Source organism: Lissotriton vulgaris, chromosome 3_1 (genome assembly GCF_964263255.1).
Source record: "Lissotriton vulgaris chromosome 3_1, aLisVul1.2, whole genome shotgun sequence".
Lineage (NCBI taxonomy): Eukaryota > Metazoa > Chordata > Amphibia > Caudata > Salamandridae > Lissotriton > Lissotriton vulgaris.
The window spans coordinates 1,528,169,063-1,529,322,495 of record NC_141689.1 but is presented as its reverse complement, the minus strand read 5'-3'; the positions used below and the strand labels follow the sequence as shown (position 1 = coordinate 1,529,322,495).

At 45.8% G+C, this 1,153,433-nt stretch overlaps 2 protein-coding genes, 1 long non-coding RNA gene and 1 pseudogene across 5 annotated transcripts; 2 read left to right on the top strand and 2 right to left on the bottom strand.

Annotated features, from left to right (window-relative positions):
- The first annotated feature begins 376,402 nt into the window (after positions 1-376,402).
- SGMS2 (sphingomyelin synthase 2) lies at positions 376,403-706,515 on the top strand. 3 transcript variants are annotated; one of them, XM_086962017.1, is made up of 7 exons: positions 376,403-376,654; positions 453,469-453,637; positions 584,955-585,651; positions 605,184-605,301; positions 677,983-678,136; positions 699,178-699,344; positions 702,757-706,515. In XM_086962017.1, exons 3-7 carry the CDS (start codon positions 585,197-585,199, stop codon positions 702,958-702,960), a joined length of 1,098 nt encoding a protein of 365 aa, XP_086818143.1. In that variant the 5' UTR covers positions 376,403-376,654; positions 453,469-453,637; positions 584,955-585,196; the 3' UTR covers positions 702,961-706,515. The 3 variants fall into 3 exon arrangements, with proteins under 3 accessions (XP_086818143.1, XP_086818144.1, XP_086818145.1); XM_086962018.1 differs by lacking the exons at positions 376,403-376,654; positions 453,469-453,637 and adding an exon at positions 563,659-563,781; XM_086962019.1 differs by lacking the exons at positions 376,403-376,654; positions 453,469-453,637 and adding an exon at positions 584,714-584,850.
- LOC147728133 (uncharacterized) lies at positions 702,836-794,370 on the bottom strand. Its single transcript, XR_015309363.1, has 4 exons — positions 794,063-794,370; positions 770,440-770,551; positions 762,969-763,085; positions 702,836-702,956 (listed from the first exon to the last, which is right to left on the bottom strand). It is a non-coding gene; the product is annotated as an uncharacterized LOC147728133 (long non-coding RNA).
- Positions 711,577-712,203, bottom strand: LOC147728134 (uncharacterized; annotated as a pseudogene).
- Positions 794,356-1,023,105, top strand: CYP2U1 (cytochrome P450 family 2 subfamily U member 1). The gene is made up of 5 exons (XM_086962016.1): positions 794,356-795,015; positions 894,738-895,373; positions 986,663-986,824; positions 1,009,623-1,009,790; positions 1,012,588-1,023,105. The coding sequence occupies exons 1-5, from the start codon at positions 794,502-794,504 to the stop codon at positions 1,012,764-1,012,766; spliced, it is 1,659 nt and encodes a 552-aa protein (XP_086818142.1). The 5' UTR covers positions 794,356-794,501; the 3' UTR covers positions 1,012,767-1,023,105.
- The last annotated feature ends 130,328 nt before the right edge of the window (positions 1,023,106-1,153,433 follow it).

The window sequence follows — 1,153,433 nt, the reverse complement described above, 5'->3', positions numbered from 1 at the left end:
TTGCTTGTGCTTGCTGTCCATCCCCCCTTGTTGCTTGTGCTTGCTCTCCTGCCCCCCCTTGTTGCTTGTGCTGGCTGTCCTGCCCCCTCATTGCTCATGCTTGCTGTCCTGCCCCCTCGTTGCTTGTGCTAGCTCTCCTGCCCCCTCGTTGCTTGTGCTTGCTCTCCTGCTCCCTCGTTGCTTGTGCTTGGTTTCCTGCCCCCTCGTTGCTTGTGCTTGCTGTCCTGCCCCCTCGTTGCCTGTGCTTGCTGTCCTGCCCCCTCGTTGCTTGTGCTTGCTTTTCTGCCCCCCCTCGCTGGTTGTGCTTTCTCTCCTGCCCCCCCACCTCGTTGCTTGTGCTTGCTGTCCTGCCACCTCGTTGCTTGTGCTTGCTGTCCTGCACCATTGTTGCTTGTGCTTGCTGTCCTGCTCCCCCTCGTTGCTTGTGCTTGCTGTCCTGCCCCCCTCATTGCTTGGGCTTGCTGTCCTGCCCCCTCATTGCTCGTGCTTGCTGGACTGCCCCCCACTCGTTGCTTGTGCTTGCTGTCCTGCCCCCTCGTTGCTTGTGCTTGCTCTCCCTGCCCCCCTCGTTGCTTGTGCTTGCTCTCCTGCCCCCCTCATTGCTTGTGCTTCCTGTCCTGCCCCCTCGTTGCTTGTGCTTTCTGTCCTACCCCCTAGTTGCTGTGCTTGCTCTCCTGCCCCCCCTCGTTGCTTGCGCTTGCTCTCCTTCCCACCCTCGTTGCTTGTGCTTGCTCTCCTGCACCCCCTCGTTGATTGTGCTTGCTCTCCTGCCCCCCTCGTTGCTTGTGCTTTCTCTCCTGCCCCCTCGTTGCTTGTGCTTGCTGTCCTGCCCCCTCGTTGCTTGTGCTTGCTCCCCTGCCCCCTCGTTGGTTGTGCTTGCTCTCCTGCCCCCCCTTGCTGGTTGTGCTTGCTCTCCTGCCCCCCCTCGTTACCTTTGCTTGCTGTCCTGCCACCTCGTGCTTGCTGTCTTGCCCCCTCGTTGCTTGTGCTTGCTGTCTTGCCCCCTCGTTGCTTGTGCTTGCTGTCCATCCCCCCTTGTTGCTTGTGCTTGCTGTCCGGCCCCCCCTCGTTGTTTGTGCTTGCTGTCCTGCCCCCTCGTTGCTTGTGCTTGCTCTCCTGCCCCCGCTCGTTGCTTGTGCTTGCTCTCCTGCCCCCCTCGTTACTTGTGCTTGCTCTTTTGCACCCCCTCGTTGCTTGTGCTTGCTCTCCTCCCCCCTCGTTGCTTGTGCTTGCTCTCCTGCCCCCCCTTCGTTGCTTGTGCTTGCTGTCCTGCCCCCTTGTTGCTTGTGTTTGCTGTCCTGCCACCTCGTGCTTGCTGTCCTGTCCCCTCATTGCTTGTGCTTGCTCTCCTGCCCCCTTGTTGCTTGTGCTTGCTGTCCTGCCTCCTCGTTGCTTGTGCTTGCTGTCCTTCCCCCTCGTTGCTTGTCCTTGCTCTCCTGCCCCCCTCGTTGGTTGTGCTTGCTCTCCTCCCCCCCCCCCATTGCTTGTGCTTGCTATCCTGCCATCTCGTGCTTGCTGTCCTGCCCCCTCGTTGCTTGTGCTTGCTGTCTTGCCCCCTCGTTGCTTGTGCTTGCTGTCCTGCCACCTCGTTGCTTGCTGTCCTGCCCCCTTGTTGCTTGTGCTTGCTGTTTTGCCCCCTCGTTGCTTGTAGTTGCTGTCTTGCCCCCTCGTTGCGTATGCTTGCTGTCCTGCCCCCTCGTTGCTTGTGCATGCTGTCCTGCACCCCCTTGTTGCTTGTGCTTCCTCTCCTGCCCCCTCTCGTTGCTTGTGCTTGCTGTCCTGCCCCATCGTTGCTTGTGCTTGCTGTCCTGCCCCCTCGTTGCTTATACTTGCTGTCCTGCCCCCTCGTTCGTTGTGCTTGCTCTCCTGCCCTGCTATTGGCATTGTAAATGACAATGTAATTTATTTATGTTTAAAAAAAAACATAACAAAAATAATGTCATGAGCAATGCCAATAGCTCTAACTTTAAGAATGCCGAGACGATTGCATTGTAAATGCTTGTTAGTTTTAGGGTTGAGGGAGCTTTTGCTTTGAACCTGTTTTTCCTCTGCAGCCTACATCCACTCCTGTTGACCCGTCACACTCTGCATGGATCAACAATGAACAAAGTTCCACAATCAACTAAAAGTGAGGGCCTTTTGATAGGGACCTTGCTGCTGTTACTCTTGAGTAATTATCCCACCTGGACACCTAGTAGGCTCCTGAAAACTTAGCTTGCCACTTTCCAGTGGCCTCCAGTTCCTGCTTTTTCCAGCATGATCCAGTTGCAACCTTTTGACCAAGTGACACTGCCGCTGCCTGGGTTTTACCACCCATGTTTTTCTGCTCACCGTTCTTCCAGCCAACATAAGTACTGCCCATGCCAGGCCCTAATTAATGCTAACCTTGGGCGGAGATGGCGGAGTGGGGCTACGCGGAGCGCCACGGAGTTGAGAACAAACTCTGTGAATCTCCGCGTAGCTCCGCTACGCCACCACCCTCCCACCAGCCCTATTAACAATTGGTTAAAACTTTTTTTAAATGGGCACCCAAGCATCCGCAGTTTTCACCAAGAGCGTGATGAAGAGGAAGAGGGCAGCCCGGGGATGCCGCAGCTAAGGTAAGGCATTTTATTTTACTTTTAACTCATTTTTTAAAAGCTTTACCCAATTGTTAATAGGGCAGATAGGTGGCGGGGGCTGGACAACACTGCTCCGCCGCGTAGTGTTGGGAGATATGCCTACTCCGCGTTCTCCGCGGATCGTGGAGTAGGCAAATCACACACTCCGCGGGCGGAGTGGAGTTCTCCGCCCACGGTTAATTATTGCAGACCTCAATGCGACTGCACAGTGGGCACACTGCTAACATGCCAAAGGCACACCAATGGCAAGCCCATCTGCACTCATCTGCACCGGGACCGTGCAAAGCGCCAAGAACCCTGGCACTATGACACCACAACCACAGCCACTACTAGAGCCAACAAACTCCACCACTATTCCGCTGCCATCTTCTGGAACCAAGACAACATGCACTGCCAAACATGCTGTCACATATCCCCCAGCACCACGGTAGGACCTTTCACCTGCACCTGTGTTAATTTTGCCTGCGAAACCTCAGAAACCAACAGCACCACCTCCAAACAACCAACACACGCCACCGCCATCACCCTGCAGAAACTGTCCTCCATGCTCCTCAATGACCGATTCCTCTGGAAACACTACTCCAAAATCTGGGACCTCCTCAATAGCAACACACCTGATCTTCACTTCCTAACCGAAACATGACTCAACCCAGACTCCAACCCAGACATCACTGCAGCCACCCCTGCCCACCTACAAAATTATACATCAGGATTGAACCCACAAACCAGGCGGAGGACTCGCGATCATCTTCAAAAACATGATTGACTGCACCACTTCCATGGACTTGGACACTACTTCATGGAACACCTTCACTTCAAAATACAAACAGACTACAATGCCACCCTTAAGGAAACTATTGCCTAATGTCACTCTTGCCCCAGAGCGGAATTCTGCAACCACACAACCAACTTCATCGCTCCCCTCTCCATCAGATCAACTAACTACATCCTCCTCAGGACCTCAATTTCCACCTGGAAGACACCACAGACCCTAACTCTACGGTCTTCATTGATAGCCTCAGCAACCTCGGAATCACACAGCTCATCCAAGGACCAACCAACACAGCAGGCCACAGCCTCAACCCTATTTTCTTCTTCAGCAACTGGATATAGCCACCACCCGCATGACCCTGCTGATATGGTCCAACCACTACATCATACATTTCAAGATACCCGCCCACACGCCACCCCGCCAGAAAATCCCAAAGCACCATCAAGACACTAGGGCAAAATATCTGAAGAAAACTGAACCAAGACCCTACAGGAACACCCATCCAACCACACCAGGAAACTCGATGTCGACACCAAGCTCTTCAATAAATGGCTCACCGACTGCATTAACCACACCACTCCCACAAGAAAAAAGGCCTACAATACAGCAAACAATCTAGCTGGTACACAAATGACCTCAGGGAGTCAAACAAAAATCCACATATTAAGTCGCCCTCAATCTCTACCCTCAACAACTACGAGATGCAAAGAAAAAGGTCCTAACTCTCAGACTTGAAGCTAGCTCTGACAATTGAAAACGACTCTTCACCGTTGTCAAGAACTTCTCCAATCTCACAGCAGCCAATAATTACATCATCCCATCTTAAGTACTCTGTGACAACCTCTCAAACGTCTTCTAACAGAAGACTGCCAAGATCTACAATACATTCGACCCACTGCATACCAATATGAACTCCCCCGACCAGCAGTACACCTCCTTCATTGTCAAACAGCAGCGGAGTAACTGGAAGCCCCTCTAGAACAAAGAATCCCCTTCCCTGATTAATATCATCCACTCAGGAGCCCATCAGACCCAGGCCCCCACTTCATATGCAACCTTGGAAGAACCATCATCTCACCCATGCTCACCTCTATCATTAACACCTCCATAACTGCCCCCACCTCCCAGTCCTGCTCAAGAAATGCAAAAGTCAACACCCTATTGAAGAAACCAACAGCGGACCGCAACACCCTCATCAGCCACAAACTCATCTTGCTCTTGCCTTTTCCAGCTAATGTCAATGAGAAAGCCATCAATACCCAACTCGCAGACCACCTAGAACTCCATCAACTCCTTTGCACCAACTACAGCACACAAAGACAGCCCTCGTTGCAGCCACTAATAACTTCAGAAGCATCCTCGACCGAGGAGAAACTGATGCACTCTTCCTCTTCGACCTCTACAAAGCTTTCAATATGGTCTCCCACAAGTCACTTATCAGAAGGCTTCAGCACTTGGGTATCTGTGGACTGGTCCCCAAGTGGATATCCTCACGAACAGAACTCAATGAGTTAGACTCTCCCCCTACACCTCAAAACCCAAGAAATTCATCTGCGGAGACCCTCAAGGATCATTGCTCAGCCCAACACTCTTCAAGGTCTTCATGACGTCCCTTGCAGGCATCATCGGAGTCCACGGCATCAACATAGTATCCCATGTCAATAATACATAGCTCATCCTCTCACTTACCAACTCAACCAGCACCGCCAAAGCAAACTTCAACAACTGTATGAGCGTTGTTGCTACTTGGATGAGAAACCACTGCCTCCAGATGAACACAGACAAAATCAAAGTCCTAATCTTTAGCAACAACCATTCCCCCTGGGATGCCTCTTAGTGGCCCTCTGAACTTGGCCCCCAACCACCCCTGCGGCCATGCCAGGAACCTCTGGATTATCCTGGACACCAACCTCTTCATGAGCAAACAGATCAATGCCATCTCCTCATCATTATTCCACATCCTGCAAATGCTATGCAAGATTTTCTAGTTAATCCCAATGATCCCCAGACCAATGGTCACCCAGGCTTCCTAGACTTGATTACTGAAATGCCTTCTTCATCAGAATCCCAACCCATGTCCTTCATCGACTCTATACCACCCAGAATGCCACTGCCAGACTCACCCTGAAAATTTCACAAAATAACCTAATCTCTCCACAGCTCAACCATCTCCACTAGCTCCCAGTCCAGGAAAGATGTAAGTTCAAGCTTCTCACTCATGTTTACAAACCTCTCCACAACACTGATCCATCTTACCTTACCACTGCCTCAACTTCTACCAACCCACCAGCCACCTTTGATTTGTGTACCAGGCAAGGTCACACTTTCCTTTCATCAAAAGACCAGAAGGGGGCGTGGCTTGGGCGCCGATGGGTGAGGCGGCGTGAGCTCAGAGCTCCGTGCCCGATCCCGGAATATATCCTGATAATCCTGCATGCCCGGCGACGAGACCCAGCGCTCCAGACCTCTGAAAGGCGAGGGATACACTGGTGTATGACTGCAGGGCGTCCAGATCCTTCTGTACAGCTGAATGGGCAATCTGGTGCAACGTAGCAAAATCGGACTGAACGGCAAAATGGCGGCGTAGCTCTGCCAGTGATGACCCTAAGATACGGGGAGCGCCCCGTGTGACTGGTGCAGTGAAGGAATACGGGCACGAGTGGACGGGAGAACTCCTCTGCTGGAAGTGCGACATGGAGAAAGCAAACGGCGATTCCGGCACTTCATAGCCCTGGGCGGCCAGCAAACCGAAACCAAGTCCTCAAAACGGCGTCAGGGCGGACAAACTACCTATGACACACAAGACAGCTGAGAAGCAGCTTATGGGTCGTAACGCTCGCAGGCAATAACGGAGCATTGTAACGGCGAAGCTGTTCCCACAGAAGCCACCTGGGACCCAGGGTGCTGCCTTGCAGTGGTGCTACCGGAGGAACGGGGATCGTTCACCTTGCAGCAGAAGAAAGCGAAAGCCAGAGGACCCTGCGTGGTGCTGCAGCGCGGAATTGCAGGAAGGAGGCCACATACAGAAGACAAAGCAGCCGCTGAGGAGCCCGACAGCGCAGCCGGGGTAAGTGCGGCGTGGTGTGCCTGAGCCCTGCACTGCGGAGGTGGGAGCGGGGGTCAGGCGCGCAGCGCTGTATGACCCGGGGCGAGAGCAAGCGGTGGAGGGCGGCAGTCTCTGGGGGCGGCACAGAGCTAATGGCTTGGAAGGGCGACCAAGGCACAAGGCACAAGGCACATCCCTCCAATGGCATGACTTGGAAATCAGGACGGGCCATCCCATAGCCGAAGTGAACGGCGCCTGAGGGCTATCCTGCGGTGCCGAGAAGGGCTGTGTGCTGGGTGAGAGGGTTCTGAATCACCCTGTGAATTGTTCGCCCCTCAGGAGGTTGCGATTGGGGTACAATTCTCTGGACTTTGTGAATGAATGGGGACCGGACAGCCCAGAGGCGGAGATGTTGAACTGGGAACCGCATGACTAGTGGAACAAGCTTGCAGGGCACGGGGATCTGAGCCCACTGATAGCACTGGATTGAGGAGGGCTCATACAGTAGAGCACTCTTTTGGAACGGACCACTGAAATAACACACTGATGCGGCTATAGACCCAGTGAGCACTCCAGAAGGAATCGGACACTGATTTATGTACTCAACTAGACCTCCGGGGACTGCTATAAACGGGCACTGTAGGTCTAACGGAATACTGACCACTTGGCGGGGGTGCAAGAAGAGGCCGAGCACTGGGGGAAACAAACAGGCGGTACTAGGCTGCGGAGCAGCCCTGTGATCGAGATGAAGCCTAAAGGCAAGAAAGATGGGGCCACGGACTGTAACGACCGGATTCTCAGGACAGGCAGCTCACCAACCGTGGCTAACCCAGTCGTCACGTAACAACACTCTTCTCAGGCCACTATTTACAAGATATCTAGAATACTCACCTGAGAAAGTGAAAAGAAGCTATTTACAAGCCTGTATGATCAAACATACCACTAACACCTACAGGATTCCATATCTTATCCTATACTTACCTCATCTTATATTCTTTAACGTCTCCCGACGATATCTTTAACGTCACCCGACGATATCTTCTATATTTATAGTCCCGTAAGACTGTCTTTATCTTTATGGTCCCGTAAGACTGTATCTTTAACGTCACCCGACGATCCCTTTAACGTCACCCGACGATATCTTTAACGTCACCCGACGATCTCTTTAACGTTACCCGATGATCTCTTTAAAGTCACCCGACGATCTCTTTAACGTCACCCGACGATATCTTTAACGTCACCCGACGATCTCTTTAACGTCACCCGACGATATCTTTAAGGTCACCCGACGATCTACACTAATGGGGATAACTAATGGGGATTCACCTTTAAGAGTTATTTCTCAAATGAAGTTCACACTCTCCCCCAATCATCAGTTACCTTTGCAGAAGGGCATATCCCATCCTGCTGTATGTCAGCACCTGGTTAAAAGGAAAGGTTAATCTCATTCATGAAAATAACATTCAAAGATATTGGTCATTAAATCTTTATTCTACAATCAAACATGACAGAATGAGCGAAAGACAAATTAATTAAGTTAGTCGCTACCTATAACCTAAAAGGGGAATAAAGATGGATAATTAAATGTATTCTACACTAAGCTCAGAACGCCTCACCTTAGACGTGTGTCTTTCCATCTCAGCAGAGGAGCTGATCCCTCTCTCTCTCTTCTCTTCTATGCGCTCGGGACTCTGCTCTCCCTCTATGGCTCACGAATACACGTCTGCACCGCTACACCTCATCTACGCTGCCATGGTTCCAAGATTACTCGAACCCTCTTCTGGACTTAGTCTCTGCCACTCCTGTATGATGTCACTACAGGATTTTCAATCACTCTCCTTCTTCACTTCAGGATTTCAATTAGCTGATGGTATCAATCTCTATGCACCAGCCTTCGGACCAACTTCTTCGGTCTTCTCCACACGTTGCTCTCTCTCCCTTCCCTACTCGCTCCTTGATAATATAGAGCTCACTTTCTCTATGGAAAATTCAGGTATTGGGCCGACTCCCACCGAATTCCTGTACCAGTCCCCGGCTCCCTTCGCCTTCCACAGTGGCCACCTGCGTATTGCGTCTAGAGCCGGGGAGACAAACACAATCCTTCGATAAGGGCCAGTCTTGACCGGTTCCTCTCTAGCTTTCGAGCCTGTAGTCCCGAGGAAATGATAAAAGGCACTAAACCCTGTCAAAGCACATAGTTTAAGCCCTACAAATAAACGCATATGCAACTAGGACTGAAATGGTAGTGGATTATAGTCACCACCAGTCTAAGAATAGACTAAAATTACCCTGTCGCTACACGGACACAGACGACATTCACAAGGAGGAGCGGGGGGCCACGGAAACAATACCAGGGCCAGGGCTGCGGCAATAGCTTGACAGGATCCTAGAAGCCATAACGGCGACAAAAGAAGCCCTCCACCAAGACATTGCGCAAGTGGCGACTGGACTGGGGCTTTTGCGTGCGGACCACTCAAAACTGGCAGACAGAGTGAAGTCAAATGAAACGGCCCTCCAAGACTTGACGCCTGCCCTGGAGGCCAAGATGGTGGATGCACTAGACCGCATAGCGGCGTTAGAGAAGAAGGCAGAAGACTCCGAAAGTAGAAATAGATGCAATAACATACGCGTCGTGGGTCTCCCGGAGAAAATGGAGGGGGACGACATGATTGGCTACCTAGAGCATTGGCTTCAGACAGTGGTTGCACCAGAGGGATTGTCCCCCTTCTTCACGCTTGAGAGGACGCACAGGGTCCCAGCAAGGCAGCCGTTGCCGGGTCGTCCTCCCAGACCAGTAGTGGCCAGATTGCTCCGTTACAAAGACAGAGACCTGTTGATCCAAAGAGCGCGCACGGCCGGCCCCTTCACAGTAGGGAACAGCAAAGTAACAATATTCCCGGATTATACACAGGAGGTTCAGCGACGCCGCGCTTCGTTCCTGGCCGTTAAGAAAGAGCTTAGGGAGTAAGGGATCCAGTACTCACTGATTTTACCTGCAAAACTGAGAGTTATTGTGGATGACACAACTCAGTTCTTTTTTACACCTGAGGAAGCGCGGGCATGGCTAGAAACCTACAGATCGGGCACGGACCACAGAGGGCAACGACAATCTGAACCGATAAAAGCACCTCAGATGCGCAAGTCACAGAGACTGAGGAGGAGGAACAGGAGTCTGCGGAAACAATTGGTATCACAAGCAGTGGCAGACAGACAGGGAGCATTGGCAGCAACGTCAGCGATAACCGGCTTGTAGAAGAATGACTCAGCAGTAGGGACTGACTCGGACGAAGACAAGATACGTTCAGACACTGAGATATCGGAAACGGACAGCACTAAGGGTCCGGATGTCACGCCTAGAACTGCGGAAGGCATGCTGGATGAGTAACTTGCATGGGAGGACGCTGGCAGTTGGTAAACTGATGTAGAAAGTTTAGACATTAAACTGTGCCCGGGATTGATATGGGAGGGAACAGGTTTACATATGGGATCGTAGAGTAGCGGAGCCGTGGGCTGGCGCAGCTGCCTGTTGGGACCGAGCGACCACGATTGCCCTTAAGGCAAGCCAGTAGTGACTACTGCTGGGTATAGTTGTGTGAGTTGTTATAATGTTTGGATGGGGACTGATAGTTTAATAGCAGGTCCTGTTCTGGGAGGGTGGAGGGGGTTTGTTGAATGGGGGGTTGTTGGTGGGGGGGGTAGCCTTGGTGTGGGCAAGCGTAGAATGAGGAATAGGGAGCTGTGGGACAATCACAATGAGAACGTTACCTGAATTGCGATGTATCACATGGAACGTACGGGGTCTGAACACAATGACGAGGCGCCACAAAGTCCATGCTTATCTGGTGAGAAGGGGAATCCAGGTAGCCCTACTTCAAGAAACCCATCTTACCAAGGCAGAGGGGCAGGCGCTGCAATGCAGGTGGCGGGGCCAGGTGTTTAGCACGTTGTATTCGGCGATTGCCAGGGTGGTGCTGATCTGGGTGAGAGCAGGGGTCCCTTTCCAGGCTACGTACCATATCTCAGATCCGGAAGGCAGGTATGTAGCGGTAGAAGGGAGGCTATATGGTAGAGATGTTGTATTCAGTAGTATATATGCACCGAATGTGGATCAAGCACACTTCCTGGATCGAATGTCGGGAGAGCTGGCGCATTATCTGGCCGTCCCAGCGATAGTGGGGGGGACTTTAACTCTATAACGGATGTAGCTCTTGATAGGCCGCATCCTCCACTAGTGGATTCTCCAGTTCGTCAGCTGGCCAGAAGCAGGGCAGATTGGCAAGATAGGTGGGGGCTAGCTGATGTATGGCGCAGACACCACCCTCGAGATAGGGATTATTCATTTTTTTCGGCCTTACATGAGCTCCATGTTAGGATAGATACAATCCTATGTTCTCACTCAATAGCCCATATGGCGGTATACTCTGAGTATTTGGCTAGGACCATATCCGACCATAATCCGCAGATGTTGTCTCTTAATTGGCTGCGGACGAGATCTTAAATTTTTACCTGGCGGCTCCGACCGGAGACGCTGGAGGACCATGTTTTCCAAACAGAGGTGAGAGAGGGCATTGAACGCTATTTTGAGGAAAATCAATGAACAGCCTCTACTAGAGCGGTAGAATGGGATGCCTTTAAAGTGGTACTACGAGAGCTTTGTATTAGTAAATACTCGGGGTGAGGAAAGTGGTGTTAGATGACGTAGCAAAAGCGGAGGAAAACTTGAGGGAGATAGAGAAACAAAGACCAGAACAACCGATACTGCAGGCGAAGCTACTAGAGGCAAAGGAAGCGGCAGCGGCGGAGACAGAGCGATTGCGAAGCTTTGATCACAAGAGCTACATGGTAAAGGTCCACGCGGAGGGATACAAGGTAGGAACGCTGCTGGCACGGTTTGCGGACCCAGTTCCGAGAGGGGGCCCAGTCATGAGCATAGAGACAGCCGCTGGAGATATGGTTTATTTGCCGGACAGGGTGCTGTCACGGTTCCTAACCTATTATGAATCCCTGTACAAGTGTAGCTTGGGAGTGGACGAAACAGAAATAGATGAGTATCTAGCAGAGGTCCCGCTTCCGCAACTAGTGGAGGAACAAGCAGAGCTATTGGGGAAGGATATAACACTGACTGAGATCCGAAGCGCAATCAAACACATGGCCCGGAATAAGACACCAGGAGTGGATGGCTAACCCATAGAATTTTATGCACATTATGTGGACATTTTGGCGCCACGATTGCTGGAGGTGTTCACAGAAGCCAGGGAGTTGGGCCACTTGCCCTCGTCGATGTGAGAGGCGCTGATTATCCCCCTCCTCAAACCAGGACGGGACGGCACAGATGTGACCTCTTATAGACCATTATCTATGTTGACAAAGGACTACAAAATTCTGAGCCGGATATTAGCAACCCGATTACTGCCGCATATGACCACGCTGATGCATATGGATCAGGCAGGTTTATTCCAACTAAGAATACATCTTCAAATATACGCAGGTTAGTGAGGGTTCTGGAAGGCAACCATCATGATTTACAATTACCGGCGGTCCTGTCCGTTGATATAGAAAAGGCTTTCGATAGTCTAGAATGGGCATTCCTCCACAGGGTGCTGGAGCGATTCGGTATGGGAGAGCAGTTTGGGACTTGGACGAGGGTATTGTATTCTTCAGCGAAGGCTAGAGTGAGATTGGGGGCGGAGATATCTACCCAGTATCCAGTTCTGCGGGGGACGAGACAGGGGTGTTCCCTATCTCCGCTGGTATTTGCTCTAGCGATTGAGCCCCTTGCAGCAAAAGCAAGATCAGGACAAATATTTGTGGGGCTATGGTTAAATGGCGTGCCACAGTATATATCATTATATGCAGACAACTTGCTCCTGTTTTTGGAGGACACAGAGGAGGCATTGCAGGGAGCAATATCATTGCTATCATGATTTGGAGAACTGTCGGGCCTGAGGGTAAACTGGGGTAAGACATGCCTCTTTCCGGTGCGGCCGTGTGCGCATCCGCAGCCACTGCCTAAGGGAATAAAATGGGAGCCAACGTGTCTAACCTACCTGGGGGTTCGAATTTATCATGACACAACAGATATGCTGGAAGGGAATGTGGGGTGCTGTATAAGTGCCTTGAAGGGGAGCATGGCATTCTGGTCGAGACTCCCCCTCTCGGTGGTGGGGAGAGTGGCCCTACTTAAAATGGTAGCTTTGCCTAGGCTGCTCTATTATTTCAGAACCCTGCCAATCTGGATCCCTCCCCGCATGTTCAAAGAACTCAGGACATTGACAATTGGGTTTCTGTGGGGGAATGGACGAAGGCGTGTAGCGCTGGCAACATTGATGAGGCCGAAAACGGAAGGCGGATGGCGGTTCCTGACTTTGAGCTTTATTATTTAGCGGCGCAGCTGCAGGTTCTTACACAGGGCGTTGCAGCAGAATTTCGGGGTCCTGAGGAACTGCAGGGTACAGGGATACAAAGGCATGTCTTATCGTATATAGTCTTACAACAAAAACTTGACTTGCGGGACTTAACAGTGGAAGAAAGAACCCTGAGGTTGTGTTGGAACAGGAGTTAGCGTAGGGTGGGGGTGACGCACCCCTATGCACCGGAAATCCCATTGGGAATGCTGACAGCACTACCACATGGGGGGGACTGGACTTCCCTCATGGAATGGGAACAGCTAGGACTCCAAATGGTAGGGGATCTGTACGACGAGGGGGGACTGCTGCCCTTTCAGGCGATACAGGAGAGGTATGGCATCCCAGAAGGTGGATTCCTGATTCATGCAGCGGTAATATCGGCAATTAGGAAACACTAGAAAGGAGGGCAGACAGAACCGGTGACTACGATGGCTTGCCAATATGTCGTAATGGCCGCAGGGACTTTTAGAGCAGTCACATGTCTCCAGTCTAGGATGTTACATGAGGGACTGCGACCATTAGAGGATCTGAAATTGAAATGGAAGGCAAATATAGGCTGGCCAATACCAGATGCAGCATGGGGCCACATTCTTAGGAGAGCATGGAAGGGGAACAGGAATGCCCGATTCCAGCAGGTTCAATTTTTCATACTACAACGAGCTTATTTGTCCCCAGGGAAGATCCGAAATATTTCCAGGTGCATGATGCGATGTGCCCTAGATGTTTAACACAGGGCGTGGAACTGGAGCAATGACTACGATGGCTTGCCAATATGTCGTAATGGCCGCAGGGACTTTTAGAGCAGTCACATGTCTCCAGTCTAGGATGTTACATGAGGGACTGCGACCATTAGAGGATCTGAAATTGAAATGGAAGGCAAATATAGGCTGGCCAATACCAGATGCAGCATGGGGCCACATTCTTAGGAGAGCATGGAAGGGGAACAGGAATGCCCGATTCCAGCAGGTGCAATTTTTCATACTACAACGAGCTTATTTGTCCCCAGGGAAGATCCGAAATATTTCCAGGTGCATGATGCGATGTGCCCTAGATGTTTAACACAGGGCGTGGAACTGGAGCAAATGTTCTGGAACTGCCCGATCTTGGGGCGATACTGGGTGGAGGTAGGGGAACTCCTGAATGACATAACGGATAGACATTTAGACTACGATATGGCTACATGCTTGTTGCATTGGTTTCCACACACAACTAAAACCAAAATAACTTGCAAATTCATTGATTTGGGGTTACTATTGGCAAAACGGGAGATAACATGGCACTGGAAGTCAAAAGAAGGTCCATCAAGTAAGCGATGGAGGGCAGAACTGTTTAAATGGGCTATCAGTGAGAGCGTCATTAGATTTCAACAGGCCAAATGAACAGATAGTGAAAAGGTTCTGGAATTGGTGAGAGCTTGGGAGGTACTAGTACAGGCTCTGCTAGATTCACAAAGAGAGGGTGAGGGTTAATATATGAAGAAACGTACATGTGATTCTTGGTATGCGAACTGTGTAGCAAATGATGTACTTATAGCTGAAACTATGCTGTGCTATATATTTTTGGAATGTGCCCACACTGAGGGAAGCGGGAGGGAAGGGAACCAAGGGATTAGTTGGGAGGAACTATGGAGACATATTTGATAGATATGGGTGATGTGATTTGAATTTTGGTCTGTATGGTGATAAAATATTAATAAAATATGTTTTAAAAAAATCAAAAGACCAGAAGCAGAGGATGCTCCTTCTCATACCTTGCAGCCAAGAACTGGAAAGACCTCGCGAAACACCTCAGTACCTCCCCCTCCCTCATGGACTTCTGAAGGAACCTCAAGACACAGCTCTTCCAAATGAAACAAGCATGATGTCCCCCTCAGGCCTGCCCTACTCAGCACCTGTATATACTCACGTGTGATTAGCCAAGCTCTATAAATTCACATAACTCATATTCACCAAATCTTGGGATTCTTTTAGCTTTCAGAAAACAACGGTAATTGGGACATTGAAGAACTAGTCTAAGGGTTGCAGACACAGAAGTCTTCTTATGCTAATCATACTGAAGCAGCAGTTGAGTTGAGGGATTATTATAAGCCTGTCATTTTCTGCCTATATTCACAGTAATCTCTGTTAAATCCTGTTTTCACTGACATTCCTTTGTGTGGTTTTTCCCGATCATAGTAAACAGTGGCAAAATACCTCCACCACCAAGGTTGTGACCCAGTAACCCCTGCATGCCCCATACCATATAAAATATAAGTACAACGTTGGGGATACATGTTAATTTGATAAGGTGGAATGTATGCAAACAACAAAGACTACAAAACCAATGAAAAAAGGTGCATTCATTGGAGTGCATTGTAAACCTGATGTAGACGTGATGCCCGCATCCTCTGTTTATAGCCTTCTTATTTAAAACACATTTTTATTCATGCAAATTTCTATTAATGGTTCAAGTTTGATCCGGTTTGTCAAGCAATATTTGGCGTGTTACAATTTTTTTTAAAGAAGACTTGTGATGGCTGTAAAAAGTCAGATATCTGATACACAGAGCAGATAGGCCGTTGTGAGGAGGGGAATTCATTGTTAAAAGTTTATATAAAACAAAAATTGAAATGCTGCATTATACCAGCAAAAACCCGCACTCTCAAAATGTCCAGTCTCATAAGCATGATAATACCCTACAAGATCATTCACTCAAGCGGTATGGACTTGAACCATTGTAATACAATTAATTGCATATCAAATAATGCGTAACTTTGCTACAGGCTTGTCCCTGAGCCTTGCATTCACAGAGGAAGTGCCACAGTATCCAATGGTGAAGGGTGATGTTTCTTACTGACGAAAACATTGGTTGTACAAGTAGCGAATGCGGAGCAGTCAAGGCTTTGCTCACAGATGGTGGTGTAGGGTTAAGTCTGGGAATAGTATGAAATATCTACTGTATTTACAATAAAGATGTGACTTTCCAGCTGTGTTGTGAGTTTATACAATAAAAAAATTCACATTTTAGTGATATCTTAGATATATACCCCAAAAATGAAGGTACAACAGAAAATAACATAAAAATCAAGTTTGTAATGAAAAGATAATGAAATAAAAAAGCTTTCAATTTCCCCCAATCTACCCAATCATAAACAGATAACAAAATAGAGGATTGCAATCCGCCTATCAAACCTCATTACTTTATATCATTGTTGCAACCCCATACCATTCCCGAACCCCAAAGATTTGCTGCAACAAAGAAACTCAATGGCAAATGATACAAAATAGTAATCAAGTACCTCTGCAATACAGTATAAAGTGTTTCAAAGTTTGGGCAGTTGCCTGGCAGATAAACGTATATCCTGGGTTAGGGTTACTGATAGGAAACTTTAGACATGGCTATAGCCCGTACTGCTGAAAGGAATTACGCCACATTTTGCAAAAAGGTAGCTATTGGTTCAGAAAGCACTCTTTTTGTTAAATGGTGTAAATCATTCAGTAGTTGCCGAGAAATGTCAGGAGACCTCCCCATATCTCGTGCCTGAGATCTGATTAGCTGCCAACATTTAAAACCAGGAAGTGTTGGCCGCCATCTTGTGACTAGGTTGATCAGAGTCACAAGAAAAAACATTAAAAAAAAGAAAAGGGGCAGGGTAGAAACACCCTGGCCCCCTACACCTCTCAGAAAAAGCAATTCATTTTTTTTTAATTTTCAGCGGGAATCGCAGTGGATCCTCAAATCTTGCCAAAAATGTAATATAAAATGAAGCACAGGTTCCAGCACTTCATTTAATTAGTACCCAGGGTCGGCCAGGTCCCTCTGGCAATTAAAAATTATGATAGGGGGGCCGTGTGGGCCCCCGCAGACCTGGGGACTGCCACCTCCCCAGAGCTAAAGACAAAGGAAATGAGATGTAGGGGCGCCATGAGGCTCCCCACAACCCTGGAGACCGCCACCTTCCCGGGTCTACATTTTTTAATAATGCTTGGGGGCTCCTACCCCACCAAGTAACCCTGGGGACCGCCACCTCCCCTATATTGATTAATAATGCATGGGGGGCTCCTTCCCCCCATGCAGCCGCGGGACCGCTAACTTCCCGGGGCCAATTCAAAACCAATTTGGAGGAGGCCGTGCATCCCCCACACCACCACCCCACCGGGACACACACTTTAACAATAACAAAAAAGTGGGGGAGGCCCTATGGCCCTGGGGACTGCCACCTCCCCGAGAGCTGGATTGCTGAGAGGACTGGAAGGCCACGCCCCCTTTCTCCACCACTCTGCAAATGCACCTCCTGACGCACTTCTGGTTGGGGAATGAATTCCACTTTACTCCTGAGGGCCTCAGGAGTAAAGTTGACTACTTTCCCCAATAAGTAGTACATCAGGAGGCAGGTTTGCAGAGTGGTGGAGAAAGTGGATGTGGTCTCTGACACCCTCTCGCCAATCCCACTGTGTGGGTGTTACTGGAGGTAGCAGAAGCGGTTGTTAGCCCCCAAGCACCCTCAAGAGCCAAGGGGACTTCATCCCCCAACTAGTATTGCGCCAGGAGGTGCGTTTGCAGCGTGGTGGAGAAAGTGAGTGTGGCCACCAAACATCTCTCACCAAACCCACTGTGTGGGATTAACTGGAGTTAACAGGAGGGAAAGTTGGCCCCCAAGGATGCTCTGGAGCGAAGGGGACTTCATCCGCCTGCTAGTAGTGTATCAGGAGCTGTGTGAGCACTGTGGTGGAGAAAAAGGGCATGGTGTCAGACAATCTCTCAGCAATCCTTGCTGGGTGGAACTTACTGGAGGTACCAGGAGCAGTAGTTGACCCCTAAGGAAGTTCTTGAGGGCCAACTACCCCTCCTGTTACCTCCTGTAAGTCCCACACAGCAGTATTGCTCAGAGGTCTTTGAAGGCCATGTCCCTTTTCTCAACCACTCTGCAAACACGTACCTGCTTGTTGTGGACTACTGGTTGGGGGATGAAGTCCACTTTACGCCTGATGTCATCAGTGATGTCATTTGAGATGTCGTCACTGATGTCATCAGTGATTTTACTGACCATGTCACGAGTAATGTAATATGTGAGGTCATAAGCAGAGCATTGCGGGGCCTTGAGTTATAGTTAGCTCAGCTAACTATAACTGCTGAATTTATCTAGTTTTGTATGAGTGAAACATGAGCCTAACTATAATGTCCCTGTAACCTTTGGTATTTTAGGTCTCCTGGCGTTGAACCGCGCGAAAGCGCGGTCTCGCCAGAGACCTATTGTTACCGACTCTGCTTCCCAGGAGAGGGGACAGGAGCTGGCCACGCACAGGGAATTGAGCGGGCCACGCACTCGCGAACGAGCTCGCTGTGGTCAGCTCCTGTCTCCTCTCCTGGAAAGCTCCAAGACCCACGCACGCACACACACAGAGACACACACACACGAGCGCCCATGCACGCACGCACATACATACAAAGACACATACACCCCCCCACGCATACACACACGCATCACACACACACAAATGCACCGAGCCCCCCCCCGTCGCACACACACACGAGTGCACCTAGATCCCCCCCAGCCTTTTTCAACTTACCGGGCCAATCTCGGGGGACTCCGCTCTCCGCAGGCGGCAGGCACCGGGCATGTGCAACACTTGCGCAACCTCCTTCTGGCGGCCCCGGGGCTCTCCAACGCTCACAGGAGCCCCGGGCCGCGAGACGCTTTCGCTCCGCCTGCCTCCTCTTCCGGTCCGGACGCGGCCCCTCCCCCGTCACAGGCGACCTTGCCTGACTTCCGGTGAGGCTGCGCATCGTTCACGGCGCTTCAACACTCCTCCCCCCCCCCCCCACCACCACAGAGCGTGTCTCGTTATCGTCGCTTTAGCGGACGCGCAGCCAATGCTTGTTACTTATATGTTTTTAATTTAAATTGATCTGGGTCGGTGCATAGTTGAAGACTTGGCTTGCTAGATGCTGCTCCATTTTGACAGGTCCAACAGAGTCGCTCTGAATGTTAGTTATGAAGCCTTCTGCCCTGTTAAATCAATGGAGTACAATATTAAAAACTAAATTCCAAGTTGCTATATGTGATAATTTGGAAGCCATTTTCAGAACGAAAACTAATGTCAATCTTTGTTAAGAGAAGGTAGAGATACGGATGTCTGTTGGGGGATTTGTTCTAGGATATCTGTAAACATTGCCCAAACCGCGTTTCATCTTTAACTTGTTTTACAGAAATCGGGCCTGTTAACTGTGTTGTACCCACTCCCCGAAGGTGACACTTATTCAGGGGTTTCTGTTAGTGCATCTATGCCGTTTACTGCAGCTGGTGATTCATTTTATTCTTAAATTAACAGGTGGCAATTTTTTGCCGTTTTAGTCACACCTGCTGGCACAGCACTCAGAGGACACCAACGTAACTTTTCCCACTGGGCTGTTTTTACCAATAATTTACAATGCCAACCAAGCATATTTAGACCGACAATAAAAAAATGTTTACCAGTTAGTAACATTGTTTGCCTTGGTTACTTCAGACAAGAACGTTCATTATTTATTTTTAGCCTTGAAAGTTGGAAATATCTTATCAGAGAGTTGGCTGGAGTGCTGGACTCCTTAGGACCCCATTTTAAACGATGTTTAGAGTATGATCAAGCTTAAAAAGGATATGTTGTGTCGTCTGTCCTTTCTGAAAATAATTATTGGCACCACCATATCGAACATGACTGTTGCCATAGGTCTGATCTAATTTGAACAAAGGCAGTAGGCCAAACCATTTATTTATTTTTAGCACGTTTTAAAGATTACAGAGCTTAAAGGATTGATCGATCTTGCATATTAAAACCAGTAAACATGTATTTTGTCACCAGTAATCTTGGACATTACTGCAAAATTGTGTAGCCCACCCAAAATAAACCTCCCAGCTAGATTTTCACTGTGATAATCCTTGTTAGACCCTTTTTAAGAGTTGTATATTTTTTGCCAACTGTCATCTTATACACATTTGTAGTTTTATGCCAGCATGCATCATTGTTACTGTGTAAAAATGCTTAGTTTCAATGGAGTAACACACTACACACACACACTACACGCACAACACACAACCACACACACAACGACCCACACACAACCACACCACAACAAACACAACCACACACACAACCATAAATACAACCACAGACACACAACCACACACAACCACACACACAACCACACATACAACCACACACACAACAACACACACAACAACACACACAACCACACACACACACACAACCACACACCACCACACCATCAGTGCACACTTTCACCAGACACAAACACCATCAGTCATCAGTATACGCTTTCACCGGGCACAAACATCACCAGTGCATGCTTCCACCAGGCACACACCACCAGACGTCCGTGCACACTTTCACCAGTCATCCACACACCATCAGCCGTCAGTGCACGCTTTCACCAAGCACACATATACCACTAGCCGTCAGTGCACACTTTCACCAGTCACACACACCACCAGCTGTCAGTGCACGCTTGCACCAGGCACACACACCACCAGCCAGTAGTGCACACACCACCAGCCATCAGCGCACAATTTCTACAGGCACACACACAACTAGCCATCACTGCACACATCAATTGTTAACGCATCCACAATTAACTATTGCAGTAATCGCAGTATGGCACACTTTACTTTTAAACATATTCATCTAAAGTGCAGCATGCCACCATTGCTACAAAAATAAATACACTTTTTTTTGGCCTACAATTTATTGACTTTTGTTGCACTTAGTGTTGCAATATTTAGCAATGCCAAAAGCTAAAACATAATTACTGTGAGACCTATTGCATTGCAAATGCTTGTTTCAATATGCATTTGTTTTCCAAAAAGCACAGGTCTGTCTCTGGTTCACTCACTCTTGCTCTGTTTCTGTTAGATATATATGAGAGTCTGAGTTGTGACTTTGTAACAAGGCATGTACACTTTCAGCACATACATATTTTAAGCATTCATATATTCCTGCAGTAGAAATGTATGCACCCTCCAAATCCAGTGTGGTACATTTGATAGCCCGCTTAGTGGCAGTGCGTAAAAGTCAAAAGGTATGACAATAGTGTTCTGATTACATGAATTAGAGGGAAGCAAAATCCACTATCAGCATTGAAACGTTCCTGCTCTGCTGCCGGGTGAGGTGCATATTTAATGCAAGAGTGAAAGGTATGCAATGAAATGCATGCAATCCCACTGTATTATTGGGCCTGTTAACAGCTCTATGACTTTCACCTCTAAATAACTTCCATTTTAAAGAAATGCACCTGCAGTACAACAAAAAAAGAGGTGTGAACGAACAGTCTTGGCTGTAGTGTAGTTTTTGTTGCCCATTTGGGAGACACCAACCCTCTCACGTTGCATACTACATACTGGTTTGGGCCTAACCCATGCAGTAACTTGCAGTGTAGCTAGAAATATGCGTTCTTAGATCAGTTTCATATGTCTGTGTCTCTGACATAAATGAAGCAAGTCATAACTGGGCTATCATATACGCAGGGCTTTTGGAATTATGCGGCAAGAGAGGGCCAAATTATGTGGGTTGGTTGAGTAAATTATGCTGCAAGAAAAGGTAAATTATGCGGCATAATGCAGCACATTTTGAAATAGTGTTACTTCATTATTTGGTCATTTTTAGACTGAGTAACACAGTCTGGGTATTAGTTGCACATCATCAGTACCACTTTATCAGCCAAATAAAGTAATAAGCAACAGTCAAGTTTACCGCTCTGGAACATGTGTTGCTGCATATTTAGTAACTTTTGAACCATTTGAGCTAGAAACAAAAAAAAAGTTTTGTTAAAATCTACAGATTATGTATCAGATGATGGATTATGTGGCAAGTGCAGCAAATCTTTGAGGATGTGAAAAGCACCGCAAAATCACAAAATTCCAGTGGCCCTGCATATACGGAGGAACGGCAAGCTCTGGCTGTGCTAACATTGATGATGAACAGTTTCTATGCAGATAGTATGTGGAATAAATAGTGCTGATATGCCAGCAGTTTTGTCTCTCTCCCCTGTAATTGTTAGGCTCCCTCTGGAGCTAATTGGCTGAAGACTCACGGGACACACATGCATTCTCTAGAACGGTGTCACCGCATGCATTTGTGTAATGTGATAGTGTAAATCCTGTAACTGTACCAAAGTATGATGTTGGTAAATTGGAAATAGAGGTTCAGAAGAGCATCAGTGCTAGAAGAAATGTCGTCTCACGTTTAACATATTTTCCAGCTTTGAGGCATTAGCAAGTGTTGAATGTGTTAGAACTGTAGTTTTATTTTGTTTAATGTTCATGTTCTGAGGTAGACAGTGGCTGTTGTGAAAGTGCTCATATGGTGTTAGTTTTATGCTATAATGAGGTGCATTGTGTGTGTAAAGTGTTCTGCTTGATGTCATTTACTTTGTTAGATGCTCCATGAATGTTAGTTGGTGCAAAATGGTTAGGAAGTGAGAAGTATGTGTTTAGTACGTGGATTCTGATAATTTAATCATATTTATGACACATAAGCTAGGTAAGTGCATTGTGTTGGGGACAAATTTTCAGCAATATGGTTTTGACAGGAGGAACATCTCAGACATTAGGGGCTGCACTTAGATTAGTGCTCAAACCAATTTACAAACACCAGGGTCCTTTTATGTAAAGGGCACACTTTCCCTGTTGGCACCAGTTGCACCTTAAAACAGGTGCACCGGCCGCAAACAGGGAAAGTGCACCCTATTATATGGAATGTGCTGCCCCCAGGACAGCAGCGAACTAGTGCTGCGCTAGGGGCAGCTCATTCAGGTGAAAAAAGTAGCTGCTTTCAAGCATTCGCTCTGTGTTCCACTGTGCAGGCGGCAACCCACCGATCCATTTACAGGCGGGTGCAGTGAGTGACTGCACCTGCCTGCAAGGGGATATCTGGGTGGTCCATAGGACCACCTCTCCCCCTCCATAGGGCTTCTATCAGGTGGTGCACCGACAGTGCACCACCTTTTAGGTGGCACACTCCTTACAGCTTCTTTGCCTCTGCGCCTGCATCTATAATACGGCGGGGGCACAGATGCAAAGGGATTCCCTCATTTGCATGGGGCAACGCCCCCCATAGAAATAAGGGAATGTCCTATTGAGAAAGTGCCGGCACTGTATGAGCGCCAGCGCTTTCAGTATTACAGAAGGGGAGGCACAAGAGTCTGCGGACCCGTCTGTTATACCAAAGTGCCCCGGGGGCACACAAAGTGGGCACCAATGCCCATTGGGCCCCCAGGGCACTTCCCTAATCCAGTCCTAGGACTTGGGTGGTGAGGCAAAGTGTACATTCGGACAGTCCTAAGCGAGAGGATGCCCTCAGAATTATTCCAAGATCTGGGGTAAATGGTGGTCATATTATGGGTTGGACAGCAAGTCAGGCTTGCCCTGTGGAAATGAGAGTAACTGTACCAAATGTCTTATTAAATCCTGTACACTGATGCTGTAACCGATTGTGCTGAGTGTCATTGTGAAAAAAGCAATAAAGTAGGTTTATCAAAAAATTCGGACAATCCTAGAATGCACAGGTATAGTTTTCTGCCGTAGATACACGCACATTACATTGAATTACACAGATATTTATCAAAAAGAATAGTGGCTTTCCGGGCCATCTAGTCTACTCACTTCCCCACTTTGTCGCAGCACTAGAACCGATTTAGGGCCATATGTATCATCAAACTATTTTGCATTTCGTAAATAGCGAATTTTAAGGAATCGCTATTTAGGAAATGCAAAATGGTATGTATGAACAAAATCGCTTTTCATTTGCGATTCCTTAAGCTTCCTTATTTGCGAATTCGCATTTTGCAAATTCGCAATTAAGGAATAATTTCCAATGCATTCCTATGTACCAGGAGGCCCATAGGAATGAATGCAAAATAATTCTCAAATTGCGAATTCGCAATTTGCTAATCGCAATTTGAGAATTATTGCAAGGGTGCAGGGGTGTCTCAAAGACACCCTGCTGCACCCCTGAAAAGAACATGTGTATGCATATGGCGCACATACATGCCCTATGGGCATGTGTGTGCATCATATGCCACCTTTAAAAATGCCAATTTGTGCATTTCTGGAAGAATTCGCAAGTTACCATCAACTGAAAGTTGGTGGTAATTTGCGAATTCTTAAACAAAATTCGCAAGCTAAAATTGCTACATACATAGCATTTAAGGAATCGCAAATTTGCGATTCCCTAAATGCTATGGTAAAATAAGGAATCGCACAAGTTTGCAATTCCTTATTTTGGGAATGTTTCATACATTCCAAAACGTGCAAAACGGCCATTTGCGAGTCTCAAAGGCCGAAATTCTGCGAATTTCGGCCTTTGCGATTCAAAAACGGCTTGATACTTATGGCCCCTAGTCTCCACCTCTGTATTCATTATCAGACTATGAAAGATGTGGTGACTATTTTTAAAATACATTTTCTTCATCATGGGAATGGTGGTGTTTTGGCATGACTATAACGAGACACTTACTCTTTCTATTCCTTCGGTGTTACACACAGCACCTGTTTAGCCATACAGTACTTTGCAATTAGCTACCCTACATATTCTTACAAAATAAAAACACAACGCAAAACGTCTATTCTCAACACAACGCAGCCTTTTCTCGGCGCTTTTCGTCTAAGAACAAGTCATCAAAAAACCTAGAAAGACATCCATGCAGTTTCTTCAAATTGACCCTAGATGTCACTAAAGTGCCGTGGCGATTAGTAAAAGCGAAACGTGGTAAAACAGCACTGGTGATGGGCAATGGGAAGGCGGGCATGGAATGGCGAAGTATTAAAGAAAATTAGTAGCGTTTGTGCCGATTTATTAAAATAAAAAATATATATAAGTAATGGAAATCGATGAACGTTTTGCAAATGAGTTGTAGTCAATTTGTCTATTTAGAATTCTGGAAATGCTAGCTGGTTCAATAATATAATTAATAAACGTTTGATCATTCACCGGCCTGTGCAGTTTTGCTCTGATTATGAGTACTCGATTATAAGTTATGCATTTCATAATTGAAAGGACATTCTCCTTCTGTAAATTTCACCAGGGTTGACCTGACCAGATTTACATGCCTCACTGGTTAGAGGCGGCAGACCCGGAGGCAGAGGTGTGTCGGCCTGGGACCAGGGTTCGATTCCCGACGTGGCAGGGCCTTGGGCAATTGTCAGCAGACTCGATAATTCTCGCCTCGGTGCCTACTCCAAGTCTCCAACCATGGGTCGCATTCAGCAACTCTGGGCAATAGCTTGCTTAATCTCTACTAACGGCCCCATCAGCCCGGGGATGCTTGTCTTCACCTTGGAGATTCCCAGGAGGGACCATCTAACAGGGAAAGCCAGTATGGGTTCCCCAGCGGTATACAGCGCCGGGACGCCCCTTTGCTGGGCAGCTGTGCGCTTCAAAAGTATACGACATTTAACAATTGCAGGAGTACGGTAATAACTGCAGCATGCATAATGCAGATATGTGTGGTAACTCCCGACTCCAGAACCATGGAGAAACTACTCACTTATTAATTTTGCATTTTGCCAATTGACCAGCTTTGGACGCACAGGCTGCCCATCCCTGAATCCGTAAATCAAGTATCAAGTCCCCCAAAAAATTAGTGGTGCTCCAATTTGCTTAGGCAAATGTCACCCACTCATCGGGAGTAAACTACTATACAGAAAAATGTGTACATTTGACGTATTATAATACTACATGCATCTTAGGAGGCAGACCTCTGAGGGCGGGGGGGGGACAGAGGGTCTGGAAAGGCATTTGGGAGTGATCCTGAATCAAGTTGCTTCGGGTTCCTCCCAACCAAGCAGGGGAGGTTCGTCATAACCCAGACTGGTACCAGTGTAGTGGGATGGGTAGGGGGTCCCATGTTCCTTCTCAGGGTAGGAGGAGAGATGGGGTTAGGTAGAGGCCCAGAACACCTAATGTTAGACGGACCGGGAGGGTCGGCCGAGGACAAGGGGAGAGGTCTCCGGGGAGAGCCGTCTCCAGCGATCGTACAGACGAGTAACTTCCCCCCCACAGATGTACACCACACAAAGATATGATTCAACGTTCTTTATAAGCAATCTTTAAGTACGGTGGAATGGTACAAGGAGGTCTGGACTCAGGGGTCCCCTCGATTCTAGTCTCTTGGTTGGGAAAAGGGGTAGCGGGACAGTCTTGTTACCAATCTGGTAGATGCGATGATAAGATGGATAGCTCACAATCCTCGAGCTCGGCGTTCTAGATGATCGGGCCGCGGCGGAGCCAGCAGGTCCCGAGATGATCGATGATAGCGACGGTCCGCGGCGGAGCCAGCAGGTCCCGGTGAAGGTGGTAGTTACAAACGGTCCGCGGCCACGCCAGCAGGTCCCGACGAGGATGAAGGCTTCAGAAGGTTGCGGCAGCGCCAGCAGGCAAGGCAATAGTTCGCAAGGCAGGGCTACGGCAACGCCAGTAGTCCGTCAAGGATGAGTTCTTCACTGCGTCTCTCGACTCCAGGATACAACTGCCTTCCTGCTCTGGAGCTGCCCCAGTTATAGGTCTGGCGCCCTTTGATGTCCGGACCCTCTCACTTGGAGGTCGGGAGGTCCGGGATGAGGGAGTCCAGACACCCAGCAGGGGGGTGGAGCCAGCGCCTGGGGGAGCTGGGGGCGATCGGCACCTGGCGGGGGAGAGCCATCGACACTTCTTTCTCCCATTGACCTGCCAAGTGGTCCGTTCACCTCCTGGGTGGATGGTGGTGCCGGGATGTCGGGCCTGGCCAGGCCCAGGGTTAGGGTCGATCTGAGGCCACGCGGCCTCGTGGTGCAGTGTCCAAGATGGCGGCCAGGCCGGGCGAGGGCGCCGGTAGTGATTCAGCCCCATGATGCAGAGATGTCCGTGGGCAGGAGTCCCGTATGAGACGGGGAGCGGGTGGCTTCTGTGGAGGGCCGGGCTCGGGCCCTGTCATGCGGGGAGGGAGCATGCCCTTCACGTGGCCTGTCCAACATGCGTCTCCCCCAGCTGAAGGCGGGGAGAGTCACCCATCCTCTTGGGGACTCTCCTCGCCGAGGCGGAAAAAGCGTGACAGGCCATCCGCGTTGCCGTGGTCTTGCCCAGGTCGATGTTCCACAGTGAAGTCCATCCCCTGCAGGGAGATGGACCAACGCAATAGTTTTGGGTTTTCCCACCGCATCTGCATTAGCCACTGCAGGGGCCGATGATCTGTCTGCACCCGGAAGTGGGTACCGAAGAGATAAGGCCGGAGCTTTTTGAGGGCCCACACCACTGCGAAGGCCTCCCTCTCGATGGTGCTCCAGCGTTGCTCTCGGGCCAGGAGACGTCTGCTGATGAAAGCCACTGGTTGGTCAAGTCCTTCGGGGTTCAACTGGGAAAGGACTGCCCCAATGCCATGGTCGGAGGCATCCGTTTGGACGATGAATTCCCGACTGTAGTCGGGGGCCTGGAGCACAGGAGCGGAGCACATAGCGGCCTTCAGCTTCTCGAAGGCCGCTTGACAGTTTGGGGTCCAGTTGACCTTCTTTGGGTGGTTTTTGGATGTGAGTTCCGTGAGGGGCCCCACAATGCTGCCATAGTCCCTCACGAACCGCCGGTAGTAGCCTGTGAGCCCCAAGAAGGCGCGGACCTCGGTCTGGGTGATGGGGGGCTGCCAAGACTGGATGGCAGCGATCTTGAGTTGAAGAGGGGCCACCAGACCGCTTCCCACCTGGTGTCCGAGATAGGTCACGGACCCCTGGCCAATTTGGCATTTGCTGGCCTTGATCGTGAGGCTGGCTCGTTGGAGGGCCTGCAGGACCTCTCGGAGGTGGTGGAGGTGGTCGGACCAGTGGCGGCTGTACACAGCGATATCGTCCAGGTAGGCGGCGCTGAATTCCTCGAGTCCCGCCAGGACCTGGTTCACTAGCCGCTGAAAAGTTGCTGGGGCATTCTTCATGCCGAATGGCATGACCTTGAAGTGGTAGTGGCCATCCGGGGTGGAGAAGGCGGATCGTTCTTGGGCCCGGGGGGTGAGACCGATCTGCCAGTAGCCCGCTGTCAGGTTGAAGATGCTGAGGTAGCGGGCAGCCCCCATGCGGTCGATTAGTTCATCTGCTCGGGGGATGGGATGTGCGTCGGTTCTGGTGACAGCGTTCAAGCCCCGGTAGTCGACGCAGAATCGGAGCTCAGGAGTGGTGCCGGGGGCGGCAGCTTTGGTGACCAGTACCACTGGGCTGGCCCAGGGGCTGTCTGAGGGCTCGATGACCCCGAGCGTGAACATTTTGGACACCTCCTCTTGGATGCAGGCCCGTACCCGATCTGGTACGCGGTAGGCCCGATGTCGGATAGGGGGACTGTCTCCAGTGTCCACGTCGTGCAAGCACCAGGGGGTGACCCCTGGGGTGAGGGAAAACAGGGTTGCGAACTGCAGTAGGAGGTCTCGGCAGCCTTGGCGCTGTTCCGGGGTGAGGGCCTCTGAGAGTCGGACCCCGTCCACGGAACCATCCTTCTCCCGAGTCCGTAGGAGATCAGGGAGTGGTTCGGAGTCCTCTTCGGCTCCGCTGTCTGTAGCCATCAGGAGGCTGAGCTCCGAACGCACAAAGTGGGGTTTTAGTCTATTGGCGTGGAGGACCCGGAGGGGGTTCCGTGAAGATTCCATATCGATGAGATAGGTGACAGGGCTCTTGCGCTCGACCACTTTGAAGGGCCCTGTCCACTTGTCCTGCAAGGCGCATGGTTCGGTGGGGGACATCACCCACACTTGTTGGCCGGGTTCGAATTCGATGGAGGAGGCATTTTGATCGTACCACCTTTTCATGTCTTCCTGACTGGCCTCAAGGTTCGCTTTTGCCATTTCCCAGAATCGCCTGGTCTGATTGCGTAGGGTCAGGAGGTACTTGAAGACATCTGGAGGGTTCTTTAGGGGGGGCATCTCCCAGCCTTCTTTGACTAGGCTGAGGGGCCCTCGCACAGTGTGTCCGTATAAGAGTTTGAACGGGCTGAAGCCGAGGGACTTCTGGGGGACCTCTCGATATGCAAAGAGGAGGCACGGCAGTAGCACATCCCACTGGCGACGGAGGGGCTCTTCCAACCCCCCAATCATCCCTTTGAGCGTGTGGTTGAACCGCTCGACTAGTCCGTTTCCTTGAGGATGATAGGGGGTCGTGAATCGGTAGGTGACCCCGCACTGTTGCCAGAGGGACTTCATGTATTTTGAAATAAAGTTTGTGCCTCGGTCGCTGACGACTTCTCGGGGAAAGCCCACCCGGGAGAAGATCCCCATCAAGGCCCGGCCGACTACCGGGGCTGTCACAGTTCGCAGGGGAACAGCCTCGGGGTAGCGGGTGGCGTGGTCCACCAGTACTAGGATGAACCGATGTCCTTGTGCTGTACGGGGGTCCAGGGGCCCCACAATGTCTATTCCCACCCTCTCGAACGGGGTGGTGACAACTGGGAAAGGTTGCAGAGGTGCTTTAAGTTTGCGGCCGCTCTTCCCGCTGGCCTGGCACGTGGGGCAAGACCGGCAGTGATTGAGTACGTCGTTTCTCATCTTGGGCCAGAAAAAGTGGGTCACCAGGCGACTGTAGGTTTTGTCCTGACCCAGGTGACCAGCCAGGGGGACATCGTGGGCCAGGTTTAGCAAGAAGTCTCTAAAGCGGAGGGCACCACTAGCACTCGACTGGCCCCTAACTCCGCGATTCTCTGTTCACTGTACAACAGGTCGTTGTCCCAATAGATCCAATGGGCTCCGGAGGTATCCCCTGCGCTCTGGGCGAGAGCTTGCTGGCGGAGTCCCTCGAGGGAGGGACAGGTCTTCTGCTCTTGACGGAACTGTTCCTGGGTGGGCCCCCCTTCCTGACGCCACTGAGCCAGGTCGGGAAGGTCCTGGGGCTGAGCGAGCCCTTCGGGGGTTTGCTCTGGAGGGTCGGCACGGTCGGTGTCTTCTACTGGAGCGACCGGGGGAGGAGGTGCCGGCCATTCAGGTTCTTCGGGTCGGGGGATGGTACGGGCAGCCATGGACCGGGTGGTTACGCACGCCCAGTCCGGGAGGCCCAACATCCCCAGGTGCTCTCTTCTCTCTACGGCGGCCCACGGGGAACTCTCAAGATCATTCCCCAGGAGACAGTCCACGGGGGCATCATCTCGGACCGTTACCTTCAACATGCCGGAGACTCCTCCCCACTCGAAGGGGACGCAGGCCATCCGACACAGACTCTCCGAATTGTCGGCTGAACGGACGGGGCAGAGAATGTTCGGCAGGATCTGTTCTGGGGTCACCAGGTGACAGCGGACGGCTGTCACACTGGCCCCTGTGTCACGTAGGGCTTCGGCCCTGCGCCCATTAATGTTCACCCACTGACTGTATTTCCTGGTGTTGGCGGGTAGGGGGGCCCGCGGTACCATGTCTCTTCCCCCTAGGCACGCTAGAACCATGGCGGCTGGTTCCCACTCCTGGTGTTCTTGCTCGCACTCCTCTTGTTCTTCGGAGATTTGTTCTTCCCCCAGGGCGGCGGCGGCCATCTGGCGGGGTCTCGGAGTCTGGTTCTGTGGACAGTTTGGGTCATTTGCGTAGTGTCCGACCCGCTGGCATCGGTGACACGTGACATTGGCTCTGTACCCCGGGCGCGCCGGGGGGTTGCCCCGGTTGGCCGGGGGCGGTGTGCTGGCAGCGGGAGCGGCCGGGGCGGTGTCTCTTCCTCGTCCCTGGCCTCCTCCTCCTCCTCGGGGACGGTGCTGACCTTGGTTGTTCCGGTTCTGTTCATGTGGCCCATTCCGGCCTACTCGGGTAATCTCCCACCGGTCAGCCTCGGCGGCGAGCTGCCGTGGATCAGTCAATTTACTGTCGAGGAGGTGCTGCCTGAGCTCGACGAAGCAGTTGTTAGAGAGGTGCTCCTACACCATGAGATTAAAGAGCTGCTCGTAGGTCGTTACATTGCTTTCCTTGATCCAACCCTCGAAGGCTCGGCTGAAATAGTTCACATACTCCACCCAAGTTGTACCCGGGATTCGGGTGCAGTCTCGGAACCTCTGGCGGTACATTTCGGGTGTGAGCCCATAGCGGGTGAGGAGGGTAGCCTTCATGTGGTCATAGGAGGACATCAGGTGGTCTGGGAGCTGTAACAGGGCATCGCGGCCCTCATTGACGAACCTCCCCCATAGACCGGCTCCCCAGTCACTTCGATCGATCCGGTGGGAGGTCATGGCGATCTCGTAGGCCTTGAACCACTGTTGTATGTCGTCATCTCGGAAATACTCTCGAACGACATCCTTGGGGATGTGTACTTTCTTTTCTGTCGCTCCCGGGGTGCGCGGTTGCTCGGGCACCCCTAATTCTTTGTTCTGCTTACGCAAGTCTATTTCTGCTAGCTTGCGCTCGTGTTCATACGCTAGTCTCTTTTCTTCGAGTTCTCTTTGTCTCTGTTTTTCTTCCCGTTCTTCTCGGAGCCGCAGATGTTCTAGGTTCAGTTTTTGTTCGGCTAATTTGAGTTCACCGTCCATTTTGAGCCGGGCCATTTCTAATTCATGTAGTCTGCTTCTTTCTCGCTCTTGGATCTCTTCCTGCGAGAGACCCGTTCTTCGCTCTTCGGGAGCCGTGGTGTTCCTCTCTGATGCTGCAACATTTCTGTCCGGGGGTCTGACGGCCCCGGTTTCTGCCCATGACTCAATGGCGTGCTTGAAATCGTCTTTAGTACTCAGACCGGTGGTAGCGATACCTAGTTCAATGCAGAATTGTTTCAACTCACGATGGCTGTATTCTTCCAATTTCTCCATCTGGAATTTCTCGGTGGATCCGCTTTCTTTGGTTGACATTGTGGTTTTGTCGTGGGGTGAGCTACTCTCTGTACGATTACGCGTTGATTCGGATCGCGCCGCTGGCCACCAATGTTAGACGGACCGGGAGGGTCGGCCGAGGACAAGGGGAGAGGTCTCCGGGGAGAGCCGTCTCCAGCGATCGTACACAGATGTACACCACACAAAGATATGATTCAACGTTCTTTATAAGCAATCTTTAAGTACGGTGGAATAGTACAAGGAGGTTTGGACTCAGGGGTCCCCTCGATTCTAGTCTCTTGGTTGGGAAAAGGGGTAGCGGGACAGTCTTGTTACCAATCTGGTAGATGCGATGATAAGATGGATAGCTCACAATCCTCGAGCTCGGCGTTCTAGATGATCGGGCCGCGGCGGAGCCAGCAGGTCCCGAGATGATCGATGATAGCGACGGTCCGCGGCGGAGCCAGCAGGTCCCGGTGAAGGTGGTAGTTACAAACGGTCCGCGGCCACGCCAGCAGGTCCCGACGAGGATGAAGGCTTCAGAAGGTTGCGGCAGCGCGAGCAGGCAAGGCAATAGTTCGCAAGGCAGGGCTACGGCAACGCCAGTAGTCCGTCAAGGATGAGTTCTTCACTGCGTCTCTCGACTCCAGGATACAACTGCCTTCCTGCTCTGGAGCTGCCCCAGTTATAGGTCTGGCGCCCTTTGATGTCCGGACCCTCTCACTTGGAGGTCGGGAGGTCCGGGATGAGGGAGTCCAGACACCCAGCAGGGGGGTGGAGCCAGCGCCTGGGGGAGCTGGGGGCGATCGGCACCTGGCGGGGGAGAGCCATCGACACTTCTTTCTCCTATTGACCTGCCAAGTGGTCCGTTCACCTCCTGGGTGGATGGTGGTGCCGGGATGTCGAGGCCTGGCCAGGCCCAGGGTTAGGGTCGATCTGAGGCCACGCGGCCTCGTGGTGCAGTGTCCAAGATGGCGGCCAGGCCGGGCGAGGGGGCCGGTAGTGATTCAGCCCCATGATGCAGAGATGTCCGGGGGCAGGAGTCCCGTATGAGACGGGGAGCAGGTGGCTTCTGTGGAGGGCCGGGCTCGGGCCCTGTCATGCGGGGAGGGAGCAAGCCCTTCACGTGGCCTGTCCAACACCTAATACCCAGAAGGGCTCCAGTGAGGAAGATTTGTCTGTACCAGGAGACCATCCACTGAGGGGGGCCCCATTGTGTCAGGAGAACATGGCGGCAATGTTCCCTCTAATTTTTTTCCTCTGTGTGCGGCAATGTAAGGTCTCTGTGCGCTGTAGCCATGGTTATGTGCACCAGGAACCAGACAACGCGCGTGGGTGCAGCATCTAAAGAAAGGGGCGCGGCTATCTTATTATTTTAATATCAGTAACATTCTGAGCATCTGACACAAAGGTAGACCCTTTAGGAATATCAAGTATATCTTCAATTCTAAACCATAAATCCAACACCATGCAGCCGTTCATATATCATGTTCCGATTTTCAGCAGAGGCTGCAAATGTTTTGTATATAAAGCTTATCCATCCTTATTATATGTTATTATCAGACTGTACATGGTAGACATTCATAAAAGCCAGGCCTTTCAATCTAATGGGTAAGGCCGACGAGCAACAGCGCACCATAGGGGACTTTTTGAAAGGTGGAAAGGAACTGCCTAGACCATTTCAGCCACTTTACAAACACCACATCAAACTACAGTGTCTCTAATAATCACTGAAATTATTAAAAGTCACACATAGCAATCTAAAACCATAGCAGTTGTGCAAGTCATGCTTTTGGACTCGATGCATGTTTTTAGGTCTTGCCTAGCATTGCAGTGGAAAGCGGTGCTCGCTTTGCGAGGCATGCTCTATCAGGGTATTTTGTAGAAGTGGTGTGGAAGCCCCGCCTATATTTTTCATTGGCTGGCATCATCGTCCATGGTAAATACTGGTTTCCGATTGATAATGAGGCTTCTTAGTCGCTCCTTGTTACCGCCCTGTCTCCTTTTGGGACCGCCCATCAGGACTGGATCGTTTACTTGCGGCGTTATACTGTCTTCTTCAATTAGTCTGTAAGCACTTTTCTTTATTTGCGCAATGGTGACAGCTTGTTTAGGCCGCTCCTGAGCCAGCGCTTCTCTTTTTAGTGTACTGTTCCCGCCCCTCCTCCCATTGTCCGTGTTCCTTTTGTTCCCGCCCCTTCCCGCTGTCCCTTGCCTCGCAGCTTGTGGGCCATGGACGTGATTTTGGTGATTGCTGGTCACAGCCCTCCCTGTTCAGCAACAGATTGCAGTGCCTTCTGCAGTACTGCGATGTCATGCTCCTGCACCTCCAGATGCACTCAACCAGGCCCTCCAGCGCAACCCCACCAGCTTGCCTTGCCCTGCCTAGGTCGCCATGTCCTGCCCCGGTGGGCTCCTGGCCCCTCGCCTGTCCTACTCGGGTATCTCAACCCCTGCAGCTCACATCATTGCAGATCTCACAGCGCAGGCAGCTGTATGGCTCTGGCGCGCTTCCCTCTGCTGCCTCTGGTGGCTCCGGTGGGAGGGAGGCCTCCGCCAGGCTGGTGTACTCTTCTTGTGTTTATCTCGGGCGCCCCGCTTTGCTTAAGCTGGGCACCTGCATTTGTAGGTATAACATACTTCAGTACAAAAGCTCCGTCTGTAGGGTGTTCTCCACAAATGGCTGCTAAAGCTGTACCTTTTTTTGTTTCTGTTCCTCCCTATGTGTTTGTTCCACCTTATTATTAGTGCTTTAAATGCTAATGCACTTAAAATAATGGAATGGGATATGTTTCCCGCATGCCCTCAAATACCCATCAGCAAACTTTCTATCAGACCCGTTTTTCCTTCATGTAAATCAAACGTGGTTAGTGAGCACGCTGCTGGTGCAAAAGCGGTTCATAAAACACGTTTAATAGATGTCTCATAGACCATTCAAGATTGACGCAAACTCAAACATGATAACAGAAAAAATATCTTTTTTTTTTACAGATAATGCTGCTCATTCATTCCATGTGTATATGGGGGAGTGGAGAATCGGTCCAGTCACAAAGTAACAAAAGCATTAATTTTCAATCACATGCAGAAATTAGATGGTCCGTTTTCAGTCACTGCGCGTGAAAAATGCCCTTTAGTCCCATGAAATCACAGACTAATAAGCAGAAATGCACTGAAAAGTGAGTGTGCCCAGGAAGGCTCGGGCTGACACACACGAGAGGAGGGGGGTCTGAAGCCCTTTGAGCCCAATGGGCGTTGCGCGCCTGGTGCTTAGCATAGTTTGCCGCCCGACTGGTATTTTGTTATTTCTGTCATTGTATCCAGATATATGATACAAAAAGTATGTATTTACTTATTTATAAAGTTTCATATAGTGCGAACAACATCATACGTACAACAAGTCAGGACTATTGGCTTTGTCAATGGTTGTTAGTTGCATAAGAGAAATGAGCAGCAACTATGGCTTGTATTAATATTGAAAAAGCTTCCACTTACAGCCCTAGTGACACCACAACAATGTTGCTGAGTTTCAAAAAGAGAAGGGAAATCCAGAGCAATTACTTTCTTCAAAGGATTTCTCTTCCCCTATAACGGGTAAAGAAAACGGCCCGCCTTTGCAAGGGTACAAAACAGAGCCCGATAGAGACCCCTTTCGAGGCCTCTTTAAAAAAACCTTCTGGTGCTCAGACCCGGTGAGACCCGGCCCACTTAAAGCCCTGGGCTCGACTTAAAAACAGATGCACCAGTTTGAAGGATTCTAAATAGTGGTGTGTAAGAACAGTGATGGTAGCAATCTGCCAAAAATAAAGAGTTTTTGTGTCAAACAAAAGGAGATCAGCATTTGTGGCGAATTACAGAATTTGGCAGTGACAAATGAAAAGGACCTCCTACCACTCTAGTCATCATGACATTTGGGGTTTGTCAAGAGATCCCTCAATGAGGATTAAAGCATCTGCTGAGGGTCTATAGAAGCAGAAACCCCAGCACAAGGACATGGGACCACTGTCCTTAAGTGCACAACACCACAGCATACTGTTGACGATATGATTTTCTATGGATGCATGTAAATAGATCAATAAATGGATGCATTAATGGATTGCAGTGTTATTTACGATATGTAGCTCAACATCTAGCACAATTATTTAATGTTCGTACCCAGTGTCATTAAGAGCATCTTTTTTTTCTTTCAGGATTTCTTGGGGCGCGGCTAAGGGCTGAATGAAGGCCTTTGTGAAAGTATTTCTGTTGATTGCAGCACCATCATGCGCTGCAATTAACAGGAATATTTTCACAAAAGCTCACAATCAGCCCGCAGCCGTGCTCCACATACAAAAACATGCATCAAGTCCAAAAGCACGAGGTGTAAAGCACACGTCGTGGTTTTGGACTTGCTACATTTCATTTCTTAATGGAGTGCGTCTGCCGGCTGATTGTGAGCTTTTGTGAAAATATTCCTGTTAATCGCAGCACCGTTATGCGCTGCAATTAACAGAAATATTTTCACAATGGTCCACAATAAGCCCCCAGCCGAGCCCCATTAGGAAATAAAATGCAGCAAGTGCTCGGGCTTCTTACTGCTAAATGCGTGCACAGGCTGCCAACACAAAGCAAACATACCTCCTGCCACTCACAGCGATGCGAACGCTTCGAGGGTTCTGCTGTGTGCGCGCTTTAAAAAGGACACTGCGCGCTCGGAGTTAGAGTTGTGGGCGCGCGCACATGCGCGCAGCTTCCTGGGAACACAGCTTGGCGGGCAGCTGCCACAAGTGTTCCACCAGTTCTGTGTCTGGAAATACCACTCCACAGAGGAGGGTGCAGAAGACCAGATGGAGGGGTAAGAGAGGGAGACAGTCCCCAGGTGCAGGATCAGTGGGTCAGGGGCAGCCAGCTCTGAGGTCAGAGCACTACAAGACTGACTCTGGTGACACCACTTCTGTCCGGGGAGGTCTCCATGCTCTGTTAGATGGGCAGGGGTCACGAGACCATTACCAGGCAGACTCTACCACAACACATGAAGAATAGGCTTCCCTTAGGGGTGGGGTAGGGGCATGGGCATCCGCGGGGGGGGGGGCAAAGGGTGGCACTTGCCCCGCTCTGGATCGCCAGTGCATCCGGTGTGGGCCCAGTCATGGCTGCCCCATGTCCATCATGCTTTTGAAATGGTGCCATTGTTCCTGGTGGCAGCCCCCTCTATTGGGCGGGAAGGGTGAAAGGGGGTGGCCGAGAAGGGTGCAAGGCAGAGGGCAATAAGGGTGCAAGGCAGTGGGCGAGAAGGGTGCAAGGCAGAGGACGAGAAGGGTGCAAGGCAGAGGGGAGAAGGATGCAAGGTGGAGGGGAGAAGGATGCAAGGTTTAGAAGGGTGCAAGTCGGAGGGGGAGAAGGGTGCAAGGCGGAGGGGGAGAAGGGTGCAAGGCAGAGGAGAGAAGGGTGCAAGGCAGAGGGGAGAATGGCGCAAGGCAGAGGGGAGAATGGTGTAAGGCAGAAAAGGGTGCAAGGCGGAGGTGAAGAAGGGTGCAAGGGGGAGGGGAGGGCGAGAAGGGTGCAAGGCAGAGGGGAGAATGGTGCAAGACAGAGGGGAAAATGGTGCAAGGCAGAGGGGAGAATGGTGCAAGGTAGAGGGGAGTATGGTGCAAGGTAGAAAAGGGTGCAAGGCAGAGGGGAGAATGGTGCAAGGCAGAGGGGAGAATGGTGCAAGGTTGAAAAGGGTGCAAGGCGGTGATGGAGAAGGGTACAAGGGGGAGGTGGAGAAGGGTGCAAGGGAGAGGGGGAGAAGGGTGCAAGAGGGAGGGCAAGAAGGGTGCAAGGCAGAGGGGAGAAGGGTGCAAGGCGGAGGGCAAGAAGGGTGCAAGGTAGAGGGCGAGAAGGGTGCAAGGCAGAGGGGAGAATGGTGCAAAGCAGAGGGGAGAATGGTGCAAGGTAGAGGGAAGAATGGTGCAAGGCAGAGGGGAGAATGGTGCAAGTTAGAAAAGGTTGCAAGGCAGAGGGTAGAATGGTGCAAGGCAGAGGGGAGAATGGTGCAAGGTAGAAAAGGGTGCAAGGCGGAGGCAGAGAAGGGTACAAGGAGGAGGGGGGAAGGGTGCAAGGGGGAGGGGGAGAAGGGTGCAAGGGAGGGGGCAAGAAGGGTGCAAGGCAGAGGGGAGAATGGTGCAAGTTAGAAAAGGGTGCAAGGCAGAGGGGAGAATGGTGCAAGGCAGAGGGGAGAATGGTGCAAGACAGAGGGGAAAATGGTGCAAGGCAGAGGGGAGAATGGTGCAAGGTAGAGGGGAGTATGGTGCAAGGTAGAAAAGGGTGGAAGGCAGAGGGGAGAATGGTGCAAGGCAGAGGGGAGAATGGTGCAAGGTTGAAAAGGGTGCAAGGCGGAGATGGAGAAGGGTACAAGGAGGAGGTGGAGAAGGGTGCAAGGGGGAGGGGGAGGGGGAGAAGGGTGCAAGAGGGAGGGCAAGAAGGGTGCAAGGCAGAGGGGAGAAGGGTGCAAGGCGGAGGGCAAGAAAGGTGCAAGGTAGACGGCGAGAAGGGTGCAAGGCAGAGGGGAGAATGGTGCAAAGCAGAGGGGAGAATGGTGCAAGGTAGAGGGAAGAATGGTGCAAGGCAGAGGGGAGAATGGTGCAAGTTAGAAAAGGCTGCAAGGCAGAGGGGAGAATGGTGCAAGGCAGAGGAGAGAATGGTGCAAGGTAGAAAAGGGTGCAAGGCGGAGGCAGAGAAGGGTACAAGGAGGAGGGGGGAAGGGTGCAAGGGGGAGGGGGAGAAGGGTGCAAGGGAGAGGGGAGAATGGTGCAAGGCAGATGGGAGAATGGTGCAAGGTAGAAAAGGGTGCAAGGCGGAGGCATGGAAGGGTACAAGGAGGAGGGAGGAAGGGTGCAAGGGGGAGGGGGAGAAGGGTGCAAGAGAGAGGGCAAGAAGGGTGCAAGGCAGAGGGGAGAAGGGTGCAAGGGGGAGGGCAAGAAGGGTGCAAGGCAGAGGGCGAGAAGGGTGCAAGGCAGAGGGCAAGAAGGGTGCAAGGTAGAGGGGAGAAGGGTGCAAGGTAGAGAAGGTGTTATGGCTGTCTTTTTGCCAGATCTCTGGAGAAGGAGAATGATGGAGAGTGACTCCAGCCTATCATCCCATAGCATAGGGATTAGACCGATAGACAGGGACCCTGTCTTATAGATATAAGGGCATTTTCGTGCCATTTCCCTTAGAGTAAGGCTTATGAATTCAAGTGAGGGGTTAGATATGTAAGTATTAGTCATGATTTACTCATTTGCTAACATGCCGATCTGTTTCTCATGGAGCTATGCATATTATGGGCTCCGTAGGCCTTAAGCGAGACAGACTCCATTTTGCTTTCTGCCTGGTAGCTCGAGAAGGCTTTCTAGGTGAAGTGTAATGTTTTAGTTTCAAGCTGTTGTTCGCTTGGAGAGAACCGGTTCAGGCTGACCCTTATCGAAGGAATGTATTTTTCTCCACTCCGAAGACACAACTTCAGGCCGGCCGGCTGGGAAAGTGTCCTTGGTACGGGGAGGTACAAGAATTTGGTGGGCGGCAGGTTACTGGCCGTGAATTTCCATGAAGGAACGGGCTTTGATATTAGCGAAGGTGTTAGTCTTTCAGTGAGTCAGTCCGTAGGCGGCATCTAGCCGTTAGCATCTCTACCATTATTCATTTTCATGGTGGACAAGTCGCCATCTTTGAAGTCGGAGAAAGATTTAAGACCGAAACTCTCTGAAAATAGACTGAACGAGAAGTGGCGCGGAGCGCACTAAATACAGAGAGAGAGAGAGACGGTAGCTAATTAACAGCAAGGTTCCGAGGTCCTGAGGGAGAGCAGACGAGTTTGAGCCTATCAGTGCAGACGTGTACCTGTGACGGCTGAGGGTGACTGCAAGGCGAGCCAGGACCCAGAGACGAGACAGGAGCCTAGATGACTGCCGAGTCCCGATTTCCCGTTAACCAGGTGAAGTCCGACCAATCTTTATAGTGCGTGCACCCTAATCTTTCCCTTTTATTTCTTGTGCAAATGTAATGTTGCATAGTAATGTGATTTATGTTTATGGTTAATAAATGCCCTAATTCATATAGAATTACCGTGTGCCTGGTGCTTATGTTCAATCTTGGTAAACGCAACTCCTAGGTGAAAGCTAGGCGCATGAATGGACGAGTAATCCCAATCAGGTAAGTGGTGATCACACAAATAGGGAGTGAGTGAACCTCTGATGTCAAAAGCAACGAGTACACTATACAATCTGGACCCATATCCAAAGTTATTATTGTAGTTTTATCCCAAGTAGACTGTCGAGATATCATCCCAATAATGTTTCATAGGAATGTGGTCGTCGTTGATATGCGGCGTTAATGAGAACGGCAGGAGGGATACTGCCGTGTAAAGCCACCGGATTGTGGTATAAGACTAAGTGAGAGCGTCAGGGGGGATACTGACGTTTATGTTTCGCAGGATCGCGAACGCTGGAAAAGGGAGCATTGGGTTCTGCAGGCCCGTGTGTAGACACGCCGGATTGTGTGTCAGATCTGCCCTGGGGTAGAACGGTCTGGGTCGAGGCGACCGCGAGGCCAACTGGTGTGAATAAGATATTGTAGAAAATCCATATATGTATATTGTCATTCCCCATTCTTAGGTGCGACCTGTATATTCATCGTTATATCTACTCAGTGTAAATACGATCTAAGAAGGGAAGGTGAGTACGTTTTGGCTGGGTCACAGGGGCCCCTGGGGGCTGATCCCATCTAAACAGAAAATCCAGCCATTACAGAAGGGTGCAAGGGGGAGGGGGCGAAGGGTGCAAGGCAGAGAGGAGAAGGGTTCATGGCAGAGAGGAGAGGCAGAGGGGGAGTAGGGTGCAAGGCGGAGGGGGAGAAGGTGCAAGGCGGAGGGGAAGGAGGGTGCAAGGTGGAGGGGGAGAAGGGTACAAGGCAGAGGGGAGAAGGGTGCAAGGCAGCAGGGAGAAGGGTGCAAGGCAGAGGGGAGGAGGGTGCAAGGCAGAGGTGAGAAGGGTGCAAGGCAGAGGGGAGAATGGTGCAAAGCAGATGGGAGAATGGTACAAGGTAGAGGGGAGAATGGTGCAAGGCAGAGGGGAGAATGGTGCAAGGCAGAAAAGGGTGCAAGGCGGAGGTGGAGTAGGGTACAAGGAGGAGGGGAAGAAGGGTGCAAGGGGGAGGGGGAGAAGGCTGCAAGGCAGAGGGGAGAAGGAGGCAAGGGGGAGGGGGCGAAGGGTGCAAGGCAGAGAAGGGTGCAAGGCAAAGGGGGATATGGGTTAAAGGTGGAGAAGGGTGGAAGGCGGAGGGGAGAAGGGTGCAAGGCGGAGGGGAGAAGGGTGCAAGGCGGAGGGGGAGAAGGGTGCAAGGCAGAGGGGGAGAAGGGTGCAAGGCAGAGGAGGGTGCAAGGTAGAAGGGGAGAAGGGTGCAAGGCGGAGGGGGAGAAGGGTGCAAGGTGGAATGGGAGAAGGGTGCAAGGCAGAGGGGAGAAGGGTGCAAGGCAGCAGGGAGAATGGTGCAAGGCAGAGGAGAGAATGGTGCAAGACAGAGGGGAGAAGGGTGCAAGGCAGAGGGAGAATGGTGCAAGGCAGAGGAGAGAATGGTGCAAGACAGAGGGGAGAAGGGTGCAAGGCAAAGGGGAGAATGGTGCAAGGCATAAGGGAGAATGGTGCAAGGCAGAAGGGATAACGGTGCAAGGTAGAAAAGTGTGCAAGGCGGAGGTGGAGAAGGGTACAAGGGGAGGGGAGAAGGGTACAAGGGGGAGGAGAAGGGTGCAAGGTGGGGGGCGAGAAGGGTGCAAGGCAGAGGGGAGAAGGGTGCAAGGGGGACGGTGATGAAGTTCAAAATGTGCCCCCCTGGAAACATTTCCACGGACGCCCATGGGTAGGGGTACTTGTCATGGACCTGGACTCTGGTAACCTTCTGCTGCCCGATTCAACCTCTTCCCAAGAAACAGAAGGTAGATAGAGCAAGGAGGTTTGTCACAAAAGATAAACATTTCCAACCTGTCGGCCATGCGCAGGGAGGAGGCATGCCGACTCACTACGCAATGAGCAGTTCAACATACTATTTCCGGATCATCGCCGGCCCGAAGCAGGTTGGGGTTGACATCTGGGTCATGTGGTATGACCCAGGTCAGAACGCCTGACACTGCTTCGTCTTGAGATTTCCGCACAAAAGACTAGCCTTTTGACTTCAGGGAGCCACTTTCAACTACAGCAGAGGACAGAGCTACTGCCTTGTCCCAGAAGAATCAATTGGCAGCATTTGCCAGCTGCACGTTTTTTTTGTCCAGCTCTTCCTTCTGACGTGCACGGAGCGCATAGTGACATAGAACATTTCGCCCGCAGTAACAAGTGAGTTCGTGCGCTGGAGCACAGCAACTATTTTGTGTTAGCTCACGTGCTGAGCAAGTTTTCATTATCATGTGCTTTCCCACACACTGAAGCATGTTCTTATGTTGTTTTTATTTCCAAAGTGCTTGGAGCCCAGTGTATCTTGTGTTGTTGCGAACACTCTGGAGTGCGCCTGTTATTTCTTTGTCTGCCTAAAGCGCTTTCAAGCTCCTCATCTATTATTTTGTTGCTTTCCCAAAGCATTTGGAAGCTCCTCATCTATTATTTTGTTGTTGGCCCAGAGCGCTTGAAAGCTCCTCATGTATAATTTTTTTGTTTGCCCAAAGTGCTTGGAAGTGCCTCAACTATTAGTTTGTTGTTGGCCTAGAGCGCTTAAAAGCTCCTCATCTATTTTTTTGTTGTCCCAAAGTGCTTGGAAGTGCCTCAACTATTAGTTTGTTGTTGGCCTAGAGCGCTTAAAAGCTCCTCATCTATTTTTTTGTTGTTGTCCCAAAGTGCTTGGAAGTGCCTCAACTATTAGTTTGTTGTTGGCCTAGAGCGCTTAAAAGCTCCTCATCTATTTTTTTGTTGTTGTCCCAAAGTGCTTGGAAGTGCCTCAACTATTAGTTTGTTGTTGGCCCTGAGCGTAAAAGCTCCTCATCTATTAGTTTGTTGTTTTCCCAAAGTGCTTGGAAGTGCTTAAACTATTATTTTGTTGTTTGCCCAAAGCACTTGGAAGCACCTCATCTATTATCTTGTTGGTTTCTTGTTGGTTACCTGCGCACTGAGAGTACCTACGGGGTCATCTCTTTCCTCTCGCCTGAAGCACAGCATTTATCCTTGTTTTCTGTGTGCTTGGAGCACCAATTGAGGAATACCTCTTCCACACATTGGGATGACACTTCCTGAATGGTGTTGCTTCATACATTTCCCTTACTTCGGAAGTTCTGAAGGAACACTATGGTGCGCGCTGTATGGTGAGAAGTGTTCAGTGGTGTCTACGTACTTCCTCATGTTTTCCTGGAATTCCGGGATTGCGAAACCACGTCAAGGTCAATACTCTTATCTCCCTCTCTCATATTTGATGGTGTTTATGTGTATATTGGAGCCTGGCATAGTTCTATATCATAACACACATTTTCATCTTTAATATAGAAACCTTCAGGCTTAGTGGTTCCGCATCATTTTCCTTCTTCATCACCTTCCAACTATACCCAATGTGTGATCCTACGTTAGCCATCCCCTTTTCAGGTAGAGATCAAAGCATAGGGTGGGGGGTGGTTACCCGGGAATGTCCTATGCATTTCTAGTGTCTGATTGTATTCCTTGTTCTGTAAAATTTCAGCCATTTATTTGGCAGAGACATACCCAAACCACCCAGGACCTCCTCCCCAATACCTCAGCCTTCTTCCTTGTCTAGTTGAGATACAGTGCAAGCAAGAGGAAGGAGACTGTGAAGTTGGTTCATATTGTCTCTGCAATGTTACACCGCAGGATCCAGGTAAGGACTGTGGTGGTCTGACAGAACCCTCCCGGAAGTCCTGGCTTGCCAGGCACATGTTCAGCCTTAGGGTACAGACCCTGGGTTGAAGGACCAGTCTCAGGATACCACCCCTGAGCTGATGGGAGTTTGAGTGGACAAACGGGTGCCCGTCACCTGGGGCTACCCCCCCACTCTGAGAAACCACAGTGGTTGGAGAGCCCTGGATGTCCTGACACCTGACTCTTGTCACTGACAGCTGTCAGTGGCCACTGTTGGTTGCTGTCATTGTGGACGGAGTTGCCCTTGGGTTGGGCACAGATGTCAAACCCAAGGGGTGGAATGGGCCACATCACTGCATTGGCCATGGTGGTAATGTCTGCGGAAAGGGATGCATCTGTGAGCAAATAATGCCGGGTGCTGCACAGATTGGGTCCACAGGTGAGGAGAAGGATCTCCCATGGGTTAGCATAGTGGGCCCGAGAGTATAGACAGAGGGATCCAACTGGGTTCAGAGAGACGTAGAACTGGAACGTGCCCCAGCAGTGGCTGGCCAAGGCCCATGTTCTATCACCCTCAGCCAGGAAACCTCGTCAAGGTATTGATTAGTCTACCCTGGCTTTAGGCTGTAAGAGTGCTGTGTTGGACCTTGTCTTTCTTGCAGGGGTATCCCCAAACATTTTGGCTTCCGTCACCTATTTTTCTAACCCTCTTTTTGTTGGTTTTAGGACTCCAGGCACTTTACCACTGCTTACCAGTGCTAATGTCAATGTGCTCTGTGACTAAAATGTGTTGGCATTTGGTTTCTCCATGATTGGCATATTTGATTTACTAATAATGCCCTAGTACAGTGCACAACATGTGCCCAGAGCCTGTAAATCAAATTTTACTAGTGGGCCTGCAGCACTGATTGTGCCACCCATATGAGAAGACCTTGAAACATGTCTCAGGCCTGCCACTGCAGAGTATGCGTGTGCAGTTTTAAACTGCCATGTCAACCTGGCTAGTTCACCTACTTGCCATGACCAAACCACCTCTAAGGTCGGCCCTAGGAAGCCCCATGGCCAGGGTGCAGTGTACTTAAATGGTAGGACATGTACTTTTGAGTTTTGCATGTTCTGGTAGCGGAAAACAGTTGAATTTGTTTTTCACTAAAGCAAGGCCTATATCTCCCATAGGTTAGCAATGGAGCTGCTTTGTATCACTTTACATTTGTAACTTCCAATTGGGAGCAGATTGAAACTGGAGTTTGGTGTCTCTGGACTATTTAAAAACACACCTTTTTGTGAAGTTGGTTTTTACCATGCATGTCTGAAAATGACACTTTTAGAAAGTATGTATTTTTTTACTTTACAAATACAAGGAGGTGATGGTTAGAGCGCTGAAAGTTTTCAGACATTCACCCCCAGTGACAAATCTGGGTTGAATCCATCATCGTTCTTTAGCTCGCTTAACCACCTCAGTTCAGACCCAGCCATATGCAAATCAGTCTTGACCCTGTTCCTCATGGGAACTGTCTAGCCCGAACTGCCAAGCCAAGTCTTCCCTGGACTGGAAACAGGCATCCCCTAGCTGGTTACAGGGTAACACCCCTCATAAGCCAGGCTAGCTTGAATCCAGTGGCAAAGTGAGCAAGGGGCCCACGTCTGGGCATACCCTGCCAACTGAGGGAAACAAAGCTTGGTTCGCCCTAAGTTGGCAGGGTATGCCCAGATGTATACACAGTTAATTAAACAAATATGTTATAATAATATCTGCAAAAAAATGAAATATACATCAATAATAGATTTTTCTTAATATCTTTTATTTATTTAATTATTGATTTTAAAAAACAACTAGATGAGTTAATCTGCTATAATATTGTATTGTTTCTTAGTTCCAGGATAATGATTATTTTTTCAGCAATTAAAATTTTTATTGTACCATAAAAGACATTAAATATATATAATATGTATCTTAAACTGGTCATTTTTACTATAATGAATTACTTGTTTTAAACCTTGTATACATTTTAATTCCATTTTTATATAAATTTATATATGTAATGCTTTTATGACTATGTCGAAGAAAGCTTGTTTGACTGACTGACTGACTGACATTAAATATATATTTTTTAAATAGTTGTTAAACTTCACTCATACATTATCAGTTTGAACACCAACAACATAATGCAACCAACATCATAATTCAAAGGAAGTCTGCAAACAGGACTCAAACGCCTGTCAGAGTATAACTAGACTATATGTTGCATCTTTTTATGTACTGAACTTGCATTAACACAATGTATATCTCTGCGCAAAACTCTGGGCAGATCAAGAGATTGTGTTTATTACCAGGGTGAAAGTCTGTAGCGTGGCTTAAATGCGGTTATTTCACTCTTGTGCGTGATGAGCATCCATATTATGCATAATTCCTCAAAGCAGAGACATGTGCTGAGTCGGTGCCCCCCGAGGAAGCTTTTGCTCTCTCTGGCATCAAAACCTGCCCACGTCACTGATACAAGATTGCCACAGACTGGTAGTGTACAGTACACCCGCCAAAGTAACTGTTTTCCACAGAGCCGCACTTGTCGCCGAGAAAGCCGTAAATGATGACGTACCCAAGTGAATATTAGTGGTGTTTTGCAGCCCTCTGGTGGACAACTTTGTTAAATTATTCACTTGATTACTTTATAACTCCTGTGACCGTTTTTACTGGACGTTCAGTTTTCCCCATTTTCGTATTTTTGCGGCATTTAATAAATACATTGATCTCAAATTTAATACAGGCTAGTACAGGCTAGTTTGCATCTTAAAGTTCTTTATCCAAGGCATTGCTGATTAATGTATTGTGACACCACGCATCCACTTCTGAAGGGTTAGTTATGCTGCTCACAGCAGGCTACAAAAAGTGAGACAAGAATACGGTTTTGAAAAACTGGTGTACACTTGTATTTCCCACTAACCAGATTTGGTACATCTCGGTCACAGCTCACATTAAAACATTTCTCTTTACTGCGTGTGCACTACCACAGGACAGTACCAGTGGCTGGTTTGGGGGCACTCTGCCATTGCACTGTTAGCACTTTGTGAAATTGACATACTTTCAGGCAGTGTGCTTCTATAATGATGCTTGGCAAGAATTGCGAATCCACTATTAACACATTGTATGGTTCTTTTACTAGTTTGCGCACACAAAAATGTATTTTTGATCTATTTGGATAAATCGTCCACCAAAACGAAATGCAAATCGTTTTAGTGCTGCAAATTACACACTTGTTCGATTAAATCTAAACCTAGGGGTATATTCACAAGAAAGTGTGATAACAACCACAAGAGTAGCGTAACGCAGCTTTCAACATCGCAGCCCATCACAGGAAAATAACCCTGTGTCAACGTGGAATTCACAACAAGGCGAAAGCACGTGATAGTCACCAGATAACATGTCAAATGTCAGCGTGAAAAACAACACCACGACACAAAAATGCGAAACGTGAACGCAAAAAAAAATGTGATGAGGCCAATCGCGGTACAAAAATCTAAGAAAACCAGCCACAGGCCTGCAAATCCCACGCGTCTGGCGGGATGTATGAAGTTACAATGCATGCTTTTACCACACATGCTTTTACAAGGCAAGTATTACAACGCAAACCTTTACAACGCATTACACTTGGGGGTGCTGGATAGTGAATAGTTTAATTTACTATTCCAACTCCAGTCCCCGTGGACACTAGGGAAGGTGTTGGATAGTAAATTAAAACTATTCCCTATCCTAGAGCGCCCCCCAGTGTAATGCGTTGTAAAGGTTTTTGTTGTAATACTTGCGTTGTAACAGCACTGCGTGGTAAAAGTTTTGTTGTAAAGGATGTTTCCCGTCTGGCGGGAAATAGTACTATAAAAGAAAAAAAATAGAAAAAGCAATTCAATCTGCTCTGCAACATGGATGCACCCGAACCGAGTGCAGAGGACAAGCCGAACCCCACAAGCCCCACGGAGGTACTGCCAGGAATCTCGTGCTCGGGGAAGTGCAAGGACAAGAGGAAGAGGAAGTGGGGTTCAGTCTGCAGGAAGACTGGATCATCGTCAAAGAGGTGAGAGAACACCATTAATAATTGTTAGGCACCTCCACTGCGGCACTGGCAACCCAAACAAAAATATGCAGGCCATCGTCACCAATGTCAATGCAGTCGGAGTGTTGTGGAGGTCACTGGAGGAGGTCAAGAGGCGCTGGCATGAAGTGCACAGCCAAACCAAGGAGAAGCTCTCCGCGAACAGGAAGGCAGCCAGGGTGACTGGAGCTGGGAGTCCTTCGACACAGGAGGAGATTGATGAGCTGGAGGAAATGGTGGCCACAGTCAGCAGTGTGAAGACGGTGGCAGGAATTGGGGGCCTGGACACAGCACAATACGACCTGACCCAACAGCAACACGGTGAGTAACGACCAGAGACGGGGGAGACTGGGGAGATGGGCACAATGGCACACATGCACAATTATGTGTAGCACACTGCACAACCACAATGATCGTGGAACATGTCACTGATAGCCTTGGCACACTGCAGCACACATAGAAACGCCAAGTAGGCCCCCGTCCACAATGTGCACAAATGGTCCCCCTCCACAGGGCCACAAAATCTGTCTGAGAGCACATATGACCCAAGTCAAACACATATTCAGGCCCAGAAAAGCACACAATTCAAAGGCACTCCGCCTCAAAGGTAGAAGGCTCCCCAAACTCAGAGCTGCAGGGGCAAATCTCCCACAATGCTGCACACACACATATCAATTACAGAACATCAGCAATGACAGCAATGAGGAACAAAGTGCAACACCAACACCATAGGACACGGCTCACAACATTTCCCACACGTGCAGAGTAACAGTCCACTCACATTTGGCATTGCCTGACTCTGTGTGATGATAATTCACGGGTACTACCACACATCCTTCATGTAGTCGTAACACACACTGACTGCCATTAAATTGCAAGCTCCGCCAAAGCAGTGATAATGTACATTGGGATGCAGCCTGAATGTAAACATCTGTAAATCTTCAAAAAACATGTGTAACTCTGTTGACCTGCATCTCCCCTTTCACATTGCAGTGGGACAAACAACACCACCTCAAGGCACACCATACTTCACAACATTAATGATGAAGAGGACAATCTTCACATATTTCAAGACACCCTGCAACGGACAATGGACAGCCTCCGCACACCATCCCCATGAGCAGGACAGGCCAGCTGCCGCGAGGTGAGCCCACCACCTGCACAGAGCACACAGCAGGAAACACAAACCACCACAGCTGTCTCCCAGCACCCCCGACCAATACATGGAGTTCCTACAAAGTATGTGGGGTTGCTAGGTGGAGTTGGCTGAACAGTTGCGGGTGGGTTTCGAACTCGTGGCAGCCAAACTCGATGCCATACATGGTGGTCTGAGTCCCATCAGGGACCACGTACAGTCCCTATCGGACACCCCCTGTACACACCATACTCCGCCACAGACCTTGGCTGAACTCGCTGGGGCCATGAATCGAATACAAGAACTGTCTGGTCAGACAGGCACCAGCGATTACAGCACAGAGTAGGCACCGATGCAGAGGTCAATGGAGACCATGGAGAAGATGCAGGCTGGAAGTATGTATGCCACGGCTGGACACCAGCGAGTAGTATCTTGGAACTTCAATGTTCTGCAGTACTTCATCTTGCCATTGCTGCCACTGAGCCGCTCCCAGATGACTGCAGCGGGAACATCGACACACACAACTCTGGCCCCTGATGTGTCCGTGGCACACAGTGATGCTGCCCCATCACCTTCGCAGTCTGTTGTGTCAGTGGCACACAGTGATGCAGCCATCACCCCGCCACACACACCAGACACACCGGACACAGAACCTGTATCTGGGGAGTAAAAGGGGATGGGAATTACTGTGTGAGGAAGGAGGCAGCAGCATCCATCACTGCCATATGCCCTGTCCCTGCCTGGTTATGACCTATGCATCATGCCCTGGGAAATACCTCCTACTGACCCCCGGAATACTCTGCGACATTCACCCATACCCCGACACAGACTCCCATTTCATTACTGCTGGCCAATCACACAGCAATCTAGCTGCGGACTTCACTCTCTTCCTAATCCCTTCTCAATCCCCAAAGGACTCTAGTTGGCCCACCACTGGGCTTCCATGTGATGTGGGCTTGGATGGCCATGTACAGCTCCAGCTCTGTCAATCACCTGAATGTGAATAAAACATTCTTAATCACACAGATATGTCATTACTATGTTCACTCACGTATGGAATTATGCCTGGATGTAAGGACGATGATTGCACCTGAAGGTACCCCCTGGTAACTAACATCTATGTGCATGTGTATCCCTGAGACACATGGCAAATTGGATGACTGGGAAGGTGAGTACTAGCTGTGAGTATAATCTTACGACCCGCCAAGTAGGCACACGTCCATGTGTTGAATAGGGCTGTGTGTAGGTGTGACGAAATCGGTAGCAGGCCAGTAGTGGTGTCCTACATCACATGTGTCGACAGAACTTCACAACGCATACCTACTTACACACATCTGTGCAGACACATTCTGTAATGATATATGACATTACTCCACATGTTCAGAGGTTGGACACCATACTCACATTGCTGAAGTCACGTAAGTGCACATGTTGGCCAGCACCTATCCCAAAACAATGCCTGGCTCACATAGGTTGAGCTTGCAAAAGGGACACACCCCATTGCACATGCGTTAGTCAGTTCCTCCCGATGTGGGGACGATGCTCATTGTGGCACTCGAGTGGACAATGAAATCAATCCACCTCACAGTCATGCACCAGTAGGGTGGCATAGACTTTATTGGCATGTGTGTGTCAGTACGAACGAGGCATCAGCCACAACAGGAAGGGACATGCTTCAGACACTTACACGCTGCACGGGTAAAAGTTGTGGTTCAGAAAATGTTGGTGCAAACATGGACAACAATCATCACGGATGGCAACACTCTCAGCCCACCTTGCCTTGCTGGATGAGTCATGTGTTGTTTGGCGTCTTCCCATTGCCCCGTGTGATGGGGCACGACTCACTGCCGATGGAATCCGCATAGTGCTCTGCCACCGGAGTGCGCCGATTGTCTGCTTTGCTGACAGTGATCAGGTGAAAGGGTCCGACAGGTTCACATGTCGTGCTACATTGCCATGTGTGTGCTGTCCCCCAGCAGTTTGTCCGAATGGCAATGTTGCCACATGATGCTGTGTTGCTCCGGCCATGGACCTGTATCACCTTGCACAGGTGTGTGTACACATGCGTTGTTCCACGCATACGCATCCAGAGTACAGATGATGGCAGACGTGTCCACTGTTGTGGTGGGATATGTGAGCAATCCCCACGATGCAACAAGTTGTTGGGACCTGTGCTGCGGGTCACAATCGGATGTGGCTGCAGTAACGTAGTTACTCGTCCATGAATGCCCGCGCAGCTTCATGTGCAATGTGTTCCAATAGTACTTCGTTGTCGTGTTCAAGGAACACCAGGGTGAGCCAATCCATTAACTGGTCTGGGCCGGTGTGCTCAGCCCATGCCGTTTCACCAATAAGCAACACAGCCCAATAGGGGAGTGCCTCGATGTGATCATTGAACACGAGAATTGTGCAATCTTCCATGAACAACTGCCAATACATACTTAGTAGGTCAAGGCATTCTCCGCACGGCTGTCTCGGTTACACTCCTGTTCGTGTTCCAACAGGGGAGCAGACACAAGTCATAGTCCAATTCATCTACAGTTGTGTTGGATAGGCAGACATCCATAGGATTCTCGAATGTGCATGTTCGACAGTGGAACTAGGGCTGGACACAGGTAACGTAGGCAATGCGGAAGCTGAGCCAGTAACTCATAAACAGCACTACCAGTGGCACCGCGCCCAGTAAATGCAGCATACATGCACTGTAGTGTTCCACGTGATGGGGGTTGTGCATGCGCCCAGTATGGCCTGCCATTGCCTTGGTGTGTCTCGTGGAACCAGCACTCTTCTGTACTGCGGCAGTTGTGTGGAGGATATGCCACAACTCTGAGCAATGATTCGAATTTGTGTGCAACGTTGGGCTGAATGGGTTGCTGTTTCCGTGAGTGTCAAGGGCATCCCATGCTGGGGTACCTCAGGCAGGGGCTTCGGTTTGTGGGTGTGGATAAGTCGGATAGTTCATTTGTGCAATGACTGGTGTGGGATTCATCCCCATCTGCCATGGCATCTCTCTCAGGGTGTTCCAGGTGCATTCTGGACCAAGGTCAGAGGTGCAGGTGTCCTCCCACCTTCTGCATTGGAACAACGGAGCTTTCATCCCTGATGTTTGTCTGACTACTACTTGCGTTTTCTAATGTGATGTGGCTTTGGCACTGAGATTGGGACACAGCCTTGGGCTCATGGTGTACGGATGTCGATACACACACACATGTTGGCATGTGGTGCCAGGTGCCCTGCAAGACCTTGCGCTGCTTGTGCAATCTCACTCCGTCTCTCTCCCTTGCTCTCTCCCTCTCTTTCCTTGGTTGGGCTCATGGCACACCTTCTTCTGTTGGATTTAGTCTTCCAGGCTGTGTCCAACGGATTGTCCAGTGAGGACCCGCTAGGACTTATCTGAATGGTTGTTTTGGCTTTTGTTTGTATGATGTTTTGTGTTGGTAATTGCATTGCTGTATCACTGATTCTCCATTTTCTGTCCACTCATGTATGTTGATTTTCCTGCGTGTGCGACATCAGGCAAAATTTTTGTTTTGGGATTTGTGGTGTTAGTGTGCAGTTTCTTACTCCGGGGTTGGGGGTGGGCCCGGGGGGATGTTGCGGGCCTGGGTGTGGTGTCGGTGGGTGTTGTGGCCCTCTTGGGTGTCCGTGCTGCATGTTCAGTTGCTCGGGGGCATCTGTTGTTCTTCATGAGTGGCTCTGGGCTGTGCTCCCTTTTGTGGTGCAGACTGTGGTCCGACTTTACACCAGTACAGAGCAGGTGTTAATTTCCTGCTGCTAACGCGCCCTATCGCGTGTTTTGTGTTCTTATCACCGATCTGGCTGGTCGTTGTGAATGTTGAGGTGTCGTGTTGTCGCTGCTTTTGACAAGGGTACGTCTACTCTGCATCTCATTAACGATAGTTGCAGGGGTCCTCTGTGGCGATGTTATTTGCGGCTGCTATCACGCGTACACTGGTGCTGTGGGCTGTTAGCACCAGCTTGTGAATGGGGTGGTAAATTTATCACGACTTTGGCTGCAATAAAGTGCTGTTAATTCATCAATAGCTCGATGTGAATATGCCCCTTCGTTTTTTCAATGAATTGTCCCATTCTGCCCACTGTTTAACAGTGGATTGATTACTTGTTAACAGTCTTTTCTGTCTGTCCTTGTACTCGTGGCGTTTATATATTAACTTATATCTTTATTATTCATTCACTTCCTTGAATATCTACTTGATCATGAGAATCGTTAAATGTGAAACCACATATGCGCCAGTGTGCCTGTTGTTGTGTGTGATTTTGGTCACAGTGCAGCTGCTAGCATCCTAAATAGATAACATTTCAAACTAGTTCCATGACTGAGTAAATGCTGCACATTTTAAATTTGCGTTCTGTCACTTGCAATTCTCCAAGAATGGAAAGGAAATTAACTACTTGACATGGGCCCAGGAAGTGAGACAGCTACAAACCAAGGACCGTATATAGATCTTGACAGATCTGGTCCCACCGTCAATTTTCCGACAGTTTCACCATGTGTCTACAATTATTTTCCTCCCATGCTGAGGGTGTCATAGGCAAAAAAGCATCTGTCAGGGGAAGTCCAGCCAAGATTACCACCAGGCCAATCACCAATATGCCTTTCCATTAAGGAAACTGTGGCAGGGACACCTCCAAACTTCAGTTGGCGAAATCAAAGTAAATGAGGTAGAAACGTATCTTTTTTCTGTTTTTCACTTTCGCTACCATCTTGAACCCCATTGTCCAGGTCCTTCTTTTGCTGCTACTACTTGACCACAATGCTAATAAACTCAGTTGTCGCAGGGATTTAAGGTAAGCTTCTTTTTCATTTGTCTTACTATGAATCATGTGTTAACATTTGTTTTATATTTTTACATTACTCTTACATGCAATTATTTTCTTATGTGTAATGCAGTAGCATTCATTTTACAACTTACCAAGGTAAAATGAACACACCTGTATTGACACAAAAAAATATTTGTATGTTGTGTTGGTTGTGTGTGTTGGGCTTGTGGTGCCTGTGGGTGAACATTCAGTAGTTTGTGTATGTTGTTTTTGTGCTATGCTATATGGGAAAAAAACATTACCTACATATATTTTTTAAGCAAATGCGACGTATTTGTGTAGTGTCACATTAATAAATAGTATTTACTAGTCTCCAGTCTACCAGGAACTCACTCCATCAACAACCCGCTGCTCAGATAACGCCAACACAACGGGGAAACCTAAATAGGCTCGGCACAAATCCGCTGGCCAAACGGCAATGGAGTAATGTTAGCCAGCAAAGGAGTCTGCTGTGTCGATGGAGGTGAGCCGCTTATGTGACTGAAGACAGTCTGTTGACGCGGACAGCGGTTCAGCCGGCCCACACCTAAATACAGTGGGAGGGACTCCATCACCTCGAGGGAGTACTTGTAACTGCCGCCATGGAGGGGTGAAGGGAGTCCCACCAAGATCTAAATCAGGCCCTATTATGGCATGATGGTCATTCTGCTTCGTCAGACTTCACCTGTTGGCTAAAAAGGCACAACTTCCATATATATAATTTGTCCAAGAGTGGTCCTAATAATTTGAGATCTCACACAAAGGAAACAGACAATCGGTTCAAGTAGATCAATGGAAAAGACAGGCTTTCTATGCATGTAAAAAAGGGAAGGGTTCTTCCCTATTGTTAAGAGGCAATTAAACACGAGCCGACCGGTCTTTAAAAATGGACGGTCCAGCCACACATCTTCACCCACGGAGCCACGGGTAGGCAGGCTAAACCCTTTTGGCCCGTTATTACAAACCTGACCTGTTTTACAAATATCAATCTTTTCTCCCCAGAGTGCAACTAGAGGCGTCCTTCCCCTATCATGCCCAGCTCATGGGGCAATGTTAGAATCATTAAAAGTACGATACTCCAGCTAAGTACTTGCACAAATACAACGAGTAGATATCTGCACAAAGTCAGGAAATTAAGCATCTAGACATGACATCATCATACAGTGTGTGCTTTCTGTTTCATGTCATATACTGTCTTGTTTGTCGTTTTTTACACCTATGATAAGTGCACTTTTGACAATGTCACAAACAGTAGAAAAGTACATCACGTTTCCTTCACCAGATGGTTCACAAATGCGGTTCACAAATGCTTAACGTGCTGATAAGGTAACCCATGTTTTGTATGCTTCTTTCATTCCAGATTGAATTAAGACAGCTTACCAAATAGGTAGTACTAAGTCAACATACCAACTGGCTATTGTATGAACACAATTCAGGAGTGGTAACAAGGGATCCCTACAGTTGGTCCTGACGAAAAGACACAGGGGAGGCTTGAAACATGTAGACCTGGAGCAAACACATACATTATATTGTGCACTTCCAAACACACCCTTTTTTTTAACAATACCAACTACAGGTTTAAATAACATTTTGGATCCTAGTTGTCAGGTATTTGTAGATTTTTTTTTCACACATCTCACTGATCTTTCCACTCCTATTTTTATTAATATATTCCACGCCTTCCAAAAAGTGCTTCCATGTTTCCGTCGGGCGCAGCCCGCCCCGTCTCGCAGCCGGGCGGGAAGAACCCAATGAGGAAGCATGCCACCAAGGGCCCTTTTGGTGAATGAGGGTTATTTAAAGAAAAAGGAATTCCTTCCCTAAGGGAATAACGTTATATCTGGGATGTTATCAGTTTGCACTCTCTAGTGGGTTTCTCTTCATTGTTCTATATTGTACAGGAGGCTAGGTCCACTATGTGCCTCTCTCTCCCTCCCTTTGATTGCCGTAACAATCCCCATGCTGTTCTACAGCACAGGGATTGGCTAGGAGTATGTCCCAGGGGCTCCTAGGTCCCAGGAAGAGGCCAGCCGGAGCAACACGATGCAGGAGGCGGCTGGCCGCGTCAGGTAAGTTTTTTTGATTTATTATTATCATGTGCCCCATTCCCCCACCCACTCTCCCCCCCCCCACGCTCCCCCCACCCACCCCACCACCCTTTGTTATCGGCGTCCGCCGCAGTTTGTTCTGTAATCTAATCCTGATGGGGTAATCAACCTGAAAATCCTTACCTGTGTGTAGTTCTTTGGCAAATTCCTTCAATTCCTACATAAAATGTGTGTTGGAAATTTCAATAGAAACATGGAAGACAATTTAAAAAATACCACATTTTCTACTTTTTGGTGCAAAAATTCTCCATCAAAGAATACTAAAGTTTGCCCAAAATTTACAATATTCCTAAAAGGTTTAGGCAAGTGGCAAAGGTGCACAGTAATTACATCTACACATTTTAGCTAATTTTGAAAAAAAATCACGGGATGTCCCGACTGAAAATTCATTGTGCCTATTAGTGACTTCCAATAGGCTTTAAATGCACTGGCTTGCTCCTTTTCTTAACAAAAGATTGTCAGGGTACCAACGTTCTGTGACATTTCGCACTAGCTCAAACCTAAGCGTTTATCCTTAAGTGCAGAATGTTGAACACTAACAATGGTAAATACTGAAGAACTGGAACACATGGCCTCTGCTTTCATCTAGGTAAAGGTTACTACTGGCAGAGCAGAAGATGTCATGATATCTTCAATGTAGTGTTTGCCAGACAGGCTCCTGTGGAGTTGTAAACAAAGCACAAAATCTGCCAGATCTGAAAAACACCTTCAATGTGATATATGCCCTACTGCCCCCCTCAATACTCACCTCCCCCCAGTTTGTGGGCCCAGGGAAAAACTCCTTGGTGTCCCTGTCTGAATCCAGCCCTAACACTGCACTGCATCGCTAGTGCTTCAAAGTTGTTCTAGGTATGTTTCAGCCCTCTAGATCTCTAGCTACCATCTTGTGCTCAGTGTGCTTTCTACCTAATCAAAAACCTATAATATTGCACAGTTTTTCATTTTAGGCTTGTCAAACCTTTTCCTCCCACAAGCAGACTTCAAGCAAGGGGTCCAAGCGCTCGAGTTGCAGAGGCTAGACTAAAGCAGTGCTACACTCTGTGGTCTCCCCAAATATACCATGGCCCCAATAAAGGCCTCATTGAACGCGGCGGCCAGATTGGTTACGGGTACCAAAAGAAATGCACACATCTCCCCTGTCTTAAAATCCCTAAATTGGCTGCCCTATGGAGCAAGAATACAGCTAAAGATTGCCTGCCTATCCCACAAAGCCCTCCATTTCAAAACCCCCAGTTATCTGGCGCAAAGGCTGAAACTATCCGGAGGGGGTAGAGCTTCTAGGAGTGCTAACTCTCTCCTACTGAAACCTCAGATCTTTTGCAAAAAAGAGAACGTGTCACTGAGCTTTCTCTGGGTCTGCCCCCGAAGATCTGGAACTCTCTCCCACCGGAAATACGTAGAATCTCCTCCAAGGTTGCTAGCAAACTGAAAGTAAAATATTCCTTATGAACAAGTTCTTACCTTAATAGGGTGATGGATTGTCTGGTCTAATGCATTGGACTTACACCTTTAAGCCATGCACTGGATGCTATTCTTGTTGGTTTGAATCATTTGCTCCCCTCCTATTTCCCTATGTACCAGTTTTCATCTTATTCTTTGTTGACCCTTGATATTTGTAACCGTTCTTGTTCTGTGAGTCCTATTTGATTTTTGTTCTGTTTGGTATTCCCATTTGATACATGTAATGCGACTGTTACCTTTCTATCCCTCCAATTGTAAAGTGCTCCGATATCCCTCTGGATCATGTACGTGCTATATAAAACTTTATAAATAAATAAATGTCTAATTGCTCATTGCAACAGGCAGAGTGTGGACAACTCAAGCACGACCCAAAGAACAAGTGTAGCAAATGAGCCACAACCATTCATCAGGAGAGTGGTAAGGGCGTGGTATGTAGCCGGTGATGCATGTTTCAGTCCACTGTTTCAAATATATTGCTCAAGTACTTTGTGGTAGTGCACTGTCATTTACAGATAAATGATTTCTATTGAAATGGCTACAAAATCCCAAAATTCGCACTGACATGTCATTTTACTGATAAAACGATAGAGTGCACAAGCATTAATGTGCGGAAATCAGGTTTCAGCAAATATCTATCCTTGGCACATACCTAAGTAAAGTATCTTGATTTGTTTTGATCCTATGAAAATCTTGGTTTCAATCACACTTCAGAATTACAAAAAAGTGCTTATTTTGTGCATTCCTAACTTCTGATTTACTCAAAAATAGTTGTACATTTTATTCACAAGCATTTAAATGTTGTTGCGTAGTAGAAAAGATTGACACCCTACAGCCTTTCCTTTCACACCCCATGTACCCCAGCAAGATTGTCAGATAGTTTCCTTCATAAAATCCTCTAACTTTGCAATCAGACAATGAAAAATAAACGCCAAACTCCATATTAAAAGACTTAGCAACAATTTATCAGAAAACATAGCCTGACATTTGAGCTCAGCCTTTAAAACCACAGCAATTGAGACAAGATAAAAATAAAATGTAAAGGCTTCTTTATTGCTTATTCACCTTCTGAACTCCAGTATATGTATTCTGGGGATACTGCAGCACCCCCACACCCCTCTTTTCACTGCCTATGCCCTTGAGTACATTATTTTGTCTCAGCCCAGTCCTGGCCCCAGTTCAAAGGGAGGACCATTCCCTGGGCGTCTAGAAGTAACAGCGGAATCATTAGAGGGACTTTTTTCCTTCCACTGGTTGGTCACTGAGAACAACACAAAGGTCAATCGCTTGCACTATCCCAAACAGGCTAGTGGCAGAGAGGGTTTGCTTAGCAAAGAAGGGTAGGGCTTCCCAGACACCGCTACATCCTGTTGAGGGTGCATGGTGTTTTTTCAAATGAAGGGGGGACCCCACATCAATACACGGCAGGTAGACGGGGAACAGAACAAGTTTAAGAGCAGAAGGAACCTGCCGAAGGGATATTATGGATGGCCTAGAATAGGTCCAAAATGTATGTATCACTCTGAGCCCATGGGGATATTTCAAAGACACATAGTAGAAGGAATTATATCAAAATATATTTTATTATACTTTATGACAATTTATTCTTTTTTTCTCATTTTCTTAGACAATTTAAGGTTATAAATACACAGTAAAACACATTCCTTTTTTTTAAATGGAATAACATGAATACTAGATAGGGCCCATACTCACGTAATTACTCTCACCAACACTCACACACACATTCATAAACAATCATACTTCACTTCACACAGTTGCCACCGATGTATAAGATGAACAAGAGACAGGGTGGTGTACAGTCCCAAAAAAGGTTTTTTGTAGGTTCCAAAATTGGAACAAGCGCCGACGCGCGTTTCGGTGTGTCGGGCTACACCTTCATCAGGGCGGAGGGGAGTGGGGCAAGAGACAAATGGGGGCCACAGGTGATAACAGGTTTCCTCTAATAGAGGTCACACTACATATGGATTCTAGAATGGAAGGAGGGAAGGCACGTTCCTCTCGAAGGCTCCTGGGTTATAGATTAGGGTAGTGGACAATCACTCTAATTCAATACGGTATACATGTAGTTTAAGTGATGCGCGCCGTCTTTGGTTCCAGAGGAGATTCTCTCCTATTCATTCAGAGGGGTACACCTGTCGTTAGAATGATGCACGCTGTCTTTGGTTCCAGCGGGAGGTTCGCGGGAGAAGGGGGCAGGTAGCGGGAAGCCCGTTTCTCTTAAAGGGCTCTCGAGAGGCGTAGAAGCTAATGGGGACAACGTCTCCTGTTTTAGGGAGATCGTTCCTCCGGGAAATACATCGGCCGCTTGCCGGAGACCAGACCAGGGCGCATGGTGTCACACGCCCTATGAAGTTGACTTCAGGGGGGAACGTTTTAGGGCAGGTAATGTCCAACATTTTTAAGTGGTGGACCAGGTTACACAATGTTTGTTAGATAGTGAGTAATGAAAGCACGTGACCCTAAAGGCAGGTTTCTCAGAGAGGTTCTCCCCCTGAACGAACATTTTAAGTAATAGATTTTAAAAGCTGCATTGTCTATGCTTTATTGTCAGTAAATGATTAAAAAGTTGTAGGCTTTATGTTAGACATTTCTGAAGGAACAGCTTGTGAGAGCTCTGTTTTTTTGTTAGTTTTGGGATGCCAGTGTTAGAGGAATTTTCCATCCTTCACAAGAACTTTGACTCCTTGCAAGCCTTCCCACTACTCCGCATCCCAGAGAGCCCCCAGTATCATGAATGAGCAACAATTTTCTTCAGCTAAACTCCAACAAAACGGAGATCCTCCTGTTTGAGAAGGCTGAAGAATTATGGTCGGCGGACTGGTGGCCCACGGAGCTCGGGGAGCCTCCCATTCCAACAAAGCAGGCAAGAAACCTGGGAATTGTGCTCGACAATAAACTTTCATTGGAGGAGCACATGAAGACACTTTCGGGCAATTGCTTTGAGATTATGCGGATGTTGAGGAAGATCTTTCGGTGGATCCCTCTTGAGGCAGGAAAGACCTTAATTCAGGCATGACTAATGAGTAAATTAGATTACGGCAATGCACTGCTAGTAGGCATAAGGGAGGACCTATCATCCAGGCCACAAGTGATGCAAAACACTGCAGCGAGACTGGCTCTTAATAGACCGCGCCGTACTCCATCTCAACCTCTTCTGCAATCACTGCACTGGCTACCCATTAGAAAGAGAGCAGTGTTCAAGCTTTTGACTCTAGCGTTTAAGGCAACGCAAGGGACAGGCCCGGCATACCTAAGGAAGAAGGTCATTCCCTATGTTCCGGTTCGCCAGCTTAGAACGAGTAATCGGAAGCTGCTATCCCCGTGTAAAATCAGTAAAGTCAAAATGGGTGGGCGTGCCTTCTCTCATCTGGGCCCTTCCATTGGAACAAACTACCTGAAGAGATCCAAGCTTGTACAACGCTGGAGATGTTTAATAAACTGTTGAAAACATGGTTGTTTGAATAGCCTTAGTGTCTGGAGGGACCGGGAGTGTGCTGCCTAGGCGCCAAGAGGTCCCCCCGGGGATGATTCGTTGCGCAATACAAGTAATAATAATAATAATAATAATACATAATTTGTTCACTCTTCAGAGAATGTAGGGGAACGTGTGTTTTTTAAATTCAACTTAGTACCCCAGTCATGTAGTTTAGTAGCAATGTTAATCTGCCTGTTGCTCAGAAATGTCTGTAACCTACAAGTCACAGCTTCTGATCCTAGTGAGATAACTCAGTTTGTTCTTGCAGCTATTGTAGGGATCCTCATGCAACCTACAGATCACACACTCTGATCCTTAGACATAGTTCAGTGGGTAATGCACATGCTGCGTGCTATCAATGTGGCGTAGGTTTTCATTAGTGTGTTCGAAATTGCTAAATTTAGTTCACAAAATTTAAAAAAATGTATGCAAAATCATGAAAAATGTGGTGTACAAGTATCTTGAGTTACATTTCAAGTGAAAGAATACTTAGGAAAAAAGACATGCAAGATGATCGCAGGACACTATTTCGAGAAAAATGATGAAACATTCGGTTAACTGGTGTATCAAGTGAAATTACATGGGGAAAACCTTAGCAAAAAAAATCACAAAAATAACAGCAGGGCACTATCTCAATCAGGAAATGTCTCTTGAGTGAGTCATTGTCGACTAGTCTCCTGCACCAGAAAAATATCTAAAATCACATAATGGCGGAATTCAGGAAATTTTACTTAATGAAAAATTAGCAAATTTTGTTATTATCAGAAATTTTTACCCAGGTCTAGTTTGGATTTTTGGTGAACTTCATTCTTTGGATGCTGATAAAAACGAATGCCTTTGAGGTGGGCAGTCCTATTATTAAATGCCAAAGAAACATAAGATTGGTAATCATTCTAAATTGAGGTCTGGTACTCCCTGAAAGACGACAGTTTTTGCATCATTGAATTCACAATTCCAGGTCTCGCCTACCAGACAGCACAGGTTGTCTCTGAAAAGACCTACTGTCAGCTGACAGTGGACTTAGAGCCCGCCCATTGCTTACCATTGGTTGCCTTCATTGTCACTTTCATATGCTTACCTTTTATTTATTAGCTTGTGTGGGCTTTCCTTCTTCTTCTTGTGTTTGTCCCTCCCATGGAACATGGCCTTATTATTTGTATGCTTCCACTACTTTCTTTCCAGGCACTACACTACTTTTTTCGTTTTGGTGAAGCCCTGCATATGAGTGCAAATGAATGTGTTTTCCAGTTTTCCCTTGTGTACTTCTCTTTCCTGCTCTCCTGAGCTTCATGTTGTTCTCTCTCACCTGTGTGCTTCTCCCAGCACTCCCCCATGCTTCTACCTCTCTTCACCTCAGCTCCACAATGCTCTAATTCCCCTGTTGTGTACTTCTTCCCCCACTCTCCATGTTGCTTCCCTCCACCAATATCTTCCTTGTTACTTCAGCCCCTTCCAACCCACTTCTTTTTTATTTATCAGTACAACTTGGTCAGTAAATACAAAAATTAAGTGCCCACATCATTTTGTAGGCATGTGCATGAGTGGCATGGCTGCAGCATCAAAGATCCTTTTTTGGATGGGGTTCCTTTTTAGTCATGCAGCACAGCATTGGGATGCTGGACGGCATCGCTAAAAGCCATCGGCAAACCTAGTAGGTACCAAAAGTGAGACCTATTGGCATTGGCAATACTCATTGACTGTAATGGGGCTGACATTATTAAGCCTATGCAAGGACATTTGACTCAGGGATTGAGGACCGAAAAGATGAAACTGCAGACTGAAGACAGAAGCCTGCATGGGTCTGTAGGGTGCTGGTCATTTCTTGGCCAAAGTGGGAACTTGTGTTTCCCTAGATGATATGCTGAGTAGCTGCTGTGAATGCCCGTCTTACGCCATCCCTGGCTAAAACTAACAAGCAGGCTGGGGCGGCTCTCTCTTTTGTTTGCTCTGTTTTTACAGCGCAGAGCAAAGCTTCAGCAGGAGCAGAGGCACTTGTAGCCTGAAGGCTACTGGTCACACAAAGGAGGTAGTTGGAAAAATCGCAACACACCTTCTCCACATGTTGGTCGCATAAAAGGCACTGGGGGTTACTATGTGGCACATGGGCCATATGTGGACAACCCAACTTTAGGACAATCCCCAATTTAACATCTGCCAAAAATTCCCAAAGGGATTTACATTTACAGAGGGTAGTAATCTCTGCCATGACTGCAAAGAACTCAGCAGCTATGAATCCTCTAAAGGGTGGGAAAATGAGTTTATTTAGGTGTGGTGTTGCCTTAAAGGTCTGATACAAACATGGAAGTTTGTTGGCATTCCCCAACTATGATGTGACCCATTCCTACCATAGAAATGGTGGGGGATTTACTCTGGCACAGTGCTAGCGTAACTCTGCTTCCACTGTGGGAAGGTAAATGGATCCCCTCCACATTTGCTGGAAATGTAGAATGCCTAAAAGCAGCAAATCTGCACATGCACAGAAAAACAAATCTGCAGGTCCAGGTTTAGTAATTTTTTCAGGAATAGGGCCCTTGGTATTTATAGGAATCACAAACAAACATAAAACACTAAGGGGCATGCTTGCACCACGCAACGTTGTACATCTACGATGTAAAGCCCCAAGTCATATTTATGAAGCCACACTCTTGGACTTGGCCCATTTTCCCAAAATATTTCGCTTTTCACCCCCCTGTTTTAGGATGTCTCCCCCATGGTAAAAAACTGTATAGCCACCATAGATTATGACCCTCATAGTCACGTAAAAGGACAGAAACATGTAAGACATTAAGATTGTGCAATACAGTTTGTACACTCTATATTCTAATTCCACCCTTAATATAATACAATGCTAAATCTGTGTTTATACTAAAGTGATGGAGTCTTGAGTTGTACAGGAATAGTGCGTCGACGCGTTTTCGATGGAAAACAATAATCACTATTCGCGATTCAACTCGAAACCCCACATGAGACGCCAGACCCAGAGAGTAGAGAAGCCAACTGGGACTTTCAGAGCTCGTGTCTTCATCTGAAGCACATGAAGCTGTTTGACCGTAGATATATACCACACAGACCGCCACCTTAAGGGAATCTGAACATCATCCCTGATTTGATTTAATTTGAAGGAGATTTATAATGCGCAAGAACAATAACCTGCAGGTATCAAGGCGCCTAACAAAATGAACAGAAAATGAGACAGAAGACCTTACATATAGGCTTGCCGAAAGAGAAGAGTTTTTAGGGCAGTGCGGAAGTTCTGTAAAGACGGAAGGGATCTCAGGTCCAGGGGAAGGTCATTCCACCATTTAGGAGCTAGAGTGGAAAAGGCTCTGCCACCCCATCTAGCTCTTCGTACGCGGGGGGCTGTCAGACGCAATTTCCCAGAGGAACGCAGGTTCCTTCCAGGGATGTAGTGGGAAATGATGGACCCAATTCCCGTGTCGCTATTTTTGGCGATAGCTCTGTAAGTCATGCATAGAACTTTGAACCGGATTCGATGTTCTACCGGCAGCCAATGCAGCGTTTTCCTGGCCGCAGTGGCCGAAGAGCGTCTGGGAATATCCAGAACAATTTGCACGGGATCTGATTCTTTTAATTGAACAACTTATGAAATCAGCAAAACTTCACAGCAACCGTGAATAGTAACATATTACGGCCCGACAATTTTTAGACTGAGATTCACACAGGATCTGACTACTTTTAACTGAACGACTTAAGAAATCGGCAAAGTGTCACAGCAACTGCGAATAGTAACATATAGCGGCCCGACAAGTTTAGACTGAGATTTGGGTTCTCCTTATGGTGGATTATTCCCCGCCATATGTATAACAGTTAAAGAACGTAGAACTGACAGCGCCAAATTATTTACGTTGCTTGGTTATTAGTAGGGGCGAACAATTGTACATGACCCTGCATATAGGACAGAGAAAAAAGAATTAGTCTTGACAAAGATGGAGTGATTATTGTTTTCCATTGAAACGCGTCAACACACTTTTCGTGTACAACTCAAGACTCCATCACTTTAGTATAAACACAGATTTAGCATTGTGTTATATTAACCCCTTCGCTGCGGCGGCTATTCCGCCGCAGCGCTAAAGGGGCGGGGCGGCCGCACGGCGGCCGCATGCTGGTGACAGAACCGCTCCGTCACCAGCCGCGGTTGAGCTATGCTGGTGACGGAGCGGTTCCGTCATGACCCGCCCCGCTCTTTAGAACGCCCGCGCAGGCGCGAAATCAGCGCCGCGCAGGCGCGGCGGCTGGGCCATGACGGAACCGCTCCGTCATCAGCACAGCGCACCCGCAGCTGATGACGGAGTGGTTCCGTCATCAGCATGCAACGGGTTATGGGTGGAATTAGGATATAGAGTGTACAAACTGTATTGCACAAACTTAATGTCTTACATGTTTCTGTCCTTTTACGTGATTATGCGGGTCATAATCTATGGTGTGTGTATTTGATTTGTATTTTTCTTGCATTTTTTAGGTGAATTATTTTATGATATTGTTGATTGTATTGTGTTTTTAATCTGGTATTCGATTTATACTGTACATTAAATAAAATAGATGTTTTTTTATATTCAGTTGTTATTTCATGATATATGTGCCACAATGTTGTAGCTTGGTCAAGGGAATCTTTTTGTTTAGGCGTTGAAACCTCATTTCCCTTGATACATTTAAGGGGTACCTCTCATTTTTGTGATATAGAAAACTGTATAGGCCATGTGTGGTGTGAGACGCCATGTTAAATGTAATGCAATGGTGCACGCTTGTTAACCCCCCATTGAAAGAATGTACCCTGGTAACATGCTGCGTTTAAAATGGATGCCATGGCTGTGTGTGATGCCAACTGACTGCAGTAGGTTAGCAGTCTAGATGTTCGGTTCCCAGCCATCCCTGCTTTTGGAGGGAAAGCCTGGCGTCCAGGGTGCTCTACTCCTCCCCCTGAGCCAGTTAGAACCAGTTCCCCAGAGGTTTCTAGAAGCTGCTGTTACTGCCTGGTAGGTGGGGTGGGGGGCACATAAATAAGGGGGCTGTGCCACCATGTGCTCAGACAGAGCAGGGACATTAACGTGAGGGGACCTGCTGCCAGGGGGTACCGCTACTTGGGCCTGTGTGCTGGATCCTGCACCCAACAAAAGCCCCTCTGCTGTCCAGAGAGCTAGTGGAAGCCCCACTGCAGGAGTACAGGCTGCTGTGCAGGAGGAGTGCCACGCTACAGTGGAGGATGGTGGAAGCCTACCGCCCTGTCCTGGTGAGTACCCACTGACTGCTGACCTTGCCCAGTAGTGCCTGCTGCTCTGCTACCTGGCCCCTGAGGAAGGAACGCCATCCTAGGTCGCTGAGGCTGGTGGGACCTTGCACCATGCGAGCACTACCCCTAAAAGCGCCTGGAGAGAAGAGCGCTTTACCTGACTGCCAAGGAGCACCTGTAACTGCGCCCAGAAGGAGGTGAGGAGCGCGACCTGTTGTCCCTGAGCCTGATGGTGGGACCTGGCGCCTTGTGAGCGTCCGGCTCAAAGTGCCCGTGAAGAGGAGCTGTGTGCCCCCTAAGCGCTGCTTGCCAGGACAGAAAGGAATTGCCACCTGTTAATAGTGCGGGGCTATCTAACTGCTAGACTGAAAGTCTCTGCTACGCTCCTGCTGGTGCTGTGTCCCTGAAGCGCTGCATTGGGGGACCTTGCCACCTGGGGCGAGCACTGCCCACGAGAATCCGGGTGCTGGCTGGCGCTGTACTGGGGCACCCCTGCTGTGCCCCCCCTTGCTGAGGAGCACGGGCTGCTCAAGATCACCACCGCTGTCCGGGTACCTGAGAGAAAGCGATGTGTCCGAAGAAGCACTGTGTGACCCTAATCACTGCCAGAGCCCGGGATGCGTGGAGGAGGTTGAGCGGGCCTCGCTGAGCTGCGACAAGAAGAGGCACCGCTGAAGATCTCCGCCGTGGCCCCCGAAGCCTGGGGAGGGCCGCCGCAGTAGTAGGAGAGGCTGCACTGGGCCGGTGGTGCGAAGAGGAGTGTTTCCAGGCAACTGGGGCGCCGGCGGCGTCTTTGGCCGTGCCCCCAGGAAGCCACTCTCGGATTGGCTCACGGGAAAAGGCGTGACAGGAAGCCCGGAGTTGAGGAGAGCCAGGCGGGAGCCCACCCCACGCTGGCCAGCATCGACGAAGACATTGCTCCGTAAAGGCGGGGCTCCCCAGGAAGGAGGAGAGGCCAGGCACAGCCGGCAGCCGTCCGGGAGAGAGACCAGAGCTTCTGCGGAGAGTCGAGGCCCTGCGAGATAGCCGGTGAGTGGGGCCCATCAAGGAGTAGGGGGGGTGTCGGGGCACATCACCGGTGCCCGCCCCCTTTGCCCAGACGGATCCTCACAGCTGTCCCGTCTGACAGTGGGCAGCTGCATCGGAGGCGCTGTATGATGTTCTCGAGCCCCAGGGAGGGGCTCCGACGTGACTCAGGCCTCCCTGCCTGATCGGCGGAACCCAGCTGCACCGCAGGTAGTGGCAGCTGCCACGCGTCGGGGCATTCACGAATTTAGAGACTCGCGTGATTATGTAGTGGCGCTGACTGCTATTCTGCTCCGTTGAGCCCAATCTGCACAGTATGGGGGGGACCGCTGCAGTGTCATTACTTTGGGTGCTCCGGAGGTACGGGTAGGGCCACTGCTGATCCGATGCCAGGATGTCTGTATGGTGTGGTTGTATGGCCTACCCTAGGGTTAATGTTCAACGGCCTGATGCGCTAGATCCATGCCAGGTTACGTTCGTGTCTAGGGAGAGGCATCCTGATTCATGCGCTGAGTTCTAGTACTAATGACATGCAGGGATGTCCTGTTCCATGGCTCCCGCAACCACGCAGTTCATGGTATATGTGTTGGTGCTTCCCCTAATGTGCACACTGATGAGTTCATGCCTAGTGTCTTGTTGCCTAAGGTTAATGCCCCATGCTAAGTATGTTCCAAGCTGTTAGGCTCATGTAAATGCCTCACGTCGGGGTATGGTGTTCTAGGTGCCCCAGGGTGGCCCTGCTTATTTTGTGGGTATGCCCATTGTTAATGGAGTTTCTGCCTAATGTGAACGCCAAAGGCCACTTGATTACGCATCCTGATGTTCTAGGCCTAGGGTGTATGTCCTGCTAGGAGGCTTTTTGGCAGGTGTTCCAGTCTGATGTTAATGCTGACGCCTAATGTGTTTCCATGCCATATGATAATGCTTTATGCTTTTCTATTACAGCATTGCAACTGATGGACTTATCTTTTTCATTCATCCATTATCCTTTCCCAATGGTTCTGGCAGCGGCCCGACTTGCCCTGCCCTGTAATAATCCCCATTATAAATATTGCCCTGGCGCCAGTTGGGGCAGTATAGTGATAATTGTGATTACCTGTGTAGGTTTGGTACAATACAAAAGTTATTCTTTTTCACCAAAACTGGTGTCGTATCTCTTTTTGTGGTGTGCCTTGGGTGTCGTCGGTGTGTACTGTGTGGATGCTTCAAACATGTCCTCAGGAGTTTGGCCTGCCCGCTCTGCACCATGCTTCCCCATTTCTAACAAACACAAAGCCACACAATCTACACAAAGCCACATTATGTGGCTTTGAATGTCTTAATAAATATGAAGCAATGCAACTCAGTGCAAATCGTTGCATTGCATTACTCTGTGCAAGTTAAGGGGTCTATGGGCATTGTGGTGGGTGTTCCCATGCAATCCCATGGTTTTGATGCATTCCAAGATTTACCAAACTTGGTAAAACTGTGAATGCTTAAAAAAGATACACCACTCCATGTGAGGCGTAATGAGGAGAAATATGTTTATTTATCCTCATTTTTTCCTCTTTCTGCAGCACACATAGAAAGAGGAAAACTCCTCCATGGATTGTTTTGGTACAGGAAGGTGCCTACAACACAGGCACCCTTGGTGCAAGGGTGCTTGCGTTGGCTGCGGAAACGGCGCCAGTGCAAGGGGAAAAGGACAGGAATGCACCGTATTCCATAAAAGCGGTGCATTCCTGCAATTTCCATATGATGCAGGGCAGCACAGCCAGGTAACTGCCCCTCTCAGTCTGCCCTCCTCATGCTCTGAGATATCATTTTCCATGTTTTGAGGTCCAGGACGAGATGCTAACTTTATTAAATGTAATTTCCACCTCTATATGACCCACTGTTATCCTCTACATTGGCTGGTACTGGGGTCTTCTGGGGTCTTCTGCCCCATCTCTCTATCATCACAGAGCATAGTCTTTCCAATGAGCAGAGTACCTGAGGTATCCAGTGAAAGGCTGCGGGGCTGAAAATGCGGGAAGAAGATCCAGGAAGAAGATGAGGGAAGAAGATGCCCTTTGATAGCAGCAATTCGCTGCCAATTAATAAGCACTTGGAACGAAAACTGGAAAAAAGACTTTGGGGAGTGCACAAGGTGTTGAGATCAGTCGTGGCACAATTTTAAACATATTTTTCTGGCAAATGTCTTTCTAAACCTGGTTCCTTCTCTAGCTGCTTCAAAAAATAATTTAAATATTAGTCTTTCACTGAGTCATGTATTTGATATGGCCGTCTTAGCAGATGTTGTTACTCAACTACCTAGAATGTATATTTTTCTGTGGAGCCGATTACACACTGGCATGTTCAAAGGTTTTAAGGTGTACCAAAGGAGAACTGTGTCACAGTGAAAATCTAGGAAAGAGATTTGGGAGAAAGAGTGTAGGAAGTTATAGAGGGGCCCTTCTATTGCTAAACAAAAAGTTGTAATTTTGTTGTGAGAAAAAACTTTTTACAGTATAGACACTATGGGCCCCATTAGAATGGCGGGCAATCCGCCCGCCATCCCTATAGAAAAGACCCCCGCCATATTATAATGGCTGGGTGGTCTGCGGCGGACGGAAAGACCATCCGCCGCTTTTCCGCCCGGTCGACATGTCGGCCGGGCAGAAAAGGGTACAATATGGTGGCGGTGTCTGAAAGACACCGCCAGCCATATTAGAATGTGCATTTGTGAATACCGCAATGGAGAGGCATGCGGAGTCTGCTTGGGGGGCCCATTGCGGGCCCCCATGGGCTCCGTGGGGGTGGGGGTGCACATGGGGGGTACCTATGGTACCCCCCTGCCTTTCAAAGAACAACGTGGCAGCCACCACGCTGTGCCTGTCATGCTGTGTTTTGAAAAGCAAACAAGCATTTTTAGCATTGCGGCGGGCGGTGCTTTCAGCACCGCCCGCCACAATGTTAAAAATACGGGATGCGCCCGCCACTGTGGCGGGCGCATCATAATGGGGATGTACCCCCATATAGCTTCTGAGTGCTTTCTTGGTCGCATATTTGCTCCGTAAACTTAAACAGTAATGCAGATGTTGTCAATCTACCCTTACTGAAAATGCATATTATTTTAATGTATTTATATTTAGCAGTTTGATTCCTGTAGTAAGATTAAAAATCATAACATAAACCCATAAATGTTTTCTATATATTTTGCACACCAAATGACTGATCAGTGCTTAATTTGTGAAAAAATAAGTGGCAGGCCCTTGTCAGGAGGCTACTGCAGCTTGCTCCTCCCATCGTTGCCCCTACCAGCGCTGTGAATGACAGTACCAACAAAGGTACTGACAGTCGCACTCCTCCATGTGTGATAATTCAGACTATTCCAGGCCCACAAAGCTATAGGAATTACTTGAGAGGTAAGTATTAGTCATTATTAAGATATATTGAATTAACAATAATGTGCTCGTACACCATATGACAGATTATCATAAGTGCTGGTGTGACAATTAAGTGCTGGTGCCGAGCAGCGGAAACCACCGGCTCAAATTAAGCACTGGTGATGGAAGCAAAGACCATGAAAGGAGGGTTATAGAATTAATTCAGGCAGGTACTCCAGTACTTAATTTGTTTGCTAAAAGGTTAACAGCAGTAGTTAGGACCATCGAGAAGGATGGTTTAGGCAGTCACCTGCTTTTGGAAGGACAGGGATCATAGGTTTGAGAGGTAAACCATCTTGCAGCTGGTTCCGGTTGCTCTTTTGGTATCATTCTGCTTGTATTCGGAACCTATATGTTCCACAGTTCCTCTCTCCAAGGAACCCAGAGCATGATTCACTCCTCTCCGCCTTTCTGACACTTGCTCGACCTTGTCACGCAGAATGGTCCCCTGCCCCCAGAGTAATGCATGTCGGCAAGATCCACAAATGTAGGGAGAATCTGCAGGATGTCATGATCAGTTGTCCTTCTTTCATGCCTGTGGGATTCTCCTAGTGAGGGCCTGAGGAGGGGGCCTTAATTAATTAACCTTGGGCGTAGGACTACGCTATGCTCACGGAGCGTGCGTAGTTTGCTCAACTACCCTCTACGTGAATTGCAAATAGCACAGTGCAAAAACGCACAGCGCAGCGTAGCGGGCATTTTTTGCGTGCTCGTGGTCCTCAAAGTTGGCGACCGCGAGCGAGCAAATAACATCCCGGCAAGAATTTTTCCCCGTTTGCGATCAACAACATCAAGTTGCCGATCACGTGCAATAAACCTCCCGGCGAGATTCTCAACGCGGGGAGGTCTGGTTTCTCATTGCGAATGGTCGTGTATGCTTGCGGCCGCTCGCGATGAGAAACTACCAGTCCGCGTTGAGAAAGCTGCCGCTCGAATACACATCTACTTGAGCAGAAGAAAACGACCGCTTGCACTGTGCAAGATGCGGTTTGCAATGTTTGCACAGTGCGGACAAGCATCGGCACTGTGCAAACAGCATTTTCCCTACCACACTCCACAGTTTGCATAGCTACGCGTAGCTTGCGTAGTGTGAAGTGCACTTTGCGAAGCTATGCGTAGCACTACTAGGCGAACTACGCTCAGGTTTAGCCTTAATTAAGCCCAAGGTGGCACAAAGTCACTTGTGCTACCCTAGACCCCTTATTCAACTTCCAACCAGACCCTCTATCCAGTGACATTGATGGAAACGTTTCTAGACTCAATTCGGCATTGCTCCTTGCCATTGACTCCATCGCCCCCCTCAAACCCATCTCCTCTGCCAGAACCCGCCCCTCTGCCCCTTGGTTCTCTACTACCCTTCGTGAGGAAAAAAGCCGATGCAAACTACTTGAACGCAAGTGGCGGCAGAACTACGACCCTGAATCCAAAACCATCTACAAAATCGCTCTGAAAAAATTTCTGAAACTAAAAAAAGTCACCATGAGAGACTACTTCGCATTACAAATCTCCAACGCTAAGAACTCCTCTAAAACTCTCTTTAATATTGTCAAGGAATTTGTTAACCCCCCCGCCAGGGCCTCGCAGAACACCTCCAGCCAGGTTTTATGCGATGGACTTTCGGACTATTTCCTTGAAAAAATAGAAAAAATATGTACCTCATTCCCTACTGAGGTACCCCCCCCGATCCCCCATGTGATGGCCCCGGAATCCGCTGCCTTGCAGTCCTACAACGAGTTGTCCCTTGAGACCGCTCTCAGGCTATTCACCCAATGCAGATCCGGCTCCCCCTCTGACCCAATTCCCGCCAAAACCATGGGTGACCTAGCTCCCTCATTGGTCAACTCTTTTCTTTCCATCTGGAATGCCTCCCTCCATCATGGCATCTTCCCAACGACTTGGAAGGAAGCTCTGCTGGTCCCCATTCTGAAAAAACCTGACGCCGATACCACTAAATTCTCCAATTATCGTCCCATCTCCCTCCTCCCCAAACCCGCAAAAATCTTGGAAAAGGCCGTGCAGCTACAACTTACGGAGTATTTGGAAGATAACTCCCTGCTGCACGACTCCCAATCCGGTTTCAGAGCAGGCTTCAGCACTGAGACTGCTCTCCTGGAAGTGGCTGAGACTATCCGTGAAGGCATGGATAGGGGCGAGGAGGCCATGCTGGTCCTCCTCGACCTATCCACTGCTTTTGATACGGTTTCTCACAAAATCCTACTAAACCGTCTAAAGCAAGTCGGAATCGGTGGCTCCGCTCTCGCCTGGATCAAATCCTTCCTCACTGGCAGAACTCAGAAGGTGGTGCTCAGGCCTTTCAAGTCAGAGGGTAAACCCCTGCTGTGTGGTGTTCCGCAGGGCTCTGCCCTGAGCCCTCTGTTTTTTAACGTCTATCTCGCACCCTTGGCCTCAGTGGTGGAGTCTTGTGGAGTCAGAGTGGTCTCTTACACTGATGATACTCAGCTGATATTCTCCTTTAGAGACCACTCAGACTCCACCTTTGCCAACTTCCGCCAATGTCTGAACAACATCTGTGATTGGATGACCAACAATCACCTTAGACTGAATGCTGACAAGACAGAAGTCTTGTTTTTTAACCAGAAAACTCCGATTTCCCCCAGTCTATGGTGGCCCACTGCACTTGACCCTTGATCCTTCCGTACCTGCCCTTGGATGCCCGCCGAACTGTTACCCAGGCCCTCATCACCTCTCACCTGGACTACGCCAACAGTTTATACGCCGGTGCCCCACAGTACCTGATCGATCGACTTCAGATCGTTCAGAATGCGGCTGCCAGACTGATAGGAAATATCCCCTACCGTCAGTCGGTTGCCGCCTATCGCAAAGAGCTCCACTGGCTCCCCATCGCAAGCCGCATCCAGTTCAAGATCCTCACCCTCGCCTTTCGAGCTATCAACGGCCTTGGACCTAGCTACTTGAAAAAGCGAGTGTCCATCTCTCAATCTGTCAGATCTCTAAGATCCAACAACCTGCGCCTCCTGACTGCTCCCCGCTTTCGACCTTCCAGAATGAGTGGCAGAGGGTTCAGCGTAATCACTGCCAAACTTTGGAACTGCCTCCCCCTCGACCTCAGATTCTGTCCATCTGAATCCATCTTCCGTGCTAAACTAAAAACCTGGCTGTTCTCCAAATTATGATCCCTATCTTGTAATAAGCTTGCTCCACTCCTCCTTCTCTGAGGTTCCGTTTCTAGCGCCGGGACACCCCTCCGGGGGTAGCTGCGCGCTGTACAAACTACTTAAATAAATAAATAAATAAAGGTGTGTGGCCAGGGTCGGGATACTGAAGACTGAGGACCAGGAAGGCATTTTTCAGACAATCGGAAGCGGTCAAGGAGAGGGGGGGCTCCTGCAGTGATCCTGTGACACAGGCAGCGTGGCATAAAACAAGAGAACCGACTGACAGAAAGGAGCGACCAATGGGGAAGAGTACTGGGGACAGGACAAATAACTAAGGGCTGTGGCTGCTTTGGGTCTCAGGAGGCCTGCTTACAATACCCTTATTTAGGACCTCTTCAGAGAGCATAAACGTGCTTATTTTCGGTTTAAATAGACGCAGTCCTTTCTCCATGTTTAGTCCCATCTGTAACGAATATGAGCCTGAATGCTAACCAGGCAGTTTTCTTAATGAGTCCCCTTTTAGATAGTGTTCCTCTGCATGCCGAACATTGTCCCTGAAAAACTCTCTGCTACTTTTTAAGTGGACTTGGAGAGAAATTATCAATTACAGCAGTGGTCTGCATTGTACCAAATTTGTTGTCCCCTGCCAGCACATGGACACGTAGATGCCTACTGACCACCGAGTTGAATTAAGGGTATATTTTAATATCTCCTTAGGAGAAGCAGCTGCATATACAAAATGTCAAATATATTACTAATTTAATAAGAAGCCCGCAAAATTGAGATCAGTTTGAATCAGAATGTTGTTTCTTAATGACGCTTTCATTAGAGGTTAATAATTGTTACTTTAGTTCAGTCTTGAGGAGAAAAGATGAATATAAGCATTTACATATGAACATCTTGGCCTTGAAAATTCCTAGTATAGCAGGTATATCCAGAAAGGTCTAACAAAGTTATAACCAGCCCAAGTGGTTAGGAATATTGTTTAGAGCAGCCAGTTCAAACCACTGACTAGCAGCACAGTGGGTGGTTACACTCACGTGCTCCTACTGATAGATATTTAATTTCTATGGTATGTGCTGGAGATGTATATGACTTCATCTACTGCACGACAGGAAGGAAGGACTTAACCATATTGAATATGGAAGCTATTGTGAATAACTCGGGAAGCCCGAAAACAGAGCTCCCAGGATTTTAACATGTTGTAGCTTAGTAAAGGGAGACATAGGCCATCTTACCAAAAGGCTAGAAAAAAACATAAAAATCATCAATCTTGCCCCAGTAAAAGTTTAAATTGAAAACAAGGCTTCCTCCCTTCCATGTGATATGATGAGGGATTTCTGGGATTCCATCATTCCACACATAAACAAATGCCTAAAGCTGAGTGGTGCAACATGGTGCTCCCTATCCTCAGGCCCGGACTGGCCGTTGCGGGCACCGGGCAATCCCCCGGTGCGCCGCAAGGGTGGGGGCCGGTTTTGGGCCCTGGGGGCCGTTTTTGTTACAGGGCCGATTTTGCAGCATAGCTGCAAATTCGGCCCTGTAACAAAATAGGCCGAAAACCGGCCCCGGCAAAGAGCTCGGTTGCACCCCAGGGGGCTGGCCGAGCACTTTGCCAGGGCCGGTTTTGGTTCTCAGTCCGGCCCTGCCTATCCTTCACCCACATGCCACAAGGGCTGTAGCGGCCCACGTCAAACCTCTGGAGCTAGGATTAGAGTTTTCCTATAAAAAATGTGAATCATTGACAGAATATCGACCTACAAAATATCGACCTCCAGAAATATGGAGGGAGGAATATCCAAGGCAAGAATATCGACATTCTATCTACAACATGGTAAGTACAAAAATATTGAAACCAAAATATTGATGTCAAAAATATCGTAATTAAAAATATCATTTTTTCTGTTAAAAAAAATGGGTAAAATGAATAAATAATACTTATAAATACAATAAACATAGTTAAAATATTTAATAATGTTTAAAATTAATAAATGATACATATATAATAATAAAACATTAATTAAACATACATAAAATATATAATATATACTTACTTAATAAGTTTGAATAATTATTTTAATAATTTATAAATTATTAAAAAGTATTATCACTTACAAATACATCTACACACATAAAACAATAACATAAATAAAAAGTAAATAATTATATTTATTAAATTAAAAAAAATTAAATATACTTCAATATTTTTTAAATAATTATATACTACATTATCTAAAATAATAAAAAAATATTAAATAATTAAAAAAATAAAACTACTATTCAAAGCCCAAAAAAACCTACAGTAATTAAAACGGTGGATAGCGTAGGACTTAAAATGAATATTCCCACTCCAGAAAATGCAACAGTTTACAGGCAGTATACAGGTATACTGCAACTTTATAGGAGGAAGCGGACCATTGGGAAATTTTAATATAAAGAGAGAGAGTGCAGGAATATAGGGAGAGCATGGAAAGAGACAGGGGTTAAATACTATCCCTGATTCATAAAATGTAATGTCCTGACATCAGCAGTGGAAGTATACAACGAATCTAATCAAAACACTGTGAGACTGAAATAGTCTTAGGTGGGACATACACAAACCTAAGGAGAAAAGTCGATAGACATTTCATAGAAATGTCATATTATTTAAAGCAATTATACGTGCTGAATCATTTATTTAACGACATTTTTAAACGTTTTATATACAAATACCCTTATGAATATTTGGCTTGATACTTTGACACATTCAGTTTGAGAAATTAAACAATGAATTTCGATTTTTGCTTGCATTTATTGAAATAGTTTCCCTCAAATTAATTTTAGCTTACTCACTATTTCACTCATACTATTTGGCATTTTACAATTTGGAATCAGAGGAAACGAAAATGTTAACAGACCCACTTTTTGGGGGGTCTGACCGAGTTTATTTTTACCAAAGGAGGCTCAGCATAAAACGATTTAAAATACTAGTCCTATGAAGCAACTGTTTGACTTTTTTTCCCCGCAGAGAAGGAGAATTCCCATTGCCAACAGATTCCCCGCAGAGTATAACACCATGTCATTTATCAACGTGTTTTTTTCCCAACCTAAATTAGTACCCACTGATGGATTTATAGCTCCACCATAAAATTGAGAAACAAGCACATCTTTCAAACATGGGATGTTCTCTGTAAAAATTGCCGCCCTTGTAATTAAAAGGTCTGCGTCTGGCCATGTTTAAAAATAAAACCTTTCATGTAACATCTGCTTAGAGGTTAATCTAACAGGCATTTTTTCCTAAATTTGTATAATTTTGAGCAAGTTAACCAAACCAGCAAACCTCGAATGTACAACACAGACACAAATTAAAGGCTTTTTGTTCGTTTTTAGAACGTTCTGTATAATCTCAAATTTAACATCACTGTGTTGGCTCAGTGCAAATATACTACATTTGGCGGCGCTGGCATAAAAACAGCTGCTGCTTCTTTCCATATTTCCCTTCTCCGAAGACCTCGGAATAGGAAAGTCATGGTGACCGAGGACTGAGCTGCCTGCAATAGTCCCGCCTCCCCACCCCTCGCTTGATATTTTAATTGGGTCGGATATAAAACGTGCTGCTCCTCAGTTTTAATGTGTGTAGTTTTGATGTTATAACTTGTGCTGGACTTCACAACTCCTTCCGTATCCTTTAATGTTCATTTTTGCACCCTTTTTTGGCAAACCAGGCTGTCCTTCATTTTGTAAGCTTCCTACAACCCAGCACCAGGAAGTTGCAGAAAGGCAAACAGGAAATGGCGTCAACACCTCCACACAGCACCAAAGTTTCAAAGTGAAAAGTTGCATTTTCTGTCATGCAAGTGGCAATCAGAGCAGCACAACCCCTTTTAATTCCAGGCGATGCCAATAGCCAGGAGTGTGAGCAGCGTGACACCAGGAATATCTTATATTTGGAAAGAATAAAGCCTTTAATGACAGGAACAACATGTGTTTAAGGTGCATATTCATTATAAAGAAGTGCTTGTGGATTAAGGGGCATATTACCAAGCAATAGCGATAATTATCAGTATTGCTTGGTTAGAGACAAAAATTTACCGCTGAGCTGCGGCGATTTTTATCGCAGATAAACCTTGGTATTACCAAGGTTTATCGCAAATGCGATAAAAATCGGCCACAATGCATGAATATCGCTGAAAAGTCAGCGATATTCATGCATTAGCGAGCTAATGCTCTTAGCCATGTTATCCACCTCCCATTGGATAACATGGCTAAGAACTGCTCAGGGCAGGTGTTAGCTTTTGGAGATATTCGCGCTTAGCGCAAATATCTCCAAAAGTTGGTAATAGGAGATAGCGATGTTAGCGACTGTTTCCAGTCGCTAACATCTTGGCACGCCCACTTTGCATGTCATTACTGATAAATATCACTGACATGCAAAGTGGGGCCCAAGATGGTCGCTATCTCCTACTAGCTGTCGCTAACTGGTGTTAGCAACAACTAGGTAATAGGGAGATAACTTTATCTCCGCTTTCTTGGCTTTTAAAGCCAAAAAAGCGGAGATAAACCCCCTTGATAATATGCCCCTAAGTTTTTAATGTGTTGTAATGATTATTGGCACCAGTACCAGAATTCCCCTAAAATGCTGCTCCCAAGCTTTTCACCCCACTTATGGGCCTATAATACAGTGATTATCTATTGGATGAGTTACAACTTTATTAAGATATTACAAGTCCCAGACGCGTTTCATGACAATTTAGAGGAACATCGAAGTGACTTGCAATTCCTTTTCATGTATGGTAGAGGGTATTTTATTACTAATATCACATATTTCCAGAATCAGTTGAAATCATTGGTGTCCTCTTTTAGGTTCATTGCAGACATAACCAATAAAAGCAGAATCTACACTGAGAAATTAAACACACAAAAACGCTGTTATTCATTTTTGCAGAAATATATTAGAATTATGTTAAGATAATTAGATAAATCAGATTTTAAAAAATGTGGTGGCTCAAATTCTGTAGAAACATGAACCGTGATTCTATATTTTCTGTAATGATCTATAGCATGTAAGAAAAACATATTGTTATATATAATCAAATTAAATCAAGCTTTATTCAAATTGTAAAATACATTCATACAAGCCATAATACATTAGACGTATAAAAACATTAAAAAGATTTGAAAAAAAACACGATTTTTGTTAAAAAAACATCTTACAAAAGATTCATAATAAAACTAATGCCTAAGTGCATTGATCCATAGGCTAGCCAGAACATAACAGGTGTTCCAAAGACTTCCTCCGATTGAATACTGTTGATAAGTAGGAGGACATAATACAGCAAAGCAAACGGGCTCTAGAAACAAAAAAACGCTGGGCAATATTCTGCTAATTAATATTTAGGTAGGCAAGGTAATAAAATTCTCTTCCACAGAGCCTTGTAAAATTTGCAAATAGCACTGCATGCATTGTGCTCTACTCAGACACATTATCGCAGTGGCATTTAATAAGAGACCTTGACTCGTCATTAACAAACGGATAGGCTGTCAATGTGTTTAACCTAAATCTTGTAAGGAGGAATCTATGTCTGGCAATTTGAACAAAAACTAGATAAGGTTGAATGTCGCAAGTAACCATCTTCAATTGGTTGTTGAGAACACTAGGTTTAACTTGCTCAGACGTAAGTCTGGAATATGCGATGTTACAACTCATGCGATACATCGCATGCCATACAATGCGGGTGTTACAACGACCGTATTATTACATCACATAACATTACAATGCAAGTCATTACAACGACTTGCTGTAGGGGGCGCTGGATGTTGGAATAGTATAATTTACTATCCAACTCCAGTCTGTGCAACAATAGGGAAGGTGTTGGATTTAAAATCCAACACCTTCTGCCGCCTACAGGAAGTCGTTGTAACGACTTGTGTTGCAATGGTTTGCAATGTAACGCATTGTAACGGCATGCAATTTAAAGGATGTCTCCTGTAAGTCTAAGGTTCTCAAACAGAAAAAAGCAAGCTTGTTTGAGATCTTTGCTACTGATTTGGGACAGTGTGTCATGGAGGTTAAAATACTCTGGGTGCCCTAAGTCGGAGCACAGGTTTAAATTTAATTCAGCCAAGGGATTTGTAGGGAGGGAGATGAATTCCTCAATAGTCTCATGGTTGACTGTAGTTTGTTCTGAAGTCCAGATCTTATTCCAGAGTAAAATTGGCTATGTTCTAGCAGCATCTGATAGAAATTAAGTGCCCAGTTCAGAATGGCAAATCACCAGGGGGGCAGTTCTTGGGACCAATAAGAGATTCCAATAAAAAGGAGTTTTTCACCACTTGGAGAGATTGACAATCGCTATACCCCCAGCCCCATATAGGGCAGGTGACACACACTTGGCCTTATAAATAGCTTGTATTTCCTTGGGTGGTTTCTTACAAATGTAGTTGAGAAATTCTGGAGCGCCTTTATGGCTCTCATGAAATTAAGTTTTGTGGTTGTAATCACCTGTTTCTAAGCCCCCATCTGTCAAACACAATGCCCAAATAGGAGAAAGAAGAGGTAACATTGGTTTTGCTATCCCAAATCATAAAATCACAACAGCGCGTTTTCCTTCTCCCACATTTCATTATAAAGATTTTGCCAATGTTGACCAAACGTTCCAAATCTTTCATATAGTCTGTAAAGCAGGCAAATAACATTTGGAGAGCCAGAGGGGTGCGGGCCATGAGGACGGCATTGTCTGTGTAGTGGCGGGCCAGAATCGTCCGCTTACCGACTAGGGGGATATAGAGACAATTTTCAGCTAGAACGCGACCTAGATTGCTGATGTATAAGTTAAACAGAAAGAGGGTCAGGACGCACCCCTGTCTGGCTCCCCTTTCTACACTAAAAATAATTGGTACATTCCCCCTTGAGGCCGTAGTGGACCCTGGCAGTGCTCCCCGATTATAGCTTCCTCAAAAATTGAATAATGGGAGGATGCACCCCAAGCTTAGACATAATGGACCACAGATTATCATGTCTTACACAATCAAAAACACAAGATAGGACAACAAAAGCTAAAACACGTTTTTTAGTTTGATCTGAGTGTTTTTTCCGACTAGCAAATTTAAATGAAGGCCCTTATCTACTGTTCCAAGGCAGCTACGGAAGCCATATTGCAGGTCTGATGATTTTTTATTTCTTACTGCCCATTCCTCCAGTCTTTTCAGAATAATACGCACTGCCGCTTTTACTAAGGAATCAAGCAGGGATATTGGGCAATAGCAAGCCCGTGATGAGCAGTCACCCTTTTTAAAGATGGTGACTATAAGTGATTCTGACCATGAACTCAAGAAACCAACTGAACAAGTTGCACCTAACATCTGAGTGAAAAAAGGCCCCCAAAGGAGAATGTTAGATTTAAAAAGATCGACAGGAATCCCGTCAGTGCCAGGCACTGTATCACCTTTACTATCCCTTGTGACCTCCTCAAGGGAGAACGTTAGTATATGGATGTTACTGTAGGTATCTCAAGAGGCAGCCTTCATGGAATTGGTTGCTAACCCACCTTGCTTCCAAGTGGGATTTGAATAGATGTTTCTAAAATGAGCCACCCACTCTGTGTCAGTAATGGCAGCCTCCAGTCTAGGGACGGAGCCCTCGCTTATATGAGAGCTATTATCGCCATTATAGCTATCAATCGCATGCCCAAAGGCAACACTGTCCTTGGAGGTACTAGCTTCATAGAGCGAGTTCCATGCATCATTCCTTAGAGCTTTTTTCGTCTTCTTCACTGCAGCTCTATATTCACTCATTCTCTCCTGAACTTCCTGTGTGTTTCTGTGGGTTTTGTGTAGGGCTACGTTTAGGCGTTTATGGGCCTTAGTACAGATTGAGTCAAACCAGCCCTGTCTGTCCCCGAAAATGCGGCGCCTTACCACAAATAATCCTTCCTTGACCCACTATGTTATCTCAAAGAAGGCCTTAATAATATCACCAGGGGGAGCAGAGTCATCCAGGCATGTTTCAAAAGCTAATATATGTACGAAGACCAATCTGTCCATAAAGTCATCAGGTTTTATCTGCGACCAACATAGGGAGAGACCATTACGTGTTGCGATCTCAATATTATATCGACAAAACAGAGTCTAACTGGACTTACTTGTGTGGTCAGATGTTTTAAATGTAAATCTATGCTTTGAGGTTAGTGGTCGCTCATGGAGATGTTGTGTGTATCAAAGTTAGATAGCTGGGAAGAATGCCTGTTAAAGGATGAGATATAGTCAATAACAATGTTTTCCCCTCTACCATTACTGGTACACTTAAAATCAGAATAGGGGGGCATGTTTCATTGCAGAAAGCGAAATCATATTTAAATAGTATATAATTTAGTTTATCCCCATATCTGGTATGTTTAAAGTGAGATAAAGCACAACCGTTTGTATCTGTCAGACCACATGCCTTTCCCATGGGGCACATATGAATGTCAAAATTGCCGCCCGAAGCGTAATGATATCTTTTGCATTATTATTACAAGACAACTCTACCTCGTACTGAAGTTGTCTAAGAATGCATAAAGGTTTGCTAGATGGGGTATTGTTGTTTAAGTTAACCAATACAACTTGAGAGGTGGGCGAGATATTGATGTTAATCAATTGATGGTAAGGGCAGAGAACAAGTTTGTGTGGGACATGGTTGCTCTCCCCCTCTCCACACCTCTAAAACCTCTCTATTTAGATATGGGAAAACATTCCATTGCTGATGTGCTGTGCCTTCGCCCTTTGCTGTTCTGGGTGTGCCTGCGAAGGATGCCAGAACTGGCAAATTATGCGTTGGTCTTGGACGAGCTGATCACACTGAACAGTGCGAACAAGATACCATGGTTGACCAAACTTAAGCAGCTGGTTTTGAAGCTAGGTTTGGGAGAGTTCTGGACCACCCAGTCCCCTCCGCACAAGCATATCATCAAAAACATATATTGGGATTGGGTCCAGGAGGAGGAAATAAAACATGCTAAGTGGGGGGCATTAACAACTGCCTTCATGGAATTCATGGAATTCAAACCCAGTAAAAAAACTTGAGCCCTTCCTAGATTTTATCCAAAACCCTAGGGACAGATCTCTCTTCCTGAAAATGAGATACGGGACCCTACCCCTGAAAAACTTTACTGAGGGATGGAAAGGAAGGGGGGCACATGCCCATTCTCCCAGCTGCCCAGGATGCCCATGTACAAGCGAATCACTTTTACACTTTCTATTCGCGTGTAGGGCTTATAAAAGACCTAGAACAAAATGGTTAAAACCGGTATGCAGAGAGCTGGGTGTGAGAGAACTGCCTTGCGTATGCTCTTGTCAGATGTTACATGTATGCTAGTTGTATGCGGGGTCGCTAAATATTTAGCCAGTGCGTGGTTCATCCGTACCAGGCTGTTACGTTAAGACAAGAGAAAGGATGAGCTGTAAAACTGATGTATATACCGATTCCTGCTAATGTACTATTGAACCCTTTGTTTTAAATGTAAATATTCTGATTTTATCTTTTTAAATCATGGTATGAAATGCATTGAATAGTAGATTTTTAATATGTATTTTTATGTTTGTATTGTTTGTACTTTTATGATATGTAAATATCGAATAAAGTAGTACAACAACAATTGATGGGCCCAGGAAGTTGCCTGAATGGATATGTTACAACATGGCAACAGATTTGAAATATAGTCAGGTAGACCGCACTTAGCTCTACTAACTTTCTTTGAAGCTGCTGGTACATGTAAAGTCCCTTATCCATTAATATGTATCGGTACTTTGCTCCAAGTCTCCTCAAGACATAGGATCTGAAATTTGGTGACAAAGTTCACCCATTCCATTCTATCAACCTTCCCATGTATCCCTTCCACATTCCAAAAAAAGATGCTACATAAAGAATCTTGGATACTTTGCTCAAGGCAAATGTTTGGGTGTGAACGATTGCCCAGATAATCCCTGGGAGTATAGGGAGGATGGGGCTGTCTAAAGGCAGAGAAAGGACAAGGGGGGAATCTAGGGCCATTATGTGTGCTGAAGCCAATAGTGTTCGAGGTGACAATGGATGGTGGCTCTACAGTGAGTCAATCTATGCCAGCTAAGAAGGAAGACAGCCTCTCAAAAGGATTTGAGGTTGGTATTTCAAAGATGTGTGCAAGGGTGGTCCCGGTTGGAATGGGTGGATAGAGTTGTGAGCCACTGGCAAAGGGAGGTGGCGGATAACAGTAGTCCAGCGGCAAAACTAAAACTTGATTCAGAGAGATTTCAATGGATCTGGTTCTGATCAAGACATTATTCACTAGACTAGGCGGCTTAACGGTCAGTACTACACAGTCCCCTGATTGTTTTTTAGGGCCCTTGTCCACCCATTTTACCATTCTGGCCATGTTAAAGTCATCAAAAAGGGGTACCTCCTAGATTAGTTTTATTACCAACCAATTAGGGTATTTATTTCTGTTAGATCTGGGGGTCTCTAGTTGGTAATGGTATTCACCTTTTTCCAAATAGCGACCCTTACTTCTAAGTCAGGATCAAGGGATTACACTCCTTAATAACCCCTGCTTGGTAGCTTGGCACGAGCAGACATGCTTATCTCAGAGGCAGTGTGTTAAGCATTTGTGAATATACACAGTAATACAGTGAAAACACTACAGATGGACACAACACAGGTTTTATAAAAATAAGTATTCTTTATATAGACTTAAACACAAGACCACAAACGACAAAAATCTACAATTCTACACTTATGATTACTTAAAAGATGATTAAAGTTGCATAGTTCAAGTTGATAGTAAATGCAACAAAGTTCTCAACAAAGTACCTGGATGTGTAACGCAAAGTAAACAAAAGGCTTGCAAAAGGGGAGATGCTTCGGTTCCGTGATCCGGGGGAGAGGATGCGTTGTGCCTCAGTGCTTGCGCAGAGTAGGAGATGCATCGTGATCCTTACCGGTGCGGAGTTGGTGCGTAGATTCTCGACCAGCGGGCCCGTTGCGGTGGGCAAAATGGCGCCTTGATGATGCGAAGCAATGATCCGGTTGCGTTGCGAGAAGATGGCGCCCTTGATGTGTCGATGCAATGACACCCTGGCAGCCTTGCGACGACTCTGTACTTTGGAGCAGTGAAAGGTCCTGCGACACGCTTCTCCGGTGATGCAATGGCGACTCTCATGATGGCGTCATGATTCTCCGGTGATACGACAGCAGGCAGCTTGGATGAACACACGCTTCCAGGGAGATGCAGCGAAGGCTCGCTTCTCTGGCGATGCAACGATTTCAGCTGCGGCGGCAACACGCTTCTTCTCGATGCTTCGTGCTTCCAGCTCCCAGTGGCACCCAAGTGTCTGGAGTCAGAATTCCCAGCAAGGAAATTCAGTGGGGAGCTGGAGGTGAAGTCTTTTGTCCCTGAGACTTCAGCAGGAGGCAAGCACAGTTCAAGCCCTTGGAGAATATTCTTTAGCTGAAATTAATTACAAAGCTCCTTCTCCTTTCCCTTGGCACTGAAGCAACCACTGCAGGCCAACCCAGCAAACAGCACACTGGCGAGGGGCAGTACAACTCCTGCATCTACCTTGGTTCTTCTCCTTGGCAGAAAGGTTTCTTGTCCAGAAGTGATCTAATTTCTTGGGATCTGGGTCCCAATATTTATACCACAAAATCCTTTGGGGCAGATTTACAAGCCCTTGCGATACTTTTACGCCGCCGTTGCATCACTTTTGTGACGCAGCAGCGGCGTAAACAACGCGCCACATTGTGACTTATTTACAACGTGACGCATCTAGGCAGATGTGTCATGTTGTAAAGCCCTGTGCCACATGAAACCTGCGTCAGGTTTCATGTGGGCATTCTGTCGCAGGGTGGGCGTTCCCTCGCAGGAAAGCCCCGTAAAACTGACGCCGTGAAATATACAAGATTTCACTGAGTCAGTTTTACGACGCTGCTGCGTCAAATCCTTACACCTGCTTGAAGCAGGCGTAAGAGTGACGCACCACGTTGAGTATGAGTGGCCCCTGTGCATTGCAGGAGTTGCGTCGCGCTTGCGACGCGACTCCAGCAATGCACCGCCCGTACGCCACAAGATGCTTCACGCATCTTCCCTTCCTTGCACCATGGTGCGCCGCATTGTAAATGCGGCGCATCTGTGGTGGCGGAAGGAGGGGATTGCATGACGCATCTGGTCTGGCGCATCCCTGCTGATTTGCAGAGATGCACCAGAACGTGTAAATATGCCCCTTTGTTCTTTGAAGGCAGAGAGGCCTCTGCCTAGTCCAAACCAGTTTCTGAGCACTTTGTTTACATGACTCTCTTCTTCCTTTCACTGTGCAGGGCAGAGACTTCAGCCGCCCACATGAGGTGGAACCAACACAGTCTGTTGACATGATTCCTCCTCTCCTTTCACATTGCAGGGCAGAGACATCAGGCAAGCCACAGGAGGTGGAGCCAGCATTGTAGAGGGAAGGCCCAGCCCTATTCAGGTCTGAGGTGCAACTCCTACCTCCCATCTAGATGCAGATCTCTCTATTCATCACCGGGCTGCCCCAGCCTGTCTCCTGGAATCCCCCAGCCCTGTCACTCACAAACCCAGACAAGGAATACACAACCCAGCAGAGGCAGGCCTGGATAGTTAGGCAAGAAAATACCTACTTTCTAAAAGTGGTATTTTCAAACACAGAATATTAAAACCAACTTTACTAAAAGATATATTTTATTATTCTGAATTCAGGCATACTAAATTCGAATTTCTACCATGTTCTCTAAATCAGTTAGGATTATAAGAATGTAATAATCTAACTGCTCATTCCGGTCTAAGGAAAACAGGTAGCCTTCAATAGTGAAAAACGAAAATAGCTGTAACTCACTATTAGAACATGCTACACACATCAGAGCATGTCCCACCTTATACTTACAATGCACCCTGCCCTTGGGCCTACCATAGGGTTGTCTAATATGAAGCAAAGGGAAGGTTTAGGGACTGACAATTGGGTTCACTTGGCCAAGTCGACATGGCAGTGCTAGACTGCACATAGGCCTTGCAATGGAAGGTCTGAGACACACTTTACAAACTGCTTCTGTGGGTGGCACAACCAGTGCTGCAAGCCCACTAGCAGCATTTGATTTACAAGCCCTGGGCACACATGGTGCACTGTACTAGGGGCTGACAGATAAATCAAACAACCCAATCATGGAATAACCAATTAGTACATAACAGTAACATAGGGAGCACTTGCACTGTGGCACTGATTAGCAGTGGCACAGTGCCCAAAGCATAAAACCAGCAAAAACATATCAGAACAGAGGAGGCAATCCGTGAAAATGGAAGGGAGACTCACGCCAATTTCTGAAAGTGTCCCAGGATTCGGATTCATTCAACCCCCCGTAAAATAGGGACATTCGGCAGGATGACAACATATGGTTTAAGGGCGGAGGAAAGTTCAATATCTCCACAATTCCACCCGCTCTTCGACCAGTAGGTTGTTACAATGCTGACTATTGGGAGGGTATTACCAGTTCCTTCTGAAATTGATGCAATAACATGTATAACCCCTCTAATATTTGCAGGTGTTGAGCTAGTGTCCCCAGTGTTCATCTAAGGTGTAGGTCGAGCCTCCACACTGTGTGAGGAGGAGGAGGATGTCAAGGTGGGTGCTTCGCTAGCTCCAAGTCTAGGCTGATTTATAACTGTGGGTGTATTGGTTCTCTACAAGTTCAGGCAGCTGTAGGTAAGACTCTCCACATGTGACAGACTAGAAACAATGGAGTCAAAAAGAGCCTTTACCATGGTTTACAGGGCTTGGACTGTGTCAGACACATTTTTTAGATTACCTGAAGGTGGCCTAGAAGCTATTACTATAGGTTTTTTACTGCTGAGCCTAGGGAGCCCCTTGACCAGGGGCATAAGTGGTGCTGCATCCTCAGATAGTCGCACACAATCAATTGAACAATGTTCATCCATTTTGATGGTGGTTGGAGCCCAGAGTCTTGCGGGGAGTAACGAAAAGGCATGGAGCTTTCAACGCCTGTTGCTTCCGCCACAGCCATAAGCCCAGAGGATTTCCTAAATACATCACATGTAAGGTCAACTGTAGGAGTAGGTGACATTCCCTGATTGAATGTGGACAGTATCTTTTCTATGCAGGAGGTTTCCTTCTCGATGTCCCACATGGCCCCCAATAAATAGTCTGTGATTGTAAAGTGCATTTTGACAGATGCGCTCGAGGCCATTGCTGGAGATTTTGGATCGGCCATTAAAGAAGCATGTTCCCTTTAACCCATAACTGTTTTATGTTTGAAATCTTTCTACTGAAGCATCCACCAACAGCTTAATTCAGTGCAGAAAACAAGAATGCTCGTTGACGGGCTGCGCAGAGCCCAGGAGCATGCAATTGGCACATACAGTAGCAGAAAAATCAAACAATAAGTAACTAAAACAATCCTACCCCCCACCCAAAGAAAAGGGGGAAAGAGGAGAGAAAAGAAAAAACAGGAACAGGCCTTCCCAAGCCCCCCACCCCCCCATGAACTCAATGTGTCGCAGCACGATGTTGAGTGACTCCACTAAGGCTGGTCCGGCTGGGTGGAGGGATCTAGTGAGGTGAGTAGCAGGAGGCGAAGATGTCTGGGACAGATCAACTCCCAGAAACCTTGAGCTAGTAGGGTCAGAAATGGCTGCCAAAGCTCACTAAATGTCGTACCTTTCCCGGCTACTGTAAGTGAGATCTATTCCGTACCTAGTATATGCCACAGCCGCTGAAGTCACCCTGTGTGAGCAGGAATCTGAGGGGACCTCCAGTGTAATAGTATGTTCTGTGTGGCGGTGCCGAGCACTATTGCTATCTGCCACCCTCTGCTGGACTTCAAGGGGTAAGTAAGCGGGTTCATAACACCCAGGAGGACATATGCTGGGAGCCTGGGCAGCTTCGTGTCAAGGTGCTTGTCAATTTCGTCCAGGATTTGCGTCCATTAAGGTTTTAAGTGTTCGCATTCCCATAAAAGATGGATTAGCGTTCCCGTCTTCCCACACCCTCTCCAACAGTCCAGGCTTTGTGTAGGATGGGCCAGATGAAGCCTCCCAGGAGTGTAATACCAATAGTACACTAACTTGGTAAGAGTTTTGGTGAGGCCTAAATGGCTCGCAGTCTGACATGCCCTATAGCAGGCTCCCTCCCATCTTTGCGACTGAGATCCCAGCCAAGGTCTTTCTCTCAACGCGCATTGCCTGCATGGTATGTATGCATGTAGCGGGACAGGAGCATTTTGTACCGGTCTGAGGTCAGTTTCTTGTCTGAGGACCATGTGATTAGCCATCTTTCGTACATAGTGAAATGTCTGTGTTAATTTTGTGATGTTAACTTTAAACCCGGAAGCCTTCGCGAAGGAGTCCAGCTCCCCCAAAAGGCTCCCAGAGCAGGCGTCGGATCCGCCAAGGTGACCAGAACATCATCCACGTACAGGTTTATGATATGCGTATCACTGACGAAGCAGATGCCTGTGATTTATGGGTGGTCCCTTACTCTCTGCACCATTGGTTCCATGTAGAGGGTGAAGGGCTGGGGCGACAGAGGGCACCCCTGCTGCGTGCCTCTGCTGATGGGGAATGGGGGTTGAAGTGTGCCCATTTATCCTCACCATCGCTGAGGGGGAGCGATAACAATTGAGGATGTGTGTCCTCATCTTTTCCCCCAGGCCAATGTGGATCATTGCTTGCTCTAGGTAGGGCCAGTGGACACGATCAAAGGCCGTTTCGGCATCTACAGTAAGAAGCATATGATCCCCTGGGATACGGTACGCCTTCTCTATGAGGTACATAACTCTCTTTGTGTTGTCGCTAGACTGCCTTTGAGGGATAAAACCGACTTGATTGGGGTCTATGATCCCTAACATGTTAGGTGCTAGCCATGCTGCCAGAATCCCACTGTACAGCTTCAGGTCGAAGTCCAAAAGGGAGATAGGCCGATAGGCCCTGCAGCTTGTCTTTCACTGGTTTAGGGATAACTGCAATTGCAGCCTCTAATATGGATGGAGGGATCCCCCCCTGGGCACGCGAAAGAGTTAAAAAAGCTGAGTGAGAAGGGGAGCAAGCGTGGAACAGAAATGTTTGTAATATGCTGCTGTGTAGCCATCTGGGCCGGGGGTTTTCGCTCGTTTCAAGCGGGTAATAGCTGCTATGACTTCTTCTGGACGTATCTCGCTCTATATATGTTTCGCTTGTTCTTTAATCAATGTGGGAAGGTGAGCCTGAGTCAGATATTCGTCTATGTCCTCCGTCTCCAGGTGCTGCTCATCGTAAAGATGAGTGTAAAAAGTGAAAAATGTCTCTGCAATAGCTGCATCGTCTGTGAGCACTGTCCCCGTCTGATCCTTAATTTCCTGGACTCCCTCACGCTGTTGAGTCTCCCTGAGTTTGTGTGCTAACAGTCGCCCGCATTTGTCTCCCCTACATAAAAGGAGTGGCGCAACGCAGTGTATTACGATTATCGCGGTCGATGGAAGCCAGCTGCGACAAAACCACATTCAATTGATGCAAGGTACTTGGGGCCCCAGTACGTCGATGCATTTGTTCCTATTTCCACACTTTTTGTGTAAGGTCCTCTTTCTTTCGCTTGCGCTCTGCATTCTCTGCAGAGTATATGGCGATTATTTTGCCCCTGACGACTGCCTTCAGGGCTTCCCACCTAGTGGACATGAGTGTATCAGGGTTGTCATTGTGTAGTAAGTAGTCGGCAAGTGTACGCTGCATCTGGGTGACTATGTCTGCGCAGTGGAGGAGGGTGTCGCAAAGGTACCACTGCCCTTACAGTCATTAGGTCGGAGGTTCCAGGGTAGCTACTACTGGAGCGTGATCAGACAATGCTGCGACCAGGATGTCTGTGGACATTGTGATGTCTCGAGTGTCTTAGAGCCTAGGAAATAATCAAAATGAGCATAGGTTTTATGGGTATTAGAATAGTAAGAAAAGTCCCGGAGCTGGGGATGGTGGTGTATCCATAGGTCCACTAAGCCTAGGTCGTCTAGTCTGGAGAGCCCTGCATGCAAAAGGGCACCTACCGGGCCTGTGCGTTGTGCCGATCTGTCTAGCTCATTGTCGAAAACTAAATTGAGGTCACCCCCCAGCAAGATCCTGCACTCTGGAGTCGCTGTGGCTTCACTGAGGGCGCCATGTAAAACGTTTTTCTGGCCGTAATTAGGTGCTTAGGTAGACCCTATGATTACTATGATTATTGTGCGACACCCTATCAAGAATTGGTAGGTAAGCAGTCTGCCCTTTATTTCGGCCTCCTTCTGTATCACTTTCCTCTTAAAGGTCCTGGAGACCAATATAGCCACCCCTGCGGTTTTGGAGAGTCCAGAGGAAAAAAGCTGTGTGGGAAAGGCACGGGACTTAAGCCTGTTACAGACTTTGGGGAGCAGGTGCGTCTCCTGTAGGAGGCAAATGTCGGTGCCAGCGCTATCTAAGTAGGAGAGAATCGCCCGGCGCTTGATAGGGTTATTGAGCTCTCTCACATTAAGTGTAAGGACTTTAAGAGAGGTAGGCGGCATCTTGGTCAAGGGACCGGGTGTACTATGAGGCGTACTGAACTGGAAGCTGAGAACAACGGATATCACACTGTAAGTTCCAAATACTCGTAGCCCCTGATGCAATGACTAACCCGGAAAGACAGCAAAACACATATGTGGTGGCAATGTGTGCACTCTCATTCCATTGATTATTACAACTAAGACTAGTAGAAATGTCACCAAATTTAGACTTCTTCAACAAGGTAGCAGATGTGTTTTTTACCAAGTGGCTCAAGTTAACATCGGAAGAGGCTGCCCATTGGCAGCGGTAACTCTAGTGGAAAATCTGTCAATGCTGTAAATAATCTATTCTAGCAATTGACAATGCACACCTAGCCATCCTCTCTCCCAATCAGACAAGGATGTTAAAGGCTATATAGTCCCATTTCTATGTAGGCTCACCACCCTGTCATCAGTTGCCTTTTTCATTGGTACCAGCATGAGCCATTCTGATGGATCGCTGCCTTTTGGGATGATTCGCCTCCGTGCCTTAGTGGATGGCAGAACTAATGGATGGCAGGTCCCATCAGCCACTGAGTGCAGGGGGGTCCTAAACCCTTCAGGGGGTCCACAAAGCTTCAGGGTGGCCCCATTGAGCCCAAGCCCAATAAATATCTGTGATATATGGGTGACTCAGGGGTCCCCCATCACATGCCTCAGGGGAACCCACCATTTTGCTTTGTGCCACTGGGCGGAGCCTGAGGCTTTTCCCTCAGATCCAGTAAGACTGATGAGTGGTTCAAGCCACAGATGCTAAATCTGCTTCTCTTGGTGTGATTCTTCCATCCCTGCCCTCCCTTAAGTCAGGACCTTAATCTATAAAACATGAGTTGTGTCAATGTACACATTGTGGTATAAACAAATTGCCCATATTTGTTAAAATCTAAAACTACAATTATCACTTTGCATTCTTTTCTTTCGGAAAAACCTGTGAAGCTGATTTTATGCAAACAAATCACATGTGATGAAGGTGTAACAGCTGATGGTGTTGGAATAAGCGGGATGCTGTGATGTTGTTAAACACAGACCAATAACTAAACGCGTTGCCAGAGTTACTAACAAGACAGTAACGAGATAAAGCAGAAGCCAGAGCCGCCGTAGACTACATAATGTCTGAGGAGATAGCCCCTAGGAGCAGAACAGGGCTATGGGAAATAATGTGATCACAACATCAAGGTCATCGGCAGCGCGCGGTAAGATCTGTCTCTGCTTTTAACGTGCATTGACTAACAATTCACAGCCCGCTCGTGTCGTTAGGAAACCAGCACGCAGGAGCACTGCTCAGGACATAAACCGAAGGCAGGTGTGCGGCAGGACTTTCTGTGGCACGGGCCTCTCCCTTACACCACTCTAACACCAGTTCTAGGTTCCAATCAAAACACGCGCTGGCTACGAGTTAGGATAATGTGTGACCTTTTTATCACTTAAAAGTTCAGTTTACAGCATTGTCCACACTGTGTGCGTGTGTGTGCGGGCGCGCGTGCATGGGAGAGAGAAGAGGGCAGTGCGCGTGCCAATCATGTCATCTTAGCAGCAGTGCACTTGCCAAGAGTGTGGTACTTGCTTTAGGTCTAATCGTATGAAAGCTTCCATTGCACATTTGTTTAAAAGTACCTATCTGGTGAACAGCCCATGGTTGCTGTCTTCAGCAGCTGTTGGTCCGCACTTTTTGGGAGTTAGGGGAAAGATAGACTCTCTACCGATAGGGTACTTTCGAAATGGTTGGTCAAGAGTGAAAGCTGGATTGAGACCCCTCAGCTGGTTATATGTCAAAAATATTGTGTATAAAAACAGAATGACATACACCATAGGCGCAACTAGAGGCAAATTACGGGGGGGGCTGCTACAAATATGCAGAGTGGAGATGCAGGGGCTCTAAGAAGTGGAGAAAACACCACAAAGCCTCGTTAACAAGTACTCGGGTGCGGCTGTGTGTGTGCCCGGGAAGCTGTCTTAGCTCAGGCTGACACGCACGATGGGGGTGGGGGGTGGGGGGCAGGGGGGGGGGGGCTGAAGCCATTAGAGCCCAATGGGCGATGCACGCCTGACATACACAGTGTACCGTTATTATTGTTTACAAAATATTCTCCCATTAGGTATAGGTTTTTGATTATTTTCTCCAATACAGTGATGTTATTGCAGACACTATTTAGGACACAATGGGGCATATTACCAACAAATAGCGATAATTATCGCTATGTTGGTTTAGCGGGGATATGTTTATTGCCGAGCTGCGGCGATTTTTATCGCTTAGGAGCCTTGCTATTATCAAGGTTTATCTCCTAAGCGATAAAAATCGGCCGAAATGCATGAATATCGCTGAAAAGTCCGCGATATTCATGCATTACCGAGCTAATGCTCTTAGCCATGTTATCCACCTACCATTGGATAACATGGCTAAGAACTGCTCTGGGGCAGGTGTTAGCTTTTGGAGATATTTGCGCTTAGCGCGAATATCTCCAAAAGTTGGTAATAGGAGATAGCGATGTTAGCGACTGTTTCCAGTCGCTAACATCTTGGCAAGCCCACTTTGCAAGTCATTAGTGATAAATATCACTGACATGCAAAGCGGGGCCAAAGATGGTCGCTATCTCCTACTAGCTGTCGCTAACTGGTGTTAGCGACAGCTAGGTAATAGGGAGATCATTTTATCTCCGCTTTCTTGTCTTTTAAAGCCAAAAAAGCAGAGATAAACCCCCTTGATAATATGCCCCAATATTCTTTTCCGGTGATATTCGAACAATGATATTCTGGTACCACACTTCTTAATTTGGGTTAACAGGTTGAGGGGGTGTGAACATGTGATCAGCTGGAAATATTCAGGTCTCTTCAGCAGGCATAGTGACCTCATTGGAGTTGGGCCTGTAATCTACAGATGTTTAAAGGTATTTGAAGCAGTCAACTGGCTGAGCTGTCTCCCTGTTACAATCACAATGATATCTTTGGTCTTAAAGTCCATGGCGGAAATGGTCTGCAGAATCAGACTGACTATACTAAGGCCTTGGTGGAAATGAAAGATCTATAGAGAATCTTGAAATGTAAAACACAGCATAACCACACCACCCATCAGTCATTCCTCCTCAAACAACTTCCACACACCTACAAGTAAAATATAAACCCCAAGCAACATCCACAGGCATCAAACAATGATATCCGAATTGCCTAGAAAACAACAATGCTGCTGCATGATAAAAGCAAACTAAAAAAAAAGACTAACAAAACAAATTTGCCGCACGAAAAGAATGGCCAACGTTAGGTTGCTGGATTTTTTTATTCTAGAAATCGCCAACGTTGGGCTTGCTCTAGTCAAGTGAGAGCCAACAGAGAGGTGAAATGTTGCTGCTAAATAACCAGGCAGAAGTAGAGTTGCAGTCTTATAAGCCAGACCACCCAAAACAACCGGCAGGCTTGACATGGAAGTCAAAAGGAGAAATTGGAGACGCACAGTCAATTTTTCAAGCTCCAGCTACAACTCTAGCAGCTGGATAAAATACAGACTTGAAAGGATTAATTGCTTTTTTTGGATGTCATCTAAGTAAATAGTACCCAGTTGATGTGAGCCAGGACCTAACCCTGCTGAAGCCAATCCCCCTGGCTAAAATTGCTTAATTTTCCTAAAGGGTAATTGGAATTTTGCCAACTGGATTTTTTGTTACATGAGCTAGTAAAATGAGAACTTGTTGTCCAAAAAATACACCCAGACACTATGCCCTGAACAGAAAAGAGGACACAATTCTGTCTGTACAAGAACAGATACCTAACAATGTACCTGAATGTAATCGTTTTCTGAACCAAAAAGCAGAAACACCACCAACCTAGTGCTACATTATAAGCCGATACCTGAAAGGCAACTTCCCAGAGGTCAGGTGACGTGTTGAGATGCATATTTGTCCCACTATAGATGCCAACTATCGACCTGTAAACATATTGAGTACCACTGTATCATCTTGAAAATATGCATTAAAAAGTATAACTCCAGTCCAACTTACTTCAAACATAAAGTGATAGTTGGGGGCGTGGCTAAGGCGGCTACGATGGCGGACGCGGCTTAGTGAAGCTCGGTCCCGCCGCTCCGTTTCTCCGTCAGTTATTCTGTCTTCCGCCCTGCCTGTGCCAATCCCGCGGCAGTGAGGAGCGGCGAAGGGTGTTCGACGGGCTTGGCGTGACTCCTGGCCGCGTTGGAGCCCGGGATCGAGCGCAGTTGGCCCCGGAGGTGATGCGGCCTATCCCGGCGGTTGGAGTCGGGACCTAAATTAGCAGGTGGTGCCCGAGGAGTGCGTGGGCTACTGGCAGACGGCGAGAGGAGGCGACGGGGCGGCCCGACCCCCTCCCACAACACTGATACCGGCGAGGGACTGTGGGCGGAGTGGGCTGCCTGACCTGGCACTACTCCTGGAGGACCGGGCGGCCGCCGAGGAGCTGCGGCCGGTGCAACACTACCCGACTAGCTGCTGAAGGCGGCGGACATCCTGGGAGAGGCCTGTGACGCGACCCCGGTGGTGAGTTTACACTGGGGGCGTGCAGCGGCTGGTGCCAGAGGTGGAAGGGAGAGAGTGGTAGATCCGGCGATCAGGTCGTACCGCAGCTGTCCGGATCCCTGGGGCGTGAGCACGTTGTCCTTGACCCGAGGAGTGTTGGTTGGCGCCCACATCAGCCGTGGCTGTGGCCTACGACTCGGCGGCAGTATCGGGCTGCGGCGTGTGTGCCCCCCTCCCCCCTGGGGTGCCCCCTTGCAACAGGACAGAGATCCAGGGCGCTGGGGGCGTGGGGCGGTACACCACCCACGGCGTTGACCAGTATTGACTATGTGGGGCTGCCCGAGGCGGCGCGGGGCCTGGCGGTTTCGCTGCTGTACCCTGACCGTGGGCTGGTGGAGCTGTGCAGAGGCCCGGGGTGAGCCGTGAAGATCTCTGGGGCCCGCATGCTACAGCGGGGGACTGCTGCTTGGCCCGGTGCGTCGTGCTGCGGATTGCCTGGCCGTCTCTGCCCGGTACAACACCGGGGATTTCACCAGTGGGCCAGCCGGCGGATGGCTGGCGAGGGGCCACTTGGGCCGCGACGGAGAGATCTTGTGGGTAGCGAGAGGAACTTTTCTACCAGGCGGACCCCACTGGCTGTGGACCATGACTAGAGGTAGCGGAAGCAGAGGATACACGAAACAAGGCACCCTCGACAAATGTACGGGTGCGGCTGGAACGGTCGGGGCCTCCGGGGGCCCTCCGCCCCAGGGGCCGGACAACGCTGCACTTTTGGTGGCGATCACCCAAGCTAAAGACACCCTGGATGCCAAGATAGGGGCGGGCAGAGCCGATGTCACGCTGCTACGTGAGGACCTGCGAAACGCGGTGGCACGTATCTCCGAGGCCGAAACGAGGATCACCGGGGCAGAGGATGACGTAGCAACCTTAAAAAAGAAAGTGGCCGCCATGGAAGGGATCCAAAAAGGCCTGGCGCTCCGGGCGGAGGATGCCGAAGGACGGGCCCGATGCAACAACCTGCGGTTCGTTGGCTTCCCGGAGGATTGCGAAAAGGGGAATATGGAGGCCTTTCTTACTCAGTGGCTGGAGGGGTAGTTGCCGCCGGAGTCCCTTTCTCGCTGCTTTGTCATAGAGCGGGCGCACAGGGCGCTCGCTCCGAAGCCGCCGGTTGGAGAGCGCCCGCGGACGGCGATAGCTAAACTGCTTAACTATCATGATAGAGACACTATCCTGAAGAAAGCGCGGCTGAAAGAACCCCTGATGTACGACAATCACCGGATCATGATTTTTCCGGACTACACCAAGCTAGTACAGAGACAACGGCAATCCTTTACAGAGGCCAAGGCTCGCCTGAGGGGACTCAAAATCCAGTACGCCCTCCTTTACCCGGCCCGCCTGCGAGTGATCTATCAATCCCGGACCCTGTTCTTCAATTCTCCGGAGGAAGTATTTTCATGGACTGATGAGACGGTCCGGGTTCGGCCGCACACCCCGCCGGCTCGAGACTCCGATTCATCTTCCTCGAAGGCGCCGCGGCAGACCCACCGGCGCTCTCGTAGCAGGAGTAACTGGCGGTCCCGCTCCACTAAGAGGTCCCCCGCCAAGAAGGGCGCTGCGGAGGAAACGGCTCCTCCGGACTCTCAGGATGCTGATTCTTGAAAAGTGAAGGGACATGAGGTACCAAATGCTGTTGGGTCGCGGAGTGAACTATGAAAGTGACTGGATTGGCCCAGCCTGAGGGGTCGGACGATGGCCGATACGCCACTGACCTATACTATGGACTTGATTAAGCAGTTATGAGTTGCTGGGTGGGGGAGGGTGGGGGGGGGAGATGACAAGGCGGGCTACTGCCCCAGAGTAGCGGCAGTCTAGTCGCCCGCAGGTGTTCATTCCCCCTTTAGCGGGGTTGGTTGGGGGTTGAGGGTGTGGTTGTTGGGGATCCATTGGAGTAGGTGGCCACTGACCTCCTGTTGGGGTTGGGGCCGTCCTGCACCGCGACAGGTACTTCAATGTTGTTGAGGTATAGGGGTGGGGGGGGGCAGTTTTCCTGGTGTTAGGTTGGGGCGGGATTCAGGGGCGGGGGGTGGGGGGATGCACGAAGTTTGGGTCCACAGGTGTAGCTCGTTCACGCACGATGGTCCACAAGGCTCGATTCATGTTCTTAGGACAGTTGCACTCACCCGCATCCAGGCGATTACTGACCTTCCCAGTCGATGGCGGATAGAGGTTCGGGTTCGGGGCTCCCCAGGGCGTTGCTGCGAATTGTGAGCTGGAATGTGCGGGGCATGCTAGATAAAATCAAACGAGGCGCGGTGCTGCGATAGGGGAAAAAGGAGAGGGCAGATGTCCTGCTGTTGCAGGAGACTCATCTCCTGGGCACCAAAACTCTTAGTTTACAGCGCTATGGTTATCATCAGGTGTTCCATGCTGGCTTTGTCCGGGGGTCCCGGGGTGTGGCGATTATGATTCACCGCAGAGTATCGTATGTGCATTCTGCCAAATGGATAGACGCCCAGGGCAGATATGTCTTTGTTAAAGGAACGATTGATGGGGAACCAGTGGTTTTTGGCAGTGTGCATGCCCCCCCCCCCGTTGCAATGGTCTTTGGTGGAGAGACTGTTCACTGTATGGGCTGAGATTCCGGATGCGCTGGCTGTGATTGGGGGGGATTGGAATGACGTTATGGATGGAACTGTGGATCGTTACAGACCGAATGGCGGTCAGGTGGCGGCGGCCCCCACGAGATTGAAGGATATGGCGAAAGGCATGGGTTGGATGGATGCCTGGCGCTATCAACACGCGCACAATCGAGAATATACATATGTTTCGGCGGTCCATCGGTCCTTCTCACGGTTAGACTACTTGTTCGTCCCCTGCGCCAAGATGGGAAGAGTGGCTTCGACGGCTATACTGCCGCGTGGGCTCTTTGACAACTCCCCCATAGCAATAGATATCCTCCTTGACAGGAGGAGGCAGCCTTTTCGATGGCGCCTCTCTACCTGGCACCTGCAACAGGACGACTATCAATCCCATATGCGGGAGGCCATAGCCCACTACTGGGAGGACAATGAGAGGTCGGGCTCAGATGTGGTGACCCTCTGGGAGGCCATGAAGCCTACACTCAGGGGAGTAGGCATTGCCTGGTGCGCGAAGGCCCGTAGGACGCGGGGAGAGGATCTGGAGAAGGCGGCGGGACGGGTCCGCACCCTAGAGACACGTTCCACCGAAACCGGGGCGGAGGAGGATATACGACTGCTGCTGCAAGCGCAGCCGGATGCGGCCTCCCTGCACCTTGAGGAGTCTCGCCACATATGGCTCGCAACGCAGAGTAGAATTTACCAATGGGGGGACAAATCCAGCTCAATGTTATATTGACTGTGCCAGGGAGCGTTCCAGGCGCAGACATTGCCGGCACTAAGGGATGAGGCCGGAAATTCCCTCTCTGATCCAAGGGCCATTGCCGACAGCTTTGCGCATTACTACAAATCACAATACGCCCCTAGGGATTCTTTCCCTGCAGAAGACGTGGAAAAATTCTTAGCGGATCTCCTGCCTCTGGGGATTTCCGATGAGGAGCGAGATCGTCTCGAGACTCCACTGTCCGCGGAGGAATTAGGTTAGGCACTCGGTGAACTAAATGCTGGGAAGGCCCCCGGGCCGAACGGCTTCCCATGCGAGTTCTTTAGGAAATATCATCTCCAGCTAGGGCCACATTTCAAGAAGGCACTGGATGCTGCCAGAGAGCTGGGTCATCTGCCGCCTGATTGGAGACACGCCGAGATTGTGGTGTTCTGCAAGCCGGGTAGGCCACCGGACATACATGAATCGTATCGCCCTATTTCACTTCTGAATATCGAGGCGAAGATCCTGGCGAAGGCGCTCGCCAACCGTCTCCTTCCATTGATCACCACTCTGGTCCACCCGGACCAGGCCGGATTCATGCCGCACAGGGCCACCAGACACAATATCAGGCGGGCCCAGGTGGCCCTGGAAATGATGCGAGCCACTGGCTCTCAGGCGGCGCTCTTGTTAGCCGATATTGATAGAGCCTTTGATTCGCTAAACTGGGCCTACCTGAAGGCGCTCCTACCTCGTCTGAATCTCGGCCCTCATTTCCTTTCGTATATAAGACTGCTCTATACTGACTTGACTGCGTCTGTGCGGGTGGCTGGTGCGATTTCGGGCGCCTTCCCCATTGGGCGGGGTACCCGACAGGGGTGCCCACTATCGCCGTACTTATTCGCTCTTGCGATGGAACCTCCCGCGGCATGGGTGCGTATGGACGCGCAACTGAAGGGGTTTGAGTGGGAGGCGGGGCCGTCAGACAGGATCGCGTTTTACGCGGACGATGTGCTCTTCTTTATTACAGATCTTAATAGATCGGGCCCAAGAGTTCTTGACATCATTAGGGTATTTGGTGAAGTCTCGGGGCTTAACCTCAATGTAAGGAAGTCCACCTTGTGGACCCTGGGCAGCGGAGTGGCTCTTGGTAATTGGGCGTCCGCCCTGCATGAAGCGACAGCAGGCAATAAATATCTTGGAGTCTTCATAACAGACATCCCTAGCGTCTCGTGGGAGCGTAATATTATTCCGGGCTGGGACAGGGTCTGTTCGGATATGAAAACTTGGTCCCGCATGCCCTTGATCTTGTATGGCCGGTCGGCCATCTTTAAGATGGTGGCTCTCCCTCGTCTGCTTTACCAACTGCAGAACCACCCCTATCCTATCACGCCGCAATGGTTCCGCCATGTTAACTCGGCGCTGGGCCACTTTCTCTGGGCAGGGGGGGCTGTACGCGTGGCCCTTCGCACCTGTTTCCTTTCAACGTACTGTGGTGGCCTAGCATCCTCGGACATCCTATCCTACTATCAAGCGTCCCATTTACTAATACTCAACGAATGGTGATCGGGGCGACCCGGCGTACGCCCTGGAGCGCTATTTAATGGAGCCAGATACTTTGCACACGCTATTGTATTCGGCGGGAAAGAGGAGGAGGCTCCCAGTGGTCACGCAGGTGGTCTTCCAGGTTTGGCGTCGGGCCCTCAGGCGTATGGGATGGTGGAATAGGCTGACCGGGGAGACCCCGCTGTGGCAGAATGGCCGCCTGCCGGCCCTGTCGACTTTGCAGGGATTTCGCGGCTGGGACGCGATAGGGATCTCGGCGCTGGGGCATGTCATGAGGGGCAAAACCCTTGAATCCTTTCAGGAACTGAGAGATGAATACGATATGCCGCATACCCAGTTCTTCCGATACCTGCAATTCCGCCACGCTATCTCCCCTGCCCTGGAGGGACTGGACTCCCTGCCGGAGTTCAGTCCATTAGAAGCCAAGATATTTATGGGAGAATTGACAGAAAAGAAAATATCCTGCATCTACCAGTCACTGGTTACCCACTGTTCCTCCTCCCTGGACGGCTTGCGGTCTACCTGGGAGCGGAATGTTGGAGAAAACAACGAGGAGGGATGGAGTGAGGCCCTCGCGGACCCGAGGGAGGCGGCCATAGCCGTACGGCTGCGCTTTATCCAGTTTAAATACCTGCACAGGGCTTACTACACGAGAGAGAGGCTGTGGCGAGCCGGATTGATTGCCTCCCCCGATTGTCTGAGGTGTGGCAGGGAAGTGGGCACGTTCCTTCATACTGTGTGGTCTTGTGGGGCACTGCAGGGGTACTGGAGGCGTGTATGGGACTGCCTGGATGAGGTACTGGGTTGGCAGCTCCCGCGTACATCACAGCTGGGCCTCCTGCATGTCCTGGAACAGGTGGGTGGTAACATATACAAAAGACACATATTACTCCTGGGTCTTATGGTGGCCAAGAGAGATGTGGCCCGCGCCTGGAAGGACCCTAGGGCTCCCCCGATAGAGGTATGGAAACGGGGCTTGGACTACTACATGGGGCTGGAGCGTCCAGTGTTTGAAGCCTGCGGCTGCCCTAGAAAGCACTATAAAATCTGGAAGAGGTGGGCGGACTACAGGGGGCTGTGGCTGGAGCCGCCGCAGCGACTGGATGCAACTGAAGACATATTGTCCTGAGAACCAGGGTGAGGGTGCGAGTGTACTATAACGTTTGCATTAACTATTTAGCTTGGATCAAGGTGACCATCGTGAACAGGGCTAGGGTGGGACCCGGGAGGGGGTGGCGTTCCAGGGTTGGGGGGATATGGGTAGTTTAAAGTACAACGCTGATCCTGCTTACTGTATTGATTGCTATGTTTTTCTTTCTTATTTTATGCTCACAGCCCCTCCGGTGTTCGGAGTACTGTGGATATCTTGCAATAATATTTGACTTATCAATAAAAATTGGTTCTGAAAAAAAACCATATAGTGATAGTTGATATTGTGGATTTAACTTTTAATACTCAACATTTCCACCATGATATTTTGGATACCCACCCACCACCCAGATGCAGTCCCTACGGTGGCTGCTCTGAGAAAGCCGTCTGAAAGTTCCGGGGGTCGGGGGGTGCTAGCTATTCCTGCAGCCGAAGGTAAGAGTAGGGGGTTGAGGGGAGGCCGCGCCTCCAAAACCTGTGCTAACAGCGGCGGACCATCCCTCCCCTTGCTACCCCACTGCCTACATGACAATTTCTGAGGTCAACACAAGTATTCATGACTTGATCAGCTATCATCTCCATAGAGACACTGAAAACAGCTGGTGACAGAATAGACCCTCGCGCACACCACCCTTCTTGGACAAAAAGGGTGATTCAAGATCTAAACCATTGCAGAACTCTGAGCCCCAGGTCCATGTGTAAAGACAGTATAGAGAGGAATACTTCATGTCTTACTGTGTCAAAAGTCACTAAAAGATACAGCAACATCAGTAATCTGGCACGCCCCCCATCATTAACGTAGAAAACCTAATCCACCTCCTGTGGCAGGGCCGAAAACCAAATGTATATCTAGTAAATCATGGTGACTGATGTACCCTGCATGGCAACAGCTTTTTCAATGGTATTCCTTGAAAATGGCACAAGGACAAAATTTACTTAGGACAGGGCAGCCCCAGATTTCGATAAACACATCAGGAAAAGTCCCCCGCAGCAAGTGCTTTGCGGATTGAGCTATTGCGCTGGCTTTCTGGGAACATTTGGGAAAAAATGTAATTTTAAACACCAGTCATTGGGGTTTATAACCCATGAGAACAACTCTGACATATCTACATATCCATTTTCATACCCAGGACATTAAATATTTATGTGGTCACACACTTGTCTTTTGTGTTTGTGACACAGAAAAATCCCCAAACCACTCATGGTAGAAAGTGTATGTTTTAGTGGCCATCCCCAGATCTGAGATAATTCCCTCATCTTGGAAGGTGAAATAACTGGAAATTGATGTTGGTTTTTGTGATGTCACAAATCAATGAAGTATACAGGGATATTCATTATCAGAGACAGAGCCATCAAGATGATTTGTAATTTTGTTGTGATTTGTAAACTAGAAAAAAAGGATGATGGGTCAAAACGCTCCTCTCATTAGTTCTTGGAATATGGTTGATTAAAATTGGCGATTTCATCAAACTTCTTTGCATATTTGGGAATATCACAATCCCCTCACTCAAATATTTTAGGAAAATCTGCTTCCTAACTAAGGTGGTCATCACAATGGTGAGTCCGCCCGCCATTGTGCTGGGGATCGGGACCGCCCGCCCGCCATGCATGCGGCGGTTCCCCACACCAAATTAGGATGCGACTGCCACCATGGCAGTCGCATCTTGAAATTCAACATCATGGCCGGTGCTGCTGACTGCAGCACCCGCCGTGATGTAAAAAACGCAGGTTGTGCATTTCGGTGCACTATATGGCAGGCACCCTACGGTGCCTGCCACTTAGTGCAGTGAAATGTAGGGGGTACCATGGATACCCCTCACTGCACCCACACCTCCCCCCAACACAAGACCCCAAAAACAATGACCACCAGCCTTTCCATGGAGGCGAAACCACCATGAAAAGGCTGGATGTAGCCAGCATCGTAATTTGGCGGACTGTGCCTGCTAGGCACCGTCACCATTTTAAGTATGCAGACCGCTCTGCCAGGCAATCGTAGCGATTGCCTGTGGCGGATCCATGGCGGGCGGTCGTGGTCAGATTCCCACTGCCATCATAATGTGGCGGGGGGAAAATGGCTTTCTGATGGCAGAAGGCCTGCCACCGCACTGCTGGCGGGTCTTCCACCATCGTAATGACCCCCTACGTATTCCTCAGCTGATTACCAAGACAATTGTATCTAGGTTATACTTTAATCCCCAGTGGCACTGGTGGCATTAATGTGCCCTATTTAGCACAGTACTACTTAATTGCACTTGCACTCTAGTCCTCAGATTAGTTATCACCTTTTGTTTTTCAAATATAAACTCCCAAAGTGAGCGTTTGTTTTTGAAAACAAAAAAGCTAATGACCCTGGCACCCTTAGAACTTTCGACCACCATCTAGGTGAATGGTGAACTCTGTTTTGTGGCTAAGAACCAAGGCTAGTTTCTGGAGAAAAAAATCTATTTTACCTATAAGCCAATATGGTTGTTTAAATTATTTCAATTCAATTCAATTCAGAGATTTATATAGCCCGCTACATACCCAGAGGGTCTCGAGGCGCTTGGAGAAGGGTGGGTAGTTACTTGTCGAAAATCCAGGTTTTAAGTTGCTTTCTGAATGCTAGGTGGTTCTGAGTGAGGCGAAGGTGAGTGGGAAGTGAGTTCCAGGTTTTAGCCGCCAGGTAGGAGAAGGATCTTCCTCCCATGGTGGTTTTGTTTATGCGAGGTACAACAGCAAGGGCTTGGTGGGAGGAGCGTAGCTGGCGGGAGGGGGTGTAGAAGGAAAGTCGTGTGTTGAGGCATTCGGGTCCAAGTTCGTAAAGTGCTTTGTGTGCGTGGGTTAGAAGGCGGAATGTTATTCTCTTATTGATGGGGAGCCAGTGGAGGTTTTTCAGGTGACCAGAAATGTGCTCTTTACGTGGAATGTCAAGAATGAGTCTGGCTGAGGCGTTCTGGATGCGTTGGAGTTTTTTCTGAAGTTTTGCGGTGGTACCGGCGTATAGGGTGTTTCCGTAGTCCAGACGGCTTGTAACCAGTGCGTGGGTGACCGTTTTTCTAGTTTCAGTGGGGATCCAGCTAAATGTTTTTTTGAGCATGCGAAGAATGTTGAAGCAAGATGATGAAACTGCGTTGACTTGTCTGGTCATCGAGAGTGAGGAGTCCAGAATGACGCCCAGGTTTCGTGCGTGGTGTGTTGGGATGGGTGCTTTTCCAAGGGATTCTGGCCACCACGAGTCGTCCCAGGCGGAGGGGGAGGTACCTAAGATAAGGACTTCTGTTTTGTCGGAATTCAGTTTCAAGCGGCTGTGCTTCATCCACTCGGCTACTTCTCTCATTCCTTTATGTAGGTTGGTTTTGGCTGTGTTAGGGCCATTGGTGAGTGAGAGGATCAGTTGAGTGTCGTCAGCGTAGGAGATGATGTTGAGGTTGTGTTGACGTGCGATGGCCGCGAGGGGGCTCATGTATACGTTGAAGAGGGTGGGGCTGAGTGAGGATCCTTGTGGTACTCCGCACATGACTTCAGTGGCTTCTGATTTGAATGGTGGGAGGCGGACTCTCTGAGTTCTTCCGGCAAGGAACGAGGTAATCCACTCCAGTGCTTTTCCTTGAATTCCGATGTTTCTGAGGCGTTGTAACAGGGTGCTATGACAGACTGTGTCGAAGGCTGAGGAGAGGTCGAGGAGGATGAGGGCGACGGTGTCACCTTTGTCCAGTAGAGTTCGAATGTCGTCTGTTGCTGCGATGAGTGCGGTCTCGGTGCTGTGTTTGGCTCAGAAGCCGGACTGTGAGGAGTCGAGGGATTTGTTGGTTTCTAGGAAGGCGGTGAGCTGTTTGTTGACAGCTTTCTCGATGACTTTGGCCGGGAATGGAAGGAGTGATATGGGGCGGTAGTTTTTGAGTTCGGTGGGGTCAGCTGTGGGTTTTTTCAGAAGGGCGCAGAGTTCGGCGTGTTTCCAGCTGTCAGGGAAGGTGGCGGAGGTGAGGGAGCAGTTGATGACATCTCAGAGGTGGGGTGCGATGATGGAATCTGCTTTGTTGAAGATGTGGTGAGGGCATGGGTCTGTGGGGGATCCTGAGTGGATGGAGTTCATGAGGCGAATGGTATCATCCGTGGAGATTGGGTTCCAGCCATTAAGGGTGTTCAAGGGGGGTGAAGGTGAGGCAGAAGGTTGGGTGGGTTGGTCTTCGGGTTGGTTGTCGAAGCTGTTGTGGATGTCTGCGATTTTGTCGTGGAAGAACGAAGCTAGGGAGTCGCAGAGGTCTTGAGAGGGAGTGATGTCGTTGGAGTTGGCAGTGGGGTTGGTGAATTCTTTGACGATGTTGAATAGTTCCTTGCTGTTGTGGGCGTTGTTGTCAAGTCGGTCTTTGAACGCGGCTTTCCTGGCAGATCGGATCAGTTGGTGGTGTATGCGGGTGGCGTTTTTGAAGGCATCTCTGGTGCTGGAATTTGGGTCTTTTTTCCAGGCCTTCTCAAGGGAGCGACAGAGTTTCTTGGATTTCTTAAGATCATCGTTGAACCAGGGGGAGTTTTTGTTGCCTTGTTTGATTTGGCGTTTTTTCAGGGGTGCTAGGTTGTCGGCGCTGTTGGTTAGCCATTGAGTGAGGTTGATGGCTGCTTGGTTGGCGTTCGATGAGTGCTCAGGGGGGTTTTGAAGAAGCGATGAGGAGATCTGGTCGATGGTGATTTTGTTCCAGTTTCTTCGCAGAGTAGGTTGAGGATGGTTGTGGTCTTTTTGTAGATAAAGTGAACGCAGCTGTGGTCCGTCCAATGGAGAGCTGTGGTGTGACTGAAGGAGATATGTTTGCTGGAGGTGAAGACAGGGTCGAGTGTGTGACCTGCGAGGTGAGTGGGGGTATTAACAAGTTGTTTGAGACCGAGGTTGGCGAGATTGTCCAGAAGGGCGGTGGTGTTGCTGTCGTTACTTTTTTCCAGATGAAAATTGAGGTCTCCCAGTAGAATGTAGTCCTTGGAGGGGAGGGCGTGAGGGGTGATAAAGTCAGTGATGTCTTCACAGAATTGTGCTCAGGGTCCTGGTGGCCTGTAGAGGAGGGTGCCTCTGAGTGTGGTCTTATTCTACTAAAGGATGAGCTACATGCTTTAACTGATTTTATGAACGATAATACACATTAGAATATTGGGCACCCAAATACTGACTGGGTTGTCTAATTTTTGTGTGTCTTCAAGTTATCCAGGTATTAAGAGGGCAGTGGAGTAAGACCGCAGTGCGGGGTGGGGGGGGAGAGAGGGGGGGCGGGTCGAGCTGCATGGGTCCCCTCAGCACAGTACTCAGGCCTGAGAGCTCAGGATTAAAACCGGAGAGAGGCCACTCCATGTACCTTGCAGGGGGGGGGGGTCAACTTTTGTTACGCCACTGCAAGAGGGCCTTCTTTATCTGATCCTAAATTAAGTTTTTTATGGGGTTGAGCCAGTGCTTCAACTGAGCCAGTGTGCACCAGCACTCATTTTTGGGGTCCAGCACTTATTTTTCCTCATCAGACATTGAATTAAAGCAAGCGAGTGAAAAACCACACAAAGAGGAAAGAAGAAGGAAGAGAAAGACAGACGCACCATCACAAAATAAGAAAGCAGGATCCTGCAAGAGTGAGATAAAGAGGCAGGATGTGTTCGGTAGCAGATTAAAGAGACACCAGGGGGATTCAAGACTAATCAGCCTTGGAATTTAGTGCACCAACATTTAACATCACCAGCTTCGTGAGAAGAGTTTTGGGCACCGCACTTATTCTTTTTTTAAATAAGCCCCGGGTGGAGCCACATATGAGGAAGAACAAATATTCTATTTCGGATACAGCTATAACTGTACAAGGTGACCCTTTATTCCAATGAAGGAGCCTTGGCATAAATTCAGAAAAGAAACAACGCCCCTTCAGGATTAGATTTGCAAAAGCCTCACTCAACGTTATATCAAGAAGGCCCAAAAATGACTGCCCTGGATGATGCAGGAGTGAAAAATCAAAAATAGCAAAACGGCATAGGTATTGTCTATTCATAATTTTGTTTTTAACAGTTTGATGACATAAAAAGGCGTAGAAGGACAGTGATCCAAAATGTAAAAAACGATGGGTGCAACAGCATTAAAATATAAGTCAATAATCCCAGTTACTTACAGTGTTACAGTATAGAGTATCTTTAAGTATGGTAAGCATCAACATTTCAAAAATATAAGCATAATTTGCAGTGTGTTCCTCAAGATAACTGGACATTTCAACAAGGTTTTTAGCAAGTGTTCTAGCTAGGATTTGAAAATACACAAGGCACCAAAAAACGTAGCTGCATTTACAGTAAAGCAGGCCTGCCTTTTCCTTATTTATTGGTTGGGAAATGCAATTTTTATTAATATTTTATTTTGCAAATTCCCTGAACGGCAATATTTCCACAAGTCTTGCTCACTTTTAGGCCCATCACAGAGGCCAGCCCACAAATGTGTTTGCCTTGCACCCTTGTGTCTGGGTAGACCACGTATATATACATGTTTTCAAAAGTTTTTCAACACAAAATAACAGCTCCAACATTTCATGGTACCGATAAACGAGCACAGTGTATCCCAACCATTTCATGCTGGCAATGCATGCATACATACTCTCACAGGTCCTCTATCATTGATATGCAGTTAATTATTGAACGTACTTACTATGTGCCCAACAGGGTCATACTGAAGCTCATTTAACACATTCAAAACCTATTGAGGCTCGCTGTCCAAACATGTAAAGCAGACAAAGACAAATGTATTGAATGAATTGATTGGTTAATAGAAAAAAAAGTGTTTCTTTCAAAATCACCAATAAAGAGGATTGCCAGGGTTGCTGAAAAAGACACACCCATTGCTGTGCCTAGGACGTTTGCTTGAAGGTAAGAATCGCTTTCAAAGGCATAATAATGTTTGGTAAGACCAACAGAATGAGTGCAATAATAACATCAGTAGGGACAGCATGTGGACAAGGATGGGCTCCAGAAACACTTGTAACGCGTGTAATGCCTCATATTGGGATTGTTTGTGTAATGTTGGTCAATTTAGAGGGTCACAAGGAACTCTAAGGGTGGATCAATACTCCTATTCGATCTACTAAAGTGCTTATTGTCTCTTACAAATGATTTAGCCTTAGGCACAAACTCTCTAGCCCTTTCGTAGCTGGGCAAATTCCCATGCTGTGCTGGGGGCGGGGGGGGGGGCTCGCACAGCGCCCCTGTGCTCATGACGAGGTAAGCTCGTCATGAGCCACAGTGGTCGTGTGCTCATGACTAGCTGAGCTCGTCATGACCACACCCGTTTCTTTAGAACGTTCGCACAGCAGGGGAATTAGCCCAGCGTGCGAGCGTTCTAAAGGTCATGACGAGCTCAGCTCGTCATGAGCACACAAGCACTGTGGCTCATGACGAGCTCAGCTCGTCATGAGATTCGAAGGGGTTAATGTAAAGCCTAGATAGTTTGACATAAGGGCTTCAAAGCTTTTCCATTGTGCTCAGTTGCACATGTGATATGCGGGAGCTGCCTTCCTCTTTTAGACAGATCTCAGAAGATAGGTTACAGTAATTTGTTCATGGGCCAAATGTTGCCGGCCGCTCATAGGATTTCTTCTATTTTGTCAAAGAAAGACTCAGTACACATACGCTGCTTTTTTGACTTGCCAATTTCTATGTATAGTCATTTAAAGTCTAATTTGGTAAACATCAAAAACATTTGATCCTAAGTTATATAGACATATAAATTACAAACAAACATTGCCCTGCTCAGTCTTTCTTCTATTTCATGACAGACAATCTTGGTACACATAGACAGATTTTTTTATATGACAATTCATAGAGGCAATTGCTTTATAGTTTAAATTGTTTATTAACCTCTTAAGCCTTTGGCTTTAGTGCATGCAGACCTAGTCACAAGGACGAGCAGTAAAGTGGCCATTTTCAAAACTACGGGCATATTTACAAAGAAGTGACGTAGTGCTGCGTTAGCGTTCTTGGCTATAACGTCGTGCTCTGCCACTTCTTAAATGCAAGTCGGCACCGTATTTACAACAATATTGTTCCACCCTGCGTTTTCCCCTATGCCAGCGCTAATTTAAGCTGCCTAGCTCCAACGCAGGCCCCCTTGCACCATAGTACAAAGGTACCTGTGTTGGGGAAATTCTTGATTATGTGCAGGGTTGTGTCGCTTCTTGCAAATTAACAACCTTAAAAGGCGATTTGTAACTCCTATGTGTGCTGCTTGTGCCGTACACATAGAAGTTTTTTTTTTTTTAAAACCTTTATTTGGAGATAGGCAAGATACAGCAGCAGTGCAATCAAGATACATACAATCATAAAGTGACAGTGCAAAATAGCAAAATGAACAGGCAGTACAGAGTACGATTCATGTGATACGACAGTGCATGCAGCAATGGACATAGCAAATGGCAGTTGTAGAGATGCATCGCATGGAATATGCGAACGAAGCAGCCAGTCCAGGGGGAGACAGAGGCAGTAAGTGTGCAGCCCAGATGGAGGGGAAACAGACAGCATTCTAGCGGATGGCCCACCCCCCAGGGCTGACGCGGTATGCACAGGTCTATCCCTTAATCTCCATCGACAAGAGGTAACACAGCAGGCCACCAGCCCGGGGACAGTGCCATCACAGTGTTGCGTGTATACCCAGCAATGCAGCAGGAGAGGGGGACCGCTATCCCCTCAACCCCCACCCAAGAGCAGACCGAAGCCAGTGCAGCGTTGCAAACATTACGTCTGCCTCAACCAACTCCAACCCGGTCCTCACTCTCCGTCTCAGAGTCCTGCACCGCCCTACTGAGGAGATACACCTGTAATGGGCTCCAAAAATCCCTGGGCCTACATCTCACCGGCATAAGTTCAGCATAAACATTATATTGGTCCTGGCAGTAAATGAGGTCACGTAGCCAATCCTTAAACCGCAGGACCCTGCCACGGCCCCAACAGCAGGCCACTCTGCGTTTAGCTACCAGCAAGGCCACATCAGCAAATCTACGGTGGGGGGCAGGCACCTCCTTGGTATATCCCAGCAGGAGGACCAAAGGGTCGAACAACACTCCGTCCTCGGTCATAATCTGAAGAGCGGCATGGACCTGCATCCAATACTCCAAAACGTCCGCACACTGCCACGCCAGGTGCAGGAAATCGTCCCCCTCCGCACGGCACCGAAGACACTGATCGTCCTCCGCCAGTCGAAACCGAAGTTTCCTCGCCGGAGTATAATAGAACCGTTGGACAAATTTATAATGTATGATTTTCAAGCGGCAGCTGGAGGACACGTTGGCAGTAACACCACAGCAGTACTTCCACTGTTCATCAGTGATGGTGATGCCAAGCTCAGTGTCCCACTGCTCCCGAACCCGGCCGGGCGGAATAACACGCTGTCGCCTAATGGCACCGTACAGCTTCGAGACTAGGTGGCGACCATCGGAAACCAGGAGTACGTGGAGTGGGAGGGTCACCCCCGGTTCCGCAGGAAAATCCGGTAGCAATGCACGAAGACCCTGCCTGAGACGAATATAATAAAACGACTCTAAAGGGGAGGGGACGACAGCACCAAAAAACTGATCCCGGGTACGGAAGATGCCCTCACGGAAAAGGCCGCCCCATGTGAGGACCCCAAGCCTCTTACAGAGTCGCTGAAAGCCCGTCTCCTGCAACAGAGAGAGAGCAGGGTGATAAACAAGGGGTAACTCCGGTGAGTAGAGAATAGGAACATCCAGTAAGCGCGCCACACGTTTCCAAGCATCCACTGTACATGTCACCGTCGTCTGATGTGTGTCTACGTCGGACACATTGCCTAGCACCATCCCCTCAAGCGGAAGCGGATGGGCGACCCAGTGTTCAGCCGCCACTTGTGGCATAAACGGCGTGGGGCGCATCCAATGGTAAGCGTAGTGAGTCTGAGCGCTGAGGTAATAAAGCTCAAAATCGGGGACGTCAAAGCCCCCATCAACATAGGGCAATGTAAGGGTAGCCCACGCTACTCGTGGCTGTTTGCCCCCTCAGACCAACCGGAGTAGCTCCGATCGAAGTCGACGGAAGAAATAAGCCCCCGGGTGATAAGGGATGTTTTGGAAAAGATACAAAAACCGGGGCAGAACCACCATTTTTATAAGGGACGCACGACCAGCCATGGACAGAGGCAACGACATCCACCTCATGACGTCATCCAACAGCTTAGTGATAGCCACGCCATAATTAAGCCTAACAGTCTCCTTCCTGTCCAACGAGACAATAATACCGAGGTACCGCAATTCCGAATCGCACCATTCCAAGGGGAAATCAAGAGGGAACCGATGAACCGCCGCAGTGAGCGGGAAGAGTTGATACTTCTGCCAGTTAATATGTATCCCGGAAACGCCCCTGAAAGCGACCAGCTCCCGCAACAGAGCATTAAGATTCGCCTGCGGGTCTTTTACGTAAAGCGTGACATCGTCAGCATATAAGGAGATGCCGACCTGGCGCTGGAAACAGTTGAAGGCGCTCCGTTGGTGTCGCTGGCGAATACGGCAAGCCAGGGGCTCAATAGCAATTGCAAATAGGAGGGGCGAAAGGGGGCATCCCTGTCGGGTCCCCCTAGTAAGAGGAAATGGAGGGGAAAGGACACCATTCACCACCACCCTCGCCACCGGGTCGGTATACAACAGTTTGACCCAGGATATAAATATCCGGGGAAAGCCCATCCGGCACAAGACATCAACAAGGTAACCCCACTCCACGGAGTCAAACGCCTTAGTGGCATCTAGAAAAATGGCCGCCACCGGGATCTCAGGGGCAATAGTCGGGATGAGGGAAAACAAGGTACGCAGATTGTGAGAAGTCGCGCGACCAGGCACAAACCCAGACTGGTCAGGCAAAACAATGACGGGCATAAGCTCAGACAGCCGGACCGCAAGCACCTTCGCGAGTATCTTGACGTCACAATTAAGCAACGAAAGGGGCCTATAAGAGCCAACATCCAGGGGATCTTTACCCGGTTTGAGTAAGGAGGTAATAGCGACTTCTCGCATAGAGCGTGGCAGTCGCCCTTCCTCAAGGGATTCCTCAAATACCTCGCGGAGAACAGGAGCCATAATGTCCACGTAGCATTTATAGAATTCCGCAGGCAGACCGTCCAACCCAGTAGCCTTCCCGTTATTTAGGGACATGATGGCCCCCCTAATCTCCTCCACCTCAAGGGGTCTACCCAAAAACGCCCTATGATCATCCGACAGCCAGCACAGTGCCAAATCATCCAGGAACCCGCCATAACGTGCCTCCCCCGACTGCTGCGTGGTGTATAAGTGGGTGTAGTGATGAACGAATGTCCGCTGTATCTCCGCAGTGTCCCTACAGTGAGAGTCATCCGGCAACACCAGTTCCAACACGTCCGAACTATACCGTTGGTGCCTTGGTGCCTAGGTGCCTAGTAAGCGAGGCAAGCACCTTCCCAGGTCTCTCCCCCTCACAATATCGCCTCGCCGTCCAATACTTTCCCCTATGCTTAGCTTCCCTGGCGGCCTCTTCCTCATACTCCGACAGCTTAGCCCGAAATTGGCCCAAGAGGTCGGGATCCGAACCATCCTGCAACCGAAGCTCCAGTTGCCGTAAATAACCCTCCAGGCCCTCGAGAGTCCGAACCAACAATTTCAATATTCCACAACTCTTTGATATAGTGACCCCTCGGATCGTAACCTTAAAGGCCTCCCATATCACCTCCACACTGTCAACAGACCCCTTGTTCCTCGGAAAGAAAGCCTCTATCTCCTCACCCAGCTCCGTCTTAAACACAGGGTCCAGCAGGGACGTTGGAAAAAGTCTCCAGGGTGGGCGTGGCCTATGCAACCCAGGTACAGAGAGGACAACTCTAACCGGGCAATAGTCAGAGTACGTCCTAGCCAAATGCGCCACCTCGCGCAGACCGGTCACCAGCCCTCTAGATAAAAAGACATAGTCCAGCCTCGCCCATGTGCGTGCGTGTGTAGTGTAATGCGTGCCCTCTCTAGTAGTCGGGTGGGTATACCTCCAGCTATCTATTAGGCCAGCCTCCTCCACAATGCCTCGCAGCACCTCCCTCGCCTGCACATTATACTGGGGGGACCCTTCCGACCTATCCATCACAGCCCGAACAGCAAAGTTGAAATCCCCCCCCACACGATATGTGAGGCCTCCACAGCGAGCACATGGCCCCACAGTGTAAGGAAAAAAGCTGGCGTATCAATGTTAGGTGCATAACAGTTGACAAAGAGCACAGTAACCTGCCCAAGCCGCCCCCACAACAGCACATAGCGCCCATCGTGATCCGCCAAAGACCCCAATTCCTGAAAGGCGATCGATTTCTTAACAAGAATAGCCGTACCACGTGCATATGAAGAGTACGATGCAAATACCCTAACCGCAGCCCACCGCCCACCAAAGCCAGGAGCAGGAACACGCCGTAGGTGCGTCTCCTGTAGGAGAGCAACATGAATCGCATGTCTGTCCAAATACTGCAACACATTTCGACATTTTCTGGCATCATTGAGACCACGTACATTCCACAATAGTATCGATATCTTGTCCACAGTGTCATTCGCCATCAGCCGTACTCAGAGTACCATAGGACCTGATGAAAGGAGGCACTGTCCCATAATCCCAGTACAGACAGCCCCAAGTCACCCACACATACCACAACCATGTCAACACACACACACCACCGTCATCCCAGCCATTTCCAAATCAAACAACCAGAGCCCCCCCGCCCAGCCCCAAACAACACCCACCGTGCAACAGGCACTCAGGAAGCATAAAGTGCAATGTGCAACTCTCACGTCCCACCCGGTCCTCCCTACACTCGCGCACCCCCTGCGTAGCAGACCCACGTGCAGACAGCACACCGGAGCAGCGGCCCCGCCACTCACCCAGGACGTAAGTGCGAGCACACGATGCAGAGCCGTGAAGATCCAGTACGCCAGTAGGCCAGCCAATGCAGCGAGCACGTGCAGATACAAGTGCAAGCACACCGCAGTCGCAAGCAGCGCCACATTCCCCCGGACCAGGACGAACAGGCCAAGACAACTCAGTCCCCCCCCCACCCACCTGACAAATCCCCAACTATCAGGAACCCCGGAATCCCACCCCCACCCCGTCCAAACATCCATCCGGTCAAACAACAAAGGACCAGAACAAACACACCAAGTGATAGTGGGGAATACCCGGAGGGGTACTCACCAGAGGTGCACAGCACCACTCCCACACACCACGCCATTTCAGAGCCAGCTGGTTCCTCACACGGCCCAGGCGCAGTGCGGGGGTGGGTGCCCGGACCACAAGAAGGTCGCTAACCATCATACCCGCACCGACCCCCCCAGTATCAACATCCAGCAATAAAGCGGTAAACCATCACAATCATCCCCCCAACATTACAAAGCAGAGAGAAACAAAGCTCCAAGAGCAGTCAAAAAACGAATGGGTCCGCAACATAGTTCCGACGAATAGTAATCACCGCTATTAGGCGTCCTCCTCTTCGCCCGCAGATCGGTTGCCGTCAGGGTCCTGCTCACCCCGCCGACCAGGTGCAGAACGTTCCCTCTTGAGGCGCTTTACAAAGTCTTCCGCATGCTGCGGGTTAGTGAAAAAATGCTGCTTTGCCTGATGGGTCACCCTCAGCTTAGCGGGATAAAGCAAGGCATAGTCCACCTGAAGGTCCCGAAGTTTCTTTTTCACCTCCATGAATTTGCGCCGCTGATCCTGTACCATCAGCGTGAAATCAGGATACACAGTGAAGTTAACCCCTTCAAAAGACAGGGCGCGGGAAGTGCGGGCTGCACGAAGGGCTGCATCCCGGTCCCGGTAGTTCAGGAGTCGTGCTATTATAGGCCGCGGCGGAGCTCCAGTGGCTGGTTTCGGCCCAAGGGAACGGTGCGCCCTCTCGACAATGAAGTGCGCTGAGAAGGCCTCAGCACCAATGGTGCCAACAAGGATCCTCTCGACATAAGTCTCCATCTTCCCAACATTTGTCGTTTCGGGCACACCCAGTATGCGCACGTTGTTGCGCCGACTCCTCGCCTCCAAATCCTCATTCTTAGCGGCGATCACCCGCAGGATATTATCAATTCTTGCCAGCTGGGTGGTACGGGTGGCAGCCGTGTCGTCATGATCGGAGATGCGCTGTTCCGCCGTTGTTAGACGCTCTTCATGCACATCCAGTTTCTGCACCACCGCATCCATTCGGGACGAAAGCTTGTCCACTTTATCCACAATAGTGGCGAACCCTTGCCGCATCTCCTGCATCATCTGCTGAAAGTCCGGTGTCTGTGGCTGCAGCCCCGCATCGGCTACGGGAGGGGGGGGGAGACCGCGAGCTCCCAGCGTCTTGTGCTAGGCGCGAGCCCCTTCTGGCAGCCGCCGAGTCGAAAGATAGCTTGGGCTGCTTGTTGTCCGGCTTCCCCATGCTGAGCCGCCACTAGTCCGGGGTTGCACACAGAGCAATTAAGGTCACTTTACAGGCTGCTATCCAGCGCGTATCAAGGCCCCACAGACGGGGGCACGAGCAGGCACGATTACCCCGCCACTCCCGTCCAAGACATGGCCGCCGGTCAACACAGGCCAAGGGCGCGAAATCCGCGCGCCGTCGCAGCAGGCTCCAGCAAGTCTCAAACCCCTCAAATTCGAAGCAGTTCACAACGGAGATCGTTATCAAGTCTCGAACCAGGGGGGTATACGGCAGCGTGCCCAGCCAGCAATCAGGTCCGGAAGGGGGGGAGGTCCTGGGCCCTCACACCACGTGCGAAGCCTCGGTCTAGAGTAGGCAAGGGCGCCGGGTCCTGGAGCGCCCGACTTCCAGAGCACTAGTCGGGGAAAACTTCGCGTCCTCGTAACTTCCGAGTGCAAGCACCGATCAGCCCAAAAGTTGGACCAGGTGTGGTCAACAAGTATCCCAATACGAATCCGGGGTCAGATCAGGGATCAGCGATGGTCAGCAGGATAAATGGACGGATAAGAGCTCAGGGCGGCAGGAGCCTCACGGCAGTGCGGCCATTCTGCAGTGCGCCCTCTAGCGCCCCCCGTACACATAGAAGTTGCATCTCTTCATTTTTAAAAGGATTGTTTATGGGCAGGAAGGGACACCTTCCTGCACATTAAAAATCATGCATGGTGTTCTGCTGTTTCTAAGTGTGCTGCACAATGCATCAAACATAGAAATAGAAAAAATGAGGAAAAATAAAGCATTTCTCCTCCTTTCGTCATGTTAAGACTAGGCTTTTTTTGGTCTTAATTTTGGCGATGTGTCGTATTTACGCTACCCTTGTAAATAGAGGGCAGCGTCAGAATCAACAGGAATGCCCACTGCAACACCCATTTCCCACCCCTTTCACGCTAAGTATAGATTGAAAGGGTGCCTTATTTGCAAGGCAGCGCTAAGTCAAGTTAAGTGGCTTAACACTGCCTTGTAAATTAGACAAAACCCATATTGCAACAGGAGCGTCTTTAAAAGTGACATCCCTGTGGTGATAGAGACTTGTAAATATGTCCGCACATTTAACTAAGGGTGAGCAGAGTTGGCGGAGTGCCACTATGTGGAGTTCCACAGAGTTGAAAAGAAGATCTGTGGAACCCCTCTCCGCTCCCTTCCACCTACAATAAAAATGTAAAAAGTAGGAAATAAACACTTACCTGCTATATGTCTCCGGGCTGCCCTCCTCCTCGCCGTGGTCTCCTCCTCGCCGTTCTCAAACCCCTACGTGTACGTCTTGCGAGGACTGCGCATGCACGCACGCGGGCACATGCACAGTCCTCCCAAGAAGTACAAACTAGGGTTTGTGTCTGGTGAGGATGGAGGACGGCGAGGAGAAGAGACCACAGCGAAGAGGAGGACAGCCCAGAGACGCCAAATCAGGTAAGTGTTGATTTCCTACTCTTTTATTGGGCTTGAGTTCAAGGGCTAACTCTGCTCCACCGCGGAGTCGGAGGTTTTGCCTGAACTCCGCGTTACCAACAGAGCTCGGAGTTGGCAAAACTTCACCGGCGGAGCGGAGTTTGATGCCCAGCACTACATTTAACATGCAATTGCTCAGTCTGTACTGGATTGTAGACCTTGACAGTTCACTGTCTCTCCTTGGCCTGCTAGACTTTTTAAGTGATCTAATACCATTTGATCTTGTAGAAGCCCACAAATCATCCCTTACACACTATATCTCTATCTTGTAGGCTACAAATAGCTATTCCGCAAACTATTTGTTTTAATTACACATCTGGACATTGAAAATAAAACCACATCCATTGCTTGAACAATGTTTGTTCTTGATTTTGGAAAACGTGTGGGACAATTATCATGTGCGAACGAACTGTTTTTGTCAATATCAATTTTGCTTGGAAATTTCTATATTTAATTCAATTCATATTTGTTATTGGATCATTGTTTAATATTCATATTAAAACAATAATTTGCCGGAAAGGCTCCTTCTTGGGCCCTACCCTATAAAAGTCTGTTTTTGTGTTTCCAAACAAAATACTGGTGATTCGCAATAAATTACCTTGTCCACCTTTCCCTTTCCTTGTCCACCTTTCCCTTTCCTTGTCCACCTTTCCCTTCTTATCACATTATCCTCAGATGTCTTGTTACTGACCCCCCCTTCACTTTCGATGCTGACAAGTGGATGTGCACACCAGCATCAAAATGTTGATTGGTCATCAGTAACACAATGAGACCGTGAAGATCGCACAATAGATTTGGCAACGCCCAAAACTTTTTTGTTTGGTTGACTTTTGCCCTATGGAATAGTCATTCTGCCATTTGCTGTTTAAATGTAAGGTTCATTGTTACTGCTTGAAATGTGTCCCTGCTCTGTTTCTACAGTCTGTTTGCACTCTATGCACTGAGTACTGCTCTATGCACCGAGTACTGCGTTGTCAACTCCTTGCATTACTTTTTATGCCTTTACAGAGACATTCATATTATACGAATATGCAAATTCAGTTTGGTCTTGTTTTGTGCGCTGTTTTCTCAGCATTCATTTTAGCTGAATGAACTAACACCTGATGACTTATGCATCTTCAAACACGTGTTAAAATTCACCTTTCAAACACAATCCTATTTTTGGGGGGAATATTGCTGGTTTCAGCCTCCTTGATGGAAGGATGACTCTTCTTCCAATCCATCTAGATATTCCTCATATGCTTTTCTTCCACCTCTGATGCCTCCTCACTTTACTGCAGAAGCCTGCGTCTCTTGGGGCATATTACCAACAACTAGCGATAATTATCGCTATGTTGGTTTAGCGGGGATATGTTTATCGCCGAGCTGCGGTGATTTTTATCGCTTAGGAGCCTTGCTATTATCAAGGTTTATCTCCTAAGCGATAAAAATCGGCCGAAATCCATGAATATCGCTGAAAAGTCAGCGATATTCATGCATTACCGAGCTAATGCTCTTAGCCATGTTATCCACCTACCATTGAATAACATGGCTAAGAACTGCTCTGGGGCAGGTGTTAGCTTTTGGAGATATTCGCGCTTAGCGCGAATATCTCCAAAAGTTGGTAATAGGAGATAGCGATGTTAGCAACTGTTTCCAGTCGCTAACATCTTGGCACGCCCACTTTGCATGTCATTAGTGATAAATATCACTGACATGCAAAGCGGGGCCCAAGATGGTCGCTATCTCCTATTAGCTGTCGCTAACTGGTGTTAGCGACACCTATTTAATGCAGTCCCTTTAACCTTCCCCAGTAAGAGCATTAGTAAGATCCAGAAGAAAATCAGGAGCTTTATTTGAGGGCATAAAAGTGCTAGGATGTTCTTGAAAAAGCTGAGAAGGAAGCTTTTAAAAGGTGTGTTGGCTCTTCCGGACATCAGTTGGTATTTAATGGCCTTTCAGGGTGCTGCTCTCAATACCAGATGATAGAACATGGGGTAGGCTCCTGGGTGAGATGGCAATGGTCAAGGGGGGGAAGTGGAGGAGAAGGGTTTCTATATAAGTTTGGGGCCCCAATATTCTTTAAACGTGTGTGTCTCGAGGTCCTTAAGGCCGCCCTAGCGACATGGTATAAAGTGAGACGCAGATGGGGTATTGGATATTTCTCTAATTTTGCTCCCATATGGGATTCCCCCGGGGCCCCACTCTGCCTTGGCGATAGCCTGGCAATACCAATTAAGAGAGCTGGTGTTGTTAAATAGTCTGATTTGTTGGACGCAGATAGATTTCTTCCATGGGAGGTCTTAACCGCATCGCTGCGGCGCATTTTCCCGCTGTGCGCTGAATTTTTAAAAATCCTGCGGTTTATGACGAGCTCAGCTCGTCATGAGCGTACGAGAGGTGTACTTCATGACGAGCTGAGATCGTCATCAGCGTCAAAGGGGTTAAGAGCTAAGATAGGCCCCACACTCTCTAAGTTCAGGTATCTTCAACTCAATCATGGTACGAGGCAGAAGTGGGCGAAATTTCTGGGAATTGGGAACTTGATCTCCTGTTGCAAAATGTCCAGTCAAAAAAGAAAGAAATATCCATGTGGTATACAAGGCTTCTTGAAGCAGACAATTTGGATATTCCTCCTCAATCATCCGTTTGGAATCAATCACCCCTCGCCAACAATATTGAAGACTTTTTTGAGCCATCCTTTAAACTACTTCATAAACATATCAAACCAGCTAGTTTAAAAAAGAATCATCTTTTTGTTCTTAACAGACTCTACTACACCCCGGCTAAGATAACTAAGTTTGCTCCGCTGCCCCCTCAAAATGTCCTAGATGTAAATTACATTCACTCATTTGGGCATGCCATACAACCAATCTAGATGTAAATTAACTAACTTTTTCAAATGTCCGAAGCTAAGATCTAATTGGAAAGATGTGGGGGACTCTCTTTCGGACATTTTTGAAACCAACATCAAGATTATTTCTCCATCTGGTGTTTTTTGGGGGTAACGACTCTACTAACAGGGTGTTATTACAGATTCATAGAGGGCTGCTGTTATACCTTATATTGCTAGCTCGGAGGGAGATTTGTATAAAGTGGAAAGACTCGCCCCCCCCCCCAAACAGAGAGGACTGGCTTAAAGCTTTGTTTGGTATGGCACGCCTAGAACAAGAAGGGAGCAAGGAAACCTTGCTTAACATCTGGCATCCTCCACTATGCTGGGGCCGGGACTTGCGATTGGTAACTTTTTAAGTGATGGTCTTCCCCCCGGGTCCAATGATTACACCAAGCCTCTTCTACCCGGGGCAGGTCGGGACGAAATAGGCAAATGTAGTTAGCCAAAAGGCGCCCAGATGTAAAGTATGATGGCTTGTTAAATCTGCAGATGTCTTTTGGTGAGATGAGGGGAAAAAAAACAAGCATTAGAAATGCAATAGGTCTCGGATTTATTTGGGTTAGAGGAAATGGCATTGTAAATGGCAATGTCTTTTCGCCATGTGTTATGGAGTGTATGTATGTAGTGTGTAATGGAATGATATGGTTTGGATTGGAATTGTAGCAATGGTAGCATGCTGAGCTTTTGATGATTATGTTTAAAAGTAAAGTTTGCAATACTGCTATTGGTACAATAGTTAATTGTGGATTTGTTAACAATTGATGTGTGTAGTGATGGCTGTTGGTGTGCACTGACGGGTGGTGGTGTGTGCCTGGTGAAAGCGTGCACTGACGGCTGGTGGTGTGTGTATGTCTGGTGAAAGTGTGCCCTGATGGTTGGTGGTGTGTGTGTGCGCCTGGTGAAAGCGTGCAGTGACGGCTGGTGGTGTGTGTGAGCTTGGTGAAAATTTGGAGGGTGCAGTTGGAGGGTGGACAGTATTATACCTCTACTTGTACTTTGTTCGTTGTTGTAACCTGCAAACATGGTTCTTTTTTCCACCTGTATTGCACAGTTTGCTACCTCTTGTATTTTTGTTTGCTCACAATTTTCACTTTTGCACCTTGTAACTTAACGTTTGCTGTTGTACTTTGCCCACTTGTAATTTTCTCCTCATGTATCATTACTGTTCCTATTGTTGGAGTTGGAGGGTGTAGTTGGGGGGTGTAGTTGGAGGGTGGACTTGGAGGGTGGAATTGGAGGGTGGACTTGGAGGGTGGACTTGGAGGGTGGACTTGGAGTTAGAGGGCAGAGTTGGAGTTTGGGGGTAGAGTTTGAGTTTGAGGGTAGAGTTTGACTTTGAGGGTAGAGTTTGAGTTTGAGGGTAGAGTTTGAGTTTGAGGGTAGAGTTTGAGTTTGAGGGTAGAGTTTAAGTTTGAGGGTAGAGTTGGAGTTTGAGGGTAGAGTTGGAGTGTAGACTGAGTTTGAGGGTAAAGTTTGAGTTTGAGGGTAGAGTTTGAGTTTGAGGGTAAAGTTTGAGTTTGATGGTAGAGTTTGAGTTTGAGGGTAGAGTTTGAGTTTGAGGGTAGAGTTTGAGTTTGAGGGTAGAGTTTGATTTGGAGGGTGGAGTTGGAGGGGGCGTGTGGTGTTAGGTATGTGTTGTGTGTGTTAGTGTGTGTTGCAGATGTGTGTTGGGGTGTTCGTGTACTGCTGGGACCAATGCTCCTGTACTGCTGGAACCAGTGCTCCTGTACTATTCCATGCTTCTGTACTGCTGGGACCACTATCCCTGTACAGCTGGGACCAGTGTTCCTGTACTATGGGTTCCGTGTTTCTGTACTGATAGGACCAATGTTCCTGTACTGTGTGTTCCGTGCTTCTGTACTGCTGGGACCAGTGCTCCTGTACTGCTGGGACCAGTGTTCATGTATTGTGGGTTCCGTGCTTCTGTACTGCTGGGACCAGCGGTCCTGTACTGTGTATTCCGTGCTTCTGTACTGCTGGGACCAGTGCTCCTGTACTGCTGTCACTCTCTCTGCTGTCACTCTCACTCTGCTGTCACTCTCACTCTGCTGTCACTCTCACTCTGCTTTGTCTATCACTCTGCTGTCACTCGCACTCTGCTGTCACTTGCACTCTGCTGTCCCTCGCACTCTGCTGTCACTCGCACTCTTCTGTCACTCGCACTCTGCTGTTACTTGCACTCTGCTGTCACTCGCACTCTGCTGTCACTCGCACCCTGCTGTCACTTGCACTCTGCAGCAGTGTGTGGCGTGCAGCAGTGGGAGGTGTGCAGCAGTGTGTGGCGTGCAGCAGTGTGTGGCGTGCAGCAGTGTGTGGTGTGCAGCAGAGTGTGGCGTGCAGCAGTCTGTGGCGTGCAGCAGTGTGTGGCGCGCCACAGTCTGCACTCACTCTCACTCTGCACTCACTCTCACTCTGCACTCACTCTCACTTTGCTCTCACTCTGCACTCACTCTCACTCACTCTCACTCTGCACTCACTCTCACTCTGCAGTCACACTCACTCTACACTCACTCTGCAGTCACACTCACTCTGCACTCACAGTGAAGTAGTGTGGCTCACTGGAGTGAAGTAGTGTGGCTCACTGGTTAGAGGCGGCAGACCCGAGAGCAGAGGACGGCCCGGGACCAGGGTTCGATTCTCGGTGCGGCAGGTTTCTGGACCAGGGTCAGTGGACTCGATAATTCTCTCGCCTCGGTGCCCACTCTGATCAGCGATCACACTCGGCAACTCTGGGCATTAGCTTGCCTCATCTTCACTAACGGCCCCACCAGACCGCCGGGGATGCCTGGCCTCACCCTGGAGATACCCATTAAGGGACCATCTCTCAGGGAAGCCAGGAAGGGTTTCGCAGCGGTCGAAGCGCCTTGGGACCCTACGGGTAAGTAGTGCGCTATATAAATGCCAATACAATACAATACAATACAATACTTTGTAGTCACACTCACTCTGCAATCACTCTACACTCACTCTGCACTCACTCTCACTCTGGACTCACTCTCACTCTGCACTCACTTTCACTCTGCACTCACTCTCACTCTGCACTCACTCTCACTCTGCAATCACTCTCACTCTGCAATCACTCTCACTCTGCACTCAGTCTCACTCTGCACTCACTATGCACTCACTCTGCACTCACTCTCACTCAGCACTTACTCTGCACTCACTCTCACACTGCAATCACACTGCACTCACTCTCACTCTGCAGTCACACTCACTCTGCACTCACTCTCACTATGCATTCACTCTCACTCTGCACTCACTCTGCACTCACTCTGCACTCACTCTCACCCTGCACTCACTCTGCACTCACTCTCACTCTGAACTCACTCTCACTCTACTCTCACTCTGCACTCACTCTCACTCTGCACTCACTCTGCACTCACTCTGCACTCACTCTCACTCTACTCTCACTCTGCACTCACTCTCACTCTGCAGTCACACTCACTCTGCACTCACTCTGCACTCACTCTCACTCTGCACCCACTCTCACTCTGCACTCACTCTCACTCTGCACTCACTCTGCACTCACTCTCACTCTGCACTCACTCTCACTCTGCACTCACTCTCACTCTGCACTCACTTTGCACTCACTCTCACTCTGCACCCACTCTGCACTCACTCTCACTCTGCACCCACTCTGCACTCACTCTGCACTCACTCACTCCCACTCTGCACTCACTCTCATTCTGCATGCACTCTGCACTCACTCTCACTCTGCACTCACTCTGCAGTCACACTCACTCTGCACTCACTCTCACTCTGCACTCATTCTGCACTCACTCTCACTCTGCACTAACTCTGCACTCACTCTCACTCTGCACTCACTCTGCATTCACTCTGTACTCACTCTGCACTCACTCTGCACTCACTCTCACTCTACTCTCACTCTGCACTCACTCTGCACTCACTCTCACTCTGCACTCACTCTGCAGTCACACTCACTCTGCACTCAATCTGCACTCACTCTGCACTCACTCTCCCTCTGCACTCACTCTCACTCTGCACTCACTCTGCACTCACTCTCACTCTGCACTCACTCTCACTCTGCAGCAGTGTGTGGCAAGCAGCAGTGTGAGGCGTGCAGCAGTGTGTGGGTGCAGCAGTGTGTGGCGTGCAACAGTGTGTGGCGTGCAGCAGTGTGTGGTATGCAGCAGTGTGTGGCGTGCAGCAGTGTGTGGCATGCAGCAGTGTGTGGCGTGCGGCGTGCAGCAGTGTGTGGCGTGCAGCAGTGTGTGGCGCACAGCAGTGTGTGGTGCGCAGCAGACTGCACTCACTCTCACTCTGCACTCACTCTGCACTCACTCTCACTCTGCACCACCTCTGCACTCACTCTCACTCTGCACTCACTCACTCTGCACTCTCTCTCACTCTACACGCACTCTGCACTCACTCTCACTCTGCACTCACTCTTCACTCACTCTCACTCTGCACTCACTCTCACTCTCACTCTGCACTCATTCTGCACTCACTCTCACTCTGCACTCACTCTCACTCTGCACTCACTCTGCACTCACTCTCACTCTGCACTCACTCTCACTCTGCACTCACTCTGCACACACTTTGCACGCACTCTGCACTCACTCTTCACTCACTCTCACTCTGCACTCACTCTCACTCTCACTCTGCACTCATTCTGCACTCACTCTCACTCTGCACTCACTCTGCACTCACTCTCACTCTGCACTCACTCTCACTCTGCACTCACTCTCAATCTGCACTCACTCTGCACTCTGCACTCACTCTCACTCTCACGCTGTACCCACTCTCACTCTGCACTCACACTCAGGCTAAAGAGGAAGAGGAGAGATACCTGTCAAGATCGCCAAGGTAATATAAAAAATAAAGAAATTATATTGCTAAGTTAATCGCGACCTGCTAAGAAGATTTAAAAGGTGCATGTTGGCTGAAATATCGCAGGGAAGAGAGCAGTCCAAGTAATGAAGGTCTGTGTTTCCTAATCTAATGGCGGCAATCGGCGATCAGTTCATGAAATGAGAATTATTATGGGAGGCGAGTTTTATGTTATGGAGGGGCAGCAGTAGCGGTGAAGCGCACAGAAGAAATCTAGCCTGTTAAGAGAGTACTTACCCGGATTTGGCGGTGTATAACAAGCCCACATGGTTGACCAGCTTGTGGTGTAATGAGAGATACAGTCTGTAATAATGAAACAAAGAATTGTGCAATAACGTCAGTAAGACTATTCGGGCAGGGATCGCCCGGTCCTACCGCTCTGAAAGAACGCCCGAAGAAGCAATCTTACCTCTGGGAATCTACGGGAGGCAGACCGGAAGGATTCAAATGAATAGGAAATGTACTCTCGTGGTCGGGGAGACGGTGCAGGGTCAGTGATAATAGGTGACCGATCTAACGCGGCTGGAAAACAAAACCAAATCATGGCTTGGATCAAGAAAAAGATGGCTGTCATAAAACAGCTCGAGGAGATTGAGATTATAATACATCAAAAAGAGTGGTTCTTACCGGGATATGCCAAGATGTAGCAGGGACTGGCGGCGAGACTGCCGCACGGAAAACAAAGGCTCCAAAACGCAGGACGATCGGATGGACGTGGCCACAACGCGATCATATGACAGTTCAGGTAATGCAAAAGGCAGTTCAGGTAATGCAAAAGGCAAGTAGGATGGTTCAAGGTACCGTCGAGAAGTAAAAAACAAGCGGCACTTCAACCAATCGCGAAAGCGATCGTATTTTACACCAAAAAAAAGCCACAGTGGTGCACGCGCGCGCGCCACTGCGAGCATATGTTTTGAATTATCATGGCTGTCAAACAGCGATAATTCAAAACATATGGCCTTCTGGTGCGCGTAACAGACACCAATAGGCCATAGGCGGAGCTACGCGACCGCCAATGGCCTATTGCGTGTTCTGTTTCAAAACAGCACGCACCTGAAGGCCAATTAAATTGGACCTTGGATTCCACAATGGCACGAGCGCTGTGGAATGCAAGGTCCATTTCCAAAATGCTGAGAAAGGGACTCGGGCCACGCCCACACTGCTTATGCAGTGTACGCTAGGCACGAGCCCTAAAAAGACGGTAGGCCAAAAAGACGTGCACTTTAAACTGAAAGTGCTCTGTTGTCTCTGCTGCTGCCAATAAGCAGCTACCCCACCCCGGTCCAGACACTTCATTCGGGACGGGGTGACGAAAAATAAAATGGTATTGAATTAACTTCATTACCATTTTATTTTCATCTCTGGGGGCATTTCAGGGGGGCCACAGTCCTCCGCCCAAACGGAGGAGCTGTCCCTGAGACCTGGGAAGAGGGGGTGTGGCATGAGTATCTAATTACTCTATATATGTCAACATGAGAAGCCACACAAACTTAATTCTGTGTCCCCAGCTGAACACAGAGATCCACTGTCACCGATCAGGCTGACATACTGCCAGCTAAATTTGACAGTGAAGCAGTCATAGGTGGGGTTGTATTCCACCAGGGCTGACACAGATGAACCAAGTTTGACATAGGCATAGGAAGCAAAATATTCCTTTATTTCCATGGCCAGGTGAAGAGCGCAGAAGGGGCTTTAGTCTGAGATGGAAAACACATCAAAACGTATAAATTACATGGATATTGTCACTACCCCCACTGCGATGTTAACGGGTGTCCTTTTACCATGCAAGTCGTTACAACGGCTTGCTTTAGGGGGCACGTTGTTGGCGTGATGTTGGATTTTAAGTCCAACACCTCTCCTACTGATACACTGACTGGAGTAGAAATAGTAATTTATACTATTCCAAAGTCCAGCGCCCCCTAAGGCAAGTCATTGTGACTTGCGTGGTAAAGGAATGCGTAGTAATGAACTGATCAGGGTAGTGACTGCAGAGTAAAGGCATGCATGGAAAATGCATGCGGCGTTCCATCATATATCCAGTACTGGATTGCTACCAGACAGCCAGACATAGGTCAGCTGACATTGCTGTGCAGAAGAGAGAATTCCAGTGTAAAGCTCTAAGTGAAGGGAAGAGTGGCAATATGATCTGCTTCACTGTTCCTACAGTGGCTACTGGCATGTGCACATGGATCCAGCCTGTTGCTTGCATGTGATAATGGTGGTGGGTGACTTTTACCTAATGCATGCAATGTAGCCAAACAGACATACATATACCATTTTAAATGGTGAACAAACTATGGACTACCACTTGCTACTATGACCGAGCTTCAGGACTACAATGTATGATCAAGTGAGAACCAAACATCTTCACCCACCATGCTGCATGACGTCCTGCACACATAAGTTCAGCCATGATGGCTTCAAAGTGTTGAACAGCAACACATATATGTACCATTCCACCTAATTTCAGTGGTGGAATAGTATGGGCGTGATTGTAACAGGGGAAACCCAATAAACCCTTGTAGGCTTGGGCAATAGTTCATTCAGGTCAAAGGGGTGCTACAAGGGATTTGTTAACTAAAGAGAATTTCTCAGTTGGGAGTTGTATCGCAAATATCACACTCCAATGTACCAACAAGGTATCATAAATGACACAAAATAGAGATTAATCATTGGAAGGAGAAAAATATACACGGAGAAAGTTAAAAGTGTGTTGTTCAAAAAGTTTTATATGGTTTCAATAAAGTAGACCCCCTAAGTTTAAAACAGTAAATATTACATTATTTTTTTTTAAAATAGCAAAGCAATACTAATATATAAATTCTCACGTGTAATTTAGAAAAAATATAAATGAAATTAAACCCATGAATAGTACCAGGAAGGGGTACTATTCATGGGTTTAATGTCATTTATATTTTTTCTAAATTACACGTGAGAATTTATATATTTGTATTGCTTTGCTATTTTTTAAAAAAATAATGTAATATTTACTGTTTTAAACTTAGGGGGTCTCTTTTACCTGCAATGAACTTTGTGGTCCTGATGATGGTCTTCATGACGGCAGCAGTATAAGACCGAAACGTCGACAGTCACATCATCTCCATCTATGCTGCATGTGCACAGGCACACAACCATTATCAATTAATTTCTTTTGGTTGTTGCTATAAATTGATTGGAGTTGATGTTTAAGTTGTGAACTGATGAGTTGAAGTTATATATACCTCTGTTCACTACTTTGTTGCTTTTTACTTTTGTCTCCCTATATTTTCAATTATAATTTACTTTATTGAAACCATATAAAACTTTTTTGAACAACACACTTTTAACTTTCTCCGTGTATATTTTTCTCCTTCCAATGATTGATCTCTATTTTGTGTTATTTATGATACCTTGTTGGTACATTGGAGTGTGATATTTATGATACAACTCCCAACTGAGCAATTCTCTTTAGTTAACAAATCCCTTGTAGCACCCCTTTGACCTGAATGGAATAGTATGGGCAGCAGCATAATTCCTTGTGTCACTGTCTCATATGTGTCGGTGCATGTACAACTCATTGTTCTGCCTTCAACTCGAATCACAAACCAGGGGCAATCACAATTCAGATAGTATTTTTCTCACTTGCCTTGTCTTTATGTATGTGTTCACCCATGACTCTGGCTATGCGTGGTAGTGACGCAAATATGTCAATTTGTTTCCCAGTGAAAGGTCTACTATTGGTATGTGGCAATAATTGTGCATATTGAGAGTTGGTCATGGAGCGTTTTGATTGTTTACGAGGGCTTTTTTCTATCAGCCGTCTTGTTTCAGCTACAGTGAAACGGTACAGAGGTAGCTCATGCTGTGATTGGTTAACCGCAGCCTGAAAACAAATGTTGTGCCCCCCCATTATAGAACCCAGGCATTTGGGTTCTTGTGTCCTGAATTTTATTTAATTTTTTAAAGATATAAGTGGGCAGAGTAGGGGGTACCCTGATCCTTTGGACCTTGTGGGGTGGGTTCCAGTTGGACCACCCCGAGGTCATATTTGAAGAAAAAACTGGAGTGTCACGGTCATGCAAAACTCAGTGCAGCTCAGTGTACTTCAGCTGCGGGGGAGTCTATGCTGTCCCGCTGGCATCCAAGGGGCTCCTACAGGATCAAGGAAACAATAAAAAAAAAAGCATGTGGCGCAGGGGTCCATAGGTGGTTGCTTACTCATGAGGGCTTGAATACCTGTGAGTGGTAGGTTCAGAGCCTGGCCACAGGCCAGGCCAACCCTTCACTGCACACAGCCGAAGGCTGGCGGCAAGCGTATTGTAAAAAGATATTGGTTTACTTTAAAAAAACACTGAAATTCACTGAAAACCCCAAAAGTTAAAGTAAAGATATTTGTGAAGAAGATATTAAGATTTTAACTTATGTTAAAAAAACCTTATAAAGTCACTGAAGAAGCACTACTCTCTAAAAATCACTGAAATTCAACAGTTACACATCACTGACAGATTATAGCTTGCACCACTGTGATGCACTACTTATGTCCTCACTTAATAAAATGCTGATGACATCTGATGTCTATGGTGGTGCATGTTATACTTATGTCAGTTACGTAAAACTTGTGAATCACCGTGTTAAAAGGGGGATGGGTATGGCTCAATAGTTGAGTTGGTGTAAAAGGGGGAAGGAGGGTGCAGAGATAGAGGGGGTGATTCGGCGACCGTGCAGAATGGGGACGGATGGCATTGGATAACAGTAGGGGTCAGTGGGTGGTTCTCTGCTTGTGGTTTGATGGAGGATTGGAGAGCAGGCTTGTGGGTTAGAGAACCCAGGTGTAGAAGGGGGAAGGAGGGTATTGGTGTATGGGTAGGGTGGCATGTTTGTGAATTAGAGAACCCTGGTACAGAATAGGGAGGAAGGGCATGAGGTATAGGTTTAGGACTGTGGGAGGTGCTCTGGCTGTGGCCTGAGAAAGGAATGGAGGGCGGGCTTGTGGCTTGATCTAAAGGAGGAAGGAGAGCATGATGGGAGCCTTTTTCTTAGGTCTCGTAGAGAGACCTATTGCCGTCAAACTAAAACCAGGCCGATTTTGCCGAGTGCATGTGTGTCCGTGCACGCGCTTTCCATTTGCTTCCCGAGCCGCCTGCCTGCTTCACACATCAAAGCCATCAGCCTCCCTCCCACCTCCCCCCTAATTGCTTTCCCTTTTCAAGCCCGCGAGGACATGAGCTACTTCAAAGGGATCCGCTCCCCGCCTCCCGCCTACCCCCCCCCGCTTGTTTTAGGTTGCTTTTTCAAGAACAAATATTTGGTGTTTTTCCAAATCTGTCAACATTCATCACTGTGGATTGTCATGTGTACAATTACACAAGATGCACACATGATGCGAGGTCCGGTTTGTGTGTTTGCGCTGGCAGATATTGGCGATTTATAGAGGTGGTGAAATTACATAACACGCTGCCTTTTTGCAAAGTGAACTGGACTTTGAATACTGTGTTAAAATGTGCACCCAGTCAATTAAACTTTCTGCTTTAAATCTGAAAGTCTCGGGGTTCACTGCAGCCACTCAAATCTCGACCATTTTCAAATAAATTGCACATTAAGATTGAAACCCATTTTTTAGCTCAACACCCACGCACGCCCACGTACACAATATTGAAAACACGCGCGCACAGACATACAGAGAAACAGACTCGCACGCACATAGACACACATATGCACTCAATAGCACGCACACTCACATAAACGCAGGCACATGCGAGCACACACACACACACGAACATACATGTCATTTTGCAATTACACCCCCACAGAAGATGATAAACACCCACAATCACCCATTCACAAGGAAACAGTGGCAAACAAACGCACCCACAGATTCACTTAAATACTTCAACAAACAGATGTACCTTCAACCATTTTCTAACAAAGACTGACAGAGACACACAGAAGAAATGCACGTGAAAACGGCCAGGCACGCACAAGGACCCAACACACAGAGGCACATAGGCACCTGTGCACAGGCACACATGCCCAGCTGCCTCATCCCCGACTCTAGGAACAGCTTGTCCCTGGCTGTCATATTTCCGACCCATCCTCTTGTTACTAGGAAGTGCATTTCTATATACAACACATCCTGAACGGTCTCCGTGACGTGATGCAGCAGGTGTCACTGTTAGCATGTGTGCGTGTGTTTCCATGTCCTACCACTCACGCCTCCAGGGTCACCAGGTAACGTGTATGTTTCCCACCTGTGTGTCACTGCTCTTATGTAATTAATGCCCAGCTCTGCAGGCACATGGCTTCTAGACAATATACACAACCAGACACAAGGCACACACCACACCCCGGACAGCTTTAGGCCACACCCTGCACATTGGGAACACACAGCTCTAAACCTCTAATTACAAAGTGCCAGAGACCAGCACCTCATATCTCATTGTAGCGCCAAATGGGCATCCTCCGTTTAGTGAGATGTTTGATCAGACATGATTTATATCTTCATATGTGCATTATTACACAGCTGCCCACTCACCTTGTTAAGTTAATGAACCTTTAAGCAGGGCTGCTGACTGCTCTTTTCTAAGTGAAACACTGACGGCTGTTTTCATTCTTAACAGGGGGACCACAATTTGAATGGACATGTAGCGTGGACCCATACACACCTGCAGTTGTGTACATTATGGGCGCCTCAGTTCCCATTTTAGCTAAATCTTTGCAAAATAGGAACTACTGAGACCTGAATGCAAAGACAAAATAGCGGCTAGATAAGGTACCTGTCTGGAAGGAAGTCTCTTGAGATTTCTGTAGCATCGCCAGCCATAGTGCTGACCCTGCTCAGCAATGTAGAGTGTGCCAGAATGGGAAATACTATAGCCTAAAAGCGTATTACTCAATGTCTGATGTGAGTTGCTAATCCTGTCTTTCAATTTATTGGTGTTTGGTGCGTGTATTTTCAAAGACAAATAGAGTGCAAGTATCACAATCCAAATACATAAGCATGTGAGCACAACCACGTGCTCGTGCGCGCCCCCCGCGCTCCACCTCTGCTGCCACTTCAGCTCACCAGGCTGCACACCCCCTCACCCCTCGCTCGCCAATGTCCCTCCCACCCTTCCTTTCATCTCCTTCGCGAGTTCTCGCAGGCTAATGGCCCTTCCCCTCCCCTAGCACAGAGCGCGCATCGCTTGCTATCTTGTTACTAGTTATTTATTGTTTCCCTCCGTTTGCGGCCCTTCCCGGTTTTCACCCCATCCCTCCATCTGCATCGCCTTTAACCCTTATTGCACCATACACCCTCCGAATTCACCCCCTTCTCCACTGTTTTAACCCCCCCCTTTTATTTTCGTCTCCTCCCGTGGTTTTGGACTTGATGCTTTCGTCTGCACGTTTCTGGCCCCTAAGTGGTTGCATCTCAGTCACAGACTTCCTGGCTCGCACGCATTACGTTAAAAGACCAACAGTGTATTTAATGCTGCCAACTCCCTCAGTTTCCTACCAGGGCACCCCATCACTGGGCATTACAGCACCTCATCCCTCAGGATTGATAACTGCGTCACAGCCGACCTCTCGTTCCTAAGCCTCCGCAACGGCCATATTAGAAGCCGCTTCTCATTCTTGTGCCTCTCCCCCCATCTCAACAGGCTCTCGCCCTTGTGTCACAGCATTGCCGTCCCATGCCTCACAGTCTTACAACTGTGTAACATAATCACACCACGGGACACTCCTCCATCAAACACTTCGCATCTCAGTCACCCGAGAAGCCTATTTGGTGCTATTTTAGCCGCCTGTGCATTACAGCACAAGTCAACACATCGACAGGAATAGTAAGGCGCTATGAAAATAAAAATATACATCCAGTTCATGCCACCCTGTTATCCTATTGCAATTGCGTCACATTGCATGGCGATACTGCATCTAGCACTTCGCATCTCACCAGACACCTCTAACTGCATCAGAGGTGACATCAACAGTATATGTGGTGCTTCCCAGCCTTGTGAGTGGCACTCAACAGGACACACACACACACAGCCCCCCACACACACACAACCCCCCCCACACACAACCCCACACACACAACCCCACACACACACAAACCCACACACACACATAACTCCCCAAACACACAACCACACACACACATACACACATACCCACACAAACAACCCCACACACACACAATTTCCCCCACACACACACTGCCCCCTCACACACTGCCCACTCATACACTGCCCACTCACACTCTGCCCCCTCACACACACCCCCCCACACACACAACCCCCCACACAAAACCACACACAAAACCACACACACGCAAACCCCCAACACACAACCACACACACACACACACACACAACCCCCCACACACACACAACCCCACACACACAACCCCACAAACACACAACCCCACACACACAACCCCCCCCCACACACACACAAACCGCACACAACCCACTCACACACTGCCCACTCACACACTGCCCCCTAACACGCACCTCCACACACACACAACCCCCCACACAAACACACAAACCCACACACACACACAACCCCCCATACACACACAACCACACACACACACAAACACACAACCACACACACACACAACCACACACATACCAGGATAGCAAAACAAAACATAGCATAGCAAAACAAAACATAGCATAGCATAACAAAACATAGCATAGCATAACAAAGCATAGTATAGCATACCAAAACACAAAAAACATAGCATAACAAAACACAACAAAACATAGCATAGCACAACTAAACATAGCATAGCATAACAAAACATAGCATAGCATGACAAAACATAGCATAGAACAACAAAACACAACAAAACATAGATTAGCTTCACAAAACATAGCATAGCATAACAAAACGAAGCAAAGCATAACAAAACACAGCATAGCAAAATAAAGCATAGATTAATAAAACACAACAAAACATAACATGGCATAACAAAACATAGCAAAATAAAGCATAGATTAATAAAACACAACAAAACATAACATGGCATAACAAAACATAGCATAGCATTGCATAGCATAGCAAAACAAAGAATAGCATAATAAAACACAACAAAACATAGCATAGCATAACAAAACATAGCATAGCATAGAAAAACACAGCAAAACATAGCATTGCATAACAAAACATAGCATAACAAAACACAGCATAGCATAACAAAACACAGCATGGCATAGCATAACAAAGCATAGGATAGCAAAACATAGCATAGCATAACAAAACAAAGCATAGGATAGCAAAACAAAATATAGCATAACAAAACATAGCATAGAAAAACAAAGCATATTATAATAAAACGCAACAAAACATAGCATGGCATAACAAAGCATAGCATAACAAAACCCAACAAAACATAGCATAACAAAACAAAACATAGGATAGCAAAACTAAACATAGCATAGCATAACAACCAAAGCATAGGATAGCCTCACAAAGTGGTTGCATCTCAGCCACAGACTTCCTGTCTCTCACACATTACGTTCGTTAAACAACATTTTACATTCACACGGAGCCTTTCCTATGCAATTTCAAAGGTATCCTACTCTGTACAACTACCACTGCTGCACCCTCACACACTCTGCACCCACACGCACTCTGCACCCACACACACTCTACACCCACACACACTCTGCACCCTCACACACCATACCCTCACACACTCTGCAACCTCACACACTCTGTACCCTCACATACACTGCACCGTCAAACACTATGCACCCTCACACACTCTGCACCCTCACACACTCTGCACCCTCACACACACTGCACCCTCACACACTCAGCACCCTCACACACTCTGCACCCTCACACACTCTGCACCCTCACACACTGGACCCTCACACACTGCACCCTCACACACACTGCAACCTCACACACTCTGCACCCTCACACACTCAATAAAACATACACTCCAAATACCACTCAGTGCCACATAATTGCACACCACATAATTACACTCTACTGAATTCAAAACACACTCCACACAATACCACTCAGTGCCACATAATTATGTGCTACATTATTACACTGCGCTCAATGCAACATACACTCCAAATACCACTCAGTGCCACATAATTAAACGCCACATAATTACACTGCACTCAATGCAACATACACTCCAAATACCACTCAGTACCACAATACCACTCAGTGCCACATAATTATATGCTACATAATTACACTGCACTCAATGCAACATACATTCCAAACAATACCACTCAGTGCCACATAATTACACAGCACACAATTACGCTCTACTGAATACAACATACACTTCACACAATAACACTCAGTGCCACATAATTATATGCTACATAATTACAATGCAACATACACTCCAAACAATACCACTCAGTGCCACATAATTACACGCCACACAATTACACTGCACTCAATGCAACAGACACTCCAAATACCACTCAGTGCCATATAATTACACGCCACATAATTACACTGCACTCAATGCAACATACACTCCAAAGACCACTCAGTACCACATAATTACACGCCACATAATTTCTCTACTGAATGCAACACTTACTCCACACAATACCACTCAGCGCCACATAATTATATGCTACACAATTACACTGCACTCAATGCAACATACACTCCTAACAATACCACACAGTGCCATATAATTACACGCCACACAATTACACTCTACTGAATACAACATACACTCCACACAATACCACTCAGTGCCACATAATTATATGCTGCATAAGTACACTGTGCTCAACGCAACATACACTTCAAATACCACTCAGTGCCACATAATTAAACGCCACATAATTACACTGCACTCAATGCAACATACACTGCAAATACCACTCAATGCCACATAATTATATGCTACATAATTACACTGTACTCAATGCAACATACACTCCAAAGATCACTCAGTGCCACATATTTACACGCCACATAATTACACAGCATCACTGAATGCCACAGCATCAATCTGTGCAACCATTCAACAACAACTGGTTCGAATATGTTTTCTCAATGTTTCAAGCTTTATTACAAATGTCACAAAAAGATGTTAATATTTCACTTCTGTACTTGGATTTTCGTCACAATAAAATACAATTAACATAATCTTCACAAAAATTATTTACAAAAGTTTAAGCTATTGCCATTATAAATTACAATAACTTTTATTTAAGTATTAATTATCAAATAAATTAAAAGCCATTGTTATTTGTAATATCAATACATCTAAGTCACGTAAATACAACACATATTGCATTACAAATGCTATAGGTGTCACATTTGCGAAAGTTAAATATTGGCATTTTAAATGACAAAGCTATTAATTTCGCTATTTTCAAAACCAACACATAAATAAAAAATGTGTCATTCACAATACCAATAGCACAAACTTTCCTAATGCGAGACCTATTGCATTGCAAATGCTTGTTTACCTTAGGGTCACGCTGTCGCCCGGAGTGACCAGGGGGCTTCATCCCCTACAGTCCTTTGCGTCACGCACGCCATGCACCGTGTTCTCGAGTGCCAGGAGGCGCTAAAAAAGGGGGCCAGGGCTCCCGCAGAGTGGGACGTGCAAGGTCGTGCCCGGGCCAAGGGCGGGCCCATCTGCGCCCGCCAGAGGCTGGGCTGGTCCACCCCTCTGAGAGGTTTGGATTTTGCATTTTCTTCTTGGAAACCCGATTGATGAATTAAGGTACTGTCAAGAGTCTAGAGAATACCTGGCTCTCCTCTCCACCATATTCCCTCTCTTCTTCTCTCTTCTCCTCTCCCTTGCCCTCGCCTTAAAAGATCCTGCAAGGTCAATGCCTTCACATAGGGCACCAAATACAATTCAACGCAACATAACATAAAGTAGCATCACATAACATAGAGTAGCATAACATAACATAGCATAACATAACATGACATAACATAGCATAACATAACACAACATAACATAACGTAACATTAAATCATAACATAACACATATCTCTCATTGCTTGCATAAATTATCTTGCTCGTGTGCCTTGTAGGAAGTGGGCGGACCTCCTTAAGAATATTTTAATAATAAAGCAATACAAGCTGATCCCGCCAGAAGACATCCATTTCAAGCAGTGTTTATGTCTATGAACAGTTAAACTCTCCACAGCACGAAACGAACTTTAACCCTCACCTGTCGGGCGAATATGTTCGCCCGCTGCCATCCACTGAAGTCCTTTTTCTAAAGACCAGTGACAGGCTAACAGTATCTCGCCTGGAGCACCCAGGCTGCCTGGCATCTCTGTTGGAACATGAGTCTTTGTATTGCTCGACCTTTGCCCGATTTCAGCAATACTGCTTCCAATAATATCCTCGCTGATTTAATCATAAAAATCAAACGGCTGCGCCTGCAGCAGCTGAAGCCAAAGTGAGCATCATTTCTGGACAAAAGCTTTTTGCCTTCATCGCCAATAGACAAGCCACGGCCTTCTTTAACAAGCATTGGCAGAGCCAATAGGTCTCGCCTTTGGGACCCTATAAGTATTTAGCCATGCAGCTCATTATCCTGGGTGAAACAAGGTGGAACGGAAATCAATATGGGGAGACAGACTGTGTCGCAGAGACAGTGGTATGTAAGGAGCCTGCAAAATCAAGACAGGTAGAGGGTCAGAAACAGGTAGCAGGAAAGAGGTCAACCAAACCACGATGTGAAATGAAGGAATGGTGAATGAAAATATGCTCTGAGCCTAAGTGGGACAGACAGGCAGAAGTAGAGGGTGCCATGGAGGGGAAACATCACTTATAACGCAACTTTTACAAAGCAGTGCCTTTACAACACAACCTTTACAACGCAAACCATTACAACACATTGCGCTGGGGGGCGCTCTAGAATAGGGAATAGGTTTAATTTACTGTCCAACACCTTCCCTACTATCCACGGGGACTGGAGTTGGAATAGTAAATTAAACTATTCACTATCCAGCACCCCAAAGCACTATGTGTTGTAATGGTATGCGTTGTAAAAACCGCGTTGTAAAAGCATGCGATGTAAAAGCATGCGTTGTAATGTCGTACATCCGCCATGGAGATAAATGCACAGGCAGGTAGGGGCCAGGAGAAAAACAGGGCCATAGATAGTCAGAGTGGCAGGACTAGGATAACACAGAAGAACAGACCCAGAGAAAGAAACAGGCAAAAAGATGGCAGAGGGACATAGATATATAATGAAAGACGGACATACGGGCAGAGAGATATACACACATACAGAGTCAGGGGGATGGGCACTGAGACAGACATGGGAGGAGGAAAAGTGAGGGTCAGACTCCGCCCCATTTGTTCTCTCGTTCAGTGACTTTTACTGTAAGGAGATAATTCCATTTAAAGCATCTACTAAGAGCAGAGGGTGTGGAAAGGTTAACGTAATGTATACCCCTTTATTAAGTATTATAATTATATGTAACGTGATACACTTAAACAGCAGCATACATTTTCCTTAACAAAAGTGGAAGAATACCAGATGCAGTTCCCCCAAGCAAAGAAAATACATGAGAATGAATACTGGGGGGGGGGGGCTACGCTAGCAAACAAGATGGCCGCTTAGGCTCCCGGCCTCGCCGACCTCCGTCTACTGCTGAACTATCCTGTCACTAATCCTGTGTTTTCGCCCAATCTCCGTGTGTTGGAACCGGCGTGCAGCCTGAAGGTGCAATCCAGAGAATTTTACAGGCTGGATTGGCGGAGTTACGTTGTGTCTCAGTTTGCGGTCTAGCCTGGCTTGTAAGCCGGGGGATCGAGTACTGGCCCATCCGGGCTACAGTTGAACAACATCGGCAGTGGGAGCAAAGCAGGGTCCGGTCTATCGCTGTGGAGGTTATCTTTGCCCGATTTTGATGGCGATCATTTAAGCGGCTTAGCGTTGAAGGAGGTGCGACGAGGCACGACTGGGGCTGTGGGCGGAGGTCCCTGACCCGGAGACCCGGTTAGAGGCCCTCCGGTGTTCTTTGGGCCGGGGTCTTCACCTGCGGTGGTGGAGTGCAGATTACTGCCGTGGTGAAAGATAAGTCGCCTTCCTCTGCTGTCCGTTCCGACCTCGATTGCTCCCCCGGGGTGCCGTCTCACCCTGGGGAAATGACTATGATCGATATTGAACGAGAAGTGGCGGAACGGGCGGAGAGTGTACCGTCACTGAGGATGGTGCTGGCAGCCATTGAGGAATTTCATTCGGAGGTGGAAGCCCGTGTTCATAAAATGATTGCGGATACGTTAGTGATAGGGCGTATAAGACCGGACTCTGCTCCATTGCGAGGACTACAGCAACCTCAGAGGCCCACGATGCCCATTTTAACGGAGGATGTGAGCCCTGTGCAGCGGGAGGTGTTGAAACCTCGGGTCAATGTGCTGCTTGACAACAACGAGCTTGGTGTTTAGAACGGATCGCTATGCCTGACGCCACTGCTGACTATGGAAGGATTAAGTGATATTCCCTTTCCGGAGACTCCTGTTGGGAACTGTCCTAGAATCTGTACTGAGTCTTTTCCACATCCGGCAGTTTCATTACGTTGGGAGTCCATGTCAGTGAGGAGCATCGTCAGAGCGGATGGGGTTCTTAAGGACTTAATATCTTCGATTCGTCTTGCGATGATCTTCATGGAACTTTTTTTGCACTACGACTCTCCTGCAGAAGCGGTGGTACGAGTGGAAGGGACTCGCACGTCTGATCGAAGGGGCCAAGGATGAGACTTATTGACTGGGTTTGCTTTTTTGGCCCCAAAATGATGTGGGATTTGTCATAAATGTGCTCACGGAAGATCGGGCGGTGTATATAGCTTCCCCTGTTTTGCTTAATGTGGACTTTCCAATAGATTTGTGGTTCCGTTACAGGGGATGCTTGGCTCTGACGGGGGAGGGGAGACCGGGGGCCCATATGAAGGTGCCCTCCTCCAGTTCTTTCTTTCAGTGTTTAGTTAGATGGGGCGACAGGCATGCTGCTAGTTGGTGTTAGGCGACAGCCATATGCAGGGGTGCAGGGTGGGGGGGATGGGGTTTTTTGTGTTCTAAATTTCTTTTCTTTTATTTCTTTCTGTTAGTCTTTCTTTTTTGAGTAACTGTTTGCGGTTATCCTGATTTTAACTAGATCTCAATATCGGGGGGCCATACTTCCTGACTCGACGGGGTGAAGGACTCAGAGGGCTTGCGATTAAGCTATGTTGTTGACTGTATTTCTACTGCAGCATCGTTGTCCTTAGCGTAGGTGCCTCAGCGATCTCTTTGCTCGATTCACAATTATACTGTAATTCTTGTCTGTTCACCTTACTATTGTGATTGAATGGGTGGCGCCCGATATGTCTTTATTTCCCTTTCTTTGTTGAAACTAATAAAAAGATTTATAAAAAAAAGGAAAGAAAAAAAAAGAGAATGAATACTGATAACACGTGTAAAACATAAATATGAATAAACACAGAAGAACCCCCCCAGAGCATGACTTATACACTGTGGCTTTAAAGCACATTTTCATCCATAAAATTAGTCTTCTACATATTAAAGTTAAGTATTCTACATTTGTCTTTTTAAGACGGCATGGAGGCCAGTATTGCATATTCTGTGACTCGTAAGTTAGCACTCTAGTCTTTTCTATAAACAGAGTTGAGCAAGAGTGAGAGCATGGAGGAACCTGGGCTTCTCTAATTATCGGCCGCCTACCCTTGCTGGTGCTGCCTTCAAACTTCTGCCACGGTGCGGAAAGCAGCAGAAAGCTATGCACCACATAAATTCATGGGAGCACATCCACGTGGGGCAGGAGTCGAAATTTCTAGTGTGAGCCAGCCTCCAAGGGAGGGAGTGGCCACATCGAGGACTCACCCCAAAGCTGCTTCCACCGACCCCGACACACCACAGTGAACAGGATGAGCAGACACAGGGAGAAAAGCGGATTAGAGGCACAGCCACACACGCACCCACAGAAGCACTCCGTTGTAAATTAAAAAAAAGTCATGAGCAAAACAACACAAGCAGAAGAGAAGTGATGGCGGGTAGCAACACAGAGAAGTGGTAGGTGGGAGGGAAAAAAAGAAACACGGGCCACATTTACAGCATCTTGAGGTCAGGCATGATGAAAAGCAGCATCAAAGAGAGAGGAGATAATGGATCAGAGAAAAAAAAACATTGAATCAGTACAGTAGAAGCGTCCCAACATGCGATGCTCTAGGAGGGCCTTTAGCCATCGGTCTGCTCCTTTTACCTACACTCGTGCTTGTGCTGGCCTCCGCCTTGCAGGAGCGAGCAGCAGCGGCGCGAGAGGCATATGTTTACAATTAGCACGCGCACGACTGCTCGCTCCCGCAAGGTGGATGCCAGGACAAGCACGAGTGTGGGTAAAAGGAGCAGACCGATGGCTAAAGGCCCTCCTAGAGCATCGCATGCACGCTGCCTAGGCGAGACCTAACAATGGCGGTTTTAGGAAGGGCGGGACTGGGAACGGAAACCAGCCCTGGCAATTAAGACGGACCGGCCGGCAGTGGCGTAGGAAGGGGGGTGCAGTGGGTGCGGGCCGCCCTAGGTGTCATCACTGAGGAGGGTGACAAAATGGCAAAAATATGTTAAATATGTGTTTTAAACTGACTCACTGAGGAGGGTGACAAGTGTCATCACTGAGGCAGGTAACAAAATGGCAAAAATATGTGTTTTCAAACACATATTTGCCATTTAGTCAAGCTGGGGGAGACAAGAAATTTTGCGCATCGGGTACCACCTGACCTTGCTACACAACTGCCGGCCAGAGGGGTATGGGGGTGCTGGGGGCAAACACTGCTGTTGTTTTTGTTACAGAGGGCCAATATTGCAGTACTACTGCAAAACCGGCCCCCAGTAACAAAAACAGCCCACACTGGTCCAAACACAGCCCCCACCCTTCTGGTCCACCGGGAAATCTCCCGGTGCCCGCTATGGCCTGTCCAGCCCTGGTTTTAGGACGGTTACCTTGAAGCCTGTAAGCATTAGCCCAGGGGATAGGTAGGTTGATTCTTTAACTAGATTTGCTTTTCTGAAAATTCCGGAAATACCATGCATAGAAAAAAATGCCAAACTCCATGAATTACAGCTGAAAGACCATTAGAAGCATAGACTTTCGCTCTTGGTTGAGAACAGGCTTAAATAACCCAAAAGGATTAGGCTCTAGGATTTCTTGACCTTGAAAAAATGTTCTCTGTCAGTTTGTGCTGTCTATAGGGTTATTACTAGGATGCCTAAGTACAACTGTGTCTACTAGTAGTCAAGAGAGATTTAATATGCATTTAATATGCATATTCTTGGACCTTTGAAAGGTGCCTGCACAAAACACTTGGGTCTGATCAGAATGTAAAGAATATTCTGACCCATAGGGAACTGGTAAATTTGAGCATATTGTAAGGGTAAACGAGCCTCTGGATCGTGATTTCGGATGTATTGCTTTCAGCTCTCCATGCTGTGGCCTGGGGGACAGAGGATAACAAACAGATCATGGGCAAGATTGTTTGGGGGTTTGCACTTTTACTATAGCCTTAGTGTTGGTGCATCAGCTGTCTTTGAAGTGTTGGACCTTATGGTATTTTAGAGCTTGAAGGCAGGGGTGAAGGTGCATAGGTGAGTTCGAATTTTCTAGGGTGGTGCGGTGCCTGCAGACTGTGATCCCTTTTACTTTGGCTCCCAAAAATCCATGCTGAGACATGGAGACTGGGGGCAGGTAAGATTGAAGGGAGTCACATGGTTTGTGAAGGGGAGCACGGCGGACTTAACAGAGTGCTGGTGCGACTTTGCTAGCACATTTGAGGGCGCCAGTTTACAGTATTTGGGCGCATGAGAGAGAAATAAAGGCGATGGACAGGGCGTGCAGATGATTTCTAGCATTTCATAGGTTACTGCGCCTGGAGAGTGCAATTGCATATTTTGCCTCAAAATCCCAACATTCTGCGCAGAGAGCATGTGAAAAGAGAGTCAGGAGCAGAAGTAATCGGAAACCACGACTTGGTTTCTGGGAGCAGCAAAGCACTTTTATTAGAGATCTGACAATTCTGCTGGCACTTCAAGGTCTGCTAGCAGCAAGTTGTTGACAACAGGAAATACCAGGAACTGCAAACCTTACAACCGCTATACTTCCAACTCAAGGTAATACACCCCTAACCTTTTCTATACCCCTGCATAATGCCCTTGTTAACTCTGACTCCCATAAACATTTCTAGAAAGCTCTCATGCAGGTCCTCTAAGCCTTCACATCCAGTCCACCGCTGAGACACAGCTAAAATTCCCAACCATGCATTTTCTCAGATCTCTCTTCAACAGTACCACTGTTGCCTGAGTCCTCGCACCTGGCTTTCACTCACAGTGCCACATAAAATCAAGGACCTCTAACCCTATCTCCTTTACCAATCCCTATCTGTATAATCATAAACATCATGGTCCTGATTCACAAAGGGCCCCTGCACTAGTGGCGGAGAGGCCCCGCAGTCGTGGGGGACTCTCCACACTTGGGGCGGAATCTCCGCAATGAGAATTCTCATTATGGAGATTTCGCCCCAAGTCCTAGCTGCAACCACCACAGGCTATATGATGTACACCAACAGCTAGCTGCCATGATGTTGGCATTAGCTCCAGAGTAGCTCCATGCTTTTTGCTCACCATGCCATTCCAGTTTGAAACCAGCCATAGGCAAATCAGTCTTGACCCTGTGCCTCATGGGAACAATCCAGCCCGACCTGCCAAGCCAGGGCCTCTCTGGACTGGAAACAAGCATCCTAGGCCAGTTTCGGGCTTAAACCCCTCTTCAGTCAGTATAGCTTGACTCCAGTGGCATGGAGAGCACGGGACTCATGTCTGGGCAATCCCGTCCCACTCGGGGTGACAAACGCAAAAACAACAGTTGATGGACAGAATGCACAACAATGTCATACATTCACCCCAGTACAGAGATCTGGGCCTAAATCCATCGTTTTTTTGCTCACCATGCCATTCCAGTTTGAAACCAGCCATAGGCAAATCAGTCTTGACCCTGCGCCTCATGGGAACAGTCCAGTCCAGCCCGAACTGCCAAGCCAGGTCCTCCCTGGACTGGAAAGAAGCATCCTAGGACCGGTTAAGAGTTTCACCCCTCTTCAGCCAGCTTGACTCCAGTGGAATGGAGAGCACGGGACCCACGTCTGGGCGGAATCTCCGCAATGAGAATTCTCATTATGGAGATTCCGCCCCAAGCCCTAGCTACGCCCACCACAGGCTATATGATGTTCACCAACAGCTAGCTGCCACGATGTTGGCATTAGCTCCAGTGTAGCCCCATGCACCTCAGTCTGATATCTTCACTCCTGAGTGACACAACCCAAGGTGTTCTTTCTTCTTTATTCCCCATGAGGGATGCTCTCTTTGTCCTATTCCTATCATTCCTTACCAAGAAAACCCGGCGTTTTAAAATGGACAAACACTAGTGACTTAGTAAAGGAAGCCATAATGGCCAGCCTTTCTTCTGGCCCATATTTATTTGTCATTTGAGTCCAAATGAATCTCCTTGGCCCCCTAACAGTCAGTGTTGACAGCAGTGGCATCGAGAAGCCTGAAACATTGCACCCTCAGACGATGGGTGCCTGGAAGTAGACAGGAGAAACAAGAAAGTCGAAAACAAGTGCTTGCTCGTAGATGAGTGCCTTGAGGAGAGCTTGTGTGTCTGACTGATTATCTTGGGAAACATGTAGGCTGTGACAACATTTGTGCGTGGGAAGCCAGCAGATCACCTGTAATGTAAGGCTCATGTGCATAGCATGTCAAAAAATAAAAATTGGATATACGCTTTTGTGAACACAGTTTAAACCATGGCACAGCTGGTAGCAGAAGGCATGTTTCTATCACAAGGCAGCATATTTTGGTTCTGTCATTCACCTTTTCTAAGAGACAAAATGGGGACCAGACAAAACTAGATTTCTGGATTAGTGGTGCAGGCCCAGGGAGCCTACCAAGCTAAAGCCATATTGTGCTGTCTGGTTTATGGGACCCCACAATGCCGGATCTGGAAAGCTTCTCTGAAGGATCAGTCCAAGTGGAGGGAGTGGGAGCCAGCCTGTGGCTAAAATTAGCTGTGGTGGTCAGGAGAGCATCCTATTATTCCAGTAATTCAAGTGGGAAGAAATGCACTCTTGTGCCTACACTGATTACTTTGAACCCTGGGGAATCTGATTCAAATCCAGCCTTAATCACTTCATCAACATTTGTGCGATTCTGGACCAACCACCTATTTTCCTCTTGGGCCTAAAGATTAAATTATGGAAAAAAACACTGAAATTGCTGCTGAATTCAGTACCACAAAGTATATTTTCATAGAGCATTTAAGTTCCTTCGTTCTGTGGTAAACACTTTAAAGTTTTTTAATGAGAAATTGCCAAGTTTGATTGTCGGATCTGTAAGTCGATGGTTGAAGAGTAAAGGATTTGTCACTCCCAAGCCCTTGCAGCACAAATCATGGCAGAGCAGGGCTGAGTGTGAGTGTCAAAGCCTGAAGAAAGCAGTGATGAAATAGCTTTCATATTGAAACAGACAAGGAGCACTACACCTTGATGCACTCTCAGCAGACCTATAAGGGCTACACAGGAATATGATTAAGATCTGGAAAAGAGTGGAAGGCTAGCCATTGAGCCCTGAGGAACATGACAGCAGATTCCAAGGTCTTTGAACGCTGGACGAAGGTGTCCCTGAACACTGGAAATCTAGCATTGACCTTAAATCCAGGAGGCATTCGGGAGGTGGACAGAACAAATGTCACAGAACTGGGAGCCTTAGGTAGAAGTACTGATCACAACTGTAGATGAAGACGCAAAAGGAATGGATGATGGTGTGGTTGCAGTGGGGCGAGCACCATAGCCCAGACAGCATAAATGTAGGACCCTGGAACCTCCGCTGGCCGTGTGCTTGCAAAATATCTCATTCTCTGAGCAACCATTTTTACTCCTAGAATGAGGGAGCGGCCCGGCTCAGAGTGGGGAGTTTTGGCAGGAACTTTGGAGGTCTGGAACTGGGGATTATGCAGCTGGGCAGAGGCAGCTGAGGAACCTTCACATAGTGACTCTTTCAAGTCTATGGGGCATATTATCAAGGGGGTTTATCTCCTCTTTTTTGGCTTTAAAAGCCAAGAAGGCGGAGATAAAATTATCTCACTATTACCTAGCTGTCGCTAACACCAGTTAGCGACAGCTAGTAGGAGATAGCGACCATCTTGGGCCCCGCTTTGTATGTCAGTGAAATTTATCATTAATGACATGCAAAGTGGGCGTGCCAAGATGTTAGCGACTGGAAACAGTCGCTAACATCGCTATCTCCTATTACCAACTTTTGGAGATATTCGCGCTAAGCGCGATTATCTCCAAAAGCTAACACCTGCCCCTGAGCAGTTCTTAGCCATGTTATCCAATGGTAGGTGGATAACATGGCTAAGAGCATTCGCTCGGTAATGCATGAATATCGCTGACTTTTCAGCGATATTCATGCATTTCGGACGATTTTTATCGCTTAGGAGATAAACCTTGATAATAGCAAGGTTCCTAAGCGATAAAAATCGCCGCAGCTCGGCGATAAAAATATTGCTGCTAAGCCAACATAGCGATAATTATCGCTAGTTGTTGGTAATATGCCCCTATATTTCTAATAACATAAAAGGTGTATTTGTAAAGCGCACTATTAACCGTAGGTGTCTTAGCGCTGAATAACATATGTTTATTGTTACCCAACTCAATGGTACTCATTTTATCAACCTTAGATGGATTAAAGGATGAGTGGACCCGGCGGGATTTGAACCTGTGACCATGAGGTCAAACTCAGGCCACTGCTATGGACGCATTAGTCCACTAGTCCACTGAGCCCCCAGACCCAGCTAATTGGATCAGCAGGACTAAATGTCCCAGGTGGTAATTTTCATTAGTTTGTGGCATTTCAAATCGGCATATTCTCTCGTTTAGCTCTTCAACTGGTGGATTTAAAAGTACTGAAGACAGGATTTTGCTTGACTGAGAATGTATGCATCAGAAAAACAGTATCGACAGCACAAAGTAAAACCTGCCTGCAATGCGATATGCTAGATTTTCAGTGCTCTTCATTAAAACAATTGAAATAAATCTATTTCTGGGGGTTTTGTAGTCACCCCTACTTTGCACCCACCCTGTTGTGACATGTGATGTCATTAGGCTAAGCTAGATGTTGCTGTGTGAAGAACGGTTTTGTTCTTTGACTGTTCAAACCTCATTCACATGCAAGCAAGTGCTTGCCCGCTGGTTGATTCTCTTGGTCTTCTCTTGGACTGACTACATCTGCCCCTTATGTTTTCTGCTGATCACCTTCCATCCTTGCTCATTCTGCTCACCTGGAAATGAATACCTTTGTGTGCTCAATCCTGTGCACACTGGGAGTAGTGACCAAGGCCATCTACCAGGTTTATCAGAGGCCCTTCAAACCAGCCAGGTATTCAAGTTCCCCATGGGACTTCAAGTGGCTCTCTAGAAAGAATCTGGTACTAACTGAGCAAACGAGGTAGACCTGCCCCAATCGTTAGTTGAACCATTTAGAGAAAGTTATAGCTAGAAATCGTTTTTTTGACAACTTTGTTCCTAACTAAATACCCTTAAATGTCTTAGATATAGACATATATTGAACAGACACTCTAACATAACATGATAAACAGAAAGCACTTATATTCATCAATATATTTATTTATTTTTTAAAACAGTTTCTTTTTTCTTTTTTTCTTTTTTTCAAATTTTATAGAGTTGATATTAAATTGGATTAAACAATGATTTGATTGTGTTTTGGGAATCCAAATAATTATTACACACTCAGGCAGTGGGGCAGATGTCGACATCTGACGCACTGCCTGAGTCAACGTTTCTCGTCTATCACAGAGGATTTGTATATATTTATGTCTGTATATGAATTTATTCATGTGTAATAATTATTTGGATTCCCAAAACACAATTAAATCATTGTTTGATCCACTTTAATATCAACTCTATGAAATTTGAAAAAAAGTAAAAAAGAAACTTTAAAAAAATAAATAAATATATTGATGAATATAAGTGCTTTCTGTTTATCATGTTATGTTAGAGTGTCTGTTCAATATATGTCTATATCTAAGACATTTAAGGGTATTTAGTTAGGAACAAAGTTGTCAAAAAAACGATTTCTAGCTATAATTTTCTCTCACTGGTTTATTTCCCTATGTTATAGCTAGCTTAACTATAGGGGTCCCTTGTTTTCTAAACAACCAATCGTTAGTTGAATCCAGTAGCGGCTCCTAGAGGAAGTACCACAGGGGTGGGGCGGGGCGGGGCTTGGGAGGGGCACGGATTCATTGTATTTATTTATTTATTTACATTACTCCGGTCAGCCGTGAGCCGGAGCTTACTACCCCCCCCCCCCCACCCTGCCCCTCCCTCACCCAGCAGAACTCACTCCACGAGCCGCTACTGGTTGAATCTCAGACCCACTGCCTGATTGAGAGCAGTAGCCCACGTTCACAGTTAACCTGCCCATACTGACCCTAAAGTTCACATTACCTTAAAGAACCTATGGGGTATATTTATAAGTGTCTTGCATCACGTTTGCACCATTCTGCAGCACACATAGAAGGAGGAAAAAGCCTCTATGGAATGTTTTCATACAGGAAGGTGCCCCTTCCTTCACAAAAACAATCCTGCCTTCAACACAAGCACCCGTGCACCATGGTGCATTGGTGGCTGCATCAGCACTAGGCTGCCGAAATGGTTCCAGCCAAGGTGGAAAGGACAGGAATGCACCATATTGAATACATATGGTGCATTCTTGCCCTTTCACTTTGACATAGGGCGGCCCAGCCAGGTGATTTGCTGTGCTGCCCTATGTCAAACCCCATAAATGAGGCCCTATGTTCCCAGCTGTCTGCACCACCCTCCCTCTCCGAAGCCCCCTACTCTACAAGAGACATGACACATTATGGACAGAATCAGAAAGCCTTCAAACATTGAGAGGTGAACTATTGTCGATCCCAAGCCAATCTAAGTTGATTTTAATTCCAGTGAATTTTTGTCAATTTGCACCACCTCAAGACACGCCTGGCCCAGACACCACCCCCACAATCAGGGGTGACTAGCTTGCCTCAGTCCTATGTGAGGCAGATGTTTAGACCGCAAGACAGTGTTACTTAAACTGTTTCTGCCATACCTGAGAAACACACCTCTCATCGATGAAGCACGCCTGCCCATTCGAAACGCAAATGATATGTAATTCAACAGAAACTCCCAAGACAAGGAAGATGACAGTAGGTATATTTAAACAATAACGAGCAACTCAAAACAAAGGTGGAGTCAAATTATTTTCCACTACAACCCAGCGATATTATTATGAATTTCAGCTTACTTATAAACTGTAGATAAGGAAAAAATAATGGTGCCTGTACTGCAGTGATACTATTGCATAAATCCAACTGCCCAGCTTCTCCAAATAATAGGTTTCTTTATAACAAATAGATAAAATAGCATTTCTCCCAAAGACCTTGTATGAAATAGTGGTCACACTTTTGAGCAAGGCAATCATTTCGGCACTGTGTTTCCACTCTGAACCAAGCTCCCAATAGAATGGGAGCAATAGATCAAAATCTTTAAAAACTATTTGGTTGCTTTCAATGGCAGAACTTTAGCCCAAAGAAGAAGAAAGCATTACTACTAAGGGGTCGATTCTGATGTCGTTCGGAAGGGCTCCGTAACAGATTCGTGTTTGCCAAATCGGATCCAAAATCCTTGTTTCTGACCAAATCGAAAGCACTTCCTAATGACCGATTCCGATGCCTGGAAACCCTGAGGGCTGTCTGAATCAGTTCGGAAAGGCATTCAGATAGGCCGAGCCTTTCGAAGGCGAATCGTACATCTCCATGGACTCGGTTTTCAGAGCGAGCGAGTACCAATTCGGACAGCCATTCCGAATCGGTTTCTCTGGAACAAATCAGCTGCCTGAATCGGTCTTTGGGGGCCCATAGCAGGCCCCCCTTCACCTGGGGCCCTCCGAATGTGCCCATGGGTCCCCCCTACACATGCTTGCACAGCGTGGCAGGCACCATGGAGTGTCCGCCTTTTTTTTTTTAAACCTTTATTAGAGCAAAACCATACAGCAATGCACATACAGATTGGTCACATGAATACAAGGCACAATTCAAGAGTCGGAAATAGATGAGAATGCTCCTCACAACGGGCAGGACACATTACAATCATAGGCACGGGTCAACATATGATGCAATGAGCATTGTACAGTAGGGGCAAGTTACAAAAAAAAAAAAGGGGGGAGTAGTACAGCCGATAGGATCCCAGCATAGTATAGCACACAATGCACAGCATCAGTAGATATTAAGAACTCCCAGCAGTCAGTGATAATCCTAGGAATGCACACAGTATTAAATGCACAGCGGATAATAGCATCCAGGAACCCCCCAGGTATCAGAAGCCAGCATCCGTCGCACATCACTCATGGCACTCCGGTGCAGGCAGCACGCATAGTAATCAATCACATCTCTCCATAACAGTAGCACATACGCATTAGGGATGGCAACCCTCACACCACGCCATCCTGGCTATCACTATCCGAGTCCGCCCGCTGTGCGGCCTTGGTCAGCCAGTAAGTCTGTAGTGGACTCCAGAAGTCCATGGGTCTACATCGCACAGGCATCAAATCAGCATATACATTATATTGATCCTGACAACATTCCACATCATCCAACCATTCCTTAAATTTCGGAGCCCTGCCTCTTCCCCACCTACAGGCTATCCTTCTTTTCGCTAGCAATAAAGCGACATCCGCAAACCTGTGGTAAGGCACTGGAACTTCCTTCGTGTATCCCAACAGCATAACCAGGGGATCCAATGTCACAGCCTCCTCAGTCATGATTTGCAATGCGTTATAAACCTGAACCCAATAGTCATGTACCGCACTGCAATCCCAGGCCAAATGAAGAAAGCCAGCCCCCTCCGCCCGACATCGATCGCACCTGTCATCCTCTGCCAGGCGAAATCTAAACTTCCTAGCTGGTGTGTAGTAGAATCTCTTAACAAATTTATAATGTATTATCTTTAGCCGGCAGCTAGATGAGATATTGGCAGTGACGCCACAACAATAGGTCCACTGCTCATCAGTGATATCAACGCCCAATTCAAGATTCCACTGTTCCCGCGCATGACTAACCGGAGTCTCTCGCTGCGTTCTAATGGTGTTGTACAACTTCGAAACCAGATGTCGGCCATCAGACACCAGCATAGTATGCAGTGGTAGGACTACCCCTGGTTCATCCGGAAAATGTGGAAGCAAGTCACGAAGCCCCTGTCGGAGCCGTATGTAATAAAAAACGTCTAAAGGAGAGGGCCGTTCCTCACGGAAGAACTGGTCCCTCGTACGAAGAGAACACTCGAGAAATAGGTCACCCCACGTGGATAGCCTGTTTCGCTTGCACATGTTTTGAAACCCCGTTTCCTGCAGCAGTGACAATTTGGGGTGATACGTAAGCGGCATCGCCAGTGAGTAAAGCACCGTGGTTCCCAACACCTTGGCAATGCGAGTCCATGCATCTATCGTGCACGTCACCGTGGTGGCCGGCGTTTCCACATCACTAACTCTCCCCATTACCTTACCATTGAGTGGGAGGGGATGCACAATCCATTCCTCTGCAGCTATCTGCGGCATAAAGGGCGTGGGTCGCATACAGTAATAAGCATAGTGCGCCTGGGCGCTCAGATAATATACCTCGAAATCCGGGACATCAAACCCCCCTTTGTCATAAGGCAATGTTAGAGTGGACCATTTCAACCTCAGTTGTTTACCCCCCCAGAACAATCTAAGGAGTTCCGACCTAAGGCGTTTGAAAAAATAGGCGTCGGGGTGGTATGGGACATTCTGAAATAAGTACAAGAAGCGTGGGAGTACCACCATCTTCACCAGTGAAGCTCTGCCCACCATAGAGAGCGGCAGGGACATCCATCGCGTGACATTGTCAGCTAGCTTAGAGTTAGCTACTCCGTAATTGAGCCTAATTGTCTCTTCTCTATTAAGTGAGATCACTATACCCAAATAGCGAAGATCGGTATCACACCACTCCAGGGGATAATCCAACTGAAATCTCTCAACAGCCGCCGTGAGTGGGAAGAATTGTGATTTCTTCCAGTTCATGTGCACACCGGATATTCTACCAAAACAAGAAGCTCCCGCAGTAGCGGATTCAGATTCCCCTGTGGGTCTTTCACATACAAGGTGATGTCGTCCGCATAAAGTGACACACCTATATGGCGCTGAAAGCAATTGAACACACTGTGTTTATATAATGGCCGAATTCGACACGCCAGTGGCTCTATTACGATGGCAAATAACAGTGGGGAAAGAGGACAGCCCTGTCTAGTACCTCTCGTTATAGGCAATTGAGGGGAGAGAGTTCCGTTAACAATCACTCTAGCCACAGGTTGGGTGTACAGCAATTTCACCCACGCAATAAATATTTTAGGAAAGCCCATTCTACACATTATATCGATGAGGTAATTCCATTCCACCGAATCAAATGCTTTCCTAGCATCCAGAAAAACTGCGGCAACAGGGAGCTCAGGAGCTATAGTCGGAAGTAAGGAAAAGAGGGTGCGAAGATTATGGGTGGTCGCACGCCCCTGCACGAAGCCGGACTGATCCGGAAGCACTATAGTGGGCATAAGCAAAGACAGCCGCGACGCCAGTACTTTTGCCAGTATTTTTGCATCGCAATTAAGCAGCGATAGGGGACGGTAGGAATCTGTGTCCAAAGGTTCCTTGCCAGGTTTTAGCAGAGACGTAATTGCCACCTCCTTCATCGAACCCGGCAGAATCCCTACCTCCAAAGACTCCTCGAATACCTCCTTAAGTACTGGGGCCATAATATCAACATAGCATTTATAGAACTCAGCAGGGAGTCCATCCAAACCTGTCGCCTTTCCATTAATCAAAGACATTATGTTGTCCCGTATTTCTTCTACTTCCAGGGGCCCTCCTAGAAATGCCCTGTGACCATCAGAGAGCCAACACAGTGCAAGATCGTCAAGAAAGCCCCCATAGTGAACCTCCCCCGTCTGTTGCGTAGTGTACAACTGTTCATAGTGGTGCATGAAAGCCTTCTGAATCCCTATCGTGTCCTGGCACCGGGTACGGTCTTTCGTTTCTATTTCTAGGACACCAGTCCTAAAGCGTGGGTGTCTCGTGAGGGCAGCTAGTACTTTACCCGGTCTTTCCCCTTCACAGTATTTCCTAGCAGTCCAATATTTCCCCCTATATTTCACTTCCCTAGCAGCCTCTTCTTCGAAGTCCGACAGTTTGTCTCTAAACTTAAGAGAAAGCTCTGGGTCCGAGTCACTGATCATCCTGTTCTCCAGGTCCTTTAATTCCGATTCCAATTTCGTTTTGGTCTTAACAATATCTCTGAGTATCCCACAGCTTTTAGAGATCGTAACCCCTCGAATCGTCATCTTAAATGCCTCCCAAATCATCTCCACACTATCAACAGACCCCTTATTCCTGGGAAAGAACGCCTCTATCTCCTCCCCAAGCTCTGCCTTGAAAATGGGATCTAACAGTACTGAGGGGAACAATCTCCAGGGGGGTCGCGGCCTATTGAGACCCGGCATCGTCACGACAACCCTAACTGGGCAGTGATCTGAGTAAGTCCTGGAGAGGTGCTCCACCTTGTGTATCCCCACGCTAAGCCCCCACGACAGAAAACAATAGTCCAATCGCGCCCAGGTTTGTGCATGTGTCATGAAGTGTGTGCCTTTTTTACTTTCAGGGTGCGCAAACCTCCAGCTATCTACCAACCCAGCCTCCTCCAGTATGCCCCGCAAGACGTCTCTCGCCTGAGTGTTATATTGGTTACTCCCGTCAGACCTATCCGCCACAGGCCTCAGTGCTATGTTAAAATCACCGCCCCATATAATATGTGTGGCTTCTATGGCAATGACGTGTCCCCAGAGGCTAATAAAAAAATCGGGAGTGTCAACGTTGGGTGCATAACAGTTCACAAGCACAACAGTATCTGAACCAAGCCTACCCCACAATATCACATACCGCCCACCAGGATCCAACTACACCCCCAGCTCCTGGAAATTAAGCGTTTTCTTGATCAACACAACAGTCCCTCGAGCATAGGACGAATATGATGAAAATTTCCTAACGAGGGCCCAATGACTAGCGCATTTAGGGTCCACCCGTGGGCGGAGATGTGTTTCTTGTAATAAAGCTATCTACACCTGATGTCTATCCAAGTACGCCAACACATTCCTACACTTTCTGTCATCGTTAAGACCCTGCACATTCCAAGATATGATTGATAGTTTATCCAGCATAGTGTCAGCCATTATCCATGTTGCAAACCATCAACGCAGACCCACCCATGTGCACAAACCGCCACCCAGGCGAAGAGCATCTTAGCAAATAAACATTATGCAATCGCATCCGTGTCCAATCTATACCACAATCACACCCCATGATCCCCCCCCCAACTTGACAACACCCAACCACCACACATCGGCCCCACACCACCGCAGAACACAAGTCCACAAACTGGAACAGTGCGAACAATGCAGGCTGCCTAAGGCGAGGGCCCACAACACACCACCCACCGAGCACCCAGCAACGTCCCGCCACCCAGCGGTAGCAGGGGCGGACCCGAGAGCAAGGCACAAGACCTTCCCACAGCATGATGAAACAAGAGAGGACTGTCATGGTACAAGTACGTCGAAGCCCTCGGCCCAGAGAGGTAGCCATGATCATAGCAGTGAAGAAAACAAAAAAATAAAGAAAATCAGTCCCAAGGGACCATCGCACTTCAGTACAAGTGCACCCTCCCGCCACCCACCTGAGCAACCCCAACCTGCCAGGACTCCCTGTCCACCCCCCTCCCTTAACAAAGCCCAAACATCTCAACATTTGCATCCGAAGCAACAAGTTCAATGGGGAATGCCCTGTAGGGTGTAATCTAGAGGCGCACACAACCACCCCCCACACCTCGCCTTTGACCCTCACGTCACAAAGTAGGCACGGCCCAGGTAGTGGGGGGTGCCTGGCGTACATTACCACCGTAGTCCAGCGCTCGTCCAGTGTCCTCTGGCAGTAAGCAACAAGTCCACCTCACAGTCCTCCGCTTCGGAATCAGACAAAATAGGAGAGGGAAAAAGAGGAAATGCCGGAGTCCCCTAGGTACATTCCACGGACATCAAGCACTCAGTGCTCAGCATCATTCATCTTCATTGGCCGAGTGGAAACCTTCCTGTCCATCGTCTCCATTTCGTCGGCTCGCTGCACGCTCCCTCTTAAGTCGCTTCACAAAGTCCTCCACCTGTTGCGGGTTTGTAAAGAAATGTTGCTTCGCCTGGTGCGTCACTCTCAATTTTGCAGGGTACAACAGGGCATAGTCTACTTGCAGCTCTCTAAGCTTCTTTTTGACGTCGAGGAACTTACGCCTCTGTTCCTGTACCACAGGCGTGAAGTCCGGATAAATGGAGAAGTTGACCCCTTCACAGGATAGAGTGCGGGTGGCGCGAGCTGCTCGAAAAGCCGCGTCTCGATCCCGGTAGTTCAGGAGACGGGCGATGATCGGTCGCGGCGGGGTCCCAGTAGCAGGCCGCGGTCCAAGGGAACGATGCGCCCTCTCCACTATAAATTGCTTGGAAAAGGCTTCCAGGCCGATCGCTGCAAGCAGAATCTTTTCCACGTAGGTCTCCATCCTACCCACATTGGTCGTCTCCGGCACACCCACTACGCGTATATTATTGCGACGACTTTGGCCTCCAACTCCTCATTCTTTGCAGCTATGACCCGGAGCACATTGTCCATTCGCGCATGTTGTGTTGTGTGGGCAGCCGACGTGTCATCATGGTCGGAGATACGTTGTTCGGCCGCTGTAATGCGTTCCTCATGGACGTCCAGTTTTTGCACCACAGCATCCATTCGCGACGCCATTTTGTCCACGTTGTCCACTATAGTGGCAAACCCCTGCCTCATTTCCTGCATCATTTGCTGAAAATCAGGGGCAACAGGCTGGGAGACAGTATCAGATACAGCAGGGGGGAGCGGGAGCCCCCGCGCGTCCTGTGCATTTCGCAATCCTCTCTTGGCCGCTAATGAGTCAAATGACAGCTTTGACTGTTTATTGTCCGGTTTACCCATGATCGGTCGTCCGCAGTCGCCCAAGGCAAGCACTGGGATACTGGCATTACAAAAAGCGGCCAACAGTCACAGGATAGCGCAGGCCAAAAACCTCCTCCGTCCTCCAAGCACTCACCGCACGAAGGAATCTCAAGGGAAAACGCAGCATGCAGGTAACACCAACACCAGAGATGAAGCACACAAGCCGTAGTTCAGTCCAAGGGACAACCAGCGGGGAGAGAGGTTGTGATGGACAGCAGCAGTCTCCTCCGTGCGCACCCCGCTCAACCTCAGAAGCAGTCCACCAGTGCTGTAGCCACTTAGATGATCACCAAGCTTGCCGATCCCCCTCAGCAACCCACTCCCCAGGTAGGAGGAACACAGGCCGCAGGGTCATCAGGAGCAGACTACAAACATCGGCACGCCACTCAGCAGTCACAGCAGGTGGAAAAGTGCCCCGCAGCACTGCTGCATCACCCCAGGCTGGATGCAGAGAAATAGCAGGGCAGCCTCCCCACTATACGCCAGCAGCTAGCTCCGCTAGTTGAAGGGGAATACAGCACCCTCCGCAATGATCGTCCTCGGTCCCACGCAGACCTGAATGGCAGCTGCACCGGTGTAGAATGGGTGCGTGCAGGGGCTGTATAAAAACTCAGCGCCAGCTCCAGCTCCCGGGATATCAATTCCGGCAGCCAAGCGCGAGCCAGCCAGGGACCAGGGGCAGCGGTTATCACCCGCAGTAAACAGGGGCACGAGCAGACACAATGCCCCGCCTCACCCGTCCCGCATAAATGGCCGCCATTCCACATGGCCGCCGGAGCCAGCCGCCACAACGCGGCTCTACAGGCGACAGCCGCCGCAATGTATCACAGCGCATCACCACGCGCAAAGGCAGGATCTCCGCCAGTCGTCCTCTCGCCCCGGTGAGAATCGCCCAGCGATCAGCGCCGCTCCGGAAGGCTCCGCCGGGAGTGCACGCGAAGGCCCACTCTTGTGGTGAGCCGCGGTCCCACGTAGATCGGCAGCCTGGCCAGCAGCATCAGGCGTCTCCAGGCCACCTCCCGGTCAGATCTGCTACCGACTGTAACTCCGGTCAGGAGCGTCAGAAATGAGTGAAACTTGAATCGAAGGTGCATCAGGATAGACTCAAGTAAAATTCACGGACAGAACGAGCACAGGTGGAGGTAAAGTAGGATAAATGGCGGATAAGGTCTCCAGGCTGCAGGAGCCTCACATTAGTGCGGCCATGCTGCTAGTGCGCCCTCTAGCGCCCCCGGTGTCCGCCACAGGTTGCACGCTTTTACACAGCCACCCCTTTCTTCAATGGGAGCCTGTGTTCTCATTCGGAACACAGGCTCCCATAATTAATCCAGGTGGGCATCAAGGCAGTTCAATAGATTTTTTAGCAGTACATATGCTATGGATATAACCTTCAAAGAGAGAGGAACTAGAGATAAGGTGTATGTTGCAAAGAACCACAACATTTGGAGTAGGTGCATCAGAACTACTTACCATCAACCTGACAGCCACTGACCAAGTCATGGTAGTAGAGGACAGCAATGTAGAAGAGATTGTGAGGGATGCTATAGGAGCATTTGGAGGGAAACAGGATTTTTAAAGAGTTACTTCTACAAGGTAGTGTTGAGAGATGAAGCAATGCCAGCGACACTTAAGGCCAGGAGTATATCAATGGTCGTTGACATGTTAAAGGAGGTGGGTCATGAGGAGCAGATAGAACCGGTAGAATCTGCACAGTGGGTCTCAAAGGTGGTAATTACTAAAAAATCTGATGGCAAACTAAGGTTCTTTGTTGACCTGTTCTGTTTGAACCAAAACGTTTTGCTGGACAGCTTGCTATTGCCATATGAAAGAGAGATGGTGCTGGTGTTAAAGTAGGGGGATTACTTAGCGAAGTTAGATCATAAGAGTGCTTACCATCAAGTCAAATTACACAGGAATCAAAAGGTTTGGGTGCTTTTATAACCACTGAGGGGGTATTTCAATTCACTTGACTACATTTTGGTCTCACCTTGGTGATAAGTGAACTCCAATGCATGATGTCAGACTTATTTAAAGACCAAAGTGGAGTTGCATCTTCCAATATGACATTCTGGTTTTCAGCAAAACCATTAAGGAATCCAATTTGGTATTGAAGCAAGTTTTGGATGACCTGGGAAAAGCATGGATTACATTGCGTTGGGAGAAATGTAAATTCCTTGATGAAGAGATGGAATACTTGGGTGTATCTCCACCAATGGTGTGAAACCAAAGGAGAGGAAAATGAAGGAGGTGCATAAACTGCAAAACAAGAACTGGTTAAGATTTGTTATGGGCTTAATTGAGTATTATATTAAGTTTGGGAAGACTTTTATGAATGAGACAGAACCTCTGAGAAAGGAAAGGCATTTGAAGGAGACAGTTAATAGGATCAAAATGGAAAGTTGTGATATCCATATTTTGACACCATAGGATATAAAGAGAAACACTATCATAACAGTAAATATGAATGCTGAAGAGGTGGGTGCTGTGTTATTGTTTAAGGGTGGAGTAAACAGTGGACTTTGATTCCTGCTCTTTGACTGATTCAGAAATTATGCCATCATCGAAAAAAAACCTGGGAACAAGAAAGGGTTTGGCTTAAGCGCAGTAAGGCTACGCCACATCTATATATAACAAAACAATTGCCAATACTGCTCAAACAATTTTATCATAGAATCAATATGTTGAGTTAATAATTCTCAACTTGATAGACCACTCTTTCAGTCCTGCAATGTATCTCAAGAAAATTGTATAAATTTATTTTGTTTCTACCAACAATTTTTTAGTTGTTTTCTTTTTTTCTTTTTCTTTTATATACCAACATAAAGCGTTCACAATTTGAAGTATTTCTATTCTTCTAGAGTTACACTAAAAAGGAAGTCTGAATCTTTAGAGGAAAATAGTGAATATGTACAGTTTGGTGTGACAAAGGATTGTGTAGGCGAAACAGGGGGGACAAACTACATATATTTCAAACGCTTATTCATCAAACTCGTCCCACAAATATTCTAGACATTACATAACACATACAAAGTCATGGACTGTTGTGTGCATTGTGGACTACTTTAGAACGTATATCTGGGGAATTAATTTGATCTTACATACTGATCACAAGTGTCTACTTAAAGTGTTGCAGCACAGAGAATCAGTGAATATCAGTCACATTGACTAGATTAGTTGCCAATTTGCAAGGGTACCAGTAGAGAAGGGAATACATCCTAGATGGGTTGCCTTTAACGATTTCCATTAGCTTTGGAAAACGGTAAAACAGAATTTAAATTGAAAAAGGTAGTGATCAGTGTGCAGGATGCGTTGACAGCGAGCAATGGCACAATAGCCATGAGGAGTAGATGGCTGCAGAGGAAGCAGATGCAAGGTTGAGGGATGTGAGAGATGAAGATTGGGAAAGTTGTGTGAGCATGGGCACAAGACCATTTTCCAAGGGGGAGAATATATGTTGACTGTTGGAGGAGAAGAGGGGTTTTTACATGAAAGGAGGTATATTTCTTCTGAAAGGTGCTAAGAATTGAGTGCCACTGGGAAGAAACAATGACAAAGAAACAGATGACGAAAACAAATTGATGGCCAACAATGCATGAGGAAATCATCCAAAGTGTGTGGCAATGTTAAGTGTGCAAGTAAGGAAAAAGACTGAAAATTGGCAGAGGCAAGCACTATCACATAGAAGACTCAAAAGCTCCTTGGGTAAAGGTGTGCTTTGCTTTTAAAGGACGATGATGAGCCTAACAGAGGCACAACGGTGTGCGGTGCTAATGGTAGATATACATAGCAGACGGCTAGAGGTGGTATTGTTAAGGAAATAACCATAGGAAGTACTTTTTCATACAGAAGAAGATATTGTGGGGTGCAGGCATGCCCTTTCTGTTTAGTGACAGACAGTAGTACACAGTTAACTTCCAGTGAGATGAAGGAATTTATGTAGCAGGCGAGAGTAAGAAATTGAAAACAAGCTTTGGGTAACACTCAAGCCAACGGTATAGAGGAGAGAGTGAATCACATAGTAATGGAGTTATAGAGATGGCTTGGGAGAACACACTGAACGTGGAAAGGCTTTTTGAGGATGCTGTTTGGAAGCTATTTCCAGGGATGAATTGAGAGCAGCCTGCATAGTGGTAGAGGTCAGCCGCTGTGTGGATGAGATGGCAAGAACCCACCATGTTAGAAGTGCAGGGGCTGCAGTTCAGTGAAGACCCCTCAGAATCACAACAATTAAGCACATTCTTCACTCTTACTTTGCCATGTCCTATTGCTCCTGCAGGCCACATCCCTACTGATGCTTGGCCGGGAATGGAGCTATTATGGAACTGAATTATTCTGAGAGAAATAAGGATGATTAAGAGAACTATGCTATAATTTGGAGATTTTGGCTGACCTCATGACATTCACAAAAAAATTGAATGGACACTTGGAGAAATAGAATGTGCCAGAGCCCAGTTGCTTGGGGACAGTGCCTTTCTGAAAGCTTACCATTCAGCAGAACAGGCTTTGCATTAACAGGGCACAAAAGCTCCGAATTTACTAGTGAGAGGAGTAGGTGAGTAGGGTAAGGTGGTGCTGGGAAGGAGACCTGGAATGTAAGGTAACAGAATGTTAACGATGCTTGACACAACAAACTACTAAGGGTGTGTCTATAATTGCAAGTAATCTGCTTACTTAATTCTTGTCAGAGAGGGTTTTCACATTCTTGTGGAAGCAGGGCTGTAATACAACACAAGCACATTAGTTATACACAACAACCTTACAGCCAGGGTTTAATTTGTAAATAGATAAGTGCAAGTGCTCAATACTCTTCTTAGGAAGCCGGCACCTACTTTCTTCACGAACACTGCCAAGTTTCACTACTGCCAGCACTATTTTCACCATTGTCGCTGCTGCATTGGCACCACAAAGCTGGCCTGCAGCGAGCAAAGCAAGTGTACCCATCTTTCTCAAAATGAGGGCTCCAGGGTTCTCCCCAAAGAAAAGTTTGAAGATGGAATAGGGTCAAATTGTACCTTTTACAACACACTGTTCACTTAAATTTGATAAAAAGCCACTTATGAAGACTTATGAAATATGTTCATAATTCATGAAGACCACTGCTGGGTCAGCCTCGAGAAGTCATGACAAATAGTTTAATTCACAATCTCTCATTTTATCTAGCACACATTAAGCCACATTTCTGTTTTGCCTCACGCTGTACCAGCTCCCCAAGTGGCAAGTTCAGTTCAAGTTCAAAAAAGACTTTATTTCGGTCAGAATGACCTAAAAAGTACAAACAACTGCAACCAATCATTTCTAGAATCACATCATACAAACAATCGCAGTTAAAAAGCTATAAAATTCATTATACACATAATTATCATATTGAAATACATTCAGTTTTTGGGGGTTGTTTCTAGGCGCGGGTCACAAATTTAGTTTCGGAAAGTGCATAGTGCAATAAATAAATACATGAATTAGCTAAAAAAGGAGGTACCTGTAAAAAAGGAAGCTCTTACATATAAAACTATACAAAGCAGCGCTAGAAAGTTAGGCCAAGTTGCTATGCTAACACTTTGTGTTCACTATGGCAAGACCAATGCAACATTAGATGATTTCAAGAATACCCTTCTGGTACACCACATGGAGAACAGAAATCCTGCAACTGAATAGACAATTGGGATACTGAGGTCAGACTTCAGTATCCTGAATACTTCAAGACAATGCCTATTGCCAAGATTCCTGCAAGTCTGTACCAGCCAGCGTTTCCTTGCTTTATAATAGCCTGGACAGCTAAAAAAAACATGGAGCACTGATTCATCGGGGTGTTCACATGCCGGGCAATGTGTCATATGCTGGTCTCCCCACTTAGATGTAAGTGGCAAGTGCCTCCTCCACCCAACACGCTTGTCCCACAGTGCTTCATCCCTGCTGAACCAACCAAATCCCTCATATGTTCTTTAGTAGCCACAGATGTGCTCTTCTCTTCTTTCCAGCTCATATCACTCTCATGAAACTAATAGGATATTTTGGATGCTCAGAGGAAACAACAGTAGAAAGCGCTCCATTGGTCGCCAAAGCTTCTGCACCAGGTTTTCTAGACCCTGCAATTTGAAGCTACTGCTTTTTCCAAGGGCCTAGGTCCCAAACTCATTTGTAGTTCTTGGGAAGACAGCAGCAGCCATCCAGCGCAAGTCGTAGTAACAACTTGCGTTGTAATGGCAGCGTAGTAAAGGTCCTGCAGTGTAAACACTGCGTTGTAAACAACGTTTACCCTTGTGTGTGTTAACCTTTAGTTGATTGAACATAGAATTAATTTTAACTACGCTCAAAAGTGAAGTTTCTCCTCTCTTCGGTGTAGTGGGGCTTACTGGCTTGGTGTATTACTTGCATAACACACATGCATGTAAATAAAGCTAAAGTGCTTGAAATGCCTTTGTAAATGGGCATATGAGTGGGACACGCTTAGTCTACATATAGGCAGGATGGTGTAACATCACACTCGCACGTTTGTGCAGGTAGCCTGATCGGGGCTCCATGGGAAGCTGGCAAGTATTTAGAGTGGTGGGGTGGGTGGTACTAAAATAAAAAATAAATTTGAAAATGGTATTACCTTACTAGTTTGCCGCATGATGTCCTCCTCATCTCTCATCGAAGCTCCGGGACCCAGGAAACTGCACTACCCAAACCTGGAGCTGCTCTCACAGCATAAGAGAAGTGTCAGGGTTGGAGGGAGTGGGATTTCTCATTGCTCTTAACAGCGCTAGAGACCTGTGCTTTCTCTAACCTACCTAAGTTAGAGAAGTTTAAAATGCGCATGTCTGGCTGGCCATCGCAAAGAGATATGTCCACTTTAAACATAAATGCTCAGCTCCCTGCTGTCATTAAGCAGCAAATTTCCCCGCTCTGACACTAAATTCAGAACGGGTCGCTGAGAAAATAAAATGGTAATAAATAAACTTTATTACCATCTTATTTGTCAGCCCTGGGTGCATTTTTTTAGCGGCACGAATATTCTCCGCTCTTGTGGTGGAGCCGCTCCACTTGGCAGCGCTTTGTGTGCTTATGCAGGCAGTGTCTGAGAAAGATGCAAGGATGACAGGGGTCATTTGTGATCTCAGCCTCCCTTCATTGGCTCTGCACACCAGCACTTATAAGGACTGCTGTAGATATTTCTAGGAGTAAAAACTGAAAAGGGACAGTCTAAAGAATTGCCCTTCTGTGTATTTCCTATTCCTGAAAATATGTTCTCAACACCAACATGGGTTGACAGAGTCTACAGGAGCGAGCAGCCACCAGTCCTTCAACCATGTGGCTACTGAGCACTAAGTTTGACACTTTGATATGTTTCTGCTATCCAAGGGGCATATTACCAAGCAATAGCGATAATTATCGCTATTGCTTGGTAAAGAGACAAAAATGTACCGCTGAGCTGCGGCGATTTTTATCGCAGATAAACCTTGGTATTACCAAGGTTTATCGCAAATGCGATAAAAAACGGCCGCAATGCATGAATATCGCTGAAAAGTCCGCGATATTCATGCATTACCGAGCTAATGCTCTTAGCCATGTTATCCACCTCCCATTGGATAACATGGCTAAGAACTGCTCAGGGCAGGTGTTAGCTTTTGGAGATATTTGCGCTTAGCGCGAATATCTCCAAAAGTTGGTAATAGGAGATAGTGATGTTAGCGACTGTTTCCAGTCGCTAACATCTTGGCACGCCCACTTCGCATGTCATTAGTGATAAATATCACTGACATGCAAAGTGGGGCCCAAGATGGTCGCTATCTCTTACTAGCTGTCGCTAACTGGTGTTAGCGACAGCTCCGCTTTCTTGGCTTTTAAAGCCAAAAAAGCGGAGATAAACTCCCTTGATAATATGCCCCCAAATTCCTTATTTCACAAACAGCATGCCTAGAAGCCTAGAAGGGGGCCCTCTGCAAGTTTCAGAGCTAGGAAAGGAGAAAGGAAAAGCAGAAATATGCGTGGATGCAGTGCTTGGAGTGCATTAAAAATTCTTGGGAACTGTGATTGCGAGTCAAATGGCGGCGGGGTTAGCGAGTGGGGGTAGGATCAAAGGCAAGGCTAAAAAGAGGTAAATATTCTGTAACTATTTTGTTGGGCTTTCACATTCAAGTAACTGCATATAAAATTGCACCCCTTAAATAAAAAATAAATGCAAGTTACACCAATCAGTTTTTTATGCTGTCAACCCTCTATTTGTTAATGCAATCATTGCAAATATCTGTGTGTGTAACCTGAGAGCCACAGATTTTAATTCTGGTTGATGCGATGAGGAACAGAAACTTGTGAGTTTTTAGTATTATGAGGTCCAAGCCTGTGATAGAGAGCATTTTGAATATGTATGGCATACAGCCAGATTCATGAAGCTTAATTGCGCTCGCAAAGGGCCAGATTCTGAGAATCTGGCCCTTTGCGAGTGCAATTTTTGCATTTGGGATTCATCATCCCAAATGCACAATTCGCTAATAAAGAATTCGCACATTTGCGAGGAAAAGGAATCTCTGTTAGAGATTTCTTAAATGCAATTCATTAACCAATTTTAAATTGCGAATTCGCAATTTTTGGCCGCTATTTACCACGAAGTCTGACTTCGTGGTAAATAGCGAAAAAATAGAAAAAAGCACTTTATTGGATTTTTCTCAGTTGCATGTTACACACACACATGTCCTTTGGAGATGTGTGTGCGCAACACCTGTGTAAAATTGCATTTCAGGGGTGCTACAGGGTGTCCTTTGGACACCCCTGGCACCCTTGAAATCGCTATCTTATTTGCGATTAGCTAATTGCTAATCGCAAATAAGGAATGTGTAGGAATCGCAATTTATTTAGCGATTCCTACATGAATCCCGTTTTGCAAGTCCTTAATAGCGTTTCCTTAATAATCTCTATTAAGGACTCGCTAAACGGCTCTTTCATGAATCTAGCTGTATAGCATGCATACAGTAAAAGATATGCTGCCACAAAGTGCTCCAAAAAAAAGTAGGGCCTGATTTCGATCATGGCGGACGGTTACTCCATCACAATGGTGACAAATATCCTGTCTGCTGAAATAAAAATCCCATTATATCCTATGGTATTCATATTTCGTCCGGCAGGATAGCCATCACTGTTGTGATGGAGTAACCAGTCTGCCGAGGTCTAAATCGGGCCCTTGGTTTTTAGATGAAAAAAGTGCTTCCAAAATGTAGATCGGAGTAATATGCAGACTGTACCTAGTGAAAATATTTTGTCCTTTAAAAGCACTCATTCCACTGCTCAGCTGGCCACCTTACCATACCTCTTAAAAAGAATACACTTCAAGCGACTCTATCAGTTAAAGCCAATGCCATCTCCCAAGCAGCCTTTACATTTGCAGATTAACCAGATGTGCACATTTACATTTCTTTCAGGCAGCAGACACCCTGGCAAGAAGGCCTCTTTTTTGCTCAGCTGTCTGCCCCTCCCTCTGGCTTCACAGCACAGGAGACTCTCTCCCCTATCAATCAACCAATCAATCATATCATTTGTAAAGCGCACTACTCACCCTTGAGGGTCTCAAGGCGCTGGGGTGGGGAATGCTGCTACTGCTCGAAAAGCCAGGGCTACACTTCAGCTGAGACATCTCAAATGCAAGCATTAACTGTCCAGGGACAATTGCCTTTTAACATAAACAGGGGAACTGTTTTAGTGGAATTAGAAAAATATGGGCATGCCCTGCCCCTCAGATCCCTCCCACTTCGACCCCTGCATGCAGGGCTTGTGTCCGTGGGATGCCCATCAGATGTATCCACGGAGCTGGCTGAGATAATTGTAAAAGATGTCCTAGTGTTGTCACAAGATCAGGCTTTCAGGTAGCATAACATCAGTCCCAACGGGCCTGTACAATCTTTGCTGTCATCCAACAACACATCCTCCCTCAGCAAACAGACATCTCACAACCTATTTTAGGTTGAACAGGAAGCATACCAATGTAATTTCCAAGTATACTTGTGATGCACATTAACACTCATCAGTATGTGAACTCACCGATCTGAACTTGGGACAATAAAAAGCAGCCTGCCTTTTCTAGTTCCGACTTTCAAATGTTTGGAGATTCCAGGTTCATGCAGACATGAAGACCAACCTGGATTTTGCCAAATTGAACTTTCTCAATCAACTCAACAGATAATGTATCTCCTGGTGGAGAAGTGGAGAATAGGAAAGTGATGTGAGTAAACACATTAAATTTCAGCTGATAGCCCACATTTCATTTACACCCGAGGGTTCTGCACTCAGTTCATAAAGCTTTATTTCGGAACATAAAAAACAATGTCCATAAAAGCACAACAGATACATCAAAATACATTCATCAAAAGAAAGCAATAGTCCATAGGAGTTAAAAAATCATACTTTTCCTAGCCCTAATCGCTTTCAAAAGAAAAGTAGCAGTAAAAAAGCAAATATCAACATGATTTAGATTAAAAAGCAATTTCAAGGCGTCATGAACTGTCCTAACACCAAACTTAACAAAAACAGGTTTTAAAAAGACGATACGAAGATTTACATAAAACTTACATATCAGGACAAAGTGCATAGTGCTTTGTGTGGAGCTATTATCACATGGGCACGCGCCCTCTGGGTGCTTATACAGGGAAGGGAAAGCAACCAAATGGTGCACAATCCCAAGCCTCATTCGGGTCAAAACAAACCGGTGGGACGCCCTATTAATATGCCTTAGATAAGGTTGAAAACCCGCACTTTCATTATATTTGGCATAGTAGGAACATGTGGATAAATTAACTTCATTACATCACCGCTGTTTGGACTTAAACATTAAAAACACATTCTTCAGTTCAGCTTTAGACAAGTCGGAGGCTGCTAGGCTGTCTTCCTTGACATCAATCCCAATAATTTCCTTAAAGGTGTTAATTACATATTTAATCCAGGGGATCTTAAGGTAATTGTCAAGGGAAAGACAGTCCCCTATATTAGCTCTGTTTAAGGACGTTTCTTCCTTCGCCCACACAGCACGCCATAACATTAGGAGTCATAAGGTGATTAGGTCAGACAGATGGGGGATACCTAGTTCCTTGTGAGCTAAGTCATTAGATGATGATTTGGGTAAGCACAGAAGTTTTTAAGGAAACAATTTTCCTCCACCTGGAGACTACTTACAGATGCAAAACCCCATATCCCAGTTCCATAAATTGCAATCGATAGGGATCTCGCCTCATAGATCTTAAGCATGTCTTCGTCCCGTCTATCACCCAACTTAGTTGCAAATTTGCATACCCCATGTGCGCTTTTCGCCATTTTGGCCCTAACATTGTTGAGCTCACAACCCCAGCCTTTATTTTTAGAAAACGTAATACCCAAGTAGCAGAAATTATCTACAAGTTGGACCTTCTGGCCATCAATAAAATATGGATGATGTTTCCCCCTGCCTTTACCACATTCCATGACATAAGTTTTGGATTTGTTAATGACCAGTTTACATTCACCAATAAAGAGAGAGAACCTGTCCATAAGTCGTTGCAAACCCAGGGGGGTCCTTGACAGCAGCACCGCGTCATCCGCGTATAATAATACCGGGACGTCGATATTATTGACTTTAGGGGCATCTGCCCCAATAGTTTTAAGAACTTTATCAACTTCATTGATAAAAAGAGTAAAAAAGAATGGGGCGAGGACGCACCCCTGCCTAATACCCCGCCCTACCCTAAATTTGGGTGTACGTTCCCCACTTGGACCAAAACGGACACTCGTACGTAGGTTGGCATAGACATGTGCCAGAAAATAGACAAATCCCTCCGGCGCTCCCAATTCTAGCAATTTGGCCCAGAGAAGGCGCTACTCAAGTCCGCAAAGCAGAGATAGAGAGAGCCTGACTTTGCGTGGGTATACTTCCCTATCAAGAGTTCGAGATTGAGACATTGTTCAATGGTACCCCTCCCCTTCCTGAAGCCATATTGGCAATCCACAAGAATATTATTTGAGGTGGCCCATTCTTCCAGTCTTGTTAGTAGGACTCGACTCATGATTTTTACGGAAGAGTCTAATAACGAGATAGGGCGATAATTCTTCACCTCCCCCCTGTCACCTTTCTTGTAAATTGGGACAATAATGATTCCTCCCATGTTGGAGGACCCCATAGCAGACTGCAGCATTAAAAACTTTGGTTAACAAAGGACCCCAAAGTTCAGGGATAAATTTATATACATCGATTGGTACCCCATCAGGGCCCTGTGCTTTGCCCCCTTTGCTGGCTATGATGCTATCCTCAATTTCCATTAGGGTAATATTAAGTGGAACAATCGGCCTTGTGCCATCATGGACCTTAGCCCCGCCGTCCGAGTCAAAAATACCTGAAAAGTGGGTGACCCAGGAGTCCGAATTAATATTAGAAGTCAATTCGGGGGTTTTGTCGTCCTTTAAGAACGAAACATTCACTGTTTTCCAGAATAGCGTATTATTGGAAGTTACTGCAGCTAAAGCCAAGTTATCCCAGGCTTCCTGCTGCAGTTCCTTCTTTCTACGCTTAACTTCCCCCTGGTAGATAGATCTAAGTTGTTTTACCACGCTCATTACTCTCGGTTTTACAGTGAGTGCCTCCTTCAATTTTTTCAATGCGAGGGTGCAGGCATGGTCAAACCACCCCCTCTGTCGGTCAGATCTCCCCTTGCCAGTTTTGGTCATTACTTTCTCAGTAAGAGCATTAATAGTAATGAAGGTGGCTACAGTCTTACTATTGTCCACATTACTGTCCAGGATGGCAGTGATGTCTGAAAGACAGTTCCTAATGATGTTAGTAGACATCGTTTCTGCTTTGTCCCCCTTCCATCTAATTCTAAATCCATTTGTTCTGTGTGGTTCAATGTTAACAATAGCACCATTATTAAGGGTTGAATTTGGCTTCAAAAAGGTCACCTCAATAGCTACACAGTTATGGTCACTATGCAGGGAGGAATCCACAACCCTAGGCGCCCTGCACCAGGGAATGAGGTGGGGGGACATGCAGATGTAATCAATTATAGAGCTTGAGTTCCGTCCTATAAAGGTAGGAATAGTGGCACCAGAGGTATCTTTAGCAGAGGGCAATATTACCATATCGTAGGCAGCTAACAAGTTATTCAGTGCGTCCCCATAATGATTGTGTGGGAAATGTATATCGACATCCCCATTCAAGTCAACAATCCCACATACCCTTCGATCAGAGAGAGGACAAACCATCAAATTAAAGTCGCCTACCCATATCATTTCAAAAGCAGTATTAGAACACATAGTGATTTCTTCAAGTGCACTCACTAGGGCAGCAACCACCAAATGCCGTGAACTATCAAAAACATTGTTATAAAAGTTAATTAAGAGAAAGTTTCTGCCGTCATCCTGTTTCAACCATAAAATTTGTAAATGGGCGTTTACTAGCACATGTTTTTTCACCATGATACGGAGTTTAACAGAGATCAAGACCAGGAGCCCTCCCTTTGCTCTTCCTGATGGTGATGCCAGGGCGGGTAAAGAGTAAGAGACATATCCGTTGAGAGTAATGGGGTCTTTGGACCATGTTTCCTGGAAACATAAGATGTCGAAACTGTTTACAAACTCTGTCCAAGTATGACACTCCAATTTAGATACAATACCCGCTATGTTCCAGCTGCCAATTAGACAGGCCGGTTGCCCGGAGCCTATATCCAGAGCGGTTATTGGACTGACACTACAATTATTAGGCAATTCACAATCCGTCCTTATGATCAAATCAGGGAGTGACTGGTTTCCACTACAATCCATAGACTTACTAAGGGTGGATACAGATAAGGGGGACTGCACGGTCTTTATGTGTTCAGTATGTCAATCCACAGCCTCTAATTCACTAAACCGATTATAGCAGGGGATGGTAAAGGGGACATACTGTGGGCCCATCCATAGTGCATGTTGCTGTCGGTCGTTATAATGTATTCTCCCCGCCCTTCGGTGTATTGTAGTCCAGCCATCGTTTACTCCCTCTCCCCAGGTGTTATAGCTTTGGTCCCCAAACATTTCTTGCCCCCACCCTCCCCTGGGATGATTAGAGCCCCTCATCCAGCTCCATCTGTTATCCGCTGGCTGTGCTGGCATATAGAAAAAGGAGAGTGGTCTCGCCACAATTGATACTCCATAAATTCTCTTTGCCCCCATACAAATATGATCCACAGTTCTTGGATCTTCAAAGGTTACCACCACACAGTCTCCTTGTATACTCTTTCTAGTTTTTCCCCACCCAGGGAACCCTCGGTACCATCAAGATGTTGCTGGTTACTGTTGTTGGAAGTGGATGGTTAGAATTTAGCCAGGGTCGATCACAGAGGGTTCTTCTCAGACCTTTTAAATCGGGGTGCAAACCTCTTGCCTGTGGAGTCCCGCAGGGCTCGGCCCTGAGTCCTTTGTTCTTCAATGTCTACCTTGCCCCGTTGGCCAAGGTAGTGGAGGCATGCGGAGTCAGAGTGATTTCCTATGCTGATGATACACAGCTGATATTCTCCTTTAGAGATCACTCTGACTCCAGCCTCTCTAGCTTTCGCCACTGTTTGGGCGAAATCTGCTCTTGGATGGCCTCGAACCATCTTCGTCTTAACACTGACAAGACGGAGGTCTTGTTTTTTAATCAAAAAATGACAATACCCCCCTCACTTTGGTGGCCTACGGTACTCAACCCCCCCCAATTCCGGTGCACACCGCACGTAATTTGGGATTCCAGTTCGACGATACGCTCTCCTGCAGCCCACAAATTAATAAAGTCACTGCTGCCTGCTTTGGAAAATTAAAAATGATGAGAAAAATCTTTCCATTTCTGCCAATGGACGCGCGCAGAACAGTTACCCAGGCCTTAATAACCTCCCATTTGGATTATGCCAACAGTCTGTACGCGGGGGCCCCTTTGTACCAAATTGAACGCCTTCAAGTAGTTCAAAATGCGGCAGCAAGACTGATTGGCAATATCCCTTTCCGACACCCGATCTCAATGTTTCGCAAAAAGCTCCATTGGCTTCCTATAGCCTGCCGCATTAAGTTTAAAATACTCACTCTTGCGTTCCGTGATCTGAACGGAACCGGACCAGAATACTTGAGAAAGAGATTGACATTATCTCACTCAGTGGGAGACCTACGTTCCAACAGCCTACGTCTTATGGTTGTGCCACGCTTCCGCCGCACACGAATGGGTGGCAGAGCCTTTGCTGTCCTTGCTGCAAAACATTGGAAGAGCCTTCCTTTAGACCTCAGATTCGCCCCATCTGAAGCACTGTTTCGTAGCCGCTTGAAAACATGGCTATTTTCTTCTATTTAGATAGGTCCTCCTTTATTTCTGCTGACAGTTTTAGCGCCGGGACACCCCCGACGGGGGTAGCTGTGCGCTCTACAAGATTCATAAATAAATGGGGCACCTTGTTTTTAAGAGCCCAAAATGATTCTGTGGCTTGGGGAACCAATTCGAGGACCCCAGTTAGTATTACCACGTATGGGCATGCATCAGGTGGTAGGTTAATCCCTCAGCGTTTTTCAATCCTGTCTTGGTGGAATTTGTCAGGACTGTGGGTAGGGATAGTTAAGGTAGCTGGTTTATTCATGATAGCCTCAGTGTTCGAAGTGGGTTTAACACATTTATTACTTATCGCCGGCGGGTAAGGGTTTGGCAATGGTGATTATGGGAGCTGTTTTTTTTACTTCAGTAGATGGTTTGTCTATTATTTGCGGTGTATTGGCAGGTGGATTAGAATGACCTACTTTTTTAACCTGGGTCATACGCAAGGCTTCTATATCCTTGTGTAGCACATTCAGTTTGGATTCTATTGCCAAAAGCTTATTTTCCAGGGGGGACAGTAGGGATTTAATGATGGTCTTTAATGTAGATATAAAAGGATTTTCCCTATCAACACTAATGCCTGTACTATTAGATGTAGGGCTGTTAGAAAAAATATCAGCCAAAGTGTCATCTAGAGTGGAATCATCGATAGTCATGGGCAATATTCTAGTACCGGCCTCTTCTTTCTCTGAGTCCGCCCTAGAAGTTTCCCTCACTAGTTCTTTACTAGTTTGGGATGCCGGTTTTTTCACAGTTACCAATTTTGTTTTCTTGGAGGTGGTGTTACTTTTGGTATCTCTATTTTTAGGAATTGCTCCCTCCCTTTTCCCTCGCAGCTCGTTATTAGTACTTTCCACTTGGGAATCTATTAGTGTAGTAATCAGGATATTTCCTGATGGTGGCAACTCCTGGGAATCACCGGGGATGGGATCTTGAAGTGCGGGCTGGGTATTAGTATGGTTGTGGATCTCTACGTGTGTCTGCAAAGGGGTAGGGTTACCTATTGCATTAACCGGGCTAAGAACCCCGGCAATGTGACCCATAGAAGACCTCTTTGCAAACGCTAGATCCTGGGAGACCCTTCTCTCCATGAGCACAATTCCCTGGTCTATCAGTGTATTAGTGCGTACTATAAAGTCATCAAGGGTTCCTGTCAGCTTTGCCCCACCAGCTGCAGCCTTGATTCTAGGTTCACGCGCCATTTTTCAAAACGACGGTGATAGTAACGGTGGGGGAAATATAAGAGATTAATGCGATGGCGGTGTAAAAGCATTAATAAAAGACCAAAATGATAGAAAAGTGCGAGTCTATACAAAATGTTACATCTTCCAGTTCCAACAGGTATCCGTGATGTAAAGAGCAGGGTTCCGGGCCCAGCCCAGCCTCCTCTGGCCTCTGAGGGCCACAGAGGGCCCCGCCCTTGTCCCGGGCTTCTCCCGGGATGCTCCCGCGCAGCGGTATGTTCTACTCACTATGAAGGGAGGGAGGGTGGTTAGGGGGCGGGGCGGGGCAGGCAGGCAGGGAGAGCGGACCAGGTGATGTTGCTAGGTCAACAGGGGCTCCTGGGAAACGAAGTCCCTGTATAAACGCTCGCAGCCCTGTAGCCTGTTAAGCCCACGCCTTTCCTGTGCTCAGCGCTCCAGTGTGCAACCAAATGCAGGCAATTACAAAGTCCTCAGCCTGCGTAGCGGGACCCGCGAAGCGGTTCCGGCGAGCAGTTGATGAATCCTCGGGTGAAAGCAGCGTCAGGAAAGCAGTTCAGTAGTACCTCCTCTCAGTGCACAACCAGTAGGTGAAAGCGTCCCACGGTCACTTCAACACAGAAGGCTTAAATCCTTAGTGGTCAGGGGGCGAAGCAGGCAGGCTGGGAGAGCGGACCAGGTGATGTTGCTAGGTCAACAGGGGCTCCTGGGAAACGAAGTCCCTGTATAAACGCTCGCAGCCCTGTAGCCTGTTAAGCCCACGCTTTTCCTGTGCTCAGCGCTCCAGTGTGCAACCAAATGCAGGCAATTACAAAGTCCTCAGCCTGCGAAGCGGGACCCGCGAAGCGGTTCCGGCGAGCAGTTGATGAATCCTCGGGTGAAAGCAGCGTCAGGAAAGCAGTTCAGTAGTACCTCCTCTCAGTGCTCAACCAGCAGGTGAAAGGGTTCTGCACTCATGGTGGAGATCTCTGCACATAAATATGGGAGTGGAGGAGGTCTCCACACGTAGGTTGGTGAATCCTCGGGTGAAAGCAGCGTCAGGAAAGCAGTTCAGTAGTACCTCCTCTCAGTGCACAACCAGTAGGTGAAAGCGTCCCACGGTCACTTCAAAACAGAAGGCTTAAATCCTTAGTGGTCAGGGGGCGGGGCAGGCAGGCAGGGAGAGCGGACCAGGCTATGTTGCTAGGTCAACAGGGGCTCCTGGGAAACGAAGTCCCTGTATAAACGCTCGCAGCCCTGTAGCCTGTTAAGCCCACGCCTTTCCTGTGCTCAGCGCTCTAGTGTGCAACCAAATGCAGGCAATTACAAAGTCCTCAGCCCACGAAGCGGGACCCGCGAAGCGGGTCCGGCGAGCAGTTGATGAATCCTCGGGTGAAAGCAGCGTCAGGAAAGCAGTTCAGTAGTACCTCCTCTCAGTGCTCAACCAGTAGTTGAAAGGGTTCTGCACTCATGTTGGAGATCTCTGCACATAAATATGGGAGTGGAGGAGGTCTCCACACGTAGGTTGGTTAATAGCATTTTAACATATGTGCTTAGTAATAATATTGTTCAAGTGTATATGTACTACAAAATGCAGTTTGTGAATCTGGTCCTTAGTGTCTGAAGGTATCGAATCATCACTGAGGAGCTTCATTGGAAGAGTCGCCCATCCCCTGATTCCAGCTTCAATATTCTTTAAGATTCAAATATAAACCAAATTCAAAGGAATGAAGGAGAGATTGATTCCAAAGTGAAATGTATGTTCCATAAACTACAGTGTCTCAGAGACTGTATGCATGGCAGTATCTCAGGTAAGGGCATCCACAATCAGTATCAGTAGAAAATTGAGTCTTGGGGTGCACCACACCTAGGCGCATCCAACAAGCATCTTTGAAGAAACAATGCACATGGCCAAAGTGGCCTACTGCCAGGCCAGTGGACAGGAGAGTACCTTGATATCTATAGCAGGGTGCCGTGTTTGATTGGGACTGGAGAACTGCTCTTGATCACTCCGTGAGGTCACTGGATATCAAACAGAAATGAAAGGGTATGGCTCTCTCTTGTACTTGCACAGCCTAAGATGATCATTATGCATGCATCAAGGGTGATTTAGTTGTATTGTATCATATTATAGCATATGTATACCTTGAATTACCCCTATGTGATGCACTGAAGCACTTTCCCACTCAATAGCAAGGTACACCATTAAGAGTGCGTAGTTCGGAGGGAGTTGACTTTGTTTTGAGGCTATATGTATTTTCATGTCTTACATGTTGACCCCTGAGGTGAAATTATTGTATTGTAGGATATAGCGCCTGGGGGTATGATGGGAGGAAGAATGGGAGAAATAGATGCGCAAATTATAATTACAGTAAGGACTAACCATCTTAGCAGCAGTGGCAACGGGATACTGTGTACCCTTACACCAAAAAGAAGGGTGATCAGAGAAGGCCGATAATCCATACAGCGACATGTGCCAGGCGTAGATCCTGTCAAATGAGTAAATGGGCAAAATGGGAATTGGTTCCATAAGCAGTAGCCATGTACCATTTTGATTTATTTATGATTTTTTTTAAACACAGGCACGCTGTCTACTGCCGCACAAATACACCCCATGAAGGAGGAAGGATGTGGAAGAGCAATGAAGGCAGGTAACCTGAGCATAAACTACACTTGAACTTCAAAAGGTCCAGGTTCTACCTAATCCTGCTAGGATGAAGGAAGTCAACATTTTGAGCAAGGGTTCCCTCCTCATGCCCTTCTCAGTTGCATCATTGGGGCGCTCGTGAGGCTGTACCACGATGATGATTATCCACTATCAAGATCAAACAGGCAGTTAGAGTCCACGTTTGGGTCCAGACAGCAGCAATTACACTCTTACTCTTCAACAAAGAGGTGTTCTACTATAGAGGAATCCAACACAGTAATGATGAGGCCGGGATAGGAGAAGGATCCAAAAGAATAGTGAGTGCATCAGGTAGAACAAGCTCCTTTAGGACCTTCCTTAGATCAAGAACAAAATATGAGTTATCATTCAATGCTGTACTCGCCAATCTTAGGAAACCAGTCAAGTGCTCTGAGGGCCAGATGCACGACCATTTTGTATGCGTAAAATCAGTCGCAAAATCAATCAATCAATGAGGAAATTGTGAAGCGCGCTACTCATCTGTGAGGGTCTCAAGGTGCTGGGGGGGGGGGGGGGCAGCTCCGGTCAGTTGAAGAGTCAGGTCTTGAGGGTCTTCCTGAAGATGTACAGAGAGGGTGCGAGTCTGATGTTGATCGCGAGCTCGTTCCAGGTCTTTGCTGCGACGTAGGAGAAGGCTCTTCCACCTGTTATGGCTCTGCGGATGCGCGGTGTTTTGGCGAGGGCGAGGTTGGCGGATTGGAGGTTTCTCTTGGGTGCATGGAAGGCAATTCTTTTGTTGAGATGTTGTGGAGGCATTTGTATGTGTGGGTGTGTATCTTCAAGGTTTCGCAGGTGTGGGGTAATGTGTTCGTGTTGGGGGACGCCCAGGACGAGTCTGTCTGCGGTGTTCTGTATGGTCTGGGGCTTGTGAAACAGAGATTTGTTGATACCGGTGTAGAATGCATTTCTGTAGTCTAATCTGCTGGTTATGAGTGCGTGGGTGACGGTCTTTCTTGATTTATGGGGGATCCATTTGAAGGACTTATGAAGGATGCCGAGAGTGTTGAAGCAGGTGGAGGTAACGTTGTTGATCTGTTGGGTCATGGAGAGGGAGTAGTCGAGTATGATGCCAATGTTCTGGGCGTAGTCCGTGGGTGTGGGAGGGCTGCCGAGGGCGGTGGGTTACCACGTGTTGTTCCATGCAGAAGGGGAGGATCAGAGGACAAGGACTTCTGCCTTCTCCGAGTTGAGCTTCAGGCAGCTGCTGCTCATCCAGGTTGCGACATCCTTCATTCCTTCCTGGAAGTTGAGTCTGGTGGTGATGGGGTCCTTGGTGATGGAGAGGATGAGCTGGGTGTCGTCTGTGTAGGATACTATGCTGAGCCTGTGTTGTCTGACGATGGCGGTGCCCGTAGCACCTCCACTGTCAATCAGATTTGTTTGCAGTGTCTCCACTGCTGCAGTGATTTGTTGCTGGCCACAAGCAACATCCCCACTGTAGTGGCCCATCTCCACCTGGAGTCCCATGTTGTGCTTCCTGTGTTGGCTTGTTGCATCAGCAAGCTTAGCAATGGCCCTGCTCAGAGTGTCCAATTGTTGTCCCCTTCTGCGCTCAAAGCGCCTGTGCTGCACCCTTTCTTCTGCCCATTCTTTGCCTATATCAGCAATAGCATTTGTGAGGGCATAACATTTTGCTTTCAGCCGGCTCTGTTTCTCTTTTCATCGTATCTGTTATGTTGCAGAAGCCCTGTGTCATCCTCAAATTCATTTGCCTTTGGTTCCTCTGTGGCAGGCGCTGTATTTTCAACATGGCTTGTTTCAGGCCTGAGATATGACTGACTGCTCGACCAGGGCAATGACTTTGCAGACGCCGTAGAGGCTGCTGGGTTGTTTGTGATTTCTGCACCCTGGTGGCCTGAGAGCGTTGGGATGTAGGTGACTGCCGTGAGGCTGGGGCCAAACTGGCTGTAGTCTGGGATGTTGTTGGTGCATCTGTGACTGTGACTTCTGGGCAACTGGGCCTGCTCGATTGTCCCCCCATCCTGCCCTTCCTCCATCTTGGCCTGATTCGGGCTACCCTCAGTGTCATCGTCAGTGTGTTCTCCTCTGAGTGGTGGGTCTATGTGGCAAAAGATGGAAGCAGAATATAACATTTTTTAGTCACTATCTCAGTGGTGTTGCAATGTTTATTAGCCCAAGTCATTCCATAACTATGTTTTATTTATTTAAATGTTTACTTACCTCCGTTCATCCATATTCCAGTGTTTGAAGTGGAGAAGTGTGGCTCAATGGTTAGAGCGGCAGACCCTGATGCAGAGGTCTAGCCTGGGACCAGGTTTCAATTCCCCGCCTCAGTGGGTCTTGGGCTCAAAAATTCCACGGACCAGATAATTCTCGCCTTGGTGCCTATTCCAATCATGGAGTCCCACTCTGCAACTCTGGGCAATAGCTTGCTTAATCTCCACAACGGCCTCCACAATGCTAAGGATGCCTGGCCTCCACCTTGGGGGTGACCAGGAGTGGACGCCTCACAGGGAAAGCCAGGATGGGTTCCACAGCGGTATCCGTACAAGCGCCTTGAGACCCTTGCGGGTGAGTAGTGCGCTATACAAGTATCAATTTACATTTACTACCCCCCACCCTGCCCCTCCACCGCCCCATGGAACTCCCTCCACGGGCCCCTACTGATTGACAGTAACAACTGTGACAGGAGTTCCTGAAAATGCTTTAGAAATGACCACCAGCTTGGCGGCCATTTCCAAATTTGGCGAGCGTAGTCTCGACTTGGCGGGTGTTAAATCCACCACCAGGCCAACAGAGATTATTCCATCTGCCAAAATATAAATCGAGCCCTAGATATTGTATCCTGGCCTATGGGTTCTCACACTACGTTTCTTTCTTGTCCTCCAGGCCTCTTTGGGCCTGTAGTGCTCTTCCACACAATATACTTTATGATTAAAACAAGCTGGCACCACAGTAAAGTCAAGGGTGTAAAACAAAATGCTGCCACCCCCCTGCAGAACGTGAAGAGGACCCCAGATTCTCCCACATCTTACAAGAATCCATTGGCCTTAGGATGAATGGGGTTCCCCTGAAGGGTTTAGGCCCACCTGTGCCACAGAAGCTGCAGGGACCTGCGTTACGTCTGTGGGTTCAGTATGTATGTACTTGATGGCCGGTCCACAGAGGGTGCAGAGGAAATATCATTATCCAAAAAGCAGAAATGTCTGGTATTTCTGCACCCACACAATCCCTGCTGTAATGTGCTTTCATGTATTTCTTTTATTATTTGAAACACCCAAAGTAACTCTACAAAGAACTTAGGGGCATATTATCAAGGGGGTTTATCTCTGCTCTTTTGGTTTTAAAAGCCAAGAAAGCGGAGATAAAATTATCTCCCTATTACCTAGCTGTCGCTAACACCAATTAGTGACAGCTAATAGGAGATAGCGACCATCTTGGGCCCCGCTTTGCATGTCAGTGATATTTATCACTAATGACATGCAAAGTGGGCGTGCCAAGATGTTAGCGACTGGAAACAGTCCCTAACATCGCTATCTCCTATTACCAACTTTTGGAGATATTCGCGCTAAGCGGGAATATCTCCAAAAGCTAACACCTGCCCTGAGCAGTTCTTAGCCATGTTATCCAATGGGAGGTGGATAACATGGCTAAGAGCATTTGCTCGATAATGCATGAATATCGCTGACTTTTCAGCGATATTCATGCATTGCGGCCGTTTTTTATCGCATTTGCGATAAACCTTGCTAATAGCAAGGTTTATCTGCGATAAAAATCGCCGATGTGCGGCGATAATTTTTGTCTCTAAACAAGTTAGAGACAAAAATTATCGCTAGTTGTTGGTAATATGCCCCTTAATTCTTCACAGAGATAAGCCAACCCACCCCTTGCCCCGCCTTTCTTCTGTTGCATCTCGCAGCGTGTCACTGCAACCTTGCGTGGTCAGCAAGTAAGCGGTACATGGATGGCTGTGCCAGTTTTTTTATTCTCTAAATTCATAGCTTTGCGTCTGGAAAGTGTTACAGTTGTGGTGGAGCATTTCCACATCTGCTAGCTTCTTTTATCACGGTGTAGCATGCAAGAAGGCTCTGCACTGGAAGCTGCCATGGAAACACTGAATCCCAAACTACCAAAAAGAGCGTGACATATTGAGCAGTCTTAGACCCTTTGCAGTGTATGTCCCTGCACTAAGGCCTCCAAGACACTTCCTTGCAGAACCCAGCATGCCATCATGAGAGAGACAGTGGGCAGGGGAAATGTTAATATAGAAAAGAGGGAGGTGAGACAATGGGAAGACAGATCCTGCCATAAACGCGCACCCCTCTCCGCAGGTAGAAAGTGGTACAGTCCTTGGTCCCTTCCAGCAGGATAACTTCCATTTTGAATATGCAATGACTTACACCGAGCGTGTTTCCTCCTATCAGTAGTACGTCATGTTTTAACACCTGGATGTTTCCAGGCCTGATGAACTCCGTAACCACCAAAATTGAGCATTATCCTTTAACTGCCTGCGATGTGTGAACAAGCCTGTAATATGTGCAATTGTATTTACTGCGGGTCACTTTTAGATAGTTGGGTTTAGAGGCAGGTTAGAACACCGCAGACACACTAGCACACGTTTGTTACAGCTGCAGGGGGCGCCACACCTGTAAATGGATTTATAATTGCCTGGAATCCATTTGCGAATTCCTGACAAGTTTAACACACGTACATTGCGTCATAAAATGTATTTTATAATCGAATTTATGTTTGTGAATAAGCCTCAATATTACTAAACAGAGATGTACTAGCTAAGGCAAATGAGTCAGACACAACTGGAACACTGCCTACCTGTGGGGAAAAAAAACATAACAGAACATATAGGACACCGAGCGTGAAAAAAATGCATGGAACAAACAAACACAATTTTTCCACCGGTGGGATAAATATAGTGAAGCAAATTATATACAAACTCATAACTGGCTACATTATCCCCCAGATTCATCATGGTCATGTTTTGCGAGTCCTTAATAGCGAATTTTAAGGATTCGCTATTAAAGACTCGCAACATGGAATGCATGTAAAAATCGCAATATTTTATGCGATTTCTACTGGCTAATGGCTTTCCCATTCATTCCTATTGGCCTCAAGGCCCATAGGAATGAATGGTGAGTCATTCCTTATTTGCGATTTGCAATTAGCGAATCGCAAATAAGGAAGCAATTTCAAGGGTGCCAGGGTGTCCAAAGGACACCCTGTAGCACACCTGAAATGGTAATGTACACTGGTGTTGCGCACACACATGTCCAAAGGACATGTGTGTGTGTAACATACAACTTAGAAAAATGCACTGCAGTGCATTTTTCTAAGTTTTTGCTCTTTACCACGTAGTTAGACTTTGCGGTAAATAGCGGCCCCAGATTGCGAATTCGCAATTTTTAAATGATTCATGAATTGCATTTAAGGAGTCTCAAATTGAGATTCCTTAAATGCAATTAATCGAGATTTCTAGAATTGCGATTTTTGCATTTGGGATGATGAATCCCAAATGCAAAAATAGCGCTCGCAAAGGGCCATATTCTCAGAATCTGGCCCTTTGCGAGCCGATTTCGGCTTGATGAATCTACCTGTTAGTTCTTTCCCTTTCAGCTATGCACTGCCTCCCCCAGGCTTTAGCGATATGGGTTATCAGTTGGGCCCATGTAAAAAGGTAAAATAAGAGGTAGAGGGGAAGTTGGTTGCATAGTCTCTAGGAGTGGCAGTCCATGGAAGGTGGCAAGGGGTGAGATAAGCAGCCTAGTCCCCAGCCCAGCAAAGAAGGCACAGCCCAGTTGAGCCAAGCTGCAAAGTTTTAGTAGGCTGCCATGAAGGAGTGAAGAGTGGTTTAATGTGCGTGCTCAGGCAGCTGACAAGGGGCTCTGAAGGCAGGACATGGGCTAAAAGAAAGGGAGGCCTTTAAAGCTGAATTGCATGAATAAACCAAGAGGAAAATGTGTTCTTGGGCTATGGCCCTCCAGGAATGGGCAATGGGTGCTGCAGGCATTTTATCCTTCAGACAAGGCAGCAATGTAGAACATCACTGTAACATGCTCCAAACGTCTCGCAAGGATATATCCTGGGTGGTGGGCACAGATGGTTCATCCTCTAATCTGGAATGTGTGATCTCTAGGTACTGAGCACTGATGAGGTGTAAGTTTATGGTGAAATGCGACAGACCGAGAGATCAGCATACAACAGGTAATCGGGGTATCTGTAGAGGGGGGGATCCTATCCAGCCTTGCAGGCACAGCAGCTCTCCCTTGGTCTTCATTCCAGGAGGTCCATCAGCAGAATCCAGAGAGAATCCTTGGTAACAAAGGCTTCATATACCACCTGTATCCTGAGGTGACTGTAAGAAGGAGCAACCAGTCACAGGGAAAGACAGGTTTTATAATCTAATGGGAAACTGACTCCCACACACAGTTCCCTCCTTTTTTATAGGTTATTTTAGTGATTCTAGTGGACTTCATTACTCCAAGAGATGGTGTCCATCCAATTCTGGAAGAGTTCAGTAAGGTAAGTAGATTGCCTGACTCCAGGAGCCAATCAGACACTGCAACACCCCATGTGTTTATTGTTTTTTTTCACAATACAAAGTGATGGTTTACTATTGATTTCAGCACTTCGAAATGGTTTAAACTGCTGGATGCAAAGCTGTGCAAAAAACACTAATATGCTAGAGCTGCAATAACGTGGTATGCGTCACTAGAGCAATGTCCTTAGAAACGCTTCTCCTGTACCAAACGTGCTGCTTCTTTCTAATGAAGCCACCAGACTTCTACTCACAGGACTGTGTAAAGCATCTTTTCTGGGAAGAATGGAGTAGGTTTACAAAACATATAAATAGTACCCTTATCACCAGGGTAGGAGTTTCCATAACGCCTAACAAGGCAACTTTAGGGTGTCACTTAGTGGCAGTGCCAAATAACAGCAAAATATCCAAACAAATTGCCTCTTCTGTGTATGTGGAGCACTCCTAAGCCAAAATTGCATTTTTAATGACACTCTAACAGCCTGATTCATGAAGTAAAATTGCGCCCGCAATCGCTGCGAAAATGCAATTGCGGGCGCAATTTCCGTAATCGGCATTCAACATCAAAAAATGCAAATTCGCAAACACAGAATAGTGAATTCGCTATTATATTCGCAGAATCCCGCAGGTGAGCATTAGCGATTCGGAAAATGCGAGAAACCAAGGATTCTGCGAAAGAAATAGCGAATTCGCTATAGAATCGCAATCGGTATTCAAGAAAAATCGCAAATAGCGAAAAACCCAAAAATCGCATTTTGCGCCGCGCAAAATAAGGACAACTCAAAGCATGTGGTAACCATAAAAGCCATGCAAAAATTACTTTTAAAAAACCGTTGTCCAATCACCAACAGGTTCTTGCCTGACCAATCACACATAAGGACAATCATCAGCAGCAGCATTAGGAGTCCCACAATGCCAGGAATGTACATGGTGGTGAGGCGTCGAAGGCTACAGCGATTAGCACGGAGGAGACGCAGGATCCAGGACAGGATATTCCGCCAGCGGGTCACCTTGCTGGGCCAAACCAGAGAGCAGATATATGCTAAATACAGGCTGAATGGGGAAATGATAATGCAGCTAATACAGGACCTTGACCCCCTGATGCAGCACCCAACAAGCCGTACCAATGCGGTGCCTACACATGTGCAGGTATTGTGTAGCCTGCACCTCCTGGCCTCCGGGAGTTTCCAGGGGATAGTAGCGGCTGCTGGGGGGATATCCCAGCCCACCATGTCACGCTGCCTCCACACTTTTGTTGACGCCATGCTCACCCAGCTACACCGTCACATCAAATTCCCCGCCAGCCAACAGGAATTGGACATGACCAAACTACAATTCTACAATGTAGCCCATTTTCCACATGTGCTCGGATGCATAGACTGTACCCACGTCGCCATCTGCCCACCAGCTGCCATGGAGTATATGTTCCGCAATAGAAAGTCCTACCACTACCTCAACATCCAGATGGTCTGCAATGCTAAGACATACATCACTGACATTGTCGCACAGTACCCAGGGAGTACCCATGACTCCTTCATATTCCGGCACAGCGGCCTCCACACACGACTGGTCAGGGGAGAGTTTGGGGAAGGACACCTACTTGGTAAGTACACTTTGTCGAAAATGTCATATAGCTAAGATGTAACAGCGCAGCACAGGCAATCACCATCTGCTCCTCTCATTCAGGTGACAGTGGCTACGCCCTCCGTGAATACCTCCTGACCCCATACCTCAACCCTGCTACACCCCAGCAACGGCGCTACAATATTGCACACATACGGACAAGGAATTGCATAGAAAGGACATTTGGCCTGCTCAAGAGCAGGTTCCGCATACTGCACAAGACAGGTGGGGCCATGTATTACAGTCCTGCAGTGTGCTGCCGCATTGTGGCTGTCTGCGCAATACTACATAACATTGCAACCAAGCGCCGGATACCTGTCGACATCTCTGGCAGTGAATCTGAAGGGGACAACCGGCCACCTGCACATGCGCGCCATGCACGTGGGGAGAACCCAGCTGAAGGCCACAGACGTCGCAACCACATCACAGTGAACAGTTTCCAGTACACCCTCTTCCATCACCCCACAAATCAACAATGCATGCAAAATGTAATGATGACACAACGCTAATGTGTGTATCAAAATAAATGTATTTGTTCAATTCACAAAAAAAAAGGTTTCAGTACAATTATCTCCCACTAACAGTATTACAGCATACTGCTGTGTCATAGGACATGGCAGGCTTAAAGTCAGCCTGTGCCAATGAAAGTCAAATGTTCTCAAGTGCGCCTACTGCGCGTTGCGCCCAAGCGCCTCTGAGGGGCATCCTCCTCCGGGGCTTCCGGACCTGGCGTGGGCCTGGTGCTGCGGCTGTGTGGTGGGATTTGTGAGGCTGAGTGGCTGCTGACGCTGGATGCCCCCTCACTAGCATCATCACCCCCCACAGTGGATGGTATTGCTGGAGGGTGTAGTGCCGTAACGGCCGCGGTGAGGTGCTCCTGGAGCCTGGTCATGTCCTCACTGCACTGGACAAGTTGGTGCTGCTGTGTTAGGGACCGCCGCGCCAACAGAGAAGTTGCATTGGCAGCAACATAATTCGACCTGCTGTAGGAGGCCAGCCGGCTCATGAGTTGACGGTGGCGGCGGCGTGCTGCACTGCGCTGTGTGGACATCGCAGCGGTGTTGGCCTCCATGGCTGCAGTCATGCGGGCCATTCCCTCACCCACACCTGCCATGGCTGCAGTCATGTTGTCTATGCGCTCCCCCACACCTGCCATGGCCGCCGTCATGCGGTCCATGCGGTCAGCGACTCCGGCCACATTGCGCCCTATCTTATGGAGCTGCAGCTGAATGGCATCTTGCTGTTGTGCCTGGCGCTGGTGTATCCTCAACATGCGTCTTTCAACGCTCAAACGCGCCAGTCCCTATCCATTGGCCCTCCTGCTTGCTAGAGTGGTGTGCTGGCGAGACCTGCCACGCCTGCCCTGCTGGCCTGAGTCTGTGGCTGGCCGCTGTGTCGCAACTGGCGCGGGCCCAGATGTTGTAGCGACAGCTGCTGGGGGTGTGACAGCTGGCGTTGCTGGTGCGCCAGATGCAGGGGTCACAATAGTAGCTGGCCTGGCTGCGGCTCTAGGTGGTGCGGCAGTTGCAGGGGGCACAATAGTAGCTGGCCTGGCAGAGGCTGTAGGTGCTGCACCAGTCACAGGGGGAACACTGCAGGTGGATCTGGCTGCTGGTGTTGTAGCAGCGGCAGGGGCTGGTGCCTGGGTTGATGGTGGCGCCTCCTCCTCCTGGACCTCCTCATCAATTTGCAGCCTTTCACTATCGCTGCTTTCGCCGCCACCTGTGAGGGTAAGTGGAGGATCATTAGTTGCATGTATCTGGCAGACGTGCAGTTGCTACATGCATGCTGGGTGACATTCCCTGAATGGCTGTGGCTTTGTGTGCATTGGGACCTGTCTGGCTGCATTGTGGTACTACTACATTGTGGCCACACTACATCTCCCACAATGCATCAGGACATTCCTTGATGTGCAACTATGGCATGCCTATGGGACATTAGGGGAGCCTATTTGGTCATGGACATTCATAGGGGGCAGGGTCGCAGTCGCATGCCACTTACCTTGGGTGTCTTGGGTGGTGCGGGATGAGTCGAGACGTGTGACGCCTATACAGGCCTCCCTCTCTAGGGTGTTCTCCACCTGGTCCTCCATGGCTGTGTTGGGAGGGACTGTTGGTCCGTCACCTCCAGTGCCCGACGACTCTCCAAGGCGCTCCGCCACCTTCTCCTTGGCACGGCCTCAGAGGTCGTACCACTGTTTCTTCAGCTCCTCTAGGGACCTGTCGGCCACTCCCACGGAGTTGACAGTGGAGGCAATCCCCTGCCATATCCTCCGTTTCTCTTGCTCAGGGACCCTCCTGGAATCTTTTCCGAAGAGTTTATCGTGGTTGGCCACCACCCCCTCAATCAAGTGTTCGAGCTCCTGCTCGGAAAATTTGAGCTTCCTTTTGCGCCCAGAGGAGTTGCTGGGGCCAGGAACAGGTTCCTCTGACATCGTAGCAAAGTAGTAGATGTGTAGTAATCTCCTGTATTGCAGCAGCTCTCCAACTTGCTCCCTCCAGGTCTGCCTCACTGTGGTGAATGGGGGTGGGAACAGGCTGCTTCCTGGTTGTGATTTCATCACTGGGCTCGAAATGAGACTTCCCGTTTTCCCGATCTCGCGAGTTTGCGATGTCGCAAATAGCGATATCGCAAATAGCGATATCGCTATTTGCGAGTTCGCAATCCCGGCACGGGTAGCCAAAAATAGCGATTTTTCTGCGATTATCGGTAATCGCTAACGGAATTTGCGATTGCCTGCGAATCGCTTTTTTTAATCGCTAATCTTCATGAATTCGGATTTGCGAGATCTGAATAGCGATTTGCAATTTTTCGCTATTACAGATTCGCAAATGCCGTTTTTCATGAATCTGGCGGTAAAACTCCTTGCAGGGTTCCTGCTTGCCACCTTTTATAGTTGCCATTGCCAGACTTGGGTCCATATTTACTAACACTTTGCGCCTCTTTGTGTCGCAAAAATGAAGTAAACAGGAGGAGCTACGCTAGCAAGCAAGATGGCTGCTTAAGCTCCCGGCTCCGCCGACCTCCGCCAGCAGCTCGTATATCCTGCAAGTTATCCTGATTTCACACCGGACTCCCGTATGTGTGAGGAGCAGCTGACTCTGAAGGTGCAATCCCGAACTTTTTACCGTACCGGGTGACAGAGATATGCCGTGTTTCATTCTTGGCCTACCCCGGAGCTGAAGCCGGGGCCTCGATTTCCAACCCATCCCGGCTGGAATTGAACAACATCGGCTGGAATCTTGGGCTTTGTCCAGTCTCCCGAACGGAGATATAATCTTCCTGGTTTTTGATGGCAATTTCGTATCCTGCCTGCAACCCACACGCTATGGCGTGTCACATCGTTTGCTGGCCCCGTATCCGACGCCTGGAGACACAATAAGCTCGCCGTGAGGGTGCGGACGGGAGCCCTGATCAGCGGCGAAGGAGCAACATCGTGAGGTGAGAGCGCCCGTTGTTGGTGTCCGCTCCGGATTTGCTTGCTACCCCGGAGAAGCCGGCCTCCGGGGGTTTGCATCCTGATCTGTTGCTTGCGGAAGGAGATGGAGGGGGCAAAAGACACGCCACCGCTGCACGCCACCGCTGCACGCCGTAATGGCGGCCATTAGAGCACGCCACTCACAGATCATCGTCAACTACTGGGCACTGTCTGTAATGATGGACGACCTTTGCTGGAGACCGGACAGTGGCTTTTTGCCATCATCGCAGCCAGCGGTGCTATTGACGGAACATCGTATATCCGACTTCGAGGTCCCTGTGCAGGAGCCGTATTCCTTTGGCGCTGCGGATTTCTGTAGTACAGATCGCGCGCCCGTGAACATTGTCAGCGTTCCCTGCTTGAGCCCTATCTCGCCGAACATCACTATGGACAACCTTGACTGCCTCAACAAGATCACCTGTGACTATTGGAGAGTTTTATCATCCTGCCACGCTTTTTCTCGCTTGCCTTGTGTAGACTGTGAACTTTTATCCTTTAATTGGCTTGTACGTACTGACTTGCATTTCCATGAAAGCTTTACCGTTCTCACTGCTGCTGTGGCCTGGGTTACAATTACTCCAGTGAACACTCGTACTGGCCACGGTTAACTTGTGGGGCTTTTCAGGACAGGGGACAATAATGTAATCGGTTGCTGGGATTGTGACCTGTGAACTGCGGGAGTCGGGTGGTATGTTTGGTGCTTTCACCGGATTGATTGTGTATTTCGCTGCTCTTTCTTTTGACTTTGGTTCCGGGGGGTTGCATCTGGTGGGGGGGAGGGGAGTCCGGGTGTGTGTGTTTTTGTTTCTCCTCCTCCGTTGCTTTCTTCTTTTAGGGATGCTTCTGGGCGACAGGCACGCTGCTAGTGGGTTAGGCCGTAGCCATTGCAGGGGTGCAGGGTGGTGGGGTGGTTTGTTATTTTGCCTTTGTTTTGTTCTATGGCCTCTTTTTCTTCTCTTCTCTCTTTCGGGTATTACTCTGGGCGACAGGCGCGCTGCTAGTGGGGTAGGCCGTAGCCATTCCAGGGCAGCAGGGTGGGGGGTGTGAGGGGGGTTTGTTATTTTGCCTTTGTTGTGTTCTATGGCCCCTTTCCTTTTCCTTTTTCTCGCAGGATCCGGTCGCGATAACTTTCGGTTTCATCCTGATGTATACGAGTGGGCGGGGTATGGAGTGGGTGGCTGTGATGATAGATAGGTAGCTTAGTTCTTTACCCTTAGGGAACTTAATGGCGCTTGCGTTTGTACTGTTGGCCTACTTTGATCCACGACTGCTTTCTTTTAACACCTACCCGCATATTTTATACCTCCGAATGTGTAGCTCCGGCTATCCTGTAATTTCTTCTTTATCTCGTTTTGGGGGGGGGGGGTTAAATATAAAATGAAACCTTATTCATATCCTTGATTCGGAATGTTTCCAATGCATCGTCTATCCTTTACCGCTGCCGGACCCATGGGTTGTCGGCTGAAGAGCTGTGTTATTGGCATTACTGATCCGTGTTACATGCATGTGGTATCGGCCCCTGCAGGGTTATTTTTGTATCTTGTGTTGAACGATATAATAAAGGTTTTCAAAAAAAAAAAAAAAAAAATGAAGTAAATCAGAACAAAGTGTTGTCTTGGGATTTACTTTCCAATGCCAAACTGCGCTTATTGATGCAGAGAACATGGCGGGTAAGGTCGAGAGGCAGCGCGCTGCCTGAGATCGCCTCTGGACGCTGACCTACCAATTACCAGCCATCGGTCAGCTGCTAATTGGAGATCCATTCTTGAGTGGATCCTGCTGCTTTTGAGTCCTCTGTGCTGAATTCTGGATTACAGATGAGCCAGTTGAGATCCAGCTATGCCCGATTCGAAGGCAATGCTTTTGTGGCATTCGAAATCGAGGGGTAAGCAACGAGATCCTACCGGGAGGAGAAGCACTCAAGACTCACTCCTGGTTCAGCCAGCTAGCTACTCAAATATGCCAACGTTTGCAAGTGAGAAACAGGAACGTTTTAAAAAAAAAACTGGGGAATGAATTTTCTCAATTGACATGGACTGAGATGCGAGTAATTTTCGATGAGAGAAAGCTATAAAAAAAGCATTTTTTGCTTTAAAAATCATGAGCTTCCTGCCCGTATTGGGCCCATATCAATCAATATTTCATGCAACAAAACACAATGCAGCAAGCCACCTTCCTGCGCTGCATGAAAGTGAGAGGGCTGGAATCCACCATATTTAACATTGCCACATATACCTGCTGTCTACCTACACTGGCGCACAAACTGCTGCCTAGTACCAAATCAGGCACCCTTGTGCAAGGGTGCCAGAGTTGTAGGCAGGATTGATTTTCCCTTCCTGCACAAAAACAATCCTCAGAGGAATTTATCTCGTTCTACGTGTGCTGCAAAATGCAGCACCGTTAGAAAGAGGAAACAACAAGGAGAAATAAATATATTTCTTCTTGTTGCATCTCTGGTGGGGAGGCCGACAATTCTGATGCATTCCCAGGTCTGCAAGATCTGGTAAATCTGGGAATGTATCAGAACGCACGGGTGGATGTGTGGGAACACTCACGCTCCACCCATGGCATGCCTCCCTGCCGCACAGTAACGCAAGACATCGATTTGCACTGCCTTGCATTACTCTACATTTATCAAGCCACGCAGGGCCAAAAAGATGGCCTTGGTTAGCTTGATAAATCTCATTTTACCAAGATGAGATCTTGGTGCAAGGATAATGCAAAACCTTGATAAATATGGATCCAGGTGTGTTGGCATGTCTGAGTGTGCCTCACAGATCAATCACACACTAAAAAACCCAGCTGAATGTAGTCCATTTTCGACACTGTGACGGTGAGACAATTGGGATTGGGAGAAGGGAATGATATATGATTAATCAAAGAGTGGAGTTTTCTAGTATATTATCATGCTGGGATTGTTGGACTGTTAATAGTACAGAATAACCTCCTCTTAGAGTGCTCCTGGCAGAAGCTCATGAAGCTTGATGAGTTTTCTATTTGTTTATCAGCTATTGTATCATCGATTCGACTGGCAACAGCTGAGGTTGAAAATTAGTCACATATTTAAGATCTTCAAACTGCTTGTTTCTTTCTGTCTCTCACATCCCTAGAGTGTGCTTATTTATTAACCACTAAAGCAATTTATTTATTTGTGCCAAGAGTTACTTCATACAGCTTTTATTTGAGATTACCGTGGACAGCACGGATTGGGGGGCTGTTACAATGGTGGGCAAAGCAAAGAAGGGGATTCTAAACCGGCTAAAGGAATCAATCAACTCAACTTTGTCCTTGAGGGGACTATAATGGGCAGAGAGAAGGGCAGAGGTTGCACGGAATGCATAAATACTAATCTTGCTGGACTGATAACTAGCCTTCCAGACTCTCTGGATGTACATGAATCTCTTCAAGACAAAAATCAAAAGGGTGTGGGACCATGTATTCTGGAGGGATCTCAAGGGGGGACCCAGGGAGAGCCAGGCGCGAGCTGGTCTTTCCCTGGGAGCGTTCGCGCGAGCAATCTGGGAAGAGCAGGTGGGGCTGATTAGGGGAGATAATAAAAGGACTGGTTAGGCAGGCAGTTGGGAAGTGCGTAGCGGGAGGCAAGGGAAGGGAGGTTCTTTTTGCTGCCTTGCTCTTTGTTTTCCTTACTCGGTGGGCCATGGAGGAGGCGTCGGAGGTGCGGAGGGCTGTCCAGCTGCTTTGCGCTGCCGGGCGCGAGGACCTTCTGCGGCCCGGCGTGCCGGCGGAGGCGTGGGTGGGGTTGGCGTGCCCCCCTCGCAAGGCTGCCGAGGGTGTGTCGCGGGCGGTGACTGCCTGTTTGTCACCCGACCCGGAAGAAGACGAGGACAGAGAGGCTGCCATGCCGGCGGTTCTGCCGCTGCCGGCCCAGGTTCCCGCAGCCTCGGGGCCCCCGCCGGTTGACCCGGGCGCCCACCAGCAGGTATGTTTATTACCATTGGGGAGTGCTGGATTGCGTGGGGTGCCCGTGGGGAGACGGGGGCGCTCTGTGGGCCGGCAGGCCCAGCGCTTGGGTGGGCCCCCTTCTGGCAAGACCAAGAAGCCTTCTGTGTGTCCTGGGGCCAAGCGGGGGAGGAGCCTCGATCCTCAGTGCCTCCCCCGGGCCCATTTTACTGCCCCTGTGCCCGGGGGTCAACCCCCTCCGGTGCCTGTGTTGCCTGATGGGGCTTTGCCCTATTTATGGGTTAATGGGCAGTGCTACCTGCTGTCTCCTGCCACCCCTGTGCTGGGACACGCCCATCCCCCTTTACCCAGTGATGTGGTTCAGGGCTGCCCAGATTTTGGGGCCCCCCCTGCTGCGTTGCCTGGTTTTTCCCTCTCGGGGACCCCCTCAGCCACTGACTTTGTCCACTTAGGTGATGTGTCCTCCTCTTCACCCCCCTGGCCCCTAGGTCCACGGCTCCTGGGTATGTTTGCCCCCCTTCTGCTTCACAGCAGTCCCAGTCTTCTGGTGGGCTGGGTTTGGACCTTAGGGGGGCGCCCCCTGCTCCCAGCCAGGTGCTGGGAGAAGGGGGTTCCTCGGGAGATGCCCGGTGCTTCCCAGGGTGGTTTGGCGGACGGGTCCGGTGATGGCTCTGGGTTTGCGCCTGTTGCTGGGTCTTCGGTGGGTGTTTCCCTTGGCTCTGTGGGGGGGGGGGGGCATTCTTGCTGATTCTTCACAGCCTGGCTTGAGTGGCTGCAGTTTTCATGTTGCACCTCCAGCTGGGCGGCTGTTGACTGGTTCTACGGGATTGGGAACTGTCCTTACAGCTGTTTCCAGTGGAGGGATCACGGGAGAGTTATCTGGAGCGGATCTCTCTTCTGCAGCTTTGCGCGCGCTGTGCTTTAATGACATTGATTGGCAGTTTTATGATGGGGGAATTGGCGATGGGGCTCTGCCAAGTGGCAGTGCACAAGTTTCATTTTCTGGAGATGCTTTACATTTAGATATATACGATGATGATTTGGAAGAAGGGGAATTGAGGGATAAGGATGTTGGGCTTTTGGCAGCACGGTCCCGGAGGGGTGGGTTGGGGCAACTCCCTGTTTCTCGTATCTTGCAGGAGTCATGTGCGGGCCATGCAGCGGTACGTGAGGCAGCGAGGAGTAGACCACCTCAAGGGGATCATGTTGATTTTCATCAGAAGTCGGCACAGTTGCCAAGAGGTAAGGATGGATGGTGGGCTGTTTGGAAACCAGGGGAGAGTCTCCCGGCTAAGCGTACCCAATCAATTGGTACGGGTGATGGGGTTATTGGTGAGCGAGTCGCTCTGGCACCGAGGCTTGAGCGGCCGGTGGGTTTGAATGTTTCAAATGTGCAAACTACAGGGGAAGTTTCTATAATTGGGGCTGGGGTGGCTGCTACAAAACCTGTTACGGAGGATAGTATCCTGCCTAAAAGACTGCCTTATTCTGGGGTAGGGATGCCTTTGGGGTCTCATTTGTCTGAGAAAACAAAAACTCGCATCTGGAGTGGTGAATTTGTGGATGTGTTTCGGCTTCTCCATAGAGATGTCCAAGCCAAGGAAGGGTCGAAGGAGGAGGAATTGGAGTTGGCTCGGAGGCCTCGAGCCCCGAAGTCTATTGAGAACTGGACATCGGCTTTTTTAATTTATGCCAGCGTTTATTGCCAGCGTCATCCGAGTAAGGCGGTAGACATGTTTAAATATGCTGATGTCATACGTAAAGCTCATAGTTATTTTGGAGGCTTTGCCTGGTTGTCGTACGACGAGGAGTTCCGGGCACGTATGAGTGTTTTTCCTGAGCGTTCCTGGGGTGAGGTTGATGCGGAATTGTCGCTCCAGTGGATGGCGTCTGCTCACCCGCCTGCTACGACCCACACGGCTAGCGGCCAGCCGGTGCATTATCGGCCCTTTCCATTTTGCCCCGCTCTTCCCGGGGCGGGGGTTTGGGGCAGAGGGCAGTCCTCCTCCTCTGGCGCGTGCTGGCATTTTAACAGGGGTTCGTGTAACCGGCCAGCATGCAGATATAAGCATGAGTGTGCGCAGTGCGGGGGCGACATGCTCTCACCCAGTGTTTTCCCGGTCAGCGTTTTGGAGACCAAGGGAGGGGTTCCGGGGGTAGGGGACAACCTTCGCACTTTGTATCTAAGGGCTCATACTCCTATTAAACTGGACATCCTTGATTTGTGGTTGGTGGACTATCCTGATTTTGAGGCTGCTAAGACTTTGTCCTGGGGTTTCAGAGTTGGTTTCAGGATTGGATATCAGGGCCCCCGGTTGGGTAGGTGGTCTGACAATCTAAAGTCTGCGAAGGAGTGCCCCCAGGTTGTGCAGAAGAAGCTGGATGCTGAGCTTGCAGCAGGCAGGATTTCTGGTCCTTTTTTTAGCTGTCCTATCCCTGATTTGATAGTCTCTCCGCTGGGTGTGGTACCAAAAAAGGCGGCTGGGGAGTTTCGCCTCATTCATCATCTGTCTTGGCCTGAGGGTGCCTCCATCAACGATTACATTGACCCGGCTGATTCTACAGTAACATATGCTTCCGTGGACGACGCCTTGCGGCTCGTTCGCACAGCAGGTATTGGTGCCTTGCTGCCGAAGAGTGACATTCAGTCGGCTTTCCGGCTTCTGCCCATTCATCCTTGGGATTTTGGTCTCTTAGGTATGCACTTTGGTGGCTGTTTTTATGTCGATAAGGTGTTGCCAATGGGCTGCTCGGTGTCCTGTGCCCTATTCGAAACCTTCAGTACATTTCTGCAGTGGCGCTTCACTTTCATTAGCGGCCATGCCCTGGTCTGTCATTACCTTGATGACTTTCTTTTCATTGGTGAGGGTCAGTCTGGGCAGTGTCAGTTGGCTTTGGAAATCTTCCAGGATATGTCCAAGGAGCTGGGTGTTCCTTTGGCGCCAGATAAGACCGAGGGTCCGTGCACATTTCTGACTTTTCTGGGGATTGAAATCGATACCCTGGCTATGATGGCATGCTTGCATGCTGATAAAGTGCGGGAGATATCTGATTTCATCAGGTTGGTGTTGGGTGAACGCAAATTGGAACTGCAGAAGGTTAAGAAGCTTTTGGGGTATCTGAATTTTGCGTGTCGGGTTGTTCGGGCGGGTAGGATGTTTTGTAGATGTCTGGGCCTCTCGATGTCCGGCGCCAGCCTTCCTCATCATCGGGTGCGCATTACAACAGCTGTTCGTGCCGATTTGAGTATATGGTTGCGTTTCCTGCAAGATTTCAACGGCGTGTCCTTGTTTTTTGCGGATGAGGACATTGTCTGGCAGGTGCAGCTTTTCACGGATGCATCCGGAGCTAATGGCTTCGGCATCTTTTGGGAAGGACGCTGGTGCGCGGCTGGCTGGCCAGTGCATTGACGGGACCAGGGTCGCAGCATTGCATTTTTGGAGCTATTCCCGTTGTTGGTCGCTCTGTACATCTGGGGGGAGGAGTTTCAGAATCGTTCTGTATTGTTCCACGTGGACAATATGGCAGTGGTTGACCTCGTTAATAAGCAGAGGGCCCGTGATTTGCGTGTATTGAAGCTCTTGCGCGCTTTCATGTTGCGGTGTTTACAACTGAATATTGTCTTTAAAGCTAGGCATGTTCCAGGAGCCACTAATTGCATCGCTGATTCTTTATCTCGCTTTCAGTGGTCAGAATTCCGCAAATTGGCTCCCGGGGCGGACCTAGAACCGACGGCGATCCCACAGTACGTATGGGCATTGGGGGATTGAGGGTCCACCATTTGGTCGAGAATTCAGTGGCTGCCTCCACCCGTCGGAGTTATTTGAAGGCCTGGCATGAGTTTTTGCAGTTTGGTGAGGAGATGGCGGGTCCAGCCCGGGCTGTGTTATCTGATGAACAATTCTTATTGCAGTTTGTTTTGCATTTGGCGGACAAAGGCCTCTCTCACACGACCATTTCGGGCAAGTTGGCTGGGGTATCTTTTTACATTCATCTTTGGTGGGGGAGGGATCCTGTTGGGGGGGTGTTGGTTCAGAAAGTTTTAAAAGGTTTGGGTAGGCTTCAGGCTGGTGCTCAGAAGCTACGGCAGCCGGTGACCTTTGATTTGCTTCAGCTGCTTTTATCACAATTGGAGGTGTGCTGTTATGATGCATTTGAGTGCCAGAAGTTTCGTTTGTGTTTTGTGTGGTTATTTTTTGGGGCGTTTCGGGCCTCTGAACTGCTGGGTTTGAGGGATAGAGTGGGTATGACCAGCAGTGAGGTGGTGGTGGAGCATGACAGGGTGCGTATGTGGTTGCGTATGTCCAAGACTGATCAGATGGGGAGGGGTAAGTGGGTGGTTTTTTTTGGGAGGAGCGGTGTGTCTTCTTGCTGCCCTGTAGGGGAATGGGAGGTTTTTGTGTCATCCTCTCACTTTGCTCCGGGGGCAATTTTTTGTCATGCTGATGGCAGCCCCATTATTGTTTCTCAGTTGTTGGCTGTCCTTCGCAAGGTTTTGTTGGGTCTGGGGCGGGATCCTTCTCAATTCGGTACCCATTCCTTCAGGATTGGGGCAGCGACAGAGGCCGCCAGGTTGGGGTGGGATTGGTCCCAAATTCGTCGTATTGGGCGTTGGCGCTCGAGATGTTGTGAGAAGTATGTGAGGAAGTAGTTCGCCTTTGCTTTGCCTAACATTTCTTTTTCTCCTAGGTCCTTGGCCCTCGGTCGCTGGAGCAAAAAGGAGGGTGTGGATTCTTGGTCACTCTTTTGTTAAACGGGCTGCTGTAGCCGCTGCGCGTCAGCTTTGTGGTAGATCTCTTGGTTTAAGCAGTCTGACACATGAAGTCTCCTGGCATGGCACAGGGGGTATGCGTTGGGGCAGACTCTTTCCCGCCTTGGCTTCTTTGGTTTCGGGGGGTTGGAGGGGCCCACCGGATCTCCTGGTGTTGCACCTTGGGGAAAACAACTTAGTTTCTCTATCAGGTTTGACGTTGCTAAAGTTAATGAAACAGGATCTCAACGTCATCAAAGACCACATGGGTGAGCACCATGGTGATATGGACTGAGTTTGTGCCTCGACTGACATGGCATGGGGCGAGGAGTTATTCAGCCATGGAGAAAGCCCGAAGCAAAGTGAATCGAGCCATGAGACTTTTTTGTAACCATTTATGTATATACAGTTTGGCTCATCATCATTTGCAAGTTTCAGAGACGCATTTATTCTGTGAGGACGGTGTCCACCTGTCCAAATTGGGCCTTTCATTTTACCTTTTAGAGCTACGGGACTTGATAGCTAAGGTTCTTCAGGTGCAGTTGTGGTGTGCTCCTTCCCTTCCGCCTTGTCTTTGAGTGGGGCAGGAAAACGCTAAAGGTTTTCCTGGGTGGTGGGTTTTGCTAGTGGGGTGGGCAGCCTGGAGCGGGTTGGCCATCCTGAAGGGTAGCTCATTGGGTAATCCAGGGGGTATTCGTCAAGAGTTAGTTTCGGGTTCAGTTAGGTAGGGATGTTTAGGCATACTGTGAAGATTTGAATTGTTGAAATAAATAAATAATTAATGTGTTCAAGAAATGTATTATGCACCTGTCTTAAAATAAAGTGGCCTTTCTTTCTCCTAGAAGAAGTGTGGACAGTGATTTCTTGCGCGAGGGGGGACCCAGGGAGAGCCAGGCGCGAGCTGGTCTTTCCCTGGGTGCGTTCACGCGAGCAATCTGGGAAGAGCAGGTGGGGCTGATTAGGGGAGATAATAAAAGGACTGGTTAGGCAGGCGGTTGGGAAGTGTGTAGCGGGAGGCAAGGGAAGGGAGGTTCTTTTTGCCCCACCCACCCTCCCCCTTTTTTCTATTGTTAGGTTTTTACTTTGCATTGCTCTAGGCGCTGCTTTGGTCTTCGGGCCTTGCCACTTTTAGGACAGGTGTCTTGGTTCTGTTAGGAGGCGGGTTTTGCTAGTGGGGTGGGCAGCCTGGAGCGGGATGACCATCCTTAAGGGTAGCTCATTGGGTAATCCAGGGGGTATTCGTCAAGAGTTAGTTTCGGGTTCAGTTAGGTAGGGATGTTTAGGCATACTGTGAAGATTTGAATTGTTGAAATAAATAAATAATTAATGTGTTCAAGAAATGTATTATGCACCTGTCTTAAAATAAAGTGGCCTTTCTTGCTCCTAGAAGAAGTGTGGACAGTGATTTCTTGCGCGATAGAAACAATCTGTAGGACCCTCATACTAATTGTTGGTAGCATCATCATTGGGTCTTGTTTCCACCACCAGGAGGTAATCCCTCTGATTCAAGGGATTATGCATATGCGGATCCCAACTAGGATCTTGAATCGGAGGGATTGTCTCCTGGTGGTGGAAACAAGACCAAATGATGATGCTACCAACTATTAATACGCCAATGGCAAAGCTTATACCATCGGTCGAAAATAGCTGTTGAGGGTCCTACAGATTGTTTCTATTGGGATCTCTCTCGAACACACACTTCCACTCCCTTTTGATTTTTGTTGTGATACACCCAGAAGCTGAGTTGGGTGAGAGTCATTTGATTCTGCTCTCTCCCTCCTTTGGTATTTATTGACACGAATCTCCTCTGCCCATGTACCAACCAAGTAATTCCCTGCCATGGCCTCAACAGGTACCTTACCCAAAGTACATATGCCACTCAGCAATGGGCCGAACCTTCAGGCTTATTGGAACAACAAAAGGAAAAGGAGACTAGACAGCTTTTACCAAGACTACAGTGGCGGCTGGTGACTTTAGAAAGTGGTGAGGCGTAAACGTTGGTGTTGAGTTTGACGAATGAAGCATGTGAAACAAGTGAGTTACATTATCATAAGGGGTGGCCATAGGTGTTCTCACCTTCGAAATTTGGAAAAATAGATGGCCAAATGGGACATTTAAAGAAACAATTGGTAAAGCATTTGGTTTAAAAACGGTAAGGTTTATAAGACAATTCTTAAAGTGTCTGTTGTAAAGGAAGTCCAGTATCCGTAGTTTAGGTTACATTAAGGTTTATTAGATCTCAGTTACAAATCGGTAAGCTGTTCAGTAGGCCCCTTCAGGAGCAGCCTCCTTGCTGATCAGCCAAGATCTTCAGCTGCTACTCCTTTCCACCGAAACACTCAGCAATCTGTGTGACCTCACACACTGGCTGAGCAGCAGGGACTTGGAACGCTGAGGAGGACGCATTAAGATACAACTCATCTCCCTTCTTTATAAATATACAATAAATAAAATTACAATTGAAAATATCATAAAGCGTAAGATGGTAAATGATGAAACAGCCAATGACATTAAGATGGTAAATGATGAAGCAGCCCCATGACATTGGATACACTAAATATAATGACATTGGATACACTAAAAATCACAGCCCTTAAAAACCACAACAGTATAACCCTGCAATTAAAATCACAAGAATATAACAGAGCACTAGGGAAGAATGCATTGCAGCATACGCAGGATGCAACAGCCATCTCCCCCTTTTAGAGAACAAAAGAAAATCCAGTGAAATGTAAGATGGTAAATTCCACAAGCCATAAACATGTCCCACACAATTGCCATACTAGAGTACAGATAGCCCAACTCTTCTATGCTCATCCATCAGGAGCACTCAATACCCGTACCCCTGCACAACACGAACACTCAAACAGGACCAGGGTTTCTTCCACAATCCACTGCATTAGGGTGTAACAAAATACCCCTTAAAACATTGGGCTAACCACACTGCCCCTACACCCTTTAACTCTTAGGAAGGATGAACACCATTGGCTTCCACACAGCCCCTACATCCTTACCCCTAAGGAAGGGTGGAAATCGTGGGCTCACACACTGCCCTACACCCTTTACCCCTTAGGAAGGGTGAAAACCTTAGGCTTACACACTACACTGCCCCAACATCCTTACCCCTTAGGAAGGATGGAAATCCTTGGGTTCACACACTGCTGAAAAATAAAACTGGCACAAGTACAACAAACACAGGCAACACCACAGAATAATCTCCATGAACAATACAGCCAATAGTGAGCATTCTCAAAATATTCACCTTGCAGCAACTCAGACTAACACTGAACAACACTTCATGCTATGTATTTTCAGTAAAAACCATACACCAACATCTTGTAGCAGGTTAAAAATTGGCATTGCATAATGATCACAGGTGGCATGGAATAGCACACACACTAAGGCAACCAATCCTCATAAGGCATCACAAGACGCACACCAGACAGTCGTTACATTCATAAATACATATTTGCTATACTGAGCATTCTACACACCTTCACGTTCAAAACATATATCATCACTGATGCATGTATAGCACACAAACGAAAGTACTCATAGGCAACCAACATGCACTATATGTACATAACAAATATTTTATGAACACATCTCTAAGTACAACAGTAATGATACTAAAGCATTAAAACATTCGATCATAGTCAGACCATTAGGCTTTTACACTGGTGTGTGGTTCCTCACCCAAAGTTCCTCATGAATGCTGGACCCATTACTCACGAACGTTGGAGAACCCAGAGACGTCAAGCATACCTGGACAAAACAAATGACACAAAGGAGGTAGTGTCCACAAGGCAGGGCTCCCTGTACTGTAAGGATCACAGAGGCATGCTTCACACAGCTGGGCGCCTCCTGTGAGAAACGCGATTAGCAATGACGATGTATGCTGCCACACAATGATGCCTGCGTGCCCCTAGCATGTATGCCACCATCCCTCAAGAGCTGCTCGTCGTCAGCCTCGGCATGACGTTGCTAGGATCCCACTAACAACAGTTTCTCCAGCAGCTGCCAATCGGTGACTACGTCATAACACATGACGCGTGACGTAGCTCTCCAATCCTTTGACGCCTCACAGTAGACCTTCCTCCAATGACGTTGCCTCAATGCCGGGTCGTGCACTTGAATGCAATGTATTTGAAATACAACAATGCCGGTTCGCACAATAACTACACTCCATGCTGTTACTTGAACCATAAAAGGCCATTTTATTAGGACATGGTTGCAACCATTTTAGACTTTATTAAACAGTACATAAATGCCATAAATATACTTTTCCATCCCATACCGACTTATTCTCCATTCATCCTTCTCAAAACCATCTCACCTGTTTGACTCCGATGATGATATAGGGCTTATTAAGTGCTCGAATGCCGAGGCGTCTTGGCGCTGGTGTATGTACGCAAGGGCAGAGAATAAGCTAGATCTGCTCGGGAGTAAACAACTGAGTTTTCAGAGCTTTCCTGAAAGATAATAGAGTAGGTTGCAGTCTAAGCGCCACTGGCAATTTATTCCACAATTTTGCTGCACAACTGGACAGGGACCTTCCCCTCCATCTGGCCCTTCGAGACTTGGGGGTGCAGATCAGGCCAAGACTGGCCGATCAAAGGTTTGGCAAGGGGGTGTAGAGCCTGAACATTTCCTGGCTATCATCTGAGCCCCCTCCATGTCGTGCCTTGTGCACCAAGCAGAGCGCCTTAAATTCGATTCTCTGCTGGACGGGGAGCCAGTGTAGTGCCCTTATTTCCTGTGACGTAGAATGGCCCTTAGGGAGCTTTAATATTAATCGTGCCGCGGCATTCTATAGTGATTTCAGTTTTCGTATCTGGTTTTTATCAATACCCAGAAACAGCGCATTACAATGGTCCAGTTTGGACAGAAAAAGGGCAGCCATTACCGTCTTCTGTAGTTTAGGGGTAATAAAAGGAAAGATCTTGCGGAGGGTCTTTAACAGAAAGAAACTAGCTGACGTTAGACTGTTTACCTGTGACGACAGATTGAGTTTATCATCAAAAATGACTCCAAGATTCCTGACCTTCTTGACCGGGCGAGGACATTTCCCAGCCTCCGACAGCCACCAGGAATTGTTCCATAGTGATATCCCATTGCCGAACTCTATAACTTCAGTCTTTTCTGTGTTGATCTTCAAGAAACTTAGGCTCATCCAGTTTATAATGTCCTTTAGACAAGTATGAAAGCTGGCAGCTGTTATCTCAGGCCTATCTGACAGGGATATCACCAATTGTGAATTGTCGGCGAACAACACAAATGTGAAACATGTTTCCTGACAAGTCTTGCCAGTGGCTGCACATAGATGTTGAAAAACATCGGGGACAGAGCCAAACCCTGTGGGACGCCACCAGGCAAATTAAAGATGTCAGATTGTAAACCATCCCAGCTCAGACTGTTTCTGATCCTCTAAGAAGGAGGAAAAGAGGGCCAAAGCCGAATTCCCAATTCCTACCTCCAGTAGTCACCGTACCAACACCGTGTGATTCACAGTGTCGAATGCGGTCGACAAATCAACGAGAACAAGAGTCGCCCTAACCCCACGTCCACTATTCTCCGGATCCCCTCTGAAGCCGCAATCAAAGCAGATTCAATGGAGTGTCTTGGTCGAAAACCATGTTGAGTAGGATCCAATAGCCTATTGCTCTCTAAAAAATCGGTCAGTGTCTTCCGACTTTTCGAGTACCTTAACTGCAAAAGGTAAACCCGAGATCGGACAATAGTTTTTATACTCGGTAGGCTCTAACGTTGTCTTCTTCAAAATTGGCCTAATGCACATGGTCTTCCAGGCCACAGGGTAGATCCCTGATACCAGAACTTGGTTAATCAGGGGAGTAAGTATCTCGCTGATCTTCTCGGCGGCCAAGGGCATATTAGCAGGGGGGCAGGGGTCATTGGGTGACCCAGATTTTATCGATTTTAGGAGATTCATTACATCATCTGCAGAAAGTGGTTTAAAACAGGTTAACCTAGACTGTACTGTCTCCACCACAGAGGAAGATTGTTTGTTAACTGCCAGAACATTTAATGGATTGACAAGGCTATTATATATCACTTGCACCTTCTTCTGAAAGAAGGTAGCAAGCTGATTACAAAAAGGCCTGGTCAGGTTTGAGCAAATTAACCTTCTGTGGTTTAGCTAGAAACGTAACTGATTTAAAAAGTTCTTTGGCTGAGTTTCCTGCCTCTTGAATCTTTGCTGTAAAATAAGCCAATTTTGCTTCCAGAATAGCCTCTTTATACTGTTTCAGAGCCCCATTGTAAGAATCTTTGCTCTCCTTGCTGCAGTCTACTTTCCAGAGGCGCTCAAACCTTCTGCATTCCACCTTTAGCCCTTTAAGTTCAGGACCATACCAGGGCATTACCAGTGGACGCCTCTTGGCCATTCCAGTATGTTCTGGGGCAACGCAGTTGGCCGCCTTCAGGATCCACTCATTAAACTGAGAGGTTGCCACCTCATTGTCACTATCTAGTATCAAAGGAGAGTGATTGAGAGCATCTTCTTAGTCCCTACCTTTTACTTTGTTCCAGCATCGGAACGTGACCCTAGTTGCTTTAAAAAGGGGACACTTCTTAGGAGCCCTGACCCTGGCCTCAAAGAAAACTGCCTTATGGTCCTTCCAAGGGAAGTGACTCCACTCTTGCCAATGTAATGTCAGGGTTCTTAGAAAAAAGCCCGTCCATGGTATGCCCACCCCGATGTGTAGGCTCAGACACTAGCTGGCTAAGGGCATACGCCACCAAGTGGTCGAGGAGTCTGGCAGTCTTAGAATTTGTCTTCCCCATTCACTCTGTGACCTCTTTCTTCTCCCCATTCTCACCTTCCCTTGCCCTCCAAGCATCCTCTGTTGAATTTCCTTCATTGCCTCCCACGTCCCGCTATCAGTCACCCGTGTACTGTTCTCCGCCCCGAGGGGTGGATCCGCCCGTATGTGACTCACCACCCCACCTTCTGCCTCCCGTCAGCAGACCCTGTGGCACCCGGTGGACGACCAATCCACCACCTAAACTTGTGTGCCGTAGAGAAATACTATTGTTGGGACAGGCAGTAGCTGCGAAAGGTACCAAACCTACGCAGGACCACTGCGGTTCCCGGTGAACGACCACCGACAACTTCAACGTGTGTCCCGCGTAACCATTAACATTTTCAGTCCAAACCTCATCCGTAAAAATGCCCCTCATCGCGGTAAACGGCCATTCACCACCTGGGCCTGCGTCCTGTGTAAACAAGTAACTTTTTTGGGCCAATCCTTGTCCTTGAAAGGTGCCCCCCATCGCGGTGAATGACCATTCACCACTTGTACCTGCATTACGTGAAACCAGTAAAATTGTCGGGCCAATCCATGTCCGTGCAAGGTGCCCTCCCATCGCGGTGAACAACTATCCACCACCTACACCTGCGACACCTGTAAATAAAGAACATCCAGGCCAACCCTTGTCCGTACAAGGCGCCCCCTTTATAAACAACACCACCTGTTTCTCCTCGAAACAGTCTCATTACCAGCGGGCCATTACCAGGCAATTCAGTTTGATAGCACCCCGCTCCCCACGTCCGCAAGGTACAAGTCATTCCTGTGACTAAAATTGCCCCACATTCCATTTCAGGGCACCAAATCCCCTTCCATGTCCCAATAGTCTAGAGCCAAACCAGACATATCGCAGAATAATCTTTTCTCCCACATGTATCCTCATATTGGGGCAACTTCTTGTTTGAACCAAATCCCCTTCAATGTCCCAATGGTGTAGAGCCAAACCAGACATATCCCAGCATACTCTTTTCTCCCACATGCATCCTCATATCGTGGTACCTTCGTGTTTCTTGTGACCCAATGTAAGCTGTACTGGCCACAACTCCCCCCCCCCTATTTTTATACAACTGCTTCCCCCATCATTTCACTGCCCGATGACTGTGTTCCCCACCCGGTGACGTCCGTACACCTGTTAGTTCTCCTCCTGTGCCATCCAATGTCCGGGTGAATGGCCACCCATCCAGGCGACTGCCCTGGAACCCGATCTACACCTATGTCCTGTAGCAGAAAAAGAATGATTAGTCCTGCAAGAAGTACGTCCCCATTCCCTTAGTCCTCTCCTTGTGACCCGCTCACTATGGCCCCATGCTCCAATGCGCCCAAACAAAACAACTCAACCACCCCCAACTCGTCCTCCTACCCCAGGCACAAACCCTTCCCTCACAAACACTTCAACTGCGCCGACCCTGGTCTGCCCTGCCTAAATAAACCCTTGCTCATGGACCACCTTCCAGCACGAAGTCCACTAAACAACCATTTCAGCCCAGCCCATTACCCTTTGCCTACGCTTTGTAGCAACCATTTTGTCCCGTCTCCAGGGTTCCTTCCCCAAAACACCCCAGTCCAACCTGACCTCCAGAAAAATACCACTATCCTTGCCCCTTCAAAACTCCCACAGTGTGCAGCCCCCCCCCCCCCCACATCCTTGAACCGTCCTCGCCCATCGCCTGCTGTACAGGATCCCGTCGCTTACACCCACGTTGCCTCTGACAAACCAACATCCTTCTTTGCCACATTCCAGGCCACCCATGCACTTAGTCTCACTGTCCCACCCCAAACCCGGTCTCCCCAGTCCAAACCCCCCCAACCAACCAACCAGAAACTGGTCCAAACCTGAAAAGCCAGAACAATTTGAGAGCACCAACCCCCTTCTACTCATCCCCCCAAAACTGACATAAAAGCACGATCCAATGGCGATCCCCTATGGTACTGTCCCCCAGGATGGGAAACGCACTTCCCATTGACTTAAGAGGCAATCCTTCCTTCGCCTGCTTCAACGAATTCCCCATGCCTGCCCAGCCCCCAGGCAAGTCCTTTCCCCCCTGTCAAGTGAACCTGACCAAGTACACCGGTACAGTGGCTGATCAACCAGACCTCCCACACCTGTCATTGACCTCGCTCCCCGTAAACGTCATCCCTCATTGTAGCCCCCGATTGCCGATAACTGCCTCCCTCAACCCTCATGAACACGTCATCACCCCCAACCCACGGCTGAGAAACTCCCAGTTCTGTGTTGTAGTACCCGCTTCCTACCTGTATAAGTCGGGCGCCATGAGCCCATGGCCTACTACAAAATGTGTAATGCCTTTTGCCTGAACTACCCCCCACCCAATCCCCATCGACCATTTGACCTCTGACGAACGGTTACCTCGCCCACAGAAAACCGATGATGTCGCTCATATACCCTCAAGTGTCAGAGAGGCTGAGCTATGAGTTGATCCCCCTACCAATTCAGGCAAGTCAGGGCGAACCTTAGCTCTCTCCCCACCTTGCTCGGCCATGTGAAACCCCCATCAATCCTGCCGCTCAGCTGCCAACCGTGGCGTATCCACAGAACAAATGCCCTGCCCCCGAGGCCCCCGCACGATGTGAGCCCAACAGTGGAAACAGATGTCCACTTTCATGTCAACTTGCACCCCTGCCCCATGCGACACTCCTGTTTGGCCCAGCTGACAACACGTTTTGACCCATTGGTTGCCCCTCGTTGCGTGTGGTACCACATTGTCCATCTGGACCCATCCCCACCAATTGGCCAGGCTCCCATTTCCCCAGCAGCATGCCGCCACTGCACCTGCCTCCATACCTACTCCCTCACAACCCCTCACACACCCCAGCTGAGGTCCCTTCATTCCCGTGCTCCCTTTGACCCATGCCCCTAGTGCGTTACCTGAGAGTCCGTCCGGGACCTCCACATCCTGACCGGCGCGGCTGCGCCCTTCTGCTTCCTGTCCACCGTTCGGTCTGAGGCCGTACACGCCTCCTGTAAAACTAAAACAGTCTGGTTACCTCCACTCCCCCCATACCCGAAAACCCCACTCAGCCGCATCCGTCCACTCATCGATCAACCAACGATCCCATCCCGTCACACCACGCCACACTCCCCATTCATTATCTTCTCATCATACAACTGTCTGTCACCAATTTTTCCAATCACGTCATAGTATGCGCTGCGCGATCCCTCGTTGGAAGGCCGCCGCAGACCCCCCTACTGCTTTGGGTCAGCTCCCCGGGTCGTCATGCGCCCCATTGGCGATGCCCCGTTCTGGCGGTATCAAATTGCCGGTCCTGGTTCCCCACTCCCTCCAGGCCGCTCCAGCCTGGTGGGTCTCAAGCACCACTGGGCCTCATGCCGTGCTGGCAGTCCCTCACCCCTACCCACCTACCCAGGGGGCCGTATAGCAGCTGCAGCCCCCTCCCCCCCAACCCCACAGTCCCGGGCCCGTACCCCCAACAGGAAACTGGCCGGCCTGAAGATAACTGCCCAGCCTGTTCCCGTGCCCCTTTGCCGCCCCCCAGATCAGCGGGGTACGCACGATCCCATCATCGTGGACCTTAAATACAATCTTAAACTCCAGCCCCTTCCCCAATCCTCTAAATCCCTCCCCCACCTTGTCCTTCCGGCCTTGCGCGAATAACCCCAGGAAAAGACTGGTCTGCGACCTTCTCTTCCCCGGGGGCCGTCAAAGTTTGTAATTTTTCGAACCGCAATAGTAACAATAGTTTCAGTAAGATTGCCCCCGACCGCCTCCTAATACAGTATTCACCGAGGCCTGAGCCTCCGATCACTTGTGTTCTTTCACATTGGCCCACCAACATGTAGCTGTGCAGACCCCCACAAACTCCTCACAGGCAATTTCCCTCCAAATACTTCACAATTACCAGGTCTCAATCCTTAAGGGTGAACGCTCTGACTTCATAGAAATGCCGCCAGTTCAATTCCAGCTGTCATGACACTTCAATCACGTTGGCACCAAAATCCACTTTACTAAGCAGCCACCGTCACGACCTGTTGCACAATTTATGCTGGCCTGTAAAAACGCCCTGGAGCGCAGGCTGTTTGATGTTAGAAAACACTGGTGGGGCTGTGTCCAGGGCTAATTATTTCTCAAAAGCTTCAAATTCCTTTTGATCCTCATTTCTCTATATATACAGTTTCTTTCAGGCTTCTTAGTTTCTTTTGTAGTTCGCAGATCTCCCTAACCTAATTGTTTTTTAGATCTCATTTGCTAATAGGTAAGCTGTTAAGTAGGCCCCATCAGGAACAGCCTCCTTGCTGCTCAGCCCATAACTTCAACTGCCACTCCTTCCCACACAAACACTCTCAAATCTCACACGCTGGCTGAAGAGCATGGACTTGGAACACTGAGGAGGATGCATTAAGAAACAACAGTGTCCCATGGAAATATAAAAAAACCTGAAAGAGTGCGCCCAGGTCTTGTGGCTCTAAATATTTTCATTATGCCTATTGTCTCATTCAGGAAGGAGTTATCTTAATGTGATGCACATCTTTCACAGACTCTCTTAGACTTGGCTTTTTCAGCGGGTGCACCCCCAGACATTTTGTTTTTTGGCCTCCAGTTTTTTACCTACTTTTCATTGGTTTTAGGACTCTGGGCACTTTACCACATATATTCAGTGATAAAGTGCATATAGTCTCGATGTAAATTGTGTTTATGGATTGGTATTTCCATGATTGGCTTATTTAATTTACTACTTAGTCCCTGGTACAGTGCACTGTGTGAGCCCCGGGCTTGTAAATCAAATGCTGTTAGTGGTCCTGCAGCACTGATTGCGCCACCCACACAGGCAGCCTTTCAAAGGTGTCTCAGACCTGCCTCGACAGCATCTGCATGCATTTTTAACTGTTATGTCGACCTGGCAAGTGCACCCACTAGCCAGGCCCTTCCCTTCCCTTTTCTTACATCTAAGTCACCGCTAAGGCAGGCCCAAGGTAGCCCCATAGGCAGGGTGCAGTGTAATTAAAAGGTAGGACATGTACTGCTGTTTGGTACATGTCCTGATGGCAAAATACTATGCATTTCGTTTTCACTGTTGAAAGGCTGTCTCTCCCTAAATTAACATGGGAGCGGCTTTGTCACACTTTTACAAATGTAGCTGGCCTGAAGGAGCTGATAGACAAGAGGAGTTTAGTATGCCTGAACTCAGGATTTACACATACATCTTCTAGTAAAGATGATTTTTATATTTTGCGTTTGGAAATACCACTTTTAGAAAGTGGGTATTTCTTTGTTTAACCAGTCATGTGCCTCTGCCTGTTTTGTGTATTTATTTATTTATAGCCTTATAAAGCGCCTGATTCAATTCCCAAAGGGATATCTCTGCGCTTGTGCTTCCACTGGTTAGTCTCTATCAGGGTTTTGCTGTATTATAAGGGAAATTCTACCTAAGGCAGGGTGAAGAGATATGTTTTTAGGTTTTTCCTGAAGGATTCAAAGCTGGTGATTTGTTTCAGCGCAGGGGGTAGGGAGTTCCAAAGGACAGGTCCTATGTAAGAAAGGGCCCGACCTCCCTGTCTGGCTCTTCTGAACCTTGGGACCTGAAGCAATTGGTGGCTACTGGAGCGTAAAGTACGTCCAGGGGTATAAGGAACACATTTTTCCTTTAAGTATCTGGGACCAGTGCCAAACAGGCATTTATGTATGTTACAACATATCTTAAATTTAACACGCTGCTTTACTGGTAACCAGTGGAGTTGGTGAAGAAGGGGGCGAGAGGGAGTTCTGGGGGGGGCATTGAGAACTAGCCTCGCAGCAGTGTTTTGGACTACTTGTCATTTTTTCAGTTGTTCCTCATTGGCCGATATATATAGGCCATTACAGTAGTCCATCCTACTTATTATTAAGGTCTGAACAAGCGTTTTCCTGTGGTTGTCTGGCAGAAATGGAAAAACACGCCGAAGTAGCCCAACCACAAGGAAACATGCACCTGTGACTTGGGTAGTGTGTTCCTTAAGCAGGAGTGCCTGATCTAGCCGAATACCAAGATTTTTAACTGTTTGTTTCGGGCTTGGGACAGGGCCCAACTCCAAGGGCCACCAATCTGGGGACCACATTAGAGTTGCCCCCCCAAACAACATGACCTCAGTTTTGGTCACGTTGCATTGGAGGCAGTTCTGTGCCATCCAGTGTACCACTGCTCTCATTCCGTCCGCAAATGATTTTTGGATTGCGGGTGTGAGAGTATGGAAAGGAAATAAAAGCTGGGTGTCATCAGCGTATGACACCGGGGTGAACCCATAAGATCTTATAATGTTTGCCAAGGGGGCCACATACACGTTAAAAAGCGTGGGGCTTAGGCATGAGCCCTGTGGCACTCCCTTGGTGAGCTCCCTAAGGGTGGAAGAGTGGGAGCCCAACTTGACACCTTGTGAACGACCCGAAAGAAAGCTTTCCAACTACGACATAGCCACACCCCCTATGCCCACATCTCTCAATCGGCCGAGAAGAAGTTCATGTGACACCGTGTCGAAGGCAGCGGATAGATCTAGCAGCACCAGAATCATTGAGCCCCCTCCATCAAGTGACATCCTGATGTTATCAGTCACTGAGAGGAGGGCTGATTCGGTGCTGTGATTGGGCCTGAAACCAGATTGAGAGTGGTCCAGGCCCTCCGCTGCCTCGATGTAATTTGACAGGTGAGTATTCACATGCTTCTCGGTCAATTTGCTGAGATTAGGCAAAAGGGAGATGGGTCGAAGATTGGAAAGGTCCGTCCAAGGAAGTGCAGCACTCTTTCGGATAGGGTTGACCACTGCTTTTTTCCATTCTACTGCCACATGCCCTTCCCTGAGGGAGTGATTTATAACTGTTTGGATTTGAGGTCCTAACAGGGTACTCAGGGGGGCCATCATTTTAGCAGGTACAAAATCATTGGGGGAACCCGATTTTATATGGCTGGTAAGGAGGGGAAGATCTATGTCAGTTACTGGTGGAAAAGTTAGTAGGGGGGCTTTTCTTGGAGTAAGTATGAGGGGGCAGGAGTGCTACAATTTGAGCTAGTGGCTTTCAGAATTTTCTCATAGATTGAGTTTATTTTATTTTCAAAAAACAGTGATATTTCATTGCATAAGGATAGTGAGAAGTCATCTGGGCTAGCACAGGCTGTTGGTTTGACAAATACTTCCAATATTTTATATAATTCCTTCGAGGATTTGCCTGCTTCTGCAAGTTGCTGGGCAAAACTGTTCTTTCGGGCCTTTTTAATATTTTTATAGTAGTTTGTCTGTGCTTCATAGTGTGTCTTCCTATTCTCTTCTGTGCGTGCCTTCCTCCATTTTTTCTCTATCCTCCTACATCCCTGCTTCTCAGTTCTCAGTGCCTCAGTGTACCATTTCTCCTGTTTATTTATAGGAAATTGTTTGTGCAACTTCAAGGGGGCCAGTTTGTCTATTGCCTCAGTTAGGGATTTGTTAAATTTGGCTAGTGTGTCCTCCACATTATCTATTTCCATAAAGTTGGGCTTTTCCCAAACCCTCTGCAGCTCTTCTACTGTTACCCTGTGCCACTGGCGACGCCATATTGGCGGGAGGGTTTTTTTGTGAGGACGTATATTAGTTACAGGCAGACAAAATTCCACCAGGAAATGGTCAGTCCAGTATAGCTGGATGGCAGTTTTACAATGAATTTTAGCCCAATTAGAAAAAGCAGATCAAGAGAGTGTCCCCCTACATGTGTGGGTCCATTATTCTGTAATTCCAGACCTAAGGTAGAAAGATCAGCAAGCAGAGTTTTTGTTTCTAGAAGCTCTGGGGTATCTGTGTGAATGTTAAAATCGCCCAGAAGAAAGAAGTCTTCTTTGGCTCTGAAATAAGGAGCTAGCAGTTCCAGAAGAGAGAGAAACCTGAGCATGGTCCTGGTGGGCGATAGACAAGCGCTCCTTTCTTGGACACTGTATGGGCTTTAGACTGACAGCGGCTGGTTTGTGCATTCACACTAGATACACAACAGGGAGGTTGAGGTGTGTCCTGCCTTTCCTGGGTGACTCATAGACAGGTTAAATCGACCTGGCTACATTGAGAGTAGTGGGAGGAGTTGTGGCTTGCACCCAACGGGAATGTGTCTGTCTTCCACAATGCTGTCTCTACCTCCTGTGGTGAACCTGGCCTAAGCCAGGCTGAATTAGTATGTGCGTGCCAGGAGAACTTTGTTTGTGCTAACTCCACAGAACTTCAAAGGAACATGTGGTATAAATATTGGGGCCCTGACCCCAGAACTTTAGATTACTTAGAAATCACAATCCGACGCCATCAACAAGACCACCAGCAGTTCCATGACCTGAAGCCACCACAGAGGGCACTGCTGCACTTCGTCTGCCCCATTCCCCACTTCAGCCCTGGTCTCAACGATGCCGCTGGATGACCGCCACTGAACCGACGTCTGCAACGCAACCTGAGGCTACTGCACGCCTCACCACTCCACTTCACACCGCAGCCTCAACGCCTGCCACAGCCTGCCTGCACCACAACGGTCGGCCGGAATAGAAATGTCTGGTTTGAAGATCTTCTGACACCATCGCCGGCTTGCACAGCCGTGGTCGGCTGGAACCGTTGGATTTGGGTGTACACGACACCCCAACAGCCCCGGACAGAGCTATCAACTTCAAGGAACTGCATTTAAAGGCTATTTTTGCATTATTGGGATTATGAAGAACTGTAGGTTGGATTGTTATCGTTTTGGTCTTGTTTTACACTGATAAATATTGGATGTTTTTCTAAAACTGGTGTGGTATCCATTCCAGTGTTTTTACTGTATTACTGTTTGTTATGTGCAAATGCTTTACACATTGCATCTGAGATAAGCCTAACTGCTTGTGCCAAGCTACCAAGGGGGTGAGCAATGTTATTTTAGATGTGTAATCCCCTTATCCTGACTAGAGTGGTGGATTCTGCCTGGCTTAGGTGCATAACCTAACCAGCCAGAAACCCCATTTCTAACACACTCATATAAAACTGCACCTTGTTGCCATAGAATATTTATATTGTCATGGAAGTCAGTTTGACGCATATCAGCATTCATGTCCAAATATAAACACAAAGCATTTTCTTCCGACAGGGACATGACAAAAAGACAGTGTGAAATAGATGGGTTTCGATTACATTGTGCACACTGGCTACATATGTGTAGATCTAAATTCCATTTCAACATATGTTGTGAACAGATTGTGTAAGACTGTGCAAATGGAGAGAACATCTCTTTGGGCTGTGCTGCATAAAGGGGTATTAGAAAAAGGGGTGCAGTAAGCAAAAACATGTAAACGATTTAAATAAAGATAATATGGTTGCCTTACCATTACATCACAACACCAGAGGAGGTGTGGGGCTGGTTGGAAGTCCATTGTGAAGGAAGGGTGCTGAGAAGGGGTCGAGTGGTGACAAGATCCTCGGTGCACCCTCAGGGTGGAACTGGAAGAGGCCGCGCTGAAAGATTCAGAAAAAGCTCCAGATCAACGCAGAGTATGATGGTGTAAAAGGATGGGTCAATGGAGCTGGAGGGGGCTGACTCAGGAGGCAAGGGTGGGAGATCCCCCTGGATAGACTTGGAGACCCAACAGGCTGAACAGGGCACTGTCAGAGCACTGGTCGAGGTGGTGACAGCCACGGGTTCGAACACGAGCATGGGCGAAGGTTATCGAGCAAACCCAGCAGCTAACAGATCCTCCATGAACATTTCAACAGAGGACATGGTGGTGAACAACGTAAGCCAGATACGGGTCGTGTTGGGACACAATTTGTGCCTTCACCCTCCTGATGGAGCTTGGGCTTGAAATCTGGAGGGGTCACTTTCTCTACCCCTTCCCCCCCCTTCCATTTTCTACTCTCCTTATGCTAGTGTGGAGTACCTGGATGGTCCAAGCATATGGTGCGGGTGGGCGTCGTCTCTTGCCCCCACTTCTGGCCCCTCTTTTCTTTCTATTCTCTCTCTCCCTACTCCTGTATTTCTATCATTATCTAAATTTCTTACCTCTCCTTCTGACTCCTTTCTCTCTGGGGAGGGATTTTGTCTGACTGGGGAAGTGAGGGTTGTAGTGCTTGGCTATGAGTGACCGAGGTATGCATAGGAATGATTGCCAATTGGGCTAGGGTTGGCTCAACTGATGGATGACCCGGTGGTCCGGGTGGGCCACAACCCTTTTTTCCCTATAGTGGAGATAGCAAGTTGGAAGGGGCACACAGCAGGGGTGCTCATTATCCCCGCTGCTGATTGCTCTGGCCATGGAGGCTTTGGTGGTCTTCGTGCCCAGGGATATATCGCCATGGGGTTTAGAGGTAGACGGTCATATTCATGTGGTTTCCATGTATGCCAAAGATGCCCTTCTCTATCTGTGTGAGTCGGAAGGGGTGATTCCAGTGGCTTGGGAAATAATAAACTCATTTGGGGCTTCTTCTGGCCTTCGCAGTAACTGCCAAAAAACACTTTTGTTCCTGCTCGCTGCTTTGGAACAGGGGTTAGTTCCTGAGCTCTCCGTAGTTGGCATGGATTAGAAGTGCGATCGCTTCTGTACCTCAGACTGCAGATTGCTCATCAGCTGGAGTCCCAGTATGAATTGAACAGGGGGAGGGTCCTCGATGGACTGGGAGCATTGATAGCGTTTTGGAACAAGTTACCACTGTCGGTTATGGGGAGGTTGGCCGTATCAAAAATGGTACTATTGCTTCACTGCCTCTACGTGCTACAGAACTCTTTTTGCAAAATCCCCAAGTCGACGTTCGACACACTCCTAACTTCTCTAGTCTGGACTGGAAAGAGGAGCAAAGGCACATGGGACATATTAAAACTAGACAAGAATGGGGGCGGCATAGGGGTTAGAAAACAAAAGAAGGAGTATCACCCGACGTTTAGGCCGAAGGGTTTTCAAAAGTGGAATAGTTATTCCTTTTCTAAAAAAAACCCTCACTCACCACCTAGTGGTGACATGCTTGATCATCGGGGTCCACCCTGGTGGCCTAGCGTCACCAGGGTGTGCTTCGACACCTGTAATACAGTGGAGCGGGTTGGGAATGTGGGTGCAAAAACATAGATGTTAAAAATTGTCCTGGTTTAACTTTGTGAAAGTGAATTTTATTAAAAAGCAACTGGACAATAATTAAAGACAGAGTGCGAGATACTGGAAGGAGAGTTACGACCTGCGTATCTCTGTATGTGTTACAGTGCGTTGGTCAACATGTTTCAACCGTTAGGGAAGATTCCCGGTATTCATCAGGACCAAGGAGATGGATGGTATGAGTCCCCTAAAAGACTCACCCTATCCTAAATCCTATTAGTACCAATGGCAAAATTTACCAAAGGTGGAATGCTCCAAAAATAAGGAGCATGAACAAAAACCTGTGGGGAGAGAAAATAAATGGGCGTCAGGCACAAATCACTCTTACTAGCCTGTTATGTCGAGCAGACTCTCAGTGCATACATACTGCATGCCACAGTGGTGATTGGAAAAACCTCAGAAGATGATGAGCGTGATGATATGGTGTACGTGGACGCTTACTATTATAGCCAAGAAGGTTTTGTATCAATGTCAATAGGTGCGTGCATATTTGCATGCAATAATTCTATTCTTATCGCCATAATCAAATGGAAGGCAGAATTGCGTTGTTAAGTCGCAATTATATTTGGATGCGCATTATTATATGACATGGGCCACACAGTGGTCGCCCTTAGTAATTATTGTGCAGGCATGCCTGTTTAGGAATGAGACACACAACACTAACAAACATGTAACATATAGAGAGTCACAGATGCTGCATAGCAGAGGGCAGGCTTACTATTAGTAGTTTTCTATTGTGCTTCGGCAGGCAGGGGGTAGGCACATCACGCAGTACAACGTATTCTGTGTAAAGAAATATTGTACCCGTGATCAGGTTAGATTGTGGATGGATGCCGAGGGGCGGTAAAGTGTGGCTGCATCGGTAAATGTACGTGGCATGGTAAATGCTCGTATCGGGGTTCTGTGAGGATAGAAACGAGATTCTTACTTACAGTTTACTGGCGTGGGGAGAGGCCCATAACCTACTTCTACCTTCCGCTGCTCGGCTATGATTGCCGTGCAGTCGGGAACCGGTAATATTGAGAAAATGCATCCGGGCGCGATCACGTTTGAGCAGCGTCACCGGCTGAGCTCGCTGGGCTATGGAAAGCCGGACAGGCCACTGGTTGCCTTAGTGATTGTAAACAAAGGCTTACGCGCATGCCTGGAAAAGTGATTAGTGAAACCAAGCGAATGCATCACAAATCAGACTGCATGGGTCAGACGATATTTGATGAGGTACTGTGAAGCGTCCGATGTTTCAAGGGACAATCCTGTCCTAGTTCGAACGTCACAGTGGTGAGGGGGAAGGGCTGTATTATTGATAGCCACAATGTTTATGAGGGTGGAGTGGACGTCATATTGTACTCCTATTCAGAGACTGAGGTGGAAATGTTATATAATCTCGGTTTTAGGATGAGTATCAAGGGAGGGCATTATTCAATATGGCCCAGGGGATATTAACATGAAGGCCCATCAGAGATGGACAGACATAGAGATGTCCAGTGGTTTAGATTTCAGGATAGTAAGGTGACCTAGTAAATAGGTGTAATTTTCAAGGAAGGACAATTGTTTGTTTAAGCACAGACACAGAGATGTCCAGTGGTTTAGATTTCAGGATAGTGAGGTGACCTAGTAAATAGGTGTATTTTTCAGGGAAGGACATTGTTTATTTAAGCACAGAAGCCCATGGAATGTTATCATTCAGGCCCATCTTGTGGGTCGAAAGTCTATAGATCCATCGCTGCTCTTTTTCAAAGAGGCGTGATTGTATGTTGGGACCTGGTTGCAATTGTTCAATCACTGTCCACCTCATGTCATTTGGGGTATGGTGGACAGTAAGAAAGTGATCTGTCAGTCTTGTGGTATTTTTCTTGCAGCGTATCGTGCTTCTGTGCTCACAGATGTGCTTCCCACAGGTACATGTGATCAGGTAGATAACATTGCTGCTATTACAATTGGTGTGAGATCTTTGTTCCCAGACCCTGCCCGCTTCTAGATTTAAAGTTTTGGTGTTGTCAGTAAGGTGGCAGACACTGCAATCTCCACATCGTGAGTGCCCTGTCACTGGCGGGAGGCCCCACATCTGTGTGAGGGTGGGGTTGTTGTTCATTGTCGTGTTCCTGGGGCTGGTGTTGACCAAGCTGTCTTTTAGGCGCTGCGCTTTTCTGTATGAAAGCAGAGGTTTCTCCCATTTGAAGTTTCCTGAGTTTACTATGGACCAATGTTTATTGATGCTTCTACTGACTTGGTTTGAAATTGCGTTATAGGTTGTAACGCATGTGAGTGGAGTTGTTTCTTTGTTTTTTGTTGTTTCCCCCAGTAGGGCTTGTCTAGATTGGTTCCTCGCTCTTTTCTGACACTTGTGAATAATTTTGGGTGGATAACCACGGTTCATTAGTTTCATGGTGAGGTCCTCTGCCTGGCTTTTGTAGTCTGTCAGTTTGCTACAGTTTCTTCATAGACGCAGGTATTGGCCGTAAGGCAAATTTTCCCTCAAGGGTCGAGGATGGAAGCTTTCGTACCTCAACAGATTGTTTTTGGCAGTTGGTTTGAAGTAGGTTTTAGTTGTTAGAGTGTCATTTTCCCTTTGGATTTGTATGTCCAAGAAAACCATTTTGTCTCTGTCAGCACTATGAGTGAAGTGCAGATGTGGGCCGCGATTGTTGAGCCAGGCTATGAATGCCATTAGTGTTTCCTGTGGACCTTGCCAAATAGTCAGAACATCGTCAATATATCTTCGCCAGAATTTGATATTTTCAAAGTAGGGGTTGTCTGGCGATAAGATATACTTTTGCTCAAAGTCAAACACATAGAGCCCCGCCACGCTCGGGCGAAAACGCTTCCCATGGATGTACCCCCTATTTGGAGGTATAGGGATCCTTCAAATTCGAAAAAGTTCCTTTTCAGGGCTAGGGTTGCACATTTGATGATGAATTGTTTAGGCGTGCGGTGGTCCCAGGTGGTTTCTTCCATTGTTTTCTTTAGTACATCGATGGTTGCATCCTGAGGTATGTTAGTATAGAGGCTTTCGATGTCAAAGCTCACTATGATGGTATTTTCCTCCATTTTGATGTTCTCCAATAGTGTTAGTAGATTTTTCGTGTCCTTCAGGTATGTGGATGTCCCTTGGACAATGGTTTTCAGAAAAAAGTCACAGAACCTCGATAAGGGTTCTAATAGTGAACCTATGCCGGATACTATTGGTCTTCCGGGAGGGGGCAATTTGTCTTTGTGCATTTTAGGTACCACATAGAAATACGGTATTCTGGCTTCAGTTTTGCTCAGGTAGTCGGCCTCTTGTTTCGAGATGTGGCCTGCTGCTTCCGCTGTTTCCACAAGGTCTGTGATTTCTGTGCGTAGGTCTTCTGTTGGATCAGTTGGGAGTGGTAGGTAGTTCTTTGTATCGCCAAGTAAGCGTCTACATTCCGTGTTGTAGTGTGATTTGTTCATTATTACCAGGCCTCCACATTTATCCGCTGGTTTTATCACTATTGTGTCATCTTTTTTAAGGTCTGATATGGCTTTGCTCTCTGACCTGCTGTTGTTGTGGTAGAGTGTAGTAACTGCCATGGTTTCAATGTCGTTAAACACAGCCTGTTCGAAAGTATTGATTTCGACTGGGATAGTGTGTGGGGTCGGTACAAATCTCGATTTTATTCTTAGTCCAGTTTCATTCGTGGTTTCTTCTGAGTTGTCTGGGTTTTTTCAAAAAAAGCTTTAAGCTTCAGTTTTCTGAAGAACGCCGCCAATTCACATTGTAATTTGAACTTGTCCAGAGTGGCTGTGGGTACAAATCCGAGTCCTTTGTTTAGGACTTGTGTTTCCGTCTCAGTTAATGTTCGTGATGACAGGTTAGTCACTAGCTCCTCGCATTGCTGGGGCCTGCCCTGTTGGTCCCGGTTTTGCTCCGGGTGTTGCTGCCCACTGTGTCTTCCTCTTCCCAGTGGACGTTGTTCCCTTGTTTGTTGCGCCCTCTTCCGCGCCTGCCTCTGTTGGGAAAAGGAGGGCGGTATTAGTTTGGTGGAAAGGGGAACTGTTGGAATGGTGGTTGCCATCCATACATTGGGAATTGCTGGGGTTGTTGGTAAGGGTTCTGAAACGGAGGGTGGCTATATTGTGGCCATTGGTAATGCCCTCTGTATGCTCCTCTTTGTCTTTGTCTTGGTGTGCTGTTACTGGATCCTCCACTGCTGTTAGAGCTGTGGGAAGTGTTGCTTGAAGCATCCGAATCTGGGTCCGGTGTTGTTGTAGCTTTGTAATCTGGGTCTGAGTACGGGTATGCCTTAACAAAAGTAAATTTTTTGAGATCTTTTTGAAATTTAAGCACTTTCTGTTGAGTGAGGTTATCTCTATATTCGTTTATTTCTTTGTTAAGGTCATCTAACTTCTTCTTGTACCCTGTGATGGTGGCTTTGATTTGGCTTTCGGTCAGTTGTATCTCCACCTGGATTTTTTCGGACAGTCGTACTGCTGTTTTAAGGATAAGTATAATCCAGTCATGAGTACAGTGCCACGCTATGAGGGCCCAATCTTTCCTGAACTCTGGATCATCTAGGACTATTCTGGGGGCATTAGTAACCAGCAAGCCCTTTGGGGCTATGTTGTTGGTTACGTATTCCTTCAATATGGTTCCGTGCAATATGGTTCTTATGCGGTTGCGTTTCATTTCCGTCAGTTTATCCCACTCTGAGGTCTGTGAAATGGTGTTTCTGATGTTGGCATCTGCAAATACATTGAGGTTACTCATAATTGAGTCTATTTCTTCTGTTGAAAAACATAAGCCCGGATTTTCCGCCATGTCTGTATCGTGTCTTCTCTCCAATGGTACCGTTGGAAGTGGTTGTGTCTGAACTCTCGCAGCTGTGCGCTGCCACGATACTGGGAAAACAAGGGGGAGAGTAAGGGATTGTGTCCACTTGGGGTGGACGAGGAATACTCCTGTTCCCCTGGTCACGGATATGGAAAACAAAAGAAGGAGTATCACCCGACGTTTAGGCCGAAGGGTTTTCAAAAGTGGAATAGTTATTCCTTTTCTAAAACAACCCTCACTCACCACCTAGTGGTGACATGCTTCATCATCGGGGCCCACTCTGGTGGCCTAGCGTCACCAGGGTGTGCTTCGACACCTGTAATACAGTGGAGCGGGTTGGGAATGTGGGTGCAAAAAATAGATGTTAAAAATTTTCCTGGTTTAACTTTGTGAAAGTGAATTTTATTAAAAAGCAACTGGACAATAATAAAAGACAGAGTGCGAGATACTGGAAGGGGAGTTACGACCTACGTATCTCTGTATGTGTTATAGTGCGTTGGTCAACATGTTTCAACCGTTAGGGAAGATTCCCGGTATTCATCAGGACCAAGGAGATGGACGGTATGAGTCCCCTAAAAGACTCACCCTATCCTAAATCCTATTAGTACCAATGGCAAAATTTACCAAAGGTGGAATGCTCCAAAAATAAGGAGCATGAACAAAAACCTGTGGGGAGAGAAAATAAATGGGCGTCAGGCACAAATCACTCTTACTAGCCTGTTACGTCGTGCAGACTCTCAGTGCATACATACTGCATGCCACAGTGGTGATTGGAAAAACCTCAGAAGATGATGAGCGTGATGATATGGTGTACGTGGACACTTACTATTATAGCCAAGAAGGTTTTGTATCAATGTCAATAGGTGCGTGCATATTTGCATGCAATAATTCTATTCTAATCGCCATAATCCAATGGAAGGCAGAATTGCGTTGTTAAGTCACAATTATATTTGGATGCGCATTATTATATGACATGGGCCAAACAGTGGTCGCCCTTAGTAATTATTGTGCAGGCATGCCTGTTTAGGAATGAGACACACAACACTAACAAACATGTAACATATAGAGAGTCACAGGTGCTGCATAGCAGAGGGCAGGCTTACTATTAGTAGTTTTCTATTGTGCTTCGGCGGGCAGGGGGTAGGCACATCACGCAGTACAACGTATTCTGTGTAAAGAAATATTGTACCCGTGATCAGGTTAGATTGTGGATGGATGCCGAGGGGCAGTAAAGTGTTGCCGCATCGGTAAATGTACGTGGCATGGTAAATGCTCGTATCGGGGTTCTGTGAGGATAGAAACAAGATTCTTACTTACAGTTTACTGGCGTGGGGAGAGGCCCATAACCTACTTCTACCTTCCACTGCTCGGCTATGATTGCCGTGCAGTCGGGACCCGGTAATATTGAGAAAATGCATCCGGGCGCGATCACGTGGGAGCAGCGTCACCGGCTGAGCTCGGTGGGCTATGGAAAGCCGGACAGGCCGCTGGTTGCCTTAGTGATTGTAAACAAAGGCTTACGCGCATGCCTGGAAAAGTGATTAGTGAAACCAAGCGAATGCATCACAAATCAGACTGCATGGGTCTGACGATATTTGATGAGGTACTGTGAAGCGTCCGATGTTTCAAGGGACAATCCTGTCCTAATTCGAACGTCACAGTGGTGAGGGGGAAGGGCTGTATTATTGATAGCCACAATGTTTCTGAGGGTGGAGTGGACGTCATATTGTACTCCTATTCAGAGACTGAGGTGGAAATGTTATATAATCTCGGTTTTGGGATGAGTATCAAGGGAGGGCATTATTCAATATGGCCCAGGGGATATTAACATGAAGGCCCATCAGAGATGGACAGACATAGAGATGTCCAGTGGTTTAGATTTCAGGATAGTAAGGTGACCTAGTAAAAAGGTGTAATTTTCAGGGAAGGACAATTGTTTGTTTAAGCACAGACACAGAGATGTCCAGTGGTTTAGATTTCAGGATAGTGAGGTGACCTAGTAAATAGGTGTATTTTTCAGGGAAGGACATTGTTTATTTAAGCACAGAAGCCCATGGAATGTTATCATTCAGGCCCATCTTGTGGGTCAAAAGTCTATAGATCCATCGCTGCTCTTTTTCAAAGAGGCGTGATTGTATGTTGATACCTGGTTGCAATTGTTCAATCACTGTCCACCTCATGTCGTTTGGGGTATGGTGGACAGTAAGAAAGTGATCTGTCAGTCTTGTGGTATTTTTCTTGCAGCGTATCGTGCTTCTGTGCTCACAGATGCGCTGTTTTATCTTGCGGGTTGTTATTCCTACATAGGGCTTCCCACAGGTACATGTGATCAGGTAGATAACATTGCTGCTATTACAATTGGTGTGAGATCTTTGTTCCCAGACCGTGCCCGCTTCTAGATTTAAAGTTTTGGTGTTGTCAGTAAGGTGGCAGACACTGCAATCTCCACATCGTGAGTGTCCTGTCACTGGCGGGAGGCCCCACATCTGTGTGACGGTGGGGTTGTTGTTCATTGTCGTGTTCCTGGGTCTGGTGTTGACCAAGCTGTCTTTTAGGCTCTGCGCTTTTCTGTATGAAAACAGAGGTTTCTCCCATTTGAAGTTTCCTGAGTTTACTATGGACCAATGTTTATTGATGCTTCTACTGACTTGGTTTGAAATTGCGTTATAGGTTGTAACGCATGTGAGTGGAGTTGTTTCTTTGTTTTTTGTTGTTTCCCCCAGTAGGGCTTGTCTAGATTGGTTCCTCGCTCTTTTCTGACACCTGTGAATAATTTTGGGTGGATAACCACGGTTCATTAGTTTCATGGTGAGGTCCTCTGCCTGGCTTTTGTAGTCTGTCAGTTTGCTACAGTTTCTTCATAGACGCAGGTATTGGACGTAAGGCAAATTTTCCCTCAAGGGTCTAGGATGGAAGCTTTCGCACCTCAACAGATTGTTTTTGGCAGTTGGTTTGAAGTAGGTTTTAGTTGTTAGAGTGTCATTTTCCCTTTGGATTTGTATGTCCAAGAAAACCATTTTGTCTCTGTCAGCACTATGAGTGAAGTGCAGATGTGGGCCGCGATTGTTGAGCCAGGCTATGAATGCCATTAGTGTTTCCTATGGACCTTGCCAAATAGTCAGAACATCGTCAATATATCTTCGCCAGAATTAGATTTTTTCAAAGTAGGGGTTGTCTGGCGATAAGATATACTTTTGCTCAAAGTCAAACACATAGAGCCCCGCCAAGCTCGGGGCGACAACGCTTCCCATGGATGTACCCCATATTTGGAGGTATAGGGATCCTTCATATTCGAAAAAGTTCCTTTTCAGGGCTAGGGTTGCACATTTGATGATGAATTGTTTAGGCGTGCGGGGGTCCCAGGTGGTTTCTTCCAGTGTTTTCTTTAGTACATTGATGGTTGCATCCTGAGGTATGTTAGTATAGAGGCTTTCGATGTCAACGCTCACTATGATGGTATTTTCCTCCAGTTTGATGTTCTCCAATAGTGTTAGTAGATTTTTCGTGTCCTTCAGGTATGTGGATGTCCCTTGGACAATGGTTTTCAGAAAAAAGTCACAGAACCTCGATAAGGGTTCTAATAGCGAACCTATGCCGGATACTATTGGTCTTCCGGGAGGGGGCAATTTGTCTTTGTGCATTTTAGGTACCACATAGAAATACCATATTCTGGCTTCAGTTTTGCTCAGGTAGTCGGCCTCTTGTTTCGAGATGTGGCCTGCTGCTTCCGCTGTTTCCACAAGGTCTGTGATTTCTGTGCGTAGGTCTTCTGTTGGATCAGTTGGGAGTGGTAGGTAGTTCCTTGTATCGCCAAGTAAGCATCTACATTCCGTGTTGTAGTCTGATTTGTTCATTATTATCAGGCCTCCACATTTATCCGCTGGTTTTAGCACTATTGTGTCATCTTTTTTAAGGTCTGATATGGCTTTGCTCTCTGACCTGCTGTTGTTGTGGTAGAGTGTAGTAACTGACATGGTTTCAATGTCGTTAAACACTGCCTGTTCTAAAGTATTGATTTCGACTGGAATAGTGTGTGGGGGCGGTACAAATGTCGATTTTATTCTTAGTCCAGTTTCATTCGTGGTTTCTTCTGAGTTGTCTGTTTGGGTTTTTAAAAAAAAAGCTTTAAGCTTCAGTTTTCTGAAGAACGCCGCCAATTCACATTGTAATTTGAACTGGTCCAGAGCGGCTGTGGGTACAAATCTGAGTCCTTTGTTTAGGACTTGTGTTTCCGTCTCAGTTAATGTTCGTGATGACAGGTTAGTCACTAGCTCCTCGCATTGCTGGGGCCTGCCCTGTTGGTCCCGGTTTTGCTCCGGGTGTTGCTGCCCACTGTGTCTTCCTCTTGCCAGTGGACGTTGTTCCCTTGTTTGTTGCACCCTCTTCCGCGCTTGCCTCTGTTGGGAAAAGGAGGGCGGTATTGGTTTGGTGGAAAGGGGAACTGTTGGAATGGTGGTTGCCATCCATACATTGGGAATTGCTGGGGTTGTTGGTAAGGGTTCTGAAACGGAGGGTGGTTATATTGTGGCCATTGGTAATGCCCTCTGTATGCTCCTCTTTGTCTTTGTCTTGGTGTGTCGTTATTGGATCCTCCACTGCTGTTAGAGCTGTGGGAAGTGTTGCTTGAAGCATCCGAATCTGGGTCCGGTGTTGTTGTAGCTTTGTAATCTGGGTCTGAGTATGGGTATGCCTTAACAAAAGTAAATTTTTTGAGATCTTTTTGAAATTTAAGCACTTTCTGTTGACAAGGGAACAACGTCCACTGGGAAGAGGAAGACACAGTGGGCAGCAACACCCGGAGCAAACCTGGGACCAACAGGGCAGGCCCCAGCAATGCGAGGAGCTAGTGACTAACCTGTCATCACGAACATTAACTGAGACGGAAACACAAGTCCTGAACAAAGGACTCGGATTTGTACCCACAGCCGCTCTGGACAAGTTCAAATTACAATGTGAATTGGCGGCGTTCTTCAGAAAACTGAAGCTTAAAGCTTTTTGGGAAAAAACCCAAACAGACAACTCAGAAGAAACCACGAATGAAACTGGACTAAGAATAAAATCGACATTTGTACCGCCCCCACACACTATTCCAGTCGAAATCAATACTTTCGAACAGGCTGTGTTTAACGACATTGAAACCATGTCAGTTACTACACTCTACTACAACAACAGCAGGTCAGAGAGCAAAGCCATATCAGACCTTAAAAAAGATGACACAATAGTGATAAAACCAGCGGATAAAGGTGGAGGCCTGGTAATAATGAACAAAACAGACTACAACACGGAATGTAGACGCTTACTTGGCGATACAAAGAACTACCTACTACTCCCAACTTATCCAACAGAAGACCTACGCACAGAAATCACAGACCTTGTGGAAACAGCGGAAGCAGCAGGCCACATCTCGAAACAAGAGTCCGACTACCTGAGCAAAACTGAAGCCAGAATACCGTATTTCTATGTGGTACCTAAAATGCACAAAGACAAATTGCCCCCTCCCGGAAGACCAATAGTATCCGGCATAGGTTCACTATTAGAACCCTTATCGAGGTTCTGTGACTTTTTTCTGAAAACCATTGTCCAAGGGACATCCACATATCTGAAGGACACGAAAAATCTACTAACACTATTGGAGAACATCAAAATGGAGGAAAATACCATCATAGTGAGCTTTGACATCGAAAGCCTCTATACTAACATACCTCAGGATGCAACCATCAATGTACTAAAGAAAACACTGGAAGAAACCACCTGGGACCACTGCACGCCTAAAGAATTCATTATCAAATGTGCAACCCTAGCCCTGAAAAGGAACTTTTTCGAATATGAAGGATCCCTATACCTCCAAATAGGGGGTACATCCATAGGAAGCGTTTTCGCCCAGAGCGTGGCGGGGCTCTATGTGTTTGACTTTGAGCAAAAGTATATCTTATCGCCAGACAACCCCTACTTTGAAAATATCAAATTCTGGCGAAGATATATTGACGTTGTTCTGACTATTTGGCAAGGTCCACAGGAAACACTAATGACATTCATAGCCTGGCTCAACAATCGCGACCCACATCTGCACTTCACTCATAGTGCTGACAGAGACAAAATGGTTTCTTGGACATACAAATCCAAAGGGAAAATGACACTCTAACAACTAAAACCTACTTCAAACCAACTGCCAAAAACAATCTGTTGAGGTACGAAAGCTTCCATCCTCGACCCTTGAGGGAAAATTTGCCTTACGGCCAATACCTGCGTCTATGAAGAAACTGTAGCAAACTGACAGACTACAAAAGCCAGGCAGAGGACCTCACCACGAAACTAATGAACCGTGGTTATCCACCCAAAATTATTCACAAGTGTCCGAAAAGAGCGAGGAACCAATCTAGACAAGCCCTACTGGTGGAAACAACAAAAAACAAAGAAACAACTCCACTCACATGCGTTACAACCTATAACGCAATTTCAAACCAAGTCAGTAGAAGCATCAATAAACATTGGTCCATAGTAAACTCAGGAAACTTCAAATGGGAGAAACCGCTGTTTTCATACAGAAAATCGCAGAGCCTAAAAGACAGCTTGGTCAACACCAGACCCAGGAACACAACAATGAACAACAACCCCACCCTCACACAGATGTGGGGCTCTCACCTTGTTTCAACTTGATCTTGTTGTTAGAAGTCCATCTTCTGTCTGTGTGGAGAAAAATGGTGCGTGTTAAAAAGCCAGCCTTCATCAGTTGTGCCAAAAAGTGCAGCAAGACAACACCCTTCCCTGGAAAAAGGGACTTTTTTTTTACTTTAGAGTACACAGTCACAAATTACATTGTTTTCACATGTCTTCATTCCTAGACCAAATACTAGTGAGTGGTTTATTCTAGCATTCTTAAATGTACTTTGTAGGTGGAACATCTGGTGGCGGGGCCAAGGCGGAGGTGGTGGTGCTCGACACGGAGGCGGAGGGCAATTCCTCAGGGGAGGATGCGGCGGTTCCAGTGCCGGCTGTGAGAGTTCAGACGGTGGTGGTGGCGGGCAGAGGTAAGCTCTTATATATTCCTTACTTATTGAGATTGAAGACGTGGCTGGGAAGGAAAGAATATGAGATGCATGGCTGGGTGAATGATGAAGCAATGATTGGTGGAAGGACAACAGCCTGGGTGGGTGACACAGAAACTGTATGTGTCCATAATATACCTGGATCATGCTACTATCTGACTCTTAGATAGCATATGTGTATCTAGAGCAGGGGTAATCATAGTACGGCCCGCGGGGCCGGTGGCGGTCCGGCAAGCCTTCCTTGGCGGTGCGCAGACCTTGCAGACAATCACTGCTCCCCCGGCCCCCACAGAGCAGAGGCTTTGTTGTATTTCACCTGTTAGCGCCCCTGCATCTCCACTCTGACAATCACTGCTCCCCCGGCCCCCACAGAGCAGAGTGGAGATGCAGGGCCACAAAGAGGTGAAATAGAACAAAGCCTCTGCTCTGTGGGGCCGGGCAAGCAGTGATTGTCAGGGTGGAGATGCAGGGGCGCTACAACAAACAAAGCCTCAATAATATGTTAATGGTCTTTTAAAGACCTGTTAAGTACTTTGGTGTGGCTGTCTGTGTGTGCACGTTGAGGAAGCTGTCTCAGCCCGGGCTGAAGGCTGACACAGACAGACACACACACAGTGAGATGACAGAGGGGGAGGGAGAGGGAGGGCAGGAGGGAGAGAGAGATGGAGAGGGAGGGCAGGAGGGAGAGCAGGAGGGAGAGAGATGTATGTAAATGCTGGGTCTGGTGGCTCAGTGGATGAAGGCATCTGCTGCAGGGACCTGTGTGCAACCTCATGGTCACAAGTTTTCGTTTTGCTTTAGCCCCGCCCCCTCTGACTCCGCCCCCACCAGTGCGGCCCTCGGCCACAAACTACACTGTAAATTTAGCCCCTGAGAGAAAGTTTGTGAGTACCCATGATCTAGAGAGAGTAGACGGTCAGTGGATGAACTAAGTGTAACTTTGAAGAGCATGTAACACAGCACCCGCACGTCCGTTCCAGTGTAGGAAAGGCAAGGAAAAGAAGTTGTAATTTTGTCCAAATACTACCATCAATAGTAGCAGTAGTTTGTATTGCAAGCACAGCATAGATCCGGTTATTACGGTGGCCACTCCCTACCTCTCTTAATGAGTTTAGTAGTACTCAGTCATTCATGTGTGGATGTATCACTGGTCACTCAATAAAAAGCAAAGCACCTAAAGCCATCCCATATGTAAGCAAAAACATCCCATGTGAAGTGATAGATAATCAGATTATTTATCTTCTTCATTTTTCCATTTCTAGTACTCATTTGCACTGTAGGGTGAAAGTTAAATTAATTAAGCAGTAGCCCTTGTAACAGAGTATTCTCAGTGCCACCCATAATAGAAAAGTAAGAGCTTCACCACCTGCATGTACTGGACCGGTACAGTAACGCAAGTCTAGGTCACTCATCATGGCGTACATCTCTTTTTCTCGGGTGCAAGTTCACTGCGCTGGCATTATGCCGGCTTGCAGAAGATAACGTACCAATTTTCCTAAACAAGAGACAAGAAGAAGAATAAGACTGGTGTACTTTCATAGTCGACTCCAATGGAAGTCCATAGTGCTCGTAGAATTTGTTCCTTAAACTCCCACTAATGTTAGAGCAAGGATGAAGAAGTGGGAGGTTAGATAGATACTGGCCTCAATAGTTATGTAATGCGCTTGCAAGTTGCTAGTTGTACTGCAACACAAATTTCTGCTGAATGATTGAGTTAATCTTAAAGAGCATTGGTTACAGACTATGTCTTTCTTTCTTCATATAGATGCTCCTTCCAAACAAACAAGGAGGAAGGAGCTGGCTAGAGCGGCCCGGCAACGGAGGATCGCTGCCACTGTTGCAGAATATCGGCGGCTGGTGGCCCTGGAGGACGGCAAAAGTGTGCAGTCGACCACAACAACAACGTCGTCTGCATCGGCCTCCGTGCCCCCACGGGCTGCTACCCAGCACAGTGCTCCAGCCAGACTGAGCCGGGCTGCCAAAGCCAAACGCCACCGCCGAGCAGCAAGGACAACAGCTGCCTCTCACAGCCATTGTAACTGCAAGGCACGCCTGCGCCGCAGTACCCTGAGGGTGTCCCGCCTTCAGCAGGAGCTCCACCACTTCACAAACGTGTTGGAGGGGCTCCGCGTAGAGCACGCCTTGCTCCGCCAGGAGTATGATGCCCTGGCCCAAAAAGTAAATAGCATCCACCCATAGTGCCCCTTGCCCCTTTTTTAGAGACTTTTGGGGGGTGGGAATCGGGAGTTGGGTTTGGGACTTTTAAAGGACAACCGTTGGGGTTAGGGAGGGTCTTGCGGGAGATTATTTTGTTAGGGATATAAATATACTTTTCAAACTTTATCTGAGCATACCTGTTTTTTACTGCTTGCCTGGTGGGTGGGGGTTTAACAGTAACTTTGTTTTCCTGAAAGTTTAGTTCCATTTTCTTCCTTTAAGTGTAAATGCCCAAATGTTTTCAACACTAAGTGCCTCTCACAGAGTAAGTGAAGTGAATTCAAGAGTCCTAGGACTTTAGTAGTACTACCGCCAGTCTCTCGTCTCTCCTCCTAATACTCCATTATACTCCCTCCCACCAAACGCTTATCTTACCTGTAATTTGTGTTTGAAAGTAGGGCTAGACCCAGGGCTGGCTCCACGGGAAACAGCGAATAAGGTTGGCAATCCTGGGCGGATAAAATTTCCTCATAGCGGTGGTACTAGTGGTGTGACACAGTGGCAGTTGCATGCCTATGAAAAAAAAGAAAATGAAATCTGGTTTGTCCTCCTGAGCAATACAACAGTACAATAGAGAATATAGCAGGTGACAGTACACTAGAACAGTGCCACATTGTAGCCTAACAAATGGTAAGGTATAACTACTAATTCGGTTGAAGTTCTTTGACATTAGCCATGGGTCTTTGTCAAGCAGAGTAAGAATATATCCTCGGATTTCTTCACCAGCCTGTTGCTATCACCTTATCCTCCCCAGCAAGTGTGTGGATTTATTGCTGTAATTTAGTCACACATCAATCAAAACCACACAGCCCGGGGGAAGAGGGTTAGGGTTTGAAAAATGGATGGGTACGGGGGTTTTTGGGAAAGGTTTTGGGAGACAAGAAAAAATAGCACAGCATGGACAAACAATTGTGAACATAAACAAATCTTTGGGTACAAACCTATCCATCAATCTTTGAAAGTGCATGCACTACTGCATGCATGTCAGTGAAAAGTAAGTAGTACTTTCGACAACTGTGGAAGAAAGAATGCGACAGTACAGGGCGTGTGTGGAAATATTGATAACTATATTCAACATAAGGTCTCTGTTGCCAGATACCTGAGAGCCTTGCTGGTCACTATAAATCCATTCACAACACTCAATGGGGTTGGTCTGGACGGTGTAGTAGATAGAAAAGGAGAAATTGCTTTTTTTCTAGGTGTCCCCTCACTCACCAGGGTTGCCCCCTGGTGACATGCTTCATCATTGGGGCCATCCCAGTCCTCTACGGGCTGGGGCGTGCTGCGACTTGCGAATTACGTAGGACACTTACAAATGACTATGTGTGGTGCAGATGTGATAGTTGAGTGGACTAAGTGATGTGTTAAAGGATCAATTTAGAAGCAGAGAGAGATCCAAGAAATGGAGTCACAGTCCTAGAAAAACACAATGGATACTGTATCTGTATGTTGTTGTAGTTGTACTGTTGAATTTGGTAAGTAAGTTGCATGCAGAAAAAAAATCCTCTTATTAGCGGCACTCCTCCATTGCAGCTGACGCTTCGCCCATCGATGTTGGTCACCACCAGAAGACACCCTGTAAAAAAAGCACAGCATGGACAAACAATTGAACATAAACAAATCTTTGGGTACAAACCTATCCATCAATCTTTGAAAGTGCATGCACTAGTGCATGCATGTCAGTGAAAAGTAAGTAGTACTTTCGACAACTGTGGAAGAAAGAATGCGACAGTACAGGGCGTGTGTGGAAATATTGATAACTATATTCAACATAAGGTCTCTGTTGCCAGATACCTGAGAGCCTTGCTGGTCACTATAAATCCATTCACAACACTCAATGGGGTTGGTCTGGAAGGTGTAGTAGATAGAAAAGGAGAAATTGCTCTTTTTCTAGGTGTCCCCTCACTCACCAGGGTTGCCCCTTGGTGACATGCTTCATCATTGGGGCCATCCCAGTCCTCTACGGGCTGGGGCGTGCTGCGACTTGCAAATTACGTAGGAGCACTTACAAATGACTATGTGTGGTGCAGATGTGATAGTGGAGTGGACTAAGTGATGTGTTAAAGGATCAATTTAGAAGCAGAGAGAGATCCAAGAAATGCAGTCACAGTCCTAGAAAAACACAATGGATACTGTATCTGTATGTTGTTGTAGTTGTCCTGTTGAATTTGGTAAGTAAGTTGCATGCAGAAAAAAAATCCTCTTATTAGCGGCACTCCTCCATTGCAGCTGACGCTTCGTCCATCGATGTTGGTCACCACCAGAAGACACTCTGTAAAAAAAGCACAGCATGGACAAACAATTGAACATAAACAAATCTTTGGGTACAAACCTATCCATCAATCTTCGAAAGTGCATGCACTAGTGCATGCATGTCAGTGAAAAGTAAGTAGTACTTTCGACAACTGTGGAAGAAAGAATGCGACAGTACAGGGCGGGTGTGGAAATATTGATAACTATATTCAACATAAGGTCTCTGTTGCCAGATACCTGAGAGCCTTGCTGGTCACTCTAAATCCATTCACAAAACTCAATGGGGTTGGTCTGGACGGTGTAGTAGATAGAAAAGGAGAAATTGCTCTTTTTCTAGGTGTCCCCTCACTCACCAGGGTTGCCCCTTGGTGACATGCTTCATCATTGGGGCCATCCCAGTCCTCTACGGGCTGGGGCGTGCTGCGACTTGCGAATTACGTAGGAGCACTTACAAATGACTATGTGTGGCGCAGATGTGATAGTGGAGTGGACTAAGTGATGTGTTAAAGGATCAATTTAGAAGCAGAGAAAGATCCAAGAAATGCAGTCACAGTCCTAGAAAAACACAATGGATACTGTATCTGTATGTTGTTGTAGTTGTCCTGTTGAATTTGGTAAGTAAGTTGCATGCAGAAAAAAAATCCTCTTATTAGCGGCACTCCTCCATTCCATCTGACGCTTCGTCCATCAATGTTGGTGACCAGAAGACACCCTGTCCACTCCCTGCCTGGCGGATGCTGAATTGCGGCTCGCTAATGTGAAGCCTGACTCCATCCTTTTTTTCCCATTGCACAGACTGAAACCCGGCCTGTAATTATTCAACGAAAAACAGGAAGTGATATAATATTACAACACCACTGATAAATAAATATAAGGTATGTAGGCTGTGGAGTGCAAAAACTCACACTTTGATTTTCCTAGTAGACAGTACAATATTTTTGACAGTGCGTACTCTGTCTGAGTCACCTTTTGAAGGATAAATAAGTATGGGCAAATTAATGTAGCGGATCTTTCCCCTCAAGCTAGGTGTACTGTAAACTGTGTTTTAGAACAAAATTAGATCTTCCCAGCAGTGCTCCCACCCAGACCCTTATTAAAGCCAGTCGCAAAAATGTAGAAGACCCCCAATCAAATCGCAAAAAACGAGGCCTAGCAGAAAACTGGTGACAAAACGTACTTTGAAAGTAAAAGTAGGCCCAAATACCCCCTTACCCATCGTGGATTGCATTCAAACCACTTGCAAGTAACCAAGCAAAAGTATCCATAGCCAGCATCGCTCCAAGACTCGAAAACCCCCCCACCCAAACACATGCAATCGAAATACTGCTAACCCTAACGAACCCTAAGTTAAGAATAGTGGCAAAGGCTTTCTTTAACTATGCCAAATCCCCCCTTTCCCACCATGGATTTTCTTCAAATGACTTGCAACCAAAATTACACATTCTCACGAGTGCTCTAAGACCCCAGAACTCAGTTGCAAAAATGTAGAACACCCCGAAACACATGCAATCCTGCTGCTAGGGCTAACGAACCCTGTTAGACGGAGACCCGGAGGGTCGGCCGAGTACAGGGGGAGAGGCCTCTTGTGAGGGCCGTCTCCGGTGATCGTACAGACAAGTAACTTCCCCCCCACAGATGGACACCATACAAGGATGAGTTCTGCACACTTTATATAAAAATCTTGAGGCAAGGTGATAACGATACAGCGGGACCAGGACACGAGGATCCTGCCAATTCTAATCTCTGTAGGGAAAAGGGGTAGCGGGACAGTCTTAGTACCGGTCCGGTACGGGATCCACAAGAGGTGAAGCTCACAACCCTCGAGCTTGGGGGTCCGCAACGATGGGCCGCGGCAGTGCCAGCAGGCTACGAAGATGGTTCGAGGTGGTGAGGGCCGCGGCAGCTCCAGCAGGCTACGAAGATGGTTCACGACGAGGAAGGCCGCAGCAGCGCCAGCAGGCCACGACGATGGTTCACGTTGAAGAGTGCAGCGGCAGCGCCAGCAGGCTACGAAGATGGTTCACAAGAAAGGGCCGCGGCAGCGCCAGCAGGCCTCCAAGGATGAGTTTGTCTCGGTGTCTCTCGACTCCAGGATACAACTGCCTTCCTGCTCTGGAGCTGCCCCAGTTATAGGTCTGGCCTCCTTTGATGTCCGGACCCTCGCACTTGGAGGTCGGGAGGTCCGGGATGAGGGAGTCCAGACACCCAGCAGGGGGGGGGAGCCAGCGCCCGGGGAGGCCGGGGGCGATCAGCACCTGGCAGAGGGGAGCCATTGACACTCCTTCTCCCATTGACCCGCCAAGTGGTCTCTTCACCTCCTGGGCGGATGGTGGTGCCTCGATGTCGGGGCCTGGCCAGGCCCAGGGTTGGGGTCGAGCCGAGGCCACGCGGCCTTGTCGTGCAGTGTCCAAAGATGGCAGCTGGGCCGGGGCAGTGGTACTGACGGGGGCCCGGGCCAGCCGATACTGGGGTGTTCAGGAGCTGTAGTTCCGCTGGGGTCGGGCCGTGGGTTGCCCGGGTGGATTGCTGGGATGGTTCTTGCCTTGGATACAGGGAGAGCAGGGGTCCGGGCCCCGCCATGCGGGGAGGGAGCGGGCCTTCCACGCGGCCTGTCCAACAAACCCTAAGTTACAAAAAGTGCCAAAAGGCTTTTCGGCGTGGATTTTGTCCCAACCACGTCCACCCGGTATTAGCAGTTCCCAGGAATGGCCCAAGACCCGCCAACCCACCCGCCAAAAAGCATAACACCCCCAAACAGGCCAAAAGCAACATCTCCGACTTACAATATTTCTCGGCCTTCGGTCCAAACGCGCTGCGTAGCTAGGCCATAAGTCCGGTTTGCCACCACGGATTTCCTGAAAAGCAAATGCAATCAAGATTAGAGTGTCCCAGCAGTGCTGACAGACCCCGAAACTCACCCACAAACAGACGGAACCCCCCCTAAGAGCACCTCAAAGGCAAGCATGTCAGCAAAAACAAAAAAAATTCCGCCTCGGATTTGGTCCAAACCACTTTTATCCGGTAGTAGAGCTTCCCAGCAATGGCCCCAGCGCCGTCAACCCAGGAGAAAACGAGTAGAAGACCCCCAAACAGCCAAAGAGCAAAAGTACAAAAATGGGGACTTAGTCATTTTTTCCCAAATTTCCCAAATCACTCCGCGCGCGCTCTGCAGGTAGGCACTAACTCCCCTCTGCCACCATGGATTTGCTTCAAACCTCTTGCAAAGTAAAGTATCCATAGCCAGCAGTGCTCCCAGACCCCGAAACACACCCACAAACACCAGGAAGCCCCCAAACAGGCCCCCGAAAACGCTACATTGAGCAAAATGTCAGAAATAGCAAAAAAAAATCGGCCTGGATTTTGTCCCAACCACTTCTACCCGGTATTAGACCTTCCCAGGAATGGGCCAAGACCCGCCAACCCACCCGCCAAAAAGCATAACACCCCCAAACAGGCCAAAAGCAACATCTACTCACAATATTTCTCGGCCTTCGGTCCAAACGCGCTGCGTAGCTAGGCCATAAGTCCGGTTTGCCACCACGGATTTCCTGAAAAGCAAATGCAATCAAGATTAGAGTGTTCCAGCAGTGCTGACAGACCCCAAAACTCCCCCACAAACAGACGGAACCCCCCCTAAGAGCACCTCAAAGGCAAGCAAGTCAGCAAAAACACAAAAAGATTTCCGCCTCGGATTTGGTCCAAACCACTTTTATCCGGTATTAGAGCTTCCCAGCAATGGCCCCAGAGCCGTCAACCCAGGAGAAAACGAGTAGAAGACCCCCAAACAGCCAAAGAGCAAAAGTACAAAAATGGGGACTTAGTCATTTTTTCCCAAATTTCCCAAATCACTCCGCGCGCGCTCTGCAGCTAGGCCCTAACTCCCCTCTGCCACCATGGATTTGCTTCAAACCTCTTGCAAAGTAAAGTATCCATAGCCAGCAGTGCTCCCAGACCCCGAAACCCACCCACAAACACCAGGAAGCCCCCCAAACAGGCCCCCGAAAACGCTACATTGAGCAAAATGTCAGAAATAGCAACAACAAAAAAATCGGCCTGGATTTTGTCCCAACCACTTCTACCCGGTATTAGACCTTCCCAGGAATGGCCCAAGACCCGCCAACCCACCCGCCAAAAAGCATAACACCCCCAAACAGGCCAAAAGCAACATCTCCTACTTACAATATTTCTCGGCCTTCGGTCCAAACGCGCTGCGTAGCTAGGCCATAAGTCCGGTTTGCCACCACGGATTTCCTGAAAAGCAAATGCAATCAAGATTAGAGTGTCCCAGCAGTGCTGACAGACCCCGAAACTCACCCACAAACAGACGGAACCCCCCCTAAGAGCACCTCAAAGGCAAGCAAGTCAGCAAAAACACAAAAACATTTCCGCCTCGGATTTGGTCCAAACCACTTTTATCCGGTAGTAGAGCTTCCCAGCAATGGCCCCAGAGCCGTCAACCCAGGAGAAAACGAGTAGAAGACCCCCAAACAGCCAAAGAGCAAAAGTACAAAAATGGGGACTTAGTCATTTTTTCCCAAATTTCCCAAATCACTCCGCGCGCGCTCTGCAGCTAGGCCCTACCTCCCCTCTGCCACCATGGATTTCCTTCAAACCTCTTGCAAAGTAAAGTATCCATAGCCAGCAGTGCTCCCAGACCCTGAAACCCACCCACAAACACCAGGAAGCCCCCCAAACAGGCCCCCGAAAACGCTACATTGAGCAAAATGTCAGAAATAGCAACAAAAAAAATCGGCCTGGATTTTGTCCCAACCACTTCTACCCGGTATTAGACCTTCCCAGGAATGGCCCAAGACCCGCCAAAAAGCATAACACCCCCAAACAGGCCAAAAGCAACATCTCCTACTTACAATATTTCTCGGCCTTCGGTCCAAACACACTGCGTAGCTAGGCCATAAGTCCGGTTTGCCACCACGGATTTCCTGAAAAGCAAATGCAATCAAGATTAGAGTGTCCCAGCAGTGCTGACAGACCCCGAAACTCACCCACAAACAGACGGAACCCCCCCTAAGAGCACCTCAAAGGCAAGCAAGTCAGCAAAAACACAAAAAAATTTCCGCCTCGGATTTGGTCCAAACCACTTTTATCCGGTATTAGAGCTTCTCAGCAATGGCCCCAGAGCCGTCAACTCACCTGCAAAGAGGTAGGACAACACTCCCACAAGTGCTGAGTCTTTCTTCATTGGGCGTAAACCAGCCCTCTGCTTTGATGGAAATAGGAGTCTGGAGGAGGAGGATAGAGGAGCATGTTCTTCTGAACTTGTGAACATGAGGAATGCAGACTGCGGCACCTTCAAATCAATTAGCAAACAAGTGAAGACAGTTCTGCTGATGGGCTTGTTTTTGTGATTATCTGATTAAAGTTTTAATTATATTAACTGTGCACAACAAAGAAAGACAGACACACAGGAATAAAAGTGAATAAGGACGAAAAAGAAAGTTATTGATTCGTTGTCTCATTTTCAGGGCTCGGTATCACGGTCCATGAATGAGAATAAGGCTTCGTCATCATACTCTGCGAATTCAGGCAGGGTGAGCTCAGTGTCACCTGACAGAGAAGAAATTCCCTCATCTATGTTGCTGGCCACCTCGTCTTCATCCGGCGCGCTTTCTCGTACTCTGAAATCTGGTGGTATGAGGTGCTGATTCATCTTGATCATTGTTAACCACTCCACATTTTTGGGCGAGAGGCGGCTCCGTTTGGAAGTTACAATGCCACCAGCAGCACTGAAAACACGTTCAGAAGACACGCTTGCGAGTGGGCAAGACAAGTAGTTTAAAGCCAGGTTGGTGAGCTGTGGCCACAATTCTTTTTTCCCATGCCAATACGCCAATGGGTCAGCATTAACATAGACCTCTGTTGAGTCATTCAGATAGTCCTTGACCATCGAATCCAGGTTCTCCTCCAAGGTTCCTCCACTTTGCTTAGCTGTTGCTGTGACCTTTTGAGAACCAAACCCAAGCCGAGCTAGCCAATCCTCTTCAGCCTCTAATGTTACTGTTGTGTCTGGTGGTGCAGATGATCCGGTTGCCGGTCTCTTTAACGGCTGAGAGGTCACTTGTGCCGCAGCCACAGGTGCAGAAGTGGATTGTTTTGACTGGGGATGGCCTGCTGATGCTGATGTACTGCCTTTTCCTTCAATTTGCTGCTGTTCTCTTTCAAACCTCTTGGCCGAGGAGGCTATCCACTGTTTGTACTTTGTAACATCTTCATCAGCAAAAGGAAAGAATGCTTGGCCTGCCAGCACCTTTTTGTAGCGTGGATCCAGAATAGTAGCACAAATGTAATGCTGGTTTGAGTGGATCATTTTAAGACGTTCATCACCTTGTAGGTGCTCTAATAATTTCTCAGCCAGAACAAAAGGGTCTTGGTTTTTTTCATCTTTTTGAAACACAGAACACACCTCCTTCAGTTGGTGCTCCAGCATGTACAACAATGGGATAGCTTTTCCCAAATTACAGTCCTCCTTGCTGACTGCACGCGTGAAGAACTCAAAAGGACGAAGCATGAGTGTCAGGCTTTTAACTATGTTCCATTGCGCCGCACCCATCCTCAGGTCCTCCTTCTGAGCTGTACCCTGTGTTAAGAAATAGTGATCGAGTACAGTATACTGCTCATACAGACGCTCAAGCATGTAGAAGGTTGGGTTCCAACGTGTTACCACCTCCTGGATGAGTGCTTTCACTGGCATTTGACGTTCATATAGCAGGCTCCTCAGATGCTTCCGGGCCTTAAAAGAATGGCTGAAATGGTTGCACATTTTTCGGCAGGTCTCCACTACTCTGTACGCTGCACTGTCTTTATCACCCAAGAATTTTTTGACGACCAGGTTTATACAGTGCGCCAAACACGGCACTCTGAAATAGTCACCCAGCTGCATGGCCTTAACTATATTGGAGCCATTGTCCGTGGAAACATAACCAAACTGGCGTTTTTTTGGGGACAGACAGTCAAGGACCTTTGTGTTGAAGACATCCAAAATGTTTTCTGCTGTGTGACGTTTCTCCAAACCAAACATGGATAGTGTTGCATGTTTCCGAGCAGCTTTAAAAACAATGTCCGCGTCAACACCTGCGTTTAGCTTTGCTTTAGCCCCTGAAAAAGAGACCCAGTGTGCAGTGATGCACATGTAATCAGCGCCTGCGCCACTGGTCCACATGTCTGTTGTCAGATGTATAGTGTGAACAGCACTCTTCTACAAAGCTGCCCCAATCACCTTCAGAACATCTTCATGTAGTGCTGGAACCGCAACTCGGGAAAAATAGAACCGGCTAGGAACCTTCCATTTAGGGCAGAGCGCTGCCACTAATTCTAGAAAACCAACCCCTTCTACAAAAGAAAAAGGGAGAAGGTCCAGAGCTAGCATTTTAGCCAGCTTAGTGTTATACAGTCGCGTCAGTGGGTGGTTGCGTTCATATTGCGCTTCTGTAAACAACATCTTTTTAATGTTGCCCTGGACCAAGGATTTACGGGATGATGATGATATCTTCAACCCAGTTACGCTCGCTGATGAACTTTTTCGCATTGATGTCTCACTCTCTCCCACACTCTTAGTGTGGCTCACATGGGGTGTGCTGCTGACAGGGGTACTGGGTGTAAGTGAAGTGTTTGAATCGTCTTCTTCCTCCTCGTCATCATCAGATGAAAAATCAAAGTTTTCATTACGTGCAATTCGGGCTTCCTTGACCGCATCTAGGTGCACAAGCCATTGGACAGCGTGCGTTCTCTTAAGATGGCCTCTCTGGCCTCCGGTACCATAGTTGGTACCAAACTTACCACGACTAACTCGAAGCTTACAAATGCTACAAATGGCTACGTTTTCCTTTTTTGGGCAAACACTAAAGAAGTCCCAAACTGGAGACTTGAAATGTCTTTCGGGGCCGGAGGAGGCGGCGATACTGGTGGTGGTGGTCCTGCTGCTAATGCCAGATGAAGTGGAGGATGTGGATTGCCGAACTTCAGTACGTTTTGCACTTTCACCACCACTAATTGAGGTCGAGGTGGATGGAGGTCCCTTCTTGCGAGAAAGAAATATGGAAGCGGTAGGTGTTGGTGTACTAGTTAACTCCAAATCTAATGATTGTTGTGTTTCCATTTCCATTGCCTCCTCATCGACATCATCATCACGCTCAGCAGCTTCTCAGGATAGGGTCAAAATGTTTCTTTGCTGCATGCCCGCTGGGGCTGCAGTGACCTTTATGATGACTGGCTCGTCGTCATCGTGAGAGGCTTCACCAGCAGCAGTATCTGTCACTTCTTGTTGAGCCTCATCACACTCCATAGCTATGAGTTTTTCGACGACCTTCCTTTTACGCTTAGGTACCTTTGTCAGATCATGGTGTGCCTCACTCTCAGACTGCCGTGATGATGGTTCCCAATCTTCATCCAGAATGGGATCATCAGAAGGAGGTGGGCTTGAAGAAGATGTAGACACCAACCTTGATCTTTTCCTTGCTAGGGATGTGGAAGACAATGAATGATCATCAGGAGGAGTGGCTTACAATGATACCTTGGCTTGATTGTCGATTTCCTGATGTGCCCCTACTTCGGAGGAACAACTATTGTGGGCACTTGTGACCCTCCATGCACCTCTGCTTGTGCATCTCCTTGCGCTGCCTCTCCTTCCACATGTACTTGGGCTTGTACTTGCACATGGTGTTGTTGTTGCGGCTGTGGTTGTTCCACACTTGTCAGATGAGTTACAACAACCTGTGTTGATTCAGGGACATTGCTGCTACTTTCTTGCGATGAGCCAACATCACTGGTCGATGGTGATTGGAGAAGTACACTGACTGCCTCTGAAGCACTCAAGGGCTTTGACTTAAGTTGGCGTGGTGTTGGAGGCAGTGAACCCAATGGAGTGGGGTGCTGCTCCCAGCTTGGTCCCCAGCAGATCCTGCTGCTGCTGCAGGCGTACTTTTTTTTTTGCTCCCAAAAAACGCGGCGGCCGGCACACCAGCCTCCTTGGTAACTTGCTTCTTCTGCTCCTTACTAGCAACTTTCTTGCTAGAGGAGCTACGGAGACCTTTTTTTGGGGCCATCTTCTTCAGAGCAGGTCAGACAGCAGGCCGCAGTTGCACGAATTGTAGAGTTGTCTGAGGCCAGACGTGACGTCGCGTGACGTTATGCTGCACACACACACCGCTGCAGGACTTCTTCCTGGCACTGGTGGTTCTCTTGAGTCTTGTGCACCTAAAAGCAATGGAAGACAGAGGAACATCAGTTCAGTTATACACCCCAAAAAAATCGAAAAAAAACAGAAAAATCAGCACAATCCCATGCCCTCCATGATGCTTAAATTCAAGACACCCCACAGAAAGACTAGGCACATGCAACACTCACTAGTCACTACCCCTGGTGAAAAGGCCACTACAACAGGCCAAAAAACGAAAATCACAGAAAAAATCACCACAATCCCATGCCATGATGTTTAAATTCAAGACAACCCACAGAAAGACTAGGCACATGCACCACTCACTACCCCTGGGCCCTGGGCATAATGGATGAAAGCTAGGCAAAATGGGTGCAGGCCTGAGAACACTCCCTGCATTCAAAATGGCCCCCTCCATCACAGCACATGGCCAGGGCCTGTAGCAGTACTCAAAATGGCCCCCAACCCATTGGCCTGTCCATCCACAACAGGCCCAAAAAACGAAAATCACAGAAAAATCAGCACAATCCCATGCCATGATGTTTAAATTCAAGACAACCCACAGAAAGACTAGGCACATGCACCACTCACTACCCCTGGGCCCTGGGCATAATGGATGAAAGCTAGGCAAAATGGGTGCAGGCCTGAGAACACTCCCTGCATTCAAAATGGCCCCCTCCATCACAGCACATGGCCAGGGCCTGTAGCAGCACTCAAAATGGCCCCCAACCACATGGCCTGTCCATCCACAGCAGGCCCAAAAAACGAAAATCACAGAAAAATCACCACAATCGCATGCCATGATGTTTAAATTCAAGACAACCCACAGAAAGACTAGGCACATGCACCACTCACTACCCCTGGGCCCTGGGCATAATGGATGAAAGCTAGGCAAAATGGGTGCAGGCCTGACAATACTCCCTGCAATCAAAATGGCCCACTCCATCACAGCACATGGCCAGGGCCTGTAGCAGCACTCAAAATGGCCCCCAACCACATGGCCTGTTCATCCACAACAGGCCCAAAAAACGAAAATCACAGAAAAATCAGCACAATCCCATGCCATGATGTTTAAATTCAAGACAACCCACAGAAAGACTAGGCACATTCACTACTCACTACCCCTGTGCCCTGGGCATAATGGATGAAAGCAAGGCAAAATGGGTGCAGGCCTGAGAACACTCCCTGCATTCAAAATGGCCCCCTCCATCACAGCACATGGCCAGGGCCTGTAGCAGCACTCAAAATGGCCCCCAACCACATGCCCTGTCCATCCACAACAGGCCCAAAAAACGAAAATCACAGAAAAATCACCACAATCCCATGCCATGATGTTTATATTCAAGACAACCCACAGAAAGACTAGGCACATGCACCACTCACTACCCCTGGGCCCTGGGCGTAATGGATGAAAGCTAGGCAAAATGGGTGCAGGCCTGAGAACACTCCCTACATTCAAAATGGCCCCCTCCATCACAGCACATGGCCAGGGCCTGTAGCAGCACTCAAAATGGCCCCCAACCACATAGCCTGTCCATCCACAACAGGCCCAAAAAACGAAAATCACAGAAAAATCAGCACAATCCCATGCCATGATCCAGCCCCTCCATGATGTTTAAATTCAAGACACCCCACAGAAAGACTAGGCACATGCACCACTCACTACCCAGGGTGAAAAGGCCACAACAAGCCAAAAAAACAAAAATCACAGAAAAATCAGCACAATCGCAAGCCACCCAGCCCCTCCATGATGTTTAAATTCAAAACACCCCACAGAAAGACTCAGTGCACCCACCACTGAGTACCCCTGGGCAAAAGGCCCCAAAACAGCCCAAAAATCGAAAATTCCAAAATTGTACTTGCAGCAACTGTAATGCCCCAAACAAACTTACTTGTGAAATTTCTAATCCAAAAGTGACCCAAAGAAAGTCAAAAAGGCCTCAAATCCAAATATCCAGCAGCATCCACAAAAAGTAATCCTTCCAGCTCCAGATCCAAATGAAAAGTGACCAGGAGATGGACAAAGCACTGGGAGGAGCCTGCTGGACAGGACAGGAAGTTGAAGACTGTGGAGCACTTCCTTCCTCCCACCCCCCCCCCTCCCCAAAATGGACTCCTCGCAAAAAAAGTGCAGGCAAATGTCAACCTAAGGAGTTATTCAGATAAAAATCATCATTTCAAGAAGGTTTATGCTGCTTGCTGGTGGATTTCTTGTGCAGAATTGCAAATTTTATATTTTCGCGTGTGCGAGATTGTTGCTGCTCGCCGCATCTCAAAGCTCGCAATTGCGAAGTACCGCGAAACGTGATCACGGCGTACTCGCGTTGACAAACGCTCGCTGTAAAAGTTGGCAAGCCGCGATTACATAATCGCGTTTGCCAAATTCCCGCGGGATCCCGCAGCAAGATCCAAAATGGCGCAGCACTCGCAAAATATCAAGAAAAGTAACTCGGCAAACGATGATAAACGCCGCGCGCCGCAAAATTGTATCACCAAGAAAAAAAAAATCTGCTGCGTGCGAATTTGCGGATTTTGCGGGAAATTCGCAAATCTCGCGGATTGCGAATTTACCGAAAATCCGCAAAATCCGCGAGCGTAACGGATTTTCCGCCCATACTTAATCTCTATGTCTGTCCATCTCTGATGGGCCTTCATGTTAATATCCCCTGGGCCATGTTAAATAAGGCCCTCCCTTGATACTCATCCTAAAACCAAGATTATATAACATTTCCACCTCAGTCTCTGAATAGGAGTACAATATGACGTCCACTCCACCCTCATAAACATTGTGGCTATCAATAATACAGCCCTTCCCCCTCACCACTGTGACGTTCGAATTAAGACAGGATTGTCCCTTGAAGCATCGGACGCTTCACAGTACCTCATCAAATATCGTCAGACCCATGCACTCTGATTTGTGATGCATTCGCTTGGTTTCACTAATCACTTTTCCAGGCATGCGCGTAAGCCTTTGTTTAAATCACTAAGGCAACCAGCGGCCCGTTCGGCTTTCCATAGCCCAGCGAGCTCAGCCGGTGACGCTTCTCCCACGTGATCGCACCCGGATGCATTTTCTCAATATTACCGGCTCCCGACTACACGGCAATCATAGCCGAGCAGCGGAAGGTAGAAGTAGGTTATGGGCCTCTCCCCACGCCAGTAAACTGTAAGTAAGAATCTCGTTTCTATCCTCACAGAACCCCGATACGAGCATTTACCATGCCACGTACATTTACCGATGCGGCCACACTTTATGGCCCCTCGGCATCCATCCACAATCTAACCCAGCGGTCTTCAATCTGTGGGGCCCGACCCCCAGGGGGGTCGTGGAGTCCTGGGAAGGGGGTCGCAGATTCTGCAGAGTGCAGTTCCTGGCATTGGGCTGATCGAGGGTGCTCACGGTGGAGGTCTAATTCACACCGAGGTGTGAAAAACATCAACGCCTCATTAACAAGTAAAAGGTCTTTTAAAGACCTTTCAAGTACTTGGGTGTGACTGTGTGTGTGTCCCTGAAGCTGTTTCAGCCGGGCTCACATACACGAGCTGGGGGGAGCTGGGGGGAGTGGGGGGGCTGGGGGAGTGGCTGTAGTTTAACCCTTTGAGTTCAATGGATGTTGCGCACCTGGAGCAGTGGGTCCCATGACACGTTCCCCGCCCCCGGCAGGGAGGCACAGAGATGCCCTCCTGTGAGCGGGAAAGAAGAAGGACGATGCAGAGAGATACTGAACCCCCCCCCCCCCATGAGAGAGGCACAGAAAAGGTGGGTGGATGAATGCTGGGTGGATGGATGGATGTAAGGCTGAAGGATGAATGGATGTGTGAAAAGGTGGGTGGATGAATGATGAGTGGATGGATGAATGAAAGGGTGGATGGATGGATGGATGGATGGATGGATGGATGGATGGATGGATGGGTGGAAGGATGAAAGGGTGGATGGATGAAGGATAGATTGGTGAAGGATAGATGTATGGATGGAAGAATGAAAGGGTGGACGGATGAAGGATGGATGGATGAAAGGGTGGATGGATGAATGATGGATGGATGGATGTGTAAAAAGATGGGTGGATGAATGAAGGGTGAATGGATGGATGAAAGAGTGGATTGATGAATGATGGATGTGTGGATGGAAGGATGAAAGGGTGGATGGATGAAGGATAGATTGGTGAAGGATAGATGTATGGATGGAAGAATGAAAGGGTGGACGGATGAAGGATGGATGGATGAAAGGGTAGATGGATGAATGATGGATGGATGGATGTGTAAAAAGATGGGTGCATGAATGATGGGTGAATGGATGGATGAAAGGGTGGATGGATGAATGATGGATGTATGGATCGGAGGATGGAAGGGTGGATGGATGGATGAATGGATAAAATGTAGCATGGATGAATGATGGATTGATGTGTGAAAAGGTGAGTGGATGAATGATGGGTGGATGGAAGGAAGGGTGGATGGGTAAAGGATGGGTGAATGGATGGATGAAAGGGTGGATGGATGAATGATGGATGTATGGATGGATGGATGTGTGAAAAGGTGGGTGGATGAATGATGAGTGAAAAGGTGGGTGGATGAATGATGAGTGAATGGATGAATGAAGGGTGGATGGATGAATGATGGATGGAAGGATGAAAGGGTGGATGGATGAAGGATAGATTGGTGAAGGATAGATGTATGGATGGAAGAATGAAAGGGTGAACGGATGAAGGATGGATGGATGAAAGGGTGGATGGATGAAGGATGGATGGATGTGTAAAAAGATGGGTGGATGAATGAGTAAAATGATGGGTGGATGAATGATAGGTGAATGGATGGATGAAAGGGTGGATGGATGAATGATGGATGTATGGATGGAATGATGAAAGGGTGGATGGATGAAGGATAGATTGGTGAAGGATAGATGTATGGATGGAAGGATGAAAGGGTGGACGGATGAAGGATGTATGGATGGATGTGTGAAAAGGTGGGGGGATGAATGATGGGTGGATGGAAGGAAGGGTGGATGGATGAAGGATGGATGTATGGATGGAAGGATGAAAGGGTGGATGGATGGATGTGTGAAAGAGTGGGTGGATGAATGATGGAGGGATGTGATGAGGTCTAACAGGCGCATTTATGGTTGTCAAAAGTTGATGTTGAGGAGTATAGGTTTCTAGAAACTTTTGTCGGAAGGGGTCCTTACGCCTAAAAAGGATTTACAAGGGGGTCTCTGCATCAAAAAGTTTGAAGACCTCTGATCTAACCTGATCACGGGTGCAATATTTCTTTACACAGAATACGTTGTACTGCGTGATGTGCCTACCCCCTGCTCGCCGAAGCACAATAGAAAACTACTAATAGTAAGCCTGCCCTCTGCTATGCAGCATCTGTGACTCTCTATATGTTACATGTTTGTTAGTGTTGTGTTCTCATTCCTAAACAGGCATGCCTGCACAATAATTACTAAGGGCGACCACTGTGTGTCCCATGTCATATAATAATGCGCATCCAAATATAATTGCGACTTAACAACGCAATTCTGCCTTCCATTGGATTATGGCGATAAGAATAGAATTATTGCATGCAAATATGCATGCACCTATTGACATTGATACAAAACCTTCTTGGCTATAATAGTAAGCGTCCACGTACACCATATCATCACGCTCATCATCTTCTGAGGTTTTTCCAATCACCACTGTGGCATGCAGTATGTATGCACTGAGAGTCTGCACGACGTAACAGGCTAGTAAGAGTGATTTGGGCCTGACGCCCATTTATTTTCTCTCCCCACAGGTTTTTGTTCATGCTCCTTATTTTTGGAGCATTCCACCTTTGGTAAATTTTGCCATTGGTACTAATAGGATTGAGGATAGGGTGAGTCTTCTAGGGGACTCATACCGTCCATCTCCTTGGTCCTGATGAATACCGGGAATCTTCCCTAACGGTTGAAACATGTTGACCAACGCACTATAACACATACTGAGATACGTAGGTCGTAACTCCCCTTCCAGTATCTCGCACTCTGTCTTTTATTATTGTCCAGTTGCTTTTTAATAAAATTCACTTCCACAAAGTTAAACCAGGACAATTTTTAACATCTATTTTTTGCACCCACATTCACAACCCGCTCCACTGTATTACAGGTGTCGAAGCACACCCTGGTGACGCTAGGCCACCAGGGTGGACCCCGATGATGAAGCATGTCACCACTAGGTGGTGAGTGAGGGTTTTTTTAGAAAAGAAATAACTATTCCACTTTTGAAAACCCTTCGGCCTAAACGTCGGGTGATACTCCTTCTTTTGTTTTCTATATCTGTGACCATGGGAACAGGAGTATTCCTCGTCCACCCCAAGTGGACACAATCCCTTACTCTCCCCCTTGTTTTCCCAGTATTGTGGCAGCGCACAGCTGTGAGAGTTCAGACACAACCACCTCCAACGGTACCATTGGAGAGAAGACACGATACAGATATGGCTGAAAATCAGGGCTTATCTTTTTCAACAGAAGAAATAGACTAAATTATGAGTAACCTCAATGTATTTGCAGATGCCAACATCAGTAACACCATTTCACAGACCTCAGAGTGGGATAAACTGACGGAAATGAAACGCAACCGCATAAGAACCATATTGCACGGAACAATATTGAAGGAATACGTAACCAACAACATAGCCCCAAAGGGCTTGCTGGTTACTAATGCCCCCAGAATATTCCTAGATGATCCAAAGTTCAGGAAAGATTGGGCCCTCATAGCGTGGCACTGTACACACAACTGGATTATACTTATCCTTAAAACAGCAGTACGACTGTCCGAAAAAAAACAGGTGGAGATACAACTGACCGAAAGCCAAATCAAAGCCACCATCACAGGGTACAAGAAGAAGTTAGATGACCTTAACAAAGAAATAAACGAATATAGAGATAACCTCACTCAACAGAAAGTGCTTACATTTCAAAAAGATCTAAAAAAATGTACTTTTGTTAAGGCATACCCGTACTCAGACCCAGATTACAAAGCTACAACAACACCGGACCCAGATTCGGATGCTTCAAGCAACACCTCCCACAGCTCTAACAGCAGCGGAGGATCCAATAACAGCACACCAAGACAAAGACAAAGAGGAGCATACAGAGGGCATTACCAATGGCCACAATATAGCCACCCTCCGTTTCAGAACCCTTACCAACAACCCCAGCAATTCCCAATGTATGGATGGCAACCACCATTCCAACAGTTCCCCTTTCCACCAAACCAATTCCGCCCTCCTTTTCCCAACAGAGGCAGGCGCCGAAGAGGGCGCAACAAACAAGGGAACAACGTCCACTGGGAAGAGGAAGACACAGTGTGCAGCAACACCCGGAGCAAAACCGGGACCAACAGGGCAGGCCCCAGCAATGCGAGGAGCTAGTGACTAACCTGTCATCACGAACATTAACTGAGACGGAAACACAAGTCCTAAACAAAGGACTCGTATTTGTACCCACAGCCGCTCTGGACAAGTTCAAATTACAATGTGAATTGGCGGCGTTCTTCAGAAAACTGAAGCTTAAAGCTTTTTTTGCAAAAACCCAAACAGACAACTCAGAAGAAACCACGAATGAAACTGGACTAAGAATAAAATCGAGATTTGTACCGCCCCCACACACTATTCCAGTCTAAATCAATACTTTCGAACAGGCTGTGTTTAACGACATTGAAACCATGTCAGTTACTACACTCTACCACAACAACAGCAGGTCAGAGCGCAAAGCCATATCAGACCTAAAAAAAGATGACACAATAGTGATAAAACCAGCGGATAAAGGTGGAGGCCTGGTAATAATGAACAAAATAGACTAAAACACGGAATGTAGACGCTTACTTGGCGATACAAAGAACTACCTACCACTCCCAACTGATCCAACAGAAGACCTACGCACAGAAATCACAGACCTTGCGGAAACAGCGGAAGCAGCAGGCCACATCTCGAAACAAGAGGCCGACTACCTGAGCAAAACTGAAGCCAGAATACCGTATTTCTATGTGGTACCTAAAATGCACAAAGACAAATTGCCCCCTCCCGGAAGACCAATAGTATCCGGCATAGGTTCACTATTAGAACCCTTATCGAGGTTCTGTGACTTTTTTCAAAAACCATTGTCCAAGGGACATCCACATACCTGAAGGGCACGAAAAATCTACTAACACTATTGGAGAACATCAAAATGGAGGAAAATACCATCATAGTGAGCTTTGACATCGAAAGCCTTTATACTAACATACCTCAGGATGCAACCATCAATGTACTAAAGAAAACAATGGAAGAAACCACCTGGGACCACCGCACGCCTAAACAATTCATCATCAAATGTGCAACCCTAGCCCTGAAAAGGAACTTTTTCGAATATGAAGGATCCCTATACCTCCAAATAGGGGGTACATCCATGGGAAGCGTTTTCGCCCCGAGCGTGGCGGGGCTCTATGTGTTTGACTTTGAGCAAAAATATATCTTATCGCCAGACAACCCCTACTTTGAAAATATCAAATTCTGGCGAAGATATATTGACGATGTTCTGACTATTTGGCAAGGTCCACAGGAAACATTAATGGCATTCATAGCCTGGCTCAACAATCGCGACCCACATCTGCACTTCACTCATAGTGCTGACAGAGACAAAATGGTTTTCTTGGACATACAAATCCAAAGGGAAAATGACACTCTAACAACTAAAACCTACTTCAAACCAACTGCCAAAAACAATCTGTTGAGGTACGAAAGCTTCCATCCTCGACCCTTGAGGGAAAATTTGCCCTACGGCCAATACCTGCGTCTATGAAGAAACTGTAGCAAACTGACAGACTAATAAAGCCAGGCAGAGGACCTCACCACGAAACTAATGAACCGTGGTTATCCACCAAAAATTATTCACAAGTGTCAGAAAAGAGCGAGGAACCAATCTAGACAAGCCCTACTGGAGGAAACAACAGAAAACAAAGAAACAACTCCACTCACATGCGTTACAACCTATAACGCAATTTCAAACCAAGTCAGTAGAAGCATTAATAAACATTGGTCCATAGTAAACTCAGGAAACTTCAAATGGGAGAAACCTCTGTTTTCATACAGAAAAGCGCAGAGCCTAAAAGACAGCTTGGTCAACACCAGACCCAGGAACACGACAATGAACAACAACCCCACCCTCACACAGATGTGGGGCCTCCCGCCAGTGACAGGACACTCACGATGTGGAGATTGCAGTGTCTACCACCTTACTGAAAACACCAAAACTTTAAATCTACAAGCGGGCAGGGTCTGGGAACAAAGATCTCACACCAATTGTAATAGCAGCAATGTTATCTACCTGATCACATGTACCTGTGGGAAGCCCTATGTAGGAATGACAACCCGCAAGATAAAACTGCGCATCTGTGAGCACAGAAGCACGATACGCTGCAAGAAAAATACCACAAGACTGGCAGATCACTTTCTTACTGTCCACCATACCCCAAACGACATGAGGTGGACAGTGATTGAACAATTGCAACCAGGTCCCAACATACATTCACGCCTCTTTGAAAAAGAGCAGCGATGGATCTATAGATTTTCGACCCACAAGATGGGCCTGAATGATAACATTCCATGGGCTTCTGTGCTTAAATAAACAATGTCCTTCCCTGAAAAATACACCTATTTACTAGGTCACCTCACTATCCTGAAGTCTAAACCTCTGGACATCTCTGTGTCTGTGCTTAAACAAACAATTTTCCTTCCCTGAAAATTACACCTATTTACTAGGTCACCTCACTATCCTGAAATCTAAACCACTGGACATCTCTATGTCTGTCCATCTCTGATGGGCCTTCATGTTAATATCCCCTGGGCCATATTGAATAATGCCCTCCCTAGATACTCATCCTAAAACCGAGATTATATAACATTTCCACCTCAGTCTCTGAATAGGAGTACAATATGACGTCCACTCCACCCTCATAAACATTTTGGCTATCAATAATACAGCCCTTCCCCCTCACCACTGTGACGTTCGAATTAGGACAGGATTGTTCCTTGAAACATCGGACGCTTCACAGTACCTCATCAAATATCGTCAGACCCATGCAGTCTGATTTGTGATGCATTCGCTTGGTTTCACTAATCACTTTTCCAGGCATGCGCGTAAGCCTTTGTTTACAATCACTAAGGCAACCAGCAGCCTGTCCGGCTTTCCATAGCCCAGCGAGCTCAGCCGGTGACGCTGCTCCCACGTGATCGCGCCCGGATGCATTTTCTCAATATTACCGGCTCCGGACTGCACGGCAATCATAGCCGAGCAGCGGAAGGTAGAAGTAGGTTATGGGCCTCTCCCCACGCCAGTAAACTGTAAGTAAGAATCTCGTTTCTATCCTCACAGAACCCCGATACGAGCATTTACCATGCCACGTACATTTACCGATGCGGCCACACTTTACCGCCCCTCGGCATCCATCCACAATCTAACCTGATCACGGGTACAATATTTCTTTACACAGAATACGTTGTACTGCGTGATGTGCCTACCCCCTGCCCGCCGAAGCACAATAGAAAACTACTAATAGTAAGCCTGCCCTCTGCTTGGCAGCATCTGTGACTCTCTATATGTTACATGTTTGATAGTGTTGTGTGTCTCATTCCTAAACAGGCATGCCTGCACAATAATTACTAAGGGCGACCACTGTGTGGCCCATGTCATATAATAATGCGCATCCAAATATAATTGCGACTTAACAACGCAATTCTGCCTTCCATTTGATTATGGCGATAAGAATAGAATTATTGCATGCAAATATGCACGCACCTATTGACATTGATACAAAACCTTCTGGGCTATAATAGTAAGCGTCCACGTACACCATATCATCACGCTCATCATCTTCTGAGGTTTTTCCAATCACCACTGTGTCATGCAGTATGTATGCACTGAGACGTAACAGGCTAGTAAGAGTGATTTGTGCCTGACACCCATTTATTTTCTCTCCCCACAGGTTTTTGTTCATGCTCCTTATTTTTGGAGCATTCCACCTTTGGTAAATTTTGCCATTGGTACTAATAGGATTTAGGATAGGGTGAATCTTTTAGGGGACTCATACCGTCCATCTCCTTTGTCCTGGTGAATACCGGGAATGTTCCCTAACGGTTGAAACATGTTGACCAACGCATTATAACACATACAGAGATACGTAGGTCGTAACTCCCCTTCCAGTATCTCGCACTCTGTCTTTTATTATTGTCCAGTTGGCTTTTTAATAAAATTCATTTTCACAAAGTTAAACCCGGACAATTTGTAACATCTATTTTTTGCACCCACATTCTCAACCCGCTCCACTGTATTACAGGTGTCGAAGCACACCCTGGTGATGCTAGGCCACCAGGGTGGACCCCGATGATGAAGCATGTCACCACTAGGTGGTGGGTGAGGGTTTCTTTTGAAAAGGAATAACTATTTCACTTTTGAAAACCCTTCGGCCTAAACGTCGGGTGATACACCTTCTTTTGTTTTCTATATCCGTGACCAGGGGAACAGGAGTATTCCTCGTCCACCCCAAGTGGACACAATCCCTTACTCTCCCCCTTGTTTTCCCGGCGGCATAGGGTTGCCAGACCTATGGCTATATTATATAGTTCGCCTGCTGCAATACGCTGCTCAATGGTGCATGGGGGAGCGCACGGTCAAGACGGACCTAGTAGGGAGCTAGAACGAGGGGATGCAATTGCAGCAGTTCCTAGCGATGGACTCTAGGGCCCCCAAAGCGTGCCCACATACAATCCGCCAGGTTACGGATGTCTTGGAGCAAGCAGTGAACTTGGTGGTCAGAAATGCCCCATATACTAGCATGCTGCCTCTGCGTTGGTTGAAGGGTTTCCAGACTATCCAAGAGGTCATGGATCTCTCGAAGTGGTACAAGTGGGGTTCTGGGACCGTAGGGGATCTTTACCAGAAAGGCAGTTCATGACCTTTCAGGAAGCTCAGGACTGGTTTCAGGTGCCACCGGGGCAATTTCTGCAGTGCCCCAAAATATCACACACTGTACCAGAGATTTGTACAATATTTCCAGAGAAACCCGGAGAGACCTGCACGTTGGTAACATTGCTAGACCTGGGTTCTAGTCGAGGGCTCATCTCCGCATATATAAGACATTAAAGGAGGATCGTGGGTCAAATCTAGCCAGGATCAGGGCGAGTAGGGATGACGACCTGCCCGTTGACAGACAGTGACTGAAGGAAAGCACTGGCACAGGTAGCAGAAGCTACAATTAATGCACGGTACAAGTTAATCCAGTTCTATTACCTACACCGCACACACCTTACCTTTAAGCGGTGAGTGCAGTTCACCCCAGGGTTGTCTTCTGTGTGTCTGATGTGGCACAGATCCTGCCACACTCCTGCACATGGTCTGGAATTGCCCGTGCTTACAACAATACTGGCATCAGCTGGTGCTGTCCCTTGGCACAGCCACAGCTGTGCAAATCGACGCTTCCATAAAATGTTGTATTCTGGGCTTCCGATGTCCTGGAAGGGGACTAAGCTGCGCTATAAGTTTGCACTCCTAGAACTGGTTCTTGCGAAACGGCAGATAGTGATCCACTGGATACATTCAACACCGCCTACGTGGAAAAAATGGAGGGATGACCTGCGGGAGTGGGGTGTAACTGAGGAATATCGCCTCAGAGCAGTATGGACCGATGAGAATGCGGAGAGTGATCTCCTGAAATCGGGACAAATGTTGACTAAAATGTCCACAGCAACGAATGAGAGTGAGAATGAGAGCACGCATATCTCGACGAGCACTGGGCCCACTTCACCACCTGCGATGCAACCCCTCCACACCCGCCCTCTCACACCATGAACGCATGAATCACAAACAAGTTTTGAGAGCACCCCTAGTTTTTTACCTATGTCTGAGGTACTGTGCCGCCTGTCTATTGCTGAAACGGGTGTGGAGGGAGTGGGAGGGGGTTGGCTCAGGGGGGAATCTAGATTCCCTATTATGATTATTATTGTTCCCATGTTGTTTTAGGATGCTGATACTATTGTTAACAAAAAAATGTACTTGTGCTTATAATGAGATTAACTCAGCTCATGGGTAGTGAGATTGAGCATAACAATGGGATGTCATGTTAAAAGCATTGGATGTATATTGGCTATTGATGTTGAAAATGTACATGCATGTCCTTGTTCCGGATAGGTTGGAAGCAGTGATTAATAAAAACAAGTTAAATAAAAAGCAAGGGAGACCGTCAAGAGATAGTAAGACAGCTGAGCCATAATCTTTGAATATACTGCTTTGTCTATTCCTGTGGCGACTAAGGGATTCAACTTGAAAATCAACTGGCTGGGGACTTTTCAAGATTTCCTACACCCAAGCAATGTTCAACAGTTTATTTCCCTACAACAAACCACAGCGGTACCAAAACTGTAATGTATATCTATGTAGACAAAATCTTTTTATACACATGAATTTATCTTAATTAAGTATGGTTTAGGAGATGTGTTAAAAGATGAGAGGTGGTGGGTATGAGCAAATTCCTATTTTATTGGATGCATATCTAAGCATCCAATAGGGAGGGGAGGCCCTATCAATCATCCAGACGGGGCCCTTTGGACCAAGGGTAATTGGACATGCATAATCAGGAGGGCAACCAGACTGGGGAGCAATCCTCATTGAGAATGACAGAAGAGTGGTGAGATGTGAAAGTGTACAAAAGTAGGCAGGTAATAGCATGATTTGGCTCAAGATCAGGACTTGAAGCAATTATAAATCTTTGCATATGGGTTCAACAAGCATTAGGATAGTTACACTGCAAACTTAAGTGTCCATTCTCGTATGTCAAAACTAGGAAAGCCATTTCATTATTAACTAACTAGTTGGATTTGATAGATCCATGGAGTTGGCGAAACTCCCTCCGCAAAGGTCTTCTGAATGTTTTCCCCTGCTCATCGACAACGGTTCACTGATAGAATATCGATGTAACAAACATCGATGTTCTAAATATTGAAGTAAAAATATAGAATGCAAAAATAGCGACTCCCTATACTTAAACAGGTAAGTACAAAAATATTGATTCAACAATATCAAAGTAAAAAATAAGGATGTAAAAAATATCTAATTAAAAATATATAAATAAAATAAAACATATTAAATATATTAAATAATAATATTATTTTTAACAAACTAAATTAAATGTAATATACATTTTAACTAAATATTACAAATAAACGTAATTAAACACACAAACAATACAATAAATGCAACAGTAGGGAATATGTTGGATAGCGAAGGGGTAAAAATTACTATTCCCACTCCAGTGAGTACAACAGTAGGGTAAGTGATGGATAGAGGAGAGGTAAAATTTACTATTCCCACTCCAATGAGTGCAACAGTAGGGAAAGTGCTGGATAGCGGAGTGTTAAAAATTACTATTACCACTCCAGTGAGTGCAACAGTAGGAAAAGTGCTGGAAAGCGGAGGGGTACAAATTACTATTCCCACTCCAAAGAGCGCAACAGTAGGGAAAGTGCTGAATTGCAGAAAAACAAAAATTACTAATACCATTTAAACAATAGAAAACATTTAAAAAAATCATAACTATAAATAAGCAATATTAAAAAAATTATACATTTAAATATATTAAACATATAAAAAGAACACACGTAATATAAATTACATATAACGAAACGCTACAAATATTACATAAAATAAATTAATAAATACATTTAAAAACAATAATTATTTAAAAGGAGCAAATATGAATAAATAAAAGAATTATGTTAAACATAAATGTATTTATTTTGTTTCCTACCCTATGACACCACACCAATAAAAAACAATTACAACTTTTTATTTAAATGTATTTATTATAATTAACATAATTAATAATCAATTAAAAAATACTATTAATAACAAAATAATAAACATTCATTGAATACACATGCTTTAACACTATAATAGCCACAACACACACCTATAACTAACTACACAATTACCATATTTAATTTCTAATTAATTAGTTTTAATTCATTAACAACTAATTATTAAATCATCAATAAAAAATAAAATAGGTTCTACCATTCTCACCATTTACACCTATAAACACCACAGCACAGACCTAAAACTAATTTCACATAGACCATAATAAATCACTAATTAATTATTAAAAATGAGTTAACAACTAATTATTAAATCATCAATTAAAAATAAGTTACTTCCCACCCTTCCCACCATTTACACCTATATATACCACAACACACCCAAAAGTGTTTACACAATTACCATAATTAATTGATAATTAATTAAAAACTATTAACAACAAATTATTAATTAATTCATAAAAAATAACTTTCCACATTTAACACTATTACATCTCAATTAAACAAATATGAATAAATAAAAAATATTCAACACATTTAATATAATTAAATTACTTCCCACCCTATTCCCCTATAAACCCACTTCCAGCTATGGTACGAAAAACGAACATTTTAATAAAAAAATGTAATAACTACTAAAAATAATCAATAAATGTAAAATAATTAAATTACTTCCCACCCTATTCCCCTATAAACCCACAACCTGCTACAGTACTAAAAACTAAAAATTCAAATAAAAAAATGTATAACTACTAAAATGTTAACACATATAATGAAAATACAAACAATTCTTATACAAAAAACACATCACATACATATAAAATATATACTAAAATACATAACAATAATAAAAAATCGATATTTTCAACAACTATATTTTTGCAAACGATATTAAACACTTCGATATTTTAAACATCAATATTACTTACCTAAAATCGATATTCTTGACCACAATATTTTTGCTGAAGATATTTCTGACCCATGATTTTTTTACCTCGCTATTTGTGCGTCGATATTTATACATCGATAATCTGTCTCTGCACCATCGACAACATTCAAAGATTGGCTATTTTCTAATAAGCAAAGGTCTTAGACCCAGGTCTAAGGTCACCTTCCACCCTGCTTGGGTATTGAACCATGACCCCTAGGTCCCCATCCCTAGGTCCCATCCTTACAATATCTACAACGTAATGTGGACCTTCCCTAAGTACATAGTACAGAAAAATAACACATGAAAGAACTGAAGGATCATGTCATTAAAGAAATTGAAGCCAACCAAGGCACAGCCAGCACTAGGGCTGTGTAGGACATCTTGAAGACAATTATCCAAGGATCCACTCAGGAGTTTCTAACATGCACATGTAGACAAGCAAAAGAGAATCATTTTAGGCCTAATTGGCCATCTTTGAGCAGATACGTGTTCAGTTAGTTTCGCATTTAGACAATCAGCAATTAGCAGTATGGCAGAAGATATTAATTGGTCTTTAATCAAAATGTTAAGCAATTGAGTCCACACCCTACAGATCAGGAAATGCAGATATCTCCAGCTGGAGCATGAAGATACGATGTGTGCCCCTATTGGCAGCAGAAACAATGGGGCAGACTGCAGTACAGCGAGTCCTGGGAACTAAAATGGTGAAAGGGGAAAGGACTGCATACCCAGTGGAAATAGTTGAAGAATTACAGGAATTTTAAGAAAAACAGTTTTCTTCTAAGCACACTACCTCCACGACTCGACAGACACATTTTAAGCTGTTTTAGAGTCCCAGAATCTACCCACTCTCTCCATGCTTGAACAAGTGGAACTAATCTGACCCATCACAATGCAAGAACTGGTCAAAACCTTTAAGATGGCATCACTATGTAAAACCTCTGGCACAAACACAATACCATCTAATATCTATCAGATATTAACCCCAGTGACAGCACTATTATTTTTTACAGATGGTTAGAGAAATCTGGGAAGGGAATCCTCTACCACATTCTTGAAGCCATGCTCATAGTATCACATTTAGCAAAAAAAATTAATCCTGTGAGCGAACAGGATCATCCAATTTCATATCCGGGTGCTGATTACAAAATATATACCAGGCTTCATTGCATCTAGACTTTTTGGTTTTCTGGTTTTCCCCTATGCGGCATGGCTTTGTTCTAGGGAGAAACACCATTGTGCACCCCAATTTAGCAGCAATATGGATACATTGGGCAATGGCTACACAAAACCTTGTCACTTATAGCTTTAGACATTGAAAAGGCATTTGACTGTGTGGAATGGGCATTTCTCTGGAGGGGCATGCACCAGTTTGGCTTCCCATCATCTCTGGTGAAGGTGATCCAGGAAACCTATCATGAGCCTTTAGCTACAGTATTAGTTAATGAGCTGAGTCAATTCAGAAAGAATGTTGTGGATCAATATGCCACTTTCGCAAGCCGTACTATATTTGTAGTACAACAAAAGTGCCCACTTCCCTGGGTTAACTGACAAACAAAGCCTGGAAATAACAACATTGTTTTTACAGATGGGAGAGACACTTTTCATCAGTACAAACTCTTACAAGAAGCATAACTTTTAGGGAGTGAGCTCAAGCACTAGTTAGCGCTGGTAAAATGCATGGAGCCCTAAAGCTAACAAAAACGAATTCAGCAATATAGGAGGGTGAAGGCAAAATGTTTGGCGGAAAACTACCCTAAGGCTGACAGGTCTAACTTTGCAACATGTCCAGAAATTAACTTTATTGGAAGGAAGTACTAGAAGAAATCTTTATTGCCACAGGGGTTAACACTAGCCGGAAACTAATATTGATGGAATTTAGCAAGGATCTTCACAATTCATTTTCTTAGCCATATTGATTCCATATTTGCATTTTGCACATTCTTGGAAAATCAATGGTCAGCTAGAGATCTCTCTATGGACTTAGTAAGTTCTCGACATCTGTTATTTTGAAAAGCAACAGAATGCTTGAAAGCCTTCTAAAATATTGAATAATTTATAGGGCCACGAACAGGTTCACACTTTGGTTTACTTAACTTACAGAGCTCCTCTAATTAATAGACCCATTGGACCTTGTATGTATATATCTCATTCCCATTTTTCTGTGTAAGCTGTACTCTGATCCCAGCGACATTTGTTCTATATATGTGATAGTGCCTAAAGACAAAAAAAATGTAAACTTTTTTTGCACTGGAACGTAGCCGTAAAGGTACATAAAGTAGCGCTATGCGCTGCTTTGCGCTACTTTATGCTAAGAGTGCATACCATTGGTGGTACATGGGCCTACCAATGCAATCACCCATTAATTTTGACACTACTGTCCTATATACTAATATTGGTAAACAGGGATTTGCATCAAAACATTACGGCTCCTTCAGGTAGGCTTTATGGTAGTGAAAGGTTTTTTTTCTTTCTCCAAAGGTCTCCAAATTTGCATGTGTGCTGTACTGTACAGCACACATACAAACTTGGAAAATGATTAAACTATATCTAGGAATAGTAGTTTGTATTGTACATGAACATTTCCTCTACAAAAGCTATGTTAATCATGCTCATGTGGGGCGTGAGAAACAGCACCATATCTTAGAAAGTACAGAGCGGTTCTGCTTTCTCCGTTTTGATGCAGTGCATTGCAGCAACTTTGATTGCTGTGTTGTGTCACTTTTTCTTTTATAAATGTGTCCCCTCTGGTCAAAACCAGTGCTAAAATAATTATACGTGTCCCAAATTGCAACAGAGTGAGCTTGCATTAAAAGAATGCCTGAACCCTCTTCCCATCAAAAGTGCATTTATAGCTCAATTTTTCATATATTTTGGCTACAAATCCTGAACTTTGCAGGCCGTTCTGGAGGGGAGCTAACAGACTATTGCAGTATTTCATGGCCTATCCCAACATTAGGGAGTCATTTTTCTCTGCTGCAGTAACATATCAATGAGCCATAGAGACAACTGTGTGTCTGCCAGTGGTGGCTCCTCCGCTAAGGTGGAGGAGTGTTGCCCCTCTGCTCTCTTTGAGCAGTGCTCAAAAATTTAAATAAATTGATAACAAGATGTTAGTATCCTTTTATTTTTCTGTGCGGACTCAAAGCCAGGTTAGATGATTCAGAAAAGGGGGTGGTGATGAACAGAGTGTCTGAATTAAGCAGACCACTCTTACCCAGTCCAAAGATCAGGGCTTGATCCATCACCGTTTTTTAGCTCACTGCACCATCCCAGCTCAGAACTTGGCTATATGCAAATTAGTCTGACCCTGGCCCAGTGCATCATGGGAACAGGGCAGACCAAACTACCAAGCCAATTCTTATACTGGGAAGGAAACAAGCAACCGGGGACTGGTTTCTGGCATTTCAGCCGTCTTCGGCCCGGCTTGCTTGAATCCTGATGGTGCAATGAGCTAGGGACTCACATCTGAGTATACCATTCCACGCTTATGGTGGACAAAAATGATTCAGAAAGGGGGGTGGTGATGAACAGAGTGTCTGAATTAAGCAGACCACTCTTACCCAGTCCAAAGATCAGGGCTTGATCCATCACCGTTTTTTAGCTCACTGCACCATCCCAGCTCAGAACTTGGCTATATGCAAATTAGTCTGACCCTGGCCCAGTGCATCATGGGAACAGGGCAGACCAAACTACCAAGCCAATTCTTATACTGGGAAGGAAACAAGCTACCGGGGACCGGTTTCTGGCATTTCAGCCGTCTTCGGCCCAGCTTGCTTGAATCCTGATGGTGCAATGAGCTAGGGACTCACATCTGAGTATACCCTTCCACGCTTATGGTGGACAAAAATGATTCAGAAAAGGGGGTGGTGATGAACAGAGTGTCTGAATTAAGCAGACCACTCTTACCCAGTCCAAAGATCAGGGCTTGATCCATCACCGTTTTTTAGCTCACTGCACCATCCCAGCTCAGAACTTGGCTATATGCAAATTAGTCTGACCCTGGCCCAGTGCATCATGGGAACAGGGCAGACCAAACTACCAAGCCAATTCTTATACTGGGAAGGAAACAAGCTACCGGGGACCGGTTTCTGGCATTTCAGCCGTCTTCGGCCCGGCTTGCTTGAATCCTGATGGTGCAATGAGCTAGGGACTCACATCTGAGTATACCCTTCCACGCTTATGGTGGACAAAAATGATTCAGGAAAGGGGGTGGTGATGAACAGAGTGTCTGAATTAAGCAGACCACTCTTACCCAGTCCAAAGATCAGGGCTTGATCCATCACCGTTTTTTAGCTCACTGCACCATCCCAGCTCAGAACTTGGCTATATGCAAATTAGTCTGACCCTGGCCCAGTGCATCATGGGAACAGGGCAGACCAAACTACCAAGCCAATTCTTATACTGGGAAGGAAACAAGCTACCGGGGACCGGTTTCTGGCATTTCATCCGTCTTCGGCCCGGCTTGCTTAAATCCTGATGGTGCAATGAGCTAGGGACTCACATCTGAGTATACCCTTCCACGCTTATGGTGGACAAAAATGATTCAGAAAAGGGGGTGGTGATGAACAGAGTGTCTGAATTAGGCAGACCACTCTTACCCAGTCCAAAGATCAGGGCTTGATCCATCACCTTTTTTTAGCTCACTGCACCATCCCAGCTCAGAACTTGGCTATATGCAAATTAGTCTGACCCTGGCCCAGTGCATCATGGGAACAGGGCAGACCAAACTACCAAGCCAATTCTTATACTGGGAAGGAAACAAGCTACCGGGGACTGGTTTCTGGCATTTCAGCCGTCTTCGCCCCAGCTTGCTTGAATCCTGATGGTGCAATGAGCTAGGGACTCACATCTGAGTATACCCTTCCACGCTTATGGTGGACAAAAATGATTCAGAAAAGGGGGTGGTGATGAACAGAGTGTCTGAATTAAGCAGACCACTCTTACCCAGTCCAAAGATCAGGGCTTGATCCATCACCGTTTTTTAGCTCACTGCACCATCCCAGCTCAGAACTTGGCTATATGCAAATTAGTCTGACCCTGGCCCAGTGCATCATGGGAACAGGGCAGACCAAACTACCAAGCCAATTCTTATACTGGGAAGGAAACAAGCTACCGGGGACCGGTTTCTGGCATTTCAGCCGTCTTCGGCCCGGCTTGCTTGAATCCTGATGGTGCAATGAGCTAGGGACTCACATCTGAGTATACCCTTCCACGCTTATGGTGGACAAAAATGATTCAGAAAAGGGGGTGGTGATGAACAGAGTGTCTGAATTAAGCAGACCACTCTTACCCAGTCCAAAGATCAGGGCTTGATCCATCACCGTTTTTTAGCTCACTGCACCATACCAGCTCAGAACTTGGCTATATGCAAATTAGTCTGACCCTGGCCCAGTGCATCATGGGAACAGGGCAGACCAAACTACCAAGCCAATTCTTATACTGGGAAGGAAACAAGCTACCGGGGACCGGTTTCTGGCATTTCAGCCGTCTTCGGCCCGGCTTGCTTGAATCCTGATGGTGCAATGAGCTAGGGACTCACATCTGAGTAGCCAGGTTAGGGCGGGGCAGGGCTGGGCTGGCCTCCGTCAGAGGGAGGAGGAGTGGTTTGCACTCTGTAAGTGCGCATGACCGTTTGGCTGACCCTCTTGCAAACTTAGCTTGTTCTCCATCTGGCTAAGTTGCACAGCCGGGTTGAGAAAATGACCAGGCTCCCAGGCACCTCCTGAGCGGCTAAACAAGCCTCTTAGACCAATCACGGCGCTGCTGTCATGCAGCATCGTGATTGGCTGGGAGAGTCTGGCAGCCTGAGTGCTTTCGTTACGTGCTGCCAGTGCTGAGACTGAGGAGGGAGGACAGGCAGCTGCAGCATTCACAGGTAAGTTTATTTTTTATATTTTTTTGAATCCCCACGACTCACCACCCCCATTCCGAGGCAGCCACTACTGGTGTCTGCTACCAAAAACTAGCTTCACAGCAGGCAAATCAGTCCCTATCTTGTACAGGGGATGCCACTGGAAATATTCTCATAAAAAAGTGCATGCCATGAAAACACCTCTCCCATAATTGTTGCTGTGCTTGTAAGTAGCCCTGAAAACAAAACAATGCCATAAACGTGCTATTAGTTTCTACTGCGCTCCCTTCATTTGCAAGTGTACTATGTTTGGCTCAAATATTTCAAAGTGATGTCAATTCAGTTAAAATACTGTTAAATAATGTAATGGTTAGCATGCCTGCCTGTATGGGGCGTTGCCCAAATATATCACAATGATGCTCTATATGCCAGCCTATCAAAAATGTCCAATGATGCTCCAATATGCCAGTTCCACTTATTGTGCCAGGGTCTTTCACTGTTCAGAGGGGCTCTTCACTGTGCAATACAGAGAACCATGAGCTTCAGTCTGCTGCACAAGGCACTTGAACTGTTGAAGCTACATAGTACTTCCGGGTTATTCAGTTTCAAAGCAAGGGGAAAGTGGGCTCTGGCCCAGGGCCCCAGCCTTTCAGCCCCACCCCCCCCCCCCCCCCCCGACAGTGTCAGCTCTGTTCTGCAGAGTCTTGCCCTGAAGGTCTTGAATAATACTTGAACAGTTTGTTTTAAATATTGTTTCCCTTTAATATATTTTTAATGTGAGTGACGTGTGAGAATCCATTGCAGACATATTGCATAGACATGTGTTTGTTTCAAGCAACATCCATACAAAAGTTTCTTTGAGATCAAACAGGACATCACATATGAGAAAAGGGAGGGTGTCACAGATATTATTTGTAGTAATGTTAGAGAGCCGCTGCCGTGTTACAATATTGAAAACACATGTCACTATCTCTGAATTGTAGATGTAACAATTTGAGAATTTGGGAAGAGTGTACCCGTGGGCAAAGACGGCATGAAGGAGCTCAAACTGGGTCATAAATTCAAATGTAACTGGGTCATAAATTCAAGGCTGCTCCTGAACAGGGGTCTCCTAAATACGTTCAGCCCCAGGCCCCCAAAATCCTTAAAATGTCCCTGATTATTGATCTAACAGTATCAGTCCTCAGACAGAAGTTACCCATCATGCTAATGTTACCATTATGATGCGACCCTCTGTATTTGGCCAGTGTGAAAAGATGCTTGCTCTTCCCTTTGGTCATCACACCAAGAAAGACAAAGCTGTAGTGTAAGAGGAAATTACCAAAGTACACGGTAACTTAATGCTTAATTAAAAAAAAAATGGTCCAAGGTATTGATTAGGAGGACTCTTCACCTAGTACCACCCACTGCCCCAGCTAACAGTGCCTAATACAAGAAGCAGTGCTACCTATTAACTATCAAACTCCGACAAATGTGTCAAGTTGGACTCTTCCTGGCTTCTCAAGCTGTGCAAATTGCCTGGACACGCTGGTAATTGTTTATTGTATAAATTGATTTGTTAAACTGATGTGCTGAAGTGCTCTGCTAAAAAAATAGACAAACTAGCATAAATATGTACCAGTGTTTAAGATTACGTTACACAAATTCGGCACTGTAAACCAAAGTGTTGAATACTCAAAGAGATTACAAATTACCCCTTCATTTTCTGTCCTCCTCGTCCTCCTCATCCCAGGCCTGTCAACATGAGGCAGCCCTCCTCTGACAGGAAGTTATCCCACCCTCAACCAACCTGAAAGCCTTCTTTCATTGTAACACCTCCCACAATAATACCCCTTCCCCCACTTCCTAATGTAACATTGGAGGTGTAAGGTAAGTTTGGGAGGGTGAGAGAGCGCAATTTGAATAAAAAGTATATCTGAACCATAGTCATAAGCATATCGCATAAAACGTATAAGTTGTAACATGAATTAGCATTTGTAGCGTAAATGTAGTAGTCGATGTAACCAAAGTAATAGGAAATGTACTTGTATTTACATTTGTATTCACGTTAGAAATGAGATGATTTAGAAGCCGTATACGTAGTGGGTTAATGTAGAAATGTGTAGAAATGCTTACGAATAGAGGAACGTGTAAACAGAATTCATGTACGTGTATAATTTTAAATGAGAAGCGACGAGAAATGTAAGCGAAGAAATGTGCAGAGCATATATAAACGATGTAACAGGAGAATATAACTTTATGTTCTATGTATAGGGTTTATATTCAATGTAAAATGTATTCACTTATAAGCAAAGGATTTGCTAAACGCGATTATATATATATGTGTGTTAAGGGTTATACTGTGTAGAAGAAGTTGTAGGAATGTTAGAAGAGTTAGGTCATGTGTAATTTTAACCTGACTGACCAAGGGTTCGCAGGAGTGTAGTCCGCTGTATGTAATTTAGTGGGCTCACAGGAGTCGTGAATAGCCTTGATCTGAACGTGCGAGCCAAGGAGTCTAAGTTCTTGTTAGATTTAAGGTGACAATGCCGGACGAAGTTTATGGCCTAAACGTGAGAGGAGACGGTTGGAATTTGAGTCTTGTTTTGAAATGACCATTCACAGGACCAAATGAGGTTACGTATACAGCCATAAAGAATGAGGTTCTGATGAGGTGATAGACTTTGCTCCGAAAGTGTCAAATGTAATGTCAATGAAGTCACCAGCAAGAAGACGAAGATGGCGACTAAGGAGAAGGGTCAACTTAACGGACGACTCGAAGAGACGAAGCTATGGAAAGACCTAGAAAATGACATCATAACTATGTGTATGTGGTGGGCGTCAAGGGGCGTTCCATCCATACGGTGATTGTGTATTTAGGGAGAGCACCCAGGGGAGGAGAGCAGCACAATCTCAGAGCAGCACAATCTCAGAGCAGATGGCAAGCAAGTTAGGAGCGAGCGCTGAGAGAGATCAGAGCGCAAGAGAGCAGTAGGCCGAGGACCCTTAGAGAGCGGATGGGTAGGCAGAGAGGGTACTGCTTCTCGACATAAGTTACCTTTAGAGGCTAAGAGAGTTTGAACTTCTTAGGAAGTCAAACTGCTGACACCTTTTTAGGGTAATAGAAACTTGCGAAGGAGGGATGTCACCTAGCATAGAGTAGGGACAGATTTAACTTGTTTATTTTTTCTTTTTGTAGATGACGCAAAGGAACCCCTTAGTATCTATGCTTTTTAATCTGTTGATTCTGGAACTGACTTTAATTGTATTCTTTTGTAGACTGAGGTTCTTTAGGGAATTTATGTTCCTTCTAGTTCCTGTGTATTTGTTGAATCTTATCCTGAGAGGATTGTATTTGCAACTTATTCTGATTTTATATTAAATCTTTTAAACTTTATCAGTTGTAAGTGGTTCTTCAGAGTTGCGTCAGTTTATGGGGTTTATCTAACTTATGCGGGGATTGTCTTTTACTCAATGACAGAAAATAACCGATCCAAATAGACGAATGAGATTGATATCAAAGTAATCAAAAAGGTATTAAAATCTCATTCCCCGCAGTTGGTAGCAGAGAAAGATGGTTTTCTTCTTGAGGAAGACAACCTAGGTCAGGTCTAGATTACCCCAAGGTCCCTAGTCATCGACGACCAGAAGAAGAATCCCTGCCGAAGAAGGTGCTGACGGTGCGTCGAGAGAAAAGCAGCAGAGTCGGTCGAGAGTGAGTATAAGGGTCATGCGTTGCCAGATTGCGGTGTTTTATGTTGTACCTGTGTTGTAATGTCAAGCGGAGTTGAATGCCTGTAGCGTGATTGAGGGAAGGTTGTGAGCGCGCGCAACCGGATAAAATCTTATGTCCAGAGAGGACTTAAGTGGTTCGGGTGTATCGAACACCTAGAGTAATTTGTCTACCATTTAAAGGGGGTCATGAGGTACCATTGATCGCCCGCAGACCGATGATAGGGGGAGCGTTTGAGTGAGTGTATGAGTAACGGACGCTGGTCGTACGTTTACTGTGTGTAAGTAACCTATCAGTTAAGGCGAGCGTCTGAAGTGAGAGGAAGACGTTTCGTCAGTTGAGGTGACAATTACAGTTAGACTGTGGCCGTACAGTCAGAGAAAAGTGATCGCTTGGACGGAAGTAGTCATTTTTCAGCGTATGAATGAGACGTATGCAAGACCGCGAGGCAAGCTGAGAAAGGAGGGGAACTGCTGCAGAGGGGACGAGGGACGTCAGCGTAGAGCCGCGCTGAGATTGGCCGGTTGGTGTAGAACCGCGCTAGGATAGGCCGATTAGCAAGAGCCGCACAGGGATTGGTGGTTTGTCATCGGGACGTAAACAAGGAAGAGAATTAATAAGGAAAATCGTAGATTATTGAAAATGAAGTGTTTTAAACGTTTAAGGGCGATCTTTAGGAGAGATAGAAGAAACCTATATGCAGGAGAAGAAGCTCCACCAGAAGGCACACCAGCTTATCATATGGCAGTGAATGTAGGCTTACACTCTATACTATGGATCTCCGAGTGGAACAAGCTAACGGAAGGGAATAAGGAACTAACGTTTCCGAGATACGGGACGTTTAAGCTAGAAGTATTGAACCAATTGAAAGCAGTAATGCTTGCAACGAGACCTCTACCGAGGCCAACACAATTCGAAGCACTTAGTGCATGGTTTAGAGCAGCACACGAAAGGAGCTCAAAGAGGCGTCAAGAAAGAGTGAGACGATCGGTAAAAGCAGTGCAGGATGCTAAATGGGATGACGAAGCTAAAAAGTGGAGAGTACAAAAGATAGAAGCAGACAAACTGTTCACAATGCTAGAAGCTACGGGAGAAAAGAAACCTCTAGAAGAAGATGAGGATAGCGAGCCAGATGAGGATCTAATAGAGAGACTATTAACAGATAGACCACCTCCGTACAACAGCGAAGCCGAAAGTCCCGTACTACAGCAAGGGGACGGAGCTAGGTGGGGGGAATATAAATCGCTCCCCACATCAGAGTGGGATCCCAAGAAAGGTGAGGAAGTACCTCAATCTAGTCCCGAACAGAGAGTAGTGGGAGGATTCGTGGTCCAGAAGGTGCCAGAAACACAGCATGCAAGGTCGTATCAAATGCCAGATGCTTTGCAAGTACCTGTTACCATAGGCCCTATAGTGTCAATCTACAACCCAGAGGGGGTCCAGCAGGAGGAACAGGCACGATGGGACAGGGAAAGGGCAGAGATGGAGAATAGGAATAATACGATCAATTCCCAAAGGCAGTTGCTAGCACCAAAAAGTCGGAGTACCCCATTAGATTCCGCAACGGGTCCCTGGATAGAACAGGGGGGCCAAAGAGGACAGATGGATTTGAGGGGACCAAAACCGAAATCCTATAAGGAATTAAGGGAATATTTGAGAGAATGGGATGCTGCCGAAGAAACTCAGAATAAAAGGTTTGAAACAGGAGCAGAATGGAGTGACCAGGATAATAGGATCCTCTCTCATTGTGGAGCTGGCGAAAGCAGCCCAGAGTGGGAGAGAGGGAGTCAAGGAAGCAAAGGAGATACTTGTCATACCACCAGTGGCAGTAGGCAAGTATGCGGTGACAGGAATACAGGGTGTGGGGGAGTGCCTCGCCCCATCCTTAGTGAAGGAGAACGAAAGACGCAGGAGTATCGAGATAGTTTCAGGTGCACTCACCATGCCCCGGACGAAAATGTGCGACATTGGAATAACGGGAACATGGAAAGTTGCGAAGGGTCTCGCCATGCATCTGGCGAGCACGGACGGAATCACAAGAATATAGGGAGTCGCGAAACGTCTCGCCATGCATCCGGCAATCACGAACGAGATCGCGGGAACATGGAGGACCGTGAAGGACCTTATCGTTTATTGAGCGACACCAGACAGCAAGGGAGGTGCAGTGATACAGAACAAAACGGAGGATCCTACATTGTATCTAGAGAGACCGAGCCAAAAAGACAGAATGTAGTGATGAGGAATGGAGCATTGTTCCACCATACCCCAAGGGAGGATGGAAAAGCTTGGGATCTAGAGAGGTGGGAACAAAGAGATACAAGACGAACTCCTCACAACTCACCTGTACTTAGACGTAGGGCGCGTAGTGGAGGAGAGAGAGATGTAAGAGAATAACCTAGGACTGACGTACTGAAGGCTGAATTAAAGGCAAGACGGCTTGATGTAATGAGCTTGAAATCAGACTTGGATGAAATCATAGATGGCACAGTGGCAATAGAAAGGTTAGAGCTGTATGAACCAGATGAAATACTGTTTTTATCTAAGGATGTTACTCGGAAAGCAAGATCAGCTCATGAAAAATTATCTGAATTGGCAGATAGGTATATGATAGACATGTCACGAACTAAAGCTTTACAGGCCAACCATAGACTAAATTGCACGGATCTGGATCTAGATGAGCGTAGGACGATTGGCTTAAGAGTACACATAAGAGAACTAATCATGTGTATCAGAATATGGAGGGATCTGGATAGATGGGAGGAAAGATGGTCTAAGAGGGGATCCGTCAGAAGGAGTACACTTGCGAAGTCCCAGGATGGAGAGCTAATGCGAATGGAAGCTTTCCCTTTGCGAGAAATCGCGAACGGAAACTACGTCCATGTGCCCTGGAGTAGGGGGGATTTAGCGGCATTTACTAATTCTTTCCCCAAGTTAAGAGAGAACCCCGTGGAGTGGTATAAGCAGGTAGAGAGATTCGTGAAGATCTCTAAGGTACTGTGGATCGATTTGAACACTTTGTTCGATATCGTAGTACCCGGAGATTTGTGGACGGCATGTAAACTTAGTATCGAATGGCCCACTTGTGAGCCTCCGAGGGATGCACAGACGAATGGTCCATCAGATAGAGTCATGGAGAAGTACGAGAGAGTAATTGCATGGTTAAAAGAGAAAGTGCCGGTGCAGGACATAGACTGGGTTAAGATAGATCGAACAACTCAGGAACCTAAAGAGACTGTTCACGAGTTCTATGAGAGGTTGCTGAAAGCATTTAAACAGTACAGTGGGTTAGATGTAATGGATCCTAAAGACATAGGACAGTTTGTGTCTAAGTTCGTTTTAGGATTGAGACCAGACATAAGCTTGATGATTCAACAGCATTTGATCTGTTGGCAGAACAAACCTCTAGATGAGATTCTGAGGTATGCCAGGTACTGTAGCGATGAAATAGATTCGAAGGCAAAGAAACTTAAGGAAAAGCTGATGTTGGTGCAGATGCAATCAGCTGGAAAGGGTGGACAGCGGCAACAGGGAACAGGAACGCCAGGAAAGAAACAGAATAATCAAAGCAGTGATGAGGAAGAAAGACCGAGACCGAGAATAGATATCGCGACACTGAAAAAGACAACGAGGTGTCATCAGTGTAACGAGGTGGGACATTGGAGACGCGAGTGTCCTTATAATGTTGAGACGGGCGAATTAGAACAGGAGGAGGATGAGGTTCAGAACAACGTGGTTAAGGGAGCTGCAGTCCCGAAGGGAAAGTTTGTCAAAGGGGGGACTCAGACTCCTCGGGCCCCGTTTCCTCAACCGCCTCGTATCACAAACGGAGGGAAAACCTATAGACAAATGCCATTGTTCGTAGGAGGAGAAGAATGCTACTACGTTGATCCTCTTACAGGGCAACGAGTGAATAGGGATGAAGACTGTACTCTAGGAGCAGCCCTGGAGGTAGATCAGAGAGGACCGTACGTAGAAGCCGAAGTAGCTGGATGTCCTACGACATTTTTGGTGGATACAGGGGCCACTCGATCCACTTTGAGATCAGCGGTAGTCCCAGGTCTGCCAATGTCGGGAGAGACGATTCAGGTAGTAGGAGTCGCAAACCGGAGGATGACGAATCCTCTGACAGAACCAGTGTCAGTGAAGATAGGGAATTACAGTGACGAACATCAGTTTGTGATCTGTGATTCTAGCCCGGTGTGTTTGCTAGGAAGAGATCTGTTGTGTAAACTGAATTGCACAATACATTGCACACCTGAAGGAGTAGAAGTGCAGACCAACGATGAAGATGCCGATTTCAAGGTTGTAAACTCGCAGGAATGCGTGGAACTATATCCTACCTTAACAGTGGAGGAGCTTCCACAGGACTTGAGGGAGAAAGTGTCAGCTGAGGTGTGGGATTTTACTGGAGAAGAAATAGGACTGATCAAAGGGGTAGAACCGGTAAAGATCATGGTAAGACCCAATGCCGAGTATCCAAGAACACCACAGTATAAGTTGACACCGGAGACGATTGCAGGAATAAAGCCTGTGATCGAATCCATGATTAAACAAGGAATACTGAAGGAGATCGTGGGTAGTCCATGTAACTCCCCGATTATGGGTTTGCAGAAGCCTAGTGGAAAATACAGAATAGTGCAGGACCTTCGAAAGATTAATAATATTGTTGTCTCATGTTGTCCAGTGGTACCGAATCCATCAGTGATATTGTTTCAGATACCGTTCCAAGCTGAATGGTTCACCGTGATAGACTTGTGCCAGGCTTTCTTCTCGATTCCTTTAGATGAAGATAGCCAGTACCTTTTCGCTTTTAAGCTGGAAAATCGCGTTTTAACATGGTGTCGTATCCCTCAGGGGTATACCGAAAGCCCATCGATTTTTAACCAGCTGTTGAAGAAAAATCTTGAAAGTCTAGTACTGCCCAAGAACTCAGTTCTGGTCCAGTACATAGACGACCTCCTAGTTGCGTCAGAAACTGAGGAAGCTTGCAAGGTAGACACCATCACCTTGTTAAATCACTTGGCCGAGAACGGACACAAGGTGTCTCCAAGTAAATTGCAGTATTGTCTGACCGAAGTGCAATACTTGGGCCATAGGATTGAAAAGGGAAAACGGAAGGTGTCTCCAGACAGAATAGAGGCGATCATGAAAATGAACGCGCCTAAGACACAAAGAGAAGTCAGGATGTTTTTAGGCATGGTCGGTTATTGTCGGCAGTGGATAGCCAACTTTTCACTGAAGGCAAAACCGTTATTACAACTGACGCACAAAGGAGTGAGTGATCCGGTACCATGGGACAAAGATTGTTTGATGGCGTTTTTGCAGCTGAGGGAGGACTTGTGTCGTGCCCCGGCTTTAGGAATGCCTGATTACACAAAATCATTCTTGCTTTACTGCTGCGAGAGAGAGGGTTGCGCTTTAGCAGTTTTGGCCCAGATACACGGAGATGCGCGTAGGCCAGTTGCTTATTTTTCGGCTACATTAGATCCAGTAGCCGCAGCGTTGCCCGGATGTCTTAAATCCGTAGCTGCAACGGGTGTCAGCATTGAACGATGTGAGAGTGTGGTAATGGGACATCAGTTAGTGGTGTACGTACCGCATTCTGTGGAATTATCAATGACCAGGACCAAGACTCAGCATCTGACGAATAGCAGGCTCACACGCTACGAGCAAGTCATATTGGCTGCCGAGAATGTGACCCTAAAGAGATGCTCTGTCTTAAATCCTGCTACGTTGATGCCACTTCCAAATGATGTGGATGATGAAATTTGTACAGATCATGACTGCCTTGATGTGACTGAACTATGCACCAAACCGAGACCAGATATCGTAGATGAGCCATTGACTGACCCCGATGAAATTTTCTTTGTTGATGGTTCATGCGTAAGAGACGACATTGGTCAGCTGAGAGCAGCTTATGCAGTTTGTACAATCACCAGAGTTGTAGAAGCCGCCTGCCTGGAAGGAGTACATTCCGCTCAGGTAGCTGAAATCATTGCTTTGACGCGTGCCTGTTTAGCAGGTAACAAAATTCGAGTCACCATATACACCGATAGCCAGTATGGTTTCGGGGTAGTTCACGATTACGGGCAGTTATGGTCTCAAAGAGGTTACATGACCTCCTCGGGTTCTCCCATTAGGAATGGAGAATTCGTGAGACTACTGTTAGAAGCATTACAAGGACCAACAGCTATCGCAGTTGTCAAATGTGCCGCGCACACGAAAAACGTAGATTTTGTGTCGCAGGGCAATCGTTATGCGGATGAAGTAGCGCGTTACTGTGCAGAACAGGGATATTCTCACACCAATGTAGAAATGGGGGGAATACAAGAAAGAACTGATTTGACTATGTTGTTAGACACTGTGGATACGTGGGATGAACTGAAATGTGTTCAGGAAAATGCACTAGATGATGAGAAAAAGGGCTGGGAAACAGCTGGGTGTACAAAAAGTGAAATGAACTTCTGGATTTCTGCAGATGGGAGAGCAGTTTTACCAAACGAACTTGTTAGTCCAATGGCAAGAAAATTGCAGGGATCAGCACACCTAGGTAGAGATGCTATGGTGAGAGTATTCAGACAAACGTGGTTTAATCCGAAATTTAGAGTAGCGGCAGAAGCAGTATGTCAGCGATGTGCGATCTGTCAGCAACTAAACGTAGGAAAGAGAACGCCAGTCACGTTGAGTCACATAGGGAGATCTGGGGGGCCTTTCAACAGAATGCAGCTTGATTTCATTGAAATGCCCAAATGCAATCGACTCAGATACGTTTTAGTGATTGTCTGTATATTTTCTAGATGGGTCGAAGCTTATCCTACACGTAGATGCGATACACTTACAGTAGCAAAGCTGTTGCTTAGAGAGTTAATACCGAAGTTTGGGGTGCCATCCTCTTTGGAATCGGACAGAGGAACTCATTTTAACAGCGAAATAGTGAAGATGCTATGTTCAGCTTTGAGTATTGATCAGAAGCTCCATTGCAGTTATCGACCAGAAGCTTCAGGGATTGTAGAACAAATCAACAGTACAATCAAGTCCAGACTTGCCAAAGTTTGTTCATCGACATCCCTGAGTTGGCCTGATGCACTTCCATTGGTTGTTATGAGCATACGTAGCACACCAGATAGAAGAACAGGTCTCTCTCCACATGAAGTGCTAATGGGGAGAGCTATGAGATTGCCATCGGTTCCGACTGCAGCGTTATTGAACATCACAGACGATTTGATCTTGGACTACTGCAAGGGACTATCTGATGCCATTAATTCTGTGTCCCTTCAGGTCCAGGCTGCAGAGGTTCCATCAGCACAAGACTTGTGCCATGACCTGTGTCCAGGAGACTGGGTCCTGGTGAAGAAGCACGTAAGGAAGAACTGTCTAGACGTGCGTTGGCGAGGACCATTTCAAGTCATACTCGTTACGAACACTGCAGTAAAGTGTGGAGGCTTGCCCAACTGGATACATGCCTCACACACCCGAAGAGTGCCAACACCTCTAGAAGAAACAGCTCCTCTCTCGGATGAAAATCCAGCGGAAAGTGGAGAAGCCACAGAGGGGGAAGGCCAAGCTGTAGAGGTGATTGAAGAGGCTGAGCCTGTGTCGGAACAGGTCGACGATGGTCAAGACACCAGTGAGACCAAAGCCATATCAGAAGAAGGAAGTAGCTGGGAATTCGAGTCAGAGACCGAACAAGATGTAAGTGATCAAGAGACGAGTCCAAGAACAAGAAGCAGGAGGACAAGGAGTGACGAAGCCGGTTGGCCAGAACGAAGGAGAAGGCCAAGCTTAAAAGCACCACAAGAAAGTACTCTTGTCCCGATCGCTGAAAAGTCAGATCAAGAGGAAGAAACTACAGACTCAGGCACAGAAAGTCCGAGAAGATCAAGAAGGGTACGTGTGCCCTGCCGACGGTACGCCACCCCAGAGTGGACTTATCTAGCAGATGTCTTGGGGACAGAAATCTGGGAGAGTGAGAGAAGTGAAAGTAATCGATCTTGATCCATTTGTGGCAGTGGAGATATGGATGTTGACGCCTGGACTCGAGACTGAGGGGTTACTGACTTTCACACTTCCCATACCCCCTTACCTAAGTCGGATCAAAGAACTAGTGCTAAATCGATTACAGTTTCCAACTTTTGGTCATCAAATACCAGAAGAAGAAGAAAAAGTCATTCGTTTTGAATTATTGGAACTTGTTATTAAAGCTGCAGGTACGAGAATCATTATAGATGCATAAAGACTTTTGTGTTTAAGCTATAAAGAAGGAGATAACCTAGCGCCGAGAGGAAAGAAGAATAAAATTAGGGAATACATTTAGAGGACGGAGAAGGGTTAGGGTTGTCTGTTGCTAAAGATAAAAGATATTGTTGTGAAAAAGAGACTTTTGTTAATGAAGAATACTTTACAGACTGCGAAAGCAAATAAAGAAAATAAAGACTTGCAAAGGAAACTTTTTCTCGAAAAAGAAAGAGCTACGCTGTCTTGATAACATGGAGAACGGCAACCCAAACCGAAAAGCCAAATGCATAATAGGTACATTAATAGCAATAGTAATTTTTCTCATAATTACAGTAGTGACCATATCATACATAGTAGGACATGAAACTGATAAAGAAATAACAGATGTAAAGCCTGTAACGACTTTGAAACCTGCTCTTGTTGGGAAGAAGGAGGAGAGCAATGTTATTCGTGAAAAGGCGTTATTGGCAAATGAAGCTCGTAGGTTACACGTAGACGAGTCACAGGGAAACTTTAGGTCAAATGCATATGCCAAACTATTGTACGAGTATATCGATGCCATGGAGGCCAAAGATTGCTATGTATGTATGCAATTGCCGGCTTCTGTAGACGAAGGCATCAGATATCATCATCTCCCACTGACTTATGGGATAACATGTAGTTTATTGCTCAGTATATTCTATGGTAGAGAAGGGTTTGAGTACTACTTTTCAAATTATGATTCGGTACTGCCTGAAGTCCCGAATTATAAACAAATGAATAAGTGGGACTATTATAAAAAGGAGGATAGATTAGCCAAATTCTTTCTTCCTTGGGATACGCTAGATACTTCATATGCACGTAGAAATAATCTGACTTGCAAAGTGTCAGAGATAGAGAAGAAATTCATAGGACAAGTAGATGACAGATACAGAAGGCAGAAGATTCTAAAAATGTCAGGACAGTGGAAAACTGATTGGACCGAAGAAGAAAAAGCACACAAAAAGAAAGGGAGCAATGGTCCAATAGCTTTGGATAGAACGCAGAAAGGAAAGTTATGTTTAACTCGAAGCAAGACATATTATGAGAATGTATTTGTAGGTGAAGTGAATTGCGAACATGCTTTTAGGTTGGAATACTATACGAAAGATTTTATGAAAGAGATGCAAGCTATTCCTAATGTATATTTTGTATGTGGAAAAAATGCCTATGTAAAACTGCCTGACAATTGGTATGGTTCGTGTTACTTGGCAATTGTCTTCCCCAAAATATATCATGCAAAGGATTTAGAGATTATAGAAGGAAAGGCTTCGATAAGAACGAAAAGGGAAGTAGGAGATGCAGAAGTAGTTGGAGACATATTTGGAGCAATGTTTCCTATGTTAGGTTTAATACTTAACGATGTTAAGATCAGGAGACTAGCTACAGTTGTAGATAGATTATCTGCAAGTACTGCAAGGTCATTGATGCTAGTAGAAGGAGAGATGCAGTCGATTAGAGCAATGGTTCTTCAGAACCGACTTGCTTTAGATGTTCTGCTAGCAAAAGAGGGCGGAGTCTGCAAGGCTCTGAAGGTCCAGGAATGTTGTACTTATATTCCTGATAATTCAAAACCACTTGAGAAAGTCATACATAACATTACAGAGATACATCAAGAAATAGAAGATTTAACAAAAGTAAATGTTTGGGAAAAAGTAGGTCATGGAATGGGAAAGGTTGGAGATTGGTTTGCCAACCTTGGTAAAAGCATTATATGGTATATATTAAAACCTGTATTAATAGTATTAATTTGCATAATCACATTGTTAGGGTTAGTGAAAATGTATAAATGGTATAGGACGAACCGGTTACAAAGATCCATGAGAGAGCAAGAAAGGAGATTAGCTGCTTTACAAGACCAACAGTATAAAAGTTTAAGAGCTCTCGAAACGATAAAAAGAGGAAATCTTGTAACTAGTTCTGTGTAAGGAGTTATTCAAATTGCATTTTAGTGATGACCACTAGAGGTCATCAAAGGGGGGAACTGAGAGAGCGCAATTTGAATAAAAAGTATATCTGAACCATAGTCATAAGCATATCGCATAAAACGTATAAGTTGTAACATGAATTAGCATTTGTAGCGTAAATGTAGTAGTCGATGTAACCAAAGTAATAGGAAATGTACTTGTATTTACATTTGTATTCACATTAGAAATGAGATGATTTAGAAGCCGTATACGTAGTGGGTTAATGTAGAAATGTGTAGAAATGCTTACGAATAGAGGAACGTGCAAACAGAATTCATGTACGTGTATAATTTTAAATGAGAAGCGACGAGAAATGTAAGCGAAGAAATGTGCAGAGCATATATAAACGATGTAACAGGAGAATATAACTTTATGTTCTATGTATAGGGTTTATATTCAATGTAAAATGTATTCACTTATAAGCAAAGGATTTGCTAAACGCGATTATATATATATGTGTGTTAAGGGTTATACTGTGTAGAAGAAGTTGTAGGAATGTTAGAAGAGTTAGGTCATGTGTAATTTTAACCTGACTGACCAAGGGTTCGCAGGAGTGTAGTCCGCTGTATGTAATTTAGTGGGCTCACAGGAGTCGTTAATAGCCTTGATCTGAATGTGCGAGCCAAGGAGTCTAAGTTCTTGTTAGATTTAAGGTGACAATGCCGGACGAAGTTTATGGCCTAAACGTGAGAGGAGACGGTTGGAATTTGAGTCTTGTTTTGAAATGACCATTCACAGGACCAAATGAGGTTACGTATACAGCCATAAAGAATGAGGTTCTGATGAGGTGATAGACTTTGCTCCGAAAGTGTCAAATGTAATGTCAATGAAGTCACCAGCAAGAAGACGAAGATGGCGACTAAGGAGAAGGGTCAACTTAACGGACGACTCGAAGAGACGAAGCTATGGAAAGACCTAGAAAATGACATCATAAGTATGCGTATGTGGTGGGCGTCAAGGGGCGTTCCATCCATACGGTGATTGTGTATTTAGGGACAGCACCCAGGGGAGGAGAGCAGCACAATCTCAGAGCAGCACAATCTCAGAGCAGATGGCAAGCAAATTAGGAGCGAGCGCTGAGAGAGATCAGAGCGCAAGAGAGCAGTAGGCCGAGGACCCTTAGAGAGCGGATGGGTAGGCAGAGAGGGTACTGCTTCTCGACATAAGTTACCTTTAGAGGCTAAGAGAGTTTGAACTTCTTAGGAAGTCAAACTGCTGACACCTTTTTAGGGTAATAGAAACTTGCGAAGGAGGGATGTCACCTAGCATAGAGTAGGGACAGATTTAACTTGTTTATTTTTTCTTTTTGTAGATGACGCAAAGGAACCACTTAGTATCTATGCTTTTTAATCTGTTGATTCTGGAACTGACTTTAATTGTATTCTTTTGTAGACTGAGGTTCTTTAGGGAATTTATGTTCCTTCTAGTTCCTGTGTATTTGTTGAATCTTATCCTGAGAGGATTGTATTTGCAACTTATTCTGATTTTATATTAAATCTTTTAAACTTTATCAGTTGTAAGTGGTTCTTCAGAGTTGCGTCAGTTTATGGGGTTTATCTAACTTATGCGGGATTGTCTTTTACTCAATGACAGAAAATAACCGATCCAAATAGACGAATGAGATTGATATCAAAGTAATCAAAAAGGTATTAAAATCTCATTCCCCGCAAGGGTATTGGCCTGAGACGAAAGGGACTACGAATCGGGATAATGAAGATTACTGGTAAGTAATTGAATCATTACCACTGACATCTAGTAGACAAAAAGCATAAATACAAGGAAACCAAATCAAGTGGCATTAGCATTAGATGATGATCAAGATAGCTGACAGTCTGTGGAACTCATGATACCATTCCCTAAATTGAGATATATGGGACAAAGGGGAACCTACCCCCTAAGGAATCTATGCAAAGGAGAAGGATTTTAATTTGGCTGCCTTATCCTTATGCACATTGCTATAAAGCCCCCTTCAAGATACTTTACATTTACGGTCACATGCATCAAAGTTAGCATTTGCGATTTCTTAATTGCGAAAATTAAGGAATTACAATTAAGAAATCGCAAATTGCTATGCATCAAAAAAATTTTTTTTTTTTGCGATTTCTAAAAATTCCTTAATTGCGATTCACAATTTGCGATTCGCAATTAAGGAATCCCTTCCCATTGATTCCTATGGGCCAAGAGGCCCATAGGAATGAATGGGAAAGCATTCACAAATTGCGATTAGCATTTTGCAAATCGTAATTTGTGAATGCATTTTCAAGGGTGCAGAGGGGGGTCCAAAGGACCCCCCCCTGCACCCCTGAAATGTAACTTTAAGTGCAAGTTTCACACACACATATCCCAAGGACATGTGTGTGTAACATGAAACTTTCAAAAATGCATTTTTGTGCATTTTTGAAAGTTTTCGCAAATTAGCATGAAGGTCAACTTCATGCTAATTTACCCCTTCCTATTTGTGAATTCGCAAATTAAAAATGTTCATGCATTGCATTTAAGAAATCTCAAATTGCGATTTCTTAAATGCAATCGCAATTTTAGAAATCACAACATGGTTGCGATTCCTAAAATTGCGAAAAGCATGATGCATCCCAAATTTGAGAATTGCATTCGCAAACGGACGATAATTGCGATTCGCACCGTTTGCGAATGCAATTCTCAATGATGCATGTGGACATTAGCCTTGAAAAAGCAGTCTGTGACTGCTAAACACATCGTGGCTGTATTTCTATGATTACATTTTATGTGACCTGTATATATTTTGGTTGCTCTTCTATGACTAAGTTTCACTTGAAATCTCCATATTTTAATGTTTTTGTAGCATGATTATTCCTGGGGTTCGTCTTTGATAACTTGTTGAATTGGATGTGAGATAAGGGCCATGTAGGTTTCTTGTAGATGAGGCCTTTAGTCTCCCCTGCCTACAAAAAATATTAAAGATGTCCTTGTGCAACTAACTGGTGCTCATGTAAAGCACTCCAATACATGTGTCAAGTCCACGCTATTTAAAACTGCAAAAAATGTATTAATAAAAGTAAAAATAAACTTAAATATACTTTTTGTTTTATGTATCAAGGTGCCTCCAAACTCTTTTTGTACTGGTCATACACGTTTCTGCCCCTGTGGAATTTGGCAAATCATGTTTCTGGGTGTGTAGAAGCTGGGCATGTCTGTTATTGGACATCTAGGGACTGAACTCCGCTGGAAGGGGGCTTGTGGAGACTGCCAATGAGTGCTAGTAGCAAAGTGAAAGCAACCTCTACATATTATTAAGGTTGTGGAGGCTGTCCATGTTCCTTGTCAAAAGGGGGATGGCCTTATCTGTGGTTGTGCATGTGGCTGCTGCCATAACATGTTGCCAGCCACGGCCCGTGGAGGGAGTTTCGGTGGGGCGGAGAGGTGGGGTGGGGGAGGGGCAGGGTGGGGGGTGCTAAAAACTGGAGTATGGATAATTGAAGGTAAGTAAACAATTTAATAAATAAAACGAATTTTGTAGCTGTCCCAGGGGAGGGTCGGCTATGCTCGGGTCGGCGGACACTGAGGGATCCCAGGGGGGAGAAGATAAGAGAGATACAGAGTCTTTTATCAAGGATTTCAATGATGGTTTTATTTTTATATAACAGCGTCTTTGCCGACTCGTTATCCTTTCTCTGGCAAACGCTGCTGAGTCAAAAGGTGGTTTTCTCGAGGTATCCAGTTTGCTGCACTGGACGCACCGGGCTGTCTTCGTCTCTCTTCGTCTCTGCCTCTGGGGTATGTAACAAGAGAAAGAGAGAGACCTCGTCAGACAGCAGTATGAAACCACAGTACGCAGGGCCGGGGGTGAGGGAAACCAGTGACGGTGCGAACCCTGTACACGCTGTGAGAGGTAGTGCTTGTGCTGGAAGTGTTTAAGGAGGGGGAATTGTCTACAGGGGACTGTACACTCAATCTGGAGGCTGGACCCGTTGAGCCACCCAACCCGCTACGTGGCCCCGTACCTGTTGTAGCCAAGCCCCTCCCGTGGGTGCGTGGCGAGGCGAAGAGTGAATCCGTTGGCCTCCTGGCTTCGTCTCAGGTCCGGTGTTCCAGTCGTCTTGTCTCCTCTCTCCTTCTCTCGATCCTCCTCCGTACTCCACTCTCGATTCTGCTTTCTCCTGGGAAGCATCGTCCGTCGTTTCAAACTGGGCTTACATTTGAACTTCTACCTGTGCAAGTGATGGGCGGGGTGCCGTTGTTCCATGTCGAACAGTTAAAGGGACTGCCTCCCCAGTCTGGCTTGTCCAATAGGATTCCTGCTCCTCTATCCATGCTCGGTCCGGCGGCGGTTGAGAGGTAAAGGTAGTAGGTAACAGGGGAGTGGAGTCCCACCAACTACAATGTTCCCTGTCCATACGGCATGCCCCGGCACAGTAGCGCACCCTGCATCGCATTTTGCGATGCAGGGTGCGCTACAAAATTTGTTTTATTATTTAAATTGTTTACTTACCTTCAATTATCGATACTCCAGTTTTTAGCACCCCCACCCTCCCCCTCCCCCGCCCGCATCTCCGCCCCACCGAAATCCCTCCACGGGCCGTGGCTGCATGTTGCTGGTCCTGTGAAGCAGAGACATCTTAAGGATTTCGCGGGCCATGGGCCAAACATATTTTGTGGGCCCTGTTTTTAACAGCTTTGAATTTATGATCCAGTTTTAAGCCTTCTTTGGCCAGGTCACTGACAGTACCCAGGCACACTGGTCCTAATTCTAAATATATATACACGTCTAATATATAGGAATTGGCACGTGTATTTTCAATATAATAATTCAACAGCAGCTCACTGGTATTATTGCAAATAATATATGTGACCCCCTCCCATTTCTCATATGTGAGGTCCTGTTTTGATCTAAAAGAAACTGTTTTATAAACCATGCATGGTGTTGAAAAACAAAACTTTCTCTGCAAAATATCTGCAATAGACCCTCCTACACTACTCACATTAAAAAATCATGAAAGGAAAACGGTATTTAAAACAATCTGTTTAGAATTATTCAAAGTCATCAGGGCAAGAACGGAGCTGGCTGTATCAGAGGGGGCCCCTTAAAGGCTGGGGCTCCCGGCCAGGGCCCCTTTACCCATGCATTAAAACGTCTCTGAGGTGTAGAGTGCCAGTAAGTAGTAGCAGGGAATGGGAAAGTGATATTCTTAGAAATTTGCTTTTGCATAGAAAAGATCAGAGACTCACAAAGTTTGTTAGGAAGACGGTCCTCGCCCAACCACAGTATATTGTCCCATGACCCCAGGGAACCATACCTACCATACCTCTCCTCCCAGAAGGTTGCCTCACCATGGCATCACTCTGAAATTAATTAATTCCTGGCCACCTGAGATAGGAGGGCAGGGTATGGGATAAGCTTTTATGGAGGAAACCTTAAGAAGTCTTTAAATCACCAAAACCAGAGAGGTGAGGCTTACCGGTCAGTCCAGGCGCGCAACGCCCATTGGACTCACCGGACTTCAGCCCCCCCCCCCGTCATGTGTCGCAGCCCGGGATGAGACAGATCCCGGGCACACACAGAGCCGCACCCGAACGTTTCACAGGTCTTTAAAAGACCATTTGAATGTTAATTAGGCCTTGCAGTTGTTTCACCCCTTCTAAGAGCCCCTGCAGCTCCACTCTGCCTTCTGATTAAAGGTTCAGCCCCCCACCCCGAAATTCTTTCTTAGCCCCCCCCCCCCCCCCCCCAAATTTGGCTCTAGTTGCGCCTCTGGGTCAGTCACATGCATACGTAACACGGCAGTCTGAAAACATTCCGATGCAAGCTGGTAGGAAGCCCAATAGTTCAAATATGCACCTCGGCCACTCAGAACCTCTCACAGAAGTCACCAGTTACCTCACACAGGACTAATGATACATCAGCCCACAGAGCACTCTGAGAAACCCGATGGCCTGATTAATGGGTGAGTAGGATCATTCATCAAACCAGTCAAACAGCAACAGCTAGCTCACCACTCTTATTGAGACAGCACATCCAGGGGAATAAACAAGCATTGATAAATGCAATAGGTTTCGCCTATGTGATTGATAATAAGCTTGGTGAGCAGGTTTGCAGTATCAATCAGTCAATCAGGGTATTATAAGTGCGCTACTCACCCGTGGTGGTCTCAAGGCACTGGGGGGGGGGGGGGGGGGGGGGGATCAGCAGATCTGTATTACCGAAGAGCCAATAAGTATAAGTTACTGAAACTCTGTGAAAGTGTTATGACTTGCTTATTGAGACATGCAATCCATTGTGCTGTTACTGGTGGTACTCTAAACTGGGGAGATTTGGTAAAGGGTAGAGGACATAGAAAAAACATTACACCAGACTAGTACGCTTGAAATTGGTGCAGCTTGAAGCTATATAAATCCATGATGTCCGGTACTAAAGTTGACTGTGTAGAACTCCTAACTGACGTGCTTCTCCCAACTCTCACACAGATAGACCAGGAAGAACTGGACAGGGATATCTCGGTAGAGGAAGTTTGTGGAGCCATAGGCTTACTACAATCGGGTAAGGCGGCGGTGCCGAACGGCTTACCGATTGAATTATATAAGGCAGTCATGACTCTGGTGGGCCCTCACATGTTGTGTATGTTTGAAGAATCGCTACAAAATGGTAGTCTACCTGAAGACCAGAGAGTGGCTACGATTGTGGTCATCCCCAAACAAGGTAAATCCTTGGAAGATTGTTCCTCATACAGGCTTATCTCCTTGTTAAACGTAGAATTGAAGGTACTGGCCAAGATTATAGCAACCAGACTCACCAAAGTAATAACTTGATTGATTCATCCAGCTCAGTCAGGTTTTATGCCTAAGAGAAGCACTAGACTAAATTTACGGCAACTATACAGCGAACAACACGTAACTTGGATTCACATGAAGAAGGATGCCGTAATGTTGTCACTAGATGCTCGAATGGCATTCAACAGCATAGAATGGCAATATTTATTTGCGGTGCTGGAACGCCTTGGCTTCGGCCCTAACCTACCTGCCTGGATAAAATTGCTATATACAGACTGGCTAAAGTAAGGGTCAATGGTGCAGTGTCTAGGCAAGTGAAGTTACACAATGGTATGAGGCAGGGGTGTCCATGGTCATCCATGCTGTTTTCACTTGCACTGGAACCACTGGCCGCATGGATTAGGACTGACCCATTGATAAGGGGCATACCGGTTGGGGGAGAATAGGAAGAGGGAATTTCGTTATACGCGGACGATATTATCTTATATGCCACCAGGCCCGCTCCACAGTACACAAGACACTGCACATATTCCAACTATTTGGCAGCTACTCAGGATACCTAATAAATTGGGATAACTCACTAATATTTGTACAAGCAGGAGAGGTGCCTACACTGACAACCATACGAAAAGCACTATTGCTCAAAACCAAATTCAAGTATCTGGAAATGGTGATCTCACATACAGAAAAGGAATTCAAGCATGATAATTGAGCCTCCCAGCTGCACAGATTGCGGAATGATGTGGCACACTGGCAAAAATTGCCACTTTCACTGATGGGTTGGGCTGCCATTTTGAAAATGATGGCACTATCACGCCTGATATATGTTCTACAAAATTCCCCATATAAGATACCACTGGGATACTTTCAAAATATAGATTAGGAGCTACGGCAACTGCTTTGGGACGGAAGTAGCCCCAGAATAGCACTAAACAAGCTACAGAGAGGACCATGCGATGGAGGAATAGCGGTCCCTGACATACGTAAATACTACTGGGTGGCTCAACTAGTGGCGCTTAATGACTGGGGGGCATATTTACAAGGGCTTTATCTCCACTTGTTTGGCTTAAAAAGCCAAAAAAGCGGAGATAAAACTATCGCCCTATTTACAAGAGGGTGCTAACATGCATAATCGCACGTTAGCACCCTTTTGCACTACGCCTACCTTTGCATCTCTACTGGGATGCAAAGTGGGTATTCCTGACATACACTACATGACAGGACACCAAAAGTGCGGCTTCGCGCTATCAGCAAGGATGCCCTAGCATTTTAGCAGACGTTAGTTTTTGGAGAAAACGCCTCCATTGGGAGGATCATATAGAAGAATAAATTGACCTGTGTTTGTGTTGTTGTACTATGCATGAATGTACTCATTCCAATGAAATTATTTTTTTTTAAAAAGAAATTGGTGCAGCTATAGGGAGATTAGGTAAAGGGCAGAGGAAAAAACAAAAAGACATCAGACAAACCCAAAATTCGGAGCCAAAAAAAGTATTCAGTTTTTAAAACATTAACCCAATTGGCGGATTCTCATGGAAGCCTGAAACTACAAACAAATTTAAATCCAGTGCACGTTCAGTTATGTCTAGACAAGGTGCAGCAATGCACTTAGGGAATCACTATATTAAGAATGCATGGCATAGGCGACAGATAAAATGTAATGATGTGTGTATTCCGACCCATGAGGCTAAATGTAAACATGCATTTGGAGGGGAAAAGGTGACACTGGCAGTATTAGGATTTCAACCGGTGAAGTGCTGCAACAGTGACCAAAGCACTCATGCCTGCGTCATTTCGGGTGTAGTGAGCACATTTTGGGCGCACACCATATATAGCCAGAGCTATAAAAGTAATGCTTTACAAACAAATGAATTCACTTGCACTTCACTGTCACAATAACTTCCCAGCCCACCTGCCTATGTAAGACACAGAATTAACAAATCAATGGCAATATTTCATAAAAAGCTACCAAGAGATGTGCGTTCACGATTCAATAACGTCCTGAACCCAGTCCTTCAGAATGCCATGACAACATGTCAGAGAAACAAACAAACGAACGTTTGATGCACCCATCTGCAGTAGCGATATTCACTTCCATATAAGGAAATATTTAATGTGGTGCAAACAGCAAGAAACATTTTGCACGGGCAGCAAAGCCCCTAACCAAAGGAATAAAGATAAGCCGTAATATTAACAGCATTTCTCTGATGGCAGATGGCCAAAACAGCGAACACCTGACTTCACACAATTTCTTCTGTTGTTACCTCTAGAGTGGGATGCAGTACTCCACTTGAGACCTCTAGAACTCACATGACACCTGTTATCTGCACAATAAAAATACATACAATATTGCATCTTGAGAAGGACACAGTGCTCAAGGTGTGGCTTGCAGAACATGACACTAAATCCTAGATGGGACCTACAAGGACTGGACACAACACTCCAGACGAGGCATGACACAACTGTTCACAATACTCCAGGTGTGGGCCCAGAACTGAGCACAACTGCAAGAGGTATTTTATGGTTGGGCACAATAAAGCTACCAAGGCTAACGGAGCTGGGCACACTACTCCAGATGTGGTTTTCACAAGTGAACACAGTACTCCAGATGTGGTTTTTCACAAGAACTTCAGATGGTAAAGTAGTTCAGAGGAAACTGCACCCTCTACTCAGTTATGGCTGTAACCTCAAGTGTCAGGATTGACTCTGGCAGGATCAAATCTGCCTTTTTATCCTCACAGGATGGATTATATGTCTACTGTTAACGAGGAAATTACATTCAAACTTTTAATAACATGAGAAACTCAATAATGACAATTTCTGAGAGAAAATGTAATAAACGTGCACCAAATACACGTTAAAGAATATGATAAAACAAGAGATTCTAAGTTACTGCATCGTAAAAGCATGCAGAAAAAGGTTTAGACTAGATTATGTCAATCGAATGAATAACACAGACTGTGATTTAATTAATTCAAAGTACTATTTTTCATTAAAGTGTGCTAGAAATGTGTAGATGGTTAACTCGCACGTTATGGAGTTTATCTCTAATTATAGTTTATTATCATTTATTCGAATAGGAAATCATCAAGATTTAACCTGAATGTGTGACAAATTCAATTTGAATGTATCTTTTAAATGTAAACGTGTACACCAAAATGACAAAAGAAAAGTAGGTGTTACATATTCCTAATTAATGGTGCCTTCATGAATCTTTCATAGATTGTACTTCATACATGAACTAATGTCGTGCACTCAGAACAAATTAAATTCATTCGTATTTTAAATGTATTTACACGTTGGTACATTCAGAAAGCAGGAATCTATCATACTGACACAAAATATTTGTAAACATAATAAATGATTTCAGGTGCATCAGAGTTATACTAGAATCATAGTCTTTATAGTTTGTATGAACGTATGCTTAATAATTGTATATATTCCTCATTAAATTGGTTTGATTTAACGTGGGCCTGACTGAAAATGTGAAGTCCCTTATCTTGCCGAGTGTACTGCTCATGAGAGAATTCTTCAGTATAACAAATAACTTGAAACAAGAGTTTCAAGTTTTCAGTGTTCAGTAGTGCTCAGGGGAACGCCTCCTAATCAGGAAACGCTTCCTTTCATGATATTTGTCACACTCATGACCAGAGAGTGATACCTCTGATGCACGCAACAATCTAGCTACTTGTTTACTCTGTAGTGCGTGTTCTAACACACAGTAATTCAAGGAGGTGTCACCCCCGGAACTTCTAGAATATAATATTAACCGATTCAACTGATGGATGGACCGACTGCTGTTCTTCTTGTTGCCAGCACAGAGCTAATACTCTTAATGGTGACAGATTCCGTGCAGAACTTTCCTTGGAAATCTTGTTTTTCCTGATTGTAGACTCATCTGACTTCTTTACGAACTGATGCATGCGCTGTGTGTGCTGAGTGGTCTCCTACTTCTCGGGAGACTACTTGAACTGGTATGATTCCTCTGCCTTCCTGAACTCTTGAGCTTTGGCATCTTATTTCACTGTTTTATTAGAATTCAACTAAATTGACTAATGCATGATTTCTTGATGCATTTGTTTACCTTAAAATGTTGATAAACTTAGCTAAAATTACAATATTGGCTCAGCTATCATGGTTCATTTCTTTCCTAATGTATGTGCATTCCAAAGTTGAGGTTACTAATGTTATTATTCTGTATAACTTTGACTGAACTCTTAGGGGCCGATTCCGATTCGGGAAACGAAACCGTACGACGAATGGTATTCGTAGACGTTTCCGTACGATACGTACAAATCCATCTGAATCTCGTAGTACGATCCGTTTGTTAAAAAAACGTCCGAATCCTTGCGAATCGTACGAAAATCGAGTGAAAATCCGTATGATACAGACACGGAAAGTGAACCGTACAATTCGTAAACATGCTGTACGACCCGACAAGTACGATCCAGACCGGGGACCGAGAACGCGATTCGTACGGGAAAACGTCAGCGTTTATGAACTGCGATTTGTACGGAAAACATTGCGTATGAGCGAGCCACATAATCAAATACGAAACAAACACCCCCTGAAAGAAGTGCACATGAACCCCGTAAAAACGTGCCGTGTGAGCGAGCCACACTATCAAATACGAAACAAACCCCCCTGAACGAAGCGCACGCGAACCCCATAAAAACATCGCGTATGAGCGAGCCGCACAATTAAATACAACACAAACCCCTCTGAACGAAGCGCACGTGAACCCCCAAAAAACTTTGCATATGAGCGAGCCACACAACCAAATGCGAAACGAACCCCCCCGAACGAGCGTACGCGAACCCATAAAAACAGCACAAGGAGGGTGCAAACAACTCGCACAACACCACAAAACATGTGTCCTGTGTACAAACCATTGGAAATTAATGTCCTGGCCAGATCCAAACAGGCAAACAGAGGGCCTAACTCAGACCCACCCCATATTACACACCCACTAAAAATTCAAACTAATCCCCACCCACAAATGGACCAATAAAAAGGGCCCACACACACAAACCATGATCCCTTGCACCATACCCATTTAGCTACAGAGACTGACAACACACCAACAACTGCACACACCCACCTTCACACATACCCCCCAATCACATTCAGACCCACACCCCCATTCACATTCAGACCCACACACCCACATCCATACACACCCTCACCCCCCAATCACATTCACCCCACACCATGTCCGCACAGAAGAATCCAAAGTTCACAAAGGAGGAGATGGAGATCCGTGTAGATGAAGTCATCAGAGTCGAGCCACAGCTGTTTGGCGCATTGGTCAGACGGACCAGCATAGCTGAGAAAACATGCCTGTGGGAGAGGATAGTCAATAGGGGCATGCTGTTGCACCCATCAGACGCACCAGGAGGGATTGCTAGGCCAGGTGGTACGATCTGCGGAGGATGGTCAAGCAGAAGATGGATGACGACTACCTACAGAGCCAAGGCACTGGAGGTGGTGGTCCCCGCAGACCAGTACAGTTCCATCACTGGGAGGAGAAGATCATGGCCCTGCTCCCACTGGTGGAATACATGGCATTGAAGGAGTTGTAGAGCCTGGTGAGTATACAAACAACTCATGTAACATGTGAGTAAAGGCATCTACACTCCAAGTACAAAAAATGCCCGCAACAAGCGCCAAGCGCCAGCTGCCCATAACTACAGGCAAAAACAACACAAATGCCACTAACATGTGTATGCCCCATTGACAAACCAAGGCCATGCTATGTCCCATGCTACAGGAAGCACATACACAAGAATAGACGTCCAGTGTTCTGGGAGGGTGGGTGTCACAAAATGCATGGTTGGACCCCAAATCAGACCCAATTGCATGGGCGTCTGCGGGGGGGGGGGGGGCAAGGGGGGCTCTTGGCCCCCCCTGGATCGCCAGTGTTTCTGGTGTGGGCCCAGTCAGGGCCGGCCCTAGTCCATCATGTTTTTTAAATGGTGCCATTGTCCCAGGTGGCAGCATCCTCCATTGGGTGGGAAGGGTGCAAGGGGGTTGCCCAGAATTGTGCAATGCAGAGGGGAAGAGGGTGCAAGGGGGATGTCCAGAAGGGTGCAAGGCAGTGGAGAGAAGGGTGCAAGGCAGTGGGGAGAAGGGTGCAAGGCAGTGGGCCAGAAGGGTGCAAGGCAGGGGGGAGGAGGGTTCAAGGCAGAGGGCCACAAGGGTGCAAGGCAGAGGGGAGGAGGGTGCAAGGTGGAGGGTGAGAAGGCTGCAAGTGGGAGGGCCAGAAGGATGTAAGGCAGAGGGCCAGAAGGGTACAAGGCAGAGGGCCAGAAGGGTGCAAGGCAGAGGGGAGGAGGTTGCAAGGGGGAGGGTGAGAAGGGTGCAAGTGGGAAGGTCAGAAGGGTGCAAGGCAGAGGGCCAGAAGGGTGTAAGGCAGTGGGAAGAAGGGTGCAAGGCAGAGGGCCAGAAAGGTGCAAGGCAGAGGGGAGGAGGTACACTGCAGAGGGACAGAAGGATGCAAGGCAGTGGGGAAAAGGGTGCAATGCAGAGGGCCAGAAAAGTGCAAGGTAGAGGGTAGGAGGGTGCAAGGGGGAGGGTGAGAAGGGTGCAAGTGGGAGGGCCAGAAGGGTACAAGGCAGAGTGCCAGAAGGGTGCAAGGCAGAGGGCCAGAAGGGTGCAAGGCAGAGGGCCAGAAGGGTGCAAGGCAGAGGGGAGGAGGGTGCAAGGCAGAGGGCCAGAAGTGTGCAAGGCAGTGGGGAGAAGGGTGCAAGGCAGAGGGCCAGAAGGGTGCAAGGCAGAGGGGAGGAAGGTGCAAGGGGGAGGGTGAGAAGGGTGCAAGTGGGAGGGCCAGAAGGGTGCAAGGCAGAAGGGAGGAGGATGCAAGGGGGAGGGTGAGAAGGGTGCAAGTAGGAGGGCCAGAAGTATGCAAGGCAGAGGGCCAGATGGGTGCAAGGCAGAGGGCTAGAAGGGTGCAAGGCAGAGGGAGGAGGGTGCAAAGGGGAGGGTGTGAAGGGTGCAAGGGGGAGGGCCAGAAGGGTGAAAGGCAGAGGGCCATAAGGGTGCAAGGCAGAGGGAGGAGGGTGCAAGGGGGAGGGTGTGAAGGGTACAAGGGGGAGGGCCAGAAGGGTGCAAGGCAGAGGGCCAGAAGGGTGCAAGGCAGTGGGGAGAAGGGTGCAAGGCAGAGGGCCAGAAGAGTACAAGGCAGAGGGGAGGAGGGTGCAAGGCAGAGGACCAGAAGGGTGCAAGGCAGTGGGGAGAAGGGTGCAAGGGGGAGGGTGAGAAGGGTGCAAGTGGGAGGGCCAGAAGGATGCAAGGCAGAGGGACAGAAGGGTGCATGGCAGTGGGGAGAAGGGTGCAAGGCAGAGGGCCAGAAGGGTCCAAGGCAGAGGGGAGCAGGGTGCAAGGGTGAGGGTGAGAAGGGTGCAAGGGGGAGAGGGAGAAGTGGGCAAGGGGGATGGTGATGAAGCTAAACATTTTCCCACCCCTAGAAACATCTCTGTGGATGCCAATGCCCAATTGCACGCATCCCATATGGCCCAGGTACACACCCATGCACCATGCTCAATGCACATGGAGTGGGAATGTACTGACAAGATAGCTGACACTGGGCCCTGGTGTAGGCAGCACAAGGCCCTCCTGTGACCAGTGCAAACACAAACACCAGGTCAACCAGGTCAGATATATTGGGCAGGAACTCACAACCACTGTCATAGCAGCATGCTCCATGGGGGGACAGCCACACCACAAGGGAGGCCCAGTACCAACTCAGACTCCAACTACCAGCACGACCTGTCACACACACCCCTTACACAAACATACCCTCCTGGGAAAGGCAATGGAGTGCCCCACTGTCACAATGGTCATGTAACACAACAAAACAAATTCAGATCTGATTAAGCATCCAAGCAACAAATGCACAGTGCACATTCACAAGCCCCTTGTGCTTCTTTCATGCTGCCGTTGCGTCACCTTTGTGACACAGCAGCGGCACAAAAGAGGCGTCATGGTGCTGGGAATTTACAAGGTGATGCATCTGGGAGATGTGTCACGTTCTAAAGACCTGGGCCAGAAGTATGTGTTCTGGCGCGCGGGGGGGGGGGGGGGGGGGGTTTGTTACGCGCAGCCACGCCTCCCAAAAGTATCTATGTGAAATCTACCAGATTTCACTATGTCATTTTTAAGCACATGCTGCGTCAAAACCCTGTGCATGGCTGTTGCAGGTGTAAGGATTGAAGCAGCATTGTGCAGATAGGGCCCCACAGACCATTGCTGGAGCTGTGTTGCGCTGGTGACGCAACTCCATCAATGCGCCTACTTATACGGCACAGATGTGTGACGCAGATGTGCCATTTTTCCACCATGGTGCTCCACAATGGAAATGTGTTGCATCCAGGCTGGCATAGCTGTGGTGCACGATGACTGGTGAATCCCTGCTGATATGCAGGGTGGTGCCAGTTATTGTAAATATGCCAATGACTCTGGAGCACATATCAATTGGACCCCACAACATACCCATCCACAAGTGAACATTGAGGACAATCCAAAGCATGGACAACTACCAGTTGGAACAGTGCCAACTACAATGTGCATGGATGTTGCATTAAACGGCATTAACATTGTCTGTCTCTCACACCCACAGGGCAACGTGCGGAATCGAACCCCAACGATGGGGAAGATGAATCACAGTCCCAGGCTCTTCAGGACCCTGATCCCACCGACAGCGACGCCCCTCACCACTTCATGGATGACCCCGACCGACCTGGCATCTCTGGTGCCCCAACCCCTGCAGCATCTGGATTAGGGACACCTGCTCCAACCACCACCACTATTCCTACCAAATCCCGCAGACAGCTCGAAGCCCTGCCCACACTCAAGAACTGAGCCAGTCTGACAGTGAGGGACAAGGTTCGGCGGGCACACATGAGGGGGCAGGCAACACCACCACTGCCATCACTCAGGGGTCCCATTGAGCCGATGTGCCCACAACGGCAGGCCAGGCTCGTGTGGCCAGGGGTGGTGGGAGTGGCAGCAAGCGGAGGCGAGAACCTGACCAGCCAGCTGCAGGTCCTGGTATGTCTGAATTCCGCAACATCATGGAGGCATAAGGGCGGGACACCAGGGAGTTCAGCCAGGTAGTGAGGGCCCTCACAGAGATCAAAAACCTGCAGGCCGAGCAACACACCAGTCAACAACAACACCAAGGACGGATGGAGACAAGACTGGCTGAGCTCCTGGCGGTGCAAAGGGACATAAGCCATTCACTCCGTCGGATTGCTGACAACATGCAGCACCCTCCCTGTGTCACCAGGCAAGACACTTCAAGGCAAAGACCGCCACCAGGCACAGGGAGGGAGGAGGAGGAGGAATCGTCCGGCGGAGCGTCCCATGTATCGTCAATGCCTGCATATGAGGGTCGTCCACAGAAGAGACAGTGAGAGGCAGGGCCATGCGCATCTCCCAGATCACCTGGTCTGGCACCTGAACTTTGTGTACAGCAAAACACACAAGATGATGGACGGAATGTTGCACAATGGCAAAACATTCACCCCCAGTCACAGATCTGGGTTTAATATTTGCAAGATGGCCGCTGACTAAGAGCTCGGCAAAAGAGCTCCTGGGTTAGGGATCACCACAAGTGATTTAAATCCCAAGAAATAACCCCCCTTATGATGAGCTAACCCCCATGTCGAGCACACCGGAGGAGCTGAAAAGGAAGAAATTCGAGCAGTGGAACTAGCGCAGGTAAATTCAGCGCAGAAGACCGGTCAGCAGAATACCGGATACCGGACACACACTGACCTGGTAGAGGGACCATCCCTGGAGACGACTGCCCAACCGTGCTGCCTTGGAGGAAGCTGGGCTCGAGGTGCCACATCACGCGGACGGCCGACGGGACATTTGCGGTACCTCCGGCAAAAGAGTGGACATGAAGAAGTCCAGAATCTGCGGGGGAGCTGAGACGACCCCCTGGTAGGCGGCGAGGCCTGGGGACTCCGCGAAGGCCATCACCTAGGACAAAAGTTCCCGTAGGCAGCCCGCTCCAACAGACTCGAGTCGGTGACTGTGGCTCAACCGGAGACCAACCGGCCAATCGGAGAGATCAGCAGCATTCGGAAGTCTCGAGCGGAGGAGCAATGAGACTGAATCTCGCGGGGATTGATGGGTTCTCGCTTCAAGCGGTGAGTGGAGGAGAAAGTGGATGGGACCCATGACCTGAAATAGAGGGATAAAAATATAAATTTGGAAGACCAGAAACAACCGGGAAGTTCAGAACAGCCATGCCTGACCTTAAAATGGCGCCCAAATCCGACACTGATATTCGAGGAACTTGCAATATCACAGAAAAGAGGAACTAATCGACCGATCCAATCCAAGTTTTGGATAGAAATAAGGGATTTTACAATTAACGGTCAATAGAGGTCATACCCTGACTAGGGTAAATAAACTACACTGCCTGACATAAAAATGGCGACCAAGACAAGTAGGATTAAACAAAATCAATAGGCAGGGAACAACTGACAGTGAAGTAGGACCAGTCGACCAGGGAAGATGGACTAACTCAAAGAAGTGGAAAGAGAGAAAGTCTTCCCTGCCCGCAGAAGAACCACCATAACGGCAGCCATCTTACAATGATTAGTTTCTATAACACACAACCCAGAGCATAACAAGGGTCGGTCAGCTAATTACTAATTACTAACATTTTGGAACCACAACTATTAAGAGATAAATGAAGAATAATTATGTGAAAGAGAAACTATATCTACCACTTATCAGCAAATCTATATCTATACACTACTAGATCTGGAAAGGAAGTCTAAAACTAGCACTAAACAACATCAGCAGTGGTTCTACCCGGAATAAAACAGAGAAAGAGTCACCATAATACATGCAAAACGGAGCTAGAATGAACGAAAGATACCTAGAGACTGTTGGCTTGAATGCCCAGAGTATAAAATACCCACATAATTTAACCAGAAATGCAGCTAAGAAGTTCAAACACGACACCCTGAGAAAAAACCCGGACATACTATTCGCAGACCTATATTTTAATGTGGTTAAAGGTACGACAATGAATGACCTCATATTCTACACAAATAAAACAGCTAAATGGCACACTGCCTTCACTAGGATGCTTGCCATAAAAGCTACGAAAAACATCCCTCATGGCACAAAAATGTTGACCTCACCATCAGAAAGATGCAGAGCCGAACTTAGCATCACTATATAAAAATCTGGAATTGTGTTGATACAAGCAGCAAATCGAGAACTAGAGAAATTTCTCAAGATATTACAAACGGTAAAAGATTCACTAGAAGACCCGAGTTACCAACTACTCCTGACCCCACCAGTAGACGCTCCAGACATCTACGATATCACTACCAGAGGCGCCAATAGAACTAGGGACCACCATGCTCAAAACCCTAACCCGGTAGATATATTTGAAGTAGTAATGACAGTACCTGGGAATGCGACTGAAAGAACAGAGAGGTCTACCTATCAGGCAAACAAAGAGCAAGACCAGCTCCAAAGAGAAGAGTCGTCTTCGCTTCCAAACGATGAGACTCCCCACGTAGAGCATACATCGGCCCCGAGTGTAGTACCCTATGATAACCAGGAATTGGATGAGGCAGAAGACATCAACCTTCCTATACCTCTCTCTAGCACAATACCAGCATCGTGCAGACCTTCACCCACAAACGCACTCCCAGCAACACAGAACTTATCTAGCACCATCAACCTTCCTATACCTCTCTCTAGTACAATACCAGCGCCGTGCAGACCCTCACCCACAAACGCACTCCCAGCAACACAGAACTTATCTAGCACAGCACCGACGACATCTCCAATAGATACGGAACCGACAATCAAACAAGGGATAGAAAGAAAAGGGCTGCGGAACTAAGAACAGATCCAAAAAGGAGAAGAGCAGAGCGGATAAACAGATCTGTCATCCCTAAGAAATCACCTCAGAACAAGAAAGATATTAATGAGCTTCAGAAACTAGTGAGCAAGCTGGCACAAGTCACTATTAATACCTTACAGGCGATTGAAAAAATTGGGGAGATGACGGCGAGCATTCACTCTAAGGTCAGGCATATCCAAAACCTTGTACACTCTTCACAAAGAAAGAGTAACGAGACGGCCATGCCTTTAAAAAATAGAGACAACCGACCAGATAGGACAAAATCATTGTCAAAGGAGGAAACTCTGGCCTTAATCCGAACATATGAACTACCGGACCGCGAGGGAGAGGAAAGAATCAAAACAGTACCACTCGACTCTAACAGAACATCGAGAAAGAATGATAGAACATCCAACCCTCACAATTTACAGCATGTGCAGCTAACAACAACCGAAGCCGAAAATGTGAATCTTAGTAACAAATAAAAACCTCTGACGTGTCTACTACTCAACTGTCGATCGGCAACCAAACATGCATCGGACATAGCGGACCTCATCATCAACAAGGACATTGATCTGGCAGTCCTTACAGAAACATGGCTTACGGAATCTTCATCCCCAACCATGGATCTCTTAGTACCACCGCAATATAAAATTTTGAGACTTGATAGACTTAGAAAGCTAGGGGGAGGTATAGCCTGTATTCATCGATCAGACATAGAGGTCAAACAATTTCAAGCCGACCCTCTGGAATCTTGTGAGTATCTAGGTCTTAATATAAGATCAACTAACAATCAACGATGCAACTTGCATACATTTTACCACCCACCAGGAGATAACGCAAAGTTTACAGAGGAGTTAATGGAGATCATAACGGCCAACTCTAACAGCGAAACCAATAACATATTTCTAGGCGATTTCAACCTACATTGGGAGGACTGCAATGACAAGCTGGTCAACACGCTTAAAGGTTTCCTCATCGAACTAAACCTCACACAAGCGTGCACACAACCCACACACTCGAAAGGAGCGACGTTAGACTGGATTATTTCAAGAAACAAAGATACAACAATCCGCTCCATAACTCCATGTGACTGGTCTGATCATCATGCCATAACATTTGTGATACCCACAGTGGGAAAAGGCAGGACCAGGCAACCCTTCAAGTCCAAAAAATGGACTCGAGACACAAAAGAAGCAAATATGGAGCTATTGGTCGAAAGCTGTGAAAGAGACTTAAAGCCACCTAGCAACCTGCAGAACGTCAACGAGCTGACTGATAACTACAGAGCAGCTGTCGAAAATATCGTCAATAACACCATGCCATTAAAACTACAAAGTATCTCGGAGAAGACTAAAAATCCTTGGTTTAACAAAGCACTAAATGAAGAAAGGCGCAAATTGAGAATGGCCGAAAGAAAATGGAGACAACACCCTTCATCCCCTGAACTGAAAGCCCTCAGAAAAATTAGAAACCAATATAATAAATAGATCATCAATTCAAAAAAGGAATTTATAAGATCAGAACTGGACAATGCCAAAAACAGACCACGAAAACTCTTTGAAATCCTAAAGGAACAATCAAACAAACTAGCCAAATCCGTGCAAGAAAACTCAAAAACACCTCTAAGCTGCAATGAATTTTCCACATTTTCACGGAGGAGGCCAAATCACTTGGAGTAGAGCTTAGAAACGCCGTGGCGAACCTTCCCATCGAACCACTGCCTACGAGCGATACCGACTCTACAACGGAGTGCACTAAGGCAAAAAACAAGGCAGTTTGGGACACATTTGAACTGTATGACCAGCACATGATCGCCAAGACGCTTTCAGAAATCAAACCAAACAACCACTACCAAGACCCCCTGCCCGCAAAATGCTTAAAAGAAATCAATCACGTTTTGGTTCCAATATGGACCGAAATAATAAATGCTTCACTATCACAAGGGATCCTCCCTGACTGCCTAAAAACAGGTCAAGTTGTTCCCATAATCAAAAAACCTTCAGCGGATGCATCAGATCCAAGCAACTTTCGCCCAGTGACCAACATCCCTTTACTGGCCAAGCTAATTGAGAAATGCGTGCAGAACCAACTGAGCCAACACATCACCAGGTTCTCCTTGCTAGATGAATGCCAGTCAGGATTCAGAGCAGGGCATAGTACGGAAACAGCGATCCTCCATATTGTTGATGATGCGCTACAGGCCCTTGACCAAAATCAAGCATGCTTACTGATTCTCCTTGACCTGTCTTCGGCATTTGACACAGTAAATCACAAAGCATTACTGACCAGGCTACGGGACAGGATGGGATTGTCGGGAATTGTGCTGAAATGGTTCGATTCCTTTTTACAGAACTGAACACAGCGATTCCTGGTCAACCAATCAATCTCACTTCCATGCCCTATTTCAATAGGAGTCCCTCAAGGATCGACGCTATCCCCAGATCTGTTTAATCTATACGTCGAACCACTTACAGAAATTCTCCAAAAATCACAGATATCCTGTCACATGTATGCTGACGACACGCAAATATACATAAAGATCGCATCCCTAAAAGACATTGAACTAATGAATGAGACATTAAAAATGGCACTACAATGGTTAACCACCAATCATCTGAAGCTAAATGCACACAAAACAGAGTTCCTACTAATCTCACCACCAAGGAGCCATACGGAAATAAAGGAATGGATGAAAGTCGTGACTGCGCTAAACTGCACCCCAACCCTAGTCAACTCAGCTAAATCTCTAGGAATCACCTTAGACGAGAATCTGGACATGAAAGCCCACATTAATTCAATGGCGAAAAATGCCCGCTTCCACCTGAACTACTTAAGAAAATTGAAACCATTCATCTCAGAGGCGGATCTCAAATTGGCAATCCAATCCTTTGTTATCTCTGGATTGAATATGGCTGCACCACCTTAGCTGGCTTACCAAAAACGTCCACAGCACCACTAAAAGCCTGCCTTAATGCTGCGGCAAGACTTATCACCGGATCTAGGAAATATGATCATGTATCCCCACACTTGAAAGCTTTAAACTGGCTACCTTATGAAGCCAGAATCCAAATGAAGATAGCATGTATCACACATAAAGCGCTACACGACAACACCCCAAGATACCTAGTCAAGAAAATTCAGCTGTCCGGTGGCAACCGACCAGCTAGGAGTGCTGAGGAGTTGCTGTTACGGCCAGCCATTTTCCGAAAGAAAAAAAACCTATGACAGAGCGTTCTCAGGAGCTGCCCCCAGAATATGGAACTCACTCCCTCCAAACATTAGGAAGATCCAGAATTTGGTAACATTGAAGCGGGAAGGGAAGAGCCTTCTGATGAATAAATACATTACATAGAGAAGATCATTGTTCACTGCTTTGATCTATTACTGCCCTAATACAGAACATTTATGACATTAGAAAGGGAAGCATAGTCAGTATTATAATGAACGCGTATTCTAAGATGTGAGAACGAGCGAAAGTATATCACCAAACGATATCTTTACCGAACCTTATAACTGCATCCCACATGAACTTATACCGATCTACCTCATCTATGTTATATATATTGCTTTTGATATAAGTTTAGCCGCAACGTACTATTAACGCTAACTGCACATGTGTTATGAATATATATCATCTACCTCACATCTGTTGTACTTATAACTGTTAATATATTTGTTAATCCTTTACCTCTTCTATGTTAAGCGCTCTGATACCCACGGGTCTTGTTCGCGCAATACAAAACTTTATAATAAATAAATAAAAAAATAAATAAATAAATAAATTATCCATCATTATTTTGCTCATCAAGCCACCCCAGTTCAGACATGGCTTGGTAGTTCGGGCTGGACTGTTCCCATGAGGCACAGGGTCAAGACTGATTTGCATATGGCCATGTCTGAACTGGGGTGGCTCAGTGAGCAAAATAACGATGGATTAAACCCAGATCTGTGACTGGGGGTGAATGTTTTGCCATTGTGCAACATTCCGTCCATCATCTTGTGTGTTTTGCAGTTCACCCTATGTGGGAAGGGTATACCCAGACGTGGGTCCCGTGCTCACTAAGCCAGTGGAGTCAACCTATCCTGGCTGAAGACGGCTGATAGCCAGAAACCGGTCCTAGGATGCTTGATTCCGGTCCAGGGAATACATGGCTTGATAGTTCGGGCTGGACTGTTCCCATGAGGCACAGGGTCAAGACTGATTTGCATATGGCCATGTCTGAACTGGGGTGGCTGGGTGAGCAAAATAACGATGGATTAAACCCAGATCTGTGACTGGGGGTGAATGTTTTGCCATTGTGCAACATTCCGTCCATAATCTTGTGTGTTTTGCTGTTCATCCTATGTGGGAAGGGTATACCCAGACGTGGGTCCCGTGCTCACTAAGTCACTGGAGTCAAGCTATCCTGCCTGAAGACGGCTGATAGCCAGAAACCGGTCCTAGGATGCTTGATTCCTGTCCAGGGAAGACATGGCTTGGTAGTTCGGGCTGGACTGTTCCCATGAGGCACAGGGTCAAGACTGATTTGCATATGGCCATGTCTGAACTGGGGTGGCTCGGTGAGCAAAATAACGATGGATTAAACCCAGATCTGTGACTGGGGGTGAATGTTTTGCCATTGTACAACAGTCCGTCCATCATCTTGTGTGGTTTACCTGGACTTTGTGTGCAACAGCATCACCTCATTGACTGTCCTACTCTCCGACATGGACTTGCTGGTTGCAGTCTGTAGTATCTTGGGTTGCTATTATTTATGCTGTGTCAGTAGAACCCTGCCTGAGTAATGCAAGATGGAATGTTGGGAGTGGGATCTCACAGTTGGAGAAGGGATGAGCGCCTAGCTGGGTGCTCCTGGTGGGGCTAATATCTACTGTACTACTATGCTGTAACCAACCTGAATAAATCCTCCTGAAATACTACTTCCAGTGTGGACTTGGTTACTACACAGTCTGGCCAATGATGCCAAGCACTGTGGTCTAGATTCTGTTGACTAAAACTGCAAGGCATCACATCTCCCTCTGTGAACTTTGGATTCCCCCCATTTTTGTACAGCACCCATCACTTACTCACGTTTCCCGCACAAGACCAATAAATAAACAAAACAAACACAAGTGAAATTGATGTTGCAGTCATTTACCATGATTTAACAACATACGTGTGGGGATATGTCAAAGTATGCCAGAGTGTCGAACAAACTCAAGCCATCCATGATCTGAGTCTGCTCGAGGACACACATAGGTCACAATGTTTCATCAAATACATACATGGAGCGCAATACTCACCTGTGATGGTTTCAAGCTGCTGAGGGGGGGGCTTGCCATACTGCTCAGACAGACCGTTTTGGACGAGTTTTATGAAGGTGTAGAGGTCATGGGCCAAGTGGAGGTGCCTAGGGAGGGAGTACCAGGTCTGTTTGTTGATGTGGGAGAACTATCTCCCGCCTGCAGTTGTACTGTGGATGTGATGAATGGTGCACAGGGCAAGGTTGGCTGGACGGAGTTGGGGCAATGCGGTGTTGGATGGGAGACGTCCATGTTTGTCTTCGGGCTGTGGTTGTGAAGTGCCTCCTGAGTATGGCTGAGGATTATGAATGTGATCCTGCTGTTGAGAGTGAGCACATTGTAGGTCTCTCAGGTGAACGGTCATGTGGCTGTGGCAGGGGATGTTGAGGATGAGGTGTGCCGAAGCACCCTGGATGTGCACAAGTCCTCCTGGAGTTTGGCTGTTGTTCCTGCGTAGAGGGCGTTGCTGTAGTTGAGCCGGCTGGCGTCGTGGACCTGGGTGACTGTCTGTCTTGACTAGGAGTGGATCTATCTGAAGATCATTTGCAGCATGCGGAGGGACTTGCAGCATGAGGTAGAGATGGTGTTGATTTGCATGGTTATTGTGAGCGAGGAGTGTACGATGAGCACCTGCTTGCGTGTGTGGCTAATGTGTGCTTGTGCGCTGCCCAGGCCGCTGTGACACAAGGAGTTGTCCCAGCCGTAAGGGGACATTCCTCAGATGATGAGCTCAGTCTTGTCCAAGTCCAGCCTCAGGTAGCTGATGTTCATCCATTTGTCAATGCACCTCATGCTTTCTTGAAGGTTGGATCTGGGAGTGGCTGGGTCTTTGGTAAGGGTGAGGAGCAGCTGGGTATCAATGGCAGAGGACATGATGATGAGGTCGTGTGCGCATGTGATGTTGGAGAGGGGGGTCATGGACACATTCTAGATTGTCACACTGAGAAATGAAGCCTGGGCCCGATGACCCCAGTGTACTATGTGCCGAAGGGGGGAGTCAGACTCCCTGGGCCTTGCTGGTGAGGTACTTGGCAATTTCATCCTGGGCCTTCCTCTGGATCCCAGTGTTGGAGATGTGTGATCTGACAGTGTGGTAGCACATGGGGTAGAATGCCGCTGAGAGGTCAATGGGGTGAGGGTGGTGGTCTCACAATTGTTGAGCAGGGTCCAAAATGTCGTTGGTGGTGGCAATGAGGGCTGTTACAGTGGGGTGATTACTGTGGAAGATGGTCTGGGGCGGGTTGCCTGGAGATGTTTGCTTAGAGGGAGATGGTCAGTTGCTCGTTCACTGTCTTCTTGATGACATTTGCCGGGTAGGGAAGCAGGCTGATGTTCCAGGAGATCCTGCGGTACTGACGTCCGTCGTCAAAGAAGGGTCTGGGTCCCTGCATGCCTCCAGCTCCCATGGAAAGTGGCATACTCAAAGGAGACATTCATGACGTGCCGGAGGTGGGCTTCAAGGATGGTGTATGCCGTGATTGAGATGTTGTGTGGGAAGGGTCCGGATGGAGAGCCAGAGTGGATGGTGTACATGAGCCGGGTGGTATCTTTCCTGTTGACGGGAGTCCAGGACCTGAGGGGGGGTATGTCCTGTGTAAAATAGCGCTGTCTGCCTCTGTGTGGCAAGGCTGTTGTGTACGTCCACAAGTTTGCAGTGGTAGTAAGTTGCAAGGGATCCCCTTGGCCTAGCAAGGGTGGGATGTCTTTTGGATGGAGAGATGGGGTCAGATAGTTCACTCACAATGCCGATGAGTTCATTCATGTTGTGTGTGTTGGTGCCTAAGCCATACCTGAAGGTTGTCCTCTTGTCCGTGCTGATGATATGGTGATGTCTGTGTGTTGTGGATTTCAGGGCTGAAAGAGGTAACTGATGGTTGTTAGTTTTACAAGGTTTGCACATGAGTCCGGCTAGACCTGTATGAGTCCAATAGGTCTGCCTTGTCCCTGGTGGCTTAACTGTTGTTGTGCTTCACAGGAAAGTCTGCCAATGTGGCAAGAGTGTTGGATCAGTTGCTGATCCAGTGTGTGCGGTTGCAGCCGTTTCCCAGCTCTGTGGTCTCAGATTTTTACAAAATTTCATAGGTAGCCTCTATGCTCGAATTGCAGATGTGTAAATCTGGTTCCCCTACTGACCCCTTGCCCACCAAGCTATACAACATCCTTGCTAAGATTCCCAATCACGCCTTAAACGCCATCTGGAACCTTTCCCTCATATTGGGCTCTAATTCGGATGTGTGGAAACACGTGTTCCTCCTGCCCATCTTAAGGAAAGCCAACTCAGATCCTGAATCTCCTTGCAATCATAGACCTAACTCTCTTTTACCAGCTCCGGCCAAGATTGAAGTGAAAATTTTCTGGCAGCAACTGATGGCCTTTGTTGAAGATAATAGCCTCCTTCACGACTCTCAATCCAGCTTCCATCCCGGATATAGTATGGAGTCGGCCCTCATTGTAATGGTAGACTCTATACGCTGTGCGGTCGACGGAGGTTCCAAGGCGGTGTTGGTGCTGTTAGACTTGTCTACAGCATTTGACACCGTTGCACATCCCAATCTTCTGAAATGCCTTAAGACCATAGGCGTGGGGGGCTCAGTGCTGAACTGGATATTGTCCTTACTATCTGACCGCACACAGCAGGTCCGGACCTATCCATTCATCTCCACAGTCAAACCACTTAAGTGGGGCGTGCCGCAGGGCTCTGCTCTGAGCCCTCTGATTTTTAATATTTACTTAACCACGCTGGCTGAATCAATTGCCATGTCTGAAGGCAAAATCATATTATATGCTGATGATCTTCAGCTTCTACTCACCTTAAATACTGTGTGTGCCGCAAATTTTGGCCCACTCTAAAATAGACTCAATATTATTGCGGCCTGGATGTACCACAATTTCTTGAAACTTAATACAGTTAACACGAAGATCCTATTTTTTTAACCAACCTTCTCCCCTCTCTTCCAATCTGTGGTGGCCAGAGGAACTGGCCATTGCTCCGGCACACAAGGACTTGGTCAGGAATCTGGGAGTTAGATGGGACAATCAGCTATCCCTTGTCACACAGGTACAAGACGGGGTGCCGCTTGTTTTGGCAAGATTAAAATCATTTTTAATTCATTATTCACTATCTGCACAATGTAACCCGGAAAAAGGTGGTTCACGCACTGATTACCTCCCATTTAGACTACGCGAAAGGCTCATACGTGGGTCTCACATTAGGCTTGCTCCGTATACTGCTGATGGGCCAAAACGCTGCTGCCCGCCTGGTATGTGGAGTCTCACTTTGACAACATATCTCCCTGTATCTTAGACTACTGCATTGGCTGCCCATGGCTACACAAATAGAATTCAAGGCGCTTACACTCGCCTTCAGGGCAGGACAACGCCGTGGTCTGGTCTACCTTAGGAGAAGACTCCGTTCCTATTGTCAATCAGGATCTCTACGTTCAAATGACAAGCACTTGCTCATTAGTCCTTGATTTGCAAAACCTAGATCAGGAGGTGAAACCTATCAGGTCAGAAGCACCCAATGTTGGACTAAGATACCTCTTCCGCTGCGTCTGATTCTGTCTGAGTGTGAGTCTCGCAAAGCCCTTAACACCTGGATATTTAGACTGCTTGATTAGTTGCTCCTCCGTATGCTGCCTCATTTTCAGCACACTACAACGCTGGGAAACCCCATTGGGTCAGATGTGCGCTCAATACATGACTATTATTATAATTGTAGATGGCTTAGCATAATTGTGGGTGTAGGCCTGGAGAGCTGTAGATGATAGTTAGACTGAGGGTAGTCAGGGGGTTGGTGTGAAATCTGAAGTGCAGATGTTTGACAATGCTGAGTGTGTCCTTGGTGTTGTATGTGACTCTGAGGGGGTACTTCAGAAAGAATTGCAATTCATCGTCCTGGATTTTTGGTGTGGTCCCTGCGGGTGATCTCATATCTGTCTGTGATGACAATCTTGATGTAGTGTGATATGGATGCGTTCAACCAGGTTACTATAATGATGGCGATGTGTGGGGCTGTTGTGTTAATGAGGTGACAGAGTCCAATGGCGTGCTGGTGGATGTCGTGGGTGTGCAGTAGGAGGCACATGACCTGGTTGTACGGCCATGGTCTGTTATGCGGGGCAGTGCGGTGTTGGCAGTAGGAGTTGCACACACAGCCTGCAAAGCTGTAATGGGTGCGCTTAGGGGTTGCCCGATAGCAGGTGGATGATTGTCTGGTGTTCACTGTTTGGAGGGTGGCTGGAGCATGAGGCTGTTGTGTTACCTGTGTCATGGAAGGATCAGAGGGTCTTGCACTGTGCACATTGCAGGCGCTGACGGTCCTGCCTTTGGCACAAAGGTGGCGGAACAGTTGCACTGACAAGCTGCTGCCTGCATTAAGAATGGGTGGAGGGAGGGAGGAGCATCTGGGAGGCGTTTGTGTTGCAGAATCAGGGCACTCGGTGGTGCGGTGCTGCAGGGGAGGCAGCAGCAGGAATGAGTGAACACATGACGGCGGAAGGGGTGAGACACCATGCAAAAACTAGCACACAAAGACAAGGAGGTTTGAAAGGCACAATGTAACAGGTGTATGGAAAGGAAGGAGTGTCTGGTTACTCATGGGTCACAGAACGAAAATGGATGAACAATCACCACAAATGACAGGCACAGAATCAGGTACCAAAAGGCCAAGCTGCGCACAGGACACACAGCGTCAGCAGGTGTTGCCTGCCCGTTGTGGGTAGCAAGCTGCAACAATACATACACAACCATGTACTTCTTGCACAATATGGATCATTAGCCATGATAAACTGCCTGCAAGTTGCCACAGTTCACATACTCCCATATGCACAATCTTTGTCAATTATGCCATAGCTGACGCATGCAAACTGGCAAGAGATCTGCGGTGACAGTAATGAGGCACATTGGACTATGGGGAACACATTTTCTACACAAATGGATAAAGTTTCTGTTGAGGCCATGCTGCTGTAGCCAATGTCCATGGCCAGTGACATTGCTCAGAAGAAAATAACAGTCATGCAATGAGTTTACCTGTAATGCTGGTGAAACAATGTGCACACGACTGCCTGGGACTGTCGTTCCTTGAATCCTCGGAAAGGTGCGATGCTCAAAGTGGTCTATCTCCCGATAGCCCCTTGGTCTGAGTAGAAATGACTGACTTAAAAGGGTGATCAAACGAGGGAAGGAAAGGAAGGGAACAGCAGGGAGGGAGATCTGAAACAAAGGTAAACAAGCATAAGTATTCAACACTTCTTGCCACTGAATCACAGAATACCTCAGGACTTATACTGTAACAGTTACACCAGTAAAGGAAAACGATAGCCACTGTATCCTAGTTGGGAGCACAGTAACGAAAATGATACTAGATCTGAGGATTGAACACGGACACATAAAAGGTAGCAGAGATTTGCAGCTAAATGAAGGGGGTATAACACTCTGCAGGCTGCTTCAATGCAATTAGAGCCATGCTGTAATCAAGGAAATCACAGTGTATGAACACGGCTCGAATAAACAGAAATTCTAATGCACTGCAGTTCTACTCACACAAAGGTAACAATCCGTAGTTACCCCTGGGAATCAGTGAGGGTCAAGAAGGGAAATTACACATCACCCGCAAGAGCCTCAAGAAGCTCATCCAACAAGGGAGGGAATTATGTAAACAAAGGAAGCCCCACAAGAGACAGTCATTGGCTCGTCGAACTGGGCTTTGAAATGCCTAACATAACAAGCTGCTGGGCTGTCACTCAACAGAGAGTAATGAGGCACAATGCCACAAAACCACCCCTACCGTGACCAGGATATGCAGCACGCCACAAGAGAATCCTGAGATTAACATCACCCGACTGGTGCCACGGAAGCGTTTAAATTTGCTACAGCACAACGTTGTGACATCATCAGCGCAACATTCCTGGCATTATGGAAAAAGAAAGTGACGAGAAGGCTTGCAAAGCAGTGTTCTCCACTGGCCCTGAGGAAGCAACGTGACATTGACGTAACATACTGGCACAAGGGTCAATGCAGCCATATAAACAGACTCACAGGACACTTGACAGAACATGTGGGACATACGCTGGCCCACACCTTCACAACATGGTTGATTGGAAACCAAACTGTACTGGCACACAAGATTAAGTGGATGAGCCAAACACATCCTGCTGCACACAGTGAGGCTGCAATTCCCCTTGGAGCCTGTGGTTGTGATGTCCCATACAATTTCAACCGTTGGTATCCGCAAGGTGTCAGGGTCAAGGTTGACACACATTGATGCCTTCACCAGAGTCAAAACTCCACAACAGGTGACTGTCAAGAAGGGTGACTGTCCTGTCATGGGAGTGGTGCAACATGTAATTTGATCCATGGTGATGAGACATGTATGGATAGTTCTACAACATGCACAGAAACAGTTCCCACACATTCCCAAACCATACCAACCCCAAACAGCCTGTTTGGATCTCTTACCCGAACTGACATTTACACATGCCGTACATGGAACGCTGATTCGGCCCTCGTTGCAATCATCCTGAGGAATAGCAGGAGGACTAAGATGACACAAACAGACAACAGGCACAGCAACCTGTGAATGACAGACACACAAGGGCTCACCATTAAAAATCTTTGCTAAAGCCATGGGCATGTACAAAACAGGAACAATGTAGTACACATGTACATTTCAAGCTAAGTCATTACGCATTTCTGTGTGGCATGACATCAGCACTTGCGTGACACATCAGAACACACATCAAAGTGACTTTGCATACAGTCAGCTGGACATACACATTGCAACACATGCCACTCAATGCTACAAGCTTGCACACTCATCCGCAGTGACTCACAATTATGAGAAGAAGTTGCGTATGAGCTGACTCCGGATATCATCCTGCTTCTCCTCATCACTTGCATCGTGACAAAGCCCTTCATCCTCAATGGGTGGATGTTCCTGCTCCTCAGGATCCAGGATGAGTGGCACTGCCTTGTCAACTGCCATGTTTTGCAGCATGCAGCACAAGATGAAGATGTTACAGACCTTGGCCGGGGCATATGGGAGGTATCCGCCGGTCTTATCGAGACACCGGAATCGGCTCTTCAGGAGGCCAAACGTCCGCTCAGTTACTCACCTGGTCTGCCCATGTGTATTATTGTACCGCTGATCTGCAGCTGTTCTTGGGTTGCGGAGAGGTGTCATTAGCCATGGCATGTTGGGATATCCCGAGTCACCTACAAATATACATCATGTAAATAAGTGGTTGAGATGCCTTCAGAGCTAAAGATACTGAAAAACACAGGACAAACAGAGTTTACTCACCAACAAGACATGCCCGATCGTTGCGCAGCTGCAGCATCATTTGTGGCACCCTGCTACGCCTCATGATGTATGCATTGTGTGCCAATCCTGGAAAACGTGCACAAACATGGGAAATCAGCATGTTAGCAAGACACACCACCAGGGCGTTTATTGAATGATAATGTTTCCTGTTGCGGTAAGCCTGCTCCTGAGCCTGTAGTGGCACCAAAGCCACATGTGTCCCATCAATGGACCCAATGACATGTAGCAACCCTCCCAGGGCATAAAATTCACCCTTGACATCTCTCAACTCTTCAGGAGTTGGAAATTTGATGAATTCATCAATGTGCTCCAACATGGCTGCTAAACAATCACGCAGGACACGGCTGAACATGGTTTGTGACATTCCACCAACATCAGCTATGGTTAATTGAAACGTACCTGTAGCAAAAAAATGGAGGGCTGCCATCACCTTTAGCTTGGGGGTCAGCGCAGTAGGATACCTGTAATGCGGTTGGAGATGTAGTTCCAGCCTGCTCGTCAAGTCCTGAATCAACTGTCAAGTGAATCTGTAATGTTGGATGCAGGCAAGTTCCCTCATGGTAGCCAAGTCTGGAAGTGGCCTTGGTAGAGGCGGTGCCCTGCAGGACATATTTGGGAAGAATGGAGAATAACTGTTAGCCAACATCGATATCAATGTGCATAGCACATGCAAAACTGCTATGACACATCAGGTCACTATGGAGTCTGGCGTGTGCAATACATCCAGGACACATATGCTAGCTTGCTGGTACTCCTAAGAAAACTCAGATACACCTGTTGATTGACAAATAAACATGATATGCACTCAAATGAGCTGCTGGTCTGGTCTGAGTGAACAGCCCGAGATATCACTGGAGTGACACACGTCACCAAACCTGCAGTGGAAGGTTGTCAACCCATCCAGACAGCTGACTGCAAGGCACACGCACAGGTCACATGGAATGGCAAATGTACATATCAAACACATTGCGATTAAGGTCTGCTTGTGAGAACAAAACAGCACAGCCATTGTCACGATGCCGACATGTATGGCTGGGGAAAAATGATGTCTGATGCAATCATTTGGGGCAATTCTTACCTGAGCTGTGTCCTGGGCTCGATTGTGACGCCTACCCGCCCTAGTCCGATGCGGTAAACAGTACTGTTGCATGGAGGGTGGGGTAGGCAGAGCCATGAACTTCCGGGGGGCCGGTTAGCGGTCTAGTTGTTACGGACATCTATTTATTGCGCAGCTGGCAAACCCCTGGCACGCCGAAGGCGCTCCAAAGGAAAGCCCGTCTGCGCCCATCCGCTGCCGGATGGGGCCAGGGGTCTGTCCCCCTGCTCAGGAAACATCAAGACTTCAGTATAGCTCTCAAGAGCTTCATGAGCTGCGCACCCATTATATGGAGGGCTGCAAAAACAGTCTGGTAAGCGACAGCAAAAAGGGAAGATGCAGATTTTGCTCATTCACCCTTGGTGGAAGTGGGGAGGATGAGGGCTTGACGAGTGAACTCAAGTGCTGCTTAGTGAACTGCCGGTCCTTGAGGAAACATAGACTGGAGGTCTATGACCAGCTGATTGATGACCAGATTGACATCCTGTTCCTCACAGAGACCTGGCTGGATGAGGAGGCAGCCCCGGATATTATAGAAGCTGTCCCTAAGGGTTATGCGATTAGCCATTTGGATAGGAATGGTGGTAGGGGGGGCGGCATTGCAATTATTCATAAACATAATGTCAATTGCACGCTGGAGGATATTAGCCTGACTGATTGCGAGGCAGGGTCTTTCACGCTGGCGGTTGACCAAAGCTACATTGTAAAGGGGGTCTTAATTTACAGACCACGGGTCATCCCAAAGGCTTTGTATCCAGCATACTGGATTATCTGGTGCAACCAGCTTTGCGCTATGCGAAATTCGTGGTGCTTGGGGACCTGAATTTGCACATAGAACCTGCATTACGGCCATGGAATTTTGTCAGGAAATGGCCCCACTGCAACTAGGTCTCAGATCCACTGCCCCTACTCATAGAAAGGGACATCTACTGGATCCAGAGTTTACTAACTGGGAGGATATTGTGGCCCATACTCCTCTCCCTTCCATTTGTACGGATCACTATTTAGTGCCGTTTGTGATCAGGCGACCGGAGCCCATGAAACCGGAATCCAGCAGCAAGATAGCGGTCTGTAGGAGGTGGTTTTTTTTCGCAGGAACTTTTTAACAAGGCCCTGGTGCAGGATGGCCCACCAGGGGGCTGCGATGCCGAGTCGGCTTGCAAGAACTTAGATAGGCGTAACACGGAGGCCCTGGACTGCACGGCCCCATGGTACTCAGAAATCGGCCCGTGGTACTCAGAGACCCTGAGAGCAGCTAAAGCGGGGTGTAAACATCGGGAGAGGCTTTGGAGGAAAGACTACTCAGAGCAAGGGAAAGAGCTTTATAAAGAGGAGTTAAGGTGTTATCATAAACTAATCAGGAAGGCCAAGGCTGAGCATTTTCTAGAGAGAATAGATTCAGCCAGCAATTCATCTCGGGAGCTTTTCAAGGTCTACAAGGAGTTAACCTCTACCACCAGCTTAGCAACACCAGTTGTGGGCTCTGAGGTGCTATGTAAACAGATAGCCGAATTCTTCTCCAAAAAGGTGGAAACAATTTATTCCACCTTCCTGGAAGTGGCAAGGGGTATGGAGGTGGGGTTGGAAGATAGAGAACCGGAGGTGGAGGAAGGAGGGCTGAAGGAATTCTCGATGTCCCTCCCGAAACAAATGATTAACATTTGTAGCAGCATTAAGTCTGGATCCCTAGGGACCCGGCTCCTCCAAAAAGGTTAAAAGGGAGTCTGGTATGCCTGGAGCCCTTTATAAGACATGTGGTGGCGACTTCTTTGGGTACCTGCAACGTCCCCGGATGTTGGAAGGAAGCCGTGGTTCTGACGCTCCCGAAGAAATCCCACCTGGGAATAGATCGCTTGGACAACTTACGCCCTATCTCCCTTTTGCCGTACTTCGCAAAGGTGGCTGAAAAAGTGGTGAATGCACAACTAACGGCTTACATTGAGGAATATGACCTTCTTCACCTCACCCAGTCTGGCGTTCGAGCCAGATACTCGACTGAGTCAGCTCTGCTTTTTGCCACCAAATCCATCAGGCAGCTTGTGGATGCAGGTCAAATGGTGTCCTTGATCCTGTTGGATATAAGTGTCGCCTTTGACACTGTAGCTCACCACACGCTGTGCAAAGTCTGAAGAAGGGTGGAGTGTCTGGTAGGGCCTTGGATGGGATAAAATCTTTCCTGTCGGGCGGTGCTTCCAGGTGAGACATGGCTAACACTACTCCAGGGTCATCAGGCTGAACCAGGGAGTGCAGCAGGGCTCGAACCAGAGCCCAACCCTGTTTAATATCTATGTAGATCCCTTGGCAGAGATTGCTGAAGGGTTTGGGATCAGGGTCATATCCTATGCCGACGACACGCAGCTGGTGGTCTCCCTGACCCAGGCACCGGAGTCGACTGCCTCCAGCTTCAGGGAATGCATGTAAGAATTGGCTGCATGGATGGCGAAGAACTGCCTGAAGCTGAATGGCGACAAAACGGAGGTGCTGGTGATGGGTTGGGCCCCAACTGTATGGTCGTCGGCATGGTGGCCCCAGGACTTGGGGGTGACACCTACGCCCTGTGTGCAGGCTAAAAACCTGGGAGTCTGGTTGGATCCCAGCCTCTCTTTCGACTATCAAACCAGGCAGGTGGCAGGCGCCTGCTTCGGGATTCTGAAGGTAGTGCGAAAAACCTTGGACCTTTTGCCCCTGGCGGCCAGGAAGACATTGGTCCATGCATTGGTGACGTCGCGCCTAGACTATGGTAACATTCTGTATCTAGGCGCACCAACTAAATGCTTGCTCCGTCTGCAGGGAGTACAGAATGCTGAAGCCCACCTCATCTTAAGGCGCCCGAGAAGGTCATCGGCTAGGGCTGCTTGGGCTGCACTACACTGGCTCCCGATAAAAGAAAGAATCACATTTAAAGCTCATTGTGTTTGCCACCGGATCTTGCAGGGAAAGTCCCCTTTGTATCTGTCGGAACTCCTGTCCCCGTATGCCCTCACACGTCAGCTGAGGTCAGGGGGGTAGGCTTGGTGTGCGTTCCTACTATTAAAAAAGCTAGGATGGGGGGGTCGGTCCTTCCGACTACTGGCGGCCAAACAATGGAATGCCCTCCCGACGGAGCTCCAGATGGAGACTCAGGAGAGTTGTTTCAGGAAAAAATTTAAAACCCTCCTTTTTCCCGAAGCATAGGTGGGTGAGGGCTCTGGGCTTCTGATTTCGGGCTGACCTTACCGCAGCGCGGGGACACACTTGCATAAGTGTAACCATTGCGCTTTACAAATGGACTTATTATTATTATTATTATTATTATTATTATTATTATTATTATCAGACCCAAAAGCTGTGGGAATGCACATGTGGCATGGTGTGCATACATGTGAAGATACTGAAAAAAGATTAGGCACTCTGCACTCCTAAAAGCTTATTGTCCAATAAACCTAGTGTTTGGTTGAATCCTGTTGATTGAGTGGTGCTCTCGCTCAAACTGACTAGCTCACGTCAGTGCACAACATGAAAAACAAACAGAGACTGTTTGAGAGCGACGCACTATTCACCAGCTCCCGTGGGATGCTCCTATTATAACACAATTTCTTCTTCTATGCTGTAAGTATATACACTTTTGTACATCAAAACATATATTCCAAACAAATTGTCCATGAAACTCGAAATTCTTGCCAAAGAAATAAAAAAGTTCAAGTGCTTGAAGACGTCATTTTGAATGACTATTTTCCTTCTTGTATGTTCTTCTTTTGGTACATTACATCATGTACAATGATTCATCTCAACCTCTTTTGGCAGTCAATCCAAATGCATTTCGGTATATGAATACCTTCGTCAGGGGAATACTGCTTCGATGAATCTAATGCTGCCCAGTCTTTTTGTAATGTCAAGTTGCAGGCTTAGACGTGTTCGGATGTCGGGACGCCCCTATGCCTCAGTGCTACTGTGGCCAGAATCACTGCGTTACTTCGGTTCGAGTTCCTCTGCTTTCAACCCGCTCCTGATCGTCTCGTGCTGTATACATGTGAAACCATTCCCATCTCAACACCTACCCATGTCACATGTATCAACAGCAGATGCAGTTTACGGAACACAAACAGCAAGCTCAATGCTTAACATGACACACACCGGATATAGTCAGATAGGGTCATGCTGAGCGTGAAATGTCAAGTGACAAAGTGGCCCGGTCCCTGGCATCATGAGACAGGTGCCCGTGGTGATGACTGTGCCATCCCAGTGTTGATGTACATGACAACATCTGCATAATGATACATATGGGACAAGTGTAAAGGTGATGTGTAACACATAGTGCCCCATCACACATGACATGTGTCAACAGGTCATCACACATCGATTGTGTAACAAGATCAGATGCCCTGTGCTATATCACTGCCTGCCACACCTAGGGCCTGCACATGTAAGTATGCAATGACAAGAACTTGATGGACATCCTTGTTTGAACCGTACCCCTGCATCCCCGCCATGTGTGTGCCTCGTATCACTATTGTAATGGTGCCATACGTGAGCGTGTGAAACGCACCGTACCCCTGCATTCCCATCTGCGTGTGAAACGCACCGTGTGGTATGCACCGTACCCCTGCATTCACATCTGCGTGTGAAACGTACCGTCTGAAATGCACCGTACCCCTGCATTCGCAGCAGCATGTGAAACGCACCCTGTGAAACGCGCCGTACCCCTACTTTCCGTACTAGTGTGCACATCGTCTCACTATTGTAATTGTGCCATATGCGAGCGCACCGTACCCCTACTTTCCGTGTGTGTGTGCGCATCGTCTCACTATTGTAATCATGCCATACGCGAGCGCACCGTACCCCTACTCTCTGTGCATGTGTGCGCATCGTCTCACTATTGCAATGGCGCCATACGCTATCGCGTGTGACGCACCATACCCCAACATTCATGGCAGGCGCACGTAGTGAGTGTGCTTAACACTCCTTCCCCTGCCCCCTGCACTGGCCAGCCCAACCCCACCCACCCCGCCCCGCACCCAAGCAGGAAGGAAAACAAAAATGATAATAACGTAAGTTATTATCATTTTTGTTTTCCTTTTTACAGTGCTCGCAGAGCAGTGAGGTGACGCTCCTCCTCCTTAGCAGGGGAGCCGTCGCTGATGTCCACCACTCAAATTAATTTCAGATTTCCCTGTACTAATTCACCACAAATTCTTTTTGGGTTCCAAAAGGGAGTGCTACTCGCCAAAAAGCACCTTGACGCCTTATTAAGGGTAATAAGAGCCATATAAACGCAATTACAATTACAGTAACAGCAATTAGCAGTAGTGTGTTGTATCCTCACCGGTAGAGAATGCTATGCCTACATTCTCTATTAATGTTCCCTGCGAGGAATGAGGAGGGGAGAACGGTTGTAGGCTGGGAATAGAGATGAAGCTGGAGAATAGAGGATGGGGATATAAGATGTAACTTATTTAACCAATTGATTCAAGATATTGTGTAGGTGTATCTTTACATTGGCGTTGAGCGGAAAAGAGACCCACCACCTCAACTCTTCACAATCTTTATTTGCATCTCTGTGCAGAAGAAGTTTGCTCAGCTCTGCTTTCACGAGCCATTGTCAGAGCTCTCACAGTGAGACCTGTCCAGTAAGTCTTGTGCCTCTAATATATGTGGAACGGTGAGCATGGCATGTTGAGAGACTTTTAAAACTTAAAATATAAACTTTGCGGGTGCCAGCTATGATGGCCGTCTCACACTGCAACCGTGAATAGTTTTAAATAATCATGAGCCTACAGTCTCGCGCCTAGTGTATCGAGCAGAGAGAGGAAGGCGCACAGCCAGTTCGTGCAATGCGTGTTGCAGTACAGGATGCATTTCTTTGCTTGTGTGAGGTTGATGCGGTACGAGCGCGACGGTAAGCGTGAAGGCAAGTGCAATGGTGTTGAATATATTTGAACAACTGGGCTGTGTTCTGGTTCAACCCGGGGGTCGCGCTCAGGCTTGGCAGCCATCTCTTGGGAATAAGTGATAAGCTGACTTTCTCGAGGGTTTTCTTGCTGCCCGGTCTGCTGGGAGGGTTCTTTAGTGGTGCGAGGTCATCGGCGCAGTTGGTGAGCCACTGTGTGAGGTTGCGGGCTGCTTCGTTGAGGTCCGTTGTGTTGGTGGGAGGGTTCTGGCTGAGGGAGGTGGTGAGCTGGTCGGTGGTGATCTTGCTCGAGCTTCTGCGGGGAACCTGTTGCGGGTGGTGGTGGGTCGTGGTTCTCCTGAGGTTGAAGTGGACGCAGCTGTGATCAGTGCAGTGTAGTCCGGTGGAGTGGCTGAAGGAGATGTGCTTGCTGGAGGAGAAGACGGGGTCAAGCGTGTGGCCGGCGTAGTGGGTGAGGGTGTTCACCAGTTGCTTGTGTCTGAGGTTGGCGAGGTTGTCCAGCAGGGCGGCGGTGTTGCTGTCATTGTTGTCCTCCAGGTGGAAGTTGAGGTCCCCTAGGAGGATGTAGTCTGAGGAGGTGAGGGTGTGCGGGCTGATGAAGTCTGCGATGGCTTCGCTGAATTGTGTGCGTGGTCCCGGGGGTCTGTAGATGAGAGTGCCTCGGAGGGTGGTCTTGGGGTCGGTGTGTATATGGAAGTGAAGGTGCTCGGCGGCGGTGAGGGTGTCGTCGGAGTTGGTCGTGATGCGGATGGTGTTTCTGTGGACGAATGCAATGCCTGCTCCGGTTTGGTTGGCGCGGTCCCTCCGGGTGATCTTGTATCCATCCGGGATGGCTATGGCGATGTCGGGGGCTGAGGAGGCGTTCATCCAGGTTTCTGTGAGGTAGGCGGCGTCTGGTGATGTTGTGTAGAGGAGGTTCCAGAGTTCGACGGCGTGCCTGTGGACGGAGTGGGTGTTGAGCAGGATGCACTTGAGGTGATTGTTGCTGGTGCTTGGCCTTGCGGGTGCGGTGCAGGTCCGGAGGCAGGAGAATTTGCAGGCTTGGCAGGTGAAGGGTCCGTGGGTGCTTTTTGGGGTGGCTCGGTAGCAGGCGAGGTTCCGGCCGGCGTTGAGGGTGGCGGCATCGTAAGTCCGTCGTATGGGCTGGCATCGTCGGGGGCCAGGGGTCATGGCGCTGGGCGCGGTCCAGGCGCGGACGGGCGCAGAAGGGCTTGCCTTTGGCGCGCCATCAGCGCACCATCGAGCCGTGCGCTGCGCGTGTCTACTGCGCTTCCGCGCGGCTTCCTTCATAAGAGGCTAAGTGGGAGGGAGGAGCAGCTGGGAGGCGGGAGTGGGGCGGCCAATGGGCGAGGGAAGGGGATACAAAAAAGAAAAATGGGCGGGGGAGCAGCGGCGGGGAGCGTGGGGCGGGGGGGGTCAAGGGGAAGTCAGAAACCACAGAATACGATTACAAAAAAATACGGCGAAAGAAACAGCACAAACAGAAATACAATGCCAACAATACCAGTCCCAGAGGCAGGGGCACACCATCGGCGGGCTCCAGGCAGCAGGAGGGGGTCACGGAGGCACAGGGGGAGCCATGCGGCGTGTGAGGTGACCAGAGGTCAACTCACAGCCACTGCTGCGCGGTTTCCTCCATAAGAGGACAAGTGGGAGGGAGGAGCAGCTGGGAGGCGGGAGCGGGCGGCCAATGGGCGAGGGAAGGGGATACAAAAAGGAAAAACGGGCGGGGGAGCAGCGGCGGGGAGCGTGGGGCGTGGGTGGTCAAGGGGAAGTCAGAAACCACAGAATACGATGACAAAAAAATACGGCGACAGGAACAGCACAAATAGAAATACAATGCCAACAATACCAGTCCCAGGGTCAGGGGCACACCAGCCTGGGCCACAAAGCCTGGCACCACGACCAGACTGCAGAAAACATCACAGCCCTCAAGAACGCCACCCGCACACACCACCAGCTGATCCGCACCACCAAAAGGACGAGATTCAAAGAACGACTGGACAACAACAGCAAGGAACTCTTCAGCATCGTTAAGGAGCTCTCCAACCCCAGTGTCTGCAGCAACGACATCACACCCTCACAAGACCTCTGTGACTCACTCGCCTCGTTCTTCCACCGCAAGATCGCCGACATACACAAGAGCTTTGGCGCACAGACCACGCACCCAACCATCGAACCAGTGCCCACCACCACCACCACCCTCTGCAACTGGACCCCGATCAGCACCGAAGACACCACCCGCACGATGAACACCATCCACTCCGGCTCCCCAACCGACCCCTGCCCTCACCACGTCTTCAACAAGGACGATTCCATCATCGCACCCCAACTCCGGGACATCATCAACATCTCCTTCGCCACCGTCACCTTCCCGGAGAGCTGGAAACATGCAGAGCTCAGCGCTCTCCTGAAGAAACCCATCGCGGACCCCGCGGATCTCAAGAACTTCCGCCCCATCTCACTCCTTCCTTTTCCTGCTAAAGTCATCGAGAAGACCGCCAACAAACAACTCGCTGCCTTCATCGAGACAAACGGATCCCTCGACCCCTCACAGTCCAGTTTCCGAGCTAACCACAGCACCGAGACCGCCCTCATCACAGCTACCGACAACATCAGATCCCTGCTTGACAACGGGGAAACAGCTGCCCTATTCCTCTTAGATCTCTCAGCAGCATTCGACACAGTATGCCACTGCACACTAATACAGCGCCTCAGCAACACCGGAATCCAAGGGAAGGGACTGGAGTGGATCATCTCGTTCCTCACCGGAAGAACCCAGAGAGTCCTCCTCCCCCCGTTCCGTTCCGCGGCCACTGAAGTCATCTGAGGCGTACCTCAAGGATCCTCGCTCAGCCCCACCCTCTTCAACATCTACATGAGCCCCCTTGCAGCCATCGCACGCCAACACAACCTAAACATCATTTCCTACGCTGACGACACCCAGCTGATCCTCTCCCTCACCAACGACCCTGCCACCGCCAGAGCCAGCCTCCAGGAAGGAATGAAAGACGTCGCAGAGTGGATGAAGACCAGCCGCCTGAAGCTGAAATCAGATAAGACGGAGGTCCTCATCCTGGGATCTTCCCCCTCCACCTGGGATGACTCCTGGTGGCCCCCTGCCCTGGGCACCGCCCCCAAGCCAACGGACCACCCATGCAACCTGGGTTTCATCCTGGACTTCTCCCTCACGATGACCAGACAAGTCAACGCCGTCTCGTCATCCTGTTTCAACACCCTGCGCATGATCCGAAAGATCTTCCGGTGGATCCCCACCGAAACCAGGAAGACGGTCACCCAGGCCCTCGTCACCAGCCGACTGGACTACGGGAACACCCGTTACGCGGGAACCACAGCCAAACTACAGAAAAGACTCCAGCGCATACAGAACGCCTCTGCACGACTCATCCTGGACATCCCCCGCCACAACCACATCTCTGCCCACCTGAGAGACCTGCACTGGCTCCCCGTCAGCAAGAGAATCACGTTCAGACTCCTCACCCACGCACACAAGGCTCTCCACGACAGGGGCCCCAAGTACCTCAACAACCGCCTCACATTCTACACACCCACCCGCCAGCTCCGCTAGACCAGCCTCGCCCTCGCCACTGTCCCACGAATTCGCAGAGCCACCGCCGGAGGAAGATCATCCTCCTACCTGGCGGCCAAAACATGGAACTCCATCTCCATCCACCTTCGGCTGACCCAGGACCATCTCTCCTTCAGGAAACAACTCAAGACCTGGCTATTCGAGCAGTAGCGGATCCCTCCCCTCCCAGCGCCTTGAGACCCTAGCAGGTGAGTAGCGCGCTATATAAATTTGACTGATTGATTGATTGACAGATACAAAGGTGTATCTCTTTCCCACCTGGTTTGTTTATTGCGCTGCTTTGTTTTCTCACACTGATGTGCACAGTTTGTCACATGTTGTTTTTCAACCTTTGTGATCTCAGTGAGTTGCATACAGCTTTCTCACTGATACGCACAGCTTATCAACATCATATTATGTGGGGACATTGAAGTGCACGCAGCTTACACGTTGATGTGCCCAGTCTGGCAAGATCACTTTCAGCCATGCAAGTTTACAGTCATGCTTATATTCTAAGTGGTATTTAATACTAATTGTACATTTAGTGTACTGATTACCTTGCTTAGAATCGGTTTTGAAAACTGTTGCATTCTGTTTGCTAATTACACTTTGTTTGCTAGTTTTTTATTTATCTCGCTTATTTTTCTGCTGTCATAATGCAAAACGTTACACCTGGTTCATTTTTTCTAATGCAAGCAGGTGATCCACCAATACAATGGAAAAAATGGAAAAGTTTATTTGCGCATTACACACAAGTGTTTGGAACCTCTTTATCAGCTGAGTGCAAGTCTGCATTACTATTCCATTGTCTGGGATCTTCGGGGCAAGAGCTCTTTAAACGGGAAACTTCCTTTACATCGCGGTGATTACACCGCGATGCAGTTGCAGCGCAGTTCCTATGCTGACGACACTCAGCTGATCCTCGCCCTCACCAACGACCCCGCCACAGCCAGAGCCAGCCTCCAGGAAGGAACGAAAGACGTCGCAGAGTGGATGAAGACCAGCCGCTTGAAGCTGAACTCAGACAAGACGGAGGTCCTCATCCTGGGATCTTCCCCGTTCACCTGGGATGACTCCTGGAGGCCCCCTGCCCTGGGCACCGCCCCCAAGCCAACGGACCACGCATGCAACCTGGTTTCATCCTGGACTCCTCCCTCACGATGACCAGACAAGTCAATGCCGTCTCGTCATCCTGTTTCAACACCCTGCGCATGCTCCGATAGATCTTCCGGTGGATCCCCACCGAAACCAGGAAGACGGTCACCCCGGCCCTCGTCACCAGCCGACTGGACTACGGGAACACCCTCTACGCGGGAACCACAGCCAAACTACAGAAAAGACTCCAGCGCATACAGAACGCCTCCGCACTACCAATCCTGGACATCCCCCGCCACAACCACATCTCTGCCCACCTGAGAGACCTGCACTGGCACCCCGTCAGCAAGAGAATCATGTTCAGACTCCTCACCCACGCACACAAGGCTCTCCACGACAGGGGCCCCAAGTACCTCAACAACCACCTCACATTCTACACACCCACCCGCCAGCTGCGCTCGACCAGCCTCGCCCTCGCCACCGTCCCATGAATTCGCAGAGCCACCACCGGAGACCCTAGCGGGTGAGTAGCGCGCTATATAAATTTGACTGATTGATTGATTGATAGATACAAAGGCGTATCTCTTGGGGCGTGGCTTGGATGCCGAGGAGGTAGGCAGCGTGAGCCCGGAGCTCCGCGCCCGATCCCAGATATCATCCTGATAATCCACGCGAATTCCAACGAAAGTTGGTGAATCTACTGGCTGAAGGCGCCGCGGAGGCAGCGGTTCCCGGAGTGGGCGACCTACGGCTGTTTGTCGTCCTGAAATTCGAATTTTAGCAGATGCCTCGGGGGCGATAGACTTCAATCTAAGATGGCGCCCTGAGGCCTGGACTGGTGACGTAGAGCGCGGAGGGGACGTGAGACCCGGAACCCCTGATGTCCCAAAGCCGGCGGTGATTGTTGGACCGGAGGATCTCTCTCAATCCTGTGAGAAGACACGCGTGACCCATTCCTCTCTTTGGAGGCGACTTGGCGATTGAGCGGGGCACCAGGAAGGCTCACCGAGGTGGACCCAAAATGGCGGCGGCTCTATGAGGTGATTGCCACTCCCTGCCTGTGGAACGAAGTCTCGAGACCTCTTCACTGACGCTTATCTCCAAAACTCGGATTGACTTTGTGAGAGAGGTCTTGCAAGCGTTCACTGCCCTACATGTGCTTTAGCCCTCCGGCCCCACTGCCCAGGGATTTATCCGGAAGCGAGGTCCTGAGCGGTTGACGGACCACGAGGAGACCCAGCGATAGGTGTCGCCGAGATGGGGAAACTGAAAGGGAAGGAAGATGGAGTGGCTGACCCAGAAGCGCTGGACAGTGCGGATCATGATCACCCTGCCCTCCAACGCATGCAGTACCGCATACTGGAGGCCATCGCAACCACAAAAGACGCTCGGCAGCAGGACATCGCTCAGGTAGCGACCGGCCTGGGTCTCCTGAAAGCGGAACATGACAAACTTAAGGACAGGGTCAAAAGCGTAGAGACATCCCTGCAAGAATTGGCCCCGGATCACAAAACGCTAAAGGGCCAGATGGCGGATGCCCTGGACAGGCTGAAAATATTGGAGAGGAGGGCCGAGGACGCTGAAAATAGGAGTAGGCGCAACAACGTTCGTTTGGTGTGCCTTCCGGAAAAAAACGAGGGGGACGACATGGTAGGCTACCTCGACAACTGGTTACGCACTGAAGTAGCGCCGGAAGGACTCTCTCCCTTCTTTTCGCTAGAACGGGCCCATAGAGTCCCGGCCCGACCACCAGCTCCTGGCCTGCCCCCTCGCCCGGTGGTGATTAAGCTGCTTCATTACAGAGACCGGGACTGGTTGCTACAGAGGGCAAGGGAGGCAGGGCCCTTCCAGGTGGACAATAGCAGGGTCACCTTGTTCCCGGACTACACTTTCGAGACCCAGAGACTCAGGGCCAGTTTCCTGTCCCTCAAGTGTGAGCTCCGGGGAGAGGGCATCAAATATTCCCTTCTCTTCCCAGCGAAGCTAAAGGTGGTGGTGGACGACACTTCGCTTTTCTTTACCACCTCGGCAGACGCTTGGGCATGGTGGGACACGTACAAGGCAGGAACGGACGGAGCCAGAATCAGGGCAGAAGAGGCTCAAAAGAAACAGCCGATCAGGAAATCGCAACGCATCCGCAAGAATCGCAGGAGAACTGGGAAACCATCTGTGTCGCAGACTGAGGAGGAACGGAAGGCTGCCCTGCAAGCGGTGGTGGACCTATCGGGGGCACCGCGGAGCCAGTCCGGGAAGGGCACAGACTCGGAGGAGCAGGGTACAGGGCTGGAAACAGAACTCTCTGAATTCGGAGGTGCCAAGGGCCCCGTTGTAACGCCACAAACATCGGGGGAGATCGTCGAGGCCTGAGACACTTGCTCTAGAGAACAGCCTGATGGTCTCACGGTGGGGCGCTGTACCCGTGAGTGCAGCTTCACGTATATGCGGGAGTTCGAGAGTTTTCATGGGGGGATTGTGGGGCGGGATGTGCGGGACTGTTCTTGTTTGACGGACTCCCTCGATATCGGACCGCGCCCTGCTGGGCCTTAAGGTCATCGCAGTGGAGACTGCGCATTGTAGCCTTCTTTGAGGGGTTTACCTAGTTACAACAGTTTGGATGGGTTCCCTTCCAATTGAGGGGGGTCCTGTCCTGGGGGGGTGGGAACCGAGAGTAGTTGGGGAAGCTCAGGTTGGGGCTGGAGGGGAGGGGGATTCTTCTGTTTGGAGAGGGTGGGGGGCACAGAATTGGGTTAGCATGAGCGCATGGTCGAAGGTGTTATTGTTCTATCTGGAAATGCAGGGGAATATGGCTAATACGGGAGCTCTGAAATGTGTGACCTGGAATGTGCGGGGTCTACATACTATGGTGCGCAGACACAAGGTCCATGCATATTTGAAACGAAGGGGGGTACACATAGCTTTCCTTCAAGAGACACACCTCACGAAGCAGGAGGGGATGGCGTTGCAGAGAAGGTGGAGGGGGCAGTTATTTCATACGGCATATTCGGCCTTTGCAAGGGGCGCCTTGATTTGGATACGGGCTGGGGTCCCTTTTCAGGTCACCAGACAAGTGATAGATCCCGAGGGCAGGTTTGTGGCTGTAGAGGGAAGACTTAGGGGCCGAATGGTGTCCTTGTGTAGCGTGTATGCTCCGAATGGGGATTTGCCCGCCTTCCTGACAGCGCTTTCGGGCAAATTGGCGAGTTACTTGGCGGGCCCTATAGTCATGGGAGGGGATTTTAATTCGATAGTGGACGTTATCTTGGATAGGTCTCACCCTCCATTACATACATCACCGGTGCATAGAGTAGCAAAGAGGAGATTAGACTGGCAGGAGAGTTGGGATTTGGAAGTTGCCTGGAGAACACTACACCCTACGACACGGGATTACTCCTTCCACTCTAGCATACACAACCTACATGTTAGGCTGGATGTGTTTTTGTGCTCTTCACCCGTGCTTCCAGTGGTAGGGGGCGCTGAGTACTTGGCCCGCACGTTGTCAGATCATAACCCTTTGTTATTGTCCCTGAATTGGATGGTAGATGTCTCTTGTGTCCCAACTTGGCGACTACAGCCTGATACTCTGGATGAGCTACTGTTTAGGGAGGCCCTGGGGGAGCGAGTGGCTCGGTACTTCGAGGAGAACATTGGCTCCACATCCAATAGGGCTGTGGAGTGGAATGCGTTTAAGGTGGTGGTCGGGGGGCACTGCATTGGGACCATTGCGGGGGCTCGCAAGACATTGTTGGACGACCTCGATCGTGCGGAGTGCAGACTGAGGAAGATAGAACGAGAGCGCCCAAATCATCCCGAGCTTCAAAAGGGAGTTTGTGAAGCCAGAGAAACAATGGCGGTAGAGCTGGAACGATTACGCAGTTTCGATCACAAGGTCTATCTGACTAGGGCGCATGCGGAGGGCGATAAGGCGGGGACAATGTTGGCCTGGCTTGCCAATCCGCTCCGGCGGGGTACCCCAATCGTGTCCATTCAGGAGGAGGGAGGCGGGCTTTGCCACACCCAGGCCGGGATCCTAGAGAGGTTCAGGGCATACTATGAAAGCCTATACGAGAGCGGGCCGACGGGCGGGGCAGAGGAACTGGACGCCTTCCTTGGGGGGATGCAGTTGCCGCAACTGGAACAATCTGAGGCCGAGGAGCTGGGCCGCACTATAACGATTGGAGAAATAGGATGTGCGGTGAAGCAGATGGCTAAGAACAAAACCCCGGGACTCGACGAATTGCCGATCGAGTTTTACAGTAAATACCTGGAGTACTTAGCCCCGCAACTACAATCGGTTTATAATGAGGCGCAGTCACGTGGGAGACTACCACACTCAATGTGTGAGGCCCTCATGATCCCCTTGCTGAAACCTGGTAGAGCGAGTGATGCCCCCTCCTCTTATCGACCATTATCAATGCTCACGACGGACTACAAGAGCCTGAGCAAAATCCTGGCCAATAGATTGTTGCCCCATATGACAGGCTTGATTCATCGTGATCAGTCCGGCTTCATCCCAACGCGAAACACCACCCATAATATCCGTAGACTGACTGGGTTGCTGGGAGCACGGCTGCCGGAGGGGGCTACCCCATTAGTGTTCTCCATAGACATCGAGAAGGCCTTTGATAGCCTAGAGTGGGAGTATTTATATGGAGTGATGAGGAGTTTCGGGCTAGGGGAGGGTTATATCGGCTGGACCAAAGTCTTGTATGCTGAAGCCACGGCGAGGGTGCGAGTTGGCTCGCTGATCTCGAACTCGTATCCGGTGCGACGCGGAACTAGACAGGGTTGTTCACTTTCCCCCCTTTTGTTCGCGTTAGCGATGGAACCTTTTGCAGCAGAGGCCAGATCTGGACGCTATTATAAGGGACTGGTTTATAGAGCCAGGCCGCACGCCATCTCGCTGTACGCGGACGACCTGTTGATGTTTTTGGCGGACGCGGAGGGGGAACTGTTGGGAGCGAGGCGCTTGCTGGAGTTGTTCGGGCGGTTGTCGGGCCTGAGGGTCAACTGGACTAAATCTTGCCTGTTCCCATTGAGACGGGGAGAGCCGTGCCCCCTCACCGCACAGGAACTCAGGTGGGAGCCCCATTGCCTGCACTACCTGGGGGTTTATGTGTATCGTACGCATGTGGACATGCTGGATGGTAATATCACCCGGTGCATTAACGCCTTGAAAGGGTGTATGGATTTCTGGGCCACCCTCCCACTATCATTGGCGGGCCGTATTTCCTTGCTAAAGATGGTAGCACTCCCTAGGTTGTTGTACTATTTTAGAACCCTGCCGATATGGATACCCAGCTCAATCTTCCGCCGATTGAGATCGCTGATCATATCATTCATATGGGGCACGGGTCGGCGGCGAATAGCGCTGGACACCCTCTTGTGGCCCAAGGATGAAGGAGGCATGGCAGTGCCTGACTTCGAGTGCTATTATTTAGCGGCTCACCTACAAACTTTTACACAGGAGGTAGCGCAAGTGTATCGAGGCCCGGAACACAGTAGGGACGAGGGTACCCCGCGGCATGTACTTGCGTATATTACGCTTCACCAGAAATTACTGATCGGGGACCTAACGATGGAGGAGCAGACGTTTCGGCTCTGCTGGAACCGGGCGCGCAAACGAGCCGGAATCCGTCGAATGTATGCTCCGGAGATTCCGCTGGGCATGATTACGGCCCTACCGCATGGCGGGGACTGGTCGCGATTGCTGGGGTGGGAGGAAGCCGGGGTCCAGATGTTGGGCGACCTATATGAGGACGGAGCCTTGCTTCCATTCCAGGAGCTGCAGGAGAGTTTTAACCTGCCGAGAGGAGATTACCTTCTACATGCGGCGGTGACTAGCGCCATGCAGGAACACTGGGGTGACGGGCTACAGGAACCCGCTACCTCTATGGCGTGCCAGTACACGATGATGGCGGCGGGAACCTTTAAGGCAGTGACCTGTCTGTATTCTCGAATGTTGCGAGAGACCTTGCAGCCGCTCACTGCCTTGAAGACTAAATGGGAACAGGACCTCCAAATGGAGATTCCGGAGGCCACTCGGGGCCAACTGCTGCGGAGGGCGCGGAAGAGCACGAGGAACGCCAGGTTCCAACTCATTCATTTCTATATTATCCATAGGGCGTACCTGACACCGGGAAAACTGAAACAGTATTTTGGAGTGGACCAGGCGGCCTGCCCCAGGTGCAGTACACTGGAGGCGGATTTGGGTCATATGCTCTGGGATTGCCCTAAACTGGAAGAGTATTGGCAGGGGGTCGGAAGGGCACTGAACAACGCCACGGATAGAGAAATACAATACACCAAGGCAGTGGGAGTACTACACTGGTTTCCACATACATCTAAGAATAAGACGAACAGCAGGTTCATAGATATGGGGTTGATACTGGCGAAGAGGGAAATAACCAGGAATTGGAAGTCAAAAGTAGGGCCCACGTACAACCGTTGGCTTTGTGAATGTTTGAAGTGGGCGGCGTGTGAAAGTACTCTGCGGTATCAGATGGCTAGGAGGACTGCGGATGAGAAAGCTTTGGAGAGGGCAACGGCATGGGAAATGATAGTACAGGCACTTCGGGATGATGCGGAGGAGGAGGAGGGTGAAGACACGGACTCTGACACGGCTGACCAGACCAGCACTCCAGGGGCGCACCTTTAGCGACAGTTTAATTCCTTCTTGCATACACCAGACCTTACTTTCTCTGAGATCCTATACTAGCGCTGCCACAGGGGGGGGGGAGGAGGGGAGTTGGGGGGTGGTTGTTAGGGGGAGGGGGAGGGGTGAAAACTTAAAAGCAGTCCACGTCCTCCTTTACTACCGAGAAACGGACATTGGGAGAAGAAGCAGGAGATGGACATGACTTCGGCGCTGCTCGACCCCCTGATTGGGGGCACGGGCAACATGATGGTGGGAGAGGTCTAACTGGGTACCGTCTCGCTGTATTGATTTATTATCCATTGCTGTAATGTCTATGCAAATTTTTGGTACTGCAATAAAAACGATGTTACAAAAAAAAAACAAAGGCGTATCTCTTTCCCACCTGGTTTGTTTATTGCGCTGCTTTGTTTTCTCACACTGATGTGCACAGCTTGTCACATGTTGTTTGTCAACCTTTGTGATCTCACTGAGTTGCATACAGCTTTCTCGCTGATACGCACAGCTTATCAACATCATATTATGTGGGGACATTGAAGTGCACGCAGCTTACACGCTGATGTGCCCAATCTGGCAAGATCACTTTCAGCCATGCAAGTTTACAGTCATGCTTATATTCTAAGTGGTATTTAATACTAATTGTACATTTAGTGTACTGATTACCTTGCTTAGAATTGGTTTTGAAAACTGTTGCATTCTGTTTGCTAATTACACTTTGTTTGCTAGCATTTCATTTATCTCGCTTATTTTTCTGCTGTCATAATGCAAAACGTTACACCTGGTCCATTTTTTCTAATGCAAGCAGGTGATCCACCAATACAATGGAAAAAATGGAAAAGTTTATTTGCGCATTACACACAAGTGTTTGGAACCTCTTTATCAGCCGAGCGCAAGTCTGCATTACTACTCCATTGTCTGGGATCTTCGGGGCAAGAGCTCTTTAAACGGGAAGCATCCTTTACATCGCGGTGATTACACCGCGATGCAGTTGCAACGCAGCCGTTACAATGCAAGCGTTACATCGACTTGCGCTAGATGGCACTATAACCTAAGGAATAGTAAGATTTACTACTCCAACACCTTCCCTACTGTACGTAGACTGGTGTTGGAATAGTAAATCTTACTACTCCTAAGTCCAGCGCCCTCCAGCGCAAGTCAATTTAACAACTTGCATTGTAAAGACTGCGATGTAACATACAGCGATCATTTTGATTGCGTTGTTACATCACATATTCTCTTTAAACATCTACCGGAGTTGACAATAGATCAAGCGGATGGTTAAAATGACTTTTAAGTGTGTATAAAAACACTTGATTTAGACTACTTACCCAAAATGTCAACAGTTTTGGAAAGATATCAGTTTGGGAAGACGCATGCAAAGAAAAGGGGAGACTACTGAAGAATATATATCTGTCCTAAGAAAATTGACCTCCACGTGCAATTTTGGAGGTAGTTCTGAAGACGCTTATGGAACCAATTTATGCTAGGCTGCAACATTGTGAAAGTCAGGGAGGCGTGTTGGCAAAAAGCTAATCCCTCTATGTCTGAAGTTTTAACCATTGCAACAACCTGTGAGCATAGTCAAGCATGTGTTGATGAACTAAAGAAAAATGATTGTGAAGTTGGTAAAGATGAGTCGGTGCATGTTGTACAGATTCAAAGATGTGAATAGTAAGGAAGGCTCAGGCTCTTCTTCACAATGTAAAGGGACTTCTGGTAACAAAGCTGATAACAAATTTCAAGGCATATGTTACAGGTGTGGTGAATATGGTAATGTAGTGTCTTATGGCAGTTAGGGACATTGTCGACATCGCTAAGTTAGCATGAGCTCCGCTGCCATGATGCTGCTTTTACACACGTTACTACATGACTTTATTTTTGCAAGACTCTGTTTATGCATTTCCCATGAGAACCGTCTGCTTTGTGAGTTCACTGCCTGCTCTTGGAGTTTAGTCTGAACACTGTGAGCAAGGTTAATAAACAATGCCCTTTGTTATTCTGTTCTGGTCAGTCCCTAGGACCTAGACAAAACATGCTAACACAGCTGGTGCTGCTGGCAACTCGTGCTTTGATATTATGGGAATGCATGTTTGGTTAACACACACTTGGAGAGGGATTTTTCCAGGGAGAAGAGCCATGCAGTTCCCATGCTGTAGCTATACCATCTAGGCACTAAGGTATGGGGTCTGCTGACAAAGCCCAGAGATCTTCTATTATATAATAATACTTCTTCTTACCAAGGGGGGCTGGTTAGGCCTTATAGTCTTTTATCCACTTTCTTCATAAAATGACATCTCCCTTCATGATATATGGCCTTGCTGCAATGCTAACTGTGTTAGGTTTGCGCATTATGATGTTAGCTGTGGCTCACATACTGAGTTATAGAGCACGATAATTGAAATAAACATTTTAAACTATATTTGTGTCTCGTCAATTCTTATTGTGGGCATGTACGAGTGAGTGAGCGAAAGAAAGGGTGTGTCTTGTTCCCGCGATTCCTGAGAGATCCGTGAGTATTGTGTTCTGGGGTGTCTAAGCCCCTATGCACTGAGGTCTCAATATCCAGCTCTGTGTATGTTCAGAATCCCTGCAATAGGGCGCCACCAACGTTTGGTCTGGTACTTAATCGCATGACCCCTGAGTAGTGCTTGTCCGTGTCCACAATACCCTCTTACCTGTTACTGGAGACATCCGTGGTGTGAGAGCATAGCCTCCTATCTTTGAGATATTGTAGGTTTTTCAAGCTTGAATTGTAAAAGGTCTTTTTTTCAGTATTGCCCACGATTTTTCTACACTGTGTTTGTATTTTTCTGATTATGGCGGTGGCCATCATGGCTCCAAACCACGCTTCAGTGTTATTGTTATATTGTTATTGTTATATGTACTTCTAAAGCGCAACACTCATCCAACAGGATATCACGGCGCTAAAATTAAACAGTAAGCCATAAGCAAATTACCAGGGACTACAATTTATTCTAATTTGGGAATAATGCAGTTTTTAGTTTTTTCCTGAAAGTGAGGTAACAATCAGTACACCGAAGATCGATAGGCAAGTCATTCCAGCACTTAGCGGCAAGGTGCGAAAAGGCACGCCCGCCCATTCTGGATAATTTTATTCGTGTGGTGACTGCTTTCGCTGTGGCTTGTGAACGTAAGTTCCGAACTGGGGCATAGAGCTTAATTCTGTTCCGCAGGATGTAAGGACCAGTATTATGCAAAGTTTTATGAGCAATGCATAACATTTTAAAAGCTGCTCTTTGCCTCATAGGCAGCCAATGTAACGCTCTCAGGCAGTTTGTAGCAGAATCGTACTTTTTCTTATCGCAGACAGCTTTGGCTGCCGCGTTCTGGACCAGCTGTAGTTTTGAAAATAAATAATCAGCCATACCAACAAACAGCGAGTTGCCGTAGTCCAGCCTACTAATCAGGGGTGCCGCTCGCTGAGGAGACTCTGCGTGTCTGAAGGACTTGGAGCACTGTACTGCCATTGGGAGCCCCGTTGGTGACTATTGTCTGCGTGGGACCCAGCAAGCGCCGGAGGACGGGACTGCGAGGCCCATCAGGCTGTGCGAGCTCCACCAAGCACACCTGTTGCCTCTTCCCGAGTCTCCGCCCCCCTGCTTGCCTGTTCGCCCTTAAACTCCTCGCGGCCCCCGCTCCGCGGGTGCCGCTCGCTGAGGAGACTCTGCGTGTCTGAAGGACTTGGAGCACTGTACTGCCATTGGGAGCCCCGTTGGTGACTATTGTCTGCGTGGGACCCAGCAAGCGCCGGAGGACGGGACTGCGAGGCCCATCAGGCTGTGCGAGCTCCACCAAGCACACCTGTTGCCTCTTCCCGAGTCTCCGCCCCCCTGCTTGCCTGTTCGCCCTTAAACTCCTCGCGGCCCCCGCTCCGCGGGTGCCGCTCGCTGAGGAGACTCTGCGTGTCTGAAGGACTTGGAGCACTGTACTGCCATTGGGAGCCCCGTTGGTGACTATTGTCTGCGTGGGACCCAGCAAGCGCCGGAGGACGGGACTGCGAGGCCCATCAGGCTGTGCGAGCTCCACCAAGCACACCTGTTGCCTCTTCCCGAGTCTCCGCCCCCCTGCTTGCCTGTTCGCCCTTAAACTCCTCGCGGCCCCCGCTCCGCGGGTGCCGCTCGCTGAGGAGACTCTGCGTGTCTGAAGGACTTGGAGCACTGTACTGCCATTGGGAGCCCCGTTGGTGACTATTGTCTGCGTGGGACCCAGCAAGCGCCGGAGGACGGGACTGCGAGGCCCATCAGGCTGTGCGAGCTCCACCAAGCACACCTGTTGCCTCTTCCCGAGTCTCCGCCCCCTATACCAAATATCGTATATCACCTGGGAGGGCTGCGCGTTAGCGGGACGCGTGTGCGGGACCATTCCCGGGACAAAGCCCGGACTAAGGGCGGACCCTCTGAGACCCTCAGAGACACGAGGAGACCGGACTGGGCCCACTCTCCAAAAACCCTTACCGTTGGATTGTGTTACAGGTTAGTTAATGGCTACTCTACCTGTTGGGGGATCACCTGGGAAGAAGGGCAAACTTCGCAATGGGTCACTAGACCATTACTTTCCCAAGGTACTGTCCGAGGGGGAGAAGGAATTGACCATGGCTGAACGCAGGGCTGAGCGGAGGCGTTCAATCGAAAGCTTGAAAAACAGATCCCTTCTGGATTCGGCGTCTGTATCCGTGTTCACCGAGGGGGACTTAATCGACCTTGGGAGGGAAACCGTCAGTCAAGAAGGCTTCCCACTTTTACTGCGTGACTGCACATCTTCACCTGGTATGTCCCTTGATCCTATAGTGATTGACCCCCCTACTCAGGTCCCTGCTGCCCCCCTGAAGCCTAAACCACTGAAAGCCAAGCAACTAGTGGTTGCACAGATACACGGCCCACCACCAAATAAAAAAAGGAGGAAATTAAGGGCGGGAAAAGGCAAAGTTAAAATTTCCCATTTAGACTTTGGCAAAGGCCCTAAATTATCTTCACCGCATGTAAGGGCTACCATGGAAGTTGCAACTACTGTAAACCCCGAGGCATTACCAATGGTGGCTACTCCGCTTGTTGAGGTCCCCAATACAGTAGGTTTAGTTAATAGTCAGGGGCCCTTACTTATTAATTCATCGACTCCTCCTCCACCTGCAGGGGATCTCGAACTTTTACTGAGGTCTCTGTTGATACCCGTGATTGAGAGTCTTAGGAAAGTCGAAAATAGATTGGCCTTAGTAGAGGCTGCCTTAAATAGTATGGCCACGGTGACCAGACCTCAGGGGAGTGGGGGAACACAACCTATACCTTGTACTGGGGTCTCGTCTGCCGAGACTGTAAAACCCCCAGTAGCTACCCCCGCTGCTCTACTCCAGCCGTCTAAGCAGTCGTCTCAGCACCAGGGAAAGACGGCGCCCGCTACTCATAAAGAAAATCTTACAATGACCCCCATCATTTCTGTAGCTGGGAAAGAAGGTGGCGCCAAAAGGCCATTGACAAAGGCTCCCTCAGTAATTAGTAGTGAGAGACAGGGGGAAGTGGGACGTACTAGAGGTCCTTTAACTAGGGTACCTCAAGTGGAAATTCCACCCCAGGCGGTGCCCTATGTAGTAGTCATGACCGGGGTTCCTCCATTAGCAGACAATAAGAAGGAAGGTTATGGCCAATTGAAAAATAAAATAATCCATTGGCTGAGGACATTCAGGCCTATAGCCCCAAATCTGGATGGAGATATTGTACATGTTAGAAGGCTCCCGTGGTTGGGTAACACTAGGAAAGACATTGACGGGGATCTAGTGGTGGTCAATTTTAGAGACCCCCGTGCAGTGGATTACATTTTAAACTGGCCATATGCAGGAGGAGGAAACTCTATTATACCTAGGCCCTTAACCTACTTTTACCCGAGGTCGGTTCCTTACCCCCCCATACGTAGGGAAGAGTCTTATGCCCCATGGCCCACGCAGTTTGGTTATAATAATACTCATCAGGTATTTGGCCAGCATCAGCTTTTCCCAAATGGTAAGTCTGGTTGGTCTACGGTTCCACAGAGCCATCACTCAAGCCACAATGGTGCAATGGAGCATCTTAGACCCTTCACCCCCTTAGATACTTTCAACAGGTTCTCGCAGCTCAGCGGTATGGAGGACTGCGACTGATGCTTACAGCCTATGGAGGAGGGAGGCGGTAGACATGGAGTGGTCCCCCAGCAAGGAGGAATTATTTGTGTCATTTCCCAGGAGGGCACCACAGAAGACCCTAATGTAATCCACTCGAGTATGCCCCATTTTGATGCCCCGGATATGTCTGGTATTGTTGATTGTGTTGAACCCGACAGGCAACTTTGTAACAGCCACCAATCTAGAGGTGTGGGAATGGAGCCGGGGGGGGTGATCGCGGAAGGGTACTCTCTGGTGCACAAGGGTTCTAGGGTAATAAATCTGATTTCCTGGAACGTAGCTGGGCTAAAAAGGAAATTAGACATACCTGAATGGCATGAATTCATCGAGAAGTTCGATGTCTGCCTGTTCCAAGAAACTTGGTGTTTGATTCCGCTTGATAAATCTGGCTACACAACCTTCTTTTCCCCAGCGATAAGTAGAGGGAAAGGTAGACCAGCAGGAGGTCTTATAGTCTGGATAAGAACTGACCTAGATTGGGACATGGCCTCTAATGACACCCAGTGTAATGATTTAATGCACCTTTCTTCCAAGGGCCACATAGAGGGGATGAGGCTTGAACTATTTAATGTGTACGCTAGAGGGGCTGTGGGGGATAATACATCAGTAACCATTTTGAGCCTTGATTCTGCTCTAGCTAGTTGCCCTCCCTCAGCTAGAATTATGGTGGGTGGCGATTTTAATTGTACGTTCGAACCTCTTCTTGGTGATGACCCACTAGGTACTGAGGAGGACGACTCCAGGTGGTCTATCCCCCCCTTGACGGTACCCCCCATCCGGAAATGGTCTGCTAGGGCAATCCAACTGAATGCCCTCACTAGGGAGCACAAATTAAGAGCCCTTAATGGTAGGACCCAGTCTGATATATTAGGTGCAACAACTTTTAACAGGCTATCGGCCCCGTCCAGAATTGATTATATTCTAATTAGTATTAGTATGTGGAAGGACCTTATTGATATGGAGGTGGTACCCACCCAGGATAGCGATCATAATCCGCTTTGCTGCAAGTTTAAATGGGGAAAAACCAAAGAGAAAGGGACGAGTGCACCGCTGAAACTAACCAAAGAGATCATCCCCTACGAAAGCAACCGTAGATTGAAGTGGGACAAGGCTCAGTTAAACGCAGACCAACTAGAGACCATTAAATTTAACATCGTAGCCCTGAATAGGGACTTGGAGGCAATGGAACGGGTGGTCGCTGGACCTCCGTACCTTTCTTTACATCTAGACTCTGCATATAAAGGCACGATAGATCAAGTGAGTCTTTATTTCACCTCTAAAGGGAAATCCCGTAGATCTATTAGGTCGCCCCCCATATCCAGCAACCCATGGTATTCTACGGACTGCAGGAGGAAGAGGAAAAGTTTGTCAGTTGCCTTGCTCTCAAAGAACCCTACTCTGGTTAGAGCGGCCAGGCGGGAGTACTTGAGAGCAATTGCTCTGGCAAAGCGTGAATGGGAGGAGGAGCACTGGAGGGAAATAACAGAAGCCGTTAGCAGGAGGGACTCGACACTTTTTTGGGATCTAATTAATAGAGCTAGACGGGGTAAATCCCAGCCATTAGCAACCCATATAACCTGTCAGCAATGGTTCAATCACTTTTCATCTCTGTATGGCGGCAGTGAAGATACATCTAGCCCCCTGGTTGTTTGTGGGGTGGGAGGGGATCCTCACGGGGAGACGGAGTGCTTATTTATGGCCTCCGAAGTAGTGGCAGCAATTAATCATCTGACGCCCAAAAAGGCAGCTGGGCCGGATGGGATCCCCGGGGACCTCTTGATTGCTGAACCTCTATCCTGGGCAAATTTAATAGCCACCATAATGAATTTGTTAGTAAAGGGACACCCCGTGCCAGATTCATGGAAGGGTGCCGAGGTGGTCACAGTGTACAAGAAGGGGGCAAGAGATGACCCTGCCAACTACCGTCCGATTAGTCTGATAGACGTGGTCCAGAAAGTGGTTGGCAGGGTCATTATCGCCAGGGTGGGCGACTGGATGGAGGAGGAAGGCATTCTTTCTCATCTGCAGGCCGGATTTCGCCAGAGGGTGGGCACGATGGACCAGGTCTTCCGGCTGTTTGGGATCTATTGGAAGGCAGTTACCATCAAGAAGGGGAGCCTATATATGGCCTTCATAGATCTCAAAACAGCCTTCGACCTGGTCCCCCGTGCTAGACTTTGGGAGATTCTGGAAGGTATGGGCTTTCCTGGCCCACTCTTAAGATTAATTGTAAGACTCCACGAGGGGACATACGCTAGGATTAGATGGGGTACCCAGGGCCAACTGACAGACAGGATACCTGTGAGGAGTGGAGTCCGCCAAGGGTGTGTCATGGCTCCGACTCTCTTCTCCCTGTTTGTGAACGGAGTGGTGGACCATCTGAGAGGAGAGGAGACAGATGCCCCAACCCTGGCGGGGGAAAAGATTCAGACCCTACTCTTTGCTGATGACACCTTACTGATAGCTAAATCCCCGATAGGCCTGCACAAACTCTTGCAGCGTTTCGCCTCCTTCTGTACAGAGAGGGGCCTAACCATCAACACCACTAAAACCAAATTGATGGCCTTTTCACCCTCCAAAAATTTTAAAAACAACTTTCTGCTTAATGGGACTCCCTTGGAGTTGGTCGAGGCATTCGACTATTTGGGGATCCGGCTAAATAGTCGAATGACCTGGAAGGATCACTTAGCGAAAATGCTATTGGGCCACAAAAGAGTGTCGGGTGTGATCTTACGAGAGCACCGGGCATCAATTAGCAAACCAGTCTCCCCGGTAATGGCCATCTACGATGGCCAGATACTCCCGTCTGCATTGTACGGCTCCGAATTATGGGGGTTCGACAATGTAAACGAGCTAACATTAGCAGAAAATAAGTTTTTTAGAGATGTGGTGGCACTCCCTGTTTCCACTCCGCTTATCCCTTTGCGATTAGACCTTGGTAGACGTGCCCTAAAGGATATAGTGAGGCTGCGACCATTGCTTTTTTGGGTTCGCCTGAGAAGGACTAAGGAGTTGGCCAAATATGCTGAAGTACTGGACGAGCTAATTTTACTCGACTCTGGGTGTAAAATTGGCTGGTTGAAAAATTTGAGGCTATTGGTCTCCCAATTGGGTTTGAGAGATATTTGGGAGTCTCAAGCGCCCCCGCCCAAAATGGTTATCAAGAAATTATATTGGGATTGGGTTCAGGCTGAAGCATTACGTGGTATATCAGGGGGTTCACTTACAGAGTCTTTTCTGGAGTGTAAGAGTGCAAGGAAACTTGAACCCTTCCTTGACTTGATAACTAAGCCTCTAGACAGGTCCCTCTTTTTAAAATTAAGGTATGGTACCCTCCCGGTACGCGAATTTACTTCAAAATGGTCCAACCAGGGCGGCCCTTCGCAATCTTGTCCTGGTTGTGCGGCCCCCAAAGAGTCTGTGGCCCATCTACTTTTTGCCTGCCCCGCGTATAAAGTGGCGCGGAAAAACTGGTTGAAACCAGTATGTAAAAGTCTGGGGATGAGGTGCCATCGCTCGGCATTACGAGTGATTACTTCAGATCTATCATCTACCCCATTGATATGCGGGGTGGCAAAGTTTTTAGGTAGTGCCTGGATCATTAGATTAAGATCTTTGGGAACGATTGCAAGGCCGCTACCCACCTTGAGTGGAGTTGTTTGAAGCTGTCAATCTAGAGTACCTGGAGTATCTTTTTATGTCTGTGGTTTTATTAATTATGTCAGTGTTGAGTCGTATTTTAATTATGGTCAACCCTTGTTGCTGCTAGTATAACTTGTATGGAATGTATTTTAAATGTATATTGTTGTCTTTTATGGTGATCAATTTACCGAATAAAGATTTATACTACTACTAATCAGTAAAGATTCAACTAAAATCTGTCTACATTCCATCGGAATCCAGGAAAAAACTTGTTCCAGCATGTTTAGTATGGCGAATCCTTTGCCACATATTGTGGTAACATGATGCTTCATGGATAAAGTAGTGTCCATGTGGATTCCCAGGTTTCTAGCGGTCAGGGTTGGGTTTGGTGGAGTACCTAAAGTATTTGGCCACCAGGAGTTGTCCCAGAGCTGTTTGGATCCGCCGAATAGAAGAATTTCTGACTTGTCAGCATTTAATTTCAGGTAGTACCCATGCATCCAGTTAGATAGTTCTGACAAGCAGTTATGTAACCTATTTTTTGCGTCCTCTTCACCATTGAGGGTTACCATCAGCTGAGTATCATCAGCGTAAGAGCAGATATTGAAACCCCATTTATTGCCTATAGATGCCAATGAAGAGACATAAACATTGAACAATGTTGGGCTCAATATTGCTCCCTGTGGCACCCCATATTTGATCTTCCGAGGAGTGGAGGTAAAGTTTCCTAAACAGATGGACTGTGATCTATTCGATAGAAAAGACTCCAGCCAGTTCAGGGCTTTACCATGTATTTCTTTAGCAGCTAGCATATTTATTAGCAGTTTGTGGGAGACGGTATCAAACGCCGCTGATAAATCAAGTAATATCAGGGCGAATGTTTTGCCTTTATCAAACCAGTCTGAGAAACGTCCAGCAGGTTATTAATTTCCAGAAAGCTTGACAACTGTTTAGTTACCAATCGTTCTAAAACCTTAGATAGGTATGGAAGCTGTGAGATGGGGCGGTAATTGGCTGGATCGTTTATATCCGCGCCAGCTTTTTTTAATAGGGGGATTACAGCTGCATTTTTCCAGATTTCTGGGAATTCGTCTTGATCCAAGAACTTTTGTAACTGCTGGACAAATTACGGGTGTAAGTTGGGAAAAGATATAGTGTGGACAAACATCCCATGGTGATCCTGATTTAATTTCTAACATAGCTTTTCTAACTTCTTCTTCAGAAAAAGGGCCGAAAGTAGGGCAGCCGGCCTGCAGAGTAGAATCAACATGATACTCTACATGTTCCTGGCTATTATTTACAAAGGAAGCATAGATTTTATCAATTTTTTCACTAAAAAAATCACACATTTTGGAGCAGTTTTCATGTGACGGAGTCAAGTTTGAGGTGAGACTCGGTGGGTTACAGAGTTCTTTTACTATTTTAAAAAGCTCCTTCAAATAGTTTTTGTTGTCTAGTATTCTTTGGGAAAAATAGTCTTTCTTTGCTTTACGTATAGCTGTGTTGTATACTTTCAGCTGATGTTTATAAGTAGCTCTGTCTTCGGGCGTTTTGCTTAATCTCCATTTGTGTTCCAGAGTGGTACATTTTCTTTTTTCAACTTTTAGGTCTGAGCCGTACCATTTCTCTGAGATTTTTCGTTTAGGTCGATCTATTGTACGAGACAGTGAACAATGATCCAACGCTTTCTCAATGTTGCTAAGCAATTGACGAATTTCTTCCTCACTGGAAGTTCCAGGACTAAAATTATGATCAAAATCTTCTTTAAATTTTTTCACAGAAAGTTTTTTCCAGCATTTTGTAGAATTTGTCGACTGAACAAAAGGTCTTTTATTCTTTATGGATAGGTTCAAATTAAATTCGATCCTATAGTGGTCCGTCCAAGTCAAAGGAGTTATATTTGTAATGATAATATTAGATATATTAGTGAAGATAAGATCTAGCATATGTCCCGCTCTGTGTGTGGGTTATGCTATTTTCTGTGTCAGTTGCATGATTTCCATATCGGTTGCAAGGCGTTTAGTTAGGGGATTGTCATGGAGATCAATATGAACATTGAAGTCGCCGAGGACTATAATGTTTTTATGTTTAAGACAAACAGGAAGAATTTGTTCCAGGAGTTGAGTGCTAAAATCAATCGTACTACTATGGGGGTTATAAATAATAGCACCTCCAAGGATCACCTGAGTATTAATAGAGATGGAGAAAATCAGGACTTCATGCTTGCCTAGTTGCGTAACTATTTCTTGACGACAGGTAAAAGTGTCTTTAAAAATCATAGCCACCCCACCACCCCTCTTAATTGATCGATTTAAATCGACAATTTTATACCCACTGGGTAGTGCTGCCGTAATATCAGGGGTATTGTGCTCACTAAGCCAAGTCTCCGTGATAAAAGCAAAGTCAGGTTTAATCTCCTGTAGCATATCCCATATTTCGATAGAATGTTTTGTAAGGGACCTAGCATTAACATAAATGCAAGAGAAATCCTGAGTGAGAGTTATTTCAGATATAGGACACTCCGTGTCATTACTGTTCCATCTACAATTCTGACAGCTAAAGGCGCCCATGGTGTCTAAAGGACTTACTATGGACTGGGAGTATAAAGATTGAGCAACTCTTCCTGGGAGTATACCAGTGCAGATTTACCTGATATATCAATAATTGGAGAAACAGGGGTTTTGGCCCCTGGTCCCGGTCTGTCGCGGACGGGCGCAGACGGGCTTGCCTTAGGCTTATTTCACTCAATATGGAGTTCCTAATACTGGGGTTAATCTTATTTTTTTTGTTCAAGCAGATGCTGACCACCGCTTCGAGGTTTTCTATTCTTGGGTTACCTTTCCGATGGTGGATGGAAAAGATAATTTGTTTCAGAATATACTGCCTCCAAGCTTCCGCTGGAATATCAACCTTATCGATTACTTGAAGTTCCATTGATGGCTTGGCAAAACATCATATGGTTTAATGGCGCCCTTCCACGCCCTTTTTCTAGGGTCTGTTTAGGCCCCTAGTCAGTTGATGGGGCAACGTGACCCGTTTTGGCTGGGTATACACCTCATCCAAATTACCTTAATGTTCCTATAGCCGAGCTACGTCAATTACACACGACCTTGATACATATACATAGAGCTGTAATACAGTTCATGTCTCGCAATATTCAGGTGGCTCAACCTGGTGTTGCAGCGCAGCTACCGGCCCACGGTGGTCTGGTTATTAGCCCCATCATGATTAATTCGATGATGGGTAAGCGTCCTCAGAATAAAGACGATCTCCCTTATTGGGTAGTGGAGAAAATTGAGCAACTTGAAGCTGTATTTCCACAGACCAATCCTGGGGAGAAACACAGGATCCTGACCATAAGTGTCACTGTGTTTTGGCACCCCTTCCATGACCGTTCTACCGTCCGTCCTTAAAAAAGTTTAGGATGAACATGGGGCAGAGGCTGCCCTTGAGTTAGGGATGAGATTGGTGGGCGTGTTTGCGAAATGATCCTGGCTAATGTAAAAGGGGAGGCTGTTAGCTTACAGGTGAGTCAGCACTTAGAGGTTGTTGCTGACGTGGATAAACAACATGAATTACCCAAGATTATTGCTAAAGCATGTAAGACCTTAGTGTTGGACCTGGCCTCGTGGAGTGGTTCCCCCCTGATCCTCAGCGCCCCATTAGCTCAGCCCCGCACCCAGAAATCTCTGGTTGTCCCATCCATGTCCGCCCAAACGCTGACGACCAGCCCCGGCATATCCCCGTACTCCTCCCCGGCCCTGCCCGCCAGACCCTGCATGGCCCCATAGGCCCACCGGCAGCCATTTTCCCTTCCCGAGATCCCTTCTCCCTGGCCCTAGCATGACCCAGAGCCCCAGCGACACTCAGACTCCAGACACGCCAGCCCCCGCTGGGAGGGTGAGGGCTTCCCGAGTAAGCGAAGACAAGGAGTTTAGATTACACCTCCGGCCGCCCCTGAGAGACTGGTTTCTGTCACACCTCTGGCCATCCCCTGGGAGCCAGTTTCGATCGCACCTCTGGCCTCCCTGAGTGCTGGCTCCAGACCCTGCTGGGCGTCTGGGAATTCCCGAACGCTTCCTCAAAGAAATCAAAGGGCCAACCGCAGGACCTCACCAACGACCAGCCCCCAAGGCCTAAGACCTCCCCCTGCGAGGGTCCTGGCATCAAAGGGCCACTGGACTATATCAAGGCTCGCCCAAGAACTAGCGGGCAGTTGTATCCTGGACAAGAAAGCCCTGCTGATCTGATCGCGGCTGACCCTTGGGGAAAACTGAACTTTGGAACTCTTCGAGCCCTGCTGACGCTGTCGCGGCTCTTCATCGCATCTACGGAACCGGAACATCGGAACCCTGCTGACCTCGTCGCGGCTCGATCTTGAATCGTAAAGATCTTCATCGAACTTCCAGAGCCCTGCTGACTTCGTCGCGGCTCGAGGAGTCCTCTGGTCTGGCTAGACCATCGGTGCTACCACCACGAACTGAGTAACCCGAAGTGAGTGGGACATCCAGTACGACCTTCATCTCCCGTGTCCCCCCGGCTCGAGGATTGAGAGCTGTGCACAGGGTATGCATCGTACTGGCCCAACAACCAAGACTGTCCCGCTTCCCTGTTACCCGAATTTCTGAGACTTTGCGATCCCTCGATCGCCTGTAAATAAGAGTGCTGATTCCTTTTCCTGTTCATAAAGAACGTGTTACTGAAACCCTACAGTGTGGTGTCCGTTCGTAAGTGTGGTGTGGTCTCAGTGTGTACGATTCATTACTCGAAGTCCTCCCAGGTGGGGACCTCTCGTCAAGGCTCTGCATTATTGGCAGGAGAGGTGGGTCACAGAACCATTGGGTAGACATAACCTGACCTCTGGGGCCGCCCCTTCTAACACTTAGGTCGCAATAATCTGGGTGTTAAAGCTTTTACACAAACTCAATAAAAGACCCAACCAGAAAAAGATGGGCGTCCAGTCTGTACTAAAAAGAACTGGAATAGAAATCAGCAGCAGCAACAACCGAAACGAGGTTTGCGTGCTGGTTCACCGTTACCTGAAGCTTCTTAGCGTAGATATGATTTGCGTGACTGCAGTAAAATTAAGACACCTGAGAGGTTTCAAGTTCCTGATCAGCGCTCGCCTCGTTCTTTACAGGACGCATCGGATTCTCAGAATGGTGGTGGTGAGCATCAGGATTGTAGACAAGGCAAGACCACTGAACAGGGAAGGGATCAGCCACGCCAGTTTGACGTGAAAACCAAACCAGAGGGACTACCTCTTTTCAGGCCCCCATATCAAATAAAAAAGTTGTCGCTTTAACTGCAAAGTATGCCTCAGGTGGTGAGAAGACTTCTCCTCGATTGGACATGGCAGTGACACTCCTCGATAGCGCTGCGGAAGATATCATAGTGTGGGAGGCACCCCGTCATTGTCTGGAGGCAAAAGCAACTGGCACTTTCATTACAGTGGAAACAGCGGACAAACAAGTTGCACCCCTCGATAGGCTTTATGAAATAGTCCTCCAAATTGAAGGATATATACAGCGTACGATTAATGCATTTTTTGGGAAAACCTTACCTCTTCTTATGACATTTTATTGGCGGAGGCAGATTGGCCTCCACCATTTGTTCTGGCTTCTTTCCAAGGGAAGGACGTGATACGAGTTTTTCCAGTTACGTCTCTGAAGAAGCTAAACAGGCTTACGGGTCGGAGTGGGCATTAGCCCTGGCTCCTGCGGTGTATGGTAACCAAGTGGGCTGCGATAGAGATTCTCCGGCACATGAGATTCCTTTACAATCTATGGTTGTAGAGTGTGGTCGCTTGATCACAAAGGCCGCGCTCTTTCAACATAAAATAAGTTATTGCTTTGCATGCTACTCTTTTGACAGGCACTCCGTTTACTTTAGCACCCACACGTCTTATTAATCTCTTTCCACCGTGATGTATAGACTGCTTTGCACTAGATGTTCTTTGACCAAAGATCTTAATGTTTTGGATTCATTTTGATGTAATGCGATATAACATAGGACACGCATCGAGCACGACCAGGATGTGATGAACAAATTTTATTATTGTTTGAATGCCAAGATTTTCATTTTGAATGATACGGTCTTGTATGTTTTTCGTTTGCCACAGGCCCCTGATGAAGGGTTCTCTTTACAACCCGAAATGCATTGGGCATAATGTAACATCGTAAAATACTCATGAACTTAAATGAACTCTTTATTGGAAATGATGTCAATTTCTAAAGAAATGTTCTACCAATAAATATAATCGCTATGAACTAAAAGATCTGCGGAATCCTTTTCATGTGAACAAAAATTTTAAACAGTTGAACTTTAAGAAAAACCACTTAGGTTTATGTTGAAAGAGCACGCCCTTTGTGATCAAGCGACCACACTCTACAACCATATTATTAAGGCACTGACAGACACAGTGTTACAAGGACTGCGCCAACACAAGGAGACTATCACCCAATCATAACAAACAGGAGCGCACGGAGATACAAGCTAATTGTCCTTTACAATCTATGCCACAACCTCAGCCCCAATATACAATCAGACGTGAGGCTAAAGCTTCTATTTGTGACGTTTTGTCTCAATTGGAATATCAGGATGTGATTGAACCCTGTATATCACCCATGAACAATCCTCTTTTTCCGATATCGAAACCGGATGGTTCGTATCGCAATTTGAATAGTCATGTTCCTACATTTGCTGTACAAAACCTGCACAGCTTGGCGTTAGTAAATAACATTCTTCATAAAAAATATAAAACAACACTGGACATATCCAAAGGATTTTATAGTCACAATCTGGCTCCCGAAAGCCGTGACTTGAACACAATTTCCGCAGTTGGCAATCAGAAAAGATTTACGCGTCTGCCTATGGGCTATAAATAGTCCAGGAGCTTTTGCAGCGCATGTTGTGTTGCTCTTTCATGACATTGACCTTGATGCATTCTCATACGTGGATGATATTTATTTAAAGATGACGGCTTGATCCCGCATCTAGTGCATGTGGATTGCATCATCCTCTCTTTTGCAGACCGGGGCTGCAAATTTAATTTTGCAAAGTCGCACATCGCTTGTTTAGTGTGCTCTTTCTGGTCTACGAGCTCAATAAGTAAGGTCAGGGTTGGCCCCCACTTTCTGGAGAAATGAGTACAATTGCAGACCCCATCTATGTTGAAAAAATTACAATCTTTGCTGGGTTTTTTACATTTTGGAAGAACTTACATTCCTGATTATGCCCAGCGTATCAAACCACCTTATGCATTGATACAACCCACTTATTCTTCTGCCAGCTGGCTTCTGGAACATACCTCTGTTCTTTAGTCTTTGCAGTCTGATCTGCTTGCAACTAACTTCTTGTTAACACATGATAGTTCTATGAGCTTGGTCATAAGAATTGTGCCAGGGACAGTAGGTTTCACATATTTGACGTTCAATGAAGGTGACACAGTACCTATTGCTTACAAATCGCAATTGTACACATCAGCTGAAATGCGCTTTTCAAACGTTGCAAAGATATTGACTGCTGTCCAGATGGTGATTTTGTAGGAATGCTCTCTGGCACAGGGAAACGCATTCTTATTGTCTCGCCTATACCTGCTTTAGAAGCAGTGACTCAGGCAAGTGTACCGAATTCTAAAGCTTTGCATCCTTTTGGATACAATGGGCTAGTTCGTTGACATCGACAGGTGTCACGTTTATTTTTGATCCCTCTTTATTGTGGGTATGTATGAGTGAGTGAGCGAAAGGGTGTGTCGTGTTCCCTCGATTTCTAAGAGATCCGTGAGTGTTGTGTTCTGGGGTGTCTAATCATTTGCATCTTCGTGATTGTATAGGATGGCAAGTGAGACACTATAGCTTGTCGGTCCTGGGATTGTGGGTGCTGAGGTGGTAGGAAGGCATAGCCCCTATGCACTGAAGTCCCGTTTTCCTGTGCATAGTTCTGTGTATGTGCAGAATCCCTGCAACAGTAGCAAGTTACAAAGAATGTATAGGTTGGAAAGCCAAATGTTAGAAGTGTGGTCATAAAGGTCATGGGCCCAATTCACAGAACTAACTTAAGACAAAATCCTAAACTTACTACCATTTTGGTATTCAATGAAGGCACTTACTCATTTTGGTATTCACAGAAGGCACTTACTCATTTTGGTATTCACAGAAGGCACTTACTCATTTCGGTATTCACAGAAGTTAGGACTCCTAACTTTAGGACTCCTAAATGCCTTCTGTGAATACCGAAAGTCTTAAAGTTAGGATTTTTCTCAGTTTAGGACTCCTAATGTTAGGACTCCTAACTTCTGTGAATACCGAAATGAGTAAGTGCCTTCTGTGAATACCAAAATGGTAGCACATTTAGGATTTTGTCTTAAGTTAGTTCTGTGAATCGGGCCCATGACCTTTATCACCACACTTCTAACATTTATATTCTTTGTAACTTGCTACTGTTGCAGGTATCCTGCACATACACAGAACTATGCACAGGAAAACGGGACTTCAGTGCATAGGGGCTATGCCTTTCTACCACATCAGAACCTACAATCCCAGGACCGACAAGCTATAGTGTCTCACTTGTCCTCCTATACAATCACGAAGATGCAAATGATTAGACACCCCAGAACACAACACTCACGTATCTCTCAAGAATCGAGGGAACAAGACACACATGATAAAATACATCTTTTAGTGAAGTTAGTTTTAACATTCTGGGTTTGAAAATACCACGTTTAGAAAGTAGGTATTTTCTTGCCTAACTATCCAAGCCTGCCTCTGCTAGGTTGTGTATTCCATGGCTGGAGTATGAGAGACAGGGGCTGGGGGATTCCAGGAGACAGGGGGAGTCAGCACAGGGCTGAATAGAGCTATCTCCATATAGTGTGAGGGGAGGGGTGGCACCTGGGTCTGAATAGGGCTGTGCTGCCTTCCACAATGCTAGCTCCACCTCCTGTGGTGCGTCTGATGTCCTTGGCCCACACTGTCAAAGGAAAGAAGGAGTCCTGTAAACAAAGTGCTCCAGGACTGGCCAGAACTGGTTTGGACTAGGTACAGACACTCTCTGCCTTCAAAGAACAAAGAGAAAAGTAGTATAAATATTGGGGCCCAGACCCCAGGACTGTAGATCACTTCTGGGAAACAAGAAGAACGTTTGCTGAGGAGAGGAACCATAGAGAAACTGAAGGAGGAGACTATCCCTAAGCTGAGTGTTGTTTGGGATATTGGCCTGTAGTGGTTGCCTGACTGCCAAAGAAAGGAGAAAGGAACCTTGTGCTACTTACATCATCTTGTAGAAGATCTCCAAGGGCTTGAAGATTGAGCTGGCCTCCTGCTGAAGTCTCAGGGATAACAGACTTCACCAACCAGCTCCCCTGAATTCCCTGGCTGGAAATTTGAAGTGCCTGCTGTTGTGCTGGGCTGTCTGAGAGACTGTGTGTCACTGGGAGCTGAAAGCGCAACTCACGGAGAAGCGTGTTGCCGCCGCAGCCGCTATCGTCCCATCGCTGAGAAAGCGTGCCGCCACTGCCGCTATCGCATCACAGTAGCGCCTTGCATCGCCGGAGAAGAGTGTCGCCGTTGCAGCACACACCGTCGCATTACCGGAGAAGCGTGTCGCAGGGCCTGTCGTGGCTCAGAAAATTCACTGAGTCGCCGCACAGCTGTTGGGTGGGCACGCATCGCCACTTCGTTGTTGCATCAAGTAGAAGATGCCATTTTGTTTCATTGCACTGGATCGTCATTGCATTGCGGCGCTGCTGGTCACATCGCCACAGAAGCGCAGTAAGAAACCGACGCATAACCTCCCCACACAGAGAAGAACCGACGCATCACCTCCCCTCCGGTAAGGAAACGACGCATCACCGTCCCCTACGCAGCAGAAGGCAACAGACGCATCACCTCCCCCGGAGCAAGGAACCGACGCATCCCCGTTCTTGCGTGAAAGGAATGACGAATCATCTCCCCTGCAGCTCTTTTGTTTGTATCGCGTTATGCATCCAACTGTACATTGAACATAAAGTGTTGCATTTACCATCTAAAGAGAACTAAGCTATTTCTACCATTCTAAAGTACAGTATTATGGATTTTTGTTGTTTGTGGTCTTGTGTTAAGTCTATATAAAAATACTTATTTTTATATTACAACCTGTGTGGTGTCCATCTGTAGTGTTGTCACTGTATTACTGTATGTGTTCACAAATGCTTTACACACTGCCTCTGAGATAAACCTGCCTGCTCGTGCCAAGCTACCAAGGGGGTGAGCAGGGGTTAATTTAGGAGTGTAGCCCTTACCCTGACTAGACGCAAGGGTCCCTATTTGGTCAAAGGTACCTACCTCTGCCAACTAGAGACCCAAAATCTAACAATAAAAAAATAGGTAAAAATCTTACGGATATTTAATACAGAAAATCATCATAGGGAGAACCTGCAAGAAAATATGGTTTCTAATCAAAAATTAAGGTAAGTACATTAGATCAAGATCGATATTTCAACATACAGTTATTGCACACAGAACTTGAACAATAAAGAATCATAAAGTGTCTGAAAATGTCTTCACAATCTACAGTACGCCTTCAAACAGTTGTGTCGATGCGTTTTGGTGGGTATCACTGCTAAACACCACCTTCCTCAGGACAAGAAACAATGTCTCCCACACGGAATCCTGGATCGGTAGGAATATCAGCTGCCACATCCAATAAAAACTGCAGGAAATAATCCTTTCAAACTTGCGTATGAGGATTAATAAATCTCACACTTTGGTATAACTTTTTTTTAAAAAGAAAGACAGTTCTTACAACTTTCAACTGTTAACACTTCAACGATTAAAATAAAGACCACTATGCACCTCTTCTGAGACGTATACAACGCATAACGTCTTCGATATGGAGTATTAACATTACTCTATCCTTATTTATCCAATTCCTCAAAAGATGTATCTTCTCCAGGCTGCTTGTGTTAGGTCTTCCCAGCGAGCGTAGCAGCCTCCTGCGGGGTGATAAAAATGCCTCCGGGAAAGAGAAAGCTGACAAACTCTATTGAAACAAAAGACATGATAAACTTTTGATAACTCTCGAGTTTCATCCAATTTTTTCTCTAATATCGACTTGTTCGCTATTTATTGTTTTAATGTCTTGTGCTTTGTATGTATTTTATCTGCACTTTTATGGTCTTTCGACCGAAATAAAGTTATCAAATGAATGAATAAACTTTCTGGAAAAGATTTTTGCGAGGCACGGCTTGTCATTAAATGTTCTCTCTGATAATGGTGTGCAATTTGTCTCTAGGGAGATGGAAAAGTACTTGAGAGAGAGAGGCAGCACACATAGGGGGACAGCCCTGTATCACCCCTAGGCTAATGGAATGGTTGAAAGGTTCAACCATATTCTGAAGGAAAACATTCAGAGAGCGTTAGCCAATCAGAAATGTTGGGTGACTGAGGTTTCAAATAGGGGCAAAATTATAGGTTCACGCCTCACACCATGACAGGAAAAACCCTGTTTGAATTATTTGGGAAAAGGAAAGCAGGTACCTTGCTCTGTCCCTTTTGGGTGTTGGACAAGACCAATAATTTGGTGTGTGTGAGGAATGACGTGGTAAAGAATAAGATGGAAATGACAAAGATGATTAAGAACAAGAAGTAGTTTGGTGTGTGCAAGGCTGTCAGGAGTACCGTATTGGATATAGGCGATATGGTGAGGATAAAATCTCCTTGTAAATGTTCTTCTTCACACAGGTCCAAATATTTCCTGCCTATGAAAGCGATTAAAGTTTTCAAAAATGCAATCAAGACAGAGGACCATCGCTTATGGAATTTAAGTCATGCAGCAAAAGTGATGCATGGGGTGAGGAAGAGCGAAGAATTGGCCAAAGCTGATAAGACTTTAGCAGTCGGTGGAAGAAAGAGAAGTGTCAGATTTACTGGCAGATCCAAGTACTTGCTTGATTATGTGCAGTTGTAGTATCTCTGAGCTTAACTCAGTGTCACTCCAGGGTTACTATTTATAATTTGTGTTCTACTCTAAGGGGCACATGCATCAACAGAAATTGCATTCGCAAACAGAGCGAATCGCAAAAATTTGCCGTTTGCGAATGCAATTTCTGATTTTGGAATGCATCATTTTTTTTCATAATTAGGAATCACAATTGGCTTTGCGATTCCTTATTTTTTCGCAAACGGGATTGCGAGTTTTCCTAAATTCGCAAAAAGAAGGATTCCTTAAAAAAATTGGGAAAAGCGGTATGCATGAAAATTCGCTATTTGCGATTTCCATAGAAATCGCTATTAAGAATTCCTAAATTTAGAAGAAGTGTGAGCAGGTGCTATTTTTTTTTCTTAAACAGAAACATGTGCAATTGATTTGGCAACTACAAAAGGGGTTTCACATACTCTCAGGAACTCTTCTAGGATGGCAGCAGTGATTGTGCTGGCACGTAGGTGGCGTTTGAGAGCAGCAGGGAGGAGGAGAAGAATACTGAATGAAAGAATATTTAGATTGCGCATCACTTTGGGCAGACACAGGCAGACATAAATGATAAGTATAGGCTTAATGCAGACTCAATTTTAGATCTGATAGCAGAATTAGACCCCATATTGCAGAGGCAAACAGCTAGGACTCAAGCCATACCCACCAATGTACAGGTGTTATGTTGTCTTCATCTTCTAGCCTCTGGCTCCTTTCAAGGTGTCATTGGTGTTGCTGGGGGGGATTCACAGAGTGCATTGTCTAGATTTTTTAGAGACTTTCTTAATGCAATGCTACATAGAATAAACCATCACATAAAGTTCCCTACAACTCAGCAGGAGTTGCTGCAGACTAAATTAGACTTCTACAACATGGCACATTTCCCACACGTAATAGGATGTGTAGATGGAACTCATGTTCCCATTTGTCCCCCTTCTGCTAATGAATATATTTTCAGAAATAGGAAAAATTATCATTCCTTAAATATTCAAACAAATCTGCAATGCAAAAGAAATCATCACTGACTTAGTTGCCAGTTATCCAGGGAGTGCTCATGACTCCTACATTTTTAAACATAGTGCCATCCATGCTCGCCTGCTTGCTGGAGAATTTGGAGATGGATATTTACTAGGTAAATGCAATTATTCAATGTGAAAAGTATTTAAATGTCATGCTCTTGCATGTAATTGATACTCATTTCCAACTTGTATTTTTAAACTTAGGTGATAGTGCATATGGTGTGAGGTCATACATACTCACACCTTACCTGACTCCAACAACCCACAAAGAACAGCAATACAACCATGCCCATATCTCAACCCGCAGTATCATAGAGAGGACTTTTGGTGTTGAGGTTCCGTGAGAATCGTTAGGACGTTTTGGGCTTGTTCGAATATGGACGAGTTCGGTATCTACGAACCGCAAATGACGAGTTTAGTGGGTGTACGCGTTTTCGCTGCTCTACTTTGCAGCATTCGTCTTATTCGTGGGTTTCTTCATCTGAACCCACGGGTTCCATTTTAGATACGGCATCCATTTTGTTTCTTGCCCTCACGTAGCCGGCGAACGGACAATGTCCGCTTCATGACCCTGGGTTTCCCAAGCTCTTGCGGAAGATGCATATCCCTTTGAGTGTGTCTTTATGACTAGGCGGATGACACGGCAAAGGCAGATGGCTCCGCTTGAGGCTCATCTTGCCGTGCCGGTCTATTGTTTCAGCCGTGCATGCGTTAGGCTCGAATCCTTTGATCCTGCGATCATGCTTTCGATATTGCCCCTACACTCTTTTCAATCTGTTGTCTGTCTTTGTCTTCCTTGCACCAGTTTCTGTCCCTTCTCTTAAGTCGTTTATAGCCAGAATGGAATGTGCCTAATAGTGGGATAACGTGCTTTTACAGTTGGGAACCGGCAATGCTACTGTAATTATGTTCCAGGCTTCTGAAAACATGAATGCAACCCTTTTGAAGTTTACTGTGGGAACTGAGTTGTAACCTTTTGTTCGTTATGTTGTGCAATGACGAAGATGTGTATAAAAGGAGCGATCCACTTTTGCAATTCGAAGCAGACTCTCAAAACCTACACTTCGTTGTACTTCTTGCGATCTCTGTATCCCTGCAGTAAATAAACGCTGATCTTTGACGCCGAAGGAAGTGTCCTGTGTCTCTGTGATTTGTACGCCGGAACAGGTAACCCACGAAGGTTTCAGGTGTTGTCCCCTGGCACCGCTGGGCCTTAGAATAGCCCAGTCCTTCAGTTGGCGCCCAACGTAGGGCGACATCAGCGGTACCGGTCCAAAGCCTGACGATCGTGAGGAACTTCGTGTGAAATCTCCGAGGGAAGGTGCACCCCGCTTCATCGATCCTGTTGTCGAAATAAGTGGTCCGAAGACTTTTCCCGCGAAGATTCCCGCCTCCTGACCGCTGTGACGGACTGATGCCCTGACTGTCGACCTGTTTTGGCGCCTGGCGTAGTCCTTTGTACGGCGAGACGATAGACGGGCCTTCCTGGTGACGCCATTGTTCTCTCAGTTAAGTATTTGTGGGTCGCTCCCAGTACACTTGGTTGTTGTTGTTGAAACTTGGTTGTTTGCATGGTTCCATTGCATTTGTGGTTCTTAGTTGTTGGTTCTTAGTTGTTGGGTTTTTCTTTGACGATTGCAATTGCCAAAACCGAGGGTCTCGTATTTTTGCGAGGACATCGTAATTCGATAACCCTTGAAGTTTGTAAACTCGGTTAGTGTGCACGATGCCTGGCCGTAGTACTTTGTTTGGTTTTCTTAAATGTTGCAGCACGGATTCCTGGTTGGAGGACTCATGTCCGATACCTCCAGTTGGAACTCCGATTTATGAGCTCTATAGTCGACACGGAGTGGGCCCTATCGTATATAATGAATATTGGATCCGTTATACTAAAAACGATGGTGTCCTTAGTTGGCCACCCCATGGTAGTTTTGAAACTGAGATTTTAGATAATGTCGAAGCAAAATTGTTTAAAAAGAAAGCTAGGCCGGCCATGTTTGATTCCTTTCGGTTATGGCGTAAAGAGGCCAAACAGAAAGAAATCAAGCAGATGAAGAAAAATAAGAGAGACGGTATCATTACAATGATGCAAAGTGCCGAACAATATCAGCGAGACAAAGACGAGAAGGAAAAGGAAGTTTTTACTAGATTGCATCGTATGGCGGTGGATAAATGTTATCCGGTTTTACCGTCAAGTTCTGATAAGAAGGGAGAGGAATCGACAGAGGATCCCTTGTTATCCTATTTACTGAAATCACCACCTCCTTATGTACAGGGTACTACAGTTCCTGTAGTTCCTCCTGTTCCTCCACCTGTTGTTCCGGCGGCTGCTGGTCAGCCTGTCGTTGGTCCTGTTCCTCCGAATCCTCTTGTTCCTCAAGTTGTCCCTGCTCCCTTACCTGCCCTTCTTCCTACTGCTCCATTGCCTGTACCTTCTCAGTCTATTGTTCCTGCTACTTCTGCTATCTTGGCTATTCCTACTGCTCCTACGTTCAGTCCTCACGTTGTTGCTCCTGTACTTCTCTCCTCTTCTCCTTCTGTTCGTAGCCGCATACCTAATGTTGTTGCTAATCTTTATTCCCCACTTTTCGGATCAATCCTTGGGTCCGATGTCTCTGATGTCTCTCAGAGACGAAGCCAAATGCCTGGAGGTAGGGAGAGTGAGACGTTAGTCACTATGGCGCGCAGGTGGATTAGACATCCTGCTAAGTACACTCCGCGCATAGTGTTTGATACGTTTTCTCAGTTCAATGAACCCACACAAAGATTCATGTTCGAGGAACTGTGTAAATCCTTGAGAGAAGAGTGGGATAATGATGAGGTAGATAATGTACCGACCGATATGACTGAACTTCAGAATCAGTTTTCGAATGGTATGATTGTAGGTGGTGATGTACAACGTGCATTAGAGCGTCTGTTAGCTTTTAGATCTACAGTGCATCCTCGAGTGTTGTTTGATGACGACTTCGATGATTCGAAAACACAAGCTGGTCAGTATCCTATGCGAGAAGTTCCCCCAGTGTGGATGCCAGGTGACGCTGCTGCCAATCCTGCAATTTTGCCGCACTTCCAGAGAGTGTGGATACACCTCCCATGGAAGCGATCGAAAGTTTTGCAGGTGAAACAATCTTTGCCTGACCCCCGGAAAAATCCGGCAGGTTATTGTAAGGAGTTATCCCAACTTGTGGATGCTACTATTATGAACCTCGCCGATATTGACATGTTCTTTGGTAACGTAGTACCGCAACCGATTTGGGCGAAAATCCGTCAAGAGAATCACACAGCTGAGTTAGGCGGTGATTGGGCTGCTATTGTAGCGGCTGACGGACGGCAAGTTGGTGGGGCTAAGCCTGAACAGATAATTACGGATCTGCCCCAAAGAATCATTACGCTCATGAAAACACTTATGCCAGCGATGAGGGTGAACTGGGATAAATTGTCTGCCTGCAAACAAAAGAAAGACGAGAGTGTCTCCGATTTCTTTACTAGATTTGAGGAGGCATTTATCGATCATAGTGGTCAGGATATGAGCACTGAGGGAGGTCAGCGGTTGTTTGTCGATAAATTTGTGTTAAATCTGTTGCCTGAGCTATGCAACAAATTGAAAAATTCTGAAAGTTCATGGGCTGTTTCAACCACTGCTCAAATATTAGCAACAGCTCAATATTATGAGAATAGGGACAAAGAAGAAAATGATCGTGCAGACAAGAAAACGAAGGAGCTTAAAACTAAGGTTTTATTGCAGCAAGCATATCCTCCGCGCTCGAATCAAAATGACTCGCAACAGCAAAATCGACCACAGTCACAGTCTTCTAGGTCGCAGTCGCGTTCTGACTCCTCTACACCTAGATCTATGCTAGGGTATAATCAATGTGCATATTGTAGGGGTGAGGGCCATTTGAAGTTTAATTGTCCTGTTTTACGTGACCGAAATAATGGTGTTTCGGCCCGAGGAGGTCGTAGTGGTCCTCAGCAGGCATCTCGAGGTAGAGGTCGTGGCACCTCTCAAAATCAAAACGAGCGTTCTACTTCTTCATCGAATGCGGACAATTGTTTTGATCAGCGAAATACATCGTCTGGTAGATCTGCACAGTATCATGTGGATGACTATTACGTCGAGCATGATATTGATGCAGACGGTAATTACTAGGACAGCCATAGACAAAGAGAGGGAGTAGTATCAGTTCCGGTTGATCAGAGAGGGCCTTACGTCGCAGTTGCCACATCAGGCGTAGTTGAGCCTTTTCTGTTGGACACTGGTGCAGCAAAAAGTTCCATTATGCATTCGAAACTCCCTGGCGCACCTTTGTCTGGCTTAACAAATGTTTCCGTTGGATTCTCTGGCGCCCCGGTTAGCAATCCAGTTTCTAGCCCTTTGTCCCTTACGATCGGGCCACGTGAGCTAGAGGCTCCTTTGATTTTAACTACTGGTTGTGGTGAGAATCTTTTGGGTCTGGATTTGTTGAAGCGGTTATATGCGACTCTCTATTGCTCTCCTACGGGAGTGGAGCTTACATTAGGTCAGAGAGTAATCTCTCCTATGTACTTGTCAACTGATAAGCTCCCTTCCTGAGTCTTTGTGGGCAACGGGTCCCAATGATGTGGGCCTACTGGATATACCACCTTATGTCGTCCAATTGAAATCGAATGAGCGATTACCACGCATTCCCCAGTATCTTATCTCCCTTGATGGCGAGCGAGCGCTATTAGCGATCATTTATGATTTGATCAAAAAGGATGTTATCGAGGAAACTCGGAGAAATGTGTGCAATAGTCCGGTGTTACCTATTCTGAAACGAACTGGCCCATCCAAGCCTCCTGTGTACCGTTTTGTCATTGATTTGAGAGAAGTGAATAAAATCGTGATCCCACAGTTTCCTGTGGTGCCTGACATTACAGCTTTACTGACCCTGATTCCAGCCTCTGCCTCCTGGTTTTCGGTAATCGACCTGAAGAATGCTTTCTTTAGCATTCCGATTGCTGAGGAAAGTAGAGATTTATTCGGCTTCTCATTAGGTGGTCGCAGCTTCAGGTTTAAACGCGCACCTCAGGGCTACTGTGAGAGTCCACCGATCTACAGTCAAGCCCTTAAGAGTCAACTTGATGCGTTTGTGTTACCGGCTGGTGCGGCCTTGATTCAGTACGTTGACGATCTGTTAGTGGCTGCTGACACTGAGCAGATTTGCAAAACTGCTACAGTAACGTTGTTGCATCTATGTGACTTACATCACAAGGTGTCACCTTCTAAGCTACAGTATTGTTGTCAAGAAGTAACCTATTTAGGTCACTTATTGTCAAAGGAGGGAAGAAGGTTGACCCCAGAAAGAATTGCAGCGATTGCTCGAATGACTGTGCCAACAACTCAGAGAGATGTACGTGCCTTTCTAGGTATTACGTCATACTGCAGACAGTGGAACAGTGGATTCCGAATTTTTCATTGTTAGCGAAGCCATTGTTAGCTCTCACGTGCAAGGATGTTCTGACTCCTTTGCCATGGACCGAAGAATGTCAGAAAAGTTTTTCTGAACTACGTGATGCGTTGTGTTCGGCTCCTGTGTTAGGTACTCCTGATTACAGTAAGCCGTTTACACTATACGTTCACGAGAGGGAAGGTTGTGCGTTGAGTGTCTTGACGCAACAATTTGGTGGTAAGCAGCGTCCATGTGCATATTTTTCCTCGACCTTAGACCCAGTAGCTAGAGCATTGCCGAGTTGTTTAAGAGCGACAGCGGCGGCTGCGGTGTCTATTCGACAGTCCGCAGGTCTGGTCATGGATAATATGCTCACAGTGATGGTTCCGCATGCAGTTGACACTCTCTTGAATCGAACGAAAACTCAACACTTGACGAGCGCAAGGTTGTCCGGTTATGAGTTGACACTTTTGGCAAGTCATATACAGATCAAGCGTTGTAATGTGCTGAATCCAGCGACATTGTTGCCGATTAATGTGGAATCAGGTGAGGTAGCACCACATGACTGTTATCTAAGAACTGAAGAAGAAACGAAGGGTCGTATTGACCTGAAAAACACTCCATTGGTAGATCCCGATGGTACTTTGTATGTTGATGGTTCATGCTACAAGTTGCCGAATGGTGATGTGATGACCGCGTATGCTGTAGTGACGCTGAGTACGGTGGTGGAAACTGCGAGATTGAGTCAGAATTCAGCGCAAGCGGCAGAGTTGATTGCGTTAACGAGAGCGTGTGTTTTTTCTAAAGGGAAGCAAGTGAATGTGTTTACTGACAGTCAGTATGCATTTGGCGTAGCGCATAGCTTTGGTCGATTGTGGAGAGAAAGAGGATTTATGACATCGCATGGTACGAAGATCCAACACGGACAGCTCGTGAACGATCTTTTGGATGCACTTACATTGCCTAAGCAGGTGGCAATCATTAAATGTAGCGCGCATCGAAAGATTACGGATGACGTTGGTCGTGGTAACGCGTTTGCGGATGAGATTGCTAAGGAAACGGCTAAGAATCTGACAACTCGAATGTACGTTACGAGTTCAGTGAGGTGGCCGACGGAGACTGGTATGTGTGAGGACACTGTTGAGAGCGTGAAAGCGATTCAGAATGAGGCCACTGAAACTGAAAAGACTAAGTGGAAAGAAAGCACGGGGAAGTTAGATGTGAATGGATGTTGGGTTGATTTGTCAGAATATCGGAGATGGATGTTACCGGATGCGTATGTGCTTGCCGTTGTTACTATGGCTCACGGCATGTCACATATTAGCGCGAAAGGTATATGTAAGTTGTTGTCTCCTGTATGGAAGAATGATGGGATTGCTAAGTGTGCTGAGAGAGTGGTTAAGAACTGTATGGTATGTTTGATGTATAATCCTGGCAAGGGCACCCCCACTCCACCTGGTCATTTTGCTCCTCCTACATGTCCCTTTGAAGTTATCCAGTTGAACTTCATCCATATGGAGAGATGCAATAACTTGAAATATGTCTTGGTTGTGGTTTGTGCGTTCTCCAGATGGATCGAGGCCTACCGTCTTAAGGATAATACTGCCCTGTCCACAGCGAAAGTCCTACTGAAGGAATATTTTACTCGGTATGGAATGCCACGGATCGTATGGTCGGATAACGGAAGTGAGTTTGTGGGAAGTGTGATGAAGAGTGTGTGTAAGGGCCTTGGAATACGTCAAAAATTCCATAGCGCTAATCATCCTCAGTCAGCAGGTTTAGTGGAAGGGTACAATGGTACTTTGAAACTGAAACTTGCCAAAATTCAAGCCACGACTGGTTTGTCTTGGCCTGATGCACTGCCTCTAGCTCTCTTATCGATCAGGGCGACTGTGCACTCTCGAGTAGGGCTTAGCCCATATGAGATTGTGTTTGGCCGTCCTGCGAACATTTGGGGAGTTCCGAGGCCTAAGGAATTTGACAGTCTCGAATATCCAATGTTGATTGACTATCTTTACGATCTGACTGCTAAATTGAGTTTGATTCATCAACAGGTTTTTGAAGCTCTACTGGCACAAACAGAAGGTCCTGGACATTGGCTCCAACCTGGTGACTGGGTTGTCACCCGAAACTTTGGGAGAAAATGTAATCTCGAGCCAAGGTTTGTGGGACCTTACCAAGTTCTGCTGGCAACAAGGACTACATTTCGGTTGGAAGGCAGGAAGCACTGGGTGCACGCCAGCCATACGAAGAAGGTTCCACTTCCTTTGCCAGCAGATAACTTGGTAAAAACAGGAGTTGCCCCAACGGAGGCCGAGGCCCTTCCACGCTACGTGCCATTTAGTGATGCTCAACCTGTAGAGAACGATTCAGTTCAGTCAGATACACCTGTTGAATCATCTGGAACTGTACCTTTGTCTTCAGCATTGGAGAATTCGAGTTCTGAACTGTCACCTGAACGATCGAACACTGTTTTGCCATCTGAACCGTTGTTTGAAGAGCAAACTCGACCTGGAAAAAGTCGATACTTTCTTCGATCGCGTGACAAGGACTAATAAAAAATTCCTTTTTTTGTTTTTAAATTTTACATTACCCCCTCACTGTTGCTACGAACATTGCGAACATTTGCATTTTTCCATTGATTTTGAGTTTTTTAATTCTTGTTTTATACATCACGTGTATTCCTCTTCTGTGCAGCTAGGAGATTTATATTAATTTGAATGTTTATTTGATTAAAACCTATCATCCGGGTTGACCGTAGGGCCGTGCGGGTACCTCCTTCTGTTTAGCAGGTTCCTGACACTAGGTCGGTTACTTTTGTCGATTCCTGGGAACTCCTGGGAATTGATAATCGCTACTCAGAACGAAGTGCGTCAAGAACGTTACGGACGGTTTTTAGAGGATGGAGTTCTCTAAGCTGTCGGAAGTAGAGAGGATGTCGGCGCAAAGATCCAAACTGCATAAGGTTTTGCGAACAAAATGGTTTTTTTTTCAGGTTTTCATGCTGTTCCTAACTGTTTCTATGCTACTGGTGGGTGGAGTGTATCTTGGGATTCAGTCGTTATTACCTTCCACTTCGCCTACCTCTCCTTCTGATGATCTGAATTCTGTTCCCACCATTTCTCCACATTCCTTTCATCTTCTGCCCCAACATGAACAGGTTAGACGTGCGGAATTTATGAACAACTCCTTTGTCCAACTTCTTCATCAACATCAATTGGTGATGAATACTACCTACTGTTGGGTGTTAGGGTTAATGCCACATACCATGGATAAGGGTATTCTGTATTTGGTTCTTCCTTATAGCACCCAGGGGTCAGCTTGAGCATTCCAAACTATGTTCCGTAGTGCACTAGATTCCTACCCCCGTCGAGAGCCACGCTCTGCAGACCTTGGTCCCAGCCCGTACCACAAGTCTTTGGCAATAGCGATTACTGATTTAGATAGAGATATTTTTGATGCATCGCTTATTCCAGAGGAAGAGGTGCGAGCATACAAGGATCTGAGTGAGGCGGAGTATAGTATGTCAGTGGGTGATAGACAGCTTAAGAGCTCGTCTCCGATCTGGATCGTACCCCACCTTGGTCATTTTTGCCTGCAAGGTCTTGGTCGAAATCCGAGAGCTCAGCTTGGGAAGAGTGCTTGTACTGAAACGTATGTTTTACCAATGCTCTCTTCCCCTGTCTTCCTGACTGCCAAGGGTACCTATTTTGTATGTTATGATCGTGCATATACGTGGTTGCCCCGTGACTTCTCGGGCACCTGTTATATTGCGAATCTTTTGCCACCGACTTTTACAGTTGCCTCAGACTATCACAAGACTAGAATTGTGAGAGGCGTTATTAGCGAAGAGGACACTGCCGGTCAAGAAGCAGGAGACTTCTTTAAGGGTTTCCTGCCGTTTTGGGGACCTATGGTTAATAGTAGGAACCTGAGACAGTTGACTCGTGTGGTAGAATCGACTGCTAACATAACTGCAAGTGCTCTTGGTAATCTGACAGCAGAGCTTCAGGCGGATAGACTTATGACGTTGCAGAACCGTATGGTTCTAGACGTTGTACTCGCAGATAGAGGTGGTGTGTGCAAGGTGATCCATTCGAGCTGCTGTATTTTCATTCCTGATAACGCTCCAACTGTTTATCAAGCCATCTCGAAGTTGCATAAAATCTCCGAGTCCATACACGTGGACGAAGGTAATTGGATGCTTCTAGGATGGTTTTGGGGTCTGATATCGACTTGGGGTTGGAAGATTCTGATGATTGTAGGGGTTGTTGTGACGTTTCTGTTCACGTGTTGTCTTTTTGTACAGTGTGGTCCAGCCTTATGTGGCCTCTGTGCTACAACGTGTATAAGACGGCCATCTGTTACCAAAGAGACATTGGTGGATAGAATGATGTTCCAGCAACAACTGAACAATCTGATGAATATCGAAATTGATTCTGATATCGACTAGTGCTTGCCTACATGAGGGTAAAAGGAGCGTCTGAGGTTCCGTGAGAATCGTTATGACGTTTTGGGCTTGTTCGAAATTGGACGAGTTCGGTATCTACGAACCGCAAATGACGAGTTTAGTGGGTGTACGCGTTTTCGCTACTCTACTTTGCAGCATTCGTCTTATTCGTGGGTTTCTTCATCTGAACCCACGGGTTCCATTTTAGATACGGCATCCATTTTGTTTCTTGCCCTCACCTAGCCGGCGAACGGACAATGTCCGCTTCATGACCCTGGGTTTCCCAAGCTCTTGCGGAAGATGCATATCCCTTTGAGTGTGTCTTTATGACTAGGGGGATGACACGGCAAAGGCAGATGGCTCCGCTCGAGGCTCATCTTGCTGTGCCGGTCTATTGTTTCAGCCGTGCATGCGTTAGGCTCGAATCCTTTGATCCTGCGATCATGCTTTCGATATTGCCCCTACACTCTTTTCAATCTGTTGTCTGTCTTTGTCTTCCTTGCACCTGTTTCTGTCCCTTCTCTTAATTCGTTTATAGCCAGAATAAAATGTGCCTAATAGTGGGATAACGTGCTTTTACAGTTGGGAACCGGCAATGCTACTGTAATTATGTTCCGGGCTTCTGAAAACATGAATGCAACCCTTTTGAAGTTTACTGTGGGAACTGAGTTGTAACCTTTTGTTCGTTATGTTGTGCAACGATGAAGTTGTGTATAAAAGGAGCGAACCACTTTTGCAATTCGAAGCAGACTCTCAGAACCTACACTTCGTTGTACTTCTTGCAATCTCTGTATCCCTGCAGTAAATAAACGCTGATCTTTGACGCCGAAGGAAGTGTCCCGTGTCTCTGTGATTTGTACGCCGGAACAGGTAACCCACAAAAGGTTTCAGGTGTTGTCCCCTGGCACCGCTGGGCCTTAGAATAGCCCAGTCCTTCAGTGTCATGAGGTCTAGGTTCCACATACTGCATAAGACTGGTGGAGCATTGCAATACCGTCCGGATGTCTGCTGCAAAATAGTTGCAACATGCGCTATCCTACACAACATAGCTACTAGGAGAGGCCTTGAACTTGATATGGAGGATATGCTACCAAATATTGACAACCAGCCTCAACAACCCCGGCCAAGATTACATGGACCTGACGCAGCAGAAGGGAGGAGAAGAAGGGCAGAAATCACTCAACACTATTTTTGACAAAAGGTGAGTTTAATGTAATGTGTTTAACATTTATTTTGAATTTGGCAAATGAAGGAGGAGCTTGGCACTTCAAAAAACAATACTGCTTGTAATTTGAAGACAAAAATAAAGTGAAAACAAACTTCAATCAGTCAAGGTCTAATTTTCAGAATTACATGAAATCATGACAATATTAGCAAATTAATAATGAAAATAATTTCTTCCTTCCAAGCAAACCTAAAGCTTTGGTTTTGACATTCTCAGAATTTTTTGGTTTTCCTGTACTCATGTCTTGACCACTTGCACTACGGCGTTCTGGCAAATCTTTAGGTTTAATTTTGTCATTGCTTACATCATAATCTATGTTTGGACCCCCTTCATCAGATTTGTTAAGGTTTTTTTTAGGCTGCATCTCAGTAGCAGCACTTCTCATAGACAGCATACCATCACAGAGTACCCCACAACATTGCCGAATGTCCTTTTGAATGGAAATTGTATGTTTCATTAGTCGTGCATTGCTGGTAGTAACTCTATTTAATGCCCTGGCATATGTGTGCATGCTCATCATTGACCTCATGTGTCTATTGCAATTTACAATCTTCTGGCCTTCCATTCCATGACAAAAGTTCTCCAATGCACTTGCTATGCGGTCAAAATTGTCACATGAGGCCTTATGTGCACCTTCAATCACTTTTGTTAGTGTTGTAAAATTTGTGTTCATTGCAGTAATATTTTCACTGATATCACTGAGTTTCCCCTTCATAATTCTCATGTCCTTCCCTTGCAGACGCTGCACTTTGAATAATTTTAAATCTACAACACTTGCAAGGGTGTTATCGTCTATGGAGTCACTTTGATTTGTTGACCTTGGCCTTCTTCTGAAGAATTTTTGAAGTCTTTTGCACCGACTTGACTGTTTATTAGTATTGTCAGTGATTGCAGCAATTTCCTTTTCAACTTCAGGGACATTATTTTCTTCCTCAGTGTCTGAGTTCAGAAGCTGGAGCACTCTCTTCCTACCTTGCAATGTGTGCACAGGTGTTGAAGATGTTTTTGACTTTGGATCAAATGTGTTCTGCAAATCCATGTTGGTTTCTTCAGAAACATTTATTTCTGTTTCCTTATCAACATCTACAAATTATAAAGTGCATTCAGTATATGTATGATTTGAACTAACATGTTTTAATGTTCAATAGAATGCACATTTCTTTACCAATAAAATTTCTAAATGCAAGCATTTTCAGAATTCCTTTTGTGATGTTTCATTTCATTATTTTAAAAATGAAATTTTAAGAACCTTTTAAAAATCATGTTGAAAACTACATATCCCATGATGCACTGCTTCCTTCAATAAAATGCCTTTTAAACTGCCATAAGCCAAAGCAAAGTGTCCTATTCTTAAAGGGGTTTCAACATGAGCTTTAATACTATGTGTAATTGCATCTTGCAGACCAAAGACATGAAAATGAAAATGTATCAAATTTACAATATACACATACCTTGTGAAGTGCCAGCATGCTCAGAGGTGTCTATCTGAATCACTCCAATCACTGCTTCAGTCACAAGCGTCCCCTATACCAAATCCTAAAGGGGGTAGTTGGTGTGTCCTTGGGAGGGCCTCCACCAGTTTTCTTTGCACTTTTGATCCTTGTCGCAATCCTTTCTTTTGCGCGAGAGCGTAAGTCATACCACCTTTTTTGCAGGTTGGTGATGTCTCGGTGGGAAACCCCCACAGCATTGACCTTGGCTTGAATGGCCAGCAAATGTTTTCTTTTGACTGCTTCTGGGACCTTGAAAGACAATTTTCCAAAAAGCTCTTACTGCCTCTGAGAGACCTATTCTATTAATATCTGCAACTCCTGCTCACTGAACTTCATCTTCCTTTTTCTAGCATGAAGGTCTTGACTTCCAACTTCTGAATCCATTTCTCCCTCTGCAGCTCTCAAAAAACAGTCCTCCTGTTGCAGCAAACAAAGCTGTACTGACCAACTGCCACTCTCTAGTTCAAACAAGGTCTCAGGTGCATTCAATTAGTGTGTAGGCTTCCTGGGTGTGTCCTCAATCCAATGCATCAATATGCGAATTCGCAATTTTGCGATTTTTTTTGCAAATTTGCAACATGCGAATTCGCAAAAAATTGCGATTTTTTGCGATTCCTTAACTCAACACAAAAAAATGATGCATCCCGTTTTGCGATTCGCAAGTTGCGATTCCTTAAAAATCGCAATTAACGAATCGCAAAATCGAACAATGATGCATGTTCCACTTAGTGTATAAGCAGTATATAGTTTATTTTGAATTTGTTATGGGAAGGGGGATGTGTGGTATCCTCACTGGTATAGAATGTTATGCAGTGCCTGCCGGCATGATTCGTGGGTGTTGGGTGGGGGTGATAGGGGGGGGGGGGGGGGGGTTATGGGTGGGGAGTGCAGGGTTGCACAAAACAAAAAATATATATATACACTTACCTTGCCAACCGGTCCCTCGTCTCTGCTCCTGCTCTCCTCGTGGGACTCGAGGAACAGGAAGCCAGAAAGATCAGCCAGGCTCTCCTGACCAATTGTGACTGGTTTTGAGCTTTCAGGTTCGGAGCTCAAGCAGGGAATGGGGATCTGGGCATGTTCTCCACGCAGGCTGTAATGCAGCCTGCATGGAGAATGAGTAAAGTGTGCATGACTGGTTTGGGTGGCCCGAGAGGGCCGACCAAACAGTCATTGCACACTTAGGAGTGGGCAAACTACTCTTCCCCTGCCTTGCTCGGAGAGCAGAGCAGCCTCGCCCATCCGCAAAGGAAACATTAAATGATAATATCTCAAAGTTATTATTATTTTATATTTCTTTTACTTCACTGCTCAAAAGCAATGGGGCGACACTACTCTATGCCAACATTCTCTATTAATGTTCCCTGCGTGGAATGAGAAGGTGAGAACGGTTTGAGGTTGGGATAGAGACAAAGATGGAGAGAAGAGGCTGGGTGATAAAATGTAACTTATTAAACCAATTGATTCAAGATCTTTAGACTGTATGTAAGTTACTGATGCAGCTCAGGGTGCACGATTTCTGGCCCATGTGTCAATACTTGACCATACTGCCTGAACCTGGACAAATCACGTCATCTCACCCTGCTCCCTTCCCTGGTCTTCCACAGCACGATCGCTTTTTAGGTCGAGGACCTAAAGGCTGCGCTTGCGCAGTCTCCGGTTGGAGATTTAATGTTTTTTAGACGGGGCTTGAACCCGCCTCTCTCCTCCATCTCGCCTCCATTGGCTGGCTTCCTAAACGGAGGCCAGCCATTGGAGGAGAGGGGCATCACTCCAATCAAGCCCCGTCTCTATCGGATTCGGGGCGTGTTTTTGGCATTCTTTCCACCTGTGACGTCATCCGTCACTCAGAAGCCAAAAACACGCCCCGAATCCGAATATTTTCAGATGTTTGCGGCCGCAATTTGCAGCCTGCCTCACGGACTCGGGGTCCACAACGTTTGTTTTCCCCGCCTGGATCCAAGTGTGCGCCGTGTACCCCTGCCGTACTTCCCTGCATCTGGTACGCTTCTCGTACGTTTCTCATGCTAAAGTTTTGAACTGACCCACACGCGGCGTACTTTTATCTGGCTGCATCGTACCCCTGGCGGTGGCGCGGGCAGCTGCGTCAGGAGCCCTGTGGCGCCGCTTCCCGTGCCTTACACAGCTTGGCCGGCGGCCGCTGAGCGCTGCGGAGATGGGCCCCAGCCTGCGCTGACACTTTTCCCCTTCCATCATGCAGGCCACCGTGGAGCAGCCGAGGGCTCCGGACAAGGAGGCGTCCGCCCGCAGCCGCATCCCGAGACTGTTGCTGCGCCCCTATCTGCCTCGACAGAAGGCCTCCCCCTCCTCCGAGTCTCCCTACTCCGAGGAGGAGAGCAAGGACTTCCAGTCTGGCCATGGAAGCTCGGGCAGGACCATCAGCAGCAACAGCTTCTGCTCAGGTACGGAGAGCTTGAATTATAGCGCTGCGGGCTGTATTGTAATGCGTGACAAACAGGCACTGCCATCTCCAGCCACACACTGCATTTCATCATACAAGAAAACGGCTTCTGTTCAGCAACATGAAGGCACACAACTCCCCACAGTGCCACATCGCAGCAGAAACAGATATGACGGGCACTACCTCCCCCCTCCCCCCACGGGCACTACCTCCCCCTGCAACCCCCGCCCCTCCTCGCACCATCACCACTACTGTACGTAGCGCCACGTGAGAACACGGTGGCCCCCCAAGGACGTACAGTCCTTCTCTTACACAACACGTCTTAGTGTAGAAACTGTTTATGGTCTCACCAGAGTCAGCCCAATCTTAAGTTAATAACACAATCAAATGTATTACACCCGGTATTACGCAGATGTTAGCAAGTCTGCAAATTCGGAGAGAGGCCCTGGCTTGGCTCTGACAGCGCCATCACTAGAGTCGCTAGTTTACGACAGTAAATGAATCAGCAACGTCATGTAAACTTATGATATAGATTCACCCAGATAAAAAATGGATTATTTATTGAAACCTTGTATTATATTACACTTCAATACTTTAGTCTTCATTCACATCTGTTAAAAGCAATGCTTTGTAAACAACCTTTCCCCACTCCAATGTCTTGGCAACACGCCCACAGGTTACCCAAGAGATGTTAGTTTGTCAAGTGCTCTGTATAAATCACCAAAATTGTTGTTGTATACGGAGCAGCATTATCGTCATTGAACCATACCAGGAGGTCTGAGATTTGACAGTCAGATTAAGGCACAGCATATTTGAGTAGGATCACACAAATTAGTCACGTGGGGATTCAGGATTTTAGCTCAGGTTCCCGAATTATACATTATACAACTGAACATCTGGATGAATATCTCATTCCCTTGCCACTTACCACTAAACATTCAAGATTTCAGTTGAATTATTTCATGACCCACGTTAGTGCAGTGCGCATCATAGTACATTAAGTCTGAAATGGTATTTGTGAAAAATGTCACATATCTTTCTTGGGGAAAAAAGTAGAAAGTTCATCTAAGGGAAGGCACGAGACTAGTTCCATATTCATTTCACTGCCTTCCTTCTTAACTAACAAACAGTGAAGAGGGAGAGGGTCGATGATGCAGTTTGTGGATTAGCAAACCAGACGACTTGGACTTCCTGCAGAGTTTGACCTCATGTGAAATCGGGGCTCAGCCTGCGAACCGCCTGTACTGTCCGCCGCGTACTCCTGAGTCCCTGCGTTGCAAGCAGTACGCCCCGTACCGCGAGATGCGTGAGCATCGGTAGGGCCTTTGTTTTTCCCGTTCGAAGCGCACCACAGCGCTACGAAGCGCACAGCCTGCTCCAACCTGGCCAAAAAGTAGCTAAAACCCTGCATCCCGTGTTGTTGACTGTTAGAACTGGCTATTTCTGGTTGGCTAAGGCTGACGCCAAAGCTAGGCAGAAACCACCATTCTAGTCAGGGCAAGGGAGTCACACGCCAAGATAACCCCTGCTCACCCCCTTGGTAGCTTGGCACGAGCAGACAGGCCTATCCCGGAGGCAATGTGTAAAGCATTTGCGCAGGCACACAACAGCAACAACATCCTAGGCACACCACAAAAGGAACTCCACACAAGGTTATATAAAAATAACTTCTGCATTATCAAAACACATCAGATAGAAATCACACATGTACATTGTGCCAACTGGCGCGGGCAATATTCACAAGGGATTATTTACACAGGACAGGGCCACATGGGCCACTGTCAGAATCAGCACTTAGTAGAAATAGCACTTCTAGAACTTAGAATAAGTATAGCACAAAATAACAGTTGTAAATCACAACCAGTAACTACTGGTAACAGGTAAGTACCATCTACGCAACCCTAACCACCTTAGGAGAATGTCACGCAGGGAACCAGGACCTCACTAGTACCACCTGTACTAGAAAGAACAACCACCTAAGTATCATAATACAATTCGGGGTATAATCAAGAACACATTACACATGATGCATCATAACATTCAGAGGTGTAGGGAAGGAAAACACATGATGCATAAACATACATTCAGCGGTGTAAGAACAAGGCACATGATGCATCAAAAACGCATTCAGAGGTGCAGGGAAGGAAAAACACATGATGCATAAACCAACACATTCAGAGGTGCAGGGAAGGAAAAACACATGATGCATAAACCAACACATTCAGAGGTGTAAAATCAAGGAAGACACATGATGCATAAAAACATTCAGAGGTGCCAGACCACAACTCAATAGCGCCAAAAACACATGATGCCTAAAAACATTCAGAGGTGTAAGATCAAGGTGCGTAATCATATTAAATGTATTACATTTCCTAGCAAACACAAAACGGTGGAAGGGGACCTAGGGGAAATATTTAAAGACCAGGCTCTGGGTACTATCCCCAAAAGGACCAATCAACAAAAACGGTACCAGAGGGTCTCAGGTAAATGTGCCCATCAACACAAGAAAACCAAGCAAGAACTCACCTCTACACCCAGGCTATGTCCCAGAGAGCTCTCTGTGAATGAGGAAAAATACCCATCAGTCACCATTCGGATGCGCCCTTCATCATTTGGGATTTTCTCCGTACCACCCGTCAGAGGATTGAACAACTCTCCTAGGAGGTAAACCCGGTGGTAGGGGGTGTCCTCACTAGAAAAGAGAGATGACAGTGTGATATACCACTAGATGTAAATACGTGGTAAAAAAAGATGGGACTGGGGTGTGCAGTGCTAAAGAAGGTGTCAAGAAAAGAAACCAAAATAAGTGGGTTTAAAATTGGTTAAGAATAAGCACCAAACAAGGATTTTAATTTAAATGTGCTTACCATACCAACATTAAAAACAGTGCGCCCGCGGGCTGTCTAATTATGTGGACAGCCTCGGGACAAGAGGTGGTCGACTAGTTTCAGCATATGAATGACAGATTATGTCAGAAATGCTTTCTTCAGGACCAAAACAATTAAAAGCTACTACACCATGTGAGAAAAAGCCTAACCCTAGAAACGTAAAACAAGTGCAAACAGTCACCTGTAGGTTCTGGGTATCCTTACTGTCTGTGCAAGGCACTGTGGGAAAAAGGTGAGGAGAGGTTTAAATATGATATATGGGCAGGAACTTCCAACCATAAAATATGATTTGGATGAATTAATAATTAAAAAAGGGCACCATATGGGTGCAGACAAAAATTATTAAGTACATTTGGATCAAAAGTTTCAGTATACCAAATGTTCGTAGAATCTTACCTTAACATGTAAGGTCAGATGGCCTCACCCCACCTGGCAGCGGCTCAGGGGAAATGAAGCACCGCTCTAGAAAAACATGTATAACACACGTTAAAACATTAAATGCACACACCGGAAAGACTACCAGGACTAACAATAACAAAGAGTAGATGGTCTTCTAGAACCCACTCAACTGATCGTAAGAGCAAGTATGCCCAGCGTATGTGGACAGCCCTGTTATAAAAGTAGCAGCAAGTTGCATGTGGGTTCAACTCACCTAACCGTCGGTACTCCTGGCTGGCGTCCTGGCCATCTGGGGAGGTACCGACGAGTTGTGGGGAGATGTAAATAAACCCTGCCGTGATTGGAGCAAAGGTCACGTGTGGCGCTCGCTCGTATCTGTTAATCGGCATCTGTTCCCGAAGGGAGAGAGGAAGCAATAAAGTGTAGCTCGGTTTGTCCAATCCAAAGCAACTAGCGCGAAGACAGAGACACACCCACGCCGCTGTTGGACGGGCGGCGATGTGATGCGTTTAACACGCGTGTTCCTATTTGGCAAAGACCCGGTATGAGGCGCACTCCTATTGGATGGCTAGAGAAACGCCTATGTCACCATAGCAACCTAGGCAAGCCATAGTAAAGAAACACAAACAAGGCAGTGTTTAACGTGCTAGAAATGCACGGAACTTTATGAAAAGCAAAGCGCTGGAGGTGTCAATGTAAACGCGCTACGTGTCACTGACCATAAGGCGCTAATGAGGTCAAACACGCTATCTATCTCAAGAGACCGTATATTGAGAGTGCCTCTCATAATTGGAGGTAGAAGTGGACCTAGCAAGTGACGAGGGCATGGTGTGGGAAGCTCATCTACATTAATGAAGACAGCCAGTGTAATGATGTCTAAACTGTAGACTATCTGGTAAGAGTGCTGTAGTTATTGGACTGTAGGATATCGAGGGAAGCATGGCACAGAAAATAGATTGGGGTCCTGAGTTGCACAATCATATTACCCCTGAAGGGCCTAGTGCACTATTCACCGAAACACCAGTTCATCAGTAAACAGTATAGTATAGACCCCACATATAGCGAGGTAGAGTGACATTCATAGGGAAGACCATGGAATTTCATCATTCAGTCCCTCTCTATGTGTCTTCAGTTTGAGGACCCATCGCTGTTCTTTTCTAAGTAAATAACTGGCTACGTCAGTAGTGTGTGCAGGAATGAACGGCTGTTCAAGGACAGTCCATTGGAAGTCTGTGGCCAGATGTTTCGCCTCAAGGAAATGGGCAGTCAGTTTGGTGGAACTGCCTCGCACAACGAATGGTACTCTTGTGTTCCGAAATACGTATACGGACCTTCCTTGTTGTCATGCCCACGTACCTGTACCCGCACGGGCAAGTAATGAGATAAATGACGTGGTCACTGTTGCAGTTAGTGAATTTGATTTGCTTCCACGGTCTAGTGGTTCCTATGTCGATCTCTAGTGACTTTTTTGTCTGTGCGCAGACCTGGCAACCGCCACAGGGGTGGTGCCCCTGAACAGGGGGTAGATTCCACAGTGTGCCAACTGCTCTGGGCATTTCTTGGGTTTGGCCAAGGCAGATCCCGAGGCAGGAAGAGAGGGAACACACAGCCCCAAGTACATTTCAGCCCCCCATCAACATCGACAGAAGGGAGAACTCTGAGGAGCAACTCCTCCAAGAACAAGGAGACCGGACAGAGCAGTGCAGCGCCAGTATAGTCATCAATCTGAGCAGCCATGTTCTGACACAACAGGAGGAGGAGGCCTTAAACAAAGGCCTAGGCTTTGTGCCTACTCATCATAATGACGAGTTTGAGACTAGGTTAGAACTATCCAAGTTTCTGAGAAAAATAAGACTACACTTTTTCTTCGCAGGAAAGGAAGATAATTTGCAGAGTGATGAAGACACCAACACTGGCTTGAAATGTAGATCTACCTTCACCCCTCCGACCCACCTGATGCCTCCACAGGTGCTGGCTTATGAACAAGCTCTTGAAAAAGAAATAGATGATCTTTTCAGCACTAATCACAGAGTCTTTAACAACCTGCCAAAGACTTTACATGTAGCCTTGAAGTCCTTGACAGACAATGAAAATGTAACCATAAAGCCAGCCGACAAGGGTGGATCTATTGTGTTAATGGATACACAAGTATATAGAACAGAGTGTCTTAGACAATTGAGTATGAGACAATCTTACACCCCAATCAATCATGATCCCACTGATGAGTTGACAAAGAAGATTAAAACCATGGTGGAAGAAGCCTCCATAGAGGGTTGGATCACTCCAGCCGAAGCTAAATACCTCTGCAATGAGCACCCCAGAATGCCTTACTTTTACACCTTACCCAAGGTTCACAAGGAGCATAGACCCCCCCCCGGGACGTCCCATCATTTCCGGGATAGGGTCAGCCCTTGAACCCCTTTCCACTTTTGTGGACTATTTCTTGAGACCAATGGTGCAGGAAATGCCCACCTACGTCAAGGATACCACCGACCTTCTCAGACTGTTACCTAATATAGAGTTTGAAAGTGAAACGGATCTTTTAGTCTCATTTGATGTTGAGGCACTCTATACCTCCATTCCACAAGATGAAACTTTGGATGTAATACACCAACTGTTGGAATCCAGAGAGCTCAACAGTATCACTCCGGTCTCTTTCATAATGGCCTGTGCCACACTGGCCATGAAGCAAAACTTTTTCAAATTTGAGGAGCAGGTGTACCTCCAAACATCAGGTACCAGCATGGGGAGCGTTTACGCCCCCAGTCTGGCTAATTTGTACGTTCATTCCTTTGAGCAGAGTCATGTACTCAACCAGACCAATCCTTTTCTTGATAAATTGAAAACCTGGAGAAGGTACATTGACGACGTTTTTGTAGTGTGGCGAGGTTCGAGTGAGAGCTGCCTTGAATTTCTGGGCTGGCTAAATAACAGAAACAATCATCTCAGATTTACCATCGAGATTGGGTATAGACAATTAGCATTTCTGGATCTCCTCATAACAGCAGGATCACATGGCCTACAATCTGAGTTGTACAGAAAGCCCATTGCCAGGAACTCCCTGCTATTGTTCGATAGTAACCACCCACGAGCACTCAGGGAAAGCCTTCCTTTCAGTCAATTTTTACGGCTGCAGAGAAATTGTTCTACCAGGACAGCCTTTGAGAAACACTCAGAAGACCTAACAAAACAACTTGTGGCTCGTAATTATCCACCCAAACTGGTCAAGAAATCTATGAAAAGGGCAAGAAATAATAACCGGGAAGCCCTCCTGGAACCTAGACCTCCCAAACCTGACCTAGATTGGCTTACATTTGTTCACACATTTGGAAGCCTTTCGAATGGAATTCAGAAGGCAGTGAAAAAACATTGGCCGATCTTGAACTCCGGGCGTCTCACGCTTCCTCGCCCTTTGGTCTCCTTCAAGAGGGGCCCTAATTTAAGGGACCGACTGATTCACACCAGGCCACGTGAAGAAATGCCCAGAGCAGTTGGCACACTGTGGAATCTACCCCCTGTTCAGGGGCACCACCCCTGTGGCGGTTGCCAGGTCTGCGCACAGACAAAAAAGTCACTAGAGATCGACATAGGAACCACTAGACCGTGGAAGCAAATCAAATTCACTAACTGCAACAGTGACCACGTCATTTATCTCATTACTTGCCCGTGCGGGTACAGGTACGTGGGCATGACAACAAGGAAGGTCCGTATACGTATTTCGGAACACAAGAGTACCATTCGTTGTGCGAGGCAGGCCACCAAACTGACTGCCCATTTCCTTGAGGCGAAACATCTGGCCACAGACTTCCAATGGACTGTCCTTGAACAGCCGTTCATTCCTGCACACACTACTGACGTAGCCAGTTATTTACTTAGAAAAGAACAGCGATGGGTCCTCAAACTGAAGACACATAGAGAGGGACTGAATGATGAAATTCCATGGTCTTCCCTATGAATGTCACTCTACCTCGCTATATGTGGGGTCTATACTATACTGTTTACTGATGAACTGGTGTTTCGGTGAATAGTGCACTAGGCCCTTCAGGGGTAATATGATTGTGCAACTCAGGACCCCAATCTATTTTCTGTGCCATGCTTCCCTCGATATCCTACAGTCCAATAACTACAGCACTCTTACCAGATAGTCTACAGTTTAGACATCATTACACTGGCTGTCTTCATTAATGTAGATGAGCTTCCCACACCATGCCCTCGTCACTTGCTAGGTCCACTTCTACCTCCAATTATGAGAGGCACTCTCAATATACGGTCTCTTGAGATAGATAGCGTGTTTGACCTCATTAGCGCCTTATGGTCAGTGACACGTAGCGCGTTTACATTGACACCTCCAGCGCTTTGCTTTTCATAAAGTTCCGTGCATTTCTAGCACGTTAAACACTGCCTTGTTTGTGTTTCTTTACTATGGCTTGCCTAGGTTGCTATGGTGACATAGGCGTTTCTCTAGCCATCCAATAGGAGTGCGCCTCATACCGGGTCTTTGCCAAATAGGAACACGCGTGTTAAACGCATCACATCGCCGCCCGTCCAACAGCGGCGTGGGTGTGTCTCTGTCTTCGCGCTAGCTGCTTTGGATTGGACAAACCGAGCTACACTTTATTGCTTCCTCTCTCCCTTCGGGAACAGATGCCGATTAACAGATACGAGCGAGCGCCACACGTGACCTTTGCTCCAATCACGGCAGGGTTTATTTACATCTCCCCACAACTCGTCGGTACCTCCCCAGATGGCCAGGACGCCAGCCAGGAGTACCGACGGTTAGGTGAGTTGAACCCACATGCAACTTGCTGCTACTTTTATAACAGGGCTGTCCACATACGCTGGGCATACTTGCTCTTACGATCAGTTGAGTGGGTTCTAGAAGACCATCTACTCTTTGTTATTGTTAGTCCTGGTAGTCTTTCCGGTGTGTGCATTTAATGTTTTAACGTGTGTTATACATGTTTTTCTAGAGCGGTGCTTCATTTCCCCTGAGCCGCTGCCAGGTGGGGTGAGGCCATCTGACCTTACATGTTAAGGTAAGATTCTACGAACATTTGGTATACTGAAACTTTTGATCCAAATGTACTTAATAATTTTTGTCTGCACCCATATGGTGCCCTTTTTTAATTATTAATTCATCCAAATCATATTTTATGGTTGGAAGTTCCTGCCCATATATCATATTTAAACCTCTCCTCACCTTTTTCCCACAGTGCCTTGCACAGACAGTAAGGATACCCAGAACCTACAGGTGACTGTTTGCACTTGTTTTACGTTTCTAGGGTTAGGCTTTTTCTCACATGGTGTAGTAGCTTTTAATTGTTTTGGTCCTGAAGAAAGCATTTCTGACATAATCTGTCATTCATATGCTGAAACTAGTCGACCACCTCTTGTCCCGAGGCTGTCCACATAATTAGACAGCCCGCGGGCGCACTGTTTTTAATGTTGGTATGGTAAGCACATTTAAATTAAAATCCTTGTTTGGTGCTTATTCTTAACCAATTTTAAACCCACTTATTTTGGTTTCTTTTCTTGACACCTTCTTTAGCACTGCACACCCCAGTCCCATCTTTTTTTACCACGTATTTACATCTAGTGGTATATCACACTGTCATCTCTCTTTTCTAGTGAGGACACCCCCTACCACCGGGTTTACCTCCTAGGAGAGTTGTTCAATCCTCTGACGGGTGGTACGGAGAAAATCCCAAATGATGAAGGGCGCATCCGAATGGTGACTGATGGGTATTTTTCCTCATTCACAGAGAGCTCTCTGGGACATAGCCTGGGTGTAGAGGTGAGTTCTTGCTTGGTTTTCTTGTGTTGATGGGCACATTTACCTGAGACCCTCTGGTACCGTTTACATTTCCTAGCACCACATCACATTGCGCAAAATCACATAAGCCACCACTTGTGGCAGTCCCTAGGCCAACGGCCTTGTTGGGGCTAGGACACCCTGTGTCCCAATAGTCAGGGTCCTAAATGGTGCAGCTGCCCACTAATTGCTGGGCAGCTGGGAATCACAAAACTGTGCCAGGGCCCTCACTGGCCCTAGAACAAAAGCTGCGCCAAGCTGGAGCCACACAGGCTCTGGAAATAACTTTGCCCCCTAAGAGCCCTCTCTGGGCTCGCAAAACAACAATGTGGGCAGGGAGCCTCGGGGCTCTACACAAAGAAATTCCCCCTCGAGCCTCTCTGGGCTCGCAAAACCAGGATGCAGCCTTACTGAGCGGTGGGGTCCCTCACGGGGGACCCAGGAAAACGTGGGGCGCCTCAAGCCTGTCTCAAGGATCTAGACACAAATGTGGCGCCGTGAGCCTTGTGGGCTCTGCTCAAATGTGGCCCCAACGTTGGAGTCCTCCCTCTGGGGACTCGTCATCAAGCGACATCAAAGGGGCTGCGTGAGCCTCTCTGGGCTCTCTAACAGAGGCTGGTGCCTTCGGTGGAGCCCCCCCCTCTGGGGGACTCAAAAGAACAAATGCCCCGCAACCGTGGGAGCGGCCCGCTATCAAGTGGGACCGCTCAGGGTGAAGGCACCGGCAGAGTGCCTCCTCACTCCCTCTCCCCCCCCTAGCCGGCTTCGACTCACCGGCTTCCGTGGGGGGGGAATCCTCTTGTTGCTCCGGTCCCGCTCTGGTGCTGCCTGTCCTCGTGCCGCGTTGTGGAGCCCCCCCCCTTCACAGGGGCTCCTCCTCCTGGTCGGCTGGACAAGGGGGCTGGGCTCTACCAGCAGACCGGGGCTCTCACTCACTCATGGGAGCCCCGGTGATGACGCGGCTCTCTCCTTCCGGTGGGCAGCCAATGGCAGCGCGGCCCTCCTGACGAGCCCACTGGCTCTGGTCGCGTTGCCGAGGCCACGGCGGCGATTTCTTCGCAAAAGCACGGGGTGGGCTCCCATTGTAAATTACATTATCAAGCGATGCGGGACTCGCTCGGGGGCACAACACGCAGGGGGGGCACCTGCTAAAGCACATGAGGCGCTCCCAAGCGCTAGAGAGCCAAAAACGCGCTCCCAGCGCTAGCGGACAGGAAAACAGCGCTCCTAGGCATTAGAGGAACCAAAGTATATATATATATATATATATATATATATATATATATATATATATATATATATATATATATATATATATATATATATATATATATATATATATATATATATATATATATATATATATATGAAGTAAACAGTCCAGGTTCCTAAAGGTGCAGGAACCAACGGTCGGGACCTCGCAAAACCTCGCAACCAGCAATCCAATGGAGCCTTCACAAAAGTAGAACCACAATGGGTGACAGGGAAAACGTATTTAATAGAAATGACGCGTTTCGCTCTACGAGAGAGCTTGATCACACAATGCGCCGAAAACAAAGCAATGTTTAAATACTAAACATAAACAAAGGGCTTCAATGACCACCACTGATAACACACGCCTTCTCCAGTTCATAGTAACAAAGGAAGGACTAAAGTTGCAACAAATGATATGGAAACAAAATAACGTTATATAAAACATAATGAATGCTTAGGCTTGCATAGTGACAAACATTTACGCAAAACAGGAAAAACTGTTTGTTTTGCGAGTGGATATTATATGCAATGGAGTGAAACATTAGAAAGATACTGTATTTACAAATAACAGTGACGGCAAGTGTCTAAACCAGAATAAGGTTACACTGTTATTATAAATTACAACTTGCAAAATGATGACATAGTGCCAAAAACATACTGATCCTGCTGACCTAATGCCAGAAAGTAATAATGCAATACTCAACAACCAATGAGTAACTAGGAATCACAACATGTAAAGAAGGATATCATTCCAATTCCTAAATCAAACCAGAGCCCAAGAAATCACAATAGAAAAAATAAATAAGAATAGAAAGGTGTATAATACTTTAAAAATGAAAATAAATAATGAAACACAACGTGTAGGAGAAAGCACAACAAAACTTAAGAAAATAAATGGTGACAGCATAAAAATAAGAGGGAAAGAAAGTCTGTAAACTAGTCACAGCTGAGGACAAGAATTGCCCTGACAGGGCACGCATAGAAACGTCACTAACAAATATACAGTCAGGTGTATAATTTCACACATTACAAATTATAATATAATCAGAGTAATGAACACCTAAACAAAGTATATACAAATGAGGGTTGACCAGCCGGCCGACCGCTCTGTGTAAGTCTACACCACATCAGATAACTCACATATAAAGTTCAAAAAGTGAAATTAACTCACACTGACCACATACAGTTTATAAGAAATTGCTCAAATCTTCGGTCAGATTTAAACCGTTTGGAGCCTTAGTGTCTAAGGACAAAATTAAATTTGATTCTTTCTGCCGAAGAAGTTTCATTCTGTCACCTCCCCGTCCGGGTTGAGGTACGGAGCACAAAACTGTATATTCAAGATCTCTCAGTTTTTTATCATGAACAGCTCGAAAGTGCCGCGCGACTGGATAGTTATTGTCGCTATTAACAATTGCACGGATGTGTTGCAATATTCTCTGGTGTACCGGAAGTTTGGTACTTCCGATGTACTCCAGGTTGCATGTGCACTTCAATTTGTATACCACAAATTCAGATCTACAAGTGAGGTGTTCACGAATAGGTACAGGTGTGGAAGAAAATGCTGTATAGTAGTGGGTACTATTCTTAGCAAACGTGCAAGCTCTACACGAGGTGCACCGAAAGAATCCTGTCTTGGTGGTTAGAGTCTTTTTAGGCGGTTCTTCGGGCATAGATCTATCTAATGCATCACGCATACTGGGGGATCTTCTGAATGTGATGTTTGGACTTCTAGGAAGTATAGGTCCCAGAATGACATCCGTGAGGATTATAGGCCATTCAGACGTGATGATGTTCCTGATTTTATGTTCCTGTACACTGTAGTTAGTGATGAGCCGCACAGTATTTTCATCATTCGGGCTTACAGGAATTTTGGGCATTAGAAGTGTTTTGCGCTCAATTGCGCGAGCTTTGCAGAGAGCTTTGTCAAGGATCTGATCAGAATATCCCCTGTGAAGGAAGCGTTGCCTGGACTCATGGAGGCATTTTTCCAAGGAGTCATTTTCACTGCAAATTGATATATATATATATATATTTCAATTTATAGAGCGCACAGCTACCCGGAGGTTTCCCGGCGCTAGGAGCAGGACGATTGAAGGGCAAAGCAGAAAAGGAACACAGGGCCAAGTAATAAGTAAAGCGCTATTAAGCGCTGGGGACCAAAATCAAGCCCTCCCAGGCGCTAGAGCACAAGTAAAGGCCCATAAGTCCTGAAAAAAGTCCTTCAGGGGTCCAGGACAAGTCCATCAGGCATCCAGGGACCGGGCAGGGCTCAGGGAGGCAAGCCTTCCCCTGAGCCCAAGCAGCAGCACACCCCTGGCAGGATTCAAGTCAGAAACAAGAACATTCAGCTTTGTACATTTTTAGATCTTTTGCGTTTATTTTTCACCTTTCCACGTAGACGGAAGAAGCAAGCACAGGCTTTTTAAGCCTGGGCACAGGCCTCCCATTTTCCAAGACCCCACTCCCAACCTCCCACCACCGATAAAGTGACCTCTGGTTCTTCCCCCTTCTCCTTAGCTCAACCTCTTTCTGCGTACCTCTTCCCCTGACTCTTGCTCTTTCTACCTATCCTTACTTTACCTCACCACTCTCTCTCCTTTGCCTCTGCACCTCTATAATTTTCTTCCAAACCCCCTACGTATGTATCTCCCCCTTTCCACACCTCTTTCTCCGCCATCTTCCTCTACCTACCCTCACTAATGTTTACTTGCCTCTGTCTACCTCCACTAACTTACTCTTCACATCATCTCCCTCTACCTTGGCTCTCTCATCTTTCTACCTCTCGATATTGTATTACCTTATCTCTCTATCTCACAATAAATAAATTGCAGCTCTTCTCTATCTACCTTTGAGTGTCCCCTCTCTGTACCACCCTCTAGTCCCCATCTCTGCCTCACCGACCTGTGTCTCACACCTCTGTCCTTAGGTTGCCTCAGGTCTTCTAACTCACGCCCACTATATCTTGATGTACCCACTCCCATCTCACCTCTGGCATTCTCACATCTCTTCAGCACCCTTCACCTCTCGCAGGTACACTTCTATGCACCTGACCTCTGTCGCTCACTATCATGACCTTACTGTGTCACTGTTCTCTTTGCACCTCACTGCACTGTTCCCATCTCACTGCCTCACCTCTCTCTCAACCTCATCTTTTCCTTTAACTCGCCTCTTTTCATCTCACTTTACATCACCTCTTCCCGTCCTTCTAGTCCCACTCTTTCACTCCCCACCCCACCCCCTTCATCTCCACCTCATTCCGCTCTTCCTCACGTCACTCACTCTTATCTGTGTACCCCACCTCTCTCACAAGGTAATCTTTCAATTTGCCTAACCTTTATTCGCAGCCTCACCTCTCCACCTCCCTTCTTTCTCCTCGTTGGTTCCTCCTAACTCGCCTCTCACTACCTTCCTCCTCTATTGCTACCTCTTTCTCTACAGTGACCCTTTATTCAGTAGAGGGACGCTTTACATTATTAAAAATGTAATATTATTTTGCTTCTCTCGGCTCCTCTTACGAACAGAGAAACAAACTCAGCAGTGATTTTAAGACTGTCCACTGGTTTAGGAAACATAAGTAAAAGTTGCTTGTGTGGTGTCCAATGTTGCCTTTGTGGTCTTCAACAGAGACTCCTTACCGTCTAACTACACCCTTCGTCGTGTGACGTCACCAGCAGTTATGAGGGTGTTTCAAGTCAGAAGTAACATGGCTTTCAAATGTTTAATATCCATGTGTAGGTGGCTCTATGTGAATGACTGTGTGGGTGGCTCTGTATGTGTGTGTGGGTAGCTTTGTGTGTGTTGCTCTGTGTGGGTGTAAATGCAATAGGTCATGCATTTGCGAGCGATTAAGCTATTGGCATTGTAAATGACAATGCCATTTATTTAACGATTAAGCTATTGGCAATGTTAATGACAATGCCATTTATTTATGATTTTTTTTAAAAAAGTCATGAGCAATGCCAATAGCTTTACCTTTAATAATGCCGAGACCATTGCATTGTAAATTCTTGTTATATCATAAAACGAACTCGTTGGGAGTGACCACCAGCACTGGACAGCACTGAGGCGCAGGCTGCCTCGACTGCACTGTTTACTCTGCCTCGCCCTCATCCCCACCTCCAGTGGGCCCTGGCGGAATGTCTGACGCCCTGCCGGTTTCCATACTCGCGCACGGTGTGTGTGCAGCGTGAGTCAGTGTTTGGAAATGAGGCTGGGCGCGAGCGCTTCTCTCTGCACAGGAGAATGTGAGTGATGTCAGGCAGACTGACACAGGAGGAGGCGGGGAGAGGGCAGCGCCGAGAAGGAAGGAGGGCTGGCGACGCGCGTGCGAAAGCCTAGGAGTAAACACAGCTCGTGCAAGTCCAGCCCAGACGGAGCTGGGATCCCAGCCGAGCAGGAGCTGCAGGAGGACGGGGGGAGCGCGCGCAGCAGCAGCCACAGGTCAGTGCTACTCCTCAAGTGGGGGAGGGAGTGGGCCGTGGGGGTCACCGCAGCGCCGGAGTAGGGAGCCAGAGGCACTCATAGAAGAGGGGGAAACAGGCGCGTAGCTTCAATGGGGGTGTTTGGTGCCTTACACCCCTTTATAAATGTTTTTTTTCTTCTGATGAATATTGGGTACAGGTGCTTTCAGTCTTGTATGGTGAGGTGTCTGTAGGATTTCACCTGGGATTTTTGCACACCCACAGACAAAAACGCACACACATTCGGTCCCTCTCTGTTTGGAAAGTCATAAAAAAATTTGCTTATTTAACAACATATTGTTTTTCTCTCACTTAACACTCATACCAATCCGTCTTTCCTCATCCGCGCCCTGCTTATCATCTAATGTATGTTAATATTATATGACTGTTTGATTGTTGGAAAATCTACAGCTCACTACCCCCCATCCTTTCTGACCTAGCTACCCCAGAACAGGTACATGAACATGGCTAGGTAACTGGACATGGAATGTTGATAAGCATCATCTATTCAGGGACGAAGCTTGAAATGGTGCAGCAGGTGCAGTGGCGCCGGGGCACAGGGCTGTGGGGAGCTTGCTGCTCCACAACGATGATTTTTTTTTTCTACTACTTTTCCTTGCTTGCAGTGGGCCCACGAGCACTTGTTGTTTGCTTATTGTTTGGGATGATAATGTGCGGCTGCGTGAAGCTAAAAAACAATATTATTAAACCCGATAGAACTGACACATTGATCTCTAAGGATGAATGCCTGAACCAGCCCCACTTGGATGCGAACCTGTCGCCTGCGGGCAGTGACTGGTCCAGCCTCAAAATACATTATGTATTTAAGAGGGGCGCTTGTATTTGATTTACAGTGTAGAGTTTCCCACTCCAGGCTCCTCTGCCCTCTAGCACAATTACCCCCTAGACCTTCTGGTGTAGTACAAATGTCAGTCTCCAGCATGGTTTTGTAGCGCGGTGACACCACCCATGTCGCACACGGCGCTCTCTGACACTTCAGTAGCAGGCAAACTTACAAGGGCGGCTTCTGTAAATGTTTGACAAGCAACCGAAGCGCTCGCTGAATTCAAGTACAAACAGAATGAGGTTTGGTCAAACTTCCTCTCCTCCCCGTGAGCTGGGTGTGCCTGTCGCCCAGCCTGACAGAGCTCAAGTCCGAGGGACCGATGCTGGGGCGGCGGAGCCCGCCAATCACCTCTCCCTCTGAATCTGTAACGTCAGAGTGCCAGAGTTAATGCATTGTTCGAGGCGGATGGTCCGGAACTGTGGGTACACGGGGTTCGGAACAGATGGAGGCTTGGACCGCAGGCGCACGGCTGCCATCTCAGTGAGGAGAGAGAGAGACACGCACACAGTGGGAGAGGAGGAACTGACCAGTGCTGGAAACACAAGGAGGCCGAGTGTGTACAGTATGTGTGCTGGTCTCTTGTCCATTGTACGTGCTCTGCCTGTGTGACAATGCTCGGTTATATGTACTAAAGCTGCCAAGATGGTACCACTACCAAGAACAACTTTGTCTTATCCATTCATTGCACTTTTTTATGTGAAGTATTGTGCATTAATTAGAACCTAAACACCCAGGCATTCACAAATGCTGTGTTCAAATGTGGCATCATGTTATTTAGCACATTAAAGCCAGCCCTATTGGTTTTGCCAATGCTAGAAGAAAAAATTGCAAAAAGGATGGCAACCTGGATAGAATGCATAGGGGCGATAAAAATGTAATATGACAAACATTGCGATGACTGAGTGTATTTTTCAGATGTTAAAATGTCCCTTATGCATTCCAATGGGAGCCTTGAGTAGAAGGTAGATTGAAACAGCAAACAGCCAAAAAATAACACGAGATGGCAGAGTAATTAATACTCCGCCGGTTGCAGTCAAAGCCCATTCTAGCGCTTTGTGTATGGAAGCGCTCTCTGTATGGAAGTGCCTATTCTAAGGATGATGAGGTGACACGTCTGTCTTGCTTCCCAAAGGGAAGGGTGGCTTATAGGCCTTTTTGCCAAGGGTGTAACACAAGCCCCTCCAACCCCTCAGTGCCCTTTAACCATTCAGTGGGAAAATTCAGTCCAAGGCCAATGAATATTTCAGAGATTTGGGAGACTCAGTGACCCTTCGTCACATTCTGCACGGGAACCCCATCATTTTGTGTTATGCCACTGCTTGTTGCAGAGTCTCATCTACAGTGGCTGGAGCCAGATGCTAAAGGAAACACCCCACTTTTAGGAATTTTTGAAGGGTATGAGAATGTTGACCTCTAAGTTGATTTTTGAGCTCTGGTAACTGGTAAGTCATTTTGTCCAGAATGCATTGCACTTCTGTATCAGTTAGTTCACAATAGTGTGCAAGTATCACAGGCTTGAATTGGGAGCCTTTGATGTGTTTCACGAGAAATGTGGGCTCTCGTCTTGGTTTGAGTGAGGATCTTGTCTGCAGTTTAACATTTTTGGAGGCAAGTGATCACTTTTTGTCAATTTTTAGGTCTATCTTGGCATGGTGGCTGTCTGCAAGGTCTAATGTTGTCAATTCTTGAAAATATACATCATGCTATTGGCTTTTAATCTGCATTCTACTATGTTTCCACTGGAATGCATAAGGAACTGCCTGTCATATTCAATTCTTTATCGCCCATATGCATTCTACTCAGAAATCCATTATTTATTGCTACTTTTCCCCCTAGCACTGGCAAATCCAATAGGGATGGCTTTAATTTGATAAATAGCATTTGTGCATGCAACACTTCAAAACAGTATTTGTGAATGCCTATGTTTACATAGATTGGCACATTAAAGCGAGACATATTGACTTTGCCAGTGCTTGTTTTTCAATTTCGAGTTGAGCCCCTTTTTGGGACTTGGCTATACCTCATTGAACTGTCTGGTTTTGGCTGCCATCACTGATGCATCGTTTATAAATGTGTGGTTGGAGAAGTGGGGTTTAGAGCAGTGGTATCTTCTAAGCTAAGTTTTTGTGTGTGACCAACATGCATACATGTGTGTGCCTGGGTACTTCCTCTTTGATTTATAACAGTTTAAAAAAACATAGGTCTGAATCCATTCTCTCCATCTAGTGGACACTCCAAGGAAGATGCAAACTGAAGGCTTTGCAAGCCCTAATCCCACAGAACATGTATCCTTCTGTGGCAGCCTCAACATACTGTAATGCAGGACGATTCTAACTGGTCCCTGTTAAAACGGCAGGCTTAGGTCTAAATTCTACAATCAAACTCACAGAATGTGCCGAGGGATTTGCATTACAAGGTTGCAGACCAGTAGAGACCCCAATTTTTTTATCAGGGAAATTCGGTGTGCTGGTCTCATGGCCATATCTAACGGAGTGAGCAGGTAATTTTGGTTTGCCCATCAACTCTCACGTGAGAATAGAATGGAGCAACATCAAGAACAGCCTGTACAAGTATTTGCAAAGTCAATATATCTCAGCTTTTAAAATGCCGACCAATTCTTGTTGGCACTAGTATGCAAACACATGTGTCAAGGCCCATGTGTATCTTGGAAAAAGGTGGCGAGAGCAAGAAAACACGTGCACTCCCATGGAGGGCTCAATAAAAAATAAAAAAGAGTCCCCTCAAGTCTGTTGAAGAAGGATTCAGCTCATCCACTCAGAACACTATGAAACCGAAAGTCTCATGGGCACCACAAACACAAGAATAGGAGATAAAGCTATCAAAACAGGAGCCGACACCTGAGGCAGACAATACAGCCTTACAATAATGAACAAGGGGCTACTCTCAGTATATGTTAACCCTTTGGATGTGTCGGACGGCCCCCGGTGGGCATGTGCGTCAGATTTGCGCACGCGTCAAATTTTGCTGCATCGCGGGGAAATTCCGCCTACATTCAAAGTGTTAATTATTGAAAACAATAGGTCTGCCTACAGACAGCTAATGGAGCAAGACCTAAAAATTACCCAGCTCTAAAGACGATAGGGAACGATTAGCTTCACACATTTAACGTGGTGTTATATTTGGCTGCTGTTCAGTCCCTGATGTGCCTGATACATGAGGAGTTTTCATTTGTCGATTCCTGTCTTTCATATATGCTTCAATCAATCAATCAGGGATTTTTTTTACGCACGCTACTCACCTATGAGGGTCTCAAGGCGCTGAGAGGGGGCGGGGGGTAAGCAGATCCATTTCAGCTGAAGAGTCAGGTCTTGAGGGTCTTCTTGAAGGTGTTCAGGGAGGAGGCGCGCCTGATGTATGTCGGCAGCTTGTTCCAGGTTTTGGCTGCAATGTGGGAGAACGATTTTCCGCATGCTCTGGCTCTGTGGATGCGTGGGGTTTCAGCTAGTGAGAGGTTGGCAGATCGGAGGTTCCTTTTGGGTACGTGGAAGTTTATTCTGTCGTTGAGGTATTTGGGTCCGCTGTTGTGAAGGCATTTGTAGGCGTGGGTGAGGATTTTGAAGGTGACTCTCTTCTCCATGGGGAGCCAGTGGAGTCTCCGCAGGTGTTGGCTGATGTGTTCGTGCCGTGGGATGTGGAGGAGGAGTCTGGCCGTGGTGTTCTGTATCGTCTGGAGTTGACAGAGTTGGGATTTGTTGATGTAGGCGTAGAGAGCGTTACCATAGTTGAGTTTGCTGGTGATGAGTGCGTGGGTAACTGTCTTCCTTGACTCAGGTGGGATCCACTTGAAGGTCTTTTGAAGGATGCGGAGGGTGTTGAAGCAGCTGGAGGTGATGGCGTTGACCTGTCAGGTCATGGCGAGTGATGAATCGAGTATGATGCTGAGGTTTTTGGCGTGGTCTGAGGGGGTAGGCGGGCTTCCGAGGGCGTTGGGCCACCAGGTGCTGTCCCATACTGATGGGGTGGTTCTGAGGACGAGGACTTCAGTCTTTTCGGCGTTGAGTGACATGAAGCAAATTATTTCACACACATTCAAGCTGGTTCTTGTTATTCTTTGTGAAAGAAATTTCACAGAACCTCTATCTGTGCATCTTTTGTTTTAAAATATATTAGGAGACCAGTAGGAAGGATTTGGTTGCATGCATGCATGAATGGATAGAGGAATGGGCTTTTATAGCAAACTCATGGCTACTGAGTCGCTTACACACTTGATAACTTGAAGTACTGTAGGCATGTAGCACTTTAAAAAGGCAAGTTTTGTGTTTTTTTTTCCTGCGAACTACAGATGCTTCATCTTGCTGTGGATGTTCTCAGGTCGCACTTTCCATACAAATACATTTTGAACTTCAAAGATTCATTCAAAGACTTAATTCAGAGATACCAAGAGGATGCATAAGCGTCCCCTATTTTGCTGCTTGTAATTATTTTGCATTGGTTGCCACATCATCCAATCCAGTCAATCAGAATACCTGCTTTTATACAGCATTATGCACATTTCCCAAATGTATAGCAAAGAAACCTCTGACCACAATCCATTACCAAGAAAACCAAAATCATCAGTGTTTTAGGTTTGGGTCAGCTACAGGGAATATTGGAGTCTCACCTTCATTATATTGGATGTTTGGACATATCCTTTTTCCTTCACTGGAATACATGAAGGACTATTTATGTCTAAAGAGTACCCTCTTCCATCACAGATTTAATTTTTTCTCTCATCCATGCCATGTATACTGAAAGCAATCCCTTTTCCTATCTGCTGGGTGCTGTAGCAGGCATTTTGTTTTTTATTCTGACAGCGCTCAAGTGAGATTGTGAAGTTTATTGGCTTTGACAATGCTTGTTTGGGGAGAGTTGGAGGCTGAGGTGTGACCTGTAAAGGAATGTAGGGGAGAAGAGCATGAGGGACGTTGTGATGTAGCCAAAAATAAAAAATGGCATAAAGACAAAATAAAAAACATTGTGGAGGCTTTCTAAGCGGATGGATAGTGACAATGGTTATCATAGGTATGAAATTCGATAACATAAGGTAGACCACTTTTTAAATGTAAGGATGTATGTAGCTTTTGCTAGTTTCAGTCTGGATGTTTGTGCCTATCATTAAGTTCTCAAAATCACTATTTATTAACATGTGGCAGTAAAAGTTCTCAATAAAGATTGACGAAAAATGTAACATGATTCCTCACCTGCCATGTGATGTCATTTCTTGTGATACCATGCTGCTTAAAGTGGATGTGATGTCAGAGATGACGTGTGAAATCATTTCAGATTTTGGTGACTAACACAATAATACAGCCTCCCCTTAGCTCGTGCATTTTAGGGATGTTGGAGGAGGAATTGGTTGATCGAAGACAGCATCCGTGGCTGGGGTGTTTTATTATGTTGCTAAATTATTACAAGAAATGTGTGGGCGAGGGTCGTGTTGAACAAGAAAGCAACACATGGAAATATGGGGCCGATTATACGTTTCCTGTGCACTCTCTGTTGCATGATAAACGCAGAATGCAATGCAGCCAATCAATATGGGAAATTAAACAAATGGTGGAGAAAACTTGGCATTTTTGAGGAGCAATCACAAAATCAAATCAAATAATTTCTGTATGTAATGTGACTTTTTTCTGAATTCTAAGTACTTCTGTGTGTTCACATTTGGAAGTGAATACATTTCACAGCCAAAAAAGGAGAGCACTGGTGTTTGGTGTGAGGTGCCAGGCAGAACACTCCTGAATTATTTTCAATTCTGAGAGCAACACAGAAAGCAGGGAAGCAAAAAAGATTTGTCAGAGACACAATCCAGGCACAAGGGGTGGAGAGAGGGACCTAGGTAGACTTCAAAGGGAAAGAAGACTCTTTGGTTGCCTGCCAGCTAAAGATTTGTTCCTGTACTTGTATCTGGAAGACATCATTTAAACACCACAAAATCAATGCTATTTAACTTCTTGGCTCGTATATTTGGAAATGTGTTGCCTTTGCCCACACGTAAAATGGTTTAACCGAAGCACTAAGGTTAGGACGACTTGTAACAGGACTTGTAAACCCATAAAACAGAGGAAGGTTGCATGATGATCATGGTGTCTCTAATATTAACAACAGTAGAGGCATGATGTATCATTCCCTTTCTTGCTTGGGGTTTCAGCCAAAAACTCCAGATAAAGTGGATCCTAACTTTCAGTCCGCATTACCTTAATGAAGAATTGAATGTGCCCCCTTTAAGCAATAATGAATTCATATGAACCCCCTGCATCGAAACCTCACTGACCACATAGTACATACCACAAACTGAAGAGCCTCTTGGCCATGTAATCAGACTTTCACATTATTCAACTAAATGATGCACAGGGTTTTGACACTGGAAGGATTAATAACTGGGACAGCCCTGCCAGAGATCTAATCTCAGGACACAAAGCAGTCCCTGCTGTGGGAACTCAACCCTACACTTTTGAGAACTGAGGAAGCCTAGAAGAACATTAGGACTTAGACATTGGCACATAAACATGCACCAGCTACTAATGGTGAGGGCTGTTATTTTGAAGTGGATGACACAGAAAATAGCACGGTACTTTGACAAAACTTAAGATAGGGGCTTATGGATGAATCAGACCCCTGAGAACGTTATTCGGACAGACTTTTGAAACCATGGCATTAGTTGTAGCAGGGTCTTGAGGCCCCTGCGGACTAATAGACCCTTGTAAAACTGGAAAAGAAAACCACACAATCTTATGTACACATGCCTGGTTTACACTGATTTGAAATCATATCTGAAATGAGCTCTAATATTAGAAAAACAGCAAAAAGGCTCCCACAACCAATTGTGTTAAGTGTCAGGAAGCATCAAGTTGTGAAGATATGCTAGTCAGCAAAACCAACTTAACCATAAAACCTGCTGCGTTGCTAGGTCTCGGGTTGACAAAGCACCTATGAAACAAACCTATTGTTTCTGATATATAAAGATTGAATGACCCTTTCAACAGCTAGGTTTTTTGACCAGTCTTTTCAGCTACTGGCTTTAGACCTGCTCTCTCTCACTGATATTATTGGCTGTAAAGGTGTATCTTTCCACCTACAATGGAGTATATGCATCAAACTGCATGAAGGACTATTTTACAAACATATGCCTCTCTATTGGCTCCTCAAGCTCGTTCAGCTCTTTTCACTTTCCATTCTTGAGTCTACTCCTGCTGGCTCAAACTGTCTTCTTTCCTGCTTGCCTCACTCTTTTGTTTCTCCTTTCCACCACCCCCTCATGTTCCTATCTCCTTCCCTACCTCTTATCCATGTGTACTCCTATCCCTTCCCTCCCTATTGTTTCTCCTTATCATCACTCCCTTTTCCTCTGTGTACCCTCCATATTCGCACCTCCCACCCTTACCTCCGGACAGTTTCTCATTGGTGCCTCTGGCATGCCTTGAAACAAAAGTCTTTCTAAAATAAAGGCTACCTGCCTTCAATCCAGTCCTCTGTGTGTCTCCATGTCAAATGAAGGTCGAGTGGCTTTCTTACCATCCTTACTTCTGTGTGGCTTTCTTACCATCCTTACTTCTGTGTAACAAACATTAACGAAGGACTATAATGAAGTCTCCCTTCTCTTCCAATTTGCATTTGACAACATGGAACCAGGGCTGGACTGGGAACAGCAACCAGCCCTGGCAGATTACTGCTAGCAAGAAGCACCGCTCCTGCTTTTGTTACCAGGGGGCAGTTTTGCAGCAAAACCAGCCCCAGTGACAAAATCGACCCCGCAGCCACAAAACCCAGCCACCGGGGAAATGCCGGGTGCCCGCTATGGTCAGTCTGGCCCTGCATGGAACCAAAAACAATGAACCCTTCTGTATAGACAGACGCTTGCTTACAAAATGTGTCAATTTTCAAAGTGCGTGTTAGCACATTAAACCCATACTTATTGGCGTCGCCATAACTTGTTTGTTAGCTACATTAGCAAGAGTGGGGTGGATGGGCTAATATTCATATCATTAAGATACTGTTGATTATGAAGGTAATAGTGTAACAGTACAACGTTTTCCCTTTTTGTAGTAAGTGTTACATTTTCTGGTCATAAATGTATATAGGGCTATATGGCATGTTATTCTGCATTACTTCCATTAATGTCACCCGGGTTCCTAGTCATATAATAAAGCACAAAGCCTAAGGCCGAGCTGTTCTTAAATGCCAACGGAACCCTGAAATGATTTTGGGGTAAACACATTGTCAGTTTTCCATTTTTTTATCAGACAATTTTATTTTGATGCAGTTAGGATGAATAAGATAAATAAGATTATGTTTTTCAATTGAAAACAGTCATTTAAATACTAAACTACACTCTTCCACTTGTTGTGTTAAAAAATGTATAAGGCGCACGTACACCTGATTGGTTTTGTGGCACTACTCTAAGAGGTACCGGAGCCCTGGGGAGCCCTGAGGACTTACGCGTAAGCTTGTCTAAATAGCCAAGTCTTTAGGAGCTTCCTGAAGTTCAAGAGGTCTGTGCAGGATAGAATTTCATAGGGAAGGGAGTTCCAATATCTTGGAGCTAGAACGGTAAACCTAGCGCGGCCCATACGCTTCAGTTTGAAGGAGGGAGTTGACAGAAGGTGCTAGTGGGCCGAGCGCAGATTGTGCGTAGATGAATGCCTTTGAATAAGGCTGTCCACAAATTTAGGGCTCCTTCCATTCAGGGATTTAAAGATGAGACAGCATATCTTAAAGGCGCATCGCTGTGTGCGAACGCGCAGCGGTCACGCGCAGCGGGCGCGCCGATTGTGCGCCGAAGGCGCGCCAAAGGTAAGCCCGTCTGCGCCCGTCCGCGACCGGATCGCGACCAGCGCCAGGACCCCTGGCCCCCGAAGACCCCGACCGACCCGCCAGACGTACTCCGCCGCCACCCTCTTCGCTCTCAACACCGGCCGACTACCGGAATGCCATCAAGCCACTCCAAGACATACCCACGGACCTTTCAGCTGCCACGCCTGCAAATTCACCTGCATCCGGACCAGCCCCGCACCAGCACCCGCCAAGTCGAACACCAGCAGCACCCACCTCAAGTGCATCCTGCTCAACACCCGCTCCGTCCACAGACACGCCATCGAACTCTGGAACCTTCTAGACGCCACAGCCCCTGACGTTGCCTTCCTCACGGAGACCTGGATGAACGCCTCTTCAGCTCCCGACATCGCCATCGCTATCCCAGAGGGCTACAAGATCGTCCGGAGGGACCGAAACGCCAACCAGATGGGAGGAGGCATCGCCATCATCCACAGGAACACCATCCGTGTCACGACCAGCACCGACAACACCCTGACCAGCGCCGAACACCTGCATTTCCAGATCCACACCAACCCGAACACCACCCTCAGAGGCACCCTGATCTACCGACCCCCTGGACCACGCACGCAATTCAGCGAGGACATCGCCGACTTCGTCAGCCTGCATGCCCTCCCCTCCGCTGACTACATCCTCCTCGGAGACCTCAACTTCCATCTGGAGAACAACAACGACCACAACACCAGCACCCTGCTCGACAACCTCGCCAACCTGGGACTCAAGCAACTGGTGTCCACCCCCACCCACCTCGCCGGACACACACTCGACGCCGTCTTCTCATCCAGCACAGACATCGACTTCAGCCACGCCACAGAGCTTCAATGGACGGACCACAGCTGCGTCCACTTCACCTTCAAGAGAACGACGACCCACCAACACCAGCAACACACCGCCCGCAGAAGCTGGAACAAGATCACAGCAGACCAGCTCGCCACCTCCCTGAGCCAACACCCTCCTGCCAGCTCAGCGAACCCCAGCCAGGCCGCCGATAACATCACGAAGTGGATCAGCAACTGCGCGGACGAACTCGCCCCGCTGAGGACCCCGCCTAGCAGACCCGGCAGCAAGAAGGCCCCATGGTTCACCGACGAACTCAAGAGCTCCAAGAAGAACTGCCGAGCCCTCGAGAAAGTCTGGAAAAGGAATCCGACACCGGACAACAGGACCTCCTACAAACTTGCCACCCGGAAACACCACCAGCTGATCCGCGCCGCCAAGAGAACAGCATTCAAGGACCGGTTGGACAACAACGCACACAACAGCAAGGAACTCTTCAACATCGTGAAAGAGCTTTCCAACCCCAACGCAGGAAACAACGACATCACCCCATCGCAAGACCTCTGCAACTCCCTCGCCTCCTACTTCCACAACAAGATCACAGACATACACAGCAGCTTCAACAACCAACCAACGCACACCACGACCGACCAGCCACCCCCCCCCACCACCACCCTCCACGCCTGGACCCCGATCAGCACCGAAGACACCATCCGCACGATGAACTCAATCCACTCCGGATCACCAACCGACCCCTGCCCTCACCACATCTTCAACAAGGCCGACGCTGTCATCGCACCCCACCTGCGAGACATCATCAACACTTCCTTCGACACCGCCATCTTCCCCGAGAGCTGGAAACACGCCGAACTCAGCGCTCTACTCAAGAAACCAACAGCGGACCCCACCGACCTCAAGAATTACCGCCCCATCTCGCTTCTCCCGTTTCCAGCCAAAGTCATCGAGAAGACCGTCAACAAGCAGATGGCCGCCTTCCTCGAGACGAACGGATCCCTCGACCCCTCACAGTCCGGCTTCCGAGCCAAACACAGCACCGAGACCGCCCTCATCGCCGCCACCGATGACATCCGAGCCCTGATGGACAATGGAGAAACAGCGGCCCTCATCCTCCTAGACCTCTCCGCGGCATTCGACACGGTCTGCCACCGCACCCTAGTACGGCGCCTCAGCAACATCGGCATCCAGGACAAGGCGCTGGAATGGATCATCTCCTTCCTCGACGGAAGAACACAGCGAGTCCGCCTACCACCGTACAAGTCAGAGGCCTCCGAAGTCATCTGCGGCGTCCCCCAAGGATCATCCCTGAGCCCCACCCTCTTCAACGTCTACATGAGCCCCCTCGCGGCCATCGTACGCAAACACCACCTCAGCATCATCTCCTACGCCGACGACACCCAGCTGATCCTCTCCCTGACCAACAACCCCGCCGCCGCCAGAGCCAACCTACACGAAGGGATGAAAGAGGTAGCCGAGTGGATGACGACCAGCCGCCTGAAACTGAACTCGGACAAGACGGAGGTCCTCATCCTGGGCTCCTCTCCCTCCGCCTGGGACGACTCCTGGTGGCCTCCCGCCCTGGGCACCGCACCCAAACCGACAGACCATGCACGAAACCTGGGCTTCATCCTGGACTCCTCCCTCTCCATGACCAGGCAAGTCAGCAGCGTCTCCTCGGCGTGCTTCAACATCCTACGCATGCTACGGAAGATCTTCTGGTGGATCCCCACAGAGACCAGGAAGACCGTCACCCAGGCCCTCGTCACCAGCCGACTGGACTACGGCAACGCCCTCTACGCCGGGACCACCGCCAAGCTCCAGAAGAGACTCCAGCGGATCCAAAACGCCTCAGCCAGACTCATCCTCGACATCCCACGATCCAGCCACATCTCCGGACATCTGAGAGACCTTCACTGGCTCCCCATCAACAAGAGAATCACCTTCCGCCTCCTCACCCACGCACACAAAGCCCTACACGACCAAGGCCCGAGCTACCTCAACAGCCGAGTCAACTTCTACGCTCCCAAACGCCACCTCCGATCAGCCAACCACGCCCTCGCCGCCGTCCCCCGCATCCGAAGAGCGACCACAGGAGGAAGGTCCTTCTCCTACCTGGCCGCCAAGACCTGGAACTGCCTCCCGTCCGACCTGCGCCTGACCCAAGACCACCTCTCCTTCAGGAAGAAGCTGAAGACCTGGCTGTTCGAGCAGTAGCGGCACCCCCCCCCCCCCCCCCCCAGCGCCTTGAGACCCTATGGGTATGTAGCGCGCTTTATAAGTGTCACTGATTGATTGATTGATTGATTGTGTGACTACAGCTTCCTCATGAGGGGGGTGACATGTTGTTGCCTAGGTTGCTGAAAAATCAGTCTCGCTACCTGTTTCTGTACCAGTTGCAGACGTGTGGTTAAGTATAGTGGAATGCCAAAGTGTAGGGAGTTAGCATAATTAGTATAGGACATAACCATGGCAAGAACCACCTGGGTCAGGGCTTCCTGGGGGAGTAATCTTCTGATCTTTCTTATTTTCCTCAACTGGTAGAAGCAAGTTGATATAACTTACCCAATTTGGGACTTCATGGTAAGATCGCAGTTTATTGTTAACCCAAGACTTTTAGCTGAGGCAGATGGGGTGGGGGATTGGCCCAGTTCCCTTGGCCAAAATCGTGGGCTCCAAGAGTTATTGGTACCCCCTGTTAGGACTAGTTCAGTCTTGTCCAGATTGAGTTTCAAACGATCGCTGTTCATCCACCCGCTAATGAAGAGCATGGTGGTCTGAAAATCACAGACCGAATTGGGGGAGTTGCTTATAGAGAAAATTAGTTGGAAGTATTCAGCATAGTTGAATGCACATACTTTCGTCTCTTTCAAGGGTCAAATCAGTGGGAGGAGATAGAGGTTAAACAGAAGTACTGCACTCCTGCACTTGTACTGCACTCCTCCACTTGAAATACGCTTTTCCACTTGTACTACACTCCTGCACTTGTACTACACTCCTCCACTTGTAATGCGCTCCTCCACTTGTACTATTCTCCTGCACTTGTATGACACTCCTCCACTTGTACTACACTCCTCCACTTGTGCTATTCTCCTGCACTTGTACAACACTCCTCCACTTGAACGACACCTCTCCACTTGTATTACACCCTCTTCTTGTACTATTCTCCTGCACTTTTACAACCACTCCTCCACTTGTACAAAACTCATCCACTTGTACGACACTTCTCCACTTGTACTACACTCCTCCTCTTGTACTATTCTCCTCCACTTGTACGACCCCTCCTCTACTTGTACGACACTCCCCCACTTGTACTACACTCCTCAACTTGTACTACACTCCTGCAATAGTACTACACTCCTGCACTTGTACTACACTCCTACACTCGTAATACACTCCTACACTTGTTCCCCTCTCTGTCTGTACGTGTGCAGACAGAAAAGTAAAAACTTTTCACTCATTAAAAAAAGCATGCATCTTACTATTGTCATGTTTTACTGTTTTGCTTCTTAGAAACTCAGATCAAGTGGGTACACTTCAGAGTAATCAATGCTGACACAGCACTGGTGTTAACGCATCACTTCAAATATGATGCAGATACTTAAAAGCAAAAGGCCTTCTCTTGCCAAAATCAAAATCTAGGAAGCAGTGGATAATATTCAAGCTAAAATGTTTATGAGTGCTATACTCTGGTTCCTAAGACAATTAGCAGCCTATGGAAAATGCCTCTAAAAAGTTAGGGCATGTGTATTTAAAGTCCTATTATTGAAGGGGGGGGGGGGGTGAGCTTCATGATCACAGCTAACCTTACTCCTTTTAGCCTCTGGTACTGAACTAACCAAAATAATTGCCACAATGACATCAATTACATGTGGCTCACGGATAAAGAGCGGTAATGCCGCATACTGTATCATCGATAATGGAAGGAATACAGTGTCTTTCTCAGGCAATTTCAAGTTCTAGCACCAGCGGCGGCTGGCAATATAAAAATGGGGGGCAACTCACCTGCCCGGTGCAGCACTCCCGGCGATGGTGGTCTGACTGGCGTGACATCCACGAGCAGGAAAGGAAAGAACTTCCCTTCCTGCCCAGTGGAACGCAACCCCTGATCAATCCTGGAGCAGTTCTCAGCATGAGAGCCGCTCCAGGATTGGTGGTGCTAATTTTAACATCACTTCCGCAGCAAGCACTCCCAACGCAAGGACTACAGCAAGCATTTTAAAAAGAGACTGGAAAAAATTAGACATGAATATTTTTAAGCTGACCTTGGATGCACTCCTTCCCCCAGATTTACCCACAACGGAGGTGTCGAAAGCGCATCAGCTAGGACTGACGTCTGGATCTCCTACGCCATAAACGCCAGTCTCCCCTTGTCCAAGAAAAAATACAACATGCATAAGACCCCAGCCCCTTGGTTTAATGAATCGCTTAAAGTAGCAAAATCCAAATGCAAAAGACTGGAATGTAGCTGGAGAAATAATTACTCCCCGGAACATGCAGCCATCTACAAAAAAGAATTAAAAAGCTACCATAAGGCTTGTGCCACTGCCAGGGCCAACCATGTCTCCAAAACCATTTCAGAGGCCACAAATAAATCCAAAACATTGTTTTCCCTGGTAAAAGAGCTTGGGGGCTCCGAAACGACAGCCAAACCACTCACACTGAACAATAATCAATGCGAAGAAATAGCCCTATTCTTTACGCAAAAAATTGAAGCCATTTATCAAGACATAGCCCTTCAACAGTGCAATAGATCCCAACATACACATTCCCCGAAGCTGAACCTAGCGTCCTGTTCTTTATCTACGGAATTCTGAACACATGGCCGAGTCTCAATCTGGATTCACTTACTAAAATCTTAGGAAGTTTAAAATCAGGCTCACCCAATGACCCACTTCCCATGTCTGTCTTAAAACAGCTTGACTCTGACCATTTGTCCATTATTTGTAAGACCCTTAATCTGTCCTCACGGGATTCTATCGTCCCGGCAAGATGGAAGCATGCTATGGTATCTCCTCTTCTGAAGAAGCCTACAGCCGACCCTAAGATCCTCTCCAATTTCCGGCCTATCTCGCTCCTGCCGGCCTTTTCCAAGATACTGGAAAAGCATGTTCATTCCCATCTTGCGCAGTTTGTGGAGGAAAATCTTATACTCCACCGTCTCAATTGGGGTTCCGTCCCGGTTTCTCCACTGAGACAACTCTGCTGGGAGTCACAGAAAACGTACGCCAGCTACTAGATAGAGGAGACACAGTGGCACTGATTTTACTCGATCTCAGTTCCGCATTCAACACCATCTCCCACACCATACTTATAGAAACATTGACCGCCATAGTTATAGGCAAAGCTGCACGTAGTTGACTGGCCTCTTTTCTCTCACATCGGACCTTCCAGATCTTCTCTAACTCGTCAACCTCAAATACCCATAAGACTCCCTATGGGGTGCCCCAGGGCTATATACTCAGCCCCCTTCTCTTCAATCTTTATGTGAAACCATTAGCCCTACTAGCGGAACAAGAAGGCCTTATTCTTTTCACCTACGGGGATGACTCCCAAATCGCTTTTTCCCTTTCAGATCCTACCCAAGGCTTAACATCCCCCTTTCAGTCAGGTCTGAGAAAAATTGCGGACTGGATGAACCACAACCTCTTGAAACTGAACGGAAGCAAAACCGAAGTTTTAATTTTAGGCCAAAAAAGTGATCTATGGAGCTCCAAACATTGGCCTCCTGATATGGGCCCCATCCCCCTGCCAGACGAATCTGTCCGAAATTTAGGATTCACTATTGATAACACCTTGACCATGCAACACCAGGTCAACAAGAGCTCAGCCATCTGCTTCACAATTTTGCGCTGGCTTAAGAAAATTATCTGGATGCTGCCCACCGATACCAAAAGAACCGTTATCCATGCCCTGATCACGTCCCGGCTGGACTACGGCAACATGCTCTACCTAGGGAAAACAAAACAGTGACCAGACGTCTTCAACTGGTCCAGAATGCAGCGGCCAGATTGTTGAATAACATCCTCAGATCCAGTCACTCTCTGGTCCCCTTCGCGATCTTCACTGGCTCAGGGTTGAGAGTCGTATCAAATTCAAGACCCTGAGCTACATGTTTAATATCAAAGCAGGCACAGCTCCCCAGTACCTTCAAGCTCTTGTTAATTCCCATAACCCTCCGCGTAAACTCCGTTCATCTTCTATGGAGTATTTCTGTGTACCAAGAATTAGACTCGCCAGAATGGGGGGCCGGTCCTTTGCCTACCTGAGCACAACACTGTGGAATTCATTGCCTCTGCACGTGCAGATGGAAACCAACTATGCCCGATTTCGTAAAAACACTAAGACCTGGCTTTTTAACCAGTAATCAGCACACATCACCTGTCCATTAAAATTATGTGATGGTTGACATTTATAGTACCCTTCCTGTCCAGCGCCGGGAAACCCTTTTTGGGTAGCTTTTGCGCTCTACAAGATTAAATAATAAATAAATAAATAACCCAGTGCTCATTTTGAGACTCAGGCCTGTGCAGCAATCCCCCAGCTGTTTCACAGCCCAGGGATTGCTGGGTGTACAGTGCACATGATGGACTGGCTGTCGTTTGCCAGCCAGCCAGCCAAAATGACATGCGCACTGAAAGGGCCATCAGTAATCCTGCAATAACAGGATTCAGCCCCGCCCCCAGGCTCATACTCATGATGTACACAGCACAAGCTGGTAGCAAAATAAAATGCCATTATGATGCCATTTTATTTATTAGTGTTTGCCTGCTGTGCTCGCAGTAGGAGGGGCAATGCTCCTTCGCCATTTAAGAGCTACCATGTCTAACTCGTAATGAGGAAGAACGGGAAAACTGTGCATTTTTGCACATTTCTTTGCTTATTTTTCCAGATGTCTAACCCCCTAGTCAAGGTATATTTCTAACTCCTTTTTAAATATGGCTATGTGTCTGAAATACTGGGACACTTATGATCCTGTTTTGATCAAAAATAGGAGTTTTCAACTTCAAACAGGATTACGGAATCACTCAGAATCAGCCACCAAGTGGGTACTACGCAGAAATGTCTTATATCTATGTTTGTACTTTACAATATTGTCACAATGGCCAGCCTGGTCAGGTATTGTCACCCAGGTCATTAATGTAAACCCCTGAGGCTTATGCATGAGAGGGGGGTGTCCAGTGCTTAATCATCCTTGGTGGTTATTGGTGGTGTAAATTGGCACTCATTTTTGGGAACTGATACTTATTTTTCATCATACTCTTTGCCCTGGAATAAGAGAGATACATTCGGACAAGGGAGAAAGAATGAGGAAGAAAAAGATAGGAAAAATTTGGCAAAGGGGGAAATCAAGTTTGAAAAAGAGCCTACAAGAGTGAGATAAAGAAACATGAAGTGTAGGTTGATGGAAGAAAGAGGCATGAGGTGGAAAGGAAATTAAGCAACCTTGGTATTGGAGAACCTCAGCACTCATCAGTGCATCTGTCAGGCTCCTAAGAAATCTTTGGACAGCTGCTCTCTCTTGTGTCTACAAAGCACAGGGGTGTTGGCGGACTAGGTGGGCCAGGCAAGGTCCTTGGACTTGGCTTTAGACTCAGGATTGAGCTGAAATCCCATATCTAGGCAATTCTCTAATGAGCAAGTTATTAACTTTTGTTTTGCTACATAAATTCGAATATCTTATTCCAGCAACTAATTAGGCACGACAGTCTAAGCCCAGGTACTACCTTGTCGACATAGGTAATGGCCACTGGCTGACCTATCAAAGCCTCCATCTTGCTACTCAATGTTTTGCGTGAATTGCTAGTCTACTAGTCAGGCCCAGAAGGTCTAAATATGTAACTCAATGTTACAGAAATTGTCCTTGTTCTAGCTCAGGGCTTTTCTCATGTGTTTTGTTCAGGTTTGGTTAGTTAGGTTGTACTCTGGTTGCTCAGGGGTTTATGATGACTTTTGGGTCTATCTAGCACTTTATAAAACTTTAAATAAGTATAGGTGATAAATGAGTCCAAAGTAGACTCTCCAGATGAAAGAGGGTGGAGGAAGTAGTGGTTGGTATTTAAAAGTGTATTTAGCAGTAGATGAGGTCATCCCTTGGCTAGTTTGGAGAAGACTTGTGATTCAAGGACACTTGGGCGTCAAGTAGATATAGGATTGTTACACTCAGTGGTTGGATGGTTATACTAGCCTTACTAAAAAATACTTGTGTGGGGTTCACAGTGATGTCTGGCTATGCGGTGTATTGGTGGCTATAGAGGTGCATTACGAGATTTCAGTATTGCTCAGGCGTATTAGGTAGTGAGAAAAGATGAACGTTTATTAGGTGAAATACACCTTAAAGATTATATATAGTTCTAAGAAAGTAAGTCTGTCAATATTTGTATGGACTTTGATCCACTGACGTGAGTCATACAATTATTAAATGGAAGAAACCCAGTTTTCATGAATCCGTAATTACGTTATTATGGATTCTTTGACATCGGCTTTCCTCCATTTAGAGATGGTACATGATAGAGTGGATAACTTTTTATTGCATTCTGTGTCTTGATTGTGTTCTTTAGGGGAGAGGCAAATCAAGTTAGCACACAAAGACCCTGATTTCAAGGACCCTGTTATTTTGCAAACACTGTGCAAAAACGTTTGTACAGGGCTTTGCATTCAGAAGTGGTCGGATAATTACCAGGGGCAATAACATTTGCAACTTCCATTACGTTTTACCAGGTCAACCTGCCGGAATTTAACAGGGGGAAAAAGGCAAAATATTTACAAAGACATGATGATTTTGGTACTGTAAGCACCAAAAGCTTCATGTTATTCCCCAAAAAGGCAGAATTGGCGAAAATTATCGCACTCGATAAATACTGAGCAGCTCAGTATCCGATTTTATTGGGTGCATTAATGATTTCATCCGAAAATAGCACTTATAATTAGGGCCCTCTTACCCTGATTATAAATTGGGGTGAAATTGAGATCCCTGTGCAAACAGAAGTTTGTGCAGGGATTATGATTCCTAGTTGTGTGGTATGTTATCACACCTTCTATGTTTTCCACTGACAGATTGCAGCAGGTCATATCTGCCAAATGTATCAAGGGTAAGCGCCCAGAAAAAAGCGACTCAATTCTACATGCTCTACCTCATTAACAAGTTGAAAACGCAGAATGCAGAAATAAAATTGTTAGACCTGTCAGCCTTAGGATGGTCTTCCCCAAAACCTTTTTCCACCCATTTTTGCTGATCCTGTTTTTGCTTGCCTTAGGACTCTATACACTTTACCACGGCTAACTAGTGCTAAAGTGCATGTGCACTCCTTACAACTTGGTAACATTGGTTTATATCCAATTGGTATATTTAATTTACTTATAAGTTCCCAGTACAGTGGGACTACATGTACCCAGGGCCTGTAAATTACATGCTACAAGTGGGCCTGCAGCACTTATTGTGCCACCCACTCACGTAGCCCTTTAAACATGTCTCAGGCCTGACATTGAAGTGCGTGTGAGTTTTAACCTGCCATTTCAAACTGGCAAAAGAAACCTTTTTCCAGGCCCAAACCTTCTATGTTTACTACACATAGGTCACCTCTAAGTTAGGCCCTAAACAGTCCCAGGGCAGGGTACAATGTAGAATATCTAATTTTAAGTTGTAAGTCTTGAGCCAGGACAGGGAAGGCAGGATGCCTGGGGATTTCACAGGGAAACCTCTAGAAGCTTCTCCCACCTTTCAGAGGAAGGGCACAGGTATAAATATTGGACCTCAGACACCACCTCTTCAGTACAAATTTAGACCTCGGATACTCTGCCAGTAAGAAGGACTGCGGTGCTGCTGAAAGGACAGCCACTCTGCTGGACTGCTGCTCTGAAGGAGCTGCTTCCTGCTGTGTTCACCTGCTGACCTCTTGCCCGGGTGAGGACTGGGCCTGCATCTGTTGAACCCAGGACTCCAAAGTGATATCAAAGGATAATCGGCTGACTAGAGCCTCAGAGACAGAATGCTCCAACAACCTTGAACCCAGCACCTACCAGATGTGAGTCCTACTCTTCAAAGTGGTGACACTCCAGTCTTACACCCTTGAAGGCGGGGCTGAATGTGCTTTGCCAGCCCATCTGTAGATCCATTAGAATCAGCACATCTCCTCTGCTGCACAGAGCAATCCTGAGCAGAACCAATGCATTTCTTCTGCAGTGAAGGTTCTCCGGAAGCAAAGGACACAGCATCAATCCCCTACCCGCATTGGCACTACTGCCTGTGTGAAGCTTTCTCGACATAGACCCTCGCAGCTCTCGCTGACTGCAGGCTTGATGGCGATACAGGTTCACACATTGCAGACTCACAACTCCTTAGAACCAACGCATTGCCTCAACTGGGTGGTGCATTCTGAACATCGGACTTCGCATCGGAAGCCCTCATCAACGGGAACCTCAACGGTGATGCAGGACCTGGCATCGCAGCTCCGCAGCACCTCAGAACTGGTGCTTCCCCTCGGTTGCACAACACATTCTCATCATGGAACCTCGCAACTCTCCGCAAGCAGTACCCAAGGCACTTTGTTCACTGGGTCCAGGTGCCCGGCACGTTTCCCATCGCGGTCGGCCTAAACCTGTGACTTTGTCCCAGTCCAGCGTGATCAGATATCCCCAGATGGTGCTTTGTACTTTTTGGGGCTAGTTTATTTGCTGAACTGTTAAAACTTGCATTTTCCTGATTCTACTGATTGGATTTTTGTCATTTTGGTCTTGTTTTATTTATTAAAAGGTACTTTATTTGTATATCCTGTGGGATCCTTTTGTGGTGTGTTTTCACTGTGTTACTGTTTGAAGTATTGCACAAATACTTTATACATTGTCTCTCAGTTAAGCCTGACTGCTCCTGCCATGCAGCTCAAGGGCTGAGCACAGGTTAATTTAGGGTTGCCTTTGATTACATCCTGACAAGGATTGTGGTTCATGCTTAAGTAGGGTTCACTAACCAAACCAGTAACCCAATTTCTTACAAAAAAAGACTATACAATGCCTAAACCGAAACATATCAGCCATAATACAGTTTTTAAAAAATGGTTTGATTTTAAAATATTTAAAAAAATAATTTTTAAAAATATTAACATTAGATTCTGTTTTTTATGTTTATTTAATCAACCTTTTTTGGAAATTCACACCCTGTGCTGAGACTGTACTCCTCTTGCCCCTCTTCCTTGGTGTCTGAGCCTTTATTGTGCTGTACTACACATTCAAAGTGTGCAGGTTCTCTGCAGCAGTTCCAACCTTCTGAATTTCAAGTGCATGGCAGATATTTTCTCATAAACGTCCTAATTTATGTTGTGCATAATCGAGTGACATACATACCAGACCTTGGAGATACCATTACCCCAGAGTGAGGGATTTACCAGATGTAATAAAAACCTTCTATTTATATTGCTTTTTGGTTTCCTGGTTCCATGTTTATCATACTATGTCCTTTTTCTGTTCCTTCATCAGTATTACTTTTGTTTCCTTGCATGATATATAAGTATCTGTCCAGTATGCAACTCAGCTGACTAAATGAGAAGCTTTTGCTTTGTTGAATTAATATTTATTTGACCAAATTGGAAAAGCGTGTATTTAAGATGAAAATATATGTATTTTCAGAACTCATTAGCTAATGTTTGGAGAAAAATGGTTGAATTTCCAATAACATTTTCAGTTTAACAATTCCAACCAATAAGTTGGATAACAATAAGCATATATTATTTAATCACCAATGTACCCTTAGGTTGCACATGCGCATTACAGATCCACATGATATATTTTTGAGTGATATATCCTGCAGCTTTGGGGAGGCGTATTATTACCTTTGTCCCAGGGGCAATACACTATGGCTGTTATGTATCACCTATGTAGAGGTATTGCAAAGTGATAAGGCCTTTTTCGGTCTCACCTAGGCAGCGCATGCACGCTGTCTCTTTGAAACATGCTGCCATTACGATATGGGTCTCAACCACCACCCATCTTTTTAATTGGTTCCTATTACTGTCCTTCATAAATACCTGCTTTTGTTTGGTTAATGTTTAGTAGGCCCTCCTTTTGTACTTTTGTAACATAACCTCCCATAAGGACTGCCCCTGTTACATGTGCTCTTACTCTTCATGTTATTTATTACACTTTGTGAGCACTTTTTTTTATTTTTGCTTCTTTCTATTTTATCTTAGGTTCAGGAATTTTTCTTTTTATTTTGATCAGCTTTTCACATATGCGAAAGCTTGCACCTGTGCTCTCTCCCTCTCCTTGAGCTGCAGCCTCCTCCTCCCTCCTGCGTATTTATAATTTATTTCCTGCTCGCTCTTTGATGCATGCTCAGCTTCGGCTCCCAGTCGTCTCCCCACCAAAACCTCCCGCCTATCAAGTTCACTTAATCTCCCCGTGCTGCCTTCCCCCACCACGTTGCCTGTATTTTCAGCACTTCAGGACTGTTGCTACTTGTTTTTATTATTTCCTAGTAGTCAGGAGGTTTAGTACAGAAATATAAATCCTTGTACCACCACCCAGATATAACTCTTCCAACAAGAGATTGTGTTTCCTGTCAAGAATGATATACCCTAGTCGATGGACTAAATGAGCGCTTTGATGGTGTTTTCCACCTGACAAAGCAAACTGGATCGCCACCAAATGGGCTTTTATCCAGTGCTTCATTTTTTAACCCGCCCTTCTCCAAAATCATTAATTTGAAATATAAGGAAACTGAGATAGCTGCTATATTCGCGAACTATAGCCTTCAGTCTTCGAGTCCTTTCTTTGCTTCCATTACAATCATGCAGCCCTTTTGTTGAGCCGCAGCTCTTTATCTAATGTTCATGAACTAGACCCAGGCTTAAAAAAAACAGCATTATTTTATTTAAATGTCGGTAAAGCAAGGAGATTGTAGGCACACGTTTGGTGGCTGGTGATGTAGTTGTGGATGTGCTGCCCTATTTTGACCAAGGCTATAATGCCCCAGGGGTTAGAGAGGCAGTACATTGAGCTGCTTGTTTTGCGTGCATACATGTTGTTAACTCAACTGGTAAGGCTGAAGATCAGGCGAGTGAAGAGAACAACTGGTGCTGCCTTATTGGTCAATCTCTGTAAATATAGGAAAATACCAGAATGTAATGTTTTTATTATATGTTCACTTATGCGTGAAGAACAGGCAATCGAATGACAGCTCGCTTATAGCATGAAAAGAAGTAACGTGTACCTGCCAAACGTGAATATTTGCACAGTTCTGTTTTATTTTTGTATACATGCGTAGTGTGGTATTTGCATGTTTAAATGCAGGACTGCAAGTACCGGAATGTAAAGAAAGAGGTTGGACAGAATAAGCTATTAATGCCCGACCTTGTACAGTTTAGGATCTGTTATTACAGAATTAACGCAGTTTGAATGCTAGTACATTGCAATTTATATTATTGATTGAAATGCCCTGTTACTTACTGGCAGGGCACAGGTCCTAATAAAAGAACCAGGGGAGACTAACCAAGTTAGGCGGTTTGCAAATTACATCATGGCGCTTGACATCACAGCCTGTGACACCCCTGTGTGTGACATCGCACTTGGATTACAGGAAGTGACATCATCCCCCATGATTTCACAAGAAATGACATCACAAAAAGTGGCATCAAATCTTAAGACCTCACACACATGTAAGCAGTTCTATAATAAGTACATTTGAGCACATAATAATATTTGACAAACAAGATTTTGCATCAGGGTTGTGCAAAGAAAAGAGTAACGTAATCCCCACGCAAAATCTGGGCCTTAATGTATACTTTTTTTAACTATGCCATAAAGAAATTGGCAACAAGAAGACCCTTGGCAGTAAATATATTCTTGTTCTGCTTAACTGGTTGCAAAGTCTGCATTTTAAAATATCTTATGAGGTTAAGGCAAGTGCTACAGAGAACTTTGTATGCCCAGTAATTCTCGGGTAATGTTATTAAGGGTAAAATAACTATGGAGATTAATGTATTTGCTGGAGAGATCTATGTTTTGTCTAGTCCCAGTTTTGAATCAAAGTAGCATAGAGAGGTAATATGGCTCCTGCAACGCACATGATGTAACATGCAGGTGACAGATTTTTATTTTAGGTAAGTGAGTTACTGCTTTTAACACAAAGATCCTTTTCTTACTTGCAGTTCATACATTGGAATCCTTCTAAAATAGCACAGTAACCTTCATGGGCATGTGACTTCGACACTTTGTACCCTCACTGTGTTATGTAACACATCCTGTACATTGATTTACACAACATTCCAAACAATGGAGGATATGTTGCAGGAAATCTTTAGTTGTACAGAATGCAACAACACAAGAAATATTGCTTTCATTCTTTAACAGGTACTATTTCTCAACTTCCATCCTCCCGTCGTTTATGTCCTTCCCTCAGAACAAAAAAAAGCTATACCAAACAAGCATTAGAACAGACAAGAAAAAGTTTACCAGCATAGCATGGAAAAAAAACTAGAAAGGCATTTTTTATCTTAACTCTTTTTTTAATAGGGTCGTTTAATTGTACATTGTAATGCATGAAATAAACATTAACACAACAAGAAGTGTTAAAATAACATGAATTAAAAAGACGTGGGTGGTTACTCTTTGCATTATTTATGGCTAAAGAGAAATGTCAGAATGGCTGAAATGCCAGTCTGGTCCATATTACAGCATTCAGTATAATATACAGTAGAGACTAAGGGCCAGATGTAGGTAAAAGCAGTTTTGCGAGTCCTTATTAGCGATTTTTAGGGACTCACTATTAAAGACCCGCATAAATACCACCATTTTTTGCGATTCCTTAATATTCCTTAATTGCGAATCGCAAATTGCAATTTGCAATCAAGGAATACCTTCCCATTCATTCCTATCGGCCTAGAGGCCCATAGGAATGAATGGGGATTGCGCACGCTATTTGCGAGTACCCAATAGGGACTCCCAAATTGCTTGCGCAATTTCAAGGGTGCAAGGGTTCCAGAGGGACACCCTGTTGCACCCCTGAAATATGCATGTGTGCCCATGTGGCGCACATACATGTCCTAAGGGCATGAATGTGTGCCACATGGCACTTTTAAAAAAGCAAAAAGGTGTTATTTTAAAGGAAATCGCAAATTACTTGAAGTTGGTGGTAATTTACAATTCCTTAAGGCAATATTTCTATTTGCAATCCATACTAGCATAGCATTTAGGTAATCGCAAATTGTGATTCTCCAAATGCTTACGCAAAATAAGGAATCACAATTTTAGCGATTTCTTATTTTGCGAGGAGGTATTTGCCTTTCTACATTGGACAAAGCTGAATTGCGATCGGAAAAGACGAAATTCGCAGAAAAGGGAATTCCTTGTTTGATTCATGAAATGCGCCTTTGTTATTTTTGCAATTCAATGCAGAATGTATTGTTCCCTTTGCAGATTTCATTACTATTACTTAGTATATCTGTTTATGCTGCATGATTTAGATTCCCTTTGACAGCATAACACTTAATTTCTAGAAGTAATGAAACGGGCGGTATGAAATTAAAAGCAATTACATTTTGATGCTTCCACATTTAATGGCAGGAGACACTCCTGAAGCATGTGATATTCACAACACGAAAGGAAGGTTTGTAATCTATTACATCACACGTGAGGTGAAGAGTGAATGCTACATCAGATGTAATAATGGATGTAGTTCATTTGCAGCTGTACGCATTATAGAGAGCCTGATGGAAAAGGGGCGATGGGAATGGGAGAGCGACGAAGGAAAAAGTTGATGCCGTGTTAGGTTAGCCGCATTGGTCCCTGAGGCTATGGTGCACTCTTAAAGCAAGAAGGGGAAGACTCAGCTCCATGTCTGCTGATGAGGTTGGCACTAAACAGGTTTTCTTGAAAGGGCTTAAACTTAGGTAGGTCACAGGTAGGGTGATTAAGGTTTGTGGAACAGGTCCTAGATGTATCACATCCCGTGCTCATGTCCACCTATTAATCTCAAGTTGGACCTGAAGGAGTTGTGGTTTTATCAAGAATTTCTACACCAATGCATGTAGTAAGTGATAGCTGGCTTCCACTACTCCAGACAATTCAAGAAGGTGCTATTTGACTGAGTTTCTTCTTGCAAACTATCTGCCCAAAAACACCTATGGTGTCAAGTGGCACATCTTTGGCTCCATTTCTTAGAAGCATCTACTCCTTTATTGAACGGCAATCATATCCTAATATTATAACTCAGAATCAGTCCTCAACACATCATTCCATACTTCTATGATTGAAACCTACAGAAGGCTAACAACAATACGTAGGCCTACACCCAGGCAGAAATATCACCAGAATAAAAATAAACAAAGGCTGTTTCAACATGCATTTAGTAAATACACCATTTACACTCCACCCTGCCTCTTTTTGTTCCATCCCCATCTGTCATTGCACCTCGTAACCAGCCTGACATCTCTTCCCCCACTTCCCTACCTCTGTCTCATCTTGCCTCTACCCTACCTTGCTCACAGTATCTCACTCCTCCCAAACTTCTACTCACACCCCCTAATTCTCCATCTAATTCACACACTTGTAACCCTGCATCCATAAACCCCTCTACTTCTTCCCCATCAACCCTACTCAAGCTGCAAGCACCCTACCCATTACCCCATCTGAGAAACTCAGTGTTCACTTCCTAACTCTAAATGCTTTCTACCTCACACATGTTCTTCAATGTATAAAACCTCTCAATAACCATTTATCTAACTACTGCCACCCTTAGATTTCTTCTCATCAATCACCTTCCACTACACCCTAGTCTTTCTGTTCTCCAGTTCTCTCATCCTACTCCTCATACACCACATCATCACATCTTTCTTCCACTCATCCCTTAGCACCAGACCACCCATCATCATTAATGTCCTTGGTTGCTCTTTAGCTAACCCCCTCCCCCTCTTCCTCCCAATCCTGTAACATCACTGTTAAGAACTTTTGATTATAACCTGAACGCTTCATCACCAGTGACTCCTTTTCCTCATAATACCCGGTATTCCACCCTAGCCACCCTCAAACCACAAGGTACCCTCATTTACTCTCCAACTTGATCAATGAGTAAACATTGTCTCAACATCTGATACCTTGTTCTGCAGTCTATCCCTGGAAGACTATTTATAACTGGAACATGTCATAGTGATGGTGCTCCATCTAACCTGAATGAAACCATCCCCAGTACATATTCGAAAAGTCAGTGAGGTAAAAATTCTACCAGCAATTTTCCACAAATAAGTATCAGATGACACAAATAGAGGACATTCAAGTGCCTCACTGTGCATCCACTGCTATCCATTACTAGCTCTCACTTGCATCTTCCCCCTTGTCTAGAGAGCACATCTATACACAACATCGTTTGCTGAAACTTTCTTGGGCCTCATTGCTGAGATCTTCCTAAAGTACCCACATCCTTTGCATATTTGGAGATTTCAGCACATAGTTAAATACATCCAAATCTTATCAAGGAAATAGTTTACCCGGCAACCTCGAATTGATAGATCTTTTCCAAGTAGTACATGGACCATCAGACACTGAAGGCCACACGCTTGAGGTGATATTTGCCTCTCCCAATATGATCTCGGTGACTCTTACCCACCACTCATCTGGAGCAATTATCACCTGTGTTCCTTCAACTTCTTTTTTCCATCGATGCTGGAGGTAAGTCACACCTCAAAACAATCTGTAGCTGTCAGATTATTGAAAAAACTGGACACCTCATCCATTAACTCCATTGTACTTACCTCCTTAACCTCTAGCACAAAATTATAAGTTCAACAGTTCTCCTGTGGGCTAACAAATGTCTTTGCTAAACGTTTACCTTTCTGGTCCATCTCTACACCCAAGCCTTCTGAGAGGCCTGGCAGGCTGACACAGATAAGTAAAATCATTAAAAATGTGTTAGAATTAACCTTGAAGGAAGCTGGAAAAAACACAACAGCAACAAAGAGAAGGTCACACTTCAATGCTATTTCTGACTCTATAAGGCCATTGTCAAGAAAACAAAAAAGAAACACTACTCCTGCTGCATTTCAGCAGCAGCATGCCCAGCCTATGAACTGTATAAAATCATCGAATTCCAGAACCCTGAATACATTGAGCTGAAAACATCCTCCTCCAAATAACGATGCAACTTCCTGGCTAAGAAAAAAGGAAAAGGGTTGGTTGGAACCTTCGAAAGAAAGACACATTTACTTCCGCCTCCTCCTCATGCAAGGCTCAAACTATCTCCATTCTAAATCAAAGTTTTTCATTTCAAATTACTTTATTCGGTTTCCATACTTTTTTAGGAACCATAAAAGTACATAAAAACAACATTTCATATTGTAAAACTTAAGAATAAAGCATAAAAAGAGTGCGGAATTAGATATATATACAAACATTATTTACAAACGAGACATTCAGGGCAGTAAATCTGAATTAAAGTCAATAAAGTGCTAATGCCATCTGGGTTAAAGACAATTACTGCGATGTTTTATACAGGCCTTCAGAAAACAAGCAATACATTTGGCACTAAATTCAGAGTCTAAATATTGTAGATCAAGGAAGGCGGGGTGGCAGGTTCTCAAGCCCATTGACATTAGTAAAGGAATAATCCAATGCTTACGTGGGATTACATAATATCTGAAAGACAGTACTACATGTATTGTGGACTGTACCGAGATTCTATCACATGGACACACAGATTGTAATTTTGACCAGTCATGTGGTTTTGGAAATGTTACAATGCGAAAAAAGTTATTAAAACGAAAGCTGGTCAGTAGATATTTTTCGTAGGTGTTCAGATGATAGGATAGATATGGTTGGATCCCTGGAACAGTCTGGATGGTTAGAATGTGAATGTTCGAGACTTTGGTAATTTCCTGGGATAATCGCAGTTCCCTTAAATGAGACAGGCAAATGTTTTTCAAAGCTTTCCTGGAAATACTCTCTATATGGTGGTTGAAGAAAATAGGAAACAAGGTTCAGATCCTTTAGGAAATTACTCACATATACCAACCACAGCATTTTTGGCCAGTTTGCAAACCCAATACAGTCCATAATAAGGGAGCATGTCAATTTGCACTGTTCCGTTGTCCAAACACGGTGCCATAGAAGAATTGGCTGGATTCTGATAGTATCTATAACATAATCCATACCCAACTCGATATGGCATCCATAGGGCGGAGAACTCTGCGGGACTGCCAGCAAATATCTGACAAAGCTGTTCTCTACCCTCTGTAGGGAGTCCACGGCAGCATGGCCCCACACCCCAGCACCATATAATGCTACACTGTGACACTTCGCCTGGTATATTTTAATCAATTCTTGGGGCGATGGTTTCCCCAACTTTTGGGTGAATGTTACCAGGGCTGTAGTGGCTCTTAAGAATAGTAATTTCCTGGAACTGATGGCCTGATGCCAACAAGATTTATTATCTATTAATATGCCACAGTAAGGGTAAGCGTTGGTACATTCCAGTAACGTTATTTCAATGGAAATAGATTTTAACTTCTTTGCCCTTTTACCTAGATGCATAACAAAAGTCTTCTTAATGTTGACCTTCAGGTCCAAAGATGCCATGAATTTACAGTAGCTATTAAGTTGATACTGTAACTGATGAGATGTTCTTGCCATTATCACAGCATCGTCCACATAGAGTAATGTGGGAATCGGACAATGCTCAATTGTGGGAAGGTCCTGGCTCCCTTTCAACATGGCCAATTCCAGGCCATTTTTATATAGATTAAAAAGAAAGGGAGCCAGGACACAACCTTGTCTGACTCCTTTAGTAACAGGAAATGGGTCAGTGAGTTCACCTTTTACGCCATATCTGACTCTGGCTGATGCCCCTGAATATAATTCCCATAGGAATGCAACCAATGGAGGGTCTACACCCATTTCCTCGAGTATCGACCACAGATTTGAGTGTGAGACACAGTCAAACGCTGCGGTCAAATCCACATAAACTAGGTGTAGGCTACCATTTTTTGCTCCAAAGTATTTACCAATTAAAAGGGAGAGATTTAATGCCTGCTCGACGGTTCCCAAACCCTCCCGGAACCCGTATTGGAGATCTGACATTATTTGATTTTCGTTTGCCCAGTCTTGCATCCGTTCAAGGACTATCCGGCCGGCCACTTTTCCAAGGGAATCCAGGAGGGAAATGTGCCTGTAGCAGGCTGGCTCCTTACGATCTCCCTTTTTAAAAATGGGGGGGAGTGTGGAGGTTGACCAAGATTTAATAAGTCCCGTCGATGTTGCAGCTTCAAGGACCCGTGTTATGATAGGTGACCACAAATCTATATAAGTAAAGATATCCACAGGCACCCCGTCTGGGCCAGGAGCTTTGCCAGTCTTAGAGGCTGACAAAACATTAATTACTTCTTCATGGTCAAAGAGTAGTTGTAGCGGATACATTTGTTTGACACAAGAAACATCCTCCCTACCCAGGCCCATGCCACATCCTGATTTGTACCTACATCGGAGCTAAATATTTTTGAAAAGTGATTGACCCACGCTTCTGCATCCACCGCTACTTCGATTCTCGGAGTCAAGTTTGCCCCTGTTAGGAAGGGGGTTCTAACTATTCGCCAAAAAGTAGAGCTGTCGTTCAAGCGACAGCTCGCGTGAAGTTGTTCCCATAGGTCTTTTTTTATATCTGCCCTACACTTTTTCATCGCCAAGTTGTACTCCTTTCTTAATTTTCTGATTTCGTCTTTATCTCTGTTGATCTTACTTAGGGCGCTCTTTAGATGTGAGTATGACTTCCTACATTCGGAGTTAAACTGCTTTCGAAATAGTTCCTCACTTATAATGTTTATAATGTCCAGAAAACTGGACATGATCAACTCATAAGGAGAATCCAAGCAGAGGCAATTTTCCAATAAAGGAAGTGCTCTATGAACCACCTTGGCCGTGATTTCATCGGGGTTAGCCTTTGCCCACTTAACGGAGTAGCCATTTATCTTATCCAGACGCAATGCTTGCTGATTTAGTAAGCTGGGAAAGCTATTTTTTCTATAAGCAGTCGGTACTACCAAGATAAGGCTATTTGAAAAGTGGTCATTGCTGGCGTTGTCTCCAGTTCTAAAATTACTCAGCTGGACTTTCAAGTTATGGGAAACTAATATAAAGTCAATCAGACTGGAAAAACCCCTTCCATGGAAGGTGGAAGAAAAGTCTACTGCGGGGGCTGCCAATTTATTAGCAAATACCAGGTTAAGAGCAGAGAAATGCTCGTTCAGGCAATTTCCATAGATGGTATGTGAGAAATGGGTTAAATTGCTCCCCCATTCGTCCTGAATCCCACATTTAATAGTTTTGTAATCTTTACAGAGTGAGATATTGAAATCTCCGCCCCAAAGTAAATTGAATGAAGTTTTCTTATGTTTGTTCCGCGTCTCTATTAAAAAAAGACAAATTTCATTTAAAACTTTAACTGAGTCCTGGACAGCCAAGTTATTGTAAAAATTAACCAGGATATATGTGGAGAATTTGTTAACCACTATTCTAAGAATTTGATAATTCTCTTCCGTCCTCAACTCGACTATATCCTTAACTAGGAGTTTGTTTGATATGTAAATTACCAACCCTCCTTTAGGTCTGCCGGAGGCAGAAGAATGGGCACTAGAATTAAAAGACTTGTAACCCTGTAGATGGATTGGCGAAGTTGACCAGGTCTTCTGGAGACATACTATGTTGTGTTGCCTAATTATTTTTATCCATGAAGGCATTTCTATTTTTGAGCGTTAAATTACTTCACTCTAGCACTGTTACCCTAAAAGACTTCACAACTACAACAAAGGAGAGTGTCTCATCCAGATCCAAATGGACCAATGCTCAACCCATACATTTAAGGATATCCTGCTCAAGAGCCCTGCGGCCATCCTGGCCAGGGCCATAATCAATTATTCTTTTGCAATAGTAACTTTTTGAATAAAACTCATAATGACACATCAAACCTCCTGAAAAGAAACATGGATGGGATCCTTCCAATTCAAACAACTACCAACCAATAGTGAATGCCCCCTTTTTATGCAAATTGATAGAAAGATCTGGATTCAAACAAATATTCACATTCATGCAAGAACAAACATTGCACTCGGGCATTCATAAGAGATTTGGTCATGGATTTGGCATTGCAGCATCACTAATTGAACTGAGGAGTGATATCAAAACAACTGTCCATTCTTAGTAGAAGCACGCCTTTTACTTGCGATGTCCTCAGCTTTGATTAAGGCTCACTGCCCAATTCTCCTATAGCGGCTGAATGACTTTGGAATTCAAAGTTACATACTGAAATGGATTATTCCATACCTTGAAGATAGATGTTCATCATATCACTACCCCCATTCTCCTATGAACCATTTAAATTCACAACAGGTGTACCACAGGCCTCTATTATGGCTCACCTCTTGTTCATCATCTAGGTTAGCCCATTAACACATACCATCACATTCTTTCGTCTAAGCTGCTATAACTATGGTCATGATACACACATTACTATAAAACTTTAAAATGAATCTGATGTTGCCACCAGTAGAATTGGGAAATGCCGACAAGCGGTTGACTCCTACATGTTTGCCAACCATCTCAAACCCAGCACTTAAAAATCAGAGATTTGTGCATGTTGCATCTACATGGATCATCACATCACCCCATTTAGCATCAGAAACTAGGACCTCCCCCATTATCAGATGAAGGACCCGATTTGGAGTTTGGTAGACGGGTTGCTCCATCTCAAGTGGGTCGGATATCCTGCCTCCCTTATTATAAATACTATGGGATATAATGAACTTGTAATAAGGCAGAAACCTATGTATCACATTTGTGGTGGATATCCACCTGCCAAACAATAAATCAGTCCCCAACTCAGGAACATATGAGTGAGTATGGGCTTTAATCCGTTGGTTATACCACAAGTTAATGAGGTAGCCAAATGATATTTCCACATGATGAGGTACTACATCAAGCATTTCCACGACATGTCCAATCCTCCATTGCTCAAGTACTCTCCCATCCTGACTATATCAGTGGAATATATCTTGGAGCACCCCTATTTAATACTCTGTGAGCTAAAGGAGAATCCAAAGTGTGGATCCTAGATAACTGCTCAACCTTCCAATGAGGACAAATCTTGCCTGCTTTAATTTCCTTTTACTTGCTCGGTATGGCTAGATAAATTACATTTCAAGCAAAGCGCATAGCTCAAAGAGCAATCCTAGGTCTGTACCACTCTTCCTTCAAGAAAAGTTCCATACCTATTGTCAAGCTAAGAATGTACACTGAAGTCTTGATTCTTTACTTTTTGTGCCTTCCTTCAAAAAGACATGAACAGGTGGAACTTCCTTCTTCATCCAGTCTACTAAATTTTGAAAGCCAATGCCGGCTCAAATAAAAAGAATTGACAACTATTTCCAATTGTAGAATCACATAAGTACATTGGTTCTTTCCAACACAATAACCACATAATTAATTGTTTGAGCTACACAATTATATTAACATGCAGTTATGCTCAGTGTTGTTTATCCTTAATTCTCTGTTAAGCATGTATTAAGACCATCCACACCACACATTCAATAACGTACCCAGGTACCAAAGTAAATTGGAGCGCTTTCTAGCTTCATCAGGAGTATAAAGCACTATACAAATGAAACAATACAGTAGTGCTTTGAAGACTAGAAGAGGCAGTTTATAGAGAGGTCTCTCTTTGCAAAATTACTGGTTTTCTTAAGGGAGTGCATGATTACTGTGGGAGGTTGACCAGGCTATTATATTAGTCTAGTTTATTCGCGACTGGGGTCTTCAAAGAGTTTTGTGTGGCATAGCAGGGAATGCTAGGGCTTATCTTTCAGGTGTTTAGTTGTTGGAATCTTGCGGCAGTAGCAGTGGAGGTGATCTGAGACACCAGCCTCAAACTGGAGTCACATTGAAGGTTGTGCTGCCAGCCTACTTGACAGAGATGGTGTGCGCATTTCAGGAGTAAAGGTCATTGAGGTTGTCAACATTGAAGTGTGTGTAACAAATCATTGATTGAAGCAGATTATTCCAGGCTTGGAAGCATGAGAGAGTGAATAGTCTTCTATCTGCAATAAAGTTCCTGGGTAATAAAATAAGAAGATTAGTCTTGCTACAGTACAGAAATGATAGGAGAACTCAAAGGATGAGACAGTGTCACAGAGGGAAGTGGTATATGCATAAAATAGGATTGGAGATGTCCCCTAGTAGCTGTGTGGGCTGAAAGGGTGAGCAACACAAAGAAACAGAAAAGGAGCGATCAACGAACTGAGATAAGATCCACCGAGCACTATATATGCTTATAATCAATGGTGGCCATCCCAGTCGGAGGGTCATATGTATCAAGTGCTGTTGAGAGGTGAAGATGCATTATGTAAGAAGAGAAGAGGTTTTAGTGGGGTCTGATGATATAACCGAATATATCTAAGTATGGTCTCAGTGGAGTGGAGTTGGCAGAATTGTAGTGAATTTAACAATTCAATAGTTTGATACGATGAACGGTGCTGGGAGACAAGAAGTAAAGGGAAGAGGATGAGGAAGCAATCTGTTGCCATCTGTTTCCTGATCAAGAAGATCAGAACTAAGGTTTTAAAGCATCGAACATGGACACAAAAGATGGGACAGTGACTGATGATTTTGGAAAGGCAAAAAAGGTACACGGAAGGAAAATTTAAAGGACTTGCTGATTTGAGGAAGAAGTCAGAGAGGGTACTACAAGGTTTAGAGGACAGGCAAAGGCAACTAACCTTGGCTTGAGAGGTGGGAAGTAAACAAGGGTGGCACTGGAGGCAGTAGAGGATACTAGGAGGATAGAGGAGGGACTAAACGGAGGGTGCTAATGGTGATTGTAATAAAGATGATTTTGAAGGCCAAATTAGAATTGAATGAGTTCCCTGATAGGCTAGACTGCGTAGATCAGATGTTAGGGAGTGAGAAAAGAAACATTACTGTTCGAGAGAAAAATCAGCCGGTGGGGTTGTGATGAGGCTGTATAATGGCTATTTTCCACTTGAGTGTATTAAATCTAGCTTGTATATTTCCAGGGTAGAGGGTAATGGAACCTCCTCTGTATGAGAAGGTGAAAGCACTATGGCTCTTGAGGGAGCAAAAGGTAGGTGTGATTTAGTATTGAGGGCATAGGGAGTAGACCAATAAAAAGAGACGAATATATGATGTGTCAAAGAATAGTTGACCTGTGTGTTTCAGTGTGTTAAAGAACGTTGGGCTGAGGGAGAGTAAGGCCATAACCAGTGCTTTAAATGTGGAGGAGCTCACAGGGATTGAGTACCTGCACTTCTTTAATTTGAAAGGGAGAGTACCAGCACTTTTCACCAAGGGTGCAGTACTTTTAATGGGAGAGTGCCAGCCCTTCTCAGAAAGGGTGCAGTACTTTTAATGGGAGAGTGCCAGCACTTCTCAGAAAGGGCGCAGTACTTTTAATGGGAGATTGCCAGCACTTCTCAGTAACAAACAGGAGCTCTGAGACGCAAAGTACCTGCACTTTTATATTTCCATTTCAGCCACTGGCTATAATGGATTTCTTTAGAACATGAATCAGGTAGAATTCGATTCTTTGAGGCTCAAGCTGGTTGATAGAGGTTGGGATGTCCATGATCGTGTAGAGAAGAAAGAAGGGGGTGATGTTCGTGGGCGGAGTGAGTCAGTGAGATCGCGATGAGGGTGTGCTTCAAGGGATTTACCATGAGAGAAGGGGGAGAACAGAGAGATGGGGAGGGCTGGGAGGATATCTCATATGAAGGGTGAACTTGCATGTTTACAGAGGACAACGACAATGTTATTTTGGGCATTGAGTCAAGGACTGTGTTGGGATCATCAAAGTAAGGGCTGATGACTCCCGGAGTTTGATTTACTGCAATAATATGTCGCTTGAAGGATGATAATGTGTTATTATCACTTTGTTCCAGGGAGGAGGGTGAGGTGTCTTAAGATAGGGATGTAATGAAAACAATAAATGTTCTGAGGAGAAGACCTAACCCACAACCTTGGCAAGCGCATGGTCTGTGAGGAGGCCAGCTAGTGATGAAAGTGAAGAGGAGGCAGAGGGAGTCAAAGTAATCAGCAATGAAGGTTGTCTTGGTGCAAAAGAACAGATTGATGCATGAAGAACATTTTGCATTCAATGAAGATGAGGCTCAGTATGGGAGAAGTGATACGTTTAGGAACATAGCTAGTAAAGATGAAGGCACCGATATTATGACCCAAAACTATATATATTTAAAATAGAATTACACTCTCGGGAACAGAGAGTGATCAAGTCATGCTCTGTGGGAATATCTGTTTTCTTCAGTGATTCAGATCTTTATCTAAAGCTTCACAATGTTTACTCCCATCCTCTTTATTTTATTACAATCTACTGCTGGCTATTTGCCTATTTATCTGCCTTGTGCTTTCCATGTTATATCTTCATCTTCTCCAAGCTTCTGCTTTCCACCCTTTCCAGCTGTTTTGTTTATCTAACTGCTGCTTCTACCTTGCTGGAATGCAAAAAACAATCCATGTAGAGACAATTTGGAACATCCAATCACCTTAGTGATCTGAGGGCTTGTTCTCTCCATTGGATGTATATGCACTTCAATGTTAAGCATTTGCCCTACCCAGTGTTCATTTGGAATTAATCGCTCACCACGCCTACATTGCTACGCACTTCCCCATCCCTCTAGATAATGATCTACACTAACTAGCCAAAAAAAAACACAACCTCAAAAACCATAGCACTAAACTACACCTTGGTGGTCATCACGCACAATAAAAAAATGCTTGCCACATAGGTTCAAAGTAAAAGCAACATCCTTCCAAAAACACACCATACATGCTGTAATTTGTTATCTATGTGGGTGAGCACCTCAGCGTCCCACATAAGGATAGTTAGCGCTATGAAAAAGTTTCAGGACAAACCTATAAAGGAGCAAAAGGCTCCTCACTTAAAAGGCCGATTTGAGATTTAGAGTTCTGATAAATGCACCAACTGACACTTCAGCCACCAACACATATTTGGTCAAAGTTAGATATGTGTAAAGTTACTTAATGTACTTCAAATTCAGATGCTGATAACAGAAGATTGTGGATGCCATCTCTGCAATGGTGAGGGTCAGAAGGATGGAACCACTGCCCATGAATTGGTCATGCAAGCCTTACACATTCTAATGAGCTTCAAAGTGGTAGGTATAGTCTGATTTTTCCTGGGCAGGGCTTAGCGTACCTTCATCTTCCAATGCTGATAAAGGCAGGTTGACGTTGCAATGGGAATGGTCATTAGGTTGGGACCAAGCACCTCTGGTTAAGCAAGACTCGCACCTTGAATTAAGCAAGACCAGTCTTAAACTGGAATGGGATAGTTTGATTTTTCCTGGCTTTTAATGATGAGAAAGGTGAATTGCAAGTTATAGCTCGGAAATAGTGAGGGTCAGTAGAAAGGCTCCATGTGCCCTGGAAATAGCAAGCCCTGACTCAAGAGATTGAAACCACCCTTTAAGTGGAAAGAATTGTTTGATTTTTCCTGGCTGTCAGTTATCTTCTAATACCGATAAAGGCAAATTATGGATCATATCTTTGCAATGGGAAAGGTCCGTATGATGGGTCTAAGTGTCCAAGGATTGGCAGGGCTAGCTTGAGACATTGCGACCAGTCTTAAAGTCAGAAGGGATAGTTTAATTTTTTTCTAAAATGTGCCAAGAGGGCCCAAGGCCAGAGTTCTTGGATGAAAAAGGCGGGTAAAAGCTCAGCTCCGTAGGGTAGACTTAAGTGCACTACCCAGCAGGCTCCATCAGCGCACTCGGCTGGCTGGAGCCAACATTCAGAGAAGTTGAATTCGGAGCTGTCTATGACAGGACATAAAACCTATTGGGTACTGTTGTTTTAAATCAAAGGCCTCTGCCAGAGGTGAGAACAGAGATAATGTAGAAGAAAGGGTAGCATGGAATCTGATTAGACAGAGGAAATCTGAAGGAAAGTTAACTTGTGGAGGCATATATTGAAGTTGTTTTTTACAAGGTTGATAGGTCAGAGAAGAGCTGGGCTAAGACTAAACAAAATGAGAATGATCAAGTCTGTGCCTTACTGTTGTCCTAGTCAAAACAATGGAAGTAGAGTATGTCTCCTTTCACCAAATTGTATCTTTTTACCTTGAAATGGCATTGACTACTAATAATGAAAGTGGAAGTTATCAGAGAGGAAAGACCAGAAGGTCAGGAGGATTCCTCATTATGTAAACTAGAAAGAGTAAGGGTCCTGGGGATCTAACAACGCATTAGGCTTGAATGGAGGTATGAGCGCAAGTGGGTAACATGAGGCAGGCAGATCTGGCCTTTTACTGGCACGGCAGAATCAGCAAAACACTTTGAAAGTCACTTTGTCTGTCGACTACATGCAGGGGGCCCTTCTGGCTAGGGTGTGAGTCACAACTCAACAGTGGCTTACCCAACTGGTGCTTGCCCGCTTTTGGAAACTTGAGAAAGACGTACCGCAAACCCCTGCTCAACATTTTGGCTTATTTTGGCCTACGGGGCACATGGAAGCTGGGCCTTTTAAAGATTGTGTAGTTTCTTCTCAGTTTGCCAACCTTGAACGCTCTTCCACTTCCTTTCTTGTTCATAGGCTGTATGTATTCGGCAGTAGGCAGTATCTTTACCTTAAAAAAAAGTGCTTGGTCACTGCTTAGTTCCAAATGTACGTTGATCTCTCAAATACCCTCAACCATCACACCTCAATTCACTGTGTCCTATAACATGATAACCGCACCTCGGTGGTCATCACAAAATACATGAAAACCTTTCCACTGAGGCTCAAAATAGCAATAGCATCTTTCCAAAAACACACCCTACAAAGTAAAGTTTACTAACCTTGTGAATGCACACTTCAACTCCACGCATGGGGTAGAATAAACTGTACAAATGCTATAATACAGACCTTTAGCAAACAACTTCCTTCACCGCTTGTCAAAGCAAATTACAACTGTTCCTCGAACATCCATGAATCTTAAAGCAACTAGAAGATAACAAAGAAGACTGGTGCACCAGCAGACATATAAAGCATTATTAAGAGTACAATAAATGATGCAACTTGTTTCCAAAGAAATTCACCTCTTTTTTATTCTATACGTATCATTCGAACACACATTTCTTTTTTTCAGCAAAAACCTTTTCGTGGTTAGACTCTACAACAGTCTTGTGGACATATCAGCCCACAGAGACTATGTGTAACATATGTGTACAGTGCAACAATGTTTTGGAATAGATTGAAAATAATTCAATTTCCAATGGACAAACAAGATCCAGAACTATTCATTTGGGACCTGTGAGCTAAGCTATCAGGAACGATGAGGGGGCTTTGCTTACTATGATCAGTAAACGTTGCTCAATAAAGGCATTGTATGTTTGAGTAATCAGGAAGTCGTCAATTGTCTTTAATTTGCCAGCCTTAGTGTCAGCCTAGCATCCTATGGTCATAGTCAACTGCTCCTACAGCTGAGATGTTTACGCAGAGGAACTTGATTTTTTCCCCGAATACTATGGATGATTATTCCATGCCATCATATGCACTGCGTCACACGTTGTTTCTGGAATGTTCTTACCTGTGTATGTGAGAGATATTATTAGTAATAGTGCTTTCCTCATTTCCTCAACTGTTCTGCATGTCTTAAAACTGTTGTACAAGCTTTGCTCAACGGCAGTTGTCACATTAAAGAAATTGACTAGTTTTACCTGCTTCCTGCTATGCCAGGGAGCTGATAAATACTATCTTTTATACCAAGCTTCCAGAGGGGTAGATTGGGAAACAATAGTAAGATAGCCTTAGGAACCTTGGGTCTGCCTTCCCATCTACCGCTCAAGACAGAGTCATTCACAGGTGGTGCCCCGTCCTATGAGAAGATTTTATGGGATGACAAAACCAGTTAATCCAGATACTTCAAGACCAAATGTCGACATGATAAAAATTAGCACTCATACCTCTTTAGAAGAAGATTTAGGATAGTAAATGAGTCCAGTGCACCTAAAAGTGGGAGGCTATTTTTGAACAAATTGCAATAAAGAATTCATGGTAAGTCGAAACTAAGAACATTTCAAGATTTTTTTGAAGAGGACCAGCCTACCTCAATGACAACTCCAACTCTACCAACCCTCCAGACAGCTACGCTCCCTCTCCCTCACATGAATCCCCTGCATCCGCAGAAGCAAGACAGGAGGGTGTGCTTTCTCCTTCATTGGTGCCAAAAGCTGGATCGAACTTTCTCTACACATCAGGACCGTCACTCCACTCCTTAACTTCCATAAAAAGCTGTTGACCTGGCTGTTCAACTAGGACTGCAGCCAGACCTACCTTTCTGCTCCAGTGCCTGGATAACCTCACAGATGATAAGCTGCGCCATACAAATCTACGTAACATAACAAAAAGGCATGGCTACCTCCTCTCCTTTCTCTTTTTCTCTTTATCCAAAACATGTTATGCTAGCCCGAAGCTGGCTCCATCTCAAGATGAAATCACAAGATACAGAGGGTGACATCCGCCGCTTCCATGTCTGTTCCCTAGAGATCCACGTCCGGCAGGGAGAAAAGCTTATTATCCTTCCTTTACCAAATCACACACATTCACACTACCTTCCTTCTCTTTCTCACACCATTGCTCCCAGCACCGGCCGACATGGCTCGCGGGTGGGGAGGTGGGTTTAGAGGCAGGTGCTTGGTCGTGCGGGAACGCGCAGGGAGGGGGTGTCAATAACAAAATGTAAATCAAAATTTAACGTACCTTTCCGCCGGACCCCTGCGTCTTTACTGCTCCTGCTCTCTTGTCTCCGACAAGAACAGGAAACAGTCAGTCTACCTCCCCTCCCCTAAGCTAATCACAAAGCTCCAGTGGAGCATTGTGATTGGTCGGTACGCTGCCCAGCCAGGGGCTGTAGGGGATGGCATGTTCTCCATGTAGGCTTGCAATGCAGCCTACATGTAGAAGTGCAGAGTGTGCATGACTGGTTTAGGTGGCCCGAGAGGGCCGACCAAACAGTCTTGGCTCACTGAGGAGTGGGTAAACCACTCCTGCCATGCCCGGGAGGCTCCGCCCACCCACCGGCCCGCAATGCGCAAAGAAACATAAAATGGTAATAACCTAAAGTTATTATCATTTAATGTTTTGGTTTTCCCGCACTGCTAGAAAGCAGTGGGGCAATGCTCCTCCGCCCTTAGTGGAGGAGCCGCCCCTGATTGCTCCTAACCTTAACGTTCCGTTGCCTCTTTCGGACCATCTTTGTGTGTTTTTGTATTGTCCCCCTGCACCTGTTGATGCGTCCTGATCTTTGTCTCTACTGCTGGTGTTCCATTTGTTAGCACTGCTTGTCTTTCATTGCCCAGTCATCTCCACTGAGCATACGAATGCATTGCGCGCATTCACAATAACATGCTCATACTTCTAGTCTACCTTCTTTCTGCTCCTGCAGTAATAACAACCATTCCCCACTTCTGCAAAGATCAGGTTGAAAATATTAAATGCTTATGTCCTCGAATATTTGGGCATGCTGCCCCTGCTGCTTGAGGATAGGAGGCTTGGAAACACGGGGAGGCTTAAACTGATAGACACTGTCCTGCACCTGGATTAGCAGCAGCTGAATGACTTTGCCTTTGCTAAGAGGTCACTGTGCTGGCATGTCTTTGTCATTCCTGCTTCTGTCACATGGACGTGTTATCTGCAATTCAGATTAAGCGTCCATTTCTTTCATCCTCCCATTTATTCCACCTTGCAGATTAAATTCCAGACCACCTTCCACCCCAGCTCCATTCCAGATCACAAAGTTCTGGCAACCTCTGTTGAATGTAAATGTTTCTGATAGTAAATATAGACACCATACTCGGAAAGCGTCTCAAGGCCCACTTTAGTGAGGGTAAGTGGTCGTGATAAAAAGTAACAATTATGAAATATTTAACCCCTTGCATGTCCGACGTCACAGTGGGCGTGTGTGGAGGACGGCCGGGGGCCGTCCGATCCCCACCCACTTATTAATTCCCTAGCACCGCAGCGGAATGTGTGCCATGGTCAAGGGGTTAAATGATTAGGTAATTACATACTACCCTAGCTGCAGTGCTTAATTTGTGCCTGTGGTTTCCAGTGTTCGGCTCCAGCACTTAATTCTAAACACTGGCACTTGTGACAGTCTGCCACATTGTGGCGCTGTCTGTCTAATTTAGAGATGAGTACAACAACAGTTGTTTATTAATACAATATACATGAAAAAATGACTATTACCTGTTTCCCAAGCCATTCTTAAAGCTTTGGTGGCCTGGAATAGTCTGAATTGTCACACTTGTAGGAGTGTGATAGTTAGTAGTTGTGTTGGTACTGCTGTTGGCAGCAATGGGAGGGGCAATGACAGGTACGAGCTGCAGTGGCCTCCTGACGAGGGCCATGGCACTTATATTTTTACAAATTAGGCACTGCTTAGCTTGCATCCTTAGTAATGGCACTATAAATTAAACAGTTCGCCCAGAGATCCTCACATCCACCCTCTTCATTTTCCAAACACAGCTGATTTATTATATTAGTAAAAGAGTAACACAAAGGGTGTCACTTTAGAGCAAGTCAATTACGTCCCCTTTCACATTATGTTTTAATGTTACCATGATGTGCCAGAGAGCCTCTTTCACAATCCCCACCAACTCATGTCCCCTGTGTGCAGGCAACCACACTAATGGATACTCTCATCTTCCTCGAGCCTGTTTTATTTTTCCTGTCTCCAAATCTCAAGCACATTTTTCTTCTACTTTGTCTAATAGACTCCAACAATTTTCAGATAAGCATTTATTTTTCTTTGTTGACTTTTCTACAAGTTTCCACTCAGTCTGTATAAATTTTGACTCACCTTATGTTTGCTTCAAGACAGTACTTAATTTGAAATAAACGTGTGTCACGGCCTTCGTCAGGAGGCCACTTACTCCTGCACTTCCTATTGTCACTGTCAGCACTGCCAACTACAGTAACAACACAACTACTAACCATCACACTCCTACAGTTGTGACAATTCTGACTAGTCCAGGCCCCCAAAGAGATGAGCAGGGCTTTGGCATCAGGTATTTATCATTGTAACTCATATTGAACTAATAAACAACTGTTGTTGTGCTCATCTCTAAATTAGACAAACAGTGCCACCATTTGGCAGACTGTCATAAGTGCCGATGTTGACAAGTAAGTCCGGTGCCGAGCACCAGAAACCACGGCTCAAATTAAGCACTGCTTGAAGGTCTTTATCTGGTGTATCTCCTCCATGCCATTCTTTCTTTTGCCTGCGCCTATCGTTTGCCCCTGTCTTTGTCACTTTCACAATCTTGTCTTTCTGCCCTTACTTTTTTACTTGTGCCTGAGTTGCACTTGGTATAAACTATTTAATTGATTATTCTGCAGTGGTTCTACACATGTATAGTAAAGTTTAGCTCCATGCTACCATGCATGTCAACGTGAGCATGGTGGCGTGATCTCACTAATAACGATTTAGATTTGACCCCTGACAACTCAAGAAGAGGGCTCAGGTGGAAGGATTCATTTTAGATATAGGAAGGGCATATATATGCCACTGTATACGCCATCCATGATAGGCTAAACTTTTAGACCGTAAATAGGGGGACTATTTAGGTGTAGTGTGTAAGGGACAGCCTGTAAATCAGACTGATATGCGGCATTATTGTCATATCATGGAGCCTTCAGACCCATGAAACAAGTGATGGTTTCAGTAGTGCATGTTATTCCTATTGTTATTTATGCCTCTGGAAAAGAGCCTCTATTGTTTATATCCATTGCTGATTCTGGTAACTCACTGCTATGCTATAGCAACAGTTGATAACAAAACTAATTTGTTTCACATTTGGATCAGGAAGCAGAGGCCTTATTATCTATGGCTCATCCATCACTCCTCTGCCACTGTGTAGCAGTTGAAATCAGGGGCAGATGACCTTGGGGACATACATGACATAAAATTATAGATGGGTATAAAGTGAATGCAGAGGTGCTTTTCACGTCAAGGTTCTGAGGGACTTCACTGACAACTTGAGCTGAGCTCTTCTTGTGCATTTGATGTCACTGAGAACCCCTCAGTAAAAAACATTCTCTTTAATTCAGTATTACCCACCTATAATTCTATATGTTACTGAGTGTCCAGTGTTCAGCTGAACTTCAGATCACGTGGTTAGCGCTGCAAACACTACAGTGCAGCTAGATAACATTCATGCCAAGGGAAGACAGCAAAATCGAAGGCTGACACTGTCCAGCTTCCCTCAGCCCCTTTCTAGGAGTCCCTGGTCAAAATCCAAGAAATTCTGTAGATAATTTTGTTTGTCACTTGATCCACTCCTGTGAGAAGGTGCCAATGGCCATTCAGCTGGAAGGGTCCACACTTTTGCCTGCAGCCTATCAGGAGAAACAAAGATGCGTCCTGCCCTGTCACTTCTCAAGGTAGGAAGAGATACACCTAGAAATTGTTATCAAGCAAAGGAAGCATGATGAGAATATGTGTATTGATTATCACAGAACAGTGAGGGGTAGCAAGATATACTGGGTCATGTGTTTAGGACAACCAAGGAAAAGAATGCGTATTCGACGCATGTCTTATGGAATTATTATTCTTATGAAGGTTGATAAATGTAAATATACAATTAATTGACCACATATAGGCAGCAGCGGTCCGTGCCGGTAAGCGCGGTGGGGCGGGGTGGGGGGGACGTCAACAGACGGCGGAATAGGATTTATTTATTTGTCGACTTCACCCCCTCCCACCCCGCCGCCCCACTCTGTTTACCTGCACGAACTGCCTCTGCATATAGGGCACAAGAAAGTCCAACATTTATTTTGGACTGTGACTAAGTGAGCAAGAACTGTAGCTTTGTTACCCCGCCACACAAAACATTTTCAGCCAGCACTATTAGATGTCTTTGGTAGTAAATAGCACAGTTATTTAGTGAAATCACCATTTACCACTATATAATGAATGTGGATTTTTGGCAACAGTATTGTAATCACATACACGATGGGTATAAAGACTACGCAGTGGTTCTACGTCTGAGCAGGTGTTTGCGGGTCTAGCCGGACTGAACGATTATGTTCATGGGCAGAACCCCCCGGGCGGCCACCAGTTCGAGTTTTTGAATGCCATAAACTCGTGAATGTTTTCCCATGATTTTTGGGGACATTTCCTCCACTGATTTAGAGACATACCCAGCAGAGAACAGATCCCCGTGACCTACATCTGGCTGGGCAACCCAAGGATCTGATTAAGACAGGGGTTACCGGTGAATTTGACTGCGACAGTCCTGAAGAAGACCGGGGTGACCTTTCGGGGCACAAATCAATGGTCGAAACATGTTGACTCGAGCAGTGGTAGGAGGGAGGGAAGTCTTGAGAAACCTCATTTTCTCAACAAGACATTTTTCCCATCCTTTCTTTTCTTTTAATCCTGATAAGGGTACCATAATTGGTTCTAATAAAGTATTTCTTTCTTTTGGCACCCCTAATCAGTTTTAATACACGTCCTTACTGCACTAATTTTTGTCGCACATCTGATCCACAAGGTGTTCCTCTACACACGGTATCACTTATGTATGTTACTCGTTGTACGTATCTACGTATTATGTTGTACGTCTTGTAACGTGGAAATTTATTATTTTTTTTCCCCCTCCCTAATGCTCCGCCCTGGATGTGGCTACACCAGGGCGTTTGTAGCAGGCCCTATGATGAAGCATGTCACATACTTCGGTATGTGAGTGAGGGCAGTTTTTTCTAAATTGGGAATTTCCCTTGCTTATGTTGGTGAACTCTTTATACCCATTGTGTATGTGATCATAGTCCATTTAGGGGGTTCGGGGTATTGGAGTATAAATTATTTGTCCCTCTCCCCTTTTGTGTGTTTAACAGTATTGTAAGACAAGACCGTGTGTACATATTCAAGTGGGCAGAGTTCAGTGTTTTGTATAAAAGCAACACAAGAAAATATCATAACAACACATCCTTTCAAAAGTAATATAACATCATCGCAAACAACAGTAAAGCAACAGCAAAACAGACACTCTTGCACACCTAAACATAGGAATACTACCCTACACACCAGCAAAGCTGCACAACAAAATAACACCACACAATAACAACTAAATACAACACAACTTCAACACAAAACGTCAATTTGACAGCGTAACAGCACAATGATAAACAAGCGAAAACTCAAGATAGCAACACCTCAGCACTGCACACTAACAGAACAAACCAACATAGCAAAACAAAACACATGATCAATACAAGAAGACAAGACATCATAACAACACAGCATAAGAACACTCCAACAAAACACACCAACACTGTGCAGCAGCACAACACACCACCACAACACGCTAGCGTCGACACAAAATACATAGCAGCAAAACAATACAGTTGTGTTGGGTTGTAATAGCTGATGTTGTGCTGTGTTGGTAAGGTTTTTTTGTGTGTTGATCTTTTGTGATGTGTGGCTTTAAGTTGTAGTGAGCTATGTTGTTTATGAGTTGTGTTTTGTTTTGGAATGGTGTTTTATTGTAATGTGGCTCTTTTGCAGATGTTGAGCATGTGGGTAATACATGATGCTGGTCATTGTTCTGCAGCTATCCTAAATGCTGAGAGCTGCCACTGGTACAAAGGATTTGTTTTCCAAAAACATTAAATATGTAACGTACCCCATTTTTTCTGAGCAAACAAGCAGTGGCTGGGCAATAAAGAGGTAGGGAGAATTCTATCTGATGGCTGCTGCTCTATATCTGGGCAAAATATTGAATCCTTATTTGGATGATGGATTAAACCCAGATCATTGGACTGGGGATGAGAGTTTGATTTGCCCAAACCCTCCGTCCATCATCCCCTTTGGTATTGCTTTGTTCGCCCTGAGTTGGCAGGGTATGCCCAGACGTGGGTCTCTTGCACGCTCTACCACTGGATTCAAGATAGCCTGGCTGATGAGGATTATGAATCTGAAATTGGTCCCAGGATGCTTGTTTCCGTTCCAGGGAAGACATGGCTTGGCAGTTCGGGCTGGACTGTTCCCATGAGGCACAGGTTCAGACTGATTTGCATATGGTCATGTCTGAACTGGGGTCGTGGAGTGGGCTAAAGAATGATGCTGGATTAAACCCAGATCAGTTGACTGGGGGTGAGTGTTTGATTAGCTCAAACACTCCGTCCATCATTCCCTTTGGTATTGCTTTGATTCAAGCATCTGGGCAACTTCACAAGTATGTGGATGTTAGCGCATGTGCCATTTAATGGGCATGGGGTTTCTTAACTGTTTAATGCCCTCAAAGACAATGCCTCTCCCCACTTACATACAGGGCTGCTCTATTAAAGCAGAGATCAGGATTGCTCCCACTATGATTATTCATGTTTGTTTTTCACCTGGCCGGTGGGACATCAACAGGACCACTGATGTCATATACATTGGACACCCATCACCATGGGGTCGTGATTGGCTACCTCTTTCGCAAACCTCAATGTCTCAAACAGCGGCCATTGTTGGGAACTTCAGTATGGTTTTCTGTGAGTGCACCCAGAGGAACTTCCCCTACTAAAAAGGCAAAATTATTAGTTGGGATCATAAACCTGAAAAGTGGGAATGTTATATTAGGTTAAGGAGGCACTTGCTGATTCAGGCACCATAGGTGATTTTCAATGTTTCCTGCTGCATTTCTCTCCTGCAGCCTACTGACTCATGTTAGAGCGATGTGGATACAGGTGTTCCACCGGTGGAAACTCTTATGGATCTGCCCTGTGCTCTGCTAATGTTCATCAACAAATCTGCCAGACAAGCTGGAGGTTCAATCACCAGATCTAGAGAAGATGATCCTCGTTACCATTGTAAGAGTCCACCAAGCAAACAATGTCAGACTTGCAATGAAAGGCAATCATGGTGTCTAAGTCATGCTGGGAAGCACCCAAAAGAAGATGAATGGGAGTAGATATGTGAGCACCGACAACTTCCCGCCAGGTTGTGGATACATTTTGCAGTTCCCCATTTTGGCATTGCTGGACTTTCTGCCGAAGTGTTTCTCTGCCCAAGTGCTCCTCAGGTGGCACATACAGGCACTCACCGAACTAACTTAAGACAAAATCCTAAACTTACTACCATTTTGGTATTCACAGAAGGCACTTACTCATTTTGGTATTCACAGAAGGCACTTACTCATTTTGGCATTCACAGAAGGCACTTACTCATCATCTAGTATACAAACTTTTAGTGGCGTAAATTCCACAGGTGGAGTCTCTTCAAGAATTTGGACTTCTTCCACAATTTGTAGGATTTGCACAATCTAAATCAGGCTCTGAGTAATGTGGTCAGATATGCTGAAGATGGACTGAGCACATGTTCCTCCACGCATGATGTTTTTGCTGCTGCTTGGCAAGCTTCCTCTCCTCCGGTCCTAGTTCCCAGCCCTTATCATCATCTGTCCTTCCTTCATCTTCTTCCATGGACATGAACACATGAATGCTGCAGACTAATATTATCAGCAAGCTCCCCTCCATTTCCTGGCTGTGGAAGCATTTCAAATGTTTAGTTTGTGTCTATTTATAACAAGCCCTCTCACTTGGCTGCCCTTGTACTCGTTTATCAAAGGTGCCTTTCCTTCCAGGGGCACTCGGAAAGGTCTCATTCCCACAGCCAGGTCTGCAAGCAGCTAGCAGAGATTTCACTCTTGGATGTCTGATTCCTTTTAGAATGAGAATGTTTGTTTGAAGGATGCACCAGAACGGTCTGAACAACACGTTCGTTTTTACAACTTTAATTTCCCATTTTTCATTCGCATTTTAAGAATACCTGCAGTTTAATTAGTGTAGTGCATGCACTAAGGTAAACAAGTTGTATATTACCCTGTGTTTGTAAATGTACTTTGAATCAGCATTATGTCGCAAATAGCTACTTAACGGATCTAAATGAAATTCAGACGAACAAAAAAATTCATGTGACCCGTTATTTGCATATTTAGGCCTGGTATTACCCAAGGGCTTGTAATTTTACTTAAACTAATTTTTATTCATGCTTAATTATATGGGTTTTCAGACACTCTCTTCGTCCAGTAGTGTGTTATTGCATCATTCACATTTTTCTGCAACTCACTACACCATATGGCTTTTCGGCCATTGGCTAACTTCACTGGGAGTGACGCCAATCTGTCCTTTCGCAAGGAGCACACACAAAATAGTTCCCTTCAGTACCAAGGACTGCTATGTCCATGTGCGGTTTTTGAGATCAGAAAAATATTTTTGATTTTAGCCAACTGTTTTTTCTTTTTCGATTGATGAGGGCTCGGCTGCTTCCCAAACAATAAACCATGACAAAACAAAACAAGTGTCGACAAAGCCAAAAGGCTGGCATGGAATGCCAGACTTATTGACCTTTCCTTTTCTTGGTTTAGTAGTTGAGTCCAGCCAGAATACAGAGCTAGATTGATTAGAAAATGTTTCTGGTTGCGTGAACCTGCCCGCAAATTCAAATGTTTTTGCTGGAAAAAGACCCCGCATTGGAGAATTGCCTGCGGGAATAGTCTTAATAATTCCAGGACCTGCATGCTATTCCCTATTTGTAGTTGCACAGTACAGAAGCTGGAATACCATCTTGAAACAGTAATTCTGTTCCCAGTAGTGTTGTGCTCTCTGTACCATGTAACTTGTAATCGGGCCCACAGTGTGTTATCACCAAACTAGCCCTTACACGTATTCCTTGGTATAGAAATAACATTGTTAATTCCGTGCAGTACTTTGTTTAGCACTACATATATGGCAATCCAGAGTGCTCAAAATATGAGGAAGAATACCCTTTTGGGGCTTTGTGGCGTGCACCTACTGTTTTTAACTTTCATTAGAGTATGTGCAACTGAACTTGCGGTGGCCCTTTGCGGCCTAAGATTTTGTTCTCCAAGTCTCTTGCAAGCTTTTAAATTTGAGTGCCTTACCATATGGGGAGCAAAATGTACTTAGTAGTGACTTATTAATATTTGAAGCAGGGTTTAATACCTGCCAAAAAGGGTCATTGTGACATGTTTAACAGAAGGTGTTTAAGCTGCTACAATCTGGCAGCACATGGTAGGCCTGACTCATGTTTTTCAGGCCAAATCTGTGGATGGCCACAGGAGGCTTTTAACTTCCAAGGTGCTGGGTTAAGTTTCTATCCCATACATTAGAGCCTTTTAGGCAAGTAAAAAAAAAAGTCAATTAGGTAAAGGATAATTCTCAACTTGCCTCATTTCTCAGGAACTCTTGGGGTCCATCTAGTAATACATATTAACTCCAACGGCCACATGTACAGTTATTTTGAGTATCAGCAATGCACGCTGGGCTGACTTTATGGGGCGAAATCTGGGTCAAGCATTATAAGGCTTTTAGTGATTGAGGACCTGGGACAGTGTGTTGTTGGCTACGGACACAGCTAAAGCCCCTAACATTTTCAGTAGGATACCTCTTGTTATGCCCATGTTTCCATTTAACTAGTTGAGGCCTGCTTAACATAGGTTTGTTGTCACATGAATGGGTGCACCAGTCATCCTGCTATGCAGAGTTATATGAGGTGACCTGGGAACATATTAAAAAGGGCTTTATCTCCGCTTTTTTGGCTTTAAAAGCCAAAAAAGTGGAGATAAAGCTATCGCCCTATTAACAAGAGGGTGCTAACATGCATAATGGCTAAGTATGCCCTCCCTATCATCAAGCTATTGCCAAACGTTGTGCGATTATCGCTGGATTTCCAGAGATAATCGCACTTTTGGCAGCTTGCGCTTGGAATTGTATCGCTTTTGAGATAAATGTTGCTGATCGCACACTATCTCAGCGATACAATCCAGCGTTAGCCGGCGATAATTATCCTTGCGCTAAGAGCACTGAGCGATAATTACCGCCGGCCCTTGCTGGTATGCCCCTAATAAAGGCAGATTCCTGCACTCATGTAGACTTCCTATCTCAAAAATTGCTTCCACATTACATGTTACGCCATGCCTCCGCAAACAACAGCTCAAATGTTATTTTGCCACCGCCTACCTTAGACCACTTCCACCTCTGTGTGGTAATGGGAGATCTCAGACCTGCGAAACCATATTCTTATAAGTAAAGCTATTCAGTAAACTTAATTTTGATGAAGAACAGAAAAATAGATTCCTTGAAATAGGCAAAAACTCATTACTATTGTTTCTCATGCCTAATCAAAAGAAAGTTCTGGTAGGATTTTCTTTATCATATTTCATATTTTTAATCCACGGGGACTCAAGTGTAATCAAGTGTAAGTCTATATATAAAGTATTTAGACATAAGTGAGTGACTGAGGAGTTGTGGATAGGATCAGGGATGTTGTTCTTCACTGTAAACCTTAGAATAATAATTTCCCGCTGTAGAGCGCAGTGTTACCTGTCGGGCTTTCCAGAGCTGAGCATAGGTAAAGACGTGGCTGGGCTCAAGAGAAAAGAATTAAAATAACCAAGTTTTAAGATGTTTGCAAAATAGCAGCAGAGAGGTGCAGTGTTTTAAGAATTGCGGTAGGGAATTCCAAAATGTAGGACCTAGGTATGCGAATGAGCGCCCTCCTGTGCAAGCCAAACAAATTCTAGGCACAAACAGAGAGCCGGATTCTCGGATCTCAGTCTCCAGCTAGGTTGATAGAGAGGGTCGAGTCCAGCTCTAGCACATAGCACATAGAGTTTTAAATTGCACCCTCTTTCCAATTGGCAGCCAGGTCAGCTCACAGAGAATAGGAGAAGGCAGGTTGTATCTCGGAGGCTGAACAAGGAGTCTTGCAGCTGAATTCTGCACAACCTGCAGGCAACGAACGCAGGCTCTGTCAGCTCCCAGGTAGAGAACATTACCATGATCCACTCTTGAGAGTAGCTGGGCCTGAATCAGTGTTCTTTGGGCCGAGTGAGGAATGATCCAAATGATTTTCCTCACCCACTTCATCACTGTGAAACAGGTGGATGCCACTTTGCCACTTGGGGATGCATAGACAGGGTCTCATCCAGCCAGTATCTCAGGCGTTTAACTTTGGGGGATAGAGCTAGAAGAGCCTCAAGAGACTCAGGCCAATGTTTTGGGTTCCAAAGCTGTGGGTTCCTACCTAAAACCATAACCTCAGTTTTATCGCCATTAAGTTTAAGCGAGTTGCTTTCCATCCAGGAAGCAACCTGTTTAAGACTGAGGTTAAGGGAATCAGGGTTGTACCCCTGTGAGGATGACAGAGAGAAAATTATTTGTGCGTTGTCTTCGTAGGAAAACAATGTCAAACCACAGCTCTCAACCACATCTGAAAGAGGCCACACATAAAGGTTGAACAGCATAGGGCTCAACGCAGAATCTTCATGGTACACCAGAGGTCAGGGCACAAGTCCCAGACCTGTGCCATGACCAGAGGAGTACCGCAAGGTTCTGCCTTCTTTAGTTAGGAGTATACAAACAACTAAGAAGGTGCAGACGGTAGAAGTTTGTAGAGGGCCCTGGAGAAAGGACGTGACATTGAATGGAGAAAAGTGTAAATTTCGAACAAAAGAGGTTCCTGTTATTGGAACCTGTGTGGTCTGTTCTTGGGAACATTACCCACATTCATGGATTTCCTCCTTTGGAAATGTCAGGGCTGCAGCATGAACCTCTCCTCTATTGTGGGTACACAGGGCACATCAAAGAACCATAAAATGTGATTGCCTAACACATTCCTGATGCTCCAAGGATTATAACTTGGGAATCATCACCATAAACCACACCAACCCGTACCCTCCGGCTACCAAGCACACCGAACACCCAAAGTGCATCCTCCTTTTCTAACCCCGATCTCTGTATACAATACAGTAGACGTGGGAAATTTACAGATGAAGAAATGCAGGAAAAATGTATGTAGACCACACAATTTTCGTTAATGCATATCTGAAATTGCCTTTTCAATCTGAAAGAGAAAAGTGCCTTATATTTACCAGTATTCAAAATCAAATAAAATGTATTAAAAATAAGTCATTGACTTGAGGAACAGAGTAATTTACTATTACTAAATGGTTAAATCACAAACAATTATTAATCTTTAGAGAGAAAAGCTCCAATATGCATTGAATATGGTGCGAAGTTTGGATGAGCTTGAGCTCTCAATTTGCTTTTGGACCACACTTCCTCTGTCCATGATGGGTAGGTTGGCCTTGAGTAAGATTTTGTTTGCCCAATTGGCTCTACTCAATGTTCGACTTGAAATACTCCAGCTGGATCTCAGCGTTGGTGGATTCGGACTTCCCGATCTGCAGCTGTGATATTTGGCGGGCCTCTTACAGTATGCAGCAATGTGGTGTGACGGCTCTAACTGGGAAAAGGGTTGTAGTCGGATCCGTTGAAACTGCACAACTCCTCCAGTTTCTTATGTGTGGCAGGGGGGTGCCATCAGATGCTCTTTCTGCATTACTATAGTGGTATGGGCATCGGATCTGGCGGTTAGGAAAGTTATTAAGAGAGAGCCATATGCGCCGCTTTTACCAATTTGGTGGTTGTGCCCTTTTTTGCACACTCAAGAATTTATGAATGTTGAAGGTTGGATAGTGGGAGGTTGTCAGCTGGTGGGAAACCTGTACTTAAATGGCTCTATTATGCCTCCGGGGGATATGGGAACGCACTACGGGGTTGATGAGCAACAGTATTTACAGTATGCGAGTATTTCAAATACAATTCATGAGATCTGGCCTACCTTCCCAGAGGAACCAGAGCAGTCTCATGTCCTTGGAGTGGTCCTAGATCCGAGCACCTTTAAAGGTATTATATCCCGCCTGAATGTAGCCCGGAAGGCGGATAGGACTACGGTGACTGGGAAGCAGTGTGAAATGTGGGACAAGGAAATGGAGTCCCCACTAACGGACATAGAGTTGCGCAGGGCGAGAGCACTTGTATGAGAGGTGGTCATTAATGCTTTTTTCAAATGAGTGCTCTTTTATTTTCTCCATCATGCCTACCTGACCCCAGCCCTACTACATAGGGTTTACTAGGTGAGGTCACCGGGATGTAGTAGATGCGGGGCCACTGCGGGGCCACCCCTGCTGTCTTCTGTCAAGTGCCATGGAATTTCTCACAACTCAGCTCGCACTGGTGTGCAGTAAGTGAGGACATGCGTAGAGTGACAATGGTGGTAGTGGAACTCATGATTCAACATTGTCTGTTGGGGCGTTTGCCCCTTCCCAAGAAGGGGAAAAAGATGCAGTATCAATTTTCTCAGCTGGGCCTGCTGTTGGCCCGCCAACGCGTAGCCATACACTGGGCTGGTCCCCTGCCCCTGGCAATCATGAAATGGAGGGCAGATCTGCTGGAGTGGGTTGTGGCCGATAAGTATAGACTTCGGAGAGGGCTCACGGGTAAACATGTGGAGCGGAACCTTGAGGTGTGGTCGAGTATGTTGGATACACTAGGGGAAAGTACTGTAGAACAGGATGAAGGGGAAAACTCGGATGGAAGTGATGAGGAGTAAAGTACCAGTACAGATGAGGATCATGGCCGGAGAAGTCAACGGGTGCACAGGGATTAGCTGACAACTCCAAATTGATGGCTCAGCACGGCTCTGGTTGTGGTGTATCTGAATAACCTCAGTGATGGGTTTGGTTGCGGGGACTGGGTACCACCCCCTCACTCAGGTTGGGAGCACATTAACACACAACGTTAAGGAAACAGGGGTAGGAGAGGGGTAGCCGTTTCCCTTTCTTAGGGGAGGGCTGGCACTGGGCTACCCTAGCTAGGGACTGTACACAATACACACACCTAAATGCAACTGTAAGGAACACTTCTATCTTTGGTGCAAGGTGGTTTCTCTGTATTGCTTATGTTAAAAAAACTCAATAAAAAAATTTAAAAATAAAAACTTTGGAGAGTAAAAACAACCTCTTTAAATAATATGTAAGTTTATAAGTTCCTGCGTGAGCTCATCTCTCCTATTACTTTGTCTGGAGAACAATGGATGTTACAACACAGCTTCATAAAGGCAAATACATCTGTCAGGTATCTCAAAAATGTGCCAATGATTTATTAGAGAGAATTACTAAACGGTGTAAAGGCAGAGGCAACATAATTATTGAAGATGTTATTTAAGGTAGGAAGTTTAAACCATCTAGCCCTAAAGCAATACAGTGCTGTGGCAAACCTCAAAAATTGCTTGTTCTGGAAACATGGAACCCGGTTTTCCGAGGTGCATCTACGCCTGCATCCTGTAAAACTGAGTCTGGAGAAGGGCAGGAGCTGCATTCAGAGGCAGAGCCCAACATCGCTCACTCCGGCACCATGGACGAAGGAGACAACAATCTCATCTGCTTTTTACATGACTTCCTTTACCACAGATATATGTCAAAGACCCAATTCCCAGACATGCAGTGATCCCACCAATCACATTTGCCTGCTGCTCTGAGCAGGTGGTAATGCTTGGTCATCCACTCATGCTCAACTGTAAAACACACTTAGAAGGACCAATGCTTACTGGAACAGCAAGGATAAACCATCACTTGGACCCCCTCCCCCGTATACCAAATCGAGTGCCTGCCGACCACAGTGGCTCGTCTTGATCTTCCGGCCTGTTTTGACCTTCAAGTCCATTTTGATTGCCTCAACACATCTGGCGCTTATCGTTCCAAGGATTCGCGCTCTCTTGCTTGAATTCCACATTACCTCCTGTATAGCTCACATGCTATGGACCTATTACCGTGACCTTCTTTGTGAATTGTTCTTCACACCTTGAAAAAGCCCAGGCCTGCGCACCACTGAGGCCAAAACACGTGTCGGCTGTCCTTGTGTAAAGTTTTTGTTTAAGAAAGCACAACATTAAATAAAATCAACAAATCTTAATTAATGACCAATCCTCTTTTTCCCACTGGGGAACTCCTATGAAACCAGAAGATTGCTTTCCAGCTCTGTCCGCCTTTCCAAAAACAGGGGCTAGGAATTGTCTGTTGATGAGAATAGTCTGGCCAGAAGTGTTGAAGTTGCATTGGATGTTAAATTTGCGTGTGGAATCTACACTTAAGGATGAAGTGTTATTCTTGTTTTTCACATTATCATAAATGTTTGCTGTACCTAGCCAAGGATTGCACCTACAAGCAGGCCCTCGGTATAAAATCAGAGCAGGCAAATATGCAATCAGTAACTATGCACAAGTATGCTTACTACATTGAAATGGAAATGAAACAAGGAAGATCTTGATCAAGTGACACACATTTGAGAAGACTATTGCCCACTTTCCAAATTCAATGTTTGCCATCCCTTTATCTGACCCTTTAGGGATACCAAAACACCTGACCCTCTGCTCCTTGTTTATGGATTTTAAGACTTCAGTGTGAGTTATTCAGGATAATATGAACGCCCTGATATAGCGGTGCACTTGAGTGATGAGGTCCAGTATGACAATTTTACCTTTCTGCAGTAACAGGGAGTGTGAATGATTTAATTTGTATTGATATTATTGCAATGGACTTTCATGGAGGGCCAGCCAGAGATCATGGACCAAGTTCAACCAGAGAAAATTGAGCTTAACTCTGTGCTTATCATGTGTCAATGGGCAGTGGTCTGTGGTTCAAGTGACGAGAGTGACTAGGCGAAGGACCTTGATGGGTAAGATACCAGATGATGCTCACTATCACAATGCAGGTTACAGCAGGACACTTCTCAGATTATTAACAACTGTCCTCTCTTTGACCAGCTGCTGTCCTGCCCAATCATTGTGGTACTTTACTGTTTAATATGCTCAGCCTGTTAGAGTGAAGGAAGGGGGCAGGGTGTCAGACCCTCACTTTGAAATTGTCAAGTAATTTTCAATCATTTTGACAGTTCCAATACTGCTCGGTAAATATGGCAAATTGTCTTATGCCCATTTCATGCTTATTGGGAATAATCAGAGAATGGGTTTCATTCCTTTTTGGGTCAAGGTGTTAGATGTTCAGTGTCAGCTGTAGCTCACTTGCACTCACGCACATAACCGGTAGGTTATTTGCAGGACACATTTTTGAAGGCAAACCTGATGCAAGAAGGGAAAGTAAGTACCCTCTAAGGACACTTGTTCAGGCATCATTTAAAAAGTGTAGACATCTCTAAATCGGAGAGAGGATGAGAAGTCAAAAGAGCCTAACAATGTCTCTGAAATATGGCTACGAGAACTAGCCAACATACTTTCCTTGTGCTGGGTAAGTAGGCGATACTACTTAAGCAAGCGTCTTTTGGTAGATGTTGCAGTGTCGCTCCAGTTGAGACACTGAATGTGTTCATTCAACAGGGTTGGCAACATCTATTATTTGCAGTCTAGATTCAGGGATTGAGCCTGCCACTGTGGTGTTGCCTCATAGACGGCTGATTGGGCAATTTCTGTCACTGGTGGCCGGCACAGGTAAGAGCGGTGGGGTGCGGCTAGCGGGGAGGGGGGAGTCGACAGACGACAGGGTAGTTAAATGTTATAAAAAATCAAAATAAAACCCCTTACCTTGTGCTCGCTGAATGTGACGAGTGCAAGGTAAGTGGTTTTAATTATTATTTTACTTACCCAATCGTCTGTCGACTTCCCCCCCTCTTCCGCCCTGTCCCTGCTTCACCGCTCATATCTGTGCCGGCCGCCACTCATTTCTATTTTAAAATGTGTAAAACACTAGATTGGGTCTTTTGTGGATCAGATTCCTTAGTTCTACCTACCGTTAACTCTCTAACTCAAGCTCTCGTCCTTGTAAATTAACAGAGAAGGGTTTACACGAAAAATGGGAATGTATTATATGAGTCTTGGAGATCCCCATGAATTTAAAGTGTGAATAAACATGAAGACTGTAAAATAGAAGACGCCCGACAGACCGTGTGTGTCCTGGGTGTTCCACCCACCTAGGGGCTCCACTTGGCAGCCCCACCCCAAACCACCAGACTCCCGACAGAACTCGGCTGTCATTAAAATGGCCCAAAAATAGAAATCCATAACTGCACTGCCATTGAAATTGAGGGTTGTTTGTTGGGGGCAGGCTTGTGGTTGAGCAGTTAAGTTGCCCGCGGTGTGATTGCTGCACATGCATGGTAACCCCATCATTTTGCGTTACTCCCCTGGCTTGGAATACTTTTCAGTTATATGTATGAGTCTGACTTAACTATTCATTGCATATCCTGTATCTCTACTGGCTTAAACAATTCCCTATCTGAACAGAGTAGGTCTTTTGAATAAAATATGTACATTGTTGTTCCCATGCAAATGTATTTTCTATTCATACATTGTGTATTTAACGTTGCGACAAAGGTTTTCCAATGAGTGTGGAGAAGTGTGGCTCACTGGTTAGAGGAGGCAGAACTGGAAGCAGAGGTCAGCCCGGGTCCAGGGTTCAATTCCCGGCTCAGCGGGGTCTTGAGTCCTAAAATGTCCATGGTCTTGACAATTCTCGCTCCGGTGCCTACTTGATTCACAGGTTCACACTCTGCGACTCTGGGCAATAGCTTTCTTAATCTCCACAACGGCCCCTCGCGGTGGGATGCCTGGCTTTCACCTTGCGGATACCCTGCAGGGGTTATCTCACAGGGGAATACCAGGACGGGTTCCCTAAGCAAGCGCTTAGAAACCGCTCTGTGATTTTGCGCTATATAAATTCCTGTACATTTACATTTACAAATTCCTGTACAATGACGGGCTGAGGCCCAAAATGGCGTCATGAACAAAGTCTCTTTTATGTATGTTCTTTAGGGATGGTCTGTTGACATTTCTGGGAAAGCATTTTTCGGCGGCTGGTATTTACATCTATCTTGTATTTTTATTTAAAAATGTGACTCCCAAGTGAATGTTCTTGGTCTATTTTCAGTCGGTGAGTTCATGGGAAGTAGCAAATGAAAAGTCCATGCATATTTAGAGCATAATGTCCATCACATCGGTGAAATCCTATGGCAGTATTAGTATGTTAACTCTGTTTGTGGGACCTATAGAGTTGTAGGGCCACATTCACAAGCCCCTATCGCCACCACAACGTCACTTTCAGTGGATAGGGGCCTCGCCTTATTCACAAGGCAGCGTTAAGCCACTTAACTTGGCTTAACACTGCCTTGTGAATAGTCCCCCTTTCACACTGTGTGTATCATGGAAGGGGCATGCAGTGGGTGTTGTGGTGGGCGTTCCACCGCAACACCCATTGATATTTACCCTGCCCCCTATTCACAAGGGCAGCGTAAATAGAAGCTAATGCCAAACTTAAGACCAGGAAAACCCTGGTCTTAAGTTGGAGATACGAGGAGAAATGCTTTATTTCTCCTCGTTTTTTTGCATTTTCCATGTGTGCTGCTTAGTGCAGCACGCATGGAAAATGCTAAATGCCATGGTTTGTTTATGTACAAGAAGGTGTCCCTTCTTGTACATAAACAAACCTTTTTTTTAAAAGTGCCGTTTTGTACCTTACATGTGTGCTGCATGAAGCAGCACACATGTAAGTTCCAAACTGGCATTTTAGGTTTGTTTATGTGCAGGAAGGGACACCTTCCTGTGCATAAACAAACCTCCCTGCTTGCAGGCACCCTTGCTCTCTGATGCAAGAGTGCCTGCGTTGGCACTAAGTTGTGAAACTTAGCGCCGTCGCTGGGGGAAACGCAAGGCTGCTCCATGTCCTCGTGAATATGGTGCAGCCTTGCTTTTCTGAGGTGGCAGAGAGAGGCATTAGGCCAAGAAGGCTAACGCCTCTCTCCGCCACTTCTTTGTGAATATCCCCCATTCTTTCGTACTGTGAGCGCGAAACATCCTATCAAAGATTTTGCGTTGGAATTCGCTTGCTTTTGGTTTTATGTACGCGAATAAAGTAACACATACTCCAATAATAAATTCACTCTAGACATACTGCTTAGTTACTACCACATAATTATCCCTACCCCTGCCATCCAAAGCATGACAGGTGTAAAATTTAAACCAAAAATAGGATTATTGTGAATAAATGCATTATACAGAAATGTTCTTCATTAACACGTTAGTACCACGAGTTAACTTGTGTCAACACAAACAATTTCAGCAGTGTAAATTATCTTAGTATGCAAGGGCAATATTTGCGATAAAACAATACGCATAAATCAGCTACCAGCTTTGCTGGCGACTAAATAGTTTCATAAAAGATCCCTTGGTCTTTATCTTTTTGCTAAACAATGGACATCACTTTTGGGAGGCGCCTGTTTATGTTACCATGTGCACGTTTACTGTTCGTGGATATACTGTTAAGGAATAGGCTTCTGATCTGAAAACTTGAAATCTCTCCAGATATCCAGATACTTTTACATTTATATTGTACAACTCTAGAAAAAAAAGAAGTGCGATTCATTTACAATATTTGAAAAAATATGTTTTTCATGGGGATTTTAATGGGGCTTAGTTATTTCTTCCAATGATCAGCCTGGAGTATTAGAGCAGGTGCCTGAAAAATCTTTTGGACAAGAAGGCTTGAAAACAACATTTTTATTTTGCTTGTTTTAGAAACAAGCGTGTACAAATAGTGTTAGGGCACACATCTGCATAAGGCGTTTACTGTCTGGTTCTAATGACACTATACACGAACAGGCCTTTGGTTAGTTTTGGGAACGTGTACTTATACAAGGAGTTGGCCTTGTCAGCCTGATCTTGTTTGACATTTGTTCACAGAGGCCTCGCCTTTGGAAATGGAAGGGTGATTGTGGGTCTGGCGTTGTGCTGTGATGTGGTTTCATGAAGCTGGTGGTGAGACCACCGCTGCTGACTCAAGCACAGCTTACTTCTTGATGTGTGGTGCCCAGGCGCGTCCTGCCCCTCAGAATCCACCACTAATTACCATGGCTCAATTCTCCTGCATCCATTTATAGTTTTAGCTTTGGCAAACGTGTTTATGCCACGTTTCTCTTTCTGCTGACATCTCAGATCTTCTTCAGGTAAAATGTTGCATTTGTGTATATTGTGCATATTGAGGTTTCATAACCCCTTTCACTAGCCCCATTTTACTCCCCCTTTAACCACCGCTTTTTTTACTCTTCCATGTACCCTAATATCTTTTAATCAGATGTTTTGCAAACTTTTCTAAAAAAAATTTAAAAAGCCAGCTGTTTCCACCTCTCCAACCAACTATCAAACCATCATTTAGCGCGATAGTTTAGCACAAAATGTGTCCTTGCAACCATTTTGAATAGAGGGTGCATTTCATGCTAAAAAAAAGCACATAAAAACACTATTTCACAAACAACAGTCACTCGCATTGTTTCCATTCCATTTTCTGAGTTACTAAAATTTTGATGTGAAGGCGGCGTAATCATCACGCCATGTGATGTAATTCCATAATTTCAGGAAGTTGATGTATCAAGTGTAATGAAAGTATTCTCACCTTTGTATTGCACTGCCAAACATGCAGAAAAATGCCCCAAAAGATCCAATTCTGAAGGTGAGGGAGTATTTATTCCTACAGATTTGCAGGAAATATAAATCCAGGGTAACACCACACTCTAAAGAAGGCATCGGCATAGTCACCTCAGGGCTACATAACATTCCCCCGCCCCACATACCCAAACCCGCAAAGGAAACACAGACAATTAGAAGTTTGGGTAAAAAATTGCTGCAGGATTTATTTACATACAACATATGTAAAGATGGTGGGTTAGCTTACGGGCGATCCAGGACAGGCCGCATTCTCGCCACCTGCCCGCCTGTTTGAGCCAAACAGCACAGTGGCGAACCACCCGACTGCTGTATAATAGAATTAATTACTGACACACCCATTTGCTGGGCGTGACTAGGCAAACCCCCGGCTGCACAGGCCCACAACCGCCCGAAGGACTACTGGGGCGCCGACACGGATTCCTGCACCTCCCATGAGGTTACAGGTTAGGCTCTGGCACCCCTATGTGCCCGCTGAAGTACATCATTTGCACCTCTCTTCTTCCGGATCGCCCCGTAACTCCGCCACAGCCTGTGCGGTGGTAACCGCTGCCGCACAGGCCCCCCACCATTGTTACCTATTCTACCTGCAACCTCTGCTCATGAGTGCTTCTTTTAAGTCCAGCAGGAAGAGGTCTAAGCCAACAGGCGTGAGGTGAACACCATCTTCCTCGAAGTACCCCTTCACCTTTTCCTGAATCAAGTCATGTTTAATGAAACCCAGCCCTCTGCGCTGCGTAAATTTTTTCATGGCCGCATTTATGCGCCTTCTTGCTCTCTCGATTGCCTCGCCGGACTTAGCACCCCGCCAGTGTCTCCTAGGCACTATTTCGGACCACCAGACCTCGCATTCACGCAACATGCTGCCAATGATACCCAGGTCTGTTTTCATTTTGAGAAGTAGAGCGGATTTCCCCACGGAGGTAATGTCATTGCCACCCAAGTGGATTATTAAATGATGGGGAAGAAGTCCACCCTGGGCAAGGGCCTCCCGCAGTCGAAAGAGTAGGCTATGCCAGCGCATGCCCGGGAATCCCCACCACACGCATTCTATCTCTGAAAAGGTACCAGTCCACTGCCTGATGGCAGCCCATCGTGCCAATCTGCTGACCATAGAGTGCCCCAAGACCCACACACGAGCACCTGTCAAAGAAAGACGCGATATGTTCAAGGGTGTTTATTCAAAATTCACATATTATACAAATATCACGAAGCACAGCAAACAAAATAACACAAAACTGAAATGGGATCAAGGCCTAACATAACGCCTATAACAAGCAGATTCCCAACGCCCAACCGACAGTACCTGCCCTGGAGACATCCCAGCGCAAAAGGCCGATGTGGCCGCCCCTATACGGAAGGAGTGACTAGAGAACTTCTTCCCTTGAACCAACAAGCCAGCCCTGTCAAGGCAAGCCAACATGATCTTGTCCATTTGGTATTTCGTTAAGGGGCTGAGGTCGGCATGCACTAGGAGGTAACCCGGCCCAGCAGGGCGCAATGCTAGGAAGGCTCGTAGCACTGCCACGGGGCAGCAACGAAAATCCCCAAGGGGGGAGAGTCTAATAAGAGACCCTTTACCAGACTGGTCTGTCTTAGATCTTCTCAGCTTAATAGACAACCCACCCTCGAAATTAATATCCTCCACACCCAGGGCATCCATAGAGGTATCTGACTTAGAACGAGCCACTAGCTCACTACTCCTAAGCGCACCAAAGAAAGCTAGGACAAAGGCAGCAGAGAAAAGGGCCGCCTCGTACCCGGAGTGCACAACTGCCTGCAACATGGCCTGGAGAGAAGGGAAATCAATGGGAGACCTGTCATCCGGGGCCCTAGGATCCTCCCACGCCCAACCCTTCAAGGCGGCCCTAATCACAAAGGAAGAGGTGGGATCCTGCCCCCCACCCAATCTAGCCTCATGACCAATGGCCGCTAAGTGGCCGCAAACCCAAGAATGCGATCTCTTCTGCTTCTTGGCCCATACTATAAAGGCATGAACTCTCTTCTCTATTGGCAACGTTTGCAAACCCAGGTCAGAGATAACTTTAGTGAACGTAACACAGTGACTTGAGTAGCGCTTACGTGTACTCAACGCTAAGGATTTCTCTCCTAGTTCCCTCATGTGCTGCTCCACTCCAAGATGTGCCAAAGCCTTGGCGCAAAGGGGGCCATCTCCTCTCTCGCCTGGGGGCAAGCTGCCCGGAAACGATCCAGCTGCAAACGAGAGAGAGCGTCAGCTGCGACATTGGTGACCCCTGCAATGTGTCTGGCTCTAAATTCGACATTGCAAAACAGGCACCTGCTAGCCAGTTCCCGGAGTAGAGACAGCACCAAGGGGCAGCTGGCAGACAACCCATTGATCGCCTGCACCACTGCCATGTTATCTGACCAAAACAAGACCTTTCTGTTAGACAGGACCTCAGGCCACAGGTGTAAGGAAATGACAATGGGGAAGAGTTCCAGGACAGTAATGTTAGTAGTAATGCCCCGCTTGCGCCATGAATTGGGCCAACCCTGCGCACACCACTGCTCTCCCAGAATGGCCCCAAAGCCCTCGCGGCCCGAGGCGTCCGTGTACATGTTTAACTCAGGACTCTCCACCCATGGGGACCTCCACCTCACGGTCCCATTAAAATCTGCCAAGAAAACATCCCACATCCGCAGATCCTTCTTGAGACCAGAGGTCAACCTGACAAAATGGTACTGTTTGTTAATCTTAGCAGTAGCTTTGGCTAAGCGCCTTGCAAAGACGCGCCCCACAGGAATCACTCTCGCAGCAAAATTTAGTTTACCTAGTAGGCTCTGAATGACCCCCAGAGGTGCTTTGTCTCTGCCTAGCAAAGCTTGAATGTCACCCCTCAAGGCCACCACCTTTTCTGCTGGGAGACGAGACACTCCCTGGACCGTGTCAAGCTCAATCCCCAGGAACGTCAGCACCTGAGCAGGGCCCTCGGTCTTACCTGGCGCCAATGGCACACCCAAGCGACAAGCCAGCTCAACAAAACAGTCCAGGCCCTCTTGACACTCCTGCGTGCCCTCCCTCCCAATGAAAAGAAAATCGTCTAGGTAGTGAGACACCGCTGCCACTTTATATTCCTCTGTGAGGGCCCACTGAAGGAAGGTGCTGAAAGCTTCAAAGAAGGCACACGAGACAGCGCAACCCATGGGCATACACTTGTCGAAGTAGTATCCCCCTTTCCATTTGAAGCCCAAGAGATGCTGGCTGTCAGGATGCACCGGTAACAAACGGAAAGCTGCCTCTATATCTGCCTTAGCCAGCCAGGCCCCCTCTCCTGCCCTCCTCACTAAATCTATGGCCATGTCAAGAGAACAGTAGGAGACAGAGCAGGCCTCTTCAGGCAGCCAGGAATTGACAGAGTTCCCCTCTGGGAAGGACAAGTTGTGTATCAACCTGAAAGCCCCAGGTTCTTTTTTTGGGACAACACCCAAAGGGGACACGACAAAGTCCGTAAGGGGGGGGGACAGGAAAGGCCCAGCCACCCTCCCCAAAGCTACCTCCTTGATGATCTTTTTGTCGACAACCTCCGGGAGCTCCCTCACCGATTTTTGGTTTTCAGCATCTCTGCTGACTCTAGGACCCTGATAGGGGATCTGGAAGCCCTCGAGGAAACCATGAGACAGGGCATCCCTATCTTTCACATTGGGGTATTGGTGAAGGAGGGCAAGCAGCCTAGGTAAAATGATTGGTGATGGGCCTTTGGACCTAAGATGGGGGGGGTCCCTGACGGGCAGCACCGGTGGGCAAAGGGGAGGGGGGAGTAGGTTTGGCTGCTGGGGCAACTCAGCACAGGGGAAGGGGGGGGAATGTCCCTGGAGATACTACTTGTCTTTGCTGGCAGCGTTGGAGGCGGGGGATCTCTTCTCACAGGACGACTCGGGGTGGGAACCACCGCACTTGCTGCAAACATGGGAGAACTTACAGGCTTTCCCCCAGGTGCAGTTCCCAGCATTGAACATCCTGCATGAGGGAGAAACATACTTCTTGGCGTACTGTTTGTTATAACTGCCCCCCCCTCGCCCCCCTCGAAAGGACTGACGAAAATTACTCTTCTTCTGTGAGAACTGCTTATCATTATCCGTCTTCCTAACCTGTACCACGCTGTTGACACCACTCTCTACTTTTCCTTTGCCCATATGGACCATCCACAGTCTGACTTCAACCTGGTCCCATTCCAGCTCCGGGCAGACAGACATCTTTTTTCGGAACTCGCAATCATACAAGTACCACCCCATCCCTGATGTTGCTTCCGCTTCGTTAATTATTACACTATTGTATTGGAAAAGACCCTGTGCCTGTTCTGGGAAACGCTCAGTTATGACAGCCGCCAAGATGGCAAATGCCTGGCGCCAGTTTTTTATTGTCTTCTCGGGCCAGGTTTGGAAGCGTGCTTTCTTTTCTTCATCTTTCGACCCCATCCTTCTCACATCCACCCCATCCGCCCCCAGCATGAGGAGCGAGAAAATGTCTATGAACTCCCTCCGCCAAATGCCTTCCTTAGCCGCCTGAGGAACTTGCCAGGCCAGGGAACATTTGCCAGACAGAAGAGGTGCCATAGTCATCAGGGCTGTGGGCGCGGGGATGGACACCACAGCTGTCGGCGGGGCCACAGCACTGACAGCTGGCAAGGGTGGAGGAGCGGCAGATGCACCCTCCTGTGGCTGGACTGAGACCACCGCGGGCGAGAGGGCCTCCTGGGGCACACTCTGCACCGGCGGCAAAACCTGTGGGAGAAGAGCTCCAGTCACCAGACTGGGGGAAGAGCTGACCGTAGGGACAATAGAAACACTGATGGGACCAGCATTATCCCCCCCTTGGGAAGAAGTACCACCCCACACTTGCACCACATCTGCCTCTCCGGCAGAAGACAAAGGGGCCACTGCTAGCGGTGGCAAAATTACAGATTGTATAGAAACAGGTGACCGTGTCTGGGCAGGGCGCAAACTGGCTCTTATTTCTGACATAAAAGACGCCAGCGAGTCTGTAATCTTACCCAGATCTTCCCGGGTAGCGAATTCCACACTAGAGGCCGCCATGCGAGGGGGCGAGGGGGGGCACACCCGGACCACCGCTGGGGGGGATGCCGGGGCGTGCACTATCACATTCCTGACCAGGTCAGCCGCCCTGGTCTTTGAGGGGGGCTCCGCTGGGAAGTCCTTGACTGTTGGCTTCCTCGTGCGCTTGGACCTCACAGTGGCTGTGTCCTCTGCCACCTCTATTTCAGTTATTTGTGGGGCGGGGGCTGGCCCTGGTGCCTTAGGGGGGTTGGCTAGTAAAAGTCCACTGGCCCACGCCACCCCATTGGTCTTTATCATGTCCAAAAGGGCTTTCATCTGAGGGTCCTGCAACGGTCCTAGCCCTGAATCCTCAACCTGGGATGTCTGTGAAAAAAGAGGGGGGGACCCCTGACTCTCCATGCTGCCTTCGAATGTATCCTGCAAAAAGAGATAACCGTGAGCAACTGGATTCAAACGACTTTTGTCAAGCCAGCAGGCACATCCCACCCCATGTAGGCTATCCCCCCTCACATCCCTATAACTGGACCTGTGGAGGGTAAAGACTTGACACCCGACCGACTCCCCCTACGGTAGGCCCGCCCATCGCACGTACATACCTCTGCTATTATTCGCGAGACTGGTCTAATGCACGGCCCCGATGCTGTTCCTTGACCGGGTAAAATTCCTGAAACAATAAAGGGGGTGTAAAACACTTTGTCGCGAACACAAAATGCCCTTATCGGGACGCAATGAGCACCAAAGTTCATGTACAACTTGAAAAGGGGCCCGAGGCATACGGCACAACCAAAGCAGAAAGCGAGAAAAAACCCTTGATTAAACCACCTAATCGCTCACGCACACGAAAACATACCTTGCGCTGGCACTGAGGAATCGAGTGCGCGTTAGGGGGAGGGGGGGTGGATGCACTGATGCAAACCCGGACACCCCAGAAGGCCTAGGTGCGGTAGCGATTGCACGAAAGGGCCGAATTCTGCAAGAAAAAGGAGGAGGCATGTTAAACAGGACGCCGCCGAGGCCGCAAAAGCCGGTGCTGCGCACCCACACTGAAAGCAAAGCCAGTAAGTTAGCCTAGAAGGCGCCTCCTAAGAAAGAAGACACAAAAAATTAGTACCCTTCCGATTCGAGGGAGGGGGCAGGCGCCAGGCAGCAGCACCCTCGCAGGCCCGGGCCCCTGCCCTCGCAGGCACCACCTTCCCCCCCCCCCCCTCTAAGAAGGAAACATCCCGTCACAAGAGTAGCCCACCACGAACCCTTATCGATTGCTAGCCGCATATGGCAGAGACAAAGAGGCAAAAACACGTTGTGAGACTCGCTGGGCGCTCACCGGGTCCCGCGCCCACGTGGACCGGGTACCCCAGCAACGCGCTCCGCACCCTACCTCCTAAACAGGTTAAATGAGGCAGAGACGACACGAGGGCCCATCTGTAAAACTTAAACTTGCACAATAAATACAACTCGCGCAAAACATAGCAAAAGTAGCACAATTGAGCAAAGCCATCCCCCCACTGGAAGGAAAGGCGCAAATGTGAACAGTTCAAATCGACAACATGAGCTATGCATATGGCAGGTCGAGGGGGGACACGCAAAAACGCTCGCCGGATCCCGCGCCCACGTGGACCGGACACCGGCAAGCTCTGCGCCCCCCCCCCTTACTGCATCGAGCATTTAAAATATTTCAGAAATGCGTAGAAACGCCCGTACAGGCTACCTGGTACACCGCGCCACCCCGACAAACATTCGACTGAGCATTCGGTAAATGTAAAACACGAGGCATAAAACTTCTGGATAAAATCTTCAATTAAAGCATGGATATGACATTTTAAATAAATATATCATCATGGTGCACAAAACTGGGCGAAACTACTTATACAAACATGGGTATGCCAGCAGGCTTGGATATCCCGTTTTTGAATGCACATTGATCGACTGCCAGACAATGGGGAGGGGGGGGGAGGGGTGGGCCTGGATCCGTGGAGGAAAGGGCTGCGCGGTAAATTAGCAACGAGCGCACGTGCAGTCCCTCGCCCGCGTGGACCGAGCTCCGTGAAGCACCCGGCATCGGCATCTGATACCCTCTACCTTGCAGCCCTCGAGAGAATCACAACATTACGCACACACGCACAACCTGGAAAAAAGGTTCCCCTAGATCAACCACAATACCACACAAAATGGCCACCCGGAAATCCCAAGATGGGGGGGAAGGGGGGGGGGGGGGAGGGGGGAGGAAAACGGAGGTATTGTGCTCACGGAGAATACAGGCCCCAACTTGCGGCAACTGTACCCTCACCCTCCCCCCTCGACGCCGGAGAATTCACACAAAGTCACCAATCCGTCGAGAAACGGGACTCGGTATAGCAATTACAGCGGGGCCCGACAAGTACAGGCCGGGCCCGCACTGACCAGAGGACAAAGACCGGGACGGAAACCGGACGTCCCCCCCCACAGCAGCCCGCACTAGCGGGCCGCCTCGCCAGGCTCACACCTCACAAGGAGGGAGCAGGCGGCTACGATAAGGGGGGGGAGAGGGTAGGCCCAAGGCCTCGCTCACCTCACACGACGAGTTTGTCCAAAAGAGTGTCCCGCAAGTTCACGACGGCGTCCGGGCGGCAAAGAGGCTCAGGAGAAGGGCACCGAGGCATAAGTACCCATGAAGCCCCTCCCCGCCGCCCGGACGAGATTCTCGGCAAGCCGCCTCCTCCAACCGGTGAGGCGGATGTGCCGGACATGCAGCTGGGGGCGGGACCGCCCTCCTTGACTAGGAGCCCGCCCTCTTGATGGCCACTGCGTGGCCTCGGGCAGGCGCATTACCACATCAGGGTATTTTTCCTGTATTTAGCCCGCGCCCATAAATACATTTTTTTGCCATATTCAAGACAATATCCAACAAAGAAAGGCACCAACAGGGCTCTTGTCTCTATTGAGGCAATCCAATTTATTTTTTACACTTAGACAGATAGTCAGCACCACGTTTATAGAATTGACTTTCTGTGTCTTGTGCTTATGTTTGTTGAAGTTTAATTAAGAAGGTTTCAGGCTAACTTGTGAAAACACTTGGCAGGCTCTACTGCACTTAGTAATGCATTTTTCACCATGTGGCTGCTTGTGACTCTTGCAGAGCGAGGCTCATACCTTGTGATCTGCTTGAGCCTCTTTGCTAAGTAAACAGCTGGCAGGTACAGAGCCTACTGCTTCTTGGGTCAGTATAGCTCTTCGGAAGAGAACAAAATGCCAGTCCGTCACAAAAACACCACGGCAGCACAGTCCTTAATGTGCTCTGGCAAGCTAAAGTCCAATTAAGGAAAACCTGTTTACTGTTCATTGCCAGAGAAACAGAGCACATTTCTTTTTTTTTTTTATTTCTGTAATTTTTATTAAAAATAAAAGCATATTTACATGGTACACCAAAGCAAGGGAGTTGCCAGAAAATCAAAATATCCCCCACACTCTGATCTATGCCTCGAATGGTAAACAGCGTTTACAACAAATCTTTTACCCCGCAGGGAATCACAACGCTGTTGTTACAACGACCATTACTGCTCAAGTCGGAACAACGACTTGCGGAGGGTGGGGATGCGGGGGGGGGGGAGGGGGAGGTGTTGGATTTAAAATCCAACACCTTCCCTAGTGTCCACACAGACTGGAGTTGGAATAGTAAATTATACTATTCCAAATTCTAGCGCACCCCTTCGTATGTCGTTGTTCCAACTTGCGGAGGGGAACCACAACGCGGAATCACAACGCGGTCGTTGTAACAACTGAGTTGTTATTCCCTGCGGGGTAAAAGAATGCAGGATTTAAAAGTATATTCCGTCTGCTGAGCAAAGTGAGTAAACTCTACCCACACTAGATGTGGTGCCTTAATCCATCCTTTATGTCCATCTATTTCTCCATCCTTTAAGCCTGTCTGTCATGGATCCATCCATCTATCCATCTTTTCATGTTTCCACCCATACATCCATCCTTTCAACATTCCCTCCATCTAGCCTCTTATCATAACAGCCTTGCATCAAACCGTCTAATCACAGTTCCCACCATTCCTCCATACTTTTACACTTTCATCCATCCATTCTTTTTCATCCATCCACCAATTCTCCCTCCTTTTATCAATCCACCATTTCATCCTTTCACCCTTCCATCCACCCGTCTATTCATCCAGCCACTCATTCATCCAGCCTTTCTTTCACCCACCCATGTAAATCTTGTTTTCCCTTTCCATCCATCTGTCCTTTTACTCTTATCCTTCCTTATTTTTATATGTCCTTCCTTTTGCTCTTCCTTCCAATCCTCTCTCCCACTCTCTCTTTCATTCCCTCTCTTTTCCTCCTAATTTCGTTGCTGTGGTTAACTCCACATAATTTTGTTGTTTATCATTTTCCTTTAGTTTTGATTTTTTAATAGCTTTTGTCTGCAGAGCTGCAGACAGGACAGGGTCATAAATAACTATAATTTTAAACACCACCCGCTTAAGCTATGAATTGGTGGGGGCGGGTGTCACAACGCCACTGTACCAGAGAATCTGTTCATAGCTACAGAGAAAGGTACATGTGGAATTCATGGCACACCCACAAATTGTGATTTTGCGGTCTTCAGTAATTAGTATAAGCTGTTTAATGGTAAGAGCACACTCCCTTAGGTAGACCGGCCCTTGAGCATGACTGCCACCAGAGTTCGCACCTTTCGGAATATCGGCTTCCCTATACGTGATGCAGCAAGGTGCCAAGATGGCACAGGTGGATAAGGAAACCCATAGGATCACTGGGGTTTTGTATCAAAGTTGGATGAGACATGCCACAGCAAGAAGTAACGAAGCCTGCTTAGGAGACTTCGATGGGTTTCGGTGATGGCAGCAAGTGAGGCTTATCCTTTATTGGGGTCAGATAGATATAGTGTTGTACGGCCAATCTGAAGTTATGCTGTGAAAGGAAAGATTTCACTTTGCGAAGCAGCAGTAGTTGTGTGTTTTGAAGGTAAGGTTGCTATTGTCATGGAAATCTAGGGGCTTTGTGCAAATCAGCCACTGGGTCATTGGGGTAAGTGTTCTTTGTTGATTTCATCCAGCAATGCCTGGATCCAGTGTTATTTGCTCATATTAGCTATGTGGAGAAACATGGCCTTAGTTGGAGTCAACGTGGATAGGCTCAGGCTGTGAACGTGTAAATATTGAAAGCTGCTGGTAAGAGGAGAGAACTTGGAGGAGGCTCCCGGTCCCAGAGTAGGGCTGTTATGTAATGGACCTCATCTAGACCAGCTGGGCTCTGAACCTTAGTTATGATTGAGAATGGGAGGAAGATCCTTTTCTGTCCTAGGGCCCACTCTCTGGAATACACTCCCCCTCACATTCGCAAAGAAGACAATTATGCCATATTTAGGAAGAACCTGGCTTTTCCAGAAATAACCCTACTGACCCAGCTCATCCCATACTCCTGTTCAGCGACATGCCATCAGCGCCGGGAAACCCCTTTTGGGTAGCTGTGCCCCATATAAGTGTAAAAAATAAATAAATAAATAAATGATCTGAACTGCTGAAGGATAGTACCTTCAGAACACATTTGGTGTGGTAGGAGATGAGCAATGTTTGGTGGTCTACAGTGTTGAATGGTGTGGAGAAGAAAATTAGGAAGACTGCGTAGGGGTCACCATTTCTGTAATGCGCAGGACGTCAACCTCCACTTGAATGATTGCGGTCTCCATGCTTCATCATGGTCTGATACCAAATTGAAAGGTCTATGAAAGGGCGTTGTACCTGCTTTGGTTATGTAGCTAGTTGGTGATAACTTTTCTTAATTCATTTTCTTAGGAATAGATGGTGGATACATTGCCAAGATCGTAGGGATCCAGATTGGGTTCTTATTTTTTACTAGTGGGGGGCCTCTCAGATATTGAGGGCACCTGGGAAGATATCATGTAAAATGGTGTGTTGGTGAGGTTGGGCAGTGTCAACATTACTGAGATGGCAACTGTAGCTGGGAAACCATTTTCTACTGTAAGGGTTGAGTTTGTAGGCTACCCATTTTGTTTTATGGAACGTTCACACGCTGCATCTCTTGCTGTACAGCAACAAAAATAATAAGCAAAGTGAAGCACTGACAAAACCAATAGATATTTGCAGTAAACGACCAATCTATAGGCTTTACCATTGCTTATTTCCATCGCATTAGCTAATGTCAAATGGCTACAAGGGCTCCACAAACGCTTGCCTATGAGCATCCATCTTCAAATGGTTTGCATAAAAAAAGCCATTCCAAGCTGACTGCTCATGTATTTGCCTGCATGTGCCTGTGTCGTGATGTGTGTGAACGCATGCATGTGGGCATTCCAACATGGCCATTTTTGAAAGGTACATAAATGTAAATAATGAAAGTGTGCAGGGGCGCCAAAAATATAGCAAGAGACAAGGCAGGACTTTGTGGCTGTCAGGCCCTGTAAGAAAAACATTCTAAACAGGCTGGAGAAGCAGGTAGCACCAGGATCAGTAGCCCAGCATAGGACAGGGAGAGTGTGAGAGTAAAAAATGGAGAGTGTGCGGGGTGCTGGATTAAAAAAAGAGGAATGAGGGCTCAACAGAGGGAGGTGGGAGTTAAAAATGAGATTAATACAAAAAGAGAAGGGAGTTAGAGGGAGGAAGAAGGCTCAGGCTCACCCTCCAAGTACTGCATTCAACATAAGGTCTCTGTTACCAGATACCTGAGAGCCTAGCCGGTCACTATAATTCCATTCACAACGCTCAATGGGGTTGGTCTGGAAGGTATAGTAGATGGAAAAAGAGAAAATTTCTCTTTTTCTTGGTGTCCCCTCACTCACCAGGGTTGCCCCATGGTGACATGCTTCATCATTGGGGCCATCCCAGTCCTCTACGGGCTAGGGCGTGCTGCGACTTGCGAATTACGTAGGAGCACCTATAATTGACTATGTGTGGTGCGGGTGTGATAGTGGAGTGGACTAAGTGATATGTTTAAAAATACCTGCCCAGTAAGCTTTCAATAAACTTTATTCCTGCTTCTAGGTGGTAACATTAAAAATGGGGTGGAAAAATAGGGTGCCTAAACGTAATGTGTTAAGGTGTACCTATCAACTCCTGTCAACATGTTTCGTGCATACCCCAAGCACTTCTTCGGGACTACACAGGGACCAGCCCTGTGTATGCCACTCCTTAGCTCTGCATTCGGACCGGAGAGACGCTAGTAGGTGTTTAGATGAGGGAGGTATCCTGTGAGCAAATTGCTGGGATACTGAACCCCTCCGAGTCCATGGGGCACAGTTAGGTCCCACTACATGAACCTCGTGATTCAAATGAATACGTAGGTACTCATGCATGCACTAATTATCGTTTGCAGCATTATTTACTTAAAGTAACTTACAGCAGAGCTAAGGAGTGGCGTACACAGGGCTGGTCCCTGTGTAGTCCCGAAGAAGTGCTTGGGGTATGCACGAAACATGTTGACAGGAGTTGATAGGTACATCTTAACACATTACTTTTAGGGACCCTATTTTTCCACCCCATTTTTAATGTTACCACCTAAAAGCAGGAATAAAGTTTATTGAAAGCTTACTGGGCAGGTATTTTTAAACATATCACTTAGTCCACTCCACTATCACACCCGCACCACACATAGTCAATTATAAGTGCTCCTACGTAATTCGCAAGTCGCAGCACGCCCCAGCCGTAGAGGACTGGGATGGCCCCAATGATGAAGCATGTCACCATGGGGCAACCCTGGTGAGTGAGGGGACACCAAGAAAAAGAGCAATTTTCTCTTTTTCCATCTACTATACCTTCCAGACCAACCCCATTGAGCGTTGTGAATGGAATTATAGTGACCGGCTAGGCTCTCAGGTATCTGGTAACAGAGACCTTATGTTGGAAGTTAAAAATGAGAAGCAGGAGGCAGAGATGAAGGAGGAACAAGGGGATAAATGAACTCCCATCTAGTGTTGACAGGAAAAAAAGAGTTTTCTCAAGTCAGCAGTCAAAGGTTCAAACTCTTCCAATCTAAACATTCTGAGACCGACATGCTCCTGGGTGGGACAAACACAAGAATAAAGAAGAATGACATTGGGCCAAGAGCAGAGGCCTGACCAAGACAACAAAGCCATCCAGTCATTTGCAAGGGGCTACCCCAAAGCCCAGTCTAAGTATACGTAATGCTTTTGAAACAAGTTTCCAGCAGCGAAATACCAAAGGGGAGAGAAGCAACAGGGATTCTCAAACCTCAATCAAACCTCCTTGTAACTTACTGCGATCCAAAGTGTCTGTAGCTCACATCTCAGGTGACTGGTTGGCAAGAAACCCACGTGAAATAAAAATGCTGAGGCCAGAAAGAGAAAAATAACTAAGAACATTTCGATGTCAATAGGGTAACACTTGGTCCACGAGGGATGGAAAAGAAACTTCGTAAATCTGCTGATTGAGCAAATCAGCGTGACTTACAATCTTTAGTTGTTGCGCAGTGAGGTTCATATACCGGAGATGTCCTCTCGTACCCACACATCCCACCATGACTGTCTTTCACTCTGTGCATGCTGTGTTAATTATTTAACAGGATGTGGGTGCTTGCATTATCATGAGATGGACTGTGTGGCATCATTGTTTAGAACAAGTGTGGGCTTGTCCACCTTTTGTTGGCAGGCCATTGTGCACATATTGATTAGATCTCTTTTCAGCATGGTGAGCAGATAAACACACTGAGGTCACCCGCGGGGAGTGCAGGGATCTTTTGAGACCAGTTTTAATGGGGGTCCGTCTCACCTCACCAGCCTACACACACCTGTAATTACGAACTCCAGGATGTATGAAGGGCAAAAGGGGTATGTCACCTGAACTGCAGTCAGAAATGTGTCAACAACTTACATAATGCCACTGGGTGAGGATCAACAGTTCCTAGGAACTAGTTCCAGGTCATCTCCATCTGACCTGTCTGCAGTTTGCACTTATTTATAAGCCCCTTGCGCTACCATTGCGTCACTTTTAATATGGGAAAAAGTGATGTACCGTTGATGCAAAGGACTTGTAAATAAGCCCCCAAAAGTTCATGCACAAAAACCATTAAAACAGATTGAAAACTATTAACGATATTTGTGTTGCTTTGGCTGAAGTGGATATTAATGGATTTAGAAAATACTGAAAAAGCTCTTGGAATGCCTTTGTCTGGGAAGTGAGAATGTGCTATACGGGCTGTCTTCTGGAACTTTCCAGAAGGATAGTTTAATTGAACTCAGCAGTGACTTGTCTAAAGTCGACCCCAGTGCACCGTGTAAGCAGCCGCGGCCCGTGCAGGTAAGAGCGGTGGGGCGAGGGAGGATTTCGACAGACGACAAAGAGGGTAAATTAAATAAATATTTAATTTTCCCTTCTCGTTGTCAGTCAAAATCCCCCCCACCGCCCCACCTCTCTTGCCTGCATGGGCAGTTGCTGCGTGTAAGTGACAACATACTTCGTAAAAAATTCTCATACTTAATTTTGTAGAAAATATTAAAAAAGTGCAAGGGTCAAACTTGTCCTGAGAAGTCCAACGCTGGCGCTGCCGATTGTTAAGAATGCTGACTGAATATCAAGAAAGCCTAATCTTCACTCCACCTCATGCATCCACCCCCCTACACTAACCCTGTCTTTTTCTCACTTTTGCGTGTTCTTTATCATCCTTGTTTCTGCTTTTGTCACTCTTTTCCTTTCTCTTCCTTCTTCTTTCCCCTTTTCCTCCTTTTTCCTTCTTTCTCTGGGTAACATTCTGATGATGAACAAATGTGTCCATTTCTCCAAAAATAAGTGCTGGTGTCCACCACCTGCAACCATCGATACAAATTCAGCACTGACTGTTTTGCCTCTTGATGTGGTAGGATAAATTGCTGTATGTGACTTGTTTGTACCTGTTTTCTAGTTGTTGTCTCATACTAATATCTTATTGACATACAATTCTGACTTTTCACCTTTTAGGTCAGGTGCAGCTCAGCAATCGTGGTGCAACGTTCTCCTGGTTGTCCATCCCTTTGTAAGGAAGAGTAAGAGGTGGCTAGCTGCTTGCTTTCTACCAGCCCAGCTCGTGTGATCAGTAGTGCTGCGTGCCATGGTGCCTTCAGGATATTCCATTGAACTGAAATGCCAGGTACTCAAGGGTGTCCAGGCAATAATACATATATGAAACTTACATTGAACTGTGATGTTTTAGTGATGCAATGGTACTTCTGCTTCCTGTTTATTTAGAAATTTCATCAGATACATTTCTGCGTAATTAAGCACTGCCACTTCTATTACTACGGGTAAGGTCAGGCGGTAAGCATATTGAAGGGGAACATTATTTCAGCCGAGGAGGGCTAACTAGCTGATCAAAATGTGGCCTTACACTGAAATGCCTACAGCATTGACCTCAACTCTACTCCATGAAGTTCTTGTTTCTGCTTTGTATTCTTCTACTATTAGTAGATGCAGAATGGGAGAAGAATGCAGAGAAGCTTAAAAGTGTTAAGAATTGGCATCCATGAACTCCTTACTTTTGACAAGGGATAATTTCAGATTTTGTGTCCTGCACAGTGCCTTACAAAGAAGGATGGAGGTGACTTGTTGTATGTCCTGAAAAGATCGTCCTGTACGCGACCTAAAAATGTTCATTAAACAAGTTCCTCAATGCGGAATTCCTTCCATATTTTGGGCGATAGTCCTGCATGGGCCCAATCTCAATTGCTGTATTTGATTCTGGCCCCATCTGGATGTAGAAACTTGGAAAAAGGCTTTGAACATGGAGCTGAAGATTGCCATTATTACGAGCAGTTAGGGCGAGGACATGAATAATAGAACTTGACCAACATGGTTGCAGATGAATTGGGCCGCCCTTTCCAGAAAGTCCAGTCATATGATTGGGAGTTGATTTAGGAAACTTGTGCTAACACATGACTAAAAGTCACCACCACTGCAAAGTCATAATTATGGTTAACAGGTGGCCTACCTGTTAACCATAATATATTAGTTTGCATAGTACGCGCACAAGGAAACACTCGCTCTCTCACTCTTCTTACACTTCCCAGCTTCTTTGAGGCCAAGAATGACCGGAATCGGTTGTGTTGTCAAGGCTTAGACTTTTATTCACATTAACCATATAAATCTACACAACCACTACGGGAGAAAACGAGTAAAGCATTATTTGGATAAATATCACATTTGCAGCAACAGACTTTGCAATCTCCATATGTCAAATGCAGTAAGGAAATTAGACACATCATTGTAATAGATTTCAGCTTAGCCTTGCACATGTACTTAAATTTGTTGGCCGAAGCGGCCGATCCACTCAACTGCGCACCTTGTGCCGGCAGGCCCCAACGCGATACAGCCAACATTGCATTACTTGAATAGAGTGCACTGCATAGCTCTCCGGCCCACCGAAGTACCTGACCACAGGCCTCCTTTCAAATAGTCCACACAGTCCATATGTTGCGGGATAAGGCAGTAGCAGGACCACCGGCAGGTCAGTCCTAACCCTTTGCCTATCCTTGGCAGTAGAGTCCAGGACCACCAGCAGGTCAGTCCCCTCCCTGCCTTTCCAATGTACATTTCCATTGTATAGGTGGTGAGGGGACTGACCTGCAGGTGGTCCTGGACTCTACTGCCGAGGGTAGGCGCAGGTAACAGGACTGACCTGACGGTGGTCTTGCCCTGCCCTATCCCGCAAACGTATGAACTGTGTGGACTATTTGGGAGGATGCCTGTGTTCAGGTACCTTGGTGGGCCGGTGCGCTATGCAGTGCCCTATATTTCAAGTAATGCAATGTTTGCTGTAGCGCGTTGTGGCCTGCTGGCACAATGTGCACAGCTGAGTGGGTCGACCGAGTCGGCCAACAAATATAAGTACATGGGTATCGCAAAGCTGAAATCAATTATAAAGTTATGCCTAATTTTCTTACTGCCTTTGATTTCTGTATGTGGCAAAATCTGTTGCTATAAATATTGATATATATCCAAGTAATACTTAATCCAAGCCCGTAGTGGTTGTTTAGATTTATATGAATAATGTGAATAAAAGTCTACGCCTTGGACAGCTGTGAGGGATTGCAGGATTTGCGCGTGGATAACTCAGTATTGTAGTCTATCTGCTGTACCGTGCAAAAAAGCCACCTGTCGTTTCATTGTGAACATGGATTCTGGCCTCATGGAATCCATTCTCGAGTTGATAATTTATTGTCATTCTCAATTTGCATATTACTATTGAACAGCCTGATAAGCAATTCCTCAATGTCGACATGCTTCAGCGTATCACTGTTATTTACTTGAACAGCCCATTAGTACAATTTATTGCATGTGCCCTTCTTGTCTAAATGGGAATGTAAAAACAAAATTGAAACATTTGCCAGAATAGTTAATAAAACGTTTCATGTAGCAAATTTGCTATTTCATTTATACCATTGTAAAATGTCGATGGAAAAATACGTCATTTAAAAACAAAATGAACATAAATATAAGTGAAATTGACAACAAGGTAAGCCCAAAATGTATGTTTTGTGTAAGAAAAAAAGTAAACCTGGTAAAGTAAACATTTCACAGATTGAGGTGTAATCACAAATGCTACAGATTTCCTTGGTTTTATTGCACTGAAACGATGTCCTTTTGTCCCCTGCTGCACATGAATCTGTGCTCTCCTCACAAAAAGCTCTCAATGCCCACTTGATACACAACACTTAATGCTCCCCTGAGGCACACCACCCAGTGCTCCCCAAAGCTATATAACTCCATGCTTCCTTCGAGCATGCCACCTGTGCTTTTCTGATGCTCCTCAGTCTGAGCTCATCTGCTGCACATCTTCCGGTGCTTTTCAATGCACACCACACTGTGCTTCCTTGATGTACATCACCTTATACTTCTTACTAAATAGGGCTTTGCATGACTGTAGGTTTGTACATACAAATGGTTGTAAATCTGTTGGCCAAGGCAGATTGGTGCCTGTATGTTTGCTAGCCTGTTCGCATATATGGTGTGAATGTCAGCACATCTGTTGGTCTCTGGAAGCCTATGTGTTTATTGGTCTGTCTGCAAACCTACCAGTAGGTCTGTGAATCTGTATTGTTATTGTTATCTACAGCTTGTATAGCACCAACTCACCGTCAGGTCTCTAGGCGCTTTTGACAGAAAAGGAGCTATATTAACATGTACCTATGTCAGACTACATGCAGCATATGTATCTATACATTTGCTTGTTCGCATGAACCGTATATATCTTTATGTTGGTTTGTATCGATATGTTCATGAAGGAGTGCTCTGCATGTGTAGGTGCCTGAAGTTTTGTGCCTCTCTACGCAAGCATAGCAAACCTATTGGGTTTGTCCGTGTTTGTTAAAGCTTTAGTATGCTCTGTGAAGATAGATGCTGAAGATGTGTACGTAATGCGACTATGGTCTAATCGGCTGTAAGGGTGCAGAGTGTCTACAGCTGAAATACCTTTGTTCTGCTGACCAGTAGCAGCCGGCACAGATTGGGAGTGGCGGGGCGGGCCAGGGGAGAGAGGTCGGGCTGATCAGGGGATGTAAAAAAAAAAATGAAGAAAACGTACCTGCTCGCGCTCTCTTCCGCGCCATCTCAGTCTCTCCTCCCCGGGGCTAGAACAGGAAGCAGCCAGGCTCCCTCCCCGAAGTCAATCACAGCGCTGCAATGCAGCGTTGTGAGTGGTCTGAGCACCATGGATCGGTGCTAAGGCTGGGAATGGGGGCTTAGGCATGTTCTCCACTCAGTCTGTAATCCAGCCTGCATGGAGAAAGTACAAAGTGCGCATGACTGGTTTGGGCGGCCCGAGAAGGCCGGCCAAACAGTCATGTGCACTTAGGAGTGGGCAAACCACTCCTCTCCTGATCTGAGAGCAGAGCAGCACCGCATGCCCGAAAAGCTGTGCAGCAGGAACAAATACAATGATAATAATCTTGAGTTATTATCATTGAATTTGTTCTTTCTTTAATTGCTTTGCAGCAGTGGGGTGATGCTCCTCTGCCTTCGCGGAGGAGCCGCCACTGCTGCTTACAAAATATTAAGACAAAATGTTTATCATCAACTTGGAAAATGGTAGGACTAGTTCCGAAAACTCTACCCGTTATAGCTCTTGGGCTGATGGAGAGAATATCTAACGATAAAAAAATGACATTTTGTGAAAGATTTGTCAGTGAATCGTTACACTAAATTCAATCATAAATGTGATCACCTTTCTTGTGGTAGACGTCCACCAGGTAGGTCATACCCTGAAAGCACAACTTTCTTATTAACCTGTTTTAATAATAAATAGGTTACAGGCCGTCTTGGCCGACAAGGCATCATTCAAAGCTTACTTACAGTAAACATGTACTGAAGCAGTAAAAATTGTTGATGGGTAGCAAATCTTCTAGGTGCAACAGAGTAGAAGCTACAACGATATCTTAATGCCCCAGTAGACTTTAACATGAGATACAGGTTCATTAAATTTCTTTTTCAAGAAGTATTCTAACAATATATGGGAAAGTGTGAAACAGGACATTAAAAGTGTATCATTAATTAAAAAATGTTAGTGAATCCTTATCTAAAAAATAGACAGTATCTCTGATAATGGATATAAGAGCGTCCTTCGGATACAGGATAGGTTACACAAGAATATGATTTGCCAATGCATTGCAGACATGCCACTGAAACCATGATTTTGTGCAACATCCTGGCTAAAATGAATGCTGATTCTAATTCTACCACTGTGCTAGTGCTCCTTGACTTCTCAGCCTAGGTAACATCGTCCATATTTATCCTCATTGACTAAGTGTTTCACCTAGTGGACCCTCAACCGGTTCAAACCTTTCTATTTTAGCCTCAACAGGTCATACTTTGCATCTTGTTCAGTATTTGTTGCATGCAGAGTTCAAAGATGCTCTTCCTTCTCGCACATCCTATTCATCAATCACATTTCTCGTTGTAAAACTTCATTGAAAACAAAATCTGAGCTTTCCTTTCAATACTGAGAATATGCAAATCTATTTCTAAAGGTCTATGCCCCTCAGGAATCACGCAACCGTGGTGTCTCCTCCGCTAAGGCGGAGCGTCACCCCACTTTATTTGTTCATGTTGATTTGCGGCCGTGGCTACTCTGCTCTCAGAGAAGGGCAGGGAAGGAGTGTTTTGCCCATTCCAAGTGTGCCTATATGTTTGCCGGCCCTCTCGGGCCGGCTAAACAGTCATGCGCACTTTGTATGTTTGGGTGGAGAACATGCCCAGGCCCCAAGTTCCCGTCTGAGCGCCGAACCACAGTGCTCAGACCAATCGCAACGCTGGTCAGTCGAGCCTGGGTGCTTCCTGGGTGCTTCCTGTTTCATGTTTCGGCCCAAGTCTAACACGGAGGATTGACGGAGATAAAATACGTTTTTTTTACATTCCCCCGCTCCCCCGCCTCGCCATCCCAATCTGTGCCGGCCGCCACTGTCATTCCAGAATATGACAAAAAAGACTGAACACAAACAGGGAAGCCCCTTCTACCAGCCAGGAGTTTCACTAGCCATTTTGAAGTGAGGGGACTGAAGGGTGTCCACAGCTGAAATCCTGCGCTGGCTCTACCAGTTGAAACCCTTGACTTGACTGTCATCCGCCACTGGGCCTCCAGGTCACAGCTATAGTTGTGCTGCCCTGTTTAAGGTGGAGTGGCTTTCACTGGATTTTCCTGCCATGGACAGCCTCCCAAGACATTACTGTTCTGGGCAAGGAAAACAAGCAATGACAATGGCATGCAGGCAGAATATTCTATGGACTTCAGTGCCATTGAGTCTTTGCCTTACTTGTTCAAACGCCCGCTTCGAGAGTTAATTTCAGTAAAAAAAAAAATAATAATGCTAAGCAAAGAACATGATTGCCTCTGTTCATGTAAAGTGCTTTTTGCCCCTTTTTAGGTCTCGGCTGGCGAAAGCAGCGCGCATGCGCTGCTCTCGTCATACGAGAGCTTCTTGTAATCAATACAGATTCCAAAACTCTGAGGCGGAGTTGAAGCCCACCCCTTCTTTTTGATTGGTTTGCGTCATCTTGCATGCAAAACGCTGGCTTCTCATTGTAAAGGAGGCTTCTTAGTCCCTCCTTGTTGCCGCCTTGTCTCCTTTTGGCCACGCCCATCGGGATTTGATCTTTTACCGGCGGCGTGACACTCTCTCCTTCGTTGCTCCCTACGCACTTTTTTTCTCTCTCAGCTCTGGCTATGTGAAAGTAAACACATGACTAACTTTGCGGTACCGCTCTTGTTTTACTTGTTTTAACGGTATGTATGTTCAGATGTCACTGATACAGAATGCACACTTCACTGGGCGTGCCCTGACGCCATTTGGTCATGTTTCCCTGGGGTTGTACCCTGTGGTGAGTCGTAACCCCCCCTTTTATAATATACATGGCATCCAATGTCTGGCAATTGCCAGGGCTGCGGTCTGCCACGAGGGCGGGCTGGTACAGCTCCCTGGTTCCGGGTTCTTTTTCGCTGTGCTCCTACCGGGGGACTCTGGGTTCCGGCGCCAAGCTAGAGGCCATGGCCCGTCCCCCGGGCTTGTTACCAGATCTTCTGCAGTTTCTGTAGCCCGGTTGTTGGTGGCCGCCTTGCATTGGCTGGTATAGCAAGGAGGTCGAGAATTGTAGTCCCGCCTCCTAGAATATGCGCAATGCATGGGTTATCACCGGGAATTCAGCCTATTAGTATCGAACTGCCCACGCACTCACTGGGGTATGTCATCGCTGTCGGCGGCTCCATGGTGCAATGGATAGCGCAGCGGATTAGAGGTTGTAATCATTCAAGGGTACCTGGTCGTGTTCCGGCAGAGTCGCTGGTTTTACGCTGGCAAACTGAGGGCGGAAGAAATACTGGCAGGGGCTTGTCGTTTAAGCGCTGCACTGAGATAAAGGGATGTGCTCCACATTTACGTACATGTGGGAGAGACGGAAGGGCATTCCAAACGTTTAGCAGTATGCAAATTCTTGTGCCTTTTGCGCATAATCGGGCGGAACTGAGTGGGAGGAGGGGACGGGTGTCTGGCCTCCCGGGGGTGGCGTTTTCTGTTACAAAATGTTGCAAAAGTTTTGGTGTCCTGGTTTCGGGTCGGGAACAGTGGTTGGCTGCATCCGTGACAGAGCAGGTTGCGGTGCGAGACAGGACAGAGGGCCTTACGATGGTTTTGGAGAGGGGGGACACTGGCTTCCCCTCCTCTTCCTTGCATAAATTTGTGACATTGATCATTTAGGTTTTCCAGGATGTGTCATCCGGCGACTTGAGATCGGGGTGTGTGGGCGGAAGAGCCCGGGTGTGTTGAGGGTGCACTGGTCACCATCTTTGGTTTTGGGAGTTGTTTAGGCCTTTTCCTCTTGTGCCCAGTTGTGCCACGGAGTGCTTTTCTTACATGCATGGGTCTATACTTTGTCGTTATACTCTGTTAGCAGGATTGCATAACGGCAAAAGGGTGTCTCAGTTTGTGCCGGATACGGGTGGGACCACAGAGGAGGGCAGGCCAAACTATTGGCCTCTGCATGGTTTTGCCACCACTCAGGTGGCCATCTTCCATTGGCTTTCTCGTCTGTTCTCTCTTTGACTGCTTTGGTAGGAGCTCCCTTCCATCGTGGACTGGACCTGTTTGTGCTAATATTTTGCTTATATTTTCACTTTCCGTGAGTGTTGGCAAGTTCGCTCCCCCACCCCCAGGTCTTTCACCTTTGGTCTGTGGCTCCGACCTTGTGTTAGAGCCTGGTCGCATGGGTTGTGTGCTGGGTGTGGGGTTTCGGGCCCGTGTTTTCCAGAGCCCTTTGGCCTGGTGGTGTGTGTGTTGCCGGGGAAGCAGCATGGTCGGGCACGGCCCGCTGGTATGGTCATGGGGGTGCGGCCGTGGACCAAGAGTGGTGTTGGGCGCCTTGAGGGTGCTCCCTCCTCCCTACTATCTTATGGGGTTGCTATCTCCTCACGGCTCTTGGCGGGCATTTGCGGCTCACAGCTAGAATGAAGGCTCGCGCTTTGCCGCTTGACACTCACTTTGTGACGTTTGATCAGTCTCTTTACCCCCGTGAATTTGAAAGTCGGATTTGTGAGAAGTGCTTAGAATTGGCTTCAAAGGCGCTTTATGCACAATATTAGCACAATAGGTTTGAGCCAATGTGTTTGAAGGGGCAGAGGTAGGCACGCTCGGTTTGGACAGAGCCTGGGCTCTACCTTATGAAAAGTTACTGTGTCTTGAGGTAACTTCTTGAACGGACATTTAAAACCAAAATGCTCATTCTACTGATTTTAGAGGAGCAGTTTACACACAGTACCTAATGCTAGGAGTTAGCCTGTTCCAAAGCATTTGCAACGTTCAATGGTAAAGAGAACTGAAGCACACAGTGAAAATGGACAGATTCACCAAACTGTGTGTAAGTCTGGGACACGTCACCGTATGTCTACAGTCTGAGAATCTTTCCACACATGCGTGGCTTCACAAAGAGACTCCGAAGTAAGTGGTTAAATCTGCACAAGTCACACATAGACCCAGTCCCTCATACTTACTCCTATGCAACGTATACATACATGAAAACAGGTTTATTTCAGCAGGTGCAAACTATTTTTCCAGGTTGAGAAATCTTCCACACTGCAGGGCGTATAGAAGGTTGATGGGACCCTGCCCACCCTATTTTTACCTTTAGTCAAACAAGTTTCATAAGCGGGATTAAGGGTCAAGATAGGGTGAAAAACACTGCTAATGTGTGTGGCTACTCACAAAATTACAATTTTGTGTATGTTTTGTCCATTTCCAATGGCCACGCTGTCGCCTCATAGCCTATAGTGGGAACCACTATATTCAAATCTATAATCTGAATTCATGACTATGAAAGTGCATCGACTTGTTGTTATCCATAAAGGCGCATTACCCTCACTCTATGAATACATTTGTAAAACTTTACCTTGGATACCTTATGCTTACCCCGCTATATGCTTCTGTATACCTTGTGAAAATCACTAAAGTATTTTGAAATAAAAAAAAAAGAAAGTGCATCGACTTGGTGATTTCTCCCAATTGTGTGTGGAATAAGAAGTCAAAAAACTCCAAAACTTTCTCTTAGAACTCTGAATACAAACTAAAACTTTTGCTGTTACTGGTGAAACCGCAAAAACTATTGTGACTCAGAGCCTGAGTCACAAAGGGGCCCTACACTGGTGGTGGAGACCCCCAATGAGAATTCTCACAGCATAGATTCCGCCCGGGGCTCGGAGACTCTGCCATGTGGGCAGACGCCCTTTGGAAATCAGGTCCTCAGATCCACAGTGATTTGTGTCAGATAACACATTTTGGTTAAGTGGGGAAGCTGGGATTTGAACTCAGGATACCAGGTCCTACAGACGAAACTGTATCCAATGGGCCCGACTACTTCCCATTTTAAAACCTACTCACTCATTTGGAAGCTGATTGACCCCATAGGGGCATAGAATAGCATAGGATAGGATAGTTATTTCTAGAGCGCTCAAATGCCGTGGCGTCTTGGCGCTAAGTGTATGCGCAGGGAGACTGTGCTGTAGACTCAGAAGTTTAGTTTGACAGGAACAGCGAAGTCTTCAACGATTTCCTGAAGATCATCCGATTGGGTTGGAGCCCCAAGGTGGATGGCATTTGGTTCCAGAGCTTAGATGCACAGTACAATAGACTCTGCCCCCCCCCCACCTCACTCTACGTATTTTGGGGGTGCTAGCAAGGCCCGAGTTTGAGGATCTAAGTGTTCTAGTGGGAGAGTACCTGGAGAACAGCCTCTGGATCTCCACCGACCCACCTCCATAAAGATCCTTGTGTACCGTGCAGAGGACCTTAAATTGAAAATAAAATAGGTCTTGCCTTTGATTAAGTTAAAGCCATTTGCTTTGCTAATGCTATTGTATAGCAAAGAAAATGGCTTTAACTTAATAAAAGGCGAGACCTATTGCATTTTCATTGCTTGTTAATTCAAGGTGTGATGTACTTGCTTGTTTTTGTTAACCCAGAACAACTGTGTTTCTTTGAATGCTTCTTCTCATGTAAAGCGCTCTGAAACCCCCCGGGTCTAGCCAGCGCTATATAAAACCTTTCAAATAAAAATAAATAGATAAATAAAATAGAGCCCCCACCATTGTATTCATTAAAGAGGCAGGGACCCCTAACTCTGGTGGGTGATCCCCCATCAAGGAAGGGGAGGCCAGAGCCTTTGCTAACCTGGCAACCTGGTAGGCCACCCACTTCACATCTTAAATAAGCCTCTTGAGAGTTTCAATGAATCTCTCTTCCTCTCCCCCTATGAACCATATAATAGTATTAGGTTCCATAATGACCACAAAACGTATTACCAGCATTTTAGACCAGCAACAGAAAGTAAAGAACACAACGATTGAGCTCACCACTCGACTGTGAGAAAGATGGCACACTGGAACAGACTACGGAAGACTCAATTGGCCATCCATAAGTGGCATGGTCAAATTCAAAATCATCTGGTCACTTTCAAATGCTTTGTATGCCCTTTGGCGAAGTACCTCAAGGAAGAAATGTCACAACACAACCAGGTCAGTCAACTTCGACCAGCGCGAGCCCAGTGCTTAAATAATCCATGAAGTCCTACAAATACACTTAAGTGGGTGCAAACACATTGTGATGCAAACTTCCAATCTCAGGGGTAGACTTCGCATCTACAAAAGCTTCAGTCTCTGCAGGAACAAACATAGGTTTTCTGTTCCTCAAGGTCACCCCTCCTGCACCAACCATAGATAAACATTCCAACCCATATGTCCTACATTAGTCGAACGTTAAGCTGAATACTCTTGTATAACTTTAGCGATGAATCACTTTTCCGTCACAGACTATGCCGCCCTATGGCTTGACAAATACATTACCACTGTGTATTCTGCATGACACACAAACCAGAACTATCGACTGATACTATTGAGTTTCAAGTGTTTCACCTTGCACGTAGCTATAGAACTCATTCACCATTATGACGTCAGCTAGGAGACATTATCTTGTGGCACAAAAATTAGAAACACTTTCAGTAAGGTTTAGTAACAGTTTAAAAATATTTTTGAAGAGAGACATATTTCTTTCACCGTTTTGGAGGCTGGCTCAGCTTTTAAAACATCACGTTATTCCTATTAAAATACCAGGGTATGGTTTCAACTTGAACCTGCAGCGATGCTGGGCTGGACTTCGGGGGGCATATCAACAACTAGCGATATTTATCTCTAAATAAGCTTAGCTGCATTTTTTTATCGCCGCGTATCGCCGGATTTTATCGCAGAGATAACGTGCTATCAGGAGCGTTTATCTCCAATGCGATAAAATATCCGGCGATAGCGGCGAAATGCGTGAATATCGCTGGGAATCCAGAGATATTCAGGCATTAATGCCAATAAGGTTTTAACCTGAATATCCAACTCCCATTGGATATACAGGTTACGAAGTGGTCTGAGCAGGCGTTAGTTTTCAGCGATATTCGCGCTCAGCGCACATTTTTTAATCGCTACGCCGGCGTTGATAATAGGCAATAGCGATGTTAGCGACTGCTTTCAGTCGCTAACAGGTTGGGTACGCCCACTTTGCATGTCATTAGCGATAAATATCGCTGACATGCAAAGCGACCCCAAACCGCTCGCTATCACCTAAAAGCTGTCGCTAACTGATGTTAGCGACAGCTTGCTAATAGGGCGGTGAAATTATCGCTGTTTTCGGCCGAAAACGGACGCAAAAGTGGTGATAATTTAATTTCGCCTGCATTGGTAATATGCCCCTTTGTCGACTAGTGTTGAAATACAGGCGTGGGCGCTAGGGGCTAGAAATCTGGACATCAGATGCTGTAACTGGGTGAAGATGCTGGAGAAAGAGCATTCTACGTGACCGCGCTGATCAAACGGCTGACCATATTTTCGTTAGGGGTAGTAGAAAAAAATATTATTACAATATTTTATCATTGCAAATTGCAATTGCATTGTCCTTCGATGTTAATACGGGTGGTAGGACGCACTGAAAAACATGCACAAAAAACAGTCCACTTAATGACCTAATGACCATTTTTGAGCGATTTAGTCTCATTGTAGTCCGTCTTTACAAAAGTATTGTTTGAGAGTTGAGCTTCTGATTTTATAACGTTTGAAGAATGTTCTAGAATACGACCAGCGGGGTTGCCCTCTGCCACAGAGATGGAGGACATTGTGAGCAGCAGCAGTGCAAACTTCCGGGCGCTGTCTTGCCAGTGCGGCTGTATCCTGCTCTTGAAAGGCTTCCGTCTCCATCACTTAATGCTGTGATAACTTATTATTTTGATCCTGCTTATGGGCCAAAGCACTCGAAAAACAGCACTGTCATCAGAATGCAACAACGAAGGAATGGTGCAAGTTTGTGGACAAGTTGTAGGTGATATGAAGCAGTCTGCGAAATAATTATCTCTTTTGATGTAGGGGACCCAACTGCTTTGAGCACATTCTCATTTTTAGATCTGGCATTAGCCAAGACATCTTGACTTTACAAAAAATTATATATATAATACACGTATATAGGCTTTCAGCGAGTCCCCTTCATTCATTGGTCTACTGTTGTAACATTCACGTTTTTCCCCCAATCACAGCATACAGCATGGGGAAGTGAGCCAGCATCCTTTAGCCATTGGCTAATTTAACTGCGATTGACAGCATTATCTTCTCTCTGGGGCTTTGGCGATTGGTCAGCATGTGTTCTGGCAGTGAGGGTGTTTCTGGGTGATGGCGGTTTACTCAGTCTGGGCCGTTGGCTTTCTGTCATGTAGTCCTGTGTTACCCACTGGTCTCATTTCCTCCAGGTATTCTTATCAGGGCTCACATCCCAGACAGTGTGGTTCCTTGCATGTTCTTGCCTTTTGTGTCAGGGTTTTTATCCTTGGTTTTGTGTTCTTCAGTGCTTCTGTCATGGGCCAAGTTCGTGCTTAGTTTTCTCTTTGCTTCTGCCATTGGCCTCCTCGGCTCACCTTTAGTTTAGCAGATCACAGGCCTGTTCTGCGTTCACATGTGCCTGTGTGGGGTCTCGCTTTGGCCCTGTGGGCTTTTCAGATACCCCTTTTCATATATTCAGTAGAATCCTCTGCGCCATCTTTCAGTGGCAGGATTGTTTCTGAGTCCGTTTCTTTGGCTCGTCGGGTGGGTGAAGTCAGGGCCTGTTTTGTACCTGTGGTTCTTTAGGTTTCCAGCTCAACCAGGTTATTGGTTGACCTCTGGTTCTTTGGGTTTCTTTGTAGTTCCCCAGTCCCTTACGGACTCCTTGAGGCCTAGCCTTGAGATTGATAGGGCTCTATATATGTCTCTAACTCTTACTGCCGCCTTTGTAATACAGTGGTCTTGTTTGTACCATTTGTTTCCTCTGGCTTGGTTGGTTGGCCTACTGTTGTCATTTAGTTGTTGATTCAAAATGGTTGTCTAGATAACATGTGTTCTTTCTGTGGCCACTCCCCCACCAGTAGGCGAAGTGTCCAATTGTCAATTGACTCCCTCCTAGGATGGAGATGCAGGGATTCGTCTATTATCTGTTGTGTTGCTACTTGGACCCTAATATTTGCCTTCTGTATTATTTCTGAGTTTCTGATGGGTGACTCCTGCTCTGCGTCGTTTGGTGCTGGTGGTCTCTGAGCTGTTCACCACTGCTTGCTGCTGCATCATACCTTTCTCAGTATTCATGTACTCTGTGTGCGGTGTAACAGCTTGGTACATATTCATGTACATACTGTGGTGCTAGGACTGTTGCAAGGACGGTGGGTGATTTGGTAATAATGGCTAGATTATTTCCTGGGAAGCGTCAATACTCTGAGCCAATCAGGGAGATTGCTCACCATTCAAGGAGACGCCTGCCTACATAAACACGGTACATTTGACAGTAATCTCTAAACCCTATTAAACAGAAGGACCTTAAGGGGAATAAACAGGAGACCCTATTCACACCTTTGTACCCTATAGTGTCGTCCAGGACCACAACCATCTTCCTGCTTCTTCTGTTTATTCGGCGAATAAATGGGAAACTTACCTGAAAGCTTCATACGCCTTTTATTCGTGAACTGACAAACTCACAAGCAAATTTTTTTTGTGTGACACGTGTGGCAAACAAGAACTTCCCAGGGTGACACTTGGTGTCAGAAACTCTGCAGCTCTCCCATTTCTCACCGTAACAGCCCTATGGGGCTCGCTGCCAGGAGCGCGCTTGTTCTCGTGTCACCCCCGACGAAGAGACAATCACGCCATCGATTCCGGGCCTCTCAAGCACTATTAGCGGGACGCGCTCTGCTTAAGCACCGCTCCAGACTCCGAGCACCGAGCCGGCTGCCTCTGGGGCCCCTGAGACTGAGCGCCATTATCTACCGCTCCAGCCGCCCGCCTGTGAGGCTGGCGGAGGGATACACGCAGCGCCAGCCAGCCGTAAAGCATGTCTCCGCGGCTGTGCAACGCGACACTGAGAGGGGGCTTTACAAATGCACTGAGCGGAGTTTATCACGCAGGTAAGGTGTTTATGGGGTCCCTTGAATTCGGTTCATAGGAGACGTGGCCAAGTAGTTTGCTGCAGGGCTGAAGTGAAGGGATGAAGGCAATGCGGAAGTTAAAATACATTTATTGGTATATAATTATAAATATAGGAAAAGCAGGCGAACGCCAGGTTAAACAGCTCACAGTTCCTGGTACAGCCAACAACTCCCCAGAGAACTGGAACACACATATCTAGTACACATTCTACATTCGTTCACCCACGGGAGTTAAAGGTATAATGCATATTAACAACTATACATGCAATTTAAAAGCATGATACAACAAGGGCCAGAAGTGAGTTGCACTGTAATGCTACACAGTGACCAAAAAAATAAGATGGAATGGAATGCAATCAAAGCAACTACTGGTTATGGGTAATTCAAGCGCTCCTGCCATCTTTTGTAGGTCTCGCATTAGCCAAATCATTTTGCTTTTAATAACATTATATATGTAATATTCATATAGGGACTTTTCGCCATCCGTCTTCATCCATTGGTCTGTTGCTTGTTCTTCCACCATTGCAGCATAGAACATGGAGCAAGGGGTCGGCCCCCTTCAGCCTTCGTTAACTCCACTGTGAGTGATGATATTCTTTAAAGAGCACATCCACACACAAAGGGCCAAGGACTACTATAGCAAGATGTGCCCTTTTAAGACCAGAAATAGTTTTGATTTCAGCCAGTGTATTCTTCTTTTATATTATCAAGGGCCCAGCAACACTCCCAACAACAGGGTTTTACAAAAACAATTACAAAACAAGCATTGACATAGCCAAAAGTCTGACAGCCACCGCCAGACCTGTTGGCTTGGCAATGTTTTTTGTCCTCTGCGAGATGTTTGATTTAATCTCGGGGATTTGTTAAAAAAAGCCACCATGACCAGAGAAAGAAAACACTTTTTTTTTTACTCCCTGTTACTCTTTCAAGTACTTACTGGAGTTTCGTTAGTGAAGCTCACATATGCTAATCTTCCTGGTGGCTTGTTCATGTGCCTTGGTGCAAATTGCAACTGACCGGTTGCAAGTGGTTTCTGTTGGACTCATTTAGATGTTTTTGGACTCATACTGGCGTGCCTCGTAGAAAATCAGAGTTGATTCCAGTTCAAACTGGGGCTGTTTATGTATTTATTTTATCTGGTGTTTTTCTTCAACCAGTTCAAAATCATTTTTTTTTCTCCCTGGATTTATATAGCTCAATATTCCAGAGCCTATTTGTTGCAACAGGAGCTAGTAAAAGAACCTGCAAGCAGCCAACTGGAATTTTGGATTTGACGTGGAAGCATAACTTAACTAATTAGTCCTTTATTTAACCCTTTCCATGCGGCCGCGATTCCCCTGGTGTGCTGTAAACAACACGAACAGGGGCGGGCCGTGACAAACCCCAGCTGTCATTAGCACACGAGCACCGTAGTGCATGACGGCTGGGGTTCGTCATCAGCATGGAAGGGGTTAATAAAAGGTTAAATTGATCAATTGAAAAAGAGAATAGAATTTGCTGATTTAAATGAAAATACTGTGGTCCCCTACAGATCCAAGAGTAGAAAGGTCAGATCGACCTACATTTTAGGCAGAAAGAAGAAGCACATGCCACATGAGCTGTGCCTAAGCCTGGCCTTTTCTGCCAGCACAAGGGAGCAGCTTGTGTTTGGCCATGCAAATACAGCAGTATCCAATGCAAGAGACGGGTTTCCACTGCTGAAGCCTGCGCTGGCTCTACCAGTTGAAACCCTTGACTTGACTGTCATCTGCCACTGGGCCTCCAGGTCACAGCGATAGTTGTGCTGCCCTGTTTAAGGTGGAGTGGCCTTCACTGGCTTACTGTTCTGGGCAGGGAAAATAAGCAATGACAATGGCATGCATGCAGAATATTCTCTTGACTTCAGTGCCATTGATTCTTTGCCTTACTTGTTCAAACGCCCGCTTCGAGAGTTAATTTCAGTTAAAAAAATATAATAATGCTAAGCAAAGAACATGATTGCCTCTGCTCATGTAAAGTGCTTTGCTCCCCTTTTAGGTCTCAGCTGGTGAAAGCAGCGCGCATGCGCTGCACTCGTCATTCGAGGGCTTCTTGGAATCAACACAGATTCCAAAACTCTCGGATGCGAAGTTGAAGCCTGCCCATCTTTTTGATTGGTTTGTGTCATCTTGCATGCAAAATGCTGGCTTCTCATTGTAAAGGAGGCTTCTTATTCCCTCCTTGTTGCCGCTTTGTCTCCTTTTGGCCATGCCCACCGGGATTTGATCTTTTACCGGTGGCCTAATACTCTCTCCTTCATTACTTCCTACGCACTTTTTTTTCTCTCTCATCTATGGCGATGCGAAAGTAAACACGCGGCTGACTTTGCGGTACCTCGCTTGTTTTACTTGTTTTAACGGTATGCATGCTCAAATGTCACTGGATACAGAATGCACACTTCACTGGGCGTGCCCTGGCGCCATTTGGTCGTGTTTCCCTGGAGTTGTACCCGGTGGTGAGTCGTAGCCCCCCCTCTTTTATAATATTCATGGCATCCAACGCCTGGCAATTGCCGGGGCTGCAGTTTGCCACGAGGGTGGGCTGGTACATCTCCCTGGTCCCAGGTTCTTTTTCTCCATGCTCCTACCGAAGGACTCCGGGTTCCGGCGCCAAGCTAGAGGCCATGACCCGTCCCCCGTGCTTGTTACCAGATCTTTTGCAGTTTCTGTAGCCCGGTTGTTGGTGACCGCCTCACATTGGCTGGTATAGCGAGCAGGTTGGGAATTGCAGTCCCGCCTCCCAGAATAGACGCAATGCATGGGTTATCGAACTGCCCGCGCACTCACTGGGGTATGTCATCGCTGTCGGCTGCTTCATGGTGCAATGGATAGCGCATCGGATTAGAGGTTGTAAGCATTCAAAGGTACCTGGTTGTGTTCCGGCAGAGTCGCTGGTTTTACGCTGGCAAACTGAGGGCGGAAGGAATACTGGCAGGACCTTGTCGTTTAAGCACTGCACTGGGATAAAGGGATGTGCTCCACATTTACGGACATGTGGGAGAGATGGAAGGGTGTTCCAAACGTTTAGCAGTATGCAAATTCTCGTGCATGTTGTGCATAATTGGGCGAAACTGAGTGGGAATAGCATCCTGTCTGGCCTCCCGGGATGGCATTTTCTGTTACGAAATGTCGCAAAAGTTTCAGTGTCCTGGTTTCGGGTCGGGCACAGTGGTTTGCTGCATCCGTGACAGAGCAGGTTGCGGTGCGAGACAGGACGGAGGGCCTTACGATGGTTTTGGAGAGGGGCGACATTGTCTTCCCCTCCTCTTCCTTGCATATATGTGTGACATTGTTGCGTGTTTATCTAGGTTCCTGATCGATACTGTGACCTTATGCCCCTATTCGGCTATAAATCCATTTATTCCCTATATTGGCATAACCGTTCAAGTGCGATTTTCCGAAAAGTCATCTCTGGCCTCACACGAACAGAGCCACATTCCAGCATAGTTCTCTCTGCCACTTCCTTTGCGACCAATTAGTGCAATGACAGAGCAGTAGTCACTATCTGATATTCCTAGATAACACTCCGAGTTCTTCAACAAGATAAAAACTCCGCAAACCTGGAAATTCCCGCTTGCTGTGTTTTGATTAGTAATGGAACTCTAATGAGCAACTGATAACTATCACTTCCTAGTGACATCTTTAATTGACGTCTTATGTCCAGCAAACTTGCGTCAAACCCGGCACCTGTCAGGTATAAATATTACCAACGTTGCCTTAAGCAATAGAAGAGCTACTGTTGCTGATGCCAGCTGCCTGCAAGACCCCGTGTTAGTAAATCTAGCACTCTGTCGCTGCAGCCTGCTATCCTGTGGTGGTGAAGCTGCTGATACCATTATCGCCGCTACAGCGCGAACTATGGTGCAGTACGCTTAAGGAGCTGAACAGCCGTCCCTCTGCAAAGACATCCAGCAGATTCCAGCTGCCCGCGGACGCTGTCCCCCCTCCTTCCTTGACGCGCTGAAGAGAAGCCGCTGCCTTTCTCGTGCAGAGAAATCCAGTCCCGGCGCTTCCGGTTTACCCTCGCGGGTGACTGGGATATCGAGAGAGACCCCTGAAGGAGATACCAATCCTCCATCATTCTATTCAGAGGTATGGTGTTGACTAAACCCTTAGACGAGAATTCTTGAAACAAACCTTGGCAAAACCAACTTAACTTAAAGCTACTTACTTACTCCCCTTTTCACGTGTTAGGCTTAGGTCAGGCACACTGGGGTAGGCTTAGTTAGAAGCACCAGTTGAGTATGTTAGCCTAATGTATATATGACTGTATATATGTTTTATTACTTTTAAACCATTGTATGGCTAAGAAACCATATCAATGCTTTTACAGTTCTATTTCGCAATACTTATCTTACTGTACGTACTTTTTATAATAACAATTATTGCAATTGTGGCAATACATTTCTCTTGTACGAGAAGAAAGACTATGCAATAAATGTTAACCTTTTATTGACAAACGCCCGTCTCTCTATTCTCTACATCTCGTGAAAATAAACTGCACTAGACTGACTGAGTGAAATACATGTCTATTGTTTCACACGACCCTAGAGATCGACTCTTGATCTGAGGAGCAAAGTTGTCATGTTGCACGGTTGTTGGAAAACTGAAGCCCTTCTTGTCTGTGCCAGGGAAGCTGATCACTTCCTATGCAGAGAAGAAAGTTTCCAGTGACCTCTGAGCTAGTTGGTAACACAACCCAATTAAGTTTAGCATAGTCAGTGGAGGCCTGGAATATCCGCAGTTCCACGTCGATACTACTGTTTATGTTATTCCAATGCGCAGGGCCTAGTGGGAAACTAGGAACTACACTACATGGCGCCCAAACGTTTGGTAAGGCGATAAACTAACGCAAGACAGTAGAGTAACTCAGTCGTGCATATTTCACACAGACCCCTTTCTCCCGTAAATACTCCAATAGACGTCTGGAGTGGGTGAAAGGTTAAAATCCGCCCGACCTTAGTAGGAAGAGATTCCTATGTAAAGCTCTGGTTTATTCAACGTTGAAGGATACAGTGTTCCAAAATATTGTGCACCTAATCTTTGTCTCCTTGGAGACCTACTCTGCAAACCTTGCATTTTAACAATGCCAGGAGAAAACAACGGAACCTCTGGGGCCGCAGTAGATGCGACTCAGCAAGGTCCCGAATACACAGACCCGGATGCTATAATCATCCCGGTCAACTTAAGAAGATCTATAACGTTAAAACTTACAGAAAACGGACTGACACCTCAAGGTGGTACAGTAATTTTCGTGATAGAGGCTCACGAGTATCGGCAGACAGAGGTATTCTATTCATGGATAAACTTTCCAGCGGCAAACGCTACAACACAAGAGTTTCACTATTACAAAATAGAGAAACCTCCGGAAGAGTACGCTCCTTTCGAGGAGATTGAAATTCCACTTAAATTTCAAGAGCACCTGCTCTGGTTTAATGGCGCCCTAAAACACAATGATCACATAACTAGGCTCGGTCCTCTAGGTAGACCAGGAGCAACGTGGCCGGTTCTAGCCAGCTACACACCACATCCTGACATTGTAAGAATGTCAAGAGAAGAGCTGTTAGTACAGCTAAACACATTAATAAAAATACATAGGCAATTAGTCCAATATGTAATGCGGACTGCAACAGTCCAGCCAGCTGTTACTTCACACCAGCTGACCCCTCACCAGGGGAACACAAATAAAATTACACCACAGAACATACAGTCATGTCTTGGTAAAACACCCGTAAAACGGGAACAAATTCCTTTCTGGTTAGCACAGAAAATCACTCAAATAGAGGCAGTATTTCCTGATACTACCCCTATTGAGAAACACAGAATCTTGACCATCTGCCTTCCTATGGGAATCGCACCACACGTGGGGGACTGCGACACTTGGGGTACAGTCTTTGCTTCCATTTATACAAAAACACACGGTGTTCCGTCTATGGCGGTTATACCAGAAGTGCTAAAACAGATTCAAAATGAATTCGGTCCAGAGCCCGCTTTAAATCTAGGTATGAAATTACTGAAAGACTTCAAGCAGGTCTCGGCTATATTATTAGCCAACATAAAAGGAGAAGCAGCATCTGTGGCGATTCGCCAGAAGGTGAGGGAAACAGATATTAAAGATCCTGTTGAGCTTGCAAAAATCATTGAAAAATGCTATGAAGAATTAGGTAGAGACAGCTTGGGTGGGAAACCAGTAAAACCCCAACTGCTCGAAAGTCCAGAAAAATTATTGATTAAAAATAATTTAAACACTCCTAAAAAGAGCTGGGATGGAAATAAACAATCCACTCCCAAGGAAAAAGTTTTCCAGTCCAGAGGAAGGTCTCCTCGACGGAGGGAAAGAACTCCGATTCGAGAACGCCAGTCTCCCCAGAGGGAGCCCTCTGAGAAAAGATATAACCTTAGAAATAGGGATAATCTGAAAAAACCTGATAGATATCAAAGTATTGATACACGTCCCTCTCGATCTCTTCCACAGAATTCGGAAAGAAGAGGACGGTCAGACCCAGGAGAGCACACCAAGTCCAAAGACAAGGAACCTGCTCAGAGTAAAAAATCTCAATTTCCTAAAAAGAAGGTAGCCAGTATTAGAGTAATCAACCATGCTGAGAATACTGAGGACACAGTTGAAAAACGGGGAGTGGGCATTGACAATGTTGGACAGTGCAGCAGAAATCAGTATAGAAGCAAAGAACTTGATGAGTCATCTGGAGACAGTGGACACGAATGAATACATTCAGGTTGAAACTGCCGACGCCAGACTTAGCGAGCCCCATAAAATATACGAAATAACATTGCGTATGGAGGGTGATAAGACTGGGAAAATTAAGGGTCTATTTTGGGATAAGCTCTCAAAAGGCTATGATATTCTGTTAGCTGAAAAAGATTGGCCCCCGGAGTTTGTCAGGGAGTGCCCTCGTGGCGAAGAAGTGATTATGCCTGCCTTCTCGAATCACATACCGATTCACAAAAAATATACATATGCACGGAAATGGGCAGTAGCACAGGCACCTGCATTGTATAAAAATCATGTAGGATGGGATGAGGATTCACCTCCTCACAAAATCCAACTAAAAAGTGAACCAACTGCCCAACGGCAGTATCCCATAAAGCAAGAAGCTAAAAAACAGGTCAGGGAGATCTTAGATCAACTTGAATACCAGGGGGTGATTGAAACATGCACCTCTCAAATGAACAATCCTTTGTTTCCTGTCTCCAAGCCAGACAATTCATATCGTCTAGTTTTGGACTACAGACATCTTAATACATGTTGCAAAACTTTTGCAGTACAAAACTCGCATAGTGCAGCCCTAATGAATAACATAGTTAGGAAAAAATATAAAACGACATTAGACATATCTAATGGTTTCTTTTGTCAAACATTGCACCAGAAAGCAGATATTTGACCGCTTTCTCCGCATTTGGGTCGCAGAAAAAATTCTGTCGACTCCCACAGGGGTTCAAGAACAGCCCAGGACTATTCTCAGCTAGGGTAACAGAGTTACTACAAATCTATGATGATGAAGCATTATCTTACGTAGATGATATTTATCTCACAGACGACGACTTGGATACTCATTTGAAAAGAGTGAACACCATTATACTTGGGTTCGCAGCAGAGGGTTACAAATTCAACTTTAAAAAGTCCGGGTACGAATTATCAAGTGAAGGGAAAAGCCTAGCGGACAACTTCTTAGAGAAGTGCGCTGTACTCCAAGCTCCAAAAACGCTGAAGAATTTACAATCCATTCTAGGTTTTCTGAATTTCGGAAGAACTTACATACTAAATTACGCAGAGAGGGTTAAACCTCTCTACGAACTAATTAAACCTGATTTTAAACAAATAAATTGGACTCAAAAACACACAGAAATTTTGAGATCACTGCAAACAGACATGTTAGCAAAAACAAAATTAGACACACGTGACAACACACGTGATCTTGTAATCCGAGTCATCCCAGGAAGATGCGGATTCACGTACCTAACCTCTAATGAGGGAGAAAAGGTACCTATTTCAATTAAATCTCACTTGTACACACAAGCAGAAAAAACATTCAGTCACACAGAAAGAACTGTGAACGCAATGCAAATCGCATTAGCAAATGAACGAGAACTAGCACACGGCAAAAGGATTAACATCCTCACAGCGGAATCCGCCTTCGAAGCGCTATTCAGCCCAGTAAACCTGCCTACGGTGTCACTGGATCAGAAATGGATACAGTGTATAGATTCTCTAGGAGCGGAAGACGTAAAATACTATTTCGCCCCGCAATACGAAGAACTGAATGATTTAGAGTATGAAGAAGAATATCCTCTGCCAATCGAAATCCTACCTCTCCCACAATATGCCTGTATAATCTATACAGATAGCTCTGTACAGCATTTCAACGTAGAGAGAAAATCCTACGACGCAGCATGTGCGATCATTAAATGTCGTTGGCTGTGCGGTAAAATCAGACCGAAAGTAACAAAAACCGAATCAGTAAAGTACTGTTCGGTTCAGAGAACTGAAATCAGATCTTTAAAGATGGCGCTTGAAAATGCAGAACGCGAATTCCCGACACTTATAGTGTGCGATTCTCATTTTTGCGTCAACTCTTACAACAATAAACTGCAGAGTTGGATTGAAAACGACTACAAAGATGACACAGGTGCCACAATAAAGCATAAATTGCTCTGGAACGAGGTAGCTCTTTTAAGTAAAGAACTACAAAAGACTCACGTGATTCACGCACAGAGTCTTCAACGTGATGGCGTCCACGTTGCAGGGAATTCATTGGCTAATACAGCCACCGCGGAAGCAACTAAACCGGCTTCCGTAGCCACAAAAAAGCGTACAGATAAATACATAGACGGGGAAACCATGCTGGCAGTAAAAACGACCGTAAAAGGCGACTGTGCAGCATTACCCGTAAACTATCCAATCAATTATGCATACATAATCGATGCAAACTCCGTTCCTTTTGCTCGAATCCCTGGAGTGGGGGATAGAGTAATTCCAAACAGGAGCAGGAGGGGCTTCCTCTTACTGGAAGCACACATGGGGTTGGGTCTGAGACACCAAACAATCAAAGCCTCTCTGAAAGAATTACAATCAGAGTACTGGTGGCCAGGAATGAGTATAGATATCCAATGTTTTGCTCAAAATTGTGAAGACTGCAACAGAGATCACAGTAATGAACAGGCCAGTGTAGTTTCAGGATCCCTGCTAGACAGCATAAGGCGGTCTATCTGCGCAATCAAAGAAGAGAAGCGCGTCCCAGTGTACACCATTAAGACGAAAAGCACTTAAAAAATGAGGCCCCAGCGCTCGGCTGACGCTAGAACGGTTATAAAAGCTTTGCGAGTCTTTATCGGCACATACGCAATTACCACGTTCCATTCTGACCAGGGTCCTGCTTTCAGCTCTCGAGCTTATAAGGAGGCCATGGCTAGCATGGGAATTGGGTTGCGGTATTCTTGTCCGTCATACCCCAGAAGGGAATAGTGTGGTAGAAAGAAAAAACCGTGACATAAAGCAATCTATAACAGCGAAGGTATTAGGTTCAGGCGCTGGGTGGGTCAAACATTTAATAAGTGTCCAAACTAGTCTTAACAACATGCCAAGAAATTCTCTAAAAGGTTTCAGCCCATACGAACTATTGTTCGGAAATAGAATGCGAGTTCAGGACCTCGATAGTCAGATGTCAGTGGTACAAGAAGAAACAAAGCACTTTGATGTAAAGGATCGTTTGGCTGTTTTACAGGAACTGAATGAAACAAGAAAATCATTAAGCAACATAAAGTTAAAGCAACAGCCAAGTACCACTGACGAGGCACCACCCGCAACAGCCCCAGCAAGGCCTGTCTGGATTCCAAAGATTGGGGATCTAGTCAGAGAAAAGATCGCGGTGAAGAAGGAATTTGGGCCTTCTTACAGAAAAGCAGTACCTGTCTTGGCAGTCACCGGAACAAGATCAGTTGTGCTACCGCCCCTTGCTGGTAAAAAGGAGAACAGAGTCGTGTCTATCGACCTGGTAAAACCACAAGCATGTGGCCTATAATCAACAGTAGGCCCAGTGGACTCCCAAGAAACAACAGAATACCCAAACTTGCAACAATTCAAGAGGTTCAAACTGAAAGACTAATCACATTCGATCAGCCTGCAGTGCACAATGAAAGACTATGCAATAATGCCATGGAACTCGTGCCTCTTGAAACACAGATTGAAACAGTTCGTCAAGAAACAACACCAGTCTACACTAATGTGGCATCAGAAAGTGCTACGGAAAGACAGATTGAAAGAACAATCCCATCAATTGACAGAACTGCCTCTGGTTATTTCATCAACTTCGACAACTTCTCTGAAGATTTAAACGACCCCAAAGTGATGCCAGAAACAAAAAAGTATTCTAAAGAAAATACAACAGGACTCCTTCAACAAATCAAAGAATTATATCTGGATTCACCGTTGATTGAGCATTGGATTATCTCAGGGGTATTCATACTCCTACTATGCCTAATTTTAGTTTTAATTTTAGGAAAGTTTATTACAATTGAATGGACACAGCAAGTCAGAACATCAACCTAGTCCTGAAACCACACAGATCATCCCACGTGAAGAAAAGAGAACTGTCAACAGTAAATGTCACAGCAATTCCAATACCTGGTGGGGTAGTATGGGAGAAAACAGACTATGAGATATATGGTCCGGTCGAAATCCTGAAGTATCCTCATCAACTAAAGGTTTCCTTAAGTGACTTTGTGACACCAAGTACATTCTCTGATGATTGGGACTTTAACAGTATTAATGACATGATGTCTGATTTAGTAATGTCAGCTAGATTCACAGATCATGATTATTTACAAGGTTCATCTAGTTATGAGCAGTTATTCTGTTACACCCACTATGGGGATCATTACTTGCACAAATCTGCACAGCCTAGAAATGTTTTTATGTATAACCAATGGGAACATTGTTCTACACCACCTAAAAGCAGTTCTAAAGCATTTTTTGAGAAATTCAAATACTTCTCAGGGTTTAACACCAGTGATGCAGAAACGTTTTATTATAAACTGTTAGATAAAACAGGAATGAAAACAATGCTGACAAATTCTAAATTGATATATTCAGAAGCATTTTATGACAAAATGATGACTTTTGGTTTTGATTATTGGAAAAATAATATTGAAACGAAAACAATTTGGGGTACAAAAGATTGGCAGGTGCAAGGCATAGAAGCACTATTTAGAACCTGCATGATACCAGAACAAATGTTATTTTTAAATGACACAATACACCAAACATCTTGTCTTGGCCTAGCTAAGAACAAAGACCTTAAAACACCGTCTATACCAAAGCCAATACCTGAGAATACAACCACAGATATTGAGTTAGACGTGTCACAAATTTTACATTTCAACAGAACACATCCTGATTGGAAAAAGTGGTTAATCTGGCCTACTGACACAAACAGCTGTCAAGATAGATTCCTGAATAAAACACAGGGGTTAAAAATGACCAGATTAGACTCGAGATATTCCCAGAGACAACATCCAGGGATTATAACAACATACAGTGTAGGGAAGCTCTGCCTTGAATGGCTAACAACATCCACACTGGCTGAAATTAAGCAACACTTGCGGATTTGCGCGATTTCATTCTTGGACCACGCAAACAGCATCAAAAGCGTTTCATAGCGACCAGTATCTATGCTGCTTAAAACGAGGCTTAGAAAGTAAAGCAAATTGAAACTGCTGAAAAAATACGAGAAATTGATCGTATTAATTTGGAGAAATCACTTTCTGTAGTAGACAATGGGTTAATGACTCTGTCTTCCAGAATATATTCGTTGGACAATATTGTATCCTCTGCCTTTGATGTGATAGACAGAGATTTGCTAATGTTACAACATGGCCAGTCTCAATTGCGTTCTATTATAGAATTAGGCTGGACGCTGCAAAATCTTTGTTCAGGCTATGTGCCTTGGCGTTTAATCAACACAACGTCATTATTTTCCAGTTTTAACCTTACTGATAAACAGATCAGTTTGGCACAGAAAGGAGCAGACTATACAATCCTGAGCATCGAAAAACTCGAGAGATTACCATTGACAATGTCAGAGAGTCCTGTCATTGAATGGATAATACACGGAATTATCACAATTCCGATAACAACTTTCCGATTTAAAAAGTGCCTTGAGTACATACCTGCTGGCCAATATGAACAATTGGGTAAAGGATATGTAAAATCTATATGGAAATTACCATACACTCATTCTTGCTATAGTGACAGCGACAAAAATGTATTTCTTAGTGGTGACAACTGTAAACATTCACTGAGCGGTATACTTTTGTGTCAGGGTATTAATTTACACGGAGCATGTGATGGAAATTCAAACAACCTTTCATGCCACCAGCTAGTCACACCTGCAACTCAGATAGAGCCCTTCTTTATGCAACTTTCGAACGGGAGTTACATTCTTAGAATGGGTCACAGATGTTGTGGCCTCGTGCCAGGGAAAAGTTATCTAGTAGAAGTAACATCCATGGTCAAATGCTGTATGCAAGCATTGTTTCCGAGTGGGCCTCCAGACATAGTGACTCCCATCTGGCCTCGTCTGAATCTCTATTCTATACGAATTGATACATTAAGCAAAATGAAATCTGTACTTTTACAGACAACAGTGCCTATAACGTCATCTAAAGAGACGTATGATCTTCTAGTTGCAAGGACAGCTACTGAAGTTCATGACCTTTTATCAACAAATTGCCCCGTGCATTTCGTAGAAATGTTCAGCCAACTCCTTAAAATGTCTAGTGCAACAAGCATCCCAGGCATATTTAAGACAGTCTTTACGGGACTGCTAACACCCTTCCAGGCAATTTTGGGAATCTTTCCTAATTTTGTGCACTCCATTTTTGGCGGCATACCATTATTTTTGGGACTCGTCGCAGGGATTCTATTTTTGACCCTCCTGCTTCGTTATGGCAAGCCTCGGCTCAGACATAGCTCCCATGGGAATGGAAGAGACAATCCTAGCAATGCGCTACCGGGACAGGATAACTAACGTCCTTGGATTGGCCAGGCTGAGAGATCTAAACATGACCTGGTTCCTTTCATTCAGACCGATATGGCAAAATTGCATTTTACCTGTGCTACGGTGTATGCTTTGCGGCGATGAATGCGTGTTGGACATCTGTCTTTCACTTCCATCAGCAGTACCAACGGACGTCGATACTTTGCTCAGTCCAATAACGGCTCACGCATTCTGTTGTCCCCAGCGGCTTCCAATCCTGATGACGGCGTTCGTGGAGACTCCTGTACTACAGCCAAGTGGTAACAGTGGAGTGAGTGACAAAAGCAACATCATCCAGGTACAACGTTCTGTGAGCATTGCTGGTCCCGACTATGATGACAGCAATCATTCTCACACCTGCCAAGTTACAGCGCTATCTAATTTGGTTGAACTATCACCTGAATTTATAGACCAATTCTTTGAGAGCCTGTCTGATACGATGTTCTCACCCGTACAGAAACAATAACTTTTAGAAGCTTTCCGACACACAGCGTTCCCATGAACTCTGAATTCGGCCTTCAGTTTTGATCAACAAAAACTGCCAAGAGCTTTGGAAAAATATTTTTTGAATTGGACAATTTTTCTAACATTGACCCTTTTTTTGGCACGAACAATTCTTTGCTTAACGTAAAAACTATTCTTAGAGAACAGAAGCTTCACACTTCTATTTCTAAACACATCTAGAGACATAACAACATTACACCAGCCTCTAGCACACATGTTATTACAATGCATTTTTATGTGATGATTTATCTCGCTTTTCTTCTGTCAGAGATACTTCATGTGTAATTCTTTATGCATAATCGTTCATTGATTTCATATGCAATAATTATTTGAATGATTTCTATGCTTTTAAAAAACGTACAGTACCTAAATTTCATGTATTACAAGTACGCCTATTTCGAATGCATTTATGTATTTTGGGGTGGGCAATGTTACACATGCATCTAATTGCTTTAGTTTTAGTAATTTTGATGGACATTAACCCGTGGAGTGGGTGTTGCGTGTTTATCTAGGTTCCTGATCGATACTGTGACCTTATGCCCCTATTCGGCTATAAATCCATTTATTCCCTATATTGGCATAACCATTCAAGTGCGATTTTCTGAAAAGTCATCTCTGGCCTCACACGAACAGAGCCACATTCCAGCATAGTTCTCTCTGCCACTTCCTTTGCGACCAATTAGTGCAAGACAGAGCAGTAGTCACTATCTGATATTCCTAGATAACACTCCGAGTTCTTCAACAAGATAAAAACTCCGCAAACCTGGAAATCCCCGCTTGCTGTGTTTTGATTAGTAATGGAACTCTAATGAGCAACTGATAACTATCACTTCCTAGTGACATCTTTAATTGACGTCTTATGTCCAGCAAACTTGCGTCAAACCCGGCACCTGTCAGGTATAAATATTACCAACGTTGCCTTAAGCAATAGAAGAGCTACTGTTGCTGATGCCAGCTGCCTGCAAGACCCCGTGTTAGTAAATCTAGCACTCTGTCGCTGCAGCCTGCTATCCTGTGGTGGTGAAGCTGCTGATACCATTATCGCCGCTACAGCGCGAACTATGGTGCAGTACGCTTAAGGAGCTGAACAGCCGTCCCTCTGCGAAGACATCCAGCAGATTCCAGCTGCCCACGGACGATGTCCCCCCTCCTTCCTCGACGCGCTGAAGAGAAGCCGCTGCCTTTCTCGTGCAGAGAAATCCAGTCCCGGCGCTTCCGGTTTACCCTCGCGGGTGACTGGGATATCGAGAGAGACCCCTGAAGGAGATACCAATCCTCCATCATTCTATTCAGAGGTATGGTGTTGACTAAACCCTTAGACGAGAATTCTTGAAACAAACCTTGGCAAAACCAACTTAACTTAAAGCTACTTACTTACTCCCCTTTTCACGTGTTAGGCTTAGGTCAGGCACACTGGGGTAGGCTTAGTTAGAAGCACCAGTTGAGTATGTTAGCCTAATGTATATATGACTGTATATATGTTTTATTACTTTTAAACCATTGTATGGCTAAGAAACCATATCAATGCTTTTACAGTTCTATTTCGCAATACTTATCTTACTGTACGTACTTTTTATAATAACAATTATTGCAATTGTGGCAATACATTTCTCTTGTACGAGAAGAAAGACTATGCAATAAATGTTAACCTTTTATTGACAAACGCCCGTCTCTCTATTCTCTACATCTCGTGAAAGTAAACTGCACTAGACTGACTGAGTGAAATACATGTCTATTGTTTCACACGACCCTAGAGATCGACTCTTGATCTGAGGAGCAAAGTTGTCATGTTGCACGGTTGTTGGAAAACTGAATCCCTTCTTGTCTGTGCCAGGGAAGCTGATCACTTCCTATGCAGAGAAGAAAGTTTCCAGTGACCTCTGAGCTAGTTGGTAACACAACCCAATTAAGTTTAGCATAGTCAGTGGAGGCCTGGAATATCCGCAGTTCCACGTCGATACTACTGTTTATGTTATTCCAATGCGCAGGGCCTAGTGGGAAACTAGGAACTACACTACAACATTGCTCGTTAAGGTTTTCCTGGATGTGTCGTCTGGCAACTTGAGGTGGGGGTGTATGGGCGGGAGAACCCCGGTGTGTTGAAGGTGCATTGGTCACCATCTTTGGTTTTGGGAGTTGTTTAGGCCTTTTCCTCTCGCGCCCAGTTGTGCCACGGAGTGCTTTTCTTACATGCATGGGTCTATACTTTGTCGTTGTACTCTGTTAGCAGGATTGCATAACAGCAAAAGGGTGTCTCGCAAGTAAGCTATTGGCCTCTGCATGGTTTTGCCACCACTCAGGCGGCCATCTTCTATTGACTTTCTCGTCTGTTCTCTCTTTGACTGCTTTGGGAGGAGCTCCCTTCCACCATGGGCTGGACCTGTTTGTGCTATTAATTTGCTTATATTTTCACTTTCCGTGAGTGTTGGCAATGTCGCTCCCCCACCCCCAGGTCTTTCACCTTCAGTCTGTGGCTCCGACCTAGTGTAGGAGCCTGGTCACATGGGTTGTGCTGGGTGTGGGGTTTCGGGCCCGGGTTCTTCCGAGTCATTTGGCCTTGTGGTGTGTGTGTTGCCAGGGAAGCAGCATTGGCCAAGGGCCTGTGGCCTTGTCGTGCACGGCTGGCTGACGTGCAGCCGCGGCAGGTAGTGGGAGTAACGGCCTGGCTGTGACGTTGGGGAGGGGGAGGGGAAGGTTGGAGGTAGTAATGTATGGATTACAGACTTTAACAGGTAAGTAAACATAAAAATAAATAAAACGAATTTCGTTGCGCGTACTGCATCGCATTTGGTGATGCAGTGCAAGCAACGAAATTCGTTTTATTTATTTTTATGTTTACTTACCTGTTAAAGTCCGTAATCCATACATTACTACCCCCCACCCTGCCCCTCCCCCTCCCCACGTCACCGCCCGGCCGGTACTCCCACTACCGGCCGCAGCTGCTGGCGTGGTCATGGGGGGAGGCCGTGGATCGAGAGTGGTATTGGGCGGCGTGAAGGTGCTCCCTCCTCCCTACTATCTTATGGGGTTGCTACACCCTCACAGCGCTTGGCAGGCATTTGCGGCTCACGAATTCCAATTTGTGCAAATGTGTCCAAGTTCACGTGACCAGCTAGTTTACACAGCTAGAATGAAGGCCCGCTCTTTGCCGCTTGACACTCACTATGTGACGTTTGATGTGTCTCTTTACCCCCGTGAGTCTCAAAGTCTGATTTGTGAGAAGTGTTTAGAATCGGCTTCAAAGGCGCTTTATGCACAATATTAGCACGCTAGGTTCCAGCCGATGTGTTTGAAGGGGCAGATCTAGGCACGCTCGGCTTGGACAGAGCCTTGGCTCTACCTTATGAAAAATTACTGTGTCTTGAGGTAACTTCTTGAACGGACATTTAAAACCAAAATGCTCATTCTACTGATTTTAGATGAGCAGTTTACACACAGTACCTAATGCTAGGAGTTAGCCTGTTCCAAAGCATTTGCAATGTTCAATGGTAAAGAGAACTGAAGCACACAGTGAAAATGGACAGATTCACCATACAACTGTGTGTAAGTCTGGGACACGTCACTGTTTGTCTACAGTTTGAGAATCTTTCCACACATCCGTGGATTCACAAAGAGACTCCGAAGTATGTGGTTAAATCTGCACAAGTGGTACATAGACCCAGTCCCTCATACTTACTCCTATGCATTGTATACATACATGAAAACATATTTATTTCATCAGGTGCAAACTATTTTTCCAGGTTGAGAAATCTTCCACGCTGCAGGGCGTATAGAAGGTTGATGGGACCCTGCCCACCCTATTTTCAACTTTAGTCCAACAAGTTTCATAAGCGGGATTAAGGGTCAAGATAGGGTGAAAAACACTGCTAATGTGTGTGGTTACTCACAAAATTACTATTTTGTGTATGTTTTGTCCATTTCCAATGGCCACACCGTCGCCTCATAGCCTGTATTGGGAACGACTATATTCAAATCTATAATCTGAATTTATTACTATAAAAGTGCATCGACTTAGTGTTATCCATAAAGGCGCATTACCCTCAACGAGTTTTTATTAAACAACTGTTATCTTCTTATTTTGTTACAAATATGATTATAATACCTTCATTGCATCCAAATTAATTTAAAGGAAGACAACAGGAAGTCTCCCGAGGTCGTGCTTGCATCGCCCGCCCACCGGAAAATAAATTGTGGGGAGCCACGGCCAACTGCCAATTAGTTCAAGGGAGCCACGGGTCAAAAAAGTTTGAGAACCACTGCCTTATGCTTCCCCGCTATATGCTTCTGTATACCTTGTGCAAATCACTAAAGTATTTTGAAAAAAAAAAGAAAGTGCATCAACTTGGTGATTTCTGCCAATTGTGTGTGAAATAAGAAGTAAAAAAACTCCAAAACTTTCTCTTAGAGCTCTGAATACAAACTAAAACTTTTGCGGTTACTGGTAAAACCGCAAAAACTATTGTGACTCAGGGCCTGAGTCACAAAGGGGGCCTGCGCTGGTGGTGGAGACCCCCAATGATTATTTTCACAGCAGAGATTCCGCCTGTGGCTCAGAGACTCTGCCATGTGGGCAGACGCCCTTTGGAAATCAGGTCCTCAGATCCACAGTGATTTGTGTCAGATAACACATTTTGGTTAAGCGGGGAAGCTGGGATTTGAACTCAGGATACCAGGTCTTACAGACGAAACTGTATCCAATGGGCCCGACTACTTCCCATTTTAAAACCGACTCACTCATATGGAAGCTGATTGAAATAGGGGCATAGGATAGCATAGGATAGAATAGTTATTTCTAGAGCGCTCGAATGCCGTGGCATCTTGGCGCTAAGTGTGTGCGCAGGGAGACTGTGCTATAGACTCAGAAGTTTAGTTTGACAGGAACAGTGAAGTCTTCAACGATTTCCTGAAGATCATGCGCTTGGGTTGGAGCCTTAAGGTGGATGGCATTTGGTTCCAGAGCTTAGATGCACAGTACAATAGACTCTGCCCCCCCCCCCACCTCACTCTACGTATTTTGGGGGTGCTAGCAAGGCCCGAGTTTGAGGATCTAAGTGTTCTAGTGGGAGAGTACCTGGAGAACAGCCTCTGGATCTCCACCGACCCACCTCCATAAAGATCCTTGTGTACCGTGCAGAGGACCTTAAATTGAAAATAAAATAGGTCTTGCCTTTGATTAAGTTAAAGCCATTTGCTTTGCTAATGCTATTGTATAGCAAAGAAAATGGCTTTAACTTAATAAAAGGCGAGACCTATTGCATTTTCATTGCTTGTTAATTCAAGGTGTGATGTACTTGCGTGTTTTTGTTAACCCAGAACAACTGTGTTTCTTTGAATGCTTCTGCTCATGTAAAGCGCTCTGAAACCCCCCGGGTCTAGCCAGCGCTATATAAAACCTTTCAAATAAAAATAAATAGATAAATAAAATAGAGCCCCCACCTTTGTATTCATTAAAGAGGCAGGGACTCCTAACTCTGGTGGGTGATCCCCCATCAAGGAAGGGGAGGACAGAGTCTTTGCTAACCTGGTAGGCCACCCACTTCACATCTTAAATAAGTCTCTTGAGAGTTTCAATGAATCTCTCCTCCTCTCCCCCCTATGAACCATATAATAGTATTAGGTTCCATAATAACCACAAAACGTATTACCAGCATTTTAGACCAGCAACAGAAAGTAAAGAACACAACGACTGAGCTCACCACTCGACTGTGAGAAAGATGGCACACTGGAACAGACTACGGAAGACTCAATTGGCCATCCATAAGTGGCATGGTCAAATTCAAAATCATCTGGTCACTTTCAAATGCTTTGTATGCCCTTTGGCGAAGTACCTTAAGGAAGAAATGTCACAACACAACCAGGTCAGTCAACTTCGACCAGCGAGAGCCCAGTGCTTAACCCCTTCGATGCTGATGACGAGCTCAGCTCGTCATCACCCACGGTGGTCGTGTGCTGATGACGAGCTGAGCTCGTCATGAACATATGGCAACAAGAGTTTTCCAGCACTGGGGGGGGAAACGCCTAGCATCCAAGTGGTTAAATAATCCATGAAGCCCTACAAACGCACTTAAGTGGTGCGAACACATTGTGAGGCAAATTTCCAATCTCAGGGGTAGACTTCGCATCTACAAAACCTTCAGTCTCTGCAGGAACAAACATAGGTTTCCTGTTCCTCAAGGTCACCCCTCCCTCACCAACCATAGATAAACATTCCAACCCATATGTCCTACATTAGTCGAACGTTAAGCTGAATACTCTTGTATAACTTTAGCAATGAATCACTTTTCCGTCACAGACTATGCCGCCCTATGGCTTGACAAATACATTACCACTGTGTATTCTGCATGACACACAAACCAGAACTATCGACTGATACTATCGAATTTCAAGTGTTGCACCTTGCACGTAGCTATAGAACTCATTCACCATTATGACGTCAGCTAGGAGACATTATCTCGTGGCACAAAAATTAGAAACACTTTCAGTAAGGTTAAGTAACAGTTTAAAAATATTTTTGAAGAGAGACATATTTCTTTCACCGTTTTGGAGGCTGGCTCAGCTTTTAAAACATCACGTTATTCCTATTAAAATACCAGGGTATGGTTTCAACTTGAACCTGCAGCGATGCTGGGCTGGACTTCGGGGGCATATTATCAACAACTAACGATATTTATCGCTAAATAAGCTTAGCTGCATTTTTTTTATTGCCGCGCATCACCGGATTTTATCGCAGAGATAACGTGCTATTAGCAACGTTTATCTCCAAAGCGATAAAATATCCGGCGATAGCGGCGAAATGCGTGAATATCGCTGGGAATCCAGCGATATTCAGGCATTAATGCCAATAAGGTCTTAACCTGAATATCCAACTCCCATTGGATATACAGGTTACGAAGTGGTCTGAGCAGGAGTTAGTTTTCAGCGATATTCGCGCTCAGCGCACATTTTTTAATCGCTACGCCTGCGTTGATAATAGGCGATAGCGATGTTAGCGACTGCTTTCAGTCGCTAACAGGTTGAGTACGCCCACTTTGTATCTCATTAGCGATAAATATCGCTGACATGCAAAGCGGGCCCCAAACCGCTCGCTATCACCTAAAAGCTGTCGCTAACTGATGTTAGCGACAGCTTGCTAATAGGGCGATGAAATTATCCCCGTTTTGCGGCCAAAAACGGCCACAAAAGTGGTGATAATTTCATTTCGCCTGCATTGGTATTATGCCCCTTTGTTGTCTTGTGTTGAAAATACAGGCGTGGGCGCTAGGGGCCAGAAATCTGGACAACATCAGATGCTGCAACTGAGTGAAGATGCTGGAGAAAGAGCATTCTACGTGACCTCGCTGATCAAACGGCTGACCATATTTTCGTTAGAGGTAGTAGAAAAAAATATTATTACAATATTTTATCATTGCAAATTGCAATTGCATTGTCCTTCGATGTTAATACGGGTGGTAGGACGCACTGAAAAACATGCACAAAAAACAGTCCACTTAATGACCTAATGTCCTTTTTTGAGCGATTTAGTCTCCTTGTAGTCCGTCTTTACAAAAGTATTGTTTGAGAGTTGAGCTTCTGATTTTATAACGTTTGAAGAATGTTCTAGAATATGACCAGTGGGGTTGCCCTCTGCCACAGAGATGGAGGACAAGCAGCAGCAGTGCAAACTTCCGGGCGCTGTCTTGCCAGTGCGGCTGTATCCTGCTCTTGAAAGGCTTCCGCCTCCATCACTTAATGCTGTGATAACTTATTATTTTGATCCTGCTTATGGGCCAAAGCACTCGAAAAACAGCACTGTCATCAGAATGCAACAACGAGGGAATGGTGCAAGTTTGTGAACAAGTTGTAGGTGATATGAAGCAGTCAGCGAAATAATGATCTCATTTTATGTAGGGGACCCAACTGCGTTGTGCACATTCTCATTTTTAGATCTGCCATTAGCCAAGACATCTTGACTTTACAAAAAATTATATATATAATACACGTACATGGGCTTTCAATGAGTCCCCTTCCTTCATTGGTCTACTGTTGTGACATTCACGTTTTTCCCCCAATCACAGCATACAGCATGGGGGAGTGAGCCAGGATACTTTAGCCATTGGCTAATTTAACTGCGATTGACAGCATTATCTTCTCTCTGGGGCTTTGGCGATTGGTCAGCATGTGTTCTGGCAGTGAGGGTGTTTCTGGGTGATGGCGGTTTACTCAGTCTGGGCCGTTGGCTTTCTGTCATGTAGTCCTGTGTTACCCACTGGTCTCAGTTCCTCCAGGTATTCTTATCAGGGCTTACAGCCCAGACAGTGTGGTTCCTTGCATGTTCTTGCCTTTTGTGTGAGGGTTTTCATCCTTGTTTTTGTGTTCTTCAGTCCTTCTGTCATGGGCCAAGTTCGTGCTTAGTTTTCTCTTTGCTTCTGCCATTGGCCTCCTCGGCTCACCTTTAGTTTAGCAGATCACAGGCCTGTTCTGCGTTCACATGTGCATGTGTGGGGTCTCGCTTTGGCCCTGTGGGCTTTTCAGATACCCCTTTTCATATATTCAGGAGAATCCTTTGTGCCTTCTTTCAGTGGCAGGATTGTTTCTGAGTTTGTTTCTTTGGCTCGTCGGGTGGGTGAAGTCAGGGCCTGTTTTGTACCTCTGGTTCTTTGGGTTTCCAGCTCAACCAGATTATTGGTTGACCTCTGGTTCTTTGGGTTTCTTTCTAGTTCCCCAGTCCCTTACGGACTCCTTGAGGCCCAGCCTTGAGATTGATAGGGCTCTATATATGTCTCTAACTCTTACTGCCGCCTTTGTAATACAGTGGTCTTGTTTGTACCATTTGTTTCCTCTGGCTTGGTTGGTTGGCCTACTGTCGCCATTTAGTTGTTGATTCAAAATGGTTGTCTAGATAACATGTGCTCTTTCTGTGGCCACTCCCCCACCAGCAGGCGAAGTGTCCAATTGTCAATTGACTCCCTCCTAGGGTGGAGATGCTGGGATTCGTCTATTATCTGTTGTGTTGCTACGGGGACCCTAATATTTGCCGTCTGAATTATTTCTGAGTTTCTGATGGGTGACTCCTGCTCTGCCTCGTTTGGTTCTGGTGGTCTCTGAGCTGTTCACCACTGCTTGCTGCTGCATCATACCTTTCTCAGTATTCATGTGCTCTGTGTGCGGTGTAACAGCTTGGTACATATTCATGTACATACTGTGGTGCTAGGACTGTGGCAAGGACGGTTGGCGATTTGGTAATAATGGCTAGATTATTTCCTGGCAAGTGTCAATACTCTGAGCCAATCAGGGAGACTGCTCAACATTCAAGGAGACACCTCCAATTACTGGGAGACGCAGGCCATCATAATCACGGTACATTACAGTAACCTCTAAAAGCTATTAAACAGAAGGGCCTTAAGGGAAATAAACAGGAGACCTTACCCACATCTTTGTACCCTATAGTGTCGTCCTAGACCAGAACCACCTTTCTGCTTCTGTTTATTTGGCGAATACATGTTGAACCTACCTGAAAGCTTCCTACACCTTTTATTCGTGAATTGACAAACTCACAAGCAAATCTTTTTTTGTGTGACACGTGTTGCAAACAAGAACTTCCCAGGGTGACACTTGGTGTCAGAAACTCTGCAGCTCTCCCATTTCGCACCGTAACAGCCCTTCTGGGGTTCGCTGCCAGGAGCGCGCTTGTTCTCTTGTCACCCCCGGCGAAGAGACCATCACGGCATCGATTCTGGCCTCTCGAGCACTATTAGCGGGACGCGCTCTGCTTAAGCACCGCTCCAGAATCCGAGCAGAGAGCGGCCGGCTGCCTCTTGGCCCATGAGACGGAGCGCCATTATCTACCGCTCCAGCCGCCCGCCTGTGAGGCTGGCGGAGGGATACACGCAGCGCCAGCTCGCCGTAAAGCATGTCTCCGCGGCTGTGCAACGCGACACTGAGAGGGGGCTTTACAAATGCACTGAGGGGAGTTTATCACGCAGGCAGTGCTTAATTTGTAAAATATGAAGTACAGGTGCTCAAATTTGTGTCGGAGGCCACACCTACTTTCCCCCAGCTCCACCCCCTTCCTCCACTTGCTTCTTTCTTACTACACCTCTCCTTCTCTACCTCTTTTTTCTGTCCCTCTCGCATCTTTCTGTGCCCCTTTCCTAGTATCAACCCACTCTCCCTCACTTTCAAGACGCTCAGGGGCATCCCTCTACTTCTCCCTCTCTCCTTATGAACTTTTTGTATATCACCTCTTACTCTCTACCTCTTTACCTCAACCACTCTCTAGTTTTGTTTCACCTTCAGCTCTCTTTCACTACCTCACCTCTGTCTTTTTGTTTCACCCCTTTTCTCTCAACATCTCCTCTTTCTGCCCTTCATCAATCTTGCTCTACCTTTCTTTCTACCTCTCTTCTATTGAGGGCCACTCTTCTACATGTTCCCTATAATCATAGAATTTGTCCTACGTCGCCTCCAAGGGATTTGTTACAAGTCGAACAATGCCGGACTCCACAGCAAACAAGCTGTGAGGGGGGAACACAGGCAGCAGCCCGCATACACTCACCCACGAGGAGCAACCACTTAACACCTACTGTCAGGAAGAGCAGGCAGTAAGCACAAACTGAGCTCCTCCCCATGTGTACATGGGTAGCTCACTCCATGCTCACGAGTGTGGGCAACTCAGAAAGCATCAACAGGCACCCCCACCTAGGCTCTGAATTCACAATAGCATCACCGAGGCACAAAATGTGAGAGGCGCCGCCCACAGCCCGACGTGGAAACATACAAATGATACCAAGAAAGGGCCCACTGGTGTAAATCAGCACAACAGCCCCAGTAGGGTAGGGGGGCACACAAAGTGAAGTAAAAAGGAAGAGAGTACACTACATAAAGTGTGCTACTTAGCTGGGAGGTCTCTACCACCTAAGTGGGTGCACAAATCAAGCAGCCTGTACTACGGGTGAATGTATTGGGAGTATGAGGCTTCATTACAGGAGGGGACACATATATACATATTGCACACCAGGCCGGGAGTGTAGGGGCACAGGGACTGCACTGGAGAAAGAAGGGGGCGCAATATCAAGGGCGCACACAGCTATAGGCATATGCCAAGCTGGCGGTATGATGATGGCACACAGTGGGGGAGAAGCATATGCCAAGTTGGCGGTATTAAATGGCGGGGGTTACAGGGGCATAGCTATAATTAGTGCAGCAGGTGCAGTGGCACCTGGCCCCAGGCTCCTAAAGGGCCCGGACCTGGGCTCATGGCTTCATAACTACGGTACTGGGAAGCCGACAAAACCACAGCTGAATACACACTAAGGAGATAACGTATCCTGGGGCAGGAGGGGTACATAACACAAGGACATGAGGGTCACAGGTACATGTGCACAAACCAACATGTGGCTGGCAGGGCACCGCGGGGGCACACATACAGCTGTCCACCGCTGTAACACACTCGTTGTATACAGCACAGTAAAGATCTCTTATACACAGAATAACACATGGCCGGACAACCTAAGTCAGCACACAGGGTGAAGGCACCAGGAGAACACTCGGAGCACACACAGATGAGATCCTAGAGCCACCGAGCACAGCACCCTGGGTCGGGGGCAGCAGCCTGTGTACAGTGGGAGTCCAGACAGGCAGCAGCCTCGTCCACATCGGGTGCCGCTCGCACAGTGGAGCAAAAGGGAAGGGGGCGAGCCTCCCACGGAAGATAGCACCGTCAGTGTTAGGTGCTCTGTTACCGCCGACCGGAAGTTAGATCCAGAATGTTCGGATGTCACCTGTGCCGGGCAGGTCCTTTACATTAAACCCGGCCAGGCCCTATCTACAAGTGCTTTTTTTTTTTTTTACAGTTTTGCACATTTTAAATACATGATTGAACCCTCGCCCGGCTAGGCTGTGGTTCACGGCTCTGGGGCAATTGAACCCTGTGCTGACACAGGCCGCTCCCAACCACCCTGAATAAATATAAATGAGCCCTTACTCGTGAATTCAGCAATAGCTTTGTCTGTGCTGCACGCGCACACACACTTTACTCTGCCACGCTTGTCAGTGGCAAAGTTAGATCAGCGCCTGCCTGCTCTACTACACATATCAGAGGCCTGGGCCCACAGGGCGGGCATCGTCGATTCATTACGTGGAACCGGAGCTACCACTTTGACCATAGCATCACGTCCCGCCACCCAACTCGCAAAACAAAAGAAAGAAGCAGCGTTAGTTTGGAAATTGTTGCTACACTTACGGTTGGTGGGTGCCCGTGGTGCAGCCGTGCGGGTATGCTGGGGCGGGCGTGCTGAAGCAAAATTAAGGCAGCGAATGCGCGCGCATTCAAATCTGAGCACGCGTCACTGCCTCTTCTGCGCATTGCCCCAACCCCCGCAGAAGAAGATCAGCCCACGGCAGCAAAGCCCTGCCCAACAACAACTATTACAGTGTCCCGCCCACTGGGGCCTGATCCGCGGCCGGAAGTCTTGACGACAGAGTGAGGAGGAGGAAATTGAAAATCGGAGTCAGTCCGGTCACGTCACCATTTAGACAGTAAGTGTTTAGTATTTTCATCAGCCACTCAACAACCAGTATGATGCATCGGTAACTTAAACTAAATGACAGCAGCACAGCACTTACAGTACCACAGCAGTAGTGCCAGTGCCACGCATGACTCATAAGTCAATTACTGATGGCAGTGGCAGGTGCACTTAATGGAGCGTGACTGTAGACCCGGCCCTGATAATTAGGTGCCGGTGCTAAGCACCGGCAAGCTCCGGCTCAAATTAAGCCCTGCACGCAGGTAAGGTGTTTATGGGGTCCCTTGAATTCGGTTCATAGGAGACGTGGCCAAGTAGTTTGCTGCAGGGCTGAAGTGAAGGGATGAAGGCAATGCGGCAGTTAAAATACATTTATTGGTATATAATTATAAATATAGGAAAAGCAGGCGAGCGCCAGGTTACACAGCTCACAGTTCCTGGTACAGCCAACAACTCCCCAGAGAACTGGAACACACATATCTAGTACACATTCTACATTCGTTCACCCACGGGAGTTAAAGGTATAATGCATATTAACAACTATACATGCAATTTAAAAGCATGATACAACAAGGGCCAGAAGTGAGTTGCACTGTAATGCTACACAGTGACCAAAAAAAATAAGATGGAATGGAATGCAATCAAAGCAACTACTGGTTATGGGTAATTCAAGCGCTCCTGCCATCTTTTGTAGGTCTCGCATTAGCCAAATCATTTTGCTTTTAATAACATTATATATGTAATATTCATATAGGGACTTTTCGCCATCCGTCTTCATCCATTGGTCTGTTGCTTTGTCATTCACATTGTTCTTCCACCATTGCAGCATAGAACATGGGGCAAGGGGTCGGCCCACTTCAGCCTTCGCTAACTTCACTGTGAGTGATGATATTCTACAAGGAGCACATCCACACACCAAGTGACAAGGACTACTATAGCAAGATGTGCTCTTTTAAGACCAGAAATAGTTTTGATTTCAGCCAGTGTATTCTTCTTTTATATTATCAGGGCCCAGCAACACTCCCAACAACAGGGTTTTACAAAAACAATTACAAAACAAGCATTGACATAGCCAAAAGTCTGACAGCCACCGCCAGACCTGTTGGCTTGGCAATGTTTTTTGTCCTCTGCGAGATGTTTGATTTAATCTCGGGGATTTGTTCAAAAAAGCCACAATGACCAGAGAAAGAAAACACTCTTTTTTTTTACTCCCTGTTACTCTTTCAAGTACTTACAGGAGTTTCGTTAGAGAAGCTCACATATGTTAATCTTCCTGTTGGCTTGTTCATGTGCCTTGGCGCAAATTGCAACTGACCGGTTGCAAGTGGTTTCTGTTGGACTCATTTAGATGTTTTTGGACTCATACTGGCGTGCCTCGTAGAAAATCGGAGTTGATTCCGGTTCAAACTGGGGCTGTTTATGTATTTATTTTATCTGGTGTTTTTCTTCAACCAGTTCAAAATCATTTTTTTCTCCCTGGATTTATATAGGTCAATATTCCAGAGCCTATTTGTTGCAACAGGAGCTAGTAAAACAACCTGCAAGCAGCCAACTGGAATTTTGGATTTGACGTGGAAGCATAAATTAACTAATGAGTCCATTATTTAATAAAAGGTTAAATTGATCAATTAAAAAAGAGAATAGAATTTGCTGATGTAAATGAAAATACTGTGGTCTCCTACAGATCCAAAAGTAGAAAGGTCCGATTGACCTACATTTTAGGCAGAAAGAAGAAGCACATGCCACATGAGCTGTGCCTAAGCCTGGGCTTTTCTGCCAGCACAAGGGAGCAGCTTGTGTTTGGCCATGCAAATACAGCAGTATCCAATGCAAGAGACGGGTTTACATCTCTTTATGTGGATGTTTTAAGGCGCAGATGGATATCGCCTTCACAAATCTCACAAATCACAGATACACTGTTTTAGACCTGGCATCCTTGGTGTGGTTCTCCCCTAACTTTTTGCATTCAACCCTTCTGTTTTGCTACCTTTTTTTATTTGCTGGCTTTAGGACTCTGTGCACTTTAATACGGCTAACCAGTGCTGCTGCCCTATTCCCTAAGCGAGAAGGACTGGACCTGCATCTCTGAACCTAGGACCCCAAAGTTGCTCCACGGGCTAGTTGCCTGGCCTCCTGATCAGAAGCCTCAGGGACATAACACCCTGAACCCATCACCTGGACTCAGCCCTCTGTGAGCCCTATCCTCCCAAGTGGTGCTACCCCAGTCCTGGACCCTTGAAGGTGAGCCTGAAGGTGCTCTGTCAGCCCATCTGTGGATCCAGCAGAACTGACGCATCTCCTCTGTAGTGGGTGCATCTCCTGCCGAACTGGCGCGCAGCCTCTGCTGCTCGAGGCACCGGCCTCGGAACCAACGGATTGTTTGACTTCCGCAATGCAAGGACTTTTTGATAATCGGTCACAGACCATCGGAACTGCCGCTGCGTGATGCATCTCCACACGAGGTTATCACCTCACCCAATGCAGCCTGTCAAAATTGCAGCAGCGCAACATACCTCCACGCAAGGATATCGTCTCACCCAACACAACCTCTCAGAACCATTACTGCACAATGCATCTGCATGCAAGGACATCACCTAACTCATGGGTACTCACAAACTTTCTGTCAGGGCCAAAATTACTGTGTGGTTTGTGGCTGAGATTCGCACTGGTAGGGGTGGGGTCATTGGGGGGCGGGGTCAGCGGAGGGCGGGGCTAGAGTAAAAAAAAGTCAGACCTGTTTCAAAACATTAGACAATGCTGTATTCCAAAAGTAGATGTAACTACAAAGAGCACATTTTGATAATACATTTTTATTAGCAGACAATAGCAATCTTAAGAGGCATTGTATAGTTTCATACACACTTTGACCCTAATTCCATCACAGTCTCTCTCTCTGTCAGTCAACCTCTCTCTCTCTGTCAGTCAGTCAGTCTCTCTCTCCCTGTCAGTCTCTCTCTCTCTGTCAGTCTCTCTCTGTTAGTCTGACTCTCTCGCTCTGTCAGTCAGTCTCTCTGTCAGTCAGTCTCTCTCTGTCAGTCTCATTCAGTCTCTCTCTTATTCAGTCAGTCTCTGTCAGGCAGTCAGTCTCTCTCTCAGTCTCTCTCTTTCTGTTAGACAGGCTCTCTCTCTCAGTCAGTAAGTCTCTCTCTCTGTCAGTCAGTCAGTCTCTCAGTCAGTCTCTCTATGTCAGTCAGTCTCTCTCTCTCGCTCTGTCAGTCTTTCTCTCAGTCAGTCAGTCTCTCTCTGTCAGTCTCAGTGAGTCTCTCTCTCTGTCAGTCCGTCTCTGTCAGTCAGTCTCTCTCTCAATCAGTCTCTCTCTTTCTGGCAGTCAGTCTCTCTCTCAAAGTCAGTCACTCTCTCTGTCAGTCAGTCAGTCAGTCAGTCTCTCTGTCAGTCAGTAAGTCTCTGTCAGTCAGTCTCTCTCCTAGTCAGTCAGTCAGTCTCTCTCTGTCAGTCTCAGTCAGTCTCTCTCTGTCAGTCGGTCCCTGTCAGTCAGTCAGTCTCTTTCTCAGTCTTTCTCTCTCTTTCTGTCAGTCAGTCTTTCTCTCTGTCAGTCAGTCAGTCTCTCTCTCAGTCAGTAAGTCTCTCTCTCTGTCAGTCAGTCTCTCTCTCTCTTTGTGAGTCAATCTCTCACTCATTCAGTTAGTCTCTCTCTCTCAGCCGGTCTCTCAGTCAGTTAGTAGCTTAGTCTCTCAGTCAGTCAGTCTGTCAGTCTCTCTTTCTACTCTCTCTCCACTCTCTCTGTCCACTCTCTATCTCTCAACTCTCTCTCCACTGTCTCTCTCTCTTCACTATCTCTCCACTCTCTCTCTCCACGTTCTTTCTCTTTCTCTCTCCATTTTCTCTCTCTTTCTCTCTGGGGGGCCATGGGCCCTACTTGCAAGGTCCACATGCCGCCAAGGAAGGCCTGCCGGGCCGGTGGCGGCCCGCGGGCCGTTCTATGAGCACCACAGACCCAACCCAACGAAGCCCCATAACCGCCACTGCGCGACGCATCTCCTCCGTCGGACCTCACCTTTTTTCTGCCGCGCAACACATTCTCAACCCTGCACTTCACATCTCTTCATAACCAATATTAAAGGTACTCTTGTTCCGGGGGCCTAAGTGGATCTCTGTAGCCAACCGTACTCCACCGCGGTCAGCCTGAAGTTGTGACTTTTGTCCGGCGCGACAAGATACACACACTTGGTGCTTTGGTTTTTTTCGGTGCTATTTTCACTGGAATCTTTAAAACTGAATATCTGCTGTTCTACTAATTGGATTTTTTGTTTTCTTGGTCTTGATTTATTCATTAAAATTCACTCTATGTTTCTAAATTGGTGTGGGATTTTTCTTGTGTTGTGTTTTCTCTCTATTAGTGTTTCCATTGCTGCCTAAATACATTACACATTTATCATATGTTAAGCCTTACTGCTCTGTGCCAAGCTACCATAGGGTTGAGCACAGGTTAATTTGGGGTTTGCTTGGGACTTCAACCTGATAAGAATTGTGTTTCCTGCTTGATTGGGGTTTGTAGGAAGGGAGGATCCTTCTAGCATGGTTACCCTAGCGTTTTGCTGTTGTCAGTATGTTTTTTAACTAGTCTGGCTGGGGTCCTGCTAATCAGGACCCCAGCCACTGTGCTTCCTCCCTAAATTTGGCATGGTAAGTACTTTGGTACCTCCATAATTGGCTTCTGGTGTAACCATGTAAGTCCCTAGTATATGGTAGTAATGTACCCAGAGCTTGGGAACACCAGAGGTCTCCCATGGGCTGCGGCATAGGTTATGCCACCCATGAGAGACCACTCAAACTGTGACTACATGCCTGCCATTGCAGCTTGTGTGAACTGGTGCTAGTACCACTTATGACAGATATATGTTTCTTATATCTGAGGTCACTACACGTAAAACCTATAAGTCACCCCTAAGGCAGACCTTTCAATCCTGAAGGCAGGGTGCTGAGTTATAAGTGTGAGGGTACCCTGCATGAGTGGGTCACCCCCTACAAACCCGGAGTCAATTCTCCAGGCTATGTAAGTGCGGTCAGCCATTTTGATAAATAGAGGGGCCATGCGTCATTACACAATGGCTAACTTTATATTGACTGTGCCGAACCTGGGCATGTTTGGCAACAAACATGTTGGAATCATACCCCAACACCGTTACCGTGTAGGAGGTATGATTCCATGCACTGGGACCTCTTCTGGGAAGCCCCCAGTATTCCCGGTAACAGCCTTCCAGGGTAAGATAGCAAATTAGTGCTGCTGCTGACCCCAGAAACGATTCTGCTCTCCTGCTGCTGGGCCGAGCTGAGCTTGAGCAGGAGAAAGTAGAACAATAAGTTTACTGTCCCCTCCCAGACTGGACTTAGTGTATTGGGCTGGGGTGGGGGCGCTTGCCAGCGCCACCAGACTGCTTTGAAGGGCATGTTTGGTGTCCTCCTTGCATACTCAAGTTAGAACCAGTTCTGGGAGCCCTTGGCTCCTGCTTTGGCATGAAACTGGACAAAGGACATGGAAGTGTCCTCCCCTCTATCCAGCCCCTCCCCTGGGAGGAATCCCTGAGTTGTCCTAACCCCTTTTTTAGAGTATAAAAGGGCTTACCTGTGGGTGGGTCCTCAGATTCATCATTGGACAAGATTCAAGCCTGAAACCACGTCACTCTTCAAATGTCTGTACACTTGGACTTTGCTGGACTTTGCTTGTAACCGAGACTGCATCAAGGAAGACTCCTGCTGCTCCTGGTCTCGCTGTTCTTCAAATCTTCTTTGTTGGCTGTGTCTGTGCTTCATCCAGGATCTTCAACAGACCTCTGGGCATCAAGGACACCCAAAGTAATCTCTCTTGGAGTGAAGGAGTCACTCCCTTGCATCTATAGGCACTGCAACAAAGCTGACCGGTCTGCTGCTCCTGAGGTACCACAGACTTCAAAGGGCTCAGCAACACAGGTGGTGGTGCTGCAAACCTCTTATGGCCTGACCTAACCTCTCTGCTACTTTGAGGTCAGCATCCCTCGTCGGAACCTCTGGGACCGAACCCCTGGCCACTGAGTCGACTTGCCATTACCAAGGCTTGTAGGCTCTACACTCCAGAGATCTTTGAGCTACATGAAGCTCCAGCATCCCTTTCTGCCAAGATTTGCGTCCTCACAGTATCTTCTGCACGTTGGATTTTCATCTTTGGTGAGCTGCTTGAAGTCCTCTTGCGACTTCTGTGACTTTGGCCTAAGGGTCCTCTCGAGGGTCTTCTCTTGCTTTAGGGGACTCTCCTGCTGGCTCTGGCCTGCTCTGACTCTCCTACACAGGGTGAGTCCCTTGTTGCTCCTTCATCGTTTTCCATGTCTGTTGCTGCTGCCAAGGCTTATTGGTGCTACCTCTGAACACCGACCCCTGGTCTCAACTTCCGATGTGGTATAGCTTGTGAACGGCTCCTGGTCTTCCACAGCGTCGCCTGGTCCTCACAGCTACAATCACAAGGTTAACATCATCACTCCAGCATCTTCCCTCATCAGTGGTCATTGCTCTTACGTGCCTCCTCGTCACGCCCGAGTGACATAGACTCTGTCCCCTCTGCTTGCAGGTTCTTCTCTTCAAGAATCCACCATTGGATTCCACCAGACTCTTGCACAATCTTTGCCAGCTACATCTTTTCTTCTGAAGTCCTCCATTGTGGTCTACATCGGTTTCCGACATTACTTCGCACCTATGCATCCGGCTCACCTGGTGTAGGTATCCTGGTTCCTGGGGTATCCACAGGTGGGGTGACACTCCAACCTTCTGATTCCATGGGGTTTTCTTCAAATTTCACTGGGAAGGTTCCTTCTTCAAAACCTCAACCGCAACTTTTCCGTTGACTTCTAATGAGTACACAGCTGTGTTCCCACGCTGCACACAGCCTCCATGGGATTCCCTGGTAGTTACCCTGGGTGGTTCCTTGTGTACCATCTCTACTGAGTCTCCTGGTCCAAGTCCCGACTTCAGCCAGGATTCACAATCCACTTTCTTAGTATATGGTTTGTGTATTGTGCTTACTTACCTGCGTACAATTGCAGTATTGTGTGTGTTTGTGTTCATATCTCCGGGTAGGAGATATACCAATGTGTTAGTGAGTGTTGTATAATAAATAGACATTTTTATAAATATACTGTGTGGCTCTTTTTCATTTAATCTACAATATATGATTAGATCTGGTAAAACAAGCTGCTTAACACTCCCTCTGGACTAAGCCCGAAGGCTGCTCTCCATGGCTACCACTCAGAGAGCTTTCTATGGTCGTCTAAGACCCCTCAAACCACCATAACGGTTGTCTGGATTAGTGCAAGGTGCTTCACTTAAATAAGTGTGCACCATATACTAAGCCAGCCTCCTGCAGGGTTTCGCCTTCCTCAACCAGTAACCCAATTTCTTACACACTGCAAGTATATAGCAATACAAAAACAAAAACGCAGTATATCAGACAGTTCAAACAGACAAGCACCGTGCATCAATAGATGCAAGCATCCTAGTGACTACTGGGGGGGGCCATCATGGTACTCAGAGGTCTATTACACAAAGGATGCTGGAAAAGGAGTCCCAGACACAAGGAGTCTGCTTGTTTCCCCAAATGTTGCAGCGCCTGGCAACTCTTAAGTCTCCTGCTTTACTTTGGATGTCCCAACTTTGCTGCACTTTGTAAGTCATGGGTATTAGAAATTCAGTTTTTCTGCTGCCTACCCCTTTCATGAGTACTGTCTTTACGCGTACCACCCGACTTTTGTCTATGCCCATTTAAATAAATAAAACTGCTTGAAAGCCGCATAATAAATTCCTAGGCTGTGTCAGATGGGACTGCAAGGCAATCTGGCAGTGCCAGAAGGGCTGGTATGAAAGGTGGGTGTGTGGATTTCCCTGATATTACCACAAACATAGCATGCAGCGAGCACAAATGCATGCAGTCTCCCATACCTTGCAAAATAACTATACAGCTTCATTGGCTTCATTGGCTCCCAGTGGCACAAAGGATTGCTTTTAAAACATGATGCATCACTTTTAAAGCATTGCATGGTAGTGGACCCAAGTTCATTAGAAATATGATCACTAACTATTCCCCTGCAGGCAACCTACGCTCTGCCCACCTCATTTCAGCAAGAGTCCCTCTAGTCAGGAAAAAGCGGCAAGGAGGCAGCTGCTTTTAATACCTGGCGGCCACCTTCTGGAACTCCCTCCCCCTAACCATCCGACATTGCCATGACCTTTTAACATTTAGGAAGTCGTTGAAAACATGGCTATTCCAACAAGCTTACACCTAGAGTATGTGTTTTGTGTTCCTTGCAGATAGCGCCATGAAACCTACGGGTGTACTTGCGCTGTAGAAGTACATATTAACATAATATAACATAACAGCATGTCTTTACAACTTCATAACTGGCCCAATCCTGATTGCGTAATGAAGGCCATTGTTTTAGCAATCTGATTCTCTAATGTTGGAAACATTTAGTTTGGTACCTGGGCCTATTTTCTCTGCCAATCTGAACTTGACACTTGCAGTCCCCTTATATATGATGAAGTTATTAATGGTCTGCACCTTACATAACCAAAATATACGACCATATATAATCTGCTCATATTAGAAACTGCATATTATATTTGGATAAGAAAATCAACAAATTGCACAATAAACCGCTTGACAAACTGTAACCATTATGTGTGAACTAATAATTAGCTTTTGATGCCGGTGGAGTAGGGTGGTACCTATTTACAAAGTGTATCAGCGCCCCTTCAGGGGATAGTAAGCTACACATAAATACCTGTATCATACTATACCAATTAGAGAGGGATTCTATGCAGGGTTTCTTGCCAACAGCCACCGGAAATGCTCACACTGAAAAAAAGCCCTTCCCTGTTGAGCCCTCACCATATTCCTGCTCCGCGTCTCAACCCAGATGGGAGCCTGTATGTGCCAGGGTGAGGCTCTTTGGTCATAACATCAGGCCTGGGAGAAATTATAACGATGCCAGTGTAATCGCAGGCGCGGTTCCTGCATGAGGGCGTATGGGGCGGAGCACCACCAGTCACAGAAGAAGGAGAAAGAGATTGAAAGGAGACTGGTGATCTGAGGCTGCAGGACTTTGGTAGCAGTGCAGCAGGCAGTGTACAAACACACCCTGCGCATGTGTGGTGGACGTCCGATTTCAATATCGCCCAAGTCACACATGTGCAGAGTGTGGCTGTGAGGCAGTAGTGAGGGCAAGCAGACGCTACATGAAGCAGCTGGTTTTCCAGGACTTCGGTCGGATTTTCGGCTCGCCCAGATCTCTGACGTAGCTAAGCTTAGAACATTCTCCTAGTTCTAGGATCCCGCTTCCTCCTCTGACTGGATGACTGTTGATACAGTCACCCTATGACAATAGGAGGCAGGATTTCAAGTAGTGCTTCCTGCGCTGGTTTCGTATATCCCTCCTTCCTTGAGCCAGCTTCAACCCGGTCCGAGAGAAGCCCTGTAACAAACCTAAAAACAGTGAGTACTTCATGTGCTTTTGATTTATTTATTTATTTATTTTTGCTGCTTTATATAGCGCAAACTCGACCCGAAGGTATCGGAGCACTTTACACGAACACCAGTTACGTAGCACAAGGACACATTCATTTTTGGTATGCACGGGGAGATAAGTGAATTGCCCAGAATCACAGGATGCTGAGCCCACGAGAGGATTGAACCCGGTTCCCCAGTTCCAATTAAAGTCGGCAGCTTTAGCAGAAAAGCAAAGAGCAGTACTTTTCACCAACTTTCAAATGTAAAGATGTGCTGAACCTATTCTAAATACATCTGGGTGGGGGCGTGGTCTGGCCACGACTGAGGATGGCAGCTTCACCCTTGGAGCTCTGTGCAGGGAAGGGCCCCGGATGGCAGCTGCAGCACTTTCATCATAGTGAGGGCTCCCCAGCTTGCCCCTCATTCCACCTGCTGGACCCAGCACCCAGTACCAGCATTTTGATGGTGACGGGTAACAATATCATGGGGCCACCGGACTTTCACGCCCAGCTACGCGCAGACTGAGGTGGGCTGGGCCAGTGCCACAAGGTGATGCTGCAGGCCACAATGAGGAGAGGGGCCCAGCATCAGCAGGCACCCCTCCTCCCACCATGGTGTCTGCGGAAAGTTAGGGGCTTTGCAATCTGAGCCCCGCCACATCCACTGCACAAACTGTACGGCCCGATGCGGCCAGACACCCGGCCTAAGACCAGCGAGCCTCCGGCTCTGTAGACGTCGGCACCCTTGAGCCTGCTCCCAGCTGGTGGCTCACCAGGATCTTGCGGCCTAGGCTACCTCTGGCCAGTGCACTAAGCCCACAACACCACAAACCTCTGGCCCAGACCTTAAGCGGACTTCGACTGCCTCCGCCTGGACCACTGACAGCGGTATGTCAGCTACCGCAGTGGACTGCTCCTTGGCCCCCTACCCTCCTTGCAATCGGCTGCTCTTCGGCGGTGAAGGGCAGGGTGTAGTGAAGAGGTATTGACCGCTACCACCTTGCACCGCTGATCCACCCCTCCTCCTCTTCTCCAGGGGGGCCTACGGCACCACCTCACTATTACTGGGGCCTGGAGATGCAGGAGGAGCCGGGGACCCTGCCATTGCTGACCCATGGTGGGTCTGCCAGGGCAGGCCCCTCTGGATTCTGATGCTTGACTGTGGTGGACCAGGAGATGACCCCAGTTGCGGCTCGGGGGACTCGTGGGGGGGCGCGCAAGGATGGGGGCCACACGAGGGTGGGTACCGGGGGGGTTAAAAAAAAGTTTAATTAAACAAAAAAAATGAAAACTTACCTGACTGCCGGGTCCGCGCCACCTCTGCTGTGTGTTCCTGTGTCGGGATCCGCCGCCGCGTTGGCGCCTTCGTGAGTAATAACACAGTGCACATTATATAGACGTGAAACGTACATATAGAATGTCCTCCGATCTCCTCTACCTTTCAGATTTCAGCCTGTCCTTCTTTCCAAAAATGTTTCACTTTTAAGTGCTGCATCTGCCTCACCACTTTCAAAAGTCACCAGCCGCTACTGTGTAATTGGAGTAATTTTGGTAACTTCGTTTTACTCTTGTGCCATGAAATTACTGAAAATTACGCAATTACACTTGCTTGCATAATTTGAGGCAAAATGCTTAACGCAAGAGCACATGAACAGAGCCCCAGTGGCCTCTGGCTGCTACTGTTCATGTCCTGTTACATTTAGTAATATTTGCTTAGTGCAAAATTCATCCTCAGGTCCAAAATAGCACTAAATAATGAGTTTATGCTCCTCATAATCTCTCATAATTTTTCTGTAATTTTGTGTAACTAAACGACAGCAAATTTTGTGAGTTATGCCCACTCCTGCATATAGAATATTATGTGTTGGGGAATAATCCCTCTAACTATTTTTCTCTTTCTGCTGTTGCAGAATGTTTGTGAGTGTGTTTTTTTCACCAGTGTGTGGAATTAAGTTCGCAGTAGTATAATATAAGCTTTGAGGTGAATGGCCCACGTAATTACAACATGAGAGAAGCACGGGTTGAGTTTCCCAGCATTAATACTGTTTAAAGTGGCGTAAAATGATAAGATTTATAAGCAGACTTTGTTGGTTTTGCTTTTTATTATTAGTGCTTTCTTCTTTGAAGAATCGTGGGAAAATATATTGGCTGAAACTTGAAAGAGTTTTACAGAGCGTTTCTTCCCATTGAGATGTATGTGACAGAACATACAACCTGAAGCACATAGGAACAGTAACCTTGTGTCAAATATAATGAAAGTTAAAAGGAATTTTAGAGCGATTATCTGGGGTCTTGCGCATGGAATTTTGGGGAAAATTAGAGGTAAATCTTGAAGCGTATGCGGTCAGTAATAGTGGTGAAAACTGAATAGCATTTAAATACATTTTTACAGCCGGCCTTTGAATTGCTTCCAAGTAAAAAATGTATTTCAATTAGTGGGCAGAGCCAATGATGCTGCATGGCTGGAATGCAAATTAACATGGGACTTAATTTATGTCCTTTTGGGAGTTGAGGGGAAAATGCATGGCATATGATGGAAGAGAAGTCTCGACATGCTCTCTCTTCATGCCAGTATGTTCCCTTCCCTCTGCACAGTGCATACCTTTTGGCTGATGAGGCCCGATGCATAGCAATTGAAATGGTATAAAAGGGTCCGCTAAGGATCAGGATTCACAATGTAATGCAGTTGCTCAGTTAAAATAAAGTTGAGGAACCTTACGCTTCACATTCATATTGGAACCAGCACTTCTGAAGAAGCCCTGTATACTTCTCAGCAGGGTTGCCACTCTTTTGATGGGGCAAGGCCAACGCGTCCTTGAAGGGCCTCTTTAGGAGGTTCTATTATTTCGAAATTTGCATAGAAAAAACGTAAGGGATTGAACATTGGTCAAAATTTGAAAGGATTTTAAAATGCACTTGGTAGGGTTTCTTGAGGATTTTCTCCCAAGGAAATGTTTACAAATGAATCCAAATGTATTAATTCATAAGTCCTCTTGGACAATTAGGGTTCCAAACTATGGAGCAGATTTATGTTAACTGGCGCATCCCCAGGGATGCGCCAGTTAACGTGCGCCACAGTGCGCCACAGCTCCGCCACCCGTGGTGCGCCGCATTTATAATGCGGCGCACCATGGTGCAAAAACGGCACAGATGCGTGACGCATCTGTGCCGGAAATGTGGCGCATTGCTGGAGTTGCGTCGCAAGCGTGACGCAGCTCCAGCAAGGCTCGGGGGTACACCATCTGCACAATGCTGCGTCAAGACCTACGCCTGCTTCAAGCAGGCGCAGGGTTTTGACGCAGCATTGCCCTGAAAGTGATTGAATGAAATCTCATAGATTTCACTCAGCCACTTTCAGGAGGCGTTCCTGCTCAGGAACACCCCCCCCTGCGCAGGAACGCCTCCTTATGGCACAGTGCTTTACAACGTGACGCATCTCCTAGATGCATGTCAACAAAGGGAGAGGTAGGGAGAATCGAGGACACTCTCTTAATCCCTGGTTAAATGTATTTCAACAAAAGAAGAGAGGTCTGGTCAGTCACAAGACTGCCACGGATCTGGAGCAAATGATAGAAGGGTTAACACAATCACTCTATTTGAGTAGGAAGGCCCTCACACACCGACCTGGTCAGTGTCATGCTTCATCATCGGGCCCCACCGAAGAGACCGAGTGCCTCTTCGGTGTGCTACGACGCCAGAAAGACTGCGGAGCTGGTCGTGTGGGGAGGACGTGATGTGAAAGAATAATAATTAAAAGTGCCTAAGAGGGTATCAAAAAAATCTTTTAATGAGTGATCCCTAAGACACAGATAAGTGGTATATGTGTCTGAATTTACGTGCCAAGGTTGTTAGGATTTGGATAAATTCAGCTAAATACCACGTAGTTAATTTAATCAGTCTCTTCGGTGGGGCCCGATGATGAAGCATGACACTGACCAGGTCGGTGTGTGAGGGCCTTCCTACTCAAATAGAGTGATTGTGTTAACCCTTCTATCATTTGCTCCAGATCCGTGGCAGTCTTGTGACTGACCAGACCTCTCTTCTTTTGTTGAAATGCATCTCCTAGATGCGTCACGTTGTAAATAGGGCGTATTGTTTGCGTCGCAGTTGCGTCAAATAAAGTGACGCAATTGCGGCGCAAAGAGGCGCAACGGCCTCATAAATCTGCCCCATTATATGCTTTAATAGACGTGAATCTATTTTCTCTTTCTATCTTAATTTCTCATATTGTCCATACATTCGATCTCCATTTCCCTTTTTATCTGTCTGTGTAAACATGGGCAGTGTTAACAGCATGCATCTCCTTACTAGTATGAGACGTGTTTTTTTACTGGTGTCTCAGTCCTTACTGAATTGCCATATTGGGCCAGCCAACACACTTACATCACTTTCAGACACTTGTAGTGCAGATAAAAGTACAGGCACAACATACAGTGCATCCCAAAAGACACCCACTGACATTTATTTCTGTAGTTTATAAAGCTCTTTGTAGCCCCAAAGATAGTGGGGAAAGGATGAATTATAAGAGAACATTATTGGAAAATACACATATAGATGAAACACTCAAAACCACAGATAACTGCCAGGGTGTAGTGATAGTCACACTTCCCTCTCCACATATAAACACTTTTTATTTGTGTTTTCTTACCTTACGCATCCTCGCTCCAAAATATAGTGTGTTCCTGGGCAAGTCGCTTCACTCCCTGGATCGGATCTGAGTTATCATATCCTCTAAAGAAAGAGCTCTTAGAAATAGACTGTCACAAGCATAAGGCCCTATATATTTATTAATGTAAACATGTATAAAGTCTACTTTTACCTCCTTACGAAGTTACGTAATCAGTTGGGAGATATTTGGGTGTGTCTAAGTGTGGTCAATAAAGTCTATTACTTAGTGTGTTCAGTTAACGGTTGCATGCCGGGGAATGAAGTCGTTTTTTAATGAGCCTTGTGTGTGGCGTAATCAATTGCGTGCTCCAAAGCTGGGGTGGATGCTATAACTGGCAACGGGTAGGGGGTACATGCCCCGAAGAAACCAGACTGTGCTCCCTGAGTTTACTGAGGTCCAGCTACTGCATGTGCATGGCATGTATGCCCCAAGAAGCAAGCTGTGATTGGTGTACATGGAGTTAAACCGCCGCACTAGCTCATACAAGGCCCTCGAAGAAGGTGAAGGCCCTACAGAGGAGCACCTTCAGAAAGCCCACCAGAAGCCTACTGGTAAGGCCCAAAAAAGAGATATTGCACCACAGAGTAACAGAGAGCCATCATCAATACAAGCTCAAGGCAGCGACAGGCAGGTGCAAGAAAACACTAGATGCAGAGATGAACAGGTGCAAAGAAACGCAAAAGGTAGCGGCAATCAGGTACAAGAAACAAAAGCCTATTAACCAGTGAAAAACATACAAATTGCCGTACAACCTCAAAATCCGGCAAAGCAACTCCAACGCAAACATGGGAGTTGTGCTTACAAAGCCATTGGTCCCTGCAACCAAAATGCCTCTGGGGGCACTCAGAGCAGCTCAAAAGGTCTTCAAGAAACTGAAGTTCTCCATTGGCTGCAGAAAAGATTGCCAAATACTGCGCAGCTGCATTCCCGAAACCACCACCTCCATACAATACTGCCAAAAAGTAGAATATTGGTGACAGATGACAAAAAGATCATCAAATATTAAAAGAACCTTGTAGGAGATGGTGTGAAAGAAGTGATAAAGAAAATTTCACAAGTTGACGAAATATTGTACCATCAAATCGATGAAACGTTGTAAGCCAAATTCAAGCCAACTATGAAAGATACATTTTCAACCAGGCAAGAGAGCAAGCTGGTGAAACGATGAATGAGTTTGTTCAAAGACTTGATACCCTCATCAAGCTTTGCCAATTCTGTGAATTCAATGATGAAGAAGTCATGCATGGGTGCCTCCCCGATTCAATCAGATGATGCATGCTGAGAGAGATGCTCCATCTAGAAAAGGTAGCCTTGGCTGCAAGAGCTTAGGAGCATGCAGATCGACAGGCTGATGGTATGGAAGTTGAAACAACTCAGGGTGAATCAGTATTGATCATGAAAAGTAAACAGAAGCACAAACTGGAGGCCCAGAAGACGATGTCTCAGAAGAAGCAGAAATTGTGTTTTCGATATGGCTTCTCATTTCCACATTAAGGCGAATGTCCCACCATTGGACAGATATGTAAAGGCTGTGGGAGAGAAAATCACTACATAACGGTCTGCAAAGAAAAAGAGAAACTAACCTCATCATGACAAGAAAACAGAATAGGTGCCAGAAAATTTCAGAAGCATTCTAGTCATGCCCAGAAGGCCATTCTGCAACATCAAGTGAGGCAGGTAGAGACTAAACGAAGGCGATTGTCATCAGAGTCACCTTTCAAAGGCTCTTCAGCATTATCATCGAGCGAGAGTTAAGAAGATGGGTGTGCAATCAAGATGTCCACCGCAGAAAAACATTCCCATGTACGATTGGCTGCTTGCAAAGAAGGACACATATCAAAGAGAGATCGCCATGTGAAACGACCCAACTCATTTGGCTGATTCTCCAAGATCACACTGAAGGTGAATGGCTGCCCTACAACTTTCGTTATAGACAGTGATGCATCTATCATCATCAAACCAGCAGAAAAATACTAGGAACTGTCTCTGGTACCATGTCTAACACTATTGAAAACAAAGGTGTGCATGTGGGCTGCTTCTACACCATTATAAACGTACATATATATATGATTGCTGTTTATCATGGTTTTTTATTCCCTTTCTTCCCTTCCCTTCTCCCCTTTCCCCCCTTAAAATTAGAAAATGCTTGGATTTTCTTTGTGACATCAGTAGTTTAATATTCATTGTCATTGCCTTTTTTCTCCTACTCATTTTGTTTCTCCTGATGTCACCTTGTTGTTTTTTATATCTTGTTGATTCAATAAAGCTTTCAAACACAAAAATAAAGTCAAGGGTCATTTGCAGCGACCAAGATTTGTACCTGTATTCCTTGGGAGACTGCACAATGTCTATGTTGTCGGGTGTGCAGCGATACACAGCTTTCACACCCTTTACTGCTCTTCTGCAAACGGGGGCTGTACCCACTGCTGCCAAGTGAACTACGAGCTGAGGTAGACACAAACAACTACCTTTTGCCAGGCCATGCAGGAGTACTCACACAAGCAGTGATCAGTGAAAACATCTTAGCAAGCTGTAAAGGATAGACCATGGCGTAAACCTATAGCTATGTTGTACCGGCGGGAGCCATGTAGGGTGTATGAATTAGAAACCCAGGGCCATTATTATATAACTATATTTTTCCTGCACCTTGTGTCTTTCGGATCCTGGGACCCCAGTGATTGGGCAAACTAACATATAAGGAACAACTCTGTTTAATGCCACTAGGACAGACACATTAGTATTTTATTTACCAGTGTGTTCCATCATTTGGGGAAGAAGTTTACTATACATTTTGTGTGTGCCATGAGTCACAACAAAAAGTGGATACATGCTACAAGGAGACATGGAATCCGGCTGCAAAGAATGGTTTCTTATACTATATTTTGCATCTATCACCGGTTTAAAACTCAGTAACAAGATAACACAATTTGTCCAAAAATAAGAACAAATTGTTACATGGAAAGGTGGGGTCACGCTGGTAATTTTTTAATTTAATGACCGGCATGATTAAAGCCTATGAATGCAAGTGTGTAATATTTTCACAATACATCATTCATCACAAACCAACTTTTTCAGTTTAACTAGTAGGTTCTAGCTACTGGGTGCATGTGCCCAGTGATTATTTGTTTATTGTACTAATGAGAATTTGCTGGGCTGTTTCAGTCACAAATTTTTCAGAGTTTTTTTCCTGGTCCTTCTGCTTCTCGCATTTCACTATCACTGAACAGGGATTATAAGTCCCATGATGAGAAATGAAGCGTTCATTCTAATGCCTCCAGAAGCAATCATCAGTGACTCGATTTGCTGGCTCTCTCTGTAGATTATGCTTTGACTGCTTGAGGACCGTGAAATTAATTTACATCGATGGTAGGGGCTAGAACATTACTTGCTGCTTCTACCTTGTTTACACATAGCTGTTCATTTCAGCGGTGGGCATGGCAAACTCCGCTCCCTGGCAGGGTGTCGGAGTTTTTGCCAAACTTTGTGTACCAAGCGTAGTGCAGAGTGACAAAACTCCTCAAACTCCACCGGCAGAGCGGAGATTACCTCCCATCACTACTCATCGAACCATTGGATTGCTTTTACAAGAGGCCATTGAGAAAAACTGGAAAATTTATTAAAGCATGATATCATTGAGCGCTCTACTAGTCCAACGCCATGAGTTTTGCGCATAGAGGTAGTGCAAAAAAAAAGGACAATGGAGGTGTAGTGCGCATTTGTTTTGATATGCACCAAGCCAACAAAGTAATCGAGAGAGAAAGATAACCATGTACACACATATCGGACATGATTACTCAGCTGAATAGCACCAAAGTCTTCTCCTGTTTTGAGTTGAATAATGGATACAATCAGCTCAAGCTGGTAGAGAACTGTAGGTATATTACTACTTTTTCAACTAATGTTAGTTTGTTCAAATACAAAAGGCTCAGTTTAGGTGTGTGGTCAGCTGCAGAAATCTTTCAAGATGTCTTTCTCCGAATAATTCAACCTGTCACACATGCTTTTAACTACAGTGATGATATATTGGTGTTTGAGGCCACACAAAAGGAACATGACTAAGCGTTTACATATGTGTGTTATTTGTTCGCCGATGCAGGTCTCACGTTAAAAGCAGAAGAGTGGGTGTTTCACAAAACCAAACTCAAATTCTTTGATGCATTGGCGATTTTGCCATGGTGAGTGCCCCATTACGAGAGTGACAAAGAAGACTGTTACCTTCCAATAGTCCTCTGAATGTGATCAAAGTTTCAAGAAAATCAAACATGCAATTAAAAATGCAACTGAAATGGCTTACTTTGATCCAAAGTTACATACTGAGATTGATGTAGAAGCAAGCCCGGTGGGGTTGGGCACGATCCTTGCTCAACATAATAGAGTTTCAAATGCTCAGAGGCACATTGTGGCCCATGCCAGCAGAAGTCTACCTCAGACTAAATGTGCCTATTCTTATCCAGAAAAAGAGAGCCTCACTGTAGTATGAGCTTGTGAACATGTGTACATTTTTCTATACAGAAAACAGTTCACCCTTGTCACTAACCACCAGGCATTGCTCACCATTTGTGGAAATCCAAAAGCTAAGGTGCCCCCTTGCATCGAGAGGTGGGGGCATGAGATTGCAAGAGTATGATTACACTATTGTGCGTGAGCTGGGGAAGGATCAAAATCCCACAGATTACTACTTACGAGTGCCATTACAGCGTCACAGTGCAACGTCTAAAGTGGGTAAAGCATTCATTCATTTAATAGTCAAGCCCAGCACTCCTGCAGCTCTATCTATTGAGCAGATTCTTGCTGCTACCAATACAGACATAGATATGCTCACATTCAAGGATATAATTTCAACGCAATAATGGAGAAAACATGCTCGACCTCTCACAGATGACGTTGAGTATCAAAAATCAAAGAATGGGCAGGAAGAACTTTCTGTCACTCAAGAAGGTATCATCAAAAAAGGTTTGAGAACTGTCATATCTGAGAGATGGAGACAACACGTTTTTGAACTGGCACACGAAGGACATCGTGGCATTGTAGCCACCTAGAGAGCCCTCAGAAACCTAGTGTGGTTCCCTAGCCTTGACGAACAAATCGAGAAGAAACTGAATGCGTGTAACCCGTGTAATCCCAAGGCAACACAGCATTTTCTAAATTTGTCTGACCTTCCTAGACAAGGGGAGGGGGGGGGGGGGGGGGGGGATTGCAGTTGATTTCTTTGGCCATCATCTTATGGTAATTATTGATGACTACTCACGTTTTCCCTTAGTGGAAGATTTATAGTTGACCAAACATGACAAAGTAATTGAGAGGCTGGTTGATATTTTTTGCAGCGTGGGGTGCTGCCTCCATTCTCAAATATCACAACGGTCCACCCTTCAATAGCAGTGAATTTAAGGACTTGCTTTGTTGTTTGAACATCAAGCTTCTGAAATGCACTCCTCCCTGCTGACGGACAAATGGCGTGGAAAGATTTATGGGAAGCCTGAAGAAAGAGGTTCTGCATGCTGCTCTTGAGGGAATCGACCTCAAGTCAGCTTTGTGTCCAGCCCTTCGAGCCTATCGGTCAACTCCCCATTCCACAACAGGTTTAAAGCCCTGCTACATTTCTGTTTGGGAGAGTCACTGGGACAGAGCTACCAGAATGGACGCCAAATTGAGTACTAGCCAGTGGTGAGATTTGTGTCACAGACACTTCTCACAAAAGAAAGATGACGTCCTATGCAGGTAAGCGCTGCAGCGCTAGTGACACCATTTTCATAGAAGAGACAGAGTCCTAGTCAAACAAAAATGGAAACACAAGACTGATGCTTCGTTTGATGCTGATCGAGTGAGAGTCATGACAAGTAAAGGACATACGGTGACTGTTCAACATCCCAGAAAGTTAATTATGGAGACTCGTCCCATTTCAAACATCTGCCTTGATGTTTGTCAGCTCCAGACCTCACAAGTGAAACAAGTCCACCTGAGTGCCAAAGTCAGGCATCTGAGTCTCAATCTACAATGTCAGATTACAGTGCAACTACTCTTCACCTCGTATGAATCATTCTAGAAGATTGGTGTGAGCACCTTGATGACTCATTGAGGAACTCCTATGTCTGTACGTTATCCGTATTTTTTTATTTAACAAAGGGGAGATGTAGTATTGTGTGGTCATGTGCAGGAGGACATAAATGCAACAATACAATATCCAAATAAAAGGAATAAATCGAATGGTGTATACGCTTGAGAACTGTAATAACTCCCATTTTAAACATCCTTTTCAGTATAGGGGTGATTTTAACCCTTCTTAGATGCAGCCTCACACGGGGGCTTGGTGCTTGTCCACAATACATGCCTTGCTTTTTTTCTTCAGAACTCTGCTTCCCTTTTAGTTCTGACCTTCAAATAAAAATGAAAAGGTAAATATACTTGAACTCAACTTTATTTTGCTATATCCAGTGCATCATTTTTATCACAGTGATGATATTCAAATTATTTTCCACAGCGCTCTGGACCTGTTATCATGCACTAATCTGGAAACAGTCAGTTAACATTGAGCAAGAAAGTTCCATCTTTGTGAGACCTGTGCCTAGCTTTTCTGTTCAATGTGACTAATGTAATACACTTTATACAGCTTTAAAATAGACTGACTCATTTCATTTGGGAATTTATCTTATTATCCACATGAGTGAAATGCACATACAAGGTCCCTTGGCGATGCCAAAGAATATTAGAAGTCCTGTGATGTCACTTTCTGTGATGTCACTTCTAGTGATGCCACATGCAAATTATAGGGAACTCTGATTTACCCTTTCGCACGGTGTTCCAAAAAGTCTAGGACTGGCCCTGCTGTGCCCTATACCAACCAACCTCCTACATTCTTTGCCTTTGCCTAGAATACTGAGATAGATCTCAACGTACCATAACAACAATTTTATTGCCTGCTTGTGAGAAAATAAAAAAATAAAAGATATTGTTAAACATCCATCTTTGTTAACATTTATTGATTATATTAAACCCCTGTATACTATTCTCACCTTCACCGTAGAAGTTTAAGCTTCCTCGCTTACAGTTTTATAATTTAATAATATGGAGTTCATTTATTAAAAAAATAAACAGAACGCTTTTCTTTAGATGGCTCATATGTTCTCATCTGAAATGTGTGTCTCACTTGACTGGCATACAATCTATTCTGATAAAATGAAAAGCAACTAAGGAATGTTAACCTTTGTCTAAATTTTTTTTTGAGAAAATGACCTCATCCACCCTGGCAATATTTCATAATGCATCCAAAATGTATAAAGTCGACATAAAAAACGCTCATTCCCTGCAGACTCCAGGACATAAAAACTCAAACTTTCTAAACTTTACAGTTATCACTCCAGCAATTTGAGAAATCATAGGTTAAAACAGTATGATTCTTTTATGCACAATTGTTGGAAATAGGCAGGTGGCTCACCATGAAAAAGTGCATCATTGTTTAAAAATGAACCATAGATTTGTGGTTTCTTTTCCTCTGTTGCGCTGTACTTGTTCATGTTTTGCCATGACAACAAACAAAACATACCTGCAGCCAGTCGGTATTCTAATACATACACGCACTCGGGAAAGCTGAAATACGCCAATAAACAGCATACATTTCATTTCAACTTCTGGCAATATCAAAATGTTTTACTAGAATTTATTACCTTTTCCAGGTGAAATTCCTGACTTATTGGTTAAAAAAGTAAAAGCCTTCAATTTTTATTTTCCCTAACTTAACCAAAATTATAATTTCTAAAGATTCTTAATTGATTGGCATGGGCTGCCTTACGTACCACCCATTTTGGGAACTGAGCACTGGTCTGCATCTCTCACGTTAGATATCCTCTCACTTTGTTTTCTTAGCTTTCATTTTACATTTGGTTATTTTTTGTTCATCTTTAGTTGGGCAATTGATTGGTAACCAATGCACATAAAAACGAAAGATGTGCAAATGACTACAACAACTCACACAGCATCTCGATAACATGGAAACATATTTTAGCAAAAAATATTATGATACTTTCTCCTTCAGCCAACTTTTGGAACACCTTTACCCATTTGAAAGTTATAGAGAGGATTCCACTCATTCTGGCGTGGCGGAGGAGCGCCGCCCCACTGAACAAAAAGGAAAATAAACTATAATTATTGTCATTTTTGTTTTCCTATTGCAGTCAGTGGCTCTCTGGGCGGGGCGGAGCTGCCCAAAGCAAGGGGAGGAGTGGTTTACACTGCCAAAGTGCACACGACTGCTTAGGCGGCCCTCTTGGGCCGGCCAAACAGTCATGCGTACTTTGCTTCTTCTCCACCAAACTGCATTACACAACCTGGTGAGAAACATGCCCAGCCTCCCATTCGCCGTCTGAGTGCTGAACTCCGATGAAATGTAACGGATGGAGCACTGCATTCGCAACCCTGGATATGACAGCTAATGTAAATGTGAAAATGAAATAAAAATATATTTTTTTAAACTACTCGCTCAGACCAATCACAACGCTGCATTGCAGTGTTGTGAATGGCTTTGGGAGCCTTGGAGCCTGCCTGCTGCCGGCCGGGGCTGCAGGAAGATGATGGAGAACCAGCACCTACGCCTGATCTGTTTAGGGGTATATGGAGCTATGGTGAGGAAAATGGTCTCTCTCCCTCCCCCTCTACCTCCCACTCCATCTCCTTCATTCTCTCTTTCTCTCTCTCTCTCTCTCTCCCTCTCGCTCTCTCCATGGTGCTTCAACCCTGCATTGGTCTTACCTCCCCAAAAAGATCCTCAGCCGATTCATCATCTTCCTCTAAAAATTTTCCCGTACCTCTTTTTTTCTCCTCTCCTCTAACAACCTGCTCACTCACCTCTTACTTGGCTTTCATGCCCTCCACTCTGAGACAGTATTGTCCCACTTGCAACTTCATCACAGCAGCTCATCACAACCACACACCTATCTTCGTAATTTGACGCAGTTGATCAACAAGGCATTACCTTCCTCTCTCAACTCCCAAGGCATCACCTGCTCTATCATTAACTGGTTCTACTCCTTTTCTCACATTTTACTTCTCAGCTACCAAGTCTCCTCCAGGTCATCTTCGCCCACTGCTCGACCAGTTGGAGTCCCTCAATCCTAAGTCTGGAGTCCACACTGTTTTCTATTTCCGCCATTTCCCTTGCTGTAATCCCCTCTTTTGGTTTCCCATACAATTTATACACACAGGACTCGCAAAACGTTCTTTCCTTCTCTTCCCTGTCACCCCTCCCGTAATCATGCATATCACAGCTTTTCACCTAAGGAAGATTACTCATGCTGACTTCTTCTTAGGGAGAGATCTCATACTTTTCTTCTTCTGCTGCATTTGTCTCTTTACCACTTTCTTTTAACTTCCCTTCTGACATTCCATTTGAGGAATTCCAATCAAAAGTTTAAGAAAGGTTATTGCAGTGATCTTTTTCACTACTTTCGCTCAATTGGCAGGTTCTTTAAAAGCATAGGGATTGTGGATCAGCTGACAGCACTTCCTGTAACAATGGTAGGCGTAGTTGAACGTGTTCCACCACGTAGCAATCATCATTAAACTGAATGAATGAATGATGAGTTTTATAAAGCTCGTAAATGCCATTGGCGTCTTGGAGCTGGAAATTGCTAGTGGGGTTGTACAATGAAGGCAGGCGCTGGCTTAAGACCTGGGTAAGAACAACCATGTTTTGAGGGAATTTCTGAAAGTCTCTGTAGTAGTTTGGGTTCTCAGCGCGAATGGTAACATGTTCTATAATTTATGGGCAAGATAAAACAAGCTTCTACCACCCCATTTTCCATCTGTACCCTGGGAATGACGAGCAAGGAGGCTGATAGTGATCTAAGATTCCATTGTGGGGTGTACCATTGTTAGAACTGGGGGTCTCTAGTTGGCAGAGGTAGGTACCACTGTCCAAATAGGGACCCTTGCTTCTAGTCAGGGTAAGGTGGAAACCCTCTGAGATAACCCCTGATCACCCCCTTGGCAGCTTGGCATGAGCAGTCAAGGTTTGTCCAAGGCATTGTGTAAAGTATTTGTACCAACACTCACAGTAACACAGTGAAAACACCACAAACTGACTCCACAACAGTTTAGAAAAATAAAGGTATTTAATCTAAACTACACAAGACCAAAACCACAAAAATCCAACATACACAGTTCAAGAATATGGTTTCAAAAGAGTTCTTAAAGTTGCGATAAAATAACCCACAGTTGCCTGAAAAGTTCACAGTTGCGTCACGTTTAGCCAACAGAACCTTTAAGTGCGACAAGGTACCAAAGCAGAAGCTGGTGCGGTGGAAAACAGGCATACGTTGCTCCTGAGACCATGGGGAGGCGTTAGCGACAGTCCTGCTGCAGCAGCGGGCGTGATGCGATAAATCTGGTCTTTATGGGGAGGAAGGCGATGACTTGTATGGATTCCGGTGCGTAGGTTCCGTAGGAAGTTTGGTCTTGCAAAGGCACGATGCGATGATCTGTAGGGGCTGCGACGATCTCCTGGGCGACGATGCGTGATCCAGCAGCGATCTTCCTCTCGCAGCTCCTCGAGATGATGGCTCTGCGACGATGTTCGCAGCGACGTGATGCGGTCCGCAAGCAGGCGGTGCGGCGATCTCACCCAGCGATGACAGGCTCTGCGACGATGCTCGCAGCAATGGTGATCTTCCCGCCAACGAAGGATGCAACATCTCCGGCAGCGGCAACAGGCGCTGCGACGCTCTTGGCCTTCGTAGTGGCGGGAATTTCCTAGCGCTGTCGGGATTGCGCTCCGCAAGCGAGCGATGCGATAACTTTTCTGTAGCAAAGTCTCTCAAATCTTGGTTTCCAGCTTCCCAGCACAGGCACAACTTCCAGAGACACCACAACTGGCCCAAGCACTCTAGGAAGGACAGAGCTCTCTCAGCAGAGCTCAGGGAAGCTGGGGGTGAAGTCCTTTTGTTCCTGGGACTTCAAAACATGGAGCCAGCTTACAACAGGCCCTTGGAGATTCCCTCAAGTAAGGGGACAAAGCATCAACAAAGTTCTTCCCCTCTCCTAGGCAGCAAAGCAACTGTACGTCAGTCCAGCATCACACAGCAGGGCAGTCCTTCTTCTTCAGTCTTCCAACTTTCTCCTTGGAAGAGGTTCATTCTTGTTTCCAGGATAATCTAATTTTCTGTAGTCAGGGGTCCTGTACTTATACCCCTAAAAGTGTTTGTTCCCTTTATGCAGGAGGGCTCTGAGCCCGGCCTGAACCAGTTCTGGGTGTTCCTTGAGCACTTTGTTTTCCTGGCTTCTCCTTTCCTTTCAGAGAGAGGGGCAGGGTCATCAGCCACCCTGCAGGAGGTGGAGCCAGCATTGTGGAGGGAAGGCACAGCCCTGGAGCACTTTGTTGACATGATTCCTTCTTTCCTTTCACAGTGCAGGGCAGAGACATCAGAAGAACCACAGGGGGTGGAGCAAGCACTGTGGAGGGGCGGGCACAGTCCTATTCAGGTTCCAGGTGCAACTCCTCCCTCCCATCTAGATGCAGATATCTCTATTCACCACTGGGCAGACTCATTCTGTCTCCTGGAATGCCCCAGCCCTGTCACTCACAAACCAGCCAAGCCACACAGAAAGGTCAGAGAAGAGAACAGTTACTTTCTAAAAGTGCTGTTCTCAAATACAGGATTTAAAAACCACCTTTCCTAAAAGATGTGTTATTAAATTCTGAGTTCAGGGATACCAGACTTTTATGTCCTAACTTGCTCCTATGGGAAGATATGCTGGTAGCCACTGTAGCCAGCATTCCCCCTGATAGCCTATGGCAAGGTAGCCTTACAATAGTGAAAAACGAAAATGACTGTCATTCACTACCAGAGCAGGTCACCTGCACTAGTGCATGCGCTACCTTTCACATACACTGCACCCTGCCCAAGGGGGTACCTTGGGCCTTCCATATGGGTGACCAATGTGTACAGAAAGGGAAGGGTTAGGCCTGGTCAGTGGGGACACTGACCAGGAGGACATGGCAGTTCACAGACTGCACACAGGCACTGCGGTGGCAACCCTGAGACACCATTTTAGGGCTACTCATGTGGGTGGGTGCTGCAGGCCCACTAGTAGCATTTGAATCACCAGCCCTGGCACACTTAGTGCACTTTACTAGGGACTTCCTGGTAAAACAAATATGTCAATCATGGATAACCAATCACAATAACAATTTACACAGAGAGCACTTGCACTCTGACACTGATCAGCAGTGGCAGAGTGCCCAAAGCATCTAAACCAGCAAAAACGAAATCCAGCACAGCATCAAAAATACAGGAGGTAGAGGCAAAAAGATAGGGAGAAACCTCGCTAAGGATGCCAGGTCTAACAACCATCTGATGTGTTTTTGAAATGGACAGGACCAACGCCGTAGAGTGTCTGGTGAACAATGCACAATGATTTAAATTGAATCCTCTCCATAACAGGCAGCCAGTGCAGATCACAAGTAGCTTTTGAAACCGGACTAAACTTTGGGATTTTAAGTAGTAGATGTGCTGCTGCATTTTGGAGTGACTGTAACTTCAGTACAATCTGTTTTTTTGCTCCCAGGTATAGAACGTTAGAGTAGTCTTTCCCTGATAATATCTAGGCTACGATCACTGTTTTCTGTAGATTCATTGGGATAAACGAGAGGACTTTTCTTAGAATTTTCAGAGTAAGAAAACAAGATGATGTGGTAATAAATCAGAAGAAGAACTAGTTCTCTGTTGCCTCTGTTTGCATTAGCTATGAGGTGGTTTCCAAGAACTGTACACCACAGTGAAAAAACATAATGAAAACATAAACAGATTTCTATTACAAATTGCTATTTAACCCTTTAGAACCCGCCAAAGTACTTTAGTGTTATTTTGATAGCCTGCATAAGAGAAATTCTTATTATATTACTAAGAGGCTGTAAATATTAGGCATTTCTTTCTTTATGAAACGTCCTCTCAATGTATTTATTGTTAAAATATCTTTATTGTTCTTTTCCTCGAATTTCCTTCTTTCGCTTTTACTTACACTTTGCATGACAATACATAATTTACAAAAGTAGCACAATAATCTGCGTAATACAACTCCAATAGATCACTATACAAGTCAGCACTATAAGGTACTGGAGTGCAATCTCGGTATGTCATTGTGTACACAAATAACATTAGCAAGCAGTTAATTATGTCACGTTATGATTGCCTGCCCACATTTATGAACCATTGTTGCCCACTCGCAAGGAAAAACACTTATATTGTATAGTAATCAAAGATATTCTAGACAATGCGATGGGACACAGTACATACGTCATATGTAGATGTAGTTGAGATCGGAATGTTATCGCTTCAATACCCTAGTAGAGGGGCTTCGCTGATGAAAAAGAAAATGGGAACCAGAAATATACCAATAAAACATATACTAATTATTAAACATCTACTAACAAATTACTAAAAATAAAAATATAAAGAAGGGTATGCCAGTGATGTATAAACACGGTGGTCTTTGCTGGACTGTGTGATGATTGGTTGATCTCTTTCCTTGCAGTAAAGGAAAGGGCTCTCCAGGGTGAAGCGTGAATTTACAAGAAGTCTGAGAGGCAGTTGCGCGTCAGTGAACAGTCCAGTAGGGAGTGGTGAGGGTCCTTCTATTTCGGGTTACACATGCGTAGCAATTTCTAGCAGCTAATGATTCCCATCTCCTAATACAGTGTCCCCCATGACCCAAGGCTACCACTGCATTTCTCGTGTGTCAACCGGATGGGTAGCGCCTTCATCCCCATTACCCACACTGTTCAAGGCCGAGACTATAGTGTTCCAGTTTTGCACAAAGGGAAACTTGCGAAGCCCCACAGTTTCCTCCCTGTGCAGTGCTGTACTTTCCGCCTGAGCCCAGATTGCAAGTGATCTTTTTCAGCTAATCAATTCAGGGAGGTCTGCATGTTTCCACATCTTCATAATTAAACATTTCGCAACTATTAACCCTAAGTCCCTAAACCATGAGGCAACTTTGTTTTTCTTGGTCCTCACATAAACACCCAATATGCAAACCTCCCATGTTTCCGGCAGGGATATGTCAGTGCAGAGCGCTATGGACTCAGTGACTCCGCGCCAGTAGCTTTGGAGGGCTACACAGAACCATAGCATGTGCAGAAGGTCCGCATCAAGATGCTTACAGCGTGGGCATTCGGAATTAGTAATATTGAAATACCTGTTAATTTTATCGGGAGATAGATACACTCTGTGTAAGATGTAGGTTTGTATTAATTTAAAATTGGAGCTTCTTGGTATGTAAGTGGGGCTGGCCAAAGCATTGTCCATTCCTTATCAGCCCCGGGTTGGCCGTGATCCGCTTCCCAGCAGGCACAGAGGGATAACACTGGTTTCAGTGTGTGTGCAAGCAAGGCCGTCACCAGCCAATGTACTTTATGCGACCTCGCCCCAATAGCATGTAGATACTGTATCAAGAAATGTATTGGGGGTTCAGTCGCTAGATCTCCCCAAAGAGCCGATAGAGCTCTTGTGAGAGAGGCATGTAGTAAGAACTGCCCTACTGGTAAGTCAGTGTCATCCGCCAGATCCTCGAATGGTAATGGCACACCGTCTCTATAAAGATCGCCCAGAGTGTCTACGCCTGCTGCACGCCAGTGTGCAAGGGCCTCCTCAGAAGTGCCAGCCCTCCCTCTTGGTGTCCCCAAAAGTGGTAACGCCGGGGCATATGGAATAGTCACACGGGTGAGATACAAGCTTCTCCTTTAAAATCTGTACGCTAACCCTAAATGTAGCTGGGCCGGGCGCGGGGTCTTGGCGATAGGATGAAACAGTTGACAGACTTGGGTATGAGCCCACGGCTGATGGAAGGTCACTGTGTCCTCTAGTTTGTTGCCACCTAGCCATTTCGTTACCCATTGCAGCTGGGAAGCTATATAATACAGTTCCATGTTAGGAACAGCTAACCCTCCCTGGCTGGTAGGTGCATGCAGCTTGCACAACGCGACACGGGGCCTGCCTTTATTCCATATAAGGACTCAGGGCATGCTCTCCAGGTCGCAGAAGATTTTGGTTGGGACATAGACCGGGAGGTGCGAAAAGTAATTTGGCAGCTTGGGAAGGACTATCATCTTCAGCAGGGCGATACAGCTCATAACATTAAATGGGAGTGTTTTCCAAAACTGCACCTGGGCCCGCACCACCGATATTACCCTCATTAAGTTGCCTTCTAGCAAATCTTCAGGCGTCCGATAAATAAATAACCCTAGATAGCGGAAGGTGTTGGAGTACCACGGGAGTCGTGAGCCGTTGATGAGCACATCACTTTCCTCCAAGTGCGCATCAAAGGGGTACACTCCGGACTTGGTCCAGTTAACACGGAGACCCAACATCACCTCAAAGGTCTTCAACACATCTGCTATGGATGCTAGGATGTTAGCGATATCTCGAACATACAACAATAAATCATCGGCATACAGGGATACAGTATGAGTCCCGCCTCCCAGCGGTATGCCCCATACCTCGCCACTACCGTGGAGAAGCATCGGCAGTGGTTCCATGGCCAGAGAGAAGAGCACTCACTCTGATAGAATCTGATATGAGCCTACCAATACGAATCCGGACAGTAGGGTGTTGATATAGCAACTGGACCATACTCAGGGAATAATCTCCGAGTTCATATTTGTTAAGCACTGCTGCCAGGTAGGGCTATTCCAAAGAATCAAAGGCTTTTTCCAGATCTAGTACCAGGCAACCAGAGCAAGGCCACCTATGTAGCGCGTATTGTTGTACCCGAAAAAAACGGTGGCGATTTAGGGAGGTATTCCTGGTGGGAACAAACCCGTTTTGGTCTGGATGTACCAACATTTTCACTAGGGGTGATAGCCTCCTTGCAAGCAGTGAAGCAAAGTTTTTGTAATCAGTATTGAGAAGCGCCAGCCGATGATACAACCCTAGGGATTCCGGACTTTTGTTAGGCATCAGGAGAGATACCAACAGAGCCTCATTTTGCTTGTCAGTGAGTGTGGACATATCTAGAGCAGTCTCAAACACCTTAATTAGCTGCGGTACTAATACGTACGCATAGACTTTATAGAATTCGGTCGGCAGACCGTCGGGTCCTGGCGACTTCCCATTAGATATGAGAATATGGCATCTCGTATTTCCTCCCCAGAGAGTGGAGCATTCAAATCTTCCGTCTGTGCGTGTGTGGGCCATGGTAATTCTATCTGCTCCAGTAAAGCTGTAACTCCAATGGCATGGCCTGCGCTCAAGAGTTGTATAGACCCTGATAGTGAGTCACAAACGCAGTATGAATCTTGCACTGCGTGTATGCTATGTTACCTGACGCCGTCCGCACGTATGTGATAGGGATGATGACTCTTCCTGTCGGATGAGTCATGTAAACAGCTTTCCAGCTTTGTGCTCCATGTGGTGCGTCCGCACCAAGTGTGCAGTATAGTTAAGGCATTGCAGTCTCCCCAGCAAATGTGCATGCTCTTCTCTACAGTGATGTAATTGCCTCTGGGACCCCTCTATCGCTTCTTTCTCCAGAGCTGCCAATTGCTTCTCAAAGGCGGTAAGGTCTTTCCCTAATTGCTCTCTGATGCTTGCCTGAATACCCAAGCAATGGCCCGTAAATACCACCTTTAGAGCATCCCACTCCACCAGTAGTGACAATGTGGTGCCACGCTGGTTGCCAGGGAGTCCCAAAATGGTGCATCCAGGAGGGCGTCTGGCTGAAGACGCCACATGGGGATTGGTGGTGTCACGTCCTCCCAACCCAACTCTATTATATGCGGTTTATGATCAGAGTGCATCCGTCCCATGTAGGAGGGCCCTAAAAAGCTTGAGATAAGATCATTGGATACCATAAAGCAGTCTAAGCGTAAATGGAGTCCGTACGCCCCCGAATAGTAAGAATATACCTTGTCATGTGGGTTGTGGTGATGCCAAGCGTCGGACAAGTGCCAATGTGCGGCCCATCAGTTTAGCGCCTTCGCAGCAGTGTGTATAGTGGTGCCTGGTAGAGGGGGGAAAGACCGGTCCAGTGACACATCAATACACAATTGTAGTCGCCCCCCAGTACCAAAGGAACATTGTGCCATCCGGCCAGTTTAAGGGAGATCCGGTCCAGGAAAGCTGCCTGTTCTGTGTTAGGCACATACAGTGAAGCTAGCAGAATCTTCCATCCATCCAAAATACCCTTAACTATAACATACCTACCCTCTGTGTCTATGTGGGAATCTTCCATTTGAAAGGGGGTCCCTGGCCTGACCCATACCAGCACCCCATGTGCATATGCCGAGTAGCCTGTTGCGTACAATTGACACCTCCAGCGCCTATGTAGGCGTTGTATTTTTCACTTATGCAGGTGGGTCTCCTGTAATGGCGCTATTTGGACATGATGACGCTTCAAATAGGAATAAAAAAGGTATCGGCGTGACGGACTATGGATGCCCCTCACATTCCAAGTCATTATCTTGATAGGTGCCATATCGTTTGTAATCTAGTCATAAGTGTGACTTGATGTACCCCAGCCGTGGGAGGGGAGGGGAAGAGAACAACCCCAAAGTATATCCCCCATTAAACGTCCTCTCAATGGCAAAAGAAATAAGAAAAAACTCTAGCAAGCCACTGGTAGTAAAGAGAATATACTCCGTATAGAACACAATCCTCTCAAACATCACTCATCACAAGATTGCTCAAGATCTGGAACTGAATTGATGTGGAGTTAACTTTCCTCACCTTTGATGTTCAAGAGATAAACTTGTTACTACAACAGGCTGTTTTTGATTAGTGGAGACGTCCTCGCCTGTCAGTGGTTCTTGTTCAAACTACAGGGTGATGGAGGTTGGAATTATTTTATTGTCACGTGTCTTTCTTTCCTGGTACGAAATGTGCCAACAAATAAGCTCTGTGAACTTATTAGTTGGAAGTTAACATACTTCTTAGGAAAACGAATTCACTGCGAGCTTTGACTGAGTGGGTTCCAAGAACGTGTGTATTCTTTGTTCTTGTGTGTTCTTTGTTCGTGTGTATTCTTTGTTCGTGTGTGTTCTTTGTTCTTGTGTGTTTGGGGTCTGCACATACAAAGAAGCTTGGTTTAACGTAATCCTTTGCAACCAATGGGCTGGCTCTCCGCCTGTTTAAATTCACACCTCAAAAGACTTGCTTTAATGCCAACCTAAACAGTGCGGGAGCATTATTCACTACTTGTAAAAACCTGGAGAGTCTGATTTGAAAAATATTGAATGTTAACGACAATTCATTCAGCTGCAAACAACCTTTGCTTCGGAATGCCTTTAACGTGAAATCTTAATAGAAGAATAGCAACGTTTTGTAGTCTTTTATGCAGTGTGGACAATTACGTCCAGCAAAACCGAAATATATTGTTGTACTTCACAACTGCTCCCATATTGAGAGCCACCACCACAGCTTCCTGACGAGATACAATTGCCAGCATGCAAAATATTGTTGGCTAAAAACATAGGACGGACTAAATGAATGAGAATTACCCATTCTCCTTTCCCCAGTGACGTGGGACATGGAAGCGAAGGGGCAGATTTACAAGCCCTGTACGCCACATTGGCGCCGCCGTAGCGTCACTTTTGTGACGCAGCGGCGTCGCAAAGCCAGGGCCATGCTGCGGGGTATTTACAACGTGACGCATCTGGGAGATGCGTCACGTTGTAAAGCCCTGCGCCACATGTGGGCGTTCCGGCGCAGGAATGCCTCCTAAAAGTGGCTGAGTGAAATCTACAAGATTTCACTCAGTCACTTTTAAGGCCATGCTGCGTCAAAACCCTGCTCCTGCTTGAAGCAGGCGTAAGGATTGAAGCAGCATGTTAGGCATAGGGGCACCCCGCCCCTTGCTGGAGCTGCGTCGCTCTTGCGACTCGACTCCAGCAATGCGTCACCTTTACGGCAGCAGATGCGTCACGCATCTGTCTATTCTTGCCCCATGGGTCCACATAGAATGGTACCAAGAGACAAGAGCATGGTTGGGTGGGTGATGGCAGACCATCGAGCTATGAAGCAGCCCTAGCTGGACTTGTTTGGGGTGTCCAGTGCAGACCTGACACTCTTGTAATTCTTTCCATTGTATGGACATACAGCGGAAGCTTGGAAGGGAAGGAGACATGGAGAGGAGGCGGGGCCTCATCAGTAGACTAGCATAGCCTAGTGCTTCCCATGCTAAGGTGTTGGGGCAGCTTTCCACGTCCTGGGAAGCCTAAAAAATCCAGCATGGATTTTGTGATGGTAGAGCCTCCTAACACGTGCTGGAATCTTAGGGCCCGATTCACAGAACTAACTTAAGACAAAATCCTGAACTTACTACTTTTGGTATTCACAGAAGTTAGGATTTTGTCCGTGTAAAGGCGCCCAGCTCACCTCAGTGTTCATTGAGTGATAAGGACATGGATGGAAGCCATTATGTTTCTTTTTTCAATGTAACCTTTCAGTCTCAATCCTTATAATCGCACTTGTGGTCACTTCTACCTCTATAGCTCCTTGTGTGGGAGTGGGTCTGCTCTGCTCGTGTTTTTTTGCACAATAAGGAGAGTGTGTGTGTGTGTGGGTGGGTGTGTGTGTGTGTGTGTGGCCTTCAAAGTCAGCTGGATGCATGCCCATGCAGAAAATAGACCACACCACAGAAGAACAAATGGCAGGAACGCCACTGATCTGAAGGCTTTCTTTGTTCAGTTAAGGCGGCAGTCTGACACTCATTCACCACAAAATGGAATCACTGCCAGGCTAAAAACACACTGAAAACCGAACCAATTGCTTCTCACAGGACATAGACGCCAATCAATTCTGGAATGCTAAAAGCAGCCCTGTGATCATCCAAATCATTATCAGCAGACAGTTTCATGTGACCTTGTTTGAGGTGTCTGGCTACACTTGCAAAAAAGTTAAAGTTGTTTGTGAAAAACAGTGCAGCGAATGTATTGAGAATGTGGTTTGGCAGGCTTTATATATCTGCAACAATCTCTGAGCTTAAATGAAAGTTAAAGGCAAGGGCCTACTGACAAAGTGAGGGTGTCTTTATGTGGATGAGTGTGAGTGTGTACTGTATACACTCGTTCAAGCATAATAGGACTGCTCCATGTGGTGCCTATAAGCATTGGCAAAACCAATAGATCTGGCTTTAGCTGAAGGATTTTTGGCTTTGTCAGTGTCAGGTTTAAAAAATCATACAGTGCCATAGTGCACACTGGCACTGAAGGGAACTACTTTGATGTGGATGTGCTCTTGTAACTGAGCAGAAAGCCACCATTCACAGTGCAATGGGCCAATTGCTGAAGAGGCCTGAATCATTCCCCCATGTTGTACACTGTAGTAGGTGAAATTAAAATGTAAATGATACAGTGGCAGACCAATAAATGAAGAGGGCTTGCTGAAAGCCACTGTGAGTAAGTATGCTAGACATATAATTTTAGTAAAATCGAAAGTTTTTGGCTAGACCTAAACATTAAAAGTTAATTTCACCTTTTCCTTGTTCCTTAGAATTCTTATGATTCCAAATGGATTCATGTGGGTGTCTTAGGGAAATACTATGATATCCCCAGGAGAGCTCTAGGAAACAAATAGGCCGTAATTAATTAAGAATACTCTTATAGAAAAGCAACAGCCTATACAAAATAGTATTAGGCATTTCGTTTGAGACAGAGGAATATCTTAGAATATGTTTATTCCAATTAATATATGTCGCTAGACTACATCAGAAAGTCAGTAGCGACTCTACTTGTGTCCTTCGCTTATTACTGTGGTAGTGGGCCAGAATACAGTTGAACAGAAACTTGTACAAAATACTGCTGATCTAACCTAAATAAAACACAATATAGACTTTTTCAATGCTTTGTATAGTTTCAATAGACCTACCGTACGCAGCTCATATCAAATGAATCCATTAGGAATCACTATAACAAACTTATGATAAATTGAGGATGATATTAACCTAAGTGGTACTGTTTTCTCTGGGGGTTTTATGCCTCTGTGGTTAAACAGCAGCATGGCAATGTGCACGATCTATTGCTTTTAGTGAGTTAACCGCATCGCTGCTGCGGCGATTTTTGCGCTGTGCGGCAATTTGCGAAAAGCCGCGTTACATGACGAGCTCAGCTCGTCATCAGAACACGCCACCCATGGCTGATGACGAGCTGAGCTCGTCATCAGCAGCGAAGGTTAATTAATAATTTGAATAGAGGTCATACTTATTGCACGTATAGGTCCAAGATATGCCAAGATGGCTGGTATGGATGACTCCCATTCCTTTTAATCATTTGGAGCTAAGGGAGGGCTCTTAAAGTGTTTTTATTGTGCAAGGAAAGTTGGAACATCCCAATCGGCAAAGTTTGGCTCAGAAACAAATCGAAAATTGGAGCAATATTTTCCAGAATTCAAGCCTGCCAAGTTGTTTAGTTAGTTTCAAGGGTCCTTGCTGCTTCCTGGGGATTAAATTATAAATCAATTGTGTGAGAGGGTCTGAAGAGGGAGTCTGAGTCACTAGTATTTGTGGCTAATGTCCTGCTTTGAACAATTTTTATCTCTGTTATAGCAACCACCAGAGTTGTTTTATCCTTTTTAAAATATGCATTTTGTATTGGTATATGTTTAACTGTTCTGTTTAATTCAGTGCTTGGAGTACTTAGCTCCTCGTTTACATCTTTTTCATTTCTGTCCGTTATTTGTCTGATATGTTAATCATTAGCTTTGTGTCACTTTTCTCTAAGGCTCTTCTTTATTTAACTGAGCTGTTTCATTATTTATCACTGAAGAGAAGGGCTCAAATTCTGTTGGCTTTCTTTATACATTGAACTGACTTTATTGAAAGAATCCCACAATTAATCACACTGCCTGACTGTTTGAAAAGACACTAGACTTTTATATCACCCAAGAGGAAATCCCCGTCTGACTTCAAATATGCTATTGGATTTCATCTTTTCATCAGAAACTCGTGAGGTTTCATACGGACAACTCGTAGGGTACAGAAAATAAAAATAATACATTTTTTAAAAACCTGCATAAGACCTCTAAACGCCTCCCTGTGAAAGTATTGGCAATTACAGTTGGTCAGGCTGATGACTGGAAGTGCCTTTTGTGTCATTGATTTGCTTAGGCACAAAGTAAGTCTTCATACATGCACTCTGTTAATTATCTTTAAACTTGTGCATGCATTCATTCATCAATTGACGAATTCCTGTATTCACCCTCTGACACGACCACAATAAAAACACATACACCCAGAAACATATGAAAGCTAAATTAAAAGAATGCAAGTAAAAAACATGTTCTTTTAAAACAAGCTGCCGTCTAAGCACGGCAGGCATATGCTTTCAATTTTTAAACTAAACTTAACAGCTGGTGTCCGTCTTGCATAGGTATTGTGAGTAGTCTACTGTTGTTTTAAAGTTCCATTCGCCTGGCACAATTCGAAGCACTGAGTTGTTAAGTTTGAAATGGTAAAACAATGAGAGACTATGGCCAACAGCATTCTATATTGATCTAGAGGAAGTGGCTGTGTGGAATGTGGCACACTACAGATTAAATGAACAGCAGGCAAGTGACAAGTAAGCACTGCTTGAAGAGTTGTAGTATCATCTTAAGAAACATTAAAATAAAAAGAGGAGAAGCAAAGAAATAAAATGAAACTATAAAAGAAGATAATGTAAAACTAAAGGATTGGCCAACCAGCCCAACACTGAAGCATGTTCATTTTTCGATGGATGTACTCATACGGTTAGAAAATGCTATCATTTACAGGGCAGGAGAGTCAATGACAAATGTGGAATGAACCCCTACCCCATGCAGTACACTGTCATGGGTGGAAGCAGTGTGTAAATGACACTCAGACAGGCCATGGTGGAACAAAGCTGACTCAGGCACCCTCTATGTATCTATATGGATATTGTGGGAATATGCCTTTTTTGCCTGGTCACATTTTCTCGAACATTATTTTTGTTGGACTTAGAACTCTGAGCACTGTTACCCCATCAAATTGGAATAAGGTGTTGGTGCTCCCCCTTCAAATATGGTTGAACTGGCTTACCCCTAATTAACCTATTTAAGGTACATATATGTCCCTAAGACATGGTATAGAAAATGTACCCAGGGCCTGGAAGTTAAATGCCACCTGTGGACAGATGCACTTATTGTGTCATCCACAGAATAGGCCTGGAAAACATGGCTTCAGGCCTATCATATGTTGCCTGACTGCATCAGCCTTATTAACCTGGTTTCACACCTGTCAAACAACTGTCAAAAACGCGTTGACGGGTGTGAAACCCTGCTTTTAAATATTAACACATGAACCCCCCCACCCCCCACCCCCCAAGTACAACTTGTTGCTTGCAAGATAGGGTGCTTAATATTGACAGGGATGTAGCTGAATCCTAGAAAATGTCAAAGTACAGATTGTAAATTTTAATCTGTAATTTTTGACAGGAATTGGCTAAGATAGCTATTCAAAGTCTATTTTACATTTATTAAAAGTCAAATTCATTGGTGAGGTTAGATTTTTAATAAATATTTTGGGGGCATATTATCAAGAAAGGCGATAAAATTATCACCGCTTTAGCGGCAGGAAACTGCTGCTAAAGCGGCGATAATGGCCTTGATAATATGTCCTTGTGAATTCCCATAGCAGCCCAGGTTCTGGTGTTAACCTGGGCTGCTATGGAAATTCACAAGGGTATATTATCAAGGCCATTATCACTGCTTTAGCAGCAGTTTCCTGCCGCTAAAGCGGCGATCATTTTATCGCCGTTCTTGATAATATGCCCCTTGGAATTTTCAGAAAGCTACCTTTTCTCTGCCTGAGGCTCATGAAGGCTAATTTATATTAGCCTCCCAGCATCTGCTTTGCAAGTATTTTACTTTAATGACGTGAGCAAACTGTTCCCAGACCAGATCAGTGGTTTAGGCCTGTTGACAGGATAGAATGGGTGTGGGGCATGTGATCCCTATCAGCCCAGGACGGAGAGTGGGATGGACCCAGTAACGTCATTATTTGAAAAGGAAAGAAGCAAGGCCCCCCCATTCATAGTTTATGGTAAGGAGAGTCATGAATCAGGAGAAGCCTTTATCCCTAAGGTCCACACTAGCCAGATCGGCTCAAAACCAGTGGGAGGGGACTGCTTTTGTCCCTAGCCACATCTCTGGGTAAACATAAGAGCATTGCATAAGTATGAATGGGTTTCCCCTTCTTGGATTTTTAGGAATGAGGGTCACTTTAGGATTGTTTGAGGTAGGACAAACAGTAACTCCTGAAAAAGTGGGTAGTGTTGCCCCAGGAATGTTTACCCCATTAGTTTAGGAGCATTCAGGATTCACCCCACACATTATCTGGTGCCAATATAAATGTGCCACCCCCAAGACACTTTTTGGAACTGCTGAAGATCAGAAGAGTACAGGACCTGCTGTCTGCATGGCCCTCATTTGGGAGTTGTCAGGGGTCAAAGGCGTGACCTGTAGTTTGCTCCCTGCTACTCCTGGCAATTTTGTTTGTGACCCCTGGCCACAGAGGGGGCAAAGACTTTGTCGCTTCTGGGGCCGGGGGTGACAAAGGAGGTGCCAGGGGTAGGAGGAAGCAAGATGGAGGGCACAACCGTGACCTCTCACTACTCCCAAATGATATCCATGGCTATCTGTGACCTGAGCGGAGCCCAGAAGCACTAGCACTGCTCCCTCTTGTAACCAAGGCCTTTTTCCTGAAGTGACCAGTTGCCCAATAGCAAATTGACATTGGCTTTGCCTTGTTGGTAGCCTCTGCTGGAGTGGGTCCAGGTCCCTAATTGTTGTCCCTAACATCATGGGAGCCTTATAAGTGACCCAGAGGAACTGCCCCAGAACCCTGAATAGTTGGGAATTAGAAACTTTTCTGGTTTCCATTCCAAGACCTGTGGAGCTGTCAGGGGGACTTCACGGCTAAGATGTCCGATTTCAATGCACCTTCCTCAGACACAGCATCAGGCTGGCCCAGATGGAGGCTTCTGGCCTCCATAAAAAAAGACCAAGTCAGAAGGTAAAATCTTTGACCGGGACGTATCACACCCATGCTCCATCATGGTCAGCCGAAAATCGCACTTCCATAGTCTTAATCAAGAAGGGTAAGAGAGAGGTAGAAGTTAACTTAGCTTCCCATTACAATGTTTCTGATCAAATGGAGAGTGAGACACAAAATATATGACAGGCTCTGCAAGAAGATTGTCTCAAAGACCCTCAATGGTGGATAGAAAGAACCTTGGTTCTAGTTACTTGAGGGTCCTGTTCTCGAAGTGACAACGTCCTCCACCACAATGTTTCGGCCAGGCGTTTGCCCCTACAGATCTAAGGCCTTCGTTAGGACTGTGTGTGTGTGGGAAACACTAGACTTTAGGGGATTCATGATGATTATTAATACAGCACCTCCCCCAATACTCTTTAACATACGTGATGGGAGAGAGACAGACCGACACTACGTAGGATGGCCTGGCACCAAGTACGTGAACCAATTCTATGGGGTCCAAGAGACACAATCCTTTTACCGCTCTGTTTTTTAAATAACCTTTCTCCTTGTATAGATCATAATAAACTGATCTGCGCCCTCCTGATTCCTATGGAGCACACCTATATTCTCTACAAGGTATTTAAAAATGTTGCATACATTTCTTTCCTTCACCTGTGTTTTATAAGATATGTTTGTATAACAAAGTATTTACATTAACAAGCGTTGTACCTTCATTTTAGTATAAAACTATACTCCTCACATGTTCTTTGAAAACCTGTTGTATTTACTCTTGCTCTTAAGGCCTTTATATGAGTATACATAATTTTTTGGGCAACATAACATATTTGTGCAACCCCTGCATTTCTGTGCACAACCCTGCCTCCCACACCACCCTTTCTGCTTGAGCACTTATTCAGCATCTAGAATAAGAGCAAATGAATTGCATAATGTATAGGTACATCATTTGGCACCAAGGAAAACTGTCTGTGAACTCAACGTGCAAGTTGAGCCCCTGTTCAGAAATTAAACCCTTTTCTTGATTTCATCCCAGTATAGGCTAAAGACAAAGCCTATAACAAAATATCTACTCAAGGCACAGTGCTAACCTTGGACGAAGACCTGTAAGTTAGTAGCCTCATACACACCGATCCCTAAGGAACCCCTAAAGTCTAGGTTTTCCACACAGACGGTCCTGATGAAAGCCTTAGACCAGAGGTCTTCAAACTTTTTGATGCCGAGACCCCCTTGTCAAACCTTTTCAGGCATAAGGACCCCCTTCTAGAACCTAGTACTCTTCATCCTCGACAACTATCAACAACCATAAACACCCCAAATTCCCACAGCAAACCATTTTTATGTGGGGAAATAATATTAAACTGTGTTTAGCAAACTAAAGGTGAGTGAGCGTGGGGGTGTAGCTAAAAACAAAAGGGCCTAATTTATGAGTAATTGGCATAGGGCAGCGCTGAAAGTCTTCTTGCTACGCTGCCCTATGCTGATGTGAAAGTGCTGGAAGGCACTGTATTTATGAAATACGGTGCTTTCCTGTCCTTTTCCCTTGTGTTGGCGCACAAATTGCTGCATAGCACCAACATAGGCAGGATTGTTTTTGGACAGGAAGGGGTACATTCCTTCACAAAAACATGAAAGACGATAGAACGAGGAGAAATGAAAACATTTCTCCTTGTTACGCCTCTGCTGGGGAGGCGTCCATTTTTGGAGCTGCCCCAGGTTTAATTGATTTTGTAAATATGGGGCAGCATCAAAATCCATGGGTGTTGCATGGGAACCACACGCAAAGCCCATGGAATACCTCCTTGATGCAGAGTAAGGCAATGCAGTGACTTGCGCTGCTATGTCTTACTGCATATCTCTGAGGCTATGCAGGGTGACTTTACACTGCCTCATAGGTATGGTTGACGCTCTTGCACCACCGGAGCGTCAACAAAAGTGATGCTCTGTCAATACAAGCCTCTCATAAATAAGCCCCAAAATATTCTGTACGTTTTTTAGGTCTTTCACCATCAGGTATCTCCATATAAAATAATTGCCAGGCGTGTTTTTAACCCTTGACACACCAACCTCTGTATACACGCTCCTCAGGGATTGTGTAGTCAATTTTATTCATCACAATCACATGAGCACTGCACATTATCTAGTCCACTTCTTTGTAAAACATCATGGCTAGTTTCCTGACATCCATTTCCCACACCGGCACTATATGGCCGGACCTGGTATGGACTGATCAGACAATTCCCACGTGACGTAAACTCCACCAAATGGGTGGGCTGATGGGAATTGTTCCAGCTTTGTTTTACCAAATTTGCAACAGCATTGGTCTACATCTGCATCCTACTGTTTCATAGTTTCTGATATAGTCACACACCACCTCTTGACCTGTTCTGCTCTGTTGTGTGTTTTGTATTCTGACTTTACACTGCCTCATAGGTATGGTTGAGGCTCTTGCACCACCGGAGCGTCAACAAAAGTGATGCTCTGTCAATACAAGCCTCTCATAAATAAGCCCCAAAATATTCTGTACGTTTTTTAGGTCTTTCACCATCAGGTATCTCCATATAAAATAATTGGCAGCGGAATGAAAAATATGTTTAAAAAGTTGTTACTCAGTGGGAAATGCACAGTAGTACATTATGAAACCTCTATTAGTTAATGCACTATAGAGGGCTATGTGTAACCAGGGAGCCACGGAATTAAATCTTGATTGGTGCCGTGGAGAATAGTGACGTGTATTTTTAGTGCTACGAAGTCACAGCATATGACAGTCAGCACTGTGAATATGTAAATCATTATTTTATATTTGCATTACACACAGTGTAAGCTAGAGTGCTGTAAACCTGCAAATAGTTTTACAATAAAATAGTGCTTCCAAGATGTAGATTTTAGTACTACCAGTGCATAACCAATTTTGTTTTACATAACTGTCCCATCAACATATCTTTAGGGGCACTATGGGCTGTGTTAATGAAGTTACAATTAAAAGCAAGCACTTCACAGCCCAGTTAACTCTCTTTTGTTAACTCTTTGCACTACCACTAAAAAAAACAAATCTTTGTCATCACAAAGCTTGGAGTGATTTGAACAATTTAAGCCAGAACCTGCTTCCAAGCCCTCTTTACACTTGCTGATTAACTGAAAGGTACATTTGCACTCCATTCAGACAAGCAGGCACCCTGGCACTAAAGCTGTTCACACCACAAAACACTCAATTGATGAAACTTCAGCTGATAAGGATCTAAATTAGCCATTGCAGGACTTCTGTCTTTTCCAAAACAAAATCAAATGTTTTTGATTGCAGGCACAAGTGAAGCTGGGCAATGCGCGACCCACTTCCCAGGCCTCCATGGCCCCTCTGGGGGTTGCACTCCACAGATTGAAGACCTCTACCTTAGACCCATAGGGACAACCACTTGGCCGAAACATGCCGACTAGACCACTAGGTGTTGTGGATCAATATTTCATCCACATTACACTGTTATGTTCATGTAACAAAATAGCTATCTGAAAGCTTTAATGTAGAGTAATAACAAGCCTTCCCATAAATGCCTAATTACTTTTTGATTTCACAATAAATACATCAGGCCTAGTGCCTTTATCATAGCATTTCACAATAAACAGATCAGGCAATAGCCATGATCCTTGGCTTGTCACCATAACCAACTCTGTCCTGCTATATTAAGTATAAGCATTGCCACTGTCCAAAAAGTGCAATAATGGAAGCACACAAATTTCACCCAATCAAATCCTGTATACTCAAGAGAACCAACGTGTGGGTGGAACCTAGGCCTCTCTCTCAGTAGTACTCCTATAGCTCTTTTTCGGTAATCACATAAGGTAAGACAACAGCTGCACTGTCAAGCCAGGCCTACAAATCTTTATAGGTTAGTGTAGCACTGTGAATCCCATATTGACCTCAAACACAAAAATGCACTTCCCATTTGTGCTGCTGCCAGAGAAAACAAATACCATACAATATCAAGGTATCTAAGGCACTTTAAAAACATCACAACACCATGTGTGTTCCCTGAAAATTAAAGCTTGAACAGTGTACTGCTGCTGGCTCAGACAGCAGGATAAATTAACCAAATAATCAAAGCTGTGTGGAGTGGAAGCACTTTTTTCAGAGAAAGCAGACAATATCTGCCCAATGAAAACATGCACTCCTCGCAACCATCATGTTGGCGGACTCAAAGTCCTGTAGGACTCTTTTAATCTCTTATTTAGGTTAATTACATTATGTCTGGTGACAGCTGTGCTTCCAATCCAGTCCTAAAAAGTAGATATACACTTAGAAGAGCCTACCAGACAGCGCAAGCTGTCTGTTTGCAAGACTTAGGGGAAGATTCATTAAAATGTCACGCAATGCAGCGTAGGAGGACACTTTGCTGCGTGACAGGGAAAGGGCAGGAATGTGCCATATCTATCAAGATAAGGCACATACCTATTCTCGGCTTGCGCTGGCACACTTTTGGCTGCCGAGTGCCAATGCAGGCACACTTGCACTAGAGCTAGTTCCTCTTTCTGTGTGTGCTGCAGAGACAAGAGGAGAAATAAAGGTGTTTTTCCTTATTACGCCTCCCCTATCAAGGCTTAGTTTTTTTAAGTATTCTCATGGCTACCACTCACTGTAAAATTGGGAATGCGCCAAAATCCATGGGTACATGCGTGGGAACACCCATGCTCCACCTATGGAGTGTCTCCTTTGGGCAGAGTAACTCTGTTTTGCTGTACTCCAGAGTTACCAAGTCACACAGGGCCACACAAGGTGGCCTTGTGTGGCTTGGTATCATTTTAGGCTTTGTGTCGCCCTGTGCCACTTTGCGCGGAGCAAGGGCGACACAAAACCTTTAGCGTCAGCTTATCAAGAGCTTACAGTGGACTTAAGCCTGCCCTTTGCATACTGCTTGTTGGCATTCTTGTCATTCTCATTTGCTTGCTTTTTATTCAATGGCTCGACTTGTCCTAAAGGACTGGCTGTTTGAAACAATAAAGGACTCCAATGGACAACTCCCCCTCTGGAGATTCCTAAACATCCTATGTTGCTTTGTTCTTATTGTATTGAATTACTTTTCTTGTTACTTAACAATTTCGTGACTATCTGAGTGCATTGGGTAAACCCCTTTTCCTGCAGTTGGTAGTTTCACTACTCACTCTGAGTGGTTCCAAGGGCTTTCCACTCACCCTTTGCACCACCCAAACACTTACTGACTAGTTATCCGGTGTGGTATTTTTTGGCAGTGCACCTCTTCTTGTGACTACAAGCCTTTTTTGTAGGCTTGACTTGTCCTCCTTGTGTTTGTCCATTCCATGGCGCATAGTCGTTTTACTTGTGTTCTACCACTGCTCACTTTAAGGGAACTACTTTGCTTGAAAAATAATTCAATGTAATTCCACTTAATTTTCAACAGTATAATTTAATGGTGAAATTAAATTTTTCATAGCTGGATGGAAAAGTATTTTTGTAAAAATGTCCTTGGGATGGCCAGAGTCAGAACTGTCTTAAAATTAGTTCTGCCACTCATCACACCTCTCAATATATATTCCTGACTGGAGTTGAGGTTTTTGACTGCCTGAGGACAATAGCCTGACCTCTGGGCCCAGTAATTCAAGGTATTGTTACCAACTGGTCCGTAGCAGAGATTAGCTATCTGGGAAGGCTGCAGTACAGGTAGCAGAACAAATGACAGCCTTAACACTTTTGTTTGACTTGCTCATTTCAAAGGCAACTGACAGGTTTTGCTCTCTTTCATTCCCAGAGCACTACTATACTCTCTTGCTCCAATCCCAACAGGAGAGAAAAACTGTTTTCACCCTAGAATATGGGACGAGAGGTTATCTAAATATGGATGTGGCTAGTGACATGCCTGGAGCTCTACCAGAAGAAAGGAGGGTTCAGATATATTGAATATAGGCTATTGGGAACTTGTACTGTAAAGCGAAGATGAAATGCAGCAAAAGCGGGTGGGCATAGGGCACAAAGTAGACATGATTGTTTAGGGAAAATTCACCTATCTCTTGCTAGTGCTTGGGATAAGGTTGGCGCCTCACCAGCACCTCATTGGAACATTCCCAGACCTACAAAGACTTACACTCAACACCCAAATAAGAAGCTTTTGCTGTAATAAAAAAAGACTTCTGACATTTCTGAAGGACTGTAGGACTTCTGACTATACTGAAGAAAAGGACTTAAGTACTCCTGGGGCTGTGGTACTGATCAGAAATAGCTTTCCCAGCAAATGGAGGAAAGTGGCACATAGTAATTTTTTCTACCTCGAGAGTTACAGGATAAAGAGTCAGAAAGGCCACATTCAGGGCAGACACAAAAAAACAAGTTTGTCCTTATTGGAGCTTTTTGTCACTCTTCAAATTGGTTCAGTAAATGTTTCCGGCATTGGAGCACCCTGAAAGCTTCCAACTTTTTCCAGTATGAAAACCAAAAAGGGATTGAGTCCACAGGGCAAACTTTGAACTGGGGTGAGATGGTAAACCCATCCCATCAATCAAGCAACTTCGGCGGATATACCATTTAACCTTGTCTCACCCTGAGCTGTTGGCGCCAAAACCAACTGACTTAGTGAGAACTTGACAATGACAGATCTAACTTTGAGGGCCCCTTGCCAGCCTCAGTCTTGGACTTTGCCCTGCTGAAGTATTTTGACATCTAAATCAAAGACTTAGGCCCTGCTTTAGTTTGGTGGGTGGAAACAAACGTGACTGATTTCCAAACTGTTGTGTTGCAAGTGCTTTGTATCCAACTGCACTTGTAATACTGTGGATGGGATATCTTTCACCTTTGTGACGGAGTACGCGTGTGCCAAACCCTATAGGAGGCCCTTAGTCAGAAGGTGAAAACAGTCAGTACCTAGAACGACCTTGATGTACCTGACATTCGCTCCATCACTGTCGACTTGAAATCACACTGTGGTACCGGCCAACAGTAAAACTGTTGGTTTTCAATGGTGCTTTACATGACTGGGCACTTTTTTCCTAAAAAAGATTCATATTCCTGGTTCCGTTTATCCAAATGTAATGATCTTAGTGTCTGGCTGCTCTATAGATTTGTATCTACCTTTCTAAATTAGTTTGATAATATTAATGTGCTATTTTCATCACTTAAAATGGTGGTGCTGCTTGAACTCAACACACACTTCTTCTGGGATTGCCTGCTGCTTTTCCTTCTGAAGAAATATTTGAGAACTAGAACATTGTGCCAGAAAAACTGCTCAGACTACGCAGGAAGGTAGCTGACTCCTCTCCTGACTCCTATATTGTTGGGACATTAATGACAAATGGTGCATTTTACCATACATTAGGGCAACATTTGCACAAACATCTTGGGATTAAAATGCAATTTAGCATGGAGGTTTTGACACCTTGTATTTAGGTACTCAATGCAAGTGACCTGAATAATTTCAACCATTGAGAAATCCCTAGTTCTGCCTGGAACAACATCACAAGTTATGGAAACATTATCGCACCAACCAGGTAAATAGTAGGACGTGATAAAGTTTGAATATCCTGCTCAATTTCAAGAGATCAAACCTGCCATAATTTAACAGAGGAAAATGACTAACGACTAATAATTACTGGAACATGCCTATTTTGCTCAGGTAAGCACACACATTGTAACATTATGCCCCAAATCTTGTAAAAGGTGCTAATGGTTGCACCAGATAAATTCCGATCTTGACAGTGTCAATTTTCATTAGGTGTGTTAAATATTATACCCTTCACCCGTTCACTCTTAATGGGGACTTTAAAAGTAAATGACACATTGAACGAATAATATCCCAGCAACATTGGTCAAAACTGAAGATCACTTTACTTGGAGGGGTTCAGGGATTCTTCCCATCGGCCTTTCAGTAAATTTAGTAGAAATTAACCTGTTAATAGTGGTCAAAGTATGGTAGTATATAAATACCATTTTACGTGAGGGGGTGTTGCGTTCTACCCAAGGATGTTTTGGTTTTGGGAGGTACCAACGTAAATAGTAGATTTTATAGCAGACTAGTCCAGTAACTTTCTGAAAAATTGTTATGATTGTTTACACTTGTGACCAAAGACAGTTTGCGATTTTCTACGATACCCCAATTAATAAACATAGTTAGTTTCCGCAACGCACCATTTATCACTCTGCTCAGCAAACTCTCACAATGGCCTCACTGTGCAGAATCAGATAATTCCATAATGACCCAGTAAGGAAGTCCACTGGCAGGATCCACCATTTCTGAGTTGCAAATGAACAACTATATATATCCTTATGAGTCATGGGCTGAGATGCGGGGGGATACGTGTAGCTTGACTTTCATTTTGAATTATGGGGAAAACATGCTACTCCACAATTCCATGACTGGTGGGGGCTACAGGAAGGATAAAACGCTTCCACTCTTACCTTTAAATGGGCTATGTATTGATATTAAATTATTCCCAAGTATCCACCTCAGACCCGATAGGCAGTCAGCCATTCACACAGTATCAAGGACCGACCTGGGAGAGCCAAGAGACACCATTATAGAAGAGCAAAGGTGCCAGAGTTCTGTTTGGTATGTCTAATCCAACAGCAGAGGCCAAAATTCCAGCAAGGTAAAATGAAAATATAAACAGGAAACACAATCAATATACCTGTTGTTTCATACAGTTTCAGTTACCCCCTTCGAGGCTGATGACGAGCTGGGCTCGTCATGGTGTAGCCTCCTCAAACACTGATGACAAGCCCAGCTCGTCATGAACAATGGGTTTTTTAAAAAGTCAGCATATCAGCAGAATAAGAGCAGCGCGCATGTGGTTAAATGTCCATTAACCAATGCCATAATGTCCAAGTTATCACACTTTTTTTTAAACAGATTTTATTGTGTGAACTCACATATTATGCATATCTCTGTCACCCAGAGACAAATGTCACCATCACTGTATCAGCTATATCTGTAATCACATTGATAAAGGGATCACACTTTTGCACTTTTCTTTAGGGCCTAGGCAGCACACCTTGCTGTTTTCCATAAAGCATGCAGTAAATACACTTCACAAACTTTATAACGTTCATTTTAGCACAGTGCATGATCATTGAAAGGCTGTGGGTAGTTGAACAGGGGCTCTCTGGGTAAAATCACTCTACTGGGGTCAAATGATCTGTGGTGTTTATCCAACCCTGCATTCCACTGCCCGGCCAGTTCACAAAGGAGAAGGCATCAGCACCTCCAAGACATATGCACTATGGCAGGTTTAGTGCTAACAGCCAGAAGGCAGAGATGAGCAGAAACAGACTGTCTGTCTTTCTCTGTTTCATACTCTTAGATGATCTGTTCATCAGCTGTCCCTTGATGGCTCCGGCTCTTGACTGCAGAAGGGCCTTCAGCAGGGAGCTTACAGATCCCTTTTAAAGACAGAAATTGTCATTTAATATTACCTGGCTTTCATGTCTCAGATCATGGGATTCTTGAACCTTTGTGCTTCTTCTAGAAAATGCCCCAGAAGGCAAGTGTCAGGGGCACAGCTGAGATCCAAAGCAGCCTCTCTAGCCTCCGATTTAAAAGAAAAGCCCAGTTGGAAAGATCAAATGGCGAGCAACACGTTTTGGTGCTGTGAGTAACATGATGCTCATGAGCTGCACATTGGGGACATACTCGCATAAACCATTCACTGAAAGCTATGTTTCTCTGTCCTTCTAGACAATAACAGATATATTTGTTTAATCACAGTTAAAGTAGTCCCAAACCATATAGCTAACTCTACATATACATTTTTTTTATTATACAGAGGTTTCATCAAATCAGACCAGTTTAAAAAAAAAAACCAATGTATCTGACACGGCTGTTGATAGATGTAAAGGCTACAAAAAGATTATAATTAAACATTAGGAATAGCTAGGCAGTCATTTGAGCACTAAACGCACAGCTTCTAATTGGGTTGATGGCCATAATCACAAAGTGCTTCTATATGATGGTCAATGATATTAACAGGATTTGTAAGGATACCACACTGGTGTCCCAAAGGCGACGAGCAGTAATATCTTAAATATGGGACATTTTTAAAGGATCAATACTACTGGCACGAAATAATCTCAGAAATAGTGGCGTGACAAAACTTGAGGGGGCCCCCCTACAAAGTGCGTGGAGGGGCCCCCTCCGAACACAATCAGGAGCTCTCCAGCCGGAGTACTCTGCCACGGGCCCCCTTGAGATTGGGGTCCCCCTGCACCGCAGGGACTGCAGGGGCCTGTGTTACGCCAGAATCTTATCAATTCATATGAAACATTTTACTGCAATTCTTCCTGTGGGATACAATGACAGCCAGGACATTTGGTATGAAAGCAGGTACCAAGTAAGAGTTTTCCCCATATCCTGGGTACGTGATAATGTTCACTACCGGATGACTTTATGTGGTGCAGTAGGAGGTCAGCAGCCATCGTTGCCAGAACGAGTATGATCACAAGGATGACATGCCGGTAGGTCTTTGAGGATTGCACATGGCAGTGGCATTTAATCAAATCTTGTACAGGGGGTACCCTAGATTACAGAGGAGCAGTAAAACATGATTGCTCCAGACTAGCTTTGATCCGTACTCTGCTTGTTGAATTTCCACCAGGTCTACATTTCACTACAGCCCTGTTTATAAAATATGTCATATATAAGTCATAATTGATCCATACAGCCAAATTTCCAGAACCACGTCACCCAAAGCACTTATTCCAAAGCAAATGCAGATGTTTTTAAATTTTATGAAGCTTAAACGCATGTATCCAAATCTTTTGTGTCTTAAAATGCATAATTTGCCGCTCAAAAATTGATTGGGACAAAAAATAATTTACATTTAAAGTAGTTTCAAAGATGTTATCAGTGATACTGGACCAAACTGTTTTGAATTGCACTTGTTTCTTGATATCTTGGGGCTAAAGTCCTTGTATAGTGGTCTTAATATCCTACCAGGTTTTTGAACAATGATCCGGCCTTATATCGGTTCCTAAATATACGTTAGGCTTCCAGCATTAATAGATAACTACAAACCCTGTGATGAAGGTTTTACTTAAGACATTATGTTGCAGGGGGAAGCAGGGTGATCTGTGAGTCTGGGTGAGCAAGATGCTCTGTCTGAGTCAGGGGGGGTGCTGGCCTGTCTCTAAGCCTTATTGCGTTTTATCAAAAACTCTTGAAAAATAACTAGAAAATAGGCTATTTAAAATGTAAAATCTTGCAAGGGGGTTAAAGCCCCTAGCTGTTTCTCCTGACAGGGCTCACCCACTTGCCTCAATTTCCCATGTCTTTGATTTGGAGACCTATTGGTTTTCGTACTGTACTTAATCCCCAGTGGATACTCCACTGTTGCACCAGTAAAGGCATGTATTTTTATTAACAGCTGCAAGGCTTTTCTCTGCAGCAGAGCTAACGTTGATATATGCGAGGAAGTAATTCAGTCAAGACACTTGGTTTGTGCTGGGTACCCCAAACTCGTCTGAGGCAGTGTCTCATGGCTGTAAGTCAGAAAATGAAATACGAAAATAGCAACTGATCGAAATATTGTGTCCGAAATGTCGTTTGCCAAAATATAAATCTATTGGGTGTAGAGTTTCTAATTTTAACTTCAAATGGGCGATATTTTTGCTAACAGTATTTAGGATACTATGTATATCACACGACATTGTCACAACAATATTCTGCTACCACACCTTCTCTTAGCTTGTTGACTTTCTATTTGTGCTCGCTTGGGCCCATCTGTCTGGAGATGAGAAGTTGTGCCCAATTACCACCAAATTTAATATACATTGTTTGTAGTAGTGTAGAAAACAGTCCCTGTTTGTTTTGCAGCCCAGCTTGACTTCAAACATTCTGTATGTTTCCTGGTTCTGAGCAAGGAAGGAGCAACATATGTATGTTCTATTTAATCTCTTTGTAAAGTTGGAGGTGGGGGTGGTTGGAGGCTTCAGGGTGGCATGATTATCCATAGACCCTCAGAAGGTGGACCAGAAGGGTAATTTGTGCTCTGCCTGGAGCTCAAATAGTGTTTCAGTTTTAAATACTTGCTAATTCCCTGCCATTTGATCAAGCTGGAATTAATGCTAGAGCTGAAAGTGGCTAGGCCCCTCTGCACATCTGAGAGGGCTGACAGGGCATTGGCAATGTTGCTCATCAGGCTGTTCATAAAAACTCTCCCATGAAACAAGCATTGGGAAAGCCAACAGATCTCACCTATGAGAGCCATTATTTTTGCCAATCTTTTGTATCCTTGCTGTACAGCAGCGCGGATGCTTTGCAGTGTGGCTAAAACGAATTTTAAAACGTGCTATTACACAGCCAGGCCTATTTTTTACTCACTTTTTTCAAGTGCATGATTGCTGAATGCATCATAGTCCCATTTTCATTAATAATATTTTTAGCCCTGCTGCACAGCAGCCACATTGCTATACAACATGAATACAAATCATTGCTAAAGTCAGCAATTGCCAGGATGTACAGTATGAAAAATAGTAAAATTATCTAGCCAATTGTCTCAAAGACGAGACCTACAGGCTTTGTAAATGCTTGTTGGGTTTCAGCACAACGCCCCTGTGATCCTGAGCACACTTAATCTCCTAATGTGTAAAAAATGTGTAAAAATAAATAAAAAATATGACATTTGGCAAACAAATCTATCACATAAAGACATGTTCATGTCCATGTCTTAGTGAGAATACATTTGGAAGCAGATATCATTTGTTGTCCGATAAAAGCAGATAACATTTGTTGTCACAATTAACATCCATTTCAAAGGTGAGAAGTGCTTCTTTGAAGTGCCTGTGGCATAGTAAAACATAGCTACAAACATCAAGAGTTTCAATAAGGACCGCAAGGAAGAAGGAAAAATAAAAGCAGTACCTCAATCACAACACAATCAGTGGAAGGGCAGTAATCGAGCTGGAGCAATCAGTACTTGGTTCATGCTGCAGACGAACTAAGAGGAAGTGAAGCCTGCACATGCTGGCTAATTAGAAGTTAGGTAATAAGGCTGTGGTAGATAAATGTAACTTGGTATTTTTAGCTCTGATTATTGAGTTATAAACCCTTTTAAGAGTGAATCTGGACCTACTGGAATATAGAATGAATGTAGTTCATATGAATGCATTGCACATAACCCTTACACATTTTTTTATTGACAATTGTCAAAATAAACATTTTCTACCTACCTACCCAAATTAGCTTGTTGCCAATATTTTTGTCAGTACTTTGACCTATACATTTATGAAAGAGATTGGACTATAAGAAGCAAAATCACTAGTGCTTCACTCTGCTATAGGCTGACAACTGTCTCCCGCCTCATATCTACTGGCACTCTCCTTGCATGCTGAAAATATCTTGAGCATGTATTTGCTTACACTCTCATTTGTTTTCTACTATTCAGCCCAGAGACTATGAGAAAGAACCCAGTTACAGAAGTTGTTTTTAAATAGATTCAGAAAAGGGGGTGGTGATGAACAGAGTGTCTGAATCAAGCAGACCACTCTTACCCAGTCCAAAGATCAGGGCTTGATCCATCACCGTTATTTATCTCACTGCACCATCCCAGCTCAGAACCTGGCTATATGCAAATCAGTCTGTCCCTGGCCCAGTGCATCATGGGAACAGGGCAGACTAAACTACCAAGCCAATTCTTCACCAGAAAGGAGACAAGCTACCGGGGACCGGTTTCTGGCATTTCAGCCGTCTTCGGCCCGGCTTGCTTGAATCCTGATGGAGCAGTGAGAAAAAGACTCATGTCTGAGTATACCCTGCCACACCTATAGTGGCCAAAAACGATTCAGAAAAGGGGGTGGTGATGAACAGAGTGTCTGAATCAAGCAGACCACTCTTACCCAGTCCAAAGATCAGGGCTTGATCCATCACCGTTATTTATCTCACTGCACCATCCCAGCTCAGAACCTGGCTATATGCAAATCAGTCTGTCCCTGGCCCAGTGCATCATGGGAACAGGGCAGACTAAACTACCAAGCCAATTCTTCACCAGAAAGGAGACAAGCTACCGGGGACCGGTTTCTGGCATTTCAGCCGTCTTCGGCCCGGCTTGCTTGAATCCTGATGGAGCAGTGAGAAAGGGACTCATGTCTGAGTATACCCTGCCACACCTATAGTGGCCAAAAACGATTCAGAAAAGGGGGTGGTGATGAACAGAGTGTCTGAATCAAGCAGACCACTCTTACCCAGTCCAAAGATCAGGGCTTGATCCATCACCGTTATTTATCTCACTGCACCATCCCAGCTCAGAACCTGGCTATATGCAAATCAGTCTGTCCCTGGCCCAGTGCATCATGGGAACAGGGCAGACTAAACTACCAAGCCAATTCTTCACCAGAAAGGAGACAAGCTACCGGGGACCGGTTTCTGGCATTTCAGCCGTCTTCGGCCCGGCTTGCTTGAATCCTGATGGAGCAGTGAGAAAGGGACTCATGTCTGAGTATACCCTGCCACACCTATAGTGGCCAAAAACGATTCAGAAAAGGGGGTGGTGATGAACAGAGTGTCTGAATCAAGCAGACCACTCTTACCCAGTCCAAAGATCAGGGCTTGATCCATCACCGTTATTTATCTCACTGCACCATCCCAGCTCAGAACCTGGCTAAATGCAAATCAGTCTGTCCCTGGCCCAGTGCATCATGGGAACAGGGCAGACTAAACTACCAAGCCAATTCTTCACCAGAAAGGAGACAAGCTACCGGGGACCGGTTTCTGGCATTTCAGCCGTCTTCGGCCCGGCTTGCTTGAATCCTGATGGAGCAGTGAGAAAGGGACTCATGTCTGAGTATACCCTGCCACACCTATAGTGGCCAAAAACGATTCAGAAAAGGGGGTGGTGATGAACAGAGTGTCTGAATCAAGCAGACCACTCTTACCCAGTCCAAAGATCAGGGCTTGATCCATCACCGTTATTTATCTCACTGCACCATCCCAGCTCAGAACCTGGCTATATGCAAATCAGTCTGTCCCTGGCCCAGTGCATCATGGGAACAGGGCAGACTAAACTACCAAGCCAATTCTTCACCAGAAAGGAGACAAGCTACCGGGGACCGGTTTCTGGCATTTCAGCCGTCTTCGGCCCGGCTTGCTTGAATCCTGATGGAGCAGTGAGAAAGGGACTCATGTCTGAGTATACCCTGCCACACCTATAGTGGCCAAAAACGATTCAGAAAAGGGGGTGGTGATGAACAGAGTGTCTGAATCAAGCAGACCACTCTTACCCAGTCCAAAGATCAGGGCTTGATCCATCACCGTTATTTATCTCACTGCACCATCCCAGCTCAGAACCTGGCTATATGCAAATCAGTCTGTCCCTGGCCCAGTGCATCATGGGAACAGGGCAGACTAAACTACCAAGCCAATTCTTCACCAGAAAGGAGACAAGCTACCGGGGACCGGTTTCTGGCATTTCAGCCGTCTTCGGCCTGGCTTGCTTGAATCCTGATGGAGCAGTGAGAAAGGGACTCATGTCTGAGTATACCCTGCCACACCTATAGTGGCGAAAAATGATTCAGAAAAGGGGGTGGTGATGAACAGAGTGTCTGAATCAAGCAGACCACTCTTACCCAGTCCAAAGATCAGGGCTTGATCCATCACCGTTATTTCTCTCACTGCACCATCCCAGCTCAGAACCTGGCTATATGCAAATCAGTCTGTCCCTGGCCCAGTGCATCATGGGAACAGGGCAGACTAAACTACCAAGCCAATTCTTCACCAGAAAGGAGACAAGCTACCGGGGACCGGTTTCTGGCATTTCAGCCGTCTTCGGCCCGGCTTGCTTGAATCCTGATGGAGCAGTGAGAAAGGGACTCATGTCTGAGTATACCCTGCCACACCTATAGTGGCCAAAAACGATTCAGAAAAGGGGGTGGTGATGAACAGAGTGTCTGAATCAAGCAGACCACTCTTACCCAGTCCAAAGATCAGGGCTTGATCCATCACCGTTATTTATCTCACTGCACCATCCCAGCTCAGAACCTGGCTATATGCAAATCAGTCTGTCCCTGGCCCAGTGCATCATGGGAACAGGGCAGACTAAACTACCAAGCCAATTCTTCACCAGAAAGGAGACAAGCTACCGGGGACCGGTTTCTGGCATTTCAGCCGTCTTCGGCCCGGCTTGCTTGAATCCTGATGGAGCAGTGAGAAAGGGACTCATGTCTGAGTATACCCTGCCACACCTATAGTGGCCAAAAACGATTCAGAAAAGGGGGTGGTGATGAACAGAGTGTCTGAATCAAGCAGACCACTCTTACCCAGTCCAAAGATCAGGGCTTGATCCATCACCTTTATTTATCTCACTGCACCATCCCAGCTCAGAACCTGGCTATATGCAAATCAGTCTGTCCCTGGCCCAGTGCATCATGGGAACAGGGCAGACTAAACTACCAAGCCAATTCTTCACCAGAAAGGAGACAAGCTACCGGGGACCGGTTTCTGGCATTTCAGCCGTCTTCGGCCCGGCTTGCTTGAATCCTGATGGAGCAGTGAGAAAGGGACTCATGTCTGAGTATACCCTGCCACACCTATAGTGGCCAAAAACGATTCAGAAAAGGGGGTGGTGATGAACAGAGTGTCTGAATCAAGCAGACCACTCTTACCCAGTCCAAAGATCAGGGCTTGATCCATCACCGTTATTTATCTCACTGCACCATCCCAGCTCAGAACCTGGCTAAATGCAAATCAGTCTGTCCCTGGCCCAGTGCATCATGGGAACAGGGCAGACTAAACTACCAAGCCAATTCTTCACCAGAAAGGAGACAAGCTACCGGGGACCGGTTTCTGGCATTTCAGCCGTCTTCGGCCCGGCTTGCTTGAATCCTGATGGAGCAGTGAGAAAGGGACTCATGTCTGAGTATACCCTGCCACACCTATAGTGGCCAAAAACGATTCAGAAAAGGGGGTGGTGATGAACAGAGTGTCTGAATCAAGCAGACCACTCTTACCCAGTCCAAAGATCAGGGCTTGATCCATCACCGTTATTTATCTCACTGCACCATCCCAGCTCAGAACCTGGCTATATGCAAATCAGTCTGTCCCTGGCCCAGTGCATCATGGGAACAGGGCAGACTAAACTACCAAGCCAATTCTTCACCAGAAAGGAGACAAGCTACCGGGGACCGGTTTCTGGCATTTCAGCCGTCTTCGGCCCGGCTTGCTTGAATCCTGATGGAGCAGTGAGAAAGGGACTCATGTCTGAGTATACCCTGCCACACCTATAGTGGCCAAAAACGATTCAGAAAAGGGGGTGGTGATGAACAGAGTGTCTGAATCAAGCAGACCACTCTTACCCAGTCCAAAGATCAGGGCTTGATCCATCACCGTTATTTATCTCACTGCACCATCCCAGCTCAGAACCTGGCTATATGCAAATCAGTCTGTCCCTGGCCCAGTGCATCATGGGAACAGGGCAGACTAAACTACCAAGCCAATTCTTCACCAGAAAGGAGACAAGCTACCGGGGACCGGTTTCTGGCATTTCAGCCGTCTTCGGCCTGGCTTGCTTGAATCCTGATGGAGCAGTGAGAAAGGGACTCATGTCTGAGTATACCCTGCCACACCTATAGTGGCGAAAAATGATTCAGAAAAGGGGGTGGTGATGAACAGAGTGTCTGAATCAAGCAGACCACTCTTACCCAGTCCAAAGATCAGGGCTTGATCCATCACCGTTATTTCTCTCACTGCACCATCCCAGCTCAGAACCTGGCTATATGCAAATCAGTCTGTCCCTGGCCCAGTGCATCATGGGAACAGGGCAGACTAAACTACCAAGCCAATTCTTCACCAGAAAGGAGACAAGCTACCGGGGACCGGTTTCTGGCATTTCAGCCGTCTTCGGCCCGGCTTGCTTGAATCCTGATGGAGCAGTGAGAAAGGGACTCATGTCTGAGTATACCCTGCCACACCTATAGTGGCCAAAAACGATTCAGAAAAGGGGGTGGTGATGAACAGAGTGTCTGAATCAAGCAGACCACTCTTACCCAGTCCAAAGATCAGGGCTTGATCCATCACCGTTATTTATCTCACTGCACCATCCCAGCTCAGAACCTGGCTATATGCAAATCAGTCTGTCCCTGGCCCAGTGCATCATGGGAACAGGGCAGACTAAACTACCAAGCCAATTCTTCACCAGAAAGGAGACAAGCTACCGGGGACCGGTTTCTGGCATTTCAGCCGTCTTCGGCCCGGCTTGCTTGAATCCTGATGGAGCAGTGAGAAAGGGACTCATGTCTGAGTATACCCTGCCACACCTATAGTGGCCAAAAACGATTCAGAAAAGGGGGTGGTGATGAACAGAGTGTCTGAATCAAGCAGACCACTCTTACCCAGTCCAAAGATCAGGGCTTGATCCATCACCGTTATTTATCTCACTGCACCATCCCAGCTCAGAACCTGGCTATATGCAAATCAGTCTGTCCCTGGCCCAGTGCATCATGGGAACAGGGCAGACTAAACTACCAAGCCAATTCTTCACCAGAAAGGAGACAAGCTACCGGGGACCGGTTTCTGGCATTTCAGCCGTCTTCGGCCCGGCTTGCTTGAATCCTGATGGAGCAGTGAGAAAGGGACTCATGTCTGAGTATACCCTGCCACACCTATAGTGGCCAAAAACGATTCAGAAAAGGGGGTGGTGATGAACAGAGTGTCTGAATCAAGCAGACCACTCTTACCCAGTCCAAAGATCAGGGCTTGATCTATCACCGTTATTTATCTCACTGCACCATCCCAGCTCAGAACCTGGCTATATGCAAATCAGTCTGTCCCTGGCCCAGTGCATCATGGGAACAGGGCAGACTAAACTACCAAGCCAATTCTTCACCAGAAAGGAGACAAGCTACCGGGGACCGGTTTCTGGCATTTCAGCCGTCTTCGGCCTGGCTTGCTTGAATCCTGATGGAGCAGTGAGAAAGGGACTCATGTCTGAGTATACCCTGCCACACCTATAGTGGCGAAAAATGATTCAGAAAAGGGGGTGGTGATGAAAAGAGTGTCTGAATCAAGCAGACCACTCTTACCCAGTCCAAAGATCAGGGCTTGATCCATCACCGTTATTTCTCTCACTGCACCATCCCAGCTCAGAACCTGGCTATATGCAAATCAGTCTGTCCCTGGCCCAGTGCATCATGGGAACAGGGCAGACTAAACTACCAAGCCAATTCTTCACCAGAAAGGAGACAAGCTACCGGGGACCGGTTTCTGGCATTTCAGCCGTCTTCGGCCCGGCTTGCTTGAATCCTGATGGAGCAGTGAGAAAGGGACTCATGTCTGAGTATACCCTGCCACACCTATAGTGGCCAAAAACGATTCAGAAAAGGGGGTAGTGATGAACAGAGTGTCTGAATCAAGCAGACCACTCTTACCCAGTCCAAAGATCAGGGCTTGATCCATCACCGTTATTTATCTCACTGCACCATCCCAGCTCAGAACCTGGCTATATGCAAATCAGTCTGTCCCTGGCCCAGTGCATCATGGGAACAGGGCAGACTAAACTACCAAGCCAATTCTTCACCAGAAAGGAGACAAGCTACCGGGGACCGGTTTCTGGCATTTCAGCCGTCTTCGGCCCGGCTTGCTTGAATCCTGATGAAGCAGTGAGAAAGGGACTCATGTCTGAGTATACCCTGCCACACCTATAGTGGCCAAAAACGATTCAGAAAAGGGGGTGGTGATGAACAGAGTGTCTGAATCAAGCAGACCACTCTTACCCAGTCCAAAGATCAGGGCTTGATCCATCACCGTTATTTATCTCACTGCACCATCCCAGCTCAGAACCTGGCTATATGCAAATCAGTCTGTCCCTGGCCCAGTGCATCATGGGAACAGGGCAGACTAAACTACCAAGCCAATTCTTCACCAGAAAGGAGACAAGCTACCGGGGACCGGTTTCTGGCATTTCAGCCGTCTTCGGCCCGGCTTGCTTGAATCCTGATGGAGCAGTGAGAAAGGGACTCATGTCTGAGTATACCCTGCCACACCTATAGTGGCCAAAAACGATTCAGAAAAGGGGGTGGGAGCTTGTTTCCTTCCCAGTGTAAGAATTGGCTTTTGTAGTTTGGTTTGCCCTGTTCCCATCATGCACTGTGACAGGAACAGACTAATTTGCATACAGCCAGGTTCTGAAACTGGGATGGTGCAGTGAGCTAAAAAACGGTGTTGGATCTAGCCCTGATCTCTTGACTGGGTGAGAGCTTTCTGCTTAATTCAGAGACTCTGTCCCTCACCACCCCTTGTTGTAAATATTTTTGTCCACCCTAAGCGTCGAAGGGTATTCTCAGATGTGAGACCCTTGCTCATTGCACCATCAGGATTCAAGCAAACCGGGCCGAAGACGGCTGTAATGCCAGAAACCGGTCCCCGGGAGCTTGTTTCCTTCCCAGTGTAAGAATTGGCTTTTGTAGTTTGGTTTGCCCTGTTCCCATCATGCACTGGGACAGGAACAGACTAATTTGCATACAGCCAGGTTCTGAAACTGGGATGGTGCAGTGAGCTAAAAAACGGTGTTGGATCTAGCCCTGATCTCTTGACTGGGTGAGAGCTTTCTGCTTAATTCAGAGACTCTGTCCCTCACCACCCCTTGTTGTAAATATTTTTGTCCACCCTAAGCGTGGAAGGGTATTCTCAGATGTGAGACCCTTGCTCATTGCACCATCAGGATTCAAGCAAACCGGGCCGAAGACGGCTGTAATGCCAGAAACCGGTCCCCGGGAGCTTGTTTCCTTCCCAGTGTAAGAATTGGCTTTTGTAGTTTGGTTTGCCCTGTTCCCATCATGCACTGGGACAGGAACAGACTAATTTGCATACAGCCAGGTTCTGAAACTGGGATGGTGCAGTGAGCTAAAAAACGGTGTTGGATCTAGCCCTGATCTCTTGACTGGGTGAGAGCTTTCTGCTTAATTCAGAGACTCTGTCCCTCACCACCCCTTGTTGTAAATATTTTTGTCCACCCTAAGCGTGGAAGGGTATTCTCAGATGTGAGACCCTTGCTCATTGCACCATCAGGATTCAAGCAAACCGGGCCGAAGACGGCTGTAATGCCAGAAACCGGTCCCCGGGAGCTTGTTTCCTTCCCAGTGTAAGAATTGGCTTTTGTAGTTTGGTTTGCCCTGTTCCCATCATGCACTGGGACAGGAACAGACTAATTTGCATACAGCCAGGTTCTGAAACTGGGATGGTGCAGTGAGCTAAAAAACGGTGTTGGATCTAGCCCTGATCTCTTGACTGGGTGAGAGCTTTCTGCTTAATTCAGAGACTCTGTCCCTCACCACCCCTTGTTGTAAATATTTTTGTCCACCCTAAGCGTGGAAGGGTATTCTCAGATGTGAGACCCTTGCTCATTGCACCATCAGGATTCAAGCAAACCGGGCCGAAGACGGCTGTAATGCCAGAAACCGGTCCCCGGGAGCTTGTTTCCTTCCCAGTGTAAGAATTGGCTTTTGTAGTTTGGTTTGCCCTGTTCCCATCATGCACTGGGACAGGAACAGACTAATTTGCATACAGCCAGGTTCTGAAACTGGGATGGTGCAGTGAGCTAAAAAACGGTGTTGGATCTAGCCCTGATCTCTTGACTGGGTGAGAGCTCTCTGCTTAATTCAGAGACTCTGTCCCTCACCACCCCTTGTTGTAAATATTTTTGTCCACCCTAAGCGTGGAAGGGTATTCTCAGATGTGAGACCCTTGCTCATTGCACCATCAGGATTCAAGCAAACCGGGTCGAAGACGGCTGTAATGCCAGAAACCGGTCCCCGGGAGCTTGTTTCCTTCCCAGTGTAAGAATTGGCTTTTGTAGTTTGGTTTGCCCTGTTCCCATCATGCACTGGGACAGGAACAGACTAATTTGCATACAGCCAGGTTCTGAAACTGGGATGGTGCAGTGAGCTAAAAAACGGTGTTGGATCTAGCCCTGATCTCTTGACTGGGTGAGAGCTTTCTGCTTAATTCAGAGACTCCGTCCCTCACCACCCCTTGTTGTAAATATTTTTGTCCACCCTAAGCGTGGAAGGGTATTCTCAGATGTGAGACCCTTGCTCATTGCACCATCAGGATTCAAGCAAACCGGGCCGAAGACGGCTGTAATGCCAGAAACCGGTCCCCGGGAGCTTGTTTCCTTCCCAGTGTAAGAATTGGCTTTTGTAGTTTGGTTTGCCCTGTTCCCATCATGCACTGGGACAGGAACAGACTAATTTGCATACAGCCAGGTTCTGAAACTGGGATGGTGCAGTGAGCTAAAAAACGGTGTTGGATCTAGCCCTGATCTCTTGACTGGGTGAGAGCTTTCTGCTTAATTCAGAGACTCTGTCCCTCACCACCCCTTGTTGTAAATATTTTTGTCCACCCTAAGCGTGGAAGGGTATTCTCAGATGTGAGACCCTTGCTCATTGCACCATCAGGATTCAAGCAAACCGGGCCGAAGACGGCTGTAATGCCAGAAACCGGTCCCCGGGAGCTTGTTTCCTTCCCAGTGTAAGAATTGGCTTTTGTAGTTTGGTTTGCCCTGTTCCCATCATGCACTGGGACAGGAACAGACTAATTTGCATACAGCCAGGTTCTGAAACTGGGATGGTGCAGTGAGCTAAAAAACGGTGTTGGATCTAGCCCTGATCTCTTGACTGGGTGAGAGCTTTCTGCTTAATTCAGAGACTCTGTCCCTCACCACCCCTTGTTGTAAATATTTTTGTCCACCCTAAGCGTGGAAGGGTATTCTCAGATGTGAGACCCTTGCTCATTGCACCATCAGGATTCAAGCAAACCGGGCCGAAGACGGCTGTAATGCCAGAAACCGGTCCCCGGGAGCTTGTTTCCTTCCCAGTGTAAGAATTGGCTTTTGTAGTTTGGTTTGCCCTGTTCCCATCATGCACTGGGACAGGAACAGACTAATTTGCATACAGCCAGGTTCTGAAACTGGGATGGTGCAGTGAGCTAAAAAACGGTGTTGGATCTAGCCCTGATCTCTTGACTGGGTGAGAGCTTTCTGCTTAATTCAGAGACTCTGTCCCTCACCACCCCTTGTTGTAAATATTTTTGTCCACCCTAAGCGTGGAAGGGTATTCTCAGATGTGAGACCCTTGCTCATTGCACCATCAGGATTCAAGCAAACCGGGCCGAAGACGGCTGTAATGCCAGAAACCGGTCCCCGGGAGCTTGTTTCCTTCCCAGTGTAAGAATTGGCTTTTGTAGTTTGGTTTGCCCTGTTCCCATCATGCACTGGGACAGGAACAGACTAATTTGCATACAGCCAGGTTCTGAAACTGGGATGGTGCAGTGAGCTAAAAAACGGTGTTGGATCTAGCCCTGATCTCTTGACTGGGTGAGAGCTCTCTGCTTAATTCAGAGACTCTGTCCCTCACCACCCCTTGTTGTAAATATTTTTGTCCACCCTAAGCGTGGAAGGGTATTCTCAGATGTGAGACCCTTGCTCATTGCACCATCAGGATTCAAGCAAACCGGGTCGAAGACGGCTGTAATGCCAGAAACCGGTCCCCGGGAGCTTGTTTCCTTCCCAGTGTAAGAATTGGCTTTTGTAGTTTGGTTTGCCCTGTTCCCATCATGCACTGGGACAGGAACAGACTAATTTGCATACAGCCAGGTTCTGAAACTGGGATGGTGCAGTGAGCTAAAAAACGGTGTTGGATCTAGCCCTGATCTCTTGACTGGGTGAGAGCTTTCTGCTTAATTCAGAGACTCCGTCCCTCACCACCCCTTGTTGTAAATATTTTTGTCCACCCTAAGCGTGGAAGGGTATTCTCAGATGTGAGACCCTTGCTCATTGCACCATCAGGATTCAAGCAAACCGGGCCGAAGACGGCTGTAATGCCAGAAACCGGTCCCCGGGAGCTTGTTTCCTTCCCAGTGTAAGAATTGGCTTTTGTAGTTTGGTTTGCCCTGTTCCCATCATGCACTGGGACAGGAACAGACTAATTTGCATACAGCCAGGTTCTGAAACTGGGATGGTGCAGTGAGCTAAAAAACGGTGTTGGATCTAGCCCTGATCTCTTGACTGGGTGAGAGCTTTCTGCTTAATTCAGAGACTCTGTCCCTCACCACCCCTTGTTGTAAATATTTTTGTCCACCCTAAGCGTGGAAGGGTATTCTCAGATGTGAGACCCTTGCTCATTGCACCATCAGGATTCAAGCAAACCGGGCCGAAGACGGCTGTAATGCCAGAAACCGGTCCCCGGGAGCTTGTTTCCTTCCCAGTGTAAGAATTGGCTTTTGTAGTTTGGTTTGCCCTGTTCCCATCATGCACTGGGACAGGAACAGACTAATTTGCATACAGCCAGGTTCTGAAACTGGGATGGTGCAGTGAGCTAAAAAACGGTGTTGGATCTAGCCCTGATCTCTTGACTGGGTGAGAGCTTTCTGCTTAATTCAGAGACTCTGTCCCTCACCACCCCTTGTTGTAAATGTTTTTAAATAGAAGCAGGACTCAATTAGAAGACCCTCATGCAACCTGTTTGACGTAATATGTTAGCATGACGTAACATGGCTTTCCCAGATAGGTATGTTGCTTCTGCCCACCACATCATACAGCATGGAGCAGCCCACTTTATCTACTGGCACCCTTCATTTTAAGTGACTGCACACAGCCTGTGCACATTGTTCACGTTCATTCACCTTAAAAATTGTTCTGTTCTCTTCAGTTCCAAAGCTAGTTTAAAGTGCATTTTTGTATAATATTTATTTTTTTGGGTAACTTTTCCAGCTATTTATTTTGCCTGCCCTCTTTTTTAATATTTATGTTATAAAGTGTTTAAGTGGCATTGAAATATTGTAACTGTAGGCTATTTAAATGCTTAAGTTTCCTTCACAAATAATAATAACAATAACAGGCATTTGCAAAGCCAATGGGCCTCTCCTATATTGGCTTTGTCAATGTCTTTTAGCCATGTTGTAAAGCAGCATGGCTGCTGTTAAGAATAGCTTAAAGTTACTGGTGTGGCATAGAGGAGAGTGGTGTAGAGTGGTTTAGAGTGGAGTGGTGTAGAGTTGATTGAAGTGGAGTGGCGTACTGTAGCGTTTAGTGCAGTGGCGCAGGATAGAGAGCCATAGAGTAGAGTGGAGTGGTGTAGAGTGGCGTAGAGTCGAGTGGTGTACAGTATAGTAGTATAAAGAAGAGTGGCACAGAATAGAGTGGCATAGAGTAGGGTGGAGTAGAGCGGCATAGAGTAGAGTGGCATAGAGTAGAGTGGCACAGAGTGGAATGGCCTACAGTCCCATAGTGTGTCACTGTGTGGAGTGGGGAGTGGAGTGACACGGACTGTCCTAGTGTAGAGTGGGATGGAGTAAAGTGTTGTACACTGGAGAAGAGTGGTGTGGAGTGGCAAAGGATGACATAAAGTAGAGTGGCAAAGAGTAGAGCAGCATAGAGTAAAGTAGAGTGGAGTAGAGTAGAGTGACATAGATTGAAGAGGCGTACAGTAGAGGGGTGTACAGTAAAGTGGCATGCAGAGGATTGGCATAGAGTAGAGTGGTATAGAGTAGATTGACAGACTATGTGGTGTAAAGTAGGGCAATGTAGATTAGCATTGGCTAGGGTGGCATAGAGTGACATAGAGTGGAATGGAGTGGTGTGGAGTAGAGTCGCATACAGTGAAGTGGCATAGAGTGGAGTGGAGTAGAGTACAATAGAGGAGATTGCGTAGTTTTGAGAGGAGTAGAGTGGCATAGAGTGGGGTGGAGTGCAGTAGAGTGGCATGGACCAGAGTAGTGTGCTGTAGAGTAGAGTGGCTTAGAGTAAAGTGGTCTTGAGTGGTATAGAGTTTAGTGGCATTAAGTAATGTATAGTGGAATGGAGTGGTGTGGAGTAAAGTGGCATACAGTGAAGTGGAGTAGAGTGCAGTGGATTAGAGTGGAGTATAGTAGAGCACCATAGAGTATGGTGGCATAGAGTGATGTAAATCACAGTGGCATAGAGTAGAGTAGTGCAACATGGAGTTGATTTGCGTAGACTGATGGAGAGTGGCATTGTGTGGGGTGGAGTGGTGTACACAAGTGGAGTGGCATAGAGTGGCATATAGCTGAGTGGCATAGATTACATTGGCATAGAGTTTGGGGTCGAGTAGAATGGCCTACAGTAGAATGCGTAGGTGATGTAGAGTAGAGTGGCATAGAGTGGGTGCAGCAGAGTGGAGTAGAGTGAAGGGAAGTAGAGTGGTGTGGTGTGGTGTGGTGTGGAGTAGAGTAGCATGGAGCAGAGTAGAGTGGTGTAGAGTGGCGTAGAGTAGAGTAGTGTATTATGGAGAGGCATAGGGTAAAATGGAGTGGCATAAAATAAATTGCTGTGTAGTAGAGTGAATTAGAGTAGTATAGAGTAGAGTGTTGTAGATTAGATTAGCGTAGAGTGGAGTGATGTAGAGTGGCATTGTGTGGAGTGGCATAGATTAGAATGATGTTGCATAGATTGGAGTAGAGTGGCGTGGAGTGGTGTGCAATGGCATGGAGTGGTGTGGCATAGAGGGGGCTGGGTTAGAGTGGTGTAGAGTGGTGCAGGATAGAGAAGTGTAAATTCGAGTGGCATAGAGTGGGATGGAGCCAATTAGAGTGGTGTGGAGTAGAGTGATGTGGTGTAGAGTGGCATAGATTGAAGTGGTATAAAAAAAGAGTGGCATAGTGTAAAATGCAATAGCATAGAGTATGATGGAGTGGCATGGAGTAGAGTGGTGTAGATTAAAATTGCCTCAGGGTTGAGTGGGGGAGAGTAGCGTGGGGTAGTGTGGCATGAAGTAGACTGGAGTGGCATGAACTGGAGTGGCATAGAGTACAATGGTGTAGAGGAGAGTGGAGTAGTGTATTGTGGAGAGGCATGGAGTAAAATAGAGTGGCATAGAGTACAGTGGCTTAAAATACACTGGTGTATAGTAGAGTGAGATAGAGTGGTGTAGAGTAGAGTGCTGTAGAGTAGATTAGAGTAGAGTGGAGTAATGTAGAGTGGCATTGTGTGAAGTGGCATAAAGTAGAATGACGTTGCATAGATTGGAGTAGAGTGGTGTGGAGAGGCGTGCAATGGCATAGAGTAAAATGGTGTAGAGTAGAGTGGCATAAAGTAGAGTGGCTTAAAGTAGAACGAAGTGGCGCAGAATGGAGTAGGGTAGAGTGGAGAGGAGTGCAGTGGAGTCGCATAGAGTAGTGAGGCGTAGAGTAGATTGACATGGCATAGAGTGGCATAAAATAGAGTAACGTAGAGTGGAGTAAAGTGGAGTAGAGTGGCATAGATTGGAGTACAGTGGCATAGAGGTGTGTAGAGTGTCATAGAGTAGACAGACATAGAGTGGAGTAGCATAGAGTAGAGTAGCATAGAGTAGTACTGTTATAGGTGTAAGTAACTAAAGAGTCAATAGAGACAGCTGATAGGGTGAAAGCAGCATAAATAAGAAGCTGTATGTCTCTGCTAAAAGTAGAAAATCACAACGCACATTCAGCAATAATACCAAAACGCTTATAGAATAAAATAATTATGTTGCAAAGTTACGAGAAAGAACAAAGACAAGGAAAAATGTGTACATGGTCCATGCTTCAGGCCGGAGCTAACACAAGAAAGGAAGGGAAGCCTACAAAAGACGTGCAATCTAAAGATTGCGAATGAGTAGCAATTAAAACAAATAATGGTATGCTCAGGTCAGGTTGTAAGCTCACTTAATTATAAACAATGAACCGGATGTCATAATATTTTGTGTCATGGTTTGTACCACTTTTGTGGCACAGCCATGAAGCAAAATGCTAGTAGACATTTACACAGCCACACACGGGGTGATTAGCACCCACTTGTGTAGCTGTGTACAAAAAATGTAACGAAAAGCAGCAGCTTGCAATGCATTGTGGTACATTTAATTCTGGGAAGCGTCCCATGGGTGGAACATGGGCGTTCCCATGCATCCGTCCATGGATGTCATGCAATCCCAGACTTACAAAGATTTGTAAAACCTGGGATTATGTGAAATTGCTACGCCTTCCAGAGGATGGCATAAATCAACTCCTGCCTCCTAATCCTACTCAATTTATCGGCACATTTGATACAGTGAATCATCAAGCTTTACTTGACATACTTAAGTACTGCACCGCTATCAATGCCACAGTCCTGAGATGGTTCACGTCCTACCTGTAACATTGTTCCAAACAAATATAAATCAACAGTTGACTGTCAAAGTCTTCTCCAGTTCCACAAGGTATACATCTAGGCTCTATACTCTCTCCAGCCCTATTTAATCTTTTAATGGAACCCCTCACAGTTATTCTGAACCATGCAAGGGTCAAATAGCACCTGTATGCTGATGACACACAACTCTGCTACAAAATAACATCACCCAGAGACATCGTTCATCTAAATGCACCTGGCAGCCAAAACCTGGAACAACCTCCTCCTGCACCTCAAGATCGCACCATCCCTCCAACAATTCAAATGAGACCTAAAGACCTGGCTGTTTGAGTAACCACCTCCATGCAGCAGTAAACAGCCCCAGTGCCTCAAGACACTTGTGGGATTTTTGCTGCACTCAACAAATGACTGATTGATTGCTTGATTTATTGATTAAACGCCACACTAAAAATGATACAAAACTGGTTAAACACCAATCACCTAAACCTGAACCCCAACAAGAATAAACTACAACTTGTCTCTCCGAGAAATAAACCTTCACCGATCCATGTTTGGCTCAGTGATTTGTACTCACTAAACTGTTCTGTCTCACTTTCTAACTATATAAAGTCCTTAGGTATCACCCTGGACAAAAACATTTCAATGAAGGAACACATCAACAACTCAGCCAAAGGAGAACTCTACACACTAAAACCTGTAAAGAAAATCAGACTGTTTATTCCTCCTGATAATCTTAAAGTGGTAGTTCAATCACTAGTCCTCTTGAAACTTGACGACCGCAATGCCATCTTCACTGGAACTTCAAAAAGTCACCTTGCGCCCCTAAGAGCAACCCTCAAAGAGGCTGCTAGACTTCTCCCAGGAATCAAACGGTTTGATCACATCGCACCTGCCTTCAAGATTCTCAATTGACTTCCCATTGGAGGAAGATGCATCTTCAAGACAGCCTGTATCACTTATAAAACCCTTCATACAAAGAACAACAAATACCTAGAAGCCAAACTATCGAAAGCAGGAAGAGGCCAGGCACTAAGAAGCTCTATCTCACTTCTACTTATACCTCCAAAGCTGAAGAAATAATCCCAGGCATGCTTTTTCTCAGGAAACACTCCTAGAATTTGTAACTCACTCCCTAAGGATCTCTGCTGCAACCCCTCCTTTTGCTGCGTCAAACGAGACCTCAAATCTCTACTGCTTAACTAATTCCACACGCTCACAAATTGAGTTAATGTATTCCCAAATATTCAACTCTCATCTACAGGATCCCTCGATGCAGTCGCCTGACTCACTCAGTCTCTTATCTGTCACTAACGCATTTACCTTAATGCTGAGTTATCATATACTTTTGTGACTGATTGGACTACCTTAATGATGTATTATTCTATACTCTTTTGTCCACATGAATCCTCGCATGTAGTTCGAGTAAGCTTATTTACATAACATGTTAAGCACTCCGATACCTTCGGATCAAGCTAGCGCTATATGAAACAAAAACAAATAAATAAGGAGAAAAATCAATTTTTTGCCTTGTTATTTTTTTCTTTTTATATGTGCTGCAATTCGCAGCACCCATAGAAAGAGGAAAATGCCTCGAGAGATTGTTTTTGTGCAGGGAGGTATCCCAGCCTGTAGTGCGCCAGCGCTTTGAGAGAGCAGAAGTAGTATCTTAGTAGAGATGTCGTATTTCTGATCTCTCCCTTTCACACAATGCAGCACAGTAAGTTGCCTTGCTAAACTGTATTGGGTGAAAGAATAGTAAATGTGACCCAATATGTCTCGCAGTAAAGCGCATGCGCTGTGTAGGCGAGACATAAAAATGCATGGCAAACCTGAAAGGCATTTTGTTTGAAAAAACATCACCCGTCAGACATCTGCACGTATAAGTGACAGCATAATTTACATTTTTGTGGCGTCTAAAAAAACAAAATAAAAGAACCATTGCGCCAGCTTGGAAAGGCCAGATCTATAAAGATCTGCCAGTGCTGCTTTTCATGCAGTGGCTGCACTAAAGACAAAAATAACACGGCCCCTGCTGGAGCGTGAGCGCTATGCAATGTGGTCTTCTGGCTGGAGAACCAGTTCTCCTGAGTTGTTTGTGGAGAGCAGGTCATGCTATTGTTCACGCTCTCAGTGCCTAGCAGCAGGTTTCATGATGTAAAGATTGGTTTGTTTAAGGCTCGTGCTCAATGGGAGAGAATGTGCTAAAAGGCGAGGTGGGGAGACTTACCCAGTGAGAGCAACTCCCTGTAGAAACTATGCAGAGGCGCGAGCCTCACTCTCAAGGGAGTGAGCAAGTGTTGCAGGGTCTGGAGAACTTCCGTTGAATCCTGTGACGCAGAGGCGCGAGCCTCACTCAAGGGAGTGAGCAAGTGTTGCAGGGTCTGGAGAACTTCCGTTGAATCCTGTGACGCAGAGGCGCGAGCCTCACTCAAGGGAGTGAGCAAGTGTTGCAGGGTCTGGAGAACTTCCGTTGAATCCTGTGACGCATCTATTTACTTTAGATTGAGGTACGCTTCTTTTACCCATGCTATTGTGTGACATGTGCGTGGTACGCCTACTTTGCCGTGTTATAGTGTGGTGCGGTTTCAGCTGGAATACTGTAATGTGCTACAGTAAATAATGCTTTCTGTGGTGTGGTGTGAAATTCGGCGAGCTCGTTTGTGTGCATGTGTATTGCACGGTATGTCAAGGCACAATATGGAATGTTTAGTATTTCATGCTGTGGTCTTAAATGTTACAGTACGGTAGAGTAAGTACAGTTGCATTATGCTATGGTATGGTGTGTCGCAGAATATTGTGGTATAGCATCATGTCTTATGGGACGGTATGGTGCATTGGATTTAATGTTATGGTATGCTATGTTATGTCCTTTCATGTCATGCTATGCTGTGGTATGTTGTGTTACGGTATTTTCGTTCACGTTCTGTTATAGAATGTTATTGTATGCTTTTGTTTGCTGGGCTGTGGTTTAAGTTTAATAACATGTCGGCTGGCTTTGAAATGCTTTCAGTTTGCCGCTGACCTGTAGAAAGGGTGACTAAGCTGGCTGGCAGTTATCAAGAGAGTATATTGGAAGACAGACGGATGTGTGGAGATTAAAGAAAGTTCTGGCTAAGGAGCAGAACTTTAGGGCTCGGGGAGCGTTCCTTGAAGAACAGGCACTGTGGAGATGTGGTGCTGGGTGGTTTCAGAGCGCGATTCATGTTGCCATTGTCTATCCACCTTAAATCTTTTTTTCTGTGAAAGCTGAACTATATAAGAATCACAAATACATGGGTAAATAACTAATCCCAATTGCTCCTGCTGCATCCCCTGCCTCTTGCTGTACCTTCCTCGCACCACGATGTGCCATGCAAGGGTCTCATTGCAGAGGCATTATATGACTGTTGGCTTTTGCGACAGCGGCATAGCTACCACTGGTTCAGCAGGTGTAGTGGCACCGGGACCCAGAGCCCTGAGGGGCCCATTCAGCCCTGTTCATTGCTGTATTTTATTTACCCCAACAGCAGTTAAAGGGGCCATTTTATTTGCTTGCACCATGGCATCCTTGCTACACTGTTGCTTTCCAAGCTCCCATCGGCCATCGGCGTCAATGTGCTAGTCATGCGTCTCGCGCTTCCCCTCCATATATCCTACAGCACCCTGTGTGGGACTCTACTAGGGCAACTTTTCACTGCTCAACCCTGGGGCCCACTCCCTACAAAGTTGTTTGTTAAGGGTCCCGCACTCCCTTTGAATGATTGTTTTGAAGATTGTTAGATAAGTGTAATACTTTCGTTGGTGCAATGGATGGTGATCTTGCTGGGCTCCCAAGATCGAGATATATATCATTCAATTATGTATCCTGTGAACACAAGATGCATTTCCTCCATGCACTCCTTTCCAAACTTTCATAAATGTTCGTACAAATTTTTCTGCTTGTTAGATGATTTATTTTTTTCTCATTTTATACAAGGTGTATCATTATGTTCATAACTATTCAACATATTCCATGTCTCGGAAAAGTTTATCACAATGTGGTTGCCCAATGCATTTCAAGCGTAACGCCCTTCCTCAGGGGACTTCGTAAACTCTAGAAACGATAATCATAAGTCACAATCAGTGTAGAAATAATGGTCCCTAAATGAAAATATATTTTCATATTGACATTGCACATCAGTAATCCCCCCCGTGCTATGGTAAAAACTCGTAAACAGTATTCATGATACTTGTGTGAAATGGTACTAATGTCCAAATGATGGAAAAAAACGGATAAAATATAATGAAGACCCAGTAACTGGGTACTGACCTTAATGCATGGAATAATTCGTGCCTTGCAATTGGCTGTAATAAGGAAAATAAAATCCGGGTGTAAATACATAGCGTAACGCATATGTCTGGTTTCTGTGTTAAAGAATATATCTTAGTAGTCTCTTACCGAGGTCCTGTTAACGTGGAGTCTTCCTCGCTAGTTTTGGCGTGCAGCGCTCTGTACGCGAGTGCTCTATGGTTTTAACGGCCAAGCGTTTTGTGTAGTCAGGGTTACCGTCCGAGTGACGTATGCTGTACTCTATGGTTGTGACTTGCGCTAGGTAACAGCGCTCTGTACGTGAGTGCTCTATGGTATTGACGACCAGGCGTCAGGGTTACCGTCCATAGACGAGTTGTACTCTGTAGCTTGCGCTAGGTAACGGCGCGTGCTGAAAATAGTAAACATGAGTGAAGGACTGTGCCGCTAGTAACGCGATGTGAGGTTGCTAGGGTAAGCTGAAAAAGTGTAAATAAAGGAGCGGACTATGTCGCTGTGTGAAAACTCGGGAGAGTCATTAAGTGACAATATGCACAGGGGGGATGTATGGATTAAAGAGAGATATTTACATGATGGGTGATGTGCATGTTTAACTAGATGTGTTATGTGCACATAACAAAGCGTAACGTAAAAACATGATTTTCACATTGTCCAATGACAAAATTAAAATTGTAATGCGAGCTGAACTACACAGTATCAAAGTTATTATTCATAGATAACAGTGAAAGTCCAATCTTTCATTGAGCCCTTTCGGCTGGAGGGTGCACAAGAAGTCTATCCAGAAAATTTCTCTGCGAAGTAAGTGGCTGTTGTTGTCTCGACCTGGTAGGGTTGCCACTTTTTCAAGTATACAGAATTTTAATTGGCTTGCATTGTGTTTTGCCTCATTGAAGTGTACCTAGCGCAAGCTACAGAGTACAACTCGTCTATGGACGGTAACCCTGACGCCTGGTCGTCAATACCCATAGAGCACTCACGTACAGAGCGCTGTTACCTAGCGCAAGTCACAACCATAGAGTACAGCATACGTCACTCGGACGGTAACCCTGACTACACAAAACGCTTGGCCGTTAAAACCATAGAGCACTCGCGTACAGAGCGCTGCACGCCAAAACTAGCGAGGAAGACTCCACGTTAACAGGACCTCGGTAAGAGACTACTAAGATATATTCTTTAACACAGAAACCAGACATATGCGTTACGCTATGTATTTACACCCGGATTTTATTTTCCTTATTACAGCCAATTGCAAGGCACGAATTATTCCATGCATTAAGGTCAGTACCCAGTTACTGGGTCTTCATTATATTTTATCCGTTTTTTTCCATCATTTGGACATTAGTACCATTTCACACAAGTATCATGAATACTGTTTACGAGTTTTTACCATAGCACGGGGGGTATTACTGATGTGCAATGTCAATATGAAAATATGTTTTCATTTAGGGACCATTATTTCTACACTGATTGTGACTTATGATTATCGTTTCTAGAGTTTACGAAGTCCCCTGAGGAAGGGCGTTACGCTTGAAATGCATTGGGCAACCACATTGTGATAAACTTTTCCGAGACATGGAATATGTTGAATAGTTATGAACATAATGATACACCTTGTATAAAATGAGAAAAAAATAAATCATCTAACAAGCAGAAAAATTTGTACGAACATTTATGAAAGTTTGGAAAGGAGTGCATGGAGGAAATGCATCTTGTGTTCACAGGATACATAATTGAATGATATATATCTCGATCTTGGGAGCCCAGCAAGATCACCATCCATTGCACCAACGAAAGTATTACACTTATCTAACAATCTTCAAAACAATCATTCAAAGGGAGTGCGGGACCCTTAACAAACAACTTTGCAGATACAACCCTCTGAGCTATCAGGTTCCCGGCACCACCAGAAATGCAATTTGCAGACATAGCACATACCACTGAACAAAGGGCAGAAACCCTAGCATTCACGGATGATGACACCAGTCGGATTTACTCTCTCATAGAGGAAACAGAAGACATAAGTCCAAGTATTGGTTCTAAAGAAACAAATTTGAAACAACTACTGTACATATCAAAACGTATTGTAAATCAAAAACTTCATGCGAGTACTTTGATAAAATATCATAAGGCACAAAGAATACCCAGAGGCTTGAGAATATCCTTAAAATCTACATTATGCAAAAATAACGCAAGGTTTACAGAACGATGGCATGCTATCCTGAATAAATGTTCTTTAGATCTAATCCTACTGATTATTGAAGAGTTAGCAAAATTAATAGAGGAATTGTCTAAAGAAGTTGCACAAACCAAAGATGAACTAAACAAACTAGTAACAAAGGAGGAATTGGATCAAATATTGATAGATACCAACAAAAAATTGGAGGAATACACCAAAGAAATAAACGAGAGAAAATTAAGAAAATTTAAAAGAGACACAACAGATTACCGATTGGGAGAAGTATACTCATGGGCAGAGATATATGCAAAAAGGCGACAACAGAGACCCAATACTGACAAATCCACTGACGACACATCATCTGACGACTCGCAACAAAGACGTCCCCAGTGGGACAATAGGAGACCCAAACCAGGGCAACCAAAAGATTCACGCACTGCTCAATCTAGCTCAACAATTGACAACCAAATAGCTAGCACATCTAGTGTTCAACAAACACCAGCTCCTTTTTTAGAGGTAAGCACTGGACAGGAAATAGAACCAGGAGGAGTAAACGCACAATCAGAAAGTGCCCCGGTGGCCAAAAGCACAAGGAGTCAGAAAGCCTTGTCATAAACATATCTCAGTACCAAATGAGTAATCAGGAATTACAAATATTACAAAAAGGATCCTCATACGTTCCCACATACCACTCTAACCTACTGGAGACAAAGGTTTGCGTATACAAATTCCTCAGAACATTAAGGTTAAGACATTTTTTCACCAACGTGATTGAACCCACAGTAACAACCACACAAAACCAAGAAAACACCCTCATGGGTTTAAGATCTAAAAGCAAATTCATAGCTCCAGTGAGCCACAAAGTACTGGACGCGTTTGAAAAAGTCATACTAACGGAACTTGAAGAAATATTCAAAAAACCAAGATCAAAACATTCTAACATGTCACTAAAAGAAAAACAAACTTTAAGAAAACTAGCAAACAATCAAGAAATTACCATAAGACAAGCTGACAAAGGCGGAGCCTTGGTGATAATGGACACAAGTTATTACAAGGAAAATGTACAGACACATGTTCAGGATTCGAACATGTACACACGCATCATATCGGATCCCACAAAAGAATTCATCAAAATTCTTACCAACATCATACAGAACGCAGTCGATGAAGGTACTATAGGTCTCAAAGAGAAAGAATACCTTATAAAAAACAATCCAGCAATTCCCTATATATATATGACACCTAAGATCCACAAACATGAAACATTACCACCACTAAGACCCATTGTATCTACAGTAGGATCCATTCATGAGCCAGTTGGAAAATACTTGGATAAACATTTTCAAAATATGGTACAAAATAGTTCGACCTACATCAAGGACACCACACACTTCTTGAACATTTTAGAGTCAGAAAAAAGCAATTTTACCACAGACATGATCATGGCAAGCATAGACGTGAAATCTTTATACACATCTATACCGCACGATTCTGGCTTATCAGCCGTGGAAAGCTTTCTCATACATGAGAACAAACCGGAAAAATTCAAAATATTACTAATGGAGTTATTACACTTCACGCTATACCACAGCTATTTTGAATGGGAGAACTACTTTTATATACAGATGTCTGGTACTTCCATGGGCAATTGTGCCGCGCCTACTTATGCTAACATGTTTATGCACCGCTATGAGCTTGACCATATATTGAACAAAGAAGAATGGACCAACAATCTAATCCTTTACAAAAGATACATCGATGATATCTTTGTATTATGGAAAGGGAGTAAAGAAAAATTGATCAAAGAACTCAACTCACTCAATCAAGTGGACGGGAGAATTCAATTCACCTTCACCATAGACAAAGAGTCCTTATCATTCCTGGACGTACAATTAACTAACAAAAATGGCAACATTACTACATCAATATTTACCAAAAAAACAGACAGAAACAACTTACTGCACTTTAAAAGTTTCCACCAAACTCCGCTCAAACAGCATCTACCTTTTTCACAACTACTAAGGATTAAAAGAATAACATCTACAAAAGAATTGTACCAAACACATAAAGAAAACATGCTGGAAAAATTCAGAAAACGAGGATACCCCCAAGCCATCTTGGATTCTGCCTCTCAGAGAGCTGAAACATTACAAAGAGAACACCTACTAAAACCTAAAGATAAGTCTGATGAACACAGATCTGTATTTGTTTCAAAATATTCCACAAACAGTTCTATGATCAAAAAATCAATCAAAACACACTGGCCCATGCTGGCACTGGAAGATGATTTCAAAAATATATTCAGACACCAACCAATCTTTGCGTATGAAAGAACTAAGAATTTGAAAGAATTGGTAAAAGAAACAAAAATAACAGAACATGGCACTTATAAAGGAACTCTACCATGCCACAACTGTGGCAACTGTACTGCAATCATAAAAGGAAACACCTTAAACCATCCCACAAAGGGTTCAGCTATCAAATTGAAGGTATCTGGAACATGCGACACCTCAAACGTAATCTACTTACTGAGATGCCCCTGTGGTCTCTCATACGTAGGTAAGACACAAAGGAAAATCAAGACCAGAATCGTGGAACATAAAAGTAACATCCGGTTGAAAAACGATAAATCCACCATAGCGGTACACTTCAATGAGGCAAAACACAATGCAAGCCAATTAAAATTCTGTATACTTGAAAAAGTGGCAACCCTACCAGGTCGAGACAACAACAGCCACTTACTTCGCAGAGAAATTTTCTGGATAGACTTCTTGTGCACCCTCCAGCCGAAAGGGCTCAATGAAAGATTGGACTTTCACTGTTATCTATGAATAATAACTTTGATACTGTGTAGTTCAGCTCGCATTACAATTTTAATTTTGTCATTGGACAATGTGAAAATCATGTTTTTACGTTACGCTTTGTTATGTGCACATAACACATCTAGTTAAACATGCACATCACCCATCATGTAAATATCTCTCTTTAATCCATACATCCCCCCTGTGCATATTGTCACTTAATGACTCTCCCGAGTTTTCACACAGCGACATAGTCCGCTCCTTTATTTACACTTTTTCAGCTTACCCTAGCAACCTCACATCGCGTTACTAGCGGCACAGTCCTTCACTCATGTTTACTATTTTCAGCACGCGCCGTTACCTAGCGCAAGCTACAGAGTACAACTCGTCTATGGACGGTAACCCTGACGCCTGGTCGTCAATACCATAGAGCACTCACGTACAGAGCGCTGTTACCTAGCGCAAGTCACAACCATAGAGTACAGCATACGTCACTCGGACGGTAACCCTGACTACACAAAACGCTTGGCCGTTAAAACCATAGAGCACTCGCGTACAGAGCGCTGCACGCCAAAACTAGCGAGGAAGACTCCACGTTAACAGGACCTCGGTAAGAGACTACTAAGATATATTCTTTAACACAGAAACCAGACATATGCGTTACGCTATGTATTTACACCCGGATTTTATTTTCCTTATTACAGCCAATTGCAAGGCACGAATTATTCCATGCATTAAGGTCAGTACCCAGTTACTGGGTCTTCATTATATTTTATCCGTTTTTTTCCATCATTTGGACATTAGTACCATTTCACACAAGTATCATGAATACTGTTTACGAGTTTTTACCATAGCACGGGGGGTATTACTGATGTGCAATGTCAATATGAAAATATGTTTTCATTTAGGGACCATTATTTCTACACTGATTGTGACTTATGATTATCGTTTCTAGAGTTTACGAAGTCCCCTGAGGAAGGGCGTTACGCTTGAAATGCATTGGGCAACCACATTGTGATAAACTTTTCCGAGACATGGAATATGTTGAATAGTTATGAACATAATGATACACCTTGTATAAAATGAGAAAAAAATAAATCATCTAACAAGCAGAAAAATTTGTACGAACATTTATGAAAGTTTGGAAAGGAGTGCATGGAGGAAATGCATCTTGTGTTCACAGGATACATAATTGAATGCCCACTCCCTACAGCCAGCCATCATCATTTCACAGGGACGCTGCACCTTTTAATAAGACCTCCCCTGTCTCCTGCCCCCTAAATGATAGACTAGCTGAACAAGGGATGAACTTGCACTAGGGGCTTGTAGTGGCACTATACTTATTAGTTAGTTGCTGCATCATTTTACAGGCACAGAGAATACAAATTTGTCCAATGTTATTACTTTCTAGGAACAAGACCTACACATTTAGCCAATATCTTTACTCTGTGATGGATTATTTTTTATTTCTGAATATACACTATGTGTATGGCTTTGTGCAGATTTCAGGTTCTGTAGGCTGTGGGGTTTTTCACTGCAAGTCATATGCCCGAGCCCAGCTATACCTATTGACTCTCAGTTGGGGCTGACTCACTCACATTCATTCATCCACCAGAAAGGTGCAAACTTTCCCACATTCATTCATCCGTCAAGAAGGGGATACCTATACAAAGACATTTGGAAGTATTTACCACACATCTTTTCTATCCTTACTGGACTCAGGTCACCTATCCCTAGATGAACCAGTCATCTCCAAAGAGGATATGAAGTGAAAAACCTCATGCCGCAGTGTATCCTCAAAGCAGCAATCACTTGCCATGTTGGTATAGAAGGTCAACCCATGAACGTCCCATATTTACTTCCCTCCGACTGTAACATGGCGTCTTCTCTCCTCACCTTTCACATTCCACATTCCCCCTTACCTTCCCACCACGCTTACAATCCAACATCTCACCACAATCAGCTCCATACAAACTAACGCTGTAATTGAAATGGATTGATTAGGGTGCTTCTTGGCCTTCACAGATAGGCATTTTCAGATGGTGGGGATGGCCCAGGCTCAATTCCTGTCACTACTATTAAGGACCTTTGAACATATCTGATGTAACATTCTGCCTGCTACAAATTTCTTTCCATTTGCATCTGGTACATCCTTTCTTCCAATTTAAATTTCCTTCTGACTCTTTCTGGCAGTCTCTCCAGATCAGGATAGCTTACTTTGTTGTGTACATACACTAATGACAGAAAGTCAAAGCTGGACAATGATAAACAAAAGATTAAACATACACACGTCTACCACACATCTCAAAGTATGAACATTTTGCAGATAAACTTTCGGGATTCCAAAATCAAAGCCAGAACCCACTTACTCCTGCCTGCTCCCCACTTCTTATTTGCTTCAAGCAACATGCTTTTTTGGTAGATTCTACCACTTAACGATCTGTAAAATTGTGCTAAACGCAGCATTTCTTACAAGGGAAGAATTTATTGTTTTTCGAAAGCTTCCAACAATGCATTGTCTCTATGGCTTACAAATCATTAGAATTTGCTATAGCAGTTTATTGTCAGGAAGGATGGGCATTTTTGCTATAACCACCTCTTTCAGCCTCATAATCCTGCCAACGTATATCTCGGGTTTGGCCACTAGATCTTCCATGGTGAAACGCCATACCATCTCTAAAGCGTGCCTCTCAATCAGTTCTGATTACTCAATAATCCAGTTGTGTTCTATATACTTTATACATTTTTCAGTGTCAGCTCTTAAATAGTATTGTACAAAAAGAATTCACACAGTCCTTTTGATGCTCAACATAGGTGCAGTAGCATTAGTGACATTTTCACTGAAAGATGCATGATATGCTTAGAGTGCCTCATAGCTGCAGACTCAATGCTTATAAATTGAGTCTTTAATTATCGGGGAAGAGTATTTTCTGCCTATTTGGATGCACACAGTGACCACCCTACTCGGTCCACATCACTGTGAAATACTTCCAATGGTGCAGTCTGCAAAACTCACACTGGTCAATGGAGTTCCTAAAATGGTAGATGGGGAACATTGCCAACAAGATGGCTTGCCTGAGGTGATCTGCCAGGCTGTGTCAACTCTTAATGAAATTCTGCATTATCATAAGCCGCTGAGTGACTAATGCAAGTGTAAATCCACAGTAGTGGTTCGGGAAGTGTTTACGGCCTGTTGCTGTACTCCCTGGATGCCGTGGGGTACCTATTGTAGGACTCCAGGTTAATCAATGGGCCCAATGTGCTCTGATTGGAACCATGCCTGGAAGACCCGTGCAGTCTGGATGGCCCAAGTGATGTGATGTTTGTGGGAATTCCACTACGAACAGTCTGGGACTTGTCATGGATCTCAATCGGGTGATGCCTATTTTGTTTCTGTGTACTGTCTGGAGGGGGCTGTCGGGCTCTGCTGGAAAATGAACTGGGGTGTGGTCGGCAATGGAGGGAGAGGACCTTACCTCAGCCAAGAGAGGTGGAAATACTAGGCTTTGTATGTGCTCCTATCTGGCAAACACAGAGTTCACTGCTGCTGTGGGTTGGTGCTGGTCACTGCAAGATCATGCCAAGGAGATCAAGAAGGCTGTCAGGGAAATGACATCCCAGATAGCATTATGGCCAAGGAGAGGCAATACAAAGTAGCACAGGGGAACAAATTGCTGCAGTACCTGACAATGATAAACACATCTGCAGCAACTGGTAAACAGACTACGGTGGGAGAAGTCTGGACACTTAAACCATGAATAGTAGACATTGTGCGCTATCAAGTAGTCCCATGTGGTATTGGAACAAAACATGTACTCAGTGTCAATTGAAATGAACCTGATGTGTGCTGGTTTGAGGAAAGTAACTGATAGAACTAAAACCACAGAGAATGTGTTTGCGGAAATTACTACAAATATTAAAGAAATGGGAGATACCTGGTGGGTGCCTGTTCTTTTGAAACCCATGTCAGGCACGTAGAAGGATGAGCATGAAGGAACAACCTTGGATTCCTGGTTTTGCCTAAGAGGGTGGATGGTCCGCCAAAAACTGTTTTTGGAGAATTGGATATTGAACAGACTAAAACCTAAAGACAACTCAAAGTTGTTCTCTTTAGATTAGATACACAGAGTGCTGGTCACACTGCCTAACCTAGGGACTTTCGTGCAAGGAGTGATTGCGAGATTCCCAAATTATCGAGATTGAGACTTATGCAGCACAGACAGCTATTATGGCTCAATTTCAAAGATTGAAGATCATGATTTTTCCTGACTGCATCCAACAGAGGCAGATGAAAACATTTGAAGCAATTAAACAACGTTTTATCAAATGGAGACTCCGCTATATGCCACTATACCCCAGTCAGAATGAATTGCAAGAGGCTTTTCTTTGGATCCTCAGAATCCCTATGGGACTGACTGGATGGCTTGAAAAACCTATGTGGGCCGAGAAAAGGAATAGAACTAGTCCAAAACATTATGAAACTACACATGGTCGCTCCTGTTAGATGCTAGATTCAGACAGCGAAATGAGTGAGAGGTCAATGAATTGTGAGAAATGAAAAGGTACAGAGTGTATGTAAATATGGCAGGTTCCCTATTGATCATCTGTGAATTCCATTCAATATGAATGGCCTTGGGACTCCCCTGGGGTAACTGGGACATAACACTCCCAAAAGGTAGCTATTTTTTCCATGCCGGTCCTGATGGACAGATGAGAAATGGGGTTTTGAGTGTCTATGGCCCTAACGCAGTGAATCTAAACTTTTTCCGTGAGAGCAGCAGGATATTGAACCCATATTCCATGCTGTGGAAGGGGGACTTTAACTGTGGACTTGACCCCTCCACTTACAGGCATCCAACTGAAGGCAATACTTTAAAGCTGGAGTCTTGGAAAAGTGAGCCTGATTGCGAGGAGATTGGGTTTAGTCAATGGGGTCCTTAGAATTATACTGCTACGGGTGTATACTTTTACTCTACCCCACAAGAGTCCAGCAGCTGGCTGGATTACATTTTGGTGAGTGATGTAGTTTAGGGGATATGAAACGTGTGAATACTTGCGCTTAGCTTTATCAAATCACTCCCCACTTAGAATGGAATTAATGATGAGGACTCTACCACTAGAATCCCAACATGGCGATTGTGTCCACAGCTGCTGCACTAGACGATCTATAGAACAGAGCTGAGGACTGATCTTGTATGTTACCTGGAAACTAACTGGGACACTGCTACATTTTGTGAAGGTTATTGTAACAGAATTTCGTTTAGGGAAAGTATCTGGGGTAAGAAAATAGCTAGAAAGAGATATTGAAAACTTAGAAAAGGAATCTCACAAACTAGAAAAATAACTCCTACTGCGCCATGAATTAAGGGCAATGGTACAGAGAACACCACACCCAGGAGGCAGCATATGATAGAGTAGATAAAGCTGTGCGCAATGCGTAACACCAGTACCTTCATAGGGAGGGCAACAAGGCCAACAATCAGTTGGATGTTAAGGCTGAAAATACCTGATATGAGTCTCCATGTCCATAAAGCAGGGAGCGAGGATGTGGCTACTCAGGTCAGACTTAATTAAACATTTACTCCGTGCATGAACAGCTTGTATGCCCAGATGACGACCCTGACTCGGGCAGAAATAACATCAGCCTGACTGCTGTGTCTTTGGGCAGATCATTATCCTTATCTAGTAAAGTGCTGACTAGAGAGGAACTGGTGCTGGCCATCTCAGAAATGGAGAAAGGCAAACATCTGGACGTATGGGTCCTTTATTAAAATGTTAATGACATAATGCTGTGGTATTGGTAGATAATCTCATAGAAATATATATTTAGGCCGTAGTACCAGTCTATATGCCCTAGGGAGTGCTTTTCTAATTTAAATTAAGTGTTATGAGAGCCCAACAAAATACACCCAGTGATGAGAGAGGTGCTGATAATGGTTGTATCAAAAATGGATACGGATTCCGCAGAATGTAGATCATAACAGTGAATCTATGCTAAATATAGATGTTAAAATCCTGAGGAAAATGGCAGCGACCCAGCTATTGCAGTGAGTCACTTCATTGATACATACCGACCTATTAAGATTGATCCTGTTAAATAGCATCACTTAAAGAAAGCAAGTGTAAGGTTTACAGTCTCCTCGCTTATATTGGAAAAGACCTTTAACACAGTGGGAACGAGCTGCACCAATATGACTTTGGCCCACATATATCTGCGTGGAGCAAGTTATTATATTTGTAAGAATTTGGGTTATAGGTTGTAAATGATACCAGAATTAAAACATTGAATCAGTAGAACCAGAGACATTCAAATACAAAGTTTTAGTCTAGATATAGCACCTAAAACCACAAAGCGCCACTCGCTATGCTACTTAAAATCACATGTCCTACTTTTTTTAGGTCTCGCCTAGGCAGTGCTTGCTCTGTCTCTTTGAGTCATTTTGTATTCTGAATATGGGCTTTAAGCTCTGCCCATTTCAAGGAATGTCTCTGTTGCATGTGTTGTTACTAAGACAGTTTGTGAGCACTATTTTTTTCTTTAAACTGGAGCACTCGAGACCAGTGCTCGTGGTTTACAAAACTCTGTTATAAACAGGGCTGTAAATCTTGCTCTTTGCTTGCCACATTTGCTGTGCATTCAAAGACGGGTCTGTGTTTTCCCCCTTGTTCTGTTTTGGCAGGAATGCTATGGACTACACCAACTGCTTATAGCAACAGACTTTACCAAACGCATTTTCAACCACAGTTAAAATTGAATTTTTATTTTCTTTAGACAATATGTCCCTGTCTTGCACCTCTTAAATTTTTTTTTTATATTGTACGGAAAAACAAAATATTAGTTACTTGCTAACAACTACAAAGAGCAGAGATATATCCTGAGCTAAAGACAAGAGTCAATAAAGTTCTTAAAATGAGTCACAAAAAATAATGGTCTTCATGTCTTCCTTTATTGCGATGTTGTTCTTCTTAAAACAATCTAGCCGCCAACACGTGTTTCGTCTTTGGTGATATAGATCATAGACTTCTTCAGGACTATTGCTAGACCAACAACTCGATATTGATAGGTAAGTAATATCAATAAGTAATAGAACGAGTAATCAGGATTAGTGGCCTGGAGACTCTCGATTCAGTCAATCGTGGTACAGGAATAAACTTCAAATTCACAGAAGAGCCCCAAATGACCTTCGGACACGGTGTGATCCGACACTAAAACCAGGAACCGGCGTGAAGACCATCATTTTTTGTGACTCATTTGAAGAACTTTATTGACTCTTGTCCTTAGCTCAGGATATATCTTGCTCTTTGAATTGTATGTGGTTTTGTTTTGCATTACCCATTTGGTTGACGGTGGATGGCCATCACCTTATCCTTGGAGCTCTACATACTGTGACTTTAGAATTTTTCACAACCCAGCGCAACTATCACTCAGCCATCCCTCATTTATTGTACTTCTAAAAACTACACCCGCGCAACGGCGCTTAAGTGCATCCCCCAAATCTGAAATAAATACTCCATTAAAAGCAGCACTCTCTCTCTGTTGCAATCGTTTCCCCTTGTTTATTTACTTTGGGCACCGTGTTAATAAGTGTTCGTGTTTTATTTACTTTGCTTCCCATTACCATCATGTGGTCACCCAGCCTTTCCTACAAATAATATAAATTATAATATTGTTGTTAGAGATGCCCAGCAGCATGGTTAGACTTGTTGGGGGCGGGACAAAGCAGTACTAAACATATTTATTAGTACTGTATGGGCATCAGGATGGCACGAGAACATAGCCATAAATGCTGCCATCCCCCAATACAACATCTTACTCTTACAGTGTTTGCGTGGAACAAACACCACATTGTATGTTTTGGCTGCTTATAATAATTTCATTGTAGAATCGAAACTGTTTTTTTAAGTCTCTGCATGTTTTGTTTACTTTTGTCCAGTCCAAGAGAGCATTTTGCCAGTCTGACCCCCGCTGTTCTCTCTCTCCTCTCTTGTCTTTGCCCCCACTGTCTGTTGTTGCTGCAACCCTTTCCCCCCTCTCTCGTGTTGTATACTCTCAAACTTTTGTGTGATCAAATGAAGAGAAGGGCTGTTTAAATGCCAGGGCAACGTCAAGAAGTTATTTTGCTACCACTTGATTATAGATGATCTGGTCGTCAGTGCTGTTTTATTACCAAGATCTTACACATAAGTAAAGGACATGGCCATTTAAAATGCCAATATCTCTAACTCAAACGAATGTGAGACCTATTGCATTTCTAATGCTTGTAACTACAATGCACCTACCTATGAGCCCTTAGGTCATACCTTAGATGTGAATTATATATATATATATATATATATATATATATATATATATATATATATATATATATATATATATATATATATATATATATATATATATATTTATATATTTAAAAATAAGGTTTAAACCTGGCAAATAGTTTATTTTATCAGGTTGAAATGGGAGTTTAAACCTGCACTGCCTGCTGCAGTGGCAGACCTGAGACATGTTTTTAAAGGCTACCTCAGTGGGTGGCACAACAAGTGCTGCAGGTCCATTAATAGCACTAATTTACAGCCCTGGGTACCCGTAGTACCATTATCTAGGGACTTACATGTGAATTAAATATGCCAATTGGGTTTAAGCCAGTTTCACTATGCCTGAAGGAGAGAGCACAAGCACTTTAGCACTGGTTAGCAGTGGTTAAGTGCACAGAATCCTAAAGACAATAGAAACGAATTCAGCAAACAGGAGAAGCGAAGACCAAATGTTTGGGGGAATAGCACATCAAGGATTTCAGGTCTAACAGTATTCCTCACCAATGGCATGAGTGAATATGTAGAAGATCACTTCTGCACAGTGGGTAGTAGACAAGGGTACTAGACAGGGTTGTCCCCTATTACCCAATTTATCTGCATTGGCAGTTCAGCCACAAGCAGCCCGTCACAGGAAGCTACACTTCGGCATCTAATGCATAATTGGAGTGTGCAGGTAGGGAGTACCATGTATGTGATATCACCATATGCAGATGATACACTGGTGTGTATATATGGCCCTGAAAGGGCTACATCCTTCTTGCTAAGTCAAATTTAGAGCTTTGCTTCAGTCTTGGAACTCACCACAAACTGGCAAAAGGCTAAATCATTTCCAGCAGGGCTATGGTGAATACAGACATTTCTGTGGACCCAGATCTGGGACTGAGATGGCAGGGGGAAATGATTAAATACTTAGGGTTAGCGATAGTACATTCTACACTTAACACTAGATTCTAATATTTGTAAGGCGGTGGCTGGACTTGCACAATTGCCACAGTTCTTGGCATACACCCTTTGCTAATAATGGAACATGCTATGCTCATCAAAATTGTGATGCTGCCACTATTCCTATATGTGCATACTGAGAGAAGAGGTGGAGTAACACAAAATTATTGGTTATTTCTGCAGAAACGGAAGAGGGGCCCCTGAATCTCCTATACTTCCCAGATAGCCATTGACCTTAAACTTATATGGAGCCCCTGGAAGGGGTGGGAGGCCACAGAACTATTGGGGACCCCTCTGCGCCGCATGGGCTTCATAGGCCTATTTTACGCTATTGGAGAGAAGCATTTTGTATTCTCAATTGTATAATGGCCATTCTGCCGCCGGGCATGGGACTGAGAAACAAGCTAGCTACCCTGCAAAGGTCCTATGAAGAAGGCAACCTAGAATAGAACCCACAGTTGAGGAACAGTTACTAGTGGGTACCAACCAACAGAATGAGCTGAAGCATTTATTTATGTTGGGACAAATGTTACCAGGAACCAGCCCCTATGCAGTAGCGGCTGCTACTTAACGGCAATGGGGGGGTCGCGGAGAGCGGGAGGGACCAGGGGAGGGAATACACAGAAAAACACTGACTTGTGCGCCGCTGCTGCTTCTCTGTCCTCTTTGCCCGCTTTCAGGATTCCAGGGCAGGAACAGGAAGCACCCAGGCTTCCAGACTCCCCTAGCAAATAATGATGCTTCTCTCAGCAGCATCGTGATTAGTCTGAGTGTTGTGGTTCAGCGTTCCACGGGACTGGGAGCATGGGCATGTTCTCCACCTAGGCTGTGAAGCAGCCTGGGTGGAGAACTTGCAAAGTGTGCATGACTGTTTGGCTGGCCCGAAATGGCTGGCCAAACATTCATGCGCAGTTAGGAGAGAATCGCCACTCCTACCCATGTTCCTCTGACAGGGGTCTGCCCCACCACGCCCCTAACCAGCTGAGCAAGAACGGACAAATAAAATGATAATAATAACGCGTTATTATCATTTTATTTTTCCTTTTTCACCTGCTCACAGTGCAGTGGGGAGACGCTCCTCTGCCTTAGAGGAGGAGCCGCCCCTGCCCCTATGTGGTCCACTTAATGTCACATACATGGAAAGGATGTTAGCAGAAAGCATGAGGCTGTGTGGTAATCTTGGATGGCCAGTGTCAGTGGCGGAATGGCTTGTCAGGCACTCTAGCCCTGCCCCACACATTAGCAGTTTCAATCTAGCCCATCACGCATGCTAGAGTGTCCAACCTCTCTGTCGAGCACCAAGCACCACTGTGGTCTCTGCCTAAATCGTGTATGAATGGACACTGTGGTCACAAGATGGCAACAGGGTGGATGTACTGAGATGGAGCACCTGTTTGAGAATGGCAGATTTGTAGGGTTTGCTGAGCGTTAGAGGCAGCTTAATCTTCAGAAGTGTCAATTCCTGGTATATGCACGTTTGGTGCAGGCAGACAGAACAACATGGGCAGGTTTCCCCAAGACACTGGGGTACACAGGGGATGGCAGGAGAGGACGTTTTATATAGAACCGTTAGGAGAGATTGCAAGGTCCCACCATCTGCTTTAAAAGTCAAATGGGATTGAGACTACAAGGAGGATATGGCAGAAACAGAATGGCAAGAGTCTTGTCAGTTTGCTCAGAGGGTGGCGGGAAATGCTAAACTGCAATTGGCACAATGCAAAATTCTACACAGAATTCACTTGATCCTTACTGAGCTACATACCCAGAAAGCTCTGATCCTGCCCCAGATGCCATGGGTTTGCTAATTAAATTCAGATGGACTGGATATGCCTTCTAATAATTGCTTATTGAGATAAGCACACGGTGGGAAAAATGATTCAGCTAAATGTTAAACATTGCCTGCCTGATCTACAATCACCCGCACGGAAAGAATTATTGGGTTATAGATTTACAACTCTTTGTATGTTATTGGCATGAATGGTTGTGGCCATACCCTGCATGTGACCACCAGACCTCCACACACCCTTTAGCAAAGTGGTAGTGCAATGTGGAGGAGTGGTCAGGTGCGCAACGACCATTGGACTCAAAGGGCTTCAGCCCCCCCCCCCCCCCCCCCCCGTCCGTCCTTCGTGTATGAAGAGTAGCATATGTTGAACAAGCATTGACAAAGCCATTATTAATTGCCTATGGAACCTATTGGCTTTGCCATTCCCCCTCGACAACGCTGTACAGCGTTGGGGAGAAAAACTGAATGTTTTGCGATATTGGTTTTGAAAAAAATACAAACTTAATTTTAACAAAAAGGCAATGATGCAACCGCAGGCCCTAATGGCATGTCCATGTGCATGCATAACAACAGATGTGTGCATCAACAGAGGACATGGCGCCATTTGCATTGTTTTTTATTTACTGATCCAAAATGACTTTGCTTGGTGAATGAAGAAATTTAAAATTAAGAGTGCATAGGTGCAAATTCAAAAAAGGATCACTGTAATGAGGAAGGGGCAAAGGAGGAGCAGAAAGGCAGCAGATGAGGGAGAAAGCTACATTGGGGTGGACAGAGAGAGAAACACAGGGAGCGGGGAAGAAGGACACAAGGGAAAGAACAACACGCAGCACGGGGACAGAGGAAGTGGTACACTAGAGAGAAACACAAAATGCTGGGTGGTGGTCATTTTGGGGGGGGGGCACCAGAGACAGAGAGCTGTAAAACACATGAACACTGCTTAACCAAAGAAACAAATGTAGTTCCCTAAAAGTGAACAGGCGATGCAAGGACATAAGTCAACCAAATCTAGAGGATGGTAAAGAGGATATTCTCCAGAGGTAAGAGCAGGGGCGGCCTTAGGCATGTGCAAGCTGTGCACCTGCACAGGGCCGCCAAACCCCAGGGGCCGCCACGCCAATATATATACTTAATATAATAATCCTCTGAGGATGGATACATATTTGCTTGGCGGCCCCTGGCAGGGATTTGGGGGCCTCTGGCTCTGTTCTACTTCCAAACACCCTGACCCCGCCCCCCCCTCCGGGGCCCCGCCCGGGCCCCTTCTTCCGGGGCTCCCTACCTACCCTCCCTGCCCAGGGCCGCCATTAGACTAGAGCCACCCCTGGCAGGAGACATACAAGATGTACACGTAAAGCCATCAAAAAAGCAAGCAAAGGAGAGTGTCAATAAAATCAACCAATGGTAAGCAATGAGCAGGCCAAAAAGACCATTGTAAGTTCTTGGTAAGCCTACAACAGGTCTTTTCCAACCAGACAGACGAGACCTAAAAACCTGCACTGACCCTAAGGCAGCTAAGGAAATAGAACAATGGAGGGAGTTGATGAGATAAATGTTGTTTGCTGCGGCCTTCACTAAAAGAGGGCTAGAAACAGGGATATGTATTGGGGAATGAATGATCTTGAACAGGGTTCTTGAAATGATTTTAAGTGATTCTTCGGGGGCGGTACTGCTACTGTGATTGTAATGTGCTACTATGACTATAATTGTGTCACTGAGATTGTACTGTTCATCTTTTAAGCAAAAACATTTAAGATGGAATACAATGACCAATTTTCAACAGAGTTCACAATAAAACAAATATGAAATTGTCTGTACCTGTACCTAGTGGTATGGGGTTAATTTAGGATGGGCACAGAGTAGTCAAATCTCGGGTACTTTACAGAAAATCTTGGACAAACAGACAGGCAGGCAGGCAGCTAGACAGACAGATGATAGATAGATAGATAGATAGATAGATAGATAGATAGATAGATAGATAGATAGATAGATAGATAGATAGATAGATAGATAGATAGATAGACAGACAGATAGATAGATATGTTGCCCCACCCAATTTATTGATTAATAAGCACTTTTAGGTTGTACAGTAAGACAGACTTACCTAATTCCCCTAGTGTTGAAAGAAGGACTGGTGCTATGCTAAGCCAGCTCTGGGCAGGTGGCTTAAAGCTCAACCATACCAGGGGTCGAGATTAAAGCAAATGGCCGCAAATAGTGCCTTGTTGCTAAAACAGGTGGTTTCCAAACAGCAAAATGTCAATTTGCCTGTCGCTCCGAAAATGGAAAAGTACCGCCCTAGAAAATGCTGCCCTGCACTAAAAACAAACATTCAAAGGCACCTTTCCTAGTTCAGTGCTAATACTGTCTCATTCCAAAGAGGAAGAGCAGTTTCATTGTATAACTGAAAAAGTGATGCTAAGCTAAAGGACTGATATGTTTTATGCATTATAGACATTCATTGTTGCCTCTTTAAAATAGGATAATAATATCAGTTGTGGCAGGCGGGCCTCTAATCAGCTGTGCCGGAGAGAGCGCGGGCTGTTTAAAATATAACAGAATTGTAATGTAAAAAGGTGAAGTGCAAATGCTCGCTTTTCTTTTAATATCCTCTCCATAGGTAATTTCTGAGCGAGAAACTAAAACGGCCGTATTCATGTTTCTCTGGATGGTCCGTTTCACAATACTATAGGTCCAATATTTCACATAATGGAAGTGAACCTGTATTATTTATAAAAATTAAATTAAAACAGAACACTAGAACCATTTCGTAATGACTAACCATGTCCTGCTTAAAAAAAAAATACCGAAGGTCAGTAGGAGAGTTGTCTACTGATATCTACTTCATTTTAAAAATAAATAAAAAGCGAGTCTATTTTCCTATCATTAGTGGCTTTGGGGGCCTCTTAGAATTAGCGGTAGGTAACACCTGCCCATTTTAGAGGTTGAAACGCACCTGGGAGAGTCGGGTATTTGACGGAGTGACAGCAACGCCACAGCTCCGTTGAACCTGGTCTCCTAGCAACCGGGGCGTAGCCAAGACTCTGAGGTCATCCACTAGGATGTCATCCAGGAAGTGCTGGCCATGTGCTAACTAACTGTCACTGGTGATGTCACAATGCCCTGCCGTGCCTGGCCTGAGAAGGAAATGGCAGGAGGCCTGGCGGAGATGCTGGGGGCAGCTTTGAAAGATCACTGTCCCCTCAGCTGTACTGCCACCTCCTAACACCCGCCACCCCCAAACAAGACCCTGTGGCACTACAGGTAAAGAGGAAGGGATGTGCGCGTCACCCCGGCCGGTGTTTCTCTCTTTAGTATCTGGGCGGGGATAAACTTTTAAATGTAATCATTCTTTGTTTTGTTTACAGATGAACATCTGACCGCTCCCAGGAAGGGATAAAAGGAACTTTTCTGCTCAGTAAGAAAGTTGCTATACATCGACAACTGAAATCCAGTACCCAAATGACCAGAAAAAAGAAGCTGAATTGATATTTTTTTTACCTGTTGTAAAAGGATAGCCATACAAGCCAAGCATAAAGGAGTCTAATTGATTTTAAAAAAACTTTAAAACAAAAAAAAAAGTTACATCTAGGTTATACTTGTCATTTTCATGGATGCCGTTGTGACAGAAAAGGTTGATGAGCCTATGGAAGCACCCTCTATCGAGGTTCCGAATGGCTACACCAGGCCCACCCCAGAGGCCAGCGAAGAGGATAAAAATGCCAAGAACAAGCCAAAGATGTTGTCTAATGGCCTGCGGAAAGGCTCAAAAAAGTACCCGGACTATGTCCAGATTTCTATGCCTGCTGAGTCCAGGAACAAGTTTCCACTGGAGTGGTGGAAGACAGCCATCGCCTTCATTTACGCCCTCTTGAACATGGTGCTTACGACTGTCATGATCACAGTGGTGCACGAGAGGGTGCCTCCCAAGGAGCTTAGCCCTCCCCTGCCAGACAAATTTTTTGATTACTTTGATCGAGTGAAATGGGCTTTTTCTATATCGGAAATAAATGGGATGATACTCGTTGGAGTATGGCTGGCACAGTGGCTGTTTCTCAGATATAAGTAAGTAATGTCTCCATGCATGCTTATCTAAGTGGGTTTTTTGTTATTGTTACTTTGTCATATTAACTACGGCATTTTGGTCCAACAAACCTACAGTGAAATTATCTCCAATTTTGGATTTATTCAATGATGATTCACACGTGGTAAAAACCATTATCCCAGCATGAGTTATTTACCACGTGTGGAAGTACCTCCTATTCCGAGTTTTCAAAAGCAAAACGATGCATAACATACAGAATAGTTTTTTGAACTCACTGAATTCTATTAATTATCACACAACTCTTAATACCGATCTCTCTGCAATAATTGTTGCACAGGGATCTGAATGTACCGCTGAACTTATAATGAGGGCCCTTGACTTCAATTCTGTATTAGAGCAGTTATGGACATGTGGAAATGATCCACATTTGATTGAGAGGCAGTTAAAACTGTGTATTAGAAGACAGCTTTTGTGATTTTACTATTGATATGTTCCATTCACAAGCTTAAACACAAAGGAGACCTATAGTGGGATATTAGGATCAAGCGGTCCATACTACAAAAGCATCATATTTCTGCCCTATAGTGTATACCCAAACACTGCTCTTGGGATATCATAAGGACAAACAAAGGTAGACTCCTACGTCATCAAAGTTATAATCTTGTCAATATGTATAGCAGTATAGCTATTGTGACTAAGGGCCTCATTTATATTTATGCGGGCGGCCCGCGATTCCACCAGTAGGACGGAGAATTACTCCATCCCTATGGTTGAAGAGGTCCGCAACATAATTTATAAATGACCACCAAGCAAGCTGTCATTTATAAAGGCATTAGCAGGAACCGCAATGATGGCGGTTCCTGTCAATGCATTTTACAGTTTGCTGCAGGGCTGCGTTGGAAGGACGCAGCCTTGCAGTAAACAGGATTCTTTTTTTCTTTAAAAATAAATACATTTAGAAACTGGATTTTCTTTTTGAAAAGAAAAAGTGTCATGCCCCCCTCATTATGGGAGGCATCTCCGATGTCAAGGCGAACATTAGAACAGTTTTATCCAGTCGTGGCAGGCACAGCTCGTGGGTGGCGGGGCGGGTGCATGGGGTCTAGGTGGGCGCAGGGGGATAAAGTGCGCGCGGGTCACAATAAAAAAAAAACACTTACCTTCCTGTCGGATCCCGCGCGTCTCTGCTTCTGCCCTTTTTTTCCACGAACAGGAAGTACCCGGCACACAGGCTCCACTGACCAATCAGAATGCTACAATGCAGCGTTGTGATTGGTCTGAGCGCCATGACTCTGTGCTCAGTCAGTAGCTGTAGAGGTGGGCATGTTCTACATGCAGGCTGTAATGCAGCCTGCATGGAGAACAAGGAAAGTGTGCATGACTGTTTTGGGTGGCCCGAAAAGGCTGACCAAAAAGTTAGGTTGTACCCTCCTCACCTGCTCTTCGGCTCCACCTGCCCCCTCATGCAAGCTGCCGTAGCAGGAGGACAAAGTAAAATGCTAATACCATTACATTATTATCATTTTATTTTTTCCTTTCTTTTCCTGCTTAAAGGAAGAAGGGCGACGATCCTCCTCCTTAGCGGAGGAGCCGCCACTGGTTTTACCGCTCCTTACTGCCACTTTTTATGCAACAGTAAAAAATGACTTCATCACCACCCATCATAATGGGATGAGCGGACATGTCGCCATTTCTTTGGCACTCTTATTCCCCATATTCGTCAGAGAAATTTGACCTTGGTGGAAATTTGGCTGGTGGGCCACTCACTGTATTGGCGGGGAGGGAACTCCCCCACTATTTTGATGGCGTACCCTCTCCTCCAATATATATATCAGGCCTTAAGTTTTTGTCTGTTGACCCCAAGTTTTTATGCAACTTGCATCAAGAATGTGGGGGAACAGGGTTCTTCGTAACCACCCTATGCTTGATGGTGATTGTTGGATGCCATTGCACCTAAGCTATTTGCATCCACCACATCTCTGTCTATCTCATCCAGGACAAGGTGTCTTTCGGAGTGTACTTGAGGATGAAGCATGCCACTTAATTGTGGGCAAGAGTCCAGCATCCTATAAAACAAGAGAACCTACTTTCATGAAAAAAATATGCCTGAATAGCATTCATAAATATAAACACAAAAGTGGAGATAATCTCAATATAGATTAGTTGGACCAGAGTCCCTTTTGTTATGGAGCTTTCATGGCATGGAGGATGCACTCATGGTCTGTCCTTATGAAGAGTGATTTAGGACTTCCCCCTTACTTCAAATGTAAGCATTTTGTTACTGTGTGCCTGTCTTTGCCTGACAAACGTTTTGTTTAAAACACTGCATGGAGATTCTCAGAATTTGAAAACTTTTCCCTTTCTGAATTACACACTGACATTCTTTGCCTTAATTCCAAGGGTGCACGTCCTCGATGGCAAATTAATGTTATCTACTACACTTTACAGTAGTGAAGAGCTTTTGCCCATTTTTTTATCTGTTAGCTTTCATGCTGTATCATCATTGTACTTATTTCGTATTCATTGTACTTACTTAGTGTAATTATTGGTGCTGCTGAGTTTCCTTGCCTGAAAAAATTAAGGTTCTCGCGAGGATACTTTGGGAGATAAACAACCCCAAAGAATTTGTGCCGGCCAGAAATTCAAACAGTAAACATTTTAAAATTTTTAATGAACTCTTAGATATATTACTTAAATACAATCTAACTTCCCTTCTCTGTCCAGTGTGTACTCTGTGGGACCTTTTTACGTTTCGGAAGACCAGGGGATGAAACGCTTCCCAGGAAAAGCACAAAACGGCCTGCAAGGGCATCTTTTCAGTACTCCTTACTCATCTATAGCATGATACATTACTCATATGATGTCCTCATGGTCAGTCTGTGGTGGATTATTGATGTCCTCATGGTTATTCTGTGGTGGATTATGCTGAGTGTTTAAAAGTGCCTCTGAAATTTCTAGACTCACACATCAGCTCTTTCAAATTTAGTTTGAGACTACCAATCCCAGAAACTGCTCCTTTCCTATCAATCAAATAATTTACAGTTTCTCCTGAAAATAACATGTTCTCAGTACAGTTTCGCTCTGACACCACAACATCTACAATTGGTACATTGGGCAGTAATGTATGAAGCTATTTTATAATATTCACTTGGGTTTATTGTGTGTAGCAGTTGCCAACCACAGATTTGCCATTTTATTGCTGTTATACATCGGAAGTGTACTCAATTTATCCTCCTGGGATGGATGAAAGGATGAGTAGTCCTAACCACGATTTGGATGTGTAAACTGCAGCTCACACTCGGACCTCAACAGTGCATTTTAACTTACTAACCTCTCTTATTGGCTCAATCCCTATCACAAAGTTCATAAAGAGTCAGGTTATCAATCATAAAATAGTTATGGGGACGATCACATTTGTCTTAAATGTCAATATCCATGAAAAAATACAGTTCTTCAATTTTTTGCAGAAAAGCATTTTATAGAGAGATTGCCTCCATTTTTGGTCCTAAAAGAGAAATAGCAGATGTTTTCATTTGGAAATTTAGAAAACATTGTTGATGATCTTTGGTTGGTGCTTCAGCAGAACCGAAAATACAGGAAAAGGTAGACATACATGCATAGATATGTGTATGTTGTGAGACTTGGCAGGTATCACCTGGTTATCCCATATCTACGGGCAGCCTAGAAATGTATCTTGAAAAGTAGACCAGCCTCTCTGTTCTGTAACTTACTCTTAGATTCGCCCCTATACTCACAAACATAATTGTCTATGTCCATATTGGAGCCCATGGTTTATCGTCCAGAAATATTTTCTTTGACTGTAAAATATACTCCTCAAAAGAAGGTTTAACAGATCACGGAACACTTGCTTGGTGTTGGCTGGTGACCACAGAAAATTGCTGTGACCTCTCTCAATCCCTGCAACCTCAATATATTCTGTACCTCTTTCACCTTCTTGTAATCAATACAACAGAACCCTTCAATGAAAACAAGGATGCTCTTTGCTGTTGCTTATAGACAATCAGTTCTCAGACAACTACAAAAGCTTTGCAGATCTAAGCAGGGTTTCACAAGCAACAGATTTTAAGAGAGGACCCCGAGATAGACCCCAGAGGGCGTGTTCCATTTCAGATAGTCAGGATAACTTATCAGTCTCTACAAACGTGCAACTTAGATCCATTGATTGTAAGTGTTTCTTATGAGGATATTCTGAACATCTGGAAAGGATATGGCACTGCTGGATCTATCGTGCATACCTGTGCTATTTGGCATTCGTGACCTTGGTTTCCGGAAAGAGTTTGAAATCTGTGTTTATGTGGGTTGTGGTTTCTTGTGGAAGTTAGTGGTGTCTCGAATAAAGCAGTCTGGAACACTAACCTGTTGTTTTCAAATGCAGTCACGGAAACATAATAAATTCCAGATTATGTATTGTCTCTAGGAATAATTAGATGACCAGGACTCTAATATTTGTGGTGAGCATGCAAGGTATTCATAAAGTTGTGTTATAGGATACAATTGGGTAAGCTTTGTTTGGATGCTGCTTAGCAAGGTTTTCTTGGCTCATATCATTGCTTTTTGTACTCGGCAGAGAGGTGGCACTATTTCGAAGAGACCAGATATGCATTGGACAAGACACACCGACACAGCATTTCAGGTCATGACACATGCTCACAAGTGGAACAACATTTCACTCAGGAAGAAGGACACTCACTGCAGGACCTTTCTGTTTAAGTATACTTAAAAAAAACACCTAACAATCATGATAGCCTTTACATTTCACTATGATCAACTTTAAATTAAATATAACAGTAACATTTTAATACTAAACAGATTTAAATATCTACAACGTTGGGTGCATTTTGGCATGCACTCAAACAATGAGAACCAAGTTACAATATAGGTTTCATGATTCAGTTTGAGGAATGTTTAATCTTGTGTCACTAGAAGATATACTTATGATCTCAGTGCTCTATGTTATTTTGGTTGCCAAGGCTCACAGAAACTTTTCTCCAATTGACTGGTCATCAAACGGAGTAGTAGTTACATCTTTGTTTCATGTTGCTTTCCTTGAGAAATATGACTTCTGACTGGGATTTCACATCTGTCCTTTAAACGAAAGAAGGAAACGTCAACTTGATTAGCGAAGAGGAAACCAGATCCAGCCCCAAAGGACACTGGTGATCCAGAATAGAGAAAAGCGTACCCACAAGCTGGCATGTATATCTGATAAGACAAACTTACCCTGGACTAGAGAGCCCCGTTATGTATTAAACGTGTCTAGAAATCTACCAGTCCAGGCACTGATGTCAGCAATGCTTGGCGCTATCCGACAGATTCTTGGATTTGGACTGATCCTAGTGATTACTGTAATATACCACCAATGTTTTTAAAAGCATGCATTGACTCAAATGTAGATTATACATTTCAGAATTAATTTATCTGGAAGACATACAAGGCAATGTATATGCAGTATCTTTTCCTCTTGGGATCGCTTCTCCAAGTCATCTGATTGTCTTAACTTCTCTCGGTCAACCAATGGTCAAATCAAGCTCACCAATTCTACAAGTGGCATCCAATACCATCACCAAATGTAGAGTATCCCTGAACATTGACATCCATTCAAGGCACACAAGCGTTTCAAAGAGTTTTGAGATGGCATAGAGCATATTGTTCTTTTAGAATAAGAATTATCAAAACATGCATAGAAAAGTGACTGCTACGGAGTTTGTATTAAATCAAGTTTTTTACAAACATTTGACGTGTAACCAACTTCATAGGCCCTAAATGGAATGAGTGAATTTTAAGAGAAGAACAGCAGGGTGTCAGACAAACCCTCCTAGGTTCAAAGTATTTGTGAAAACAAAGAAAGTTTGATAAACCTAATTAGAACATTGGAATGTTGAGAGCTCCATTGAAAACAACAAAGTAGGTCTTGGCTTATAATGGCTGGTGTAACCCCGGAGCTTCAACATTCCTTTGTTTGTCTTCATGTTTCTTAATTTTTAATTTAGAAAATTCTACCCTTAGTGGGTGGAATGTTCTAATAGCCTTACGGCTCTTTTGCCTCGGGCTATACCGGTTGTTAAAGTTCCTCTCCCTCATTAAAGACCCTTGCTTGCGGTTCAGGCCTATAACAGGTTTAGGGCCTTTAACCACCAGTACAGCCCTCGGCAGCGTACTATAAGGTTATAATAGAAGAGAACAACATATTCAGTTTCATGGTTGATGCTATTAGCATCCATCCAGCAGTCTGACCCCCTTTCATAGATACCTACACACTCTCCATATGCTTCTTGCCTCTGCTCCACACTTTCACATACCGTAGAAGCTGATGACTACATTAGGTCTTCTAGCTGGCTCACCGGTCTCACTAATCATGCAAGATGCAGACTTTCACTGAAGCCTATTGCAAGAATATTCCAAACATACTTAACAGGCTTGTCAAAGGAGAGTCCGCTTCCACCTCTTTCCAAACAATGCTACCATTCTACCATTGTCTCCAGACAAGATCAAAGCTGACCTCTAAAGCAGTGCTTCCCAATTTTTTTTTTTAAACAGCGCGAAATATCAGACAGCTTTACATGAGCACCAGTTGCATTACAGATAGACACATTCATTTTTTTTAGGCACGGGGAGATTACTTGATTTGCCCAGAATCACATGATGTTGAGTGTACCTGCTGAGACTCGAACCCGGTTCCCCAGCTTTGAAGTCACCCGCCCAAGCCGTTAGGTCACATCCTCTCACTCCTATAACCACAACCCAATTTTTAGAATGACAAACTTTCACAACCCACTTAGCTTTAATGGACTTGAGGTAGGTGATTATTTCGTATGTAACTAAAGTATCATGTAGTAGCACACTGCCATTTACAGATTGCACATCTTCCATCAAAATGACCTTTAAATTTGCACAAACATACAGTTTTACTGATAAAAATATGTTGCAAACAAATGAGAATGTGTGGAAAACAGGTTTCAGGAATATTTATCATTTGTAAATCACCAAATAAAATGTATTGATCAGTTTTGATCCTATTAAAATATTTGCCATCACACTTCAGAATTACAAAAAAATGTGCTCCACCCTTGCTTTTCTAACTGATGAATATGTACAGTTCATTTAACCGTATTCACAATTTGGTGTGCATTACAAAAAACTGACAGCCTACAACCTTTCCCTTCCCACAAATAAAGTGAATTTTGTGACAGATTGTCACATAATTCACTTTACTCTTCTTTCTCTGACTGCAAAGTGAGAGGAGTTTGTAAACACCAATCCCCATTTTTTAAATATAAGCAGCAATTTGTCAGTCGACATAGCCTAACATTTGCCCTTTGTTTTTGAAGTGCAGCAAATGTGACAAACTCAAATTTTAAGGCGTCTTTATTTATTGCTTGGACTTTTGTGACCCACTAAAAGTCGTCTCACAACCCACAAGTGGTTCGTGACCCACAGCTTGGGATCACTGGTCTATAGGCATTAAACAATGCTTCACACGAACTATTTCTCTTTTCATATATAAAGCTCTAGGAGGAGCAGATGTCTGAATCTCAGTGGATTCCAGTTGTCCAGGACAGAAAGAGCAACGTTTTTTAGGTGAGACTCTTTAAAAAAAGATCTCTAAATAGCCCATCATAATCGTTTACTATAAACCAATGTAATTTTCCTACCTATTTTGTTAACTACTTCGCACACTTTAGCCATTAATATTTGTATCTCGATTAATTGAAAGCCATACAATGAATCTCAGTTTACATACCCACAGTCTGCCACCCCTTAAAAGCCCTCCATTCAAGCATCTGGAAAACCAAATTAGGCTATCTAAATTGGGAGGTGGGCATCTGCTAAGACTAAACAACAAAAACTCAACCTCTTTTTTAGGTCTTGCCTGCGACAGAACATGTGCTGCATGCGCTCTTGCTTACAAGAGATACTCTATATAACAGAGAATTACAGTCTGTCATTGTTTAACATTTGTTGTCTCCATTGTCACTCTTATTTTCTTACTACTAATTGACTACTTTGTACTGGCTTCACTTTCTCTTCTTTCGGCTGGAGCATGGACCAAGTACTGATGGCTTCAGCTTGACTACTGCCCTACTGCTGATTGCGTTCCTATTTAAAACAAAAAAAAGAATTTTGCCCTGTTGTCTTTGTTGAATCTCTTGACATAGGTAGCTATGATTTACTATGCTATATGCACTTCAGCAAGGCCTTTTTCTCCTTTGAAATGGATGCTTGTTGAGACTACAGTTGTTATCCGATTTTATTGCGACAACAGATATATACTTCCAACTGTATTTTCACTAAGACATGGACATGGGCGCAATTGCTTACTTTATGTGAAAGCTTTTTTTTTCCAATTGTCATATTTTTTCTTTGTCATGTATGGGGATATTAGCATAATTTGCTCAGAATCCCAGGGGTTGTATTGCAGAGACCTAAAAAGCATTTCCAAAGCTGATACATCTCATCTTTCAGACTATAGGCTCTGCCATTGCCTATTTTTCATGCTGTACTGCCTGGGCATTGCCAATTTTGGCAATGATTTGTAGCCATGCTGTATAGCAGCATAGCTGCTGTGCAACATGGGTAAAAATAATAATAAAACATAAAAAAGGACTATGATCCATCCAGAGCTAATGTACTTTAAAAAGAAAAGCTGATTAGCCCTGGCTGAGTCATTGTGCTTTTTGAAATTAGTTTTAGCTGCACTGTGAAGCATCCCCGCTGTTGTACATCAATCCTACTAAACATTGCCACAGCCAATAGGCCTCATAAGCAAGACCTTTTTATTTTGCCTATGCTTGTCCTGCTTAGCGCCATATGTCTTGGCTTAGGCCACCAGCATGTCTACCTTTTCTGCTAACAGACTTAGGTCTGCCCAAATATATCCAAAGATATCTCACAGTTGAAGATTCAGGCTCTCATCTTACATACATCTCAAGTTAGTCTCTCACATACACCCTCTTGCCGATTTCATCCCCACCTCTTACCCTAAAAAAATTCCTAACCATCTCCTGCATCAAATTCATCCCAAATGTAGAGTATCCCTGAACATTGACATCCATTCAAGGCACACAAGCGTTTCAAAGAGTTTTGAGATGGCATAGAGCATATTGTTCTTTTAGAATAAGAATTATCAAAACATGCATAGAAAAGTGACTGCTACGGAGTTTGTTTTAAATCAAGTTTTTTACAAACATTTGACGTGTAACCAACTTCATAGGCCCTAAATGGAATGAGTGAATTTTAAGAGAAGAACAGCAGGGTGTCAGACAAACCCTCCTAGGTTCAAAGTATTTGTGAAAACAAAGAAAGTTTGATAAGCATAATTAGAACATTGGAATGTTGAGAGCTCCATTGAAAACAACAAAGTAGATCTTGGCTTATAATGGCTGGTGTAACCCCGGAGCTTCAACATTCCTTTGTAAAATAATACATAAAACATAAAACTCATCTAACTCATCTAGCCCCTCTCTGCTCACACTTCCTCACAGACTACTCATCCTCACCTCCATCTCATTCACTTCTCTAACCAGTGGTGGTTTGCATACGGCATGTTGCAGGGCAGTGGGGCTGGGCGGGGGAGGGGCAGGGTGGGGGGGTAGTAAACTCGGACTTAAGACGGAACGGAGGAACGTAATAATTACTTTCCTCCGTTCCGTCGTATGTCCGAGTTTACTACACCCCACCTCTGCCCGTCCCACTGCCCGCCCTATGTGAGCCGCCACTGTCTCCTACCCTCACATCACCTCTTTCCATAGATCCCTCCCCCTAATAAGTTCATGAGGCTCTAACCTGTTTCCTTACCCAATCTTTCCCTCCTCTCTCACATTCTTCCTAACCCTTCGCACCAGTCCCTCAGTGCTCTTCTCATCTCGCTTGCTCATCCTTTCCCTCACCAACTCCACCAACAAGTGCATTTTCATCATCCTTACCCACTATCCTTGTTTGTACTTTACAACCACCTTACCACTCAATGCACCTGTTAGCCCTCGCTTCTCTACTATTCTCTCCACTACCTCTTAAATACATCACTGACCTCTCACCTCTCCTCATCTCCTTCTCTCCTTAACATGGCTACACTCTCTTTCTAATCCTATCCAGCTGGTGTTGCTTATATTTCCACACCCTTACTTCTTTAACCTGCCTCATTCTCCCTCTACCCTTAAAGATTACTTCTCATCATCCCTTCTACCATATATCCTCAGTATACCTCTCCACCATGCGTAGAATGCAGCCGGATGATCTACAATAATCTGTTTTGATGTTTGCATTCTATATAATGTATCTGATACACCTTAATGTTACAAGGCTGCCATCAACCTCTTTGGTGATCCCCCGTTTGACCTACCAATAATGTGAGAATCACAACCACACATATAGGTGAGATGATATATAGTACACCTATGGACCACCCACAATCACCGACAACACTGTCACACAAAAAAACACACAGGTTCAGTGGAGGGTTGAAAAATTCCCCCAACGTTTAGAGGCCTCTCCATGGGACTTGCTGAAACAGATAAAATGACCGAGCAGACCACCATGATGATGAGCCATATAGTTAATCAATCAGGAAGCAAACAGTGTGTAGGGGGTTCGTTGTAGTAGCCAGGCCAACTAATCACTGATGATGCAGCGAACTAGACTTCCAACAGTGATTGGCAAAGTGCACCATATCAAAATTTAACAAAACACATCTAAAAGGAGCCTCTTCAAAGTGTTTCATGTACAACTTATGTCAATATAAATATCATTAAGCCTTTATTATGATATCGGCGTTGCCCAGGAATTTATGCTTGAAATGCCCCATCACTTCACATATATATTTCAGACGCATGAACTGCTCTTTATAAATCCCTTCATTACCTGAGCCATAGTTCTACAAATCAATTTAGGCTATATTGACCTAACATACTTTATTACCTCATGATGAAAACCGCCACATTTGCTGAAAGCAATATAAATGCACTGTGGTCCATTTATGGCTCAGGAAAAGGAGATTGAGGTTTTGAAGTACATGGCTTTGTTGTGCGGCAGAACAGCTGCAAATGGAGGCGCACAAGGTTAGTTGCCCTAAGCAAGGATAAGTGAAGATCTATGTCTCTTTATTCCTGTTGGTGTATAAACCAACAGTGCTATAGGGAATTCAGACAAGAATTCTGAGCTGTTTTTATATTTCACACTGAATAGCGTTCTGATTTTCCAGCCCTGGCACAGCAAAATGTGGGTATTTTAAGTCTGAATGGAGTATGTGTGGTATTTTTGGACGGAAAGCGAAAATAAACATTTACTAACTGTCTACCTTTAGTTTATATTCTCCTCGATATCAAACAGCATTCAGATACAGAAAGCACCATTTAATATTCTGAATTTAAATTAATGAAAGTGGTGCTCTATTTTGCCAGTTTCAACAAGAAGTGCCTTATGATGAGTCATGAAATGGTGCTGCAGTGGGTCTACCTCATCACAATAACCGCCATTACTTCTGTTAGGCATTATTGGGACTGACCTTTACTAGGGCATGTCCTTTAGATAAAATGGTAATTACCGCCACCTGCCATTGGGGACGCTGTGTAGATTTACTTTTCTAACTCTTGGCCTATCAATTTGGCCACTTTCTGTAACGGACGTCACAAAAATGAGTATGCACCTCTACAGCTATGTCAAGCAAAAAATGACATGTTTTCAAGCCTTCACAATAGCCTGTACACACAGTGGCATCTGAAAGCATTTCCCTGTGCATTCTACCCAGATTCTCACTCCATGTGTAGGTATCTTCAGAAATTCTAGAAAGATGGACACGTGGTTTGGGCCTTTAAGGTATTTAACTATGAAGGGCAATACATTCAATTCAAGGCTTATTCATTTGAAATAAATCAGCCCTTAAAAATAAATATAAATACAACAATAACATCAGTTACATTCAGGGTAAAAATAGGATCTTGGCTCGTATTATAGATAACTTTTTCATCCCGGGAATCAAAGGCACACAGATTCATATCGGACTAGAGAAGAACTCGGGGGATAACTAACCAAGTGCAACAAAACTTACTCTGACTGCCAAAAGACTGGCATGATCTTAGTGTGCAACACAAAACCATCTTTGCTTCTCTTCACCTGTCCAGGTTCTCAGAGTACTTCACCATTTCCAGTCTTCAAGGCACAAAATATAGATGGCTTGTTTGCCAAGGATTTTTCCTTCAACCAGCAAGTGAACAGTGTTACTAATAGTATAGTTCCACCACCTCAATCAGGGTTGGTAAAGCGCAGCAACTCACCAGCGAGGGTCTCTAGGGGGGAGAGGGGTGGCTCCGTTGAGTGCTGGGGTCATCCGAAGAGCAAGGTCTTGAAGTCCTCCTTTACTAGAGCAGTGTAGGGGCTTGCCCATGGTGAAGGGGGGAGGAACGGTTGTTCCAGGCCTTGTCTGCGAGGTAAGAGAAGGACTTTCCTCCCGTTCTGGTCTTGTAGATGCATGGGAAGGTGGACAGAGAGAGGCCAGCTGATCGATCGTAGGTGTCTCTTGGGTGCGTGAAAGGAGAGCCCGTTGTTTAGGAATGCTGGTCCGATGTTGTGTCAGGTCTTGTATGCATGAGTGAGGAGCTTGAAGGATATTTTTCTTTCGATAGGGAGCCAGTGAAGATCGCAGAGGTGTTGGGTGATGTGTTTGTGACGGGAATGTGTAGGATCAGTCTGGCTCCGGCCTGGAGTTTGCAAAATATTTCCTTGCTGATTCCGGCATAGAGAGTGTTGTCGGAGTCCAGTCTGCTACCGATGAGGGCGTGTATGACCGGTTTTCTGGATTTGGCTGGGATCCAACTGATTTTTTTCCGGAGTATGCAGAGGATGTTGAAGTAGGCAAAGGATACAGCGTTGATCTGGCGGCTCATCATGAGCCATGAGTCAAGTACAATGCCGAGGCTTAGTACGTGCTCTGTCAGGGTGGAGGGATTTGGAGGGGGCGGGGCCACCAAGTGTTGTCCCACGCGGAGGGTGTGGAGCCAAGGATGAGGACTTCTGTTTTCTCAGAGTTGAGTTTCAGGCAGCTCTTCTTCATCCAGGTAGCAACTGCTTTCATCCCTTCTTGGAAGTTATGCCTGGTGATGTTGGGTTCTTTGGTTAGGTAGAGGATGAGCTGGGTGTTGTCAGCGTAGGAGACAATGCTTTTGGTTTCAGATTAGGGTTACAAGGGGTGCCATGTAGCTGTTGAAGATGGTGGGGCTGAGGGAGGATCCCTGGGACACTCCACATCTGGTCTCTGTTGGTTCCGAGAGGTAGGGTGGGAGTCTGACTTGCTAAGTTCTGCATGTGAGAAATGAGCATATTCAGTCAAGGGCCTTTCCGCAGATGCCAGCGTCATGGAGTCTGGTGGCTAGTGTGCAGTGGGAAACGGTGTTGTAGTCAGCCAAGAGGTCCAGGAGGATGAGGGTTGCTGTTTGGCCCTGGTCAAGGAGGGAGGGGATGTCGTCGGTGGCAGTGAGTAGAGCTGTCTCGGTGCTGTCATTGCTGCGGAATCCGTATTGGGAAATGTCCAGGACATTGTTGGCTTCGGTGAAGTTTACTAGCTGGCTGTTGACGGCCTTTTCGATGACCTTGGCTGCAAATGGAAGCAGGGAGATGGTCCTGAAGTTCTTGTGGTCCATCGTGTCTGCGGAGGGTTTCTTCAGGAGGGGGTTGACTCTAGCGTATTTCCAGTCATCAGGGAATGTGGTAGTTTCGAGGGAGCAGCTGATCGTCGGGCGTGGGTCAGGTGCGATGGCCATGGCAGCTCTGTGGAGGATGTGTGGTGGGCAGCGGTCTAAGGGTGCTCCAGAGTGGATGCTCTTCATGGTCTTTAGGGTGTCTTTTGTCGTGAGCGGGGTCCAAATGAGCAGGATCTATAGGGTGGCGTCACAGGGGGTTGGAGCTGGAGTGGAGGTCTTGGTTTTTGAAGATCATCTTAATCTTGAGGTGAAAGAAGGTGCTGAGTCTGTTGCAGAGGTCTTGGGAGGATGGGACGTCTATTGTTTCCCTGTTTGGGTTTTGCAACTTCTTTGATGATGGAGAAGAGTTCTTTGGTGTTGTGGGTGTTGGTGATGATTCTGTCTTGGAAGAATTTCTTCTTTCTGGATTTGATGAGTTGGTGTTGTGCTGTGGTAGCTGCTCTGTAGGCATTGCATGTTTCTGGGGTTCTTTCGTTCCTCCACATCTTTTCGAGTCGTCGGAAGAACCGCTTGGATTCTTTGAGTGCAGGGGTGAACCAGCTTGCTCTCTTGATGTGTCATCCTGTGGCTTTCTTGAGGGGTCCAGCGGTGGTGGTTCCGTGCTATAGTTTTGGTGTCTGGCGTTGTCGTGGTGGGGTGCAGATGAGCGCAAAGGTGAACTGGTCTTCGGTGACTTTGTTCCTGCTTCTACGGGGGAGGCAGTGGGCATGCTTGTGTATGGTGGGATTTCTGAAGGAGAAGTGGATGCAGTGGTGGTCTGTCCAGAGGAGTTGTATGGTGTGGCTGTAGGAGAGGCTGTTTCCTTCTGCAAAGACGGAGTCAAGCGTGTTTCCTGCTGTGTATGTGGAGGTGGTGACCAGTTGCTTCAGTCCTATGTTGGCGAGGTTCTCTTGGAGGGTGCTGGTGTTGAGGTCGTCGTGGTTGTCCAGGTGGAAGTTTAGGTCTCCGAGTAGGCCGTAGTCAGTGGAGGCGAGTGCGTGGGGTGGGATGAAGTTGGCAATTTTGTTGGTGAAAGGAGCATGTGGACCGAGCGACCTGTAGATGAGGGTTCCACTGGGAGTTGTTTTGGGGTTGGTCTGGATCTGGAAGTGTGGATGTTCCATGAGGGTCGTAGTTTCGCCCGAGCCGATGGTTGTCATGCGGAGGGTGTTTTTGTGGACAACGGAAAATGCCTCCTCCTGGGCAGGTGGGGCGGTCTTTCTGCAGGATCTTGAATCCATCGGGAATGGGGTGGTGATGTCGGGCACGGAGGTGGCATTGGTCCTGGTTTATGTGAGGAAGGTAATGTCGTGCATGCGGGTGTTAAGGAGGTCCAGATTTCTATGGCATGCTTGTGTAGGGAGCGCACATTGAGGAGAATGCAGTTAAGAGGTTTGTCAGCAGTGATGTCTGGTAGGCTGGCTGCTGGAGTCCAGACGTGGGTGAAGGTGCAGCAGCAGTGATGACAGGAGATCAGGCCTTGGGTGTTGCTCAGCATCGAAAGCTAGCATTTGTGCTGCATCTGGGGTTGAGAGCATGGAGGGTGATGGAGTCGTAGTGGAGGTGGGTCGGAGGAACCAGAGTCTCTGGCGCTGGTCGCGTCGGGTCACGGACCTGAACCACTTACGAGGTATATTTCTACTCTTACACCTTTCCAAATGAAATGTTTATTGTACTTGCAATGGTCTCAAAGCGTCCACACTGTTTCAATACTCTACGTAGTGCAGCCCCAAGAAGTCCTTGACAAATTATAATAGCTGTAAAACCATCCCACTCATCTGATATATGGCAAAAGATGTTAGAATCCTATTCTCAGCTTCTTATCGGGTACTGCTTTGGCTTCTGATCCGGTAGTGAACACTATTCAGGGCCCTCTGTATGGTCCATAAACCACTCCATGGGCAAACCCCAGGGCACCTCTCTAGAATACACAACCCCTATCAACCGCCCTAAACCTGCTGAACATTGACTCATTCTTGATTTAAAATTAGTTAGTGGCATATCACACTACATATAAGAACCAACTCTTTGGAATGCCCTGCCTCTATCTTTGGGACTAGAGGAGGATTTGTTTACTTGAATCCTCACATCTTCTATTTTCCCTAAAGTCAGGGTGTAACATTGTTGTCATATAAGTCAAAACAATGGCCCAATGCAACCCATGCCCTGTTCAACAGCTTTACAGTTGCATAAGTATGGCTTACTAACTATCATCATTGTGGATGCAAAACACAAATACCCGTTCAAGGGGGCAAGAGTAGTTTAAGATAGTGCTAAAAGAACAGAATTTCCACTATCAAACAGAGATATGGCAAGCACTTCAAGAACATATTTTAAGTCAGATAGAGAAAGGAAATATTTGATTTCTATTAGGTTGCAGAAATGATAAACCAAATCATGCATTAAGTTCGAGAAAGCACATGAATATACATTAGCAACTATGTGACAGAATGAGAACAGTGGCAAGTTAAGAAAGTGAAAGACAACTGGACTGAGTAGAAATGAATAGCTGTGAATAGGGAAAACTGTTTTCGGTAGTTCAGTTTGAATGCAGTCACCTCCAGTGTTTGGCACTACTGAGGAAGCCCCTTAAGTGATGACATTCTGTCTAATTGTATTTTTTTACAGTGGCATCAAACCTTTACCTCTGAATAATTTTGTGTAGCTAATGGTGATAAACTATTCAGATAGCAGGAACTGACATGTTTTACAACGTTATTTGTGTCACTAGCAGTGATTCATTACTTCAAAGACACAGTGTCAGTTTTTTTTCTCCAAGAGAAGACAAAGGAAGAGACGTGTGCAAAAAGATATATGGACAAACAGATACTACTGAGCTTGAAAGGCAGAGTGGAGTATATGGAGGACTGTCTCGTTGAGGTTTAGGCACTCGCACAGGACTGCAGAAACCCTCACCGGCAGTTTGGGGCCAGCAAAGGCAGTAGAGTAATCGCATGGGGACCACGTTCCCAGACGTTGAGTCAGAAGTAGCAAGATGGCACCCAGCATCTTTTCATTTGTTGTAGTGCGCCAGTCCTCACTTGGTTTGTCCCCGGTTTTGCATCCCTTACCTTTGTATTTTGGGTTACCTTCTTGGCTCGTCTATCCCTTTGCTTCCACCTTTGCAGAATCTCCAAAGACTTCCTCATCTGTTAACTCACATATGAAGATTCTGATTTTCTAGACTGCTTTGCAGTGGTATGATGCCTTTACAATTCTGGTTTCTTGGGGCTTTTCCTGGTGCCTTCCAGGGATTAATAGTACTTGCTCTTGTGAAGGATCCGGTCGGTCACTTGTCACACCTGAATGTCATATATGTTGGGTCCTGGGCTATTTTATTTATTAATGATGTTATGCTACACATAGGGAATACCGCAGACCCAGATGTTACCCAGCTACTGCCATTATCTGTAGAAGTGATAAAAGCTCCTTTTGTAATGGAAAACTGCAGGCATGTTCTGTATTATCTTCCTTTCCTCATCATAAACCCCTTTTAACTTGTTCAGGACTCTCATCAATCAATCAATCAATCAATCAATCAATCAAGGGTTAGTAGAGTGCACTTCTGACCTGCAAGGTTCTCAAGGAGCTGGGGTGGGAGGGGAGTGAGCAGCTTCATTTGGGTCATTCGAAGAGCCAGGCTGTGAGGTGCATTGGTGCAGTGTCAGGCACTGTTGAAGGTGAAAGGGGAGTTCGTTCCAGGTCTTGGTTGCAAGGAAGGAAAAGAATCTTGCACCAGCTCTGGTCCTGTAGAAACGAGGGACGGTGGCTAGGGCGAGGTCGGCTGAGCGGAGGTTTCTTTTGGGGGCCTGGATGGAGATTTGGTCATTGAGGTGTTGGGGTCTTGTGTTGTGGAGGGCTTTGCAGGTGTGTGTATAATTGTATACAAGAATTTATCAATCAGTGAGAACATGGTCAGGCAGTCAAATCTAGATTTGGTCAAAAAGCCATGTTTTTAATTCTTTCCTGAAGTGGTGATCGGACTTGACCATGCGAAGGTTGATTGGAAGGGTGTTCCAAAGGTTCACATTCTGTATTACAAAGGAGGTGCCACCCTGGCGGATTTTGGAAAATCTGGGAATGTGCATAAGTAATTCAAATTTAGCTCTGAGGGTGATGCACAATTAACCTTCAAATTCATTGCACCTCTTTTCCCTGCGTGACGGGGGGCATTCTTAACACACATTGTTTAATTAACTCTTCTCTATGCATGGCTAAGAAATGTTCTTTAATCATTCATCAAAAAATGTCTTGGTTGGACGAAATTCTGTAAACCACGCACCGGAGAAACATGGCACATGCAAATGCAAACACTTCAAAAAACAATGGAACAGCATTAGGATGGCAACCCACCAAATTAAATCCAGCAGGGATTCCATAGGAGCTTAGGGATGTTGGCACCCTGACCTCTGCTCCGCATCACACCCTTTCAGTGGGACAACCTGAGGCTGTGTTAACTGAACTGCGCATTTCAGATTGGCCGGCATGTTCACTGTGGTCAGTGTGACATGCTCAGTTTAGGCTTTTGCAATCAACAGCTAAAAGGCAGCTGAGAAGCAGAGGCACAGCCTTGAAGGTGTCCCAAGGGAGCGCTGTGTTTGTCTGCTCCGGCCAATCCTAGTACCGCTCTTATGCTGTTTAGCATCGTATTCAGCAATCGAGCATTGCTTGGATAGGCTTGGATGCTGTTGTCTAGAAAGCAGTGTGAAGAACTTCTTGTGTGTTTGCAGCCGAAGGTGTGCTGCAGAAGATCATCAAGCAAGGTAAGTTTTTTAAATATATGTGTATTGGAGTAAGTTTATTTTTAAAGAGTTTATTGTAATTTTGTATGTGCCCTACCACTTTTAATACTTAGCAGCCACCATTGAAATCAAGTCACGTTTTTAGAAATATGCATGAGAAAAATGAAATGTAACGAAATGCACAATTTTTATTTACATATTGTTGATCATGTTGAAATCTCAGAGATATTGATGTTCAGTGGGTTGTAGACTTCTCACAAAATATCCAAGAAAAGTATACAAACCAATATTAAGAATACTTGTCCACATTGCCTCACTTAAATAAGACTGATCTCATTGTACCACAAGGAGCACCCAATTTATTCATGCTGCGGAGTGCATCAGACCATGCATTCTACACAATCTCCACCATCTGATAGGGTCAGACACCCCTCATCTCAAATTTGCCTTGCCTCTTGAGGTACTTTTATATTTTACCTCATGTTTTAGCATGATGATTTACCCAGTTTCAGCAATATTAATGTCACTCTCATTTCTCAGGTGGGGTTGAGCGGAGATGGTAAGGGGACAATAGTCTTCACACTCCAGCATCTTTTTTTTATAGTACCTTTTACTAGCCACTGACTCCCATGCTGAAAAAGTTCACGCAAATTCTTTTCATGTAACATAGACATTGGTGGGCAGCCATTTTGTTAGTCAGTTGGGCCTCTTTTGTTCTCATGGTAAGCCACAGGGGTTTCTTGGCCATATTGGATTGGTTCCATGTCACTGAATAGTGTGTTGCCTTCCCAGCACTAAAACTAGAGCAGGCCACTGACCCATTGCTAAAAGAGCGCACACACACAAGAGCTAATGTAAAGCAATGCGCTCTTGTAGATTGATCATTGCTGATAAGAGTTCGTGGTACACTCATTTTCAAACAATGCTTCATGACCTTACCAGCCATGATCTATCTCTTGGCTTCTGTCTTCATTGGGGCTCTTTGCTTCCCTTGGTGTTTTTGCCATGTGGCTCTCACCACGATGGACCATCCATATTCTGCTTGTTAATACTTATTGATGAAAAACATTCACATTGTTTGCGAAGTTGAAGTTAACACTCTTTCTCCTTTGTTTACAGATCGATAGTGATACGCAGATATTTTTTTATAATTGGAACTTTGTACCTGTACCGTTGTATTACCATGTATGTTACCACACTACCTGTGCCTGGAATGCATTTTCAATGTGCACCTAAGGTAAGACAATCAATTAAGCATGGCTTCTGTCTTCGTGCCATGTCATTCTACAAGTTTGATACTCCACGTACCAGAGTTTCGTTCTAAATAGGATGCAATTTTTCTGAATTGTTATTGCTGTAGTCTCACTATTTATCACTGTCATGCCATGTGTGTGGGTGTCCATAGATTTGTAAATTATAATGCTAGTGCCGATTAGGTGAAATTGTGTATTTGTTTTCATTTAATTGCACAAAACAATTCTGTAATTTTGTGATATGGACTTTAAGCTCAAAAATGTGGTGTGTTGGACTCTGGATTGATTATTGTCAAGGGAGGCATATTTTGTGATAAAAAGTCACAACAGATACTGGTTGGAGACTGGGTTGAGCAAAAAATAGCTGTTGCTAAATTCTGCAAGAACCAGCGGGTGAAAATTGCATGAAATAACATGAGGCAAAATTTCACTTAATGCGCATTATGCCAGCATAATTTAAATTTCGTTCAGGCCTAGCTGTTGTTTCCTTAGGCGTGAATAATTTAAAAAAGAGCCAGATAGTAATTTCGTGTTTTGTGTATTATTGAGGTTCGAATCGTAACTGGTCATAATCTTTAGAAAAGTCCTTTTCAATTTTTTACTATATTCAAATAAAAACCTTGAAATACTTAGTCTAATGCATGTGTAAGAATGAGTGTCAATGAACAAATGGTACACCTTAGAATACCTTCATAAATTCCTAGACTGTAAGAGCTTCATTTCTTTCTTCTTAAGACAGCTCCGTTGTAATGTTATGCCTGTAGAGAAACCTCAAGAGGTTTATATTTATTTGTAAAGTGCATATTGTACAACTTAATTGCTTCTATGTTTTGAGACATGAGACGGCACTGGAGTCCCATGGCTTCCTCCTAAGCAGTGCTTTAAAGATTACAGCTGCTCCCGTATTCTGTACCGTGCTGGAATTTTGGTCCATTAACCATATGGTTGGCTGCTCTGCTTTCATTTATAAGTGTTGGACTTGGCCATGCACCATCCCCAAACTTTTTGCCTTGTCCCCTTCTGTTCTCCGAATCTCATTTTTATTGGAGTTAGGACTCTGTACAGTTTAACTACTGCTAACCAGTGCTAAAGTGCTTGTGCTCTCTTCTTTAAACATGGTAAAATTGACACATTTAGTTTACTTTAAAGTCTCTAGTAAAGTGGTACTACATGTACCTCCAGCCCATAAATTAAATGCAACTAGTGGGCCAGCAACACTTAATTGTCCCAGCCACTTAAGTAGACCTTTAATACATGCCTCAGGTCTGCAATTGCAGCTTGTTTGCAGTTTAAATTGCCAGGCCTAAACCTCCCTTTTAAATACATTTAAGACACCCTTATGGTAGGACCCAAGCAGCCCAAAGGGCAGGGTGCATTGTATTAAACAGTTAGAAACTGTTTTCTTAAGGTTTACCTGTCCTGGTTGTGGAAACATCCCAAATTCTTTTTTTCTCTACTGGGAGGGCTGTCTTGTTCTTGAGGGGACTGCCCTGCTGCTTGAGGACTACCTGGTTCTTCAGAGGGCTGCCCTGCTGTTTACGGCCTGTCATGTTCCTCAGAAGACTGCCCTACTGCTTGAGGCCTGTCTTGTTTTTCTGAAGACTGCACTGTTGCTTGAAGACTATACTACTCTCTGAGAAGAAAGACATTACCTGCTCCCTTAATTCCAGCCTAACCTGAGTGACTCCAAGAGTCAATTGGCTGACCTGCTGTTCTGAGCTGCAGGGGCACAGCATGCTCTAAAGTCCTCCCTGCAACCTCCTTGTTGACCTGCTGCAACTGGATCTGGCTGGACCTGCAACAAATGAGCCCTGCTGATCTCTGCTGGTTTGAGTTGCTGATCCCCAAGAGGTTTCTACCCAGATTATGGACCTTTGGCTGGCATTAGTTGAGCTCCTCTGTCCTGAGAAATCCTGAAGTTTTGAACTTTGGGCACCAGACTTTGAGAAGGTAACTTTTTCAGGGGGACTAACCTGGTCCCTGTATCCAACCCACACTCCATTGCGGTCGACCTGAACTTGTGACTTTGTCCTGGTCTATCCCTACCAGATACCTACAGTTAGCGCTTTCTGCTACTTGGCGCTATTTTACTTAAACCTTTAAAATTGCATATCTCTGGTTCTACCGATTGGATTTTTGTTGTTGTGGTCTAATTTTATTGATTACATTTTACTCTATTTCTCTAAAGTGATGTGGGATATCTCTTGTGTTTCCACTTCATTACTGTTTGTTTGCTGCATAAATACTTAACACAGTGCCTCTACATTACACCTGGCTGCTTTTGTGGCAAGTTACTAGAGGGTTAAGCACAGGTTGATTTAGTGACTTTTATGGTTCACCGTGCCAAGGATTGTGGTTGTTTCTTGAGTAGGCCTTTCACCCACCTCAAACAATAACCCAATTTCTTACAATTAGCATTCCAGTTAATGCTCACCAGGCCAGCCATGGAACCCCACCACATGTCAATTAATCTGAGTTTCAGTTGAGAGGTTTGTAGAGGACGGATGAACGGCACAGCAGGGAAGAATGGGGTTAGAGGCAGGGAAATTTGAGAATATTTTCTTTCATCTCTGCCACCTATTTGAATCAAGTGTATATCATATTAAACTTTTGGTAATTTAAGTACACCTCATTGTCTTGACACCAGTACCAGGGATGAAGTATAGTTTAGGCAAGCTGTGGTGTATTTTGTCCAAAGCGTTGCCTTAACCAGCTGAATTTTGCTCAATAAAAGATTTCATTCATGGAGAGCAACACATTGTAGGGAGGAGAAGCTGCCTTCTTATCAACAGATTATTACAATGGGTACTAGACTTGAACAGGGTAAAGGCTGAAACTAGAGGGCAGACCACATAGTGTTTCCTTTTTTTTTTTTTTTTTTAAACCTTTATTGTACCTTCACATAATTACACAGCCATTCGCCTACAACCCGAAGGGCCGGCCGCTTAGAATTGAGCATTGGATGTCGTGCATGAGGATAAGTCCATACTTTGATCACGTTGCTGAAAAGTAAAAGGTTCATCACACGGCAAAGTAAAAGGTACATCACACGGCAAAGTAAAAGGTACAAAACTGACGTTATGTTGCTAATAAGTAATGGTTTTGGTTTTCTGTTTTGTTATAAAAATAACAAAAAATAACAATGAGGAAATCACATTGCGGTCATCCAAAAGTAATTAGTGCTGTATAGCTGTATTGAAAGTCTACCCGACAGTATGTGCTACTATTTATTTTCACGGATTCAAACCCAAGGTGACGGGCAGTAACGCCCATGTACCTATGTGTTACTGTATAGCAGTCCTGACCCTGTCTATCCATACTGCCAACTCCTCGGGACATGGGCCCCCTCCCACTCACCATATCCCTTCCCCTCTGCAACCCTCTCTTGACCCCTCAGCCTACCTCCCCCTCTTCATCTGACTCCAACGGGTCGTCCTCTGCCAGAGGGTCACAAATTTCACCTCGGTACACATTCCATGGGGTCCATATCTTGTTCCACTTCCCCGGGCATGCACGACTCAAGTATACCGCCCTCTCTGTCACCATTATCTTATCCATATTCATGCACCACTGCGACTTCGTCGGTAGTTCTGCTGCCCCCCAGCGCTGAGCGATATCTCTCTTAGCCTCTATCATGCCTAACGTAACCCAAAGTTGGCCACATCTGGACAGGTCATTCGGTCCCCACACATTTAAGAGACATTGCCGCGGTTCTGGAAGTAGAGAGGTCTCCAGAGTCTGTGACACAGTGCGCATTATTTGTCTCCAATAGTCTTGGATACGTGGGCAGTCCCAGATTGTATGGATGAAGGACCCCTCCTCCCCACAGCCACGGAGACAGTAAGGATGTTGTATTCTGTGGATGCGATGTAATAGTGTCCTTGTGTAATACACTCTGCGTAGGACCTTGAGCTGTACGAGTCTCAGCCTGGCTGAGATGCCTACCTCTTTTGGGGACGCTAGTGCCTCATTCCCTTCGTGTTCATCCAGGGCGTCCACTTCCCCTTCCCATCTTTCTTTCAATGAGGTCAGCGGGTCAGGTAAATTATTGAGGAGCTTGCGGTATGTCAATGACGTCGCTCGTTCAATCATGAAGTCAGTTAGAAGACGATCCTCCAGCGGGGATGATTCTGGTATATCCGCCCTGGAGGGGATGGCCGTGAGTAAAGCATGGCGTATCTGGACATAGCGGTATGATTCTTGTGGCCCTAGTTCGTACAATTCCCTCAGGTGGTCAAATGTAATAACCTCTCCCCTTTCCCACATGTCACCTACCGTGGATATTCCAATGGTGTCCCAGTGAGAGAAGCCCTTACTGTATCTCAAGTTTCCCAAGGCACGGGTATCCCAGAGCGGGGTGAGTTTGGTAGTTTTCCCCTTCCAGCCCAGCGCCGCTAGTGCCGTATGCCACAGCGCTGCGGTGAGTCTAGTAGGTCCCGTTAATTTTCGCACTCGCCGCTGGTCGTAGAGTGGGGCCAGCACAGTGTTGGTACCCAGTTGTGCCCTATCTGCTTGGAAAGCTGGGTCAGTCTGTGGAGCATGTATCCACTGGTTAATGGGCTTAAGTTGAGCCGCCCAGTAATACAGGTTAAGATTCGGCAACGCGATTCCACCATCATACCAACCCCTGTGTAATTTGGCTTGCGCAATACGCGTCGGGCGATTGCTCCACAGTAGACCAGAAACTACTGCTGCCACCTTTTTTAAGTACCCTGGCGCCACTGGAAATGGCGTGTTTTCTAGTATGTATAGGAAGCGGGGTAAGGACATCATTTTATATATCGCTGCTTTTCCCAGCATTGTCAAGGGCAACCCCGCCCAGAACTTGACGTCTTGTTTAAGCCGTTCCAAGGGTGGTGCCAGATTCAGTTGTATGAATTCCGTTGGGTCCATTGTGACATGGATCCCCAAATATTTAAAAGAGGAGCCAGCTAGCCTTAAGGGGCAGTCGGGGCCCAGCACCGGGACCGGGCCTTTCAGAACATACATTTCTGATTTGTTCCAGTTGATCGTGTAACCTGAAATTTTACCATGATCATCACACAGGTTCAAGAGCACCGGTACACCACGCTCGGGGTCTGTTAAGTACACCAGCATGTCGTCCGCGTAAAGGGACAGCCGGTCTTCCCAGCCTTCCTTCCATTGTATCCCTTTAAGTAAGGGCGTTTGCCTTATCAAATTAGCTAGTGGCTCCAGGGAGAGCGCGAAAAGCAAAGGTGAGAGGGGGCAGCCCTGGCGGGTGCCTCTCCTCAATGCAAATGTTCGGGAAATGTGGCCATTTGCTACCACATGTGCCATTGGTTATGTGTACAGCAGTCTGATCCATGATATAAATTTCGAGCCGAAGCCCAGACAGACCAGGACCTCGAACAGGTAGCTCCATTCCACTAGATCAAATGCCATTTTCGCGTCTAGGGCCAGTATTACTGCTTGATCGTGTATCAAGTCCGCTCTCGCCAGTACCCCATGAACCCTGCGAAGGTTCAGTGCGGTGTTCCTATGTGGCATAAACCCAGATTGATCTGGATGTATAAGATCAGATAGATGTGTCATCAACCGGTTGGCTAGGAGCTTGGCCAAAATTTTACCTTCCGCGTTCAGCAGAGAGATAGGGTGGTATGAGGAGCAATCCTCTTGCGGTTTCCCGGGTTTGGGAATCGCTACTATAGTGGCCGTTCTCTGATCGAGCGGAAGTTCACCCCTCTCTAGGCATTCCTCATACATGTCGAGTAAATATGCACTGAGCTCCTCTGATTGAGACTGATACCATTCTACTGGAATGCCATTTGGTCCAAGAGCTTTGCCAGGTTTGAGCGCTCGTATAGCCAATTGTATTTCATCTCTATTTATGGCCGCATCTAAGTCGGCTGCTGCTTCCGGCTGCAATATTGGGGTTTCTATCCTACCTAGCGCCTCCCGTGCCATGTCAGTAGACACTACCCGTTCTGGGGTATAAACTTCCTCAAAATGTGCCGCCAATGCTTCCACTATCTGTTCAGGGCTTGTCTGAATTTCGCCGTTGCTATCTCTCACTTGTTGGATCCCTCTGGAACTACCCCCCCTCTTATCGAGCCAGGCCAGCATCCTTCCCGCCTCATCTCCCACGTCGTATATCCTGTTCTGTGTATCAGTTATGTGCCCCTTCACCATCTGCCGAACATGTTCCGTGTATAGTTGTTGGTGGAGTGTGAGTGAATGCGCTGTGTCTGTTGTGGGGTTTGCCTCGTGCAAAGTTGTCAAGTCGCGCAGTGGTGATTCGAGCTTAGACTGTTCGGTTGCTTGCTCCTTTTTGTGGGCCGTGATGGAGCTTATTGCCTGCCCCCTCAACACCGTTTTGTAGGCCTCCCATAGCACCTCTGAAAAGGTCACGGTGGCCACGTTTTCTTCGAAATATTGTGTTGTAGCCTTCTGGAGGGTTTTCCTAATTTTCAGGATTTTGAGGTATGATGCCTGAATGGGATATATATGGCTGCAAGACTTTTCTTGGGTGGAAACTATTAGGGTGATCGGGGAGTGATCCGATATGCCTCTAGGATGGATGTCTGCGGTATCGACGTGTTGTAAGTCGTCACCCAGAGCTAGAAAGTAATCAATTCGTGAAAGGCTGTTGTGGACCGTGGAATGAAATGTATATTGCCTATCTTGGGGGTGGACGTGCCGCCAGATGTCTACCAGACCCATTGCTGTTAGGAAACGTTAAAACCGGGAGGAACCCCCGGTCGGGCCCGTCGCTGGGAATTTGTCTAGTTGTGTGTCTATTGTAGCGTTAAAATCCCCTCCCAAGATTACATCGCTTTCGGGGAGAGACAACAAAAAGTCACTGAGTGCCGGAAGCATTATTGAGTGAAGGGATGGCGGGACATATACTGATACCACAGTTAGGGGGCGACCTTCCCATTGTCCCTACAGCCCTGCCCGTCAGTTTTCGTGCTCAGTGGGATAAATTGTGAGGATTTTTTAATCAAGATGCCAGTGCCCCGGGAGCCCGAAGTGAATTCCGAGTGGGCCACCATCTTGTACCCCCTCCTGTCTAAGGTCTTAGAAGCCCCCCCCGTCAAATGTGTTTCCTGTAATAGCGCTAGGTGGGGTTTTTGTCTCTTCAGCGCGTTCAGTACCAGGCCACGTTTCACCTTATCTCCAAGTCCCCTTACATTCCACGACAGTATTAGAAGGGGGGAGCCACGTGACCGTGACTTAGCGTTCCCCGCATTACGTGGCAGACCATCCGCCATTTCCAGTCATGTAGACACACACAAATGAATCTAGGAGGAGTATCCGGACCTTTAGGTTTACCCTTCCAGCTATATTATGTACACAAAAAGCACCAGTTTCTGACCGACATAGTGAATTTCCAACCAACAACCCCCCCTCACCCACCCCCTCCCTGCCTCCCTGCTTAACGGACCTCCAACTGCCCGCCTCCCCAACTGAGCAGAGCGCTAAACCCATCCCAAAAACAGAGTACTTGCATGTTGGGGGAGAGTGTCTCCCCGAGCAGGTGGCCTCCCTGCTCCCTTCAGGGTACCCAGGCCAGCGTCCATCCACGACCTTTGTGCAAAGTTAGTCAATCAAGGAGTCATCGTCTAATTTGTACACGGGTTGTCCACATTATTTGCCCCCGGCAGCCTCAGATGGTTCTTGTGTCGGCAATTTGCTCGCGCCTCTTCTGTCTGACGTTTGTGAGCCAGTCCGGCTGTTGTCTCGATGTCCGTGGTTCGTTCTGCCGGACCTACGTGGGGGATCCACATTGTGCCAGCCATCAAGCCAGTCTCTTGCCGCCTCGGGAGAGTAAAAAAACCAGACCTTCTTACCGGCGACCACCCGTAGCCGAGCCGGGAATAACATGGAGTAGGGTAATTCTTGCTCACGCAACGTCTTTTTTACGTCTAGGAATGTCCTTCTCCGTCGTGTTACCTCCGCCGTGTAATCGGGGGAAAAGGATACTCTTGAATTTTGAATTTGAATGGCTGGCGTCATTCTGGCCGCCTGAAGGATGGTGTCGGGATCTCGAAAGTTAAAAAGTCTTGCTAGGATCGGACGCGATGAGGCCCCTGGTTTCGGTTTTCCTCCTGGTACTCTGTGGGCCCATTCCACAGTGAAGAAGTTCGAGAGACCCTTGGTCAGGTCTTCCACGTATAAATCTATAGCACCCGTGGTTTCAGATTCCGGGACCCCCAAAATACGGACGTTGTTCCGCCGGGAGCGTCCTTCATGATCATCCAGCTTTTCCTTGAGCAACTTGTTAACGGCTTGCAGTTTCTCCATTTCCACCTGTAGATCTGAGACATCCTCCACCAGGGATTTAGCTACCACCTCCACTTGCTTCACCCTTTCGCTCATTTTCTGGAGGTTTGCCCGAATAAGGGTTACTTCCGTTGCAGTCGCCCCCACCGTCGCCTGCACCTGGGCCAAAGCGTTCAGGACATCCTTCAGCGTGGCTTTCTTCGTACCGTCTCCTTCCGTGCCTTTGCCCAGAGACTTGCGTTGTTCCGTCTGGGGGAGAGACTGTTTCTCATAGGCAAATTTATCGAGCTTAGCTTGGGTGGAACTATTTCTGGACCCTCTGCCCGCCAAGAGTTCAGGCACTGGTACACGCAGCCTGTGGTGATGGTCTACTAATTGCGTTGGTATACTTAGGATCTGTTGTCGAGCTTGCGGAGACATCGGCACAGGCCGCCCAGCCCGGCAGTCGAGAAAGTTCGTGCCCACAGTGGCGGATGTGGTACAAAATGGCGGCGTCTACGCACTTGTTTTCCAGCTTCGGTTGCCGTTAGCGTCGCCGTGACCCGCAGCAATGTCTTATCATTGGAGCGATATGTTTAGCCCTCAGACGATCTGCGGGGGCTTCGGACTCTCACTGCCGTTTTCGCTTGGTTCGTACTCACTACGGGCACTTCCGGTTGACAGCACCGTCGAGGTCCCACTTCCACCCGGGCAGCATCCAAACCAGCCGCCGCTGCTGTGCTCATGTCACCAGGCCGCGTACGTAGGTCGTCTTTTCCACCAGTTCCCGGGGCACCGCTGCTCGAAAACTTCTCCGCCAAGTGCCGTTCGGTCACCGGACCCAAGGCACCCTGTCTGGGTTAGTTTTTGAGCGGATAGGCATGCGGATTGATGTGGGAAGCCGCCTTACTCCAGGAGCCTCTCTAGTTTGCTGCCGCCATCATCGGCTGCTAGCCACGCCCCCATATGGTTTCCTTTGAAGCAAAACGTTCTATGGTCTTGTCACTGAAAGATTGTGTTATATGATTAAATTCACAAATGTTATTGGGCATTCAAATTTTAATAGGCAATGCTGGGTCAGCTGTGAGTATAAATGTCATGTCCAGATTTAAAGAACTAGGGACCATACTTTGTACACAAAGGGGCTTATTTACAAGCCCTTTGCGCCACCAGTGCGTCATTGTTTGGATGCACCGATTGCGCAGTCTGCCTGCCCATATTTACAAGGCTACGTAAGCCACCTTGTGTGGCTTTCCATGGCCTTGTAAATATGGCCCCCTTTCATTCATTACTCTGCGTGAAATGGGTGTTTCTGGTGTGTTGCTGTGGGTGGTCCCACACAACATCCATGAAACCTGACGCATTCCCAGATTTATAAGATTTCGTAAACCTGGGAATGCGTCAGATTACTATTCTTCCCCAGGGGAGCTGTAAGGGAGGCTCAACGAGGGGAAATAATTTTAATTCTCCTCGTTTTTCCTTTTCCTATGTGTGCTGCATTCTTTAGCACACATAGCAGTGATGGCTGGCAGGGAACGGAGGTGGCGGGCCGGGGGACAGAATATAAAAAATAAAACCACTAACTTCCTCACAACCGCCGGCTGCCATCTCTCCTCCTTTGTTGCTTCGACCGGAAGGAGGGAGCACACAGGCTCCCCTAAGCCAATCACAATGCTGAAATGCAGCATTGTGATTGGTCTGAGTGCCGTGGTTCAGCGCTCAGATGGGGACTGGGATCCTGTGCATGTTCTTCATCCAGGCTGTGTATTACAGCCCAGTGGAGAACATGCTCAGTGCGAATGACTGTTTGGCCAGGCCATGACGGCCGGCAAAACAGTCATGCACACTTAAGTGAATGAACCACTCATCCTCCCTGTGCCAACATCCCCACCCCCCCAACCCATCCCCATACTTACGAAAAATACAATGATACTAACAAGGTTATTATATTTTATTTTTCCTTTTTCCTGCTCTGAGAGCATTGGGGTGACGCTCCTCTGCTTTAGCAGAGGAGTCGCCCCTGACACATCGAAAGAGGAAAACGCCTCTCGTGATTGTTTTTGCACACCAAGGCGTCCCTTCCTGCACAAAAACAATCACCTCTACAGGGCAGACACCCTTGTACCAAAGGGGCCTGCATTGGCGCATGGCAGCCCATTGTGCGCCAGCGCAGAGGAAAAAGACAGGAATGCAACGTATCCTTAAGATACAGTGCAATCCTGACCTTTTCTTTTGACTCACGGCAACAGAGCAGGAATGCTTGCTGCGCTGCCATGCGTCAAAATATTGTAAATGTGGCCCAAAGGGTGTTTAGCATTTACAGACCTTCTAATTTGGTAAGTCTGAGGGTTTACAAATACTAAAACCCTTTTTCAAGTGCACTAAGCCCATTTACCAAATTAGAAAACCTTTACTTAATCATTAAATTGCTTTAAATAACCCATGCGAAATAGGTATTTGGATGGTGCGTCTTGAGGGCATATGTATTAATGTTTTGCAACCGAAGTTCATTCGCAAAACTTTCATATTTTACTGACATCTCAAAGGAAGTGGTAACCCATTCACAAATTGGCAGGACTCTCCAACGGACTCCTTCTTCCTTGTGCATGTTGCAAAAAAACATTTTTCAGGAGCAGCTTACTCCTAAGAAAAGAGTTGGTGAAACGTTTTTGGGGTTTTTAAGCGCATCCTCGTTTCCGTTAAGGAAAATAAGCTGCATTTAAAAAGAAAAATGTTGCTTTGTTTAAAAGTAATCACAGACATGGTGGTGTGCTGACCTGAACAGGCCACCATACCTGTGATGGCAATGAATTGTAGTGGATCTCAATTTGCAATCCACCTCAAAATCCCCATATTATGATAGTTGATTTTGGTGAGTCACAAAAGTCAAAGCAATTAATAAAGATGTCTTTAAAATCTCTATTTATCTTATCACATTTGCTGAGCTTCAAAGATAGAGGTCAAATGTCAGGCTATGTCTTCTGCTGCTTATGTTTTTTAAAATAGGGTCTGGTGTTAGCAAACTTCACTCACTAATATGTAACAATCCTGCTGGGATACATAAAGTGTGAAAGCAAAGTCTGTAGGGTGCACTTTTTCATAACACACAGCAAAATGTAAATACCTATAACGAAACTAACAGCCTGATTCATCATGCCGAAATCGGCTCGCAAAGGGCCAGATTCTGAGAATCTGGCCCTTTGCGAGCGCTATTTTTACATTTGGGATTCATCATCCCAAATGCAAAAATCGGTAATAGCGATTTCGCAATTTTGCGAGGAATTACATTTAAGGAATCTCTATTTGAGATTCCTTAAATGCAATTCATCATCCATTTAAAAATTGCGAATTCGCAATTTCGGCCCGCTATTTACCGCGAGGTCAAACCTCGTGGTAAATAGCGAAAACTTAGAAAAATGCTTTTAAAAGCATTTTTCTAAGTTGCATGTTGCACACACACATGTCCTTTGGACATGTGTGTGCGCAACACCTGTGTTAAATTTGCATTTAAGAGGTGCTACAGGGTGTCCTTTGGACACCCTTGGCACCCTTTAAATCGCTATCTTATTTGCGATTAGCTAATTGCTAATCGCAAATAAGGAATACTCCCCATTCATTTCTATGGGCCTTTTGGCCCATAGGAATGAATGGGGAGTTATTCCTTATTTGCGATTAGCAATTTGCTAATCGCAAATAAGGATTGTGTAGGAATCGCAATTCTTTTTGCGATTCCTACATGAATCCCGTTTTGCGAGTCTGTAATAGCGATTCCTTATGAATCGCTATTATAGACTCGCAAAACGGGTCTATGATGAATCAGGCTGTAAATGCTTTCAGCAGTTAAGAAAGCAAAAACGCCTCACTTTTTTCGTAATTGTGAAGTATGATGGAAGCACAGATTTTATTAGGATCCGAACAAATTAAGACACTTTACATGACGATTCACAGATAATACATAGTCACTGAAAAACAAATTCCACACATTATCATTTGTGTGAAATAAGGAGAACTACCGATACTTACTGCACAGGGATTTGCCCTCATTCACACGACCACAAACGGATTGACACATCTTTCTTCAGAGAATCTTGTTCTCTGTTTACAAAACTTTTCTTCTGGTGTAGATTAATGTCTGCTGGAACCTTAAAACGCCTGGTGCTATCTTTTATTATACTGGCTGTTGGTCAAATTGAAGCACTGTACTTGAGAATCCACGATGCGTTGTGACTCTGCCAGGGAAATGAATTGTATTGGACTGTGTTTGTAAACCTGAAGTGGATTTACGAGAACTCAGAATCAATTAGTGTAATAAACTGAACATCATCACGCTCTCCTGCAGATGCCTATTGAAATCAGACATGTGCAGACTGAGACAGAACAGGCCTGGTTTGACCAATTGAGTTGTAAGCAGTGTCACTAACATTATGCGGCACAGGAGAAAAACATTATAAAGCAGTGCTGACTAAATTATTCAGCAAGAAAAGGCAAATTATGCGGCGTTAAGGGCTTGTAAACAATGGGTCCAATTCAGCAAGGTATGTTCAGACATTAACATTTGTTTGCATGTAAAAATAACTAATTTACGACGTTCAGAAACTTATAACAGGATACCTTGCAGACATAATGCATTCACTACTCTGGATGGTGTTCTTGCTCATTGTCACTTAAGTACCTTTATAAGTCTCACCACAAACACCTTATGTGCAGCACCTTGCAAGGTTTTTGTTAATTTAAACTTAAAGGAGACTTAGCTCCCGCCTACTACTTACCATTGGTTGACTTCATCTTCTCTCCCATTTCCTTGTTTCTCATTGGTCAGTCATTGGTCAGTGCGTGCCAGTTTCACTTTCTCTCTTTGTGTGTCTGTCTCTTCAATGGAGTGTGGACCAAGTACTGATTAATGTCTTTATTAGTGTCCCCCTGGCGCTCGTGCTTGGATTGGGGCATTTAGATACTGTAGCCACAGCTTTATTTGATATTTAAAAGCTCCAGGGCGATTCTACAGCAACAGATCTATTTAATGTTATAAAAGCACTTCGTTTGTTTTTCAAATGCAAACCTTACTACTACATTGCTTTTATATCCTTCAGGGTGACACCGTAGTCACAGACTTATTTATTGTTTAAAAGAATGTTCTTTCTTTTTAGCGTTCAATTTTACCTTTTCGTTAAAGTAGTTTGTGCAACTGCAGGATTTTCTCTGCTATGCTTTTTTCTGTACTAACTCTGTAGCCAGGGAAAGCAATTCATGCCACTGCATGGATTTGTCAGCTGTGCCTATGGACCTATTTAATGTTTAAAAGCTCCAGCAAGTACTACGGATACAAATTATTTAACGATTAAATACACTTTGTTCGTTTTACAAATGTAATCTCTACTACAATGTTGCTTTTAGATCTTTCAAGGCGACATTGTACCCACAAACCTATTTCATGTTTTTAAGCATTCCTTTTTTCAATGTGCAAGTACACTTTGCTCGTTTTTCAAATACAATCTTTACTACAACTTTCAATTTATATCCTCCAGGGTGACACTGTAGTTGTGAACTTATTTAATGTTTAAAACCATTTTCAATGTGCAATTTTACTTTTTTATTAAATCAGTTTGTGCAACTACATATTTTTAATTTCTTTGGCTCTTATCCTTGCTAACACTGTAGCCATGGAAAGCAGTTTTACACCATACCATATACTAATCCGAGCAGGCAAAAAGTTAGTCCTAGTTTTCACATTGAGCCTGTAGTAATATTATTAATCTCCATCACCAACCACTGGTGTATTATAAAAAAAACAAGTAAAAAGTGGGGTGACTGAGTTGATAAAAGACAGAAGAGAAAAATAGAACTTATATTTAATATAGGAACCTAATAAAACTATATCACATGCAAGCCTAGCCTACATAGGTTTTAAGCCAAAGTCCCATCTGCATGTGCATCGATAGAGAAAAAAGAAAACAAATTGTAAATATAAAAAGAAAAACTGGACAGTGAAAAAAAGAATGCAGAAACACTATAAGTGACTGAAATCACTTAACTAATATAATATTAGTCCGGAACGAAGTCTGAAACCCCAGAGCAACCCTCCTACAAGTGAAAAGGGTCCTCAAATCCGAGTAACCCTTAGAGTAATAAGTTGCAAAAGAGTTATGGTAATAATCTGGTCGAACGGTTTGTAAAAATTCATCCACACAAACGATATCCAATCCGTTGGGCACTATGATGCCTGTGTCTAGTAATGACCAAAGATACACAGTCCTATATCAAAGACAACATGCATCAGAAGAGCGGTGATTCAAAATCCCTTATAGATGATAGTAAACAATTTCAAATGTATGGTGGTCGAATCACTTAAAAGTTGCTAAAAACTATCGTAACATATTGTAAGTGGGGAAAATCTATATATTAAAACATTAACCCATAAGTAAAATCCCAATTCCATATATAAAGTAGAATCTAAATATCTAGAACATCACTACTAGTTATAAGTCCTGTAAGCTGCATAATGCTCCATTAGTTACTGAGCTGCAATTCCGAATATATTATAACAACAACAATAATTGTAAAAATGGGAGGCGGGGTCATAAATTAACAAAGAGAGTGCTCCATTGAAAAAACAAAGCGGGACCAAGGGTGTGTACACACCCGTACACTCGCATTTATCCAAGGACATCCCTATCTCCTGGGAGAGTACTCAGCGTGTTCGAGTAGTGTGGGCCACCCGCGCCATATTGGAGGTCCAATTTATAGACCTCTGTATCAAACGTTCTAGTGCGTAAATCAGGTAAAAGGTGCACCTATATTTGTGCGGGTACTAAATACTGGTCATAAATATTAGTATCCGCCAGGTCTATATGCCAGTTAATAACGGCAAAGTAATATATGAGCAATTTTTAAAAAAAAAGCACTAATAAGTAAACAGAGGAAAACATAAATGGAGTGCCAAAACTACCAGGGAATTGAGCTCAGGTATGACTTTAGTGGTTCACCCTGACAAGGATTGTGATTACTAATTGGGATGGGTACTTAACCTCCCCTCAATTAATAGCCCATTTTCTTACATTGGCCTGCTTATTGCAGTAGGAGGTTCAGGTGGCAGCAAGAAGTGCAGTGATGTGAACCCACACCCGATGAGTCAGCGGCATAGCAAGAGAGCAATGGACCCTAATGCAAACAAGGACAAAGGGTCCCTAGCCCTGACTTAGAAAATAAAAGACAGATATAATCGGAGCATAGTGTGCCTTTTACACCATAGACCCCTGTGTAACCGAACAAACTGTACCAGTGATAGCTTCTTCGTCAGGAATATCAACTAGTGTCACATACAGGGGTATCATGAACCCCCATCGTTATCTACTACAGCGGGGAGGGGTTCATTTTTAGCCTCTTATGTCTGCAAATTTGCAGAGAAAGCCTCTATAAGGAAGAAAGAAAGATGGGTGGATAAAAAAGGGAAAGAATGATGGAGGGATGAATGAGTTGATAAATGGATGGGAGGTTGAAAGGATGGATAGGTGGGTGAGAGGATGGATGAATAAGGTGATATATTGATGGGTGGTTGAAAGGATAGATGGATGAGTGTGTGAATTGATGGGTAAATGAGTTGGTGAGTGGATAGATGGATGGGTGTGTGAAAGGATGTCAAAGAAAATAAAATCTGAGAGGATGGATGGATTGCAGAGTGAAGGAACAGGATGGGTGGGTGGGTGTAAGGATAGCAGAGTAAATAAAATGTGAGAGGATGGCTGGATGGCAGAGTATATGAAATTTGAGGGTCTGAGTGGGTAAAAGAATGGCATGTAAATAGAAATCTGAAAGGATGGATGGATGGATCAGTGGATGCTGGGTGAAAGAATAAATGGATGATAGAATGTAAAGGTGAATTGGTCGATATCAGTGATTGGTGGAAAAGTGAAAGAATGTATTGATAGATGCTTGGATGGAAGAGACAAACAATCTTTTCTGGGGTGGGTCAGGCTCCAGATGCTTGGGTGGAAGAGACAAACAATCTTTTCTGGGGCGGGTCAGGCTCCCAAGCTTTGGTTCAACGTCGGGGGAGGGGGTATGGGGGGGGGGGGTGTATTTTAATTTTCTGGCGGCTCCCTTGGTCATGCATCTGTTGCAGGTTTCAGTTTCCGAGGCAGCAAAGTGGAAATCTAGAGATTAACTGCAGTCACAGACATTAGATTGCCACTGGAAAAATACCATTAACAGTGTGCCTTGACTGATCGTCAGGAAAATTGGGAAACATATTAGCAATACAGTTAAAAGAAGAAAATATTTGAATAAGTTCAAGAACACTGTGGAGAGACAACTGTGGATTTGAAAATACATTCTCTTAAAAAGTGAATATGTATACAGCACAATAACAAGTGTCAGGCCAAATAAAAAATAACTCAACATATATCCTGGCCAGATGGATTCGAATGAACATTGCACGAGTGGAAATGGCAGGCCGGAGTTGTACATTGCTTATTATGTGCACTAGCACTGCTAGCAGGTGTGCTACAGTGCTGATTCTGTTCACTGCACTCCTGGCTGATGTTCTGCACCACTTGTTCTGTGCACTGCACTCAGCCATGGCACATGCAGGTAAGAGCAGTGGGATTTCGACAGACGATGACAAGGGAAAATTAATTACCTGCAAGTTCTGCGGTCCACTACACTGCTGGCTGGTGTTCTGCAGTGCTCATTCTGTGCACTGCCCAATGTTCTAAATTGATTACGTTATTCATTATCACAGCAGGCCTGTGCTCTACAGAGCATAGTCTGTGCAATGCACTGCTGGGCTATGTTTTGCAGTACTTTTTCTGTACACTGGTGTGCCGGCCGATGTTCTACAGTGCTTATTTTGTGCACTGCACTGCTGGCTGATGTCCTAATGTCCGTAATCTGTTCACTGGCACTGCTGGCCAACGTTGTACATTGCTTATTCTGTGCACTGCTGCACAGAGGACCAGTAATGCACATAGGAGCCAGATGGGAAGTGCTCCCTGTGCTCCCTGCCTACACCAGCCTAGCTTGTGAACCGGTGACTAACCATCCTGCACATTTGTACAAGTGTGATTTTTCCTCTCTAAATGTAATCCCTCAAGTGCCCTCTTGGCACAGTTCTCCGTGCATAGATCCTAGCTTTCTGATAGCACTCAAATGACAAGCTCTATGCCCGAACTTAATGTACACCTGCTAATCTGCCTGGGTCTCATTAAATGTACTGAGGGGGATATTTACAAGAAAATTCTGGAGCTCTGTGTTACGCCAAATTTAGCAACGCCGTTGCCCGACATTTTCAAAACGCAGTGATGTGCCGAATTTACAAAAATATGGCGCACATCCCTGCATTTCCCCTAGCGTTAGCGCTTAGAAAGCTGACTACCGGCAGAGCAGACACCCGTGCGCCATGTTGCAAGGGTGCCTGCGCTGCAGGGGTGATTGTTTATGTGCAGGAAGGGACACCTTCCGCACATAAACAATCAATAATTGTGATTTGCTCTTTCTATGTGTGCTGCATTCTGCAGCACACATAGAAAGAGTAAAAAATGAGGTGAAATTATTTATTTCTCCTCGTATCACTATTCTAAGACCAGGTATTACCTGGCCTTAGTTTTTGGCGCTGCCCCAGCTTTGTAAATCTGGGTTAACGTCAAAAAGCAATGGGTAACGTGTTGGAAAGCCCACTGCAACTCCTATTCCTGCCCCTTTGCCCTCAGCAGACTGCGGCGGAAAGGGGCATATTTGCAAGGCGGTGTTAAGCCACAGTAAGTGGCTTAGGGCCACCGTGTAAATATGGGGAATGGCGCAACGCCACCAGAGCTTCAGAAAAAGTGCCACTCTGGTGTGTGGTGTTACGGCCATGTAAATATGCCCCTCAGTTGGTATATCCTTGCTTTGTCCATATAATGCTCCCAGCTAATAATGATGGGGTCAAGGGAAAATCTGCAACACAAATGCTTGTTAGTTTGCAGGGTGCTCAGGCGAGACCCGCCCGCTCTTCCCTCGCTGCTTCACCGCCCACCATTCTCACAAGGACAGCACAATCAGGAAGTACCCATTGAGCAATGTGCAGGCAGTAGACATATTTCATGACCAACCTTTGGGTTGAGGCTGCATGTTCACAAATTGAATGCAGTACATGCACTCCAGTAACACTGCCCTATCTGAGCACAGTGTGGTAAGCTGGAGCCTGCGCAGTGAGTCATCACTGCGCGCGCTGTTAGACTGTACATTTGCCACTATTCAGATTTCCGCCTGTAGCCTCTCCTTCTTTAGTGCCACCCTTTCCCAGCTCGTTACATGGTAGGGCGGGGTCAGAGAACCTTGATGGACCCACCGCACCATGTAATAGGTTACAAAAAGGTGGGGTGTCATGAGGGCCCCAGACAGCGAAGTCCAATGATTGATAAAAAGGCCCGGGCATCTACATGTTGAAGCCGACTGGAGTTTAGTCCATAGTGCAGAAGCATATGGCTTTACCCAATTGATGATGTCACAGGTATCACGGATAGGAGATAGTCAGCCCGCCAATGGCTCGCTAACAGTTAGCTTGCACATGCATGTAAGTGCATGAGAAGTGACTAACTTCACGCAGCTGACTTCTGCAGTATCCACTGCATAGAATTTTTGTGGAACAGTAATTGTGCTTCAAAGCTTGCAGGCACACTTAGATCGGATATAGAAAACCTTTTTTTGTTTAAAACACTTCTAAGGAAAGTATGCGTCTTACTGTCACGAAGAGGAGGTACCACTGCTTTTTAGGTTTTGCCTCGCGAAAAAGATGCGCTCTGCGCATCTTTTTTGCGCAGGCAAAAACCTAATGAGTACTGTGTGTGGGTTTGGGTCGGCCCTCGTCATTCATTGGCTGGCTACATAAATGGAGCCTAGCCATTGGACGAGGGGCCTGTCCGTCAATGCCGGACCAGACACGGGGGCGTTCCCGAGATTCTTTGGCTTTTGCTGACGTCACGCGACGCCGGGAACGCCCCCGAATCTGGTCCGGGATTGAGGGCACCCGCCGGGAAAGGGCATGAAGGTCAAACCAAGCTGCAGGGAGGTATCGCCGGCAGCCCGTCATCCGAGGAGATGGTTGGCTGCAGGGAAAGTAGGAGGCATGAAGATTATACTGTGCTTACTTTGAGCAGCTGAGCTGGTTGCAGGGGTCCACCAGCGCTCGTATTTGAAAACCCGCACTTATTATTGTTTTAACACCAGCCTCCATCCAAAATAAGAGAGAGAAACGGGGTGAAGACTGATAAAGAAAATGACGGTAAAACGTTGACAAAGGGAGAAAGCAGGGATTAAAAAAACCCATGCATGAGTGAAATAAATGGGCAGGACATGTATGGTGGTTCATGAAAGAGATATGAGGTGGAGCTTCAGAGTGGAGCTTCAGAGTGGAGCTTCAAAGTGGAGCTTCAGAGTGCAGAGTAGAGCTTCAGAGTGGAGCTTCAGAGTGGAGCTTCAGAGTAGAGCTTCAGAGTGGAGCTTCAGAGTGGAGCTTCAGAGTGGAGCTTCAGAGTGGAGCTTCAGAGTGCAGAGTGGAGCTTCAGAGTGGAGCTTCAGAGTGCAGAGTGGAGCTTCAGAGTGGAGCTTCAGAGTGGAGCTTCAGAGTTCAGAGTGGAGCTTCAGAGTGCAGAGTGGAGCTTCAGAGTGCAGAGTGGAGCTTCAGAGTGCAGAGTGGAGCTTCAGAGTGCAGAGTGGAGCTTCAGAGTGGAGCTTCAGAGTGCAGAGTGGAGCTTCAGAGTGGAGCTTCAGAGTGCAGAGTGGAGCTTCAGAGTGGAGCTTCAGAGTGCAGAGTGGAGCTTCAGAGTGCAGAGTGGAGCTTCAGGGCGGAGCTTCAGAGTGGAGCTTCAGAGTGGAGCTTCAGAGTGGAGCTTCAGAGTGCAGAGTGGAGCTTCAGAGTGGAGCTTCAGAGTGGAGCTTCAGAGTGCAGAGTGGAGCTTCCGAGTGGAGCTTCCGAGTGGAGCTTCAGAGTGGAGCTTCAGAGTGCAGAGTGGAGCTTCAGAGTGGAGCTTCAGAGTGCAGAGTGGAGCTTCAGAGTGGAGCTTCAGAGTGCAGAGTGGAGCTTCAGAGTGGAGCTTCAGAGTGCAGAGTGGAGCTTCAGAGTGGAGCTTCAGAGCGGAGCTTCAGAGTGGAGCTTCAGAGTGCAGAGTGGAGCTTCAGAGTGGAGCTTCAGAGTGGAGCTTCAGAGTGGAGCTTCAGAGTGGAGCTTCAGAGCGGAGCTTCAGAGTGGAGCTTCAGAGTGGAGCTTCAGAGTGCAGAGTGGAGCTTCAGGGCGGAGCTTCAGAGTGGAGCTTCAGAGTGGAGCTTCAGAGTGGAGCTTCAGAGTGCAGAGTGGAGCTTCCGAGTGGAGCTTCCGAGTGGAGCTTCCGAGTGGAGCTTCCGAGTGGAGCTTCAGAGTGGAGCTTCAGAGTGCAGAGTGGAGCTTCAGAGTGGAGCTTCAGAGTGCAGAGTGGAGCTTCAGAGTGGAGCTTCAGAGTGCAGAGTGGAGCTTCAGAGTGGAGCTTCAGAGTGCGGAGTGGAGCTTCAGAGTGGAGCTTCAGAGCGGAGCTTCAGAGTGGAGCTTCAGTGTGCAGACTGGAGCTTCAGAGTGGAGCTTCAGAGTGGAGCTTCAGAGTGGAGCTTCAGAGTGGAGCTTCAGAGCGGAGCTTCAGAGTGGAGCTTCAGAGTGGAGCTTCAGAGTGCAGAGTGGAGCTTCAGAGTGGAGCTTCAGAGTGGAGCTTCAGAGTGGAGCTTCAGAGTGCAGAGTGGAGCTTCAGAGTGGAGCTTCAGAGTGGAGCTTCAGAGTGGAGCTTCAGAGTGCAGAGTAGAGCTTCAGAGTGGAGCTTCAGAGTGGAGCTTCAGAGTGCAGAGTAGAGCTTCCGAGTGGAGCTTCAGAGTGGAGCTTCAGAGTGGAGCTTCAGAGTGCAGAGTGGAGCTTCAGAGTGGAGCTTCAGAGTGCAGAGTGGAGCTTCAGAGTGGAGCTTCAGAGTGCAGAGTGGAGCTTCAGAGTGGAGCTTCAGAGTGGAGCTTCAGAGTGGAGCTTCAGAGTGGAGCTTCAGAGTGCAGAGTGGAGCTTCAGAGTGGAGCTTCAGAGTGCAGAGTGGAGCTTCAGAGTGGAGCTTCAGAGTGCAGAGTGGAGCTTCAGAGTGGAGCTTCAGAGTGGAGCTTCAGAGTGCAGAGTGGAGCTTCAGAGTGGAGCTTCAGAGCGGAGCTTCAGAGTGGAGCTTCAGAGTGCAGAGTGGAGCTTCAGAGTGGAGCTTCAGAGTGGAGCTTCAGAGTGGAGCTTCAGAGCGGAGCTTCAGAGTGGAGCTTCAGAGTGGAGCTTCAGAGTGCAGAGTGGAGCTTCAGAGTGGAGCTTCAGAGTGGAGCTTCAGAGTGCAGAGTGGAGCTTCAGAGTGGAGCTTCAGAGTGGAGCTTCAGAGTGCAGAGTAGAGCTTCAGAGTGGAGCTTCAGAGTGGAGCTTCAGAGTGGAGCTTCAGAGTGCAGAGTGGAGCTTCAGAGTGGAGCTTCAGAGTGGAGCTTCAGAGTGCAGAGTGGAGCTTCAGAGTGGAGCTTCAGAGTGGAGCTTCAGAGTGCAGAGTAGAGCTTCAGAGTGGAGCTTCAGAGTGCAGAGTAGAGCTTCCGAGTGGAGCTTCAGAGTGGAGCTTCAGAGTGGAGCTTCAGAGTGGAGCTTCAGAGTGCAGAGTGGAGCTTCAGAGTGGAGCTTCAGAGTGCAGAGTGGAGCTTCAGAGTGGAGCTTCAGAGTGGAGCTTCAGAGTGCAGAGTGGAGCTTCAGAGTGGAGCTTCAGAGTGGAGCTTCAGAGTGGAGCTTCAGAGTGGCGCTTCAGAGTGGAGCTTCAGAGTGCAGAGTGGAGCTTCAGAGTGGAGCTTCAGAGTGCAGAGTGGAGCTTCAGAGTGGAGCTTCAGAGTGCAGAGTGGAGCTTCAGAGATGAGCTTCAGAGTGCAGAGTGGAGCTTCAGAGTGGAGCTTCAGAGTGCAGAGTGGAGCTTCAGAGTGCAGAGTGGAGCTTCAGAGTGGAGCTTCAGAGTGGAGCTTCAGAGTGGAGCTTCAGAGTGGAGCTTCAGAGTGCAGAGTGGAGCTTCAGAGTGGAGCTTCAGAGTTCAGAGTGGAGCTTCAGAGTGGAGCTTCAGAGTGCAGAGTGGAGCTTCAGAGTGGAGCTTCAGAGTGGAGCTTCAGAGTGCAGAGTGGAGCTTCAGAGTGGAGCTTCAGAGTGCAGATTCAGAGTGGAGCTTCAGAGTGCAGATTCAGAGTGGAGCTTCAGAGTGCAGAGTGGAGCTTCAGAGTGGAGCTTCAGAGTGGAGCTTCTGAGTGCAGATTCAGAGTGGAGCTTCAGAGTGCAGAGTGGAGCTTCAGAGTGCAGAGTGGAGCTTCAGAGTGGAGCTTCAGAGTGGAGCTTCAGAGTGCAGAGTGGAGCTTCAGAGTGGAGCTTCAGAGTGCAGAGTGGAGCTTCAGAGATGAGCTTCAGAGTGCAGAGTGGAGCTTCAGAGTGGAGCTTCAGAGTGCAGAGTGGAGCTTCAGAGATGAGCTTCAGAGTGCAGAGTGGAGCTTCAGAGTGGAGCTTCAGAGTGCAGAGTGGAGCTTCAGAGTGGAGCTTCAGAGTGCAGAGTGGAGCTTCAGAGATGAACTTCAGAGTGCAGAGTGGAGCTTCAGAGTGGAGCTTCAGAGTGGAGCTTCAGAGTGCAGAGTGGAGCTTCAGAGATGAACTTCAGAGTGCAGAGTGGAGCTTCAGAGTGGAGCTTCAGAGTGGAGCTTCAGAGTGGAGCTTCAGAGTGGAGCTTCAGAGTGCAGAGTGGAGCTTCAGAGTGGAGCTTCAGAGTGGAGCTTCAGAGTGGAGCTTCAGAGTGCAGAGTGGAGCTTCAGAGTGGAGCTTCAGAGTGGAGCTTCAGAGTGGAGCTTCAGAGTGGAGCTTCAGAGTGCAGATTCAGAGTGGAGCTTCAGAGTGGAGCTTCAGAGTGGAGCTTCAGAGTGGAGCTTCAGAGTGCAGATTCAGAGTGGAGCTTCAGAGTGCAGATTCAGAGTGGAGCTTCAGAGTGCAGAGTGGAGCTTCAGAGTGGAGCTTCAGAGTGCAGATTCAGAGTGGAGCTTCAGAGTGCAGAGTGGAGCTTCAGAGTGCAGAGTGGAGCTTCAGAGTGCAGAGTGGAGCTTCAGAGTGGAGCTTCAGAGTGGAGCTTCAGAGTGCAGATTCAGAGTGGAGCTTCAGAGTGCAGAGTGGAGCTTCAGAGCGGAGCTTCAGAGTGCAGAGTGGAGCTTCAGAGCGGAGCTTCAGAGTGCAGAGAGGAACTTCAGAGTGGAGCTTCAGAGTGGAGCTTCAGAGTGGAGCTTCAGAGTGGAGCTTCAGAGTACAGATTTAGAGTGGAGATTCAGAGTGCAGATGCAGAGTGGAGATTCAGAGTGCAGAGTGGAGATTCAGAGTGGAGCTTCAGAGTGCAGAGTGGAGCTTCAGAGTGCAGAGTGGAGCTTCAGAGCGGAGCTTCAGAGTGCAGAGTGGAGCTTCAGAGCGGAGCTTCAGAGTGCAGAGAGGAGCTTCAGAGTGGAGCTTCAGAGTGGAGCTTCAGAGTGGAGCTTCAGAGTGCAGATTTAGAGTGGAGATTCAGAGTGCAGATGCAGAGTGGAGATTCAGAGTGCAGAGTGGAGATTCAGAGTGGAGCTTCAGAGTGCAGAGTGGAGCTTCAGAGTGCAGAGTGGAGATTCAGAGTGGAGCTTCAGAGTGCAGAGTGGAGATTCAGAGTGGAGCTTCAGAGTGCAGAGTGGAGCTTCAGAGTGCAGAGTGCAGAGTGGAGATTCAGAGTGGAGCTTCAGAGTGCAGAGTGGAGCTTCAGAGTGCAGATTCAGAGTGGAGCTTCAGAGTGCAGAGTGGAGCTTCAGAGTGCAGATTTAGAGTGGAGATGCAGAGTGCAGATGCAGAGTGGAGATTCAGAGTGCAGAGTGGAGATTCAGAGTGGAGCTTCAGAGTGCAGAGTGGAGCTTCAGAGTGCAGAGTGGAGATTCAGAGTGGAGCTTCAGAGTGCAGAGTGGAGCTTCAGAGTGCAGAGTGCAGAGTGGAGATTCAGAGTGGAGCTTCAGAGTGCAGAGTGGAGCTTCAGAGTGCAGATTCAGAGTGCAGAGTGCAGAGTGGAGCTTCAGAGTGGAGCTTCAGAGTGGAGCTTCAGAGTGGAGCTTCAGAGTGGAGAGTGGAGCTTCAGAGTGGAGCTTCAGAGTGGAGAGTGGAGCTTCAGAGTGCAGATTCAGAGTGCAGATTCAGAGTGCAGAGTGGAGCTTCAGAGTGGAGCTTCAGAGTGGAGCTTCAGAGTGGAGCTTCAGAGTGGAGAGTGGAGATTCAGAGTGGAGATTCAGAGTGGAGAGTGGAGCTTCAGAGTGGAGATTCAGAGTGGAGAGTGGAGCTTCAGAGTTGAGATTCAGAGTGCAGAGTGGAGCTTCAGAGTGCAGAGTGGAGCTTCAGAGTGCAGAGTGGAGCTTCAGAGTGCAGAGTGGAGCTTCAGAGTGCAGAGTGGAGCTTCAGAGTGCAGAGTGGAGATTCAGAGTGGAGCTTCAGAGTGCAGAGTGGAGATTCAGAGTGGAGCTTCAGAGTGCAGAGTGGAGCTTCAGAGTGCAGAGTGGAGATTCAGAGTGCAGAGTGGAGATTCAGAGTGCAGATTCAGAGTGCAGAGTGGAGATTCAGAGTGCAGATTCAGAGTTCAGATTCAGAGTGGAGCTTCAGAGTGCAGAGTGGAGCTTCAGAGTGCAGATTCAGAGTGGAGCTTCAGAGTGCAGAGTGGAGCTTCAGAGTGCAGATTCAGAGTGCAGATTCAGAGTGGAGCTTCAGAGTGGAGCTTCAGAGTGGAGCTTCAGAGTGGAGCTTCAGAGTGCAGAGTGGAGCTTCAGAGTGCAGAGTGGAGCTTCAGAGTGTCAAGAGCAATGCCAATAGCTCTAACTTTAACAAAGGCAAAACCATTGCATTGTAAATGCTTGTTGATTACTGTTGAGGCAAGCCAGACATTGGGTTGACCAAAAAAAATTAAAAGAGAAAGAATGGAAAGAGAAAGACAACGGCAAATTGCAGTCTTCGCCCAACAGCTCAGGCTCTGAACTGCACTTTTTTTAGTCGGATGTTCACACATCTTCTCTCACAATGCAGGTGAGCCAATGATGGCTGAAGTGGGTATGCTGTGGTAGCCGGAGTCAAAATTTGAATGCCATTTAAACAGACTAGTGAATTAAATCGGACCCAAAGCCCACCATGTATGCATACAACTATTTTTTATAATCGCTTTTTTTTCTCACAACAGCCTGGCAGACAGCCAACGCTGTCTAGAGGCCAGATCTAACAGGCATTTCCAAAAAACTGTACCTTTAAAAATAAAAAAGAGAATGTAAATACATGACAATCGATCGCCACTAAAGCAATGGCAGGAATGTGATAAGCTAGCATAAAATATTTAGCAGGAGCAGCTGGAAGCGGCAGTCATCAGGATGACCAGGAGGAACCGTGACTGCAGAGGGGGAGTGGCAGGAGTGACGACAGGGGAAGCACCAAAAACAAAACAAAATAAATTGAACGTTGCGTGAAGCCTGCAAAAGTTTGACTAAACAAACAGTAACATCCCATGAAGCGTGTGCAGAATGTGCGTCATCGGTGAATGATTCCCAGTCGTTAATGATTCGGCCAAGAACCTTTCAGCCTGCGCGAAGTCAAGATAACATGCATGAGCAGAGGCAGGTCAACAAAAAGAAAACAGTGCTTTCCGAGTCCCATAAATTAATATGAAGAGTAACAGCATATGTAACAGGGGCCGTCCTCATGGGAGGTTACAAAGGTAGAAAAGGTAAGGACTACTAAGCAAATTAAACAATGAAAAGTAGGCATTTAGGAAGGACAGCAAGAGGAACTAATAAAAAAGTTTGGTGTTTTTTCAAGCCCATATCCTAGATGTAGCATTTTCGAGGAGATAGCGCAAGCGCTGCCTAGGCAGGGCCTAAAAAGGGATACAAAGAGAGTTAAAATATTGAAAGGTAAACATAAATTGTATACTTTTTCATGTCAAATTTCTCTAATTTCCAAGCATGTCATTGGCAGATTATACTAATCCTCATCCAACTGTATTTATTGACCATTGAAGTTTGAACGACTGGATTACACCTAACAGGCTGCAGACATAGACCGCTCCAGTGGTGCGTGAGTTGCAGAACTACCTTCCTCGCTAGCATGATCAAGAAACTATATAGTAAAAAGGGAACTTTTGCATTGTTCTTATTAATCAGCTAGGAAAGATTGTGTCCAATTCTTGTGAAACTGTTGTAACTTTATATATGGTCGAACAAGCCTGGCTGATGAGGGGTGTTATCCCGAAACTGGTCCCAGGATGCTTGTTTCTGGTTCAGGGAATACCTGGCATGGCCGTTCTGGCTGGACTGTTCCCATGAGGCACAGGTTCAAGACTGATTTGGATATAGCTGGGTCTGAACTGGGGTGGCGAAGTGAGCTTAAGAACGATGATGTATTCAACCCAGATCTGTGACTGGCGGTGAGTGTCTGAAAAGCTTTAGCGCTCCGTCTATCATCTCCTTGTGTTTACTTTTATATTTGAACACACAGTCCTTGCTAAAATACAGGAGTTATTGATGTCACAGGATAAAAGCTCATAGACAGCTCAGTATAAAGAAAACAACAGCAATAACAACGTTATTATCATTATTATTATTATTATTATTATTAATAGTAGTAGTAGAAGTAGTAGTAGTTGTAAAACTAAAATATGTTCTTTGACACTTTCGTACAAAGAGTTTTAGATGATTATTGATGCATTATTATTAGTATTATTAATTTTATTAATAATATAAATGTTTTTGTTATTGGTTTTTATGATGAAAAGCAGTACAGAGGAAAGGAGGAAGGATAAGAAAAAGATACAACTCCAACATCCGACAGTTGCACAATATATACAATAATGTGGCACATACAGATACTGATGATAAAGGCATGAGATACCAATAGACATAAATCCAGTACATGAAGCAACAGAAACATTTGGTGCCTGGCTGATGATAATATTATGGAACATAGTAAAGCAGAAAAGCCATTTAAAAAAATGATAATAAAACATGTTCTTTGGAGCTTTCGTGCAAAAAGCTTTAGATGAGTATTGATGTACTGTAATTATGATTGTTATTGATTGAAGAATAAATTAATAATCAATAACAATAATAATAACACATCGATAATCATCTAATGTTCTTTGCACGAAATCACAAAAGTACATATTTTAGAGGGGAAAACATTAATGGCTTCTCTGCTCCACCGTGAAAGGGTGGTATTTGTGTTTCCTAATGATATGTTGGCTTTTTCGCAAAGCATAAAAGCTGTCCCTGAACCCATTAACAGCAATTCAGCTACTCAAATGAAATCACCCTCCAGGCAATCGGAAGCCAAAGGCTGCTGCTCTCCTCTTTCCATCTATTTCAGTGCAGGCTAGTGACTGCAGCTTGTTTTCCACATATAAAATGGGAGACGGATGGGGTTTGTGAAATGACTAGTCCCGGATGTCCCCAGCGCACTTAAAGCCCTGATAACTGTCCTCTGTAAGCGAAGGAAGCTGGCACCGCCGCTGTGTATGTTTTAAGTGTGATGGAAACATTAATGTATGTGTTCTGTACATCTGGGGGAATCACTGCTGTTGCCTTTACCTCTTCCGTATGAGGAAAGATTGAACTGGTGCTGCTGCGTGTACTCTGTGTTATAGAAGCCTACACGGTGCCTCCAATTGTGCTCTTTGGGTTGGTGAAGTTTAGTAAAAATGTTTTCGCTATGCAAAAGCCAAAAATGTTGACTGTCATTTTTTTTATGTTTTTCCTTCTTACATCCAAAATCGAAAATACCCAAAATGTAAGTGGGCTAGGACCTGCATGGCTGGGCAAAGGCAAAACTTAAATTGGCTGCAGCTTACTCATTATTCCCTGCAACACACACATAAAGTTCTTGAGCTATCCTACCAGGAGAGGCATTTAATACTTACCTAACTCACAAAGATCTCTGCATCTATTTCTTAGTTAATTCAGTACAATACACTTGGTCAGCAGATATAGCTACTAACAGCATAATGGGTTAATATTCTTAATGTGAAAACCTGTGCTCAACTTGCAGGTCACAAGTTCAAATCTTGTTCTGCTCAACTCTGTTTAACATCTTTCTATTGTCGAAAAATTAGATATACTGGGTTCCTAATACTAATATGAAAATGCCAGAGAGATAGCTAAAAGTATTGCTTTCTTTATTTTCAAATTTAAAATTCAGTGGCGAAAGCAGATTTTTGATTACTTTAGTGGAAAGTAACTTTACAAAAGTGTAGACTGCTGCCTTAGAGAAATCCAGTTTAGAACTGTTCTGCCTCTCAGCTGTGCTCCAGGGACTGAATGCACATCTTCAGGTGACATCCAACAACTCTGCTCCAGGAGTGAAATGGCTTGTCCTATGCGCCCAAAGACATAGAGGTGTTGTCAACAAGTCACTTATCAGGGCTTAGTCATCTGGGAGGGGCACAGAAATAGCTGGCAGAACAAAGGACAGTTTTTACAGTTCTTTCTTTGACTTAGATTAGCCAAATTTATTTACCATGAACTGCTACCATTCATTCCTAGGGCCCTCTTACACTTTCTGGCTCCAAGCCCAGGAAGACGGAAAAACATTTCTGGCCCAGACAGAGGGGAGGACACCTAGTCTCCAAAGGCGAGTGGTTTGGGGAAGGACCAGCACTCCTTCAGGTGTGGAGTGGCAATAGCCATCTTGTGTAAAGCTCACAGGAAGGTTGGTAGTAAACCAATAGAGTAAGTGCAGAACAAAAAGACTGGGATTTGGCACAGATGTAATAAGGATTGGGTAAAGTAAATTCTCAGTCACTGGCTGTGACAAGAAAAGACTCACACCTCACAAACACCTTCTCAGAACATTTCTAGTCCTTGGAAGAAAGCTTTTTGAAGAAAGAAGACTCTACCTGATGGCCAGAAGAAGACACAACAATTGTTGACCACTTTTGTTACCCAGGGACTGGAACTGCTCTCCAAGCATCAAGTGGTTGTCCCCCATTACCTGCTATATCTATACTACTATAATAAAGGAGAAACTTTCAGGCTTTGAGGCAGGTAAAATCCGGAACCACTGCGCCAATCTACACACCCAATACACCGTAGAAATCGTCAGGGTGTGTAGATGGTTATAGGCTATATAAAGTTTAAAAATAAACCTTATTTAAAAAATGTATTTTAACAAAAAAGTAGTCCCCCCAAAGTAGCGCCGGCCGCGACGTGCGTGCTCACGTCGAGGAGCGGCGTCAGAGTGGCGTCAGAGGAGTGGCGGACATGGCGCGGGGGAGGAGCGGTCACGTGAGGAGCAGCGGACAGGCCAGCGGCGGTGCGACCAGCGGAGAGGCGGACATGGCGCGGGGGAGGAGCGGCGGCGGACAGGCGGTGAGGAGCAGAGCGGCGAGGAGCTGTCAACTCAGGAGCGGCGGCTGAGGTGAGCAGGCGGGTGTCGGGCCAGGCGGGGGACGGGGAGTTACAAAAGGCAATGTCGGGGCAGGGGGGGGGGGGTCCGGGAAGGTGGGGGATGGGGACTAACACCTCCATTGACTCAGGCCAGGCGAGGGTCGGGCCGGCCGGCAGGCGGGGGACGGGGCGGGCGGGGACACGGGCTGCTGGGCAATGTCGGGGCAGGCAGGGGTAGGGGGAAGCCTGAAAACTCCCGAACAAGGTCGGGACGGGCTGCTAGTTGAGAAATAAAGCAGAAGGACCACTGAGGACTAGACCCTGCTGTAGCCCCAGGTGGAGAGAGCACATTTGCCTAAAATCCTATCCTAAGACGTGACAACTACAAGAATGACCATGGGAAACTCTGCGGTACGAGAAAAGTAGGTCATACTTCCATCTCCAGAGAACCAGGACTTTGTGCTGAGGCTTACCCAGGTTCATCCCACTATAAGCTTTTTGCCTTGATAAAAACAGGTTCAGCAGGACAATACCGTAAAGGTATCTGGCCTCGTGCAGCCCTGCCCAGCTATAGCGTTCACCCATGTCCCACTGGGGAATTTTTAGAACCAAAACAGTGAATGTAAAAACTTGAAATGGGGTGAGACAGCAAATCTATTTCAGGTGCGAAGTCACCTCAGTGGAAACATAATCTAGCTTTGTGGCACTCAGAGCTTTTGGCATCAAAACCAGTGGTTTCGGAGAGAACCCGATGATGGCGTATCCAACTTTGAGGGACCCTCCTGGCTTCAGCATTAGACCTTACCCCACTGGTAAACTTTGAAATCCAAAAAGTATACTACATCTCAAGGCAAACATTTTAACCTCTGTGATCTCCTTATCTTAGCTGACCTCTACCAGCCAGAAATCTCTCCTAGGTTCCCGTTAGCCGGGAATAGATACTTCACATTTACCCTGTACTTTTTCTAGGTGCCTTTTGCCTTTAAGCCCTAGAAAATTCATATCTCTAGTTCACCTTATCCAATTTTGATCATGTTGGTGTACTTTTGTCCATTACATTTGTTCTCTATTTTTCTAGCTGATCTAGGAATTGTATTTTTTGTTTTTGTGACTTTAAAGTTGCTAGTACTGCTTTAACTTAAAAGAGATTTATTTGCCTGCACTTTCTCTGAAAACTGGGTTGAGACCTAACACCATGTGTTTATTCAGTTAGTAAGTGTACCCTTTTTCCCAAATTATTAATACACTTTCTGACAATCACCATATAAAAACCAATTACAGATGGTTGTGTGTGTGAGTATGCACCATATTTATCTGTGTATTGTGAGTATAAAAGGTGATGAAAAGTGATATGTAATTTCCCCATATCAGTAGGATCTAAAGTAAGCATTCTCCTCTCGACCATAGTGGTACAAAGACATTTTTAAACTGATTAAAATCTTTCTTCATGTCAAGGTCTCAGCCTGTAAAAATGGACTCCTTTAGAGCTTCAACACTTCCCCTAAACTGCACTGCCACAAGGTTACATTTTCCCACCTTACCTATTCATCCTGTAGATTGAACCCATTGCCTCCATGTATAGGTTGAAGTCTCCTTTAATCAATATGCAGATGATACTCAGCTGTACCTTTAATACCTTTACATTTCCAACCCTTCAAACATAACAAGCCTAAAAAAACTTCCTAGGAATTGTAATAAACTGATGATACTTTTATTGTTGAAACTTAACCCAACTAAAATAGATTTTCAACTCCTCCTCTCTAAAGAACTCCAACCCCTAGACAAAATGTCTTAAAATACTAAGCGCTGAAGGCATCGTTCCATCATTGGTTTCCTTTGCCAAATCTCTAGACTTAATATGACACAGTACATTGGAAAACTGCATCATTTCAGCTCTGCCTACATATGAAACTAAAGCCCTCATGGCCACACACAGACAGGGCACCGGTATAATCTTGGTAGTTTTGTATGGAAAAGCATTCATTGCTGTTCAAGGGTGCAAAGAAGTCACATCACCCCCATCCTAAAAGACCATCTCCCTCAGAAAACCAGAAGTTAACTTTAAATTTCCTACAGAATCCACAAATCCCTACACTCCACTTTACGTTCAAATCTAAAGGACAAAGGGGCATATTATCAAGGAGGTTTATCTCCGCTTTTTTGGCTTTAAAAGCCAAGAAAGCGGAGATAAAATTATCTCCCTATTACCTAGCTGTCGCTAACACCAGTTAGCGACAGCTAGTAGGAGATAGCGACCATCTTGGGCCCCGCTTTGCATGTCAGTGATTTTTATCACTAATGACATGCAAAGTGGGCGTGCCAAGATGTTAGCGACTGGAAACAGTCGCTAACATCGCTATCTCCTATTACCAACTTTTGGAGATATTCGCGCTAAGAGCGAATATCTACAAAAGCTAACACCTGCCCTGAGCAGTTCTTAGCCATGTTATCCAATGGGAGGTGGATAACATGGCTAAGAGCATTTGCTCGGTAATGCATGAATATCGCTGACTTTTCAGCGATATTCATGCATTTCGGCAGATTTTTATCGCTTAGGAGATAAACCTTGATAATATCAAGGCTCCTAAGCGATAAAAATTGTTGCTACACGGCGATAAAATTATTGCCGCTAAGCCAACCTAGCGATAATTATCGCTAGTTGTTGGTAATATGCCCCAAAGTTATTCCCACAAAAGGTGAAAATATACAAGAGTTGAAGTTAATTTTCTCTTGTAAATCTAAAAACGCCAGAGGTGTAGAATCCCTGTGGCCTATGAAGTATTGTTTGGGGTCAATGACAAACAAGTTCTAATATTTATTGTGTCCACTGGATGAGTAGGCTTAACCCCATGTCACATAAACCCTTTGGTTGCCAGTTTACAGCACCAATGTATGGTTGTGGGAAAGAGAATATCCCCACAAAGAGTTTTATATCCCAATGTCTAAGCCTTTCAAACTGCATACAAGATTCATTAATGCATGCACTTTACATTTAGGATGACTGCCCTAAGGAAATGCTGTGAGTTTGCAATGCAGGCACCTTCACACAGTGGTGCAAGGGTGCCTGCGTTGCGGGGATGATTATTTTTGTACAGGAAGGGAAACCTTTCTGTACAAAAATAATCACAAGAGGCTTTTCCTCTTTCTATGTGTGCTGCAGAATGCAGCACGCATAGAAAAAGAAAAAAACGAGGAGAAATAAAGATATTTCTCCCCGGTGCGCCTCCCTTACGCCTCCCCTGGGGAGGCGTAAGCTTTTGGCACTGCCTCAGATTTACGATTTCTCGTAAATCTGGGGCAGTGTCAAAAGGCCATGGATGTTGCTGGGAACTCCCCCAGCAACACCCATTGCACTCCCCTTTAAAGCAGAACACTGCATTAAAGGGACTGATATTTATCAGGCAGCATTAAGCCAAAAAAAGTGGCTTAGTGCTGCCTGATAAATATCACGCAGGCTTCTGCGCCACGAAACGTCACAAAAAGTGACGTTCTGATGGCGAAGGAGAGGCCCTCTGTTCCAAAACCTCTGACAAAGTCGCAAGTATGTATTGCCTGTATTTCTGAATAATGGGAAATCCCCATGCAATGTGATAGAAGTCACCTGTTGCCCCATGGCATCTAATGCAGGCTAGGTCTGGAATTTTGTGGGCTTTCCGCAGACTTTGAGGTGTGTAGTAACAAGTGCAATATTTTATTTCAATTGAACAAAACGGAGCTGTGCTGAAATGCCAAGGGTACGAGTTGCCATGCATGCCTTCCTCCATTCTGCCTCTTCCAGCTGGACTAGCCACCCTTCCCACTGCTCCTTTAGAGATGGCAGTGTACATAGGGGGTGATTAACCAGGGCTTTGTAGATCATGGAGATTTCTCCCTTGGTCAGTGGGCCCAAGAGTAGCCAAGCGTCCCAGAGTGTATAATCTTGAGGCCCAGCCAGCACCTTCTGGTATCCGTAGAGCATGTGTCAGAGTTGTGGATATCAGAAAAATGTTGATTATTGTCAGTTTGGAGTTCTCAAAAGCATTTCATATGGTCATCCTCTCAGATGTTGCTTAGCTGTGAAATGCCGAAGTTATTCCACCTTTGAAATCCTTTGAGTCCTGCCACCCATTACAGCCATCTGCCCACCCACAGAGAAGTCTCCTGCGTCAATCCACCATTATTCAGAGGCGCTGGACTGGGAACCCTTCCTACTTTCTTTATTTCCTCCTTTACCCTCCATTTTTTAGGTCTCGCCTGGCGTTGCAATGCGAAAGCGCTGTCGCCAGCGAGACTTATTGTCAGCGTCATGCCTCTCAAGGGAGACAGACCGGGGCACGCGCGGCGATTGGGGTCTGTGGACGCGCACGTACAGCCATGCGCACATCGCCTGTCCCACTTTCACAGGCAAGCCAGCATACACTTTCACTTTCACGTTTAGCCACTACAGTGTAACTTTCTGGCCATCAACTCCCTGGGGGGGGGGGGGGGGGGGGGCGGGGGGGTATTCTCCTAATCGGTGGCTGGCTGCAGCCGGAGCATTCTAGCTCTTCTACAGTTCTGGCTGCTCTCTCCATAGGCATGGGAGTCCCGCACTGCTATGTCCTGCTCTTCACTCGGGTCCCGGGACTTCAGCCACCGCACTTCCTCTTTGGCGCCGGGGCACGCAAAAGTTGCAGGACAGCGCATGCGCGGGCAGCCCTCACCGTCCCTGGTCTCCTCCCAGGCCGGATGTCAAACTGCTTTCTGTTTTGCTTGTTATTCCAGTACTTGCCTCCAGAAATCTCTGCAAATACACACCAGGAACTCATTGTGTATATGGTTTTTTTGCACGTCGATATTCAGACTATGAATCAGTGGTAGAAGATGACCGGCACAGCTCTTTCAATGCACCTCAGTGCACCCCTGCATCTGCATGTGCCATGCCATACTCGCTCACGCACCTCGCTCCTGTGAGAGAGCAGCCTTTGCTGTTCCGTACTGGGGTTCACGCGTCTCGGTTCTGCCGATGCACCTCCTTTCTATCCTAAAGCAGCCCCTGATATTCCGGTAATGCATCTGCCCCGGCTCTGCTGATGCACATCAGTCCTGCTTGGCAAGAGGCACTTGCTCTTGAAGTAGTGAGACATTCGCGCTCTGCTGATGCACCCCAGACCTCTCCTGCCCTTGCATCTAGTTCTTGGACACCTAAACATCTCTGGCCATTGCGGGATTGATTGTGTCATTCTGTTTCAGATGCTAATACTCGTTGCCAGGAACAGAGCCAGCTGCAAGAACCGCACAGGTGATTTGCAGGGCGCTGAATGCACATCTGCTCAGTCTGCGAATTTGCATGTAGCGTAAACCACCCAGGACCAAAGTTGAAAAGTGCAGTTTTGATAGATAATGTGTTAACAAATTACTTCCTACGTGATTTTTTTCACATACTTTGTGGCAATTGCGGTGAACCATCGACCAGTGGAGTGATAAGAAAGTAAGATAGATCTGTGGGTTAATGCGTCTGCTACAGACAATGCATTACTGTGCATCACAATCACAGTAAAGGGAAAAAGGATCATTAAAAATGGTAAAATAGTCTCTGTCCTAGAAACGCATACATGTGCACTTTGCCCCTTTTGGTCATTTCCATATTAATAGTCAGACTGGTGTGAATCCAAATGAATTATCCTATATCAAGAAATTGGAATAAAAATCACAGGAGCACATGAAATTCACAACCATGTGTCCTGGTGCTTCACAAATGCAGGCTTCATTAAACAAGCACATGCAGTAGGGAAACATTGAACCACAAATCACACTCGACAAAATATTTAAATAAATGTAGGTTGTAGAAGCAAAACTGAAGAGAAATTAGGAAATATCATTTTTCTTTAAGAAAACACAGGAGCATTTTATAGGGATACCGTAGATATGTGAGTCAATGGTCACATGTTTATCTGTGTAATTACGGATTTGCCAAATTTACCAGGCAATCATCTATCTGACAAGAGGGTGGCCCTGTACATTCTGAAAGCAAAAAATAAGCAGAAAACTATAAGATTATAGGAGTATTGAATTGATTTGGTTCTAATACGATTTCAGTTTTTATAAATAATCATTTGATGTGTAATAATTGAGAATTGCCTTATTGATGTATAAATATGAACGTTATTGTCAATACATATTTATATGTTGCAATTTTGTTATAATATAATTGTATTGGTTCTATTTTTATAATGACTGTTCTTTTATAGCTATCTCTAAATAGTCGAATAAAGATTTAATAAGGAATAAGGACAAGATAGTTAGATTTCAACAAAAATATTATTTCTAGCTCAAAGAGGTCAAAGTTAATAAAGCGCTGCATGCCGAGTACACCACATGGCAAAATATTTTTGTAAAGTTAACTTGCCACCTTTATAAATTGTTGATTCTACTTCTCAGGTTTTGAAGAGGTGACACGCTTGACCAAATGGTCTTAATATCCCTAGTTGATAGAATGTGGAAAAAAGGCTATAGCGGGATGCGACTTGCAAATATCTGTACATCCCGGACAGTGTTCTCAAAGCTGTAGTTGTTTCGAGAGGGCACTCGGAGTTCACGAGAGTCCCTCTTCTTCTGCATCTCTTGTTATAGTCTGACATCTTGAAATTTAAAGTGCTTCTTAGTCAGACACTTCCATAATAAACCTATACGGTACAAACCTGTTCTGCAGGGCTTATTCTTAATGAAAAGAGGTGCTTAAAAAGGTCCTAAAATGTGAGGAAAGTGAAAACTGCTACTAGTTTTATTATCAGATATCTCTACGTATGTAGTGTACTGTATTTACAGAAGTGACCCTGTGACTTTATGCAAGACAACATCAATAATTACTGCTACATAACACTGAGAGTGTTATGTAGCAGTAATTATTCATGTTGTCTTGCATAAAGGAGGATCAACTAGATTAGTATTGTTTTTTGTTTTTTTACGGAACCTATAAACTTTCTATTTTGTTGAAATCTCTTTGGTATCAACCTCAGTGGTGGCTCCTCCGCCATCGCCCAACTGCTTTTAAGCAGTGTGAGGAAAGGACAAATAAAATTATAATAACTTGTTATTATCATTTTATTGTTTCCAGCTGGTTTGCAGGTGGCCGGGCGGGCTGGCCGGGCTGCTCTGCTCTCAGAACAGGGCAGGGGTAGAGTAGTTTGGCCATTCCAAGTGGGCATGAGAGGGCCGGCCAAACAGTCATGCACACTTTGCATGTTCTCAACGCAGGCTGTATTACAGCCTGCATGGAGAACATGCCCTGGCCCCCAGTCTCCGTCTGGGTGCCGAACCACAACATTCAGACCAATCACTATGCTGCATTGTATTGCATTTTCATTTTACATTCTCCTTCCTCCTCCTCCTCCTCCTCCCCTTACCCCCAGCCCCACCACCCTCGATCCGTACCAGCCACCACTGATCAACATGTGTTAAATATAATGCCAATCTGACTAGATAATAATGCCAGAGAATGTGCTACATAATTTGATATATAATTATTTCTACTAAGGATATAATTTCAGTGGCATCTTTCCTCTAGCTCAGCAATTACATCTACGGGGCTATCAAAGCAAGCATTGGCAATGCTAGTAGGTTTGGCTTTAATGTGCTACACCCTGCACTCTCACAGGCACACATACTCACTCTGGGCTAATATGGGCAGTCTTTTACCTTTAGTGTACATTGGAGCATGAAGAAAGATCATCTCCTTTGTCTGGTGTGATGGAATACATGCATAACCAAGAGGGAATGCGAAGAGGAACAAAGCTTGTGAGAGGGCATGTACGGCTGAAGCCACGAGAAGAGATACCCCGGACAAGTGTTAGCAAGTGAATTGTGGACCATGGAAAATGTCTTAAACAAGATCTGTTTACTCACTGGTAGCCAGTGGAGAAATTTCTAATGTCATTTAAAGACATACTCTGAGGTAAATTAGGTAACATGTGGTAGCTCTATTTTGCACAATTTGAAGGTGACGAATTTGATATTTAAGTAACCAAGCAAGACTGCATTTCTAAAATCCAAACAGGATGAGATAGCGGCCTGCGTCATCAACCTTCTCCCACAGGCTTTGAAGATGGGAAGAATTCAATATACAACAAAGGTACCAGAGGGTCTCAGGTAAGTGTGCCCATATACAGGAAACCAGACCAAAACTCACCCTTACAACCAGGTAGTGACACAGAGAGCTCTCCGTGGATGAGGACATATACCCATCAGTCACCATTCGGATCCGCCCTTCATCATTTGGGATTTTATCCGTACCACCCGTCAGAGATAATCAGTACTCTCCTAGGAGGTCAACCCGGTGGTAGGGGGTAGCCTCACTAGAGTAAGGGGACGACAGTGTGGTGTACCACTCGATGTAGGTGAGTGGTAAACAAGATGGGACTGGGGTGTGCAGTGCAAAAGAAAATGTGAGAGAACAAAAAACCAAAAAGAGTGGATTTAAAATTGGTTAAGGCTAAGCACCCAACAATGATTTATTCCAATTGTGCTTACCGTACCAATGTTAAAAACGATACGCCTGCTGACTGACCAGTTACGTGGACAGCCTCAGGACAGTGTGGTCGACTAGTTTCAGCAATTCAGCGACTTATTTTGTCATTGCTTTCTTCAGGACCAATAATACAAATAAAAGCTACTACACCATGTGAGAAAAAGGCAACACCCTGAGAACACACAACAAGTGCAAACAGTCACCTGAGAGTTCTGGGTGTCCTTACAGTCTTTGCAGAACACTGTAGGAAGGGGGTGAGAGACAGGTTTACAAGTAAGAATGGGCCACATAGTCCAACCATCAAATATGCTTTAGACTGGAACATGACAGTATGTTGTTGAAAAGCACTACCTGAGTGCATACTTGATACAAAGACATTTGGGTAAAAAGTTTGTAAATGCCAAATGTTAGTAAACTCTTACCTAAACATGTAAGGTAAGATGGCCTCACCCCACCTGGCTGTGGCTCAGGGGAAGAATGAAGCACCGCTCTAGAAGACATGTAGGAAACACATCAATACATAAATTGCACGAGATAAAAACAAAAACAAAAACAAAAACAAGGTAGCCCCTGTGCTTTAAATAAGCAGACAGAACATGGTCAACTAGACCAGTTAAAGTAATTAAATGGTGAAGGGCAGCTAGCACTGTTGTAAACCCACTTGCAGACAAACGAGAGTCCTCCTTACCTCACCGTCGGTACTCCTGGCCGGCGTCCTGGCCATCTGGGGAGGTACCGACCAATGGCGAGGTGTTGTTAATATACTCAGTCGTGATAGGGAGAGAGGTCACGTGGGGTAACATGCTCGCGTATAGCTAACACCGTTAAGCAGCGTGATGCGGTGTGGCAGAGTGAGCCTAATAAAAAAGGCCGGAGGGAGCTGAAAATCACAACCGCGCTGCTATTTGGAGCACGGCGGTGTGACGCGTGAGCCTCGCGTCTCACTCGCGTATTCCGATTGGGTAACTCCTTTACATAGCCCTGCTCCTATAGGCTGTCACTCTAAATATGCGCCTATCAGGAGTCATGTACGGCGCTCGTACCGGGTCTGCCCAACGTCGCCATGGAAACTAGGAAAAACAAACGAGGGTAAACAAACATGAGTGACATAGACAAGGATTTAACACGTGCTAAACATGCACGATAAAGGTCTGCATTGATGGTGAAATGGCATTAAATTCCTAACAGATATTAAAGGGCTGCAGCATATCTGGTCGGGAATTACAGGTATTGGGGACAAATGAGTTAGAACAGTAGGTGCTGGTGGTCTCATAGCGCTCTATGCCAAAAATACATAGAGACTAAACTACTGCCTGTCTCATCAAAGCTCAATAGTAATAGAGCAGGGATGGCATATTACACTAATAGCATTACTGTAGCCTGTTCGTTATAGTATAGGTGTATGTGACCTAGAAAGGCAAAAGTTCACTTGCTCGGTCGAGGGCCACAGGGCATAGTATCTTCCTTTCAGATGGACAGGGGTACTACTCTCCTTACACCTCTATGCAGCTCAAGCAATGTAATTGGCAAGAGGGTGTGTGTGTTACAGGGAGGACCACGGGATGTCATCATTAAGTCCCTCTTTGTGTGTCTTCAATTTAAGGACCCATCTCTGTTCTTTTTTCAGGAGATAATTGGCCACGTCTGTGGTGTGTGCAGGAATGAACGGCTGTTCAAGGACAGTCCATAGAAATTCTGTGGCTTGGTGTTTTGCTTCTAGGAAGTGGGCAGTTAGTTTAGTGGCTTGTCTAGCACAACGGATGGTGCTCTTATGTTCTGATATCCGTGTGCGGACCTTCCTTGTTGTCATGCCCACGTATCTATAGCCACAAGGACAGGTGATAAGATAGATCACGTGGTCGCTGTTGCAGTTGGTGAACTTTACTTGCTTCCACGGTCTGTTGGTACCTATATCTATTTCCTGCGATCTTTTAGTTTGTGGACAGACCTGGCAATTCCCACAGGGATGATGCCCCTGAACAGGGGGAAGATTCCACAAAGTGCCCACTGCTCTGGGCATCTCCTCGCGTGGCCTAGTGTGAACCAATCTATCCCTCAAATTAGGGCCCCTTTTGAAGGAGACAAGCGGGCGGGGAAGTGTAAGGTGCCCGGAGTTCAAAATAGGCCAGTGTTTCTTGACCGCCTTCTGGATGCCATTAGAAAGACTCCCAAAAGTATGGACAAAGGTGAGGCGATCTAGGTCCAGTTTGGGAGGTCTCGGTTCCAGAAGTGCTTCCCGGTTGTTGTTCTTAGCCCTTTTCATAGACCTCTTAACAAGTTGAGGAGGGTATTTGCGAGCTACAAGTTGCCTGCTGAGGTCTTCAGAATGTTTCTCAAAAGCTGTCCTTGTGGAACAGTTCCTCTGTAACCTTAAGAATTGACTGAACGGAAGGCTCTCTCTGAGTGCTCGTGGGTGGTTGCTATCGAACAACAGCAGGGAGTTCCTTGCGATGGGCTTCCTGTACAGCTCTGATTGTAGGCCATGTGGTCCTGCTGTTATGAGGAGATCCAGAAATGCTAGTTGTGTTCGACCGATCTCGATGGTGAATTTGAGATGGTTATTTCTGTTATTAAGCCACCCCAAGAATTCAAGGCAGCTCTCACTCGAACCTCTCCACACGACGAAAACTTTGTCAATGTATCTTTTCCAAGTTTTCAATTGCTGAATGAAAGGATTGGTCTGGTTCATTACATGACTCTGTTCAAAGGAATGGACGTACAGATTTGCCAGACTGGGGGCGTAAACGCTCCCCATGCTGGTCCCTGAGGTTTGGAGGTAAACCTGATCCTCAAATTTAAAAAAGTTTTGCTTCATGGCCAGTGTGGCACAGGCCATTATGAATGAGACAGGAGTGATGCTGTTGAGCTCCCTGGACTCTAGAAGTTGGTGTATCACGTCCAGTGTCTCATCCTGTGGGATGGAGGTGTAGAGTGCCTCAACATCAAATGAAACTAAGAGGTCAGTTTCTCTATCAAACTCCAAGTTGGGTAGCAATCTGAGAAGGTCGGTGGTGTCCTTTAAGTAAGTGGGCATTTCCTGTACCATAGGTCTCAAGAAATGGTCCACAAAGGTGGAGAGGGGTTCAAGGGCCGACCCTATCCCGGAAATGATCGGGCGCCCTGGGGGGGGTCTTTGCTCCTTGTGAACCTTGGGTAAGGTGTAAAAGTAAGGCATCCTTGGGTACTCACTGCAGAGGTATTTGGCCTCGGCTGGAGTAATCCATCCCTCAGTGGAGGCTTCTTCCACCATTGTTTTGATATTCATTGTCAGCTCTTCTGTTGGATCATGATTAACTAGGGCGTTCGATTGTCTCATGCTCAATTGTCTAAGGCACTCAGTTCTATACACTTGAGTGTCCATTACCACAATAGAACCGCCCTTGTCAGCTGGCTTAATAGTTAAGTTTTTGTTGTCAGTCAAGGATTTGAGAGCTGTGTGTAGAGTTTTAGGTAAGTTGTTAAAAACTCTATGGTTGCTACTGAAGAGCTCATCCATCTCTTTCTCTAAAGCCTGCTCATAAGCCAAGACCTGGGGAGGCATCAGATGGGTGGGGGGGGTAAAAGTAGACTTACACTTTAAACCAGTGTTGGCATCTTCCTCCCTTTGTGTGTTCTCTTCTTTATCTGCGAAGAAGAAGTGTAGTCTAATTTTCCTAAGGAACTTGGCTAATTCTAGCCTAGTCTCAAACTCATCATTGTGGTGGGTAGGTACAAAGCCTAAGCCTTTGTTTAAGGCCTCCTCCCCCTGTTGGGTCAGAACATGGCTGCTCAGATTGACAACTATACTGGTGCTGCACTGCTCTGTCCGGTCTCCTTGTTCTTGGAGGAGTTGCTCCTCAGAGTCCTCCCTTCCGATGATGTTGATGGGGGGCTGAAATGTACTTGGGGCTGTGGGTTCCCTCTCTTTTTGCCTCGAGACCTCCCCCGGCCAAACCCTAAAAAAGGCTGCCCATTAAAGTTGTTAGCTTGAAAATTGGTCGGAAAGCTGGGCATGTTGGGACCCATCGGCTGTGGGAACGGTCCTGGTTGTTGTGGTGGGAAGAAAGGGTGCATCCCTCCAAAGTGCCTGGGATGGGGTGACCACCACTGCTGTTGTTGGTTGCCCCTCCAATTGTTTCTAAAGTTCCTCTTACCCTGACCCCTGCCTCGTGGGTAGGAATTATCACCAGTATCGCTACCTGACGAATTGTCGCCGGAGCTGGATGTACTGTAGGAAGAGCCTTTCCTGCGAGTGTTGTTTCCAAAGTCTGGGGGAGTGTAGGTGTCGCTAGAGTAAGGGTAAATTCTTTCGAACTGAAATTTATCAAGATCCTTTTTGAATTTATCCATCTTGACCGAAAGGGTATGCTCCCTGAAATCTCTGTTATTTTTGTTTGTATCATCTAGGTTCTTAGTAAAGACCTTAGGGGCAATTGTAGTCTTTATCTTAGACTCTAGAACTTGGATTTCTACAAGCATGGTGTCAGCTATGCGCTTTGACGTTTGGATGATCAAAATCAACCAGTCTCTGGTGCACCTCCAAGCAATCAAGGCCCAGTTCTTCAGGAACTCTCTATCGTTGAGAAATAATCTCGGGGTGTTAGTAACTATAAGACCTGTCGGTGCACAATCATTCCTTAGATATTGAGCCATAATAATGCCATGAGTGGCTGTCCTTGTCTGTGATTTTTTAAGAATTAACAGTTTACCCCAATCGTCCTCGCTCACAACGGCTGATGGCCCGGATGAGTCTGTTAGGTCAGGGTGTTCAGCCAATGCTGCTTGAAGGTCAGCATCGGAGAAGGCTAGACCATGATTCTCCGCCATGTTGGAGGGGTGATGTCTAATAAAACGTGCAAAGAATGATCTAGAGTGGTAAAAACGGGCTCAAACCACAAATATGTGATGAACCAACTCTACGAAAAATCGTAGGGAGTACAAGGTCCGCAGTTAAAAAACTGCACTGAACAACAAACACAAAACGGTAGAGGGGGACCTAGGGGAGATTTAACGACCAAGCTCTGGGTACTATCCCCAACAAAACCAATATACAACAAAGGTACCAGAGGGTCTCAGGTAAGTGTGCCCATATACAGGAAACCAGACCAAAACTCACCCTTACAACCAGGTAGTGACACAGAGAGCTCTCTGTGGATGAGGACATATACCCATCAGTCACCATTCGGATCCGCCCTTCATCATTTGGGATTTTATCCGTACCACCCGTCAGAGATAATCAGTACTCTCCTAGGAGGTCAACCCGGTGGTAGGGGGTAGCCTCACTAGAGTAAGGGGACGACAGTGTGGTGTACCACTCGATGTAGGTGAGTGGTAAACAAGATGGGACTGGGGTGTGCAGTGCAAAAGAAAATGTGAGAGAACAAAAAAACAAAAAGAGTGGATTTAAAATTGGTTAAGGCTAAGCACCCAACAATGATTTATTCCAATTGTGCTTACCGTACCAATGTTAAAAACGATACGCCTGCTGACTGACCAGTTACGTGGACAGCCTCAGGACAGTGTGGTCGACTAGTTTCAGCAATTCAGCAACTTATTTTGTCATTGCTTTCTTCAGGACCAATAATACAAATAAAAGCTACTACACCATGTGAGAAAAAGGCAACACCCTGAGAACACACAACAAGTGCAAACAGTCACCTGAGCGTTCTGGGTGTCCTTACAGTCTGTGCAGAACACTGTAGGAAGGGGGTGAGAGACAGTATCTCAATATCAATATCTAAGGAATGATTGTGCACCGACAGGTCTTATAGTTACTAACACCCCCAGATTATTTCTCAACGATAGAGAGTTCCTGAAGAACTGGGCCTTGATTGCTTGGAGGTGCACCAGAGACTGGTTGATTTCGATCATCCAAACGTCAAAGCGCATAGCTGACACCATGCTTGTAGAAATCCAAGTTCTAGAGTCTAAGATAAAGACTACAATTGCCCCTAAGGTCTTTACTAAGAACCTAGATGATACAAACAAAAATAACAGAGATTTCAGGGAGCATACCCTTTCGGTCAAGATGGATAAATTCAAAAAGGATCTTGATAAATTTCAGTTCGAAAGAATTTACCCTTACTCTAGCGACACCTACACTCCCCCAGACTTTGGAAACAACACTCGCAGGAAAGGCTCTTCCTACAGTACATCCAGCTCCGGCGACAATTCGTCAGGTAGCGATACTGGCAGTGATAATTCCTACCCACGAGGCAGGGGTCAGGGTAAGAGGAACTTTAGAAACAATTGGAGGGGCAACCAACAACAGAAGTGGTGGTCACCCCATCCCTGGCACTTTGGAGGGATGCACCCTTTCTTCCCACCACAACAACCAGGACCGTTCCCACAGCCGATGGGTCCCAACATGCCCAGCTTTCCGACCAATTTTCAAGCTAACAACTTTAATGGGCAGCCTTTTTTAGGGTTTGGCCGGGGGAGGTCTCGAGGCAAAAAGAGAGGGAACCCACAGCCCCAAGTACATTTCAGCCCCCCATCAACATCATCGGAAGGGAGGACTCTGAGGAGCAACTCCTCCAAGAACAAGGAGACCGGACAGAGCAGTGCAGCACCAGTATAGTTATCAATCTGAGCAGCCATGTTCTGACCCAACAGGAGGAGGAGGCCTTAAACAAAGGCTTAGGCTTTGTACCTACCCACCACAATGATGAGTTTGAGACTAGGCTAGAATTAGCCAAGTTCCTTAGGAAAATTAGACTACACTTCTTCTTCGCAGATAAAGAAGAGAACACACAAAGGGAGGAAGATGCCAACACTGGTTTAAAGTGTAAGTCTACTTTTACCACCCCACCCATCTGATGCCTCCCCAGGTCTTGGCTTATGAGCAGGCTTTAGAGAAAGAGATGGATGAGCTCTTCAGTAGCAACCATAGAGTTTTTAACAACTTACCTAAAACTTTACACACAGCTCTCAAATCCTTGACTGACAACAAAAACTTAACTATTAAGCCAGCTGACAAGGGCGGTTCTATTGTGGTAATGGACACTCAAGTGTATAGAACTGAGTGCCTTAGACAATTGAACATGAGACAATCGTACGCCCTAGTTAATCATGATCCAACAGAAGAGCTGACAATGAATATCAAAACAATGGTGGAAGAAGCCTCCACTGAGGGATGGATTACTCCAGCCGAGGCCAAATACCTCTGCAGTGAGTACCCAAGGATGCCTTACTTTTACACCTTACCCAAGGTTCACAAGGAGCAAAGACCCCCCCCAGGGCGCCCGATCATTTCCGGGATAGGGTCGGCCCTTGAACCCCTCTCCACCTTTGTGGACCATTTCTTGAGACCTATGGTACAGGAAATGCCCACTTACTTAAAGGACACCACCGACCTTCTCAGATTGCTACCCAACTTGGAGTTTGATAGAGAAACTGACCTCTTAGTTTCATTTGATGTTGAGGCACTCTACACCTCCATCCCACAGGATGAGACACTGGACGTGATACACCAACTTCTAGAGTCCAGGGAGCTCAACAGCATCACTCCTGTCTCATTCATAATGGCCTGTGCCACACTGGCCATGAAGCAAAACTTTTTTTAAATTTGAGGATCAGGTTTACCTCCAAACCTCAGGGACCAGCATGGGGAGCGTTTACGCCCCCAGTCTGGCAAATCTGTACGTCCATTCCTTTGAACAGAGTCATGTAATGAACCAGACCAATCCTTTCATTCAGCAATTGAAAACTTGGAAAAGATACATTGACGACGTTTTCGTCGTGTGGAGAGGTTCGAGTGAGAGCTGCCTTGAATTCTTGGGGTGGCTTAATAACAGAAATAACCATCTCAAATTCACCATCGAGATCGGTCGAACACAACTAGCATTTCTGGATCTCCTCATAACAGCAGGACCACATGGCCTACAATCAGAGCTGTACAGGAAGCCCATCGCAAGGAACTCCCTGCTGTTGTTCGATAGCAACCACCCACGAGCACTCAGAGAGAGCCTTCCGTTCAGTCAATTCTTAAGGTTACAGAGGAACTGTTCCACAAGGACAGCTTTTGAGAAACATTCTGAAGACCTCAGCAGGCAACTTGTAGCTCGCAAATACCCTCCTCAACTTGTTAAGAGGTCTATGAAAAGGGCTAAGAACAACAACCGGGAAGCACTTCTGGAACCGAGACCTCCCAAACCGGACCTAGATCGCCTCACCTTTGTCCATACTTTTGGGAGTCTTTCTAATGGCATCCAGAAGGCGGTCAAGAAACACTGGCCTATTTTGAACTCCGGGCACCTTACACTTCCCCGCCCGCTTGTCTCCTTCAAAAGGGGCCCTAATTTGAGGGATAGATTGGTTCACACTAGGCCACGCGAGGAGATGCCCAGAACAGTGGGCACTTTGTGGAATCTTCCCCCTGTTCAGGGGCATCATCCCTGTGGGAATTGCCAGGTCTGTCCACAAACTAAAAGATCGCAGGAAATAGATATAGGTACCAACAGACCGTGGAAGCAAGTAAAGTTCACCAACTGCAACAGCGACCACGTGATCTATCTTATCACCTGTCCTTGTGGCTATAGATACGTGGGCATGACAACAAGGAAGGTCCGCACACGGATATCAGAACATAAGAGCACCATCCGTTGTGCTAGACAAGCCACTAAACTAACTGCCCACTTCCTAGAAGCAAAACACCAAGCCACAGAATTTCTATGGACTGTCCTTGAACAGCCGTTCATTCCTGCACACACCACAGACGTGGCCAATTATCTCCTGAAAAAAGAACAGAGATGGGTCCTTAAATTGAAGACACACAAAGAGGGACTTAATGATGACATCCCGTGGTCCTCCCTGTAACACACACACCCTCTTGCCAATTACATTGCTTGAGCTGCATAGAGGTGTAAGGAGAGAAGTACCCCTGTCCATCTGAAAGGAAGATACTATGCCCTGTGGCCCTCGACCGAGCAAGTGAACTTTTGCCTTTCTAGGTCACATACACCTATACTATAACGAACAGGCTACAGTAATGCTATTAGTGTAATATGCCATCCCTGCTCTATTACTATTGAGCTTTGATGAGACAGGCAGTAGTTTAGTCTCTATGTATTTTTGGCATAGAGCGCTATGAGACCACCAGCACCTACTGTTCTAACTCATTTGTCCCCAATACCTGTAATTCCCGACCAGATATGCTGCAGCCCTTTAATATCTGTTAGGAATTTAATGCCATTTCACCATCAATGCAGACCTTTATCGTGCATGTTTAGCACGTGTTAAATCCTTGTCTATGTCACTCGTGTTTGTTTACCCTCGTTTGTTTTTCCTCGTTTCCATGGCGACGTTGGGCAGACCCGGTACGAGCGCCGTACATGACTCCTGATAGGCGCATATTTAGAGTGATAGCCTATAGGAGCAGGGCTATGTAAAGGAGTTACCCAATCGGAATACGCGAGTGAGACGCGAGGCTCACGCGTCACACCGCCGCGCTCCCAATAGCAGCGCGGTTGTGATTTTCAGCTCCCTCCGGCCTTTTTTATTAAGCTCACTCTGCCACACCGCATCACGCTGCTTAACGGTGTTAGCTATACGCGAGCATGTTACCCCACGTGACCTCTCTCCCTATCACGATTGAGTATATTAACAACACCTCGCCATTGGTCGGTACCTCCCCAGATGGCCAGGACGCCGGCCAGGAGTACCGACGGTGAGGTAAGGAGGACTCTCGTTTGTCTGCAAGTGGGTTTACAACAGTGCTAGCTGCCCTTCACCATTTAATTACTTTAACTGGTCTAGTTGACCATGTTCTGTCTGCTTATTTAAAGCACAGGGGCTACCTTGTTTTTGTTTTTGTTTTTGTTTTTATCTCGTGCAATTTATGTATTGATGTGTTTCCTACATATCTTCTAGAGCGGTGCTTCATTCTTCCCCTGAGCCACAGCCAGGTGGGGTGAGGCCATCTTACCGTACATGTTTAGGTAAGAGTTTACTAACATTTGGCATTTACAAACTTTTTACCCAAATGTCTTTGTATCAAGTATGCACTCAGGTAGTGCTTTTCAACAACATACTGTCATGTTCCAGTCTAAAGCATATTTGATGGTTGGACTATGTGGCCCATTCTTACTTGTAAACCTGTCTCTCACCCCCTTCCTACAGTGTTTTGCACAGACTGTAAGGACACCCAGAACGCTCAGGTGACTGTTTGCACTTGTTGTGTGTTCTCAGGGTGTTGCCTTTTTCTCACATGGTGTAGTAGCTTTTATTTGTATTATTGGTCCTGAAGAAAGCAATGACAAAATAAGTCGCTGAATTGCTGAAACTAGTCGACCACACTGTCCTGAGGCTGTCCACGTAACTGGTCAGTCAGCAGGCGTATCGTTTTTAACATTGGTACGGTAAGCACAATTGGAATAAATCATTGTTGGGTGCTTAGCCTTAACCAATTTTAAATCCACTCTTTTTGGTTTTTTGTTCTCTCACATTTTCTTTTGCACTGCACACCCCAGTCCCATCTTGTTTACCACTCACCTACATCGAGTGGTACACCACACTGTCGTCCCCTTACTCTAGTGAGGCTACCCCCTACCACCGGGTTGACCTCCTAGGAGAGTACTGATTATCTCTGACGGGTGGTACGGATAAAATCCCAAATGATGAAGGGCGGATCCGAATGGTGACTGATGGGTATATGTCCTCATCCACGGAGAGCTCTCTGTGTCACTACCTGGTTGTAAGGGTGAGTTTTGGTCTGGTTTCCTGTATATGGGCACACTTACCTGAGACCCTCTGGTACCTTTGTTGTATATTGGTTTTGTTGGGGATAGTACCCAGAGCTTGGTCGTTAAATCTCCCCTAGGTCCCCCTCTACGGTTTTGTGTTTGTTGTTCAGTGCAGTTTTTTAACTGCGGACCTTGTACTCCCTACGATTTTTCGTAGAGTTGGTTCATCACATATTTGTGGTTTGAGCCCGTTTTTACCACTCTAGATCATTCTTTGCACGTTTTATTAGACATCACCCCTCCAACATGGCGGAGAATCATGGTCTAGCCTTCTCCGATGCTGACCTTCAAGCAGCATTGGCTGAACACCCTGACCTAACAGACTCATCCGGGCCATCAGCCGTTGTGAGCGAGGACGATTGGGGTAAACTGTTAATTCTTAAAAAATCACAGACAAGGACAGCCACTCATGGCATTATTATGGCTCAATATCTAAGGAATGATTGTGCACCGACAGGTCTTATAGTTACTAACACCCCCAGATTATTTCTCAACGATAGAGAGTTCCTGAAGAACTGGGCCTTGATTGCTTGGAGGTGCACCAGAGACTGGTTGATTTTGATCATCCAAACGTCAAAGCGCATAGCTGACACCATGCTTGTAGAAATCCAAGTTCTAGAGTCTAAGATAAAGACTACAATTGCCCCTAAGGTCTTTACTAAGAACCTAGATGATACAAACAAAAATAACAGAGATTTCAGGGAGCATACCCTTTCGGTCAAGATGGATAAATTCAAAAAGGATCTTGATAAATTTCAGTTCGAAAGAATTTACCCTTACTCTAGCGACACCTACACTCCCCCAGACTTTGGAAACAACACTCGCAGGAAAGGCTCTTCCTACAGTACATCCAGCTCCGGCGACAATTCGTCAGGTAGCGATACTGGCAGTGATAATTCCTACCCACGAGGCAGGGGTCAGGGTAAGAGGAACTTTAGAAACAATTGGAGGGGCAACCAACAACAGCAGTGGTGGTCACCCCATCCCTGGCACTTTGGAGGGATGCACCCTTTCTTCCCACCACAACAACCAGGACCGTTCCCACAGCCGATGGGTCCCAACATGCCCAGCTTTCCGACCAATTTTCAAGCTAACAACTTTAATGGGCAGCCTTTTTTAGGGTTTGGCCGGGGGAGGTCTCGAGGCAAAAAGAGAGGGAACCCACAGCCCCAAGTACATTTCAGCCCCCCATCAACATCATCGGAAGGGAGGACTCTGAGGAGCAACTCCTCCAAGAACAAGGAGACCGGACAGAGCAGTGCAGCACCAGTATAGTTATCAATCTGAGCAGCCATGTTCTGACCCAACAGGAGGAGGAGGCCTTAAACAAAGGCTTAGGCTTTGTACCTACCCACCACAATGATGAGTTTGAGACTAGGCTAGAATTAGCCAAGATCCTTAGGAAAATTAGACTACACTTCTTCTTCGCAGATAAAGAAGAGAACACACAAAGGGAGGAAGATGCCAACACTGGTTTAAAGTGTAAGTCTACTTTTACCCCCCCCCCCACCCATCTGATGCCTCCCCAGGTCTTGGCTTATGAGCAGGCTTTAGAGAAAGAGATGGATGAGCTCTTCAGTAGCAACCATAGAGTTTTTAACAACTTACCTAAAACTCTACACACAGCTCTCAAATCCTTGACTGACAACAAAAACTTAACTATTAAGCCAGCTGACAAGGGCGGTTCTATTGTGGTAATGGACACTCAAGTGTATAGAACTGAGTGCCTTAGACAATTGAACATGAGACAATCGTACGCCCTAGTTAATCATGATCCAACAGAAGAGCTGACAATGAATATCAAAACAATGGTGGAAGAAGCCTCCACTGAGGGATGAATTACTCCAGCCGAGGCCAAATACCTCTGCAGTGAGTACCCAAGGATGCCTTACTTTTACACCTTACCCAAGGTTCACAAGGAGCAAAGACCCCCCCCAGGGCGCCCGATCATTTCCGGGATAGGGTCGGCCCTTGAACCCCTCTCCACCTCTGTGGACCATTTCTTGAGACCTATGGTACAGGAAATGCCCACTTACTTAAAGGACACCACCGACCTTCTCAGATTGCTACCCAACTTGGAGTTTGATAGAGAAACAGACCTCTTAGTTTCATTTGATGTTGAGGCACTCTACACCTCCATCCCACTGGATGAGACACTGGACGTGATACACCAACTTCTAGAGTCCAGGGAGCTCAACAGCATCACTCCTGTCTCATTCATAATGGCCTGTGCCACACTGGCCATGAAGCAAAACTTTTTTAAATTTGAGGATCAGGTTTACCTCCAAACCTCAGGGACCAGCATGGGGAGCGTTTACGCCCCCAGTCTGGCAAATCTGTACGTCCATTCCTTTGAACAGAGTCATGTAATGAACCAGACCAATCCTTTCATTCAGCAATTGAAAACTTGGAAAAGATACATTGGCGACGTTTTCGTCGTGTGGAGAGGTTCGAGTGAGAGCTGCCTTGAATTCTTGGGGTGGCTTAATAACAGAAATAACCATCTCAAATTCACCATCGAGATCGGTCGAACACAACTAGCATTTCTGGATCTCCTCATAACAGCAGGACCACATGGCCTACAATCAGAGCTGTACAGGAAGCCCATCGCAAGGAACTCCCTGCTGTTGTTCGATAGCAACCACCCACGAGCACTCAGAGAGAGCCTTCCGTTCAGTCAATTCTTAAGGTTACAGAGGAACTGTTCCACAAGGACAGCTTTTGAGAAACATTCTGAAGACCTCAGCAGGCAACTTGTAGCTCGCAAATACCCTCCTCAACTTGTTAAGAGGTCTATGAAAAGGGCTAAGAACAACAACCGGGAAGCACTTCTGGAACCGAGACCTCCCAAACCGGACCTAGATCGCCTCACCTTTGTCCATACTTTTGGGAGTCTTTCTAATGGCATCCAGAAGGCGGTCAAGAAACACTGGTCTATTTTGAACTCCGGGCACCTTACACTTCCCCGCCCGCTTGTCTCCTTCAAAAGGGGCCCTAATTTGAGGGATAGATTGGTTCACACTAGGCCACGCGAGGAGATGCCCAGAGCAGTGGGCACTTTGTGGAATCATCCCCCTGTTCAGGGACATCATCCCTGTGGGAATTGCCAGGTCTGTCCACAAACTAAAAGATCGCAGGAAATAGATATAGGTACCAACAGACCGTGGAAGCAAGTAAAGTTCACCAACTGCAACAGCGACCACGTGATCTATCTTATCACCTGTCCTTGTGGCTATAGATACGTGGGCATGACAACAAGGAAGGTCCGCACACGGATATCAGAACATAAGAGCACCATCCGTTGTGCTAGACAAGCCACTAAACTAACTGCCCACTTCCTAGAAGCAAAACACCAAGCCACAGAATTTCTATGGACTGTCCTTGAACAGCCGTTCATTCCTGCACACACCACAGACGTGGCCAATTATCTCCTGAAAAAAGAACAGAGATGGGTCCTTAAATTGAAGACACACAAAGAGGGACTTAATGATGACATCCCGTGGTCCTCCCTGTAACACACACACCCTCTTGCCAATTACATTGCTTGAGCTGCATAGAGGTGTAAGGAGAGTAGTACCCCTGTCCATCTGAAAGGAAGATACTATGCCCTGTGGCCCTCGACCGAGCAAGTGAACTTTTGCCTTTCTAGGTCACATACACCTATACTATAACGAACAGGCTACAGTAATGCTATTAGTGTAATATGCCATCCCTGCTCTATTACTATTGAGCTTTGATGAGACAGGCAGTAGTTTAGTCTCTATGTATTTTTGGCATAGAGCGCTATGAGACCACCAGCACCTACTGTTCTAACTCATTTGTCCCCAATACCTGTAATTCCCGACCAGATATGCTGCAGCCCTTTAATATCTGTTAGGAATTTAATGCCATTTCACCATCAATGCAGACCTTTATCGTGCATGTTTAGCACGTGTTAAATCCTTGTCTATGTCACTCGTGTTTGTTTACCCTCGTTTGTTTTTCCTCGTTTCCATGGCGACGTTGGGCAGACCCGGTACGAGCGCCGTACATGACTCCTGATAGGCGCATATTTAGAGTGACAGCCTATAGGAGCAGGGCTATGTAAAGGAGTTACCCAATCGGAATACGCGAGTGAGCCGCGAGGCTCACGCGTCACACCGCCGCGCTCCCAATAGCAGCGCGGTTGTGATTTTCAGCTCCCTCCGGCCTTTTTTATTAGGCTCACTCTGCCACACCGCATCACGCTGCTTAACGGTGTTAGCTATACGCGAGCATGTTACCCCACGTGACCTCTCTCCCTATCACGATTGAGTATATTAACAACACCTCGCCATTGGTCGGTACCTCCCCAGATGGCCAGGACGCCGGCCAGGAGTACCGACGGTGAGGTAAGGAGGACTCTCGTTTGTCTGCAAGTGGGTTTACAACAGTGCTAGCTGCCCTTCACCATTTAATTACTTTAACTGGTCTAGTTGACCATGTTCTGTCTGCTTATTTAAAGCACAGGGGCTACCTTGTTTTTGTTTTTGTTTTTGTTTTTATCTCGTGCAATTTATGTATTGATGTGTTTCCTACATGTCTTCTAGAGCGGTGCTTCATTCTTCCCCTGAGCCACAGCCAGGTGGGGTGAGGCCATCTTACCTTACATGTTTAGGTAAGAGTTTACTAACATTTGGCATTTACAAACTTTTTACCCAAATGTCTTTGTATCAAGTATGCACTCAGGTAGTGCTTTTCAACAACATACTGTCATGTTCCAGTCTAAAGCATATTTGATGGTTGGACTATGTGGCCCATTCTTACTTGTAAACCTGTCTCTCACCCCCTTCCTACAGTGTTCTGCACAGACTGTAAGGACACCCAGAACGCTCAGGTGACTGTTTGCACTTGTTGTGTGTTCTCAGGGTGTTGCCTTTTTCTCACATGGTGTAGTAGCTTTTATTTGTATTATTGGTCCTGAAGAAAGCAATGACAAAATAAGTCGCTGAATTGCTGAAACTAGTCGACCACACTGTCCTGAGGCTGTCCACGTAACTGGTCAGTCAGCAGGCGTATCGTTTTTAACATTGGTACGGTAAGCACAATTGGAATAAATCATTGTTGGGTGCTTAGCCTTAACCAATTTTAAATCCACTCTTTTTGGTTTTTTGTTCTCTCACATTTTCTTTTGCACTGCACACCCCAGTCCCATCTTGTTTACCACTCACCTACATCGAGTGGTACACCACACTGTCGTCCCCTTACTCTAGTGAGGCTACCCCCTACCACCGGGTTGACCTCCTAGGAGAGTACTGATTATCTCTGACGGGTGGTACGGATAAAATCCCAAATGATGAAGGGCGGATCCGAATGGTGACTGATGGGTATATGTCCTCATCCACGGAGAGCTCTCTGTGTCACTACCTGGTTGTAAGGGTGAGTTTTGGTCTGGTTTCCTGTATATGGGCACACTTACCTGAGACCCTCTGGTACCTTTGTTGTATATTGGTTTTGTTGGGGATAGTACCCAGAGCTTGGTCGTTAAATCTCCCCTAGGTCCCCCTCTACCGTTTTGTGTTTGTTGTTCAGTGCAGTTTTTTAACTGCGGACCTTGTACTCCCTACGATTTTTCGTAGAGTTGGTTCATCACATATTTGTGGTTTGAGCCCGTTTTTACCACTCTAGATCATTCTTTGCACGTTTTATTAGACATCACCCCTCCAACATGGCGGAGAATCATGGTCTAGCCTTCTCCGATGCTGACCTTCAAGCAGCATTGGCTGAACACCCTGACCTAACAGACTCATCCGGGCCATCAGCCGTTGTGAGCGAGGACGATTGGGGTAAACTGTTAATTCTTAAAAAATCACAGACAAGGACAGCCACTCATGACATTATTATGGCTCAATATCTAAGGAATGATTGTGCACCGACAGGTCTTATAGTTACTAACACCCCCAGATTAGTTCTCAACGATAGAGAGTTCCTGAAGAACTGGGCCTTGATTGCTTGGAGGTGCACCAGAGACTGGTTGATTTTGATCATCCAAACGTCAAAGCGCATAGCTGACACCATGCTTGTAGAAATCCAAGTTCTAGAGTCTAAGATAAAGACTACAATTGCCCCTAAGGTCTTTACTAAGAACCTAGATGATACAAACAAAAATAACAGAGATTTCAGGGAGCATACCCTTTCGGTCAAGATGGATAAATTCAAAAAGGATCTTGATAAATTTCAGTTCGAAAGAATTTACCCTTACTCTAGCGACACCTACACTCCCCCAGACTTTGGAAACAACACTCGCAGGAAAGGCTCTTCCTACAGTACATCCAGCTCCGGCGACAATTCGTCAGGTAGCGATACTGGCAGTGATAATTCCTACCCACGAGGCAGGGGTCAGGGTAAGAGGAACTTTAGAAACAATTGGAGGGGCAACCAACAACAGCAGTGGTGGTCACCCCATCCCTGGCACTTTGGAGGGATGCACCCTTTCTTCCCACCACAACAACCAGGACCGTTCCCACAGCCGATGGGTCCCAACATGCCCAGCTTTCCGACCAATTTTCAAGCTAACAACTTTAATGGGCAGCCTTTTTTAGGGTTTGGCCGGGGGAGGTCTCGAGGCAAAAAGAGAGGGAACCCACAGCCCCAAGTACATTTCAGCCCCCCATCAACATCATCGGAAGGGAGGACTCTGAGGAGCAACTCCTCCAAGAACAAGGAGACCGGACAGAGCAGTGCAGCACCAGTATAGTTATCAATCTGAGCAGCCATGTTCTGACCCAACAGGAGGAGGAGGCCTTAAACAAAGGCTTAGGCTTTGTACCTACCCACCACAATGATGAGTTTGAGACTAGGCTAGAATTAGCCAAGTTCCTTAGGAAAATTAGACTACACTTCTTCGCAGATAAAGAAGAGAACACACAAAGGGAGGAAGATGCCAACACTGGTTTAAAGTGTAAGTCTACTTTTACCCCCCCCCACCCATCTGATGCCTCCCCAGGTCTTGGCTTATGAGCAGGCTTTAGAGAAAGAGATGGATGAGCTCTTCAGTAGCAACCATAGAGTTTTTAACAACTTACCTAAAACTCTACACACAGCTCTCAAATCCTTGACTGACAACAAAAACTTAACTATTAAGCCAGCTGACAAGGGCGGTTCTACTGTGGTAATGGACACTCAAGTGTATAGAACTGAGTGCCTTAGACAATTGAACATGAGACAATCGTACGCCCTAGTTAATCATGATCCAACAGAAGAGCTGACAATGAATATCAAAACAATGGTGGAAGAAGCCTCCACTGAGGGATGAATTACTCCAGCCGAGGCCAAATACCTCTGCAGTGAGTACCCAAGGATGCCTTACTTTTACACCTTACCCAAGGTTCACAAGGAGCAAAGACCCCCCCCAGGGCGCCGGATCATTTCCGGGATAGGGTCGGCCCTTGAACCCCTCTCCACCTCTGTGGACCATTTCTTGAGACCTATGGTACAGGAAATGCCCACTTACTTAAAGGACACCACCGACCTTCTCAGATTGCTACCCAACTTGGAGTTTGATAGAGAAACTGACCTCTTAGTTTCATTTGATGTTGAGGCACTCTACACCTCCATCCCACAGGATGAGACACTGGACGTGATACACCAACTTCTAGAGTCCAGGGAGCTCAACAGCATCACTCCTGTCTCATTCATAATGGCCTGTGCCACACTGGCCATGAAGCAAAACTTTTTTAAATTTGAGGATCAGGTTTACCTCCAAACCTCAGGGACCAGCATGGGGAGCGTTTACGCCCCCAGTCTGGCAAATCTGTACGTCCATTCCTTTGAACAGAGTCATGTAATGAACCAGACCAATCCTTTCATTCAGCAATTGAAAACTTGGAAAAGATACATTGGCGACGTTTTCGTCGTGTGGAGAGGTACGAGTGAGAGCTGCCTTGAATTCTTGGGGTGGCTTAATAACAGAAATAACCATCTCAAATTCACCATCGAGATCGGTCGAACACAACTAGCATTTCTGGATTTCCTCATAACAGCAGGACCACATGGCCTACAATCAGAGCTGTACAGGAAGCCCATCGCAAGGAACTCCCTGCTGTTGTTCGATAGCAACCACCCACGAGCACTCAGAGAGAGCCTTCCGTTCAGTCAATTCTTAAGGTTACAGAGGAACTGTTCCACAAGGACAGCTTTTGAGAAACATTCTGAAGACCTCAGCAGGCAACTTGTAGCTCGCAAATACCCTCCTCAACTTGTTAAGAGGTCTATGAAAAGGGCTAAGAACAACAACCGGGAAGCACTTCTGGAACCGAGACCTCCCAAACTGGACCTAGATCGCCTCACCTTTGTCCATACTTTTGGGAGTCTTTCTAATGGCATCCAGAAGGCGGTCAAGAAACACTGGCCTATTTTGAACTCCGGGCACCTTACACTTCCCCGCCCGCTTGTCTCCTTCAAAAGGGGCCCTAATTTGAGGGATAGATTGGTTCACACTAGGCCACGCGAGGAGATGCCCAGAGCAGTGGGCACTTTGTGGAATCTTCCCCCTGTTCAGGGGCATCATCCCTGTGGGAATTGCCAGGTCTGTCCACAAACTAAAAGATCGCAGGAAATAGATATAGGTACCAACAGACCGTGGAAGCAAGTAAAGTTCACCAACTGCAACAGCGACCACGTGATCTATCTTATCACCTGTCCTTGTGGCTATAGATACGTGGGCATGACAACAAGGAAGGTCCGCACACGGATATCAGAACATAAGAGCACCATCCGTTGTGCTAGACAAGCCACTAAACTAACTGCCCACTTCCTAGAAGCAAAACACCAAGCCACAGAATTTCTATGGACTGTCCTTGAACAGCCGTTCATTCCTGCACACACCACAGACGTGGCCAATTATCTCCTGAAAAAAGAACAGAGATGGGTCCTTAAATTGAAGACACACAAAGAGGGACTTAATGATGACATCCCGTGGTCCTCCCTGTAACACACACACCCTCTTGCCAATTACATTGCTTGAGCTGCATAGAGGTGTAAGGAGAGTAGTACCCCTGTCCATCTGAAAGGAAGATACTATGCCCTGTGGCCCTCGACCGAGCAAGTGAACTTTTGCCTTTCTAGGTCACATACACCTATACTATAACGAACAGGCCACAGTAATGCTATTAGTGTAATATGCCATCCCTGCTCTATTACTATTGAGCTTTGATGAGACAGGCAGTAGTTTAGTCTCTATGTATTTTTGGCATAGAGCGCTATGAGACCACCAGCACCTACTGTTCTAACTCATTTGTCCCCAATACCTGTAATTCCCGACCAGATATGCTGCAGCCCTTTAATATCTGTTAGGAATTTAATGCCATTTCACCATCAATGCAGACCTTTATCGTGCATATTTAGCACGTGTTAAATCCTTGTCTATGTCACTCGTGTTTGTTTACCCTCGTTTGTTTTTCCTCGTTTCCATGGCGACGTTGGGCAGACCCGGTACGAGCGCCGTACATGACTCCTGATAGGCGCATATTTAGAGTGACAGCCTATAGGAGCAGGGCTATGTAAAGGAGTTACCCAATCGGAATACGCGAGTGAGACGTGAGGCTCACGCGTCACACCGCCGCGCTCCCAATAGCAGCGCGGTTGTGATTTTCAGCTCCCTCCGGCCTTTGTTATTAGGCTCACTCTGCCACACCGCATCACGCTGCTTAACGGTGTTAGCTATACGCGAGCATGTTACCCCACGTGACCTCTCTCCCTATCACGATTGAGTATATTAACAACACCTCGCCATTGGTCGGTTCCTCCCCAGATGGCCAGGACGCCGGCCAGGAGTACCGACGGTGAGGTAAGGAGGACTCTCGTTTGTCTGCAAGTGGGTTTACAACAGTGCTAGCTGCCCTTCACCATTTAATTACTTTAACTGGTCTAGTTGACCATGTTCTGTCTGCTTATTTAAAGCACAGGGGCTACCTTGTTTTTGTTTTTGTTTTTATCTCGTGCAATTTATGTATTGATGTGTTTCCTACATGTCTTCTAGAGCGGTGCTTCATTCTTCCCCTGAGCCACAGCCAGGTGGGGTGAGGCCATCTTACCTTACATGTTTAGGTAAGAGTTTACTAACATTTGGCATTTACAAACTTTTTACCCAAATGTCTTTGTATCAAGTATGCACTCAGGTAGTGCTTTTCAACAACATACTGTCATGTTCCAGTCTAAAGCATATTTGATGGTTGGACTATGTGGCCCATTCTTACTTGTAAACCTGTCTCTCACCCCCTTCCTACAGTGTTCTGCACAGACTGTAAGGACACCCAGAACGCTCATGTGACTGTTTGCACTTGTTGTGTGTTCTCAGGGTGTTGCCTTTTTCTCACATGGTCTAGTAGCTTTTATTTGTATTATTGGTCCTGAAGAAAGCAATGACAAAATAAGTCGCTGAATTGCTGAAACTAGTCGACCACACTGTCCTGAGGCTGTCCACGTAACTGGTCAGTCAGCAGGCGTATCGTTTTTAACATTGGTACGGTAAGCACAATTGGAATAAATCATTGTTGGGTGCTTAGCCTTAACCAATTTTAAATCCACTCTTTTTGGTTTTTTGTTCTCTCACATTTTCTTTTGCACTGCACACCCCAGTCCCATCTTGTTTACCACTCACCTACATCGAGTGGTACACCACACTGTCGTCCCCTTACTCTAGTGAGGCTACCCCCTACCACCGGGTTGACCTCCTAGGAGAGTACTGATTATCTCTGACGGGTGGTACGGATAAAATCCCAAATGATGAAGGGCGGATCCGAATGGTGACTGATGGGTATATGTCCTCATCCACGGAGAGCTCTCTGTGTCACTACCTGGTTGTAAGGGTGAGTTTTGGTCTGGTTTCCTGTATATGGGCACACTTACCTGAGACCCTCTGGTACCTTTGTTGTATATTGGTTTTGTTGGGGATAGTACCCAGAGCTTGGTCGTTAAATCTCCCCTAGGTCCCCCTCTACCGTTTTGTGTTTGATGGGAAGAATTCACCTTAAACTCTTCAAAAAAGAATAAGGTGCCAGTTAAGATGGGCAAGTCACTGAAACCTCTAGTCAGACTCAAACCTGAATCCTGGCTCTGGCTCAGCTAGATTTCATGTTGGAACCTCAAACCCATAACGAGCAGCCAAGTTTTCATGCGAGTTCTGCCGGCCTCCCCCGCATGCCATGGATGTGGCTTTAGAGCCAGAGCTGTTGAATTTGAACCTTGGGAACCAGCAGGGGCATAGCTAGAGCTTGTGGCTCACGGGGCTATCCCTCAGATTGCCGCCCGGGGGGTGGGGGGGGGGGGGGCAGGGTGGTAAAATGGCGAGCACTTGAAAGAGGTCCGAGAGACACGTAGTATCACTGCTAATGGTTACCTAAGATCATGCAAGTCACATGCACATACATGACATGGTCCAAGGCTACACAGCTGAATACACCGGTGACTGGCAGTTCAAAGGAGACACCGAGACTGCATGATTTATCTTGGCACTCAGAAAAACCGCATATGACTTCCATCAGAGACCTGCGTGGACGAATACCTGGTAATTCCCTCAGCACAATGCAAACATGCACATACATGACACTGTTCCGGGATCCATCATCTACAGCTGACATTAAATGACCAAACATCATGGTCCCCCTAATTAACTGGCTTCATTTTAGCTTCTGTATCTATTAGTTAATAGAAAGCTTTTCAATTGCAGGAAAGAAAACAATGAGTAAACGCTATTGATCTATCTATTTATCAATATATCTACGGGCAAAGTGTAATCTATTATTTGTCAGCAATGTTCTGGATGGGAGGGGAAGTGATTTGCAAGAAGAAAGGCCTCAAGTGTGTCATGAGTACTGTTCCCTAACTCAAAATGGGTAGTTCATAACATGTTACTCTTGCATACTTTATGTATGGCTTGTTTAGTAGTTATAAAAACATACATTTATTTATAATAACATTTTTAAAGGAGATAGTGGATTAAATCTGTACAGTGAGATGCAGGCACACTGAAGAGGCCGTGCGAGCATCAGCAGAGATAGTATAATCTAAAGACAGAAGCAAATAATCTCTGAGGAAGAATTGTATTAGATGGGTTGCTCTATGGCAATAACATAATATCTGTCATTTGTTCTGTGGTTTAAAATGGGAGGGGGGCATACATGTATTAGTATACATTCTCCCCAGTAGCATATTTAATTTAGCCACATTAATTTTCACTGTCATAGCATAGATCTATATATTGTTCCACTAACATAGATGCCCATAGATATCTACCTAAATACCCTTTCTCTTTACTTATACACATACATATGTACACATCACAAGCACAAATGCACATCAATATACTGCTATGGATTGGTATTTATATGAAATCTGTTGCCTATTGTGAATATGCACTTAGGCAACCGTTCTCTTCTACTCCAGAGGAGCCCGCACTAGTTCTGCTTCAGACTCAACACAAAATGGCTTCAGTTTCTGCTAAATTATATAAACAAAAATTTGCAATGCAAAAGGTCTTGCATTTACGCAAGTTTAAGCTATTGACATTGTAAATGACAATGCCTTTTATTTCTGTTTTAAAAACTAAAACCCAAATAAAAGGCTTTGTTATTTGCAATGTCAGTAGCTCAAACTCGTGTAAATGTGAGACCTGTTGCATTGCAAATGCTTGTTTGTTTTCTCACCTTGCAACTGTCACTCTCTCTTTCAACCCTCCTATACCCCACAGAGTTCTTTCCCATGCACAGTCTGGAGCCATTGGACATATCCAGCTTTGCCGTTCAAGCGCCCTCCCTTCTTGAGGGAGGACCAGCCCCACCGGTACCAAGGCCAATAAACATCACTCTTCATAACAGTCAATGGTGATCCCCATTTGAGGACTACCTATTGTGTTTAAGATACTCTAAGAACAAGAGATACATGTATATTTTTTCTTCTCATCAGATTGATCTGCCTCTGATTACCTATATTCACAGTGTGTGTTTTTGTGTCCTCTCTGGTCTTGATTTCAATGTGACGGTTAACTCAACAGGAGTTAAAAAAGAGAATTTAGTAGGCTCTAGTGGATATAGATCTTCTATCATTAATTCTGATAAGGCAATATATGTTTGTATAAGATGTTTGTGACATGCTATGTTTGCCAGATGATGTTTAGGCTGCGGTATTCTGGTACCACACTCTACAAATCATAGGTAAAAACTGCACACAATTCTGGTTTACACACACCTTAGGGGGAATCTTTCACAAATTGCAAATCATCCTTGGCCTATTTAAGAAAATTGAAATTTTCATATTTTTCACAGTAGCTATTAATAGCCAAATAAAAGATGACAGTGGACAAAGTGGATGGTATTCTAGCCTTGTGGGCAGCTTACAAAACTACAATAATGGCCTGAAAAAAAAGCCATGCATGTGTCGGTTGTGTTTTTAATATTAGCAATGCATTCCATACATCTGCCGGAGCCTTCTGAAAATATTCTGTCGCAGTGTGTTGATGAAATGCCTGCTTATACTTTACATTTTCATAACCTGCACATGAAAATTTAAAGTTCAGCCAGGAGTTATGCTTTGAAAAGAGCGACTTTGCATGTGCACACATCCCTGTAGGCAGGAAGGTTTGGCTGTGGTCCAGGATATTAGAAAGAGTGTTTATTTTTGTTACCGAACCTAGAAAGAAAAGTGCCCTCGGTGTGTTACTGGTACAGTTTTTACATTCTGAGTCATTACACAACAGGGAAGTAAATCCGGAGTCTTTACATCGCATGCACATTATTTTTTAACTGTTTACATTTATCGGGTTTCGTGTTTAAGCATTCTATATGTATAAATGTAATATGTGTACCAAAGAGAGGAGGATAAAGTTCCTAGGGAGGCTGACAGTGGCTTTGGAGTAGGTGCAAAATACTGGCTACAAAGAGGATGAGGAATCCTTCTTTTCAGAATTAGGGCCCTCACACACCCAGCCCACTGGGTGTCATGCTTCATCCCTGGGCAAGCTCCTCGTCGGGTGGGCGCTGCAATACCCAATGGGCACCCTCAGTGGGGGCTCTTTGGCAGAGATCTTTTATTCCTTGCCATATTGTGAGTGTGTGTGAGGGGCCCTAAAGTGTAGAAGTGTAGTGTTGTGGTTTCTAAACAGACCAAGGGATTATCAGTAACCTAGTGTAGATTTGAACTTCCATATTAGGTTCTGAAGAATTGCCGCCTGATCCTTTATGGACAACCAGGGCAAGAAACATGTTGACCACATGAAACATAGCATAACTGCCTACAACATCACTTTAGACAGTGGCCATTACTTTTTAATCAGGGTGGGAGACTGGATTATTAAATTAGTTGCCCTGATGCTCCCTTTTCCTGTTTTAACTCACTTGGGGGCATATCAGCAAGCTGCAGCTATAATTATCGCTGGCCGCGTATAGCGTGCAAAATCCTAACGCCGCCTAACGCCGAATTCTATCGCACGGTCAGCGCAATATTTACAACGCGCATGGCTGAGGCGACAGAAATCCCGGCAATAGTGTCGAAAGGCATAAAATATCGCAGGAATAACAGCGATATAACAAACAGTTAGAGAAAACCTTGTAAATAGGGAGAGGTGGATCTAGCATTATGATCCACCTCCCATGCAAAATATTGCTAAGTTGTGAAATTATCAGGCGAAAGGAACCGGCGATATGCCCGGTTAGCGCAACTTTTAATGTCGCTAGATGTGTTAGCAATTAACTAGTTAATAGAGAGTAGCCGTGTTAGCGATTATTCCCGCTGAGTTTCAGTCAGGAACACCTACCTCGCATCTCATTAGCGATGCGAGGCGAGGCACTAAGAAAATGGGCACAAAGACATGGATTCAAGCATTAGCCTGTCCATGCTTTTCATCCCAACACGGACGCTAAAGCGGCGATAATTATACCGCCGTGCCTTGTAGATATGGCCCTTGGTCTGTTTAGAAACCACAACACTACACTTCTACACTTTAGGGCCCCTCACACACACTCACCTTACGGCAAGGAATAAAAGATCTCCGCCAAAGAACCCCCAATGAGGGTGCCTGTCGGGTATTGCAGTGCCGACCCGACGAGGAGCATGCCCAATGATGAGGCATGACACCCAGCGGGCTGGGTGTGTGAGGGCCCTAATTCCGAAAGGAAGGATTCCCCATTCTCCCACTTGGTAGCCAGTATTTTGCACCTACTCCTAGGCCACTGTCAGCCCCCCTAGGAACTGCATACTCCTCTCTTTTTTGTATTAGTATTAGGACAAGTCTGCTGGACCTTCAATGCCCTTCTTTATTCTCTCCTTGTTGTTAGCGTATATGTAATATGTGCATATATATATATACTAGCAGCCCGCCCCAGCGTTGTCTGGGGCAGAAAGGGGCTGGGGGCAACATTTGATGCTTGCGTGCACTAAGGGCTCCCGCCCGTCCCTCTGTGCACACCCGCTTCTGCTCCGACCCCCTTCCGCTCCGACCCCCTCCCGCCCCGACTCCTCCGGCCCTGACTCCTCCCGCCCGTCCCTCTGTGCACACCCGCTCCCGCCCCCCTCCCGCCCCAACTCCCTCCCGCCGTTACTCCAATGTGCCTTTAACTCACCTGAGCTGTCGCTCCTTCCCGCGCTATATATATATACTAGCAGCCCGCCCCAGCGTTGCCTGGGGCAGAAAGGGGCTGGGGGCAGCATTTGATGCTTGCGTGCACTAAGGGCTCCCGCACGTCCCTCTGTGCACTCCCGCTCCTGCTCCGACCCCCTCTCGCCCCGACTCCTCCCGCCTCCACTCCTCCCGCCCGTCCCTCTGTGCACACCCGCTCCCGCCCCCCTCCCGCCCCAACTCCCTCCCGCCGTTACTCCAATGTGCCTTTAACTCACCTGAGCTGTCGCTCCTTCCCGCGCTCCTCACTTCACTGCCGCTCCATGTCCGCCGCTTCATGACGCACCTGAGCCGCTGCTTCTCCCCGCGCTCCTCACTTCACCGCCGCTCCTCCTCATCATCACGCACGTCGCGGCCAGCGCAGCGTCACGGCCGGCACTACTTTCAGGGCACTACTTTTTTTTAAAAGTTATATTTTTAAATTTACGTTTATTTTTTATTTTTTATAGCCTTTGTCCATCTGCACACCCTGACAATTTCTACAATGTATCGGGTGTGTGGATTGGCGCTGTGGTTCCCGAGTTTACCTGGCTCAAAGGTGTGTGTTCTCTCTTTATAATAGTAGTATAGATATATATGCACATATTACATATGCGATCATGTGATCAAGGCACTTTGGTGCTGAAACGCATAATGGCCGACGAAGTTCAACCAAATAAAGGAGATTCTATGCACTGAACTGTGGTCTGTGCTCCTACTTTGTTTGAATGCAAGAGCCGGCTGGCAGTGGAGTTTTCAAGATATATATATATATATATATATATATATATATATATATATATATATATATATATATATATATATATATATATATATATATATATTCAAGCAAATGTCCCTTGCTGGAGGAGGAGCGGCCATTCAGCTGGTGCCGGTGCCGAGTCAAGGACAAGATTCGTTCAGACTTTTTCAAAGCAATTTGAAATAAATCACCGCACTCTTCTAGGATTTGATTAAGCTTTTTAATCCATCAAGGAAAAAACTTCCTCACCTACGCGTTTCAAACAGATTACTGTTCTTGCTCACGGTAGTTACAAGTCCATTTTTTCTTTTTACTATTTATACCCTTCTACCCATGTTGCCATTAGGATGCATTATGGGAGGGGTAGTTTTAGGTGAAAACAAACCATGTCAGGTCACTTTTACAAGTTATCAAAGTCACCAAAAAAGACTTTGATAACTTGTAAAAGTGACCTGACATGGTTTGTTTTCACCTAAAACTACCCCTCCCATAATGCATCCTAATGGCAACATGGGTAGAAGGGTATAAATAGTAAAAAGAAAAAATGGACTTGTAACTACCGTGAGCAAGAACAGTAATCTGTTTGAAACGCGTAGGTGAGGAAGTTTTTTCCTTGATGGATTAAAAAGCTTAATCAAATCCTAGAAGAGTGCGGTGATTTATTTCAAATTGCTTTGAAAAAAAATATATATATATATATATATATATACTAGCAGCCCGCCCCAGCGTTGCCTGGGGCAGAAAGGGGCTGGGGGCAGCATTTGATGCTTGCGTGCACTAAGGGCTCCCGCCCGTCCCTCTGTGCACACCCGCTCCTGCTCCGCCCCCCTCCCGCCCCGACTCCTCCCGCCTCGACTCCTCCCACCCGTCCCTCTGTGCACACCCGCTCCCGCCCCCTCCCGCCCCAACTCCCTCCCGCCGTTACTCCAATGTGCCTTTAACTCACCTGAGCTGTCGCTCCTTCCCGCGCTCCTCACTTCACCGCCGCTCCATGTCCGCCGCTTCATGACGCACCTGAGCCGCTGCTTCTCCCCGCGCTCCTCACTTCACCGCCGCTCCTTTTCCGCCACTCCTCCTCATCATCACGCACGTCGCGGCCAGCGCAGCGTCGCGGCCGGCACTACTTTCAGGGCACTACTTTTTTTTAAAAGTTATATTTTTAAATTTACGTTTATTTTTTATTTTTTATAGCCTATGTCCATCTGCACACCCTGACAATTTCTACAATGTATCGGGTGTGTGGATTGGCGCTGTGGTTCCAGAGTTTACCTGGCTCAAAGGTGTTTGTTCTCTCTTTATAATAGTAGTATAGATCATAACCAATAAGAACTGGTTGGGTAAGAGCAAGGGCTTTAGAAAATGTTCTTCCTGCAAAGCATGTCAACATGGGCTCAACAAAACAGAATATTCAGTCCCGTTCACCCCCAGTGCTCGCAAGATCAAAAAACAGTTGACTTGCAAAAGTGAGTTTGTGGTTTATGTGCTGGAGTGTCCGTGTGCCCTGCGGTATGTTGTACCAAGCTGCAGGTGCACAAGAGGATACTCCAGCACATAAGGGCCATCAATACCAGTGACCCGGCATATCCGGTGGTGCGCCATTTCAAAGAGTGTCATAATAACGATAGCACCCTTTTGAAATACTATGCCATAGACAGTGTAGGTCCACTGAAAAGAGGAGGAGACAGGGAGGGTGCTTTGAGAAGGCTGGAGACAAGCTATATATTGGAAATGGATAGCAGAGCCCCGGGAGGGTTGAACTCTACTGAGGACTTTTACACCTGTCTCTGAGTCATGTTTCCCGTCCGGGTCCCCAACTATCCTAGATGGCTACTTTTGGCATTTCCTTTACAGTCACCATTGAGTCCTGGTCCATATATGTAGCTTGGTTGTCTGGCAAATCATTCAAACTACATAAGATGGCACCTTCTAAATGTTCCAGGTCCCGTTTATGTCTAGCTCTACAAATGACCCAGTTGTGCAACGTAGTTTAGGCTTAAGCTAAGGGTTTGTGCAATGAACAGGAATGTTGAATTTCATATATTTGTATGGTACTTAAAATGAAAAAATTGGCAACAAAAAAGAAAAAAAGATAAAAATAATTTGATTTTTTATCTCTGTTCACTAACACTTTATGCTACTACAGATTCCCATGGCATATGCATTTTCAAACATAGGAGTAGATGGGGGGAGGCTGCGATATTGTTTTGTATTGTATTTTAGAAGACGTGATCTCCTCTTCCCATTCTTACTTAATGACATAGAAAGACAGTTGGCTTGTGCAAAATATGTATTCATTTGAGGATGCTGCGATTTCGGGGACTGGTAAATGCATTATGCATTCAAGTATGTATATATTACCCGAAATCTCATCCAGTGTATATAGTGTTATTCCAGGTCATTGTAAATATATGAATTATCAGTATATATATATTTTACACTTTGATTTTAACATCGTGTTTTATATGAAACAATTATTGTTATTTATTGAATATTTCGATTGTTGGGATGACATTATTTGCACTTTAATATTCATTTTGCACATTGCTTTTTGCACATTATGAACTCCATAGGGGATTATCCCGGGATGTGAGTGGACAACGTTTAAAGCTGTTGTCTATGTCTACTGTTGATTGCATTTCACATCTGACCATATTCAACCAATGGCGTTGTAGTCTGTAGGGCACTAGCACTTTAAATTTTGCCTCTTTCCTTGCATGCGTCATGTGACCAAGGCCTCTGTGAAGGCCGAAACGTTATACTGAGGTGCGCCTTCTTTTTGATTGAATAAACCACTGCTCACCTGCACTTGGGTCTCCTCTCTTCTTCTGTGCCGTCGGTATCCAGGATTGGGCTCCAGGCGAGAGAAAGCTGAGATTTTTTCATATATATGTATATATGTACATATATGTGAGTGTGTATATAAAAATAAAACATATGCACGTAGATAAGGGCAAGGAAATGCTAAATATATTAATGTAATTACCATTATTAATACTGTATTTTCCAGTGTATAAGACGACTTTTTGACCCATGAAAATCTTCTCGAAAGTCGCGGGTCGTCTTATAGGCCGGGTGTCATCTCATGCAACTTAACGTTTTGAGGAGATGCGCCCATAGATCGAAACAGGGGTCAATTGGTACTGAAGGCGTCCCCTGCAGAAGGTACTACAGTGCTCTGGACTGCTGCGCCATGAGCGATGAGAGCAGTGAGGAGGACTTGGTGTGCTGAGTGACACCCATGGTGCTTCTGAGACTGTGGGGGACACTGGCAATTACTGCTGTGAATCGCAGAAGCAAAGTTATGCACGGCCCATAGTCCTGGGCAAACGCAGTAAAAGGTTGGTGGGGGCTGGCGACCCCTCCTGGGTGGCTTTGGCTGCGAAGTGGAGCGCGGCAGAGCAGACACTGGAGTCTTGGCTCCCTGGTTGGAGGACGAGCAGATCGGCCGCTGCCAGGCCCGCGCGGGCGCACTCTGATAACAGGCACTGACGCACTGCTCAATTTCGCTCTGATTAAAGGCTCTGACACCTTCGGGTAAAGTCTGCGCTATATAAAAACGCATACTGTAAAATAAATACCGGTAAATAAATACTGTATTTGGTGTGCGTTGAAAGAGGGGTTGTCTTATACGGCGAATATAGCCCAAACCCTATATTTTAACAAGAAAAGTAGGGGGGTCGTCTTATACGCCCAGTTGTCTTATATGCCGGAAAATACGGTACATATGTAAGTTTAAAATATTTATAAACCGAATTTAAGTTATTTAAGAAATAACAGGAATAAAAGGAATATTAATGTGTACAAAGCATATATTGATATTATTTTTAAAGTAGTTTCTTTAATATATAGGTAAATGATTTACATTTTTTTTCTTTTAATGATTGCGTTTTAAGGGTGATAAGGGGATTTTAGGGTTCATGGTTGGGTAGCCTTTGGGGTCAATTCGCAGTTTTTAGGGTTTTGAGATGGTTATTGTTTAGAGATAGTTATAGTCTTATAAGGTTCAGGGATGGGTAGTGTATAGGGTAGTAAGTGCTTTTGAAGGTTCAGGGATGACAAGTATTTAGGGGAAGTATGAAGTTTTGGGGGTTAAGGATAGGTAGAGTTTAGGGCTTGTAATGAGTTTTTAGGGGTCAGATGGGATAGTGTCTAGAGGTCGCATGGAGTTTTAGGGCTCAATGTTGGATAGCATTTAAGGGTTGTGAGGAGTTTTAATGCTTCAGAGGTGTGTAGTAAGTAGTTATTAGGGACAAGTGTAAAATGGCGGTAAATTTTTTTTAGGGTTTATAGATGGGTAGGATTTAGGGTCAGGGATGGATACTGATTAGGGTTGCTAATGGTTTTTCAGGGTGCAGGATTAGATAAGATAAAATTACATTATATAAAAAAAAATCAGTCAATTAAATTAATAACAAATAATCAAATTTTTAAAAACGAAATTTAAATAATTGTAAATGCATATTATTTTTAGTATTAAACGTGTTAATTTAGAATTAAGTGTGTGTTTCTATATATGTTGTGTGTATTTCTTTAACACCTATATGGATGTATATATATATATATATATATATATATATATATATATATATATATATATATATATATATATACACACACACACATATATATGTATAAACATATATGTGCGTGTGTGTCTGTATCTAAGTATATAGATATACATCAAATAGGAGTTTAATATAATAATTACTAACGTACCTGCAGAGTAAAGGCACTCCCAATGTAAAATAAGCATTTGCATAGCCAAAAGGTCTCACTTTTGGGATCTTATAAGTGTTTAGCCGGAACTATATGCTTTGCCAATGTCTTTCAGCTATGTTGTAGAGCAGTGTGGCTGCTGTGCAGCATATTGAAAACTTATAATAAAAAAGTGTTATAAGCATTTGTGTTACCTTATATATAACCAATAAGACATTGTTGTCTAGGCTAGGCCTAAAAAAATAGGAAACTGCGGGGCATATTATCAACAACTAGCGATATTTATCACTAAATAAGCTTAGTGGCATTTTTTCTATTGCCGTACATCGCCGAATTTTATCGAAGAGATAGCGTGCTATTATCAACGTTTATCTCAAATGTGATAAAATAGGCGGCGATAACAGCTTAATGCGTGAATATCGCTGGAAATCCAGCGATATTCAGGCATTAACGCTAATAGGGTCTTAACCTGAATATCCAACTCCCATTGGATATACAGGTTAAGAAGTGGTCTGAGCAGGTGTTAGTTTTCAGCGATATTCGCGCTTAGCGTGAATTTTTTTATCGCTACGCCTGCGTTGATAATAGGCGATAGCGATGTTAGCGACTGCTTTCAGTCGCTAACAGGTTGGGTACGCCCACTTTGCATGTCATTAGCGATAAATATCACTGACATGCAAAGCGAACCCCAAACTGCTCGCTATCGCCTACAAACTGTCGCTAACTGCTGTTTGCTAATAGGGCGATAAAATTATCACCGCTTTAGCGGGAAAAAGTCCTGCTAAAGCGGTGATAAGGCCCTGATAATATGCCCCTGCATTTTTTCAAAGCTGATGTATTGTTTTACTGGAAAGTCTGCTCAGGCCCAAAGAAGTCTGCGATGATCAATACGCCAGGCCTGCCCAGGCTCAAAGCTGAGTTTACTACACACGTAAGTAGAGAGGGTGACGTCACATGCATGCTGCAACGACTTAGTGAACGAGGCCTTTGGATGACAGGCCAAAGCAACGCCCATGCTTCACAGGTCAGTAATCCCACTACTTGGGAGCTGGTGATGCCCTCTCTAATGGGTGAGACTGACCATCTCTGCTCTTGGAGGGGAAGGGGTGCCTTTGCTGACGCTGGTGAAGGGCCGGGTAGTCCTGACGCTCACACCCCAATGGGAGTGTGGTGGACAGAGGCCTTCCAAGAGGGGACATTAAGGCAGATAAAGTACTCACGTTCCCAACAGGTCTCGAAAGCTCGACCTAACAAAACCAAAGAGGACAAGCAAAACAGACAACCCCTAGCCTTCTACATGGTAAGCCTGTGCACTTGTTCGCTTGTGTATATAATATGTTGTACTCTATACACTGTTACTAAAATGTACCAGGAGATTATGTGAGTATACATAAACATATCATATACACTAGTACAACCGAAATTTACTTTGGAAGAGACAGGTGTAAATCGTCATCACGTCATGACAGTAGCTGTTAGAAAAACCATGGTAAAACTTGTACACAGCGCTCACTGAAGAAATGTTAAGATCACCCCAGGACTGTAGTCAGAGACCCCGAAAAGATTTTGCAATGGGGAATGGGTTCCAGGAGGGCAGCTGGCAAGCCAGGTTTTCAGGATAACCACTGACTGTGAATATGTGTCGTGTAATATGATGAACATCTGGCAATGAAGGTAGGGTGAGGGGGCAAGGCAAAGAAAAGCGGCGGGTCGGCAGGAGGACTGGCGGGGGGGACGTTGGTAGATGTACACAAGGAAAACAGCAGACAAAGGCGCGCTCTGGTGTAAGAAAAAATTAGTGCCTAAAAACATGAGCAGTTGAGCAGTAGAAGTGCACAAGTAATGCGTCCACCTGACACCAGTGCCTGACACCAGGTAAACTTTAAAGGTATGCCATATAGTGTGCAGCAAGGCACAGGAAGCACATCCAGAGCTCCAGTAGTGTTTTATGCTGGTTTAATGCAATTATTTTGACAAATTATGTCATACATTTCGAAAATTTTGTCACATTACATTTTTGCAAAGAAGCATGTTGCATTTTCACTTTCCCTATTCGCTCCTTACTCTGAACGGGGTTAACATACCTGTCGACCTCTTGAATCAAAAATATAGGCAGCCATGCATTTTTGGGAGGGTGGTAAACATTTGAAAAGTGGATGCCCCCATTAAAGTCTATGGAGGCATTTTGTTTGTCAGGCGTGTGAACAGAAATAAAAAGAGGGTGACACCCACCAAAAGCATAGAGTGCATTGGTATGGGTAGCTAAGGGAAGTATTCTTTTCTACCAAGGGTGGAAAGTACAGCCGGGCTGAAAAGCCTTGTCAATTTGGACGAATTCACATTGCAGAGAAATACCGCTGTTCATCAACCATACACCTTAAAACCATTGTTCTCCTCTTTTTTCACTCTTAAAAGGCTGTTAGTTCTCCATTTTTTTTTATTTCTATTCGAAATGTGTGCCCTTTTCCACAAAACCCAGGTTGCGAATACCCATCCAAATATTTTCTAGAAATCCAATTGGCAGAACCAAAAGGTCTGACTTGTGAATGCAAGTGCCCCTTCAGTAATGTGTGTTTGAGAGAGTGTGTCTTAATTTATTGTGGATAGGCGAGTATAGTTCTCTAATATGCCATGGATCTATTGCTGTAGAACTGTAGTCATCTGAACATTTGTTAATTGTTCTAAGAAAAAAGACGTAAAACTATGTCTAATTTTATTTTTTAGCTGAATGGGGACTCTCATGCAAAAGTGCAGCGGGTACTGAGACTGCTATCCGGCGGAGGACTGTCTATAACTGGATCGCACATCTTATGTGGAGATTTTCTCTTCAGTGGCCATACTGTTGTGCTGACCCTAACCTACATGTTCATCAAAGAATGTAAGGGCTATACAGTTACTCTACTAATCATATGCATTGAAAGAGGAATTGAATGTTGTTTTTTGACAAATGTATACCTGAAGCACCGAAACAAAGCAGAAAAACAAGTTCAGAGTGATACCAGTAGTGTGAATAACTAGAACCCTCAATGGAATACGGATCAGCGAATCAAAGCGCTTATAACGTGGGTATTACCTAATATTGTTGACCTGTATTGACAGCCTAAATGACTTGAGCCTCTAACTGCAGTGCGGACAATTAAGAGAGATTAAAGCCTTAGCAGGGAGAAAAATAAGCTAGAGATCTAAAAGGCATTTTGGCGTAAAGCCAATAGTGAATTAATAGTAGAAAATTCAAATGAATGAATGAACAAGTTTTGGAGCTGAAGTCCTCTTAACAACTAGAAGACAGAAATTGAAGAAGGATAAATAACATGAGGGCTATTAAAGTCACAAAATAGAAAAGTAAAGAGGGAAAACATAAGGGATTCATTTATGATCTCAATTTATGTCAAAATAATGTTCTTAATTTAAATTATACACATAATTTTAGTAATGTTTACTTCTTAAAAAAGAAATATACAAATATTACATTATGCGTTTTTTTAAACAAGCCTTTAAAGGTAATTCAAATGTAATTTAATATATTTAAATTAATTACATATTTATTTCAAAATTAAGTTACAAGTGCTGTGGGATTTTGTATATTGTTTTATATGTAAACTAAATACATACAAATAATTGACATTAATAATTAACATAAAAATATTTTAAACAAATATATTTTTTAAGATTAATAAACATTTTAACCTTTCCTTGTATTTTATCATGGGGGATCTCTGTCCAACAGGCGGAATTCTCTGCCTACGTGCGAAAATGTACTTGTGGTAACTTTACACTTGTAGATTAGACTACAACTCCCGATTTCAAGGGAGGAAGACATGTAAGTCTATACTTTGTAGTACATTTACAATCTTTTTTTATATATTTCTTTTTATTTTCAAATATAAAACAAAATAAAACAAAGACGTATCTGGGACATCACATTCAGTTCCAATAATAAGCAAACATTTTCGGATATCAGGATTTCTGTAAAAAGCAGTGGGCGGGGTCATTGAAACATCGACGCGTAGATCGATCAATAATGGTTGACTGCACACAATTAAGCTACATTTGATGCTCTACAGTACTCAGTCCCCGCCACCCAACAGAACAGGATAAAAAAGGCGTAGTGCCCCCAGATACGAAAAAACTAAATCAGGATAAATGACAAAAATATTCAGGCCACAGCCTAAACTAACTACACTAACACCCATTCCCCCACCCTGCACCCCTGCATATGGCTTTTGCCGAACCCCAACTAGCAGTGTGTCTGTCGCACCATCTAACTAAATACTAAAAATAGAAAATGGAGGAGGGCACCTTCGTACATGCCCCCGGCCCCCCCTCCCTCCCGCCAGAACCAAGAATCCCCCAGAGTAAATCCACAAATCTATTAAGAAGCTAATGCAGTACGCAACAGGGAAAACTGTAAACCCCGCCCAACCTCCCGCAAGCATCATGGTAGCAAATCCCACATCCATCAAGACCACGATGTCAAACCCAATCAATCAGTCTCATCCTTGACCCTTCCGATCGGACGTGCGAACCCCTTCTGGACGAACTGCCGCCACCACAAGATAGTCAAAATACGAGAAAAGTGCAGCAAAGTTCAAACTGAGATCAAGCAAAGATGTTAAGTCACTGAGAACTCCATCAGGTCCAAAGACTCTCCTCACTGTCATGAACTCCCAACTTTGTTTCCTCTGCCATCGTAATAGAACTGGCGGATAGGGGAGAGACACGGTTTCAAGCCCAAAACAGTTCTCATCAAAAGTCTCCGGAAAGGGAGCACCGATTAGTCCTTCCACAGTCAGCGTTGATAGTAGGCTTGACAATCCATTTGAAGCATCGATCTCGCTCCTATCGCCCATCACACCGGCCGGAGGCTCCGACACCTCTCGTTGCACAGGGCCCGCTTCCTCTATCAAAATGGCCATCGTGGGTATCTCGACCTGCTTCATTCCTTGTAGTGGAGCAGGGATGGTCCAATCCGCCCAATTTCAAATGAACGCGCTGTCATTTTATGAATAAGGGCTTCCACGTTAGTATGAAGAGCCCCAATGGCCGCCAGCACAGTTCGCAACGACGGTTCATTCTCAGTCCGCTCCACTGTTCCTCGCTCGATATCAACCATTTTCACGTCCCCCATAGAGCCCGGTCTCCCCGGGGGAACAGTCAAAAGTGGAGCGGACAACAGCAGAGGGGGACTCAATGTTAACAGCGGCATCGATCAGCGCTTCGCCACTGCAAGCGAAGATCCCAACCCAGCGAACGCCGGCGGGTGGCTTACCGGGCCACCGGTCAGGGACCTCCGCCCACAGCCTCAGTCGTGCATCGTCACCCCTCCTTCGATGTTTACCAACTCAGGAGACCGCCATCAAAATCGGGCCAAGAAAACCTCCACAGCAATAGACCGGACCCTGCCACACGCTCACGGCCGATGTTGTTCAACTGGAACCCGGCTGGGCCAGTACTCGAGACCCCGGCTTCCAAGCTGGGCTAGGCCGCAAACTTTAACACAATATAACTCTGTCTACCAAACCGGTAGAAATTTCCGGATCGCACCATTGAGCTGCAGTCCGGTTCATACACACGGAGGCAGGGCGTAAAGACAGGATAAATGACAGGATCATCTGGCAGGAGACGGAGGTCGGCGGAGCCGGGAGCCTAAGCAGCCATCTTGTTCGCTAGCGTAGCTCCTCCTCGTACATTTACAATCTTAATTGATGAGTAGCCAAAAGTTGTAAATTGACTACAAAGCATAAGAGTAACTTTAACCATTTAGATTTATTCATGTGTAAGCTTACTTGGTGAATAGGCCAATAGAGCACACTAATTCATGGGTTGCTCAATGTCCGTAGGGAGGTGATGTGGTTGAGTTGCCAAATTGCTGATGTGGAACATAGGGACGTACAGCTGTATAAAAAAAGTGTAAATTCTTTTTTTACAGTCCCAGAGCATGTCTTTACTGCAGGAGAGGCTGTAGACTCTTGGGCAGCCCCTGCTATAATACCAATTGAGTGAGTGCACATTTTGTTTGAGCGCAATGATAAGGGGTACATTTCTAAATTTGCATGGGGCGTGTACCATGTAAAAAATAGAACACCTTTGCCCCTGCTCCCTATACAGTATTAGAGATGCATACACTGGGCCTAACAGGCTCATTGGGGGTGCTTTAACTGCGTACTATTTAGGAAGTGGCATGCAGTTAGTGTGCACTCTGAGGATACCTCTTGAGAGAGAAATTAGGGTCACCATGAATTATGTCAGTAAAACCAGGTTTTTCTGAAGTGGAATATGGACCAGTGATTTGAACGGCTGCTCTCTGTTTTATTTCTGTTCTCTCACCAGTGCAGACATTAGTTCATGCTTGTTGACACACTTCTTATTTTGAAATATGGTGCACCATCTCAGACCAAATACTCGTACACTTGGTGCAGACGGGACCTCCTATTCATGTTCATAATCGGGCCCCTGTTTTCAAAGCCTAGCTTCCAAACGTAATTTTAAAAAAATAACGCCCTTCTGTTGAAATCACATAAGGGCCTCCCTGAAGCAGCTCAGTTAATTGTTCTACGTGTGGTTACAGTTGGTACTGCACATATTGCAATTATGAGTTTTTAACTTTCAGGTGAAATCTGCAGATATTAATCAGTTGAAATGTCTGGTGTCAACTAGAACATGAGGGTTTTGGTGCAGTAAGTACCAAAATCTTCTTATTATTACCTACAAAATAGTAATTCGGTGGTTTTTATTGCACCCTATGAATTCCATCTCGCTGTTTCGGTTTTTATCAGTCTCGATAAACATTGAATAATTTACTCGGCTGCTCTTAATGATGGTCTTAATCTCCATCTGTCTAAAAATCTGTAAATATGTCACATTTAATATAATTATGTGAAAAATCCAACAAAAATCTTATTTTTTCATACCTTCCCAGACCCATCTTTAGGTAAAGCGCTGCTTAGTCTTCCAGCGAGGTATACACTATATCAATACCAGAGCATAATTAGATGACTTAGTACAGAGGCATTCTCCTCTCACATATTCTCTTGGAAATGATTAAGATCATGTGATTTTTAGGTGAAGGATTCTGAAAATAAATGACAATAGGACCAAATAGTCCAGTATTTAAACTCTTTCCATTCAATGTCAGGATGCTTTGAATGCAACATGATTGGCTTGGATAGAATGAGGGGAGGAGCCCAGCCAGCAGATGACATCTATCCACTGATGAAGGAAGACTTTAGATAGCTGCCAAGGATGGGTGGGTGAAGATATGAACAGGTTTTATTTCTTTACTTAAGCCTCAAGGTTGCAGCAGACTCCCCTTTGTCTAGTCTTCCTCAGCTGCTCATGAACCAGAAAAAAGGAAGAGTATTCAAAACATGTGACTTGATGCGATACACAATGCACTATGCAGCTCATAAAAAAACCAACAAAGGATTTGCTCTAAAAAACAAACATTTTGGAAATTAACATGTGGCCCTCCTGCATTTGCAGTCCTGGGACTGCCCAGCTTTGGGAGGGGGCAGGACGGGGGGGGGGGTCTGCTCACCTGAGGGTCTTTGTAGATCTGTGAGACAATCTTATTGAGTTTCTCATAATTGCTATTAGGTAAATTCCAATTGTTTGCCTAACCATTTTTCAAACATATCCAAATATTATAGCCTTATAGCCCGCTGTCGACAGGCGATAGCTGTTTTTTAAAGACCCTGAGCCTGTTTTTTAAAGGCCCTGAGCCGGAGTTATAGGCCCTAGTTACACGCTGTGGGTAGAATGTACTAAATTAAAATGGGAGAACTTTAGAATGTTTGATCCTCAGGCCTAAATCAGCCTTTTTTGGCTCCGGGCCACTCCATTATCTTTAGTGGAGCTCTCCATATTCCAATGTTCAAATTGCGTAACAAGGCTGCAGAATTTCAGCACAGGCTTGCAGCACATTTCCAATTTTCCATGAAACTGTTGGCTGGAAAAGACTGTAACAGGAGAATCTCCTTTAATAAATAATCATCCTTCTCTTTAATAACCAGCTCATTATGTGAGCATAATTTCTTGTAAACCAAGGCGAGTAAATTATGCAAGAACGTTAAACTATGATAAGCATCTTCTTTTGTGCACTTTTGAAAAAACTGTTACTGTAATGCTTTTACTGTTACTGGTGCATATGCAGCCACATGATCAACTATGGATGTCTTTTAGTTTATGTTGCTCTATTATTTCCATGACGATATTTTTTTCTAGTTGAGGTCGGACTTGGTAGAAATGATTGCAGTGATGAAGCAACACATTAAATATTATAAATAAAAATGGATTTCTTTTCAAGCGGGCCACATTCAAAAACTTGTTTCAGGTGGCAGGATTCCCTCAGATTTGAAGTAATTTTAGTTTCAGAAATAACTAAGCTAATGCTAAGGAGCGTCGCCCCACTGCTTTGCAGAAGTGAAATAAAGGAAAAATAAAATATTAATAACTCGGGGTTATTATCATTTTATTTTTTTTCCTGATGCAGCAGCTTTGTGGGCAGGGCTGCTCTGATGAGGAGCAGGGGGAGGAGTGGTGGCACACTGTTAGCGCGCATGACTATTTGGCTGGCCGTCTGGGACCGGCCAAACAGTCATTGCTCCCACTGCCTGTCTGAGCACCGAACCACGGCACTCAGACCAATCACAACGCTGTATTGCAGCGTTGTATTTGGCTTAGGGGACTCTGGGCGCTCCCTATTCTGTCTCGATGCAGAGGAGCAATGGAGTAGAGGCACGGCGATAAGGTTTGTTTTTTTTCTTTCTTTTTTTACACCTCTTACCTCCCCACCCCCGCCACCCCTGATCAGTGCCTGCCACCACTGTGAACACCAGCAAAACAGACCATAAAATAGGCCCACTAAAGGCTAAGAAATGCCCCACCCACTAATCTGTCAGAGCATCCCATCAGGTACAACCTGATTGCCCTATCCGCCAGTCCCAACCTGCTTTTCCTTGAGAACCAGTCCATGGCTCTGGTAACCCACACCTGGCTGTTCTCATGGAACATCCTGTGTGCCTTGTTGTGGCCCTGCCACAATCTGTGACAGCTACTTTATGATGTTTCCAGAGTAAAGTAATGCGATATTATTCTTTCAAATTAATTTATAAAACTACACAAGCACAAGTAGGACATCACCCATAACAGTTTCTCTATGCTATATTTACTCTGGTTTAATCCCTTGCAATTTATTTTGTTTTCGGAATGACTTAGGATCCTCTGAAATGGGCAACTCTCTTTTGAACTTTGCAGAAACGAAATATAATATAGATGCACCAATGTATCTAAAACTAATTATTTTGGACATTGTTATCTCCACATGAGATTTCTACTTTGAGGATCATTTATAGATTTGTAGAGTGGTTGCAGATACAGAAAGAAACAACTGTTGTGCACAGCAAGCTGCTGGATGGTGGTACATTATTACTTACAATTGTTTATATTCTGGAAACAGCAGCCCTCATCCTCCTAGACCTCTCCGCGGCCTTCGACACAGTCTGCCACCGCACCCTAATACAGCGCCTCAGCAATGTCGGAATCCAGGAGAAGGCACTGGAGTGGATCATCTCCTTCCTCGCCGGGAGGACACAGAGAGTTCGCCTCCCCCCGTTCAGATCAGAAGCCACTGAAGTCATCTGCGGCATTCCTCAAGGCTCCTCGCTCAGCCCAACCCTCTTCAGCGTCTACATGAGTCCCCTCGCAGCCATCGCACGCCAGCACAACCTCAACATCATCTCCTACGCCGACGACACCCAGCTGATCCTCTCCCTCACCAACGACCCCGCCACCGCCAGAGCCAACCTACACGAAGGGATGAAAGAGGTAGCCGAATGGATGAAGAACAGCCGCCTGAATCTGAACTCTGATAAGACGGAAGTCCTCATCTTGGGACCCTCACCCTCTGCCTGGGACGACTCCTGGTGGCCCCCCCGCCCTAGGCAGCGCACCCAAACCAACGGACCACGCACGCAACCTGGGCTTCATCCTGGACTCCTCACTCTCCATGACCAGACAAATCGACGCCGTCTCCTCATCGTGCTTCAATACCCTGCGCATGCTACGCAAGATCTTCCGGTGGATCCCCACTGAGACCAGGAAGACGGTCACCCAGGCACTCGTCACCAGCCGACTGGACTACGGCAACTCCCTCTACGCCGGAACCACCGCCAAACTCCAGAAGAGACTCCAGCGGATCCAGACGCCTCAGCGCGACTCATCCTGGACATCCCCCGCCGCAGCCACATCTCCGGACACCTGAGAGACCTGCACTGGCTCCCGGTCAACAAGCGAATCACCTTCCGTCTCCTCACCCACGCACACAAAGCCCTGCACAACCAAGGCCCAGGATACCTCAACAGCCGCCTCAACTTCTACGCTCCCAAACGCCAGCTTCGATCGACCAGCCACGCCCTCGCCGCCGTCCCACGCATCCGAAGAGCCACCACAGGGGGAAGGTCATTCTCCTACCTCGCCGCCAAGACCTGGAACTCCCTTCCGACCCACATCCGCCTGACCCAGGACTACCTCGCCTTCAGGAAGCAGCTCAAGACCTGGCTATTCGAGCAGTAGTGGACCACCACTCCCCTAGCGCCTTGATACCCCCCGGGTGAGTAGTGCGCTATACAAATGCTATGATTGATTGATTGATTGATTGATTGATTGATTTAATGTCAAAACCGGCACAAATTAAACTCAATTGTACTAAAATCATCTTTAATAAGAACGAGAACTTATATTATAGAGATGGCTAAATGAACCAGACATCAACCATGGTAGTTTGTTTTTCAGAATATCACCAAACATAATCAAGGGATGGCTACTTGTATCAAGCATACAGTCTTCTATCTGCGCTCTAGATGCACTGCATGTTGTTCCTCCATTCAGAATCAAACGTGTTTATAGCCTTAGTATCACGGGCTATGAGTAAGTTACAAAATAATCAAAGTCTGCTAGTCGAGGCTATGCATTCATGTCATTTTTAAACACAGCAGCATTGACATCCATTTACAACCACAGGAAAGATATTTGAAAAGTATTAAAGGCAGCATTTAAAAATACACTTTAAAAAGGCTTGGCTTCATGAGCCGTTCGTAAAATACCAGTTTATACTCATGGCAAAACCAACTCATGTATTTATATAAAACTTTATAAATAAATGAAAATACTGAAAGGACATAAAAAAATTGTTCTCAATGTCAAAACGACAGCTATTTTCAGTCATGATCAATGTTGATTCAGACAAAAGCTGCAAATTATTTAAGATCATCTGTAAGATCATGAATAAAATAAACTGACAAATTACAAGAATTGTGAGTCACTGATCACTTTAGTACATAACATACATTTTTTGAACAAGTGCTGAGAGTTAGTTAAAGCATGCAATCTAATACCTGGGGACATTTTAAACTAAGTGCCTCGGGGGCGCAACGGGCCTTTGCGCCCGTTGGCATGCCCCTGGGGCACTTTGGTATTACAGAAGGAGGCGCAGACCCTTCAGTAATACCAATACCGCTGATACACATTAAATACCAGGGTTATCTTCAAAGGGGCGTTCCCTCATTTGCATGGGGGCGTACCCCATACAAATGAGGGAATCCCTTTGGCAAGTATGTTTTAGTGGTGTGGCGTTAAAGCAGATTAGTTCCCACCATTGGCAATGTTTTAAACCTTTCCACAATGCAACACCAGGACACCACTCAACTTACTGAGCACATAATTTTAAAAGATGTAGCACCCTAAGTAATTTTCTCTGAGAGGAAATATATTTAAAGCACCTTGTGCTCCCTGTGGAGGATTAATACTTGCTCTGAAGCATTGTGCTGCTAAAACAGCGATAATGGGCTTGATAATATGCCCTTGTGAATTCCCATAGAAGCCCATGTTCTGGTGTGAACATGGGCTTCTATTGGAATTCTCAGGGGCATATTATCAAACCCAGTACTGCCGCTTTAGCGCCAGTTCCTGCCGCTAAAGCAGCTATATTTTAATGCCCTTCTTGATAATATGCCCCCTTATGAGCAGATACCAGTCCTGTCCCAGTCTGAGGGATGAAAATACGTTTCTGTTATGAGATCCTTATCATGTGGTAAGCGATATGAACGATGAGCAGATACTAGGGCCTGTGCTCAGGAAATTGTCACCAAGGAATCACTGCTCACTCAATTCATATTTGTTCTCAACACCTATTTTAGCATAGTTTGACAGCAACATCCTTCAACATGCTCTACCCCAACAAGATATGTCTTTTAATTATAAATATTTAGAAAGAAATACAAATCGGGAAAAAATCCTAGATCAAATGCCCTCACGCATTAATATCCCAGGCCGGGAGTTAATGGTGACGTGGTAATTACCGTAGTGAAAGCTATGTCACAGTCGGGCATGGAGTCTTGATTTCATCTGATTGGTGCTTATGAGCGCGCTGCTTCCTGTATTCAGAAAATGCTTTTGCAACGCTGCCTGAGCACTTATCATTGCCTGAAACTAAAGACTCCATTTACTGTTGTGTGATAAAGCAACAAGGGCAGTCTTCTCCCTCCGTTGGCTGCTAGAGCCAAAACATGATGGACACAGTCAGCATAAGCTGATATCACATTATTCTTGGGGTCACTCACATTTTTACTCCCACCTGCACTCTTACTCTCTTTCACTCTTCTTTAACTCTGGTAAATGTTTTCCACTGCACTCTCTGGTATCTGCCACACTGCCTTAAATTATTAGCGTGAATGTGGCAGTCGTGCAGAATTAGTGAATGATGAACCCTCTTTTCAGTTGCCTTTCATGGTTTCCCAAAATGTGTCACTCTTCCTAAACGAGCCACTCAATTTGCAGCATATTTTTCGGACAACCCTGATTTTCATTTTCATCCCTTTTTTGAAACATGGTGAATACCAAACATAATGGGTTACTGAGGGTTATGTAGCACCCCTTTTCCACCAGGTGATGATTTAGAGTAGAGTAGAGTCAATGGAAAGGGGTTCAATGGGTGTCGTTGTCACATCTGTTAAAACAACTATATTGAGAGTTAAAAGTTCTCTTCCAGGGGATCCTCATCAATAGTCATAAGCACATGAATATTCCCGCCCATGTGGGGGAACCCGGAAACATATCACATATATGTGAAACATATATGTAGCTCTATATATATATCCTATATATATATATATGAAACGCGTCTGTACTTAATAAAAACTGAACTTAACTCATCCCGTGAGTGCCTTGCATGTGCTGGAGTTGCTTATGTTGGAGCTGTAATTTAAACGTGAGTCCCATTCTCACGATGAAAAGGCACACTTCTTCAGTGTTCCGCAATGCTGTTTTAATGGGAACGTGGAGCAGAAATATATATATATATATATATATATATATATAAAACACACAATGCAACCTTCCATAACAATGCTGACCAATGTTGCAAAAAATTGCCTTGTATATAGCTATATTCCAAAAAAGCAGGGACAAAGAAAACATTTGAAAACTGCTTTAACATACAATAGAAATCCCAATCCTGCCAGGAAGAATGAAAAACATTGTCAGCACATAGGATGCATTGCAGAAACATTAGTGTAGTAAGCTGAAAAGCTAACCCACAGAAACACTCAGAATAAACTGGCACCATGCCTTTAAGGCAGCCATGACCTCTAGCTTCCCATCATGACTCAGGGGTGACACTTAGGTCAGATGTTCTTTCAGGCTCCTTCTGTCAGGACCCCGGTTACTTCAGCTCTAACTTTTTTTCTGATGTCTGTCAGAAAAAATACTTTTAATTTTTTGTCAAAAGCTTTTTATGTCAACGTCTTTTTGGTGTTGGAGTATATCTCTACTATTTTTAAGAGAGTTGAGCATTATTTCTCAGTCAAAAATGACCTCTCTTTTTGACTTTTGCCCTGCCTGTGGCATGAAGAAGGCTAAAAAAGACTCCCTTACTGTCTGTATTCTCTGCTGATCATAATCCCAAGACCTGTCAGCATTGCCAGCTGCTGTCCAAAAGAACTCTTAAGGACAGGGAGAGGATTCGCCTCTATGGGCTGGCTGAAAAGAGAAAATCTCCTTCAAGAGGCAGGTAAGCATTTTAATGTACTACATATCCCCTTAGGTTGGCCTTATGGATTAGGAGTCCGTAAAGGGTACATTCTATGATATGCATCATCTCCTTTGTATATCACTCAGACCTGCATCCTTAAAAAAAAGCCATGTATCTTTTCCATGCTTGTCCAGGTTATCTCGTATCCAGAAGGTTTAAAGTCTTTAGAAGTGCATTTAGACCTGATACTGCATGTGTGGAATTTTTATAAGAAAACATTCCCTTACAAAGCACTCATTCAAATTTAGGTGTATGGTACACCAACACAAACCAGTATGATTTTCACTGGAGATAGCAAGACATTTACCATTTCTCATTTAAATGCACTGTTTTGGGGTACTGCAAAGTGCCTTCTATAAATATTTGCACCCCTTTTTCGGTTACAAAGAGAATGAGTGAGTTGGGAATTGGTTTGATTGTGGCTAGGTTGGATTTAGCAAGCCTTTCCAAAAGGCGTTGCTTTCATCAAAACCTTGAGGAATACTTGGCCAGATTTATCAAGGAGCTGCATTGTCCTTGCATCACTCAAGGTGATGCAAGACAGTGCAATTTCTTAATTCAGATTTATAAAGCCACGCAAGGGCTGATTTGTTCCACACTGTGAAACTTTGTACAGAAATGCAATGGGACACAGCTGCTTGCACTGCATGACGTTACATTTCGAGCAGGGAGGCATTCCATGGGTGTAGCATGGGATTTCCATTGCAACCACCCATGGATTTGACACATTTCCAGATTTGTAAACCTGGGATTACGTCAAATTGATACGCCTCCCTGATGATGGTGTAAAAAGTTGAAACAAGTTTTTTTTTCTCCTTGTTATTTACTCTTTGGATTGATTTTGTGCCGAAAGGTATCTTTTCGTGCACAATAACAATCCTGCCGGTAACACAGGCACCATTGCTCTTTGGTGAATATCTTTGTAAATATAGAGCACTTCTGCTGTCACCCTGTAGAAATCAAAAAAACACTTCTCAGGGGTTCCACTAATACAAAGAAGTTGACACAGAAGCTGGAATATAAAATAACATCTTTATTAAACTCAAATGAGTGAGTCTACGTCACACAGAAGCCTTAGCAACTGAATGAGGCAGCCTGCTAGAATGGTCTTACTTCACAACTTATAGACTCTTTATCCTGCCCCAGGCATGTAAGGGAGTTGTATCTGTTAACTTTTTATTACATTCCTAAACAAATGGAAAATCTTGAGTGTCAGCAGGTGAGTAGCCTTTGGGGTTTTAGCAGGATATCGGCAAAACATTATAATTACATAGTTCACAAAGGTTAATCTGATTTAGATGGCACTGCAGGGCATGGCATGATTACATGTTGAGTATCCCAACCCAAAAGTCAATCATTAAGAATGTCCCAAATTCAACCTCCAAAAGCCGGACAAACCTATAATTGAAAGCATAACCCATGTAATGAAGAAACATAAAAAGAAACAGTAACAGATGATGAACAAGATAAGGCATGTGCAAGGAAACTAAAAGTTAACGATGTCCTGAACATTGATTGGCAATCTCAGACAAAGATCGATCAGGGAAATTGGCTTTGCGAGGTCAGTTTCAGGTGAAGAGGTCAGTTTCTTACAGTTCATTTCAGAGTCAAAAAGAAACCTTAGTTAATGTATACATGAGCTAAGAAGGCCAGGTCACTTTGTTCGTCAGGCTGCCTTCATGAGCCTACGTGAGGGCAACACAAAATGGTGGCACAGTACAAAATGGAACCCATATTTTAAAATGGAGTTGTGCAATCTAGTGTACCTGGAAATTACAGAACCTCAGACCCTCCTTTTGCCATTACGTAGGCAATAACCTAAGACTCACTTTAATCTGAATTTAGGTCTATATCGATGTTCATTAGGTCATCAAGGTGTTGCTGTAACATCATCTTATTATTCTCTACTTCTCTCAGGACAGGTCTCCGAACACACATAGTAGCACAAAGACTCACTTCTAGTGGACCATTTTTTTTAATGCTAGAGGCGGAGCCACTTCCTCTTCCATGGCAATTCAGTCAAATGAGAACTTAATTAACATTTACTTTATACAATTGCACTGGAATCGCTTGCGCAACCACAACTATGCCCCGAGTCCGTTCAAAGCCTCTCTGGTAGGCTTCTATCGTCCATCAAATCTGCTTCCATTGTTTCATGGGCCTCTTGATTCAGGCCTTCCATGAAAATAGTGCTTCTCAGTATCCGTTGGAGTGCCCTCCTGGCACTCACAGCTCACTCGAAAGTCTCAATGTCTCTATGCAGTGCACCAGTATCTCTCCTCTGCGGCAGACACTACAGATAGTGTGCTCTTCATTGATCATGGGCACAGATCATCTCATGCAGAACTGGGTCTACATTCTCAAGCTCCAACACTCATTATTCAGTGTCAGAGGACGCTAAGGCTGCTCTTTTATGGGCACCATAATGTAGTGCCTTTTGCCAATCTTGGATCCTCCGGTGCACTGCCCTTCCGTTGGAGCAAAGAAAATAGGGGAAGTGTTTGGCCAAAACTCAGGCCAAGGGGCTCAAGGGACTGTACACTGTCAGAGGTTACCAGCACATGACAGGTAGCTTTTGCTCTTTTGCACTGAAACTCTGGTTCTGTGGCAAAACCAGATTCTCCTTTTTCTCTGATGTTCAACGCCTTCTGATGAAGCAAGCACAATGATCTGGAGATACCATTGATGGCGTGCTGGCGCCTTGCTACTTTCTGGGTGCTGGAACTGTGTCCGCCTCTCATCTGTAGCTGACACTGATAAGAAGTAGGATTCGTCTTGATCACCGTTCTGCAGGGTATCATCCTTCCTTTGACTCTGGAAGATCCCGCAGAACCTAGTGATGTAGGAAATGTGACACAGTTGTTAGTTTCATTCAATTTAGTCCAAAAGCAGTTCAATATATTTAACAAGGGGACTGCAAGCAGGTGGCCTGCAATCTTCAAAGGAGTGGCCATACTCCATGGGACTATTGTGATCTAAAATACACTGTCATTCTCATAGAATACAAAGACAAAGGCAGTAGGCAAAACAGTGACTCTAGCCTCTTCAATTGGGTTTCCATGTGAGAGCATATCCTCTACCATCTAAGGGTAGATAACTACATGCGAATTCTATATGAATGGATGTCCTCACACATAGTGACATTGTCTAATGGGGTAAACATTTTTTCTCAATGATTAAGTCTAAGTGTTCCTAAATTCCCTATCTAGAACACCTCAAAAGTGAAATCACATAATACAGATAATCAGGGACATGTAGATACCTCCTTTTTAATAATTGTGCATCATGCGCATCTCAATACAAAGGCTAATGATCAAAATGTGGAAACAAAAGACAAGAACTGGAGAGTCCTGGTGTTTCCATTATTAAAACACATCTGGTCCATCAAAAATTAAAGCAGCAGAAAAAAGAACAGAAAACCAAATTAGAAAAGGCATTGAATTTGTCATATTCAAAAAATAAGAAACATAAGGTATCTCCTATTGAGTTGGGAAACTTGTCTTACTATAATATTATGTCAGTTAACCAGTCTATCACTACTCTGACAGTCAGACTGGAAAACATCGAAGTAGGCCTAAAAAAACTCTTGAAAACCAGTCTGGTCATACCAAAGGGAATTATACATAATATGATGGTCCCTGGTACATCACTGCAGTCTGGAAGTGTGAACCTAAACAATACACCATTTATAATAAATGGGCTGACTGGTGAAAGGAATACGGAAAAGGGAAATGGGACTAGGACACAACTAAAATCCCCAATAACTAGGCACAATGTGACATCAGTCAAGGGGAGAAGCAGAAAAAAAAATCTATAGGAAGAACAAGAAATTACTCGGGTGATAGTCAAGTTTGTGACATAATACCAAGAGTATGGGTGATACACAAAAATCAAAATAGTTCACAAATTTTAACTCTAGCGCTGGCCGCTACACCATATACGGTAATCTCAGCTAATGGTCCAGTTCCTTCTTCAAGGGGAAAAATGAAAAGTTTAGGTCACCTTTAGCAAGAGCCACAAATCTATAATGTCATCCTAAGGTCCAATCAAGGAAACATAAATCTAGGGTTGCCTGTTCCTTGAGGGAAAGGGCAGTCATAGCTAACTGCAGGTGACACAATTTGATCCTGTATATCTCTTTTATTTTTCTTCAATATTATATAGCCAAATTTGACATACACTGGTGAAGTGTAGTCTGTCTTGTTCACAGCATGAAAAATCATCTCTGTGAAATTTAGTATCAGCGCAAATTTACCCAACTGTTGTGCAGCGATATGCATTGTCATGTAAAATCCCTTCACAACACAGGGGAACTTGTAATAGTATCAAAAGCAGAAACATAAAACAAAAACATGCATAAGATTAAAAAAAACACACACATGCCAAGCCATCAGATATACGCGCTGGATATCAAGCACAAAAAGCATAGACAAAGTACAATGGCAATAAGCGGTGACACACGACACCATTGCATGCACTTTATGCACTGTGAACCTGCAGCCCAAAACCCAATATTCTGGCCTGCTTAATTTGTCAGGCTTAAAATCGAAATTAAACCCAAAATTACTTTCTTTTACTTTCCTCGCCCTCCGTTTTACAGCAGATCACCAGTCAGTGGAGGTCAGCTGTCAAATACAACTTACTCTGTTGCTTCTGACACACTGGACCAGCAGGAACAATTCATAAAAGGATAAAATGCAAAATCATGAAAAAATGCACAAACATTTCTTTTCAAAGAAGTCATAATGAAAAACACATCTTATTTTCAACATACTGCTGACACTGCACATAACACACAAAATATCAACTGTAATCCACCATATTTTGTAAACATGCTAAACCACCTTAATTTTGACTTTCCAAAAATAAAACTCTTTCACAGACACTCTGCGTGTCCCGTGCGCCAACCCCCTTTAAGGCCCTGCTATTTTTGCAAGGCTGGTCAGAAATGCACTTCTCGGAGACAAAGCCCTAATGTAATAGGCTGCAGATGTCGACGTGAAAGCCTTGCAATGTGCAAGCTTTAATTTCTGTTTGACCTGAAGGTCAAAATCTGCCTTGCGCACTCTGCGCTCCTCAGCCCCCTCTCTTTTCCCTCACTCCGACGCTGACAAAGACAAAAAGCCTTCCTAACTCTTTCTAACTTGCAATAACCAACCCTATCCAAAACCACATGCCATATATATTACTCCCTTTAGGGGCCACAATCCACTCCTATTCCCAGACTCAAAACATCTACTGTGAATAATTCACAGAACACAACACAACATACCAGCTTTAGAACAAATGCTTGTTACCACCCTATGCAATGGTACTCATTTCATCAACCTTAAATGGATGAACATCTCAGTAGGTCTAGCTAAAGTTAGAACCTTCAACCCTGATATTAAACACAAACCTCTGCACCGGGCACATTGGCTCACTGTGCTATGAAAAGCAACCTCAAATGGTAACAACCTGCAAGTTTGCATTATACACAAATGTATACATTTACTGAAGCCTGAGACACTTTAAAGCTATTGTAAATGAAAAGAATGCTGTTTAAAAGTCTATTTAACTCAATTTCTACTTTGATCTCTGGGGCACTTGAAAATAAAGATCCTACAATTGCATTACTTATTAATCATCCTCAGAATGTTCTTTACAGATTGTAGAGATTGGACATTAGACATCTCTCATGTAATTCCTTAGAAAAATGAGTTTTTACGCCTGCGCCAAGTGAAAACCCACATGCAAATATCCTCATTATGCAGTAACACACAACTTAAATTAAATTCTAATGCTAGGAGGTCATAGTATGAGTATTAAGCTTTATAAATATTAAAAAACGACTTTAGAAGCACTTATTTTTAATAATTATTTTTAATAATTAATAATTATTTTTACTAAACCCAATCATTTTTGATAATTCCACATATAAAAGCAAGCTGCATCCCTTGCCTATCATTTTAGATGCATTCATTCACAAGCCTAAGCACATAAGCCTAACTTAAAACATGACACATTTTTTTTGCGCCAATTTGTTTTTTTTAAAAGGACAATTATTATTTAGCAACAGAACCAAGAATATGCTTACAAAAAATGCTTAAAGAGAGGAAAACCGCAATTAAAATGTCTTCCTGCAATACAAAATAATGAACCTTATTTTTGTAACCCTGTAAAACACTATTCTGGAATGCAAAGTTCCAACCGTGATTAACTAACGGCTAAGTCCTGGCTAAATAAACATTCCGATGTTATTCATGGCCTTCAAAAAACAACATCTGCTTCCTTAACGGCTGTAAGAGCCCTGCACATTGTTGAAACCTGAGCACGGTGGCAGTCTTACTTAAAACAGACAATTCAAGTTTTAAAATGTGTGTGCAATAAGATGCATTTAAATTTTAGCAAAAATTCACTTTAGCTGAAGTGTTTGTCTGTTTACATGTAACACAATGAATGTAAGTAAAAAATGCTATAAATTCGTTTTTCTACAAAACACACAATTTATTTTTGAGGCCTTTCATATTCCTAGTGAATGTGAATTTTAACTTTATCTATTTTGAGCATTCAACATTTTGTACATATGTGTTTTTACTTAGTCCATAAATTAAATAGCAACATATAGCTATTATAGCATATCACATGGTAAATTGCTGGATTCTACTTAATATTAATTAATCTGACATTTTACTTAACAGACTAAAAACATTAAAAAAAACACAAACACACATTGAGCTCATTTCAGACATAAACAGAAAGGGTCCAAACACTAAGGACACACAATACAGCGCTTTAGCCATTTGTTTCATAAATAGCGCCATCGCTATTCACTTACAGAAGTGACACTAATGGGACAAACCACATAGACATTTGAACACACATTTAACCCACAGATCAACACATAAGACTGAAACAAAGGACAACCCACAGACTGTACTTAAACCAAACCATTTGTAAATACTAGTTGTAAGTCATATTTACAAGAAACGCTTCTCAATAGTGATCCAAAAGACTGCAAAAAACAGTCCAACAGACTGCTGTATGTCCAAGAAGCCGAAATACACTCAATTCACTAGTTTTGGCTGGCAGAGCACCAGAAATCGCTCTGCATATCTCCATTCACAAAATTGCACAGAACAAAGGATCCTTATATGTACTATGTCCATAGTTTAATTCCCTGGGGATACAAAATCACCACGGAAGAAATATGTTTTTATACCCAAACCTATTCAGGTATTCCCTCTAGGGGAGCTAGCTAATTTTAATTCACATCTCACTATGGTACCTTCCAAAAAGCAACACATTCTTTGATGTGAGCTTGAAAACAGGCATACCAAAAATATTGCAGAATATACAATATTATACCCAAAGTAGTGCTTAAAGTACTCTTCGTACGTTGCACCGTGCAACAAAACCAGATAGAGAAAAATCTCCTCATTACCTGCCTACACAAATTGCAATTCGCATATACAAGCCTATACAAATCCAAAGTTGGCCAACACAAATTCCAAAATTCCAAAGCTATACCAAACAAATGGTTGTCCAAATTCTAACTGCCAAGTTCTAAATGACCTAACGGTCTTTTTTTAAAAAAATACTCACACCAAAAAGGTTCTCAGTCAGGAGGGACATCATGTGGAGGATCAAAATCAGGAAGATCAGAAATATACTGGGCTGCAGAGACAAAGAATCCCCAGAACCTTCGTGCACAGAGTACCTCCTTAGTGGAGTCCTGTCCTGTCCTCCTCAGTAGATTTCTGTCTTCTGACAAGATCACTCCCTCAGATAGCCACTTCTCTGATGCGGCCCGCATTGGCCGCGCCATTTGTAGAAATCAAAAATCCACTTCTCAGGGATTCCACTAATATAAAGAAGTTGACACAGAAGCTGGAATATAAAATAACATCTTTATTAAACTCAAATGAGTGAGACTACGTCACACAGAAGCCTTAGCAACTGAATGAGGCAGTCTGCTAGAATGGTCTTACTTCACAACTTATATACTCTTTATCCTGCCCCAGGCATGTAAGGGAGTTGTATCTGTTAACTTTTTATCACATTCCTAAACAAATGGAAAATCTTGAGTGTCAGCAGGTGAGTAGCCTTTGGGGTTTTAGCAGGATATCGGCAAAACATTATAATTACATAGTTCACAAAGGTTAATGTGATTTAGATGGCACTGAAGGGCATGGCATGATTACATGTTCAGTATCCCAACCCAAAAGTCAATCATTAAGAATGTCCCAAATTCAACCTCCAAAAGATGGACAAACCTATAATTGAAAGCATAACCCATGTAATGAAGAAACATAAAAAGAAACAGTAACAGATGATGAACAAGATAAGGCATGTGCAAGAAATTAAAAGTTAACGATGACCTGAACATTGATTGGCAATCTCAGACAAAGATCGATCAGGGAAATTGGCTTTGCGAGGTCAGTTTCAGGTGAAGAGGTCAGTTTCTTACAGTTCATTTCAGAGTCAAAAAGAAACCTTAGTTAATGTATACATGAACTAAGAAGGTCAGGTCACTTCGTTCGTCAGGCTGCCTTCATGAGCCTACGTGAGGGCAACACAATTTGGTGGCACAGTACAAAATGGAACCCATATTTTAAAATGGAGTTGTGCAATCTAGTGTACTTGGAAATTACAGAACCTCAACCCTTTCACACAAAGCAGCTGCACCACATTGCATGAAATAATAGTAAATGTGCTGCTGATGGTAAACTCTGTGAAGATAGTAAAATCCTAGAAAAGAAAGTTTGTGATTCTGTCAATGTGAGGTTGTAGATCTATGTCAATGGTAAATCTGACACGCTTTGCTTGGGCTATCTGGGTGGGAGTAACCCCAAATGGAGTCATACTATTTTGGTGTGATTAAATCAAGAACGATGAATCACTATTGAATAAGAAGATAAACGTGTTCTTGTTCCAAAGATAAGTTTGAGGGAAAATGCAGCAATCAGTTTCTCTAGACCACCCAGATATAAAATGAGGACAGAAATATTACATAAGGTGTTACCTTTTAGACATTGATACTTGTCATCTGGTTATCAGTAGTTAAAGAGTTTGCTGACCTGAATCATATACCCTAGTGATTTCAGGTCACTTTTTAATATTGCAGGGGACAGCATAGATCTCAGAGGCACTCTATACAAAAGTGGAAGAGAGGGTGACTTGGAAGATTCAGTTTTAAGAAATTGTTTCTTCCAGGCAGAAAGGATGTGAACCATTTCAGATCCAAAAGGCTGATGCCCATCAATCGTCCAGAATAGCTAGAGGCATGTTGTACTCAACCACATAGAAGAAACTGGAATGGACTAATAGTACCAACAGACAGGCATGAACATATTCTAGAATGTTCAGTGCATAACTAAACATCTGCCACTGCTTTGCCATGTCAGAACTATACCTAGGTCTGAAGACAAATTGATATGATGTTGGTGGTAACATGCAGAAATTATGAGGTTCGCCTGCTTTCACCTGCTTTCTCAAATACTTTCATAGAAATTTGGATGGGTTAGTAGTGATTTGACCCACCATTAGAGGTCTAGGAAAAATCTCTTGAGATAGGGATACATTCATGATTTAGGAAGGATTCAACCTCTTTTGTGCATGTTTTGATCAAAGTCTGTGCTAGAATCATTAAAATAAGTGGGCTGTTTGATGGGGGATGCCATTTAGTCTTTGGCAGATTAGCCAGGTCATTGTACATATCAAAACATTGTTGCTAAACTATGCTGATCATGAATATATTTGATTTTGATTTACTGTGAGACTGCTTCACCATCTGCAGTCTATACTCTTGACAACCAAGCCGAAAATGTGAATATGTTTCTTGTTGTCAACAGATTCCCCACGTCATTTCTGGTGGTATCATTGGATCTGCTGGTTGCTCAGTGCTGCTGGGGTTCTTTGTATCTTAGTCGGCCATGAACACTACACCGTTGATGTGATAATCGCTTATTACATTACCACCAGGCTTTTCTGGTGGTACCATTCAATGGCTAATGAAAAGGTAAGAACACACAAATCCTATAAATGTATTACTGTGTTAAATGATTGTAGACTACAAAACATGCAACTAATTTAAAAAAAATACATTTTGTACGAAGTTGTACATGTTTTTATACTTGTTATATAGTAAAAAAAGCATTTACATTATTCAGCTTCAATAGTTTTATCACAATGTCTTGACTTTAGAAATGAATACCTACTTATATCTGGTGAAAATCCTAAACCTCTTGATTTCCAGATTTTTTTGTGTGATCAACCCAGTATAGGCCCTATTTCCTCCTGCAATAGGTGTGCCGATTTTGCTTTCCGGCCTCTAATCACTGGAAGTGACAGGCAAGACCCCTCTGCAACAAACCGTGTTAACTCTCACAGCAACTAAGTATGTGTTCTCTCTAAGAAAGTTGCAATATCATGGTTTGAAGAGGATGGTCCTGAATTTTGTGGATATTACGCATGTTACTATTTGATGCATGGTTTTGTGAAAGATGATAAAAGCTCTTGGTTTGATTTAACTTGACAATTGTGTATACCACTCTTTGTAAACTAAATATGTTCTAGGTTCTTCACTCTTTAGAAATGTAGCTGAGCGGTATATACAAAAGTCATTCCCCTCTACAAGAAAATGAATTTTCTCCATCACAGTGCATTCAAAAGAAGATGATTTAGCCATTGCAATAATGCCCTGTAAATGAACAGTTTGTGTTTTACTACCACTACCTCCATAGAGGAAGTCTCCTCATCATGTGACTGGATACTCGCTGCGTTAGATTGCTTTAAACTCCAACATGACCCCAGAAATTTCCTGAAGTAAACAGTAAATCATTGTTCAAGTGCCTGACTATGTCCCATCAAAATCCATACTTTCCTTTCTATGCAAAGTGCTGCCATCATAAACAGAGTTACTTCCAATATGCACTAATATTTACTTAGGCTTTGCGATGCCACAATGTGACGCGTTGGTATTTACTTTCCAGCGCAAGTAATTTTGCTCTGGAAATGTGCAAAAAGTGCTTTGCTTTGCTTTACTCTGCATCATTTTGTGTCAAGAATGACTGGGGGATTGCTTCGGCGGACTTGCGCAAATAACCATAGGCTTTGACGCAAAGCCTGATGTAGTAACAATGCCAGGCCAACCTTTACAGCAAAAAACTGCTCCTCCTTGAAGCTGGCGTTAACACGGGGCAATGTTTTCATTTCTACAAAAATACCCACAGTGCATTTGTGCTTAAGTTGAAGACACACATCCAAAGCGTGGGATCCTTCTGAAATGTATCTGGGCATAGGATATTGTATGAGAAGGATATGTTTCCAGTACAAATCATATGCTAGACTGCGCACACTCACCACTGCAACAAAGTGGAGGCTGTAGGTCCTCCACGGCACCCTAAGTAGAGCGACAGTGCACCGGAGGACTCCAGCAGCAGCGCAATCTTAGTAGACATGGCACTGTGCTTTGTTTTCTCCCTTCTGCAACTTATTACAACAAATCTTGTTGCTGCACTGCGTTTTGTGAAAAATTAGTAAATCTGCCCCCTAGTGTTGTTCAGCATTCCAATAGTGATCCCCACAGCGTGCTGTTCATATATTATCATGCCTGTTTCTTGTATGTCACAGTATTTGCCACATTCTTACAGGAGTTTCACATTACTGTAAGAAGGCTCCCATGTCATTTACCACATTCCTCCGTTTAACATGCATCAATCCAGTTTTTGCATTGCCTTCTTTGAAAATTACAAAGCCGGTTTTAATATATCCAAGCTCTTTTAAACGTTATACCAGTTTGCATTGGCTGCCAGATATACTATTTTCCAGTTAAGTAGGCACGTGTTTGGAAGTTTCTTCATTGCCCTCATAAAATGAACATGGCAGTATAATGTTACACTATTAAGTATATATAAACAAAATAGTTGTACACTGACACAAGAAGGATGCAATATAATTTTCACATAATCCCCAGTTAAGTACATCATTGACAGCTGTGGCCTGTGCAGGTAAGAGCTGTGGGGCCAGGTTGGGGGCGCAGTGGGGGGAATTTCGACAGACAACAACAAGGGAAAATTAAATAAGCAAATAATTTCCCCTCATCATTGTCTGTCGAAATCCCCCCCCCCTCCCCCGTCCCCACTGCCTCAACCCTCTGACCTGCACGGGCCGCATCTGAATATTGACATATGTTTCTACACTGGCCCCATTAAATTATCATGTCAGTGTCCACATTACCATCTCACTTTCAAAAGTATCCCTAGATATTCAAGGTTCAAGTTTCACTTTACAGTATCAGTATCAAATTGTTCCAGGTGAGCACTTAATGTCTTGCCACTCCATGTTTGGATGTCCCTCCACTCAGAATGGTTGCCAGAGATTAGACCACTGTGGGGGTGCATCACCGCTTATCATGATCTGCCCTATAGTAATGGCCCAGTGGGTGATCTCATGGGCTAGTAGTGCTGAGTACAATTCTGAAGAGCCCAGTCAGGTGATACTAGTATCGGCACCAGTAGGATAGGCCAACAACTCGCGGGCAGGCTTTTATAAAGGTCCAGATGATAGTCAAATTGGGACATGTGGGCAATAACAGTCAAAGTCAAGGCACAGGTGAAGGCCAGGCAGGGGACTATTGTCCAATGTCTAAGCCCAACAAAACCTTATAGTCTGCGCTTTCTTCCATTCAGCTGTTGTCTTAGCAAGGAAACAAAATAATGGGCAACATGTTTAGGGTCTAATCACATCTTGGTACCAGTCCTATCCCCATGCACTCTCTCTCTCTGTCTATCTCTCTCACTCCCTCTCTCTCACTAGCTGTATGTGTATTTGGGGCAGCTCTGAAGGAATTCCACACACACGTGCCCTGAGATTAATTTCTTAAGACAGCATTTCAGATTCTGAGAAACAGGATTGAGGAAGCTCCCAGTTTTGTAAAGCACTTGCAATGGTGCCTAGCATCATTAAGAGCCAGAGCCTAACCTGCCATAATACTTCTGCCACCAACTGGACTTGTCCCCAAAGACCATCACCTGTGCCCTAGAAGCCCAGGCAACATATTTGGCCAACGCTGCCGTATGGATCATCTTCTCACAAATCGGCATAACACTAAAACAATCGCAATGCACTAGCTGATTCAACCAGCAACCACGCCTCCCATTATATGGAAAGAAGACTTTAACTTTGAAAATAACCAGATGACATGTATATTTGAGGCGTGGCATGGCACTTATCCTAAATAAAGAGTTCTACATAAAAGATAAATAACAATGGACCATTACATTGTTTTATAGGTTTAATGTCTCAACCATTACTTATTTTGATGCAGGATTTACCTATTATATGCACATATATGTATGTCTACCATTGTTCATTGGCCTACTCTGTTTAGTCCCTCCTGTTAACAACTATCTTTCTTTACTTTGCAACAGTCTTTAAAAACATCTTCACCAACGAATTTCTTGTCCCGAGCATGGTGGTTCCCAGCGTTCATCTTCTTCGAGAAGAATGTGCAAGGCACGGTTCCATGCTGCTTCGCCTGGCCAATATCCTGGCCACCCAGCTGCTTCAAATCCTCCTGCAAGAAGTATTCTCGCGTCCAGAAGACAGGCGAGGACAACGAAAAATCCACCTAAAAAAAACAAAAACAGACTATTTACCAAAAAAAGAAAAAAAACTTTATGCTACAACCAAAGTCTTTGAAGTGACAAATCTGTAAATGATGTAGTGGACCAAATTTTGTATGACAGATTCAAAAGACAGTTGTGCAGAGAAAAACAAAATAGTATTACTTTATCACAAGTGTATTATCCAGTATGAAATCCACACCAAAGGCCTGTCAGAGTGCTAATGCAATGCAGACTGTAAATAGAAACGGCTCCCTCTGAACAAGAGCACATCATAGAGGCGCACTAATGGGCTTTGATAGGAGGTGCCAAAAACGCGTCACTTGTTTCATTATTAATTAACCACCAGACACAACACAGCTAAAGCAAGGTTTCAGAGCCAGGGTTGAAAGCATGTTGATGGAGGGAGAATCTCTTTGCATTTCCCGGTGTGCCGCCATTTCCCGAGCAGCTACTACTGGAGAAAGGATCCCAAGAGGTGTGAAGGTGGGGGTCGAGAGAGTATATTATTTCTCAGATACACAGAGGAGTAGACCCATGTTGATGTAATATCCCAATACCTTTATTTATTGGTGTCTTCCTTTTGATATCAGACACCAGAATCTTACTTTATATATTGATATCATTTTATTTACTTTTTCATACAAATTGTGCTTATGTTTTTTGTAAGGTTTGAGACATTATCAATAGACGAATCCGTTGCAGTTGCTTCTGAAACGGTTCTGCAGGTGCACATGTATTGCATGACAGCTGACACTCCTGGACACCTTAGTAAAGGGTGCAAAATGAGAAAACGAATTTTGGCCTGGAGTAGCATTGATCTTCTATGACAATAGAAGGAGCAACTTTTGTTGCTTTTCAAGGACATTATACCTACCTTCTGTGGCCAATTGGTCAAACACACCCATTTTTTCTATAATTGACTTAAAAAAGGAGCGTGGTTTCTTTCAGAAAGACAAAATTCGATTGAAAGGCCAGTGTGTTTGTGTCAGTGGAGCTATGTGTAAATTTGTATGTGAAAGCAACTCTTGAGTCCTATTAGGGTATCCACACTCTCCTCTGTTTTTCTCCACATAGTTGCATTTTCCTGATACAGTGTTCCAGATTCATGCTGTGCTGTGCCCGTCATGGGCTACTGTTCAGGAAACCCAAGCTAAGGTTTGGGTAACTCTGGTGCTAGTAGACATTCCTAGATTTGTGGTTTGAAATGTTACTGTACACATTGTAAAGTTTTAAAGGCTGCAACTTTGCATGGTGTCTTTGAGGGGCCATAAGAATGTGCTTTTGTTCCTTCACAGAGACCTACCTTTATATGTGTACCTCTTTAATGTTGCCTAACTGGACTTCTAGAGCACCGAGCACTGACCTGATGTAGAACATGTTGTTAACAGTTGCCTATTTACTATTCCAAAACACGATTGTCTCAGAGGACATTTGGTGTCAATCCATCCAGGTAGAAGATTCTGCTTTGAAACTAGAATGGTGTTTTGTTTTCAGCACAGATCACTTATTAAGTTAAATGTTGACCAGCACAGATTACTTATTAAGTTAAATGTTGACCATTACTTCTGGAATAGAAAGAAGAATGGCCAACATTGGTGATACGATAAAGTTAAAAAAATACAAATGCATAAAGTGGGAAGGAAAGAGCCCATCAGTCACCATGGCAATCTATACGCAATCGGACACTCTTTTAAGACAGAAATATTAGGAATCCCCCTCGGTCCTTTGTGTAAAAAGTAGCAGAACTATCTCTCCGTGTTCAGAACACACTCTTCACCATCAGCTTGTGAGAAAGGGAACTCCATGTGTCAACTATTGGGCAGGGCATCAACCACAGAAAACAATATGTTTGTGAGCATCATGCTAACTGCAGGCTCTGCACATTTTGCATTTTGTTTGTTATCCCCCTTATACCAGGGGTGAGCTGAAATAATCTGTGAAAATGTATAGAATTATACTCTTTAGCTTAATTAAAAATCAGCAGAATCCTGAAATGCAGCTCAGGAGATGCACCATATTGTTAAAGAAATCATGTTGGCAAACATTGAGAATAGAATATCTTTTGAACCTTTACTAATACTTCAGAATTTTCTGAAGTTGAAATGTGGTGAGCAATATCATCATTTATTTGGTGCTACCCATTTCACTGGCAGTTTTGGTAAAAGCCACTGAGAAGGCATCCTTGGAAAGTGGCCTGCACTTCTCGTCTCGCAATAGTGTTGGTAAAAGAGTTTGGAGAATTCAAGATGCGCCAGCCAACAGGGAAATAGGTATGGTTCCTGCTGGTGGTGTCAATCAAAGCGTACTTTCTCGCTGTTGGAGCACAATATTTTTAAACATGCCTATTTCTGCATTGCCCTCAACGGGTTCATCTATAAAGAGGGATTTCCAACCACGTCGACCAACAAAAAGCTTAGAGACCCAACTGCACAGGTCATTCTTATTATATGTTGCCAGGGACACAACTCACATGTACAGGTAAGTGTACATAGCAATGTTGTAAATACATATCTCATTATTTAAGATATCTGTAAATCAGACACACTGGTCTTGAGTAAGGTTGTTGCAGTATCAACAGTTAGCTGCAAGCTACAGGCATTAGGAGCACTTTATTGATCCATAAGTCATAGCCAAAGATATTCTGTAGGTGGAGCCGAGTTCTTAGTCTAGCTTTGCTTCGCAGGGTAAAAAATGATCTATACAATATGGCAAATGTGAAACTACATGCTCCAATGTCCACCCAGAGCAAGTATGAATGTTGTTCACATGGGTTGGCTTGGAGTACAAGAGTGCTCTGAATTGAAGGTGGATTCATCCTACATCATAAGTTCAATGGTTGAGTTTTCCCAATTGACTTAGGCAGCATTTATAAAAAAGACCTGCTTTTGTCCTTCTTTACCATAGTGTACCTCACGAGAGGCCCAGAAGTTTGAGCCATATGTGCCCCACCAAATGACCTTATTGACCTGTTGCATATGAAGGATTGATAACTGCCCTCCCAACAGTACTCATTTAACTATCATCCATACACACTGGTGATACTTGAATTCGTAAAGAAGGGAGGCCCTGATTTCCAATATTGTGAATCGAGAACCACACACTGCTCTTTGTTATACAGAGACACATTTTAGTTTTCTCACTTTTAAAGCGAGCAATATATTGTGGTTCCAGTTTTATTCATTTATTACTGTACGTGCATTTGAAATAATGAAAAGGATCATAAACATAGCAGCTAAAGACCTCAAAACATAATATTGTATTTTTTTAAAGTGGGTGTATTCCAAAAGCTAGTCTGCTTGCCAAGTCAGATAGTGCATTTCATTTACCTCTATGCAATGACTAATGCTGCAGAATCTGGGGACATGTTACAGTGTAAAGCAGTAAAATATGTATTATTGTCTGAGAAATGCTATTTGTATTCCTTTTAAAATAAATGCTGTTTTAATGTAATTTAAGTGCCTTGTATAGTACAATTGTAATTCTCCTGTATATACAGTGTGGGATATTTTGACATTTTATTTGACCCCTGTGATATTGTATATTAAAAATGAAATATATACATTTAAAGTTTAGTAACTAAATATACTTGCTGTTGCATCGAACATTCTAAACCACAGTCTTTGAAAATTTCTGTTGTTTAAGTGCAATGCGACTTCCTGTAAATGCTAAGCTTTCGTCTTTGTGTAATATGTCGTACCTCTGTTTTCTACCGATTGTGTACATTTAGGTTTGCATGTCGAAATACGTTTGCACATTCATACTTACGTCTAGTTTACATTTTATTTGCCCTGGGCTAGATATGTTGCTCCTGTGAAATTTCTCAAAATAAAGCTATGCAAATGTATGCAAGGTGTTTTAGCATTTGAATGGTGATGAAATAGCTAGCCTTTAGGAGAAAAAATGATTAGGTAGTCCTAAATGGTGGGCAATATCTACCTATGGAGTATCGTCATAGAAACAGATGTTCTAGAAAATGGCTTCACAAATATATCGTAAAGCTAGGTTTAATGGGAATATGTGTCTTCGATTCAAAGGCTGAAAACAATAAGTACCTGTAAGGTTGGACCGGGTGGTTGGCAATGAGGAAAGGGATGTCTGGAGTTCTTTTGGTTGCAAGTATCTTTATTTTTCAGTTTGACAGACTTAAGTTGACTGTTTTAGTTGTGGGTCAGGGTTCACAGTGATAAACAAAAGAAATAAGGACTAAACATAAAAAACAGAAGCGGATGTTCCCCCGGACAGTATTCAGCGCCGCCCTTGGTTTGGTCTTCTCTGGTGTTGGCTCCCCCGGACTCCTCAGAAGGGCAGAATGAAAAGAAAGAAAGATAGGGCCGGGATTAGTCACTTCCATTTCTAGCTCATAACACTGGTGTAACCACCACCTTGCGTAGTGAAGGAGAGGGTGGGAAGGATTCATGAGGGAAAGGGCCGATGTGCCTTTGTTTTAAACTATACCTCGCCACCCCACCACCCACACCAGAAAGCACCTCTTAATGGTACTTGCCTTGGGCCACCGCCCGTCCACAGGGCCGTGGCGTCTGGACCCGGGGAGGTTGTTCCCTTCCTTGGGCCACCGAGTTTATGCGCCTTATCTTTAGGAGACGGGTTCTCGCCTGGGTACTGGTCTCCGCCGAACCTGCTCTCTCCTCTCTCCGCTCCTCCTCCCGAACTGCTGGACTCCTCTCCGCCGAGGGTACAGCTGGGCTCCTCTCCACCGATGATACAGCTGGGCTCCTCTCCACCGCCGGGACAGCTGGGCTCTTCTCCGCCGCCGAGACTGCTGGGCTCTTCTCTGCCGTCGGTACTGCTGGGCTCTGCTTCTTCGGTCTCTCCGTCTTCCTCCGGGCTTCAGGAAACCCCTTCCTGCCTACGCCGTCCGTCCTCCAATTGGGTAAGGCTTTTATGGTCCCTCCTCTCTGTTCGGGACCACCCAGCATGACCGACAACTAGACCGTCAACCGCTTCCTGGTTGGCGCTGGTGTCACTCCTCGGGTTACCCCACTTCCGGTCGTCGTTCCGGATCGGCACACCGTCTGTCTCACAGATCCTCCCCCATAGGAATGGACGATGGGGCCATTCCGAGGACGGGAACCGGGAAAGGTAGTCCGCTCTGATCTGCTGCGCCCCAGGAATATGAACAGTCTGAAACGAAAAAGGTTGCAGAGCGAGAAACCATCTAAAAATGCGAGGGTTGGAGTCTTTATGTCGGGAAAGCCAGGTCAGGGGTGCGTGGTCGGTAAGGACAGTGAACTGCCGACCCATCAGGAAATATTGTAGGGATTCAATGGCCCAAATGATCGCCAGACACTCTTTCTCTATAGTCGAGTGGTGTTCCTCTCGAGGGAGCAGCTTCCTACTGAGGAATAGGAGGGGTCTTAGCTCGTCCGAGCTATCGGGTTGAGACAAAACGGCTCCCAAGACATGGCCTGATGCATCCGTCTGGAGCACGAAAGGCCGTAGGAAATCTGGGCATTGCAGCACAGGGGCAGTGCAAATAGCGAGCTTGAGGGCCTGAAAGCTGTTGTCCTGGGCTGTGGTCCATGTACGTATATTTGTAGGACTGGTTTTAGATAACAGATCCGTAAGGGGGCTAGCGATGGCAGAAAAGTTAGGGATGAACCGTCTGTAGTATCCACTGAAGCCCAAAAAGGAGCGGATCTCCTTTTTCGTGGTTGGCCTGGGGACCGACTGTATGGCCTCGACTTTGTTCACCTGTGGTCTCAAACATCCCTCGCTAATGGTGTAGCCTAGGTATTGAATCTCATGTGTGCCTAACAAGGATTTCTTTGGGTTAATGGTTATTGCAGCCTTCTGTATTTCTGTGAGGATGGCATTTAGATGTTCTAGATGTTCCTCCCACGTTTGACTAAACACTACGATATCGTCCAGATACACAGCTGCGTATGTTTGGTGGTGCTTGAGGAGGCGGTCCATCATTCTTTGAAAAGTTGCGGGTGCCCCATGCACACCAAAGGGGAGCAGCCGAAACTGATAAAGGCCTGAGGGAGTTGCAAAAGCCGTTTTTTCCTTGGAACAGGGCTCTAACGGGATCTGCCAATACCCTTTCGTTAAATCAAGGGTCGACAGGAAACATGCTTTTCCCAGGCGTTCTACCATCTCGTCAATCCGGGGCATGGGATATGTATCGAATTTGGTTATGGCATTCACCTGTCGAAAGTCTATACAGAAGCGAATGCTACAGTCCGGTTTTGGTACTAACACCACCGGAGAACACCAGTTGCTCTGTGATGGTTCGATGATACCTGCTTGTAGCATGTCAGATACTTCCTGTTCAACAGCCCCGCGGCGTGCTTCAGGGATTCTGTAGGGCTTTAGTTTAATGACATCAGGTTGTGCCAAGGAGGGTAATCCCGGACGTGTTGAGAACAGACCGGGAAATTATGTTAATAAGGTCATAACCTGTTTCTTCTGATTGTCTGTCAATGTTGTGCCTGTAGGAACTGGGTACTCTGAGGTCTCCTGTAATGAGGAAGGGTGTATGTCTAAGGGAGGATAGGAACAAGCCAAGAGGGCTGAATTAGTAACCCCTGGGGAAGAGGGAGTTTGGTCTACCCATTCTTTTAACAGATTGACATGGTATATCTGTTTACCAGTTGCCCTGTGTGGTAGGGGCACGCTCTATGTGACTGGAGTCACCCTTTTTTCTATGGTATATGGTCCTTGCCATTTCATCAAGAGTTTATCTTCTGTTGAGGGAAGCAAGATAAGGACTCTGTCTCCTGGTTGGAACACCCTGAGTTTGCTGTTGCGGTCATAATATTTATTTTGGGTAGTTTGGGCTTTCTGCATATTGTCGTGTACTATGCTCCAGAGTTCGGTTAGTGAGGTCCTAAGATTGGTGGTATATTTCAACAAGGGTTTCCCTTCCTCGTCTTCTTGTTCCCACTGTTCCACCGCCATGTCCAGCAGCATTCATGGCTTCCTTCCGAACAATAGCTCGAAGGACGAATACCCTGTGGACCTTTGTCCATGGACCCTGAGAGCAAAAAGAACCAGAGGTAGCTTGTGGTCCCAATCCCTCCCTGTCTCTGAGACGGCCTTGCGGAGCAGGTTCTTGATGGTTTTGTTGTTTCTCTCCACAAGGCCGTCCGTCTGTGGATGATAGGCCGAAGTGCGGATTCTCTGTATCCCTAAAACATCACAGATTTGGCCCATCATTCGGGAGACGAATGGGGTCCCCTGGTCCGTAAAGATCTCGGAGGGGAAACCTACTCTTGAAAACTGGGTAATCATGGCTTGGGCTATTGCCGGCGTGGTTATGCTAGTCAAAGGGAAGGCCTCGGTATACTGGCTAGCATAGTCGATAATGACCAGAATATAGCGATGCCCTCTCGCTGATGCTGTCAAGGGCCCTACGAGATCCATACCGACCCTCTTAAAGGGTACGTCTGTAATGGGGAGGGGTTGTAAGGGAGCTCTTTGGACTCTCCCTGGGTTCGAATATTGGCATCTTAGACAAGCCGCACAATGCTTGGCAACATCCTTGTACACACCCGGCCAATAAAACCGTTCCAAGAGATATTTGAGGGTGTTCTCCTTCCCATAGTGTCCCCCCCCCATTTTATTATGGGCCAACAGAAGTACTCTTTCACGATATAGGGACGGTACAACCAGCTGTTTCTTCACCTGTTTATCTTTTTTCTCCGCCCTATACAACAGCCCTTTTTCCATAAGAAAATATGGTCCTACCTGCTCTGGTCTTGTACTTGCTCCCAGGCATGGGTTAAGGATTCGTCCTCTCGTTGGGCGGTCCTGAAGCTGCAATGACTTGTTTGGTTGTTGTCTGCAAGGGAAAAAAGAAGAGCGGTACAAGGTGACTGGAAAAGGAGGAAGTCTTTCTTTTCCCTACGTCTTTCCTTTCTACTTTTCTTGGTTCTAAAGGGTGAACAGTCCAGGTCTATTGAGGAAAAAGGGGCCTTCTGAAGCCATGTCGCTGTCTTCCTTTGTTTTCCCCTTAAGTACTCGTCGAATTTAGGGTGATGGGTCCCTATAGTCACGGCCTCTGGCAGGGAAGGAATCACCCCTACCTTCTTGAGGTGAGGGTCATTGTCTACATCTAACAGGATTTCGGTTACCGGGTATGACTTCGTATCCCCATGGACACAAGTGACCCTTACGCGTTCTGGGCTCAACAAAGGGGGATCTTGAAGAGGGAGCCGTCCACCACTGTGACATGGCACCCAGTGTCTGGTAAGGCCTGGCTTCTTTTACTGTTTAGATACACCTCTGTTTTGTACTGCTGAGGTCCTTCCTTAGTTAAGAATATCCTGCCTCGTGTATAGCCCACCTCCATGGGTTCTGCGGGTGGGTGTTTTTGAGGACAGTATCTGGCTATATGACCCCATTCTAAGCAATGAAAACACTGGGGAGTCTGTCCACTGATACTGGAAGGGGTCAGGACCGACTTCATGACAGGGCGAGAGGCGCTTAGAGGTCTTGGGTCGGGTTTTGCAGAGAATCTGGGGTTGGAAAAGGAGGGAGTCCGGGAGGGAGTAAGGGGAAGTTGAGGTCGAGGTTGCCCCCTCTAAAATCAGGGGATCTATGGAAGGCACATGCGATATCCACTGCGGAGTAAGTGTCCAGGTTGGGATGTTGTTTTACTCATGAACGGGTGGAAGGTGGTAATGCTTCCAGATATTGTTCTATATACACCTTTTCTACTACTTCCCCTATGGTGGATAAATGGGGAGTTAATCACCTGTTCCCCATGTCTCTAATCCTATAATATAATGCTCTAGGGTTGTCTCCTGTGGCCCATTTCTCTTTCCGGAACTTAAGGCGGTAGTGTTCCTGATCAAACCCCAGTCTCTCCAATATTGCTTTCTTCAGGTCGTCGTATTCAGTGGTTCCAGTCGGGTTGGCTGCTTGGTACGCTGCCTGCAGTTCACCTGAGAGCAGCGGGGCAATGTACTGGCCCCATCTCTCTCTGGGCCAGGCTGCGGTGGATGCCACCCGTTCAAAATTTAAAAAGAAATAGTTAGGATCCTCCCCCTCCCGGTATTTCTGCAAAACCGTACCAGGAAGAGTAGGGTGGACCCGCGCATTAACAATCGCGTCAGTAAGTCTTAAGACAGCCTTGTCTTGAACTTGTTGGTTGGTTGTGGTTACAGTAGCTTGTTCTTTAAGAGCCTCCTGTAGAGCTTCTCTTCCTAGCCGGGCTTCTTGTATTTGTTGCTCTAGTACTAACTGTAGATGTCTTTGCCCTTCGGCCAGCTGGGTGACCATTTCGTCCAGCTGTATGGGTTGGGTCATGGTTGTCCCGCTCTGTGGGTTTGGGATCCCACTTCTGACACCACTTGGTAAGGTTGGACCGGGTGGTTGGCAAAGAGGAAAGGGATGTCTGGGGTTCTTTTGGTTGCAAGTATCTTTATTTTTCAGTTTGAGAGACTTAAGTTGACTGTTTGGGTCAGGGTTCACAGTGATAAACAAAAGAAATAAGGACTAAACATAACAAACAGAAGCGGCTGTTCTCCCGGACAGTATTCGGCGCCGACCTTGGTTTGGTCTTCTCTGGGGTTGGCTCCCCGGGACTCCTCACAAGGGCAGAATGAAAAGAAAGAAAGATAGGGCCAGGATTAGTCACATCCATTTCTTGCTCATAACACTGGTGCAACCACCACCTTGCGTAGTGAAGGAGAGGGTGGGAAGGATTCGTAATGGAAAAGGCCGACGTACCTTTGTTTCAAACTACCCCTCGCCACCCCACCACCCCCACCAGAAAGCACCTCTTAATGGCACTTGCCTTGGGCCACCGCCTGTCCACAGGGCTGTGGCGTTCGGACCCGGGGCGGTTGTTCCCTTCCTTGGGCCACCGGGTGTATGCGCCTTATCTTTAGGAGACGGGTTCTCGCCTGGGTACTGGTCTCCGCCGAACCTGCTCTCTCCTCTCTCCGCTCCTCCTCCCGAACTGCTGGGCTCCTCTCCGCCGAGAGTACAGCTGGGCTCCTCTCCACCGATGATACTGCTGGGCTGCTCTCCACCACCGGGACAGCTGGGCTCTTCTCCGCCGCCAAGACTGCTGGGTTCTTCTTTGCCGTCGGTACTGCTGGGCTCTGCTTCTTCGGTCTCTCTGTCTTCCTCCGGGCTCCAGGAAACCGCTTCCTGCCTACGCCGTCCGTCCTCCAATTGGGTAAGGCTTTTATTGTCCCTCCTCTCTGTTCGGGACCGCCCGCATGACCGACAACTAGACCGTCAACTGCTTCCTGGTTGGCGCTGGTGTCACTCCTCGGGTTACCCCACTTCCGGTCGTCGTTCCGGATCGGCACACCGTCCATCTCACAGTAATATATATGCATTTAAAGTGAACACAAGGAGATCATGGACAAAGCGAGCGCTGAAACTTTTGAGGCACTCACCCCCAGTCACAGATCTGGGTTGAATCCATCATCGTTCTTTAGCTCCCTCCATCACCCCAGTTGAGTCCCAGCCTTATACAAATCTGTCTTGACCCTGTTCCTCATGGGAAAAGTCCTGCCCGAACTGCCAAGTCAGGTCTTCCCTTGACAGGAAACAAGCATCCTGTGACCGGTTTCGGAGTAACGCCCGGCTAGCTTAAATCCAGTGGCAAAGGGAGCAAGAGACCCACGTCTGGTCATACCCTGCCAACATAGGCAAACAAAGCAAAGACAAGGAGATGATGGATGGAGTGCTGACACTTTTCTGACACTCACCCCCAGTCACAGATCTGGGTTGAATCCATCATCGTTAGTTAGCTCACTTCGCCACCCGAGTTCAGACCCAGCCATATGCAAATCAGTCTTGACCCTGTTCCTCATGGGAACAGTCCTGCCCGAACTGCCAAGCCAGGTTTTTCTTGGACCGGAAACAAGCATCCTCTGACCGGGATATGTGCATTTGCACAATGTATACATTCATATGAAAAATATTAATTCAAGACTAAGACCCAATTACAAGTAATGCAAAATTATTTGCTAGGGATATCGTGTGGCCAGATATAGCGTTTCCAGTCAGTATCCCCATGTATAAATCCGGCTAAAACAAGTTAATCCCAGGGAATGACGAATCACTGAGTGAGAATGGTTTTTCAGGGTGAAATTATAAAACAAATTCCCAGTTCCATGGGAATTAACACTACCTTTACCACCTACTCTGGGAAGGTGGTCAATTGGACCAGGAGAATGTGGGGGGTAGAAGGTGAGTGGAGAGGTGATGAGGATGGTAGTAGGAAAGGGAAATATGTGTTTTTTCAGGGACGAGCATGCATGTCCCGTCCGCCTTAGAAGGTTGTTGGGCGGGAACTGTTATCAGGATGCACTTAGAACCCAATGCCAGAGCAATGTTATTGGCCAGATTCTCTGGGTAGCAAAATTGGGTCCGCTGTTCCTGCACCCAGGAATTTCAAATATGAGAAAACCAGGCAAGCCATGATCGGCATCTAACTAATAATCGGCACCTATGTGTCTGTGAATGCAGAGCAGTCAATCTTTGGTGCTGTACAGATTCAGAAGTCTACATTTGTAAAATAATTCTTTCATGTGTTAAAACTCAATACATTGCACAGCTTAGAATTATCCACAAATGTAAAAACGTGCCTCACAGTACAACACAAATTCAGGAATACATAGATTGGTTTCAGAAGCTATGCTCTCTGATACTTTTATCATTTTATCTGGAACTCTTCAAATCCATATGATAGGACATAAACTAATATATGTTTTATTTATTTATAAAGTTTTATATAGCGCAAACTTGACCCAAGAGGGTATCATTTAAAAAAGTGCGACACAATGCATAAAGTTTGTTATTTTATTTTGACTAGCTCCCTCAAGCAGCCTTCCAACTGCGTGAACTCTATGGCCTCCTGACTACGTGAGCGCTATACAAAAATAAGCACTGGTAAACCTAGTGGTCTCGCCTATGCAAGAGCTGTTGGCTTTGCCAATAAATAATAAATCCACATGTTTTAGCCATGTTGTACACCCGCGTGGCTGCTGTTCAGCATGTCTAAAAGTTAGGGGGTAAAGGAGAGTGGAGTGGAGTGGATTGGTGTAAAGTGAAGTAGCCCGGTATGTTAGGGAGTGTCGTAGAGAGTCGTGGAGTGGGGTAAAGTTGCATGGATTGGTGATGAGTGGTGTAGAGTAGAGTAGAGTGGAGTGGATTAAAGTTGAGTGTCATAAGGAGGAGTGGTGTAGAGTGGTTCTGGAGTGTTGTGGAGAAAGCAGAGCGTCGGAGTGGAAGGGCACAGAGTGGAGCTGAGTTGAGTGGTATACAGTGGAGAAGAGTGTCAGAGTGGAGCACAGTGTTGTAGAGTGTGTGGGATATAGTGTTGTGGAGTGGTGTAGAGCAGATTGGAGTGGCGTAGAGTAGAGGGACACACTAGATTGTTGTAGAGTGGAGTTTCATAGGGCAGAGTAGTGTAGGAGAGTGGAATGGCAAAATGGAGTACAGTGTTGTAGAGTTGAGTGGCGTAGAATAGGTTGGAGTGGCATAGAGTGTCAGAGTGGAGTAGAGGGGTGTATAGTGCAGCAGAGCGGAGTAGTGTGTCATAGAATAGAGTGGAATATAGGGGCATGGAGTGACATTGAGGGAGGTGCTTAGAGCGCAACACAGTGGAGTTGTTGTAGAGTATTGTAGAGTGGAGTGGCATCCAGTGGGGTAGAGTTTAATGGAGTAGAGCGTCATTGATTGGAGTGTAGTAGAGTGGACTACAGTGAAGTTGCGTAATGTAGAGTGGTGCAGAGTAGACTGCCGTAGAGTTCAATGGTTTTGAGTAAAGTGGTGAAGAGTCCATTTGCTAGAGAGCAGTGATGCAGAGTAGAGTGGTGCAGAGTAGATTGTAGTGGTGTAGAGTGCAATGGCATAGAGGAGTGGAATGGAGCAGAGTGGTGTAGAGTGGGATAAGGTGCAGTGGCATACATTGCAATGACGTAGAATAGATTGTTTCAGAGTAGAGTGAAGTATAGTGGAGTTGTGCAGGGTAGAATGGAGTAGGGCAGGATAGAGTGCAGAGGTATAGCATCGAGTGGCCTAGAGTGCAGTGGCATAGAGTAGAGTGGTGTAGAGTGTAGTGGTGCAGAATAGATTAGAGTGTTGTATAGATTAGAGTGTCGTAGAGTGGAGTGATGTTGAGTGTAGTGACGTAGAGTGGATTGGCGTAAAGTGGTGTATATTTGAGTGGCGCAGAGCAGAGTGCAATGGTATAGAGTGCAGAGACAGAGTTTAGTGACATAGATTGCAGTGGCATTGAGTTCAGTGGCTGAGAGTGTAGTGTTGCAGAGTAGAGTGTCATAGAGTGCAGTGGAACAGAGTGCATTGGCATAGAGCAAAGTGGTGCAGAGTACACTGGTGCCATTGCTAAGAGTGCAGTGGTGCATCGTAGAGTGGGGTAGAGTGCACTGGCAGAGAACAGAGTAGTGTAGAGTAAAGTAGTGAGGTGCATAGTGAAGTGATGTACAGTGCAGTGTGAGAAAGCAGTGGTGCACAATAGATTAGAGTAGCATAGAGTGCATTGGGATAGAGTGCAGTACAGTGGCATAAAGTAGAGTGATGCAGAGTAGATTGCAGTGGTGCAGTGTAGAGTTCAGTGGTGCAGAGTAGAGTGGCATAGAGTTCAGTGACAGAGAGTGCAGTGTTACAGAATAGAGTGCAGTAGAGTGTCATGGTGCAGAATGGTACAGAGTGCATTAATTTAGAGTGCAGTGACAAAGAGGTGTAAAGTAAAGTGGCGTAGAGTACAATGGTGTACACTAGCAGAGTGGTGTTGAGTGCAGTGGCGTAGAGAAGAGTGTTGCAGAGTATAGTGGCATAAAGTGTAGTGGTGCAAAGTAGATTGGTGTAAAGTGCAGTGATGTGGAGTAGAGTGGGGAAGAATGGAGGTGTGTGGTGCAGGGTAGGTTGCAGTGGGACAGAGTGGAGTGGCGTAGAATAGAATGGCACAGAGTAGAAAAGGGTGCGTAAAGTAGATTGTTTCAGAGTACAGTGAAGTGGTGTAGAGTGCAGTGGCATAGAGTAGCGTGTCATAGAGCGCAGTGTCATACAGTGCAGTAGTGCAGAGTAAATTAGAGTGCCGAAGAGTGCAATGCTGCATTGTAGAGTAGTGTGGGATAGAGTGCATTTGGCATAGAGTAGTGTGGTGTAGAGTAGAGAGGCGTCAAGTGAAGTGGCGTAGATTGGAGTAGAAAAGAATAGAGTGCAGTGATGCAGTGTGGAGTGGCATGGAGTGGTGTGGCGTAGTATGAAGTGGTGCAGAGTAGAGTGCAGTGTTGTGGACTTATGCAGGGTAGAGTGGAGTGAGGTAAAGAGGAGTATGCATGGTGAGGTGGCACACTCCCATTACAGACAATACATCTTCAATTGAAATGACAATTACACTTGCACAGACTTACAGTTTTACTGAAAGAATAATGCTGCGCACAAACAATACTGTATGGAAATATCATAACCTAGTGTATTGATTTGTTTTGAATGTATTTGTTTCCACCACACTTCAGAATTGAAGAATTAAAAAATGGGCGACATTTATGCTTTCCATATTCTGAAATACCTGCACAGTTCATTTACAGACATTTAAATTTGGTTTTGTGCTAGAAAAAATAAACATCATACAGCGCACTCCAAGTAGCTAGCATGATTGTCATATAAATTATCTCACCAAGAAAAAAATAAACACGCAACTACCTGGAAGTCAAAGCCTGACATTTGACCTCTGTCTTTGAATACACAGTGAATGTGATAAGATAAAAACAAGATTTAAAGGCTTGTTTACAGAAATTCAGTACTTGTGGAAGAATATAGTAAATAAGGTTTGGGCAAGTGAAGGGAGGAACTCAAGCTGGACAGCATTAAAACAATGAAAGCCAGCAAATAGAAAACAAGCAAATGTGAGCTAAAAACAACAAATCCAATGGTAAGCAATGGACGTAATGCATTTCCAATGTCCTCAAGATGTCATTAGCAAACCAGACAGATGTGCTGCCTGGTAGGCTTCGACCTAACAAGAAATTGAATCTATACACAGAAATGGAGAATTTTAAAAATGCTCTGATTAAATTTTTAAGTTGTAAAACAGGTTAGTACTTTTAAAAAGTGCCATTTTTACTGAGGAATTATAATGTGTTTTTTTATACAAAAGAAATAATGATTTTTGCATTACCGCTCATATTAAACTGCGAGGTGACCATCAGCTGGAGACAGGTATGTGCAAAATCATCAGTTGTTAGCAACTGGCATCCCTCATTTAGAGCATTTACAAGTCTTGTTTTTTTTTAAGAATACAAGCACCCACTCTACTACCAAATTTCACAATAAATGGAACACCATCCTCTGCTCTCTTATTCTCAGTCTATAGGAGGCAGGGTCCTTTTCCAAAAAGGGGGCTATGCCACCCATTCACATCCACAGAGACTGGACACAGAGCAACAGAGCACTGAGACCAAGAGGACAGTGCAGGCAGATGGGTCCTGCTGCCCTTATACGACGTTAAGTGAATGTGTTGACTATAGCTTTGAATCTGTTTCTGTTTCATTGGTGGGGACACTGGGGAAAAGAGAGTAAATGTGAAAGAATGTATAAAAGAGAAGGTGGAAAATGAAAAAAAGCTTATAGGACTATACATCTTTCAGACTTCTCAACCAACAAAGGCGCACGTAAAAAGAAAAATCACTACAACCCACAACTCAAACTCCCACTCTGACCTATCTGTGTCATCAAAATATGCTGCCTTGAGCATTCGAACAGAGGCTCACCAATACTTAGCCATGCATGGTAATCAAGCTGGGACTAAAAAAAGCTACAGTAAGACCCCGGAAACAAAAAAGAAGCAGATACAGTGCAAAGCACCCTAGTGCTAGAAGTAAATGGATGAGCCTCGAGACTGCAGTTGGCCTCCAGAGCCTCAATAGATTGTTGTGGACTGGACATATGTAAAAAATAAGTTAAGTATGAAAATGGGAAGACATTCTTTAGTATTAAAAAAAACGAAACTGCAAATGGGCAGAGCTTACTGTAATGTAACATCTGCAAGCAAGAAAGCATGGGAATAAACGGACTTACAATTCATCCTTCCTTCAGTCTATGGCAGTGTCCAGGGGCGGTTTCTCAATTAGAGCTCAGGGGCTGCGCCCCTCTGAAATTCCTACACATTTACATAAAAACATATTAAAAAGATCGATTTATTTAGAGATACAATTGCATCTCAGAATAAATCAATATATTTAATTTTGGGCTGACTGTTTCATGTTGCCTGCCTCGCCTTGCTCTAAAGTAGGAGATGGAAGCCAGGCAGTAAATCACCTTTCTGAAATGCAAAGCAAGGCGCAGGGCTTTCTGTTTTAAAGCCATTCATTGCCATTGGGGTCTATGGTTGTATGCTCTCTGTAGGCCAGTGACACAATCAGCGTCACGGCTTCAGGTATCAGAGACTTCATTCCTGCTTGACTTGATACGTCCATCATTCAAAGGCATAGAGCCCACCCTTTTGTCATACATGAGAGTGGATGCAAGTAAGTCTGATCTGGTTCCTTGTTCTTGGTAATAGTATGTGTTTGCATGCTAATGTTGTGTTATGTATATTGTGCTGAGACCCCTCATCATGCTAACCTCCCCCACTGTGACATCCAAGGCCCTCGCAGCAGATCGCTCACACCACTCCAATAGAAGTGGAGCTGCTGTATTTGTTCCCCAGCAAAATGGATCCAAATATCGAGCAGGGTTCATGTTCCCTTGCGAAGTTGATCCAAATGCCTGAGTCTAGCAGGGCGACTAATATGTGCTTACAGTGGACAGTTATCTGAAGAATTGACATTAAAACTGGTGTGTCTTCATTCCACTAAGTTAACACTGATGCCAAAACTAGGATTGACTTGCAAACAATGAATGTTAAAAAAGTTGAGGGAATGCATTTCAGCAATTTAGTGCCTCTCTTATTTCACATGCTTCCCCAAGAGTTTGTTATTTTATCATTTTGTTGTTTATCTCTATTTTGTTCTGTGCATATTTTGAGGCTTGAGCGATGAAAGGAGTTTATGAGGGGTTTTGATTGAGTGCACAGGTGCTAAAGCTAAACCCAAACAAAGTGCCTGTCAGTGGGTTAGCATCTCTGCAGAGCGCACAGAACAACGTTTATTTATTCCATTTGCAACTGAAATTATGAGTTTATGTGTGTGAAGAGGGGTACACAGATGTCAAACTATTTGCAACATGTTTGGGGGCAGTGCAGTGACAGAGATGCAAGGAAGTGCATTCGGGAAAAAGTGAAAAGAGGATGCTGAAGAGGAAAGAGGTGATTGAAGATGTGCAGATGGACAAGATATGCAGGCAAAAAGAGGATACATATCTAACATAAAGCACACATAACTGAAGTCCAAAACTCCTTCCACAGGCCTCAAGGCTATTTAATTCACAGACTCTCAGTTTTAGAACTGAAACATTTACAATGTTAACTATTCATAACATATTGTTGTTACTCATGTATCTTAAACAACTAACACCCATTGACAAAGCCAATCATACTGACAAGCTTTAGGTGTATGTCAGTTGTTGTGTCATATATCTGGATGCATCTCAGAGAGAAACCAAAATACCGGTGAGGTGGCACACTATGATAATCACAGACATTTATTTGACATGTTCCTTTATAGACAGCCCCCACTTTTTTCATCCCACTTAAGGACCTGTCTGCACACATTTCTATATGACTAGTTGCAGCCAGCAGCTGTGGGTGCTTCTCGTAATCTGGTTATAACATTTTTTCCAAAGTTAATGCTGCATGCAGTGCAAGACACTGGGCAAGCATACATTTTAAATGGCTAGAGTTGTCATGCTGTACAATTTACACATTTCAGTAACTGTTGAACATATTAATGCAGGAAGATATGGGGCAGTTTTGAATGTGTTTAATATTTCAAGACTATACGTTACCACTGCTTTATAAGCCTTGCTTTATCGTTACATTCATTTGCTTTAAAATGCACGATTTGTCAATCTATTTGTCATTTCTTTCTCCAGAGAGGGGCTCACCCTGGACCTCAGGTTTGTCCATTGAACTTGTTCACTTCGCTTGCTACTTAAAAGTCATGTACAACGTTTAGTCTTCATCATTTTCAAATGTAACCAGCCGCCACTGGCTGTGTCAAAGCCCTGTTGGGGGTTAGCGGGAAACACTTCATAAATTTATGTGCTGACATTTATGATGAGGAATATAGAGGACATATGACTGTTTATGGGAAAGAAACATTTCAGGATAACAAGTAGACTAACTTCTCAAATAAATTGTAAATTAATCTTTTCCTCAATGCTGGAAAGAGTTGTGTAATGAAAACGTACAGAACATGGCGAAAAAATCTTTTGTCTTCAGAGGTGATCATGGAGTTAGATCATCACTGTTTTCATGGGTTTAGAATCATGGAGTTAGATCATCACTGTTTTCATGGGTTTAGAATCTATTATCAAAGATAATCAACACCTTTGAAAACGGAATACCAAGCAGACCAAAAACAAATTATGAAGTTCGGGAGCATATGAGATGGTTTTAACACTCAAACTCAGAATAGCCTAAAGCCTTTTGTGCAATCCAAGTGGTTGGTAGACTTACAAGGGCTCTGGTAGATAGCAGCCACCCTCAAAGGGTGTTAATCCAATATATACGTCCCGCCTACCAAGGAAAAGAACAAGAAAGACAGCAAGAGTTACCTGCATAGATGGTGCGACCAAACTATATCCAACCTGAAATATTGTAATACAATATGGATCACAAAAAGACCAATTACAGTAGATGTTTTACACAGGCTCTCAGAACTAACAGCGATGGGAACAGACCTTGCATGGTTTTGTGATTCGCTAAATGATTTGCAAGATCTAAATGAATGGTGAAAAGAGATCACATATTCCTCATTGAATATTACAGTGGCTCACAGAAACCCAGTATTGAGAATGAAGAACATGGGCGTCCGCCGGGGAGGATGGGGGGGGGGGGTCTGGGGTAAGAGGGGCGCTTGCCCCCACCCCCGAGCACCCCTCCTTGCCCCCCCTGCGGACACCCATGCTTTTACGGATGCCTTTTGTCCATAATTCTGGGCACTGCAGGGAACAGAGATGTTCCCTGTCAGAGGCCTCAACTCCCAGATGGGACGCCTTGCAAGCCTCCTCGTAGCCCCTCCCGCCCATTGTCATTCTGTCTGTGGCTGATTATCACATACAGAATGACAATGGCCTGTTAGAGCTGCTAAAGCATACATTCCACCCTGAACCAATGAGCAGCTCAGCGGGTTGGGTATGCGCTGCCGAGACCAGCGGCCACAGAGCAGTGTTGTGCCAAGATCGGGTTTTTCTCCCTAAGGCCATGAAACGGAACAGGCTCTGCCTCGAGTGCCACTTGACATCACCACTGCGAGAGGTGGTGCCGAAATACACCCACCCCTTTCAAACTAGTGCTCAATGGCATTCTGGTTCGTGCAGTCCTTTCCTCAATTAGCCATAGGTGAAAGTGCAGGCTGCATCCTAAGGGGAAGTGGCAAACTAGGTCTGGACACCAAGACCTCCTTTTAACACTGTGTAGCCTGAGAGCAAGAGATCTTCTGAATGAAGGTCTGGGGGGGTCGATGCATTATACTCCCAAGTCCAAAATTGAGGTTGCAGCATAGCCCGGATTTCCGATCCCACTAAGAAGTACACAGTCTCATGTCAATAACATATCTATCTGTCAGTATGCACCCTATCATGTCTAAAGGACGTCCCGACCCTGTGTTTCACTGCCTTATATCCCTCTGTACCCCACTCCCCGCGCTCACTACCTAAAATCCTTCTGTACCCCACACCTTGCGCTCACTGCCTTATATCCATCTGTACCCCACCACTCGCGCTCCCTGCCACAACATATCCCTCTCTACCCCACAACTCGCGCTCACTGCCACATCATATCCCTCTGTACCCCACACCTCTGATCACTGCCTTATATCCCTCTGTACCCCGCACCATGCGCTCACTGCCTTATATCCTTCTGTACTCCACATCTCGTGCTCACGGCCACAACATATCCCTCTGTACCCCACACCTCGTGCTCGCTGCCTTATATCCCTCTGTACCCCACACCTCTTGCTCACTGCCTTATATCCCGCTGTACCCCACGCCTTGCTCTCACTGCCTTATATCCCTCTGTACCCCACACCTCGCGCTCACTGCTACAACATATCCCTCTGTACCCCACACCTCGCGCTCCCTGCCGCATATCCCTCTGTATCCCACTCCTCACACTCACTACCTGATCGCTCACTTTACCCTGCCATTTATCTTCTATGTGTTCTCTCCCCTTCCACATGTTCTACCTCTGTTCACCCCCTTACTTCTTTTAGTACCTTACTCCTTTGTCAATACCTCTACTTCTTTTCCTCTTCAGTAACATCTCTCTGACACATCTCTGCACTTCCTTTATATCAACGCACCCCTCTACCTCACCTGTCTACCTCAGTCTTTATTATTCCCTCTTCCTCAGCTGTCTCTACCTGTCTCTGACACACCTCACCCTCTCTCTACCTGACCCTCTCACGTTCTACGACTGCGTTATTCTCCCCTCTCCATCTTTGATTTACATGTCTCTGCTCCTGAATCTAATTCTTCTACAGATTACTTCTTTGTCTACCCTTCACCCCTCACTACCTTTCTGTTTGCCTCACTACGGTCTTTACCCGACCCACCTTTCAGTGCCTCTTTCCATTTCGCCTCCCTCCCTCACAGCACTCTCCTAGCATGCATCTGTTTCTCCCCTCACCACCATGCCTGCCTCTACCCCTCCTTACCTTTCTAACCAGCCTAACTTTCTACCTTCCTATTATTCCTGGTAGTGAACCTTTCATTTCACGCCTCGGGTTGTATTACCTACGCATTCAAATTGAGTAGGTCATTGCTGTGCTCCCAACCCAGTGCCCTAGCCTCTCAACATGTCCAGATATAACAACAAGCATTTGGCATAGCCAGTAGGCCTCGCCTTTGGAACCTGCTGCATAACTAAATACTTATAAGGTTCCAAAGGTGAGACCTATTGGCTATGCCAATGCTTGTTTTTCTCAGCTTGGTCTGAGCATTACCCGATCCTGATTGTCTGCCATTTTAGCCCCACCCCTATTGATTAACATTAGCCATGCCCCTTCATTTGCCAGGTTATTCCCCCCTGGAAAAATTTCTGCGGACGCCCATGATGAAGAATGAAAAGACGAAAAGGATGTAGGGATTTTGCAAATTCAGAACAAGTTAAATGCTTTGATAGATGTTTAGATATAGCAAAAATGGTCATAAAAGTTCAACAGACTGATAAGTCACAACACTTTTCCTATAGCGGACACAATGAAAACAACACGAAGAACCCGTTAAGTGAGGTCCACTTTATTAAATGAAAAGGGGGCTCTGGTTTACTCCATCAAACCTTAACTTGAAGAACCACATATATATATAAATTCTTCCTAGCAAAAAGCCTATGTGTGGCTAACACGTATCGGCTGGCAAAACTCACAATAATGTACTAAATTGATTCTACTGACCTGGGATATATGCTGGGTACTGCCAGCTGGGCCCCACTTCTCTACTCAAGAACTGAGTATGGATGCCAAGAGTCCTTTCAAACAACGCTTCTACCTCATTGTAGGAAGGTGGATACCTGACTATGGTTACCCCAGATTTGTTGCCTTGTGTTTAGCTGGTTTTCGACTTAGTTGGCCTAGTTCCCTGCTAATCAGGGCCCCAGGCTATCTGCTCTCTCTTAAAATGGACTCCATGTACTATAGGTACATAACCAATTTGGTACTGGACACCTTGTCAGCCCCTATACAGCGCACTATAGGTGCCTAGGGCAAAGGTGCATCCAAGGCCTACCAGGGGCTGCAGCATATCTTTTGCCACCCCTGGCTGGTCCTTAAATTGACACAACTCGCTGATCACTCAGCTGGGGCAAGGTGGTGTAATCACCCATTGCTTAGATATAGTATACCTATATCTAAACCTATATCTGGACACATATATACCTATAAGTTACTCCTATGGCAGGCCTTAACAATCCTGGAGGCAGAGTGCTTGGTTTTATGTGAGATGGTGCTCTAGCATGAGCAGCGCCTGTCTGCAGCTGTCGGAACCAACTCCCTTAGCTGTTCCGGGATATTGCCATACCATATACTCTTAAGTGCATTATAATCCATCGCGGTTATGTGCTAACTTTGGTTTGGCTTTATCAAAACATGTCGTGTAAGGTGTCATACGATTTGGAATACTACCCCCTCGCCAGTCCTGGTGACGGGGGTAGCATTCCACCCTTCTAGATGGAGAAGACATGTTACTTTGCTAAAAAGCGGTTAATTCTAACCAGAGCCTCGGCATCACAAAATGGATGCTGCTGCCACCGACACGAGTCTGACCTCCTGCTGCTGACCGAAACTTGGCAGAGGAGGCCTGGACAAAGGGTTTCCTTTCGCAGGGAGGTGCTACACCTCCCCAGACAGGAGATAGTGTATTGGGGCAGGGTGGGTTGAATAAAACTAGACACTGCCTGGGGAGCACAAGGCTTTCCCTTGCATAATCCGGTCAAACCGGTTCTGGGGCACTCCAGCCCAAGTCCCAGCATGATCCACACAAAGGGGGTGTAACCACCCCCTTCCTGGATCCCACCCATAGGAGGGACCTAGCAGGTAATCCAGCCCACTAGATTGGTATAAGAGTGGGAGCAGTGCTAGTGCACACAGATTATCCTGACTGAAACTTATGAAATGAAACTCTGGACCCTTCGACATCCTACTCGACTTAGAAGACTGAAGAATCTCCCTTGTGGTCAAGGAGTGACCACCCTGTGCAAACAGGCAGCATCCAGCGCCTCACCATTTGCTTTTTTGCAGTTCCCGCCGGAACTCGAGCGACAGAGATCAACAAGACCAAGCTATCCTGCCTTCCAACAGCCCGATCCACAGTGCCAGCGAATCTGAGACCCGTGGTGGCGACCTGAAGCGTGGGGCCGGCCATCTTGGAAAAACCACGAAAGTGCTGACCGTGCAGCTCCCGAGGCTCCCTCAATGCTGTTCATTGGGGTTATTATTCCCTCTTCCTCAGCTGTCTCTACCTGTCTCTGACACACCTCACCCTCTCTCTACCTGACCCTCTCACGTTCTATGACTGCGTTATTCTCCCCTCTCCATCTTTGATTTACATGTCTCTGCTCCTGAATCTAATTCTTCTACAGATTACTTCTTTGTCTACCCTTCACCCCTCACTACCTTTCTGTTTGCCTCACTACGGTCTTTACCCGACCCACCTTTCAGTGCCTCTTTCCATTTCGCCTCCCTCCCTCACAGCACTCTCCTAGCATGCATCTGTTTCTCCCCTCACCACCATGCCTGCCTCTACCCCTCCTTACCTTTCTAACCAGCCTAACTTTCTACCTTCCTATTATTCCTGGTAGTGAACCTTTCATTTCACGCCTCGGGTTGTATTACCTACGCATTCAAATTGAGTAGGTCATTGCTGTGCTCCCAACCCAGTGCCCTAGCCTCTCAACATGTCCAGATATAACAACAAGCATTTGGCATAGCCAGTAGGCCTCGCCTTTGGAACCTGCTGCATAACTAAATACTTATAAGGTTCCAAAGGTGAGACCTATTGGCTATGCCAATGCTTGTTTTTCTCAGCTTGGTCTGAGCATTACCCGATCCTGATTGTCTGCCATTTTAGCCCCACCCCTATTGATTAACATTAGCCATGCCCTTCATTTGCCAGGTTATTCCCCCCTGGAAAAATTTCTGCGGACGCCCATGATGAAGAATGAAAAGACGAAAAGGATGTAGGGATTTTGCAAATTCAGAACAAGTTAAATGCTTTGATAGATGTTTAGATATAGCAAAAATGGTCATAAAAGTTCAACAGACTGATAAGTCACAACACTTTTCCTATAGCGGACACAATGAAAACAACACGAAGAACCCGTTAAGTGAGGTCCACTTTATTAAATGAAAAGGGGGCTCTGGTTTACTCCATCAAACCTTAACTTGAAGAACCACATATATATATAAATTCTTCCTAGCAAAAAGCCTATGTGTGGCTAACACGTATCGGCTGGCAAAACTCACAATAATGTACTAAATTGATTCTACTGACCTGGGATATATGCTGGGTACTGCCAGCTGGGCCCCACTTCTCTACTCAAGAACTGAGTATGGATGCCAAGAGTCCTTTCAAACAACGCTTCTACCTCATTGTAGGAAGGTGGATACCTGACTATGGTTACCCCAGATTTGTTGCCTTGTGTTTAGCTGGTTTTCGACTTAGTTGGCCTAGTTCCCTGCTAATCAGGGCCCCAGGCTATCTGCTCTCTCTTAAAATGGACTCCATGTACTATAGGTACATAACCAATTTGGTACTGGACACCTTGTCAGCCCCTATACAGCGCACTATAGGTGCCTAGGGCAAAGGTGCATCCAAGGCCTACCAGGGGCTGCAGCATATCTTTTGCCACCCCTGGCTGGTCCTTAAATTGACACAACTCGCTGATCACTCAGCTGGGGCAAGGTGGTGTAATCACCCATTGCTTAGATATAGTATACCTATATCTAAACCTATATCTGGACACATATATACCTATAAGTTACTCCTATGGCAGGCCTTAACAATCCTGGAGGCAGAGTGCTTGGTTTTATGTGAGATGGTGCTCTAGCATGAGCAGCGCCTGTCTGCAGCTGTCGGAACCAACTCCCTTAGCTGTTCCGGGATATTGCCATACCATATACTCTTAAGTGCATTATAATCCATCGCGGTTATGTGCTAACTTTGGTTTGGCTTTATCAAAACATGTCGTGTAAGGTGTCATACGATTTGGAATACTACCCCCTCGCCAGTCCTGGTGACGGGGGTAGCATTCCACCCTTCTAGATGGAGAAGACATGTTACTTTGCTAAAAAGCGGTTAATTCTAACCAGAGCCTCGGCATCACAAAATGGATGCTGCTGCCATCGACACGAGTCTGACCTCCTGCTGCTGACCGAAACTTGGCAGAGGAGGCCTGGACAAAGGGTTTCCTTTCGCAGGGAGGTGCTACACCTCCCCAGACAGGAGATAGTGTATTGGGGCAGGGTGGGTTGAATAAAACTAGACACTGCCTGGGGAGCACAAGGCTTTCCCTTGCATAATCCGGTCAAACCGGTTCTGGGGCACTCCAGCCCCAGTCCCAGCATGATCCACACAAAGGGGGTGTAACCACCCCCTTCCTGGGTCCCACCCATAGGAGGGACCTAGCAGGTAATCCAGCCCACTAGATTGGTATAAGAGTGGGAGCAGTGCTAGTGCACACAGATTATCCTGACTGAAACTTATGAAATGAAACTCTGGACCCTTCGACATCCTACTCGACTTAGAAGACTGAAGAATCTCCCTTGTGGTCAAGGAGTGACCACCCTGTGCAAACAGGCAGCATCCAGCGCCTCACCATTTGCTTTTTTGCAGTTCCCGCCAGAACTCGAGCGACAGAGATCAACAAGACCAAGCTATCCTGCCTTCCAACAGCCCGATCCACAGTGCCAGCGAATCTGAGACCCGTGGTGGCGACCTGAAGCGTGGGGCCGGCCATCTTGGAAAAACCACGAAGTGCTGACCGTGCAGCTCCAGAGGCTCCCTCAACGCTGTTCATTGGGGTTTGAGAAGCCCCAGCCCTGAGCAGCTTTTTCACCAAAGCTACCCCCTCCACACTCTCCGAGTGCTGCGTGGGGCCCTTCTGCATTTTGCTGCTCAACGCGTTGGTCCGGTCGCTTGCCCGTTGGCTAGCGACACCAGTACCGACAAACCTTTGAATTTGCTCTGCCAGTCTGGTTGCTCTGGACTGGCCCTCGCTCCCCTGAAAAGGAGCACCCGCTCTGACCTTCCTGGTCCGAGTAAGAAGCGATCTTCGAATCCTGTGTGGGTTGCGCTTGCCAAGGTTTGTTTGCTCCAATCCGGAATCCGACACTGCTGTTTAACTGTGCTTTTGTTTAAACGCTTGTGCTTCTAGACTCATAAATAGTATAGAGGATTATTCTAGTAATAAATACATATATTTTTATAATATATAACTTGTGTGGTGTCCTTTCATTTGATATTACAGGATTGTGATTGGTAAAACAGCTGGCTTCACATGCCCTCTTGAGTTAAGCCGTTAAGGCTGCTTAGTCCATGCTACCCTTAGGATAGCTTGTCTATAAGGTTGACTTACAACCATCACCATAAGGGATTGTTTTGACTGATACAAGGTGCCCCCAGAACTGGAGACATCATATATCAGGCCAACTTCTCACACTCAAGAACCGTTTCAGCAGACAGGTAGAGACATCATCAACCGTTGGACTAACCAAGCCAAGGCTATCAAGTACCTGTGATGAAAAACTAGTTTGTATTACCCTGGGACTTTTTCTTTATACACATCATAGGAAAAGAATCCTGAGATCTACGGACTATGTATGCATCCAGTTGCTGAAGGGAATTGATAGTGGGTACCCATTTATCAGACTTTGCCACCATTATGAAGTCTGTCTGACCTCACAATTCTTTGAAAGGGCGTGTCATGATACACAAAGCTTTGTAATTACCATGGTAAAGAGGTTCTAACCAAATGGGGGCAAAAGGCTTCAAATATGTTACCTGTCAGTGCACATTTCTCTTCTATGAATAGATTTTTAATCAGAGGAAGTGCATGTATGTACTCAAAATTGCTGAAAGTTGTAATACTTGTAACCACATGGCTGCTGCGGGGATTTTTGCGCTGTGCTGCAAATGATCATTTTGCTGTTTCCATGACGAGCTCAGCTCGTCATCAGCACACGACACCCGTGGGTGATGACGAGCTGAGCTCGTCATCAGCATCGAAAGGGTTAATATGCCATTTCGTTAAAACTTTCCATGAAAACCATAATGGAAAATGTGTTCTTGGCACAAAGTGTGCTGTATGTAAAATATATTATTGCTGTTAGAACTCAATAGTCAACCAACAGACACAATAATTTCAATGTTTAGACTAGTGCTTGTCTTTTTAGAAAATAAAGTATTTTTTAAGGTTGCAGCAGTAATCGGTACAACACAGGGTAGTGAGGCTGGTCACAGCTCTCTTGTGGGTGCTATGTCAACATTTGTGCAGTCTCCCACTCAGGTGACCCTAGACAAATTTATTCCAGCGCAATTATGGTAGAATCACAAATAAGGCTCAGGTGCAGATTGTAGTAACCCATAAGTCAAATGCACAATCAGTTCACTCATTTGCAAGAATTCATACCCCTGGTGGTCAGTAGCAGCCAGTAATTCACTGTTTTCGTCTTTTGCACTTGATTAGCCAAAACCTGGGGGCTTGATCTCAGTGGCAGGGAAGATACCCTGATACCATGTAGGGGGCATTCACGTTCCAACATCTATAGTAACAGATATACCAGCTAAAAAATGTGCCATAGTGCATACAATTTTATTCCAAAAGGGTGCTGGCCAAGCTGACTTTCTAATTCAAATCTGTGGTCTTATAACGGAATCAACAGCACTTAATTAATTTATCAAACATTACCAAAATCAAAATTCTTGTTATTCTTATATTGCATGCTTAAAAGCCCAGACATAGAAATTAACACACCTCAAAACTTCTCTTTAAACTTATAAGTCAATTCTTCACCAGCTCAAAAGCCTTCATCTTTGACAGCCCCTAATGTAAATGTGATGAATTCATAAATGTATTAGATGAACTCAGTGAAAACTCTTTGCCACCAAATTCTGAGCTTCCGCTTAATCTCAATAGGAACTTTGAAGCTCTGAAAACTTTAATATGATTAAAGAATACAAAACACTAGGTAGAGAGTCTAAGGGAAAAGTTTAAAGACCTGCGCAGATAGATTCCCCACAAACAACATATCAAACCAATGATCTGTGGGTCTGCCGAGTTTAGAACAGCTCTAAGGCACAATCAGTACAAGCCTATGATTCCTACTTGGACAAAGGAGGAGTCCTTTTAAGAGGACGGAATCCCATCACCCACAGAGGTGGCATGCTTCATCATCTGGTATCTCCTCTTGGTTGCAATCCCTAGGGCAACCAAGGGCTTCAACCCCCTCACTGCGAGGGAGGAGCTCAGGGATGTTTTACTGATCAATTGATCGGATCTCCTAAAATTCACTTATACGTGCTGGATCCAATCATGCCTTCGATATTAGGAACGCATAAGCTCTTAACCCTGCACTTGTTCCATATATTTTTCCAAGTGGCATTGTTTGGCGATTGACTTGTGACAGCCAGGTCATCAGCGGTTCTTTCGCCATCTACATTTTTACGTGCCTTGTCCACCAATGCCTCCGATATAGGCACACGTAATCTCTTTGCTTCAGTAAAGATATGTGCGGGTTGTCTACCTATGCCCCGGCACAAGTATGCTTTTTGTTCGTGCTTCCAGATATATAAAACAACTGACATGCACCTAAAAGCAGCCAGCACTATTGGCTTTGTCAATGGTTGTTAGCTGTGTACCTCCTTCACACAAATTTGTACAGAATCACAATTGCAACTGGAATACTTGGAATAGGTGATCTGTGCATTCTGTAGAGAGTCACGCTTCACAAAGGAGGGGAGAGGGTCAAACATTACACTCCACCACCCGAACCCCCTATAAATCGCATATAAACACAAAGAGGGGTGGGAAGGAGAAACAAAGCCAGACAGTATAGGAAAAATAATTAATATTGAAAAAACTGCCCTCACTCACACACAAATGTGTGTGACATGCTTCATCATCGGGTCTGCTTACAATAAACCCCCGCGTAGCCACGCTGAGGGCGGAGCATAGGGAGAGGGAACACTAAACACACGTCACAACACACATAAGGAAAAACGCAAGAGTGTCTCACAATAATCACAAAAGAAAGTATTACCCTTTCAAGACTTGGTTACAGATAGACAAAATAGTGCAGTAAGGAAGCGCTCATTAAAACTGGGTCGTGGATACCTGTAGAAGCCCTTACTTAGTAGGTTCCCGGCCAGGATTAAAAAATAGGTGAAGGATGGACAATGTTTAGGCAGGAAATTAAGATCCTAAAACAGTTCATCTTTAAACTGCGGTGGTCAACATGTTTCAACCGTCTTTAAGCGCCCTCTCTTTAGTGGGGCACTGCGGTCTTCATCAGAACAGTTAATCTGTCCCAGTCCTATCCCATCTCTTACCTCACTTAGGCATATTTAGAGGCAGCCCACGTGGAGGGACTTCCACCAGCATGGAACAATATTACGAGTCTATTTTGTCATACGGCTCGTACTGGCGTCAGGCGGGAGGGTTCTCAAAGAACACAACTGTTCTGTAGGGAAGGACCGACACCTCTCGTGCCCGCTCACTCAAACGCCGCGTAATAGACTCATAATATTGTTCCATCTGAGACCTGGGGGACCCGGCCCACTTAAAGTCCCTTATTAATGTTGAATGATGAAATTCTTATCAGTCTTACAACTAACTTTCTCATACCTATGTACTACCCCCTGCTTCCTTTTCAATCCTGAATGAATTTGAGTTGACCAGTTTTTTATGAAAGAATTGTGTCAAACATTGTGATAGGTCCATCTGAACTTCCTGGAAAGCATAAACATTCGGCTGCGTTCTTGAGATACCTTACTAGTTGGTCTTTCACTTGTGTCTTTGATGAGTGCAAAACTCTTCATGAGGCAAATTAAACAACGTTTTCATATTCTTTAATAATTCTTTAATAAAGTTTGTTTCCATTCTTCCTAAAGCATTATCAACAGGATACCCTTCCAGTTGAGTTGTGCGCTGAACAGGGCTTTAAGTGGTCCGGGTCCTGCCAGTGCTGAGGACTGGCAGTTCTAAAAAGCAGGTACTGAGATGGGCCCCTATCGGGCTCTCCATTTTTGTCCTCTTCCACAGGGTAAAACAAATTCTTAACTCTGCAGCAGTGCCACCCTTCACTGCCTTTAATGTAACTTCAAAGTGATTTGTTATAGTTCTTTCACATTCTCACTATAGCATTTTCAATATTCTATACAACAAAGCCATAGTTGTTACTTATTCATCTTATTCAAATAACAGCCATTGGCAAAGCCAATAGTCCTGGGTTGTTGTAGGTATAATGTTACTTGTATTACATATCTGGATGCAATGACAAAAGCAGCAAATCATCAGTCACGCAGAGCACTATGCTAAACACAGAATTTTATCTTATGTGTTTTCAAGCCAGTTCCTCAATTACGTCGGCCACTCCCCTTTTGAGGAGCCCCCAGTTTTTTCATCCCACTTAAAGCCCTGGCACTGTACAAATGAACATTGCAATAACATAAAGCTAGAATAATCCTTTATCCTATCTTTAACGTCAATAAGAGTGTGCAGCCCTGTCAAGTACCACGCATCAGGCGTTAGACTTATGCATTTCGGTGTGGTGGTCCACATCACCACACTAAAATGCATTAGTCACGCATTTACAGCTCTTCCAAAAAACTATTCAATCGCCCAAATTTAAATTTAAAGGAAGGCGCTGCAGCCGGATCCTGTCTGCAATCGCCTGTATTGCAATGCAGAGCTCTGCAATCTAGTGGTAACTAGTCTGCCCCATTTTGACATCTGCCATAAAGGTGGAAGTGTAGAAATCCCACTGGTGTCTAAAGTGAAAGATACATTGGTCACTCCCAGTGCAGCTACTAAAAATGTGGCCAAATGTGATGCATATTATCACCACCCACAAATCTAGTCTTATTAACATGCTGCAAAGGTTTCCCAGCATGTTAAGTACATAATACGCATCTTTCCATGAAACTCCACTTTTCATGGTGGTCTTTCACTGGGGTAACTCCGACAGAGCTTATGGCAGGGCAATCACCATAGAGTTGGCGGCTACTACACCACCTTAAAAGAAAGAGCAGTCATAGGATCTTGGCAGAGAAGACGATGGAGACATTTTATTTATTTTTATTATGTCATGGAGTGTTATAGGCAGTGCTCAATTTGTGGGAAAAAATAAGTGCCGAGGCCCTGTTCAAGCGGTCACTGCAGCTTGCACCCCCCATTGCACCTGCAAGCGCTGCCAATGTCAGCATCAACACAACTACAAACCATCACACCCTACAAGTGTGGCTATTCCATGCCCACAAAACCATAAGGATGGCTTGGGCAGCAAGTATAAGTCATTTTACTGGATACTGAATGAAAAAACAACTGTAGTTGTGCTCCTCCCTAATTTAGACAAAAAGCGCCACTATGTGCTGGTGTTGACAATTAAGTGCCGGTGCCAAGCAACTGTGGAAACCACAAGCTCAAATTAATCACTGGTTATAAATGACAACACACATCTAGGGAACCTTACTGGATCCGTAAAAAAGAAAACAATACATAGAAAATTCTTAGAAGATGAGATTCCAGCCAATTACAAACCCAGGCCATTCCAGAGTGTTGTATCCTGGTCTCCGAACGATTTTCCAACATACTTTAATTTCTTAAAAGAAAGTTTGAAAATAAAATGAGCCCATCGTCCATGTCAGAGATACGCAACAGTCTAAGGTATTGATGGCAGGTGACCTCGCGAAACTCTGAAGACAACAGGGACAAAAAGGGCTGCCATAATTCCGCATATTTTGCTCCCTCCCCCGTTGCTGTTAAAGAATGTTTTTCCATGCCTAGCACCATCCATAGGTGGTGGAGCCATCCATGCATGGAGGGCGCAGTCGCTCTCCGCCAATGAACCACAACGTTCTGCAGTGCTGAGCCCAGTGCAATCGCAATCAGGCGACCTCTGCGGGAGAACAGTGGATACATTAGAGGGTTTGGAAGCCCCAGGAGGACATACGATGGGAGGCGGGGAATCTCCGTATCAAAATGTGAATCCACCTCATCCAACACCTGTGTCCAATAGAGCTGAAGAAGTGTGCAGTCCCAGAGCAAATGCACCAGAGTTCGCACCTGTCCACAACCCCGCCAGCATAGCGCCTCCTTTGTGTGATCAATTTCATGAAGCCGTTCAGGGGTGTAATACCAATATGTTACAATTTTGGTAAGTGTATCTGTAAGTCCCATGTGGTAGGCGGAATGACGCACCCTATAATAAATGCCTTCCCATTCTGTATGAGTAAAGGTCCTATCCAGTTCCCTCTCCCAGCGAGCCCTACTTGCACTGTAGAAGTATGTATGTTTTTTCAGTAGCATCTTACATAATTCAGAAATTAATTTCTTGTTGGTCTTACGAGTGATTAACCAGTATTTGTATGGAGTAAGCTGTCTATCTGCTCCAGAGCAAACTTGCTCACTAAGGGCCCAGTGACGTGCCTGCATGTAACGTAATCTTTCCCCTTCCGCCAGTCCAAATTCCTGACGAAGATGGGCGAAGGAGATCACCCCATCCGCTGCATAGAGATGATAAAGGAATCAACACCCTACCACTCGCCAGCCCCCGAAGGCCACGGCATCTAACCCTGGCGTGAAGTCCGGGTTATCTAAGATCGGTGTAAGCGGGGACGGAAAGGTAGTAAATTCATGGTAAATATTCGTCCTATCTCATATCTCCAACGGAACACTAGTGATATAGGAGCCAGCTGATCGAGGCCGGTATTCTGCGCACGAACTTACTAAAAGATTATTTTTTTCCCTTCAGAAAGGACACCATGTCCCATGATGCACCAAGGGATAGAGTAAAACCCACAAGCCCATGGTGGGCGGATATGGCTAAATAAAACCGGAAAAAGAACCTGCAGGGCTCGTGTGTGCTGTTCAATATGCCCAGGAAGAAGGGGCTTGATGCCCTGAAACGCGTCGGCAAAAGGAAAAGAAACGCGCATGTAAAAGCAGGCTGCATCTTCAGGCCGGATGGTCGAACATCGTCGAGTGTGCCTCCCATGCTTCAGGGCGTTTTGTGGAATGATATAGGAGGCGTACAAATTGGGGGGTCTGTGGCGCTTATGCAAAAAGGGAACTTCCTGTAAAGGTCTGCCTGCCACTGCCTGGTCTTGGAAAAGCCAATGCTTTTCTTATTCCCATCTTCTCCATTCCACCAAGAGACGGAGCTGGGCCGCCTGGAAATATAATGACAAGTCTGGGAGGCCAACCTCTCCGGCTTCCGGCTGAAGCATTGCTATTCGGAGTGTAAGGCGTGGCTTCCTCCCGGTCCAAATAAATTGTGCCAGTTCAGATTGTGTCTCCTTCATCCAGTCTTTGGGAGGTCGCAGGGGAATAGTTCAAAATAGATATAAAACCTGTGGCAGAACCGTCATTTTTATTGCTGCAAACCTGCCAAGCCAAGACAAAGGATAGTGCTTCCACTGCCCCATTTTGGCTCGTAACTGAGCGTAATTGATGTCCACCGTATCTCTCAAAGAGGGAGCCAGCTTGATCCCTAAAAATGGGACCGCCTCAGTCGTCCAATGAATGGGAGACTCCTTAGCAAGTAGTTCCTGGGTGCCCTTCTCCAAAGACAAATCAAGTGCTACCGATTTGCCCAAGTTGACCTTGAAACCGGAGATCCGGCCAAATGCGTCCAGATCTGCTATACAGGCCGGTAAAGCAGTCCGCGGCTGTGATAATGAAATCAGGACGTCGTCAGCATACATGCTTATCGTATGCACGTAGCCCCCAAATTTAATCCCTGTGACCTCTGGGTTGCACCTTAGTTTCTGCGCCAGCGGCTCCATATAGAGAGCGAGGGGAGGGGCGATAATGGGCATCCCTGCCCCGTTCCCCGCTCTATAGCAAACCGCGGGGAAGTAAAACCATTAACTCATACTGTCACTGTCGGATATTTATAACAATTCAATACATGATTTCGAAACTTCGGGCCCAAACCAACTATCTCCAGGACCTTCGCCAGATAGGGCCAATGGACCCTATCAAACGCATTCTCGGCATCAATAGCCAACATCATGTATTCCCCAGATGTCCGAGCTGCCTTTTCAATGAGATGTAGGGCCCTCTTTGTGTTATATGAGGTCTGGCGATCAGGGATAAAGCCAGCCTGATCCAGATCAATCAGGCCTCCAAAATGTGTCCTAAGTCGTGCCACTGAAATCCCTATGTACAGTTTCAGATCAATGTTAAGAAGGGAGATGGGACGGTATGCCTCACAACGTGTCCAATCATTTCCCGGTTTCGGGATGACCGCTATTGAGGCCTCCAGGAGGACACTCGGGATTGCACCCGTCTCTGCGAAGGAATTAAAAAGAGGCACCAATAGGGGAACTAACTGCGCGCAGAATGTCTTATAAAAACTGGATGGGAACCCATCAGGTCCCAGAGTTTTTGCCACTTTCAAGCGAGAGATGGCCGCTATAATCTCTTCCGTCCTAATGGCGCTGTCCAGGAAATCCGCTTGCTCCCGCGAAAGTGTTGGAAGGGAGACAGAATCTAAAAAATCTTCCTCTTCCGCCTCCCCCGTGGGCTCACCAGAGTAGAGGTTGGCATAAAAATCCCTAAATGCTTCAGCTATGTCACGATCTTCCGTAACAAGCCTTCCATCTCTCCCTACTATCTCGCGCACCATCTGCCGCTGCCTCGTCTCCCTCAACTTATGTGCCAACAATCTCCCACATCTATATCCACCAGTATAGAAAACATGGCACAACCAGAGGGCTGCAAACTCTGCTCTATCCTGGTCTAGCGCCACTAACTGTTGCCGAACTGCCTTCAACTGCCGCCAAATCCTGGCTGCCCCCGTCCTCTGGTGCATTTGCTCTAACCCCCTAGTTTGCTGTGTGAGGTCATCCTGCTTGTGCTGTCTCTCTACATTGTCTGCAGCCGAGATAGCTATAAACTCACCTCTGAGGAACGCTTTCAAGGCTGCCCATTGAGTTGCCAGTGTGGTGTCTGTGTTACTATTATGTGAGAGGTAGTCTGTGAGGGTGCGCTGTATCCGAGAGATCACCTCCTTCCGATGCAGTAGCGACTCTCTAAGACGCCACGTCCGCTGCACGTATGTGGAAATTTTAAACATGTACGCCATTCTTGACACCATTTAAACTAACAGGACAGGGAAAGTGAACTTTCTACTTCTCTGGTGCATGTGTTGTAACTGCGACTGCAAGAAAGGTGACCTATGTTGAAGCCATTTTAGAAGGAAGAAAAGAGAAGAAACATCTGGGACCAGATGTACGAAGCATTTTACCGGTCCACTGCCTTCTCTTAAAAAATGTAAAGAAAACTTTTTCATTTTTCTTTTTGTAACACATCCCAATTTCTTTAAAGGAAAATGGGCTGCTTTTGAAAAAAACAGATTGCTTAATTTAAAAGCAATCATAGACATGATGGTCTGCTGCAAATTGCGACCTACCTCATTAATATTCATGAAGTAGGTCATTTGCGACCCATTGGGAATCGCAGAAAGTGTTCAACACACTTTTGTACATGCCGTTTTGTTATTTCCTAATTGTGAATCACAAGAATTCGCAATTAGGGAATTGCAAAACGGTTTCTTAGTACATCTGGCCATTGCTTCCAAATTTTTTCGATGCTTTTGCACAGGGGATTGTTTGCACATTTGTGTAGCAAAGGAGGAGCAGAACACGAGTGGCCCCTCCGTGCTCCGTAAAACACCATTAGAGATTAAGATATATATATAAACTAACAGTACACAGTCGGGATTAGACACATGGACTGCTTTCTGAGGGGAGACTCTGATGTGCTGAAACCCGATTGCTGACGTGATGCAAGCATAAGTTATGCGGGAAAACTATCCATGGCTTGGCACATATGTCAATTTAGTAAACTAATATAGAAACGTAAGTTGGGTTGCTGACAATGTTTGGGTTATTTGGATAGGGAATAAACTCATAGGTTTGAGATGCCTAATGAACTATGATCGGAGTTGCCTTAGCATTCACTCTGATCTATACATTGTATGCTGATTTGTTTTTACCAATTTTTGCATTTCTGATACACATGATTTGTAGACAAACACTGCAAACTAAATAGGTTTATAACGGTACAATACCATTCATATTGTGTGCATTCTCATTTGAGGCTATAAGGGCCAAGCTCTATCTCTCATCACCAGAAGTGAGAGACACCTGTTAGTTCCCTTTTTCTCATAAATGTGTGCATTTCCTTTAGGGGCTAAGGGTTAAAACTACAATCCTGAACTCATCCCGGGGCCAAGGGATAGATTTCAAAGCTGACTTAATATGGTCTAGTTTTCATACATGCAGGCACGCTCTGGCTGTCATGAGTTTACAGTGTTTGCAGTCTGGCAATTCATGTTTTGGGGAAGCCAGTGTGAAGCATTTTACAATAGTCAAGTAGGGCCATGACCACCATGTGTGTGAACTCTATATGGTGTTCAAATGTTAAAAAGAGGATTTTGTGGAGAAGAGAAAGTACCATCATTGATCAGTTCAAAAATAGACAACTTTCCTTCATTCAAAGGTAAACATGGTCAAGGCACTGTACAGACCTAGTATGCTTTTACGCTCGGGTCTAAATACAGTAGTGGATAAGGATAGCATTTGCTTACATCGAGAATTTTACCTGGCCTGGGTCTAGTACTGGAGTCAAGGAGAGCATGTAGATGTTGAAGAGAAGTAGGGGGTGGGAGGACACCTGTAAGACTCTACCCTGCACTTTTAATTACGATAATACAGAGAAATGTAAGACTCCATTCAAAGGCTGTGGCGTAACTGTCAGAGCTGACGACTTTGGAACTAGGGAACCAGGTCTGCGTCTCGGCGTCGGCTCAACATCCTGGCATTCTGGGCAAATCACTTAGGGCCATATGTACGAACACATTTTCCCATAGATATAGAATGGGTAAATCCCATTGATACATCTGGCCCTTAATCTTCCCATGCCTACCAAAAAATGAATGTATCCTTGCGTAAAGTAACTGGTGCTCATTTAAAGCGCTCCAATACCTTCGGATCGAGTTTGCGCCATATAAAATTGCACAAAAAAAGACTGTCCATGTTACCCATTCAACGGTCCTGCTCGGCAAGAATGTGGTCTATCGGTCTATCATGTCATAAGCAGCTGAGAGTTGAATAAGTATCAAAGCTGCTTACTATTTTTTGGGTTGACAAAGAACTCTTCTCTGATGTTTGGCAACGTTGATTCTATGGCTTGAGTAGGTCTGAATCCAGACTATCGCTCATTCAGGATGAGGTTCTGTTCCACATGCCCTTGCAACTTTTTGCTAACTTCTTTTTCCAAGATTATGCTTGGATGTGGAAGGATTGATATTGGACAGTAATCTTCCAGGGCAGGAGTTTGCCATCGGTTCCCTAAGGTGGGTGGTGACGTCTGCCAATGTCAAGTTATCAGACTCAATCGTTTAGAAAGGAGACATCAATAATACTCATGATCTAAGCTTTGTGGGATAGGAGAATGCATCTTGGTAAGGTTTCACTGGGCTGTTGGAGTGCTTGGATTTCTTTGACGCCTTCATAACTACCTTTACTCACATAGGTTGAACGGAAGAAAGGAACCCATGGAGGAGTGAGGGAGAAGGCAGTTCCTAAGGTGATTACATTGAATTGTTAATAATGGGTTCTCAGATGGTACAGATCTTAGCCTGGAAGAAAGCCTTCAAATCTTCTAAATGTTGTTGGGAGGGTGTTGCTGGAACCTTTCAACACTCTAACGTGGACTATCTCTTAGATTTTTTCAAGATTCCTCTGTACATTTTGGAGTCTTGATTGACATATTTCCTACAAAAAGGCGAGCAGGCATATTATCAAGGGGGTTTATCGCAAGAAAGCGGAGATAAAATTATCTCCCTATTACCAGCTGTCGCTAACACTAGTTAGCGACAGCTAGTAGGAGATAGCGACCATCTTGGGCCCTGCTTTGCATGTCAGTGATATTTATCACTAATGACATGCAAAGTGGGCGTGCCAAGATGTTAGCGACTGGAAACAGTCGCTAACATCGCTATCTCCTATTACCAACTTTTGGAGATATTCGCGCTAAGCGCGAATATCTCCAAAAGCTAACACCTGCCCTGAGCAGTTCTTAGCCATATTATCCAATGGGAAGTGGATAACATGGCTAAGAGCATTAGCTCAGTAATGCATGAATATCGCTGACTTTTCAGCGATATTCATGCATATCGGCCGATTTTTATCGCTTAGGAGATAAACCTTGATAATAGCAAGGTTCCTAAGCGATAAAAATCGCCGCAGCTCGGCGATAAAAATATCGCTGCTAAACCAACATAGCGATAATTATCGCTAGTTGTTGGTAATATGCCCCGAGATTCTAGTCAACTGCATGAAACTAGACTCCTCCACCAACTGCCTTGGATGTGACTCTGAAATGGGAAGCTTCCTGCACTCTGATGGTATGCAGTATTATCCTGGTGTGGTGGAGAGATGTTGAAAAGGCTCTGCCAGTTGCTGGCAGATGGCGATTCACTTTGATTCCCAAGATCGCTCAAAGGGCTCGTAGAAGACAAAAAGATCAATGAAGTATTACACCACCGATTCATCTGGGCCTTTTAATAACCAAAAGGGACATAGCTCTGAACTGGAGAAATATGGATATCTTTTGTAAACATGTAGAGCTTATAGGAAAGGATTGTTGCATGTCGCCTGATGCATTTATCCAGCCAGTGGTTGAATGCAAAAACATAACATAACTTGGTGCCTATGGAACGGCCGTTTCAAGATACATCTGTGGTAAGGGCATCCTCATCATGTTATAGAGGTGGAATATACGTATTCTTCTGTCAGGCAATCGCAGGGGTATCTTGTATTTAGGCACGTGGCTTTCTTACACAATTGAATACGTTATCACACTGTGTGAAACAAAATGCCTAGTCTCTGCTGTCATGTTTTTTTTCCATTGGACTGTCTTTAAGATTGTTTTGAAAAGCCACTAAAGTTGAGTATTTAAAAAAAATGAAAGCTCCCTTATGACAAGTGTGTTTTTGCGATACTTGAGATGTCATTGTTGTGAAAACGTTTCGCGATTACCCATAATACAAAGTTTGGTGTGTTTTTTGTAAGTGGGAGATTTGATTGAGTAGATAAGGTCTTGATCGATGTCTTCGACTCGAATTAGATATGTTCTCCTCTATCCAGTCTACAGCTGGTAATTTTTGTACCTTTTTTGAGTGAATCATATACCCTCTTAGAGAAAAGTTAAACCAGATCCCGACAGAAATGATTCCACATATTATATGCAATTTCGCAAAAATTCCCTGGGCCTCATTTATGAGAAGAGACGCATTGCTGCGTGAAAACAGCAATGCGTCACTTTTCACTGCGCACTCCTTGCGACACCAATGATGCGTCATATTTAATGCATGACGCATCATGTCGCAAGGACTTACAGATACGTCAGTATTTCTGACGTATCTGTAAGCGCAAAAGTGACGCATTGCTGGAATGTGTCACAAAAGTGACGCAACTCCAGCAATGCGTCCTTTCACATGGGGAAAGCCCCATGTGAAAGGGCTTGCGTCAGTCTTACGCCTGCTGTGAGGCAGGCGCAAGATTTTAACGCAACAGCATCCTAAAAGTGACGCAGTGAAATCTCATAGATTTCACTGCGTCACTATTACGAGGCTTTTTACGGGGGAACGCCCCCTCTGCATACATTATACCTGACGCAGGTATAATGTGGCGCAGGGGTTTAAAAAGTGACGCATCTACCTAGATGCGTCACTTTTTAAATATGGCGCAACAAGGCGCATTTTTTACACCGCTGGTGCGTCACAAAAAGTGACGCACCGGCGGCGTAAAACTGACGCAAGGCCTCATAAATAAGGGCCCCTGTATTTTTAATAAAAATCACAAATTTAACACACCTCTTGATGTAGTTTAGTTGCTGCAGCACCCGTGTGATTCAATGCAAGTTAAGATTGTCCATAATTTTTACGGCAAACATTTTCTCAATATACCCCTGTAACCACCTGAAAAGATCTAACTCTGCATTAGCTATAAATAGTTTCAAAAGCAGTACGCTTTATCTCGCTTCATTAAGAAATTCTACATCATAATATGTATTTTTGCAGTAGCTAAGTTAAAAAGTGAAAGACCCAAAACTAACCTAACTTCCCAAGCTACCCACAAGGGGGCACTATTAGACAATAAATATCTGCTCATCCAGCTTCAGTGTTTGTTACAAAACTGTCCTACAAAAATCCAACCTATGCACAATGAACTGTGCACCCTGGAAAAAAAACGGACACAAAAATAATTCTCTGCAAACCTCGAAGAGACTTTAGAAAAACCACAAAGCCTTCACTCAAGAGATTATAGGATTAAAAAGGCCTTAAAGTGACCTCTATCTGGAAAGGTGTTCCTCAAAACAATACTACAATCATCTAACCCGAGCCCTGGAACCCCACAAGAGCGTCAACCATAAGGGTATTTCTAGCTTCACCCATCTCTTTGGCAACCACTGGCACCAACCTTTAATGCAATGAAAACTATTGCTGGTCATCGGAAATAATCCTGAGGTGTCGCCTAATATATGGGTGTTAGATAAAGGTACATAACTTCCCCTTAACTTAAACACTGCCCCTGCATTGCCCAAATTCTGCTCCAGTGAGCATACAGAATTAATGCCAAATGAGCCCTGTAGCAAATGTTGAATTGTGAAGCACACAAGGATCAGTTTTGTCCCCTTGTTCTTGTTTATTTATTACTTTTCAGAATTGCGAATTATTTAGACAGTTGTTCTAAGTGGTATGAAACACATGACACTGCTCTCATACTGAGAGTAGGGCATGAAGGACCATTAGTAATAATTCATCGTGGGGGCCCAGGCAGACCTCATAGATCTCCACAAGTAAACATATCTCAGCAGGGACAGCAACACTGTACAGTGCTCAAAATAATTATGCACAGGTTTATACATGAACAGATTGCTTTGCGTAATTAAGCTCTGTTTTCAAATAAAGAAGAAAGAAAAGAAGAAAGACAGGAATATGGCAATGAAAAAAAGACTTGAAAATGTTTCACATAAGCACATAAAGGAACTCTGAAATGTATTATATTAGGCTAGACATGTTGGGCAGTGCTTGAAATGGGAAAATAAAAGTGCAGGTACTCTGTAGCAGAGTACCTGCTTGTTTCCGAGAAGTGCCGGTACTGTCCAATTAAAGGTATTGCATTTCTCTTGAGAAGTGCCGGTACTCTGCTCCTCAAAATAAAAAAGTGCCGGTACTCCGTGCCGGAAAGTACCGGCCCATTTAAAGCACTGATGTTGGGGATATTCGCGTAGGTAATGAGCAAATCTACGAAGGCACGTTTTCTCTTGCTCGTTTGAGTAACATTACCACTTTTTACTATTCAACATTTAACAGTGGAAAGTTACTCAACAGCGTCACCTCACCTGTCCCTCCCCCTCAATACCCCTTCAATTTGTGGAGATCCTAATTTAGGATTGTAAAGTTACTACTTGTAAGTTTTCACACGTAGGCAGAGATCTCTGCCACGGGGCAGAGATCTCCGTATGTATGAGCATAGGGAATTGTTTAAAAGTTTATTGAAGTTTGCAAAAACTTTAAGATAAGTATATGTAAATTAGTTTACAAAATGTATTTTAAATTTAGAACAAAATAAATCTACTTAATTTTTAATTAAACATTTCACTATATTAAATTATATTTAAAATATTTTTCTTAGGACTTAAATAAATCCCACCTAAAGGATAACATGCATATATATATATATATCTATTATGTAGTCAAAATGATTGAAAGTTATGTATAGAGTGAAAATAAATGTATGTAATTATTTTTTATTTTTTAAAAAAAGGTTACATTAGTGTTTAAATTTAAAAATATTAATAACATATTTTATACTAAACGAATCTAGATGTTGTTTATATATTTTCTATTATTAAATGTATTGTATTTATATTTTTGAAAAGTTAAACTACGTTTTGGGGCCTTTTTGGCTGTAGTAACCATAGAAGTGCATAGCAACGGGCTTACTCTTTTGCGGGTGGGTGGGTGTCCTTTCCTAAACCCCTTCCTAGCCCTCTCAAAGTCCTCCATATTCCTCCCTAACCAATACATTTATTTGTATATATTGCCCATTTTCCAGCCACTACCAGTGCCCCTCCCACATTTATAATTAAAACGTATACCTACGTGTATTAAGATCTCCGCAGTCAGGACACAGATCTCTGCCCGTTTCACATAGAAGAAGCATAAGCCTTGACCTCCACATGTAGGTTAGTGAATAGCATTTTTATAGTATGTTAGTAGTACTATTGTAGTATACCAAAGCATTCTACAAAATTAGGTCTATGGGTAGGCCCTATAGAGTAGGCCGGCCTTTAAAATAAGCCTCTTCCTAGGTTGGCTCCATTTATTTATTTATTAAATGAAAAGTTTAACATCTTTATTTATTGCTATGAAAATAGAAGCACCTTCTTATAATAAGCCAGTAGCGCTATGAGATTTAAAAGAGCATCCTGCCATCTTGAAATTCACTAAAATAGAGATTTCTTTGATTCTTTTGACCAAATGTTGGCAGAACTGCAGAGAAGACCACAATGTGAACAGTAAGCATGGACATGCTAAGAGTTCTCCACCAAACAATGCTAGGGTACTACTATTTCTTGGAGCTCCTAACACATGCAACATAGAAAATCACTGGACTTAAAAAGGACAAAGAAGGAAGAGGAGATTATGTCTAACTAGTATTTGATGACTGCCTGGGAGAAGATTGAAGCTTTGTATCCTGCTCGTCCTTGTCCCCAAGACATTCCTTGGATCTGCTTCTTCACGGGTCAGGCAAGCTGTCATCCTGTGGCTCACAGAGAAAGACAGAGACAAAAAGGCCACCTTGGAAAAAGGAACATGCAGGTCCAGTGGTACTAGTCTTTAGCAGTGACACTAAAGATGTAGAATAGAGATTTCTGTCTCTCTTTAGGGAAACCTCAGATCAACTAGAGGTTTGGGAACTGTGGGGTATACAGGACAAACTTGTGAAACTTTTGACAAAGTTGTTACTGGACTCTTAATTGCAGGCTTGAAGCAGAGGAAAAGGGATGCCTGCCTCCCTGTGGAATATGGGCATATGGGAACATTTGAGTGTACGAGGCGGCAAGGTATCTTACACCTCTCTCCTCTACCAGCTAATGTAAGGTAGAGCGGTTTGCCGATAACTTTATTTAATTTTTGGTGTGAATGGCTTCTAGTGGCTACTTTTGGTAATGCACCTAAATTAACATTCAATGTGGCTCTTTGTGTCTCTTTGTGTCTCAGGCAGTGTTAGAAATGACCATCTTTTGGTAGGGCTGTGAAATAATACAGGCTTATTGGAAAACTATTGTAACAACAATCTAAGAAGTGACTAATTTCAGGCAAGTGTTGAACCCGCAGACGTTGTGTTTGGGCACTAGGGGGAAGCACTCTGAATACCCCACAAAGACCCCGTTAGGTAAGCTCCTCACCCATTTACTTACAGCCACAAGACTGACTAGTGTTCAGTTTTGGAAGTCAACAGAGGCTCTACCTATAACAGTGTGGTGGATAAGATCTGGGGTGTATACTCTATGCAAAAGTTAACGGCCTTGATACAAGACAAAATGGTGAAATTAGAGAGGATATTGGCCCACTTTTGCATGTATTCGAGAACTCAAGGGTCCATATCACTAGGCCGAGGAACACTGCCTTGATTTTGCATGAGAATGGGATCTGTGACCTGAGTAAGTCTGGGAGCTCTCTTCCCCTGGTGGAGAGGACCCCAACGACTCGCAGGGTTTCGATTGCAAACCGTAGTAACTATAGGGCCTGCTAGTGTCATTCGCATTGTTCTAGTGCAAGATGATAGGGCAAAGATCTAAGTTGTTTTCTCATTGTGGGGTACATTTCGACGATGGGTTGAAACATTCAGAGAATATTGAGACTCGAATGCTGATACCTAGTTTTGTATCTATATTACTTTGGTTGTTTCATTTCTTGCATGAAGCTTTTATGTTGACGACTTTTGATTTCATTGTTATTATGCTCTACCTGCTTACAAAGGTTAGCCTCAACAACACCAACTCATATGTCGCTCGCAATGTCAGAAGACAGAAATACTACAGCAAATGGTTGATATGTCTGACACCCTGTTTGTCTTTATTAGTGCAAAATGTATTAAAAACAGTCTTTAAAAAAATAGGCATCTTTGTGTGGTATTCCCCCAGATTTCTTGCGTTCTGTAGCTGGAACAATTTTTGTTGGCTATAGGACTCTGCACACTATATTCCTGCTAACCAGTGGTAAACAGTTTGAGCTCTTTATTTTAACCCCCATGAAAGTGGCATATACCTAATTGGCACATTTAATTTACTGGTAAGTCCCTAGTATTTGGTACAATATATACCAAGGGCCTATAAATTAAATGCTGCTAGCGGGCTGCAGGACTCATTGTGCCACCCACTAAAGTGGCACAGTAAAATATGTCTACAGGTCTGCCATAGCAGCCTGAGTGGGCAGATTTTAAACTGCCATTTCGACCTGGCAAAATAAACCTTCACTCCAAAGGTAGGTCCTGAATGCCCATAAGGCATAGTGCATGGTATTTAAAAGGTAGGCCATGTGTGCTTACGTTTTACATGTCCTGGCAGAGAAAGGTCTCCATAGTGCATAACTTCAGTTTAGGAATAGCTAGAACAATGATTCAAGGACTGAAACTAATATCAATTTAAAATCTAATCTAATGGTCAGTCGAATTTTAAATTGCTATTTTGAAAATGCTACTTTTACGGAAGTTAAATGCAAAAAGAACAACTGATGGGCAGAATGCTGAAAAATGTCAAACAATCACCCCAAGTGCAGAGATCTGGGCCCAAATCCAAATACACGACTTTACATTGCAGTGTTTACACCGCAATACCTGACAATGCAGGCATTACAACGCAAGTCGTTACAACGACTTGTGCTGGAGGGCGCTGGATTTAGGATTAGTATGATTTCCTATTCCAACTCCAGTCTACATACAGTAGGGAAGGTGTTGGAATATTAAATCATACTATTCCTTAGGTTAGAGCGCCATCCAGCTCAAGTCATTGTAATGACTTGCGTTGGAATACCCGCGTTGTAAAGGTATTGCGGTGTAAACACTGCAATGTAACTTATGTTTCCCCCCAAATCCATAGTTGCTTTGCTCCGTATGCCATTCCAGTTTCCCCCCAGCCAAATTCAAATCAGTCTTGACCCTGCTCCCCATGGGAACAGTCCAGCCCGAACTGCCAGGCCAGATCCTCCCTGGATCAGAAACAAGCATTGCTAGCTAGCTAGCTTGCATCCAGTGTAACAGCGAGGCATACCCTTGGCCACTTGGGGCTAACATAGAAAACAAAATATGATGAATGGAGTGCAGCAACTTTTCAACTACTCACCCCCAGTCTAGATATCTAGGTTTAATCTATTGTTCTTGTGCTCACTATGCCACCCCAGTTCGGTCAGGATCTCAGTTTCCTCAGCTGTCACACTATGGGACATACTTAAATGTGTTTTTACGGGTCAAGGCATAAGTAGCATGGCAAAAAGAAATAAAGAGATCAAAAACTCATTAGACAAGTTAGCGACAGAGATTATGTCCAATAAAATAACATACAGACACTCGAAAGACCCATCTACTTTAATAACCTTAAAATGACTTAAGTCTGAGCACAAACCAATCAGTAGTAAGCGTGCACACTTGTGGGTCCACGTTCAAAAAGGTAAAAAACTTATCTGAACAAGGCAGCAAAGTCTCTGGCGACCTTTCTGAAATTTAGAAAGAATCCATCCACTATCTCAAACATAAAAGATCTTCAAGTAGAACACAGCCAAAACGAAGGAAATTCCTAATGTCTTTCAGCAATTCTACGCCAAACTACACACCCCCCTCTTTATCCACTCCTAGAGACATCAGTCGCAAATTCCTCCAAAGCCTGCCAATAAAATCCATCCCTGCAGCTAAAAACCACAATCTCAATAAATTAATTTAAAAACTTGAAATTCTGAAGGCAATTAAACTAATTTTTTCCGGCAAGGCCCTAAGACCAAAGGCCTCCCTATCATATTTCATAAAAACCTTTGCTGCCATGCTCATTGCCCCTTTGGAAGAAATGCTGAACTACTTCGCCTCCTCAGGGAAGGTGTCCGGTACAGCTTCGGAAGCAACCCTTTTGGTTATACCAAAGAAGGGAAGGACCACTCTGGTTCAAAGAGTTTCAGACTGATCACACTTATCAGCAGAGACTATAATGTAGGCTAAAATACTTCCCACCCGCCTTGCCCCCTGATTACTAGATGAGTCCACACCTCTAAAATGGGTTTCATAAAGGGTAGGTTAGCATGTGACACCTTACACATGTTTTGTCATGTTAATGAGAAAACATCTTTGGTGGATTCTTCTGAAGCACCAGCAATAGTGTTAGACACAGAGAAAGCCTTTGACAAGGTCTCCTGGCCACACCTAGAGGCCACTCTACACCAATACAATCTAGGTGACTTTTACATTAGAATGGCTATGGCCCAATATGCCAGCCCCTGAGCTAGGATTAGAATTAATGAAGCATTACCTGCCCCATAGACTCTGCAACAAGGCTGCCCACTCAGCCCCCTACTCTTCCTTCTTGCCATTGACCCTCTAGTAATAATGCTAAGTGAATCAACAGAAATTGCTGGAATACAATTTGGCAAGTCGACTTTCAAAACGGCTGCATACACTGACGATATGACAGAGGCACCAGAGATTGCGATTCCTGCAATTATAAATATAATCAATGTATTTTCCAAATGTTCAGGTTAGTCTCTCAATAGGGATAAAACAGAAGTCTTACAGTTAAATGTACACTGTCACTCCTCTTGTTTGGGGAGCTCTGACTTTTCGTGGCAAGCCAAGTACATTAAATATTTGGGCATCTGGTTTTGCAATGATCTGTCTGAATCTATAACCCGGAACGAGTTCAAGACAATCAAAAAAGATAAAAACCTTATTTATACATGGTCATCCAAACATATTTAATGGAGAGGTAGGCTGGAGACAGTTACGTCCATACGTTAAGTTCCTGGCTAGTATGCTCCCTGTCCACCTTTCGCAGGAATTTTTCTTGTCCACTGGCAGAGCTATCTTTAAGTTACTTTGGTCTCGTGAGAAAGCCAGAATCAGCCTTAATAAACTAAGGACTAACTGTAAAGGGGCAGGTTGTAACCTGCCGCATTGGTTTAAATGCCAAACTTCCTTTTGGGCTGCTCAGGGCACACGCTGGCCGGATCTGGATCCTCTCAAAGCTCCTCTTTTTCTTGAAATAGAAAGGCTTATCTGCCTCCCCCTCCCACAAGAAGCAAATTTGGCTATGTCCCAGCATTCATGCGTGCACTCCAATAAGATTTTTATGGATATGAGGGCAGTTATATTAATACCAGCCATAACCATTTCTTCTAATAATAATAAGTCTTACTCTATTTCTCTATGACATAAAAAAAGCTTCAGTTTGCAGAATCTTCCAGAAATGGCCCATATTGGACAAACACAGGCCTCGCCAATGTAGAAGACTTCTTTGAAAATGCAGAACCTTCGACCTTTGCAACACTCCAAGCAAAACATAACCTCGCTAATTAGACTTTTGTGACTTCCTTTACAAACTGGGCCACCTTTTTTCTCCTCACTTAAATCCATACTATCTGGAGGCCACATGGCCTCTATTTATAAATTATAGGGCAATGTTTCCCCTTCAAGTCCTTCTGCCTTGCAGATTAAATGGCTATCTTACCTTGCTAGTAAAGTCAAATCTTATCTTATCTTAAGGGGATTTTGTATAGTGCTCTGTCACCATAAGTTTCCTGGCGCTGAAATCTGACATACCACATGATGTGTGTACCAAAATCTGCCCTCATCTACTACAAAATAATCTGATTCCTTCACTTAGCCAAACAAAGTTCTTTGCAGCTCATTTTCTGCACTGTACCCTGGGCAAGCTTTTCAAACTCAAACTGGTAGATTCTGATAATTGCCGGTCATGTAATGCACCATATGGTGACCTAGAACACGTGTTTCTCTTGTGCTGCCCTGTCCTCTTATTGTAGCTACATCACCAGTCAGTCAGTCAGTCAAAACACTTTTATTCGATTATTTAAAATCATAAAAAGACACAGGTACAAACAATTCATATCAAGTATACAAAAGACATTTAACATTAAAAGCTTTAAAATTCATCTAAATTATTCATAATTGGCAGGGGAACAGATCACAAAATTATTCATAGGATCACCCTCTAATACAATTAAAAATCAGACAGGGATATTCGGGGCACATAAACTCTTTGTCTTAATCCTCACTGCAGCCACTAAAAAACTTGCAACATGGAATATATCACGAGCACTACTTAGCATCTGCAGATAAATGAGGGCAGGCCTGACCTGTATGAATGGAAAAAACAGCTGGTAGGGTTTGAAAGAACTTCAGATATACTGGGCGCTCTACCTAGAGTCTACGTTACGCTCCGTAGGGAATAGGTATCTAAGGCGTGGTGCGTGAAGAGCGAACGGGAAAACCCTAAACCGTTCAAAGAAAATCTGAAAGACTTTCACAAACTATAGGAAGCAAAGCTCTCGCAACCACAATACAGTGTAAAAAATGCAATAAACAGTAACAACAAGTAGGTAGCAAACAGAAGCAGATCTTTGTGTTTCTATTCCTTTTCAAAGGACGTTTATTGGATCCACATTCAGCCGACACGTGTTTCGTCGTGTTCAAAAGTGGAGTCAACACGACTCTTCAGGGCTGGTAGATAGACCCAAGCATCTAAGGGTCGATGCGAAAAGTGAATATCGTTGGTAGAGGGATCCTGTGTATGCGCAGATGAATGTTCAATATCCTTTACATCAAGAAAACCCTTGTTCCGGGTTTAGAGCGACAAGTAAGACAGCTCATATAAAAAAAAAAAAATTTCCTTGGAACACGGCGACCGGGAATACACAGAGGAGGGATACCGAGCTACAGTTCGATAAATCCACAGAGGGATTGTACTTTGAACCAGTTCTAACTTTAATTTTGGATCCCCTCCCGGTACGGTCAGACACACACACGTGTCTAGTCTCATTTTAGTACTGACGAGCCACACTGGGCTTGAAAGAGAAAAAATTTATCCGAGCTGTCTTACCTGACCTGTATGAATCCCGCCTCTCTCAGAATAGGCAACACATTTTTTTTCCTAATCTCTGAGTAGTGCTCGCAGAACATAATAAAATGTAAAGTGTCTTGTACAGAAAAGTTATCACACTTGCAGGGGTTCGAAATTTCTGGTTTACCTCATGTCAGAAACAAACCCAGTGTTAAATGAATTAGATTGAAACGAAATCTAATCAAGAGATACCGGTGGAAAAGTCTAGTTACTAATTTTAGGTAGGGATCGAGTGCAGGAGAGGTTACTAATACATAGTTAGCTTTTACAAGAGGTTTTTTCAATTCCTGCTCCTCTCTTTCTAAAACAAACATATTTAAAAGAGCCATTTTTGTCTAACTCACGTCCTCTCTCTTGATACAATCAGGGGAGGAATAAAGCTCAGGGCGCCCTAGTCTAGTGAACATTGTTTTAATGTAGGCCAAATAAGGGATCTTGCTGGCTCTATCCAGGGCTAAACAATCCATACATCACCAGTCAATTAAGTAAAATATTCAACACTACTATTGTTATGGACTTCCCAACAAACATTCTCGGGCCACTTGCATCCCCTATCCAATTGACCTCCCAGATTTGGATTTTGCCTTTCTTGATGTACTAATCACTACTTCATTGAAAGTAATCCTACTAGACTGTAAGTCCCCATATAATATATCGTACCACACCCAGGGCCCTACTATGTATAGGGCGCACTTTCCCTTTTTGCACCAGGAGCACCTTAAAACTTGTGTGCCCTATTACATAGAATGCGCTGCCCCCAGGGCAGCCCTTTACTCGCGCTGCCCACAGGACAGCGCATTCAGGTGAAAAACTAAGCGGTTTTGAAGCAGCAGCTCAGTGTTTCACTGTGCAGGTGCCAACACGTCTGCACTTTTGAAGGGGATTAAAGATCCCTTTGCAGGCGAGTGCAGTGAGTAACTGCACCAGCCTGCAAGGGGATGTCTGGGTGGTCCCTAGGACCCCCTTTCCTCCCTCTAGAGGTCTGCAACCAGGGGGTCCACTGAGAGTGCACCACCTTTTAGGTGGCACACTGTCAGTGCGCCTTCTGACAGCTTCTGTGCCTCTGCGTCAGCATCTATAATACGTCACGGCGCAGAAGCAAAGGATTTCCTCACTTGCATGCAAATGAGGGTACGCTCTCTTGAGAAAGTGCTGACGCTGTATGTGCGCCAATGCTATCTGTATTACAGAAAGGGCTGCAAAAGCCTCTGCGGGCCCTTCTGTAATACCAAAGTGACCTGGGGTCGCGCAAAATGTGAACAAACGCCCTCTGCACCCCCGGGGCACTTTGTGTAATACAGACCCTGGTGGGCATGGGTAACTTATATAAAGAGCACACACTTAGTCCAATCCAAGTGCATTGGCAACCTCATCACTTCACAGCAGATATGGGAAATACTAGATGCCTTTATCCACACCGGGCAGAAAGCCGGTTGTCCCCTCAGGACAACGTTCTGACCCATACGACTCTAGTATAGTATCAAGGTCATTCTTAGATGGAATCGGTACGTCTTTTCTGTCTTCTTTCTCTTCTCTGTCCTCTTAGCTGTCCGCTCCATTTCCTTTATTGCCCCTCCCTCCTCTTCCAATGCCTCATTCCTCCTTATTCTCCCTTCATCTAGGATGTTTCCCATTTAGTTTAGTTACGCTGTTCACAGCCCGCTCAGTCCACTGTTAGTCTGGCACTGTAAAGAGCCATATTGGGTGGTACATTAGGATTTGTTAGTTTCTATATCTTTATGACCACTATCTTGGCTCCTGTCCCTATATCATAATGATATTTTAATTTTTGTACCTGGTGCGGATCTGTTGTCACACTAACAATTATCAAAACAAGCCTATTTTTATTGATATCATAAATCTGAACCACCCTATTCATTCACGCAATGTCAATCTGTTTTTGTGTATCCTTATGTTTTATTATAATCTGAAAAATCCAAAAATCTGCAGGACTAAAAATAAGAGCCAGAGAAGCAACTGTTCACTGTTTACTCACCTTGACAAAGGTGTAGGAGTGCCGAAATGCATTGGAATACGATTTCTGAATAAAAGTAGTTGACTCAATCTTTCACCCTGGAGTGCCAATGTGTGTGTATATATATTCTGTTAATCAAGGCGAGAGAGAGAGGAACTAGTTCGTTTCCCCTGGGATATAGTGGTTAATCAAAGAGAAGTAGCTATGTCTGTATGCTATGTGTCTGCATGGGAAACCATTTGGTTTAGTATGAAGGCCCTCACCCACCAACCTAGTTGGTGGCATGCTTCATCATCGGGCCCCACCTGAGGCACTGAGTGAGCCTCAGGTGTGCTGCGACGCCAGATTACTGCGGAGCTTGTTTTTTGGAAGGTGAGTGTCCTGTGCAGGTGTGTTGCGTGAGATTTAAAAATTCTGTCCTTGGGGTCCCTAACGGTTACTTTATTGGTGGGCCCCAGGCAGAGGTTAAAAACAAAGGCTTGGGACATTTAGGGGTTGACTTATGGTCTCCCACGTCCAGTGTGGTCGACTAGTTTCAGCCAGGCCTTTTTATTAAACTGGCTTTCTTCAGGAACTATGTGTGGGGGTGTTACAGGGATCTATGTGATTATCAGTGCCCTGTATGTGAAGCACGCGCTATGGTGCTGATATATGTAAGAGGTATTTCCTCTCCGTTTGTACTCCTGTCTACAGAGGACAAAATACCCTGGACCTCCGCCGGAGGGTCGGTACTTATTAGCACTTTGGCTGTGTCTCCAGGCCCAATGGAACACCTGTGATGCGGTCGTAACCAACAATGACTTTTTCTTTTCCAGTTGCACACTCAGATATTAGTGGCACATGCACAAATTGCTTTTAGAATGGATTATGACAATTTTTTGTTTCTGGATCTCCAAAATGTCTGAAAGTTGTACAGAATGCAGCTGTGTGTTCGATTCTTAAAATCCCCTGACACAAATCTTTCTCACAGCATCCGACTTGGCTGCCGGTCAAGAAGAGAGGGGCATATTATCAAGGGATTTATCTCAGCTTTTTTGGCTTTAAAAGCCAAGAAAGCGGAGATAAAAGTATCTCCCTATTACCTAGCTGTAGCTAACACCAGTTAGCGACAGCTAGTAGGAGATTGCAACCATCTTGGGCCCCGCTTTGCATGTCAGAGAAATGTATCACTAATGACATGCAAACTGGGCGTGCCAAGATGTTAGCGACTGGAAACAGTCGCTAACATCGCTATCTCCTATTACCAACTTTTGGAGATATTTGCGCTAAGCGCGAATATCTCTGAAAGCTAACACCTGCCCTGAGCAGTTCTTAGCCATGTTATCCAATGGGAGGTGGATAACATGGCTAAGAGCATTCACTCGGTAATGCATGAATATCGCTGACTTTACAGCGATATTCATGCATTTCGGCCGATTTTTATCGTTTCAGAGATAAACGTTGCTAATAGCAAGGTTTATCTGCGATAAAAATCGTCGAAGCTCGGCGATACATTTTTATCGCTAACCAGGCAATAGCGATAATTATCGCTATTGCTTGGTAATATGCCCCAGAATTCTTTACAAAGCTCTTTTACTGGCTCACAGGGCCTTCTGTGGTTCCTATTCTCAGTTTCTATCTGACAGGTTCACCCCTTATCTTCCTTTAAGAGTACTACACTCATCACATGCTGTTTTGTTTGTGGTCCTGAAGTTCCGGCCTGCTAGGAGGTTGATTCTTCTCCATGCTAGCCTAGAAAAAGCTGCCTGCAAATCTTCAAAGCACTAGCACTGACATGCAGTTTCCGAAGCTATCTAAAACCTGCTGGTTGTGTAATCTTAACTGGCTGTGGTCTGCAAACTCTTGCAGTGCTGGGATATTCCTTGGAGCAGCTGCTTGCTATACAAATCATCTTCATTAATTAATTAATTCGTTCATTCTTTCATACTGCCACACACCATCAGGGTCCCTTTTACGGTTCATTGTGGTCCATGACAGCTTTTCATCCTCAGATGGATTTGGAGACAGTGCAGTTTCCTTAGTGGTATCGTCAGCAAATGCCTTACCCTGGGCTACTTCATCTTGAGAGGAATAGTGTACAGTACACTTAACAATTGTAATTTTAAGAGACATAGGGGCATATTACCAACAACTAGCGAAAATTATCGCTATGTTGGTTTAGCGGCGATATTTTTATCGCCGAGCTAAGGCGATTGTTATCGCTTAGGAACCTTGCTATTATCAAGGTATATCTCCTAAGCGATAAAAATCGGCCGAAATGCATGAATATCGCTGAAAAGTCAGCAATATTCATGCATTACCGAGCTACTGCTCTTAGCCATGTTATCCACCTACCATTGGATAACATGGCTAAGAACTGGCAAGGGGCAGGTGTTAGCTTTTGGAGATATTCGCGCTTAGCGCGAATATCTCCAAAAGTTGGTAATAGGAGATAGCGATGTTAGCGACTGTTTCCAGTCGCTAACATCTTGGCACGCCCACTTTGCATGTCATTAGTGATAAATATCACTGACATGCAAAGCGGGCCCAAGATGGTCGCTATCTCCTACTAGCTGTCGCTAACTGGTTACTGGCTAATTGGTCGTTACCGACCGGTATTTGGATACTGAGATTTAGGGCATCTTAAAATCCAGATTCGGTAATTTTACTGAATCGTAATTTTACTGAATCTGTAAATTTACCGAATCGGTAAATTTACCGATTTGGTAAAATTACCGAATCTGTATTTTGAGATGTAGGTGGCACTGTAAACAGTGCTACAGGGCTATTAGTTGGTGGTAAATAACGATTACCTGTGTATATGCAAATCTGTGCATGCACACCTGTGCTATATGGCACACATACATGCCCTTAGGGCATGTATGTGTGCCACATGGCACACAAGCCCTAATCAGGGGTGCAACAGGGTGTCAAAGTGCCACCCTGCCACCCTTGAATTATTCGGTATTGACCGAATCGTTAATTACCAATTCGGTAATTGACATTCATTCCTATGGACCTCCAGGCCCATAGGAATGAATGGCAATTACCGAATTGGTTAATACTGATTCGGTAATTACTGAATCTTACCGATTCGGTAAAAAATACAGAATATTTACCTACATCAGATTTACCGATTCTAAAATACTGAATCAGTAAAATTCTGTATTTTAGAATCGGTAAAAATTATATACCTACATCTAGCCCTTAGTGAGCAGATAAATCAAGTCAACCTTGCTTTGTTCCTGAGTGGTCTTTCTTAAGGGTTTGGGAAAAGATGCCTCTGCCGAATCGGTATGCAAAAGAGTATTGACTCTCTTGGTGAATAGGAATGGAGAAGAAAAAGAAGTATAGATCTCGGACTGTAAACCAACTTGTAGAAGTAGAAATGCATGATAGTATGGCAGAGGGACTGGGAACTACAGGAAAGTTAGGTTTGACATCTTTGTTCACTGCTCTCAAGTCCTGCACAAAACAATAATATTTATTCTAAGCTGCTTTATCTGTAGAAGGCGGTATTGCATGTGCTCGCACTAAAAACTCCCGGTTTAATGAACACTCTAAGGAGCCAAAACACTGAGCATCTTTGGAAGAAAGGAGAAAGTTGAAATGATACGAGCGCCTTGCAGTAGCGCTCTACCATACACCACCTGAAATTTGGCCATGACGGCAGACTGCACTGGGTTTGGTAATGTTGTGGCCAGCATACCCCCCGGAACCAAAGGAGGTTGTTTGGAGGAAGGGACTAAACAGTGCAATCAAAATGGCGACCAATAGCAAGAAAGATTGTTAAAGGCAGTAAATGCAGAAAAGCGTCTCTTAGATTTGGCTTCAATAAAGTTGCAGTGTCCCCCTTTGTTGTTGTTGTTTATTTCATTGCAGGGTATCCACAACTCACGAAGGATAGAAATCTCTTTCCTGTTCTGCAATATCCTTTCTTTTTTGTATTTTAAGTGTACCATGCATGACTGACTGATGACTCTAGGCATTATTTTGTGGTGTTTGCTAAGAGTGGGGTGGTAGTTAATTTACATGGACACTTGGCCGGAAATGTTGGTGACTGTGAGAACAAGCAGTAAAGAGGTTCTAGTGCAGCTAAACACCGTAACACGATTTCACATTCAGGCTCCTAAACAATTGTAACATGGATTGCGATTTTATGTGAAACTGTTGATGTGTTATATCATTATATGTGTTATATCATTGATATCAATTTGAGAAACAATTTATAGTAGAAAGGCATGTCTAAATGTGCTTATGCCTGTTGACCTTGCACAAATCAATGAAATATCATTAATTGTGCTCATTTTTAACAATTGTTTATCCTGAGAAAAAACAGGTTGTGTAGTGAGTCTGTCTTCTATGCCAATCATGAGCAGGAAGTGTGTTGTCTGTCTTCCTTGACACTTAATGTCAATACGATAAAATTGTGTTTTTTTGTTTGTGCAAACTGGCTTTGAAAAAGACCTTGTAGTCAGAACGCGTTCCCATTGATACCAATACAATAATTGTGTGACCATGATCCTGGAGTGCGGTATTTCTTTGTAAAGGACAGAGTATACAAAGTATTCATCAATATATTCACAGAAGGCATTTAGGAGTCCTACAGTTAGGACTCCTAACTTCTGTGAATACCGAAATGAGTAAGTGTCTTCTGTGAATACCAAAATGAGTAAGTGCCTTCTGTGAATACGAAAATGGTAGTAAGTTTAGGACTTTGTCTTAAGTTAGTTCTGTGAATCGGGCCCAGTGTTTCACTCTAATTAGAGCTCTTCAGAGAGGTATAGCTTTGTCCAGAAACAAGGGAGCACCCAGTATAAGTCAAAACAAAACCATTTCAGATACAGAGTGATGCATAAATTATGCAAAAAAGAAGGAGAGAACTCTGGGTAGTTCTCAAGTTTAGGTGGAAAGCAGCTCCTGTTGGAGCACTCTCAACATCAGCGACACTCTAGATCTGCTCACCTCAAATGTCTGTTTTTCTATCAAAGTATTTAAGCATAGGATTTGCTCAGTGCCATCCACGCCGAGATAGAAAAGGACAAAGTCTTTTGCCATTTCTACAGCAAAGTCTTTAGGCATAGGACAAGCACAGCGCTGTCCTTGCCGAGCTGTAAAATGACAAAAGCCATTTATCACTCCAGGCACAGTATTACAGCTTTGAATTGGTAAAATACCAACTCAACCAACCTGAAATGAATAAAAGCAACCCCTGACACAGTGTTTTGCTCTAATTCGAGGTGAGCAGATCTAGAGTGTCCCTGGTGTTGAGAGTGCTCTAACGGGAGCTGCTTTCCACCTGAACTTGAGAACTACCCAGAGTTCTCTCCTTCTTTTTTGCACAATTTATGCATCACTCTATACCTGAAAGGGTTTTGTTTTGATATATATATATATCACAAGAAACTCCTCCGAAGAAAGAGAAGAGGCCACAGTAGCGGAGACCACAGCATCTTTATTCACAACTGTATAGCAACGACGTATATATATATATTCCACCAATCCCGCTTACTCGTAAATTGGGCTGACACATGCTCAGGTACAATTAAGAAAAGCTTTATTTTCACCATCTGGACATATCTTGCTTTGCTGAAAGTTCACCACTGCTGTAACACCTGGCAGACGTGTTTCAGCTTACTTCGCCTTCCTCAATGCCAGCTTTGTGTGACAGAGCAACACAAGCAGGGATTTTAAAAGTTCACACATCAACTCCCTTTGGAGGATACATGTGGTCATAAAGAGAGGACTGCGGGTTCTAGGTAGTACTCACTCTGCCTGTTTTACTTTGCCCCATTTGGCTCGCAATATATTAAAATCTCTGTGTGCAGAAGGATGTTAGCCAAATCATGCCGCTGGTGAGGCAAACACAGTCTGATTATGGGGACATAGTTCAGTGACTGCGTACCCTGCATATGATAATGCTCTGACTCCGAAAACTGTCAGGCTGCTATCTCTCCTCTGCTGAAAGAAGACTGTGATTTGGCTATATATATATATATATATATATATATATATATATATATATATAGTGTAAGTAGTGGTAAAGGCTGGTAAGGGTAAGTTTTGGGTTTACGGGTGGGTAGTAGTATTGGAAGGGGAGGTTAATTTTAGGGTTAAGAGGTGTGTAGTGATAAAGGGTTGTTAGGCAATTTTAGGTTTTTGGTGTGGGTAGTGGTAAAGGGTGATAACGGTCATTTGGGGTTTTAGGGGTGGGTAATGGCAAATTAAGGTAAATAATTAATTTAAGAGCGGGGGTCAAGGTTTTCTGCCCCATAAAAGTAAAAAAAAAGATATTGAGTTTAGGGTTTAGAGGTAGGGACTAGGGAGTGGTAAAGGGAGGCATGGGTAAGTTTAGGTGGTGGGGGACCTAGGAAAGAAAGAAAAGAAATCAGTGTTAAATTTAAAAAAATATATGTATATATATAATTGCAATTACGTCCCAGTTGACAATAGATGATTATTAAATTCATCAATAATCATCTATTGTCAACTAGGACGTAATTGCAATTATGTGTATTTTTCCAATGATTGACAGAGTTTTTAGATGCAACAGCATGACATTCGGCAACCCACTTATAATGTCCTTTTACAATGTTGATTTAACCGAATTTCATAGAATGTCTCAAAAACATTAAGGTTATTGTATGTTAAAGATACATATATAATCTGGGCTTTGCATCCACATTCTCACACACTATTAAGTGAAACAATATATTACACCAGTCAGTAATGGCCGCCACAAATCTGCACTGTTTGTTTTGTCACAATGGGATAGTCCTATTTCTCTGTTTAATAAACAAATTAAAAGGACACTGTTGGGTTTTCACGGCTGAAACGTGATCAAGCCGAGAGGTGAAACGCGTTGTTTTCTGCCATTAAATTTCTACGTGCACCAGCAATTTTGGAGTGTCGAGTACGTTCTTTTTGCAAGTATGGGAACTTGTTTTGAATATATAGGGTGACAGGGAGCCCTACCTCGACCCACCCGCGAGCGGAACTGGCAAGTTACCGGAACTGTTTGTATGCGCATATATATATATATCCACACACTCCTGGTAGTTCAAAGCTCATAAATCAGCAATACACCAGAGCCGGGGCCCAAACAGTCCATAGTTCATGCTTGTTGATATCTTGCCCCAACAAGCATGAACTATGGACTGTTTTTCTTTACAAAAGGAATTGGATAATTATGCCCACTGGGGCGAGACACCTTTAATTTTTTTAAATTCATGAACCTTGTCATCACTTTTTCATCCGGGAAACATTTCACGTTTGAATAGCGCGCATTGAAATAACAAAAATGTTCATGAAATATCATGCTCTGCAAATGTTACTTTATTGTTTATCGTGACAGGAGTTTATTTTTACGTTTGTTCCAATGAGGAAATGTGTGTATTATTATTTGCAACCTCTTGATACGATACGGAAAACCATGAATGCAACAAAGTAACTTTTCTATGTTTCATTGTGATCACGTGTACGAAAACCATGTCTGTATCACTTTAAATAAGGAATGGGCACCAAAACATTTTACCCGTGAGCAAGAGGCGCAAGCTTCGAAACGCGTAGGGTTTGTCCGTGTGCCAATAAATATATAGCACTTTGAACGAACATTTGGGCCCCGGCTCTGGTGTATTGCTGATTTATGAGCTTTGAACTACCAGGAGTGTGTGGATATTTGGGGAGTGGCGATCCCGCCGGGAAGCCCGCTGCTGAGGGTGGCTGGAGCAAACGCCAAACAAGTGTTTGAATATATATATATATATATATATATATATATATATATATATATATATATATATATATATATATATATATATATATATTCGGTAAGCACAGACGTCAGAAACAAGTTAGTACCTTGAATGACGAGGCAGGACCCATAGATAGTGCAGGTTTTCAGTTTATTGTGCGACCCAACACCAGTCCGACATGACGCGTTTCGGCTTTTACAAGCCTTGATCACATGACACAGACATGGGGCTGATGACCCTTATTTAAAGTGCACAGTGTTCATTTACATAATGAAAAGTGAAGACATACTTCAACATTTAATAACATAATGCTATTTTGAATGCGTTGTGCAACTCTCAATTTAAACAAACAAATGCTGTAAAAATTGTATGTGCAAACAGTAGCAAGGTATCACATACTTTAGATTAATTAAAATCTAAAATACAAATAACCAGGAATGGGGGTAATTATTGACAGAGATAAAAACAATTATTTTATATAATGTGCCTTTAAAACAATAAATAATCACTTTTACCACCCAATACTGTTGAATGTGCGTATTTTTACCGTGTGCAAAATTTAGCTGCAACAATTAAAATAGATCAGAATGCAATGCCATTTTTCGAAAGAAACCATAAAAGTAATTTCCAAAGTTGGCAACAATAGAGCCCAAGTGGGCATACAATACTGATTCAGAGTAGGGTCTGTTGTGCAAATCGGCTTTGTTGTAAAACAACAGATAATAGCGCCCAAGTGGGCAAGACCCCTTAGTGCAAAATACGCAATGATAAATACTAAAATAGCAAACCTTCATTATGTAAAACTATAAAGTGCTACCAGTGAATTTTAAAAACATGTAATCGATGTTAAAATTCATTTAATACCAGATGTGTGGAGGACTTATACAGAGGGGGAAAAAAAGCATAAAGTTCATTAACAAATTTATGTTCAGTATTTATACTAGGTTTATATCCATCTCATACAGTAACGATAATAATTATTGGAGAATGGAAGCCTATAAATACGTGTAACAATCATCGCTGGTATTGAGCCCATTTGGAATCTTAGTGTCAAGTAAAATTATATGTCTAATCTCCAGTTTTCTCAATAAAACCTCCCTATCACCACCTCTCCTTTGTGGAGGTACACAGTCTATAACAAAATAAGTTAAAAGAGAAGCATTTTTGCGTGTACCTTGTTAAAATGTCTGGCGACCGGGTATATATATATATATACACATGGTAAAGGCATATGTTGTGAGGTCATGCAACCACCATAATTGATTAGACTAATCCTTACCTCATATTTACTTTCAGCTACTGTTCAGAGAATTGTTGCTTGAGAAAGTCTGAAAAGACAAGTTAATCCCTGAGTGTCTGGCTATTCTTCCTCCAGGGCCAGCGTCTTTGAAAAGCTCTAGAGAAGAGGAGGCAAATGAGCCATCAGATATTCTTGCAGCTCATAGAGACTATAGTGACGTATTCAGTAAAAAAGGAACTAATACTTTGCTTCCTCATTAGCAGTACGATTGCGCCATAGAGCTCATTCCTGGTACCCCCATTTCATATGGTTGAATAGATCTCTTGGCCATACAGAAGATGAATTGCTCTGACAATACTTGTGAAAGAACCTGTAAAAAGTTTTCATAAGACAATCTATGTCACCTACACAAGCCCCAATCTTTTTTAGGTCTTACCTAGCGTTGCAGCGCATGCGCTGCACGCTTGGTGAGACCGAAAGTGAGAGAGGAGATTTTAGAAGAGGACTTGAAGCCTCGCCCATCATTTTTATTCAGTTGCGTCAGCGTTTATGCTAAACGCTGGCTTCCCATTGAAAAGGATGCTTTTGGGCCACTGCCCTTTCTCCCTTTTGGACGGCCCATCCGGACTGGCTCGTGTGCTTCACAGCTGTCGTGAAGCACTTTCTTATTTTTAGGAGGGCCATTCATTTCTAATTAGCAAGGCCTTAGCACGGCCATGCTAATTAGAAACAGATGCCCCCCCTAAAGATAAGAAAGTGCTTCATGACAGCTGTGAAGCAGACGACCCAGTGCGGATGGACCGTCCAAAAGGTCGCACAGCGCTTTGTGCAGCATGGTGGGGGGCGGAAGTGGACAAACATGAGTTGTTTAAGAAACGAGATGAAGGGCACCAACAGTGCACATCATCAAAAAGGGCGAACCGAGTCTTTGATTAGCGAAGGCGAATGAGGGGTGATAGAGCCCCGCTGGAAGCGACAGCCGGCATTATAGCGCTTCTGGCTTGATGACATTCTTCTAGACTGCTGATAATAAAGTGCACGACTGTGCACACCAGGACACTGGGTGGTTATTGCAGCTAATGTCCACTGCTGTGCACACCACAGGTTCTAGAGTGGGGGGCATGCAGGTTTGAGGGCAGGAGATGGGGATTCGGCGACCACAGCGTGAAACAAGGAGACCGGCAAACTCCTCACCTTCCTCAGGTAAGACCTGCAAGGCACTATGTATCACATCTGTTGGGGCATGGAGTATCAGCTCAGGTAGTCAGTCAATCCATGTGATCAAGGTCTGTGTGCGAGGGTGGAATGCACAGCTCGTTCAGTCCCCTTAAACCCTCTGCGTGATGCTTTTTCAAATAATTTTACACAAACATTTCGGAGGTCATGATCTCAGGTACTCTAAGCACCTCGTACACAAATCTTAATAACCTTAAGTCGCTAATCTTCAAATGTCGGAGCGTGATTAGCACCGAAAGCCGCGAGGCGCTATATAAAGCAGCTCCCAGAGTGAAATGCCTTTAGTGATCCACCCACCTGCTGCAGAAGTCGATGTGCGACCAATATGTCTCGAATCCAAGTCTCGGATGGGAGTAAGAAGCAGAAAGTGTATTGCCTCTAGGCACTACGCCTGCATGGAGCTGTAACAAGAAGCGTGATCACGTAACTGGTCATTTCTAAAGGTATAGGACTCTAGGAAATTGTAGTTCAGTCATTCAACATGTTTTTAGGATTGGTGCATTATATAACATTTTTGCAGGGCAGTCAGCATCTTTTAATATAACAATTTCTAAACGTAAACTTAGCTATACAGTCAAGGGCCCTGATAGGGTTGCCAGACTCAAAGCAAGAGGTTTTTTTACTTGCACAATAATAGAATTAGCGATTTTCCTCTCTTGGAGACTATGCATTTTTATGGCACACGCAGAATCTTCTAAATGCTCCCAAAATTGCCTAATAAAACAGACTGCTAGGTGAGATGAAGTGGTTGACCAGGATCACACTATTGGTTTCAATATGCGAGCTGGGATTCGAGTCCGGGTTTCCCAGACACGCCGCTTGCAATGCACCCATATTTCTCCCTGTAATTTTGTTTTACTTCACAGGACTTTGGTCATCGCTTCATGGTCCTCCAGTAGACAAATTAATAAACAGTGTGTTTCTGGAGTGGGACACCCCCGTTTGTACACGTCACTAGCGTGGTCTTGACAGAGCTAACAGTCTCCACTTCCTAATCGGTGAAACTTTTTGGCATTCAGCTAGTGATGCCTTAGTTTTGGTCCTCAGACTCCCTTTTCTTAAAGTGCAGAGGTCGTTGGGGTCATTGACCCTTCACCCAGGCGAGCAGGGTATTCATCGTCCAACCCAATCTTCACAGCAATACTTTAACCTACCTGGGTGAATATTATCTAAAAGGATATCACTTTACCAAATAAATATGTGGGCATGTTGGAGGAGGCTTTAATGAGGGCCTATTGGGGTTACCGTATAACCGAGGCCAATGGCATGAATGAACAGTACAGTCCCAAATTATGCGGCAGGGACTACATAACGTGCCAAAATAGTGCACATAATGTAGCATATTGCAGCACTTAATTTGACAACGTGGTTGTGTCCGTGTGTTGTCCTTTATTACACACAATAATTGTGCCCTGTCCGAGATTTACCCCTATCGAGCCAGTGTAATCCGGAGTACACAGTACAGCCATCGCCCACTGAAAGCTGTCCTTGTCGACTCTGCAGACAGTTGCCCCTGCAGAGCACCACGAGTAGGGCTGTCTTTAGGTCTCGCCTAGCGTTATCACCGTGTGTTTGTGTGTGTGTGTGTGTGTGTGGGTGTGTGTGTGTGTGTGTGTGTGTGTGTGTGCGCACACGCGAGTACTGTTTAGGGAGGGGTTGTACACTGTGTGCATTTGTGTATGTACAATGTTCAGTGTGTAGGTACACAGTTGAGAGTGTGTTTGCACACCGTGTAGAGTATGTGTGTCTGGGGTTGTACACTTTTCGCACTGTATACAACATATTTAGAACTGGTACAAGGTTTAAAGAATGTGAACACCGTTGTGAAAGTGTGCTTGTGTGTGCGCACTTTTCGGAGCCCGGGTAAGCTGTTTAGAGTATGGTTGGACACTGGTGCGTGCGTGTACATTGTTCAGTAAGGGTATGCAGAGCGTTTATATTGTGTGTGCACAATGGTTAGTTGTGCATGTGCTTGCGTGTGTGCTGGTTAGGGTTTGTAAACAATGTTTACAATGGCGACAGTACTTAAAGCGGGTGTATACCTTTTAGAAAGATACGGTCAGTAATGGACACGCGCTATGCAATGCAATGGGTGTTGCTTTTGGTATTGTAAATAACAATGGCTTTTAATTTTTTTTAAGACATTGCCATTTACAATTGCAAGACCTATTGTATTGTAAAGGCTTGTTATCTTAAAAATATTGGGTGAATAGCATCTCTATTTTGACTACAGAGAACAGAGACAGATCATAATCAGGAATCATTCTCCTTTCCCTCTCATTTCAGTCTTGTTGGGCCATATTAAGACAACTATGATATTCTCCAAACTTGATTTATGTGGAGTTTCTAATCTGGTCATATATCTTAGGAGGTTGATTGGAAGACACCATTTAATATAGCATGCTGCCGAGGACTATACTGGTTGTTAAAGGCCCTGTACCCGAGTTATAGGCTCGAGCCGCAGATGAGGGCCTTTAACAACCGCTAAAGCCCTTGGCAGAAGGGCTATAAGGCTATTAGAACATTCCACCTAGTAAGGGTAGAATGTTGTAAAATAAAAAAGGGACAAACATGAAGACAAACATGGTAATGTTGGAACTCCGGGCTTATACCAGCCATTATAAGCCGAGAGCTTCGACCATTGTATTCAATAGAGCTCTCAACATTCCAATGTTCTAAAACAAGATACGTTCATTACGGAAATCTGGTTAATCCGTTTGGTCGACATATTGCTTCTGGAGCATTTCACCATTCTGTTAACGACTTTTGAGATGATTTAAACACTTTTGTCATTGTTTAGCTGGATGATAACTTGATGTTCTCAGAAACCTTAAAACAACATGGAAAACATATATAATAGGATTTAGGAAAATGAACAAAATAATCTGTATCTGTGAAGAAAGAATAGTGTGTGTTCGAAGTAGCACCAATTTCCTCGTTAGAATTTCAGCTCCCCAGAGCTTTTATGGACACCAGGAAAGTCAATGCAGTGTTGGAATGGCCCAGACATTCCAAAATAAGACATTCAGAGATTTCTTGGTTTTTATCAGCACTTCATACAATATTGTTCTTCTCTAGTTGCTCCAATCGTTCATTCTGACAGAACAGGGACACCTGTCATGGTGGAAGTTTGTAGTGTGGACTTGCTGTGATAACCAGCCTTCCCCAAATCTCTCTGAAGGTCCTGGCAAATCGCACACCTAAACAGAAAAAGCTGGAGAAAATAGGGAAGGGGAAAGTACCACAGGCACTCTTACAGTTAGAGAAAGGTGATTGTAAACTCCGGACCAGTTGTCTGTCGACTTCCAAAGGGCAAGCTTGTGGGTTTAGGAGATGATGCAGAATGTGTGCCCTGTAAGTAGCCAAAAACGAATATCAAACTAAGTGGGTATACTAAAGTATAATAAACAGAAGAGTATTCTGCTTTCCAGTGCTTAATTTGCGCCAGTGGTTTCCGTGCTCGGCACTGGCACTTAATTGTCAGAACATGTACTTATAACAGCTGCCACATGGTGGTGCTGTTTGTTTAATGTAAAGATGAGCAGAAAAACGGTTGTTTGTTAATTCAATATACATTCAAAACAATTAATGCCTGCCACCCAAGCCATTCTTAAAGCATTGGCGCCCTTGAACAGTCTGAATTGTCATACTTGTAGAAGTGTGATGGTTACTCGTTGTGTAAGTACAGTGGCCATGTGTGGTGCAAATTGCGGTGGCCTCCTGATGAGGCACATATTTTATTTTTTACAAATTAAGCACTCTTTTGCAATCTACGTTGCTATGATGAGACCAAGTGTTGGCCAAGCGCAATGATCACAAAAGAGTCAGACCAACACAAGAGACAAACAGAAGATAATAGCCAAATCACAAAAGCATAGGCGAACTGAAAAAGGAGAACAAAACATGTGTCAACACTAATTGGAGTGTATGAACTTTAGCCAAATCAAAAATTAGATTTTGCTAGGCACAGAGCTGATTCTCTAATGGTGCTATATATGCATTGCCGCCATTGCTCCGGAAGCGACCATCAATCTAGGAAATCTGCCCTCCCCCCTCGGTGGTTACCGGTCTAGTTGTTCTAATTCACTTGCCCGGTCTTCAGTAGTTGTCAATCCTGACACTGTCTAAAATGAGTGACTTGGCAACTAATTTGAAGGCGCTTTGCCATCATGTTTATTCTTGCCACTGAGTTTTGCTGACAAAATCCAGCCACAACTCTGTCTTTAGGGTGAGGAACAGGAACAGGCTTTCAACACTCTTAAGGCCACCTTTACTTTAGCTTCTATGTTACGGCATTGTGTTGTACAATGATCATTAATTGTAGAGAAAGATGATTCCTCTTATGCAGTCAGAGCAGTACGTTCACAACAGCACTCAGGAACGGAAGCTCTGCATCCTGTAGTGTTCTGCTTGAGAACTCCGACAAGTACTGAGAAAAACGACATGATGTAGGATCCAGTGATCTTGGCCATTATGAAATCATTCTCGCATTCGCATTGGTGGCATTATTTGGAAGGAGTGGTCAATGAGATAACAGTCTGGAATTATCACAAACGTCTGATATATTTCAAATCAATGATGTGCGCTAACACGAGACATGTGAGGTGGTCACTGACTGTTCATTTCTGATATCAAATCACATATATCTATTAGGAAACTGACATGGCAAGGCAGATGCCTTATTCCGGCCAGTAGATGATCACGTATAAACGTACGCATTCTGGCTATTTACAGTACTCCAGAGAAACCTTTTTGAACTCACCCACTTCACTTTTTTCTACACTTACACGGGCCACACACCCCCACTTCATCAAACGGCAAAGGTAAACAAGATCTACAACAAAGAGCCCCTTCGCGGGTGCCCATTAGGTATTGCAGCACCGACCCAACGAGGAGCAGATCCAGATGATAAAGCTTGACACCTAGCTTGCTGGGTGTGTGAGGACCCTAGTTCCGAAATAGCGGGATCCCCTCCAAATCCCTCTCCTTTATCAGGTTCCACTCCCACTGTCATTTTCAATGATGGCGGCTGGTTCTCTGACTTTTAATCGACTAGGCACCACTGCACGAGGAACAGCATTCCACTAGCTTTTAGGACCTGTCAATGTAGGCCATGGCATAATTTTCTCTTCTGGGTCATTCTAGGTAGAAACACTAAAAAAAAGACAGCAATAAAGATAGACTGTCAAACTTGCATCTTGTTGGGTTCTCCGCATAAGTTGTCATCAGGCCTTGCCTCTCACTGCACCTTTATTGTTTTCTCTGGTCCACTGCTGGTCTCCCTACGCTATACATAGCATGTTACAATGGTACACTTGGATTAAGTCCCTCTACAGGTTTTTGGGGACTCACTGAACCAATCTTCATGCCCCCTCTATGACCAGCAATCTCTAGGTTCTCATGGAGGTAAGTGTGTTATCAATGTTTGTGAAATGCAATAGCTATATTGCATATGCATTGATTATATCCACTTCAGTAATTATATAGGATTGGTGAGTTCTGCTGTAGCTAAACCTCAATTTTTTCTGCTATCCTTGTTTTGTTCCCTTGCGTTCCCGGGACCATTCAGCTAGAGAGCTGTATTCTTGCTAGCGCTTCTAAGGTTTTGGGTTCAATTAAGCTGGGGCTTGCGTCTGGAGGGCCTTATAAATATTGGTGGTCATGACAAGCAGTCAGAATGTCTTACTTAGAAAAACAATAAAGTGATCTTTGGAAATGCTTGAATTAACCTGAGCCACTGAAAATTGTTTATACCACATTTCAGCCCATCGTTTTCTTGCCCACCGCTCCACTCCAGACAAGGACCAGCCTGGTAGAAACATGATGTAGTTGTGCTCCAATACAGTCCAGCCTGAACCACCAGGCCAGGTCGAAATGGAAGCACAAACAAATCCAGACTAGTTTTAGCCTTGTTAGACCTTACATATGAACCAATGTCAATTTTGCATCCGTAGCAGGCTCTGGCGCCCTATTTGCACACTTTAATAATGTTAGTTATGAAAAAATAATCATGTGCCTGGCTGGTTCGGCATTATTAAACTTGATTATACACTGAATGCCCGCACTGTCACAGATCCGGAAGAAAAAAATCAGAACCTAAATCATTTCGCCATGGTTAGTGAAAGAGGAAGAGCTGGAAAATGCAGACAAAAATCACAACTCAAGAAAGCTTCGCTCACTAGCCACTAACTGTTCCACTAAGACGAATGCGCAGCCCTGGGGAAAAGGTGGGCAACATATGTCAAAGCATACTCTTATGCACCAATGTGCCTACCTGGAAAAGGTCTGCAGAGGAACCTCAGGTGTCCGATACATAGCTGTATAGCATATAATCACAGATGGCAGGTCAAAGAATTTTGAAGAGTAGGAAATTCAAATCTTGCTGACTGTGAAAGAAAAAGAAGTAGTAAAGAGATTACCCAAAGTGCTGCATCTAATTTAATTACCACGACTTCATGGCTATGACAGACAACTGAGAAACTATTAATGTAAGGGCATACAGAGAGTACAGACAACTGAGGTTAGAGCCTCACTTGCATATGTGCCTACAAAGACCCGATTCCTCTGATGGTGGTCTGTTTTTAAATGCACCATTGGGCATGGTCATCACACCAGCTCAGGCCACAATATGGATCACAGTACTGGAAAAAGGCCCACTACTAAAATGCCCAGTCAAGCAAGAACTAAAGGTGACGCATATTACCATTAGCCAGCGTAAGATGAACTGTTTGTAGGACGAATTTGCACTATCATTCACTGGCATGTTATTCATGGGCATGGTATGCTTCAGAGGAATTGACCCAAGCGTGAACCACCTGTGGTACTGCAACACCATCAAATCATATTCCCTGTGCGCAGAGAGGTGGATATCAAGCTGAAGAAGCTGAAATCATTAAGAAGATGCAGGGTCCCAGCACAATGGTCTCACCCATAATAGCAACCTGCTACATCTAGGACCCCTGGAAGTTACAGGTATAGCACCATTTGGTCGTGGGAGATCCACAAGTGTGTCCCCAAAATATTGAGGTATGCAACATAACTCTGCTAAGAATCTCCCCCACCTATCATGTGCCACCAAGTCATCATACAGACTCCCTCAGAGTTTTAATACAACTAAAACATCAACTCTAAACATGAAAGCACTGGATGCCGTGCTCCTGACAAAACAGCCATAAAACCGCTAATTTTCCTGTGCAGCGATCAGCTTTCAGGCAGGTAATGGAGCTCATAAACTGCACTAACAGCTGCACGAGTTCCAGTTATCCTGGAGTATTTGTTTATACATTCATAGGTTAGTCCAACATTTACATTGGTTGAAGCCTGCAGCAAATATTATACAGTTGTTTCCATTAGCATTTTCATTGCCTTTCAAAATAACTTCCATGTTGCTGTTCATGCCTGCAGTGACATTTTTATTTATTTATTTATTTATTTAGTCCTCATATTTGACAAAGGCAGGGAGCGAGATCTAACCGAAGGTCTGAAGAATCTGAGCGTCACGCACCTTCAAGATCTGGGCAACTTGGAGCCAGCCTTTTCCCACTCGCAGTTGATGAGAGGTCTAATGGCAGCCACCACTAATATCGCCAACTTGTTGAGCTTGTCTTAATCCTTGGACGAGGCAGAAATTAACAACCCAGGGAAAACATAATTTCACAACCCCCTAAATAAAAAGAATTAATGTGCTGGAAGTGGTGATATCAGTGATCAAGTGAAATAAAGGGGGCCCACATTCTTTCTTTCTTGTACGAGCCCATCTGGCAGTCTAATCTAGCTATATGTCTTGAAAAGGTTAGCCAGCCCGCCCAGGTAGGGGGTAGTTCAGAGACCCACTTTAGACAAATGTCCCTGCGTATGGTGTTTATTAAAGTAAAAAGGCAGTGACATAGTGTTTTTCCCAAAGACTGTCTTGTCTGCCTCCAGTACTCCAAATATCACCAAAGGAAGGCTTACCTCAATGTCACAACCCAAGATTTTTTTAAATACTTTACCCACATCTCGCCAGAAGGGTTGGATAGCTGGACACTGCCAAAACAGATGCACATCATCCGCGTTTTCCAGTTGACATTTCGGGCAGCATCTTCTTTTACTTCCTCCCATCTTAGCGAGTTTCTTGGGAGACCAGTAGGCCCAGTATATGGTAAACAAATGATTCCTCCTGAGTGATGTTGAGGTCACTGGAGCCCATAGTGTAGCAGCAGATACTTGCCATAAGTTTTGGATGACGCAGCCTGGCATGTTGCTTCCAGATTTCTTCGGCCAGGTCCTCCCGTTATCATCTCCTTGTACCAGTGCCCAGTACCACTTTGAGACTTCCTTCCTGTAGGTTTTATCTTCACTAAATCCTTCTCAACTTCCGACTCCGCCCGAGGTTTATTTGGGATCACGGCCAGCTGAACAACTGGTAGTATTTGAATCTGGATATGTTGAAGTCTGTGCTCAGGCTAAGAGCAGCCCATGTTAATAGCTGGTCTTCCTCCGCGAGTTGAGCCCTTCTTAGTATACCAGCATTTACCAGTGGAGAGGCTAGGTTGTCCTGCAAGGATAGAGGGGTCCTTGGGGAGTTTCAGATTGGTGCTATGCAGCAATAGTATGGAATCTCAAGACTTTTTTTGACCTGAATCCAAATTCTGGATGTTGCATTTATTATGGTCTTAAATTTAATTTTTGGAGAAAAAAAATTTTGTGGCCACATTTAAATAAAAACCTTTGCCTTCTTTTTCCAAGGTGCTATTTAGAGCCCTATATCTCATCAGAATGTCCTGGGGGGCCATCAGAAATCGCCTAGAATTTTTCCAAAAAAAGGCCCAGTAATATATTTGTTAATCAGGCAGTGATATTCCCCCCTCCAGCTTTTTCTTCCTGAGTTTTTACCAGGAGATTCTCACACTCTTGTTCCTCCATATAAAACTACTGAGTTGCCCATGAAGTTTTTTAAAGCAGGCAGGCTTAAAAAACAAAGGGAGACTGTTGGAAATAAAAGTAAACTTAGGTAGAACTGTAATTTTAACTAAGTTGGCCCTTCCTAGAATGGAGAGCGGAACGGAGGTCCAGCTTTGCAAATGTTTTTAGTCTCCTGCATAAGTCGAGCGAAGTTGATATCTGCCATTTTGTCCAAGTCTTTTGTCACTCGTACTCCCAGGTACCTAAACTCTGTCTTATCCAAGTGTTTAAGGTGGGTGGGGACAGGGTTGTTCCATGACGTAGTCTCAGTCTTATCTTCATTGACTAGATAGGCAGCATATATACCTTGGATAGCATGGAGGAAATTACCACCAAGACCATTTTGTTCTATCCCTTCGTACAGATAAGGACAACTAACTCTGTTAAAAGCCTTGGCGGCCTCAACCATAATAACAGATAAGGGGCATCCCATCACAGAGGATACATCTATCGCACAACCCAGGTCCTGTGTCAGATCAGAGAGCTGCCTCCCCTTCATGAAACCCTTCTGGTTTGTACCTATTACATCTCCAAGGACCTTATCCAATTGTTTAGCCAGGACTTGTGAGTAAATTTTGTAGTCTGCATTTAGGATAAGATTCACATCAGTATCTTTAGGTTCTTGATGATACTATCTATTTCTGCTATGGAAATCTCTTGGTTGAGAGCTGTCTCCTGAGGGATATTTAGGCAGGGGAGTTTGTCCTGTTTTAGCCAATCTCTTATCTCCAGTTGCATCCCTTCCACATTGTCAGTATATAACTCCAGTAAGAAGATCACAAAAGCTTCCCCGATAGACCTCTCTTCTGTACACTTACTTCCTGTTTTATTATTTATTACTTCCTTTATGTCATTTCTAATCAGGTCTTGTCTCGCTTTCCATGCTAGCATCTTCCCGCATCTTCCCCATATTCGTGATTCGCCAGCCTACTAGCTTCCCATTTCTGTTTCACTAGCCCCTTCAGATAATATCCTCTTAGCTTCTGTCAATTTGCTTTGTAACTCCTCTTTTGTCGAGGTTTGGCGAGACCCACTCTTTGCTAATGTTCCCGGGATTTCTTCAATGGCCTGGTCATCCCAGATAATGTGTGATGGAGCAGGAAGAGTGTTTTGTTTAAAAAAGACAACAGTTTCCTCTTTCAGAGATGGTACTACTTCTGCATCCCCTAATAGGGTTCTATCTAAAGTCCACCTTCTCTGTACTAGCGGGGCCTTAACCAGTATCTCTAATTTAAATTAGAGATTCTGGTTAAGGCCCTGTGATATGGTTTTGTTGCAACGGATAAGAGGAGAAAGTGGTTGAGATTTAAAGAAATAGTTCATTTTTCATCTGTACTCGTCTGAATGTTGACCAAATTGGATTGTGGAAGTAAGTGAACTGTAAACTTGAATACAGCATTATAGGTGTGCTTGCATTGTTTTCGACACAGAAAAGTTTCTCGCTTTTAACAGCAATAGAAAACACCTACCGGATAATTAATTTCTTTAAAGTTTATAGCTCTACTTATCTCCGCACTCTTTAGCAAAGAATAAAACAATGCCCCTTCCTGTGGTAAGTCACAATTTAGTGTTGTAAGCAAACTGCAATTCATTAGGGTTATGGTATTCCAGTAATAAGACGTGAAACAATTGTGGCTCCATACTTGTAATACCTACACTGTGCCCCTGCTTTCTTTCACACAAGTAGGCTTAGCAGCCTGTGAGTGCAAGTCCTTCTTTTAAATTCTCAGAACTTGGATATGCACTTATACAAGGGTTTACTTTCGCAGATCTTCGTGGATTTACTGACATGGCCCGGGAGTGGGTGTTTTAAGAGCAGAATGTCTTGTGAATTTATGCACAGCCACAAATGTACACATTTGTGGATATTCTAAAGCTCTGCTCAAATTTCTTCCCTGGAAAAGGTTGAAAATTACTCTAAACGAGGACTGGGGCAAATCCCTGTGGAGGGTGGGTGGGAGGGGGACCTCAACACTCTTAAATTTGGTGAGCGTTAACAGGAAGGAATTTCGCCATCAGGAAACATATTTTCCCCACGGAGAATAAAAAAGTTAGCAAGTGCGCATGCACGTCCGCTTGAGCGAAAATAAAATCACAATATTTTTTACGGGCGTCTGCTTGAAATCTGCAAATTATGCTGGTAGTCAAGCATAATACCTGAAAGCTTTCATGGATTTCTAAACAGGGTAAAGCTGAACGCATGCAAGATATGAAGATGTATGACTTTCTTTAAGAATCTGGCATGGTCTGTTTTATTTCTGACCAAAAATTGAGTACTTTATTTATTGTCCTGTTGGATATGGACAGCAAGACCTACCAAAACTAGCACTGGCAAAGGCAATAGTTATGGCATTTGCTGTCATCTTTTTAGTTTTGACAATGTCTGTTTTATGTTGGCATTGTTTTCGTAAAACTTAATTTGGGAATGGGGGGGGGGGGGTAACTGTCAGGACCTCACCAACATCAACAAACACTGTCTGGAAGCAAACATATTTTGGGGGTTCAAAAAAGATACACTGCCACGGTAACCCCTGGTACTTAAGGGAACTCCTTATGGTGTGGAGGTGCTCTAACCAAAGAGCAGAATGTTGTCACGCACAGTGAAGTTTGCTAAAGGTTGAAGTGGGCTGACTCAGAGCCCCATACTGTGTTGTAATCTTCTTACACTTTTAGGTAATTATAGTGGTACATTCCTGTGTTGTAATCTACTTACACTGTATGTAATTATAGTGGTACATTCCGCCCACCCCACCTGTACCCTTACCTGTTGGTGTGTTCCTCTGGAGTCTGCTTTGGAATGTTGAGTTCCCCCAGGCAGTCTGGAGAGTGGGTGACAGAATAAAGACTACTACTACTTACTTCCGCCTCAAGAGTCTTCTTTACGGTAGTAGATTCAATTTTAACACACTCGCGACGACGAAAACGGTGTAGGGGGCCCTCCTGTCACCCCCCCCTTTGTGTCCTCTCTCCATCTGCTGCAAGTAACAGTGTGTACTTCGCAAGATAAATATTCCCTGTGGAAGAGGGGTGTTCGTTGAGGAATCTTTGGTGCCTGGTGCCTTGTAACGTTTGTGCTGAGAACTGCGGAGGTGAAGAAACTGGGAAGCGCAGGTGATCCTCGCTGGTTTCTGCGAGGTCCTTGTAGTGCCCCTGGTGAGCCACCTCATACCCGTCAGCGCTCCTTGCCCCTCAAGATTGGTGAGAGCCCGGGAGTGCTTAAATGCTGTTCCTCGGGGCCAACAGATACTTCGCTCCTCAGCATGTGTCCCGGCGGACACCTTGTGCTGTGCCTCAAATGTACATTGCCTCCAAATGCTTCTGCGTGTGTTAAGTGCTGTTTCTCAGTGGGCCCACAGATCGTGCTGTACCTCGGACGCCCATTGCCTTTTGTTCCTAACTGGGTTCCATGTAGGGCGCAGCGTGTCAGTTCCTGGAATCCTATCACGCTGAGCGCCGCTCGTCAGTTCCTTCAGAACGCCGCTCGTCAATTTCCCCTCAGAGCGCTCCTCGTCAGTCCCGGCGCCCCAGCCGCAGTAGGACCGGCCCTGCTCTTCGGTCTTCCTCAGCGTACCAGCTCGGGTATTTGGACATTTGGAGGACATGGTTCATCTTCCGCAGGGCCCTTCAAGTGAGTTTCATGTGCCTCATATGCTTTGGTCCTCCCTTCGGCTCCAGACTCCCTGCCCTCATCTCGGCCGTTCCAACTCTGTTCTTCAGGCAAGCAGCTTTCGTCAACTGGTGTCCAGATAAGTGAAAGAGAACGCGTGTGTGCATCAACACGGTGACATGAACACCTTCTTCACAGTATTGTGCTGGCAAATAGTTAATGCAGGAACTAAGTTGGTACTTTTCCTCCCATCCTTTATGTACAAGTGGAATTCCGACTTTTAGCTTGATAGAATCAGAGTTACCAGTGTTTACATGTTCTAATATGTGCTCAGTTTCTTAACTTTGGTGAAAGTATATGCAATGTTGAGTACTGAGATTCAGAGTTACCAGTGATCACAGGTTCAACTAGATGTACAGTTTCATATATTGGGTGGAAGCTTTGTAATGTTGTGCGTTTTATGGGATCTGCTATGGCAAGGGGTTACTTTTAGATATGTGTATGCACCAGGTCGTAGGTGGTTGTTATGCACAAAATTAAACTCAGACGCAATCCTTTGCTCGTAGACTCAACCGGCACTCCAGCTCCTCAAGGCAGTCTCTTCAGGGATTAACAGCTCACCTGGGCCGTTTTTAGGGATCGTCAGAGAAGTTGTCTTTATATTATCGTGTCATTCTCACTCTAAGGGCCCAAGTAAGAGTTTTTGGTTTTATTCCTGGCGTCCTGAAGCAACATATACTTTTCATGGTGGTATTAATTATGGGCCACGGAGAAGGAAGCTGCAAAGATACTCTTTGAACCTTTAATTTGGGTGTGTATATCAACGGTGTACACACACCTTGCTAACATTCTATGGGCGTTATTATTAATTCTAGCATCTCTGTCCACGTGTGAGCAACGATTCTGGCCAGTGAGTCACTACATTTTCACGGTGATTCACACACCATTCATTTCTTCATTATATTGCCTGAGTTGAAACCCAAATTTTATTTAGGACATGTAAACATTCTACTGTGGTCAATCTACTGGTAGTACCTTTACAGAGACCCCTTCATCCCTGGGGTAATTGCCTACGGTTAATCTCCTGTGTTTCTTCTCAAATCTTTCAGGATCTATCCTCTGACTGTATTTTGTTATAATTAGAAGTGTTTAGACTTTGTGGTACATCATTGTTCATAACTTTAGTGATACCGTACAACCTGGAAAATCTAATCAGATAGTATTTACATGTACTTTGTGTACTCCTCTATTATCCATTTTTAGGTCTCGCCTCTCAATGCGCATGCGCATTGAGCGGGGCGAGACTATAGGGGCTTAAACAAGAGTTCAACTGACTGTCGATTCCATGCAGTGCATGTGCTTTTTAACTCATTGCACAAGGGCAATGAGTTAAAATGCGCGTGCACAGCATCAAATCATCAGCTTGGTGCCGCCAGCAGCTCTTCCACTCCGCCCCCTGCTGCATCAAAGGCTTTGCGCTCTGCCTCAGCCCAGCCATTCTCCTCCCCTAATTGCCCCCTGCACAGTCTCATACAAGCCCCATCTGTCGACCAAAACACAACGTCTCTTTAACTCCCTACTACAGGGCAAAATACATGAAAACTGCAAGCTTCTGGTACAGAACAAAACACATCTCTTTATCAGACTACTACAGGGCTGAACACATGGACACTACAAGCTACTGCTGCCGAACAAACACAGCATCACTTTAACAACTACATACAGATCAAAATACAAGCACACTCAACCCCTGCTGCAGAACAACCCAGCAGCTCTTAAACACGCCGCTGCAGAGAATAAGACATGGACACTGCAAACTCGGGCTACAGAACTAACTACTGCGTCTCTTTCACAACTTCCGACAGGGCAACCCCTGCTACAGGACAGAACACAGGACACACTCCAAGACTCCAGGGATCGGTTCAAAACACAGTGAGGTTTTAACATCTTGTAACAGGAAAAACATGCAATGATGGGTTTGCACTGGAGATCTGACTGGAGTGCGCTGCGCTGCCATCTCCATCTGGGACAGAAAAAAAAATACACTCTTAGGTGCAAAACAGGCACAACGCCACTTCACCGATTTCCCACACAACAAATACAGTGTCACTTTAACATACGCACCTACAAAACATAAAAAAATCTGTGTCATTTCAACGCTCTTTTCTGCAGAACAAAATGAAGTGCAGCTTCAGCCCTCTGTGCAACAGAACATGTCACCACTCTAAGTGCCAGACAAAATATAGCGCCTCTGCAGCACTCCCTTACGGAAATAATAACAGTGTCACCTCGGAGCGGTGCTTCGCAGCGGGGAGGGTGTGACTGGAGCCCTCTCTGGCGGCCTCACAGTGCAACACTGTCCCAAGGACAAGAGACAGCGCAGTATCGGCACTTAGTGGCAGAACCGCGGAGGAAAGTGCAGAACCACGGGTACCTTAGCTGCACGTACCTGTGGAAACCCCTCTGGATCCCCTTTATCAAGCCCACTGAATCAGTGGGTGTTTAACATTATAGCATATAGGTGGAAGGGTAAACTCGCAGTCTCCTTGCCTTTATTTCGGCTGATCAGAGGGTCCTGCTGTATTCTGTGAACTACAATTGCTTGTCGCGTTTAATCCTGAGAACTGGGCCCTGTCTGGGCACATTGGCCACAGACAATAGTTGAATGAAAGTACCTGGCTCTGCCCTCTTTGGCATAAAACGTCGACTTTATCACAGTTGATTCACAACGGGTCCTGAGATAGTCTTCGAGGAAGGAAACCATGTGGGCCTATTTATTTGTGGAATCAATCTAAAGGAAACTGTATCATGGAGTTTAAGTTGAACTCTATGTAGACATCCTTTAAAGATGAAAGTATTTCTAAATTCACACGTTTTCAATCGCATTTCTCCCGCAAGTCCACTACGGTTCGCGACTCTTTGTTCAAGCATTAAGCGAGATACGCGGCGTCATTCAGCCGTAAATCTGTCTGGTTTCTCGGTGTTGTATCCGCAACTCCCCTGCAAATATAGCAGGGGTCGGAAACGTTTACTCGCAAATCAACGGCCACTCTAATACGGTTCGTAGCCCTTTATTCGCAGATCCGCTCTAAACCAAGGAGGTTCGCAAGTTACTGCGGTCCCGTTTTGAAAGGTTCACAAGTTATTCATCTGCAAGTTAATTCCATTCAAACTCTGCGAGGTTTGCAAGTGAATCCAGTCTAAGCCCAGTCAGTTTCACAAGTTAATTCTACGCCAGTTGCAGTGAGAAGTTAATTCAGCTCAATTATATTAAGTTTCACAAATTATCAGCGCCAAGTTTCTTTAGGTTCGCAAGGTCACGTTTTCAATTTACCTCAATTCTAGTGCCCGGGTCCTGTACTGCATTGTACGCCAGTGCGTGAAACACAAGTGTGCTTTTTATGCATTATTCGTGATATTCAAAACAGAAGCGACGCTCTAAGGTTTATGTTTGTGACGGGGGCGGGATACTTCCCTGGTATCTGATCTTCCAATTATCAATCAGGGAGCTGGGCACTTTTATCTTTATTGCCCGTGTTCTTTATCTCACTCTGGTTGGGGGGGGTCTATTTTTCGAGCCTGCTCTCTGCGCCTGGCCGAGTCACCCTCACACTCTGTCGGCCGCGCCTGCCTGTGTGTGGGAGCGCTCGGCGCCCACGGTCTGGCATTCTGGCGCATAATTCACGCATGGAGTAGTCCAAGGAGTAGGAAGCTCGGGCTACCAAGACTGATTACTGAAGCATCTTCAGTCATCACGCACGTCTGAAACGGACTGCTTAACAACATGGAACTATTAAGCATTCTTAAGTGATGAAATAAAACGGAACAATAACCATATTTTCAACGTGCTATTTTACGTTTTTGTTAAAGCAGTTCCTGTGACTGCATGTATTCCTCTGATTTGCATTTCCCTGGACTAGTACTGTAGTGTAGCCTTAGAAAGCAGTTCGTTCATGCTAGTGAATGTTTTTGTCTGCTGTGCCTCTTCTCTGTGCGAACACTGTCACCATGAACTTATTTAATATTTGAAAGTATTGCTTTTTTTCAACAATGTGCAAATACACTTTGTTCAGTATACAAATGCAATCTTTACTAAGCATTGCTCATCATTCAGGATGACACATTAGCCAAGGACTTATTTATTGTTTAAAACCCTTTTCTTTTTTTCAACGTGAAATGTTACTTTTTTTTTTTAGTAAAGCTGTTAATGTTAATGTTCACGCAAAGGAATCATGGCGCTATATCCCAAGAAGACAGTGTACTGATTACGGGAACCATCCTTATACACATACGCCAAACGCTTTCTTAAACAGCCAGATTTTCAATGCATGTCTAAAAGTTTCCATTTTTTTGAGAAAGCAGTATGCGACAGAAGAGAATTCCAGACCTTAGGAGCAACTATTGAATACCGCTGTCCTACTATTCTCCACCACACAACTCCACCGACACAGCTCCACCGATGCACCCACCACACAGCTCCACCAAGGCACCCACCACACAGCTCCACCGAGGCACCCACCACACAGCCCTACCGATGCACCCAGCACACAGCTCCACCGATGCACCCACCACACAGCTCACCCCGATGCACCCACCACACAGCTAAACCGAGGCACCCACCACACAGCCCTACCGATGCACCCACCACGCACAGCTCCACCGATGCACCCACCACACAGCTCCACCGATGCACCCACCACACAGCTCCACCGATGCACTCACCACCCAGCTCCACCGATGCACTCACCACACAGCTCCATCGACACAGCTCCACCGATGCACCCACCACCCAGCTCCACCGATGCACTCAACACACAGCTCCACCGACACAGCTCCACTGATTCACCCACCACACAGCTCCACCGATGCAGACACCACACAGATCCACTGACACAGCTCCACTGATGCACCCACCACCCAGCTCCACCGATGCACCTACCACACAGCTCCACCGACACAGCTCCACCGATGCACCCACCACACAGCTCCACCAATGCACCCACCACACAGCTCCACCAATGCACCCACCACACAGCTCCACCGAGGCACCTACCACACAGCTCCACGGATGCACCCACCACACAGCTCCACCGATGCATCCACCACACAGCTAAACCAATGCAGCCACCACACAGCTCCACCGATGCACCCACCACCCAGCTATTGGCATTGTAAATAACAAAGCAATTAATTTTGCTATTTTCAAGACCAACACATAAAAAAAGTTGTCATTTACAAAACCAATAGCTCCAACTTTTCTAATGCAAAACCTATTGCATTTCCAATGCTTGTTGGTACTGTTGGTGCGTCAATATAGTATTTTATGTGTTCAGTTAAGGTGTGCCCCCCCCTTCAAGTAAGTGCACTCATATCCCGCCTTCCCTCACCTGCTGGATGTATTTAATGTGGTAGGTCCCCTGGACTTCTACAAATTAAGTTGGATCTGTGAGACTTTTTAAAAGTACTAGCCTATCATCTGCATATATTTTAAGAATACAAATTGCATGTGCCTACTGAGTACTTTTTACAAGCTAAGTATTCTTGCAGGTTGGTATGGTGGTAAATATATGTGCTCCCTTTAGTGTTGTACTTATAATTCCTACTCCTTAGTTTTTTAGGTCTCGCCTGCTAATGTGCTTGCGCATTGCTGGCGAGAGATATAGGGGCTTAACCAGAGCTTAACCAAACGGGCGATTTCATGCAGTGCCCGTGAAAAGCATGTGCACGCATCAAAGCCACCAGCCTCCCTCCCACAAGCTTCCCCCAGCGTGCGCTCTGCCTCAGGCCTTTCTCCTCCCCTAATTATTCACGGCCGGCCGGCTGTACTTTCACTTTCACGGCCGCCAGGCCGTGTCTCGCTTTAACTTGTTTTTTAAACTTGTTTTAGAGAGCACTGTACACTCTTCTCTGTGCATGTTTAATGCCGGCTAAACTGAGCATTTCACCTACTGGTTACTGTAGCAGTTTGGTTTCTGTGGTGAACTCTGCACAGGCTGAAGCCCTCACTGCGACAGTCTCGCTAAAGATAAAAGCTTGCACAGACAATCAGTAACTGCAGAGCTGCTCTCCGGGCAGAATCCCTCGCAGTGGTCTCTTTCTGGCAGCTGCGGCTTCGGGGCCAATGGGTGTCTCGCTTAGGGATGGGACAGTTTTCACTCACTGGCAACAACAAGCACATCAATCAACCAAAAGGTTTCTTGCTGCTAGCCGGCATTTATGTAATGGTTGTGTAGTTGATCGAAAAGGTTTTACCGCCATTCTAAATTAGTCTGAGATATTTTACTTTCTCCGTGACAGTAGCCAATGTGAGTTGAAATCTAGAAATATAACCCTTTCAGAGTATTTCGATCGATAAAATATTAGTAAAATGTAATAAAATTGCCCTTCAACTCTATAAACAACTATTTTTAAAGAGGGTTTTTTCTAAATTCACATTTTTAACAAATACCTCTAAATGTGTCTGCAACTCGTTTTAATATCTACTTCATTCTTCAACCCTTACACCCTTAATGAGCTCTTCCCATTCACGCGCTGGTTACCATTTGCTCCAGCTGGTCCCCCCCCCCCCCAAGTTCTTGAAGTGCGATGCAGCGCTTCCCTCCCACTCTCACTCCCCTTCTCCCCCGCCCTATCCGACTTGTTATTTCTTTTCGTGGCTGAGATTTCAGCCTGCTGTAACAGTCACACCTCTATAAACGATTCTAATTTTGAAGCTAAAATACATTTTACCTGTTTTTTTAGAGAGCACTGTACACTCTTCTCTGTGCACGTTTAATGCCGGCTAAACTAAGCATTTTACCTACTGGTTACTGTAGCAGTTTGGTTTCTGTGGTGAACTCTGCACAGGCTGAAGCCCTCAATGCGACAGTCTCGCTAAAGATAAAAGCTTGCACAGACAATCAGTAACTGCAGGGCTGCTCTCCGGACAGGATCCCTCGCAGTGGTCTCTTTCTGGCAGCTGCGGCTTCTGGGCCAATGGGTGTCTCGCTTAGGGATGGGACAGTTTTTACTCACTGGCATCGACAAGCGCATCAATCAACCAAAAGGTTTCTTGCTGCTAACCGGCCATTTATGTAATGGTTGTGTAGTTGATCGAAAAGGTTTTACCGCCATTCTAAATTAGTCTGAGATGTTTTACTTTCTCCGTGACAGTAGCCAATGTGAGTTGAAATCTAGACATATAACCCTTTCAGAGTATTTCAATCGATAAAATATTAGTAAAATGTAATAAAATTGCCCTTCAACTCTATAAACAACTATTATTAAAGAGGGTTTTTTCTAAATGCACATTTTTAACAAATACCTCTAAATGTGTCTGCATCTCGTTTTAATATCTACTTCATTCTTCAACCCTTACACCCTTGATGCGCTCTTCCCATTCACGCGCTCGTTACCATTTGCTTCTGCTGGTTGCCCCCCCCCCCCGCCCCAACCCAGGCTCTTGAAGCGCGATGCAGCGCTTCCCTCCCACTCTCACTCCCCGGCCCCATCCGAGTTGTTATTTCTTTTCGCGGCTGAGATTTCAGCCTACTGTAACAGTCACACCGCTATAAACGATTCTAATTTTGAAGCTAAAATACATTTTACCTGTTTTTTTAGAGAGCACTGTACACTCTTCTCTGTGCACGTTCATGCCGGCTAAACTAAGCATTTCACCTACTGGTTACTGTAGCAGTTTGGTTTGTGTGATGAGCTCTGCACAGGCTGAAGCCCTCACTGCGACAGTCTCTCTAAAGATAAAAGCTTGCACAGACAATCAGTAACTGCAGAGCTGCTCTCCGGGCAGAATGCCTCGCAGTGGTCTCTTTCTGGCAGCTGCGGCTTCGGGGCCAATGGGTGTCTCGCTTAGGGATGGGACAGTTTTCGCTCACTGGCAACGACAAACGCATCAATCAACTAAAAGGTTTCTTGCTGCTAACCGGCCATTTATGTAATGGGTGTGTAGTTGATCGAAAAGGTTTTACCGCCATTCTAAATTAGTCTGAGATGTTTTACTTTCTCCGTGACAGTAGCCAATGTGAGTTGAAATCTAGAAATATAACCCTTTCAGAGTATTTCGATCGATAAAATATTAGTAAAATGTATTAAATTGCCCTTCAACTCTTTAAACAACTATTTTTAAAGAGGGTTTTTTCTAAATGTACATTTTTAACAAATACCTCTAAATGTGTCTGCATCTCGTTTTAACATCTACTTCATTCTTCAACCCTTACACCCTTGATGTGCCTTATTACAGCCAACAATTAAGAGGTTACTACAAATGACATTAGATGTGGCATATATTAAGGCAGCTGGCTTAATAGCTTATTACGTAATCGTGAGAAGGGCCACAGGATTGGTTAGCCCCTTAAATATATTACACAACGTTTTAGCCATTTCCTATTACATAATGTTTCATGACAACCTATTAAGTGATCAGGGCATTAAAAATGCTTAGCAATCCATCATCCAGTAACCTGCTACTCCAGCATCTAATGTATTGCTCATTAATTTAGTGCAATACATAAGCAGTATCCGATATTTTGTTAACAGACCAAAAATCAGGCACGCCTAAGCCTGATTCACATCAGATTGCCCCTGCATATAGCGGTATAGTTGCCAAAAAGAATGTACTGGAAAGAAGCCAGCGCAGCTGAAAGTGTCAGGCTCTTGCAAGCCTTTCAATAATCACCTTTTTTGGTTTTCACATGCTCAAACCACTGTACTCTGCTGGGTAATAGCGGGAAGCTCCCAACTTATTACATAATAGCTTCCTTTTATTCTGGCAGACTACATAGCTATCGGTTTATAGTGCAATGTATGCAGGTTTCATTTCGATCACTATTAGCAGTTGCCTAAAATAGTACATATTCAGAATCATGCCCCACTGCAAAATGAATCTGTTATTTCCTTTAAACAAAGCAACCTGGCCAGGCCTATGGGAATCCAAAATGTCTTTCATCTGATATTTCATTACTAAAAGGCAGGCTAGGCTGCCCCTTCCTTTGGACTTGCAAACGCATCCACTATCATTCTGCTTCCTCATCTGAAAACCAGGGATGTACATGTTTGCACGTTACCTTAGCTATATTGCCAAATTCTGTCTCTCTAATAGTTTCCTCAAACAAACAAAATTGCAGGTGAAGCAAAATTACCCCCACACGCCGTTATTGGATAGATTTTGCCTGGGGGGTGGGGAGGGCTGTGAAAGGAATACATTCACATGAATGGCAACTGTTATATCTCTCTACTTTCCCAGAGGGCACGTGCACAGCTCCTTTGAGCACATAAAGTCTTAAACAATGTCTAATGATGATCATACAAGAATGCAGGCAATTGGCAATGGGTTTCAATTAGCAGTGCAATAATCAATAGAATCATAACTTGATGGCCCATGCGGAGGAGGAAATATAAAAACTACAAGACCCAACCTGCTTTCCTTTTTTTGGCTGAAAACTATACCTAGGAAAGTTTGCTCGAGCTGTCTCCTTCACTAATCCCCACCTCGGTCTTGTTCGTCTTCACGTCTCATCCTTTCTTCTCAGCGCCGCTCTCGTTCACCCACTGTCTTCTTCATTTCTCTCCACTCCCTTGTCATATTTTTTAACTCATTTCTCGCATTTTATTCTCTCTTCTTGTTTCTTTCTTGCACACTGCTGCACGCCGCACACTGCTGCACGCCGCACATTGCTGCACGCCACACACTGCTGCACGCCACACACTGCTGCATGCCACACATTGCTGCACGCCACTCATGGGACACCACCACATCACTCACGGGACACCACCACATCACTCACAGGACACCACCACATCACTCACGGAACACCACCACATCACTCACTGGACACCAACACATCACTCACGGGACACCACCACATCACTCACGGGACACCACCACATCACTCATGGAACACCACTACATCACTCACGGGACACCACCACATCACTCACAGGACACCACCACATCACTCAGGGGCACCAACACATCACTCAGGGGCACCAACACATCACTCACGGAACACCACCACATCACTCACGAAACACCACCACATCACTCACAGAACACCATCACATCACTCTGGGGCATCCCTCAGGGTCACCACCACATCACTCTGGGACACCACCACATCACTAATACACCACCACATCACTCAGACCAACCACAACCGCATCGCTCAGCCCAACCACAACAGCATCACTCAGCACCACAACAGCATCACTCAGCGCCACAACAGTACTGTCCTTGCTTGCTACCAACAAGCATTGCAATAGCCAATAGGACTCGCATTAGGAAAGTGTAAGCTAATGGCTTTGTGAATAACAATGCTACTAATTTATATATTTTCAAAGCCAACACATATTAAAAAAAATGTTAATTTACAATACAAATAGCTCTGTTTTCCCCTCGCCAGCTCTCTCATCTCACCCGTCTCTCGCTCCTCCCAACTCTGTCTCTAGAAACCACTCCCTTTGTAACTCTGTCTCTCATTGTCTCTCTCCACACAACTCTCTGTCTCGCGCCTCCAACTGTCTCTCGGTGCCTCTGCGTTTTTACTCTGTCTCTCGTTGTGCATTTTCCGTACTTGTTTTTATTATTTCATATTGCCAATGTTTTTCTAACTCTTTTGTCGGTACTTCTTTACTCTCTTGATCTGTCTCCCCTGCCTCCATGATCTGTTTTCCCCTCGCCAGCTCTCTCATCTCACCCATCTTTCGCTCCTCCCAACTCTGTCTCTCGAATCCTCTCCCTTTGTAACTCTGTATCTCATTGTCTCTCTCCACACAACTCTCTGTCTCGCGCCTCCAACTGTCTCTCGGTGCTCTGCGTTTTTAACTCTGTCTCTCGTTGTGCATTTCCCGTACTTGTTTTTATTATTTCATATTGCCAATGCTTGTTTCAAGATTGCTGTGACTCTTGCTGGATTGCTCTCACTCCCTTGTTCTCTCGTGTGTGTACTTCTTTACTCGCTTGATCTTTTAAGATTGCTGTGACTCTTGCTGGTTTGCTCGCACTCCCTTGTTCTCTTGTGTGTGTGTGTGTGTGTGTGATGCTTTTCCCCTATGCTTCATTCCCATGTTGCGTTGCCCCCTCCCACCCACTCCTCAGCAAACTACTTGCAGGCATGTAAACATTTTTTATTTTGTGTATTTTTCGAAAAAAGAAATCATTGGCCCAGGTTGTTTGGTCACTGTTCCAAACAGATGTTACTCAGCAAGGAGTTACTTAGCTAAAGCGCTGCTTGTTTCCTATCACCCCCAGACGTTCAAAAATAACATCTCTGTCGAACAAATGCGACTTTTGAAATCAATGGAAAGAAACAAATTGCGCTGCCAGTTTCTATAACTTGCAGACATGTCACAGCTTTCCACGCACTCCGTTGAGTAGAGCCAGCAGCTTAGCTAGCGCTCCCAGCTCTGTGTCTAATCCGAAGCTCCTGAACTTGTGTTTTTGGTTAGGGCGAGCAAACCCTGGAGCTGCGTGGTAAGGCCGCCTGGCTCTTGGTAAAAGACGAGTCATTGTTTTTTCCTTCTTTCTTTATTCTTGTTAAACAACCGACCACTGTAAAGATTACGCTCCCACAGCATGTTTCCTCCCCTCTCCCTGTGCTCCCCCTCCCCCAGCCCGCACACTGGTGCTCCGAGGCCTCCAGACCCCCCCATCTCTCCTCCCAGCACGTTTTCAATTAGTTTCGGCTGCTCGTTCTTGCTCCTCCACTTCCTATTTCACCCTCACTCTCCCTTGTTCTCTCTTGTTACTCTTACCTCTTTTCCCATCTACTTTCCCCTATACTGTCTCCCCGCCCACCCACTTCACTCTTCCTCTCTCCCCCCCCCACTATCTCCTCCCCTTTCCCTCTTAAGAACCCATAAAATGCCACAGCTTACTTTGCCTGGGTTACAGCAGTGCAACATATTTTTTTTCCTTATGGTGTGATGTGTGCATGTGATATTGTTATAGTGGTAACTTGTGCATGTAGTTGTTACATGGCAGTGTGGCATTTTCGAAATGACATCTGTGGCAGTATTTTGTGTGTGTTATGCTATGTTCTGACGTAACTTGTGCATGCCTAAAACTGAAATCAAAAGTCTAGGCTTCTGGCTGGAACAGAATCTTTCCATGACAACACAAGCCAAAAAAACAGCCGGCACCTGTGTTGGTCTACTTCGATCTACCAGGAAGATTCTTCCACTACTTCCCGCAACCTCCCAGAAAATGCTTATGCAAGGTCTAATATTATCAAGATTGGACTATTGCAATGCCCTTTTTTTGGGTGCCCCTGAAGCCACGCTCAATGTCCTGCAGCGAACACAAAATGCCGCTGCAAGGATACTCACTGGCACCCCCCGTAGAGTTTCAGCCAAACCTGCCCTTAAGACACTGCACTGGTAGCCGATACGCGAAAGGGTCAAATTCAAGTCCCTTTGTACCACCCATAGAGCTATGCAAAACCAAGGACCCCCAATGCTGAAATCTATGCTCTACCCATACACCCCGAACAGACCCTTACGGTCAGCGCAAGGCAACCTGGCCAAAGTCCACCGAACTAAAAGAGCTCGTACTGGTGGACACCGTTTCTCGGTGGTCGCCGCAACCCTCTGGAACTCTCTCCCAATCCAACTCCGGTCTGAACCTAATCATATGAAATTCCGAAAGCTTCTCAAAACTCACCTTTTCCCACAATAACCTTTTCTCTTCCCCTCAGCCTCTACCCTCAGTTGTTGGTCTACAATCACAGCGCTGGGACGCTTCCGGGCAGCCATGCGCTATACAAATCCCAAATTCATTCCCAAATTCATTCATTCATGCAATGATGTACATTTTGGTCACATGTGCATTTTAAAGTGTGCGTTTATTTGAATATGATAGAGTATGTGGCTCATGACTATGACTTGTGTATTTGGTGAAGTACGTGGCAAAGTGTGGGCATGTGATGACACTCACTCACTCTAACACCTTCTATAATTACATGCTTACCTCTCTTCACCCGTCTTAATCTGAAAATCTATTCCAGCACTTCCTTCTTTAAGTCCCAGTTCTCAGCAAAAATAAAATGTATCAATGTTTAAAGCTTTATCACAAAAAGTAGAAACAAAAAAATGTTTATTACACTTTTAATCTTCATTTTTACAAATATTATAATACGCTACACATTATCACAAAAAAATTAAGCTAGTGCCATTATACATTAGTGAAATTATTATGTAATTATTAATTATTTATAAAAAATAAAACCCATTACAATTTGTCATAGCAATACATGTAAGTTAGGTAAATACTAAACATGTATATTTAATAATGCTATAGGTGTCACATTTGCAATTTCTAAAAAAAAAATCCCATTTATAATAACAAAATTAATGCATTCGAAATTATAAAAACATAAACAAAAATTAAAAAAATTATTACATTTACAAGACCAATAACTCACACTTTTCTAATGCGAGACCTATTGCATTTCCAATGCTCGTCTTTAACTTGCTCCTATTCTATTTAGTCTAGGAGGGGGGATGTTTTGACCTTTTGGTACTTCATAGTTCCACTCTGCAGTGATATCGTACAGTTGTGACTTTTATTCAAACAGTAATTTCATTGTGCACCGGTACTGCAATTGCAATCAGTTTTGTACTGTCAGTGCATCATCAAATCACTTTTTAGTGTTCATATTAGTGCACCCCTCCCCAGTAAGTGTACTTCCCTTACCCATACCTCTTGCTTAAGGTGTGTATGATGAGGTAGGACCCTTAATTTGGGTGCCTTGAGTCTCTAGTACACTTAAATATTTAGCTCCACTTGTCCTCCTTTCTGTCCTTATTCTAGATATACTCTCCTTTCTCTTGCATGTTCACCGGGGTACTGTGGCCTGACACTTATAACGGTTGTTATCCTGGTATATGCAAGTATAATCCTTTTGCCTTCTTTTCCACAGGTATGACAATTGCATTGTTGTATTACAAGCAGTATCCATATGCTTTCCTTTCCTTAGGTCTGTGTATTGAGCCATTACGTTGTGCAGTCTGTGAATGTGCACCTTTGTAAAATCAACGGTACAGTTTGCTTGTCCTCAATTTGTATCTCCTTAGGCTGTTTTCCTACAGGTCCCTTGGACTTTCCCCTTTCCTCCTTTCCGCCCCCCCACCCTTGTTGCTGGTTCGTCTAAGGCAGAGGTCTTCAAACTTTTTGATGCCGAGACCCCCTTGTAAAAACTTTTTAGGGGTAAGGACCCCCTTCCGACAAAAGTTTCTAGAAACTGGTACTCCTCATCATCATCTTTTGACAACCATAAATGCGCCTGTTAGACCTCATCACATCCATCCATCATTCATCCACCCACACTTTCACACATCCATCCATCCTTTCATCCTTCCATCCATCCATCCTTCATCCATCCACGCTTTCATCTTTCCATCCATACATCCATCCTTTACCCCTCCACCCTTCCATCCATCCACCCATCATTCATCCACCCACCTTTTCACACATCCATCCATCATTCATCCATGCAACCTTTTATCCATCCATCATTCATCCATGCAACCTTTTATCCATCCACCCATCCACCCTTTCATCCTCCCATCCATACATCCATCCTTCATCCATCCACCCTTTCATCCATACATCCACCCACCCTTTCATCTATCCATCCACCCATCATTCATCCCCCCACCTTTTCACACATCCACTCATGCATCATTCATCCATCCATGCAACCTTTTATCCATCCATACATCCATCCATCTGTCCACCCTTTCATCCTTCCATCCATCCAGCCTTTCATCCATCCATCCTTCATCCGTCCACCCTTACATCCATACATCTATCCTTCATCCATCTATCCTTCACCCATCCACCCTTCACCCATCCACCCTTTCATCCTTACTTCCATAAATCCATCCTTCATCCACCCACCCCTTCATCCTTCCATCCATACATCCATCCTTTACCCATCCACCCTTCCATCCATCCACCCATCATTCATCCACCCACCTTTTCACACATCCATCCATGCATCATTCATTCATGCAACCTTTTATCCATCCATACATCCATTCACCCTTTCATCCATCCATCCACCCATCATTCATCCCCCCACCTTTTCACACATCCATCCATGCCTCATTCATCCATGCAACCTTTTATCCATCCATACATCCATCTACCCTTCCATCCTTCTATCCATCCTTTATACGTCCATCCTTGCATCCATCCATCCATCATTCATCCCCCCACCTTTTCACACATCCATCATTCGTCCATGCAACCTTTTATCCATCCATATATCCATCCACCCTTCCATCCATCCATCCATCATCAGTCCACCCTTTCATCCTTCCATCCATCCACCCTTTCATCCATCCATCCAACCTTTCATCCATACATTCATCCTTCATCCATCCACCCTTTCATCCTTACATCTATCCTTCATCCATCTATCCTTCACCCATCCACCCTTTCATCCTTCCATCAATACATCCATCCTTCATCCATCCATTCACCCATCATTCATCCACCCATCTTTTCACAAATCCATCCATCCATCATTCATCCATCCATGCAACCTTTTATCCATCCATACAACCTTTTATCCATCCATACATCCTTCATCCATCTACCATTTCATCCTTCCATCCATCCACCCTTTCATCCATCCATCATTTCATCCATCCATCCTTCCATCCATCCACCCTTTCATCCATCCATCCTTTCATCTATCCATCCACCCTTTCATCCATCCATTCATCATTCATCCACCCACCTTTTCACACATCCATCCATCCTTCATCCTTACATCCATCCATCCACCCATCATTCATCCACCCACCTTTTCTGTGCCTCTCTCATGGGGGGGGGGGTCAGTATCTCTCTGCTCTTCTTCCTTCTTTCCCGATCATGGGAGGGCATCTCTGTGCCTCCCTGCTGGGGGCGGGGGACGAGTCATGGGACTCACAGATCCGGGCGCGCAATATGCATTGACCTCAAAGGGCTACACTACAGCCTGCTCCCCCAGCCCCCCTCCGCCCCCCCCTCCCTCCTCTCCTCCTCCCCCAGCTCGAAACGGCTTCAGGGACACACACACACAGCCACACCCGAGTACTTGACAGGTCTTTAGAAGACCTTTTACTTGTTAATGAGGCTTTGATGTTTTTCACACCTCGGTGTGAATTAGGCCTCCGCCGTGAACACCCTCGATCAGCCCACCGCCAGGAACTGCGTGCTCTGGCAGAATCTGCGTCCCCCTTCCAAGGACTCCACGACCCCCCAGGGGGTCGCGCCCCACAGATTGAAGACCTCTGGTCTAAGGTCTCATTCCCGGCACTCTGGTAATACATTGCCCCCGCATGTTCCTCCTTTAGCCCTTCCCTCATCTTCCTGCCTTCCCGTGCTTTTTCCCCGCCCTTCCTTCCCTTTTGGTTCCCCTTCTTCAGCGAGGGGAGATGTGTTGAAATCTTTTTACACTTTTAGGTAATTATAGTGGTACATTCCTGTGTTGTAATCTACTTACACTGTATGTAATTATAGTGGTACATTCCGCCCACCCCCCATGTACCCTTACCTGTTGGTGTGTTCCACTGGAGTCTGCTTTGGAATGTTGAGTTCCCCCAGGCAGTCTGGAGAGTGGGTGACAGAATAAAGACTACTACTACTTACTTCCGCCTCAAGAGTCTTCTTTACGGTAGTAGATTCAATTTTACAACACTGTATGCTGTTGTTTGAAGAGAATGTGAATGACACTACAGTACACCAATATATGGAGACTTGCTGACATCCCATATAAGTAAATTATGGAAATATAACGCCAGAAATAAACAAACTTCAATGCCTTAGAATGAAAAGTTAAAAACCTTCTAATTATTCTTCAATATGTCAGGTGATACAACAGAGAATATATAAAGTTTAGATAGATATATACAGAGCAGAAGGTGGACCTACCTTGGGAACTGTCTCTGGTTTGGCCGTTTATATGTTATCATGCTATAACTTACTTAAAAATTATATTTCCTTTTTAATTTTATATATATATATATATATATATATATATATATATATATATATATATATATATATATATATATATATATATATATATATATATATATATATATGATAATAATTTATTTTTTTGTTGCTATTTTACGTTTATGTTTCACACGGGGAAAATACCAGTCTTCACCGATTTTCCCAATATTTGTAGTGGCCTACACATAAAAATACTAAAACAGTGCAATACGATAAGGGCAAGGTGGTAATATTAATGTCAACACGTTCCATATGCGGATTAACATAACACAGTAACAAAAACATTTTCGCCACGTTCCCCACAGTTTTTATTCCTCCAAAACGGTGCCAATCGTTGGGTTTCCTCACCTGTTTTTGTCATCCGCACAGAAAGCCATAAGTACCATGCATGTACTGTCACTTGATGCAGCTCAGTATTTCCCCACGCACACAGTACAGCATGGCTTGCCTTTTCAAGAACTTCAAACATATCATTAACACGTTCAGCCCCGTAGCACTGAACTGTTTACTCGCGGGGTCCCTGGACTTTCGTTTTCCGGTGCCACCAGGAACTGAAAACAGATCAAAGATAGTGGGCATCCAGGAAACGGGGCGTCTCGCTGTCACGTGCCCAGCCAATCAGAGCGCGGCAATGTGTCCAAAGGGGCGGGCTTCTGGCTATTTGTAAACAATGACCCTGAGCGGCGTTATAAAGGGCTGAGGAGACCTGTCGGAAGCGCATGAGGGACCGTTGCGTCGGAGTCCACACTGTGTGACCTTCTACGTGCGTTTGACTACAGTCAGGAGTATGGAGGCGAAGCTGCTGGAGGAGCCGGGCGCCCAGTGGCCCTCCATGGCCTGGCTGCTCCCCGAGGGGCTGGTGCCCCCCTCTGCGGCGGGTGGCGCCCGGCTGTTGCTGCTGGCCGTGCTGCTGCTCGCAGTGCAGTGGCTGGTCAGCCGCCTTTGGTCATACGGCCGTCTGATGTCCAGCAATATCCCTCCGGGCCCGCGACCTTGGCCCCTGGTGGGAAACTTCGGCTTCCTGTTGGTGCCGGGGCGGCTGCTGGCGTTCCTGCGCCGCTGCACGGGCCAGACGCACCGAGGAATTGGGGTGCCGGTCGAGGGCGATGTATTGGCCCCCCACGTCTTCCTGACCAAGTTAGGGCGGTTTTACGGCAACATCTTCAGTCTCTTCATTGGGAACCGCATGCTGGTAATACTGGGAGACTTCCCCACTGTGCGCGACGCTATGGTCAATTATGCCGAGGTGTTCTCCGACCGGCCGAGCGTGCCCATGGTCACCATCATCACCAAGAGGAAAGGTGAGTGGGGAAACAGTGCGGGAAGGGGCGATGCCATGCAAGGCGTGCAGCAATGCAGGAGATGCCACACTGAAGCAGGAAGCAAGATGAGATACTGACTGTGGAGCGTTTTGAAGTGAAAGTAGAGCGTGCAACACAGTGAAAGGACAGTGCATGGTACTGAACATCTTAGGCTACATTTTCTGCATTCCGTACTATTAAGGGAGGAAGGCAGAGCGTGCTGTACTACAAAGTGAGGTCTGGATTGAAAAATCAATGTAAGCTCATTATGATGCACAAAACCATGACACTAAGCGACGCTATCATGGGGCAATGCAGTATGTGCACCTTTTATGTGGGTATTTGAGGCATGAGACACTACAGGAGTGTATGGCACGACGCCAACAGATATGTAACAAGGAGAGATTAGAGAGTAAACGTAGAGCGTGTTGAGCCCACAATACTGTTAGGGATTGAGCTCCACTTCCCCATGTGCTACAGTTAAATGTAGTTTTTATTACTGGACACACTGATATCAATACTAGGACATAGTACAAACTCAATTTACAGCTCAAAGTTGTCTCACAAATACATTAACAATAAGATACAAGTCAATTAAATCATTTATTAAGCAGTCTAATGAAATCTATATGTTTTTCTCATTTGGCTTCATGTGTGCAGTGGCTAATCTATCTATCTCTCTCTCTCTCTCTATATATATATATATATATATATATATATATATATATATATATATATATATATATATATATATATATATATATTACCTACTGGCGGTCGCCAGTAGGTATATATAGTTAGGATTTTTTCTCTATGGGATTTTTGAAAATTCTATGTCTAATAACTTTGGCGTTTGTGGACGGAATTGGCTGAAATTTTCAGGAAAATGGAACATTTTGTTTCTGAGCAGCCCCTGACAATTTGGGGGGGTTTCATCAAGGGGGGGCCGAGAAAAAAGGGGGGTCCCAAAACGCGTTTTTCCCATGTTAATTTCCATAGGGCGGTTGGCCTCACTTTTAGCTCGAACGGCTGAATGGATTTGCACGAAACTTGGCAAAATTGTAGGGACTGTTAGCCCGATGTGCCTTTGCTAGGTCTCAATATATGTGCTCCAGTGGATTTTGAGTAATTTAGGTTAAAAAAAAGATATATATCTGGGCGGAGCCTAACCACACATCTGATCTGATTGGCTGTCAGCACTTCATCCAAGAAGTGTTGGCAGCCATCTTGGGACCAATATACATGATAGCACCTCATTAAAAAGCATTGTAGTTAATAGAGGGTTTTAGGACTTTAGTTACATTATAAATCATTTGTTGATGGTACCATACTCGTTTTAGGAATTGTGGTGGCTTCTAAGGTGATTTTACCATGTGAAGAAACCTTCTGCTGTGATATCATGAATATTGTTTGAAAGAAAACTAATATCTCATGATTTTCCCACAGTGGTTTGGAAGGGGATCTATAAGCTAAACTGAAAGCATATTTTCTGTAAATTCACATTATCTTTCTCAGTCATGTGAAAATGAAGTCTGACATTCTCAGTAAAACATGTACATCCAACAAGGACAGAGACTGTCAGTTGATTCCTTTGTGTTCTACTGCAGCCTCCTAGAGTGTTCTAAAGAACAACTAGAGCGCTAACAGTCCTACTTATTACAAAGGTATGGCACACCTGAAGCCATCTTGATTGGAATAAAGTGGTAACTCTTAAAACATTTAATTTAAAAAGAAACAACATGAGGGGGTATATTTTGCCATAGAAAGTATGATTAGTGCTGCAGAATGAAAAATTAGGGCACATTTTAAGTGACTTCTCAAATCCTTTTCTATTTCATTAAAACATTCTGACATGCAGTCTCCCAAAATGGCCACCAGAGACAAAAGAGCCCAAATGTAGCCCAAATATCACCCAGATGTAGCCCAAGTATAGCCCAATGACAGAATGTCCCAGAGTGTTCTAAAGAACAACTAGAGCGCTAACAGTCCTACTTATTACAAAGGTATAGCACACCTGGAGCCATCGTGATGGGAATAAAGTGGTAACTCTTAAAACATTTAATTTAAAAAGGAACAAAATGAGGGGGTGTATTATGCAATAGAAGGTATTATTAGTGCTGCAGAAAGAAAAATTAGGGCACATTTTGAGTGACTTTTCAAATCCTCTTCTATTTCATTAAAAAATTCTGACATGCAGTCTCCCAAAATGGCCACCAGAGACAAAAGAGCCCAAATGTAGCCCAAATATCACCCAGATGTAGCCCAAGTATAGCCCAATGACAGAATGTCCCAGAGTGTTCTAAAGAACAACTAGAGCGCTAACAGTCCTACTTATTACAAAGGTATGGCACACCTGAAGCCATCTTGATTGGAATAAAGTGGTAACTCTGAAAACATTTAATTTAAAAAGGAACAAAATGAGGGGGTATATTTTGCCATATGAATTATGATTAGTGCTGCAGAAAGAAAAATTAGGGCACATTTTGAGTGACTTCTCAAACCCTCTTCAATTTCATTAAAAAATTCTGACATACAGTCTCCCAAGATGGCCTCCAGAGACAAAAGAGCCTAAATGTAGCCCAAATATCACCCAGATGTACCCCAAGTATAGCCCAATGACAGAATGTCCCAGAGTGTTCTAAAGACCAACTAGAGCGCTAACAGTCTTACTTATGACAAAAGTATGGCACACCAGAAGCCATCTTGATTGGAATGAAGTGGTAAGTCTGAAAACACTCAATTTAAAAAGTAACAACATGAGGGGGTTAATTTTGCCATAGAAAGTATGATTAGTGCTTCAGAAAGAAAAATTAGGGATCATTTTGAGTGACTTCTCAAATCCTCTTCTATTTCATTAAAAAAATTCTGACATGCAGACTGAAACATGCACTTTGAATACCAGCAGCAGACGTCCCTGGTGAGCAGTAGCTTTACTACAGTGATCTAATGTGCAACTAGAGTGCTAACATTCAGAATTTATGGCAAATGTGTGACACATCTGAATGCCTTCTTGATGGAACCAAAGTAAACAAGCATTGAAAATGCAATAGATCTCGCCCTCGTTTAAGTTAAAGCCATTCTGTTTGTAATGAGGTGGCTTTTTAGTTTTGCTTTTATTAGTGTTTTTTCAACTTTCATGTAAATAACATGCATCCGTATGCATATAAGTATATGTATGCATGCATTTATGTTTGTATTTATATAGATATACAGATGATATATGTTTATATATGTATGTATATATATATATTCACTGAAAAAACCATAGGCTATAGACCATATATAGTTAGGAATTAGCATTTACAAAACCTTGAAAATTCACTGAAAAAAACATAGGTTATAGACCATATATAGTTAGGAATTAGCATTTACAAAACCTTGAAAATTCACTGAAAAAAACATAGGTTATAGACCATATATAGTTAGGAATTCGCATTTACAAAACCTTATTTTACTCACAGAAAACCATTGAAATTCCATATATAGTTAGTTGCACTAACTATATATCGCGCACCCGCAATCCACTGCTGATGATGTCACATATTACATCATTCATGACATGGTCAGTGACATCACTGATGACATCTCAAATGACATCACTGATGACATCTCAAATGACATCACTGATGACATCACTGATGACATCTCATTTGACATTACTGATCACATCACTGATGATATCATTCATGTGATAATACGATGAACCTCTTCAGACTCTAATATAACCTTAGATACAATCAGTGTAAACAGACACTCAGACTGTCACTCATCCATGGAGTTACTCACACACCTAGTCAGTCATGCAAAGAATCAATCACACCTCCATTTCCTCAACTATACAGTTATACAAACTTTACTTATTCAAACATATACTAACACATATTTACTCTCTTATACAATCCCTGATACAAGTTCACAATGATCCATACAGCCACTCACACATTCACTGGCTCTTATGCACAGTTATTTATATATGTCAACTCTCACATGTACTGTGTTTTACATATGTACTTACTTTGACATGTAGCACTGAGATATCCATTCACTCACCAATACACTCATGCACACAGTCAACCGCCCATACAGCTGTTTCCACATGCACTTTTGAAACCATACATCTAGTGAATCAACTGCTCACACATCTATGCACAGAGTCATACACCTCCCAGCCACCCACACACACACTCAGTCTCCCATACAAATACTTGGGCAACCAATCAATAACCCATATAGTTACTCATATAGCTACTTATCAACACATGCAACAGTTTACAGAACAACAGACATAATGATGCACAAATTAAGACAGTTTAGTCACTAACCCATGCACTCAGTGAGACACATTTAATCACTCACTCATACAGTCAGTCATGCACCTACTAAATCCTTCATCCAGACACTTATACATCCACTCATTCTTCAATATGTAAGACATATTTTAACTTTACAGAAACATACAGTCACTGGATGTTGTCATCAGTGATGTCATCAGTGATGTCATTTGAGATGTCATCAGTGATGTCATCAGTGATGTCACTGACCATGTCATGAATGATGTAATATGTGACATCATCAGCAGTGGATTGCGGGTGCGCGATATATAGTTAGTGCAACTAACTATATATGGAATTTCAATGGTTTTCTGTGAGTAAAATAAGGTTTTGTAAATGCGAATTCCTAACTATATATGGTCTATAACCTATGTTTTTTTCAGTGAATTTTCAAGGTTTTGTAAATGCTAATTCCTAACTATATATGGTCTATAACCTATGGTTTTTTCAGTGAATATATATATATATACACACAAAAGTATGTCTGTTTGTCCTTTATGCATTACTACACCATTCATCCGATCGGCATGAAACTTTGGGAAGTTGTTGAGTACACTTCCGCGAAGGTTTCTGGCAAAAAAAAAAAGAGAGAGAAATTTGTTAAATATCAGTCCCCCGGACCCCCAGGGCCCTCATAATCTTTCCAATACTGAACGTTTACAGTTTCCGGTGCGACTGGCTTTTGCAATGACCATCAACAAAGCACAAGGACAATCGCTGCCAGTATGTGGACTAGATTTGGAGAATCCATGCTTCTCACATGGACAACTGTATGAGGCCAGCTCACGCGTTGGAAAACCTTCTGATTTATTCGTGTACGCACCAGACGGAAAAACAAAATATACCGTGTATCCACAAGCACTCGAATAAATAAACAGAATTAAAACAACACTTTAAAATGTTTTCCATATTAAAATTAATAAGTTTCAATAAAAATGACACAATGTAAATTAAATGTTATCATAACAAGTTTCCTTAATTTTCCTTTCTTCTGAAGTCGGAGCAACGCGCGACGGGTAAGCTAGTGTCTGATAAATAGCCCTCAGTTACATGATGCATTTACTGGGAAATAAGCTGTTTTTCCAAATTGCCTTAAAATCCACTGTGTTAAATTAACAGTGTTGAGCCTTTGCGCTGCTGTGCAGAGCATATGTGAAGTGTTGTCAAGAGAATTAAATATTTTTGCATCTTGCACCTAAAACATTAGAGAGTTTTGGGATTAAATCGTTTTCCTTCAGTTTGGCTTCATAAAGTATACACAATTTGCAACATTTGTGAATCACAAAGCCAGTGACAAAAGTTTGATTTTTATTATGAATATTCATATTAGTTTAGAAATGCGAATATCTATTCCGCCATGGCTAAACTGATTGTATTGTAAAGACATGCAGGTAGCTGTAGTAACTGCGCAGATACACCAAATAGTTGTTGAAGTAAGTTTCCTTTATTGGATTAACAGCAGATTACATCCAGTCGCATTTCAAGTAAAAATCAATCTGACTCACAACAGATTCAAAATTAAATTCCAGGTAACATTAGAATGACATGACATATACAAACTCCAAAGAATAAATTAATTAAATGTAACTTACTCACTACTACACATCTTCCCTCTTTATAAAACAAAAAAAAAGAAAAAGAAAACTAATAACAAATGAATTCATTGTATCTTTCCGTTCTTTTCACAATTCTTCCAATGGATGTTTGAACATTGAACAAGGGTTCATTATTATCATGGGAATCATTACAAGATTCTCCCATAAAGTCTGCATAATTGGAATTGTCTACAGGATCATCTTGAACAACAGATCTATTATCATAACACCAAAACGGAGACAAAGGACTATGTTGAGAAGATGTGATTGAGTCATCAATAACAAAATTAGCTAGCGCTAAGCGACTCATATGCCATGTCTCTCCATTGTCTAACGTAACAGTTTTGTGATGAATTTTGGAAATTTTCCTTGGCTGAGAAAATTTACTGAATCCTTTAGGTACTTTCCTTGGATTTTTAACACACACCCATTGACCAATTTGTAAATCAGTAGGGCGAGTGCCATGTTTAATATCGTAATACATTCTATTTTTCTTCTGAGAGCTAGCTAAAGTTCTCTTAACTTCATCAAAGTTGCAAAAAGACATTCCATTACGCTTCATCCATCCAGGATTGGTTTAAGAAAAAGGTATTCTACAACGCATTAAGGAACAAGCATTTACAATGCAATGGCCTCAGCATTATTAAAGGTAGAGCTATTGGCATTGCTCATGACATTTTTTTTCATTTTTTTTAAACATTAATAAATGGTATTGTCATTTAGAATGGCAATAGGTGAGCATTAGAGAGTAGTAAAGAGTATTCGCGGACACAGCCATACACACACACAGAGCCACACACACACACAGAGAGCCACACACACAGAGAGCCCCTCTCACACAGAGAGCCCCCCCCCCCCACACACACAGAGAGCCCCCCCACACACACAGAGGGCAATGGCAATAGCTGAGCATTGATGTGTGTGTGCTCACACTGCTCACTTCTCACTAGTGGACAAGGTAGTGGGCGTTCTGATGGACTTGAAACAAAACAGGAGTGACAGGTGAACCGAGATGGGGCACAGGAAAGGTGCCCAGTGCACATCAACACCATTTCAAACAGAGCAACAGTGCGAAATAGTTAGAAGGAACAACCCCAGAAGACGTGCAGGGGAGACAGTGGCAGCTTATACAGAGAAGAGACTCGTCACTACCACCCGTACAGCATTCACTACATATAGCACCAAGCCCGCTGGAGCATATCTCCTCGGGCGCAAAAAAATGAACGGAGAACTGGGTGAAAGGCCCATCTCCACTCCTCTATCAAAATACGAAAAAAGTCACTAAAATGCGCAGTGAGGCCGCGGCCCTCTAGTAAGAACGGCGAAGATTGAGGAGACCGGGCCCCTTTAAAGATAGCAAAAGTGCCTTCTGGGGGCGCTTTACAGAAGAAAGGAGCAAAAGTTAAAAGCAGAACAGGACACACAGTGGTAGGGGGAAAAAAGACTCTGACCTGATTGAGCCTACGAACGACGACTCCGCCACAGCCGAACCCCAGCCTCGCAAGCCTACAGGAACTTCCGGTGACGCAGTTGGCGTCGCACAAAGCGCGCCGGAAGAGGATGAACTACAAGTTCCAGGGAGCGCCACTGTAGGATTTTGGCGCTGCCTACCATCCACTGAACACATTGAAGAGACAGAAGAGCCGTGCTGGCGATATATGACAGGAAATGTTGTTTATTGTCTGTATGGACTTACTTATAAATATACCACGTATACATGAATCTTCACCGAAGTCTTTCAACAGTCTGTGGCACCCATTCAGCCACAAAGCCACCATAACTGAAAATATAGCCCCTTCACCAGGAATGACTCATTGAGGACATCGTGTGAATCAGTTGGTTTTCAAAGGAGGGTGAGGTTTAATGCAACTGGGTGTTCCCAATAGGTAATGAAGAACAAGGGCCGGACGTGGTCGGGCAGAAATGGCTGCCGCAAAGCTCCGAAATTTTCGGAATCGGGGGCGTGTTTTTTGGTGAGTGATGGATGACGTCACAGATAGAAAGAACCTAAAAACACGCCCCCGAATCTGTACAGTATCTTTAATAATTCTATTTAACCTTTCTACAACACCATTGCAAGATGGATGATATAACGGAGTAAAATCTTGTTTGATTCCATTAATAGAAAGAAATTTCAGCATTTCATGGGATTTAAATTGTCTCCCGTTATCAGTGAGTATTGAGGCAGGAAAACCTTCTTGAAGTAAAATGGATTCTAAAAATGTAATTACCGATTTCGTGTCAACTTTGTCCACAACACTTAATTCAAACCATTGTGAAAACAAATCAACTAAGACAAGAATATATTTGCTAGAATCATCAATCCAAGTAATTGGACCCATTATGTCTAAAGCAATTTCTTCCCAAGGTAAGTTTGGAGAATGAACTACACCTAATGGGGGATTTAAAGTTTTCTTAGATTTATCTGAGGTTTCACAATTGATACAAGATCTAACGCTTTCTTCAACTGACCTGTCAACTCCCGGCCGCGAATAAGAATCTTTAATTCTAGACTTAGTGCGAGTGATACCATGGTGTCCTTCATGTGACAAAAGAATAATACGTCCTCTCAAGGATGTAGGAGGGACTATCTTATTACCTCTCACAACGGATTCAAAATGGAATTCCAGATAACATTAGAATGACATGACATATACAAACTTCTAAACTTCTAAAAATTTAAAGAATTAATTAATTAAATGTAGCTTACTCACTACTACAGTAGCTGTTTGATACCACACTTCTTTCACTTCTGAATCTACCATTTGCTCCTTCAAAGGACTGACTAGACAAAATATAATTCGACGAAGGTATCAGACCCCCTAGGTTTCCAACATTGAACATGTGTAGTGGGTATTCGTGTACTAAATGATGCCCTTACTTGTATTCATATAGACCTATCACATGGCAACACGTTTCAAATGGGTGTATTAACCAATAAGACAATAATAAAGAAATAGCATGAATACGTTTTAGTCACTACCATTATGAATTTATTTAATGTTCACATATTAGACATTATTCAGTGTGTCTGACACTACAATGCCTGAAGTTTTATTTTTTAACACAGGAATTGCCTCATTTACATATTGAAGCCCCCCTAAGTTCATTCACAAATGGTTATGTTTATAGCACATCTAAAATCCATGTTTTGGCATAGTATCCTCAGTGGGTGCACAAAGGTTCCAGGTCACGCCTTTTAGTGGCAATGCTTTTTCACCTAGGCATGCTTGAGCTTTCCACGTGAACCTGAGTGTGTATGGTCCGATTTTCAGAAGGGCTTTCCTTGTTATTTTTTATTTTAGTTAGAATGAAGCTCTTAATACTTGTTTCCAAGTAATAATCGCTTTGTTGACACATGCATCTTAACGCAGATCACATCCGCAAAAGGAGAACTGTGCTTCCTTCAATAGAAAATAATTGAAAACATTAAATTTTTCTATCCATTGCAATTCCCCCTTTAAATATGCAGACCTACTTCTTTTACGAGACAGGTCGAGATAGTGGACGAATGGGACCAGTGAACTCCGAAAATGGCAGATGACTACCCCCATCACCTTTGTGAGCACCCAAAGGGCACTGATGTCGCCAAAAGGGAGCACAACTGAAAGTGCTCACAGCCCACTGGAACCGCAGGTAGTGCCTTTGGGCTGCAGGATGGGAATGTCAAAATAGGCATCCTGCGCCACAATCCAGTCTCTGGGACCCAGTGCAGATAGAACCTGGCCTAGAGTGAGCATCTTGGCATCTATCCTTTTTCAGTACAAGGAAGTCCCTACCCACTCTATGGCTTCTTTCCCCAAAAGATACTGCACCTCCGGGCCCAAAACGACAGATAGTGCTCCAAAAGCTGATCTGATGAAGATGGCAGGTGTAGCTGGTAAAAAAGGAATGGCAGAGCATAACCCTGTTAGATGTGATTCTCTGCCACTCCTGAAAGAATCATTAGCTTACCCTGCTCCCACCTGATGGCTGTGTGCTGCTAAAGGCACACTAAAGTGGTTTGGAAGTTGTTGCCCTTGATGACCTGATTGTTGTCTCTTTTGGCCCTCAGCCCAGCCACAAAATTGCTGAGAGGACTGTTATGCAGGTGGTGGGCCGGACTCTTCTGATATGCCAAGCCCATGTCATATCTCCAAAATGGACAAAACTGTTGGCTGGATTTCTAAGCTGTTCCAAAGAGCATGCCATGGCTCTTCCTAAAATGCTCCCGCCTAATTCTAACTCTGTATCTCTTCTCTGCTCCACTCAGGGTCTTTCTTTTGCCGCAGCTCAGGGACACACTAGTTAGTGTAGCCATGCGCTTTATAAACTTGTTTATTATTTATAAACTTTTTTATTATTGCACCTTTGTGCTGAACAGGCTGGAACCATCGAAGAGCGTGTCCATTATCAATATCTGATGTCCCTGGCGAAGTCTGTTGCTCTCATCCAGGAGTGGTGTCGGAGCCCCACGCTTGTCTCTGTCTCCCTTTTTAGACAGTCAGTGATGTCTAGGTCTGGGAGGATGACGAATTTGGCTGCATCTTGACCATTATGAATTGTTTGGGCAAAGGAAGGGTGTAAGTATTCTAGAACTCCCGGTAAGCTCTCACCAACCATGTCCTAGGTTTAACATCCAGTGGGGCAGATGGTGTTGACCAACCTCAAGGCCAGGACTTGTTGGAAAAGTGCTACGGTAAATTCTGCTCGTGAATGTTACCAAACTCTCAGGAATTGGACGCAGGGTTAAAACATTCAGGTCGTCTGGAGCTGGTCTATGGCGAATCCAACCCACTTGCATCTTGTAGATCCATGTACCTGTTATCCTCATCATAGAGTTTTGAGAAGTGATGAGTGTGTACTCCATAGCAGATCACAAAGATTCTTATCAGGAATAATATCCGTTCTTTCAAGTCTGTATTAGTCCTCTATATACAGACTTGAAAGAACGGATATTATTCCTGATAAGAATCTTTGTGATCTGCTATGGAGTACACACTCATCACTTCTCAAACCTGTATTTCTACATGAAGCCCAAGAGGTCCAGAGCTTCGAGTGTTTCTCCTTTCTCTTATAAAAAAATGCTTATCAAAGCGTTGTGCAAGCCTTAGAATACTTGGACCTTTTCTACCTTGACGGCAATCCTCATCATAGAGTGGAGGCAAACTCTTCCCCCAACATCTACATTGTCTCCAAAGGCTGACTCTGGTCGAAGTCTAAGCCAAAAAGGTTGGTGCAGTGGCTGTGCGCAACTGTGTGGTAACAGTTTATTCTCTGAATCAGAGGAGTTCAATGTTGGCTGAGCCATATCAGGACTGGATGTGACTACGGCACAGGTTGGGAAGAAATCCGCTACGAGTCTGATACCACAAAAAGTTGTCGATCCTTTCCCGAGGCAAGTGGCTCCAGTGTCAGTACTGATGTCTGAGTAACCAGTGTAGATTTTGTCCAGCCCTAAAGTTGGCACCAATACCAGCGTGGAACTCAAAGTGGGGTCAAGTGGCACAGAAGGCGCAGAGGATAGCTCTGCCTGCAGTAACTCCACTGGATGCCCCTGCTGAGCCTTGGGGCCTGAAGGCGCGCCCGAGGAAGCTGGATGCATGCCAAAAAAATGCGCAACCTCGCCTCTCTAGTTTGACCTGCTGCGATGTCATCGAAAGACACCAAAACTCAACAGATCTAGACCACGGTTGGAATCAGTTCCCCGTGCAAATGGGAGCAAGGCCTGCAGGCATGGTGATGCCCTTGCACCTTCTTTCGAGAATGAGAGTGTTATAAGGGGCCAAGTCCCGCTTTGACTTCTTGTTTTTCTTTTGGACTTTTACCGTCTTGAACTGTAAGGCATGCACACAATAGCATCATTTAATGTGCATTCACAGTTGTTACAATTGCACGAGTAGTGTTTAGTCTCTGGCATAATTGAACTAGAGATCTTTACAACTTACTGGACCAGAAGAAAGCTATCTGGCCTAAGTGGCAAACATTTATACCTGAAACATGAAGAACTGCCTAATGTAGGAGCTCATTGTAACTCCAGTTACATATAAGTTCTCGTTTTAAACCTTGCCAAAGTTCCCCTGATAAAATTAGTAAGAAACGGGATCCCTGCAGGCAATTTTAAAAAGTAGATCCCTTGATAACGCCAAGTAAGAGCTCCGCTGTTTGTTATATACGTGCAAAGCCCAACCAGATATTTTAGGTATGCTGGGTGAGAACCCAATGATTAAGCATGCAACTTGAATGACCAGTGGGTGAGGGTTCTCAAAAATAATATGGATGCCCCCCCACTGTTCTTTTCACTAGAGAGACTATAGAGATTATTTCATCACAAGTTGTCTCTTCTGTGTTCATTGACTTATAACATGCATTTTTCGAACACCACTCTTTCTGTGCGTGACAGGCTTAGTGAGGGATATGAGACGTGTATCTTTCACCAGTGGAAAAGCGATAAAGGGCAATGTCCTAAAGAGACTGTGCAAGGCAATGTTCTGCTACACCTGGACACGTAGATATCTCACAAGCAGGGTCAATGTGCATAATGGACTTTGGCCTTGGAATGCTATCTGAAAAACAGAAGATAACAGTCCGGGCAATCTCTCAATACCTTTCAACAATTAAATGTTTTCCAAAAAGATAAGAGCAGCAAAGAAGATGTGCATGACAACATAACATTTCCTAAGCACCTTCATGTAGTTGCTTCGGGGAATACTTTTGCCAGTAGTCTTACAGTCGTTTGGTATTAACTATTCCAAACAAGACTTAGAAAACCCAAAACGTTTGGTGTTGGCAGCCAGCTATTTGGAATTGCCAGTGCTTGTTTTGTTTTGCCATGGTTTTCATAATACTTTATTGTAGGGAGGTGTGTGGGGCCCCACAGATATTAAAAACAACAACTTGCAATGCAATAGGTCTCGCATTTATGAGAATTTTGTAAATGCGACACCTATTGCATTACAAGTGCTAGATTGTAAAATCCCCCATGCGGCGCTTTAACTTTAATTTAGGTTGGACCCCATTCCTTAGGCAAGCCGTATCTAAAGAAAGGAGCGTGGCTGCGATTAAAGTGAAAGCGTGGTGTAGGGTCCTTTTACAAAAAAAAGCATTTGTTTGTCAAGTTGACAAACAAATGCTTTTTTTTTTGTAAAAGCGCACCATGCCGCGCTTTCACTTTAGTGCTGGCCACGCCCCTTTCCTTAGACTCGACTTTTGTGCCCATTCTTAAGGAGGTTGGATTTACTCAAGTTAAACCTGCTCTTATTTATTTACAGCTTCTGCAGACTCCTAGGATTATGTTCCATGTGGCTAGTTTCCTAGAGAGTGCTATTAGGAGCAGGAATATTAGATTAAAAAATATGGTAACCCCCCTTTAGTAGCATAAACCGAGTATTATAAAAGGCACTTTGTAATTATAATAGGACTTGTAACAGGGACACATCTGGTCACAGATATGTCTTTTTCTGGGGCTTTTAGTATCTCGCACTTTGCACTTTATATATGATATGATGTGTGATATGCTGTATGATTTTTATCCTTTTTGCATTTTAACTGTTTTTAATGTATGTATTTATTGTATATGTATTTTAAATAATCTGCACTTTGCCATTGTCTTTATATGATATTAAGTTATCGCAATAAAGTATTTTGACTGACTGACTGACTCGACTTGTTTAAGAAAAGAAGCGAGGCTGAAATGAAAGTGCAAGTTTGGCATTGGGCATAAAAAATATATATATTTAATTTTTTTAAACACGCAGTTGCATTTGGCGCAGCACGTTAAGCAAAAGCACGGCCACCACTATCAGCGTGGCGTGCCATGCTATGTAAAAGAAAAAATACAGCTGTTGAGAGAGAGCGTGTCCTGCCTGCAACAGCAGGCATGCGAAAACCATTAAACAAAATAATGCTCAGAGGCTGTAATTAAAGCCTACAGAGCCACAACACATGTAAAATAGGGTGTCCTCATGGGAGGTTACAAATGAAGACAGGGCGGTACTAAGGAGGAACTAACAAACCTATTTACGAATCAGAAGCCAGCATTTACGAGGGACAATGACATAAGCCAATGACAAATAACAGGCGGAGAGTGGGAGGGCTTCAAGTGCATACTCCATTGCAGCATGCCTTACAGAGCAGCCCATTGCGCTGCCCAGGCTTGACCTCAAAATGGCTAAAAGAAAAAAATCTTTTGTTCTCAAAAAGTACAGTTTTAGCACTGAAGGGAACTCAAATTTTCTGTGGTGGTGCTGCTAGGGAAAGGCAGAATTCCATCAATTAAAGTTAAATTAGCCATTGTCTGATTTGGACCGCTCCATGCTGGGGTGGGTGGAAGTAATATGTTGATGAATTAAGATATCTGGCTAAATGCCCCTTTTTCTAAATGGAAAATCAAAAATCAAAAGGGTGTAAAAATAGATGGGTGTTCCCTTCCTACTGGTGCATCAGAATGTAATCGAGGGAAAAAACATTCCACTTTTGTCTTCTGGGTGTTTAAAGCAAAACCTCCAGTGATGAAACAGTTATAAAGAAAATCTAGGGTGGCAAGTGTACACTGTTGTTCTAGTGGAATTCAAACCAGGATCTTCTTTATCCAGGCATTGATTCACATGCCTTCTTGCTCACTGCCACCCTACGGGTTCCCCAGAGAGAAATGAAGCGACAAGACGTCTTGTCACTCAGTGCCCTTGTCACTTTTAGGCCCGGGAATCTCCTCCAACTGTTTTATTTACCTCCCAGTTTCCGGATGCGATCCTTTGCTAAGAAACGCTCTAATGTTGTTTTAAGTTTGGGGCTTCTACGTGTTGTTTGGTTTAGTGACCACTGTGTCCTCTTCAAGATATTTTAGTTTTAGCTCTTCGTAGTTGCATCACACACACCTCCAATAAATGTTGGTGTCCGGTTTACGAACAACATTGACCTATCTGATAAAATGTATGCTTTTTTTTGTTTAAAAGAAGTGTACATGAAAAACAATCTACAGATATACGCAGTGTATAATATGCTATTTCATACCATTGTTGAAGGAGTGGAGGGGCATCATGATGAACTCATCAATGATAAAGAATAGCATAATGCATTGTGTGTGTGTGTGTGTGTGTGTGTGTGTGTGTGTTTGTGTAAACAAGGTACATTTCTAACTTATATTCTTACTAAGTACTGATGTTATGGTATCTGCAACAATACTAGTTTTCAGACTTGCTGGCAACACCCAAAAATTTGTAGGCTTCTTTTTATTTAATTTTAGAATTATTACCCGTGTATCTGATGCTGCTGCATATAGGGTGCCACTGGAGGGATTTTACTGGAGCTTATCCCTGAAAAGGCACTCAGATCACATTTCACAGAAGATTATTAACTTTCTACAAAGACCATGTAAAACATTTCCCAGTGGGGTTAACCAGAAGAGTGAACAAGTATTGGCAAAGCTAATAGGTCTGGCCTGCACATATATATATGTTTATCAAAATAAAAGCCCCCTGCAGTGTAAAAACATGTTGTGTCGGTATTAAATGCATTTATGAGATAAATATTTTATTCTGTCAAGATTTAGTGTGCTTTGGACAAGCAGCTTAGTCCCTCACGCATTTCAGTACAGACACTGAGGAAGATGTACAGGAGATGGAATGATATTCCAAAAAGCCAATGACCAGAGGTGAGAGGTTAATACTGTGGTGTGCGGAGTTAGAGCCTACCTTATATACAAAGATCAGTAACAATTTGCAGACAGCTGTGCTGTCAAGCCAGACATAACATTGCCCTGGTGGCAATCTGGCTGCGCAGAAACCTATATTTATTTGGGCAGACTAACAACAATGGGCTAATATGCTTCGCAGTAGTCTTAGAAACAAAATAGGTGTGAGAGAGGAACCTGGGCTGACTTTATTTGGTGGCAGCTGGGTAGGAAGAAAAAGTGCATGTGTAATAGTAAAAGAATACATATATTTCCAGGAAAATATCTTACAGAAATGTAAAAAAAGATTAAGACTCAAAATACAATTTCTTTTTACAAATTGATTTACACAAATATCATATACCATACAATTGTACAGAAGAATAATTCGATGAAGCATACCTGATATTATATACTTCTGAAATATTCCATACATTTCGCCATGACCTCTTGTACACAAAAAGGACTGCTATTCTTTGTCCTGACTGTAAACCATGAATGGTCTTTTTTGACTTAACTGAATATATCTTGCAATAGCAAATCCTATGTGGAAACATTTCATTATGAAGAAAGTGACCTAGGCATCGTTTCGAGTCAAGGTTTGATATTTCCAAAAAATTGGGCAAATAATTTTTTCCACTCATTCAAAGTTCACAAAAAATAAAAGATTACTCTATTATTCATACTAATTCTACTTCCGAGACCCAGGATTTTCCAAACTAGGTCAATTCCAATACAGATTTGCAAGATCACATTCTGAACGCGTTGTTCTGGGATTGGATCCGATAAGGAATAATCCCTTCGTCTCCTACACTCGCTAAAGAGTGTGTCACAGACTTTTGTTTTGGTGTATGTGGTGGAGTAGGGGAAAGCTGGATTTTTCTTTCAGTGGATTGACGATCTACATTTGCAGACGTAAACATGATTTACAGAGTTGGCAGCTTCTTCTTTCACCTGTCCGTGTTCTGGTGTCTGGCTGCCCTCCCAATGCACACAGAGAACTTTGTACTTTGCAGGATTGTCTTTGTTATGTTATGTTAATTTTTTTCTTCTATAGCGCTCGGCTACTCCAAGGAGCATCCCGGCGCTTTGGCGAAGAATATCAGTAGGTAGAACAACAACATAACAGCTAAAACGCAGACTAAGAGAGAAAAAACTAGTTAGTAAAAAGCCACGTTTTTAGGCCCTTCCTAAAAACAAGAAGGCTGGTAGCCTGTCTCAGGGACAGTGGTAGTTCGTTCCAGGCCCTCGGGGCTAGGTAACGAAACGACCGGCCTCCCATTCTTACGCGCCTAATGGCAGGAACTGTCATTTTGGACAGGCAGGATGACCTCAGGGTCCTGCTAGGTTGATACAAGGAAAGGCGATTCCCAATATACTTGGGGCCTACGCCATGTAGAGCTTTGAAAGCCAGTGTCAGGCTTTTGAAGAGGATCCTCTTTGGAGTAGGTAACCAATGTAAGGTATTCAGTAATACAGTGGCACCTGCTCTTCTCGGGAGTCCATAGATGGCTCGGGCTGCCGAGTTCTGTACTACTTGCAAACGGGTCAAAAGATACTTCGGTAGACCCAAAAAAAGAGCGTTTGCATAGTCTAGTCGTGGTCCAATCAAGGCCTGGACAATTATTTTCCTATGATGAAGTGACACTAAAGGAAGAAATTTTGTCAGCATCCGCAGAATGCCGAAACACTTCCCTGAAAGGCACGAAATATGTGGCCCAAAGAACAGTTCACTGTCCACTATCACTCCGAGGTTCTTGGCCTTGAAAGACACACTGTCAGGAGGAAACATATCTTGTGGCCACCAAGATTTCCAATTTGGCTCGTGTGCGCATCCAAAGAAGAGCAGCTCCGACTTGTCGTTTGCAGTCTAGGGACCCACGATAGGTACATGACACAGTTCAGTGTCTTGTGCAAAGGTGAATTAGTGGGTGAATTGATGATGAAGAATTGAAACGCAGAGGTGACTTGGATTTGGTACCTTCATGCTTTGTGTTCAGCAAAATCTGGTTCCATCTGTGCACATAACTATAAATTAAAGTTGGGTTTCATATGATAGGAGGTGCTGTGTCCCCATAGAGCAGCCATTTTAATGAGCTCGTTATAACAATCATGACTAGTTCATTGAAAAGTTTGTTCAGGCTGCAGTCCTGGACTCTCCTGCTGCATCCCAGGGCAGCTGCATCCCAGGCTGCCCTGGGATGCAGACAGCCCTCTGATGGTTGGCTGCAATGCTGAGATTCCCAGAGGAGCATCTCGCTGGACGGGCAACAGAGAGCTACAGAAATAGGGACTCTGTCCTTCTTCAGTTGAAAAAGAATGCCTGTCTACGGCAGTGAAAGAATAGATTCCACTTTACTATAATAGTTGATGGTGTAAGAGTTATGCCACGCAAGAGCTTGTTTGATGTTGATCTCCTGCCAGAAGATAATGTTAACGGTACAAAACACTGTATAGTAAAAAGCAAACATGCACACTCGGGAAAAGTAAATGACTGAAAGGAAAAGTGGCGGAGATAAAAATCACTCTGATCAAAAGGGGAAGGATCACTTGTCCTGCATAACCTCGGGTATGCCGGAACGGTTCTGACTAGTCCCAATAAAAAACCCTCATGCACGTGTTAGTGAGTTTTGCGATATTAAGCGGTATATCTTGGTTCTCCGCTGTCCCTCACACGTGTCTGCATAATCATAGGGTTTAGTTGTTTATGCAACCTCCATCCAGGAGGTGATACCCTCAGTTAAAAACAGTAGTGATCAGTGATAGTGACTGTGACGTGATAAGTGAAAAAATTGTAAAAATGTCTCTCTCATCCAGAAAAATTTCTTTTATTCGTTCTGATTTTCGGAGGCAAAGTTTATTTTAAAATATTACCGGTATATAAGAGTGATTATGACTCTTTCACACTACAGTTGTGGTATAGGTCGACATGTTTCAGCCCTAGAATCACCAGAAGGTCGTGGGGGCTTTCATCAGGACCACAGTGCAAAGTGTGTAGAGACCTCTCACGTCTCTACATGTGAAAGGAAAATTTGATTCTAAAGGAACATGTCGTTATGCTGCTCCTAATAAGGTATATATTGTACCTGTAAAGAAAAAAGACATACTAGACAAGGGAAAGGGTATGGGAAAACATTGAAAGACTAGTCTACTGGTTAAAATTACCAGGAACATATAGAACGCACAATGGCGTTGCAACTAAAAAATGGCAATACTTCAAACTGACTAACCTCAGCCTAGAGTAGGGTCAACTCTCTCATTGTTAGCGTTTCAACATTATGAATCGTTATTAAGTGGATTGGAACTTGTTGGTAAGTCTTGGAATTTCAAATGTTTTCCAGATAAGTATCCACTTTTTTAGTGCATGTTGCTAATCGATTTTCTCTCATGAATGTGGAAAATCAATCAATTAAGGGATGGCCGAATTGTGCGTTTTTGTTGTGACTCACATTTAATTTGTTTTGCTTAGCGAGTAATAGTCTCTTGGAAATTTACGTGTATAGCTTTAACACATATCATTCTCATTCATCTGTGTCACTCATCAAAGTACCTCCGTTAATTAATATATTGTACCCCATAGGCATCTGGAAACGTGGCGTATTTAGATCTTAAGAACGATTCCCTTGCATACATCGTTCTCATTCAACTATCTCATTCACAAACGTACCTTCGTTAATGGCTATATTGTGCCGCTTCAGGATCCAGGTGGGTCAGGGAGGCACACTATAACAATGAATAAGGGTTCAGTTGGAGGTCAAAATTATACAGATACATTACGGTTTCGCCGTGTTCTGCTCTTCGCGCTACCTCTGCCACTCCGTCAGTTGCTAGTTCTGACACTGCCAACGCTGGTCCCGGAAACAGGTTGTTGTTCCGGGATTGCGTATTTGATGTCGTGAACGTAAGAGTGATGGAAAACAGACTTCCGTGTGTCACGTTTTAGTCTGTTTTTTTGATCCATTTTTTGATCTACTTCAAAATCGTATGGAATTAATTGCCAAATAAGATAGTTTTAAGAGTGTTGTTATTTCTACGCTCTGTATTACCGCATTGATCCTAATAGATTTGCAAAGTTAATGGTGGTGGTCTAGGTTAACTTATGCACACAAAATAGATGGAAATCAGACTATTAGTGAAAATTGGTTATGTTACTATGGCCGGTCTGATTAATCCAAATGTTCTGAGAAATAGTTTATTATTTACAAGTCAATTGTGCTCTTGTCGCCAGTTTGATATTACTTGGAATAGTTCATGTAAAGAACAATAAGGTACAATCTTGTGGGGTGTATATTGCAGATGGGTCCCTTGACAGATCTCCTGGATCAGTGGTTAATTTCTAGATTCAGCCGTATGGTATTGATTGTGAGCAATTGCAGAGTCCTGGTGATTAACATAATTCTGGGGTATCTTCCCAGTTAATTTCAGATATTGTTCTCCTGTATTTTGCTTCTTGCTGCTTGTAACTAGGTGTGTTACCATCATCTGTAGATGTTGCCCCATGGTATGTTATCATTTAATCCATTCTGGACGGTGCCAAGTCTGTGTACCCAGCGGTGCTGTTTTTCAAAGAGAATTCTTTCTGCATTATGGTCTTTCTTTTGTAATGTTTCCAAAACTATCCAATTCAGATCATTGACAGTATGCCCTGCTTCTAAATAGTAGTTGGACATCTTTGTTGTCATGTTTTTGCACTTAACGTTACTTCGATGTTCACACAAAGGTTGTTTGATCTTTCTGCATGTCATTCCTATGTAGCTTTTGTTACATGGGCATGTGATCATATAGATCACATGACTCGTATTGCAGTTCGTGTGGTATAGAAGTCTCCATTTGAAATCAGGCAGTAATTGTATCTCTTTTGTAGCTTTTGTCAGAGGGCAGACTGAACATGACCCGCATGGGTAATGGCCATTTACAGGGCTCATGTCCCATGGTGAATTCGTGATTGCCAATGGTTTCTTGGGAGGGGGTCTTGTGTGGACAAAAATATCTTTAAGGTTGCGAATTCTCTTTTTTGCAAACCTTGGTTTGGGCCATTGGATGTTGGCTGAAGTCAGGATCCTCCAATTTTTGTTTACAATCTTTTTCAGTTTGTTGCTTGCAGGGCCATATGTTGTTACACATGTCGTCACATCAGATTCTGATTCCCTTTGTGTGGTTTCAAGGAGACCGTCCCTATGTTGATTGCGAGCTCTTTTTTTGCATTTATCGATGATTCTTTTAGGGTAGTATCTTTCTTCAAGTTTTCTACTCAGATCGTTGGCTTGTTGTCTGTATTCTGTTAGTTTGCTACAATTTCTTCGTAGCCTCAGAAATTGGCTATAAGGGAGATTCTCCCTTAATGGTCTGGGGTGAAAGCTCTGAAAAGAAAGTAGGCTGTTTTTTGACGTAGGTTTAGAGTACGTCTTCGTTTGTAAAGTCTGACCTTCTGGGTAGATAGTGATGTCTAAAAAATCAATTTGTTTATTGTTGGCTGTATAGGTGAATTTGAGCCATTCATCACGGGTATTGACCCAGGTGTGAAAGTTGATGAGACTTTCCAGATCTCCTTTCCAGATGAGAATGACATCATCGATATAGCGACGCCAAAATAATATTTGTTCATGGTAGGGATTCCTGGGATTGTTGATGTGTTCCTCTTCAAAATTGCTAACGTATAGCCCGGCTACGCTGGGCGCAAATGTACTTCCCATGGAAGTTCCATGGCATTGTTGAAACATGGTGTCGTTGTATTTGAAATAGTTTTCAGTAGGAGCCATCCTGCAACATTCTGGAACAAAATGTCTGGGTGTCTTATGGTCCCAATTCATATTGTAGATTATGTTCTCAAGAGTCTCCAGTGTCTTTTGTTGGGGCAGACTCGTGTAGAGACTCTCTACATCAAGTCCTACTAGAAACATGTCCTCCTCTGAATAGTTGAAGTTCTTTAGGAGGTTGAGAAGGTCCCTGGTGTCCTTCTGATAGGTTTTTTTTTTTTTAACTATAGGCTTGAGATATTGGTCAGCAAATTGTGATAATGGTTCAAGGACCGAACGGATACCCAACACAATTGGCCTCCCTGGAGGTGGTGAGCGAGGTTTATGTGATTTGGGTAAGGAGTAAAAGTAGGGTATCCGTGGGTTAGTAGTCTCCAGAAATTCTGCCTCTTTTTTTAGAGATCCAGTCATTTGTTTCGGCTTCAGTTATCATCAATGTAATAGTCCTCTGTAATCTTGGTGTTGGGTCCACGTTTATTTCCTTGTAGAATTTTTGATCCGAGAGTAGATCTAAGCATTGTTGATCATAGCCTTCTCTAGAGAGGAGAACTACTCCTCCCCCTTTGTCTGCTTGTTTTATGATGATGTTTTCATCATTTTTCAAATCATTCAAAGCCTGTACTTCAGCTCGGGACAGGTTCTGAAAAGGTTTATTGGTATTGTCTTTTAGGCCATCTATTTCCTTCATAATGGCTTGCTCGAACGTAACTATCTCAATTGGTACCTGCGTGTTCAGAGGGCAAAATGTGGACTTTTTACGTAGATTGGTATCTCCATCAGGTGGCTGGGGAGTTTGATTGTTAAAGAAGGCTTTAAGCTTGAGCTTCCTACAGAATTCAGCGATCTCACATTTCATTTTGAAGGGGTCGAGACTCGGTGTGGGGACATAAACAAGACCCTTGTTGAGAACTTCTTCCTGATCTTTCGTCAATATTTTGTCTGTAAGGTTCACAACGAGGAAGTTGTGCTAGTTCCTGCTTTTCCTCTGATCACGCTCCTGGTTTGGACCTGGCGTGCCTTTATCCTGCCAGGTTACACCTTTTTGTTTTGGTCCTCGATTGTTCTGGCCTCTCCCTAAAAAAGGCGATCCTTGTTGGTAGTTGCCTCTCATAGGTTGTTTCATTTGGTGGCTCAGCTGGGGGGGACCTTGGTAGTATGGATCTACCCAACCTTGAAAATGAGGGTTAAAGGGAGGAAACAGGATCATTGGTGGATTCATGGAGTATTGAAGTGTTCTCCAGTAGTTGCGACCTCGTCGGTTGCCTCTCCTGTTACGATTCCTACCTCTATGGTTGTTAGTAAAATCGTCTCCACTCCAGTCAGAGCCATCCGTGTGGAAGACCCGCTATTTGAGCTATTGTTGGACGCATTGTCATTGGGATTATAATCCTTATGGCTGTAAGGGTGTATCCGTTCTAGAGAGAATTTTTTAAGTTCTTTTCCTAATTTTTGTAATTTCTGCTGGGTCAGGAATTCTTGGGATTGACTCATCTCCTTGTTTATTTCTTCCAATCGTTGTTTGTATATGGTCACATGGACCATGTTGTTCAGTTTGGTCTCTATGATTTGGATCTTTATGGTTAGTTCATCAGTGATCTTAGTGGCAGTCTTTATTATTAGTACTAGGTAATCCCTTGTACACTTCCAGGATATTGCTGACCAATCCTTTCGGAATGCCAGATCTTTTAGGAAGATACGTGGTGCATTAGTCACCCATAGGCCTTTAGGCGCTGCATTGACTCTAAGATATTCTGTCATGATTATACCATGTACAGCTGTCCTTACTTGCTCTTTTTTGAGCTCAGAAAGTTCATCCCATTCAACGTTGTTCGCCAAGGTATGAGAGAGGTCCTTGTCTAGAAGTAGTGGCGGTCGAGCGAGTATCTCATCAATTTCTGCTGTTGAGTAACTCAATCCAAGATTGTCTGCCATGCTGGAACCCCTTCTTTGTTTAAAAGGGATTGCAAGTCGCAACCAGTATTTCCTACAGCTGCACGCTGCTAAAGTCAAAGATCAATGTGGAAGGAAGGAAGGAATATGTGATCCGACCAATTTCCTATAGTTATATACTCTGATCAAAAGGGAAAGGATCACTTGTCCTGTATAACGTCGGGTATGCCAGAACGGTTCTGACTAGTCCCAATAAAGAACCCTCATGCACGTGTTGGTGAGTTTTGCGATATTAAGCAGTATATCTTGGTTCTCCGCTGTCCCTCACACGTGTCTGCATAATCATAGGGTTTAGTTGTTTATGCAACCTCCATCCAGGAGGTGATACCCTCAGTTAAAAACAGTAGTAATCAGTGATAGTGACTGTGACGTGATAAGTGAAAAAATTGTAAAAATGTCTCTCTCATCCAGAAAAATTTCTTTTATTCGTTCTGATTTTCGGAGGCAAAGTTTATTTTAAAATATTACCGGTATATAAGAGTGATTATGACTCTTTCACACTACAGTTGTGGTATAGGTCGACATGTTTCAGTCCTAGAATCACCAGAAGGTCGTGGGGGCTTTCATCAGGACCACAGTGCAAAGTGTGTAGAGACCTCTCACGTCTCTACATGTGAAAGGAAATTTTGATTCTAAAGGAACATGTCGTTATGCTGCTCCTAATAAGGTATATATTGTACCTGTAAAGAAAAAAGACATACTAGACAAGGGAAAGGGTATGGGAAAACATTGAAAGACTAGTCTACTGGTTAAAATTAGCAGGAACATATAGAACGCACAATGGCGTTGCAACTAAAACAAGCACTGGCGTTGCCAATAGGTCTCGCAGTAGGAAAGTTGGAGCTATTGGTTTTGTAAATGACAAAGCCCTTTATGTTTTTAACATGAAAAAAAAATAAAAGGCATTGTTATTTGCAATGGTAATGGCTCCAACTTTCCTACTGCGAGACCTATTGGCAACGTGAGTGGCGTTGCGTGTGTGATTGGCGTTGCGTGTGTGATTGGCGTTGCGTGTGTGATTGGCGTTGCGTTTGTGATTGGCGTTGCATGTGTGAGTGGCGTTGTATGTGTGAGTGGCGTTGCATGTGTGGCGTTGCATGTGTTATTGGCGTTGCATGTGTGAGTTGCGTTTCATGTGTGAGTGGCGTTGCGTGTGTGAGTTGCGTTGCGTGTGCGAGTGGTGTTGCATGGATGAGTGGGGTTGCGTGGATGAGTGTCGTTGCGTGGATGAGTGTCGTTGCGTGGATGAGTGTCGTTGCGTGGATGAGTGTCGTTGCGTGTGTGAGTGGCGTTGCGTGTGTGAGTGGCGTTGCGTGTGTGAGTGGCGTTGCGTGAGTGAGTTGAGTTGCGTTGCCTGTGTGAGTGGCGTTGCCTGTGTGAGTGGCGTTGCATGTGTGAGTGGCGTTGCATGTGTGAGTGGCGTTGCATGTGTGAGTGGCGTTGCGTGAGTGGCGTTGCTTTGAGTGAGTGGCGTTGCTTTGAGTGAGTGGCGTTGCCTGTGTCAGTGGCGTTGCCTGTGTGAGTGGCGTTGCCTGTGTGAGTGGCGTTGCGTGTCTGAAAGTGGTGCTGTGTGGGTGAAAGTGGCTTTGCGTGAGTGAGTGAGTGAGTGGCGTTGCGTTGGTGAGTGTGGTGTTGCGTGGATGATAGTGGGCTTGCGTGGGTGTGAGTGGCGTTGCGTGTCTGTAAGTGTTGCTGTGTGGGTGAAAGTGTCCTGATGTGGCCTGGCGCAGGAGAAATGCTGCTGCTGCTAATTAAATGTAACTAGGGTTGATGTAACTAGGGTTGAAGGCATGCGGTGGAGCTGATGGCCTATTTGTGGGGCGCACGTACTTTCTGTGGATTCTGACAGACAGTTGAAATTGGAAAAAGTAGTTTGAAAGTAAAAAGAAAAAACAAGAACGAGCATCTGATTGACTGATGCGGAGGCAACGACGAGAAAGGAGGCATGGTTTAGACAGGGCGGAACTGAAGTACTGGCGGGCAGAAAGGACGGCCATGCGAGGTGGGAGGAGATTGAGGCGTCCGCAGCTCTAGTGTGGCAGGCAGATGGCGGAGGGAAGCTGGATGGGGGCGGGAGAGCCTGGGGCGGGAATGCGAGCGAGGGGAGGCGGATTAGGAGGGAAGCCGGATGGGTGCGGGAGACTGGTGGGGGGGCGTCATTTCACTTTGAATTACTGTCCCAGTCGAGATAAGCCCCGCTGCAGAGGATGTTTCCTGTAAGCCTTCCTCTCTTTTAGCGATGGACGTGATGGAAATAAGAAGATAATACCATGCTCTGAGAAACAAGGGAACTCCGAGACAGTTGAAATTGTAAAAAGTAGTTTGAAAGTAAAAAGAAAAGAACGAGCATCTGATTGACTGATGCGGAGGCAACGACGAGAAAGGAGGCATGGTTTAGACAGGGCGGAACTGAAGTGCTGGCGGGCAGAAAGGACGGCCATGCGAGGTGGGAGGAGATTGAGGCGTCCGCAGCTCTAGTGTGGCAGGCAGATGGCGGAGGGAAGCTGGATGGGGGCGGGAGAGCCTGGGGCGGGAATGCGAGCGAGGGGAGGCGGATTAGAGGGAAGCCGGATGGGGGCGGGAGACTGGTGGGGGGGCGTGCCTGTGGGAGGGTGATTGATAAATGTTGCGGCGGATTACGAGGGAAGCCTGATGGGGGCGGGAGAGCCTGGTAGGGGGGCAAACAAGGGAACTCCGAGACAGTTGAATTTTGAAAAAGTAGTTTGAAAGTAAAAAGAAACAAGAACGAGCATCTGATTGACTGATGCGGAGGCAACGAAGAGAAAGGAGGCATGGTTTAGACAGGGCGGAACTGAAGTGCTGGCGGGCAGAAAGGATGGCCATGCGAGGTGGGAGGAGATTGAGGCGTCCGCAGCTCTAGTGTGGCAGGCAGATGGCGGAGGGAAGCTGGATGGGGGCGGGAGAGCCTGGGGCGGGAATGCGAGCGAGGGGAGGCGGATTAGGAGGGAAGCCGGATGGGGGCGGGAGACTGGTGGGGGGGCGTGCCTGTGGGAGGGTGATTGAGAAATGTTGCGGCAGATTACGAGGGAAGCCTGATGGGGGCGGGAGAGCCTGGTGGGGGGCGTGCCTGTGGGAGGGTGATTGAGAAATGTTGCGGCGGATTACGAGGGAAGCCTGATGGGGGCGGGAGAGCCTGGTGGGGGGGCGTGCCTGTGGGAGGGTGATTGAGAAATGTTGCCGATGCGCGTGCATGTTTAATCACGTGGTTCACGTGAACTGAATGAAAACCGCGGGGCTGAAAGCCCTTTAGTTTCACGATGTTTTCGCCACTTGAATTCCCGCTCCGCTCGATGCGCTTGCGCACATCGATAGGTCGCGAGACCTAAAAAATGGCAATACTTCAAACTGACTAACCTCAGCCTAGAGTAGGGTCAACTCTCTCATTGTTAGCGTTTTCAACATTATGAATCGTTATTAAGTGGATTGGAACTTGATGGTAAGTCTAGGAATTTAAAATGTGTTCCAGATAAGTATCCACTTTATTGTGCATGTTGCTAATCGATTTTCTCTCATGAATGTGGAAAATCAATCAATTAAGGGATGGCCGAATTGTGAGTTTTTGTTGTGTCTCACACTTAATTTGTTTTGCTTAGCGAGTAATAGTCTCTTGGAAATGTATGTGTATAGCTTTAACACATATCATTCTCATTCATCTGTGTCACTCGTCAAAGTGCCTTCGTTAATGAATATATTGTACCCCATAGGCATCTGGAAACGTGGCGTATTTAGATCTCAAGAACGATTCCCTTGCATACATCGTTCTCATTCAACTATCTCATTCACAAACGTACCTTCGTTAATGGCTATATTGTGCCGCTTCAGGATCCAGGTGGGTCAGGGAGGCACACTATAACAATGAATAAGGGTTCAATTGGAGGTCAAAATTGTACAGATACATTACGGTTTCGCCGTGTTCTGCTCTTCGCGCTACCTCTGCCACTCCGTCAGTTGCTTGTTCTGACACTACCAACGCTGGTCCCGGAAACAGGTTGTTGCTCCGGTATTGTGTATTTGATGTCGTGAACGGAAGAGAGATGGAAAACAGACTTCCGGGTGTCACGTTTTAGTCTGTTTTTTTGATCCATTTTTTGATCTACTTCAAAATCGTATGGAATTATTTGCCAAATAAGATAGTTTTAAGAGTGTTGTTATTTCTACGCTCGGTATTACCGCATTGATCCTAATAGATTTGCAAAGTTAATGGTGGTGGTCTAGGTTAACTTATGCACACAAAATAGATGGAAATCAGACTATTAGTGAACATTGGCTATGTTACTATGGCCGGTCTGATTAATCCAAATGTTCTGAGAAATAGTTTATTATTTACAAGTCAACTGCACTCTTGTCGCCAGTTTGACATTACTCGGAATAGTTCATGTAAAGAACAATAAGGTACAATCTTGTGGGGTGTATATTGTGGATGGGTCCCTTGACAGATCTCCTGGATCAGTAGTTAATTTCTAGATTCCGCCGTATGGTATTGATTATGAGCAATTGCAGAGTCATGCTGATTAACATAATTCTGGGGTATCTTCCCAGTTAATTTCAGATATTGTTCTTCTGTATTTTGCTTCTTGCTGCTTGTAACCAGGTGTGTTACCATCATCTGTAGATGTTGCCCCATGGTATGTTATCATTTAATCTATTCTGGTCGGTGCCAAGTCTGTGTACCCAGCGTTGCTCTTTTTCAAAGAGAATTCTTTCTGCATTATGGTCTTTCTTTTGTAATGTTTCCAAAACTATCCAATTCAGATCATTGACAGTATGCCCTGCTTCTAAATAGTGGTTGGACATCTTTGCTGTCATTTTTTTGCACTTAACGTTACTTCGATGGTCACACAAACGTTGTTTGATCTTTCTACATGTCATTTCTATGTAGCTTTTGTTACATGGGCATGTGATCATATAGATCACATGACTCGTATTGCAGTTCGTGTGGTATAGAAGTCTCCATTTGAAATCAGGCAGTAATTGTATCTCTTTTGTAGCTTTTGTCAGAGGGCAGACTGAACATGACCCGCATGGGTAATGGCCAGTTACAGGGCTCATGTCCCATGGTGAATTTGTGATTGCCAATGGTTTCTTGGGAGGGGGTCTTGTGTGGACCAAAATATCTTTAAGGTTGCGAGTTCTCTTATTTGCAAACCTTGGTTTGGGCCATTGGATGCTGGCTGAAGTCCGGATCCTCCAATTTCTGTTTACAATCTTTTTCAGTTTGTTGCTTGCAGGGCCATATGTTGTTACACAGGTCGACACATCAGGTTCTGGTTCCCTTTGTGTGGTTTCAAGGAGACCGTCCCTATGTTGATTGTGAGCTCTTTTTTTGCATTTATCTATGATTCTTTTAGGGTAGTATCTTTCTTCAAGTTTTCCACTCAGATCGTTGGCTTGTTGTCTGTATTCTGTTAGTTTGCTACAATTTCTTCGTAGCCTCAGAAATTGGCTATAAGGGAGATTCTCCCTTAATGGTCTGGGGTGAAAGCTCTGAAAAGAAAGTAGGCTGTTTTTTGACGTAGGTTTAGAGTACGTCTTCGTTTGTAAAGTCTGACCTTCTGGGTAGATAGTGATGTCTAAAAAATCAATTTTTTTATTGTTGGCTGTATAGGGCAATTTGAGCCATTCGTCACGGGTATTGACCCAGGTGTGAAAGTTGATGAGACTTTCCACATCTCCTTTCCAGATGAGAATGACATCAGCGATATAGTTATAGTGTGCCTCCCTGACCCACCTGGATCCTGAAGCGGCACAATATAGCCATTAACAAAGGTACATTTGTGAATGACATAGTTGAATGAGAACGATGTATGCAAGGGAATCGTTCTTTAGATCTAAATACGCCACGTTTCCAGATGCCTATGGGGTACAATATATTCATTAACGAAGGCACTTTGACGAGTGACACAGATGAATGAGAATGATATGTGTTAAAGCTATACACGTAAATTTCCAAGAGACTATTACTCGCTAAGCAAAACAAATTAAGTGTGAGACACAACAAAAACGCACAATTCGGCCATCCCTTAATTGATTGATTTTCCACATTCATGAGAGAAAATCGATTAGCAACATGCACAATAAAGTTGATACTTATCTGGAACTCATTTTAAATTCCTAGACTTACCACCAAGTTCCAATCCATTTAATAACGATTCATAATGTTGAAACGCTAACAATGAGAGAGTTGACCCTACTCTAGGCTGAGGGTAGTCAGTTCGAAGTATTGCCATTTTTTAGTTGCGACGCCATTGTGCGTTATATATGTTCCTGGTAATTTTAACCAGTAGACTAGTCTTTCAATGTTTTCCCATACCCTTTCCCTTGTCTACTATGTCTTTTTTCTTTACAGGTATAATATATACCTTATTAGGAGCAGCATAACGACATGTTCCTTTAGAATCAAATTTTCCTTTCACATGTAGAGACGTGAGAGTTCTCTACACACTTTGCACCGTGGTCCTGTTGAAAGCCCCCACGACCTTCTGGTGATTCTAGGGCTGAAACATGTCGACCTATACCACAACTGTAGTGTGAAAGAGTCATAATCACTCTTATTCACCGGTAATATTTTAAAATAAACTTTGCCTCCGAAAATCAGAACGAATAAAAGACATTTTTCTGGATGAGAGCGACATTTTTACCATTTTTTCACTTCATCACGTCACAGTCACTATCATTGATCACTTCTGTTTTTAACTGAGGGTATCACCTCCTGGATGGAGGTTGCATAAACAACTAAACCCTATGATTATGCAGACACGTGTGAGGGACAGCGGAGAACCAAGATATACTGCTTAATATCGCAAAACTCACCAACACGTGCATGAGGGTTTTTTATTAGGACTAGTCAGAACCGTTCCGGCATACCCGACGTTATGCAGGACAAGTGATCCTTCCCCTTTTGATCAGAGTATATAACTATAGGAAATTGGTCGGATCACGTATTCCTTCCTTCCCTCCACATTGATCTTTGACTTTAGCAGCATGCAGCTGTGGGAAATACTGGTTGCGACTTGCAATCCCCTTTAAACAAAGAAGGGGTTCCAGCATGGCAGACAACCTTGGATTGAGTTACTCAACAGCAGAAATTGATGAGATACTCGCTCGACCGCCACTACTTCTAGACAAGGACCTCTCTCATACCTTGGCGAACAACGATGAATGGGATGAACTTTCTGAGCTCAAAAAATAGCACGTAAGGACAGCTGTACATGGTATAATCATGACAGAATATCTTAGAGTCAATGCAGCTCCCAAAGGCCTATGGGTGACGAATGCACCACGTATCTTCCTAAAAGATCTGGCATTCTGCAAGGATTGGTCAGCAATATCCTGGAAGTGTACAAGGGACTACATAGTACTAATAATAAAGACTGCCACTAAGATCACTGATGAACTAACCATAAAGATCCAAATCATAGAGACCAAACTGAACAACATGGTCCATGTGACCATATACAAACAACAATTGGAATAAATAAACAAGGAGATGAGTCAATCCCAAGAATTCCTGACCCAGCAGAAATTACAAAAATTAGGAAAAGAACTTAAAAAATTCTTTCTAGAATGGATACACCCTTACAGCCATAAGAATTATAATCCCAATGACAATGCGTCCAACAATAGCTCAAATAGCGGGTCTTCCATGGATGGCTCTGACTGGAGTGGAGACGATTTTACTAACAACCATAGAGGTAGGAATCGTAACAGGAGAGGCAACCGACGAGGTCGCAACTACTGGCGAACACCTCAATACTCCATGAATCCACCAATGATCCCGTTTCCTCCCTTTAACCCTCATTTTCAAGGTTGGGTAGATCCATACTACCAAGGTCCCCCCCAGATGAGCCACCAAATGCAACAACCTATGAGAGGCAACTACAAACAAGGATCGCCTTTTTTAGGGAGAAGCCAGAACAATCGAGGACCAAAACAAAAAGGTGTAACCTGGCAGGATCAAGCACGCCAGGTCCAAACCAGGAGCTTGACCAGAGGAAACGAGCACAACTCACTAGTTGTGAACCTTACAGACAAAATATTGACGAAAGATCAGGAAGAAGTTCTCAACAAGGGTCTTGGTTATGCCCCCACAGCGAGTCTCGACACCTTCAAAATGAAATGTGAGATCGCTGAATTCTGTAGGAAGCTCAAGCTTAAAGCCTTCTTTAACAATCAAACTCCCCAGCCACCTGATGGAGATACCAATCTACGTAAAAAGTCCACATTTTGCCCTCTAAACACGCAGGTACCAATTGAGATAGTTACGTTCGAGCAAGCCAATATGAAGGAAATAGATGACCTAAAAGACAATACCAATAAACCTTTTCAGAACCTGTCCCGAGCTGAATTACAGGCTTTGAATGATTTGAAAAATGATGAAAACATCATCATAAAACAAGCAGACAAAGGGGGAGGAGTAGTTCTCTCTAGAGAAGGCTATGATCAACAATGCTTAGATCTAATCTCGGATCAAAAATTCTACAAGGAAATAAACGTGGACCCAACACCAAGATTACAGAGGACTATTACATTGATGATAACTGAAGCCGAAACGCCTGACTGGATCTCTAAAAAAGAGGCAGAATTTCTGGAGACTACTAACCCACGGATACCCTACGTTTACTCCTTACCTAAAACACATAAACCTCGATCACCACCTCCATGGAGGCCAATTGTGTCGGGTATCGGTTCGGTCCTTGAACCATTATCACAATTTGCTGACCAATATCTCAAGCCTATAGTTCAAAAAACACCAACCTATCTGAAGGACACCAGGGACCTTCTCAACCTCCTAAAGAACTTCAACTATTCAGAGGAGAACATGATTCTAGTAGGACTCGATGTAGAGAGTCTCTACACCAGTCTGCCCCAACAAAAGACACTGGAGACTCTTGAGAACATAATCTACAATATGGATTGGGACCATAAGACACCCAGACATTTTGTTCTAGAATGTTGCAGGATGGCTCTTACTGAAAACTATTTCAAATACAACAACACCATATTTCAACAATGCCATGGAACTTCCATGGGAAGTACATTTGCGCCCAGCGTAGCTGGGCTATACGTAAGTAATTTTGAAGAGGAACACATCAACAATCCCAGGAATCCCTACCATGAACAAATATTATTTTGGCGTCGCTATATCGATGATGTCATTCTCATCTGGAAAGGAGATCTGGAAAGTCTCATCAACTTTCACACCTGGGTCAATACCCGTGATGAATGGCTCAAATTCACCTATACAGCCAACAATAAACAAATTGATTTTTTAGACATCACTATCTACGCAGAAGGTCAGACTTTACAAACAAAGACGTACTCTAAGCCTACGTCAAAAAACAGCCTACTTTCTTTTCAGAGCTTTCACCCCAGACCATTAAGGGAGAATCTCCCTTATAGCCAATTACTGAGGCTACGAAGAAATTGTAGCAAACTAACAGAATACAGACAACAAGCCAACGATCTGAGTGGAAAACTTGAAGAAAGATACTACCCTAAAAGAATCATCGATAAATGCAAAAAAAGAGCTCGCAATCAACATTGGGACGGTCTCCTTGAAACCACACAAAGGGAACCAGAACCTGATGTGACGACCTGTGTAACAACATATGGCCCTGCAAGCAACAAACTGAAAAAGATTGTAAACAAAAATTGGAGGATCCTGACTTTGGCCAACATCCAATGGCCCAAACCAAGGTTTGCAAATAAGAGAACTCGCAACCTTAAAGATATTTTGGTCCACACAAGACCCCCTCCCAAGAAACCATTGTCAATCACGAATTCACCATGGGACTTGAGCCCTGTAACTGGCCATTACCCATGCGGGTCATGTTCAGTCTGCCCTCTGACAAAAGCTACAAAAGAGATACAATTACTGCCTGATTTCAAATGGAGACTTCTATACCACACGAACTGCAATACGAGTCATGTGATCTATATGATCACATGCCATGTAACAAAAGCTACATAGAAATGACATGTAGAAAGATCAAACAACGTTTGTGTGAACATCGAAGTAACGTTAAGTGCAAAAACATGACAACAAAGATGTCCAACCACTATTTAGAAGCAGGGCATACTGTCAATGATCTGAATTGGATAGTTTTGGAAACATTACAAAAGAAAGACCATAATGCAGAAAGAATTCTCTTTGAAAAAGAGCAACGCTGGGTACACAGACTTGGCACCGACCAGAATGGATTAAATGATAACATACCATGGGGCAACATCTACAGATGATGGTAACACACCTGGTTACAAGCAGCAAGAAGCTAAATACAAGAGAACAATATCTGAAATTAACTGGGAAGATACCCCAGAATTATGTTAATCACCATGACTCTGCAATTGCTCACAATCAATACCATATGGCTGAATCTAGAAATTAACCACTGATCCAGGAGATCTGTCAAGGGACCCATCCGCAATATACACCCCACAAGATTGTACCTTATTGTTCTTTACATGAACATTTCCAAGTAATGTCAAACTGGCGACAAGAGCGCAGTTGACTTGTAAATAATAAACTATTTCTCAGAACATTTGGATTAATCAGACCGGCCATAGTAACATAGCCAATTTTCACTAATAGTCTGATTTCCATCTATTTTGTGTGCATAAGTTAACCTAGACCACCACCATTAACTTTGCAAATCTATTAGGATCAATGCGGTAATACCGAGCTTAGAAATAACAACACTCTTAAAACTATCTTTTTTGGCAATTAATTCCATACGATTTTGAAGTAGATCAAAAAATGGATCAAAAAAACAGACTAAAACGTGACACCCGGAAGTCTGTTTTCCATCTCTCTTCCGTTCACGACATTAAATACGCAATCCCAGGACAACAACCTGTTTCCGGGACCAGCGTTGGCAGTGTCAGAACTAGCAACTGACGGAGTGGCAGAGGTAGCGCGAAGAGCAGAACACGGCGAAACCGTAATGTATCAGTATAATTTTAACCTCCAACTGAACCCTTATTCATTGTTATAGTGTGCCTCCCTGACCCACCTGGATCCTGAAGCGGCACAATATAGCCATTAACGAAGAAATGTTTGTGAGTGAGATAGTTGAATGAGAACGATGTATGCAAGGGAATCGTTCTTAAGATCTAAATACGCCACGTTTCCAGATGCCTATGGGGTACAATATATTCATTAACGAAGGCACTTTGACGAGTGACACAGATGAATGAGAATGATATGTGTTAAAGCTATACACGTAAATTTCCAAGAGACTATTACTCGCTAAGCAAAACAAATTATGTGTGAGACACAACAAAAACGCTCAATTCGGCCATCCCTTAATTGATTGATTTTCCACATTCATGAGAGAAAATCGATTAGCAACATTCACAATAAAGTGGATACTTATCTGGAACACATTTTAAATTCCTAGACTTACCACCAAGTTCCAATTCACTTAATAACGATTCATAATGTTGAAACGCTAACAATGAGAGAGTTGACCCTACTCTAGGCTGAGGGTAGTCAGTTCGAAGTATTGCCATTTTTTAGTTGCGACGCCATTGTGTGTTATATATGTTCCTGGTAATTTTAACCAGTAGACTAGTCTTTCAATGTTTTCCCATACCCTTTCCCTTGTCTAGTATGTCTTTTTTCTTTACAGGTACAATATATACCTTATTAGGAGCAGCATAACGACATGTTCCTTTAGAATCAAATTTTCCTTTCACTTGTAGAGACGTGAGAGGTCTCTACAGACTTTGCACCGTGGTCCTAATGAAAGCCCCCACGACCTTCTGGCGATTCTAGGGCTGAAACATGTCGACCTATACCACAACTGTAGTTTGAAAGAGTCATAATCACTCTTATTCACCGGTAATATTTTAAAATAAACTTTGCCTCCGAAAATTAGAACAAATAAAATAAATTTTTCTGGATGAGAGAGACATTTTTACCATTTTTTCACTTGATCACGTCACAGTCACTATCACTGATCACTACTGTTTTTAACTGAGGGTATCACCTCCTGGATGGAGGTTGCATAAACAACTAAACCCTATGATTATGCAGACACGTGTGAGGGACAGCGGAGAACCAAGATATACCGCTTAATATCGCAAAACTCACCAACACGTGCATGAGGGTTTTTTATTGAGACTAGTCAGAACCGTTCCGGCATACCCGACGTTATGCAGGACAAGTGATCCTTCCCTTTTTGATCAGAGTATATAACTATAGGAAAATGGTCGGATCACGTATTCCTTTCTTCCCTCCACATTGATCTTTGGAGATAAAAATCATAAATGACTTAGCCATGTACCTGCCCAGAGCCTCATGGATAGGAAACAGAATAAATGATTGTAAAAAATAAACACGACTGACAATAAAGTAAGACAATAAAAAAGCCATAACGCGATCTAAATATGAGAGAAAAAAACTTTAATTGCGAGTGCGAAAGACAGAAGGCTGGCTGTGCACTGCAGCATTGTCAGGTTAAAACACAATGCGGATGGGGAGGCGGAGGAGGAAAGGGAATTGAGTGGAGGTAGCACAAGGGAATGGACCAAATGCTTTTTACACAATCATATTTAGATGCAAAGGCAAAATCAACACAGAATTCGTGAACCATAAGAAATGCAAGCTCCTCCAAATATCATACTATGATGAGAGGATAGCACTGCCCAGACCCTTACTGTAAATATATATTTTTATATATATATATATATATATATAGTAGAACAAGAAATAAAGAATCCCCGAACGGGGTGTTACGAGTATGTTGCACTAATTGCCAAGAATCCCCAAATCTCTTAAACTCCATGGGAAGAGGTATGACCAATATGCATCCTATTAGAAGAGAAATGGCTGTTGGGCATATGGACAAGAGAGAAAGCTACACAAGCCTCAAGCTGAATTGAACTGTACTTCTTACTATGAAACCACGGTTGGACGTACATTCTATCACCACACCAAACCATCCTTTTGTTCGCTGGTTAGGTCCAACTTTCATTCCTTGATTGCTGTGAGTCTATCCTTATTGTGCCTGAAGCAACCCATATGCGGTGGATTCAAGAAGCTGAGTGAGCATAGTTAGTGAGCCGCTAAGGAATATTTCTGGAGGAGGTCTGTCATGACTGTATATGCTTCCCCCACCGGAAGGCACAGGGTAGAGTTGAGCAGAATCCTGAGAATTATGTCACTTGTCCACCATGTACAAGCCTGAGTTTGCCATTAAAAAAATGCAAAGTGTCACTGTAGAACACTAGATAGATAGTTTGATACATGAGCTGTGGACAGCCCTAAGCCATTCATAGTAGGGGGGAATGTATTGGACTTAACCAGTGGAATGGCAGTGTTTTATTCAAACTCCACAAAGACCAGAATCCCATTGTCTTAGGCAAGCCAAAGGCACAATATTTTTGTCCTCGCTGGCTCAGTGTTGCACACCTGCCCTTATTACACTTGATGGACTCTGCTCAAGAAAAATAGCATAATTCTACTCATAATCTACATGTCTGATAAGGTAGATAATTATTTCTCTGCTGTGTACCAGTCAGCCTAAAGCCATGCTTTGTAGAGTATAATAAATGGTGTTTGTTTGCATTGGAGCCTAGACTATGGGATCAAAGTTCATGAAACACTGATTATCTGGAAGAACTACTTGAACTATTAGTAAAAGGGCATGGGCACTGCCTTGCCTATCGGGCATGGGATGGAGTCTTGTAATTAGAATATTTTATTTTTTATCAAAGGTTTTGTGTTTGCATGGTACATGACATGCCACTTATATTATCCATTGAACAGGACATCCCACTCCCATGTATATGAGCAAAGAAGACACAGAAAGAGCATTGACTCTAAAAATCTTTTAAAACACATTTGGGTGAGCAGTATCAGTAGATGTAATAGTGACTAGGAAATTATGATGGATTAAATACTGCCTGTCCTCTGTCCTTCAATCCCCTGGAGTTGAGCTAGATAAAGAGAATAGTGAAGAAGGCTTGAAAGCCATTCTGGGCTACCCGTTTAGGTGCTAAGAACTGTGAAAGAGGCAGTGGATAGGGCATGTGCACAGACTTCACCCCAGTAAGAAATATTTTTGGGTCATGGGGTAGACTGCCTTACTCTTACAGATATTGATGGAAATGTATATTCACTGCTGAATTCTTAGGCATAATACTTCAAATCCAAGTGCCAAATTAGGGATGATTGGAACTTTATCTAGACAGTATACATTAATGGGCAGGTTGTGAAAACTAAATTGAATAATGCTGTTCTGGATCTTTTTTTTTTACCTAAGGAGATGCTTCAACCTCTCCTATTTCAACTTCATGATTTTACGCTCTGCCACTGCCTGATAATTTGCTATTGCTACGCCCAGTTTGTTACCTTAAGAAAGTCATTTGGCTTATGTGGGGCTTGGGAGTCAGATCTTGCACTTTGATTATTATGTTCTGTTCCTGATGAACCAACCGTGAGGATCCCCAAGTCTTTGTTGCATAGTATGAGTCTTTGACATCGAGTACTAATGTTTCTGGATGATATTGGAAAAACTGTATTTGTTTCAGCAGTTTGAAGATGCATGTTACCATAGTAGGCTGTTTAAATCAATTAGGACCCCTGGGGCTTCTCACTGTTGGCACAACAAGGACATTATTAGCATATGCTGTTGAAAGTGGCCACTTTTTAGCAATGCATGCATCTGCAGGAAACAGGATAAAGATGAGTCATATAGGATCGCCAAACTTTTAATGTTTTCTGCAGAATGCGAGGGATTACCCAGGGACCTGGAGCAGTGTTAAGGAAGGTGGAATGGGTGGTCCTCGTTGAGCCCAGGACTCCTCCTGTTTTAACAGACTTTGATCTCAATCATGCATTGCAGCATGTGGAACTGGCACTATTTATGCCACCTTGGTTCCCAAATCTGTTTCTGAAGTAAAAGAAGGATCTGCATACCATCTACATGCATTGTGGAGGCCCTCTCCACTCACTGGGCCGGACGATTGTGGGCTTGTGGATGGCTTCGTGCTATCAGCTGCTTTTTTGGATAGCAGGCCTAGTTTAATGTGCATATTCTGAAATAATAATTTAGTTCTTGCTTTCTGCAAAACCATGTGGGCCGTTTTTAGACCACTTTGACTGTTGTAGAGTGGCTACCACAGTGAAGTTGGTCAGCTGTACATTTGTTTGGACCATATCCTCATCTCTTCAACACCAAGTGCTCTGAAAGTGGATTTTCTACCAGCCCAACAAGGGAAGAACTTTAGGCCATGGTCGTCTGCAGCATGTGAATGGCTGGTTGACCCCTAACCAAATAGTGCTTGAGATCTTCGAAGAAAGTAAAATTCAGTTTGACCTCAACAGTGAGGGAGGCCTTTAGATATAAACATGTCACAATATTGGTAAAGGGAGAAATAAACAAGGACGATCTTGATGAGAAATACGCCATTCTTTCCTGGTGTGGCCACGTCTTCTATATCCTGTGGCTTTCCTTTTTTTCTTGTCCCCCTTTCATTGACATTTATCCTCTGAAACCATCTGTCTAAATACAATGAACCGCTTTATCAGTTTCCTTATTTTAACTTTCAGGTGTTTTCACTGTTTCAACCTACAGTGTAGTGTAGTTCCTATATTCCCAATAGGCTCTGCGCATTGGAATAACATAAACGGTAGTTTAGACGTAGGACTGAGGTCGACTAGGTCTCTACTGAATATGTTAGACTTAATTAGGTATGCCAGCTAGCTCAGAGGTCACTAGAAACTTTCTCGAATGAACAGGAAGGAGTTAACTTTGCTGATTAGACAAGAAGGGGTTAGTTTCTGACAACTGCATAAACATGACAACTTTGCTCCCTCCAGAATAAGGAGTACATCTCCAGAGTCGTATCAAAACAATAGATAGCTATTTCACTCAGTCAATCGTGCATGCTTAGTTTCACCAGAGTGCAGAGAAATAGACAGACAGGCGTTATCAATGAAAGTTGTTATTTATTGAGCAGTCTTCTTTCTCATGCAAGAGAAATGAATTGCCACAATTGCAATACTTATCATAAAGTATAGTGCGTACAGTAAAAGTAGTATTATGAAATAATACTGTAAAAGCATTTATATGGTTTCTGAGCCTTATGATACTTAAAACGGATAAAATATATACAGTTACATACAATGATAAAAGTTGACTAAACGTACTCAACTTGTGCTTCTAAAATACGCCTACCCTGGTGTACCTAACCTAAGCCTAGTACGCGGGAAGGAGTAAGTGAGCTGCAGTTTAAGTTAAGTTAGTTTTGCCAAGAATCTGAATCAAGAATTCTCTAAGGGTCTAATCAGCTCCGTACCTTGGTTTTAGAATGAAGGTGGTCTTGTATCTCTTTCTCAGGACTCGATCTCCCAGCAACCCGCAAGGGTGACTGGAAACACTGGAGCTGGATTTCTCGGCAGGAGAAAAGACAGCGTCTCTCTCAGTGCGTCAAATGGGAGGGTCGGCTTCCTTCGGCACTCGCATCAGCTGGGCTTTGGGTAAGTAGATAGCCGCTCTGCTCCAAACCACTGTGTGTTGCCTAAGGCAAATGCTGGTATATTTATACCTGGAAGGTACCAAGTTTGACGTAAGGTTGGACATAAGACGTCACTAAGAACTGGCAGTTCTTTCAAGACTCTCAGGAGTTCTAGGACAAATCAAAACAGAAGCAGGGGGAATTCCTGGGCTGCTGGAGGTTTGGTTTGTTTAAAGAACGCATTGTACTTTCTAGGAGTCTGAGGAATTAGCCTTGCCGTATTTGGACTGCATTGGCTATGACTAAATATGGATATGATTCTTATGCCTTTATAAGGATATGATTTGTTATAACCACATAAGGGCATAAATCGGAAATATTTAATTAGGGTCCTAGATACGTTCACAACAACAGAGCAAGAGAGTATGTATTCATTGTGTTTGTGTTTAACAGTTGTCCATAGCACTACTGCACCGGTTTAGCTAGCTTTTCAGTGGGCATGTAGCAGGATATAATATACAGTAGAAAAGCTAATTCTAAAATTATATAAATGGATTCAGAAACAAGAATTCAAGTAGAGGCAGAAGAGATGTGTTTTTAATGATTCACGAAAGAAAGAAGGCTTCCTCCATTCAATGCAAGCTGTATTTTTAAGACTTTGGTTGTGGCAGTACTGTATGAACAATGCCACTCTGCCGATGAAGGTATTACAGGTACAACCATTTTTTTTTTATCTGTGTGTAGCTTTTGAAAACATCAGCCACCAAATTTTTCTATCACAGTGGAAGGATTTCTGTGTCAAAGCCACTGCTCTAAAATGGTTTAAAAATCTAGTCACTCCAATTTTAGGCAACCTTGAAGTATAGGTTGCCCCTCTTCACATGTCTTTCAATGGTTGAAAACTGGATATGTTTCTAACTAAAATTAAATGAAAACAACACTAAAATTCCCTTGCACTTATGGCCATCCCTGTTTTGGGGAGCTTTCTTTTTGGGCCCATTCTCAGTACAAAGCCTAAACCACTACCTGTTTAAGGAATCTTGGGCTATTGTGGAATAATTTGATTCACAACGTAATTTCGCTAATCAAACCAATGCAGTAGTTTGTTTCCTCCATTAGGTACTTTGAAACAGATTTTACTTCTTTTATTTCATTTTTCCCACAAAGTCCAGATAATTAATTCTTTAATTTCTTCCCACCTCATCTATTATAATGTGGTCTACTTAGACCTCCCTCTGTATCCCATACAAAAACATGATCTGGTTCAGAATTCTGCAAAAAAGCATGCTGTGGGTCTGAGATTATGTGAACATGTCTCACCAGCACTAGTCTCCTTATATTGAATTCCTGTAAGAGACAGGATCCTTCTTTACATCCTTGTCTGGTTCACCAAGCTCTTTATGAGTCAATACTACCATTCCTGTTCCATCATTTTAACTGATATAAACCTTGTCACTTTCTCACAACAGCAGGGGCATGTCACCTTGAAACACCTGCGGTAAGTTTGCCATTGGAGGTGGGCTTTCTAAGTTACTATTTACTAAGTGGAATGCTCTGCCAATATCCTTGAATGCAAAACCCAATCTGCTGCAATTGAAAAAGTCTTTGAAAACCTGGATTTTCCCCACAATATTGTACTAGCCCTGATTCACACCTTTTCGGTTTTGCTGTAGGGCTGTGTTACTAGCGTCAAGATTCCTGCTCAATATACTTTCCACCTGATGAAATCCAATGCATAAAATAAATAAATAAAAGGTTGGGTTAAGGTGTCAGTTCAATAAGCAATGATCACCAGCATTTTGTTGCAGCGCTAATCAGAGTCTGAATCAGTACTTGTAAGGTTTTCCATCTTGATGTTTCTGGGTAGAGAAGAAATAGTTTTTACAACAACATAGTTTTACAAGCACAGCATTCCAAGAAGCCATTCCAAGATTACCCTAACCAGGGATGTGGAATTCCTATAGCCCAACTCCCAGGACATATTGTTTGGGGTCAAGGACAACAAGTGTTCATATTCATTCTGTCCTTGGACAAGTAGGCCCAACCCCCTGCAGCACAAACCCTTTGGCTGCCAGTTTGCAGTACCACATTATGGATCAGGGAAGGGCACTGTATGCAGTTATGATAATATTTTTGGCCATATGTTAATGCTGTTCAAACTTGTATTCATGGTTCATGAATTGAAAGCCTTTATTATTGAGAGCTTTAAGTAAATGTTGTAATCTCTGACTGCACTACTGACTGTGGTTCCAGTATAAAAATTTGTATACACATTTTCAAAGTTTAGCAATATGAGGCGATGTATAATGCTCTCAGAACGCTCTCTGATTTGATGCAAATATTTGCAGTAGCTTGAAAGCACGATTGATGATTCCTTGCTTTCAAAATAAAATGTTCATAAAAAAATGAAAACAGGAAAAAAAAATCACTAAACTACTTTAAAATTTCAGGTACCATTTCTTTTCAGCATCATTTAGTAACATGTGTTGATGCATGCGAGTATTTCCCAAAAATATTCATAATGGAAAATCAATGTAACCAGTTTCAATAAGATTATGAGAAACAAAAATAAACCAGTATTGGCAAAGCCAGTAGGTCTGAAATTGGTGGTCAGCCTTTTAGTTTTGTCAATATGTGAATTGTTTTGCCCTGGTTTTTGTAACCCTTTATTGGTGGGAGAGCTTCCAGGCCTTCACCATTGTAACAAACATTGGCAAAAGCAAAAATTGTTTTTGGTCTCAAAAAGCACGCACTGCCACAGTAGTTACTGTTACTGAATAAAAGTACTTTGCGTGCCGATATGCTCCCTGTGTAAGAACAGAATGCTGTTCATGCATAAGATCAAGCAAATCTCTCGTCCAACCTTACTCTCCTCCCCGCTTTCTCAGATCCTCGTCTCAAGGGAACTTCTCGATTCCACGTTTCAAACTGGCGAGAATGGGTGGTCGTTCCTTCTCTTGTCTTGCCCCTAAACTGTGGAATTCTCTTCCTGTCCCACTAAAACTTGAGCCTTCCCTTACGAAATTTCGTAAAAAGCTTAAAACCTTGCTTTTTCCTCAGTGACGATTGCCTGACCCTTTCACTACTACCTTTCTGCTGCGCCGGGAGACCCCATGTGGGTAGCTGTGCGCATTATAAATCTAGCTACAATACAATACAATACAATTCACAGAAGCTAGCTGATACAGAGAGAGAGAGACAATATTTTAATAAACGCAAAAGGTCATGGTCAACGTCAGACCAAATTAGGGGCCCAATTATTAAAGTCTCAAAAGTGCACCCATGGTATCTGTCCGTGCGTTCAGTGCAGCTATAAAGCTTTGTGAATTTCCAAGAATTTACAGAAGTGGGATAAGAAATAGTACTCCTAGAAAATATTTGTGAACTGCATTTTAGCATGAGCAAATATGCATGTGTAGATTTGCTCATTGGAAAATCTGAGTGTTTGCAAGCTCACTTTTTCCTCCAACCACTTTTTTCCCAACTCTGGAAGAAGGTTTACGTCTGCAATTGGCAGGAGTAAATTTCCAACATTTCTCCGTATGGAAAAAGATTAGATAGAGAAAAGTTGTTGAACACCCTTAAAACATGCAAGTTAGTAGGTCTGGACAGATTCAAAGGGGCATTCTAACCCTGGAGCTATTGCTTAGCACTACCTTCAGCCTCAGAATGTAGATCTGTGAAAACGTGACAACATAAAGGGATTGCAAGTATTCAAACACTAATATGGTATGAGCCCTGGAATAATCAGAGAGGCTACATCAGAACTCTTATATAATGAGATTGCTGCCATAATTTGTCTCCGCACTAGATAGCACCAAAGCGACTAGTGGATTTTATTACAGGACAAGTAGATTTATTAAGCAACCTGCCCCATGGATAAGTAGATATTTTATTAAATTCCACACCCCTGCCTAACACACATGACTAATTAACACAAGCACTGTTGGTGCCTTGTTTGTGATGGTGCTCTTGTCATAGGCTGTAGTATGAAAGCATCTTAATATAGATGTCTTGTTGGGGTAACAATGGTGAACCACCTATGTAGTTTATGTGCCAAGTTGTGCACTTGATAATGCCAGGGGTTGTGTCCAAAGTATGTTTTTTGTTAGGGTGAAGTATTGATATATCTTTATACAGGTGTGTTAACTAAATGGCTACCCCATGCTTTGCTGTAGTGCTCTGTACATGACAGTGTTCGTGGACGTCTCAAATGTGTTCTACTATGTAATGTGAATTATTAATGTGCCTGGGTTTGTGAGAGGATAGGAATCTATTGTTGAGGTAGCATTGCTTAACCAACTTTATATCTTAATATTGTGTTGCATGCATGATTGTGCTAGGGATTGTGTCTAATATTTACTATTGGGTTAGGATAAAAAAGAAACAAATCTATTTTTTGAGATCTAGGTCTGGAAGCTATCATTGACTAGAGTTGAGATGCACTAGTATAATTGTATTTCATTAGACATATCTATTTTCTGGTGTTGTGTGTGATGTTTTGTCTAATATATTCTGTTTTCCTGTGGGATAAGCACCTATAGTGACAAATGTGCATGTCTTAGTATTCAAAATAAATAGGTTGGGGCGTGGCCAGATGGCGACGGAGTAGGACGTGCTTTCCTGTCCCTCCGGCGCTGTCCTACCATATCTTTGTAAATCACCCTACCTGGTGCCCATCCGAGCTGGACGCTGGGTTCTGCCATGCACACTGATCCTCCTTGTGCCGGTGGTGTCCTTATGTCTGTGCTGTGAGACGGATTCCTGCTTCTTCCTGGGTGGCCCGGTCCCTGGCCACGCTGCGGCCCGACGGATCTGGCAGAATGATTCTCCGTTGTGGCCCCCCTCCTCCCTGCTACGCTCCGGCTGCTCCGGGGGGGGCCTGTTGATGTGGGTGCAGTGCTGATCCCCCCGGCTGACGGCTCCATCCACTGAGGTGGGATAGCGGAGCGCGGACGGCGACAGAGCCTGTAATGCGGCCGCCATTTGCATTTCGGACAGCCCGGCCTGGATGGTAGCAGCGGCAGTCGCCCGCGTGAGCGGTCTAGCGGTGTGCGGCCCAGACGTGCACTACTGCGAGACTGAGAGTGGATCCTCGTTGAGCGAGGGAGTACTCCAGGGCTGCGACGGAGAGACATGGGGTGTATGCAGCCTGCAGCCTGAAGATCCGAAGTGAGGAGCTGAGGGGCAGAGGCACTGAGACGCGGCTTTCGGTCCGCGGTTCGGCGGACGGTGTGTTGCCTGTTGCTGGAGGGAGCGCTGGGCCTCGCTAGGTGCCTGGGCCTGCCTGTGTTGTGTGCCTCTGCGCAACCTGACGCCTGGCTGTGAGTAGGCACCTGTAGCTGTGTGAAGCGGGTGGGGCCGGCGCTGAGGTGGCCCTCTACAGATTCGGCCTATGAGGAACTGTGGAGGTCGGGGTCCCCATCCCCCCGCCCCCGGTGTGGTACATGTCTGGGCCTTGCTGAGAGGCTGAAGTCTGCGGATCTGCATCTTCGGGTGTGAAAGGCCTCCCTGTGGCCCGCAAGCCGGTGGGCGGGGGTGCCCTGTCCGGAGGTGTGCCTCGCCTGTGGGCCCGGGGGAGTGCTTGACCTCGGGCCTTAGCCCTGAGTGGACCCTGGTGGCCTGCCCGCATATGTTTGCAGTGGAGAGCGGCAGAAGCAGTAGATGGGCGCCAATCTTCCCCCCTCCTGTGGTGATACTCGGACCGCGCCTCGGCAGTCGGTGAGGTGTGGGGGAGTCTGGCAGCTGAGGGGCGGTGACGGTGAGCGGGGTCCTCCGGTGCGCACAGTGGGGGGTGCCTTGCTTTGGAGTCTCCTGTGGCCTGACATATTTGTGACTTCTCCCACTCGCTACGGGGGTGGCTTGTGAATTGAGGGTGGTGGAGTCTTGAAGTGCCAGAGGAGGCCCAATTTGACTACCCCTTACACACTTGGCAGTGTTTCAGCAGAATGGAGCACAGGTGCGGCAGATTGCGTAGGGGCGTTCCCTGCCCAGGCCCTGCACCCTACAGCATGAGTCGGGCCCTGCGCCTGCATTCTGTGCTGGCCCTATAGACGGAAGTGTTCGGATCACTGGTGAATTACTGGTTGGCTATTGCCTTGGAGCTGAGCCCGTTGGGAGCGGCCGTTGACAGCGCTTCCTGAGATCACCCCGATCCTAATTGGAAGCAGAGTGGCCTGACGAACGACGCGACCCCCTGGTGGCGGCCCGCGGCCTAAAGCAGGCCCGAAGCCTGACGTACGTTTGGGGGACTGGAGCTGGCGGGGGGGCCCCTTCCTTGCTCCTCGAATGGATCACAGTGCCCAGAGTTTGAACGGTGGGCCCTGCGCTGGACTCGCCTGGGGTGACTGCTTGGGGCCTAGCCCTGCACCATTCAAGAAGGAGTAGCTGTCCCCTGTCTGGCCTTGCAGTGGTGGAGGCCACACGAACACAGAGGCCCCTGACTTGCCCTCGGAATTGACCGTCGGCTGTTGGGGGGGGGGGGCGAAGCGTGGGGACGGTGCACCCGGCCTGTCCCATCGCAGGCGCACTGAGGACGTCGAGGGCCCAGCAAGGTCCCTGTGATGCCTGGTGCCCATCGTTGGCGCTAACTCCACGGCGACGACCCTGGGAGACGCCTGGAGGTGAGGATCGAGAGAGGGCCCCTCCAGGGTGACTGCACTCGGTCCGCGGATCGGCGGACGGTGGTGGGCCGGCTGTTGTTGCCCCCCCCCTTTGGCTTGTGTGGGCATAACCATGCAGTGAGGGGCCTAGAACTGACAGTGGCGCCTTGGTGCCGCTCATTGCGTCGCTCATTGCGCCGACAGCGGTCAGTCCTGGTCTGTAGCAGTATATAGGCCCCTGAGGTCTGAGCATTAACCTGACGAGTGGAGCTTCTGGGAGGCCTGTGGAGACGTCGGCGGAGGGGGCCCCATTCTGGCTTGCTCGTAGACTCCCTGGGGCCGGCTATGGCGACGTCCAGGGTCAAAAAAGATAAGGTTGTGAAAGATGAGACCCCAAGGGTGGCGGTGCGGTCCGCCTCACCGGTGACTGACAAGACCCAGCGGAAGGAAGATCCTGAGGCACCGGCCTCTAGGGCCTTCATGGTCGAGCTGTTTTCCGCGGTCAAGGCAGACATAGCGGAACTGCGCTCCCAGCTAGCGTCTGATCTTCGCGAGGTGCGGCGGGATTTGGATGGTGTGGGTGAACGGGTCGCGACCCTGGAGGAACATGATCTGGGGACAGCAGAAGATATTCATCACCTCCAGTAGGACGTGATCAGCCTGACAGAGCAGAATTTGGACCTGCAGGCACCCGCCGAGGACTTGGAGAATAGGTCCAGCCGTAATAATATTCGGATTAAGGCCGTTCCCTGGAAGGGCGAGGATTCGGATCTACGAGAATATTTGGGGGCCCTCTACAAGCACATTCTTAATGAGGATGACTTGCAAGACATCCAAATGGACCGAGTGCATCGTGTTGGTCTCCCCAGGGGACCCAAGTCCCCTCCTCCAGACATATTAGTATGTGTGCATGACTTTCAACTAAAAGAACGGATCCTGAGGAAAGCCTGTGACCTCGTCCCCCTTCAGTTCCGTGATCACCGTCCTTTGCTTTTTCAAAACCTTGCGGCCTCTACTCTGGTAAAAAGGAGGGAATTCAAACCTGTCACCAACTACCTACGAGAGCAGAGTGTTCCCTACTCTTGGGGGCATCCATTCCGGCTCATCTTCAAGTGGAAGGCCAAGCTCATCCAGGTCCGGTCCCTGGAGGCGGCCTGCGACATCCTGGGGCTGGATCGGCCCGCCGCCCCTTCTGAGGCCTGCGGCTCTCCCAATAGGCGGCGGCGGCGATCCGCGGAATGGCAGAGAGTTGGTAAACCTGTCCCCACAGTGAAAGCTGACTTATCGGCGACTATGTTGGAGCGTGGGGCTGCGGTGGCCTCTGTGGCCCAGGTGACGGACGCTTCAGCGGGCACTTGAGGTACTTCATCAGGCCCTAACAGGGCCAGTAGCTGGTGCCAGAGGGGACGGTTCACAGGAAGTAAATGACTAGATCTCTGTGTCCTGTTTCGGAGCGAAGTCCTGTATCAGGAATTGGATGAATGACTGGTTGGTGCCATGTTCCCCTGCCTTTGGGGCCTATACTACGAACTATCGTATGTTCACTTCTTTTGAACTGTTCTGCCATGGTTTCTGGGGGTTTTGGGGGGGGGGTTGTTTTTGGGGCTCTGCATCAGTACTCGGGGGATATGGGGTAGGCTGGGAAGGTGAGATGCTTCCGAGATGTCCTGCAATGGTCCAGTTTCAGATGCAATGTCTACAGCTTTTGTCCCTGTTTAGCGAATATGGGTAAAGACTTGAAAATTGTTCGCTTGAATGTTCGGGGTCTCATTAGCCCTGTTAAGCGCGCAGCCATACTGTCACTGTTGGAGGGTGCGGAGGGGGACGTATGTTTGTTACAGGAGACTCACCTCCTCTCCAAAGATACTAAGAGGATGAGAGACAGGCGTTTTCCAGTGCAGTTGTGGGCCTCAGGTCCAGCGAAAAAGCAGTGGGTGGCTTTCCTGTTTAGCGCTAAAGCTCACTGTAAGGTCCTATCACAAGTGGTTGATATTAAGGGGTGCTTTCTGGCGGTCAGGGTCCAATGGGGGACCACGCATTTCACGGTAGGTTCCCTGTATGCCCCAAATGAACACCAGGAGCCCTTTTTGAAGACTGCGCTTGCGGAGGTGCTAGCTTCCCCAGATGCATTTGTGTTGGTGGGGGGAGACCTGAATGTAGTAATGGATTCTGTGCTAGATAGATCGGCTACGCGTTCGCATCAGGCTGGAGCAATCTCACAGGGAGGGAAACAGTGGTTAAAAGAGGGGGGGGCTGCACGATGTTTGGCGTACTCAGCATCCACTAGTGCGCGACTTCACCTACTATTCCGCAGCTCATAAAGTGTATGCGCACTTGGACCACTTCCTCGCTACGACGTCACTAATGCCCCATTTGTCTGCTGCAGACATTTCCCCGCGCTCTTTGTCTGACCATGCCCTTATCTCTGTACAGATTGCCTGTAACGAGCAGCGCCCGCCGTCCTCCGGATGGCGTCTCCGAGACTCCCTCCTCAACTCGGAATCGGTAGTTACCCGCATGAGGGCCACGATTACTCAATATTTCGTGGACAATGACAGGGATGGTATGTCGCTGGGGTCCGTTTGGGAGGCCCTCAAATTGGTGGCGCGGGGGGACTTTATTGCGGTGTCTGCGTCATTTGCTCGGTTTCGTAGGGAAAAGCGCGAAGAGTTAGAGAGGGAGGTGGGAGGTCTGGAGGCGATACATAAGAGAACCGGGGCTCCACGTATATGGAGAGAGTTGGAAACGAAAAGACGCATGCTTAAACATCTCGACTTGGACTGAGCGGAATACGCCTTCCTGCGCTTGCGCCACAAGTTTTACCTCAGCGGTGACAAAGGGGGCCAGATGCTGGCACATAGGTTGAGAGCCCGAACGCAGCAGAATGCTGTCCAGGCCATTAGGGATGCAGGTGCAATGGAGCAGACTACCGATTCGCTTATTTCAGACTCTTTCCGGCGGTTTTACCACACCTTATACCGTCAGGAACCCGCGGAGCCGAAGCTTGCGGAGGCGTACGTGGCTTCCTGTGGAGTAACACCCCTCTCTCAGACCTCGGCAGCTGCGCTCGACGCTGAAATACGTATCGAGGAAGTCATCTCAGCGATCGCGCGATTGAAACTGGCCAAATCCCAAGGCCAGACGGCTTCTCTGGCATTTTTTATAAGAAGTTCTGTGTAGAATTAGCACCCTTTCTAACCCGCCTTTTTAATTCATTCCTGGAGACAGGAGAGGTGACCCCTTCCATGTCGGAGGCCTCGATCACGGTTATTCCCAAGGCAGGGAAAGACCCCATGGAGTGTGGATAGTACCGCCCGATCTCACTCCTCAACATCAACGCCAAGCTTTTCGCTAGCATCCTGGCTGCTCGCCTTAGCCCACTCATGGACGGCCTCATAGAGCAGGACCAGGTGGGGTTTACACTGACGCGGCAAGGGGGGGGGGAAACACTAAGAGGCTTCTGCACCTCATGGACTCTATACATCGCTCTCGCACGCAGGCCCTATTCTTATCAATAGATGCGGAGAAAGCCTTCGACCGCGTTGACTGGACATATTTGTTTACGGTTTTGAAGGCTTTCGGACTGGGGGATAACTTCTTAAGATGGGTGCGCTGCTTGTATGCGGCGCCGAAGGCAGCGGTCCGGGTAAACGGCTGCTGATCTGCCCCTTTTCCCATCGCCCGCGGGACAAGACAGGGGTGCCCCCTGTCGCCGCTCCTATTCACGCTCTATATTGAGCCCTTTGCCCAGAGAGTGCGGTCCAATGGAGGTATTGAGGGGATTCGGTTTAGCGCAGACACACACACAATAAGCCATTACCCGATTACGTGATTCTCTCGCTTACGTGCCCTCACACTTCCTTGCGGCACTTGTCGATGGAATTGCGTGACTTCGGTGACGTTGCAGGTTTTAAAGTTAACTTTTCTAAGTCACAGATCCTCAACGTATCGGTCCTCGCTACTGACGTGCAAGATTTACAAAAGGATTTTGCCTTCCAATGGGTTCACTCCGATATCCCGTACCTGGGGATCCGCCTTGCCCCCTCTATAGCACAGACAGTTTCTCTTAACTACAATCTCTTAGTGGAGCAAACAACCAAATCTCTGTCAAACTGGTCCCGTCTCCAACTCGCCTGGTTTGGTAGATTGGCTGTAGTCAAAGTGACGGTCCTTCCACGCATTTTATACCTCTTCCAGCTGCTGCCTCTGAGCCCCCCGCCGGGTACCTTACAGAAGTTGCAGGGGCTGCTTACCAAATTCTTATGGAATCGCAAAAGCCCACGGCTTGCTTCCTCGTTACTCACGGCCCCTAAAGCCAGCGGTGGGTTGGGCTTTCCCCTCATTACACGCATATTATTAGGCGGTCTGTCTGCGATTTATTCTCTAATGGAACAGACCGTACTCCAGTAAGCATTGGATGTTTACGGATCAGGCGGTGGCTGGCTGCAATATTTGGCGCGAGTTATAGCTCCCTCGAAAACATAGAGCTTGGGGCTTATACTCGTCCCCGGTTACGTCCCCGACTATGAAGGCGTGGGACCAATTGGCGCGGCACAAGGGCTGGACCACCTTTCCCTCGCCCATGACGCCCATTGTCGATAACCCGGATTTCCCACCTGGCTGCTCATCCCCGATCTTTCAGTGCTGGAGAGAGGAAGGATGCACAGAGGTTGGGCCAACTCTTTGACCTTGATGGCTTGATCTCGTTCTCCTCGCTCCGCCGGGACTACTTTGCCCTCTCTGAATCCGATGCTTTTCCCTATTCACAGGTGGCACATTGAGTGAACCAATCTCCTAATATTGCTGATATGTCCCGCCCACTGACGACCCTAGAACGCTGGGTGGTTAGCAAAAAAGATTATTGCAAACTGATCTCTACCTTATACACCATGATCATTGCAAGCCCTAAGGCTTCGCGTACTAAAGCGCAGGTATTCTGGGAGACGGAGTTGGGGCGCCCGCTGTCGCGTAAAGAGTAGGAAAAGGTGTTTTATCGCGCGCATCATACCGCTGCTAATGTTGCAGGTGCTGAATCGGCATACAAGGCTGTGGCATACTGGTACCATACCCCAGCTCGTATTAAAGCCTGGGACCCGAAATGCTCAGGCCTGTGTTGGCGGTGCTGTGGTGCCCCGGGCACCTTGACGCACCTTCTCTGGCACTGCCCGAATTTAGAGCACTACTGGAAGGTGGTCCTCGATGATATAGATGACGCATTTCACATCCCATTTCCCAGGGCTCCTGAATATGTGCTACTAGGGCTCCCGCATGCAAAAACGTTTCCCTTGCGCTCTATAAGGGGTAAGCAGATCGCTCTGGCCTTGCTAGCGGCGCGCTTGGTGATCCTTACGCAATGGCGATCCACTGATTCTCCTAACCCAAGGAACTGGATTCGGCGGCTGTGGCATTTATTGGCGATGGAAAGACTCTCTTTGTGCATGGATGGCAGGGGAGCAGATTATGCAGAGCTGTGGGAACCATTCATTCATCTCCTTTCTCGTGATTTGCGTGAGGTAACGTGTCCAAAGTATCTGCAGATACTGCAGCTTATCCCGGTGGTGCCTCAGGGTGCAGTCCAATAGATTTGAGGGATTTGGGATGTGCTGGGGGGCGGGTGTGACTTGGTGTGACTTAGCGTGCGCATGGGGGGTAGACGAGACTGATGTGGAGGAGGGTGGTGGGAGGGGTGGTGGGGGGGTGTGGGGTGGCGGGAGGGGTCACTATTTTGTTCTGCTGTTCCTGTTCTTATTCGTCAATGCCGGTCCGACACGGCAGCCAGTGCCGCTTGAGCGGAGGGCGGGACAGGAAGAGCCAGTGACCCCACCCACACTCTCGCGCTGTTAGCGCTCTAGCTGATCCCTTCAGGCAGGGCATTTAAGGCGGCGAGGAGCTGCGGCAGCTGCGGAAGGAGGGACGGTGGCAGAGTCTCCCCGCTCCGCTGTTCTATCAGCTGTGATTGTGTCAGCGCTCCGGCGCTCCCCACTAGCCGGTACCTGTTTGTTGTGCTCATGTTCTTGCTCTCAGCGATATTGTACTCGTGATTTTAAATGGTGAATAATACTTTTTAAAATTCTTAAAATTCTTTAGCACACTCACCGCTATAACCGCGCTGATTCTGGGCTTGTGCTCGTTTCTTCCCCTGCCCCGCCCCGGTCCGACACGGCAGCCAGTGCCGCTTGAGCGGAGGGCGGGACAGGAAGAGCCAGTGACCCCACCCACACTCTCGCGCTGTTAGCGCTCTAGCTGATCCCTTCAGGCAGGGCATTTAAGCCCTCTCGTCGCCCAAGCGCGCAGCGGTTGCGCGCAGGGGGCGCCTTAGTCGCGCCTGAGACGAGCCAGAGAGGAGCCCGTCTGTGCCTGTCCGTGACCGAACGGGGCCAGGGGCCATGACCCCTACTTCTGCTGCTTCCACTTGTAGAGTAGCAGATAGACTAAGCTACTCCTCTAATGACTTGCGTAATCTGTGGCATTCCCCGCCTAAAGGCTGCGCACAGGATCCCGGCCTATGTTCCGGGGGCCCGTTTTCCTGCAAACATTGTCATTTCCAGTCTCTCCCAGGTCCTCCCTTTGCAGACATTCCAACTCCTGTAGACCTCAATCCTCTGCTCCCCAGGGGTAATAGCATACTATGCAATGTCAGATCTCTCTCTAAGCACCATTCGGAAGTTTGGGACCTAATACACTCAAACTGCCCCGACTACTGTTTTTGTACCGAGACCTGGCTTAAACCTCATCTGGTCCCTGCTATTACCTTGGGGGTCCCTTCGGGGTATAAGATCCTTAGGCTGGACCGCCCTGTTAAAACTGGCGGCGGGGTCGCGGTGATCTACAAGGATACTTTCACTGTTACTCTCCTTGACCAATGCTACACTGACGACATTGAGATACTGGTTTTTAAAATTGGTCTCTCGCCCCTATCTTACTGGAAGGGAGCATTAGTGTACCGTCCTCCGGGCCCCTACACTGAGGCTTCGTCTATCCTTCTGGAGACTCTAGCCCCCCATATCAAATCAGGAACTAATTTTGTACTCCTAGGGGACTTCAATGTCCACAGTGAATTACCTGACAACGCTGATACTCGCAACTTGTTGACCGACCTATCTGCCCTAGGCTTCAAACAGTGCAACCAGGGCCCGACTCATCAGGCCGGTCATACTCTCGACTTAATCCTATCAAACTCTCATCCCTTGACCTGTCATCCCCCTTTACAGGTGGAATGGACCGACCACTTCATAATCCACTTCCTCCTCCCCACGCTCTCGGAGGAACGTCCCAACCCTATTCCCCTGCCGCTATGGCGCAGACAGTGGCACAAGGTGTCCGGTGATTCCATTAGAAAGGCCTTTATCCCTCCTGATTTTCTTCCCTCTGACTCCCCCAACTTGGCCTTGTTCAAATTTAATAATGCTCTGAGCACAGCGGTCAACGCGATCAACCCCCTAAGACGCTGTAACCAGCGGTCGGACCGTAAACAAGAACCATGGTACTCAGACCTATTGCGCGCGGAGAAAAGAGCTTGCAGAAAGCTGGAGAAATCTTGGAGACTCTCGCGCAGCACTGTCGATAGAGATAGGTATAGCTCAGCAATGAGACTCTATCATAAAAACATCAGAGCTGCCCGCAAGTCCCATATTATCTCCCAACTCTCTGGGGCCGGTCACGACCCCAAAATGCTGTACCAGGTGCTCTGCACATTTACCAAGCCTGCCGCTTGCGATAGTGCAGAAGTGCTAACACAAAAACTGTGCGATGACACGGCCGGTTTTTTCTCGGACAAAATTGATGCCATCTATCAAAAAATCTCTCTATCTAGTACATCCATGGATGATAATGTCCCCCCTTTGAGTTCTCAGCCTGGAACAGTCGGTGCTGCCCCAGCCTCACTTTCTTTTATCCCTGAGATCACCTTAGACCAGGTCAATTCTCTGATTGGGACCATTAAGTCAGGCAGCCCAGTAGACCTCGTACCTGCCCGGGTCATGCACCTCATTGGGAGTGTCCTCAGCCCCTGCATCCGGACGGTGATCAACCGTTCCCTATCTGAGGGGCTGGTCCCCCGGGTGTGGAAGGAGGCCATAGTTAAGCCTATCAGGAAGAACACCGCCATCCCTTGGTCAGACATGACCAACCTGAGGCCTATCTCCCTTCTGCCATTCATCGGCAAATTGACGGAGAAGCATGTCAATCACCATCTCTCCTCCTTCATTGAACAGACTGGCAGCTTAGATCATTCTCAGTCCGGGTTTAGGCCTAGGCACGGTACTGAGACCGCCCTCCTCTCCGTTACGGATGCCATACACATGTCTCTGGATAGAGGGATGTCTGTGGTGCTGGTGCCGCAGCATTCGACACCATATCCCACGCCATTCTCCTCACCAGATTAAAGGAGACAGGCATTGACAAAACTGCCCTGGCATGGTTTACCAGCTTTCTTTCAGAGCGGACACAGACGGTGAACATGGGCTCCTTTAGTTCCACCTCGGCCAACATCATCAGAGGAGTCCCGCAGGGCTCGTGTCTTAGCCCTACGTTGTTTAACGTATATGTCTCCTCTCTGGCTAACTTGACAAGGTCCTTTGGGTTCATGCCTATCTCCTACGCTGACGACACGCAGCTGCTGTTTACTTTTAAGACCTTTACTCCTGAGATTAGACAAGCTTTCTCTAACGGCATGACTGCAATCGCAAGCTGGATGGCCAAAAACTTCCTACAGTGCAATGTAGGAAAGTCTGAGGTCATGTTATTCGGAGAGGCGAGAATCCTCTGGACCCCAGACTGGTGGCCTCCAAGCTTGGGACAGGCCCCGCTCCCCAAACAGGTAGTCAAGAACCTGGGAGTGCGTTTAGACCAGGACCTCACCCTCTCTCACCATGCCAGCACCACTGCAGGGTCCTGTTTCCACATTATCGGCCTCCTTCGGAAGGTGTTCCCCCTTCTACCTGACGATACCCGGAAGACCCTGGTCCAGGCCCTCGTTTTGAGCCGCCTGGACTACTGTAATGGCCTACTCCTAGCTGCCAATGAGGGAGTGCTCAATAAATTACAGGTGGTGCAGAACACCGCAGCACGGCTGGTGACCAACACCCCCCCCAGAACTCCGTCCCTTCCCCTCCTTAAGGCCCTTCATTGGCTTCCTATCCGGAAACGGATAGAATTTAAGATCAGCTGTGTGATACACAAATGCTTATACAATCTGGGACCACATTACCTGACAGACAAATTTGTTTTTCACCGTCCATCCCGTATCCTCAGGTCCTCCAATCAACAGCTGCTTCAGGTTCCTAGACATTACAAGACCAGACAGGGAGGCCGTGCCCTATCTATCATGGGTCCTCGTCTATGGAACAGTCTCCCCCTCTCCCTCAGAGAATGCCAGAGCCACACAGCCTTCAGGAAACGACTAAAAACTGTACTATTCTAGGAGGAGCTCTTCGATCTGTCTACCTCACAGCACCGCGCGGAGATACACCTTCGGGTGTGATGCCGGCGCGTAACAAGCCCATAAATAAATAAATAAATAAATGCAGTACACTGCTAAAAGTGCTGGCCGTTCCTCCTGGCATTGCATGCGTCCTCGCTGGGTTACTGGATCTTGCTCTGCCGGCCGCTGGATGTACGCAGCTGAGCTGTGTTATGTGATGTTATACTCCTGCATAAAAATGATTGATTCACAAAATGTATAGGTCCTTAGCAGGAAATTATTTAAGATTAAATAACAACTTTTAATGTAACGTGGCACATTAACCCTGGCCCCCTAATTTCATATGGTGAAAGTGCATATTATGGTACACATTTGGTGTCCCAGAACAGTCTTGTGCTTGGCTGTGCAAAATCTCGGCAAAGCCTCCCTTATGATGAGAGTCTGAGATGTTCCAGATCAGGCTATATAGTTTCAGGCTATTACATAGTTGGTCATGGGCCCAGGATTCAATTTTTTAGGTCTCGGCTTGACAGCACATGCTCTGTCTCGAAGGGACATGTTGTATATACATTGTGGGCTTCAGCCAGCCAATAGGCTTCACATTTGCTAGCTCCATCGTCGCTCTCCTATTCTTTCTACTCATTTGTCCATGGCATGCACGCGTCATCCCTCTTCCTATCCCCAGTTACTCCTATTCATCCACTGCTCGAATTTTAAGGATTTTATCTCGAAACTACTTTTTTCTTTGTTAAAGAGCAGTTATCATGAGCACCCGTGTTTTCACTGGCTCCAAGCTGCGTAAACATGCCTGTAAATCTTGATCTCATCTCGTCACATTTGCTGTGCATTCAAAGACCAAGGTCAAATGTCCCCAACCCCTTCCTGCTTTGCTGCTTGAATACGTGTGGGTGAGTGAAAACTCTTTGCTTTTTTTTATTTACTTTTGCTTACTAGAACTGCTTGCTTCAGGTTATGGGAGGTGCTGCTGTTGCCCCCAGGCTTCAAAGACCATGATGAAATGTTTAGAGTGGCAATCCCTTTTAAAAGGAAAAACTGTTTGTTTGGTGTATTATGAGGTACGCATTTGTTTCATTTAATGTTGGCGTTTTTGGTTGATGTGTCCAGGGATTATAGTTCATTATGTCGGTGCAGTGTTCTCGCTGCTCATATTACATTCCTGGGAAGTTGGGCTGCACAGGGGTCAGTTTCTAGGTGATGTTTAAATTCTTTCTCTTTGAAGCAGGGGCGTGCGGAATGCGGCTGTTCTGGCACCACTTGCTAGAGATTGGGAACACCTTGGCTGCTTGGGTGCAGTGTGATAGAGTATTGTGCGGCTGCTTTGTCACCTTTTCAGAACGCTGTTGTATTGTTAGCACTGCGTAATTTATATTCACAGTAGCTGCCTCGGCCCCGCTGGACGGTGTTTGTTTGTGGCTGCAGAGTTGCAGCGTATTATTCTCATAAGCGATGGGTCAGCGCTGCTCTGTTGTATTTGGCAGCATTGGAATTTGGGACGATCTCTGAGCTCTGATGGTCCATGCCTCAAAAGTGTTCCATAATTTGATACTCTGTTGTCACAGTAGTCAGAAATTGGTTTCTTTGCAGGTTCTGTTGTTTTATTAGTATAATGGTCACTCCTCCGGGTTGAGGTAATGATTGCAAGGCAGCAGCCTTCTTTATTGTACGGAAAGCAATGTTTTCTATCTTTTCATCCTTGGACCCTGCCCCTCCACCTGGGACAACTCCTGGTGGCCCACCGCCCTCGGGACACCACCCACCCCTACAGACCACACTCGGAACCTCGGCATAATCCTTGACTCCTCTCTCTCCATGAACCGCCAAATCAACGCTATCTTCTCCGCTAGTTTCAACTGCTTCCGGATACGACGAAAGACCTTCAAGTGGATCCCCCCGACTGTAGAAAGACTGTCACCCACGCACTCATCACCAGCAGACTTGATTACGGCAATGCCCTCTACGCCGGAATCAACAAATCCCTCCTACGCAAACTCCAAAGCATTCAAAACGCAGCCGCCAGGCTCATCCTAGGGACACTGTGCCGCGAACATATGACCCTACACCTGCGAGAACACCACTGGCTCCCCATCGAGAAGAGGGTCACCTACAAACTCCTCACCCATGCCTACAAATCCCTCAATGACATCAGACCCAAATACCTCAATGACCGATTGTGTTTCCACGCACCCAAGAGGAACCTCCGCTGAGCCGACCTCTCCCTCGCGGGTGAGTAGCGCGCTTTACCAACTCCTGATTGATTGATTGCAGTTATTTATTGGCTATTTGTGCATTGGCAAAGTCAATTGCATTGCTTAGCCAGCTTTGGCAAGCAAGACTGATTGGTGTGCTTTTTGTTCCCTGACTCACAGATGAGTGTTCAACAAACATCCTTTAACCTGGAGGAACAGCAGCTGCCAAGGCATGATAGAGACTATTTGCATGATATGAAGGATCTCTCCTTAGGGTGCCATTTAAAATCTGATGCAAGGCAAGGGACATGCCCTTTCTTCATGCAGACTATATTTCTAAAATGCTCTTGTTTGTTTTATTGAGCAATTTTCTGTTGCATTATTGAGAATACTTTCCATTTCCAGTGCTGAAAAAGAGGAAAAGCAAAACTTTAATCATCAGAATACAAAGCATACATAAAAACAAGTACTAATAATGTGCCATAGGTAAGCACTGGCAAAGCCAATGGGTCTAATTTTAATGTGCTTGTGCATGCAAACACAGACACTCATAAATGCTAGTTACATGAGTATTAATGCCAGACCTATTGGCTTTGGTAAGCTAGGTCTCCCAAGAGAGAGCAGCACAAAACTACAGTACCACAAACTTTCACTAGGACCCTTGTTCCAGGGAAGAGGTGCACATGCTATTAAAGGCTCGAGTCTGGCTCAGCCCAAGATCCTTTTGGGACCTTAGAGCAAAACCCAGCTCATTTGTCTTGTAGCTTTTGTCTTCCTTCTTTGCTTTCTTTTATTAGCATTCTCCAAAAGCACCTGGATGAAGGCTGGCCTGACATGTGAGATTTTTACAGATTGATAACCCTTGTTATATTGGCCGCACGGCAAGGTGCTGTTTTTACCACACTGATGGGCAACACATAGCCGCTGCTGTCTCTCATTTATTAGGTCTTGGCTGAGAAGGCTTATCAGACAAGTTACAATGCCACTGCTATTCAACATGGCTAAAAAACATTGACATTAACAACGCCAATAGCTCTTGTATTGCCGAGACCTATTGGCTTTGCCAGTGCTTCTTTTGTAATTCTGAAGTGTGGTGGAGACAAATATTTTAATACAATCAAAATAAATCAATATACTAGGAGATGACATTTCAACACATTGTTCGCTGTATACTTTTATCACTTATATGTCCATGCAAATATAATGGTAATTTCAATTGAAAATGTATAGTCTGTAATGATAGTGCGCTGCCACACCATGCATACTCCACTTTACACCACTGCACTCTAATCTGCACCACTCCACTCTACACCACTCCCCATATCTGCACTCCACACTCCACTACTCCACTCAATAGCACTCTACCTCTCCACTCTACTCTGCACCACTCTATTCTATGCCACTGTGCTCTATGCCAATGCACTGTACTCTATACCACTCCACTGTGCGCTATTCTAATCTAATCTGCACCACTACAATCTATGCCACTTCACTTTACTGTGAGGCAATATACTCTGTCATTAACCCTGGCCGGAGTTCGCAGAGTTGCACTAGGCGGAACTCCGCAAAGCTAAAAAAAACTCTGCCGCACTACGCGGAGCACCGCAAGCAGCAGAGTACGATAGAAAAATGCAGTTTGCAGTGATTGCACAGTGCCGGATGCTTGTCCGCACTGTGCAATCATTGCGAACGGCACCATGCACAGTAAAAGCGGTCCCTGCTTTCCTTTTCTGCCGCTCGAGTAGATTTTTACTCGAGCAGCTGCTTTCTCAATGCGAACGGGCAGTTTCTCAACTCGAGCTGTCGCGGGCCTAAGCGACCACTCGCTATGAGAAACCTGACACCCCCCCCCCCCCACGTTGAGAAATCTTGCCGGGATGTTGATTTTCCACGCTCACACTCGCTAACTTGATTTTGCTGATCGCAAACAAGGAAAAATCTCTCAAGGAGGTTGATTTTTGCGGTCGCCAACTTGATGTTGACGAACGCGAGCAAAGAAAACTCCGCTCTGCAACGCGAAGCAGAGTTTTTTGGAACTCCGCGATCTCCGCATAACGCAGAGTGCAGAAAACTCAGCAAACTCCGTGAGCGGAGTTCACCACCCAGGGTTATCTGTCATGCCACTGCACTCTCCTCTTTGAGGCAGTCTCTGTGAGTTCATTGAGGCATCGTCTTGGGGGTGGGGGCGTTAGGGCTTCTTCGGGTGATGGGAGCATTTCTTACATAATGGGGATATGGCAGTAGAGTGGCAGCAGGCAGTCTGTGCTGCACATCGTGGCTGGGCAGCAGCAGGTCAACATATCATATGATAACAGTAAGTGGACAGCTGAGCCCCACCACGCTGCAGCGCTGCGCACGCGACACCGGTGGCACTTATTTTTAATTATGCAAATGTCAGCACGTCGTGCTACTGCTATGGTGCTTGCAACTTATAATTGTACAACAGGTAAAGGCAAATTGGAAAGGAATCCCCATGTGTTTATATCAGTGGTTGTTAGGTAGGATTCTGGAATCCATAATGTAGCAATTCGCCGCAAGTCAGTCACAGATGATTTGGTACAAAAAGTAAACATGTTCCTTCTCGGCCTTAGTTCTTGTATAATTTTATTTCCATCGCTCGTGAGTAAACTGCCATAAAAAAACATTGCAGTTGACGTTGCCTGAAACTCGGACTGGCTATAAAGGATGTCTGTCACTGTGCTGACATCACATTGGCCAGTTGTCAGCAGTCATTACACTCAGCAAGAGCTCAGAGAGCTGTTACTTCTTTGTTGGTGCTTGCCTCCCTTGACATGCTTTGATAAACAAAGGCAGAAAGCCTAGTCTATTGTGAATGTAGGAACAGTGAGTAGTTCTCAAAGAAATTGGGTACCTGTAGGCCAGCCAGAAGGTGAGACACTGTCACACAGCACCTGTGCAGAGAGGTAAGAACTCGCAGTAACCCTAATGCATTATTACAGCCCATTCCCCTTAGTCCTTCTACAAAGCACTGCATCACCATATTCACATCTACTTGCCCGGCCGTAGCACCGTGACCTACTAACCTGAATCATGATGTGAAACAAAAATAATTAACATAATAAAAAGCATCGATCTGCAGGGCTGCTCTGTCTGATCATCCTTCAGGAGTTAGAGACTGAGAGCCTGCTGCCTGAGTCCTGGTTTAGTTTGTTTACCTCTGCAGCACATGTTATCACATTAAAACTGCCCTGAGTCTCATCTACGGCTATCCACTCAATAGTGGGTATTATTATCATCATGAAGTCGGATACTCAGCGTGGACATTTACACTCTGCAGTGTTCTTCCCATGATTAGTGTCTTTTTTTCTGATTGTGCCCAGCCTGCCCGAAAATTTTGACTTCACAGTGGCTCCTCTGCTCACACATCCTGTTGGGGCCTACTACATATGGACTTTAAAAGAATATTATTTATTTTATGCAAATGCAATCTGTTGCATCCAGTAAGTATTTTTGTATTTAACTGTGCATGTCAGCATATGTACACAGAACTTTAATAAAGTACGGCTGCTGAAAAACTTAACTTGTGTAATTTCATGGTTATGCATTCGTTTACAGTACAGTCCGGTTACAGGCAGGAGCAATAGGGTCTCCCTCCATTTCTGGTGCTCTGCAGCAGTTTCAAGAAGTTCTTGGAGTTTCTTGTTGCTCAATTGGCTGTAATTTCTGATATTTAGAAGTTTCCATTGTCTTAATTGCATGATTTTTGCTCGCGAGAAAGTGTCACTCATAGTCGTTGAAATGTCACTCATAATTTCACTCAAATTTTGAAAATGTCACACATGGCAATCTGAAACCTTGGCAGCTATGCATTAGTAAGAGCTTCCTATAGAAAATATGATATAACGTTGTGTGTGTATGGGGGGTACTTTGTTTTAGCTGCTTTGTATGGTAATTGCATTTATATAGCTTACTACCCCTGACGAGGCGTCAAAGCACATTTTCGGTGGGTAGAACGCCACTCCGGAACATAAGCAGGATTAGTGGGGAGATTAGTATAGGGGACTGTGAAATTAGTTTGAGCGGTGGACATGCTAGTCTGTTATTTGTAATGAAAAACGATAGTGGAGGGATAGAAGAGGGAAGGGCTTGCTTTTATATTTATATAGCGCTTGCTACTTCTGACGAGGTGTTGAATCGCTCTTCGATGGGTAGCACGCTACTCTGGAACCCGTGCGTTTCTTGTAGCATATTTAACTACAGTGCCATCCTATTATGTTTTGAAAAATAAACAAGCTACTTTTACTCTCAGTGCATCGTTACTACATCACTCTTAAACCAGGGACGAGAGACAACAGTTCTTTTATATCGCCTAGTTTCTCGCATGTCAAGGCAACAATCATGCACACGAGAGAGCTCGTATTACCAATCCACAGGAATCTTGCACGTCTTAAGAGAAAAAACTATTTATAGAGATAGTGTGTGTGTGTGTGTGTGTGTATATATATATATATATATATATATATATATATATATATATATATATATATATATATAAATATATACACCCACACTGTTTGTATCTGTGTACACACACACACACAGATGCACCTAGTATGTATTATGTTATGTATTACTATTGTTGAGTGCAGGTAGCGACATGACTCACTAGAAGCAAAGCTTTGAGTGAGCCATGATGCCACTCCACCCCCTCAAAATGTTAATAAGTAGGGTATTATACTCTATGCATCTACATATATGGTTTATGCCATTGCATTTTTCATGAGTCTTTGATTGTTTGCATACATGCGATAGGACATCATCGTTAGCAATTGAACTTTACATAAGAGCTTGTACATGCATTTGGATACATTATCATTTCAGCTGTGGGCATTGTTATAGTCTTATACTGCTCTAATATGTTGCTCTTGTTTTAGACTATGATAAAGGATGTAGCTTTGCTGTATATATTACAGCTGTATTTGATGTCTGTCCTTAGCATTGAGTGTAAGACTCAGTTCTGCAATGAGGAGTATAACTATAACTAAGCTGGGGAATGGAAAAAAACTGGGGTTACACTGTGGATGAAGAAATCTAGGGTACTAGATGTAGATAAGCATTGCTGAGCAATGTAGTTTGTAGTTACTGTGAAAAAGGCCGCAAGAGTGTGCATCGGTAAGGTTGTAGCCCTGGTGCTCATATGTGCCCTCTATCCATGCCCTAGTGTGTTATGCACGAGAAGATGGCCATCCTTCTCACACCTTGAATGAGATGTCTCCCGAGGGGTTTGCATGTAGTTTGGTATTAACTGAGGGGACTTTTGTGTTGTGCTTGAAGGTGTGTAACAGTGTCATCCCCTGCATGGAGATGTGGCGTTTAGAAATGCCTCGGACTTCCTCATATTGTAACACATCTTCCTCTGATGCTCCCTACTTTATAACTGCTCCCCTCCAGGCGGCTAGAGGAGGTCCCTCTGGGGTTCTCCAGTGCATGGCGATGTGCCGTTTGGCTAGCAGGATAGCCAGGGACGCAAATTGCGTTTCAACTTTGTGTTGTTTAAGGTCCTTGAATATGCCTAATGCAATGGCTTCCCATGTTGTAGTATCTGTGAGTCCCACCCCCTTGCGCAGTGTGATTTGTATTGTGTTCCAGTAAGAATGTTGTGTTGGGCAGCTCCAGAACATGTAGAGAAAGGACGCACTAGGTTCTTGGCATCATGGATTCTTTTTTGGGATGCTCTAATGCCTACAGGGGGGTGAGTGTTATTGCATTGAGTTCACGGATTGCCTTATATATCCATGTCACTATGTGACGTCCTGGCCCATCTTTAGGTTAGCATGGAGGAAGGGGTGTGCAGCTGGCTTGCTTTCAGTCATGTGCCAAGTTGGGCGGCAGTCTGCCACCAGCTGTCCATACATAAGAAACTGTCCTCTTGGAAGGTCAGTGTCGTCTGTCAGCTCTGCAAACGAAAACAGGTGTCCATTTGCGAACAGTAAGCCTGCCTCCTTGAGTGAATGTTTTGTCCAAGTTTGCAGGGTCTGTGTTGTGTAGTGATAGCAACCTCTGAGAAGGCCTACCAGCGGTAGAAGGGGGAATAAAGTGGGGTTGTCCGTGACATCCGGTGTATGTGTTTCAAGCAAGTGAGCACTACTGTCACTTGTAACGGACAAGTTGACGTGGGCTTCGCCCCTGGTAGCAGCATACATCGGATCACAGAGGCAGATATTGGCCCAAAGTTCGTGTGAGTCTCCCCTAACGCACGCCCTGCCGTCCTTTGTGAAACCCACTGTAATTGATCCGCTAGGAAGTATGCTTCAAATGAGGGAGCTCTCAGTCTGCCTCTGTTCACTGGCAGTTTAGTTTGGCCAGGGCTACCCGTCTGCGACCCTCACCCCATATTAGAGTGCTGGGAAGAGTATCTAGTTCCCGGAAGATGAAGCGGGGAGGGACTATCGGGATATTAGCAAAGTAGTAAAGCAGTCGTGAGACAAGGATCATTTTGGCTACTGCTACTTTCCCGATGGAGGCTGAGGGAAGGATTTTACAGAAATTGACTGTTAGTACTTTTCGGTGATTACCCTTGTAGATATCTTGTAGAGAGTGATACAAGCGCACGCCTAAGTACTGTGTTGCTTGCGTACTCCACACAAAGTCGACTCCTCCAACGTGCACCTGTTGTGGAGGGAGGTCGGCCAACAACGGGTACACTGTAGATTTAGCCCAGTTGACCTTTAGCCCAGCTACAGTCTCAAAGTCTGCCAGGGTGGCAAAGATCGGAGTGAGGTCTGAGGTGATATCCTGTACATAGAGGAGCAGATCATCTGTATACAGTGTTATACTATGTATGGTTCCAGCCAGTGGGGTGCTCTATTGCTCGCCTTCTTTTTGAAGGTGGATCACCAACGATTCCATTGCCAGGGCGAAAAGCAGTGGGGAGAGCGGGCAACCCTGCCTTGTACCTTTCAATACTGGAAATGAGGATGACACATGCCGCCCAAGCCTAATTCTGAATGATGGTCTGGTGTCTATAAGTTTGGTGTATGGTTGTAAACGGGCCCCTACTCCTATCCTACAAAGCACTTCAAATAGGTATGGCCATGACAATGTATCGAAGGCCTTCTCCAGGTCCAATACCAGGCACGCAGCGTGAGGAAACGTCCCAAAACCGGATCCTGCACATGGAACAGCCGCCGGGTGTTATGGGAGGTATTTCTTCCTGGAACAAATCCACATTGGTCTGGGTGGATTAGTGTTGGGAGAATTGAGGTGTACTGCTCTGCTAGTATTTTGCCCAAGATTTTGTAGTCTACGGACAGCAGGGCAATGGGCCGGTATGAGCCCAGGTGGTGGGGATCCCGGTCTGGTTTTAGAAATTAGACAATTAATGATTCCCGCATGGATTGTAGGAGTGCACCTACCTCTAGTGCTGCTTTATACAATTCTACCAGTCGTGGGACTAACAGGGTGGAGAATGTGCGGAAGAATTCTAATGGTAGGCCATCTAGACCTGTGGCTTTATTTGTGGCCAGGGTTTGTACAGCTTCAGTCCCTTCTGTTGTGGTAATGTGTTCATATAGGGTACTTTTTTCAGTTGCCGCTATACAAGGTAGTGGGTGTGCATCTAAGGATCTATCCACTATCTCTGAGTTTACCGGGTCAGGGGCTGTGTATAAGGCTGTATAGTACTTGTGGCATGCTTACATTATGTCTGCCCGGGAGCGGACTGGTATGCCTGCGATGGTGTGCACTTCAGTTATCGGAATCAAGGTAGTGTCTTGATTTACCAGTCATGCTAGCAGTCTGCCTGGTCTGTCCCCTTCCCTGTGTTCTCTGGCTGCGTGCGCTCTAAAGTTCTATCTCCAGAGGTCTGCAAGTACCTCCGTATATCGGGTTTTGCCATCTGCTACCTGTGCAAGTGTTGCTTCGTTTTTATCTGCTGCCTGTATCAGTGTTGCTAGTTTCTGTTCCTCGTCTAGTATGCGAGGCTCTAGGGTTTTACATACTCCGAAGATGTGTTGGATACACGTCCCTCTAATCACTACCTTGAATTTGTCCCACTCTACTGCCCTGGTTGATGCTGCCCTGGTTGATGCTGTCCGTAGCATCAATGTCCGGAGTTTCGGCCACTTTGGCCGGAATATCGGGACGGGGGCATACTGCCGCCAAACGGTTGCAAACCTCTTTTCTGAAGCTTCTGCGCATGTTCTGATGCAGATACTCTCCGACTTCAGGGGCGCAGGCCTAATTGGAGGACAGTGGATGGACGATGTCTTGAGGGTTGAAATCGAATGAGGTAGAAATATGGAAGTTAGAGAGTGATGGTTGAATTACATGTGCCTTTTTTGCTTTCTTCTTCTTTGGAGGAGAAGTATGATCCGAGAAATCGGTATATGTGGCCCTTTTGCGCACTGGTGTCGCTCCTGCTGGATCTGGAGGGGCAGAGTACTCATGGTCTCCTGAAGGAGCTTGGGGAAGACTGGCTAAGGCCTGCGCATGAGGCCATGTAAGTAACTTGGCCTTTGTCCTTGACGCCCTGTCGGAGGGGCACGGTATCAGCCCTGAATCATCTGGGGACTGTAACCCAAGGCGCTTGGCGAAGTTCTCTAGCTGCGCAGTAATTTGCTTCAGGGCGGCGGCCAGAGCTTGGTTGACAGTCTGAGAGACAGCCGTCTCAATGGCTCTGTTGAGAGACTGAGGAACTGAAGCCTTTAAGGTGTCAACCAACTTGTCCTCTAAATAGGGACCCTGCTGTTCCTCGTAGTAACCATTTTCGTCCTCCTCAAAGTTGCCACAATCCTCCATTCTGGGGGTGTAATTAACACTCACTTCTAAAATTTGCCAAGTCAAATCCAGAGAAATAAATTAGGGGGAGCAATCCTTAGTGTACAACAAAATAATGAAACGTGCTCCTCAGCCCAGCTCTATCCAAGTTATTGCAGTCCAAATCAGGGCGTCAGGAGAACCAATAATGTATATATAGCCTGTAGTCGGTTTGGGCCAACTCTAAATATTCCAGGCCGAGTAGGTGTAGGACCACACAGAGGCCGTTACTTTACTGCTTGGGGTCCTGTGTTAAAAGAACGCAGAAGAGAAGGAAAATCTGCAAAATGACGTCACATAGCCCAAAAGGAGCCCAAAACCAGCCCAATTGCGCGTCATGCTCTATGAAAGGATTCTTACTCTAGCGGGCCCGATGAGGGGAGGCTCCGCGGCGAATATTGGCTGTGAGCTCGTGCTGCTGAGTCACTCTTATACAGCACTCTCACAGGGGGTAGCTCTAAGAAGAAAAACACTACAACCAGCAGGAGCAGACAATGGCCCGCGACGCGCATAGTGCTTCCAGCGTTTGCTTGCTAGTGGTGAATTATTAGCATAAATCATAGAGATACACAATTTCGCTCAGAAATGCGAATGAATTGTAAAGCTGTAGTTCCTCCAATGAAGACAGGACACTGTGTACTACAAACTGGGGAATTTATTTATAGAAATTCCTTACTTCACGGAGCGCGCAGAGCTGCTGCCACTCAGCTTCGCTCCGGCGCCCGAACTGGCGCCCTTCGCGGGCGACCCAAAATGGCCGCCACGTTCACGCTACGTGGTGACGTAGCGTGAACACTAAAACGCCAACACTACATATCTCCCCCTTTTTGTATCACATGAATAAAGCAGGCTTGGGGTTTATTGTCCATCCCCCATCTCAAAGTCCCGGAACCTGGACGGTCTCACAATCATTCGCCCCCCTCTCGTGCATCTTACCGGGGTGGACATTGCTTCTCTCCCACTGGCCGTCACAGACCCCTTTTCTCTACCTTCTTGCGTACCCGGACTCTCTCTGCACCTCAGATCTCCCCTCTCTCGTCTTTGTGTCTCTGCTCTGGGGGTATCACTGCCTCCTTGCTCCAACACCGGATCCGCACCCTCTGTGTCTCCTTCAGGGGCAACGGCCTCGTTCGCTGTGGTACTCTGATCTGTCTCTCCTTGTTCCCACTCTTCGGGAGTCCATTGTAAGATCTTGTTGCATCGAGCCATGCGATCCTGGGACCACACATTGCCATCACTCAAAATTGCTGCTCGATCGTAGACCTCTTTAACTTGGAGGGGCCTGCTGTATTTGCTGTCTCCCTTTTTCTGCAACACAGCCAGCTTGACCCTTACCCATGCTCCTTCTTCCAATGCCGTATCTTTTACGTTCTTCCTTTTGTTATAATGTTCTGTATATATTGTTTGAGCCTTTTCCAGGTTCCTTTGTACTACGGCTGGAGACCATTTGCTCATCACAGTCTTTTCCTTCCACGCCAAATTGTCCATGGTAAAGGGATCTCTGCTCCTGAGAATCTGGAACGGGCTGTACCCCGTGCTTGTAGGCATGATGCGGTAGGCCCAAATCATGTATAGAATTTCCTTCTGCCAGTCCTTTCCTATCATGATGGCTGCTTGGATGGACCCCTTTAGTACTCTATTAAATCGTTCCACTTGTCCATTTCCCGCGGGATGATATATGGATGTATGTTTTGAGATGATTCCGTTCCTCTCCATGTATTTAAACCACTTTTCTGAGGTAAATTGGGGGCCATTATCGCTCAATATGGACTTGGGAATGCCTTCCCTGAGGAAAGTTGCCGTGAGGAACTTAAGTATGGTTTCAGTATCCATCTCCTCTTGGACCTGAACTTCAGGCCACTTAGAGTATCGGTCTACTAGGACGAACAGGTATTTTGGAGTACCTTGCTCATCCAATATTGGTCCCAGTATATCAATGGAGAATTCTTCCCAAGGGTTCTTCGGGGTAGCAAAACTTCCTAAGGCCGGCCTCAGTGGTGTCATAGTTTTGTCAGCACGCTGGCATTGGTCACACTCTCTTACATGGCGTTCAGTTTGTATGTCCATGCCAGGCCACCAGTATCCTTGTTTGGCCCTCAGTTTGGTTTTTCCAATACCCAGATGGCCTTCATGCAGTATCGCCAATGGCCTCGGGATTAGTCCCTCCGGGGGTACCACCTTATCCCCTCGGTATACAAACACGCCTTTGTCATCCAAGGATAGCTCCTCTCTCACTTCATAGTATTTCCTCAGGTTCCCATTTAGATGTCTTTTTTCGGGCCAACCTCCCACTATGTGTTCTACCACTTCTCGGATGTTTCTGTCCGCCTTGTACGCATCTTTCCACTCTTGATTACTTATCACTTTCTCCGGGTCTTTCATCAATGCCACCATTTCTTCACTCACTTCCTTTTCATCACCTGCGTTCTCCATTGCTGCAGCCCTGCTCAGGTAGTCAGCCACCTTGTTCCTGCTGCCCGGGATGTATTCCACGTCGTAGCAATAATCCAACAATTTGAGGGTCATATTTGCAATTCTGGGCGTTGCGTTCGCGTGTCCAGTGGATGCGAGAACTCTCACCAAAGGTTTATGGTCCGTTCTGAGTTGGAACCTCGTGCCCCACAAGAACTGACGGAATCAGCCCATGGCCCATACTACCGCAAGCATTTCCTTCTTTTTTTTTTTTTTTTTTTTAATAATTTTTTTTATTAAAGAAAAACAGTTGCATCATCAGCAGTAATCACAATCACAGATGAGTTTGAACATCATAACATAAGCAAGTACTTGTTGTATCTGACAGTAGGTTATATGACCATTCCGGCTAAACATTTTGATCGTTTTCAAGACAAGCCGCATATCGTACATTTTCTATGTAAATAGACCATTCTTACTACACGTTGCATCATTACGCCTCTAAGAAAATCAGTTGCATCATCAGCGATAATTACAGTCACAAATGAGATTGAATATCATAACCTAGGCAAGCACTTGCTGCACCTGACAGTAGGTTACATGACTATACCGGCTGAGCAGTTTGTCATTTTCAAGACAGGCCGCATAACACACATTTGCTGCGGAAATAGACAATTCGTCCCACACACTGCCTCATTATTTATTTATTGTATTTATTTATTAATTGAATTTGTTAAGCGCGACAGCTACCCCTGAGGGTTTCCCGGTGCTAAGAGACAGATCGACTACATAAGGCAGGAGAATTAGAGATCAAAGAGCCAGGTCTTCACCGCTCTGCGAAATCGTATATGACAGTTTTCCATTCGTAGGGCCAGCGGAAGAGAATTCCATAATCTGGGTCCTAAGTTCGCAAAGGAACTACCGCCCATTCTGGTAAGTTTGAACTTGGGTACATTGAAGAGATGAAGGGATGAAGAACGAAGAGCACGGGTAGGGAGGTAGGGGCTGACAAGGGCTTGAAGGTAGATAGGTGCTGATCCGATTTTAATCTTGTGCATAAAGCACAAAGCTTTTAATTTTATCCGGTTATCAACACGGAGCCAGTGCAGCTCTCTCAGGCGTTCTGTAATGTGGTCCCGTTTGTGACAGCCACAGAGAAGCCGGGCTGCTGTATTTTGCACCAACTGAAGGCGCCGTGTGACGGCCTTAGAGGACCCCAGATAGAGCACGTTGCCGTAATCCAATCTGGAGGTCACCAAGGCACTCACAACAGATCTCTGGGTGTTTTTGGGGAGCATCCAGAAGATTTTGCGCAGCCAACGTAGAATGGTAAAACAGGTAGCTGTGACTCTGTTGACCTGCTCTTTCATGGATAGTCTCCTGTCAGTGATTACACCCAGATTACGCACTTGTTCAGATGGAGTTGGGAGGGAACCCATGGTAGTGGGCCAGTGACTCAGGTTCCAGAGATCTGGTTTGTTGCCAAGAACAAGGACCACCGTCTTTCCGCAGTTTAACTTGAGTAGGTTGTTGTTCATCCATTCTGATATTTTGCTGAGTCCTGTTTCCAGAGGAGAGTGAGCCGTGGGATCAGTTTGGGACAGTGAGAAAACAATTTGTGAATCGTCGGCATAAGAGAAAAGGTTTAATCCAGAACATTGTGCAACAAAGGCTAAAGGTGTGACATATACATTAAAAAGAAGAGGGCTAAGAATAGACCCTTGGGGTACACCATGGGGGGATGGGTAACTCTTGGAGGACGATGACTTGGAGAAAATTTGAAAAGTGCGGTCAGATAGGAAGGATGCGAGCCAGTCCAATGCTTTGTTTCCAATACCGATGGCTGCGAGGGATTTAAGAAGGATGCTGTGTAACACAGTATCAAAAGCTGCGCTGAGATCGAGTAAGATCAGCGCAACTGTTTCTCCTCGATCTAAAAGCAGACGCAGGGTATCCGTGGCGCCCAGCAGGGTCGTCTCCGTGGAGAAACCGGGGCGAAATCCCGATTGGGAAGGATGTAACAGGTTGTTGTCTGTCACAAATTTTGAAAGATGAACATGGATGTGACGTTCCAGGACTTTCGAAAAAGCCGGTAGTAATGAAATGGGACGGTAATTGGCGGATAGTTTGGGATCAGCTGTTTGCTTTTTCAAAAGCGGGGTGACCATGGCATGTTTCCAACAACTAGGAACGGTAGCAGTAGCAAGTGAGTTGTTTAACATTTTGCAGATGGTGGCTAGATGTGAGGAGTTCAGGGAGCGTAGAATCGGGGTGGGCAAAGGGTCTAACGGGGATCCTGACTTGATTTTGTTCAATGTTTCTGAGAGAGTTATCGGGCAGAGGTCAGGCCAAGCCAGCAGTAGAGGCGAGGGTGACTCAGAAGTGTTTATGGCCACATTATTAGTCTGAGGGGGGGTGGAGGAAACGTGCGTTTTGCTTTGAGCAAGGATATCCTGATGAATGTTAGTAATCTTGGAGGTGAAGTACTGGGCAAGCTCATTGCATTTCATGTTGGACAGCTGGGGAGGTGGTGCCGTGGTATGTGAACCAGCGAGCTCCTTCACCACGTTGAACAGGGTTTTTGATTTGTTTATAGCTTCGTTTATGGATTTGTTAACATGGATGGCTCTGGATGTAGCACACGCCTTATGCTAGCATTTCAGCTCCGTTTTATAGGCGGTACCTGATGAGAGTGAGTAGTCCTTCCTCCATAAGCGTTCTAATCTCTTACATTTTGATTTATGCAAACGGAGCGTCTCATTGTACCAGGGCGCGGGGGCTTTGTGGATAATACTTTTCTTGTGGGTAGTGGGGAGACAGGTATTTAAGGCTTCTGAGAGCCAGTCATTAGCAGCATTGGCCATTCCATCCATATCGTTGGACACAAATATATTTTCTGGTTTAAGATCAGCTAGAATATTGTTGAAAGCTGTAGGGTCGAATTTTTTCCAATCCCTTTTCTGTAGGTTGGTATCAGGTTTATAAGTGGGTGTGTTCACATAGTTTGTGACAGTAAATTTGATTAAGAAATGATCAGACCAGATGATAGGCACCGCTGCGGAACACTTTACATGAATACTATTGGAGAAAATTGGGTTTAAAAGGTGACCGCCTTTATGAGTTGAGCCTTTGTTAGATAAGCTGAGGTTCATGGAAGCAATAAGGTTGCAGGCCAAATTACAGCTCTATATCTTCCTCATCTGAACTATCCACTTCGTCTTCCGGTAGTAAGTCGCATATGTCCCCCCTATATGTGTTCCAAGGCGCCCAGATTTTTTTTCACTTACGTGTGCTTCCCCTGGTTTTATAGACCGTGCGCTCCGTTACCATGATGACAGCATAAGGGGTGTGTCGCGCGATGTATCCTGTGTAGGGTGGTTCTAGTGTAATACACGCGATGTACTATTTTGAGTTGTACCAGTCGGAACTTAGCTGATATGCCCACCTCTCTAGGTGATGCCAGCGCCATCAGCCAGTCAGTATCATCCATTTCTCCCACTTCTTCCACCCACTTTTCCCGGATTTTAAGTGTGGGATTGGGCATGTTGTTAAGCAGTTTCTTGTATGTGAGGGATGTTGCACGTTGTTGCATGAAATCTGTAAGTAAGCGATCCTCCAATGGCGAGGCTTCTGAAACATCTGTGTCGGCTGCGAGTGCCGTTAATAACGCATGCCGAATCTGTATGTATCGATACAACTCATTCTGGCCCAGGTCATACTGTTGCTGGAGTTGTGTAAAGGGGATCACTGTTCCTTTATCCCACATGTCGCCTACCGTGGAGATCCCAATGTTGTCCCACTGCGTAAAGCCCTTGCTATTTCTCAATTGTCCCAGCGCCTTGGTGTCCCACAATGGGGTGAGTTTGGTGATAGGGTTTTTCCAGCCCAATTTTGCCTGCGCCATATACCACAAGGTAACTGTCTGTTTTGTGGGCCCTATCAATTTTGAGGCCAGACTTTTATTATATAGTACTGCTAGCATATTGCTCGTGCCCAACTGCCATCTATCAGTTCTATATGCTGGGTCATCCTGGGGAGCGTGAAGCCAGCTGTTGATGGTTTTGAGTTGTGCCGCCCAATAATACAGCTGTAGGTTTGGCCAATGCAATACCACCATCGTACCAGCTCCTATTTAGCTTAATTTGGGCTATACATGCCGGTAGATTGCCCCACATAAGGGTCGAGACCTGAGCTGCAACTTGTTTAAAATACCGTGGTGGTACCGGGTATGGTGTGTTGTCAAGAGCGTAAAGGAACCGTGGTAGGGCCATCATTTTGTATAGAGCGGCCCTTCCCAACAGAGTTAGGGGTTGGGACGCCCAGTGCTTGACATCGCCTTTCAGTCGCACCAGGGGGGGGATTTAGGTTCTTTTCAAAAAAGTCTGTAGCATCGCGAGCGATGTGTATACCTAAATATTTGAAGGAGTCTCTGGCAATCACAATCGGGCAATCGGCAGTGAGCGACGGGTCAGGACCTTTCAGAATATACAGCACTGATTTGGACTAGTTTATCGTATATCCCGAGATTGTCCCATGGGTGTTGCAAATTTCGAGGAGTGCAGGAATACTACGCTCAGGATCTTTAAGGTACAGTAGCATGTCATCAGCGTAGAGGGAGACGCGGTCCTCCCATCCCGCAGCCCAGCTAACGCCTTTGAGTAACAGCGTCTGCCTAATCAAGGTGGCCAATGGTTCCAGCGCTAATGTGAATAACAATGGTGACAGCGGACAGCCTTGGCGTGTCCCACTTGCTAGTTCTATAGTGCGGGATATGTGTCCATTGGATGTTATTCGAGCCACCGGGTCCGTATATAAGAGTCGTACCCAGGCCTGGAACTTGGGACCGAAGCCCATGTGTGTCAGGACTGCGAACAGGTATTGCCACTCTACTAAGTCGAAGGCCATTTTAGCGTCTAGGGACATTATTACAGTCTAGGGACAGAAAGTAGGGAGGCCCGTGCCAGCACTCCGTGGACTCTCCTAAGGTTAAGAGCAGTGTTCCGGTGTGGCATAAAGCCCGACTGATCTGGGTGGATCAGCTGCGGGAGGTGGGGCATTAGTCTATTCGCTAGAATTTTCGCCAAAATCATGGCTTCTGCATTTAGAAGCGATATTGGGCGGTAGGCTGTGCAATCTGTGGGGGGTTTACCCGGCTTGGGAATTGCCACAATCGTTGCCGTACGTTGATCCAGTGGGAGTATAGCAGACTGGAGGCTATCATTGTACATTGCTATCAGTGGCGCACTAAGCGTCTCGGACATGAGCTTGTACCATTCTATAGGGATCCCGTTGGGGCCCGGCGCCTTTCCAGATTGTAATGCTCCTATGGCCAATTGCAGCTCGTCGGTCGTGAATTCTGCTTCTAGTTCTGTGACCGCCTCCGGTGGGAGGGTCTGGGTTTCTATGTGACTAATAGAACTGAGTGCTTCCGATTCTAGGACCTCCCGGACCGGGGTGTAAACTTCCTCAAAGTGCTCAGCTAGTGTATTTACTATCTCCTCAGGGTGGGTTTGTAGTATGCCTGTCTTTGAGTATAAGTGCTGTATACCCCTGGGTCCACCCACCTTTTTATCCAACCATGCCAACATCTTTCCCGCTTTATCTCCCACGTCGTATATTCTGTGTGTCGTAGAAGTGATGTGGCTTATGGTTTGGAGCTGTAAGTGGTCCTTGTGACGCTGTTGCTGTAGCTGTAAAGTGTGTGCAGTGTCCAATGAAGGATCTGCCATGTGTGTTATGTTTGCCGCTTGGACGGCAAGTTCCAAGTCTGCCAGTTCTTTTTGCTGCGCTCGTTTATGCCCCGTAATGGATGTTATGGCCTGTCCCCGAATGACCGTTTTGTAAGCTTCCCAGAGGATGGACGGGGACCTTACAGAGGTAGTATTTTCTTCAAAATAGTGTTTGGTCGCGTCTTTAAGATCTTTTTTGATCTTGGGGATTTTTAGATAGTTAGGGTAGATTGGGTATACCCTCCTGCGCAATTTCTCCCTGCAAGCTAGAGTCAGCAACACCGGAGAATGATCCGAGATGCCCCTAGACTTGATTTCGACCTCTTCAACATTCAGTGCCCATGATCCTACCATTAGAAAGTAGTCTATTCTTGAAAGGCTATTGTGTACTGTGGAGTGGTATGTATACTGGTTTGTCGCTGGGTGTGTCTGTCTCCACATGTCAATAAGCCCCATCGTCTCTAGAAATCCTTGGAATCGGGAGGGTGTAGTTGTTTGCGGTTGTGCCGGAAATCTATCTATTTCTGAGTTTACAGTCGCATTAAAGTCACCGCCAATAATAAGGTCACCCTCTGGGAGTGTCAGTATAAATGCCCCCAGTGCCGGCATTGCTACCGACTGCAGCGCCGGAGGTATGTAGACCGAGACTATGTTCAGAAGTCTGCCCTCCCACTGACCTTGTATTGCCGCGAAGCGACCCTGATCATCAGTCTTGGTCTGCAACAGTATGAACGATGAGGTTTTCTTGATCAGAATTCCTGTCCCCCTTGACCCCAAGGTAAACTCAGCGTGCGCCGCCATCTTGTACCCTCGCCTATCCAGCGCCCGACACGCCGTCCCGGTGAGATGAGTTTCATGCAAGAGAGCCACCGTCGGGTTATCTCTTTTTAAGGCCTGTAGAACCAGGCCCCTCTTTATTTTATCACCCAATCCCCGCACATTCCATGTTAGGATCTTCAGCGGGGGCACCGGGGTTAGTTGTGCCACATCGCCGTGGGTGTCCCCTTGTGAACTACACGCCAGCATAGGTCCATCTAGCACTCTGGCGTTGTTGTTGTGTGTTGACATTGCTGCGCATATAGTGGAGTTGTGGCCTCAAATGTGTGTCTCACCTGTCTCGATCAAGATGTAACTGTCTGTGCTGCGTTCTTGCCGTGTGCGTTTGTTGTACTGTCTAAACATAAGAAACAGACAATGTGGAACGAAAACTTTCCCCTCCCCCCCCACCCCACCTCCCTGCCTCCCTGCTCAACGGACATAGAACCGCCCGCCTCCCCAACTTAACAGAGTGCTTTTCCCCAGGCCCAACCATAATACTTGCTTGTCGGGGTATAAGGTCCGTAGAGGCTGCAGCCCCTTCTGCCCCCCCAGGCATGCCTCAGTCCAGAGCTCAGAGTTAGTCCAAAGTCTAGTATGTGGCACAATATGTCCCCAGTGAGAGCTGGGAGGCCATCATTCCTGGCTCAGTTCAAGATCACCAATTCCCGCCTGTGGCGAGCTGCCCGTCGTTTCTCGTCGTTGTTCTTGAGATCCCCCGGGGACCGCTTCCTGCTGCTTTCGGTGATTCTTATTGATGCGTCACTGCGAGCCCGCTGTTCGCCAACCTTCTAGCCAGTTGTTTGCGACTCTGGAGTGTCAAAGAACCATGTCTTATTGTCGGCTACTACTCGGAGCTGTGCCGGAAATAGCATGGAGTAGGGGAGTTCGCGGTCTCTCAACTTCTTTTTTACGTCCCCAAAAATTTTCCTGCGGCGGGCCACCTCCGCTGTGTAGTCCAGGAAGAAGGCAAGCGTTGAGTTGTGGATTCGGATTGGCTGAGATGTCCTTGCCGTTTGAAGAATTGCGTCCCTATCTCTGAAGTTAAATAGTCTGGCCAGTACCGGCCTTTGGGGGGCTCCAGGCTTAGGTTTGCCGCCTGGGACTCTGTGGGCCCTCTCGACTGAGAAAAAATGAGACAGACCCTTGGGTTGCATTTTGGTGTTGATCAGATCTTCTACATATAAGTCCATAGCCTGGGTCCCCTCCGTTTCCGGCAGGCCAAGAATTTGTACATTGTTCCTCCTTGATCGTCCTTCTTGATCATCCAGCTTTTCCCTCAGGTGTTTATTTTGCATTTCGATCCGTTCCATCGCTCTCTGTAGTTCTGATGTGTCCTCAACCAGTGACTTCGTGACTACTTCTACTTCTTTTATTCGTTCAGTCATTTTGTGGAAGTCTGCTCATTGCAGTGAGACCTCTGTAGATATTGTCCCCACCGTCGCTTGCACTGCTGAAAGGGCTTTCATTATGTCCTCTAAAGTAACTTTTTTGCCACGTTCGCCTTCCGGTGTTTCCCCCCCCCCCCCCCCCCCTCCCCGAGGATGGACGTCCCTCCGTTCCCTGCGAACTATTCTTTTCGTACGCAAATTTGTCCAGTTTCAACTGCGCCAACTGGTTTCTCGGACCTCCGCCCGCCATGTTGATCCCCACACAGAGTTCGTTGAGAGGCGGGGGGGAGGGAGTGAGCAGTGCTGGTTCTGCCTGGAAAGTAGTGTCGGGTAGTTATAGGCGAGTTGACATGGCTGTTACAATGTGTGCTCTGGTATGGGCAAGGGTGCGCAGCGTCTCAGGGACCTGTATTCAGCGTTAGGCGGTGTATAAGAGGCCGCTGTGGTTGTAGTCTCGTGGCCAACAAATAAGGAGTATTTAGTTCGGGATGCGATTGCAGCCGGGACACAGTGCCGGTCAGCGCCCACGAGGCAACAGGCAGTAGAGGGAGAAGTTGCGGATCTCTCCACAATGGAGCTCACAGTCCTCCCGCTCTCTCGTCACCGTAATGGCTGCTGGCTCTACTCTTTAGGCCCCCTACGCTTGACACACCTGCTCCGCAGTCCTGCCCACCGTAGCCCCCAGTTCTTCGCACTCCCCACCTTCGTGCCAAATCGTCAGCGTGTTCCACACCCTCAGTCTGGTAGTCCCGGCTCGCAACCAGCAGCTCCCACTGTCCTCGTGTGGCTGTTGTGTGGGGGGCAGATGCTCCTCAGGGCCGCCGCTTCATATATTCACCCGCGCTATGTCAGGAGGTAGGAGGGGGGGTCCATGTGCATGAGGGGGCGCTCAGCGACGCAGTCTCGGAGCCTCGCGGGTCACGCCCGCACAGGATTTAGTGCTGTCGCTGGCGTTTCTAGGTTTGGCGAGTCGCCTCGCAGCGTTCTCTGCACCAAGTACACTGATAGTCGTGCAGTCCTTTGCTGAAGGGATTTCGATTTAATTGTGTTCGCACTCCGGCCGCAACCAGGGGTCCTTCCGGTTTCTCGGCGCCTGGCTGCCCTCACTTCCGGACGGATGCCAATGTGCGGCAGGTCGTGGTCCGGGGCTGGGAAATAGGCCTTCAATGCGCGCCACTCACCAACTCCGTAATACGGTCACCATTCGCCTCCCGTCTTCTCCGATTGTCTCACTCGGTCTCGGACCTCGACTGCTGCTCCGGGGGTTACTGGAAGTTCACGGATTCATGGGCGGATATGCTTGAAGGGGCGCTTCACTCACGGAGCTCAGTAGCTACGCCGCCATCACGATCGGCTGCTAGCCACGCCCCCTCCAAGCATTTCCTTTTTGATGACACTAAATTTCTTTTCCGTGTCTGTCAGGGCTCTGGATGCGAAGCTTAGTGTCTCCATTACTCCTTCGCCCCTTTCTTGCATAAGGACTGCTCCCAGCCCTTTGTCCCTGGCATCCGTCGTTAGCACCGTATGACCCTGTGGATCATATCCTTGAAGGGGTATGGCCTGTACCACGTCTCCTTTGATACAATCAAACTCCTTCTGTGTCTCCTCCGTCCATGCAAATGCTGTTTTCTCTCTCGTTAGCTGCCTCATGTGGTGGGTCTTGTTGGTGAAATGTTGCACAAACTTGCTGTTGTACTCATCCATCCCTAGGAAGGACCATACTTCTTACTTGTTGGAGGGGTGTGGCGCATCGCATATTGCTCTTACATTCTCTTTCTTTGGGGTGATTCCGAGTTCACTGATTTCGTGTCCTAGGTAGGTGACAGAGGCCATACCTAGGCGACACTTCTCCCATTCCGCAGTCAATTCTTTATCCTCTAGCACATTCAATACTTTGGCCAACTTGGTGTCGTGGTCTTGTTGGTCCTTACCCATCACAAGGATGTCATCTTGGAAGTATTGGATCCCTTCCACATCTTTGAAGAGGCGGTGCATGAGTTTCTGGAAGACGGCAGCTGCGGACGCGAGGCCAAACGGCATTCTGCAAAATTGGTAACACCCGAAGGGAGTTATGAATTACGTCAACTTCCGGGTGTAATGCGATCTGGTGGTACGCCGACGTTAGATCAATAGTGGAGTATCATTTTTTTCCTTTCGTCTTTGCCATCATTTCCTCGATGCGGGGCAGCGGGAACTTCTCCACCACTATGCATTTGTTTAGTTCCCGCAGATCCACACACTGCCGGACCCTGCCATTGGTCTTCATGACTACCACTAGGGGTGCAAGCCACTCTGCACAAGTGATGGGTTCTATTATCCCATTCTTCTCCAGTTCACATAGTTCCAGTTGCACCGCTTTCCTCACTGCGATCGGTACATTCCTCACCTTGTGTGATACCGGCTTGGCATCCCTCTTGAGGATGATCTTGTGGTAGAATTTCTCCAATCTCCCGACCTTTCCGCCAAACACCTTCGGGAAGTCACCTTTCCATTTCTCCAGGTCTGGCCATTGTTCTGGCGCCGTCATCAGCACCTGTACTGCTCCTCCAGGGTCCAGCTTGATGCCCAGGTCTCCCTGATCCATCCATCCTACGACCGACGGCCCTTTTCCCCTACGTATAATTTAAAATCAGCGCTGCGCCCCCTGAATTCAAATTTCAACAGTCTATACCCCACTATTGGGATGCGGTCTCCGAGGTACGTGACTGGTCTGATGTCTGGCGGATCCAACTGCGGACCCAGTGTAGGCGTGAACTTCTCGGCCCATACTGTTCTCTGGACTATTGTGTATGGTGATCCTGAGTCCGCCACGATGCTTATCATCACTCCACCTATTAGCATGTCGAATAATGGTTTGTTTGACCTCCTGGCGCCCACGCTTAGGACTCGATCCTCTATGCATAGCACCTCATCCTCTTCCTCCTGACCTCTTCCTTCCATGCACTCATGGTCTTGGTCAATATATTTCACTGTGTTGCGGTCTGCTTTCCTTTGGCATACCTTTTCGTAATGCCCTATTATGCCACAGAACATGCACTTGGCGCGGAATGCTGGGCATTTCTTGTCATGTGCTTTGTGGGCCGAACTGCCGCAACGGTAGCAGCGATTCTTGACTCCTTTCGTCTGCTTCCCTTGTGATCCTAGCTTCCCCGGCCATCTGTTGGGTCCTCTGTACGTCACGCCTATGTTCTTGTTTCCTCCTTTTGGCTCCTCTTCATCTATTTTATTTACCATTTGCCTTGCCACTGGTTCCCTTTTTGCTGCATCTGCGCATCTCCGTGCCAACTCCGCCTTCTTCACTATCGCAATCACTTCTTACAGTGAGGCATCTCCGCTCGCCCATAGTTTGTCCTGCACCGACCTATTTGTTGTGTGCATCACAATTTGATCCTTGATGAACTCATCATGGAGTGCGCCATATTTACATGTTGTCGCTTACGTTTTTAACGCCGCCACATACTCATCAATCGATTCTCCGGTTTCTTGTTTCCGCTGCTGAAAGTTGTAGCGATCTATCGATACGCACACTGCCGGCCGGTAGTGCTCGTTGAGTTTTTCAATCGCATGGGCGAAGACGTCGTCGTCTGTGTCCAGCCGGGGTTTTGGTACTAAGTTCTTGAATACCCTGATTCCTTCCGGGCCTAGGTTGTGCAGCAAAATTCCTCTTTTCCTTTTGCTCATGAACGCTTCCTCATTTTCATCTTCCAAGACCTCTATGTAATTTAAGATGTATTCTCTCCAGTCATCCCACTTCATCAGGGGTTCACCTGGTTTGGGTAGGAATGGTATCGGGGCTGTCGCCGAAGTCGCCTGCGCGCACATGGTACAGCGCTTTTCCAGCCCTGTATTCTGGCTCCTGGGACTGCCTGGCGCGCTGTTCTCCTCTCCCTGTTCTTGTTGGAGGTGGGAGCTCTCTGTGTCGCCTTCCTCACTGCCCCTTGATTCCGCCAGTGCTCCTACTCAGATGGGGCCTCTTCGTACCTAGTAGCGTCCCTGTGTGCTCTACTGGGCGGGCAGTGATCGTGGGTAGCTATCCTCTTGCCCCCTCCACTCTCCTAGGTTCGGGTGGTTCTACCCTATGGCTCCGGGGTGAGCAATATCCCCATACCTGGTTCCTTGTTCTCCTCCTTTTTAGGTCGAGCCTAGACGTGCAATCAATGCGAAGCATTGATTGCTGTCTGCTCGACAACTATTGTCACCCATTTTTGGGAATGTGGACACGAGAGTCGCACGAGCGCAGATTTGCGCAGATTTGACCTCGTGGGCACGCACGGCGCCGTGCCCAACTCCTGCCTCGGAAGCTCCAACACCACACACGCATGCGCATACACTGAGACACACACACGAGCGCCCATGCAGCACGCACCCATACATACAGAGAACCTACCCCCGCCGTCGCATACACACACGCGCACACACACACACTGCATACACACACGCTCCCCTCTCCCTCGGAAGCTCCAACACCACACACGCATGCGCATACACAGAGACACACACACGAGCGCCCATGCACGCACCCATACATACAGAGAACCCACCCTCGCTGTCGCATACACACACACGCGCACACACACTGCATACACACACGCTCCCCCCCCTTACCTCACCGGGCTCTTTTCTTGATGAAATCTCTGTTTTCTTGTGGGCTCCTTCTGCCCGGCTCCCAATGGATGGATGGGCGGGCGGGCAGGGGCGATGCGGCCAGGGGCTCCAGTGCTGCTATGGCAGGCGGGCGGGGGCGACGCGGCCAGGGGCTCCAGTGCTACTACGGCGGGCGGGCGACGCGGCCAGGGGCTCCAGTGCCGTCCATCGCCTCTTGTACGCCATCAGCAAGCGGACCCGTAGAAGCCGCCAAGAACACTCTGCGCGGAAGTGCGTGCGCCCGCCTGACGTCACTTAGAGGCTGAACCTTACAGTAGGCAGGCACGGGCCGCAGGTTCCCTCTGACTCATGTACGGCGCTCCAATACTTTCAGGCCGACTTTGCGCTATATACAGCTACAAAAAAAATTGTTTAAATTAGGGCTAAAAGCATTTTGGATGGCACTCGCACCTCTGTCTGCCACTCCCCCTGTGGCATTTTCACTGACATCCTGCGCTGCTGGCTGCTCCTTCGTTTTGCTATTACGCGTAGTGACTTTCTTCAGCATTTTCCTTCGGGTCGTGACTTGAGCTCCTCCGCACCCACGGACTACCCCACAGTATAACCCTACCATAAAGGCAGGGAGACGCCAAAATAAAGCTCTTCGCCGAAGAAGGAGGAAACCTACAACGATCCGGGCGGTAGCCGAAGAGAGTTTGATGCAGGTATGAGCAGAGCCGGAGAAACAGCCCAAATATCCAGGTGCTCGATTTAAGCAGAGAAAAAGAGCATGTTTTTTTTCTTTCTTTTTAACTACGTCTTCTATCTTCCAGACCACCTCTATCCGGTCTATACAGTCTAAAAACCCAGTCAATAGCCGGTAGATAGCCAATAATAGCAGGTAGATGACAAGAGGTGTCCAAGGTGTCCCCAGAAAACACACAAAAGAATAGAAGGGGGGGCAACTCTTTGCTTCACCAGCGTTTCTCCCTTGTAATGCAGTATGACCATACAGTACAGCTATGCAACAATGTAACAGGAGGATCAGCTTTCATGCAGACTCATTCTCAGGTTTTTACCTCTCTCCGTCTACCTCCCGCTGAAAACTCCCCAGCGAGGTGCTTAACGGTTCTTTGTGGTTTTTCCGCTTCAGCTGAGCCGCCTCAGCTGTGCGTCCTGGTGCCTTGCACCTTCGCTGGTCTCAGTCCTATGGGTCCGTCCGGTCTAGCCTGCGGTTCTCGCGGTGGCCCCCCCCACTACTCTCCCGTGACTGTCCGCAGGCACACACCACAATTTTCTACCGCTCCGCTCTGCACGCCCGCCGAAAATTCTCACAGCAGGTGCGGCAGTCACCGTCCGCAGTTCTGTTGTTCCAACGTCCGCGTCCCGTGCAGCAGCTCCGATCGGCACCCAGCTTCCTGCGTGCACCTCCGGCGGAGACAACTCAGACCGGTTCAAGCCAGGAGCACTTCAAGCACGTCTCCAAAAACGTCTTTAGGGCAAGTATCCTCAGTAGTTTTCTAGTGCACTTCATACACCTCTCCTCCACGTAGCGAGGGTCGATACTGGTACCAAATTCTCTCCCAACAGCCCGGAGCGAGGGACTGAGCTGCTCACACAGCCCACGCCACGGCCGCCATCTTTCCCACTCTTTCTCAGTGCATTTCTTCCCCTCACCCATACCCTCCCCCACACCCTCACACACCCTCACCCTTACAACCTCTCACCCACCCTCACCCTCACACCGCCACACTCTCACCCTCACAGCCCCTCACCCTCTCATCCTCTCACCCTCACTCCCCATCACCCTCACACACCCTCACCCTCACAACCCCTCACCCTCATCCCCCCTCACAATCACCCCCTCACCCTCACACCCTCACACACCCTCACTCACCCTCACAACCCCTCAACCTCACAACCCCCTCACCCTCACACCTCCTCACCCTCACACACCCTCACTCACCCACCCTCACACACCCTCACACACCCTCACCAGCATAGCATAACAAAACATAGCATAGCATAACAAAACACAGCAAAGCATAACAAAAAAAGCATAGGATAGCAAAACAAAACATAGCATAGCATAACAAAACAAAACATAGCATAGCAAAACACAACAAAGCATAGCATAACAAAACACAACAAAACATAGCATAGTATAACAAAACATAGCATAACAAAACAAAGCATAGCATTACATACCAAAGCATAGCAAAACAAAACATAGCATAGTATAACAAAACATAGCATAGCATAACAAAACACAACAAAACATAGCAGAACAAAACATAGCATAACATAACAAAACATAGCATAAAATAACAACAAAGCATAGCATAACAAAACATAGCATAACAAAACATAGCAAAACACAACAAAGCATAGCATACCAAAACACACCAAAACATAGCATACATAACACAGCATAGCATAGCAAAACATAGCATAGCATAACAAAACATAGCATAGCATAACAAAGCATAGTATAACAAAACAAAGCATAGGATAGCAAAACTAAACATAGCATAGCATAACAAAACAAAGCATAGGGTAGCAAACAAAACATAGCATAGCATAATAAAACATAGCATAACATAACAAAATATAGCATAACAAAACACAATAATACATAGCATAACAAAACATAGCAAAACACAACAAAACATAGCATAGCTTAACAAAACACAACAAAACATAGCATAGCAAAACAAAACATGTAATAGCATTGCAAAACATAGCATAGCATACCAAACGCAACAAGCGAACAAAACATCGCATACCATAACAAAACATAGCATAACAAAACATAGCAAAGCACAACAAAGCATACCATAACAAAACACACCAAAACATAGCATACATAACAAAACATAGCATAGCATAGCAAAACAAAGCATAGCATAATAAAACACAACAAAACATGGCATAGCATAACAAAACATAGCATAGCATAACAAAACATAGCATAGCAGAACAAAGCATAGCATAGCAAAACATAGCATAGCATAACAAAAGATAGCATAGCATAAAAAACACAGCATAGCATAGCATACCAAATCAAAACATAGGATAGCAAAACATAGCATAGCATAACAAAACAAAACATAGGATAGCAAAACAAAACATAGCATAGCACACAGCATCACTCAGCACCACCACAGCATCACTCAGGGGTACCACAGCATCACTATACTCTACCACAGCATTACTGAACGCCACAGCATCACTCATTCGCCACCACAACATCACTCAGCACCACCACAGCATAAATCTGTGCAACCATTCAACAACAACTGGTTAAAATATGTTCTCTCAATGTTCCAAGCTTTATTATAAATGTAACAAAAAGATGTTAATATTTCACTTCTGTACTTGGATTTTCGTCACAATAAAATACACTGAACATAATCTTCACAAAAGTTATTTACAAAACTTTAAGCTGTCTCCATTATAAATTACAATAACTTTTATTTTAGTATTACTTATTTAAAAAAATTAAAAGCCATTTTTATTTGTAATATCAATACATGTAAGTCACATAAATCCAACACATATTGTATTACAAATGCTATAGGTGTCACATTTGCAAAAGTTATAACTATTGGCATTGTAAATGACAAAGCTATTAATTTCGCTATTTTAAAAAATAAAAGATAAATAAAAAATTTGTCATTTACAATACCAATAGCTCAAACTTTCCTAATGCGAGACCTATTGCATTGCAAATACTTGTTTTCCTTGGCTCTGGTGGTTTCTCGCACTTCTGCCGCGCTCTCCGTGCTTCTCTGGCCTCTCTGTGTGGGGCCTGCCGGTATGCTTCTGTCCGGCTGTCCTGTCCTGTTGCTCCTGTGGGTTGTTTCCTGTGGTTGGGTGCCCCACAGGTCCCAGCCTCGTCGCCACTGTAAAAGTGTAGTTCCTCCAATGACGACAGGATACTGTGTACTACAAACTGGGGAATTTATTTATAGAAATTCCATACTTCACGGAGAGCGCCGAGCTGCTGCACTCAGCTCCGCTCTGGCGCCCGAACTGGCGCCCTTCGCGGGTGACCCAAAATGGCCGCCGCGTTCACGCTACGTGGTGACGTAGCGTGAACACTAAAACGCCAACACTACACGAATAACAAGCAAAAAACAATTTACAGACCATTTTTCAACAAACGCATAAGGCAATAAATTAGAGAACGACACCAAGAAATATAGAGCACTTAACTCGTCTGCGAGCTACAAAGAAAGAGGCTTGTGTTACGTGAAGGGTCCTGGTATTAGGGACAGGGAGACTGTGATTGGTGGATATACACTGTAGCATCATGGCAAATGCTGTTTTTGCAATATGTTGAACGTTTTCTTTGACGGCTGCAATTTGTCAGAAAAGAAAGAGAAAGCACAATACGAAGCCTCCGGTCCTGTAATAGAATTGCAGCAACTGTAATGTGATGATTAAAAATACCAACCAACACCAGAGTGAAAAGATTGAACCAAGTCCCTGAGAGAGTATATAACTGGCTGTAGCCCCCGACTGACCACGCAGTCACAAGCCGGTGGCACTGAAAATCGAGGAAAATTTGTAACATTGGAATAGCCATCACTCAGAAATAGCGTGCGTGTGACCAGAACAGAAAGAAACATGCCAGTGGGTTGACAAGACTCTGAAGTCACCTACACCAACGTGACGCAAAATCAGGATAACGCGCCCCAACTAAATGAACAAGGATGGCTATAAAACTAATGTTAAGTGGGGTCAACCTGCCCAGTGTGCCTCGAAATGGACGACAGACTAAATGCTGGATCTGCACCCATAATCATAAAGTGCACGTTGATGTGAAAATCATGCAAAAGCGAATGCGGTAGTGAATACGGCTTCAAAAGTTTCCTCATGAAAGAATCAATAACAGATCTGAAATGGCTCATGACTACTGATGCAGTGAGTGATTAGAAGAAACATTTCCTGATTGAAGACCGTCTATGCTGTTGATTCAATATGGGGAGGTGATGTGTCCCTGCAACAATGTAAATAACACATTCTGAGCGACCAGGTGAGATCTCATCAACAGTAAAGGAAGTTAAACTTGCGAGACAGGAAGTATATAACTGCCATATGTGGTTGCCCCTTGTATAAAAAAACAGAAAACTATAAAAACAAACTACAAAATGTACGATGTGCACATATGGTATTCAGTGATAGAAATCTCACTGTACAAAATACCTAGATAAAGAACGTTCAGACCATCCAAATGAAGATAGTTACACTTGCTAAACAATAAGTATATATTTGTCATATGTGATTATCCATTATACAACAATATACACAGTCTACAAAGTGTACAATGTGTACAAAAGGTAGCCAATATTAAAACATGTCACTGTAACAAATGCCTGAGATATCTAACACAGATTTACTGCAGGATGTGTGTGACATACCATGCACAGTGGTGGTAGTTACATCTATTGAGCTAAAAATATGTGTTAATTAGTGGCTGATCGGTACTAAAACAAATAAGTAACAGCATAAAAGAACTTCAACATGTACGGTATGTGCATGAAGTATTGCGTGGTACCAAATCGTCAGGCTACCTTACTGTAGGTGTTCTCTGGCTGCTGGAAATGATGTGTAAGTGGCAAATGCGTGTGTTGTGCGGGGTAAATACCCTTAAGCAGGGAAAGCGGAGATATCTACAGGAAGAGAAGGTTTAGAGGAAACTGGTAAGTTTCAGCTTGTCGTTGAGGCCTGTGGGAATGAGACAATTGAAATACTTGTACCAGCGTATCTCATGTTGCGTTTACCATTTCTGGGTACTGATTTCTGGTTTCTCCAATATGGTTTCAAGCACTGTGTATCTGAGTTGTGTAATGTTGTGGTTGTTATCCCACCAATGAGCCACGAGAGATGAGTATCTGTTCTTGTGTCTAATCAGGCTTTTGTGCTCAGTGATGCACACCTTGATATGCCTTTCTGTTTTTCCCATATAAATTAATCTGCATGGACACTTAATGTTGGAAACAACTATTTCAGTGTTACAGACTGCCAAGTATCTACGTTGGTGATTTACCAGTTTGTGGGTGAGAAATGCTATTACCCACTATAAGATTACCACAATGTATACAGTTGTGGTACCTCTTCATCCCCTTAGGTGGAATACTGTGCTTCTGTAGGGGTGATAACATTTCTTTCAAATTACTAGTGTGTGTCTGTGAGTGTATGTGAATAGGGGTTTGTTCAAGAAAAGACCCTTAAAGTCTGGTTCCGTTTGCAGAAGTTCCCAACATTGTCAAATAATCCATTTGATCTTATTAGACTGGGTTGAGAATCTAGACACGAAAACCTCCTGTGTTGGTTTAGCAGCTTGTCTCGTCTGTAGCAATGTTGAATGATCCAAAGAGGACATCCAATGTAGTGCAGCTTTCAGCACATCTTCAGGATACCTGCATTTGAGAAAGTGGTTCTTAAACTTGGTGAGTGTCTGTATCTAACATCATCATCAGACGTTATTTGTGTCACACGTATGAATTGTGAGAATGGTAGATGCCGCTTTAGGGACGGAGGATGAAAGTTAATAAATAGTAACATGTTGTTGCAATCAATGGTCTTCTTGAAGACTTTAGCAGAAAGATTCTATGGTGTAAGCTCAAGTTGAACATCCAAATAAATTATGATGGTCTTGTGAATGGAATATGTGAACTAGATCTTGGGGTTCTTCAAATTGAGATCCAAACTCCACTGTTCAAGAAGATCCCTGCTGCATTGCCAAATCACGAATATATCATCAATGTATCTTAGGTACATGATGAAATGTGTGCACCAGATGTCAGAGTTGTCGCTGAAGCTATCCTCAAATTTCAACACAAAGTTGTTGGTATAACTGGGTGCCCCAAAAAAACCCATGGATGTACCGCTCCTCTGTAAATAGTAAGTGCCCTTTCATACAAAGTAACTATGGAACAAGCAGAAATTAAGTACTTCTAGCAGAGAAACTTTATTGGCACATACCTCATCTGAGTTGACCAATGACTATTCCACAGCCTCAATGCCTTCGTCGTATGGTGTGGATGTATATAGAGAAGCAATATCTGTGGTACAGAACCACCATTCCTCTGTGTCAACAACTTGTAGGTGCGCTAGATATTTCTAAAAGTCTGTGGTGTCTTGAACATAAGACCACCACTTCTGAACAAAAGGTTGTAGGAATGTATCAAGGTATATTCCGAGAGGTTCATGAATAGACCCACACCCAGAAACAATGGGTCTAAATGAAGGAGCAGTGATGCTTTTGTGGATCTTTGGTAAAATATAGAGACGTGGTCTCCGTGGAAATTCCATCATCAGATAACGCCTGGTATTCTCGTTGATCCACCCCAATCCAAGGCTCTGTCATGTATCTGCTTTAAAGTGGCGATGAATGCGATGGTAGGGTCATTCCCTAATAGCATGTTGGTGTGCTTATCAGCAACATGTGATGTTGCCTTGTTCTCATAGAAGGTGAGATCCATGACCACTAGTGCTCCACCTTTATCTGCAGATTAGAATGTCAATTCCCTGTATTGAGCTAGCGTGGTGAGTGCACCATGCTCCCATTTAGACATTCTTCACAGCGGTATCGCAGAATCTTATTTAAAATAATGATTGCAGGGACTTTAATATATATATACACCATAGAAATTTACATCAAAGAGAATCAACATAGAAAAGTCAATTTTATTAATTGTTTGTCAATCCACAAACCCTGACAAAGCCATCTCCGTGTACCATGCCCTAACATGATAGTCAATTGAATATCAGCCAGAGTTTATGTACTGCTAATGAAATTAGTGTTGCTTAACTTTTTCCTATGAGCTTGCTATTAAGACGTGAAATTAGCAATAAGAGGACAATTAAGGAAGTTATTTTGATCAAAAAGCTCCTTAATCACAAAGATGATTACAGTTTCATTTTGCAGGCTATTTTGGTTGATATATTAGAAAATATAGGGACACAATTCCACAGGCGGGAATTTGTAGATTTGATTTGTGTTTTTGGAAGCTGACACTCAAATAGTCCTTTTTAGGTCGAGCTGTGCGAAGCACTGCATCAGCGAAGCATTGTTGCCAACTTGCCGGGAATGTGAGGCAGAGTGTGAGCATGCGCTTTGCTGTCTGAGATTTCTGCGTGTGTGCGCGCTTTTGCTGCTGGGCGGTCGCGCTGGGCCGTTAACGTGTGTGCGCGCTTTTGTCCTTCGCATCACGTGTACAGGCGATCTGCAGCCTCCTTTTCGGGCACCCGGAGTTTGCCAAGTCCGCGTACTATTGCATGTACTAATTGTGAACAGCTTACCAACACCACGTGCCAGTACATAAACACCCCTTTCCTTCTCAAACTACAGATGCGCCTTGTCCACATGCACCCCCTTATCTTGGCAAAGGCACTGTGTCTGAAGCCGTTTTACTAGGACTCTGGTTGCTTTTTCATATTTCTGCACCTAAACACGTGTTCGGCAGTGCGTTTGCAACAAAAGCAACTTTACTAAGTATTTGGACAGTTTAACCCCAACCACCTCACTCACAAGCTCACGTGCACACACTCACAGCCCGTTCCCCCCCCACCCCAACCACCCCACTCACAAGCACACGCGCACTCACTCAGCCACGCACGCACACCCCCCACCCACCCCACTCACAGCCTCACGCGCACACAGACATCCACGCACGCACACCCCCCTCCACCCCACTCACACGCTCGCACACACAGCCATGCACGCACACCACCCACCCGGCTCACAAGCTCACGCGCACACACACAGCCACGCACGCATCCCCCACCCCACTCACGAGCTCACGCGCACACACAGCCACGCACGCACCCCCCCACCCCACCCACCCAACTCACTCACCAGCTCACATGCACACAAACAGCTTTGCACGCACACAACCCTCCCCCCCCTCCCTGCACCCTTCCCACTCACACGCTCACGCGCACACACACAGCACAGGGAGCTGCAACAATAAGCAGAACAGCGGTGAGGGCATGCATATTGGGCACACTGGGCTCGTATATATACCCATACGACAAGCGTGAGATCATATGCATAAGACAAAGAGCTAACGCGATAGGCCGAGCACAGGTGACGGAAGCACACTGTCATGCATATATGCACATATAACAAATTTAAAGTAAAATGCACAGGCCAAAGAGGTGCAGCGATAGGCACAGCAGTGGTGAGGGCGCTCACATTGAGCACAGTGGGCTTGCATATATGCCCATAAGACAAACGTGAAGTCAAATGCACAGGACAAGAAGCTGCAGCAATACGCAAAGCAGGGGTGAGGGCGAGCACAGTAGGCTTATGCCCATAGAACAAACGTAAAGTGAAATGCACAGGACAGAGAGCTGCAGAGAGAGGCAGAGCAGAGGTGAAGGCGAACACACTGGGCCTGCATATATGCCTATAGCAAAACTCAACGTCAGATGCACGCACAGCCACGCACGCACACCCCCTTACCCCACGATGTCTTCATCGGCATACTGCAGCACCGCGAGGGGCTCAGTCTTGATCACAGGAGACCCCTAAGTCTGCCTCGCCGCCACTGTGCACGAGCCGCAGATCCAGGAACAGCGCATGCGCGAGCAGCCCTCGCGCCTCTATCCACCCTCTGTCTCCTCCCTGGCCCGGATGTGGAGCACAGCTGCCGCGATGCTTGTTTCCAAATGTTCCCCGAATGAGCTGTAAAACAACAACTTTGCTGCAGAAGAAAACGCCATAAGGGAATTCAAGCAAAATAAAAGAAACATAGGAGAAAATAAGATTCACATGACGTCAGACACGTTTCTGTTCTTATTCATTTTTTTTCTAATACAATGAGGGTGAGTATGGGTGAGGAGGAAAGCTTAACCCCTTAAGGAGGTTGTCCCCAAAAAACACGGAATGTCAGTCAGACTCATCCACAACAAGCTGTAGGAGCACGTGAGCGGGAAGGAAAGGAACATCTATTCTACGAGTAACACACATTGGTAAAACAATAAGTCTTAGTTTAATGCACCTAAGCGTGCAGTGTAAATTCATGAAATCCAGACAACCAACAAAAGGAAGAGTGAATTGAAGGCTCCTTTGCCTTCTTTACAGAATACTTTTTTTGTTATTTCAAGTGAAGAGGTCTTTAGCTGCAAAGTTGTCCCTCTTGCAGGTTACAGCAAACACTTGAGTGGAGGTGGAAGGATACATCCCAAATAGCTTCAGGTGTAAGATGATGATCAGCTCATTGAGCTGCTCCAAATTATTACTAGCTCTGTTTGACAACTACGGTATCAAAACTATGGTCTAAAAAAAATGGCGAGCAGAAATGTTTTACAAATATGTGAGCCTCTTTTCATGTTTTGTGACAGGAATAACTGGTCAGACCTAAAGGCAGCTAGGCCAGTGTGCATGTGAGGTACTAGGCTCTACCCCAGCCCTTCCGGTCTTTCAGAGACACTGACTCGGCAGAGGTTCTTGGGCCCTTTTACAGACTATGCAACAATCTTAGCGGACTTTCAAAGGCACATACATGTAAATAAATACCCTTTAAACATCTATGACTGACTTTTTCCCAGCCCTACCAGCCTTTCAGAAGGCGTTTGGGAAGTACATATGGCCAGGCAGTCCCTTGTGATACAGATGCCCTCTCTCACTGCATGTCAAAGCCCCCAAAACAAGAATACCGTCTGACCCATGGAAGATATTTGTAGGGGGACATGACAATGTAGTCTCTGCCAGCGACATGTCACTCACCCAGAAGGAGACACTCTTACCCACGGCCCCTAATTAAATTATGATAATGTCACCTGCTCCCCCTGTAAATGGCTGTTATTGGTTTAGCCCCTGCTGGTTCTTTTAATCTCATCGGACCCCATGGAGTAACCCCTAATGGTCTAAAATACACACTAAACGAATTACACGCAGATTTCAGAAATCGACAGGGGAGGGCTGAGATTGGGAGGCCTCACTCTCGGGTGCTTAATTTTTACTGCGTGGGTGCTCAATCAGAAACAGGAGAAATAAATACAGAGTTGGTGTAGTGTCAACGAAAAGTTGGAACAAAACTGAAGGGTGAAACACGTGTCTTCGAGCGATTTAATGGAGCAAAGTCTCCTCACTCCAAAAGCAGCGCGACGATTCCACTTATAAATACAATTCTCAGTCGCAACACACACGCCTACACCTCCCTCTCTGCTGACATCTGCACGTAATCTGCAGGTCACATGGTTGATACGTTGCAGGGCCAGTTTAGTCTTTTATTCCCAGGTTCCATGAGGTCGATAAAATAAGTACAATTAAATTAGGGAATCGAAACACCATTTATTTTATAATCCAAGTACAGTGGCATACAGTCACTTATAAACATGCATCAATGGTTTTATTAAAAACATTTGCCCACACCCCCTCAACCTCACATCCCCTCACCCTCACACCCCCTCACCCTCACACACTCACCCTCACACACCCTCACCCTCACACACCCTCTCACCCTCAACCTCACACACCCTCACCCTATCACCCTCACTCACCCTCACACACCCTCACCCTCACACCCCTCACCCTCACACACCCTGACTCCCCCTCACCCCCCTCAATGCTATGTTATGCCATAGGATAGCAAAACATAGTATAGTATAACAAAACATAGGATAGCAAAACAAAACATAGCATAGCATACAGCATCACTCGGCACCACCACAGCATCACTCAGGGGCACCACAACATCATTATGCGCACCCACAGCATCACTGAACGACACAGCATCACTCGTTCGCCATCACAACATCACTCAGCGCCACCACAGCATCAATCTGTGCAACCATTCAACAACACCTGGTTCAAAAATGTTCTCTCACTGTTTTAAACTTTATTACAAATGTAACAAAAATATGTTAATATTTCACTTCTGTTCTTGGATTTTCGTCACAATAAAATACACTGAACATAATTTTCACAAACGTTATTTACAAAAGTTTAAGCTATTGCCATTATAAATTACAATAACTTTTATTTAAGTATTAATTATTTAAAAAAATTAAGTAATTGTTATTTGTAATATCAATACATATAAGTCACGTAAATACAACACATATTGCATTACAAATGCTATAGGTGTCACATTTGCGAAAGTTATAACTATTGGCATTGTAAATGACAAAGCTATTAATATCGCTATTTTCAAAAACAAAACAAAAATAAAAAATGTGTCATTTACATGACCAATAGCTCAAACTTTCCTAATGCGAGACCCATTGCATTGCAAATGCTTGTTCATTGGGTCATTATTTCTCCAGTGTCTGTGGTCTACGATAGATCTCTGTTCATGGGAAGGAACCATTCATGGAACATGATTTTCTAATAAGATGCATTTTTCTGAAATATCAGGGGTTTGTTGCTCCTGGTCTATTTACCGGAAATCCTATCCAGTGACATGGCACTTGTGAAAATTGGAACAATAGGCTCAATGAGGGTACAGGTCAGCTGTTTTCCTACATTTCCTGAAACGTTTTCAGGCTCATAGCACAACTTACTGAAGAATTGTTAAACTGCATGTTCTCCACAGTTTGTAAGAAACGCTTCACGACACCTGTATTGATAGTAGAGTTTCCTATTTACTGTGTCTGTTAAATATTTCTCTATGTAGATAATAGATGTTTTGCTTCTGTGCTGTCAGAGATTCACCACATGTTGGATGCTACAGTAACCTTGCTTAGCCGCATGCTGGGGTTGGTGTAACTCTGGCAGTGTGGGAGACCCATTCAAGGCGAGAGAGTTAAAGAATCACAAAGAGTGTCACAACACCAGGAGAATATATGTATATTTTTTTGGTATAGTTGGGGCGAAACCGAAGTTGAAATGAACCAAAACTGAATTCTAATTCAGAGTTCGCAATGTCTTCAACAATGGGTGTCTTACTTATGCAAAATCAGGACCTGAATTGGCAGGATAAAATTGCTCCTCGTAGAAAAACCTCTGTAAACGAGGGCCTGGTTGACATGGAAATAGCTGAAAATATGGAGGAATTTACCTGTGATCAGATCTGCTCTCTGGGGCAAGTTTATTGGTAATTTAGGGTGGGTTCACTTGCAGAAGTTGGTGAACACCCATACAATTTATAGATGTTAGTGTATATACCAAACTGGGCAGTGAGTTTCACACTTTACACAGCACTCTGGGATTCGCTCCTGTCAATGGCAAAAGGAAAACCTTTATTGGGGAGAAAGAACCTCTAAAGCCATTGAGAGATTACAAAGGAAAGGGTTTCTCCAAAAGAAAAATCCCCCTTGTGGAAACCAAGATAAATATAGAGTGCAAATGTATTTTAGTCTGGCATCGCCACTCACATTTTCTTATGTAGAAACGTGCATGCATTTGAATACCTCTGCGAAGTGGATATATTTATGACTTCCCAGGAGTTAAATCAAGAGCATTAATTGAAAAGATAACCATTATTTATCTACGTTCTCCTTTTTCAATTTAACCTAATGTTTAGTGGAACGTTCGTGGGCTAAGGAGAAGCTTATGGCTGCATGTTAGAAGGCAGTAAAAAGCTCGAGTAGTAAAAGGCTCGTTCTTGAACTGTTCACTTTGTTGCAGTTTTAATCTGCTGCTTCACAACAAAATACTAAATAAATTCCACCAAATTACGACATTGTTTGAGGGCCCATGGGAAACTGGATGGGGTACCGATGGTTACCGCGGAACGAGGAGAGGATTGATATAATGTTGTGGGTTAAACTTGTGGTTTTTGGAACTCATTGTAATGTTCATAGGACTTCGGATCCTGCCTTTTGCCACGATCAGCTGTGAAAAATCTTTGTTTTGTCCATTTGTGCGCCCTCTATTGGCTCCATAGTCAACAAAAATGCAGGTACGAGGTGTTTTCCTCGGCTCACTGTGCTTTCCATAGCTTAGAAGTTGCACCCATTTTTTGTGATACACCCACACCCGATGTTATTTTTATCCGAATCATTAACACCACCTGGGCTACAGTCCTAGGAGTACCAGCTCCAGCCTATCATCCCTCATGAAGTGCAGACTCCAGGTCTCAGTAGTGAACGGGGGCGAAATCCTTTTCTAGTTGCATTTGAAAGAGAGACTGTTCACGTATCCTTGCGGACGAGTAAACGCATATTTTGTTTTTATGATTGACTACAAGAAATATAAATATTGGCACGTTTTCCTAAAGGAACTGCAGTGTGAAAATAAGAGTAGCTGGAACAATTACGTTTATAATTAATTTTTATAGTAGGTAAATAATGTGCCTTATCCAATGCAAGAAGCTGGATGCTTTGCATGCTTGACCTGTAATAGGAAACAATGTAGCAATGGAAACATTAGAGCAAGTAGACTAGTCCTAGAAAGAGGACTAGAACGAGGATTTGTTTCCCTCTGATGTGAGTGAAGCCAGAAGTCAAAATGATCTCCAGGAGAAACTACGCAGGAGAAAGTTTCAGTTTTCTTCATCTTAGGGGTTTTTACTCAAACCGTGTTCTTTTAATCAAACCGTGTTCTTGCTACTAGTTTGGTCGAGCCAGAGTGCATGCGCTGCTCTGCGAGACTTGTGGTGTAGTAGCAGATAGAAGCCCCGCCCACTCTCCGTCCATATTTGCCATTGGCGTGTGTCATTGTCTGTCCTAAATGCTGGCTTCTGATTCGTCAACAGGCTTGTAAGATCCTCCTTAGTCCTGCTTCTCTTCATCTGCCACCTCCCATGGCGACTGGCCCCTTTACTTCGGTTGTTACACTGTAAATTTTATTTAGTCTTTAAGCACTATTTTCTTTATCCTGTTTCTCTTACTGCAGGCACCACGTGCTTTGGTGCCTTCTTTACAACCCCGCTCTCCCTCCCATTGTCCGTGCCGTCTTTACCCCACCCCCTCCCTGCCATTGTCGTGCCTTCTTTACCCCACCCTCCCTGCCGTTGTCATGCCTTCGTTACCCCCTGCCCTCCCTGCAGTTGTCATGCCTTCTTTACCCCCTGGCCTTGTCGTGCCTTCTTTACCCCCATCCCTCCTGTTGTCCGTGCCTTCCGCTCCCCCCTACCCCCCCCCCCCGGTTGTCCATGATGCCGAGAAAGATTTGCCTCCAACAGCACCAAGAGTTGGGTTTTAGCCTTCTAGCACCCTAGATAGATAGACAGGCATTTTTGCAGAAGGATGCTCAGGATTCTTGCTGGGTGAATGAGTCTTACCTACCGTATGATAATGAATTACACCACTAATGCTCTGCATTGCACAATCTCTTGGTTTGTTTAATATGTTGGGAAGTTTGGTGTTTCTCAAATATGTAAGGTGCTCCAACACCTTTTCCTAGAGCCAAAGCGTTACATAAAGAGTAAATAAATAGCGACCATCAAGTGATTCTGGCCTGCCTGCGCCTCCCAGTGACAGGAACTGGTTCGACCTGTCCTTCCCGGGGGAAAGGTCAGAAAGAGGGGTTGGGAGCGAGTTGCCTGAAAACAGTCTGAAGCCCAAATAAACTGCCTTACCGCCAGACAGTGCCAGCAAGTACCTGTTGAGCTGCTTCTACCACACAATCAGGGGCTGCTCCAAAGCCAGCCAAGTTAAAATCACAAGGAAAACTGGCATTACAGCTGGGAATGTAATAGAAAGAAGGCATAAAACAATAGGAACATGCCTTCAGATCTGACTCTGCCCGGGAGCAAGCCCATACCCCTCTAAGGGAAGCGCGTCTGCATGCTCATCTGACAACTACGCCGGTGTCACCTAGTGAAACTCCGACCGGTCCTAGCTCGTGTTTACCGTACTTTACATTCTGGGACTTCTAGTTTCATTTTACCATTGTGTTTAGGGCCTTGAAAGTTTTCAGCATCTAAAGCCCTACGGGATATAAAAAAAAAAGTGTGCCTTGAGGATAACACCCAACATTGGGCCACTTGGCAACCAAGTAAATTAGGAGTCTTAGTTGCTAGTTGGGAAATAAAAGGTTCGCTCTCAATTTACTCGCCAAAACACTGTCAAATTGGACGTCAAAATCTGGGGTTTGGAGGAAAAGTGCCAAAAGATGCAGATGGGACGTCTAGAGAGATTACAGGTTCATGCAGAATACTGCGGGTGAAGAGTGACTGTCTCACCAGTTAAACCACTTACCTCTGGTTTGGCGACTAGCCCCATTCAGAGATCAGTCCTGGTAGCTCCTGTCATTTGAAGGAGAAGTCGGATTGTGTGGGCGGATAGTAGCCCTCTTGAGTCTAGCTCCTTGAGGACCAGCTATGAGTATTACTGCTACAGCTCTCCTATGCTTGCTGGACTTTGCTCTCTACAATCCCCATGCCCTGAAGTATATCCAAAGTCCCTTCCTCTCCCCACACTCACTTGAGCCCCATTGTGTCTTGGGGAAACCCCACTGCCTTCTTCCCTCTTTTAGAACCCTAGGACCTCATATACTTCCCCCCCCCCTACCCCCAGCAGGTAAACAGCCTCAATCAGGGAGGGAGGGTCCCTTTCCCTCCACTCCCCCGGGCCCGCGTTCCTGGGAGGAAACTCATTAACTTAGACTGTTCCTCCTGTTTGACAAGTAACTTTGTTTTTCTGTTTATTTCTGTTTATTTGTGGTGGGATTTTTGACCCTTTTCATCAGACTGCAAGAGCCCATCAGAGGTGGTAAAAAAAGGAGGACATGGTGGAAAGGATCGGTTTGAAGAGTCCTGGGGCAGGCACTGGAGCAGTTGGTGGTACTGACTGGGGGTGGGGGGTAAACAATATTGAGAAATTACAGACTAAATTTATGAAGCCAAGATTAGACACATCCACTCAGTAATCCCATGTCATATGTGGCACTTTAAACCTTTCCAACCTTTTATGCCAACAGTACTTTGCATTCTGGCACATGTAGGTTTTCCGTTCCCTTATGTCAGTTTTATACAGCGCGAACATGTCTTGAGAGCATTGGAGTGCTTTACACGAGCACCAGATTACAATATACGAGGTCTTTTTCATTTTAGTAATTTTATTTTACTTATTTTTAGGTCGAACCTAGAGCATGCGTGCATGCACTACGTGACTAGTTAGGCCGAGCCTAGAGTGAGCGCACATGCGCTGCTCTGCGAGACTGTTGTAGTGAAGTAGGGAATAGAAGCCCCACCTACTTTCTGCCCGTATTTGCCATTGGCTTGTGTCATTGCCCTAAATGCTAGCTTGTGATTCATAAATAGGCTTGTTAGTCCCTCCTTAGTACCGCCTTCTCTTCATTTGTCACCTCCCACGGCAACTGGCCCTTTTACTTTGGTTGTTACAAGGTACGTGTTATTTAGTCTTTAAGCACTATTTTCTTTATCCACTTTCTCTTACTGCAGGCACAACGTGCTTAAGTGCCTTCTTTACAACCCTGCCCTCTCTCCCTTTGTCGTGCCTTCTTTAACCCCTTCCGCCCTCTCTTCCGTTGTCGTGCCTTCTTTACCCCCCTCCCGTTGTCTGTGCTCCCCCCATCCCGTTGTCCATGATGCCTACAATTTGCAATGCAATAGGTCTCGCATTTAACCGCATTTGAGCTATTGGCAATTTAAATGACAATACCTTTTATTTATGTTTTGGTTTTTGAAACCTAAATAAAACGCATTGTCATTTACAATTCCAAAAGCTGAAACTCGTGTCAATGCGAGAGCTATTGTATTGCAAATGCTTGTTTTTCTTGATCTTTCTGCAATTGTTTTTTTAAAGATAGGAAGGCCGTTGGAAATATAGCATACTGTATTAAATCTATTTTTTTAATTTGATGCAAGATTTAAGTGATTGTTATAAACAGGTAAAATGAACAGACTTCTTAGTAATTAGGTCTGCATAATAGAATAGTTTGGAGTGGAAGCTAATAAAGTGTTGGCTAGGCCCAAGAAAATGTGTTTCTTTCTTCCAAATCAGAAATCATAATATAGAATGTCCAGATATCACCAAGTTGTGTAACATTATGTACTACTGTTTTGTGAATGATTTTGACTAAACAGACACAAAGTTGTTTTTGCTCTTCATTTTTCATTAACTTTATTATCACTTGTGCCTCTTGCAGGTATTATCTTTGCCCCTTATGGTTCGGTTTGGAGGCAGCAGAGGAAGTTCGCTCACTCAACTCTCCGCCATTTTGGCCTGGGAAAGCTCAGCCTAGAACCTATATTCACTGAAGAATTTAAGTATGTTAAGGAAGAATTACTGAAACGAGGGACAGAAGCTTTCAACCCTTTACCAATCATCAGCAACTCAGTGTCCAACATCATTTGCTCCATAAGCTTTGGTCGACGCTTCAACTATACAGACAAAGAGTTCAAGACCATGCTGAACTTCATGGCCCGCGGCCTAGAGATCAGCGTCAACAGCCACGCCATTCTAAGCAACCTCTGTGGATGGTTATATTATCTTCCTTTTGGGCCTTTCAAAGAATTAAGACAAATTGAATTAGACATTACAGCTTTTTTGAAGAGAATTATTGTGCAGCACAGGGAGACGCTGAATGCTGATAACCCAAGAGACTTTATTGACATGTACCTCCTTCACGCGGAGGAGGAGAAGAAGATCAATAGTGAGAGCGTATTCAGTGAAGACTATCTTTTTTATATTATTGGTGACCTCTTCATCGCTGGCACTGACACCACCACCAACACAATTCTTTGGTGCATTCTGTACATGGCTCTCAAGCCTGATATGCAAGGTAAACACTTTTTGTTGCCATCTTTGTCATTTCATATTTCTCATATTTATTTTTATTTTACTTACTTTGAATGCCAAAACAACTCTCAAATTTAATGTTTGCAGGTTTATGGCAGCAAGTATATCAGTAAAAGTATGACACTTGTTTGATAACACAATAAACCCCAAAGGTGCTAATAATTTGCAGCAGTGCCAAGTGAGCATATGCTATTATGCATGGGTCACAAGTCATTGTACATGCATGCTGCATTGCAGCACTTGCATGTTTTCAGTGTATAACGCACGTGGTGAGTTCCCCGTGCACACTTAAGCACAGTGTTCATTTGAAAAGGCTTACTAACAGCAGGCAGTATCCAGTCATAAAGGGGCACAAAATTGTGTTGGTTAACATTCTCACAACCACATGAATTAGACATTACAGCTTTTTTGAAGAGAAATATTGTGCAGCACAGGAAGACGCTGAATGCTGATAACCCCAGATACTTTATTGACATGTACCTCCTTCACGCGGAGGAGGAGAAGAAGATCGATAGTGAAAGCGTATTCAGTGAAGACTATCTTTTTTATATTATTGGTGACCTCTTCATCGCTGGCACTGACACCACCACCAACACAATTCTTTGGTCCATTCTGTACATGGCTCTCAAGCCTGATATGCAAGGTAAACACTTTTTGTTGCCACCTTTGTCATTTCATATTTCTCATATTTATTTTTATTTTACTTACTTTTAATGCCACAACAACTCTCAAATGTAATGTTTGCAGGTTTATGGCAGCAAGTATATCAGTAAAAGTATGACACTTGTTTGATAACACAATAAGCCCCAAAGGTGCTAATAATTTGCAGCAGTGCCAAGTGAGCACATGCTGTTATGCATGGGTCACAAGTCATTGTACATGCATGCTGCATTGCAGCACTTGCATGTTTTTAGTGTATAACACAAGTGGCGAGTTCCCCATCCACACTAGCACAGTTTTCATTTGAAAAGGCTTATTAACAGCAGGCATGATCCAGTCATAAAGTGGCACAAAATTGTGTTGGTTAACATTCTCACAACCACATATTTGTATCAGCGGCTCCCCTATGCGGCCATGCCACCAAGCCAGCAGCCAATTCAAATAAAAAATGCTATGTTTTTTTCTTTTAAACCATTGTTGGGTTGGGGCCTAATTTAGAGTGGTATAATAATGGAAAAGCATTAAAATACGCGAGCGAGTACTGAAGTCAGCCCTTAGTATTTGTCCTTTGTAAGCCTAGGATTTCTCATGCAAACAAATGCTATGTGTTTGAAGCTTGCAGCTCAAGTGGTTCCTCACTGCATGGACTAGCATTGATGACTGATGCTATTGGCTGTGCAAATATTAGACCAATATATGCCACAATAGTGCAAATAGTTTCCTTGTGTATATCTGCCCATTCCTTACTCCTATTTTAATCCTGGAAATGAAGACCTAGGCTCCATTCTTTTAGTTCAGGAATAAACTTCTCCAGTAAGCTCATTCATTTTTGTGCATGGTATACATACCCTAGACCTTTCCTACCTGAACCTACATATTCAACCTGGCACCTTTCATCTGGAACCCTGATCTTCTGCACATCCGAACCCCAGAGGCGTGGGTATCGTCTCTCCTTTTGATGCATGCAGATCATACAACATTAATGTAACTAGAAACTTACCAGAGTCTTTTACAGGCACCATTTGGTGCATTTTCATAATCATCCAGATTGATATTCAATACTATCGCTCATTTGGAAGGGCTTCCAGAAATTGATTGTAGAAGACAGTACTGTATTTTACTGTTCAAGTTTACCCCACCAGAACCCACTCCACTGATTTTCCAGATTTAATTATATTGAAATAAATTGGTTACTTAATATACCACTGCTTTGTTCCTGTTTGTAAATAAAGGCCATTCTGCATCGAAGTGCATCTTACACTGCCCCAACGCTCTAGAGGCTTTCTTTACTATCAACTAGTTATTCCATCATTCTCAGTAGCCTAGTTTCCACTTGTATTTTTGCCCCAAGAGTCTTCTGTGGGCAGTTCTTCAGTTTCAGGACATGCAAAAACACAAAGTTATAAGAATATAGAAAATGTGCTTTCAGTATTCACTATCACAGTCACTAACATTATCAGAGTTTTCTAATCTTCACCTAATTTATGAACAAATTCTCAGAGTTGGGGTGTACTTGACTTGAAAAAATTCTGCCCATCCATATTTTGGTGTAATTCAAGACTCGTCCAATTCATCTAACGTGTGGTGTGTGTGTGCATATATATATATATACAAAATGTCTTTCTTCATTACCAATACTGTTGGAGGAGTGGATTTAGGGACCTAGCTATCTAAAATAACAAACTATTTATAATAACCAGGACGAGTCTGGGGGACAAAAGTCATCCCCATTGGCAAGCATATTGTTTGCATTCTGTGTTTTTTTTGAGGGCCTGTGTGTGGAAACACTGCCTCTAACTGTGTAATTTTCTAAGCTATCCAGAATAGCACTTGCTCACGTTTAATGGACATTCTACCCATAACTGCATTCAGTGTTTGCGGAGTTATTTTAGAAGCAGTTCCTTGAATTTGTCCTGCTGGTGTAACCCTTGTTGGTTGTAGCGTGAGTGTTCTCATAACAAACTGTTTCAGATTTCTCTAGAGTTTTATTATTTATTTGTGAAGTGGAGGTAAGTCTACTATTGACATTGTGTCAATGTCTGGATGCTGTTTGTAAGCCGCTAGGACCGGCCAAGTGGCTCCGTCTCTGCTGAGCGGACTGAGTCTTACTTTATCTGTTGTATGTGGGAGGGTGCCTTTAAATCAGTTTATGTGCTCCTGGTAGGTGAGTAGAACTTCAATTTCCTCGTATGGACAATATTCATCAACTTGATGGCGTTCACGTTGATGGGAATTAATTGGCTGATAAAGTAGCCAAAGCAACAGTATGAACTGCTGCCGTAGCTGCAGTCTCTCGTTCTAGATCAAGAATAGACAGTCAGATAATGGTAGCAGTCATTGCTTCTGACAAAAACAGCTCAGCCGTGCCAAAATGCTTTCCACTCAAGTACTCCTACCAAGTTAGATGTAAAAAATATTCTGTATGCGCAAATTCCAGGAGTGGGGGATGGAGTAATACCAAACCTGGATTGCAGATTAGGTTTAATTCTAGCTGCATATGAGGGTACAGGTTCTGCACACGCAGAGATTACCTCATAGAGTTTCACTACTGAAACAACGCTATTGGTAGCCACGTTTAACAAAGCAGATGAAAGCATTTGTCCTTAAGTGCGACATCTGTCAGCAGATGAAGGGTTCCACCGTAGCATGTCCGGCGCAAACACCACTAATATCGGAATTAATAACATGCCAAGAAGTTCCCTAAGAGGCATCACCCCTTGCAAAGTCCTATTTGGGATGAGAATGTGGTTACCTGACCTCGATTGTGGCAGCACAGTGGGGGATGAAAATTCATTTGACATTGATAACTATTTGGCTGTTTAACAGGAACTCAATGAATTCTGGGAACTACAAAGCAACATCCAAGTAAAACACACCGCCACTGGGGAAGTTAAAACAGTAACTGCAAGACTCGCCTGGATCCTAAAAGTCAGGGATCTGGTCAGAGAAAAGATTGTGGATAAGAAAGAATATTGACCATCATACAGAAGGACTGTACCTGTCCTGGCTGTCGAAGGAACAAGAACAGTACTTCTTCATCCTCTTGCCATCACGAAAGAAAAGAGATTTTTCTTCATTGATCATAATCAAACCACACTATGTGGCCAGTACTGAATAGCAGGCTGCGTGGGCTCCTAGGTAGCCGCCGACCTTTTCTCGCTACCATACAGGAGGTTCAGACAGAAAGACTGATAACATTTGAAGAGTCTACTATACGTAGTAATGAAGTAACCAACAATGAAATGGGACTCATTCCTATTGAAATTGAACATCATCAAAATACAAATAAAATACAAATATCAATTTGGCCTACTACCACCATCTACATTAATATGCCTCTACAGGAGACATCTGCAAGTTCAACAAAACCTGCTGAGCTACCAAAGATAGATCGCACTGCATCTAGCTACTTCATCTATTTTGACACTTTTTCTCTGGAATCAAGTGAACCTGATTCACTGTCTATCTCCGGTTTCCCGCTAAAAACAACTTCAAGATTTCTGCATTTGTCTGAAAAAGACATACCTAGTCTCACCATGGCTACAGCTCTGGATAATGACTGGCATACTGTTCCTACTTTTCTGGATAGGTTTAGCGACTGTCTTTTTCTTGCTTGTGAATGTACACTATCTCCCAGAACGCTCTGTAGTATCAAATGTGAGCTTGGTACTGAAACCTCAAACGTCATCTCATCTTGAACAGAGAGACCTGTCCTATGAGAACATTACAGCAGTTCCAGTTCCTAACGGAACAGTTTGGGACGGAGTTTCATATGATGTATTTGGTCCCACTGAACTTTTGAAAATACTACATGTATTGAAAAATTCTGTACATGAAAATATCACCTCCAGAAAATACTGTGATGATTGGGATTTTAAAACTGTAAATAGTATGCTGTCTGATTTAAAACTGTCTGCAGCATTTATGAAAAAGAAACTTTTTGATGTGTATCTGATTTTGACACCATGTATTGTTGCTAATGTTATGTTCATAATTTTTTGCAATAAAGAAGTGCACCACGTAAGGTTTTCACATACCACCAATAGGAACATTGCCCAACACCACCGAAAGGTAGCTCACAAAAGTTTGCTCAAAAGTTTGCTTATTTTTCATCAGATTCACTTCAAAGTATAATAAGCTTGCACCTACAGCTGCAAAGAAAAATATTCTTACGAACACAAAACAGATATACACTGCATCCTTTATTGCCCAACTGTCGGAACAGGTTTTCGACTAATGGAAAGACACTATAGACATAAAATCAGTTTGGGGTATTAAGGAATGGCAGGTTCAGGGAACTGAGTAACTGGTTAGAGCATGCCTCATTCCACAACAAATTATTTTCCTGAACATCACTGTGCAACAGACTTCCTGTCTTGGGTTAGCCAAGTTTAAGGACTTGAACACACTTCGTATTCCCTTGCTTTTACATTTGGAGGGATGGCAAAACTATACAGAAAAGGGTGAGGGTACACTATATGACATCATACATGGTATTTCATACAATTCAACAGACCCCAATTGAAAGGGATGGTTGGCTTGGCCTATCAACACAAGTAGGTGTCAGTCAAGATTCAGGGACACCACCAAATGGTTTAATATCCATAGGCTTGACTTACGCTATGTAAAACAAGAACATTCGGGGGTGGTGACATCATACAGTGTTGGGACTTTATGCCTAGATTGGCTAAGAATCTCAACACTGTCACAGGTGAAACAACACTTGTCCTTACTCTCAGACGACATGGATCTTAGGGATTTTTTGCTATGTCCCTGAAAGCCTCATCAGAAACTCTTCTTATACGCTGTTTAAAATGAAATTTGGAAAATCTCTCATTAGGAAGCTGTGGAGAGATTGCATGAAATTGATAGAGTTAAGTAAGAAATGGCTTTGGCTGTGGTTGACAATGGTATGACAACACTGACATCCAAAATGTATTCACTGGGCAACATTGTATCTTCTGCTATAGATATAATAGAACAGGATCTGTCCATCTTAGAACAGGACAGTCACAGTTAAGATCCATTCTAATATTAAACTTGACGCTACAATCATTGCACTCTGATCATGTGCCCTGGCTATATATTAGCAGTACGTCTCTATTCTCCGCATATAATCTATCAGAGAGACAGGCGATAAAGGCACAAAGAGATGCAAAATATACAATGCTGTACATTGAAAAATTAGACCAATTACCTTTCACCGTGGCAGAATCACCGTCCATGGAATGGTTAATTCATGGCCATATAACATTGCCAGTACCAACTTTCTAATTTCATTATTGCCTAGAATACCACCAGGTAGGCAGATAGGAAGCAATTGGTATGGACTTCATCCATGAAGCCTGGGAATGACTGTATAGATCTAGATGCTGTAATGGGGACACCGAAGTGTTTCTCAGCTGTACAGACTGCAACACTTCATTAAGTGGATCTCTACTTTGCCAGGGTATTATGTTATTATGCTGTTCAGTTGCACACCTATACTGTAATTTAAAGGGTTCACCAGCTGCCATGATTAATCCATTGTTCAGGCTGCTCTCAAATTGGAGTTACTTAATGCTGAATGATCCTAATTGTTGTGGGATGCTTCCAGTCATTGCATATCTAGTCACAGTAAGTTCCAGGGTTACTTGTCATATGCAAGTATTGTTTCCACTGACCCAAACAGTCAGGAAGACGCTGTTATGGCCTTCGTTGAATGTTTCCTTTATACGATTTGATACTCTGAGCCGAATGAAAGCCATGCTTTTACAGAAGGATGTGCCCTTAGCCTCAGCCCGAGAGACTTTTGATCTTCAGGTTGCAAGGTCCTCAGCTGAGATACAGGCACAGGTACAAACTAACTGTCCTTTCCATTTCGGAGAAATGGAACAGCGTATCTTTAACATGTCTGATACAAAGGGTATAGTACACCTATTCAGACCATAGGTTCTGGACTGTTATCACCTTTCAGACAGTCATTGCAGGGATTCCAACCTTTATACCCTCCTTATTTGAGAGCATTTTTGGAGGGCTTCTGCTAATCCTGCTACTGGTAGTGGAAATCCTGATTTAAAATTTTCTGCTACGCAATGGACGTCCCAGTCACCAAGGAGATGGAAAATCCGCTCTTGGAGCGATGTAACCATGATCGCATGGTACTCCATCTGGGCACACCTCGACTTCGGGAGCTAAGCGAGTCTTGGTTCCTATCATTCAGACCAGTCTGGATTGACTGTGTTTTGCCTGTCTCCCACTGCCTCTTCTGCAGACAAGAATGCATGTTGGACCTCTGCCTAACACTTCCAGCGGTTGCGCTTCTGGACGTGGATGTATTGCTGCATCCGTTAAAGGCCCACACAGTGTCCTCATCATATTCCTATGTTGATGTTGCCATTCTTAGAGTGACCATGGGATGATTCAGCTCCTGTTGGATTGACATCGGCTCTACTACAGGCACACAAGCTTTGGCTGTTTTGAATGCTTCTTCAACATCGGCTGTGGAACTGAAGTAGATCACCTTTGCTCGATTGAACTACTCTGGGATGTGTTACAGGGACTGTCATCTGCAGTGATGTTGCATCTCCCACACAGGACACACAAACATTTGGCTCTCCGTGTGCTGGGAACAATTCTGCCTTTTTTCCAAAACAACCAAAATTAGATTTTTTTTTCTTTCTATACTGTTACTGAGCACCATGGCTTTCAGATGCTCTCAGTTGGTCACACACTATATATATATATATATATGAACTTATTTTTAAGTACTTATTGGAGTTTTAACATATATAAAGGATTTATAGAATTTGAGGCACTTTTTATATACTTTTAGACATTCTTATTCTGAACATTTTTTAACAATGTTTTACGATTGCTTAGAAGGACATTCACCTTTTTAGGGATATCGTCTGGTCAGATGAGGAGTCGGTGTTATGTTTTGTAGGCCTGGGTAGTCACCTAACCTTTCACCTACATTTTCCCTGCCATTGTACTACATAATGGTTTCTGGTATTGACCTTTTACCTAGTTAGGTGCTGCAGAAAATGTTGTGTGGCTTTCCCAGAAAACTAGCCTAATTTATTATGCATGAGGATTCTCAGAATCACAGCAGGTTACCACCTTCTGCATAATAACTATGTATAAGGGTCATTCATCCCTATCGTCATCCTCGACCGACATGACATAGCAAGGTAGAACCCTGGGGTACCTTTTGGGTAAATAAACACCATGGGCCAGATGTAGGTCGCCCAATACCGGTCGGTAACGGCAGAAATTACCGACGGTATTGGGCTTTTTAGATGTAGGTGGCATTTTGTAGGATTCAGTATTTTACTAAATCTGTAATTTAAGGATTCGGTAAAATGCCGAATTCTTAACATACCGATTCGGTAAATTACCGAATCCAAGATGGAGGGTGCACTCAAGTTAGTGCATTCCTCAGTTAAGGATTCGTTATTTACCACCAACTAGAAGTTGGTGGTAAATAATGAAAACCTTTGAAAAAGCATTACTTTTGCTTTTCCAACAGTGCCATGTTGCAGACATACATGCCCTTAGGGTGTATATGTCTGCAACATGTGCACCCATACACAATTGAGGGGTGCAACAGGGTGTTAAAGTGACACCCTGCCACCCTTCAATGTTTCCTCCTTTTACCGAATCAGTATTTACCGATTCGGTAATTGACATTCATTCCTATGGGCCTCCAGGCAATTACCAAATCGGTAAATACCGATTCGGTAATTACCGAAACCTACAGATTCGGTCATTTTTTACGAAAATTTACCTACATCCCATTTGCCTGTTCTTAAATACAGAATCGGTATGATTCGGTATTTAAGAGTCAGTAAACTGGGATTACCTACATCTGGACCCATATCTTTGCTGGGGCGGGTAGAGGAGAAAAAGACTTCCATGCTGACACACGGATGCGAAACGCTGAGGTTCCTGCATGCAGACACTCCAGCACGCAGTGGTCTGTCATCCCTCGTGGGGTGCCCATCCCAAGACCAAGATGGGTTCCTTCATTCGCTCACATCAGGTAATGGGTTGGATTCATCCTAGAGGGATTCTTGGTTCTACACCTACATACATGATAGGTACACTTAGGTACATCTAGTTAGGGCTGCATCGTAGGAGTACGCATTATTACTGTCATGCATTTATATACCTGGGTATATCCATTGTTGTAGCACTATGGTAGAAATCTACCATCCATTTACTCTGTTGTGCGTATAATCTTTAATATCTTTTTCTGTCTTATGGTTGTTTCAGCACACATATTTTACACTAGAATAACGCTGGTTCAATAAATGCTTATTAAAAACGTCCCCATCATTTATTCTGTGTATTTCTCTGAGACAAAGTGAGCACGAGTGACTGAGCGAAAAGTACTGTACTGTTTCCACGATCCCTGAGGGGTCAGGTTTGTCCTGTTTTATAGTTGCCAGAAACTATTCTCTACTTGGTAAGAGGGGTTCATAGTGGCACTGTGAGCTAGCTGGTATACAGGCGAACATTCCCGATGGGGTTGTCTGGAATCAGTCTGGACACCTATCCCACAGTCTATGTTGTCTAAACACACAGATCTTATATAAATTTATAGGAACTACACAACAAGATCACTGCCTCTCAAAAACGGGAACCTGTGCACTTTTTTATTGTAATTTTTCAAAGGGTGGAGCCTGGACGCATTGTGTTTGCTGAAAGTGCAGAGTACCCTTTGTGGTTTCGGTTTGGGAAAGAAGAATGGGAGGCATCTGAGAGCTTGTGAGTAAAATGTTTAAAAGGAGTCAGATGATTCCTCCAACTTCAAACAAGTTTACTGAACATATACGGATGTATAGAGAAGCAGACCATAAATTAATGGCTGAGGAATGTTTCATAAGGATTGCATTACACTGTTTGTTACACTACGAGTATTTGTATAGTGTCCTTATTGTATTTATATGTTGTCAAGGCGCTTTCTGTTTTTTTGTAATCTTAGTTTACCTAGATCTATCATAAAAAAATGTGGTGGTCTGATTTGAGAAGTGTAGCTGGCTTACGTTTGCACAATTATGGAAAAGAATCTTCATGTTTGAATATCATCAAATAAGATGCCAGAATAATTGTTTCGAGTTCTGCCCCCCCCCAAAAAAAAACGAAATGTAACTTGTCTGTAAGCAACAGATGCGTTTTGCCAGTCGATTTCACTTCTCCCTTCTATAAAATACTGCACATGATGAAACGAAAAAAAAGTAACTCTTTTCCACTGCAATGGGCAGTAGAAAAAGTGGCACGTTCATATCTGAGAGTTAATTTGCTCCCTGGAAACATCTGAGTGCAACTGCACTCACATGTGCTCTGGGGAGTTTTCACAAACACCGCATCCTTTACGCCAAGATGGAACTCACTGCAAGGCCCTGGGAGAAATGTTGCACAGAGCTTCACCTCACAAGAGGCTGGCCTTTAGAGCAGGTATCGGAATGTTTTAATCAGGAATCAGTGTGTTCAGGCAACTGTGTTCTTTGTTGGTACAGGCACCCTTGAAGAGGGGGAGGAGTTGGTATGTTTAAGAAAGGGATTGCTCCCCCCACCCCTTCTCGTGCATGTTCATGCAGGAATGTATGCCGGGCACCAGGTCTTCAGAAGAGTTTTGACAACAGTGTTGTCGAAGGCTCTGTACTGCGAGAAGTAAATATAAATTTACATTTTTAGTTGCCATAACTCTTGCCTACTGACATTGGCTAAAGTATTTTAGCACAATAACTTAACAAACATACTCTGATGGTGCAGTAAACATTGTGTAGGGGTTGAAATATATAAACATTACAGTCCTCTGTAGGCTATTTGAAGTTTTCCAGGTAGCCAGTTAATGTTAGCATTTATAATAGTCCCAGATTATTTCAAGTAATTTTTCTCTTTTACAGTTGAGGCGCCCTAAATTCTTTTGTTAGAAGAAAAGTTATGGCGTTGGTTGGATTTTTCTTTTCTTAGCCAGGAACAGATCTGACCGCATTAGGTCTCCCCTACACAGCACATGCGCTGCGTTGTGGGACATATTGTTTACTTTTCAATGGGTTTATAATCCACCCACAGTTTACCATTGGATTTTTTCTTTTTCACTCTCATTTTCAATTTTTCGTTTGCTTGGCTCCTGTAAGCTTCCCTTCCTTTCTTGTTACCTCCTCCCTGGAGCATGGACCAAGTGCATGTTTCATCCTTGTCTTTGTTCTTTTCCGAATTTTTACAATACTTTATTTTTATTGTTTTATAAACGTTTTTGTATTATTTCTGGACATGCAGTGTACTTTGCTACTTTTAACACAGGCCTACAGCTTCATATTTTTCTTGTTTTCACCCGACCTGCCATCTCTTTTGATGCTTTAGTTACTTACACCCACAACTGTACTTCTCTATTCCACTCCACTTTAAGCCATTCTGCTCCATGCCACTGTATATTACACTAGGCCACACCACTCAATTTTACAGCACTCTACTCTCCCCCAGTCTATTCGGTGCCACTCTATTCTGTACGCAACTGACGTCTGTGCCACTCTCCTCTACGCAACGTCACACATTTTTGCCATGCTGAAAAGCGGCCACCCTGCTATACAACATGGCTAAAAGACATTGATTGGGAAAGCCAATAGTTCTCACATAGGCAAGACCTACTGGCTTTGCCAGTGCTTGTTTTTTAATTAAATCTGTATATGTACTGAAGAATTGAGTGGCCAGGATCATAAATTGTGCGTATCACACAAAAAAGGTGCATCTTCTAGGCTGTGGAAAGCTCAGTGAGCCATGGAAAGCATCTTGGACTTTACTCTGTAACTTGGGGCACTAGAGGAGACACAGGTGGCCAAAACAAGGGTATTTCACCACTGACTCTGTCAAACGGCAGTAGCCCAAGTCTGTGGATGGCATAATGTGTTCCAGAAGCCTTTAGTAAAAAACCCACAAGATCATATCAATCTTCTTCTGTGTTCAGCCTTAAACATTGGCAACCCATGCAGTTCCCCATTGGCTCTCAAACAATGATATAATTTGGCAGAATAGAGATCCAATCCAGTCAGTCTCAGGATCTGAATCTCGTCACTATAGATGTGAAATTGAAAGCCATGGGAACAGATGAGCTGAGGCTAAGCATAAATGTAGAACCTGTTGGTTACATTGAAGATTTCTAGTGAACCTCACAAGACCAGGACCAATGGTGTAATAAGAAAAGACAAAAAAAACAGCTTCAGTGTATTAGGCAAGAAGGAGTAGGGCCAGGTTAGAATTAAACAAGCACATTGATCTCTTGCCAATGACTCACGAAAGTGGAATGGTTGCTGTGATTAAAGGCCACCAATTGATCTAGTGAAATAGAGGTGGGGACACTACCACTGTAGTTTGCTCCTAGCAGGCCTTCAAGGACTTAGACCAGGACTGACTCACTTAGTATGCAAAGAACTGGACAAAATCTTTGAATTACAGGGTAAACATTTCCATGTAGATTAGCAGCAACTTGAAACATAGAGATTCTGCTTCAGAGAGATGTCTCATGGATTCCAAGGATGCCTTTTACTAAAGCGCAACACAGTTGTTTACTTGTTTTCTTTTGGATAACTATTTCAGATATAAGAGCTTGATTAAAGACTTGAACAAGAGGGTGCGACGCCAGAGCCCCAGAGGATGTAATTTTAAGTGCTGTTCTGCAGTGCTTTCATCGCTAATCAAAGTATACAAAAAAGTGATGGAAGGCTTGAATTAATCCCAGCACCAGTAATTACGCAGGATGCATCCCAGTGCATAGTTATTTTTTACACCATCCCTCCTCAGTTTGGACCCAGCCATATGCAAATCAGTCTTGATCCATCTCAAATCAGACCAGTACAGCCCACACTGCCATGCTAGATAATGTCCTCCCTGAACCGGTTCAGAAAAGGGGGTGGTGATGAACAGAGTGTCTGAATTAAGCAGACCACTCTTACCCAGTCCAAAGATCAGGGCTTGATCCATCACCGTTTTTTAGCTCACTGCACCATCCCAGCTCAGAACCTGGCTACATGCAAATTAGTCTGTTCCTGTCCCAGTGCATGATGGGAACAGGGCAAACCAAACTACCAAGCCAATTCTTATACTGGGAAGGAAACAAGCTTCCGGGGACCGGTTTCTGGCATTTCAGCCGTCGTCGGCCCGGCTTGCTTGAATCCTGATGGTGCAATGAGCAAGGGACTCACATCTGAGTATACCCTTCCACGCTTATGGTGGACAAAATGATTCAGAAAAGGGGGTGGTGATGAGCAACTTGAAGCATAGAGATTCTGCTTCAGAGAGATGTCTCATGGATTCCAAGGATGCCTTTTACTAAAGCGCAACACAGTTGTTTACTTGTTTTCTTTTGGATAACTATTTCAGATATAAGAGCTTGATTAAAGACTTGAACAAGAGGGTGCGACGCCAGAGCCCCAGAGGATGTAATTTTAAGTGCTGTTCTGCAGTGCTTTCATCGCTAATCAAAGTATACAAAAAAGTGATGGAAGGCTTGAATTAATCCCAGCACCAGTAATTACGCAGGATGCATCCCAGTGCATAGTTATTTTTTACACCATCCCTCCTCAGTTTGGACCCAGCCATATGCAAATCAGTCTTGATCCATCTCAAATCAGACCAGTACAGCCCACACTGCCATGCTAGATAATGTCCTCCCTGAACCGGTTCAGAAAAGGGGGTGGTGATGAACAGAGTGTCTGAATTAAGCAGACCACTCTTACCCAGTCCAAAGATCAGGGCTTGATCCATCACCGTTTTTTAGCTCACTGCACCATCCCAGCTCAAGACCTGGCTACATGCAAATTAGTCTGTTCCTGTCCCAGTGCATGATGGGAACAGGGCAAACCAAACTACCAAGACAATTCTTATACTGGGAAGGAAACAAGCTTCCGGGGACGGTTTCTGGCATTTCAGCCGTCGTCGGCCCGGCTTGCTTGAATCCTGATGGTGCAATGAGCAAGGGACTCACATCTGAGTATACCCTGTCTGCTTAATTCAGACACTCTGTTCATCACCACCCCCTTTTCTGAATCCTCCCTGAACCGGAACACAAGCAACTCAAGACCGGTTTTGCCCTCATTAGGGTTCATCAAGCTAGCATAGTTTGGTTCCAGTAGCACTGTGTGCATGGACCCACATCTGGGCATACCCATTTCACTTTGGGCGCTGCACTGAAATATACAAAAAAGTGATGGAAGGAATGCTTAGATTAATCTCAGCAACTGTTAATTACTTGGTGTCGCATCCCGGTCCATCGTTATTTTGCACACCAAGAACCTTGAGTTTGGCTTAACAAGATGGAAGATTGTGCCTACCCTCTAGATTCCTAGAAGGACTCTCTCATATCTAAGATACTCTATATAAGTGTGAGAAAGTGCCTCTTTTGCATGGTTAGCCCCCCACTTTTTGCCTTGTTTTGATGTGGTTTCAAATGCAGTACACAGGGTCCCTGCCAACTAGGTGCCCTGTGCCAGTGCTCCTTCCCTAAAACAAAATTTCCAATTGGCTCTTCTGCCCCCTGTCAGTGCCTAGTAGCTGGTACCCTGGGTACCTGGGGCCTGAGCTGAAGAGGGTCCCTTGGGATACCCCTCACTGGGACCATGCCACTGCCCTTGCAGTCTGCTTGCCCCTGTACGAGAGAAAACATCCAAGTTGACATGGCACCCTGTCTGGTGCCGTGCCAATTGACACTGGCTGGCAGCACAGGTAAGTCACCCCTCTAGAAGGCCTCCCAGCACTAAGTCAAGATGCATTATACTACAGATGAGTGCATATCTGCATGAGCAGATATGCCCCTCCAATATTGGGCACCATTTCCCAATATTGTAAGTGCCAGTGAAGCCATAGAGGGTACATGGGCTGGTAATCGACAACTTGATTTCCACAGCACAATGATTGATTAACTAAATATAGGAGCGTTTGGTACCAGAAACAATGCACATCCTGATTGAAACAGGAAGCTTCAAATGTCTACCGCCTTTGTAATTCAACACCCAGCCTCTGCTGCTAGCAGCAGATGGCAGCCCCTGGTTTACACCCCCAACTTGGGCGGGAAAACCAGTGGGAAAATTAAATAAGATAGGAGTTGTGCCCACCTCTGCCAACCCCACCCCTAAGGTCAGGGGAAGCGAGGTGAAGCACACTTTTTAGTCCCCGCCATCTTCAAGATGGGGGACCCCTCCAAACGGGGTTAGGCCTATGCCCCCTCCCACAGGAGAGTGGCATAATAGAGGGTGTTGTCACCCCAGTTAAAGTGCCCATTGGCCCCTACCTGCTACTCCCCTAAAACGCGTCCTACATTTAGATTTTAGGCGGCTCCCGCAGACCTGGCCCTCAGTTCTGTGACGACCTAAGAAGAACGTAGACACTGTGCACCAGAAGACTATAACTGTCTTACCCCCAGCCCTAACTGCCTGTCTCCAGCTTTGGCGAAACCTGCCACCTGTCTTGCAGCACAATCTCTAAAACCCTGGGAGGACTGGTGCCTTTAATAAAGACTCCAATCTCCCAAGGACAGCTGACCTGTCCATAAGAAACGGACTCCAAAGATTTGGGATCCTGGTGGATCCGCAACAACCGCTCACTCTGCACTCGATGCCCACGGCCCGAGTCTGAGTGGCACATCTGTGCAGTGAAGTCTCCCGGGAGATCCTGACCTCATGTCCAGCGTTGGCTGACCTCTCCTGCCCTCCATGACAGGGCTTGCAGTGTGAATCCAGAGGCTCCCCCTGACAGCGACTGGCTCCAGTAAGATGATTCTGACGTTCAAAGACACCTCACCACCGAAGCCCCTAGACCTTGGTGGCTGACCTAATGGTGCCTCTATGACCCCCTACATCCCAACTTACCTCTGCTGTCATTGATCTTCCTCCTGCAACCTCCAGTGCCACACCTGCAGCCTCTTTGCCGTCAGGAAAATCCTAGTTCAAAAAAATTGGGCGCCCGAAGTCAAATTTACACCCTGCACCCGGCCACGCCTGGGCCACCGGTGGTGTATTTATTTATTTATCGGCTTTGTGGCCCACCCTCTGTGCGTATGCTATCCCCCAAAGCTTGGCCCCTGCAACCGATTTACTTACCTGCAAGCATTGTGGCTCTAGGCTCCCCCTGTCTTCATTGGAAAGCATTGTGTCAAACTCTAATTTCGACTTCTGCACCCGGCCGCCCCTGTGCTGGTGTTGGTTCAGTTTTGGAACCTACCTGAACCCTGGCCCTTGCTGACTTTTAGCTCTTAAGACTGAAATTGTAAGTTCGATACTCACAGCACCTTGAGACCCTGACAGTTGAGTAGTCACACTTTACAAGTCCCTGATTAATTGATTGGCCTGGTTATTTGCAATATTGTTTTCCGAATAGGATAACATTGGAGAGTGTGAAAAAGTTTTTAAGTGTCGATTTTTGATAGTAAAAAGTATTTTTAATTAAAAACGTACTCTTATTACGAAGACCTGAGTCTTAAAATAAATTACACAGTATAATTTTATAAAATTGGTCTGGAGCTCCTTCCTGAGCTGTGTGCCATTTATTGATCGGATGTGTGCAATAAATGTCTTACACTCCTCTGTGGTAGGCCTAAGGCTGCTCGCCCACGCTACTACTAATAGGGCACTTTGGGTTTTGCATTGAGCCTGGTACACTTTTGGGGAACACCATGATCATGTACACAGTATTACCACCTAGTGATAATATCATATACAGAGCCAGCTTACTTCATTGGTGGTACAGCAGTGAGGTACAAGACTGACATTTGTTGTATCACTTGAATAATAATTGATTTCACTGAAGAAATCTAAAGATTGTCTTTAGAATAGAATATTTTCCAATTATCAACTTTTTTTCTCCAAATAGTTTACAAATAGTGTTAGGGCCTTGATTAAGTCCCCCACTGTTTTCAAAACTTAAAAGACTTTAAAGTAGTTAGGCCTTAGAAGTACTTCGTGTTTTTTAATCCTCTAATAAGACCCCACTTACTTTAACCACCATGACTGATACACAGGGACAAGCCCGGAACTCAGCCTGGGTCCCTGTGCACATCTTAAAGTTGCCTAACTTAAAGATCTGTGCAAAGCATGGAAAGCCCCATGGTTCACCGACGAACTCAAGAGCTCCAAGAAGAACTGCCGAGCCCTCGAGAAAGTCTGGAGAAAGGAACCCACACCGGACAACAGGACCACCCTCAAGCTCGCCACCCGGAAACACCACCAACTGATCCGCACCGCCAAGAAAACGGCTTTCAAGAACCGACTGGATAACAACGCACACAACTGCAAGGAACTCTTCAACATTGTGAAAGAGCTCTCCAACCCCAACGCCGGAAACAACGACATAACCCCTTCGCAAGACCTCTGCAACTCCCTCGCCTCCTACTTCCACAACAAGATCGCGGACATACACAACAGCTTCAGCACCCATCCGACCCACGCCACGACCACAGCAACGCCGCCCACCACCACCCTCCGAGCCTGGACCCCGATCAGCACCGAAGACACCGTCCGCATGATGAACTCCATCCACTCCGGATCTCCGACCGACCCCTGCCCTCACCACGTCTTCAACAAAGCCGACGCTGTCATCGCACCCCACCTGCGGGACATTATCAACACCTCATTCGACACCGCCACCTTCCCCGAGTGCTGGAAGCACGCTGAACTCAGCGCTCTACTCAAGAAACCTACGGCAGACCCCACCGAACTCAAGAATTACCGCCCCATCTCTCTACTCCCGTTTCCAGCCAAAGTCATCGAGAAGACCGTCAACAAACAGCTGGCCGCCTTCCTCGAGACGAATGGATCCCTCGACCCCTCGCAGTCCGATTCCGTGCCAACCACAGCACCGAGACCGCCCTCATCGCCGCCACCGACGACATCCGAGCCCTGATGGACAACGGAGAAACAGCGGCCCTCATCCTCCTAGACCTCTCCGTGGCTTTCGACACGGTCTGCCACCGCACCCTAGTGCAGCGCCTCTGCAACGTCGGAATCCAGGAGAAGGCACTGGAATGGATCGTCTCCTTCCTCGACGGAAGAACACAGAGAGTCCGCCTACCACCGTACAAGTCAGAGGCCACCAAAGTCATCTGCGGCGTCCCTCAAGGATCCTCGCTGAGCCCTACACTCTTCAACGTCTACATGAGCCCCCTCGCGGCCATCGCACGCCAACACAACCTCAACATAATCTCCTACGCCGACGACACCCAGCTGATCCTCTCCCTGACCAACGACCCCGCCGCCACCAGAGCCAACCTGCACGAAGGGATGAAAGAGGTAGCCGAGTGGATGACGACGAGCCGCCTGAAACTGAACTCAGACAAGACGGAGGTCCTCATCCTGGGCTCCTCGCCCTCCGCCTGGGACGACTCCTGGTGGCACCCCGCCCTGGGCACCGCACCCAAACCGACGAACCACGCACGCAACCTGGGCTTCATCCTGGACTCCTCCCTCTCCATGACCAGGCAAGTCAACGTCGTCTCCTCGTCGTGCTTCAACATCCTGCGCATGCTTCGGAAGATCTTCTGGTGGATCCCCACGGAGACCAGGAAGAACGTCACCCAGGCCCTCGTCACCAGCCGACTGGACTACGGCAACGCCCTCTACGCTGGAACCACCGCCAAGCTCCAGAAGAGACTCCAGCGGATCCAGAACGCCTCAGCCAGACTCATCCTCGACATCCCACGGAACAGCCACATCTCCGGACACCTGAGAGACCTGCACTGTCTCCCCATCAACAAAAGAATCACCTTCCGGCTCCTCATCCACGCACACAAAGCCCTTCACGATCAAGGCCCGAGTTACCTCAACAACCGAATCAACTTCTACGCTCCCAAACGCCACCTCCGATCTGCCAGCCACGCCCTCGCCGCCGTCCCACGCATCCGTAGAGCCACAACAGGAGGAAGGTCCTTCTCCTACCTGGCCGCCAAGACCTGGAACTCCCTCCCGGCCGACCTGCGCCTGACCCAAGACCACCTCTCCTTCAGGAAGAAGCTCAAGACCTGGCTGTTCGAGCAGTAACGGCACCCCCCCCTCTAAGCGCCTTGAGACCCTACGGGTAGGTAGTGCGCTCTATAAATGTCTTTGATTGATTGATTGATTGATTGAACCCTGCCATGGGTCCTAAACCGAATTTTGTTGCTTGCACTGCATCACCAAATGCGATGCAGTGTGCGCAACAAAATTCGTTTTATTTATTTTTATGTTTACTTACCGGTTAAAGTCCGTAATCCATACATTATTACCCCCCACCCTGCCGCTCCCCACGTCACCGCCCGGCCGAGACTCCCACTACCGGCTGCAGCTGGCTACATACTATGACCTCATGAAGGGTACCCTGATTGAGGGCTTAGGATTCTGCACTGAGGAATATAGGATCAAGTTCAAGGAGGCCAAGAAAACCCAAGGCCAATCCTGGTTACATTTTGTAGATTACTAAGTGAAAACACGGGGATGTTGGTTGGGTGGTAACAATGTACATGATTATGAAGGGCTGTATAACTTGTTATGAAGTAGCACCTGTTAAGTAATTGTCACCAAGAGAAACTAGGTAGACCTAGGTCCACTTTCTCCTGAAGAGTTGGGGAAGAAGGCAGACCACAGGGTCAACTCAAGGGTCACCACAACTAACACTGGTGGGGGACACCAAAAGAAAGAGGCCAAAAAGCACCCCCACCAAGGGAAAAGGGTAACTACAAAAATAATCAAGAGTTTTCTACAGGCCCCCAAAAACCTTCTTAGACGGGTGGGTCCAGAGAGGCTCTGCGATCCCAACAAAGCTTGTTATCATGATTGTAAGGCAACAGGACCCTGAACTGGAGAGCTTAGCTGTATAGCAAAGAAAAATGCCTCTAGTCCACCTGCAGTCGCTAACATCCAGATGAGATCCGAGGTGTGGCCTGACCATGTCAGGAACCACACTGAGGTAACATTAGTCTTTCAGGGAGCGATACTTACTCTGTGCTACCTGGCCATAAACCATGAAAAATACAGGCAATTTACAAAGATAAATGGGTCCAGGATAGAGGCCTTGAGGGATGCTAGGGCTAGTGTCACCATGGTGACCCAGCAGCTAGTGCACTCAGATCAGTACTAGGTTGGAAGATCCTATCCAGTCACCAATGCTAACAATGTCATCACAGACCATCCCATGGCTATGGTCACTTTGGGTTTGGGGTGGCGGGGGTAGTTGGATAGAAAGAGGTAGTTTAGTCCTCTGATGTTCCTATAGATTGTCTGCTTGGAAATGACTTAAAGACTTCTCCTTGGACTGAAGTCGAACTGAGGACCCATGCCAGCATGGTTGGTCTCTCAAAATGGATTGTGTTACAACCAGAGCACAGAACAGAGATCTGAGTGAAAAAAAAAGAGGAGCTGGATCCTGGAAAAATGGACCAGCGTTCCAAGGGCAAGAAAACTGGGGGACCAGCTTCTACACAGAATTAACCATGGGCAGTGAACGCCGCTCCGCTCGTGGAGTTTGCGGAGTTTTCCGCACTCCGCGTTAAGCAAAGCAGAGCTTTTTTCCTCGCTGCCGTTCGTCAACGTCAAGTTGGCGACCCCAAGCGAGGAAAATCAACCTCCTGGCGAGATTTTTTCTCGTTCGCGATCGTCAGGGGGGTTAGGTTTCTCACTGCGATTGGTCGCGTATACTCGCGACAGCTCGAGTTGAGAAACTGCCCTTTTCGCGTTGAGAAAGCTGCAGCTGGAGTAAAAATCTACTTGAGCGGCAGAAAAGGTAAGCAAGGACCACTTGCACTGTGCATGGTGCCGTTCCCAATGATTGCACAGCGCAGACAAGCATCCGGCACTGTGCAATCAACGTGAACAGCATTTTTCTGTTATACTCCGCAGCAGGGGATCTCTGCGTAGTATAGCAGAGGTTTTTTTGCACTTCGCGGAGTTCAACGTAGTGCAACTCCGTGAACTCCGCCCAGGATTACACAGAACCCCTTTTCTCAGGAAGAGGACTTGGAATTCTCAGCGGGAACTGAGCCTGAAGCGATTCGGCCTTACCAGGCAGATCTATTGAGCACAGGGGGGCCCTCTAGGATGAATCTGTGCCAGAGACAAGAAACCTGTCCCTTTCTTGAAAGCCTGAGCTAGCTAGCTGATGCACAGGGAAAGGGTGATAACAGTGGCACCCACAGGGTCTATTGGGAGGATGGGCTCCTTTACACACTGAAGCCAGAGTCCCCAAACTTGGTACAACCAGGAGAGTGGTAGTGACACATAATTTTAGTTTTAGAGAGTTTCTCCTCACTTTGGCCCATGATATCTCCTTAGCTGGGCACCTTGGCCAGGATAAAACTTGCATTAGGTTAGCCAACCACTTCTACTGGCAGGGATGTCCCAGAAGGTGAAGGACTTTTGCCAGTTCTGTGTCACCTGCCAAGCCAGTGGCAAGGCAGGAGGCCACTGGAAGGCCCCCTTAATTCCACTTCCAGTGGTTGGGGTACCATTTGAAAAGGTTGGCGTTGACATTGTTGGCTCACTGGACCCTCCAACAGCCTCAGGGAACAAATATATTCCGATGGTAGTGGATCGTGCCACCACATATCCTGAAGCTATTCCCCTAAGGGCCATCACTGCCCCAGTGGTGGCAAAAGTCCTCCTTGGTGTATTCACCAGGGTTGGTTTCCCAAATAAAGTGGTATCTCACAGAGGTACAAACTTCATGTCCTCATACCTAAAACACATGTGGGATAAGTGTGGAGTGAGCTACAGATTCACCACATCCCATCATCCACAAACCAGTGGCCTGGTGGAGAGATTCAACCAGACACTGAAAGGCATGATTGGTGGGCTCCCTGAGAAACTCAGAAGGAGATGGGATGTCCGATTTCCATGCCTGCTTTTGCCTACAGGGTAGTGCCACAGAAGGGAGTGAGGTTTTTGCCCTTTTGAACTTTTGTTTGGGCATTCTAGTAAGAGAAAGTTGGGAAAAACCACTAAAGAGCCTAAACAAGACATAGTGGACTATGTGCTTGGCCTTCGCTCCAGGATGGCTGAGTACATGGAGAAAGCAAGCCCAAATTTTCAGACCAGCCAAGAACTGCAAAAGCAGTGGCATGACCAAAAGGCTGCTCTGGTAGGGCAGAAAGTATGGGTGTTGGCCCCTAGAGCCCTCCAAGATAGGTGGAGTGGACCCTACCCTTTCCTTGAAAGAAAAGGGGAGGTCACCTATCTAGTGGACCTTGGCAGTTACAAACACCCAAAAAGGGCAACACGTCAACTGCCTGAAGTCTTATTATGACAGAGCTGACATGAACATGCTCATGGTCACAGGTGAGGTAAAGGAACATGTGAGTGTACCTTTCCCTGATCTCTTCTCCAGCAGTCCCCAAGATGGGTCTGTGGATGGGGTGGGGTTTTGAGACACCCTCACTGCCCAACAGCCGGCTGACTACAGGCTAGTCCTAAATCCGTATGCTGAGCTCGTCTCTCTGAACTCTGGTCAGACTAGCTGGTGTTCCCATGATGTGAACACTGGGGACAGCCTACCTGTCAAGTATACAGTTTACAGTCAGTATGATAATGTCAGTGAGAGCATGCAAACTGAAGTCCGCAAGTTGCTGGAATTGGGTGTCATTGAACCCTCAGAGAGCCCCTGGGTCCAACCCAGTTTCCTCTGTCCACAAACCTCACTCAAGGATGAACAGAAAGAAATGAGGTTTTGTGTGGACTATAGGGGGCCCAATGATGTGACAAAAACTGATGCTCACCCAATTCCTAGGCTGTCCTAATTGACAGGTTAGGGGCAGCCAAATATCTTAGTAGCTTTGATCTCACATCTGGGTACTGGCAGAAAAGTCTGACCCCATGAGCAAAAGAAAAATCAACATTCTCCACTCCAAATGGGCACTTCTGGTTTGCTGTGATGCCCTGTGAATAACAGAATGCCCCTGCCACCTTCCAACGGTTGGTGAACAAAGTCCTTGCTGGGTTGGAATCCTTTAGTGCAGCTTATCTTGATGATATTGCTGTCTACAGCTCCACCTGACAGGATCTACTTGGCAAGGTCCTGGAGGCTCTGAGAAGTGCAGGCCTCCCTATCAAGGCAAACAAATGCCAACTAGGGCGGGGAAAGCTGTGTACTTGGGTCACCTGGTAGGTGAAGGGTACTGGATAGCTCCAATTGCCCAGACCTAGGTCAGGGTATGCCTTGGCTTGACTGGGTACTATAGGTTTCTGAAGGGGTCCATGGTGACTCCCCTCACAGAACTTAACTCCAAAAGAATGCCCGAGAAAGTAAACTGGGCAGTGTGCTGTCAAAAGGCTTTTGACACTTTAAAGGGTGCAATGTGGTCTTCCCAGTCCTGAAAGCTCCAGACTATACCAAGCAGTTCACTGTGCAGACAAATGCCTCTGATCATGGGATAGGTGCAGTCCTGGCCACAAAAAAAAGATTAGGGACATGACAAACCTGTTGCTTTTATCAGCAGAAGACTGTTCCATAGAGAACAGCTTTGGAGTGCCATAGAGGGGAGAGCCTTTACTGTGGTCTGGGCCCTGACGAAGTTGATGCCATACCTGTTTGGCACTCACTGCCTGGTTGGCTTTTCCGGTGTTTACAACAGATGAAAAGTGAAAATCTCAAACTGCTAAGGTGGTCCATATTCCTACAGGGAATGGATTTAACAGTGGAACACCGACCTGGGCCTGCCCATGTCCATGCAGATGGCCTTTACAGGTTCTTCCACTTAGAAAATGGAGACTCTCCAGGGGAAGGTTAGTTTTATCCTCTTTTATTTATTGGGGGAGTGAGGGTCATGTGAGAGAGTGCCTCATTTGCATGGTTAGCCCCCCACTTTGTATATGGTTTTGATGTGGTTTCAAATGTAGGTCACAGGATCCCTGCCAACTAGGTGCCCTGAGCCAGTGCACCTTCCCTAAAAACAAACTCCCAATTGGTACTTCTGCCCCCTGTAAGTCCCTAGTATCTGGTAACCTGGGTCATTGACCCCTTCAATATTGGGCACCATTTCTCAATATTGTTAGTGCCAGTAAATCCATAGAGAGTACATGAGGTGGGAACTCTACAACTCGAGTTCCACATCACCATGATGGCTTTACTGAATATAAGAGTGTTTGGTACCAAACTACTTGTTTCTATAAATCCACATTAATGCCAGTGTAGGATTTATTGTATCAAGTGCCTAGAGGACTCCTCAGAGGCGCCCCATAACCCCTACCAACCCGTGTGTGGCCTCTTGACTGGCTGAAAGCAGCCAGCCACCACCAGACATGTTTCTGGACCCCTGGGTAAAGAGCCTTTGTTCTCTGAGACCAGAAACCATGTACATCCTGGGCAGAGGTGTCATGCCTCATCCCCCAGGGTGTGCCAGTGCTCGAAGAGGGAAGCTTCAAATGCCTGCCTCTTTTGTAATGTGACCCCCCAGCCTCTGCTGCTAGCCCCTGGTTTGCACCCCCAACTTGGACAGGAAAACCGCAGGAAAGCCCACCCCTAAGGTGGCGGGAAGCTACGTGAAGCACACTTTTAAGTCCACATCATATTGAAGATGGGGGACGCCTCCAATCAAGGCTATGCAACTTCAGGGTGGCATAATAAAGAATGTAGTATCCCCCGGTAAGGTGCCCATTGGCCCTACCTGCTAGTCCCCTATAACGCCTCCTAAATTTAGTATTTAGGTGGCTCCCCCAGACCTGGCCTTCAGATCTGCGAATGCCTAAGAAGAAAGAATATGAAAAACAAAGTGGGGCTGGCTCTGATCAGCAAGGCTGAGCCTATATCATAAACAACAAAAGGGGGTGCCAGTGCTGATAAAAATGAATGAAAGCTGGGATAAATCCTCCACTAACCGAAAATCAAATTCAGAAAGGGGAATGCTTTTTAATCGCAGCTTTATTATATATTCAATAGTATTTTATAAAATCTGTTTGTACATTTGGAAATGAAACATTGAAGGAAAAAACAAGAATGCAAAAGGGACACATGAAAAAGCAATCAATTTGGAGCGAACCCCCATTCATTCCTACAATCATATCACTTTCACCAAACATTCAACAGCATACACGCTAATCTCACACATACCATATATACATTATCTACAACAAGAGCAACGAGAACACTGGTACTGCCTTAGTTTTTACACGCTATTTGTACTCTGTAATGAAAAACAAAGGTGTTGCAATTTCAAATAATTATTTGGCGAATCCAGCAAAAATTAGAAGGTGTCCAACAAATAGCAGATGATCTATGTAAAGTTGTAACTCTTAGATCAATGGCAGACCAGTATGGGGAAGGGCCTACGCGTTTCGAATCTCCTATATTTCCTTGGAGATTCTCATCAGGGCCTCGAACAACTAAACAGGAAGAAAAAAAGAGATAAGAATATTTTCTTATAAAGCATGAAAAATGACGACTAGCAGAAATAGACAATGCATAACAAGTAGACACATAAATAATTCTCATAGAATCGTCACACACTTCAGAGTCTCTTAAACTCAGTGGGCCCCAGTCTTTAAACTAATCCTGATAGGAAAAATAACCATGGTAAAAAGCACAATTGTCAGGATTCAGTGTACCTGACAGCGTGGACTGCTATAAAAAGACCTTTAACGAGGAACAGTAACCTCCCAATGGTTGCATGCTACTGAGGGAGGTAGGGTCAATGGCGGACTTACCACCTAATGTTGCTGGCGGTGGTCCGCAGCATGGAGTTATTGAGGGAGGGGACCCGGCCCTCTGTGGACAAAGGAATGAACAGTATGACAATATGTTCTACCACAGGGGTGTAGATTAAAAAATCGAGTAGTCACGGGGTGCAAGCCTCAGGAAGTGTCTTACCGCTCAGGCGAGCAAGAAGTGTCCTAGCGCGGTGAAAAGGAGTGAAAACCTGGGCTGGCGGGGCTGTAAAGCGTCTTCTCTAATACTGTGAAGAATGGTGAGTCCTGTATACCAAAAAGACAGGATGGAGAAGGATTAAGCCTCCAATCAGACTAACGCTGAAACACTTAGCAGCGCTATGTTGTTAAAAATCACCTTGAAATGCGGGACGGTGAGCCAGTGTTAATCAGGCATCCTCCGTCGGACAAAGACAGCGACAGCACAAGCAGGCAAGTGTCCGGTTTGCTGTCGAAACCTAAAATACACGGTGGCATAAGTTAAAAATGGCAGCGTTGAGCGGGGGCTGCTCAAAACTAAACTGACAGCGTGCAGAGGGGCTCGGGGAGCAGCAAGAACTTACCAGGTTGGAAGGCGAAGGTACTGGATACCCGCAATCGGTCAGCGTCGTAGCTGGCGCTAATCATTCGCGCATGCGCATAGCCTGGGGGCGAGAGGCTGCGCGTTATATAGTGAGCCTCGCCAGTCGAGGGGGAAGGCTTTGGGGCGGTCCATAGCGAGTGGGTGGCTCACAATGTTGCAAATTAGCATAGTATGCAGCGGGGCTTGCAGATGTCCTGGAAATATATAATCTAACCTCTGGGGGTAACAGACAGTGAAACAGAGGCGTCAGGTGTACACAAAGCGTCCTAGGGGTTACAATTTAAAAATTTCGGAGAGCTCATTTAAACCAGACACTGCAGTGTCGAATTTAACAATTAGCATGGCTTCTCTTTTGGACAGCAGAACGCTCATATCGCCTCCTCGAGGATTCTTTTCTATCTTGGATATCACTGTCCATTTGAAGTCATTTAGTCCATGTTGCTTCTTATTCCAATGGTTTACTAACGGGGCATTTTCAACTTTTCTCTTCAGTCTCGATTTGTGTTGTGTTATGCGTTGGCGCACTTCCTGCTCTGTCTTTCCAATATACAGACAGTTGCATGGGCAAATGACTCCATAGACTACAAATTTCGATTTGCAGTTGCTAAAAACCTCATGTTTCCATGATATTCCCCTATGTTGGAAAACAGTGCCCTGTATAGTTGTTTCACAACAAAGGCAGGTGCCACATCTATGATGACCTAATACGGGTGTCAAACCCATCATATGACGTAGGGATGGTTGGTTCTGGGGGTGCATTGCGGCTCTTACCACATGGTTTGCCACGCTATTTTCTCGTTTGAAGGCAAACAGTGGGGGATCTTTTAGGCTCTCATCCAGGTTGCGTACCAGGTGCCAGTTTTGGCCAATGATGCGTTTTAGCTGGTTAGCATTCGGGCAGAAGGTTGTAACACAAACTTGTCGTCTCTGTTCGGGTTTCTGTTTGCGTTCCAGTAGGGTTTCGCGGGGGTCCACCTCGCTCGTTTCATGCAGTCCCTCACTAATCTTTTGGGATACCCCCTGTCACAGAGTTTGGAGACAAGTTTCTCAGCATGGTGGTAGAAATCATTGTCGTATGTGCAGTTTCTGCATACACGCAGAAACTGCCCATAAGGCAAATTCTCCCTGAGGCTTCTGGGATGATTACTCTGATAGAGTAATGCTTTATTGCGGTCTGTGGGTTTAGTGAATAAGGTAGTTGCCAACCTTCCTGCTTTCGGGAAAACCTCCACATCTAAGAAAGCTATTTTTGCTTCAGAGTGGGAAAGGCTAAATTGGATATCTGGTGTCCTGTTGTTGAGCCATTGGTGAAATTGTATCAAGTTGTCGACTCCCCCTGTCCATATCATAAAGACATCGTCTATAAAACGATACCATTTGTGAATGTATATTCCATACGGGTTGTTGTTATGTATATGAGTATCTTCGTACATAGACATAAACAACACAGCCAGCTCCGGTGCAAAAGGGCACCCCATTGCCACCCCTTTTACTTGATAGAAAAATTCCTTGTTAAAGCAAAAGTAATTTTTCTTCAGGGCAAACGAGGCCAAATCTAGCAAGAATTTCGTGGGGACTTGCATGGGTCTAGGACGTGAGTCTAGAAAGAAGGAGAGGACCGCCACAGCCTCATCTTGAGGGATTTGTGTATATAATGATGTCACATCAAGCGTGACAAGCAAATCCGTCCCTTCGTTGAAGGTGACAGTTTCCACTTATTTATGAAGTCGGTTGTGTCTTGTAAGTATGACACATCCTGCGTCATAAACTGTTTAAGAAAACAGTCCACGTATTTGGCAATGGGTTCAAGGAGAGATCCGCATCCTGCCACAATGGGTCTCCCTGGGGGTTTACTCAAGTTCTTATGCACTTTTGGTAGTACATAAAATACTGGTACCTTAGGGTGTTTTATTTGTAGGTACTCGCATTCTTTTTTACCCACGAACCCTTGATCAAAGCCTTCTTGGATGATCTTAAAGAGTTGGTTTTGTAATTCTCTGGTGGGGTCTCTATCGATTTTACGGTAGCAGGTGGAATCGTCAAGCTGCCTTCTGATCTCATTGTTGTACTCTACAGTATCCCATACTACTATAGAGCCACCCTTATCGGCTTGCTTTATTACGATGGTAGTATCATTTTTTAGGTCTGTTAGTGCTGACATTTCCTCTCTTGTGGTGTTATATTTGACAAACTTTTTTTCTTTTTCCATATTAGAGATTGCGGAGAGTACACTTTTTTCAAAGATTAAGAGTTCTTTGGGAACCGTGTTGCCAGTGGGACAGAAAGTGGATTTATTGCGCAGGCCGGTGACTTCCCTAACCTGTGGAATAGGGTTTTCAAGGAAGAACATTGTGAGCCTGAGTTTTCTACAGAATTCTATGAATTCTGTTTTCATGCGCACAAAGTCCGTTCTTTTCGATGGGACAAAGGATAGTCCTTTGGACAGAATACCCTCCTCAGCTTTTGATAATGGTCTTTGTGAGAGATTAAAGATGGGGGATACTCTCAGTTCTTGTAGTGCTGTCTGCGGGTCTTCATTTCCCATGGTATGGTGTATCTGGCTCGCGCTCTCGGTCTCGTTTGGCCTCTGCCTAAAAAAGAGTTCTGGCCCTGGTTTCGGTTTTGTTGGTTGGGGTTCCAGTTTCTATTTCTATTTGCTTGGTTATTATTACCACTGGTATCACTGTCGTTGCCTGAGGACGAGGAAGTCTCACCGAAGGAGATGAATTGTTTCCTAGACCTACCCTGATTGTCTGAAAGGTATCTTCTAGATTCCTGCTTGGTGTAAAAGTCAGGCTGTAGGTAGGGGTATATATTTTCTAAAGAAAAATTCTTCTTATCCTTCTCGAATTGGTTGGTTTTTTGCGTGACCGTGTAGTCCTTGAACTCTTGGATTTCCTTTTCTACCTTCTCCAAGAGTGATTTGGCGTCCGCTATGGTTGGGTTAGAGCTAATTTCTGCTTCTAACTTCGCTATCTCTTCCAGTTCTCTTTTAGACAGTCTAACAGCTGTTTCAATAGTAAGGACCATAAGGTCCCTACTGCACTTTGTTTCAATAAAGGAAAAGCCTTTTTTGAAGATAGGGTCTTCTGTAAAAATAACAGGAATGTTTTTTATTTGGAGGCCACTTGGGATAGTCCCTTCCCTCAGATGTTGTAGGAGGAAGTGACCGTGCAAGTCGGTCCTAATCTGCTTTTTCCTGAGGCGTAAGAGTCTTTCAGATTCGTTCTGCGAAGTTGCAGACACACTTAAGGAGACTGAAGAAAAGACTGGGGGATCACTGAGGAGATTCTTATTGTGATCTTCGCTATAAGCAAAAGTGTCCTTCTCTGCCATTTCCCAATGAAAAATATATAGAGGAGAATGAACCCACTGACAGAGAGAAGAAAGGAAAAAAGAGTGCGGGGAAAAAAGAAGGAACTAAACCTCACAGATGTGACACAAGAAAAATCACAAGAGATCAAGGGAGGGATTAAAGGGCCAACGGCCGGGATAGCCTTGGACCTAAAGACAAGGGGTGCAGGGATCAATCTAACACAATATCCAAATTAATTGGATTACAAAAAGAACCTCGCGGACGGCCGTCCGCTAATCGAATATGAAAAACAAAGTGGGGCTGGCTCTGATCAGCAAGGCTGAGCCTATATCATAAACAACAAAAGGGGGTGCCAGTGCTGATAAAAATGAATGAAAACTGGGATAAATCCTCCACTAACCGAAAATCAAATTCAGAAAGGGGAATGCTTTTTAATCGCAGCTTTATTATATATTCAATAGTATTTTATAAAATCTGTTTGTACATTTGGAAATGAAACATTGAAGGAAAAAACAAGAATGCAAAAGGGACACATGAAAAAGCAATCAATTTGGAGCGAACCCCCATTCATTCCTACAATCATATCACTTTCACCAAACATTCAACAGCATACGCGCTAATCTCACACATACCATATATACATTATCTACAACAAGAGCAACGAGAACACTGGTACTGCCTTAGTTTTTACACGCTATTTGTACTCTGTAATGAAAAACAAAGGTGTTGCAATTTCAAATAATTATTTGGCGAATCCAGCAAAAATTAGAAGGTGTCCAACAAATAGCAGATGATCTATGTAAAGTTGTAACTCTTAGATCAATGGCAGACCAGTATGGGGAAGGGCCTACGCGTTTCGAATCTCCTATATTTCCTTGGAGATTCTCATCAGGGCCTCGAACAACTAAACAGGAAGAAAAAAAGAGATAAGAATATTTTCTTATAAAGCATGAAAAATGACGACTAGCAGAAATAGACAATGCATAACAAGTAGACACATAAATAATTCTCATAGAATCGTCACACACTTCAGAGTCTCTTAAACTCAGTGGGCCCCAGTCTTTAAACTAATCCTGATAGGAAAAATAACCATGGTAAAAAGCACAATTGTCAGGATTCAGTGTACCTGACAGCGTGGACTGCTATAAAAAGACCTTTAACGAGGAACAGTAACCTCCCAATGGTTGCATGCTACTGAGGGAGGTAGGGTCAATGGCGGACTTACCACCTAATGTTGCTGGCGGTGGTCCGCAGCATGGAGTTATTGAGGGAGGGGACCCGGCCCTCTGTGGACAAAGGAATGAACAGTATGACAATATGTTCTACCACAGGGGTGTAGATTAAAAAATCGAGTAGTCACGGGGTGCAAGCCTCAGGAAGTGTCTTACCGCTCAGGCGAGCAAGAAGTGTCCTAGCGCGGTGAAAAGGAGTGAAAACCTGGGCTGGCGGGGCTGTAAAGCGTCTTCTCTAATACTGTGAAGAATGGTGAGTCCTGTATACCAAAAAGACAGGATGGAGAAGGATTAAGCCTCCAATCAGACTAACGCTGAAACACTTAGCAGCGCTATGTTGTTAAAAATCACCTTGAAATGCGGGACGGTGAGCCAGTGTTAATCAGGCATCCTCCGTCGGACAAAGACAGCGACAGCACAAGCAGGCAAGTGTCCGGTTTGCTGTCGAAACCTAAAATACACGGTGGCATAAGTTAAAAATGGCAGCGTTGAGCGGGGGCTGCTCAAAACTAAACTGACAGCGTGCAGGGGGGCTCGGGGAGCAGCAAGAACTTACCAGGTTGGAAGGCGAAGGTACTGGATACCCGCAATCGGTCAGCGTCGTAGCTGGCGCTAATCATTCGCGCATGCGCATAGCCTGGGGGCGAGAGGCTGCGCGTTATATAGTGAGCCTCGCCAGTCGAGGGGGAAGGCTTGGGGGAGGTCCATAGCGAGTGGGTGGCTCACAATGTTGCAAATTAGCATAGTATGCAGCGGGGCTTGCAGATGTCCTGGAAATATATAATCTAACCTCTGGGGGTAACAGACAGTGAAACAGAGGCGTCAGGTGTACACAAAGCGTCCTAGGGGTTACAATTTAAAAATTTCGGAGAGCTCATTTAAACCAGACACTGCAGTGTCGAATTTAACAATTAGCATGGCTTCTCTTTTGGACAGCAGAACGCTCATATCGCCTCCTCGAGGATTCTTTTCTATCTTGGATATCACTGTCCATTTGAAGTCATTTAGTCCATGTTGCTTCTTATTCCAATGGTTTACTAACGGGGCATTTTCAACTTTTCTCTTCAGTCTCGATTTGTGTTGTGTTATGCGTTGGCGCACTTCCTGCTCTGTCTTTCCAATATACAGACAGTTGCATGGGCAAATGACTCCATAGACTACAAATTTCGATTTGCAGTTGCTAAAAACCTCATGTTTCCATGATATTCCCCTATGTTGGAAAACAGTGCCCTGTATAGTTGTTTCACAACAAAGGCAGGTGCCACATCTATGATGACCTAATACGGGTGTCAAACCCATCATTTGACGTAGGGATGGTTGGTTCTGGGGGTGCATTGCGGCTCTTACCACATGGTTTGCCACGCTATTTTCTCGTTTGAAGGCAAACAGTGGGGGATCTTTTAGGCTCTCATCCAGGTTGCGTACCAGGTGCCAGTTTTGGCCAATGATGCGTTTTAGCTGGTTAGCATTCGGGCAGAAGGTTGTAACACAAACTTGTCGTCTCTGTTCGGGTTTCTGTTTGCGTTCCAGTAGGGTTTCGCGGGGGGTCCACCTCGCTCGTTTCATGCAGTCCCTCACTAATCTTTTGGGATACCCCCTGTCACAGAGTTTGGAGACAAGTTTCTCAGCATGGTGGTAGAAATCATTGTCGTATGTGCAGTTTCTGCGTACACGCAGAAACTGCCCATAAGGCAAATTCTCCCTGAGGCTTCTGGGATGATTACTCTGATACAATTTCACCAATGGCTCAACAACAGGACACCAGATATCCAATTTAGCCTTTCCCACTCTGAAGCAAAAATAGCTTTCTTAGATGTGGAGGTTTTCCCGAAAGCAGGAAGGTTGGCAACTACCTTATTCACTAAACCCACAGACCGCAATAAAGCATTACTCTATCAGAGTAATCATCCCAGAAGCCTCAGGGAGAATTTGCCTTATGGGCAGTTTCTGCGTGTACGCAGAAACTGCACATACGACAATGATTTCTACCACCATGCTGAGAAACTTGTCTCCAAACTCTGTGACAGGGGGTATCCCAAAAGATTAGTGAGGGACTGCATGAAACGAGCGAGGTGGACCCCCCGCGAAACCCTACTGGAACGCAAACAGAAACCCGAACAGAGACGACAAGTTTGTGTTACAACCTTCTGCTCGAATGCTAACCAGCTAAAACGCATCATTGGCCAAAACTGGCACCTGGTACGCAACCTGGATGAGAGCCTAAAAGATCCCCCACTGTTTGCCTTCAAACGAGAAAATAGCGTGGCAAACCATGTGGTAAGAGCCGCAATGCACCCCCAGAACCAACCATCCCTACGTCAAATGATGGGTTTGACACCCGTATTAGGTCATCATAGATGTGGCACCTGCCTTTGTTGTGAAACAACTATACAGGGCACTGTTTTCCAACATAGGGGAATATCATGGAAACATGAGGTTTTTAGCAACTGCAAATCGAAATTTGTAGTCTATGGAGTCATTTGCCCATGCAACTGTCTGTATATTGGAAAGACAGAGCAGGAAGTGCGCCAACGCATAACACAACACAAATCGAGACTGAAGAGAAAAGTTGAAAATGCCCCGTTAGTAAACCATTGGAATAAGAAGCAACATGGACTAAATGACTTCAAATGGACAGTGATATCCAAGATAGAAAAGAATCCTCGAGGAGGCGATATGAGCGTTCTGCTGTCCAAAAGAGAAGCCATGCTAATTGTTAAATTCGACACTGCAGTGTCTGGTTTAAATGAGCTCTCCGAAATTTTTAAATTGTAACCCCTAGGACGCTTTGTGTACACCTGACGCCTCTGTTTCACTGTCTGTTACCCCCAGAGGTTAGATTATATATTTCCAGGACATCTGCAAGCCCCGCTGCATACTATGCTAATTTGCAACATTGTGAGCCACCCACTCGCTATGGACCGCCCCCAAGCCTTCCCCCTCGACTGGCGAGGCTCACTATATAACGCGCAGCCTCTCGCCCCGAGGCTATGCGCATGCGCGAATGATTAGCGCCAGCTACGACGCTGACCGATTTCGGGTATCCAGTACCTTCGCCTTCCAACCTGGTAAGTTCTTGCTGCTCCCCGAGCCCCCCTGCACGCTGTCAGTTTAGTTTTGAGCAGCCCCCGCTCAATGCTGCCATTTTTAACTTATGCCACCGTGTATTTTAGGTTTCGACAGCAAACCGGACACTTGCCTGCTTGTGCTGTCGCTGTCTTTGTCCGACGGAGGATGCCCGATTAACACTGGCTCACCGTCCCGCATTTCAAGGTGATTTTTAACAACATAGCGCTGCTAAGTGTTTCAGCGTTAGTCTGATTGGAGGCTTAATCCTTCTCCATCCTGTCTTTTGGTATACAGGACTCACCATTCTTCACAGTATTAGAGAAGACACTTTACAGCCCCGCCAGCCCAGGTTTTCACTCCTTTTCACCGCGCTAGGACACTTCTTGCTCGCCTGAGCGGTAAGACACTTCCTGAGGCTTGCACCCCGTGACTACTCGATTTTTTAATCTACACCCCTGTGGTAGAACATATTGTCATACTGTTCATTCCTTTGTCCACAGAGGGCCGGGTCCCCTCCCTCAATAACTCCATGCTGCGGACCACCGCCAGCAACATTAGGTGGTAAGTCCGCCATTGACCCTACCTCCCTCAGTAGCATGCAACCATTGGGAGGTTACTGTTCCTCGTTAAAGGTCTTTTTATAGCAGTCCACGCTGTCAGGTACACTGAATCCTGACAATTGTGCTTTTTACCATGGTTATTTTTCCTATCAGGATTAGTTTAAAGACTGGGGCCCACTGAGTTTAAGAGACTCTGAAGTGTGTGACGATTCTATGAGAATTATTTATGTGTCTACTTGTTATGCATTGTCTATTTCTGCTAGTCGTCATTTTTCATGCTTTATAAGAAAATATTCTTATCTCTTTTTTTCTTCCTGTTTAGTTGTTCGAGGCCCTGATGAGAATCTCCAAGGAAATATAGGAGATTCGAAACGCGTAGGCCCTTCCCCATACTGGTCTGCCATTGATCTAAGAGTTACAACTTTACATAGATCATCTGCTATTTGTTGGACACCTTCTAATTTTTGCTGGATTCGCCAAATAATTATTTGAAATTGCAAAACCTTTGTTTTTCATTACAGAGTACAAATAGCGTGTAAAAACTAAGGCAGTACCAGTCTTCTCGTTGCTCTTGTTGTAGATAATGTATATATGGTATGTGTGAGATTAGCGTGTATGCTGTTGAATGTTTGGTGAAAGTGATATGATTGTAGGAATGAATGGTGGTTCGCTCCAAATTGATTGCTTTTTCATGTGTCCCTTTTGCATTCTTGTTTTTTCCTTCAATGTTTCATTTCCAAATGTACAAACAGATTTTATAAAATACTATTGAATATATAATAAAGCTGCGATTAAAAAGCATTCCCCTTTCTGAATTTGATTTTCGGTTAGTGGAGGATTTATCCCAGTTTTCATTCATTTTTATCAGCACTGGCACCCCCTTTTGTTGTTTATAAGAAGAAAGAAGACACCCTGCAGCAAAAGTGAGAAGGCTACAACTGCTTTGGCCCCAGCCCTAGCGGCCTGTTTCCAGCTTCCATGAAACTGCAACCTGTCTTGCAGCACTACCTCCAAAACCCCAGGGGGGCCTGTTGCCTTCAATAAAGACTCCAATCTCCCGGGGACAGCGGACCTGTCCAGAAGAAACCGACTCTGAAAACTCCGGATCCCAGCAGATTCATTACTACAGCCCACGCCCACTCTGCACCCGACGCCCACAGCCCGAGTCTGAGTGGTTCACCTGTGCAGTGAAGTCTCCCCAGTGTTCCTGACCTTTTGTCCGGTGTTGGCTGACCGCTCCTGCCCTCAACGACGGCGCCTACAGTGTGAATCCAGATGTTGCCCCCAACTGTGATCGGCTCCGGTAAATAGATTCCAGCATCCAAAGCCACCCCTGCACCCAAAGCTCCTGTGCCCTGGGGAGCTGAACAGACAGTTCCCCAATATCTCAACTCACCTCCGCTGTCGTTGGTCTTCCTCCTGCAACCTCAAGTGCCATGCCTGAAGCCTCTTTGTGGTCAGGAAAATTCTCATTGAAAAGCATTGGGCGCCCAACGTTGAATTTGCACCCGGCCAACCCTGTGCCACTGGTGGTGTATGTTTGGTGCGGCCATGTAGCCCTCACTGTGCTTGTACTAACCCCTAAAGCTTGGTCCCTGCAACCGATTTACTTACCTACAAGCAGTGTAGCTCCAAGCTCCCCCTGTTCTTTGGAAAGCATTGGAGCGGACTCCAATTTTGACCTCTGCATCCGGCCGCCCCTATGCCGCTGGTGTTGCAGTTTTGGTACTTATCTGACCCCTGGGCCTTGCTGACTTTTGGCTCCGAAGACTGAAACTGTAAGTTTGATACTTACCTGGTTAACCACAATATTGTTTTCCCCATAGGATAACATTGAACAGTGTGAAAATGTTTCTAAGTGTGGGTTTTTTTAAAGTGAAAAGTATTTTTAATTAAAAATGTACTTACCTTATTAAGAAGACCCTGGTCTTAAAATGAAGTACAAATAAAGTATAATTTTATAAAATTGGTCTAGATGTCCTTCTGAGTCGTGTGCCTATATGGAGAAAGGGCAGAGTGATCAGTACTGGTTTGGGCGGCCTACAGGGCCGACCAAAGCAGTCATGCTCACGCAAGAGTGGGCACCCCACTCCTCCCCTGCCCAGTCTTGCTCATAAGATTCAGTTACACCACTCACCATTCCCGTTTCCCACAAAGTACTTTGGTGTGGTGTCAAATAAAAATACTTGTCACGGTGCAATTCAGTCAATATCTTTCAAACAAAATAAGAGTGGGTCTGGGAGACTTTGTCTCATTGGAAAATGATATCCAATCATGTCATTCTATTTTTCCCTACTGAAAACACATTTAAATGAGACCATTTAATTTGAAAAAAAATTCTTTACAAAAAAAAAAATGTCAATAAAATACATTTAATTTTAAGTAAGACCATATGAGATTAGATGTGGATCAGTGCAAGTTACGGATTGAGGCTAGGTTAAAGATGAGCGTTAGGCAAATGTTAAATTAAGGATTACTTGGAAAGTAAGGGCTAGGTAAGGCTAATGTATCACGTTTCCTTAGTTGAGGTAGGAACCCATTTAATAGGCCTGTGTAGGGTTCATGGAGTAGCACACATCAGAGCATTCATGGCACAGCAGGATACAGACGGGATTGATTTTGGCACAATGTGGTGCAGACGTATGCCAGCATATATGCACATACGGGATGACGTCAAGCCCCAAAAGATGTGGATCGGTCAAGCAAGCCTTGGCAGGACTAGGTGAGATCAGACCATCAACCAGTCCTTAAAAAGCATGACAGGGGGGCGTGGCCAGCAGCCGGCGATGGCGGCAGCTTAGAGGGAGAGCTCCGTGATTGAAGCGGCTCCCAGAGAAATCCGTACACTTATCCGTCATCAGAATTTCCCAGGCGGGACGGCAACGAAGCCCAGGACCAGGCGGCAGCAAATCGGACCAGCGGGACCTCAATCCGAGGTCGGGAAGAACAGTTTTGACAGTGCCCCGTGTGGGCCTGTGTGCAACATCCGGGCCGGGGAACAGAGTGCTCGGCAGACCTGGCAGGAAGTGGCCCGTCTCGGGCAGTGACTCACCGGAAGTGCCCGGCCGCGGACAGCGACGGAAAAAAGATACCGGGGCATCCAGCCACTATCACCGGACTTCGGGAGCCCGGAGTGCCTGACGGGGGGCCCGTCTGAGGTGAGGAGGAGACAGACCCAGACGCCCGGCGGAGACGGAGGCCGGCGCTCAGAGCGGCGACATCGGGACCTGTGACCGCCATTTTGAGCCGAGGTAAAGCCCTGCTTCAGCCGCTGCAGACCCGATGCGGCGGCCAGAGCGCCGGGACAGGCGGCGGAGGACCCGCGCTGCCTAATCGACCACACTGTGACTCCTGGGCCCCCCCGCTGACCAAGGGCGCACTGAGAGGCGGGGAGCCCGAGTGCACAGTAGCCCTGAAGACGCCCCCACCCAGAGCGGGCTCCGAGTGCAGGTGAGCGTCCGCGCGGGGCACTCACCCTAAATCCAGTCGGATCTGCCTGGCGGTATCACGGGCCCCACATCAGCACCAGGGGACACAAGCGGTAGGTCCAGCGGCCACGGGACAGAGGCGGCAATTGGAGGGGGGCAGAGGAAGTTCTTCCAGGGCATAAGCAGTCGGCTTTCTGCCCCACGAAAGAGTCTGTAATTCGACTGACAGCCTCACCCCACCGAACTCACAAGGGCACCACCAAGACACAGAGACCCTGTCCTACCTGCTGTTGTCACTGGCCGCAGCAGCCGCAAACAACTCTCAGGGGGTACACCCAATCCCTGAACACAGCGTGGGCCCCTGGACGCCCCCCGGTAGCTGCCTGGGGATAGGAAGTTTGGAACGACCCCAGTGGAACTATGGGTGAAGCGCATACACGAGGTTAGGCCGGCCCAGGAGACACCGGATACAACCACTTTGGGCGAGACCCGCACCCGAGATGGCCGGCAAGGGGCCGAAAAACGTGGCGGCGCAGTCGCACCTGGACCGGTTTGCATATGAAAAGCCCGGCTCTCCCTCACAGGAAACCAGATCACAATCGGGCAAGACGACCGAAGTGACCGGTGGCAAGAAGGCGACCATAGACGTCATGCGGGCCCTCACGCAGGTGCAAGCCACGGTGGGGTCGATCTCAGCCGAGATCACACTCATAAGGGCGGACTTTCATAAGATGACAGAGAAGGTGAATAATATGGAGGTGGTGACCAAATCCTTGGTTGAAGACGTGTCGGAGCTGCAGATTAGTATGGAGCGCATCTCGAAAGAAAATAAGGAACTGCGCGACAAGCTCGATGACCAGGAAGGGCGCTCGAGACGGAACAACATCCGTATAATAGGTGTGCCGGAATCGGAAGACACGAGGGCGATGGACCTATATGTGGAGAACCTAATCAAAGAGACCCTAAAGCCCAAAGGACTCTCCGCCTTCTTCACAGTGGAAAGGGCGCACCGGGTCCCGGGGGGACGCCATAAGACGGGCGCTAACCCCAGACCGATCATAGCGAGACTCTTCAATTTCAGAGATCGGGACGCCATCCTACAGGCGGCAAGGAACTCGCCCCCTATTAAGATCCAAAACGCGACACTGGCATTCTTTCCGGACTACACGGCCGAGGTTGCACGGAGGAGGAGAACCTTTTTCGAAGTCAAAAAAGAACTGAGAGCCAGAGAAATCCCGTACTCCATGCTTTTTCCGGCCAAGCTTCGGGTCGTGGCAGACAACAAAACCTGTTTTTTTGATTCCCCGGAGGTGGCGCAGGATTGGCTAGAGGGATGGAGGACGGCGGGCCTCCCTCGTCGCTCCAACAGACAGAACAAACACCGTAATGCTGGCTCCCGACAGGGCTCACAAGCCAACGACGAAGATGCAGAGATACATTCCCCTTTGGCCGAACATCATGAGGACAGTGCCGACGGAGAACATTGAGTCACTGCTGTTGTCTGGTTGAACTGATGGAGATGAAGACTGGCAGGGCCGCCTTGGACACTGGGCGGAGGGGCCTCCGCAGCTGAGGAAGGGGGCCGCTGTTCACGGAGAGTCCTTCACCCCAGCGAGCAAGTACTATGTTATGGGTTGGGATCAGGCACTCTGCTGAGTTGGGGGGGCAGGCAGTTTTGAGTCCGTTGAGCAGGGGGGCAGGGAGGGGGGGAGTTGGGGGTAGGATGGGTTTTGGTTCTTAGTTTGTACACAGGGTCAAGATAGCTACGATGGGGCACACGAACGTAAAATGGTAGTGTCGCGATACAGCACACAGGCTCACTTTACAGGCTTCCTGGTCCTCCACGCGTGCAAATTTTCAGTCCACACACCCAAACATGATGGGGGAGGGCACTAATGTAGGGCAATCATCCCCGTTAAGCCTCATGTCCTGGAACGTGAGGGGTCTGGGAGACAAAATTAAACGAGGGCTGGTCCTGCAGAGTATAAAAAGGTTGAATCCCGCCCTGGTCCTACTACAGGAAACGCACCTCACCGGCACAGCCACAAAGGCCCTAAACAGGAAAGGCTACAGCATGGTGGTCCACTCTGAGTTTACGAGGGGGTCCCGGGGCACTGGGATATTGATGCATCGCTCATCCAGGTTCATAACCCAATCAGTTACAGTAGACACCCAGGGGCGCTTCGCGGCGATACATGGACAGTGGGAGGGAAAGCCGCTTAACGTGGTCTCGATGTACATCCCGCCGGCACTGCACACCATAGCTTTCCCGGAACTGGGAAAATTTTTGTTAGACCTTCCAGAAGGGGATCTTATCATGGGAGGTGATTTTAATGCAGTGGCACACGACTCCCTAGACCGCCACCCAGTGCGTGCACAAACACCGGGGCCCTCCAGATTACATGACTTCATGGAAGCGCAGGGTTTAGTAGATATATGGAGGCGGTTCCACCCAGAAGATCGGCAGTACACATATTACTCGACAGCTCACGACAGCCTATCGCGGATTGACTATTTCCTGACGTTGGGGGGGGGCCTCCTCACTTTCACTGACTCTCAGATCAGACCGCGAGGGGTCTCCGACCACTCCCCGCTGACTCTAACTCTGTCCAGTCAGGAACGAACCCGTAGACGAGTTTACCCTATCTACCCGGGTTACCTTAGGGAGCCGGGCATAGCCAAGGCTTTGAAGAGAAGTACACGATCTTACCTCACCGAAAACGTAGGATCGGTGGCGTCACATACGATCCTGTGGGAGGCCTACAAGACGGTTCTTCGCGGGCAGGCGATTTCAGTAATCGCACAGCACAAGCACACACAGCGTCAGGAACTGATAGGTCTAGAGGAACAACTTGACAAGGCAACACAGGACCACGAGGGGAACCCGACTGGGGTCACCCAACACACGCTCCGACTGTGCCAGCAACGTCACACCGACTTTTTACGCCGCAGGGTGAGGGACAATATGTCAGCAACTGCGAGTAGGGTGTATGACATAGGGGATAAAGCAGGGAAGCTCCTGGTGTGGTTGGAGAAGGCGTAAGCATGGGCGAATTTTGCGGATCTCGCGTTCGCGAATTTTGCGGATTTGCGAACTCGCAATCCGCAAAATCCGCGAATTCTTGCGAATTTGCAGATTTTTTTTTTTTTTGTGTTCGCAAGGATTTCTGCCAGTTCGCGAGGGTTTCGTACCAGTTCGCAATTGCGAACTTACATTTCGTCGCGCAACGGTCGCGAATTATGTTGTTTCTACGTCTGGTTCATCATCACAGGTTCCCAGCACCCTCTGTTTCACCACTGCAACCCTCTGTTACATCAATGCCACCCTCTGGTTCATCATTACTGTAGATTATGGGGGGGAAAAGCAAGCACACCATCCCTGCTTCAACTCAGATGAATTAATTTGGGGTTAGTTTATTAATGTGTCACTGTTTTAAAATTCCAGTCTGGCACCTGCTTCCTTATCTGTAATTTTGCTTTCTGTTGCAGTGCATTTTTTTTCCCCAGGACCTTCTTTGTGGCCTACTTGTAGCTATTGTATGAGCCTGCTGTGAGGGTCAGAGCAGGGTCATACAATTGTTGCAACTAGCAACTGAATTCTGGAGGGGCCCCAGTCAGGAAGCACTACCGGGAATTGTTACTAATGATGAGTTTGAACTCTTGCCCCTGCCGAGTGCTTTCACTTTTGAAAAACTCGTTTTTCTGCAATTTCGCGGGGTTCGCGGGGTGCGAACACGCGCAAGATCGGATTCGGAAGCCGCAAATTTGTGCGAATATGCAATTTGGTTTTTTTGCGGCGTGTTAGTTGGCAAGGTTTTGTGTGTTTTTGCGAGCCGCTCGTAGCGCAAGACGCGAAGTTACCCTTGCGGTCGTTCAAGGGCGCAGCCATCTTGTTTGCCTGACGTATTTCCGTTTCCGGGCGCGAAGTGTAATCTCGCAAAGTCCGCGGCTTGCCAGTACAGTCTCGCGCGTGTTCGCAAGGAAAATCTCGCGCGAACTTACCCGCGCGGTCGTGAACGGGCGCGGCCATCTTGTTTCTCATTCATAGCTATGGTTCTGGGCATGGTCTTTGTATCCTCTGTCAATCTCTGCCATCCTTTGCTTGTTTGAAGTTTTTTTTTATCTATTTTACTTATTATCTATCCCTCTATTTTTCTAGCCCTATATTTTTGTGTTTACTGCTACTTTTGGTTAATTTTAAACTACTTTTGTAAACTCTTTTCTTTTCTTCTCTTCCCTATTCTATTTTCTTTATTCCTTTCCGCCCAGACCATGGTGAAGGGAGCCGGGAAGCATCCCGAGAAGGGGAAGGGTCCCGCACCCCGTGTCCGGCTCCCGTGCGGGCGTTTGAGGGGGGAGCTAGTGATGCCACGGGAGATCTTTACCCCGGAGGAGGTGGCCCAACTCATTTTTTATGTTCAGCGCCGCCTCCCCAGGACCATCATGGGAGGCGGCAAGATCAGTGCCGGGTACGGGGCCCGGGAGCGCCGGAAGCGGTGGGAGAAGGTGTGCCAGGCCATTTACCACCACTCTCGGGTCTGGCGCACCTACAACCAGGCCACCCACCGCTGGACGGATGTCCTGACCCGTGAGCGAGATCTGCTCGACCTCCTTGGCCTTGAGATCCCCGGGCTTGGTGAGTAGTAGTAGCTATGTCTTTACTACTATGTTTTCTCCTGCTGTGTTATTATATTGCAAATTTTTGTTTTTTACCAAGAGCAATAATGCTGCTCATTACATTGTAGGTACATTTTATTTCAAAATCTTCTGTGCATTTCAGGTACACTGCTCTCCTTCTCAGTAGTGTTGCTACTATGCTTATTTGTTTTAGATTTTGTGTTCATTTCATTGGCCTGTGAAATTATGTATGAGTGTAGTTGAAAGAACTGCGCAATGCTACACACTAAGGTTCAGATTTTTAATTACCGGCGCATCCCTGCAAAGTTGCAGGGATGCGCCAGTAATTGTGCGTCACGCCACCATCACCCATTGTGCGCCGTATTACAATGCGGCGCGCCATGGGCCCAAAACGTCACCAAAGCGTTACGCATCTGTGCCGTAAAGGTGGCGCATTGCTGGAGTTGCGTCGCAACGATGGTGCAGCTCCATCAATTCTCTGGGGTGCCCTATCTCCCCAATGCTGCGTCAAGCCGTACGTCTGCTTCAAGCAGGCGCAGGGTTTGAGTCACGCATCATTGTCCTCAAAGTGACTGATTGAAATCTTGTAGATTTCCCTCAGCCACTTTTAGGATGCGTTCCTGCGCAGGAACGCCCTCCCTTGCGCCGGAACACCCCTATTGGCGCAGGGCTTTACAACGTGATGCATCTCCCAGATGCGTCACGTTGTTAATATACGCCGCACCATTGCGCCTCTTTTGTGCTGTCGCTGCGTCACAAAAGTCACGCAACAATGGAGCAAAAGAGCCGCAAGGGCCTTATAAATCAGCCCCTACAGACTCAAGTCCAGTCCTTCCTTTGTACACATGGCGATAAGAAGAAATAGTGGTGGTGGATTAATAGTTTGAGTATTTTAATGACTGGTGAATGTAGTAGGAAACTTTAATGTTGTCGCTGATCTTGAATCACGATGGACTTTGGCTGTCACTTTGCGTGCTGCGGACTGCTGCCTGCCAATCCTAGGCAAACCTTTTTAGTACTTTGTTTAGTGAGTTACATAGGGTAGTTTCCAATTCGACGGTCCGCAAATCAAGCAATACTAAAGTAATGACGTAGTCGACCACATGAGATTGGTCAATAATATATCCCGTGGAGTCGTTCCCTATTTGCTATTTCGCAAAAATATTTTGTTACTTTGTTAGTTCTTTTTTAAATGTTTGATTTGGTTGAGAAATAAATATCATCCATGTTTTCTGTTTTTCTTTCTTTCATGTTGTACATCAGCTTCCCCCAGGGGCAAGAGGAGGACACAGGAGGAGGAGGAGGAGGGTGCTGTTGTCGATGCAGGCCAGGACCGGGCAGTCGAGGGCTCCTTTGCTGGCCCCAGTAAGTTTTAATTTTAATATAGAGTACTTATTTTTTCCTAGCGTTCCTCATTCGATTTTTTCTAAATCGTCTTTGATCTTCTTGTAGACAGGATCTAAATTCTTATCCCTATGACTCCGTGTGGTATTACTAGATTATTCTTATTAGTCTGTCTGTGTAGCTAACTAAGATTGCACATTTGGCATTTCCATTGGACTCCCATTCTAGTCAGCAATAGCTCTATGCACTGAGTGTAGTCCTCTGGGATTGTCCATAATGTCTTTTCAAGTATTCTAAATGTTTATGCTTTGACCATTGCCAACAATAAAAAGGTGAATGACCACCACCAAGAAATAATAAGATACTACTTTTCTTTTGGTTTGGATAGGACAATCCATTCTACTACTGTTGCAGGGACAAATCTGCACAAACAGAACTATGGACACTAAATAATGCATCGCTTAGCTTATCAATTATAATAGGTGCTGTAACTGTTAGACTTTCCACATACCTCAGTGATAACAGACTTTGTAGTTGAACCCCCAATCTCCTTACTGACTAGATAGTGTGGCAGAGTCATTTAGCTCCCAAAGTCACCGATGGCAGAGGCACGGACTCATGCTTGCAAAAATTCGAAAACCTTTAGCTCATCCACTCTAGTCTGGAGGACCAAAAACCACAGAGTCTATTTAAGTTTAAAAGCTTTATTAAAAGTAAACACATTTATTAAATTCAAGTTTGTCATAAAAGTGAACGTGTAACTGAAAATGGAAAAGTGCTTAGTGCTGACGATTAATTGGACACATTTCTTGTGGTCGAGCCGAGCTCTCACCTGGTTTGAACTTGATCCTGCTCGTGTTCTTAGAAGTCAAGGTTCTGTCTGTTAGGAGAAAAAGTGGTGCGTGTTAAAAAGTAAAAAGCAAACATTCATCAGTTGTGCCAAAAAGTGCAGCAAGACAACAGCCTTCCCTGGAAAAAGGGACATTTTTACTCTAGAGTACACAGTCAAAAATTATTAAATTGTACACTTTTTTTCACATTTCTTTCTTCCTCCTAGACCAAATATTATATAGTAGTGAGTGGTGTATTCTAACATTATTAAATGTACTTTGTAGGTGGAACATCTGGAGACGGGGCCAGCGCGGAGGTGGTGGCATTGGACGAGGAGGACAACTCTGGGGAGGAGGCGGTGCAAGTGCCGGAAAAGGACATGCCTGTGAGGGTTCACACGGTGGTGGCGGGCAGAGGTAAGCTATACATTCCTTAGTCATTGAGATTGAAGACTGCAGAGTGTGCTTTCTGCACGGGTGTATTATAAAAAAAGCAGGTAGTAGCCTCCTCTAAATGTACTTCGACTTAGCTGTGAAGTTTTTGGCGAGAAGAATCCCAATCAGATCTGAGGTGAACTTGATGGATGGGATGAACGAAAAGCGAAAGAAGGGTGTAAGTAAGTGTGGAAGCACGAGAAATGTAATGATGACTGGCAAAGAAGAATGATATGTGTTTGCTTGGTCCCCGAGGTGGCTGGGAAGGTAAGAAAATGGTATGGTGCATGGCTGGGTGAATGATGAAGCAAGGATGGGTGGAAGGAGAACAGCCTGGGTGGGTGAGACAGAAACTGTATGTGTGCAATATACTTTGAATGGATGGATGCCTGGATCATTCATGGTACTATCTGACTCTTAGATAGCATATGTGAATCTAGAGAGAGTAGACGGTCACTGGATGAACTAAGTGTTACTTTGAAGAGCATGTAACACCGCACCCGCACGTCCGTTCCAGTGTAGGAAAGGCAAGGAAAAGAAGTTGTAACGTTGTCCAAAGACTACCATGAATAGTAGCAGTAGTTTGTATTGCAACTGCAAGCACAGCATATATCCAGTTATTACGGTGGGCACTCCCTACCTCCCTTAATAACTTTAGTTTAGTAGTAGTACGTCATTCATGTGTGGGGGTATCACTGTTCACTCAATAATAAGCAAAGCACCTAAAGTCATCCCATATGTCATCAAATACATCCCATGTGAAGTGATAGATAATCAGATAATTTAGCTTCTTCATTTTCCTTTTCTAATACTCATTTGCACTGTAGGGTGAAAGCTAAATTAATTAAGCAGTAGCCCTTTTAACAGAGTATTCTCAGTGCCACCCGTAATAGAAAAGTAAGAGCTTCACCACCTGCATGTACTGGACCGGTACAGTAACGCAAGTCTGTCTCACTCACCATGGTGTGCGTCTGTTTTTCTCGGGTGCAAGTTCACTGCGCTGGCATTATGCCGGCTTGCATAAGATAACGTACCAATTTTCCTAAACAAGAGAGAAGAAGAAGAATAAGAGTGGTGTACTGTCATAGTCGACTGTAATAGAAGTCCATAGTGCTCGTAGAATTTGTTCCTTAAACTCCCACTAATGTTAGAGCAAGGATGAAGAAGTCGGAGGTTACATAGATACTGTCCTCAATAGTTATGCACTGTGCTTTCAATTTGCTACTTGTACTGTGACAACTTTCTGCTCAATCATTTTGTGTTAATCTTAAGGAGCATTGGTTACAGACTATGTCTTTCTTTTTTCATGTAGTTGCTCCTTCCAAATCCAAGACACCATCAAGGAGGAAGGAGCTGGCTCGAATGGCCCGGCAACGGAGGCTGGATGCCACTGTTGCTGAATATCGGCGGCTGGTGGCCCTGGAGGAGGAGGAGACGCAGTCTGGAACAACAACAACGTCCACTGGGACAGCTGCCTCCTCCTCCGTGCGGGCTGCCAGCCAGCGCAGTGCTCCAGCGGTACGGAGCCGGGCTACCAAAGCCAAACGCCACCGCCCAGCAGCAAAGAAAGCAGCTGCCCCTCACAGGATTTGCAAGGCACACCGGCGCCGCTTATCCCTCAGACTGTCCTACCTGGAGCAGGAGGTCCATAATTATAAGAACGTGGTGGAGGGCCTCCGCTTCGAACTTGCCACCCTCCGCAAGGAGCATGATGCCCTGGCTGCTAATTCCAACAGCACCCTGCCATAGTGTCCCTTGCCCCTTTTTTAGAGACTTTTGGGGGGTGGGAATTGGGAGTTGTGATTTTTGGGGACTTTTGAAGGACAATCGTTGGGGTTAGGGAGGGTCTTGCGGGAGATTCTTTTGTTAGGGCTATAAAAATATACTTTTTGAAACTTTATCTGACCATACCTGTTTTTTACTGCTTTTGAGTCTGGTGGGTGGGGGTTTAACATAACAGTAAGTTTGTTTTCCTGAATAGTCCTAGGACTTTAGTAGTACTACCGTCAATCAAATCTCTCGTCTCTCCTAATACTCCATTATACTACCTCCAACCAAACGCCTATCTTACCTGTAATTTCTGTTTGCAAGTAGGGCTAGGCCCAGGGCTGGCTCCACGGGAAACAGCAAATAAGGTTGGCAATCCTGGGCGGATAAAATTTCCTCATAGCGGTGGTACTAGTGGTGTGACACAGTGGCAGTTGCTTGCCTATGAAAAAAAGAAAATGAAATCTGGTTTGTCCTCCTGAGCAATACAAAGGTACAATACAGAATATAGCAGGTGACAGAAGTACACTAGAACAGTGCCACGTTGTAGCCTAACAAATGTTAAAGTATAACTAATTCGGTTGAAGTTCTTTGACATTAGCCATGGGTCTTTGTCAAGCAGAGTAAGAATATATCCTCGGATTTCTTCACCAGCCTGTTGCTATCACCTTATCCTCCCCAGCAAGTGTGTGGATTTATTGCTGTAATTTAGTCACACATCAATCAAAACCACACAGCCCGGGGGAAGAGGGTTAGGGTTTGAAAAATGGATGGGTACGGGGGTTTTTGGGAAAGGTTTTGGGAGACAAGAAAAAGTAGCACAGCATGGACGAACAATTGTGAACATAAACAAATCTTTGGGTACAAACCTATCCATCAATCTTTGAAAGTGCATACACTACTGTAACTGCATGCATGTCAGTTAAAAGTAAGTAGTACTTTCGACAACTGTGGAAGAAAGAATGCGACAGTACAGGGCGTGGGTGGAAATATTGATAACTATATTCAACATAAGGTCTCTGTAGCCAGATACCTGAGAGCCTTGCTGGTCACTATAAATCCATTCACAACAACACTCAATGGGGTTGGTCTGGAAGGTGTCAGGTTTACTCCCCGTGATCCAGTCGATGCAAATATGGTTCCACCTCCAAATGTCACCAACACCCAGAAGTGTAAACACAGGGTGTTCGAGGCATTAGGCGGGGGAGAAAAATAACAAACTAAAATAAAAAATGTGGGATGGGTAAAGGTAGGGTCAGCAGGGAAAGGATACCTGTAACAGAAGACAAGACAGGCATCAGTGAAGTGCTGTCCTAACATACAAGGGTACTCTCATATAGTCTCACTAAATAGTCTGCAAGTCTCCCGCCTACTCATGGGAAATGTAGTTTCATAGTACGGTAGGCGCTTAGGGGCTGCGTAACCTGACAGAAGGTATAGTAGATAGAAAAGGAGAAATTGCTTTTTTTCTAGGTGTCCCCTCACTCACCAGGGTTGCCCCTTGGTGACATGCTTCATCATTGGGGCCATCCCAGTCCTCTACGGCCTGGGGCGTGCTGCGACTTGCGAATTACGTAGGAGCACTTACAAATGACTATGTGTGGTGCAGATGTGATAGTGGAGTGGACTAAGTGATGTGTTAAGGGATCAATGTAGAAGCAGAGAGAGAGCCAAGAAATGCAGTCACAGTCAGAGAAAAAGGCAAGGGATACTGTATCTATGTGGTTGTAGTGGTCCTGTTGGAAGTGGTAAGTAAGTTGCCCGCAGAAAAAAAATCCTCCTATTAGCGGCACTCCTCCATTGCAGCCGACGCTTCGTCCATCGATGTTGGTCACCAGAAGACACCCTGTCCACTGCCTGCCTGATGCTGAATTGTGGCTCGCTACTGTGAAGCCTGACTCCATCCTTTTTTCCCCATTGCAGAGACTGAAACCCGGCCTGTAATTATTCAACGAAAAACAGGAAGTGATATAATATTACAACACCACTGATAAATAAATATAAGGTATGTAGGCTGTGGAGTGCAAAAAGTCACAATTTGTTTTTCCTAGTAGACAGTACAATGTTTTCGAAAGTGCGTACTCTGAGTCACCTTTTGAAGGATAAATAAGTATGGGCAAATTAATGTATCGGATCTTGCCCCTCAAGCTAGGTGTACTTGAAACTGTGTTTTAGAACAAAATTAGATCTTCCTAGCACTAGCAGTGCTCCCACCCAGACCCTTACTAAAGCCAGTCGCAAAAATGTAGAAGACCCCCAATCAAATCTCAAAAAACGAGGCCTAGCAGAAAACTGGTGACAAAACTTACTTTGAAAGTAAAAGTAGGCCGAAGTACCCTAATTACCCATTACCCACCGTGGATTGCATTCAAACCACTTGCAAGCAACCAAGCAAAAGTAGCCATAGCCAGCATCGCTCCAAGACTCGAAATCCCCCCCACTCAAACACATGCAATAGAAATACTGCTAACCCTAACGAACCCTAAGTTAAGAATAGTGGCAAAGGCTTTCTTTAACTATGCCAAATCCCCCCTTTCCCACCATGGATTTTCTTTAAATGACTTGCAACCAAAATTACACATTCTCACGAGTGCTCTAAGACCCCAGAACTCAGTTTGAAAAATCTAGAACACCCCGAAACACATGCAATCCTGCTGCTAGGGCTAACCCTAACGAACCCTAAGTTACAAAAAGTGCCAAAACTAAAGGCTTTTCCGCGCGGATTTTGTCCCAACCACTTCTACCCGGTATTAGACCTTCCCAGGAATGCCCCAAGACCCGGCAACCCACCCGCCAAGAAGCGTAACACCCCCAAACAGGCCAAAAGCAAAATCTCATACTTGCAATATTTCTGGGCCTTCGGTCCAAACGCGCTGCGTAGCTAGGCCATAAGTCGGGGTTGGCACGACGGATTTCCTGAAAAGCAAATGCAATCAAGATTAGAGTGTCCCAGCAGTGCTCCCAGACCACGAAACTCACCCGCAAACAGACGGAACCCCCCCTAAGAGCACCTCAAAGGCAAGCAAGTCATCAAAAACACAAAAAAAATTCCGCCTGGGATTTGGTCCAAAACACTTTTATCCGGTATTAGAGCTTCCCAGCAATGGCCCCAGAGCCGTCAACCCAGGAGAAAACGAGTAGAAGACCCCCAAACAGCCAAAGAGCAAAAGTACAAAAATGGGGACTTAGTCACTTTTTCACAAATTTCCCAAATCACTCCGCGCGCGCTCTGCAGCTAGGCCCTAAGTCCCCTCTGCCACCATGGATTTGCTTCAAACCTCTTGCAAAGTAAAGTATATATAGCCAGCAGTGCTCCCAGACCACGAAACTCACCCACAAACACCAGGAAGCCCCCCAAACAGGCCCCCGAAAACGCTACATAGAGCAAAATGTCAGAAATAGCCAAAAAAAAAATCGGCCTGGATTTTGTCCCAACCACTTCTACCCGGTATTAGACCTTCCCAGGAATGCCCCAAGACCCGGCAACCCACCCGCCAAGAAGCGTAACACCCCCAAACAGGCCAAAAGCAAAATCTCATACTTGCAATATTTCTGGGCCTTCGGTCCAAACGCGCTGCGTAGCTAGGCCATAAGTCGGGGTTGGCACGACGGATTTCCTGAAAAGCAAATGCAATCAAGATTAGAGTGTCCCAGCAGTGCTCCCAGACCACGAAACTCACCCACAAACACCAGGAAGCCCCCCAAACAGGCCCCCGAAAACGCTACATAGAGCAAAATGTCAGAAATAGCCCCAAAAAAAAAATCGGCCTGGATTTTGTCCCAACCACTTCTACCCGGTATTAGACCTTCCCATGAATGCCCCAAGACCCGGCAACCCACCCGCCAAGAAGCATAACACCCCCAAACAGGCCAAAAGCAAAATCTCATACTTGCAATATTTCTGGGCCTTCGGTCCAAACGCGCTGCGTAGCTAGGCCATAAGTCGGGGTTGGCACGACGGATTTCCTGAAAAGCAAATGCAATCAAGATTAGAGTGTCCCAGCAGTGCTCCCAGACCACGAAACTCACCCGCAAACACCAGGAAGCCCCCCAAACAGGCCCCCGAAAACGCTACATAGAGCAAAATGTCAGAAATAGCCAAAAAAAAAAATCGGCCTGGATTTTGTCCCAACCACTTCTACCCGGTATTAGACCTTCCCAGGAATGCCCCAAGACCCGGCAACCCACCCGCCAAGAAGCATAACACCCCCAAACAGGCCAAAAGCAAAATCTCATACTTGCAATATTTCTGGGCCTTCGGTCCAAACGCGCTGCGTAGCTAGGCCATAAGTCGGGGTTGGCACGACGGATTTCCTGAAAAGCAAATGCAATCAAGATTAGAGTGTCCCAGCAGTGCTCCCAGACCATGAAACTCACCCGCAAACAGACGGAACCCCCCCTAAGAGCACCTCAAAGGCAAGCAAGTCATCAAAAACACAAAAAAAATTCCGCCTGGGATTTGGTCCAAAACACTTTTATCCGGTATTAGAGCTTCCCAGCAATGGCCCCAGAGCCGTCAACCCAGGAGAAAACGAGTAGAAGACCCCCAAACAGCCAAAGAGCAAAAGTACAAAAATGGGGACTTAGTCACTTTTTCACAAATTTCCCAAATCACTCCGCGCGCGCTCTGCAGCTAGGCCCTAAGTCCCCTCTGCCACCATGGATTTGCTTCAAACCTCTTGCAAAGTAAAGTATATATAGCCAGCAGTGCTCCCAGACCACGAAACTCACCCACAAACACCAGGAAGCCCCCCAAACAGGCCCCCGAAAACGCTACATAGAGCAAAATGTCAGAAATAGCCAAAAAAAAAATCGGCCTGGATTTTGTCCCAACCACTTCTACCCGGTATTAGACCTTCCCAGGAATGCCCCAAGACCCGGCAACCCACCCGCCAAGAAGCGTAACACCCCCAAACAGGCCAAAAGCAAAATCTCATACTTGCAATATTTCTGGGCCTTCGGTCCAAACGCGCTGCGTAGCTAGGCCATAAGTCGGGGTTGGCACGACGGATTTCCTGAAAAGCAAATGCAATCAAGATTAGAGTGTCCCAGCAGTGCTCCCAGACCACGAAACTCACCCACAAACACCAGGAAGCCCCCCAAACAGGCCCCCGAAAACGCTACATAGAGCAAAATGTCAGAAATAGCCAAAAAAAAAAACGGCCTGGATTTTGTCCCAACCACTTCTACCCGGTATTAGACCTTCCCAGGAATGCCCCAAGACCCGGCAACCCACCCGCCAAGAAGCGTAACACCCCCAAACAGGCCAAAAGCAAAATCTCATACTTGCAATATTTCTGGGCCTTCGGTCCAAACGCGCTGCGTAGCTAGGCCATAAGTCGGGGTTGGCACGACGGATTTCCTGAAAAGCAAATGCAATCAAGATTAGAGTGTCCCAGCAGTGCTCCCAGACCACGAAACTCACCCACAAACACCAGGAAGCCCCCCAAACAGGCCCCCGAAAACGCTACATAGAGCAAAATGTCAGAAATAGCCCCAAAAAAAAAATCGGCCTGGATTTTGTCCCAACCACTTCTACCCGGTATTAGACCTTCCCATGAATGCCCCAAGACCCGGCAACCCACCCGCCAAGAAGCATAACACCCCCAAACAGGCCAAAAGCAAAATCTCATACTTGCAATATTTCTGGGCCTTCGGTCCAAACGCGCTGCGTAGCTAGGCCATAAGTCGGGGTTGGCACGACGGATTTCCTGAAAAGCAAATGCAATCAAGATTAGAGTGTCCCAGCAGTGCTCCCAGACCACGAAACTCACCCACAAACACCAGGAAGCCCCCCAAACAGGCCCCCGAAAACGCTACATAGAGCAAAATGTCAGAAATAGCCCAAAAAAAAAAATCGGCCTGGATTTTGTCCCAACCACTTCTACCCGGTATTAGCTCTCAGACCACGAAACTCACCCACAAACAGACGGAACCCCCCCTAAGAGCACCTCAAAGGCAAGCAAGTCATCAAAAACACAAAAAATTTTCCGCCTCGGATTTGGTCCAAACCACTTTTAGTGCTTCCCAGCAATGGCCCCAGACCCGTCAACTCACCTGCAAAGAGGTAGAACAACACCCCCACAAGTGCTGAGTCTTTCTTCATTGGGCGTAAACCAGCCCTCTGCTTTGATGGAAATAGGAGTCTGGAGGAGGAGGATAGAGGAGCATGTTCTTCTGAACTTGTGAACCTGAGGAATGCAGACTGCGGCACCTTCAAATAAATTAGCAAACAAGTGAAGACAGTTCTGCTGATGGGCTTGTTTTTGTGATTATCTGATTAAAGTTTGAATTATATTAACTGTGCACAACAAAGAAAGACGGACACACAGGAATAAAAGTGAATAAGGATGAAAAAGAAAGTTATTGATTCGTTGTCTCATTTTCAGGGCTCGAAGTCGGTATCACGGTCCAGGAATAAGAATAAGGCTTCGTCATCATACTCTGCGAATTCAGCCAGGGTGAGGTCAGTGCCACCTGACAGAGTAGAAATTCCCTCATCTATGTTGCTGGCCACCTCCTCTTCATCCGGCACGCTCTCTCGTACTCTTATATCTGGTGGTATGAGGTGCTGATTCATCTTGATCATTGTTAACCTCTCCACATTTTTGGGCGAGAGGCGGCTCCGTTTGGGAGTTACAATCCCACCAGCCGCACTGAAAACCCGTTCAGAAGACACACTTGCGAGTGGGCAAGACAAGTAGTTTATAGCCAGGTTGGTGAGCTGTGGCCACAATTCTTTTTTCCCATGCCAATACGCCAATGGGTCAGAATTAACATAGACCTCTGTGGAGTCATTCAGATAGTCCTTCACCATCGACTCAAGGTCCTCCTCCAAGGTTCCTCCACTTTGCGTAGCTCTTGCTGTGCCTCTGACCTTTTGAGAACCAAACCCACGCAGAGCTAGCCAATCCTCTTCAGCCTCCAATGTTTCTGTTGTCTTTCGTGCAGATGATCCGGTTGCCGGTGTCTTTAACGGCTGAGAGGTCACTTGTGCCACAGCCACAGGTGCAGAAGTGGATTGTTTTGACTGGGGATGGCCTGCTGATGTACTGCCATTTCCTTCAATTTCCAGCCGTTCTGTTTCAAACTTCTTGGCTGACAAGGCTAGCCAACGTTTGTACTTTGTAACATCTTCATCACCAAAAGGAAAGAATGCTCTGCCTGCCAGCGCCTTTTTGTAGCGTGGATCCAGAATAGTAGCACAAATGTAATGCTGTTCTGAGTGGATCTTTTTAAGACGTTCATCACCTTGTAGGAGCTCTAATAATTGCTCAGCCAGAAGCAAAGAGTCTTTCTTTTTGTCATCTTTTCCAAACACAGAACACACCTCCTTCAGTTGGTCCTCCAGCATGTACAACAATGGGATAGCTTTTCCCAAATTAGAGTCCTCCTTGCTGACTGCACGCGTGAAGACCTCAAAAGGACGAAGCATGCGTGTTAGGCTTTCAACTATGTTCCATTGCGGCCCACCCATCCTCAGCTCCTCTATACCCTCTTTCAAGAAATATTGATCGAGTTGCGTATACTGCTCATACAGACGCTCAAGCATGTAGAAGGTTGAGTTCCAACGTGTTACCACCTCCTGGATGAGTGCTTTCACTGGCATTTGACATTGATATAGCATGCTCCTCAGCTGCTTCCGGGCCTTAAAAGAATGCCTGAAATGCTTGCAAATTTTTCGGCAGTTCTCCAATACACTGTACGCTGCACTGCGTTTATTACCCAAGAATTTTTGGACAACCAGGTTTATACAGTGCGCCAAACACGGCACTCTGAAATAGTAACCGTCCCTCATGGCCTTAACTATATTGGAGCCATTGTCCGTGGAAACATAACCAACCTTGCGTTTTAGTGGGGACAGACAGTTAAGGACCTTTGTGTTAAAGACATCCAAAATGTTTTCTGCTGTGTGACGTTTCTCCAAACCAAACATGGCTAGTGTTGCATGTTTCCGAGCACCTTTAAAAACAATGTTAGTGTCAACACCTGAGTTTAGCTTTGCTTTAGCCCCTGAAAAAGAGACCCAGTGTGCAGTGATGCACATGTAATCAGCGCCTGCGCCACTGGTCCACATGTCTGTTGTCAGATGTATAGTGTGAACAGCACTCTTCTGCAAAGCTGCCCCAATCACCTTCAGAACATCTTCATGTAGTGCTGGAACCGCAACTCGGGCAAAATAGAACCGGCTAGGAACCTTCCATTTAGGGCAGAGCGCTGTCACTAATTCTAGAAAACCAACCCCTTCTACAAAAGAAAAAGGGAGAAGGTCCAGAGCTAGCATTTTAGCCAGCTTAGTGTTATACAGACGGGTCATTGGGTGGTTGCGTTCATATTGCGCTTCTGTAAACAACATCTTTTTAATGTTGCCCTGGACCAATGATTTACGGGATGATGATGATCTCTTCGACCCAGTTACGCTCGCTGATGAACTTTTCCGCATTGATGTCTCACTCTCTCCCACACTCTTAGTGTGGCTCCCATGGGGTGTGCTGCTGACATGGGAACTGGGTGTAAGTGAAGTGTTTGAATCGTCTTCTTCTACCTCCTCGTCATCAGCAGATGACAAATCAACGTTTTCATTACGTGCAATTCCGGCTTTCTTGACCGCCTCTAGGTGCGGAAACCATTCGACAGCGTGCCTTCTCTCAAGATGACCTCTCTGGCCTCCGGTACCATAGTTAGAACCAAGCTTACCACGACTAAATCGAAGCTTACAAAGGCTACAAATGGCTACGTTTTCCTTTTTTGGGCAAACACTAAAGAAGTCCCAAACTGGAGACTTGAAATGTCTTCGGGGGCCGGAGGAGGCGGCGATACTGGTGGTGGTGGTCCTGCTGCTAATGACAGATGAAGTGGAGGATGTGGATTGCCGAACTTCAGTACGTTTTGCACTTTCACCACCACGAATTGAGGTCGAGGACGAGGTGGTTACCTTCTTGCGAAGAAATATGGAAGCGGTAGGTTTTGGTGTACTACTTAACTCCAAATCTAATGATTCCATTTCCATTGCCTCCTCGCCGACATCATCATCACGCTCAGCAGCTTCTCGGGATAGGGTCAAAATGTCTCTTTGCTGCATGCCCGGTGGGGCTGCAGTGACCTTTGTGATGACTGGCTCGTCGTCATCGTGAGAGGCTTCATCACCAGCAGTATCTGTCACTTCTTGTTGAGCCTCATCACACTCCATAGGTTTGAGTTTTTGGACGACCTTCCTTTTACGCTTAGGTACCGGTGTCAGATCATGGTGTGCCTCTGCCTCACTGTCAGACCGCAGTTGTGGTTCCCAAGACAGATCACTTGCACCAGAACGAGGTGGGCTTGAAGAAGATGTAGACACCCCCCTTGATCTTTTCCTTGCTAGGGATGTGGAAGACAATGAATGATCATCAGGAGGAGTGGCTTCCAATGATACCTCAGCTTCAATGTCGATTTCCAAATGTGCCCCTACTTCGGGAGGAACAACTATTGTGGGCACTTGTGAACCTCCATGCACCTTTGCTTGCGCATCTCCTTTTGCTGCCTCTCCTTCCACATGTACTTGGGCGTGTACTTGCACATGGTGTTGTTGTTGCGGCTGTGGTTGTTCAACACTTGTCAGATGAGTTACAACAACCTGTGTTGATTCAGGGACATTGCTGCTACTTTCTTGCGATGAGCCAACATCACTGGTCGATGGTGATTGGAGAAGTACACTGACTGCCTCTGAAGCACTCAAGGGCTTTGACTTAAGTTGGCGTGGTGGTGGAGGCACTGAACCCAATGGAGCAGGGGTGCTGCTCTCAGGTTGGTCCCCAGCAGATCCTGCTGCTGCAGGCGTACTTTTTTTTTTGCTCCCAAAAAAAGTGGCGGGTGGCACACCAGCCTCCTTGGTAACTTGCTTCTTCTGCTCCTTACTAGCAACTTTCTTGCTAGAGGAGCTACGGAGAACTTTCTTTGGGGGCGGGGCCATCTTCTTCAGAGCAGGTCAGACAGCAGGCCGCAGTTGCACGAATTGTAGAGTTGTCTGAGGCCAGACGTGACGTCGCGTGACGTTATGCTGCACACACACACCGCTGCAGGACTTCTTCCTGGCACTGGTGGTTCTCTTGAGTCTTGTGCACCTAAAAAAATGGAAGACAGAGGAACATCAGTTCAGTTATAGAGCACAAAAAAATCGAAAAACACTGCAAAATCAGCACAATCCCAATCCATCCATGCCCTCCATAATGTTTAAATTCAAGACAACCCACAGAAAGACTAGGCCCATGCAAGACTCACTACCCCTGGGCATAAATAAAGGTTGAAAAGTAGGCAAAATGGTTGGAGGCCTAACAACAAAGCCTGCATTCAAAATGGCCACTTGCCTGCCAGCACATGGCCAGTGCCTGTAGCTGCACTCAAAATGGCCACCAGCCACATGGCATGTCCCTCCCCATGAACACACCCAAAAATCGAAAAACACTGCAAAATCAGCACAATCCCATTCAATCCATGGCCTCCATGATGTTTAAATTCAAGACAACCCACAGAAATACTAGGCCCATGCAAGACTCACTACCCCTGGGCATAAATAAAGGTTGAAAAGTAGGCAAAATGGTTGGAGGCCTAACAACAAAGCCTGCATTCAAAATGGCCACTTGCCTGCCAGCACATGGCCAGTGCCTGTAGCTGCACTCAAAATGGCCACCAGCCACATGGCATGTCCCTCCCCATGAACACCCCCAAAAATCGAAAAACACTGCAAAATCAGCACAATCCCATTCCATCCATGGCCTCCATGATGTTTAAATTCAAGACAGCCCACAGAAAGACTAGGCCCATGCTAGACTCAAATACCCCTGGTGAAAAGGCCACAAGTACAGGCCCAAAAATCGAAAAACACTGCAAAATCAGCACAATCCTATTCCATCCATGGCCTCCATGATGTTTAAATTCAAGACAGCCCACAGAAAGACTAGGCCCATGCTAGACTCAAATACCCCTGGTGAAAAGGCCACAAGTACAGGCCCAAAAATCGAAAAACACTGCAAAATCAGCACAATCCCATTCAATCCATGGCCTCCATGATGTTTAAATTCAAGACAACCCACAGAAATACTAGGCCCATGCAAGACTCACTACCCCTGGGCATAAATAAAGGTTGAAAAGTAGGCAAAATGGTTGGAGGCCTAACAACAAAGCCTGCATTCAAAATGGCCACTTGCCTGCCAGCACATGGCCAGTGCCTGTAGCTGCACTCAAAATGGCCACCAGCCACATGGCATGTCCCTCCCCATGAACACCCCCAAAAATCGAAAAACACTGCAAAATCAGCACAATCCCATTCAATCCATGGCCTCCATGATGTTTAAATTCAAGACAACCCACAGAAAGACTAGGCCCATGCTAGACTCAAATACCCCTGGTGAAAAGGCCACAAGTACAGGCCCAAAAATCGAAAAACACTGCAAAATCAGCACAATCCTATTCCATCCATGGCCTCCATGATGTTTAAATTCAAGACAGCCCACAGAAAGACTAGGCCCATGCTAGACTCAAATACCCCTGGTGAAAAGGCCACAAGTACAGGCCCAAAAATCGAAAAACACTGCAAAATCAGCACAATCCTATTCCATCCATGGCCTCCATGATGTTTAAATTCAAGACAGCCCACAGAAAGACTAGGCCCATGCTAGACTCAAATACCCCTGGTGAAAAGGCCACAAGTACAGGCCCAAAAATCGAAAAACACTGCAAAATCAGCACAATCCTATTCCATCCATGGCCTCCATGATGTTTAAATTCAAGACCGCCCACAGAAAGACTAGGCCCATGCTAGACTCAAATACCCCTGGTGAAAAGGCCACAAGTACAGGCCCAAAAATCGAAAAACACTGCAAAATCAGCACAATCCCATTCAATCCATGGCCTCCATGATGTTTAAATTCAAGACAACCCACAGAAATACTAGGCCCATGCAAGACTCACTACCCCTGGGCATAAATAAAGGTTGAAAAGTAGGCAAAATGGTTGGAGGCCTAACAACAAAGCCTGCATTCAAAATGGCCACTTGCCTGCCAGCACATGGCCAGTGCCTGTAGCTGCACTCAAAATGGCCACCAGCCACATGGCATGTCCCTCCCCATGAACACCCCCAAAAATCGAAAAACACTGCAAAATCAGCACAATCCCATTCAATCCATGGCCTCCATGATGTTTAAATTCAAGACAACCCACAGAAATACTAGGGCCATGCAAGACTCACTACCCCTGGGCATAAATAAAGGTTGAAAAGTAGGCAAAATGGTTGGAGGCCTAACAACAAAGCCTGCATTCAAAATGGCCACTTGCCTGCCAGCACATGGCCAGTGCCTGTAGCTGCACTCAAAATGGCCACCAGCCACATGGCATGTCCCTCCCCATGAACACCCCCAAAAATCGAAAAACACTGCAAAATCAGCACAATCCCATTCCATCCATGGCCTCCATGATGTTTAAATTCAAGACAGCCCACAGAAAGACTAGGCCCATGCTAGACTCAAATACCCCTGGTGAAAAGGCCACAAGTACAGGCCCAAAAATCGAAAAACACTGCAAAATCAGCACAATCCCATTCCATCCATGGCCTCCATGATGTTTAAATTCAAGACAGCCCACAGAAAGACTAGGCCCATGCACCACTCACTACCCCTGGTCAAGGCCCCAACAACAGGTCAAAAATCGAAAAACACAAAATTTTACAAAAAAAAAAATCGAAAAACACAGAAAAATCAGCACAATCCCAATTCATCTATGGCCTCCATGATGTTTAAGTTCAAGACAACCCACAGAAAGAATCAGTCCACCCACCACTGAGTACCCCTGGGCAAAAGGCCCCAAAACAGCCCAAAAATCGAAAATCCCAAAATTTTTGTTGCAGCAACTGTAATGCCCCAAACAAACTTACTTGTAAAATTTCTAATCCAACAGTGATCCAAACAAAGTCAAAAAGGCCTCAAATCCAAAGATCCAGCAGCATCCACAAAAAGTAATCCTTCCAGGTCCACATCCAAATGAAAAGTGACCAGGAGATGGACAAAGCACTGGGAGGAGCCTGCTGAACAGGAACAGGAAGTTGAAGACTATGGGGCACTTCCTTCCTCCCACCCCCCTGCCCCCTCCCCAAAATGGACTCCTCGCTAAAAAAGTGCAGGCAAATGTCAAACTAAGGAGTTATTCACATAAAAATCATCATTTCTAGAAGGTTTATGCTGCTTGCTGGTGGATTTCTTGTGCAGAATTGCAAATTTATATTTTCGCTCGCCGCATCTCAAATCTCGCAATTGCGAAGTACCGCGAGACGTGATCTCGCCGTACTCGCGTTGACAAACTATCGCTGGCAAGCCGCGATGACGTAATCGCGCTCGCCAATTCCCGCGGGATCACACAGCAAGATCCAAAATGGCGCAGCACTCGCAAACTATCGAAAAAAACAACTCGGCAAACGATGATAAACGCCGCGCGCCGCAAAAATTGTATCACCAACGCCGCGCGCCGCCAAAAAAATCCGCTCTGTGCGAATTTGCGGATTTTGCGGGAAATCCGCAAATCTCGCGGATTGCGGATTTCCCGAAAATCCGCAAAATCCGCGAGCGGAACGGATTTTCCGCCCACGCTTAACGGGGAGGCCAGAGGGCCATACTGCAACTGAAAGACCCTAGTGGTGAGCTACAAACCAGTTCGGCGCGAATAGTAGAACTCCTGGCGGACCATTTTCACTCCGTATACTCCCCTGAGTATGAGGTCACACGAGAGATGGCGGAGAGCTCTCTCATAGGAGTGCCGACCCGCACCCTTTCACCAGACCAACGGGACGAGCTTGATTCCGACCTGACGGCTGAAGAAATACAGATGGCCATAGCAGCATTACACCCAGGGAAAGCACTAGGCCCCAATGGTGTGCCGATAGAATGGTACAAACTCATGTCCGAAACGCTATCCACACCGTTGCTCCATATGTTCCGGGAATGTCGGGAACAGGGGCGATTGCCTCCTGATCAGCGCACGGCCACAATCGTCGCGATACCTAAGCCCGGCAAACCCCCTGAAGAGTGCGGATCATACCGCCCGATCTCCCTCCTTAACGCCGAGAGTAAAATTCTGGCAAAACTGTTGGCCACCAGGCTACTGCCCCATCTGGCGCACCTGATACACCCGGACCAGTCGGGCTTTATGCCACACCGGAGTACGGCGCTGAATTTGCGACGGCTGCACGGGGTACTGGCCCGAGCCCCACAGTTAGAGGAACCGGCAGCGGTGCTGTCACTGGATGCCAAAATGGCATTTGACATGGTGGAGTGGCGCTATCTCTTTGCGGTCCTGGAACACGTGGGTATTGGCCCGACATTCATATCGTGGGTCAGACTACTGTACACCGAACCCGTGGCAAGGGTGACCGCAAACGGACACATCTCAAGGGAGCTTCCGCTGGCAAGGGGCACGAGACAAGGATGCCCACTCTCGCCGCTGTTATTTGCCTTAGTGCTAGAACCCCTGGCCACGATTATCAGAACCACCCAGCTGCTGAAAGGCATACAGTGGGGAGGTGGATGGGAAGATAGGGTATCCCTGTATGCCGACGACATGCTCGTCTACCTCATGGACCTCACGAACGGTATCCCGGTCTTACTGGCACTGTGCGAGAGCCACGGTGCAGCCTCAGGCTATAAACGTAACTGGTCCAAGTCCATAATTTATATGGTGCAGGGCGACCTTCCGGTCCTACCTGCGGATTGCCAATTGCTCGTAGAACCCATCTCCTTTAAGTACCTAGGGATCCAAATTACAAGGGAACACTCAACCTTCCTTGACCTGAACCTTAAACCCCAGCTGGACAGGCTGAAGGCAGACGTGCGCCTCTGGAAGAATCTCCCCTTGACACTTCTAGGTAGGGCAGCGCTCTTTAAGATGATGGCGCTGCCTCGCTTCCTATATGTTCTGGAAAACACGCCGGCGATGGTCCCCGTATCATTTTTCCGCCACGTGTCGGCGCAATTGTCCGGCCTCTTGTGGGGAGACAAACCGGCCAGGGTTGCGCAGTTGAAATTAACTAGGGACTGGTATAGTGGGGGGATAGCCCTCCCCAACCTTGAACTGTACTATTGGGCCGCTCACCTTAAGGTGATCAACCAGTGGATCCACGCAGCACAGGACGACCCGGCTTACATGGCAGATAGACACCAACTGGGCACAACCACCCTTCTGGCCCCACTCTACAACAAAGGAATGGTAAGGAAGTTGGAAGGGCCTACCAGACACACTGTATCTATATGGCACAAAGCTCAGAGGCGACTGGCATGGGAGGGAGTGATCACTAAACTCACGCCACTATGGGATGCCAAGGCCCTCGGTAACCTGCTCAGTTCTAAAGGGTTTGATCAATGGGATAACATTGGGATCTCCACGGTGGGCGACCTATGGACAAGAGAGGGCGTGCTCTCCTTTGCGACCCTGAGGGAACAGTACGACCTTGGGGTGACTGAAACATACAGATACATACAAATTAGGCACGCACTCATGTCGGTGTTGGAGCCAGGTGTGACACTCCCGGAATCGGCTCCGTTGGAGGACCGATTGCTTACGGATTACATGGAGTCGGGTGCAACCTCCCTCACTTACCGCAAACTGCTGAACAACCTGCCGGATCCACTAGGGAAGCTGAAGGAATATTGGGAAGACGAGATAGGAGACCTGGATGAGGCAGACTGGAACGCAGCTCTGGCATCACCCAGGGAAGCAGGTATTTCCACCCGATTCAGGCTGGTCCAATTCAAAGTATTACACAGGGTTTACTACACCCGCACGACACTATATAAAATACTCAGGGCAGAACACCCATATTGCCTGAGGAATTGCGGGGAGGAGGGTACACTGTTCCACACTGTATGGACCTGTCCAAATATACAAGACTACTGGCGGCGCGTCACACGCACGATCGGCCAGACCCTCCAAAACCCGTTCACGCCTGACCCTAGAGTTTGTCTCTTAAATGTATGGGGCCCAACAGACTTGCCACTGCATGCGAAAAGATGGGTGATCATTGGCGTGATGCTGGCAAAGCGGGATATCGCGAAAAATTGGGGGGCACTGGAGACTCCGACACTGGCGCAATGGTGCAGAAACATGGACGTGCTTATGGTGACAGAGAGGGCAGTGTACCAACAGAGACTTAATCCACGCAAATGGAACAGAATTTGGACACCTTGGAACACCTATAGGGGGGACATTTGTGAGCCTCTGCCTGAAGAGGAAGATGGGGACAGCTCAGGGGATGATGAGGATATGGAGTAGTGGGAGGGAGGGAAGAGTAGGAATCAGAAGCAGCACACGTCGCGAGACCTGGGGAACTGTGAGTACAGGCGAGAGTGTTGTTATCAGTGACTGCTTACAAGGCTGCTAGATGCATCTAGACACACCAATGTTGCAATAGACTACGGTTACGGATCGTGAACTTTGACCCAAATGATTGTAGGCAGCTGAATGTTGACGCTGCTCTGAAGAACGACTCACCGTTACTCTGTACCATGTGATCGCAACAACAAAAATAAATTAATAAAAAAAAAAAAAAAAGCATGACAAAAAGTAGGAAAAAGACAGGGCCAACGACAACCATAAACGGAACACGAGCCAAAGAACAGAGTAAAGGCAAAGAGGAACAAATTAAATTCTAGAGAATTTACAAGAGCGTTAAAGGGTTAAAAGTAAACAACATAGTGATTTCCGCACACTAGTAGTGGATGCAATAGTGAGTGCAGCTTGAAGTCGGAAGGGCACCAGTAGTATAACTAGTTGTGATCAAGTAGTGTCCAGCAATCCTCCACCGTTAGGCCGCAAACTTTAAAGGTATAGGACACACCTTTCAAGAAAGTTCTGTATCTAGTGTGTTTATATTTCTAGGATTCCTGTATGACCTCTCAAGTAAGGGTGAATTATTTTTATTGCCCCTCCTGCTGGATTCAATGCACCTATATCCAGAAACAGGATTCAGTGGAAGCACCCTTGCACTTGTGGAGCTTGCAACACTGAAGTACAGCATGGGGAGCTGTGCAGGACCTCACACGCACTGAGTAGGCTCAGTATAGCCAGCAGTTTTATTTTATTTTATTTTATTTGAAGAGTTTTATATAGCGCTGGCTAGACCCGGAGGTATCAGAGCGCTTTACATGAGGACAAGTGAGTTACAAGTTACATGAGGACAAGTGCAATACAAGTTACATGAGGACAAGTGTGATACAAGTTACATCAGTTACAGGGTTACACAGTACAGCGACAAATAAAAGACTTTGTTACGCGGTCGGAGGGATGGGGAGGAAGGGAGACACAGCAGAGAGACGTGGAGAACAGTGCCCAATGACCGGCTGGGTAGGTGACAGTTGAGGGGTGAACCTAAGCCGATCTCCTCTATAGCTGTCTATACAGCTCCACTGGGCATCAGCCATATTGCTCGGTCTCGGGTGAAGGTAGGGGTAGACAAGGGGTGCATCAGAGAGCTTTATATGAGGACAAGGGAGTTATGAGTTACATGAGGACTAGAGGGATACAAGTTACATCAGTTCCAGGGTATCACAGTACAGCGACAAATAAAAGACATTGTTACGCGGTTGGAGGGATGGGGAGGAAGGGAGACACAGCAGAGAGACGTGGAGAACAGTGCCCAATGTCCGGCTGGGTAGGTGACAGCTGAGGGGTGAACCTAAGCCGATCTCCTCTAAAGCTGTCTATGCAGCTCCACCGGGCATCAACCATATTGCTCGATCTCGGGTGAAGGTAGGGGTAGACAAGGGATGCATCACCAAGTCCAAGAAGAAGAGAGAGGTGTCATTGGCTCCAATGAAAGTGGTGAAGGGCGCTCGTCACTTCGATGGCAACAGGCATCATGGGGACAGTCGCAACCGCAACATGGTGGAACCAGGGAAACGGAATCAATGCGCCCAAAGGCATAGCTATATAGGGGAGGCAGCAGCTAGGTCTGGGCATGGGGACAGTCACAACCGCAAAATGGTGGAACCAAGGAATCGGAAAACATGGGCCATAGGCCAAGCTATATGGGGTAGGCAGCAGATAGGTCTGGGAGTAGGTAAGGTTGAAGGTCGCCGATCTGTCACAGGAAATCCAAGATGGGGGAGACCACACGGTCACTCAAAGAAGCAGTTCTAGGAAGAGAAGGGAGCTGCAGAGTCAGGGGGATAAGCAACTCAGCACAAAAGGAAAGCCAGCTTAGTGATTTGGGCAGTGGCATCACTTCTCAGAACAAGTCAAGTTGCCTCTTTCACCATGTGGTCTTCGGGGGCCCCAGGGTCTTCCCACTGCCTCACAATACACCTCCCTGGGATCTTCGTGTCGTGACCGCCATCTTAGGGTCATGCGTCACACGGGGGGGCTCTCGTCACACTTGGCGTACTCCCACTCATCTTTGCAGCTCCCCTCTGACTTTGGGAATTTACACAAACACACTCAACCCCTTCCGCCGCAAACCGACTCCCCCACTGTTGTCGTCGCGGTGACACTCTTCTTCTGGCCCTATATCAAATTTCCCTGCTACAGGAGCATGAGTTTCAATAGTTTAAGTCCACTTGCCACGGGCCCCCGGTCGCAGATCCCATACCGCTGAAGCTCCGTCGGGCTCAGAATCGCTGGAAACAAGGGTCAGGCTCTGCCATTTTCTAGTCAGGCAGGCCGCCTCGCTACACTCCTTCAATCGGATTTTTCTCTGCGATTTGCCACTCTGCCTCTGGACAGCGAGTAACTTCTTACTCTTGGGGGCTCCACTCGCCTAGGGGCACCCGGTTGCAGATCCCACACCGCTGAAGCTCAGTCAGGCTCAGAATTCATGGAGACGAGTGTCGGTAACTGCCATTTTGTAGTCAGGCATGTCACCTCGCTGCACTGTAAGGCCACAGTATGGGCAGCAGCTGTGCAAGGTATTTTTCAACCGAAATGAGCATCAAATGGCAGCTGCACAAATGTACTCTTACATAAAATAAGCACAGCATGGCCAACGCCACTGAAAAGATCCTTCTACAAATCAGGCATATAATTCAAAGCAGCTGTGCAAGCCTCCCTTACACAAAGCTGCAGCTGTGGAAACCTCACTCTACACCAGGAGCAGCTGCTGTGACAGCCTTCTTGACATTAAATCTGCACAGCAAAGGCAGCAGCAATGTCATCCCACAAAGGACGTGAATACTAGGAAGCAGTGCTGCAAGACTTGTTGAGAAAACAGATAGTAGGAGAAGAAAATGTCCCCGTACATCGGACGTTGAACAAAATACATGTCATCAAGCTAGGCACATCTGGAAGTCTAGTGTCTGGGACTGGGGGTACTTTCTTACTCCTCACGACCATATACTCTTTTTTTATCAGTATTCCAACCATAACCACCTGTTCAACATCCACAAGTTCTCCATACCTGTCCCACCATGTCAAACTCAAGGACTGTTTTCTTCCCACATCTCCTGGAGGAATTAATTATGGTACCGTAATCTGCACACTTTCACTGCCCACGACAGTGCACCATTTGATTCTGCGCTCCTTCTATTCTCAGATAAAAAAATGTATTATTGCTGCATGCTTTGCGATGATTAATCTCTCTCACACAGTACACTTGCCAACATTCAGTGATTAAAAACAGATAGGTTTTATCAGCATTGAGAAGTACAACTTGGCATAATGATAATGTCAATGGAAATGATACCTTATGCCCTTTGTGCCTAAGTTATCAAAGGAAGTTGCATCACTTGTCACTCAGATAGAAGCCGCCCTGCTTAGATTCCTCATACGTGCTGGAAGACTCATAGGTTAATATCAGATGTATTTCTGGCAACAGTGAGAGGGGAACGTGCCTTCTTGAACATATGTTCTCTGCGCTAACAACTGCTCCTGATCACACACAACCATTGTTTTTAAGTATTAGTCAAATTCCAGGGAAAGAAGGCTACAGGTGCGGGAATGGAGTTGTTAAATAAAAACTTCACTATTGGAGTATGCCATCCCAGCTGGCACCAAACCTAGTCAGCTGCTATTGTTGTAGTGTGTCCATCACAAGAAGCTCAACCAATGTGCCTCAACCCTGTCTTAAAAAAACACCCCTCGGCGGCCAAGCAACATGGCCGACAGGACGTGAGCTCCACCAGCTCCGTCCCGAAGACCCGCAAATCCTGCAAATAACTCCTGCCCGGGCTGTCAAATCGCTTGGGAATCATACCGGAAGTCATCCTAACTCGATTGGGACCTCCCGAGCTGAAGGAGCGGTCCTGGATCCTTCCATGAGCAGAGACAAAGGCACTGTCGGAGGTCGAGGCGGCGCGCTGATTCACGCAACGCCGCGGTCTGGGCCTGGGTCGCGGAGCCGAGCTGCGGGCGACCCGCCCAGGACTGATGTACTGCGGGTTCCGGGCCGGGCGAGTCCTTGGCGGACCCCGGCGCTCTACCCACGGCTACCAATGAGCGATTGAAGGTGGGGATCAACTGCTGGAAGACCCCGGTAATCTGCGGTGATCGTGGTGGCAGGATCGAGGCGCCATCCATCTTGAGCTGCGCTCCTGCGGCAGAGCTCCGCCCCGAGCGCTGACACTGCCGGGGATCGCCTGGCTGGCCTCCGGGGCCTCGGGGAACCTACAAGCAACGGTGAAGAGCGTGAGTACTGTTGCCCTGACTCCTGATATAAACGTGCATCCAGTGAAGCGGGTCCTGAATTATTGGGCGATCGGCCTGGCCTGATTCCTTCGCTGTGACCCGCAGGAGCTGCGGACTTGTTTCCCCCCCCCCCTCCCCCCCCGAACCGCAGACTGCATTACGTCCCCCTACTAGGGGTTATTGGTGCCTCGATACTCTGGGGGGTCACGAGGCGCGGCGCCTTGGGAGATGCGACCACGCTAGCACCCCTCCCCCACCCGCCCACCATTTTGACTACTTTTTTCTGGCGATTCCTTGGTGGTGCTGAGGGTACGTGTGGCGGGGGAGACCTCTGTCACTGCTTGGACTGCAGCTGTGTGCTCTTCCGGAGGGGTGCTCCTAAGGCCCCGAGAGCCGGACTACTGCCGACTGGAGGTGTGGAGAGAGCCGTGGAGTGACATGGTGAGCGTGCCGATTGTCCCCCTCCTTATTGCCTCGGCGAGTGCCGCACTCTGACCACCACTGCGCTCCCGGCTTTGGGGAGAAGACGAGAGCACGCTGCCTCCATTCTGTCCTGGGTGCTGGATCGCCTGGCCTGTCTCGAGCACTGCCTACACTGCGTTTGCCGTAAGCCATGGTGTTGCCTCATTGTCCCTGCTGTCCCTGACCCAGGCCCGCTCTCATAGTTCCTCTTTGACCGGTGGGGCCTGGAGTGAACCCTTTGAAACGCGCTGGATAGGCGCAGCACCTACCACCATGGCGACCCGTAAAGATCGGTCCTCGAAAGCCACCCAACCTAACACCATTGTGCAATATACTACTCCACGTCTGCAATCACAGAGGATTACACGTCAGACGGGTCCCGGCGACGGGAGTGAAGGTCCTGCAGAACCATCTAGAGCCGAGATCCTGAAGGCTATTCAGGGATCCCACTCTGCCCTGGAGCGACAGATAGAGACTGTCTCTATAGATGTAAACCTACTCCGGACCGACCTCCGCAAGGAGGCAGATAAAGTTTCGGACGCAGGGGGCAATATCACTCAATTGCACGGAGAGGTCGCATCTTTGCAAAAATCAGTTGCCCAGCTTACATCTACTACCCGCGCATTGGAGAGACGTGCCGAGGACGCGAAGGGAGGGCCCGTCGAAGCAATATAAGGGTCCTGGGAGTACCGGAGCGATTGGAGGCGGGAAACGCTGAATGCTTCCTGGAGACTTGGATCCGCACTGTGCCCGACTGGTTTGTCCAATGTCTTCATCGTGGAGCGAGCACATAGAGCCCTTGTGCCCCCGCCACGCCCGGGCGAACCTCATTGGGCCCTCATCGCAAAGATCCTAAACTATAAGGACCGGGACTGCATTTTGCGAGCTGCAAGGGAAACGGAGTCCCTAACAATTGAGAACAGCCGCGTGTCGATCTACCCTGACTACACCCAACAGGTGCAAGAACAGAGAAAATCCTACCTGGGAGTTAAGCAGAAGCTCCGTGAAATGAAACTCCAGTACATGCTTTTATATCCAGCCAAACTTAAGGTGCTCTCCCAGGGCTGTGCACACTTCTTTGAGACGCCTGCGGAAGTCTGGGAGTGGCTTGAGATTAGAGGAGATGATCTGCCCCCAGGTGAGCGTGGTGGCCCTCGTGAAACTTGGGGTACCAGACCACAGAAGAAGCACCAAGGTAGGGGACGGCGCCGGTCTGGATCCCGTGGCTCTCCTGAGACTCGAGTTACGGTGGGAGCGGATGGAGCTATGCATATGGAAACATCACCGCTGAGGGCGGGACCGGGGTCACCTGGTGCCCCTGTCCCTGGTGAGATTTTGGTCCCTGACACCTTGCAGGAGACGCCGCTTGATACCGACTCTACAGCCCGGTGGTCCCGGAGACTGCCCTCTCTAAACCAAGGTTGGAATAAATTAATGACTTTTATTGTATATTGCTGTGCATGCTGTGGTCCTCTGAGTTGGGGGACCTCAAGTTGACACTTTGGTAGTCCACCACTACTTTTCATTGAAACTAAGGGTGCTGGATAACTAGCCACAATAGAGAACTCGTGCCCCTATGGCCTAAAGTGCGTGACGGGAGTGGGGGTCGACTTTCATCCTGGGTAACATGTTGCCCGCACTGATTATGGATATAGGAAGACATGCCCGGGAACTGTCTTAAGACCACTGGGTCTTTCAGGGAGCTGGGGGGGTTTTGGTTTACTGTGTGTGAGTGTGTGCTGAGTGAGTTGTATGGGGTGGCTGTGTACGTCCTGGCACTGGCAGGGGAAGGGCAGGGTGGCGTTTTTCATTGTTGCTATCCTTTTGCTCGTGGGTGGGGGGGGGGGGGGGGGGGGGGACCTGTTTTTGCGAAAGTTCTGTGTTCTGGGGTTTTTGGGGGGTGGGTTGAGGTTCATGAAGTAATTGTTACTGGCATCGTATGCATGTTGAATCCGAACTATGTGTGGTTCTCTGACAGGGATACCCCGTCCGGTCTGACTGGAGTGGGGGCCAAACGGCGACAGGTTATGTTGTATATATGTTGTGGCCCGAACGGGCGTAATCATCGACCATGGGTTTTAAATTCTTAACCTGGAATGTGCGTGGCTTGGGTACTTGCACCAAGAGAAACAGAGTCCTCTCTTTCCTCAAACGACATGGGGTCTCGGTAGCCTGTTTACAGGAGACCCATCTAGGCGAAGAGGGCGCGCAGCGGCTGTCCAAGAAGTGGAGAGGTCAGGTCTTCCATTCCTCCTTCTCTACGTATGCCAGGGGGGTACTCATTTGGGTGGCCCCAGAGACTCCTTGCGCTGTCCAATATATTGAAGCAGACGTTGACGGCAGGTATCTATTAGTGAAGCTTCGATTGGATGATAAGGAATTCCTACTCCTTAACACCTATGCCCCAAACACCGATGATCCGACCTTCTTCTCCCAAATCCAGGATCTTATAGACCCGGATTTGGATGTACCCCTCCTTTGGGTTGGAGTTTTTAACTGCGTGTTGCATCCTGAGTTGGACCGTCACCCACCCAGATCGGGCACTAAGCCCCGTATGACGGCACGTCTTCGGGAGGTGATGCACAACCTTGGGGCACTGGACGTGTGGCGAACTTGTCATCCTGTCCAGAAGCTCTACACGTGTTACACTCCGACACATGGTACCCATAGTAGATTGGACCGCATTCTTGCAGCTAATCTCACCCCGTCTCTCACCTTGACGGTTACACACCAGGCTCGGTACTTACCAGACCACGCCCCAGTAACGTGCGGGCGCAGTGGGCAGATCGGGCTGCCCATCCCTGTACTTGGCGAATGCCCACTGACATTCTTCAAGATCAGGTGGGCAAGGACCATGTGGCGGCATCACTATCGGACTATCTAGAGCTAAACTGGGGAAGTGATGGTCTGTCCTACTCTACTAAGTGGGAGGCCTTGAAGGCGGTGGTGCGTGGAGCATGTATGGGCCTCACTTACGAGATCCGGAAACAATTGTTGTCTGAACTACACGAGGCAGAGGTTGTGCTTCAACGCGCCCAATCCCATTCGGATCCGGACGCCTTAGACCAACAGGCGGAGAAGGAAGCTCAGGTATCGATACATGACCTCCTCACCCGCCTTGACAAATTTACGTTGGGCCAATATAGGCAACGTCTCCACCGCGAAGGTGATAAATCTGCCCGCTTATTGGCCTGGATCCTTCGCCGTGAGTTTGCACCTGAAAGAATAGTTGCTCTAAGAAACTCAAGTGGTGTTATGGTCCACTCAGAGTCCGATATCCTTGAGGAGGATTTCTCATAGTGCCCTACGATTCCGCAGTACATACATTTGGCGCGAAACGCCGGGCACTTCCTGTTGTGGGCTTCATGCGCCCAACTTCCGCATCTGTAGCAAGATTTCTTACGGTTTCCTGCCTGTTTTCCTGGTGGCCCCGGGTTCCCTTGCGACCTATTCGGTCCTTTCAGCATGGTTCCTTTGCTCCTGCCGTCCTTGCGGGGCTCCTCTTCCCCTATTCTGTTCACCATCGGACTTGTCACTGCCTCTCTTTTCGCTGCTTCCGCGCATCTCCGCGCCAATTCCGCTCTCTTGACCACTACCATTACTTCTTGCAATGTGGCGTCTCCACTGGCCCACAGCTTGTCCTGCACAGCGGTGCTCGTGGTGTGCATCACGATCTGATCCTTGATAAATTCATCCTGGAACGTGTCATATCTACACGTTGATGCCAACTTTCTTAGTGCCATCACGTACTCTTCCACTGACTCCCCTTGTTTTTGCTTCCGCTGCTGAAAGTTATACCTGTCTATCGAAACGCACACCATTGGTTTTTAATGTTCATTCAATTCCTCAATTGCATGGGCATACACGTCATCATCAGTACTCGCTCGTTGTTTGGGTGTCAGATTCTTGAAGATCCTGGGTCCCTCCGGGCCTAAATTATGCAACAATATTCGCCTCTTTCTTATGCTTGAGAATGTCTCTTCGTTCTCGTCCTCTAACACCTCTATGAAGTTGTCGATATAGTCTCTCCAGTCTTCCCATCGCATGAGTGGTTCCCCTGGCTTGGGTAAGAATTGCACCGAGGCCGTCGCTGCTGCCGCTTGCGCACTCATCTTTTCGCGCTTTACCGTGGGTGAGGTGTTGCTGGGGCCTCTGGGGCTGCCTGGTGCGCTGTTTTCTTCTGGTTCCTCTGTTTTGGTTTGGGGGGTCTCTATGTCTGCCCCTTCGCTCTTCCCAGAGGTCGCCAGTGCTCCTGCCCTTGGTTGGCTAGCGTTGGCTGGTGGTAGGGTGTGTTATTTTCCCAGGTGATTAGACTGATTGCCCTTTTGTGCTTGTGGGCTCTGCCGCGCTCTCTGATGTCCACTTGCCTGTTAGCGTGGCAATTACAGGTGGCCCGCTCCTGTGGTGCTTCTGGCTCGTGGATTCTGGCTGAGGCTTGTCTGCTGTGCAGTTCTGCAACTTCCGTTTTTTTCTTTTTCCCAGTGCAGGTCTCATCCCGACCTCATCGCCATTGTAAAGTTGCTATGCCTCCAATAAAGACAGGCCGCTGTATATAGTTGTACGCCATATTTATTTAACTTCTTCTCTACAGAGAGCGCCGAGCCCGTGCAACCGTGCTTCAGGGTTCACGCCGTTTCCCTCGCTTGCTGCGCGCGCATCCTCTAAGATGGCCGCCGGCACGTCGCGTCATGAAGCGACGTGCCACCACTATAACGCCAACTCTACAAGAGCGTTCTTAAATCTCGCTGCATGACCGTATGCTCATTAAAATGAACTCCATTCCCGCTACTGTACATTTAATCCAGATACGTAAGAGGAAATAATTTCTCAACTATACAATGAGCGCAGGAGAAAGTAAATCGATGGAGAACACTTAACAACAAGCACTGGCGTTGCCAATAGGTCTCGCAGTAGGAAAGTTGGAGCTATTGGTTTTGTAAATGACAAAGCCCTTTATGTTTTTAAAATTAAAACAAAAATTAAAGGCATTGTTATTTGCAATTGTAATGGCTCCAACGTTCCTACTGCGAGAACTATTGTGCACTGCACAGTGTGGGTGAAAGTGGCACTGCGTGGGTGTGAGTGGCTTTGAGTGAGTGGCGTTGCGTGGGTGAGTGGCATTGCATGTGTGAGTGGCGTTGCGTGGGTGTGAGTGGCGTTACGTGGGTGTGAGTGGCGTTGCGTGGGTGTGAGTGGCGCTGCGTGGGTGAGTGGTGCTGCGTGGGTGAGTGGCGTTGCGTGGATGAGTGGCGTTGCGTGGATGAGTGGCGTTGCGTGGGTGAGTGGCGTTGCGTGGGTGAGTGGCGTTGCGTGGGTGAGTGGCGTTGCATGTGTGAGTGGCGTTGCATGTGTGAGTTTGCAAAAACAACAGGTGATGGACCGAATGAGGATCAATGTCACACATTCAACCCAGTCAAAAGATCTGGGTCCTAATCCATCGTTTTTTTGCACTCCACACCACCCTGGGTTAGACAATGGCGATATGCAAATCAGCTCTGACCCTGTGCCCCATGGGAACAGTCCAGTCCGAACTACAAAAGCCATGTCCTTCCCAGAACGGAATCAAGCATCCGAGGACCGGACCGGTTTCGAGGTAACACCTCTCATCAGCCCGGCTAGCTTGACTCCAGTGGTGTGGAGTGCCTGGGACCCACGTCTGGGCATCCCCAGTACACTTATAGCGAGTTTGCAAAAACAACAGGTGATGGACCGAATGAGGATCAATGTCACACATTCAACCCAGTCAAAAGATCTGGGTCCTAATCCATCGTTTTTTTGCACTCCACACCACCCTGGGTTAGACAATGGCGATATGCAAATCAGCTCTGACCCTGTGCCCCATGGGAACAGTCCAGTCCGAACTACAAAAGCCATGTCCTTCCCATGATTCCGTTCTGGGAAGGACATGGCTTTTGTAGTTCGGACTGGACTGTTCCCATGGGGCAACAGGGTCAGAGCTGATTTGCATATCGCCATTGTCTAACCCAGGGTGGTGTGGAGTGCAAAAAAACGATGGATTTGGGCCCAGATCTTTTGACTGGGGGAGTGTGTGACATTGATCCACATTCAGTCCATCACTTGTTGTTATTGCAATTGCCGCCCTAAGTGCGCTGGGGATGCCAAGACGTGGGTCCCAGGCACTCCACACCACTTGGAGTCAAGCTAGCCGGGCTGATGAGAGGTGTTACCTCGAAACCGGTCCGGTCCTCGGATGCTTGATTCCGTTCTGGGAAGGACATGGCTTTTGTAGTTCGGACTGGACTGTTCCCATGGGGCAACAGGGTCAGAGCTGATTTGCATATCGCCATTGTCTAACCCAGGGTGGTGTGGAGTGCAAAAAAACGATGGATTTGGGCCCAGATCTTTTGACTGGGGGAGTGTGTGACAAATATAAAAAGTGTTTAGGGCTTTGATGTGCTGGGCTGGCCATCTAAGTTCAAAATAAACGCATGCAACCCATTCAGAAAATGTATCGTAGGAGATAAATCATGCCGAAAAAAATCAAGGCCAGCGAAGGAAGAGCTTCTAGTGATAAATAAAGCAGGGTATTTAATAAAGAAACATTTAAGTAGCATGCAAAGCGTTTGAAATAGACTTGCTCGTTACTGTTACAAACAAGGCCGGGAACTGAAAGTACGGCAGGCCTGCGGCCGGCCATGAATAATTAGGGGAGGAGAAGCCCTTTGATGTGCTGGGCTGGCCCTGAATGCGCGTGCTTGTTTGCTCACGTGATTCAGGTGAACTTCATGAAAACCGCGGGGCTGAAAGCCCTTGGTTTGACGATGATTTTGGCCACTTGAATTCTCGTTCCCTCAATGCGCTTGCGCGCATTGTAGGTCACGAGACCTAAAAATGCAAGTTACTGTGTTCGTGTGGTTCACCTCTATTGGCGTTATTCAAACAAGCGAGGCACACACAATTGTTATTAAAATGTGATCTGAAATCTGACACAGTATTTTTCAAAGTCAGGCCGGGAGAAGGAGGCACCCGTTTATTAATGTTCGTGCGTTATTCACCTATGCAGCAGCACTTGTGAAGGTATGTTTTTATTAAATTCTCGAGATTTTGTTGAAAAGCTGTCTCATAAATAAAGAAGTGCTCGGTTACCAGGCTGACAAACTGATTTTGCTCCCGGTGGCTGGTCACTACTGGCAAGTGAGGGCTAACCAACAGAAGGCTCAGCAAACGCTAATGGCGCACTTTCTTAAAGGTGGGCACAGAGCTCGCGCTGCTTCTGCTTACACGGCTGCAGCATTGAACACTGCGCTGCTCAGCACTGTATCATTTTCATTTCTGGGAGCCCCCGGCTGCGGCAATTGCCTGGTGAGCGTGACCCCAGCTAAGGGTCTCTTCATTGAGCAGGCGTCACTACTACCGCAGTACAGTTATGTTGTTTTTGTACACAATTGTGTTTACACGGGGTGCAGGGTGTGGAGGGGGCCGTGGACTGGACCGGGTCATCAGACCTCACAAATTTGAGAAAGCAGGAAGGTGTTAACCACTCTGAGCCTCAGAGTGGTTGACACCTTCCTGCTTTCTCAAATTTGCTTGAAAATGCACCACTTGGCCACTCTTTTTTCAACATTTTCTGGGGTGAGAGCAACCCCCCCTGTTGAGGGTTCAGGCATGCTCGCTTGCCACAGTGAAGTACACAGTTGTTTTATGCCTCACCACTTTCAAATGTCACCATCCGCCCCTGGTGTTGCTGTGCGTGGTATTGAAAGTAATTGCTCTGCTTAAGGAGCATACCCGACTCAGAAACTCGCTGAAACTCTGAGTTAGTATACGAGCTGCAGGTAGAACAGCTCACAAGCAATCAGAGCTGTGCACCTGTGTCTGAATGTAATCACACTGTCTATAGCACTTGACACGTCATGAGCTAATTGACTAAGTTTCCAAGAAAGTGCAAGATTTGTCAGTTCGCTCATGAGGTGCATAAAGCAAAAAATGGAAAAACATTGTTAACCACAGCTCAGTGTTTCCGAGTTGTGTTAACTGAAGCTCATACAGTAGTTGGTTTAGTTTTTGTATCTGGTCTGATTTTGATCATAACAGGCGCACAGCTCCCTTCTGCCTCTGAGTGTTGTGGTTATGATGATATGGCCTCGCGTTCAACACCTTATCTTGTTCGCCTTTTTAACTCATGGTAGACGTGTCCCTACCTGTTCTTCAGGGCTCGAGTCGGGGTACCACGCGGATGGGCGGCGTCCCCCCACTTATTTTACCGGGTGGACGCCATCCCCCCTGCCAAACAGCTGGACTTCACTCTTTGGCCTCTCTGGGACGAGATCGAAGCTCACAGGATGCTGCTCATGCTCCGACTTCTCAGATGCAATCGCATCTAAGGGGTGAGCGAGGGGAGGCAATGAGCCGATGGTGCAAGCCACCTTTTGTGACGTAACTTCCTGTTGTGACGTCACTTCCGGTGACAGCGTCCCCCCACTTCTTTTTTTAGGACTTGTGCCCTGCTGTTCTAACTCTGTATCTTTCTTGCACGCTTTAGTGGCTGTGACATCTTTAAAAGAGTTCTGCTGTCGAAACTCACAATTTAGGGAACTCGCAGTCAGCAAAGTCTTTATTCCTTTATAAATCGTCAATATAAAAGAACCTGTTCTCTTAAGGCAACAATATTTTCAAATATGAGCCTGAAAGTCGCTCTGGCAATATGCTCTGCGAAGTGTACCTATGACATTCCTATCTACTCACAACACACCGTCTATTATCTTATAGTTTATTTGTGACGCTCTCTTGCCTTTTATTAAAATAGTTGCCCTTAATCCAATGACAGTCCCTCACAGGAAACGGCGATGCCTGAATTTACAATTCTTTACAGTTTATCCAGTGCATCAAATAAATTGCTTAATGAGCTGAAATTCCACTTATTCGTGAAAAAAATGTGGAATGACAAAGTAACCCCTCACGGGCAAACAACCCAAGGGGTAACTGGCAGGTGCTCACCAGATAAGCCCACTTTTCTCATCATCAGTGGTTTCTTTGTCGTGAAAAGAAAAAGAAAGTGTCCAAACAAAAATGTTTGAAAGTGGTAGAGGGACCACAGAGTCCATAATATACTCATAACCCAGAACTCCAAGAGCTTCAGAAAACTATCTGGAGAACGTATCTAAGGTGATTAATTAGATGCATTTTATATTGACTTTAAGTTGAGAAAATACAGGAAAGACTGTGATGTGAATGGCTGAAGGAACCAGAATACCGCAGAGTCTCACTAGAAATCAACTCCAGAATACTAAAATTGATGTGGTGTGAAAGACTGCTAGTACCAGAATGCCTCTGGGTCTCACTGAAGAAAGTGTTTCAGAATGTGCAGAGAGTTGAATGGGGTAACGTGGTGATTGTTGAAAGGGTTAATATGTGGGACCTTAGCAGGGTTTCAGTTTTCAGAGGAAGTGTGTCTGAATTGCACAGTATTTCCAGTGAAAGCTTCTGATCTCAAAGCTTTCAAACCAGTACCAGCGGCAGCTATACAAACCTTCTCCTAGACTCAGCGCGGCATAGGAAGGTTGTCATGGGCCACAGTTCAAGCAGGAGATTCTCTGGTCAAGGCTGTGTCATGAGGGGCAAATAACATTGCCATAGGAGGCCATCAGGGTAGCTCAGTGGGCTGTGTGCCTGCTTTCAAGTCGGAGCTAAGTGGCTGCGACTGACACAGTCTGGTCCAGCCTGCTCTTTCCCAGCACTGTACAGCACTGCACAGTCAATGAATGTATTTATTGTATAGTTGCAACCATTACAAGTGTATCAGTGTGTTCAAAGGTTAATATAGGCAAATGATAACATCATATAAGTAAAGATTGTCCTACATAGCTCATAAAAATTGGCGATTTCTTAAATGATAAATAATTCAATCTTATTGCTTTATTAACCTTACTGCTTCCTAAAATTTGATTGAAAATTGACCATTTTCCCACTCTTTTTTCAAAATTAGGTTGCTCGGGCTCGCTCCCTCGCCGCAGTGCAATGCGTCAATTTTACGCCACACCACTTTCAAATGTCACCAGCCGTCACTGATTAAGGGGGGCTACTTTTAGAGACCATGCGAGGTTGGGTTCTATGGCTATGTGCACCCCCAGATACTGAAAACTCAGTCTGCGGACCTCCATTTGTGTCTGCCAGTTCACAGTGCTCATGTCCTCTTTCAGAGTCTTCCCCATATGGCATCAGTATCTGAAGGAGGCGAGGGTCCCTGATGGGCGGCAGCGTCAGGAACAAAAGGATGTTGTCCACGTAAAGTGATATGTGGTCTTCCTCTTCTATCCCCTAATTGAAGCCCCAGACCTGGCCATCTCATCTCACCCATATCACCAATGGCTCAAAGGAGTGGCCAGGGTTAACAAAAGGGGGATAAAGAGCATCCCTGACCGATACCCCGTCCAATTGGAAAGGGATCTGAAAGAGCACAGTTAACTCAGACCTACACCTGCAGGTGTGGGTACAGGACCTGAATAAATGAGCAAAGGTTTGGCCCATGTCAAGTTTCTTGAGTACCTTCTCCATAAAGGACTGATGAAGCAAATCGATGGCCTCTTAGCAGTCGATCAGAGCAGGGAGACTGTGTAAGTTGGAAAGGCGAGCCAGACCCACCTGGACCGGCAGTGGCAGCAAGGGGAGTAGTCTATTGGCCAGGACATTGGTATAAATCTTTAGTTCTTTGTTGATAAGGGAGATGGGTCGGTGAGACTCGCAAAAGTTAGGGGGATGGCCCAATTTATGTAAAACTACAATGGTTGCCAGGTCCACTACTGGGGTAGAGGGAGGGGTGTATGTCAGGAGTGGTTGTGTCCCTTGGAGATTTCTCCTGGTACATGCCAAGAAGCAGGGGTATCAAGAGCATTGCGAACCATCGATAGTACTCCACCGGGTAACCGCCGGGACCAGGGTTTTAACGGCATTCAGGCCCATGATAGCAAGCTGAATTTCATCTGGCCTGAGGGGCTGCTCAGGGACGTGCACGTGCCACATATAGTGAGCAGTAGAATGCCGCAATGTTGCAGATATGGCAGAGGCCTCAACTGTTTCACCCCTGTCATCCGGTACCCTGTAATCAATGCAAACATATGTGAGACTGTATCTTTATTCGTCATCCAATACAGTAGTTTACTGGACTTATTTCCCCAGTAATACACTCAAAGTGGCGCCACCTTCCAGCAGTGACGGGTCTCGTCAAGGGCTGCTGTCTAAGAGACGCCCTGGCAGCTGGCAAGTGACGCTGCATCTGCTCAGTGGGACAGCCATAGGCTAGTACGCTCGAAATTCAGAATGTCAGCCTCTAACTCAGTTATTTGTTGGTACTTTTTCCTGTCCTTTACCTCTCAGATAGGGTGTGGCTATACCTTGTAGGCCGACCTTCTCATAAGCCCATATGGTGCTGTGGGAGGCGACCAAATCTTTGTTGGTCTCAAGGTAGTGTCTGATCTTCTGGGCGAGAAACCCTGCAAATTCAGTATCTGTAAGGTGCCAAGTGTTAAGTTGCCACATCAGACGGGTTCCCTGCCCATAAAGCCCATGCTAAGTGTGACGAGGATGTGATCTGTTTTAAGAGCAGACAGCACAGGGCTAATGGAGGCTTCTGTCACCTGCGGCTCAGGCCCCCAGTTGTCTGGTCCCACGCCTATTAATTCATACAGCTGGAGCCCCCCACATCCCCTGTGGCCTCTGGCATCGACTCTGCCTCCCAAGGGTGACCTGTGCTCAATGTAGGGTCCAAGGCACAACCTGCTCAGAAGGACCAGGTCTGGGCGCTAGAGCCACAGCCATGAGGCGGGCCGAATCGGTCCGATTAGGGTACATGGTTCCCGAGGCCCCAGGGGCAGCTCCTCACCTTCACTCACAGGAGCTGCACAATGCTTTTCCTGGTGCTCTGGACATGGGCTGGTTGACAGACGGCCCCTCGCCGCAGGGGCAGACCCACTCCAGCCGTGTCAGTGCCCTGGGCAAGCAGTACCTGCCATCTTTCTGATTCCGTTTCAGTTGTGGCTGTCACTCCCTGACGTTTGGGAGCTGCAGGCAATCCAAGCCTTCTCATGGAGTTTTAGGATCCCCCAAGACTCTTCACTTGCGACATGACCAGCAGGCGCCATAGCAAGGTCTCAAGTCGTCATAGTGTCCACCATCTTGGCCATGCCCCAGATTTTTTAAATCAAGCATTTACATACTTGCCGTTCACTTGGCATCATACTTTTACTTCTTTACTTGTAACTACTTTGAAACAGGCCATATCTTCTGTGGGTTATGCTACTAAATACTTTTTCTGCATTTAAACAACAAGGGGACCCAAAGGATGCAGCCATGGACCTTGGGAAAGTACTTTATCAACAACAGTGGTCCATTGCAAAAAGTAATTTAGAGACAAACAATAAAATATAGACACAGTCGTAACTATATTTAGTAAATAGACCTACCCAGCCGGGCGAGGGTCTGTAATGTATTGATATAAAAAGGTTTCTTTCGTGAGACAATATTACAATATTACAAGGTGGGGCACAAGCCTGTGACCCACAATACACATTTACACAATATGTACGAACAGAACAAAAGGGGCTTTTTAGGCAACAAACAATTGGTTTGTGACACTTCCAATACAATTTTGTCAAAGTGTCACTGCAAAATAAACCATAACACCTTTACAGTCAAATTACAGTCTTTTTGTAATTGTATAAGGCGTTAAAGGAGTGTCGACGGCGTTTCGATTCGCTATTTTAGATCATGCGAATCATCATCAGGACATGAATTTATGCCTAAAATAAGCCATATTAGCCTAGGGAAGGAAGGGAAAGGAAAAGTAATTACTAGGGAGCCCTGTTATCAGACCACCTGTAGGGGAAGAAAGGGAGAATTTACACAGAATACATATAACATTTAGGATATGTCATGCTAACAGTGTGTTAATTCTGATAATTTGTGAGCATCCTGTTTGCAGTTAATTAATACTTCGTAACTTATGGTTGTGTTACTGAGGAGCTGTGCCTGGAGGCACAACTCGTAATTATGACAGGGAACATAGGACTACTGTGCCCAATGGTAACATATAGCCAGGTAGTGAATTCAGCGTAGCGGTTAATAAACGGGTGGTGCAGTTAACAATGATCGTAGTGTGGAAGAAGTGAGGCTATGTGGGCTGCACGGCGATAAGGTGAGTAGAAAATTACAGTTTGGAGCAACGGTGCATGGTGACAGGTGTCAATGTTGTAGAATTAATAATTAAAAAATACAGTGATCAGTATCAGTGGAAGTGGGCCCTCGGCGATAAAAGTGAGTATGAGAGGTCGAGCTCCCACATGTGGTGACGGGTGTCTGAATTTACATTCATAGCCGGGTGAACAAGGTTCGTGCGGCAGCCCGGGGTAACCCAACGAACGGCGTCAGTGTGCATAATGTATGCAGAAGCTTACCGCAGACCCTCGTCAGTGATTTGTTTGATGACAGTCATCAAACAAATCACTGACGAGGGTCTTGAGGCAGGTTTCCTTAATAAACATGAACATACCTTTCTCAATAAACATGAACATACCTTTCTCAATGTCAAGTCACCCCGAACGCCAGTGGTCTACACACTCCCCAAAATACACAAGAGACTACACAATCCACCAGGCCGCCCTATAGTATCTGGCTGCGGCTCTATACTGGAACCTTTAGGCCAATACGTAAACCACTTCCTTAAAGACTTTGTCCCCCTTACCAACTGCTTCATCAGGGACAGTATGGCATTCATTAACATCTTTGAGAATTACCCATTTGACCCGGTTACAGAGACTCTATGTACCTTGGATGTGGAGTCTCTTTATACCAATATCCCACAAAGAGATTTGTTACTGGTAATGCAATCTATTCTAGAAAGCAGACCACGTCCACATAATGTACCTACTTCTTTCATTATGCAACTCCTCGAAGTATGCCTCACAAGAAACTTCTTTGTCTTTGAGGGACAATATTACCTACAAGTCCGGGGTACCTCAATGGGGGCAATTTTTGCTCCTACGTTGGCCATTATATATGTGGATCACTTGGAACATAACATCATCCTAGTATCTTCAAACCCTTTCAAACCATGTATAGTGGAATGGAAGAGGTACATTGACGATATCTTCCTTATCTGGAAAGGTGAAACTGAGAATCTGGAAGTCTTCCGACAATGGCTAAACAGCAACTGTGGCGGCCTTAGCTTCACAGTCATACATGACAAGGAGTCCATTCCCTTTTTGGACCTACGTATAAAACATTCAGAGGGGTTATTGATCACTGGGTTGTTCCGCAAACCAACAGAACGCAACACATTGTTGAGTTATGACAGCAGTCATCCCCGGGCCCTGAGAGATAGCTTGCCCTAGTCTCAATTTCTAAGAATACGTAGGAACTGCTCTCTCAAACAAGACTATTTTTCAGAAGCCAAAATACTTTGCTCGAAACTCATCTCTAGAGGTTATCCTAAAAGACTAGTGAGGAACGCCATGAAACGCGCATGGTACTGCCCGCGCGAAACCCTCCTGAAGCCTAAAATTAAGACCAATACCGACCGACTGGTATATGTATCCACATTCTCATCGGTCTCAAATTGCATTCGTAAAACAATAAAGAAAAACTGGCATGTTCTGAATGCGGGCAATCTCAGTCTAGACCAACCATTGTTTGCCTTCAAAAAGAGTCAAAACATCAGGGACCAAATAGTCAGAGCTGCCCTCCCTTGCTCCAAAAACAAAAACCCCACACTGAATGACTTTTGGCATATGGAACCATTACGAGGCCATGCACGCTGTGGCAATTGTGTAGTATGTGAATTCACGAGTGATTGTAAGGAATTTGTATTTAACAACATTCGTACTGAACTGAAAACATTCACTAATTGTAATTCGTGTAATGTTGTTTATGCTATATTTTGCCCATGTGACAAGATCTACGTGGGACAGACCACTCAAAAAATCTGTCTCCGCATTTCACAGCACAGGAGTCGGATAAGGTGCAAGACTGCAAAGGCTCCGCTGGTGGAACACTATCTACAAAAAGGACATTCTGAGAATGACTTAAGGTGGACAATCATCACTGCAGTCAAAGTCCCTGCACGAGGAGGCGACATTTCCAGAATCCTCAACAAAGAGGAACTTAAATGGATCCTCAAAACAGACAGTCTTAATACGGGACTCAATCTTTTGGAGGATCGTAATTCACTGATTTAATTGCTTTCTGATTAATCCTCTCTGCTAAATGTATTTCATCGTTCCATATAAGGTCTTTAGAACCTATACTGCTGGCTTCTACTGAATATGTGTCCCAGTGTTTTTCTCTGCATGCCGGCCCATTCCTTGTTGTCAATTGCATGCTTCATTGCACCTATTCATGGGTCCATCTTAAAATGGCAGCCCCATTCACTGTGCACCACTTACGGATCAGTCCGTCTTCACTGATCACTCCCGCTACGTCACCCGCGTCACGAGTTATACAGGAAGTGCGTTTAACTTAATAACACCGGCTCCGAGGTAGACTCACTGCGACCCGAGAGCCCGACGTGCATTGAGGGAACTCGTCCCTGCTATACCGGTAAGCCCAACAACCTCGTAAGGTATCATTCCACCCCGGACCCCGACTTGCACATTGATATTAACCGACAATTGCCTACCACTTATCCCTTAGGTATCGTCCCGAGCAGTACACGAGATTTCTTATCGATCTGCCTTAATTTAAAGGTAAGCGCCACTTTGGTTCGGCATGCCCCCCGATTTTACTAGACATGGGAAACCTAGTAACTGACTAGTTATTTCCCGTAGGTTTTGACTTGCCCTCTCAGCCACAACCGTGCTGTGGACAATCCCCGGTCCTGCGGTAAGCTTCTGCATACATTATGCACACTGACGCCGTTCGTTGGGTTACCCCGGGCCGCCGCACGAACCTTGTTCACCCGGCTATGAATGTAAATTCAGGCACCCGTCACCACATGTGGGAGCTCGACCTCTCATACTCACTTTTATCGCCGAGGGCCCACTTCCACTGATACTGATCACTGTATTTTTTAATTATTAATTCTACAACATTGACACCTGTCACCATGCACTGTTGCTCCAAACTGTAATTTTCTACTCACCTTATCGCCGTGCAGCCCACGTAGCCTCACTTCTTCCACACTACGATCATTGTTAACTGCACCACCCGTTTATTAACCCCTACGCTGAATTCACTACCTGGCTATATGTTACCATTGGGCACAGTAGTCCTATGTTCCCTGTCATAATTACGAGTTGTGCCTCCAGGCACAGCTCCTCAGTAACACAACCATAAGTTACGAAGTATTAATTAACTGCATACAGGATGCTCACAAATTATCAGAATTAACACATTGTTAGCATGACATATCCTAAATGTTATATGTATTCTGTGTAAATTCTCCCTTTCTTCCCCTACAGGTGGTCTGATAACAGGGCTCCCTAGTAATTACTTTTCCTTTCCCTTCCTTCCCTACGCTATTATGGCTTATTTTAGGCATAAATTCATGTCCTGATGATGATTCGCATGATCTAAAATAGCGAATCGAAACGCCGTCGACACTCCTTTAACGCCTTATACTATTACAAAAAGACTGTAATTTGACTGTAAAGGTGTTATGGTTTATTTTGCAGTGACACTTTGACAAAATTGTATTGGAAGTGTCACAAACCAATTGTTTGTTGCCTAAAAAGCCCCTTGTGTTCTGTTCGTACGTATTGTGTAAATGTGTATTGTGGGTCACAGGCTTGTGCCCCACCTTGTAATATTGTAATATTGTCTCACGAAAGAAACCTTTTTATATCAATACATTACAGACCCTCGCCAGGCTGGGCCGGTCTATTTACTAAATATAGTTACGACTGTGTCTATATTTTATTGTTTCTCTCTAAATTACTTTTTGCAATGGACCACTGTTGTTGATAAACTAAATACTTTTTATCAGTGCTGACTTGTTTTTTTTTAGTCTGAAATTTCAGAACAGAAACCATACCCTCTGATAACTGATTTTGGATTAATGGACACCATTCCCAGGGCCTCAAAAGGGTGGATCAATGTATTGGCCACTACATTTTCAACATTTAAGAAGTCTGCCACGTGAAGCCCAGTATGTCTATAAAAAAGACAAAACGCTTCAGCTAGATTTGACGATGTCTGCAAGTCTTTTTTGAGTGAGGACAAGCTAGTAAGCAAGTTAACTTAATGTCTCTTTCAGTCGGTTTCACCAAGCTTTGATGTGATTCACTTTGTCTCTGAATTTTAAACTGTCTAGTCATGACAGTGTGATAAAACCAATATCTCTTGGCACCAGGGTCAGAGCAAACACGTTTTAAAGGGCAAGGTACGGTGTGCGATAGCCTGTTGGCATTGGTTCTACTTGCATCGTTGTCCACGTTGAACATGTATATGTGTTTTTCAGAATCATAAATCCGTATTAGGTAATGATTTCCAATCATGATGTTGTACATTTTAATGGTACATCCAGCCAGACCTGGGGTATATGAAATAACAGCGGATGCCCCCAAGTGTTACTTGCTAGCATTTTCGATGAGGAAAAAAAAACAATCACACCTCATAATCAACCCATAAATAGTTTGCTTTATTCGATTTTGGTGAAAATAAATTACAATATCAATAGATTAAAAATAAAACAATATTGCGCAAGAGTGTTAAAAGCCCTACAATAAAATGTAATAACCTTGTATAATGTAGTTGGCCGTATTGCACTTAATAAGATGGTGGTTAATTCTAGTGATCCAGTTTTTCTAGGGTAAATCACGGACCACAGGTAACTAGATACCTTGCAACAAATTAGTAAAAATGTTAATTGTTGCATGAACAGTAAAGCAGGGCAGCATAATTTGAAATTACCGTAACGTAAAATAAGCAGAACAAGATGTTTCCGGGGTGTCTTACAAAATATACAAATAAAAACCTTATGTGCAAGGTGCTTTAATCAGATAAGCCATCACACGGGCATTTTGTTAAAATGACAAACTAATCATTTGTTTTTGGACCAATTGCTCTCCATCCTTTTTCGCTCTTTCCTTTTCATTACTTTCATCCACCCATATTTTAATTTCCCTTCGTCTCTTTGTATGCCCCCTCTGTGCTTGCGTCAGCAGAACCTAGGGAGCTGGAAAGAATGACAGGGGAGCTAGCAGCAACTTTGGGCGGTCATAGATCACCCTCCAGAGTCTACCAGCCTCCAGGGAAAAGCCTAATGAGATAAATGGCCAGTCCAGCCTTGAAAATATGGAAAGTGGTCCATGGCTCCTGAAATATGGGTGTTATCCTCTTAATGACAAGCCAAATAATTCACAGCTTTACTATAGTCCATTCTTTGATCAACATTTAATTCATGAAACGTGAAAAAAACAGTGCTCTTGACACAATCAAGAGGTGGTGGGGCAGGTGGAGGGGGCGCGGGGGATTGTGGAGTGTGGGGGGGTTAATAGTTTTTTTTAACCACTTACCTGAAGCTTCAGGCTATCTTGCTCCTCACGCCTCGGTATTAAACTTATTCTGGGTCCTAGCATACACTGGGACAGCATCAGAGAGTCCCTGTGCAATCCCAGCGCTGCTCTCATGCTATGAGAGCAATGTGAGGATTGGCCTGAGCGGTCTGGTTTGACACTCCGCTGTTCAATACAGCTGGGTAGGAGAAACCTAACTGATCGTGTCTGTTTGGCCGGCCTCAAACAGCCAGTCAGACAGACATGCACAGTTAGAAGTGCACTCCACTCCTCCATCCCATGGGCCGGCAATGCCCCTCCCCACACACGCTGGCTCAGCCAGCAGGTGAAATAAAAAAAACAATAATGAAATATTGTATGACTTTTCTGCTGCTGGCTCTCAGCCAGTGAGGCTACGCTTCCGCCATTGCGGAGGAGCCGCCGCTGGAAAAAAAAACACCTGCAGATTCTCAGTACAACCAGTGTCACTTGTTAGCAGCTCCTCGCAGGGACCAGCTTAAACAATTTCTATCTGCTAGAGACAGAATTTTAACAAAAGATCACACAACCATTATGTGTCCTATATTTCCTTAAAAAACTTAATTGAAAGGTATGTTATGGTTACTGTTTTCAGTCCAAAAAACTGTGAAATTCACCATTCATTTAGTCACAAAACTAACTCCCCCACCACAAATGCACTGCTGATCGGGGAAGAGCTAAGGTGGTGAGCATCTTCCTATGCTGAGATGGTGCTTCCTCCCACTCTCCCATGGAAGCGATCAGCCTGCATCAGGTTTCATTTCCCTAGTGACATGCATTGCTCCTCACATCCCCTGAGGGGGTAAGTACCGTGCGGAGAGGGCATATGTTAATTTGGGGGACTACACTTGCATAGTAGGTGGTGGCCAGTGTGCCTTGTGTGTTATAAAGGTTCTTCTTCCCTGCTACCTTTTTTGAAATTTCTTTGCTTGCCATGATGTGCTGTGGCATAGAACTGGTCTGTGGTTAAGCAATTAAGTTGGAGAAGAGAGGTGAGTGAATTGCAAAATGGAGTTTGCAAGGGTGTGGATTACGACAATTGTTTGGATATTGCACATATATATTTGAGAATTTTTTAATAACAAGCATTTACAATGCAACGGTTTCGCCTTTGGAAAAGTTAGAGCTATTGGCATTGTAAATGACAAAATTTGTATTTATGTGTTGGTTTTGAAAACAGGTCAATAAATGGCATTGTCATTTACATTGCCAATAGCTTAATCTCTCGCAAATGTTAGACCTATTGTACCCTACGGACGAGCTTAGCAGACAGCAATTACTACCACACACACACACCCAGAGCCAGCCACACGCACCCAGAGCCAGCCACACGCACCCAGAGCCAGCCACACACACCCAGAGCCACACACACACACCCAGAGCCACACACACACAGACCCAGAGCCACACACACACACCCAGAGCCACACATACACACCCAGAGCCACACACACACACACACACACCCAGAGCCACACACACCCACTCTCCCCGCGCCTAACAAAACAAGCCCCCACCGCTTTGTGGCACTCCACACTCTCTCTCATACAGAATGATAATGGGACTGATAGCAGTCTGTGCCAGGTCGGGGAGGGGTTGCTGGAGGCCACAGATCACAGCAGGGGTGTGAGCTGGCCCCTGCAGTGAGATTTTCAGGCTGGGCTCAAAATACCACACTTAGGTAACCCACCTGCTGCGAAACACACTCAACAAGCAGTTCCACACCACCCCTACTCGAAGGGCAGATTATGGCCACACAAACATCCCTCGGGGAAGGCCCCGCCCCCATGAGCAAATCGGCAATGGCAAGCAAGGTCGACAGCAAAGTGTCAATACTGAGGAGAGCAAGCGATTGGTGAACGTGGGATGGGCAAATAATGCATAAAATGCCATAGTCAGTGAACCATAGGTTGGAGTCCCCCAAACCAGGCAGTCGTGTTTCAGCACAGAGAGGAGTCTTTTTCTGTTGGGCCTTACGTCATACAAATAAAGCCGTATTTTAGTGGTTCACTTGGCAAGCTCCCTGAAGACCTAGGTCGCGGCAGCCACTCACGGGATCCAGACAGGTTCAAATCAAGGACCCAGGCCGAGGATGAAACGGAGGTGCACAGCGCCGCTCGTGTCCACGATCAAACAGGCAGGCGCCCAGGGGTGGGGAGGCGCTGTGCACAAAGAAGCTTGCACAGCGCAGGGCGGCCTCTCTCTGCCGCTGGGCCTGCTAAGGTTGCAGACTTACGCGTATGTCACGGATCATGTCGGCATTTATTATGCAGCATTTTCAAGAATAAAACTAGGCGGGTGGGAGGGACAGAAAGTACTTTCCTGGAGCTGGTCCTATAAATCTCTCTTACAAAGGTGCCTTCTGGAGAAAGATAACCCCTGCCCGCAAGCAACGTCGCCTTTATCGTTACACTGATCATCAGACCCCCTCACGAAACTGACAGGATGTTGCAACATGGATTCTGAAAACAATCAGTACTTCAGTTGAGCCCTTTCCATCTTTTTAGGTTTCGGCGAATAAACTCAAAACAAAGTGCTAGGAAGTCCGTGACGTTCACAGCTGAATTGTGTTTACATTTTGACTTCAGTAACTAACTAAACTGCAGTAATAAACAAGGCCACGGACAGTGGGTGGGCGGGAGGGAGGAGGCACGGACAGTGGGCGGGCGGGAGGGAGGAGGCACGGACAGTGGGCGGGCGGGAGGGAGAAGGCACAGACAACGGGACGCGAGAAGGAGGGTGTGGGGGGCGGGAGTTATCAATCTAGAAAAAGCGAATAAACTCAAAACAAACGTGCTAGGAAGTCCGTGACTTTCACAGCTGAATTGTGTTTACATTTTGACTTCAGTAACTAACTAAACTGCAGTAAAAAACAAGGCCACGGACAGTGGGCTGGCGGGAGGGAGGAGGCACGGACAGTGGGCGGGCGGGAGGGAGAAGGCACAGACAACGGGACGGCGAGAAGGAGGGTGTGGGGGGCTGGACTTAAAAAAAGACCAAGAAATGCCCCCGAATCGCGTTCTGACGGGGAAAGAGTGATTGACAGCCAATCTCTTCCAATGGCTAGCCTCCATTTATGGAGCTAGCCAATGGAAGAGAAGGCGGGACAAAGCCCCACACTGTAGGATCATAAGATTTTGCCTGCGCGAGCACTGCTGCGCAGTGCTATGGCCAGGCGAAACCTAAAAAATATATTAATTCATTTGATTTAAATATTAAAAAGTGTATTCTTGCTAATTTAATCCACGTGGATATTGCTATTAGAGTCAACACGGGCGTACCCTAATACGTACTCTGCAGTTTATGTACTCAGTTGCCAAGGGTGACATAAAAAGCTCCTATCAAGGACCATTAACATAACAAAGATGTTTAGAAAAGTCCTAAGATTAAGACCGCTCAGCTGGAAAAATCAAAATTAAGTATGAAGCATGGGTGGAAGTGTACTAATTCCAACCAAGCAACAGTAGATTCGCCAACCACAGAAGCCTCTGCCCAGATGAACTTAATTTTATCTAGTAATACTCTTAGAATTGATGTGATTTACCTACAGTTACCTATGGTAGAATTAAATAGAACCCACATTGATGTCACAGTGGTTAGATTTGTGTACATGGCACCATTTACCTCTATTTCCGCATGAGGGGTGGGGATCTGCTCATTCAAAATGCCATTATTGTGTAGCCTAGAAATTACAACTAGCATGGACTCTGCTATCTCTGAACCTACTAATAGACCTCTGCTGTAGATCAGTAGGGTCCTGAAAGAATTTGAGGACCTTTCTATCTCCCCATTCATTTGAGAGATTTCCCCAATTGAAGCTCCACTCCCTATACTGCAGACCACTGATATACTTCAAGCTCTACCCCATATTTTATGGACCATATTAGGTAGAAAATAGTGGATGTGTCGTATCACAAGTCCAGCATCCCCGCTCAAATTCACAACTTGTTGATTTTAGAAGAATCTTCCAGGAAGGCTGTGATAAAATCCAAGAGGCAGTCTGTTGCTATACAGATTGAATTTTATTCTCAAACAGAATCCAGTTTCCTTATTTTTGATAACTGTGGAGCAATATTTGAATAAACTGTCTATAGCTACACAAAGTGAATTTAATACACAGCTTATTAAACATGCAAACAAACCATTCTCTTCCCCTGTGATCATTATAAAGCTAATAACATATGCACCAGCTTCAACAAGTGCAGATGAAAGGAAACCTCCATTAGAAGCCAGTTTATTTGCACAGGAGGCCAGGATTTCTGCCTGTTCACGGAGGAAAACTTCAGATTAAAGAGAAGGTGTATGTTCTTCTGCCCAACCCACTGCAGATGACCAACCCCCTCTGCACACCGCCTACAGCTTGCAAAATTGCAGTTGGCCACTGGGTTTATGACCAGCCCCTTGTCATTTGTTTTTTGTTAAATGGTGTTTGGTACAGCAGTACCGTCATCAGTACCACAAGGGGTGCCACACTGGTTACTGCAGTATCAGCAATCATTGTGTATGGTCTGCAAGTTGTGGATTATGGCCCTAGCCTTAACTTGACAATTTCGGGTTTTGTTTGCTATTAACTTTATTTTAATTAGTAACCTTAACAGCACTTTAACTGAGTTTTTGTATATCAATTGTAAGGGTTATTCAACACTTTATGGTGTTAGAACTAAAGCAGACCTTAACTTTCACTCACCTTTCAATGCGCGGTGTGCCTGAAATATCTCTAAAGCAGAACAACCCTCAAAATCTTAAAATCATGGCGACACTGTTGAGCCCTGTCGCGTTTAATCAATGGACTTGAAAATAATTGTACAGTCCATCAGAATGAGTGTTTCTGAGATACACAGCCAGACATTGGTGGATGTTCTAGTGAAAGGTCACCACAGAAGCATAAACCCGACCAGAAAATCAGCAGATTGACTGGTGAAAAAGAAGGTGTTTGACACTGTAGTTCTTCGAGAGCTTTCATGCATTAGGGAGCCTTACATAAACTTTATTTCTTGAGCCTTGTATCCAGTAATAATTTGGGCTTTGAAATATAACTGGCATGTTTAGATGGTGAATAATTTCTACAAACATCAGTACAGCATTTCAGTTATAAGGTTTTTCCATAAAAACGTTCTCCACATCAGCTAGGATACAGACACCCCTTCCTTCCTGACTGTGCTCTTATGTCTTTGTTTTTTCTTTTTCTTAATAGAAAAGGTGCAAGCGGAAATCGATGCGGTGATCGGCCGTGAGCGCCCCCCATCGTTAACTGACAAGCCTTCAATGCCATTCACAGAAGCAACTATCATGGAAGTGCAGAGGATGACAGTGGTTGTTCCTCTTTCCGTTCCCCACATGGCCTCTGAAAACACAGGTATTTACTGTGCATACTCTTTTATCATACTGTACTGTACCCTTAAGTTAAGCAGGTGTTCTCTATAGTGACATGCGGCTCGTTGTGAGCCCTGCAATATTCAGAGTGGTAATACCGCACCCACTAAAAACTGATACAGTGTGGAACAATAAACATAAAGAGAATTTGCTGCACATCTTTAAAAAATTAGCTTACTCATAAGTAAAAGCTTTATACATTCAGAGTGTTCAGATTTCATTTCTAAAGCCCAAACTCACCGAAAATGCTTTAAAATCTTACTGGCAAACTATGTATCGCAAAGCCTGGTCACTTAAAAAGTTTAACTTTCTAATTCTGAAAATAAGTTTAGGGATTTTCATCACAGATCTAGAAGCTCACTTATGCTCCCAGCTGAGATAATGTAAAATTCTAACTTTGTAGGTGAGAGAGGAAATTATCCATTTCTTTGAGGTCATTGCCAACACACATTTGTCACCAGTGATAGATTGAGATGCGTTCAAGGTGTATATCGGGGGAATATGTATTAGGATTGAATGCGGGGTGCCCTTGATGAAGAGTGCTCAACTTACCTGGAAAGAGCATGAGCTGTGTGGACTGGAGGTTCGCACAGTAGCGGAAACAGCGACTCATCGCGATTTGATGCACCTACAACAGGAGCACGCAGAGGTATTGGCCAGGCTCGCCCTGTATGATTACCGTGAGTACCTGTCGAAGGAACACGCTGACGGGGACCGTTCAGGGTGCCTTATGGCAGGCTTCCGCAGCAGAGGGAGATCATCGCACCATCATGACAATTTGCCACCCAGACGAACACTATGTGTATAGACAGGTATTCTTGGGCTACTACCAATCGTTGTACAGTTCGACCATTGAGGCATCAGAAGAGCGTTTGACTGCCTTGCTAGCCGACATTCTCCTAACCATGCTGATCCTGGACCAGCTGCCTCATGGAGGGACCAGTTTCGGAAGGAGGAATCGGACGTGCCATCAAACAGTTGGCAATGGAGAGGACTCCAGGTAGTGACAGCCTTCCTCTGGAATTTTACAAATGTGCACAAGAGTAACTGGCCAAACCCCTGATAAAAATGTATTGGGCCACACAAGGGCGGGCTCCCTGCCTAAGACCTTTCAGAGGTGATCATTGCTGTGATCCCGAAACCAGGGGTAGACCTGTCGGACAGGAGTATTTACAGACCTCGGTCTCTCCTCAGCCTGAATTGGAAGATCCTGGGCAAGATTATTACGAATTGAATCCTACACTGTCTGCCCACTCTGGTCCCCACAGACCAGTGTAGTTCTGTCTTGGAAAGAATCACCTCCATGAATATACAGCGGTTATTCCACATGATGGATGTACTGCCAGCTGGACTTGATCGGGAGGCAGCGCTGTCAGTGGATATGAATAAAACCTTCAATAGCCTTCCATTGTCCTACTTATTTGTGGTCCTCTATCTTATGGGGTTTGTCTGCGACCTAATAGCTTAAATACATGTATTTTATTCGCTCCCCAGAGCAAGGGTCCACATTGGTCACAAACACTCTGATCAGGGGCCCATACATTAGGCACCCATCAGGGTCGCACGCTATCCCCATTGTGGTCATCACTTTCCCTGGAACCGTTGGCTAGCAAAATACGCACACTGCATGGAGAACACTGACTGAAGGCGAACGGCCAGAAATACATCATATCCCTTTATATATTCTAATATATCTGCATGACGCTGCCACTGGGTTGCTGCCCATTGGGTAGATAGTGGAGCTATTAAATGAGCTCTTGGGTCTGAGCATGAACTTTTCAAAATCATGCATCTTTCCCACCGGCAGATGTGGGGTGATCATGCTCTCAGGGGTGGAGTTGCTCGGTGTGCTGGTTGCTCCACATTCCTTCAGATATCTGAAGGTCCAGGTGTAAATGGATCCATCGGACGCAGGAGAGCGAAATCCAGGCAGGGTGATCGCATTACTACATGCGCCTTCATAGTTTTGACAGTCCCTCTGCTATCTCCAATAGGACAAGTGGATCTGGCGAAGATAATAACACTACCACCACTCCTAGAATTATTTGCCAACCTACCATTGCTGCTATGGCAGACTGTGGTCTGTGAGCTGGACAACTGGCAGTCTGAGCTTGGATCAGCTTTGGGGTGATGACAAGTGGCATTACATAAATTGTGCATGCCCCTGGAATTAGAGGGATTGGGGAACCAGATTACAAGCTGTATTACCTGCTGAGCGCGATGTGATTGAACAAGAGGCCTTGCTGGAGGACATGCTCCACTGTTGCTCCGGGTGGCCTGGCACGGCTGGGCACGCTATCAACTAAGTCTGCGAGTGGGAATGGCATACTCCCCTGACCTACCACCGTGGTGTCTGTTGCTTTTGCCAAAGTTGGGGCTCACATCGCACTGTTCGCAGTGGTGGCGGCCATGGTGCTCCACTGACCCAGTTGCTCACAGATGGGATGATTTTGTTTGAGAATCTATAGGACACTTATGAAATATAAGCAGGACAGTTTCTGACTCATGGGGCACTCAAACGAGCCACTGCAAAGATGAGGGAGGGGCCAGAACAAAGAGCTGGAGGCTAACGCTGTGCTTTAGAAAGTGCTGACATGGAGCCCGAAACGCCATTGGGTGACTAATGTGTACTAAGCAATGGGCAAAGCGATGAAATCCATGCTGCTAGACCTAAAAGACAAATGGAGCTATGATCTGCTCATTGACCTGACCAACACTGATTGGGGCAAGACACTGGGGCATATCCCTTCAGTTTCGAGGATTGCATGTCTATAATTGCTACAACTTATCTATGTTCATTGCACATAGCTTTCCCCAGAGCGTCTACATGAGATGTTCGCTTGATCGTCTCACCTTTGCTACAGGTGCAGAACCAAACATGCAAACTTTTACCACATGATTTGACAGTGTGTGGCGCTGCGCCCGTTCTGGATGGACGTGTATACCTACTTCACACAGCTGACAGGCAGGCAACACAGCAAGTGCCACCACCAGGCATTGAAAATAATGGAATGGAGCCAAATAGAAGTGTCACCCCTGCACACTCAGTTCTTTCTGCATCCTTCAATGTGGACCTGGAGCTCCACTCTCAGATTTTTTATTGGTGTCTTAGTAACCCCAAAATGTTCTTTCAGGGCAGTCTGCCTGGAAGAGGTCTGAAGATCACTTTCTTCAAACTATGCCATTTCTGCAGAAAAAAAGATGTTATTTACAGGCTTGCATGAAGTCTACCTAAGGTATCTAGGCATGAGGGGTGTGGTTGTGAGCCCAGGAGCAGCCGCTGTGGATGCCGGTACGGGGGACTTTGTCCCGGGGGACTGATGAGGACTATCTTGCTGGGCCTTCCCCCACCCCACCCTGGTGTTCTCTTCAGCTCTCCCAAGCCTGATGCGGAAGTCGCCCTCAGCTGTTTTGCTCAGAGCAGACCCACTCCATAATGACTTTCAGTGTGTCCAGGAGCAAGGAGCTGCCCCGCGGTCCTGAGCCTATCGCTGAGGGAGCTGTGCATTGAAATTGATGTGACCCTTGCGGACTCTCCTGGAGACACATTGTCTCACTGATAAAGAGATGGCTGGTCCCAGGGCGACTTGAGGAAGAGTGAACTCCAGCCTCCTGACGCCTACGCAGCGGGCCTGTGGGGCTGTGGCCTCTGTATTGTAAAATTGTTGGCAAGACTGAGAGGTGCATCAGGTCTCCCCCCTCCTGTGATTTCGTCCCCCCTGGCCGTGGGGGGGGGTGACTTTTTACTACCCTAGTGGGAGCAGACTTGTCTTCTGGGCCTGGGTCCTGGATGGAGATTGGATAACACCATCAGGCTATGCTCTGATCGCCAGGTGAGACATACTGGGGCTTCTGCACTAATTCTGATACCATCTGCAAGAGTATGTCTGCACTTCCTGTTTGAGAAGTGACAGGCCCGAGGCAAATTGTACTGAAGTTTCCTCATCTGGGGTGCCTGGCCACTACTGTTCCTGCTCACCAGTGTGCCCAGTTGACCTATCTAGTATAGCAGTGGGTAACCCTGTTAGGGTGGCCCCGCTAGGCAGGGTGTATCCATTGCAGAGACGGCCAGGCTATTCTGCATTGCTCCAGTATCCTTCGACACACTCTCTGGGGCCTTTGAGGAGTACTATGCCCTGCCACTACAGTGGAGGGGCCTGAGATCTGACTGCTTTTGCTACCCCTCCCACCTTGCTGCGGTGGGGGTTGGGTGGTCAGCGCTGGTCCTGCAAGCTCCAGAGGTTAAACAGTTGTGCCTTCTGCCATACCTGCCATCATGGCCAAAGATGAGGTCCCTCCCGGTGCCAAACAGAGTTCTCTAGACAAATATGCACAGCCCGGAGGATCGTCTTTTGTTGTTGGGGGCTGTGGATAAGATGGTTCAACTCTAGACATTGTCACCCTACTGGCAGCTATCACACAGTTGCTGGAATGTTGGATGCTAAAATCAGAGGTGTGGGGGTGGGTGCTGATGTCCACTTGCTTCGCCAGGACCTCAGGAAGGTCGTCAAGCGGATTATAGAGATGTAAACCAGGCTGTCTGGTGTGAAAGACTCACTTTGTACCCTACAGCAGACTGTGACTAAACTCACTGCTGTGACCAAGGAGCTGGCAGCAAGAGTGGAGGACGCAGAGGGCTGGGCCTGCCATATTAACCCAAGGTGTGTGGGCTTCCTGAGAGGTGTGAGGGTCCCTCAATGGAATGCTTCCTTGACCAATGGCTCCACTTCAGCGGACTTATCTTCCTGTTTCATTATCGAGGAGGCCCACATGGCATTTATACAGTGCTCTCCGCCTGGCGCCCGAACCTATCTTTTCATTGCAAGATCCTCAATCATATGGACAGGGACAGTGTTCTAAAATAAGCCCGGCTTCAAGACCAGATCCCCTACCAATCCCACACCATCATGATCTTCCCTGGCTATAGCAGGATGGTGCAGCAACAACGCCTTATTGGCTTAAACATAATATATATGTTATTATATCTGGCTGAGCTAAAGGTCATATAAACCACTCGCAGACACTCTTCTTTGAGACATCTTCCAATGGACCGACGAACGTATTGATCTAAATCTGCATACTCCCCCGCAATGTACTTTCACTCGTCTCAAGGAGCCTGACAAAATCGACCTGCCAAGACCCAAAAAAAAGACACAATAGATCTCCATCATTGTGGAGAAGCTCCTGGCTTGGGGGGGGGGGGGGGGCCCAGTGTATGGTGGGGAGCCCTCGGAAACTCGGGGCAGCATCTGCGCCCTTTTTAGGAAATTTCCATAAGACATGAATCCCTCTGATGTCTGCGACGCTCACCGATGTCGCTATGACGACTAGCGACTGCCAAACTATGAGACTCTTATACTAGTTTCCCAACTCTCAACCTCAGTCTGTTCCTGTTTTTCGAAGTTTGGGGGTGGGGGGTGTTTGGGATTCTTTTGCTTTATTCAAATTGTTATTATTATTCCCTTTGTTACTTTTGCACACCTGCTACATGTTTCTCCATTTGCCAGCCCTACCTGCCGAAAATTCTACCCTAGTATGCTGATAGTGGCCCTATAGTAGATGATTCCCTGGATCTGCTTCATGTGGTGTCCTGGAATGTAAATGGCTTGCTCCACAAGGTCAAGCGGGGGCAGTTCTGAAGCACGCTTAAAGGGTGGGGGCTGAGGTCCTAATACTCCAAGAGACCCAACTAATGGGCAACAAGGTCCCTTGTTTGGGCCGGTTTGGTTACACACAGGTTTCCCACTCCGGGTTCACCATGGGGTCCGGAGGCACCTGCATCTTAATTAGGAATCAAGTTCCATTTCAGCTTGTTAAGACGTCTGTGGGCCACCAGGGTCGATATAAGGCTGTGACAGGTATGTTATATGGGGAATCCCTTGTGTTTCTTTGCATGTACACCTCTTCTCCCCGTTGTCAGTCTTTTATTGACCCAATGATCAGTTTGGGGTTAACTTCATGAGAGGCTCTCAGTGATTGGGGGTGACTGGAATTATATTATGGATCATTCAGTGAATAGGTTGTGTGCACACAGGCCTCCCCCTGGATCTAGTAGAACTCCTCTGCCATCCTTAGATGTCCTCCTTATGTTTGGTTGAAGTCTGGACGGTGCACCACCCACTTCAGGGGGCTACACCTTTTTCTTCCCAGTGCATGACGCCTTTATTATTTTTTAATTCTGCGTTCTTCTTGCATAGAATTACAGATGTCTTTGCTGGCCCAGGACTCTCCCTTCACTCCCCGGTGGCCATCCAACTCCCTGTGCGCCATTGGCAACCGGCATTCCCCTGGTGCTTGTCGCCTTGACACCTTACAAAATACAGCTTATAGACTCTGCATTGAGCGCTCCAAAGAGGAATATCTTGCAATTAACATTGGTTCAGCGAAGCCCCGGACGACCCTGTGGGAGGCTCTGAAACCCACACTGCGGGGAGCGGATATTAGCTTCTGTACTGGGGAGCAGCAAAGTCGGGAGCAGGATTTGGTGAATCGTGCGACCCGGATGGCAGATTTAGAGGTCATGTTTTAAGGAGAGGGGTGGCTGGCGGATAGACAACTTGGTCTTTTGCCACAGCAATATCAATAGACCCTCTTGTGGGAGGCTAACAGTCCTTGCAGGCGGCCCAGAGCAGCACATACCAATGGGGAGACAAGTCAAGCAAAATGCTTCATAGATTGTGTCAGGATCCTCTCTATAATTCCTTTGTTCCTCTTTTTATGGTATATAGCGGGTGCTCTGCTCACTGATCCGAAGGCGGTGGCCTGCAGTTTTGCTGCCCATTTCCAAGATGTGTACGCTAGACAGGAGGTCTTGCCTTGGGAACAAATAGAGGAATTTGTGCTGACTTCCCCTTTGAACCTTCTCATCTTCAGATCGTGACTTATTGGACGGGGCTTGTCAGTGGGGATGAACTCTCATCGACCCTGGCGTGCCTTCACCCTGGGAAAACCCCGGGGGCTAATGGGACCCAGGTGAGTTCTTTAAGGCCTTTATGCCTAAACGGCAGGAGCACATGTTGGGGGTGATTAAGTCAGCTGTTGGCGGTGCCGCTCTCCCTCCTGACTGGTGACATGCTGAGATAGCAATGCTCCATAACCTTGGCCGGCCAGTAGACAACCTATCGCCCAATTTCCTCCTTAAATTTAGAGGTGAAGATCCTTGCGAAGGCGCTGGTGAGGAGGTTAATTTGTCCTGACTTGGTTAAATTCGACCAGGCCGACTTTGTCACATCTTGCTATACAGCACAATATTTGGCACTTATATAATGTCTTGCCGTTAGCCTATAGGTTGGAGGGGCCCACTCTGGTTCTTCTGGCTGACATTGACAAGGCCTTTGTTTGAGTGAGTTTGGGATATTTGTTCACTCTTCTTCGCTGCTTAAATTTCCTCCCAAGATTTCAATCCTGTCTGAGACTACTATATACTATTTGACAGCGGCTGTGTGGGTGGCGGGGGCTTGTTTGGACTCCTTCCCTATTCAACAGGGGACTAGGCAAGGATTCTCCCTGTCTCCCCTGCTGTTCTCTCGTGCCATGTAACCATTGGCGGTGTGGATGAGGATGGACGCTCAGATCCATGGTTTTGAGCGGGGGCAGGACTCTCCAATAAAATGGCACTATACAAGGATGATGTCCTCTTCCTTCTGACCACCCCAGAAACCTCTCGGAGGAGAGACTTCACTGGGTGGACCCACAGAGTGCCCTTAGTTTCTTTTCTACTGATGGATCTAAAGAGTACCATTTTCATGATCAGTTATTCATGGGGTTCACCAGTGCAAAGAAGGGAAAGATGGTTTAAAGAGGACTTATTGAGATGTATTATCCCCTGTGTCAAGCTGTGCAGTGGCTTGGCAAAAAGTAACCACAGTATCCTTATCGTGGGGCGTTCCTGTCCTGGACAACTGTTATGCAGCCATGTAAGCATGTGTCCATACTCCCACTGTGTATTCTGGAGCAGGGCAAGGCTGTGGATCTTTTCTAAGGAGGAGACATCTGACCCAGTCTGACTAGATTGTCATTACTCTAAAGATGTACTGGCACTTATCGGCAATGAGCTGGTGGCCAGCTGTCAAGTTCGTTCCACTTCCAACTTTCTTCACTGACGAAGGAGAGGGGTACTCTGCTTCACATCCGAGGAGCTGCTATGATCCAGGGATGCTATAGCTAACTGCCAGTCTCCTAGAAGTGAAGGGACACTGTTTAAAATCTGCACAATTTGCTGAAGATCTGCCAAGGAAGTAGAAAGGAGTAACTTTAGAAAGAGAAGAGCAGCCCAGAAGAAGCAGTTTACAAAGGGAGTTTGTTCAAAGCTGACCTATGTGAACCCGAGAGTCTCCTGACCTCCCTTTCTGACAAAGAAACCAAGTTCATAACGAATTGTCAGAGGACCTTTGCTGGCTGTGGCTGGCCATACCCAAGTACCACTCTCCAGTGCCACCGACCAGAAGAAAACATTCCCCAACTGCGAGAGCTGGGATCACTTGTCCGAAGCAGCTGTAGTCTTCACCGGTCTGATGCAAAGAGGAGACTTCCGATTGACTTTCGGTAGAGCAACAACGCCTGAGTGACATTGATTTTGAATAAGCCAAACAGATTTGATGGAACTTTGAAGGATAACTGCAACCAATATACCAGAACAACATAGTCAAGCATGATAGGCTGACCTGCGGGTCATTGATCACAGGAAAGCTGCTCCAATTTGCCATATTGAGCCTGAACCTCTGCTTAATTCTTGCATCCTATAAGATGCTACGAGTTGTTGCACCTTTAAATATGATCCTACATTTCTGAATCCACAGCACACTGATGAAGGACTTGTATAATACTCACCTGAAAACCCTGGATTACCAATTTCTTACAGAGAAGATTAGGAGTGCTAATCCAGGCCATCAGTCTCTCGAATATACAGTAGAATTCTGAATGTGAATGGGAAGGACCCATCACTAGCAATAACAAACACCAGAAGCTGCAATACCTACATAGACTCTGCTATAGACCGTTACAATGGTACTGCATGACTATGGCGCATATGAAAGTTAAAGTAGATGTAAACTTCCAAAGGCAGGTATCATACATTCGTCATAATCTATGCTTCTGGGATACTGGACAGCTATTTTTTATCTACTCTTATAGATAATGGGTAAGGAGGTAGCGGCTTTGCCTCTATTAACACTACTGGGTTTTGTAGGAGATTTCACAGCATAACCCAGAATAAAGTGTTGCAAGATCGGATGCCCACTAGAAGGAGAGTAGTATGGAGCTAGGGTAAAGGCTCTGTCCCAACGACCAAGCATTGGCTGCAGGATTTGTTATATTCTGTATCCTGTAAAGTACCAGCAAATACTCTGTATTTCCATCAGCGATGGCATGCCCCACAGACATCTTGGAGCTGCTCTGGTAGGTAGAGGTAGAGGGTACAGCAGAGGATGTCTAGTCCTTTGACGGATGTATGACGTTACAACGCATACATTTACATCGCAATACATTACATTGCGGTTTTTACAACGCAAGTTGTTACAACGACTTGCGTTGGAGGGCGCTGGACTTAGGAGTAGTATAGTTTACTATTCCAACTCCAGTCTACGTACAGTAGGGAAGGTGTTAGATAGTAAATTAACCTATTCCTTGTCCTAGAGCACCATCTAGCGCAAGTCGTTGTAACGACTTGCGTTGTGAAAACCGCGATGTAATCCGCGCATTGTAAACGATGTTTCCCTCCTTTGACATGCCCAGTTTTGTTGATAGTAGCGATGTACACTTATTCATGAGAGTATATTGGTCATATTTAAACTTAAATATTTATGGGTAGTGCTGTAGGAGCAAATAAGAAAATGTGCTTGGCAGTGCCAGGTAATGTAAAATGAGAATTGAAATACTGATCATCTGCAATGTGTACTAAATTTACTGTAACTATGTGTTGGAAAATTAATGTTCAAATAAAAATGGCATAATGGACTGGGAGATTGGATTACCTTAAGAGTCTCCTTCATGAAGGCCTGAAAATATTCTGGAATATACTGAAAGTGAAACAGAAATATTTTAAAAGAGAAAACAATGCGTTTTAAACACATTTGATCCCGCATATTGGTCAAAATAGGTTTAATGCATTTTTTCCAAATTTCATTTCTAAAGCCCTGCTCCCAAAATAATCCTTTAAAAAGTTAATGGCCAAGTGTGCCTCTTAAAGACTTGTCACTTAGCAGCACTTTACTCAAAAGCGAAATGCACAGTCTTAATTGTGAAAATGTGTTTAGGAATAATCAAGGAGAATTAAAGCTCATAGCTTCTCCTTGTTTAACAGATGTTTAAAACATAACCCATAAAATATATTTACAAATGTCCATACCCTTGCATTGTAATTCTGTGGCACTCCATTACCAGATTCAAGACTGGATTTCAATAAGCTTGGTATCGAATTTTATTGTGTCAATAAAAAGAGATTGCCAAACCATCTTCTGTGAGTACACACATAGACATGGTAGACTTTGAACATTTTGATCAAAAGCCATGTGAACTTAACTCAATGGAGCATCCAAGAAATGATATCATTCAACGAAAAAGTCATTGTGTTCCAATCCATGCTTTTACCGTACTCTGAGAATCAAATAAAATACCCTGAACGATTGCATATCTCACCATTTGCACCTGCACGATCACTATAGAAAGGTTGCAGGGCCTTTGCTGTAGTTCTACAAGGTAACGCTTGCAAATGGAGCACTGTGGGACGGGGTGAAACTCTAGCCTCGACTCCTGTTTTACTTATTTGTAATAAGAGCATTTTAAATAAGGCCTTGCAGAACCATACCTTCTAAGAAGCATAGCAAAAGGAGAAGAGTTGCAAAATGTATACCAAGAGCCCTTCCTTCCTTGGCTGTGACTAGTAGAACTCATCCAAATGAACCATGTTCTTCGACAACATAAGGATGTATCACTCTAAAATGCACAGCACCCCTACCTTCACCAAACTAGAGAAACTAGTGCTTACTATGGATGCCATTGGTAAGGGAGATTCAGTAGATCTGCCTAGTGTTATGTACGCACAAGCCTACAAGTCTAGTCTGGGAACATGGCAGTGTCTGCAATACACAGCATCCTCTGTGCAGTTAAAAATAAAAACTACCCGACCCTATTTAATTGAATTTAAGAAAACTGAAAATGCTCTTTGCTTTTTGGCCGATTGCCCAACTTCTAAGAGCTGAACCTGTACACTGGAACTCCTCAAGCAAAAGGCGACGTTTCAACTGAAATAAACCTGTATGGACTCATGTGGGGTTTTCTGAAGACACCGCTGAGTTCTGGCCGTTTCATCAAGGCTGCGACTAAGCAAGATGCCATGCTGCACTTCTGTTTCTCTGCCATTCTAGGGCTCCTGACCTTGCCAGCATAGAATCCCTGTTTATTTCCAAGAAGTTGAAAGACATGGACAGAAAGAAAAAAAGATGCCCTCTTTTCCCCACACCAGAGAGCGAAGGATGGCTGGTCAAGAACCGTCTACGAGGTGCAAATGAGCTGAGTGATGACCTTGCCGATGAGCATGCTCTGTGGTATTCCCTGGTACCTGCTGGCTGGCATGGCTCTGCTCACCTGCTGTGCTGATGCTGTGGACCTAGCCTGCACATAGGCCAGCTGCCAGCCCAAAGAGGCCAACAACGCAGACATAGAGCATCAATAAGCCATCTCTATGAATCACCAGAGACCTGGTCAAAAAGCACAAGAACCACTTACCAATTGCAGGTGAGCTGAGTGGAGACTACCTGAACAGCATACTCCTTCTCTGTGCCAGCTTTTTATTTGTTCACCTTGGTTGGACCTCACCCCGTATTTGACATGTTCTAGTACCCCCTCACACCCACATGGAGTGTTGTGAGTCCAGACTCATCACCACCCTTAGTTGTAAGATTGCTGAAAAAGTTAGTCTAAACCACACTTGCGGACCCTGCTAGGGAGTAAAATAGCCTTGTGTTTTCATGTGGTTTGCCTGCGGGCCTCCATTCCAACTTCCCCGCAGGCAAGTCTGCCCCTTGCCCTCGTGTGACAGGCAGCAGTTGACAGTGATGCGAGCATCTTGGGGTTGAGAGCCTTTCAATTTTTGGGTATCTGCAAAACCAAGAGGAAAAACAACATTCCCTGGCCCTATAACTCTTTAACGTTTATTCCAAGATATTTCTTTTCGCTTTCCTAGAATGTTTCTTTTTTACCATAGTTCGCACGCATCCTTTATACTGTAGATTGCAAACAATGGTACATATAATATGGTGGGTGTACCATGATCCTCTATGTTCTTAAAATGAACTTTGAACAATATGACATTTGTTATCGTTTAGTCATTGTGAACCGTAATGTGGTCGACTATTATTTGCAGCTATATTTTTGTGTTGTATGCTGTGTATATATGTGTGTCATTTACTGGATAGCACTCTTTGTACATACATCTTTATATCTAATGTGTTTTTACATTATTTTCTATTTTTATACAAAAAAACAGTTTGACATTCCATCTATTTAATGTGTTGTAGCTTATCTAGTGGACTCTTAAACCTTCACATCTAGCTGAGAGCAGACGTTTCCCCTGCCTCTACTCACTCGAAAGATAGTCTTTTTAAATCTGCCTATCTTGCACAATTTTTAGAATTACTTCGCCAGCTGCTATTTTAAATTGTTCTATTGTGTTTATTTCTGCTGTGTGTGGGAATTGAATTGGGGGGCGGTGTATTACGGTCACTACGGGGGGCTCGAACCGGGGGCAGATTGCTCGGGACTGCACGCCTGAGACGCCATTTTTCCACCTGCCGGGCGGTCTAGTCGCTCTGGAGGGGATAAAGAGGGACGCTGCGCCAGCGTGCACGACCCTAGCTGAGAGCAGACGCCTTCCCTGCCTCTACTCACTCTAAAGATCGTCTTTTTAAATCTGCCTATCTTGCACAATTTTTAGAATTACTTCGCCAGCTGCTATTTTAAATTGTTCTATTGTGTTTATTTCTGCTGTGTGTGGGAATTGAATTGGGGGGGCGGTGTATTACTTTCACTACGGGGGACGCGAACCGGGGGCAGATTGCTCGGGACTGCACGCCTGAGACGCCATTTTTCCTCCTGCCGGGCGGTCTAGTCGCTCTGGAGGGGATGATGCGGGACGCTGCGCTAGCGCGCAGCGGGCGCACCACTGTTGCGCCACTGGTGCGCCAAAGGCAAGCCCGTCTGCGCCCATCAGCGTCCCGAAAGCGCCCGGCGCAGGAGCTGCCGTCCGTGCGTTAGGAGTTCACTGTGGTAAGAAACTACAGTTGCTCAGATACAGCAGAGATAGCCTGATGAAGATTAGGAACTGGAGCAAATGTTGTCCTTCTATAAAGCTACCTACTGACTTGGAGCTCTTGAGATGTAACACCTGCAACTGGGAGGCTGCTTGTTCTGGGAGAGAGGAAAGAGTCTTAGCGGGAAATGAACGCATTCCTATATCACAAACATCCTCGTGGGTCTTTAGTGAGGAAAAGCTTAAGGCTATGCTTATCAATGTTAGATCTGTAAAGAAGCATGAATCCCAAATTTTTGACTTACTAGTTGAAGCCAAGCCGGATGTTTTATTCATCACCGAGACCTGGCTTCATGAGAGATCCAACCCCACCTTAGGGAACGCCATACCCCCAAATTATAGAATAATTAGGAACGATAGATTGGGCAATCGAGGAGGAGGTGTAGCAATTATATTTAAGAACTCCCTCCCTTGCTCACCTATACCTATCATTGGCCTCGAGGGTGCAGAAGGTTTAGGCTTTCTTCTATCAATCTCTGCCCACCAGTCTATGGCTGGGGTAGTTATCTATAGTCCTCCAGGGCTGGCGGGACGCTTTTTAGAGACCTTTGGCCATGTTATAGAACCTATTGCTACGAGATTCAGCCAATGTCTGGTACTTGGAGATTTTAATCTCCATTTAGATCAAAACGAAGACCCTGATCCCAAGAAGCTATGTGAATGTTTGGATATTTTTAGTATGTCATTGTATGTTATATCTCCCACCCATGAAAAAGGGCATATTTTGGACCAGATTTTTTCCACATGCCATATTACCCTTGATGATCCCCTCCCCATCACATGGTCTGACCACTTTATGTTAACATTTCAGATGGAGAAAGCTACTTCCAGGTGTCTATCCAAGGTCGGGAAAAAAATGAAGGAATTAAGATCCTTTAAACGTATTATTCCCAACGCTTTGGCTGATATATTGGACTCTCATCCGATTCCTGGAGAAGGGTCTCTTGAAGACGTTACATCTAGTCTCGAGGAGTGGTTGCAGAATTGGGCATTGTATCTTGCCCCTCCTAGGGTACAGAGGACCTCTAGAGAAAATATCTCTGCTCCTTGGTTTACAGAAGCCCTGAAGAAAAGTAGGAGTGCCTGTAAATGTTTGGAACGCAGATGGAGGAAAGGTTTTGATTCGGAGAACAAACGGGCATATAAACTGGCACTTAAAGTGCACTATCTTAAGGTACGCAAGGAGAAAATGAGGTACCTGACCACTAAAATTGATTCAGCCAGTAATAGTGGCAGGGAGCTTTTTAAGATTGTAAAGGACTTTGTTTCACCTATAGTTACTCAAAGACCTTTCGCTCCTACCCTCGAATGGACCACTCAGATTGCTGAATTTTTTCACAACAAGATTAAGGCCATTCAAGAGACCTTTGATGTGCCTGATGCTCTGAATCGGAACGATAGTTTTCTTCCGAAGGAAGACCTCAGCAAAGAATTATTGCTAGAATTCTCCCCGATGTCTCTGGATACTTCACTTACTATTATGAAGACATTAAAATCTGGGTCCCCTATAGATCCTTGCCCAGCTAAGATAATAGCTGGTGTCGCTGAAGTTTTAAATCCTGCTGTGAAAAATGTTCTGAACCTCTCATTTTCTAGTGGACAGGTCCAGGCCAGATGGAAAGTGGGAAAAATTGTAACTCTTCTGAAGAAGTCCTCAGCGGATCCTATGGTGGCCAGTAATTATAGGCCTATTACATTGCTCCCCTTTTTCGCTAAAACCTTGGAGAAGTATGTAAATAAGGTTATTGCAAAGTTTATTGAGGCCACCAATGTTCTTCACTCCAGCCAGTCGGGTTTCAGGGCTAATTATAGCACTGAAACCACTTTACTTTAGGTCTCAGAAAATATCAAAGGTACGCTGGATCGAGGGGGTAAAGCAGTCTTGATACTGCTGGACCTCTCAGCAGCTTTTGATACCGTGCCCCATGGGCGACTCCTCCAGAGGCTGGAGGAATGTGGAATCGGGGGCATGGTTTTAAAGTGGTTTTCTTCCTTTTTGGAGGGCCGTCGACAGGCGGTTTGGGCACCGCCCTTTACAGCGGACATCCCTGCACTGAGTGTGGGAGTGCCTCCGGGCTCAGTGTTGAGCCCCACTCTCTTCAATATATATATGTCACCTTTGGCTACTTTGGCTGAGAGTTTAGGGGCTAAGGTTCTTACCTATGCCGATGACTCACAATTTCTGTTTACCTATGAAAAAGGTGAGCCTTTTGATGAAAACCAAAATATATTTGTGTCTGAGTGCTGTGTTTGACTGGAACCAATAATCCTGTAATTCCGCTAAAACTGAAATTATTTTCTTTGGCCATACCCCAGGTGATGAATGGCGGAAATGGTGGCCATCGGATCAACCGGCTCCGGCTAGTCCTGTCACTACGGTTAAGAACCTGGGGGTGATGATGGCCTCAGATCTCTCCATGAAGACACAGGTGCAGTCAGTGGCTGGAATGTGTTTTAGGATTCTAAAAAATGATGAGGAATTTCTTACCATTACTGCCATTGGCCCTTAGAAAGACAGTGGTCCAGGCCTTGATAATGTCTAGGCTGGACTATGCCAATGTACTCTATTTGGGCATCCCTGAGTACTTACTTAACCGTCTGCAGGCTGTTCAGAATTGAGCCGCCAGAGCAGTTTCCATGGTTGGGCCTAGAACCCACATGACAAATCATCTGAAAACACTCCACTGGCTATCAGTAAGGAACAGAGTCGCCTTTAAGCCACTTGTGTTGGCCTTTAACACCATTGCTGCTGATGGTTTTCCCCTCCTGTGCTGCTTTCCATTATTTCCCATTGTTCATGACGAGCTCAGCTCGTCATAAGCACAGCTCAACCGTGCCTCATGACGAGCTGAGCTCGTCATGAGCATCGAAGGGGTTAAGGCTCTGCATAATAGTGGGGCTCAGTATATCAGGAAATAAATCTTGCCCTATAATCCAGCTAGGGCCTTGAGGTCATCTACCCAACATCTGCTGCGGGTCCCTAAATTTTGCTTGTCCAGGAAGGGAGGACGCTCCTTCCAGGTGGTAGTGAGCAGAATGTGGAATAGGCTCCCGTTGCCTTTAAGAAAAGAAGCAGAGCTTCCGCTGCCAGTTGAAAACCTGGCTGTTCCATCAATAAGTCAAGTTTAGTATGAGTAGGAGCACATTTTGGTCTCTCTCCTCTGGATCTTTTGTTAAACCTTTTGTAGTGCCGGGACACTCTTCGGAGTAGCCGTGAGCTTGTACAAATGCTCTATAACATTAACATTAACATCTGCTCCTTTGAGTTGACTGCTAAACCAAGCCATCAGGGTGTGATAGAAAATAGGAAGGCCAACTTTACGTCGTACTCTGACTAACTGGTGTCCCAGTTTGAGGGAAACACTTGCAGTATCCTATTTAATATTGCTATATGGTCCTTGTGACTGTAGAGATAAGGCAAAAGTCCTGATATAGCACCATTGATATCCCTGTCCTTTTAAGTTATTGAATGTATTTTTCACTCTTAGGAAGGTAGGGAAGTTCCAGCCTGGGATGTTTTGAGAGCCCAAAGTCTGAAATTTCTTCTGGATCATTCCGTGTTGCTTCTATGGCAGGCCGCTGAGGTTTTTCATTCTGCCGCTCCCCTCTCCCCCCACTCCCCCCCCCATTGCCCGCCTGCGATTCTAAGCCCTGTGATTTTACATTTTTTTAGGTGTAATGAGCATTTTAGGTCCTTCTCCCTCTGTCCTCTTCAACTCCTGCGAGGTGCTCCTGAGTTTTAGGGGATGCACCCATTCAAGTTGCTTTCTTCTTTGCAACCTAAGGCTGTCACACTTTTCTTTTGGATGACGGGCTAGATAACTACCTTGAGTGGTACCACATTGGTGTGTGTGTGTTTGTGTGTGTGTGTGTGTGTGTGTGTGTGTGTACATATATATATATATATATATATATATATATATATATATATATATATATATATATATATATATATATATATATATATATATATATATATGTGTATATATATTCCTTTCCACACTCCCCAAAGCTTTAGGATGCACTTTCCATCAACGAACCTCCGTTAATACAGGCAACAGCGCAGTCAGCAGATACACGGATTAAATCACATTGCCTTACGTGTTTCAGACTTCTATGCGTCCTTGGTCACAGGCATGAGTGGCAGCAAAGTAACTGGTAAAAGACTTCTGATGCATTTCACTAAAACCTTTTATTGCCCACAGGTGCGGCTTCACGTAATGTTCAAAATTGCATTATGGGTTCAGTAGTCTTTAAGTAAACACCAAAGTTCATAATAAAACTCAATATTGCCAACTCATATTAATAATAACTTCCAAATATAGCCATTAGTGAGCTCCCTCATGAACGGCATTCCGCGTTGGTAAAATATAGTTTGCCAAATTGATGGGCCGGAACTTGCTCTAGGATGCACTTTCCATCAATGAACCTCCGTTAATACTTTGCTGCCACTCATGCCTGTGACCAAGGACGCATAGAAGTCTGAAACGCGTAAGGCGATGTGATTGAACCTGTGTATCTGCTGACTGCGCTGTTGCCTGTATTAACAGAGGTTCATTGATGGAAAGTGCATCCTAAAGCTTTGGCGAGTGTGGAAAGGAATAAATTAACGCGGCATGCCTGCCGTGGGGATTGCACTACCGCGGACTGCAGCGGGCCAATGTGCTCTCTATTTGGGAGCAAGTTCCGGCCCATCAATTTGGCTCAACACCTCACCTAAGTAAGAATTCCTGGACCAATTGAGCTTTCTACTCCCAGTTGTGGCCTCCTATCATACTACTATTAAGAAGGCGGCAGAAACGTTAGGGTATATCAGTGTTGGTGCGCAGGCACGTATGACTCAGGACATCGGTTTTTCTAATGATGTCTAATCAACCCATGTGGACCTCCTGTTCGATTGCTCCAAACTCTTTGGAGAGAAGGTGGACTCCACCTTGGAGTTTTTAAAGAACAGCTCAGCCACTGCTCGATCACTTAGATTGCAGCCCAAGAGAGGGATAACCAGACATTTTCTCAGTTTTGTGCCTTCGGAAAGTTTATCAGTTTCCATCAGCATCAGGGGATTGTCGGTAAGCAGCAGGCCCCAACCCCCTTTGTGTGTTAATACAGAGATTGTGGAAATGGAAAAGGCCAGGCCCCTTCACAGCCCGCTAATTCTTCCTCCTCCTGCTTCTCCTCAGCCACCAGCGGGAAAAAGCTCTTTTTGGGTCTTATTGGGACACTCGAGAATAGTAGGAGGCCAGGTATCTTCTTCTCCATAGGCCTGGAAGGTCATAACTTCAGACCAATAAGTACTACAGATCATGAAAAATGGTATTCGCTACCCTTCTATCAGTCCCTTCCCTAAATTCCCCCCTCCCTGCTCAGACCTTTCACAAGAACAGTGTCTTCTGCTGGACCAAGAGATGGAAGCCTTGCTGCAGAAAGGAGCAGTGTAGCTGTGGTCAGAGTGGGGAATTGGGCAGCGATGGTACAGCTAGTACTTTCTTGTCCCAATGAAGGATGGTGGTCTTCGTCCAGTCCTAGACTTCAGGATCTTGAATCTTTTCTTTTGAAGTTGAAGCTCAAGATGCTGTCCCTAGCCCATGTTGTTCTGGTGCTGGAACTGGGAATGTAGATTGTGCAGATCTCTAATATTGCATCAGTCATCATTGATTCGCTCTGCCTCTCTACATTGTTAAAGTCCTGATGATGATCCCACCATTCACAATGGGATCGAAACACTGACTATAAAAAAAACACAGACCCTAGTTCATTGTATATGTGATTTTTTTTTGGGCGGGCCGTGCTATGCATGATCTGCTGATACACATGTTGTGCGTCTATACTCACTCCACCACTGTGTGTTTTTTAATTTTGTTACATTTTTAACTTATTAAATCTGCCGTTGGGTTCTTTGTATTGTTAATATTAATACTAGGGATCAATGTTCTCTATGATACAGCTTTTATCCCAGGTCCCACATGATCCTTGGCTTTCTCTTGCTCAAATGTACTAAGGCAATTCAACTGTGTTGATTTTAGTCGATCAGTTGCTTTGCTGAGAATTTTGACCTTATTTTGAAGTAGACTTGTTGTAAAATTATCTATATTTAATAAATATCTATAGTTAGCTTCATTTACGACTGAAGTGATGGATTGTGGGTAAAAGGCTCGATTTAAGTTATGGTTATTAGTGCTTGGAAGTTGCTGAAGGAGGGGTCACCCAATCTATCACAGACCTGTTGAAAGTGCTGTGTAGCAGAAATGTGGACTTACATCATCATCGTGTACTCATCTGATGCATATCAACCTCTGATCCCCTGATTTGCATCAACTTTTTATAGAACTGCTGAGTTATGTGCATGGATTTATGCATTCTCTGTGCGCGTGTGTGTTTTTGGTGCATGTGCACAGAAGCACACAACAGCTAATTGTTTTTTTTTTTAATATATATTTTTATTGGTATTTTGCAAAAATCGACAATTTGATTGCCTTCAGGAGAAAAAAGAAGACACAGAAAACAAAACACAGGTGAAGCAGAACAGATTACATCTATTATCACTGTCCACAATCAAGGGTGTTGGCTCCACCAATACAAAGATATCTCACCAATTATTTAGAGTGTCATCCAACATCGTTCCATCTTATGTATGCATGTTTATATTTTGAAACATAATTTGCCATTGACATTGTGCAAATCCAAACTAATGGAAAATGAAAAATAAGGAAACAAAAAGAAAACTAGCAACGAGTAACTAGTGCAGAGGAGTGGTGTGAGCACGTCTAAGTGCTAATATCTAGCGGGACTGGGGACATTCCCAACCCGTGAAGCTGGACTGTGACAGGGGTCCCCCCTTGCTGGTACTCTCCCACCGTCGGTAGACTTAGCCGTTCCAGTGTGTATTCCAAGCCTCCGCATTCCCTCACCATATGTCAGACACCAGTAGCTCCTGATGGCCCCAATCTAGTCACCTGGATCTGGGTATCTATTTGTGACAAACAGTCCGACTCTCCCCCTTCACTGCACAATCCCACTGGCTTCTCCCATTCAGCTAGTACTTCCTTCCATTGCTGGGCCAGTGGGAGCTTTCTCACCCCTCTGACCTCCTGCTATGTCAATGCTCTGCCCTCTGCTCCCACCCATGCAATGACATCCCTATTCCAAACAGAAATCTGTGGATCCCTCACAGAGGTCCACTCCATCGCGATCCTGCATTTAGCTAACCCCAACGTAAGATCCATCAAGCAATTCCCAACTTTGTGTTTAGGCGTTCTGGGGAAGAGACCTCGCAGGCTTGTCTGGATTGTTAAGGCCAACTCCCTACTAAGCACATCCTTTATCTTAACCAACACCGCCCCCCAATAGGGGCATAACCACTGGCAATCCCAGGTCATATGGACAAAGTCAGCATCAGAATCCGGATGTTCGTACCTAGTGCATTGTCTCACTTCCCCTCCATACGTCCCATTGAGCCGATGTGGTGGCATATAAGTCATATGTGTATAGTTAAATTGGGTATATTTCAGTTGGGTGTTCCGGGAACCTTCCCTGAAGATCTCAAAACATTCCGCCATTCAGAGTCAGTAAGGACTTTACCTCCCATTGTATCCCAAAAAGCCCGTAATCTATGCAGCGGGCCAGTGGAGGCCTCCACTAACGTGGTATAGAGCCATTTCAGGAGATGCCCCACCGTCCCAAGAGTGAATAACGCATTGAGGACAGGGTGGGTATCGGGTTACTACCTTTGAGGGCCCCATAGTTGGGCAAACATGCGCATTAATGCTTCATATCGCAGGAATTGGCCATCGGGGAGTCCACTATCTTCCCTCAAGTCCGCGAAAGGGATCATGGCCTTATCTAAGTAACAATCCCCTACAGTCTCAAGTCCAGCATCCAACCATCTGGCCAGTTGGGTGTCCATGAATACAGAGTGAGGGTCCCTGTGTGGTAGATCCACCAAGGGAATCAAGGGGGAATACTTTACAGGTTGTTGCCTTTCGCTACAGCATCGTCTCCACGTCTGGAAGGCTGTGCGCTGTAAAAGGGAGCAGAAAGGGATGGATGTAGCCAGCAATAGAAGTTTTGATGTCACTAATCCTCTACTAGATACTGGATCCGTTAGGCACGTTCCCTTCTTGTTCACTCCCTCCACCCATTGTGCCAACCATTGCATTTGGGCGGCCAACATAAAAAATTCGAAATTTGGCACCCCAAGTCCGCCTTCCGACATAGGGCGCTGCAAGATTTGCAGGGACACTCGCAGACTTCCATCACCCCAAATCAATTGCCGCAGGAGAGCGTGCAGAGGTCTAAACCAGCTTCTCGGCATCCGAACCGAGAGATTCACAAAAAAATTGAGCAACCGGGGCAGCATAACCATTTTGGACAGCGTGATCCGGGCCATGATGGGCAATTGCAACGAGTTCCAAAACTGGACACAAGAGCGAAGGGAGCGCAACATATTACCCAAATTCCCGTCCTAAGATCATCCAGGTCATGAAAAATTTGTATGCCCAAATATCTAAATGTACGCTGTGCCCAGAGGGTATCAGGCGGCAACTCTTCTGGCGTGGGTAAATGCCCAGCTATTGGAAACAAATAGGTCTTGGTTTTATTAACCTTAAGGCCCGAAAGAGCAGCAAAATCGCCTAGGACTTGCAAGGCCGCAGCGCCCCCCTAACTGCCTCTGTGAGGTATAGCAACAGGTCGTCAGCGTACAGCAAGATGTGGTGGCAACTCCCACCCAAGGTCAATCCCAAACCACATCCCCCCAGTCTGAACCGCTCCGCCAGCGGGTCCACAGCCAAGGCAAACAGGAGCGTGGAAAGAGGACAGCCCTGCCGGGAGCTGCAGGAGAACTTGTAAGGTCTAGATATGGCTCGTCCCGTCTTGACCCTCGCAGTGGCTGAGTCATAAAGGAGCTGCACCCAGTCATCCTCCAAGCCCATGCGACGCATCACCTCGAATAGGTACTCCCAGCTCACCGTGTCAAACGCTTTCTCCAAATCGACAGATAAAACCGCTGCGTGCTGGAGAGCTGGAGCATCCGCATGATAGAGCACGGAATAGAGCCAACTGATGTTATAAGAGTTGCTACGAGTGGGGATAAACCCAAATAACAGCTAATTGTATTGGCTTTTTTTTATATATGTATTAATTATCAAAGAGTTCCAGCAGCTGCTTGTGAATTGTTGTACTAAAGATTTCAGATACGCGGAGAGCATTGAACACACAGAATACTATCTGCTCTGTATATATAGCTGCTGTTTTCCATTATGAAAGGATGCTCAGAGGAACTTTTCTTAGATAGTTTTAGACCTTAGAGTGGGGTGGAAAAATATTGAAGGGTTAAGTTTTATTGATTCCTATATTTTCAACTTGATGTCTCAGAAATAGATCATACGTTAGAACTATTGTGTATTGCACTGTTCACACTTTTCGATTTTCCGAATCTAGTGTATCGCATACTCACTCTGTTTTTGTTTATTTCTAGTATTCCAAGGATATAATATTCCAAAAGGCAGTGTGATACTACCCAACCTGTGGTCTGTGCACAGGGATCCTAAAATTTGGGAGAAACCAAATGAATTCAACCCTAGTCGATTTCTGGATGAACATGGACAAATCCTGAAAAAGGAAGCATTTATTCCATTCGGAATAGGTAACCTACTATACTTTTTTTGTCTACAGTAAATGCATCAGAAAGGGAGCGGGAGGCAGGCTTTTAAGAAACGGCGCACTCTAGTTATTCTTACGCTCGTTCATGTCCCGCTGTTTTGTGTACTAAGGTATGGGGCAGCATTTGATTATAGACTTTTAATACCATCCATTTCTCACATAAAGTACTCATATTACAAAGATTTGTCCCTAGTTCTTCTAATCTAAGCAATAACATAACATAATGTGTAGTTGTAAAGTGCATGTTCACCCAGAAGGGTACCTTGACGCTGAATAGTTGATGTTTGTTACCCAACTCAATGGTACTCTTGTTATCGACCTGATTAGCCCCACTTGGATTTGAACATGTGGCCATGAGGTCAAACACAGTCCCCTTCATTGGGCGCCTTAGTCCACTAAGCCACCAGACCTAACAGGCATTTCCAAAATAGGTCCTGAAGAGCCAGATCCTTATCAGATTTTCAAGATAACCATTATCTGTTAATTCTTTGCTTTTTTTGTCGTGTATGTAAAGTATTCGTATGTGGATGTGTACATTATTACGTGGATATCCTAAACATGACATGAATCTGCCCCTCTCAGAGCTGTTTATGACACCCCTGGCCTTGTCCATGGCATGTCATGGGAATGCCTTTTATTTTTGCCACATCATTTCATGTAGTTTTGTCTCACTGATTGTATGATGCATGTAGGGTTTGCACACCGCGATCTAAACAACAAAAAGCACCTTGTTTCCTCGAAATCCGTCATTTCTAAAGAGTACACCATTGCTTCTGTCAGATTCTTTACTTCTCAAGTCTAGCTGCCACACTTTTAGTAAGAATATAGAAAGAAAGCATCAGTTCCTGCTTTCTGGTAACCACCAAATTATTCTGATAACCTATTAACGGCCTAAATATACAAAGCCCCAAACAGCTTGTGTAATACAAATATCCCAAGAATTACCAAATTTACCCCTCACCAAACGGCTTATTTTGTGTGAGGGTCTGTATTTCTGCCAAGTTATAATTCCGTTCTACAGTTTTTGCTGTATTGGAGGAAATACATTCTTAACTCCCCTATTTATGAATGTTCTCTTTACCTACGAGGAAAACCATACAAATGCAATGAATTTTGCAGTTATAATTGTTTTTATAACTCCAACCAAATATGAGATTAAGTTTCTCCTCAAATTAAGTGGAATGTCGTAGTTAGGTTTTTTAGGGGGTGCTCATTGATTTTTCTGGAAACAAAAGTTCTAGTAAGAGCTAAGAAAGTTAAAACTCATATACCTCAACTAAAATGTCTAGATGAGCATTGCATCTCATACCCAAATAAACACGCCAGTCCGCAAGGCATCTACTGCTCACCACTAGAACCTGAAATGTGGGAGTTTTAACATGTATCTCACCATAGAGGTCTAGAGCTCTGTGTATGAAAACCCAGACAAAGGCCTTTCCTTTAGGAAATCAAAAAACACTTCAATGAACAGCCAAACTGCATCTCTGTTCGTATCATACTGATTCAGTTCATAGTATGATTGCGGAAATCAATAAAAAAGCCTCATCCTCCGATTTCCATAATGCGGTTTATTGAAAATCTTGAAATTGAGACTGTTAACTTGCATGTGTTTCTTTTTATGAACTATGGCCCAGATCTAATAAGGACTTGCATTTGCCTCGCGTGGCGCAGTCACAAGGCAACTTCAGTCCTTAAGCCACACAAGGAGTGAGTTACGCCACCTTGTGTGGTTTTATAATAAAAAAGTAATGTAATGATGCCTCTTGTGCTGAGTTGTGTTACAATGCATCTGGGAGCCATTCCATGGGTGGCGCATGGGCGTTCCCATGCATCCACCCTTGGTTTTTGGTAAACAACCTTTACAACGAAACTTTTACAACACATGCCTTTACAACGCGGTTTTTACATCGCAAATCATTACAACGCATTGTGCTGAGGGGCGCTCTAGGATAGGGAATAAGTTTCATTTACTATCCAACACCTTCCCTAGTGTCCACGGGGACTGGAGTTGGAATAGCAAATTAAACTATTCAGTATCCAGCACCCCAAAGCGCTATGCGTTGTAAAGGTTTGCGATGTAAAAACCGCGTTGTAAAGGCATGCGTTGTAATAGAGCATGCGTTGTAACGTCATACATCCATGGTTTTTGGTGCTTTCCCCGATTTACTGAAGCTAGTAAAACTGAGAATGTGTCAAAATGACACCCAGTGGGGCATAACAAGGAGAAAAATCTTTATTTCTCTTCTTTACTTCAGCTTTCTATATGTGATGGATTCCGCCTCAAACATAGAAAGAGGAAAATGCCTCTAAGGATTGTTTTTGTCCCTTCCAACATGAAAACCACCCTGCCCATAATGCAGACACTCTGGAACTCCAGAGAAAGGGTGCCTTCGTTGGAACGAGGCTGCACACAGTCCGCCAGCACAAGGAGAGAGCAGAAAATCTCCATATCTCTGAAAATATGGAACATTTCTTCTGTCTCCCTTTCACGAAAAACAGCACAGAAACTTTGCTTGCTGCCCCCATGTGAAAGATTAGTAAATATGCCCCTACATTTTCATCTATTCACACTGCTTGTACCTGCCAGTTTGGCAGGTTATACCATACATGCCATTGATTGGGTCAGTGCGTTGTGAGCCCTCACTTGCATAATAGGATCAGATGGAAAGTGCATACACCTTTAGTTGAGAAGCCTCGAATGATGATTTGATGTAAAAAAGAAGCATTCCCAAATTAAAACAAATTTTTAAAAAACTTTTTATATATTTTGTCTTTTTCAGGTCGTCGAGTTTGCATGGGGGAACAGCTGGCGAAGATGGAATTATTCTTAATGTTCGTGAATTTATTCCAAAGTTTCTCTTTTGCCTTAGCTGATGACTCTAAAAATCCAGCCATGGAAGGAAGATTTGGTCTAACTTTGGCTCCCTATCCTTTCGAAGTTAAAATCACTAAGCGATGAAAGGACTGTTTTAGGGGAAAATACGGAAAAATGAATTTGACCGGATTAAAATGTGTATTTTTAATAGACACATTTTTTTATAACTTGATCTTCTTCAATTAAGCTGCAAATGTTTTTTATGTCCGAGACTTTATTTCCTGGAATTATGAGGCTACTTTTATTTCGGTTCTTTTCTTATAAACGTAGCCTTATTAACGTGAAACCAAAGATATGTGTAAATATTGGAAGCGCCTTGAAATACATTTGTACTTTGTTTTGTTTGCCAGATGTACTTTATACCGTTTAGCACAATGCCATTACTTACCAAGTCTAATGTTTGCTCCTGATGTTGAAACAGGTTGTGGCCAGGTCAGACTGAAGTCCCCAAGGTTATCAGCTCCCTACACCGTCCCTGCAGCCCTTAACCACTGTACATAGTGTAGTGGCTGTGGGCATGTCCGTTTACACTGCAAAATGGCCGCCTTATAACTTCCATAATTCCAGTCGAAAGTGTAGATGCTTATCCAAAAGATGCCCCACTTTAAACATAACGGCATGGGAGAGTTCTGCTGCCCTCTCGAAGTTTTAATAGCGCCCTGCACGTAAATTGACTTCCCAATTTTGAGTACTAACATATCGTGAAGGTATGGAACTGTTGAGCTAAGAATAGGAAAGGTATAGCTCTCTATATGTACCTAACTTGATGATATGATTATAATCGATATTGTGGAGTTGATATGTGTGCATGGCGAGAATATGTTATGTTATGTTATTTATTCTTTTGTATAGCGCAACGGTTACTCGAAAAGAGTGTCCCGGCGCTTTGGGTAAGGAGAACTGATTCGCAATAACATAACACATTAAAAGAGAGTACAGAACAAACAAGTACAAAAAAGGGACTGCTGGGGGGTCTACTGGGTGAACAACCAGGATTTGAGACCTCTCCTAAAGTCAAGAAGACTAGTAGCCCCCCGAAGTGGGAGCGGAAGCGAATTCCACATCTGTGGAGCCAGCAGACTGAAGGAGCGGCCACCCAGGCGCGCTCTCTTAACTCGAGGGACAACCGCCAGGAGCAAAGATTCTGACCTGAGAGAACGAGCAGGATGGTAGAAGGCCGGTCTCTTTTGGAGATGCCTTGCACCCACAGCGTGGAGAGCCTTGTAGGCCAAAGTCATAGCCTTGAAGGCAATCCGTTTACGGATGGGTAACCAGTGCAGAGTCAACAATAGGCCCGAGGCACTGACACGTCTATTTATATTTACCTCCATATTGTGAAATACAACCAATATGAGCCAAGTACAAACATTTCTTTAAAATGTGCTTAGCAGTCACAGGTGCATGTTTTGGGAGCTTGACACTCTATGTTACAGTTGACATAGTTTGAGTGGTAATGAAACCAGTGAAGTGACTAACAGCAGTGAATAGGCTTGGCCAGCTCACGTGATGTGCGGCTTTTTGACCTCCTTTACATCCTATAATCAGACAAATACTCTCAAGAGAAAAAACGAACGAGGCGGCAAAGACTCCACCCACGCTTGGACCTGCATGTCCACATTTTAGAATTATGACCAGGTCAGTGACATCAGCCACGTAGCACAAGATGGAACCCTACTATTCTTGCTGCCCTACCTGATGAACGGCCTTAAGGTGAACAAACATATTTTCGTGTACGTGTACGCCCTGACACAAATAAAGCATGGGTTAAATCAAAGTAAACACAAGTGGGTACAATTTCAAGCACATATTCAATTATTTCCTTGCATACAAATACTTTCAACAGAACTGGAATTTTTGTTAAAAATGTTCCATAAATCGTTTTACTCACAACTTCCACGCCCTATACTTAGGTAAAATGTGCACTGCGCTTGTGCCTTGATGGGTGATGTACTCGGGCATCTGGTACGTTCACTATTTGTACCTGTAGGAGCTGTGTTTGAAAGATACAGTGCCTCTAAGCAAATGTGAAGTGCTTTTAATAGGAGGCTGCTTCTGGACAGGAAGGGGTGCTAGGACGGTGCCACCGAGTACCTTTTAATTTTTCCGTTCAAAACTGCTCTCTGTTGATGAAATTCACTGATCGGCGGCTTCATGACAACTGTGAAGTTTCATGTTAGTTCTTCTAACGTTCAGAAACAACGGGCGTTGCATATCCTGTGCAAAGCGTGACACCTACTGGCTGAAGAGAGAAGAGTGTTTATTTTCAAAGGTCATTCTTTTGTTTAGGCATCGCTGACTACATTTTCATGAAAGTAAATTGAATCAAAGCAAACTTTTTGTGGTTTTGACACGATGGATGGCTATTTAATCCGAAAACGAATGCAGTGAGAAAGTGTAAATAGAATAACTGTATTAAACTGAGCGACTTAAAGGCTATAAACCGGTGTTACTAAAAAATACATTTTGGCCCTAAAAAAATGCAGAAATTAATCCGATATATTAAGAGTGAAACCTAATGTATTACTCGCCTACCACCAGAACTAGCTGTAGCAATGAATGAGGTTAGGCGTCGCTTACCTTTACATACAAGTAAGACGGATTGGCATTGCCTATTTCATTTTGACTGATTTTTTTAATCCTATTAAGGCTTTCACTGTTGCCAGACGCGCTGCAAGCAGTTTATCATTGTACAAAGAATACATTTAATTCCAGGAGAAAACGAAAATAAATCCACATTATATGATTTGAATAACGTTTTAAATACTGCCAGTCTTGCTTACAAGGTTCGCATTCAAATCTAATCCAAACAATATATTTGCAATAAGCAAATGTCTGTTAGTAGATGTAATATTATTTTCATTCTTGGTAATTTCAGCTCCACGCTGCATTCCATGCAATAGGACGTTGATGTGTTTACGTTTTGTGTAGTGTGCTTCCCTCTAGTGGATAGAAGCGTTAACTGCTGCTACCGGCTCCATTAACGTTAGGTAGCTATGAATTGTTACTGCTTTCACTCAGGTATGCAAAATATGGTAATTTGTGTTATCAGAGGCTATAAAGTTAGGGTGGCCAGATTTTGAGACGCAAAAACCGAGACAGGGTAGGCATAAAAGTAGGACCAAAACCCTTAGCCCTACTTGTATTCAAAATTAAGGAAAGCATCGGGCTACCGGGACAGTCCGAAGAAATCTGGGACGTCTGGTCACCCTATATAAAGTGCTTGAATTGGTCAAAGGATGTCGGTTTGTAACTTGTAAGTAAAGGGAAGACAACAACATGATTTTGTATGTTCAACGTGGAAAATATTCTGACTAGAAAGAGGAATCCCAAATCTACTGATGGCGAAATCTCACCCCTCAGATGAAGTGTGCTGCTCCACATATGAATAACGAATCTACTAGTGGTAAAAACTAAAAAGCTCTTGTGGGTGGATCAAACACAAAAAGGAAAGAAAGCCACTATTGCATAGACTTAAGAAATATGGGATCCTGTAATGCTGGGCGACCGGGGCAAGTCAGTGATCAAATAGAACAGTGGTCCCCCCGGGGGAAGTGAAACCCTAATAGTCGGTGGCAATTCAAAGACAACTGTGAATAAACTTTTGTTTGCAAAGAATACAGTCAAAGTTTTTCATTGTAAAACTATATCAATAATGTGCGAACACATTGCTTCATAAAGAAAGTGCTCCAAAAACCAACTCAGTGCGAGTGAATTGAAGTGCACAGGTGCTACATACAAGGCATATACAACACTAGAGGCTGATATGGATTTAACTCAGCACAACTCAAATCAGAATACAACATGTAGAAAATCCTGATTATAATCAGTTCTCTAGCTTAACTGTCGACATTTCAACCCTATTAAAATACATTGAAATGGTATATATATTATCGTCCTCCACTTCACCCATAGATCTAAAAAGGAGATAGCTGTTGTGTCAAAGCTCCATGTAAACTGAATCTCAGCTGATAAATCAACTCCCCTTCCTGTCTTGCTATTACTCCTGGTGTGAGCTGCAGCACAATGCTAACAGACAACCTTTTGTAGTCGGAGTGTGTTTGCAAAATGGGGATGGGTCTAAGACACAAAAAAGAAAAGCCCCCAAAAGAGAGCCCCCCAGCCCACTCTATGTACCACCAGTATGGAAAAAGCATGTGCAAAGTTCTTGAAATGGTGGGACTTACTAGCAAGGATGGAATGTGATACTTTTTTATGTACAAAATAGTACCTTTGAATTAGATGGACTGAAGAAACTAAAGGGTCCTAAAACAAAATTGAACCTCTGTAATGGCCAACATTTCTTAATTGGTTTGATGAAATAAACATAAATAAGCACAAGACTCAGGTGTGCAAAATGAAGCAGATGTAGGAGAAACTCAAACACCAAATTAGCCATTGGAAGGACAGAGGTATAACTTGTATTTCCACTGCCTTACTTGTCCCCCCAGATAACCAAAATAACCAAGATGGAAGAGCCTGAAAAGTAGGAGGCTATAATGAACATCCTTGGGTTGCCATGCTGCCTGCAGGGGGATGAAGGGGCCGTGGTGCACCTTGACCCTAATTCTGGTCAGTACTGGCTGCTCATCCAACAGGGAGGACACAAGAGGGTAAAGTGCTTGCAAGAGCTGTAGCTGCCCCAGTACGTGGAAAGAGACGAGGGGCACAGCACGCGAAAAAAGAGGCTGATTTTGTGACTCTGAAAAGTTGTCATGGGGCTTGTTCACATGAAGCATCGGTAAAACTCCCATATGAAAGAGAGCAGAAGCCCTTGGAGAAGCGATACATCCGGAGTTGCACATGGTTGCTTAAACTGCCCTGAGCAAGCTATTTAACGTGTGCTTCTGCTGCTTTGCCTCTGAATATTTTTAACACACTGCACTGTTTTTATTCATTTCCTCGTGTTGCTTGTGTTTTAGGCTCATTTGACTTCCGCACTTCAGGGACAGGCTGAGCTCTGATTGGCTTCCTTTAAACAATCAGAAGCTCGACCGGCAGGAGCCAGTTGTGCCCCCCGGCCATTTAATGCCTGCTGTGGCTCGGACATGCCAAATGCAAGCCCATGTGTGCCCGTCGGCGCCTGGACGACGCCAGACGCTCTGCCCGTCTGGTTTGCGCAAAAGATACCTACTCCCTAAATGACGACCTACCCGCTATTAGCAAGGGGGTAAGCCCATGTGCTCCCCACTTCTGCGTCTCACTGGAGGGCCTTTTCTGCTGCATGCAGTGCGGCTTCAGCTCTCTGGCAAACGCTAATTTTCCATCCCCCTCCCCGCACTCTGCTACACTTCTCAGTCTGAACTGCCGCTCCCTAGTAAAACACTTCACCCAAGTATTCGATTTACTTCACGACGAGGCACTGAATGCTCTTTTTCTCACTGAGACAATGCTCTGTGACATCACGGAGGCAGAACTTGGCCTAGCCATGCCTCAAGGTTACAATATTGTGACACTTTATAGAGGGACCCGGGTTAGTGGCATCGCAATTAACTTTAAAACTGGATACACTTGCATCCTGATCAAAGAGGCCCTGGTGGGCTGCGAGTGTGCATGGTTTAGGATCCTCCTCAATGCTAATTAAACTCTATTTGGGCTCCTAATTTATCGCCCTTCAGGCCTTCAAAAAAGGACAGAGATGCACTTATCGTAACATCTGGTATACTTGCTATCAGATCAGCCAATTTCAGTCTTATCGGAGACCTTAACCTACATTTGGATGCTAGTCAAGTCTGTGAAATCAGCAATTTGTTAGCTGATCTTGCTGCCCTGCCACTGACCTAGCGCGTCCCTGTATGCACACATTCTGCTGGACCCTGTTCTCTCTAATCTGCCCGCTCTCATAGTTAATCCACCTATTCCTATGAGCTGGTCTGACCATTACTTGGTAACCATGTTACAACTGGCACAGTGCGTAAATCAGTCTTAAGGCGCCCCTGTCATAAACTCAATTCCCAGCAGTTCCGCACCCTCCTCCTGAGCCCAACACCCAGTCTTCCCGACAATCCGGATGAGGCAGAGAGTACCCTCTTTGAGTGACTGACACACTTCCTCGATACTCTCATCCCAGCCAGGTGGACCCAGAGCCGTAATATCCAGTCTATTCCATGGTATAATGACAACTTGGCCTCAATCCGGAAAAGCTGTAAAAAGCTGAAAACACAGTACTGTGTAGCCATCAAGAACTATCATAGAGCCATTCAGAAGGAACAAGCTGCCTACTACGCCGATGAGATCAGAAGCAGCAATAATCCAGATAAGCCTGTCTTTTCCCTGCTTAAAGACCTAAATCCTCCAGGCAACCTCAAACCACCCCTCCTTCAAATCAGCAATGCGAGACCCACTCTACCTTCTTTATCAAGAAGGTCAAGGACATTTATAAAACCTTCTCCCACACTGAGACTAGGGCTGGCCCCTCCCTGTGGTCTCTGGATACTCCGGCACTCTGTCTTCCCGACACTCTCTCAAGAAGTGATGCGCAGAATCTGCAATAAACTTAAATCAGGATCTCCTGCAGACCCTCTCAACCGGACCAATTCCAGAAATTTCTACCTCAACTTCTTTCCTCCTGCAAACTCATCATACTTGCCATGTGTCTGTCCTCCGCTTCTGCTCCCAGGTACATGCTGTCCACCAAGGGGTTCCTCAGGGCTCAGCTTTAAGCCCAACCCTTTTTAACATCTACATCCAACCTTTGGCAGCAGTAGCTAGGAACAGAGAATTAGCTGTGGTATCCTATGCGTATGACACACAGCTGTTGGTAGCACTACCTGATGACTCTGGGAAGGATGCATTTAAGTTTACGGAAGATCTAACAGCCATTGCAGATTAGATTACTGCGAAATTGCCTCCAACTTAATTCCGCCAAATCAGAGATCTTGTTGGTGGGCAAGGAAATCCATTTGGTGGCCATCCTCTCTAGGTCTCCCACCTGCCCAAAACCGTCAGTTAAAAATCTGGGAGTCTGGGTTGACCCTGCTCTTTTTTTTCAGGCCCAAACTAAGGCAGTAGCCGGGATTTGTTCGGACTCCTATGAGGGCTCAAACCACTGTTGGGTTTCTTTGATGCTACCACCCGCCAGGTGATCATCCAGACCACAGTACTCTCCAGACTGGACTATGCTAGCTCCCTATATCTTGGGGCCAACAGAGCAGAGATACTTCGTCTACATGGGGCACAAAACGCCGCAGTCCGGCTCTCTTAGGCCTGCCAAGAACTTGTTCCATTACTGGCTGCATTCGCAAACTGCACTTGCTGCCGGTGGAGAAAGGTATTCAATTTAAAACTCTTCGTATCGCCACAGAATCATGAATCTCCAATCTCCCGCTATACTGGCCAGTCTTATGGTGTCCTACATACCCACCCGCCAGCTGCGCTCCATGGACCAGCACCTGGCTGCTGTCCCTCTGGTTAAGAGAGTACGATCTGAAGGGCGCTCCTTCCACGTACGCGCTGCAAAGCTTTGGAACTCCCTCCCCGCAAATAGCAGAAATATACAAAATCATTCACTCTTCATCAAAACCCATCTCTTTCCTGCGTAACTGTTCTTTTGTGTGTTTTCTGGTTTGCCTAGGACAGTTGCATTCTAGCGCTGGGACGCCCCATGTCTGGGGCAGCTGGGAGCTCTATAAAACTCATAACATATTGTGAGAAATTGAGTGATCACGCCTCCTCAGTTTCCAGTGATCATGATGATGAGAAGCCCCCCAAATCTATGCTTAGCCTTAGGGAATGGCCTGGAGTAAAAATAATCATGATTGTATCATGGTCCATGTCACAGTCCATGAACAAAAAGAAACAATTCCCCATTGGGTGCAAAAACCCTTCAAAGTTCCTTGAAGAATTGTACACTGTATTTTAAGTGTAGCTACCGAATTGGGAGGATGTGATTCAGCTATTACGATTGGTAGTTGCGAGTGAAGTGAGAGATTGAATGATAGAGAAAAGTATCCGGCTGAGACAGGTACTGCAAGATGATGCTTCGAGTAAAGTGAAAGAGATGGTGAGTGTAGTAATGGAAGTGTGTCAGCTTAAAAGTGATTAGACTAAGTTTGATTTGAAAGTCCAAGCAAAACATGGGTGAATCACCAGCTAATTATTCAGAATGGTTAAAGGATGTGCTTGAGTTTTATTATGGTATTATTCTCCCCACAGAAGATCAAGAAGCTGTGGGTGCTGACTTTGTAAGTGGACTGTTACGGAATGTTCAAAATCTGTTGAAAATGAATAGTACTGGATTGCAAACCAAGAGCTTAGCTGAATTGTTAAAAAGTGGACCATTGGATGTAAGAACAAGTGTGTAAGAAAGACTATAATGAATCCAAATCAATAAGGCAGAAAGTAAAGAAAAAAGGAAGAAACAAGATAAATCAAGAGTCAGACCAAGGAGGCAATGGGGTCAGAAAGGAAGGGGAACAGGCTGTCTGTTGTGTCAGGTGCGGGAGAGATGATCAAGAGACCCATGGCAGATAATGTTTTAATTATGGGCAGTTGGAAAAGGGACTGTCCAAATGGTGTCTGTGGTGCCTCTCCAAAATCCCGCCCTCTTTGTCCAGATCACCCAAGTACCCAGGTTACTAGGAAAGCCTGAGAGTTGCTGATTGTGCCAAGAATACCTTTATCCCTGATCAGAATGGCCCCAACATGAACTTCACCATTAATGGGAAACCCACTTCTTGTCACATTGATACTGGTGTTCAAATACTAGGAGTTAAGAGGGATTTTTAGGACTAGGTCGCCCTCCACTCATTCAATCAAAAATCACAAAAACCTAGTCCAAAAGGCAATAATTTTTATAAATCTATGGGCATATATGGATTTGTCAAAAGATCATTCCAATCACACTCCTGAATGTAGAAGTAGGTGTCGTGCTCAAGATACTTGCCAAAAAATAATAAAAGTAGCCAATCTCTGATAAGTCTAACACTAGACAACACAGTACAAACATTCACTAGAAAGACGACATTTGAAAAAATGTGTGAATAGCTAGAAGACACCTCACGGGCGCCCCATTGGTGGTGCGCCCGTGAGGTCTCTTCTAGCTATTCACACATTTTTTCAAATGTCGTCTTTCTAGTGAATGTTTGTACTGTGTTGTCTAGTGTTAGACTTATCAGAGATTGGCTACTTTTATTATTTTTTGGCAAGTATCTTGAGCACGACACCTACTTCTACATTCAGGAGTGTGATTGGAATGATCTTTTGACAAATCCATATATGCCCATAGATTTATAAAAATTATTGCCTTTTGGACTAGGTTTTTACATTGATACTGGTGCCAGCTGGTCTGTCCTCAAATACTCTGAATTTCATTTCATACCTCTGTCTGGCTTGTCCATAAATGTAGGTAGTGCCGTCAATCAGAAAGTTCCTGGCCATGTTAAAGACACTGTTTCTGTTACACTGTGTCTCATTACTGATAAACCAACTTTTTAATTAAGTCCCACATCTTTTGCAAACCTGCTACGAACATGATCTGGCAAAATGTTCACATGGTAGCCAAACTCTCAAACTTTATGACCCTGTGTGACTGCCTATATACCTTCCTAACTTTTTCTCCATCAAAGCCGCAGAAACACTAGCTGATGCAACAAAAATTTGGCCTGATTACATTAAAAGGCCACAGATATGGATGGCTGAAGGGATCTATGGAGCCAGCATGACTCACTAATCCACATCATGTGTATCTGTAAAAAGCTCTCTCCCCACAGAAAAGTTTGGTTATAGCCGATGTTTAGAATCCTCAACAGTTGTTCTTGTAATGAGGTGCTGGAAGTCTGCCTAAAGGGATAATCCACACTACTGATGTCAAGATTATTGACATTTCTGATGACTGTAATAAGCATTCTAGGTCTCTGTGATAACAATTAATTTTAAGGCTGGTTCAGTCAGGCTGTAAATTACTGTGGTATTGCTTTCTACACTTCGATCTTCAGTATTTGGCTGGCACCCTTCTGTTAATTAACTTGTGGACTGGGCCTTCATTATAATAAACGATACATGTAATGGCCTTGCACTTTTTTGACCTCCTTTGTTAGGTTTTATGATGTAACAGAAGTGCAAATTTTAATCCAAAGGTGTTTTATATTCTATTTTTTATCAGTGTTTAATGCTTTATACTGCTCTGAGTTTTCTCGAATGAGCTTCTCTCTTTTTCTGTTAGGTGCTCCATTCTGACTTGCCCACCACATCTTATCCATGGATCATGTTTTAATGCAGAGAAGGGAGAACTCAGAAAGAAAGCGGACTAGATGCTCAGAACTGCTGTCTGGGGCTTCTTGTGGTTGCTGTTTCTTACCCATTAGTGTTGAATTAGTTTTATTGTCATAATCTTATGTTTTTACTATGGAAATGTTTTAAGCCGATGACAGCAATTATTTGTATTAATTGTGCTAAATAAAATCTATCAGACATTGTTCCTGTTAAACTTGGTCTCATTACTGAAACTTTCTGAATAAGTCCCAAATCCTTTGCAAACCTGCAAGGAATATACGTGTTTTGTAAAAGGAACTGTACTTTTTTCTGTACTAATGATGGTGTTTTCTTTAATGTTCCCCCACATCATGAAGAGAATGATTTTGCCTTTCTTTGTGAGTAAAACTTGCCTCATATTGAATACAGTCCCACTTCTCATGAACGTAATAAATTGCTTAAACAGGTGCTTTCTAAGTTGTTGTCCACAGGTGCAAATAATGTTTGTTACATTGCAACAGTTAAACCTGTCAAGATTAAGGAGAGCCCTTTGAAGAACCTACCTGCCATTCCAATACCTCTCTTCCCTGAAGTTGTGAAAGGATTTATATCCTTAATTTCCCACCCCATCTAACAGAATTATTGTGACTACTGCTAGCCACAGTAAAAGCATGTAAGGCCAACTTGTACCATTTTGTACAAGGCCTCCACGATAAACACAGCATGGTGATTCCAGCTTCCCCATAGCCCCTCTTCCCGTCACTGTTATGTCCTGCATCACAGCCACAGTATAGTAGATCTTTTTTCTGTCTTTTTTAGGTCAAGCCTATTCAACGCTTGTACTGTTAAGCAAACTGTTGACTATACTTTGCGGGGTCTGACTCCTCCTGCGCTTTGAATTGGCTTTTGTGTGTGTCATTAAAAATCGTAGCCTGCTAATGGTGGTTGCATGTCTTACCTTTTCAGAGAAGTTCACTCTCATCGAATATTGTTGCAGCAGTACGAGCAGCGACGCGCATGCAATCCCTACCTGCAGTCTGGTGCATTATTAATGCCTGGAGTTCCAATCATGCTTATAATTTTTAAATGCTTTTGGAAGCAAGGCACGCTTTAACTATAGCAGCAGCGTGCCCTACTTTCTTTTTTTGTTTTTTTCTTGCCGGTCCCGAGATTGAATCAGATTACGTACCTTTAACTCTGCCCAGGGCACACCATGTAAGGTCTGATCATGACGCATTTAGGACAGCTAGAATGAAAACTTGTTTGTCAGTTTCAACTCCACAGGCTCGTTCACTGAAAAGGTACGGTGCCATGACCACAACTAAAACACGGATGCACTACATTTTTAAAAGCTTTATTGGCTACTGCTTGGGCAGCAGATGGCAGGCATGGGAGGCGTGCGGGGGAGAACAGGCCAGCTTTGACCGAGCACACTGGCCTACCTCGGGGACGCTGCTCTCTTCAAGTAAGGCAGAAAAGTCTTCAGGAAGCTTGGCACTTCTCCTGCCAAACACCAGCCCCTCAACTCTGCTCTGCTTGATTCCTGGCAGCAGCTTGCCTTACACGGCTCCAGATGAAGGCGGCAAGATGCAGGGGCCTTTCGGGCACTGCAGGCATGCAAAGGAGCACATTGTAATCAATTGTTTATATGGTACACAAAAATCTGAAGCAACCACAAGGCGGGCATTATGTATAGCAATTTGAAATGTACAAATATGTAAAATATACGTACTAAATAGGATGACTCGGCAATGCCTATGAGTAGTAGAGATTTTTATAATATGTCAAATACGGAACAGTTGTTTCTTTTGATGTACTACGTGCTTTTAGTAAAGGTTCCGGCCATCCTATGTGATTCTTCCCTGTTAAGTCTATAAGCCTTTTTATTTACTTTTTTGGCTGTAATCTGCAACAGTTGAACTTGATAAATCCAGCAATAGCATTTTGCACTCTGTAAGCAGTAAAACAATCTCATGGGTACTATTGGGCAAGAAATCGACAACGTAATATGCGCCACCCGTGCCACCGTCGCACCACGTCTAACCTAACCCACTTGATTTCCGGGGAACAGTGGGATGAATGAATGTCCTGCACCACCCAGAGCAGCCAGTACTTGGCAATAGAGTGTCACTTCTGAATGACAAGTCGGCATTCCCCTCCCCCACGAAGTGTCTTTTGTAAAGCCAGACAGATAGGCTTATTTACCATTCAAAATATTTGTGTGAAGGTTTTCCAGAAGAAGGACTCAACAAATGAATGTCAGTTCCCTTCCCCCACCGACTTGTTTCCAAATCCACAAACGGGGCAGAAATCCAATAAAAAGAAGTGGGGGGACTGACCAAGTTAGGCAGTATGCAAGTGACATCATGACGCATGCCAACACTGCACATGATGTCACGACGTGTGACATCCCACGTGGCATCACAGGAAGTGACCTCACTGGAAGACTGCATTAGGATGAGTAGCACTATAAAAGAAATAAAATAGTGCTATTTATATTGTTATTTGTGTAAATACTGGGACAAACCAACCCATCTGACTTACAGTGCGTGCTCTTATCTGCAGTTTTAGGCCTGCCGTTTTCTGCGGGTTTACGCCCACACTTTTTGCTTTTTGGCCTCCTGTTTTTGTTGGTTTTAGGACTATGGGCACTTTACCACTGCTGATCAGTGCTAAAGTGCATATGCTCTCCGTGTAAATTATTATTATGGATTGGTGTTTCCATGAGTGGCATATTTGATTTACTGGTAAGTCCATAGTACAGTGCACTGTGGATGCCCGGGGCCTGTAAATCAAATGCTGATAGTGGGCCTGCAAAAAAATAGTTGATTGACAGAATGCAGAACAATGTCATACATTCACCCCAGTACAGAGATCTGGGCCTAAATCCATCGTTTTTTTGCACTCCACACCACCCCAGTTCAGTTCATATGCAAACCAGCCTTGACCCTGTGCCTCATGGGAACAGTCCAGCCCGAACTGCCAAACCATGTCTTTCCTGGACCGGAATCAAGCACCTTAGGATCGGTTTCTGGCTATCAGCCATCTTCAGCCAGGATAGCTTGACTCCAGTGGTGTGGAGAGCATGGGACTCACGTCTGAGCATACCCATCCCACTTGGGGTGACAAATGCAAAAACAATAGTTGATGGACAGAATGCAGAACGATGTCATACATGCTCCCCCAGTACAGAGATCTGGGCCTAAATTAATCGTTTTTTTGCACTCCACACCACCCCAGTTCAGACATGGCCATATGCAAATCAGCCTTGACCCTGTGCCTCATGGGACCAGTCCAGCCCGAACTGCCAAGCCATGTCTTTCCTGGACCGGAATCAAGCATCCTAGGACCGGTTTCTGGCTATCAGCCGTCTTCAGCCAGGATAGCTTGACTCCAGTGGTGTGGAGAGCATGGGACTCACGTCTGAGCATATCCATCCCACTCGGGGTGACAAATGCAAAAACAATAGTTGATGGACAGAATGCAGAACAATGTCATACATTCACCCCAGTACAGAGATCTGGGCCTAAATCCATCGACCTAAAAAAGCCCCCTAGCTGCCTGCATGTTGCTCCTGAGAATGAAAAGCAGACAACGTGCAGGAGCTGCTGAACGTGTTCCGGTGTCTGAAAATGACACTGTGACAAGTACAACATATTTCTGTGAGGCCCAACTTTTTGGCAAGGTGGACGGCAAGTAGTGGGTGGACACCGTGTACCCGTATGTACCCCCGACTCGTGCCCTGGCCACAATGAATGGCACTCCTCTTTCACTGGTTTGTTTGTTGTTAACCAAAAATGTGCTCCCTAGCATCCGCTATGAAGCCCTAAACAGTAAGCTGGACAAGGTTTTTTTAAGCACAAGGGACTAATTCACCACAGTTTAAATGGTGCGTCAAGGTGATTAGGAACTAACTTTAAAAAACATATACAATGTTTATTTATACTTGACCTGTCTTGTTGTGGAAAGATGAGGATGTCAATTGTGTTTACATCTGCTTGTAAGCCAGCCATGTTTCATAGCCATTATCACTTCAGGCTATTCGTTCTGCCCTGAAATTACACTTTTACACCCATTAGATCTGACAATAATATTTCACCCTGCGCGTTGAGCAGGTTCAGACAAAGTTTAATCGTTTCCAAAGTGTTATAGCACTAATAATTCAACAGTCTGCTGTGATGCTAATGAAATTACTTTATGATTTATTTGGAAAATAGTGTGTTGACTGTTGCAATTAAGCACATCCAGGTGAAGTAAAGGATTCTAGCGCCATCTGGAACCCAAACACAATGAAGTAATCAATTGTTGCTGTCTTTGGGAAAGTATTCAGCGGGGTCACAAAGGATATGTCCTCTGGGCGTACAAATGTGCAGCTCAAAGATTCCTCTTCTGCTCCCATCCCTTACACTACGTCTACCTGCCACTTCACTGTCTCCCCACCTGCCCTCTTCACTCTTCCTCTCGTTCCTTCACACTCTCTCCTCCTTCCCGCTTGAAAACCCATAAAAGGACACAGTTCACTTTGTCTGGGTTACTGCAGTGCAATGTATTTTCTTTCCTTATTACGGTGATGTGTGAATGTGATATAGCCATGGTGGTGACTCATGAATGTGGTAGTTATGTGGCAGTGTGATGTGTTTGGGATGACATTTGTGGCAATGTTTTGTATGTGTTATGCAGTGCTCTGCCGTGACCTGTGCATGTAATAATGTAAATCTTGGTCACGTGCATTTTAAAGTGCGCGTTTATATGCATGTAATAGAGTATGTGGCGCGTGACTGTGACATGTATTTGGTGATGTATGTCGCAATAGTGTGTGCATATGATGACGTACATAGAAGGAGGCAAGAGTCAGCATAGCATTTCTTCTTACCACTTATTATTCTAAGTACAAGCATTTTAGGGCATACAGTACTTTATTTGTCAAGAAGGGTTTTCCATTTCAGGACTCAATAATAGGTGTACATTTGTGGTTTCAGTTCCTTGAAATCTAGACCACTACTAAAAACATACTTCCAATAATCCAATAAGTGTGGCCAGGCCTTATGAATTATGCAGCATAATGCAGCACATTTTATAATAGTATTACATCAAAATTTAGTCAGGTCAAAAGCTAAAATGAAGGACGCTATATTGTTAACTTGTTAAGTTGTTAAACTTAAACAGCACCTTTAAATACAGATAAGGACATAGCCTTAATAATCTTTATAAGGTCCCATAGGCGAGAACTATTGGCTATGCCAATGCATGTTTCTATTTCCATACACAAAGGGAGTCAATGCCTGTTTATGTTCTCATGTCGCAGATCTCAATTAACGTGGTGGTGGCTTCCCCAAGGGTTTATATAGTCTATTATCTTTTCCCAAGGTTTAAATAGAGATTTGGGCATCTTTGTCTTCCCCAAAAACTCTAATTTAGTTCAGTATGTTGATGATTTTTTAAACCAGCCTATCATACTGAAACAATGTCAGGTATATTCCAGATATTTTTTAACTGAATTGGCCAATAAAGGAAATATAGCTTATAGGTAGAAATTATAAATATGGCTCTCTTGCATGGGATACCTGCGCCACAAACTTTCGTCTGGTGAGTACCATCAGAATAAATAGGAGCCCTCTGTAATTCACCCCGCTCTGTGACCATCTCACAGGTACGTACCTTCTTGGGGATGGCTGGACGCTATTGATAGTGGATCATCTAATTCGATGCCCTGCTGCCCCGCTCTGTGACCATCTCACAGGTACGTACCTTCTTGGGGATGGCTGGACGCTATTGATAGTGGATCATCTAATTCGATGCCCTGCTGCGCCCATTGCAAAATGTTGCAAAAAAGACACCCTGAAACACTTGCATTGGTCTGAAGAGGCAGAGAGCACCTTTGTGAAGGCGAAGCAGGCTTTGGCTACTGCTCTTGTGCTAGAGCTCCTGGACTATACGGTAAACCATTTACAACTTACATGGTATTGCCATGAAAGAAACAAGTAGGCTTTTGGAGTATTGGTGCAAAATCATCATCAGATTAGAAAATGCATTTGCATATTATTTGTTTGCCCTCGACCACATAGCAGCAGGGCTCCTGCCATACTTGCCTTCTTTTGTGGTACCTCCACTCCATGTGCCACATGTCAAGCCCACAATGTTGGGAAAAGGGATTAATTCTGCTCCTGCAGCTCACCCTCCTTCTTGGGGCTCTTGGCTATCTGTAAATGAAGTTCATCCATATACCCAGATGCCAGCCTTGCTCATATGTGTTAGAAATGGGTAGGTTTTTTGGCTGGGTGGAGGCTTATCCCTGCATCAAGCGGAAAACATTACAGTTACAAAGAAGCTGTTGAAAGACTTCATTTAGGGACATCTTAAGGATTATAGGGCCCTTGCTCATAACAACTCTACATTTATTATCCACTTTCAGTAAATTTGGGCACTCAATGACTTTGCTTGTATCGCTGACAACTCTCTTCTTTGGCCAGCCTACATCTGGGCCTATATTAGAGCAAACAGTTTCTCTTTGGCTGGCCAACAACAAAGAAACAAAGATTTTCAGTCTAAACTAGCCCATTGCATGTGATGTTGTGGACTGTTATCTCACCTTTTGGCCTGTGCTTATGGAGGGTGTGTTTTTTGTTACTGCACTTCACTTTCTGCTATGCGAGGAACAGGGACTCTGTGTCAGGTGGCATTAGGCTGCGATTGCACCGGCCCAGCAGCGGCTCCATGTAGTTAGTGAATCATGGAGGGAGCATATAATACAGCGCATTGGCACATGCCCTTCCTGCCACATAAGCAAAAAGACTAGTGGTTTGATCAAGCCTGTAGTTAATCTGTCAGAGCTTTTCAGGTGCTGATGGGTTCTTTGTGTACTGTGCTGTGAGCGACAGGTATTCAGAGTCAGGAATCAGCAAGCTCTGATAACACCACCTGGCTGCAGCCCCAAAAGGACAAAGCGCTCATAGAGAGACCCTAACATGCCAATCTTTACGGCATATTAGAACATTGGAATGTTGGGAGCTCCATTGAAAACAATGGAGTGCTCTGGGCTTATAATGGCTGGTATAAGCCTGGAGCTCCAACATTCCAATGTTTCTTTGTTCACAGCTCTGACTGTGAACAAAGGCTTCAGGGAGCCTGAGAGGATTCCAATCCCCTCGCACTCCCATAAGGCTTTGTTTTTTTGTTAGAACATTCTGTCCTCTAGTGACAGAATGTTCTAATAGCCTTATAGCCCTTCGTAGATGGGCTATACCGCTATTAAAGTGCCTCTCCCTTGTTAAAGGCCGCTGGAGAGGGCCTTTAATAGCCGGTATAGCCCTCTACGGCGGGCTATAAGGCTATAGTAAAGGCTGAATTTGTTAACCCCTTGCTTTGCCATTGTGTCATGCAAGGCGATGCAAGACAAAGCAAGGGCTTAATCCAGATTTATCAAGCCATTCAAAGCCACCTTGCATGGCCGAGCGTGGCTTGGTAAATCCTGAGTAACACAAGGCAGCGCAAGTCGGTGTCTTGAGTTACTCTGCACCAGAAAGGTTTTACATCAGTGGAAAGTGGGTGTTCCTACGCATCCACCCATACTTTTGCTCATTACCATATTTACCAAGTAGTAAACCTCAGAATGCCTCAAAATTGTATGCCTTCCCAATAGAGGCGCAACAAGGAGAGGTATCTTTATTTCTCGTTTTTTCCTCTTTCTAAGGATTGTTTCTGTGCAGGAAAGCATTTCTTTCTGCACAAAAACAACCCTGCCTGTAACACAAGCACCCTTGCACCGTGGCTCAAGGGCGCCTGCGTTGGTGTTAGGCAGCAGCGCAGAGAGAACGCAGGAATGCGCCATATATTAGTAAATATGCCACATTTCCACCCACTCTCTTTCACAAAACGCAGTAAGTTGTCTTATAGCGTTGCATGGAAGGTGTGTCACTCTGCCCCTAAGGGTCCACATGCTAAATATAGGCAAACGGTCAGTGCAGCAAGGCTGCGCCTAGGGACTTTGAAAGGTTAGCGTGCTTGCTGAACAAACCAGAATAAAATAGGTATTTCCTTTTATTTCTCTCAGGCAGTGACTGAACTTGCCACACAGTCTGGGCTGGCTCAAACAAAAGAAAGATAGTAAACAAAATGGTTATTTTATTACCTCCAGACAGTGTGGACGCCGTCGAGAAAGTTTAATGGGGGGGCCTCTTTGAAGGTGGAACCCCCGCGCCAGAGCCTCATGTCTTAAAACGTCTGTGACTTCATTCCCTGTTTCACAGTTCCCCTGGTACAGTCCTGAGACCAGGGCCCACACTATCTTTCCTCCATCGTTCATGAGGGCTGCACAACCTTAGTATAACATACTGAATCTGCAGGCAAAGAAGAACAGAACAACATCACCTTTAACCCCTTCGGTGCTCGAAGTCACGGTAGGCATGTGCTCATGACGGCGAGGAGCCGTCATGCAACTGCCGCTCCTCCCATGCGGCACTAATACCTCGCCTGTGCGGGTGAATTTATGAGTGGGCGGGGTTGTGACGGCACCATGCCGTCATGAGCATCCGCTGCCCGTGAGGCATGACGGCGTGGAGCCGTCATGAGCGCCGAAGCGCCACGCCCACCCCCTAGCCCCCCGTGCCGCAGCTGAATTTGCGGCGCAGGGAAGGGGTTAAACAAATTAGCAAAAATATATCCCCAGGCTCAATTTACATAGCCAGGCGGCTTTCCGCTGGCTTTGACTCAGTCCTTGATACTCCTTCCCAGAAAACAACATTGAGCACCTTTGAAAAAATCATGGGCCGGCCAATGATATTGCCTTCCAACCCGCCTGCTCCATCATCAGTTCTGAACTTACAGTTAAATTATAATGGGATTTCAAAGTACTGCAGGCAACTGATTCACTGTCTCAGAAGTTTGCATTCTCAGGTCCGAGCTGACCTTCCAGAGTGTCCATCTGATTCTTGCCACAACTTCAACTCTGGGAACTGCATGTTCGTGAATGTGCATCAACGGAAGACTTCTTTGCAGCCGCATAGGAAGCACCTCTACCAAGTTCTGCTGATCACTGATACCGCCATCATGTGTTGTGGGCTACCCACCTGGATCTACTCATCGCACTGCCAGCTTGCACCCGCCCTGCCAGGCACCACTACTGCTGCTCTGGCAACTGCTTCTGTTTCTGGACCTGATACTTCAAGAGGATTGTCTTCATCACTCTCAGCTACTATTGGGGAATTCTGCAAGAAGTCGCTCTTCCTTTATGGAATTAGCACCCCCACCCGAGGTGAACAGCTGGTTTTCCAACATCTGATCTCTCTGTAGGTCTAACTGGGTCTGACCGGTACTCTTTGTTGCCACTCTTGTTCTCTGTCTCGTTGTGGAGTACCTCATGGAGACAGAATGGGGTGCCGGTGTAAAGCCAAACTACACTTCACCTGTCCTTGAAATGAGCGGGTGAGGTGTACCAGAGTAACTCCTACTCGATGTTGCTAGAAATATATTTCACCAGACTGTAAATCTTTCTTCTTGCTGGATTTTCACTCCCTGACATCTGGGGGGACGGGAAGGGGGCGTGCCTTTGATCGGAGTGTCTCTCAGCAAAGAGGAAACATACCTTGCTCTGTCCTACCATAGGCACTGCTCTTATGCTGTTTACTATTACAGACAGCAGGAGAGCACTGCGTGGATTTGCTGGCGGGGGTGTAGCACTTAGACTGACCCTGCAAAATCTCCATTTCAGCCGGCAGTGAGGGACTGGTGTGTTTTCATAGCCTAAGCCCTCAGGTTGTATAACATTTCAAAGAAGATCATTGAGGTAAGATTATTTGTTTATTCCCAGATAACATCACTCGTGTCACAGACACCCAGTGGCGGCTGGCTTGTACAGAGAGTCGTGGGGTGTCGGGAACACACAAACAATACTTTTACCTTCCTGCACAGTGCAACGTCCTCCTCCTTCGATCACCTCTGAAGGTAGGCTTCAACGTGGGACCCAGCCAACTCCCCTAAGTGCTGCAGCATTAGAGCAGGTTCGGGATTGGAGGGAGTGGCATCACTCAGTGCTCTCTAGAGCACAGAAGGCCTGTGCTTTCACTAGCCCAGCTGTCTAACACTACTAGATTAGAGAAGTTTAAAATGTGCAAGTTGACCACAGAGACATCCACATTTTAAAGCGCACAGCTCCCTGCTGCCACTCGGCAGCACTGGCCCGCCCCGTCCTGTAATTCAGTTCCGGACAGGTTGGTTGCTTAGAAATTAAATGATATAAACTTTATTACTATTTTATTTTTCAGCTCTGGCCTGGGGCTTTTTTTTATGGGTTGACGCTCCTCCGCTCAAACGTAGGAGACGCCTATACAAACACCTCCGTCCTCCCATAAAGTAGCTACTTTTCAATTGAGACCGACATGTGTACTAAAGGAAAAAGTGAAATGTTTTAAGCTCGTAGACGCAGGTTAGACAGCACCTGGCTGTTAGATTTCATTTTGTCTAGTTTTGCAAGGCAGGTTCAGCAGTAAATTGAGATGCATTTTTCACTTGAAATGCAAATATTTAATTTGCAAATCTCAGTTACCATGTGTTCTGCGTTGAAACTTGGCGAGCTGCTTCTCTAAATGACACGTTTGCATTTCAGATGTAAAATGCATGCATTTATCCAGAACTCACGGGGTGCCAGGCAAGGCGCGCTTTGGGAACAACAAAGTGAGCTGGGAAAGGATTAGGTGGCAAACTTGGACCTTTTACTAGCTCTCCCATTATTTCTCACTTGAACCCCAGTCCTTTTAGATTGAATCCTGGATTCTGAACAACGGGGCGATGTGTTGCGTCACTACACATATTCCTCTGGGGTGTCAAGGTGCTACATTTTGATAGAGTTCAGGATACAGTGGTATAAGATAGAACAGTCTAACTTTGGGAAACTCAAAAGTCAACACTGGACTAATTTGGCCCTTCATCGACCAGGGTAGTATGTGATGGCCATGGAGTTTGTATGATTGGAGACGCTGGATTTAAAGGAGAAATGCGAAACAGTCAAGAAACTTACCTTACTTAAGATGAGTTACCAACAATTCTCTTGGTAACTTCCTTCTCACGACCATTGAAGTGATGCATTTCTTGACCGTAAAGAGTCCAATGAACCACATCTAGAATTGTCATTGATCTTGCAGGTGAAGATTGTAAATGACCACACACAGAGTGTCTTCAGCACTGGTTATTGGAGCTACTATCTCCTAACAGCTCACTGTAAGTCACTGTTAAGCAGGGCACTTGTGCTCCCTAGCACTATTTAATAGTACACCACTGTTCAGGATCAATGTTGGTGGTGCCCCCACTCTTGTGCTTCTAAACATGCCCAATAAACAGGTTGGTTGCTTAGAAATTAAATGATATAAACTTTATTACTATTTTATTTTTCAGCTCTGGCCTGGGGCTTTTTTTTATGGGGTGACGCTCCTCCGCTCAAACGTAGGAGACGCCTATACAAACACCTCCGTCCTCCCATAGTGCCCACACCGCCAGCGCTCGCTCCACACTGTGCACGCTAACTCTTACATACCAAGGAAACTCATGAGACATATTTGTGGGAAACAGTGGTGCAGGTTTATTTCGTACAACATGTAGCTGATAAGGTGGGTCATCTTACAGGCGATCCAATGCGGCAGCCCCTCGCTGACCCGCATGCCTAAGGAGCCATCTTGCAAGGCGAGTCGATGCTCTGACGGTGCAGTAAATTATCACTTTATTTCGTTCTACTCCCGCCCCCCTGTCAGGGCGGAGCGATGAGGCACACCCCCGGTCGGTTCAGGCCCCCTGACCGCCCGAAGGACTAACGGGGCGCCGACGCTGTTTCCTGGAACCCCCTCGGTTCCAGGTTCTTGGCTCAGGCACCCTACTGTGCCAGACAGAGGTATTTAGACTGTATCCTTCTGCCGCAGAGGTACCCCTACTGTCCATCTGCTTCCAGATCGCCCTGTGACTCCGCCTGCAACACAAAACAGACCATTAAAAGTTCACAACTTCGCCCTCAGCTCTGCCGCTGGGTCAGGGATAGGGTGGGAACAGCGCAGAGCAGCCCAGGGAACCGACGTGGCAGGAAAGACCGAGCAACGTTGCTGGGCCAGCTATAAACCCCCCGGGAACGCCCCCCGCCCGGGAGCGCCCCCCATTGGCCGTTAGAGAGGGGGGGTTGGAGCGCTGCAGGCTCCTCTCGCGCGACGTGTGGTACTAGGACGCTGTCTCGCTTATGCTCCCCTCTGTGTCGCGCGGCCAGCAACATAGTGCCCACACCGCCAGCGCTCGCTCCACACTGTGCACGCTAACTCTTACATACCAAGGAAACTCATGAGACATATTTGTGGGAAACAGTGGTGCAGGTTTATTTCGTACAACATGTAGCTGATAAGGTGGGTCATCTTACAGGCGATCCAATGCGGCAGCCCCTCGCTGACCCGCATGCCTAAGGAGCCATCTTGCACGGCGAGTCGATGCTCTGACGGTGCAGTAAATTATCACTTTATTTCGTTCTACTCCCGCCCCCCCTGTCAGGGCGGAGCGATGAGGCACACCCCCGGTCGGTTCAGGCCCCCCGACCGCCCGAAGGACTAACGGGGCGCCGACGCTGTTTCCTGGAACCCCCTCGGTTCCAGGTTCTTGGCTCAGGCACCCTACTGTGCCAGGCAGAGGTATTTAGACTGTATCCTTCTGCCGCAGAGGTACCCCTACTGTCCATCTGCTTCCAGGTCGCCCTGTACTCCGCCACAGCTCTGGAGGAGGCCCCCGTCGATGACAGAGGCCCCCACCACCTAGCTACTTTCGGTTGCTGTTTAGTGCACCTTTATCATAGTACCCTTCGATTTTCTCACCGTATTGGTACCGGCCAATCAAGATTTCTTGCTATGGTTCTCATCTCTCAATTACATAGGCCACACCACTTATGGATATTTCTTAACACGGGTCTTAGGACGCGCCCTTAGTTACATGAGCCGACAGTGCATCAATAACCATGACAGTGATTGTCCTGGCAATTCACTGCAGGATAATTATTCGCGACTGGTTAGAGCCGACTAGCGGATGCTCGTAACCGTAAATGTCATTCCCAGTTCTCAGTTTAAAGTGTTTGCCATTATTGCAGTGCTCTCCTTGTACCTGTGTTTGTTACTCTTTGGTGCATGCCACCCACTTCTCTCTGAACACACAGTTTGCTATTTCTCACATGTTGTTTTTCTTTTACACTTGCACCAGTGCCATAATTGCCTACGTAACGTTTGTACTTGTGCCTGGGTGTCCGGTATGTATTGCGTACTATACCTGTTGAGCCCCACTCAGGGTGGCGTGTTTGTCGACCAAGCATGGCATAACCGATTTTGCTGCGCCCCCTTCCCCCGCCCAACATACTAGGGGTACTATCAACTCCCGGGGTTCTACATTCCTGATTACCCCCGTTTGAAATTTAACACTCAGAAATTCGCTTTCTGGTTCTGCTGAGACGTACCTGTGTTTAGCCACACCACTAAAAATCGTCTGGCATTTGTGATCATGTCTAACAGGGATGATTCTGTTGGTATAAAGGTTTATTTTGAATGATATATAATTGGGGGAGGAGTCTTTATTGTGGATTCATTCCGAATTCTCTGGTGTAACCCAGTGCTTGTGTGCTTAAGTACAGCCTGGGTAGCTGTTCCATCCCAGGAGGGAGTGAGGGGGGGTTGGAGCGCTGCAGGCTCCTCTCGCGCGACGTGTGGTACTAGGACGCTGTTTCGCTTATGCTCCCCTCTGTGTCGCGCGGCCAGCAACATAAAGTAGCTACTTTTCAATTGAGACCGACATGTGTACTAAAGGAAAAAGTGAAATGTTTTAAGCTCGTAGACGCAGGTTAGACAGCACCTGGCTGTTAGATTTCATTTTGTCTAGTTTTGCAAGGCAGGTTCAGCAGTAAATTGAGATGCATTTTTCACTTGAAATGCAAATATTTAATTTGCAAATCTCAGTTACCATGTGTTCTGCGTTGAAACTTGGCGAGCTGCTTCTCTAAATGACACGTTTGCATTTCAGATGTAAAATGCATGCATTTATCCAGAACTCACGGGGTGCCAGGCAAGGCGCGCTTTGGGAACAACAAAGTGAGCTGGGAAAGGATTAGGTGGCAAACCTGGACCTTTTACTAGCTCTCCCATTATTTCTCACTTGAACCCCAGTCCTTTTAGATTGAATCCTGGATTCTGAACAACGGGGCGATGTGTTGCGTCACTACACATATTCCTCTGGGGTGTCAAGGTGCTACATTTTGATAGAGTTCAGGATACAGTGGTATAAGATAGAACAGTCTAACTTTGGGAAACTCAAAAGTCAACACTGGACTAATTTGGCCCTCCATCGACCAGTGTAGTATGTGATGGCCATGGAGTTTGTATGATTGGAGACGCTGGATTTAAAGGAGAAATGCGAAACAGTCAAGAAACTTACCTTACTTAAGATGAGTTACCAACAATTCTCTTGGTAACTTCCTTCTCACGACCATTGAAGTGATGCATTTCTTGACCGTTAAGAGTCCAATGAACCACATCTAGAATTGTCATTGATCTTGCAGGTGAAGATTGTAAATGACCACACACAGAGTGTCTTCAGCACTGGTTATTGGAGCTACTATCTCCTAACAGCTCACTGTAAGTCACTGTTAAGCAGGGCACTTGTGCTCCCTAGCACTATTTAATAGTACACCACTGTTCAGGATCAGTGTTGGTGGTGCCCCCACTCTTGTGCTTCTAAACATGCCCAATAAACTCCTAATAAGATATGTATTAGAAAAATCTCAGACTCTCTTACTCCTGATACCTTGTATTGTGCCCCCAATGCATCTGTGCCCACAATAACAGCGGCATAGGCTGGCCTGAATGCACAGACGGCTCTTTGTGGATCTACGTTTCTGCATACGTTTTGTTATACTTTGTGATTTCGTTGTTACACAGACACAAAATGCAACTTATATGGTCTCCCTGAACAGGTGTTTTATCACTCCAGCAAAATGAAAACCAGAAAAAAACACCTTTTCATTTCTATTGCTCCCAACAGGAAAGGTCCACGTGTCACCTGATAGAGGTAAAAATACGCCTGTCTTTGAAGCGTTTATAATTCACACAAAGGCCCCAGACCACTCCTCCCCCGTCGGGCTTTCATTTCACAAAGCAATCCGAACAGGTTCCTTTGTCCAACTGTTTCATTTCAAGCATAGGAGGTCCCCAACTCCCAGAATGCACGCGTTGTGACATGAAAGCAGTGGACTGAAATCATTACTGTGGCACAGTATGTTCTAACAATTGTTTCATGCAGCAATCTCGTGTAAGCATTTATTTGATGTAATGGTAAGACAACCAGATTGTCTTTATTCAAATCGTATACATGTTGCTGCTAACTGTACTCCTTTTTCTAACACCCGTTGATGCAGCACAGCCTAAAGAGATTTTCTGTCCATTTGCACAGTCTTACACAATGAGTAAATCTGTGCACAAAATATGTTGAAAGGGAATTTAGATCTACACATCCTCAGCCAACGTGCGCAATTTAATCCAACTCCATCCATTTTGCAGTGTCTTCTTGTCATTTTCCTGAAATATGAAAATACTTTGTGTTTGAATTTGGACATGAATGTTGATATGTATCAAACTGACTTCCATGCAATCACACCCCATTAGGGGTGACAAGCACCATATAAATGCAAACTTGTTTTTCCTTCTTCTATCCCTCTGCTATCCTTCTCAATCCAAATAAATGACTAACCTATCCACCACTTAAATTACTTTCATATTTCACTATACTGATTCAACACAAATCCTTCTTGGGTTCCTGAGTAGCGTGCTACCCGCCGAAAAAGCGCTTGGACGCCTCGTCAGGGGTAGTAAGCGCTTAATATAAATGCAATTATAATACAATAAATCTCCTATGGCAACAAGGTGAAGTTTTATATGAGTGTGTGATAGTTGTGGATCACATTAAAAGAATAAAACTTTTTAGTGCCAAAATACCTGGGCACACTCTTTCAAGTTTTTTAAATATTTCCCATGGGACAATTGAGAATTGCCTTATAAACCATACCTTTTTTAAACCAAATGATTTACCTATTGTTTCTTTAAATGTCCCAGTTGGCCATCTATTTAACCAAATGTCTTTTTTGTTCAAGAAACTTTAATAGTTTTTAATAATGAAAAGCAATACCGAGGAAATGAGTAGGGAGAAGAAAAATCAAATAAAACAACTGACATTTGTGTGGTGTGTACATAAATGTGATACATATAATTGTTGACGTTAAAGTAAATGAAATAACTATAGACGTAAGCTTCGCTCTCAATATGTGCCAAAGGCATTTGGCACTGAGCCATGGGCAGAATAAAGACCTGGATGAGATAAAACAAGTGTAATTGAAAGGTGTATGCCTCTCATGGTTGTCCTGATTTGGTGTCGAAGAAGAACTCTTTGCGCCTCACCACTTTCAAAAGTCACTAGCCACCACTGCCCCCTTTGCCTATTGCTACTTGCTGACCCTCTGCTGTTCCCTGTCATCTTGCTCCCGTGCTCCCCTGCCTGTCCTGGGTCTGCTTCCAACTCCTTCCTCCCTGTCCTAGGTCTGCTTCCACCTACAGCCCGGTGCAGCCGCTGGCAGAAATCAGTCAAGTTTGGGCCTGCATCTGTATACATCCTGGTGTAATTTCGGACAAAGTGGAGGTTTTTACGGTGAGGAAAGCGGCTGCAGCAGCAGCAACAAGGGATGCTTCCTATATCCTGGCCTATGTTGTTTATAGATGAGGTCCTGAATTGGGAAAGGTTTACCAGATGCAACATCCTTTCCAGTGAAAGAAAAGGACTGATTTGCAGTTATCCTGCCTGGCTGCAAACTTGTGGTCACACATGACAGTCATGTCAGAGAAATGCAAAAACCACAGTTGATGGACAGAATGCAGAACAATGTCATACATTCACCCCAGTACAGAGATCTGGGCCTAAATCCATCGCTTTTTTGCACTCCACACCACCCCAGTTCAGACATAGCCATATGCAAATCAGTCTAACCCTGTGCCTCATGGGAACAGTCCAGCCCGAACTGCCAAGCCATGCCTTCTCTGGACCTGAAACAAGCTTCAGAGGACCGGTTTCTGGCATTCCAGCCGTCTTCAGCCCGGCTTGCTTGAATCCTGTGGTGTGGAGAGCATGGGACTCACGTCTGAACATACCCATCCCACTCGGGGTGACAAATGCAAAAACCACAGTTGATGGACAGAATGCAGAACAATGGCATACATTCACCCCATTACAGAGATCTGGACCTAAATCCATCGTTTTTTGCACTCCACACCACCCCAGTTCCTGTGCCTCATGAAAACAGTCTAGTCCGAACTGCCAAGCCATGCCTTCCCTGGACCAGAAATAAGCTTCCGAGGACCGGTTTCTGGCATTCCAGCCGTCTTCAGCCCGGCTTGCTTGAATCCAGTGGTGTGGAGAGCATGGGACTCACGTCTGAGCATACCCATCCCACTCGGGTGACAAATGCAAAAACCACAGTTGATGGACAGAATGCAGAACAATGTCATACATTCACCCCAGTACAGAGATCTGGGCCTAAATCCATCGTTTTTTTGCACTCCTCACCACCCCAGTTCAGACATGACCATATGCAAATCAGTCTGACCCTGTGCCTCATGGGAACAGTCCAGCCCAAACTGCCAAGCCATGCCTTCCCTGGACCGGAAACAAGCTTCCGAGGACCGGTTTCTGGCATTCCAGCCGTCTTAAGCCCGGCTTGCTTGAATCCAGTGGTGTGGAGAGCATGGGACTCATGTCTGAGCATAAATCCATCTTTTTGTTTGCACACAAAAACAAAAAAAACGATGGATTTGGGCCCAGATCTCTGTGCTGGGGTGAATGTATGATATTGTTCTGCATTCTGTCCATCAACTGTGATTTTTGTATTTGTCACCCCGAGTGGGATGGGTATGCTCAGACGTGAGTCCCATGCACACCACACCACTGGATTCAAGCAAGCCGGGCTGAAGACGGCTGGAATGCCAGAAACCGGTCCTCTGAAGCTTGTTTCCGGTCCAGGGAAGGCATGGCTTGGCAGTTCGGGCTGGACTGTTCCCATGAGGCACAGGGTCAGACTGATTTGCATATGGCCATCTCTGAACTGGGGTGGTGTGGAGTGCAAAAAAAAGATGGATTTGGGCCCAGATCTCTGTACTGGGGTGAATGTATGACATTGTTCTGCATTCTGTCCATCAACTGTGGTTTTTGCATTATTTATTTATTTTATTTATTTACTGGCATTTATAGAGCGCGAACGAATACCCTTGGGTGTCTCGGCGCTAGACTGCAGTAATGTCTCTCCTTAGAGATGGGTTCATGCGGGCTGGTTTTCTGTGTTACTGGTTGAATAACCACGTCTTCAGGCTTTTCCTAAACTGTAGGAGTGGGGGGCTGGATTTGACGTGGTGAGGTAGGGTATTCCAGATCTTGGGAGCCGCAACAAGGAAGCAACGGTCGCCCCATGTGACTGTTCTGCTACGTGGAGTCTCTAGTTGGTTAAGTGAAGAGGATCGGAGACTTCTAACTGGATTGTAAGGTTTTAATTGATCTTTTAGGAAACGAGGCCCCTGATCCTGCATTACTTTGTAGACTATGCACATGGCTTTAAACTTTATCCTGTTTTGGATAGATAGCCAGTGGTAGGTCCTCAGAGTATCCGAGATGGGAGCGAATTTGGGTTTTTTGGATAGCAGGCGTGCGGCCGCGTTCTGTACCGTCTGAAGCTTTTTCGTGACTCTGTTTTGTGCATTCAGAAAGAGTCCGTTGCAGTAATCTAGTGAGGTTAGAACCAATGATGTGACCAGGGTCTTCGCGGCCGTGTCAGGCAGAAAAGGCAGGATTTTCCTAATCATCCTGAGGCTTAAAATGGGCCGTGGAAGCTACCTTATTGGCATGGGCCATAAAGTTGAGCTGGTCGTCGAAAATAACTCCCAGATTTCTAACCTTGGAGGTGGGACAAGGTGGGGTGCCAAATGTTAATGGCCACCAAGATGTGGGCCAGGATGGCAAGAGATTGCCAAAGATGACCACCTCCGTTTTCTCAGAATTGAGCTTCAGGCAGTTTCCTGCCATCCACTCACCTATGGCTGTCATGCCTCTTTGGAACCGTTCGGCCACCTCCTGACCGTCACCCTTAATGGCCAGCACCAACTGCCTGTCATCTGCGTATGAGGTTAGGCTCATCCCATGTGCTTTGATGACACTTGCAAGGTCCGACACATAGATGTTGAACAGTGTCGGACTTAGGGATGAGCCTTGAGGAACCCCACACGGTAACGACAGATTGGCAGATTGGAATGGTCCTAATGTAACCGCCTGAGTTCTGTTAGCCAGGAAGGAGGCCAGCAGGTTTCTCGCAGTGGACTGGATACCCATTTTTTCGACACGGTTGACCAAGGTCTTGTGGTCAACCGTGTCGAATGCTGCAGAAAGGTCTAAGAGTACCAGCAATGCTGTCCCTCCTTGGTCCCGGATGACTCTGATGTCATCCGCTGCTTTGATGAGAGCGGTTTCCGTCCCATGATATTTACGGAACCCAAACTGGGTATCATCGAGCAGGTTATTTCTCTCTATGTGATCCGACAGCTGCTGGTTCATTGCTTTCTCCGTAATTTTGGCTAAAAAAGGAAGGCTTGCTATTGGCCGGTACTTTTTCAGATCTTGTCTGTCAAGGTTAGCTTTTTTTAGTAAAGGTTTAATCAGTGTGTTTTTTAAGGACTCCGGATAGGTCCCAGAGCTCAATGTCATGTCAGAGAGCCATATTTAATGTAGACTTGTGTTCATGAAGCTTTTAAATTTAATTTTAGTTATTTAATTTATTTCACATGCAAACTCTAAATTTTTCAAAAGAATGTAAGATTTCCCGTGTATATTAAAGTTGTTTCAGGTGCATACTGTGCCATTCGAAGATGGCCGCTGCTGTATTTCCCTTCCCTCCAGTCCTTCCTTGCTGTCTCTGGCTTCCATCATAAAACTACACACAGAATATATTTCGTCTTTGGGTAGCTGAACGCAGTGTTTTTTCTTCAAAGAATTGAAAATATTCCAGCATTTGTGAACAGGATTTTTCAATTCTATTAAGGGCACTGAGGTGAGGATTATGTATTCTTTCTTCCTGATGAACTTCTGGAGAAAGTAGAATTGCCTCAGAGAAAGAGCCCCTTGCGTACGTGTAGAATTTTTAACCATTGGAGAGCACTGTAATGGAAGATTCTGGAAAAAATTCTAGGGTGGAGGCCGATAGGAGAACTACCAGTCTGGCACTCCATTGGAGTGTGACCCAAAGCCTCAATAACAGTCTGTGAAAGTCATTCTTAATAGAATTGATCTTTTGTGGTGGCAGGAACAGAGTTGTTGAGTCTGAGCCTATGACAAAATCAAGAAACTATTTCTGGCATGAAGGAATAAGGCACAACTTGTTCAGACTGATGACAAAGTCTAGGCCCTGTAGAAGAGGTTCTTAGGGTGAGCTGACAGAGAAGAATCGTGTCTTGAGCCATTATCAGGATATTGTCCAAATAAATGATGAGACAACCCCATCTTGCTCTCAAGAATTCTGCAACCAGTTTAAAAGGGTTAGTGAAAACCCCAAGGGGTTGAGGACAGTCCTGTTGGAAGTGTTTAGTACTCTTAGGTCCTCGAGGGCCACTGAAATTGAAGGAATCTCCATGTGGAGGGAAAATTGGGAACCATTAAGTATGCTTCCTTGAGTTCAGGAATACCATGCAATTTCCTTCTCTTAAGAGGTATTGCAAAACCAGTACCCTCCTCCCTTTCTTGTCTATCAAGAATACATTGCTCAGAAAGTGGCTTTGATGGATCAAACAGGTCCTGGGAGCTCCTTTGTGAAGACTGAAACTTCTGGTCTCTAACATTTTGCTTCTCTACAGAAATATCTCCGAAAATATATCTATTGGGTGGGGGAGACTAAAACTCCAAAGGAAAGCCTTGAACCATTGAAGCATTTGGAGAACGCCCGCATCTTGCATGATGAGAGACCAATTGTGGGTGAATAAGAGTATTCTGCCCCCAATCACTAATGGGAAAAAGAAAGCAAACATGTACCTGTAAAAGAGGCATTGGATGAGCCTCCCTTTGTAGGACCTCCAATGACAATGCCCTCTAAAGCCTCTGGAACAATGTAGGAAGAAAGTGTCCTTTATTGGATATTTGTTCCAGGAGTCTTTTCTTTGCCAGAGTCCCCTATAGGAAGAATGAGATGCTAAATAATCAATGGATCATCCACTGTCGTCCGTGGAAAAAATGGTTTTGCTGGAAAACCTGCCTTAATGCAACCTGTATATTGTCAAGGGAAGTGGCAGTATAGGAGCAGTTTGCATTGACCAAAGACTTAGCCATCTGGGCCCAACATGCCCAAATGTCTGTGTTGATGGGAGGAGACAGTTGTTTGGCTAGCTGTCCCACGTTGGATACCGACGCTGCAGCACTCAACATCAGACGTGGGACAGCTCGAATCCAGCTCCTGGTCATCGTCGACGCCTCCTGGACCTCGTGGCTGAAGAGTCAAGCTTCACCTACTTCACCTTAAAGCACCCGACATTGGCTGGCATCTTCCTGTCGCCATCCTGGTCACTGGCTAGTGACCCAGACTCTGTCGCCTCTGCTTTCAGGTTCTTCAGATCTCCGATCCACCCTTGGATCCATCCGGACACTTTGCTCCTGGTCGCCTGCAGCACTTCTTTGCAGCTCTCCATAGGAATCAACGACGAAACCTGACACGAAAAGACACCTATGCACCCGGCTTCCCTGGGTGATGCAACACGAGTACTTAGGTGCTCCCGTGGGTATTGACTCTCGAAGTGTCCAGTACTGAAGGGGTTCCCTCGCATTCCACTCCTAAGTGTCCTAAATCTTTAACTTTGTAACTTAAACTTTCCTCATAAGCCAGGCCAACTTCTCACACCAGTTCTAAGATTTTTGATAAAGGGCCTGAGAGTTCCTTGCAGGCCTTCCTGGACCTATCAATTCCATTTTGAGGGTCCTTGACAAACTTCATCAGAAACAAAACCAGTGTTGGGTCAATGTTAGGTGCGTTGGCTAACTGACCCTTCAATGACAGCCTAGGACCTTTCACTTGCAAGCAGATTCTCACATCTTTGGGAAAAGGCTTCCTGAGTCTCGTTTCTACATATGCTAATGTTTTAAGAGATGGAGTCCAATCTGAGATGCTGGGATGGACTATCTCTACCAGGTCAAACGTATTCCTTAGGAGGGAAGAGGCAAGGGAAAGCAAAGAGCCAGAAGGTCCTATTCCTATGTTCACATTCTCTTGTCGTTTTCATTTGAACAGAGTTTGCCATGATCTGTGAAGATCCTCCTCCAAGATATCAGAGTTAACATCATCATGAAACTCCCCATGATTAGGTTGGGGGGGAATCTTCTGAAAATTCCTCCTCCTCCACAATGTGTGGGCTTTGGGGCAGAGACTCCTATATGCAGCTTTAAGTTTGCCTATGGTGTTTACCTTTTTCTGAGTTTTTTTGATTTTTTGATTGAAATCATCTGTCCTAGAAGGGGATTGTCCACCTGTGGGAGATGAGAGGGAAGGATGATCTTGGGATTTTGGGAGGTGTTGGCAGGGCCGGACTAGCCATAGCAGGTGCCGTTTTTTTTCCCAGTGGTCTGTAAGGGTGGGGGCTGGTTTTTAAACTGTGGAGGCTGTTTTTTTTGGTACAGGGGATCCGTTTTGCAGCAGTGCTGCAATATCGGCTACGTGTACCAAAAGCAGCAGCAGTATTTCTCACCAACACCTGAAACAGTGCCGGCACAGTGCGGTTGAGACTACGGAGGGAGGGCAAAAAGGTACACAAAGTGTAATTTTGTAGGTGGAGGAATAAATAAATATAAACAACCCTGAAACAAATTAGGGACATGAAAATGATATTAACATTGCCAATTGCTGTTCCTGCGGCGCTGCTATCCAACCATAAACAGTTGCGGCTCGCACGGGGTGGGTGCCAGGGAATTAAATAGGAAAAGTAAAACTTACCTTACAGCCGGTCTTTGCCACCTCTGCTCCCCTGGCTTGGCGCCTTCACGAACGGCCCTGGAGTGGACTGGCAGCCTCTCTCAGCCAATCCTGGTGCTGCTAAGCATGGTTAATCTTCGCCCGCCGCCTGCCCATTAGGAGGCCGAAGGGCTCCTAATGGGCATGTGCAAACAAGTGAAAACAGAAGTGCGCATGACTGGGCACGGGATAACAATTCGCCCTCCATCCCCACTCGTGCGCACTTGTGGTACTGCCCGCTGCCCCTGGTGACAATCACGTCAGTCAACATGACGCCAGACCGCTCACCCCCTTCAGACTCTGAAGGGCTGGGTGGTCCGACGTCATGCTGACTGACATGATTGTCAGTTCTCCCACTGCGTCTTTGAACTTAAGTAAACTGATTCAGTTTACTTAAGTGCAAGGACGCCGAGGGAGCTGTGGGCGGGGGGGCTACGCCCCCACGCCCCAATGGACGAACCGAACCTAACCATAAAGCAACGAGGTGGGATAATACAGAATATATAAGTACTTCAGAAAAATAGATAATACTTAACATGGCTGCCTTTCTGCCAAGCAGCTAGAAAGAGGTGGACCTTCAGGAGATAAGGTTGTTTATAGAGTGTCATGGGCATCCTATTGAAGGATAGAAACTTGCTTACGGAAAACAAACTTTACTCAAAGCACCATGGACATTGTAGTCCTCTGAGCTAATGTTTACAGTGTTGATAAAAGTTTTAATATAGATACCACTACAAATAAAGCAAGGGGGGGGTAAGCAATATTCTGAGCCTCAGGTTTTGACGTAGAATCAGGTTGTTTTATAGTTTAAATCATTTATGTACCAGCTTACACTCCTTTAAAATTTTAAACTCAACACTTAGGTGTATACATTTCTTTTTTTGGTGCAAACAAAAAGTACTTTTTCCGCCAGCTTTGTTTTTTTTCTACCGTTTTAATTGTTTTATCTTCAAAAGGGCTCAATTAAATATTAACCCCGAATATGTAATGGCCGTAATTACTCTGAAAATTGGAAGTAGTCGCTACAGCCTGTTAATTTTTAATTTGCCCTCTCTCTGAGAAATCCAAACACCTGTGCCTTATGACGGAGTGATGAGGAAAGTGCAATCCAGTAAAAATCCTCATTAACTGGAGCCCAAACTGTTCCCAGCATACTAAGAGGCCCTAATGGGAAACAGCAGCCACATAGAAGTGTGGTACAGCACGTTTTCAAACCACTGTCTTGCAAGGGGAAGCTGTTTTTTCCATGTAAAGTTTGAATTTTTTTAAATTAATTGACTGCTATAAAATGGAGATGATTGTCCATGTGTTAGGAAACAGGGGAGCTGGCCATGAAACAGATGAGATATGGAGGTGAGTGGCGGCCCATGCAGGTAAGTATGGTGTGGCGTGGTGGGGTTGCAAATGACAATCGATGGGATAGGGAAAATCAAATAAATAAATCAACCCACGTACCTTGTGTTCGTCGCATCAGCGATGCGGCAAGCGCATGGTAAGTGGTTTTATTTATTTTATGGTCCCTACCCCGTCGTTTGTCATTTCCACCCCCGCCTCACCATGCTTACCTGCATGGGCTGCCACTGATAGAGGTGAATGCCCCTGTGTCTGAGCACATTTTGAAGGCAGCCTGTGTTGTAATCCTCCCTTAACATGGAAAATGATTCAACAGCAAAGGGCAATATCTTCTCTATGTTCATTCTTCACTCTCCTATTGTATACTGTTTTCCCTGGTCCAGCAGAGATTCTTTAAGCTCTCCTTAATAGCGATACATTTGCAATGATGCAAGCGGAACCTCTAAGCTCAGCATCCTTCCTTATCTGCCGCAGAAACTTGTTTTCCTTGCAGATCAAACAAAAAATCCTCATTATCCCATTATGTAGTTAAATGCAACAGATGAAACAAGTATTATCAAATTTATAATTGACAGAGATTGCATTGGCACATGTGCCATGCCCAAAGACACTGCATGTACTATATTTAAGTCACCCCTAAGAAGGCCTTAGAGCCCTAAGGCCGGGTGCATTATATATATAGGGCTCCCTGTTTTATGGTATTTATTCTTTTATAATTTCTGTCTGTATTTTTCCATATTTACTTTTTTGGCCATCTTATTGGTATTTATCCATATTTATTTTGTGTTCTGAAAATATATGGAGTCATAAAATGGTATATTTTCACATTTATTTAACTGATAAACATGCACCCATGCTTTCCTGCTGCCTATTGCGTTTTAGCAAACTAAGCAAAACACTACACCATTAGGTAAATATGGCAATTATAATACAAATATATGTTACCATACACCTGCATTAAGGGACATCTGAACCTATTTTTAACTTCCCATGCTGCCTATCTGCTCACCTAGAAATCACAAAAAAAACATGGAGAGTCACTCACAAGAAGCACACTTTTCAGCATTTTTCCGCTTTTAAAAATAAAGACAGAGGAAACACTTTGTTTTCTGTATGTGATTATCTGAAAAAAATCGGTAAAAACGGAAAACCGGGAGCCCTAATTATATTACATGTGAAGACACATCTGCTTGCGCAGATATGCCCCTGTGATGTCTAGTTCAATTGCTAGAGATTGCAATTGATCAGGGAAACCATCTTAAAGTCATGTATTGGGCACTGGTCATTACGAGTTACCGAGCTACATAATGGCTTCACCGAATCCTACGATGTTTGGTATCAGACATCCTGTCTTGATAAATCCGTACTGATGCCAATTTGGTATTTATGAAGACATGCACCCAGAGGGCACTAAGAGGTACCCCCTGAAACCTACAAGTCCTCTAGTGTGCTGGCTGCCACCAGAGATGAGTTTCTAACCCCCTGTCAGGACTGTTCAGACTATGCCATCAAACTGCCTTCAATTCCTCCCAGTCATTTATAAGATTCACCAGAGTCGTTTCTGCAGGCCATGCAGTTTTCAGTCATATTGAGGATCTGCCCTATTATACAAGAAACAGGTTCGGCGTTTGAGGCAGGAATCCCAGATGGCCGCCGGCCGCAAATTCTAAGGTTGCCGGTCTAGTGTTTCTGCCGATTTGGAGCGCAGCTGTGTTCGTGGTTCCCTGCGAAATTATCTGCGCACTTCAACTGTGAATTTAGTAGAAACATGTAGTATGCAGGAACGGTTGCCTCTGCTTCGCGGCGTTTCAGAGTTTGAATTCACAGAGTTCGTGAGTATCGGAGAAAGGAGTTTTTGGGGCAGTAGTTCTGCGGCTGCGGTAAGATTTGTCTATTCTTTGGAAAAGAGGCAAGAGAGAGCAGAATACCTGTCAGAGCAAGAGTTCAGTCTGAGAAAACGTCTACTCGACGTTTGTAGCCTTAGGGATGTTACTTATAATTTGACAAAGACTGAAAGAAACCAGAGAAGCAAGTAAGACTTCTACAGACTTTAATTACTCAGTGACAAGTTTCAAGAAGGATATGACAAGAATATCCTAGAACATTTCGTCAACACACATGGGCAGCAAGTAGTGCAGTATACAGAAGCAAGGTTCAGAGGAGAAGATATTCAGAATCTTCAAGTAGGTTTGGTTTTATATATATATATATATATATATCTAGTTGGGAGACGATTTCGCAACCTTGGTCCCTGAGGCGGTGGATGAGCAGACTCACGTGCCAGCAACGGCTGGGGCATGACTACATGCATGAACGGATCACTGCATCGAAGTTCACAAGGTGGGGCTGTGACCAGGCTTTGTGGGACCCTAACTGACTCACTGGGACTACATGTACCAGCATGCTTAGCGAACACTGCTTGCAAAGGAAATCTTTGGCCTGTGATTGGGTGCATCGGCACCAATGGGAACATCAGGAACACTAGCTAAAGTCCCAAACTGTAACAACATGGTTTCAGAACACGGAGCTGGCAATGAATAAGGCACACGCCGAAACGCGTCTGCCAGGTGTTTTTAATCCTACTTGTCAAGTTGGTGGTGAAATAAATCTCCTGACCCCTCCAAAACGCATGTGTCGGTCCCGGTTCTTGTCAAGAAGCGGGAGTGGTGGTGGATATGTTTGCAGCAGTCGACGCTGCAGAACCGGCACGCCTCTCGATTTGGTGCTCCGCTTAAAGTCGACATCCTGGTGGTGTATGTGCTGGAAGCGCAATAAGCGGCGCCCCCTCGCCCAAGACGCCGTTCCTGGTTCGAGGAGAGAGCGGCAGCTTGCTGCCGAGTTGGATGGAGTTGGGAGACGATTTCGCAACCTTGGTCCCTGAGGCGGTGGATGAGCAGACTCACGTGCCAGCAACGGCTGGGGCATGACTACATGCATGAACGGATCACTGCATCGAAGTTCACAAGGTGGGGCTGTGACCAGGCTTTGTGGGACCCTAACTGACTCACTGGGACTACATGTACCAGCATGCTTAGCGAACACTGCTTGCAAAGGAAATCTTTGGCCTGTGATTGGGTGCATCGGCACCAATGGGAACATCAGGAACACTAGCTAAAGTCCCAAACTGTAACAACATGGTTTCAGAACACGGAGCTGGCAATGAATAAGGCACACGCCGAAACGCGTCTGCCAGGTGTTTTTAATCCTACTTGTCAAGTTGGTGGCGAAATAAATCTCCTGACCCCTCCAAAACGCATGTGTCGGTCCCGGTTCTTGTCAAGAAGCGGGAGTGGTGGTGGATATATATATATATATATATATATATATATATATATATATATAGATACTTACCAACTATAAAGAAGAAAGTTCATCAGAGAATAGAAAAACTGTTGGACCTGCTCCTAGTAGTCACAAGACTCCAGATCTTACAGTTATATAGTCAACAGTATTACAAGGTTACAAAGGTAAAAAGGGGTCTAAGGATCTTAGAGTTATGTCAAAAGTATATTGCATAATCTCAATTCGTGTTAATTGCCTTTCTGTAGAACGGCTTCATTTGCATTTGTATTTAATTTATTTATAGAGCGCTAACAATCATCCTGAGTAGGATATCACGGCGCTAAAGTTGGATGCTGAGAGGTACGATAACCACACTGAGTGATGATTTATTCTGATTTAGGGAAGAGTAGTGTCTTTAGTTGTTTCCTAAAAGACAGAAGGTCATCTGTCAGTCTAAGACTGGGAGGTAGTTCATTCCACTTAGTAGCCGCCAGATGCGAAAAGGCTCGCTCTCCCATCCTGACAGTCTTCACCCGGGTGGTGGTAGCTCTTCCTAATGTACTGGATCGAAGGTTCCTCGGTGGTCTGTGGAATTCAACTTTATTATGTAAAATGGTAGGGCCTGCCTTATATAGCACCTTGTGTGTGATACATAGTAATTTAAAATTGTCTCTTTGTCGCATCGGGAGCCAATGAAGCTCTCGCATGCAGCTTTTAGCCGAATCAAATTTCTTTTTATTACAGACAGCCTTTGCCGCGGCATTTTGTACTATCTGCAGTTTAGAAAAGAGATAGTCTGCCATTCCGACAAACAGTGAGTTGCCATAGTCCAATCTGCTCATCAGCAATGACTGAACCAGAGTTTTCCTACATTCAGTCGGGATCCAGGGGAAAACTCGTCTGAGCATTTTCAGCAATGCAAAACTTTTGCCGCAGACAGTGGAGACATGTGATTTCATGGACAGAGCACTGTCCAATACCACTCCCAGGTTTTTTGCTTTTGGGGTGGGATTCCGAGGCAACCCCAGGTTGCTTGGCCACCAGCTGTTATCCCAGAGCTGGGGATTTTTGTCAAACAAGAGGATTTCTGACTTGTCTGCATTTAATCTCAGACAATGCTCTTGCATCCAGTTGGCCAGTTCAGTCAGGCAGTTTATCAGTCGGGTTTTAGGATCATCCTTTTCATCAATGGTAACCATTAACTGGGTGTCGTCAGCATAAGAACACATTTCGACACCCCACCATCTTCCAATGGCTGCCAATGAGGAAACGAAAACATTAAACAAAGTTGGACTGAGTGAGGCCCCCTGGGGAACCCCATATTTAATGTTTCGCGGGGTAGAGATGAAATCACCCAAACACACTGATTGTGTTCGTTCCTCCAGAAAAGATTTTAGCCATCCCAATGCCTTGTCTCGTATACCTTTCCCTTCCAGGGCTTTCAGTAATTGGTCGTGTGGAACGGTATCAAAAGCCGCTGATAAATCAAGGAGTATCAGGACGACTGTCTTGCCTTGATCTACCTGGGCCCTAATGTTATCCGTCACCGCCAAAAGTGTTGTTTCAGTACTGTTGTTCACCCTGAAACCCGTCTGGGAATCGTCCAACAGTTCATTCGTTTCCAGATAGCTGGAAAGCCGTCTGTTGACCAATTTCTCCAGCACTTTAGAGAGGTAGGGTAACTGGGATATTGGCCGGTAGTTGGCAGGATTATTAACATCTAATCCTGCCTTTTTTACTAGCGGAGTAACTAGGGCCTGCTTCCAGGATCTTGGGAATGTAGCAGAGCATAAGGAAAGATTCAGAACTTTCGTTACGGTAGGGCAAATTACAGGGGTTAGCTGAGAGTAAATGTGGTGTGGACATGGATCTAGTGGGGATCCTGACTTAACTTCAAGCATGGCTTTGCCCACCTCAGCTTCTGAGAATGGGCCAAAACCTGTACAAGTAACTTGAGTCGTAGTTGGTACATTGTTCTCAATAATTTCTGGCGTGCAATTAGAGAAGGAGGCGTAGATATTATCAATTTTCTCACAGAAGAAATCATTTAATTTATTGCAGTTCTCCTGTGATGGAGTAAGTTTTACTGAGAGATTTGTTGGATTGCATAGTTCCCCAACAATTTTAAAAAGTTCCTTAGTGGAATTTTTATTTTCAGTTATTCTGCGTGTAAAGTACTCCTTTTTTGCCTTCTTAATTCCTTTGTTGTAGAGTACTAGCGCTTGTTTATATGCGCTTCTAGTCTCGTCAGATTTGCCTAGTCTCCATTTATGTTCCAGAGAGGTACATTTTCTCTTTAGAGATTTCAGCTCTGGTCCGTACCACCTTTCTGATTTAGTGGTTCTAGGTTTGTGATGAACACGTACGGTGGAACAGAACTCAAGAGCAGTCTTAATGTTTGTGTGAAGTGACTCAATTTCTTCATGAATGTCAGTACCTGCTACGTTTGGGTGTGAAAAGTGTTGTTTGAAGTTATCTATTGAAAAGTTTTTCCAGCTCCTCGTATTTGTTACACTAGATCCCAATGTTCGCGTATGTATAGCGGGTAAATTGATACATGAAGTGATCATATGATGATCTGTCCATAGCAGAGATGTTACGGAGTTAATGTCAATGGAGTCTATATTAGAAAATATCAAGTCCAGTATATGACCTGCCAAGTGTGTAGGTTGGTTGACTCTTTGAGATATCTGCAAGATTTCCATATCTTCCACTAATTGTTTTGTTAAGGGGTTGTTACATTTATCAAAATGTATGTTGAAATCTCCAAGGAGGAGGATATTTTTGTTCTTCAAACAAACTGGCATCATTTGCTCCAGTAGTTGTGTACTAAAGTTCAATGTACAACCGGGAGGGTTATAGATTAGTACTCCTCCAAATAATACATTAGTATTCAGGGACACAGAGAATTATTATTATTATTATTTAAAATCTTATATAGCGCGCAGCTACCCTTGGGCATCCCGGCGCTTCTAGACAACATCAGATAGATGCCATAGATTCACACCTTTCTACTTGTATACTCGTCTCTTGCTTACAGGTAAGAAAATCTCTAAATAAAAGAGCGACACCTCCTCCCTTTTGTTTTATTCTATTCACATTCAAGATCTTATATTCTGGAGGGAGGGCTGTGACTATATCGGGGGTGTTATGTTCATCCAGCCATGTTTCTGTTAAAAAAACCAAGTCGGGCTTATGTTCGTTTAAAAAATCCCAAATGTATGTGTTTGGGCAGAGATCTGACATTCACATACATGCACTTAAACGGGGTTGTCAAGGTCTGCAATGGCACATGACTTTCTTTAGGAACGCTTTCCCATCTACAGTTATAGCAGCTAAATGGACCCTGCGTCTCTAGTGGACCCACACAAGCACAAACGTGAGTGTTGTGTGGCGACTTATAGTTGATCTTCCTCAGCTCATGACTGGTGTATGAAATCTTACTTGTGTAGGGTACGGTAAGGGAGGATCGAGCAGGGGTTGTAGTCCCTGGTCCCGTACCGTCGCGGACGGGTGCAGACGGGCTGGACTTTGGCGTGACTTCGGCGAGCTTCCGGCGCGCCCGCTGCGCCAGCCCGCTGCGCCGTCTGCCCATGGTACACATTTATAGGTAGCTGAGGAGGGTAGGAGTCAGCCAGCGACTAGCGCGCTGCCCTGCCTTCCCCCAAGATGGCGGCCGTCTCTCGCCCCAGCCCCTAAATCGGCTGGGCGAGGGAGATAACGGCAGGTAAGGTGAAAGTAAAGCGCTACGAGCGCTAGCGGGATGCTTCCCAAGGGTCCTGCACAATTTAAAAGTTAGCAAAATAAAATACACAAATGTTTTAAAATTTGCTCAAAACATGTGCAAATTAGCAGTAAAATCGAACAATCAGTGTCAGCTTATATCAGCACCCCCCCAGCGTGACCAACAGCCAAAGGTCGGATTGTAGATGTCCAGCGTTTTTTATAGGCTTCCTGGAGGGCAGGAGTCAGCCAGCGACTAGCGCGCTGCCCTGCCTTCCCCCAAGATGGCAGCCGTCTCTCGCCCCAGCCCCTAAATCGGCTGGGCGAGGGAGATAACGGCAGGTAAGGTGAAAGTAAAGCGCTACGAGCGCTAGCGGGATGCTTCCCAAGGGTCCTGCACAATTTAAAAGTTAGCAAAATAAAATACACAAATGTTTTAAAATTTGCTCAAAACATGTGCAAATTAGCAGTAAAATCGAACAATCAGTGTCAGCTTATATCAGCACCCCCCCAGCGTGACCAACAGCCAAAGGGAACATCACTTAGCAGACACCTTGTAAAACTTACACAAGAGATCAGTTAGCCACCCAGCTAGGACAGGTAATTACTTTTCTCCTGTAGAATTGTTGTCTAAGTTCATAAGGTAGAAATTGCTAGAGTTGTTCTTTTACAGGAAGAAGTTGTTCGAATAGCAGCAGTCCAGTCCTACAGGAAGAAGACGTGGCGTTTTTCTCTTTCATCCCAATCCCCTTTTCCCCCCGCTTTGCTGTCAGGATCTACATGATCTTGATATCGGGGTTGGGGAGTCGGGGACTAGCATCGGCTCCTGCGGAAGCAAGAAGTCTTGGAAAAAGGTACTTGACACCCCCTCGAAGTGAGAGCCCGCAGTCTCAGAGGCCAGAAACAATGCCTGTTCCGGAGAAAGGTGATCACAGCTTCTCCAGAAGAATGGTTAGTGATTTCGCATATCAGGGCCAGAGGCTTCAAAGCCACAGCCCCCTTTAATATGCGACCCTGGCTTCCCCCAGGCATGGGGAAACACCACCACCTGCCCTGAGGCCCAACTGGGTCCAGAGCAGGGGGGGAAATTAGCTAGTCAGAAGGCGTGTAACACTTACAGACTGGGCACGCACCTAATGTGGGCCACCTGAAGTGGACAGTAATAAAAGGGTTTCACCATCTTGTTTTGGGTGAAACTAAGAACTCTGGGTCAGGATTATGACCACTTTCTACAGGAAGTGGTCATATAGGGGGGTGTTATCACCCCAGAGGTGGGTAGCCCATTGGCTTCTACCTTACACTCCCCTAAATTCAATATTTAGGGGTCCCTCTGACACTCAGGACTTAGATTTGCCTACCTGGGAATTGAAGGAAAGAAGAGAGCAGGCACCACGAGAACTGAGGACTTACCCTGAACTTGGTGCCAAACCCTGCCTTGCTGCTGGTACCTCAACAATTGATCTGACCAAGCTTGTTCAAAAGCTGTGCATTGTCCCAAGTCTGTGGAGGACTGTCCAGCACTTCTACCATCAAGCAACATCTCCCTTGGGGTGGAGCAGCCAATCCCCTGCAGCTGCAGGCACTGACCGCAATTGTCCTGTACTTCGACTTGCTGGCCATCGGGTCCACTAAAGGAACATCTTACTAGGAAGAAGTCTTTGCTGCTGCAGGATGTCAGATCCATCTCCCTGCCAATTGTGGAGATGCCAGGCCCTCCGGGAGTTGACTAGTACCAATACCGTGGGTACCAGAGCTTTTACCGCAACCAAGGCTTGTTGCAGGTCCAGTCCGGGCACCACCAACGCCAAAACCGACCTGCCTAAGAGGGACTTCAGGATCAAAGATGCCTGCACCAAGAAAGACCCTGCTGTCCTGTTTTCTCTCCCTCTCCAGGCCACTGAATCCACGTGACAGCCTCCAACTACTCCGATTCGCCGGGTCGGAAGTATCACCGGCGGAGCGACCTTATTATCCAACACAGCCTTACATTGAGCCCTGAGGATTCGCAGAAGCGATGAAACACGTGTCGGCTGGCTGTTCTCCGAAAGAATATTAAAGAAACATACATGATAATTACTGTACAGGAGATCCCTGATGACTCTGTTGCTTTGTTTCTCTCTTTTGTGTATTAACTTGTACACGACTGAATCGACTATCACGTGTGTGCATAGGGTATTTGTACTATTTTCAGTTGGTTTGTCAGCCTTGCTGACTAACTTCAGAGTGGTTACAAGGGTTTTTACACTCACCCAGTTGCACCACCCCTTCACTATCTGTTACACTACTAATGCGTCCACTTACGGCTGAGCGCCCAGTGCTTTTCTGAGTCGTTGCTGGTACCTTCAGGCTCTGGCTCAAGTCTGCCATTTGTGGTCCTCTGATCCTGTTTCACTGAGTTTTCTGCTGATGTTGTAAAACATTTCTGTTGCATTGTTTGCATGCCTCCCACCTCCTGACAGCCACTCCCACCTTCCAGGACTACATATGAATGCTGCAGTGTGGAAGCACATCGGAAGCATGCTGCAGGCACTCCACCGGTGCGCCAAAGGCAGGCTCGTCTGCGCCCATCTGTGACTGGACAACACCCAGCGCCCGGTACCCTAGTTCATCCAGCCCTTGCAGCTACACCGCCAAAGACCTCGGAGCCCTAGATCCTGGGCGCATTGACAACAATTCCTGCTGTACATCCCCACACACCACCAGAGGACCATTCTCTTGCCAGCACTGCAGCTTCACCTGCAACACTGAAGCAACCAACAATGCCGGCGACACCAAGAACATGACTGGTCCACCACGCCCACTGAGATCACAATGGCACAATTTATTCCACAATTGCTCGGCAAACATGCCACAGAGATCTGGGACACCATCTCATCCCTCAGCCCGGATATCATCTTCTTCACAGAGACATGGCTGAATCCTGCCTCCCATCCGGACATTGCAAACACCACCCCTGAAGACTACAAGTTAACACACCAGGACCAAACCAACAAACACAGTGGTGGAATTACCATCATCTACAAGGACATAATCCGCTGCACGACCTCCTAAGACGACTCGACCCCGATAATGGAGCACCGTAACTTCCAACTCCACACAAACAGAAAAAGCACAATGAGAGGTACCAATGCCTGCAGACTCCCAGCTTCTTCAAAGCCATGACACAAACACAACCGACCTCCTGGAAAGCATGAGCCACATCGGGCTCAGGCAACTTGTCACGGACCATACTCAAATCACAGGACACAAGCTCGATCCAATTTTCACATCCAGTGACAGAGTCAAGTGCAAGCATGTCTCACAGCTCACCAGGACCGACCAATACAGCATTCACTTCACCATCTCAGGAACTACCAAAACTGACACCATGCCCCCCAGCTACATGTGCAAAAACTAGAAAAAGATATCAGAAGACCAATAAAGCAATGCTCTCAGCTGCCGTCTCCCAGGCAACATCCAACCCAGAACAGGCTGGAAAGAACTTCTCCTGGTGTGTCACAAAATGCGCAAATACAATCGCCACCACCAAGGCAACCAAACACAAAGGACCTGCCAGAAGAACCATCTGGTTCACTGCGGAGCTGAAATCCACCAAACACTATTACCGGCAACTAGAAAGGAAGTGGCACACCAGCAAAGAAATAGGAGACCACACCACCTTCAAGACATACTCAACCAGTAACACCGCCTCCTAAAAGAAACAAAATAGAATACCCTAGCAGATCTCATAGAAGGTAGCATAAATTGCAGCAAGGAGCTCTTCACCATCATGAAGGAGTTCTCCAACCCCGCAGCCACTGAGAACATCACCTCCCTCCAAAGAACTGTGTGACACTCTGGTGGTCTTCCACAAGATCTCAGTCATCTACGAAAATTTCAAACCCCAACCCCCCGCCAACATCACCAGCATGCTCACACTCAGGAACACAAACTCCAAACACCTACTCACAGATCAGGATCCTCTCACAACTCAAGCCACTATCTCCTTTATGAACTCCATGCACTCAGGTGCACCCACGCACCGCTGCCCCCACCACATCTTTAACCTTTTAGAGCAAGACGATTGGTGACAAGTTCAAGAACGTCCTGTACACCTTTATTCCCTAAGCCTCCTTCCCTGAGGACAGGAAACATGCTGAAGTGAGACCCCTTCTGATGAAACCATCTGCCGCCCAGGCAGAACCAAAGAACTACCTGCCCATCTGCCTGCTCCCCTTTCCAGTGAAGGTCCATCAACCAATAACTCACCGGACACCTGAATTGCCACAACCTCCTACCACCTCCTACTCCAAATTCCGAGACAACCACAGCAATTAGAAAGCCCTGATCGCAGCCACTGACGACCTCACAGCCCTCCTTGACTATGGCAAAATGGCAGCCCTCATCCTCCTGGACCTGCCAGCCGCTTTCAACTCCATCTTGATCAACAGACTCTACCACATTGGAATCCAGGGAGACACACTCAAATGGATCACTTCATACCTCACCAGAAGAACCCAGGCTCCCACTTTTCACCTTGGAGCCCAAGAAGTTCATCTGCGGCGGCCCCCAAGGTTTGTCTCTCAGCTCCATCCTCTTCCACATGTACAAGACGCCCCTGGAGAACACTGACAGATCGCACGGCCTCCACTTCATCTCCTATGCTGATGAAACACAGCTCATCCTCTCGCTGTCATGAGACCACTCCACCACCAAAGCTAACTTTCACAGATGTTTGATGAACGTCACGAACTGGATGAAAGACACTGTCTCAAGATAAATACAGACAATATTGAAGTCCTCATCTTTGGGAACAGCGTCTCTCCGTGAAACGACACATGGTGGACTGCTGAACTTAGCCCATCTTTTGCCCTAAAAGATCACCTCGCCACCTCAGCCTCATCTTCAACAGCAAGCTATCTATAAAGAAACAGGTAAACACAGTCTCATCCGCATGCTTCCACACCCTATGCACGCTCTGCAAGATCTTCAGGTTGTTCCCAATCAACACCAGAAGGACCATCATGCAGGCCCTCGTCACCAGCAGGCTACGCGAACACACTACATAGTAATCATCACACACCTCCTGAAGAGACTACAGACATTGCAAAACTCACTTGCAAACTCATCCTTGACCGCCCCAGATGGACCCACATCACATCCCACCTCAAGAAGCTACACTGGCTTCCGATCCAGAAGAGATGCCATTTCAAGCTGTTGACTCACCCATACAAACCCCTGCACAACGAAGGATCTGCATACATCAACAAACACATGACCTTCCAGCAACTAACCAGACACTTTCAATTTGCCTGCCTCTTCCTCGTCAACACCCCCGGATCTGCTGAAGCAACAGGGGAGGTCACTCCTTCTCATAACTGGCGGCCAAAGCTTGGAATGACCGTCCCCTGCGTCTCAAGACTGCCTTATCGCTCCACTAATTCGAAAAACGCACTCAAGACCTGGCTGTTTTAATTAACAGATCACCACGAAGCAGGTAGGAAACTCCAGCGCCTTGAGCCCCCCACGGGCTTTTTCCCGTGCTCTATGAATCCTTGATGAATTGACTGAATGCTCTGTTGCCCTGAAAAGAAACAGAACCACATAGCAGAAAAGTGCAGCAGAGTGGATGAACATGGATTGAATTCAGACATACCACTGCTTTTTATCAGACAGAGAAAGGTTTGGAAATCTGCTTATGATTGGCAGTGTCTAGGTCTGTAGTGTCACGGAGAGCAGATGATGAAGGACTGGAACACCTTCCCAGGCTAATGAGATTAGTTCAAGCCATCCATCTATCACTTTTAGTTCTCATCATTGGTAATGCCAGGTGGTGCCACTTGCTCCTGTAAGTGTTCAACAGTGGTAAGGAAAAGGTGCTGGAAGGAATTGCCCTCATGGAAAGTTCAGATACCTCTTCTTATGATTGTACATTCCACCACAGGAGGTCCTGCTGCTTTATGCCATTCTCTGTGTCTGAAAGGATTCTGAGAGAACTAAAAGATTCTGAGCCTACAGCCCCCACCACTACCCCTACTGTTGTCAGCTTCCATGCCAAAAGTGTTGTAGATACAACGGAATGTTCAACTGCACGGTCGTATTGATCTGATGATTACATAACTCATTTTCAGAAAATAAAAAACTAGCCCTTGCACAAAACAATTCTACTGACACTACAACACCATGTAGTAGTCGTTGTCCTTAGGAATGTTAGCCCCTATTAAGTGTGCTGTTTTCATGAACATTTTTACTTATTTTTTTTAATGGCACTCTGTCGGCTCTTGATAAAAGAAATACCTAGCTTTTACTGGTTTGTTTTATGTGGTGCAGCTAAAATCACACAGCACATGCCAATCCCCATGCAGGACTAATGGCGTTATTATTCTCGTGCGTTGAAGTAGCATTTCTGCATGCCTGTTTACGTGTGTTAGCATAATAAAGCCAGACCGCTTGACTTTGCCAATTTTTGCTTTGTTTTATTTTTAAGGGCCTGGAAGCTCACAAATTCTACCAGGCTGTATGCATGCATTTTCAAGCCCCTGTGCTGGTAATGTTTTATATTTTTAGTTTATGGTTGTTCAGTGGCACAGTCTGCAGTGCTTAATTTGTAAAATATTAAGTGCAGGTGCTCTAATTTTTTTAGGATGCCACACCCACTCGCCATGGCTCCGCCGACTTCCTCCAGTGGCACCACCCACTTCCGTTATCGGCTGCGCCCACACCCACAAGCTTCAACACATCAGAGCCACCTCCTAACTCCTTGAGGTTTGCAAGAAGCTGAAGACTTGGCTCTTCGCATAAGCACCTAGGGGTCCTCACACCTGCCGATGCACCTGGACACCCTCTCAGGTCATTAGTGCGCTAATCAAATCAATATAACATAACGTAACCTATGGGAAGCTAGTATGACAACAACTTAAAAGTGAACGCAAATTAGAGAATGTGTGTATATCTCAAAATGCAGCTTTAGGAAAGGTTATTTGAGGTCTTGATGCAGCTTTGCAAACTAAATAGAATGTGTTTGTACTGCGCTGTTTAAAAGAAAGGCAAGGATGATGGAATAAATATATTAAAGAAAGTAGCAACAAATGCAAACAGGAAGGGGAGTACTGGAGTGAGGAAATATATAAGTAATGGATGAATAAAGGAGGAAATAAAAGAATGTGAAAGGAAAAAATGAACGGATAGAGGAAGGAAGGAAGTGAACTATGTGGGATGAATGAACAGAAAGAAGAAAGGAATGGAGCAAGAAAAGCAGAAGGAAGGGTTGGGGATAAGAAAGGAAGAAATTAAAGAAAGGATGAAGGAAGCAGCAGGAAAAAATACTAAGGAACAAATGAAGGAAGAAGGGAGAAATGCACCGAGGGAGGAGGCTGTGTAGGCTGACGGCTTAAAGTTCCCCAATAGGCGGTGGGCCGGCCTTAACGAGATCGCGCGCTCTGACACAACAACATTAAAATGTAATTAACATTAATAGCATTATTTGTGTATAATGAAAATTCAAAAAGTTGTGACAAGTACTTGAAGTGAAGTGGCAGGCCGGGTGCGGTGGGCAGACTTCCACCATCTTCACAACCAGCCAGCTGCAGTGTGGTCTGGTGCGTGGGCGATCAGACTCAAGTCGGCAGCTCTGCTAAGTCAATCAAGCAGCTGGCCGCCAGTGACCCCCGCGGCAGTTATCTGCCGGTCAGTGCAGACGAAGCTGCGGCCAGCTGTGTTCTCTACTTCAGTCACAGTGACTGCAACGTAAGCCCCCCACAGCGTGGGATGTCCGTCCGAGCTGCTGCAGGTGCAAGCTGCACATTCTCAGCGCTGGCGAAGCACCTCCGAGCACCGAACACCATTATTGCCGCAGCCGGCGCCACCCCAACAGGCAGTAAGCACAAGACTTGACCTCTGCTTCTTACGCTCTCTAGACTGGTAGGCAGCAGGATGTGAAGTCACTTCCGTCCCACCCGAGCGGAGCCGCAATAACACACAACCAGACTGGGGCTTGCCCGCCCGGGTGTCAATAGTAGCTATTGGATACATGGGTCACCTTGACGGCCCTGTGTACCATCAGAATGGATTGTGTGTTACTAGGAGCCATTCTTATAGGTTGAAGGTAGCCCATACCATAGAGTGCAACGCTGTGGCCCCACTGCCTAGCCTGACCGAGATCTCCTTGCCCAGCAGTCACACGTCATTTCCGGTTCATCGCATTTGTACTTGTAGATTCTATTACAGGACCGGAAGCTTCGTATTATGCTTCTCTTTCTTTTAATGCTACACACAGCAGCCAATGAAAATCGTTGTATATGTAAATAAACTACCTTTCCCATGATGCAAACATACATCACTTCCTGTCATAGCCCATAAGAACTAGGCAACACCGGATATAGTCCTCTTTCTTTGCTGCTTCACACAGCCAGTTAAGTGCCTTTACTTCCTATTTTGAATAGTGATTATTGTAGTGCTTTATTTAGGTTCTTATTACTTTAACGTTAATGTATGGCATTATTGGGCACTATGTCCCTCTGGGCTGTGTTTTTTCTATGCTCGCGCTGCGGCGCACTGTTCCCTTTGGTGCCTTAATTGCTGGCACACTCCGCTCTTCGGCCTGCCGGGTGAGATTGCGCCTTCCCTTTTACATACGGGGGTCACGAGCTCACCGGGACGCCGCGTGTTTGCTTCGGGAGCAGCGCCTATGATCACGCTCGCTCCCGAGAGAGGCATTCAGGTTTAACTTTACTCGCGCAGTGCAGCGCGGCGGTCGCGGCAGTTGCCGCTTGTCTCTGGGGGCAATTTTTTGGTGTTTTCAGTTGGAGCACGGTACCGACTCGCCGACGGCGAGGTTTCTATATTATTGAGAGCGCGTGGCCCCCCTCATTGGCCTTAGACGCTCAGAGCCTATAGTTAGTGCTAGTTCGATAGTTTCGACGTGCGTAGCCCAATTGGGCTGGTTTTCAGTAGGATTGGGCTACGCACATCGCTACTGCCCGTTTTTAGTTAGTTTTAGTCAGTTTTTCAGGGAGTTGGTGCTGTCTTCCACTGGAGGAAGATTATTGACGCTTGGCTAGCTGCAACAACTGCTGGGCCTAGATTGTGCACACCTCTTTGGACTTGCTTATCCTTTACAGAAGGTTTTGGCTCCATTCTACGCCTGTGGGCTGCAATAACTTCATACAGCCTTTTGGCTGAGGAGCTAGGTACCTGGTTGCCCATATTGATTTATATTCTTTGTGCTGTGGGTTGGCTCCCCCCTTTTTACTCCTCAGATATTGCTTTTGGCTGATACATGAGCAAGTCTATGTATAAATTTGGTGCCACCATGGAGGACTGGGTGACATATGATGAGGATAATGTCTATGCAGAGGAAGTGGTTCCCCCTTCTGTTGAAGAAAAGATTGTTGAGGCTCTGGACGCCTCTGTCCAAGATTCCGTCAACAAGGCCCTAGAGAAGGCAGTTCCAGGAACTGTTCAGCAGGCTCTGGCTAGTGCTCTGAAGCCAATCACTAAACAACTGGAGAAGTTTGCGAAAATGCATGGTTTTACCTCAGCTGATTCCGCAAAGAAGGGCGCAGCTGCCTCTCAGGCACCTTCGGAGGCTTGGCCTCATTCCTATTCTATGTCCTCTCTGCCTGCTCCAGACTCGGGGAAAAATCCCAGGTACAGGACACCGATACCGACACGGACACTACTACTATTACTGATACTTCTGATGAATCTCCCCCTAAAAAACGAGCAAAGAAGTCCAAGAATGCGGAATCTACACAGTCTCTGTCCACACCCTTTACTTTCGACCCGGCAGGTATTGTCCACCCACGATCTTCTGACTGGCTCCCGGGCCAGAAGTCGCAGCTTATATTCATGACAACCTCCGCAAGAGCTTCGACAAGGAGGTCAGAAATAGACTCCGATCAGAGTGCCCGCGCACGGACATTACCGACAAGGTGGCGGAGACTCCCGTTATTGATCCTAGCATGCTAACTTTTCTTAAGAAGTTTGCGAAGGACCCTAACAAGGGTATAGATCTCGCATGGAGGGGCTGCCAGGACAAACTCCTGGACGTGGTCGGTCCTCTGGCCAAGATTCTAGAGATGGCTTTGGAGGCCCAGAAATCCGGTTCGACTATTGATCCGCATGTATTGGCGGGCTGGACCCAAAGGGCTATCTGCCTATTGGGCAATGCAAACTGTGCAATTTCCACTGAACGGCGCAAGTCTCTCCTCATGAGGATGGATGCAAATCTCACTGAGCTTGCCACCGCAGAACCAGGCCCTTGGCGGATGGCAATTTATTTGGCGACCGTTTTGCCAAGGATGTGGCAAAGTATGTGGGTACTTTCACCACTTTGGATAAGGCTCAATCCGGTATCAAGCGTGCCCTGCAAGCTGGTGTTTTTCACAGGGCCGGACGAGGCCGGGGATGCTCGTTTGGTCGTCAGCAATTCCAAGCCCCACATAGAGGCGATTTTGGACGTGGCAGGGGCGAGTGGGATTCCACCAGAGGGGGAACCTTCTACCCCACCAGGCAGCGATTCAACAAACAACGGTTCAACAAGGGATCTTACCGTGGTGGTTTCCAGGCCTCAGAATCAGGAGGTGAGTGCTCCGGATATTTACCCATTGCCTTTGGGGGGTCGTACTCGTCACTTCTTTCACTATTGGGTTCAATTGTCTGAGGACGCTTGGGTCCTGGAGACTGTTCGAGGTTTTCATCTGCATTTCTTTCAGGTCCCCGTGCAAGACAGGTTTTCCAGACAGCTGGTTTTTTCCCAAGCAGAGGACACTTTTATCGATTCAGAAATAGGAGAATTGCTGCGGAAACGCGCGATAGCACGCTGCGACGCGGGCCCTCGCGGTTTCTGCAGCAATGTTTTTCTAGTACAGAAGAGAGGTGGAGGTTACAGGTTAGTACTCAATTTAAAAACCTTCAATCAGTACATGGTTTACAAGCATTTCAAGATGGAGGGCATCCATCTTTTGACGGATCTTTTGAAGCAGGGAGACTGGATGGTCCGTTTGGACCTGAAGGACGTCTACCTGTCCATTCCGATTTTTCTGCCAAATCTGAGGTTTCTACAGTTTCAGTGGAGGGACCAGGGGCGGTGGGTGACATTTTAAAGTGGTGGGGCGCAAAGTGATTTGCATAGAGCACCGTAGCGAGCGAACATAGCGAGCGAGCCCGAACCCCAAAAGGGGGGATTTTCCCCCCACGAAAATTTTGAAAAAAGAAGAAGAAAAATCGTGCATTTTCAAGCACATTTGAGAAAGCAGGAAGGTTAATAAAGCAATTGTGAAAGTGCAGTTATTACATTAATAGATGGCATAACATAGGTAGCTGCTTATTCAGTATAACCACAGAGCTTCATATATTCCGTCCTATTACAGACTCCGATATTGGCATTAAAAGTACCCTCCAGCTTATCAGCTTCAGCAAGGTTTCCAACAGCATAGCACCCCTTTGCTACACACAGATTACAGGTTCAGCCACATGATGAAAATAGCAACTCATTCAGTGTGATAATTAAGGGAGCAGAGCGCATGGAAAACATATTTAGTGATGGGCGGAGCAAAACACAACAAACAAATTGACTTCTTTCATCTCCTTTATTTCAAACCATTTACAGGGCTCAGGTGTTTTAAACCTTGTGAAAACAACAAGCTAATTTGTTGAAAGCATACTTAGAAATCTGTATTTATGTATTGTAATTGTAGACTGGACCAAAAAACAAGTGAAGGGGCTCCACCAAAGCACCTCTCCCTTAATTATTTACACATAAATTGCATGCGGTCTGACAAGTCTGCCAAAAATGCAGCAGATGAGCTGGGGCGTTTACTCCTGGCTTGGTTGCTGGGGCGTTTACTCCTGGTCTGGGTAATGCTGCAGAGCTGCAAACTAAGGCGCTACCAGGTAAGACTCAAGTACCACCACAGCATCAATCTGTGCACCATTCAACAACAACTGGTTCAAATATGTTCTCTCAATGTTTCAAGCTATATTACAAATGTCACCAAAAGATGTTAATATTTCACTTCTGTTCTTGGATTTTCGTCACAATAAAATACACTGAACATAATCTTCACAAAAGTTATTTACAAAAGTTTAAGCTATTGCCATTATAAATTACAATAACTTTTATTAACGTATTAATTATAAAAAAAATAAAAGCCATTGCTCTTACCTGCACAGGCCGCAGCTGTCTAGACCTCGGAAGAAAAGTGCTGATGAGGATTGATAATGAGAGCAAGTTGGGCAAATGCATTTTGACGCTGTCACGACTGAACAATCAGGTACTAGGTAGGACAAGACAAAAAAAATGTTGCAAAAATCTAAACAATGGGCTAGTAACAATACCATCAAAATACAACGCTCCAAATAAGTTAGCAATGGGAGCATTTTCTTGAGAGAAATTGATAAACAAAAGACTTTTGAAATGACCTGGACTTGTGCTGACATCAAAAACCTATTAATCAGTTGAATACCCAGAGGACGTCAACCTAATATATTGGACCAGGTGGTTGTCCAAACTTGTGATTGAGCCTTACAGATTCGGATTGCCGCTTAACAGTCATTGATCTAGAGATAGTATGCCTGCATCCAGGAATGGATGGCTGGCAGGGAACTTTACTGGGGCAGGGGACTGTCAAACCACCCCATCAATACGAAAGAAAATCTGGGTGTCAAGCACATATATAATGAAGCAGAGACAAAAGTGATTTATCAGTTAATAGTAAATCAGGAAAAACATCTGACACTATGATTGAATATAGCAGTGCTTAAGGAGGCGATATGAGGACCTCAGAAAGAAAAGGTAAATTGAGTGTGAAAAGAAAGAGAGAAGCACTACCTCATTGTGTAATTAGTCAAAAAACAACTAAACCAATGGAAAAATGTTCTCCCTACCACCAAAGTTGCCAAACATTTGACCAAGACGGCATGTTCAATTTTGTCCAATGCTGCCAAGAGATCCAATGACGTGAGAGCCCTCAAAACACTGATATAACTCATCCACGAGAGCAAGGAAAATCCACTTGATAGATTGAGTGAGTATCAAAGAATGAATGACAGTAGAAGAAAGAAATAAAGGGAACAGGGTAGGCATGGTGAAACATTATAGGCGGCCATGTCAGACTGCTCACCACAAATATGGGAATCGCCTGTACACTCTACAACTTTTTTCCCGTTTGCCTCCAATATTTACAGAATGTAATTCCTTCCAGGTAAGAGGTGCTAGGTCACTCAGCAAGTCTTAAATAACTGTTCCAGCCACCTAAGGAGACGAGGGGCAGATGCTCTGAACACAGCTTGCACCATTGTTGGTAAAGTCAGTTTACCCCTATTTTAGGATTGTATTTTCATCCCACATTCTCAAACCTGCCAAATCGTTCAATGCCATCTAGTGCACACCGAACATAACTTTGTATTCTGCTAATTGCACAACATTTCAACACTTACCATTACTAGCCTTGGCACATAATTTAGAAAATAAAACGCTGCATTGTCTTAGAACTAAAATGCAGACATTGCCATTATAAAGGAGACAGGGATGCCTCATATTTGAAAAGGGTCTGGGCAGGCATGTGGTGGGTAGTGGCTGCTCTAAACCCAACATAAAGACAGGTAAAGCAAAACACGACTTGGACAAAATGTGGAGTCATTTTTATATATAAAAAAAAGGCGCTGCCACAAAGTATTGAGAACTTGGACAGACCCACAAGGTCAGCAGACCTTTACTAAAATTAAGATGATGAACAGAATAATGTGCATAGATACTGCGTGTGCCCGAACCAGATTTAAAAGACTTTAATTCTGACAATTTTGCAAGTCATGACTGACCTTGATTATTACAACATACTGGCTGGACACAGGAACTTTATCATAGATCCTACACTACATAAAACTGGATCAACTGTAATAACAATGACATGGCAGTGCTACCTGATGCTCGCTCTGAGCTCAGGCTAATAGATATATGGAGTCAGCTACGTTCCAGAGAAAGAAGTAGGCCTTTCTTTCAATCCCCACACCACACAAAATCTACAATAGATTTATTTATCTCACTTAAATCTAAAATTACCAACAGTGAAATTAGTCAAAGATGACTATCACACCATGCACTACTACATTTCAAAATTAAAACATAAGACCCCCAAGGACAAGAAGAAACTTCATCTCACATAACCGTATACAAATCTAAAAATACCACCCCAAACAAATCTGCCCTAATTCTGGGCTGTTAGCAATGCCACATCGAGGGGAACACTGTAAATGCAAAAAGACCTTAGTGGAGCATCAATGCTTGAAGAGCTCAATTAGTACTCTCCAGACAAGATAGTTGACAAGTCCATCTCCAGAACTGAGGTAACAACTAGAAGCGGAGAAAGTCATTACATACCTTTTTAACATCCAAAACAGAAAAACATTGGAAAATGAAAATGATGCCATTATGATCTGGAGAGCTAGTGTGACGAACAATAGTAGGCTAGGCTGCCTTTACTCTCAAATATTTCTTATAATAGAGATATATATGCAAAATATCAATTTATGAGATCTTGTTTGAATTGTTTCCATGAAACCATACTTGATCAGTATATTGTAGGGTGATTAAATACCAATAAAGAATGTTGCACAAAAATAAGTTACATTTTTAAACACTGTTTGGCACCATTAACAGAAAGCGGCATTTGTAGCGTCCCAAGACATACTGATAGAAACTGGTACCTGTAGCATCCTCAGACACCCAATGTCAGGAAGTGGCAATAATATCACCCCAAGATCACCACTGTCAGGAATTGGTAACCATAACATCCAGTATAAGTAAGTAGTGCAGATAATATATCCAGACACTCACTGTCAGCAGGTGGGATATTGAACACCCCTAAGCATTCACGGTTGAATAGTACAACTTGTAATATAACCAGATACTCATTGACTAAGTTGAACGCATAACACCCTACATCTTCCACTGACAGAAACAGAAAAGGGTACTTGTAATAGCGCACGGCATTCGTCAGCTAAAACAGGCACTTGTAAGCATATCCCAGGTTGCCCACCTATCCGAAAATAGCATTTGTAATATCGCAATACTAAAATCGAGAGGTTGGCGCTAGAACATTCCAAGAAACAACGCCAGTCAGCGCAAAATATCACATAAGAAACCCATTTTTAGAATTTGCCACGTATCAACACGCTAAGGCAGGGGAACAGCTAACAATGGAGTTATCCAATGCCAGAAGTGGGCATTGGTAAAATCCTCAATATCTAATTACGGAAAATGGCACATAAGCATCCCAAGGCATTGAACATGAAAAGGCTGCACTTTGTTTCCTTAACAGACATTAAAATTACAGAAAGTTACTTATCACCCGACAGCACTCACTGTCGTAAAAGTAAAACGTGCAACATTGCGTAAAATCATCTCAGAAAAGAGCACTTGCAGTCTACCACTGCATTTAATGCTGGAAGTTGGCAACTGAAAAACCCTATAACATACACTAAATACAAGTCCCTGAAGTGGAAGGTTGCGAAATACACTGGCAGACTAAACAGTGCACATATGATATTATAAAAACTATGTTAAAAAACAATTATTCGGATGTTACAAAATGAAAACGTTTAGTGTCACAGCTGGGAAGCCCTAAAATCTGCATAACAATGCCCCCATCTCGCAATCAAGTACACAAAAGGACAGCAGCAGGATCCCTTCCTCTGGCCACTGGTTGGGGGCAGGTGTTAGGACGTAGGATAGCTTAATAATGAGAAGGCAGAGAGAATCCCTTCTGATAAGGGGAGGCACTTGAAGGTTATTAGCACAAAGAGGGCACATGCTGCTGGACCAGGCACAAAAGAGTAGATGGGGGGGGGTATGGGGGGGGGGCTGGCAGAGAGAGAGGTCACAACCAACGATTAGAAATAGCAAAATTTGGCACACGCAGAGAGGGACGGGCAAATGTTGCTAGAGGCAAATGATACTTGCATTCGTTAATGGCGATAAATATAGAGAAATATAGAGAATACACTCACCTCTCCTCTCCCTCCCCAAGCTCCGTTATACACCCCATGGTTTTCCTCCCTCCGCCAGTCCCAATTCCTTCAGCCAGGATACTGGCATTCGTTAATGGCGGGTAGAGACTAGAGAGGCTGGATCAGGATCTGACGTCACGCGCGGCATCCAATAATGGATTGCCCTGCGGTGACCCGCCAATCCTGGCGCCTAGGAGGGCTCATGAATGGTTGCCCTGTGTCGCCTTTGTGATGCCAGGGGCTGCGGCCAGCTTAAACTAACACCCTCTTATGGGGGAACACTGATGCGCATGCGCAGGCAAGTTTCTGCCCTAAACATCACTTGCGTGCTATATACCTTGGCTGGCTGTCTGCTGCTGCAGCTGAGTGCGTCACGTGGTCGTGGACTGTCACTCAAGCTGTGCAGCAGTCCAGACTAGCCCCCCTGCACTCCCCACTCCTGGATAACTCGGGTGATTCTCGGAGGCGCTCGCTCAAACTTTTTAAACAAACAGAGTGACAGTCACACCAGTTTATTTTATTGCAGCAGCGCGTCCATGGGGCTTGTGGGGCTACGCCCCTACGCCCCAATGGACGCACCGCTGCTGGGAGAGACCAATGGTACGAATATTTGGTCCTGCCTTTCGGTCTCTCATCAGCTCCTTGGTGCTTCACCAAGGTGTTGAAACCGGTGATTGCATATCTCAGGGAGCAGGGGCTCCGTATGATAGTGTACTTAGACGACATCCTGATCATGGCGCAGGATGTGGCATCCCAACATCTGCGCGTCAACGAGAAGAAATCAGTTCTCTGCCCAACCCAGAGGATAGACTTTCTGGGTTTTGTCATAGACTCGCAAAAGGCTCGGTTGAGCCTCCCTCGGTCAAAACTGCGCGACATTCAGAAGGAATTGCGCGCCCTGTTGTCCTGACAGAGTGTGACACTGCGAGCTATTGCCAGGGTGGTGTGTCTCCTGGCATCCTCTGTGCAAGCAATATTTCCGGGATCCCTTCATTATCGGGCCCTTCAGAGGTTGAAGATTCGGCATCTACAGGAGGGTCTCTCGTATACGGATCTAGTTCCTCTGTCATCGGAGGTTCGACAGGAACTCCAGTGGTGGTTAGGTCACATGGAAGCTTGGAACGGTCGGGCCGTTTTCGGCTCCGTTCCAGAGGTCATCATAGAGTCCGACGCCAGCCGTTGGGGCTGGGGAGCGCGTTGTGGAAATATTTCCATCGGCGGCAGGGGTCTCTGCATGAGCTAGAGCTGCACATAAATTGTCTCGAGCTGCTCGCCGGTTCGTTCGCGGTCAGAACCCTGGTGCCCAGGTAGGTGTCCTGTTGCATCCTCCTCAGGATGGACAATGTCTCGGCGGTACGCTATATCAACAAACTGGGGGGCACAAGATCCTCCATGTTAGTAGAGATAGCGAAAGATTTTTGGCATTACTGTCTGACCCATCAGATTTCAGTCACGGCGGAGTATATCCCGGGTCAGTCGAATGTGGTGGTGGATTGGCATTCGCCTCACCTGAAGGACTACAGCGATTGGCAACTCAAACCGCTGGTGGTTCAATGGTTGCAAAGGATTTGGGGAACGTGTCAGATCGACCTGTTCGCATCCCAACTAAATCGTCAGATGCTTCTGTTCTTCAGTTGGAGGCCGGACCCGTTGGCTCTAGCGACGGATGCCTTTTCTCAGGACTGGTCTCAGTCACTGAATTATGCGTTTCCCCGCTTCAGTCTGATTCCCCGGTTGTACTCTTGGGTACTGCGTCAGAAGGCGGAATTGATTTTAGTGACTCCCCTTTGGAAGTCGCAGCCGTGGTTCCCGAGCCTCTTGGAGCTCTGCTGCGACCTTCCCAGGAAGATCCCGGATTCTCCGACTCTGCTCCAGGGCCCTCAAGGAGAGATGCACCCGATGGTACTGTCGGGGCATCTAACACTGATGGCCTGGAGACTTTCAGGAAACGTTGGCAAATGCCGGAGTTTTCGGAACAAGCTTCAGCCTTCATTGATCAAGCCTGGGCTTCTCCACCAGAAAACGTTATACTTCCGCCTGGAAGGGCTGGGTTCGTTGGTGCGTGGACAGCACGTGGATCCCGTGGGGGCAGGACTACCCTGCATTATAAATTTCCTTTCCTCAAAAGCGTCGGAGGGGTTAGCTTATCGTTCTGTTAATAACTTCTGCTCCGCGATTTCAGCGGGCCATTCCCAGATCGAAGGTAAGCCAGTAGGTATGCATCCTATGGTATGTAAACTCTTAAAGGGGATTCGGGTTACGAATCCACCTAGGCCAAAATATACGTCCTTGTGGGATGTTTCTAAGGTACTCGATTTTCTCGCAAATTGGCCTCATAATGATCTGTTGTCCAGGAAACAACTTTCAGCCAAACTCGCTATGTTACTGTGTCTGTCGGCTTGCCGACGTTCTTCAGATGTGAAGGCCCTGGATCTTACGGGTAGAGTATTCACCCCTGAAGGGGTTTCCTTTAATATAACGGCCAGAACCAAAACTATGTCTAGATTTGTTGATTACTATGCCTTTCCTACCAATGCCAAACTTTGTGTGGTTCAATGTCTTAAAGCATACGAAGAATGTACTAAAAATGTAAGACCTCAGGGTGTTTCGCAATTATTGATTGCTTTACAGAAGCCTTTCAGACCTGTTACTGCGGCTACTATAGCCAGGTGGTTGAAATCTATTATGCAGGAAGCGGGCATTGATACCCAGGTGTTTGGAGCACATTCTGTTGATAATTTTTTAACAATTAATGGGCCCATCACTGGGGGAAGAAAAATTTAATAGACCCGGCTCGAGAAATAAGGGTTGGTGCTAAGCACCGACACAAATTAAGCACTGACAGTCTGTATTTAAGCATTAAATTAAAAAAGCCATTCGAGCTGCCGAAATGTCACATGTCTGCCTTTGCATCACACCTAGTCCTGGAAAGTATGAGATTGTGCCGGATCCGGGTTCTGGCAGCTATTTCTGGGCTGCATCTAGGATCCGCTGATGAACAAAAAATTCTGAATTTGTCTTGCTGATATTTTCCGACTCGGGACATAATTCAGCCGCATCAGCACATTGTCATGCTGGTCACAGCAGCAACCTACAGGCAGCAGAGAGCTATCTTATTTTCTCTTTGAGCTGGACCGAAAATAAAGGCCTGATTTAAAGGGCCATGAACCCTTCTTTTGTTCAAGTATCATAAAGGATGGTAGGTATCTGGAGCCTAACACTTATATGCCAAATCTATTGAAATAAACAAAGGCATCAGTGTTTAATTAGTACAAAAACAAAATAATAATAAGTTCAAGAACCCTGCTCTAGAGGCCACTGAATTTTGAACCACCCATTGCCCCTACCAGCAGAGTTAATGACAGTACCATTCAAATTTGGATACTCAGCTTAATATGGAGGGTCCTACCGGGGTTTTGTTAGGGGGTGATTTTAACACCAAACTTACCAATAAGGAGTATGAAACAGGGACGAACAATCCTGGACCATCTATTCGTAAGGGACGCCGAACTAGCTATGTTCCCGAGATCATATAATCTGGTCAATGTTATGGATTTGGTGGGAGGCTAAAATGCCACCGACCACATACCACCAACATTCAGGGGAAGGGGATGTTGTTCAACAATTGATTTTGCCTTCATCTCCCCTTCTCTCGAAGACCAACTAAAGGCCGCAGAGGTCATTGCCAAGGACCACGGGGACCATAATCCTATCAAAATAGTACTGAGCTCTGCTCCTAGACCCGTGTTTCAGTCCAAACGCAGGGCCACGAATCTGATACCCTCAACTGACAATTAAAGATTAATATGGAAGGGTGTGGATAGCGGCGAAGTTTAAAACAAAAATATCATGGGCCATATGTGTCTTATCAACTACTGCTTGTCATTGCAACCTATGTATACTGAGGTGATCCAGGATTTTACCAAACTTAAAAATTACAAGAGTTCCCTTGAGTCTAAATTGATACAGGTTTACATAAACATACCTCAAAATACAAAACATACAATCATATTATACACCAAAGATTGAAAGTTAAAAAATCATTAATTATGAAATAAAAACAATTGTGTTGGGCTAACTAATCTAATGCCCTAATCTAGATTGAATAAAACAAACACAACAATCAATTATGGCCTGCACAATTGAGATTAAAGACAGAAAAAGTAAAACATAAAAATTGTTAAATTGTTAAATACAGGTTTTACATTCGGACTCCATTATATTTACACCAATGTTTTGCTACTACAGAATCTGTGCGTCAACATCAATGTCGGAGTCTTGAATTATACCAGGAGTAGCGTTGACGTGTTTCGGTGGATTTTAGTGATAATGGCCACCTTTATCAAGACTTTCTGTTTTTCTGTCACACCAAGGGTGTCAGTCAGATCTCCCTATAAGGAATATACATACAGTTAGAGTAATGCGTAAGATCTTTTATGCTTTCTCACTATAAGAACAATATAGGCGCAATCAGCTAACATCAGCCCCATCTTTAATGCCAAGTGTGTTCTAACTTAAAAAGTCAATAGTGCTAAATTATGACACTTTACTTGATTCACAATCTCAAATTTACCAAACTTTGCCAGGACACAAAAACCCTGCTGTCAAAACCTGCACTTCAAGCAGGAAGCACCCCTAGATGGTTTGATCAAGAATGCACATTGGCCAATAGGAACTTACGCACGGCCTTGTCATCCAATCCAAGGTGTGCTTCAGATGTTCAGTTGGCAAGGAGGGAATATAATACTTCGATTTCGAATAGTAAGAAAGTTCTCCTTACAGAGTGCTGGGTAACCCTTTCTGAGGAAGCTAGTATAAAAAAAGGCCAATATCTTTTGGTCCACTGTAAGGGACCTTCGTTCAATGGGTCAGCTATCAACCCCCATCAGCTGCAACATTTCCAGCGAATCCTGGGAAAATCACTTCTCAAAAATGTATGCCACCCCCCAATCTGAGACAGATCATTATGAGCCTGGTCCAATGGCTACCATAGAGCTAACCATCATAGAAGTGGAAGAGGCCATCCACCAGAGTATAGGGAACAAGGCACCTGGGCAAGACGGGTTGCCAATTGATTTAATTAAATGGAACCCAGATTTTTTAGCCCACTACTTTTGAATGTTTTTAACAGTCTAACCCACGTCACTTTACCTGAAACATGGGCAAAGAGCATTATAGTCCCAATTTTTTATAAAGGAGACCGGTCCCAGCCGAGTAATTACAGACCAATATCATTGATTGATAATACCCTAACAATATTGGGGAGAGTTCTGTATAAACATTTTTTAACCTGGACAGAAGAGGATGGCATTCTAGAGCCATGCGAGATAGGCTTCCGAAACAAGGTGGGTAGAATTGAACAATGCCTTAACCTTAACTTGGTTATTGGAAAATACACCATCACGCGGAAGTCTCCGGTCTATTTGGCCTTTATGGATTTTTCCACAGCTTTTGACCTTGTCAATAGGTCAAAGCTGTGGACAATCCTTTTGGCATATGGGCTGGACGAGCCTTTGGTACATTTTTAGCGTACCTTCATAAAGATCTCCAGGCACAGGTGAGGATTGGCATGGGTGGAGAGGTCTCTGGCCTTATTAAGGTAGGAAGGGGGGTCAGACAGGGCTGTGTCTTGGCCCCCCTTCTCTTTATTATTTACATCAATGTGTTGAATAGCTCTCTGAAAACTGCACCTCATGATGTCCACATAATTAACGGGAAACCTCTTTCGGTGTTATTATACGCAGATGATGCGGTCCCTATAGGCTGCACTCCTAATTCTCTGCGTATTTTAGTAAACAATTTTGCAAGACATATGGACGGCTTGGATTTGTGTGTTAATTTAAAAAAAATAGTTTTTAATGCGCTGTGGTCCTGGGAAGCGAGAGATAAGCTCCATTGCAGTGGACAGCCAAAAACTGACATGCATTCGCACATTCCCCTATCTTGGGTTGGTCTTTGCTGCGAAAGGCTCCTGGAATGAGCATCTTGACCATTCCAGGAGCAAGTTCTCAAAGGCCACCAATTCAATTCTTGGCCTTCCTCGTCCTAGGACCACTGGAGCCATTTGAGCTATTCAAAAAATCTATAAATTAAACTGCACTCCGATAGCCACATATGGGGCTGAGATTTGGGGCAGTGTAAACAGTTTTTGCATCCAGCAAGAAGAAAATAGGTTTTGTCGAAAAGTGCTGGGTATCCCAATCTCTACCCCACAATATATATATATATATATATATATATATATATATATATATATATATCACAGAGAACTTAACCTCAATTTTATATCCGACTTCATACGTGCCCGACTTGCTCTTTTCTGGCTATCAGTATGGAAGAACCAGGTGGCCTCCCTCACCCGAGAGATTATCAACGACTGTGTTATGTGTGAGAAAGGGATGGATATTCCTTGGTTGAGGGGGGTGCAACAAAGTCTGCACAGCATCAATAAGGAATTTATTTTCTTAGACCCAAGTACAGCTGAAACTGCGTCCAAAAAGAAATTAAGAGATGCCCTCTATTCTTTGTATAACACTGAAATTAAAAATTGTCCGTATGGTAAGTTATCCTTCAAGTTCCTTGGGTGGCGTGAGTTGTATCTTAACAATGTATTCCGGTCAGTGGGTTTTTTAAACAAATTCATTATAACTTTTTCATCCTCTACTTCCAGCGTAAGATCAAGTAATGGGATGGACTCTTTGTTACATGTCATCGTGAACTGGATGTCAGTTGAGTGGGCATTTAGCCATGCGAGAAATAGTTGGAGTGTTTCTTCTGTTACTGTCCAGATCATCACAATATCAACGATGTATCGATGCCAAGATGTTATATTGTCTTTGTACGGATTGTGTTCTGGATATATATACTGGTGTTCAAAATTGTTCATCCCATCCCATTCCTTGATCTCACGCTGGAAGTAGAGGATGAAAAAGTCATAATGAATTTGTTTAAAAAGCCCACTGACCGGAATACATTGTTAAGATACAACTCACACCACCCAAGGAACTTGAAGGACAACTTACCATACGGACAATTTTTAAGGATCCGAAGGAATTGTACTGGAAGGAAGGATTATTTCAAAGAAAGTGATCTACTCATCTCCAAACTCAGGGAGAGGGGATACCCCAAAGGACTACTTAACAGAGCTAAAAAAAGAGCCTGGTAAGCCCGCTAGAGACTCTACTAGAAATCCAACCAAAGAAGGGTCAAATTTGCAAGCTAATTTGTGTAACCACCTTCTGCACAAGAAGCCATGACATCAACAACATAATTAGAAAATACTGGAGCTTGGTGGGCCCTGAGATTGGGATACCAGATGTCCCCATGTTTGCCTTCAAGAGAGCAAAGAACGTCAAAGACTATGTCGTATCCTCATTTCTAGACCCAATACCACCACCAGACATAAGGTCACAACTAGGCTTTCCGCCAATCACTGGACATCAAAGATGTGGCAGCTGCAAAGCATGCAAAAACGCAATAACAGGCAACAAGATCATGCACCGAGGCAAGACATTTTCACTGACCCACTTCATCAATTGCAACAGTCAAAATGTCATATATGCTATAAGATGCCCATGCCATTTTATCTACATTGGCCAAACGACACAGAAGATAAAAAACAGAATCCTACAGCATTAAAGCAGAATCAAATGCAAAGTTTAGGGATCACCATTGGTGGACCACTTCTCTACAATGGGCCACACATCTGAACAGATCGAATGGACATTGCTGGAAAAAGTGATTCTTCACCCAAGAGGCGGGATTATCGCAAACCAACTCAACCTCAAGGAATGCCATTGGATACATGCAACCGAGGCCACTACCCATGGCCTTAACGAACAGGAAGAAACCTATGTTCAAATGACGAGACTGTAACAATTTTTCAAATGACATATTTTCACCCAAAGTACACCAGACATCACATACATACACCAAAGAGAGCATCGACGCACCTCTTTTCAATCAAACAACATCCAATATGATGCCTGCTAATAACTTCATGTCACAATTAGAAGTAACACGCAACACTGTGCATACACATGAATAAGCTACCTACAATATAGGTGTGGCAAGTAAATATAATAGCGCATCCAAGACGCACATCATTGAGAAACTTGTGAAAATATTATGTTTCAAATGCCAATAATAAAAAATTTTGTGTGCCTACATTTGCAAACTACTTCCTATATGATATAATTTATACCACACATAAACGGTCATTACTATGTAACTGTTGATAATATTATGTTTGACGTGTAGGAGCAAGTGTTCTTACCCACCTATGAAATAATATGTGCCTGTAACATGTAAACAACTTTGTTCACCGTGGCGTACATCATTGAGAAATCTGATGATAGCATTGTGATTCAAATGTCAATAACAATGATTGACAGGAGCTATTCATTTACCTATACGTGTAACAGCATGTGCCCTCATCACAAACACACCAATACATGAAAACCGAGATACAATTGTGCAATTTGTCTAAGTTTAGAAATGTTATTGTAAACACGTACCAGGTTTTTCAAAAATATTTTATTAATGTATATATGTTACCCGACCAATATACACCGAGTAGGTTAAAAATGAAGGCAGGCTGTTTTTTCTAACAGCTTGCACATCTCTGTCCCCAATTACATAAATCACTGTAACTGTATCATCTCTTGGCACATGCCTGCATAGATTAAGGGAACAGGCAGATCACCGATCATGAGCACCGAGAAATACACCTGTCACGTAACACACGCAAGTCGCGTGTAGCGCAGGTCAAATAGGACGCGCTCGGAAGCCCAGGCCGGTAATCATCACCGACGCACAGACTGAGACGGACGTCCGCTGCTATCGTGCCCAAGTAAATTCATAACCCCCAGCAAAGTCCACCTCAGACTGAACCATCCTTTACCTTCCGCCACGGAATAGGTCGCGGTTTTTGGCATTCTAAGCAGAGCACCACGGTTACGAGTGCACACCCATCTTTTTAAGAAAAGCCACAAGGACGCGTCTATCGCTCCACATGTAACCAGCAATTAATAGCAGGTTCGAAACACCACTTGTCGTTTTACATTTATCTATATTAATCAATCCACAGCTTATGGGGCACATTTGTTTTAAACAGCACAGCCTTTAAATACTATCAGGTAGATTCATCAAGCATTTTTGCGAGCGCAAACGGTGCGAATCGCAAAATTCGTCCGTTTGCGCCCGCAAAAATGGCATTTGAGATTCATCAATGGTTCATGAACTCGCAATTTGACAAATCGCAAATAATTGCGAATTATCAAATTGCGATCGCATTTAAGGAATCTCAATTTGAGATTCCTTAAATGCTATTCATGAACCTTTTCAAATTTGCGAATTCGCAATTTCTGGCCGCTATTTACCGCGAAGTCTGACTTCGTGGTAAATAGCGAAAACTTAGAAAAATGCACTTTAGTGCATTTTTCTAAGTGGTATGTTACACACACACATGTCCTTTGGACATGTGTGTGTGCAACATCAGGCTACATTTCCATTTCAGGGGTGCTACAGGGTGCCCTTTGGACACCCCTGGCACCCTTGGAATCGCATTCTTATTTGCGATTAGCAAATTGGTAATCGCAATTAAGGATTGACTCCCCATTCATTCCTATGGGCCTTTAGGCCCATAGGAATGAATGGGGAGTTATTCCTTATTTGCGATTAGCAATTTGCTAATCGCAAATAAGGAGGCTGTAGGAATCGCAATTTATTTAGCAATTTTTACATGAATCCCGATTTGCGAGTCCTTAATAGCGATTCCTTAATAATCACTATTAAGGACTCGCAAATCGGGACATTGATGAATCTGGCTGTATGATCCTTGTGTAGTCAAGAGCACATCGCACAGTTACCGCAATCGTTTGGCTTTGCTTTCAAGCATCACGGACTAGCACGGCAACAGTAAGCACCTCATCCTTGTAGGCAATTATTATTAACTCACGACCAAATCGCTACATAGAAATCCTTCACAAGTTTTCCCGGCGCTTCTTTGAGCGTGGTATCCACTCACAAAAACTTTTACCAAGTTTCATCTGGTCTCGCCTTCATAGCGATTCCTCATGGTCACCGACACACGTCACTGATGTAGCATGAACAATGTATGATTATATTGCTACCAGACCCCCAAACATACTGGTTAAATCTGAACCATTTTCCATAGGTAAATTGCCAAGGCATCCCAGACCAAGCAAATCCTTCTACCGGCTGGTTTAGAGGAACCAATGTGACTTAAAAAAGGTATGAGGAGACCTAACCACACGAGTTCAACAACTATACACCATGTTTCATTATAAATGTACTAAGGTTCATCTCATATATTAATTATTGAACACGAAGGCAACTACATGCCACCAGTGCTTGTCGGCTGACATACACCACCCCTAATAATATGACCAGAAGATTCACACCCCTATAATTAAGGCGAGCATACTTGGGATGTCCACCTTCCCCTTTTTTAGCACTGTCACACTACAGGCCCTGACCTTATCTTATCTACATTTATAGGCTGTCCAACCTTAATCCAGTCCTGATGAAGACCCGCTCTTGATGCACACAAACCAGCGCATCACTTTCAGGGTCGAAACGTCGACGTTAAGTTTTATGTATCCGTCTGCTAAAAAGTCTCCTTTGAACAAAAGAAACAATTTAATTTTCCTGAGACTATTGTACTCAACAGTGGATATTTTGAAAAGGTTTTTCTGTTATGTATATATGTGTTTTCACATGTAAATATCCAGTCACCAGTCACGACCTTTATCCCTTATGTATTCACAGTCCAAGTGTTTTGCGTGTTTTGGACAGTACATTTTGAATCATTGCATAAATCAAATCTTTGAAAAAAAGTTAAATACTAAATATTGACTTTTTCAACTTCTTTATATGTGGTCAGTGCTTAGTAATACATGTATTTATCATCTGTGAGATATATGTTGACGTCCATTGATTAATCACCACATTCAATTGACATGCTCTTCCGACAGAACCATTGTTTTTTGTTTAATTATCGGTCTAGGGCAGGGCATTCAGTCAGGTAGAAGAAATGCACAAAACCGTCAATGCTGCTAATCAGGTTCACGAAAAGAAGGCGGTGAAACAAGTACACAAAAAAAGGGGTATGGGTCTTTCACTGTCTCATCATTTTAAAACGGACGCATTTTCAGTGTTATATTCAACAAAGCCATGGTTGCTGCTTTTTTATTTTATGCAACTGAAAACCATTGAAAATGGCAAAAGTTCTGGCTTGTAGGTGTAACTCTACTTGTGTTATATATCTGAATGCAATAAAAGCAGCAGCAAATTACAAGTGGGGCGGCACACTATGCTAAGCACAGATTTTTAGCTTAGTTGTTTTAAGCCATGCCCTTAGTTACATCGGACACCCCCTTTGGAGAGACCCCCCAGTTTTTTCTTCCCACTTAAAGCCCTGAAAACCACACCATGTAACAGTGGCACTGTGCTTCATGCATAACTCATGACTTTAACTTTTTGATAGCCTATGTACAGGGGTATAGTGAGCCCTACCCTTCCAACCCCTTGCTTTAAGAACTACAGCAGTGGTGAAGCACTTGATGGGCCCCTTGTGTCTGCAACTCAGCAGACAAAGGCTCAGCTCATAATTACTGTGAAAAAGTGAGTAAGTGAAGGGATGGGTGGATGGCTGCATGGATTAGTGAAAGGGTGAATGGATGAATGAAAGGGTGAATGAATGGATAATGAGAGAAAGGATGGACAGTTAAGTGAGTGGACAGAAGGTAAATACATCGATGTATGTGTGGAAGGGTAGATGAACTGGTAAATGGATGGGTGGATGAGTGAAAGGGTGGCTGATAGGCGAGTGAATGGGTGGATGAATGAGTGAACTGATGGGAGGATTGATGAATTGATAAGTGAAAGGATGGATGAATGAGTGAAAGGATGGATGTATGGGTGGATGAGTGAGTGCAAGGGAGGGTAAATGGACAAAATGGTGGATAGATGAGTGAAGGAGTAAAAGGGTGGATGGGTAAGAGAAAGGATGGATGGATGAGTGAGTGACGGAGTGAAAGGGTGGATGGATGAGAGACAGGATGAACGGATAGATGAATGAAAGGATGGATGAGTGATAGGGTAAATGGATGGATTCATGAGTGGATGAGTAAATGGATGGTTGGATGGAAGGATGGATGACTAAGTGAAAAGGGTTGTAGAGAGAGAAAGGGAGGATGGGTGGATGACAAAGGGTGAATGGGTGGAAGGATGAGTGACTGGGTGTATGAATGAGTAAGTGAAAGTATGGCTGGATGGATGAAAGGTTGTATGGCTGGATGGGTGAAAGGTTAAATGGCTAGAAGGGTGAGTGAATGGATGGATGAGTGGAAGAGTGGATGGCTAAGTGTATGAATGGATAGGGTGAAAGGATGAATCGAGGGATGGATGATTGGAATGATGGTTGGAAGGATAGATGATGGATAGGTTTGCAAATGGTTGAATATGGAAATGGATGGGCACACAGATGGAAGGACAGAATGAATGGTGAAAGAGTGAGTGATGGATGAAAGAATGATTACACCTTATTCAGAATAAAAGGTAAAGATAATATGGCATCTGCAATACCTCTTTAAATTTTATTTAAAAATTAAGAGAAAAAAGAGTATGACACAGAACTTAAATATTTCGTTCCGTTGTTAACCAAATAACAAGTCATTCGATTTAATCATTTCGTTATTGTCCTTGAATGTTGTCTCTAAATGTTTTTAAAAATACCATTTGAAAACAAGCGGTTTTAAATACAAAGTCCTCCTGACTTAAACTTGATCTACTTATAAAACAGTATTGTCTGAATATAAATTAGTTAGGACGAATGTCAATAAATAGATAAATAATCTTCCTCTACCTGGTTTAATCTACCATACAGTGACTATATTGGAGCATTTCTGAGTGTCTTAGTATTTAGCTGCCCACTATAATGGACAGAGATCTGTTTCTTGAGTATAGTTCAACTTAGATAGGTCAGACTATCATTACAATTTTGTATATAGATATATTTATTTAGGTAGAATACGAATAGAAAGTATTTACTGTTTTATATATAAAAATTAAATTTGCTGTGTTTATTAATTTAAAACGAAATTGGTAATATTGGTCTTTTTGTATAATTTTGTTTTAATAGATTTTAAATACGTGGCTTCCTGAAGAAGGCGTCTCCACTACGCCGAAACGCGCGTCGAGAAGAATAATTTTCTGCCACAATCTGATTTTATGATTCACAGTATTATAATGTTTATTATTGTAATGTCTTTCTGTGATATATATATTTAGTCAATGTATGTTTTGTTCCTAATCCTTGGGTGAGGATTTTTTAATTAACTTTTAATAATGATAAAACAATTCACTCTGATTTTTTACTTCATTTTTTATTAGTTGTCATTTGATTTAGATAATGTACATTAATGCTGTCTGACCAATAGTCTAGTTGTCTATACACCTTTATATATTGAAGATTGCCTAGGAGTGATAATACATTGATGAAATGTTCCCTGTCCTAGGAATCAACCTATGATTGGTTCAGGGGGTCCTTGCTATTTCCACAACAGAGTCCGAGGCCTGCCAGGTTGTCCTTGCACAGGGGAGGGCTCTGATGCTCAGGGTCCAAGGCCTGCCAGGCTGTGCTGGCACCAGGGGTGGGTGGGCTTAGGGTGTGCAAGAAGGCAGGGGCAACAGGGCATGCTTTGTCATGTGCAGTCTGCAGGAAGCACATCCCTGTTTAACAGTGAAGCTGCATGATTTAAAGGGCCAGCCTCGCACCTGCACGGAGGACTGTAGGGTTGAATTTCTGAAAGCCTCAACAAAGCTGAGACTGTGGGCCCCAGCGGTGAGGTTAAACAACTCCGCTTAACCCTTTGCTGCCGTAGTGGCACAGTCTGAGATGGCAATGAATGTATTTACTAACGGAGGACTGTCTGCAAACGTTATTCAGAAGGCACTCTGATGCACAGTTTCCCAAGCAGCCTCGCCGAACTGAGTACTAGAAAGGAATTGGAAAAGAAAATAATTACATGTGCAGTGCTCTGGCATTCCCTATACGCATACTTTAGTGTTCTATTTTACAAGAAGCACTTTTATCAAGGCCACCGGAATGATGTGTATCCCGCGTAATTATCCATTTACCGCCCTTGTGACATAAACTACAATCTGCTGAATAATTTGCTAATTTCTGCAAAAAATTTACTAGCTCACGTAAGTCAAATGTTACAAAAAAGCACCACATTTGTTAAAGCATTCTGCGTTAAAATTGCAAAATAAATACTACAGCAGAATGCCCGGCATCGTACAGAATAACTTGCCCTGTCTTGACGCAGAGCGGAGTGAAACCTTCCGCATAATCAGTCTTCATCTTCAACATAACTCTAGCGGCCCTGACTAATAAGTTTAACTATCAATGCGATGATTTTTTTTTTAATTTGTGTCGTTTTCATCCAACATTATATGCTTCCATGTTTACAAGACTACAGCAGAGTATCCAATAGATGCCAGGAATGAGCTACAGCGAAATGGCACCTAACTCCAGCCTTAAATGTGGTCCCCACCCAAAAACCCTCTTCCCTCCTGCCTCCACCCCACGCAGAAAGATCATTGGCAGAGACATTTTAACTTTTGGGCAAAGTGGGCTCTGGCCCGGGGCCTCAGCCTTTCAAGTGGCTCCCTTACAGAGCCAGTTCTGTTCTGCAGAGTCTTGCCCTGCTGACTTTGACTAATTTTTAAACAAATTATTTTAAATATTTTATCTTTAATTTATTTTTAATGTGGGTGATGTGTGTGAGTCTATTACAGGCATTTTTAAGACAAATGTCGTGTTTAGATTTCATCAAACATCCATAAATATTTCTTTTCAGATCAAAACCAGACCCCATGTAGGAGAAGGGGTCTCAAAAGAATTTTTGCAGTAACATTAGTGAGCTGCTGCTGTGTTACAATATTGAAAACACACATCACTGTCCCTGAATTTTAGAAATAAACACATTTAGAATTTGGATGAGTGAGTATGTGCATTTTCAGTGACCAATAGAGGTGAAACAGGATCAGAAATTCAAAATTGTTCTGAACAGGGGCCCCCAAAATCCATTTGGCCCTGGGCCCCCAAAATCCCTAAGATGTCCCTGATCACTGAGTTAACACTCTTACAGAGATTCCTCTAAATACACATCCCAGGCCTGTAACTCTGAGGGCCCCCACCCCCATTCTTTTGGGCCTGGGTGGCTCTGACTGAAGAGAAACAATGTAAGTTGTTACTTTGTTTCTCTTCAGTCCTGGGATAGCGCTGGAGCTCAGAGCAGGCAGCACCTGCAGCTGCTTTAGAGAGTGAGAAACAGCTCTCTACCCAAGAGCTGAGGGGGCCCCCTTCAGATACTGAAGAATGCCCCCCCCCCGCACTGCGGGGGCTTCGGGGGTGTTTGTTACGCCCCTGTCTCCGTGTGGTAAGCAGTAGCTCACTTGCCAATCCACATACAATACAAATTTGGAGTCTGCATGTTACACAATGTGCTTTGCAGCAGGCATAATACCCTTTATGAGTATATAAAATAGTGACTGTCACTGGACGAAACACAGAACTCACCCAGAACAGCACTAAACACCAACGTTAATGTACTGTACTGCTGTTAAAGTTCCCTCAAAATTGCTGCCCACACAAAGATCACTGCAGCATGTGATTTAACCCCATAAAATATAGTTCTGGGATTATACACATACCTATTACTTCTCATCACAAAGTTGACGGCTAGGGAACTGACGGGATGGACCTGTTGGGTGTGTGCAGGACTTTAAGTGGGATGAACAAATTGGAGGATCTCTCAAAGGGGCGTGGTCAATGTAATTAAGGGCGTGGTTTAAAACATGTAACCTAAAAATCTGTGCTTAGCATAGTGTGCCGCCCGACTTGTATTTTGCTGTTTCTGTCACTGCATCCATATAAAGGAGGATTATGTCTCATATTAACTGAGCTTTGCTGAATTAATTTTCTGTTTCTGACCTCCTTTTTATGAATAGGAATCTTATTGTTTCCATCATTTTAACTGTCTGTCCCTGTTTTAAACATTTTTTAATTATTTTATGATGTATTGCAAGGATGAATAAACTGTTTAGTATTTTCTCATAATTTTGTTTGTGTGTACATCTTGCCTCGCCAGTAATGTATCACATTGATGTTGTTGTCCCCATTCATGTGTGTTTGAGAACGTTCGGTCTAGTAGTAAGTTGTCCCAAAGGGAATTTTATGCTTGACGAAAGTCTATTGTGGTACTCCATCCCTTTGGTTGTGGGGTCCCTCTCTCTTTTATTAGAGTACTGTTGGCTTTGTCAGTGGTTGTAAGTTGGATAAGATAAATAAGCAGCAACTACGGCTTGTGTGTATAATATTATAAAAGCTTCCACTCACAGCCCTGGTGACACCACAACAATGTTGCTGCTCCTGAGTTTCAAAAAGAGAAGGGAAATCCAGAGAGAAAATGACTCTCTTTAAAAGATTTACCTCCCCCTACAATGCTCACCTGGCATGACTTCATGCGTAGCTTCTCCACTAGTGAGAAGTGAGCATTGTGAGCAGCGCACATCCATGTGCTTGCTGTCACTGTAGTCTGGGAAAAAAATGGACCGCCTGTGCCAGGGCACAAAACAGAGCCCGATAGAGACCCGTTTCGAGGCCTCCTTTAAAAAACTGCTGGTGCTCAGCACCAGTGAGACCCCTCCCACTTAAAGCCCTGGGTATGTGGGGTTTTGTTACGTTTTTGATTTCATTTTCACTTCAGGTCATTCATACCTCATATGTAACATGATTTTGTATGATGTACGTAACATATTTGGAATTCATCTACTCCTTCAACGCATATATACCTTCTACTACTGGACTACTGACAGATGCATATTCTGTTAATGACTATATCACAAGATTGTGACGGTTTATAAAAGTAAAATAAATTTCGTTTCAGGTGATGTGCATGCATCGTTGTGCATCTACGTGTCAAATGCGGGAGAGACAATTCAATCAAGCAATGGCAAAGACAATAAGTCTGCATTCACCTTCTAAAGTGAGACCTGTTCGATTTGCCTATGCTTGCTGTAAGATCCTGTTTATTTAGTTAGTGAACAATTGTTTTGTTAGCAAACTATGTTGACAGTGGCGAGCAGCCCATAGTTTCGGGCTTACAGGCATCCATCACTAATTAGCTGAGAAATAATTCACTTTGGCGTCTCAGCACTTACACAAAAGCTAATAAAATGGTTTGAAAAAAACTTTGGCAACTGGTAAATTTGGTAAGCTGATGTGAAAGCGTACTTGTAAAGAACGGGTTTAAAGGGACTGTTAGTGCTGTACCCTTTGGAGTCCCAGGCAGAGGAGAAGCCCAAGTCATAAAGGACCAAGAAGTATTGCACATGTCACGTGTCATGCCTTCTATCATGTAACTTTAGGGGGCGTGTGTCTTTTATGCCACATTCTCATGTTCTCTTTCAGCTCTTGCAAGTAACTGGAAAAGAGTCGGTGGTATCAGTGGAGGCTCCTTGGCTAAGGCAGAGGGGCATCGCCCCAACTGCTTGTTGAGCAGTGCAAATGAAAAGATGATAACAAGAAGTTATTATCATTTTATTTTTCTTTGCATGGCTCCAGCGAGGTCCAGTCAGGTAGGGCGGGCTGGGCTCACCAGAGTCAGAGGGAACAGGAGGGGTTTGCACTCCCTCCCTAAGTGCCTGGCTTGGCTGGCCCTCTAGGGCTTGGCCGGCCCTCTGGGGCGGCTAAACAGTCATGCGCACTTGGCATTCTCTCCACTGTGCTGTGTTGCACAGCCCAGTGGAGAACATGCCCAGACTCCCAGGTACTGCCTGAGCGGCCAAACAGGCCGCTCAGACCAATCACAATGCTGCTCCTGCAGCTTCACGATTGGCTGGGAGAATCTAAGTGCCTGGGTGCTTGCTGTGGCAGAAAGCAAGGACGGAGGAGAGGCAGTGAAGAAGGTACGTTTATTTTTTTTAAATGTCATGCCTTCTCCCTGCCTCACCACCCCCGTACAGAGGCAGCCGCCAATGATTTTTAATACCCTTAAGTATTGGAGGTAATGAATGTGTCCTTGTGTAATCTAATTGGTGCTCATGTAATGGTTTCCAATACCTTCGGGTCGAGTTTGTGCTACAGAAAAAACTGCAAAAAGAAAAATAATAAGTGGGTGACATGCAAGTTCCCTAGATTCCAAGGACAAGTAATCCAGAGGGTGTGATGGAGCTTGGGCACTGTATTCATTTTGGTAGCCGGCAGTGTTCCCTGCCAGGAGAGACTCAGACTTACCTATATGCTAAGACAGAAGCACTTTTCATATCCTATTTATTAGTAGATCAATGTTGGTTGGCATTATTTGTTATATCGAGGAGGTGTCTGTATCTCTTCACAGGTAATAGGCAGGGCTTTAAGTGGGATGAAAAACCTGGGGGGTCTCTCAAAGGGGCGTGGCCAATGTAATTAAGGGGCATGGCTTAAATGCACCTAAGCTAAAAATCAGTGCTTGGCATACTGTGCCACCCGTCTGGTATTTTGCTGTTTCTGTCATTGCATCCATATATATGATACAACAAGTAACATCATACCTACAACAAGTCAGGACCATTGGCTTTGCCAATGGTTGTTAGTTGCATAAGATAAATAAGCAGTAACTATGGCTTTTATATAATAATGACAATGCTTCCACTTAAAACCCTGGTGACACCACGACAATGTTGCTGCTCCTGCTTTTCAAAAGGAGAAGGGAAATCCACAGAGGAAATGACTCTCTTTCAAGGATTTCCCTTCCCCTACAATGCTCACCTGGCCTGACGTCATGCCATGCCGTAAGTTCTCCAATAGTGAGAAGTTAGCAGTGTGACACGCACACATGGATGTGCCGGCTGTCACTGCAGTCCGGAAAAAAAACGGACCCCCTGTGCCAGGGCACAAAACAGAGCCCGATAGAGACCCGTTTTGAGGCCCCTTTTTAAAAACTGCTGGTGCTCAGCACCGGTGAGATCCGGCCCACTTAAAGCCCTGGAAATAGGTTTCTTAGCGCATTGGAACTGAAAGCATCCCTGCAAGCTTAGTGCCTTTAGCTTTGGATGCTGAGATCTTCAGTATGTTTGACTTCTGTAGTGTCACCTTAATCCCAGAATGATTTCTATATTACTCCAGCTCCTCCATCAGCGGGGGATCAGTCAGGCAGGAGTAGGCACCAAGCTTGCCACTTGCCTGCAGCCTCCAGTTCCTGCTTGTGCCATCCTGATCCCAGCTACACCGCCTCTGCCTGGGTTTTCCTGCTCACCGTTCTTCATACCAACCGAAGCTCCTCCCACCCTAGGACCTACTTCATGCAGGCCGCAGAGCAACTATATGAGTAGGAACCTGGGCACCTAGTTGCCACTTACCTGCAACCTCCAGTTCTTGCTTGTTCCTGCCTGATCCAGTGACACCGCCGCTCCCCGGGTTTTCCCGCTGACCGTTCTTCCCGCCAACATATGCCCCGCCCAACCCAGGACCTACTTAATGCAGTCTGCAGCGTGCCCGGGGCAATCCAACTTGACTGTGGCTTTAACTTTAAGTGGCTGTGCATCTCCAACATATGTGCTGGGAAGAAAAGAGTGAATTTGAAAAAGAAAAGGACTACCATCTTGTGATAAGAAAACATTTACAAATCCTCAAAACATACACATCATTATTCATCTCTTCGCCTTTACACACATGGTATAAAGAACATTAGAAACCTCAGTGCAAGCGGCATAATGATATTCTAAGCATCACATTCAGTGAAGTGTGCTCACTGTGGTTATCTTGAAGCAATCTAGTGAGCCAAGATGCAAGTTATTTCATGGTTTACAAGAGATCCTCTTACCCAGGCTACCTTAATTACAGACAACGTGATGTCTTATTTCCTTCCACATCTCACAACATGGAACAGTTTTGTGTAGTAGTTGCTTTCCTAGCTCATGATCTGTGACTACTTGTTCATTATACACAGAACTGTGCCACCATCTTTGCATAAGGAACTAAGAAGTCATCAGTCACAGTGGTTGTTGGCACAGGGAAAAGGTATAAACAGTGGGGGGGGGGGGGGGGGGAGACAGATAGTGTGTGTATGTGTGTGTGTGTGTATGTGTGTGTGGGTGTAGAAATCAGCACTTCTCTAGCCAACCTAAAGGAGCTGCAATTTTTTACATAATTAAATTCACTGTTATAGAGATATTCTCATTCCCCTTCCAGGTGACATAAAGGAGTAAAAAGTAGCTAATGTCATAGTAGCTCAGCACGTCAGATTTCATGTAGCAATCCATCAGTATCATGGAGGCTTGAATTTTCGCAATATATTCTCCTCTTTGTGCAAGAGATCACTATTTTACCAGGAACGTTCATTCACTGCAAAACCGGATCATTCTGAACACCTTCTCTTCCAAGCCCATTTCTTTTGCTACAAAGGTGAGACTGGACCTTAACACCACTTATCGCTGACTTTCCTTATCAAGACAAGGAGTAAATTATTTACAGCTCCTAACCACTCCCCAAGCTATGCAGAGTAAGGCACTACTAGCCCTTATTATCTCACTATGCACCATCAATTGGCACCAACACCTCACGAACAGGGAATTCTATTTCCTTGGCACCTGTGTTGTCCCAGGAGTGAGCATACTGTTTACTTCAGAAAAGAAAGTATTGTACACCATCTTGTGCAATAATGTGCACTGCAGTGAGGTGGCTCATGGTCCATCATCTGGACGTTACATGGGGGAGGAACTTCAACAAGCCAAGTACTTCAAAGGTTACAGGTCCCACCATGTGAATCTTTTAGGGACGCCCAGACTTGACCGCTGAAGTGGGTTTGGGTTTCTCTGCCTGATTATCTATTCAAGATCCAAGAACTATGAGCTCCCAGGCATGTTCCTGATCCTAGACTCTGCCTAAGTGTAGTCATGGTAGAAGCATAACAAGCTTCAAGGAATATCCCGGGACCCAAATCCCTTCACACCCACTCACGCGCACAGCGACTGGCTATTCCAACCATTTGAATACTTCACCATGGCTTGGAGGTAGAGTGCTTGAAAAACATGATGTCACCTTTCACTTCATTTTCGTGGGGGCCGTGCTCCATTCACAAAATAAAAGGTAAATTTGTGAAATAACAACCTAGGCATTTATATAATCTTGTCCATACAATGACAACTAGAAGAGGCAACAAAAGAACAACTAGTTCTGCCTATTTATTGACACAATTACATTTTATAATACATGTTATGTTAAAAAAGACTTATGTCCATATGCAATATGGACTAAATCTAACAATATTATTAAAACAAAAATAACAAGAATAAAAGAAAACAACAAGTGGCACAATAATTTCAAAATAAAAGGTAAACCATGAGTGTTAGACAGAGGGAGAAAGTAAGGCAGGATAAAAAATATCTAAGTACGTCTAACCATATTTAACATAACACCCAGGGCGTTCACTTGCCAACATACTTAGAATTGTGTTTAATGTGCAAAGCCTTTTAAAAAGAGGGTTGTTCTTGTTAGATATTGATACTAGAGTCAAATGACACTCAGATGGCTGACACATAGATGACCGTCCCCAGGGTAGCAGATAGCAACTGTATTCTCTATGCCGCAGCAGCTACCAAGCGGAGGATGAAGGTAACTAAGCTGCCACTGTGGAACAGTCAAGTTGGAGAATACCCCTTGATATGCCCTGTTCTGGGCTTCCAACTTGTCAGGATGTTCGTCACCAACAAGCAAACCCAATTCCAGTCATTAGAATCCTGACTCGAAGACTATCATGGACTCACCAATGCCTAGGATTTTCCTGAAACTCAATGGAAGCAAAGTAGAACCATAGAGGCACAAAATGCACCACCAGTCGCATATCCATATAAAGATCAGTACTTGCCCCAGGGCAATCAATAAAGCAAGCACCACGCGCAGAAGCCTCAAACAATCGTTTTACACAGGGCTTGGGCACACGGGCTGAACGCAATAAATAAACTTAAGGTAATTTAATTTGCATAACCACGGTATACAAATGTATTCACTCCATTCAAAAACATTTCTGGAATCATCCATCTTTTGGGGGACACAAAACACTTCTGTTCAGTTAAACAGTTGGATTACAGTAAAAGGCTTCAATACGTTGTCCAGTTATTTTATCTACAGGAACTCAGTACCCTTACCTAACACAGTATATATGTCACACAGCAGCATATTTCTGACTGGAGTTGAAGATAACTGCAGCATTCTTTAAAGATTATCGTGTTTGCTTTGACTCTAGGGACTAGGGGCCAGATGTACGACCGGCAAAATTGCGCCTCGCATATTTTGACTCATTTGCAAGTTGCAATTTGCGAGGTGCAATTTGCCATGTACAACAGTGTGTTTAACACTGTTTGCGATTCCCAGTGGAGTCGCAAATTGCGAGGTTCATTAATATTCATGAGCCTCTGGCAATTTGCGAGCCTATTGGGAATGACAGGCCCTCCCAGGTATGGTGGCCTGCTGGACTCAGCTGACCACCATTTCAGGGACGGCTTTCAAATAAAGCTGTTTTTGTTTTTTTAAAGGCAGCCCGTTTTCCTTCAAGGAAAACGGGGTGCATTTAAAAATTAAAAAATGAAATATTTTCGTTTAATTTTTTAAGGGCAAGTCCCTGGGACCACTGCCTGCCCTTAAAAAATATTTTTAGAGACAGTCACAAAGTGGAAGGGGTCACCTGGGGACTTTTTCGAAATTGTGACTACATTACCACCCTCTTGAAGAGGGTGGTAATTTGCGACCGCAATTGCGGTTACAAAACATTCATACATTGATTTGCGGAGACAATTAGGAAGGGAACACCCCTTCCTAATTGCGACTCGCAATTCCTAAATAGTGAGTCGCAAATACATTGTGAATTACTGTTGGACCCGGCCCATTAGGCAGGTTCACCCCTAGACTTTTTGCGTTTTCCTAGCCTATTTATGGAACCTGGGATTGGTGATTTTAGGCCTCTGCGCACTTTTTCACTGTGGTACAGTGTAAAGTGCTTGAGCTCTCTGTGGATGAATGGTGAGTGACCTGCCCTCCCATAGGAATGAATGGGGAATATGTATGCCCATGGTAGTTCCTGATGCGTGGGGAGTGCAGGGGCGAGTTTGGTATGAGAGAACTCGTGAGAATGAATGCCGCAAAATGATGTATGCGACATGGCTGTGTCTAGTCTAGAAGTCCTACTTTTGGAAGTTGGCATATTTGTGCAAGTTGGTGCTAGCGTGTGATTGGCTGGTGAGCCTGGCCCAGAGTGCATGGGCCTGCTTGTGGATTGACTGTCTGGTTTGAGGATGACAGGGGCTGGAGAGCCCAGGAGGTTGTCTGAAGTCAGCCCATGGATGAAAGGCAGCATCTGCTGCCAGGGAAGTGGGAGGAGATGGCACCTGATAGTGAAGGGCTGTTCCTGTGTAACTACAAAGCTGGCTCCACCTCCCGCTGGGCGACTGACACCTCTGTCCCTGATACTGAAGGGGACTTCCCTCTAAACCAGTCCAGCTGGTTCTCACACTGCCTGCTTCAAAGGACTTCAAAGAACTTCAAAGGTTTTGCACTGTATAAAAAGGGGTTGTATCCCCTTCCAAAATGTTCTTGTTTTCAACTTGAATCTGCCAGGGGCTGCTGCTGCTTGAGCTAAGGGGAATCCCTGGCTCTGCCCAGCCCCTGGGCACCTGATGGACTTTCCTGGACTCCTGGGGGACCCCTCTGCCTTGCTGGGCTGATGGGGGGGACTTTGCTTTGCCCCTGAGACTCTCTGGGACCTTTGTGCAGCATGGTGGAGCTGCACTCCTGGAAGGACCTTGGTACTTTGTGTCTAGCGCTTTGGGAGCGCTTTATGGCCCCATAGCGCTTTAGAGCGCTTTATTTTTGATTATGGCGCTGAGGAGCGCTTTGCCCGCCTTGGCGAGTGCCCACCTCGCTTATTCTTGACTTTTATTTAATTTCGGCTGCCCACGCCGATACCTTTATTGCCTGCCAGCCTGCCTGACTGAAAACGGGCCGCCGCGCTGCCCGCGGTGACCCGGAAGTGCTTGGCCGGCCGGCCAATCGCAGCGCGGCCGGCCGGAAGTCCCGCCCCCGCAGCTCGAGAGGAGAGAAGCTGCCCGGGGGAGGAGGCGGAAGGGAGGAGTGAAGATGGCGGCGACAGCAGTGCTCCCATGTGAGGGGAGAGCCCTGCCGGCTGCCGAGGATGTTGTCTCGCCGTCAAGGATCACGAGAGTCCACCTCGCCTCCGCCTGACCCAGCGCGTGTGCTGGCTGCCCCGAGAATGAAGGAGGGCCGCCGCCCGGAGGAGCCCCGCCCAAGAGAGCCCGGTGAGTCTGAAGGGCTGGGGAGGGCTCCGTGCGGCTGCTGTTGGTGCCGGAGAGCGGCCCATGGGCGGAAGTGGAGGTAGGGCGGCCCCAGCTGGCAGTGGGCCGCCCCAACGTTTCAAGGGAGCCTGAGGCTCCAACGCCCATGTTGGTCACGAGAGCCCCGTGGGGTACAGTGTTGGCAGTGCAGAAAGGGCGGCCCCGGTTGGCAGCGGGTCGCCCCAACGCGTGTAGAGCCCCGAGAGGCTCCTTACCCCTATCGTTGTGTCCGGAGCCATGGAGGCTCTAAGGGGGCAGATTTGTTTTACGGGCCCAGAGAGGCTCGAGGTGCCCTACGTGTATTTCGTGCCCTGAGAGGCGCTGGGGGCATTCTCTGAAGTGAATGGAGAGTCAGGGCGGCCCCATTTGGCAGTGGGTCGCCCCAACGCTTTGAGAGAGCCTGTGTGGCTCAGAGGGGCCATATGTGTTTCTAAGAGCCTGTGTGGCTCCAACGTTTGACCAGTGTTGGCCAGAGCCTGTGTGGCTCCAACGTGCGCAGTGTTGGCTTCAGAGCCTGTGTGGCTTAGCTGGCGCCGTTTTGTTGATTCTTCAGGTGCCCAGCACTTTGTGGGCACCTGCCACGTTTAGGCCTTTCTGTGATGTACACAGTTGCCCAGCACTTTGTGGGCAACTGCCACGTTTAGGCTTTTGTACTTTGGACTGGCGCTGCATGGCAGCGCGCCCTGACTTTGGACCCAGGGCATCCTTGCCCCAACAAGGCCAGTTGGCCTAGGGACTGCCACAGGTAGTGGCTTATGTAGTGTTGGTGCAATGTGATTTCTATGTTTTTAAATAGTAATTGCCTACTGTGTGTTTTTGCGCTATTGATTTATTAGGCACCTCTGAATGTTTATGCATTATGTGTCTTCCTTTCCATGCGCTGCACCTCTGAATGGTTAGTCATCATGTGTCTTCTTGCGCTGCACCCCTGAATGTATTTTATTGCATCATGTGCCCTATTCTTAACACCTCTGAATGTGTTACTGCATCATGTGTCTTCCTTTCCATGCGCTGCACCTCTGAATGGTTAGTCATCATGTGTCTTCTTGCGCTGCACCCCTGAATGTATTTTATTGCATCATGTGCCCTATTCTTAACACCTCTGAATGTGTTACTGCATCATGTGTCTTCCTTTCCATGCGCTGCACCTCTGAATGGTTAGTCATCATGTGTCTTCTTGCGCTGCACCTCTGAATGTAGGTTTATTGCATCATGAGTAATGTATTCTTTCTTAGACCCCTAACGCTGTGTGATACTTAGGTGGTTCTTCTTTCTTAGTACAGGTGGTCCTAGTAAGGTCCTGGTTCCTGTTACCAGTGGTTACTGGTTGTTATCTTTGTGATTACCATTTTATGTTTTATTATTTCTTATTCTAGAAGTGCTATATCTGACTATGACAGTGGCCCTTGTGGCCCTGTCTTGTGTACATAATCCCTGTGAATATTGCCCGTGCCAGTTGGCACTATGTATATGTGTGATTTTATCTGATGTGGTTTTACAATACAAAAGTTATTTTTATAATAACCTTGTGTGGAGTCTCTTCTGTGGTGTGCCTAGTATGTTGTTGCTGTTGTGCGCTGGCGCAAATGCTTTACACATTGCCTCCGAGTTTAGCCTTACTGCTTGAGCCAAGCTACCAAGGGGGTGAGCAGAGGTTATCTTGGCGTGTGACTTCCTTGCCCTGACTAGAATGGTGGTTTCTGCCTGGCTATGGCGTCAGCCTTAGCCTACCAGAAATAGCCAGTTCTAACATTGTTGGTCAGCGGTGCGGATTTGGAACTTGTGTTTGCGCAGTGCCATAGCGACAACTGGCTACATTACAAAACTCTGCAATTGTTTTTTTCAGATAGTCACATGTTTGGGATTATTGTTTTTGATTTTTTTCCTCAAGAGTGTCATTTTCAAATGTGTTTCTGCGCTTTATGTTTAGGGGCAGATGAGAGAAAGTGACAGGGCGGGACGCCATTAGAGGGGGGAGGTTCCCATAGATTAGGAATCCCTTGCTGGGTCCCGTGTCCAATCCCAAATCCTGTCCCTGTGTGGGTAGATGGAAGAGAGGGAGTGTGAGGAGAAATGACTTGCTCAGGAGGGTGGTTGTTCCCTGAGTGTAGTGTGTGTGTCTGGATTCCCCAGTGTGGTAGGATCCAGTGGTGGCAGCTTTAATGTGTCCAGTGTGTTAATTCCCATTCCCCGCTCCCAGAGTTTGGTACCTGTGTCACGTGTGGTCAGGTTGAGTGATCAGGGGTGGTGGAAACTGCCTTACCAGTCCGAGGGGGGGGAGTGTGCGAATGAGTGATGTGCTGAACTGGAGGAGTTGGTGTGAGTTTTCTTTTTGTTAAAGAGCTTGCATGAGAGGTGTACCTCTGGTGGTGTGCAGGAGGTCCTGCAGAGGCACTGGATAGGAAGGTGGATGTCTGGTGGTGTGCTAGATGTCTTGCAGAGGCATTAGGGAGTGGTTCCAAAAGGAGTGGCTTGTGTATCTGATGATCCTGTAAAGGGGAAGAGGTTCATGTGTAACCCAGCTAGGTCCCAGTAGTATGGTAGGGGTGTAGGGGCTCACGCCCTGTCTCAGTGGAGGCAGAGTGAGTGTGGGACGGTGTGTCCCACGTTGGCCTGAAACCCTATCTCAGGGCCTGGAGGGTTCCCTAAGGGAGCGCCAGGTCAGGGGCCTAAGCTGTACATAGGTCATTTGAGGAGGATCTTCCTGTGTCTAGAGGACGGGGAGTGTCTGTAACCAGAACTCCGGCGGTCCTAGTGTTGGGCAGTACCGCTCCTAAGTGGAGGGTGCAGAAGTCCTGGCTCACTGAGCATTGGACCGTCTAGAGTGCTTGACCATTTGTGGGGCCTCTGGAGGTCGTTCCCCGAGGAGGGGGGAAAGCCAGGTTGGGGTTGTGGCCTAACCTGGAAGGAGTACTGGAGGAGAGTGTGTCGCTGATACGCCGCTGGCGTGTGCTCTGTCTAGCCTGAGACATACTGATACTGGAAGGGGGTGCAGAGGGACGGTGTCCTTACTTCTGACCCCGGTGTAACCTGAGGGTTTAGATCTTAGGTTGGGAGATTAGGAAACTTCTTGGTCAAGAGGAATCTCTACCAAAGTGGATCAGCTGAAGAGACTGAGGGGGCTGCCCTTGCTGTGTGTTCTGGGGCTCACCTGCAGTTGTTGTTTCTACCAAGGTAGAGGAAAGGGGGCTTTGCTGTGTGCTGTGTCCCCCCACCTGCTTGAAGAGGGACTGTGCTGTGTGCTTTTGTACCTCAGAAGTGGAATAGTTTCCAGGTGGTAGACCAGTGATGGAGTGAGGTCCTGATCTGGTAGGAGAATTGTGTTCTGGTGAAGTGCTTTTCTGTGAGGGTGCGGAAACCCAGAAGTAGAGGTAGGGTGGGGCATTCTTGCCCGTGACCTCTGGTCAGCCTGAGGGTATGGTCCCTAGGTTGTTGGATCAGTGGTGGTTGTAGCTACACTGAGAGAGAGAGTGGAGAATGGCTATTGTGTGCCAGGGGTTACTACCCCCCACTCTGTGGATTAGTTAGGACCTGTGATTTGGATGGCCTGTGGCCTGGTCTTGGCTGTGGATGACTAGTGTGTACCAGTGGGGTACCCTAGTTGAGGCAGAGAGTTATTATTTGGAGGAAACCATGTAGGTTCAGAGTGGCGAAAAACTGGACGGTGTCCCTGCTGTGCGAGGCCGTGTCCGTGGTTTTGTCGCCCAAAGCAGTGAAGCCCATCAGTGGTGTGATTGGTCTACCCTGCGTTTTGGCTGGAAGGGGGTTGTGTTGGACCCGGCCCATTAGGCAGGTTCACCCCTAGACTTTTTGCGTTTTCCTAGCCTATTTATGGAACCTGGGATTGGTGATTTTAGGCCTCTGCGCACTTTTTCACTGTGGTACAGTGTAAAGTGCTTGAGCTCTCTGTGGATGAATGGTGAGTGACCTGCCCTCCCATAGGAATGAATGGGGAATATGTATGCCCATGGTAGTTCCTGATGCGTGGGGAGTGCAGGGGCGAGTTTGGTATGAGAGAACTCGTGAGAATGAATGCCGCAAAATGATGTATGCGACATGGCTGTGTCTAGTCTAGAAGTCCTACTTTTGGAAGTTGGCATATTTGTGCAAGTTGGTGCTAGCGTGTGATTGGCTGGTGAGCCTGGCCCAGAGTGCATGGGCCTGCTTGTGGATTGACTGTCTGGTTTGAGGATGACAGGGGCTGGAGAGCCCAGGAGGTTGTCTGAAGTCAGCCCATGGATGAAAGGCAGCATCTGCTGCCAGGGAAGTGGGAGGAGATGGCACCTGATAGTGAAGGGCTGTTCCTGTGTAACTACAAAGCTGGCTCCACCTCCCGCTGGGCGACTGACACCTCTGTCCCTGATACTGAAGGGGACTTCCCTCTAAACCAGTCCAGCTGGTTCTCACACTGCCTGCTTCAAAGGACTTCAAAGAACTTCAAAGGTTTTGCACTGTATAAAAAGGGGTTGTATCCCCTTCCAAAATGTTCTTGTTTTCAACTTGAATCTGCCAGGGGCTGCTGCTGCTTGAGCTAAGGGGAATCCCTGGCTCTGCCCAGCCCCTGGGCACCTGATGGACTTTCCTGGACTCCTGGGGGACCCCTCTGCCTTGCTGGGCTGATGGGGGGGACTTTGCTTTGCCCCTGAGACTCTCTGGGACCTTTGTGCAGCATGGTGGAGCTGCACTCCTGGAAGGACCTTGGTACTTTGTGTCTAGCGCTTTGGGAGCGCTTTATGGCCCCATAGCGCTTTAGAGCGCTTTATTTTTGATTATGGCGCTGAGGAGCGCTTTGCCCGCCTTGGCGAGTGCCCACCTCGCTTATTCTTGACTTTTATTTAATTTCGGCTGCCCACGCCGATACCTTTATTGCCTGCCAGCCTGCCTGACTGAAAACGGGCCGCCGCGCTGCCCGCGGTGACCCGGAAGTGCTTGGCCGGCCGGCCAATCGCAGCGCGGCCGGCCGGAAGTCCCGCCCCCGCAGCTCGAGAGGAGAGAAGCTGCCCGGGGGAGGAGGCGGAAGGGAGGAGTGAAGATGGCGGCGACAGCAGTGCTCCCATGTGAGGGGAGAGCCCTGCCGGCTGCCGAGGATGTTGTCTCGCCGTCAAGGATCACGAGAGTCCACCTCGCCTCCGCCTGACCCAGCGCGTGTGCTGGCTGCCCCGAGAATGAAGGAGGGCCGCCGCCCGGAGGAGCCCCGCCCAAGAGAGCCCGGTGAGTCTGAAGGGCTGGGGAGGGCTCCGTGCGGCTGCTGTTGGTGCCGGAGAGCGGCCCATGGGCGGAAGTGGAGGTAGGGCGGCCCCAGCTGGCAGTGGGCCGCCCCAACGTTTCAAGGGAGCCTGAGGCTCCAACGCCCATGTTGGTCACGAGAGCCCCGTGGGGTACAGTGTTGGCAGTGCAGAAAGGGCGGCCCCGGTTGGCAGCGGGTCGCCCCAACGCGTGTAGAGCCCCGAGAGGCTCCTTACCCCTATCGTTGTGTCCGGAGCCATGGAGGCTCTAAGGGGGCAGATTTGTTTTACGGGCCCAGAGAGGCTCGAGGTGCCCTACGTGTATTTCGTGCCCTGAGAGGCGCTGGGGGCATTCTCTGAAGTGAATGGAGAGTCAGGGCGGCCCCATTTGGCAGTGGGTCGCCCCAACGCTTTGAGAGAGCCTGTGTGGCTCAGAGGGGCCATATGTGTTTCTAAGAGCCTGTGTGGCTCCAACGTTTGACCAGTGTTGGCCAGAGCCTGTGTGGCTCCAACGTGCGCAGTGTTGGCTTCAGAGCCTGTGTGGCTTAGCTGGCGCCGTTTTGTTGATTCTTCAGGTGCCCAGCACTTTGTGGGCACCTGCCACGTTTAGGCCTTTCTGTGATGTACACAGTTGCCCAGCACTTTGTGGGCAACTGCCACGTTTAGGCTTTTGTACTTTGGACTGGCGCTGCATGGCAGCGCGCCCTGACTTTGGACCCAGGGCATCCTTGCCCCAACAAGGCCAGTTGGCCTAGGGACTGCCACAGGTAGTGGCTTATGTAGTGTTGGTGCAATGTGATTTCTATGTTTTTAAATAGTAATTGCCTACTGTGTGTTTTTGCGCTATTGATTTATTAGGCACCTCTGAATGTTTATGCATTATGTGTCTTCCTTTCCATGCGCTGCACCTCTGAATGGTTAGTCATCATGTGTCTTCTTGCGCTGCACCCCTGAATGTATTTTATTGCATCATGTGCCCTATTCTTAACACCTCTGAATGTGTTACTGCATCATGTGTCTTCCTTTCCATGCGCTGCACCTCTGAATGGTTAGTCATCATGTGTCTTCTTGCGCTGCACCCCTGAATGTATTTTATTGCATCATGTGCCCTATTCTTAACACCTCTGAATGTGTTACTGCATCATGTGTCTTCCTTTCCATGCGCTGCACCTCTGAATGGTTAGTCATCATGTGTCTTCTTGCGCTGCACCTCTGAATGTAGGTTTATTGCATCATGAGTAATGTATTCTTTCTTAGACCCCTAACGCTGTGTGATACTTAGGTGGTTCTTCTTTCTTAGTACAGGTGGTCCTAGTAAGGTCCTGGTTCCTGTTACCAGTGGTTACTGGTTGTTATCTTTGTGATTACCATTTTATGTTTTATTATTTCTTATTCTAGAAGTGCTATATCTGACTATGACAGTGGCCCTTGTGGCCCTGTCTTGTGTACATAATCCCTGTGAATATTGCCCGTGCCAGTTGGCACTATGTATATGTGTGATTTTATCTGATGTGGTTTTACAATACAAAAGTTATTTTTATAATAACCTTGTGTGGAGTCTCTTCTGTGGTGTGCCTAGTATGTTGTTGCTGTTGTGCGCTGGCGCAAATGCTTTACACATTGCCTCCGAGTTTAGCCTTACTGCTTGAGCCAAGCTACCAAGGGGGTGAGCAGAGGTTATCTTGGCGTGTGACTTCCTTGCCCTGACTAGAATGGTGGTTTCTGCCTGGCTATGGCGTCAGCCTTAGCCTACCAGAAATAGCCAGTTCTAACAATTACTATTTAGGAATTGTACATGACCCTGGGCCATTTTGCATGTGCAAAAGGGGTCGCAAACCCGTTTGCGCATGCAATTTTGGGTCGTACATCTGGTCCTAGACCACAAAACGGTTCTAGATGGTGCTAATACACATCCATGGTAGCAACTAAAACGGTATTCTGTGCAAACACCTTTTACCACTGTATTATGAGACAAGACTTGTGAAGGTCGTACAATGTGACAAGAATATTTATGCACAAGTATTGCAAGGTATTTTTGTTATAATAGTGATAATTTGTGACAATTTTTGGGGATGTCTCGCTTGTACTATACTTTGGCTGTTTCATTGGAATTCTATTTTGACTGTATTGTTGTGTTATCCCGAAATGTTTTCACTGAAATGTGTTGCTATTTTGCTTGGTGTTATGTTCTTGTGTGCTGTTGTGCTGGGCAATCAGCCAAAAAAAATACAAAAAAATGTGGCTATATTTACCAGTCAAAAGCAGCACATTCCTTAAAGCTCTAGTGACAAACAACCATCTAAGGTGGTAAAATACAGATATTCCAACTTAAGACACCTGTCAGAGCAAAACTGTGGCAAAGATCTGTCTTAAATTAGCACTTCCAGCCCTCACTTTATGTGATTCGGCCCTACGTTTCCATTTAGCCAAACTGAATAGATTAGAACATCTCTTCACAACTGTGAGTAAGTGACAAACAGGGTTGTAAGTAGTAGTAGGAGTTTTAGTAATGAATATTGTATGTTTTTCCGTATAATAGCTAAATGATCAAGACTAGGGTACAATGGAGTATTTGTATCTATGGTGCAGGATCATCGTATGAAAAACCCAAATATAGTTCTCAAGCTTGGCATTTTGAGATATATGAGAACTATATTTGGGTTTTTCATACGCTGAATAGTTCTGGGACCTTCCCTGTTCTTTCAACTTATTCTCCTTGTCCCTTATTACACAGTAAAGGAGACCTCCCTTCCTTCTCCTACTTATGGTGCAGGATCACCTCTGAGCGAAGGATGGGCCGATGATAATTAAGGGGTTCCTCTCGTACTTGCATGGCTGAAGGACTTTATTTATTACCTGCACATTTTGTATGGGAACGAGTCTATTTCTGTAACACTGCGGTAGGCTGAAATCACACAAAGGAGGGCTACTCCAAACAGGTTTCCACTGGTTTATGCGCACTGCGCGTTTTTTTCTGTTCAACCTTTGGACCAATGAGCTGAAAAACATTCCTTGCTGATACAGCAGGCTGCAAGAACGTTCATGGTTTCTATGGTGCTTTTGAATTGCCTCAGCTTTTACAGCAACCACAGAATTTCTAGTAATTAAGACCCAGATTTGGGATGGTAGCCAGCAAGGCAAAACCCAAGTTCTACTTCATACTCCCGAGTTTCAAAACTTGCATGTGTAAATTAAATATAGGATGTTTACATGCGTTTCTGATGTACAGCTGTTTTTCCCAACCCTGCCTGTTCTGTGTAGCAGCACTGTACACCATGTGTAGGGATTGGAATTGACTGAAATTTCCCCCAAAGTGTGAACGTTTGTGGAAATGTTTCTCGCACTTAAGTCCTTATTACAAGGTCCTCGGTAATCCAAAATTGTCCGATAATGGGAGTAACTTTCCACATCGGCATTACAGGATCCACTGTAACTAACTGAAACTATGATATTGCACCTGGAAACTCCACCCGCTGAAGGCAGGTACAGTTTCTGGGTGAAATAACAGGGGATAAACGGGGGTTTATTACATGAATCTAGGCAGTACAAATTCCTAAGGTGATACTGGTTCATGCAAAATTGGCTTTGAGAATCATCCTTCCATTTGTAGGCATAGGTTGAGAATTTTTCCATCTAAATTATGAATGGGAAAAGCTGTGTAAATTAGGCCCATTAGTTATTGCTGTGCTCAAAATACCTGGAACTGGTTACAGTTTCGTGTAGTTGTTCAAGAGGCAAAAAGGCACCTCCTACTGGTGGCATCTTACTTTTCTGATATACTTGTGCCCTATTCACAAGGCTTTATGTTATCCAGGCACAAAACCTCACGAAGGGTCCATACGAGGTGATTAGATTCAAAAAGAGTGTATTCTTTTGAGGGAAAGTGTCCCAGCCTTCCGGCCACCTGCTGGTGCAGCATTTGCCCCGTATTACAATCTCGCACTCTGCCTACACCACCATTCTACATCTTTAGATATCACCCCCCCCCCCCTCCCCTCCCTTTGTACCCTGGACTAGAAACAATGTGTGAACACCATGATAATTGAAAGTGCTCTGAGAACTTCTGGAACAATATTATAGAATAGACCAACAACTGCAAACAACCTATCTATGCAAAGATACCACTAACCTACTAACACATTAATAATTAAACTGCACATTTACAAACAATGGCATAAAAACAATAATTGAAACAGGGAAAGAATGGTTTTACCAGATCCTTGTACCCATCAAGTAGTCTTCCAGACGTTTGGGGATCCTCTTCATTCTGTTGCTCTTCCTGGAACCCCTTCCTATCTGATTTCTATTGCTCTGTCCAAACGTCCCTACTTCTTTCGCCACACTTCCATCCTCGTCTTATTTTGTGTCCGTTCTTCTCCTTGATCGAATAGTACAACTCTGTTCAGATTCCACAACTCCGCGTCTGGCATCTTTACAGCATTGCTAAATAATGTAATCCCTTTAATGATGTTCTGAATATTCTACACCAGTTTGCTAGTTTATGGTTCCTTTGTCTTAACCAAATTACCTACTTTCTTAAACGTTTCCATAACCCTTTTCTTCTCTCTTTCTCCATTACATATCTGCCCTTCCAAGCTTGCATGCTTCTCATTCTCCCAGGGGGGCGTGACAAGGGAATTCGATCCATCCCCTAAATAGTTAAAAAGGGGTTTCCTTTGCAACTAAATGGTCAACCTATATACCTGAATCCTCATATTTACCTCATCCTTCCACACTTTGCCATTCTCCTTCGCTACCTGAATAGTTTCTTTCACCAACCTGTTAAAATGCTCCACCACCCTGTCGGTTTCAGAATTTTATAGATTACATTGTTGTGCTTTGCTCCCATTTTTCTACCCAAAAATTTTTCCATCTCTTTTGAGAGCAGCTGAATGCCATTATCTGTCAAAACTGTATCAGGTAAACCTTCTCTGCTAAACAGATCATGTAAAACTCAACAGCATTTCTAGTTTCAACCTCATTTACATAAAAACCTCTACTATCTTGAATACATATCCAAGACTGCCTCAACATAAACCTGCCTCCCACTGTTATTGACAGAACCCAAAATATCCAAGGCAGTATCGCTCCATGGATACTTCAGGAGCTCTCGGATAACCACGGACTGGATGTCAGGCTTCAAAACTTTGTCACTCCAAACCTAAGCCGCCAGGCTCACCTTCAGCCTGACACTTTATCTGCACCTCAAAGAGGGCTATTTGCTCCCAATCCACAAACAAGCATTCTTCTAACTCCTCATGCACACATATAAAGCCTTAAATCACATTCACCTCACATTTCAAAGCAACCACATAAGCTTTCACAAACCTACCAGACACCTCTGCTCTGTTGGACTTCTACTCGCACATCCCACCCCACCCATATGTAGAACCAGATCTGGCGGTCACGCCTCCTCCTACCTCACTCCTGATGCCTGGAAGGATCTGCTACTGCACATCAAGGCCTTCTCCTCAGTTCTTGAATTCTGCTAGAAACTGAATACCTGGCCCTTCATCTAGCCCGACCCTGAGTAAGCCAATAGATCTCCTGCTACAGCGGGAGGATACTTTCCTGGGTGAGTTGTGTGCTATACAAATAGAAACACCATAACAGCAGCTTAGACACTGGGTGCAGTCCATTACTACTATTTCAACAGATCCATGCCTGGCTACCAATATAAAAATCTAAGTCTCTCCTTGATTTTTGACATGCCAGGGTGTCCTTCATATGTTAACTTTATTAGCTTTTATCCGAGTGGTGGTGGAACTAATCTGCCGCCTCTATATAACAGCCCAAATATTTCAGCCAATTTATGCTTCACAACTCAAATTGTTCTGCATTCTTTACTTCCATCATTCTTATTTTTCCACCCATTCACCAGCGGCTTAACATCTCTAGTAAAAATTATATCTTCCTTTACACCTCTCCTCCACTTCACTTCAGATATCGAGGCATTCTCAATTTTACATAGCTGAATGTTCTCATCCCGCTCCATATCACTTTCCTCCAAATTACACTCAGCTGTTGGCACTAATTGTTCAAAGAAATCAGCTACATGATTGATAACGCTGTGTGTTAGAAATTGGGTGGAGTATGTGCCCTGGTCAAGCAGCATTCTCAATTCTGGTCAGGGTGAGGCGCAGGCCACTAAATTTACCTGTGCTTAATCCTCTGATAGCTTGGTACAGAGAAGTCAGACTTAATCTGGAAGCAATGTATAAAGTATTTATCCAACAATTCAAAGAGTAATAAAGTGAAAAACACAACATTAAAAGGATCCCACACCAATTTAGAGTGATTCCTAATAAATAGAACAAGACCAAAATGACAACACCTGAGATATGCAATTTTAAAGATGTCTGTGAAAATAGAGCCAAAAGGCACAAAGCACAAACTGTGGATATCTGGTCCCATCAGACTGGGAACGCCACAAGTTCAGGCCAATTGCGAGGGAGCATGAGCGGCTACAAGGACCCATTTAGGCTCGTTGAACAGAGCACCTTAAATCCTGGTTTGTGGAGCATTACGAGGGTCCACGTCAAAGAAGTGTCGCGCAGCCAAAGTGATGAGTCGGTTCGGAGATGCGGTGAGACTGCGATGGGAGGTCCTGCATCATCGTTGAGGATTCAGTTGATGAGGACTGTCGATGCAAAGTCTGGAGTCAAGTATGTATTGCAAAGTCAAGGTGATGCGTTGGTTTCGAGGAGCTGCAAGGCTGCGATGCAAAGCCCAGCGTGGTCGTCGAGGCTGCCGTGCAAGATCCTGCACCACGGATGCGTTGCACAGCAGCTGTTCCAATGAAGCAATGGGCTGCAATGTGATGCAGATCTTTGCAATGGGTAAGATCTACATTGCGGAGATGATGTGCTGGCTCTGCTCAGGGTTACGCTGCACAGCAGAGAAGATGCATTGTTCGTTGGATCCATGGAGGCTGGCAGAACATCTTAGGCCTTCTTACAATAGTCAAGGGCCGGAGTGTCACCACTTGCCATGGCAGACTCACAAATGGCAAAGTCCAGGTGCTGGGGTCGAGGTTGTTGGAGCCTTCTGTCCGTGAGGCTCAAGTCAGGAGGTCAGCCAACAAGCTCTTGGAGTAACTCTGGGGTCATGGATTCAACAGATGCGGGTCCAGTCCTTTTCACCCAGGAAAGAGGGAAGCAGGTTAGCAAGGCCACAGTCCTTCAGAGCAGCAGTCCAGTGGCAGTCCTTTCAGCAGCACAGCAGTCTTTCCTGGCACAGTATCCACAGGTCCAGAATTGTACTAAAAGCTGGTGTCCGAGGTCCAATATTTATACCCAGTTCTGCCTTCAAAGTGGGAGAATCTTCTAGAGACATGCTTTTGAAATACACAGACGCCTTGCCTTTGTTCAGACTAACTACAGGGGTTACGCAGACCTTTGTGTGGAGCCAAGACATACCCTATTCAATTATAAGTGGGGCTGTACCCAGCTCCTTCTTCCCATCGTGCCAGTGATGGCCCATCCAGGCACACCCAAGCTCCCTATTGTGTGTGACTTTAAGGGGGGTATACAGGTAAATGTAATGTAAATGTAAATGTAAAATGTATGTAAATGTAATGTAAATGTAAATGTATAGGCATTTATATAGCGCACTACTTACCCGGAGGGTCCCAAGGCACTTCGACCGCTGCGAAACCCTTCCTGGCTTCCCTGAGAGATGATCCCTTAATGGGTATCTCCAGGGTGAGACCAGGCATCCCCGGCGGTCTGGTGGGGCCGTTAGTGAGGATGAGGCAAGCTAATGCCCAGAGTCGCCGAGTGTGATCGCTGATCAGAGTGGGCACCGAGGCGAGAGAATTATGGAATTATGGAGTCCGCTGACCCTAGTCCAGAAACTTGCCGCGCCGGGAATCGAACCCTGGTCCCGGGCCGTCCTCTGCTCTCGGGTCTGCCGCCTCTAACCAGTGAGCCACACTACCCAACCCAAAGCCCAACCACCAACTACACCTAGTCATGTGACCCAGAGACAGGCTGCAGGCCCCAAATGGCTAAGACAGGAAAATCGAGAAAAAAACCCAAAGGAGGGGTGAAGAGGTAGTGCTCAAAAGAGCCGCAAGAAGGTAGTTGTCAGGCGAGGACGTAACCTTGATAACTGTCTGACTATAGGTGTTCATTCCCTCTCGTTTTGCAGGCTCATGAGGCATTTAATGGGCTAATTAAAAAGCCGTACCAGCCTAAATACCTACTACGGTATGGTATACAGTGCATGTAGAATGTTATATGCACCAGTGTAGAAGGGATCTTTTTAGGTCCTGATGAGAAGCCAGGGGACTGCTTCGAAACATGTCGACACAGGAACTACTGCCCATTAAAGCCTAGTACCTCCGTCCTATTCCCCACTTTTAACAATATCAGCTCAATGGAACATTACATTTCTTAATCATACACTACTTTCACTTATTTTTGACTCTTCCACTCACACTCCTACACCACACATAGTATTGTTATAAAATCAGTGCTCCCACGTAGTCGTATGTTGCAGTACGCCCCGTCCCACAGCAGGACAGGAAGACCCAGATGATGAAGCATGCCGCCAAGGGTTCTTTTGGTGGGTGAGGGGTATTTTAACAAAGCTGTGTGCTTTCCACCATCATAGGAGACACACTAGGTCTGGAGAAACACTACCTTTCTTCTCTATAAGGATGGATCCCTTTGTTTAATACCTAAGACAGGAAAATGACAACTTTCTACAAGTGAAAAGTGTGCACAGCCACAGTTGCACTCAATAAACAATCTTAACAATATAATCAAATATATTTAAACAACAGAATCTTGTTCTCTATTTGGCGTGCATCAGGTGAAAAGGCCCTGCTAGACCTTTGACCTTAAAGCATGAAAAGAAATCCTGGGTCGCTCCCCAGGAAAAACCGTGCACAACACTACTCACTCAAAGAGTGTGATCAACAACCAATTATTTTAACATTAACAAAGCTAAGGCTTGAATTCAAATTTTTCAAACGATAACAACTTGAACATAATGTAATGATCCATGTGACGCAATGATGAGAATATCTTCAATTGCCAGTCGAAATCTTGTTTATTCCATATTCGTGGAAATTGTCACAAATTCCGAAGCGATTAGCATCATTTTCAAGCCTTAGCTTTGTTAATGTTAAAATAATTGGTTGTTGATCACACTTTTTGAGTGAGTAGTGCTGTGCACGGTTTTTCCTTGGGAACGACCCAGGATTTCTTTTCAAACTTTCTAAAAGTGGCATTTTCAAAATTGTAATTTAAAATAGGATTTTACCATAAGTTAGGATTTTTTCATTACAATTTTAAATCCAACAAATATAAATTAGTTACCTTTCCCATTTGGAAGTTACAGCTTATTAAATGTAATAAGGTGACCCCAATATTATCATTGGGGGCGAGGTAGGCCTTAGAGCTGTGAAGAACAAATATAATAATTTTTCACTGCCAGGACATGTAAAACTTAAAAGTACATCTCCAACTTTTTAAATACATTGCACCCTGCACTGGCCTGGCTAGGGCCTACCCTAGGGGTGACATATGTATTACAAGCATTTACAATGCAATAGGTCTCCCAGCTTTAAAGTTTGAGCTATTGGCATTGTATATTACAATGTGTTACATTAATTTGTTATCAAACTCTGAATTGTTGTATAAAGATGGTAAATGCTGCAAGAAAAAGTAGCACTGAAATTGATAGCTTTCGCAATCGCTATTGTAATGAAGCTGAACAGGCAGGGACAAAAGCATAGTCATAACAATCGATTTAAAAAATAAATGAAAAAAACACTCACTGAAAGTCTGCTTTCGATTCTGCGACTGTCCGCAAACCCAAAACAACGGCCTCCTCCTCCCCCTAGGGCACCTCACCACGCACGAGTACAAAAACAAGCATTTGCAGTGCAATAGATCTCGGAGCATTAAAGTTTGAGTTATTGACATTCCGCCTGGGAACATCACGCGAGCCCGAGGAGGTGTAGGCCGTGCCACGAGGCAACCTGCGGCCTGGTGTGCCCATCGGGTGAAGTCGGAGCTGCTCGCTGAGGTTGGTGTTTCTCCCCCCCACCCCCCCGTGGGGCACAGAGACCTACCCGCAAGCCCTGAAAGAACTGCCCAGGGTGCCGATTGCAAATTCGGCCCGAACTGGTAGATGGAGCACGAAGCTAGCTGAGGCCTACTCTGCAAAGGAGGTGAGAAGTGGCGGCCGCTAGGCGTGTGGAGAGAGACATAAAGCGAGGCAAGCTACCGCGAGTGGGTTGGGCACTCACTACTCTGCGCACTCACTACTCTGCGCACTCACTACTCTGCGCACTCACTACTCTGCGCACTCACTACTCTGCGCACTCACTACTCTGCACACTCACTACTCTGCACACTCACTACTCTGCGCACTCACTACTCTGCGCACTCACTACTCTGCACTCACTACTCTGCACTCACTACTCTGCACACTCACTACTCTGCACACTCACTACTCTGCACTCACTACTCTGCACTCACTACTCTGCACTCACTACTCTGCACTCACTACTCTGCACTCACTACTCTGCACTCACTACTCTGCATTACCACTCTGCATTACCACTCTGCATTACCACTCTGCATTACCACTCTGCACTCACTACTCTGCACTCACTACTCTGCACTCACTACTCTGCACTCACTACTCTGCACTCACTACACTGCACTCTGCACTCACTACTCTGCACTCACTACTCTGCACTCACTACTCTGCACTCACTACTCTGCACTCACTACACTGCACTTACTACACTGCACTCAGCACTCTGCACTCACTACTCTGCACTCACTACTCTGCACTCTGCACTCACTACTCTGCACTCACTACTCTGCACTCACTGCTCTGCACTCACTGCTCTGCACTCACTGCTCTGCACTCACTACTCTGCACTCACTACTCTGCACTCACTACTCTGCACTCACTACTCTGCACTCAGCACTCACTACTCTGCACTCACTACTCTGCATTACCACTCTGCACTCACTACTCACTACTCTGCATTACAACTCTGCACTCACTCTGCACTCATTTAATAGGTCTCACCGTTTTCTGCATACTTTTGTGAGAGACTGTTCTATTTCCTTCTTAAATACTTCTGCATCAAACTGGGAAAAGGCAAGGGAGTCTGGCACTGGGGCTGCATTGCTTTCAGCTTTCAGCACACCCCTTCCCTGTCTCCGCAGCACCAGACAGGACAGCCAGGCAGCCCCTGATCCTTCTGCAGAACGACTTAAAGTGCCCCTTTCACTTAAACTTTCATCAACCTAACATGTTTTCAAAGGAACCGGAAAAACGACGAGATGTGCAGTTTGACATTGTCTGTGCAGGAAGGGGAAATGTCTCTCGGTTCATGATCAGGGCGTAAATATTTCTCTGTTGCTATTGAGTGTGGGCCGTAAGGGTGAGCTTCTTGGGGCTTTATCATAGTCAGTGAGTTCTTATAGGGTGCTTAAAGGGGGTGCTTCCAATTCCCAATTGATGATTGTAGTGGGCGGTATGGGGGGGATGTTGTTTTCCTGTGGATATTCACCATGCGCTCAAAAGGAGGCTGTTGTCAACCTCTAGAAAATCAGTGTGTGGACTGAGGGGCGCTTATATTTCCATTTGCAAATGTTTCTCTGCAATAAAAACGTCTCGCAAAACATAATTTCAGGCCGCCTGTCACATTACACAGTAGGAGGCACTTTAAATATAGAATCGAGTATGCCCCCGGAATGCCGCCGCGGCCGCCCCGGAAGTCAGGCACGGTCGCCTGTGACGGGGGCGGAGCCACGTTCAGAGCGGAAGAGGAGGCAGGCGGAGTCGTTGCGTCTCGCGGCCCGGGGCTCCTGTGAGCGGTGTGGAGCCCCGGGGCCGCGCCAGCAGGAGGTCGGGCGCCGCGTGCTGAGCAGAGTCCCCGACATTGGCCAGGTAAGTTCAAAAAAAGGCTGGGGGGGGCTTGGTGCACTTGTGTGTGTGTGTGCGTGTATGCTCGTGTGTGTATGTATGCGTGCGACGGTGACGGCGGGGGAGGGAGGGAGGGAGGGGGGGGGCCTCGGTGCACGTGTGTGTGTGTGTGCGCGCGTGTGTGTATGTGTCAGGGGGGGTGTCTCTGTATGTATGTATGTGCGTGCGTGCATGGGCGCTTGTGTGTGTGTATGCGCATGCGTGTGGGGTGCTTGCGCTTCCCAGGAGACAGCGCCTGGCCACAGCGCGCGTTCCAGTTACAAATCGCCTGGAAGGATGCGCGTGGCCAGGACTGTCTCCTGGGACTGAGAGTCGCTGACAAAAGATCTCCTGGCGGACACAGCGCTGACGTGCTGTTAAACGCCAGGAGACCTAAAAAAGGAAGGTTCGGACCTGGCAAAAGGTTTATTTTGATAGGTTGAAATGGCATATACAGCCTGCAATGACAGGCCTGATACAGGTTTACAAGGTTACCTAAGTGGGTAAACAACCTGTGATGCAGGCCCACTAGTAGCATTTAATTTACACGCCCTGGGCACAGGCTGTGCCACTTTATTAGGGACTTACAAATAAATTAAGGATGCCAATTGGGTGTAAGCCAAGTCTACCAAGCGCCAGGCTTGTCTGAGTGGAGGGCGCAGGGAGGCTCCTTCTTCCGGCTCCCAGGCCGAGGAAGACCCCGATTGGCTCAGTGGATAGAGGCGGAGCTCACGAGTCCGTCCTCTACAAAAGCCCATGAAAATCTTGCAGTCTCCCTGATGACACTCGCTTGTTGTGAAGGAAACTGATGGAACGTTTTGTAAACTAGCTGTGTGAATGAAAGAACGATTTACACTGCCCAGTTGATTATTTTACTTGCACTTGGTATAGCGCGCACTAAAACGATTTGAGCTTTAGTTAGCGTGGCATATGCTTTTTACTGAACACTGCGCCGATTGATTTTATAATTTGCACTGTGTTGGTAAACAAAATGTAATATTTGAATTTCTGATTCACTCACTCCCACTTCACTCCTGCTGCCCCGTTTCCACCGCAAGCGCCAGGCTTGTCTGAGTGGAGGGCGCAGGGAGGCTCCTTCTTCCGGCTCCCAGGCCGAGGAAGACCCCGATTGGCTCAGTGGATAGAGGCGGAGCTCACGAGTCCGTCCTCTACAAAAGCCAGACGCTCTCTATGACGCGCAGCGAGTACGCGCTGCGACCGCGCCATGGCCGCGCCAAAGACAAGCCTAAGACCTGCCCGTCTGGGCCCGTCCGGGACAGTACGGGGCTCGGGGCACTGACCTATACTTTACCAACGCGGCATAATACAGGTATGAGCGCCGCATATCTCAAAAGCCTGCGCCCAATAAAACACAAAGATTGCTGTGTACTAATGCCCTCTCTTACCTGCAGCATTACATGCAGTAATTGTAATTTGAGTCTGTCTAACCTTCAGCCCCACCCTGATCCTTTACCCATCAAGTTATCATCTAAACTGCGAGCAACCCCAAAGACACGTGAATTCTCCTTCTACAGTGTCAACTGTAGATCCTTACCACGGCACAAATTTGACATTTTTAATCTGTTAATGGACAATAAACCCAGCGCACTCTTTCTAACAGAGACATGGCTGCATGACAGTGCCGGCCCAGACATAGCAACCGCTCTTCCCCCTGACTATGCCATAGTCAGAAGAGACAGGGAAGGTCATACAGGAGGAGGAATCGCTATCATATTCAAGCGGGACACTATATGTACGCTTGAATCAGTCCCCATACCTGACTGCGAAGCAGCTTCGTTTAAAATGTGTCTTAACCCTAATTTTACGATCTCTGGCATCTTAATATACAGGCCCCCTGGATATGCCAACATCTGGGCTGCAAATCTGATAAACTACATTACTCCTTTTTTTCTTGCCTCTAAAAACTTTACTATGCTGGGGGACCTAAACCTTCACTTGGATGATCCCCTTAATACGGCCTGCACGAACCTACTCGACGACCTAGCTGCATTACATTTAACCCCAATTAACACTGGGGCTACTCACAAGGCGGGGCATCTGCTTGACCCCGTTTTCACAAACATCCCTCAACTCTCCTGGCTAGACACGACTCCGATTTGCTGGTCAGATCACTACCTTATTCATTTTTGCTTAAAGTTACCTACATCACCGATTACAAATACCATTCGGCCCTCATCTATGAGAAGGAACTGGAAACTTCTAGATGTGAAGGAACTTAATCGTACTCTAGAAAGCCAGCTTCCAGGCCCAGGCACGGACATGGAAAATATTGCTCTGGCCACCCACTCCTGGCTAGAAAACGCCGTCGAAAGATGTCTTCCCCTATTCCAAGAAAAAAGCAATATCCACCGCCCCCCGGCTCCTTGGTTTAATGATTCCCTAAAAACCATGAAATCAAAATGCAAAACCCTTGAAAGAAATTGGCGGAAAAATTACGCTCATGATAAAAAAATCACGTACCACAAAGCCAGGAATGATTACCACTCAGCCTGCAACAAAGCCCGAGCCCTTCATGTGGCTAAAACCATCAATACTGCGACAAACAAAGCGAAAATGCTATTCAACACGGTAAAAAACCTCGCAGGGGAAAAAACGGCAGCTTCAGCTCGACCCTTGGACAAAAAACAATGCCAAGATCTTGCCTCCTTCTTTAAAGAGAAAATCGAGAATATCATCTCTGGCATTAGGAGTAACCTCCCCACCCATGACCTTGGTGAATCAACTCCCTTCTGGCCAAACGACATTAACATAATTGAATCCTGGCCTCCTTTTACCATAGAGTCATTAGTCTCCACCCTCAAAACTGTTAAATCAGGTTCCCCTTGTGATCCGGTACCCACTTCTATTCTTAAAATTCTGGACGTCCCTGCTCTGTCCACTATTGCTGAAACACTAAATTCTTCTCTTCAACTCGCAGTAGTGCCCTCAATGTGGAAACACGCTATGGTCAGTCCACTTTTAAAAAAACCCACTGCAAACCCGGAGCTCTCCTCAAACTACCGGCCGATCTCCCTCCTCCCTATTTTTTCAAAATTGTTGGAGAGACATATTCACTCTGCCCTCACCTTCTTCACCGAAGAAAACGGTCTTCTCCATCCCTCGCAATCTGGGTTTAGGGCTGGCTTCTCTACTGAAACCGCCCTACTAGGAGTTACCGAAAACATCAGGAGACTCCTGGACGAAGGCCAGACAGTCGCACTCATTTTACTAGACTTGAGTGCGGCTTTCGACACCATCTCCCACGCCAAACTGCTGGCCACCCTGGGGAGAAATGGCATCAGGGGCGATGCACTAAAATGGATTGAGTCCTTCTTGTCACAGAGAACCTTCCAAATCACATCCCCAATAGCCTGCTCGGATAAAATGAGCGCCCCCCATGGAGTACCACAGGGCTCCATCCTAAGCCCTCTGTTTTTTAATCTCTACCTCCGGCCTTTGGCTGATCTAGCGGATGAATCTGGCCTCACCCTCATGACATACGCTGATGATTCCCAAATCATCTTCTCCCTGTCAGAAGCAAACCCACTTCTTCCATCTCGCCTTAATCAAGGTCTCCAAAACATCTTCAGCTGGATGTCCGCACACCAACTGAAACTCAATGGAGATAAGACCGAGGTCCTCCTTTTGGGGAAAAACAAAGACCTCTGGAACGCTTCTCACTGGCCCTCTGAGCTCGGTTCCATCCCTACTCCCGCCACTCAAGTTAGAAATCTGGGAGTCATCATCGATAACACCTTGTCCATGAAACAGCAGGCAAACAGAGTGGTAGGCCTCTGCTTCACCATCCTAAAATGGCTAAGGAAGATCCTTTGGATGTTGCCCCTCGACACCCAAAAGTCCGTAGTCAATGCACTTATTACATCAAGGATTGACTACGGCAACATTCTCTACTTGGGCTCAAACAAAGCTGTCATTAACCGATTACAAGTGGTCCAGAATTCAGCGGCTAGGCTACTCTGTAATATCCCAAAAACCTCCAGTGTATCCAGCCACATAAAAGACCTACATTGGCTCAGGGTGGAAAGCCGTATTAGGTTCAAAGCCCTGAGCTATATGTTTAGGATCAAATCTGGTACCGCCCCTAAATATCTCCAAACCCTCGCCACTCCCTACACTCCGGCGAGAGCACTACGCTCGCAAAATGCTGCAAACTTTTCCATCCCAAAGTTCAAATTTGCAAGAATGGGAGGTAGATCCTTCGCTGTCATAGGGCCCACACTTTGGAACAAACTCCCCCCCCATATCCGGAAAGAAGACAGGTATAACATCTTCAGAAAACAGCTAAAGACCTGGCTCTTCCAGAAATAATCCACCATCACTTACCTTCCTTCATAAACTTGCTTAATTTCTGTCATCGGCGCCGGGAAACCCTTGTTGGGTAGCTGCGCGCCATACAAATGCAAAAAATAAAATAAAATAATATAAAAATACCATGTTTTAAGGAGAAAGCACAAGCACTTTAGCACTGGTTAGTAGTGGTAAAGTGAGCAGAACCCTAAAGCCAGCAAAACCAAAGTTAGCAAAGAGGAGGATTGAGGTAAAAAAGTTAGGAGGAGAACCACACCAAGGATGCCAGGTCTAATACCGGGTATATATACTGAAACTCAAATTTAAACTCTTGTAGGGCTAATATAATAACCAACTATGTAGACTCTGATTTTTTCAAGCTTTGAGACAAAATCAGATTTCCTTCTCTTAACCCTCTGTTTGTACCAAAATTGCACCTAAGCCTTTGCCACTGGCATTGGTTATGATATGGAACAAGCTCAGGCATCAAAACTCTTTAAATTGAGAGCTAAGCTTTCCTTCAACCAGTTGAATTCTTGTTCACATTCACTAGGCAACTTAAAATCCACAGCTTTTCTAAAAAAACTCCTCATATTGTCTGTTTTCCCTGCAAAACATTTTACAAATGTATTATAATTTTCAGGTATACCTAAAAAATACATATATTCTTCTTTGTTTGAGGGCAAAAGTAGCTCTTTTATAGTGTCCACTAACTTCCTGATAGACTTTATTTTATTACCAGAAACGTTGTGTCCTAAATACTCAATACAGAATTTTCTGAAGTTATACGTTTTACATTTTATCACAAGGTTCACATCACTGAGTCTCTTAAGGACTTCTCTCCCTCTTTTGTCATTCTCACTTCCTACAAAGACCAAAACAACATCTTGATCAATTTTAATCCCAGCAGCCCCTTTCAGAATCTTTTCCATCATTCGTTGGAAAACAGAGATTGCTGAGACTAAACCAAAAGCCATCTAAGCAAATCTAAAAGTTCCAAATGGAGTGACAAATGCTGTAAAATCTTTAGGATTCTTCATCCAGGATATTTTGGCGAGGTGCTGAACTTAGATGAATGGTAAAAAATACTTTGACTCGTTTATTAATACCAGCATCTATGAGATATTAAGAATAAGAACCTGGTCTACTACAACATATTTATTCCTTTCCCCCAGAACCACACACAATCTTAACTCACAATTGTTCTTTCTCGCTGCAACCAAGGAAGCTAGGCACTCCATACTGAAGGACTGGGTTATTTAGAACCCAGCGGTGCCAGGGCACAACACCTGAAACCTTCGTGGGTAACCTGCTCCGGCGTACCAATCACAGAGACACGGGACACTTCCTTCGGCGTCAAAGATTCAAGGTTTATTTACTGCAGGGAACACAGAAGTCACGACAAGCAACACACGTGCAACTTGGGGAGACTGCTTCAAATTGGTTCTGTGGATCGCTCCTTTTATACACGATTTACCCATAGGTTTGCATAGCAGACAAAGGTTTACAACCCGGTTCCCATAATTATCCCCGAGAGGGGTCGCTTTGGTCACTTTGATACTCATAAGGTTCGAAACATAAGTGCGGAAACATTTGGCAGTTCTCAACTGTAAAAACCCATCTTCCCACCATTAGTACATTCCAATCAGCAATAAACAGATCGAAGTAAGAACAAGGACAGGTGCAGAGGAAGATGGAGACAGTGGGGAGATCGGAAAGGGTGTAAAAGGGGAGGTATCGGGAAACACGATATACAGGCATCAAAGGGACGTGCCTAATGAGATGCACGGCCGAGATAATAGGCTGGCCGCTCGAGATGGGCCTCGAGCGGCGCCATCTGCCTTACAATATCATCCCCCTCATCATAAAGACACTTACAAAGAACATGTGTCTTCCGCAAATATCTTGGGAGTCCCAGGGTCGTGAAGCGGACATCGTCCGTTCGCTGGCTACTTGAGGGCAAGCGACAAAATGGATGCCGTATCTAAGATGGAACCCATGGGTACAGATAGAAATACCCGTGTAACAGACGAACAGTTTAGGTTAGCACAGCGAAACTGCGCATACTTACTAAACTCGTCATTTGCGGTTCGTAGATACCAGACTCGACCATATTCGTGCGAGTCGAAAAACACTGCTTACAATTGTCACGGAACCTCAGACGCTCCTTTTGCCCTCATGTAGGCAAGCACTAGTCGGAATCATACTCGATATTCATCAGACCATCTAGATGTTGCTGTAGCATAGCTCTGTCCAACCGAGTTCCATTGGTAACAGGCGGCTGTCTCATACACGTTGTAGCACAGAGGCCACATAAGGCAGGACCGCACTGCACACAAAGGCAACACGTGAACAGGAACGCCACAACGACTCCGATAATCATCAGAATCTTCCAACCCCAAGTCGACATCAAGCCCCAAAACCACCCAAGTAGCGTCCAATCCCCTACATCCACGTGTATGGATTCAGAGATTTTATGCAACTTAGAGATGGCTTGATAGACAGTCGGAGCGTTATCTGGAATGAAAATGCAGCAGCTCGAATGGATCACCTTACATACCCCACCTCGATCTGCTAAGATGACATCTAAAACCATACGGTTTTGTAACGTCATAAGTCTATCCGCCTGGAGTTCTGTGGTGATATTACCAAGGGCACTGGCAGTAATATTAGCTGTCGATTCTACCACTCGGGTCAATTGTCTCAGATTCCTACTATTAACCATAGGTCCCCAAAACGGGAGGAAACCCTTGAAAAAGTCTCCTGCCTCTTGACCGGCAGTATCCTCTTCGCTAATTACGCCTCTCACAACTCTAGTCTTGTGATAATCTGCATCTACAGTAAACGTCGGAGGCAACAAATTTGCAATGAAACATGAGCCCATGAAGTCAACGGGCAACCATGTGTATGCAAGATCATGGCAGATAAAGTATGTACCCTTGGCAGCCAGAAACACAGGGGACGAGACCATCGGCAGCATATAATTTTCGGTGCAAGCACTCTCTCCAAGTCGGGCTTTCGATCTTCGACCACGACCCATCAGACAAAAATTACCAATGTGGGGTACGACCCATATCGGAGGTGAGCTTTTAAGCTGCTTTTCACTAGTGAACACACTATACTCGCCTCTACTCAGGACCCTATAAGATTGTATCTCTTCTTCAGGAATAAGCGAGGGATCATAGATATCGCTATCTAAATCCTCTATTGCTATCGACAAAGGTTTTTGATACGAGGTAGGACCAGAGTAGGGGGAACGTGGTTCTCGAATGGGGTGGAAACCTAGTGCGCTTCGAAACATTGTTTGAAATGCTCGAGCAGACCCTTGGGAACTATACGGTAACACCAGATATGGAATTCCCTTATCCGTAGTATGTGGCATCAACCCACACACCCAACAATTAGTAGTGTTAACCACTAACTGATGCTGATGGAGGAGCTGAATAAAGGAATTATTGCGGAATTCTGCACGTCTAGCCTGCTCGTGTTCAGGTAAGATATGAAAAGAATGAGGAGAAACGGTGGAGGTAAGTTTAGGGTCAGGGGTAGGACTAGGTGTAGCAGAAGGTAAAAAGTAAGACATTGTGTAATACACCCCACCTGCCATTAATGCATAAACAGTCAAAAATAATACAAATACTTGAAATATAAAACATTTCGTACGACTAAGTTGTTGCAGCTTGAATCTTTGCATCTGAGCTTCCTCCAAGTCCATCAGCTTCGAAAAGGTCATTCCCTACGACCGTCCGCAACGTTTCTTGACGCACTTCGTTCTGTGTAGCAATAGTCAATCCCTAGGAGTTCCCAGGACCCGACGGTCTTTAACCTAGCGTCAAGACCTACTAACCAGAAGGAAGTACGCGCGCGGCCCTACGGCCTTTATTGCACAATATGTATATATGCAAAAACAATGTCTCTCGGCTGTGGAAGCAAAAAAGGTATAAGGAATGAAGCTCAATGTTTATACACACAGGAATAATCACAATAATATGAAAGTTCAAACTGATCACGGAAAACGGGATAATGCAGTTGTCAATACAGCAAAGCAGGATCTTTTATTAGTCTTTAGTGCTAGATCGTAAAAAGTATCGGTTTTTCCCAGGACGTGTCTGCTCGTCGAACAAGGGATCCGTTGAAGAGACAGCGTCCTGCTGGTCAGTTGAGTGTTCTGATCTTAAGTCTTCTGAGGACAAATGTTCAACAGTGTCTTTCTGCTGCGCTGAGGATTCTCCGACAGGTTGTGCGTCGCTAAAAGGTACAAACGCCGGCAATACTTCAGTTTCAGTCGATGCAATGCCTCTCCTCACCCACGGGTCCGCCGGCAAAGGGATAGGGACCTTTTTGGTGTGGGTGGCGTGCACCCAGTTTTTCCGTCCCTCAAGACGAACAGCAGTCCTCGTGGCGAGGAGAACCTGGTAGGGTCCAGTAAACCTCGGGTCCAAGTTGTTCTTGCGCGAAAAGTTCCGCGTCACCACCCAATCTCCGGGCTGGAGCTGGTGGCCTGGACCCTCCGTCTGCGTCTGCAGTGCGTCGTGAACCTGTTGGTGAATTAACCTCAGTTTAGCAGTCAAGTCATGAAGATAATCGATCAGCATTGGATACTCAAGATCACAGAAAATACCTGGCCTAGGAACCCCCCAGACATTCGCAGGACGACCGAACACTATTTCATAGGGACTAAGCCCTACTCGGGAGTGTACAGTCGCCCTAGTTGACAGTAGTGCTAAGGGTAGAGCGTCAGGCCACGAAAGACCAGTCGTAGCCTGAATCTTTGCTAGTTTCAATTTAAGGGTGCCGTTATACCCTTCAACCAAACCAGCTGACTGGGGATGATTGGCACTGTGGAATTTCTGATTAATTCCAAGGCCCTTACACACACTCTTCATCACACTTCCCACAAACTCACTTCCGTTATCTGACCACACAACTCTAGGCATTCCATACCGAGGAAAATATTCCTTCAGTAGGATTTTCGCAGTAGACAAAGCAGTATTGTCTTTGAGAGGATAGGCCTCGATCCATCGGGAGAATGCGCAAACCACAACTAAAACGTACTTCAGGTTATTGCATCGCTCCATATGGATGAAGTCCAATTGGATCACCTCAAAGGGACATGAAGGGGGAGCAAAACTGCCAGGAGGAGTTGGGGTTCCTTTGCCAGGATTGTACATTATACACACCATACAATTCTTCACCAGACGTTCAGCACATCTCGTAATACCGTCATTCTTCCACACAGGGGACAACAACTTACAAATACCTTTCGCGCTAATATGTGCTAACCCATGTGCCATTGTCACAACGGCCAGCACATACGCATCGGGCAACAACCATCTTTTCTGATCCGACAAATCAATCCAACAACCATTCGCATCCAACTTTCCCGTACTCTCTTTCCACTTCGTCTTCTCAGTCTCGGTGGCCTCTTTCTGAATTTCTTTCACACTCTCAATAGTGTCTTCACACATGCTCGACTCTGTAGGCCACCTAACCGAGCTCGTCACATACATTCGAGTGCTAAGGTTCCGGGCAGTCTCCTTAGCAATCTCATCCGCAAACGCATTACCACGACCAACATTATCTGTCACCTTACGATGCGCACTACATTTAACAATCGCTACTTGCTTAGGCAACGTAAGTGCATCCAAAAGGTCATTCACAAGCTGACCATGCTGAATCTTCGTACCATGCGACGTCAAGAAACCTCTCTCTCTCCACAATCGTCCGAAGCTATGTGCGACGCCAAATGCATATTGGCTATCGGTAAATACATTCACACGTCTCCCTTTCGCTAACACGCACGCTCTAGTGAGGGCGATCAGTTCTGCAGCTTGGGCAGAATTCTGATTCAACCTTGCAGTCTCAACAACAGTATTCAACGTTACAACAGCATAGGCAGTAGTCACATCGCCATTCGGCAACTTAAAACATGACCCATCCACATACAGTGTACCATCTGGGTCTTCCAATGGAGTGTTCTTAAGGTCCACTCGACCTTTTGTTTCCTCTTCCGTCCTCAAGTAACAATCATGTTCTGTAATTTCATCTGACTCTGAGCTAACGGGTAACAAAGTTGCCGGGTTCAGGACATTGCAACGTTTTATCTGAATATGACTTGCCAACAACGTCAACTCATACTCAGACAACCTTGCACTCGTCAAGTGCTGAGTTTTCGTACGATTCAAAAGAGTGTCGACTGCATGCGGAACCATCACCGTAAGCATATTATCCATGACCAATCCTGCTGATTGTCGGATGGAGACCGCAGCTGCCGCTGTTGCTCTCAAGCAACTAGGCAATGCTCTAGCTACCGGGTCCAAGGTCGAGGAAAAATATGCACATGGACGTTGCTTACCACCAAAAGGTTGCGTTAAGACACTCAACGCACAACCTTCTCTTTCGTGAACATATAATGTAAACGGCTTGCTATAGTCAGGAGTACCTAACACAGGAGCCGAACACAGTGAATCACGCAATTCAGAAAAACTCTTCTGACATTCTTCCGTCCATGGTAAAGGAGTTGAAACATCCTTGCACGTAAGAGCCACTAATGGTTTCGCTAGCAATGAAAAATTAGGAATCCATTGCCTGCAGTATGACGTGATACCTAGAAAGGCACGCACATCTCTTTGGGTTTTTGGCACAGCCATTCGTGCAATTGCAGCAATTCTCTCTGGGGTCAACCGCCTTCCCTCCTTTGACAATAAGTGACCTAGATAGGTTACTTCTTGACAACAATATTGGAGTTTAGAAGGTGACACCTTGTGATTTAACACACAGAGATGTTGCAGCAATGACACCGTAGCAATCTTGCAAATGTCCTGAGTATCAGCAGCCACCAATAAGTCATCGACGTATTGGATTAAAGCCGCACCAGCCGGCAACGTAAAGGCATCCAGTTGACCCTTCAGGGCTCGACTGTAAATCGACGGACTTTCACAGTAGCCCTGAGGAGCGCGTTTGAACCGGAAACTGCGTCCACCGAGCGAGAAACCGAAAAGGTCTCTGCTCTCCTCGGAAATCGGGATGCTGAAAAACGCATTTTTCAAGTCAATCACCGAAAACCACGATGCAGAAGCTGGAATCAGAGTCAGTAGCGCCGTAATGTCAGGCACAACAGGAAATTGAGGAACCACAATCTTATTCACCTCCCGTAAATCGATAACAAAGCGATAAACAGGTGGTTTTGAAGGATCAGTACGTTTAAGAATGGGCAGCACAGGGCTGTTGCACACGTTTCCCCGAGTCTCTTCAATAACATCTTTCTCGATCAGATCATAAATGATCGCTAACAATGCTCGTTCACCATCAAGAGAGATACGATACTGGGGAATACGTGGCAATCGTACATTAGATTTCAGCTGAACAACATAAGGGGAGATGTCAAGCAGGCCCACATCATTGGGACCTGTTGCCCACAAAGACGCAGGAAGAGAATTCAATTCCGGTGGAAGCTTATCGAGAGACAAATACATAGGAGAGACAACCCTCTCTCCTAACGTAAGCTTTACACCCGCAGGAGAACAATACAAAGTTGCATACAAACGTTTAAGCAAATCCAGGCCCAAAAGATTTTCACCACAACCAGTAGTCAAAATTAACGGAGCTTGAAGCTCACGTGGCCCAATTGTAAGGGGCAAAGGGCGCGAAACTGGATTGCTAACGGGGGCGCCAGAGAATCCAACGGAAACATTTGTTAAGCCAGACAAAGGTGCGCCAGGGAGTTTCGAATGCATGATAGAACTTTTCGCTGCACCAGTGTCCAACAGAAAAGGCTCAACGACGTCCGATGTAGCAACTGCGATGTAAGGCCCTCTCTGATCAACCGGAACTGATACCACTCCCTCTCCTTGTCTTTGGCTATCCTAGTAATTACTGTCGTCAGTTCCCTGATCGACGTAATAATCGTCTACATTGTACTGCGCAGATCGTCCTTGCGATGATCCACGTTGATCGAAACAATTATTAGAATTAGAGGAGTTATCAGAACGATCATTCTGAGCACCACGACCCCTACCACGTGATACCTGATGTGAACCACCACGACCTCCTTTGGACGAATTACCACTATTGCGATCATTCAGAACAGGGCAATTGAATTTAATGTGTCCCTCCTGTCTACAATAAGCACATTGATTGTACCCTAACGATGATCTTTGGGAGGAGGAATCATTACGCGGCTGCGATCGATTCGATTGCGACTGCGATCTATTCTGTTGGGGTGCATTCTGGTTTGAACGTGGAGGATACGCTTGTTGAAGCAACACTTTAGTTTTAAGCTCTTTCGTCTTTTTGTCAGCGCGGTCGCTCTCTTCTTTCTCTCGGTTCTCATAATATTGCGCTGTAGCCAATATCTGAGCTGAAGTAGAAACGGCCCACGCACTCTCTGAATTCTTTAATTTATTGCTCAAATCGGGCAATAAGTTCGAAACAAATTTATCCACAAACAATCGCTGACCACCCTCGGTACCCATATCCTGTCCACTATGGTCAATGAATGCTTCCTCGAACCTCGTGAAGAAGTCGGAAACACTCTCGTCCTTCTTCTGTTTACAAGCTGATAATTTATCCCAGTTCACCCTCATAGCTGGCATAAGAGTTTTCATTAAAGTTATTATTCGTTGAGGAAGATCAACAATCAGCTGGTCGGGTTTAGCAGCAGCCGTTTGTCCGGCATCTGCCGCTACAATGGCTGCCCAAGCACCACCTAATTCATTCGGATGGTTTTCCTGACGAATCTTAGCCCATACCGGTTGCGGTACGACATTGCCGAACAACATATCAATATCGGCAAGATTCATTACCGTAGCATCTACGAGCTGCGATAATTCTTTGTAATACCCTGTAGGATTTTTGCGTGGGTCAGGCAAAGACTGCTTCACCTGTAACACTTCCGAGCGCTTCCATGGGAGATGTATCCATACTCTCTGGAAATGCGCCAGCGTCGGAGGAGCAGCATTAGGATTAGCTGGTATCCACACCGGTGGAACTTCGCGCATAGGAAACTGTCCAGATTCATCTGGCAGTCTTTCAACATCCTCAACAAACAAGGCCTGAGGTATGGGAGTGGGACGAAAAGATAGCAACCGCTCAACAGCACGTCGAACGTTAGTATCCACTATCAGTCCATTCGAGAACTGAAGCTGAAGATCAGACAGGGCAGTCAGCACCTCGTCAGGTGCATCGGCCGATATCTGATCGTGAAGGAACTTACACATTTCATCAAACACATATCTCTGTGTTGGTATATTGAATTGACAAAATGTTTCAAGTACAACACGGGGTGGACTTCTAAGAGGGTTTACCATCCAACCCATCGCCATATTATATAGCGCGACGCGTTCTCTGTTACCAGGAAGCTGACTACGTCTCTGAGGACCATCTGAACCAGCGGACCCATGAACAGATCCGAGTGAATGAAAGAAGCTAGCCGCAAGAGGAGTAGTACGAGAACGAGTAGAGGGAGAAGTATAGGACACAGGACTAACAAGTGGAGGAGTAGAAACAGTAGCAACAACCGGGGTTAACAAAACAGGAGCAGTAGCGGGAGCAGGAGTATGTGGAAGCGGAGGGGCAGTAGGGATAGCAGTAGGCAACGGAACAGGAACAGTTGGAAGAGCAGGCGCAGGCTGAGGAACAGGCGGAGGAAGAATAGGCGGAAGAATAGGTACGGCAGGAACCACAGGAACTGCAGTACCCTGCACGTATGGAGGTGGCGACTTCATAAGATAAGACATTAAAGGATCCTCAACTGACTCTTCCTTCTTTTCCGGCTCCGTAGGCAAAGCGGGATAACATTTATCCACGGTCATATGCTGTAGTCTATCAAACACTTCCTTATCCTTAACCTCCTTGTCGCGCTGAAATTGCTCTGCTTTCTTTATAATGGTAGCAACATTATCTCGCTGATTTCGTTTAGTCTGCCTGATTTCTTTCTGTCGGGCTTCTTTACGCCACAACCGAAAGGCATCAAACATGGCCGGCCTTGACTTTCTCTCGAACAATTTAACTTCCAGATTATCTAAGATCGGGGCCTCGAAGCTACCATGAGGTGGCCAACGAAGGTCGCCGTCCTTCTTCGTATATTTAATCCAGTATTCATTAAAAGTAATCGGGCCTAGCCCATGTTTACTGTACAGTTCATAAGTGGGAGTTCCAACCGGAGGTATCGGACACGAGTCCTCCAGACGGGAATCCGTACCACAAGGTCTGAAACAACTAAACAAAGTACTGCGACCAGGCATCTTGCACACTAGCCGAGTTTCACAAACTTCAAGGGTTACGGGATTTACCAAGTCCCAGCAAAGAACAAAACCCTCGGTTTTTGGCGGCTGCAGTCGTCAAATATCACAACAAAAATACACTAGCAAAGTGTCATCGACAAAAACACTCTCACAGCGTCAACAACAAAAACACCCGCTAAAGTGTCAACAACTAAGGACTCTGGGAGCGACCCACAAATACTTAACTCAAAGATCGATGGCGTCACCAGGAAGGCCCGTCAATCGTCTCGCTCTACCAAGGTCTACGCCAGGCGCCAAAACAGGTCTACAGTCAGGGCAGCAGTCCGTCGCAGCCGTCAGGAGGCGGGAATCTTCGCGGGAAAAGTCTTCGGGCCACTTATTTCGACAACAGGATCGATGAAGCGGGGTGCACCTTCCCTCGGAGATTTCACACGAAGTTCCTCACGATCGTCGGGCTTGGACCGGTACCACTGATGCAGCCCCACGTTGGGCGCCAACTGAAGGACTGGGTTATTTAGAACCCAGCGGTGCCAGGGCACAACACCTGAAACCTTCGTGGGTAACCTGCTCCGGCGTACCAATCACAGAGACACGGGACACTTCCTTCGGCGTCAAAGATTCAAGGTTTATTTACTGCAGGGAACACAGAAGTCACGACAAGCAACACACGTGCAACTTGGGGAGACTGCTTCAAATTGGTTCTGTGGATCGCTCCTTTTATACACGATTTACCCATAGGTTTGCAGAGCAGACAAAGGTTTACAACCCGGTTCCCATAATTATCCCCGAGAGGGGTCGCTTTGGTCACTTTGATACTCATAAGGTTCGAAACATAAGTGCGGAAACATTTGGCAGTTCTCAACTGTAAAAACCCATCTTCCCACCATTAGTACATTCCAATCAGCAATAAACAGATCGAAGTAAGAACAAGGACAGGTGCAGAGGAAGATGGAGACAGTGGGGAGATCGGAAAGGGTGTAAAAGGGGAGGTATCGGGAAACACGATATACAGGCATCAAAGGGACGTGCCTAATGAGATGCACGGCTGAGATAATAGGCTGGCCGCTCGAGATGGGCCTCGAGCGGCGCCATCTGCCTTACAATATCATCCCCCTCATCATAAAGACACTTACAAAGAACATGTGTCTTCCGCAAATATCTTGGGAGTCCCAGGGTCGTGAAGCGGACATCGTCCGTTCGCTGGCTACTTGAGGGCAAGCGACAAAATGGATGCCGTATCTAAGATGGAACCCATGGGTACAGATAGAAATACCCGTGTAACAGACGAACAGTTTAGGTTAGCACAGCGAAACTGCGCATACTTACTAAACTCGTCATTTGCGGTTCGTAGATACCAGACTCGACCATATTCGTGCGAGTCGAAAAACACCGCTTACAATTGTCACGGAACCTCAATGCCCTCCAGTTTTACTATGACTTGACTCGCCAGGTTTTCTAAATCTGTCTACATTTTTTATTGTACAAAAGGGACACCTCACAGTTTACAGCTATTCAGCTGAGCACCCTTAATCACATGGATGTGGTGCATGTAACCCCCTTCAGGCATCCTAATCTATCAATGTAGACTGAGGGAAATTCCTCAAGAATTTGTCATACAATCGTTTCCTTATTACATTCTTCTCCATCAAATGTCTTTACATTCTGATTCATTTCCTTTGCAATTATGCAGAGGAACACTATTTGGATATAGCATACGATCCATATCCTTTAGTGGAACCAACTCAGGCGCGCCGAAGGTAAGCCAAAGGTCAGCCCGTCTGCGCCCGTCCGCGCCTCGGACGTGGCGGACGCAGGGCGGGCTGGCGGACATTCTTCGCTCTTGCCCAGCCCTATCATTATATATACTCGTGCGACTCTGATGGCGCTTCGCCCCTCATTAGACAAAAGATCTAACTGTACTATACTTGACCCTGTAAGTCTTATCCCGTGCTCTACCTGTGGTTTTACTTGCTGTATACATGATATGGCCAGTCCTGAACCCGTCTCTGAGCTCGGCTCTATATCGGCAGCTCTAATAAATGCCCGCTCTATGAGCAAACATGCTTCTGACATTTACGCTCTACTAGAAGAAGGTACTCTAGACCTGTTGTTTATTACAGAAACGTGGCTGAATGATTCCTGTGCTCCTGATATTGAATTGGCAATCCCTAGAGGGTTCAAAATTCAACGGAAGGACAGGATGGGTGGCAGGGGCGAGGGGCTAGCAATTATTTTTAGAGAATGCTGGGCTCTTAAGGTGGAAGACTCAGATATTTTAGCTGATGGTGAGCTTTTAAATTTTGCTTTGTGTCTATCCCCTCATTTTACACTGGGTGGCTCCTTTATTTACAGGCCTCCAGGTCCTTCTGGCCCTTTTCTTAAAGCTCTCTCTGAGACTCTTGTTCCCCGTGCATTGAGGTTTTCACGCTTTTTAATGCTGGGTGATTTCAATATCCACGTTGATGTCCAGGATTGCCGAGAAAGAAAGTTGCTATATGATTACTTTGATCTGGCCTCCCTTACCCAATGGGTTTCCTCCCCTACCCACTCTGGTGGCCATATCTTAGACATTGTATGCACTAACTTCCCACTGATGGTCGAGGCCCCACAAGCAGTTACTTGGTCCGACCATCAGTTGATTAGATTCTCTTGGTCTGCCTTGAGAGATCATCCCAAGTCTGCTAAAACAATGGGCCCCCCAAAAATCAACGTGGGTAATTTGATGACCTACCTTGATTTGAACAGACCCATCTTAGGGGCAGATATGGATTCTGCGTTGCAGGTTTACGACAGATGGATGAAAGCAGCGGTGACCTCTTCTTCGAAGAAGGCTGATTCAGGCAGAAATAGGATGACTCCTTCTCAACCATGGTATTCGCCCCACCTTCGTACTCTGAAACTTGCTTGCAAGAAACTGGAGCGAGCATGGAGATCAGCTTACTGTCCACAGGCTAAAGCAGTGTTTCGCTCAGCTCAGCGAGATTACTATACTAGCATTAAACATGCAAAAACTGAGTTTTTCTCTAAAAGAATTGAGAGAGCTAATAACAACAGTCGGGAAATCTTTTCGATAGTGAAGAGCTTTCTCTCTCCCTGTGCTGAGCAGGTATCTATGAGTCCTTCTACCGAATGGTGTGAAAAGCTCTCCTCCTTCTTCCTAACGAAAATTGCTAACATTCAACAAAGTTTGAGAACAGTTGGAGGAGGATATGAGATGATGGATAACAATGAAACTAAGGTTCCACCCATCATCATCATGGAGAGACTTATCCCCCCTTCGGTCGATGATACCCTGGCAGCAATTAAATCATTAAAATCTGGTGCTCCCGGGGATGTCTGCCCGGCCCGGGTGCTGGCCGAAGCAGCCGAAGTAGTGGCTTCTGAAGTCTCCCAAATAATAGGACTATCATTTACTACTGCAACTGTCCCTAAAATATGGAAACAGGCTAAGCTTTTGCCATTGCTAAAGAAAACAGGCGCGGACCCAGCTGTGCCGAGCAACTACAGACCTATTTCTCTTCTGCCAGCTATGGCTAAAATTGGTGAGAAGCTTGCATTTTCCCAGCTTAATGCCTTTGTTGAAACTTCAGGGGCGTTACATCCAGCCCAATCTGGCTTTCCTGCAGCCTATAGCACAGAGACAGCGCTGGTAGAGGTTACAGAGGCGATTAGAGGGTGTTTAGACAGTGGCGGCAGAGCGGTCCTAATTTTATTGGACCTCTCTGCTGCGTTTGACACTGTTCCACACGCACTTCTCTTGGCACGGCTGGCCGATATCGGCATAGTGAGTTCTGCACTGGAATGGGTGAAATCCTTTCTTTCAGATAGGTCTCAGCAGGTCTGGATTCCTCCTTACTCATCCTCGATTAAACCCCTTACTACAGGAGTACCCCAGGGCTCTACTTTGAGCCCCCTCCTTTTTAATGTATATCTCACTCCTCTTATTTTTTTAGCTGAACAAATGGGAGCAAAAATAATAGAGTATGCGGATGACACGCAACTCCTGTTTACGTGGCCAGATGCGAATACTAACACTGAGGTTGTGCGTTCATGCCTCTCCGCTGTGTTCAACTGGTTAGCAGCAGCACAGCTGAAGTGCAATGAAGATAAAACAGAAATCTTGCTGTATGGCCAGTTCTCGCCCAACTTTAGAGAAACTCTGTGGCCTTCCGATTTTCCCCAGCCAGGCTCCGTCAATATTCCTGCTAAAAACTTGGGAGTCTGGTTTGGAGAGGATCTGCGATTCGAAGCACACATAAAAAGACTCACTGGGGTGTGCTTTGGGTCCCTAAAAGCCATGAGGAAGATTTTTCCTTATCTGCCGTCTTCAGCAAGAGAGTCGGTTGCGAGGGCCCTTATTTTATCACGGCTCGATTATGCCAACTCTCTGCTGTGTGGCTCTCCGGCCTTTTTAATCGCAAGGCTTCAGATCATTCAAAATGCGACTGTTCGCCTACTGTGCAATGTGCCATATAGAGAAAGTACTCGGACTCACATGAAGGAACTACACTGGTTGCCAGTAGTGCAGAGGATAACCTTTAAAATTCTTACCATAGCCTTTAAAGCAGTTCATGACCTTGGCCCTTCTTATTTGAGGGAAAGATTTACCCGCTATGTCCCTACTCGGGCTTTGCGTTCAGCTGACTGTAACTTTTTAAGAGTACCCCGATTACAGCGAGTTCGTTTAGGAGGCCAATCACTTGCTGTCACCGCGGCTAGGACTTGGAATAGCCTCCCCCTTTCCCTGAGATTAACTGAAAATTTTGTGATATTTAAGAAGGCACTTAAAACTTATCTTTTCAGAACGGCTTATTAAAATACTAATAGTAAAAAGAAAATTTAGATCTCTACTTTTTTCCTCCGGCCACTTGCTTGTTTCTCTTTTTACGCGCCAGGACACTCTGGTAGTATATGAGCGCGCTACAAAACAGCTAAAATAAATAAATAAAATAAAATAAATAAAAAATAAATAAATACTGTTCCCCTTTGAGGAGACATATATTTTACAACTCACACACCTTATTTTCACTCAAATTAATCATAAAATATCCTTCTAACTTAAAAGGTTCACTTCCAAAGGCGTATGGTTTAATATCAGGATTTAAAAGCTTCACTATCTGGCCCAATTGTTTCTCAAAGAACTTCCTTGAGATCAGAGTATTTTTCGCTCCAGAGACAAATAACGCTTGTGTTGCCTTACCTGCCACTATAATCTCATCTATTGGACTCTTCTTCACCACATTATCTATTTGTAAGGCTATCTGCCCACATTCCAAATTGCAGTCTGCTTCATCTTCCTGAAAATACTTTTCCTGTACTTTAGCCTATGTTTTCTTTGGCTCACAGCAATTGTGGAAATTACCTTTCCTTCCACAAGATTCGGACACACTATTCATGCCAGGCAGTGTTTATTATTTGCTAAGTGACCCTTGATGCCACACTGGAAACACTTTCCTTGAAACTCAAACCTTTTCTCAAATGTATGATTACTTACTCTTACTACCTGCAGTTTGTCAATTTGTTCTTTATCTTTATGATCACTACACGTCATTCAATGTTCAACTTTTTTTGCTAGAATTATGACCTCATCAAATGTCGGATCACCCTTTTCACCACAGATCATGTTTGACCTTTTCTGTATTACATCCTAAGATTAATTGATCTTGTATTCTATCATCCACACTACTACTGAATTTATAGGAAGACGCAAGTTTGCACAGATCTGTTACATAACTCCATAGTTTCCTCTTCCCAAAGTGGTATCTCTCCAAAATTGTACTCACCATGGGAAGATAATGGTTGTCAAGTTTTTTTCACTAGAAACCTCATATTCATTTCAAATTGAGGCCTCTTCATCAAATCATGCAAATGCCCAAACACCCTCTAACCTTCTAATCCCAAACAATGTAAAAATAAAGTAGACATCCTTTCTGCGCTTCAAGATCACCCACATACACTAGCATATCGTTCAAACATTTTCTTCCACTTCTGCCATTTCAATGTGGAATCATCTGAGGAGGGAAGGAAGAAAGGTGGGGCTGTCACATTTTGCAGGGTCACTTTTATTAGGTTGAAAAAACTAGAAAAATTAAGCCAATAGTAAACTTAATAGTAAAGAAAAAATAAGACTTGCACTACATTCGACTCAATATCAGAGTATCCACCAAGGAAAAAGAACAGACATTCCTATACTGTATGTTATATAAAGTTTATAAGTCTTTGAACAATCAAAGGAATTATTCAGAGTCAGATGTCTCCGAAGGCATAATGATGTGACACAGTATTTCGTATAGCCTACACCATCATTCCACAGACTTTAGATGCAACACTTTATATAGGACAAGATATATCTAACTCAAGCTTAAGTGTGACTTACACATGAATTTCCAGGAAAATCGTTTGTTTATGCAAGATTGCTGCCAATAAGCATGTCTTACTCCTGGAAACTACTCACAATAAATGTGTTGTGAATCAGACCTGGATAGTTTGGTATAATTCATATCTAAGCCTAGAGTGCGACAAGATTTATAGAAAAAGCTTTGTCAATCGGGTCCAGTTTGTTGCTGCTCAAAGACACCTTGACTGGTCATTGGTTTTTCAGTATTAGCTTAATTGGGAGATATTTATAGCAGCTATAAGCAGACTGTATATACATATTACTGTAATATATATTATTATACAGTAATGTATAACATTGATGCTTAGACTGGCACACTTATCTATTAATCAATATACTTTGAACAGTGAATTGTCTCACCAAGCTGCTATTAGCAGACAGGTATACAGGAGTCCCGAATGTCAATAAGGACAGAATGCGTCCCCCAGCGAGAGGCGGCTTGGAAACTTCAATATGCAGATGTGCTGACGTGCATTCTCTTCAGTGGCGAAAAAATCCACCAATGGTCATCCCCATTAGCGGAAGAGATTTGTTATCACTTCCTTGTGTAACTGCCATTTGTGATTCATTCAGTGTCGATTACTGAGCTCGTCCGCCCTGGCATTCAATGATTCTGCCAAGTGGTTCACCACCAGGTAAATTCCTTGGTGGTCCAGCAATTTCCAGTAGTGCAAAGCCTCCAGGCGCAGGGTCCCGTGACCCCACCCTGCACTGTTTGCTGAAGCAATGCATGCCAGAGTTGTTTGTGACCACTTGTACCAGCCTTCTCTTAATGCACAAAAAGATGGCTTTCAATGACAAGCGGATGACCCTTAGCTCCAGAAGGTTGATTTGGAGGCCTCTGATCACCACTTCTCCCAGTTGGTCTCCCCAATCCAGTAGCAATGCATTGGCACCATTGTCGGCCACGGGTAGGGAAGGGAGAGAGGTCTGCTGCTAAACCAATCACGGTTCAGCAACCGATCTTTTGCAGTATGCTCCGAAATATGAACATGGTCGGTGAGATCCCCTTGATGTTTAGGCCCACTGGGTCTTTAGATCCCATTGCAGAGCTTGCATATGCCATCTGGCATACTCAACCATCAGAGTGCAGGCAGCCATCAGTCCCAGCAGCCTCAGAGTCAACCTCACTGAAATCTAAGACCGAGGCTGATTGATCTGTTTCCCAGGGGAATGGCACAAAACTGAACTGTGTCCAGATTCGCTCAGAGGAAGGGGAGTGTCCGAGAAAAGTATCAGGTGTGACTTTAGCACTTTGATAGTGAACCCCAAAGATGACAGGAGATTTGCTGCAGTCACTGAGGGGACGGTGGAAGGTGTGGCGGAGAAGACAGAAAAAGTCAAGCATAGCCCCTGCGAACAATATGCGGAACTTTCCTGTCCGGCGTGATTGTTTACCAGCCTGGTAAGAATTGGTGGATTCTGCCTCCCACAGCAAAGATCCACTAAAGAGGTAGGCAGGCAGCATGCTGACCTTGGTTATGGGGGCGGTAGGCACCACAGCCTCTACCGTGAAACTGCTGGGTTCCCTGTGGGGGCTGGACAGATTGGTGGTAGGGATGCCTCAGTCAAAGCTGCAAAAGCAGCAATGGAACTGCTGCTTTTGGCAAGGTGGGGTGGAAAGGGCCAGAGAGCGAGTGATAGCCCTGCTCTCCTGAAAACGTTCAACAACTTTGTTCCGGAACAGTCGAGTCCCATCAAGGAGTATGTCCATCAAGGTCTATGGCCCACCTGATGGAATCAGTGGAGTCCAAGCCACAACGAGTCATGAACTTAGCTGCATCATGACCATCTTGAATTGCCTGAGATAGCACAGTACAAAGGTCTTCGATACACCATGGAGGACTTGTGCTACCGTATCTCAAAGGGTGCTAGTAGCATTCCAACAAACCGCTGTTGTGAAGTGATCGGAGGACCAAGGTAGTAGAAGAAACTTCACATTTGCCGAATGTTTCCACTTGCATTGACTCCTTGTCAGGTGGGGTAGTGAGAAATGTATTGGGATTAGAGCAACTGGAAGAAGTCAGCACCATTAAGCTTTCTTGTAAGGTATACTGTGAAAGAAAAGTCAGGTCACTAGGAGCAGAGAGGTGGGAATTGGTCGATTGACTGGGGGCCCAGAACAAGGCACAGGAAGCAAATTCCTTGGTGGCTGGCCCAGTGGGAGAAAAAGACCTGTCTCCAGGGACGTACCGAAGCCACTAGCCTCCTGCAAGTCCTCACACCTACTATTATCCTTGTAGGGCTGAGCAAACTCATCACCTAGGTCAAAGTCATTACCCAAATCAGTCCCAAAAGGGGAATGCAGAGTGCTCTTGACATTGTGGTAAATCGAGTGGGGGAAGCGGCACCTCGGGCAGATTCAGACGCGACATTGGTCGAGGTCAGACAGGCATCGGCTCGGCGTAGGAGAGTGCAATCCGGGTCGCCACCTCAGGCAGCAAAGTTAGCATTAGCGTCAACATGTCCGGGGCTGGCTTGGGTCTGGATGACGAAAGTGGTGGCATAACAAGATCCAGAGGTGAGATAGGTTCAGAGGAACCAGCGGGTGCCAAAGGCAAACCCGCCAGTGGTATGCTAGGTGGAAGGCATCTCGGCTCCTTGGGGCCTGAAGACAACCCAGAGGCAGTTGCCAGTTATCTGAAGTGGTGGAGCATGGCTGCGTGGAACTCTTCGATCTGACACAGCATGGTTGAAGGTCTGTAAACTCGGGTTGTGCCAGAACCAGCTGTTGCATCGGCTCTGAAGTCGGCCAACTTCAGGAGAGAGATCAAGAAGGGTAGCGCTGTTCTTGCGTTTGTTCAGGAGAATACAAATGGCAAGTGGGGGCGGAATCCCACTTGAATTTCTTATACCCTGGAATATAGCGAGATAAGTTACTCAGAGAGGAGAAAGAGCTGAGGATCGCCATCTGGTGGCATGGAAAGAAAAGTACTGACATCAGTGTTTGGGAGTAGAGCCTAGATAGGCCCTGCCCAGCACTTTCAGAGCAGAACAGCGACAGTGCACAGCCACATGGCGCCACCTTCCAGTGCACATAGGTACTGCTAAAAGTTTCTGGATTCAGTCTGACGCCTGGTGAAGCATGTAAAAAGAGATTGCCTGCAGAAAAAGGGAGGAACTGCCTCACCAGATCATCCTGCTGAAGATGACATTAAGGGCTAAGTATTCAATTATTGTTTGAAGATCCAAAAGATCCACCATAGAGTTAAGAAGAGACTGCAAAATCCTCAGATAACAAATATGTTTTTCTGAACTATAAATGAACTGTTGTCTCTTGAAACTGTTTCATCCATTTAAATGATTTTTGAAGGACTTTGTTTTTTAAAGACCTTGTTGTTGAAAGACAGATTGGAAGAGAAAATGTTTATAAGAGAGGTATTATTTACATGGCTTCTAAAGTAGTTTTAATTTTGGTTGTTGTTATTGGGCTGTTAGTATATGCATTGATTTCTATATCTCTCAAACACAAATAATAAGAATAATACTACAAAGGTTAATTGGATGTTAGAAATAATAATGAGAGATTTAGAAAATGTCTGTATAAAATTGTTAAAAATATTATAGAAAAATTATGAATGTTATGAATTGCTACATTTGCACACATCTCCCTACTTCTCTTTCCAAAGGTGTGGCTTACATAAATTAGTTTTGTCATATGCTTTGTCTTGGTAAGTATATTACCTAATAATAATGTAAAAGACATTTTTGGAGGAAGTTTATATCGATCGTGATGTTCCGATAGATTAATTATTTGCTACTCTAAATCTTTTAATCTCAGCTCCTACACCGTTTCACAGTGTAAATATAAAAAGTGAAAACATGAAGAATATTTATTTTCCATAGAAAGGTGCATGCAAACTAATTGAAACCGAGCGTCATTTTATTAGACAATATTTTACTCAATGCCGGCATGTTAAACCTGTAGGTTTTGAAGTATTAGCATTTGGTTCTAGAGAAGAAGCTGTGTCTGAAAAGTCACAAATACATCCTACTCTTAACATTTGGAAAGAAAGTGAGGTAGACATGGGTACAAAACATGTTGAGAAAAATGGTATGTTCAAAGTAGAAAACAGTGAATATATACATATACTTATGATATTAATACCACACTTTTTTGGTAAAGTTCCTATGTGAAGAGGCATTCACCATACGTGTAACCAGACTGTTTATTTTACTCTTGCTATGGGCCGGACAGGTACTTGTAATTTAACATTAGTGTTTCTTAAAACTATTTGGATTTTTTCTCTGTAATGATTCCATCAATTCCTCGAGACATTGACCAACACAGTCCCACCTGCCCAATCCTCTATTAATCATAGCGAGGAAAACCTATCAGCTTGGTTACTAGCAGCCAGTAACAAACATGCACCCCTTAGGAAAATACTTCGAGCCTGATGTCACGAGGCACAGAGATGGTTTTCCTATGACTTAAAAACCTTAAAACTGGCCCTTCGACAATCCAAAAGGAGTTGGAGAAGTAAATACCTACCTGAGGATAAAAGCATCTACTTAGCTGTACTAAAATAGTACAAAAAAGCTATCCTGGCCACAAAAGTTGCATATTTCTCCTCCAAAATTGTGACCTCCACAAACCGGTCCAAAGAAATATTTTCGATAGGTAATGAACTATCTAATCCCGACAGGGTGACATTGAAACCCACGCCTTCACAAAGCTTATGTGACTCTCTGAACAACTTTTTTATTAACAAAATTAAGGCCATTAAGTTAAGTATCCCCACATGTTCCACACCAGCATACCCGACAGCGCTAACAAACTCTTGCACTATTGAACAGATCCCAGGAATAAGGAGTGAAGTATGTCTGGACCTGTTGACCAAAGTAAAATCAGGCTCACCTAGGGATTGTTGCCCCCCCCCCCCCAGATACTAAGGGGAGTCTTTTCTGCTCTCCCTGGCCCAGCTATGCCCCTCTTGAATGAGTCATTGTCCCAAGGCTATGTTCCCCAACACCTTCAAGGAGGCCATTGTCATTCCCCTCCTGAAGAAGCCAGGGGCGACCCTAAAACTCTGAAGAACTACCACCCGACTCCCTGCTGCCTTACCTGGCCAAGGTACTTGAAGCCCATGTGGCCAGATGTTTATCTGCCTTTCTGGAACAGTCTGAATATCTGGACCCCCATCAAGCAGGGTTTCGTCCAGCACATTCCAGAGAGTCAGTCATACTAACTGTACTGCACACTCTTAGGAAGGAAGCTGACAGGAGCTCTCCGCAGGCTCTGGTGCTGCTGGATCTCTCTGCAGCATTTGTCCAGGTCGACCATGACATACTGGTCGATCGTTTAAGAAGCTCAGGAATCCAAGGCTCAGTGCTTGAATGGATCTGCTCCTTTCTGGGAAATTGATCTCAAGCGGTCCGCATCGGACAGTTCACAGCCCCCAAGATGAGTACCACTTGTGGTGTCCCGCAGGGCTCCTCACTATCACCCAATATATTTAATCTATACCTTCTCACTCTTATTCATGCCCTCAAGGAAAGGAAAGTGTGCACCTTTAACTATGCAGACGACTTTCAATTCATGTTCTCCATAAGCAACTTCCCTGCATCCATCCACGAATTTCAGACTACTATGCTACTCATCCGCATTTGGATGAATGGCAATCAATTAAAACTTAATCCAGATAAGACAGAAGTGATCCTAACGGGGGGCTCACTGAACCCTTGAAGTCCTCTCTTTTGGCAAAAGGAACTAGGACAGCCTCCCACCCCGTCCTATTCTGCCAAAACCTTGGGGGTAACAATTAACAGTGACATCACAATGAAGACCCAAATTGGCTCAGTGATTTCAACGTGCTTCTTCCAATTAAGAAAAATAAGAAACATCAGTAGATTCCTCTCACAAAAAGCCAAAATACAGGTAGTCTTAGCTATGGTAGTATCCCACATAGACTATGACAATTCTCCCGGCAGCAAGACTGATTTTTCAGCAAAACAAGCGCCAACATGTCATGCCCCTCATGAAGAGTTTACACTGGCTGCCTATAGCCCAGAGATGCGCCTTCAAGGTGGGATGTATCATCTTCAAATTCCTAAATGACAGGAGCCCTAAATTTGTTGACAATCTCATTCAAAGGCACAATCCTACGCGGAATCTGCGATCTGCCCACATGCATCTATTATCTACCTCCTCCTTGAAACTTTAGCACTTCGGCGGGACGAGGTTCGCTGTACTAGGCCCCAGATACTGGAACTCCGTGCCTCTCGAAATCAGATCCTGCAGAGACCTTATGAGCTTTAGAAAGCTCCTCAAGCCATGGCTGTTTAGACAGGCATATGAGTAAAATCCCAGGACTCAGCACTCCTTAGAGCAGCGCCATGAAACCAGTCTGGTGTACGTGCGCTTTATAAGCAATATGTATCATAACATCTATCAGCACTGTACTATATGACATTAAGAGTACTCTTACACTTTAACAGAGCTCTGTTCACTGAGCATTTAGTGAATTACACATTAATGAAGAGATGCATGCAATTAGGTGAATGTTAATTCAAAATTCAATGACATTAGATATGCTTTTAGCAAATCCTTGGGTGTTTGTAAGGTAATTAAAACTCAGTGTTGTACATATGTGCCAGATAGTGCTTGGAAAATATCTATATAGAGAATTTGACAAACTTTGCACAAGGAACACACCCAGTAGCAGAATCTGGAATCCGACAGGATCAAGGTTAGGAGGATGAGGTAAATGGTTATTAAACAGTGCTATATCACTTGATATATTATTATTAGTTGCATTATGTATTTATCTAATACGTACTATTTATGGAGTTAATTTTAGCATGTGTTTGAACAGGAAGTACCAAAGGAAGAAGAAGAAGAAAAAGATAAGAAGAATTACGAAGGACAAAACTGAGTGGGACAGAACAGTGTAAGAATACGACAGATTAAAAAGTTTGAATATGAAAGTTTCTCACAGGTCTAATATGATGACAACAGTATAGTATGGTTGTAGTAATGATGTTATATTTTTAATTATTAGAGGAAGTGAGAAAGATAATAAGTGAGTTAAAAATGTAGTTGACATGATTTTTGTTTTGCTAGATGCAGGCCTTTAAATATCTTGGATAACAAACACCTGTGCACAAGTTTCTTTCACTGTGACACATAAACAAATTGTGAATTAATTTAAAAATGGTGGTCTTGCTCCTCTGTGTAGCTTTTCGTTAGTTAACAAAATCTAACTAACTTTTCAAGGCTAGAGGCAGTGGCCTGTTGGCAGAAGTGAATTTAATCTATCTAGAGTATTTTTATTGTAAAGTGTGTCTCACCAGGATATGTGCATGAAGAATGATATGATGGTGTGCAGAAGGAATGTATTCATGCCATGTATGTTTAGGTCACTATTTTGCTTGCAGCTGGAAATAGTATATGAATAATGAATGCTGGCACCCATATTCATACTCTAATTATAATGAAATAATGTGTGTCAGGATGGAAAGCAAGATATAATGTTTATTATTTTGACATACCATCTTGCTTCATAAATCCATTGCTAACAGAATGCTATGCATTTTAAAATGTCACAATATTTGTCTGTATACCGTGTATCGTTCAGAGTATTATAAAAGAGCTTGAGTTTTTTGTCAAGAGATTTCTTGCATAACTGTCCTTGGATCTCTACTGTACTGCGCTCCTCTTTTTTATTTGGATACATTTTTGCAAGAAACTTTTTATTTTTGTGCATTTAGTTATATTTGAACATCTATTTAATTTTTGTTTAGAGCTCGTTTGACTTTAAGTTCACACTAATTTTAACTTACTTGTCGCAAATCGCACAGTCAATTTATTTTACATAACAATGAATCTCAACAGGTTCACAATTTATGTTTTTTTCTCTGCACACATGTTTTTTCATGCAAATCATTGGTTACTTAATTTAAGTGGCCCGGTTATTTAATTATTTCTTTCTAAACTGTATTATGTGTTGTATTTTTTAACAATGTATGTGCCGAGAGCATATGTAGTGTTGTGTGATCACTTGCAGTAGACCCTTGTAGGACTGTCTAGGGAAATCTGTGGCATCTTATGGTAGTCATGCAGGAATACTCATGTTTTCCATTAGTGGAAGATCTATCTTCGACCACCCATGACAAAGTAATCGAGAGGCTGGATGATATCTTTGCAGAGTGGGGTCACTTCCATCCTTGAATCTGACAAAGGTCCACCCTTCAATAGCAGAGAGTTTAACGACTTCCTTAGCCACTTGAACGTCAAGCACCAGAAAAGCACACCTATCTGGCCACAGGCAAATGCCATTGTTGAACGATTTATGGGCACCCTGAAAAAAAAGTGGTTCAGTGTGCTGTGCTAGGAGTCAATCTCAAGTCAGCCTTATGTCCAGCCCTTTGTGCATATTGGTCAATTCCCCATTCGACAACAGGTGAAAGCTCTACCACCTTGCTGTTCAGGAGAGCCATTGGGACAAAGTTACTGCAATGGACCACAAGTCGAGTGATAGATACTGACAAAGTTTGTCTCACGGACACAGCTCACAAAAGCAAAATGAAGACTTATGGATACAGGCGCAAATGCACTAGAGACACAGTTTTCGAGAAAGGAGTTCTAGTCTAACAAAAGCGAAAGCACAAGACTGAAGCTCTGTTTGATGCTGATCCGTTGAGAGTTGTGGCAAGTAAAGAACATGTTGACTGCTCAACGGTCCAGAAATACCATTACAAGAGACTTTCAAGTATCTGCCTTGATGTTCGTTGACTCCAGACCTCACAAGTGAGACGAGTGCCCAAGTAAAGCATCTAAATCTACATCTACAATGCCCTATGACCGTGCAACTCCCTCATCTCATACGACTCGATCTGGAAGATTGGTGCGAGCACCTCAATGACTCATTGAGGAACTCTAATGTATATATGTTGTTCGTACTTTTAATTTAACAATGGGGGAGATGTAGTGGTGTGTGATCATGTGAAGTAGAACCCTTGTGGTCCTTAGGGGACTCCTTACAAAGTTATGTAATCAGTTGGGGTGGGTCTGGTCAACAAAGTTTATGATGCAATGTGTTCAGTTAACGTTTGCATGCCGAAGAATAAAGACGTATTTTACAGAACTCCATGTGTGGCATGGTCATTTAACTGCTCCAGAGCTGGGGCGAGGACGCTATAACATACAGTTGATTTTCTACTCTGTATTATTGTTTTTGCTGTCTACATTGCTGCTGTAACTTTAATTTTATTCACCGAATACATTTAAATGATAAAGAGACTAAGTGAGAGCCTTTTGGTTAATTATTTTTGGCTCAGTTTGGTATTCACTTTGCATTCCACTGGTCCTGTGGATCAACTCTTTCTCATAAATGAAAGTGTTGAAAGTGTTTGGTAACTACGACAGAGCTGAGAACCGATGTAACCTGAAAGTTGAGTCTGGCCTGACTAGTTGCCCCCGACTAAAATTTATGCCCCACACAATTACGAACATATTGTCCAGGGAGATCACAAGCCAGAAACAATGGAAGCAATTGTGGCCAACCAACAGCGCTAAGGTGCTTGGTGAACACAATGGTGAAGGAGGAGAGCTGCTTCTTTCCCCCACACTACTGGAATTTGAGAACCTTTTGATCACCTTGCAGACTGGGATTGAAAAATAGGAGTTTTTTAGATCCAGATGTACCATCTGATCCACAGCAACCTATAATACCTTGTGTCCAACAAGTGACCTGTTTTCTTGTTTGTATGGTGCTGCATAAGGCCAAATGATGTTTCATTGCTCTGCATGTCTTTATTATTTTTATTAGTAGCTAAGACGTCTCATGAAAGGGTGCTTATACATTAGGCATAAACAACTTACTTATAATATTGGTAGTTTTTAGAGCTGCAGTTCTGATCCGGGCCCTATAAGGTGCATACAATAAAAACATTACAGCAAGTTTAATCATATTAGCACACTCTCGCTGCAAATTCTCATGCTACTATTTTCACCACACATCACCAGTGAAGGACATTTTCTCACGCATCATATGAGAAGTGTTACAAAAATAATGATCTTCTTTTCATATGACTTACATATGGGAACGGTGAGGACTAAAATCACCAGGAAGCGGCTTTTCCACGGGAGTCTGGCATGAACCACAGATAGAGCCATGTGGTGCATAAGCTAAGCAGACCAAAGGCTTTACTCAGCCTGACCCAGGTATGCAAGTTTCTAATCCAGTCCTCATTATGAAAGAACTTAGCCACTAGTCGTTAGAGCTAGCATTTGTAGCAAATATAACCCCCAAAATATATACGTTTGGACAATATATCACGGTTGTGTTCTTCATTCTTTAAAGTTGTCATATCCCCTATTGCAAATATAGTGATGATTTGTGTGTTTAAGAGAGAGAGGGGGGCTAAGGGAGCTTGTGGACTCACCTGCTAGGTCTGATAGGGTTGTCTGTTCCAAAATGGCCCCTTCTTATGGTATAATGTACTCGAGAAGTTAATGGGGGCCCATTCCTGTTTTCTCTGCTTTGTATCACTGATTCGTATACTTTCCTGATGTGGGCACCAAGAGAAATCTACTGGGTGTGACCAAAACCTCTGGCTATGTGGTACTCTCCAATCAAGGAGGGAACTGTGAAATAGGTAATCAGCCTATGCTGTGGTCTCTCGTGTAGCACGTAATGGTAAGGTCAGAGTCTGTGGCCATCTGCTGGATGTTAACATGCTTTTGAGACTAAATCAGCTCAGGATCAATTAAATCAAACCGTATATAATAATTAAACGGGCTCCACCAATCAGCTGGCCGAAAGAAATCTAGTCTTGGGATCTCCTCAGTGTCTACTCACAAAATAAAAATATCTGTGTGAGTTAGGAACCTAAACGGGTGATGGAACATCAATGACAAAAGTGGTAAGTGAAGTTTTCTTCACTTACACTGTATGAACAAAAAATATTTAGAAACCTTCACTTCTCAGGAAAAGTCAAGAGCCTTTTGAGAATAGTAATAATCCGGATTGACACTGCCAATAATAGAAACAGTCCAGCCCGAACATCCAGGCCAGGGAGGACCTGGCCTGGCAGTTCGGTCGGGACTGTTCCCATTGGATGCAGGGTCCAGACTGATTTGCATATGGCTAGGTCCAAACTGGAATGGCATGGTGAGCAAAAAAACGATGGATGTAGGCCCAGATCTCTGTACTGGGGTGAATGTTTGGCATTGTTCTGCATTATGTCAATCAATTCTTCTTTTTGCGTTTGTCACCCCGAGTGTGACGGGTATGCCCTGCAAGGGTCCCGTGCTCTCCATGTCACTGGAGTCAAGATATCCTAGTTGATGAGGGCTGAAAGCCCGAAACCGGTCCTAGGAGGCTTGTTTCCAGTCCAGAGAGGACCTGGCCTGGCAGTTCGAGCTGGACTGTTCCCATTGGGTGCAGGGTCAACACTGATTTGCATATGGCTGGGTCCAAACTGGAATGGCATGGTGAGCAAAAAAACGATGGATTTAGGCCTAGATCTCTGTACAGGGATGAATGTATGACATGTTCTGCATTCTGTCCATCAATTGTTCTTTTTGAATTTGTCACCAGAGTGGGACTGGTATGCCCAGATGTGGGTCCCGTGCTCTCCATGCCACTGGAGTCAAGCTATCCTGGCTCGTTGAGGGCTGAAAGCCCGAAACCGGTCCTAGGATGCTTGTTTACAGTCCACGGAGGACCTGGCCTGGCAGTTCGGGCTGGACTGTTCCCATTAGGTGCAGGGTCTAGACTGTTTTGCATATGGCCAAACAAAAGAGGTCAAAAGGAGGAGGGCTGACACTCTACTTGAGTGTTCCTAAGTAGTGAACTTTCAGCCCACAACATTTCAGAGACTAGGCAATAAAAAAAAAGTCTGTTAGTCAGCCTACCTTTTTGCCTCCTGCTTCGCTGAGTAATCAGTGGAGAATCAAAGTTTGAAATCCCAGTCTTTAGGACACCACTCTGGCAATGAGGGATGCGCTTTGTAAAAATCCCTAACAAAATGTGACTTAACTATCGGGTAGGAGTGAACCCGATACTGTAGGCAAATGCAGTGTCTGAGTTCGGAGATCTTGCTTATAGCTTTGCTGATGCAGCAAAGAATCATTTATGTTAGCATTCTTCATCTTGGAGAGCGTCTACTGATCTTCCCTCAAAGAGGTTTATCATTACTAAGGATGAGGCCTCAAAAGGGCCTCTTTTGGGAACTTATGTTGTCCTCCAATGACTTAGGGCTTCATTACGATTGGGGTTGGACCGCGTCGACCGCGATAGCCCTTCGGGCCGACCACTGCATTACATTGCGTGACAGTCAGCCTACAGAGGTCAGAGGCAAGACCACCGCCTCTGACAGGATCGAAGATTCTGACGTGGCGGCAGTTGGAGCTGCCTCTGACCATGACGGCGGTGCCAAGTCAGGCACCGCCATCGAGATATGGATATCCCTTTCCGATAGCCTTTACAATGAGGGGAATACCACCATGTAAAGGCTGTCAGAAAGTCATATAGGGGGGTCCAAATAGGGCCCCATCCCTTGAGGGCCACTGTTAACTGGCTCAAGGGGCACTTGTGGTGGCCCGCGCACCTCCATGCACCACATGGTGCATGGCACACGGCGTTTGAAGGTGCAGGAAGTGGCCATTTACATGCTGGTTTGTGCTGCAGCCTTTTTCCTCGGCCGCAGCATAAGCCGCCGTGTAAATGAGCACTTTGAGACTGCCAGCCCGGCGGTTCCATCGTAATTGGGCTGTCAGACAGCTGCCTACTTGTCGGGCAGCGGTCTCACCACCCGCTATCCTAATCGGGCCCTTAGATATGTCTCTTCGTGGCCTGGACAATGTTAGGTGCAATGGGCACATTTGAGGGCTGCTCAGGGAGTTTTAAACCATGGGACACTTCAGAGTTCACAAAAAAAAAAGGAAGGAGTTAAGCCCAGTGAGCATCTCAAATATACAGCCCCAAGCAGACTTAAGCTAGGAAGCTACCTTAGCAGGTAAAATATACTATTAGGTCTTGGAATCATGTAATTTTTGGCAATATGATGCACGTGATGGTTTTACCCTGAGCTAATAGTTGGTACAGAACGGAATGTGGCCCTAAGGACCATTGCATAAAGGTCAGGGCAATCAGTTTAGTAAGTAAAAGCGATCACCTGGTTGAAGATCCTGTGAAAAGAAAAAAAGGTCTGCACACAGTAGACCATTAGGTTCTTGTCTGCATCCCAGCTACATACTCCTGAACATTATTCCGTGAGACAACCCTACAAATGAGGGCTAGCGACAATGCCTTTTTGTTCAGGGACTGTAAGGAAAGAGTGCACAGTCATGGCATTGGTGGTAGAGCCACATACACCAAAACCATAGAAAGTGCTGATCATCTTCAGAAAACTGGGAGTGACGACAGTGACGTTTCTTGAAGCGGATGTCTTAGGAATACGCGGCAAAACGTTTCTTGAAGCGGATATCTTAGGAATAAGCTGCAAAAAGCGCAAAGGCCCTCTCATGTACTGAAAGTTGACATTCCACAAAGCAGATGCCATGTACCCAGGTGACGACATTTTGCAGGCTTGCAAGGCGGAGGAAGAACAGACCTTTCAGGTATGCATGCACCCCAGAAACTAAAGCTTTTAACTCTTTGCAGTTCAAAATATGGGCCAGATAACCCATGAGTTTGGTATTAGACATACTGGAATATTAGTATATACACTTTTGAAACAGGCAATTAGCCATAAGAAAGGTAAGATTTTCACACAAGTATGAAAGGGTAAAGATTATACGTTCTCCCCAAATAAATGTTTATTTTAATAGTGTCATTTAAAAAAAACTATCATATTGTGCCACAAAGGAATAGATTTAGACAAATTCTTACACCACCCTAGAATCTGTACTAGATAACTAGACCAGGCCTCCTCAGGTGTGAACCACAGTAACTTCCTCAGTTAACTGAGAGCTGCTGATACACCCGTGCCCCTGATTATCCCCGATGGTGACATCCCGCCTCAGGGCTTATAGACTAGGATCACACTAACCTCCCTCCCCCGTGCCTTTGATGGTATCCCTTTCTAACTATTTTTAACTTCTAGTACGGCCCTGACCTCGCAGTAGTCTGTGCAACAGCCCACTAGCTAGAGGGAATCCATCAGACTCCGCCCCCTTGGTCTCTATAATCCAGGCCACTTGGGTCCTAATTTTGTCCAACTAACTTTACGCCCCCCTCCCCTCCTACAAACTAAATACCCTCCCAGCCCCACTCGTTCCCGTCCCTGACCACACTTCCCTTTCCTTTCCATCCCCCCTCCTTTTCCTTCCCGCCTGCTTTTCCTTTCCGCCCGCCTTTCCTTCCCTCCCGTGCCCCTCCCTCCACCACTGTCCCATCCCACAACGTATCCATTACCCTGACCTTTCCCTTTTGCCCCACAGCACCGGAAACGAGACAACCTTGTCCTGAAGATGGTCCGCATTGGTTAAGGACCGAAACGTCGTCGACTTTACAGCGCAATTATAGGCGCATCTTTTTGTTGTGGCTCCATTGAAATTGCGAATTGTGTAAAAAAAGTCTCTGATTCTGTGTCACATGTTGAGCTACTCACTGTAAATACTTCACCTTGATCACCTTGCGCCGTTCATCACTGTTCACTCTCTCACTTGCGTTGCCACACATCACTTGTATATATTGAGCACCAAGTCCTATCGGTTGTCACTTGAATTGTCTAACTTGTGCTGTACATAACCATTCTTTTTTTTTTGTCAAAGGTTATTTTATTGAGAAAAGAAACACAGAAAATAGCGACAATCTCGCACAGCGTCCCTCGCAGAGGGATAAGCAAAGCAGGTGGGAGGCTCTGAAAGTCGCGGGCAGTCCGAGCAACGGGTCCATTAGGGCGCTTAGAGTATGCAGACACCATAGATGCAGCCCAGGCTCGGTGCGATCTGGCAATGTCACAGAGGGCCGTAGAGTCTCTTTTAGCTGCCAAAAACTATAACCAACGGAAGTCTTATTGGGCTAGTAGCCAGGAGCCTCCCACCACAGGCAGGGCAGTGATGTCTCAAATAAACTTATAACAGGAAACGTCCCCACCCACCCCCGCCCCCCCACCCGGTGGTGGCGTCCCTCCACATTCACACTCACTCAGATGTCAGCTTTCATACCTGGAAGAGATGTAGGCTCCGCAACGTAGGTGGGCATACCGCCGATGGCAGTCCCCTAGATAGGAACCGAACCAGCGGACCCCAACGAAAGACAAAGTTTTTAAAGTCGCCTAGAAAGATCTCAGCCATGCGTTCCATGCTTAACAATCTCCAAACCCGAGCATGCCACAATGAAATTGCTGGGGCCTCCTTCTTTTTCCATGCCGCCGCTAGGGTGGTCTTCGCCGCCCCAAGGCACAACCAAAGGATTTTCTTATCCACCCGAGTCTGGTGTTCCAGCAAGGGATCACAGAGTCCTAGTAATACGTGCGCCATTGAGTCGGCCACGGGATAGCCCAGAATGTCTTTAATGTGGGAAAGGATCTCCTCCCAGTAGGGGCGGATAGCGGGGCAGTCCCACCAGATGTGGCGGAAGTCCCCCAACAGGCCACAACCTCGCCAACATCTGTCGGAAGTGCCTGGAAACACGCGACGTAATTTAGCGGAAGTGAGGTACCAATCCATCATCGTCTTGAGATGGGCCTCACGAAGTTCAATGGAATGATTGTGCTTCGCCAAGTCTCTCCACAAAATAACAGACTTATCGTAGTTGACCTTAAAGCCCGCCACTGCCTCAAAGCGTGCCAGCTCGATCTGAACCTGGGGGAGGGAATTTGCGGGGTCCGAAAGGGAAAGCAGGACGTTGTCCGCGAATAGAGCGATTTTGTGTTGCTCGCCCGTGAAGGAGAGGCCCTGGATGCCCGGGTGTTCCCGTATCGCGATCGCCAGTGGTTCAATACTAAGGACGAAGAGCAGGGGAGAGAGCGGGCACCCCTGTCTCGTGCCTCGGGAGTGGGGGAAGAAGGCAGACAGATGCCCGTTGACCGAGACCCTAGAACGGGGACAGCTGTAGTTTGCCCCAATCATGGAGAGGAATCGAGGCGAGAAGCCAAAGGCTGTCAGGGTCTGGAACAAAAACCCCCAGTCCACTCTGTCAAAGGCTTTCTCCGCATCCAACCCCACTAGGACCCCAGGAATGCGAAAGCGGTTAGCCTTTTCAATGAGGTGGACTACCCGGCGAGTGTTATCGTGAGTCTGGCGCCCCTTAATGAAACCAGATTGGTCGGGGTGGATGAGGGCAGGCATGAGGTCCTGTAGCCGGGACGCCAGTATAGTAGAGTAAAGTTTGGCATCGAGATTTAGCAGGGAGGATTGAGATAACTGCCTCCGCCATGGAGCCCGTGGTCGTACCTGACTCCGCCATGGCGTTGAAGAGGAGTACTAAAGAATCACTAATCTCCGCAGCAAAGGTCTGGTAAAAGAGTGCCGTGTAGCCGTCCGCTCCGGGTGCCTTGTTGGGCTTTAAGTTCTTAATTGCAGTCAGGACCTCTTCCCTAGTGATAGGAGCCTCGAGTAACCCATTCCACTCGGGGGAGACGCGAGGGAGCGGGAGCGCATCAAGATAGTCACGTTGGCCCCCCGGGTCCAGATTGTCCCCCGCGTATAGTGCCGCGTAAAACGCCCCAAAGAGTTCTGCCTTGTCCTCATCGCGATGCTTCAGATCCCCTCCGGCGTCCCGAATTCCCCCGATGTATTCCTTCTCCCGCTTGGCTCTCAATTGTCGCGCCAGATGCCTACCAATCTTGTTGCCTTGTGAGTAAGAGAGCCGGCGTAGTTTAAGAAGAGTGAATTCCGCTCTGTTGCTATAGTGGTTCCTGAGCTTACCCCGGACTGCCGTCAACTCGCGAAGCGTTTGTCTAGTGGGATTTTATTTATGAGTCTGTTCCAAACGGCTCAACTCAGCCTCCAGTCCCTCCCTTTCCTCACGCCGTAATTTATTAAGAGCCGCATTGAGGGCTAGGCAGCTACCTCTGATCGACGCCTTAAAAGCATCCCAGGTAACAAAGATCGAGGTGTCCTCTACAGGGTTAAGGTAAAAAAAAGTCTTGGATTGCCGCCCGTAGAGCCTTACAGGATGGGTCATCTCTGACCAGTGGGGCCGGGAAATACCACTTTCGAGTCCCAGTGGAGTCCGGGCCCAGTTTATACAAAGGGTCAGCAGGCTGTGATCAGAGACTGACAGGGGGAAGATCGAAGCATCACTTAGGGAACCCTGAAGGGACTGGCCCAGGAATCCGTAATCTAAACGGGAATAGGTATGGTGGACATGGGAGTAATAGGTGTAGTCTTTCACAAGAGGTTGCAAGGCCCGACACCCATCGATCAGTCCTAGGTCGGCGAATCTCCTACGAGTCTCAGCCGAGAAGAGTCCAGCGTCAGCCCTCTGGGGGCGAGAGCAGTCCAGATCGCGATCCCACACCAGGTTGAAGTCCCGTAGCATGAAGAGCGCCCCCTCAACAAAGTCCTCTACAGTAGACAGCAGGTCCTGGAGGAACCTATTTTGTCCCGCATTGGGGGCGTACAATACCAGAAAGGTGCACAGTTTGCCGCAGAGCATACCCTTAACCAGGATCCACCTACCCTCCTTATCACTTCTGAGCCCCAATGGTTGAAACCGTACTGCAGAGCTGAACAGAAGGGCCACCCCCCTATGTTTAGTAAGGGCAGAGGACCTGTATATAAACGGATAATTCCTATGCTTAAGGCGTGTCTCGTCCTTCCTCGCTAAATGTGTCTCCTGGAGACCCACCACATCCAAGCTATGGTCTACAATGTATTTCCACACTTTTTGTCTCTTTTGAGGGGAGTTTAACCCCTTCACATTCCAAGTACCCACAGTGATCGGCATCGTATGTAGAATACCCCACCCTTCTCAGCATCCCCCCAACTCCAGAGCAGTAAGTACCACTTCAGCACACAACCCTGAACCCCAATCCCCCCTGGCTCTCTCTCAGGATCCGCCAGCGGGCCCCCCACGTCCCAAGAGTCCCGCCCGTCACCCCAGCGCACCCCCACCCAGTCAACCGCAGAACTCCTAGCACCCTCACCAGTCACAGTACATCGTGCCCATCCACCCAGGGAATATCGAACCCTCCCAGAGTAGAGTACTGAAACAACAACGCACCGCCACACACATTTATGCCACCACCACCCCTCCCCTGTCCCCCCTCCCTCAAACCCCTCCTCCCGGCCCCCCCGTCTTTCCCCCAGGACTGGAGAACCTCAACCGGAGTGCCTCCCCCGCCCTCAACAACAAAGAAAGAAAACATAATAGAAAAAGAAGAAGAAAATAACGAGTCACCATATAGGAGTTCACAGGAACCCCTGGGGAACGGCGGGTGAGGGTCAAGGTGGTGACCCGCTCGTTCCCTGGACTGGGTCGTCTTCTCCAAAAGTACATAGGAACCACAGTACCTGAGCGGAGGGGGGCGGTCCCGCCGCCGCCTATCAGCCTTCCCTTCTCAATCACGCTGCACCGGAACTCTCTGGACTTTGCGACTCCGTCGCGCTCGCCACCGAGGCCACAGCTCCATTCCTCTCCTGTTGGCTGGCCGAAGGATCCGGTCTACTCTGCGTCAATGCACGTCCCACTCTATGCCAAGAGGAAGAGCGCCGCCGTCCACGCGTTGGAGAGTGCTCATCACCAGGGGGGGAGGCCGCGTCGTCCATGCCCAGAAGTTCTTTGGCAACCTGCAAAGAGCGGACCTGGACCAGTCTATTCTGCCACCTAAAGATGAGGCGGAAAGGAAGCCCCCAAGAGTACGCCACCCCACGATCTCGTAGAAATGATGTCACCGGTTTGAAATTGCGTCTCTTCTGCAGCGGCGATGCAGCCAGGTCCTGGAAAAGCTGGGGGCGGTGTTCTCTAATCCGGGATACCTCTCGCCTTCCGGAGAATACGCTCCTTGAGTTGAAAGTCGTGGACGCAAACCAAAATGTCTGGGGGTGGACTCCCCGTGCCTCTCGGCAGCCCGACCCTGTGCACCCTATCCATTCTGACTTCATGAAGGTCTTCCTCCTCCAGGACCTGTAGAAAGAGTGCTTCCACATATCCACGCAGGTCGCCTGCCTCTCCGCCCCACGGCACCGCACAAATGCGAATGTTATTCCGCCGGGAGCGGTTTTCTAGGTCTTCTGCGTGCGTCTGAAGATCCAGGTTCTGCTCTGTTAGCCTTAGAACATCTTGCTGAAGCTGGTGCACATCCTCCGCTAGGCCCAGGTCGTGTTCCTCCAACGTCGCGACCCTTTCGCCAATGCTGTCCACATCTCTCCTAACCTCTCTAAGGTCGGAGGCGAGTTGGGATCGGAGCTCTGAGATGTCCTTCTTGATGGCGGTGAAAAGCTCTAGCATGAAAGCCTTGGTGGCTGGTGCTTCATCATCCCGCAGCCGGGGAGACGAGCTAGTGCCAGGGGATCCCGTCGCCTGCGTCCCCCTCGTGGGCCCTTCCTTGCCCGGCTTGTCCTTGCGATTCCGTTGAGCCATCTAGACCTGCCCCACACCTCCTCCACAGGCACTACAATCGGGGGTGCGCTGTCCCAAAGCGTGCGTTCTACAGCAGGCAGCCCCTCCTCCGCTCCGCTGCTGGTCCGGGCCCCAGGCACCAGCCTTCCACCTCTCGGAAGTAGTGTCCCCAACACACTGTACCCAACTGCCACCGGTCCGAGGGCACTCCAAGGGGTCCCACCAGTCCGCGTCGGGCGTGGGCGCAGCCCAAACCCCGTTCCACACTAGGGCTGCAGGTCCCTCCAGCCGCAGAGCAGCTCCCTCGTCGTGCCCCAGTCTTCAAGGGCGTTCCACCATCCCCCAAGGCCCCTCCGACTGCTCGGGCCCAACCGTGAGAGTGGCGGTCCTCAGGGGCCAAGGCACACGATCAACAGCTCACCTCTGATCACACAGTCCATTGGTGCCTGCAGCCTTGCCTCGGCCCAGGGGAATCACCAGGCAGGGTCCGTCGCTAAAGGCGGGCCAGCCACCTCCTCCTCCGGCCGCCGCTTCTCAGGATTACAATGGTCACTGCGCAATACTCGGGTGTAGGCCCTTGATCCCCGGCCTCAAGTGCACGAAGTGTCCGCTAGGCACTGGGCTCTCCTCGCTCACCGCCTCCTCTCCCAGGGCTCCGCTGCATCTCCGCTCACAGTGGGACCGGGCTGCACCACCACGCGCAGGTCTCCGGTCGGCTCCTCAGGCGGCCGACTTCCCAGCCGTGCGGCCGGCCACAGCCACTCCGGCGGCGCTCTACGCAAGTCCCCGGCTCCGCCTCGCCGTGTCGGCAGCGGGGCTCCCCCGTAACCACCGGAGCCGCGGGAGACTTCAAAACTCCGCAGATGGGTTCGGCGGAGACGCGGCAGGGCTGGTGGGCGTGTAGGAAGTCTCGGGGAAGGCGCTGTACAAGGAGTAGAGATTGCGGCGGCGGAGGGACTGAAAGCACGTCCTACTCCGTCGCCATCTTGGACACGCCCCCTACATAACCATTCTTATATGAATTTTCCCTTTCCTGTTTGAATATCAAAAATACAAAAATTAATTTTGACTTTAAATCATTTGAATAAGTGTCTCCTTTTCCTGATCTATGTAATGCCTTGCGCATGCAACATAAATTGCCTTTTCAATCATACCTTTTGGG

Bases quoted from the DNA above. Each gene is read 5' to 3' on its own strand.
- SGMS2 (XM_086962017.1), top strand. From the start codon at position 585,197: ATGGATGCCGTTGTGACAGAAAAGGTTGATGAGCCTATGGAAGCACCC. The intron at 585,652-605,183 runs GTAAGTAATGTC...CTTTGTTTACAG, and splicing joins TGGCTGTTTCTCAGATATAA to ATCGATAGTGATACGCAGAT. The intron at 678,137-699,177 runs GTAAGGGCTATA...TGTTGTCAACAG, and splicing joins CTACATGTTCATCAAAGAAT to ATTCCCCACGTCATTTCTGG.
- CYP2U1 (XM_086962016.1), top strand. From the start codon at position 794,502: ATGGAGGCGAAGCTGCTGGAGGAGCCGGGCGCCCAGTGGCCCTCCATG. The intron at 986,825-1,009,622 runs GTATTTACTGTG...GTTTATTTCTAG, and splicing joins CATGGCCTCTGAAAACACAG to TATTCCAAGGATATAATATT. The intron at 1,009,791-1,012,587 runs GTAACCTACTAT...TGTCTTTTTCAG, and splicing joins ATTTATTCCATTCGGAATAG to GTCGTCGAGTTTGCATGGGG.